The following is a 1153433-nucleotide window of genomic DNA, read 5'->3' on the forward strand; positions in this document are numbered from 1 at the left end:
CTAATACTTCTATGCGGTTATGTCTTCTTGATGCATATCTGATATGTTTTCTGCAATGGGTTTTTAAGCATGATTTTTGTTATTGCTTATAAGTGCTGAGATATATAAATTTTCACTTTCTTAGTCGTACTTCCAATGCATTTCCTATTGCAGCTACACTCGAAAACAAATTCTGTGCTGCAGGTGATGCATTCCTTTATTAAAATTATTTTGACCATCAAATGTGGCATACTCTCTCACATTTTCCCTTAAATGTTCCACATTTCTAAAATCCACAATTTCCTTTATTTAACAATGTGATTAGTGATTACACTGGATGTAGGAAACTTGATCTTAATAGAGCTCCTATTTTGCTGTTCGACAAATCCCTTGAGGCAATTATCATATATTAAAACATAGCATTTCTCAGTGAACATAATTCTCATATTTCAATGTTTCTGAATATAGCTCATAAAAAATCAGTAAAGTTGATCATTGTTTACCAGTTCCAACACATCCTTTTCCTCAATCATGCAGTAACAATAGAGCCTCTCTTGCCTTTATTTTGACTCTGTTATAGGAAATAGTCAATACAACTTTGGGGTAGTCCCTTTTAAAAAAAAATTTGATATCATTTGTTGGATTTCAATTTCCAGATCCACATCTGAAGAACAGATTCACCTGGCACACAGCACATGACTCTAAGGGATGCTCCATTTTAAGGTTCTTAGATGACCACTTTTTGCATGTAACAAGGAGGTACCTACAGTTGCTTTCCTAAATAATTTTGTGTGAAGAATGATATAAGAATTGGGATTTTTCTATAAGTTGGACAGTGATCATATGTGATGAAATAACATTAATGATACATGAACATGTATATGAATAAGTAAGGAATCTATGTAAAGAGAAAGAAAAAATTAAAATAAGAGTAAACACTGATGTGCAGTATATCAATATTGTGGTATTATGTTTATGTTTGAATATAATTAATGTTTGAAACATTGTGAACATTGAGTTCAATAGGCACAGTGCACACTAGAGCAGGTTCATCCTGTTCAAGGTTTGAATACTAGTATTAATGTGAAGCCAACACATGACTATAGTGTAGCACCCTTGTTTAAACATAGGAAGAGTGAAAATATAGCGTGAAGATTAAGTGCGCCTCTTACCCAGTTGTGGGTATTTATCTTGAGTTAAGTCATTGGCACCAGAGGCTGCACCGGTAGAATTAGTTGTAGTGATGGCTACTTTTGAATCCATAACAAATATCACGGACAATAGGGCAGAAACACATGTATACACGGATGCACAAGCCACGGATATTTATGCATTAATAGATGAAGTAAAATTAGTTGATTCACATGGGGGGTCCACCATGCAACAACTGAAACAGTTAGAATATCTCACAACGTGACAGGTAAATCAAAGGCTACATGCCTCAACACTTGTACAATATCAAAGAGCACAGCGTATACCTAGGGGATTAAGGCTAGCAATACGCCCAATGTTATTCAGATTCCATTTAAACGCAAAATTTATGAATAGATGGTTTGCTATTCTGAACAAGTGCTCTCTCGATCTCATTTTACTGATAATTGTAGAGTTGTCAAAAACCATACGTGAATTGGAAGAGGAAATTTTTAATATTAAGAAAGATTTGGAACGACAATTAGAAACCTCAATCTGGAGTACAACACTAGAAGAGCTGAATGGAACATTGGATAAATACAGTAAAGAGCTTCAAGAGGGAAAGATCAGGAAGTATCGGAGAGATACTGTAGATTATAAGCTCAATGAGGTGTATACCAGGGCCGAAATTTACGCAAAAAAACGATTCACTCAGAGTAAGAACACTACATCGTCATCAGAAGAAAGTATAGCGACGGACCAGGATGCATCCATGAATAGACCACCAGCGATTACAGTCACTGGAGAACCAGCTAAATCGAATGCAGGGAAAGAAGGAATGGCTTTACAACAAAGCTCAAGTGAGATAACAGCCACCACTTCGTCTTTTTTGTTACAGCCACAGATCGAGGGCAACCCCCCCTCGAGTCCCCCAAGAGCAACACTGAGTCCACCAAGAACAATAAGTCCAGTACCTCCAAAACCAGGAGAGGACAAGGCAGGAAAACAATTAAGAAGCGGCAAGAATCTAGTTTAATTATAAACATCTCGTCCGTTCCATTAACCACTCAAGAATTGGCAATCCTCAACAAAGGGAGAACATTTGTACCTACTGCCACCACAACGAAGTTAGATACAGACGCCGCTATATTTAGATTCATGCAGAATTACGGCTAAAACACTATTTCACCAATATAGTGCAAGACATACGAGAAGAACGCAATGAACTGATTGAAAGGCTAAAACCCAAAAGTAAATTTTTGGCACCCAGCTCACACAAAACATTGGATATGTTTGAGAATTTGGTGAAGCACGATTGTGCAAGAATTGATTATAAAAAAAGAACACCAAATCTGACGAAATATGAGAACCATTTGATACAAGGTATCGCTAACAACAAGGATTTAACATTGAAACCGGCTGACAAAGGAGGAGCATGGGTAGCAATGGACACCGAGTATTATGAGAGAAAAGTGCATGAACATGTATCGAACACTGATACATACATATTACTCGAAGGAGATCCGACCCAGAAGCTACCATCTATGCTTCAAGAAATTTTGCATCATGCAGAGTGGGAAGGAACCATCGAAACAAATTTGAAAAGTTGTTGAACATCACACAATCCAAGAAGGCCACTGATCTACATGACTCCAAAAATACACAAGAACCCCACAGATCCGCCATTCAGACCAATAGTGTCAGTCTGCAACTCAATTTTTGAACCATTGGGAAAATACTTAGATTATTTTCTCCAAAAATTTGTACAAAGCTGGTGCACATATGTGAAAGACACAACAGATTTTCTCACTAAATTGCGCACTATTGAATTTCTTGTTCAAGAAAATTGGTTACTTTGCACTATAGATGTCACAGCCTTGTACACCTCCGTAGCACATGCACAAGGGATGGAAGCGGTGGAATGGGCACTACTAAAGATGGACTTAACACAAGATCACAACATTTTTCTGTTACAGCTATTATTTTTTTGTTTGTACAACAGTTATTTTCAGTGGAAGGATGATTTCTTTGGTCAACTCACAGGAACTTCAATGGGTTTTTCGGGGGCACCTGCCTATTCTAACATTTACATGGCAAAGTTTGAGAATGATCATATTCTATCACACAAAGAATGGACACAAGGAATAGCTCAATACTGTTGATATATCGACGATATTTTTTTGATTTGGACCCGCCCACAAGAAACCCTTGAACTACTAATTGAAAAACTTAATAATAGAGAACCAAGAATCAAGTTCATCTACTCTATTAGTCAAGATAAAGCCAATTATTTGGATGTCTTAATCAAGAAACAGCAAAACAAAATAAGTACAGAAATTTTCACCAAACCAACTGATAGGAACAGCACGCTGATGCATTCCAGTTTTTATCCGAGAAGCCTTGTGGAAAACCTCCCTTATTCACAGTTCACCAGGATAAAAAGAATATGTTCGGATCCTGAAGTTGCAGAACAGAAAATTACAGAATTCAAGGACAGATTCGTGAACAGAGGCTATCCACAAACAACACTGCAGAAGAATATACTCAGAATCCAAATGAAAGACAGGGAAGAACTCTTTACAAAGACAGTAAGAAGACAATCTAACACCCCTACTTTTGTCTCAAAATTTTCGAATAAGTCAGCTCAGATTAAAAAAATCATTAAGAATAGATGGGAGTTGTTGGTCAATGAACCTGAGTTTAATGGGATTTTCAGCCAACCGCCTACCTTCGCATACACGAGGGCAAGAAACCTTCAAGAAGTTATACAGACAGGAGCTAGCAAAGTTAAAAATATAGAGTACAAAGGAACCCAGAAGTGCTATAATTGCATACACTGTAATAATATCATTATTGGTAAAACTCTTACACACCCAATAGCAGGAGCTAAAATTAAATTGAGGCATACTTCTGACTGCAATACATCTAACATAGTTTACTGCCTAAAGTGTCCATGCGGAAAGGCGTATATCGGAAACACTGAGAGAAAATTCAAATTGAGGTTAACAGAACACAAAAGTACTATAAGACTTAAAAACATAACATCAGGTGTAGCTACACACTGGACTGAGGAAAAACATACAATAGCACAATTACGGGCACAAATAGGTGAAGTGGTAATAAAAGTTGAGGGAATTGACAATAGTCAGAGACTTTTACAGAGAGAAGTGTTTTGAATTGAATTTTTGCAAACCATGCAGCCGAAGGGTTTAAATGATAAAATTGACATGAGTTGTTTTTTGTAATTCAAAATATGAGTTCATAGATTCTACAGTGTTCAAGTGTTGATGATTTGCATGTAAAATAACGAGGATAAATGTCATTAATACAACACTATAGATCATGTTCCGCGTGTACGAGACGCAGTAATGCTACATTCTCATGAGGATAAAATGTTAAAGATGACAGTACAGATCATGTTTCTCTTGACATAAATGCAGTAATGATACACTTTAACCTGATACCAAATGTCTATATAATTATATAATAGTTGTGGATAAATGTACTGTGAATAAGCTTTTACTATATGTAAAATACATAATGAATGTGAATATTGTTTCATGTATTTAATCTCGATGGAAGTTATAGGCCTTCAGCCATTTGTGTATACACCAGTGACAATTATGTCTATAAAACAATATGTCAACTTCTAGGGTTATTTAGGTGAGAATGTAGTCACTGTGATAACACCACATGAGCAAAGAGAACATTACATACATGAACTATTATTGCGAACGAGGGTGCTCTACCCCAGTAAACACAAGGTTCAGGTCAATATTAAGTGTATTAGTGGGTAGCATTAGCATGATAACAGAAGTACCACGAATTATCGGCATAATTCGGGGCCTGGAATTAGACCTTAACGTCAAAAACACCTTTATACTACATATCCCAGCATCCTTTAGTCACGTGATAATAAACGTTGATTTATTGGCCGTAATGGAGTTTCTGGCGTTTGGAGAGACGCCTAAGATACAGCGGAGTACTGACAGCAGTTAATGCAAGGCACAGTTAACATTGAGAGGAATCGCGCAACACTCCAAGTAAGTGTACGGACACATGAGGTGCAGCTAGATAAGAATTTAATAACGGAATATAGCGCGACGTAACAAGCGGTTCTCGGTTTGTTTTTAGCAGCAATTGATACCGAACCAATAGCTGCGAAACCTGAGCATTTGTTACCAAGGACAAACGCATATCGAAAAGGGTCCCGCTAGTTTTAAAGTAAGTCGAGACAATATTTTTCACCGTAATGTTACTATTTACTATGTCCTAGTATAGTAAGCGGTCCTTTGTTCTCTTATAGCATCGGACGACATAGAAAATAAACCCCTCGTATCCGGAGTAGTTTGACCACTCATAGGAAGAGTCACCGTTCGCATTCACGACGGGTGAGTGTGTACTTCAGAATAAAACGCTATTAGTAACTACATAACTGTGTATCTAGTTGCAGATACCACAGATTATCGACTCGACTATTCCTTTTCTATACACACCCCTTCGGAGAAGAGACAGGTTGATTGAAGCGGCGGTGAGTTTTTGATCATAGAAGCCGTATAGTGGCATAGTAAGGTTTTAAGTCAATTAGTAGAAACATGGAAGTTTCGACATGAGTAAATAACAGACTTGAGAGTAGTAGAGGCTGGACTTTACGGAACACACACGAGAGGTACTGACAGCATATGAAGCTAAGGATATGTTCTAACAGTGTTTTATGAACTTCAGTTTCTAGTATATACTACAGATGTGAGTACTATTGGTGGCTCTATCAATAATCTGAATGAAATCATAGGAATTTTCAGGTGTACAGCACAATGTAGGTAATGCTTTGAGATAGTAATGGATATCATTGTACTGTATAACAAAATTGATCGTTGTGGGAGACCCCAGAGAAGTAAACTAGTCTATTGCATGGAGCTGTGACTGTATATATGTAGAGTAATTGTAAAAAAAAAATATTTGTAGAAAACTGCCCCTGAGGAAGGAACCAACGTTCCGAAATGCATTGGGCCAGAGATTAAATATGGTTCAGTAGCAGTTATGGAATCATTGTAGAAATTTGAAAGTGTTCATGTACTGATATAAAAATTGATATTTTTCTATAAGTTGGACAGTGTTCATAGGTGATGAAATAACATATTAATGATACATGAACATGTATATGAATAAGTAAGGAATCTATGTAAAGAAAGAAAAAATGAGTAAACACTTATTTGCAGTATATCAATATTGTGGTATTATGTTTAAGTTTGAATATAATTAATGTTTGAAAAATTGTGAACATTGAGTTCAATAGGCACAGTGCACACTAGAGCAGGTTCATCCTGTTCAAGGTTTGAATACTAGTATTAATGTGAAGCCAACACATGACTATAGTGTAGCACCCTTGTTTAAACATAGGAAGAGTGAAAATATAGCGTGAAGATTGAGTGCGCCTCTTACCCAGTTGTGGGTATTTATCTAGAATGTCATTCTCCACATGTAGGACCACATTCAGGAATTCAATATTATTCTTGCTCCAATTACTGTATATTCTTCTTATTCGAATTCAGTTTCTCCACAAAGGACAACAAGCGATCCTCCTCACCATCCCAAATCAAAAAGAGGACTTCAATAAATCTAGACATAGGGTTACATGGGACTTGAAGTCATCATTCATTTTCTAATCAGGCCACCTCCTACTCCCATAACCCCATAAACAAATTTGTAGCACTTGCCTTGGCAATTTATGGGGACTTGATGTATTGGCCCTAAAGACAGTTATAAGCATCTGAGATATTGCGCACTTATATTATATAGCAAATCATGATATTAGCAGCATGCATGAGGGCAGAAAAACAAGATTAGTGCAGCAAAATACAAAAGAAATTAACCAAAAGAAAACAGTCCCCACATGCCTTTACAAGCCCCAAGTCAGCTCCTTCCGGGGTCACTCACCGCACATCACAACTCTCCTAAGTTGTGGCTAGCTTTTGCCTGTCCTCTGGGGGCATTCTTCAGTCTTTGCACCAGGTCTCCGGGGTAGGGGGTGGAGGAAGGTGCTAGGTGGAGTCATCTTCCATGGAGCTCTTTCCCGTCACTCCAGGGATGGCATACACGGTCTCCTGGTCGTCATGTCCCTCATCGCCTTCAGCGATATTCTGGTGTGCTCTTTCAGTATCCTTTGCCTCCTCTGTGTAGATTGCAGGTTTCTGCACACTGTCTTCCTGGTCTGTCTTCTTTTTCTGTAGGATCACTCTGCCCCTCTTCACCTAAAATGACTTTTCACTGCATTTTGAGTCCCTCCTCTGCTCCAATGTCCTTTCTGTATATCTCTTACAGGTTCCAACGGCGCTTCAGGAGGATCAAAGGAGGCTCTATGGCAATTCTCACCGGTAATTGGGGAGGATCGGGATGGATTTTTTCCACAGGCCTCCATCACATATTGGGACTTCTCCACAATCATGATGTTCCCACCTTTATCAAAAGACTTTCATTATAATCATGTTATTTGTTCTTAATTTAAATCACACCATTCTGTTTTTGTAATATTGGTATTGACTGCATGATTTTCTATTTCTTATTCTCCCATTAGTCCAATTCCATTTTTTCTGTGTCTTATTTATATCTTCCACCCTTATTGCATGAAAGAAGTCCACCTTATTGCCGGGTGAAAACTGTGGACAAAATCTGCTCCTTAGTTTCATACTGCCGGGAGTTGAGAAATTGTTTTCAAAACCCATATTCTTCAGTCTGGATCACATCTTGATAATACATATTTAAAGTGGAGGGTGTCATAGATAATTTTTGTGTTTTGGTCTGACTTAAATTTCCCACATTTTTCATTTTGCTTCCCGAAATGTTTTTAATTTGAATTTTCTTACAAATTTATGCAGCTGTATCCTGACTTTTACAAAATTGGAATTTGCTGTGGGACAAAAACTTAGACATGATTCGATTTTTTACTGAGCATCAGATAGTTTATAACTTAAGATATTTATCCCGAATGGCTTTTCTTGATCATTGTTTATTTTTTCTCCTGTGTTTGTTCTTTTCCCCCTTTCCCCTCCGCGTCCTATAGCTCTTCTTCCTCGGTTTCCCTTCCCCATGCCTCTTCGTCATATGGAACAATTTCATTTCTTGTAAAAAAAAGTAAATATTTCCTCAGGTCCCTCTTCTGCCGACGATCCTGGGTCTGAACTAGATTTCACCTCACTACCATTTTGTCCAGCATCCAGTTGATTATTAAGCATCTCTTTAAGTCTCAGTGAATCATATCTCTGCAAATTTATAAATATGATCAAATTCGTAATCCAGTCTATCATTAAGTTTTTGTGCTTTTTTGTTTTTCCTCATGTTTCTCAATAGTTTTTTTCCTGTTTCCACAAAAGATGTTTAACTTCATTATCTTGCTTAATGTCGTCAAGCTTTTTCATAAGCTCATCTATTTACTGGGACTGAATGTCCATTTTATGGTTAGCATGTTTAGAGTCCCCATCATATTGGCAGAGCAACCTTCAGTATAACCCCTCGATTCTTCCAGAAGATCTCAAACCATATCACTAAATGTTGGCATAAACATTATTCGTAATCCTCTATGGTTTCAACAAGATTCAATGTATTTTGTCAGGGACGCCCTTTCCCACCACATGTTTCTTGTATCCATGCTTTTTTGGTGCCACTTAATGTCTCTACATTACTAAATTCATCTTGGGCTGACATTTAGTATGTCAATTCGCCATTTTATATAGACTTGTCTGGTTTGATTATTATGTTATAGTCACACAGATTTATTTGGATTCAGAGTTAAAAATGAAAGGTGTGTTAATCACTTTTGTCATATATTTTCATTATATGTAATTGATGCATATTTTAAAATATCAGATACCCCTGACGAAGGTCCAGGAATACAGAAATACATTGGGTGAATTTTAATGTGATGGAGGAATCAAGTTTCAGCACATGCCTATGAATAGGCCTGGATGGGCAATTCTGGAGCCATTAAAACGCATGAAATAATGGAACTATGTACCTTTGATGTGATGGAAAAGACTGTTATACTTTGGAAATAAATTGGATGAACTGCAAAACGCTACTGATTACATGGATTACTTCATTACAAATGTGTATAAGGATGTGCAACTCTTTTTGACTCGCAAACCGCTTGTCATACTTTCATAAAGATTGTCACACATTAAACACATTCATAGAAACCTTGAGCAACTCAGAAAAACTATTTTGTTTTCTTTGATCCTGTTCTTGAAGGTTTGATTTCCAAGTTCAGTTTCTCCTCTTTGCTTAATGACACACAAAGCCTCATGGAAGACTATGCTGGATCCCAATTTTCAAAGTTTACGCTGTGGCAGGTAACCACTCAGCTTGGCAGGAGTTTGCCCCTCCCCGAACCTCATCGGGGTCCCCAGCAGCAGTACTCAAACTGAGGCTCTAGTCGCGCTTGGTGGTTACTTGCAGTTGCTGTTTCCTCAGGAACAATGCTCTGGTTGTCACACTTGCCCCACCAGCAGTGTTTCCCCGCAATTCCCAAACGAGAGCAATGGTTTCTATTTCTTTATCCTCCATGATTCCTAATGGAATCCCACCATGCTTCTCATGTCTGTGTGCTCCCCGTTGTCCACAAGAATCCACTGACTCACATTACATACTTCCCTTCACATATCCGGACAGTATTCACAGCTGCACTCAAAGGTAAAATTTCAACACCATTCCTTTACGTTAATAACAATCGAACAACCATGATCAATGTGTTTTGGCTAACGCCTTCAACTGACTAATGATTTTGACATACAACCTAGCATAAAGGAAACCAGTCTTTGGTTATTTCTTCTGCCCGGCAATTAGACGACTCATAGGACCACTATTAGGGAAGTTCGTGACACCATTTTGCAAAATTGTCAAATTGCTCCATTTGTATTCTTTTATTATTCACACCTTTTCTGGCTTTGTCCAAGCAAAAAGGCCCATTTGCATTATATATATATATATATATATATATATATATATATATATATATATATATATATATATATATATATATATATATATATATATATAGTTCTATGGATACTTGATGGCTTAATTCAATTTTTACATATTTTATATAATTGTGCATTTCATACGCCAATTTCCTACTTTCTAAACCAATATATTTTTCAGAAAGATTTCACGTCACGGATCTACAATGTAAAGTGAATATTACAATTTCTAATGTAAAGTGCGTGATCCATATTACAAATCGATAAAGTGCACTTTTGCATAGTTGCTCAAAAAAATGCCGCAAAAGAGAAGCCAAACCCTCACATGGTCACAAACCATTCAAAATGTAAGGGCATGCAGCTAAAATTATATTTCAGGTGGCATATTGTAGTCATAGGTTTTTCGATGTAAAGCGCTTAGTGCAAAATATTTTTGATGCAAAAGCACAATTATTTCTTGGCTAATGTATATAACCAACTAAAAGAGTATATTTATTTGCACTAACTCCATCAATAGTTGAGAAATTCTATCATTTCCGATGTCATAAGTCTTATTATGACAGCTATGATTTCACATACCATTAGTTACATAATATGCAACGGTATAACCAGTGCATTGAGAAAGGGTGAGTTATAATTAATGTAGAATGCCAATTCACACAGGAAGAATGTGTACAGAGGTGTGCAACATGTAGTAAATCTAAGGTGGTGCATAAATTATATATGTAAGTTCTAACTAGTGATGCATGAATTAGAAATGTAAGTTATAACTATAACTTTATAATTTCTCCAGTTAGTATAATTTAAGTTGGGATTGTATATAAAGAATGTATTCCTAACTATAACTTAGCATTAACCTTTTTTTTCCATGAAATTTAAATGTTTAAAAAAAATGGATCTCAAAATGTAGTGTTGAGTGTCACTTAATTAAGTGTTGTTAAGTTCAGTGTTGTAGAGTATAGTATAGTAAACAACAGTGTCATACAGTGCAGGTCCATAGAGTCTAGTGTTCAGGAGTGAAATAAAGTGGAGTGGTGTTGCGTATAGTGGGGTGTCGTGTCCTATATTGGAGTGGGATCTCATCGCGTGTAGTATCCTGGAGTTGAGTGTCTTCGAGTGTCAGCATTGAGCAGGGTGCCATAGAATGGCAGCGGGCAGTACAGTGTTGTAGAGTGTAGGGGATAAGAGTGTAGTACAGTGCCCTACAGTGGCATAGAGTATAGTAGAATGTTGTAGAGTGCAGTTTTATAGTGTACAGTAGAGTGCTAGAGAGTAGAGTGTCGTACAGTGGAATGCAGTGAACTAAACTGTCATGTAGTGGAGTGGCGTACAGTGGACTAACGTGTCATATAGTGGAGTGGCGTCTCATAATATATTGCTGTGGAGTGTAATACACTGTAGTAGCTTAGCATACAGTGGAGTAAAGTATTATAGAGTGGAATGGTGTATCGTGCCATGGAGTAAATGAAACTGCTGTAGAGTGGAGTACAGTGTAGTGGTATAGAGTGGGCAACAGTGTAGCGAGGTAGAGTAGAACAGAGAGTGGTACAGTATTCTACACTGGAGTGGCATACAGTGTTGTAGAGTGGAGTGACATACAGTTCAGTTGAGTTGAGTGGCATACAGTGGAGTGGCACATAGTGGAGTAGTGTAGAGTGGAGTGTTGTAGAGTGAACTCGCGTCTAATGGAATAGAGTACAGTGAAGTGGCATACACTGGTGGAGTATCATACAATAGAGTTGTGTGGTGGAGTGTTATTGACTGGTCTGCCGTTGAGTGGGGTCGAGTGGAATAGTTTGAAGTGGGGTACAGTGGGCTAGCATACAGTTTAGTGCCGTACAGTGGAGTGGCATACAGTGGAATAGCAAAGGTTGGAGTGCCCTACAGTGCACTGCTGCAGAGTAGAATAGCATGCAGTGGAGTAGTGTGCAGTTGAGTCATGTACGTTGTAGCGGCATACACTGGAGTGGTGCACAGTAGAGTGGGGTAGAGTGAAACAGCATGGAGTGGAGCGGCATAGAGTGGAGTTGCATATAGTAGAATAGCGTAGATTATATTGGGGCACAGTGGAGTAATGTACAGTCAAGTGTCGTAGACTGGAGTGGCATATGGTGTACAGTGGAGTTGCCTACAGTGTAGTGGCAGAGTTGTATAGTGTTGAGGTGAGCAGAGTAAGGTGACTTACAGTGGAATAGTGGACTGGGTAGAGGGGAGTGGGGTGCAGTGGAAATGTGAAGATTGTAATAGCATACAGAGGAGAAGAATACAGTTCATACAGTGGCATTATACTAGCACACAGAAGAAAAGTGTATAGTAGAGTGGAATGGAGTCGTGTACAGTGGGATGGCATATAGTAGAGTGGAGTAAAGAATAGGGGCATACAGTGGAATAGCATAGAGTGTAGTAGCGCAGAGCGTAGCAGCACAGAGTGAAGTAGTGTATAGTATAATAGCTTACAGTGGTTTACCGTAGAGTGAAATAGCGTACAGTGTAGTGGCGTATACTGGAATAGTGTGCAGTGATGTACACTGAAGTGGCATACTGTGAAGTGGCATAGATTGCAACAGCGTAGAGTGGAGTTGCATAAAGTGGAATAGAGTAGAACAGAGGGGCGTACAATGGAGTGGCGTAAACTGGAGTGTCATACAATGGAGCGCTGTACAGTGTAATAGTGTAGATTGGAGTAAAGCTGCATACTGAAGATTAGCTTAGACAGGAGTGGGGTATAGTTCAGCAACGTAGCGTGCAGTAGAGTGTAATAGCGTAAAGTGTATTGTAATGTATTGTATCAGCGATTTATAGAGCGCACTGTGACCCTACGGGTATCCTGGCGCTTGAGCACGTGGGATCAGTTATCCTAAGGTGTAATAATGGCTGCCGAAGTGGTAATTAAAACAGATGTAGCGCAAAAGTGGGTGAATGGATATAGATGTAATATATCAGAAATATACATTATGAGGTGCAAATGAGAATATAAGTTTTAAAAACGTATTTATATATGTGCCATGGTATACCACGGTAAGTCTGTGGTCTACCGTTTTGCATGCGGATAAGAAGTCAGTATGTAATTGGCTAATGGCTGTGTTTACCAAAAGGTAAAACGAAGCCATGTAGTTTTTAGCACAGTTTGGCTTCGATATAGACAAGTTTTAGGTTTTATTGTTGTTCACTACCCCTTTAATAAAGTGGAAATAGGTAAAGAAATCTATTTATAAATCTCTAGTTATTTTTACAGCAGTTTAGAGAGAACTGTACATTTAAAATAAAATAATAATTAAGTAGCACGGTAATTTGTAGGTATTATCGCACTACTCTGTAGACTTTTTTGTGCATATTGAAATATGCTGAAAATAGAAAATACACTGATATACACTTGATTTGTAAAATATAGTGTATTACAGTGTATTTTAAACTTTTTAATACTTATCTATTTTTTTATTTTTTAAGTATTGTGGTACTTTTAAAAAATGTTTCTCAACTATATAGAAACTTACAAATATTTTCCCCAACTTTTACCACTTTAATATCGACCCCTCTGAGGCCTACATTCTGGGACTTGGAGAAGACTACCACTTTAACCTGGAGGGTGAAGAATGCTGCTTTTCATCATTGACTCCATAGTAGGTTTGTCGCTGGTGGTGGCCGAGGTGCATGTTTTAATGTTTTTCACCCACTTGAGCAGCCACTAGACCACTTTTATATCACCTTTTTGTGAACAAAATCGTTTTACCTTGAAATGAAAAAACAAGTTGATCTGTTCCAATGAATAAAACCATTGTTACGAAATCACTTTATGTTGTCCTGCACCATATTTACCATGCTAACTAAACTATTTAATTTGGGTTCTAAATGTAATTCTAAAAAAAGTTCCAACAATAGCGTTTTTATAGGACTCACTGTCCTCAGTGAACCATTGCTTCTCGAATACCCAGTTTTATTAAACAGAATCAACTATTTCTCCAATGCTCTCTTGTGTCCAAGGAGTGACAGGGCAGGGTAGCTAGTACTGCACCAAGGACCATTACTATGTCATTTAATGCGCCATACATTTTGAAAATCCAGCAGAATCAATTTTATGCTGGGTAAACATCCGCATTCTCCCATTCAAAGACCCACTGTATCGCAGCTCTAGCTCCTCCCCAGTACTTTATCTTGTAAATACTAAATAAAAGTGTGGTTTTACAATTGAGTATTTTTCTGTTCAACTTTTAAAAGAGGAAATCCATAGTTCAATGGGGATGAACCAATTTAAAACCTCTGCTGGGACAGCTGTGTACACCAGAAGTGACCAAGGTACTGCATACTCTTAATTTCCCAATTTTGCATGCACGTGTAAATTTAGTGCACCTTTCTCTCAAGAGTGACGGGTCACTAGTCATGAAAAGCAATGTATCCTCACGTACAAAATACTGCTCTTCAAGCTTTTATCTACATATTTTGTAATAGGTATATGAAAGAAGGAAAGTGTGAAAAGCAGTTATTTTGTTATTTGAGGCAGGTTTTATTGCATATATGACAAACACCAAGGAAAAACACACTTGGGCTTATGCTAAGAAAAAAATTGAAAATTCAGCAAAGCGCAGGAAAGACAGTCACTGAAAGCTACATAAACCTTGTTCCCATAATACTTACTTTGCACATCTCTCTTATGAACACAAAACTCTCCTCGCCAACAATCATACACTACCGTTGCATTGAATACTCTCTACCATCGCTTCCAACATTTCCCCACGCATACACAGTAAGTAAAAAACATTAAAACGGACCGTGTGTGGTTTATTATACTTGATATTCTATTTGTCTATAATGCATAAATATGTTTGGCACATAGTAGCAGTAAATAAATGTAATTTTACAAGTTCGGTGTATTAACATACAATACAGAGGTACCTAAATATTAGCAGTGCTCTGCAGGGATGGGACACCCCTTAAGGTAGGCAGTCCGGCAGCACAATTTAAAAGCATCAACAAAAACAATAGGCTGCATTATTACAAGCTGTTTTCAGAGCAAACATCCACATTACGCATCAGAGAAAAACAAACAACAAAGACATGTGCTTAACATTTAAGATTTGGTAGAGGATTAAAATAGTAATATTTTTAATGTCCTGGTTTCAAATTAATAAATATAAAACAATATAAAAATATACACCAGTTGGTAAAGGATGGGCATGGTGCAGCTGTGGTGTCAAATTTCACTCTCATACGTATGCAGGTAGGTCTTTAGCAAGAGTATTTCGGTGTAGCTGCGGCTTGTTTTGCGGAAGAAGTCCAAGCCAGTGAGGTGCTCAATGTCCCGCACTCGTGCGGTGTGCAGCTTGAGGAGATCTTCCACCCACTTTGACTCTTCGTCGGAGCTCTACAGTAAACATATCAAGAAGTCCAGTTAAGATAGGGGTCATCTGGACAAAACACTGGTTTACAATCAATTAGTTTTATCTTATCAGTCCTTCATAAATATATGTTGAATGAACACCTAACCCCAGGAAGGGGAATGATGAAGGATGCAAGAAGAAACCAGTCTAGTGCTGAAACCATAGTGAGATCATGCATCTCAACTTCATTATTGCCTGCGAAACATCTTTATGTCCAGAACCCCTATGTTATCTAAACACTAATAGTGTCTTAAACTAAGAAGACCTGTGAAGCACGCTACATACCTGAGAATGTTTTGGTTCTCTTGTTTGTAACTGTGCTTGGCTTACCTTACTGTTATTTTATGTCAGGACTGTCTTTTCTACCTTTTTATGCAAGTTATGAATGTAAACTAACACCAATGATCCAATGAAATTAACTCGTTCTTTAAAAAGTAATGCTATGTAAACTGCTCAAATGTCCTTTTCTATATAAATTTAAAGCGCAGAGGCTACTTAATCATGCAAGTTGCGTCTCTTTTATCTGTTAAATTCCTCGACTTTGAACCTCTGGGGCTTTGTGACTCCACAGAGGAGTTGCTTTCCAACATTTCTATAGCAGATGAGCGTGCGAATAGAAATTGAGATATTAATTCACGGGTAACATCAGACAGAGTTTAGAGGGTAAAATAAGAAAGTGTCCCCTGCTCTCCTTTTGTCTCTTCATGGAGGGGTGACATGGTTTAACAAAGAGGAATGTTGATGTATGAGTAGATCGGAGCATCAAAAGTTAAGCAGCGGTTTTCCCCTTAATTTTAGATCTTACAAAGAGCCAGTGCGTTTGTTTGGATGATCTGGATTAACTGCAAAGGGCTTCATGCAGTGTCTTCAGTGATTAAGTTGTACACTATGGACACGTGGAAAGTGAGGACTGTGTGCAACAGACGTTTGTTAATTGACTTAAGAATCTTCCACAGTATTTTGACATACGTTTAAAGATTTGCAAAGTTTTAATAATGACAAGAACAACATTGGCTTATAGAAGACAGTTGTGGATAGGGCCAAGACTGGATTAGTGTAATAAATGCAGCTTTAATGACAGCAAGATTGTTTTCACCAAGATACATGCTTGTTGTGGATCTATTTGAGTATCTGCTCGTCATGCGTTTGAATCTGGCCACACCAGCTTAGCATTCTTAGGTCCCTAAACTGGGCTTCATTAACTTTGATAATGGTAACACTTGTTATTTATAGAGTTTAGATATTGTGGATAGGGTGCAAGTGCAGTGCAATGCAATGCACTTGTTAAAAACATGTGAATTAAAATTATTAGTAGTAGTAGTAGTAGTAGTATCATGGAAGGAGGCAAACAGACCTTGTTGCTACCACCATTATGTTAGAGTCCTCTGTTATTTCCTAAATCTTCGAATGATGCAATTTTGTATGGTGTTGGAGGACACAGTCCAGTGATCCACTGTGGTTGAGTGTCACAGATGCATAGAAGATGAAACCAAGGCATCCCTGATTATTTAGATGACAATGTAAACACTGGACACAAGTAAGAACCATGGGGGGAGGGGTTCCGTAGGTGATAAAGGTTGGTGGAACAGCAGATCTTCTCTGACTGACTGCTCTTTGACATTCAGGAAAGAATAGAAGCAGTGTATAGGGTTGTTAGACAGTGAGATGTTCAAAGAGAATATTGTAGTACCTTTTCTTTGAATTACTTTAGAAGGCACGGGAAAGATGTGTGATCTTGGATATGAAAATAATGAGCCACTTCAGACGCACAAGACATTATATTAATCAGTTTGGTCTGGCTATGGTCAGAAGACTTCTACAAAGAGTTTGAGCTGGAAAATTCTTTTATGACGTTGGCCAGATGGATATTCAAGATTCTGGACCCTTCTTTCATTAGAGTAGGTAGCACAAGGTTGCTTGGGACAAAGGCTGGTCAGAATGTCCTATTCAGGAATGTTTTAGGATAATTTTAATTATCGGGAGAGAATGTCAAGGGCATTGTAAATCTGTGGAGACTGAGTGGCCCACTGCTGCAGCCGACATTGGAGGGCCGTAAGGATTTTGCCTTCATTTTTCTCCACCTTCAAAGTTTTAAGATTCAGAGTTTTAGATGATTTTTAAAGTTCTCTGGTTATGCAAAAGGGTCTAATGAATTTCAAAGGCAAAAATGCATTTTTCTTTGAGTTATCAGTTTTGTGCTTTGTGGTCATCAGTTTTTAATCTGCGAAAAAGACACAGCTGGCCACGTTCTGTGAGGACGCATTGTACAGGCTGGGTTTATAGTGTGGTGGTGTGAAAGGCCTCTACCTCTTTAGTTTCACTGGTGAGCAGTGAGTGCTGTTTCGTTGGGGCCTCCAAATGTGAAGGGGGAAGAATGAGTGTTTAACATGAAGTAGTCGCTTTGAAATGTTTTACTACTTTTAATTTTATCACATAAAATGTGATAAACTAAGAAAGATTAAGTTATATATAGAAGAAAAACATCACTAAAACTCAAAACGTCAATCATCAAAAATAACGAATTTACACATCTAAATTAGTCAAATAAGGAACTAAAATGGAGATGATGAAACGTTTAACAAGGGAATGATTTGGGACATCAATATGCTGCTCTGCCTGCAAATCCCTACATACAACCATTAAATGGTTAGGCAATAAAGTGGTTGACATGAATATCCCACATGAAATAGATCATGGCCTTACTGCCAAAGCAGGTACAGGATTTAGCAGAAGAAAAGAAACTTTGTTTCATGTAGAAAGAACATAGAAAAGATATAGATATCATTCCCAAAATGCTTTTTAAAATAGCAGAGAAGATGCAAAGTCGCTTTTGGAGCAGGCAACCTGTAAAGACAACAAATAAGAAAAGAAAAGCAATTTAAATATTAAGCAGCGTAAAGAAAATGGCAGCTTATTTTAGCACTTTGGAGTATACCATGCTGGTTTTGCAAAGTTATTAGTTACAAGCTATAAGGCCAAGCCAATGCCAATGCCAATCATAGATCAACTATGACAAAGTTGTACGTAAAAAAGAGGAGGAAATATACTAACCATCCCCTTTGACCTGACTTTAGAAGAGCTCTGGGAGCCGGGTCTGGCAAACTATACATGAAAAAAACAGAAGATGTTTTCTACTCATCATTTTGTTCTGGAGTGTGGAGTAGCGGACCGATACCATGCAGAGGAACGTAAAGATATAAATTGCTAACAGTCTTCCAGTCATTTATTGCCATGCATATTCCAGTTTGCTTTTGTTAGCCAACCAAATAAAGAGCTTCAAATTTAAATATTAATGGAGGGCCAACAAATAAAGTCATGATCTTATTCTCGAGGTTTTATTACCAAGTAAATTGGGCAAAGTTTCTGGTTTGCAAAATAATTCTATTTACTTTTTGGGTCTTTAAGGTAGGAAAACTGAGATGCCACTTTTTTTGCAGACTCATTCCACACCTCCCCCCACACTCAAATACTAGCCCATTTCTCCTGTTAGCACCACCTACAACAGAACCAACTACTAACCATGAAAGTGGGGAGAGATCTGGCGTAATGGCCAGAACTGCTGACTTTGGAGCAGGGGAAACAGGTTCGAGTCTTGGCATTGGCTCAACATCCTGTGATTCTGGGCAAATCACGTAATCTACCCATGCCATGCCATAAATGAATGTGGTGCTCTTGAAAAGCACTGGGGATGATAAAGTGCCGATGCTGAGCACCAGAAACCACCGGATCAAATTAAGCACTGCACGACACACTCTACCCTGCCTTGGCTCTTGATATATACCATGCCTTCTTCCCACCAGTTCTGTTATTCTTTTCCTGGCTGCCAACTCTCACATCTCTGCCCAATCTGCTCCTCTATCCTAGCTTCCAGTCCCCTTCTTTATTGCCTACACCACCCCTGTACCCAGGCTTCACCCTCTTGGCTCCCGATGCACTCTCACGTAGTGCATTCTTCTTTGAAAACTCTCATTCTCCATTCCATTTCTGCTCTTTTCCTCTCAGAGTCCAAGGATGAGTGGCACTTCTACATCTAAATATTACTCGTTGTGTTGCACAAGCACTTGTTTTTGGAGCTATTTATGTTTTCATTTTAAGTAATTGCTATTCAGTGACAGTGCAGTTAAGTAACTTCTTACCAAAAAGAAAAAAACACTTTGTGGGAAAGAGGGCCCTTTATTTAGGTTTTGCTACAAACAGATTTAGAGGTCTGCCAGATCTCATCTCCTCAACATACACCGAGAATGGCAATGGATCAGCCCCTAATTAGCCAATAGCTTCTTATAGTGAGCCTTCACTAGCTTATTTGAGTAAGCCCCCATTAGCCACTGCTGCACATGGAGATCGACTTATTACTGAAACATGGTAAGATTGCGCTGAATAATGTAAAAGTATTTAGATTTTTTGAGAAAATGTAATAACACAATCTCCCTGTACCTGTGTCTCTGCAGCTGCCAAACTTAGCAACACACAGAAAACATGTGCATTTACATAAATGCTAGTACATATAATCCATTTACAGCCATGTATGATGCTTAAAGCTGAATTTAGATTTCAGATCCCTCTATGCATGAATTAAATGCAACTTTTCCTGTTGGAAGTTGGCCATTTAGCCCCCCACAACTGTTTGTACTAATAGAATGCAAATAGTCACATGGTTACATTATGCCCTGATAGAAACACAATTTTTACATACTCATGTTCTTAAGTTGCCTTCTCTCCATAAACATGAGGATATTTGACACACCTTTATTTGTGGGAAAATAAAGGATAATATTCACTGAACTGTGCTTTGCTTTCAATTGCAATCCATAGGCACACTATCAGAAACCTTACATATATTGTACAAGGGCGAAGTACATGATGCAAACTGCTGTTTTGGCCGTTCGGCGACGGAGCTATCACAATAGATTAAACAGAGGCTAGACTGGGGCTTCAGCATGGTAATATGGATGATGTTATTATATATACACAACACCAATCCTTAGTTTAAACAGAGGACCATTTCATGGCACTAAAAGGCCGACCCATGCCGGAATTCCAGCCCAGATGATTCCTGCATGGCTGGAGGCTGAAAAGTCCAGAGGTGAGGAGTCAAAGTTACAAAGTGCCCATTTAATGGCAATCACATATGGTGTCATAAAAACACCACCAGACACTGCATGGCAACATTTTCCATTAGCTTCTTTGACAGAATATGTCCAAGGCACTACTTGGAAATTATGATCTCTTTCACTATTACACCAAAGGCTCCAAGTTGCTTCTCAAATTCTCCATGTTCTAAGAAATCCTTTGAAACAAATCTGAGGCCCAACTACCATCCTCTCCTAGTGGATGTTAACCAGAGTCAGGTTTGTAGCAAATTAATGAATGCTGGCATTCTGGTTGACAGGAAAGATGATCTGTTGTGGATCCTGAACATATCAATTGCATCTAAATGCACGGTCATGCATCATTATTTTCCCACCTGTTAAGTGCATTTGCACTGTATCTCTGAAATCTTCTGAGATGGCCACCTGTTAGAAATGAGGTCTCTATTTGGCAGAGATATGCACCATGTCCAAGAAGAGACCACCACTCTAGCCAGGGTAAGTAAGATACACACCCTAAATTAAGCTGTGCTCACTCACTGATATCTTGGCATAGAGCAGTCAGGCAATGTGTACAGTATTCGTGCAATGCTTATTACAGTGAAAACAGTACACACACCACAAAAATAATCTACACCAGGTTAGAAGGATAGACCTTAATTCAATGAATAAGAGCAAAACGACAAACATCTAACAAGTAGAACCAGTGATATGAATTTTTAAGGAATATCTGGAATTATAGTGCGTAAAAGACAATTACGCTTAGGGGTTACTTGAGATAACCCTGGACACTGGGTCAAATCTGAAAAGTGAAGCAAACTGCGATGGAGCATGGGTCGGATACAGAAGATACGCAGGACCCGCTGAAAACAGTACCTTTCTGGAGGATGTGTTGACATTGAGGAGCAACTGCGTCGATTGCAAGTCACACAGTCGGGTCCGATGCCGTAATCGAGCCCCTTTACGATGAAGACAGTGCGTTGTCGTGATGAAGACACAGCATCTTCGAGTTTCACTGTTGGGTGCCACGTCTTCGTTGAGCCCCTTACTGTGAAGATGCTGTTGGGCTATGTTGTTGATTCTGTGGAGTCTCGGAAGAGACACTGTGCAAGCATTGAATGCAAACGCTTTGGTTTCGACCTGCGCAAAGCAGGCAATGTGTGGATTTTGATAATGCAGCACAAGAAAACCCATTCCCAAGGGTCCAAGACTGGTTGGGCACCACTTAGTAGGGTAGGACTCACAGATGGCAGAGTCCAGGTGCTGGTTGGAGATTGGAGGCAGTCTTTGAGGTCCCTGATATGGCAAAATAGGAGGCAAGTGGACATGCTCTTCAAGTCACTCTGGGATCAAGGTGTGTAGGTCTAGTCCTTCTCATCCAGACCGCAGGCACTGCAGCACAGCAGAAAAGCAGTTCTTCCAGAGCAGCAGTCTCACAGAGTAGCAGTCCCTTTTCCTGGCAGAGTATCCACAAGTCCAGAAGTGTACTGACTTGGAGGTGTCAGGAATTCAATACTTATACCCAGTTGTGCCTTTGCCGTGTGGGAGACTTCAGAGGGGCCTTTGACGTACACAAGGTCCCTGCCCTTTGCTGCCCTTGCTCAAGACTCACTATAGGGGATATGCAGTTCTTTATGTGGGGTGAGGCACAACCCTATTCAGGTGAAAGTGTCAACTCCTCCCTCCTATCTAGCCCAGGAAGACCGATCAGCCTGGTGATCGGCCATTAGGATGTGAATGTCACACCTCCTTTCACTTTGTGCGTGACAGTCTAAAGAGAATTCACAAATCCCAGCTGTCACCCAGACGTGTACAGGAGACCGGCAGAGGTACACATGGCTTAACAGCAGAAAAATGCCAACTTAACAAAAGTGGAATTTTTAAAGTTGTAATCATAAATCCAACTTTTCCATTAAAGATGATCATTACAATTCTGTAGGTACCAAACATGATTATTCTACTCCTTCTCAATTCAGAATTACACTTATTAAATGTATCAAGGAACCCCAAATGCTAACCTATGAGAGGGGTAGGCCTCATTTTGAGTTGGGAGTTTTTGACTTCTAGGACATGTAAAACTAAAAGTATATGTCCTGCCGTTTACCTACACAGCACCCTATAGGCTACCTAGAGCAATCCTTAGAGGTGACTTATATGTAATAAAAGGGGAGTTTAAGGCTAGGGAAGGGATTTTGAATACAAAGTCGACATGGGAGTCAACTGCACATACAGGCTTTGCAGGGAACATGTTTAAAGGGCTACTTAAGTAGGTGGCTCAATCAGTGCAAACTGGAATGGCATGGTAAGCAAAAAAACGATGAATGTAGGCCCAGATCTCTGTACTGGGGTGAATGTAGGACATTGTTCTGCATTCTGTCCATCAATTTTTCTTTTTGCATTTGTCACCCCGAGTGGGACAGGTACGTTCAGATGTGGGTCCCGTGCGCTCCATGCCACTGTAATCAAGCTATACGGGCTGAAAGCCCGAAACGAGTCCTAGGTCCTAGGGAGGACCTGGTCTGGCAGTTCCCACTGGGCACAGGGTCAAGACTGATTGGCATATGGCGGGGTCCAAACTGGAATGGCATGGTGAGCAAAAAAACTATGGATTTAGGTCCAGATCTCTGTACTGGGGTGAATGTTTGACATTGTTTTGCATTCTGTCCATCAACTGTTCTTTTTGCGCAGGCCCACCAGTAGTATTTAATTTACAGGCCCTGTGCACATAAAGTGTACTTTACTAGGGACTTGAAAGTAAATTAAATATGTCAATTGTGGATACATCAAGGTTACCATATTTTAAGGGAGGAAGCACATGCACTTCAGCACTGGTTAGCAGTGGTAAAGTGCCCACAGTCCTAAGGCCATCAAAAAGAAATCAGCAAAAAGTGAGGCAAAGAAATCAACAAGTTTGGGGGAAGACCACCCCAAGGCGGACAGGTCTTACACCAACTTTATCAAAGAATATGTTGGGCTACTGCAGATGTACTGCATTATACATTATCTACAGCTTGGAGAACATGTATAACTTTGAGACTTAGTCATAAACATAGGAAATACTGAGGTATTTTTTCATCTGCACTATTGTACAGACCAAGAGCTATATGTCCTAATTTGGCAAAGACCCCAAGCTGGAAAAATATGTGCCCTATCTTATAACATTCTAGATCTATAGAATCTTAACACAATTTTAATAATTCTTTAAAAAAAAGGGGGGAAAATAAGCGTGATCTCCAGATTTTTACTTCACTAGACTGACAGCTTTTGAGTAAACTCTTTGGATCCTGTTCACAAAAAAACATAACAGTACAGGTGGAGATTTACAGCTCTGCCTGTGCATATGTTTATGTTTTCTTTCTATTCATAAACATTAGTATGCCTGGGAAAAGCACTAGGAACAGGTTTTAAGATGCACTTCTGGGATTGTCATGTGGTATGTCCCAAAGGCTCCTATACCCACTGTGGGGAGTTCTATACACCATAGTAATCCGCACGGGATATGGAGCCTCCTGACCAAATGCACTTTTTGAAATTTTCGTTTTGTCTGAGAGAAAATATTTTTCCTTGTGGAGGAAACACCAACTAAACACCAAGTAAATCTGGGGACAATCAGTCCCTGAAGGGGAGTCACTCCTGCTCTTGGCTGGCGTAAATCTGTGAGGATTCCTAGTGTGGCAAGGGGTCATACTTTGGGAATGTGCACAAACATGTGTTTTTTGGCATTTCCAAACTTCTATGGCGAAACACACCTTGAGAGGGATTTACTGCTACGATTTATACACACTGGTGGTGGAGAAATCCGCAGTATTACATGCATTTATGCCCACTTAGAATACTTTTGTAAATTCCTGGCAGGTGTAAATGAGGTATTTTCAACCATAAAGCTATGCCTAAGGTCCAAAATATTTGGTGAACAGGCCCTTTTTAGATTAATCTACATCTCACTATACTATTCAGTTTGTTCGCTAATAAAGGAATCGACTGTCATTCATTGGGTCAGTCCTTTTCAGTGAACTGTTGCATAAAGATCACGAGCTGCTGATGAGTCTCAAGGAGGGAGCTCTCTGTGCCAGAGGTTTAGGAATCCACGAAAAATCGCATGTAGGGGATGTGACCTAATGGCCAGAGATGCAGACTTTGGAAATGGGGAACCAGGTTCAAGGCCTAGCATTGGCTCAACATACTCTTTATTTTGGGCAAGTGCTTGATAAATGTAATCTGGTGCCTCTGTGAAGCGCTCTATTGCCCTTGGGCCAAGTTTGCGTTATACAAAACTGCAAAACAAAAGCAGTCTATTCCAACTGCTTTCTTCCATGCTGCTTCACGATCAAAGTTCGTGTTTAGATTTGTTGCTCCTGAAAGGGCGAACTATGAATTTAGATGATGGTTTAAAATACTTTTGATAGGGAAGCAGGATGCCAGTTACTATATTTTATGCTTGCTTTGGTATCCGCAAGCTGGTGATTAGGCATCCTTTACAAACGTCTCTTGTCGCACAAAAGTAATAGAAAGTACACTATCAACAAGAGAATAAACAATATCAAATGTGTAGTTTCTGAATAAAGTGGTAACAACTAAATGCTAAGAAAATCAGCACAACTAGCAAAATGTGATACGAAGAAGATGCATGCAGACCTTTTCTAATCAAGGTAAGACTCGTGCATGGCTGTAGGGCCTAAGACAGGGATTAAAGTACTGAATGACTAGACCAAAATTGGCTGCCTTTCCTTCTGGTCGGTTGTAAATCTTCTTTGGGTGATTGTGTTTTAAACCCAACTTGGAATAACTACTTTAGAATTACCAACAAGCTATGCTTGATAATGGTAGAGTATTTATGTATTGCTCTAAAGTATTTAATTAAAATAGGTCAACTGGCAAACAAGTTGTATTCTTCAAGGTCCTTGATTGTACTAGAATGTATTTGCTAAATTCAGACTCAAAGTCATTCTAATTCTTCCAGGAATAACCAATATATTCATTCTATTTTAACCACAAATTAAAGAAAGGTGGGACAAAGGGAATAAGAAACTTTATATGATAAAAAATAAGTTTGAAAAAGGATGAGTGATGGATGCACAGCGAAGAAAAGTGGAAATGCTAAATAATGGCATTATCAGATAAAGGGAAAAATCTAAATAAGAATTATAACTAGCCAAGAGACTATAAATAACCTTACCACATCTCACGCCACAGTAATCCATGGCTGTTAATGTCATGTTGAAGGGGCTTGTTAAGCGCACGTTCACCAAGCGGTTTCATGGCGCTGAGGAACAGGGAGGCGGCATCAACAGGGAAAAACATTTGCTTATGCGTAAGCCTTAGAAAACAGCAGGGTCTTAAGGAGTTTTCTAAACTGGGTATAAGAGGACGTAGACCTCAGTTCCAGGTGTAGAGAGTTCCAGAACTGTGGGGCCAGGACCGAAAAACTACGACCCCCGTGCTTCTTGCTTCAGGAGTGGACAGTAGGTTCAGGTAAGAGGAGCACAACTCCCGGGAGGGTGTCTAGCGCTGAATCTTCAATGAGACAAAGACTGGGCCAACACCAGCAAGAGCTTTAAAAATAATGCAACCCATCTTGAAGTTACAGCGCTTGGCCACCGGGAGCCAATGAAGACTCTTCATTAGGGGGCTAACATGATGGTGTTTGGTTTGGCCTGGCCGCTTGGTTTTCAACCAGCTGCAGGCGACATAGTGGTAAGCTGGAATGCCAACATACAGAGAGTTGGCATAGTCGATTCGAGAGATTACCAGGGCCAGAGTGACCAGGGCCCGGGCCTCAGTGGTCAAGAATCGGCTGATCTTTCGGATTCTGCGAAGATGGTAAAAACAAGCAGAAACGACCGAGCTGATTTGAGCTTTCATGGACAGATCGCTGCTGATGATAATACCTAAGCTCTTGACAGAGTCAGCTGGGCGTGGGGGACTGCCCAGGGCAGGGGGGCAAAAGTTGGAGTTCTATGGGTTGGCAGTGGCTCTTATAAATGAATTGTACATGTGTGGCTGAATTAATTTATATGGATGCTTAGTTTAAAACAAAGCTAAAAGAAAGGTAGCTCTCTTAAAAAACCGAGAAAGAGAAGTATTGCACTCTTCTAAGCAAGAAACAATTTCTTCCTCTTTCCCACTTAACACCAAAAAAGAACAAATCATTTACTTCTTTTGCACAAAACCACGTTTTAACTTACATTACAGCTTTCATCGTTGTCTGGCCGATGAGGAAGGATGAACGAAACAACACTTAATGGTCCGTCACACTTGTCTGCTGGCTGGTTGAAGTCAAGACAGCTAGTTAAGATACTGTAATAATGTGTTGGAACTGGTATTGTACCCTCAACAAACCTGTCAAGACATAAGCAATGCAACATTTTATTACATTATTTGATCTGTGTAGAGAATTGGTCAATCAAGAATAACGGGCTATTCACACTACATGTATTGGAGTGAAATATTGTTTCCAGGGAAACAGGGCACACAATTCAGCAGTCCATTTTAGGCCATGCTACCGACCGCTTGAGCTGCCCATACTGGCAGAAATATTGTGCAGACAAAATATTCATATACTTAGCGAGGGCTTTGGGTGAACACCTTGCTCATGATTGAATGCCTTTGTTTGTCCTAGTAGCTGCTCGTTTAAGTAGCTTTCCTGCCTATTAGGTTTGTCCTATTCAGGAGAAATTCGGTCCCACAGTGTTTCGATAGGACAGTTGTATTATCCACCTCTGCTTTGCGGGGACACTTTCTTTTCTTTACACATTAGCACTCCATGGAAAAAAGCATGTTACCTTGCTCTCTCCCTCATTTTGTTTTGTTCTTAAAAAGGCAGCTGCAAAGTGCTGACAGGGGAGTCACTCCCTTTTTTTTTCACTGCAGAGCAATTTGCTTTCCTTTTTTTCTTTACTTCTCTAACATGGCCGACTGCCATGTTACAATGGTATATAAAAATGGCCGCCATATGCTACTATCATGCAGATGTGTGCATGTGTCACAATACATGCGTAAGCATAAGAAGCCATCATGGATTGGTTGTAACATTCATATACAACCCATTACAACCTTGCCAGTCATGTGTTCAAGTGTGAATGACAAAAAGCATTGGCATTAGAGACGAGACCTAAATATTGTATCCGTTTACTTTGACACTACTTTCCAGGTTGTCTTTAATATAAAATGATTTGCATTTGGCTAAACGTAACACCTTTGTTAATTTTTTGTATTTCGCAGTCACACTACGCAGTCGGTATCATGTTCTTTTATACTTGGTCAGACACAGACCTGTGTGCACATTTTTTAACCCCATTCCAGCTGGGTTTTCAATCCCATTCTAGCTGGGTTTTCAATGTCACCCTAGGGTGTAAAACACAGTTTCTCGCACTTTTTGAGCACTGCATCATCACAATAGCATCATCAGTTATTTTTTGACTTAATATAATACAACGTCAGAAGCAATTATTGGATCGGTTTTCATTCTATTGAAGACAAAATGTATTGGAGTGATGCTACACGTGTTGTCCCGCTCTTTTTATGCGGATGTTTGTCAGTGAGTATATCCCGTGATTGTTTCTGTTTCAAACTAATCCACAAGGGAATGTTCTTCTTAAAACTGTGGACAAATGAATTAACATCTGTTATATTTTGGTTAATATGATAATCTGTGATGTACCACTGTTTTGCACCTTTTTAAGTGTTTTGGAAAATGTTCCTACCTTTGCATTTGGAATAGTGTTTATAAATTTGTTTTTAAAGTTATATGCAACATATAAAATAACAATTAGTGCCACCAGGCCTATACATTTTTCTAGCTCACCCTATGGGTTTACTCCAGTTGACTCAACAAGCATATAAGCCCACTCAACTTGCACCATTCAACATCAGAGATGTGATCCAACAAAAGAAGGACATTCATAATGTAGCCATTTTTGGTGGAGACTGGGTACCTACCAGATTGACCCAGGCTATGCAATGACTAGTGGTTGTGGCGGCAGCTGTTCTATTTAGCTCAGAGCCACAGATATTTGTATCTGTGCTCCTCAAGGGAGAGTGGCTACCTGCTCTTCCAGGTCCACTCAGTCTGTATAACTGAGATCCCCATACTTTATCATTCCAGATCAGCAATCTATGTATTATCTGTAGGTTACAAGTGCACTGGTTATTGAAGGAGGGGGCATTCAAAATGGGGGCTCTGTTTGCATCTGATCTAGTGATGTCCACTTCAAACATCCCAGCCTGCATATGTGTATTTATTTATGGTATGTATAAAGCATTGACCTTGAATCGTAGGGCAAGGAAGTTATATACATATCAAACAGGATACATATCACACAAGGAGGAGAGCTGCATCTATGATTGCAACGAGAAGTGAAGAAATGCAAGCAATGATGCAGCAGGAAAACAGTCTCATTGGGAAGAAGAGACGCAACATGGGCAGACTGTCAAGAGGTGGCTTTTGGGGTATTCACTGAATGTACACTCTTCATGTTACCTTGCGTAAATTTTTACGACTGCAACCTACAGGTTTTCCTCATTGCAGCGGTCACTTTAGCATATGTGGAGTGATTTCTACAACAGAGTACCAATTAGCTCAATCAATTCTCTCTACAATAGGGCAATCCCTGTATCATACTCTACTTCCACCCTTTGTAGTTTTGGCAACTTTGTTGATGTGATCAATAATCCTACATCGGGATATTAAGGAAATATGAACCCCATATAGATGCTCACCTTTTTAAAGCCTTACGAATATTACCAAATAAAACGTACTTCTCCATTAATTCCAGGGTACGGCCAAGCAGATGCCCTTCCACAGTTTGAAATGGGGCAATTGTCTATGCAGCTGATATTTTCAGTGCCTGCACATTAAGTGCATGCATTATGATGTGTGTTACAGCTGAGCTGCCAGGTAATACCGAACTAAGGACATTAAGGCCACTGTACTCAGATATACTCATTCACACAATGCCCATTAACCCAGACGGACACAGCGAAGCCCTGAAACACACAGCACTCAGGGCAGAATAATCCAATTACTATGGGTTGCTGCTCACTCCCAGACATCTACCACGTAGGACATCTAATTGACCAATTTTTTGAGTATTGTGTTAAATGCTGCATATATGTAAATGGTATAGCTGTACCGTTGGATATTTTAATGTTTAAAAGTTTAGGATAGCTTTAGTGTCACACCCATGGGGGGAGGCGAGGGGAGGTGGCAGAGATGGGGTGAGGTTATTGCTCTGCACCAGTCAGAATCATCGATCATCACGAGAAGCAGACTAGATCAATCTAAATAAGCAAAGCAGTCAAATAATAAAATTGGTCAGAAAGACGAAAATGGACAGTATCAGAAAAACGTGGAATCCTTACTGTTTTATTTTATCATGTGTGTCATATAATCCATCATAGTCATAATCGAAGATGGGTCCAGTTATGACGTTAACTCCATTACGTTCTGTTGCATATTTCTTCACCAACACCCTTTGAAAATAGTTCCATATTTCTGTTTGGGAATACAAGAGGAAAATCAATGGCATTCATACATTCTTCAGCTGAGGTTTTCACAACCGAACAATTCTTTTTACTGTACATGTGGAAGGCACATATGTAACAAAAATAACTAAGCTAATTGAATTATCAGTCAAGGAGATAAAAGTCGCCTGCAACAGATCCAGGAGTAAAACCTTTCAATCATCAAGATTGTACCTGAAGACACACTATCGTTAAAGTGACAGCATGCCAGATTACAACACAATACGAAGTGTTACTCTGCTGTTGACTGAGCACAGGACTACGAAGCACCTCAGCGCTCTTCACTGAGCAAAGAACATTTACACTGTGCTCTTGAACGGATAGGAGGATCACTAAGTCCTACTACTTGACCAGAAAAATCAGATATGAACCTGCGCCTTTGTTGGTGCTGCTGTACGCAATTGTGTGTGTGTGTGTGTGTGTGTGTGTGTGCGCGCGCGCAAGCTTGTGCTGGCTGTGCTTGATGAGAAACCGAGATCCTCTCTAAAAGATTTTATGTACAACACATGCATACCCGTGGCCCAGAGCTGGAAGAAAGAAAGCAGAGCAAGAGATGCCTGCTCTTGTTTCCAATGGTTAAGAAGGTGCCAGGATGTGGAACTAATTTCTCTCTGCAAAAGTCTAATAAGCTAAATTAAATCAAGGATATTCCCATAAACAAGACCGGGAGAAATGAAGGTCGTGTTTACCCAAATCCAGTGCTTGTGTGTCGGATCCGGGAAGATTCTTTTAATATAAATAAAGGTGATTATATTCCATTCCCTCCAACAGCGATGTTATTGGCTCGGCACTAGTCAATTTCTGGCCAACTTTTCAAGTCTTCTGAATGAATGCACACTGCTCTATAGCAGAGAGGATGTTGTTGACCACACCTATCCCACAGCCACAACCAACCACAACAATTTTACCAGGTTCTGAATTCTGCTTGGAACCTAAGATCATAAGCAGCAGAATTTTCCCTGCTTATGATTATCAACGCTTCACAAGTCTCTAAAAGTGAAACGCAATCAGAAATGTGCACTATGTATGCTTTTAGGTAGCTATAAATTATTTTCCTAACAGCAGGTACTCTACACCCATTCATTAAAATATTCCAAACTTATGTAAGCAAATACACTTTTTTTTAAACCATAACAAGATATTTCCTTCCCCCGACTGCTCATAGATTTCGGATCAGAACATGACAAATCTCACTTGTATGCTTCATATTTTCTTCTTACTCCACGTTTCAAAAACAAGAGAATTCGGTATAATTGTTCAACGTCGTAAGACGTGCAGTAATGCTTACATCATGTCGCGGTGACAGGACACCTCTACTTTTAATCAGAAAGCACTCCTTTCACTACCAGCGCTTTTATACAGACCTTAAATGCCAATATATTATGTACAGTCTGGAAGCGGATTCCAAAATAAACACCTCTCCATATGTATATATACATAATAAGTTCAAGAAAGACATCTAGGGAAGGCTTTCTGATTGACGTATTTCCAACTGTGTCTGTGCTTGAGGATTACCAAGGTCACCAAAGCTTCGGTGAGATCACCGCTATTTGCCAAGATCTTTCTACGATCGCCCCAGCAAGAATGGTAGATGAGGGGAATAAGATTCCTTGAAAGTCAATATTGAGTCAGGAGTAACTAATAACATAGATAGAGTTTTTCAGTTACTTTATAACCGGCACAAATGCCTGGGGCGGAGACTCAAATAAATTCCTCACTGAACAGTTGTGCCATCATGTATTGGTGACAGTGCCTTAAGACACTTACAGGTGAGTAGCCGCGCTTATAAGAAACCTGATTGACTGATACTTCCGATCCAACTGGCCTCGACATCTGCAAGTCTGCTGAAGGGGCTCCACGGGTTTTGTTTGCTCCATCAGTTTAGTAACAGATTCATTGGACTGGCCCTTTAACCAACAAACATCTCGCCAGTCCTTCAGGCTACGGCAAAAGCTTTTTATGGACAACACTTGTATATTTGTGTCATTTATCACAAAAGTGTTTTTCACATATGTAGTGGACACCACATCGTCCTCACCATGCTCCATTTACGCATTACCCATATGTTACCTTGTAGATTATGTCCTAGGGTTGGCACACAACAGGCTAATGTTCTTAAAATGTAAGTGATGTGTACACTCAGATTCACATTGTTTTAAGCTGTCAGCCCCCGATATGAAGCACTATGTATAGTGCTTTTTCAATCTAAAGCTTATAACCTCAGATTGCTTTCCACAGTTCGAATCCTTATATTGCTTGCTATTTCAAAAAGCCTTCTTCTACTATATCTTAAACCCTGCATGCAAAAATGAACTTGACTTACTTTTGCTTGATTCCTTTTGACTTCTTTCCTTTCCTGTCTTTCTGCAGAGTAACCCCTCTTCTTAACTTCCCTCCTCCGCATGCCTACTATATCGGAGTACAGCCTTCTATCAGACTCATGCCTGCCTACCTTAACGTCTCTTAATGTAGGCCTCATTTCATGGGCCACAACCTCTCCTGCTTTAAAACCCTATCCCTGCAACCTTCCATTATCTAATATCCGCCAGCCTATCTGCCTCACAAACTACTCACCTGAAACAATGCCCCAGAAATGATCACGCCCAACTGGTATTAATATAATCGATCACAAAGTAACAGGAGTAAATGCATGCTATTTTTTCTTAAAAAATTGCAATTACCAACATTTAACCACTGGATTAACCACTATCCTTGGGTTTCGAAATAGCATGCTACTCGCCATAAAGCACTCCAACGCCTGATCAGGGGGAGTAAGCAATATGCAAATACAAGTACAATTAGGATTTTTCATCCTGCTTCAAGTTCTGTCTCTTTTGCAACGTTTGTGGTGCTCGTGAAACATTTTACTTGTTCGGCCATTTCACCATGCGAACAATAAGCAGTGTGTTTAAAGAAACCTTGTGAATTACATAATAATGTTGCCAGGATACCAACTGTCAAGGGCACAGCTGTATTACAGAGGTCCAAGAAACAGAATGGTTTACAGATTGTACTAGATCGAGCCCACTCTTCACTTACAAGACTTATAAAACTGGTCAAAAGAAATGGGACAACTCGGAAGAAATCTAGATTTTTTTCAGCAAAACGCATCTCCCTCTCAAAAAGCCTGTCGCCTCTGTGTGGAAACTTAGGAAACCGTGTAACGATTAAAAAGGAATTGGTTGGCCAAATAACTCAATCAGTACACATAGGTAAAAAGGCAAATATAAAGTAAACATGTCTTTTGCTTAAATGCAGGTTCTGTACACCACTGTCTGCTGATTACTACAGTGTTCCTTAATATGCCACACTGTAGCTTCATTTGAGTTGCCTGAATAGGCTTATCCAGATGTTTTTGATTTTTCTGTTAAGTCCATTGTGTCTTTTGTAAAGGGGAACAATGGGCCACATAGAAAAGTGCCGCCCTTGGTTGGCACTGGGCTGCAGTACAGAGAGAGCTGCGGTTCCATCAGTGCAAAGCATCCCAAACACACTATGGAGAAAAAAAGCCCTTTGTTGACATTTAAGTATTCTCCCAGCCAATAGTTTTCTGGACTGTTGTTTTTGTTCGCAAAACACATCTAAATTAAAAAGTAGAGGGGGCATCATTAATTTTAAGAAGCAGTCACCAAGGATCTGATTTCCTATAAAAGTACAAAGATCAGACATGTTTACAAATAACTTGTCTCCCGCCTACGTTTAAGATGACAGACAAGGAGCTATTCACCAGGCCGTCTAGGGTTCCCTGTCTATGAATTGATGTTGCAAGGACATTCGAGGGACTCTACGCAGTCCTAAAATCCACTGTGCAATTGGATCACTTACTCTGCTGAGAAGCCCCACAACTCCTGGGCCCTCACGGAGTCTGAGAAGTTGTTTCACGAGCCCTATTTGTACGGGGGTGTCCAGGCTGTATAAGGTCCGAAATATTGTCAAGCAATACACCCCTGGTGATACATAAGTAAATACAAGACTGACATAGGGAGAGCTATATCCCCAGATACATGACGGCAGGCCTGCAAACTCTCTCAGTAGTGCTTATCTGAGGGGTTCTGATGCAAGTGGTCAGAGACCTCATATCACGTGGAAAACCTGCATCTTGTGAAAGGAAATTCCATCCTTAATAGGAGTGGGTGGAACTCACAGAGTTTCACTCCATGGAGTTACCCAAAAACTTAGCGAGACTCCACAGAGTTCAGCGAGCGACAGATTTGCGGCACATCACACTGATTTTTTGCGCCCGCTGCTTGCTTTGCACTGTAAAATTAGTGCAAATGGCACAACGCGGCATGGCAGAGGGCGCTGCTTCTGTCTGCCACTCGTGTAGATTTTCTACTCAGGATGCAGCTTTGTCAACATGAGCGGTGGCAACCTGCAGCATCCGTCTGCATTGAGAAATTCACCGGGAGGTGGCCTAGTGCTGTATTTCTCACTCACCAAGTAGGTAACACTTCGCCAGAAGAGTGGAGTTTACCACCCACCCCTAATCCATAATCAAGGAGTAGGCATCATTGTAGCTGTCTAGATAGCTTTTGTTGGTCTTGTTAGGAGGCACTGATGCCTCTGATTCGTAGACTCTTCATTTAGCACTTGACCGACGGACAAACCACTATCTCTTTCAATGCTACAGTTTCACTCTCTCACAAATGGAATTCCGCCCATATATTCTACCTAGCCCTATTGTGAACTAAATGTGAGGTATCGAATAGTTTCTTACCTGTCGGTGTAGTTTTGCAGCTTGAGGATCTTTCTGGATTCACTATGCTGTGCATATTCCGCGGTCTTGTGGTTGGGTCCGGATTCGTAGTCTTTTCTTTGTTTTTTTTTTGTAGCCCAGGTGGGCGTCGGCGTCACCCCTCCTCGGGTGCATTTCCGGTGATGTCGGCATGCTTCCTGCGGAAGCTCCCACCCTTGGGCGCCATCTTCGGATTCTTTTTTCCGTGTTTCTTTCGTCTCCAAAGTGATGGCAATGTTCTATGTAGGTGAAACTTTTTAACCGCTTTGTACATAAAGTCCTTTCTACTTTTTTTTTTTTTTTTGACCACCTCTTCCCTCTCCAGCCTCATCTTTCTGGCGGAGGTGGGTGGGTTCGCTAGTGAATCCAGAAAGATCCTCAAGCTGCAAAACTACACCGACAGGTAAGAAACTATTCGTTTTGCAGCGTGAATCTTTCTGGATTCACTATGCTGTGCATAGATTTTGTAGCGGTTTCTCATTTCTGTGGCGGCTGGGTGGAAGATGAGCTTTGGTTTTTGAATATGTGCTGGAGCACCTTTTGTCCGACTTGTGCTTCCTTGTTCATCTGAACATTCACGCAGTAGTGCTTCGTGAATGTGTGCACCGAAGCCCATGTTGCCGCCAGGCATATGTCTTTTATGGGTGTGTTAGCCAGGAAGGCTATTGTAGCACCTTTTTTCCTAGTGGAGTGGGCACGTGGCCCCTCTGCTAGTTCTTGCCCTGCCCTTTTGTGGCAGAGTTGAATTGTTTGCGCGATCCATCGTGCAATAGTGTTTTTGGTTACTGCCTTTCCCATGAAACTGTTGGCAAATGACACAAAGAACTGTTTTGTCTTCCTGTGTCCCTTTGTCCTCTCAATGTAGTGCATGACCGCCCTTCTGGCATCTAGGGTGTTTAGAGCTCGCTCTGCGCTAGTGGTTGGTTTTTAGAAAAAACTCGGTATCTGTATGGACTGGTTCATGTGGAATTTGGACACCACCTTTGGCATGAAGTGTGGGTCAGTCCTCATCACAACCCTGTCATTGTGTATTTGTATGTAGGGTTCATGTAGCGTTAGCGCTTGAAGCTCGCTTACTCTGCGTAAGGACGTTATTGCAACCAAGAAAGCTGTCTTCATGCTTAGCAGTTCTAGTGAGGCCTTGTGGAGTGGTTCAAAGGGCTCCTTCATGAGTTCCGTTAGGACTATGTTCAAGTTCCATGCCGGTGGCGGCACACGCTTGGGTGGTGCGATCCTCTTCGCTCCTTCCAGGAACCTCTTCACAACCTGTGATGTGAAGAAACTCCTGCCCATCTCACCCATTGTGTAGGCGACTATCGCTGCCAAGTGGACTCTCAAGGAGGACGAGCTGAGGTTCTTCTCCAGTAAGTGCGTGAGGTATTTTAGCACTGTGGAGTCCTTCTTCATTTTATGGTGAAGTCTTTCTTTCCTGCACCACATCGTGAATCTTTTCCACTTTGCCACATAGCACCTCCGTGTGCTGGGCCTTCGTGCTTCCCGAAGGACGCTGAGGGTGCTCTCCGGCAGTCTCAAGTGTGCGAACTCTATGTCCTCAGGAGCCATGCCACTAGGCTCAGGCTCTCTGGCTCTGGGTGCAGTACCTCTCCGTTGTGCATGGAGAGCAGGTCTTTTCTCCTGCCGAATCTGTGGGGTGCACTCTGTGTCATCTCCATGATCTGCGAGTACCATGTCTGTCTGGCCCACTGTGGCGTGACCAGTATCAGGGTCATGTTGCTCGCTCTGCACTTGCTCAGTACTCTGTGTATCAGTGGTATCGGGGGAAAAGCGTAAGCAAATGTCCCGGACCTATCTATACATAGGGCATTCCCAAGGGACCCCTCTTCGGGTTGTCTGGATGCGAAGCTTTGGCATTTTGCATTCTGGCGTGTTGCAAACAGGTCCACTGATGGCGCTCCCCACCTGTTGAACAACCACCTCGTCTCCTGGGCATTGAGCTCCCACTCGTGGGATGCCCGATGTCTGTCTGCTGAGCCAGTCTGCTTGAATGTTCTCCTTCCCTGGTAGGTGTATGGCTAGTAGGTCTATCCTGAGGGGGATGGCCCATCTACATATCTCCTGCGCCAGTGTCGAAAGCGTGGTTGACTGTGTTCCACCCTGCTTGTTGATGTAGAACATCGATGAGGTGTTGTCTGTCTGTAGCAACACCTTGTGCTTGTACAGTCTTGCTTGGAAGGCTTTCAGTGCAAGGAAGATTATCTTCAATACTAGGTAATTGATGTGCTTCGTCGCATCTGTTGGTGTCCACAGACCCCTCACTTTGAGTTCCTCCATGTGAGCGCCCCATCCCTTCAGGGATGCGTCTGTGGTGATGGCCACTGTTGGTGTTGGGGGTGTTAGAGGCTTCCCTTTGTAATGTTCTCCATGGTCCACCATGCCATCTCCTTCTGCACTGCGTGCGTCACAACCACTAGATCCTCCCAACTGCCAGAATCCTGGGACCATTGTTTCTGGAGCCATTCTTGGATGGGTCTCATGTGAAGTCGTACATTTGGTACCAGGTGGATGCATGATGCCATCATCCCCAAGATCTTGCTCGCAGTCCTCACTGTCCGAGCTTGTCCCCTCCGGTAGATGCGAGTTTCCCTTGCCAGGGCCCTTGCTCTCCTCTCGCTGGGGAACACCCTGCCCTGTAAGGTGTTGATCTGTGCCCCCAGGAAGATCTTTACTCGCTCCGGCTCCATTGACTATTTCTTCCAATGGATGGAGAACTCCAGGTTTATTAGCGTGCTCGTCACTGTATGTGCGTGTTGCTTGCATTTCTGGTACAAGTTTGCTTTCACTAACCAGTCGTCCAGGTAAGGGTATACGTGTATTCCCTGCCTTCGTAGGTGCGCTGCGACTGCTGCGAGGCACTTTGTGAAGACCCTCGGTGCTGATTTTAGCCCGAAGGCTAGTGATGTGAACTGGTAGTGGCTTTCCCCGACCGTGAACCTGAGCATATGCTTGTGCTTTGCGTTCATTGGGATGTGCAGGTAGGCGTCCTTGAGGTCTATCGTGACCATGAAGTCTCCGATCTGCAATTGCGGTAACACCTCCTGCAGGGAGGTCATTTTGAATTTTTGTGTTCTTATGAATTTGTTCAGGAACCTCAGGTACAGAATGGGTCTCATTGTCTCGTCGACCTTTGGCACGAGGAAATACGTAGAGTATATTCCCTTGTTTCTTTCCTTGAAGGGAACCCGTTCTATGGCCTGCTTTTTTAGGAGTTCTTTTGCTTCTTCCTGAAGCCGCTCTAGCTGTTCGTTTGCTAGTGGCTTGCTCTTTGGTCTCCTGCTTGTTGGCCTCCCTTCCAACTCTATGCAGTATCCGAATTGGACGATGTTGAGGATCCAATTGTCTGATGTGATCTCTCTCCATTCCTGGAGGTAGAATCTTAATCTTCCACCCACTGGTGTTATGTGGTGGTAGGTGTCCAGTTTGTCTTGACCCCTTTGAACGTGTTGCCCCCTGGGATCTTTTCTGTGGGCGGGCACACTGATCTCCTTGAAGTCATTTAGAGGCAGGGCTGCTGGCCCCCTCTTTTATGCTGTCCTCGTCCATTTCCTCGCCCTCGAAAGGACTGGCCTCTTGACTGGTACTGCCAGGACTGCTTCTGCTGACTCGGTTGCACCTGCGAGTCCACCTGGTGCGTCTGTTGGAAAGCCTGGTGTGATGTACCTGTCTGGTTTCCACCCCTTCCGCCGGGCCTCCGTGACTGGGTGCCCCTTTTGTTGCCTCTGAACTGCAATGCTCCCATGGATCTTGCAGTTTCATTGTCTTTCTTTAGTTGACTGAGTTTGTCATCAACTGTTGTTCCGAACAGCGTCTTGCCGTTGAACGGTGTGTTCAAGATGCTGTGTTGCACCTCTGGTTTGAAGCCCGAGATTCTGAGCCATGCGTGTCTTCTTTCAGTGACACCCATCATCATGAGCCTGCTGGAGGTGTCTGCTCCATCCAGGGCCGTCTTGAGGCAACAATTTGCCGCATTCTTCCCGTCTTCCACCAGCTTCTCGGCCTTCTGCCTAGCCTCCTGGGGCAGGTCTTTCACCAGCTTTCCTAGCTCCTCCATGATCTGGTACATGTGCCTGTTTATGAGGGCATTGGAATTAGCCATGCGCCATTGGGTCGCTGCATTCCGTTCGATCCTTCTGCCCACTAAGTCCATCCTTTTGCTCTCCTTATCAGGTGGTGGACCAGAAGTAGTGGGCACGTTAGCCCTCTTCCTTGCTGTGGCCGTGATGATGGAGTCAGCTGAGACCACGCCTCGAATCTAGGCTGGGTCCTTTGAGGAATGCTTGCAGAACAAGTTACTTACCTTCGGTAACGATATATCTGTAAGAAACATTAGTTAGTGTTAGATTCCTTACCTTAGAATATCCCCAGGCGTCAGTCTGGATCCGGAAACTTTTGTGTAGCAGTACCCCTGCGCGTCGGTAGGCGTCGTCTGCAGGCGTCCCCTGCGGCTCCGCGTCCGTCGTCGGCGTCGTGCGCCGTGATGACGTCGCTGGAGTACATAGACGCCGCCTCCGCGCGCTGACGTCAGTTCTTTGCACACAGCATTTCCGCGCCAGGAGACGCAGAGCCATGAGAGAACCAACACTGGTGCCATGTAAAAACTAGGGCCCTGAAAGGGATGACCTTAACCCTAGGTATCAGTTCGCAGAACGGGGAGGATGGGTGGGTTCGGTAAGGAATCTAACACTAACTAATGTTTCTTACAGATATATCGTTACCGAAGGTAAGTAACTTGTTCATCTGAAAGAAACACGTTAGTGTTAGATTCCTTACCTTAGAATACATACCCCAGCAATACCAACCCCGGTGGTGGGTCTGCGAACCAATACAATACTACACCAGAAAGTCCTGGAGGACAGAACGGCCAAAGAAGCCATCCCTCCGGACTTGACTGTCCAGGCAGTAGTGCCTCGCAAAGGTGTGCAGCGAGGCCCACGTAGCCGCTTGGCAAATGTCCTGCAAGGGGACTCCCCGGCCCAGGGCAGTAGTAGCCGCCATGGCCCGAGTGGAATGGGCCCTCAGCCCAACAGGAGGCTCCTTCCGAGCCAAAGAGTAGCACGCTTTGATGCAGAGGACGACCCATCGAGAGATGGTTCGTTTACAAACCGCCCGTCCCTTCTTCGCACCCACGTAGCCAACAAACAGTTGGTCATCCACCCGGAACTGGCGTGTGCGATCCATGTAGAATGAAAGCGCACGTTTTGGGTCCAGACGGTGGAGCCGCTCTTCATCCTTTGAAGGATGCGGAGGCGGGAAGAAGGAAGGGAGGGTGATGGACTGCCCGATGTGAAAGGCCGAAACAACCTTGGGCAGGAAAGAAGGTCTGGTCCTCAGAACCACCTTATCAGGATGAATGGACAGGAAAGGAGGTTGGACAGAAAGAGCCTGGAGCTCACTCACTCTCCTGGCAGAGGTGATGGCAACCAGGAAAGCCGTCTTCAAAGTCAGGAGACGGAGAGGACAAGAATGAAGGGGCTCAAAGGGAGCACACATCAGGAAAGTCAGAACCAGGTTCAAATCCCACTGGGGCATCACAAACGGAACAGGTGGAAACATGTGAGTGATGCCTTTCAAGAATCGAGTTACAATCGGGGATTTGAACAAAGAAGGCTGATCAGGAAGCCTCAAGAAGGCTGAAAGGGCAGAAAGGTAGCCCTTGATAGTGCCCAGAGCAGAGCCCTGCTGGGCAAGAGAAAGAAGAAACAGAAGAACCTCCGAAAGAGGGGCAGAAAGAGGGTCCACAGCCTTTGCTGTGCACCATGCCACAAATCTGTTCCACCGACAGGCGTATACCGACTTAGTGGAGGGACGCCTGGCTGCCAGAATAACATCACAGACTTCAGGAGGCAAGTCAAATGGCCTCAACTGCCGCCGCTCAATCTCCAAGCATGGAGGTGGAGACTGGACAGGTTCGGGTGGAGGACCGTCCCCTGCTGCTGCGACAGAAGGTCCTCCTGAAGGGGCAGGCGGATCGGGGGACCGACTGACATGCTGAGTAGCTCGGGATACCAGTACCTTCGAGCCCAGTCCGGAGCCACAAGGATAACTTGGGCCCGGTCGCGCCTGATCTTCTTCAGCACTCTGGGCAGAAGTGGTATAGGCGGAAAGGCGTATAACAGACCGCAACTCCACTCGCGCCGAAAGGCGTCGCCATGCGAGTGCCGTCTTGGAAACTCCAACGCGCAGAACTGAAGACATTGCGCGTTCTCTTCTGTGGCGAATAGATCTAACCAAGGCTCTCCCCATTGCAGAAAGATGCCTTGCGCCACGTCCGAGTTCAGACGCCATTCGTGATCCATCGAGCACCGACGGCTGAGTTCGTCCGCCCTGGCGTTCAGAGAACCTGCCAGGTGTTGAACCGTCAGAGTCACGCCCTGACGTTCCAGCCATTGCCAGAGGCGCAGAGCCTCCTGGCAAAGGGTCCACGACCCCACTCCGCCCTGTTTGTTGCAGTACCACATGGCGGTGGTGTTGTCGGTGAACACCTGCACTACACTCCCGTTGACAAAGGGGAGGAATGCCTTCAGTGCCAGACGAATCGCCCGCAGCTCCAACAGATTGATATGGAGCCGGGACTCCGCCGGAGACCAGATGCCTCTGATCTCCGCCTCTCCCAAGTGGCCACCCCAGCCCTGGAGGGACGCGTCCGTCACGACAACGTGCTCCGGTTGGAGAAGGGAGAGGGACTTGCCCCTGACCCAATCGCGGTCCGTAAGCCACCACTGCAGTTGTCTCGCAGTGCCCTCCGAGATCAAGACGTGGTCGGACAAGTTGCCCTGATGCTGGGCCCACTGAAACTTCAGGTCCCACTGCAGAGCCCGCATCCGCCACCTGGCGTGATGCACCAGTAGGATGCAGGAAGCCATCAGTCCCAGCAGCCGCAGCGTCAACCTGACCGAGACTCGGGATAGCGGCTGAAAGATGGGAATCAAAGCCTGAATATCCCGAACCCGCCGTTCCGGAGGATAAACCCGAAACTGCGCCGAGTCCAGAACCGCTCCGATGAAAAGGAGCTTCTGAGAGGGACACAGGTGTGATTTCGGCACGTTGATGGAGAACCCCAGGTCGTGCAAGAGGTCTGCCGTCATCTGAAGGTGGTGGACGACTGTTTGGGGCGAGCCCGCCTTCAACAACCAATCGTCTAGGTAGGGGAAGACTGAAACCCCCAACCTGCGCAGATGGGCTGCGACCACCGCCATCACCTTTGTGAACACCCGTGGGGCGCTGGTAAGGCCGAAGGGGAGCACGATAAACTGAAAGTGCTCCAGGCCTACCGTGAACCGCAGGTAACGCCGGTGGGCCGGCAGGACGGGGATGTGAAAATAGGCGTCCTGCAAGTCCAACGCTACCATCCAGTCTTGTGGGTCTAGAGCAGCCAAGACCTGAGCTAGCGTCAACATCTTGAACTTCTCCTTCCGGAGGAAGCCGTTGACGTTCCTTAGATCCAAGATAGGACGTAGGCCCCCCTTGTCCTTCTTGGGCACCAGAAAGTAGTGGGAATAGCAACCACGCCCTACTTCTGGCCCAGGAACGCGCTCGATGGCCCCCTTGGCCAAGAGGGCCGTAACTTCCTCCTGCAGAAGTGTCAAGTGGTCCCCCGACACACGGTGGTTCTGCGGTGGCATGGCTGGAGGAGAGGTCTCGAAGGGGAGGGAGTAGCCCCTTCGGACGATTTGCAGCACCCACCTGTCCGAAGTGATCGTGCGCCAGTGAGCGTGGTGATGGCGAACCCTGCCACCCACTGGCGTCACATGGGGCCGAAAGCACGGACTAGGAGGATTTTGGGGTAGATGCTGCGGGGGAAGGTGTGGTCTGACCCCGCCGTTGTCCCCGACCGCCACCACGGCGGTTTCCACGGCCGCCACCGCGTTGGAAGGATTGTTGCGGCGCGTGGCTGGCAGCACGTGTGGGGGCGCCCCTTCCTTGGCCACGAAAGGGACGAAACGAACCCGGTTGCTGACGCTGGGTCGAGAGACCCAAGGACTTGGCCGTGACCCTGGAGTCCTTGAAGCGTTCCAGCGCGTGGTCCGCTTTGTCACCGAACAGGTGACAGCCATCAAACGGCATGTCCATCAGGGTATTCTGGACATCAGCCGAAAAATTGGCGGATCTCAGCCAGGCGTGGCGACGAATCGCCACCGTCGTAGACATAGCTCTGCCCAGCGAGTCGGTCGTATCTAGACCACACCGAATTGAATATTTCGCTGCATCCCGGCCCTCAGCCACAGCCTGACCGAGCTTTGCCCGCACCTCCATGGGGCATTCTGGCAGCAGCTCCGCGACCGTATCCCACACAGAGTGGGTGTAGCGGCCCAAGAGGCAGGCGGTGTTGCAAGACCGCAGGCCCAAACTAATGGACGAGAAGACCTTTTTGCCAAATTGGTCATACCTCTTGGATTCCCGGTCGGGCGGGGCCGACGGGAATGCGGACTGGGAGGTCGAGGCCTGGATCACCAGACTCTCAGGAGTGGGGTGGGTAGACAGGTACTTGGGGTCGTCCGGACAAGGACGGTGGCGCCTGGCCACGTTCCGATCAACAGGCGCACCTGAAGCGGGCCTGGACCACGTGCCCAACAGAACGTCAGACAAGGCTTCATTAAACGGCAGCAGTGGCTCCAGTGGGCATGACTGCGGTTTGAAGACCTCGGTGAGGATGTTAGGCCTCACGGCCGCGACGGGGAGCTCAAGGTTTAAGGCCTTGGCAGCCCTCATCAGCACCACAGAATAGGCAGCTCCCTCCACCGATGCCACGGTTGGAGGAGAGATCAAGCCAGGGTTAGGAGAGTCGTCCAAACCACTGGCATCCCCCAAGTCACCTGTCCAGTCCGGGTCATACTGGCACTCGCGAGCCAGAGGGTCCTCGGACCCCTCCCAACCTTCACCGTACTCCTCATCCTCTCCGTATTCGGAGTCAATGATGAAGACCGGCTCCTCGGGGTTCATGGGCCCCATCGGCGCCGGGACCGGCGTCGAGCGACGCCCGTCCGGCGCCGCGTCCGGCGTCGGAGAAGGTAAGGGGACGGCGCCGCCCGGAGCCGGCGTCGGAACCCCACCGCCGGCCGGAACCGGCAGCGGAGAACCGGCGCCGCGCGGGGGCGGCGTCGGGGGTAACCCCGATGGCAACGGCGCCGGGGAGGCCGGAAGACCAGCCGGCGCCGATCCCGAAGGCCCCTGCGGCGCCGGGGTCGGAGCCGTCGGCGGCGCCGGGGCCGGAGCACCCGACGGCGCCGAGGCAGGGACACCCGAACCGCCAGGGCCCCCAGACGGTAGCACTGGGCCCGAAGGCGCCGTAGGCCCCGTCGGAGAAGCGAGCGCCCTCATGGCCATGAGGAACGCCTCGATCTCCTCAGGCGTCGCGCCATGCCCAGGGACCGGAGGGTATGAGGCAGGCCGCGCCGGCGACTCTCGCGGAGCCGCGGGGTTGGGGTCACCCGAGCCCCCGGCCGCATCGCGCGAGCGTCGGGGGGAGTCGGGGGTACGATGACGACGCCCCGACTTCTTGTGCTTCCTACCTGACGAGCCTGACGAGTGGTGTCGACTTCCGGAGCGCCCGGCGCGGCTCCGCGACCGCTCCCTCGAACGCTCTCTCGACCTCCGGCCGGACCGGGACCGCTCCCGGTCCCGACGTGGGGCCGACACCCGGAGCTCCAGTAGCTTGCGGGACCGCTCCCGCCTAGCCTTGTTGGTAAGGGCCCGGCAGTCGACGCAGGAGTCCACGTCGTGGTCGGGGCCCAGACACCGGAGACAGAGGCGGTGATGGTCTGTGACCGACATCGTGCGCTCACAGTCATCGCAATTCTTAAACCCAGGCATCCTATCAGGCACAACAGAGAAAAAATCGAAAAACTTGGTCAAAGACCGGAGTACTGCTCTTCAGATCTGCGTCCACTGGCGCGGAAAAAAGAAGAACTGACGTCAGCGCGCGGAGGCGGCGTCTATGTACTCCAGCGACGTCATCACGGCGCACGACGCCGACGACGGACGCGGAGCCGCAGGGGACGCCTGCAGACGACGCCTACCGACGCGCAGGGGTACTGCTACGCAAAAGTTTCCGGATCCAGACTGACGCCTGGGGATATTCTAAGGTAAGGAATCTAACACTAACGTGTTTCTTTCAGATCTTCTTTACCATTCTGGGAGTGACTGCCTTGCATGTTGCGGGCTCCCTGAATGCTTCCATCCCCTGCGCCAAGACGCTATCGAGCATAGGCAGATACTGGCTCCTTGTTTGCGTGGGGAGTAATGTCTCAAGAAGAAAGTCCGCTTTCTGCTTCTCTTCGTCGAGCTTGAGTTTAAAAGGTGCTGCCGCAGACCTTATCACTGAGTTATAGGCCCCGATGTCATCCGGCGGCGATGGCCTCGAGGGATATGTGTCGACCGCCTCTTCCGGGCTCTCGGTTCGACATCCAGGTAATCCTCCTCCTACGGGTCAGAGGTGGCCGACTCGGCGTCCATCCTGCTGTCCTCTTCTTCCCCATAGCTGTAACTCTCGTAGGGGTTCTCGTCATCTTCCTGGTCGTCGACCATTTCGACGCCAGGCTCATGCTCCTCGACGTTTTCGTCTTCCTCCTCGACCAGTTCTAGCACGGGTGGCTTGGTCTTGTGGGGAATCGTGAAGGCTCTCATCTTGGCGTCGAAATCTTTCTTCCGCTGCAAGATGTTTTCCATTTCGGCTTCTAGTCGCTTTCTTTTCTTCTCCATCTCGGCCGCGTTGTCCGCGCCGGGATGTTCGGCCCCTCTCTTCGGCGCCTGGCTCGGCGGCAAGATTTTCGGCGCCGAAGACTTGGACGTCGAACTGGGTTTCGGGTCCCTGGATGGCGTCGGGGCTTTAGGGTCTTTCTCCCTCGGCGTCGATCGGTCCCTTTCGGGGGCGATTTTCGACGACTTCTGCTGTTCAACAGCTCTCGGCGCCGGGGACTCCTTCTCAGAGGATCCGCTGGGCCTGTGGGTAGTCGCGGACGCCAGGAGTTTCTGCGTCGGCGCTTTCGGGGTCTTGCCCTCGTTTTTTCGAGACTCAGAGTCTCTCGTGTTCTTGGGGAACGATGAGTCTCCTACCTTATCCGATGTCTTCGTGTAATCGGTCTCTACGACAGTGTAGCTGTCGTCTTCGGCGGCAGCGTTGTCCTCTTCCTCCGAGGACATCCCCAGCTCGTACAGCGATGGTGTCGGGGCTTTTCCTTGGAGGGTGGCGTGCGCTACCCTCTGGCTCTTTCTCACACGGTGTCGAAGGGTCTTCGGGGCGAAGGCGGAGCAGGCGTTGCAGTCCTCGCTTCTGTGGTCTACCGGTAGGCAAAGGTTGCAAACCGGGTGTTGGTCTTTCTGCGCGTACTTGTGGTGGCAGTTACGGCAGAACTTGAACGGCGTGTTGTCCATCATCGAGTGTTCAGGCCTCCCTGGCCGCGTGGATGTCGACGATCGTCGAAGTCCTCAATGATTTTCCCTTCTTTTTCGCTGGTCAGTGATCGGCGAAGTCTTCCTTTAGTCTTCTCGTGAATTTCTTCTTCAATCTCAGTCTTTTCCTTGTACTTTCTCCAAAAATGTCTGGAGCCCGATGGGAACGATTCTGACCCGACCGAGGATAAAAGAATCTGAAGATGGCGCCCAAGGGTGGGAGCTTCCGCAGGAAGCATGCCGACGTCACCGGAAATGCACCCGAGGAAGGGTGACGCCGACGCCCACCTGGGCTACAAAAAAAAGAAAAGACTACGAATCCGGACCCAACCAAAAGACCGCGGAATATGCACAGCATAGTGAATCCAGAAAGATTCACGCTGCAAAAATTAATTTACGCAAAGGACAACTTGCTTATTTTGGGGCTCATACTTTAAAGATTGGCGGTCGGTCTGAATTCTTAGGTTCCATCATCTAGGACAGCATTCAGTTTGTGTAAGGTGACACCTGTCACACCCACCCCTTGTCAGATTTATTTCTGCCTCTGTCATTCATGCTTCATATGCTTTGCTATTACTGCAGGCGATAACTAATGTATTTAAGTCCATCAATATTACCACATGTAGGGCCTTGGTGTCTAAATCTTCAAATTTCTTGTTTCCCTTATGCAATGCGTGGTCAGTGTGAAACTTTGTTTCTCCTTTTTAAATATTTTGTTTTCTTTTTTACATTTTCTCTTTTTGATGTTCTGTGACACATCTTTACAAGTAGCCCCTTGCAGTGTTATTTGCTACCATATTCCCACCCAGTGCGTTTGCGAGGATTCAACAGATCCACACCTCTTATTTGAAGGAATTCAAGAATGTGAAGCATTGGAGGTGGCCACTAAATGCTGCATTGCAGGACTTTGGTCTCTTCTTACGAAACCAGATCCCCTCCTTTTTATTTGTAGTTGATACAGTTCTTTCCCTGAAATTACCATTACAGCTTATGAACAGGAAGGTGACAATAGCAATGACGCTGCTCTACAAAGGATGGAGTTTGTCTGCTTTTCACACAAAGACAGAGTTGATTCTTTTTGCTCAGGTTTACCATCAATAATGCCCTTAAGAAATCGCTTTAGCACGGAAGTCATCATCACAATATGAAAACACATCAGAGGTCACCACCAATTCTTTTCGCGGAGCAACAGATATACCAGTCTTCATGGAGCTCAAAGCATGGACGAACAATAGCGACAGGATGCCGCTGTACCCGTCTGTTCTTACACAATTATGTGGCGAAACAAGCATTGGCAAAGCTAATAGGTCTCACCTATGCAACAGCGACTGGCTTTGCCTATGCATTTTAGCCATATTGTACATCAGTGTGGATGCTCTTCAGCATGGCTAATAGTTTGTGGTGTAGAGGAGAGTGCTGTGAAGTATCGTAGAGTGAAATGGCATGGAGTAGAGTACTTTAGAGTAGAGTGACAGAGTGTCGTGTATTGGAATGGCATGGAGTCGAGTAGCGTGGCATACAGTGGAGTGGAGTAGAGCGAACTGGTGTAGAGTGCATTGGCATCGAGTGTTGCAGAGTAAAGTGGAGTGGAGGGTAGCGGTATAGAGGGAAGTGCCATTGAATTCAATGGCATACAATGCAGCAACATAGTGGCACAGAATAGAATGGTATTGAATTCAGTGGCATAGAGTGCAGTGGTGCAGAATAGAGTAGAGTACCATGAAGAGGCATAGAGTGCAGTGGTGTACAGTGGAGTAACGTAGAGTGCAGTGCACATAATGCAGCAGTGCAGAATAGAGTGGTGTTGAGTTTCCTGGCATAGAGTGCAGTTTTGCTGAGAAGAGTGTCAGAGTGGCATAGAGTGCATTGACGTAGAGCACAGTGCTGTAGAGTGGTGTTGAGAGCAGTAGTGTTGAGTATACAGTGGTGCAGAGTAAAATGCAGTGGGGTAGAGTGCAGTAGTGCAGAGTAGTGTGGCGTACAGTTCAGTTGAGTGGAGTCGCATCGAGAGTAGTGGCATACACTACAGTGGTTCAAAGTAGAGAGCAGTGTATCTTAAAGTGCAGTGGTGTACCAAGCATTGTTGTAGAGTAGAATGATTCAGAATAGAGTGAAGTGGTGTAGTGTGGATGTGCAGGGTAGATTGAAGTGGCATAAAGTGTAGTAGTACAGGGTGGAGTGTAATGGCGTAGAGTAATGGTGTAAAGTAGTGTAGAAGACAGTGGCACAGAGTGCAGTAATGCAGAGTAGATAAGAGAGGCATACAGTGGATTTGCATAGAGTGCAGAGGCAGAGTAGAGTGGCACAGGGTAGAATGCATTGGTGAATAGTGTACTGGCATAGAGTGCAGTGGCATTGAGTCCAGTGTTGCAGAGTGACACTGAGTTCAGTTGTGCAGAGCTGAGTGCAGTGGCCTAGACTGGAATGGTATAGAGCGCAGCAGAGAAGTGTGAAGTGGTGTAGAGTAGAGTGGCATAAAATGCATGGCATAGAGTAGAGTGGTGCAGAGTAGAGTAGAGAGGTGCAGAGTGCAGTGAGGTAGAGTGTAGTAGAGTGCAGTAGCACAGATTGCAGTGGCATGATGTAAAGGAGTGGTGCAGAGTAAAGTGCAGTGGCATGAAGTGGTGCAGAGTAGAGTGGAGTAGCGTAGAGTGGAGTATGCATAGTGTGGTAGCACACTGCCATTACAGACAACACATTTTCAATTCAAATGACCATTATATTTGCACAGACATAGTTTTACTAATAAAAACCATACAGCACACAAACAATAATGTTTAGGAATGGCATCACCTATAGAACTGATTAGTTTTGTGCATATTAAAGTATTTGTTGACCCACACACTTCAGAATTAACACACACATATTCTTCATTTGTGCTTTGTTAAGTCGGATATTTTCTGAAGTAAAAGTTACCTACGGTAACAACGTATCTGGGAGAGACGATTTCAGCCGTAGATTCCTTAACGTAGAATTATCTCCAGGTGTGAGACTAGATCCAGAAATGATTTGCCACAGTATCCCTGCGCGCTGGGGGGACGGCACCATGTGACTCCGTCCTGACGTCGTCCGCGTACGTGACTTCAGCAAGGTCACTTAAGTCCCACCTCGGCGCGCCTACGTCAGTTTTCTTCGGAGAACTTTTCCGCGCCACAACTCGGAGCTATCAGAAACAAAACTGTGAGGGTATGGGAACAGTGTGCGGAAAAGCACAAAGATAGAAAAAAGAATGGTGAGGAAAAGCACCATTTGGGACCGTGCCAGGCACTGTGGTAATGAAGGGTAGGGAAAGGATAAGAACAGAGCACCACTCTGAGAAGCAGCCCTGCAAGGTCCGGAGATATCCCCCCTGGAAGCAGAAAAACATATGTAAAAATGTCATGGTAGACATTAGTAAGTCTGCAACCACAATCTATAACAGTGAAGGGGAACAAGTCCGGGACAGATAAGTAACGACAAAATACCTCAAGACAACCCCATCAGAGAATGTTGCATCCCCTGTAATGAACGAAGGGCAGAGGCACAGCAAAGAGCCCCATCCTAGAGGACTGCAGAGGAGTCAGAGCTCCTAGCAATGAAAGGGGAATTCATAAGTAGACCCCACCCTGGAATAACCAGAGCGTAGGGACGCAGAAGTACATATGAAGCCATCCTCCAATGACCAGAAGGAAGGAAAGGAACAAATAAACAGGACGAAGCATCTTGCCATAAAAGAAGCGAAAGAAGGCACTCACAGAAGACAAAGCCACCCAAAGGGAGGCAAGTGCAGAGGACCAAGCTGAAGGTCCTCACAGAGCGGGGAGGAAGGGCGGGTCGTGACGGAATCTGCGGCTAGAATAGTCTCTACCAGATACATCATTACCAAAGGTAAGTAACTTGTACATCTGATACAGACTACTAGCCGCAGATTCCTTAATACAGATACCCTAGCCATACCCATAGGGGAGGAGGGTCTGTGAGATAACCTCACCAGCTTGGAAGAATACAGAGCCCCCACAGGGGATGTATCATGGGGACAGGGAGGGAGACCCAGACCCAGTCCCCACCAAGCAGAAGAGAACCTTACCAGCCTGGAAAAACACAGGGCCCCAAGGGGGATGTGTCACGGTGACAGGGAGAACACCCCAGTCCCCAACAAGCAGAAGTAAACAAGAAATAAGGAGAAGTGGAAACAGAGGCAGAACCTGCCCACCCACAGCGAAGGGGACAGCTGAACGGCCATCAACCCCGAGGCAAGGGACGAGGCAGGAACAGCCCCACCACCAAGAAGACACAGGCACGCAAGCTCCAGAAGAGCCAAGGACAGGAACACGCAGGCACACGCTGATGCCCATGGAGGTGGACCATAACGACCAGGCGTCCACAGCAGGCAGCTGGGACATACCCTGAAGTAGTGTGCCTAGAACACGCCAAGCACAAGACTAAGACAGAGGTAGGGGAACCCCCATACAAGCCCCAGAGAAGGGCCGTCCCAGTGGCACAACCCGGCCAGACCAAAAGTCGCTAACCAGGACACATGAGATCACCAGGAATATACTAGCCCCCCTGGAACACAAGGTAGAGGACCAAGTCGAAACGTTGGAATTCTAAGGTGGAAACACCAAGACACGACGCCGTGGATGTCATGACAAGCCGGTCTGGCGATCCAGAGCCTGAAACGGGAAGGCAAAACACCATCCCGCAACCACGCATGGCGGCGGAGAGCTACAGAACTTGCCATAGTGTGACCAAGGGAATCAGAAACATCCAAGGCTGAACGAAGAATAAACACAGCCAACTCCCAACCATCTAGTACATGGTCCACAGGTCCGCGGAGGCAGCTTCCTGAGAGGAGCGAGACTGGAGGGACTCCACCAAATCCCATAGGCTGGAGCCCTGGCCAGCACACAAAGTGTGTTGAGCGCTCGCAAGGCAGCCTTAGTAGACGCAAAGATGTTACGCCCCCAGGAGTCCAACCATCATGCCTCCCGTGAAGGAGGGAGTAACATCAAAGGCCAAGAAGGAAAGGCAGTCTGTGGACACGCCGGTGTGCGTAATCGCAGCGCTTAACAAATGTCCCAATAATAATAACAAAAGAGGGCCCTGTGTCGAGGGGTGGAAGGAAAGTCAGACTGGATCTTGCGGACGAGGACAGTGGCGGTGCAGGAGTGGCTGAGGCACTGGATCTCCCGTGGCAGGGTGCCCCAGGACCCCAGAAGAGAGTTGTGGAGCAAAGACTTAAAAGGAAGAAGCAGCTCCCATCCACCAGAGCCCTGGTGGAGGACTTGTGGTCCGTAGGAAATGGAGTAACCGGATCGCCCATCCGTAAAATGTCAGCAGCCGTGAAAATGGCTCGGACAAAGGCAACACCTGCCTCCTTAGGACGACGTGGAAGAGAGAGAGCAATTCCTTAGTGGGCGAAGGCTGCAAACTCAGCCGCCTATCCCCAAGTCCAACTGGAGGAATAATCGGCCTGCCCCTGTAGCAAAGGCGATCCATGGACGATTGGGGGACCTGAGGGGTCTCAGGAGAAGGCGGAGAAGCCTGCGGAGCAACCAACCTCGAGTTATGAAAAAGAGGGTCCAAGGATGGAGGCAGCGGAGACGACGAAGAGCCCTCCCCAGAAGACGCCGCAGAAAAAGTAATGACTCGGCGTCCAGTCTCTGGTGAAGAGGAGACAAGGAGGTGACCAACCTTCAGAGAAGAAGGGAACCCGCGCTCTCTGCCACACGAGGACAAGGCCTCGGAGACAAACTAGAGAACCTACCAGAGGGCAAGGAACGCCCGGCAATGGACGATGCCGCAGCAGGAATCGACGCCTCCTGGCGACCACGTTAAGGGACGGATGCTGCAACGAGAGCGACACACGGGCTGACAGTATTTTCATCCGGCGCGCCCAATGGGACTTCGATTTAAGGTGCGGACAAGCATCGCAGTCCGTAGAGTCATGGTGCTCGCCTAAACACCACATACAAATTGGATGAGGGTCCATCGCCGGCATGTGCCGTGAACAAGAAGTACACGACTTGAAGCCTGAAGGCATTCGCACACTGTTACACAAACGCAAAGCGTAAAGAAAGCCTGAAAACAGGCATGAACACAATCCGGATCTGCGTTGCACACGGAAAAGAAGGAAACTGACATAGGCGCGCCAGGGTGGTACTTATGTGACCTCGCTGACGTCACGTACACAGACGACGTCAGGATTGAATCACATGGTGTCGTCCCCACGGATCCAGTCTCACGGCTGGGGATAATTCTACATTAAGGAATCTGCGGCTAGTAGTCTCTATCAGATATACTTGCACAGTTCATTTAAATGTTGTTGTGTGCTAGAAAAAAAACATTTCCTCTATCACCAGTATCCAGCAAGATTGTCACATAAATCCTTTCACTTTGAAGTCAGAGAAAGAAAAGTAAACACCAAGCTCCCTCTCAAGACGTAGCCAGACAATGACCTCTGTCTTTGCATGCACAGCAGATGTAACAAGATGACAAGATTTACAGGCCTGTTTACAGAAAGCAGCACCCATGTAAGAATACAAGGAGAGGTAGTGTGAAAAGGCTTCGCTCCTTGGGAGGAGCAAATTCACGCTAGACAGCCAAAAACAAATAAAGCAAGCAAATAGAAAGACAGAAAATGTGAGTTACAAACCACAAAGTCAATGGTAAGAAATAGGCGGAATGCACTTCTAGGGAAGCTACCTGAATATCCCCATGATTTGATCTAAAAAAGAGTTGAGTAATCTTTCTCAATTGATCACTTTTCCTGCTGTTAGTGCCTTCCATTGCACTTACTATGTTAAACTTTTAATGTCCAGATAACAATATCATTGCTTAACACTGCTGGTGCACAAGCTGGATTTTACCCCGGCTACAAACTCTGAATCCCTCGGTCAATTATTTATATAAACATACTTTATTTTAATTTTTTTAAAGGCAATATGACCATTCTGTTTTTGGCGCAAGGAAACGGCCTAGTGCTTACCTAATTTGTGTAGTACTAAAAGTGTCCCTCCGTTCACACCACCAGATTAACATACTTAAGACTGGTAAAGAAATTAGGAGTGATAATAAGGAAGTTTCAGTAACAAAGTACAAAACACTTACTTTTGAACGCTGGGTATACAGGAATAAGATTTGTGATGAGCAGGGCATCATATTTAGCTTCTGCAGAAGAGCTTAACTCTAAACATAATTAAAAGTTACAATCATTCTTTTGCAAAGAACACAAAGCACAAACAAAATATAAACAACCAAGGATGCCGTGTCATTTGGTCTGTCGGGTAATTTAAAACCAATTTACTTTCTAGGGAGGGATAATCCAGGACTGAAAGGGGTAGTTAAGGAAGACCAATGCTTTACCTACTGGTAAATGACACCCTGTATTAGATCACTGATTATATATTAGGATCAATACAGATTTCGCGAAGTGAACACTTTTTACCAATCACATTTTTTACATTGACATTTATTTTCATACTGAGTAGATGCCCTCAAATCTGCCCCGCACCACTTGCTGGGTCTGCAGTCTCACAGAAGCCACAGTGACACGCCCCTCTACCCTTTCTGATCTCCCTTTCTCTCTAGGGTCACCAGCCTAGGTGTCCCAGTAAAAGGTAACCCTGCAAAGGGCACTGCCTGTTTGGGCAACTTCGGGCTCAAGAGGACAGAAATTCCTGTCCCTGTGAACTAAACTCCAGGCAAAGTGCGCAGAAAGAACTTTCAACTGACGTACAAGGTAAATAAGTTCTAAAGACTCATGCATCAAGACTCAAGCTGTAACTTACACTATTCCCAGTATTATCTGCATGGTTACTGGTACAGCCCCTCTGCAATAACTTATGTGTATACCACTGCAACGTGTTTAATGTCTGTAGCAGACTCTAGTCCATACTTTTGTGGCTGACTTCCCACCTGCAGCACCCTAAGTGCCCTGTTCTGGGATCATGCACTGCTGAATCAGCGCTGTAGAGATTGCCTATACCTTGGTATATACCTGTATTGTATTCATTTATACAATCTCCATCTTGCTAAGGAACAAAAACTGTAAACATTCTACGCTGCATACTAAAATGCTCTTATGATACACCTGACCCCTATTCATTCATTATTACTCTCATTCTACACTGCTATCGCAGCATTTTTATATCCAGTGACTCTGCTCCCATAACTACACTCCTCACAAAAACATTCTATTCTCTACTTCTTTTTTCTTTGGAAATTTCACACCTCACTCTCCCCTCAGCCTATATACCCTACTCAACGCAGTGCCTCTCAATGAACAGCTTTTACTGCCTCCCTGGATGTCTTTGTGTAAATTGATTGATCTCTACATTTGCAATAAAACCATCTTCTTACTGATCCTTCTGATAGCCACACAGAGCAAAGTTTTTCACATCAAGCTTTCCACTTTCTCCTGCAAGGACCCCAAAGGTTATGGAGATGGCCTACTCCTCAGCAAGTGTGTCACAACCACACTTTACTCCTATAATAGATTCTGCACTATCCACTTTAGAATTCCATTTCATTACAATCACGGTCCCCTTCTTGTCCACACTGTACTGATCTACCACCTATACACAAATCGAATTCCTCGAAAATCTTGGCACCAATTTAGTAAACCATCTCCCAAATCCCCCAGGTATCTTTCTAGGTGATCACATTATCAGTCTCAATAATCCTTTATGCCCATTCCTCTTCAGTCCGTTTCTTTCAGACCATTCACTTCTACACAAGTACCTCCTACCGACATATACTTGTGGAAAGCCATTGCATCTCATCCTCATGTCTCAGCCACCATCTCATATCATATCAAAACTGGTCACGCAATTCTGCATGTGTCATTCACTACTCCTGCCCTTCCCTGCCCAATCTCATGACTCAACCCTCAACAACCAAAAGCACTCTACCAGCCTTACTGTCATACTTGACAACTTCACAATAATCTCTAACCATTACTGCCCTCAACTTTCCCATATGCATTCAATGATACTTTTAGAGCTGCCTTTAAATACTACAATCCTCTACGTAGTTTTATGCAGACTACTCCCTCGTCTCAATCCTTAATTTCTCCTGCCATCCATTCTATGAAGCCAAGCGGAGAGGATGTAGCCTTACTGCTAGAACGGTCGACGTCGAAGCTGGGGAAGAGAGTTCGAGTCTCGGCAATGACGCTCAATATCCTGTGACTCTGGGCAAATCACTTAATCTCCCTGTGCCTAACAAAATGAATGTGTCCTCATGTAATGGAACTGGTGCTATGTAAAGGGCTTTGATACATAATATCTTCAGGTCTACTTTGCGCAATATATAACGAAAAAATATAGTTTTTTAAAGAACGTGAGGTTAAAAATCTAATAAGGGCTATAAACTATGTGTTCACATTCAAAATGAACACTGCCAAGTCTGAGTACTTTCAAATTAAATCGGATTGGCTCTCTGCCCTCCCAGACACGTCTTGCACATACTGGAACAGCCTTCTCTCCTCTACTCACAAACTCTCACTCTGCCCTCTCTTTCTCCCTGAGCCATAGCCTCCAGGACCCCAAACATAGAAAATAATAATAACAATGTGGACCCCTTGTCAGCCCCTGCAACGTCAACATAAATCCCACACTCTTTCCTCAGTACAACTATACATCTAGTCTTGGACTGCCCCAACTATCCCTATAGGGAAGAACGCTAACCCCTCATGTGCACTTTCTGACCCTTTTAAATTAACAAACGTTTTTCTCTCTCATCATGGGTGCCATCTTGTTCGACATCACTTTTCAACCACTCTTTAAGCACAGGGACTTATTCTGAATGCTTCAAGTCTGCAGTCATCTTACCTCTACTCAAGAAACCCAGCTGAACCCTCCATTCCTATGTTATTGCCCAGACTGAACTCCCCTCTTTAAAACTCAAACTCAAAAGAAAATGTTTTGAATTAAATTGCACTATTTAATTTCTAACTAAAACATAATTAAATGAATGCTTTCCAATCGGCTTTCTGTACTGTACTCTATGGTAAACCTAGACAATACTTTATCCCACTTCCATCTACATTACCAATGCTCACCTAAATAATCTATAGTCTATGCCAAGACTTCTTGATCTCTCTGTTGCTCTTGATAGCATCAATCACGTTGCTCTCTTTTCTAAACTCACTACTCTAAGAATCATGAACTAATTTAATGTATGTTCTTTCTACCTTTCTAATGCTTTTGCTCCGTCTTGTGTTCTTACATCTCTCAGTCGTACCCCTTTAACATCTGGCATTCCTCAAGGTTCGGTACTGACACCTCTGTTTTTTCCTCAATACTTCATACCTTGGAGACATCATCTTGTCTCCTGCCCAACATTCACTTCTGATTTCCAGTCTAAAATCACTGACTGTCTCACATCAATTTGACACTGAATGACTATCTATCTGATCTTTTATGCTTAAAGCTGCTACTACTCAATTCATCTACTTCCCTGCTAAATACGAATCTATCTTCCAAGTCCTATATTCCCACTTGCACAAACAGCCCTGCACCTTCAACCATTAGCCTCAGTGTACTATTCAACCCCACTCTAAGCCCAGAGTCCTTCAATACATCTACAGCTAGAAGATACCAAGTGCTCAATATTCTTAAAATGTGTCCTAATAATCCCTTCCATGGAGAAGGGGTTACAAATTTGATTAGGTTATGCTATGTGTATTTGTAAAGCACACTATCACAACATAGGTATCCTGGTGCTGATGAGATGTGTTTGCCTAGCTCTGCAAATGGTAGGTTGATTTAATTAAAAGGCCAGGTCTTCATCTTCTTGCAGAAATCAAGAAGAGAGGAAGATGCTTTGAGTGGGAGGCCGTGCCATGCTTTAGTGGCAATGTAAGAGAACACCATTCATCCTAATATGATTCTGTTTATGTGTGGAAGGTGTACGAGTAGGAGTCCTGTGGAGAGGAGGTGTATGGGTGGTTGATGGAAAGAGACAAGACCGTGTAGGTAGGTAGCTGGGGCTTAAATTCTGTAGTAGCTTGTATGCAAGTTTGAGGAGTTTGAAATCAGCTCGTTTTTGTATCAGGAGCCAGTTGAGCCCCCTGAGGTGTTGTGTGATGTGAAACCTGCGTGGAAGGTGAAGGAGGAGTCTGGCTTGGAGTTCAGGATGGTTTGTAGATTTCTATGGAGATGACTGATGGTCCCAGCATAGAGGGTTCTCTCCTGTAGGCCAACTTGCTGGTGACTAGGGAATGAGCGACAGGTTTTCTAGTGTTGCTTGGGAGCAAATTGAAGAACTTCCTCAGCATCTTCAGGATACGGAATCAGGATGCAATGACTGGATTGACCTGCGCAGTCAGGTCCTGTTTGCTGTTGAGGATTATTCCATGGTTCCTTGCGTGCATGCTGGGTGTGGGTCTGACTTCAAACCACCAGCAGTTGGAGTCCCATGGTGAGGTGTTCTTGCTGAAGATCACTACTTCTGTCTTGTTAGTGTTGTGCTAGAGATAATTGGCTTTCATCCAGTTAGCGACTTAAGTCATGAAAGCGTTGCATTTATTTCTTGTGTTGAGGATCTTGTCCAAGAGGGAGAGTATGAGTTGTGTGTCGTCGGCATAGGAGAAGATGTGGACGTCATGAACATGGATGTTGTTGGCCAGAGGGATCAAGTATGCACTGAAGTGGGTAGGACGGAGTATTGAAACTTGAAGCACTCCGCAGATGAGTTGGCGGGCTTCCAAGGAGTAAATGCCAGGTTGACAGCCTGTGTTTTATCTGTTAAGAAGAGCAGATCCAGCAGACAGTAGGTCCTTGGATGCCAATCTCATGCAGGCACAATCTGAGGATGGGGTGTGAGACTGCAGAGAGGTCCAGGATAATGCAGATACTGTCTGTGACAGTGATGAGTGCTGCTGTTTCTGTACTGTGTTTGGGTCTGAAACCAGACTGTGTGGCGTTGAGGAGCTGGTGATTGCAGAGGTGGTTGGTGTTGTACTGGTTCATTAGTTTCTTTAAGACTTTTGCCGGAGGGTGATGGGTCTGTAGTTAGAAAGTATGACCCGGTTAGTGGATGGTTTCTAGTGCAGGGGCATGACAGTGCCATGTTTCCATGTACCTAGAACGAGGCTGAGTCAATGGAGGCATTGTGAACGGGTTTTACTGCTTCGCTAATTGGTAGGAGTCCTTTGGGCTTAGGTGTGATTGTGGGAAGGGTCTGATGGGTCCCGTGAGTGGATGGGCTTCAAGGTAGGAGTGATTTACATGGTGGTGAAGAAGGGCCACAAGGTCAGGATTTGTTCTTCAGCTGTGATACAAAGTTGAGTTGCAACAGAGACGAGGTCCGGTTGAGGGTCGAAGTTGCTATATATGGAGGTGGATATGTTACAAAGAAATTATGAGAACTTGTTGCAAAGGTCTTGTGAGGGGGTGATGTTGCTGGACGTTGTAGGAAGCATGGTGAATTTTTCGGTGATGTCAAAGCTTTCCTTGTTCGGATTGTGGTAAAAGGTGCTTTTGTTGCAGGAATAGAGGTTATAAGGTGTTTGAGAATGCATGAGAACTTGCAGGAGGCGCATGTGGTGCTGTGTTGTATTGTGGTGTGTAGCGTGTCAGCAAGTGTGGGGAGCAATGCCCAGGATTGACCGCATGGAGGAGCACTGCAGGCTAGTGGTGGGCAGGGGAAGAACTAGGGCTCCTTGGCTCTGGACGCTGTCCAGACATGTGCATACAGGCTTGCCTCTGGAGCACCAGGCATGCTTCAGCGGTGCAATGGTCATTGAGTAGGTTCTGGGAGGGGTGTGAGGAGCACAGTGTGCGGGGGCAGAAAAGCAGTGATGTAATTTCCGGTGCAGATGGATATTGGAAAATCCAGTGATACCACTTTTGTACAGACGGGAAATGACGTTTTCTTGCTTGGTGTCTTCTTTTAAAGACAGTTTTGGCTGGAAACATGAGATGCCACTTCCTGTGCAGATAGATGATGGGAATGAAATCCTCTTGCTTGGCTTCTTCTGTTAAAGAGGGTTTTGGCCCGAAACCAGAGATCTCACTTCCTGTGCAAATGGGGGATGGGAAATCCAGTGATGTCACTTATCATGCAACCTTGGCTAAGCCGACTAAAAGTTATCTGCTCTAGCTCCAAGTTGTGCCTTGCCATTCTGCTTGTTGAAGCTACCTGGCCCTTCCGTGCACCTTACCTAAACATTGTTTATATACACACCACCCAAACTGCACATATGTGTAAACATTGTGGTTCTGTTGCTATGTACACCATGTCTGATCAAAATACTCACTCACTATTCAATAAATAAATAAATCAACAATGGAAATAAATCAACAATGGCTTCCAGTGAAGGGAGTGCTGCCTAAATGAAATGAAAGGAGCATATAAAACACATATAAGGGGTGAAGCCCATCATTCTGAATGTATTAGCTTTATAGCCGTCAAGAGAACCTAGACCTCTTAATTCAAAGGCAGATGTCTGCAGTGAGCTTCCAGGAAATTACAGGTTTTGGCCATATGCAAGTTGGCACTTTCCCCATTAGAACATACCATCCCAATGGTGAAAGAATGTTCTGATGTGGAATGGAGTAACTAATAAAATATATTCCCTTGAATGCGGGAAGATCTAGGATTACAGTGATTACACAATAATCACTCCTTGAAGGATGTTAGTTGAAGGAAACGCCTTACAACATAGCCTCCAAGCTACCATGTTCTTATCTTCCAGGTAACAAGCTTTCCATCAGTGATTTTTCTTTCTTTAGCTTGGCAATTATGTTATGCTTAGACAACAGAATAGGAACAGATTTTACCAGATTTTTAACAGCATAGAGAGAACTGAGCAGCTGTGAGTGGAAAGTGTTGGTGGACGCTTGCCAGATACATTACAATGTTACGTTAGGGCATCACCCAGTTACTAAACAAAACTTTCAAGTGTTCTCTCCCCGAATCCCCCCTTGTCTCTCATTCACTGAGTACTAAAGGCACCAACCCCAATCCACAGACCCTTTCCAGTATTGCCTTGATCCAATGGTTATTCAAAACTCTGTCTAAAGTATAAATACCATTGATTTCCCTATGCTGGCTTCTACATGCATAGTGTTTATACGAGGGTAACAAGGTGAAACCTCACCTCTTATGCCCTCCTTGTCACAAACGCAATCTATATGCATATTGTAACAAGCTCCCCCGTCCCTAGTGTAGCATTACTGTAGGCTGCTTGGTGAATTTATACAGTTTTTGGCACATGCACAATGCCTGAACTGTCAGCCTTTGAAGGAGTAAAGTCCATGTAAGAACTTCTGAAACTAGACCCAGCAAGGCTGTGACGCCTGACCCAAAGCTTGCAGAAATGCCATGGTTGGTTTTGGAACTTGAACCGACACGTTCTGCCAAGTGAACGTTCATAACCGCATGACGTCTGAAAATACTACAGGCAGTCTTATAAAAAAAACAGGAATGAACTGCAGGACTACTGCTGTAAAATAACTTACGAGGAGGGAAGAGGAAGCCGTAGGACATTTGTTTATCTGCCTTGTAAGCAGAGCAGCTCTGGCTGTTGCCAGCTGAAACGCGTGGGTCAAGTCGCACACAGCTTGATAAGTGCTCTGGGATTCCGCTCACCTCTGCCTGCATGGGAATGAAAATGGGGAAAAAGGAAAAATTAACATTAGCAAGGCACTGAACGCCATATAGTCATGATTTGGGGCATACGTTGTAGGTTTATTTATTTATTTGTAAAGCACAACTAATACCGTAGGGCGTCTAGGCGCTTGTCATCCAACATCCTACCAGCATTGATATTATAAAAGGCTAAAGTCTAAGTATAACCGAAATTATGCAGTAAATAGCCAGGTCTTCAAACCTTTCCTAAAAGAAAGCAGATCTGGCAAACTTGTGAGTTTGTAAGGCAGACAATTCCACAGTCTGGTTGTGATAGTTATAAAGCTTTTGCCACCCCAGTTTGATAGTCATGATTTGGGATCCTCCACCAACATGTGTGAAGAGGACCACAGTTTTCTGGTCGGGTATACCAGTGGAAACGGTCAATCAGATAAGCAGGGCCTTGATTATGAAGTGCCTTAAAGGAGATTCAGAGGGCCTTAAAATTAATCAGTTTTTCCACTGGTAGCCAATTTAGAGCATTGTGGGACAGCTTGGTGGAGGAATATTTTGGGATTCCAAATAGCAAACAGGTGGCAGAGTTCTGTAGAACCTGCAGTTTAATAAGGAGAGCTCTGTTTATGCCAATCAGAAGGCCATTACAGTAGTCCAGCCTCAACAAGACTAGTGCTGAAACAACAGTTTTCTAAAGGTCTGGTGGTGTAAAAGGAAACATTTTCCTCAGAATCTTCAATGTGTAACAGGTAGATGAAGGGATCACTTTCACATGGCGGGAAGGACAACGTGGTCTCAAAAATGACTCCCAGGTTTTTTTGCCTTAGTGGCTGGAATGGGGGGTGGCCACCGTGGGCCACCAGAGGACTAGATAGACAGATCTCTGCCGAAAAGAAAAACCTTGGTCTTATTACAGTTCAGCTTAAGGCAGTTCTCTGACACCAATCTACTCACCTGTCGCATACAGGCATGAAAGTTGTGAGCTGTGTCGGAGTATTATTTGAAATAGTAACTATAATCTGGATGCCGTCTGCATACGATACCATGGCAAATCCATGAGATTTAATCAGTCTAGCCAGGGGATCACATATACATTAAAAAGGGTTGGGCTCAGGTACGAGCCCTGTGGGACCCCACAAGGGAGTTTGAAGCTCTGGGACCTACGGCCGTCCACTTCCACAAATTGTTCCCGGTCCGTAAGGAAGGATTTGAACAAAGATCGAGCAGTGCCTGATGTGCCTATTTCTTGTAGGCAGTGTATTTGGACGCTATGATCTACCATATCAAACGCCGCCGAAAAATCCAGTAATATCAGGGCAACCATGCCCTCAATATCCACAGAGCGCCTGATTTCTTTTGACGCCATGATCAATGTAAGCTCGGTGCTGTGTTCATTCCAGGAACCTTATTGTGATGGACCCAGAATAATATTGTTATTGATGAATTTGGCCAGTACTTGGTTCATATATTTTTGCAGAAGTTTTGCTGGTAGAGGCAGGCGGGCGATTGGACGGTAGTTGCCTGGATCTGTTTTATCCAAGTTAGTTTTTTCTTTAAAGTGGTAGAATGGAGGTCTTTTTTCATATTGTAGGAAATATTTCAGTTTTAAAGACAAGGTTGATATCTCAGTAAGATGGTAGGTGACTAACTCAGTTGCAGACTGTATTATCTTAGGAGGACACGGGTCCAATGGTGAACCGGATTTGGTAGCAGAAAGAAGTTTGATGACTTGCTCGTAAGTTATAGGTGGAACCTCTGAAAGATGTGAAGAGTGGGTAATGCGGGGAATATTAGGGCCATGTAAATCTACTCTTCATGAATCTGATAGTATAGAATGAGGGTGGGAGATGCAGGGAATACTGGAGTCCTGTAAATCCCCTCTTCCAACATCAGGGAGTGCGGACTGAGTGATCTAAATCAACCACAGATTGTGCTGTAAACATATCATAGATACACAATACCTTACTACAAAAGGTAGAAGCTAAGGTATTACAAAAGGCTTGGTCAGGTACATTGTGTCTAGGTTCTTGTACTCGGCTGAGTTTTTGGACGTAGCAAATAATTCTTTGAAGTTATTTTTTGCTTTTTTAATTTTCTCAGAGAAATAGTTGATCTTAGCATTATGGATCATTCCTTTGTAGTGAGTTAAAAATTGCTTATATCGCTCTTTTTAATTGATATCATAGTCATGTCTCCAGTGCCTTTCTTGTCTGAGATATTGCCCCCTAAGAAGTCGAAGATCTTCTGAGAACCAAGGTTCGGTGGAAGCTATCCTTGTAATATTCCCTGCTTTTTGAGGAATACTTGCTTGAACTGATGGCCCAATCCAGTTATGATAATCTAAGGATGCTATCTCCGGATCGTGGGATAAGAGGCTGAGTGTTGAACTTGGTTTTATCCAGGCAATGCCATTGTATCGCCTGAGACTTCTGTTAGGAGGGGGCCTATTGCCGGCTGTAGTGGGCAAAGTGACAGTTAGCGTAACTGCTGCATAGTCGGACCAGAGTAGTTGCAGGATATTTTTTAATTCCGAGAAAGGACAAGCAGAAAAAACAGCATCCAGGAGGTGTCCAGCTTTATGGGTGGGGCCCTCCGTCACCTGTCCTAGACCTACACTGGTTAAAAGGTCCGTAAGGGCAATCTAATCCTTATTATGCTGGTTATCTAGATGAAAGTTAAGATCCCCAAGTATAGTGGTATAGTCCTGGGAATAAACTTTATATTTGAGTAGATGCCCCAAGGTATATAAAACGTTAGCTCTGGGTCCAGGGGGTCGATAAATCAGCATTCCATTAAAAGAGAATATGTGATTAATGGCTATTTTGAAGGAGAGAACTTCTCAATCAGGGTCAGTAGAAATCTCTCTTTAAAGGATGCTTTCAGGTAATCCCGATACCACCCCCTTTTTAGGTTTCGCCTGGCGTCCGCTTCGCAGCAGCGTTCGCGCAGGCGAAATCTTTTGAGAACAGTGTATGTGGCTTTCTCCCGCCTCTCTGTTCCATTGGCTAGCTCCATAAATGGAGGCTAGCCATTGGAAGAGAGAGGCGTCCGTCTTTGTCCGAGGCGATTCCATGGTGTTCCGCAGATTCTTTCCCTCTCCGCAACGTCATGAAGACATGGCCACTGTGGGCGTGTACTTTTTTTTTTTTTTACACCGATGTTTGTCTTCATTATTAACTTTGTCCCTGTCCCGCGTGGCTGTATCCTGACCACCTTACCGCTGTCCGTCCCCCCTCCCGCTATCCATGTCTTTGTTCCCGTCCCCCCTAGCAGATCACTTTTCCAGCTCTTCCAGGCCCCTCGTTGTTTCTTGATGACAACGCTTCCCTTATATTTTTGTCTAGAATATTCATCACGTGACTTGATTTTATCGTTATACGTGTAACCTTCTCAATATTGTCCTTGCTGTTCAGTTTATTCATATATTTTATCCTTTCAGTTCCTACTCTCCGTCCCTTTCTTTCGGTTTCCCTGCTGGGCTCACGCTGTGGAGGCAGCTGTGCTCTCAGGGCAACCAGCCAGATGACAGTCCAAGACCGGGAGCCGCCATGTTCAGTCTGTCGGCTGGTTGTAGGCAGTCCTCGCCGGTCCTGTTCACTGTATTTGCCTGGCTGAGTACAGGCTCAGCCTCGGACTGGCTTTGTGTTAGCAGAGAGAGGGTGGGGGCTTTTGGTTAATGAATTATCGGTGTGTGAGCGCACATCCCAGTGCCTTGCTGCAGACGGCCCTTTCCGGAGAGCCCCGTGTGGTGCTGGATGCTGAACTCGGTGCTGCTTAAATCGGTGGTTTCCCCATCATCACCGGATGCATCCTTCTTGCCTCATGCATCCCACCCAGACACAGTGAGGGAAGCGGCGCAAGGTGTCTCGTGCCCTCCAGGAAGGTGATTCTTCGGCTATACTTAGTGCAGGGTTTGCAATGCTTTACAGATCCGCTATCCGTGCATTCAGGTAGCGGTTTACTATGGAGGCTGCCGTGCCGTGCTCTGCATTTCTTTACAACACGGGCGCACACGCACTGCATCGCAGAGTCGTAGATATTTCGTAATTCTTGGTTGCTCACGGTCCCTTATTATTTATGTATGCATGCATTATTTGACTGCTGGGAGCGCGTCTCGGTGGGTTAATGCATCGACTGCCGAGTTTGCTGTATATGCACTGCAGTGAGTTTCTTGTTTCAGTTTTAGACGCTTGTTAATATTCAACAAGAGTTCATCTTCTCTAGGCTTTTTGTATGCACACAAATGTTGTGGCAAATCGAGGTTCAAGGGCTTTGTCAAAGACCTCTCCAGCGTCCCCGTGTTACCAGATAACACGCTGTAGCACACAAACTTGGCTTCGCAGTTTGGGATTGTGACTGTTGAACTTTGTATTGTAGGCATTTTAGACGTTTGATGTTACTCATTTTAAATCGTGTGTACTTGAGAGGTAGCACTGGCCTAATGGACAGCAATGTACATTGAGCCAGGTAATAAACTAGGGCACGCCCACCTCCTCGTATCCCGCTGAGCTCCGCACACTTCACAAAGGTAGCCTTGAGCTCAGGGGATGCTTAAGCCAATCTCTGCTACAAGGGAAGATGTTTGTAGGAGATGACCCCCATGTGAGCTCGATATAAATGTTAATGTTCACTGTTTATATGTAACTAGATGCAAGCATTAGCCTTCGTATAGGGCTTCCTGTTTGGCAGAGGAAGGAATCGAGGAATCGGAAAATGAAGGGATTTCACCACAACTAAACCAACTCTTCTCCCGCCGCCTGAGGTCACCTTGGTTTCTTGAAAAGACAAGGCTGTGCTTGCTTCCCTGCCCCCTGGCTGTGCTTTCTTCTCTGCCCCCTGGCTGTGCTTTCTTCCCTGCCCCCTTGCTGTGCCTGCTTCCCTGCCCCCTCGCTGCGCTTGCTTCCCTGCCACCTCGCTGCGCTTGCTTCCCTGCCCCCTCGCTGTGCTTGCTTCCCTGCCCCCTCGCTGCGCTTACTTCCCTGCCCCCTCGCTGTGCTTGCTTCCCTGCCCCCTCGCTGTGCTTGCTTCCCTGCCCCCTCGCTGTGCTTGCTTGCCTGCCCCTTCGCTGTGCTTGCTTCCCTGCCCCTTCGCTGTGCTTGCTTCCCAGCCCCCTCGCTGTGCTTGCTTCCCAGCTCCCTCGCTGTGCTTGCTTCCCAGCCCCCTCGCTGTGCTTGCTTCCCTGCCCCCTCGCTGTGCTTGCTTCCCTGCCCCCTCGCTGTGCTCGTTTCCCTGCCCCCTCGCTGTGCTTGTTTCCCTGCCCCCTCGCTGTGCTTGCTCTCCTAGGTTTGTGTGTGTGGCTCTGGGTGTGTGTGTGTGTGTGTGTGGCTCTGGGTGTGTGTGTGTGGCTCTGGGTGTGTGTGTGGCTCTGGGTGTGTGTGTGTGGCTCTGGGTGTGTGTGTGTGGCTCTGGGTGTGTGTGTGTGGCTCTGGGTGTGTGGCTCTGGGTGTGTGTGTGTGTGGCTCTGGATGTGTGTGTGGCTGTGGGTGTGTGGGCTCTGGGTGTGTGGGAGTGTGTGGCTCTGGGTGTGTGGGTGTGTGGCTCTGGGTGTGTGGGGGTGTGTGTGTGGCTCTGGGTGTGTGTGTGTGTGTGTGGCTCTGGGTGTGTGGGTGTGTGTGTGTGGCTCTGGGTGTGTGTCGGGCTCTGGGTGTGTGTCGGGCTCTGGGCGTGTGTGGCTCTGGGTGTGTGGGTGGCTGTGGCTCTGGGTGTGTGGGGGTGTGTGTGTGGCTCTGGGTGTGTGTGTGTGTGGCTCTGTGTGTGTGTGTGTGTGGCTGGCTCTGGGTGTGTGTGTGTGTGTGGTAATAATTGCTGTCTGATGAGCTCGTCCAGTAGGGTACAATAGGTCTTACATTTGCGAGAGATTAAGCTGTTGGCAATGTAAATGACAATGCCATTTATTGATCTGTTTTCAAAACCAACACGTAAATAAAAATGTTGTCATCTACAATGCCAATGGCTCTAACTTTTGCAAAGGCGAAACCGTTGCATTGTAAATGCTTGTTTCCCTCTGCGATCTTTCCTGGTAATAGAGAAACCTGGTGGGATAGCCACCACCAGGTCAGGACCCAAGGTTTCATCTGCCCAGGTTTCCACGACAAACAGTATGTTGAGGGCGTGCTCTTCCACAAAGTGCGCAAATTCGAAATTATGAAGGTATGAGTAAGAGAAGAGTGCCTTGTCATGGGCCTCAAGTCACTAAGATGTAGTGGAAGTGACATCCATCGCCTTTGTCCACCAAAGACCATGTTGCAAAGAATGACCCCTTGCCATGACTTTGACTTACAAACATATTTCTGTGTGTGCCAGGGCCTTGGGGGTAAGGTTCAGGGTTGAAAACTGAAGAAAGTCAACATTGCTCTTGGAGATGGAGAGAAGACAAATGAGAGAATAATAAAGAAAGAGGGAGAGAACCTGTGTATGTTTTTTAAGTACAAACCTTCTTAGACAGCAACAGAGCACTGCACATGGATGAGTCTCGGTAAACGATTTGTAATCACCTACATTGATTTAGAATCGATGCACACAAGGTCATCTCACATAATGACACTTCAATATCAGCATAACAGTGAACACAAGACAGCATCAAGAGAGTGCTAACCAAGCAACAGAAGACAACAGTGGGTATGAACATAGTATACCAACATAAACGAGAAGGCAGTTCAAGGGGGCAGTGTATTCAACGGGGGTAGTTCAGGTTCTTTCTGAAAGTGCAGCAGAGTTGGAACAGTTCTGATACCGATGTAACATTATCAGACATTTCAAAGGCCTGCCTTCTCATAGTTCTGCCCCTGGATCTACTTTCATGGCTGCTGAGACCATGGGCAGCGACAGCAGTGCAAGAAGTAGCGAAAGCTAAGCCAAGGTATACAATCGAGGCCTTGTACACTGTGCTTCCAAACCACCCTAAGGGGCAGAGTGGAGCTGCCTGCAGAGGCAAATACTTGTTAGTAGCCCAAGAAAATGGAAAGACCTCTTCAAGTTGATGAACGTCTTCAGAAGAGCCTTTGCACATTAATGATAGAAAATTGCACGATCTGACGCAACTGTCATATGTTGACATTAGGCATTGTCAGGGGTACAGGATTTATGTGGCACAGAAGGACCAAACTAATCAGTAAATTGCACTGTATATGCATCAAAAGGCAAATTAAGCATGAAGAAGAGCTTTCTGCTGCAGCATTATTTTGCTAGTTTTTCCTTTTAACACATGGTAGTATTATCTGAGCAGAATCTGCACCTCTTCAGTGCAATTGAATAGTGTAATCAGCAACTGAAAGGTGACCAATTATACTTTGCCATGAGCCTACCACTGCGGGACACCGACATTTTGAGTTATAAACATTGTTTTGTTGAAATGCTCATATAATGCTGCAAATGGTGATTTAGGTGGAAAGTGCAGTAAATCTTTAGGTACGCAGAAGACAAGATGGCTGTGAGATAACTCCAGTGGCCCTGAGCACAGGTAAGTCACTTGTTCATAAGCACTGATTGCTATAGCTTGCCAGAGTCCAAAGCCACTGTAAAGAATAAACCGCAGCTGAAATTTTGGGCAGGGAGGGATGCATGCAAGTACAATTGTCTCCCATTTGGAAATGTGAAGGGGTGTAAGAATAACATAAGAATAGGATGTGCACTGAGGGGTCAATATGCCATCGTACACAATGCGTTTATGGCAAACTATAGTTAAAAGATTTCCTGTCAATACAACAGGAGTGCTTTCACCAAATAGGTCGCCTCTCAGGTCATGATGTTGTGCTCGGCTACGTTTTTCATTTTAGAGAAACAAATCTCCAAGTGGGAGTTCTTTTTGATAAAATGAAAAAGAAATATCCTTAGGTGCATGGAGGATTGTCCCAGCACGTGTTGTGGGGATGTTTGCTTTTTCTGTTCATGACTGCTGCGCCTTCCTCAGTGGTGGCAAACAATAACCAACACCATCAACCGGTCCCCTCTAAAAAGAGAGGACCTTCTACCATGGCTATGCAGGCAGCCCTGGTGTAGATGGTCCAGCAGCAAAGAGTTTCCAACATCATAGCCAGCTGAAGCTCTGCCATTGGAAACTGAGAACTGTTCCACAAGTTCTAAATGAGCAGAGTAACTCAAGGGGGAACTGAATAGGACACCAGCAATTTATGGTACTATTACCATCCTGCCACACTTTAACTGAGGTCCTTCTTTCTCACACTGCCCAGATAATAGCCACAATAAGCCTCAAATGATCAATTATGGTCAGATGAGGTGCTGTTGTAGCCCTTACAATTTAAGTGTCTCCAAATCATGTAATAAGTATGTAACTGAAGGGTACATGGAAACACATTGAGGCCAGAGAGGAAACCTGGCTGAAAATCTATCCTCAGTATGGATAATCCTGCCCATGCCATCCTCAAATGAAGCACCAATGCATTGTGGATGTAAGAGCTATATCAACTGATGGGTCGCACTGAAGGTGCAGAAAAAAAATAAAACATTTTTTAAAAAATCACTCCTCCTCTTGAACCTCAGTCACTCCAGGGTAAATCCTTAAGTATGCAGAAAAAGCACATGACTGTGTGATAACTGAAGCAGCCGGAAACAAGATAAGAAAACTTTCCATGACCTATTGACTCCTATATCTGTTGTGAGTCCATGCCCATAGCCAACGTCCTGGTTTAAATGTTTTAGTCTGACTTTTGCAATGCATAAACTTAGATCAATGTGTGCCTTTTTTGCACACGTCGGCAGCAAAGCCACCAGCAAAATTGGTGCAAACTAGCCTCCCTCTTGGACTCAGTAGAAGCCACGTGCTGTGCAAATCTTAAGTCTGGGCTCGGCTCTGACTTCTTGGAAGTTTGGGTGTGCAGTGGGAGCCAGTAAAAGGGAGCTTGCTACTCTGTGGAGAATTTCAGTTCCCATGGTTCTCCTTCAAACTCAATCCGAACCCTACAAGTGCCTACACATTACTTAGTTTCCACTGTGTGCTCCACATGTTATATTGATGCTGTTCCAAGTGGAAGAAACAGTAACTAGGGCAAGAGTGCTTCAGCGTGCAACAGCTACATCAGAATGAACTCTCAGGCACCCATACTAAACACTGCTATGCCGCTGACGTGGACAGACATGGTCTTTACAAACCCAGGAGTATGTCCCGATAAACAATGAAGCACCAACCTGCTTGGAAACGGTATATGATGTCCACAGAGGCATCATAAAAGTTTCACTGTAAGCACTTTCAAAGTCACTGTGGTACAAGATGTTGTACTTTGTTCGATAAAGGACTGCTGGTCGCCCATAAAGGAGGTTTCGGTCTAGAAATGGAAACAAAAGAAATACAGTCAATAATTAGTAAACTCTGGTCATTAGAAACATGAAAATAATAGAAGCAAAAATCGAGTTTCTTTCAAAAAAATCCAGGTTGCTCCTCATTTGCAAAAAAAAGTCTACTTTCTCAACCAAATACTGAACATAATGTTGACAATATAAGTGAAAAGAGCAGCAGCTTCAGCAGTATTTAGTTAGCAAAGTAGTACCATAAACTGTCAGCGCAACGTGCAAGGAGTGCAGCAAGATGCAGGAACTACCACAAAAAAGACCAAGCCCCAAGGCATTCTCGTCAGCCAGCTGTATTCGCATTATGAAAAAAGCCCCTGGATTTTTAGCAAGCCGCCACACCAGCAGCAGCAACAGTTCTCTATTCGGATTGGCTTTCAGAATGCAGCTTGTGCCATTGATATGCATATTTTTGGGAGATAAAACAAGAATAAGAGATCTGCCTGTGCCATGAGACTTGTTAGCTTTGCACATTTTTAGTGAGGGATTCATCCAAGCATCATGCTATTGGAGTGGAGTTTAGCTCGATTGCCATGCATCTAAGTTTCCACTGGGGACTATTTGAAAGAAGTTTCCAATAAAATCATTCAGGTCACATATAACCTTGACAGAAATGAGGTTTTAATGATTATGTAATCTTAAGCAGGTATCGTTACAATAATGTATTCCAAGGGGATCTCCATGCCTACACTGAAATGTGAACACTGCTATGAAAAGGTCTGGGAGAAGCCATCCCCTCTCAAACATAATGGAACAGCTTTTGTTCAGAAAGCAGGGCATTGCAATAGAACTTTAATCAGCATAACATCAACATCTCAAGTTAACATCACAAAGAGGAAAGACGTTTCTTTTTATTTTCGATCCATTGTCCATGTCCACACCCTTTTTTACATCGCCATGTGCTGACATTGCACGTTACCATGTTCACCCTAAATGTAAACAGCTCAGTGCTCCTTTAATGCACAGCACCCAGTACCTTCACCTTTGTGGCACGTGATGTTTTCATGAGGAGTATCACCCGGTGCGCCCATGCGGCACATCACCCAGCACTCATGAGGTAAGTCACCCAGTACTCCCATGTGGTGCATTATCCAAACCAATTAGGCCCATCAACCAGACCGCCTCTGTACTTCATTTCCAAGACCTCCCATGTGCCACATTACGTATGCTCCTCTGATGTTCATCACTATGTCTTCGCCTGATGCACCTCATCCGGTCATGCAGACTGTGATCCACATCACTATGTGGCCCTTGCTGGTTATGAATAACTGAATGTATGCATGCATTATTACCTTTATGTTTGTTGTTCTGTGTGTATGGGTCTCAGTTTGTCTGCTGAATGTTGTAAAAATGCGAGTGAATGGACATGTGTGCATACTTTGCGTCTATATGTTGTTTGCTTCAGTTTGCACCCACTATAACAAGTACATTCTGGTTATTAAACTAGTTTCTAGTGTGATCATCTACCTCCATGCACCTCACACTAGCTTCCAAGAGCAGGACAGATTCCAAGGATGTATACTTGACTGGATGGTGCATCTAAATGCACAACAAAATGAGTCATTTAAAATTTAAGGGTTTGGCAAACAGATATTTTGTAATTGCTTATGACAGAGTGGGAAAACAGGCCCAGGCACAGGTCAGGCGAGTGTGTGTACCAGGGCTGAGTTCTGATTGAAAGAAAGAAAGGTAAAGGTGATGATACAGAAAGAAATGTAAACAAGGAGAATTCTAGTGTAGTTATTAAAATCTTAAGGGTACACTACTAAAAACAAAGACAATTTGCAGATTAAAGTATAAAATCATTTCTTTAAATAAAAATGGTACAATATTGTAAGGAATATCTATAGAACAGGATCTAAGACCAGACCTTGTGGATTTATAATGTATTTCAAGGAAGTGAGCAGCAACATTGATAAATCATTGGTAGGTTGAGCAGGACTCTGAGCACAGAAGGATTTGCAAAGAAAATCACTTTGTTATACAAAAAAATTATATTTATGGATTTGATGGATTTTTTAAATGATTTTGGAGCTCAATTTAATGAAGTGCTTTCCATATGTAAAACACTCTGAGATTCTCTTGAAAAAGGAAGAATGGCTAAGAACTATCTTAAGACAAACCAATCTGGTTTACAAAGGTTAACTCAAGTCTTAAGTCTGTCTTTTTAGGCTTAGGAAAGCCTTATGACTTCCTGAAGCAAGTGAAAATCAAGAAGATATTTCCTGGCTTAAAACCATTGTAGGACTGTCTTACATCTGAAAAATTCCTTAGTAACCCACATTCACAACTTGTCAGAGGATTTGAGCTGAATCTATAGCTTCTTTTCCTGTGTTTCACGTTAAAAAATACTTATCTATTATTTTAATCTGAAGTGAATGCATTTAAGCTAGAAATTACAATCCAAATGTTGAAGGACCAAGAAACTTAACTAGTATTGCACATAAAGCACTACATCCCAAGGGCTGCTTCAGAGCATTTGGATACAAAGACCTTCTAAAATGACATTCCGGTAGAGCTACAAGTTATGTACTCTCTGTTGATAACGCCATAGACTACAGATGAGCAGGATCCCATGAAAGAAGCAGGTTTCAAAAATACGTGGGATTTTACATGGGCAGTGGGAATAGATTCTACTAGTGCACTCAGGCATGCATAAAGAGCCACACAGGACTGGTGTTTCTTACAGTGTGGCACCTCCACAATCTGGACCTCACCTCATCTCAAGATAGTAAGTAAAGTTTATTGTATAGTTAATACCGACCATTATAAAAAGAGTCAAGCATTCTAATGAATCATACCACAATAGCATGCAAAGATTCTAATAATGATCATTTAATACCCTAAAGACTGCTGCATTTAAAAAACTAAAACATGTCAACTGCCCAATTTCACCTTAAAACGAAGGACTTACAAAGCAACATAGGTTAGAGGTTCTGCTGTGATAAAATGTCAATGTGCCGCGACCATAAGTTGTATATCATTTGAATATTACTCCCCACATTGTGAAACTGACAGACTGTGAAAGTGCAGGCGCATTGTACATACTATCTACCGTCTTTGAATTTAAAATGCTTAAGCAAGAATCACTAATACAGTGGCTTAGCTTCTTTAGGGCTACTTTATGACCTTTTTGGCATTACAAAACTGTTGCGCTGCTTTATTTTTCATTGGTTGCTATGCGAAGCTCTCAGACCTAGAATTTTGGAAGATGCTGTATAGGGGCAAAGTGAATTATAAGTAAGATATCCATTATTTTACTTAAAATACATTATCAAGAATTTCGTGGCACGATCTGTCCGTATGAGGTTTATTCACCCCTAACAAGCATGATATAAAAGTGCAGGTACGTTGTGCATATATATATATGTCCTCATTGCTTAAAAGTGCACAAGCCAGAGGACCTCAAGCAATGCTTCGCCAAGCTGTTACTTTACCAGAATCAAGCACAGAGTTCTCTATCTGGAAATTATTTTGGTTTTGATGCTGGTTGATATCCCCTATGTACTCATTATTTACGGAAATGCTATAAAGTGGGGGTGCAAAATTAAAAGAAACACAATTTTACTAAATCCACATGCACAAGAGACCCTAATGGGTCAATAAGCGGTTTCTTCTCCAGGTTCAGAAATGTTTCAGGCTAGGGGAATTGAAGCTCCACTCAGCCAAGAAATGACAGATTGCCTACAGGTACAAATACACAGTTGGAAGAGAAGTGGTCTGCGGAGCTTCCTTCTTTGTTCCAGGACTGCTGGGCATGTGCAAAAAATGTGGGCGCTCGTCTTTAGTTTGTATCCACATAAACAGCAGCTTGGCTTTGACGGGCAAATCTTCCACATGTTATGAGGTCTTTTGCATCAAATTGTCCAAATCGAAACCACAAACCGGCTTTTTACTACCAGTGAAAAATGAGTTGCCAAATATGGTTGGGGCTTCAAACTCTGATATGTGTTAAGCATGGCTTTTCTATCCAAATGAGTTCTTGTCCTGCAATTATGACAAGGTCTTTGTTGAAGCATTGATGAATCAAAAGAAGGCTGTTCTTTTCATGGGACTGGCCCAAGCTTCTTTAATGCCAAGTGCTTCTATTGCCGACTCCAAGTAGTTTCCCCGTGATTCTTTTCACTATTTTTACGCCTCTATTTCCAGCCAGCACAGGTTGTTCAAGGAGTCACTCGCTGAAGCACGGAATGTGCAACATAACTTGACAAAAGCATACATTCTTTGCAGCTCCTGTTTTTTTTAAATCAAATTCCAGCCAAACTTGAGTGGAAGAAGTTGACTTTGGCAGGCAAAGCAAGCATTTGCAATGCAATAGGTCTCGCATTCACACGATCTTAAGCTATTGGCATTGCAAATGATAATGCATTTTATTTATGTTTTGGGTTTTGAAACATAAATAAAAAGCATTGTCATTTACAATACTAATAGCTTAAACTCTCGTAAATGCAAGATCTATTGCATTGCAATAAAGGGCCTTCTTGACTGCTTGTTAGATTGTAAATATCAGAGGAAGAGACCGGCCTGCGACATCTTCGAAGTAGTGATAATTAGTGCAGTGACGAAGATGTGTAAGTGTTGTAAATTACACAGACACAAAGTGTGAAATAAGAGTTACATATGATCTGATCTATAAACACTAGCAAAGCCTTCCAACACCTTTCACCCAGTGATTATACTGCCGCGGCTCAGGAGGAAGAGAGGGAGGGGGTGCTATTTCCAGCCTTCTCCATAATTTGAGTGTGCAGTGTGGCATTGCATAATATCATTGCTATTTTTGGCCTAATAAAAAAGACTCCCGCTGTAGTAGGGCCCTACCTTCACCTCCTGGTGCAGGGGGGCTGTGCTTTATGGCAGGCATGGAGGGAGGGAGGTATGTTCTCGGCCTCAGCTCAGGCCTCGTACAGTGCCCCTGCTATTACTAGTGAGCAAGAGGCGCTAAGGTGGTGGTATTGGTATTGGTGGTGGTGGTATTGGTATTGGTGGTGGTGGTACTGGTGGGTGATGGTATTGGCGGTGGAGGTATTTGTAGTGGTGGTATTGGAAATTATGGTGGTGGTACTGGTATTGTGGTAGTGGTGGTATTGGTGGTGGTGCTGACTATAGCACTGACAGTGCTGCTGACAGAGGAAAACCCCATGTCTGCCACAGGCCGGCAGATCCACAGCTGACCAGAGAGACAGTAATTTGCGGTGCTAGAGTGTCACTCACTACTCCTCAATTCCTTTGGGTCTACAGAGGTTCGAGAGAGGCAGGGAATGTGGAGGAGTTGGGAGGATGGAAAATGCAATACTGCAATTATATCTAATTTTAGTTTAACATTTTCATACTTACAGTGAACTAAAAACATTACCATTAGTCAGTGTTAACAAGAGCCACAAAAAGGACAATGACCAAAGATACAGGAAATAACGAAGGGGCATTCCATGTCTCGTGCCAGTGTAGTGTAGGGGTCACTTAACACAGTATCACAACAATATAACAAACTTGTGGCTAATAATGCTACAAATACAATATAATAACTACGCATTATCCAGACTAAGTCCTTATAAGATGGCATTGAACAATGCCTTTACGAAAAACTCAAGGACTCATCATGCACACTGATGATAGAAATGACACACACATCCACAATGCACTAACCACCTACGAACAGAAAGGATTAACATGGACAAATGGCAGCTGTGAATGGTAAGCCAAGTGGATAATGTTTCCCCATCAGATCCTGTGCACTCCTATACATAAGCAGAAGTTATAACTCCTCAACCGATATATGTGTTTCTCTTTGGTACACAGTTATCACAACATCAACACTTGATTGAACATCCAAAGGGATTTTGATTAAGAGGCAAATAATACTCAATCTTATCTATAATTAGTTATTCGCGAAATAGAATAGTAAATTAAAGCACAACATCCTTGCATGATACAACTGACTGTGCTAGTGTGAATACAAAACTGCTTATGCTAGCAGGGCACCATTACTCTTTTTAAGGACACAAATTCTGGAGAGTTTATAATTGGCTCACAAAGAAAACAGTCAATCTATAATATGTTTGACAAATGAGAACTTTGCGCTTAATTTCTTGCACCTGATATCAATAGCTGATGACAGGAGCAGATCATACACCACTTTACTTGGTCTATCAAACAATCTCACAGAGTAAAACATTTCAACACTATGGGGCCGATTACGATCTCGGTCGGAAAGCCTCTGACCTTAGGTCAGAGGCTTACCGACAGAGATCGTCTGTTTCACTTCCGACCGCCTAATGACAATTTAGGGCGCCTAATGACAATTTAGGGGGTCAGAAGTGAAACCAGCTGGTCATTCCAGTTGGATTCAGACAGGCTCAGGAACCCACCGGCCAGTCGAAAACCGCCTGCAATCCATATGAACGGCGTTTTACACCGTCCAGATTACTATACTCTTGTTTCCGGCAGGCTTTTCATGCCGGCTTTCGGACATAGAACGCCTGTCAGAAAGCGAGTTTGGGGGCACCTAGCAGGCCCCCTTATGTTAGCGGCCTCCAGTTGGGGGCAAATGGAGCTCCTATGGTGCCCCCTTGTATCCCAGCACCATGCGGCAGGCAACCTGAGGTGCTTGCCTCGCGGTGCAAGGATTTCCCTATGGTAGCCTTTTCTACGGCTGGTTTATGGCCGTAGCACATGCTCCCATAGGGAAATGGGAGTATGTGCGGTCGCATCGCATTTAGGCGGTCATGACCACCGACTGGAGGTTGGTCGGACCTGTATCCGCAACGGTGTTGGGCGTATGGAAGTCCGCCTGACATCGTAATAAGCCTCTATATAGTTTTACATGATATGACCCTGAGGTTCCACTAGTGTTGGTAGAAGTGCTATGATGTGAGTTGTATCCCTTCTACTCCCAAATGTATATGTTATTGTCTCACAGAGGTTGTGGATTTTTCATTTATTGTATTACAGCTGTGAAAAAGAACCAAGGAATACAAAGAGTGAGCGAAGCAAGTGTCAGCTGGTTAATACAACTCATCTTAAAAAAGAGGAAACTGGACTGAACGCTCAGTTAACATATACACCCGGGGTATAGGTGGCACAGGCACAACACAGAGGCCCTTTGTTTCACCCATCATTATAGTTAATAATTTTATTTTGTATAAATAATTGTAATAGGACATGCATTGCAAGTTGAACTTGAGTACAGGCAGCAAAAAATCACTACGAAAATAGGCTAACAAGTCTCATCTGTTAAAGAATTATGTATAAATAACAATGTTCTACATCCCTCCCAATACTAGATATACAAAAACAGCAATAAGTATAGTCTGTAAAGGCACTGAAAATATAATGCAATATTACAGCTGGTCTGTTAGTCATTGCAGCTATTTTAACAGATGAGGAAACAAAAAAAACAATTTTAGTACAATAAGTACACCTCAGACATAAATCAAAGTGTCTACATGGGGGACCCTGCATCTTCCTTTCACCAAAACCTGGATGCAAAGTAGGGGAGACCTGGCTGTTGTTGTGCACGAGTGCGTTTCTTTGCAGCTGGTATTGCGTCATTTGTAGACTGTTTGTCTAGTCTGCGCTGTTCGATCTTAACCTTCTCCCAGCTTATCCCGCTCTTTCCACAAATTAGGGGCAGTAATTCTTTAGTTTCACTCATTCATGTTCCAAAAGAAACGTCTAGTACTTTAAACGTTCACAGCTGGAACCATCTTGTCTGCTAAACAACACTGTCACTGACTTGTCTTGCATCACGCCCTGATGTAGTTTTCCTTTTACTCTACGCTACAACTCTTTCAAGGCGATGCCCTAGTTGTGCCACCTCCCCCTCTGTAACAGATACAGCACTGAACTTGGATCCTTGCACAAGTTGCTCCTCTCTTGCCATTGGCTTCATATCTCTCAGAAAGGGCCAACAAAAACACTTTTCCTTTCCTTTCTCCTCTTCTCCATCCAACTTGGTCTCTACAGTATCACCTTCCTCACACTCTCCAGAGGAAAATTCACATTGTCTGTCTCCATTCATCACAGTTTGCTTTGTCAAAAGATTTGTAATAATTTTGTCTTCTTTTTAATGCCATAATTCCCACCTTGTGCAATAGCACAGCAACTTGGTGCTTGCTCCTGCACTTGTCTGTATTCTTCTAAAGGTCTGTAGATCCACTACCTCTCATAAGAGAAGTCTGTGAATGTCGGCCACAGCTGCACTTCTTGGCTGGTATTAATAGGAGCCACAGGAGCTTATTCATGTGTTCCTGCAAGGTACTGAAATCGTGTACAGGAGGGAGCAATGTACCTTACAAACAATTACCTTCAACCATCAGTTCATGGTCCACACCCACCCGTGCAATTTCCAAAGAGCTACAGCCCACTGCCTCAAGCATCAGTAGGTGTGTTCATGGTGCCCTGAGATGGCGTGGACATTTCTGAATGTATTGCCAAAATAGTGAAGACATTTAAAATATTCAACTACTAAGATCACTTTTGTTGTTCTACATATATAAAAGTTGCACAACATCAACCAGGCAGCATCTTGCTTTGAAGACAATTCACAATGAGATGACTGCCGCACTACACCTTCCGGTGAGTTATTACTAACCCATATAAAGGTTTCACACGTACTGTGCAACTAAATGTACACCTGGGAAAGCTACTACATGTCTGCAGTGCCTGCAAACACTGCCTAGACTTCCACTTCTATTTTGACAGTGGCATGATGGCGGGAGCGTTGCAGGAATACCTCACCAGTTTTGGCGGTTGTTGGCACCACTAAATGCTCATCTATTCCATTTTCTTCGATGTAGTTGCTGGTTGTGGTTGTGGTCGCTGCTGCCTCCTCTGAGCTATGCTGGACCACTTGACTCTGCCTTTCCAGCTCTGGCTCAGCATGCTCCTCTTTGGGTTAGAATTAGGGAGAAAAAGCAGTTCTTATTGAGAGATCAAATGACACGTCTTTGTAATGTCATATTCAATATTTTCTGCAAAGCACAGCATGGCCAACAATCCCACCACAGTAATATCTGGGGACTATCAGAATACTTTTCAGTTCAACATGAGAACATCAGTAGATTCACTTTGTCTTAGCGCCAACTATACGAAGATACACATCTACCCAATATATTACATCAGAAGGGAATGCATTATAGCTTATTTGTAGACAGTCCGCGATTTGTAAACCATCTTATAAGCAGCCTTTTTCCTTTGATGGGTGCTATCAATATTTTTTATTTCATGACAGCAAATGTTCATTTTGTTTAAATACCAACAATAGGTGAATAATTGCTTGTGCAATCAGTGCAAAGAAAAGAATTTCAGTAGCCAGAAAACATTATAGCATAGCCACATCGATGGGTCAGTTAGGGGTTTAGAGACATGCTAGCTTCACTGGGGTGTGTATACTGGGTGAAAATACATTAATCCAACTGGCAACATAAAGTCAGGCAAAAGAGCATTCAAGCAAATAAGCAGGCAGTGAGGTACAAGTGAGTAGGGACTGTGCTTTGGAGGGGGAGTGCATGATGTGAAATACAAAATGTGAGTGGGGGTGATGCATAAAACTCAAGGAAGCAGGGCGTCAGGCAGATGGCAGATGAGAGGTCTTACCTGATTCTCTATATGACTGCTCTCCAGCAGCAACTGTAGTCTCTTCAAGGATTCTCTCTGCAGAGACAAAGCTACAAGGTTATTGTGTCCTATTTTCAACAATAAAAATGGTTCCTAATGACACCAAATAAAGTTTGGTAGAGGTTTACTCACCATCAAGAGTAGCTGACGTTGTGATGTCCAGACTTTCAGTAAGGTTCATACATCAAAAGGTAGTAAGGAGGAATTCTTTAACTATTGCCTAAAACATTACAAATTGCCCGTTGGCTTTCCTGTCCACTTACTATTACAGAGAGCTAGAAGTGCTAAGGTCTGCAGTACCATCTTCTTTTATTTTTTTTTTTTATTAAGGATGAATACCATTTAGATGCAGATCAACATATTTTTACTCTGATTGTTGATTTGATGTGCATGCAAAGAGCACAGGCGACTTCCACAAGTGGCACATCTCACCACTTTCTGGTGTGCGTGGGACCACGCAGGGCTGAAGATACTTCCACGTGTGGCATGCCTCATACTGCTCCAATTTTTGTGTGGGACTACGCAGCGCACAGGCTGCTGTCATGAGTGCTACACCATTCTCTGCTCCGGTGGATGTGGGCCCAAAGAGAGCCAAGGCTCCGTTCATGTGTGGCACAACATGCCTTGCTCCAGTGAGTGGTAATTTACAGTGCAGATGCTGCTTCCGGGTGCGCATGCCACACTCTGCTGCAGTGTGTTTGTGGCTGTAAAAAGCAGTGGCTTCCCTCATGTGTAGCACATAGCACCCAATTCCAGTGTGCGAGTGACGAAACAAAGCAGAGGCTGATTCATTAGAGGTATGCAGTCTGTGGATGAAACACCGTGTGTTGTACAGTAATATGCACAGCAGTAACCCTCCTTTCACAGTCAGAAACAAAATCTATTTCTGCCCTGTGCCCCTACTTTATTTTACCCTTGGACCAATACTCTTGTTACACAGGTTTTGATATGTGAACTTCCTCCCATTAGCACAATACAGTGACATGTTCCAACTACATACAAAGAGGAAGGTATGTGTGCACTGTCCCCACTCCCCAACTAGAGCAACAGCCTTGGAACTGTGTGCATACATTGCCCTTTTGATTGGGGGACTGGGCACCCGGGGCACAAGGCTCAGTCAGGTTTTAGAATTAACTCGGAGCTAGCCACCTTGTTAGTATCTCTAAATTAACAATATCATTTTGGCTCAGGGCCAGGTGAGGTGTTTGATTAAAGGCTCAACTGTACATAATTATTTACGCATTAATGCATTGGTATTCGTAGGACATGAACTATACAGGGAGCAATGGAGCCCTGTAAGTGAATGAGGGTGACGACAATTCACGTTTGTATACATCATGTGGGAGTTTTTAAACAATTTTACTAGTTTTTTAAATTAACAATCCACATTTGCATCAAACTGATAACATTTAAAAAATTGCATGATCTCAAGGTAAGAACAACACAACAGGAAACACTTTACGAAGGAAAGGGCAAGACCAACTCGAGAACGAAGAGAGACAACAGAAGCATTCTGGACCAGAAGGATAGTTAATGTTAAATGAATATAGTAGGAAGAAGTTTGAGGCCACTTGTCAAAACCAAAGTTCTGCCCTTAGGTACAGGTCAATAGGTAAAAATGTAAACCAGAACAACTATGTATTGCTTATTTGCACATATATCAATTTTAGAAGATAAATGGACGCATTGTATTTTTTTCATGATTTTAAAACAGTGTTGCTACTCCACGACTCGCAATTTGGCTTCCGTCCCCGCCACTCGACGGAGTCCGCTCTCCTCGTGGCGGTAGAAGCTCTCAGACAGGGAGTTGACGAGGGCCAGACGATGGCACTGATCCTTCTAGACTTAAGCGCAGCATTCTACACTGTAGCACATGCCACCTTGCTACAGTGTCTGAATGGAGGTGGGGTGACAGGTGCTGCGCTTGGCTGGATCAAGTCCTTCCTCTCTGAGAGATGTTTTCAGGTCAGACTGGGTGAGTGCTATTCCAGGGAGATTGAGCTGGGCCAGGGCGTCCCTCAGGGTTCGTCCCTGAGCCCAACTCTATTCAACATTTACGTCTCCCCCCTAGCGGCTATTGTGGAGGGTCACGGCCTCCGCTTGGTGTCCTATGCCGATGACACGCAGTTGGTCATCTCCCTATCGCGCGCGCCCGGTCTTGCGGCAGACATCTTCAGGAATTGCATGAAAGACCTTGCTGCCTGGATGTCTGCCAACTGTTTAAAGTTGAACGGGAGCAAGACCGAAGTGCTCGTGGTGGGGGGTGTACCGTCGGCGTGGTCGTCGGCGTGGTGGCCACCTTGTTTGGGGGAAGTCCCCGCTCCCTGCCGTGAGGCTAGGAATCTGGGCGTGTGGGTCGATAAGGACCTCACCTTTGGCCCACATGTCGGTCGGGTGGCGGGGGTATGCTTCAGCGTTCTGAGAGCTCTTAGGAAAGTCTTAGACCTGCTTACCATCTCTGCTCGTCGGACGCTGGTGCATGCCTTGGTCACCTCCCGACTTGATTACGGGAACCTGCTTTATCTGGGGGCCACAGGCAGGGTCATCGGTCGCCTGCAGGTTCTTCAAAACGCGGCAGCGCGGCTGGTCCTCAGACTCCCCAGAAGATCTTCCGCTAAGCCAGCCTTGCGAGCGCTCCACTGGCTCCCCATTGAGAGGAGAGTAAAGTTTAAGGCCCTTTCCACCTGCCACCGTATTCTGTACGGCAAGGCACCTCTCCCGCTCCAGAGCCTAGTAGCCTACTACGAGCCTACACGCAGTCTTCGGTCCTCGCAGGTCGGGCTGCGAGGTCGGTCGGGCTGTTAAAAGTACCAAGAATATCTAAAGCTCGTATGGGAGGCAGGTCCTTCAGATACCTTGCTCCCAAATGCTGGAACAAACTGCCACTGGAACTTCGGCTTGAGCCCTCCGAAATCCAGTTTAGGAAAAAACTTAAAACTTATCTTTTTCAGTAGGCAGCTGGGTTAGGAGGAGGGGGGACAGTCATTTCACTTACCATAGCGCGGGGACACGCCAGTGGCGTAACCAGGCGCTTAATAAATGTCCAATAATAATAATAATAATAGAGGTATTATTAGTATCAATTGTACTATGTGTAATTGTGCTTAAATTGTTAAGGTTTTAATAGACTAAACAATAAAATGTACTCACTTACTGCATCACATTTCATAAATTTACAATTTTAGGATCAGAAAAAAATAGGTGGTTTGGCCATAGTCAATAACGTAGACGGGACGGAAAGCCAGGTCCTGAAGTCGGTAATTTAGGATTTAGACAACATATCCTTCACATGTCCGGAAGGAGCAGTAGATAATTCATTAAATGTAAAAAGTAAACGATTTACAGGTTGAGCAAATTGGAAAAAGTAAAAATATTTACAGAACACCTCCCAAAACTCAAGTATTCACTGTAATCGCAGCATTTTTCTTTCCCCATGTCAAAAATATAATAAATGAGGACGATAAACCTCTTTTTAGCCAACATTTCTTTGACGATATGCCTCACGACCATTATCATTTTTGGTGTTTCTTAGCCATTTTTTTCATCCTAGATCAGAGGAAGATATCTTCCCCAATTTTAGCTCTCTTGCTAATTTACTCGATATTTTAGGAATTAGCCCTGGGATTAAAATGAGCAGGGCTGTCGTTTGTGGGCAGGCTCCGTTCATTGCCAAATCTAAATCCAGAGAGTTGATCTGCTGATTTTAACATCATGCAGGAAGAGGAGCAGTGATGGGATATCTTAGGCAGGTATCAACAGTGTGTTGTGCTCGCTCACCTGTGCCACCTCGGCGGTGAACACTTCCCATGAGTTAGGGGGATGTGTAGCCACTGCAACGGACCATCCATAAGAAAATATATCATTTTGAGCATCATTTTCTCTGCGGTGTCTTTTGAAAATTACAGATGGGAAATCAAAAGACCATCTCGATTTTTTGCCCTATCAGCTTTTAGAAGGTCAAATCCACTCTTTAGCAATGTAATCACTCCCTCTTCAGCTTCCCTTAACCTCTGGTTCTTTCTCTTTCCTGCCTGGCAGCATGACAGGGCTTCATAGCCAGGTTCTTGGTCAGTCTAAGTGGAATTTTGGATGAGTGGCCACCATGACATCGTCACACACCTTCATACCGCATTACAGGCTGCAGTGGATGGGGTTCATCCTTCTGTGTTTGGCTCTGGTGTGTTGCCCTCTTAATCTAGCGGATTCCATCTGCTAGTTTGCATTGATGGTCACTGGGTGTTTCATATGTTGACCTCAGTGTCTTCTTCTGCTTCCTTGTGGTCTAGTGGTTTCCACTTGTTTACAAACACATTTTGCAAGAATAAAGAAGACAGGTGAGTAAGGAAAGCCCCGAGTTCGTTAGTTATAGTCATTACAAGGGAGTTCAACTTTTCCTCTTTCCAGTTTTGACTGCCCACTCTTCACGGACATGAAAGGATACAGGAGAGTATGCTTGGTAGTTCAGGATATGCGCTACCCCGGTTTATTCGTGTGGCAGGCCGGATTAAAGGTATGCATTTTAAGATTATTTGATGGTGGTCGTCTAGGAAAATCCTATCTACGTACAGAGGCTAACATCTATCAGTAGGGACCCGGACAAGGAAGACTGGAGCTCTGAATAATGTGAACTTTTGGTAAGTAATAATGAAATTACCAAAGAATATCTACCATGAGAATTTCAGAACAGTAATGAGCTCCCAAATGTGCTACTAGTCCATAAACATTAGATATGTGCGATGCAAACGCTTCTGAGTGAAAACAAAGGGCTTGACTGCATTAGCAAACACTGTCTTTATAGAGAATGGGCATACCCCTGCATATTCGATAAATATTACTACCCAAATCTGTATTTATATCGTCACTTTACAATAAATATGACATTTAAAAAAGCGCAAAGGCAGCCTGGTACTAACTCCCTCTTCTAAAGATAAGTAACCGTTTCTTCGAGAAAGCCACTTCATAACTGCTGTTCAAGCCCTCACAATCTTGCATCTGGAAGGTGGTCACACCCCTCTCCCTAGCCACATACACTCCTCACTAAAACTCCTTTAAAGGAAGCCATCCCAAATGCCACAGCAAGTCTCACCCAAGGCCAGAAGAAATATGATCACATCACCCCTATCCAGATGCAATTCCACTGGCTCCATTTGGGGGGCCCACACCATCTTAAAAAACCGCTGCATCATTTCAAAAACGGTCATCAACAGCACCCCAACTTATCTTACGGAGACGATAACCATCTCTGGTGGCTCTCAGCACTAGGGCTGAACTAAGGCACGGTCCTGGCAAAAATGCTCAAACTAGCCCCACTTCCTTTGTGTCCTTGCACAGTTTATCTTTTTGTATCCATCCATCTATTCTCTCTCTCTCCTTCCCTCTTCTCCCCTTCTGATCGTTTTCACTCTACTGTCCTTCTTCCTATCTCTTTCGGTCTCTTAAAGCCTCCCTGAGCCTGCTGCAATTAACCTGGATGAGCTGGGGGAAGTGACAAAGGCACAAGGGGTGGCCCTGGGTTTTCAAAACCAGCCTCCAAGGGCTTTATCTCAAAGGGAAAATGCTGGGTGGAGTAAAAGGCCTGTCCAAGCCATGTGTTAGGAATTAATCACCTTGACATGCGAGATTACGGAGCTGTGGTCTTTTTCCCAGGTCCCTAAAACCAAACAGCTAGTTAATTTTTAGACGCTCCCTTAACTGAGAAAAGAGGCACGGCAGAACGTAGCCTTTGCTTGGCTTACTGTTCCGGTACCACGCCCCCTCTTCACTTCCTGGTTCCTGACTCGAGGTCTCCGTGGCGTTCTTTGGATTTCTCAGAGACTCCGTGGACCCTTTCCCGCTTTGTTGCCTTCATTCCCAGACCCTGCCTCAGCAGGATGGTCGTTTACTGTGTGAGCGTATCTTTGCCGAGCTTCGGCGTTTCTTCATTTCCTACGCGAGAGATTTATCGCGTCTGCCCTTACTTTTCTCACGCATTTAGCGGGTGTTAGTTCGCACGGTTCTTTTTCCTTGCTACTGTTGTATGATTGAGAATACCTGGCGAGTTATTTTGTTGTCTTATCCCTCCTGTGAGAGTGAGCGCTTCGCCCTTGCCTCCTTTAAGGGCCGGGTGTCTCTCCTCGTGTGTGTGTGTGCTGCTCCGCTGTTTCCGCCCACAACAGCCGGCCGGTGCTCCTCACATCCCCCATATTTTGTTTTCGTTTGTCTGGTGTGAATGTCCCTCGAGAGTTCTACTCCTCCTACCCCGATACTGATTATTCAGCCTACCTTTTTTGAACTCTTAGATAAAGCCTGCCTAATCTACAGTTGGGGTAAGCACACCTTCAGAATCACCCATGTCCATGTCTCCTGCATGCAGGTTAGTGAAGTAAGGATATATTATGTGTATTGCTTATTTTTTTTTCTAGCCTGGACATCCATCTACGACTCCTGCTGTACCCTGCATACCCCCACGTATGAGGAGAGTGGTGGACACTCCTAGGGTAATTCCCTCATACTTTTAGGAGACAGTAGACAGGAGTGTGTATCTATTCACAATCTTGCTCCTGTGTACTGGAGGTGTAGGGATCCTTCTTCGCTCCCGTGGAAACTTGGTTACTAACCTGACACCATGCTCAGTCAGGCAACCATCAGACTGGAGACTAAGAAGAATAAAAACGGAAACAGGCAGTAGAACTTTTCCTGCTGTCCACCCAGGATCTGAAACCGCATCAGTCTATCGTAAGAATCACCCAACACTGCTCCAGGTTAGGAAAGAGTTGAAGAGGCACCCCTCTAAGGAACCCTACATCACAGTGCAGTATCAATACAATAACCTGCCATCTCTTCAATCACTTGTTGATTGCATGCCTGCTTTTTACCGTGCTGGATCTGGTGGCTTAGTGGACTAATGCGTCCACTGTAGGGGCCTGTTTTGGACCTCATGGTCACAGGTTGAAATCCCATTGGGTCCACCCAGCCTTTCATCTTTCTGCAGTTTATGCAACGCGTACCATTGGTTGGGTAACAATAAACATCTGTTATTCAGCGCCAAGATACCCTTCTGGGTGAACATGTGCTTAAAAAATACACATTTTATGTCATGTTACAGTGCTCTGCAGCCTTCTTGGCTATCATCGTTGTGAGAGGCTGGCTTGGTATATGGTACTCAATTATGAAAGGGAAGCACCCTGCACTAATCCAGACAATGCTTATGGTGATTTTAGTGGTCTTAGACAACCTTAGAAAGCTCTCCAAGTTGGGCTTAGTCCAGAATGAGTGTAAAGCAGCATTTTTTTACCATTACTTAAACTAAGGGTATAGGTTAGGTGAAAAAGAACCACACAGTGTAGTTCTAAAACATATATATTTTATCCTTAACACTCACAAACACAATACAATATCTCCTACTCAGAGATATATGCACAATACACACAATACTACTGGGGGGAGGAGCTACGTCAGCAAACAAGATGGCTGCTCAGGCACCCGGCTCCGCCGACCTTCGTAACCGGCCACAATATCCTGTACATTATCCTGATTTTACACCTAGTCTCTGTGTGCATGAACTGTTCCGCACTCCAATGGTGAAATCCGGAAACTTTTATCGGCTTGTTTGACGAAGTTCCATCGAGTTGAAGTTTGTGGCCTACTCGGGCGGTGAAGCCGGGGCCTTGAGTACTTTCACAGCCGGGCTGCAGTGCAACAACATCGGCCGGGAGACCCAGGCTGGGTCCGGTCAATCAGAGTGGAGGCTTTGTTTAAGCCCGAATTTGGCGGCGATCGTTTCTATTGCTCAGCATCGATGGAGGAGTGATTCTGCTTGCTGTTGGCTGCGGGTGGGGGTCCCTGTCCCGTGGAACCGGTATTGAGCCCGCCAGGGTTCGGTGGGTCGGGGTCTCTGGCCTGCGGCCTTAACCGGGTTGACCGTGGCTGCGAATAAAGACTGGTCACCCTCCGCATCTGCTCGTTCGTGATCCTGTTTGTCCCCCCCAAAGAAGCAAGATTCACCCGGGGAGGTGATTGTGATTGGTGTCGGGCATGAGACTATGGATCGAAAGGTGCTTGAGCCATCGCTGAGGTCAATACTGGCAGAAATTTGGGCGTTTCGCTCACATGTGGATGTCTTATTGAGCAAATTGGACGCGCGCCTATCTGAGATGCTCCTGGTGGAACCGGACCCAGCCTTACTGTTGGAACAGCAATCTGCAGCCATTCAAACCACGGCCATTTTGACTCCGTGCGAGAACCCCTTGAGGAAGCAAGTATTGAAACCATCGGATGATGCCCTGGAAGACGGTGTTCCCGAGGTTGTCACTGTATTGCCGAACCTTCCACCACTATCGACTTTTGTTTGTGACTTTCCATTCATTTTGTGGTCGTCTTCTCCTTTCTTAGTGACTTTACGATTCCTGGGCAAGATACATTGGGACTGTTCATCTATGAGGGAGAGTTCTTCTGCGTCTGAAGTTCTTGTGGACTTACGAGTCGCCATGGATTGATTCTTGATGACTCCCTTCACCTTTATTACTTCTTTGTGTGCCTTTGGGTCTCGCTGGGGGGGGGGTTTGTGTGCTGGTTCGGAAGGGCCAAGGTTAAGATCAACTAGGTCGGGAAGGGTTGGAGTGGCTTTCGTGAGTGTTCTACCTGCAACTGTTTGATCTAAGAGGCTGGGCGGTGTATCACGGTACCCCCTAATTTCTTCTATAAGTGTTGTCATAAGTTTGTCTTTTAGTGATCGGGTGTGTCTGTTTCTGGCGGGGAGACTAAAGGGGCTGGGAGCCCAAACGGATAAGCCCTCCTCCATTCTTTTTTCTACTTTTAGGGTTTTAGTTATTAGGGGGAACAGGCACGGTGGTAGTGGGGTTAGGCTGTAGCCATTTGCGGGGGTGCAGGGTGGGGGGCAGGAAAGGGTTTTTTATTTTGCCTTTTTTATTTCTATGGCCTTTTTCTTCCTTCCCTTTCTCTTCCTTAAAGGATCAGTATAGCTGCCGAATCATTTGGATTCTTATTGTGTACTTGTATTTAGTGCTTATGCTTTTATGATATCCTGATTCCTGGGTGGGCAGGCCTTGAGAACTGGCGCGCAATATTGAATGTATATTGTGTTGCCGTTTGTACCGATCCGTATGCTTTGGTGCCAATGCTCCATTATAGCGGTTATTACATGCATATCTCTTGTCTCTTGTCCTGTCCCCCGTATTCTTCTGTTTGATTGTATGGCACCTGATCCTTTCTTATATAATATAAAATGGAACCTCTGTCTCATCCTGGGACTCAGTTGTGCATTCTACTACAAGTCTTATCCTGAATCGCAGCCGGACCTCAGGGTTGTCGGCTGATGAGCTGTGTAGTACTGTGATACAGGCGGTCTTAATTTGTTTAGCGGCCGGCCCCTGCGGTTGTAGGCCCATGCTTGTATTTTTATTGGATGCCAAAATAAATGTTTTCCCCAAAAAAAAATACACAATACTTAGTCAATAGAATACGTAAATAGCACAGATAACACAGTGGTTTCCATGGGGAAACCAAACCATATTCTGAAATAGTGGAATGCAAACCACGACTCAAGTCAAAAGTGGACCCAGAAGACATAGAAGAGTCAAGGACCCAAGAAACCACTTAATGTGAGTAACTCGGAAACCTACTGAGTTAGTGTGCAGAGTGGGAACACAACTGCGTACTCAATGGAAGTCTATGGGTAAGTCGCAGTCGCAATTTTAAAGAAGAAGGACCATTCCCAGTGGAACCCGAAGACACCCTATGTAGATGGAAGGTTGGAGAGTCACCCCACACGGAACCAGGATACCTACACCGGGTGCATAGGTGTGAAGTGACATCGGAAACCACGTGGAGGACTTCGGAAAATATGCAGCTGCCGAAGAAGATGAAAGTGTCCGGTGGAACCCAAAGGTGGGTTCAGGTTGAGAGGTACCTGCAAGTAGAGTGGACAGAGTCTATGCCACTCAGGAGTGACCAGGAGGCATGGAAGACGAATGCCCCCCTATGTCGGAGATGCAGGAGAGGTTGACGGTGCCATTGTAGTTGCAGATGCACATAAAAGGCGATGCAGAGGCGGACCAGGAGCCGTGCACGGGCTGTCCCATGTCTGATGTCAAGGGCCAAGGAGACTGTGTCCGGAAGGGGCACCAGCAAGCCTTGGCTGCTGCAAATATAGTAGTCAACAAAAAAGGTGCAGTTTTGGGACTGGCAAGGCTCAAGTGACTCACCACGAGCAGGTAAGTCAGAGCAGGCCCGCGCAACCAGGGAATCCCACTGGAGCCAAAGAAGACCCTCGAGAGCACTCATGGGCTGAAGGCAAATCGAGTCACAAGAGGACCTCGAGCAGCTCACCAAAAGGTGAAGGCCCACAGTGCAGAAGATGCGATGCAAGTGAGAATCTTGATGAAGGAGGAGGTAGGAGCTTCTTGGAGCCCGAAGATCTCTGGAGGAGAGAGTCAACAAGCCTCAGCAATGGCAAGTCGATGCAGTGCACATGGATTCTGTTCCAGTGGTTCCAACGAATTATACTGGCCTCAAATTCTATAAGAGGACAGATTAGGCCTCGAGGGAGTTGCAGAACAACCACCTGTGTTGCTGAGCCTTTTGGAGTCTGTGGGAGCCTGGGATCAGCAGACCAGTTCAGCTGCATTGGAGTGCCAGCAGATGCAAGGCAGTGACTCCTTCACTCCAAGGGAGACTCCTTCGGGTGTCTTGGATGACCACAGGCACTGTGAAGAATCTGTACGGAGCATGGGCACAGACAGTGCAGAAGACATGCAGGACGACTAGACCAGGAGCAGCAGAAGTCTTCTTAGTTGCAGTCTCGCTTCCCAACGCCAAGTCCAGCAAGGTCCGGAGTGCCCAGATGGTCGAAGTTGAAGTGGGATGTGATCTGAATCTTGTTCCATGATGAATCTAGGGACCCACCCACAGGTAAGCCCTTAAGTACCCTTAGGAAAGGGTTGGGACGATGCATGGTCCCTCCCAGAGGAAGGACTGGACAGTGGGGAGGATACGCCCACGTCCATTGTCCAGTTTCATGCCAGAGCAGGAGCCAACGGCTCCCAGAGCTGGATTAAACTGGAGTATGCAAGGAGGGCACCAAATGTTCCCTTCAAGCACTCTCAGTGGCCTGGAGAGCGCCCCCACACTGCCCCAAAACACTAAACCCTGTATGGGAGGTGGTCACACCTCCCTGTGACAGGATATCTATTGTTCTTCCTTCCCCTGCTCGAGCTTGGCTCAGAAGCAGGAGGGCAGAAATGTGTTTCTGGTCAGCAGCAGTCCTAGCTTGCTGTCCAGTTCAGGCAGACTTGTACCTGGAGCACTGAGGGCCTCCCAGAGGAGCTTTACAGTGCATGGAATCATACCTCCCACACTGCTTACTGTGTGAGGGTATGATTCTAACATGTTTGATACCAAACATGACGGGGTTCGTTACAGCCAGTTTAGAGGTGGTCATCGCGTAATGACGCATGGCCACTCTATATGTCGTGATGGCTGATGCACCTACAACCCAGGAGAATGGACTGCGAAGGTTGTAGGTGGTGCCCCACTAAAGCAGGGGCACCCTCACACTTAGGACCCAGCACCCTACCTTCAGGATTGAAAGGCCTGCCCTAAGAGTGACTTATAGGTTTTAGGTGAAGTAATCTCAGATATAGGGAAACCAATATCTGTTGTAAGTGGTGCTAGCACCAGCTTACACAGGCTAAAATGGCAGGCCTGTAGTCACAATTTGAGTGGTCTCTCATGGGTGGCATACTATATGCTTCAGCCCATGGGAGACCACTGGTGTACCTGCGCCCTGGGCACCTTAGTACCATATGCTAGGGACTTAGAAGAGTACACCAGTAGCCAATCTGGAGTACTCACCATATCCAATTTAGGGAAGAAGCACAGAGACTGGGGTTCTGGTTAGCAGGATCCAGGTCAGACTAGTCAGAAACCATAACAGCGGGCAAAACGTGAGGGCTCTCAGTAGATAAATGAAGTGAATGTGAGTCTGAGTCTGAGTCTCTCTCTCTCTCTCTATATATATATATATATATATATATATATATATATATATATACATATATATATACATACACATACATACACACACACACATATATATTTCTAAAAAAAATACATACTGATAATCCATGATAAAAAAACAAGTATGATTTCTTTATATAAAAAAAGAATATATTCTATTGACATTTATAGGCACCTATTGGGGCCCAATAAAAACGGATTGATGTAACCGTTGTTTGGAAGGAATAGACCAGTAGAGATTGTTAAACCTACACACAGTGCGAAAAAGGAACTTTACAAATAACTTCAGGTAATTTGATTCCTGTTCTTGATCTTTGGGGGGTGGGGTGGGAGGCATGACATTATTGCGATATCTAGTCAGCTGTTCTATATAAGATCCTTATTCTTCTTTTTGCCTTCCTAAAGTTCATAATAAATAACCACATGTTTATGAGATCATTGGTAAACCCTTGATGAGGCATAAGGACCGAGGTTTCACCCAATAAGGAGCAACATTTGCTAGGTACCACACCTGAATTGTTGGTGGACTAATTCCCATATCTTAATTCATTAGGATTGGGTTATGAAGCATATACAGGATTACAGCTGTGTTGTGTGAGGGCTGATGTGTGTTAGTAAACATCAGTTTGAGCAATTCCAATATCTCTGAGACATAGTAAACAGGGCTTCTTTGAGCAAACAAAAGTTTGAATAAGTGGATTTTTTAACCACCAAGATATTTAAATATGTATTTTTGTATTTTTATGTGTATGTAGGTTGTACTATTTAGAGCACATCTACACTTTGTTTTAAATTGTAGATACTTGCCTAAAACAGAATTTTCTTTTGTTCCTTTTCATATGTTTTGTGATAGATTGTAACTAGTGGGAGACATCTATTCCCTTCCTGAAGGTGGTTTGGATCATTAGGAACCCACCAAAGAGTGTTGATGTTGAAACGTTTTGACACTAAATCGACTCAACATTGGTTGAAATAAGAGAATTTGTTATATGGCGGTGGTTTAACCAATGATTTATTGTTCGATTTGTGGGCCTTTAGTGACAAAAACAAATGTCTATGATATTCTCCCTTTGTATGAATAGGATTTCTAATGTTGTTTTTAACTATGTTTGTCTATTAGCATATGAAATAATTTGTGTGTATTCTGATTTGTATATAGGTCTGATAGAACACAGATCTTTATGGATAGCCCGTTTTGCACATATTTAATATTACATTGAATGAGGTTTTAAAGAAATGTTACAATGTCTTAACTATAAGTGTATAAGTTGATATGATTTTATACAGTGCTTCTTGGTGATATTGGCCTTAATTTGGATGAATGCTGGTGTGGTTTTAAATCAGGTTAGTTTTCTCTTTATGAGTTACATTCTTTATACCCAAAGGTAAACTTTCTATTTTTGTCTGGTTGTCAAAAAGTGGAGGTAACCATGCAGAAGGATCCTACCTTCCTACAGTCGTGCTCTACAAATACCACTTACATACATAAACAAATAAACATACATTGGAAACATCGTGGGCCTGATTCAAAAGCTGTTCTGTATGCCTGACTTCAACAGGTGTGAATTTTGCTGTAGATGAGGGCATTTGCGGGTATGCCAATATCCCCAGGTGATAAAATTTACTCATTACAACTTTAGACTTGAGTCTGGGTGTGTGGGCGGCCCTACCTGCAAACGTAGGTCAAGGTCTGCAAGCTTGCAGATTTGGTAGCATTCACATACCACTTGCAGATAGTTTGCTGGCCAGTACATGCAACTTTTTGTCTCTCATGCACAGGGGTAAATGCATTTCAATAGTAGGAATAGGCAGGGAATGTCCCCGACATGAACTGGAGCACAAACAAGAGGTCTGTAAACGTAGAACACAAACATGTACTTTTCTACTGGTGGAAGTTTCACATGTTTAAATGTTACAAGCATGAGACCATTTGGAACACTACAAAAAAATCAAATGTTCCAGGAGTACTACTAGAATTCTTTAGGAAATCAATGAAAGTGTATTTAACAACAACGGACTGCTTCTAACGGATACAATTATTGAGTGTTTCTCCTTCTCTTTGTGAATGGGGCTCATTGACATTCATATTGATAATCATGATGCCAAGAAAATATTTGACAACACACAGGATGAGACAGCTTCTGTTTATTGGCAATTATGTAGTCCACCTTTAAATATGTTACTCATACTGGTTTAGGTCAGCAAAGTTTTGTCCCAATCGAAAGAAGGAAGGCAAAGTTCTAAGGGTCCCATTATGGCCGCTCGGAGCGGATGGTCCAGTTCTTCCTCCCCAGGCAAGAGGGCAGCAGGTCAGCAGAGCAGTAGTCCAGCAGAGTGGCAGTCCTTGTAGCAGCAAAACAGTTCCTTGGTGACATGGTGGTGGGAGAAAAGTCTAGACAGTGGCTTTGAAGTGCAGGGAATCCCCTGCCTCCCTGTCTTGGCATCAAGCTGGTTGCAGAAACAATGTGGGGCTGTTTGTGGAAAGACAGAGCACAGGCTGTTCAGTTGTAAGTGGGGCTGTGCTCAGCTCTGTCCCCAATCTGGTCAGCAGATGGCCCATCCAGGCACATCTGATCCCTCTATTGTGTGACTGTCTAGGAGGAATTCACAAAGTCTAACTGTCAGCTACACCTCACCATGCTACCCCAAGACAAGCTACATGCACAAAAGGGCTAACAGCTTGAAAATGCCATCTTTCTAAAAGTGACATTTTCAAAACTGTAATTTAAAATCTGACTTCACCGTAAGTTAGGATTTAATTCTTTTTTTTTAATTTTATGCACATAAACATCAATAAAAACTGTTGCTCTTCTTAGATTTACATCAAATGTGCACTGCCACTCAGATCCCTGCCCCTTCCCACCCTACACCACTGCCCATGGGCATGCGTCTGGGTCTGAGAAGTCTCATCCTTAACCCCCCAGGCCATAGTGTGTCCACAATTTCCTCCAGATGTTCTCATATTTACAGAGACAGTCTCTAGCTGTATATGTTGTATCCTTCATTTCGCCACATCAATCCATGCCCTTTGTCCAAGCTGCTAAGGATGGGATGGGAGGGGAACTCCACTGCTTGGCTATGCCCCTCTTGGCCACTACGGTTCTCAGCCCTACCAGCATCGGTCCACCCCGAGTACCATTACATCACCCTGCATACCCGGATGCGCAACCCTAGGGTGAGCCGCAATGTGGTTCCTACCACCTTGGAGAAGGTATTCATGACTGTGGTCCAATAATTATGTATAATTGGACATGACCACACCATGTGGTAGAAGTCCCCTTTCACATCCTAGCACGTATAGCAGGCAGGGGTTCCGTCTGTAGGAAACTGTGTCTGCAAGTCTGCCATGGAAGTCAGCGTGAAATGGTGCCCCAGCCAGACTCATCCTCGATATCCCACGACACAATCACATCACCCATCCCCGTCGAAAGAAGGTTAACCTTCAAGCTGCTCACACATGCCTACAAAGCCCTCCACAACACCTAACCCAAGTACTGCCAACAACCGAATCTGCGTCCACGCCCCCAAAAGAAACCTTCGCCCAGCTGACCTCACCCTAGCCACCGTCCCTCAGTTCTACAGGACCAGAGCAGGTGGAAGATCCTTCTCCTTCCTCGCAGCCAAGAATTGGAATGAACTCCCCCTTCACCTCCAACGAAGCCCAACACTGCACCTATTCAGAAAGGTCCTCAAGACCTGGTTCTTCGAATGACCTCAGAGCTGCTCCGCGCCTTGAGACCCTCATGGGTCAGTAGTGAACTTTACAAACCCTGATCGATTGATTGTGTCTCTGCACAAGCAGAGGCACCACTACAAATCCCAGAGTCCATTCTCTGGCTTTGTAAGTGAGAGGAACCTATTTTAAGGTATGTAGTGGACACTTGGCCAAGTTGAGATATCCAACTACATAATGGCTTCACCGAACCCCAGTATCAAACATGTTGGAATCATGCAACCCCCACCGATTCTAGTGTTAGTTGCATGATACCATGTACTGGAGGGGCTCCTTACCTTACACCCCCCCACGTTTACCTGTGTAGGCTTGCAAGGTCAGTGTGCAAGCTAGTGCTTCTGACAACCCCAGACAAGACTGATCCTGGTAGGAAGATTCCTGCTGCAACTTCGTCTCTGTGCTCTTCCAAGTTTCTGTAACTCAGTGGCCATGCATCTTCCCACGTCTCCCATGACTCTGCATGCACTGAAGCAAGAAGGAATCTCCCTTGGTGCGAAGGACTCACTCCTCTGCATTCGCAGGCAACTCCACATCGACAAACGGTCTGTTGATCCTGCTGTCCCACAGACACCTCCCAGCTCTGCAACACAGGTGGACTGACCATTTTCCCCTGAAAATTGGGAGATTGTAATTCTCCTCCAGCCGACCTGAAACACATCCCTGTCCACCACATCGGTATGTCGTGGCTAAGGCTTGTCAACCCTCTCTTCTGACTGAAGATTTTTTTAGCTTCAAGATGTCCTAGCCTCAAGCATTGCACAGTCCTAAGACTGTTGTCTTTTCTGCATCTCCTGCGACATGGGCATCCATCTTCTCCATGCAGCTGAGGCCTCCTTGCGACTCAATGTGCCTGCTGCCAGAGGGTCCTCCTAGGTTCTCCATCAATTCCTGCTGGCTCTCCTGCATGCTGAGGGCTGGCCTGACTTTCTCTTGCTGGTTAGTCCTATACACCTTGCTGGTCTACAACCAAGCAGGGTTTCCTGCCTCCCGACTGTTGTCTTTGCCGAGGCTTGTTGGTAGTCATTCCGGCCACTGACCCTCCTGCCATCTTTACCAGTCATGGGACAGCTCATGGACAGCTCCTGTGCTCCCGCATTGTAGCCTGAGCTCCACAGATGCTACATCAAGACCTGCCTTATACAGCAAGCACCTCCGACAAGGGGTGGCATTGTGCTCCTGCTCCTCCTGGATGCTTTTGGGTGGTTTGGAATCCGTCCCATCTGCTTCCAGGCACTCCTCATCAAGAATCCACAATTGGGTTCACCCGACCTGGTCATTGAAACGCTGAGCATGCCGGCCTCCCAAAATCCTCTCTTGACATCAATGGGTGTTCTGACAGCAATTTGCACCTATGCACCGGGGAGTAGGTATCCTGGTTCCCGGAGTATCCACAAGTGGGATGGCTCTCCAACCTTCCTTGATCCAACTGGGTCCTTTGGAAAGGGTCCTGTAAACATAAAATGCCACTCAACTTTCCCGTGTTATCCCATGCACCTCTGCACCCAGGCACCTAGTGGCCCCCAGCTACCTACCTTAGGTGCTTCTGTGTTTCCCCTGACTTCAAGGTAGTTTTTGTGTTGTGTTTAATAAATACAGAACACTGTTGTGGTTCTTTCTTGTGTGTAAGCTTCATTGACTGACTTAATGGTAATGTACTCGCATTACACCCTCCTGAATAAGCCTTAGCTGCTCTCCACCGCTGCCTCTTGAGAGCTTTGGTTATCAGGGACCATCACTACTATCATGAATGATTGCCTGTACTCAGTACACGGTGCCTCACCAATAGGTGTACACCATAAACTGAGCCAGCCTCCTACACAGGTAAGTCAGAGAGGTGTAAGATATGCCTGGTCGAGGTATCTGAATTGCACCATTCAGAGCCTCGCTGATATTGCCAGGGTCTGGGGTGCCATGCATGCATCCCTCCATTAGGTCCCGTCCAGTGCCCCTACCCACTCCTCCCACTTTTGCTTCAAAGGGACAAAGCAGGTCGAGTGAGTTTACTACTAGGGTTTTATAAATCTGAAAGACCCCACCTCTACCCAGATGGCCCATAAGCAAGTGCCCCTCTAGCGAGCTATGCTCCGGGACACTATCTAAGTCCCTTTGATATTCATAGAGAGCATGGCGGAGATGAAGGTACAGAACCAATTGGGAGACCAGCATTTGGAAGTCTAAGCATTGGTCTTGAAAGTCTGTATATGATCCCGCTCCCATACATCCCCCACCTTCAATATTCCTACTTATTTCCAGCCTCTAAAGCCCTCCAGTTTCAAAATGTGGGCTATCCAACAGCCTTCCCATATGGGAGTCAGGTGTAAGCCTGTGGTTCCTCTTGATCGATCTCAGAGCTGCTCTTCACACCCGAGACAGTACCTTTGCAATCTACGGGAGGATACTCATTACCATTTTCATGTCCAGCTCACCCTTTTATGCGGGGTCTCCACATCCCCCAGGCATCCATTCATTTATAGACAAGAGTTGGGCTGCCCAATATTACAATGTATTGACACACTTTCTGAAGGCCACTCTCTGGAGTTTAACGGCCCATATAAATCTGCGCCCCAAGGCCCCCATAGCACCAGACAAGGCTTGCGGGACGTGTAAGGGATAATTCTGAATGACATACAAGAGCCTCTGGTAGGTTATCATTTTGAAAATGTATTTCCTACTCATAAGATTACGTTTTTCCCAATCCCTAGCCCTTTGCGTCAAAGGACACAGGTTTAGGCTCCAGGTGAGCTCAGACTCCCAGGAGATGTAAATACCAAGATCTTGAAAGCTAAGGCAACATATCGGTGTCTGGGATTGCCAAGTTTCGTGCCGGTGGTATCCCCCAAAGGCTCGAAAGGGGACTAGTCAACGTTGACCTTTAACCTGGAGGCCACCCTGAAGAAATCTAAAATATGGATGAGCCTATGTCTTGTTTTAGCTGGTTGGGACAGGAACATCAGGACATCATTAGCATAGAGAGCTAAACCTGGGCATCGCACTGGATCCAGACTGCCAGAAGCTCTATGGCCAAAGCAAACAGGACGGGGGGAGAAGGGGCAGCCCATCTGGTGCCCCGCCCAATGAACAAGTTACTTACCTTCAGTAACTATATATCTGTAGGAAACATTAGGAGACATAGATTCCTTACCTTAGAATTACCCCCAGGTGTCAGACTGGATCCGGAAAGTTTTCGTCAGCAGTACCCCTGCACGTCGGAAGTTGGCGTCATGCGGCTCCGCGTCCGTCATTGGCGTTGTGGTCGCCAAGATGACGTCGGGGCAGCTACTTAGACACCGCCCTCGCAGTCTAACGTCAGTTTTGTAAACGTCTTTCCGTACCAGAAACGCAGAGCCATGAAAGATAAGGACAACTGGTGCCCTGAAACCAGGGCCATGAAAGGGATGACCTTAACCCTAGAAATCAGTTCACAGAACGGGGAAGATGGGTGGGGTGGTAAGGAATCTATCACTACTAATGCTTCTTACAGATATATCATTACCGAAGGTAACTTGTTCATCTGAAAGAAAAACATAGTGATAGATTCCTTACCTTCGAAAAGATACCCCAGCAATACCAACTCCGGTGGTAGGTCTGCGAATCAAGATCACATCAGGAAGTCTCAGAGAACAGAACAGCCAAAGAAGTCGTCTCTCTGGACTAAGCTGTCCAGGCAGTAGTGCTTAGTAAAAGTGTGCAGCGAGGCCCGCGTAGCTGTCTGACAGATGTCTTGCATGGGGACACTAAATCCCAATGGTGTAGTGGCTGCCGTCGCCCTGGTGGAATTGGTGTGCAGCCCCAACGGAGCTTCTTTTTTAGCCAGAGAATAACAGGCTTTAATACACAAGACGACCCATCGGGAGATAGTCCGCTTGTGTATGGCTCGACCTTTCTTGCGCCAACATAGCCAACAAACAGCTGGTCATCCACCCAGAACTGTTGTGTGCGGTTCAAGTAAAACAAGAGCTCGTGTTTTGGGTCCAGACGGTGGAGCCTCTTCCTCTCTTGAAGGATGAGGAGGTGGAAAGAAGGTGGGCAAAGTGATGGTCTGCCCTATGTGAAAGGGAGTGACAACCTTTGGCAAAAAGGATGGATGTGTTCTGAGCACAACCTTGTCCAAATGAACAGATAGAAAAGTAGGTTTACAAGAAATAGCCTTGAGCTCACTCACTCTCCTGGCAGAGGTGACGATAACCAGGAAAGCAGTCTTCAAAGCCAGTAGATGAAGAGGACAGTTGTGAAGAGGCTCAAAGTAAGCGCACATTAAATATGTAAGAACAAGATTCAAGTCCCACTGTGGCAATACAAAAGGAATAGGAGGGAAAAGATTAGTAATGCCTTTATGAAATCTATTTACAACAGGGGACTTGAAAACAGAGGGCTGACCAGTCCGCCTGACAAAAGGCCAAAATAGCAGAAAGATAGTCCTTGATAGTGCCCAGAGCAGAGCCCTGCTGGGCCAAAGAAAGAAGGAACAGAAGAACTTCTGAAGGAGGGGCAGAAAGGGATCCACAGCCTTTGCTATGCACCAAGCCACAAATTTGTTCCACCAGCAGGCGTATACCAACTTAGTGGATGGACGCCTGGCTGCCAGAATGACACGAAGCAAGTCAAAAGGAATCAACTGCCGCCCCTCAATGTCCAAGCAAAGAGGTGGAGACTGGACAGATTCAGTTGGAGGACCGTCCCCTGCTGCTGCGACAGAAGAGCCTCTTGAGGAGGCAGTTGGATCGGGGAACCGATGGTCATACTGAGTAGCTAGGGATACCAGAATCTTTGTGCCCAATCCGGAGCCACAAGAATGACTTGGGCCAGGTCGCGGCTTATCTTCTTCAGCACTCTGGGCAGAAGTGGTATAGGCGGAAAGGCGAAGAACAGACCACAACTGCACTCGCCACAAAAAGCATCACCTAGTGAGTGCTGCCTTGGAAATTCCAATGTGCAGAATTGCTGACATTGCGCGTTCTCTTCGATGGCGAATAGATCTAATCAAGGCTCTCCCCACTGTCGAAAGACCTGCGCCACGTCCGAGTGAAGACGCCATTCGTGATCCATCATGCACATGCGGCTGAGTTTGTCCGCCCTGGTGTTCAGTGAACCTGCCAGGTGTTGAACCACCAGGGAAATGCCCTGCTGCTCCAGCCATGTCCTGAGGTACAGAGCCTCCTGACATAGGGTCCACGACCCCCACCCTGTTTGTTGCAGTACCACATCGTGGTGGTCTGTGAACACCTGCACCACTTTCCCTCTGACAGAGGTAAGGAATGCCTTCAGTGCAAGTTGGATTGCCCACAGCTGCAGAAGGTTGATATGGAGCCTGGACTCCGCCGGAGACCAGAGGCCTCTGATCGCCGCCTCTCCCATGTGGCACCCCCATCCCAGGAGGGACGCGTCCGTCATCACTGTATGCTCCGGTTGGGGAAGGGAGAGGGATCTGCCCTGGACCCAATGTCGGTTCATGAGCTACCACTGCAGCTGCTGTGCAGTGCCCTCTGAGAGCTGGACGTAATCTGACAGGTTCCCCTGATGCTGCGCCCACTGGAACTTCAGGTCCCACTGCAGAGCCTACATATACCACGTGGTCGGAGTAACCAGCAGGATGCAGGAGGCCATGAGGCCCAACAACCTCATGGTCATCCTGACCAAAACCCAGGATAGAGGCCGAAAGATCGGAATCCTAGCCTGAATATCCTGGACTCACCGTTTGGGAGAATAGGTCCGAAACTGCGTCGTATCTAGAACCACTTCGATGAAGAGGAGCTTCTGAGAGGGAATCAGGTGCGACTTCTGCACATTAATGGAGAACCCCAGGAAATGCAGGAGGTCAGCCGTAGTCTGGAGATGGGAGACGACTGCCTGAGGCAAGCCCGCCTTCAACAGCCTGTCGTCAAGATAGGGGCAGACTGGAACCTCTGATCGGCGCAGATGAGCTGCGACCATCGCTATCACTTTCATGAACACCAGAGGGAAGCTGGTAAGGCCAAAGGAGAGCACGGTAAACTGAAAATGCTTGTGGCCTACAGTGAACCGCAGATAATAATGGTGGGCAGGCAAGACGAAAATGTGGAAATATAGGTCCTGCAAGTCCAACGCTACGATGCAGTCTCCAGGGTTGAGAGCCAGAGTTGGCATCTTGAACTTCTCCTTCCGGAGGAAGCGATTGATGTCCCTGAGGTCCAAGATAGGATGCAGGCCCTTGTCCTTCTTGGGTACCAGAAAATATTGGGAACAACAACCACCTCCTACTTCTGGCGCAGAAAAGTGCTTGATGACCCCCTTTGCCAAGAGGGCCGCAACTTCCTGCTGAAGTGCGAAGTGATCCCCCGACAGGCGGTGGTACTGGGGTGGCAATGCTGGAGGGGTAGTCTCGAAGGGGAGGGAGTTCCCCCTTCGGACTATCTGTAAAACCCACCTGTCCTAAGTGATGGTGCGCCAGTGGAGGAGGTGATGGCGAATCCTGCCACCCACTGGCATTTGATGGGTCTGAAAGACCGGACTAGGAAGGTTTTAGGGCAGTGGTGGCCGGGGTGGAAGTGGACTGATCCGTCCGCTGGCCCCCAGACCCGCCTCTGCGGGTCCCACGTCCGCTGCCGCGCTGAGACTGCTGCTTATGCAGCCTGTGGCTCTGAAGCGAACATGCTGGGGCGCCCCTTCCGTGGCCACAAAAGGAGTGAAAAGCATAAGGCGGATGAGAGCGAGTGGCCGAAAGGCCCAAGGACTAGGCCTTAGCCCTCAAGTTCTTAAAACGCTCCAACACACTATCTGCCTTGTTGCCAAAAAGGCGAATGCTATCAAAGGGCATATCCATCAGGGAGTTCTGGACATCCCCAAGAAGCCAGTAGTCCTCAGCCAGGTGTGGCGGCAGAGCGCCACTGTCGTGAAAATCACTCTGCCCAGCGAGTCGGCGGTGTCAATGCCACATCGTATTGTGAACTTGGCTGCATCTCTCCCCTCAGCAATAGCCTTCGAGAGCACTGTCCGCGCCTCCTCAGGACACTGAGGCAGCACTTGCGCCACTGTATCCCACACAGAGTGGGAATAACGGCCCAAGAGGCATGCAGTGTTCACAGACCGCAGCCCTGAACTGGCGGAAGAAAAAATCTTCTTCCCAAATTGTTCCAGGATTCCCTGTGCGTGGGTTTGGTAGGGAATGCTCTATGGGACGTTGAGGCTTGGGCAACTAAGCTCTCAGGGGTGGGGTGTTGGGAGAGGAAAATGGGGTTGCCCAGGCTGGGCGATGGCGTTGGGCCATGGTCCTATCCACAGGAGCCCGTGTGTTGGGCCTGCACCAGATGCCCAATAGAACATCAGAAAGTGTCTCATTAAAAGGCAGCAGTGGCTCTGCAGAGGTAGCCGCCGGCTGAAGCACTTCTGTCAGGAGGTTAGTCCTGACGGCCACTGTAGGGAGTTGGAGGTTGAGTTCCTCCGCTGCCCTACGCAACACCCCTGCATAATTTGCACCCTCCTCCATATCCAAGGTAGGAGGAGTGAGCATGCCAAGTTCAGGAGAGGTGTCAAGACCACTGGCATTCCCCAGTTTCTCTGCCCAGTCCGGGTCATACTCACATTGAGCTGTGAGAGGGTCCTCAGAACCGTCCCAGTCTTCCCCTTCCTCCGAAGGCTGATGTGCAGGCCGAAAATAAAAAGGCTGGACATTGTGGTAAAAAGGCCCCATCGGTGCCGGAATCTGTGTCCATGTCTGGGCTTAAATCGGGGCCGACATCGTCTAGTGCCACGGGCGACGTCAGTGGAGGTGTAACTAGGTCAACCGGCGTCGACCGGGATCAAGGCCTGGATCCTTGGGGGCCCTGCGGTGCCAGGGCCGGAGCCGAGAGCGATGCCAGAGCCGGAGCCGCCAACAGTGAAGGGCGAGGGCCCCCAGTCAGGCCTGCGGGGCAAAGAGGTGGACCAAGGCTGACAGAAATGACTGCAGCTGGGCTGATGTCGCCGATGGAGCGGGGAAGGGCGGGTTCGGCCGACTGCAACACCGTAGGCTCTGCCGGAGCCACGTGGGAGGCACCACCCGTACCCTCAGCCACGACGGGTGAGGGAAGTCGTCGAGTGATGACGCTTCTTCGACTTCTTGTGCTCCGTCTTACCTGACCCTGAGTGCGAACACTTTGATCATGTGTAATGAATGGTATGGCTCCGCTACCGGTGCCTCGACCCCCCACAGGACCGGGACCTTGGGCTGCGGGGAGCTGACTGCCTGACCTCAAGCAACTTTTGGGACCTGCAAAGTCTTTGGCGCCATGGCCCGGCAGTCAGAGCACGACTTGGGGTCGTGGTTGCGCCCTAGGCAGTAGAGACGCACGCGGTGCGGGTCCGTCACCGACATCATCCAATGACAGTCCCCGCAAGACTTGAAACCGTGTATCCCTACCACACCAGGTGTCGATCAACAAATAAAAAAAACAAGACAAAAAGCCTAAAAAAACTCACTCAAAAATGACTGGGGGTACCACTCTCTCCAGACCTGCGCTTGCTGGCGCGTAAAAATAAAGAACAGGTGTCAGCGCACGAGGGCGGCATCTAAGTAGCTGCTGTGACGTCATGTGGCCGCTGTGCCGCACAACGCCACCTTTCGATGGCCATTAGTACTGCTGACTAAAACTTTCCGGATCCAGTCGGACGCCTGGGGTAATTCTAAGGTATGGAATCTATCACTATGTGTTTCTTTCAGATGTGGAATTTACGAGATAACACCCCATTAATATGTAGCCGAGCTTGCCGACCAGCATAATGGACTAACATAGGCTCGGTATTTGGGTCCAAATCCCTCCCTAATAAGGATTTCCTCCAGGAGCAACCAGGTGACTATCAAATGCCTTCTCAAAGTCTATCAATAGAAAGGCCGCTGGACCACCCAGGGACGGACTGCGGGCCAGTGCCAGGTGCAATCTCATACAATGTCTGGTGGGCCTGGTGGGGATGACCTGTAGCAGACATTTGGCTAGGAGTTTTGCATATACAATGCACAATTCTATTGAGGGAAACCGGGTTTGAGCAGGACTACTAGAAATGCCAGATCTATGTTGGCAGGAAAATGGCCTTTGGTGCTTGCTTTGGAGAATAAATCTAGAAAGGGGCGGAAGGATGTCGATCCACAGCTTGCGATAATATTCCACTGGGTAGCCATCCGGCCCTGGTGTCATTTTAGAGTTTAGATACGCCAAATTGTCTCCCACCTCTTCAAGTGTTATGACTTGTTCCAGAGCTGAAGTGTCTGCCACAGTTAGCTTGGACATCGTGAGGTCTGCGACCACAAGGGTCAACAATTCGCATTCCGGGGAGGCCTGGGCCGCATACAGCTTTTCATAATATCGATAAAAAACTGCCACAATCTCTTGTGATTCCTCAACTATTTGCTCGGCCTCGTCTAGATATCACCTTAGCCTCAGTGTCTTTCATAGCCAGCCAGTATAAGAGCGTATTCAATTTGTCTCCCTACTCCATCGAGCACTTTCGGGCTTCCTCCATGCATAACTGGCGCAGTGTTGTTCTATCGAGTGCTGACGTAACATAGGAGCTGTCAACTTGCTTGGATCCCCCCCACGCCAATATCGAAGCCTCTAGGGTAATGCAGCTCTATTTTTCACAGTCCATCCCTCTAGCCTAACGGTGGGCGATACCCCTCATTGAGGCCTTGCATGCCCCCCACAGCACCCCAACCGATTCCACCATGCCCTCAAGTCTAAAAAGGCTTTTAACTCATCAGTCAGGTATTCCACAAAATGATTGTCGACTAAGAGCCATGCATTAATACGCCACACTGGGCAATCTCCTGTAAGTGGGGTACTAAAGAGAGTCAGAACCGAAACATGAGCCGATATGCCACAGGGGAGTCTTTGTGACCCAGCAGTATGCAGCCCTGATAAAACTAGCCTACTCTGAAGTTCGTGTTATCATCCAGTCCTTCACCCTGGAGCTCTTTAATTCTGCCACCCCTGATCAAGTTTTGAATCAACTAATCAGGGTTAAATCGAGATCCCCACTAAATTCCACCCCTTCTCATGTCATTAGCATTCTGGCTTCAATACTTCTTGCCCCCATTACATATCTATGCAATCTCTTGTTTAAATTGGCAACTCTTCCACCAAAATGGAAAACTGTTTGGATCAGACCCATTCTTAAAAAAACCTATTGCGGATCATATAGATATGCAAAACTGCATGCACTGCTTCCTCACCAAAGTTTCAGAATAAGTAGTAAATCACCAAATGGTGTCTTTTTTTGGAATCCAACTCTTTGTTGGATCACTCCCAATCAGGTTGCCATGCGTCTCATGTCAGGAAGTCAGCATTAATGAAGGTGACCAACACAATTAGACTCACTTTAGATCAGGGGAATTCAGCTGTGAGGATTCTCCTTGATCTATCAGCTGCTTTGATACCATCTCCCTCCCAATTCTAATTCAAAGATTGGAGGAGATCGGTATCAGCTGCAAAGTTCTAAAATGGATGGAATTTTGTTTTATCAGAACGAACTCAGAGTACATATTGATCCTTATCATTCTACATCCATGGTCCTGGATAAAGGGGTGCCACAGGGATCGATTCTGAGCCCTACTCTCTTTAAAATAAATGTGGCTCCCCTTGCCAGGCTTATCAGGTCATGTGGTTTTGACACAAACTCATAAGCGGACGATACTCAATTGGTCATGACCACGGACTCCAACCCGGACTTAACTGTATGTTAAAATTGCATCATGGATGATTGCTAACTTCCTTCGGCTCAACTCCAGTAAGACGGAGGCCCTACTATTTGGGAAGGCTTATTCAATTTGGTCCGCTGACTGGTGGCCATCCGAAATTGGATCACCTCCAACAACTAGAAAATTGTTTAAAAATGTGGGTGTCTTTCTGGACGGTAATCTCTCTATGAACATGTTCAAACCATCTCTGGAACCTGTCCCTTATGGTCGGAATTAATGAACGTCAGGTCGTTCAGAACACGCAGCCTGCCTCGTCTGTAATGTTCCTACGTAATCTCCATCTGAACCAGTTTTATGCTACCTTCATTGGCTTCCCTTAAAAAAGCATGCACTCTTCAAACGTATGCGTTTAGTCTTTAAATCACTACACATGAAGGGACCAGGTTATCTTAAAAACAAACTGCAGCCTTATATCCCAGTATGCCAGCTCAGATTCAGCAAGGTTTTACTACTATGTCCCAAACGTATCCAAACAGCCAAACATGGTGGCCACTCCTTTTCTTGCTTGGCTCCCAAATACTGGAATCAGCTAACCTTACCTCTTTGTTCTTGCTCAGACCTAATCCTCTTCAAGAAACTCCTGAAAACATGGTTGTTTGATCTTTAAACACCATATAGAACTGTGACCCGCATTTGATGGCCTTGGCACTGAGATCCTCCCCGGGGATGATTTGTGCGCCTAACAAATAAATACAAATAAAATGCAGGAGATCAGAGGCCAGTCTATGCAAGACTGGGATACATGTGCTGCTGATGCATGGGTGTATTCTGGTTTCCCGGCATTCCAAAATCACCAGGAATCGCTGAGTCCTAGCCCTTTCAACCATTCTGTCATGCCTTTCCCTTGCCTCGGGGGGAAGGGGAGGCAGCCGAACTCTATACCAGTCCAACTGTACCATATCATCAATGAAGTCTCCCCCCACAATAGTCACCACAGGAAGCAAGGCAGCCATCAGGTTTCTAAGGGCCCTCAGGGCGGATTGGTGTGTGGCCGGTGGGACATACACACTTATTAAGTTATAGGGAGTACCTTCTAGAGATTCCTCAAGGATCGCATGCTGGCCCTGATCGGCCCATGTGACCCCAGTTACTGCCAGAGGTAGTGCCCTGTGTAAGAGGATGGCCACTTTGCAGGATCCATGTGTGTGTCCCACATGGCACACTCTATGGTAGCCCCTACAGGCCAGGATGTGGCAAATGTGTCTCTGTAGATTGGTTTCCTGGAGCAACAGGACCTTAGGATTAAGTTGTTGTGCAAGTTGAAGTTTGGCCTCTCTTAATTTGGTCTAGGAGATTGTTGAAATTCAGGTTATGACGAGTATGTCTCCATGGTGGTAGTGGTGAAGTGACAGAATGAATCTCTGCATAAGTTGTCAGCCTGACCCTTTAGAGAGGACCCAGTCTGGTAGTGCAGAAGCATCAAACTTGTATGTGAGGCGGGACCATGAGATGCACCTAGTGTCAGCGAGCAACTAATTCGATAAAACAAGCTAGAACTTTGCAACAGAAAAACAAACCCCAATCACCTCAACCCCCCCACACTTTACCACTTTACTTTCCACCCTATAGAAGCATTTGTCCCCATCCCCAACTAAAACTTAGAAGTAACTGAGGGGCGGGGTGGGGGGTTGGGGTGTTCTTAAATGGGTTGGACTGAACACCCATCAGCCTTCTCACAAGGAACCTTAATTGGTAATGGCGTCGAAGGATACAGTGGTGCTGGCATGCAATACAAATTCTCCCAGTCAATATCGGAGGCACAGCCCAGGTTCGAGCCCTTGTCTTTGGAGGACTGCGGCTGGGATGCACAGGTTTCCCTTAGCGAATCAAAACAGGCAGTTTTGGGAGTCATGAATGATACAAAGTCTGGCGGGGTAAAGAAGCATATGGAACAAATGCACAGAGCGCAACTTTAGTTTTATCTGATTGTAGGATTTGTCCTGAGTTTGGACCATTTGGATGTAGTCAGGGAAGATCAATATGTATCCCGATTGGAACATCAAATGCCCTTTCACTCTATACCAGGCAGGACAGCATACCAGTCCCTGTAATTTAGTAATCATGCTATCAGTGGGCGGAGGCTTTTGGGCTATTGATCAATGGGCTTGCTCAAGAATGAAACAGGAGGACAAACTTTCTGAGTCAATCCAATTCCGATTCACTGCTACAGAAAAGTCTCTGGGGCTGTATCCTCGACCCCTTCCGCAAATCCTATTAGTCGCACATCTTTCCAGCGGGCCCTGTTTGAGGTGTCTTCTGCGCATTCTTGCAATGTTTACGTGAGCTACTTCTGAGGCGAGTCTCCGAATGTGTCATCCAACTCGGATATCCTCCCTTCCATCTCCGTTACACGATCCACTGTGTGGCGCAGGTCTTGGGGCAGCAGGGCAACATCTACGCCAATCTCCCCTATTTTGGTCTCCACTGCAGTTCTGGAATCCTGGATGGCCTGCAGGATCTCTGAGGTTTTGTCTCCGGCAGGTAGGACCCCGGCTCCGTGCCCTCCATTAGGGGCACCCTTCGCGCCCTCCCATACCTCCTTCAAGTGGTGCTGTGAATTTGCCCACCTTAGTTTGGCCTTGTGGGAACTTGTTGCGGCCCATTTCGTCCAGTCACTTCAGGCCCTACCACTGCTGTGTGTGAGGAAAGCAGCCAGGGTTCAAGCTCCTCCTGTTCTTCTGTTGTGGGTAGGACAGCATCTGAGTCCACTTCAGGGAGATGCTAACCCACTTGCTCCAGGGGCAACTACCTGGGCTCTTGACTCTTGCCAGCAAGGGACTCCTCGACTGGTCAGCGCAAGCAACCTTCGGGAATCCTGGATCTTCTGGGGTCATTAGCTCAGGGTCCTGCACGGCATATGCAACGCAGTTCCAAAGAGTTCTGCGCCAGGCCCGGTGCTCAGGGGCATCCCGCTCCCAGGGCTCCTTCAGCAAAATTGGGTGGGGTGGAGGGAGGGGTAGATCGAGACAGGGCAAAGTAGATTCTAATGGGACCCCACCTCCTCCACTCACCCCCATACATGGCCACCTGCACCCCAAGGCTGCCAACCACCTTGCACATCTGCTTGTCGATCCCCGGGGCCGGTCTCTGCTGTATGCTAGTAGGCCCTCCTCCACCGAGCTTGAGTGTATCTTCTTTTTCCTGTAGTCCCGGAAGCCTATTGATTGATTTGGTCTGGAGCTGGGGGAGTTCAGTTTGCCCCGTGAAAGGGGGAAAGGCCATGCATGGCCCTGGCTCCCTCAGTTGCATGGCTCTCTTGGTGCCCCTGCGATCAAACACGTGTTCCGGTCTGCCTTATCAGGTGGGTGGCCTATAGTCCGTTGCGCGGCTGGGAAATTTATTACCTCCCCAGTCACTGCAGAGTGTCTGTTCTGGGTTCCGCAGCATTCTCGGGCCAGGCACTGTCTGGGGTCGTGCATCGATACCAGTGTGGTGTGGCCAATGCTGCTTGGGCAAGTCGGGAGATGAGTATTACTCCCAACCCACCATCTTGAGTTTAGCAGCTCTCGGAGGCCATGGCTCAGGCCACTCTGCTGGGTGTGTTTTGGCACCTTAAGCCTCTTGGCCTTCTTCTGTCGTGGAGACTGTCAGGCCTTGCTCCGACCCCAACAGGCACGCCAGCACTCGGGCAAACGGTCCCTCTGCGGTGACAGAAAGGAGCTCACTAGAGCACGTCTGCCATCTTGGCTGTCCAGGCCACGCCCCCAATAATTTAGAACTTTAGATTTCAATTCCAGAGACACCAAACATGAAAGAGTCCCCTGGTCCCATTTGGAAATTACACTTCTAAAATGTAATAAGGTAACTCCAGTGTTATCCTATAGGGGAGGTAGGCCTCACAGTAGTGAAAACTAATGTGGGAGTTTTGCACTACCAAGACATGTAAAATTTAAAAAGTACATGCCCAAACCTTTAATTACTCAGCACCCTGCCCTATAGGCTAGCTAGGGTCTACCTCCGTGGTGACTTATCTATATATATAAAAACAAAAGTATGTCTGTGTGTCCTTTATGCATAATTACACCATTCATCCGATCCGCATGAAACTTTGGGAAGTTGTTGAGTACACTCCCGTGAAGGTTTCTGGAAAAAAAAAAAGAAAAAAAAAGAAAAATTTGTTAAATATCGGCCCCCCGCCCCCTAGAGAACTTAATAATCTTTCCAATACTGAACGTTTACAGTTTCGGGTGCGACTCGCTTTTGCAAAGACCATCAACAAAGCACAAGGACAATCGCTGCAAGTGTGTGGACTAGATTTGGAGAATCCGTGCTTCTCACATGGACAACTGTATGTGGCCAGCTCACGCGTCGGAAAACCTTCTGATTTATTCGTGTACGCACCAGATGCAAAAAAACAAAAAATACTGTGTATCCACAAGCACTCGAATAAATAAACAGAATTAAAACACTTTCAAATGTTTTTCATATTAAAATGAATAAGTTTCAATAAAAATTGCACAATGTAAATTAAATGTTATCATAACAAGTTTCCTTAAATTTCCTTTCTTTTGAGATCGCAGCAACACGCGACGGGTAAGCTAGTATGTAATAAAAGGGGAGTTTAAGGCTTGGCAAGGGAGTATTAATGCCAAGTCGACATGGCAGTTTAAGAATGCATTCAGGCTGCAAAGGCAGGCATGGAGCATATTTTACAGTGCTACTTAAGTAGGTGGCACAATAGGTGCAGCAGGCCAATTGGTAGCATTTAATTTACAGACCCTGAGTATATTGTATACCATGCTACAAGGGACTTATAATTAAATTAAATATGCCAATTAGGTATGAGACAATTTACCATGTTTTAGGGGAGTGAGCACAAGCACTTTAGCACTGGTTAGCAGTCCTAAAGTCAACAAAAATAAGGTGAGAAAAAAAATGGAGGAGGTGAGGAAAAAGGTTTGGGGGAAGACCACCCCAAGGCTGACAGTTCTAACAACATGGTATACTTTATTTCATACAGGTTGGGCATGGCTGAATGAATATGGAATAAGAAAGAACAGAATTTCTTTATACAGATTACTGGCTTTATTTCTATCAGAAGTGAATTATCAGCTGGTACCACCTGTGGTTATTATTCATAGATTTCCCAAATATTCTGGGTTCAGGCTCAGTAATAAAAAAATGACAAATAGTTTAGACTGAAATGTATATAAAAACCTAGCCTTTTATTTCATGCACACTTTAAATGTGTTGGGATAAAAATTTCAGTTTAACTACGAGAAGCACTGAAATTTAAATTCCGATCTAGGTTAGCTCTGGTTGTTAGTAGGCCTGGATGGTAAATTCCGTTCCGCTAGCGGAATTTGCGGAATTTGGGTAATTTCGCGTTCCGCGGAGAACGCAAAATTGCCCAGAATTCTGCGTTCCGCGACTTCGGTAAATTTTTTGCTTGTTTGCGTTCTCAAAATGCGTATTCGTGAGATATTCCCCCCGGAGCACCCAAACAGCAATTGCGAACAGGGAAAAAGCATCGCGAACAAGCAATTCCACGTGTTCGCAGAATTTCTGCGTGTTCGCAGAGATTTTTTACCGTTTCACAGAGATTTGCGTCACGCTATTACACAAATTCTGCCCACCAGGATCTAAATACTCACTATTACTGAAGGTCAGCATTCCTAAACAAGCATTAGGTCATGCCTATGTAAGAGCTATTAGCTTTTCCAATGTTTTTTAGCCATGTTGTACGCCAGCGTAGCTCCTGTTCAGCATGGCTAAAAGTTAGTGGCGTAGAGGAGAGTGGTGTGGAGTGGCGTTGCAGAGTGGCGTGGCAGAGTGCAGTGGCATAGAGTGCAGTGGCATAGAGTGGCGTGGCGTAGAGTGGCGTGGCGTAGAGTGGCGTGGTGTAGAGTGGCTTAGAGTGTCATGGTGGGAGTAAAGAGTTGTGGAGTGGAAGGGCATAGAGTGGACGGACACAGAGTGTCATGGAGTGGCATAGTGGAGAAAAGTAGAGTGTTGCCGAGTGGCACAGAGAGCAGTAGAGTGACGTGGAGTGACAGAGGGACTTGCGTACAGTAGAGTCGATGACTGTCAAAGAGTGGAATGACGTGGGGTGGCACAGAGTTGAGTGGTATATACATGAGTGGCAGAGTAGAGTATTGTAGTGTTCTATACAGTGGTGTGGAGTGGCATAGAAGGACTTGCATGGAGCTTTGCAGAGCAGATAAGAGTCATACAGTGGAAAGGAATAGAGTGGCGTAGAGGAGCATAGAGTGGAGTGATGTAGAAGGAAGGGGCATAGAGTGAATGGGCGTAGAGTGGATTGGAGCATCATAGAGAGAAGTGAAGGGGTGTAGAGTGGAGAGACGTGGAGTGGGGGGCACAGAGTTGAGGGGAGGAGAGTCAAGGAGCATAGAGTCGAGAAGCATGGAGTCGAGAAGCAAAAAGTTGAGAGGCATAGAGTCAAGAGGCATGCTGTAGAGTACTGTGATGTGGTGTGGTGTGTCGTAGAGTCGATGGTCGTAAAGTGGAGGGTCAGAAAGTGGAGGGTCAGAAAGTGGAGTGTCGTGGAGGTGAGTGGAGTAGCGGCACAGAGTGAAGTTGAGTGTAGTAGTGGCGCAGAGCAAAGTAGAGTGGCACACAGTGAAGTGGTGTAGAGTGGAGTAGTGTTGTGGAGTGGTGAGGAGTGGAGGTATGTAGTGTGGAGCATGCATGGTGTGATAGCGCACTGCCATTTCAGCAAATCCATTTTTAATTGAAATAACCACTACATTTGAACAGACTTGTGGATAAAACTATGGAGCGCCCAAACAATAATGTCTGGAATTCTCATCACCTAGAGTATTGTTTTGTTTTGACTGTATTCAAATATTTGTTTCCACCACACTTCAGAATTTCAAACAATGTGCTTCATTTGTGCTTTCCGAATTCTGAAATATCAGCACAGTTCTTTTACAGACACCTACATGTTGTTGTGCCCTAGAAAAAGCTAGTCTTTTCGCAACCCAAGCTGGATTGCTAAATAAATCCTCTCACTTTTAAGTCATGGAAAGTAGAGTGGAAACCAATCTCAGACAGAGTCTAAAATTCAACCTCTGTCTTTAAATGCACATAAATGTGACAAGACAAGATCTGAGAGTGTGATGGATAATGTGCATAGGTCAGAGTTGAGGAGTGTGAGCTTGCTTGTCAAAAATCAAAAAGATCTTTATTACAGTCTTTAACGCATGCTAATACTGGAAAAAGTCTAAGCTTGAAGGAAGACTTGGGTAGGTGCCTCTTACGTCCATATCGTTAGATATGGATTACAAGGAAGAACACTTTCTACCTAAACTGGAGAAAACTTTAATTCCTTCAGTTAATTTAAAAACTGTATCAAAATGGGATCACTTCTATTAAGAATGAACATATATTTGCCTAGAGTGTGATAGGATTGCTGCAGATTTATAATGACTCTTATTGGTCAGTGTAAGTGTATTGGCATGTAATTTTACAGACGGTAATATCCGACCATCGCAACCAAGCTCAAACAAAACAGAGCAATACATTTTTGCTCAGAAAATTGGGAGATTCGGAAGCATCATTAATATCATTGCTATTGGAGAAATGTCTAATAGAGCAGAGTTGGAAAAATGTGAATCATGTGAAACAAAGATAGTGTCCCTAAAAACCCCATTTTGGGTTGTAGGATAACAGGATGAAAGTTACATTGACTTAAATGCGATTGCCTCGCCAATTGAAGAAGGAACAAACAGTCTTAGGAATGCAAACAGGTGTGGGATACGTGGTTTTGGCGGATCTCAAAAAGGAGAATGAATAAATATATGGAATGAGTATAAATTCTTCTGTGAGCAACTGACACATTTTGACTCAGTTGCTCCAAGACAACCTCCTCACCCTTGCTCTTAGTAGGTTGATAGTAAGATGCAAAGATCACTGCAGCATTTCAGCAAAATGCTTAACTGATTCTTCTATGTAGCAAAATGATACAAGTGCAATTGAAACAAAAATGAAGCTATTCTATTTTTGCAAAGATATGAGGCAACGTGGGAGGGATTTTTCATTTTTACCTGGACTTCAATGCCACTGTGTATTTTTAGTGCCCTCACCAGCTTTTCTCTGGTATTCAAATGTTCCTTCTTGTTCTACAGATTGGAGGGGCACAATCTGAGAACATTTGCAGAAGTAAGCCCAGTTAAATGAAGTCTAGGTCAGGAAGAAATGTCAACTTGGTCATGTTAGGTGCAAGTAGCTCAGTCAAAGCGGTCTAATTTTTTGCTTTCTGATTGGTGTGGTGTTGGGTGTCTAAAAATGGAAAAACTAGACTACATAAATATTTACAAACCAGATGTGAAAACATAAAATCTTTGTTTGTTGGAGAGTATGGCCAGTCTCTTGTGTGGTACAGATGAAGGTCAAATTCAAATTTGTTGACTACTGGTGAAGGCTTATTAGCCTTCCAATATAGGTTATAATTGACATCTACAGTTTAAATCTATTATTTATACAATGTGCATAATATATTGGGGACAAAGTACCAATTAATATTGTTAAAAATTAAGTGCATTTCCTCAGTGGGTGATTTTTATACTAACAAGTTCATTTTTAAAAAAATCGTTACACAATGCTCAAATCCCAAAAAGGCCTGTATCAGAACACAATGAGCTTCTATCACATATAAACGTAGTGTTTAATTTTAGAAGTTGAACATTATTACCAAATCTTAAAGGATAGACATTTTAATTGCCCACCTGACACTGTTGAAACACATACACTAATCCGAACAGGCTAACACTGTAGAGTTTACTGCATTTTGCTGAATTCTGAAGGCTTTTGCTTTATCTGTATTGTTTAAACAAAATGTAAATACGAGTGCGGGTTGTTTAATGAAAAATAAAAAAAATCTATTCATAATACTTAACCCTTGAGTATAGATAGAACTCCTCTAGTCGAAGTTATTCTAACGTGTTAATGCATTACAACCATGATTCTCTTTAGGTGGCAATAACATCAGTGCTTTAAATGATCAGACATTTAAAGCAGCACACAGCGTGAAAACTCAATTCCACACTGAATCTTGAAAAATGAAGAAAAGCAAAACATATCTAGCAGTGAAACACATATGTGATTCTACTAGTATCAGACAAACAGATTGATACAGAACAGACATTTATTTCGAGAGGACCTCGTAGGCCAGCATTAAAATGTAAGCCTTTTAGGTGGACACATTTTTGTCAGGTGCATGCATGTTTTCCTATTACCCAATATCCTTTAGTAAGTTATATGAGACTATGATCGGTCTAGGTTACTTTTACTATTATAAACTATACATCAGTCTCTTTACATGAGGAAATTCAACTTGCTATGGTTTATATTGATGCAATTCATCTAAAACCTGCCTTGGCTGAATATTAAGATTTATTGTTGCAGTTAAGTCACAAGAATAGGTAGTGCTGCAATGAGCAGATTAGGTGTTCAAGTAATACCTCATCACTATGTAGTCTGTCTGAAGAACCCAACCACTGTTAGTCTGCATCATCATTTCATGACCTGGATACCCGACCAGCACAGCATCATCGTCCCCTGCTGCCCCCAATCCTCCCTTCCGAACCTCCCAAACTTCAGTGCCATCCTGTGACCTCTCTCCTTTCTTCCCTATTGTGCTGTACATTCTTATTAATTGTTTCACCTTCTCAGCTAAGGGACATCGTTTTACTCCTGAGGCGGAAAGCCGAGAGTTAGATTGATTTACATGTACTTTGCACATACTTTTTAAAAACATTTTACTTCGCTGCTTTGTTTTAATAAAATGGATTGCACTACTTGATTTTAGACACACTTACTAGCGCCGCATCTAGTAGCTTGATTCCCGTCATTCCAGACGATTTAGGAGCTGAATTGGGGTCGGGGGTTGGAGGTGGCCGGCTAGGCACAGCAGCCATATTGGGAGGAGGCAGGTTGCCGCTGCAGTCGTTGGGGCAGGAAGCGCCGGTCCTGCGCTGAAGCACATAAATTAGGAGGTTTCTTCTTCGCGCAGCGAACGTGACAGCGGACGCCCCTCATAGCGCCGAAGGAGCGCCCAAGGAAAGCCCGTCTGTGCCCGTCCGTGCCAGGCCGGGCTAGACCGTGGCTAGAGGGGATTTTACCCTATGGAACTCCTACGCTACAGTGGGGAGAGGCTGAGGGCACTTAGAGGCAGTGCTATCGTCAGCTGTCCTATTAATATACCTTTAGAGGAGTTAAGGATCTTGTGTCCGCTTTGCAACCAAATAAGGCAAGTGAATGATAAAACGAAACCTCATTCATTTGCCTTAATAAATTGCAGCTCACTCCCGAGACATGCAGTGGAAATTCGTATGCTCCTGGAGGAACGAGATCTAGGTGCCCTATTTTTAACTGAGACGTGGCTAACCGAGGCATCCGATCCGGACGTTGTCCGGGCCTTACCGCCCAGTTACTCAATCATTAGGCCGGACCGCCAAACTGGGCATGGAGGAGGAATGGCTATTGTTTTTAAGAACACTTTTGTATGTAGAACGTCAGAGAACCCACTTCTGGAATGTGAGAGCTTAGGTTTTGCTATCTCCTTCTCTCCTTCCTATACTGTTTCAGGCATTCTTGTCTATAGACCTCCGGGCGACCACCACGGTTTCTGTAACAAGTTACTGGATAAGATCTCCCTCTCCATTAGTAGTTTACCCAATTTTACGATTCTGGGTGACCTTAATATACATCTTGATGAGGTAGATGCTGCTGCATCACAGTGTCTGTTGGACACTTTTGGAGTAGTGCACCTGGAACAAATAGTGGTCGGCCATACACATACAGCAGGACATCTTTTAGATCACTTTTTCACCAACCTTGGTAACATCAGCTGTGACCAACCTAGTTTTCTTCCTTGGTCGGACCATGCCCTGCTTTGTTTTGCTTGGTCTCCAGTTGACCAAAATCATATAGCTAGTCTATCAAAGAAAGTTAGCCGAATTTGGTCGAAGCTCTCAGTGGAGGATTGGGAGGACGTCCTGAGGAGGTCCCCCCCGGTTCCTCACGATAACCCCGTCATCGCCAATGAGGCCTTTAACGAGTGGATTTCACTCTGCCAAAAACAGTGGTCCACCATCGGACAGGCCCAAGTAAACAACCTTGGTACTCTAGGGAACTCAAGGAGCTAAAACAACGTTGTAAAAGGGTGGAGAGGAAATGGAGGAAAGATTTTGCAACTGCCTCCAAAAATGAATATAGGTCAGAGCTAAGACTATATAAAAATCAACTAAAAATCGCTCAATCAGCGTATTATCAGGTTAAAATCACGGAAGCAGCCAATAGGCCAAGAGAAATTTTTTAAATATTTCAAGCCCTGGTTACTCCCCAGCCCCCCCCCATGCCCCCCCCCACCCCCCGGGCATTATTGACCCTCCAGATCCCCAGAAACGGTGTGATGACTTGGCTGCTTTTTTTGCAGCCAAGGTGTCTAACATCTATGCTGGCTTTGAGTCAACAGTACAGGCCTTTGGCCATACGGGAAACATCTGTTACAACGCGGATGTTTCCCCGCGGTGCTGTTACAACGTGTCCGTTACAACGCAAGTCGTTACCACGACTTGAGCTGGAGGGCGCTAGAAGATTAAAAATAGTAAATTTACTATTCCAACACCTTCCCTAGTGTCCACGGGGACTGGTGTTAGAATAGTAAATTATACTATTCGAAATCCGCGCCCCCAACACAAGTCGTGGTAACGACTTGCGTTGTAAGGGACGCGTTTTAACAGCATGCGTTGTGACGGTACGCGTTGTACCGTCATACATCCCCTTACAGAGAGCGAGGATGGGACTCCGGAGGAGGATGCTTCAGACGCATGTGTAAGACTCGACGCCTTCCTGCCACTCGACGTGGCCACTGTGGAAAGACTCCTCGGTAACCTCAAATCGGGTTCCCCTCTGGATGCTGCACCGGCCGCAGCTCTTAAGCAGGTATCAAGGACGGTGTGCCCTGCTATTATGCAGGTCATTAACTCGTCCTTGGAATCGGGAGTGGTGCCCCCTTCCTGGAAGATGGCGAAAGTTAAGGCCCTTTTAAAAAAAAAAAACTTGGACCCAGAAGATTTAGCTAACTACAGGCCTATCTCGCTGTTACCGGGCCTGAGTAAGATAGCTGAAAGACACGTCAATCAGATCCTCTCCTCATTTTTTGAGACCACAGGTGCACTCCATTCCTCTCAGACGGGATTTAGAGCCAAACAGGGCACGGAGACTGCCCTGGTGGCTGTATTGTGGATGCCGGGGGCTGCGCGGCGGTGGTCTTGTTGGACCTCAGCGCAGCCTTCGACACTGTCAATCATCCACTCCTGCTACAGCGCCTCCGTCGGGCAGGGGTCTCCGGAATGGCCCTCAAATGGCTCCAGTCCTTTCTAGTGGAGAGATTTTTCTCAGTTTTCGAGGAGGAGGTATCATCGAACCAACTGCCATTGTATCACGGCGTTCCCCAGGGATCCCCTCTCAGTCCTACCATGTTTAACATCTACATGAGACCACTGGCTGAGGTGGTGCTTCCCTGGGGAATTCAGCTGATCACCTACGCGGATGATACGCAGTTGGTCGGCTCCCCCAGCAGGGATGATACTTTAGACCAGGGGAGCAATAATTTGACGCCCTGTCTCACCAAAGTTTTGGAGTGGATGACAGCTTTGTTTCTAAAGCTAAATGGGGCCAAAACTGACATCATGCTCCTGGGTTATAAAGCCCCCATCAACCTTGACCCATGGTGGCCACACTGTCTGGGCCCCCCTCCCACCCCTAAAACCCAGATAAAGAGCCTGGGGGTCTGGTTGGACACCACCTTGGGGTTCCAGTTCCAGGCCAAGAAGGTGGCGGCGACCTGTTATGGACTGCTTAGGCTCCTCAGGAAAGTGCTGTTCCTTCTTCCTATTGAGGCCAGACGTGTGCTGGTCCAGTGCTGATTCTTTGGCGACTGGACTATGCTAATGCCATCTATTTAGGAGCTCCAGTAGGCTCCATTCAAATCCTTCAAACAGTGCAAAAGTGTGCAGTTCGGCTGCTTATGAATCTATCTAAACGCTGTTCGGCGAAGGCGGCTCTTCAGTCGCTCCACTGGCTGCTGATTAAGGAAAGGATCATGTTTAAAACGTTCTGCATGGCGCATAAGTCCATCGTAATGTCGGTCCTACCATCCTTCAGCCCTTGTTCTGCCATCATCAATCCCAAAGAGCCCTGAGATCCAATCAGCAAAATTTGTTGATGGTACCAAGGGTGAAGCGCGCCCTTATGGGCGGCCGCCAGCTCTCCTTCCATGTAGCCAAGGGCTGGAACAAACTCCCAGATAACATCAGGCTGGAAACTTATCATCTTGCATTCAGGAAGCGACTGAAAACATTTTTGTTCCACTGATTGTCTTCTCCTGTCCTTGGGTCTTACAGCGCTGGGATGCCTCAGGGTGGCCATGCGCTATAGAAGAGCGTATTCAATTAAATTCAATTCAGCTGTACAGCTTTTCAATTGGATCTCGTACTCTAATCTCCCTCTGCGTAGTACTGGCTCATTACAGGTGCCCTATTTCAGAGTGCTCTATAACTAGGACTGGGTTATACAAACACCACACACACTCACACATGATGTGGAACTGTTTCATCCTCTGACGATCCAACAGTGGCACAACTGATGCAGTTAATATCTTTACTATATTTTGTTATATATTTTATTATCCTTTTTGCAATTGTCATTATAAAATAAACACAATAGCACCTGTTCAAACAAAGTAATAATGAAACACATAGGACAATCTATTAGTGACCATACAACCAAAACCGAACAATGTATCAGATCATTTTCCTGGCACAGAGTCAATAAACAGAAGTCCAACACACCAGAGGTGTAAACTACGGACAATGCTCCAAATGGATATTTACTATTGAAGTTGATTTGCAAGAGATTTGCTTAAAATTAAGATTCAGACAATGATAGGACTGAGGAAAGTTAGAACAGTTCAGTCAGTTGCTCTATGAAACCCTCCTGTTCCTTGGACTGAGTAGGTTGACAGTAAGATGCAAACAGCACTGCTGCATTCCAGCAAAATATTAAACTGATACTTCTATGTAGCGAATTGATATTAGTACAATGGAAACAAAAATTATGCTATCAGATTTTTGGAATGATATGATGCAATATGGGAGGAGGTTTTCGTTTTTACTTGGACTGTGCATGTCTACTGCTCTCACCAGATTGTATGTGATACTCAAATGCTCCCACTTGTTTTTAGGAGTGGTCAGGCAAAGCCTGCTAATGTTTGCAGAAGTAAGCCCTGTTAAAAGAAGCCCAGGACAGGCAGAAATGTCAACTTGCTCATGTCAGGTCAAATTAGCTTAGTCAAAGCTGTCTTGTCTTTGCTTTCTAATTGGTGTGGTGCAGGGTGTCGAAAAAGTCAAAACCAGACACAAACTATTCATAAACCACATGTGAAAACATAAAACCTTTGTTTGTGGGGGATGGTGGCCAGTCCTTTATGTGGTACAGATAATAGTCAAATTCTAATGTGTTGACTAATAATGAAGCTTTAGCATTAGACATGCGGGCGAAGCAGGAAAGTACAAAGCATGGTTCAATATTTATTTATTTATTTAATTTATATGGCGCGTTATAACCACAGGGGTCTCTAAGCGCTGACTGAACTAAAAGTAGCTATAACCACACATGTTTCTTAGATATATAATGGATTCATAGATGTCTTACAGCATTATCTCTTTGCAGACACTACAAAAGAATTTTCCATTGGTGTGTCATGATCACATCTATCCATTGATGTGTCCAGGTCACAAAAACGTTTCTCGAAACCAAACCTTGCTGCCAAATCAAACCAGCCACTTGGCAGGATGCCATGTCTCTGCCACCAAGCAAGTCTAGCAAGCAATGAGGGTGATATAATGTGCAGGCAAGCAATGTCAAGCCAACAAAAAGCGCAATAGTCATGATAAAGTAAGCCAGTGGTTTTAATTTGAAGCTTAGACACATGATGTGGGGGTTTCACTCAATCCAATTCATACTGAAATCAGTGCTAAGGAGCAGTGTCTTTTCTCTCTAGTTATTCTTGCTTTGAATGTTAATTCAATGCTTTTCTTCCAACAGTTCTTATATAGCACATCCTCAGATATATTGTGCTGTCAGCACTATGCTTGCTCAGTACTCATAAGATTATTGCGTAAGCAGTGAGGCATTATTGGAGTCCATTTGCACATGTATGCCATTTCATATACTGTGCATTCATAAATTGCCTGAAACTAAGTCTATAAAACAGAATAGCCCAGTGTGATTATTTATGAGCCTCAAAAGGTGGTCTGGAGCTCAATGGCGTAACTAAGGTGTATTAGATAAGACTCCCTTCTGAGGCAAGTTGTTCTTGCTAGTAAGCAAAAGCAGGCAAGAGGAATGAAAGAAAACTTAACTGTTTCTTGATCCAGTATAGCTTGATGAGTAGATATCCTTGGGCAACTGAGAGTGATTCCTCCGTCTCGAGGCCATGGATTGGACACTGGTAGGGCGCCATTTGGAACGTTGGCCCTTCTGGGATCCGGCATGTCGAAGTTTCCTTACCTTTCCTGTCACAATTTGTTTTTTTGTGAGACACAGGACACAGAAACTTGGTCCAATGATCTAGACGTTTATTTCTTTAACTAGGCTCCACTACAACGACAATGCTTGTAGTTGGCTCTAGTTTTCAGCCTATTTGCAATGAATGATGCCCAAAGATGCCACAGGTATTGCCGTCTGCTCATCTTCATCTGAATCACAATCATCCACAAGAGGCATTCCCTGCTCCTATTTGAGATGAACAACAGTCTTCCCTTGCCATGCACTAAGTTAATAATCATTTTTACCATGAGGAACAAAGTGTTAAATAATTGGATACTGAACAATGTGAGACTAAGCAGAGCAAGGCTCATCCAAAGTGGGTGAGTAGTCACTCCAGGGACTATAGTGAAAGAAAGGGAAGGAGACATTGACAAAGGAAAGCACATCTCAAGACCTGAAGAGAAAAATGCACCACTAGGCTGACTGAATGGGTGAACTGTGGCAGAAGAGGTGTCAGAAAGAGCTGCAGAAAAGCTAATAAATTAACCAGACAGTGCATGAGTGAGAGACTGGGAAGGAATGACAGAACCGTGTCCTGTAAATATGAAAGCCTTTGATAGAGAGGTTATGTTAAGGAAATAAACTCTTCACTTGCCTCCTCTGGACAACCGAGTAGCACTGTTGCCCATTGATCCAACACAAATCGTAAGACATCAACACCCTCAATTGAAAAAAAATACTAAGACATCCATTGCAACTAGTGCTTCCTAACCATGCGAAAAATGATCAGTGGAAAAGCCAACTGCAGTCACCTTTTGCCAAATTCTGTTCTACATCAAAGAGAAGAAAATGCATGCTTATCCATGCTCAACAGCATCGGCAAAAAAGAAAAAAGAATTGTGCTTCCAGCTGCCCAGTTTGATTAGGTATAGGCACACAAAGGTAGTTACAAATGTACACTCATATGGCATTACACAACCGCCATTTTGGAAATGAAAACCAATTAATAAAATGTGTGTGAAAGTGGTTTTGAAGAATGGAGAGGCCTGGTAGTAAATTACTGCTGCTGAGCTCTTCAAAACAAAATAAGAAAAAAAAACAATGGGGAGGCTTGAGGGAGCAAGGAAGAAGCAGGGGCTGCAGAGCAACAGGAAAGGAGAATGAAAGGAACAGAAGGGGTGTCAGGATTAGGGGTTGAAACATCAAAAAAGCCAGACAAAGTAGTGAGGAAAGTAACAGACAAACTAGAGGTGATGAGACGAGCCACACAGACAGCCCGAGTGCAGGGATTTGAAGGGGAAAATAGAACATCAGAGAAAGAGCAAGAAAACATATGCTCGCCCATGGATTGTTGAAATAAAAATAAAAAGTAGTTCCCTAAATGTGAACAGTGTAAGTATACAAGTCATTTATTCCAAGGATTGTGAAGAGGCTATGCTGCAGGGAAATGATGTGCACAAGAAGAGGAAGGAAAGCTATTGAATAAGAAGCACATGAGAATGACAAAGCCAACCTGTGGTAAACAATGACTGACCCAAACCCCACTCATTATAGCTATTGTGCACATTAAAAAACAAAAAAAGCCATCTGTGGTGTAGACATAAAAAGTGATGGCTGGAATGCTTGGATTAATCAACTTCCGCAAATGTATTAGGGCCACATTTAAACTAGCTTTATTTTGTTAACTGTGCCACTACAGAGAGGGACCAACATAATACAATCCAGACTTTGACCTGCACTAATAGGACCATTTAATCCCAAACTTCCAGGATATATCATTCAGAAAAGTAACAAACACATACCCTGACTGATTTGTGTGCATACGAATGATCACCTAAATTTAATGATCTCTCCATATTCTAAATAGCTTATTCTGCATGGCTTCTCTTTCCAATTAGTTTAAACTAAGGTAAATTAGCCATAGGCTGAAAGGAAAACCATTGGTTGACTGCATCAAATGTACAATTTATCATTAGATCAAATATTCTACTATCAAAACTACTGGGGAACATTACAACCCTGCTGCTTAAGAATTCAGGGTCTCTAATAGGATCTTATCAGACCTGTGGGCAACTTTTTGACTCAGAGAAGAAATGCAGCATTAGTTGTCCTAGTTATAGTCGACCAGGGAGACGGCCAGCACCCATATTTATTTTATCTTCTTGAGTATAATCGAGGAAGAAATGCAGTGTTTAGCTACTGAGTAAAATGATTGCCTTCGTCCTGAGTAGAAGCTTGCCTTGGAGACACATGCTCCCATCAAGCACCAATCAGTGGTAAGGATTAACAGAGATTGTGTTTATTAGTGTTGCTATTTACCGTATATATACAACCAATGCTTTTTTAGCCGGAATATATCTCCTCCTTATTGCGTGTCAAACCACCCTTTCCTACCGAAGGCGTTTTTGATGCTTCTGTTTTTGATTCCAACACACATGGACACGGAAGATCCAGACGATTGCTGCACACTCAACTGAACCTTCTTCCTTGTGCCTAAAGTTGTGATTCAGAAATGACAACACTGTCTCCCGACTCAGTTGGCTAGGTAAATTAGGATCCTAATATTTACTGAATGCTGGCTAAATCGGTTCATAGTGTAAATTAACGTGTGCTTATTGATTAAGAGTGATAACTAATGCTCTTCCAGTAGGCTAGATACACACATTTGGCTCCTCAGTCACACCATTATAGGAGTTCTTGTTCCAATTATCACACGTAGGTGTCCACCAATTTATTCTCACCATGCTGATAAATGTTAAATTATTTTGCAGTTCAAGATCTATGCCATTTTCCTTGTCCTGTAGGTGTCCTTGTCAAAGACCAGTAAAAAGGTTACTATTGGGTATCAATTAGCAACCCGCCAAATGAATGTCTTGAACCTTTTTATTTCTAATTATTTGCAAGTTTCCCAATTCCCTGTCCTAATGAGACCTCAACACATTTTTGTTATTTTGCAGATGACATTTCAGCTGCTTTAATCAGACTTGGTCCTTGAGGCTCATTTGTTTTTCTTTGCTGTGAAGTGCTGCATTTGATGTAACATAGCTTTACTGTTTAGACTGCAGTTGCTTTTTTATTACATCTATTTACAGGTGTAGCAATATACACAGATTCAGTTTTTTTGGTATGATCACTAGGAACACGGAGCAGCCTTTTGTGTTTTTTGGATTTTATGATCATTCTTACGAATGATTATATGCAATTAAATTATAGTTTGCATAAGCAGTGGCTAGGCCAATTAATGCTTGTGTTAAATAGAAGAGTATAGAAGAGTAAGTGTTCATAGTAATTTAACTGCAGCATATCTTTGAATCCTCATCAATGAAGGAGTCCTTGGTGAACTATGGTTCTACATTAGAGCATCAACAAAGGACACTGGCCTTTTATCAATGTACAATAGTGCCTCAATGCTGAGGCTTGATAAGCTACCATCAAATTTGGACAATGGTCTAGCATCATCAAGATGTACTGTTTATTGTCACCATTTGTGATTAGGGCACTTTTACCTAACATTACTAGAGCTGAAGATTTAACACTAGGAACAAATAAACAAGCCAACACTGGGACACCGCTGGCTGTTGCTTAGACTTGGGGGTCATATTAACTAAGTGCGTCAAATATCCAACCTCTGTTTTTGCGTGTCACCATTCCATCTTCAATACCTATGCACCTCTATTGTTGACCTCAACAACTGTTCTTACTCTTAATTTACAAGATCTAGACTTGGAGTTATGATTACAAATCTCACTCATCAAAAATACTTCTAAAACAAAAAGAACTTATAATTTTGCCAGCCAAAAAGTCTCCGCTTGAAAAACGTGTAACCGGGCAAAGGTTGCCTTTGGTGGTTGAGCTTCATTTACATTTTGTGGATAAGGAGTAGTTTCTGTCCTGTAACTCCAGTTCTGTAGTAGGGGTATCTCTGTTATAGTCATAATCTAGTGAATAGTCCCGCCCATGTGCGTGGACCCCGGCAATCAAAAATAATCTCTTAAGTTGTCAAAATAATGCAGAAACTGCAAAGACACTTAAGAGAGAATTTAAAGACAAATAATGCAGCCTATATCCACAGGCTACACTGTCCAGTACTTCAACTAGAAATTCCACCAAAAATCACCACACACAGCACAGCCTGCTAGTTTCTACCATAGAGAAACCTGCCTCCCCCAGTCAAAGACTCAGGAATGATAGAGAGGAAGGTAGGGACAGACAAGCCCCATAGGCTGCCATTAGGTGGCTTAAATAGGATACTGTGCCTTTAAGAGAACTTTCCAGAACTTCTCCCAGTATCCCAGAATGCATAGCAGGTCCCTCTACTTTCAGTTCTTTTTGAAGGCGAAGCACGCCAGACCTGTCGCATTCTTGTATGATGAAAAAATCTCCACCGGGGAGGAGGGCGGGCGCTTATGACTATAATAGAGATACCCCTACTACAGAACTGGAGTTACAGGACAGAAACTACTCCTTCTGTAGTAGGAGATCTCTGTGTATAGTCATAATCTAGTGAATAGAATGGCAAGCCCATCCCCACACCAAAGCGGCGGTGGAGAATAAATACATAACGCCACTACTGTGCGAACAAATTCCGCAGCGAAGCCTGGCCAACCTGAGCGTCTGCCCTGGCGTCAGTGTCCAGGCAGTAATGCTTAGCAAAGGTATGAACCGACTTCCAAGTGGCTGCCTTGCAGATTTCAGCAATCGGCACGTTACGGAGCAGAGCCGTCGTGGCAGCTTTGCCCCTGGTGGAATGAGCCTTAGGCTTACCTCCTAAGGTCTTATTAGCCTTTTGGTAACACAATTGTATGCAGGACACAATCCACCTAGAGATGGAGTGCTTCGAGGTCGCAAGACCCGTCCTGACCGACCCATAATTGATGAACAACTGGTCAGACCTACGAATATCCTTGGTTTTATCCAGATAAAATTTCAACACCCTCCTAACATCCAGGGAATGGAGAGACCTCTCCGCTGGGGATGAAGGGTTCTGAAAAAACGTAGGTAAAGTCATAGTCTGGTTGACATGAAAATCAGAAATAACCTTGGGAAGAAATTTGGGGTGAGTACGCATAACAACCTTAGCAGCATGAAATACAGTATAAGGTTCATTACAACACAACGCCTGAATTTCACTCACCCTGCGGGCCGATGTAATGGCCACGAGGAACGCCGCCTTCCAGGACAGGTCCTGCAACGAAGAATTATGAATAGGTTCAAAAGGCTCCTTCATCAATCTGGACAGCACCACATTCAATTCCCATGAAGGCGAGGGAAGCCTGACACGAGGGAATACTTTCTTCAAACCTTCCAGAAAGTCTTTGATCACAGGGATCTGGAAAAAGGAAGTCTGTGAAGGGCATTTCCTGTAGGCAGTCAATGCAGCAAGATGAACCTTAATGGAATGGACATTAAGGCCAGACTGCGCCAAATGTAAAAGGTAAGGAAGGATGACATCTTCCTTGCAGGTCGTAGGATCATGGTTCTTAGACTGGCACCAGATACAAAACCTCTTCCACTTGTAAGCATATGAAGTCCGAGTGGAAGGTCTCTTAGACTCCTTCAGTATGTCCATGCAATCATCGGGCAGATTCAGATGGCCATATTGCACTATCTCAGGAGCCATGCCGCCAAACTCAAAGACGAGAGGTTGGGGTGTAACATCCGTCCCCCGAACTTCTTGAGAAGGTCCGGCCTGCACGGCAACCGAATGTGAGGAAGGAGAGACCGGTGAAGTAGGTCCGTGAACCACCACTGCCTGGGCCACTCCGGGGCGATGAGTATCATCCGAGCTCTGGACCGGGCCAGCTTGATGAGCACCGCCGGAATCAGGGGAATGGGAGGAAAGGCGTACAGAAAGTTGTTCGTCCAGTTGATCCATAACGCATTCCCCAGAGTCCCTTGTTGGAAGTATCTGGAGGCGAAGTCTCTGCACTTGCTGTTTTCGGCGGTGGCGAACAAATCTACGTCTGGAGTTCCCCACCTTGCGAAGACTTCTCCTAGTACTTCGTCGTTTATGACCCATTCGTGGTTTTCCTGCAGCTGTCTGCTCAGTGCGTCTGCCTGAACATTCTGCACACCTGGTAGATGGGTGGCCGTTATCGTCAGTCCTCTGGCCAGGAGCCAGTGCCAGATCGTCTGCGCCTCCTGCGACAGAGTGCGCGATCTCGAGCCCCCCTGCTTGTTGAGGTAATACATCGTGGTGGTATTGTCCGTCTGTACAAGCAGAGAGTTGGTCTGGAAGGACGGAAGAAAGGCCTTCAGCGCCAAGTGAACAGCCCTGAGTTCCAGGAAATTGATGTGATACGTGGCCTCCATCGGTGACCACGTGCCTTGAATCTGCAGAGTCCCGGAGTGCGCTCCCCATCCCAGAAGAGACGCATCCGTCACGACAGTCTGCGTGGGAATGTCCTTTTGAAAGGGAACCCCTCTGAGGAGATTCTCCGCCGAACACCACCACTTCAGAGACTGAAGAGCATGCAGCGACAGTCGAATCTTGTCATCCCAAGATCCTTTCCTCTGATCCCACTGGTCCTCCAAGCACTCCTGCAACAGTCTCATGTGCAGCCGTGCGTGTGGCGTCAGGAAGATACAAGAGGCCATCGATCCCAGTAGAGAAGACACCGTCCTCACTGTTGTAGATGGAGTCGTCATAAGAGCCTGAGCCTTCCGAAGGAGTGATAATCGTCGCTCTTCCGAAGGAGACACGCTTGCTGACAGCGTATTGATGGAGGCTCCCAAGTACTGTATGCATTGGACCGGAGTCGGGACAGACCTGGCCATGTTGATGTGCAGCCCCAGCTTGTTCAGGAGAACGCACGTCTTCTGGAAGTGTGCTCGCGCTTCCGAGAAGGAGGATGCCTTGATCAACCAATCGTCCAAGCAAGGGTAGACGAACACCTTGTTCTTCCTCAGGTGTGCTGCTACCACCGCCATGCACTTCGAGAACGTTCTCGGCGCAGACTTCAGTCCGAATGGGAGTACTGTGTATTGATAGTGATTGGTGCCGACTTGGAACCGCAGGAACTTCCTGTGTTTGTGTGCAATGGGCACATGGAAGTAAGCATCCTGTAGGTCTATAGTGCAAAGCCAGTCTCCCTGTTGCAACTGAGGGTAAATCTGATGCAACGACAGCATGCAGAACTTTTCTCTGCGAATCCATTTGTTTGCTTGCCGCAAATCCAGAATGGGCCTGAACTCGTTCTGGTCTTTCTTGCGAACCAGAAAGAACCGGGAGTACAGACCTCTTCCTCTCTGAGACAGAGGTACGTCTTCTATCGCCCTTCTCCTTAACAGGACATCCGCTTCCGCCTGAAGCTCGTGCAGCTGAAACCGCGAGCTGACCGGGGGAATAGCTGGAGGAGGGCTGGTGAACCGAAGACTGTATCCATTGCAAACAATATTCAGCACCCACTTGTCCGGAGTAATTTTTCTCCACTCTGCCAGAAAAAATTGGATGCTTCCCCCTACCGGAGTGGGTAACGGAACCGGGGGAAGTAAGTTCCTAGGGCCTAGACCCCGCCTGGCCCTTGGGCGCCGGAGCCGACTGCTGGCCTCCCCTGCCCTTCTGCCGCTTCTGGAACGGCTTACGGAACGGCTGCTGCGAGTGCCCCGAAGCCTGTCCTCTTCCTCGGCCTTGTCCGCCGAACCGCCGTTGGAAGGGGCGGTACTGCTTCTTAGTCTCTTTGGGCTTCTCCAGGCCCACAGCCATCAGCGTTTCGGCCTCCGCCTTCATGCGGGCCATTTCATCTTCCGCATGCTTTCCGAAGAGGGTCTCACCGGAGAACGGCAGATTGGCCACCCTCTGCTGAGCGTCCGGTTTCAGGGACGTAAGCCGGAGCCATGCGTGGCGCCGTTGGTTGATTCCGTGGCAAAATCCGTGAGCCGCCAACAGGGAAGAGTCCGCAGCCGCGCTGATTATCTGGTTGGCCACCAGCATCCCCTCACTCAGGACTTCCATGAAGTCTTCACGCTGCTCCCGAGGCAAATGCTCCGCAAAACGCTCGAGGGAGTCCCAGAGGGCGCGGTCGTATCATCCCAACAGAGCCGTGGCACTCGCCGCTTTCATGAAGGTAGCGGAAGTTCCACAGACTTTCCTCCCCGCCGAGTCCATCCACCTTGACTCCTTGTCCGGGGGAACCGTGGAGGTCGGAGTGGTGGCATGCTGCTTGCGGGCCGCCGTGACGATGACGGAGTCAGGCGGAGGCTCCGCTCTCAAAAAGGCGGGATCCGAGTCGGGAGCCCGGTACTTCTTTAATAATCTCGACGGAGCCGCCCTCGTCACCGCCGGGGTGAGAAACAGAGCCATAGCCGGTTCTTCCAGGCCCGGCACCAGGGGCAGGAGAGGACGAGACAGATGCTTCTGATGAAGAGTCTCGAAAATGACCGACATCTTTGGCGTAGGCACTGTCAGAGATATGCCTAGCTTCGCCGCGCCCCTCAACAGGACGTCCTGAAAAGCAACTAGGTCATCTATCGGGGACACTCTGGTATCCGGCGACCCCGACAGGGTAGGTGAATAATCCCTTGTCCCGGAGGACCTCGTGTGTGAGCGAGATTCGCGCCTCCTATGGCGGTGCCTCGATCTCGTGGATGATCTGCGCCGCGATCTCTCCTTCCGCCCAGAGCGAGAGCGAGACCTGCCAGCTCGTGGGCGCTCCTTTGGTTTACGTGGAGGGGTCTTCCGTGGTCCCTCACGGGGTTTCTTCGGTTCCTCCCGGGGTTTCGGTTTCGGAGTCCCCTTAGGAGGAACAGGCAGGGACGGCAGGGAAGTGGACCTCGGCGGAGGAACCTCCGGCTGCGGTGTGGGCCCATGCGGAGGGACCGGAGGTGGAGGAGGGTCTCCTGAAGGCAGTGGTGGTTTGGGCGGAGGATCCTCCTTAGGCAAGGGGGAAGGAGTCGGAGTCCTGGGCCGAGACGGAGTGTACACTTCCGAGTACACCGAGCCCGGTGACCCTTTAGGCGAGGGGCGCGGAGAGCCATCCCCATCAGCAGGCGACCGCTTCCTCTTGTGTCCTCCACTGGAAGCAGCGTGACTCCTTGGACTAGAGTCCCTTCTGCGCCGTTTTGGAGAGGGTGACCTACTCCTCGACGCTGACCGCTGTCTGCTGGACGCAGAGCGATGCTTCTCCGGCGTCGAATGACGCTTCCTCGACTCCGGCGTCGAACGCCGTCTCCTCGGCGTCGACCCTCTTCTCCTCGACGTCGAACGCCGACCCCTCGACGTCGACCTCCTCTTCCGCGACTTCTCACGTCGCCCTCTCGACATCGGGCGGTCCGCCCTCGACGACGAACGCCGCCGTCGCCTGGATGTTCCCGACGTCGAGGAGCCCCTCGACGTCGACCGGCGGTGTCGCCTCGACGGCGATCGACGGTGTCGCCTCGACGACGACCGACGGTGTCGCCTCGACGGCGAGCGTCGGTGCCGCTTCGACGGCGAGCGCCGATACACGTCACTGTGCCTTCGGCGTCGGTAGGAAGATCTCGACGATGACGTCGACGGCGGCTTCGACGTCGGCTTCTCCTTCGCCGTCGAGCCGTCACGCCGTCTCGACCCGGAGCCCCGGGGAGAAGGGGAGCACGCCGTCGTCATCCCTCTCGACGTAGTCGTCGATGCCATCGACGTCGACGGAGAATGGGACCGTTTGCTGGACTTCCTGCCCCCGGGGAACCCCCAGGGGCCTCAGCAGAGGCAGAGGGAACCTTCCCAGGCTGCCCAGACCCACCTGCAGCCCGCAGACGCCTATCCTCCAGGCCAGCCAGCCTGATCTTCAATCTGTCCCTCAAGGTCCGAGCAGAAAGCTGCTGGCAGATTACACAATCCTCAGGGACATGATCTTCTGGAAGGCACACGATGCAGACCTCATGGGGATCACTCTTGGCCTTCTTCCTCTCACATGCTGGGCACTTCACAAAAAGGCCAGGCATTTCGGAGCCCCAAAACACCTAAAACAGCACAAAAGTGAGAAGAGAACACCAAGAAATAAACTGCAACACTTTTAGAATTCAAAAGTGCAAAAACAATTCCAATAAACCCTTGAAAAAGGGAGAGCTCAATGCCAGGGTCCTGTAAGCAGGAGCCGGAAAAAAGAACTGAAAGTAGAGGGACCTGCTATGCATTCTGGGATACTGGGAGAAGTTCTGGAAAGTTCTCTTAAAGGCACAGTATCCTATTTAAGCCACATAATGGCAGCCTATGGGGCTTGTCTGTCCCTACCTTCCTCTCTATCATTCCTGAGTCTTTGACTGGGGGAGGCAGGTTTCTCTATGGTAGAAACTAGCAGGCTGTGCTGTGTGTGGTGATTTTTGGTGGAATTTCTAGTTGAAGTACTGGACAGTGTAGCCTGTGGATATAGGCTGCATTATTTGTCTTTAAATTCTCTCTTAAGTGTCTTTGCAGTTTCTGCATTATTTTGACAACTTAAGAGATTATTTTTGATTGCCGGGGTCCACGCACATGGGCGGGACTATTCACTAGATTATGACTATACACAGAGATCCCCTACTACAGAAATCAGGTAAACTTTCATGCAGCCACCATCAAAATGCTAACATTGCACCTTGCTATCCATAGCTGTGGTAAATATTCATGATAAACGTATGTCTTCTGTTGCTATCATTTTCTCTTGACATCCACCAAAGTTACACCTTTTCTATATGTTGCACACGTAAGCAGGTAGTGACCCATATACTGCCGTCCTGTTGCTATGTACAGTGTTTCTTCTTGAAAAGCTCTCACAGCTCATTAAAAATACTAATTCGCATTGAGAATCTGAAAAGCACAGTTATTAGAGATCCTCCACACAAACTGTACAAAAACATTTTAAATGAGATAAATCTCTTTACTCGTCTCTAATGCCCTTTCTTGTACTCTATTTCTTAGCAGTACCCAAGGGTCATTTTGGAGCCATTCTGTCACTTTGTAGATAGGTTAGCACATTGTACTCAGATATGTACGGGTCTTACGAATTATTAGGTTATCTATATGGACAATATTGCTCAAGAAAAATTGGAAAAATGTCTGGTACTAAGGCACTATTTTACATATTTGTGTTTATCTCTTTGCAGAGCCAAAATACCCACAATATGGTTTGCCACCTTAGGGAACAAAACATGAGCTATTTTCATATTTTATTCACCTGAACCAAAACATGAACTTTGCATTTCACAGCAGTGGTTTTGAAGCTGGTGATAATTTTACAAGTCACATTGATTTTACATGGTTATACATATGTGGAAAAAATTACGAGGATAGTTTTCTTACCTTCTGTTCCTTTCAGGGACAGGCGCTTATTGAGTTCTTCAGCTTTATTCTTTGCAAAAATTAAAAAAAAAAAAAGAAAGTTAGTAGCCTAGTAAATTGCATGAATTGATCACAGGTACTTTTACTTTTTGTACTGGTCCTAGAATTCTGTTGTGAAGAGAGTGAAAGTCATTGTCTACATTGGAATCAAGCAAACATAAGCGACTTGTCAACTTCTCCTATTTGCCAACTCTTAAGCTTGATCAAAATGCTCTGAACTATAAATTTATATTCAGTAAAGAAACACTGCATTACATCAACATGAAAAGGACAGTAGACTGGGTAGGTTTGTGGAAGCTGTGGCACAGATGGTTAGCACAGAGTTTAGGGTAGGTCATTTATGCAATTGTGCACCAAACAGCACAAACTCTCACAATGTAATCCCAGACTCTGCATTACTCTTGTTCAAGCTAGTGTTTTAAAGACCTGTATTTAATTTGAAGATTTAGAAAAGGCCAAAATAGACCTCACACACAACAAGTGAAATAATGTATAATTGAGAGACAATTATATTCTTGCTTTTAGTGGCAAAAAGACATTTCCCGATAAAAATGAAGCAGTGTGGTCATATTTTCCGTGACCTTACAAAATATATCTCCAATCAACATCAGTTTACGTAAACCAATCGTCATTATTATGGCTCTACCTTGTCGTCACACGAGCACCCCAGCTCTTCGTTTAGTGTTGGAGTAGCCAATACAGTAACAAGGGGCCTGGACACCTCCTCTGGCATGGTCGGCTTATGTGCAGCGACCCTCAGCAGGTGATTTAAGCTCCCATGGGTTCCATTGTTCGGAGCTGGCTTTAACCCGAGAACATCTGTCAAAGAGAAAAGGCAACAGCTCTGTGACGGTTTACTTGATCAACCTAATCTTTGAAGGTGACCGCAAGTGGTCAAATGCGATTTCACTTTAGGTCAACTCAAAATCAGCGAAAAATGTCAAAGAAATCAACAGTGGGGCTGGGTAACGGCAAATATATCAGTTTTCCCCAATCTCAGCCCCTAGGACTTTAGAGTGTTGGCTCTAAGTTGGAGGTGAGCAGACAAGGGCCTGATGCAGCTGAAGGTACAGTTAATTTTGCATCAGTGATTGCTGTAAAGTTCTGTAAAACACATTTAATTATTTAAATGTAATTTAATTAACACATCCGAAAGACTTGCAGTATAGCTTAGTGTAAAAATCATCAGAAAGGGAATGATTTCAATTTAGCTTGCAGCTGAGAAAATGCATCTTCCCAAAGCCCCCAATCAAACGCCAACATAGTTTTTTAATCATTCACTGCTCTCAGTTGGCACTCTTGTGAGTAAAGATTTTGTTGGTGTTACCAGATAAGATGGCTCCCTGGCCATGAAGCTTGCAAGAAGGCTGCAGCTTTATGAGAGGCGAACCCATTAGCTGGGCTGCCTCAGTGTGCTCTCTGTGGATCCCGCTGTGGCAAAGAAGAGTTCTATAGCTGGGCCTTGTGTTGAAGGAGCTTTGCAACAAGGCACCATCATGGAGTAGCGACCTTCCCATGCTATAAGGAAGAGATAGGTGTGGCCAGAGCACTGGAGAGTGAATGTACTCTGAAGGAGACCAATTTGCCAGATATGACCAGAAATATGACGCAGTTACAGGGGTGAGAGGCAGGCCATGCTGCATCCCATATGGAATAGCCCAGGTTTGAGGAAACTCTCAGTAGCAGGAAAGGAATCTTGTCCACGATCTAGTATTACTACATATCTGTTATGAGAAGTCGAGTTAGATAATTCAATAATTTCTGTTAAATGATCAATAATGTACCCGTTACTTATGCACCCTGGTGGAAGCCGGAGGGAGGATATAATCAACATGCCTAATTTTTAGGGGCAGTTCAGTCAAATCAATGGCATGTTACTTAGCCAGGACGATAGCTCACAGACCGCTCACTCACCACTTAGGTATGTGGCGGTCAGCAGGTCAAGAGTTGAAATCCGACCAAGGCCAATTCTGCCTTGTATCTTTCGGAGGATGGTAACTTGAGTACTATTATACTGGATGCTAGAAACCCCTATTATTTACAGTGCTTATAAACCAGAAAAATGCATAAAGAAATGCTCTCTAAAATTAAGTTATTATTAATTCTTGGATGAAAATTGTAAGTTTGGAGTCTCTAAATATTAATGGCTTTAAAAATATTTGCTACTGCTATAGGTTCATGGCTCATTTAGAGCAGCAGAAAGTTGGAGTGCAGTCAAAACAAGAAACCCCTTTTACTATAAACAGATATCAGACATAGAAGCAGCCAAGAAGAATGCATGTGAAAATCATTGAGTGGATCGCACATAGAGGTATACTTTTTCATAACAGGGTAGGAATAAAGCAGGTAAAATAAGAAACTTGCTGGAAAAGATGGACTACTGCTCTGTTATCAATTAATGGTGACATTCCTGTCAAAGTGCCTAATTACTATGGCCCTATTGAGTTCCAGCTTTCCTCACAAATTGCCAACATCTTTATCTTTCTAACCCGATTCCTATACTCTGACATAGGAGATTTGAATTATGTTTTATTACCACTAGACACAGAAGAAAGTTCCCTTCTTGCAGGTATAACATTGGGGAAACCCAGATGACAGCATGTAAGACAATGCCTCTGCTCTGTGCTTCTATGCCTTGATGTATTCCATTGGTGACAGGTGTACATTTGTAAGTGAATTATTTAAAAGGATATCTCACGGTAATATATCTTTTAATATCTGTTACTAGAAAATAGAGGGGCAGAGGTCAGGCATATCCTATCCCACCACACTGTGATTAAACATAAAAAATATTAAATGTCACCACTAATTATTACCTTGGTTTACTGCCAACTTAAAATTAGACAAGCCTGCCGCTAGGAAGGCAGAAAGCAAGTGGAGGCCCTCAAAAAGTGCAGACGACAGGCAGGCCTACAAATCCACCCGCAGACGCTATCTTGACCATATAGCTACAGCCAAAAAAAACTACTTCGATGACAGAATAAATCAGGCCTCCAATTCTCGCAAAGAACTGTTTAAAATACTAAAAGAATTCACCAGCCCGATCTCCTGCCAGCCAGTACAGCCTATATCGCAAGTGTGGGTAGACACTTTGTCCTCTTTTTTTGTGTACAAAATTAACAACAGTCACAGGCTTTTCTCCCACAAGGTCAGTGAACAACACCACCAGGGGCTTGCCAGCAATGACCCCCGAACTCCACCTCCCTCAATGAATTCCTCCAAGAGGATGTCAGAACTGCTCTCTGTAATTGTAAATCCGGCCTGCAGACCCAGTTCCCCCTCACATCCTGTCTGAACTCGGGCCAGCCCTTCTTCCTGGCCTTAACACGCTCCTTAACCTAACCTTACTACACTCTACTGTTCCAACAAGGTGGAAAGCGGCCATGGTCAAACCCATACTAAAGAAGCCTGCTCTAGACCCTAAGCAGCCAAATAACTACCGGCCCATCTCCCTTTCTTTGGGAAGGTTTTAGAGTCACTAATCAATAAACAACTTACTACCTACCTGGAGAGCAACAATCTGCTGGACCCCTCTCAATCTGGATTCCCAGGCTTCGCATTGCACTGAAACCACCTTGCTGGAAATAGACAACATTAGACTCTCCCTCGACACCAGACAATCAGCCATCCCGGTCCAACTCGACATGTCGGCTGCCTTCGACACCATCTCCCAAAGTACTCTTGAATCGTCTATGGGAGATGGGTGTCTGGGGCAACGCATTGAACTGGCTTAGGAGCTACTTGACAGATCGAACCTCGAAAGTTCACAATCATCTTTCCATGTCCGATCATGCCAACCATGTGGTCAGCATCTGCAACAGACTAATGCGCAACCTCCGTAAGATCTTTAAATGGGTCCCACTGTCATCTCAAATGCCGTGGGTGCAAGGATTAATCATCAGCGGACTAGATTATGGCAATGCCCTCATGGCTTTCATCAATGAAAAGAAGCTAACAAAACTACAAGTCCTCCAAAACACAGCGGCCAGACTGGTATTAAATCTACCATCTCGATCCCACTCGACACCCACTCTGAGAGCTCTCCACTGGCTCCATATCAGAAAACATAACATTCAAGATCAACTGTCTGGTCCACAAAACCCTTTGTGGACATGGCCCTCACTATTTTGCTAATAAACTAAAAAGGTATAACCCCTCTTGAACGCTCCGATCTGCTAATAAACATCTTATTCCATTCAAAATCCGCACCACCAGGAATGGCAGAAGATCCTTCTCTTATCTTGCCCCTACACTATGGAACTCACTCCCTCTGCATCTATGTACGAAGATTGACCACGGAAAGTTCCCTAAGGTGCTCAAAACCTGGCTGTTTTAGCCTTTTTTCTTAGCCCTCCCTGCTCTCCTTTCTCTTCCCCGAGACAGCCTAGCGCTCTGAGACCTTCGTGTGAATTATGCGCTCAACAAAATCACATAACAGAACATTACACTGACAATCTGATTTGTATGATCTTTGATCTCAGGAAAGATCTTTAGATGGATAGATTAGTCTGGTCCTTCTGATGCGCTCACACATTATTAAATAAGATTTTTTGATCAATTACGGCAGAAAGTGCAACCCACATGTTTTAATCCTGTATTTTGGAACTACTAAAGCCTATCAAGGAGGTTTAGTAAAATGCCAGGTTTTGATTGATCAAAAGCAACAAGAGAGGCAGTTAAGTACTTCAGACTTCCTCCCCTCCTTGTCTAGGGTTTGTGTTTTTTTTATTGTTCTAGCATAAAAAATATTTCAAGTAACTATGCTCTCTACAAGTACATAAAATCACAAGTGAATATATCATTTAAAATATACTTCTATTTTTTGCCTTTGCTTTAATAGACTATCTAAGCGCCTAACTGGAGGCTCAGATGTCGTGTAGTCCAGATAAATTATAAATCATAAAACCTATAGAAAAAAAATAACTTAGAAGCATATGAGTTATGCAAGCTTCTTGGGCCGGCAGTGGCAGGAGAGAAATAGAGAGAAGCCAATTCTTTTGAATTGTCAATCTCATTATGGATTTACCAATTAGGGGAAGATACAAGGTTTCTCAGATAATCTTGTATTTTTAACTTTATACTGCAGTTTGCCAATTAAAGAAACAGTTCCAAGAAACAATCTTTCACAGCTGATAATTCTGAATTTGTCAACACAATGATTTACGTATTGATGGCTCGGATTAGCAAGATGGAATAAAGGATATGTTTATGGTGTTGCAATATCAGAATGCGTCAGGGATAAATGTTTTCAGAAATAAATAGTTTTAAGATACAGATGAACACCAGAATTATCCATACTCTATTAATCGAGAATGCAAGGAGGATATGGTTCATATTACCATATATAAAAGGAGCAGTGATAGCATTGTTGAGACAAATAAGGATCCCTCTTTGTGTAGTCTATCATATTATTACATTGTGATTTAAGTGTCTGTTAAAAATTGTGGCTAATGATCCATCTGTTTCTTGGCTAATGCATAGCAGACTTTAATGCAGAGGATAGGACACTGTCCTCTTATACACCGACTTGCCTTTCTTTGCACCAGAGAACCCACAAAAAGCTGACTGTCCACCAGATGGTCTTTGGTGAGATTGAAGTAAAACCTCAAGGCTCTCTTGGGGTCTGGCCTGTGGAGTCTCTCTTCCTATTTTGGGTGGATGAGGCAGAGCAGAGAATGTTCGAAGACCAATGGATTGCCTAATGTGAAAAAGGAGTCACAAGTGGTGTAGGGTAACTGCACGAAGAAAGTTTGAAGTTTACTCATGCAGTGGGCACAAGTCACCATGACCAGGAAAAAATCAAAAGGTGGAGGTGGACATGTGTCAAATCCTCATCCCAGGTGATCTAAACAATGACGGTTGAGCCAGCAAGCACAAAAAGGCAAAGAGGGCCAACAAGTAACCTTTAATGGTGCTCACTGCAAGTCTCGCTGGGTCAGGAATAAAACAAACAAGACATCTAACAGTTTAGCCAGTAACAGGTTTGTATTGAGTGTGTCACACCAGGCCACAAACCTGTCCCTGCAACCGGCACAGACACAGTTTGCAGAGGGATGCCTGGTAGCAAGGGTGATGTCCACAACCTAAGGAGCAAGATCAAATGCAGCCAACTGCCACCACGGAATCATCCAAATGTGGAGGATCTTATTAAGTTGACAGATTCAATTTCAACCAACGGTGCAACCATGTGCACAACATACACAACATTAAAGGGCACCTTGATAACCTTGCACCTCGCATGATTAACAAAGTCACATTTGGGCATGGTTCTCTCATGATGTACATACAATGCGTAACACTTGAACTGAAGTTGCACAATATTTTTTAATGCAACTTCCGTTATATATTAGGTAGTGTATAGAAACTGTGCTTTCATATTAAAACAAACTATAGCATGGTAGTACTTTGTATGTTCCTAAAATGAAAGGCAAATATTTAAAAGTTGAAGTAAACACTGTGGCTTCTAATCCTTCATAAATCTCAAACAGACTTTGAAACACATGTTATAACATTTATTGGCATTGACATGAACAAGCCCATCAGCTGATCATATCACATTTGTTAGTGTATTGACATTGCGTTCATCCAAATCATATTTCTAGCTTGATGCAAGTGACCATATTCATTAGCTTCAGTGCCACACAATCGCATCTGCACACCAATGTACTTCTAGGCTTAGTACTCCATAAAGCATTACTTCACCTAACCCCACATCGCCATAGAGTGTACTAAACAAATGTAGCTATCAATCTAAACTATATTCCAGTTAAATATGAATGTGAGGTTCTATGATGATGACCGTTTGAAAGTCAAACATCAAAATCATTTTCTGCTTTTATATTTTTGTAATAATGAAAAATGTTTTCAGCACCAGTGGCCAAATTTGAGGATATTCACAAGCAATCCAATTGTTTTTCATAAGAACATCAGACTATATTCAACTTCAGATACTCCATTTAGATCAACAATTGAAGATGTGCTCTGCAAGACACAACTGTTGGAACTATACAAATGTACTAAAGGACTGGAGCAATATAGAGAGTTTAAAGGCTTGTGCGATTCATGTAGATTCTTAGATATTGAGGCTTGGAGCACATATATCGGGAATGCTTGTACATTGGCATTGTTGTAAAGGTGGTACAGCAAAAATAAAATCTGCAAGCAGACGGTGGCCAAAAGGCTTAACGTTTTCCAATTTCCTTCAATCTCAGGGTTATCAAATGAAAGTAGGCAGAAAAATCCATGGTAATATTCTAGAAGATTGAACACACTTAATTTTACATCAATCATCAAAAAAACACATCAGATCTTGGGAATGACTTGATACATGTAAGAAAAGCCATGCACCTGATTAATAGGTTGCATTAGTGTCTTTCATAGCCAGTGTCCCTTTAACTATAAGAAACCCCTGACAAATAAACACCAAACTACATTTGCCACTATTCACAATAAATGTTACACTGGTTTACAGCAGTCTTAATTTATTCAACTGAAAACATTAGCAAATTTGGAGCAGTGTTATTATGCAAAAGGAAAAATACTTAATTGCCAACATACACTAATTTTGTCTACCAACAATCAATTGTGAGTTTAAGCAAAAGGCTTTAAATCAGAAAAAGAATCTAACAGCTTACCACACATTACATTGTAGAGTTCAATATTTTCAAAGGGAGGCACTTTGTTCTTGAACTTAAAAGTAGGGCCATACCCTACAAATACAGTCTTTAAAAAAATAGAGAAGAAACAGATTAGAAAGCAAAGATCCCATTTGTTGACAATTATCTTTGTAAATTGTCTATGTTATAATGGTACCTGCATGCTGGTGATCTTATTGTCATATCCGTGATCCCCATGGAAATAGCATTTTCCAGCAGGCTTTTTATCCACTGGTTTCCTGTATTAAATTAAAATATTAAAAAGGAGTCATTTTGAATACAATTAACCACTACTTGTACTCATTTTAGAACTTGCACAAGATTGTTCAAGTTATACATGAACACTCAAATAGTACATGTCCAAATCTATACCTGATGCACGGTAATTATACTCCTTGGAAGTGCATCTATCATCAAAATGTCTACCATTTTCCACAATGGACTCAGTCAAAAACTCGAATATCAGTATTCCTTTCCCCCAAGGAAAACTATAGTGAGTGCAACCTCTCCTGTAAGGTATTTAATGTTTACAACTCAGTTAACATAAGCATTTGATAACACAAGACAGCAACTCTTTAAATTACATCATTTTGTCACTTGAAGGAAAGAGGGTTTAAGAATGAATGGGTGGTGTATTAAGGGGACGTAGCAATAAAGGAAAGTATGGGGTTTTTATGGTTCAGGGGTGAGTAGAGGTAAAGGGTTTTTAGGGTTAAAGATGTCCTATGACATTGATGACATGACGAGTGACATCATTGATGACATCATCCAAGCTTCTTTTGTACACATCACTCTATAAACAAATATGGCATTAGAGGCTGAAAGTAAGTACAACATAGCTCAGAATTAGGTAAAGAGTGATTAATGCTATACCAGATACAACTCTCTGAGGTGTAGCAAACATGTGTTATGTGCAACAACGACCCAATACCATACACTTCACAGGTAGCCTAGTTCACATTAACAACAGATATATGGGAAAACCTCATTGCACACGGTGTTTAATATGTATACAACTGTTCAGAGAAAGCTAAATTCCTCAAGATACCAAACGTCTGTTCCAAAATTAAAGTTATACAATGGACAGCTTCTATCTGTATCAAACCCCTCAAAGACACTGAACCTACATTGAAAAATGAAGTTGATATGAGTATAAACAGTGGCACTTTAAACAGTGTTTACTCTATGGTGTGAATTTACACTGTACCACATTCTTTGCAGGCAGTGAAACTCATGGGAAATCTACAACAGAGTATTTAAAGTCTCTACTAAGAATAGTGTACACACTTTGCAACACTTGTCAAAAAAGATATATATATATTCGCTTAAAATAGCCATGGTCTGAAGGTGCTAAAAATCATACTACCTGCAGCCTTCATACTGTGGTCAAAACTTTATAGTTAGCACATCTTCTGGAGTAAAAGAACCACATGTAGATAGGTTAGTATCTGGTGCACGCAGGCTTCTATGTTATGTAGAAATTGTAATGTTGAGGTGATTCTGTCTAATAACTGAAAGCTGATTACAATGCTTAGTATCTACTATGTAGAAACTTTACCCGGTTGGAAACTTTCTGCAGAATCAAAAACCTTGTGTGGAATATACTGAACACCAGTCGTGAACAGTAATCTGCACTCAAGTTACTCTTCTATACTTGCAGAGTTTTTTTCCTCGCTCGCATTCGTCAACATCAAGTTGGCAAGCGAGCAAAAGCCACCTCCCAGCGAGATTTTTCCTCATTCGCGATCATCAACTTCAAGTTGGCGAGCGCGAGAGTGGAAAACCAACCTCCCGGCGAGATTTCTCAATGCGGGCAGCCAGGTTTCTCATTGTGAGTAGTCGCGTATGCTCGCGACCGCTTGCTTTGAGAAACCGTCTGTTCGCGTTGAGAAAGCTGCAGTTAGAGTAAAAATCTACTCGAGCGGCAGTAAGGAAGCAGCGCCCGCTTGCACTGTGCATGGTGCCGTTTGCAATGATTGCACAGTGCAGACAAGCACCTGGCACTGAAAATCACCATGAACAGCATTTATCTAATGCACTCCGCTGCTTGCAGAGATCCGCGTAGCGCGGCAGAGATTTTTTTTGCACTTCACTCCGCAAACTAATCCCAGGCATAGTCGGCACCCTGGGACATTGCTGCAGCCGGCCGTGGGGGGTGGCGGATCCCAGGGCTATAATTGGCTCCAGGAGGATTGTGTGATTTAACCATGGGGAGGATGTGGTCCCCGGGGGTTGCCCAGGGCAACCGATGCATTATGTTTTATTAAAGCCCCTCAGGATGGTGGCAGTCCCCTGGACTGCAGGAGGCCGCGTAACACCCCGCATTATCTCTAATAAAAGCCCCCCAGACGTGGCGGGCCCCTGTATTTTTTTTTTATCAAACTCCCGGGGAGGTGGCAGCCCCTGCCATCATGACTCCATGCGCCCCTCCGCATCACATTACAATGAAGCCCCAAGCTGGTGTTGGTCCCTGAAGCGTCAGAGAGGCCTGCCAATTTAAAATGAAATAAGACCCGCAGAGGTGGCTGTCCCCAGGGCAACAAGTATGGCCATATGGGCTTCGCCCGCATTAATAGGTTAATAAGCCCAAGAAAGATGGTGGTCCCCGAGGGCATAATATGCCCCAGGACAGGGGTCTTGTGCAAATCCCCTCCCTTATTAAAACAATGCCCCCCGGACCTAGCCCACCCGGAGGTCGACAAACAAAGCTTGAGAGCCCACACTTTGCTTTATTTTTTACTTTTGTCCAGATCCGGGGTCAGGGTGTTTCTAACCTGCCCCCTTTTCTTTCTTTTTGTAAAACATTTTTTGTAGGACTCGCTTCAACCGAGTCCCTAGATGGCTGCCAACACTTCCTGGTTGAAGTGTGGGCAGCCAATCAAATTTCTGTAGGGTCTCAGTAGGCTGTTGAGCTCCAAGATATCTATATTTTTTAAACTTAAATATCTCAAACTACAGAACGGATTTACACCAAATAATAAAACATCATGCTTGCTGGACCAATATCTAAATTTGTACCTAATTTGTTGTAATTCTGTTCAGTGGTTCGGGCTGTAGTAGTGTTCAAAAAATGAAAAATCCCCATAGATATGACATGGGAAAAATGTGCTTTTGAACCCCCCCTTTTTTTCTCGGCCCGTGCTCGAACACAGCAGCTAAACATGAAAGGGGAAGTTCTTAGAAAATTGTGTGAAGATTCATCAAGCGGCACCAAAGTTATTGGCAAATAATAATCGTTTTTCCACACACACATAAATAAATATATATATATATATATATATATATATATATATTGCAAAATGAGTTAATCGATATTAAGTACAAAAAATGTACATGTGATGTGGTTACAATCTTTGTACAATCACTTTTCGATGATACTTATGCAAAGGGTGGTAAATGCATGTTTAAAATAGTAAATGTGCATGTAAGTTGATTTCATCTCTGTAAATATTCACCACTCAAAGATGGCGCTGGTTATAGTCAGCTAGCCAGTAGTCCTTCCTTTACCTTAAGGTATGTTTAAAAACATGACGATGTCTTAGGGTTATTGACATCGAGAAAGGCTGAATGCCGAAACGCGAGGGCGTCTGTCTTGTCTGAATAAAGCAACCTTTTGAAAATCTACCCGGGAGTGCGGAGAATTCTTTGTTTTGAGAACGAAGGAATTTGAGCAATAATAATATATCTATATACACACACACACACACACACACACACACACAGTGTAGATGGCAGCAGTGCGGGGTATGGAGAAATAAAAAAACCTTTTTGCACGGACAACTGGGTCTGTTTCTAGCAAGAAGAAGTTTGCGAATAAAAACCGCAGCATATATATATATATATATAGATATATGTATACACACACACACGTATATATATATATATATATATATATATATATATATATATATACACACACTATATATATATATCTGTAAATATCTGTATTTGTAATGCAAAATGTGTTGTAAAATACCACGCTGAAAAGCAACACATTGTAAAATCCGTGGAAAAGTAATGTTTTGTAAATGACGTGCTGTAGAACTGCCATTCCTCCAGTAAGCATCATGTTGGAGGGGTAACTTCCTCATCTGTCACTCCACTGGAAGACATGAGCAGAAGTACATCCGTCAACCTGTCCCCACTTGCCGATGTCAATATCCTAACTCTTCCTTCTAATAACTGACAGAATTCAGTTCTGGGATTGCGTCTAAAATAATAAAAGACAACTGGCTTGCAGAGGAGGTGCAGGCAGATAGATGTGTGTCCACTTGATTGTCCTGCGGTGGAAGAGAATGGAAGACTGGAATCCTTTATATGCCCCTCCCTTAAAAAAAGTAAAACAGTCTTGAGTTGGAAATCAGGTATACAGATGAAATTACTTCCCCCAGATCTGAAGGAAATTACTGAAAAAAATAAGCAAATTCAAATGCTCTGGAATCTATGCACCAATGTGTGTTGAAGTTGCCATGGAAAGTAAGAAGCTGAATCATTACATGTGAACTAGAGCCTGTTGTCAGAACAGTGCTACTCTCTTCCTCCCAGTAATTTTATGGTCAACAGTTAGCATGGTGCTTTATGAAAATACAGTGACTTATCAACCGTGCAGCTTTTAAAGGAAGCAAAGTGTTTGTGGGCATCTGTCTGGTCCTATGCAGGATGGGAAGGTTTAGAATGGGATTAGTTATGTTTGCCACTATATTCGAATCCTAAAACATGCCCCTGCTTTTATTTTATTCTCACATATATAAAACAGCATTTCATAAAAGATCAATATGCATAACTAAACATAATAAGCTTGATGATGAAAACAGGAAAATCATGCTATAATCAATACATAATGATTCACATTAAAACAGTTTGTTGCTGTTCTCCCCAAATTTCAAAGTTTGCATAATAATTTGTCAGAGATCATTAACTAAATCATCTGGAGTTCTTACACACCATATCCAGGCAGTATACTGGCAGACTATTTTGATTGTAAAGCAGGTTCAGGGTATACATTTTATTTGGACGAGCTCCATCCTAAACGGAGATTTTTCCTACCAGAGAATATCTTGTAAGTTGTGCAAGGCTTACAAAACTGGCGTGAAGTCTGTGACGGTATGTTTAGAGGGAAAGATAATAATGCACCTTTAGCTCTTTTGTAAGTAGTTTGCAAGACATTGCAAAACTTGGCTTCTGCCCTTACTTAGGTCTTATGGGATTAGTACAGCCAAAATAGTATCCGCTTTTAGTTATATTTTTATTATTTCATAGCTTCTTATTTATGGGCAGCATGTTACTGAATAACTAGGTTGTAAACTGAATGTCCACAGCTGGTAAAGTTTTTCATGAATATCACCTTGGATATGTTGTAAATGTTGTGATTTTTATTTGTATAAATATTTGCACTTTGAGTCATTACTGCATTGGAAGCATCTTAGACAGTATTGTAGATGTTTTGAGTTTGATGATAAAGATAGTGTCAGTAGGCAAAATGGACTTCGAATATTAGTTGCTGTATTTGATCCTGTTTTATTGCAACTGAAAAGAGAGGCTGATGGATTCAGCCACAAGATGAGTTGTTAGGTCTATAAGAAGATTGTTATGGATAGGTGACAAACTCCAGATCTTCCATATTTTGCACAAATGTCAGTACGTTATTGAGTGGTTAACAAGGGTCTGTGCATGTGGAGTCATTTTAATATGTAATTTTAATGGTATATTGTAATGTATTGTCGGTGTTTAAAATTTTAAGGCAAATTGCTAAAACAGGAAATATATTCATTATTACGCACCATATCCAACAACAATAGCATTTTCAATTACCGCATATAGTTAATTCTCAATGTATTTACCACTATTTAATGGCTTACTAAAGATAACATGTTCTCATGTGCCCCAATGTGAAATTGTAAAACAGATCCCACTACATGGAGAAAGTGCATTCACCAAACATCTCCACGTGAACAGTTAGTGTTTGATTTCACCTTCCCACATGCCATCTTCTATCCACTAGCAAATGGACATCCTCAATTCGCCTGTTGAAAGCGTAGTGCAAACGTTTGGGAAGGTGGTGTTTCAGGTAAGGTTTAAAGTGCTGATCTGGCTTCTTACACTGAAAAAGAACAAGGGCACACATGGTTATTTCACAAACAAAGTGCTATTTATAAATTTAGTATTGAACATGCACATTGTTAGGATGTGTAGATTGTGTATCTAACTGGTTGGTTTGGATTTAGGATGACACAGACACACAGTGCCACGTCTTTGTCAATGAACCTGTAAAGCTGGAACCTTGCATAGCTCTGTTTGTTGATAGTGAATAGGAAACTGGACAGACATGGCGGGTGGAGATCCTGAGATACTAGTCCCAGCGATAATTGAAGCATCAGCTCAGATGAACAGATTATTTGCAAATATTTCACACAGGTGTCTGCCAGAACTTTTTATAGATTGGTTAACAGTTCTTATTAAAATATTCACTGGCAATATAATAAGCATCAAGCAGTGGTAAGATGGAGGAGTTGTACACAAAATGTAAATTTGCTTGACACTATGCTGCAAGGCAGGATGCAGCAAAAATCTCCAGAAATTATGTAAAAGGTTCCATGCTATCACCCTTGGCAACAATTTCTAAAACTAAGAGTTTTTACACATTCGTCTTTGCAAAAGATGCTTTAAAACACAATTTCAGTTTTGGACCACTTTAAACCGCCATAACAGTTGTTAATAATTGCTGTGTACTAGCGTTTTCAGTGAAGGTGAGGAGATTCATTTAACTTATAACTTATATTAAACGTCTTATAAACAGTTTTTTTTACAATGTATAAAAGCTTTGATTCATTATTAGAATTTGTACTTACTGTGAGATTTGCAACTATTACTTTTGGGTCATCTAAGAAAGATCAAAGCGAAAGAGGGTGTGAAATACTCCAACAGGTTTACTACAATAAATCACAGAAATCGTGTACAAAATAATTAAACTCGTCACAAATCACAACACATTTCACAGTAGTGACTGAGATATTTTTGATCACATTACCAGCAGAAAATCCAATTATATTGCTAATTTTCTGTACATAGGAACCATTCTACCAGTTGATGAATCATCAGTAGAGAATTTACACCTACCACAATGTAGTATTCCGTGTACTATCTCTAAGGATTTTTAATAAGACACGCCCACAGGGGCCTCTCAACATGCACAAGAACATTTGAAGGAACACGCATTCAGGATTCTACCAATATAATCCTTGGTCTCACAGCGAGCATGCAAAAGATTAACATGTCAGTCAATAGACTAAAACTTTCAAATTATATACATTTATTTATGCAGACAAATGGACGCATCAATAAAGGTTATAAGGAACACTAAGATAATTTCATTTCTGTAAGTCACGTTTCTCTGGCTTTAGGCTTCAGCAACAAGTCAAACGAACCGTCATACAGCTTCACAAATTTTACATTAAATCAAAATATTGTTAAAACTTTACAGGGGGACTGTAAACAAACAGATAACCAGTGATTAAGAAAAATAAAAAACAAACTTACATCTGGGATTATTACTAAATCTGGCGCGGATTCGGCCTAAGGTTCCAGGCACCAAAATAATATCATCAATATTGGTTAAGTAGGAACTTAAGTACTCAGTTCTCTCGCAAGAAAAATCTTCCATACCTGTGAGTGAAAGAAATCATGTTAGACATCAATGTTTTGTCTGTAATAACCAGTGTCTGAAATACGGAGCACTTTATGTATCCATCACCACTCCAGGATTCAAAGGAAATGATGTGCACTAGATTAGCACAATATATTATATTCCTCTTGCATAAAGAACATGTGTACTGCATGAGAAATTCTATATTACCCTGTTGAAAAAGAGGGTTTCCACATGTTACTGAATAACTAGATGCACGTCTTCTTTTTTAGGTTGAGACTACTAGACAGCATATGCTCTGTCTGGCCTGTTTGGAGGCATACTGTGGCTTACCAACAACAGAGGAGCTTGGATCCTGCTCATTGCTCACCATTGGATGGCTTTCCTTCTCACATGTTTGCCTGGTTGTTATTTGCACACTAGCTTTGATACCACCCACCAGGAAGAATTACCTCTTTACAATCTCATTGATTAGCTGCCACCTCTAGTTCCAGTCCTTGCTTTTCAAGCACTACTTGTGTTGAACACTCCATGAGAGTCTATGTGTTTTCCAGCTGACTCCCTTGTGAATTTCATCCACCTGCAATTCTTTCTTTTGCCTGCCCTTTACTGTTGCGCTCACCCATGTGCTCCACACTGCTTTCTCTCACCTGCGCCCTCAGTGTTGCATACCTGTCTCGCCCGCCTAACAGATCTTCCCTGTGTTGCTTCCCATCCCTTACGACCTCCCCAGTGTTGCTTTCAGGTCCGAATACACCACCTGTCTCATGTTCCGGGAGCGTTTATTGCCCCCACCACTCCTGTGTTTCTTCAGTCTCCTTCGCTGCATCTGTTACCCCGCCTCACTTAAAAGAATAATAATAATCTTTTGTGCATTTTATGTTCATTTTAGGTATGTCGCTCCCCCCTCTACCCCCCCTGCAGCTCCGCCAGCGCTTGAGTGACCCTGTGACCGGTTGCCTCAGCTTCCTCTTTGGTGCCTAGTTTTCCTTCTGTTCCTCGCTCCCTGCCGCAGTTCCCGCCGCTGCTGCCCCTGCGGCCCGCCCCCGCGCCCATTCGTTCGCCCCTGCCACCCACCTCCCAGCTGCTCCCCCCCCACCTCCCAATAAAATGGCGCCGCTGCGCGGCCGAGCAGCGGATGCGTGCAATGGGCGCACCATGGCGTGCCGAAGGTGCGCCTAAGGCAAGCCAGTGTGCCCCGATCTGCGCCTGGATCGCGCCCAGCGCCAGAACCCCTGGCCCCTGTACCAGCCATGATGACTGCCTCGGATAGGACGCCAGCACCCTCTTCGCTCTCAACCCAGGACGAACCCCCACCTGCTGCAGGGTCACCCCGAAGCACACCCATGGTCCCTTCACCTGCCAGATCTGCAGCTTTACTTGCATCAAAGACGCAGAGACACACGCCACGACAACACACAACCAGCTCCGTTGCATCCTGATTAACACCTGCTCCGCACGTAAACACGCCGTCGAGCTCTGGGACCTACTCGACCTCACATCTCCAGACGTCGCCTACCTGACCGAGACCTGGATGAACGGAGGCCCCCCCTCCCCATATCATCGCAATAGCCATCCCCAACGGATACAGGATCACCTGCACAGACCGCACCAACGGAGTCTGAGTAGGAATCACCATCGTCCACAAGAAGACCATCAGTGTCTAAACAAAAACCAACAACACTCTCAGCCCCGCTGAACACATGAACTTCCAGATCCACACGGACCCCAAGACCCCCCCAAAGAGGCACCCTTGTCTACAGACCACCCGGACCCCGACCACAATTCTGTGACACCATCGCCGACTTCATCAGCACGCACGCACTGACCTCCACCAACTATATCCTCCTCGGAGATCTGAAGTTCCATCTGGAGTACAACAACGACAGTAACTCCTCCACCCCGATAGACAACCTCGCTAACCTCGGACTGGAACAGCTCATCACGACGGCGACCCACATCGCCGGACACACACTCAATGCCATCTTCTCCTCAAGCCCACACGTCTCCTTCAGGCAAGTCTCCGAACCCACCTGGACCGACCACCACTGCATCCACTTCACCTTCCGGAAACCAGTTGCAGATCACCGCACCCTACAGATCCCCCGTCACTGCTGGGGCAAAATCACAGACGTAGAACTACAGACAAACCTCGCACCCACCAACCCCTCCAACCCCGATGATGGCGCGTGCACCCTCAGATGATGGATGGACGATTGCACCAACACCTTAGCCCCGCTGAAAAAACAAACCCTCAAAGAAACCAGCAAGAGAGCAAACTGGTTCACCCCGGAACTCCTAGCGTCCAAGTGAACCTGCCGGAAGATGGAGAACATATGACACAGCGAGAAGTCGCTCGCCAGCTGCGCAGCCCACAAAGACGCCATCCGCAACCACCACCACCACCTCATCAGGACCGCCAAGAGGACCTCCTTCAAAGACCGCCTCAACAACAACGCACACAACAGCAAGGAGCTCTTCAACACAGTTAAGGAACACTCCAACCCCAGCTCCAACACCAACGACATCCCGCCGTTGCAAGCCCTTTGCGACTCCCTCGCCACCTTCTTCCACCGCAAGATCGCTGGCATCCACAACAGCTTCAACCCCCGGACGACCCCCACAGGTCCCAACACGCAGGAACCACCACACCCCACCGATTACGACCCCCTGACAACCTGGGCCAATGTGAGCATCGAAGACACAATCAAGAAACCCAAGGCGGACCCGAGCAAACTGAAAAACTTCCGGCCCATCTCCCTGCTTCCTTTCCCAGCTAAGGTCATCGAGAAGATAGTCAACATCCAGCTCACCCGCTACCTCGAAGACAACTGCATCCTGGACCCCTCCCAGTCAGGTTTCCGCAGCAACCACAGCACCGAGACCACCCTCATCGCCGCCACAGACGACATCAGGATCCTGTTGGGCAAGGGCGAGACGGCAGCCCTCATCCTTCTGGACCTCTCCGCCGCCTCCGACACCGCCTGCCACAGCACACTACGCACACAACTCCACGACGCAGGGATCCAAGCCAAGGCCCTGGACTGGAACTCCTCCTTCCTCTCCGGCAGAACCCAGAGAGTCCGCCTCCCCGTTCCGATCCGAAGCCTCCAAGATCATCTGCGGCGTCCCGCAGGAATCCTCCCTCAGCCAGACTCTGTTCAACGTCTACATGGCGCCTCTCCCACGCATCGCCTGACAGCACAATCTCAACATAATCTCCTACGCAGACAACAGGCAACTGATCCTCTCCCTCACCAAGAACCCCCTCACCACCTAATCCAACCTCCACCAGGAAATGAAGGCCATCGCCGAATGGATGGAGCATAGCCGCCTCAAACTGAACAGACAAGACAGAGATCCTCATCCTCGGGCCCAACCCCTCAGCATAGGACGACTCCTGGTGGCCCGCATCACTGGGGACACCCCCCACACCCACCACTCACGCATGCAATCTGGGAGTCATCCGCGGCTCTCGCCATGACGAAACAAGAACGATGTCTCCTCCACTTGTTTCAAAACCCTCCGTATGCTTCGCAAGATCTACAGATGGATCCCGACAGACACAAGCAAAACAGTCACCCAGGCCCTAGTCAGCAGCAGACTCGACTACGGAAATGCCATTCATGCCGGAGCCCCAACCAAGCTCATCAACAGACTGCAAAGAATTCAGAATGCCTCTGCATGCCTGATGCGCGACGTCCTGTGACCACATCACCCCCCACCTGAGGAACCTGAACTGGCTACCTGTCGACAAAAGAATCTCCTTCAAGCTCCTGATCCACGCACACAAGGCACTCCAGAAGACCGGCCCAACCTATCTCAATAGCTGACTCTCCTACTACATACCCAACAGGAAAACTCCGCTCCGCAGGCCTCTCCCTGGCTACTGTCCCAAGCATCCGTAAAGCCACAGCCAGAGGCAAATCCTTCTCCCACCGCGCCGCCAAGACCTGGAACACCCTCCCCCTCATCCTACGACAAACCGAAGACCTTCTAACCTTCAGGAGACAACTCAAGACCTGTCTATTCGACCAATTGCAACAGCACCCCCCTCCTCCCCTCCATCCAGCGCCTTGAAACCCTTGCGGGTATGTAGTGCACTTTACAAATTATTTGATTGATTGATTACCAATCCGATGTGTATTAGTAACTAAAAAAAAAAAAAAACGCATGCATCATTTTGTAGGTGTACACATTTGTGGTGCAAGTGCCTACAAAATTATGTGGGTGGCTGTACCAAAGGCTTTTTTTCTTTACTTTTTAACTTTAGCCTTACTACAGAGTATTAATTTGGTTTAACAAATGGTTACAACGCGAGTGTTATTTGTGACATGAAGTGGGATTTTTCTATTGTTAGGAGTCGGTGAGGACTAGATCATAGTGAGATATAAAGCAATATGTAGAACCAAGGAATCGTAAGTTATACATTCTTGTTACCATCACTGTATTTCCAATTAAGAACCTTCTCATTCTTTATGTTCTTTTACAAAAAAGCTTTTAATTGCTCTTTATGAAACCACTGCACCCACAGACACACCCGGGGGGTACCCTCTGTCAGATCGGTTTATTCCTTTGCTTCCTATTAACACACCATTGAAAAAACTTGCTTCTAGTATGTTATTAGAAAATAAATATTATTGTAAAATGTTCTTTCTAGTGAAAGAAATGTAAAATAAATTTCAATGTAGCCTACTATTGTTTGTTTGATGTACTGTGTGCTTTCAGCTATAATTGTTGTATTTCCTGGCTCATCTTGGAGTGGCCTAATTAATACCCCAAACTTACAAAAGGGCTGCATGGACATTTATACCATATTGTAGTCGAAACTACTTCCAATCAAGCTATGCATTATACCCACTTTATTGGTTAATATTCATGTTTACATGCTTAAGATTTGTTTAATACCAAACTTCGCTTGGTGAATTATACTCCTATAAACGATCAATTATTAAGGTTCTGTCTCTGTTACCAGTATGGGGTAGCCGCATGGGAAGCAGCATTAAAAGTTTTGGAAAATATTTCCTATTGGGCAAAGCTTATAATCCTCAAGTCTGCACTCAACAAAAATATAGAGCTTAACAAAGTAATTCAAATACTTATTTTTTTCTTTCAAATGGCTACCATGGCAAAAGCCTCAGTAAGGGTCTAATTGCCTGTGTAATGAAAGAGTCACACAAACGTTCTTGCCCACAAAGGCAATAACTTAGGCATTTAGAGAGATAATTTTGAAAGCGAACATTGTAAAAGAGTACTCCTGTACTTTGTGGGACAGATTGTCGTTCCGTCTCACCATTGCATTGGCTTGGCTGGACTGCCCCACATCCCTGTAATGCAGAAAAAAGGACTGGCAGCAACACGGACAACTTTTCAACGGCTGAAAGGGCTCCACCCTGTTCATCCAGGGCCTTGCTACAGGTTGCACATATGAATGCCATCAACTGCATATTTGCTAGTTTCCTCCTCTGTTTCAGGAGCCTGCCTGAGGCAACACAGTCATGTGGATTCATAAAGAGATACTTTGCCATTTTGGATTGTTGAGTTTCTGAGCTTACTGGAGGTGTGTTGTTCCAAACTCACCCATTGACTAATTCTAAGCATTGTTCCAAGAAGCAACATCTAACCTTGGAATTTGTGTGTGGATGTTTTTTGCTATGAGATGTGAAGACAAGACTGATCAAATATTAATGATATTCCATAGAAAGAAGTTTCCTAGAAGTCAGAACATGATTAAAAAAAAAAGAAGAACATGATAAAACTGGAAGACACCCATTTTGAATATAGCTCCTATATTGGTCATTATGTGAAAAACAAATTGCCCTTTTGATAAAACAAAGATGGAATTTTCTTGATTGTCTTATGCTACTATGTTTCTATCACATGAAATGAATGTGAGAATAGATTTCATACAATCTCAATCATCGGACATATGACATATGAATTGTGTTTATTTGGATTTTGAAATGTTCACTTAAAATGTGAGAAAAGCAAGGTTAGGAAATAGGTTTTGGCAGTGAAATTACAGAACAATGAAAGGTAAGGTTTACATCCTGCCTTTCCTAAATAAAGACCACCTAGACCAAAATGAGCTACACAACAGAACTATTTTTGTCTTCTTCATGCAAAGATTTTAGGAAGGGCTGTGGAATTCAACTGCAAGACTACCCAGATCACGGGGCGTGGCTAAGCCAGCAATGGAGTCAGACGTGCTCGTGTAGAGCTCCGTCGCAAGCGCCCTTACCTGGCCACATAGATCTGCTAGGAGACATCCGGAAGGGGCCGCTAACCCCCACGTGTGCCCCGGGAGCGGGCCCGATGCTCTGGTGATAAAGAGAGCAGTGGTGGACGCGAGAGACCGCGGTGTGCCCCCCTGACTCCGGGGCATAGCTCCATTGCCCCGGAGATGCCAGCTACACTGTGCAGGGGACTAGCTCCACCCACTGGGCCCGGACCTGTGGCGCAGTTCTTACCCCACTGGTGTATCACCCTACATCCTGAGGGGCGCCATCTGCCCCAGTTGCTGTTGGCCCTGGGCTGCGCTACACTGGGGACTTGCCTCACATTGTCTCGACTGAGGCCCGCTTTATACACTGTGGAGAGGGCGTGGGAGATGGCAGTGACTGTATGCGACACTGCGGAGAGGGGACGCAAGAGCACGCAGGGCGCCTGAGGGACACTGATACGCCGCCCTATATCCCCCCGTAACTCTACCTGCAGGGAGTGTGCCACAGAATGAGGAACTCAGGGGAGAGTTGATGGTGGCTATCCACCAGGCTGACGCAACTGCTCACATTAGTGTTTACATATGAGGAACTGCGGTGGTGCCCTACCTAACCCCCTGTAAGAATGCCCAGTGATCCATGTCACGTAGAGGATGCACAAAGATCGGTACCAGGGGTACAGCTGCCCCACCCCCACAGACTCGGGCCCAGACAGACAAAATGGTGGGCACGGAGTCAGTGGACCCGATATCACAGAAGCTGGATGCAATACCGGCGGCAGTAGAAAAGCTTGGGGAAACCATGAACCAGATCCGCACCTCTCTGGAAGGTAAAATAGACAAAGTGGCTGTTGATCTTACTCTGCTCCACGCAGACCACCAAAAACTCGCAGACCGCACCACCACCGCCGAGGATACCATTTCTGATGTCGCCCCACGAGTGGCCACGACGGAGAAACAAATCCAGGGCCTTCTCGATCCAGTGGTATTCTTGGAGGACTGGGCTGAGGATGCTGAGTGCCGGGTCCGGCGCAACAACATATGCGTGGTGGGCCTGCCGGAGGGGATGGAAGAAAGACGCAGTGGCCAACACTTAACAGTGGCTCCGCACTCTGCTACCCAGGGATGCCCTCTCTCCATATTTCGTTGTTGAACAGGTGCATAGAGTGCCAGCCAGGCCTCCCCCCTTGGGCTCCAACCCACGGCCGCTCTTAATCTGCCTGTTGTACTACAGAGACAGAGAAGTGTGTGGAGAAGTGTGGCTCAATGGTTAGAGCGGCAGACCCTGATGCAGAGGTCTAGCCCGGGACCAGGGTTCAATTCCCCGCCTCGGCGGGTCTTGGGCTCAAAAATTCCACGGACCTGATAATTCTCGGCTCGGTGCATATTCCAATCATGGAGTCCCAGTCTGCAACTCTGGGCAATAGCTTGCTTAATCTCCACAACGGCCCCCACAACACTAAGGATGCCTGGCCGCCACCTTGGGGGTGCACAGGAGTGGACGCCTCACAGGAAAGCCAGGATGGGTTCCACAGCGGTATTCGTACAAGCGCCTTGAGACCCTTGTGGGTGAGTAGTGCGCTATACAAGTATCAATTTACATTTACATTTACATGCCGGACTCCAAGGAACCAGGAGGTGCAGGTAGACAACCACAAAGTCATGTTCTTCCCGGACTATACGCCTCAGGTTCAGAAAGAATGATATTCCTACATGGCAGTGAAACAGCGGCTCCGGCAATATAATCTCAAGTATTTCTTGCTGTTCCCGGAGAAGCTGAGTGTGATTGCAAATGGCAAAACCTATTTTTTCACCACCTCGGAGGGGGCGGAAGACTTGTTGGACACCTACGACTCCTCGGGGAGTAGGGCTTCCGCTGCAGGATGGAGAGAGCTGAATCCCACGGCCTCTCCACGCCATCGCCGTAGGAGAAGGAAGAAAACGCAGTCCTTGGCCTCTCAGACCCTGGGTCCAGCTCCGGAACTGATACTGAGCGGCCAGCTCCAGGCCCTGCAGGCAGTGGTAGACATCAGCAGGACACGAGATGGAGACTAACTCTACTTCTGACCAGCCAGGGCCGCTAAGTGATTACGATTTTTCGGACAGTTTTCTTGCTTCACAAGACTCATGGAACCTGCACCAGATCACTCCACAGACCTCCAATGACATGGTCTGAACTCCTGATTTTTCTCCTGTTTTTCCATGTTTTCCACTGAACAAGAAGACGACTGTGCCATCTGATACGCAAGTATAATGGTACTGCACTTAGGCTGCATGTTGCATTCCTTGGCTTCCACGGTCAGGACTGCATTTTAGAGCTAGTGTTCTAGCTGCAGGCAGGTGGCGGGAGTCATGCTCGTAGCCAGATCCCAGTGTAATTGTGCGGGGTGCCCCTATGGCCTCCTCCCTTCTGGGAACATTACACATGACATTTGGGTGGTGACCCTGTCCAATGCGTGCTTGGCCAGCGATAGGGGTAGCTGCTGGAGACTGACCCCTACTAACGGACCCATTGTATATTGCTGTGCGTGATAGTCCCCCCTAGACGTTAGTTGCATGCTATTTTTGCTTCATGCTTGGACGGTTACATGTTGCATACTCGCCCTTTTGGTATTTTTCTTTACATAAAGTTCAAATGTTTTTTATGCCATCGTTTATGCACTAAGGTAAGAATCACGATGTGGCTCACACAGGGACGCAGGCTCTACCATTGCCCTCACACACAATCACCCAACTTCGCCCAATCTTCGGCCTGGCAAGGCCTTGCACGCTACTGATACTCACACGTCATGGCACCCATTAGGATAGGGACCTGGAATGTAAGGGGTATACACAGCCCACCGCGTCGGTATCTCATTTATTCATATTTGAAACGTTATCACATACAAATAGCGCTCCTCCAAGAGACACACTTGCCTAAACCAGAAGTGACACGATTACACAGGCGGTGGAGGAAACAATTGTACGCTATGGGCTATTCGGCATACGCACAAAGGGTCTTGGTTTGGGTGAGACCGGGGACTCCCTTCAGGTGGTGAACTCCTTCATAGACATGGAGGGCAGGTACGTCATAGTTAGGGGTCCCCTGGATGGTAGTCTGCTAATCATTGCATCACTGTATGCACCCAACTCCCATTAAGCTGATTTTCTAGAACTGATCCCTCACAAACTGGCCGAATGGCATGATGTCCCCATGGTGTTAGGCGGCAACTACAACAGTGTCTTCGACGCCACGCTGGACCGTTCCTTTCCTCCCCTACCTGGCCCAGCCACGCATACTGCCATGAAAGCGTTAAAAAGTGGGCTACACAATGTCACTTATCCAACACCTGGAGGCATAGAAACCCACAAGACAGAGTATATTCCTATTACTCGGGGGGCACGGTCTCAATGTACGCCTAGATCATTTTATGGTGTCAAATGATCTTTTGCCATGTGTTTCTGAGTTGCACTATATGGGGCGGACGCACTCAGATCATAACCCACATGTGGTGGAGCTGAAGTGGGAGGGTGATGTGCCGCCAATCCCTATCAGGTGCCGCCAACCAGATGCTCCTTTCCGGGACTTGTTAGCTACTACCATAGCACAATATTTTGATGAGAATGCAGGCACAGCCATGTCACCACTGTTGGAGTGGGACACTCTCAAGGTAGAAGTGAGAGAGCATTGTTTGGGAACACAGGCGGGTATTCGAGTGCAGCTAGAGAAAGATCTCACTATTTTAGAAAGAAAGCTGGCATCTAGCGAACAGGAGACAACTGAGGGGTCCCTGTGACAACTTTCGCGTCATAGGGAAGAACACGCTCGGCTGCTTGAGTGGCTGCAATGTTTTAATTACGCTGTGTATTCGGCGCGGACGCATCACATTGGGGACAAAGCGGGTAAACTGCTCACGTGTTATAGCGTGCACACAGCGGGACATACATTGTGAATTTGTAGTACATTATCAGGACATATACAAATCCCGGGCACAGGCCACACCCATGGAACTGCAGCTCTATCTTTAAGGGGATCGCCTTGCCACATCCTAGGCGTGCCCAAAGAGTGGAACTGAATGACACTATCCTTTTAGAGGAAGTCCGGGACTGCATATTCTCGTTGTCCAATGGGAAATCGCCGGGACCTAATGGTCTGCCGCAGAATTTTACAAGGCCTACGCACATATACTAGCGCCACAGTTGCTAGCAGTGTATGAGACAGCAGTAGATGACTTTACACTTACTAGTACACAAAATGAAGCCCTGCTGGTATCTCTCCTCAAACCCGACAAGAACCCTAAATCCCTAGGCTCTTATCGCCCGCTGACACTTCTGAACACAGACTATAAGATCTTTGCATCGATTCTCGCTAAGCGTGTATCGCCTTTAGTAAAGGCAGTGGTAGACCCCAACCAGAATGGTTTTGTTCCCGCCAGAAGTACCTCACTTAATATATGCATGTTATTTCGGGTATAGAGATACGCGTTGCACAGATGGCCACGCCCTGGCTCCCTAGTACTAGACCTGGAGAAGGGCTTCGATTCTTTAGAGTGGCCCTACCTGGTGGCAGTGCTCCACAAATTCGATTTAGGGGACCATTACATGAGCATGGTCCAACTCTGTGAGAAAGTGGCTCTGTATATACTGGACCCTAGTAAGTTACAGGGTGTACAGAGTCCACAATCGCCAGAGGTATAACAGAGGTTAAAGTCAGGACTGACCTTACTCTCCAAAGTTTGCAGAAATGCAATGACTTGGTAAACACAATAGGTACAGGGGTTGCAATAGACAACACAGTTCTAAACACAATTTAGCATTGAGCTCAATGGGTTTTTCTACACAATTACTTTGTAGATTACTTTTGTAAGTCCAGGACTGGATCCTAGATTCAGTCCTGGGGTCTAAGTTGAAAACTGTTTAGTAAAAACGTTTTGGTTATTGCAATAATTTTTAAGGAATAAAAAGGTATTTTAAAAGTTCACACTTAGAAACTTTTCAGTGAAAATCTGGCAATGCTATCCAATGGGAGAAAATTCAGGTTACAGGTAAAGTATGTTCTCGTTACTTTTGTAATCCAGTACTGGGCTCCTGGGTCCAGCACTGGGATCTCTACATGAGACAGGCAAGTAATTACGTTTCAGTAGCTAGTACGATTTTTAAAGAATATTTCAAGTTTTCAAAAGTAGGCACTTAAAAAAGAAATTTCACAGAAAAGCAGATTGGATTCCTATGGATAAAATACAGGTTACTAATAAACCCGGTTAGGATTACTTTTGCGGTTCAGTACTGGGCTACAAGATATAGTACTGGCTTCTCTCCTGGTCAAAGGTGAGTACTTTGGAATTCGGCTGATTTTCTAGGAATATTTTAAGATTACAAAACTTCACACTTAGAAGATTCTTCGAGTCAAACCAGTCAATGTTATCCAATGGCATGTAAGTGAGTTACCGGAATCCAGGTGAGTACTCGACTGGTGAAGTTAAGGTTCTGGGCATAGACTCAGGGGTCCCCCAGGGTCAGGTAGGTACAGTTGGTACACCCTCAGCGGCACAGGGTGCAGAGGTAGTTAGGCCCAATGTTATCCGATGAGGGGCAGGCGGCCTCGGTTGGTGGCTGCTGGCTAGCAGGCCACACAGCTGTGGGAGCTGGGCTCCTGTTCACTTGCTCAGGGCAAAGGGGGAAGCAGGATCGGGCAAAGGTTACACTCCCAGAGGCACTCGGGCGGCTGCGTGCAGGGTGCTTTTGAGCCGTCTGGCACTCAATGTTATTCAATGGGAAAGGTAAAAAGGGAACAAAGGCTGCAGGCTCGGGGACGGTGATTCTTCAGGTGCGACCAAAACTTCGAGAGGTAAGTTGGGATCTTGGAGAAGAGGTAGGTACCCAAAGGGAGGCAAAGGGAGGCACAGGGAGCCGCAGGGCGCCTCTTGCAGGGGTGTCTTTGGGTGTCGGGAAATCTTACCCTCTGCTGGTCGCGGTTGGAGGTGTCCCTGGTTTTGAGGCTGCAGGCGTCATCAAGGAGGGCCTTTGGGCACCGGACTTGGGGTCCCAGTCGCCGGGGGGACGTCCTCGTGGTCTTGGGTCACTTGGGCACAGGCCGGTGCAGAGTGGGTTGGCCTTGTGCTTCCGGGCTGGCACCAGGAGTAGGGTTGTTGGAGCAGAGCCTCTGTTTATGGGAGTCCCAGTCATTTAGAGGGTCAAGGCAGGCAGGTCCTTCGGGTGCCCCAAGGTTGCTGTCCGCAGGAGTCGCCAGGATTAGGCAGGAGCAGGTTCCAGGATCGACAGGCCGGTAGGGCTGGGGCCAAGTCAGTTGGTGTCGTCCTGTTAGCAGCTCCACGGCGGGTCTTCTTCTTGATCTTCTACCTTCTGTTCTTATTGGGATCCGAGGAAGAAAGGTTTAGGGAGCCCCTAAATACTGAATTTAGGGGCGTTACAGGTAGGGTAAGGACAGGGACCAATAGTTTCCGGTCCTGGGGTGGGTACACCCCTTAGCCTGCTCCTCTCCTGTGGGAGGGGGGGCAGGGGCCTAGCTATGATTGGGCGGGGCTCCCCATCTTCAAGATGGCCGGAGCCCGGGGTCGTGCTTCACCTCGCCTCCCCCACCTGAGGGGTGGGGTTGGCACAGGCTGGCACACCCCCCTTCCTGACGTAGGTATTCCTGCCAGTCTTCCCGCCAGAGTGGGGGTCAGGACTGGTGGGGGCCAGTTGCTGGGTACAGCAAATGGTTGGGAGAAGCTCACAGAGGCGACAGGCCTTTGAAGCTTCCCCCTGCCCATCCTGGTGGAGGAGACCTCGCACCTCATCCAGGATGTGCATTGTTGCAGGCCCAGGAGAGGGGGGGGGGCTCTCCACACAGGGGTGCAGCAACATGTCTGCTGTGTGGCAGCCTCTCAGTCCAGACGTGGATTGCAGGTTTAGGTTTCAGGGGGCATCTCTAAGATGCCCTCTGGTGCATTTTACATAATGCGGGTTTAATGTGCTGAGAAGTTTGATACCAAACTTATCAGTCTTCAGTGAAGCCATTATGGTGCTATGGAGTTCGTAATGACGACCTCCCAGCACCATATACTCTTAATGGCAGCACTGCACTTACAGTGCTCAGGAATGGCCCTGGGTACTGTAGAGGAACAGGGCTCATGCACCTGTGCGCACACCGCTGGCATAGGGCACCCAGCTAGAGGGGTGACTGATGTATGCCAGGGCAGTGGGTTTGTGGGAATGGCACACAGGGAGGTTGGCCATGTCGACTCTCTGTTTAGTTCGGCACTTAGACACTCAGCCTGCAAAGGCAGTGTGTGGGTGTCAAGGTACATGGCCCCTAAGTGTGGCACAATAAATGCTGCAGCCCTTAGGGGTCTTCTCTGGTCGCCATGCCCTGTGTACCTAATGTACCATTTACTAGGGGCAGATAGGTGGCCAGAGATGCCAATTGGGTTTTAGTTTCAATACAGTTTTAGGGAAGGAACACAGGCCCTGGGTACCTGGTTGGCAGGAGCCCAGGGCACACTCAGTAAAAGCACATCAAAAGTTCAGAAAAAAGTGGGGGCATACCAATGCAAGAAAGATGACACTTTCTCACAAACTACTATACCAATGACCCACTGTCCGGGTCTGGACTGGTTGGCTCATTTCAGACCCCATCCAAGTGAGGCGAGGGACGCGCCAAGGATGCCCCTTGTCCCAGTTACTCTTTTCCCTAGCCATTGAACCACTGGTGATGCTACTTTGCAGTGAATATGTGGCATGGGGACTCCAGTTAGGAGACAGGATACATGCCATTTCTCTGTATACCGACGATTTGCTATTGTATGTGCGTGACATCAATGACATCCCCATGTCCATAGAGGACACGCTTAAGGCCTTTGAGGTGGTGTCTGGCCTTCGGGTAAACTGGGCCAAGTTAGGAGTTTACCCCTTTAGCGAAGACCTGGTTGAAACGTACGTGCTCCTCAATGGCTCCCTTCTCACGTGGTACCCCACTACTTTTCGCTATCTTGGCATCTTCATATACAGAACACCCATTGATTTTCTGGAGGGCAACCTCACCAGAGCTGTCTCAGCTGTTATTTATTTATTTATTATCCAATTTGTATCGCGCAAACTTAACCCGAAGGTGTCAAGGCGCCTATCAAGAACAGATCAGAAAGTTAGCAGAGCACCACTACAGGTATGCACGTACAAAGAGATGAGTCTTTAAAGCAGCTCTAAAAGCTTGGAGAGTGGGGCGGGACCTTACTTCAAGAGGGAGAGCATTCCACCATTTTGGGGCCAGATTGGAAAAGGCTTTGCCCCCCCATCTTGTCTTCCTGACACGAGGCACAGAGAGAAGAAGTTGATGTGAGGAACAAAGATTCCTGCCGGGATTGTACCGAGACAGGATAGATCCAATGCCCGTAGGGCTGGTTTTAGCTAAGGCTTTGTACACCATGCACATGGACTTAAAGAGGATACGGTCCAAGACAGGAAGCCAGTGAAGCTGTTTCCGGGCATCGGTGGCAGAAGCACGTTTAGGTAAATCGAGAACAAATCTCGCTGCCGCGTTCTGGACCACCTGCAAGCGCTGTAGCGGACTCTTATTCAGTCCAGCATACAGCGCATTGCAATAGTCCAGACGAGAGCCCAGAAGTGCAACAGCCAGTTGCTTTCTTGCCTGAAGGGACAGATAGTGCCTGATTTTTCTTAGTGTATCGATGATCCCCCAACAGGTCGATACAGTCCTGTTGACCTGTTGGCAGATACTAAGGGTGGGATCGATCATTACCCCCAGGTTTTTTGCTGAGGAGGTAGGATCGGGACAGGCACCCAGTGAGTTCGGCCACCACTCAGCAGTCCAGATCTCTTCCCTTCCTCCAAAACACCATCACCTCAGTCTTCTCCCCATTCAGTTTCAATGAATTGTGAATCATCCATTGGCCGACTGCCTCCATACAAGATCTAAAATTGGCGGCAGTCGACGTAACTGACTGGGAGAGAGAGACGAGGATCTGGGTGTCATCCGCATAGGAGACTACCTCCATCCCAAAAGATCTAATAAGTCTGGCAAGGGGTGTCACATAAATGTTGAAAAGGGTAGGACTAAGCGCTGACCCTTGCGGACCCCACATTGCACAGACAGGGATGGAGATAGGAACGGACCCAGCATCACCCTTTGCTCTCTATGATCGAGAAAAGAGGAAAGGAGTCCCAGGGCCGCACCCCGGACCCTAATCTCCCTCAGTCGAGATGTTAGCACCGAGGGGGATAGGGTATCGAAGGCAGCCGTGAGATCTAAGAGGATCAGGAGGGTGGTCTGTCCCTCATCAACCCGAGTGCGGATGTTGTCTAGCACTATGGTGAGGGCAGACTCGGTGCTATGTTCCCTCCTGAATTCATGCTGGGAAAGATCCAAACAGCCCGAGCTCTCCACGAATGCAGCAAGATGTTTATTAAGATGGGCTTCTAACATCTTCGCGGGAGCCGGGAGCAGTGAAATGGGGCGAAAGTTTTTTAATACCCCAGGGTCAAGGGAAGGCTTCTTGAGCAGAGGTTTTACCACAGCATTTTTGCACTGCTGGGGAAAAATGCCCTCCTTCATCGCCCTGTTCATGATGTCAACCAATGGGGGAAGGAGGGATTCTCTGCACTGCTTAAGGATCTTTAGCGGACAGACATCTAGCGGAGAGCCAGATTTGGTTTTGTTAAGCAGGATCTCAAGATCCTGGTAAGAGAGAGGAGGAAAGGTTTCCAGACCCAGAAGTCGAGATGGTTCTGCACCATTAGGCTCCGAGCCAGCGGGCACCGAAGGCACAGCGGTAGAGGGTCTTTGAGCCTCCAGAGCGATATAAATGTCCGCAATTTTCGACTGAAAGAAGGAAGCTATCTTGTTGCAGAGTTCCTGAGAGGCAACCACAGGGTCTGGGGTCTGGAGAGAGGTAAGAGAGTCAACAATCCTGAAGAGCTCTCTAGGAGACGAGAGTGAGGATGTGAGGGCCGTGAAATATTCTTGCTTGGTCTTAATCACTTCCAGTTTGTAATTTTTAAGCAAGACCTTATGAGCTTCTCTATCCTTAGGGGCCCAGCTAGAGTGCCATAGTCGTTCCTGTCTCCTTACTTCCTGTCTACGGAGCCTTAGTTGTTCTGAGAACCAGGGAGCTGAAGGTCTTTTCCTGGCTGAATAGCAAGACCTAACTGGAGCCAGTTCATCCAGGGCCTCCGAAATGGTCTTTTCAAATTGTAGGACCGCTGAAGAAGCGTCCGTCTCCTGAGTAATGGACAGGCTAGATATCCACGGATGGAAAGAATCTTCCCTGATGTTTTTGAAGTTCCTTCGTTCTTCAATAGTACTCGGGACCCTTCTGATAGAGTCCTGGATCAGATGGGTCATATTAAAAGGAACGGCCAGATGGTCGGACCATGAAAGATGGAAGGGGTTGGCGACTGTCAGCCTCTGATCGTTAGAAAAAACTCCATCGAGCGTGTGCCCCGCTCGGTGGGTGGGACCGTTCACCAGTTGGGTGAGTCCACAGGCTGACATAGCTTCCAGTAAGGAAGTGGTGTCATGGGCGTCCAGGAGCTCTAGGTGAAAATTGAAGTCACCTAGAATAGTGATATTTTGTCGGCCGAAATAGGGTTCCAGGACCTGCATCAATTTCAGCCCAAAGTCAGCTCTAGGGCCGGGGGGACGATAGAGCAAAATCCCATTGAACGCGGGGTTGGAAGACTCAGACAGGGAAAAGTATAATACTTGGAATACATCCTTAGGGTCGGAAAGAGGTATAGTGTGACAATGAAACCTGTCTTGGTACAAAATAGCCAAGCCACCACCAACACGGCCTATACTGTCCTGTCGTGTTAAGCAGTAGCCCTCAGGGACCGCTTCCACAAGATAAGGGCCTGACTAGTCTTTAGCCCAGGTCTCGGTGATAAAAACCCACGATGGTGTCCTGCCCAAGGGCCCAAGTACAATTTTGGCAGTCACTCCCACTGAATGGTATGAGCCACACATAACCTTGATAAAGATGATTATCCTTCCAAAATTACTATATTATTTTTTGAATCTTCTGATCTATGTCCCGACCAAGGTCTTCCACGAGCTGGAACGCATGTTCCGTGACTCAATCTGGAACAAAGGCAGGACATGGGTTGCTTTGTGGAAACTATATGCCCCTACCAGCTAAGGAGGATTGGCAGTCCCTTACATGGAGTTGTACTATATAGCAGCCCAGCTACAATGGGTGACGAACTGGTTGAGCGGCAGGAGTCTGGAAGATAAGGCGACCCTGCAACAGCCCTGGACCCAATCCCAGATTTATCATCTATTCCATCCCACTGCCAAGCCTCCATGACCATCCCAATTACACTTGGAACTCACGCATAAATGCTACAGAAGGAGCTTACACCTCAACCGAGCAACAATCCCATATGCCCCGATACTGCCGCTCTCAGGAACACTTAAGAGGAAGAACGGGCACCTCAGAGGTGATCCTTACACATTGACATGCAGCAGGCATAGATACCCTGGGTGTCCTATATGTGGATGGTACATTGCTCACCTATGAGGCCCTGGCGGGAGATTACGGCTTGCCGGCAGGGCAATTTCTATTGCACACCTCACTCACATGGGCCCTCGCGGCCTCCTGGTGAGATACGACGACCGAGCCAACAACACATTTGCTACTACAGTACTTACATGTAAGGGGTGTGGGATCACATATAGTACTCTGGCTGGTGACAGCTCTGCTTCTGCACACACTGAAACCAATGCTGAGTCTCCGTGCACACTGGGAAACGGATAGAGGTCAACCATGGACGGAAAATGCAATGGAGTGCTGTTCTAGTCAGCTCTTCATTTATACCGAGAAGTTCCAAATTTAAACTTATACAAACTTATACCTCTCACCCGACAACATAAATAGATATTTTAACATTGCCACCTCCGCATGCCTGAGTTGTCAGTAGCTTAACGTGAATCTGTTACCCATGCTCTGGTCTTGTACCTCTTTACTGACAAACAGTACCTACGGCACTTGCACTCTGTATTTACACATCCCTGCCACATACATGGGAACTTTGCATACTAGGGCTATATGCCAGGTCCAAGAAAAACAGAGTCACGTCCCGATTTCGAGACCTGGGTTTGATAGCAGCGAAGCGATTAATTACACACGATATTGGGGAGCCAACGTAATATCATGTACGAGACACACATACTCATACTCAGTCGTGCTTTGTTCCTTTTTTTTTCCCCCTCGATGGCAGTTTCTTTAACAAGTTCTTAGTTCTGTGATTCAGATTCTATATGTCTTATGGGCACTTTTTGGAGATCTCCCAGTATTATACTGAAACGGATGCACATTCCAAGCCCCCATGTCAGCCATTACTGTACACTCCACGTAACAACTGATAGGATTCATACCAGCTGTGGTCGCATATTACACAGACGTTATTATCTGTCAATGGGGAACTGAAATGCAGTAGCACGAAAAGGGAGTAGCATGCAACTGTTTATCGACATAGGCCTCCTGTAGAGGTGTATATGTACCACTGTGTATTGTAACCACACTTTTGCTTTACACCCCAGTTATATGCATTCTACTATAATGTCGATCCGTATATGTATGTATGGCACCTCAGATAACGCTGGATTGTTAAAAAATGTAAGAAAAACAATAACTATATTTAAACCAAAAAAAATAAGACTACCCAGATCACATGCAACTAAAACCATATCATGGAACCACCCACACTGCAAAATAGAAAGAATTGGGTTATTTTATGATGACCTTCCATGACACAAAGTAAACTTAGTGACATGTTATGAAGAAATAGAACAAAGCCCATGAGACCTTCCTCTCAGCCACATACCCTTTCATGGACATCCCCTTCAGTGCTGAGTTTATTCACTTAGTTCCTTGGAAGTATATAATTTGTGCACATTAATTCCTTAAGAGTTCATTTTTCATAGTTGTGTGTGGGAAAGTTACATTGTCTCTAATAAGGATTTTATTGTTTTTACGGTACCTATAGGAGTCCGGAGCACCGACTGAAATATTTTCATTAACCAATATTCCAACAAAATGCAGCTCTACCTCAGGATGTTGTCAGTCAGTGGTAAATGGCAAAATTGTGTCTGCTTGAAGACAATACAAATATATTACAAATGTATTTGCCATCTGTCTGGAATTACTATTTACAAACACAGATAGTGTCCTATACAACAGTAGCACATGTAAATATTAGACTCAAGCCTCTCTCGGTGAAAAAGGTTTGGGCAACTTCACACACGCTGACAAATTGTGCCACCTTAGTTTGCTCAGATTCCATATAAAAATAATCCCTACTTCAAGCCATTGGTGCAAGAAGACTAGCTCAAACTGACACTCATTAAGAAGTTCAAACCCTACATGCAATCCTCAAACAGCCTCTCCACTAAATACATTATTGTACTTTCTCATATTGATAGTAGAACGGTCTTTCTTTGGACTCACCACTGGTCATACTGAAACTCATCCTCCACACAATAGTCTGATTAGACTTCGAAAGAAATATAACAAGCATTTACAATGCAACAGTCTCACCTTTGCAAAAGTTAGAGCTATTGGCACTGTAAATGACATCTTTTTTTATGTGTTGGTTTTGAAAACAGATATATAAATGGCATTGTCATTTAGAATGCCAATAGCTTAATCTCTTGCAAATGCGAGACCTATTGCATTTGCACCCACACACACACACACACAGAGCCACACACGCAGAGACACACACAGAGACACACACACAGTGCCACACACACACACCCAGAGCCACACACACACCCCCAGAGCCACACACACACACACACACAGAACAAACCTCTTTCACCTGCCCAGGCATCACACTTAAGTCTCTCATAAACATTTTAGTCAGACAACTTATTTCCCAAACATTAAACTTAACACTCTGACTGCTGTACATCCAGGACAATCAATACCTAGCACTTCATGGATATCTTGCATTTGGCCAGTTGGCGGGGAAGATGCTATCAGTGATGCCTAAATCTAACTTTGACCCACATCAACAAATACAGCCCTATTACTCAACTACCTTACCTTTGTATGGTCACTGAGCACATTATTCCTGAAACTCCATCAAAACATTGGCCACAACGATTTTATAGCACCTATCCAACCACTGTGTGCCTAGAGCAGCGTGTGAAATGCAAAAAGGCAAGTAATCAATGCCACTTTAAATACCTCCGATAAGGAGAACACCTGCTTTCTGGGCCCCTTTGACACTGTTGATCGCCATGTCCTATTTGTAACTCCTTCTGTCTGCATGGACATTACCCAAACACTCAAAAAGTACACAGTTGATCCACCTTCCCTTTTTGCCAACAGCAGATTTAAGTGTTGGATCTCGAATTCCCCATGGCCCTTTTCTTACCCTAATCTATTTTCTTAGAGTAGACACAGAACACTGGGAAGTAGGGATGTGCCCTAGATAATAAATAAACTATTACATACATGTATGCAAGGAAAGACCTATATCACAATGCAATATTAGCCACTGTTATGCACTGTCTCAAATAGTCCTTGGACTTCCCCCTATCGTGGATTTCTTAAGTCTATCTCAAATTTTAGACAACTTTGGAGAATTTCATTCGAATGAATGGTTGCAAATTCCAGCCACACAACAAAAAGTGACATAATAAAATGCAGCAACAGACCCTTGTATGACCCAAACAATGTTGTGCCTAGCAGAAATAGCCATGCAAATTGGGGTGGGGCGGTCTCTCACACAGTATCCACTAGAGTTATGCTTCTGCTTCTCTTGACCGTTACCACCAAGACTAATATGCTCTTCCGCACCCGATCTTTTGCCACACCTAGGTAAGTGTAAGTCACCATCCTTGATTTTTCCTCCAGGGTGATGTCCAGCAACTCGCACTCCCTGTCACAGGATCCTCCATCCAGTGACTCCAGCCCACAAGAGTATTCTCGAGGATGCTGCATCGAACACCCTTCCTCCCCTTGTGCCACTGACAGTGATGTGACTAATATCCCCCTCACCACACACGCATATTTCTACATTAAAAACCCTCCTCCAATGCGGGCTTCCACGATGACGTGCCGTATAATTTGGCCGCTACCTCTTCATGGTGCACCACCCTAGGCCTACGTCCTGTGTTGCAGTCCACCCCTCTATGATGGCAGGGTCGTACTTCTCGCCACCTCCCCCTCCCCCCCTTGCGGTGTTGATATGTACACTGGGACCTCTGTCTTGGTATGTCTGATACCATCTTCCCTCAAGAAAGGCAGGGCCTTCTCACCTACAGGGAGTGGGAGCTGGTAACCCTCCCTCCCAGCACCAGGCGCCCACTTAGCGTCCCATGCTCTTTCGCTATCACCGTAGTGTGTTGGAGCGGCGGCGGTAGCACAGGCTCTCCCGGGCCTCTCTGCACGGGCTGCCAGAACCCAGGCGGCAGAGATAGGGCTGCCCGCTGCGGCACCTGATTCGAAGTGGCACAAAGGAGGGGTCACGGAAGGAGGCGGGTGAGATAAATCGGTAGAAAAAAGAACTGGGGCGACGGTTAGACACAAAAAACGAAGGGGAAGGGATAAACAACTTAGGGATATTAACGGGAAGGTGGTCCCAAGGGAGGTAGCAAGTAGGAGGAGTCAGAGGGTATGGGCGGAAATGTTGACTATACCAGTGGAAGGGAGGAGCAAGTACGTAAGGGAGGAGTGTTTGAGAGCAATACTAAAAGGAAGGCGGGTAGAACCGAGCACACAGAATGAAGCCAAATAATCGGTCTAAAACAAGCGGCGAGACTAAGATGCAGCCAGAAACTGAAGTGGTATTGATAATAGGGGAGGACAGGGACCATTAAAAGTAATAGGGACTAACACAGGGATGGTGAGGAAGGCAGCACTTAAGGGTATGCAAGATCATACATTACCGCATTTGGGAACAGCTTAGAAGACGAATAAGGGAAACAAGCACTCGCCATGACACAAGTTTTCTCTTTAAGCCCCGTCCTTTCAGACTGGGGGGCGTGTTTTCCTGCTTACTTAAAAGGTTCCTTATCTTCTTTATGGGGCCCTCAGGACCCGTAAAGAAGATAAGAAACTTTTTAAGTAATCAGGAAAACACGCCACCCCAATCTGAAAAGGACGGGGCTTAGATAGAAAGAATTTGAAAGAAGAACGTTACTAGGGCCTCTTCTCCAATGGCTGGCCACCGTTTAGGAGGCTAGCCAATGGAGAAGAGGGGCGGGGCTTAACCTCGCTAGTGATGATCTCTCTACCCCATTAAGTCTCGCCAGCGAGACTGCGCATGTGTGCAGTCTTTCGCAGGCGGAGACCTAAAAATTTAGATTACTTCAATTTTGCATTGGATTAAAAAACACTTGGTACCAACTTCAAGTTATCAACTTACAAACCAGACCGTTTTGAAGACAATTTCCCCAGAACTAGCAAGACTGCAAATCGGGAGAGCTTGCAAAAGAGGCAATAACACGTTTCTCTACGTATCCAGTCTTTGGAACAAGAGCCTGCTAAATCTTAATCTCTCCTCATCGTTACAACAATTCTAGAAGTACCTCAACACTTATGTTTTCAGTCAGTGTATACCACTACTCTATATTCCTATGATTGATTGCACCCAGCAGCTCTTGTCCAACAATTATGTACCTAGCTCCAATGTACTCGCATCAAATGCATCAAAACTTTACCACTGCATAATGGTCCACAATCCCACTGCACTAATGGCGGTAGCCTGCTTCAAATTTGGGAGAGAAAGTGGCCTAACGGCTAGGGATGTCAACCTCGGAGCTGGGGGAAAAGGGTTTGAGTCTCGGCAGGGACACTCAACATGCTGTAATTCTGGGCAAATCCCTCAATCTCCCTGTGCCTAACAAAAGTGAATAGGTCCATCTGTAATGTAACTGGTGCTCATGCAAATCGATCGGACCCCTTCGGGTCCGGTTTGCGCTATATAAAACTCCCCCCAACAAAAAAAACTGTAGGTGTCAAACCTACTGTAGATGCATCATCCATAGCTAATGCAGATAAAAGGTTAGTATTCATGTTACTCTATTACATATCACAATGTTTGCAAGAAAAGAAGTTTCTTTTATTCATTAAAAAAAAGAAATGTAAATGTAGAGTATTTATATAGCGCACTTCTACCCGGAGGCCTCGTAGAGCTGTATTCATACCGCTGTGGAACCCATCCTGGCTTTCCTGTGAAATGTCCACTCCTGGGCACCCCCCAAGGTGAAGCCAGGCATCCACAGCGCTGCTGGGGCCGTTGTGGAGATTAAGCAAGCTATTGCCCAGAGTCACAGAGTGGGACCCATGATTAGACTAGGCACCGAGGCGAGAATTATCAGGTCCAGGGAAATTGAGTCCAAGAGCCGCCGAGGCGGGAATTGAACCCTGGTCCCGAGCCAGACCTCTGCATCAGGGTCTGCCGCTCTAACCATTGAGTAACGAAAGCTTAACTTTCAATACATAGTTTAGTGTTACAGAGCCATTCATAAAAATCTGAAACAAATCTATGTCTTTAATACTCAAGCAAATTGTTGATTATCTTCTTTCAACACACAAATCTCATTTCTCAAAAACATCTTGAAATATTTTTGCAACTATCTTTATTAATATTTACACTATTAGGGCACAAAAAAAAGAATACTGTATTTCCCCAAGATCTGTCCCTCACATTAATGCTAAAATGGCAACAATTGTGTCAAACGTGTTTGTGCTTTCTTAGCAACTCTATAAATTTGAAACCACCATAGACCGTTCCCCTTAAAGGAGGGTCCTACTAGGTCTAGCTACCAACATTTACATGGCAAATGAGAGAAAAGCAATCTAATTTATTCAGATGAAAAGGCAAAAATGTTGGCTGATGTGTGAATAGTCATACAACAAAAATATGAAAAAATAGGATTAATGTGGAAATAACATAAGCAGTGTTTTGCAACATTATAATTGTATACAATCACAAATACCATATCTTAAAGAAGTTGAAATCTAACAAATGAATGTCATTCAACTGTTTTTTTAAAGGGATGCCTGGATTCTCCCTTGAGACAACTGATCGGTAAAGCGGGAGTGCTGCTAAGGTATCGCTACTGATAAAGAGATGCACCACTCACAGCGAAGTCGAGTAATTTTTCCTAAGATGCTTGAAAAATGACATGAACCACAAAGAGGAAGAGGTGCACGATGCAGATGGAAGTGGAGGGGTAATAGAAGAACAATGAGTTGGAAGAGTAGGGGAAGAAAGGAAGAGACCAAGTTAAAGGAAGAGGATGAGCAACAGAAAACACATGAAAAGAAATAGGGTAGGAGGATACTAGATGAGGACAACCAAGTAATGTGTTATTGTTGTTGGACTAAGGCAGTGGAGGTATTTGCCCAGCTGCTTTTCTGAATCCCCACTGAATGTTTAGTGGATACTTGTAGTCCAATTATCATTCAGGCTTCCTACCGAAATATTTAAAAGAGCATACTAACAATGCTGCTGTATGAAATATGTTTTAAGAGGAACACTATATAAATGAAAATAAGAATGCTGCACCTGGTACACCCAAATACCAACAAAACAATTGAAAGCTCAATAAAAGCATCTATTACTGTGTGACTTTGTAGGACTTAATAATGGCAGTATAATATTGTTATTTTCTGAACATTGCAATCTAATCGATAACTGTTAATATACGGACATACATAACTGAAAACTATTTCGAAATCAAGCAGTATGGCGAAGTCTGGTAGAAAGATCATAAATATCTTACCATGATCACCAACAAAGATCACATTAACGCATCGGTGCAGCTTTAGCTGTTTCAGGCCATCCATTAATTGACCTACAATTCTATCAACCTCCTTCAAATGAGTGCTCATCTGCAGATAAATAGAACAGAAAAAGCAGGAAATTCAATAATTGAAAAGAGTTTTGTATGAAAGTTCGAGTGAGCCTAATGTGTCTGCTACCAGACCACTTGAACAACAAGTTAATCATTTCTCAACAACATTCAGATATGTTCTAAATTGCAACCAACCTCCTAGAATGGGAGAAACATTTACATATGAAAGGAAAAAGAATGCAAAACTTCCCCCATAAATGACATGCTCCCTTTCTGTAGTGGCCTCATCAAACTCTAAGGTTGGATAGCTGACAACCTTGGAGTGCTCAAGATCCATAAAACCGGACATAATTTTGATTACCATGAACATGAGGACACATTTATAGGAGAACCCCTTGATGAACTCAGAATAAAATTGTCTCCATCTCTGTACCACAGTTAAATTCTTAGACTTCACTTTGAATTCTTCTCTAGGACTATTTTCTATATATGCACAATGGTGAAAACCACCAATTTTCCCCTTCATTCCAGCACGAAAATTAACCATTTGCTGTACCCTACCCACTAAAGAATGGCAGTTCATGTATTGATTATCTCCTGCAAGGACCTTGGAAAAAACAAATTGTCTGGGCATCTAAAGCCTTGTTCACACACTCAAGGTCAAACTCTAAAGCTAGACTGTTATCTTTAGCAAAAATATGTTACCAGATTAATTGACTGTCAACTGATGTCAGACAAATTTGAAACAGTCTGGCTAGTCTATAAACTCTACATCTGAAAAAGTCTGTATATTTGACTAGTCTACTCCCAATTTTCAGTGGAGAAGGACTTTGAAATACCAATTTTGAGAACTACCTAAACTCAAAATCAACATTTCAAATGACATTCAAAAGCTCATATTTTCTAAGTTATATTTGAATTCTTTTTCCCATCATCCATCTATACAAGAAGTGACATCACTGGTTTCCCGCCACCGTACCGTGCGTTCCTCTCTCCTCCCAGGTTCTACTTAATAGCAGCTACAGTGAGGACACTCAGCAGTCGCACTGGAAGCATACCAAAGGCAAGCCCGTCTGCACCCGTCCACGCTTAGACCATGGCCTTTGTCAGGAACCCAGTCCCCCCCCCATCCACTGATACCCCGCTGTGCTCTTCGATGCACTTAACTATGGCTACCATCCACTGCACTGCTGCCATACCACACCACAGAACACAGAAGGAGCGTTTACTTGAGTCTCCTGCAAGTTCTCATGCTCTCTCCTATACCCAACAAGCACCATTCACGCACACAATTGCACCCAGCACCGCACTCACTCAGTCTCACACAAACCAAACACCATCCAAACACACCAAGCTTGCATGCATGCTCCTCAACACCTGTTCACTCATAAAACATGCCACAGAGGTATAGGGCCTACTGCACGACCATGCGCCAGGCCTGCTCTTTCTCACAGAAGCAAAGCAAACCCAACCTCGGTACCAGATATCGCTAAAGCCATCCCCACTGGCTACAAGATTGTCAGGCAGGAACATTAGCACGAGCCTGGAGATGGAGTCGCCATCATAGTCAAAGATACCATCAGCTGCACCACCTACACGGACACCACCAGGAGCTACATGGAACACCTGAGATTCAAGATACACGTCGCAGCCAATTTCTCTCTGGGCGGAACCCTCGTATACAGGCCACCTGGACACCACACCAATTTAGCCAGTGAAATCGCAGACTTTGTGGCACCCCTCATCATCGAAGTCAGCACCTTCATCCTCCTCTGAGACCTTAACTTTCACCTAGAAGACTGTACTGACCCAAACTCTACTTCCTGTCTTGAAAACCATGCAAACTGTGGCCTCATCTAGACCGTTCTTAAATGAACCCACCAATACCACTGGACACCTTCAATCAGCAACATCACACTCTACAACCCAGCAAATATGACGTGGACAATTTCAGAATACCCATCCTGCACCATCACATGTATCTACCTCAGGAGCAGCCCGCCGGAGCTGAAGAGCATCTCAGAAAAGGAGTGGGCTTCTGTGCTCTATGCGCATCAGCCCAAGCACACCAGCTACTAGCAGAAAACCATTAAAAATTTCAATAGCTGGATCATAGCATGTGGCGACACTTTGGCTCCTCTCGAGCGCAACCCAAAGGCAAGAGTCCAGCTACAGGTTACACAGAGGAACTCAGGCTGAAGAAACAGCATTGCAAGTAACTGGAGCGCAAATGGAGAACAAGTTAAGCTACCACTGATAAAGATATCTTCCAGTCAGCCCCAACACACTACCACCAGCAGATACAGAACCCCAAGCACACAGCTCAGGCGGCAGATCACACAGATGCCAGCAGTAACGGAAGCAAGGAAAGATTCGCCATCCACAAAGATTTTACCATGCCTCCAGCAACATCACCCCCACACAAGACCTTTGCAACAAGCTTTCGGAATTCTTCTGTAAAAACATCACCTCCATATAAAGCAACTGGACCCTGCTACTATTGCAACTCAACTTCCAATCATGACCAATGACTGAACCCTGCCCTTGTGGCCTGATGTCACCACTGTACTGTCAGAATTGCTGCTTCCATGAAGATCATCCACTTGGGGCTCCATCTGACCCTTGCCCCCACCACGCCTTCAGCAAAGGGATCCTACCAATCAATGAAGCACTAACACCCATCCTCAATGCCTCCATCAACTCTGCCACCGTCATACCCCTGCTTAAGAAATCATCTACTGACCTAGCCACACTGGCTAACTACAGGCTCATCTTTTTCCTACCATAGCCAGCAAAGTCTTAGAGAAACTAATCAACCAACGCCTCACTGACCACCTCAAATACCACCAGCTGCTCCTCAATGCCACGCAGACTGGATTCAGGCACAACCACAGTACATAAAAAGCACTCATTAATGCCACAGATGGCAACTGTATGATCCTTGACAGATGTGACACAGTGGCCCTTATTCTCCGGCACCTCTCTGCAGCATTTGAAATGGTCTCACACCCCATCCTCATCAGGAGCCTGCATGAGATTGGCATCCAAAACTCTGCGCTCCGCTGGATCTGCTCCTTCTTAGCAGATAGAACACACGCTATCAGCCTGGCATCTTACTCCTCGGAAGACCAGAAACTCATCCGCCGAGTTCCTTAAGGTTCATCGCTCAGCCCCACTCTCTTAAACCCACACAATGTCCCTCTGGCCAATGTCATCTGCACAGAGGACATCAACATCTTCTACGCAGAAGACACACAACTCATACTCTCCCTCTCAGAAAAGACCCCCAACACAAGAAACAAGTTCAACGCCTGCATGACCGCAGCCGCTAGCTGGTTGAAAGCCAACTGTCCCAAGCTCAACACGGCCAACATAGAAGTAGTGATCCAACTGGTGGCTGGCCAAACTCGAACACACATTCAGAACCCAGTCCAGGAACATCAAAATAATATTCAACAGCAAATTGGACATGACTGCACAAGTCAACGCCATCACTGCATCCTGCTTCAACTCCTTGAAGATGCGGAGGAAAATCTTCCAATGACTCCCAAGCAACAAAAGAAAAACTATCATTTATGCCATAGACACCAACAAGTTGCGCTATGGAAACACCTTGTACACTGGGGTCATCAAGCAGATCACTAGAAGAGTACAGACCACCCAGAACTCGACAGATAGACTCATCCTTAACCTCCAACACAGAACTTACATTAGACCACACCTCAGGGAACTACACTGACTTCCAATACACAAACGTGCTCAATTCAAACTCCTAACATAAAAATTCAAGGCACTTAACAACTCAGGCCCCACATACCTGAACAGTCACATATCCTTCCAAACAACTATCCAGACACAAATTGGGCAATTGGGGAGGAGGGAAAGAATGCAGATTGAAAGGAGCTCAACATAGGATATAGGGTATGATTTGCAAATACTAGGAAATAAGTGACAAAAAAGAAACAGATTAATACAACGGGTCCATTAATGTTTCCTTGATGTTTTTGCTCTTCCATAATACGTACAAGAGGCCAATACAAGAACACCAGTCGATAGAAAGATTACAGTGTGAGAGCTCAGGATGTATTAGGAGTTCAACTATGCAACATATTTTTCCCCGAGAGAAACATCTTGTCATGTACGCGGTGCATCGCCGCTCCGTTGTCTCCTCTAAACACTCCAGACCCTCACTTCCAGTGTTTCATGCCACTGCCCGGTCTAGTTGTCGGTCGAACAGCCTTGCGACAGAGCACTTCTGGGGGACACGCATTTAATCAGAGTAGTCCCGCCGGGTCACTGCTTCAGATACATCATGGAGTCCTGGTCCTCGAGATAAGGTGGACGCTTATCTCCGACGTTAAACTCCCCAGTCCTGCTCCCACAGGTTGGTCCGTTCCTAAGATCCGCGCTAAGGTGCGCATATTCCTGCTTTTTCCATCTAGGGGTTTTGTCGTCTCTGCGGAATCACCTCACAAGCAGAGGTAAGCCTTGTGGGGATCATGACACATCTGTCTAGTCTGCATCTTCAGCTCTGTTCTCATCTTTATTATGCACTATCCCAACTGATCCCTTCTTTTCTTCTTATGGTGATGAGTGCCTCCACCATTTCTGTGAGTAGTTGATAAGTAACCTTCAACTATTCTCTTTATGTCTTCAGTGCTTCATTCCTGTGGAAATTCAGGGCTTAATTTTCAGAATAGAGTATTTTTCTGCATTATGCTTCCAGTGCAGTTAAGCGACAATGACACTATTGGTAGAAGAAGGGATGGTAGGAGGAAAAGCATTTAGGACTGAGTTCTAGATAATTACAAGTATTCATCTATTTGGGGAGGGAGTGTGGCTTGACGCTAATGAGGTAGGACGTGGACCTACAGAGCTCCCGGCCAAGCTCTGCCATCCAGGCTCATTCGGCAAAATCACAGCCGATCTTGCCCGAAAAAAGACAAGGTGATGGTGATGCCTGGCCTTCCTTGGACTGCTGATGCCCGTACTGTGTAGCTCAGTGTCCTGTTGAGTCGGCGGGGAGAGAGACGCTCTGGTGCACCATGAGGCCACATACTAAGATGGCGATGTACGGCAGTCGGTACTACTCCTAACCGCTAACGGCTGGTACTGCAGCTCCCACCATCAGTGGAGACTATCTGGCATCGAGAGCACACTTTGGGGTCCTTTGACTCTCCGGCAGAGCCAGGAGGTAAGGTGTCGAGCGGGCCGTGAAACTCTGGGCAGACCAGGACTACAGGTGACAGCGGCGAGCAGCATGCTAATTTACACCTGGGGCAGCTGCTGACACAATACTACCCCCCAGCATCACCACGATTGATCGGCGCTGCCTGCTATCCCTCCCCAGGCTTTGCATTGCCAATTTTCCTGGGTTCAGATAGGAGGCCTGAAGTCTGTCTCACTCGATCCTGAGACCCCGGCGGCGGCGTGGGAGGCGATGAGCCACATAGATGAAACTGTGCCCTACCGGAGCAGCTGCCTCACACACGCTGCCCCCTAGCTGAGTTCTGGTCTACCCAGTGAAACGGCACGAGACCCCAGGGGTGACCAGGCCTGCACCAGGCTCATTCCTGGGGCCGTGAGGCGCTGTGGTCCATGAGGCTGAGGGAGTTGCTGGCTGATGTGGCTGACTGCAGGAGGAGCCTATGACCACTCCCCCCATTAAGAACGTGTGGGGTTAGAGACCCCTGGTGACATACAGGTCCTCGTGGGGACAAAGCTAGTATCATGGCATGCTCTTGTAAGGGGACGGATCATTGCCTTCTCCCCTTTTCCACATCTGGCAGACGCCAAACCAGTGAGCAGAGGCCCAAACACAGACACAGGGCACTTCCCTACTGTGTGTCCCACTCTGACCATTGGCTGCAGGCAGTGCCCTTGTCTACCCGCATGCGCTGCACCCTTTAGAGCCATTTGGGGTGAGATCTGGATCTGTGCCCAGAGACTAGCTCCTTACTACCAGACTTTGGTGGCGGACAGCTGAGCGAGGCATCCGGACCCTAACAATCATGTGACTGGTCACCTGATTAACAACCTGGGTGCCTCAGGCCATGGACTTACCTGCATACCACCAGACCTGTGACAAACAGAGGAGAACTCCCCCCCCCCCCCTTATGCTGGATTTTGCCCACCTGGGAACATTAGGCGGCATACTCCACGGAAGGAGCTGATGAGCATTCATTGATTGAACCTAAGCATCTTCTTGGGAAGGGCTCGACCGAAAGCTTTGTTTTGAACAAGGAAGTTAAAAATCTTAACCTACCCTCCACCAGTGATTTGATGCAGCTGGTGAACCACCCAAGATGGGTGAGTTGTAATTGCGAGACATTTCATGAGCCACCCCGCTCACTTTAGTCTTCAGATGTGCCACCTGCCTGCCACATATTTCTTCCTTAACACAGCGCCGGTCACATTCGCTTTTTACTAAGAATTCTATTGCATGCTGTCTCCTCAGAGGCGGTTTCTAATGATGTATACCATTATATTTTCGTTTTAGGTCGGTTTTACTACTAGGTACCTCAATGATAGGTTGCTTGTGTGTTCGGTTTACATTGAATACTAATAAGGAAACGAACCACTGTCTAGATTTTCTAATGGTTGGTCCTGAAGAATTGCCACTTGATCATTCTGACATCCTAGGCAAGAAGGATTAGTTACTTACCTGTAATCCTAGTTCTCATCCAGGGGTATACTCATCAAAGTCATAATCTATGAATAATCCCCGCCCATGTGCGGGATCCCGGAGCATATAGAAAATACATATAAATATATATGTATATATATGTGAAACATATTTGCAGCCTAAAAACCATTTTCTAACTGGCAAAAAAGCTGCAAATTACATAAATTAGCATACATACAGTAGTACTCTTCCAAACCCTAAGGAAGAAAGAGAGCAAAAAACATTTGTATACAACAATGCTTTATTGCCATAGGAAACCGTGTAATTGCAGGCATTTGCTAGTAGGCTGCAGTAGAGTATAAAGCAAACAGAGAAAACTGACACCTTGCCTTTAAGGCATTAGAGTAGGGGTACCGTGCCTTTAAGACCTGAAGGCAACCCCCTGCTCCCATGGTGCACCACAGGTGACAGTTGGGTCAGTTCTTTTTGGAGGTGCATAACACCTGAGGAGATCCACAATAAAACATCTCATAACTGTGTAACTCTGCTCGTCCGGGGAGGTGGGCGGGAGCTTATGACTTTGATGAGTATACCCCTGGATGAGAACTAGGATTACAGGTAAGTAACTAATCCTTCTCATCCAGGGGATCCTCATCAATAGTCATAATATATGAATAGATTAGCAAGCTCATACCCAAAGTCTCGCGGACGAGCAAGAAGTATTTAAAAAACTTCACAGAAAAGCTAAGACATATATTGCAAATACATCTTATGCAAATAAGTTCCTTAAAGAGGCCTGCCCTACTCTGGCATCGGCCTGAGTATCTTAGTCCAGGCAATAATGGCGGGTAAAGGTATGGACAGACCGCCGAGTTGCCGCTTTACAAATTTCAGAAATAGGAACATTACGAAGGAGAGCTGTAGTGGAAGCTTTCCCTCTAGTAGAATGTGCATGTGGTTTACCCTGTAAGGTCTTGTTAGCTAGTTGATAAGCAAAAGCTATACAGGAGACAATCCAGCGAGAAATGGACCTTTTGGAAGCTGACAGACCAGTATTAGTACTGCCATAGTTCACAAAAAGCCGGTCAGACTTTCTAAGAGGCAGGGTTTTAGACAAGTAAAACTTCAGGACCCTCCGGAGATCAAGGGAGTGTAATGACCTCTCCGGGGGAGTGGAAGGATTAGGAAAAAAGGTAGGTAAGGTAATAGACTGGTTGATATGAAAGTCTGAAACCACCTTAGGCAGAAGACTTGGATGCGTTCTTAAAACCACCCTATTGGCATGAAAAACTGTGTAAGGTTCCTTGCAACACAAGGCCTGGATTTCACTGACCCTACGGGCAGAGGTAATCGCCACTAAAAAGGCAGCTTTCCAGGTCAAGTGCTGCAAAGAGGCCTTATGGATAGGCTCGAAAGGAGCACTCATCAGCTTAGTCAGTACAACATTAAGCTCCCAGGGAGGGGAGGGAGACCTCACCGGTGGGAAGACTTTTTTCAGACCTTCTAGGAAATCTTTAACTACAGGCATAAGGAAGAAAGATGTCTGATTAGGAGACTTCCTATATGCCGTGATGGCAGCTAAATGAACCCTGATGGAGGGGTATTTCAAGCCTGATCTCGCTAAATGCAATAGATATGGAAGAATCACCTGCTCTTGGCCATGTACCGGGTCAAGAGAATGTTCACGACACCATAAGAAGAACCTCTTCCACTTGAAAGCGTAGGACTGCCTAGTGGAGGGTCGCTTCGATTCTTTAAGAATAGTCATGCAGTCTGCTGGGAGGTCTAAATGTCCATACTGGATGACCTCAGGAGCCATGCCGTCAAGCGAAGGGAAGGAAGGTTGGGGTGCAACACCTTCCCCTGGTCTTTGGTCAGCAAGTCTGGACGGCATGAAAGGCGTTGGTGAGGAACCTCCGACATCTGAAGAAGATCGGGGTACCACCACTGGCGTGGCCACTCTGGTGCTATCAGGATCATTCTGGTGTTGGTCCTGTAGAACTTCTGGATCACCGCCGGGATCAGAGGCAGGGGAGGAAAGGATTAAAGTAACGTCTGAGACCAGCTGATCAAAAGGCCATTCCCCAGTGATCCCTGTTGGGGGAACCTGGATGCGAAGACGGGGCATTTTGTATTGGCCGCGTCTGCGAACAGGTCTACGTCCGGTACGCCCCAACACCGAAAAACCTCTTGAGCCACTTCCTCGTTGAGGACCCAATCGTGCGCTTCTACGAAGATTCTGCTGAGGCAGTCTGCTTGGACGTTTTGAATTCCTGGTAGATGAACTGCCACGATGGATAGGCCTCTTGCTAGGAGCCAGTGCCAGATGGCTTGTGCTTCCAGGAACAAGACTCTTGACCTCGTGCCTCCCTGCTTGTTCAGATAGAACATAGTTGTTGTGTTGTCCGTCTGAACCTGGAGGTGATTGGTGCGCAGAGCAGGATAAAGAGACTTGAGAGCAAGATGAACTGCTCGAAGCTCCAGGAAGTTGATATGGTAGCCTTGCTCTACCTCGGACCAAAGGCCTTGAACTTGGAGTTGGTCCATGTGAGCACCCCAGCCTTGAAGGGAGGCATCGGCGACAATTGACTGAGATGGAGGAGGACGATGGAATGGCACTCCTCGGAGAAGATTGGATCTTTTGTTCAAATCTGTTTTTATTGTGAACACAGCGATAAGCCTACAACCCCTTTCTGGAGCCGGCCGCGCATAGAAAAGCCAGTAGGTAAAACTAGATAGGGGAGGTGGGGTCATTAACACAGCGCCCTGCCTACAACCCCCGGAGGGGGGGCCGGCCGCGTGGCTTAGGGGAGAGCTGAGCAAGAGGTGGCCATAAGCTGGCAATGCGTCGTTGTGTGGGGTAGGCGCGTATGTGAGGAAAAGCAATGGTGTCACATTTTCAAAAGGCCCAACAGGGACCAAACTGCCCCAAAGAGGGGTGGAAGCCAGAGTGGCAAGTAGGAAGGAAGAAAAGTCGGGAAAGGAGCTAGCAGTGTCAAGGTGAAGAGGAGTCAGGGGGGTGTACCCGTGGCCACAAACAGGAAATGTGAAACACAAAGCGGCACTGGGGGAAGCGGTTAAGAGCCTAGTCTACTTGGGTCAGCAGGAATGAGGGCGTCCTCGAACAATTGCAGAGCGCGAAGCCTGGGAGGCATGTGGCGGGCATAGCTGATGGAGCACAGGTGACGCACTAGGGGTTCCCACACTGCCTTGAAGCGCACCCCCCTGGATTGTATCCGCGCCGTGAGTAGTTCCATAGTCAGGACCTGCCAGAGGCGCACGAACCAGGATGCTATCGGCGGCGCCTCTGCTCGCTTCCAGTACAGGGCAATGAGCTGTTTGGCAGCACCTAACATGTGAAGGGTGAGGATCCAGTCGCTGCGCGTGAGGGCTCTAAGTGTGGGGGGTCGAACGCCCAGTAGGAGTGTGCAAACCTCTTCGGGGAGGGGGAAACCCAACACCTTCTTAATGTGACTGAGGACCTCCTTCCAAAAGACAGCTAGGGTAGGGCAGGACCACCAGATGTGTACGAAGTCACCAGTCGCAGTGCCACACCTCCAGCACAGCGGCGAGGAAGTGGGGAACATTTTGCTGAGTCGCAGGGGGGTGTAGTACCATTGCGTCAGCATCTTGTACGCGTTTTCTCTTTGCGGGATGCTGCGGTAGGTTTTGGGGATGTCGTTCCAGAGCCGAGTCCATTGAGAGGGTGTGATGTCAGTGCCTGTCGCCGACTGCCACTGCTTCTGATAGGGGTGCACAGGTGGGGTGGTGGGGTGTTGCAAGATGTTGTAGATCTGGGAGATGAGCCGTTTCAGTCCCCCGAGGGATCGTGCCAACTTCTCAAAGGGGGTATATGCCCTAGTAGCAGCCTGGTACATGTCGTCTCCCGAGGTCCAGTGGCGCAGCTGCGCATACTGTAAGTGGGCGGTGAGAGGGAGCCTGAATTCCTCCTTGCAGTCTAGCCATGTTTTAGGCGACCCGCCAAGAAAAAGGTCTCCCGCAACTCTGCAGTCGCCTTGCGTCCAGCTCTCAAAAGCTCGGGTCCGGGCAGCTGGGGGGAAGTGCGGGTTACCTGCAATGGGAGTGTGTGGAGAGGGAAACGTGGTGAGACACTTGGCCACTGCCACCCTGTCCCACACTTCAAGAACCGTCCTCGTGGGGGCCGCAAGATATGCACTTCTGGAACGTGCCACCCGCGGTAACCAAGGCAGGTCCCATATGGTGCGCCCCGTGACCGAACGGTCCATGTGGAACCAGTGTTTGTCGCTTTCGCGTGCACCCCATTCGATCACGAACCGGAGGTGTGCCGCCCAATAGTAGTGGAGGAGATTCGGGCAGGCAAGGCCGCCCCTGTCTCTCGGTTCCATAAGGACTTTCTGCGAGAACCGGGGTCTTTTGCCCCCCCATATGAAGGACGTGAGGTCGCGTTGGAGGTTTCTGATGCAGTGAATCGGGATCGGGGTGGGGAGGCACTGGAAAACATACAGAATGCGGGGGAGGATGGACATCTTGACCGCGTTGAGCCGCCCCAGCCAGGAAATCATCAAGGGTTTCCATTTTCGCAGGTCAGCCAGAACTTCCTTGCGGCAAGAGGCCCAATTCCTCGAGGACCACGAGTCAAGATGGGGCGTGAGGTCCAGGCCCAGGTATTGAATGTGGCTGTCCGCCCAGCGATAGGGCGTGACCCCCTGCAGGAAAGAGATCTCCTCGTCGGGGACGGTGAGGTTGAGCGCCCAAGACTTGGTGTGGTTGATTTTAAGGCCGGACGCCTGCTCAAACAGGGAAAGGGCTTCGTGCACCGCTGGGAAGGAGACCCGAGGGTTCGTAAGAGTAAGAATCAGGTCATCAGCGAAGAGCGCTACCTTATTAGTGCGCCCTCCGTGGGAGATACCATGAATATCAGGGGTACGCCTAATCAGCTCCGCCAGCGGCTCAACCGCAAGGGCGAACAGGAGCGGCGATAGCGGGCATCCCTGCCTCGTGCCCCTGTGGACCGAAAGCGGCGTTGTCAATTGGCCATTGACCCGAATTCGGGCTTGCGGTCCTAGGTAGGGGGCCATGCACCTGGATATCATGATAGGGCCAAGACCTAGTTTCTTGAGGACCGCCCGCAGGAAGGTCCAATCGATCCGGTCGAAGGCTTTTTCTGCGTCCAGCGAGAGGAGGCAAGCCGGTATTTTCCAATGGTGCACCTTTCCCACCAAGTGCGCCAGCCTGCGGACATTGTCGGCTCCCTGGCGGTCCCGAATAAATCCCACCTGGTCCGGATTCACCAGGCCCGGCATGTGTGGGTCAAGTCGTTTGGCCAAAACCTTGGTGTAAATCTTGAGATCAGTGTTAAGGAGGGCGATGGGGCGGTAGGAGGCACACAGGTCCGGGTCCTTCCCAGGCTTGGGGATCAGGGCTATTTCCGCCAGGCCCATGTCGGGGGAGGGGCCGACGGTGTCAGAAAAGGAGCTGTATAGTCGCAACAGATGCGGGCGGAGCTGGGTCAAGAACAGGCGATAGAAGGCCAACGGCAGGCCGTCCGGCCCCGGGGTTTTCCCCACGGGGAGATCTTGAACAGCCTCCGTTATTTCCTCCTCCTGTAAGGGGCTCTCCAGTGAGGCCGCACATGCCGGGGACAGGGTAGACCCCCCGTAGTCTGCGAGGACGGCCTCTCGGGCCTCCGGAGAGGTGGGCTCCTCGGCATATAGGGAGGAGTAGTAAGCAACAAAGGCGGCCTGCTTGGTCTTCTCAGTGGTGGCGCAAGTGCCGTCCTGCTGCTTGACATTGGCGACGTGGGCCCTAGCGGTACGTGCCCATAGCCTGCCGGCCAGTAGTCGGCCAACCTTGTCCCCTCCCTCGTAATACCGTTGCTTGAGCGCTAGCAGGGAGTGCTCCGCCTTGTTAGTACGCAGGGTGCGGAGTTGCCCCCGTAGATTAGCGAGAGTTCTCTTTGACGCCCGCGAGGGGGAGGCCCGGTCCCGGGCCTCCGCAAGTTTGATCTCGCTAGCCAGGTCGGTTTCCAACTTGGACGCTTCCTTCCTCCGTGCCGCCGCCAGGGAGGTGATGTGGCCCCGAATGGTAGCCTTGAAGGCGTCCCAGACCGTGTGAAACGGCAGATCAGGGGTGTCGTTAATGGCGAAATACGAGTCTATGGCGTCACGGATGCTGGCGACGTCGTCCGGGTCCCGAAGGATCCTCGGAGGGAGCGTCCATCGGCGTTCACGAGTGGCGTGGGCCAGGGGGTCCTGTAGCAAGAGCTCCACGTGAGCGTGGTCCGACAGGGAGATGTCGGAGATAGCAGCAGCTAAAGAGTCTCGGGCCACCTCAAGGGAGGTGAAAAGATAGTCGATTCGGGAGTACGTCCTATGGGAATGCGAGTAGAAGGAGTAGTCCCGGGCCCCCGGGTTGTGGTAGCGCCACACATCCACAAGCCCCAGGTCCCTAAGCTGTGTCCTAAGAGTAGAAGACATTGCTCCCGCTCCATTAAAGGGGGCTCCCGCCCGATCTAGCTCGGGGTCCCAAACAAGATTGAAGTCGCCGCCCAGGATCACATTATTGTCGCCCGATGGGAACTGTTCCCGCAGGAGTGTCTGGAGGTATTTGTCCTGCGACTGGTTGGGAGCATATACACACCCAAGAGTGAACTGCGCACGGCCCATCTGTATCGTGGCTCGGAGGAAGCGCCCGTCAGCACTTTTGAAAGGTTTCACGGATCCCCGCCTAATGCCAGCCCTGCAGAGGATTGCCACCCCCGCTGTCTTGGTGTCAGAGGATGCCCAGAACTGTGTAGGGTATCTAGGGTGGGCCATGCGTTTGGTGTCTCCCCTGAGAAGGTGCGTCTCCTGGAGGAGGATAATGTCAGGTGCGTGGTGTAGGAGGTAGCGCCATACCTGCTGCCGCTTGTTGGGGGAGTTGAGTCCTTTGACGTTGAGGGAGAGGACCTTCAAGGGTGTAGGGATGTTCGCCGTCATAGCACTAAGGGGGAGTGGAGTCGCGCAGAACCCAGTGTAGCAGACCCTCCCGCAGACAATACAGCGGCAGCCACTTCTCGCCTCCAGCGTGTCAGCCCCCGCAGAACCCACCCCTCCACCCCACCGCAGGCGCGAGGAGAACGTGAGAGGAAAGGGCAGTATAAGAGCGAAGTAGGAAGAGGAAGGTGAGAAAAGAGAAAAAAGGCGCAAAGAAGAGATTGAACCAAAACAGGCCAACAGGGCCAGTATACAGTGTCCCAGGTACCGGACATCCTCTACCCGAGGGTTTGGATGAAGCCAGGAATGTCACTTCCTACAGGACAAAGGGAGGGAGCGGAGATCCGGGCAAGTGAAGTAGAATCAAATCGTCTCAGAGCCCATCCACCCCGCTGCCTAGAGGTAGTCCGGGGGTGTGTCAGGCTGCGGGGCCACATGGTCCGTTCAGGCGCCAGTGGGGCGCTGGGGCTCCGCGGTGAAGTCCGTGACCTGAAGAAGGCAAAGGGCGTCGTCCTTTCCACGAACAATGGGAGTAGGCCACCATGGAGCAGGAAGACACGCTGAAGTGCCTAGTGGGCGAGCGTGTGCACAGGGTAGCTGGAGTCACAGTGGCAACTTTCAGTGGTCATCTGGAGTCGAGGGGCGATCCCCACCCTCAGATCCAGAAGCGGTGGGCTGGGAGGCCCGCTCCTCGCGGTCGCCCTCGAGGGAGCGGATGTGGGCAATGATGTCCTGCTTGGTCTGCGAGGTAGAGAGCGCGTCCACCGGAGGGGACCGCCGACGTCTGCGCACAGTGGACCATTCAGAGCGTGGAGGGGCCTTCTCCGAGTGGGGAGGACGTGTCGGACTGTGATCTGGTGACTCCGGCATGTCTAGCAGTTGTGCCGCCTCTCGGTAGGACCTGAGTGTCCTGCGCTTGCCCTCCCACCTGAAGATGAGTGCAAAGGGATGTCCCCACTGGTAAGAGATGTTGAGGGTCCGGAGCTTCTCTGTGATCGGGCAAAAGACTCGCCGTCTGTGGAGTGTGGTGGGGGCCAGGTCCTGGAAGATCTGGATCTTGTGGCCTTCGTACCGCAGGTCCGGGTTATCCCTAGCCGCCTTCAAGATGGCCTCCTTCTCGGTGAAGTAGTGGAGCCTGGTGACGATGTCGGGCAGGAGACCCGCTTTTCCTCCCGCTCCGAAGACACGGTGTGCGCGGTCTAGGCGCGGCGGGGGGGCGTCCTCTTCGCCCCACACCGCTTGCAAGAGTAGGGCCACATAGGCCATGGTATTAGTCCCCTCTTCTCCGAGTGGCACACCCCGTATGCGGAGGTTGTTGCGGCGTCCCCTGTTTTCCAAGTCTTCCTGTTTGATCTGGAGCTGGATATGCTGTTCCTCGAGGGTCGCCACTCTCCGCCAGATTTGCTCTAGGTCCTCAGTGCGGGGGTCGACCGTTCTTTCCAGGCCGTCGACTCGGTCGCCGAGGTCGGTGACTTCCTTGCGCATTTCTTTGACGCAGGTGTGGACCTCCGTCCTGAGGGACCCAATCTCAGTCTTCAGATCAGCCATAAAGGAGGTCATGAAGGCCTGCGTCACCGGTGGAGAGTCGGTTGGCTGTGGGGGCTTCCCCCCTGACTATGATGATGAGGGCCCTCCGGAGGGCAATGGCGAGCCCGCCTTACCCCACATAGAGGCTACTGACGCCCCTCTGGTCGTCGTGGGTGTGGGGTCCGGCTTATTCCCCTTGCCGCGGGTCATGGTCCACGTGGGCCGCACTCAAATAGAAGAAGTCCAGGCCGTGGAGGGGCCGCCGGAGCTAGGGTGGGTAGCGCACCCGAGAAGACAAGGCAGCGCGGAGGCAGGGGAGGCGGCGGATAGGTGAGGGCTGTAGGCGGGCCACAGCAGGCCGGGCCTGGGGTCCGCAGGCGGAGGGCCTCTCGCAGTCCCGTGGTGTGGCTCAGTCCCCCGGTGCCGCCCAGATCAGGGCCTCCTCCCAGCGTAGCGTCCAGCCGGTCCCACCGCAGCAGGCAAGGAGTGTCCAGGAGGGTCCCGGCCTCCCAGCAGCGAGGAGCCCAGTGTCAGGGGGTAACAAGCGGCAAAGGCCCCTGGGGTCCCCGTGTGCTCACGGCAGGGTCACCCAGTCCGAGGTCCGCCAGGCGTGGCAGGGCCGGGTCTCGGCGGTGAGGCGGCCAAGGGTCGTGTTCTGCAGGGCTGGGGCCCACCAAGGCTCAGGGTTCGCCAATACACAGCGGCTCAATAGCGCACCAGGCCGCAGTCAATGTGTCCAGGGCGGCTGGAGGCGCTCAGACTGGGATTGTCGGTGTGTGGGGGCCGGTCCTCCGCCAAAGGGGGGAAGTGGCGGGAAGACCAACCGCCGGGCCCCGCAAGCGCCGGGCCCCTCCGGGAGATGGCAGGCGGGGGGGGGGGGGGCAGCGCGCTGCAGCTCACCGTCTGGGCCCAGCGACGGGCGATGGAGTCCCGACCAGGGCTCGCGTGCACGGGGGCCGCCGGCAATCCCGCAGATCCGGGCCTGGTTTTCCCGCCGAGGCCGGGGACTCAGGTAGATGCGGCGTCCGGGCCGCCGCTGTGCCTCTCGCTGGTGGCAGCCCGGCTCCAGCAGCTCCGGCGCGACTCCGCCGGCGACAGGCTGGGTCCGCTGGTCCCGCACGGCCGCAGGTGAGGCCAGGGGTGCTCCGGCGTCTCCTCCGGGCCGCAGTGCCGGTCCTCTCCCCAGGAGCTCGTCCCGACTCTCCAGCAGCGGACCCAGGGCAAGATGGCGGTCAGCGGCCGTTGGCGGGGACCCCGAAGGCTGGCGGTGCGGCCGCCGGAACTTTCACAGCCGCGTCTCATCGCCAAGGAGGGGCACCAGCAGGATCAGTGATGTGTAGGGGTCCCCAGGAGTGATTACCCCCCGAAAACTACGCTGAAGCAGGCTAAGTAGAGCAGCGGGGCGACGGAGCTCAAGTGAGACACGTCTGCTCACATCGCTGTCTCAGCCACGCCCCGAAGATTGGATCTTTTCAACCACCATCTGATCGAGTCCCTGGCTCCTTGAGGAAGCCAGACTCGGTCTTCCCACTGATCCGATCTCTGAGACCACTGATCTTTGAGGGCTTGTTGTAGAGGTCTCATGTGAAGGCGAGCATTGGGCACAATGTAAATGCATGATGCCCTCGATCCCAGCAGAGAGGATACTTGTCTGGCTGTGAGGCCTGATTGTCCAGAAGATTGCGACCCTTCAGGAGCATAGATGACAACCTCTCTTCCGAAGGACACACGCTTGCCTGAAGTGAGTCCAGAGAAGCACCCAGGTAGTGGATCCGCTGGGAAGGGTTGAGAACTGATTTCTTCAGATTGACGTGAAGACCCAGCAACTCCATCAGTTTGAGGCAGATGGACAGATTGTTCTGAAGCAGAGACGGGGTGGAGCTCTTCAACAACCAGTCGTCTAGGTATGGATAGACGAAGATCTTTCTTTTGCGGAGAAAAGCAGCCACCACCGCCATGCATTTTGAGAATGTCCGAGGTGCAGATTTCAGGCCAAACGGTAGCACTCGATATTGGTAGTGACGACGTCCGATCTGAAATCTTAGAAACTTCCGATGCCTGATTGACACTGGTATGTGGAAGTAGGCGTCCTGCAAGTCGATGGCACACAACCAGTCCCCCTGATGTAGATGTGGGAAGATCTGGTGCAGGGCAAGCATATGGAACTTTTCTTTTCGTATGAACTTGTTTAGCCTTCGAAGGTCTAGAATGGGCCTGTATTCTTTGACAGTTCCTCATTTTTGAACCAGGAAATATCGGGAGTACACTCCTTGATTTTTGTGATTTGAGGGAACCTCCTCTATGGCCATTTTCTCTAGAAGGACGGAGACTTCGTCTCTTAGCAATTGAGTCTTGTAACGTGGAAGATGTTGCAATTGGGGGAACACCTGCGGAGGAGGAGATTTGAACCTCAGCAAGTAACCATGCTGCACAATACTCTGCACCCATTTGTCTTTTGTAATGGATTCCCACTCTGTCAGATGATGAGAAACACTCCCTCCCACCGGAGTGGTGAACAGACGTGGAGGAAGCAATGGCTCAGGGCTTAGGAGGTTGCTTTAAGGTGGGCTGCTGTCTGTTATTGCCACCTCTTCCTCTGCCAGGACGACGCTGCTGGAACTGTGTTTTCTGCTGAGACTGGGATTGCCACTGAGGGGTTTGAATCCTCTGTTGGAAGGCCTTCCTGTCTCCTTGACGAAAGCGTTTCTTGAACTCCTTGCGCTTTTCTAATCCCACAGCTTTGACGGTGTCCATTTCAGCTTTCATTTTGGACATTTCGTCGTCCGTGTGTGGACCAAACAGATTTTCCATTGAAGGGCAAATTCAAAATCTTCTTCTGGGCATCTGGTTTGAGCCCTGTCAGGCGGAGCCAGGCCGAACGACGGGAACAAATGCCACTTGAGTAGCCATGAGCTGCAAGGTCAGAGGCATCCACTGCGGTGCTAATAACTTGATTGGCTACCAGGCCTCCCTCCTGTAAAGTCTCCAGAAAATCTTGGGGATCTTCCTTGGGGAGTTTGTCTGTAAAGCGAGTCAGGGAGTCCCAAAGGGACCTGTCTTACCTTCCAAGCAAGGCAGAGGCCATAGCCACCTTCATAAAGGAAGAAGAGGTGTTGCATACCTTCCTTCCAAAAGAGTCCATAAGCTTGCTATCTTTTTCAGGTGGTACTGAGGAAGAAGTAGAGCCTGCATGGGACTTCATGGCAGCCGCCACAATGATGGAATCCGCAGGAGGATCCGATCTGAGGAACAAGGGATCCTCTGCAGGGGCCTTGTACTTTTTGGCTATCCGAGATGGAACAGATCCCACCACTGCTGGTGTGAGGAAAGTAGCCATAGCTGGTTCTAAGAGACCGGGAACCAGAGGTAGTAGAGGCCTGGGCGCTGTACGATGACGGAGGGTATCAAAAATCACAGAAGTGGGAACCACTGGAGTGTTCAGAGTGATATTCAGCTCCTTAGCTCCCCTGACCAGTACATCGGAGAAAGTCGCGAGGTCATCAATTGGAGAGACTCGGGAAGGAGGCGTGGAGGAATAGGTCGGAGAATAATCTCGGTAAGATGACCAAGTCGAGGATGACCTTGTGGAAGATCTTGTACGCCGCCTCCTATGGGACCTGTCACGATTCCTGCTGTGACTGTCCCTAGACCTAGAACGATGTCTTGATGGAGACCTTGGTCTTGGCTTGATTGGAGATTTTGGTCTGACAGGTGTCTTTGACCGCACTGGAGAACGTGATCTGACTCGAGATCTCGGTCTGGGTGACATCCTGGGACTCCGAGGAGATCTAGCTGGTCTGGCTGGAGTCTTTGCCTTAGAAGGGGAATATGTACGGGAGTAAACCAGATACAGCCCCTTGAGGATGTTGAGAAATCAAGCTGCCCGCTGATCTGGGCTTAGATTCTGGGGAAACCTGCACAATGTTCAAGCCAGGAGATGATGATTTTCCTCCTGAAGTCTTAGAACCAGGTGACTCCACCTCCGCCGTCACTTTATCCCTCGACGGCGAAATCCTCGACGTCGAAGAAGTCTGAGTGACTAGCGGCGTCGAGCGGTGTCTTGATGCTCTCGACGGTGATCGATCACGTCGTGTAAGGCTCGACTGAGAACCTCGACGTCGATCCGGAGACTTCGACATCGATCTCCCTCGACGTCGATCAGATGTAGGCACATCATAACGTCGAGTCGACGACGATTCTCGGCGTCGTCTAGACGATGATCTTCCTCGACGTCGCGTCGACGGCGACCTTTCCTGGCGTCGCCTCGGCGTCGACCTCCTTGACGTCTAAGGATGGGATCTGGCAGTCCCTCTCAATGGCGGCCCGCTAGCCAGCGGCAACCTAGATGCCGTCCTAGCTCTCGACGCCGAACCCTTCCGGGGTGGCGGAGAGTGTCTCGACGTCGACGGAAGCCTCGACGTCGACGGAGACTTAGATGTAGCAGCAGCCATGGACTTCGAGCCCGAAGCATGGTGCCTCGACGCCGACTTACTTGACTGCGGCAGAGATCCTCGACGTCGTGAAGACTATCTGGGCCTTTTCGACAGCGTCCTCGACGTCGACTGAGATCTTCTACCTTCATTCCTCTTTCTGGAGGTCGGAGAGGTGGAATGACGCCGTTTTTGGCCATGCTTGCTTGTAGGAGACGATCTAGGAGCTGTAGAAGCACCCACCTGGTGACTTTTGTCCATCTCCTGCATGGCATGAAGTCGAATCTTCTCCCTGTCGCGAAGAGTCCGACTTTTAAATTTTCTACAATGATGGCGCTGATCAGGAATGTGTGAAGATGGAAGGCACACAATACACACAGAATGTGGTTCATTCCGAGCCATCTTTTTGTCACAAGAAGGACATTTCCTAAAAAGAGCAGGCATTCTGACAGGAAATTCTTGTGGGTTACCACAGAAAAATAAATCAGAAGCCTTATTTATTCAAAAAATGTCGAAATATTTGAGAAAACTCTCTCAAAAAACCAATTTCAGTTAAAAACTGAAGAGCTCAAGCTCCAGGATCCTCACAGAAGGAGCCGGAAAAAAGAACTGACCCAACTGTCACCTGTGGTGCACCATGGGAGCAGGGAGTTGCCTTCAGGTCTTAAAGGCACGGTACCCCTACTCTAATGCCTTAAAGGCAAGGTGTCAGTTTTCTCTGTTTGCTTTATACTCTACTGCAGCCTACTGGCAAATGCCTGCAATTACACGCTTTCCTATGGCAATAAAGCATTGTTGTATACAAATGTTTTCTGCTCTCTTTCTTCCTTAGGGTTTGGAAGAGTACTACTGTATGTATGCTAATTTATGTAATTTGTGGCTTTTTTGCCAGTTAGAAAATGGTTTTTAGGCTTCAAATATATGTTTCACATATATATACATATATATTTATATGTATTTTCTATATGCTCCGGGATCCCTCACATGGGCGGGGATTATTCATAGATTATGACTATTGATAAATATCCCCTGGATAAGAACATTCTGACCTGTACACTGTAGACACTGCTGAACATTACCTTAGTGGTGAACCACCAGACATGTTTAATTTAGATCAATGGACTGATTAACATTCATTTTGAGTACCACTGTGTTTCATTTTGGAATCCCCTTCCCAGCTCCCTCACACCTTCTACACACATCTACACCACGAGGCCCCATACTCCTACCACACCTTACTGCTTTGGGAATAAAAGATCTCCGACAAAGAGCCGCTCCTAGGGTGCCCGTCAGGCATTGCAGCACCGGCCTGACGAGGAGCATACCCTATGATGAAGCATGACACCCAGCAGTGTGTGTGAGGGGCCCTAGTTCCAAAAGTGGGAGACATCCCGTCTCCAATCTTGAGTTATCTTGATATACCGACAAGACCTCTACTTCTTTCTTCTCTAAGGAACTCATACTCCTGTCTTAACCGTGACTGAAATCATTCATTGCTGAAAGCACTGGGACTACCTAGGGGGACACTAACTCTGCCTCAGACCCATGCTTATGGGCCACACCGAGATGGGCAAATACTCAAAGAAAAAGGAAGTCGGCGAGCCTGGCCGACCCCAAGACAATTCTTCTACTGTATCAGGGGCCATAGCCATGAATGAGGGGCCCTCGTTGGAGGGACCCAGCGGTGCTACCCTGGATACCCGTTACAAGCAATTGCTCCCTCCCGCAAGAAGGAATACCCTTCGGAACATTTGCTTGCCTGATGGTATCAAGGGTCTGAGCGCTACCATGACTGCCTTTCTGGAAACATGGCTTTGCTCGGAGGTTGCACTGGAAGGCCTCTCCCCTTTCTATGTGCTTGAACGAACTCACCGTGTTTTATCTCCTCGCCCACTGCCTGGAGCAGGACGACCTTGCCCTGTCATTGTGAAGGTATTGCACTACAAAGACAGGAACCATATTTTAACACAAGCCCGGACTTAAGGAAAAATAACTGTGGGGAATAGAAAGGTCATGATATTTCCTGACTTTCCTAAAGCAGTTCAACAGGAGATGGCTTCCTTCACCAAGGCCAAAAAACAACTTAAGAAACTGGGCAAAATATATGCCATGCTGTTACCTGCTCAGCTCAGTGTCAGCTACAAAAACAAGTTCATTTTTTCACTCCAGCTCTGGGATTCTCAACATGCATTAAAATATTTGAAGGAACAAACAATCAGGATTCTACCAACAAAAACCTGGGTCTCACAGCGAGCATGCATAAGATAACATGTCAGTCAATAGACACATTATAGACATTTACTGATGCAGACAAATTGACTCATCAATAAATGTTATACGGAACACTATTTACCAAAACTGATAGTGTCCTATACAACAGTAGCACATGTAAATCTTAGACTACGGCCTCTCTCAGTGAAAAAGTTTTGGGCAACTTCACACACGCTCACAAAATGTGCCACCTTACTTTGCTCAGATTCCATACAAAAATAATCTCTACTTCAACACATCGGTGCAAGAAGTCTAGCTCAAACTGACACTCCTTAAGAAGTTCAAACCCTACATGCAATCCTCAAACAGCCTCGCCACTAAATAAATTATTGTCCATTCTCATATTGATGGTAGAACGGTCCTTCTTTGGACTCCACTGGTCATACTGAAAGTCATCCTCCACACAATAGTCTGATTAGACTTCGAATGAAATATAAAAATTTAGATAACTTCAAATTTGCATTGGATTAAAAAACACTATGGTACCAAATTCAAGCCATCAACATACAAACCCAGAACAGGGGAAGCGGCAGCGCAGGGACAGTAGGCAGCACATGGGCACGGGGGTCAGGGCAGGGGGGTCAGCGCAGGGATAGCAGGCCGTGCAGGGACCGCAGGCAGTACAGGGTCAGTACCTTAATTTGGGGTCAAGCAAATGGGGGGCGGGGGGGGGCAATCCTATCCTCCTCTGGGCCATGATGGTCACGGACAAGCCCTCCCTTGGTCCATATGCCAACTGCGCGTATCCCGCGATTTGGGAGTCAGCATCCAGCTAGAAGGCTTGTGGGGGCTGGGGGGCGGGAATAAACAAAAAACATGAGAAACTGGTCCGGGCTCTCCTCTCAGTAGCAGAGACTGCAGGGAGGTGTAGTTTCCAGGCTGTGGGTCAGGAAGTGTCCCACAATGTGGGAGTCAGCATCCAGCTATAAGACCGGGGGTACTGGAATAACAAAAGAAAATGGGAGCAACCAGTCCGGGTCCTCCTCTCAGTGGTGTAGGCTGCTTGGAGATGTATTTTCCAAGATGGAGGGTCAGGAAGTGCAGTGCGATGTGGGAGTCGGCATCCGGCTATAAGGCCGGGTGGTAATAAAAACAAAAAAACAAAAAATGGGAGGAACTGGTCAGGGCTCTCCTCTCATTGGTACAGGTTGCTGGGAGGTGTAGTTTCCAAAATTGTCATAGTGGCACTTCTACGGATTATCCTGGAATGTTGTACCTATGACTGCGACTAACCTTTTATCCTGCACAAAATGGTAACCTGCTCGATACCAGGCGTACTGATATATCATACACAGGTATGGTGGTTGAGTTTTCCCAAGAGATCAGGCAGAGGGTACTCCCACTATCCTATCGATAGTGCAGGTAGTATTAAGTAGGAGAACGTGTATTCATAATTACACTGTAATGTCATAAATGTTGAACTGTTTATCTTCATCATTCTTGTAATGCTTTTGTTTCATCCTAATAATAATTTAAGCACATGCTTGTTGCACAAGAAACGGGTTCGCTTTCTCAAAGACTAACTTACGATTTTCTGCTAGCTTGTTTTATCTGTAAAAAGAAGAACACACAAATAGTAATTATAGACATATAAACAAAACATTCTTAATTGTTGTGAGAGCAGCCGTAAGTTAGCCTTTGGGTTATGAGAAAGCGAACCAGTTTTCTTTCACTCTGCACCCCTTAGAGGGTATGCACTATTTCACCAAATGCTGAGATACTAGCCCAGTCTTTTCACTTCTTCCCAGGTCCTGGTGAAAGCCAGCCTATTTTACGCTTCTGGCTGAAACATGTAGACCACCTTTAAGATTTAAACAACCTATTGGTTTTCTTCCCACAAATCAGTTATCTGACTGACAAGTAATGTCTATATGAGCCTGTTCTCTTTGATTGAAATAAATATAAACAATATTCAAATTTAGCGCAAAAAATGCTTCAAATCTCTGTGCTCTTTACACAGGTCTAGTTAGACTGTACAGATGTTTAACAAAGTTTGTTATGCAAGCAATAACAGCAACCCCAGTGAGGGCTGTTCAAGATGTGCAGCCACATCTAGCCGTGCCTGCAATTAGTCCAATAACCATCAATGAAATTACGGATAAAGTTCCCACCAGACAGGATGAATTTGTGTTCTGGATTGCACAAAAGACAAACCAGCTTGAAGCAGTGTTTCCCTATATGGGACCCGAAGAGAAACAGAATTCTCACAATCTGAAAGAGATGGTTTCCCCAGTGTCTAAACGTGCCACCTGGGGTACAGTTATTGCTCAAAGTATACTATAACACGTGGTACACCACATGTTGCTGCTTAACCTGATGTGATAACACATATTTAAAATTAATTTAAGGCTGCCCCAGCCCTGCATTTTGGTACGAAACTAATTGGCAATTAAGCTGCAGTCGCCTCAATTATTTTGAGTAACATAAAATGGGAAGGAGCAGCATTGGCATTTCGCCAGTGCCTCACACAAGCTCTTGTTGCAGACCTGGAGCGCATACTACCTAAAATTATTGCTGAAACCTATATCTCTATAGGTGAGATAATTTGGGAGCCAGACCAAATAAGCAACAACTTCTGGGCAATTCCAAAACGGATAAGAGCAAACAGGCACCTGAGTGTTAAAAAAAAAAACACTGTGTTAAAACAAATAAAGAAAATACAAAAACACAGGGTGGATCTCCGCAACCAGAGTCCACTCAAAAGTGTTATAATTTGAGTGGTGTGGAGTGTCATGGAGAGAATGGAGTGTCATTGGAAGGCCATAGAGCAGAGTGGTGTATTGAATATGCTACTTACCAGTATGCATCTGTTCTTGGCATGTAGGGCTGCTAACATTCACATCTAGTGCATAGATCGCCGCCTAGTGTTGGGTCCGGATGATTGCACATTGTTGTCCTGGAAGAGTCTTCGAAGTATCACGAGATAGGTGGCTCCTCCCCTGGACTACAGTGCGCATGGGCATCGACTCCATCCCCAGATTGTTTTTAGCCATTGTGTCAGAGATGGAGTGAAATAGTGTAAATGATGTCCATGCTAATATTTGAATGCAATAATGCTCTGCAGCCGCTACGGGCGCCGGGGAGGAGGGCGGGCGATGTGAATGTTAGCAGCCCTACATGCCAAGAACAGATGCATACTGGTAAGTAGCATATTCAGTTCGAGGCATGTGGGCTGCTAAATTCACATCTAGTGCATAGAATACATAGCAGTCCCTCCATTAACGGTGGCCGCCCGTGCCAGCTGCAGAAGTTTGAAAAAGAGTTCTAAGAACAGCCTGTCCTACAGCTGCCTGCTGCTTGGAATGTACATCTACACAATAATGTTTAGTAAACGTATGTGGTGTAATCCATGTGGCTGCTCTACAAATATCTTCCAAAGGGATATTACCCAGGAAAGCCATGGAGGCCCCCAACTTCCGCGTTGAGTGGGCCCTGGGGGGAACCGTTAAAGTGCGCTTAGCCTTGTGGTAGCAAATCTGTATACACTTAACGATCCACCTGGCAATTCCAGCCTTGGAAATGGGGTTGCCTTTGTGCTGAGCTGAGAAGGCAACAAACAATTGTTGTGTTTTCCTAAAGTCTTTGGTCCTGTCAATGTAGTACATCAACGCTCGTTTGACATCAAGCGTGTGAAGCATTCTTTCAGCCACAGTCTGAGGGTTCTGAAAGAATGTGGGCAGTTCAATGGTCTGATTGACATGAAACTGTGACACCACTTTAGGGAGAAACTTAGGATTAGTGCGCAGCACCACCCTATTAGGATGAACCTGAATGAATGGCTCTTGTATTGTGAGCGCCTGTAGCTCACTAACACGCCGTAGAGACGTGATGGCAATGAGGAAAGCGACTTTCCATGTCAGGAACTGAATTTCACAGGAATGTAGGGGCTCAAACGGCGGTCCCATCAATCTGGTGAGGACCACGTTGAGGTTCCACACAGGAGCCGGCGGGGACCTGGGGGGAATAACCCGCTTCAGCCCTTCAAGGAAAGCCTTAATGGCAGGCACCCTGAAAACAGAGAGGTGCTGCCTGTTTTGGAGATAGGCCGCTATGGCGGATAAGTGTATCCGAATGGAAGCATACGCCAAATTGCATTTGTAAAGATGCAACAAATAGCAAATAATATCAGGAATGGACGCATCCAGCGGGTTGATATGATGTTCTGTACAGTAAACGACAAACCGCTTCCATTTAGCTGCATAGCAAGCTCTGGTAGTGGGCTTTCTTGCTTCTCGGATAATGTCCATGCATTCCGGGGGCAAACCAAGATAGCCAAACTCTAGGACTTCAGGAGCCAGATCGCCAGGTTGAGCTGTTGCGGATCTGGATGCTGAATGTCGCCATGGTTCTGCGTCAAGAGCCTGGGCGTGAGGCGCAGTCTTCGATGCGGTACCACGGAGTGCTCCAGAAACGTGGTGTACCACGGCTGGCGCGCCCACGTTGGAGCAACCAGGACGAGTGTCATCGAGTGCTGCTTCAGCTTTCTCGCCACCAGCGGTATGAGAGGGGCTGGGGGAAAAGCGTACGCAAATCTGCCTGACCAGTTCATCCATATCGCATTGCCCTGCGACTGCGGGTGTGGGAACCTGGCGGCGAAGCTTTGGCATTTTGCGTTCTCCTTTGTCGCGAACAGGTCTATCTCTGGATGACCCCACTCTTCGAAATACGGGTGGAGTACTGATGGATGTAACTCCCACTCGTGCAGTTGGTGGCTGTGCCTGCTGAGCAGATCCGCCATCTGATTGTCCTTGCCCGGGAGGTGCTCCGCCATGAGGAAGATGTTCCTCTGAATGGCCCACTTCCACATGCTCTGAGCCAGATGAGACAGCTGCGGAGAGTGTGTTCCTCCCTGTTTCTGGATATAGTACATTGCAGTCATGTTGTCCGTCCGGATCAACACGACCTTGTTGCACAGATGCACCTTGAAGGACTTCAGTGCCATGAAGATTGCCATCAGTTCCAAGTAGTTGATGTGCATCCTCCTCTGTTGTGCCGACCACAGTCCCTGCACCGTGTAATGGAGCACATGCGCTCCCCACCCTTGCAGAGACGCGTCCGTCGTCAGGATAATCTGTGGCACAGGCTCTTGGAACGGTCGGCCCTTGCAAAGGTTGTGTGGAGTCCACCAATGCAGAGAGTTGTATGCCCTACCGGTGACCAACACTAGGTCTTTCAACTGTCCTTGAGCCTGAGTCCACTGGTGCGCCAAGCACTCCTGGAGAGGACGCATGTGCAACCTCGCGTGCGGGACAATGAAGATGCAGGAGGCCATCATGCCTATCAACTGCAGAAACACTCTCGCCGGAAGCGAGTGTCGTGGTCTGAACCTCTGAATCAGTGACTGGATGCTGTTGATCCTCACTGGATTCGGCTGAGCTGTAGCAGTCTGAGTATTGATCGTCGCGCCCAAGTACTGCCGCACAAGGGCTGGCTGAAGGTGCGACTTTGGATAATTGAGCGAGAACCCCAGACTGTGAAGAAGGTGAATAGTGCTGGACATATCTGCGGCGCACTGCTGAGCCGACTTGGCCTGAACCAGCCAGTCGTCCAGATACGGGTAGACATGTATGTTCTGTCTCCTGAGATGCGCCGCCACGGTCGCCAGACACTTCGTGAACACCCTGGGGGCAGTGGTCACTCCGAAGGGCAGTACTTTGAACTGGTAATGTCTGTGTTGAATGGTGAACCTGAGGTATTTTTTGTGGGATGGATGGAGTGGTATGTGAAAGTAAGCGTCCTTGAGATCCAAGGTCGCGAGGAAGTCTCCCTGTTCTAACAGTGGAAGGACCTGCTGCAGTGTCAACATGTGGAAGTGTTCTGAAAGAATGTACATGTTGAGCGGGCGTAGGTCGAGGATGGGCCTGAGCGAACCGTCCTTCTTTGGTACCAAGAAGTACAGGGAATAGACCCCTGTGCCTTGTTCTTCTTCCGGCACGAGCTCTATAGCGCCTTTTTGCAGCATAACAAGAACCTCCTGCTGCAATAAGTGCAAGTGCTCTGCCGACATAGGACGGTGTCTTGGGGGAATATTGGGAGGAGGTGATGTGAGCTCCAGACAATAACCGAATTGGATAAGTTGCCGCACCCACCTGTCTGTGGTGATGGACTTCCAGACGGGCAGGAACTACTGGAGTCTCCCCCCGACAGGTGTCAGATGGTCGGGGGGCAGTGACAGGGAGTCACTGTTTGTTAGCGGCAGAGGAACGGCCGCTGTTGTTGCCTCTGCCTCTGCCCTTGGAGTTGTTCCCTCTGTAACCACCTCTCTTTTGCGGTGAGTACGAGGATTGTGCACCACCCCTGGTAAATTGCGTCTGCTGTGCCAAGTGTCCTCTGGCAATACCCCGATTGCCTGAGCGACGAAAAGTGCTGCTCCGAAATGGCTGAGACTGAAGCGCACCCATGGATTTCGCCGTCTCAGTATCCTTCTTAATCTTCTCAAGAGTGGAGTCCACCTCTGGTCCAAACAGACTGTCGGGATTGACAGGCTGGTTAAGGATAGTTGTTTGTATGTCAGGCTTGAAACCAGAGATGCGGAGCCAGGCCTGGCGTCTCAGCATCACACTAGTGTTGATGGACCTTGCCGCGGTATCAGCAACGTCCAGTGCACACTTAATAGCAGCGTTGGAGATGAGCTTGCCCTCCTGGATGAGCATCTCCGCGCCCTCTTTGAACTCATCAGGGAGGTGTTGCAGAAGCTGCTCTAATGTGTCGTAGTGTGCCCTGTCGTATCTGACCAACAGGGCCTGTGTGTTGGAGATGCGCCATATGTTGGCTGCCTGCGCTGCCACCCTTTTCCCCGATGCCTCTAGCACTTTAGACTCTTTGTCCGGGGGAGGAGCTTCACCCGTCGTCTGAGAGTTCGCCCTCTTGCGAGCATTGGAGACCACCAAAGAGTCCAGAGGCAACTGGCCCCGAATAAAAGCAGGGTCCCCAGGTGCCGGCCTGTACTTCTTCTCAATCCTAGGGTTCACCACTCGTGCCCTAGTAGTGTCCTTGAAAATGTCAGTGGCATGTTTCAGCATACCCTTAAGCATAGGGAGAATCTTGACAGACTTTTCGGCAGTAGAAAAAGTGTCGAACAGGAAGTCCACCTCCACTGGGTCTGCATGCATAGGTACACTGTGATTAGCAGCAGCCCTTTCAATCAGGGCATTGAACGCCGTTGAATCCTCTGTGGGGGAAGTCTTAGGCCCATAGACCTGCGGGTCAGGGATATTCTGGTCGTCCCCCTGATCCCCAGATGGCCCCCAGGAGTCTCGCAGTTCATCAGGGTCATTGCCTTCAGGAAAGGTATACTGTTCCTCCTGCTCACCCTCTGCAACATCTGAACCAGTGGGTGAAGGCTCCGGGCTCGCGACTGGTTGGTAAAGAGGCTCCACCAGTTGAGGAGACCCTGGGAGCGGCTTCTTCTTCTTTAACGGGATCACAAACGGCTCCAGAGGCTGAGAAGTGATCCTCCTCTTCTTGAGCGTCAACCTCCCCGTGTCGGCATCGATGTAATGCTCCGACTCGTCATCCGAGGGAGCCCGTCGACCCGAATCGCCACTCAGTTGGGTGTGCCCGCCTTCCATCGAGTCCGCGGGCACCGACCTGGGCGCAAAAGCCTTAGGCACCACCTTCGGAGGCAGGGTGAAGTGAATCGGCATCGAGGCCTGCTTCTTCGACACCACCGGAGTAGATTCAGAGGGGGCTCCCGGGGTCGACACCGACTCCCTACTACGAATCCGCTTGAGGGAGTCCTGCACCTGCTTCGTAAAGGAAGCGGACGGCTTCGTCGATCCGACTGACGCCCTCGATCCGCCCCCCGGCGAAGACTGGAGCGCGGTCGACACCTTCTTGGGCTTGGGAGTTGTCAAACCGTCCCCAGCGCCACCCGAGGTCTTCGGGTCGGCCATCGACTTCTTCGGCACTGGGGGCTCCAACGTCGCCGACGCGGCCCGCTTGACAGTAGTCGGCACCGAGCCCCTTCCCGAGCCCGAGGGCACAGACACCTTAGGGCCCTTAGCCGCATCCACAGTCTTTCTCGGCTTGGAGGCGTGCGAAGACGACGTGTCGATGACGTAGCTGACGTCTTCGAAGACGACGGCGCCGATGACGCAGCCGCCGTCTTTTGTGTCGATGAAGCATCGCCCCCCTTGGGCGTGACCGGTCCGGAAGGTTTCACTTTCGGTTTCGGTTTCTTCGATGGAGGCTCCGTAGAGGTGTCCACCACTTTCGGTTTCAGTTTCGGTAAAACCGGTCCCGTAGGGGCGTCCGTAGCCGGGCCGACAGGCGGGGCGGAGGGACGAGGCAAATGGTCGTGGGTAAGGCCTTGAGGCGATCCCGTGACCGAAGCCGGAATAAAAGTCTTTTCGGGGCATAGCTCATCCTCCGAGCTATCTTCCACGGCCCCAAACGGTTCTTCGTCGTCCCCTACCTCCTCGATGTTTTCTCCGAGGACGCGGTACTCTACTTCCTTTCCGTAGTCGGCCTCGACCTCCGCCGATGCCGGCGAAATCTGCAGATTAAGCTCCTGCTCCTCTGCAGCAGGGTCTCCAAAGATGTCCTCTGGCGCCGGAGCCGATCGGTGGGCCTCAAGACGGGCCACGCGCCGAGACTTGATGGTCTTCTTCGATCGGAATCGGGAACAGGCCATACAGTTGGCCTCGTCGTGATCCGGCGAAAGACACTTGTTGCACACGGGGTGCACGTCGATGTGTGGGTACTTGGAACCACACACGGGGCAGAACTTGAACGGACTCCGTTCCATCGCAGTATCGTCGGGGTCTTGCTGCGTCGACAGGGCCTCGATGATCGAAGAGTCACCGACTCCACGAAAACCCACTCGAAGAGTAGGAATGAACACGAGACCGAACGGGAACAATACCGACGAATTACTAAAAGCCTTTTGGCCTTAAAACTGTTTTATATCGATTCCGAACAGGAGGCGTCGAAATCACATCCGAACCCAATGGCGGAAAAAACCAATCTGGGGATGGAGTCGATGCCCATGCGCACTGTAGTCCAGGGGAGGAGCCACCTATCTCGTGATACTTCGAAGACTCTTCCAGGACAACAATGTGCAATCATCCGGACCCAACACTAGGCGGCGATCTATGCACTAGATGTGAATTTAGCAGCCCACATGCCTCGAACAGTGGAGTATAGTGACAGAGTTGAGTGCAGTATCTTAGAGTGAAGTTGTATAGATTGTCAAAATGCAGAGCAGAGTGGAGTGATGTCGTATAGAGGGTGTGGAGTACAGTGTTGTAGAATAAAGTGGCATAGAGCGGAGTACAGTGTCATAGAGCGGAACGGCATAGAGTGTCAGAGTGGAGTAGCATAGAGTAGAATGGAGTAGTGTGTCATAGAATAGAGTGGAGTAAAGTGGCATGGAGTAGCTTAGAAGGAGTTGCGTACAACGGGACTGTGCGGTAGTGTCATAGAACGGCAGAGTAGAGTATAGTGGTGCAGGGTCTAATGCGATGGCTTAAAGTAGTGGTGTAGATCACATTAGTGTAAAGTAGATTGGCATGGCGTTGATTACAGTGTCAGAGTGATTAGAGTGGAACAGAGTGGATCAGAGTTGAAAGAGTGAACTGGTGTAAAGTGGAATGGTGCAGGGTAGAGTGTAGTATTATAGAGTAGTGTAGTAGAGTGCACTGGCTTAGAGTGCAGTGTTGTAGAGTGGAGTGGCGCAAAGTGCAGTGGCATAGAGTGCAGAGGCTTAGAGTATATAGTTTCAGAGTAAAGTGAAGTGCCATAGAGTGGAGTGACGCAGGGCACAGTGGAGTGGTGCAGGGGAGAATGACGTAGTATACTACATCATTCTCCCCTGCAGTAGAGGCATAAGTGCATCAAAGTAGAGTGAAGTATTGCAGAGTGGATTGGTGCAGAGTGGATTGGTGCAGTGTGAAGAACCCTAGACTGGAGAGGTATAGACTGCAGTGGTGCATAGTAGAGTGGGGTAGAGTTTACTGGCATGCAGAGTAGAGTAGAGGGGCGTAGAGTGAAGAGGTATAGTGCAGTGTCAGAGTGCATTGCTGTGGAGTGCACTGGTGTAGAGTGCAGAGTAAAGTGACAGATTTCAATGGTGTGGCATTGAGTATACTGGTGTACAATGTAGTGGTGCAGTTTGGAGTGGCATAGAGTGCAGTGGAATAGAGTAGAATGTTGTGGACTATAGTTGAGTGGTGGTGCAACGTAGTTGGCATAGGTGCAGTGGCATAGGGTGCACTGGATTCTAATACAGTAGTGTAGAGTGAATTGGCATAGAGTGCAGTGGTGTAGAGTGGCATAGCATAATTTGCAGTGGCGTACAGTAGCTCAGCATAGAGTGGAGTGGCGCAGAGTAGAGTATGTAGAGTGTTGTGGAATAGAGCTGAGTAGAGTAGAGTGATGTGATATAGAGAAGTAGCATAGAGGGCAGTATTACAGAGTGCACAGTAGAGTAAAGTGGAGTAGAGTAAAGTGGCACAGAGTAAAGCGGTAGAGTGCAATGGCAGAGCATGCACTACGGCAGAGCAGAGTGTCGTAGAATGATTGGTGTATAGTGCAGTGTAGTAGAGTGGTGCAGAGTAAAGTGACAGAGTCCAATGGTGTAGAGTAGAGTAGAGTGGCGTACAGTGCAGTTGTGCAGAGTAGATTAGCATAGAGCGCAGTGGCATAGAGTGTACTTGTTTTGAGTAAAGTGGTGTAGAGTGTAGTGGTACAGAATGTGCAAAGTGGAATGGCATAAAGTGGAGTGATGCAGAGTTGAATAGAGTGGTATAGACTGCAGTGGCAGAGTAGATTGTTTCAGAGTAGAGTAAAATGGTGTAAAGTGTAGTGGTATACAATACAGTGTTGCGTTCTAATCTAGGACCCTGATCGATACTGTGACCTTATGCCCCTATACGGCTATAAATCCATTTATTCCCTATATTGGCTTAACCGATCAAATGCAATATTCAGAAACCTGTCTCTGGCCTCACACGAACAGAGCCACATTTCAGAATCGTTTTCTCTGCCACTTCCTTTGCAACCAATTAGTGCAATGACATAGCAGAAGTTACTATCTAGATTCCTAGATTAACACTCCGAGTTCTTCAACAAGATAAGAACTCAGCAACCTGAAAATCCCCGCTTGCTATGTTTTGATTAGTAATTGAACTCTAATGAGCACTGATAGACGATCACTTCCTAGTGACATCTTTATTGAAGTCTTATGTCCAAAAACGTACGTCAAACAAGGCATCTTTCAGGTATAAATATTACCAACATTGCCTTAAGCAAATGCTGTTTTGCTGAAGCTGAAGCTGTCTCGCTGCTGCTGAAGTTGCTGTTATGCTGATGATACCATAGCTGCTATCGCTACTGCTATCGCTGCTAACTAGCGAACGATGGTGTGGTGAACTTAGGAGCTGAACAGGCGTCCCCCTGCAAGAGCCCAGCAGATACAAGCTGCCCGCGGACGCTGCCCCTCCTCCTCCTCCTCGACGCGCTGAGAGAGACGCTGTCTTTTCTCCTGCAGAGAAATCCAGCTCCGGCGTTTCTAGTCTACCCTTGCGGGTGACTGGGATATCGACCCCCTGAAGGAGATACCAGACCTCCATCATTCTATTCCAGAGGTATGGTGTTGACTAAACCCTTAGAGAGAATTCTTGAAGCAAACCTTGGCAAAACTTAACTTAAAGCTACTTACTTACTCCCCTCCCAAGTATTAGGCTTAGGTCAGGTACACTGGGGTAGGCGTAGTTAGAAGCACCAGTTGAGTATTTTAGCCTAATGTATATATGCATGTATATATGTTTTATTCATTTTAAACCATTGTGTGGCTAAGAAACCATATCAATGCTTTTACAGTATTATTTCGCAATACTCATCTTACTGTACGTACTTTTTATAATAACAAGTCTTGCAATTGTGGCAATTCATTTCTCTTGTACGAGAAGAAAGACTGTTCAATAAATGTTACCCTTTATTGACAACGCCCGTCTCTCTATTCTCTACATATTGTGAAAGTAAACTGCACAACCACTGACTGAGTAAAATAACTGTCACACGACCCTAGAGATTGACTCTTGATCTGAGGAGCAAAGTTGTCATGTTGCACGGTTGTTGGAAAACTGAATCCCTTCTTGGCTGTGCCAGGGAAGCTGATCACTTCCTATTCAGTCAAGAAAGTTTCCAGTGACCTCTGAGCTAGTTGGTAACAAACCCAATTAAGTTTAGCATAGTCAGTAGAGGCCTAGAAGATCCGCACTTCTACGTCGATACTACTGTTTGTGTTATTCCAATGCGCAGGGCCTATTGGGAAAATAGGAACTACACTACAACAGTGTCAGAGTGTAGTGATGCAGAGTAGATTGTAGTAGAGTGCAGTGACGTAGAGTGGTGTAGAGTGGCAGATTGCAGTGTTGCAGAGTATATTCTCAGAGTGCAGTGGCATATAGTAGAGTGGCTTGAAGTGCATTGGGTTAGAGTGCAGTGGTGCAGAGTAAAGCGGCATGGAGAGCAGTGGTGTAGAGCACACTGATGCAGAGTAGAATAGGGAGGCGTAGAGTGCAATGAAAGAGTACAATTGCATATATAGTATAGTATAGTGGTGTGGAGTAGAGTAGATTGGCATAGAGTGTATCGGCATAAAGTGCAGTAGCATACAGTGGAACGGCACTGAGTTCAGTGGCACCGAGTGCAGTTGTATAAAGTAGATTGTTTCGGAGTAAAGAGCAGTGGTGAAAAGTGCAGTGTTGCAGAGTAGGCTTGGACTAGAGTGGAGTGGCATGGAGTGATGTAGAGACAAGTGGTGTAGAGTGGAGTGGTGAAGAGTGGAGTGATGTAAAGCAAAGTAGTGGCGGTTCAGTGCATTGGCATAGAGTAGAGTGAAGTAGTGTAGGGTAGAGAGGCATGAAGTGCTAAAGATAAGAGTGCAGTGATGCAGAGTAGAGTGTAGTAGTGCCGAGTGGAGTGGGGTGGGGTAACGTGGAGTACACATGGCATAGTAGCTTACTGCCATTACAGACAACACATGTTCAATTGAAATAACCATTACATTTGAAACCACATATAGTTTTACTGATAAAAGTATACGCCACACAAACAATGTGTGGAAATGTAATCACCAATGTATTGATTTTATCACTAGCACAGTTAATTTACAGACATTTAAATGTTGTTTTGTGCTGCAAAAAAACAAAACAACAACGTACAGCCTTCCTCAAGCAGACGCCCACTGGCCAGCATGATTATCACAAACCCTCTCTCTTTGAAGTCATAGAATGAAAAATAAACACCAAGCTCCCTCGGGCGTGGCTACGGCACGTTACGGAATGGCTGCCTGGTGAGGGAGCTCTGTAGGCCAGGCTCTACAATTCAGCAAATTCCAACGTTTCAGAGTGCCTGCACTGATGAAAATCTACAACGTTATCTAGTGAACGCCCCAGGTACATTGGTGGCATTCTGGTGTTATTTGGTTAACGGCTGAGGTTGGGCCCTGAGGAGTTGAGCTGACGGAGCATCACATCCATGCGGTCTGGTGTGCGGTTCCCTCTGGCTGCGGGCCGGGTTGCCACTGCCACAGCTGCCCTGGACTACAATCCTGCCAGCGGAACCTAAGTGCATCGGGAGCTGAGGTGCTGACTGCCGAGAGGGTGCACTGGAGGACTGGCGTCAACGGCGAGGCTGTGCCCTGGAGCCTACAGCAAGACCACAATATTGCCTGGCGTGGTGCCCACTTAGGAGGCCTACGGTGGTGCGGCGAGTGGGACGGGCTGCTTGCTGTGTCGGGTCTAGGCAAGCCCGCGCAGCCAGGCCTGGGCGCCCTCAGGCAATTGCTCTTGCGGGAGCCGGCTGGTCGGGCGGGCAGGGTACTAGGGCCGCATCTACTCTCCCGCCAGAGGGGCACACAGCCTAATGGTGCTGCTACTGGTGTGGTGGTACCAGTGGTTTGAACCTGGGGACAGTCTGGTCTGCCTCGGTGGGCCAGAATTACCTGGGGCCCTGCTGGTGCCTCCACCCTGGGCTCAGGGTTGGTGCTGGACCCTATGTGCAGGGACTTTGGGGGCTACTGGGCTGGCGTGCTGCTAGGCCTAGTCTTTGGGCTTCCATCTCTGCCCATGACCGGCATTGTGGCGCAGGTGTTGTAGGGGGCTGCAAGGCCGATCTAGATAACGTGATGCGCTGAGTACAGGAGAGCGCTGTGATTTGAAATGGGAGCGCTTTGTTGTCGTCCTGTGAAGCTCATACTGGGCTGAATTGGATCGGAGGTGGAATGGCGACTTGGGCTTGTCTCTCGGCTGTGCGGTCTGCACCGTGGGGGCTGACACATGGGTTGCCAGCACGTCGCTCACCGACATATTGTTCAGTTGTTGGGACTGCATGCTTGTGGCCCTGGTTGCATCACCGGGGTGTTCCGGTATACAATCTGCCAAAGTACAGTCAATACGCTGATCACGACCCCGAAACAGATAGTAGAGCCCCACGCTCCTGTGGACTGGGCGAGGAGGGCACAGCGTGTGACTGGTGTCTGTGTGAGTCACTATGGGAAAACCAGGCCCCAAGCAGCCGAAACTCCCATTCGAAAGCAAACTAAATACGCACGCAACTGAAACCATGGCGGAGTTTGATACGACAGAGTGCGTCGGAAACCATGGAGAGTCCAGAGGACGACACAAGAACCATTCTGCTGGAATTGCGCTCAGGCTTGAAAACTATAGACAGTAAGATTGACGCGCTCACTTCTAGCTTAGATGTGGTAAACACGCATTTACAATGCAACGGTTTCGCCTTTGCAGAAGTTAGAGCTATTGGCATTGTAAATGACAAAATTTTTATTTAGGTGTTGCTTTTGAAAACAGATAAATAAATGGCATTGTCATTTACAATGCCAATAGCTAAATCTCTCGCAAATGCCACACACAAACACAGACCTACACCCACACAGAGCCCCACTCACAGACACAGTCTCCCACACACAGACACAGTCCCCCACACACAGACACAGAGCCCCACACACACAGCACACAGAGCCCCCCACACACAGAGCCCCACACACACAGAGCCCCACACACACACAAAGCCCCCACACACACACAAAGCCCCCCCCACACACAAACAAAGCCCCCCCACACACACACAGAGCCCCCCACACACACAGAGCCCCACATACACACACACCCAGAGCCCCACATACACACACACCCAGAGCCCCACATACACACACACCCAGAGCCCCACATACACACACACCCAGAGCCCCACATACACACATACCCAGAGCCCCAGAGCCCCACATACACACACACCCAGAGCCCCACATACACACACACCCAGAGCCCCACATACACACACACCCAGAGCCCCACATACACACACACCCAGAGCCCCACATACACAGAGCCCCACACACACAGAGCCCCACACACACAGAGCCCCACACACACAGAGCCCCACACACACAGAGCCCCACACACACAGAGCCCCACACACACAGAGCCCTACACACACAGAGCCCTACACACCCAGGGCCCCACACACACAGCCACACACACACAGAGCCCCCCCCCCCACACACACAGAGCCCCTCACACACACACACACAGAAACCCCCACCACCACACACATAGCCCCCCACACAGAGCCCCAAACACACACACAGAGCCCCAAACACTCGTACATAGCCCCCCACACACACAGAGCCCCCCCCACACAAACACCCACACACACACACACAGAGCCACACACACAGAGAGCCCCCCACACACACAGAGAGCCCCCTCACACACACAGAGCCCCCCCCCACACACACACAGAGCCCCACACAGAGCCCCAAACACACACACAGAGCCCCACACACACACAGAGCCCCAAACACACACACAGAGCCCCAAACACACACACAGAGCCCCAAACACACACAGAGCCCCAAACACACACACAGAGCCCCCCCACACAGAGCCCCCCCCACACACAGAGAGCCCCACACACACACACACACAGAGCCCCCCACACACACACAGAGCCCCCCACACACACACAGAGCCCCCCACACACACACAGAGCCCCCCCCCCACACACAGAGCCCCACACACAGAGCCCCACACACAGAGCCCCACACACACAGACCCCCCCCCCTACACACACAGAGAGCCCCCCCACACACACAGAGAGCCCCCCCACACACACAGAGAGCCCCCTCACACACACAGAGAGCCCCCTCACACACACAGAGCCCCCCACACACACACACACAGAGCCCCAAACACACACACAGAGCCCCACACACACACAGAGCCCCACACACACACAGAGCCCCACACACACACAGAGCCCCCCACACACACAGAGCCCCACACACACACACAGAGCCCCAAACACACACACAGAGCCCCAAACACACACACAGAGCCCCAAACACACACACAGAGCCCCAAACACACACACAGAGCCCCAAACACACACACAGAGCCCCAAACACACACACAGAGCCCCAAACACACACACAGAGCCCCAAACACACACACAGAGCCCCACACACAGAGCCCCACACACACACACAGAGCCCCCCACACACACACAGAGCCCCACACACACAGAGCCCCACACACACAGAGCCCCACACACACAGAGCCCCACACACACAGAGCCCCACACACACAGAGCCCCACACACACAGAGCCCCACACACACAGAGCCCCACACACTCACAGAGCCCCACACACTCACAGAGCCCCACACACTCACAGAGCCCCACACACTCACAGAGCCCCACACACTCACAGAGCCCCACACACACAGAGCCCCACACACACACAGAGCCCCACACACACACAGAGCCCCAAACACACACACAGAGCCCCAAACACACACACAGAGCCCCCACACACAGAGCCCCCACACACAGAGCCCCCCCCACACACAGAGCCCCCCCACACACAGAGCCCCCCCACACACACAGAGCCCCCACACACACAGAGCCCCCACACACACAGAGCCCCCACACACACAGAGCCCCCCCCCACACACAGATCCCCCCCACACACACACAGAGCCCCCCCACACACACACACAGAGCCCCCCCCACACACAGAGCCCCCCCACACACACACACAGAGCCCCCCCAACACACAGAGCCCCCCCCCCCAACACACAGAGCCCCCCCCCCCACACACACAGAGCCCCAAACACACACACAGAGCCCCAAACACACACACAGAGCCCCAAACACACACACAGAGCCCCAAACACACACACAGAGCCCCCCCCCACACACACACACAGAGCCCCCCCCCACACACACACAGAGCCCCACACACACACACACACACAGAGCCACACACACACAGAGCCCCCCCCACACACACACAGAGCCCCCCACACACAGAGCCCCACACACACAGAGCCCCACACACACAGAGCCCCACACACACACACAGAGCCACACACACACACACAGAGCCACACACACACACACACAGAGCCACACACACACACACACAGACCCCCCCACACACACACACAGAGCCACACACACACACACACAGACCCCCCCACACACACACACAGAGAGCCCCCCACACACACAGAGCCCCCCCCCACACACACACAGAGCCCCACACACACAGAGCCCCAAACACACACACAGAGCCCCACACACACACACAGCCCCAAACACACACACAGAGCCCCAAACACACACACAGAGCCCCAAACACACACACAGAGCCCCCCACACCCACACACAGAGCCCCCACACCCACACACAGAGCCACACACACACACAGAGCCCCACACACACACACACACAGAGCCCCCCACACACACACAGAACCCCCCACACACACAGAGCCCCCCACACACACACACAGCCCCCCACACACACAGAGCCCCACACACACAGAGCCCCACACACTCACAGAGCCCCACACACTCACAGAGCCCCACACACACACAGAGCCCCAAACACACACACAGAGCCCCCACACACAGAGCCCCCACACACAGAGCCCCCCCACACACAGAGCCCCCCCACACAGAGCCCCCCCACACACACAGAGCCCCCACACACAGAGAGCCCCCCCACACACAGAGCCCCCCCACACACAGATCCCCCCACACACACACACAGAGCCCCCCCACACACACACAGAGCACCCCCCCCCCACACACAGAGCACCCCCCCCCCCACACACAGAGCCCCCCCACACACACAGAGCCCCCCCACACACACAGAGCCCCCCCACACACACAGAGCCCCCCCCACACACACACACAGAGCCCCCCCCACACACACACACAGAGCCCCCCCCACACACAGAGCCCCCCCCACAGACACAGCCCCCCCACAGACACAGCCCCCCCACACACACACAGCCCCCCACACACACACAGAGCCCCCCCACACACACAAAGCCCCCCCACACACACAAAGCCCCCCCACACACACACAGAGCCCCCCACACAGAGCCCCACACACACACAGAGCCCCCCACACACACAGAGCCCCCCCCACACACAGAGCCCCCCCCACACACAGAGCCCCCCACACACACAGAGCCCCCCACACACACAGAGCCCCCCACACACAGAGCCCCCCACACACAGAGCCCCCCACACACAGAGCCCCCCACACACAGAGCCCCCCACACACAGAGCCCCCCACACACAGAGCCCCCCACACACAGAGCCCCCCACACACACAGAGGCCCCCACACACAGAGGCCCCCACACACAGAGGCCCCCACACACACAGAGGCCCCCACACACACAGAGGCCCCCACACACAGAGGCCCCCACACACAGAGGCCCCCACACACAGAGGCCCCCACACACAGAGGCCCCCACACTCAGAGGCCCCCCCCCACACACACACACAGAGCCCCACACACACACAGAGCCCCACACACAGAGCCCCACACACACACAGAGCCCCCCACACACAGAGAGCCCCACACACACAGAGCCCCACACACACACACAGAGCCCCACACACACAGAGCCCCCCCCCACACACACACAGAGCCACACACACAGAGCCACACACACACAGAGCCACACACACACACAGAGCCACACACACACACACACAGAGAGCCACACACACACACACAGAGCCACACACACACACACACACACAGAGCCACACACACACACACAGAGAGCCACACACACACACACACACACAGAGCCACACACACACACAGAGCCACACACAGAGCCACACTCACACACAGAGCCACACTCACACACAGAGCCACACTCACACACAGAGCCACACTCACACACAGAGCCACACTCACACACACACAGAGCCACACTCACACACACACAGAGCCACACTCACACACACAGAGCCACACACACACACACAGAGCCACACTCACACACACAGAGCCACACTCACACACAGAGCCACATACACACAGAGCCACATACACACAGAGCCACATACACACAGAGCCACATACACACACAGAGCCACATACACACACACACAGAGCCACATACACACACACACAGAGCCACATACACACACACACAGAGCCACATACACACACACAGAGCCACACACACACACAGAGCCACACACACACACAGAGCCACACACACACACAGAGCCACATACACACACACAGAGCCACACACACACACAGAGCCACATACACACACACACAGAGCCACATACACACACACACAGAGCCACATACACACACACACAGAGCCACATACACACACACAGAGCCACACACACACACAGAGCCACACACACACACAGAGCCACACACACACACAGAGCCACACACACACACACAGAGCCACACTCACACACACAGCCACACTCACACACACACAGAGCCACATACACACACACACAGTGCCACATACACACACACACAGAGCCACATACACACACACACAGAGCCACATACACACACACACACAGAGCCACACACACACACAGAGCCACACACACACACAGAGCCACACACACACACACACAGAGCCACACACACACACACACAGAGCCACACACACACACACACAGAGCCACACACACACAGCCACATACACACACAGAGCGCCACACACACACACAGAGCGCCACACACACACACAGAGCCACAGAGCTCCACACACAAACAGAGCCCCCCACATGCACAGAGCCCCCCACATGCACAGAGCCCCACACACGCACAGAGCCCCACACACGCACAGAGCCCCACACACGTACAGAGCCCCACACACGTACAGAGCCCCACACACGTACAGAGCCCCACACACGTACAGAGCCCCACACACGTACAGAGCCCCACACACGTACAGAGCCCCACACACGCACAGAGCCCCACACACGCACAGAGCCCCACACACGCACAGAGCCCCACACACGCACAGAGCCCCACACACACACAGAGCCCCACACACACACAGAGCCCCACACACACACAGAGCCCCACACAGAGCCCCACACACACACAGAGCCCCCCACACACACAGAGCCCCACACACACACAGAGCCCCACACACACACAGAGCCCCACCCACACAGAGCCCCACACACACAGAGCCCCACACACACAGAGCCCCACACACACAGAGCCCCACACACACAGAGCCCCACACACACAGAGCCCCACACACACAGAGCCCCACACACACAGAGCCCCACACACACAGAGCCCCACACACACAGAGCCCCACACACACAGAGCCCCACACACACAGAGCCCCACACACACAGAGCCCCACACACACAGAGCCCCACACACACACAGAGCCCCAAACACACACAGAGCCCCACACACACACACAGAGCCCCACACACACACAGAGCCCCCCACACACACAGAGCCCCCCCCCACACACAGAGCCCCCCACACACACACAGAGCCCCCCACACACACAGAGCCCCACACACACACAGAGCCCCACACACACACAGAGCCCCACACACACACAGAGCCCCACACACACACAGAGCCCCACACACACACACAGAGCCCCCCCCCCCCACACACACACACAGCCCCCACCTGACTAAGTGATTATCAAGCAGTACACTGCCCCTGGACAGAGCCACAGGACAACTGAACAAAGAGGCCACAAATCTGAGCATCCTTCTCAAAATCTTACCAGAGGTCAGATTTTTGAAAAAGGGCATTAAAATGAAATTAAAATAAATTTTTATTTTGAAGGTCAGTACCCTAATCAATCATACAAGATCTTAGCAACGGCTTTCCCACTAATAGTCAAGTCCCACATTTTAAGGTGCAGCGCCTACATGCACCCCATCACCCTGTAAACCAACCATGCCTCCCGTCATGCCACAATGTTTAATCTTAGAACGCACCTGTCTCTCGAGCCTCCATGAGCACTGTGGGTGACAACACAAAATGGCTGCCTGCTCCTTGGTGATGGGGGATAAGGGGAAACTCCTGCACTGGGGACACACATGAAACTTAACGACACAGCGCCCACCTGCCTAAGTGATTATCGCGCAGTACACTGCCCCCGGCCAGAGCCACAGGACAACTGAACAAACAGGCCACCGTGCAGCCCCAGATGCGTGCAGAGGTCACTGGGCTAAACCAACAAGTCATTGTTCAATGGAGTGACAGCTGTACCTTTATTGCAGGCGGAACCTCTTTATAAGACCCTAGGTTTCTAAGAGATCCTGTGGTCAATCAAGTTATTCCAGGACTTGCCGGTCCCTGCATTCTGTGTTGGTGGAATATGAAGTCAGATGCGGTTTCCATGCGGAGAAAGAGTTGCCCGAGCCACCCGACCCCGCCATGCCTCGCTCCTTTAACATCCAGACATCGATAGTGCAAGCGGATAGACGAGACTGCTGCAAGAATGAGACCCCTAGCACACTGCATCAATTCTTAACTATACCCTGGCCCTGCCCCACACCACTACAGTGCCGACGAGACCCAAGGGCAGAGGTCGTCTACACGCATGTTAGATCCGGGCTACACCGGGAGACCACTGAGCTGGAGAAGTGACCCCCCCTCAGCGCAAACCCCGGCCGGCAGCTAAAGACCCGCTGCTGCAGCAGGCGAGTTCCCGACTTTGCACGTGATGTTTGCACACAGCCTTTTATCTGTAATGGAATGGAATGGAAATAGATTTATTGAGCGCGATTGCTGCCCAGGGGCGTCCAAGCGCATGGCGTCCAAGCGTAAGCCCCGTCTTTTTCAGACTGGGGGGCGTGTTTTTGACTGTTTACGTTCTTTGTTGTTTTTAGGTCTTCGCTAGCTCGACTGCGCATGTGCGCAGTCTTTCGTAGGCGGAGCCCAAAATAAAAAACTTAAAAAATGTAAACCATCAAAAACACGCCCCCCAGTCTGAAAAGTACGGGGCTTAGATAGAAAGAAGAACATCACTAGGACCTCTTCTCCAATGGCTGGCCACCGTTTAGGAGGTCAGCCAATGGAGAAAAGGGGCGGGCTAAACCTCGCTAGAGGTTCTCCTCTATCTCATTAAATCTCGCCAGCGAGACTGCGCAAGCGCAGCCATCGCAGGCTGAGACCTAAAAAGAAGGTAGATGCACACTAACTCAGGCTTGATGTCCTGGAAAACAGACTAACGGACACACAGGATTCGCAGGCTGAATTGTGGACAAAGATACTGCATATGGAGAAAGAGTTGGAGGTCATAAAAGTAAAAACTAAGATTTAGAAGCACGTTCCTGCCGGAACAACCTTCGTATAATTGGCCTGCCGGAAACGACAGCAATATCAAAAATGGAGCCTTTCATTGACAATCTGTTGCGCGAACTGTTTGCCCCTGTGCTGTCTGCGGTCATGATAGTGGAGAGGGCACACCGGTCTCTGGGTCCTCTGCCCAAGCCAGGCGCGCCGCCACGTCCGATCAGTGCACGTCTTCTAAATTATGCGGACAGGGATAATATATTAAGGGAGGCCAGAGCCAAGAGTTCTATAAATCACAAGGGAAACGATTTGTCCTTCTTTACGAACTACACTCAGGCTGTACAGGCGGCCTGCAGAGAATTTGTGCCGAAAAAAAAGATTCTGCAGTCTGCCTCCAACCCATACGCCATGCTACCCTGCTAAATTGAGAATAACGCATGACAGTCAGTCACACTTCTTTACAGACTCTAAGTCAGCCTTGAAATTCTTGAAACACATCTGCCCCAATAGACCTCGCCAGGGTAGCTCAAAAAGCATGACAGCATCGCCGGATCCGGAGGATGTGGACCACTAATTGTTGTTGTTATTTTTGTATGGATCTAGTTGACAATATGGCTGTCTCTTAAGATATGTTTAGCGCAGGTTCAGTTAAGAGGCCGATATAGTACTATGGCGTTTCTGTAGAATATTATAATGTATAATTGAATGCCAGGTATCCCTGATGTAGTTCCCGTTCATGGGCTATGGTGCAATGGCGTGACCTACTGATGCAGCCTGGCCACCTCACTGCAAGGTGGGTGTTTGCCGCCATTCCTTCCCCCCCCCTAGCGGGTGTTCCCCTATTGTAAAGTTCTTCTCTGGAGGACTGTGTGAATGGTAGGGGGGTAGGGAGGAGGGGGGGAGTCAGTCTCTCCGTAATAGGGAGGTTGGAGTGGCAAGGGGGAGGATGGGTAGGGGGATTGGGTTTGCATTGCTTTTTGTTTTGATTAATGTGGTCTTGATGTCTACATTGGGAGATGAAGGTTATTATGGGTACAGATTGTGTGGTATTGCAGTAAAAGTCTTTTATAAGTCAAATTCATATTTTGTGTCAACTGAAGGATGCCGGAATCACTCATGGGTGAAAGTTATAGATTATTAACTTGGAATGTTAAAGGGCTGAACTATCCAAAGGAAATTCGTCAAGTGTTTGCTTATTTGTCCCGTCATGGTACGCACATTACTCTACTGCAGAAAACGCATTTAACCGAATACACGGAGCGTTGCATTGCACTTAAATGGGCCGGATATAAGCTTGCCTCCTCATACTCCTCGTATGCTAGAGGTGTACTCATCCTGGTTAGGCGAGGTACTCCATTTTCCACTACATACATACATAGATGAGGAGGGGAGCTGTGCAATGGTTCAGGGTAAACTCGGGAATTACATCGCAACCATAGTAAACATATATCGCCCTATTGCAGATGACCCAGAGTGCTTTTTGGACTCGGACTTAGATAAATCTAACCCACTGACAAACTGCACCCCTAGAGTGGCTCAAAGTGTCCATAATGCCATATTGGAATTTGGGTTGATTGCTGTCTGGAGAGTGTGCAATGGCTCTATTAGAGAGGGCACGCGTGCAATGCAAATGTACAATAGCTGGTCTAGGCTAGATTACTGGCTGCGGGGGGGAGGGAGATGCGGCTGACTGGGTCACAGCGGTCGCTAACCTACCACGCACAATGTCAGATCATAACCATGTAAAATTTGAGATCACTATATATCGCCCTTTTACATGGTGGCTGCACTCAGAGGCCTTATTAGATCCGTTATATGAAGCTACTGTTCGAAAGGCCATAGAATAATATTTCGAACTTAACAAGGCCTTGGTAGATAGCGCCTCCACTTTATGGGAGGCCTTCAAGGTGATAATTCGGGGAGTTTGCATTAGCACGGCTGCCAGCATACTGACGGACCTCAGAGCCCACCTTGCTAATAAAGAGACCACGCTTCAAAATCTAAAACATAGTTACACAGCTGCCCCATCGGCCGACACTCTATCTCCCATACATGATTTAATACTGGAATATGATGCTCTTGCCGAGTCGGAGATAAGGTATCTCTTGCGCAGGCATACGGCACATAGATATGGAGAAGGGGGGAGACCGGGTCGCAATCTGGCCAATAAAATCAGGAATCGTGCGGAACAACCTCACATTGATAAGATTACAGACTCTCATGGGGGAGAACAGTTTAATCCGCTCGACATAACAGAGCAATTCCGTGAATTCTATGCTAACCTTTACACTTCTAGGGGGGGGCTGAATCTCCTGAGATGGAGGGTTATCTTGAGGATGTGGCGTGTGCTTCGTTGTCGGATGTCAACAGGGAATACTTGAGTCAGCCAATAGATGTTGAGGATATTAAAGCTGCGATCAAAACCCTACCAAATGCGAAAGCACCTGGGCCTGATGGCCTCACCATTGAATTTTATAAAGCCTATGCTGACCTACTTACCTCTTACCTGCTGGAGGTATATGCCGAGGCGCCCGATTCTGATATTCTACCCCCCTCGCTTCGGCAAGCACCGATTATCACACTCCTTAAAAAGGATAAGCCTCCGGATCTGTGCGACTCGTACAGGCCACGATCACTGATTAATATAGAGGCGAAAATTCTCCCCAAAATACTGGTCATTAAATTACAGCCTCTGAAGCCATGCCCGGTTCTACCGGACCAGTCTAGTTTCATACTTGAGCGCTCAACATCGCACAACCTGCGGACCATCTTCTCAATGCACCATGTACTGGAACCAAGCCTGTCCGCGGCGGCGGTGATGTTAGACGCTGCTAAGGCCTTTGATTCGATCGAGTGGAAGTATATGTTTTTTGTCTTGCAGCGCATGGGGTTCCCATTAATCTTTTCAGAATGGATTATGCAATTATATGCGGATCGATCGGCCTGGGTGCTGGTGGGTTGACTGACGTCTGAACCCTTTACTATTGAGCGAGGCACTCGAAAGGGATGTCCTCTGTCCCCACTGCTTTTTGCCACCACGATAGAACCTCTGGCATGTGTGATATGGCAAAGGCATAGGGAAACAGCCTTGAACTTCAACTGCATCTTGCCCGATGCTGAGAAAACAGAGTCCCCCAGGAAGACGACAGTTCATGTTTGCCAATCGCAGGCAAAACTGCCTTCACAACTCCGCTGATAACTAAAACTCTTGTTGTCAAGAAGGTATGTAGTGAATCCCCCCCTCCCTAAGAAACTATAGGCTGCAAGTAGATCTACTTTCTATGCTCTTAGTATAGCACACAGAAGTCGGTGTAAGGGTGTTAGGTGTAGGCACATGGACGCCTAACTTGCCTACGGCCTCAAGTTCCAGACTGATCCAGTGACACCACAGCTGGCTGGGTTTTCATGCTGATGTTTTCCATACCAGGTTTTCCTACTCACTGTTCTTCCCGCCAACAGAAACACTGCCCAACCCAGGAGCTACTTAATGCAGGCAGCAGAGCAACCACATCAGTAGGCACTTGAACACCTAGCTTGCCACTTGCCTGTGGCCTCCAGTTCCTGCTTTTTCCAGACTGATCCAGTGACACCGCAGCTGCCCGGGTTTTCCTGACCAGGTTTTCCCACTCACTGTTCTTCCAGCCAACAGACGCTCCGCCCACCCCAGGACCTACTTAATGCAGGCCGCAATACTTAATGCTAGCCCATACTGTGTACCACCACCACCAACCCCATGGAACATCTCAACTTCAAGCTCCACACAGACAAGTCAACCATTAGAGGCACCTCGCATAACGACCCCCCAGGCCTGCACTCATGCTTCTGCAACACCATTGCAGACTTCATTGCACCCCTAGTCTTAGACCCAGAGGACTACATCTTCCTCGATGACCTAAATTTCCACATAGATGACTCCAACGAAAAAACCACTGCACAACTTCGACAGTAAGGGCAGGCTCGTATTGACACAGATTGTCCACGACCCTACACAAACCATTGGACACACATCGAACCCAATTTTCGCCTCCAGCAATTGCGTCAAATACAGCCATGTCACAGAAATCACATGCACAGCCACACTAAGATGACCAACACTCGCCCCCCATCCCCCACCCTGGATGTGGACAAAATCTCAGACCAGCTGAGCGAATGCCTTTGTCATATCCAACTCTGCTACCACCACCAACTACGAACAGGAAGTAAAAAACATTAACACCTAAATCACCAGTTGTGCAGACAGCATCGTCCCCATCAAGAGCAACATCCAGAGAAAATCCTCTAAAATGGCCAGCTGGATCACCCAAGAACTCAGAACAGCGAAATTGGACAGCAAACAGCTGGAGAGGAGATGGCACGCCAGTCAGGACAGCTCCGACAGGGCAGCATTCAAGACATCCCTCAACCTCTACCACCGCCTGCTGAGGGCAACATAGAAGTCTCAAAGAGAAAAAGGAGAACCCTAATCCCATACAAACAGCGGTTCCTGTGGTATGATACTACAATATATCATTCAGTATGTAACTTAATCACAATTTATAAAAACACAAGGGCTATCGGGGATGTCAAAAAAGGTAGCACCAACAATTTGAGAGACGCCATACCGAATTGAACCAACAATTAGTGCCTAGGATATTGTATAGACACTATAAATAATTTATTATTAATATTTTGGTCATTTTCCTTCCAAATTGTTGTTCTATGAGAAACCACTGTGCTTACACTTAATGTATTTTGATTGTATATTCATTTTCTTGGTTTCATATGTACACTTGGGACACTGCACTTTTTCATTTTTGTGTTCACATGAATGTGTGACAAGCTGAATATATTTGTGTAATTCTGCAGTTATGTTTTGAAATATATAAACAGTATTGAGAAGTCTCTCAAATTGTTGGTGCTACCTTTTTTGACATCCCCGATAGCCCTCGTGTTTTTATAAATTGTGATTAAGTTACATACTGGAGTGGGAATAGTAATTTTTACCCCTACGCTATCCAGCACTTTCCCTACTGATGCACTCTCTGGAGTTGGAATAGTTATTTTTACCACTACGCTATCCAACGCTTTTCCTACTGTTGCACTCTCTGGAGTAGGAATAGTAATTTTTATCCTTACGCTATCCAACGCTTTCCCTACTGTAGCACTCACTGGAGTGGGAATAGTTATTTTTACTACTACGCTATCCAACACTTTCCCTACTGTTGCATTCACTGGAGTGGGAATAGTAATTTTTACCCCTACGCTATCCAATGCTTTCCCTACTGATGCACTTTCTGGAGTTGGAATAGTAATTTTTACCCCTACACTATCCAACACTTTCCCTACTGTTGCACTCACTAGAGTGGGAATAGTTATTTTTACCCCTATGCTATCCAATGCTTTCCCTACTGTTGCGCTCTCTGGAGTGGGAATAGTAATTTTTACCCCTACGCTATCCAACGCTTTCCCTACTGTTCCACTCACTGGAGTGGGAATAGTAATTTTTACCCCTACGCTATCCAACGTTTTCCCTACTGTTGCGCTCACTGGAGTGGGAATAGTATTTTTTAACCTTACGCTATCCAACGGTTTCCCTACTGTTGCGCTCTCTGGAGTGGGAATAGTAAATTTAACCCTCTCGCTATCCTACGGAAAAAATATTGTATATGTTTTGTTAATAATATGTATATATATACATATATATGTTTTAAAATTATTTTTTTTTTAAGTTACAATAATTATTTGTTAATTTTAAGTTTATTTAAGTATTTTAAGTATGTTTAAATTAATAATATTTATTATATTACTTTTAAATTACTTTTAAGATATTTAAAAAATATGATATTTTGACTGTCTATATTTTTTCCTATCGATATTTTGGAGTCGATATTTTTGTACTTACCAGTTTGTAGATAGGAAGTCGATATTCTGGCATTCTATATTTTTACCTCGATATTTTGGCAAGTCGATATTTTGACTGTCGATATTCTGTCAGTGATCCTTAGTACTGACCCTGCTCCAATGTGAATAGCCCAGTCCGAACTACCAGGCAAGGTCCTCCCTGAACTGACACTCAAGCAACCCATGATCAGTTTCGCCCCAGTTAAGGCTAATCAGCCAAGGATAGCTTGGTTACCAGTAAGGGCTTTGCTCTGAACTATATAAACAAAAGTGATGGATGGAGTGCATGAATTAATATCAACCACTGGTAATTACTCTTGGCCTAGTGCAGCCTCAATGTAAATATCTGCTACAGGAGAGTATGACTCAATTTATTGAGCAGGAGAAGGTCTATGGTCAGGGAAGTCTATCTATTAAAAATCGATTTCCAGATGTTGCAAGTACACTATTTATAGACATTTACCCTACATGTATGCCTGCTTTACTTCAGGTAATGCACTTTTATGAAACCACTAGATATTCCAAAATTGCTAACTGCGTGGTATCAAAGACCTTCTAAGTCCTGATATTGGATATAGTCTACATGTATAGGGTTTATGTACATGTGCATTTTTATGCAGATATCAAGAAAACTAAATAAAACTTTGGTATCATTATCATAATTTACAGTGAGCAAAGTAGAGCGGTTAGTGGTCTTCAAACAAGGTTGGAAAAACTTATCCTTTAAATATCACCTTCCACGCCACATGAACGCTAATACAAGTAATTTCAATAAATCTTAAACATAGAAGCTAGTTATGCAATTCAAAAATAGATACAAAATTTCATATTGAGTTCTTTTTCACAAGCAGCAATTTCCTAGTGTTAGAGAACCTTACACAGCGTGACCACAAACACATCAATCAAAATGTTTTACTCCAAGTCAGTCTACCATGCACTTCACCCTTAAAGCCATGTAAAAGAAAAAATATATATTTCCTTTGGCTAAATAAGCATCTTCTGCGTTGCCTTACCATCCAAGCAGAATTTGTAAGCTATGATTTTGGCTAAGTCCAAAGTTAATGTTTTCATGTCGTGAAGGAGTCCTCTTACCTCTGGGTTGAAAGGACCATGACGATGACCTGCAGCGTCTGTGTCTTCAGAGTAGAAGGCATAAACATAAGGCCTGTAACAGAATATTTATAAGCTGTGAATTTCCTGCAAAGTTTTCAAATCAGCCACAGCAAAAGACATCCATTTGGTATTCTGAGCATGTAGCAAAGCAACGTTTTGCTGGAAATCAAAGTTAAGTGTGGTAGAGAGACTTGATGAATGCAGATGAACCAACTTTCAATTCAAAGTTAATTCTGCAGGCTTTTGTTCCACTATATCACATTTTCTAACCTTGATACTTTACATAAATGGATCCCAATCATCCACCACTAGACCTTTTTGTCCTTCATTATTTGACTCACTGAATTGAAATTTGTTTACCAATAAACCACTTTTGGAATTTTTGCTTCATTCTGGGCTTTAACTGCAAAAGCAAAACATGACCACATTAAACCAGCCCTAAACGCCCTCTATTGGCACACTGTATAGTCTAGGAAAGACCTTCAAGGGCGAGATCACAAGTCAACTTCAGGACTACATTGAAGAACACCACCTAATACACAATTGTCAGTGTACAGCCCAGGTCCCCAAAACAACCTCCTTCAATCACTTCAAGATTGCTACCCAATGTGCAGTATACAATAAAGCAGACCACAAGATTATCTGATGCTGCATCCATCCAAAGGTGGGTGCAGTCAAGAGGCAGGGCTTTGAAATGCATTTGGAGTCTAACGCTTAGATTGACTCCTCTATGTCAGTAATATGGAGTGCTACCTGGGGTTCCTAAAAGCTCTTCACCATCCCTGCCACTGGATACTTTTTTGATACCACTACAGGTGTATCTGATCTCACAACATTAACTTAATTTCCAAATAGATACCAATGACACTCAAATATATAGAAGTCTGTGCTATGGGTCACCAACAACTACACCAGCTGCCTCAGGTTCATTTAGTTTTAGTAAATTGAAAACTTCCCATGTGTAAATATAAATAACAGAAATACTGTTGATGGCTGATACGAACAATACTGTGATTCTATAACACTGGACCCAGATCATGCGAACAACGCTTATGCTAAATAAATGCAGTGGTTAGAAATGCTAACTTGCTGATCAATATGCTTGGAAAGGTCCTCCCCTTCATGCAATATCGACACTGGGTGAACCCAACAAAAGCAACGGTGCGGTCCTTCTTAGACCACAGAAACATTGTATATGGAAACACCACAATGACACTGGCTACTACTAGAGCTGGCAACTCAGCTCATGGTAATATTCATGTTTAAGTGAACAAAATGTGATGTAGAAATCACTGCAAGGCGCGCATTTTTACATGAAACTGTGCGGTTTCTTCCAAGGCTTCAAATCAAACTGCCAAAACAAACTTATTTGGATGTTTCATATTGAATTTATTTCATTCCAATCGAAAATCAATTTTTCAGTTAATTATATGTTGTATTCCACATAAATCCTCGCATTACTTGATGCTTGCCCAATGCATTTCGGGTTAACGAGTGGTAACCCTTCGTCAGGGGCCTATAAATGAAAAACATACAAGACCATCACTTTCAGGAAAACAGAGCCATAGGGTCATCATGACCAAACAAATATGAATAACATAACATAGCAAAAAGTGCCTATATCTCATTGCAACATCATTGCGCATAAACACTGCTTACATCAAAACGCTCAACATAACATAACGTACTTCATCGGGCACTGGTAGCAAAGAAAAGGCAATAGTGTCATGAATAGAATTAATGAATGGAGTGCTGGGAGCACGGTGTATCAAACGGATACATCAACGGAGGAAAAAATGCGAGCTTGGTAGAGAGGCTGGCTGTGAGCAGAAAGAGGAGGCTTACCGCAACGAACGCGAGTAGTCGTCTCAATGTTCCAAACGCGGAACCGGTCCGATAAGGATAGGACCAATGGGAAGGGGTTTTATAGAAATATGGGAAGGTCACGTGATCTGGTTACGGAGAAGTCCGACGGGGAACAAAAATAAACTAATGCGAATGGTGATGAGAAAATATATATCTTGTGGTGCACCACAGAGGACGATTTTAAAAAACGAAGAAGAATTGAATTCATTAACTAGCGGCGAACCGCAATATAAAGCGCGCGAAAATGCCTCGCGATTTCCAAAGAGGTGATAGGTCGATGAGGGTCATGTGATGTGACTGAAATAAAGTAAACAAAGATAGGTGCGGAAATGCAGTGGGTAATAAACGCGCGTATCACAAAACATAGCAAATGGTGCCTGAAAAGCGTAACACATGTCAAGTGAGAGATAACAGAAAATAGCATGGTATATACATATCAGCCTTAATGTAAAAATGAAAAATATACCAAAATGCATACAACAGTATTCCCTTGCAAAGTGGAAGTACTTTAGCAAATCATGAACGTAGATTACATGATACAAACGTGAGAATAACCAATTCTCAATGTTCAGGTGTTATCCATAGAGGAGTGTGAGATCACTCGTCAAACCGATAGGAGTATGTACAGTTACAGGAAACATGCAAATTCGATTCGGTCATTGATCCCTGCTGGTTGGAGGGAATTCAGTTTCTTAATCCAGTAAAATTCTGCTTGGAGTCGTTGTTTCGTTGGATCCATGTCTGAACGTTGCGGGAGTACCTCTAGTATGGTAAATTTTAGTTGGGTGATTTGATGGTTATTTTCCAGCCAATGTGTTGCTACTGCTGATTTCATGTTTTTAGTACGGATATTGCTTTTGTGCTCTGATATTCTTGTCTTAATCTTCCTTTCCGTCTGACCAACATAAATTTTGCCACATGGGCATTTGATGGCATAAATCACATTTTTTGTATCGCAGGTCCCAGTATATCGTAAATCAATTTTGTAACCTCTAGTTGGGTGCATGAAAGTATTACCAGGTATTATATTGTTGCAGTGTATGCAATTCAGGCATTTGAGCATACCTTTTGATGACGTTTTCAATGTTTTCCTAGCACTCAGTGTCTCTTTGAGGTTTCTAGATCTTTTGAAAGCGAATGTTAGCTGTTCGCTGTAGAGGTTGGTTAGGTCAGGTTCCATTCTGATCAAGTTCCAATGGTGGTTGATTATTCTCTTGATTTGAGTTGATGTCGTAGAGTATTTTAACACACATACTGTTTTGTTTACTTTTGATGGAGGGGACGGTGTTAACAATTGATCTCTCGTGAGGTTCGTTACTTTTTTGATGGATTCCTCCAGGACATCTTTTGGATATCCACGTTTCTGGTATTGCTGAAATTGATCATGCAGGGTTTCTTCCAATCTATGTGGGTCCGAGGTGATCCTTTTAAGGCGTATGAATTGGGACGTGGGTAAATGCTTTTTAAGAGTTTCTGGATGGAAGCTCTGGTACAGCAAGCTGGAATTCCGATCAGTGGGTTTTTTGTACACTTGAGTGTGCAGTTTTTGATTGGTGATGGTTATCTGAACATCCAGGAAAGAGATGGTTTCTTTGTGAACAGAATGTGTAAATTTAATCCTTGGGTTCAGTTGATTAATTTCCGTGATGTTAGTCAAGAGTTGTTCTTTGTCACCTTTCCAAATTAAAAACAGATCGTCTATGTATCTTTTGAATACCACTAGGTGATCAGTCCAGTTTGTGTTGTTCAATATGTTCTCATGTTCGAATTTAGACATGTACAGATTGGCATACGAGGGAGCCCCCCCGAAGCCCATTGAGGTTCCATTACATTGGTTATAGAACTTGTCATCCCATTCAAAGTAGCTGTGGTAAAGAGCGAAGTGCATGAGTTCAGTGAGAAAGATTTTATTGGCTTCGCATTGATCATCCCTCAACAGATTCCATTCAAACGCTTCCAGTCCTTCATCGTGAGGTATAGAAGTGTACAGTGACACCACGTCGATTGTGCTGAGCCAATATTCAGTGTTAGGTTCCAACTCAATGGTTCTGAGTAAGTTGAGAAAAGACGTGGTATCCTTGATGTAGGTTTGCCCTCGTTGTACGATCGGTTGCAGAAAGCAATCCAAGTATTTGCCAATACTATCGGATATAGACCCACACGCAGACACGATAGGTCTAAAAGGTGGCTTTCTCAAGTCTTTGTGTATTTTTGGTAACATATAAAGTTTTGGCCTCCTTGGGTATTTGGTTACCAAAAATTTGTGTGTTCTTTCATCAATCCATTTTTGTTCTAGAGCATGATCCAGGATTACTGTGAGGATTTTCTGGTATTCATCGGTAGGATCTTTATCCAAAGGAATGTAAGTATTCACGTCATTTACATGTGTGTTGACACTAGATTTATAGAAGCTGGTGTCCATGACGATCAAGGCTCCCCCTTTGTCAGCTTTTTGGAAAGTAATTTCAGTATCCTTAGACAACTGTATGATGGTACTCAGTTCATTTTTAGACAAGTTGTTCTTAGTGATTTTGTTGTAATTGATTTTTTGAATGTCAGTCAAAATCATTCTTTCCACAGTTTCAATCGTTTTATGAGAATATGGTGCGCAAAATGTGCTCTTGGGTTTGAAGACTGTGACATCAGTGGATTTGGAAGTTGGCGCATCTTTAAAGAAATATTTCAGTTTCAGGTTTCTGAAGAACTTAAAGAGTGCTATCTCAGTTTCCGCCAAGTTGGTTTTATATGTAGGCACAAAAGTGATTCCTTTGTTCAAAACCGCCATCTGGGCTGGTGTCAAAGGTTTAGATGAAATATTGATGACTAAGTCGGTTTTATTGACTTCTGACTCCTGGTTCGTTTGGCTATTTCTTCTGGAGTTTCTTCTACCCCTCCTGATGCGATTGTAGGTGGTGCGTTGGCGGCCGGGCTGATATCTAAAAAAGGCTGTTTGTTGGTGGATGTGCTTGGTTGTTGAGTTTTCTCAAGGGATTGTCTTGTCTGTTGGATTTTCTCAATAGGTTGTCTTGTCTGTGAAATATCAGATTCAGATACTAAACTTTCTTGTGATGAGTTCGTCGAGGGTTTGGTTTTTGGTTGCTGCCATTTCTTTTGATTATAAATTTCTGCCCAGGTATATACTTCGTCATATTTATAATCAATTGTGTCTCTTTTGTATTTCCTTACTTTCCGATCATTTACTTCCTTCGCATATTTGTCTAGTCTTTTGTTCACGTCCTCAAGCATTGTTTGTAAATCTGGAAGTTTTTCAAGCTCCTTCTTCATGTTATTAAGATCAACTTCAATTTCTGATAAGACTTTGGAAAGTTCTTGTATGATTAATAGGATTAAGTCCAACGAGCATTTGTTCAGGATTTGGTACCATTTTTCCACAAAATTTTTACTGTTCTTACACAACATCGGTTTTAGAGCGATTCTCAACCCTCTGGGGATTCTCCTATTCTTATGATAATGTATCAGTGTGGTTGCATGTAGTCTTTGGTTGATTTCTTTTTTGCTTAGAAATTCAAATTGCCGGATAAGTTGCGCTGTAGTAGAGATGTTTGGACTGAAAGTTCTGGTCTCTTGTATGAGTCCATATATTTCTGTTGCCGCTTCAGAAGAAAAGGCTAGTGACTCCGCTTGATTGGTAGTTAACTGGGCAATTTCTTCAAACTGCATTTTCCAAAATGTTTTAGGTGCGCTGGGAGATGAGGTAGGCGATAGTTTATCAAAAGAGGTTATAGTATCTCCGTGCACTCACAAAAATTTTTGATTTAGTTGGTTAAAGCGCGTTTCCTTGTCGCACTCTGCCAAGAAGTGCCTTAAATGAAGTGAACAAAATGTGATGTAGAAATGTGATGTATATTCATGTTTAAAGAATACTAGGGTTTGGGCCTAACATATCTTCAGTAGCTTGCACTTCATTATATAAAAGAAAGAACCTGAAACCTATCACCTCCAGATCAATCAGCCAATTGAAAATACAACGGAAATCAAAATGAAGGCAAACCATTAAAGTGCTCGAAGTACAACTCTGGTAAACCCTGAACCCTGATCTCACAGTACTGCCCACCGTGGGTGTCAATTAGAATGAAAACATATCCTTTTTCAAGGAAGTGTTCTAAACAGATCCATTACGCCACAGCACCACCTTCCTTCAGCTGAAAGTCTGGGCTCCTGTGCTTCTTTCCCCTAGAGGTCAACAACTCCAACCCCTGTTTGGAGGATTCCAACCATTTATAATCATACATCTGAGCCGCTAACTGACTTTATCATTGCAAAGTGTCCATAAGAAAAAGCACGCACAGGTTTAACAAATTCTCAAAAATGAAATACCACTTTAAAGTACAGAGTATCCCTGTTTTGAATGCAGAGTTTGCTGGTGCTTCAGTAAAACCACAATCCTAGGCATTAGAGTTTTCCAGAGTGGTTGCGATGTCAGAGCCTTCAAAAGTAATATTCACTTAAGTTAGCAGGGTGGCTGAATAGAGGTGTCTCGTAAGGATGTTGGTCGGTGGCATGTCTAACATTGAGGAACTAGATGTACTTCTGATTTAATCATGATTTGACTAAAATATACTGGTCATGCACAACTTCTTGGAGTGAGTTTAGGATTAGGTTTCAGAACATGAAGTTGCATAGTTTTAACACCATCCTATTCTGTGTGTTGTACGCAGTTAAGAAAGGTTCTCCTAATGTTCTGCCAACAAGCACCCAGGGGCTGAGGTAGATGTTAAAGGATACGGGACATAACATACAACTGAAGTGTACCAGAGGATAAGTGGACAGGGAACTCTTACACAGGATGGTAAGCAATTATCTGTGATTGAAAGAAAATGAAGAGTTAGGTCATTTTCATGCAAACATTAAGACGCACATATATCAGATGTACAAGTTGCGATGCTTTTGATACAACCTTTTCTCATTGACCATCAGTGTCAAATCTGTACCAGTGTGTACTCCTCTGAAAACCTGTTTTCCACTGTTCGACTACATCTGAGAGGCAAGATTAACAGCAATTTTCTAGACTTGTCAGACAATGCATTCCTAAGTACAACTGGTGCAAATATTTAGAAAACTATGTACAGTTGTATGGATAGCAGCCCAGTGACAGGAGGAGGATCAGTGAGGCAAGAAGGTTTTAATGCAATTTACAACTTGAATCTATGAGTGCTGGGCACTTTGGGGATATGTTCAGTTGAGCATACTAGCGAGGTCCATCTCCAACAATAAACCAAAAGGTGTATAAGTCACCTGTTAGAACCGTCTTCATTCTCAAAGTCGTGGATGGAAAAAAAACAGGTTAGCTAAGCAGGTAAATCGAGAATACACCTCAATAGGGACAGGTCCAGCTCTTGCTACTTAGGCTAAAGTACTGAATACTATAATCAGCCAAAGGGGTAAGATTCAGCAAGATGAATCAAAAATGTTTAATTGAAGGGTTACATCAGGAGGAGGTGAAATTAGGAATTCCACATGTGGGGCAAACTGGATAAATATAGTGGGACATGTTCAAGGGAAAGAAATTTTGCAACAGCCATGGCCGACACTCCTGATCATGTTAAAGTTATGCTATTTTTAAACCATAGGGATAACTCTAAAAGTGCTGAATGTTGTACAAGATGGGCTGAGGAAAGCCTGATACAAGTAGTGCTTGAACAACGGAAGCCCAGGTTCCTTTAGGGGTTTAAAGCTCACAAACGTTTTCAAAAACAAATTCCACAGATGTCAGTATAAAGCTACAATATTTCTATTAAGCCTGTAAATTTTAACAGTCACTAGATTTATCACTGACACACCCACACTCATCCAAACATGTGGCTTGATGACGACAAGGATATTGTGCAAAGATTGTTTAGATGCCCACCCCTCTTCATGTAGGCCTGACTCCCTAAAGCCATCTGCTATACCAAGCCAGAATGCACATACCCCCAGGCCTTGTGTTTAACAGGGACCATTTCATAACTCTACATGTTCAGTTAACTGCTAAGAATGTATTCCTCTACCTAGTACAACTACACCGGGTACTGCCTATGTGAGAACGTGCACACAGAACTGCCCTGGAAATAACAATCAAAATCAACTTGCTCACTTACTGGAGCACCACTTAGCTCCGCCTTCTGTAAAAGAATTCTTCAGACTCCAGATAAGTACAAAACAATACTGCTTACATCATTTTGGTATGAATCACTGTGGGCAGCATGTGCCCATTAAAGAGAGATAACAGTTAAAGACATGGTGCATCACTCACACATCATGGTCGCATCCCAGACACTCCATCCAAGGGCTTTGAGTCGTGAAGGCGTCTAAGAGAAGCATCATGATATCAACTGTTACCCGTCTTTGGAACTCTCTTATCCATTTTCTCTGAACTCATCTCATCTTAAGTGAAGTTCAAGAAGGATCTTAAAATTCATATTTTCCAACAATACTCAATTTTTCCAACTGATTGTGGTCCCTTTGTTCTCTGCGTTTGCTTTTTGTTTCTATTCTACCATGCTCCACAGTAATTTTTGTTATAAACTATACACTCTTCTTGCTTCTCCTTCATCATCCTTCCTGAATATACTCTTTCTTCTTACTTTTTCTTCTCCTATAATATCCCACTCACTTGAATCTATTCATAATTGTATCTATATTTGGTCTTCTTTCTCTTCAAGACTCGTCTTCAACAACACTACATATTGCATTGTCTTTCTCAAATTTTCTATTTAATGTAGTCATTTGGTACATCCATTTAGACTGCATCCTTGTATATATATTCTCTAGTTCTATCACACACACTCGTAACTATATTCTACGGCAAAACTCTCTCTCAGGTCATGTTAACACTTTGTAAAATTACAAACATACATTTTAAAAAGTACACACACTCACACACACACACACACAGGCACGCATAAACACACAGCTTAAGTTAAATACTACTTAGACTATACAATCAGTGATGTCAATGGACGGCTCGGAAAAGTATGAGATAACAGACAAGAACCAAGTGTCTCAAGGCCCATAGCATTGATTCAACCTCCCTGAAAGCAACAGCATGACTTGAATCCACTGGTGCAGATAACAAATGGATCACGAAGGCCCGAGCTTTGGTGCATGCATCTGCAGACGTAGAGGGGTGGGCACCCAGGCTGAGTGTTTGGTTTTCTGCCCACTGGCTGGGATCCAGCAGTAGGAGAAGGGCACCTTCCCCCGCCTCTATTGATGACACCTCCAGCGACAAGAGAGTAATACATTGGCCTAAATGTTAGTGCAGGGGTGTTAGTGCTACACAGTAGCGCACAAGGTTCTTTCACATAAACAGGCAACACAGCTCTGATGGCATTAGTCATTTTCGAGAATGTTTCCCTGCGGGGTAATGGAGAGTTGTTTTAACCTTCCCAAAGGAACATTCAAGGGAACGGCTGCCAGGTACACATCGGATGAAGAACAGTCAGGACATTGTATCAAAAGGAGGCTGAGCTCATCAGGCATATTAACATCCGCAGGACTTTCCATTCATTCTCCAGCCATTTTCCTCATAATTTAATGCATGCATGCATACAGAAAAAAAGTTACCTTTCATTTTCTGGCAAGTGCAGCCACTTCAGCATCGCGAGTACTCGTCGCTCTTGAGGGATGACCCTGAAGTACAAGGAAGAGACATTGAACATGAATGAATAGGTCATTTTCACATGCTACGAAGCTGTACTCTAGGCTACAAAGGCTATCCTTGTTGCATACGAATGAAACCTTTTCCGTTCCGAAATATACAGCTAGGGCAGGTCACCTGGCACTCCAAAGAGCTTCAGAGTTTGAACCCTCAGTGACTTTTGCAAATTAAAAGCGTTCCACAGTTATGAAGCAAAAAGATAGTCTTACAGTGCCTCTTGATGTAAAGTCAGAGCTACAATATTGTATGCATTCATCATGTAATGAGGCCCCAGCTCATTCTACTATGAAACCATTTCCTGTTCATTTGTACACATTTATTGTCCCGAGTTCTCCTTGTAAAAGTGTCTGCATCCCTCTCTATCATCAGATGTTAGCCAAACAGTGTTTGGCACCTCTAGGGGTGGTTTCATGCTTTAAAAATGTCCCTAATATTTTCCCAAGCCATCAAATTGGCTAATAATGCCTGTCAACCTATTCCAAATGTCTCTAACCAAAACAAGACCAATTATTCCTGACAGCGTCTGAGGATTTTCTCCGATATAACTACAATGCACTAGTGTTTACTTTCCAAGAAACCACAGGCGAATCCTTCTTCCCACCTCCGGCCAAATGGAAACGACTAAGACCCTGAATGTCCCCACTCCCATGTAAGTAGAGCAAGGAGGTTGATCTAATGACTCTGGTTTTCTTGTTCCTCTAAGTGAAACCCACAAGCAAGACATCGACTGGAAGGCCCAAGCTATCCAGCAGGTCTCCTCTAATCTTGAACTTAGCAAAAGGGGTATACTGTTCTGTTTTGACTATGGCAGCCTCTCAGTGGAGTGTGTATGCAGTCACTGGGAGCATGCGCTCATTTGGGCAAGTGCCTTCACCCGCCCCGAAGATGTCATGCTTCATTATTGGGCTTGCTCCTTGTTGGGCTGGTGGTGCAATGCCCCATCGGCCCCACAAGATGCTCTTAGACTGAGATCTCTTAATCGCCAGTGGGTAACTGGCGGTGTGAATGTATGAGTGTCCTAAAATGGATTATAGGCCTAATAGGGTCCCAAATCTATGTCTGGGTTAAAAACAAAGTGAGATATTCTTGGACATAAACTCTTAAGTGTCAAGGCATCTTATATGCAGTGCTTAATTTGAGCCAGTGCTTTCCGGTACTCAGCACCTGCGCTTAATATCCAGCACCGTTACTTTGAACAGCTGCTCATTCAAAGATGAGGGGGAAAACAGTTTTTTATTAATTCAATACATGTTTAAAACAACAATACCAGTTTGGGGGCCTTGAACAGTCTGAATTCTCACACTTGTAGCAGTGTGATGGTCAGTAGTTGTGCAAGTTCTGTTATTGGCAGCGCTGGCAGGGGAAATGTGTGGTGCAAACTGCAGTGGCCTCATCACGAAGGTCCCAGCACTTATTTGTTTACAAATTAAGCACTGCTTATGTGGTATGAGAATATGTAGGTGTTCCTGGATCTCATTTCACGGTTGACATGTTTCACGCCTCTATATTGTAAGGAGAATGATCATGTGGCATTTTCGCCAGGACCGAAATATACCTAATCTTCTAAAGGAGAGTGGGACCTATGAGAGTGTCTGGGTTTCCTTACCCAAATGGATAGCGTGATGATCCACCTCTAGATAAATGTATCTATAGGCACTCACGTCATTGTCGCCTCCATCGTCCTTAGTGCACCGTGTGTTTGTGGGGCACCGGGTGCTAAATCATTCGTAGACAAACTGAATAGACCATTTGTCTCCGCAGCATATATTCCTGATTGAGGAGAGACACGTCCTTGGCCTCGGAGGGGACCTTACCATAGTATTGCAGGGTCACTTATTTCAAACAAAGCACACATGAAATGACACGAGTCCCTATAGATCTATTTATCTAGAGGTGGATCTTCACACTATCCATTTGGGTGAGGAAACCCAGACACTGTCCTTGGTCCTGCTCTCCTTTAGAAGATTAGGTATATCTTGGTCCTGAAGAAATGCCACGTGATCATTCTCCTGATATTATAAAGGCTTAAACCATGTTGACCATGAACTGAGATCCAGAAACACCAACTAGACCTCATACCACATAAGATACCTTGACACATAAGATATTAGGGCCATAGGGCGAAGAATCTATCACTTTGTTTTTACCCTCAACGTAGACTCTGAACCCTATTAAACAGATAGCCCCATCAGGTCTAGAAGTCGATTTTAGCCCACATTTGTTCTCAATCTTCTCACTCAAGGACAGGAGACTCACACCCCCAGTTACCCATTGGCGATTAAAAGATCTGACAAAGAGACTCTTGTGGTCCACAGAGCATTGCAGCGAAAGCTCAGCAAGGAGCAAGCCCAAGGATAAAGCATTTACAACAAGGGGTGGTGAGGGACAGAGTCTCTGAATTAAGCAGAAAGCTCTCACCCAGTCAAGAGATCAGGGCTAGATCCAACACCGTTTTTTAGCTCACTGCACCATCCCAGTTTCAGAACCTGGCTGTATGCAAATTAGTCTGTTCCTGTCCCAGTGCATGATGGGAACAGGGCAAACCAAACTACAAAAGCCAATTCTTACACTGGGAAGGAAACAAGCTCCCGGGGACCGGTTTCTGGCATTACAGCCGTCTTCGGCCCGGTTTGCTTGAATCCTGATGGTGCAATGAGCAAGGGTCTCACATCTGAGAATACCCTTCCACGCTTAGGGTGGACAAAAATATTTACAACAAGGGGTGGTGAGGGACAGAGTCTCTGAATTAAGCAGAAAGCTCTCACCCAGTCAAGAGATCAGGGCTAGATCCAACACCGTTTTTTAGCTCACTGCACCATCCCAGTTTCAGAACCTGGCTGTATGCAAATTAGTCTGTTCCTGTCCCAGTGCATGATGGGAACAGGGCAAACCAAACTACAAAAGCCAATTCTTACACTGGGAAGGAAACAAGCTCCCGGGGACCGGTTTCTGGCATTACAGCCGTCTTCGGCCCGGTTTGCTTGAATCCTGATGGTGCAATGAGCAAGGGTCTCACATCTGAGAATACCCTTCCACGCTTAGGGTGGACAAAAATATTTACAACAAGGGGTGGTGAGGGACAGAGTCTCTGAATTAAGCAGAAAGCTCTCACCCAGTCAAGAGATCAGGGCTAGATCCAACACCGTTTTTTAGCTCACTGCACCATCCCAGTTTCAGAACCTGGCTGTATGCAAATTAGTCTGTTCCTGTCCCAGTGCATGATGGGAACAGGGCAAACCAAACTACAAAAGCCAATTCTTACACTGGGAAGGAAACAAGCTCCCGGGGACCGGTTTCTGGCATTACAGCCGTCTTCGGCCCGGTTTGCTTGAATCCTGATGGTGCAATGAGCAAGGGTCTCACATCTGAGAATACCCTTCCACGCTTAGGGTGGACAAAAATATTTACAACAAGGGGTGGTGAGGGACAGAGTCTCTGAATTAAGCAGAAAGCTCTCACCCAGTCAAGAGATCAGGGCTAGATCCAACACCGTTTTTTAGCTCACTGCACCATCCCAGTTTCAGAACCTGGCTGTATGCAAATTAGTCTGTTCCTGTCCCAGTGCATGATGGGAACAGGGCAAACCAAACTACAAAAGCCAATTCTTACACTGGGAAGGAAACAAGCTCCCGGGGACCGGTTTCTGGCATTACAGCCGTCTTCGGCCCGGTTTGCTTGAATCCTGATGGTGCAATGAGCAAGGGTCTCACATCTGAGAATACCCTTCCACGCTTAGGGTGGACAAAAATATTTACAACAAGGGGTGGTGAGGGACAGAGTCTCTGAATTAAGCAGAAAGCTCTCACCCAGTCAAGAGATCAGGGCTAGATCCAACACCGTTTTTTAGCTCACTGCACCATCCCAGTTTCAGAACCTGGCTGTATGCAAATTAGTCTGTTCCTGTCCCAGTGCATGATGGGAACAGGGCAAACCAAACTACAAAAGCCAATTCTTACACTGGGAAGGAAACAAGCTCCCGGGGACCGGTTTCTGGCATTACAGCCGTCTTCGGCCCGGTTTGCTTGAATCCTGATGGTGCAATGAGCAAGGGTCTCACATCTGAGAATACCCTTCCACGCTTAGGGTGGACAAAAATATTTACAACAAGGGGTGGTGAGGGACAGAGTCTCTGAATTAAGCAGAAAGCTCTCACCCAGTCAAGAGATCAGGGCTAGATCCAACACCGTTTTTTAGCTCACTGCACCATCCCAGTTTCAGAACCTGGCTGTATGCAAATTAGTCTGTTCCTGTCCCAGTGCATGATGGGAACAGGGCAAACCAAACTACAAAAGCCAATTCTTACACTGGGAAGGAAACAAGCTCCCGGGGACCGGTTTCTGGCATTACAGCCGTCTTCGGCCCGGTTTGCTTGAATCCTGATGGTGCAATGAGCAAGGGTCTCACATCTGAGAATACCCTTCCACGCTTAGGGTGGACAAAAATATTTACAACAAGGGGTGGTGAGGGACAGAGTCTCTGAATTAAGCAGAAAGCTCTCACCCAGTCAAGAGATCAGGGCTAGATCCAACACCGTTTTTTAGCTCACTGCACCATCCCAGTTTCAGAACCTGGCTGTATGCAAATTAGTCTGTTCCTGTCCCAGTGCATGATGGGAACAGGGCAAACCAAACTACAAAAGCCAATTCTTACACTGGGAAGGAAACAAGCTCCCGGGGACCGGTTTCTGGCATTACAGCCGTCTTCGGCCCGGTTTGCTTGAATCCTGATGGTGCAATGAGCAAGGGTCTCACATCTGAGAATACCCTTCCACGCTTAGGGTGGACAAAAATATTTACAACAAGGGGTGGTGAGGGACAGAGTCTCTGAATTAAGCAGAAAGCTCTCACCCAGTCAAGAGATCAGGGCTAGATCCAACACCGTTTTTTAGCTCACTGCACCATCCCAGTTTCAGAACCTGGCTGTATGCAAATTAGTCTGTTCCTGTCCCAGTGCATGATGGGAACAGGGCAAACCAAACTACAAAAGCCAATTCTTACACTGGGAAGGAAACAAGCTCCCGGGGACCGGTTTCTGGCATTACAGCCGTCTTCGGCCCGGTTTGCTTGAATCCTGATGGTGCAATGAGCAAGGGTCTCACATCTGAGAATACCCTTCCACGCTTAGGGTGGACAAAAATATTTACAACAAGGGGTGGTGAGGGACAGAGTCTCTGAATTAAGCAGAAAGCTCTCACCCAGTCAAGAGATCAGGGCTAGATCCAACACCGTTTTTTAGCTCACTGCACCATCCCAGTTTCAGAACCTGGCTGTATGCAAATTAGTCTGTTCCTGTCCCAGTGCATGATGGGAACAGGGCAAACCAAACTACAAAAGCCAATTCTTACACTGGGAAGGAAACAAGCTCCCGGGGACCGGTTTCTGGCATTACAGCCGTCTTCGGCCCGGTTTGCTTGAATCCTGATGGTGCAATGAGCAAGGGTCTCACATCTGAGAATACCCTTCCACGCTTAGGGTGGACAAAAATATTTACAACAAGGGGTGGTGAGGGACAGAGTCTCTGAATTAAGCAGAAAGCTCTCACCCAGTCAAGAGATCAGGGCTAGATCCAACACCGTTTTTTAGCTCACTGCACCATCCCAGTTTCAGAACCTGGCTGTATGCAAATTAGTCTGTTCCTGTCCCAGTGCATGATGGGAACAGGGCAAACCAAACTACAAAAGCCAATTCTTACACTGGGAAGGAAACAAGCTCCCGGGGACCGGTTTCTGGCATTACAGCCGTCTTCGGCCCGGTTTGCTTGAATCCTGATGGTGCAATGAGCAAGGGTCTCACATCTGAGAATACCCTTCCACGCTTTTGGTGGACAAAAATATTTACAACAAGGGGTGGTGAGGGACAGAGTCTCTGAATTAAGCAGAAAGCTCTCACCCAGTCAAGAGATCAGGGCTAGATCCAACACCGTTTTTTAGCTCACTGCACCATCCCAGTTTCAGAACCTGGCTGTATGCAAATTAGTCTGTTCCTGTCCCAGTGCATGATGGGAACAGGGCAAACCAAACTACAAAAGCCAATTCTTACACTGGGAAGGAAACAAGCTCCCGGGGACCGGTTTCTGGCATTACAGCCGTCTTCGGCCCGGTTTGCTTGAATCCTGATGGTGCAATGAGCAAGGGTCTCACATCTGAGAATACCCTTCCACGCTTTTGGTGGACAAAAATATTTACAACAAGGGGTGGTGAGGGACAGAGTCTCTGAATTAAGCAGAAAGCTCTCACCCAGTCAAGAGATCAGGGCTAGATCCAACACCGTTTTTTAGCTCACTGCACCATCCCAGTTTCAGAACCTGGCTGTATGCAAATTAGTCTGTTCCTGTCCCAGTGCATGATGGGAACAGGGCAAACCAAACTACAAAAGCCAATTCTTACACTGGGAAGGAAACAAGCTCCCGGGGACCGGTTTCTGGCATTACAGCCGTCTTCGGCCCGGTTTGCTTGAATCCTGATGGTGCAATGAGCAAGGGTCTCACATCTGAGAATACCCTTCCACGCTTAGGGTGGACAAAAATATTTACAACAAGGGGTGGTGAGGGACAGAGTCTCTGAATTAAGCAGAAAGCTCTCACCCAGTCAAGAGATCAGGGCTAGATCCAACACCGTTTTTTAGCTCACTGCACCATCCCAGTTTCAGAACCTGGCTGTATGCAAATTAGTCTGTTCCTGTCCCAGTGCATGATGGGAACAGGGCAAACCAAACTACAAAAGCCAATTCTTACACTGGGAAGGAAACAAGCTCCCGGGGACCGGTTTCTGGCATTACAGCCGTCTTCGGCCCGGTTTGCTTGAATCCTGATGGTGCAATGAGCAAGGGTCTCACATCTGAGAATACCCTTCCACGCTTAGGGTGGACAAAAATATTTACAACAAGGGGTGGTGAGGGACAGAGTCTCTGAATTAAGCAGAAAGCTCTCACCCAGTCAAGAGATCAGGGCTAGATCCAACACCGTTTTTTAGCTCACTGCACCATCCCAGTTTCAGAACCTGGCTGTATGCAAATTAGTCTGTTCCTGTCCCAGTGCATGATGGGAACAGGGCAAACCAAACTACAAAAGCCAATTCTTACACTGGGAAGGAAACAAGCTCCCGGGGACCGGTTTCTGGCATTACAGCCGTCTTCGGCCCGGTTTGCTTGAATCCTGATGGTGCAATGAGCAAGGGTCTCACATCTGAGAATACCCTTCCACGCTTAGGGTGGACAAAAATATTTACAACAAGGGGTGGTGAGGGACAGAGTCTCTGAATTAAGCAGAAAGCTCTCACCCAGTCAAGAGATCAGGGCTAGATCCAATACCGTTTTTTAGCTCACTGCACCATCCCAGTTTCAGAACCTGGCTGTATGCAAATTAGTCTGCTCCTGTCCCAGTGCATGATGGGAACAGGGCAAACCAAACTACAAAAGCCAATTCTTACACTGGGAAGGAAACAAGCTCCCGGGGACCGGTTTCTGGCATTACAGCCGTCTTCGGCCCGGTTTGCTTGAATCCTGATAGTGCAATGAGCAAGGGTCTCACATCTAAGAATACCCTTCCACGCTTAGGGTGGACAAAAATATTTACAACAAGGGGTGGTGAGGGACAGAGTCTCTGAATTAAGCAGAAAGCTCTCACCCAGTCAAGAGATCAGGGCTAGATCCAACACCGTTTTTTAGCTCACTGCACCATCCCAGTTTCAGAACCTGGCTGTATGCAAATTAGTCTGTTCCTGTCCCAGTGCATGATGGGAACAGGGCAAACCAAACTACAAAAGCCAATTCTTACACTGGGAAGGAAACAAGCTCCCGGGGACCGGTTTCTGGCATTACAGCCGTCTTCGGCCCGGTTTGCTTGAATCCTGATGGTGCAATGAGCAAGGGTCTCACATCTGAGAATACCCTTCCACGCTTAGGGTGGACAAAAATATTTACAACAAGGGGTGGTGAGGGACAGAGTCTCTGAATTAAGCAGAAAGCTCTCACCCAGTCAAGAGATCAGGGCTAGATCCAACACCGTTTTTTAGCTCACTGCACCATCCCAGTTTCAGAACCTGGCTGTATGCAAATTAGTCTGTTCCTGTCCCAGTGCATGATGGGAACAGGGCAAACCAAACTACAAAAGCCAATTCTTACACTGGGAAGGAAACAAGCTCCCGGGGACCGGTTTCTGGCATTACAGCCGTCTTCGGCCCGGTTTGCTTGAATCCTGATGGTGCAATGAGCAAGGGTCTCACATCTGAGAATACCCTTCCACGCTTAGGGTGGACAAAAATATTTACAACAAGGGGTGGTGAGGGACAGAGTCTCTGAATTAAGCAGAAAGCTCTCACCCAGTCAAGAGATCAGGGCTAGATCCAACACCGTTTTTTAGCTCACTGCACCATCCCAGTTTCAGAACCTGGCTGTATGCAAATTAGTCTGTTCCTGTCCCAGTGCATGATGGGAACAGGGCAAACCAAACTACAAAAGCCAATTCTTACACTGGGAAGGAAACAAGCTCCCGGGGACCGGTTTCTGGCATTACAGCCGTCTTCGGCCCGGTTTGCTTGAATCCTGATGGTGCAATGAGCAAGGGTCTCACATCTGAGAATACCCTTCCACGCTTAGGGTGGACAAAAATATTTACAACAAGGGGTGGTGAGGGACAGAGTCTCTGAATTAAGCAGAAAGCTCTCACCCAGTCAAGAGATCAGGGCTAGATCCAACACCGTTTTTTAGCTCACTGCACCATCCCAGTTTCAGAACCTGGCTGTATGCAAATTAGTCTGTTCCTGTCCCAGTGCATGATGGGAACAGGGCAAACCAAACTACAAAAGCCAATTCTTACACTGGGAAGGAAACAAGCTCCCGGGGACCGGTTTCTGGCATTACAGCCGTCTTCGGCCCGGTTTGCTTGAATCCTGATGGTGCAATGAGCAAGGGTCTCACATCTGAGAATACCCTTCCACGCTTAGGGTGGACAAAAATATTTACAACAAGGGGTGGTGAGGGACAGAGTCTCTGAATTAAGCAGAAAGCTCTCACCCAGTCAAGAGATCAGGGCTAGATCCAACACCGTTTTTTAGCTCACTGCACCATCCCAGTTTCAGAACCTGGCTGTATGCAAATTAGTCTGTTCCTGTCCCAGTGCATGATGGGAACAGGGCAAACCAAACTACAAAAGCCAATTCTTACACTGGGAAGGAAACAAGCTCCCGGGGACCGGTTTCTGGCATTACAGCCGTCTTCGGCCCGGTTTGCTTGAATCCTGATGGTGCAATGAGCAAGGGTCTCACATCTGAGAATACCCTTCCACGCTTAGGGTGGACAGAAATATTTACAACAAGGGGTGGTGAGGGACAGAGTCTCTGAATTAAGCAGAAAGCTCTCACCCAGTCAAGAGATCAGGGCTAGATCCAACACCGTTTTTTAGCTCCATCAGGATTCAAGCAAGCCGGGCCGAAGAAGGCTGAAATGCCAGAAACCGGTCCCCGGTAGCTTGTCTCCTTTCTGGTGAAGAATTGGCTTGGTAGTTTAGTCTGCCCTGTTCCCATGATGCACTGGGCCAGGGACAGACTGATTTGCATATAGCCAGGTTCTGAGCTGGGATGGGGCAGTGAGATAAATAACGGTGATGGATCAAGCCCTGATCTTTGGACTGGGTAAGAGTGGTCTGTTTAACTCAGACACTCTGTTCATCACCACCCCCTTTTTTGTAAATCGTTTTTGGCCACTATAGGTGTGGCAGGGTATACTCAGACATGAGTCCCTTTCTCACTGCTCCATCAGGATTCAAGCAAGCCGGGCCGAAGAAGGCTGAAATGCCAGAAACCGGTCCCCGGTAGCTTGTCTCCTTTCTGGTGAAGAATTGGCTTGGTAGTTTAGTCTGCCCTGTTCCCATGATGCACTGGGCCAGGGACAGACTGATTTGCATATAGCCAGGTTCTGAGCTGGGATGGGGCAGTGAGATAAATAACGGTGATGGATCAAGCCCTGATCTTTGGACTGGGTAAGAGTGGTCTGTTTAACTCAGACACTCTGTTCATCACCACCCCCTTTTTTGTAAATCGTTTTTGGCCACTATAGGTGTGGCAGGGTATACTCAGACATGAGTCCCTTTCTCACTGCTCCATCAGGATTCAAGCAAGCCGGGCCGAAGAAGGCTGAAATGCCAGAAACCGGTCCCCGGTAGCTTGTCTCCTTTCTGGTGAAGAATTGGCTTGGTAGTTTAGTCTGCCCTGTTCCCATGATGCACTGGGCCAGGGACAGACTGATTTGCATATAGCCAGGTTCTGAGCTGGGATGGGGCAGTGAGATAAATAACGGTGATGGATCAAGCCCTGATCTTTGGACTGGGTAAGAGTGGTCTGTTTAACTCAGACACTCTGTTCATCACCACCCCCTTTTTTGTAAATCGTTTTTGGCCACTATAGGTGTGGCAGGGTATACTCAGACATGAGTCCCTTTCTCACTGCTCCATCAGGATTCAAGCAAGCCGGGCCGAAGAAGGCTGAAATGCCAGAAACCGGTCCCCGGTAGCTTGTCTCCTTTCTGGTGAAGAATTGGCTTGGTAGTTTAGTCTGCCCTGTTCCCATGATGCACTGGGCCAGGGACAGACTGATTTGCATATAGCCAGGTTCTGAGCTGGGATGGGGCAGTGAGATAAATAACGGTGATGGATCAAGCCCTGATCTTTGGACTGGGTAAGAGTGGTCTGTTTAACTCAGACACTCTGTTCATCACCACCCCCTTTTTTGTAAATCGTTTTTGGCCACTATAGGTGTGGCAGGGTATACTCAGACATGAGTCCCTTTCTCACTGCTCCATCAGGATTCAAGCAAGCCGGGCCGAAGAAGGCTGAAATGCCAGAAACCGGTCCCCGGTAGCTTGTCTCCTTTCTGGTGAAGAATTGGCTTGGTAGTTTAGTCTGCCCTGTTCCCATGATGCACTGGGCCAGGGACAGACTGATTTGCATATAGCCAGGTTCTGAGCTGGGATGGGGCAGTGAGATAAATAACGGTGATGGATCAAGCCCTGATCTTTGGACTGGGTAAGAGTGGTCTGTTTAACTCAGACACTCTGTTCATCACCACCCCCTTTTTTGTAAATCGTTTTTGGCCACTATAGGTGTGGCAGGGTATACTCAGACATGAGTCCCTTTCTCACTGCTCCATCAGGATTCAAGCAAGCCGGGCCGAAGAAGGCTGAAATGCCAGAAACCGGTCCCCGGTAGCTTGTCTCCTTTCTGGTGAAGAATTGGCTTGGTAGTTTAGTCTGCCCTGTTCCCATGATGCACTGGGCCAGGGACAGACTGATTTGCATATAGCCAGGTTCTGAGCTGGGATGGGGCAGTGAGATAAATAACGGTGATGGATCAAGCCCTGATCTTTGGACTGGGTAAGAGTGGTCTGTTTAACTCAGACACTCTGTTCATCACCACCCCCTTTTTTGTAAATCGTTTTTGGCCACTATAGGTGTGGCAGGGTATACTCAGACATGAGTCCCTTTCTCACTGCTCCATCAGGATTCAAGCAAGCCGGGCCGAAGAAGGCTGAAATGCCAGAAACCGGTCCCCGGTAGCTTGTCTCCTTTCTGGTGAAGAATTGGCTTGGTAGTTTAGTCTGCCCTGTTCCCATGATGCACTGGGCCAGGGACAGACTGATTTGCATATAGCCAGGTTCTGAGCTGGGATGGGGCAGTGAGATAAATAACGGTGATGGATCAAGCCCTGATCTTTGGACTGGGTAAGAGTGGTCTGTTTAACTCAGACACTCTGTTCATCACCACCCCCTTTTTTGTAAATCGTTTTTGGCCACTATAGGTGTGGCAGGGTATACTCAGACATGAGTCCCTTTCTCACTGCTCCATCAGGATTCAAGCAAGCCGGGCCGAAGAAGGCTGAAATGCCAGAAACCGGTCCCCGGTAGCTTGTCTCCTTTCTGGTGAAGAATTGGCTTGGTAGTTTAGTCTGCCCTGTTCCCATGATGCACTGGGCCAGGGACAGACTGATTTGCATATAGCCAGGTTCTGAGCTGGGATGGGGCAGTGAGATAAATAACGGTGATGGATCAAGCCCTGATCTTTGGACTGGGTAAGAGTGGTCTGTTTAACTCAGACACTCTGTTCATCACCACCCCCTTTTTTGTAAATCGTTTTTGGCCACTATAGGTGTGGCAGGGTATACTCAGACATGAGTCCCTTTCTCACTGCTCCATCAGGATTCAAGCAAGCCGGGCCGAAGAAGGCTGAAATGCCAGAAACCGGTCCCCGGTAGCTTGTCTCCTTTCTGGTGAAGAATTGGCTTGGTAGTTTAGTCTGCCCTGTTCCCATGATGCACTGGGCCAGGGACACACTGATTTGCATATAGCCAGGTTCTGAGCTGGGATGGGGCAGTGAGATAAATAACGGTGATGGATCAAGCCCTGATCTTTGGACTGGGTAAGAGTGGTCTGTTTAACTCAGACACTCTGTTCATCACCACCCCCTTTTTTGTAAATCGTTTTTGGCCACTATAGGTGTGGCAGGGTATACTCAGACATGAGTCCCTTTCTCACTGCTCCATCAGGATTCAAGCAAGCCGGGCCGAAGAAGGCTGAAATGCCAGAAACCGGTCCCCGGTAGCTTGTCTCCTTTCTGGTGAAGAATTGGCTTGGTAGTTTAGTCTGCCCTGTTCCCATGATGCACTGGGCCAGGGACAGACTGATTTGCATATAGCCAGGTTCTGAGCTGGGATGGGGCAGTGAGATAAATAACGGTGATGGATCAAGCCCTGATCTTTGGACTGGGTAAGAGTGGTCTATTTAACTCAGACACTCTGTTCATCACCACCCCCTTTTTTGTAAATCGTTTTTGGCCACTATAGGTGTGGCAGGGTATACTCAGACATGAGTCCCTTTCTCACTGCTCCATCAGGATTCAAGCAAGCCGGGCCGAAGAAGGCTGAAATGCCAGAAACCGGTCCCCGGTAGCTTGTCTCCTTTCTGGTGAAGAATTGGCTTGGTAGTTTAGTCTGCCCTGTTCCCATGATGCACTGGGCCAGGGACAGACTGATTTGCATATAGCCAGGTTCTGAGCTGGGATGGGGCAGTGAGATAAATAACGGTGATGGATCAAGCCCTGATCTTTGGACTGGGTAAGAGTGGTCTGTTTAACTCAGACACTCTGTTCATCACCACCCCCTTTTTTGTAAATCGTTTTTGGCCACTATAGGTGTGGCAGGGTATACTCAGACATGAGTCCCTTTCTCACTGCTCCATCAGGATTCAAGCAAGCCGGGCCGAAGAAGGCTGAAATGCCAGAAACCGGTCCCCGGTAGCTTGTCTCCTTTCTGGTGAAGAATTGGCTTGGTAGTTTAGTCTGCCCTGTTCCCATGATGCACTGGGCCAGGGACAGACTGATTTGCATATAGCCAGGTTCTGAGCTGGGATGGGGCAGTGAGATAAATAACGGTGATGGATCAAGCCCTGATCTTTGGACTGGGTAAGAGTGGTCTGTTTAACTCAGACACTCTGTTCATCACCACCCCCTTTTTTGTAAATCGTTTTTGGCCACTATAGGTGTGGCAGGGTATACTCAGACATGAGTCCCTTTCTCACTGCTCCATCAGGATTCAAGCAAGCCGGGCCGAAGAAGGCTGAAATGCCAGAAACCGGTCCCCGGTAGCTTGTCTCCTTTCTGGTGAAGAATTGGCTTGGTAGTTTAGTCTGCCCTGTTCCCATGATGCACTGGGCCAGGGACAGACTGATTTGCATATAGCCAGGTTCTGAGCTGGGATGGGGCAGTGAGATAAATAACGGTGATGGATCAAGCCCTGATCTTTGGACTGGGTAAGAGTGGTCTGTTTAACTCAGACACTCTGTTCATCACCACCCCCTTTTTTGTAAATCGTTTTTGGCCACTATAGGTGTGGCAGGGTATACTCAGACATGAGTCCCTTTCTCACTGCTCCATCAGGATTCAAGCAAGCCGGGCCGAAGAAGGCTGAAATGCCAGAAACCGGTCCCCGGTAGCTTGTCTCCTTTCTGGTGAAGAATTGGCTTGGTAGTTTAGTCTGCCCTGTTCCCATGATGCACTGGGCCAGGGACAGACTGATTTGCATATAGCCAGGTTCTGAGCTGGGATGGGGCAGTGAGATAAATAACGGTGATGGATCAAGCCCTGATCTTTGGACTGGGTAAGAGTGGTCTGTTTAACTCAGACACTCTGTTCATCACCACCCCCTTTTTTGTAAATCGTTTTTGGCCACTATAGGTGTGGCAGGGTATACTCAGACATGAGTCCCTTTCTCACTGCTCCATCAGGATTCAAGCAAGCCGGGCCGAAGAAGGCTGAAATGCCAGAAACCGGTCCCCGGTAGCTTGTCTCCTTTCTGGTGAAGAATTGGCTTGGTAGTTTAGTCTGCCCTGTTCCCATGATGCACTGGGCCAGGGACAGACTGATTTGCATATAGCCAGGTTCTGAGCTGGGATGGGGCAGTGAGATAAATAACGGTGATGGATCAAGCCCTGATCTTTGGACTGGGTAAGAGTGGTCTGTTTAACTCAGACACTCTGTTCATCACCACCCCCTTTTTTGTAAATCGTTTTTGGCCACTATAGGTGTGGCAGGGTATACTCAGACATGAGTCCCTTTCTCACTGCTCCATCAGGATTCAAGCAAGCCGGGCCGAAGAAGGCTGAAATGCCAGAAACCGGTCCCCGGTAGCTTGTCTCCTTTCTGGTGAAGAATTGGCTTGGTAGTTTAGTCTGCCCTGTTCCCATGATGCACTGGGCCAGGGACAGACTGATTTGCATATAGCCAGGTTCTGAGCTGGGATGGGGCAGTGAGATAAATAACGGTGATGGATCAAGCCCTGATCTTTGGACTGGGTAAGAGTGGTCTGTTTAACTCAGACACTCTGTTCATCACCACCCCCTTTTTTGTAAATCGTTTTTGGCCACTATAGGTGTGGCAGGGTATACTCAGACATGAGTCCCTTTCTCACTGCTCCATCAGGATTCAAGCAAGCCGGGCCGAAGAAGGCTGAAATGCCAGAAACCGGTCCCCGGTAGCTTGTCTCCTTTCTGGTGAAGAATTGGCTTGGTAGTTTAGTCTGCCCTGTTCCCATGATGCACTGGGCCAGGGACAGACTGATTTGCATATAGCCAGGTTCTGAGCTGGGATGGGGCAGTGAGATAAATAACGGTGATGGATCAAGCCCTGATCTTTGGACTGGGTAAGAGTGGTCTGTTTAACTCAGACACTCTGTTCATCACCACCCCCTTTTTTGTAAATCGTTTTTGGCCACTATAGGTGTGGCAGGGTATACTCAGACATGAGTCCCTTTCTCACTGCTCCATCAGGATTCAAGCAAGCCGGGCCGAAGAAGGCTGAAATGCCAGAAACCGGTCCCCGGTAGCTTGTCTCCTTTCTGGTGAAGAATTGGCTTGGTAGTTTAGTCTGCCCTGTTCCCATGATGCACTGGGCCAGGGACAGACTGATTTGCATATAGCCAGGTTCTGAGCTGGGATGGGGCAGTGAGATAAATAACGGTGATGGATCAAGCCCTGATCTTTGGACTGGGTAAGAGTGGTCTGTTTAACTCAGACACTCTGTTCATCACCACCCCCTTTTTTGTAAATCGTTTTTGGCCACTATAGGTGTGGCAGGGTATACTCAGACATGAGTCCCTTTCTCACTGCTCCATCAGGATTCAAGCAAGCCGGGCCGAAGAAGGCTGAAATGCCAGAAACCGGTCCCCGGTAGCTTGTCTCCTTTCTGGTGAAGAATTGGCTTGGTAGTTTAGTCTGCCCTGTTCCCATGATGCACTGGGCCAGGGACAGACTGATTTGCATATAGCCAGGTTCTGAGCTGGGATGGGGCAGTGAGATAAATAACGGTGATGGATCAAGCCCTGATCTTTGGACTGGGTAAGAGTGGTCTATTTAACTCAGACACTCTGTTCATCACCACCCCCTTTTTTGTAAATCGTTTTTGGCCACTATAGGTGTGGCAGGGTATACTCAGACATGAGTCCCTTTCTCACTGCTCCATCAGGATTCAAGCAAGCCGGGCCGAAGAAGGCTGAAATGCCAGAAACCGGTCCCCGGTAGCTTGTCTCCTTTCTGGTGAAGAATTGGCTTGGTAGTTTAGTCTGCCCTGTTCCCATGATGCACTGGGCCAGGGACAGACTGATTTGCATATAGCCAGGTTCTGAGCTGGGATGGGGCAGTGAGATAAATAACGGTGATGGATCAAGCCCTGATCTTTGGACTGGGTAAGAGTGGTCTGTTTAACTCAGACACTCTGTTCATCACCACCCCCTTTTTTGTAAATCGTTTTTGGCCACTATAGGTGTGGCAGGGTATACTCAGACATGAGTCCCTTTCTCACTGCTCCATCAGGATTCAAGCAAGCCGGGCCGAAGAAGGCTGAAATGCCAGAAACCGGTCCCCGGTAGCTTGTCTCCTTTCTGGTGAAGAATTGGCTTGGTAGTTTAGTCTGCCCTGTTCCCATGATGCACTGGGCCAGGGACAGACTGATTTGCATATAGCCAGGTTCTGAGCTGGGATGGGGCAGTGAGATAAATAACGGTGATGGATCAAGCCCTGATCTTTGGACTGGGTAAGAGTGGTCTGTTTAACTCAGACACTCTGTTCATCACCACCCCCTTTTTTGTAAATCGTTTTTGGCCACTATAGGTGTGGCAGGGTATACTCAGACATGAGTCCCTTTCTCACTGCTCCATCAGGATTCAAGCAAGCCGGGCCGAAGAAGGCTGAAATGCCAGAAACCGGTCCCCGGTAGCTTGTCTCCTTTCTGGTGAAGAATTGGCTTGGTAGTTTAGTCTGCCCTGTTCCCATGATGCACTGGGCCAGGGACAGACTGATTTGCATATAGCCAGGTTCTGAGCTGGGATGGGGCAGTGAGATAAATAACGGTGATGGATCAAGCCCTGATCTTTGGACTGGGTAAGAGTGGTCTGTTTAACTCAGACACTCTGTTCATCACCACCCCCTTTTTTGTAAATCGTTTTTGGCCACTATAGGTGTGGCAGGGTATACTCAGACATGAGTCCCTTTCTCACTGCTCCATCAGGATTCAAGCAAGCCGGGCCGAAGAAGGCTGAAATGCCAGAAACCGGTCCCCGGTAGCTTGTCTCCTTTCTGGTGAAGAATTGGCTTGGTAGTTTAGTCTGCCCTGTTCCCATGATGCACTGGGCCAGGGACAGACTGATTTGCATATAGCCAGGTTCTGAGCTGGGATGGGGCAGTGAGATAAATAACGGTGATGGATCAAGCCCTGATCTTTGGACTGGGTAAGAGTGGTCTGTTTAACTCAGACACTCTGTTCATCACCACCCCCTTTTTTGTAAAAGGATAAAGCATGCACCTTCGGGTGGGTGAGGGCACTTGCACAAATGAATGCATGCTCCCAGTGATTACACACAGACTCCACTGAGAGGCTCACATACTCATAGCGGAACATTAACCCCTTGTTTGATTGCACGCAGAGATACCAACAGTAGCTGCTCAACTTTGAGTTAGCGTGGAAGTTTAAAGCAGCACTAAGTAATGCCAATCCACAGCTTAACATAGCTTTTCGTTTTATAATAGGGAGAGCAAATGTTGAAAGGTATTTAAAAGGAGAAGTACTCTGATGGCTAAAATGGTGACTTTGGATTACAGATGCCTGGGTTTTTCTTCTACACTTTGGCAACTGTGTGACCCGTGGCATATACATTTATCTCCATGTGATTTATTTCCTTTTTCTACAAAACTGCCTGCTCATAGAAACAGACTCATATTGCATCGCAAATTATTTAGAAATGTTCTTCTTCATTAATGTATCTCTGAAATGCTGCGAGAATGTGTTTAAAAGTGAAATTACTGAAAGTGACCATCTGTCCAAGACCCCTGGACACAGTGTGCGTTAAATGCTGTCATGGCTCACCATGAAACACAAATAAAAAGCTAAAATGTGGAAGCAGGCCAGGGCAATGAATACACATTGAGGCAGGGAGGGCAGCCTAAACAGAGGGAGGCTTTTAGTTGTAGGGAATACAAGTAGCCTGAATAAGAACAAGAAAGTGGGAAGAAGCAGAAGATCCAGAATGCTACACACAGAAGCGTCATTTAAGGGTGGGTAGCAATTGCTACCTATATGCCGCTGCTTGCCGCGTCTGAGACCCGATATGCAAACTCGATTACTTTTTTAAAAAGTACTGTTTTAAAAAATGAAGCATACCTATTGTTTGATAGTTTCAATGGGTGGGTACTCGTGACCCTTACCAATCACTGTTTATTAATATGCCACAACCTCTTCTTTTAAATATGCATTACAGAAAAAGGACAATGACTTCACTTTGCTTCCAAGCAACCTTCATTACTAGTATCAACCAATCCAATGCACCAACCCATTTCCTTTCAAACAACTGGAACCTGGGGCTCATTCTACCTAGAGACAGAGCCACAAGTGAAACATTGAGAGCTAAAGAGGAGGCAAGGGAAGGATAATGGGGAACACAGTAGACTGGAAAGAAATAAGGCATGTTGAGTCGTAGGGTCAATAGAGAAGAACACTAGAGGGACAAATAGGGAGATACGAGTAGCCAAGGAGAAGAAACTGTGCTGCTCATAGTCAGACGTAGTGCCTACAGGAAACATTAGGCCATGTGGAAGAAACATGGGTCGGTAGACAAACTGGGGAGTTAAGGAGACCATAGTCCGTATTAAATTGATTGCATCATGCGGCTCACCCAAAAAGGCCTATTTGTACTTCCTGTTGTATGGCACCATTAAAGGTATTGGTTTCAGTGTATTTGAAATTGTAAGCCTTGATGCACAAGTTACTACTTGTGTAACAATATATCTGTAAGAGACATTAGTTAGTGATAGATTCCTTACCTTAGAATATCCCCGGGTGTCAGACTGGATCCGGAAATTTTTGCGTACCAATACCCCGGCGCGTCGGTAGGCGTCGTCCGGCTCTGCATCCGTCGTCGGCGTCGTTAGCACCGGAAGGACGTCGGAGTACTTAGACGACGCCCATGCTCGCTGACGTCAGTTCTGATACACAGCTTTTCCGCGCCAGATACACAGAGCCATGATAGAACCAGCACTGGTGCCATTAAACTAGGGCCCTGAAAGGGGATGACCTTAACCCTAGATATCGGTTCACAGAAGGGGGAGGATGGGTGGGTCGGTAAGGAATCTATCCCTAACTAATGTCTCTTACAGATATATCGTTACACAAGTAGTAACTTGTACATCTGAAAGAGACACGTTAGTGATAGATTCCTTACCTTAGAATAGATACCCCAGCAATACCAACCCCGGTGGTGGGTCTGCGAACCAATAATCACACCAGAAAGTCCTGGAGGACGGAACGGCCAAAGAAGCCATCCCTCCGGACTTGACTGTCCAGGCAGTAGTGTCTTGCGAACGTGTGCAGCGAGGCCCACGTAGCTGCCTGGCAAATGTCCTGTAAGGGGACTCCTCGGCCCAAGGCAGGTGTTGTTGTCGTGGCTCGAGTGGAATGAGCCCGCAATCCAGCAGGGGGCTCCTTTTTGGCCATGGAGTAACATGCCTGAATACACAAGATGATCCACCGCGAAATGGTCCTCTTGTGTACCGCCTTTCCCTTCTTCGCGCCCACGTAACCAACAAAGAGTTGGTCATCCACCCGGAACTGGCGTGTGCGATCTAGGTAATAAGAGCGCACGTTTTGGGTCCAGACGGTGGAGCCTTTCTTCCTCTTTCGAGGGATGCGGAGGCAGAAAGAAGGTGGGCAAGGTAATGGACTGCCCGATGTGGAAGGCCGTGACAACCTTGGGCAGAAAGGAAGGTCTTGTCCGCATGAACAGAGGAAAGGTGGAGTAGAAGAAAGAGCCTGGAGCTCACTCACTCTCCTGGCAGAGGTGATGGCAACCAGGAAAGCAGTCTTCAAGGTAAGAAGACGGAGAGGACAGTTATGAAGCGGCTCAAAGGGATCACACATTAGATAAGGGAGTACAAGATTCGAGTTCCACTGGGGCATCACGAAGGGAACAGGAGGGAACATGTGTGTGATGCCCTTCAGAAATCTATTTACAATGGGGGACTTGAATAAGGAAGGCTGATCAGGTAGCCGTAAGAAGGCGGAAAGAGCAGAAAGGTACCCCTTAAGGGTGCCCAGAGCAGAGCCCTGCTGGGCAAGGGAAAGAAGGTAGAGTAGAACTTCAGAAAGGGGTGCAGAGAGAGGGTCCACAGCCTTTGCTGTGCACCATGCCACAAATCTGTTCCACCTGCAGGCGTATACCGACTTTGTGGAGGGACGCCTGGCTGCCAGAATGATATCACAGACTTCGGGAGGCAAGTCAAATGGCCTCAACTGCCGCCGCTCAATCTCCAAGCTTGTTGGTGGAGACTGGACAGGTTCGGGTGCAGGACCGTCCCCTGCTGCTGCGACAGAAGGTCCCCCCGAAGAGGCAGACGAATCGGGGGATCGACTGACATGCTGAGTAGCTCGGGATACCAGTATCTTCGTGCCCAGTCCAGAGCCACAAGGATAACCTGGGCCCGGTCGCGCCTGATCTTCAGCACTCTTGGCAGAAGTGGTATAGGCGTACAATAGACCGCAACTCCACTCACGACGAAAAGCGTCTCCGAGCGAGTGCCGCCTTGGAAATTCCAACGCGCAGAACTGATGACATTGCGCGTTCTCTTCTGTGGCGAATAGATCTAACCAAGGCTCTCCCCATTGCTGAAAGAGGCCTTGGGCCACGTCAGAGTTCAGACGCCATTCGTGATCCATCATGCACTGACGGCTGAGTTCGTCCGCCCTGGCATTCAGAGAGCCTGCCAGGTGTTGAACCACCAGGGTCACGCCCTGATGTTCCAGCCACTGCCAGAGGCGGAGAGCCTCCTGGCATAGGGTCCACGACCCCACCCGCCTTGTTTGTTGCAGTACCACATGGCGGTGGTGGTGTCCATGAACACCTGCACTACACTCCCCCGGACAGAGGGGAGGAATGCCTTCAGCGCTAGACGAATTGCCCGCAGCTCCAAAAGGTTGATATGGAGCCGGGACTCGGCCGGAGACCAGAGGCCTCTGATCTCCGCCTCTCCCATGTGGCCTCCCCAGCCCTGGAGGGACGCGTCCGTCACAACCACGTGCTCCGGGTGGGGTAGGGAGAGGGATCTGCCACTGACCCAGTCGCTGTCCGTGAGCCACCACTGCAGTTGTCTCACAGTGCCCTCCGAGATCAAGACATGATCGGACAGGTTGCCCTGATGCTGGGCCCACTGAAACTTCAGGTCCCACTGCAGAGCCCGCATCCGCCACCGGGCGTGATGCACCAGAAGGATGCAGGAGGCCATCAGCCCCAGAAGCCGCAGCGTCAACCTGACCAAGACTCGGGATAAAGGCTGAAAGATGGGAATCAGAGCCTGTATATCCCGAACCCGCTGTTCGGGAGGGTAAACCCGAAACTGCGCCGAGTCGAGAACCGCTCCGATGAAGAGGAGCTTCTGAGAGGGACACAGGTGCGATTTCGGCACATTGATGGAGAACCCCAGCAAATGCAGGAGGTCGGCCGTAGTCTAGAGGTGGCTGACGGCTGTCTGGGGCGAGTCCGCCTTCAACAACCAGTCATCTAGGTAGGGGAAGACTGACACCCCTAACCTGCGCAGATGAGCTGCGACCACCGCCATCACCTTTGTGAACACCCGTGGGGCGCTGGTAAGGCCGAAGGGGAGCACGGTAAACTGAAAGTGCTCTTGGCCTACCATGAACCGCAGGTAACGCCGGTGGGCCGGCAGGACGGGGATGTGGAAATAAGCGTCCTGCAAGTCCAACGCTACCAGCCAGTCTTCTGGGTCCAGGGCAGCTAGGACCTGAGCCAAAGTCAGCATCTTGAACTTCTCCTTCCGGAGGAAGCCGTTGACGTTCCGCAGGTCCAAGATAGGGCGTAGGCCCCCTTTGCCCTTCTTGGGTACCAGAAAGTAGTGGGAGTAACATCCACACCCTACTTCTGTCCCAGGAACGCGCTCGATGGCCCCCTTGGCCAAGAGGGCCGTGACTTCCTCTTGCAGAAGTTGCAAGTGATCCCCCGACACGTGGTGGCATGGATGGAGGGGTCGCCTCGAAGGGGAGGGAGTAGCCCCTTCGGACGATCTGCAGCACCCACCTGTCCGACGTGATAGTGCGCCAGTGGGAGAGGTGATGAAAAACCCTGCCTCCCACAGGCGTCACATGGGCCTGAAAACTCGGACTAGGAAGGTTTTGAGGCGGGTGCAGTGGAGGGAGGTGTAGACTGGCCTCGTCGTCCCCGAACGCCGCAACGGCGTTTTCCACGGCCGCCACCGCACTGTTGAACATTCTGCGGCACGTGGCTGGCAGCACGTGTTGGGGCGCCCCTTCCGTGGCCACGAAAGGAGAGAAAGTCACCCGATTGCTGGCATGGGCCGAGAGGCCCAAGGACTTGGCCGTAGCCCTGGAGTCCTTAAAACGTTCCAGCGTATGGTCTGCCTTGTCGTCGAAAAGGCGACGGCCATCGAACGGCATGTCCAGAAGTGTGGCCACATCTGCCGAGAAGTTGGCGGACCTCAACCAGGCGTGGCGTCGAACCGCCATCGTCGTTGCCATTGCTCTGCCCAGTGAGTCCGTGGTATCCAGCCCACACCGGATGGAATATCGTGCTGCATCTCGGCCCTCCGCAAGGGTTTGGGCGAGTTTAGCCCGGACCTCCTCCGGACATTGTGGCAGCACGTCCGCAACCGCGTCCCACAGAGTGTGGATGTAGCGGCCCAAGAGACAGGCGGTAATCACAGACCGCAGCCCTAAGCTTAGGGACGAGAACACCTTCTTCCCGAACTGTTCATATCTCTTGGATTCCCGGTCGGGCGGGGCCGACGGGAACGCGGTCTGGGAATTGGAGGCCTGGATGACCAGGCTCTCGGGGGTGGGATGGGTGAACAAAAAGCAAGGGTCGCCCGGGGCCAGGCGGTAGCGTCTGGCCACGTTCCTATCCACAGGCGGACCTGTGGCGGGCTTGGACCAAGTGCCCACAAGAACGTCACACAAGGCCTCATTGAACGGCAGCAGAGGCTCGCTGGAGCTTGACTGCGGTTTGAGGACCTCAGTGAGGAGGTTAGTCCTCACGGCCGCGACGGGGAGCTCAAGGTTTAAGGCCTTGGCTGCCCTCATCAACACTACACTATATGTAGACCCCTCCTCGGAAGCTACTGTCGGAGGGGAGACAAATCCAGTGTCTGGCGAAGTGTCAATACCACTGGCCTCCCCAAGCTCATATGTCCAGTCCTGTTGAGACAGGCACTCCAGTGCCAGAGGGTCCTCAGACCCCTCCCAATCTTCCTCGTCACCCGTTTCCTGTAAAACAGGATTAGTAGACGGGGCCTCCTCATGGAAATAAAAATCTCCAAAGGCCGTCGGAAGCGGAGCCCAGCGGCGCTGTTCCGGCACCAGAGTCGGACCGTAGGGAACATTGGGGACGGCGTCCACAGTGGGCGCCGGGGGAGACACCCGTGGGGCGGACGCCGGTGAGGTCGACCGGCGACGACCCGGATCCGGAAGCGGATCCAGTGAGGTCCTGCGGCGCCGGGACCGAAATCGCCGGCGGAGTCGGGCCGAAGCACCCGACGGAGTCGGGGCCGAAGCACCCAACCCGCTAGGGCCTCCAGTCGGGACCATTGGGCCCGGAGGCGCCACGGAACCCGACTGAGGAGGGAGGGACCTCATGGCCATGAGGTACCGCTCGATCTCCGGCGTCGCGCCGTGCCCAGGGACCCGAAGGTGTGGGGCAGGCGGCGACGCTTGCGACTCCCGCGGAGCCGCGTGGGCGTGTCGCCCGAGCCCCCAGCCGCATCGTGCGAGCGTCGGGGTGGATCGGAGGAACGATGATGTCTCTCCGACCTCTCATGCCTCTTACCTGAGGACTTGGAGCCTGACGACCGGTGTCCACTCCCGGAGCTGCGATGACTCCGACCTATCCCTCGACCTCCTGTGGGACCGGTACCGAGACCTGGAGTGGCGCGGGGCCGACTGCCGGAGCTTCAGCCGCTTGCGGGACCGCTCCTGCCTAGCCTTCGACGTCAGGGCCCGGCAGTCGGAGCAGGTGCGGTCGTCGTGGTCGAGGCCTAAGCACTTCAGGCACCGGCGATGGGGGTCCGTAACCGACATCAGTCGGTTGCACTTGGAGCAGGGTTTGAACACGGGCATCCCTACCGGCACCGATAGAGTCGAAGACTCGAAGAAAGAAATGATCAAAAAGATAAAAAAGTTCCGTCAAAAAATGACTAGGGGTAGAGCTTCTCCGGATCTGCGCTAGCTGGCGCGGAAAAAAGATGATATCAGAACTGACGTCAGTGCGCATGGGCGGCGTCTAAGTACCCCGACAACGTTCATCCGGCGCTAACGACGCCGACGACGGACGCAGAGCCGCAGACGACGCCTACCAACGCGCCGGGGTATTGCTACTCAAAAATTTCCGGATCCAGTCTGACGCCTGGGGATATTCTAATGTAAGGAATCTATCACTAGCGTGTCTCTTTCAGATTTATTATTTACTTCAATCATTTGCTACTGTGTGAATGATGTTTTAATACTCTTCCATGATGTTACATCTTGCAGGACCAATAGTGTTATGATGTCACGGCTTGCAAAGCCATCGGGGTCAAACATCATATGATGTTTAAGCTGAAAGAAGTTCAGGACATCACAGACACAGGCGAGAATTAGTTCACAAAAAAAGTGACTTTTGAGGGACGAATGTCTATTGATTTGTGTCTACAATAATATCTAAATTATTATTGGACTATGTCTATTCTTGAACACATATAATATTATATCAAATATTCCAGACACTTCGATCACTTTAGCTGTACAACAATTTTTTCATTCATTTTATGAAGCAAATTAAATTATTATAACAAATACACATAACCAACACAAAACACACTGCCCTCATTTTATCGTGTCTAGGCGGCCTAGAAAAAATATTCTTCTGTGTTAGGTCTGTCTTAAAGGTAGTCCACTAACTAGTAAATTAAATGATTCAGCTGCCTAGTGGCCATATGTTGCACATGTAATGTGATTAGGCTGGTGACCTTTGTATCGAAATTTATTTTCCTTTGGTGTGGACTCCCTTTTTAGAAGTAGTCGATGCATTTCAGCCAGTCAACTTCTGGACTCCTAAGGACTATTTAAGGAATGGGACTCCTTTGACTATCGTTTTTCAAAATAACTAAGGGCGGTCGCAAGGAGTCGCCCTCAGGGTGAAATATCACCACTCTCAACTGATACCTGTGGCTCTCTAGTTATGTGTTTTGTCCTCGAACCATATATGAACATCTCTCGTCACGCCCATGGCTTACGGTGTTTCTATCAGGTTCACAATCATGTTGCCCTCATTTCTAGAAGATTGGCTTAAACAGATGTTTACAAGTTCTTATATTCACACAATCATAGTGTGGTCAAATAATTAGAACTCAAAGAAATCTGGAATAGCAAATATAGTGTGAAAAGAAAGATTGAACAAGATAATATGTAGAGGCTGTGCTGTCGACCTGATACAACAAAGATTATAAATGTTGTCTCCACTAAGTATTTATGTCCAATGCCCTACACGAGCAATTCTTTCTCTACTGCTAAGGAAAACACATTGGGATGGTCGAACTATATGCCTACCTCTGTCATATTTCTCAATAGCATTCTCAAGCTGCAAGATTTTGTAGGATCAGACAGAAAATTGTTTGATCAGGTTTCAGAAGCCACTAGCAGACTGTACAAAGTAGTTAGAAATCTTGGTGTGTGATTTGAGAAATCTATCCTTTGACCAACAAATCTCAATTGTTGCTACAAACACCATTTTTTGGGCTGCTGACAAGGGTCCTTCTACTTCTCGAGTTGCTAAATTACACAAAACTGATTAGACGGGATTACTGCAGCATTAGCCATGCAGAAGACCCAAATAAAAGATCAGGAAATTACAGCAACTTAAAAATCAGACATCAACCTTCAGCAACCGAGTGCATTGTACCTTTCTCAAAGCCATTCACTGGCACTGGGTACACCAGAGAATACATTTCTAACATATTTGTACCATTTTGAAAGCTGGGAGGATCATGGTCCTAAATACCTAGAAACCTTTCCCAAAGTATGCACTAAGTTGATCCCTGGGATCCAACAATAGAAACGTGATCACAGAGATCAAATTCTACTACTGTAGCATGGAGGATTATCCCAGTAATAGCAGCACTGTGCTGGGATGGACAGCTCCTACATCCAAGGTCTCAATTAAAGTGGTCTGCCTTCAGGAAATCTGAAAACGAGCCTTTTCAAAGTGTTCTTAACAACCACATCACCACTGGGACTAGACACTATTAAAAAAGGGATAGGGCCCAACTTAGTTCAAGTTAATCCCTGTGATTCCTGGATCTCAATACAACATAAGATCCTTGTGGCATTGCAGAAATGGCTTCATGAAATAGAAAGATGGGCTAGTTCATGTTTGTAAATGCAAACATCTCAATTACTGTTGATACTAAGTGGTAAAATTCACAAATTGGCCTGCTACATACCAAATATATAAATAAAGGATGGGCTCTCATGAACATTCTCAAACTTGAAGCTTTCTAAAAATTAAATGCGGTTGCTCAGGTCCATAGGGAACAAAAAGTACTCCCAAATTTCAACCACCTTCATCCTATCCACATAAGTCAATCAATTTGATGATACAAACAATTGTATTGTGATCTTTAGTACAGAGCCAATACCATGTTTTGTTATATTTCATATCGGTACTCTCATATAGGTCCAGGGAACATCGTACACTTTCCCTACATCATCTCCCCGTCATTTCAAATGAATGAGCCTTATAAGGACATAACTCCAAATAAGGACAGACTGCCTTGTATGAACAAGTTCAAGTTCAAAAATTTGTATAGCACACTACTCACCCAGAGGGTCTCAAGGTGCTTGAGGGAAGGGAGGAGGAGGGGGGGGGGTACTTTATTTATCGAATATCCAAGTTTTAAGTTGCTTTCTGAAGGAGAGGTGGTTCTGTGTAAGGCGGAGGTGGGTGGGGAAAGAATTCCAGGTTTTGGCCGCTAAGTAGGAGAAGGATCGTCCCCCCATGGTAGATCTGTTGATGCGTGGAATAGCGGCGAGGGCCTGATTGGATGAGCGAAGATGGCGGGTGGGGGTGTAAAAGGACAGGCGTGTGTTGAGGCATTCGGGTCCTAGGTCGTAGAGGGCTTTGTGTGCGTGGGTGAGGAGTCGAAACGTTATCCTCTTGTTGACTGGGAGCCAGTGGAGATCTTTCAGGTGACCGGAAATGTGAGCCTGGCGGGGGATGTCTAGTATGAGTCTGGCTGAGGCGTTTTGGATGCGTTGGAGTTTTTTCTGTAGTTTGGCTGTGGTTCCGGCGTAAAGGGTGTTGCCGTAATCCAGTCGGCTTGTGACTAGTGCGTGGGTGACCGTTTTTCTTGTTTCGGTGGGGATCCAGCGGAATATTTTTTTGAGCATGCGTAGGATGTTGAAGCATGATGAGGAAACGGCGTTGACTTGTCTGGTCATCGAGAGGGAGGAGTCCAGGATGAAGCCCAGGTTGCGTGCATGGTCCGTAGGTATGGGTGCTATTCCCAGGGCCGGTGGCCACCATGAGTTGTCCCAAGCAGAGGGGGGTGAGCCTAAGATTAGGACTTCCGTTTTGTCTGAGTTCAGTTTTAGACGGCTGTTCTTCATCCACTCGGCAACATCTTTCATTCCTTCGTGTAAGTTGGTTTTGGCGGTGTTTGGGTCTTTGGTGAGGGAGAGGATCAGCTGGGTGTCGTCGGCGTAGGAGATGATGTTGAGGTTGTGTTGGCTCGCGATGGATGCGAGGGGACTCATGTATACGTTGAAGAGGGTGGGACAGAGTGATGATCCTTGAGGTACACCGCAGATGACTTCGGTGGCTTTTGATCTAAAAGGGGGGAGGCGGACTCTGTGTTCTTCCGGCGAGGAACGAGATGATCCAGTCCAATACTTTTCCTTGTATTCCGACGTTGCTGAGGCGTTGAATGAGGGTGCTATTACAGACTGTGTCGAAGGCTGCGGAGAGGTCAAGTAGGATGAGGGCAACTGTTTCTCCGTTGTCCAGTAGTGTTCGAATGTCGTCTGTTGCTGCGATGAGTGCTGTTTCGGTGCTGTGTTTGGCTCGGAAGCCGGACTGTGAGGGGTCGAGGGATTTGTTGGATTCGAGGAAGGCGGCGAGTTGATTGTTGACGGCTTTCTCAATGACTTTGGCAGGGAATGGGAGGAGCTAGATGGGACGGTAGTTCTTAAGTTCAGTGGGGTCTGCTGTGGGTTTCTTCAGAAGGGCGCCGAGTTCGGCATGTTTCCAGCTTTCCGGGAAGGTAGCAGAGTTGAGGGAGCAGTTGATGACGTCTCGGAGATGGGGTGCGATGATGGAGTTTACTTTGTTGAAAATGTGGTGGGGACATGGGTCGGTAGGAGATCCTGAGTGGATGGAGTTCATCAGGTGGATGGTGTCTTCAGTGGTGATTGGGTCCCAGGCGCAAAGGTTGTTGCAGTAGGGATTTGGTTCGGGGGTGGGTGGAGTGGACTGGTCTCCGGGTTGGTTTTCAAAGCGGTTATGTATGTCGGCGATTTTGTTGTGGAAGAAAGAGGCTAGGGAGTCACAGAGGTCTTGTGATGTCGTTGGTGCCGGCGGTGGGGTTGGTGAATTCTTTGACGATATTGAATAGTTCCTTGCTGTTGTGGGCGTTGTTGTCGAGTCGATCCTTGAATGCTGATTTCTTGGTGGATCGGATCAGTTGGTGGTGTTTGCGGGTGGCGTTCTTGAAGGTGGTCAGGTTGTCAGTGGTTGGGTTTTTTCTCCAGGCTTTCTCGAGGGTACGACAGAACTTCTTGGATGTCTTAAGGTCATCGTTGAACCAGGGGGCTTTTTTGTTATTTTGCTTGATTTGATGGTTTTTCAAGGGTGATAGTTCCTCGGCGCTGTGGTTGATCCATTGTGTGAGGTTGGTGGCAGCTTGGTTTGGGTCCGAAGATTTGGCAGGGGGGTTTTTGTGAAGCGAAGTGAAGAGCTGGTCGGTGGTAATTTTGTTCCAGTTTCTTCGGAGAATTGGTTGTAGGAGGTTGTGGGTCGTGGTCTTTTTGTAGTTGAAGTGAACGCAGCTGTGGTCCGTCCAATGGAGAGCTGTGGTGTGGTTGAAGGAGATGTGCTTGCTGGAGGTGAAGATTGGGTCGAGCGTGTGCCCGGCATAGTGGGTGGAGGTGTCAACAAGTTGTATTAGTCCGAGGTTGGCCAAGTTGTCCAGGAGGGTGGTGGTGTTGCTGTCATTTTTCTTTTCCAGGTAGAAGTTGAGGTCTCCCAGTAGAATGTAGTCTTCAGATGGGAGGGCGTGTGGGCTGATGAAGTCAGTGATGTCTTCGCTGAATTGAGTGCGTGGTCCTGGTGGTCTGTAGATGAGGGTGCCTCTGAGTGTGGTTTTGGGGTCGGTGTGGATCTGGAAGTGAAGGTGTTCGGCGGCTGCGAGGTTATCGTCAGAGCTGGTCGTGATGCGGATGGAATTCTTATGTACGATGGCGATGCCTCCTCCTGTTTGGATGGCGCGGTCCTTTCGGATGATCTTGTAGCCGTCCGGGATGGCTGTGGCGATGTCGGGAGCTGATGAGGCGTTCATCCAGGTTTCTGTAAGGAAGGCGACGTCCGGCGATGTGGTGTCGAGTAGGTTCCAAAGTTTAATGTCATCGAGCGGGTGTTGAGTAGGATGCACTTAAGGTGGTTTGAGTCGGAGCTCTGTTTGGAGTCTGTGGATTTAGTGTGGGTCTTGATGCAGTCTAGTTTGCAGGAGTGGCAGGTGAAGGGTCCGTGGGTGTGTCCAGGGGCGGCTTGGTAGCAGTCTTGGAGTCGGCCGGGGTTGAGGGCCGAAAGGGATGCGGCATCGTACGTTATGCGGGTGGAGTGGGATTTGCGAGGACCAGGGGGTCTGGCGCTGGGCGCGGTCCAGGCGCGGACGGGCGTAGACGGGCTTACCTTTGGCGCACCTTCGGCGCACCTTCGGCGCGCATGGGGCGTGTCCGCTGCGCGTCTGTTGCTCTGACATATGTAGAAAGTGGAGGGGGGCGGAGCGAGGGAGGGTCAGCTGGGAGGTGGGAGTGGGGTGGAGAGACGGGCTGGAGGCACACCAACAAAATGGAAGCAACAACAAAAGCCAAACAGGATGAGATTGGGGCACGATGTGAAATCAGGCACTAATTAATATAATAAAGCAATGCGGGCAATGCGAGCAGTGGAGCACTATGATAATACACAGGCACAATTAATTTATAAGCAATGCGAGCAGTGCAATGAGTAAATAAAGCGCTAAAAATACTGAGCAGGCACAAATTAAGCACAAAATAATTGCAAGGTAGTGCGAGCAATGCACAGAATCGTTTTTGGCAGCAGTGGGGAGTAGCAGTGGGGAGTGAAGCGCTACGATACCCAAGAGAACCAGGGAGGAGCGACCGCTACTGCAGGAGTCAGGCAGGTCACAGTGCTTCACCGGACGGGACGATCCTGATTACCAGTGGGAGGGAGGGTCAGCTGGGAGGCGGGAGTGGGGTGGAGAGACGGGCTGGAGGCACACCAACAAAATGGCAGCAACAACAAAAGCCAAACAGGACGAGATTGGGGCACAATGTGAAATCAGGCACTAATTGATATAATAAAGCAATGCCGGCAATGCGAGCAGTGGAGCGCTATGATAATACACAGGCACAATTAATTTATAAGCAATGCGAGCAGTGCAATGAGTAAATAAAGCGCTAAAAATACTGAGCGCCTTATAAGGACTTTATGGACTAAACCTTTTACCTAGTTCCATGCCGTGGGTGGGTTTTTCCCAATCGATATTGCTAAGACGTCATCATTAGCACATATGAATAATGTACGAGTACACTCTCCAGGAGGTACACTTCACCTCTCCCATTGACGCACAAAGTTTAATCCCCAACGTCATCCTCATACTGAACAATGGGGAACATACCCACATAGAATGTATAAATACAGCACCTCTTGCTATCAATAGGCAGGAGGGAACCCGAGACTTCAAGGCAGACACACTGACCGGAGACGCTGCGGCTCCAGCATGCCATCTCTCCAGCTGACAGTGGTCTGATGATCCCTTGCGGGGTGTCCAGCTCAAGTCCAGGACGAAGTCCCATACACTCAGTATTCCGGTATGCGGGTTTGACTAAAGCCTAGTGGGGTTCTTGGCTCTTAGACTTAGGCGCTTAGGCTCTTTTGCACCTACCCACATGCTAGGTACACTTAGGTACATCTTAGGTACATCTAGACAGGCATCTTAGGAGTACGCACTTTGTTTTATAAATGCATTTCATATTCATGTATGTGTTCATGACTATTGCAAAATGGTAGAACAATACTATTTCTTTATATTCTCTGTACTGCTGGTTCTATATCTCTGCTACTGTGTTACAGGTGTAGCAGCGCACTTACTTTACACGAGAAGAACAACGGTACAATGAATTCTTATTGTAAACACGCTCAACAATTTATTCTGTGTATCTCTCTGAGAGCAAAACAAGCAAGCACGAGTGACTGGGTGAAAAGTAGTATATTGTTTCCACAAGTCTGAGGTTATTATGTTCTGAGGTTTCCAAAAACGAATCTCCCTGATAACAGGGGATGCTAGTGGCAACAGATGCACGAACACTATAATGTCCAAGTGATCTTAACTATACATTTATTAAGTATAGAGATCAGTAAAAGCTCCCACGATGCAATGTAACTGATAGGACGGTCTTCTGAATTAAACAAGGGGAAAAGGCAGAAGCGACCACTGTTCATGAGGAATCCGCCTGTCAATCAGGGTGATTTAAACCTACCAAATCCAATGTTGAACTGAACAATAAATTTCCAGCATTAAGCTAGATGATGGGAAAGAATCTTGTTGCTATTAGAGATAGAGAAATGGAATGGATGTTATAATTGTGTTATAAACTAGAATGCTAGCTGCAAGCTGAGAGACTGACGTAGATATCAATTCATTTATCTTCAATCTTTACATGGCAAAATGTAGCCAACATTGGAGCACTTGGCGGAGGAGCCAAGATGGCGGACGGGACAGACGCTTGAGCTCCCGGCTCCGTAAGCCGTCTGGCTTCTTTTAGAAATCCTGATCATTTATCCTGACCTGCGCCGTCCTACCACAGTGAAATACTGGCGCTGAAGTGACTGGCGTTCTTCTGGTACCTTTACCGGCGGATCTGGCGGCAGACTCGGTGTTTTTTCCGACCTCCGGCGCTTCCCCTGGACCCTGCGCTGATGGACGCCGCTGGACGCCGAGGGACGTGGACGGGGAGACGAGCTGGTGAAACGCTGACGACCACGGGGGAGTAGAGCGCTGCCCGGACGACTGGAGTCGGACCCTTCCATCTGGGTCAGACTCTCTCTCGCGCTGCTGGTGGCGTGGACGACGCTGAAGCCCCCCACGGTTAGCTCTCCTCTGCCACTCCGTAGAGAAACGGGCGGACTCCATCTTGGTGCGTCTTTCCTGCAGTGGACGGCCGATGTCCACGGGAAACGTGGAGGGCTCTCATCCTGTGCTGCCTCCGAGTTGTACACGGAGTTCCCCCGGCGGCTGCACCATTGCTTCTTTGGCTACCGTGGTCACCCCCGTATCGCCACTAATTGTTTGCAGCAGAGATGGACATGGCGCCTGTTCTTCCTGCCGAGACGCTGGCTGATCCTGGGTCTGCAGTGACTGTGGGCCCATATGCCCCGGTGCCGGTGACCGTATCGAGGGAGCGGTGGGATAGCGCGGACCGGCTTTTGACACGGAGTGACCCGACCTGCGGCGATATCCTGGCCGCCCTCATGGAATTGAAAGCGGCAATGCGGAGCTCTGCCCGGGCACTGGTCCGGAGACTTGATGAGGCAATGCCCGACACGGGGCGATCTCGGCTGGATGATCCCCCGCCGCCCCTGTTCCATCCTGGAGGGGATACAATGTTGCCGAATGAAGAGACGGTGGTGAGGCATTCTCCTGGCTACAAGGTACTGTGTCTACCCATCGACGTTGTTACAGTTGCAGAGGCACCCTCTACTTTTGACGCGATGACTTTGTCTACAAACTATCCACCGGGGCCCGGCAGCTCATTCTCCTCGTCGAATGTCCCCCTCGCTGCCTCTATCACTGGAGCCCCTGGGGTATGTTATTGCTGTGTTGGGGACCCAGCGGCACAAGGAGTCTTCATTGTTCCCTTTCCTCGTAAGCGGCCATCTTGCTTCTTTGTCCTGGTTAAAGGCGTCTCGCAGCAATGGACAGGCCTGGAGAAATTCTGCCGGTCCGGACAGGGTTGATGGATTGCCTGTTGTCGCTTTGGTTGGATCGGCTGGCGGGGACCTGGACTGCAACACATTTTATAATACTGGCTGAGTAGTTTTTAATGTCCTGTTTTTTTGCTGCACGTCACTGTCGATTTCTCCTGTTGTCTATTTCTTCTGCTGGGGGGAGGACTTGTGCTGGACTGAGGTACTGGGTGTTACTGATTCTGATCTACCGGGTGTACAGTTTTTTGACATTGTGTTGTGCATGGCGCAGGAGACACTGACGGCGAGGGAGGCCGGGAGTTCGGTTGTTGGATGGGCTCCTCCCCGGATTTACTGTAACACATGTTATATGCTTCTACATGCTGACGTGCTACCGAGTGGACGTATAATTTGCTACCAAGCTTCAGAAGTGTCGAGGCCGGCCGGATGGTTGTAGGCCCGTATTTGTCTTATGAATAGTGCTCAATAAAGGTTTTCAAAAATTAAAAAAAAAAAAAACATTGGAGCACTTTAGTATTAAATCTGTTTTTTATTGGCAGAATACAAAGTAAGGCAAACAGGACCAAGTCGCCTACAACCCAGCGTGCCGGCTAGTATAGGTCTGGTCATGATGGCACGACAAAGATAAAGATACTACCACACTAAATTTAACACAGCAGGTCGCCTACAACCCAACAGGGCGGACCGCGTTTAAAAGGAGGAAGGACAGCAGACCACTCGTACTGTGAGGGGTAATCGTGCAATCCAGCAAGCCAAGAAGTCAGGGGCGAGTCAGGGACAAGCCAACTGCCTGCGATCGGTAGATACTGAATGGTATTCCACTTATGGACACAGAACAAAAGAAGGGGAAAACAAAAGGAAATGGGTAGAATCCTAACCCTCCCCCTCTCCCCAGTATCTCCCCAGTGAGTAAGAACAAAGAAAGGATATGCAACAGCCTATGTGCCCTGTATGTTGTGCGACTCCACTATGCCATGGAGATATTTAAGTCCGGTGATAAGCGGCCTCACTGGGCGGTGGCTGTTCCTCAGGGATTAATTTCAAGATGCAGAGATAGTGAGGGGTGGACAGTTCTCGTAATTTAGTAGAGAGGATAGTTATGAAGGGGGCCCAGATCTTGGCGTAGTCTTTGCTCTTCCCCACGGCTGCCACTGAGAGTTTCTCCATTCCCAAGAAACTCCAGAGTTGATGCAGTCACTGTGCGTGATACGGGACCTTGTTAGATTTCCACCATGCCAATATTACCCGGTGTGCAGCATTCAACGCAAAAGCCATCTGTCTCCCGCTAGTAGATCTCAGGGGAAAGGTTAGTGCATTGGGTAAGCCTAAGAGTGTATGCTGGGAGCCTGGGAATGGAGGTGTTGAAAGCCTTATCAATATCATCCACAATCCTCACTAAGTAGTGAGTAAGGTTTGGGCAATGCCATAGCAATTGAATTAGTGTTCCGAGGTTTCTGCAACCCACCAGCAATTATCATCACAGCCGGATTGCCACTTAGCTAATCGACCGGGGGTGTAGTACCAATATGACGTAATCTTAAAAGCTGTTTGGGCATGGCCCTTGTGGTTTGGTGAGACCTATAGAAAACATCCTCCCACTCCTTGTCAGACAATGTGCACCCCAATTCCGCCTCCCAAAGTTTCTGCCCACTGTACTGGCTTTCGGGATGGTCCTTGTGAGAAAGGAGTATATTTCAGAGATGAGACTTTGGTTGTCTTTTTTGCTAATTAGCCACTTCTCAAACTACCTCATCGGTCATAGAGTTAGGGAGCGCATCTCAACCCCAGAGATCCAGTGCGTCATTTGGGAGTGCAGGAAGAGGTCGGTGGTGGGGAGATTATAGTCTAATTGCAGTTCCTTAAAGGGGATAAGACCTTGAAGATCAAACAGGTGCCTCTTCTAACCAGCGTGCTGCAAGCTTATTGTCCATCCCAGGTGGGAAGGCAGGGTTTGAGAAGAGTGGGGTCAGGGGTGAGGGGAATGTGGTTAAGTTGGCCCTCTGAGAAACCCTGTCCCATGTGAGCATCGTGTGGCGAGTGACCGGTGAGGAATAGAGTCCCCAGGCGCATGGCGATCTCGCCAGCCAGGTGTCCCGCCAGATATGGTGGCCTGCCACTGTCTGGTTCATGAAGACCCAGTATTTCTCTGTCATGGGAAAATTCCATTCTACCAGATATCATAAGAGTGAAGCTTGGAAGTAGCGAGTAATGTTAGGACAGGCAAGACCCCCCTCCTTTTTGGGTCGCTGAAGCAGAGTTTTCTGCAATCTAGGCAAAATCGAGCCCCAGACGAAATGCTCGATCGCTGTCTGAATTTAGCGCAATGCATGTGGCGGGGGCTCTAGTGGTAATGTTTGGAACAGGTACAGGGCCCATGGCAGTACATTCATTTTAACGGCGACAATCTCCCAAACCAAGTCAGGGGTAGGTGCCGCCAGGCGGTCAGCTCTGCGCGAATCGGAGAAATTAGGGTAGAGTAGTTCACCTCTGCCGTTTTAGCAAGGCTTCTGTGGAGGACCAATCCGAGGTATGTAATACCATCCGCCACCCAATCAAAGGTGAAGCAAGTCCGAAGGGCGTCAACCGTTGGCTGGCCCGCCGTAAGGTTAAGTAACTGAGACCTTTGCATGTTCATTTTAAAGCCGTAAATCTGGTTGTAAGTCTGCAGGTCTTCCACAATAGCCGGTAAGGAGGTTAAAGGGTGCAGTACTGAGAAAATTACATCATCTGCACAGAGGCGGGATTCTGGAACACTCATTTTTAAGCAAACTAATTTAAATGACATGGTTAAACAATGTATTGTTAACAGGTAACACTTAAGCGTCATAGAAATGCGCAACAAAACCGGAATCTCTGGGTTACACGGGGAGTGGCTAGTACTTGCTACATCACTATGTTGGCGTACAGTGGCTATCACAAACATATATAGAATAAATAAGTGTAAAAGGGCGGAAAAAAGTAGAATGTGTGACCACTGGTAGGTAGGGGGCATCACAGAGAAGAGAGGAAAAGGCATGTGCTCCTCTATACCAAACGTGGGAAACCTCAATTGCAAGGAGTCATGAAAAATATCCGACATTTTTAAAGAAAGGAATACAAATCATGTTCAAAGTTTAGTAGAAGGAGCACTTTTGTGATCTTTGATTTGGGAATCAAAGAACATTAATACATATCTGACCAGATCAAATTAAATAACAGGATGGATGACTCGTCAACCAGAAATTAAAGCAGTAGTCAGCCCTGCAAACAGCGTGACGCCACAGGTTTACATCTTTCCATGTCACAATAGAAAAAACGCAGAAAATGAGAGATGTGTGAGAGATGTATACGTTATACGGAAGAGACAACAGCTACTCTTTTGGTGGTAAGGACTCTATTAGGTCTGCTGAACTATGCTTTGGGCACAGGATTATTTTTTGTTAAAGTTTTTCCTCCAACCATTTATTCCCCAGTAAACACATTGGTACAACCAACAATAATGTCTTGACTCTATTAAACAAAATCCATGTATTCAGGCCTTCTAAAATACTCATACATACAACTGTAAATTGTTTACAGTCTACACTTCTAGCTGGAATGATGTCCTAAAACTCAATCACCCGGCCATAAGGAGCATTGGCTAATTTTTGCATTACCCACATGTACTAAAAAGTCTTGAAAAACCACAGTTAAAGCAACAAAACTTGGTCATGCATCTTTTCAAACGAACTAACATCTACTGCACAACTACTGAACACACTTTAACTATGAAGGCCGCTGTTACACTGCATGTGGTTGGGAGATGGGTGTGATGGTATGGTGAGTAGTCAGGAGTCCGTGACACGCATTTTCATATGACGTTTTAGATAAACTCACTATATTCTACAAATACATAAGCAGACAGGCAAACAAAAGGGTAAAATATTCAACTTAGATTGTAAAAGTGTGATTGCATTGAATCGAAAACTATGCTTAGGGGAAGCTTGAATTTATGTCCACAATTCCACAGACAATCCCTCTAGTTCTTGCTCTTTTCAGAAGCGAGTGTACTCTGAAACCTTGGTGCTTTGATGTACCTGACCAACTTCACAGGGTGGAAATGAAAACAAGACACACTGTATTTCCAACAACTAACTACTACGGTTATGATTGGCACAGAATTGATCAAACTCTCATACTAACAAGTAAGACAGTTCAAAATTATGTCTCAGGCAGGAGTCTTTTACTATCATGATCATAAAGAGAACATCCAACCTACAGTTAATATCAGCACAAAATACTGACTTACACCGGCCAGAAGAATGTTCCCGCCTTCACCCCTTGCTTGGTAGCTGTAACCCAAATCTAAACAGGAAAAAACAAAATGTTGGTAGATTGAAGAGAGTGCTTGAAGGAAGGCAAAAGTAAAACATTGCTATGCCAAGAGCATTCAATACACGTCATAAGTTCCACCTTCCCTTTTTTATTGCAGCCAACCCACTTCCAAAACAAGCTCTATCTAGTCTGTGTCTTTGGGAAGGTTCATATTATCAACAGGCACTTAGTACTAGTCTGGTTTCCATTCCTTGCCATCATAAAACAAGCACTGGCAAAGCCAATAGGTCCCGCTTATACATGAGCTATTGGCTTTGTCAATGTGTTTAAGTCATGTTGTACAACAGCGTAGCTGCTTTTCAGCATGGCTAAAAGTTAGTGGCATAGAGGAGAGTCATGTGAAGTAGTGTGGAATGTCGTAGAGTCGAGTGTCTGTAGAGTCGAGTGTCATTGAGTGGAGTGTCGTGGTGTGGCATAGAGTGGTGTAGCAGAGTGGCGTAGAGTGGAAGGGCGTAGAGTGGCGGGGCGTAGAGTGGAATGGAGTAGAGTGGAGTAAGTAGCGTACAGTGGGGTCTTTGTTATAGTGGGTTACTTGCTTTCAGCGTTTGTGAATACCATGGAGCGCGAGGTTCTACTCGGTTTCATTTTGAGTTATTCAGTATGTAAGGGAGTCCTAACAGCCAACTCACTGCAAACATTCAGTGGCATAGATATAATTTTCTAAACAAACATTTTAAACACCTTTTGCTTTCCTCCTCATGGAGCATTAAGCACGCTCCATTTATTCGATGCTTTTATTATACGATATGCGTTTTTAGCAAAAAATGTTTCCTGTGGTTTCAAATTTAATTTTTTGTGGTTAGCTGTTTTATATTTAATAGGTTAAAGCAGCAGAAAAACACAGCGTAAAACAGAAATTGGAATCCCAGCAGGGTCGAGACAACCTTTCATCATTCTCATGTTGACAATTACTTAAAATGTAAACTATCACTCATAAAAGAAAGCAAATGGAAAAGAAAACATAAGCAACAAAAAGCAAACATGCAAATGCAATGAAGCAGACCTTTTGTTCCTGATAGACCCTTGAAATTAGCGAAGCACATTAAAAACATGATCTTTGATTTTATTATTTATAGATAGCGTATTTAGAATATCGCAAGGAAGTAGTACCTGTAATAAACGGAACTGAGCATGCAAGATGGAAGCGTACAAACAACTAAGAAATCACATGAAACAGCAGCAAACAAGGGGAATAGCTAGCTTTTTTGCAGCAGGTGCACTGACACAATGAACTATTTTACTCAACGGAATCCTATGGAAGCATGAAATAAATTGCTAGATTTTCCCTTGTGCTGCCGAGATGCAGTCAGATTTTCTTGACAGCTTGTGTGTTCTACTCTGGCCACCAGCTGCAAAGCATTACTTGCAATAATACATTATCTGCTGTAGAGAGTTTAGATTTACAGCAGAAATATCTCTTCTCCAAGGAGAGGGAGAAAGGGGTGATATTATAGGCAACAAATAAATACATGTTATAGGGCAGCAAATGTTAATTTTGAAAATTTTGTGTGGCAACAATAGTAAGCTTGAGGATGCTTTTGCCAACACCATGTCTAAGAAATATCTAAGGGAACAACTAGACAACTGTGGCACCGCTGCACTGATCCTGCTAGGTGTCAGTGCAGCACTCAACATATTGAATCACAACTCTCTACTCCAAAGGTTAATAAACAAAGGGGTGCAGGATACAGCTCTGGCCTGGCTGCGTTCCTTCCTTCGAGTCCATAACCTCCAAGTTCACACCCATCAGCATTGCTCCAAACCACTTCTTCAGCCGTCTGGGGTCCCTTAGGGCTCCACTCTTAGCGCTACTCACATTAACTTGTACATAAGGCCACTTACAGACATTGTAGAAAAGTGTGGTCTCAACCTATTATGGCAACAATACTCCGATAGTTTTCTTCTTCACAGGAGAATCATATCGCAGAGGCATTGAATAGTTGCCTCATACCAGTCTGCTCCTGGGTGAACACTAACTCTTTGAAGTTAAAGAGAGAAAAGACTGAGGTCTTAAGGCTGGGCAACCTCCCCCACCTGTTGGCCCACATCTGCGGCCTGAGGTAATGGGTACCATACCCACACCTGTTCCAGTAGTCAAGAATCTAAGAGCCTGGCTGGATGAAATTCTTTTCATGAGTCACCAAATCACCATAGTGGCTGCTACCTGTTTCGGGAACTTGAGATGGCTAAAAAAAAAAAAATACTAGGATGTTTCCTGCCCTAGGCCTAGCGAACAGTCATCCAGACCTTGGTCATTTCAATGCTTGACTACAGAAACAGTATCTTCTTAGGTGGCTCCAGATAGTGCAGAATGCAGCAGCAAGACTTCTTCATCCATTCGAGAGTCATGTTCTATTCCAGCTGCTGTGTTATGTGCACAAATATCTTTCAAACTCCTTCCCCTTCTATCTAAGATCCTTGGTGTTGCCTTACACACACAGCTGATCATTGCGTTCAAGTAATCTGGATCTTGCTGTAATTTAGTAGTAGTAAAGTTAGGACTCCTAACTTTAGGACTCCTAAATGCCTTCTGTGAATACCGAAAGTCCTAAAATTACGATTTTTCTCAATTTAGTAGTAGTAAAGTTAGGACTACTAACTTTAGGACTCCTAAATGCCCTCTATGAATACCAAAAGTCTTAAAATTAGGATTTTTCTCAATTTAGTAGTAGTAAAGTTAGGACTCGTAACTTTACTACTACTAAATTGAGAAAAATCGTAATTTTAAGACTTTCGGTATTCACAGAGGGCATTTAGGAGTCCTAAAGTTAGGAGTCCTAACTTCTGTGAATACTGAAATTAGTAAGTTCATTCTGTGAATACCAAAAGTAGTAAGTGCATTCTGTGAATACCAAAAGTAGTAAGTGCAATCTGTGAATACCAAAACAGTAGTAAGTTTAGGATTGAGTCTTAAGTTCATTCTGTGAATCAGGCCCAGAGTGTTAGAAATGGGGTTTCTGGTTGGCTAGGGTGTGAGCCTAAGCCAGGCAGAACTCACCACTCTAGTCAGGGCAAGTAAGTTACACACCAAAGATAGCCTGTTCCCACCCTCTGTAGCTTGGCACAGAGCTGCTAGGCTTATTATCATAGACAATATGTAAAACATTTGTGCAGGCACACAATGAATACACCACAAAACAGACTCCACACAGGATTATATAAAAAATATAGTATATCGTACATAACATAGACCAAACTGCATAAATCATAAATATTGGGCAAACTATGCAAACCCTGTCAATGCAAGAATTAGCATGACATACATCATAACCTCAGTGAATACATAGGGTGTAAAATGCAGCAGATTATGAAATAAAAACACATGAATCATCACACGAGTGCAAGTACCATAAATTGGATTAGAGACAAAGCACACGAATCACACTTTATCACCATAACTAGTGCGATAATTGTAGACTAAAGGGAAGGCTCTTCTATGTAGACAACATGTATTTGTCTCTCAAGATTAGAAATGCTGAGTCCACGTGCCACTGGAGTCAAGCTAGCCTGGCTGATGAGGGGCGATACCCTGAAACTTGTCCCAGGATTTTTCGTTTCCATTCCATACCTGGCCTGGCAGTTCAGGCTGGACTGTTCTCATGGAGAGCAGGGTCAGGAACGATTTGCATATGACTGGGTCTAAACTGTAACGGTATGATGTGAAAAAAAGTGATGGACTTTAGCACAGATCTCTGTACTGGGGGTGAATGTTATCATTGTTTCAGCATTCTGTCCATCAATTGCTTTTTTTGCATTTGTCGCACTAAGTGGTCAATGTATGCCCAGACGTGAGTCCCGTGTTCACCATGCCACTGGAGTCAAGCTAGCCTGGCTGATGCCGGGTGATACCCTGAAACCGATACAGATATCTAAGGTTAAGGCAGAATATTTCTCTAACATGATCCTTAACGCCCCTAATGCTTCCAAGTGCATTTTTAAGATTTTAAAGAACCTCACAACCCCGGATTGCACTAAAAAGCAGATAGTTCCATCCCAGGACCTATGTGATAATCTAGCAAACTTCTTTCATTCTAAGATTATAGCTATTATTATTGAGCTAGGAAAGGATAAGGAGCACTTGAGGTCTGATACCCTGGACTGTGTGGATCATGACAACTCGGATAAAGTAACAAAGGACATTGGTAATGACCTTTGTGATATCAATGCTGAAAATGCTTTGACCGGGTTTAGGCCCATGACCATGGAAGAATTTTGTAAAGTAACAAAGGGCATCTCCTCCGGCTTACCGTTAGATCCTGTTCCTGTTAAAATCTGGAAGATCTTTGAAACGGAATTGTTTCCAACGCTTAGACAAATCTGTAATCAATCGCTTGACAGCAGTGTAGTGCCGTTGCAGTGGAAACCGGCTTTGATAACTCCCCTGCTCAAAAAGATCTCCCTGGATCCAACATGTCCAAAACATTACTGGCCTATTTCCCTTCTTTCCTTCCCGGCTAAGATCACAGAGAACCTAGAACGACATGGATTGTTGGACGAGGTTCAGTTTGGCTTTCGACCTGCCCATGGCACTGAGTCGGCTCTGGTGACCGTAATGGATGAACTTCGTTCGCGGGCAGACAGGAATCAGGCAGCGGTTCTTATCCTGCTTGACCTGTCTGCCGCGTTCGACACGGTTAACCATGGAATTCTTCTGACCAGGCTAGAGGAGGTGGGGGTGAAGGGACGTGCTTGCAATGGCTTCACTCCTTTCTTACGGATCGGACGCAGACCGTGTCCCTCCCTCCTTACCGGTCTGAACAGATTAATATCACTCACGGGGTACCTCAGGGCTCGGCCATCAGCCCAATACTCTTCAATATTTATATGAAACCTTTGATTGCGGTTGTTAAAGAGCATAAGATTAGCATCACAAACTATGCTGACGACACGCAACTTATCCTCTCATTAGAGGGGGAGCAATCCGTCCCTATTGAAGAGTTTCACTGCTGTCTGCGCAATATGGCCCAATGGCTGAAAGTTAATTCTTTGCAATTTAATGCCGGTAAGATGGAGATTCTTTTCTACCCTTTTGATAGAATTCCATCAACGTTGCCTAGTAACTTCTGGCCCAGTAAAATGTCAATGGAAGTGAGACCAGTGGAGAGGGTTTGCAACCTGGGTATTGTGTTTAACAACAAGCTGAACATTTAAGCCCAAGTTACTAAAACCGTGCGAAACTGCTTGGCAATCATTAGATCGTTTAAATTCTTCCTCTTTTACCACCTCAAGTTCGGGCCCTTGTTGTTCAGAGTACAGTCTTGAGTAGACTGGACTACTGTAACGCCCTCCTGCTTGAATCTCCTAAGTCCCTGCTGGACAGATTACTGAGAATACAGTCTGCCGCAGCTAAACTTGCTCTGAGATGGCCGAGACGTTCCTCATCCTCCAGGGCTCTTGCAGAACTCCATTGGCTGCCGGTGGGTCAGAGAATAAAGTTTAAAGCTCTCTGTCTTGTATTCAAAGCTCTGCATGGGACGGGTCCTATTGCGTTACAGAGAAAGTTTGAGTGGTACGTCCCAGTTAGATATCTTCGTTCTGTTTCAGCTGGATTGGTCAAGGTAGCCAGATTTAGGAAAGCGAGAACTGGGGGCAGAACCTTCGCAGTTGCGGAGGCCAAATTGTGGAATGGATTGCCCCCGGAAGTAGGACATATTAGTGAGCTCTTACCCTTTAGGAAAAGGTTAAAAACGTTATTTCCTAACGTTTAGTTGACATACTGTCTGCCACTTGTTGCCAATACCTTTTTGTTGCTTGCCTTCCCATTGTGCTCAGGGTCACTTTGCCGCCATCTCCCCATCTCGCACAAGCCACGCCCACTCTAGCGAGGCCACGCTCTCTCTCTTCCTCCAGTCTTCTTATAACCATGTGCTTTCCAAGGACGCGCAGCGGACGAGCGCAGCGGGCACGCCGTTTGCGCGCCGAAGGCGCGCCTAAGGCAAGCCCGTCTGCGCCCGTCCGCGCCTGGACGGGCCCAGGGACCAGGCAGAATGGAGAATTCATCAAGTACACCTCCCCTGAATTACATTCTCTACAGAACTCTAGTCTCCCCTCTGTTGATCCGATCACACTCGCTCGTCTAAAGGCCAACAATATCTATCCTTACCATCATACGCAAGAGCCACCTTCCACCTCACCTCAAAGCTCTAACCCTTCCAAGCCCCCCTCTAGCCCCAATGTTCTGACCCTCCGCTGTCTTTATCTGAATACCAGATCCCTGGTTAAACATCAATTAGATATCTTTTTACTACTCAAGTCAGACAGACCAGACATACTATTTGTCTCCGAAACCTGGCTCACCGCAGACTCTTTACCAGATATTCTCACTGCCCTACCAGCAGACTATTACATCCTGTCAGCAAACAGAATATCAGGAAAATCTGGAGGTGGCGTCGCCGCCATCATCCACAAAGACCATACGTTCTCCACCCTACCTTCTCTAGACTTATCAGATACTGAAAACCTAGTTATCAAATCTGATACTGACATAGGAAACATGGTGCTAGCACTGATTTACCGGCCACCTACATCTATGCCCTCCTTCCCAGTCTCCCTGACTGAGCAATTGGCCGGTTTAGTCGCTGACTATGATAAGGTCTTGGTAATAGGAGGTTTCAAAAGAGAGGGTACCCCACTTTCACCGGGGAACAGGGTAGAAAGACAGTAAGTCAAAAAGGGGATCCCTGGAGTCAACTTGTTAACCTCACAACCCCGTGTAAACAAGCAGTGACAGAAACACGGGGAAGAACCTATAGTCCACTGTATTTCAAGGAATATATAATAATTTCCACAAAGAAATAAAATCGTTCACAATCTAATTTTATTAAAACCATATATCTAAGCAATAAAATACAAGACAATTTAAAATCAAAGAAATGTTCCTTGAAAAGATCATAAACACTTGAGACCAATACTTTTCAGACACAATTAAAAAATACACAAAACCAATAGAGACATGTGTATAACGTTTCAGCAGTTAATAGACAATAAACATAAAACAAAACAATATACCATAACAAACCCCTCGTAATACTGTGGCTCCTGGATGTCTCTGCCACTATGTATCAATAGATCCACAGGCCTAAATCGTTTTAGCTTATGTAAACATTAGTAATAATGTTGAATGTCCATCTAGTGTTTACCAGGCCCTGATTGGATTCTTTATATCAGAAAAAATACGTTGACGCGTTTCGGTGCAGTACATTTGATTCTGTGGCACCTTCTACAGGACTTCTCTTGTTGGGGTTTCAAGAAGTGGTTAATTACACCTTGTCCCCACTATCTGTGGAAGACGATCCAGCATGGGATCTGCGTGGCGTTGCACTTGGATTCTGCAATCTTTTGTGGCTACGTCCTCTCTCCTAACACAGGAGCTCCTTATCTTGGGGTGTCTTTCTTTCGTCCTTTCGAACTACTGCACAATATTTGGTTGTGTATCTTGTTGTATATTAAAACTTTCCTGGAACGGGCATAGGGTAACTCGGTTTCTCCCCAGAACTGGATATGTTCTGTTCAAACTTCGTATAAACGGAGCCGCGTCTCTGCCTCGTTCCCACACTCTTGGTAATAGGAGATCTAAACTATTGGTATAATAGCCTGGAAGCCGGACCTCATGCTACAGATCTTTTCGAGCTCCTCTCCAATCTGAACTTCCGTCAACACGTCTTGATCCCCACCCATGAAAAAGGACATATTTTAGACCACATCTGGTCCCACAATATCCCTATCTCCAGCCCCACGGCCTTACCATGCATATGGTCTGACCATCATCTTTTGAAATTCTCCATCACCTCTCAAGGCAACCCAAAAAATCATGCACCCTCGGGAGGGTTAGCCAGGAAATGGAGATCTCTAAACCTCCAAGATTTTCTATCCACCCTGACTAACTCCATCCCCACCTCGGCCCCTGGTATTAACTCGATGGATAAGGCACACACTGAGTGGCTTTTTTCTGCATGTAACGAACATGTTCCCTTAACCAGATTTTCCCGCGCCCGCCGCATGGACGCCCACAGGTGGTTTTCTGCCGACTTAAAAAAAACAAAAATTAGAACTCCGCCAACTAAAGAGGAAACGGAGGCACGGCTACCACCATGAAGATAGATCATCATATACGACAGCTCGCAGAAATTACAAGAGCGCTATCTTATCTGGTGAAGAAGTGTGGCTCACTAGTTAGAGGCGGCAGACCCGAGAGCAGAGGACGGTCCGGGACCAGGGTTCGATTCCCGGCGCGGCAGGTTTCTGGACCAGGGTCAGCGGACTCGATAATTCTCTCGCCTCGGTGCCCACTCTGATCAGCGATCACACTCGGCAACGCTGGGCATTAGCTTGCCTCATCTTCACTAACGGCCCCACCAGACCGCCGGGGATGCCTGGTCTCACCCTGGAGATACCCATTAAGGGGCCATCTCTCAGGGAAGCCAGGAAGGGTTTCGCAGCGGTCGAAGCGCCTTGGGACCCTACGGGTAAGTAGTGCGCTATATAAATGCATATACATACATACATACATACATATCTGCTAAAGCAGCCTTTTTCTCTGAAAAGATCTCTAACGCCCAAAACAAATCGAGGGAAATCTTCAGAGTCGTAAACGATCTGTGTAACAATTCCAGAACCTCTCCCTCTCAATCACCATCCCAAATGATGTGCAACCAGCTCAATGATTTCTTTAAGGAGAAGATCGACACCATAAAAAATAGTATTCATACTAACCATGTCATGGTAGCCAACTTGGACATTAGCAGAAACCCATACATACTCCAGGAAATCCCCCCCATCGATCCACCCAAATTGCTGGAACTGATGAACTGTGTAAAATCTGGTTCCCCCAATGATCCCTGCCCTCCGCATATACTGAAGGAAGTCTGTACTACACTCCCTCAAGGCATACTCCCCTTTTTGAACACCTCCCTACTACAAGGAATAGTCCCCAACTCATTTAAAGATGCCACTCTAGTCCCTCTTATTAAGAAACCGGGTGCCGACCCCTCCAATCTCTCCAATTACCGTCCCATATCCCTTCTTCCCTATGGCGCCAAGCTGCTCGAAGCCCATGTTACCAGTTGCATATCCAACTTTATAGAAACATCCGACTACCTGGAGCCTAACCAAGCCGGGTTCCGCCAGACACACTCCGAGGCGGTGATCCTCGCTGTCCAGAATACTCTAAGGACCAACGCCGACAATGGAATTCACCAAGCCCTCGTACTCCTCGATCTGTCGGCCACGTTCGACACGGTGGATCATACCATCTTATTACACCGTGTCGAACAAGCCGGCCTCAACGGCGCGGCCCTTGACTGGATTAAGTCCTTTCTAACGGACAGATCCCAGGCAGTAAAGCTGTAGACCTTCATAGCACCCAAACTTTCCACCACTTGCGGTGTCCCACAGGGCTCCTCATTATCTCCCCTCCTTTTTAATGTATATCTTAAACCGCTACTGCATTCCCTGAAACACAGGAAAGTCACCATCTACAACTACGCGGACGACTTGCAGCTGGTATTCCCCCTCAATTCCACGGACTCTACTGAGGAATTCCAAACTACCATGCTGCACATTCAGAGCTGGATGGATCAGAACCATCTCAAGCTCAACCCAGGAAAGACCGAGCTTGTACTCCCCGGTAACAGTTTTAAGGATGGCTAATTATTTTTCAGACGTCGAGTATTGAATCCCGGGATTCAACCCGAGGACCGCCCTGACGTTTAAGAACTCGGAGCAGGACTGAAGAGGGCATTAGCCAAACGATAGAACTTTGTTCCTGAAAAACTGTAATTTTGAAACCTTGGATTTTGACACTTTTTGGATAACTAAATACTCGACGTCTGAAAAATAATTAGCCTTGAGAAAGCCCCGGCGCAAATCGCCATGAGGGGGCGAAACACAGGGTCTGTAAGAGCTGCATGTCAAATTGTGCTCTCAAGGTTTGGGAAGTACTGTGATGGATGCCTTGAGCATAGGATGGCGAGTGCTCCGTACTTGCAAAGGTGTCAAACAGTTTTGCAAGTTTTGGGGTCAAAGCATAGAAGAGCAGTAAAAAGTCATCCAGGCCCTGGGATTTTAAAGACTTTAGTCTGGCTATGGCAGTGATCACCTATTCAATTCCGACTGACTATTAGATGCTTTAGAGGACTGGTGCCAGTATGAGGCCCGGAGGGGCAACGCCCCAGCAGATTCCGTGGGTGGGCATTGATTATTCTCCGTTTGCAAGCCGAGGATTCTGAGACCCTCTGGATGGGTGAGGGACTGATGCAGTTAAACTTCTCAGCAAAAGATGAGCTGGAATGGGTGACCCTAACAGTAAATGATCTCGTTGTTGTGTAGGAATTCCGTCATGGGTTTGAAGTCCCTGTGACACTCTAGTGCAAGCGTCAAGAGATCTTGAAACAGAGCTTGTGCCCGCAGATTGGAGAGATTATAAGTCACTAGCTTTCCTAAGAATTTCCCCCTTCAGCTGAAACTCATGCACATATGTAAAGATATCCGAAGGGCGTGTTGTTGCTCCCAGGTTGACAAACTCAATAAACCATGTTGAGTTGTAGTTGGCTCTCCTCCTCGCACTTAGTATACGTACGAATAAGGCACACACGTAGCACCCAATGTCCTTGCACTCTGCTCCAGTCGGCACCCCCCCCCCCCCCTTCCTTTAGACGTAGCCATATGTTGTAGAGATTATATTTAGTCTCCATTTTACCTTTACATTTTAACTTAGCACCTTTTTCTCCATGTTTTCCTCTAATACGAGGAAGTGCCATACACATATGCATTCCAGATAGACATTGTTGCCCTGTAGTCTGCATAATTAGTTCCAGAGTCACACATTAGAACGTGATTCTTCTGCTCATTGGAGATAACTCTTTCTCCAGACTAACTAAAAGATGCTGCTCTACACCTCTGGCACAGTATGATAAGGCTGGTGTTTTATTATTTAAATAGCGTCCTTGATGAATTTGGTGAGAGGCACTTCACGCTGTAGTTATGAAGCGGTTGTGAGCTGTGACCAAGATGGAGCTCTGCAGGCCCGGACCTTCATTCTGAGAAGATAGACGTGCAAGAGAAGTGTGCAGGCCTGCACATTTAGATGGGGTGCATGCGTTAATGCACTGAGGTGGCTTCCTAACAGATTATACCAAAGTATAGGGTTATATCATTCCAACAGGTCTGGCATAAGGGCACTACTGATATGCTCTTGCTAGTGTAGAGTTATTAGTGACAGATAGGAGTAACATTAGGAAAAATGAACATGGTTGAATCGTTTGCATTTTTCACCATTATAATAATTCTCATAACAGTGATGTGAATCATCTGACTAATAATTGCAACTCATGTTTAATTTACAAGGATGTAGATCCTTTCAATAAATATTTGAAAATGTATTCTATATCTTTTCTTTGTGACACCTTGGGCATGCAAAAGTGATAAACAAAAGGGTTTGATCTGTTTCCACTAATTCCTTGGGAACTGGAGTGGTCATGTTCAGTGTTACTGGCCACATTTAGAACTCTGGAAGGTCAGAAGATTAGATGTGGTACTGTGAGCTAGCTAAACCAACATTTACTAATCATATGTGTAGACTCAGTCTCTAAATTGTCAAGTTTTGTTGACCTGATACACGGTCCTACTAGATTCGTAGGAACCGTATAACATGGTGCCACTGATATTCTAGGTTTGGCACCAATTTAATGGTTCTCCTGAGTAGCTTTCATGTGTGTGCCCAAGGCTCCTTTATCACCTTTCCACAGAGACGTCCATGGTGATAAGGATTTATCCTCCTCAGATTTATAGGAAGCACCTACCCATGTCTGTAGTTTGATCAAGACTTATCTTTTAAAAGGATTCCCCCTACAATGTAAATATGGCGCAAGCAGTGATCATTGCTGTCAATTGTAGACAAGCAGTAACTAATAATTTGGCTAGATATGGGCTTGCTAATGGCAGTGGCGATGTTACCTTCGTGGTTGACGGCATACGCGGAATCCGCGAGCAGAGAGACACACGGAATGCCAAACTCTGAGCGGACACCCGGCAGGATCATGAAGTAAATCCCCTGCGTCTACTGCGATTGAATCGTGCCTCCTCCATCCATGAGCACACAGTACCGGGCATCACCTCCACAAGTTCGAATCATCTAAGAAAAGTTCTACCACGAGAAATACAGAACCACAGTGCCCCTGAGAGAGAACACTGTTGCTCCGCTAAGGCTACATTTCAGTACAGGACAGTTTCCAGTCCAGGTCCTGAGGAGAACCCCTCAATAACATGTGGGTTCGAAACGCGTTAACTCGATGCTGAAACAAGATTCAGGAAGGACATATCAGGACTTCAATTGTAGATAAATTCTACCTGAACTTTGACCCTAGTAGTTAGCAGGTTCGGGCATAATCAAGCAAGCAGGCCAGCAAAAATACCGAACGGCCCCTTGCTTGTCCGTAGGTTGTATATCAGGACTGGTGCCTCAAACATTTAATGAAGATAGGCATTTTTTGCCTGTGTTTTTGTATATATTGTGTAAATGTAAATATGTCTCATTCACAGTGATTGTCAAATTTGTGTTCTGAATATTGTATTTTTATGTGAATTTTGCTACTGAAATGGTATCATTCTTCAGACATATATGAATAATGTTTTTGAAAAACGAAAGACTGAGTAAAAAATACTAAATGAAAAGTGTGTCCGCTTAGATCAATTGGATAAGGGGTACTAGACTTTGTCGTTACAACCAATCTACCTGGCCAATGTTTTTGCTGTTTCAACTTGAGTGGTCTAGGCCAGTTAGTATATAGACCCAAGCCTTCTTTGTTTCCCACCTTCATTCATTTGCTTTACCTGACACAGTTCTTCATTTGCCGATTGTCTTTTTATAAACTGGTCATGATGATAATGTCTTTCTACTGTGACTGTTGCATTTCTGACGTTTTTTTTTTCAATAAAAAGTTAAAAAAATTAAAAAATTATTATAATAATAATGGAACAGATAAAGGTAGCCGGGGAGGCGGGTGGGCGTGTGTAACTCTGTAGCTCTACATGCCAAGAACAGATGCATACTGGTAAGTAGCATTTTCCGTTCGAGGCATATGTGCTGCAGATTGCACACTGTGCATAGATGTTATAGTAGTACCCACTCTTAGTGGCGACCACCCGTATCTGTTGTAGTAGTTTGAAATAGTATTTTGGGAACAGCCTGGCCCACATTAGCTTGTTGTTTAGTCTGCACATCTACACAATAGTGTTTTGTGAATGTGTGTGGCGTAGACCATGTAGCTGCTTTGCAGATGTCATCTAAGGGAATGTTCCCTAAAAATGCCATTGAAGCCCCTATTTTCCATGTAGAGTGGGCTTTAGGAAGAACAGATAATGTACGTTTAGCTTTGTGGTAGCAAATCTGTATGCATTTGACAATACATCTAGCTAACCCAGATTTTGATATAGGGTTGCCCTAAATCAAAATCTGAAAGACACAAAAAGTTGTTTGGTCTTACGAAAGGGTTGTGTTCTCTCAATGTAGTATAACAATGCTCTTGACATCTAGGGTATGATGAGCTCTTTCTGCTACTGTCTGTGGCTGCAAGAAGAAAATGGGCAGTTCCACAGATTGATTGAAGTGGAAGGGAGAAATGACTTTGGGAAGGAATGTAGGATTAGTACGGAGAATGACCTTATTATGATGCATTTGCAGGAAAGATTCTTGAATTGTTAGTGCTTGTAGTTCACGAACTCTTCGTAGCGAAGTAATAGCTACTAGAAATGCAACCTTCCATCTTTAAAATTGTAGTTCATATTTATGTAAAGGTTCGAAGGGAGGTCCCATTAGACGTGTGAGAAAAATGTTCAAATTCCACACTGGTGAAGGTGGTACTCTGGAAGGAAATATTCTCTTGAGGCCTTCCATAAAAGCTTTAATAGCAGGCACTCTGAACAGAGATAGATGTCTGTTTTGTAGATATGCTGCTATGGCAGCAAGATGCAGTCTAATAGACGTGTATGCTAAGTTACATCTTTGGAGGTGTAATAAGTATCCTATGATGTGTTGAATAGACACGTCTAGGGGATTAATATTGTTGTTGTGACAATATATTACAACGCATTTCCACTTAGCTGCATAGCATGCTCTAGTGGTTGGACGTCTAGTTCTTTTAGGACGTCCATGCAGTCTGGAGGAAGGTTAAGATATCCAAATTCTAGGATTTCAGGAGCCAGATCGCAAGGTTGAGCTGAGCTGGGTCCGGGTGTCTGATCTCTCCACGGTTCTGAGCTAAAAGGCGTGGAGATAGATATCGTTTTTGGTGCGGTACTACAGACAGTTGTAGCGGTGTGTCGTACCACGGCTGTCAGGCCCACGTTGGAGCAACTAGGATGAGGGTTAGAGAATGCTGCTGTAGTTTGCGTATTACTAGTGGCATTCTTAAGCTTGCCTGTAAGAAATAGGAGCGAGTGTGGCGGGCGGCCTATTGCCCACAAGCCAAGGTAGCTTACCGCTCGGCACAGCAGGAATACTATGCCAGTATTAAACTGGCTAAATCTGAATATTTTGCCAGAAGAATTGAGAAAGCTAATAATAACAGTCGGGAATTTTTTTCCATTGTCAAGAGCTTTCTCTCCCCCTGTGCCTAACAAATATCGGTGAAACCATCTACTGGATGGTGTGAGAACCTTTCTTCTTTTTTTCTAACAAAAATTGCTAAAATACAGCAGAGTCTTAGAGCGGTCAGTGGGGGGAGCAGGATTGCTGATAATGTTAGATCTATAGTACTGCCTACCTACACTATGGAGAGATTTACCCCCCCCCCCCCCCCCCCCCCCCTCAGTGGAAGACACCTTGTTTGCAATTAAATCTCTGAGATCCGGTACCCCTGGTGATACATGCCCGGCCCGGGTGTTGGCGGAAGTGGCAGAATCAGTGGCATCAGAGGTTTCACAAATAATGGGTCTTTCCTTTAAAACATCTAAGGTTCCCGAGGAATGGAAACAGGCAAAGCTTCTTCCCTTGTTGAAGAAAACTGGTGCTGATCCTGCTGTGCCGGGCAACTATAGACCCATTTCCCTGCTTCCAGCCATGGCGAAAATTGGAGAGAAACTTGCCTTTTGTCAGCTGAATGCCTTTGTGGAATCATCAGAGGCCCTCCACTCTGCCCAGTCCGGCTTTCGTGCAGCACACAGCACGGAGTCGGCCTTGGTGGAGATCACAGAGGCGATTAGGGAGTGTTTGGACAGTGGCGGCAGAGCGGCCCTAATTTTATTGGATCTCTCTGCCGCGTTCGACACTGTCCCACACTCCTGACTCGATTGGCTGAGATCGGTGTGCTGGGCTCAGCACTTGAATGGGTGAAATCTTTTTTGTCCGATAGGTCCCAGCAGGTTTGGATCCCACCTTTTTTTTCCTCGGCCAAGCCTCTCACTACCGGGGTACCCCAGGGGTCTACATTAAGCCCCTTGCTTTTTAATGTGTACCTTACCCCACTCATAGTGCTGGCCGAACAAATGGGGGCCAAAATTATAGCGTATGCAGATGATACGCAACTTTTATTTACATGGCCTGATGCAGCACTCAACACTGAGGTCATTTGTTCTTGTCTTTCTGCCGTTGTTAATTGGTTAGCAATGGCACAGCTAAAATGCAACGAAGACAAAACAGAAATTTTGTTGTATGGCCAATTTCCGCCCAATGTTAGAGAACCTTTGTGGCCTTCTGATTTTCCCCAGCCAAGTTCAGTTACCATCCCTGCAAAGAACTTGGGAGTATGGTTTGTGGAGGATTTGAGATTTGAGGCACACATAAAAAAACTTACAGGGGTGTGCTTCGGATCTCTCAAGGCTATGAGAAAGTTCTTTCCATATCTTCCTGTAGGCGTGGGAGGGGGGTTGGGAACGCTCTCTGTGCTGGAAACAGGCGCGGTAACAGTAACAGGCTGACCAGTATATTTCCTTAGACTTGGTTTTATTTTTATGGTACGTCTAGTTCTGAATGTCAGTCTCTCTCTGGCAAACTCCAGTTTATCCGTAATGGTGGTGTCCTGTGACCGGGGTGTCTTCAGGGGCCGTCTTCCTGGGCACAGGCTCTCCGGAACCCCAAAGAGAAAGAAGACCGACAGAGGGAGGCTGTTAGTTGCTTATCTGATACTGTCCAACCCCCAACGGGACCCAGTGTTTGTGAGGGAGCACCAGTGATGATAACAATTTCCACACGTGTACGTGCTCAGGCAAGGGAGGAGAGGTGTGAGGAACGCAGGTATAGGGAAGGGAGGGGTAGCGGGTATCGGGAAGGACACAGGAGAGGCACGCACAGGGGTTTCTACACTATGTACACGGGGCACTCTTTCTCCCCACCCAGGCCTCCCAACGCCGCCGTACCTGAGAAAGCCACACTCCTTCCTCGGGAGTGTGGCACGGCGGATCACGGGGTCGTTGGCCTCCTGGCTCTCCTCTGCTCTCGGTTCTCCCGTCTTCTCTGGCTTCTCTGTGTGTCGCCTTCGGACTCTTTCCGCCTTCTCCGTCTCTCTGTCCCGCGGTGACGTCACACGCCTCATACAGGGCTTCCCCCTCTTTCAACCATTCAGGTCCTCCTACGTCCGCCGGAGGCGTGGTCTCGCCGAAGTCATCGTACGCCCAATTAAAGGAGCCGGTGTTATTTTCCTCGACCGGTTCCGGCGGTGTTCCCCAGGCTTCCCTCGAAGTGCCAGTCTGTGGGGAAGGAGGGGAGTTAGGATCAGGGGTCCACCAGTCTTCCCAGCCTCTCGTCCCGACCCCGTTACACTTCCATCTTCAGCAAGAGAGTCGGTTGCGAGGGCTTTAATATTATCACGGCTCGATTATGCCAACTCTCTTGTTAGCGGAACTCCAGCCTGCCTAGTCGCCAGACTACAGATCATCCAAACTGCGATGGCAAGACTTCTGTGCAATGTGCCTTGCAGAGAGAGCGTGCGTATCCACTTGAAGGAACTACATTGGCTGCCGGTGGCTCAAAGGATTACTTTTAAAATCCTAACACTAGCATTTAAAGCAGTCAATGATCTTGGGCCTTCCTATCTGAGGAACAGATTCAGCTGCTACACCCCTACTCGTTCTTTACGCTCGGCTGACAGTAATTTTCTGAGTGTTCCCCGCTTTCGGCGAGTGCGCCTTGGAGGCCAGTCAATTGCCGTTCTTGCGGCTTCGGCCTGGAACACTCTGCCTTTATCCTTAAGATCGATCGAGAATTTTGTTCCTTTTAAGAAGGCACTGAAGACGCATCTTTTTATATCTGCTTATTAGACTTTTTAAATTTTCTTCGGTTTCCTTTTGGCCACCTGCTTGTTTTTCCTTTTTCACGCCAGGATACTCTGGTAGTAACAGAGCGCGTTATAAAACAGCTAAAATAAAATTAAAATTAAATAAAATAAATGAGTGGCAGAGGGGGAAAAGCGAATGCAAATCTGCCTGACCAGTTCATCCATATCGCATTGCCTTTGGACAGTGGGTGTGGATATCGGGCGGCGAAGCTTGGGCATTTGGCATTTTCGTGGGTGGTAAAGAGGTCTATCTGAGGTTGTCCCCACATCTGAAAGAATGGTTGAAGAACTTGCGGATGAAGTTCCCACTCGTGGATCTGTTGTGTCTGGTGACTTAACAGATCTGCTATGGTGTTTTGTACTCCTGGAACATGCTGGGCTAAGAGGAATATGTTTTGAGGTATAGCCCACCGCCATATGTCCTGTGCTAGCTGAGAGAGTTGCAGGGAGTGTGTTCCGCCCTGTTTCTGTATGTAATACATGGCTGTCATGTCTTTGCGGACTAACGCAGCCTTGTTTGATATTTGCTTTTGGAATGCTTTTAATACTAGGAATATGGCTAGTAACTCCAGATGGTTGATATGGAGTAATTTTTGTTGTGGTGTCCACCTGCCTTGCATGGTGTGTTGCAGTAGATGGGCTCCCCAGCCGGAGAGCGATGCTTCCGCTGTCAAGACTATCTGAGGAACTGGCTCTAGCAACGGTCACCCTTTGGAAAGGTTTTTGGTGTTCCACCACTGCAGAGAGCGATGAGTCCGACCGTCCAATAACACTAGATCTGTCAATTGACCTTGAGCCTGGTTCCATTGGCGTGCTAAGCACTCTTGGAAAGGACGCATGTGTAGTCATGAATGGAGCACTATGAAAATGCAAGAGGCCATCATCCCTATGAGCTGCATGAACACTCGTGCTGGAAGGGAGTGTTGTGGCTGAAACTTTGTGAGAAGAGTTTGCATGCTGGCTATCCTTACCGGAGTGGGATAAGCTAGCGCAGTGGAGGTGTTTATTGTGGCACCGAGGTATTGTTGTACTTTGGACGGCTGCAGATGAGAATTGGTGTGGTTTATTGTGAACCCCAAGTCGTGAGCAGTTGGATAGTGGCATGAGTGTGTTGTACACACTGATTGTAGGAGCTGGCTTTTATGAGCCAGTCTAGGTATGGGAAGACGTGGATGTGTTGTCTTCTTAAGTGTGCTGCCACTACTGCTATGCACTTGGTGAATACTCTTGGTGCTGTTGTGTCTCTGAATGGGAGTACTTTGAATTGATAGTGCTGATAGTCTATCACAAATCGCAGATACTTCCTGTGAGCCTTGTGAATGGGAATGTGGAAGTATGCGTCCTTGAGATCTAGAGTAGCGAGAAAGTTGTTTTGTAAAAGGAGAGGAAGGACTTGTTGGAGTGTGACCATGTGAAAATGGTCTAACTGTTTGTATAGGTTTAGGGGTCTGAGGTCTAGAATAGGCCTTAGAGAGCTGTCCTTCTTTGGGATAAGAAAATATAGGGAGTAAACTCGCTTGTTTTGTTGGTGCAGAGGAACTGGTTCTATTGTACTTTTTTCTAGTAGGGATATTATTTCTTGTTTTAGCAATAATAGATGCTCTTGTGACATTGAACGCTGTTTGGGTGGTATGTTTGGGGGGGATAGATGTTCATTCTAGACAGTAATCTGATTGAATAATTTGTCTGATGTGATGCTGGTCCAGACAGGAAGGAATTGTTGTAGTTTTCCCCCCACTGGAGTGGAATGTTGAGGGGAAAGTGGAGGAAAGTCATTAGGTAGGGGTGGAGGTAGAGCTGCCTTTGTTATTGTTACCCCTGTAATCCCCTCTGTGGTAGCCCTTCGTGAAGGTGGATTGACTAGGGGTCTTATAGGAAGTGGGGGGGCTATCGGAGGAGTAGCCGCTTGTGTTGCCTCTGTAGGATGAGCGACTAAAGGAACGTCTGGGAGCTTGCAACTGAAAGGCTCCCATAGATTTAGCTGTGTCTGTATCTTTTTTTATCTTCTCTAAAGATACATCAACATTAGGGCCAAATAGGTGTTTCTCATCAAATGGCTGGTTGAGGATGGAATTTTGGACATCAAGTTTGAAACCTGAAATACGTAGCCAGGCATACCTACACAAAAGGACGCTGGTGTTAATTGTCATTGAAGCAGTATCTGCAGCATCTAGGGCACAACGGATGGATGTATTGGTGATAGTTTTACCTTCCTGTAGGAGTTCATTGGCCCTATTTTTATATTTATCAGGTAGATGCTGCATTATAAATTCCAACTCATCATAATGTGCCCCATCATATCTTGATAGTAGCACTTGGGTATTGGCAATGCACCAGATGTATGCTGCCTGCGACGCCGTTCCTTTGCCAGAGGCGTCAAGGAGTTTAGTCTATCTGGTGGGGAGGCCTCACCAGATGTTTGTGAATTGGCACAAATTGGCCTCTAGTATAAGCTGGATCTGTAGGGGCAGCTTTGTATTTTTTCTCAATGCAGGGGTTGAGGACTCAAGCCCTGACAGGATCTTTAAATACCTCTGGTGCATGCTTAATGACCTCCTTAAGCATATGCAGAATGGAAGTGGACCTTTGTGTGGTGTCGAAAGTGTCCAATAAGAAATCTGCCTCCACAGTGTCTGTGTGTATGTCAACCCCATGGTATAGGGCAGCCCTATGGACAAGTAGGTTAAAGCCTCTCGTGTCCTTTGGGGGGGGGGAGGCCTGGCGGGATATACATCATCCTGAGAGACATAAGGGACATTAGGGGTGTTATAATCATCCCATGGTTTAGGTGACTGAGGGGGACTATTGGTCCCTACTGGGTCATCTGCACCTCCACCTGTATCATCAGAGTCTGTATCTACATTAGGTGGAGGAGGACCCTTAATGGAGAGGTTGCAATGTCTCTCTTCTTAGGAGGAGGAGGTGTAGGCGCCTCTAGTGGTCTCTTCTTGGAACTAAGAGTCAGTTGTCCAGTTTTAGGATCCTTTACAAGAGTATTTTGAGTAGGATCTGGTGTAAAAAGCCCTTCTGTGGAGGCTGATCTTTCGGTGTCTAAGTTCTCGGGTCCGGAGGCTTTTTCTGCACCGACTCAGTAGTTGTTCTAGGGTCTTTTGGTTTAGAACCCGATCTTTTGCAATGTCCTTGGGCGGAACGTGCTTTTTCGGTTTGGAGGGCTTTTTCGGCTCTGAAGCATGGGAGTCGGGGCCTTTAGGCAGTTTTTTACTTGGCTCAGAGTGCGGTTTTGGCATTGATGAGCTGATGTCAGTCATCGGCGCCGAGTGCTTGGGTGTTGTAGCAGCAGTCGGCGTGGATGAGGAAGCTGGCTTCTTTATCGGTGTCGGTAATGTATCGGCACCGGGAGTAGGTTGACTCGAGCCCAAGCTGCTTGAAGGCTTAGTAGGCTTCTTTGTCGGGCCTGAAGGCGGGGCATGGGAAGCAGTCTCTGTGTGCACCCGGGCCCGAAGGGAAGGGTGTGACCGAAGCCTTTTTGGAGGGTGTCGAGGAAGGGTCGGGGCTGACGTGTGTACTTACAACCCGCTGAGCTGGAGTGATGTCCTCGACGTCCGAGTCGTCGGCATCGGAGAGGCTGCCGCTTTCTTCGGCACGCTGCTGTTCTGGCATGTCGACGCCCTCTTCAAAGATGTCGTTGGGGATCAAAGCTGACAAGCGAGCCATGGTTCTTCGAGCTCGTCGATCCCGAATTGTCTTCTTGGCGCGGAAAGAGGCACAAGCTGAACAGCCTCTGGCCTCGTGCTACGGTGAGAGGCAAACATTACACACCCCATGGAGATCAGTGTGGGGAAACTTCGACCCACATCGAGGACACTAATTGAATAAAATTTGAGATCGCGTGGAGATGGGAAACGCGTTCCAGACAATACCGTCGGAAACAGGTGAGGGATTACACGCCGAACGAAAACTCTGTGCCACACTGGAGTGCAGGAAACACATCAGAGCCCATTGGCGGAAAAAAACAATCTGAGGTTGGAGCCGATGCCCATGCGCAATGTGGACCAAAGGAGAAGTCACCTATCTCGTGACTTCCAAATAACTTTTCAGGACAAAAACAAGTACAAACATCCGGGCCCAACACTAGATGGCAATCTATGCACAGTGTGTAATCTGCAGCTCATATGCCTCAAACAGTAAGTTGTGCTAAACTAAAGGGATCGCAAGGCCAGTCTTGGCGTGAGTTATAACTACCCATGAAGCCCCATGCTAAGACATCACAATTGATACCGACTTGAGTGTGACTCGCATGCACAGCTGGAACAGCCATCTTTGAGGACACTCTACAGATTTTAATCACTGATCCTCACACCACCGAATGAAAACAAATTCTGAAATTGTTAACACACTTCCACTTATAATTCTTTAGTTCAACTGTTTGTTTTGGCAGGCTGACCTATTGACACCTAGGTGATCCGCACATCTTTGTGTCTGCCACTAGACAAGTTTAACTGCTAGCAGCCACTAATAACCACCTGTTATAACAGGAATAATTCTACATTGTAACACTTATGGTGTGAGGGTATTACTATAGTGTAGTTCCTACATTCCCAATAGGCTCTGCGCATTGGAATAATATATTCTATAGTTTAAACGTAGGACTGAGGTCGACTAGGTCTCTATCGAATATATTAAACTTAATAGTGAGTACCAGCTAGCTCAGAGGTCACTAGAAACTTTCTGGAATTCACGAAGGGATTAGTTTCTGACAACCGCATAACCATGAAAACTTTGTTTCCCAAGAATACGAAATATATCTCTAGAGTCACGGAAACAATAGATAAGTATTTCACTCAGTCAATGGTGCATGCTTCATTTCAACAGAGTTGCAGAGAAATAGAGACAGGCGTTTTCAATAAAAAGGTTTATTGAACAGTCTTCTTTCTCATGCAAAAGAAGTGAACTGCTACAATCGTAATGCAGGCTGCAAAGTATAATGCGTACAGCGAGAACAATATTATAAAATAATACTGTAAGAGCATAGTATGGTTTCTAAGCCATAAAAATACATACATAAATAACAATGACTAAAATACTCAACTGGTGCTTCTAAAATACGCCTACCCCAATGCACCTAAACTACGTCTAGTACGAGGGAAGTAGTAAGTATTGTGTAGCTTAGGTTTAGTTTTCTTTGCCAATAATCTATCCAAGATTTCTCTAGGTGCTAATCAGCTTCATACCTTAGTTAGAATGAAGGAGGTCTGGTATCTCTTTCTCGGGACTCGATTTCCCAAAACTCCGCAAGGGGAGCTTGGAAATACTGGAGCTGGATTCTCGGCAGGAGAAGAGACCAATTCTTGATCAGTGCGTCAGCTGGAGGGCCGACTTCCTTCGGCACTTGCTGTACCGAGCTGCGTTGGGCAAGTATATAGTCGAACTGCTCCAAACCACCGTGTCTTGCTAGAGCAAGTCAAGGTATATTTATACTTTGAAGGTGTCTAGTAATGCCATAGTTTGATGTAAAGTCAAGCATAATAATGTCAGGAAAGAGCCCCTAGGGAATAGTTGTTCTTTGCAAAGTACATGAGTTTTTGGACAAATCAATATTCAAGCAAGGGGAACTTCCCCAACTGCTTAAGCCGATTTTCCAAGAAATCGTTGTGACGTTTGGTACGGGTGGAAGTAGCCATGCCTGTATTTGGTCTGCATGGGCTATGTCTAAATAAGGGCTTGATTTCTATGCCTATATAAGGGCAATGTGAATTGTACGTATATAAGGGCATGAATCGGGAAAATTCACCCGGAGCCTAAAACGCCACACAACATTACAATGATAAATACATGCCTTAATTGTCAATATATTTAGTTAAAATGAAAGGGAATACAGCTCCAATATCGTTCTCATAAAATCCAGGTGAACCAACAATGGAATAGGCACAGCAGAAGAACAATTGTTACTTACCTGTAAACAGGTGGTTCTCCAGTATTGGTGTCTTTCATAGATTCACATGCTTGAATATTCCCCGTCGTCGGAGTGGGAGTCCCACGGTAAATAAAATAGCAATAAATGCTAAATATATAATAATATACAATAAATATATAAATATATAACAAGGAAAAACCCAAAAAATGCATACAATAACCATCTGGTACCTAACCCAGAGTTTCCACATAGGAATGCATGGGGAAGAAGAAGTTCCAATGCAGCCTATCCTTGTCATTATGTTAGTCCAAACTGCAGCCAATCAGGCGCCAGCAGCCCTCTAGAACCTTCTCCTCAGAGCTCAAGCCCTCAGATTTTCGTAGCACAGGAGTGACCACAGAGTCTATGAGGAGAAGAGAGCCTCTGAGGGGAGGATGGGAGGGTCGCATGTGAATCTATGAAAGACACCAATACTGGAGAACCACCTGTTTACAGGTAAGTAACAATTGTTCTTCTCCAGTATTGGGGTGTCTTTCATAGATTCACATGCTTGAATATAGAATAGTAAGCAGTCCGTATCCGAACACAAAGTTTCCAGGATGCAATGTATACACAAAAGATTGGAATCAACAGGAGCAAATCCATGTCATAGAAGTTATAAAACTATATGTATACATAGAGAGAACATGCATGAGACTGGAAACCATAGGAGGAGGGTAGAACAGAGGCTCACCTTATTGAAAAAGATTACGGAGCACAGCGTGTCCCACTGCGGTATCCCCTTCAGCCATGGCACCCAGATTGTAGTGCTTCGTGAACGTGTGCCTGCTGGACCACGTGGCAGCTCTGCAAATCTGATGCAATGGAACTCCGGCAAAGAGTGCAGTCGAAGAGGCCACAGACCTGGTAGAGTGGGCTCTCACTGTAGACTGTAAAGGCTTTCCCGCTTTCTGATGGCAGAAAGCAATCGCCGAAGCCACCCAGCGGGCTACTGTAGGTTTGGTGACTGGTCGACCTTTTTGAAAACGGCCATAGGCCACGAAGAGCTGATCTGATTTTCGGAACTGGGCCGTTCTGCTGATGTAGAACTTTAAACATCTTTTAATGTCCAAAGAGTGCAGGCGTTGTTCCGCAGGTGATTGCGGATTGGCAAAGAAAGACTTCAATATAACAGGTTCATTAATATGGAAGTCTGACGGCACTTTTGGAAGGAAAGTAGGGTTAGTGCGTAAAAGCACAGAATCCGGTTTGAACTGTAGAAATGGTTGTTTAATCGTGAAGGCATGCATATCACTCACTCGACGTGAGGACGTCAGTGCAAGTAAAAGCGCAACCTTCCAGGTGACATACTTGAGATCTGCGCTATGGATTGGTTCAAACGGAGCAGTCATTAACTGTGACAGGACAATGTTGAGGCGCCACTCTGGAGGAGGACGCCGAACTGGAGGAAAAGTCCGAAGAAGTCCTTTGAAGAATTGACGTATCAATCTGGATGAGCATAAGGAGGCGGAGCCATCATGGCGGAAGCGGGAAATTGCCGCCAGAAAAACTCTTAAAGTTGCATGTGACAAACCCGACTGAGCCAGATGGAGAAAGAAAGGAAGGAGCTCAGCGGGCGTGGCACGCAAAGGATGTACTCCGGCGTCTGCACACCAGTGGCAAAAGCGTTTCCACTTCAACTTATAGGTTTTTATAGTTGATGGAGCCCTGGCCTGAGCGAGGATGTTACGACACTCCTGAGGGATGCTTAGATGTGCAAATTCACAGTGCTCAGGTTCCAGGCTGACAAGCTCAGGGAAGAGGGGTCCGGATGGTAGATTTGACCCCTGTTCATGGAGAGAAGATCCATTCGAGGATGAAGAAGAATGGGTGTGCATTGAGACAGGAGTAACAGCTCTGAGAACCACGCCTGTCGTGGCCACCTGGGAGCAATCAGAAGGATTCGGCAGGGCTCTCTCCGCATTTTCCAAAGTACGCGAGGCACTAGAGGGATTGGAGGAAAAGCGTAGGCGAAGAGATTCGACCAATCCATCAGAAGGGCATTGCCTTGGGACCCTTTGTGGGGATGCCAGCTTGCGTAAACGGGGCATTTGCGGTTCTCTGGAGTCGCAAAGAGGTCGATTGCAGGGACTCCCCAACGGTGAAAGACCATGTCGAGTGTTGGCTGGTGGAGTTCCCACTCGTGGTTGGATGATCGGGATCTGCTTAGGGAATCCGCCAGGAGGTTGGACAACCCCGGAAGATGCACTGCAGTGATTTGGATTTGATGATTGATGGACCAGTCCCAAATCGCCTCCGCCAGGCGGGATAACACCGGAGACTTCGTTCCGCCCTGCTTGTTTATATAATGCATGCAGGTCGTGTTGTCCGTTTGTATGAGAACTGACTCTCCCTGCAGCACTGGTTGAAATGATTTCAGGGCCAGAAAGATAGCCATCAGTTCCAACTTGTTGATGTGCCAGGTCCTTTGATGGAAAGTCCATTTCCCTTTCACGGACAGGTCTTGGAGATGAGCTCCCCAGCCCTCCAGGGAGGCATCCGTCGTCAGTGTTAGATCTGGGGTATTGGACAGAAAAGACGTGCCTGCTGCTAGCTGGTGTGGTTGTGCCCACCATCTGAGCGCCTTCTTCATGGGAATGGTGATGGAGACCTGATCGTTGAAGGAACCGGTGACCTGACGCCACTGCTTGTCCAGAGCCTGCTGGATAGGTCGTGCTCGTAGTCGGCAATGAGGGACAAGAGCTATGCATGACGAAGCCATCCCCAAAAAAGACTTCAACAAACGGACTGAAACGCACTTCTTTGCGAGAAGTAGCGAAACTAGCCGGAGGATCCTCTGTTGACGTTCCCGGGAGACAAATGCTTTGGCTAGTTTGGTGTCCAGCGTTGCTCCTAGGAAATCTTTGCAAGTTGTTGGCTGCAATTGAGATTTCTCCAGATTGATGGACAGACCCAAGGAACGGAATACTGTCTGGCAGATTGCAGTATGATGTAGAAGTTGTGCGCGGGATTGAGATTTCAGAAGGCAGTCGTCGAGATATGGGAATATCTGGATGCCCTGAAGACGAAGAAAAGCCATGACCGGAGCCAACATTTTTGTAAAGACTCGGGGGGCTGAACGAAGGCCAAATGGAAGGACCCTGAATTGGAAATGAAGGTGCCCCACCTTGAAGCGCAGGAACTTGCGATGAGCCGCTAGAATTGGGACATGGAAATAGGCGTCCCGGAGATCGATGGTAGTCATGAAATCTCCGACTGAGAGCAAACGCAAGATCTCTGTAAGCGTGAGCATACGGAAGGTCTGGTCCTTGAGATAATGATTGAGTGCTCTCAAGTCCAGTATTGGTCTCCATTCTCCGTTCTTTTTGATGACGAGGAAAAAACGGGAATAAAACCCCTTCCCTCTCTGCGACTTTGGCACAACTTCCACCGCACCCTTTTGAAGGAGAAGGCGAACCTGATGAAATAGTTCTTTGAGGTGCGGAGGTGGTGGTCCGGAAGGTGGCGTTGGAGGAGGAACCTCGACAAATTCCAATGCATGGCCTCTCTTCACAATGTCGAGCGCCCAACGGTCCGTAGTAATGGAGGACCATTGAGAACCAAACAGAGAGATTTGACCTCCAATTCTTCGTTCGACAGAGGAGTCATTGACGTTTGTTGGATTGACCTCTGAAATTAGACTTCCCTCTGTAAGTTCTGGCAGGCTGCTGACGGGAAGACTGCTGGCGGTTACCGGTGTAACGCTGGTTACCCTGGTTGAAGGACCGGTATTGACTGCTTCCTCCACGAAAAGTGGACGTAGTGCCACGTCCTCGAGCACCCCGAAAGGGCTGCTTCTTAAACTGAAGGGTACCCAAAGCACGTGCAGTGTCCGTGTCCTTTTTAATGGATTGTAGCGCTTCATCAATATGCGCTCCAAATAATGACTCGCCGTCATATGGCATATCTAGGATTCGTGCCTGAACTTCCTGCCGAAACGAAGTCGAGCGTAACCAACCCTGGCGACGCAGAACGGCCGCTCCAGCGAGCTGGCGAAAACCGGTGCAGGCTACATCCACTGCACAATCTATAAGTTCTTCTGCCGTCCTCTCTCCTTCTTGCAGAATTTTCTGTGCTTCTGCCTTGGAAGCATCTGGGAGTAACGCTATGTAGGCGGCCATGTCAGCCCAAGCCTGACGATCATAACGGCCTAGAATGGCCATTGCGTTAGCTACTCGAACTGTTGTAGAGGACATGGAGGAAAATTTTCGCCCAATAGCATCCAGGCGACGGCCCTCACGGTCCGGAGGAGCAGTGATCGTAGACGCCGGATTCTTTGAACCCCGGTGAGCCGCCTGCGTGACGACAGAGTCGGGTTTAGGTTGACCTGTAAGGCATGCTGGAGATCCAATAGGAGCTTTGTATTTCTTTTCTAACCTTGGCAGCTGTGCTGGTAAAGAGTTTGGCGTCTTCATTATTTTCTCTCCTTCAGACCAGATAAAATCTATAATCGGGACTGTGTGAATCTGTTTCAAGGGCTGGTTTTTGAAATCGTATAGGAAACAATCTTCCTCTCTGTGTGCCCGTGGCAATTTGAATCGCTGTGCTGCCCTATCCATTAACTGGTGGAAGCCCGCGATGTCTACTGGAGGAGAATCCGCTGCAGGCACCTGAGAAGGAGATGGTGTTTGAGCACGATAGTCATCCCACTCCGCCAAATGTTCGTCACCTTCCTCATCTACTTCAGAAACTTCACCATCTTCACGCTCTGGAGGATTCTCGTCATCATCATCCTCTGGGATAGATGGTAGTGTGAACACGAACTGATGTAGTTCGGTGAACAGTTACAGGCGACGCTGGTTGAGGAGGAGCCAGAACTGGGTTAGAAACTGGATTCATCACTGATGCGACCGTTGTAACCTGTGGCGTTGGTGGGAAACGCCGATTATAGTCTTCCAACATACTTTGGAGGTTAGATATCATGGAGATAGGCAACATAGCAGTTGGAATCTGAGTGTGAGTTGTTTGATGTTGGCCATAAACATCTTCCTCGTCGTTACTGAACTCTTGGCACTTAATATTTAGATCCGAAAGACTGTGAGCTTGGCCATCAGAGTCTTGATCAGAATCAGTCGCAAACAGCAGAGATGGAGGATTAATCATCTCTTGCTCTGTAAGAGTCTCGAACTGTGGTTTGTTGGACTGCAAGGGCAAAAGAGGCATTGTCGCAAAAGAAGAGGCCGGCGTCGAAATAGTGTCCTGCGTACGCGTCGACGGCATGACATCAATTGACTTCTGCGATGGGATCGACTTGGATGCCATCGTCGACGAGGAGACCGTCGACGGAGCAGTCTTCAACGGTATCGATGGAGTCATCGTCGACGGAACCTTCACTTTCAATGTCTTCGTCGACGGAGTCATCGTCGACGGAGTCATCGTCGACGGAGTCATCGTCGACGGAGCGGTCGTCGACGGAGTCATCGTCGACGGAACGGTCGTCGACGGAGCAGATGGAACAGGTCCCTTCGTCGACGGGATAGCCGTCGACGGGATAGCCGTCGACGGTGCGCTCGTCGACAAGAGCGTAGACGGAGTCAAAGCCTTCACACTTCTAGTCGACGACGACCGGGTCGTCGACGAGTGAGGTTTTTTCGTCGATGAAGATGAAATAGGAATCACAGAAGACACAGTCTTAGAGCTGAGAACCACTCTCATCGACGATGAAGATGTCGACGCTAAAGTCGACGACGATCCAGAGGCCATCGTCGTTGTGACTGTCGTCGTCGATCTGGAACCAGAGACAGCCATTCTCGTCGACGGAGTAGAAACTCCCGTCGTCGACGGCAAATCCGTTTTCCTCACAGAAAAACTGGGTCTTGAAGCAGAAGGAGCCTGAGAGCGGTGTCTCGTGGGCCCAGACGTGGTAGGCAAAGGTGAAGACACCGCAGGGGTCATTGTGAGGGAAACTTTCCTCTTTTTAAGAAATGGTGAAGGCACCTCCTGCACACTACCACGTTTAGAAGCTGCTTGAGAACGGCCTGACCCAAGACTTTCAGCGTCAGAAAGTACATTATCTTTGTCTTTAAGCCTCTGAAGCCAGACAAGTAAACGGCCTTCTCTGTCCTTTTGAGTTTTCTCTGAGAATTTTCTACAGAGTTTACAGGTACCCACTTCATGGTCCGGGTAAAGGCAGTAAATACACTTACTGTGTGGGTCATCATGAAATAATCTCAGCTTTCCACATGAGGAACAAGCCCTGAAGAGAGACTTCTTACTTGAAGACATTTTGGAAGAAACTGGAACACTTGAAGAAGAAACTGAGCAGAGCTCAGGGAGACTCCCTTACACACGACGTGCGGTAGAAAATCTGAGGGCTTGAGCTCTGAGGAGAAGGTTCTAGAGGGCTGCTGGCGCCTGATTGGCTGCAGTTTGGACTAACATAATGACAAGGATAGGCTGCATTGGAACTTCTTCTTCCCCATGCATTCCTATGTGGAAACTCTGGGTTAGGTACCAGATGGTTATTGTATGCATTTTTTGGGTTTTTCCTTGTTATATATTTATATATTTATTGTATATTATTATATATTTAGCATTTATTGCTATTTTATTTACCGTGGGACTCCCACTCCGACGACGGGGAATATTCAAGCATGTGAATCTATGAAAGACACCCCAATACTGGAGAAGGAAGGCTTTTGAGCCTATTTGGAGGCAATTGGTGGATGCATTTTCATTGATTAACAGAAATTTGCTTTTTAAAACACAGTTTAGTACCAGAAGGGGGGAAGAGTACTTAAACAACCACCATCTGGTCTTGGAAGTAGATGAAAAAGATGAAGAAGATGATTTTGTCAATACAGTAATAAAGCTACTAGATCATTATTTCACGAAAAGAATACATGAAGTAGAACTGCCTAATGGATCAACTGACGCTTTTGTGAAGGGATTGAGGGTTTTAGCTGTCAAATGTAATTATGACACTTAACACGATCAAATGATACATTAGACTAACAATTCAAAACTTCAAGAAAAGTTACTCTTTAACAGAAGAGCTATTGATTTTGCACATCAATTTGAAGAAATGAAACTTGGCAAGATGCAGTTGATTCACAATTGTGCAGAAATTGGGTAATTTATTAAACAAGAAGTTCTTAGTAAAAGCATGGGTGCGAGTCCAATATACTATCTAACAAGATACTGGTCAAGACTTCTAAGAAATTGTATTTCATATCTGGTTTACCTGGACACACATCCAGTGATAAATCTTGTCCAGTGATTGGTTAGATATATAGATATTGTTAAGTAAATGGTCACTATGCAAGATTGTGTAAGAACAAACCGATATATAGAAGAGTGCAGGCTCCAATAAGGTGAGTTCTGCTGGACATCTAAGGGAAGTGAAGCAAGATATAGAAGGTTTCAGAAGAATTTATTTGATAAATATATAAAGTTAATGAGAAGAAGAAGGATGCACCATTTTGTTCGTTTGTTCGGCAACTTTTGTGGTGTAACTGCATGTTTAATAGGAAACGTCTCAACACACTCAAATCGGGACATATGCATGCTTTGTCTCTGAACAATAAGGTGCTGTCCTTTATTTATATATTTCAGCTCTCCTGCAAACTTTGGTGGAGGCGGTTGCTTACTCACTCTTGTGACCCATCTCCAGCACTTCTTTCATCGGAGAGTCGGCTCGCGCTACTGTCTCTGGCCTTTGTTCGTCCTACAGAGCCTGGCGCATCACATAGGAGCTGTCAAGAAATACACTGGCACGTCATTGCATGTGCGTGTCTGTCTCTTTATTGCTGGGGCCAGCTCATGTTTGTTCACATTGTCAAGACAACCGTCACTCAGGGAGTGACATCAAGCAGATGCGCCTGAGCTTCCAGGTCGTCCAGGCAGCGAGCATGCCCGTTTTGTTCTCTACGCTACTGCAAACTCAAGGCAGATTAGGCGGTGAGATGCACACCTTGCAAATTGCTTTTGGACTTTGCTTACAGCTGCAATTTATTTCTCATGGTGATATGCACACCATTTTTGCATATCATTTTGCGTGCCACCAAGCATGCAGGTTATTTGAGGGTTCCTTTTGCAAAGGTCTCCATGCGGTGATATGCAACCTTTCTAGAAAACATCTCTGCATGTCATTTCTGGATTATTTTTTCGATCGCTGAGAATCCTTTTTCTCATATTTTCCACATGCAGGTGCACCAGCGGGCTGTGCATACCATTTAAGCATAACATAATGAACATTTTACATGTTGACTTTTTGTTTACTGCTTACATGTTGTGCTCATGATTGCATCTTTGATATTTAGAGATTTTGTTTTTATGCCTGGATGATTTTCCTTTTAGGGGGATTTCAGGTGCGAATCACACGCTTGGACGGTGCACCACTTTTTAGTCTCAGGTGTGGTAGTCGCACACCGGTCCTGTTATTTTGCCATAGGTTCACATTTTGGCATTCAAGTGCTATTTTACTCGTGACAATGCAGAATGTTACTCCTCCACCTTTCTGTTTGACCAGTCCTGGAGAGCCACCTACTAGGTGGGTTAATAGGAAAAAGGTCTTCATGCATTGCGCATGTATGTGTGTGGCGTCTCACGGAGTGCCAAGAGGAAGACTTCCTTGTTGCAGCATTGCTTGGGACCTGATGGACAAGAGGTCTTCTAAAATTTGCCTGGCTTAACTGGTACTGAATCGGATAACCTAAATGAATTTGAGATATGTTTAGCTAATTTGGATAAGCACCACCTTGCGTATTATCAAGAAACAAACAAATTGGTGAGGGTCCAAGGGCTAGATTACCGACCCACGCAGACACATGCCCTAATAATATTTATTCAAAACAAAGAAATGTCTGTGGGTCAAAAAAGGAATAACGGTTCAACTGTGTATCCTAAAGTGTAGCACAACTGAAGAAAACCACTCGGTATTGTTCATCTTGATTTGTTTGTCTGTCACAAAAACATCCAGTGGCAGACTACACTTTCTCCTGGGTTAGGAGAGCCCAGATGATGTACAGGGCGGTACCGAGTGGGAACTGATGGGCACTTTTTCCTACTCAAAGAATTTAGTGCTGTTTGTTGCACATTTGCAATAGTAATTTATTTGGTTTTCTTCGGTTGTGCTACACTTTAGGATACACAGTTGAATACAGTTGCGTATTATGTCATGGACTACTGTCAAGTTTGAAGGCTTACTGGAAGAGTGAATATGTGATCAGTTTATGTTAGGTTAATGTAACAGAGAAGATAAAAGTAGACCTTTATGCAGAAGGACAATTCTAAATTAGATGAGGTACTGGTTGACAAGCGTATCGAACATCCTCTGGCCTATCTACAAGTACCGAAGAAGGGTAATGATGTAGTTTGTCCTGAGAAGGTCCACAAAATGTTGGGAAATTATTCAGAAAAAATTAGGCAATTCCTGCTCTGTTGACAACAGGAAGGTGTTTACAGGGAAGTGCTTTCGGTGTGGAAGCAGCAAACACCTGGCAAATAAGTCTTGAGCCGCCTTTTTGGTTTTAAGTGTCACAGTTGTGGCAAAACCGGTCACTTGGCTAAGTACTGCAAATCATCTAAAAAAACAAATGCGTGAAGCAGGTGGGGTTTGATGAGAGTAGTGACTGTGAATATGACAAATTGCACTGTGGTGAGGAAGTGCGGCAAACTGATCACCACAAAAACAAAGGACCCATTCATAATGTGTTAGTCAATGGTCAGTAAGATCTTTCCGGTCCTGAAAATTTTTTATTTAGGGAAACTTGATGGGAAAGTTCAGTTGCTGAGGCCCGACAATAAAGCCTATAGCTCATGGTGGTCAGCCAAGAAAACCTAGAACATTTTAGGGGAGAGCTGGAGTATAAAGGCTGTTTAACTGTGGGGAATGTTTACATGTAATCAAGGAGATAGCAGCATAAGTTTGGTCAATCAAAGTGATCTTGAAATTTTGCTTGAGCCAAGTGGCAAACCCCTCAATATTCTAAAAGTGGTGCAGACGCCAAAATCTGAGGTGGGCTTTCACGTTGCAGGGAGAGAGAATGATGCTGTGAATGCATCTTTGCGCAGTGAGTTTGGAGATGTCTTTAGTGATACATTGGGTTGTCTCAGTGACTACACACAGAAGAGTGTACTCAAAGATGGGGTTGTACCAGTGTCCTGCATCCTGCGTGATGCAATGGTTTCTGAGCTCTATAAGTTGAGGAGTGAGGGCATCATAGTTTCAACAGAGGCGACTGAATGGCCTGCACCTGTTCTCGCATGCAAAGTTTCTGGCCTGATAAGGATCTGTGGAGATTTAAGGGGCCTAAATAAGAAAGTTGTTGCTAATAAGTATCCGCTTCATAACATTGCGTAAATGCTTGGGTTGCTCAATGATGCAGCTGTGTTTTTTCAACCCTGTACTTCAGAGCGGCATAGCATCACATAAATTAGATGAGGACTCCATGAATCTTACCTCTTTTATTACTTCCTTTGGCATGTTCCAATTCATGAGGCTACCCTTTGAACTAAACTCGACGCCCTCCGTGTTTCAGAGGGCCATGGAAGACGTCTTGGGTGGTGTTCTTGGGGTGAAGATTTAGCAAGATGGCATCTTAGTTTTTGGCACAACTCAAGGGGGGACATGACAACAGGGCCAAGCAGGCGTTGAGTAGGTTAAAAGAGATGGGCCTTACCATGACGGAGAATAAGAGCTTACAAAGGATGGCGTCACTGATGAACTTCCAACTCCTAATTATAGAGACAACATTGTCACCTTTGTGGGTATGGCAGAGTATTATAATGAGTTTGTGCCAGGGCTTGCTAGTTGCACCTGAACCTTGAGAACACTCTTGAAGAAGGTTGTCAAATTTGCTTGGGGTGATCGCTGCATTTCAAGATGTCAAGAATGCTCTACACAATGCACCCGCGGGGCAAAGTTATGATACCAGAAGGCAATCCATCCTGGTTACGGATGCCAGAGCCAAAGGGTTAGGTTAAGTCTTGAAACAAGTCAATGAGGAAAGGGAAAAACAATGTTTCTCTATAGGGCTTGCCCTGAAAATCACTATTCTGTGATTGAGAAGGAAGCTCTTTGGATCTACTGGGCTATCAGGAAGCTCAAGAAGTTCATCTGGGGTGGGAACCGCTGTGGTCAGGTCTGATCACAAACCCCTAAAAGAGATATTCTCTAAGAAGGGTTTGGATGACACTTCCACTCACATTTGTAAGTAGGTGGTTGTGTTACAGGAGTATGACTTCAGGGTAGACTATATTCCAGGGACTGAGAACTAGGTGGCAGACTGTTTGTAATGGCTTGTGTCTGCTCAAACAGAGGGGGAGGTTGATCCAAAGGGAGACCTGTGGGGCTTCGAGGACAGTAAGGGTTTGTGAAGCTACTGAACAGGTGATCATTGAAGAAGTTTGGAAAGAGTTGTAGTGGAGACGTGGCATTACAGGGGATTACGAAGCAGATGTTAAGTGCCTGGCCTTGTAAGAAAGTTATGTGCGAGGATGTTCCGAAGTATTGGAATGTAGGTGATGAACTTTCTGTAAAGGATGGCCTCCTCTGGAGGCGCACGCAATTAGTGCCTCCAAAGCAAGAGCAGGAAAGATCGTCCAGTTTGGGCACCAAGGGATAACCAAAACTAACAAAAGAATTAGATTGTAATTCTGGTGCCCTGGGACTGACGTGCAAGTTTAGAGAGCTGTATGTGATTGTTTGCAGTGCGTCTCTACTGACAAGGTGTGGAAGACCAGGGTTTAACCTTTGGTTGTGAGAGGAAGACCTGTGAAAGCCTGGCAGGAAGTGGCTCTGGATATATTGGGTTCGGTGACATGTAAGGCTGGGAAGTATTAGGTTTTAGTCTTGATTGGCATTTATCCAAGTTGGCCAGAGATTCGCGCTCCTCATGGAAAATGACTGAATTCCCTGATGATAATTTCAAAAGGGAAGGTAAACCTGATGGCATATTGATAGATAATGCCATCCAGTTGATTTCCAAGTAAATGGAAGCTTTCTTGCCTGAGTGTGGTATCAGACACAAACAGTGTTCTCTCTATCACTCCTGAACTAACAGAATGGTGGGAGGTTAAACAGGGCCTTGAAGGAGTCTACACAAATAGCAAAGTTTCATAACAGAGACTGGAGGTTGTTGAAAGGGAGTACCTGTATCAACTCACTGCCCATGCCATCACTAACAAGATGCTGTTGGAGTTGTTTAGTGGTCAAGAACCTGGAGTGAAGTGTAAAGATGTGGGCGAAAACTCAAACACAAGTTAATGGGAGGTGGTTCATGATGAGAAGGTGGAAAAGCACAAACTAAACTTTGATGCGAGACACACTGTTTCTTCCACCAAGGCAAAGGTAGGAGATTTGGTGAGGTTGAGGCTTCTTCAAAAAGGGAGCTCTTCCAAATTTTCTGTGCCTTTCAAAGTGATTTAATTATTTCACAACACTGTCAAATTAAGTGATAATCATACATTGATTGTGAGCAGGGTGGCGGTTGTTGTAAAGGGCCCTTAAAGATCTTGTGGGTATAGGGAGTGAGAAGAATATCTCTTCTGATTTAAGAAGTGGGTGTGTGACGTTTCGTCCCAAACACTTGTAAGATTTTGTTTGAAGTATGTCACCATATTGGCGCTCTCTTAAACTCTTGATAGCTACTGTTCTTTGAGGAACACACAAATTTCATTTCTAACTTTAAGTGCTTTGATCCCTACTTAATGCTTTGTAGAGTGTTCTTCGCCTTCGTTGACATATCTATTGCATTGTTTTATTAGTATATATCATGCTTTTGTTTTGTTATGGATTGTAATGTTAATGTTCCAATACTTATCTATTGTTGTCAAGCTTAATAGGGGTAAGGTGTGTGGTATGCTGTCTATGTAGGTTGAGGGCAGAATGTTAACCTTAGAACGTAGAGTACTAAACTAGAATGTTGGGCTGAGTTGGAATTGCATGGTTGTTACTATCGAACAGCCACTGAGGATGTGGCATTTCCGGTGTACCTGTAGTCCCAATAAATCATATAACCTACATGATGTCTGCGGATCATCTTTTCCACATTATGACAACAAACCAACATATGCCCTAGGACACTACTAAAACAATGGTGTACAAGGGAAATACTATTGAAACAAAGAAATGTTGCCAAAGAAGGATCATGATTATTGGGATGGCCACATCAGACGGATCTTATTATAACCCTTAATCTAAATCACCCCGATATGTGCTGGGATACGATGATTGAATACTGAAGTTCATGTCAACAAGGTTTTAGAAAGAGAAGAGTTGTTTACAAAGGTATTGTCTTCAAAGCTGGGTCTGTTAAAGAATTTTGCCTATAAAATTATTCTTAAAGATGTAGCTGCTGCATACATAAACAAAGTTAGAACTGGGCCACTGTATTTCCTTCTGTGGATTTATGTAGTGCATATCTTCGGATTGCATTCTATTTTGATTCCAGTATGCTCATTATACCAGAACAGATTTTTGCTATAAAAGGATGCCATTTGGGCTAATTTCACCCTCCATCATGTTCCAAAGAACTGTGCACAAAATTGTTTAGGGGCGTCAAAAAGGTAATATACTTCCAAGATGACATATCAGTTATTGGTAAAACAAATAAAGAACATACTGAAACTCTTTTTAAAGTGTTAACAATGTTGGAAAATAATAAACTGACATCAATGAAAGATAAATGCAAATTCGAAATAGCATCTGTAGATTATTTTGCCCACAGCAAGCGGGAAATGGTATTACCCTAAAATGTAGATGTGTTCAAGCCACCAAAAAAGCTCCAGAACCAAAGGACAAATATCAGCATGAGTTTTAGCTGAGTACTATGCCAACCAGATTGCCCTGTTCTCGGATAGAATAAATACGAGAGATCTAATGAAACAATAATTAAAAATGTATATGGAATAATGCATCTAGGTCTGAATTTGACAATATAAAAAGAACTACTGATAGGGCTCCAGCATTTATACTATTTGATACCAAGTGTTATTCAATGATGGAGATGCCAGCAATGTAGCCTTAGGCAAGATATCATTACAAAACCAGAATAGGAAAGTGACAACTACAGCTTATGCATCCAGACTATTGAGAGGTGCAGAACTGAGCTACTCTACATTAAAAAAGGAGACATTAGCTTGTTGGTGGAGTACAGAGTACTTTAGGAAATATGTTTATGGAACAAGGTTCAGAGTAAGGATTGATTATTATTTATTTGTAGAGCTGTTCACAACGAAGATGTAGGAAAGCAACATCCGGCATGGCTAAACAGCAATAAAAATGACAGGAGTTACACTTTCATGTGGAATATATACACAGAGCCAGCAAAGAGCTGGTACTGCGTATCATGTCTTCCTGTCAATGAACCAAACAATGTTAGAATTGAAGATTCAGACTTAGAAAGGGTAGTATCAAAGTATATAGTGGGTTCATCACAGAGGCAGAATGGAAGAAGCGTGCATTAGAACACAGAGATCCAGATGGGTTTAGAGTACATGAGAACAAAATGGCTCAACAAAATATTTTTTTTACCTGGAAAAGACGGTGTGCTAATGCGAGGTCAAGAGTTGGTTGTTATGGAAGGTTTGAGGCAAACCATATTGAGCATGGCCCATGAAGGGCATCCAGGCATGAGCAGCATGAAAAGGAAAGTAAGGTGTGACTTTTGGCGGCCTAGTGTAGACAGAAATAATGAAGACATGGTGAGGTCTTGAATTGAGTGTGCTAAGAATGACAAATCAGATAGTGTATTATATTAAGTTGCCATTGTCCAGAGCAGGGAGGATTGAGGAAAAATCTCATTGAATATTGCTTATCCAATGTGCTTATCTAAGAGCCAGATATTTTGAATAATTTTGATCAAACAACTGTTTAAACAGCCAAAACTAAAAATTGCGAGTCAGCTCACATTGAAAAACATTATGGTTTTTGTGAAAGACGAATTTGAAAGAGTGTTTCCTAATAAGTGTTGTGACTGATAACAGAGTGCAATTAACGCTAGTGGCAATGAAAATGTTTCTGTCAAGCCAAGGCATTGAGCATTTTTGCACTTTTGTATGCAATCCCTAGAGTAACATCATTGTGGAAAGGTGGATAAAGGTAATAAAAGAAAGCATGGTGGCAGTGTGTAATTTGAAACAGATGTGGATGATTGATATTGTGGGTGGAACAGATTGTGACAGTTCATGATAAGTCAATGGTTAGAGAAGCTGCATCAGTCTCGGCAAGGTGAGTTAACTCAATCAGGAAAACCTGCTGCAATAAAAGAAGCCATGGTAAACAAGCATTGGCATAGCCAATAGGTCTCGCTTTTTGGGACCGTATAAGTATTTAGTTATGCAGCATAATATCCTTGGTGCAATAACATGAACTGTTGCATGGCTAAAAACTTATAAGGTCCCAAAGGCGAGACCTATTGGCTATGCCAATACTTGTTTTTAGAGGCCTTGCATGCAGTTTTAAATCTAGGCTGGTAAGAAAGGTGCCAACCCGAGGGGCAAGGTCTAGAGAGAAATAAGATAGTAAGAGAGGTGATTTATAATGAGATAGCACAAATAGAAAGGTGAAGCACAGAATGGCAGGTCAGGTAAACAAAGTAGCGAGGCAGGTAGTGCCGGTGGGATGAAAAATAGAAAGATATGAGAAGTAGAGAGAAAAGAGGTGAAGATGAGGTTGAGAGATGAGGCTAATACAGAGTAAGGTCGAGGGAGAAGTAGAGAATGGTGAAATAGGGAGAGAGATACAGAGGAAAGACAGATGTATTAAACTAGCAAGACATTGGAAGCAGAGAGAGTGAACGGAAACAGTGAAGGAGATAGAAAGAGATGAAAGCAAAGGGAGAGATAGATGGAGTGGAAGAGGTAGAGAGCGTTGTAGAGAGAAAGAAATAAAATAATGGGAAAGGTGAGGGAAAGAGGACATTAATAAAAAGAGACATAGAAGGCCAATAGGTGAGGTAAGAGAGAGGCCAATGCAAGCAAGCACTCAGGATGTCGTAAACCAATGTGTGTTTCCCAAATTATAACGCAAGCAGAAAACTCATGGCTGTGCAAACATCATGCTTGACTCAGACAGACCACCTGCAGCAAGGGTAATAAACAATGCAGCCACCTTGCATAGGTGGAACAACCAGAACAGGTAATAATGCAGGTGAGCACCAAGCAAGATAAGCAGATATGCAACACCATGAAGGGTTTTAAAAGCCCACTAGCCATCCAATGCACATGAATACATTTATTTTGTGTACAACTAAACAATTTGTTGCAGCTGGGCTCATAGATCGGAAGAGTAGACAGGACATCCCTTGCAGGTGAGCACAAGCATTCCCTGGCAACGAACACATGCACTAGGAGCATGGACAAACCATCCCAACAGGCAAGCACCATAACAGTTTAACTAGGAGTTGGTAAAGCACAACTATGCACCCGTCAGGTTCTCAAGGCGCTGGGTCGCCCCCTCATGTGAGCTAAACGATAGGTACAGACAGGCAATGCCCATGCGAATTGTGAGTTTGTGCATCATGTCTGGGGCTTGTGTGGGTATTCACATACAGCATGTAACCGTTGGATCAAAGTAAGATCGCCCACAAGGATGGAGATCAGAGCAAGCACAATGTAGATGAATGAAAAATCTTTATGTGAGAAGTTCAGTGGGCAACATCCTTTACAACGCAACTTTTACTACTCAGTGCTTTTACATCGCAACTTTTACAACGCAAAACATTACAACGCATTGCGCTGGGGGACGCTCTAGGATAGGGAATAGATTTAATTTACTATCCAACACCTTCCCTACTATCCACGGAGACTGGAGTTGGAATAGTAAATTAAACTATTCACTATCCAGCACCCCTCAACACTATGCGTTGTAAAGGCATGCGTTGTAAAACTTGCGATGTAAAAGCATGCGATGTAAAAGCAAGCGTTGTGATGTCATACATCCCAGTTCAGTACAACCATTGCAATTAATAAAATAGGTTAAGAGGACGACAAATGTAAGTCAATTGATCCAGGTATTTGTTTCAATCATAAAAGCAGATTAGAACTAGAATTATAAAGTCCATGACATCGACGAAAAAAATTCTTACGCGGCTAAAAACTAAAAACACATACAATAACAATATCAAAGCAAGCACAATGTAGGAATAGCGCAGTCACACCTCACGCAGTATGCGCACAAATAAAATGTACAGACAACTCTCGCAGACATGTGGGATGTAAACACCTAACAGCATGAACATGTGAGAGGCCAACTAAGAGAGCATGTGCAGGAAAGAGCACCACAATGATCCTGAATGAGTCACTCTGAGCAGCCCTTACATGTAGCCAAGTAAGGGAGGAGACAGTCACCTGCAGGCTGTGCCAGTATGCAGGGAGATCACAGATCCGTCATATTTTGCAGGCGAACATTTGTAAACACAATACAGTAATTCCAGATGAACATCAAGCATTGGAAGATAACAGAGACAGGCCCTTCCAGGCAAGGATCACTAAGGATGACACAGATCATGCTTTACAGGTATGTATTGCACATCCGGAATACCACGGCCTGCCAAGTGGGTAATGGACAACACACTGAGCACTCGATTGGGCCACAAATTGCTTCCCCCTTTAAAAGTATGACAGCGGGTTTCAGCCTTGTGGGAATCACTATAGCTGACTAGCCACTGCTAGCACGTGCATGAGAGAGGGAGGCACACATGCAGCCTCGCTGGGCAGTGTATGAGCTTCACAGCTCGCTCTTTCCCAGCTGCCAAAGCAGCATAAATAGAGATCATGTCTGTAAACGCTGGGAGGGAGCACAAACAGAGTACCCCAGCTGTGCAAGAGCAGCCTGCGCTAAGGGAGGCGTCTGCGTGGAGGCGCGCAGAGCTCGGGCATGCCCTCACCGCAGGAGGGGAAGGAGAGGGAGGGTACGCAAAGGAAAGGGAGGGTACACATGGAGCGGTGACGGGAGTCTAAATACAACGGTGACAGTGAGGGCAGCAACTGATACCACAGGGTGGCAAATACTTGCAGCCACCAGACTCTCGTTTGTTATTTTGCGCAACTGAACATAGGGAAAAAACAATCCGTGCACATCACGATTGCAGAGCTTTATTTCGAACATACTACCAGGCGTGGTTGCATGGGTAAGTACACCACAGCGTGAAGGGAGGTGGGTAAGAAGTACAGCAAGCATCCAGAGGGAACACACAGGGAACAGAAGGCGACGGGGAGGATGACTAAGAAGTGAAGGGGCAGGCCGCACAGCCCTGAAAGTGACGCGGCCGCAAAAGTGAAAGTGAATGAGCCATGACGAGAGAGGAAAGCCAGATGGCGCCTCTGCTCGTAACTGTGCGTAACCGTGCACTCTAGGCCACACAAAAAGCTGTGGTCGGCTTTTTAAAGCCCACACACTGAATGTCTTGCTAGAGCACCGCATGCGCTGGCTCAGGCGAGACTTAAAAAGGAAGACTTGTAAAAGCTGGATCTTCTAAGATTTCTGATCCAATGAGAGTAGTAAGAAAGGGTAAACAGGTGGTTAAAGTAACACATGGTAATGTGCGGAGCATGAGTAAAGTTGTGAAGCTACTGCAATGTTTACAAGTTAAAGGAGTTGGGTCCAAGACAACGTAATGCAATTTGTTCAAATACATTTGTTAAATGACAGCCTCTAATTTGTTCACGATATCAACCTTCTTGAAACTAAAAATTATCAAATGCATTAAAGAAAGTTCCTACAGTGATAATTATATGGCAACGTTTTACTCTTGCTATTTCACTGCATCAGATCTTTGGGTCATAGCACTATACACAGTGCTGATAAGTGTATTTAGTACTATACATTCTGTTGATTAATGTTTTTTATGTCATGCCTGTTTATAGCAATATACTTTAAGTTGTTAACCAAAGGGAATATGTGGCATTCCCTGTGGAATCTCAACCCATGCTTATTGGGAATTCTACTTTGAGATCCCAGAGAAGGTTTTTTGATCCAGGCTTCTCTAATGGGTAGTTGCTTTAACCTTTACCACAAATAAACTACACAAAGTCGGATATCTCATAGAATGCTACACACAGCCTTGCTTTAATTTGTCAATGTTGGTTGTACTGGACAATTTCTTATTCTGAACAATATAAACAAGTGTATACTTAGGGTCCTATTAATACACAGAAGGCCAACCAGATGCAAAGTAACTTGCAAATTGTTCACAGGTGCATTTCATTTGCAGACTTTTTTGTACAATACAAACAAAACTTACTGGTTGACCTCCCCACCATCTGTGATTCAATTTCTCTCTCCCTCTAAGGCTGAAGTTGGCATCAAACACAGGGTCGTGCATTGAATTGCCAACAATTCCATGTGACTCGGGATATAACCCCTTTATAAAGAAAGAAAATATGAATCAACAAAATATTCAAATAAGCAATTTGTTTCTCTAATACACATAGTGCCCAGGCCCAAAATATAGGACTATCATTCTCACAGTAGCTCCATATTGCTTTTAAAATATATAAGAACATGTCATTTTAGAATTCTTACTGTTGCCAGGGTATACAAATTAGGGAATGTCTTTGTTGGGTACACTGGTCTCATATAAGGTGAATGTGTTCCACAAGATCCTAAAAGTGAGAGAGCAAAATAAGTTTAGATACATATTCATGTATAATTACAAGAACTCTTACCATGTTTTAACTGAATGGCAGTAACTTATTTTAGTTGCTTATTTTATTAAATGCTTATAACGTTGTAATTGTGATTAGTATGCTGTATACAAAACAGATGTTAGTTTACAATGGAATTTAAACCAACTTCCCTTTAACAGTTAGATGAGCAAATGAAACCAAGTATCACTTCTAATGGATTACATCTAGGTTCCAACTAACCCAAGAATACAAAATAAAAGACAAGTAAAAATGGAAGATCTTCCAGCATTTGAAGAAGATGGTCCACCCCTGATCAAGAGCAACTGCCCATTGGGGCATATCAGAGCCCATCTGGAAACCATGGATATAATACTATAGAGGTAGAAGACATGACAACATCACATGCCTTGGAACTGTGATATTTTACTCTAAAGAACCCACTTGAAGTTTAAAGAAAATGCTTAAAAAACAAATATAAGAAAACACTTAAACGTTGAAGCAGATGCCAGGCGAGTGCAAAATAACAAGGAAATGCATAGGAGACTCCACTGCTTTATGTGTTGTTGCTTAAATGACCATGTTATTACAAGTGACACTACTTCATAATGATCAGTTCTGTGCTAGCTCAGAAGTTATGTGATGCACACAAAAAACCTTATCTCTTGCAAGTGCTTAAGAATTGAGCAGGTTTTGGTGGCCCCAGCACATCATCTTCGATAAAAACACTAGTCCAAGGAAGTAGGTACTACTGACAAAAGCTGCTTTAAAAAGACGAATATAAGGAAATTTTGCTAAGAAGTTGGGATGATATATTCCATAAGCACTCAAGAGCAATGCTGTGCTGGTGAAGACTAACAAACACTGTAGATGCTAAACTTAGATTTGACTTGCCTCACTATCACCTGAACTAATTGATGGATGTTTGAAAGATAGAATAGGCTCCCTCTCAAAACTCTGTGGAAATTGGAAAATTCAACCGCCTTTCACATCCACATTGAAGAAATATTAAGCAAGTCAGCTGCGCTTGTTGCCACTCCATTCTCTGAAGGATGGAAGTAATGATCATTTGCATCTAGGATACACTATGTTCTGAAGGTAGAATGTTGGATCATGGACGGCCTAGAGCTCCCAAACTTTCTACAATGCCCTAATACCACTGAAAACTATTTAAGCTTGGGGCTCACAATAAAAAAAATTAAGATGTTCTGCTTCTCTCGTGATTTTTGAAGATAGATTTGTATAACAGAAAATAATGATGAACTTGAATCACATACGATTGGTCGGGACAAGGAGTGGAACAAACTTCTGAATTAACTATTTCTTCAGTTAAATACTAAAATACCAAGTAATAAATAGCAACTACCTCTGCAATTTCCTTTGAAGGATGCATTACTGATACTACAGCAGAATGTGAAATGTTAAAGGATGCCAAAGATTTACCACATTTCTGACAGCTTTGGTTTCACAAATCGATGCTGGTGTCTTGGGTGTGGATGTGTGTACATAAGGGAGGCTGGGCTCATGTTTCTAGTTTTGTGTTCATGTTATTTAAAATAAAATTAAAGACATTGTTTGATGAGACTAGGGGGATAAGCAGGACCTTTGTCTCATGTTATTTCTCACACTAGATTGGAACACAGATGGTAATGTGGAACAGTCCAAGGTCAGTGTGGAATTTGAGAGTGAGGGTATTCAAGGCAAGGGATAGGGACACATGTGAGTCAAGTACTTGAAGACATATGTGTACCACACAGTAAATTAGAACAATAACATGGGCTTCTTGAATGGGCAAATGTCAGGTCTTATTCCTACATTGGGAGACTTGATCTGGCGCAATTAGTGATGTCACAAAATGCACTCATAAAAAAAATGAAAGACAAATGCCTGGACCACATCTACAGAGTATCTATCTCTACTATGATATTTTCATTCTGTAGCAAGGGTGTTATAACTTTTATGTAGGTTGGTAAGCCCATCATGACGACAAGTTTGTTAGTTAAAATCGGTAAGTATTAATTATGTACTACACTATAGTTATAGGGGGTAAGGTTAAGGACAAATATAGCCATGGCCTGTGGCCAACTTTTAAAAAGTGGATGCCAGAGCTCTAATACAGGTAGATTCAAGTGAAACGATATTGTCTATGGCAAGTGCATCTCCTCGTGTCATTTAAAATGGCCTAGTGAAACCTTATGGGACCTGCAGATCACAAATGCAAACCATGGCTGTGTTACTAATGCCACGTGGGTAATAGTAATTCATGACATTTACTACAGTATTACAAACATAACTATGATAGCAAACTCTACTTCAAAAACAAATTTGTATTCCTAGTAAATCTTTATTTAAGTTTGGTTGCAACATTAACAAATGTGTCCCTCTAAACCCAATAGGTCGCAAAAGGACTCACAAAACCCAGTACTAATCATAAACTGGCTATGGAGACATTCCCATGAGTGTCTTTGAGAGAAACAAAATAATTAGACAAATACCCACATGCAGTTACAATTAGTAATTATTCTAGAAGTGCCATATGGAATAAGATGTTTAGATAGATGCTGAAAGTGCAAACAAGAAAAAAAAAGAATGCTAATTATAACTAAAACATACTTAGCTTCTCAATGTTTGGCATAACTTTGCCGCCTTTCTTCATATAGGAGGCACGAAAGCCATCAACGGAGAAGATGATCAAAGGAGGACGAACAAAACTACAAAAACAGAACAAAAATAGGTTAGAGCTCGATGACACCAATACGACACACAGATTATTTCTTCTGGTCGGAAAACTTTCGAAAATGCCACTGACTATGTCCCGGTGGAAGTGAAGCATTCCACGAAAACTCCACAGAAATACAATACATGGAGAACACCAGGAATGATGTATCATGTTATTTTCCTAATTAAGCAGTGGGCAATCACAATGTTTTTGTCAATTTCTTCATAGAGTTGTTGGTCTTTGAACATTTGTGTAGCCCAGCAGAAACGGGTTCATGCAGCTCATCAATATCATATATAATATTATAATAGGGTAAAGTGTCTTTTTTTTCCCCTGGTGAACTTGTCACATTCAAAACCAACTGTACCAAGAAGAGTACCCAAGACACATGCACACCACAAACTGCAGACCCTGAACAACAATAGACACAGAAATCATCAATCAACGTACACAATATCACTAATGTAACCTCCACGTCATCCCACACCACAAACTTCCTCAGAACCCAAATCTGTATTTATTCTAGAGCCATGAGGCAATGTACATGCCAGACAACACACTCAGCTCTGTAGCTAGATAGAGCCCACACAATCACAGCACAAGGAAGCCACATAATGCTGTGGGTGTATTCTAAACAGACAATCTCTGGAGAAACCAATGTTTGCATACCAGAGGTCTCATAACATCAAGAACATTTTAATGAGCACCAGTGTTGAATCTACTAATCCTGGCAAAAGCACAAGGAAATGTAATAACTGCGTGCATTGCAATAAAGTAATTGAAGGAAATGTGGTGACACATCCACAACAGGACAATGCATTGTTTTGAAACATTCTGCTACATGGAATACCAAGAAATGCATATATCCCGTAAAATGCCCTTGTAGGATATTGTATGTCGGTAAAACTGAAAAGAAAATCAAAACTTGCATAAATGAGTACAAAAAGCAACATTAGAAACAATTTAAAATCCAGTACAGTCACACAAACATAACATTAGCCAACTTTGATTTCAAGTTTTAAAAATCATGGAAAAGTCAACCTGAGATATAAACATCTGCTGCAATGAGTACACGATTAAGAACCAAGCAACCAAGAGGGATGAATGGTAGAATTGTCTTCTGTAATGGTTTGGGGGTATTTTGTTGATTTGGCTGTTATTTGATATAATATGTTCTGAAAGTCAAGTCAAGTCAAGTCAAAGGATTTGTATAGCGCGCTACATACCCGGAGGGTCTCAAGGCGCTTGAAGAAGGGGGGGGATTACTTGTCAAATATCCAAGTTTTAAGTTGCTTTCTGAATGCAAGGTGGTTCTGAGTGAGACGAAGGTGAGTGAGGAGTGAGTTCCAGGTTTTAGCTGCAAGGTAGGAGAAGGATCTACCTCCCATGGTGGTTTTATTGATGCGAGGTACGGTAGCAAGGGCTTGGTTGGAAGATCGTAACTGGCGAGAGAGGGTGTAGAAGGAAAGTCGTGTGTTGAGGCATTCGGGTCCAAGATCGTAAAGTGCTTTGTGTGCGTGGGTTAGGAGGCGGAAAGTAATCCTCTTATTGACGGGGAGCCAGTGGAGGTTTTTCAGGTGACTAGAGATGTGGTCTTTACGCGGGATGTCTAGTATGAGTCTGGCTGATGCGTTCTGGATGCGTTGGAGTTTTTTCTGGAGTTTTGCGGTGATACCGGCGTATAGGGTGTTTCCGTAGTCCAGGCGGCTTGTAACCAGTGCATGGGTGACTGTTTTTCTGGTTTTCGTGGGGATCCAGCGAAATGTTTTTTTGGGCATGCAAAGAATGTTGAAGCATGATGATGAAACGGCGTTGACTTGTCTGTTCATAGAGAGTGAGGAGTCCAGGATGACGCCCACGTTCCGTGCGTGGTCCGTTGGGATGGGTGCTTTTCCAAGGGCCTCTGGCCACCAAGAGTCATCCCAAGCGGAGGGGGAGGTACCTAAGATAAGGACATCTGTTTTGTCTGAGTTCAATTTCAGACGGCTGTGCTTCATCCACTCGGCTACTTCTTTCATTCCTTCATGTAGGTTGGTTTTGGCGCCGTTAGGGTCTTTGGTGAGTGATAGGATCAGTTGAGTGTCATCCGCGTAGGAGATGATGTTGAGGTTGTGTTGGCGTGCGATGGCCGCGAGGGGGCTCATGTAAACGTTGAAGAGGGTGGGACTGAGTGAGGACCCTTGGGGTACGCCGCAGATGACTTCAGAGGCCTCTGAGTTGAATGGTGGGAGGCGGACTCTCTGGGTTCTTCCGGTGAGGAACGAGGTGATCCATTCCAGTGCTTTTCCTTGGATTCCGATGCTTTTGAGGCGCTGTAAAAGGGTGCTATGGCAGACTGTGTCGAAGGCTGCGGAGAGGTCGAGGAGGATGAGGGCGACTGTGTCTTCATTGTCCAGTAGAGTTCGAATGTCGTCTGTTGCTGCGATGAGGGCGGTCTCCGTGCTGTGTTTGGCTCGGAAGCCGGACTGTGAGGAGTCGAGGGATTTGTTGCTTTCGAGGAAGGCGGCGAGCTGGTTGTTGACGGCTTTCTCGATGACTTTGGCCGGGAATGGAAGGAGCGAGATGGGGCGGTAGTTCTTGAGTTCGGTGGGGTCCGCTGTGGGTTTTTTCAGAAGGGCGCTAAGTTCTGCGTGTTTCCAGCTTTCTGGGAAGGTGGCGGAGCTGAGTGAGCAGTTGATGACGTCTCGGAGGTGTGGTGCTATGATGGAGTCTGCTTTGTTGAAGATGTGGTGAGGGCAGGGGTCTGTTGGGGATCCTGAGTGGATGGAGTTCATCAGGTGGATGGTGTCCTCAGTGGAGATTAGGTTCCAGTCATTAAGGATGTTCAGGGGGGGTGAAGGTCCTGCTGAAGGTTGGGTGGGTTGGTCTCCGGGTCGGTTGTCGAAGCTGTTGTGGATGTCTGCGATTTTGTTGTGGAAGAACGAAGCTAGGGAGTCGCAGAGGGCTTGAGAGGGGGTGATATCATTGGAGTTGGCTGAGGGGTTGGTAAATTCTTTGACGATGTTGAATAATTCCTTGCTGTTGTGGGCGTTGTTGTCTAGTCGGTCTTTGAATGCGACTTTCTTGGCAGCTCGGATTAGTTGGTGGTGTATGCGGGTGGCGTTTTTGAAGGCGTCCCTGGTGCTGGTGTTTGGGTCTTTTTTCCAGGCCTTCTCGAGGGAGCGACAGAGTTTCTTCGATTTCTTAAGATCACCTTTGAACCAGGAGGCGTTTTTGCTGCCTAGTTTGATTTGACGTTTTTTCAGCGGTGCTAGGATGTCGGCGCTGTTGGATAGCCATTGGGTGAGGTTAATGGCTGCTTGGCCGGGGTTTGAAGAGTGGGCAGGGGGGTTTAGAAGAAGCAATGAGGAGATCTGGTCGATGGTGATTTTGTTCCAGTTTCTTCGCAGAGTAGGTTGAGGATGGTTGTGGGTTGCGGTCTTATTGTAGATAAAGTGTACGCAGCTGTGGTCCATCCAATGGAGAGTAGTGGTGTGACTGAAGGAGACATGTTTGCTGGAGGTGAAGATAGGGTCAAGTGTGTGACCTGCGATGTGGGTGGGCGTAGTGACAAGTTGTTTGAGTCCGAGGTTGGCGAGATTGTCCAGAAGGGAGGTGGCGTTGCTGTCATTGCTCTTTTCCAGGTGAAAGCTGAGGTCTCCCAGTAGAATGTATTCCTCGGAGGGGAGGGCGTGTGGGGTGATAAAGTCAGTGATAATGTCGCTGAATTGTGCACGGGGTCCTGGAGGTCGGTAGAGGAGTGTGCCTCTGATTGTGGTCTTGGGGTCGGTGTGGATCTGGAAGTAAAGGTGTTCGGCGCTAGCAAGGTTGACGTCTGAGCTGGTTGAGATGCGGATGGAGTTCTTATGGACGATAGCGATGCCTCCTCCTGTTTGGTCGGTGCGGTCCTTACGGATGATCTTGTATCCTTCCGGGATGGCAATGGTGATGTCTGAGGCTGATGAGGCATTCATCCATGTTTCTGTAAGGAAGGCGACGTCGGGAGAAATGGTGTCTAGCAGGTTCCAGAGGTTGATGGCGTGTCTGTGGACTGAGCGGGTGTTGAGCAGGATGCATTTTAGGTGGTTGGAGTCAGTTATCTGTTGTGTGTTCGTGGATGAGGAGATGTGCTTGGTGCCGTCGAACTTGCAGGAGTTGCAGGAGAAGGGTCCATGGGTGTGTCCAGGAGCGGCTTGGGCGCAGTTGGGGAGTCGGCCGGGGTTAAGGGCAAGGAGGGTGGAGGCGTCGTATGTAATGCGGGTGGTGTGGGAGGTACGGGGGCCAGGGGGTCTGGCGCTGGGCGCGGTCCAGGCGCGGACGGGCGTAGACGGGCTTACCTTTGGCGCACCTTCAGCACGGCCGTAGCACGTGGACGCTGCGCGTTGGGACATCTGGCATAAATGGAGAGTGGAGGGGGCGGAGCGTGGGAGGGTCAGCTGGGAGGCGGGATCTAGGTGCAGGGAGGGTCTGGGACGGGCCAAGGGGTTAATACAAAATGGCTGCAGGGTAAACAAATGCACGAAAGTTATTTATCCAAAGCGCTACACACCTCGAGGTGCACTACCATGACAGCGCTAGCGGAGTTTAATGTGAGGCAAGTAGCGTTATACCCAGAGCTATCTGTTATCAATGTCAGTTGTTGTTGAACATGTATAGTGGGCACACATTGAAATGCTTAGAACACTGTTTACAATATGATTATGACATTTTATTTGGTATGATGGTGCCAGTATTTGAACATTTTCTATGATTGTTTCAAAGTGTGACGATGAAGTGCGTACAGTCACACAACCATTTTAAGAAGGCTTTCACACTTGCACACATTTTGATTGGGGGAAAATGATCGGATTACGGAAAAACGAAACAAGGTCAACCTACTTTTTCAGTTAGGATTATATTTCATTCTTTTTATCTTGCAGGTGCACTTGCTGCACATGACAAGGCATAGTGGAACAGAGGTTTATGCAAGTGCATAAACAGACACATAATACATGCTGTGTTGATGTTTTTGGTACATGTTCTATGGGGAATTGCAGTTTCACAGATTTGAGTTGCATTATCATGGTAATGGTGTAAAGAAGTCCTGCTTTGTTTATTTTTACACTTGGTGGAGTTGAGTTTTTCACATGCTGTACACACTAGTGGTGAGGAATTGACACCATTTGGTTACAACAACCTTTGTTTTTTTTAAATATTTTTATTTGCATTTTTAACCAATAGAAACACAGCTGGCACGTCACAAGCTATTAACCATACACCTCTGCGCTCCCCCGAACCCCCCACACACCCTCCATAGTAACAATACAATAATTATCAGCATATCAAGATCCAACACCCGCCTACATTACATCTGTTCGCATAGTCCATTAAACAGCCAGCAGCCCCTTCAAGTACGGGGCCCCCGGGCCACCCCTCAACACCCCAAAACACAGCCCAATCCAGCAGGACCCTTAGCACATCAATCAGAACCAAACCCCCGGCAAAGCCATGATACCTTCTCCACTTTCCCCATACTCTTCGGAATTTTCAGGGACAGCCTCTAGCCTTATAGGTGACCCTTTACACCGCCATATAAAGATCCATACCCATTCTCCATTTCTCCACCCGGGGTGGTGACCGCGCTCCCCACCCCCTCGCTACGTCCCTCTTCGCCACCACCAGGGCTAGCATAGTAAAGATCAGGTGTGGGTGGCTCAAATCCACATCGTTGGATATTCCTAGCAAGACAAACCTAGGTTCCATAGTAATCTCAGTCTCCAACACATCACTGAATTCACCTAGTATCTGTGTCTACTAAGTGCGGATAATAGGGCACTCCCATATGATATGGTAGAAGTCCCCCTGCGGGTGTCTACATCTAAGGCAACAAGAATCACTGGCTCATCCCATGCGGTGTAGCCTGACCCTATCTTAGTAAGCCCTGTGTAGTATCTTGTATTGGATGAGTCGTAGCCTTGATTTTATCGCCACCTCCCTGTGGTGCATTAGGGCTGCTTCCCAGTCTACTGTGTCCATCTCGCCAACGTCCTGTTCCCAGGCTGTTCTCAGTCTCCCCAGCCCATTAGGTGTGTTATTATTCAGGGTCTTGTACGTCAGGGATACCAGCTTGTTAGGTACCTGTGCCTGTAAAAGACGCCCTTCCAATGAGGCATACTCCGTCAAGGGAGAGGAGAGCGTGGGTTCAGCCCCCCATGCATGGCGCAATTGCGCATATTTAAGGAACTGTGTGGGACGGAGGACAAACTCCGTTGCCAGGGTTTGGTAGGATTTAAGTTCCCCTCGTGCCACCAGATCTCCCAACTTGGAGATTACAATACAACAACCTTCGCTGATCCTTCCAGAAAATTTTATAAAACATATGTATTTATGTGTTCTAGGAGTCCATCTGAAGAAGGACCATTGGGTCCAAAATGTATCAGGGCAAAGAATTGGTGCTATATAATTTTGAGGATAAAGTTCTGTTCAGCGGTTAACATTGTATGTTGATTGTCAGGTGTGAAATTTGGTTTTCTGCATCAAGAAATTTGAAAATTGAAGCATAGTGATCATCAAATCAGACCAATGAATTGAAGCACTAAAAAGTATGTTACAATACATTTAAACCTGAGAAAACGTGGTTTTGAAATCAATATGATCTGTGGATATCAAATATTTGAGAGAGAAAAGTGTCCCATTTTACTACTCACAGCATCAGATGCAGATATCATTGCTACACAGATGTGTGCATTTAAAAAATATGGGACGTCCACCAAGATGGCGATGGTGCAGGAGAGGCTCCAAGATGCTCTGTGCCCCACCCATTTGTATGCCACACTGGAAGACAAAATTGGAGCCATCATGAAGTGCAAAGATGATAGAAGTGAGCTCGCTGGGTTGGCCCAGAGACAGAGAGGTGAGCAATGAAGTGCATTGGTCTGAGACAACAGATCCAGAGCGGCACATCCTCACCCAAATACAAAGCTTAGAACTCTTCCTAAGCAGAAGCGATGTGTGCACAAGGGCACCAGAATAATATTCAAGACTTTAGCAGAAATTAAGGCCAGTTAGTTAGTACATTTGGGTTTCCAAACCCAAACATAGTGCCAGAGGCAGACTAGAGAAGGATGGAAAGGGTGAGGGATGCCTAGGAGATATACTAAAAGAGAACTGTGGAGGAGAAAAGGTAGACGGAAGAAGCACATTTCAAGTAAACCACCCTAAACATCAGAATGAGAGCAAGATTCTCAGGCCTTTGTAAATGATAGGAAGGGATGCTTTTAGTGCAATGAGATATGAAGGTTGTCCTTGCATGAGGAACATAACCCCCCACACACACTGTTCCATTAACAGCAAATGGAGATCCTTGGAAAATACTTGCAAATTCTCCTAGCCAAAAGGGACAATCGAACCCTCACAGCAACATAATAGGAGTCCTTGAAACACCCCACTAAACAATGAATAAGTGCCCCGTTCAGAAAGGAAGCAGCCCAACCCCGCTAATGGACATGAAGAGGCATAGATTAAATAGTGTTTTGTAACCATTTCTGAAATGTTGGTAAAAAGGTGTCACTTGTACATAACCAAATGGGTGACAACAGTCTTGTCGGTCAGCCTAATACATGTAGTGCCCACATAAGAAACCACAGTCCACTTCAATAATAGAATTTTTCTGTATCACTACAGGAAAGTTCCAGAACTCATGGCTGCAAAATCTGCCTCACTCTTGACAGAGGATCTTAAAGTATATATATGACAGAGATGAAATTGGATGATCTGGCAAATTGAAAACTGAGAATAGATTCCCAAAGCCTTGGGCACAGATTGGGCCAAGCCGAAGCCCATATCCAATCTAACAGGCTCAAAGCGATTGGTCACCACAGCCACTTACGACTTGGAAACTGAGATTCAATTGGCTGAATGTGAGGACATCGAAAATAGGTCCAGCAGGGAAAATGTTTACATCAGAAACTTAACAGAGGGAATATAAAGTCGCCCTGATCCAAGATTTGGCGGCTGCAATGCTACAGATGGATTTTCCCGGAAGTTCCACAATTCCATTGGAAAAGCTCAGAAAAGACAATTAAGAATTAAAAACAGGGAGGATCTCTCTACAGACGATCAGGACATCTCCACATATGAATAATCAGAAGACAGCAGCAACAACAATCCTCAACAAGGCTCTGACTGCATCTTTGTCATTATTACATTTATAGGTTAATATAGTATGAGTTGAACAAGTAACTAGATTATATATTAACATATAAGTGAACGAGAATACTAAAGAGAGTTTGTGACATATGTGAGGCAATTTCTTGCAGCCATAATATAGATGGGCAAGGATTTTTCATGTTGCTTTGGGTTTCCAAAGTTTACCGGCTGGGATAAGTGGGACTAGAGTCGATGAGGGAAGGCAATAGAGTACCATAACATATATACCTGCCATAATAATTCCCCACAGTTACAGATGTCTCCATAGTGAGGAAAAGATGTACGATGTTGTCCTAAGCATTCTGTTTTCTGGTACTACTAATACATTAGAAGTTAAAGGGATTACAAGTTACTTTTTAAAGGCACTTATTGCCTCATACAGTACACGTTTATGAGAAAGTACTATCTTTCTTGCATGGTATGCCCCCACTTTTAGCTGGATTGCTGATGTGATTTGACTGAGTGTGCCCTGGGCTCCTGCCAATCAGGGCCAAGGGCCTGTGTTACTTCCCTAAAACTCTGTTGAAACTAAAACCCAATTTGCATATCTGGCCCCATTTTAGCCCTAGTAAATGGTACCCTAGGTACCCAGGGCATTGTGACAGAGAAGACCCCTTCAGGCTGCAGCACTTATTGTGCCACCCTTAGGGGCCCTGTACCCGGACATACACACACTGCCTTTGCAGACTGAGTGTCCTGGAGCAGAACTAAACAAAGAGTCGACATGGCCAACATCCCTGTGTGCCATGCCCACAAACCCACTGCCCTGGCATATATCAGCCACCCCTCTAGCTGGGTGCCCTATGCCAATGGTGTGGGCACAGGTGCATAAGCCCTGTGCCCTTACAGTACTAGGGCCATTCCTGGGCACTGTAAGTGCAGTGATGTCATTAAGAGAATACAGTGCTGTGAGGTTGTGAGGTTGTCATTAAGAACTCCACATATCAAACTTCTCAGCACATTAAACCCACACTGATGACAGTGTGGGATTTAATGTCAAATGCACTACAAAGGGCATCTTAGGGATGCCCCCTAAAACCTAACCTACAATCCACTTCTTGTCTGGGAGGCTGCCTAGGCTGCCACACAGCAGACATGTTGCTGGACCCCTGGGTGGAGAGCCCCCCGGCTCTCCTGGGCTTGCGACAATGCACATCCTGAGCGAGGTGCTGGGTCTCCTCCCCAGGATGGGCAGGGGGAAGCTTCAAAGGCCTTTGTGAGCTTCTCTAGGCCACTTGCTGTACTCAGCAACTGGCCCCCACCAGTTCTGACCCCCACTCTGGCGGGAAGACTGGGGGGGAAACCCTACGTCAGGAAAGGGGGTGTGCCAACCTGGGCCAACTCCACCTCTCAGGTGGGAGAGGCGAGTTGAAGCACAACTCCGGGCTACCGCCATCTTGAGGATGGGGATCCCTACCCAATCAGAGCTAGGCACCTCCCCCTCCCACAGGAGAGGAGCAGGCTTGAGGGTGTACTCACCCCAGGACAGGGACCCATTGGTCCCAGCCCCTTGCCCTACCTGTAACGCCCTTAAATTTATTATTTAGGGGCACCCTGAAACTTCCTTCCTCAGATATTTATTGCAAGAAGAAGAAGAACGAGAAACAAGAAGACCTGCTGTGCAGCTGCTAACAAAAGGACGACGCCCACTGACTTGGCCCCAGAACCCTACAGGCCTGTTGATCCTCGAACCTGCTCCTGCAAAACTCCGGCGTCTCCTGCGGACAGCAACCTCGAAAACTCCGGAGGACCTGCCTGCCTTGAACCTTTCAAAAGACTGGGACTCCCACAAGCAGTGGTTCTGCTCAAACAACAATACCTCTAGTGCCAACCAGGAAACGCAAATACAGCCCACTCTGCACCCGCCGAGCCCGGCCTGTGCCTGAGTGATCCAAGACCACGAGGACGTCCCCCCGGTGACTGTGACCCGGAGTCCAGTGCCCCAAGACCCTCCTCGACGAACCAGACGACGCCTGCAGCCTCAGAACAAGGGATCGCGACCAGCTGAGGGTAGGATTTCCCAACACAAAAAGGCACCATTGCACCTGGCGGCTCCCTGTGCCTTCCTTTGGGGTACCTACCTCTTCTCCAAGATCCCAACTTACCTCTCGAAGAGGTGGTCGCACCTGAATAATCTCAGTCCCCTAGTCTGCAGCCTTTGTTCACTTTTTAAGTTTCCCATTGAATAACATGGAGCGCCCGACGGCTCAAAAGCACCCTCCACCCAGCCGCCCAAGTGCCGCTGGAAGTGCAACTACTACTCTACTTTACTTCCCCACTTGTCCTGAGTAAGTGACCAGAAGCTCAAAAACCATTGACTGTTTTTATGTGAAATTTCTTCTAAATGTCGATTTTTTCAAACTACAAATATTCTTTAAAAATCGTACCAACTACCAAAACGTAATTACTTACCTGTCTTAGGTATAGGTCCCGGTGCTGAACTTAGGAGTCCAGTACTGGATTACAAAAGTAACGAGAACCCACTTTACCTGTGACTTGAATTTCGTCCCATAGGATAACATTGCTTGATTTTCACTGAAAAGTTTCTAAGTGTCAACTTTGTAAATACATTTATATTCTCTCAAAATCACTACTGTAACCAAAACACTTTTACTTAACTGTTTACAGTACATGTCCGGGACTGAATCTAGGATCCAGTCCTGGAGTTAGAAAAGTAATCCATAAAGTAATCAATTGCATTTACCTAGCAAAACCCATTGAGCTCAATGTTAAATTGTGTTTGAAATTGTGTTGCCCATTGCAACCACTGTATATTGCCTTTTTGCAAGGTAATTACCTAAAGTCACTCATATTGAGAAAAGTATATTTTGATACCTGTTGGTTCTAAAAATAAAACTATATCTTTTGATATAAAACAATCGGCATAGAGTTCAGTTCTTGAGTGTGTGAGACCATTTGCTGACTGAGTGTGTACAACAAATGCTTTACACTGCCCTCGGATACTGCCTTACTGCTCGACCAAGCAACCACTTTAGAGAGTAAGGTTTTATCCAACTTTAGCCTCTACCAAACATCTGGGGACTCTATACACACTGTACCTTACTTTGGTCCAGTATATATATAGAGCCACTTTCCTACAGCGTTAATGAGGGGAAAGCAATAATGACACCCTCATACATCTGCTCTAATCCAAAGAACAATCCTAAAATAAGGGGGCTGAAATCCCCCCCCACCTCTAAAAAAAAAAAATGATGCACGATATGGAAATACTCTAGGAAGCAGATGTAGATATTATAATCATTCAGGAATCTCACTTGCTGTGCAAAGACCAATTTAGAATGAAGAAAAATTTCTATTTATCCATCACAAATATGGTCTTTGTGGAAAACAAGCGACCTTATCAAGAGATCTGAACATCCTTGACATCAGTCCTGCCCCAGAGGGTACACCCATCAAAGTTCACACAATGATGCAAGGCACGAACTACACAACAAAACAATTTTTCAACCCAAAATCCCAACAGGAAAAGTTTATAGGAATCATAGTGTAGGAATGGGTATGGAGCGCAGAAGGCCAAGTCATTAAAGGTAAGATTTTAATGGGCTCTGCAACCAGAACGTAAACAGGACAACCCACTTCTCCCTACCAACAAAAACTATGTCTAAGCATTTTTAACTATAATTCGAAGTACAGGGGATAGTGGACAACTGGAGAAATCTCAACCCACATTTAAGGGATTACTCATTCTTTTCACACATTCACAAATCTCACACATGGATCTAGGGGGCTTGTCACCAGAATGAAGAGAGTCTGTAAATATTTTCCATTTAATGCAAGAGGCACGGATACCAAAGATAACTTGCACAACATATTAGGGAGGATTTAATAAAAAATGACCAACAGGAGTCCTATCTCAATAACAAATGGGATGCTTTTAAGGTGACATTTAGTGGAAAGACCATCTCTAATATGGCAAGACTACAAAGGGAAGACCCCCTACTAGAATCGAAACTCATGCAAGAGTTAGAAATAGTGGAGCAAAAAGAGAACACAAACTTTCAACCAATAAAACCGGAGAAGTCAAAATGATCCCCCTATGGGGTCAACCGAGTCTTGAGGACCAATGAAGCAGAAAAACCTAAAAAGGTTGAAGCAACTGTTTTATGACAATGGCAATAAAGCGGACAAACTGGTAGCTAACCCAGTGAGGGCCAACAGGATAAGGAACACACAGCAAAGCTGAGGTTCTAGGATGGGAAAGAGATATAGAGGAGGGAGGGAAAAAAAATCAGTTACTAAAATTGTAAAATTCCTTATACACTGGGAGGCAGGTGAGTGGGGAGGGCAGCCAATACTTCTTGGATGGGGTCCAACACTCCCATATATCTCACTCAAATGGAGAGAAGAAATCAAGGCTATCAACCCGAACAAAGCTCCAGGCCTGGATTGGTTTACAAAAGTCATAGACTTTGAAGACTTTCTTTTAGAGTACCTTACTAAATTGTTCAACTTATTTAAAGATAAGCCGGGCATTACTCTAACTGTGAGAAAGGCGGAAGTTATACCCAAAATGGGGAAACCCTCCAATGACTGAAAATCATATAGGCCAATAGCCATTAGGATTTCACCAAGATTCTAACTGTTCGGCTAGACAAAGTTCTGCCTGTATTGGTGATGCTAGACCTGGTGGGCTTCGTTAGAGAACGGCGTGCTCTCATAACATTAGGGAGGTGGGTCATCTGGTTGAAAAATATAGACGGAAAGGGATTTCAGCTCTCCTAAATTATGCGAAATCATTTGATAGGGTGAGCTGGGATTTCCTTAAGGTGGTACTAGATAAGATGGGAATGGGTTCAACCACGAAACCTATGATTCATGCAAATTAAGTAGTCAGAGGCCATAATCAGAGTCAATGGAATAGGCTGGGACAAATTTCAACTTCAAAGGGAACAAGGCACTGTTGCCCCTTATTGCGCATTTGCTTTTTAGCACTTCCCAACGAGCAATTGGCAGCTTTTATAAGGACAAACTTAGTCATTAGAGGGCTGTGAGTTGGAGCGGAGGTACACAGAATTAGCCAATTCACTAATGACCAGAACCTAAAGCCTCTGGACCAGATATCACAATGTGCCTGTGAGATTTTGAAAGGATCTCAGGATTCAGAATTAGTAAAGAGGAGTCCAAGATCTTACACATCTTGAGACCGAAAGACAGAAGTACACTTACCATTTGCCCAATGAAATGGATTATGTTTTCCATAAAATACTTGTGACTGCATTTCAAGCTCTGTGGAGACTTGTCCTAAAGCACCCTGACCCACTATGGACAACAGATATTGTTAGACTTAATCAAGTATAGCAAGGCTAAAATAAACAAACCGATTCTGATCACCCCACTGCATAAAGGACGTTTGGCCTGCCTGAATAGAATTCAGTACTTTAACACCATGTTGCTCGGAGTTTTAATAGAATGGTATTCTAGAGAGTCAAAGCAAGGTTGTCAATTTATGCAAAGAGCTGTGGAGAGCGGCTTCCTCCGGGATGCTCCCTGGTTAAAAAAACAAACAGATGCAACAAAAATTGCTATACATCTAAAAATAAATAAAACGGCGCTAATAAGAAGGGTAAAAGTGAAAAAAAGGAGCATAGACTGGCAACCACTTTAGCCAAATACACTCCCATTCACTCTATACCCACATTATTCCCAGGGTCGGACAATACGAGATTAGATGGCTGAAAGAAGGGAGGATGTCTAAATAAAAGACCTTTTTGAGAAGAGACAAATAAAAGTCTTTCATAGACCACAACCCATCTTTTCAATTACCTGAAATAAAGTCTTTTATAGACCACAACCAATCTTTTCAATTACCTGAAACAGCCAGAATACATTACAGACAGATCAGGCACTGGGTTATGCAACAACAAATAAAACATTTTTTAAAACAGCCGTTAATCCATTAACTCAATTTTTAACTTTTCTCACAACCAATGCACGACTAAAGATCTGATCACAAGATTATGTCCTCTCCTAACTGAAGGCCTTCCAGCTAACATGTGGTCTTACTGGGCACAATGGGAATTAGAAGTGTGGAGGGAATTTAGCAAAGCAGAATACTAGCACACATAACACAGCCTATGTAAAGGCTTTAGAAATGTCCAACAATGAAAGACAGAACCTAAACTACTTATGACTCGGAATCAGACTCCAACCAGATTGAAACAGATGTACCCATGACTTCAGGTAGCTGCTGCTGATGTGATAACAAGAGGGGTAATTTCATGCATATATGTTGGGACTGTGAGAAAATTAAGTAATTCTACAAGTATGTGCTATGACGGGAAGAGGTATGCCAAGAAATCTGTCCATAGTGCTACTAAAAATGGAAAGTGAGTGAGATAACTGGATAAGGGTTACCAGCAAACTTCTCAGATGTTGTCTATTTGGAGCTCTATAAGCGCCGGAGGGACTCTGCACCGGGGGCTAGACACTGAATAAGCCACTGGAGGACACGTGATCTTGTGTCACGGCGTCCAGCGTTTTGATGGTTGTAGGTATGCAGTAACTTGGCAACCATCAGGTCTTGAGTGAAGACTGAGAATACAGAACCCCTAACAGCCCTGATGAAGTTGCTGGAATAATTAGCAACAAAACATGTTGGCAACGAGAAAATAACTATGGTATATTGGTAACCATTTTAATTGGGAGGTCTTGCAGCATTGGAATAAAGTTGGATGGTAAAGTTGGATGGCCAGCCTTACCAGGTTTTAAAAGTGAGAACCAATTGCACAGGCTTTCACGGGGGTTCTTGGTGCGCATACACAGTTTTTAAATAGTGGACATATTGGCTACGTTCACTATTTCTTCACTACACAATTATTGTGGGGGGGGGGGGGGGGGAAGACTTTTTCTTTTTTTCACACACAACAAAGAGAGAGCGGCCGTTGATGAGAAGTGGGTAAACTGGCAATCATCAGCCAGTAACCTCCTGGGGTGCTGCTACCGTGAGGTACTCTCTATTTGTTCACTACATTTTGTATGGGTGAGATTAGACCTAGGAGAGTAGTGTTAATTAACACCCCAAGGGTTTTTAGATAAAAATTATTATCAAATCCTGAGATCGTGTTCATTTATGTTGGTGAAATTAAGGTGAGGCCCTCTATTGTTGTTATTTGCTTGAGTGGGGGGCAGCCTTACTTAAATTCCCCCTTTCACTCCTATAGACTGGTTGTCTATTTGGACCAGCCAAGCATCAAACTACACTTCATTGGAAAAAAGGCTACGGGAACAGAATCTATTTTCTCCCGCTGCAGCAGAGAAACAATATTTTGGGAACTGAAAAGAAATTAAACAAAATTTGAATCCTCACAATCAAATACTCAAAAGTTACCACATACACACCTTATTCCACCCAAGATTAAAGCCATGTGAGTGATAAATGTCAAAAGTAACAGACCACAGTGAACAACACAGTGGCACCCTACTGGAACGGCGAGGTGAGATAGCTTCAAAATATCTTTGGTGATGCAAGGTAGCAGGCAGAGCACAGAAAGGAGGATATTATGGTTTGTGTTTTACCTTGTTTGTTAATTCAGAGAAGATAATTCTTCAATGCTTGTGCACACAGAATGAAATAAGCTAGCATTGGAAAGAATTGCTCATTGAGGAAAAAGTAGAAAGGAAAAGCTACAATTTGAATGTCAACTCGGTTTTGGTAACTGTTGAATACGGAAAAGTAATAATTTAACAATTAGAACATAAATGTGTGCAACCTGTCGTTATCTGTAATGAATGGAATGAATGGAAAATCGTTGATTTGAAATTAAATATGATGTTATGCAAGAAATGGAAACAATACACTTACCCTGCTGGACATTCTGCTGCTTTCATTTCTACACACTCATCGTCCACCCAATGAGTGTCCCCTGAAACAAAAATAAAACAAAAATGTCCCAAGAGAGCACCTTTTATTGGATGGGGTCAATAGGATGATTGATATGGCCTTTTCAAAATAGATACAGCAAGCACTTTTGAAAACATATAGGTCACTATATTGATTCTTGCATTTTAATCTGTTTTATAATTCTCAAAATTACAAAAGTTTGGTTGAAAAAGAATTACGAATAAAAGATTCATTAACAGTTCATTCTTTCACAGTTTGTAATAAATAATAGAGGTCCAATTGTTCTTTTATTTTCAGCATTGAATAAAAGCCAACAACAGAGCACAGCACTGGTATCAGATTCGTTTTAACATATAGTGATGACCATCGGTGGCCCTCGGTGTAGAATTATAGTGAATGTACATGTACAAGCATAATATGTCTTTAACAAAAGTAAATAATGCTTGATAATGACATCAATTACAGAGAAAATGTCACAACGAATGTAGTGTACCGCAGAAAATAAGAGTTACCAGTATACAAGCGGGAGCCTGGGCATACAACATATACAATAAACAGTGATTCACCTGGAGTTCATTTGAACAAGATATTTTTGAAATGAGAAATGTATTGAGTGCATACAATCATGTAAAAACCATGAGTGCAGTCTAGACTTGTATGTGATTTTAATTTGTTCTGGAAACAAACAAAGTGAATATTGGGAGAACATTGCGGTCAGCAACGAAGCAGGTTGTCGACCGCTCGTCTCTCTGGGATGCCCCGGTTAAAGTGCTTGTGGAAGAGCCTATATATATATTTTTCAACCTTGAGACAGCTTTAAATGCTTTTTTACTGCTAATCTTGAGCCACCCTCCACGTCACCCTCCAAGGAAGCAGAAGTAGTGGCAGGCAGCAGAGCGATATTTAACACAATAGCACGCTGGGTACGAGCTGCTCTGGAGCTACAGAAAAGCGGCAGGGCGGCTGCGAGGGTCTTTAATGCAGATTTATATAGCGCTGCCTCAACCCGAAGGTATTGGGGCGCTTTACATGAGCACCGGCTACGTTACACAAGGACACATGCAGGCATGGGGAGATTACGTGATTTGCCCAGAACCAGAGGATGTGGACGTGACCACGAGGCAGAAACCTTGGTTTTCAGCACCAAAGTCAGCAATCTGGACATCAGACCACATCCTCTCCCCCCTCTCCTTTCTGGGGGAAATGAGGCTGCGGCAGCACATGCAGGAACAAACAAAGCCATGTCAGCGGCAGCAACGGAAGTTGAAAGCAGCCGAGAGAAAGATCCTACACCAGCAGGGCTGGTTCGAGGATTTGTGGGGCCCTGGGCAGGACAGGAACATGCGAGGCCCCTCTAGTTTGCATAAAATGTCATGTTAAAAGAAGTGACATCATAGGAAGTGTCAACTGACCATTCATTGTTTGACAGTGTTGAAGCAGCTTTGCAAGAAGTGGATATCACTGAGATGGCTACCATCTGAGCAACCATTACTGTGGTTTGCTAGCAGCATAACCACCACTTGTTAGTTTTAACACCACTATGCTTCACTGCGTCGAATGCGTCCCATCTGTAGAAGCAGCTGAAGAAGCCCCTCTGTGGAATATGGGGAATGAGGAATATTGCCAGTAAGAGGAATTGTCCTGTGGACTACAACCGCTAAGAGCGAGAAGTCTTCAATGCATGCGAGTCATTGGTGTCTGCTCCCTCTGGCAAGTGCCTACTAACCTGGGTGTACCATCAGCAGAGCATGATGCCAGTAACAGTACCCATGCTCCTCTCCAGCGGAGGATGTCGCCGTAGTTATAAATAAAACAGGATATATAGGGCCCTATTGTGAATATGTCACTAATCCAAGCAGAGTGCAGTGTGTTCATATAAACCTGCTTCAAAGGAAGAGCCTTTCTCATCCCTGTTGTTTGCGTTGGCAATGGAGTCCTTGGCCAGCTATGCGCAAACCGGTAGTAGCTATCAAGGATTAAGCATAGGAGATACAAACACCGCATAGCGCTCTATGCGGATGGTCTCTTCATTTTCTTCTTCGATACTGGTGAGGTCCTAGACAGAGCCAGGGGCATGTTGGAGAGCTTTGGCATGCTACCTGGCTTAAAGGCTAATTGGTAAAAGTCCAGGCTTGTTCCTACCTGCAGCACCAAATAGGGACTTGCCAGAGGGTTTGGAGCACCTGCAGTGGAAGCCCCGCTAACTGGCATATCTGGGGGTGAGGATCCACCATGATCGTGCCGATCTATTAGATTACAACGTGGGACAAGTCATCCGCTCTCTCCGATCTGTAGATTTTTGGGAAATGTTGCTCATCTAGTTGGCGGGCTGTATAGATTCCTAAAGATTGTGTCCTTGCTGTGTCTTCTTTACTTCTTCTGAACACTTCTGATATGGGTTCCACAAGCGATATTTTGAGCCCTGGATTACCTAATTGTCACCTTTATACGGGGGCGAGCCATAGACAAGTGGCTCTGGCCACATTCACGCGCTCCACGGCAAAAGGGGATTGGCAGTCCCTGACTTTGAGATATACTATATAGCGACCCAGCTTAACTGGCTGGTCCAGTGGCTGGAGACCAGGAAAAATACAGACATGACTCCAAAACCATTTGCGCCAACATCATCAGGCCTCACTATGAGGTCGCTGAGAGTGCAATGGTCCACTGCTGGGGACATTGGAGAGTTCAGGGTAGTTACTAGATGCTGAAACAGATGCCTGAAAAAACTTGCGGCAAGATACCATATTCCCCCCGACTTACCTCTCTCCATGCTACAATATTAGACCCATGGAGGATGCTAGGGAGGACTTGATACTTGGACTGATACGAGAGTGACATAGATAGGGGATCTCTTTAGAGACTCAGAGCAGCTACTGTTTGAGGAGTTTCGAGGAGAAATTGTCTTACCGCAGGGCCATTTTGCACTTACAACGGCACTAAATAAACACTGGGGCACTGGCCCATCTGAGCCACAGGCACTCAAGTGCTGTCAATATCGGCGGGCACCATTAAGATTGTCTCCTGTCTGAATAAAGCATTACACACTGACTTCCAGCATCTGCTAGAACGGCTGTGAACACAGTGGGAGGAGGATTTGTGAATTCCTATTACTGACCAGGACTGGGATACCATCCTGGAACGAATGCTGACATTCTCCAGAAACTTGTGCTTCAAATGAATTAAGTACTATGTACTACATAGATCATATCTTACCCCAGAGAGAATTAGAAGGTATTTCCATATAGTGGAGGCAGCTTCCCTAGATGCAGGGAGAGAGATGCCCACATACTGCACATGTTCTGGACGTGCCCCTCGCTGCACACTTTTTGGGAGAAGGGGACGACTACAATCGCAACCGTCATTTAAGGGGAGGTTTCCTGTTCCCTGGGCAATTGCCTACTAGGGTGGTTTTCACATACTTCCAAAACTAAAGCCACAAGCAAATTTCAAGACTTGGCATCCGTTCTGGCCAAATACAAAATTGCACAGCATTGGTAGCCACCAGGAGGGCCAAGAAAAATTGCATGGAGAAGGGAAATGGAAAAATTGACCAGCTGTGAGGGGAGGTTGCTACTGAGGGACGATAGACATGGGATTGGCACATTGGAGGTAGCCAGGCCTTGGAAAGTGCTGGTTGAAAGTTTTACCGCCCCTTAATCCGACACTCCCATGACCTTGCCTTCAAGATCGCAGAATATAGAGGCGCTGCGGCTCTCAATGCGGCTGCCAGAATGGTCACTGGACTCAAGAAATACGAGCACATCTCATCGGCACTCCGCGAACTCAAATGGCTCTCTGACTAAATGAGGGCTAATTTCAGAACAGCTGGTCTTACTCACAAAGCCCTACACAACGGCAAACCTGAATACCTGGCTGCTAAACTCTAAAAAGCAGGACAGAACAGGAACCTCAGAAGCTCAAACACTCTTCAACTCAGTTCAATTCAGTAGATTTTATTTCGATGATTAAAAACCATCATAAAAATACATAATACAAAATCATCAAAATCATCAGTTACATTACATTTCTGAACCATACCATTTTAAAAACTGGATTAATATAATTAAAAAGCATTAAATACATCCTAAATAAGTCACTGGTATTTCTTAATTTAACAGCGATTTTTTAAAAACTCATGATAGAGCACAACGTGCGTATATCAGTAGCTCTGTGCAAAAATGATAGGGCAGATTTAGAGTGACAAAGTTTTGCCTCTTAAAATATCTACAAGAAATGTACGGCGGGGGGTACGATAAAAGGAACATAATAGTACAAAATGGAGGGTGTCCTGCGGAGACCTATTGTCGCAGCCGCAGGCACCCTTCTGCTCAATTGTTAAGGTAAAACCAGACTGGTAAGCTAAAATATTAGGTAACAAATTGAGCCTAAAACGGCACATTAAAAATCTATCTTGCTGATTATACATTAAAAATAAATATGGTTCCATACCCTCTCCGTTACTTACTAAAGAGTGTAAAACTACAGACGTTTTTGTAGAGTCAAGTTGTTTCCTGCTCCGATCATATTTGCCCAGTAGCAGTTTATGCATCCGATGTTTAGAAGAAGTGTCGATCAAAGACGGATCAGTGAATAATATTTGATGGTCTATGCTCCCTAGAGTTTCTTTGACATATTTAAGCCAGGGGATTTGTAGTCACCTGTCTCTCTGAAGGCAATCTTTAATTATTTGCCTACTGAGCTCTGCTTCTGGGTTTACCCAAATTCGGAGCCAGGTCAGGATGCGTCTCACTTTTATCTGGTCAGTAATATATGGGATACCAAGCTCCTTATGTACAATTGCTGCTGGGAAGCTCTGTGGTGTCTTCAGCATCTTACGTAGGAATTTGTCTTCCTCTACTTGTAACTGGTATACATCCCTAAATCCCCACACCTCTGCCCCATACGTGGCTTGGCGGTGCTAACAGCTCTACACAACGTCATTACTTGCTCTGGTGACCAGCGGCCCAACCTACGTGCAAAGTTTAAAATAGCACCATTTGCTGAGACCAATTTCCTACACCTTTCCTCCAACAGGGGGGCAAACCTAATCTCTCCATCAAATAGAAGACCCAGATACGAGAATGCATTAACAGTTTCTAGGACATGTGTTCCTATTTTAAATACAAATCTCTTGGGTTTTTTTCCCTGCCACCATAACGAACGATTTGGTCAGGTTCGCGGAGAGATCTAGATTCTCCATGAACTTTACAAATCCATTCACCAGATGTTGTAGGCTCACTGCTGTTCGTGCAAGCAGGACCGCGTCATCCGCGTACAGCAGTACTGGTATATGGCGCGATCCTGCTCTGGGGCAGTCAGTGTCTAGAGCCATCAATGAGCTTTCTAAGTCGTTTATGTAAAGAGAGAACAGAAAAGGGGCCAGGATATACGCCTGCCTCACTCCGCTAGTGCACGGGAAGGGATCAGTACTCACCCCTCCCGCGCTATAGCGGACTTTGGCAGTGGTGTTCCAGTATAGTTCTTTTAAGATGTTTATAAGTTCTGGGTCAATTCCCAGATTGAACAGGAGGGCCCAGAGTTTATTTCTATTTACGTTATCGAATGCCACCGCCAAGTCCATAAACCCCATATACAGAGTTCCATTACTGGTTTTAGTGTATTTGGCAACTAGGAGGTAAAGATTGAGACAATGATCACTAGTTGATTTGCCTGCTCTGAATCCGTATTGGGTATCTGCTAGGGTATGGTGTGCTTCAGTCCACTCAGCAAGGCGATTTAAGACAGCCCTACCTAATAGTTTAGCTGACACGTCTATCAGCAAGATTGGTCTAGAAAATTGCGGATTGTCCTTACTTCCTTTCTTGTAAATATGGACAATCAATGCTGTAGACCAAGATCGTGGGAGCCCAGATTTTATCGCCGCATTTAGTACTCTAGTCATAATCGGCGCCCATAATTCAATATAGCTTAAATAGAGATCTGGGGGGGTGCCATCCGGGCCTGGTGCCTTATTTTGGGTCAGGCCTTGGATTGCTTTGGTGATTTCCAATAGGGAGAATTCTAATTCCGTGGGTCTATCCCCCGCCCATTCTCCGACCCTAGCTCTCTCGCCCTGGTGGTTGTATAAACTCTCAAAATGAGTGACCCACTGTTCGGGAACAATGTTAGTGCTGATAACAGGGGAACTAGAATCTTGAAAGCAGGGACTATTGATGATTCTCCAGAATTGGGTATAATCCCTATTTTCACCTGCTTCCCTCAGGTCTGCCCAAACTTCCTTTTGGAGCGTGATCTTTCTCTGTTTGACCTGCATTTTATAATTACATCTACACAGGGCCACTTTATTTTTATCTCTCGGGAGCATCTTAAGGCACAGTTTTAGCTCTCTCAAAGCCCGTGAGCAGTTGGAGTCAAACCATCGTGGAGTCGGTGAGTCCTTTACTGGACGCTTGGTTTTTAGTAATCCATCAACCACCTTGGTTAAGGACTCAAATGCCAGGACCACCTCTCTGCCCTCTTTTGTAAGTTCAAGGCAGGCCTCTATTTGTTCTTTCCCTCTTTCCATTAAGGAGCTATAGAATTCTTGTGCATTGATCTTTGCCCATCTTAGACGCCTCCCCTGATCAGTTGGACGGATTTCAATGCCTGAAAGGGCGTTCCTTACGGTCAGCCCGTTATAAGGAATTTCAAGAGTTAGGGGGTTATGGTCGCTAAAGGGGCTCCATTCCGTTCTAACCTCTTTGACCTGCTCTTTTGCAAAAGTAGATATTAAAATAAAGTCTATGATGGATGAGCAGCCCCTTCCCTTAAATGTTGGTGTGAGAGTATCTCCTGCTCTCAGAGCCAACAGGTCAATAGTGTGGGTGAGAACAAACCTATCAAGTAGCTTCATAAGCAGTGTTCCCTCTTTATTATGTTCAAAGTGTTGCCACTTTCTTCAGGGCAGGTGGACCAATCGGGGCTCACGGGAAGAAGTTTTTGACACAAGTGACAGTTTAAATCACCCATGAGCAAAATAGTTGGTTCTGGGCCCCCCCAGCCTTCGGTCAATTTCTTCGCTTAGTCTTCTCTCTAATTCTTGTATCACTGGGTGATTCCCATCAACCGGCCCTGAATTATAAAAGTTTAATATTAGGAACCTCTGACCCTGTCCCTGGAATATCACTGCTTGTAGGGTGTCTGATACCCATGAGGGTTGTGACCATATGCCTTTTAAGTCTAAGTCAACATATATGACTAGCCCTCCCTTCGCCCTCCCTGATCTGCCTTCCAGTGCTGGCCTAAAGAAGCATTTGTAGCCCTCCAGCTAATAGGGAGATAGATCTCGTGCCCAAGTCTCCTGTAAAGCTATAATATGGAAGCCAGTGATGTACTCCCTCCAGTCCTTGTTATCAAATTTCCCCCCCAGGCCCGCTATGTTCCAGGACAGTAGGGATAGCCCTGCCCTAGATGCTTTCCCTCCGTCTGGGGCATGATCATTCGGTCCAACCACTATTCTCTTATAAGTCTTTAACTCGCTAGCAACCTCACCCATCTGCATTGGGGGATCGTCTGTCCTCAAAACTTCCAGGCTTTCCCCCACCCCTTTTGTGCTACGAGCAGATCCGACCCCTGTGGATATGTTTTCTTGCCCATTCTCTGCAGGGGGTAGTCAGTCGTTTTCATCAAGCGACTGTAGGGGGGCACATCTATTTCTCCATTGTGGGTAGTCTTGAGATGATAAGAACTGGCCTGGATGGTTAGGCATTCTGTCCCTTTGTCTAAATGGGGCCCTTCCTGTGTTCCACATTGGATAAATCATATTATTAGTGCTCCGCCTCCTCGGGTAAAAATATCCCAGGGGAAGGGTACAGATTGTACTGGTGTGGTTTCTGTTTGTGTTTCCCAGTATATATTCCACCAAATTGACATCTCTGAAATTTGCCACAATACAGTCCCCTATTATATCTTTCTTTCTGCCTCCTAGCCAATTCACTCTTCTTACATGTAATATCTCCCCCCTTTCCCCTGTGTTCAAGGGCCTATGGATGTTCAACCATTTTATTATTTTAGTTCTAAGTGTGATTCTTTTTCTGCGGTCCTAAGTTCCGGCACTCCTGCGAATACTATGACATAGGGGCAAGCTTCTGGGGGTAGATTTATATGTGGTGGTGGACTTTCTGATCTATCAAGTGAATCATATTCATTTTGAGATAAGCTGATTGGGCCTTGACTTGAGTGATGGCCATCATGCCCCATTTGTGTGGTTGTTTGCTGTTGGACTTTATCTGTGTGTTTGGATCCGACGTTCTGAGAAGAGCCCCTCTCTGGGTGTGCTGGAGCTTTAGGCGGATCATGTACCTGGGCGATCGTGTGTTGTGTGTTGCCAACACAATTGTTATTGACCGCTATTTGACCAGTGGCCTTGTTTGTGGGTTGGTTGGGGCCTATGGTAGGATTCTTGCTTATCGGGGCCATTGTCTTGCCCTGTTTAGTCAGTTCGTTTGCAATTTTGTCTATCCTACTGACTATCGGTTTCATCTGGCTGATGATAAAGGCTTCCAGATGTTTTTTTAAGTCTCCAATTACCTCTTCTATCCACCCTGGCGGTCTTACGTGGGGCGACACTACTTCTTCTTCAGGAATGACCTCTTGTCTATTTTTGGGTCGGCGAGCTCCTGTATTTGATTTGTTTTTCCTGGGCTGGCCCTTGCCACACCCCCGTTGTTTGGGTCTACTATGTGTGGTAAGGTTACTATCCCTTGAACCCTTGAATCTTCTGCCCCAGGTTGTGCTACCTGTTGTGCGCAGGGAATGCCCTCGATTGAGTTGCTCGCTGTCACTATGTTGGGGCTTTCATATAGAGTTTGGTCCCTAGATTGTGTGGGGGTAACTAATATTGGATTTGGTGAGGCGGACAGACTCCTTTCCATACGATCAATCTCCCCCGAGACTTTCCTCAACATCAGGTCTATCGCAGTAGGTTTTTTAACTTTGCTAGGTGGTACATCGTTTGTTTCAGCACTGGCCTGATTTGGTGTGCCAGCTAAGAGTGCTTTGCTTGTAACAGAGCGTGTTTTCGTGGGTTTGGACATGTTTAGATTTCGTTAGAGTATCTCCCAAACCTGTCCTTTATATCTAACTGCTGGTAAGTAACAGTGAAGCTAAGCCGGTCTTTGTCTGCCCTTCTCCCAGTTCACAGTCTTGTATTAATTTGAGTCGAATTTGACAGGCAGTTCAGTAGTGAGGTCAGCGTGTAGTTATCCCCCAAGCAGAGGAATAATCAGGATTGAAGAAAAAGTACCTTTAGGATGAGTCCGAATCAAGGGGGGGGGGGGGGGGGGGGGGAAAGGGCCAGCCCGGCCTTTTTTTTGGGGAAAATCTGTTTATTAGCATAGTAATCAGAGCAAACACATACATATATGAACGTAGCAACTGTCAGGATGTAACGATCTGTTGCTTGCCCAGGATGTATAGGTACATAGTATTTCCGATTTTGTTTTTTTCCGTTACTGCTTTAACATAAACATAGGATGTATATCTGTTTCACCCATGGTACCGTGTAGTGAATTAAAGTCTTTACACACAGTTAGGCAGGGGTAGAGTCAATGATGGTAGGGGATTCCTCATACCATCTCCCAGTGCACCACGGTTCGTGACGGTACATGATATCTCAAGGAAGGTAGGACGTGAGTATCACATGTGCATCGAGTCATTTGTGTCCCCATCATCCCCAGTTTCGAACATTCCCACAATCGTAAACCAATCCAGTGAAATCGGTGTTTTTCTGAGGCCTCTCCTCTGTGTTCCTCTCGTTGTAGTGCTTCACCCTCCGCCTTACCCCACCGCATAACCTCCGCTTTCCATAAATCAGGGTCAGGCGGCCTAGATGACTTCCACCTCATTGTGATCGCCCGTTTCGCTAGCAATAGGGCCATGTCAGTAAAACGGGTTGCTACGCTTCTTGTGCGTGCGGATGGTCCCAGCCCTAAGAGTGCATATTCTAGAGTGAGTGGTTGGGGCAGGGAGCCAGTTCCCTCAAGCATGTCACTGATAGTGGTCCAGTAGTAACCCAGTTTGGGGCATTGCCACAGCATGTGTAGTAGTGATGCGTCGTCAGTGTCGCATCGGGGGCATGCGCTGGCTGCATCGGGGAACATCGTGTGTATGCGGTGTGGGATCAGATAGGCTCTATGCAACAACATCAGTTGAATAAACTTGAACTTGGGCTTCCTAGCCACCTTCTTGGGAAACTGGAAGACACGCTCCTATTCTTTGTCTTTCAGCGGTCTCCCGATATCTCCTTCCCATTTCGCCCTGAGAGGCGACAGAGGGACCGCCCTTCCCGTTCTGATGCTAGCAGTGAGCCATTTAGTTAGGTGGCCGCCCGTCCCCATGAGGTATTGCATCGTTATCAAGGGGTTGATATGTGGTTCCCGCCCCTCAGGTGCCCACCTATGTGTTATATAATGGCGAAGGCCGGCATGCAGCAGGAATGAGCCTCCGGGAACACCATGTGTGGCTCTGAAGTCTTCGAAGGACAGTAAACGCCCCTCAGCAAACAGGTCATCTACACGTGTCACTCCAGCATCATGCCAGGACACAAGTTTGTTGGTCGTGAGCGTCCCTGATTCTAGTGGGATACCCAACAGCGGAATCGTAGGAGCGTAAGACGTTATGGGGGACGTGTACTTCAATGCCTTCCGCCAGTATGACACTGCAAGGCGGTGGAGTGGAGTGGCATCTCTCGGTAAGTCGGATCGGGGTAACAGCAGTGTATGTATTCCCCCTTTAGCATGATCGTCCTCCGTCATGTCGATCTCCTGAAGGTTGCGACCCGCTATCCAGTAGGACAGCCATTGCAGCTGACACGCATAGTTGTAAGCCCTAAAGTCCGGTAGTCCCATACCTCCGGATCCAGAGGGGAGTTGTAGTTTAGTGAGGCCTATGCGTCTGCGCCCTGGTCCCCACACAAGTTCCGTGAGTAGTGTGTCAAGAGTTTTAAAGGTTGATGCAGGGATCAGGAATGGGAGATTGGTGAAGTAGTAAATGAGAGCATTACCATTTTAGAGATGGCCACTCTGCCGGCTATCGAAAGGGGTAGCGATAGCCAGAATTGAATTTGCGACTTTAGTGCTCTTACGGCCCTGCCAAGGTTACCATCTATCATCATTGCAGCTTCCCTGTAAATGTGCATTCCGAGGTATCGGAAGGTGGTGCCCGCTATCTGGAATGCGTGTGGGGCAAAGGGTAGGGGGGTGGACAAGCCCGCATCTGTAAAGGTGAAGCCGTAGGACTTAGGTTCACTTATGGTGAGGCCTGATAGCGACCTGAAGTCCTCAAATATTTGAGGTATAGGGTCCAGGTTACCCCGCAAGTCACGAAGATATAAGATGATATCATCAGCGTAGGCTGACACAACGTGTACCGTCCCGTGTCTTTGAATACCACAGTGGGGGGCTGTCGTCCTAAGTTTACAGAGCAGTGGTTCAAGGGCCAGTATAAATAGGAGCGGGGAGAGCGGGCAGCCCTGTCGGGTGCCCCTCGCTTTAGCTATGGGACCTGAGATGTGTCTGGAGGTACGCACCCTAGCCGTGGGGCGGGTGTGTAGTAGTTTGACCCAGGCAATATATTCAGGTGGGATCCCGAATTTCGAGAGCGTAGCGAACATGTAATCCCATCTAAGGGAATCGAAGGCTTGTTTCAGGTCCAGTGAGATGCAGCCCTCCGAGCCCGCATCTGTCGGGTTTCCGAGCATCAGCTGGGCCAATCGCCTAAGATTCATGGCCATACTGCGGCCCGGTACAAATCCGCATTGGTCGGGATGGACCAGCTGCGGAATGTATTGCGCTAGCCTCGTTGCCAGCACCTTGCTCAGAATCTTGTAATCGGTGTTGAGGAGGGACAAGGGTCTGTAATCTACCAGCTGCATCCCGTCTTTGCCCGGTTTTAAGAGGGATGTGATTAATGCCTGCATGGATGACTGTGGTAGGGAGGCAGTTCGTAATGCCTCTAAGTAGATAGTGTGTAAGCGTGGGGCCAGGAGATCAATGAACGTTGCATAGAATTCAGCCGGCAGGCCATCCGTGCCAGGGGCCTTGCTCTTCGGGAGAGCATGTATTGCCTGCCTGATCTCCGCTATCGTTATGTTACGCTTCAGGTCTTTGCATTGCCTGTCAGTGAGTTGGGGTAGGTCTAAATCTCTCATAAAGTCCTCAAAGGCGGTCTCTGAGAGGGGTCGGTGGGGGCTGTACAGTGTTGTGTAGTAGTCTTTGAACGCAGTATTGATCCCTATTTGGGTTGAGGTCAGACGCCCCGCCTGATCCAGTATTTCCAAGATCGGATGGCAGACCGGAGAGTCACGTATCATACGGGCCAGTAGGGGCCCACCCCTATCTGCCTGCGTATGCTGCCTAGTAGTGTATTCCCTGTAGTCTAACAACCTCAGGTCTTCTAGTAGTTCTGCATGTTTTATGTGAGCGTCCTGCAGTGGTGTGAAGTGTGCATTTGTGCCTGCCGCTTCACTTTCTAGCGACGCTAGTGTAACCTCCACCTCCTTCAGATTACCAATCACCTCCCGCCTCCTGCCCACCCGAGTGGCCATCGCCTCCCCCCTGAGAAAGACTTTGAAGGTGTCCCATTCTATCTGTCGAGTACTGGCGGTGTTTGCGTTCGTGGTAAAGTAGGCTTCAATGGTGTCAGACAGGGATGACCGGAAGACCGTGTCCTCAAGTAGGTCTGTGGGTAATCTCCAAGTTGGGATGGGGGTCAGCAATCTGCCCCATTGCCAAGTGAGTTCAACGGGGTTATGGTCCGACAGGGTTTTTCCCATGTGTTGGGCTTGAACAATCGATTCTGTTAGGGAGCAGGAGCAGAATATGTGGTCGATTCTGGTGTGGAGCTGGAGAGGTGGGGAAAAGAAGGTATATTCCCTGTCTTGTGAATGCGTGCTGCGCCATGCGTCTGCCATTTCCCACCCCCTAGCCCATTGTGCCAGAGCGTCCGCCTGTTTCCTGCTTTCAGTGGCCTGCAGTGGGGGGTGTGACCTATCTAGTGCAACATCAAGAACAGCATTGAAGTCCCCCCCCAATGATCCAGCGATGATCGGCCCAATCTGCAAGGATCCCGTTTACAGTTATCAAAAACTCCGACTGACCTGTATTTGGTGAATACACACAACCAAGTACGATGGCATCCCCATCCAACAAACCCCTTATAAACACATATCGACCCTCCTTATCAATTCTCTGCTCCAACAGCTTGAAGGGAACAGAGTTGCGAAGCCAAATAGCCGCCCCCCTGGAGAACGCTTAATAGGAGGTAGCGAAGAGCTGCCCTCTCCATTTCTTGCGTAATTTCACAGCCTCGGTGCTATTCAGGTGTGTCTCTTGTAAGCAGGCCACTCGTGCCGGTCTCTTAACGGCCTGCGATGGCATGGTAGCCCTCCACAGAGTGGGCCCATATGCAACCCACCATATGTGAAGAAGGAGATCAGTTATACGTTACCACCGGGAGATTGTCAAGCGTGCCGCCGATCAGGGCTGTGATCTTAGGGAACAGTTGCAGGCTGTCCACCGAACCAGATACCTCGGTGTGGGTGTCGGTGGTGACGGTGATCCAGTCTCCGGTTACCCCTGCATCATGTGCGGCCAGTGCCTCCTCCGTTAGCCGTATCAAAGAGGCTGAATGACCCGTCGGCCGGTCTCCTGTATGTTGAGCCTTCGCCTGAGCCCCCGCCAAGGGGGAGTGTCCGGTAGTGGAAGTGGTGTCCCTCCGGTCCGATGGGTTCCGGCGTCCGTCGCTGCGATTGTCGGCAAATGGGTCTTGCGAGGCCGGCGGGGTTAGTGTGACCTCCATCCATTCCTCCGCCTCCTCTGGCGAGTCGAAGAAGTAAGATCTGTTATTATGCAGTATCTTGAGTCGTGCTGGGAACAGGAGTGCATATTTCATGTCTCTGAGTTTGCGTTTCACTCCCATGAAAGTGGATCTAGCACGTTGCACCGTGGGTGTGAAGTCGGGATACACCGAGATATTCTTGTCCTCAAAGCGTATTGGCGCCTTCTCCCGAGCCGCTCTTAGCACAGTGTCGCGATCCTTGAAGTGGAGAAGGCGTGCAATCAAAGGACGAGGGGGTGCTCCCGGTTGCGGGGGTCTCAATGGCATTCTGTGTGCCTGTTCCACACTGTACAGGGCAGTGAGATCCTCTGGGCCCACCAGTTTCCGCAGCCAATCTTCCACAAACTGGGTGGGGTTCCTTCCCTCGCTCCGCTCCGGAATGCCTAGGATGCGGACGTTGTTGCGGCGGGCGCGCCCTTCCGCGTCATCCACCCTGTCCCACAGTTGCTTAAGTTGTTTCTCCACGCCCTCCAGCTTCGTAGAATGTTCCGTCTGCTGGGGTATGAGATCGTTCAACGCTATCTTCTGTTCTGAGACCAGCTCTGCTAGTTTGTTATGATCGGCTCTCAGCAGGGATAGGCCCGTCGCCATATTGTCTATGTGTGACTCCAACGCCTCTCGCGTGGCGAGTATTTCGTTGAGGATAAGGTCCAACTTGGCGTCCTGGGACCCCTTCCCAGTCGGCGGGATAATGTCCGCGTTTGAGGAGGCCAGCATGTCTGTCGGAGCGCCTTGGTCTTGAGTCCTGCCCCTGTGTCTGCCCATTGATCTAGTAAGCAGGGTGGCGCTGTAGTAGATGTGCTTGCCGGTCTTGTCCCCTTCTAGTGTCCACTCAGAGGGCCGGACCGTGAACGTGCAGTACCTGAATACTAAGGGAGGGAGGCAAGTGTGTGGTAGGTCCCAGCTCAGGCAGGGTCAGTAACAGCTCGGTGTTTATAGCGCCTCAAAAATGGTGAAGTGGCGTTCCACAGAGGACCTTGTGGACAGCCACAGTTCTGACTCTGCGAGGTGCAGGGAAGGGGCCACAGTCCGCAGGTGGTGATGGAGGGGACCTCCTGTAGAGGTCGGGAGTGCGACAGACGCCCTTTAGTCAGACCGGCAGCAGGGGCCTCGCAAATTGTGGTTCCTTCTCTGACCGCCGAGTGGGCCAGCTCAGTTCAGGTGTTTGAGGGGCACTCGCCTTGGTGCGGGGTGCAGGGAGCCGTGCGCGGGCGCCGCCGTGTGGCTTGTCTCTGCTCCCAGGCTGCCGCTGCGCGGTCCGGGAGGAGTAGCGTGTCGCAGTAGTCACTCGGGGGTCCGGGGCCCGATGGGGAAACAACATGGCGCCAGTAGGATTGTCTTAGCTTCGGACTGCACTGTGCCCACGGAGCGCAGCGCAGTCGGAGGATGCAGGAATCTCTGTCAGGGACGGACAACGCGCCTCCCCCGACCCGCACTCCTCACCCGTTTTGTTGAATGTGTGGGCGCCTCGGTCGTGTGCAGGCGGGCGGTGGGCCGGTCCCGGTATCTCCCGCCGTCGTAGGCGGCCGCTCGGCAGGGTGAGCCGGCTGAGGGTTTCAGCTGTCTGGGGGAGGCAGCAAGGCGGCAGGCGGAGAGGGAACTCCCCGCTATCCGCGGGCACAGCAGCAGGTCTCGTGCCCCCTCGCCGGTCCAGGGAGACTTGGGGGATGTAGTTCGGCCCCTCGGGTCGGTCGGCGGAGCAAAGCCCGGCCCAACAGCAGTGGCGGAGCAAAGCCTGGCCCAGCAGCAGCGGCGGAGCAAAGCCCGGCCCAGTAGCACACCAACGGAGCAGAGCCCGGTCAGTTCACAGGTTCCCAGGAAGCTCGGCCCCCGGCAGACCTTTATGCGCCGCCTGGTGCTGTGGCTTGACTTATGCGGCGTCCTTGCCGGTCCAGGGAGACTTGGGGGGATGTAGTTCGGCCCCTCGGGTCGGTCGCCGGAGCAAAGCCCGGCCCAGCAGCAGCGGCGGAGCAAAGCCCCGCCCAGCAGCACACCAATGGAGCAGAGCCCGGTCAGTTCACACTCTTCAACTCATTCCACTGAAAGCTCGTAAACAAAAAACAGCGGCCAGATCATTGTAGGAAACGTGCCCAAAATATGGAACTCTATTCCTCCCCACATCAGAACTAACCCCTCCTTTACGAATTTCAAAAGCCAGCTCAGAATCCTGTTCCTCAATCGATCCCTAGCGAACAGATAGGAGCTGTTGGAGAGCAAAAATCGGCCTTTTCTCTACGCTAGCTAGACCTCTATCCTACTCTCTGGCACTGTGTTTTCTCAGTTTTTGTATTTCGGGATTGTCTGCATCAGCGTATTTGTGTTTCACATGTCCTGTAATTGCTGTAAAGCGCTCCAATACCCACCGGTCAGGTTAGCGCTACATAAAACTCTGCAAATAATAAATAAATAAATATGCACACTGCCATGCACGACTCGGATTCACACACAATAATATAAATTTTCCCTAGGGTACACAGACATACCATTCTTTGCTACCAGTTTTGTGATGTTGTACTAACTCACATGGGTGTGGGGTGGAGGGAGGGGCTGTTTGATGACTTAGGAGACCAGACACACATATGCATTAGTGTTTTATTGCCACCATTTGAATATATAGAATGTGATACAACAATGTGATTCATGATCTGAAAAACCTTAATAAAATTGTTTGCAAAAAAAAAAAAAAAGGCTTTTATAGTTTTTGCCAGGTGCTGAAATAATGCCTTCATATCATCTTACTAAACACTGAAATGGATAGCCAACAGGGATGCTCTAAATTAATAATGTTCCCGTTATAGCCTGCATTGGTGGTGATCCATCCGCTTTAAAATCCAAGTCAGTGTCTCTGCTGATCAGCTGGTGGTCTTGATGTAAAGAAAGAGAATTAGAAAGTCTGCTTACGTACAGTATCTAATATAAGGTGGGTCTGAAGATTCTGGCCTATATTTTATCGATTCTATAACAATTTGAACTGATCACAGGTATGAAAAATGTTCCATACATTGCATTTATATGATTTGTTGCTCTAGTTAGAATTTATACTGTGTTATGTTACTTTTGTAACCACTTTGGAATATTTGTTGGTTTAATGCAAACAAGACTTAGCAGATTGTATGTTTATAGTGTCCTATTTTGGCTGTTGTGCATGAGCACTAGAGGGGTGTTCACATCTTGTGCCTGCAGTCCTGGTGCTGCAGTTATGCATGTTAATAACATAGAAGAGTGTCAGGTTGTTTGGGAGCACCTTATTAATACCAATCTGATCAGGGTGGCCCTTGCATTTATAATTTTTGTGCATCTCTCCCTAGTTTGCTTCATGAAAGTACTGCAGTATAGGCCCAGGTACTTTTCTGAAGCCTTCTCCTGTAGAGAAACTGCTTTTTTGCCTTTGGAGGCAACCGCGTTTCATACAAAGACAATGGGACAGCCCATTAATCATTTTAGAATGTGGGTTGGAAGGTAGTTCCCAAATTTGGTTGTACTGAAAATGAAGCCTAACCTATGCAGGTCTTCCTGTACCTTGGGATAGTCAGAAGAGGTAAAACTCTTGATGTGAGGTTCTTTCTCACGAAATGCAGAGGGCATTAAAAGTGATGCATTTAGCACGATAGAGTCAGTGATGGAGTTAAAGGTCCAATGTTAAAGGATACTGAATTTATAGGGAATGTTGTGTTTTAATGGCTATGTTCTTCTTGCACTGTAGCCTGCCTATGAAAATAGTTGGAGCCACACTTTATATTCCACTGGTGTAGTCTAGTTGGAAGAGTATTTGTGCTATGGCAGCCTAGAACCATTGTGGGAACCCCATGAAAGGGAATATGGGCCTCGAGATCCTAAGTGGTATAAAGAGGATTTGGTGCCCTGGTTTGCATTAGTGAGAATCCAGAGTCCGCAATCACTTCAAGGTTCCTCACTTTTCTGACCGTGATAGTGGAAGCTCCATGTTTCAAGGTCCACTGGTTGCAAGTATAGAATATAAACAATTTACCACACATGGATTTCTGTTTTTAATGCATGTTTTTCAGGTGTTTTAAATATTTCTATAGGTCTATCACTAGCAGGCAGTAGCCAATTTGTCTTAGTCTGAAAGTGCTGCCATTGTCCTCTATGATATGACCCATATCATTTGGAACTACTCATTTCCTATAGGAAAAGTACATTCTACTGCATGGTACAGTGAGGTCTATAAGGCAAGGTTTCCAAAGGTGTCTATCTGATCTTTTTGAACTTTGGAACAGTAGTTTCCTTTTCTCTCAATGCAGAATTCATTAATCACCATCTATTTATTGCCCTTGTTACAGTATACTTTGAAATATTCAAATCGCTTAAGAACCTTCTTCAGTAGCCATCACTATCTTTTGTCAAATGTGTGTCAGCTGCAACAGAAGTGATTTTGGCTCTGTGACGGAGGTGCTTTTAGACACCAATCTCTAGTTAAGTTTTCTGTGTACTTGTGCGACATATGTGCACAGGGGCTGTTTAGGGTTTAAGTTGCCAAGCCTGCTTTTTTGCTTGTAGCTGGTGTGTATGCCAATTTAGGGGGTTTACACACTGAGCCTTTCCATAAGGAGGCATGGAGGACCTGGAGCGGTCAGGTCTGGTAATCTTCATCATGAGCAGCAAGTTGTGGGTGGTTCCAGCAAAAAACAATTTCACGTGCTTCTGCATGGTTTACAAGTCATTTGGTACTGGGGTTCATGCCAGAGTTTAGTCCCCAAGGTACTTCAACAGTGAGATACCTTCCTTTGAAAGGCCCAATGAATGAACATCCTTGAAACTTGCCAAGTTTGCACTGCCAAAGGCAGACAAGGCATTGCCAAAGTCTTGTTTACCAAGCTTGAATTTCCCTGGGTCAGAATTTGCTGCAAGTCTTTACTGTTTCTGTCAAAATTTGGGTTTATCTATCCAAAGCAACTTCTGGGGAACAGAGAAACATTTTTGAGTGTCTTTTACTTAACCTTTGAACGACTTCAGTCCTGCTTGTTACACAATTTGGAAAAAATAAACACACTGTCATATATTTCATGTCATATGATCTTTCCCGATCGATATTGAACACAAAAAGTGTTTCCTTCTAAGTTTAGCCATCAGCACTCTTCCTCAATTTCTATTTCTTCTCTACTATGCTCCTTGTTGTGCCTCAGTGAAAGTTCTGCAAGTGTAACCAAGATTTATGGACAAAACAGTGATGCAAAGATGGGCTAGTGTGTAAAGAAATGCAGAGCTACATCTCAACGTTATATGGGAGATGAATACAGATACTCCCCAGTTACAACCATCTTAACCTTAAATATTGATTTCAATGACAAACACAGGAAAATGTAAGATTTTTACTTTGGGGGGTTGGGCTCCACAGATGGAGATAGTGTGGGATCTGGGAAAGCATGGAGAAGGGCAGCATCCTGGATGTTATTGAGACTTCTTGCACAAGCCCCAGAAGTGTGGTCTGTCAACGGGGCTCCTCAGTCATGGGTAAGAAGAAGAGAACGCAGTTCCACCAAGACTGAGGATGTCTCGGGCAATTAAATAATTCAGGAGCAAGGATGTTAATTACTTAATGTCTCAATTATTATTTATGTAGATCCAAAAGCCACATGAACCACGTGTTGACAGCCTTATGTAATCCTCTTTAAGATGGGCATAACACAAAGCATAATATTGTAACTCTTGGGTATATTGGAGTATGTGATTAAGGAAAGGATTTCGGTTTCTGTTAGTTGCTTGGACACGGGATGATGATTGTGGGTTCAATTGGTGGATTGATTACGGATGTATTATTTATATTTGTAAATGCATCTGAAGATCATTTGATGTTTTATTTGTTCTATTTAGTTGGTTTGGTTATCTGATTCGGCGAAATCCATGATGGGGAAATACTGGTTTTACTTGCTCTACAATTGTGGTGTGTAGACTGAGGTGTAGCTCACAGATTGATAGGAATTCTGAACTAACAAGTTTTCTTTTCAAGATTGCATGCTTAATTTGAGTCTGGTTTAAGCTGTGAGTGCACGGGAGCAGGTACACTAACACTAATAAGACTCGCTTCCAGCAGTAATACACCCTAGTCAATCGATGCACTTTCTGAATAGTTTTTTGGTGGTTTTCCATTCCTCATTTCGAAAATTATTCTCGTTTCGGAAGGTTTATGGTTTTTGATTGAATTGTCTTACTTGTTATACTGACTTCCATTATAGGGTAAACAGATAGGGGTTTATTTAGTTTACTGGTTGAAAAGAGATTTTGTGATTATTTTCCTACGTTGTGCTGTGATTGGTTAGTCAGTCAGGGAACCGCGTGGAGATTGGGGATACGTCATCACAAAGCAGTGCTCTGATTGGATGGTTGCTGATGAAGCCACACTGTATAGGGCGGCTGACCTTGGATAAAGCTGCACTGTAATTGGCTGGTGTTCGCTAGCTTGTTTGTTGTGAAAATGAATTGATTTTTGAGTTTTTTAAAGTAAAAATCAAGGGATGTTTGTTAGTAAAGCCCATGATTACTGTACCATGAAGGGAGGGTCAGAAATTACTGGCAGAAAGAGCGCCAGCCTACAAGAGAATGAAAGATTGGGAACTATACGTGTACCTGGATTTCAGATTGGAATAAATATACTGTCAATGATGAAGTTTTATAATTTCCAATAGTGGGTACCTTCAACGTTAGAAAACTAGATTTCTTGAGACAAACTATGTATGACATGAAGCAGATGCCTACAACTGCACAGTCCGAGGCTCTTAATAGATGGGATTGCATGGCGACATCGAAAGAGAAAGAAAGCAACACAGCAAGTGAAGAGTTCATTTAAACATTGGCTTGAGACAAAATAGTTGGAGAGAGGATATTATTGAATGTGTAAAAATCTTCCTTGCTATAATTAATGTGAATGATGACAAGGGCAAGGCAAATAAAAAAAGAGAAGCAGAATAATGACTGATGATGATAATTTTTTTAATAAAATTTTGAATTCTAGACCTCCTTCAGACACAGCAAGACCAGCGGGGACAAGTGAGACTAGCTCATGATACAGGCGGTGGTGGAGATGGTATTATGGCTGTGCTGCAAAGATCTTCTACTGCTGTAGTTGTACCAAGTGCACCAACAGAGATCGATGGCTGCTGTGCCTCGAACAAGTGAAGGCACAAAATCGAGAGTACAGATTCAAGGTGCCGCACCTGTAAGAACAGACGTGGTTGAAGAAGTTCTGAAACAAATTGATATTGCCATTTTAAAATTTTAATTTGGTGACATGCTGCAGGGTAATATTGATTTAAATAGACTGTTTACTTACAATGCTGTCGAAATTAGATATTTGATTGAAGAAGCAGCCAGTAAATTGAAAGAATTTGAGGTTGATATCAGCAAAATGAAGAATGTGAAACGAAATTACACAATGGATTGAACACATGATGGAATTAAAGAAAAGGGTTTAATTACATTGACTGCCCATATTAAAGATTGAATTGAGAAAACAAGGGATTGGAGTGACTTGAAAAAATATTGAGAAAGATGAAAGAAAGGGACAGCCAATAAAAAGAGAATGAAAGGGACTGACGGTAGGACAAGATGGGTTGTGAGTGATATGGAAGTTAGGACAGGAACAGTTTTGGAGTGTCTTTTGAGAGAAGTTCATGGAGGGAAATTTGTGAATACACCATGGACTTCAGCTAATTTGTATGGATTTATTAATAATTTTCCAAAATTGAGAGAGGATCCAGCAAAATGGTAAGAAGAGAGCCATAAGCGGACACATATTTCACAGATGTTGTGGACCGATTTGAATATGTTGTTTGAGATTGTGGTTTCTAGTGATTTGTGGACTGAGTAAAATGGTGTTTGATGATGGCCTACACAAGACTCATCAAGGATTACTCCTAGTGATGCTACTTATGAAGAGGTAGCTACCAAATATAATAATTTGACAGAGCATTTGACAAAGCGAGTTCCTGAAAAGGATATAAATTGGAGTACTATTTTCAGTACTTCTCAAGAGGGGAAAGAAAGGCTTATGCAGATTTTGAAGAGAGAAAATGGAGTCGAAGATCCAGAACTTTACTGAAACACGATGTAGTGTGAATGAAACTTTGTTCATGTATGTAGTGTAAAATTCTGAAGGACACGTCTGCTGTAAGTTCTGATGCAGGCTCGCTAGCACACTTGGATAAGATTCTTTGTGTGAAAATGTTTCATATTGTGTTGTAAATCTCTGGACTGTACTGTTGCTGTTGAAGCTAATGGAGGATTTCCTTTAGCTCAGAAATGGGTTACAGATATAATTATTATTATGACGATCTCCATTTTGATTTGCTCAATATGTGTTATCATTAGTCATACCATCAGAGGGTGAAGACTAAGGGATGGTCTGGGTAGGAGGTTCCATGGGACATCAGGATGTGTATGTATGGATCCCTCAGGTAGCGAAGTCTTGATTGAGAAGTTATGATTATTGCCCACATCAGCAGCAGTTGAGGGGGGAGGGATAAGGGGAGGGTTAGTAGGGATCCGGTACAGATAGAGGAGGGATATCAACAGAAACTAGACTTGGTTATGGGCGAAGGAAGGAATGGATCTCCGGCTAATGCATAGATTGGTTCATTATGGAAGATTAGGAGATCTAGTACAGGGGAGTTCCGAAGTACGATTGAATGGAGCGGGTTGCGCCAACATTGGCATTATTCACCATTCATGAAACGCTGTATTCGGGTGCGTGTATGGGGGGGGGGGCCAGGGGGGGTTAGGAGTTATAGAAAAGCAGATACTGAACTATGTTGTTGACTGGATACCTCTGTGAGGTGGTTTCCTTGGCATTATTAACGGATTATACACGTACGCCGTCCGGCCTCCGGGATGTGGGCTAGATGGCTGTGTGCAATTTTATTATTGAACTGTGCCTTATGGTGATCAGGGATGGGAAGGTCGAACTATTTCAATGTTTATTTATGATTCTGCAATAAAAATATATTTAAAAAAAAAATCATTAGTCATACCATGCTGAATTTGCAGTTTTTGCTTATTGCCTATTCATAAAATATGTATAAAAACACTTGTTTTGGGGGGTGATCCAGAGACTTTGCCTGTTAAACTATTCTTTTTTTTAGCTATTCTTTTTTTTTTTTTTTTAAACAGACTTTATTAGCATTTTCCATACGTAAATGACAATCACATTAACAGGCGGTGAATCGTGATATCAATCCGAAAAGCTGCAAGAAAGACAGACCATCACACAAAACCATAGCAGTTATAGCCAAATAGATGCAGCAGGGATAGGTATGATAATACAATACAATTTTAGGCCTTGCATTCTCTATCTGCCCTGGCAAATAACATTAAAGGAGTCCCACTATGTAAAAGGAGCTATTAAAGGAATAAAGGGGGGAATGTCCCAGTGCTACTGTGGCTGCTGTTTATTTGATGACTTTCCTATTCCTCAAAGGAATCTGCTCCCATATTTTGATGTATTCCCTGTTCCTCTAGGGCCTATGTCCATTTCTCTTATGATTTCAGTTGCTTATTGGGACTTAGAAATTCGGATTTCGGACTACTCTGTATCTGAGCCTTCATGATATATAAGTTGCATTTCTCTGCAATTTTTATTATGAGATTCTGTAATAAAATCCTTTAATTTTTCACTGATCTACAACTCATTTAGTGGTCCCAGTCACTAGTTTTGTTACTCTGCTAGGATTATTTGTGGGGTCTGATGTCAAGGAGAGTTGTGACTTATCGCATGATCAAGGGTGCAGGAGCAGAGCTGCCCGAGTTACATTTTGGGGTGATCAAAATATTGAGGTGCAGTAAAATATTGGGGTTCAGCTCCCACACAGTCTTCCACTGAACAAATGCAGGGTTTTAAATGATCCTGAAATGGGAGTTCTAGAAGTCCAAATGTCTGCAACTTCAATCGATTGAGTGGAACTAAAAGGCTGACCATAACTATTTGTGGTTACATTTTACTTTAAAGTTGCTCAGTTTCAAAGAAATGGTGCCATATTTAATGAAGAAAAATAACCACTGAAAATGAATTATGAATATATTGATTTGTAATCAGAAGTGACATTTATTATAGTGAAACCAGGAAACAAATAATACTACAAAGTGTCGAGGAGCGTAAAGTACTTGCTTTAATATTCAAGTGAAGCCATCCATTTGCTTACCTTGATGAATCCCATCTCTACTTGTTTAGAGTCAAGATCCAAGTTTACATTAAAGTCACAGACTAAACAAGTTTTAGCAACTAACTAGAGTATTGGAAACCACATTTATTATCTCCTTGTTTGGATAGGGGATCATAGATAAATTCTTAGTAAGCCTTGGAGTTCTGAGATAATAGTAATTTAGTATTAATAGAAAGAAAGGATAAGAGATATGAGCAAGTTGCTCCCAGGATTTCACATTTCTCGCTTGCTATTTTGCTTACTCTGGTAGTAATCTGCATTAACAGAACATTTGTGCTAAATCTGCTGGAGATGGTTCAAGAACAGCTTAGGTGAAAAGAGTTTCTCTTATGGCTGCCAAGATCACTCATACAAAGTTAGCTGTGCGCAGTTTGTACCCTGCACCAGTGTCCCTCAGTAACCCTTTGGCTGATGTAACCAACATTGACCACAGTGTTTACGCACTGAATAGGTTTTTATTGCTTGCTCTATTTTTCCTCTATTTTTACTGTGGAAAATGATTCCCATCTTAGCAGTAGACAGAAAACCTGAAGAGTTACCTATGATCTCAGTGCCGCTCACATATTCACCTGTTTCAGACAGTAAGTACCATCATGCATACAATAATTTTAATACATATCTGAGTGTGGCTGCAAATCAATAAGATTCACAGTAAACGTTCTTAAAATGAAATGAAAAAGCAGCTGGAGGACTGACGTCTTTAACTCAGGACTCAGACCCAAAACAACTAACAAGTTAGCTGCCTCAGATGCATTCAATTAACCTGTCCCTCTGAGTACAGCAACGACAGCCCTTGGCGGGTCTGCAGCTTTGCTCGTTTCACATTTCTATTAAAGGGAAAACAGAAATAGGCTAAGTACAGGAGGTGCCAGGCCAGAAACAGATGCGGAGAAGGAGGTTGCGAAAAGTAAAGTTTCCGTGAAAATGCTGTAAGCATTCAACACTCATCGTATTGTGGTATAATTTTTCTCCATTAGCCGGAGACTTAGTATAAACGTAAACAAGAAATCTGAATGTTTGTCTACAATTAATGTGCAATGTCTGGTGTGCAATGTTCACTGCGCCTTGTCCATGCACAAGTTGCATTGTGCAGGGTCCAATACGCAAGGCAAAACGCGCAAATTTCAGCATGCTATATGCTTAGACAGGAGATTCACAAAGCATCTTGCATCTAAAGAGAAAAGGTGTCTACTGTAGTGCTTCAGAGAATGGGGCATACCAGAGATCTAAACGGTCACCGACTATGTAAAGGATTCCCATTTAGATTCATGGTGCCTAAATTTATCTCAGGTGGACATCTTACAAATCTGTCATGGGAGTGGCCATAGTGGCCACATGTTTGACACCTCTGGTGTATATACTCAGCAGATTTGTGTTACATTCCGGTTCGGACTGGCCTATGGGGTCATCTTGCAACCTGACAGATCAGGGTGTCCACCCTGTTTGTAGCTGTGGGTGTGCCAGTTTTGTTGCATCATTAAGCATCTTGAAGCGTAAATGTACCTGCTGTAAAGAACTGCATGTAACATGTCAATAATACGTTTCTAATCCATATGAAGATTGCACAGTCAGGAACAGCAGAGGCTGAAAAGCAGGAACAGTGGAGAGGAAAGTAGAGGAACAAAGCTGGGAGAACGAGGAGGTGAAAGGTGGATGTTATTATTTTATGAGAGGCAAAGTTGACAGACCAAAAGCAAATTTTGAGAAAAGGGTGGTGGTGGTGTTTTTATATTTTTTGTTAGGGAAGAAACTTAGTGAATATTGCCACAAACCCTGCCTGCAGCAAGCATAAATGTGTGAATCCCTCCACTCCTCATAAAACCACCCTAGGCAGCATATATTAAGAAGTTAAGTTGTTCGATTTACAAACGTAGACCACATTTTTTACTCTAGAAAATGGTATCACTGTTATTCTGGTGCCCAGGTCTATTTTCTGTCCCAGTCGGAACCTGGTTACCTTTGCATACGACTTGATAGTTGGTGCAGCAGTCGCCCTTCACCACGCAGTCATCGGAGCAGTGGCAAGCACTGTCTTCGCCCCGCACCTCTCCGCAACGATCCTTGGTACACTCCCAACCCCGACCTGCAATTTCCACGACACATGGATCAATATTTAACAAAATAAGTGACTGCTAACATAGATTTGACTATACTTCAACCACAATGGCCTTCATGCTTACAAAACAGACTACACTGCTTCAAATAAACTTTGCGTAGATAGCAGAAAATCGCTGTTATTTTCGAAAACGGACCCTTGCAATCATGAAAATGGCTTTGAAAAGCCTGCCAAAAAAGAAAGCATATCACACCTGTTAACATTTACATCAATAAAGACTTGTATGGAGCTCCTGATATATAAAGCCAACAGGTGTCAAGGACGAAATCTTTTTGCTTTATCAGTGCTTGTTACTATAGCTTCTAACCATAGATGTTATGCACCAAAATGCCAGGGCTATAGCATCACTGATATGCGCCAGGTTTGAGCTCTCCTCTTGTTTTTAGCCCCTCAGCATATAGCTGTTGAGAACCTTGGGTAATGGCAAGCAGTGGAAGCAACAGAAAGAAGACAGTTCTGTAAAACTCATCTTTACTTTCTGTTCTCGACACTGCCTTTATGACTCATGAAACCAGTAGGATGAATGGCAGTATTCGTAGCAACAGCTAGGATGGCTATTCCAAATGACTCAAGTGACGTCAATGATTTTCACTGTATAATTAACTATTACGCCGTTTTAGAATTCTTAGAAGGGCAAGACTAGGTCACAAATTTCAATCACTTTAACTCCCAAAGATCTTAGTTTGTAAACAATCGACAGGATTAACAAGCATTTTGCAATGCAATAGGTCTCGCATTAGGAAAGTGTGAGCTATTGGTATGGTAAATGACGCATTTTTTAATGTGTTGGCTTTGAAAATATCTAAATTAATAGCATTGTTATTCACAAAGCCAATAGCTAACACTTTCCTAATGCGAGTCCTATTGGCTATGGCAATGCTTGTTGGTAGCAAGCAAGGACAGTGCTGTTGTGGTGCTGAGTGATGATGTGGTCGGGCTGAGTGACGTGGTGGTGCCCCCGAGTGACGTGGTGGTGCCCCCGAGTGACGTGGTGGTGCCCCCGAGTGACGTGGTGGTGCCCCCGAGTGACGTGGTGGTGCCCCCGAGTGACGTGGTGGTGCCCCCGAGTGACGTGGTGGTGCCCCCGAGTGACGTGGTGGTGCCCCCGAGTGATGTGGTGGTGCCCCCGAGTGATGTGGTGGTGCCCCCGAGTGATGTGGTGGTGCCCCCGAGTGATGTGGTGGTGCTCCTGAGTGATGTGGTGGTGCCCCTAAGTGATGTGGTGGTGTTCCTTTAAATATAAATAAAAGGCAGTGTTATTTATATTGATTGAGTGACAGGAGTAGTGCTGTGCGCCACAAATATTAGATGTTTTTTGTGAAGTCTGGGTGGTCGAGGGGGAGGAGGTTTTAGTGTGCAGGACATGTTTTTGATGCAGTGGTGTGTGCCCGTGTGCGTGAAGTGGACCTGGAAAATTAGTGACATGCACGCACATTTATATGTGCCTAATGGCGGAGTAGGACGTGTTTATTATTAACTACAGTACATGTGTATTGACCCCAGAAGGATGAAAGGCACAGTGGCCCACCGGGATTTGAACCTTTGACCATTAGGTCAAACACTTGTGAAGCAGAGGCATTACTCCACAGCATAGATACCTAATAATAGCAGGTGAGATTCCCCAGTGTACCACTGTAGGAGTGGGTGCGCAGACTAAGGAACAGGAGCATTGTTGTGCGCCCTGTTCCATGTGGTGTTATCCAGAGAGTGTATGTGTCCGTATGCTGCTATGAGCATGCAGACTGAGTGACAGGAGCAGTGCTGTGCGCCACAATTATTAGATGTTTTTCGTGAAGTCTGGGTGGTCGAGGGGAGGAGGTTTTAGTGTGCAGGACATGTTTTTGATACAGTAGTGTGTGCCTGTGTGCGTGCAGTGGACCTGGAAAATTTGTGACATGCACGCACATTTATATGTGCCTAATGGCTGAGCAGGACGTGTTTATTATTAACTACAGTGCATGTGTATTGACCCGAGAAGGATGAAAGGCACAGTGGCCCACTGGGATTTGAACCTTTGACCATTAGGTCAAACACTTGTGAATCAGAGGCGTTACTCCACAGCATAGATATCTACTAATAGCAGGTGATATTCCCCAGTGTACCACTGTATGAGTGGGTGTGCAGACTAAGGAACAGGAGCATTGTTGTGCGCCCTGTGGCATAGGGTGTTATCCGTAGAGTATCGTACCCGCGCTCCCTGCATCCTATTCTCGCATTGCTACAACCTCCATAGCGCCTCATTACTGCATAGCGCTATAGCGCGAGTGCCTCTATGTACTGAAATTTACCATTTGCATCGCTTTGACTATAATTAACGCTGCGCTGTGTTTGAAGCCCGCATTATTTGTACTTCCATTATATTGTGTTTAACTGTACTGCACGCCGCATTGCCTAATTATTGTGCAGCCTTTGATGTGCATTTGTTGACCCTGCCTACCTCGAGTTTACTCTGGGGCCGCCATCTTTGTTGTTGTTGCCTCGGAGCACCTCCTCCACAGCCCGCCCCGCCTCCCAGCTGACCCTCCCTCGCCCCTCCCCCTATCCATATATGTCAGATGGATTTGCGCGCAGCGGTCGCGGCAAAGGTGCGCCAAAGGTAAGCCCGTCTACGCCCGTCTGCGCCTGGACCGCGCCCAGCGCCAGACCCCCTGGTCCTCGCCATACCCTACCCACTAGAGTCTCATATGATGCCGCAACTCTCCGCTCCCTCAACCCCGGACGCCCACTAGAGTGCTGCGTAGCTATCCCAGGACGTACCCACGGCCCATTCGCCTGCCTCTCCTGCAAGTTCAACTGCTCCAGGACTCTCACCAACTCCACCCCCCCTACACATACCTCCGACTCCAACCGCCTTAAGTGCATCTTGCTCAACACCCGCTCGGTCCACAGACATGCAACAGAACTCTGGGACCTAATTGACACAACGTCACCCGACATCGCCTTCCTCACAGAAACATGGATGAACACATCATCAGCACCCGCCATAGCCATACCGGACGCGTACAAGATTATCCGAAAAGACCGCATTAATCAAACTGGAGGAGGCATCGCCATCATCCACAGAAACAACATCAAAATCACAACCAGCTCAGACGACAACCTTGCAACCGCCGAACATCTCCACTTTCAGATCCACACCGACTCCAGGACCACACTTAGAGGCACCCCCATCTACAGGCCTCCAGGCACCCGCACTCTATTCAGCGATGACATCACGGACTTCATCAGCCCGCACGCCCTCGCCTCCGAAAACTATATTCTTCTAGGAGACCTCAATTACTACCTTGAAAACAAACACGACTGCAACACCACCACCCTTCTGGCCAACCTGGCCAACCACGGATTCAAACAACTTGTTGACACCCCCACCCATATAGCCGGACATACGCTCGACCCGATCTTCACCTCCAGCAAACACATCTCCTTCGATCACACCACAGCCCTGTATTGGACGGACCACAACTGTGTTCACTTTAGCTACAAAAGCTCCCTGACCCACAACCGTCCACAACCCATCCCTCGAAGAAACTGGAACAAAATCACCACCGACCAACTCCTCACTTCACTCAACCAAAACCCTCCCACCATCTCAATGGACCCAGACCAAGCGGCCACCGACCTCAAGCAATGGATTACCCACAGTGCTGACGAATTAGCACCCCTGAAAATGCACCAGATGAAATCAGACAGCAAAAAGGCCCCCTGGGTTAACGATGAACTTAAAAAATCCAAGAAACTATGCCGCACCCTGGAGAAGATATGGAGAAAAAACCCAACTTCAGACAACATGACCTCCCTCAAGACAGCCACCCGCAAACACCACCAACTGATCCGATCCGCCAAGAAATCAGCATTCAAGGATCGTCTCGACAACAACACTCATAACAGCAAGGAACTCTTCAACATCGTCAAAGAATTCACCAACCCCTCCGCAGCATCCAACGACATCACCCCCTCCCAAGACCTCTGCGACGCATTATCCTCCTTTTTCTACAACAAGATCGCAGACATCCACAACAGCTTCGAGAATTCTCCCAGCGATCAACCCTCTCCTCCACCTTTAGATCCCACTCCACCAACTAACAACCTCAACGCCTGGAACCCAATCACCACTGAAGACACCATTTGCCTCATGAACTCTATCCACTCTGGCTCGCCTTCTGACCCCTGCCCAAACCACATCTTCAACAAAGCGGACTCCATCATTGCACCCCACCTCCGCGATGTCATCAACTGCTCTTTCAACTCCGCCACCTTCCCAGATAGCTGGAAACACGCCGAACTCAGCGCCCTTCTGAAGAAACCCACAGCAGACCCTTCTGAACTTAAAAACTACCGCCCCATATCCCTCCTCCCATTCCCGGCCAAAGTCATAGAGAAAGCCGTCAACAACCAGCTCGCCGCCTTCCTTGAATCCAACAACTCCCTTGATCCATCTCAATCCGGGTTTCGAGCCAAACACAGCACCGAAACCGCCCTCATTGCAGCGACCGACGACATCCGATCACTCCTGGACAATGGAGAAACAGTGGCCCTCATCCTACTTGATCTTTCCGCCGCTTTCGACACAGTCTGCCACAGCACCCTTATACAACGCCTCAGCAACATCGGCATACAAGGAAAAGCCTTGGACTGGATCATCTCATTCCTCGCTGGGAGAACTCAAAGAGTCCGACTTCCCCCATTCAACTCAGAGGCCACTGAAGTCATCTGTGGCGTACCTCAAGGATCCTCACTCAGCCCCACCCTCTTCAACGTCTACATGAGTCCTCTCGCCTCCATCGCGCGTCATCACAACCTTAACATCATCTCCTACGCCGATGACACCCAGCTAATCCTTTCCCTCACCAAAGATCCCAACACCGCCAAAACCAATCTTCACGAAGGCATGAAAGAAGTAGCCGAATGGATGAAACAGAGCCACCTAAAACTCAACTCAGACAAAACGGAGGTGCTCATCCTAGGATCCTCCCCCTCACCTTGGGACGACTCTTGGTGGCCTTCCGTTCTGGGCACAGCACCCACACCCACAGACCATGCACGTAACCTTGGCTTCATCCTAGACTCGTCCCTCTCGATGTCCAGACAAGTCAACGCTGTCTCATCCTCCTGCTTCAACGTACTTCGCATCCTCAAAAAGATCTTCCGCTGGATCCCCCTCGAAACAAGAAAGACTGTCACCCACGCTTTGGTCACAAGTCGACTGTATTATGGTAACACACTTTACGCCGGAATCACAACAAAATTACAGAAAAAACTCCAACGCATCCAAAACGCATCAGCTAGACTCATACTTGACATCCCGCGCCAAGATCACATCACCGGACATCTAAAAGACGTCCACTGGCTTCCCGTCAGCAAAAGAATTACTTTCCGCCTTCTTACCCACGCACACAAGGCCCTCTACAATCTAGGACCCGAATGCCTCAACACTCGACTGTCCTTCTGCAAACCCACCCGTCAACTAAGATCGTCCAATCAAGCCCTCGCCGCAGTCCCGCGCATCCGGAAATCCACCATGGGCGGCAGATCCTTCTCCTTCCTGGCTGCCAAGACCTGGAACTCACTCCCCACCCACCTCCGCCTCACTCAGAACCACATCTCCTTCAGAAAAGAGCTCAAAACCTGGCTATTCGACAAATAATCTACCCCTCCCCTAGCGCCTTGAGACCCTCTGGGTGAGTAGTGCGCTATACAAATGCCCGAACTTGAACTTGAACTATGAGCATGCAGACTGAGTGACAGGAGCAGTGCTGTGCGCCACAGTTATTAGATGTTTTTCGTGGAGTCTGGGTGTTCGGGGGAGGAGGTTTTAGTGTGCGGGACATGTTTTTGATACAGTGTAAGCCGGTGTGTGTGAAGTGGACCTGGAAACTGAGTGCCATGAATGATGGCGTGCGCCTTGTGGCGTGTGGTGTCATCTGTTGAATGTGTGTCCATGACTGGCGTGGGTGCCGACTGCGGACTTAAAAGATGTAAATAAAGATATTCCCCAGGCAGAGACGACCCAGATACCTGTCTGAAGCAGGGCCGGTGCTTGTTATTTCAACCGCACAGTGCTAAGTTTTACATCAAGGTTCCGGCTGCAGTCGCGAATAGCGCCTGGGGTTTCAGTCACCCGGCTGAGTGCTAAACGTTGCTGTTTTCAAAGAATGAGAATACTGTGGCTTTCATGTGTCCTTGCATGAACCGCAGAGTAGACACAAGGAAAAGTATATGATTTCTCTCCAGGGTGTCAAAAACAAAAAAAAGCAACTCCACCAGGGATCGAAGGGAAATTAAAAATGAAAACAAGAGTACAACAAATAACAAGCTCTTGGCATTGCTGTGGGGAAGGGGGGGGGGGGGGGGGGGGGGAGGACAAATGCGAGACATGGCCTGACGGCCGTGAAGTGTGAAGCAGTGGACGGGGGAGCCCTTTGAAGTGAAGCTCTCGGAGGCAGGCGGCACGGGAGCGAGGGAAAAGCGTGTGCTTGTGTTCACGTGAACTGTCACTAAAATTCTCCCCTATCCATTCTTTGCGGAATGGGATAGGCGAGCCCTAAAAATATATATATATGGGTTGGAGAAAACATCAAGCAAAGATAAAGCTCGCTCAGAGACATTAGAGTAAGTAGCCTGAAGTCCTTGAAAGCCTGGAATACCAGTCTATGGAAATAGGTCAAGAGGTGGAAGGCCTTAAGCGGCATAGGGAAAATCAAGCTGATCAGTTTAGTAGAATCACAAGGGGAACACTTCCAGGCAGCATAAGAAGTGTCAATAGCCGAATCTCGTGTGTTTCTCTCCTTCTCTTTACCAAATTCCCCATTTCCACTAGGGAGATTACATTACAGCCAGTGCCCCCGAGCAAAGCAATGCACTTGGCCCTGCCTACACAACCACTCACAGGAAAAGAAATGTTTAACAGAAAGTTGTTAAATTCTGCTCTGCATTGGACCCTTATGTACGTGAGGCCCCGGGCAATTGCTCAGTGTGCCCATGCTTTAAGACAGCACTGATTACAGCAGTGGTTCACACTCGCCACTCTGTTTCTAGTCTCTAGTGTGTGGTGGATTAGGGGATTATCGTCAGGGGGGTAGCTTCAGAGGGAGGTGTCCACTCCCAAATAAATATATTTTTGGCTTTGTAGTTTGGTCTGGGGGCCGTGAGTCGTGTCTGCTATGCCGGTCTTGGTATTTCTAGTTATCCTGATTTCATTAAGAGGTTTTAACTTGTTCATTTTTTTGCTTCAGGAACTTCTATATATAGAAACTGGTTTGCAAAATATGGAATAAATCTGCACCCATATAAGTACTTAAATGGATGCAAATTCACTATGTTTTGGAATTCACAAACTTTGGCAGTAGTAGGCTTGGAAAGCTGTGCCGGTCTCTGGTTTCCAGTCATGCTACTGTAAATCAAACACACAAAGGTTGATGGGGAAAATGCTTGCAAGTTGCCTAACCACTAGCAATCCCGGAGTGTAGCATTCCAACTCGTCGTTTTTTGCCCACTGGGCCACTCTAGACAGACCTGATTAAAGGTTTGGTTCATAGGGTAAAGGTAGACAGGGGGAAGACGACGTTACAGACATATCTATTCATTGGAAGGATCTGCTGTCATGTCAGTTCCTATCAATATAGGAAAAGTTTGACAGACAGCTCTGCCAAAAATGACGGCCAAGCATCAAACTTTCCAAACTTTCGTATTTTTTAAAAAACAAACTCCTAAAGCGTTTTGTTTTAGAAAAATTAAAAACTAATGAACCCCATAACATGGGGTTTTCTACCATGCCTTTTTTTTACTTTTCCTCACGAGGATATACCTGGTGGTGACAAGACAATTTAAAAGAAGCCACCCCACTGTCCACTCTAAGCAGGAAGAACGGTCGGATGGGTTGGCACCTGCTCCGTCTTACAGTCTGCCGAACTCAAATTGGGAAGGCGGATCTTGACTTTAGCAGACAGGGTAATCCATCATAATGGAGTAACAGTGACTGAGTACACTGTTCACCAAACTCCAAATCAGCCCCGAGGCCAACCAAATGAAAATCTGTACTGACTCAGCTCTTCATGGAAACAGTCCATCCCAAACCTTGGTAACCTCATTCATGCACCCTGCAGACCCATTGCCTTTCTTTTTGATAACCAATTTTATTGCGTTTTGAGAAACAGGAAGAATACAGCACAGATAAGTGTTGCTTGTTTGGTACAGAAATTGACTGTTACTTCTATATTGCAGGAACATACATTGTGCACATTAATGTGGACAGATGTGGGTCACAATCTCAAACCAGAAGGGACAAGGAACCGTGCTACCCCGGGTGGCCCAGCCACTTGTCCCAGACCCTTTGATGTTTGGCTTGACATCCTCTAACCTCGTACAGTGGTCTTTCCTGCACTACGCACCAGTCTAAGCCTTTGCACCATTTGGCTACACTAGTGGGGAGGTTCGCTGGGTAGAGTTTTTCCATGCGGCAGCAATATCTCATTTGGCCACCATGAAGGCGGTACCCAGGGGGAGTTTGTCTATCCTGGACCATCTAGGCTGCCCATAACCCCCAGGAGTAGTTTCAGGGTTTGTGTGGCACCTCCCAGCCCAGGACACTCGTAAGCTCATATTCCAGTGCCTCCAAGTACAGGGTGAGATTGTGGGGGGCATGTCAACACCATATGGTAAAAGTCTGCCGGTTCTGAACCACAGCACCCACAAGATGGGGTGAGTCGCAGTTCCGCTCTGTGGAGGCAACGAGGGGTAAGGAACGCGCCGTGGAGATAGTACAGCTGGACCAGGTGAAGCTTGACTGAGGTAGTAATGGTTTTAGGTGCCATCAAGGCATCACGCAAGTCTTCGTCTTCCAACGGACCCAACCAAGCCTCCAATCGTTGTCCGAGAGAGTTTAGCGTTGTTAGGCTATTATTAGTTAAGGAGCAATATATCCTTGATACCCCTCCTTTCCCTAAGTCTATCATAAACTGTGCTTCCATCCGGCTTAACTCTGGGAGAGTTATGCCTGTTTGTATGTATGAGCTGAAAGCGTGTCGGAGCTGCAGATATTTATAAAATTGTGAGGGATGAAAGGCGGAGCGGGTCTGTAGGTGTTGGAATGAGCTTACGTGATCCCCCATCCACACATCTCCGAGTTGCGAGATACCAATAAGGTACCATTCCCTGAATCCTTCTAAAGTTCCAATCTCTTTAAGCTAGGTGGCCTACCAGAGGGGTGTTTGCGGTGTCAACCTGTTGTCCCTCTGGGTGTGCCGTGAGGTGGCGCGCCAGGCCAGCAGGAACGCTCGAGTCACCATCGGAAGGGCCATGGGCACTAGGACTCTGCATAGCATAGCCTGAATTTGTGGGAGTCCCAGCTCCCCTAGTTCGATCCTGAAGGCTCGGTTCGATCAGCCACCGTTAAACCAATCATGCAGGACGAGCAGCAGAGTAGCTAGGTAGTATAGATAAAGATTGGTCATTTCCATGCCCCTGTAAAAGGGTGGGATCTGGCAAATGCCGAAAGCCACTCGCGGCCTAGAGTTTCGCCACAAGAATCTTCTGGCGATACTGTCCAGTTCCCTGAACCAGCTTTCTGGAAGGTGGAACGGGTATTTAGGACAATGTATAGCAAACGTGGGAGGATCATCATTTTAAAAAGAACTACTCTCCCCAGAGTGTTGAGTGGCAAGGTTTGCCAGCCTCGTAGGTATGCATAAAGGGCGATCTCATCTTCATGCGAGCACCTACAATTCCAGCCCGGACATGATCGTCTGCTCGAATGAGGCATGACAGAGGCTCCAGCACCAGGACGAAGAGGATGGGTGAGAGGGGGCATCCCTGCCCCACCCCACTTCTGATCAGAATCATCTCAGAGAGCTCAATATAGAACCCGGACGAGGCGACGGAAGTGCTGCCCTAGTCCCGCTGCGGCCAGCACATTATCCAAATACTGCCAATCAACGGTGTGGAAGGTTTTTTCGAAATCGACTAGCAGGAATGCAAGATAGGGGTTGAGTGACGGGCGATTCGCTAGGGTCAGATTAAGATGCCGGAGACAATGTTGTGTGCTTCGTGCCGGCATAAAGCTGCATTGGTGCAGTTGGACAAGTTTGCAGAGGAATGGTCACAGGTGTTGGGCCAGGATAATGGCGTATATCTTGACCTCCGTGTTAATAAGCGAGATTGGGCGATACTCTAAGCGGGAGGGTGACGGTGGTTGTGTTTTGGGGATGATGACCTCAGTTGCTGTGTCAGTTTCTGGAACAAATGCCCCTGTCTCTGTGACCTCAGCAAATAGATTATAGAGGTGGAGGAACTGTGTGCCCCAGTATGTGGCATAGTATTCTTGTGGGAAACCATCCAGGCCGGTTGTTTTTCCTGCTGCGACCAGGGCAATGGCTTCGCTTATTTCATCTCGTGTGATGGGAAGGTCTAGTCCAGCCGCTTCGACCACATGGAGCTGGGAAAGGTGAAACCCTCCCAGGCTGGCTAATTCAGGAAGCAAGGCACCAGGTCTTTGGGCTGAGTAAAGCTGGGAATAGTAACCGGCGAAAGCCCGCGCTATTGTAGTTGGCGTGCGATGGGTGATTCCGGAAGAGTCCCAGACCTCTGGGACTATGCCAGGGGATACGATGCCAATCTGTGCACTGTTTTTTCGTTTTTGTCACCCCAGCCATACAATCGGGCAATGGAGGACCTCCACAGCAGATTAGCTGAGTCTTGTGAGATTTGTTTGGTCTCGTCACTCACCAGCGTGAACGAACCCGCATTTGTTTAATCCGCCGCGTCAGCCGAGTTCCTTTCCAGGCATGTCGCCTGGGCTTCGAGGATGGTGAGTCGATAGTCTTGGGCCAAACGCTTAGCTTTGAGTTGGCCGTTGGAGAAGCCCCGAATGGTGGCCTTGCCTGCTTCCCAGAGAGTGCACGGAGAGGGGACGAGTTCTGTTTGGTGAGGAAGTATTGTGGGAGCTCCTCCTCGATCGCCTTCCTGATATCTTTGTCCTGGAAGAACCAGGCGTTCAACCTCCAGATGGGGCGGAGTGTGTCTAAGGAGTCGCCCAGGTAGAGGAGAAGAGGTGAATTGTCCGAGATTCCCCGGGGAAGGATGCTGATGTCAGGTACTCTCTGGCATTCGGGGGGCTGGTATGAAGATCATATCCATGCGCGCATACGCGTGGTGTGCCATGGAGGTGTGGGTGTATTGAGCACCCCGGGGGTTCCATGTCCTCCAGACGTCGCAAATGCCCAGGGTCGTCGCCCAGTCTACTAGTCTCTTTGCATGTAGTGTCCTACTAGAGGAAGGTGTACCTGTGGTATCAAGGTCTGGCTGCATGACTGCATTGAAGTCTCCCCCTATCACTGTCACGCCCAGGGGCTGGGAGGAGATAACATTGCTAACATGCCTCAGGGTGGTGGTGAATGTAGCGGGCGGTACGTATATGGACACCAGAAAAAGAATATTCCCAACTAGTGTCCCGGACAGGGCCACGAAGCGGCCCTGGGGGTCCCTGGTGACGTGAGCAGGTACAAAGAGAAGATTGCACCTAAGGAGGATTGCCACCCCACGTGAGCCCCAATCAAACACAGAGTGCCAGGCTCTGTTGAACCCATATCGTGTGAGGAAGGGACAGTGGAGAAAAAGTACGACTGGAGCGTGTCTGTGGCTGCACTGTGGTCTGCTGTACGTTTAACTGTACTGAGCAGTCGGTTGAGGTTTCATGACAGGACCCGAAGGGGTTCCTCTCTATTAGACATTTGCGCCTCGACCTATGCGTGGGGACCAAGGAGATATGCAGCTCAATAGATTGTCCTGAGCACAACGCCATGTGTATCAAAAAAGTCCAATCAATCTTCTTTGTCCACGATGATTACATTCCTGATGTTTGATAAAATCTTCTCCAAATCACATACAGCCTTCTCCAGATCACATATAGCCAACACGTGTTTCGTCAGTTCTGATGCCTCCGCATCTCTGACTTCATCAGGGCTAATAAAAAGTCCATCCAAGTCCTAATCATAAAATCCACCGTAGTTCAAATGTCGAGGCTTGTATTCGAAAAAAGTGTAGCGCATCAGTTTCTTGAAGTCAGCGGAGAGTACTCCGCACCCGATTCTGCCGGGAGAATCGGGTGGGAGGACTTCAATGCGTTGTTCGCCCTCACAAACAACGTATTATTAATCACATAGGCGAAACCTAATGCATTTACCAATGCTTATTTTCATTTGAAAGGCTCCATATCGTACTTTACTTGACATATGCTGTGTGATAAGCCAAATCTTGTGATCAATTGCCACTTAGAAGCTCTTGCTCAGCTCAATCTATGAATGTAGTGGCTTGCCCATCTTTACCTCAGAGATAATGCTCAGTCGGTGTCCCCCGTGTGTACACAGTCGCTCCTTGCCCTGAGTCCAATGAACACCTCCAGCAACCAAGTGAAGTTCATTAGTTTGCAACCACTCCCCTAATTTAATACTGCTGATACTAACATCCGAGTAGCTCAGAATTATTTAATGACTTAAAGAAGGGAGGATCCTGCATCTGAGCTACAAGACAACAAGCCCACCTTAGAGTTTGGTTATGTCCCCTTTCTCAACAGGAATCAATCAATCAATCAGTGACACTTATAAAGCGCGCTACATACCCGTAGGGTCTCAAGGCGCTGGGGGGGGGGGGGGGGGGGGGGGCGCTACTGCTTGAACAGCCAGGTCTTCAGCTTCTTCCTGAAGGAGAGGTGGTCTTGGGTCAGGCGCAGGTCGGGAGGGAGGGAGTTCCAGGTCTTGGCGGCCAGGTAGGAGAAGGACCTTCCTCCTGTAGTCGCTCTTCGGATGCGGGGGACGGCGGCGAGGGCGTGGTTGGCTGATCGGAGGTGGCGTTTGGGAGCGTAGAAGTTGGCTCGGCTGTTGAGGTAGCTCGGGCCTTGGTCGTGTAGGGCTTTGTGTGCGTGGGTGAGGAGGCGGAAGGTGATTCTTTTGTTCACGGGGAGCCAGTGAAGGTCTCTCAGATGTCCGGAGATGTGGCTGGTTCGTGGGATGTCGAGGATGAGTCTGGCTGAGGCGTTCTGGATCCGCTGGAGTCTCTTCTGGAGCTTGGCGGTGGTACCGGCGTAGAGGGCGTTGCCGTAGTCCAGTCGGCTGGTGACGAGGGCCTGGGTGACGGTCTTCCTGGTCTCGGTGGGGATCCACCAGAAGATCTTCCGGAGCATGCGCAGGATGTTGAAGCACGACGAGGAGACTGCGTTGACTTGCCTGGTCATGGAGAGGGAGGAGTCCAGAATGAAGCCCAGGTTGCGTGCGTGGTCTGTCGGTTTGGGTGCGGTGCCCAGGGCGGGGGGCCACCAGGAGTCGTCCCAGGCGGAGGGTGAGGAGCCCAGGATGAGGACCTCCGTCTTGTCCGAGTTCAGTTTCAGGCGGCTGGTTGTCATCCACTCGGCTACCTCTTTCATCCCTTCGTGCAGGTTGGCTCTGGCGGCGGCGGGGTCGTTGGTCAGGGAGAGGATCAGCTGGGTGTCGTCGGCGTAGGAGATTATGCTGAGGTTGTGTTTGCGTACGATGGCCGCGAGGGGGCTCATGTAGACGTTGAAGAGGGTGGGGCTCAGAGATGATCCTTGAGGGACGCCGCAGATGACTTCGGAGGCCTCTGACTTGTACGGTGGTAGGCGGACTCTCTGTGTTCTTCCGTCGAGGAAGGAGATGATCCATTCCAGCGCCTTGTCCTGGATTCCGATGTTGCTGAGGCGCCGTACTAGGGTGCGGTGGCAGACCGTGTCGAATGCCGCGGAGAGGTCTAGGAGGATGAGGGCCGCTGTTTCTCCATTGTCCATCAGGGCTCGGATGTCATCGGTGGCGGCGATGAGGGCGGTCTCGGTGCTGTGATTGGCTCGGAAGCCGGACTGTGAGGGGTCGAGGGATCCGTTCGTCTCGAGGAAGGCGGCCATCTGCTTGTTGACGGTCTTCTCGATGACTTTGGCTGGAAACGGGAGGAGCGAGATGGGGCGGTAATTCTTGAGGTCGGTGGGGTCCGCTGTTGGTTTCTTGAGTAAAGCGCTGAGTTCGGCGTGTTTCCAGCTCTCAGGGAAGATGGTGGTGTCGAAGGATGTGTTGATGATGTCTCGCAGGTGGGGTGCGATGACAGCGTCGGCCTGGTTGAAGACGTGGTGAGGGCAGGGGTCGGTCGGTGATCCGGAGTGGATGGAGTTCATCGTGCGGATGGTGTCTTCGGTGCTGATCGGGGTCCAGGCGTGGAGGGTGGTGGTGGGGGGTGGTTGTTCGGTCATGGTGTGCGTTGGTTGGTTGTTGAAGCCGTTGTGTATGTCCGCGATCTTGTTGTGGAAGTATGAAGCGAGGGAGTTGCAGAGGTCTTGCGATGGGGTGATGTCGTTGTTTCCTGCGCTGGGGTTGGAAAGCTCTTTCACGATGTTGAAGAGTTCCTTGCAGTTGTGTGCGTTGTTGTCCAACCGGTCCTTGAATGCTGTTTTCTTGGCGGCGCGGATCAGCTGGTGGTGTTTCCGGGTGGCAAGTTTGAAGGAGGTCCTGTTGTCCGGTGTCGGTTCCCTTCTCCAGACTTTCTCGAGGGCTCAGCAGTTCTTCTTGGAGCTCTTGAGTTCGTCGGTGAACCATGGGGCCTTCTTGCTGCCGGGTCTGCTAGGCGGGGTCCTCAGTGGGGCGAGTTGTGTTTTTAAGTAGAATCCTATTTGCAGTGGTATATTAGGAGCAGAAACTCCCAACATGGATAAAGTAACTATTTCAATTAAGAATGCATAGGTGTTAATAACATCAAGTGGGTGTGGCCGATTCTCTGTGGGTGTGGCCGATCTAAAGGGCGTCATCTGCGGGGACTGGGTGAATAGGACAGCGGCCATCTTAGTGTGGGCTCGCTGGGAACGTCGCTCGGACGACGATATAAAAACAGGCTTAAACACAATCCTGCAGACTGCTTGCTTGCTCTCCTGAGGCTTGAGCCGGGAGGTTCGCTTTTTAACTCTGCTGATTTTTAAACTTGGTTGAATTGTTAGAATTTTCCCTGTGTGTCCTACCCCCTCCCTTCGCGCTAAAGCTACAAAACGCGATCTTGTTACTGTGGCATTCTAATATTTCAGAATCTGCCATTGAACCATGCCCATAACTATTTAGGAGGAAAGGTGTGTTATACCTTGAGAAATAATCCGTTTTCACAGTCAAGAGCAGCCTACTTGCTCGGACCTTCTCTGTGGGTGTGGCCGATCTAAGGGCCGTCATCTGCGGGGACTGGGTGAATAGGACAGCGGCCATCTTAGTGTGGGCTCGCTGGGAACGTCGCTCGGACGACGATATAAAAATATACGTATAAGGCTCCGCGCAGCGGACGCGCATTGCGGGCGCGCCGATCGCGCGCCGGAGTCAAGCCAGAGTCCAGCCCGTCTGCGCCCGTCCGCGAACGATCGGGGCGCGGGGCTGGCCTCCATAGACCTGGCTCCCCATTACCTACAGAGTCACTCACTAATAAGATGCATCGCCGCCATTATACCAAAGCTGACCTTTTGAAACTTGGTAAGCCATTGTCTTACGACTGTAGGCACTCTATAGACCCGGAGTCCCTACCCGCACAATGCAACACATGCTATCAAACTCTTCCCAAGATCACCTTGACTTCGAATAAAACGATTAATCTTAAATCGGTATTACTCAACTGCAGGTCTATGCCTAAACATAAAACCGAAATCCATGACATCTTGATTAATGAAGACTTGGACGCCATGTTTCTTACTGAAACATGGCTAGACGAAGCTTCCTCCCCGGAGATCTTAGAGGCTATACCTAACAACTATTGTCTTCTAAGAATCGACCGTCAGAGTTAACGGGGGGGGGATTGGCAAGGATTTGCAAAAAAGAACTAGAGTGTACTCTAACCGAATTAAAAATTACGGATAGTGAGTGTGGTAGATTTACCATTAAACTAGATGCTACCAACACAATCATTGGCTTACTTATATATAGACCTCCTGGAGCAGCGTTGCCCTTCTGTAACCAACTTATTGAACTGGCCACTCAGCTTGCCATCAGACACAAAAATGTCATCATACTTGGCGACCTCAACATCCATCTAGAGGATAGCCACTCCAAGGAAGCTCAACTCTTACTGAATGCTTTTAACTCGGTTGATCTCAAACTTCTCTCCACCCTGCCCACCCATCAACAAGGGCATTTATTAGATCCCATTTTCGCTAACTGGGAAGGTATTAACATCTCAACTCCCATCCCACTAATATGGTCTGACCATAGTATGGTGCCATTTAAGATAGCTAGAAAATATATCAATAATACTTATGCCAAAATGCCTCCTTATAGACGTCGTAACTTTAAAAAATGCACTCCTGAACTGTTGGCACATGAACTAGTTGAGCACCCTCCTCTAACAGGAATTTCCCTACAGGAAGTATGGGACAACTTTGAATCTTGGCCAACCAAATCTTTAGACAAAATTGCTCCATGGACCACCAAACCACCAGCTCGACAAACCAAAAATGCTCCCTGGTTCTCAGAGAAACTTAAAGATGCTAAAGCCCTATGTAAAGCCATAGAACGAGAGTGGAGGAAAAACTATCTCCCGGAACTCAAAGAAAAATACAGAAGCAAATTGAAAAAATATCAAAAATTGGTAAGATTAGAAAAAAGTCTCTACTATAAAAGCAGAATTGTGGAATCCAAAAACCCCACTAAGGAATTATTTGGTATCTACAGAGAAATTACCATCTCTTCCCACCTGGATACTAAAGATACCTACTCCACAGAGATATGCGACCAGATAGCGGATTTCTTCGTGGAGAAGGTAGAAAAAAATCCATGCTACTTTTTCAAGGGGCACTAGGATAGTCAAAAATAATCTAGACGATCTAGGTCCTCTCACCAATAAACCCCTTTTCACCAATTTCAGGACCCCTAACAAACAGGAATTAATGAAAATTATAAATGGCATTTGCTCAGGCTCCCCTATGGATGCCTGCCCCCCGGAACAGTACAAAGCAGTCATGGAAAACATATTACTTGATCAAATAAGCAACATGATCACTTTATCGTTCCAGGAAGGCCATGTCCTGAAAAATTGGAAATCTGCCCAAGTGATACCCTTAAAAAAGAAACCTAATATCCCAATTTCGCAGCTCCAAAATTTAAGGCCGATTTCGCTTCTCCCTTTCTGTGCCAAAATCATAGAAAAGGTGGCCAATCTTCAACTCATGGAGTTTTTGGAGAAAGAATCGCTCCTCCACCCCTCTCAATCAGGGTTTAGATCAGGCCATTCAACCGAATCAGCGGTTCTGTATTCTACCGAGCAGATCCGGAAGATGGTGGATGAGGGAGAGACAGCATCGTTGGTCCTACTGGACTTAAGTGCAGCGTTTGATACCGTGCTGCACTCAACGCTGCTGTCTCGACTCTCAGACATGGGAGTAAAAGGCCTAGCTCTCACCTGGTTCCAGTCCTATCTCACTGACAGAACTTTCCAACTTCATTGCCCACCCTTTAAATCATCGCCTCGCGGTGTTAGCCATGGGGTTCCACAGGGCTCTAGCCTGAGCCCTACTTTATTTAACATCTACATGGAACCCCTGGCTCACATTGCGGAGGAATTTGGAGTGGGCATTGTCAGCTACGCTGATGACACTCAGTTGGTGTTTAAAATAACTCCAGACAGTAGAGACTTAGCTACCAACTTCTCTAACTGTATGTCAGCGATAGCGACTTGGATGAATACCAACTGCCTCCGTTTAAACAGAGATAAAACAGAGGTATTGATAGTAGGTAAAGCAGCTACTGCTTGGTCCCATGCATGGTGGGCTAGCGAACTAGGAGAACTACCCATGCCTGTGGAAAAAGTGAAAAATCTTGGCGTCATGCTGGACGCTGACCTCTCAGGAAAAGTCCAAGTAAATAAGGTGACAAGCAAATGCTATGGCACCTTAAAAATACTCCGTAAAGTACTTGACCTTCTACCGACCGAAGCGAGAAAAACCATAGTCCATGCTTTAATATCCCCCCACTTGGACTATGGCAATATTCTCCTACTCGGTCTAAATCAAAAGGGTCTGCACCAGTTACAATGCATACAGAATTCTGCAGCACGATTGGTGCTCGGTCTGTCTCGGAAAACATCTACCAAACATGCCCTCGCTAAACTTCATTGGCTCCCCATTAGAGAGAGAATCATATTTAAGACTCTCTGCTATGCACACCGCATTGCCCAAAACAAAGGCCCAAGCTACCTGAAAGGTCTCATCGCCATTCACCGGCCGATTAGAGACCTAAGATCGTCGGGCATGATGCTATTTAAAGTCCCTCGCATCACAAAAGCTAAAATGGGAGGAAAATCTTTTCGCTATCTGGCCACCAAATTCTGGAATGCTCTGCCAATCCATTTGCGGATGGAGCCCTCCGAAATGAGGTTCAGAGCCAAACTTAAAACTCACCTCTTCCCTAAATACTAACTCCTGTCATCTCCTGGTTTCTAGCTCTTCTCGATGGGTCTGCATTTTGTAGTCAGCGTGGGGACACACAGCTTTGTGTAGCCAGGCGCTCAATAAATGCTTATTATTTAAGTACACACAGCCAGATTATAACTAAGGCTGCCACATTCACGTTAATTATTTAATATTTACGTCTGTATTTAACCATACTTATTTTGTGTTATGCGAATAAATGAAGTCACAATTCCTGTATTTCCAAATTCATTTAACAGAAAAATTAGGAGTCATGCTTTTATGCCTGGAGGGTTTTAGCACACTAAGCAGTCAAACATAACAAAACTATGTACCCACATGAAAATATTAGCAGTATATGGCAAATATACATAGAAATATGGATTTACTCTATGGAAATCTCAACCTGTGTTTAACTCCCCATGCTGTCAATCGGCTCAGCTGTTGTCTGGCACTCAAGAATAACAGCATGGAGAGTTACACAAAAGAAGTCCCATTTTCTATGTCTTTCCGTTTTTAAAATATAAATCCAGTTAGGAAACATATTGTTTTCTGTCTGTGTTGATGAGGAAAAATAGAAACTGGAAACCTTAATTATGAACCAAGTCCATGTACATACAAATGAAGTACAACACGTGTTTTATCTGTTCATAAACGGATGTTACCACTCAAAAGCGGATGTCAAAGTAGTCCATCACAAGACACATGAAGTAGTAAGATTTTAAGTGTTTAAGTATGTTCTTTTTATTTTCAATTATTTTTGCAGGTTTTTTTTCACATATATTACCACAGAAACACGACATAGACCATACATTTCTCAAGAACACGGTCTATTCTAGTACAAGGCAACTAACACATGTACCATCCCTCAAGGTTTTTATATTGTAAAACAGTGAAAAATCACTGACCGTACCGATCTTTGATGCTCACTGTGTAAAAAAGTCATGAATCAAAAACTCTGGACCCATGACAGAAACATCCACAAGATACAGCACATTATGTGAAAGTTGTAAGGAAAGTATGGGTACCTAAAACCACCTCTACAGTTCATATTTAAAGAACTCACTCCGATTTCAACTTAAAAAGCAATTATACTAGCAATTAGAACAACAGAATATTAAGAGCTTTATTGAAGGCAACGGAGTAGCTCTAGGTTTAGAATTGCTGGTGTAACCAGGAACACCAACCTTCCAATGCTTGTCTTAATCTTTCTGTCTTTTTAATTTAGAAAATTCAAGCCTTAGTGGGTAAAATGTTTTAATATCCTTATAGCCCTTCTGCCTAAAGCTAAACTGGTTGTAAAAGGCCCTCTCCCTCGTTAAAGGCCTGGTTCAGGGCATTTTACAAGTGGTATAGCCCTCAGCAGCCGTATCTAAGGCTATATTAGAAGAATGAACTGTTGAGTGCTCCACTGAAGCCAATGTGGTGGCTCGGGGCTAATAATGGCTGGTATAAGCCTTCTGCTCCAACATTTCGATGTTTTTATTTTATTTAAATCCAAACATTCTCCTGTCAATGGGCGTCGCTTTCTCATAGCCTTACAGCCCTTCTGCCTCTGGCTATACTGGTTGCGAAGGACCTCTACCTTGTTATTTTCAGGGCCTTTAACAACCGGGACAGCCCTCTGCAGAGAGTTAGAAGGCTAAAAGAGGTTTACATAAAAATAAATAAAGTCAACATACCGGTCTTTAAGCAGTGCTCATCAAAGTCGGAGCAGCAGCTGTTGTAGGTCTTGCACAGGTTGTCGCAGCGGCAGAAAGGGGGCTCGGCCTCCGCCAGTTCAAAGCATCTGCCTTTGCAGGACCCGGAAGTGCTGATCCACGGAGAATCGGACAGGACTGTGCGAGAAGAACAAAGAATGCAACATCTGTCAGACCACCAGTGCTAGCCAGCGACTGCTCAAAGGGGAGGGGGCAACTGCTGAGGCTAATACTTACACACCTGGAGCTGCCTGCAAAGCAGCGGCCAGAAGGAGGGGTCGGGGGAGAGGAAGAAGCAAGACACATGCAAGAGGAACATCAAGACGAGAACAACACCTGGATTTCACTTTCTCTGCTCTCATTAGAAGGAACAGATTTACTCCCACAAAGACCCAATTACGGTAGAATGATCATCCTTTGGAAGATGCCCAATGCCCTGATAAAAGAGCACTGCCAACAGTTGCTTTTCACAGAGCCTAAACCGCAGTACAAGTATTGATTCTCAAATTCGAAACACTATTTATACCATAGGTGTTCATTCAATGGAGACTCTGAGAGGCAGTTTCTGTAGAAAAAAAAGATGGCGCGGCAAAGTGAGCAAGCGACGAATCTTCACTTGTGCACTGGAAATAACTGCCCAGAAAGCAATTGATGGGTGATATTAGGGAGATGGGTGCCAATAGTCCAACGGTCTACAACTGTTCATTGCCATGCCCTTATTATGCGTGCTCGACTTCAGTCCATAATTGTGGGGTCGGCCATTAACTTCAGATAATGCCCACTGAACAATGCGGTCATGGAATCTTTCCCGCTGTGCAATTCGTTTTCATTCATCATATAATTAGTAGGTCTAATAATTAGGCACTAAGGCAGGCATGCTCAGGGCATTTGAAACAGTTAACATCCAGGGTCCTACCAGCTGCTAACTAGTTATTAGATACTCTAATTATGCTTTCCACAAATAAACTGCACATGTACAAGTGCTTATGTGCCAGCTGTTTATGGATGCACAAAGCACCCACGTGCGTCCCCAGTCACCTAAAATGCATGTGTTGATTTCAGTCGCCACGTATTTAAATGTAATAAGGGACAATGACAGACTGCTGAAGGTGTAGGGCAGCATGTAGCAGATTGGCATTACTAGATTACGATTAATGAGAAGAGTGCATTTGTGTCTGCTCATTCTACCATCTGCATTAATGGTCCGGGTATGCCCTTTTAATGTAAACTACGCGAGTAAACCGAATAGGAGAAACACAAGCACTCGCCATCATAAAGCTGCAAACACTACCATCAACACCCCCAACGGTACTCATTAGATACAATATCCTACGTACACACAACACATTGCTGAGATGCCCTGCAGCAGGTTATCATACTGCCCTCTTTAGCACTTGCTACTAGACCCACCAAACATAAATATTCAATTAATCAATACCAATACCACAATATCTATTAATTTCTGGCCAAATGGCATGTTACCTGACCAAAAGTTGCATAAGCAACTTGTAAATGTCATCCCGTAGATCCCTCAAACACCAAACCACCACATCTGAAGGTCACCGCACACGTCGCATCCACCCAACCGAAGAAAGACCATAAAACAATACCCAGAATACATCCGCCCAGAATATCTCAGAACTCCACAATCGCACTCCGAAGCATCTTACAGCTCTGCAAGGCCATAGGACCCGGACCCCCCAGCATGTCCCCGCCCCAGCCCAACATACCCTAAAACCCACATGTGCATCAACGACAGAGATTTGCGTGTGTTTAAAACGGCCATGTTTAATAATCATACCACATAAACATGACAAGGAAGTTAAAACTGCATAATTAGCAAAACATAAAACACTTTTAATAATCGACATTCAAGATTGTAAAACCCCCAGCACTAAGGGGGGAGGGGGGGGGGGGGGTATTTTTGACCGACATCCCCAAAGCTGAGCTTCCTGCGCAAGGTGCAACCCACCTGCGCCCTAGAGTGGTGGGCCCCACCTCTGATCCTTGTCCGCCATTCCGGGGCCCACCCCCCGACCACCAGGCTGCCCAGGAACCCAGGAGGCTCGAAACCGGTCGCCCTAGCCTCCCCAGCCGGTGGTCACCTTTTCCCAGTGGAGAGCTTACCATCTCAACCCCTCGGTGCTGGCCTAGGGAGTACGCAGGGCGGACTCCCATCCATTCTGTGAGTAAATGTCAATGTTCTCTTTACCGCAACTCGCCCCTCAAACCACTGATCACAGGGACAGGTGGGAGGGAGTTAAGAAACTTAAGACTAGGGATAGGAGTGGGAACAGGTCGCGGGCGAGCGCAGCGGATCCGGTGAGGAAGAGGGGGACAAAGAGACCGAGGTCACTGCCACGAGCCTCTAAATAGGCCCTGGTCTCCGCCCCCCTCTCTCCCCACCGGAAGTGCGTCACGCTTGACCCGGAAGGACTCGGGCGGCCGGAGGCCTCTCGGCGATCCGCCCGCCCAATGACCATTGAGGGAAGGGGCGGGTACCGGGAGGCCGGGCCCTAGGAGCGCGCTCCTTTAATGTCGCGCTTGGCATATTAAATGGCAGACTGTGCGCTATACCAATGCTAGCTACACTACAGAGCTATGGAGACAGATTCATTTCATGAACAGAGTGACAGTGTAGCAGTAGTAGTACTAATATACTTCATTAAATTCTAAAAGAAAAAAAAACATAAAAGCACATACAATACACAGTATGCTGTCAAATTAATTCAGATCATCAATATACATACAAATAGTCCTTAAAACTAACACTTTGAATCATATTGGCAGATATGTTATTTGCTGTTTCAAAAGCCCTTAAAACGACACTTTAGAGAATATTTGCACGTTTGATTTTTGTTTTTTGAGATTCAGCACTTTTGCAGAAGAAAACGGTGAATTAAAAATTGCCACACCTGCATGTGTCTATTGAACTTTGTGCTGTAAAGTCAATTTAAAATACGACAAATTACAGTGCATTATATAACTAAAGTGCAATTATGTGCATTGTTTGTTTTGAGATGGTTAAGGCAGTATCAAGAGAGAACAGACCAATCAATAGAAATCACGAGAGTGCTAAAAATGATCTATAGTTTAGCTGCTGATTACGAGGATAGATTTACATCTTGTAATACAGATTAAGTATCAGGAAATAACGATTTAATTATATTACAGAGATTGACATATTCTTGCATCTTAGCCGGCATGCATATAACAGATATTTAGACAGGGCAAAGATTAGCCATAATGTGGTATTGCTTTTGAGAATCCGAATTACAGCCCTCTCATATGTCTTGCTGACAGAATACGACAGATCGAAATTAACAAAGTTCTCCTATGACCTGTGTATCTAGGACAGAAGAATAAGACATGCACTTCAGTTTCGGAGCAATCAAGACCAGATTGAGAAATGTTATAGCCATTGCATCTACAGCAAAAACCATTGGTTGGTAGAATGCCACATCTAAATTGCTCAGTTATAGAGATTTTGCTTGAGGAGGTTCAATCTGATTCATAAATTCCCCACAAAGCAAGTTATCTTTGAGGTCCAGAAACCTTTCCGTTAGCTCCCAAGCAGTAGTGTGATTCAGCCAAAGACCCCCGGTTTAATGCCAGTATCTCTTCTACAGGCACAGCAAGGTGTGTTTTCTGTATGCAGTAAGGGTTAGACCAAAGCTCACTCCTACCAATTCTTTATAACCATGACTTGACATATTTAATCCGTGGTATACCCCTTTTAGTATCAAGTGCAATCACTTCCGAAACGATTGTCTCATGGTGAGCGGTGAAATGCAAGACCAGGCTTGGATCTAGTAGCTGAGGTGTCTGAATGCTACTTCATGTGCTATATTTTGAAGCCCCAGATCCAGACGCATGGGATCAGGGGCGCATTTCGAGGTAAGACAAGATTCTAGCTCATAAAGGTGTTCTCTGTTTTTCCAATGGGCCCTATATTCTGAGATCCCCAGATCTTTGCGCCATATAGCGCAGTACCAACACCTTTATATTGATCGCTATCAATACCCGGACAACAGGCCTATAAGGGTATACTTTAACCTTTTGGCCAAAGCGACGCTTACATGTTGCAATGTGAGCTGGCACCTAGAGATTTGCAGGGTTCACAAAAGTGTATATGTGAGCCTTACCCCCAGGTAATCAAATTGCTTTACTTTTTCCAGGAAGGTGTAAACCAGTTTAACCTTGTCTCTAATGACTTATATAGGCTAAAAACCATAAATGTAGTCTTGTTGACGTTTACCTCTAGACCAAGTCAGTAAAAACCTATTCAATAGATTTTGATGCCCCATTGAAGTTCTGGATACAAGTAACTTATCAGCAAACAACAGAGACACAACTGTGTTATCCGTGATCTTGGGGATCCCCATCACAGTCATCTAAGGACTCAACCAGTCCATTAATACATAGGGTAAACAGAGTAGTTACCAATATGCACCCTTGCTGCACCCCTCTGTTCACCCTTATTACGCTCTGTAAGTTCACCGTTTCATCCCCATCTTATTTGGCCTACATGACAACAACTCACAAACATAGTCAGATCACACATCATCAACATCATCTCATATGCCAATGAAACTCATCCTCTCGCTGTCAGCTGATCCCACCTCGACAAAGAGCAACTTCCACAACTGCATGAAGAGTATCTCCGCCTGGATGAAGGAAAACTGCCTAAAACTCAACATGGGCAAGACTTAAGTTCTGATCTTCGGCACACACACCGCCCTCTGGAAAGACTCCTGGTGGCCATCAGAACCTGGACCACCCCCACACCAAAAGACCACTACTGCAACCTGGGCATCATAAACAATAGCAAACTCTCCATGAAACGTCACAGCAACGCCATCTCCTCAGCCTGTTTCCACACACTCCACATCTCCACAAAATCTTCAAGAAGCTCCCCATCAGCAACAGTAAGACTGTAACGCAAGCCCTCATCACCAGCAGACTGGGCTATGGTAACGCACTCTAAGCAGGCACCACCACCGAACTCTTGCAAAGACTCCAGGTGATCCAGAACGCAGTTGCTAGACTGATCCTCAACCTGCCCAAGAAGCCCCACATCACCCTACACCTGAAAGACCTCCACTGGTTCCCGGTCCTGAAGAGATGCTTTTTCAAGCTCCTGACCCACGCCAACAAAGTCCTCCAAGACCAAGGACCCGCCTACTTGAACCAGAGACTGCACTTACACCTACACCCCCTCCACAGGAACCTCTGCTCCGCACACCTCGCCCTTGCACAGATCTCTCGCATATGCTGCTGCGGTGCTGGAGGAAACTACTTCTCCCATCTCGCTGCCAAATCCTAGAAAAATCCTCCCCCTCCTCCGCCACACTGCACCCTAATTGACCAACTTCATAAAAGGGCTCAAGACCTAGCTCTACCACTGAGACTTGCAGCAAACGCATCTATTCTGAGTTTTTCCGTAATAACATGGAGCACCTACCAAAATCAGCATTCTCTGTAAATAGCATATTGTTTCTCTCTGTTAAATCTGAGCAGGTTTGACCTGACGATATTTAACGAGAGTGAAGCAGTTAATGTATCTGGTATTTACCAAGTACAGACATTATGACCTAATTCGGAACTCCAACCTTTGCGCACACACAGGGACTAGCACAGGGGTCAGACAACTAGGACAAACTCAGAATCAGTATCTGGCCAAGCCCAAGCTTTCAATCACCTTTCAATGTTGGGTGGGTATGAACTGACGTTGCTGGTCTCTATCAGTCTCACCTGTTGTACATTTCCCGCCCATTTTAAAAGTTTACTGCCTCAACGTGTATACCTTAATTTTTACCCTGATAATACCATTTGTAATTGTACATCTGCTCACATATAACCAAACAGAAGAGAAACAGTTTAATGCATAACTTGCCCACTCATATGGCAAATCATATTACTCACTTTATTACTCATGAATCAAAGCAACGTTCCTTTCCATTTCACCATGCCACTGACAACAAAGATAGTTTTGTACCGTGAAAGTAGATACAGAAAACTGACTAATTTGCTAGCAAACTGATGAATCAAACCTTCAACTGGTGTACGCAATAATCACATCTTCTTTGCTCATTGAAGAAGGCAGGCAATTGCTTCCTGGAGCCAAAGTGTTGCTTAACACTTCCGATTATCATCTGGAAACTCTGAAGGGCTGCTAATGAAGGAAAAATCCAAGTGGAATAAAAAAAACTCTGGATGGCAGGAGAAATCTAAGATTGAAAATAATAGAGGGACCTGGCACTCACAGCCCCACAAACCAGGAGCAGAAACACAGCATACAAAGCTGAAGGAGTTTCCTTCAGAGTACCAAAGTGCAAAAGACAAACAATAGAAACAATGATAAAAAAATAACCAAGAAGGAAAAAAAAAACCATCATTGTTACCAGAACATTGAGATGCAGCTGCTTCCAGCTCCTTATAAAAGGAGAAACAGGAAACGAACACAGAAAAGTGACATACAGGAGGTTGTCCCACAGTAATAGATTGGAAAACTCACAGATAAGTTATTAGCAGAGGAGTTCATATTGGATTGAGGAAGGCTCATTGCATCAATTCCTGTTTCATGAACAGAACTAACTGAGAATGGAGCCATACTGTGTACCAGTATAAGACCAGAGTTCCCAAACAAAGTTTCCAAGGTAAAGGTGTAAGTGGTAAAAGAGAACTGCCCCAACACAGCTTTTTAAAGAATTTGATGCAAAAGGGACCCATAGCCATCCAGAAACTGACGGCGCACGAGAACAAAGATAGGCACCGACCACAAGATGTGATGCTATCAGGTTTGGTTGTAAATTAATTTCAGCTATCGCTATGATCTTTAAATGTCTTCCCTCTGGAGTGGATTCTCAGCCATGATTCTCAATCTTTCGTCACTGGTAGTAACACGTGTTTCTTCCTACTAGATCATAATTCCAATGGCTTTCTAAATTCCAGAATTTCCATACAGTTCCCAACCAGAAGCTACCAATGTAAACCCTTATCTTGATTACATTCACATTGTATTGTTAATTGGGAATGCAAGGAATTCCCTCAATGTGACGCCATGCAGACCATCAGTTCTCTAGATAGAATTTTCTTGAATTACTTTGGTGACCCTATATCAGAACTCGTAGCAGAAAGGAGTTGGTGGTTTACCTGGAATAGCTTCATTGAATGGCCTACTGACAGGATTCAGTGTGGTCAATTATCTAATACCCAAGAAAAATTAGAAGACACTTTCAATAAACTGTCTAACACTATCAACTTAAGTTTGAGCTTAGTTACAGCATCAAGAGTTTAAGATATACCCACCATTTTGTAGAAACACCGTTAAAATCTTAAAGCATCTCTCCATTCTAGTACTCATTTGAACCATTTATATTTCAATAGCACAGTGACCCAAGCAGGAAATACACTATACCTGCGATTACATAGTTCTGAGAAGGATGATTATCATCAGCAGGCAGTATACACAAAGGTTCATGTTTTTGAGTGGCATGTAAACTTTATTTGAAAGTTAAGGAAGTATAGAGCAGGAAAAAAAGGTAAATATTTAGGAAACCATATTCAATTAATATATTATATCCCATGTGAGTTAGGTGCATATATCATGTAGGACTCCTCAAGAGTCTCAAAGAAGCTCTCCATCACAAGATGCTGAAGGCTGTTGGGGATCCAACAATATTTCCTTCCACTCTTCTAGAAGAGATGCTTAGTATTTCGAGAAATATAATAGTATTTAAGCCACGTCTGAAGATGTGGTACTTATTCAGAGTCAGTAAAATCCGATTGGTTGCCTGTGATACGGGACTCAAGCCAACCCCTCACGTACCTCCCATTCCCGGACACTCACCCTTCACAACAGCCCCTGAGGTACCGTCCTGGGACACCAACCTGACGACCAGCTCCCCTCCCCTCTCTGTCTTCCAGGAGCCAATCAGGAACGGGCGATTCCCGGAACCACAACCACCTGACCCCGGAAGTCCCACCTCGGAATCACCACCGGAACAGGGTAAAAGCGGAAGCAAGGACCGAGACGCCGTCGGAGCAGCGATCTCGTGGCAGGAGGCTCGGACCGGCGTTGAAGCAGACCAGACGAAGGAAGAGGCAGAAGAGTGGAGCGAAGACTGGTGGAGTCCAGAGGAGGAGGCTGAAGAGCGGCCGCAACTCACCTGGGAGTTGCGGCGGAGCGTATGAGTACTACCGAACCCACCTCTGTAGCACGTTAGGTGCTTTGTATATAGTGTTCGACTCTCTCTCCTTAGTAGCACAAAGCCTGGCCTGCACTGTAAAGATTTTGTATAGCACGTTCTCACTTGTACAGCACTTTTGTACATAGGCGGAACCCTCACGACCCCTCACCTACACCCTATCTCTCTTCTCCTTCCGAATCCGTCCCGCTACCCTTCCCTCACTGTCTTTTTCTACTCCCGTACACTCCCGGTGCTGGTTGTAGAACAGTGTCATAGCGAGACGGGTTAGACTAACCGCTCCTTGTCCTCTTTCTCTTCCCTCCGAGGACCACCCAGTACGTGTTCATCCCGGCGGACCCCATTCCATCACCAGAGGGAGAAGACAAGAAACCCCCGCGGACGACCGTTCATCAATACTATCTTTTCCATCACCTGTATTGACTGTGTTCTTGACGCTATTAAAGATCCACCATTGCACACTACATACGGCCTCCTCGCCTGATTATCCGGCCCGCCCTAAGCCCACGTTCACAGGTGGTGTCAGAAGTGGGATCAGCTGGAAGCATGGAGGCCGTCGTCAAGCAAATGGCGGAGACCCAAGAGCAGTGGGGAGCGTTGATAGAAAAGTTCCTTAAAACAGCAGAAGACGACCGCGGCCAACTACATGACGTTCTCAAGGATCAAGGTGCCGCACACGACCAAGCTATGGGGAAGTTAAGCGACGCCCTGGGTCAGCAGAGACCGGTTGCCTCCCTCCCATCGATTGTATTGCAGAAATATGTACCAGGGGAGGATCCGGACTATTTTTTCACCAATTTCGAGAGACTTGCACAGGCAGCCTCATGGCTGCCCGACCGCTGGGGTCAATATCTGGGGCCGCTGTTGACCGGCGATCTCCAGGCCGCTTACCAGCAAGCCAATATTCAGGGGAACACACCCTACGCCGATATCAAAACTTGCATACTGGAACGCTTGGGTATCGATGATGAAACGTACAGGGTCAAACTGCGGCAAGCTAAGGAAGGTCCGCAGGAAAACCCCAGAGCTCTCTCCTTCCGCATTAAAGACTTGGCAAACAGATGGTTGAAGCCCGAGACCTCTTCAAAAGAGGATATCCTAGGAAAGATTTACTTAGAACAATTCTTGGCTTCACTACACCCCGCTACTCAGAGGTGGGTACGACAACATGCCCGTCTCACCCTTGACACCGCTGTCGAGATAGCCGCTGCCTATAACCGGGCTCAAGAACTGCAAAGAGGACGGGAAGAACATCCCAACCGCCCACACAACTCGGGTGGAAATCGTCCCCCCAGACCTCCTCTGCCACGCAGACCGGAACCCCCTCCCTTGATGCCGGCTCCCATATTGTACAGACCACCCCTCCAAGCGCCACCCCAACAAGGACCCCAATGTTATAACTGTGGAGCCTATGGCCACATTGCCCGCATGTGTCCACAAAGAGAGGAACCTATGGAGGTGGGCCTCGTACGGAACTATGTGTGTGTCAAACCGGGAGCCAGTCCACCTCCCTTCCATATTCCAGTACACATCGATGGCCAACCTATTCTCGCCCTAGCAGACACCGGATGCAGACAAAGTGTCTTACGACCTCAAGACAGGAGCAAACCTGTTGGTCCACACGTGGGTATGGTCGACATTCAATGTGTCCATGGCGATACGAGGAGATACCCGACTGCACGCATCCGGGTACAACACCCCGCTGATCCCGGAACCGACCTCACAGTCGGACTAGTTCCAAACCTCCCAGAACAGGCGATCTTGGGGAGCGACTATGCCGGACTTCCCGGGCTCGTACAAGAGACCACCGATTCGTTTTCCCGTTGGTGGAAAGAAGCACCTTTTTCTCAAGAGCAGCCGGTAAAGACGTCGGATCCTCGACCCAAGAAAACACGTACCCAACGAAGACAGGAAAAGAGGGGGTACTCCAGTGCTTACCCTGTTATACCGGCGGAACACCCCTGGCAGACTGACAGAGTTCAGGGCCGCCCAAAGGGAAGATCCTCTCCTGCGGGAAGCATGGGCCAAAGCCTTGGATAACGAAGACCCTTTACATGTAGGTCCCTATTTTTTTAAGAAAGCAGGACTGTTATACCGGAAAGGAGGGCCCCAGCAGAATGCTCAATTGTTAATCCCTGGTCCCTTTCGCGACAAGGTCCTGTTTCTTGCACACAGCCACCTCCTGGGGGGTCATTTCAGTGACGAGAAAACGAGTCAGGCTATCCTAGAGAAATTCTATTGGCCGGGTATACACCAACATGTGAAGACCTATTGCCGGGAATGTCCGGTTTGTCAGAAAAACAGCCGACACCATCCCCCCAGGGTTCCCCTACAGTCGCTTCCCTTCATTGATGTTCCCTTTAGCCGGGTAGGGATGGACATCATAGGACCCCTGATACCCTCCCGAAGTGGTTGCCGTTATGCCTTGGTCCTAGTGGACTACGCCACCCGCTTCCCAGAAGCCGTTCCCTTGCGACAGCCCACCACTCAGAGTATAGCCAAAGCACTCATCGCTATCTTCTCCAGGGTAGGGTTTCCCCGAGAGATCCTTACCGATCAGGGCACCCCTTTTGTTTCCCGCCTGATGCGACAAGTGTGTTCCCAACTCGGGATAAAACAGATTAGAACCGCAGCGTATCACCCCCAAACAGACGGGTTGGTAGAACGCTATAACGCCACCCTGAAACAGACACTAAAGAAGCTATTGGCCCTAGAAGCCAGGCGTTGGGAGGAGATGTTGCCGTTGGCCTTGTTTGCCATCCGGTGCAAACCCCAAAGCAGTACTGGCTATTCGCCTTTCGAACTCTTGTATGGTCGGCCACCCAGTACCCTTCTGGACATGGCCCAAGAGGCCTGGAAAGCCGAACCAGACAGAACCCAACCCCTTCCTGAGTATGTGGAGAATCTCAAAACCCATCTGGCAGTCATCCGAGACATTGTACGTCAAAACATGGAAGACGCCCAGAACCGGCAGAAGAGGCAATACGATAAAGGCACCAAAACCCGGACCTTTTCTGCCGGAGACCTGGTCCTCTTAATGATGCCATCATCTGACCAAAAATTACTGGGTCAATGGCAAGGTCCATACACAATCCTCAGGCAGGTAACCCCTGTTACGTATGAGCTGGAGTTGGACCCCACACGGGGTACGACCCAAATATATCATGTCAATCTCCTTAAGAAATGGGAGGGACCTCGACCTGTCTTGACAAGTGAACCCCACTATCTAGCGCTCTCATTTGAGCCTTGTTTTGATCCCGCTCTAAATGAGAAACAAAAACGAGCTCTACAAGAGGTCCTTCGACCCTCGAGACACGTTTTTTCCTCCTCTCCAGGGCATACCACGATCACTGAACATGCCATTCATACGGAACCAGGGAAGGTGGTTCGGTTAAGACCTTACTGAGTCCCCGAAGCCCGACGGGCTGTCATTCAGCAGGAAGTCGAACAAATGCTACATATGGGTATCATTGAGCCCTCCACGAGCGATTGGAATTCGCCGATTGTCCTAGTCCCCAAACCTGACGGATCGGTGAGATTCTGTATAGATTTCCGCGAGGTGAATAAGGTATCCTCCTTTGACACGTATCCCCTACCTCGCGTTGATGAAATGGTCGAGCGGATAGGGAAGGCCAAGTACATCTCCACGCTCGACCTTTGTAAAGGATATTGGCAGATTCCCCTTAGAGAACAGGACAAGAAAAAAACGGCTTTCTCCACCCCGGCCGGGCTATACCAATTCACTGTTTTGCCCTTCGGCTTACATGGTGCCCCGGCCACCTTCCAAAGAGCCATGAACCAGATATTGAGGCCCCACTCCCTGTACGCAGGAGCATATCTTGATGATATCATCATCTTCAGTGACAGTTGGGAAGAACATCTGGAGCATTTGGGGCACGTAGTTACATCCTTGGGTGCCTATGGGTTTACCATCAACCCCGCCAAAACCACCTTAGCAGCCCTGACTGTCAAGTACTTAGGCTTTCTATTGGGAGAAGGAGTAATCAGACCCCAACAGAAAAAAGTAGAAGCCATCCAAGCCATTCCTTTCCCCCGAACCCGAAAAGACCTTCGAGCCTTCCTGGGTCTCCTAGGCTATTACCGACGGTTCGTCCCTAACTTCTCCCAAAGAGCTGCTCCCCTTACTGACTTGCTTAAAAAGACAGCCAAGACCGAAGACGCCCTGCGTAACCCTACTCCTTCTCTTTTAAGTACCTTCCAAGGACTGAAAGCATCCCTGACCTCTGAGCCTGTTTTAGTCAGTCCAGACTACTCTCAACCCTTTCTGTTACAGACGGATGCATCAGACCAAGGCCTAGGGGCCGGGCTCTCTCAGATAGACGACAAAGGAAATGAGAGACCGATTCTGTTTCTGAGTAGGAAGTTGTTTCCCCGCGAAATGAACTATGCAGTTGTAGAGAAAGAGGCTCTTGCCATAAAATGGGCTGTCGAGAGCCTCCGGTACTATTTGGAGGGGCGCGAGTTCATCATCTACACCGACCATGCCCCCCTGGAGTGGATGGCCCGGAACAAAGGACACAATGACCGGGTCCTCCGTTGGTTTTTTTCCCTCCAGCCATTCCGCTTTAAAACAGTTCACCGCAAAGGTTCTGAACAAGGAAATGCCGACTTCCTTTCCCGATATCCCCTCAATACCTCCCGTACAAGAAGGACAGCTAGGGGAAGGGGATGTGATACGGGAATCAAGCCAACCCCTCACGTACCTCCCATTCCCGGACGCTCACCCTTCACAACAGCCCCTGAGGTACCGTCCTGGGACACCAACCTGACGACCAGCTCCCCTCCCCTCTCTGTCTCCAGGAGCCAATCAGGAACGGGCGATTCCCGGAACCACAACCACCTGACCCCGGAAGTCCCGCCTCGGAATCACCACCGGAACAGGGTAAAAGCGGAAGCAAGGACCGAGACGCCGTCGGAGCAGCGATCTCGTGGCAGGAGGCTCGGACCGGCGTTGAAGCAGACCAGACAAAGGAAGAGGCAGAAGAGTGGAGCGAAGACTGGTGGAGTCCAGAGGAGGAGGCTGAAGAGCGGCCGCAACTCACCTGGGAGTTGCGGCGGAGCATGTGAGTACTACCGAACCCACCTCTGTAGCACGTTAGGTGCTTTGTATATAGTGTTCGACTCTCTCTCCTTAGTAGCACAAAGCCTGGCCTGCACTGTAAAGATTTTGTATAGCACGTTCTCACTTGTACAGCACTTTTGTACATAGGCGGAACCCTCACGACCCCTCACCTACACCCTATCTCTCTTCTCCTTCCGAATCCGTCCCGCTACCCTTCCCTCACTGTCTTTTTCTACTCCCGTACACTCCCGGTGCTGGTTGTAGAACAGTGTCATAGCGAGACGGGTTAGACTAACCGCTCCTTGTCCTCTTTCTCTTCCCTCCGAGGACCACCCAGTACGTGTTCATCCCGGCGGACCCCATTCCATCACCAGAGGAAGAAGACAAGAAACCCCCGCGGACGACCATTCATCGATACTATCTTTTCCATCACCTGTATTGACTGTGTTCTTGACGCTATTAAAGATCCACCATTGCACACTACATACGGCCTCCTCGCCTGATTATCCGGCCCGCCCTAAGCCCACGTTCACATTGCCATTAAGTAATAACTGGTTCACCTTTTCCTGGGAATCGATAAATGGTCAGGATTTCACTTTTGAAAAAGAAACTGCAATAATAAACATCTTGTGGCTTTCCAAATACGAGTGGCCCTTAATCTATACAAAATCAATGCTTGAGAAGTTCACATGCCAAGCATTTTTTTGCTAGGTATCAAAATCTAATATAAGTTAATACATGGAGAGAAAAGTAATGAAACTATGGGGAAAGTAGCAACAGAGCAAGAATGTGCTGAACCAATGAGGCCATCAGCTATTCTGACATAGTAAGATGTATACATCAAAAGGGCCATTACAATCAAGTAAACATAAAACTTAAAGAAGTTCATCTTACGCTTCCACTTTATCAAGATGACCACCCATTGTTGTGCACTTAAGGTGAGTGACAGCCATCCCCATGAGTTCAAATAGAAACAGGAGAAGCAACCCAGGACCAAAGACAGCAAAGCTACTCACTACAGAACAACATAATATATTGATGGTGATGGTGGAACATCTCCGGGCAAAGTTGGATGCTGGTCAAACGGCGGCGCTTATTTTGTTAGATCTTAGCGCCGCCTTTGATACGGTAGATCACAGCATCCTCCTACGCCGGCTCGAGGAGACTGGCATTGGCGGTCAGGCGCTGCAATGGTTCCGCTCCTTTTTAGATGACCGCTCCTTCTGTGTTGCCATCCCTCCCTTCAAGTCCAACTACCAGCCACTGGCCATGGGGGTTCCGCAAGGGTCCTCGCTGAGTCCCACGTTATTCAATCTTTACGTGAGACCGCTGGCTGATGTCGCTAGGCAGTGGGGCCTTACCTTGGTCTCATATGCCGACGACACTCAGCTGGCGGTTACTCTCAGCGGGGATGCGGAGATGGAGGCCCCTAGGTTTCAGTCTGGACTGAAGGCGGTGGCTAGTTGGCTGACAGGCAATTGCCTCCAGCTTAACGCCACTAAAACAGAGGTGATGGTCGTCGGGAAGGGAGTGGAGCTGTGGGGTGACCACTGGTGGCCCTCAGAGTTGGGACCTACTCCGATCCCGGTATCGGAAGTGAAAAATCTGGGGGTATGGCTGGATGCGGGCCTCTCTTTTGTAGGCCATACTAAAAGAACCGCGGCTTGTTGCTTCGGTCTCCTGAGAGGCTTGAGACCTGTTCTCAAGTTCTTTGACGCCCCGACCAGGCAGTTGGTGATCCAGGCCACTATCATCTCCCGCCTGGATTACGCCAGCTCTCTCCTAGCTGGGGCCAACCAGGCCGAATTAACCCGCTTACAACGGGTTCAGAATGCTGCGGCAAGGGCGATTGTGGGCTTGCCCAGATTCTGCTCAGTGACAGGTGTCCTTCGCTCCCTACACTGGCTTCCGGTTAGGAAGCGCATCCTCTTCAAGGTTTTGTGCTTCGCTTTTAAAATCTTGAGAGGCACAGGCCCGGAAATCCTGTCGAGCTGTCTGTCTTTTTATGTCCCTGCCCGTAGCCTTCGCTCTCAGGGTCTGGCCCTTGCGGTGGTTCCCAGATTCAGGCTTAGTCGTATGGGAGGCCGCTCGTTTAAGGTATTGGCTGCGTCAGCATGGAACTCCTTGCCTGTTGAAATCCGCTTGCTGGAGGACCTTCTGACCTTTCGGAGGGCTATAAAAACCTTCCTGTTTTAGCTGTCCCTTAGTTTTGTTCTTAGCCTGGTGTTGTGTTACGTGCCACCTGCCTCTGCGCCAGGACGCTCCTTGGCTGGAGTATCTGTGCGCACAATAAATAATCGTAACATAACATAACATAACATATTTGGAATCAGTGTCAGCCAGGACAGACTGAAGTGGGTGATCACAATATAGTGGAAGGTATAGACATATCTACAGCTATGTATACAAGCAGCACATTCTACTCTAAATGCTGTCAGCACTCCAGTTCTATCATGCTATTGAAGCATCAAGGCAACGAAAAAGAGTATTTAATAATAATAGCAGCAGTCACAACAATAATATAAACAACAATACTTGTAATAAAAATAATGCCACCACCAATTATACTACAATATAATAACAATATAAAGCACCAAGACTAGAATAAGGTAATTGAAAATTAATAATAACGGAAACAATTAAGATGCGAATGCTACTCTGAGTCTACAGAGATAGTCATAACTCTTAGCTGGACCACAGTTGCAGTCTACATGTACATATTCAGTATCTGTTGTTCTATAGAAAGAAAATGATGCTTGGTGAATGTGCCACTGCTAAATTAGAAGTCTCTGCTCAATGGATTATAAAGGACAAGCTTCTCAATTCAGCAGAAAGAGAAAACCTCACTCCGCACTGTCCCAGGAAGGCTTTGAAGAAAGTAATTCACATTAACCAAATAGATGTAAAATATTAGTTAAGTCAGTTTAAACTGAATTGAGTTATTCATTACTAGGACAAAGGATTTAATATCAACTAGTCGATGATCTGGCTTTCTCATACAGGGATCCAGTGTAAGAGCCGAAGAATAAACTGGTGCTATAGTGTGTTGCTTGTCTGAGAACCAAGTACCAATCATAACCTACTGCTTACAAATATAGTGTCACTTTCCACAGTTATTACACTTTCAATGTTTTAACAATACTTATTTAGAAACAAATCCTACATAAAAACTCACAGCACTGCACCAGTGCCTAAAAAAAGTCAAAATATACAGAAACATTATTGTAAGCTATAGGGGATTTATAGCACATTTAATCATTTTCACCAATTTGAGCAATGTACTTCCTCCAGTGAAAGGTATAATATATCAATTCCTGTATCTATTAAGAAGCGTTCAGAGGAACAATATTTCCTCAGACTTAAGACAATCAAGATTTCAAGTACAATATGGGTCATTTCTCCACTTACAGGGTAGCTGAACCATTCTGAGAAGAATAAATACCTTTCTTAGCTGCGGTTGAAGATGGTCGAAGCAACATTATAGGTGTTTTCTATTATACAACAGCTTCAAATAAATAGCCACAGGTTTAGTGTGTGTAACCACACATTAACACTAGTCAATCTTGGATTTAGAAACAAGTAATGCGATGGACAGTATAGCAATATATCGCTACATGCCAGCCTAGTTTATCACTGCAGTGTTATTAAGGCATTTACAGGCAGAATCATAATACCATTTCCAATTCAAGCTATTGTAGATAATGAGAAGGAAGTAAGAGTATTCTATCATGAATTAAAGGCTAGAACAACCAATTGACCAATGCTATTTTACAAGTGGAATTACATACATCATCATTTATTTGTTTCCGGTTTGTTTTCAGGCAATTATCACAGCAGTTGTGTTTTAAGATTTCTAGCCATCTCATTGATCCTGCTCTTAAATTGTTCAGTAGCACCATACTGTCAGCGTCGAATATTGTAGACATGAATATGTCGCTAACCCGTGAGAGAAAGTTATTATTTTGAAGCTCCACTTATAAATCTAATTATTGGAAGTTAAACAGTTAAAAGTTAAAACAGTAGTGGGCTTTCAGGCAAGCATGTTTGACACCAAATTCTAGAACTTCCTTTGGAGCTTCTCAACACACTTGCACATACCCAAACTTCCAACAACAGTATTTAAACAGTGGCGGCTGGCAACTACAGAGAGTGGTGAGCCGGGCAAATGGGTGACACACTAAAATCACATGTACAAAAGGTTCTTTACAAGCAGCTGTGGGTCTCGCATTGACCCAAGATTTCACTGGTGGCTGACATACAGAGCAAACACCCGCCAGGCTGTGCAGCAGCCTCAGGTTGGCTACAATGGGACATGGTAAGCGGGCGTGCTACTTTAAGACAACTGACCATAAGCACTTATTCATAGTACCAAACTTTTACAATGGCGAGCCTTTGATCTCGCCAGTCCCCGGCTGCCAATGGAACTCTGTCGCCATGTCCTGTCATCCTTAAGAGAGCACTCTTGAATGAAGCAATATATGGCTATGTGACTTTATAATCAGTACAAGCCTGGGAGGGAAACCTACTAGCCACGGGCAGGAATGTTAGAGACAACTTATCAAAAAAGAAATTCGGAGATCTGTAGTCACATCTGCATGGATCAGGTTTTTCCAGATTCTATTGCATCAAACAATGGTCTACAGCTGAGACTATAGTGTTGATTTACTGGGCAAGTACTTGACATAAAAAAATCAGGTGATCACTACGTACGAGAAAGCTTGGGAGCCGGGAGAACAATTGGCAAAGAATTATAAATAAATGCGGAGTTCTTTGCACAATAAGTTGTGATTGGCAGAGGTGATACGGTCCTGTTTCCTTATGGTGCGATTGTTAGGGCAAGTTATATCCAGGCAGGGTCCGCGCTCGTTCGGTAGGTGCGTGATTACAGCCATTCTTAAAGCAGTGGAAGGGAAGGAGTTTACGTCATGCCTGCTCGAGCCTGATGAAGTTAGTACCCGAGTACCAACAGTGCGTGTATTAAATTAAAGAAACACAGAAAGGAGCACAGGAAAAGGGGTGGGATATGGGGAGGAGGCATGCCCGGAAACCAAATTCCGGGATCAGTAAGTAGGTTACTATTTCTAAACGTAACTCACAAGACAGCGCTATGCAAAACAAATATCCGTCAATAAAACAACATGCTGCAAAGAACGTAACGTTTGTCGGAAAAAAGACTATTTCCAATGTCCGGCCTCTGGGAGGGGTGTAGCCAAACAGGGGGGCAATAAGGAAGTGTAAGTAGATATATAGGTGTGACACGTATGAATACATATACAAAGAAGTCCTGCTCACGGATGGAAAGATGGGCAAAGGAGGGTCTTCAGAAGGCGAGGAGATTACAGCTGAACCCCTCTGAGCTGACGTCACGCTGCTGTAAATCAGAGCCCACTGACTCAATTAGGGGAAGCGCAAACAAACGAGGGCGATAAAAAAACAATGACCGCCCTTAAATTCTCCTCCGCACACACGTTCTCTGCTGACACAACAATCGCGTCCGCTTGTCACTGAGGGTCAGTCAATACGATTATCAGATGACCTTTGATTTGTTAACCACCATATCGCCACCTCATCTCCTGCTTGTTCGGGAAAATCCAAGACAGGGATAGGCCAATGCGCTATTCAGCCACGGCCATTGTCTTTTTACAGAACTGCCAGTCACAGCGTCGGATTGGTAACGGGGGCATTCGGGCAATGCCCGAGGGGCCGGGGCCGAGTTCCTGCTGTGGGTTGCTTTTGAGCAGCCTTGGGGCCGATTTGGGCGGCTTCTCTGTTGTTCGACTCTACCGCCAGCGGCCCAGTGGGTGTCTGAGTGGCCTTTCTGGAGGGAGATGGTGTCACCCCTTTTCTCTCGCTGGGCCTCCCATTAATGTAGGCATACTGAGCGGGGAAGGGGGCCTGAGCAGAAGTGGCCTGACTTGTTTTCAGGTGTGTTTCACTAGTGTAAACTGATAAGTGCATTCCCCCCACACCCCTATTTTTTTTATGTAAAATTACGCCGAAGCAGTGATTTGAGGACAGGCATTATGCAAATGTAGGCCGATTTTTTATGGGTGCCTGGGCCGATTTTTAATCCCAATCCTGAGTGCCAGACAACAGATGAGATTTCCTGACGGCAGAAAGAAAATGTAAAGTAGCCGCATTTAGTCGGACTGGGATCAATGAACGCGGTGCCTCGGTCTTTCTATTCGCCAGTGGTGCTCTAACAATTCTAAAACTGGGGAGCTAACATTGTTGTAGACAGGCCCTCGCAAACTGCTCGGCTGCACTGCCCGATGGGAGGGGGGGAGGGGGGGCGCGGCTGAACACTTTGCCAAGGCCGGTTTTTGTTCCCAGTCCGGCCCTGGCTGTATGACGGTGAACTGAGAGGAATGGCGAAAAATCCAAGCACTGCAGAAAGAACAAGAATAGCAAATGTGCCACGGTGTGGGAGCCGAGTGCGCCGTCCAGTGGTGCGTTTGGAAACAATGTCCCTAAACACTTGACTAAAGCATGGTGTGGTAGGGTATACTGCTTTTTATAGAGCACATTTCCCTTGAAATTACCTATAGAAATGTCCTCTAATTTAGCATCAGACAAGCAGCTTTACTGCTAAACATATGTGGCCCACAAACAATGAAGTGAAAAGCAGATTTCTTTGAATTACAATCGCTTTGCGTCTCGCCCAAGTAAAATGTCTTGGTATCTTTTGACCCTATTAAAATCTTCGTTTTATTAGTAATTCTGAAGTGTGATAGAAACAATGTACCTCATTTGTACTTTCTTTGCTGCGGATATATTTGCTACATTTTAGTTTAGGCAGGAGTATTTCAATTGTGCTGTGTTAGAAAACAATTAACATCCCGCAGCCTTTCCTTGCACAATTTCTGCCTCCCCTCCCCCACAAAATTGTCACTTTACACAATCAAGGAAAGGAAAAGTAAACACCAACCTTCATGTTAAATTAACAGCAGTTTATCAGAAGACATTGCTTACACTTGACCTCTGCTATGAACTGCAAATGTGCAAGTTGAAAACAAAATGTAATGCCCTCTTTATTGCGCATCTGCACTCCTGTAAGACTATCTCACCCCACACTCTTGCTTCCAGCTCCCTTGCTGTTTACTAAACCAGTTTCTTGGCAGGGGGTTCGTTCATCATTATTAAACTTAGACCTCATGTCTAGCTTTAAACGTTTGGTATTTGTGTCTTTATATTTTTGGTTCCAGTTGAAGGATGGAGCTTGGGGAAATAGCCGAACTCTAGCTCCTTTCCCCCTCGCTTTGTGAATGCACAACTTTAGTTGTAGTTCCAATGCCTGTGATTGAATTATAGATGACTGCTCAGGATGTGTGCAGGTTACAAACTGTGCACTTCTGGCTGCTTGTTCTGAGCTTAACACTTTGTATCCTACTGTCCAAGGTCTCTGCTCTGGTGATTGATTGTGCCATTTCTAGCAATTCACCATCTCACACTACCCATTTCCAACTCGGAGACTGGAGATAAACAAATGTGCAGTATGGTGTCCAGTGTAGCTCCAGGAGGGTCAGACCCATGCCATCTCTTAGGCAGTACCATGCAAACCAAATAGTTAATTTCAATGGGAACTACTTTACATGGACAGAAATTCCTATCAATCTGGCATTGACCCCTCTCTCTTGAATCTATGTTGGATACCCCTTGCATAGGCTAATGTGAAGCAAGAGGGAAACGGCAGCGTCAACTAAGTTCATAGTGGAAATGTGGGTGGGGGAGGGGTTAGGGTAAAGAGAGGGACAGAGAAAGGGATGAGGGAACGAGGCCATGATAGGTGGAGGAAAGAGAAAAGAGGGCAGACTGGGACAGAGGCAGGCAGAGAGAGGGACAGGCAGAAAGAGGAGGGCAGCGAGAATGGAGAGGGATGAGGTAGGTTGAAGGAGCAGGAGAGTAAGCGTTAGAACAGAAAACAAGCATTTGCAAAGCCAATAGGTCGCGCTTTTATAAAGTGCCAAGCTGTTGGCTTTACCAATGATTGTCTATAAAATATTTGTTTAAAAAAAGGAAGAGGAAAAAATGGACCCCTGGAGGAAAGCAAGCACATTCCTTATAGTATCTCAAAACTGTACATTGAATTCAATGTTTACATTTTTAGGGAGGTGCAAGGTTGTTTTTCATATACTTTACTCAGAAAAAACTGAACTGAATTAAAAAAAGAGCAAGCGTCAGAATGTAAAGTGAACTCTCACCTAGATTCAATGCACTTTCTACAAGATGGATTCATTATGCCCTCTGCATTAGCCCGGGTAGCAAATGTATTGTCCTTCAGAAAAAGTGTCATGCTCAGTACACCTTCTGCCTCAAAAGCCAGCTGGTTGCAGCCAATGGCCCCTCTGCAGGGCCGAAATACCCTTGGTATACAAAAGCCTGGGCTTTCATGCAATATGTGGAATACAGGAGATAAAACAAAATCAGTCCTTAAAGTCTGCTCTTCAGCCATACAGCAGCAAAAATATTCCTGTTGCTGTGCTTTTGCAGACAAGCTGGAGGCGTGGGCAGCAATTGAAGCACTGGTGGGCGAACATTTGAGGGCAAGGAGGTGGCAGCAAATCTCTATGGGAAAACTAGAAATCATTTACTCTCAGAGTGCTGAATGAAAATGAAGTAGTTCCCTAAATGTAAGCAGTGGAAGTACACCTGTCAAAAGGATTGTAGTGAGGCTGTACAACAAGGGATGGACAGACACAAAAAGGGGAAGGGTAGCCATCGAATAAGAAGCACGCAAATGAAAGTGAGAATAAAGCCAACAAATAGAAAGCAATGGATAGATTAAACCCACTGTACATTCACAACAGGGCTTTCTCAATCAGACAGCTTGCTCGGTCTGGTGTGCGAGACCTAAAAATGATGATGTGCTGGCAGTGAGCGAGAAAGAGCACAACACTGAGAGGGACAGTACACCATCTTGTACCAAGTCAAGGGCCATAGATAGAGAAATAGACTTGCAGTGGAAGAACATTTGATAAAGAGCTTAAGAGGAAACTGACATAATATCCTTCTTTGTCCTCATATTTGCTGGTCTTTCATACATTTATTTTCCAGTCTCCTATTTCCTGCCAGCTTCCTCTGCTCTCCTCCGTTCCTTCCTAGTTTCCACATTTCTCTCCTACTCACCTTACTTCCCCATCTCCACTCTTTTCATAGTCTTATATTTGCTGTCTTTTATTTTTTTCCCTCCTTCCCTTCACCATTCTTCCCTTCTGTCATCCTTTTTCTTCTGCAACTTTCCTCCCCAACTCTTCATCATCTTTCTCCACTCATTTTTGGTTGTTGTAAATATCTTTATTGAGCTTTGCACCATAAACAATGGTAATGCAGGACATCTTATAGCATATTGAATTAGTATTGAACACAAAGATGAGTGTATTTAAACAGGTCCATTAGACCAAGCATCTGCGTGGAGTGCTCATGGGCGTCAGTCTGACCTGTCTTGAGTGTTTGTGCTTTTGTCCTCCCATAACAAACGTTGTTATAATGTAACTGGGGATGTACCGATGGGTCTGAGCGAGGAGTGGAGGGTGGGTTCGGCTTTGGTGATTAGTTGTATAGGGTAGTGTTGGCCACTTGGCAGGGGGGTCTGTGTGGGCGTTCCGGCCTGTTGTAGTTATGTAGGCACAAGCAAAGGTGTACTGCAGGTGAACGTTGACGTGGGCCTCTCTGTACGGGGTGGTGTTTATTGCATGTGTGGAAGTGCCTAGCGCTTTCATGGGGGCAGGTTGTCATTTCCCGCCTCCTGTTGGAAGTGTGTGAGTAGGGTGGCCTACTGAGGGAATATAAGTTGTCTACGCAGCGAACGAACCTCCTCATATCGGACGTCATCTTCCTCTGCTGCACCCCATTTGCACATTGCTACCCTCCCCACCTCCCCAGGGGTTCGTAGGGGGACACCAGTGAAGTGTGATTGTGTGTTTAGCTAGTAGTAGTGCCTGGGCTACAAAGCGGTTTCATACTTTCTGTCGCTTATTGCACTTGAATATGCCCAGGGAGCATCCTTCCCATGTGTAACTGTCTGGTAACTCTGAACTCTGACAAGGTGGTGTTGATTGAGTACCAATAATTTTGGAGGGTAGAACAGGAAACTGCATGTGGTCTGCATCAGGGGCTCGGCAGCCATCTTTCTCCACTAACCAGTTTTGATTGCAATATGTCAAATTTTTCTTTTCCCCCACATTTTTGTCCTCCTCTTTAGTTATCATCTACGCTTCTGTTTTCTTTTTCTTTCTTCCATCTTTTATTCTTTCTCTTTTCCTAGTTTCTTTTCCAGCAAGCTTGTCATTCTCAGACTCCTTTAATTGTCTCCCCTCCTATCTGCACTGTCGTCCTGAACTCTGCTACACAGTCTCCCTCTTTCATCCTTTCCTCTTTACTTATTCTCCAATCCAACACATTTGTCTCACGTTCCTCATTCCTGATATCCCCCATTTTTCTCCCTCCCTCTCTTCTTTGCTCCTTCTTTTCCCTCTGCTGCCTTCTTTATTACCTTCTACTTTTCCTCTCCGCTAATTAGTCCTCTTTCTATACACATTGCCATCACATTCTTTAAAACTGTGTTCCTCTGTTTTGCTCCCTCCTTCCCTCTGACTCCATCTTATATTTCCTTCTTTTGGGTTTCCTTCCCCACTTCCTACTCCGCTTTCTGCTCATATCTCTCATGTTTGTCATACTTATGATGCATTGGTGTCCACCCCTTTGTCACAATTGCCTTAGAAGAATAGAAGGAGGTTGTGGGTAAGTCACATATGGATGGTGGATGGCAGAAGTAAGGCGCCAGTTGGCCATTATTATATAACAGCCATGGAACACAATTTAGAAGAGAACTGTCTGCCTTATTAAAACAAACAATTCTTCTGCGAAGCACGAACATAACCTTTGTTATGATAATGTGCCGGCACAATTAGTCTGCGCACTCTTGTGGACACCTTCAGGATGAAGATCCTTTTATAATGTGTACATTTGATGAAAACGATAAATTGAAGTTAGGAATACAAAATGAAAAGCTGTTATTTTAGGGCAAAAACGGTATGCTCTTTCATGAAAATGATAAGCATTTCTTTGAGGTAAATCAGTTTATTTTTCCAGAATGAAAAGTATCTATACTATAACAAAAGGTTTATAGTTTCATGAAAGTGACGTAATTTCCATAATTCCATTCAAAGATATTTAAATCTTAATCATTAAAGCACTCTGAAAACATATCTTGAAAGGTTAGTGTAACAACAACACTGCTGTTTAAGTCTGTAAAATGTATCTAGCTGTGCTGAACTCCCTAATATTGCAAGATGTTTGTATTTAAAAAAAAATGTATCTGTCTCGTGGAAAGAGATTTTCAGTCATAACATAATTGAGAATTTACTCGGAGGTGGTAGGATAGAAAATGAAAGGAAGTCAACTTAAATTGTGTGGGTAGGTGCCTTTACAAATTAAAGGCCATGTGAGATGCACCATTTCTCAAAATTGACTTCGGATGGTGAACCTGCAACTCTCCTGGCCCCCCATATTTCATCACCATAGACTTGCCTCTCAACCTCTTAACAAAGCACATTACATCCCTAGCCCTCTGTTATCCAATGCTACTCTTCTGTATTTGGTTATCCCATTTGCCATCATGGCCTAACTGAACATCAAGGTAATAAATGTTGGTGACATTTTCTAAGCCAATGTTGTTCAAATTCAGATTATAACAAAAGGACGTGTATGGATTAGGTGCCTTGCCTTGTTAGTCCAATCACTTTTTAATAATCTTGATAACACTTTAATAATTCTGCACCTAAGGAGAGTGTTCTAGACTAATAAGGTGTGCTCAGCAAACAAGAGGTTGGCAATTTTAAAGCCCCCCCCCCCCCCGACTCCAATTCTCAAGGATAGTGCATGGTTTATACCATTGTTGAGCCCGCTCGTCATATTGTTAATAAACAGGGTGAATAGGATCAAGAACAGTATGCATCCGTGGCATACACCTTGCTTGCGACTTTGTCGATTCCCTTTTGGGCCCCACATAACTCTCATAAAGATGGAAGTTTAAATACATCTCAAGAGAACCCAGGACCTTCCACAAACATTATTGAGAAATGTAGTTGAGGTCCGACCTTCAGGACCACAAATACCACAGAGTGATTTATTTTCCAGCTGAGTTTCACATATTTCTCCACCAGACTTGGTCAGTGGTACATTTCCCCATTGATGCATGTTGTAGATAAGTTTGTCATATATCCTTGAGTAACCCTAGACTGTCATTCACTACTAATATCGGGGCTGCTGAGGGGTTGGATTTGGATGACCCAATGCAGTGGCAGGCCCCAAAGTATTTGTACCTACTACTATGTGATGGCCCTCCTCCGCGGATTTTCCTATTAAAACTGCTCTTTCAAAACCTGAGGGAGCGCCGAGTTTTATAGGAGGTGGTCCAGAGATTCTGATCACACCATCATGTGAAACCTCCTCTGCTTCCAGGACTTCCCCTTGTCTGCATCCTTAAGATTAAGATCCTATTACTTTCCGGAGGTTTGATCATCTCCAAGACAGCAGTGGATGGCACAGAAATGCTTGGGGCAGTTCCAAATGCAGGTCACTGGTAGTTCCAGCATTCTTCCCTTCTCTGTATTTATTTATTTATTTTTAAAGTTTTATATAGCGCGAACAAGATCTTTGCAGATATCAGAGCGCTTTACAGAAACAGTAGGTAGGATAAACAAGACTCTTAAATCAATATGAGATTCCGTAGACAGTGAGTTGCAAACATAGGGTATCAATCATACAAGAGTATACAGAGTAATAACAATCAAGAAACAATAATATGGAAGCAGTACAATGTCTAAATGGATAAGATTATAGCACCCCAGAGGGTGAGTAAACACAATGTTGAAAGCAAAGCATTAGTCAGTAGTGGGAATGGGCAAAGGAGCGGAATCAGTCAAGCATACCTCATTGTTGCTAAAGAACAAAGAGCATAATTACTATGTCCAATCCATCTAAGAGAAGTCTACACAGCATCACACCAAAATAAGGAATTTAACAAAACTTAAGGGACAGCATTTAACAATTAAACAATTTCCATTTACTTTGTGTGGGCAGAAGGGTGCACTAGGGCAAAATGGGATGGGGGATTTAGCATGTATACTGACTGGATCCATTACAGATTTAAGGATTAGGCGGAATGTTTTTCTGGTGCATCAGAATCTTTTCTCCCTACTTAAATGCCAAACTTTCAGCTCCTGAACATCCTCAGGGGTCCCCCCGTGCCACATTATGCTTATGTATATTACTTCTCTTGCAAACTTCTTAGTCAATTTGTTGTTTACTCTTTCAGTTATGTCTATGATCTGCATTTGCTTATACGCCTATTCAGCCCCTGTGCTGCCGTTGAAACAATGGAAATCGTTTGTGCCAGCATGTATTTGAAGAGCTTTGAGTGTGCTGTCCACCTACCTAGTTTGATTCATGCAGGATCCTCTGGCCTCTACCAAGGATTGCAGACTTCAAAGCGTAGGAAGCCCAGCTCCAGTTTTAACAAGGAATAAACTATCTGTGATCCAAGTTCCTATTAATTACAAAGTAATGGCAGGAAGGCCCGCCTAGGGAGATCACTGCTGCCTTTGATTTTGATATTGTTTATCCCTGTAAAACTAGAGTGAGGGAATCCAAATGTGCTACTACATAATAATTTGTGACTTTATCCCACAGTGTCCATGATAAATTAATGGTCTCTGCCATGTGTCTGAGCACCGGAGATTTGAGTGCAACCTGTGGCTTTTGACATATCCATCAGCAGGAAATTGGTGATACTTTTGGACACGTCAACCATCTCTAGATTTTTACAAGTTGCCGTGCTGTCGTAGCCATATTTTGGTATCCAATTGGTACCTTGTTTAAGGCCACACACAGACCTTATCTATAGTCCTGAAGAAGACCCTCCCAGACGATAACATTAACGCTCTATTGTCCAGGGGTCGAAATGTCGACGTATGCCATCAAGTGTCAATGAACGCCCACAATAATATAGAATAACTAGACTATTTGCTAGTTGGGTTGAATCACTTTTTAAATATATATTTCACACGGTGTTTAAATGTGTGTCTTGAATTTATGTTGATTTGTTATGTATATATTGAATTGTGATATGTAAATATATTCTTAGTTTTCACTTCACGTCACCAAATCAAGTGTAAATGTTTAAGTGTATATCTGTGTGTGCATATATTTGTTTTGTTCTCATGCTTGGAGTACATTTTTTTCCATTTAATTATTATAAAATCATATACTGATTCAAGAGTACATGATTGTCATTTGTTTGGACTTAAATTGCATGTGCTTCATTCAATGCTAGTCCCATCTTAATAGAGGGAACAATTTTACAACAAAAAAATTCACCCTTCCTAAAGCTAATAGGTGGCAGAACCACTGTCAACTGCAGCGGCGGCTCCTCCACTATGGCAGAGGAGAGTGCCCTAATGCTTTAAAGCAGTGCAAAGGAAAAAATTAACACCTTGACCGCAGCGCGAATTCCCCGGCGGTGCTGGTGATTTATTGAGTGGGCGGGGTTCGGGTGGCCCCTGGCCGTGCTCTGCACATGCCCACTGTGATGTCGGAAGGGGTTTAAATGATAATAACGGAGCGTTATCATTTTGTGTTTTCTATTGGAGTTGTCGCCAGGTTAGGGTGGGGCAGATTTGGGCTTCACGTGTTTACATTACAGTCTGCGTAGAGAACATGCCCAGGCTTTCACTCCCTCTCAGAGCGCCAAACATGGTGCTCAGACCAATTACAATGCTGCCATCAGCAGCGTCGTGATTGGCTAGCGGAGTCTGGAAGCCTGGGTGCTTCCTGTTCCTGCTGAGGAGATGGTGTGGCTCGCGACCAGCACATTTATTTTTAGGTCTCACATACGCAGCGCGCAAGTGCTGCGTAGGAGAACCTATTGGCATCGCTCTGTACTTACTTGGAAACTCATGCATGTTTTGCACCGTTTCCAATGAGTACTCGTGCATCCAGAGCATTTGCCTTGTGGCGCCATCTGTTTGCAATTATCGCACCTGCTGCTGCTCGCTCCTGCAATGCAAACGATGTACATGGACTGAGCCTGGAAGCCGCTCCTTTGAAGATGGCTCACACTTTGCTTATTCGTTAATTGCTTCTCTCTGTTGCGCACCCTCTCTCGCATCTTTAACAATGGCAATTGCATGTGTACTTTTCAAAATGCACGGCTCGCCTGACATGCACCTCTGATGAAACATGTTAATTTACAAAAAATATGGGTTTATTTTTTTGCAGCGTGGCACGCTTTAACAATAGAGGCAGCGCGCCTTGCTTTTCTTCGGCGTAAGCACGGTGTGAGACCGGTCCCTTGCCAAAGCTTTAGGAGGAGTTCTCAAAACATGACCCTGTAGGCTCCAGGAAATCTTGGCACAGCACACCCCCCACTCAGCACTCCCCCACCCAATAGCATTCAGTAAACATTGTGCAATTTGTTAAAACTGCTGCCAAGGTCCGTCGGCGCGTGTGCACACTAGTTACCATGCCAGGGACTAATAAATGAAGGCATTACAATATCGAAGCGTTGTGTTGAACTTGTACATGAGGGTTTGGCACAAAAGCAGGTTGCACTCATCCCTGTTATGGCTGGAAGCGCTGTTGCATCCATGAAGGTGGGGAGATGTGTAATCGGCAGAGCGCAGCCTTCGCCACCCTGCAGTTTTAGCTCATCAGAGCTGACGGCCTGCATTTTAGTACTGTCTAGCTGCCTGCCAGAGGAGTCTCGACATGGAGCAGTGCTATGAAGAGAGGTGGGGGAGTTCAGGCACATTAAACAAGTGTAAGAAAGTGTCTCTGTATATACTGCACCAAAGTAAGGTACAGTGTGCACAGAGTCCAACAGTCCCCAGAGGTTTGGCAGAGGTTAAAGTTAGATAGAACCTTTCTCTCTAAAGTGGTAGCTTTGTCAAGCCGTAAGGCAATATAAAGCATTTGATGTAAAGCATTTGATGTACACACTCAGTAAGCAAATGGTCTCACATACTCAAGAACTGAACTCTAGGTCAATTGTTTTTGTATAAAAAAATACTTTTTATTTTATTTTAGAACCACATGTTGGCATAAAAATACTTTCTCAACATGAGAATCTGTTGCTGAATACTTTCAGTAAACAATAGACTTTGAATGTTTTAAGCTGCAACAGTTGCAATAGGCAACACAAGGGTAACAAATATAACATTGAGGTCAATGGGAATTTTAAGCAAACTGCAATATCATTTACTTTATGAACATTACTCAGGACTGGATCCTGGATTCAGCCCTGGTGCATCTCCTGTAAACAGTTGAAAGAAATCGTTTGTGTTACATAGGCGAGTTTTAAAGAATATTTGTATGTTTCAAAAAGCGACACTTGGAAGAATTTCTGGTGAAGACCAGGGAATGTTATCCAATGGAGGAAAATCAGGTTATCGGAAAATCACAGTTGTAATCACTTTTTCTGGTCAGTGCTGGGTTCTAAGATCCAGCCCTGGGATCTCTACTGGTAATATGTGAGTAATTTTGTTTTCGCTAATCGGATGATTTTTAGTGAAGATTTCAAAGTTTCAAAACTCAACACTTTGAAGAATTTCCAAGTGAAAACTAGTCAATGTTACCAGATGGAGAAAATGTAAGTTATCGGCTTTCAGGTAAGTACTAGACTGGCAGAGTTAAGGTTCTGGAGTTAGACTTAGGGGTCTCCGAGGTTCAGTTAGGTACTGTAATTACACCCTCAGCGTCACAGGGGCAGCTGGGTGCAGAGAGAGTAGGCCCAATGTTAGCCTATGGCGTGTTGGGGGCATTTGGTTGGTGGCTGCTAGCAGGCAGGCCACTCTGCTGTGGGAGCAGGGCTCCTGGTCACTTGCTCTGGGCAAGTGGGAAGTCGAACAGAGCAGATGGTGCCCTCCCAGCGACACTGGGGCGGCTGGGTGCAGGGTGCTTTTGGGCTGTCTGGCGGCCAATGGATTTCAACAGGAAAGTTGCAAGAAAAACCAAGGCTGCAGTCTCTGGGACGGAGATACTTCAAAGGGTTAGGTGGGAAGCTATAGGTTAGGTAGGCACCCAGGAATTGGGCACAGGGGGCCATGGGGCACCAGGTGCAGGGGTGTCGTTAGGCATTGGGAAATCTTACCCTCTGCTGGTCATGGTTGGAGGGGTCCCTGGTGTTGTGACCGCAAGCGTCGTCAGAAGCGTCGAGGGGGATGTCCTTGGGTGCTGGATTCTGGGTCACAGTCGCCGGGGGGATGTCCTCGTGGTCTTTGTTCACTCAAGCATGGGCCGGGCTCAGCGGGTGCAGAGTGTGCTGGATTCGTGGTTCCTGGCTGGCACCAGGAGTTGTAGATGCTTTAGCGGAACCACTGCTCGTGGGAGTCCCAGTCTTTAGTTGAGCAGGGCCGTCCTGTCCTCCGGGGTTTTCGAGGTTGCTGACCAAAGGAGACGTCGGGGTTTAGCAGGAGCAGGTTCGAGGGTCGACAGGCCGGTAGGGCTGGGGCCAAGTCAGTTGGTGTCGTCCTCTTGTTAACAGCTGCACGGTAGGTCTTGGTTCTTGTAGTTTCGGAATCGGGATCTGAGGAAGGAAGGTTCAGGGTGCCCCTGAATCCTACATTTTGGGGCGTTAACAGGTAGGTAAGGGCAGGGACCAATGGGTCCCTTCCCTGGGGTGGATACACCCCTTGTCTGCCACTCTCCAGTTTGAGGTGGGCAGGAGCCTGTCCCTGGTTGGTTGGGTCCCCCCATCCTCAAGATGGCGGGGGATCGAGGTTGTGCTTCACCTCGCCTCTCTCACCCTAGGGGTGGAGTTGGCAGAGGTGGGCACACCACTCTTCCTCACTTTGTTTTTCCCGCTGGCACTCCCGCCCAAAGTGGGAGGTAGAACCAGTGGGGACCAGTTGCTGAGTACTGCAAGTGGTCTGGAGAGGCTCACAAAGGCGGTATGCCTTTGAAGCCTCTCCTTCATGACACCTGCCCATCCTGGGGGAGGAGGCTTGGCACCTCATCCCAGGATGTGCATTGTTTTAGGCCCCCGAAAGTGGCAAGCTCTCGACCCAGGGGTCCAGAAACATGTCTGGTGGTGGCAGCCTCAGCAGCCACTCAGTCAGGTCACTGGGAGTTGGTCGAGTTTTAGGGGGCATCTCTAAGATGCCCTCTGTTGTGCATTTTACATTAAATCCCACACTGGCATCAGTGTGAGTTTAATGTGCTGAGAAGTTTGATACCAAACTTCTCAGTCTTCAGTGTAGCTATTAGGGTGCTGTGGAGTTCGTAATGACAACCTCCCAGCACCATATACTCTTAATGGCAGCACTGCACTTACAGTGTCCAATAATGGACCTGGGTACTGTAGGGGTTCAGGGCTCATGCACCTGTACCCTCACCACTGGCATAGGGCACCCAGCTATAGGGTTGAATGGTGTATGCCAGGGCAGTGTTCTGTGGGCAGGGCACACAAGGATGTGTGCCATGTCGACTCTTTGTTTAGTTCTGCACCAAGACACACAGCCTTCCTCAGCAGTGTGTGTGTGTCAGGGCACAGGGTGGCACAATAAGTGCTGCAGCCCTTAGGGCCTTCTCTGGTCACAGTGCCCTGGGTACCTAGGGTGCCATTTACCAGGGGCTGACATGTGGCCAGAGATGCCAATTGGGTTTTAGGCTTCAATGCAGGTTTAGGAAAGGAACACAGGCCCTGGGTACCTGATTGGCAGGAGTCCAGGGCACACTCAGTCAAAGCACATCAGCAATTCAGCAAAAAGTGGGGGCATACCATGCAAGAAAGAGGGCACTTTCACACAACAAGTCCTTCAGGTAGGGAGTGTCTAATGTCTTCTGTGTTTCACATGCGTTCTAATCGACCGTGGTCCGTGGGTCTGTTGTGGTCTGATTTGTGATTAATGGGTCAATTTCAGTCTGGTTCAAGCTTGAGTATTATTGCACATCACTGCCAGTTCTCTTTATTACATGACCCCTTGTTTGTTCTATTTAGCGTTTGAGCCAATCAAAAATCACTAAGGTGCCTGTAGACTTAACCAATGCTGCCAGCTTATCTCAAACCTAGGTCTGCTTCTATACGTCGCACTCATTTAATTCATCACACTCTGCTAAGCACCGCTTCAAACCTAATACTAACGTAACACTCCCAACCTGCACGGTGTATAGCAGCATGCTACCTGATAGCCAGCACGTCAGCAACCCACCTGTGGTTTAAGTACTACAAATGCTACAATAACATACATTTATGGTAGAACCTGCTTTGTTCTTGTTTATGAGGTTGAGAACGCCACTAACAGTTCTGTTTTATTTAAACACCTGTGCTGTGTCAAATAATAAGAGGTTTACTTTGTAGCAGCTTTGTGTTTGTTTCCCGTGCATGATCTCAACATAGGTGAATGGAGTCTGATGGGTTCATTCAGAAACACCTTCTTAACCCCTTCAATGCATGTGACAAGGTAAACTCGTCATGGGTGTTACCTGCGCTGTGCGTGTGACGAGTTGACCTTGTCACATAATGCAGGTTTTTTTAAATTGCAGCACAGCACGGGAATTGCTGCAGCAATGATGCGATTAATAAAGAGAGGTCGCCTGAGCTGGCTGGCAAAATACATTATTCATAAGGAATCAGACCGAGACCCGGTGCCCTGATCAACCATTGCTTATCTCAAACATGCAATAACCTCCAACAATGCCACTGGCAGCAACACCAGAACCAATACAAATACTAACAATTGCATCACCTGCAGACATACCACACAAGCCCCAATACCAAAACCACCAACAGCTCTAATACCACCACCAACAAAACCACCACCACCACCACCAATATCAACTGGAACAAGTCCCCGCTACCAATAGCACCAACAGTGCTACCAAAAATGCCAGCCCAATACTGCCAACAACAACACACCACCAATACCACAAGTCCCAATACCACACCACCACCAGTATCATAACCATCAATACCACCAACACTGTCACACTATCACCAGCCCCAATAACACATTACTACAAAACCCAGTAGTGTCAGTACCACCACCAATACACCATAAAGCAAACACAACCAATGCAAATACCACTAACACCACTAATACTACCACCACCAATATCACCACTACCATGAAAACTGCCGCCACCAAGAAACGCACATTGGCAAAAAAAATAGGCTTATCTTTAATGTGCTTGTCCATGTTAACACATTGTCATGCGAAAACCAGACCTATTTCCTTCACTTGGTCAAGGGTTATTTGACTAGGCTTTAACTAAAGAATCCAAATAAAGGAACAATGCAGCACCCCACTAACCTACTTTGAAAACTGGATAACAAAGTACTACGAAGCCCAGCGACAGCCAATACTCGTTCCGTCAAGGATGGCAGCAGCACTGTTAGCATTAAGAACAGAGACAACTTGTCTTTCTGTACAGTTATTTACATTACACGTTAACCGGGCTGCTACACTAGCCAGGAAAGGGAAAGTGGAAAGTAATAGTAACAGCATTTCAACCTTAGATAATGTTTTCAGGATCAAATGCTTGAGAAAACCGGAAAGAATTAAGGGAATATGTCACCTGCCGTGGAAGCTGGATTACTGTCCAAATCGCTTAGATTATTAGAGCCTGATCTAATGAAGTTTGCTGGCAAAGAGGTTGGAAAACTCCGTTCAGTGTTCAAAACCGGCTCAATGCCACAGCTGCGCTCCCTGGGGTTACTATGCTGCAGACCATTAAAAAGAGGACTGCAGGTTCAGGTCTTGAAAAACAGGAGTTCTCACAGAAGGTGTTAATATTTCACCAATAGGTCAGCCTATGCATCACACTTTTGATATTCAAGGATGCAAATGTAGCCACATCTATTTCACACAAATGCATTTAGCTCCTCATTATGCGTTGGGTAACTGCACACTGCTATGCTGGTCAATATTCTGATCATCATGAATTCACATTGCTGAGCTTGGTTCATCCCTTTTCTTTTATTATGCAGTGAAAACAGTGGATGTGTGGTGCTGATCCATGTCCTTCATGCGTAGAAAGAGTCCAAGACCAGAGCTCAACATTTACCCAGCAGCACTGGCCCCTTGATCACTTGCTCAGAGGATATTAAGCTGCACTTGCTGGCCTTTGATAAATCAGATCAGTTCTCCCCACTTCTCATTTGACTGGCTAGATCGGAGTCCTGTATGCAGCCCAACAGATTCATGTTTTGTGGCTTGAAATTCCACAGTGTCCTTCTAAACACATGTACAAGGTACAATGCAGTGACCAATCAAGATTTGTTTAATGACTTTATTAAAAGGTTTAAAGGCAACCAAGCAAATCAACCAGTTATTTCCATACCTATGCATTGTACAATACTAATTGCATAGTCCTAGTACCAACAACAATCATTTTCCTATTTTTTTAGCTGGTAAAGGATGTCAGGATGTAATATGGCCAGGGGACTACATATTTATTATTATTATTTATGGAGCTTATAGAGCGCGCAGCTACCTCCGAAGGAGGTGTCCCGGCGCTAAGATTACATAACTGTCCCCATGAGGAGTAACCAAGATCATATCTTACAGAGAAAATGGGAAACGGTGAGGAGTTGACAGTTCCAAGTCCTACCGCCTAGTGAACAGCCAAGTCTTGAGTTTGCGGCGAAAGGCTGGCTCAGATTCGCAGAACCTGAGGTCAAGGGGGAGGCTATTCCAGAGCTTGGCGGCAGTGACGGTGAAAGATTAGGGGAAAGAATAGGGGCGGATTGGTCTGCTATTGTTTGTGTGCTGGTAGGAATTCCAGACTCTGTATCCCCAGGCGCCCGGTTAGGAGTGTGATCCAGATTCAGAGCAATGAGTGATCCATCCCCCCATGGGCAACCGACGTTCCACCACTTGGATTTCTTTATCCAAGGCTCTGGCAGCACGAGTCAAAAAGCAATCAAGGGTAGAGTTTTGGAGAGTCATAGGTGTGTCCTCCCTATCACCCGTTTGCTTTTGCTTTGCCATTAAATAAGCAATCACGGCCCCACAAGGTATAAACTTTAACTTAGTCCTAGGACACAAGCAAACTTACCTGGCGAAGATTAGGGACTCCCCAACGAACTGCCACATGCCACCAAGTGTCTCAGAGCCCGGAATGGGAATAGAGAGTAAAACAAAAACCAAGAGGGTAGGCCCAGCCCAGCCTCCTCCAGGCATGGATGGGCCTGCCCTTGGCCCGGGTGCAGCCGGTGCACGCCCGCGTGCATCCTGCTCCGCATGCCTCCTGGTGCGTGAATAGGTGTCAGCGGCTCCTGTGAAGTGCGTTGGGGGATGGAGTCCCTTGAGGCTCTGGCTGGCCCCGGCAGGCAGTGATTTGTGACTCTTTTGCCAGGGTATATCTAAGCTGTTATCCAGCTTCATACAGTCTGCCAGTATTGACCTACAAAGAGCAGCCTCTGGGTTATTCCAGGGTTTTTGCCCAGAACAACAGTGGTTGTAATGCAATATGGTCTTTCAGGTAACTCAAGCCAACTTCCTCATGACAGAGAGACAGAAGAGCTCAGGGGCACTGAGAGAAGTCTTCTTAAAAACTATATAGACTAACTAGACTTACTGTTTTTAATAAACAAGAAAGGGAAGGGTTCGGGCATCGCATACAATTATTAATTGGTTGTAGAAGTTACACATACCTCAGAGTCAAGCAATTACATAGTATAGAAGGGTGCACAAGGTAGGATATACGGTTCACTTATCATACATATCAAGGTGAAAACTGTCCGTCTAGGGCTGGGACAATTGGGGGTTCACAAATATTTCTGCGATTAGTGTTCCACTTAGTCCAGATTGTTATCCGTTTTCGAGGGCAGCCATGTGCTACATATACAGTCTTCTCCTGTACCATACACTAGTCCATATCCGCCTTCCAGGCACCCAGTGTTGGTGGTGTCGCCGCTCTCCACAGACGGGCAATGTTCCATTTTGCGATCATCTGGCCAAGGGTCGCCCAGAGTTTGCCCTTGGTATTAAGGTCCATGGGCTCCCAGACGTTAAGGAGGCATCTCTTGGCTTCGGGCCTAATTACCACTCCCCAGACTGTACTCATACATTCATGTACTTTTCCCCAGAAGTCTTGAATTTGCTCACACTCCCAAATAATATGCATAAAGGAGCCTTCTGAACCACATTGCCGTTTAAACAACCCTTCATCAACCCTACCCATCAACAGCAGCCTAGGGCCGGACATATAGGTTCGGTGCAAAATGTATTAACTGGACGAGCCTCAGCCTGGATGAGATAGCAACCTCCTTAGGGGAGGACAGTGCTTCCTGCCATTCCTCGTCATCCAACTAAAGGCCATCCCGTCCCCATTTCTCCCTTAATGATATTAAGGGGTCCGGAGTGTTATGGATAAGCTTTTTATATGTGAGGGAGATGGCTTTGTCTGGCAAGTATCCATCCAGAAGCCTATCCTCAAGAGGAAAGGACACCGGAGGGGAGGGCCCCACAAGGGATGTTATACTGAAGAGAGTGTCTGACTTGTACATATCTAAAGTATTCCAAATCTGCTAGCTCGTGCGTCTGTTGGAGTGTGGCGAATGAGATCACCCAGTTTGGTCCCCATAGATCTGCAATGTGAGCGAGCCCAATCAGGTCCCATTTGTCGAAACCCTTAGTCTGCCCAAATGTACCCAGGCACTCAGAATCCCACAGGGGGGTGGCGAGCGTATGCTTTTTGGCCCATTCTAAGCTACAGTTAACCGTGTGCCAGTGCTGGACTAAGTGTTGTATGGGTCCTGTTAATGAATATTTGTTGGGCCTAGAATAGAGTGCCCTAGTGAAGTTGCTACCTAGGAGTACCCATTTGTCCATCCTGTAGCCCGGGTCGTCCCCCCGGTGGTAGGTGCAATGGTTTATGGCTGAAAGATGTGCCGCCCAGTAGTACTTTTTAATGTCTGGGAGTCCAATGCCCCCATCGTACTTACTGAGCATTAGCTTGTGAAGCGCTATGCATGGTTTACCGTTCCACAGTAATATTCTCTGGGTACTTTCAGTGTCTTTGAAGAATCTAGGGGGAACCAGGTTTGGGTAATTCTGGAGGGCATAAAGGAAACGCGGCAACGTCACCATTTTAAAAAGCGCTGCTCGCCCCAATAATGACAGTGGCAGCGTCTTCCCGGTGATAGTGTCTCGTTTAAATCTCTGAAGGGGGGGCGGAGGGGGGGGGGGAGATTGCACTCGCAGTGGAGTTTTGTAATCTGTCGTGAGGAAAATACCCAAGTATTTAAATCCGTCCGTGGCCGTCAGGATGGGGGGCAATTAACTTTTTGAGAACACTGATAAGCGCATCGACAGTAGAAATAGTTCAGAAAATGGCCTCCTGGCCTTCAGCTTGTTTGACTCCAAATAGTAATCTATTGCATCCACTGCGAAATTCCTGTACTTGTGGTCAAAAAAAGCTCAAATGTTCTGTGAGTCTCTATTCTACTTTTTACAGCTTTTATTTGTCAATGAAGACAATAAAAGTCTAGGTAATAATCCTTAACTCTGTAACATCTTGACTTTAGAGTCTATATCTAAAAGCAATCTTTAGCGCTTACAAGGAATCAAAGACATGCACAGCTGATAAATTCTTGTGACATTTTCCTAGTACGTCCTACCCCTGGAGAGCTTCTCTTTGTTCTTTTCCACATGGTAGCGTTCAAACACCTGCATATCATTTAATTTGGTGTGTATACCAGAAGTATCCTTGTGCAGCAATACAAGAATGAGCTTACACTTCCACATGCACAAGCTGTGGTCTACTGAGTTAACCTAGCTTCCTCATGAACATCAAAGATTTCTGCCTACCTTTGGTCCCACGCATGCAAAACATTGGTTTCTCCTTCAAAGTATTATTGTAATCATGTGACTGGAAGGAAGTAGCAAGGACACCAAACAAACCAAGGAATATGGTTAAAATTGTCAAATGAACAGTATCAACCAACTCCTCACATACTTGTCAACATACATTTGAAAAATTTTAAACTCCAAGACAGGGAAGGAAGACATACTATCTCAAGTGTAACTATTAAAATCTCTGTTCACAGATCAAGAGTCAAAGTGCCCTTAACATGGGAACAGTGCACCTTGGTTTTCAAAGGCATTGCTTACTGGCAAAACACAAATTCAAAACTCACTTACTACGTAAATACTCAAAAAAATAAAACACTGAAAGACTGTATTTAGTGTCATATTTAGTACCTTTGTGGGACAACTGGAGGATTCAGGTATAGATTTAGTTGTACCTCAAGACCCATAACCCAGAATAACTGATGCACATTGTTAGATTTGGGGGTCTCAAGTTGGCACAGGTAGGTACTTGTGACAAATAGGGACCCTTGCCTCTAGTCAGGGTAAGGGGCTACACTCCCAAAATAACCCCTGCTCACCCCCTTGGTAGCTTGGCATGAGCAGACAGGCTTATCTCGGAGGCAGTGTGTAAAGCATTTGTGAACACATACAGTAATCAAGTGACAACACTACAGATGGATACCACACAAGTTGTATATTAAAAATAAGTATTCTTTATATAGGTTTAACAGAAGACCACAAAACGACCAAAATCCACAATACTGTACTTAAAATGGTAGGTTTAGCTTAGTTCTCTTTATTTCTTAAAATACGACACTTTAAGTCAATGTATCTTACGATGCGTCACGCTTCCACAACAAAAGTGTTGCAGAGATAGAGATGCGGCAAAGATCCGGTGCAAAGAAATAAAGACGACAAGTTCTTCCTGATGCGGCACGCTCCTCCGATGTTGCAAGAAGTCTTGACTTGATGAGTCGGCTGCAGCGGCGATACCCTTGTTCCGTGATGTGACCACAGCGGCTTTTGCGGCGACACTCCTCTTCGACGATGCGAGACTCTTCCGCTCGATGCGACAACTGCAGCGGTGACACCCTTGTTCCGTGATGCGACCGCAGCACCTCCAACGGCGACACGCTTCTCCGTGGATGCGAGGCGCTTCTCTTGATGCGGTGCAATGCGACAACTACAGTAGCGACATCCACGATGAGACGGCAGTTGCTGCGACGGCGACAAGCTTTTTCCTTGTTGTGAGAAGCTTCTCTTGATGCGGTGCAATGCAACAGCTACAGTGGCGACATCCACGATGCGATGGCAGCGGCTGCGGCGGTGACACGCTTCTTCAGGGTTGCAGGGCGTTTGAGATGCGGTGCACTGAGACAGCTACAGCGGCGACATCCACGATGCAACGGCTGCGACGGCGACATGCTTCTTCCTCTTGAGTCGCGCTTCCAGCTCCTTGCAACACGCAGTCCCTCAAAAGGCCCAAAACAGCAGCAGGCACTTCCAAAGAACTCTTGGGGACCTGGGGGTTGAAGTCTGTTGTTCCTGAGACTTCAGCAGGAGGCAAGCTCTTCTCTCAAGCCCTTGGAGATCCTTACAAGTTGAATAAAGCACACACAGTCCTTTCTCCTTTCTTTAGCAGTCAGGCAACCACTGCAGGCCAATCCCCCAAGCAGCTCTTCAGCTTAGGGATAATCTCTCCTCAGTTTCTTCAGGTTCCTCTCCTCGGCAAAGGTTTCTTCTTGTTGTCCAAAAGTGATCTAAATTCTTGGGATCAGGGTCCCAATACTTATACCTCAAAATCCTTTGTCCTCTGAGGGCAGAGGGGCCTTTGCCTAGTCCAAACCAGTTCTGGAGCACTCTGTTGACATGACTCCTTCCTTCCTTTCACAGTGCAGGGCAGAACCATCAGACGCCCCACAGGAGGCGGAGCCAGCATGTGGAGGGAAGGCATAGCCCTGGAGCACTCTGTTGACATGACTCCTTCTCTCCTTTCATAGTGCAGGGCAGAGACATCAGACACCACAGGAGGCGGAGCCAGCATTGTGGAGGGTAGGCACAGCCCAATTCAGGTCCCAGGTGCAACTCCTCCCTCCCATCTAGATGCAGATCTCTATTCACCACTGGGCTGACTCACCCAGTCTCTTGGAATCCCCCAGCCCTGTCACTCAAACTCCAGACAAGGAATACACTACCTAGCAGAGGCAGGTTTGGATAGTTAGACAAGAAAATACCTACTTTCTAAAAGTGGTATTTTCAAACACTGAATGTTAAAACCAACTTTGCTAAAAGATGTATTTTATCATTCTGAGTTCAGGCATACTAAACCCGAATTTCCACCATGTTCCCAGAGTCAGTTAGGATTATAAAATGTAATAATCTAACTACCCATTCTGGCCTATGGAGAACAGGTAGCCTTGCAATAGTGAAAAACGAAAATGGCTGTAATTTAATATTAGGACATACTATACACACGAGGACATATCCTACCTTATACTTACACTGCACCCTGCCCTTGGGTATACCATAGGGTGGTCTAGTATGAAGAAAAGGGAAGGTTTAGGGACTGGCAAGTGGGTGCACTTGCCCAGTCAGCATGGCAGTACCAGACTGCACAGAAGCTCTGCAATGGCAGGCTTTAGACACACTTTAACAGGCTGCTTCTGTGGGTGGCGCAACCAGAGCTGCAAGCCAACTAGCAGCATTTGGTTTACAAGCCCTGAGCACACTCAGTGCACTGTACTAGGGTCTGAGCAGTAAACCAAATGAGCCAATCATGGAATCACTTATCCATACATTATTTACAATAGGGAGCACTTGCACTGTTGCACTGGACAGCAGTGGCACAGTGCCAAAAGCATCTAACACCAGCAAAAAACACGAGGCAACAGGAAAAATGGAAGGGAGACCCACGCCAAGGTGCCAGGTCTAACACACATGATCATTTTCTAGAGCCTACACTAGGCTGGTGGTCTGGTTCATTGCCTCAGAATTTCCATCTTGAGCAGGTTAGCTAGGACAATAATCAGTGATATTAACCATTGCAGACTCAAATCGTTAATTTTTGTTTTAAATCGCATCAATTGTCACCCAGCCGTTTATAATGAAGTCATTTTTATTCAGTTTTTCATCCTGTGAAACGACGCCTTATTTTTTGCCTACATGGGGCCCTTTACATGGCTTGGTACGGTTCCATGGCTTTGCGAGTAGGGTTTCAGGACCGTTGCTTCGGTTTCTCCCTACAGAACGCGTTTATCTATTTGTTTTCACAGGCAAACTGCTGAAAATCCCAATACTTTGGGTCAGCCAATATTTACTATTGGTTTGCTACTTATTCAATTGCTTTCCTTACCCACGTCTTTTTCTTGCTCCTGGATCACAGCTTACCTATCATCCTTTTGACTAGACGATTTGCATCTTTCTGCTGCTTACTTCAGGAACTACTTTTTTAGGGCTCGACCTCTGCCAATGCGGAAGCATTGCAGATGTCGAGACATATTGGGGCTTATCCAGAGCTTAATTAAACGGGCAATTTGATGCTGTGCCCGTGAAAAAGCGCGTGCACAGCATCAAAGCCACCAGCCTCCCTCCACAAGCTTACCCCAGCGTGCGCTCTGGCATTTCTCCTCCCCTAATTATTCACTGCCCACGGCTGGCCGGCACATCAAAGGCTGCTGCTCCCCGTGCGTCAGGCATGTACTTCTGCAGCCTTTCAAGGCACGCCTCGCTGCCCCGGTGCCATACAGAGCACCGTGAGCCTGTTCTGCTGTTCCAGGTGTCCACACAATGAAAAAACCAAGGGAAGCTTCGTTGTAAATGTTTATTTGCTTCATTTTATTCTATAAACAGCGCAACGCTGCTTTCGAAGAGAAAAGCCACAACAGACCACAATTTATAGCTCAGCTGTCATCACTGGCAAGGGAATTCTGCGCGAGAGTTCTCATTATGGGCTAAAAATACACTTAAGCTATGTAAACTGGAGCACATTCGAGTAATAAAGAGACACATTCTGACATGGTTAAATGTCTTAAAATGTGTTACACTGCTCACAAATTCATCAAGAACTGATACTTAGGGTACTCTGGCTTTAGAGTCAAATTCATGTATATGTTGTCGGTTTTCACCAGTTAGTCAGTTACAATTGCAAACCACCAATTATATACCATTTTAAATCATACACCTTAAAGGGGTCTTTCAATGAATCATGTCACAAGACATTGCACAGCTTCAGTTCGCAAACGAACCAAACAAAGCGACATCAGAGAGTGGTTACTGATGGTGGCTGACGCTTAAAGAACTACCTGTCTTTTTATCTGACTCCATGGCCTCTTTAAAGAATTCCTGTTTTATATAACATGTCTCGTTAGAATCAGCATTACGTAATAATCCGAGAGTCTAATGGAGTGCCCAAGAACTATGATTTTTAAAACAATTGTAGAATTTCACAGTTGAGGTCTAGCAAAGCTGGGAAATGGCCAGCAAATGTACCAAATTTTTAACTAAGTCTGTGCGCAATCTTAAAACCAAGAATAATCGTCATGTCGCTCTTGGTTTCTATCAGCAATTTACTTAAAGTCCGTTTACTGCTTGTACAGTGTACACATACTATTTATGGTATAAATGTGATCTGTAGCCTGCCTTCAAAGCACCGTTATATATGTAGTTGCATGTTGTGTGGTAAAACAAAAAAAAAAAAAAAATATATATATATATATATATATATATATATATATATATATATATATATATATATATATATATATATATATATATATATATTCTTTTTTTTCTCTGTTCTTATACTAACATCTGAATCCCCGGTGCCACATGCATAAATCTAATCAGACACGTTCATTTCAATACAAGCATTGTTCATACATAGCTTCATTTTTTGTCATTATTCCCTGCTGCTATGGTGGTTTTTTATGTAAGGCTCTCTAATTATCAGTGGGTGAGTGTGGTACTTGTAACATACATCTATTAATAAAGCGAATATAAAACTGCAATTAACCAAATTAAAAAAATATTTTTGTTCGACACACCCATTGTAGTCTTGTTTTGGATATACAGAAAGCAGGATCAGTATCATAACTTGCTAACCTGGTTCAGTCTTTCCGTTGTTTTTAGACGCCAAAGTGATATTTGCACTAATTGTGACAGCTGCGTCGGAATTAGCTCCCTTGTCCGTTATTTTCTTGAGTTGGAACGTTTTCATTGTATTCATGCGCAAATCAGAATAAAATCAAAAAGTGTAGGATGTTCGCCAAGGCTCCACAGATGCACCCACCACACAGCTCCACCGAGGCACCCACCACACAGCTCCACAGATGCACCCACCACACAGCTCCACCGATGCACCCACCACACAGCTCCACCGAGGCACCCACCGAGGCACCCACCACACAGCTCCACCTGCACCCACCACACAGCTCCACCGAGGCACCCACCACACAGCTCCACCGAGGCACCCACCACACAGCCCTACCGATGCACCCACCACACGGCTCCACCGATGCACCCACCACACGGCTCCACCGATGCACCCACCACACGGCTCCACTGATGCACCCACCACACGGCTCCACCGATGCACCCACCACACAGCTTCACCGATGCACCCACCACACAGCTCCACCGATGCACCCACCACAGCTTCACCGATGCACCCACCACACAGCTCCACCGATGCACCCACCACACAGCTCCACCGATGCACCCACCACACAGCTCCACCGATGCACCCACCACATAGCTCCACCGATGCACCCACCACACAGCTCCACCGATGCACCCACCACACAGCTCCACCGATGCACCCACCACTCAGCTCCACCGAGGCACCCACCACACAGCTCCACCGAGAAACCCACCACACAGCTCCACCGAGAACCCACCACACAGCTCCACAGATGCACCCACCACACAGCTCCACAGATGCACCCACCACACAGCTCCACAGATGCACCCACCACACAGCTCCACCGAAGCACCCACCACACAGCTCCGCCGATGCACCCACCACACAGCTCCGCCGATGCACCCACCACACAGCTCCGCTGATGCACCCACCACACAGCTCCGCCGAGGCACCCACCACACAGCTCCGCCGAGGCACCCACCACACAGCTCCACCGATGCACCCACCACACAGCTCCACCGATGCTCCAACTAAGCTCCACCAATGCACCCACCACACAGCTCCACCAATGCACCCACTAAGCTCCACCGATGCACACACCACTCAGCGCAACCACAGCATCACTCCATGCAACCACAGCAGCGCAACCACAGCATCACTGGTTCAAATATGTTCTTTCAATGTTTCAAACTGTTTTTAAGCTTTCACGCTTTATTACAAATCACAAAAAGATGTTAATATTTCACTTCTGTTTTTGGATTTTCGTCACAATAAAAAACACTGTACATAATCTTCACAAAAGTTATTTACAAAAGTTTAAGCTATTGCCATTACAAATTAAATAAATTATTTAAGTATTAATTATTTAAAAAAATTAAAAGCCATTGTTATTTGTAATATCAATACATCTAAGTCACGTAAATACAAAACATGTTGCATTACAAATGCTGTAGGTGTCACATTTGCGAAAGTTATAACTATTGGCATTGTAAATGACAAAGCTATTAATTTAGCTATTTTAAAAAATAACATAAATAAAAAAAATTCATTTATAAGACCATTAGCTCAAACTTTCCTAATGCGAGCCCTATTGCATTTCCAATGCTCGTTTTCTTTCAGAACACACTGCAAGTGCAAGAATTTTCTTGATCTCTCGCTCGTGCACTGCCTCCCAACTGAAATCCTTATTCTTCACTTCTTCGTGTTGCTTCACTCTCCGAGCCAGGTCGTCCATTACTTCCTTCCCCCCCATTCCACTCGGTTGTTTTTCATTTTTACACCCACTCAGCTCCTCCGGTGCTTCGCTGCCCAGTCTTTTCCACATTTGCTACACTCTTTTTTTCTAATTTTATTTTATTTATATTTTTAGAATAAAGTATTTTGGGGGGAAAAACAGACAGCTGCAAATTCCTGCCAGGCCATTCCTTTCATCAAATAAGACATCCGCCATTGGAACTTACAGCACTTGAATAATAAAATGTTTTAAAAAAGCAATAATGGCTGTTACACAACACTGTGACCGCTGTAGAAATGTGATGCATAAATGAACCCGTGTAATGACGCATGCATGGCTTTTTTTTAATTGCCAGTGCTGTTCAGCATCAACAATAACTATTCTCTGCGATTTGAAAAATTACTTATTTTCCACGTGACACTTTTTGGTCAGCTAGTTGCATATCAGTGCTTGTCTGTAAGTACTGGGGCACAGATGTCCTTTTTAGGGCGAGCTGACGTAGCTTGCAATGCGAAGCATTGCAAGCTGTCAGCGAAGACAACTAATGTTGCCCGTATTTGGGAGAGTGGACACGAGAGGGGCACGAGCGCAGACGCGGATTTCACCTCGTGGGTGCGCACATCGCCTTGCCCCTCTCGTGTCTCATTCCCTTGCGCAAACACACTCCACAGTCACGCATGCGCACATACCCAGCCACACACACTGCATACACACACTGCATACACACATGCAGACCCACGCGCACACACGCAGACCCACGCACACACACGTAGACACATTCGAACAGACACACACGCGTACACCCCCCTCCCCTCCCACTCACCGGGCTCTTTCGGCGTGTTCCGTGTCTCCTCTGCAGTGCTGGTCGGAGTCGGCCGGCTTCACTGCTTCCTCGGCGGCGGCGGGCGGGCGGAACTTCCTGCTGGATTGCAGGCCCCGCCCCCGTCTCGGCCAAAAGTGCCTGACTTCCGGTTTTCACGGAGCAGGGCTGCGGCGGTGATTTCTTTTGGGGGCAACAGCGGTAGGCACCCTCGAATTCGCAATGCAATATTAGTCTTTTTGCCGTTAGGGATTCCATAATGTTTTCCTTTTTGGAGTCCTATTTCCGCTTTGTTAATAATTTGGAATTTGTAAACTTTGAAAGCTCTCTCGTCGCCGTAACTTGTGCATCGATGGTGCTCACTCTTAATCGCCCCTCGGTTTCCGATGAAACCCTGTCAAGTAGGTAATCTTTATTTGAGCCCCAATGTCACTATATGTCACGCGCTGACCGACGTTCACCAAGTGTAATTTCAAACAATAATCACATTCTTTATCCTTTTGCAGCTCGCAGGCACCAGGGCGCTTACCAGTCTCCGCAGCGAGGACGCAGCGTCTTCCACCCTCCGGTTTTCAGCGCATCCTCACCGGTAATCCAGTCGGCGTCTCGCTGCCTCTTCTGCCGTACGGTATCCTTTTTGTTATAGTTCTTTCCGTCGGTGATCTCCCAAGTCCGATATCATTTAATAAACATCATGTATCTCTTTTTGTGTGGCGCTGCTTGTAGCTGTGCGGAACCTCGCGGCTGAGCCATGCCGCTAATAATCATCACACTTTTTCTCTCGGGAGAAAAAATAGGTCGATCTCCGATGATGCTTTTCAAAACTTTCGTTCATTTATTCCATCAACTCCAAATGTGAAACACACACCAACGAGTTTCGATCTCACCTGAGATATTGATCACGGTAACGCCCCTTAGTTTTTGGCTACATTTCTCACATGTTCGTTACATGACATCATTTCCTGTGGTAGCCCAAGAGTGCATTATGGTTTTAGTAGTACTGTAATAACATAATTCTAATTAAATCCAAAACATTGAGTTTTAAATGAAATCAAACAATACATTTTATAAAGGTGTCCTGTTTGTTAGGTGCCAGCTGTACCTTTAAATCTCATAAGTATTTACATAAGTGTTTAAATATGTTATTTTTACAGGGAGTCGGAATTGCCTTATTGTCTTCCTTAATTTTTATGTTCATATCTGACCTGTTTGCAGTTATATGTGCCCCCAGTGGCATACAGTCTTTGTGATTTCCTACTGCAAAGTTGCTAACATTTGAAATACCACACCTACAACCCCCCCGCGACCAAACAGGCCATAGGGGCAAATAAATTACAGATGAAAATATTGGCACCCATTTCAATTTTATCAGACTTATTTTCTATCTTTAAAAAAATTCACCTATTATTTTCTTTTAGAACACCATAAACTATCTACAAAATGACCTCTTGCTGAATTGTATCTAATTTTCTGAATGTATACCTTTCTTGATCCACCCATAAGGCTTCACACCCGTTTCGATCACAAACTACAAGCTGCCACAAATAGAAAAAAATACTATTTCTTAGAAAATGCAAACACTGTGGTAAAACTACTTTTTATTTTTCACAGCACTGCTTGTTCATGAAAATCTGGGCAGATGGTGATCATTGCATATTGATGCCATTTCTAAAAGAAAAAAACACATCTTTCCTGCACACCACTTTTCCCCCCAATCCCCTAACCCCACCATCCCGAAAATTTATGTTGCTATATTTTGGTTATTGTACTGGATTGTTCAAAAGACACCCACATACCTACATACATACTTTTAGAATCCCAAGCTTGTGGTGGTGGGGGTGGGGGCGTTCGGGGTCACAATTTTTGTGAAAATAAAAGCTATGAGGGTTTAAGTGTGAAGTGTCCCAAACATTAAAAAAAACAAGCTCAGCACCAGAGCAGGAAAAGCCTCGGCAGCTAAGGGGGTAACAGCAAACAATCTCATGACAAACCAAGGAGGTATTTTGAAGTAAAGGAAATTTATTTTTTATGAGAACCACAATGAATCATGAGCAAAATACTTTCTTTCCATAGCGATGGATGGATGATTATTATTCAACTCAGTTTATTAACCTTGGATGAAAGCTTGAATGCCTCTCCCTTGATTTATACCTGTGACTGATAGGTGACACACAGCAGTGAGCTTTGAATTGTTGGGCAATCTTACCTGCTACAAAGTTAACAGTTTTTTAGGGCGAGCTGACGTAGCTTGCAATGCGAAGCATTGCAAGCTGTCAGCGAAGACAACTAATGTTGCCCGTATTTGGGAGAGTGGACACGAGAGGGGCACGAGCGCAGACGCGGATTTCACCTTGTGGGCGCGCACGTCGCCTTGCACCTCTCGTGTCTCATTCCCTTGCGCAAACACACTCCACAGTCACGCATGCGCACATACCCAGCCACACACACTGCATACACACACTGCATACACACACTGCATACACACACGCAGACCCACGCGCACACACGCAGACCCACGCGCACACACGCAGACACATTCGAACAGACACACACGCGTACACCCCCCTTCCCTCCCACTCACCGGGCTCTTTCGGCGTGTTCCGTGTCTCCTCTGCAGCGCTGGTCGGAGTCGGCCGGCTTCACTGCTTCCTCGGCGGCGGGCGGAACTTCCTGCTGGATTGCAGGCCCCGCCCCCGTCTCGGCCAAAAGTGCCTGACTTCCGGTTTTCACGGAGCAGGGCTGCTGCGGTGATTTCTTTTGGGGGCAACAGCGGTAGGCACCCTCGAATTCGCAATGCAATATTAGTATTGGCAAAAATGTGTAACGAGTCGCCACAATAATAGTATTTATTTAAAACGTAACCTACCTGCATCTCAGAAGGGTTGTGTTCTTTTCCCTTTGCCTGTCTGTGCACGGTCAAGAAGTCTCTTTTGATCTATCTCACTGGCAGGAAGGAGCCTGGGCTCAAGGGCCGGATTGTGATTGCGTAACATGAAGTTGATAAACAACAAGCAAGTGTCTAGGGGGGCGGGGGGGGGGGGTCAGGGCCCGCCTCATGGTTTGGACCCTATGCAACACACACTCCACACAATACCACTCAGTGCCACAATTATATGCTACATAATTACACTGCACTCAATGCAACATACACTCCAAATACCACTGTGTCACATAATTACACGCCACATAATTATACTCTACTGAATGCAACACACTCCACACAATACCACTCAGTGCCACATAATTATGCTTCATAACTACATTGCACTCAACGAAACATACACTCCAAATACCACTCAGTGCCACATAATTACACTGCACTCAATGCAACATACACTCCAAATACCACTCAGTGCCACATAATTACATGCCACATAGTTACATTGCACTCAATGCAAAATACACTCCAAATATCACTCAGTGCCACATAATTACACGCCACATAATTACACTCTACTGATTAGACTGCGCTCAATGCAACATACAATCCAAATACCACTCAGTGCCACATAATTACACGCCACATAATTACACTCTACTGATTAGACTGCGCTCAATGCAACATACAATACACTCCAAATACCACTCAGTGCCACATAATTACACGCCACATAATTACACTCTACTGATTAGACTGCGCTCAATGCAACATACACTCCAAATACAGTTCAGTGCCACATAATTACACACCACATAATTACACTGCACTCAATGCAACATACATTCCAAATACAACTCAGTGCCACATAATTACACACCACATAATTACACTGCACTCAATGCAACATACACTCCAAATACAACTCAGTGCCACATAATTACACGCCACATAATTACACTGCACTCAACATCTAAGTCACGTAAATACAACACATATTGCATTACAAATGCTATAGGTGTCACATTTGTGAAAGTTAAAACTATTGGCATTGTAAATGACAAAGCTATTAATTTTGGTATTTTCAAAACCAACAGATAAATATAAAATTTGTCATTTACAATACCAACAGCTCAAACTTTCCTAGTGCGAGACCTATTGCATTGCAAATGCTTGTTGTATTCTGGATATAAATTCACAAATTGTTTGCCTGACGGGAGACAGAGAGAGTTATCTGCTGGCAAGTAGTCATAGCAGGCCTAGTGAGTTGTGCCTGCATTTGGTTGCCCTATCGGACTGGTAAACATTTAACCTGGCTTTCTGAATGGGCTCATCATTTGTTTCTAGATAAATCTGTTCATGGGTTTGCGAGGGTGAAAATACTTCCTACTGTTTGCTTTTTACGAACCTATTCTTTAAACTGCAGGTCTGGGATCCCTGGAATGATAGGGGATTTCCTGTTCTTCTACACGGATGTGCAGTCTATGAGATGCCGTTTGAGTCCTCATAATGATGTGCAAGGTCTTTTGCACTGGAGTAAGAAGAGTTTGTATCTGCTTGTGGAGGCATGTGAGCCTCAGATCAGATCGAAAGATGTGTGGGACTGTTTCAGATGTGGATGGAAAAGAAACTCGTTGTAAGAGAAGGTGGTTAGTATCAAGATTTTTAAGGGCAGCAATGTATATGCAGCTTGCAGAAACGTGTGATCCTTGCAAAGGGTTGAACACATATCGGTAGGCCTTTGGAGGGCAGTGTTTTAGGTTTTGTGTAACCGGATGTTGGTTTTTGTCAGTGACATTTCAGGTTCTTACGCTTTTTTGGGGGTACTTTGGTTAGGCTGTTAAATGTTTTCTGCATTTTTGTTGCCTTTGAGGTCTCACATTCATTCTACAAGAGGGAAGAGGTTCTCTGTCCATGAGATCATATCAGAGTGTAATCTGAATGCATGGGAGGTTGGCTGTAAGTGTTTGACAGCTGGAGATAGATGATGGGGGCAGAAGCTGGTTGTCTTGCTGTTGATATGTACATATATTCTTATGTCCTAAGAGAAACGAAATAAGGGGGCCATCCAGAAAAGAGAAAACCACAGTTCTCTTTACACTGCTCTGCATTTCTAACACTCATCAACAATAGGCGTTCCATAATGTTGCATTACTTTATGTTGTTCCAACATACAACCAGCACTCTTCACAGTGTGTCATTGTTTTACCATTCCAAGTTAGCTATCATGTTTAGAAGCATTATTTTGGCTACCTTGGATCAGTGCAATATTGATACATTAAACACATTAGCATTTGATGATGACCACCCAGTACAATGTTCACTGACCAGCCATCTTGGAATGGTATTGTGAGTAATGTATCATTGTTTTTATCCCTCTAAGATGGCCAACAAGTTGCACATACACATGTCAGTTCTGGTGCACCTTTAGAACAATTATACAGTATGTACAATACCACTCCAAGATAGCCTCTCTCTGCTTTTTTATGTTATTTATGTTGTGCAAGCAAATGTCCACCAAAATCAGGGGGCAGCATGCAGTCTTTTTTCTACTATTATTGTTTTCATTTAGCTTCCATATATTTGCCTAGTTTGTATGTCTGTTCTATTGTGGATGGTACGTGGATAAGAATGATACCGCAGTGGTTTAATGGATCAATGTAAGGATGAGTGGCACAGTGCATGTATGATGACTTATGGAGTGCCTAAACGCACCATAGACTGAAGAGGCGCATTCCGTTATAAACCCGCCCTACTAGCATGGCTAATGCTTGTTTAAATTTTATCTAAAACTCATGCTTTACTTGCACTCCAACAAACCAGCATCATTATCAATCAACTGTGTACATGGACTACAATGGCTTTCCTCTTTTTCAGGTCTTCCACTCCATTCTCAACACTATACTGTATATTTTATAATTCAACTGTTAGCTTTAATAGACAACATTCATTTATTCATGTGCCAAATATTTTCTCAAATTTAGTTTTAATTCAATTCCTACTACTTTACCCTGGAGCACATCAAAGAGTAGCAGTGTCCATTTGCAAATACTTAAACATACATAGGGAAGAATGTTTAACTTCAACAATCCAAATTCAAGCAAAGTTATTCATCCGAGACACAATGCTTCTGGGTTAAGCTACTGTGGCAATAATAGTGTTGATGGATTGTTGTTGTCATTGTTTTTGGAACTATAGTTACTCGATTTATGTTATGTTAAATAATTTTGTTCAGAATGCTGCTCTAAGTTTTAACAACTGTACAACACATACCTTTTTAGAAGAAGTTGTCTCCTCAGAGGATTTCTCTATTATTTTGATTTTACAAAATGTTTATTACATTCTTCATCCACTGGTTTGCTTAAATATCATTCACATTTGCTTCCTCACTTCACCGCGTACAGAAATGGGCAGAGGGTCAACAAACTTGTGCACATCACCAGGCTTATGGGCGTTCCTGAACTAGAGTGGTGGGAGAAATCGTCACTGACACCTGAATAAGACTGTGCCTGCCCTCACACAAAGCTGTTGCAACCACCCTGTAGTGTGCCCTGAGCCAGGTCAGGGAAAGGCAGGGTCTTGCACACTAGAAAGACTGCTTTGAAGTTTGCCTAATTCAAAGGCAAAAAGGGGTATACGTATTGGACCTCTGACATCCCAAAATCAGAACACTTCTGGACTGAGGGAATTCTGCCAGAAAGAAGAGCTGGATGCTGTAGGAGGGACTGTCACTCTGTCTGTTTCTATGTTGTATGGGTCTGCTGCTTGCCCGCTCTGTCCTGGGAGTGAAAAGACTGGACTTTGCTTTCTACATCTACTTCCAAGGTTCTCCAAGGGCTTGTGCATGCATGCATCCTGTTAAGAAGTCTCAGGGCCATCACAAACTTCACCTACCAGTGCCTGGGCTCTTCTGTTGAGAGTCCCGACTTGCAAAGTGGTGCCAAATCCAGTTTCTGGGCCCTTGTAAGTGTAACCTGATGGCAGGGGAGCTGCTGGTCCGAGTGGGCACTGTGGTACAGTCGGAGAGCTAGGCCTTGAGGTCCTTCCTGAAGTTAGGCAGTGACAGTGATTGCCTGAAGTGGAGAGGTAGTGTGTTCCAGGTCTTTGCTGTGAGACAGGAGAAGGATCTTCCTCCAGCTGTGGTCTTGTGGATACATAGGACAGCAGCCATGGCCAGTTGGGCGGAGGGGAGGTCACTGGTGGGTGCGTGGAATGCAAGGAGGTGGTTGAGGTATGCAGGCCGAGCATCATGTGGGGCTTTGTAGGCATGTGTGAGGAGCTTGAAAGTAACTTTTGTTGACTGGGAGACAGTGGAGGTCTCGCAGGTGGCCGATGATGTGGCTGTGGGTGCGGATGTTGAGGACGAGTCTGGCGGAGGCGTTCTGAATGTTCTGTAGTTTCTTAAGGAATTTCTGGGTGATGGAACAGATGGTGGTGGCTTCTCTATTGAAGATGTGATGCAGGCAGGGGTCGGAGGGTGCTCCAGAGTGGATACTCGTCATGATCTGGAGGGTGTTGTCTGCGGTGAGGAAGTCCAACTGAGCAAGATTTGATAAGGTCCTGTGTCGTAGGGTGGTTGCGGGTGGGTTGGGAGGGTCTTGGGTAATGATGCTGTTGAAGCGGTCGTGTATCTCCTTGATCTTGCAGTGGAAGTAGGAGCAGAGGTTGTTGCATAGGTCTTAGAAGGGGAGGGGAGATGTCTGCTGGCTCTATGCTTGGGCTAATCAATTCTTGACCATGGCAAAAAGGTCTGTACTATTGAGAGTGTTGGCATTGATCCTTTCTTGTAGGGCCATTTTGTTGTTGTTCTGATGAGGTGGTGGTGTGTGGTGACAGTCTTGAAGGCCGAGTGGTTGTACGGGGTCTTGCTGCTCCTCCTTCTGTTCTCGAGCCATCTACAGGTGCGTCTGGACTCAGGCAGGGCGGGAGTGAACAGCTGGCTTACTTGGAGTGTTGATTGCTTGGGGCTTTCTTCAGGGGAACCAGAGAGTCTGTGCAGTCGGAGATCCATTGTTGGAGGTTGTGTGCTGAGGTGTTGGATGTCTGTGGATGTCAGTGGAGGAGTTTTGCTGAGCTGTTCCTCAGTTAACTTGTTCTAACTTCAGCGAGGGTAGCGGTGGGCTTGGTGGTGTACAGTGGGTTTGGTGAAGGAGTAGTGTATGCAGTGGTGGTCGGTCCACTGGAGCTCAGTGGTGTGGCTGAAGGTGATGTTGCTGGCGGAGAAGATGGGGTTCAGCGTGTGTCCTGCTGAGTGGGTTGAGGTGACCAGTTGCTTGAGCCTGTCAGCGGAGAGGTTCTCCAGCAGGGACCAGGTGTTTTTGTCGTTGGAGTTGTCCAGGTGAAAATTGAGGTGTTCGTGGAGGATATAGTCTGTAGAGCCGAGGGCATGGGGTATGATAAAGTTTATGATGGAATCGTTCAAGGTGGATGAGAGTTGAGGGTCTGTAGACTAGGGTGGTGTTTGGGTTGGTCTGGACCTGAAAATGCTCCATGTCAGTCGAGAGGTTGTCTGCATGGGTGTGGAGATGGAGGGTTCATTTGTGTACAATGGCGATGCCTCCCCCTGGTTTGTTGATGCTGTCCTTGTGGATCAGCTTGCAGCCATCTGGGATGGCAGTGGCGATGTCTGGGGTGGAGGTGGTGTTCATCCAGGTTTCCATTAGGAATGTATTGTTGGGCTCGACTGAGACAAGCAGATCCCAGATATCCACAGCATTTTTGTGGAGGGAACATGTGTTAAGCAGGTTGCAGTTGAGGCAGTCGGTTTTTGTCGTTCGTGTGGTGGGTGGGGCTGGTGTGCAGTGGCAAGCAAGGGTACAGCTGCAGTTCGAGCAGGAAGTCCATCGGTGATGTCCGGCTGCAGGCAGAATGGTGTCCGGTGTGGAGGGCGAGGGGGTGCTGGCGTCATAGCGGTGGATGGTCCAAAAAACCAGGGTCCGTGGTGGTGGGCGCGGACGGGCGTAGACGGTCCTGAATTTTCTGCGCCCTTTGCATGCCAGCATCGGGCGTCCCCCTATATGGCTGCGCAGCAGCCCCATTAAGTAGTTGGCAAGGGAGGGTTGGAAAGCTGGTAGGCGGGAAACGCAGGGAGAGGGAGATTGGCACTGGACGGGGGTGGGGATAGCAGAAGCAGAGAAGAAAAATGCCCAAAAAGTTGCAAAAGGCAAAAAAGTGGAAAGGACAGTTGAATGGAGGGAGACAGAGAATAAAAGAAAGAAGGAAGCCAGAGCAGAGAGGCAGAGGACTGTGCAGCAGCAGAGCAGAGACGCTCTACCACTGGACCGTCAGGGATGAGAGCAGGCAGGAGCCTGCAGGTGGAGGAGGGCCTTGAACTACTAACCAGATGGTCAGCAGCAGCTGCCAGGCAGAGCTGTGCAGGCAAGAGAGCAGTCCACTGCCAAGATAAGGAACCAACGTGTCACCTTCCCCGCCAGTAAGGAACCGATGCATCACCTCTCCTGCAGTAAGGAACCAACGCATCAACCCCCCCCCTTCCAGTACTGAACTGATGCATCACCTCCCCAGCCTAGCAGTAAGGAAACCATGCATCAAGCTCTCCTGCCAGTTAGGAACCAGCGCATCACCTCCCCTGTGTAATAAGGAACTGACGCATGGCTTTGCTTTTGGTGGTGCTCACCTCCCCTGTGCCTTGAATCATCTTTAATTTTTACACATCTATAAAACTTTGTGCTAAAACAAACGCATCCATTGATTTCCATGGACTAAACTTGCTTAACCTTTTAAAAGTGATATTTTGACTTGTGTATGTTGGATTTTTTTTGTTTTAGTCTTGTTTCATTCAGATAAATACTGACTATTTTTCTAAACTGGTGTGGACTCCTTTTGTAGTGTTTTCACTGTGTTACTGTGCGGGTACAAATGCTTTACACACTTCCTCCGAGATAAGCCTGACTTCTCGTGCCAAACTACCAAGGGGGTGACCTGAACAGGGGTTATCTTAGCTGTGCGGCTCCCATATCCTGACTAGAGTGACAGTCCCTACTTGGACAGAGTGCAAACCACTGCCAACTAGAGACCCTATTTCTATCAGGTATGAAGCCACAGTTATGCATTGACAGTAGCGGGATTTCCAGGCTTTTTTGATGGACGTCCCCTAAATTTTGACCTGCCTATGAAGCTGCATTTTATCATCGAGTTTGTAGGTTTCATCTACTGTCTTCGAAGCAAGTGGATTCAGTGTTGCAAAGCTTCAAGCCCAACTTGAACCAACCACCTTCTATCTGTGCAACAAAGCTGTGTTTTGAAAAATACTGGAATATGGAAGGGCCATTATCCATGGAGTCTGATGAAGGGAGTGCTAAGGTTTTTGGGGAATGATTTTAAGTAGAAACTCACCTAGTGTTTCACAGATATGGTTGTGCTAGAGCCTGTAGACGGCTGGGTTATCATGGAGAAGTTGGGTTTTAAATGTACGATGTGATAGTCACTCCATATCTTGGTGTTATATTCTCTGACATAGATGAGGCCTCTTGGTGCAAATATAGGATCAAATCTGTATCCTGTCAGGTGAGTGGGCCCAGTGACCAGCTGAAATCAAATGTTTTAAGGCTAGTGAGTGAGCAGGAAGACTGGTGTTGTGTCAAAGATTTGGGGGGCCCTCTAGAATGTAAAATATTAAATCCAGGAGTGCATCTGTAAAAGCTGCATTTTGTTGGGAAGTTCAATACATAACAAGAGTAGAGGCAGAGAAGGTTGAGAACATTGGACAGCATACAAGTGCTTATTAGCATTTCAAGACTAAGGACGTCTTTTATGGCGGAGGTGGTTAGTGTATGTTTGTGAGCCACTGCAAGTGATCCACTCTTGTTCGCATAAAGTATATTTCATAAGATGGCTAAGTATCTACCAGGTATTGCCTCTGGTAGTATGGATCGTGTCCCTAGTTCATGTGGCGTAGTGATCAAGGGACCAGTTGACCACTCTATTAGTTTCTCATGTTGTCATGCAGTGTAGCTTGGAAGCCAGGGTGATATAATTGTAGATTAAGAATAATGGAGTAGTACTGGAGAAGAACTTTTTGTTTCTTCTTTCTTAGATGACAAAAATTAGTTGAACATAGCTCAGATTGGTGCTCGGTCCAGTGTGGCAGCAGAAGGGACGAGCACCTTCTATTGACATCTTTGTAGAGTTACTCTGCTAAGCAAAAAGGTGACTGCACTGGGCTTAGTTGAGCGGGAGAGTCCTACGAGTCCTAATAAGGAGGAGCTACAGGGATGGTTAAAATTTTTATATATATGTTCAACTGCTAAAATTATAGCCAGATACATGAGGTATGGGAGGGATTCGAACAAAAAAAAGGAAGCTGCATGGGTAAGATAGAGTAAGCGTTGAGAAGGGAAAAGGAGTTGAAAACAGCATGCTAGGTTTATTTATGTGTATTTTTGTTACAGCACGTCAACACCCCGACAATAGGTGTCTGAGTGCCTTACACAGCAGATCTATCTGCTAAGAAGTAGTTCAGATCTATCTGCTAAGAAGTAGTTCACTGCCTGGCTAGTGGCATATATTTTAAGAGGAAAGTGTGCATGAGAAAATCACAGATATACAGTTCCAATTACTAAAATATAGGTTTTAGGTCAGTGTACCTAGGCAAGTAAGTCTGGGTAGGACAATGAATCTGAAAAAGAGTGGTTATTGGCAGTGAGGAGTAGCAGTCAGAGGAATTAAAAACTTATCAACACTTATTAATGAATGAATGAATACACACGTGCATAGCGCATGGCTACCCAACGGCATCCCAGCGCTTCATGTGACACCTTAACATTCACCACTGTTCATTGAAAAAGAAAAGTTTTCAACTGCTTCCTGAACCGGAGGTAGTTATGTTCCAGACGAATATGGTCCGGAAGCTGGTTCCAAGATTTTGCTGCGTTGTGAGTGAATCGTCGACCTCCCCTCCGCGACCGCTTAATCCTAGGGACTAGCAGAAGTTGTTTATTATTAGATCTAAGCGCCCGAGTGGTGCAATATAATTGCACCATGGGCTGAATCAGAAGGGGGCCATTATCATTAATGGACTTATGCACAATACACATAGCCTTAAATCGGATTCTTTCCTGAACAGGAAGCCAATGCAACCGGCGAAGCGCTAACTTAGCCGAGTTACATTTAGGAACATTCATTAAAAGGACGTGCAGCGCAGTTCTGCACAGTCTGTAAGATCTGAGTAGTTCCTTGTGGCACGCCCAAGTAGACTGCATTCGCATAGTCTAGCCGCGATAGAATAAGGGCTTGGACCAGCATGCGCCTAGCTTCAAACGGGAGAAGAGGCAGAATCTTCCTTATCGATCTAAGCAAACCATAACAGTTAGCAGCAACTTTACGTGCTTGAACTGTAAAATTAAGGTCCGCGTCGAACAATATACCTAAACTCTTAATTTGTTTCTTTAGTGCAGGAGGAGGGCTAAGACAGCTAGGCCACATGAGATCTAAATTCATGGGGGCAGCATGGCCAAGTATCATAATTTCTGTCTTGGCACCATTCAGTTTAAGAAAGGACAGATCCATCCACTCAGACACCTTCACCAAACAAGAAGTAAGGTTCGGGTCGGTTTTATCATGTTGGCTGAGGGACACCACCAGCTGGGTGTCATCAGCGTAGGTGACCATTGGGATCCCCGGGGGAGTACCACTTCTGCAAGGGACCTCATGTAGATGTTAAACATGGTGGGACTCAACAAAGATCCCTGGGGGACTCCATACTGCAAAGGAATAGGCTTCGAAAGAGCATCCTCTTCAAAGACCGCAAATGATCTGAGAGGAAGAACTGCAACCATTTAAGGGCGTCCCTGCTATTCTCACCTCCCTGAGTCTTTGGATCATAATTTGATGGTTTACCATGTCAAAGGCTGTGCTGAGATCTAACAAGACGATCGCATCGCAGCTTCCATTATCCACGATTTTTCTAGTTTCGTCAACCACAGCAAGAAGGGCGGTCTCCGTACCCTGGTTGCGTCTAAGGCCGAAATAAATAGGATGGTGGCATCTATTTTCCTCCACAAAATCTGCCAATATAGAATTAACATATTTTCTGAAAGTTTACCAATACTTGGCAGTAGAGAAATGGGGGGGTAGTTGGCCATTCCTCCGGATCCAAGTAGGACTTCTTTAAGAGAGCTTTGACACTTGCTTGTTTCCAGAGAGGAAGGACCTGCCCCGTTACAAGGGAAGAATTTATTACCTCCAAAATAACTGGGGAGACTATCTCGGAGACCAAATTGAGAATGGAAGGAGGGGCGGGGTCTGTCGGAGATCCCGATTTAAGTTCCGCCAGGAGTTTCTTCAGGGCCAGTAGAGTCAGGGGGGAAAATTCCTCCAGCCTAGCTTGTTGAATGGGTGGAGATATATTTATGTCCAAATCATTTTGTTGGAACATTGAGTAGATCTTAAAGACCTTTGTGGTGAAGAAATTTGCTATTTCATCACAGCGTTTTTGGACATTCACCGACTCACTAAGAGGACTAGGGAGGGTGATCAGGAATTTCATGATTTTAAAACATTTCCCTGGGGGAATTAGAGGCGGAAGCAATTTTATAATGATAATAGCTGGTTTGAGCCACTTTTATTTCATTTTTATAAAGCTTAAATGCAACCCTATAATTACTCTTGCTAGTCTCAGAAAAATCCTTCCTCCATTTCCTTTCAAATTGTTTGCAAGATTGTTTTAGCTGTCTGAGTTTGTGGGAGTACCACGCATTTTTATTAGGCACAAATCGGTGGAATAATTCTTTTTTAGGGAGACCATAGTCCAAAGAGGACTCCAGCCAGCTGTTAAAGTTGTCATTAGCCATTGTAGGATTCAGGGAACATAAAGGGGTAGAGTTTATAAGATTAGTTGACCATTTTTCAATCAAAAGTTTGGACCATATACGACCGAGCATTTTAGTCCTAATAGATGGTTGTAACAAATCTCAGGCGGTCCAGACAAATGAGAATAAAAAGTGGTCAGACCAGGGTACTACGATGCTGTGCCTAGATACAGCACACATTTGTGGTTGCATCTTGGGTCTATCCCAATAACATCCTATACCACAAACACATTTTCCTTATTATTTACCATGTCACAAGAACCCCCACGACGAGATATAGCCTTACAAGCGAATTAGTTTATTCCTCAGCACATGAGAAGTAAAATATATAATCAGAGGTTGACACAGAGCAGCTCATTCACAAAAGGACTGAATGTGCTGCTCATTTATAAATGTTCACAAAGGCAGTTCACACAGTCACTTCTGGAGTAAGTGAAGCGGGCACAAGGAGATGTAGTAAGCAGGCCTGTGACAGAGCGGGAATTTAAATTAAGTTACATCTGCGTCCCAGACTTGGTGGTCAAACCACTAGACCACACCGCATCCCATAAACCACACGCTTCCTTGCACGTCAGAAAGGAATATATTATCAAGAAAGGTACATTTCAATCTCCATGTTACCACATTAGAACATCGCCTCTTGGCTTGTCAGTTTTCATCATCGTTTTGCCACAGCTTTCCTGGCTTGGGCTTCAAAATCCTTACAGGCATCGTCAGGGTAGGGGCTATTTAGGGTCAGGTGGCCATATCTATTCAATTCTGAAGTGTAAGAGTGTGGATCGAAATGCAGAAAGTAAGGGTAAAAACTATGAAGAACTCTGGGGGTTTAGAAAATATGTGTCTCCTCACTCAGAAACGACTGCAGAGAATATTCCATTCTACATACTTATTGTTACACTAGTTTGCAGATGAACCATGCAAAAAAGGTATTTAAAACCCATTATTATTGCCAACTATTTAATAGACCAATAGGTACAAAATACAGTGAGCATGATAAACAGTACAATAGAAGCAGTTAGATAAGACAACCTCTGCAGTTTATTAGACTGCCTGTGCAGTGCTGTCAGTACGATCAACATATCTTAGGACTACCTAACTGTTTCTTTGCCTATTGACAGGTGTGCCCTTCTGTTGGTGATTTGAGGTATGATGCAGTCAAACCATTAATGCAACCTTTTAGATAGCACAATCAGCGTACTCTGTGTTCCATAAGTGCCACATAAGTTGCTAGTGCACAAAAGAAGCGGAGAAGAGAGACCACAAGAGTAACTCACCATTCAGAATATTCATGTAGTTAATTCATCAAAGTTCAGACCTAAAGCAGTTATCAAAAATAGCTTCACAGTTTGATGCCACTGTAGGCAACTTTAAAATCTCATTAAAGGGATTGTAATTGACAACCATGGCCACGCTAACATGACTGACAAGGTGTGGGGCAAAGTGAAAAATGTGTCACTGTTGCATGATATGGAAGTCTTGTTTCGGATTACATTTAATGCATTTTTTGATTTTACAAGGTTTCTGGGAATAACGCTTACATTCCCACTCAATGCTGCAAAATGCATAGGGTCCAAAAAAAAAAAACGGTACAGCTGGAATTAAAATTAAGAAGCAGAAAATATGAATGATCTGGGCAAATCCTACATCAGAAGAAAAAAACATGCTTCATAAAGAAGAAAACTGGAAATATTACACAAATGATCAGGAATACACAGCAACATCCTGTGTGCAATTTATAAAAAAGTTGAGAAGTTGCTAGGTAAAATAAATCTCACATTATGAATATGCAGTAGATCCAGTATCAAATTAAAAGACCAGCTTTACAGATATATTACATCTAGTACCAACCTATCATGAAAAGTCACTTGTTCTTCTTGGTACATTTTTATCATGAGCAATAACTCTACACAACAAGTAGTTGGGAAGGATGATTTCTAATCACTCACCTTAAGAGAGGAATTTGGCAGCATGAATAAAATCAGTCACTTGTATATCTATCAAGAGGAGTCAGGCATATCTATTATGTGCTTACTTTATGTACTACATGCCTCAAAGGACATCTCTACCGCATTCCCGACCTCCATAGTCAAGAAACCCAACACCCTCACTCAGATGTAGCCAGAATATGAAAACAAAGTTACAGTTGTGGGAAGGTGGCCTGGTATATGTTGTCCACTAATTAAAGTGGGCACCCTGTGCCAGTCCACAGTACCCTTATGATGTACGAGGTCAAAGATAACCTTATTGAAAGCTATCTTATTTATTTATTTATTTATTATGCAACTTATAACGCGCAGACTAAACCCGAAGGTATCAAGGCGCCTATCAAAATCAATCAACAAAATTTGCAGAGCACCACTACGGGTATGCACGTGTAAAAAGGTGATCTTAGTGGTAACTATGGAGAGCAGCCTTAAGGCTTAATCTTGAAGAAATGTAACGCAGCTTGTTTTACCAGAATATCACCTCCTAAATGACTGAATGACAGGATAACCACACAGTAGTTCTATAAAAATATGTATTTATCAATATAACTCGCTCTACTAGTCTCTATGTGAGACTAGGGCACAAAGTACACAATACTGATTCAATAGAACATTCGTAAATAGCACAATACACAGCGGGCTCCAAGGGGAGACCGAACCATATACAAATAAAATGGTAGAACAACCATGACTTGACTAGACACCGTGCCTAAAGTACGTAGAATTGCTGGGACCCCAAAGAACCACCCAGAGGAGTGACACGGGGAGTCCACGGAGGACAGGTGCAGTGAGGAAACACGACGAGTGCTCCGTACTACTCTATGGGAAAGTCGCGGTTGCAAATTTAAAGTTTGAGGACACTTCTATGAGGACTTCAATCAAACCCTTTGGAACATAGGAGGCTCTAAGGCCATCCCACCAGTGAGTACGGAGGTACCCGTGTTACCTATCCCAGAGGAGCCAGGTGCATAGGGGTCAAGTGGTGTCGGAAACCTTCGTCATTTTCAATGGAGCTGCAAAGAAGTACTGCTGCCAGGAAGGCAAAGAAGGAAATGGAATCCAAGCCTGGATTTAAGTGAGAGGAACCTGAAAGCAGAGGGGACAGAGTCTGGGTCACTTCAGGTGACCAGGGGCTCGGTAGTCGAATGCCCACCGATGTTGGGTGCTTCAGGTGCAAAGAAAGGTTGCTTGACTCTGCAGCTACGGGGACCAGGAGACATAGAGGATGACCGGGATCTAGAGGTGAGTTGTCCACCGAAGGATGCAAAGTGCTTAGGGGTCAATGTCTGGTTGGAGCACCAACAAGCCTTGGCAAATGCAACCCACATGGTCAGAGGAAAGAGGTTAAAAAGTGGACCAGCAAGGTCCAGGGGACTCTCCAAGCAATGGAGAGTCAGGGCACATCTGGAGCAACCAGGTAAGCCCAAGAACAAACAAGGTGACCCTCGCCAGGACCCACAGGACAATGGACCAGGGATTGCGAGGAGACCTCAAGCGAGTTTGCAAAGGACCAGCCTACAGGACACTCTGAGAGTGGAGGCCGGAAATCTTCTGTGCAAATACTGCTCGGGGGTCAGGACTACACGGAGTCCAATGCACAAGCTTGTGAGTCATCGACAAGCACATGCAACTGCAAATGTACGCGGTGCACAGGGGTTCGGGTTGCACCGTCCCCACAAGTGATACTGGTCTCAGAATCGCTGAAGGAGCAGATCGCCCTCAGGGACTTTCAGCGACCCACCTCCTGTGTTGCTGAAATCTTCGAAGTCCTCAGGAGTTTGGGAGAAGCAAACCAGTCAGATCCATTTAGGTGCCTGCTTTTGCAGGGGAGTAACTCCTTTACTCCAAGGGAGATTCTTCAGTCGTCCAGCATCGTGCAGGCAGTCATAGTACTTTGTTTCTTCTTAGCAGCATCTTGTCCAGGTAAAATCTAAATCCCTTTAGTCAGGTAACCCACTTTATACCCATGGGAAGGGTTAGGACGGATTCTGTGGACGCTCCTAGGGGAGGGGCAGGACAGAGGGGTGGCTACACCCATGTCCTTTGTCCAGTTTCGCACCAGAGCAGGAGCTAGTGGCTACCAGAACTGATTTGAGCTGGACTATGCACATGGACACCAAATGTGCCCCTAGTGCAGACTTTTTGGCACTCTCAGAGTGCACCCACCCTCCCCTAATACAGTAAACCCTGTCTCGGAGGTGGTCACACCTCCCTGTGACAGGATGCCTATTGCCATGCCTTCCTCTGCACGAGCTTGGCTCAGCAGCAGGAGAGCAGAGTTGTGTCTGTGGCTGGCAACATCCATTTTGTGATGCCCAGGTCGTGAAAGCCGGTACCCGGTAGACGGGTGACCCACAGTAATGGTTCTAGAAGGGTGGAATCATACCTCCCACACCAGTGACTGGTGTGGAGGTATGATTCCAGGGTGTTTGACACCAAACACAACATGTTTCTAAGCAACCGTTTTAAAGTTAGCATTTACCGCAAGGTTATAATGCACTTAAACATATATGTCTGGATGCATCACAAACAAGCCCAAAGAATGGTCTCCGAAGGCTGCAGAGGGGCTCTGCTCATGAAGGGGCACCCTCTCACGTAAATCCCAGCACCCTGCCTTCAGGATTATTAAGGTCTTCCATAGGGGTGACTGATAGGTATTTAAGTGTAGTGATTTAGATAGATATAGTGAACCTACATCTCATTAAGTGTTGCAAGCACCATCTTACACAGTCTGCAGTAGCAGGCCTGGCGTGTCATTTTGGATGGCCTCTCAGGGGTGGCATAATACATGGTGCAGCCCATGGGAGGCCTCTGGGGTATCTTATGTACTGGGTACATGGTGCACCTTACACTAGGGACTGATAAGGGTACTCCAGTATCCAATCTGGAGTGTACCTAAAGTACATACATTGCAATTTAAGGGAGAAAGAAGATAGACTGCGTTCCAGGAAAGCAGGATCCCAGTCAGACTAGGCCAAAAACAGTGATACATCAGCAAAAACCATTAGAAGCAGAGCCTACTTTCCTACAACAGTGGCATAACAAAATATTGCTACAATAATACAAACTGTGGTCATTTTCAACCAGGTGTGAAAGTGGTGCAACATTAGAACACACTTTGTGAAATATAGGGAGAAGACTATTCCCAAGAAGCCATCACTCTCTCCTGTGCTTTCCAACTGCTAAACTTATCTTTAGAGGGTAGAAAGGTGGACCAAAGCCGGACGAGGGTTGAGAGAAGGCCCCTGCGTGGACAACTCTTGAGGAAACACAGTGCGAGTGTACCATTTAGGTGCTCTGAAGAAATAACTTTATAGGGCTAGGGCATGTCGATATGTATGCATATGAGCCATGTATTTACAGAAGGAAAACTTAACAGAGCAGATGGGTGTTCTCCATGGAGACATCATGATGCAAGAATTGAGAGGGGAGCAGATTCAAGAACATATATGAAGCCAGTACAGAGGGTTTGAAGGAAGGCCTTACTCGTTCAGAACACAAGTGTGATTGCGATACATTTCGGTTGATTAAATGCACCATTAACTGATGTCTCTTTAAAATTTCCAGAATCACAGGACAAATTAAGCACATTTTAAGTGAGGGAAAACACTGTCCCATTTTCTCTCCACATCAATGAACAAGCATTTACAATGCAACGGTCTCGGCTTTGCAAAAGTTGGAGCTATTGGCATTGTAATTGACAATTTTTTTTATTTGTGTGTTGTTTTTAAAACGGATAAATAAATGGCACTGTCATTTACAATGCCAATAGCTTAATCTCTCGCAAATGCGAGACCTATTGCATTTGCACCCACACTCACACAGAGCCACACACACAGCCACACACACACACAGCAACACACACAGCCACACACACCCACACACACCACAGGTTTGAGGTTTTGTCTGCCATAAATAACTTAGGCGAACCAGCCCTCGACCCCCACAGCAGAACGATGCTGCCTTATGAGACAAAGCCACTGCTGGTCTTTGAAGCGGTGCACACGAAGAGACAGCTGTGGAGATGGAGGAGCCTCAAAGTGAATGGGACACAAGCTGCTGGAAGCAGAGTTCTAACCTCCTCAGTGCACTGATGAACACAGATACAGAGGGAGCGAAATCCTGCAAAAGCCTGGCTCAATCCCACACATTTAAAAGCGCCCCCCCTCCGACCCTCCACACCCACCACCTCTATGACAAGAGAACTCCCGGTGGCTTCATGTCTACATCCTCCCGTCAAGAGGCTGCCCTGGCGAAGGACTAAAACCTGGGAATAAACAACAGTTGATGGCGCGGGACACCACAGGACATACAGATCCAGAAGAGTGCAGGGTCTCAAGAGGTCAGTTCAAAGGGTAATTCGACATACAAGATCGAAGCATGGTCCCTTTGTGGCCCCAAACCAATAGGAAAGCCGGGTTTCAAGTGGAGCCTAAAACTGGCAAGCGAGATCGCAGAACTGGTGATCCGTGCTGTACGCCACATCCCACACAAATAGATACAATCACACACAACCACATCAGATGGTTTCATCGGATTACCTTTAGTTTGAACTAAAGACGCATTTACAATGAAGTCGGACTTTTTTAGCTCGTTTTGAGTCCATATTTTTATTAAAATTTTTAAATGTATACATATCTAAATGTTGACAAACACAAAAATTACGGATGGATGGATCTGTTCATTACTGGGGTAAACAGCAACAACTCACTTTTTAATTAATATATATGTATTAAGAACACTTATAAACCCTTCTAGAATATATTTTACCCGATTCAAATATACACCACGAAACCATAAAAACTTCTATTTGTAACTCATCCCTAAAACTTAAGAAATCTCTTAACCCTGAAACTACTGTACACATTACACACTCCGAATCAGTGACAGATGTAATGCGACCGAACTGTAATCCGCTGTTAACGACCGAAGTCCTGGTATGTGGAACCAACACACCCGTGATTAGCTGCCCTGGAGCCCCGGACCTCACAATGCCATGACTCCTGCAGGGGTCAGCCGAGGCCCTGGGGTCTGGCCGCCCACCACCCTGGGCCATCCCGCGCCCTGGCACCCCCGGGAGTCTGGAGCTCTATTGGAGGTCATGGCAGAGCAGCCAACGTTCAAACCAACAAGGGGATATTGTGGCAGTGCCAACAAAGGGCAGCAGCGCCGATCATTCATTTCAAGGCACTAGACCAGGTCACTCATTTGAACTGCATTGGGAATGATCACTGCTGTTTTATAACTGAGAAATGTATTTAGAGGGGATACCCCAACAAAATGGTGAGGGATGCGCTCAAGAGAGCCCGGCCCTGAGAAGACAACCCAGTACACTGCCCGGCTTCGGTCACTACGCCGACAAAGTATGCAGGGCGCAACGGTAAAGTCGAAACCCGTCACAAACAATTTTCGCGCTACTGTGCAATCAACTAAATCCCATTCCCCTTACCTAGCGCTGATACAGAAAGTCGCAGCAACAGAAAACAAGCTATAAACCATGAATCCTTGCACTATCACCACGGAGTCCTACTCAAGACACTATACTTTAGACAAAAACCCACCATCACGCCTGCGCCCAGGGCAGCCCCAGAGCCCTAGAAATTGCCCAGCACTGCCTCGCAACGGCTGCCCCCGTGAACGCAAACACCAGCAACACACACTCTGCTAATAAAATCCCCCCTCGAGTGCACAATTTCCCATGGTACAACAGCGACCAGGTTTGTGGTTCGTCTACTACAAGCATTGGCAAAGTCAAAAGGTCGGTCTTGGCCAAGGACACGTTACCCAAAACGAATAACAGATAAATGGATATAGGTACCGAGGAGACCTGCAGGGAACACAGCCGTGTAAACAAGCAGAAGAGGGAATCAGTTTCCCAGCCTGCTTCGGAGGATTTCCCCAGATCCGGGGAGGGTCAAGCCCGGACCACAGGAGGCCTGGTCTCTAAAGGGACAGGGCAGCCATGTGTGATGTTTGCATATAAAGAGTTCACACTATTAACAAGTTTAACAACAAGCCAGAGGGTGAGAGACATGATGGAAGGAGGGGTAACTGGTGAGAACAGCAAACCTAGATAGAGACCCCCCCCCCGCCCCATTCCCGATACCTTACCCGCTGAGAGCTCCGCATCAGGGCAAGTCACGGGGTAAGCAAGGCGCTGGGCTTTGGAGGGGTGGGCCTTTAATCTTGGCACGTCACAAACAGGATTCCCTATACAGCTGTTTATTCTCAGGTAACCAAGTCATCAATAGTAACCCATTTTAGGGTCTTCAGAAGAAGCAGGACAATAGCCCACAACCCATTTAAACTGCGGGGGGCGGGGTTTGCAGGGCCGCTTCGAACCACTCTATTTTCTTTTCCCACCTTTAGGGGTACTATTAAAAGTGCACTGCCAGTGGTAGGCCTTCTGACTTGGCCTCCACTTCTGTCACAAACACTCAACAACCGCAGCGTAAAAACAAACAGCAAAATGGCAGCAGTAATAAAGGAGGGGGGAAGGTCGCTGGAAAAAAGTGCACTTAAGACCCATTTAATAGCACCAAAAAGGGCGGCTTACAGAGAGTCATGGAAACTGAACCACTCGAGCAGTTGTTGCACAAGGTTTGTGACCAACAAAATGATGCTCATTCGATCATTCATCCTAGAATGAATGGCTGAGTTGGCCACGCCGTGAACCGCAGCAGGGATGAATCTATTCTTGGACCCTCCGCCGTTCGGGTCGCTTCTTCCCACCGCCCAGGTTCCCGCTCCACTGCCCGTCAGAAGAGCGCGCTCAGCGGAGCCGTGAATTCCCCAGGTCCGATGACCCCGCTCCCGTCATTAATCACCGGTTTGAAGCTGCAGCGAGGAGCGCACAGAGGCCAGAGTTGCACCGAGGCGTATGCAGCCCCTGGGTAAGGCCTCAGTTTGAACGACTGACCCAGGACCCTCTCCGTGTGCTCCTTTGAAAACAGGGTGGTAGCCTCATTCCAGGTTATTGCAGACACCGACCCAATCCATGAACGTTTCACCCACAGATCACGAGGATCAGGTCCGACATCCTGCAGAACAAAGGCCTCAAACACCAGCACCTCCTCCCATAGTAGGGTCCTGCTCAATTCCTGCGCTACTGTGCAATCAACTAAATCCCATTCCCCTTACCTAGCGCCGATCCAGAAAGTCGCAGCAACAGAAAACAAGTTATAACCCGTGTTGTGTGTGCATCCAAGCCGCTCTGACAGACCCGAACGTTCTGCTTTCACATCAAAAATGGCAGCCGCAAACATCCTGGAAAAAAAAAAAAAAGGAAACACCCACTATGGCCCACCTCTGCAGGACGAAACAAAGGGGGCGAGGCTTAAAAAAACACAGAATCGCCCACGAATGTGCTCCGAGAATGATTGACATTATTCTCTTCCAATGGCAAGCCTCCATTTATGGAGATAGCCAATGGAAGAGAGAGGCGGGTTCAACCCCAGTAACCGTAATACAAAATTTCTCGAGCTGCGCGATACTGCTGCGCAGTGTACGCCAGTCGAGACCTAAAAACATTTATGGTCCTTAGAGCAAGCTGGATATTTGGCATCAGAAATGGAAGTTGGGGACTTCTGCCTCTGATGTCTTGGAGTCTATCTTACTATGGCTCTACTGAACTGGGTCAAGTGCAACACCATCAGCACTTGACTTTCAGTGGTAACACAGGTGCAAAGTCACACACTTCTCAGGGAGTTGGAGTCGGCGGTGTGAACTCAGAACTAAACTCAGTCACAATTACTTTATTGGGCTTGGGCAACTGGCTCTATAGTCCTATTGCCTCTTTCCCCCTTCTGTTGGGTGCCCCCCCCCATGGGTGATAATCAGCAAACCCCATTGTGTTTTAGTTCTAGGGCAGTCAACAAGAAAAGAGTGTCCTATGGTTATTTTTAACCACGTATACGGAGCAAAAAAGAAAGTATAATAAACAGCCTGATTTAGGGTGTTTTAGAAGAAAGCCCTCACTCACCACCTGGTGATGACATGCTTCATCATCGGGCTTCACCAAAGAGACCGAATGTCTCTTTGGTGTGCTACAACGCCAGGTCTACTGCGGAGCCGGTTGGTGAGAGTTAGGGCGTGTTTTGTGCAAAACTAAGCTAGTGAGTGGTGAGGGAATTAAAAATAGTCTGTAGTGTATCAACTGCAACTTTATTCTATGATCACTAAAGACAGTATTTAAAATCAATGTGTATGGAAGCAGTCCACATTTAATTGAGTGGTAATTTCCTAAGTATCAGTCGACATGTTTCTTGCCATGAAACTGGTGTAAATTTACCGGGCAATTCTTCAGGACTAGAAAAGTGTGTTTAAACCCTGGTGGTATGGACGCGCTAAGGCCCACCCTTACTTAGGGACGTGCAAGTGAAAATAATTAAAATAGTGAAAAAGTGCAAAAAATTAGGAAGACAAGTAAGTCTCCTAAGTTACACCAGGTTTTGGAGGCTTCGACTATGCGGTTTCTGCACCTGAAAATGAAAGGACAAAGGCATACATGTAGAACAAGACATATATTTAGTATTTGTTCTGATGATAACCGTAAGTCAATAGTGCTCTAGAAGTGGTTCAGAGACAGTAGTGGTGCGACATAGCCATATCGTTATCCCCACCTTAGCCCCTGGGTTTTAGCTGCTAATCAGAGGGAAGTGCTACGTGCCATTTTGTGGTACGAGCTAATGTGTAGGTTGGTAAAAAACCGGAAGATTCCGATTTGCGATCAAATTAATGGTACAGGTAGATCGCGTCAATAAAAACATAGTTAAAAGTCTCACTTAATTGGGGTTTCAGATGGACACCATGGGTCACAGGAGGGGGGTGGGAACGTAATTGGCACACCCTGCGCGTTTGTCAGAAAAGGGAAGGAAGGCATAGAGTGAGTCAATGGCAATACGTTTGGTACTTAGCTCAGTGGTGAGACGGTCGTTGAATCATAGGTCCTACTCACGCCCTCGACGCTCGGCACCCTCAGTGTACCTGCATCACCCTCTACTGGACCCCGACGATGTGGAAGCAGGGTTCCTGTGCCGTATATGTATCAATGGCAACGAGGTGAGGATCATTTCCGTGGTGGGTGTGGTCAAAGGAGGGGCCTTGGGGTGGCGTCATAACTTGAGCCAATAGCCGTCATGTGACGTTTCGGTACGTGATTGGCATCTAGTTGCTAGGCAACCGGCAGCGTCTGGGTGGTTTATTAGCTAGTGGTTTGTTACCAACGCTAAAGTTGGAGATTAGAAGCTGTTGATGCCGGTGGAGGAATTAATTAAGGTGTAATTCTGATTACCGGTTGTTAGCTTTAAAAAAAGAAGTTTGGACCGTAGTTAGTCCTAGTTACGTACTTGAGAGATTGTTTTATAATTTACACCTTTTTGACTTTTATGCGGTCAAAGCCATTGCTGCGAGGGCTGCTTCCGTACTGAATTTGCTGAACAGCTTGTTAGGCTCACAAAATGTCTATTTCATCACAACATTCCAAGGGATATCATCATTCAGACCGATGAGATGGGTCCCAAGCCTGTAGACCCATCTCTGTTACTTTTCAAAGAGGAGACTGCTGTTGCCACTGTTTACATGTTCAATTACAGTCCAATGTAAATCATTGGTTGTGTGGTTCTTGTCTAGAAAGTGTCTGCTCATTTTATTTGTTAGTTTTTTGCATCTGATGTTTGAGCGATGCTCACAGATTCTCTGCTTCACTTTTCGGCTCGTCATGCCTACGTAACGTAGGTCGCAAGGACATGTTATCAGGTATATCACATTTTGCGAGTTGCAATTCGTGTGGTCTCTCTGTGTCCATATTTTTCCAGGTTCGAGATCGAGCGTTTTCGAATGTACAGTGAGGTGGCAAACGCTGCAATTAGAGCAGGGAAAATGGCCAGTGATTCTTGGTAGATTCCAGGTATCCGTAATTGATCTCACTGTATCCAGGGCAGTAGTTTTAGGTCGTGTGTGGACGAGTGCATCTCTTAGGCTGCGTCCTTTTTTGAAAGAGAACAAAGGTTTTTCCCAAGTTTTGTTCGTGCTGGATAGGATTCTCCAATTTTTGTTAATGGACTTCTTCATATAGGTTGATAAGGTACTATATGTAGTCACACATGTTGGTGGTATTTCTTTGGGGTTGTTGACCTTATCCTCCAAGAGAGCTTCACGTGGCTGGTTACGTGCTCTTTTGTAACCCTTATTCAGTGTTGTCATTGGGTAGCCTCGAGATTTGAGTTTATCTGTCAAGTCGACAGACTGGGTTTTGAAATCTTGTAGGTTAGAGCAGTTGCGTCTTAGCCGCAAATACTGACCGTATGGTAGATTTTCTTTCAGTGGACGAGGATGGAAGCTCATGAATTCTAAGAGGTTATTCCGAGCAGTGGGTTTGTGAAAAGTTTTTGTGGTGAGTCTAGTCCCCGTGACATCGATTGTGACATCCAAGAATGTTGCTTCAGTCTTGCTGGTTGCAAAAGTAAATTTAAGGTTTCTATCCAGAGTATTGATCCAGGTTAGGAAAGCCTGTAGCTGTTCGTCATTGCCGGTCCATATTACAAGGACATCGTCAATATAGCGTCTAAAGATCTTTAAGGACGCAGCAAAGGGGCAGTCTGGGTGTAAGACATGTTTAGCCTCAAAATCGGCAACATAAAGGCCGGCTACACTGGGGGCAAATGTGCTGCCCATTGAAGTCCCAGTGCATTGTAGGAAGAGGTTACCTTTGTAGGAGAAAAAATTCTCTTTTAGTGCAAGTGTAGCGCAATTCAGAATGAAATATTTTGAAGTTTGGTATTCCCAGGTAACAGAATTGAGAGCGGACTCCAGGACCTTGATGGTATAGTCCTGGGGAATACTGGTATACAAGCTCTCGATGTCGAGTGGGACCAAAGTAACTGTGTATCCTGTGAGGTCGAGGTCTTGGAGCACTTGTAAAAGGTTCTTAGTGTCTTTAAGGTAGGCTGGAGTGCTCTTGACTATTGGTTTCAGGTAGTAATCATAGAAGCGTGATAGAGGCTCGAGTAAGGAGCCTATGCCACAAACAATAGGTCGGCCTGGGGGGGGCATTCGGTTTTTGTGTGTTTTTGGCAATGTATAGAAGTACGGGACTATGCTTTCATTGGTGCTCAGAAAATCTGCCTCATTCTTGGAGATTTCTCCATTTTCCTCGGCTCGTCTGACTAGGTTACAGATCCGAGTTCGAAGATCCTCTGTTGGGTCTCTAGGCAACGGGAGTTAATTCTTCTTATCATCCAGAAGGATTTGGCAGGCTCTTTCATAGTCAGGTGTGTTTTGTATTACCAAACCCCCCCCCTTATCAGCTGGCTTAATTGTGATGCTTTGGTCGTTTTGTAGGGCCTGCAGTGCGTGATATTCCGCGGTACTGAAATTGTGGTAGGTTGAGGGGTCTTGGTAAGTTTCTAAGTCCAGAAACACTGCCTGTTCAAAAGCAGTTATCGCTGCTGGGATTGTGTGAGGTGGTGGGGTAAAGGTGGAATTGAGTCTTAGTCCAGTGTCACCTTTTCTTGTGATTTCATTGGGGTCTTTCCCTTCAAAGAATGCCTTGAGTTTGAGCTTCCTGAAGAATGCAGCAAGCTCGCAATGGAGCTTGAATTTATCTGGGCGGGCGGTCAGAACAAATCCAAGGCCTTTTTCTAGGACTCTGGTTTCGTCTGGGGACAGGATTTTATCCGAAAGGTTAGTTATCAGGCTTATAGACCGCTCACTCCCGGTTGCTGTTCTTTGTTCCGGGTGTGGTTGCTCACCGCATCATTGTCTTCCCATGACACTTGGTTGGACCCTCTCCTCTTCCCTCTTCCTCTCCGGCCCTGTTCTAAAAAAGGCTGGCGGTACTGATGTTGGTAGTTGGGTGGTGGCATAAAGCCAGGGTTCCAACCCATCATTGGATATGGTGGTTGATGGAAGGGGAACTGGTGGCCCATTCCTGTCATCTGCGGTGGTAGTGGCCATCTCATTTGCTGGTTTTGGTACCCCTGCCGACCTCTGTTATTACGATTTCCTCTGTTGCCCAGTCTTCTGCCTTGTTTAAAGGACCCATTGCTCGAACCACTGCTGTTGGATAAATCATCATCCGATGGATCAGTGTTACTAGGGTTCCTTGTGGGCGGGGTAAAGGAAGCCGCTGAGTATGGATAAACTTTTTCAAATTCGAATTTTTTTAAATCCTTTTGAAATTTGGTGACTTTGGCTTGCATAAGGCTTGCATAAGGTTATCCTTATACTCGTTTAATTTAATTTATTTCATCCAGTTTTTTCTTGTAACCAGTGATAGTTGTTAGTTCTAGGGCAGACATCAAAGCTCAGGTGCAGATTAAATAGTGTTCTAGTTTGTGTGCTCATTTTCTTTTTTTAAACAATTCCTGTTTCTTAGTTCTCACCACAGCAACGGTACTTCAGTCTTTTCTTACAGGTCAGTGTCAACCCACAGAATGCGTCCTTCTTGCTCCATCTTCCAGCAGCAGAGCCACCAGCTGGAGGTTCCTCCTGCATTTGGCAGACACAGTAGATGCCACTGCCCGGAGTCCTTGCAGACTTTCATTGCTTCTGTGATAATGCAGTCCTCCAGATAGTGACTAATCTACTAATCTACTTCTGGAGTTTGGCGAGACAGGGATGAGCTGCGGAGGTCTAAGTTCAAAGCCTTGCTACAGACCTTGCAGCGGTATAACCACACCACATGCAATGTCCACTCCGGCACACTTTTCCACTGCAGTGGCTCGGTTCATTCAAGCATGCTTCATTAGTGTAGCGACATCTGCTCGGCAGAATTCTTAATGCAGTCTTCACATGTAACACTTCGGGTGGAGAGAGTCTGCTCCATGCTTCTCTGACCCCGCAGATTTCTCTCTTTAATCTAACTTTAACTGGTAGACCCAGACCAATGGCGGGTCCGATGAACTGGCACATCAGAACGTTTACGCTTCTACAGGGTTGGCAGGTTCCTTACCTCTCTCAGCAGCAGCTTGGCTTCAAGGTACCTAGCTCAAAGAATTAACTCCTTCCAACATGGCATGATTCCATTCAGCTCTCGGAAGCTGGCCGTCACGCAGACACCACCTTTGGTAAGGCAGCAATTCTCCAAGAACTCTGCGAAGCATTCCCTTCCTTGGTCAAAGATAACTTGGAACTGAAACAGCAAGGAGGTTCAGTGCCTCTCATGTTATACAGCCAAAGCAAGCAAGAGATGTAAATTCTCTGTTTTCGTTTTCAGAACTAGTTTGGGGGGGTTCTTCTTTCAACTGTCCTCTCCGGCAGTGACAGTCCTCAGAGCAGGGTAGTCGCCAGCATGGTGTACCAAGCAGAGCACAAAGAAGAGTGAGGTTTCTTTATCTAGCCATCAACAGCCAGAGTGAACAGTGATTAGGAAAGAGACGAAATGCAGGACCCTTCTCACTCTGGAGAACAGAGACTGCAGTCCCATCCTTCACCTTCACCATTTACGCAATGGCACTGGTCAGGAAAACTAATCAGCAGTCCCTCTCAGCATAAGGACTTAATTGAATTTCTAAACGAGCCCTTTCTCCTTTTTCACCACTCAAGTGTCTAGATCTCCCCCCTCTAACTTACAGAAAGTCAGAAATGCACATCCACTGTCAGTAAAAACAACCTCACTTTCACATTGTGGAGACAAACAGCCCAGGTGCTTCCAAATTGGAAGCCCCAGGCTCCATTACTCTGGCTCACTCATGTATCACACAAGTCACGAACATACACATGCAAAACACGCACTCTGAATTTTCGTGTTAAGATCTTGGTTATTGCACATAAGTGGAATGTTATACACATGGGCCTTCCCAACCCTGTTACACAGATAAAAAAAGGTCTGGTCACAACTATTGGTTCACAAACACAGTAAGCTGCCTCCACCGCTCTACATTCTAAACTATTGACAGGGAAGGTAGTCCACCGTCCAATAAGTCATGGCACTTTGGTGGTCTTCCTTCCTTCCCTCAAGGCCTGGGTTGGTTGGTTTCCATTCTTAGAATGTTTAGTCATGAGTTACTCTGGAGATGTTTGAATGGCAATTACAGTACTGGACTGTGGCGTTGGTGCACCCTAAATAGATCTTCTACTTATTCCTTCCTGTTCATGACCTGTAGCCCTGCCAAGGTGCCTTTGAACTGCTTCCACTCCTTACTGCTCTGGATGTGCCACGTTGATAGGATGCAGATGGAGTGCTTCTCCTCCTTACTGCTCTTGATCTGTTTTCAGTGCTACAGCTCCCATATAAGGTTGCAGCCTGTTCAGTTAGAGTTATCTATGCAGCCTGGGGGTTGTGTCAGAAGAACTGGTGCACTCTGGGGCTGTGTCGTATCTATACGTCTGGTAGCATGCAGATAATCATGCATGGTCAACAAAAACTTCACTGTATGTTGGTTTCTCAACAACAAAATGCAAGTGGGGGAGGCGGGCATATATCAGTCAGCTAGAGTCAGCCGGTAGAAAGTTCTCCTCTGGTGCTTGCCAATGTGGAACTAGCATGCATGGCGTACTCCAGGACCCGTGAGGTATGCAAGGATTGCACCTGTTTCCTAATTTCGACTCCTCTGTAAAGGCGGAGTGTGCAGGAGCGGCTGTTTTCTGCCTTCAATGTACGACAGCAAGCAGAAGGGAAAGGAGTCGAGAGGAATGGTGGTGGCTCGTGGTGGTGTGGATGGAGGCAGGGGTGAGCCTCGAGATGGATGGATGAACTCCGGCTGAGATCCCTCTCTGGGTGCCGGCTGCCTGCAGACACCATATCTAGGTAGCGATAATGGCAGCAGCCTCAGGCTCCAGTGGTCACTGATTTGTACGATGGGGCATATGAAGGCATCCGGGAGGGTTGGTGTAAAAGGTACAAGAAGGAGGGAGAAGCCTCAGGTACACCACAAGCAAAAGAGTTAAAGAAGTTGGGAAAAAGGATAATCTATTTGGGGGCAGTAGAAGGTGTCGTAAGCAGCTCCAGGGGGAAACAACCATTAAAGGATCTAAACCAAAGCCAACAAATTCAGCTGGAGGTAAACGTTAAGAAACTGGGGGGAAATCATACCCTCAATGCCTAATGCTACTTTATTGCACGACACTAAAATAATAGCTCAAACAGTCTTAAGGTGATTACTCTCCTAGGGAGATATCCAACTCCATCATTTGTGAACCGTCTCCAAAAGAATCAGTGAAGTTAATTTCAATCCATGCCTCAGCTGTACAGGTTGCACACACAAAAAGGCACAAACTCACCCCCACGTTGGGGGGAGGAGGGGAAAATAGCAAAGGAGGCACAGACAGTTTGAGCCTAGTCAGCAGACCAGCAATGAGCTGAAGAGGGGAATGAGGCGATACTGAAAGAGAAAGGTACTTCTGAGGATGATCAAGAGAAGGGAGTAACCCCAGTATGAACATTGAAAGAAGGGCAGCACCCCGGAGCTTGAACCCAACCCGAAATAGTACATAGAACCGTTGAAAGGATCTTGGTCAACTTGATGGAAGAGGTTAGGTCAAAATTCGCCATCTCTGAGAAGAATCAGAAGGGCATCAAGGGAGCATGTGAGGTGCTGAAAGGGAAGAAAGACAAGCTCACACAAAGGATGACCGCATTAGAGTATTCACTAGAGGAGATAAAGGGGCAAAGTTGAGACTAACTGAAGAGATATGCACGTTGAAAACCAGGGACATAGAGATTAGGCAGAAGTTGGAAGTTTTAGAAAAATAACACTAGGCACAATAATTTGAAAAGGATAAATGTTACAGAGGGTGAGGTAGCAGTTGATCTGATAGCATTTGTTGTTAACCTAACCAACCAGTGCTGCTAGCACGTAAGAAGGACAAACATTGTTTACTGGGGCAAATTGTTTTTACAACTCTGTATAAAATACTGTTTTTATCTGCACATAATTTCACTTGAAAGCTCCAGACCCCGTTCCGACGCAGCAAGTGCAGTTTGATCGGAGGGCCAGAGAGAGCACTGCAACTTCCGGAACACCCTCACTACCGGCGAGGTCAGCGGACTAGTTGTCTGCACCACCATACTATTTACGTAGGCACAAATGCGCAGCGGACGCGTGCAGCGGGCGTGCCGGTGGCGCGCCAAATACAAGCCCATCTGCACCCGTCCGCGCCTGGCCCGGGCCGAGGGTCAGAACCCCTGCCCCACAAAACCCAGCACGCATTACATACTCTAGAGCGGACCTAATCAGCTCGAGCTTTTGGTCAGCTCTCTACTGTTGCTCCAAACTTATCCTACTATAGGAACCTAAGGAATGCGAATACTGCAAACTGCAGTTTGATTTCAAGCAGATATCACCTTTAACCAAAGTTAAACAGTTGGAAACCAACAGAGAAATTAAAGCCATGTTACTCAACTTACGCTCTCTGATCAAACACAATTTAGAGATGACAGAGATGATAGAAAGTCATTGCTTGGATTTAGTTTTTGTAACAAACGTGGGCCAATGATGCATCTGACCCAGATTTATTACAAGCATTCCCTATTGGTTTCCAGATCATTAGAGCAGATAGAAATAACAAAAGAGGCGGCGGACTAGCCATCATTTTCAAAGATGGTATATCTATAACAACATCTTCCTTAGGCACCACACAGGACTGCGAATTGCTATCTTTTCAGATACAAGTCAGTCCTAATGACTCTTAGAATGGCCTATTAATTTACAATCCACCCAGAGATCAGACCCCTCTGGTGGACAAACTCACTCCTTATCTAGAAATCAGCATCAACTATATAGATTATACCATATTAGGCGATTTCAATCACCACTTAGAGAACGTTCTGGACTCTAAGAACGCTGAACTTTGACACCATGTCAAGTCTGGGGATGGAGCAAATGGTCAAAGAGAGCACTCATGTTGCTGGACATACAATGGATGGCCTTTTTACCTCCAAGCCCAACATCAAAATAAGGGAGGTCTTACCAGTGGTATGGTCAGATCATAGAGCCATTGTGTTTCCCATCAAGGCCACACATCAGCCGAAGACAGGGATTAATTTATCAGCGACACACACCTACCGAGATTGGGCAAAAATTGACTCTGACCGCCTTCAGGCATCTCTACTGACAAATAAGCCTAATCTACAGGTTAAAATCGATTTGGCAGTACAGAATATATCCTCTTGGATTACCAATGCAACCAAAACCATAGCCCCTCTAAAAACCACTGTTTCTAAAAGGAATAAACCTTCCGAGCCATGGTTTTCCGATAGACTAAGGAAAAAAAAAACAGCTCTGTAGGAGAACAGAAAAACAATGGAGACAAAACTATAGTAAAGATTTGAAAAAGGATTACGCACAGGTACTAGCCACCTATAAAAAAAACTGATCACAGAGGAAACAAGCATTTGCAATGCAATAGGTCTCTCATTAGGAACGTTTGAGCTATTGGTATTGTAAATGACAATTTTTTTATTTATGTTTTGTTTTTGAAAATAGCTAAATTAATAGCTTTGTCAATTACAATGCCAATAGTTATAACTTTCGCAAATGTGACACCTATAGCATTTGTAATGCAATATGTGTTGTATTTACGCGACTTACATGTATTGATATTACAAATAACAATGGCTTTTAATTTTTTTTCAATAGTTAATAATTAAATAAAAGTTATTGTAATTTATAATGGCAATAGCTTAAAGTTTTGTAAATAACTTTTGTGAAGATTATGTTCAGTGTATTTTATTGTGACGAAATTCCAAGAACAGAAGTGAAATATTACCATCTTTTTGTTACATTTGTAATAAAGCTTGAAACATTGAGAGAGCATATTTGAACCAGGTGTTGTTGAATGGTCGCAGAGATTGATGATGTGGTGGCGCTGAGTGATGTTGTGATGGCAAACGAGTGATGCTGTGGCGTTCAGTGATGCTGTGGTAGCACATAGTGATTTTGTGAGGGTGTGAGGGTGAGGGGGTGTGGGGGTGAGGGGGAGTGAGGGGGTGTGGGGGTGAGGGGGAGTGAGGGGGTGTGGGGGTGAGGGGGAGTGAGGGGGTGTGAAGGTGAGAGGGGGTGAGGGTGTGTGTGAGGGTAAGGGGGTGTGAGGGTGAGGGGGTGTGAGGGTGAGGGGGTGTGAGGGTGAGGGGGTGTGAGGGTGAGTGAGGGGGTGTGAGGGTGAGTGAGGGGGTGTGAGGGTGAGTGAGGGGGTGAGGGTGTGTGAGGGGGTGAGGGTGTGTGAGGGTGAGAGGGGTGAGGGTGTGTGAGGGTGAGGGGTTGTGAGGGTGAATGAGGGTGTGTGAGGGTGAGTGAGGGGGTGTGAGGGTGTGTGAGGGTGAGGGTGTGTGAGGGTGGGGGGGTGAGTGTGTGTGAGGGTGTGTGAGGGTGAGGTTGTGTGAGGGTGAGGGGGTGTGAGGGTGAGGGTGAGGGTGTGTGGGGGTGAGTGTGTGAGGGTGAGGGGGGTGTGAGGGTGAGAGTGTGGGTGAGGGGTGCAAGGGTGTGAGGGGGAGGGTGTGAGGTTGTGAGGGTATGGGGTGGTGAGGGTGTGGGGTTGTGAGGGTGAGAGGGTGAGGGAGGGTGAGGGGGGGTGACAGGGGTGACGGGGTGAGGGTGAGTGAGGATGAGGGTGTGTGAGGGTGAGGTGGGTGCGGGTGTGTGAGGGTGAGAGGGTGTGTGAGGATGTGGGTGAGAGGGTGTGTGCGGATGTGTGTGAGGGTGAGGGTGTGAGGGTGAGAAGGTGAGTGAGGGTTTGTGAGGGTGAAGGGGTGTGAGGGCGAGGGTGTGTGAGGGTGAGGGTGTGTGAGGGTGTATGAGGGTGTGTGAGGGTGAGGGTGTGTGAGAGTGAGGGTGTGTGAGGGTGAGGGAGGGTGAGGGTGAGGGAGGGTGAGGGTGTGTGAGGGTGAGGGTGTGTGAGGGTGAGGGCGTGTGAGGGTGAGGGCGTGTGAGGGTGAGGGGGTGTGAGGGTGAGGGGGTGTGAGAGTGAGAGTGAGGGGGTGTGAGAGTGAGGGTGTGTGAGAGTGAGGGGGTTGTGAGGGGGTGAGGGGGTGTGAGGGTAAGGGGGTGGATGAGGGTGGGTGAGAGGGAGGGTGAGAGGGGGTGTGAGGGTGAAAGGGTGTGTGAGGGTGGGTGGGTGGGTGAGGGTAAGAGGGTGGGTGAGTGTGTGAGTGAGGGTGAGGGGGTGTGAGGGTGAGGGGGTGTGAGGGTGAGGGGATGTGAGGGTGAGGGGGTGGCGACTGGGGAGGAATGGACAGCAACATCCAATCTATATTTACTGAAAGGTCTTCCCATACACTGTTACCTATTTGAAGATCCTTAACCCACTCACAAATTGCAATTTCTGGCATTGCTCTGAAAGCAGGCTTAATAAGGTATGTAGAACCAGAGCGGTAGACACACATTGCTCCACGATAGGGTAACTTGCCTTGAAGCAGAATTAATAAAATTAAGCCATCAATGTTTTATATGCTAAAACAAATTAGCTACGTTATCTGCATCAACATTAGTTGAGAGGCCAAAGAACAGTGTAAGAAAAATAGGCCCCAGAGGTTTTATTTGTGTGACTTCACTGCATAACAAGATAAGACCCCTGTTATAACCTATTTTAAGGCACTGTGGGAGGAAGCGGGCCATATATATAATTATACTTCAAAACTAATACAGATTATGTAAAAAGCGTTTTCATATGAAGAGTTATGAATAGTAAAAAAAAAGTATAACTACGTGAGTTAATGGATGCCCAACGCTTCAGCAATTTAATTAGCAGGCTTGAAATCCAAAAATAAATCCACGGGCTGCTTCTTAGTTCAATAAGAGCACAGATACCAATGCTCAGAAAGCCAAACTATATTTACTAATCGGGGCACTTATTGGCAAGTCAGTTAGGCATTCTTATATGACAGAGCCAAGATTGAAACTGAGAAACTCTATTCAGGGTTCCGACAAACCAAGGTTGGACTGGTAAACCCAGTGTGAAGATTATGACGAAAATATTGTCTTAGCACTTGTGTTTCAAAAATGGTGGCACGGCCTTTTGTTTTGCAGGAACACAGACATAGGAAGCAAACATGTCGTGTCTTTCCAATTCAAAGTGCGTTCACTTATTGAGTGTTTCCAAGTGGAGGACAGTATTTGCAGTGTGGGGTATCTGCAATAATTGTTTGCATATCAGCGGTCTGGGGCTAACTTGACATTGACATGGTCATGTATGCAATAACCAAATGCTAACATTTAATTAGATTGAGCGAACTCCTATTTCAGACAACAGTATCCCTGGCTTTCCTAAAGTATGCTATATTTGAAATTAGACGCGTTAACCAGATGAAAATACTGGGGAGGGTCCCGTGGTGTTATAAAGGCTTGTTACAAGATAGCTGAACGCTTAAAAAACACACGTATGTTTGCAAACTTGCACGTTGTTTTATTTCTTTGTACTGGTACTTTAAAACTGTAAACACGTTTTTTCTTTGCGGTCAATTAGAGAGCACACCTAAGCAGTCAGGGTTTCACTGTTGGGTCAAGCAGGGAGTTTTCTGTGACACGCTGACCCTGGGGTTGCTTGCAACCATTTAATTTCCAGTCTGACGCATAGCTCGGGATGTTTCCTCAAACGTATGCCTTTGGGTACTCTGGGATGACGAAAAGGGCTACAATGAATACGTTGACAGATTCCTCGAGTACCGACTCTTTGGAGAAAAAAAAAATATCTCGTTAACAACTTGGATGGCCTCGCTTTGGAATTTGCAACCGGAGACATGACAGACGTTTTTTAATCGCTTTCGTAAGAATGCTCATTTAAGATCGGAACCTCTTGATATTTGTTTTAGGAGTTACTGTTTCCTCCTCTGACATTTTTGAACAAGAAGCTAAAAAAAAGCGCTATGACGGAGCAACAAAGACGACAGTGGACGCTAAAAAGAACAAGTCAAAACGAAACCTAAGAGCCGCGCGCGTGAGCTTTTACCGTACACAGCTCACGTCCCGCGGCTCTTAGGTTTCGTTTTTCAAGGCGCATGGCAGAGTCGCGCTCGCACGCAAACAGCCAGCAGCAAAAGTGCGCTCACGAGGCCAAATCCAAGACGGAAAATGCGCGCCTCCGACTCGTGTCCCCATATTCAAGTATACTAAAGTATACACGAGGTCCATCGCTACGCTCGACCTAAAAAGTAACTATTTTACCACGAAAATCTTGGCTTCTAAAAACTCAAGTAAAGAGCTCTTTGCTACCGTCAGAAAATTAGCAAAAATGCCGTCCAAAACCAAATCTGATAACATTCCAGACTTTTGCAACATTATTGGCCAGGCTTTCGTGAACAAGGTGGAGCTGGTCTAAAGAACTTTTTCCATTCTCTCCAACGATTCACCCCCTAGTAGGAGTGACCCTGCCCCAAGTTCTTCTGGATTCTCCTTCTCCCCACCAACCAGAGAACAGATCACTGAAACTATATTAGGCACTAAATCTGGGGCACCGTCTGATCCGTGTCCCCCAAAAATTCTCCATCTTTTTCAAGTTATCCTCAGTGAACAATTAATTGAGCTATTCTCTGAGATCATACTTAACGGGAAGTTTCCTGAAGCATGGAAGACAGCTTCTGTACTACCATTGCTGACAAAACCTCATCTGGACCCTGCCGAACCCAATAATTATTGACCAATCTCCAGAATCCCGTTTTTTCTAAGGTTCTGGAGAAATTGCTGAAAATCCAGCTTTCGGCTTATATCTCCACCAATATTTTACTTGACCATTCACAATTTGGGTTTAGAGAGGGCCACGGAACTGAAACTGCCTTTATCACTGCATGCGGGAGTTTAGGAAGACACTGGATGAAGGTGGGAAGGCCGCCCTGATATTGTTAGATCTGTCAGCGGCCTTCGACACCGTCAGTCATAACATCCTAATCTCCACATTGTCCGATATGGACATTCAAGATTCTGCCACGACTCTTAACATCTTACCTCACTTAGAGATCCTTTAGAGTCGAACTTAATTAATCCAGCTCTCAAACTTTCAATCTGCAATGTGGAGTACCGCAGGGCTCGTCTTTAAGCCCTACGTTATTTAACATTTACGGACACCTTTAGCCACTCTGATAAGACAGCATGGTTTCTCTGTAGTGTCATATGCTGATGACACACAGGTAGTCGTCTCAGTAACAATAATGTGGAGGCGACTGCTGATCGCTTTAATAACTGCATGCGTCGTATTAACTCTTGGATGCAATCCAATTGTCTTAAACTTAGCTGCAGCAAGACCGAAGTATTGTTGCTGGGTGCCAACCCCATGGCCTGGTCTCCGAACTGGTGGCCTTCAGATCTGGGTGAATGTCCTACACCCGTCTCAAAGGCAAAAAACCTTGGGATTACTTTTGACTGTAGGCTGACGTTTGACAGCCATATCAACTGCCTTACTTCCAGTTTCTGGGCTATCCTCAAAATTATTGGGAAGATTCGCGCCTTCATTCGTCCTGAGGCTCTAAAAACAGTGGTAACTGCCCTTGCCATCTCCAGGTTGGATTATGGCAACGCACTTTATTTGGGGATCCAAACTCAATTCTTGAAAAAGCTACAACGACTGCAGAATGCAGCAGCAAGACTGATTTTGGATAGCCCTAAACATGAGTCAGTTTCCTGGCAGCTAGATACATTGCACTGGCTGCCAGTTAAGAAAAGAACCTAGGAACCTTAGATCTGCACAACAAAAACAGTTGCAAATCCCTAGGTTCAAACAAGCACGATGGAGAGGTAGGAGTTTCCTGCTGAGGTCTGCCAAATCCTGGAACCTTCTTCAATTACCAATTAAAAACAGCTCAGATCTCAAAACATTCAGGAAGGCAGTAAAAACATGGCTATTCCAATCTGACCTCTAATGTTCACTCACATGCTAGCCTCACACGTAGCTGAGTCCTTAGTGCCAAGGCGCCTCCGGGCATTCATTGCGCTCTATAAATTTAAAAATCAAATCAATCAAGAAAGCAATACCCTTCGTAGATACCATGCTAGACTTAGATTCTGATATACAGAGAGTACATCGAGATCTCTTAATAAAATTTAAATAGAGAATCCTAACAGATCTTGTCGAAGGCATTGAAAGGAAGGGGAATACATCAAAAACATTTATTTTTACAGCGCACTGCTGCCTCGACCGAGGCGTCCCGGCCTCAAAAGACTGAAGAACATACTGAGCCACTCACATCTACACTTAATCAAAGAACCAGGTTTTTTAATCCTTCCTGAAACAGTGTTCAGACTGAGCCATACAAAGATGGATAGGCAAGGTGTTCCAAAGCTTGGCCATCAGTACTGAGAAAACCTCCCACCTCAGCCCACCATGACAAACCTTATGCTACGCAGAAGTCACAGGTGATTAGATCTCAAAGCTCTCACCTGCTGGTATTGACCAATCCTGTTTCTCTGGTATTTTTGCCTTTTTCCCCTAATGCCACTTTCTGTAGTATTTGGAGTCTATGAGTTAGGAATGTCAGAAGTCCCAAATTTAAGGTGTTAATCCAAGCGCTATGTCAAAAGCGAATGGTCTACGATCTTTCGTGTCGCTACCTGCAGAAGGTGCAGTTGTTTCCTGACTGATCTTAGCTTGAGAAAGCAAGACAATGAGATCCGCCGAATTTGGGTGGCAAAAGAGAGGTCAGAGTCAAGCATGATCCCCAAGTTTCTAGCTGAAGAGGCCGGTATTGGTCACAGATTCAATTCAGTAGGCCACCAGAGACTAGATGGAGGGGGTGTCATCTGACTTAAGAAAAGCACCTCCGTTTTGGCTGCATTCAATTTCAGAGAATTGATGTCCATCCACTTTTCAATGCCCTTTAAACACTCTTTGAAATTGAAAAGGGAAGCTTTAGAATGTTCTTTAAATTAAAATACAAGTTGTGTATCATCTGCATATGAAACAACCTTCACTCCCCAGATCTCAATATGGGTGGCCGAAGGGCCAAGTAAAAGTAGAATAGCATCGGACTAAGGGCAGAGCCCTGAGGCACCCTACAAACCAAAGGTTTAGGCAAAGATGAGAAAGTGCGAAGGAAGACCCGTTGAGTTCGATCTTCTAGAAGATATTAAATCAATGACAGCACAGTGCCCTGGAAGTCAAAAGGGCACAATCTAGCCAAAAAAGTAGAATGTGCTGCTGTGTCAAATGCTGCCGATAGGTCCAGCAACACCACCGTAGTGGATGTACCACCATACAAAGCTTCTCTGACCGTCTAAGAAACTTCCAGAAGAGAGGTCTCCATACTATATATAGCCTGCATCGAAGGGTAGACAACCAGTCTTATATGAGCAGATCTGACATTTCAAGGGCTATCCAGACCTGGCAATGGAAACTGGGGAGATTCGTTAAATAATTAAGGGAGTCACAGCCCAAATCAGATTTCCAGCAAGTTTATGGATTATGTGGAACAGCATTAAGCATAATATGAGGGACCATAGAAAGTGGAGAATTTAGCCATGTAAATAAATTCGCACAAGGGCTGAAATAGCACCAGAGGAAGAGGTCAAATTAGTAACAAGGAGATACCCAGGCACAAATCAGGGAGTGACGTGTGCAGCACAGGGGTGAGGGAGTAAGGTTTGAGCGGAGTTGTGGAGAGGAGTGGGTGGGGTTGAAGTACAGGGTGGGGAGCATGAGGGAGAAAATTTAAAAAAGTGTCCTTAGCTGGATCAGGCCACGAGAAGGGATGAGAGAGCAAGTTAGGAGAGAGGGCGCTACAATGAATGACCAGGGAGAGGAAAGTACATCCTTTATGGATACTGACATGGAATGTGAAAGCCTTATGGGCAAGAAGCGGAAGACGAAGAATATTAGAGTATCTAAAGCAATTGAAGGCACAGATTAAAATACTACAAGAAGCGCTCCGTCTCAAAGGGGAATGTGAGGAGATATTTGGTGCTCAAAGGTGAATTTGAGGCTTTGTTGCACAGACCAGACATGTTGCACGAAGGCATTCTAATTAAAACCTCGATCCAGGCGAATATGGGGCAATATAAGGCAGACAGAGGTGGAAGATGGTTTAAGGTATGGCAAACATATAGATGAACCTAGCCCGTTGCAGGCTTAAAACCATGAATCATTAGACGAAATGGCACCGATAATAGTGGTACTCATTAATGACTGCCTGGGCTTGGTGTACTGGGCCCAAATTCCCTGGTTGGCCTATGTGAATAACTTCTCAGTGGATTTAGAACTCTCCCTGTACTTCCATGAGCCATTAACCATGTCAAACATTTCAAGGAAAACTCTGAAGATGTTATGTCTATCACATTTAAGGGAGTTGCGTTTATCCCAAGAAATCAGCAAGCCTTCTAATATGCAGATCCTAACTGTCCAAACTACCCTAGGCATTCAACCTTATTTAAAATATCATTTGAATGCGTATGAAAAACATTTACTTACTAGGTTCCGTTTTAATACTTTTTTTCGTATGATTTCTTTTCCAAAGAAGCAGGATTGGTCTAAATCTATCATTAAATGCCCATGTGACGATTTTTCGGATCAATCGACCCTTCACGTTGTATTATTTTGCAGGTTTTATGAATACCCCCGAAAGCGATGGATAATTCCTTTACTCTCATTCATGGGCTTGAGATCTTGTCGTCCTGCTCTTCTCGCTTTGCAACATTTGCACTCTGTATGCATTGCTAAATGTGTAGCCTGTTTTCTTAAAATGTGTACAATATAATCGATGTAACTATGATGAACCTGCTATTTAATGCACCTGCACTTTATTCTCCCTCCCCTTTTTCATCTCCCCAGTCTTTTTAACAAATTTTTAACAAATGTAATTTCATTTAATTTTAACTATGTCGCTGGGTAATATTTTTTAGCAGATTATTTTATTGTACTGTTTCATGTAATGTTCTTTTTATGGTTCCTAAAAAATTAGGGCAACCGAATAAAAGATTTATGACTGACTAGTGGTACGATAATAGTTGTCACCATGCCAGAGGATCTATTTGGGGGTGGGGATACTATTATCACTAAGGCCTCAAAGATGCAGTTACAGGTTAGGTGCATAACCAAGGAGTTGGGTCTTAGTGATATATGGAGATTTAAAGTGGGCAGGTAAAGAGCATTCACATACCATAATAAGAAATACAGACATTTCTCATGAATAGACTACTTTTTTAGTGGCTGCGAAAATTGCTAGTAAGGTAAGGAATGTGGACCATTTACCAGAACATCTATCAGACCACTCAGCAGTATTGCTTGAGATTTCTCTGAGCAAGGGGCTGTATCCCCCGAGGTGTACACTGGACAAGAAACTGTTTGACCAGTCAGTGGTTGAGAAGTTGAAATAAGCTATAGAATTTATTTATTTACTTAAATGAAGGATCGGTCCCACCCCACATAGTCTGGGGCTCTTTAAACGCTTTTATAAGGGACAGTTTTATGAGCATAGAAGTTCACCACAACAAAGAAGCCAGGAATAAAACTTGGACAATGGGAGGAGAGACTTTGAGGCTCCAGTTGGTAGGACAGGAACTCTTGGAGAAATTCAGGAGTGGGACATACAGTGCAGGGAGCTGAATAAAGCTAGGGAGGAGTTGGGCTGCCATAAGGAGGAGATCTGGTGTTAGAAATGGGAAGCAAGCAAGTTGGCTCACTTTGAGAAAGGGAGGTGTGGGGAACACTCCTAGGATGGAAAGCAAAGGTGGACAGTATTAGATATCTGATCAGAGAGATAAAAGATAGGGTTACTGGGGAAAGGAGAACTGAAGGTAGCGATATAGAGGAGGTGTTTGCTTCCCTCTATCAGGAACTATACACAGAGGATTTGGGGATGTGTGAGGAAGATAAAGATGTATGGTTCGTCGAAATACATTACCGAAGCTTGAAAAAACAAAGACAACTCCCCTAAATCGGGTGATAGGGCAAGATAAGGCAAGGGAAGCTTTGAGAGAAGGAAAAAGGGACCAAGCACCTGGCCCTGATGGCCTACCAAGTGAGCTCTATGATGTTTTAGATGATTAGAATCTCTTGGTGGGGGGCGTGGATTGGATGCCGAGGAGGTAGGCAGCGTGAGCCCGGAGCTCCGCGCCCGATCCCGAATATCATCCTGATTATCCGTGCGGATTCCAGTGAAACTGGGATAATCCATAATCTGAAGTCATCGCGGAAGCTACGGCGTTCAGAGTGGACGACCCGGAGCTGTTCCTTGTCCTGAAATTTGACTTTGAAGACCAGCACCGGGTGTGATGCCATCGATCTAAGATGGCGCCCTGAGGCCTGGACAAAGCAACGACGGGGGCACGAGGCCTGATTCTCCTGCTGATCTATTACTGGCAGTGTTTACTAAACTGGAGGGCCCCTCTTGAACTTCTCGGTGAGCACGGGTGATCTTTCCTCACGCTGGTGCGAGCTGTTGGGGAACGCGACCACAATTACGTTCGCCGACGAAGTCCTAAAATGGCGGCGGCTTTGTGACGACGGTCCCGATAATCCGAGCGCCATCTGGCACCTTGATGCTCAGCGGCAGCAGTGGACCCCCGGGAACTGGACCATCTAGTGCGATCGGAGCAGAGTCCAATGCCCTGAGGACATCCTAGGTCCCTGATCCTATTGCCCGGGGAGTTAACCAGTGGCAGAGCTCTGCAGTGCGGAGACAATGAGGGGGACAAAGGGACCCTAAGGGCCGCTAACAGCTGCAGCCAAGATGGTGAAACCAAAGGGGAAGGGGGACGGAGCGACTGACACAGAGGCGGCGGATGGAGCGGATCGCGACCTGTGTGCTCTCCAGCGCATGCAAGATCGTATACTGGAGGCCATCGCGACCACAAAAGATGCCCTGCAGCAGGACATCGCCCAGGTGGCGACGGGCTTGGGTCTCCTGAAAGCGGATCATGATAAACTTAAGGACAGAGTCAAGTCTATGGAGATCGCTGTTCAGGAATTGGCCCCGGACCACGCAGCTGTGAAAGCGCAGATGGCGGATGCTGTAGATAGGCTGAAGGTGTTGGAGAGGAGGGCCGAGGATGCAGAAAACAGGAGTAGGCACAATAATGTTCGCCTCATGGGCCTACCGGAGAAAATTGAGGGCGACGATATGGTGGGCTACCTCGACAACTGGCTACGCACTGAGGTGGCACCAGAAGGACCATCTCCTTTCTTCTCCCTGGAACGGGCCCACAGGGTTCCGGCTCGACCACCGGCCCCGGGCCTGCCGCCTCGCCCGGTGGTGTTCAAATTGCTCCATTACAAGGACCGGGACTGGCTACTACAGAGGGCGAGGGAAGCGGGACCCTTTCAAGTTGACAACAACAAAGTCACCATGTTCCCGGACTACACTTTTGAGACCCAAAAACTCAGGGCCAACTTCTTGTCCCTCAAGCGTGAGCTCCGTGGAGAGGGCTTAAAATACTCCCTGCTCTTCCCAGCGAAGCTGAGAGTTGTGGTGGACGAAAAGTCGCTTTTTTTCACGACCTCGGCGGATGCTTGGGCCTGGTGGGACACCTATAAAGCTAGAACGGACGGAGCTAAGACCAGGGTGGAGGAGGCTAGAGAGACACAGCCGATCAGGAAGTCGCAACGGATTCGTAAAAATCGCCGGAGAAATGGAAAACCATCCGTGTCACAGACAGAGACAGAGAGGAAGGCGGCCCTACAGGCGGTTGTGGACCTATCTAGCACGACCAGAAGTCAGTCCGGGAAGGGCACGGACTCTGATGAGCAGGGCACGGGGTCGGAGACGGGGCTCTCGGAATTTGGTGGAGCCAAAGGCCCTATAGTGACACCGCAGACATCTGGGGAGATAGTCGAGGCATGAACCGCTGGACTGGAGGAGCAGCCTACTGGTCAGACACTGGGGCGCTGTGCCCGTGAGCGCAGTTTACTGTTGTATGGGATTTCGTGAGTCTATTATGGGGGGATCATGGGGCGGGATATGCGGGATTGATTTGCTTTAACGAACTCGCTCGACATCGGTCCACGCCCTACTGGCCCTCACGGTCATCGCAGTGGAGACTGCGAATAATAGTGCCTTCCTTTGAGGGGATAGTTGGTTGTGATAGTTTGTATGGGTTTGCTTCCAATTGCGGGGGGGCCTGTCCTGGGGGGGTGGGAACCGAGAGTAGTTGGGGACGCTCAGGTTGTTTTTGGGGGGTTGGGGGGTTCACTTGTTTGGAGTGGGAGGGGGGGCAGCTCGTTGTTGGCAAAAGCGCATGGTCGATGGCTTTTATTGTTCTGTCTGTTTGTGCAAGAGGACATGGCTAGTACGGGGGCTTTGAAATGTGTGACCTGGAATGTGCGGGGTCTCCATACTATGGTGCGTAGACACAAGGTTCACGCGTATCTAAAGCGTAGGGGTGTGCATATAGCTTTCCTACAAGAGACGCATATCACCAAGCAGGAGGGAATTGCGCTCCAAAGAAGGTGGAGGGGGCAGCTGTTTAACACGACATATTCGGCCTTTGCGAGGGGGACATTGATTTGGATACGGGCGGGGATCCCTTTCCAGGTCACTAAGACGGTGGTGGACCCAGAGAGTAGGTTTGTGGCGGTGGAGGGGAGACTCAGGGGCCGGGTGGTATCTCTCTGCAGTGTGTATGCCCCAAATGTAGATTTGCCCGCTTTTCTAACGACACTCTCGGGCAAACTGGCGAGTTATTTGGCAGGGCCGATGCTCATGGGGGGGGATTTTAACTCGGTGGTGGATATTGATTTGGATAGATCTCATCCCCCGCTGCACACATCCCCAGTACACAGGGTAGCGAAGCGCAGACTGGAATGGCAGGAGAGTTGGGACCTGGGGGACGCCTGGAGAACACTACACCCCACCACGAGGGACTATTCCTTTCATTCACAATTGCATGACCTGCATGTAAGACTGGATGCGTTTCTGTGCTCGTCACATATGCTCTCAACAGTGGGTAGCGCGGAGTATTTGGCTCGCACGATGTCGGACCACAACCCTTTATTGTTGTCCCTGAACTGGATGGTGGAAATCAACTGTGTACCAACATGGCGGCTGCAGCCTGATACCTTAGATGACTTGCTCTTTAGGGAGGCCTTGGGGGAGCGAATAGCGCGTTACTTTGAGGAGAATAGTGGCTCCGCCTCTACAAGAGCTGTGGAGTGGGACGCGTTTAAGGTGGTGGTCAGGGGTCACTGTATTGGGAACACTGCAGGGGCTCGTAAAACTTTGCTAGATGATCTCGAGAGGGCGGAGAGACGATTGAGGGAGAAGGAGAGGGAACGCCCGAACCACCCCGAGCTTCAGGAGGGGATTAGTGGCGCCAGGGAAGTGCTAGCGGTGGAGTTGGAGCGGCTGCGTAGCTTCGACCATAAGGCGTATATGACGAAGGCGCATGCGGAAGGTGATAAGGCGGGGTCGATGCTGGCGTGGCTTGCCAACCCGATCAGGCGGGGCGCGCCGATCATGGCGATTCAGGCGGAGGGGGGGCGGGGGGGGCTTTGCCACACCCAAGCCGGGATCCTGGATAGGTTTAGGGCGTACTACGAGGGTTTGTATGAGAGCGGACAGACGGGCGGGGCGGATGAGCTGGGCACCTTTCTCGAAGGGTTGCAGCTACCACGATTGGAGGACTCGGAAGCAGAGGAGCTGGGTCGGCCTATAACGATTGGGGAGATAGGGAGTGCAGTGAAGCAGATGGCTAGAAATAAGACTCCGGGGCTTGACGGTCTCCCGATAGAGTTTTATAGCAAGTACTTGGAGTATCTGGCTCCGCAACTGCAATTGGTTTATAATGAAGCGCAATCACGAGGTAGGCTCCCGAGCTCCATGTGCGAGGCCCTTATGATCCCATTGTTAAAGCCTGGCAGAGAGGGCGCTGCCCTTTCATCCTACTGTCCATTGTCTATGCTCACGACGGATTACAAGATCCTGAGCAAAATCCTGGCAAATAGATTATTGACCCACATGACTGGTCTGATTCATAAGGATCAATGCGGCTTCATCCCGACACGTAACAATACCCACAATATCCGCAGGCTTACAAGGCTGATGGGGGCCCAGTGGTCGGAAGCCACTACTCCATTCGTGCTCTCTATAGATATCGAGAAGGCCTTCGATAGTCTTGAATGAGGTGATGAGGCATTTCGGGCTGGGGGACGGGTATATCAACTGGACCAAAGTCCTATATACGGAAGCCACAGCTAGAGTCAGAGTGGGTTCATTGATCTCGAAGCAATATCCGGTACGACGAGGCACTAGGCAGGGGTGCTCCCTTTCTCCCCTCTTGTTCGCTTTGGCTATGGAACCTTTTGCAGCGGAAGCCAGGTCTGGCCGCCATTACACGGGGCTGATATACAGGGACAGGCCGCATGTCATCTCCTTGTACGCGGACGACCTACTGATGTTCTTGGCTGATTCGGAAGCGGAGTTACTGGGGACGAGACGTTTGTTGGAGCTGTTCGGGTGGCTGTCGGGCTTGAGGGTCAATGGGCCCAATTTTCTATACCCTCTGAGACAGGGAGAGCCGTGCCCTCTCACGGCGCAGGAACTCCAATGGGAACCGCATTGTCTGCACTATCGCGGCGTTTACATCTACCATACCCCAACGGATATGCTGGATGGCAATATTAATCGCTGTATTACTGCCCTGAGAGGGTGTATGGATTTCTGGGCCACTCTCCCACTCTCACTGGCTGGTCGGGTATCCCTAATTAAGATGGTGGCTCTGCCCAGGCTGTTGTATTACTTTAGGACTCTTCCGGTATGGATTCCGGGCTCCGTCTTTCGACGCCTGAGATCATTGACCATAGCGTTTCTCTGGGGCACGGGCAGGCGACGAATCGCGCTGGATACCCTCTTGCGACCCAAGGATGAGGGAGGCATGGCGGTGCCCGATTTCGAAGGCTATTATCTGGCGGCTCAGCTGCAGACTTTCACTCAGGATGTCGCGAGGGTGTATCGAGGCCCGGAGCATTCTAGAGATGAGGGCACCCCGCGGCATGTGCTGGCATACATCACGCTGCATCAGAAGCTCTTGGTTAGAGATTTGACAGTGGAGGAACAGACGTTCCGACTTTGCTGGAACCGGGCGCGCAAACGAGCAGGTATCCGACATATGTATGCTCCGGAAATTCCGCTGGGAATGGTTACAGCCTTGCCTCATGGTGGGGACTGGTCGCGATTGCTAGGCTGGGAAGAGGCTGGGGTTCAAATGCTGGGCGACTTGTATGAGGATGGTGCGTTGCTTCCGTTCCAGGAGTTGCAGGAGCGGTTCGACCTCCCGCGAGGAGATTACTTGTTACATGCGGCGGAACAGGCGCCATGCAAGACCACTTAGGTGAGGGTTTGTAGGAACCTGCGACATCCATGGCGTGCCAATATATGATGATGGCAGCCGGGACCTTTAAGGCGGTAACCTGCCTGTACTCCAGAATGTTGCGGGAGGCCTTGCAGCCGCTCGCAGCTTTGAAAGCTAAAGGGAGTTGGACCTCCAAATGGAGATCCCTGATACAACTTGGGGTCAATTGCTGCGAAGGGCGCGGAAAAGCTCAAGGAACGCTAGGTTCCAGCTCATACACTTTTATATTATTCATCGGGCATACCTCAGGCCTGGGAAAATACGGCAATACTTTGGGGTGGAACAGGCGGCCTGTCCCAGGTGTAACACAGTTGGGGCAGATCTGGGTCACATGCTGTGGGACTGCCCTGCCTTGGGGGAATACTGGCAGGAAGTTGGGAGGGCCCTGAATAATGCCACAGATAGGGAAATACAGTACACCAAAGCAGTGGGGGTCCTACATTGGTTTCCACACACGTCTAAAAATAAAAATACCAGCCGATTTATAGATTTGGGGCTGATCCTGGCAAAGAGGGAAATAACGAGGAATTGGAAGTCAAAAGTGGGACCCACGTATAAACGGTGGTATGGTGAATGTCTGCGGTGGGCAGCCTGTGAAAGCACTTTGAGGTACCAGATGGCTAGGAGGACTGATGATGAGAAAGCCATGGAGAGGGCTACAGCGTGGGAAATGATGGTGCAGGCGCTCCGGGATGATAATGATGAGGAGGAAGGAGAGGAGGTGGACTCGGTAGCAGCTGACCCCACCAACACACCTGGGAACACACCTTAGTGAATGTATAGGACCTCCTTGCACACACCAGACCTTAATCTAATCTGACTGGGATTATCACACAGCACTGCCACGGGGGGGGGGGGGAGTTCGGGACTGTAAGAAGTTGGGGGGAGGGTGGTTGATGGGGGTGGGGGAGGGGCGAAAATTACAAAAGCAGTCCACTTCTTCCTGTGAATGTGACCACGGACATTGACCTGTGCAGCAGGGAATGGACTCAGCACGATGGCAGTTTAGTCTTCTTTCTGGAGACGTGCCTGGTATGGTGGGGGGAGAGAATTGATAATGTGCCTTCCTGCTATGCTTAATGGATATGCCATAAAGATATTGTCTGTACAATTATTTTGGTGCTGAAATAAAAACGATGTTACAAAAAAAAAAAATGATTAGAATCTCTTGGTGTACACCAGACTGGTGGAGGGTAATTTTTCAGGGAATTGTGTCCTTCCATAGACATGGGATGAAACAAGAATCAAGCCAATGGTGTCCCCCCACAGTTTCCTAAAGACAGATAAGGACCCAAAGTTGTGCTGGGTGGGTTGGCCTGCTCTAAATACAGAGCTCAGGTCAACAAAAAATTGGGAGAAAAGTTCTACAGAGTGTTGTGCTTGGTTTACAAAGATCCTGTTGCAGGAGTTGCAGTAAACTGCAGACTGAAAGGAAATCAGAATAGGAAGTGGAACAAGGTAGGGATGCCTGTTGTTACCAGTTCTTTTAATTTATATACAGAGTCATTGGCAAGAAGGCTGAGGAAGGAAGGAAGCATTGTCCCTATTCAGTGCAATGGGTGGGAAAAGAAGGTTGCCCTATATGCTAATGATTTGAAATTGCAGCACATACCCATAGGCATCAAGGCGCAGTAGTCACAATCATCCGATACTGATCCATGTCAAGCCACCACCATTTTAATTCTAGGATAAGCTGCCTAGATGGTATACAGATAAATCTTAAGCACCTTTCTAAAAGGCAAATGCTCAGTGATCGTAGTCAGAGGCTGAGGGAGCGAGTTCCAGAACCTGGCAGCAGCTATTGGGAAGGTTCTACACCTCTATCTCTTCTTCCGAACCCTGGGCATGATGACCCAGTTGCTGGACAGAGCAAAGATTTCTACCTGCGATGTACCAGTGAAACAGATCTTTAATCCCCACAGGACTGAAAAGGCAGAGAGCCTTATGCGCAGTACAAATGGCCTCAAACATAGTGCACTTTCCGATGGGAAGCCAGTGTAGCACACACAGCCCTGCAGCCGCAGCAGACTTCTGCTTAGGAATGTCAAGAATTGATCCAGCGAGTGCATTCTGTGCCACCTGAAGTTTTGCCTGGGTACGGATGTTAGAATCCAGGTAGAGAAAGTAACAATAGTCCAGTCTGGACATGACCAAAGCTAGTGCGACCTGTTTTTGTGCCATCGAGGGGATAAAGCCAAAGATCTTTTTTTACTTCCTAATAAGCCAGAAGCAGGTCACCACGTTTTGGCTGGTCATTCAGAGAAAGTTCAGTGTCTAGGAATACCCCAACATTGTTGGCCTTCTCAGCTGAAATCGGAAGGGTGCATAATGAATCCGGCCACCAGTTACTATTCAAGATCGTTATTTGCATCCCTAAGGGCAGCACCTGTTTCCTCACCATTAAGTTTAAGGAAATTACTTTCCATCCTGTCTGCTTCAGCTGTCATACACTGAGAGAAGTTATCTGTGGCAGCAGCAGAGTACTTAGAATCGAAACAATGATCTGGGTGTCGACAGCGTAGGATATCACACATCCCGTAGGCAACAAGTGGCGACACATACATGTTAAGAAACATTGGGCTCAAACAGGAGCCCCGCGGCACTCCACGAGGGAAGGAGAAAATGCCCAAATGGAATTGACTGAACATTACCCTCTGAGAGAGATCACTGAAGAAGGAGGACAGCCGACCTAATGCCTGTTATGAAATGCCCCTATCTTGGAGGCATTCAATCAGCAGCGAGTGAGGTTGCTCTTCCACAAATTACAGCACGTGGCCATTCAGGCGTTTCTCAAAAATCTTGGCTGGTAGCGAAATTAGCGAGATCAGATGGTAGTTTTTAAGATCCTTGCTATCCAGATTATTTTTTTTTTTAAGGTGAGACCGGATTACTGTCTATTGATGCAGATAACAACCAGAGAAGACCGCTTTTTTCATCAAGACCGTAAGAGGGCTTGCCACAGTACCAGCTACCATATGCAAGATTGCTGGTTCACATGATTCCAGGTGTGAGCTTGACTTAGTGTTGAGGAGATGTTGTTCAAACATTTCAGGAGTAAGAAGTGAAAATACAGTGAGCAAATTAGGCTCCGTCCTTGGACTCCATAGACACCAGGGGTTCCAATTGTGGCTCTCTAATCGGAATTTGCAGCATACCATTTTTTTCTAGAAAGATTTGATACTTCAAGTTTGTCACAAATATCAGTAATTTTATGTTGGAAAAAGTTGGCTAGCTAGTCAGAAAAATAATCTGAGCCGTCTAGTTCTCCAGCTGACCGGGCTAGAGAGCTGCTGCACCACCATAAAAAGTACTTTAGTGGATGTGGCAGATTCAATTTTAGAGGTGCAGTATTATTATTATTATTCAGTTTTTAACGTCTTTATTACGAAGTTTTGCTTCATAAAAGACAAGCATATAAAATAACATACACAAAACACACGACTAATATATACAAATTATACAACAATTAAAATTTTCAAGAAACTTGTTTAAAATAAATAATTAAATGGCATAGAAAGACGTTTATGACAAGAAGTAGGTTAACATGATTGACACTCAGCTATTGGCTCTTTGTAAATACATATAATGCAGGTTAAAAGAGACATGTGGCCAATCTATAAGAGCCTTATCCTCGTTTAAGAACATACTACATAGGAACCGCATTACTGTCTGGGTTAAAATGTAAGCTTGGCCCTTTAAAAAGCTGCTTAACCAATGCAGAATTTATAGAGTGAATCAGATCGATGGAGCGCTGGTTAGCTAATACCACCCCTTTCGAGCAAAATAGTTGTATACTGCTGTGAATCTTGGTTGGGGGATGTGTGGGGAACACGGATAAAAATCATACAAATCCCAGATGGAGATGGGGCCATCACCTTCGTGGTGCTGGGAGCATCGTAAATAGGGGACGACTTTCCTATTCCTAAATTTAACAAGGATTAAGTCCCCGGGAATGTCCTTAGATAGTGACCCTAACCAGCCCACCCTTCTAACACTCAGGATACCGCCATCCATATTGGGTGGCAGGGGTCTATTTTTAGCTAACCAGAAAATGACCTTATGTACAGTTCCTGATAGCTCTCGGGTTTCCTATGAGCGGGAACTGGTACTCCTGAAAGAACAAGCACAAAGGGGGCAGCTTCCGGAGGTAAGTCTATGCGTGCTACTCTGTTTGACTTTGCTCTAGCAGCAGAGTAATTAGTTAACAAAGGAATAGGGGCAGAGTGACTAGTTAACAAAGGATTAGGGGCAATTTTAGTGACCAGTCGGGGTTGACTCTTGGGACGCTGTCTTTCAATTGGGACATTTTCCCTTATATTAAACAATGGTTTGTGGGCGGTTTTAATAGCAGTTGGAGGAACCATGCTGGGGAGTTGGCTTTCAGTTGAAACGGTTTTTATTGTGTCAGTTAACATAGGCACATCAAGTGCAATTGGTGGAATGAAACAATTGGGTGTTGCCATCTTTATTCCGGGTGAAGAGTTGGCTTTAAAAGCAGTCTCTAAACTTGTCAGCCTATCCCCTAAAGCGGTAATTCGTTCAAGCAGGGGTGCTATTACAGAATTTAACAACAGTTCGAGCTGAGGCAGTATTTGCAATTGAGGCGATGATACTTTAGCATCCATACACTCTGCGACCCCCCTGGATGTGGTGGAATTTATGGCTGGCAATGGGGGATCGATACAAAGTTTTTGTATTTTAAGTTGGAGTTCGTGATCATTTACCCCGTCATGTTTCCTTTTCACACTTTGGCCCTGCGACAATGCAGTAGCCTGGATGTTGTCCTCATTGGGTGGTAGGGAAGGTTCACACGGTCTGTCTGGGGGGGTGTTAAAACTAAGGCCTATTACGGGGGAGGGGGATGTGACTGGAATAAACTTAGTCCCGCACAGAGCATTTAGTTCCTCCCAGTATGACAAGTTTTGCAAACAAACGGGGGTATGTGACGGGGTTTGCATTTGGCGACGGACATCAATATCTATTTCACAGATAGTGGTAGGTGAAGTATAGCTCTGGATAAGCTTATCCATTCTCTGGCTGTAGACCGGAAATATAATATGCCCCCTTGGGTATCACTAATAAGAAGGTATATTATAAAATAGTATCTGTAATGGGGAAGCCAGCAAGTCCATGGGTAGACAGTGAATGGTATACAGTACTATACCTTCTTTTAACTGTGCAACCAAGGGAGGTGGCCCGTCCCGTCCACCTCGTGCCTCTGAGGGCCACAGAGGGCCCGCCCTTTGCCCGGGCTTAGCCCCGGGCGCTGACCCGCGCGCGTCCCGCGACGCGGGAGTGGTGATGGAGTGAAATAGGCTGAGGGTGGGGGCGCGGCTTACTCCCAGTCCAGGTGTGTGCAGCAAGGATCCTGGGACTTGGAGTCCGCCTTGGTGTTCCGGCGTGACTGCGACAAGCCCAGGTACACAGATTAATGCCCCAAACTATCCTCCGATGTCCACTGGTCTCCGTATGTCAGGGTAGGGCTTGGAACCGGCAGACAGCTTCTGAATTTTCCCCCCCGGACCTCCACGCTGCGGCACCCGCGGAGCGGGTGCGGCGAGGTCAATTTGTCTTGACTGAGGGTGGGGGCGCGGCTTACTCCCAGTCCAGGTGTTATTATTATTATTATTATTATAACTGCACTTATAAAGCGATCAGCTACTCCAAGAAGTGTACGATGCATGACCGTGTTAGACACTCAAATACTGTGCCTGGAGGTGCACCTGCCGAACGACCCCTAGGATGAAGCCTCACGTCAGCTTGCAACCGCCTGTGAAGAGCTACGGCAGATATCGTTGGAAGTGCACCGGGTCTGGCAGGCCTCCACAGCTAAGGTTTACGAGCAGGGTGACAAAAACAGCAAACTAGTCTATTGGCTGGCCACTGGGCAAATAGCATCTCAGGTAATCCCTGAAATCTTAGCTTCGTTGGGTATGCCATTTCAAGCCACACCTGGCATAGTGCAGGCCTTTGCAGACTTCTACCGACGGATCCATGCTGCTGTCCCATGGCTGGTAGCCGGGAGCCCCTACCCATTGCTGGATAGTATCGCCCTGCCCACTGTGTCCTGGGCTCTGCAGCAGAAGCTTGACCGGCCAATTACTATTAATGAAATTGCAGCAGATATCCCTGACCTGTCCCTTGAGAAAAAACCTGGCCCGAATGGCTATCACACTGAATTTTACAGTGCGTACAGTGACAACCACTCCCCACACTTATTAGCATTCTACAAAGAAGTACTCCAGGTGAGCTGCTTCTCATCTGAGCTCAATATGGCCACCATTGTGGTTATTCCCAAACCTGGTCTTACACCAGACAGGTGTGTTACCTACCATCCTATTTCTTTGCTTAATACAGAAATCAAATTATTTGCCAAAATTCTAGCTAACTGGTTAAAATGTACACTGAATACTCCTGCCCACCCGGATCAGTGTGGTTTAATGCCGTACAGAGGTACAAAGTAAAACAAGGGCAATACATAGGAAATAAGGGATCATGGGTACGTGTATTTATAAAGTAAGCGTGGTCCCTTACACAGAGCATATAAACAATTAGATATAATGAGGCCTATGTTTGCTATCCAAATGGATTATACATGAATGTGTATTTTGCACAATAAAACAACAATGGAGTGGGAAGAGCAAACAAAAGAGAGTCAAATAAGACTTAAGGCCCTCGTTTTTGAGGGACTGGCAAATTTGCTGTGATATACAAGTACAGGGCTGGTTGTGGGAGGGGTGCCCTGAAGGCCGCACAGCTCTGTATGCAGATGATGTCCTACTATTCCGGACCAACCCACACATGACGGGTCAGCATTACATGCATATACTACATCTATATGGAGAGGCCTCAGGTCTGTGCATCAACCATGCTAAATCTGTGTTGATGCCCCTCCACCCCACTCAGGAGTGTTTTGCAAGGCAGACATCCATCCCTATAGGGTGTTTGATCTTTCATAATCTAGGAATTCATGTCGCACTCCTCCCCGAACTGGAATGGAGTCTTAGATTTGCTCTGTTGGTTCAAATGGTGACGTCTGTCAAAGAAGTGGGAGCCCTCCGACTCAATGTGATAGATAGGGTTGCACTATATAAAATATTGGTTTTACCATAGTTTCTATACCATTTCCAAAACTTCCAGCAGGCGATAGCCAGACAGTGTTTCTGGGAGATGGATACTATAGCAAAGACGTTTTTGTGGTGCAAGTCCAGAGCAAGATTTGCGTTGTCCAAGTGCCAACAGACCGCGCACGGCAGTGGCATGACTAACCTTCTTGTACTATATGGTATCCCAAACACTAGCCTAGCGGGGCTGTACAGGATTGAGTTAGCTTCAATGGGCTTTGATGCCGTGATGGGGATGGGATACAGTACTTTCATTCCTCCGTCGCTCCCCGAAGTCACCCAAGTAGTCTTTCTCAGATGGAGAGTGGCTCTTCGATACATGGGCTGGGATACTAAATGTACAAGACAGACACCCCTATGGAGAGAGACTTGGCAGCAAGAGGCCGCTGGCCTAAATGGCTTCACCAAATGGGACTTTGTCTGTACGTCCCTGTTAGGGGACGTCTGGTCTGGTAATTAAATAGATTCTTTTCAGGAGCTTCAATCGGTATTTGAGCTGTCGCCTACACAGTCCACAAGTATCTAATACTGAGACATGCACTCCAGGCACCACCGGACACATAGTTCCCTGAGCACAATCCTTTAGAGGCCTAGCGTCTGATGGGTGCTCCTTGGTCATTAACTCCCCAGATATTATTGTATCGCTACGGGCTCAGTGGGAGGTGTTGGTAGGGCACCCTAGAAGAGGAGGATTGGAGGGATGCCAGAATGGTCCTTCCCACCATTGCAATCTCTTCCAGGTTAAGATTAATGAAGCTATGCTACCTCCACCATTACTACCTCGCTCCTCTCCATCTGGTGCACCTCCTCTCCAGTCCCGTCTGCTTCAGATGTTCTAATGAACCTGCAGACTTCTATCATATGGTATGGCTGTGCCGATGATTGTCAGCTTCTGGGGAGAGGTGGGACAGATGCTGTTGCAAGTGTTGGACTGCAAAATAGTTCCGTCGCTGATGATATCCCTGCTAAGAGCTTTTGAGTGGCTGGGAGGGGTGAGAGCTGATCAGGCATTGGTCAGCTTGGCTACAATGGTTGTGAAAAGGGATATAGTCTGAGTGGAAAGTGGCCACAGCGCCCTCGTTGTTTCAATGATGTCAAGGGGTGGGTTAGTGCATGCAGCATGAGAAGTCAGTGTATGAAGCCCAGGGTTACACAAAAAAAACACAACAAGATATGTGGCAAATGGTGGGAATACGCTTAGAGTTTTGCCATAATGATGTTCTCAGGTACATGCACCGGGATTGGTACTATGTCTGGATGTAATGATAAACGTATGGCATTGCATTGTGACCTGTGTTAGTCTAGGTGGTCATGCTTGGTTGTCTTCTATGATTTATTCTGTAAAAAAAAAATCAAAAAAGTTATTTAAAAAAGAAAAGTATACATCACTGCGTGCAGTACCTCATAGCCTGTAATGTGTGTTAATATCAGGTCTATATATCCTACTTTGCAGCATGCTCAATGGGATAAAGCTAGGTTTATAGGGAGCACCTGGTTATATGCCTGGTGAGAATGCAATACCTTGAGGAATGCTGTGTGTGATGTATCCGTACCTATGTATAGTTCCTGACTATATAGATTGTATGTTTACACCATGTCATTATACAGCTACAAGCGCCATACCCAGCATGTTAATACCATATCTACCAATTGCAACAACACCTGTGCAATAATGTAATGTGTATGAGTAACTCTGAGGACATGACTCAACACATAATGGAAATGTATAAATGCTCAGCACTGAAAATATGCACTGGGTTTAATCTGAGGACTGTGCACAGTGCCTAAAGACATGCCACTTGTGATAAAGTCACCCCAGGCCAGGCCCATTACAGCAGAAAACGGCATGCACTGTGTGTTAGTGTCACATCAATATGAAGTTGCTTGGAGGCACATCCTGTGTAATAATGGTAGACCTATGTGCAGTGCCTGATCACATCATGTATGACAATGCCAGGACTGTATAAATGAGCCATTCACATCTCCTTCGAATAATGGCAGATCTATATACAATTTCTTACCCCGGGCACTGTGTAAGAATTCAGGGGGTATGAAGAGACGTATGTGATTTGCTGGCATAAATTGTTTATTGCACCTTTGCACTTTGCCTATTTGCACTTCCCCGGTCGGTCCCCGTTCCGTCACGGCTATCTGTGCCGCTTGAACGGAGGGACGCGAGTCCTCCCCCTGCAGACTACAAAAGCGCCAGATTCCAACAGCTTCGCTGATGAGAGCAGCGCGAGACAGGCGCTGGTGGCGAGCGTTGTTTAAGGAGGATTCTAGTTAATGTGTGTGGCTGAATTAAGAACCACAACTCGTTTAATTCATTTGTACAATTTTTGCATTTTAAAATAAGATCGATTTTTTAAATAACAGTGTGGGTGATTTGCTGGCATAAATTGTTTATTGCAGCTTTGCACTTTGCCTATTTGCACTTCCCCGGTCGGTCCCCGTTCCGTCACGGCTATCTGTGCCGCTTGAACGGAGGGACGCGACTCCTCCCCCTTGCTGGTTCACTTCCGGGGCGCTTTCCTTATATTGAAATGTGCCCACGGCCGTGCAGCGGACGTGCGCAGCGGGCGCGCCGATGGCACGCCGAAGGCAAGCCCGTATGCGCCCGTCCGCGACCGGACCGCGGCCAGGGCCTGCCACGCTGATGGCCTGAGCTCAGGCACAGCCAGGATTGTCTGGTCCAGAGAGGAGTTGGTAGCTTTGAACTCGGAGCAACCTTGCAAAGCTTCATTTGATCCTGCAGCTGATCAGAGTTCACAGGTCTGCTTGCTTTGCGGTTTCCCGATGAGATGGGCTACTCTCTCTGGCTCCTGCTCTCCTTACAAGTCCAACGTTCGGCCTGACTCAAGCTGTTGTAGCCTGAAAATGGGTCTTTTAAACTGCAGGTCCTTGCCCAAACACGCCGATGACATCTGGCTATTGCTTGAGGACGGTGAGTGGGATGTGTTGTTTCTAACTGAAACATGGCTGAACGAATACACTATGCCTACCGTTGCCCTAGCGGTGCCACTTGGTTTTAAAAGGTGTTTCTCTAATCGGGGGATGGAAGAAGAGGCGGGGGTGTGGCCCTTCTCTTTAGAGATTGCTATAAACTCACGTCCTCATTACCCACTACGATTGCAGGGGTGGAAGGCTTGTTCTTCTGCCTACAAATTAAACCCCGCCAGTCACTGGCAGGCATGGTTATCTATCGGCCTCTAGACTGTGCAGAGACTACTTTTTCGGCGCTTATTGAAGCCATTGTCCAAAGCTCTATCCTCCACTCTTACTTTATAGCGGTGGGGGATTTTAATGTGCATGCCGAGGTAGCGGCCTGCCCACTGGCTGAGCGGCTTATTTCGAGACTTAGTGCCGCTAACCTGACATTATTTAGCACAGCTCCCACACATAAAGCAGGCCATATGCTTGACCTGATTTTCTCTAATATCAACGATCTGGCGGTGGTTACACCGCTAGAGTTGACTTGGTCGTACCATGCTTTAATTCTATTCTCGGTCAGGCTACCTGGGTCAGGGCCCGAGACAGGGAGACGCTCCTTTTTGAAGAGGCAATGGAAAAGTCTGATCCTTGGAAACATAGGCCCCGTCCTGGCTCATAACCCTCCTGCACTCTCATCTGATGTTAATAAGGATGCAGTGGCTATGTCAAAATGGATAGGCGATATGGTGAATTCTATTGCGCCGGCTAAACGGGCAATGTCCCGTAGGGGCTCTCCCTCTGCTCCCTAGTTCTCTTTGGAACTGAGGGCGGAGAAGTCCGCCTGCAAAAAGTTAGAGCGACTTTGGAGAGCGGACTATTGCAGCTTGGCGAGGGCTCGCTATAAGGCCGCCATCCGCGCTTTGCACAAATCTATAAAAACTGCAAGGAAACTTTCTTTTTTCACCTCCATCCGTCAAGCAGAACACTCTAGCAAAGAAGTGTTCAAGATAGTGCAGTCCTTTTTTAAACCTAGGTGTATTGAGCTGGACGTGACTCCGTCAGACAAACTTTGTGACTCTATTTCTGAATATTTTGAGAACAAAATTCTGAAAGTATCTGACTCTTTCACTCCTGCAGAGCGTACTGTAAAATCAGATGTAATGGAGTATAGAGCTCCTCAATTGACCTTGGGCCAATTTCAACCAGTTACACGAGATGCCGTTATGCAGGAAATTAACAGATGTAAATCAGGATCTCCTGATGATCCCTGCCCACCAAAACTCTGGAGTTTGATGGCGGAATTTGTGGCGCCGACTCTCCAACACATATGGAATATGTCCATTTCCTCCGGAGTGTTCCCAGAGTGCTAGAAGCACGCAACCATACTCCCTTTGAAAAAAAAGCCAAACGGGGCCCCAGAAGATTTAAGTAATCTTCGTCCCATCTCTTTTTTTTGGCAGCGCCGGGCAAAATGCTTGAAAAATTAATCTAGCGGCAACTAAATAAATTCACGGAAGATAGTAATGCTCTCCACGAAACACAATCAGGTTTTTAGAGCCGATTTTAGCACCGAGACCGCCCTGATCGAGGTGGCCGAGTAAGTTAGATGGTCGCTGGATTCAGGAGCATCAGCAATGCTGGTGCTCCTGGATCTATCGGCCGCCTTTGATACGGTGGATTTTTTTTTTTTTTTTTTTTTTGATACGGTGGATCACGACAGGCTACTACAACGCCTGGCTGAGATCGGCCTCCAAGCCCAGGCACTGGGTTGGCCCCACTCCTATCTGTCCAACAGATCGCAGAAGGTGGCTCTAGGCGCCTTCTCCTCAGACTCCAGGAGATTGAACTGCGGGGTCCCACAGGGCTCAGCCCTGAGCCCGCTCCTTTTTAATATTTATCTGGCCCCGCTGTTCACGCTGATTGCCAATTGGGGAGTCACCGCAATTTCCTACGCTGATGACACCCAGTTGGTCTTCCCGTTCTCGGAGGTTTCTGAGGCAGCCTTTTCCAATTTTAAGGGCTGCCTTCGAGATGTGGCCTGCTGGATGAACACCAACAAACTGAAATTAAACGCGGGCAAAACGGAGGTGATCTTTTTTGGCACAGGCGCCCACCCCCCCGCCGAGTTTTGGTGGCCCGACGAGATGGGTCCCGCACCAACTCCCAGCATAAAGGCAAAAAATGTGGGGGTTACATGGGATAATGGCCTGTCTTTTGCCCCCCAGATACAGCAGGTTGTTGGAGGTTGCATAAGCAAACTGAGGAGCCTACGCAGATTTCTTCGACTGCTCCCGGTGAGCTGCTGCAAAACTATTATTCATGCCACGATCACCTCTAGGCTGGATTATGCCAACGGCATTTATTTAGGCCTCCCGAAATTTCTGCTGCAAAAGATGCAAACCGTTCAGAATTCGGCGGCCAGATTACTTAGGCATGTCCCTTTTAGACACCATATTCCTCCTCACTTGCGCATGCTACACTGGTTACCTGTGGTAAGTCGAATAAAATTCAAGGCGCTTACCCTGGCCTACAGAGCCCTTTATGGGACTTGCCCAAATTATCTAAAAAAACATCTGCCTAGATATTCTCATGCCAGACTCCTACGGTCTAACTATAAGGTCCATATCCACGTCCCTCGAGTGAAAAGGGCGCGCTTGGGTGGCAGAACTTTTTCCGGAAGTACGGCACTGCTCTGGAACACCTTGAACCTTGTTTTAGGAGTCTACTGAAAACATGGCTTTTCACGCAATAATTCTCACCTCTTCACACTATGACTTTCACTGCTCACTCCAGCGCCAGGACACTTCCTCCGGAGGTAGCTGCATGCGCTTTACAAAATTCAGTATTATTATTATTAAACAACTTTGTACAAATAATGTGGCAGTTGTCCTTCACCTCAGGCCTGGTCTAAGCACCAAAAGCCTGGTCTATGCACCATTTACCGCATCATATTCTAGGGTAACCCAAAATCCTCCACGTACCACCCAGCCCTCTGGAATATCTCTGCGACCGCTGGCCACCAGAATCTCTAGGATGACTGCTGAAAGTCCAATGGACATTATCTGGTCCAGGAGACTGTTCAAGTGAGTGGTTCGGTCTCAGAAAGTTTGTGGCGTAAATCGTTGTGATCTAATACATTTTTTAGCAGGCAAAGGAGAATAATAAAAAATGCACCTGTGAGAATTGAAGACATTTTGCAAAATCGCTTGTGACCCCACAATCTATAAGGACCATGCCCTATGACTTCCCAATGGTCAACACAATGAATTTCCTGACAAAAAGCAGAAGCTTGTGTTTGGAATACAACCAAACCAGACTCTTCTAGCAAGAACTTCCACTACCGGTTTATTTAACTTAATGGGTAATTTGGAAGGGTTTGGCCTGTCCCAGATAGTCGAAGGCCCTACTCACAAAGGGCTCCATACTATGGATTGCATCTACACCAATCCTGCCACTATTGAAATTGATAAGATCCTGCATCTAATATGGACAGACCATAGGGCAATTTTCTTTAGGTTACTTGCCCCTCAAGTTCTATCCCCGGCAAAGCGCCTACCTCCAACTACTACTCGCTCCTAGCGGAGCATTAACTTTGATACCCTAAATAACATGCTAGGTAATAATGCTTACAGGTGATCCGAACAGGGATGCAGCCAATTATGATTTTTGGATTAGATCCGCTATAGATCAAGTGGCTCCCACTAAAGTGATCAATAAACGTAGGCACAAGCCTACTTCCTTGTGGTACTCTGTAGAGTTAAAAACTCTCAAAACATTGAGGTTAGACTACAGCGTAGAAGGTAAAAACAACTACAATTAGGTTTTAATAGCCTCCCAAATGTCTTTCCAGTGGCATTTGGGCGGCTGGGTGCAGGGTGCTTTTGGGCCGTTGGGCGCCCAATGTATTTCAATGGGAAAGCTGCATGACGAACAAAGGCTGTAAGCTCGGGGAAGGAGTTCTCAGGTGCGACCACCACTTCGAGAGGTAAGTTGGGAAGCTAGAGGTTAGGTAGCCACCCAGGAGTTGGGCACAGGGGGCCATGGGGCGCCGGGGAAATCTTACCCTCAGCTAGTCGCGGTTGGAGGGGTCCCTGGTTGCGAGGCTGCAGGCGTCATCAGGAGCGTCGAGGAGGGTCCTTGGGTGCCCGATTCATGGTCACAATCGCCAGGAGGATGTCCTCGTGGTCTTTGGTCACTCAGGCACAGGCCGGGCTCTGAGGGGGCAGAGTGTGCTGGATTCGCAGTTCCTGGCTGGCACCAGGGGTTGTTGCTGTTTGAGCAGAACCACTGCTCGTGGTAGTCCCAGTCTTTGGATGAGCAAGACAGTCAGGTCCTCTGGGGTTTTCTAGGTTACTGACCACAGGAGACGCCGGGATTTAGCAGGAGCAGGTTCGAGGGTCGACAGGCCTGTAGGGCTGGGGCCAAGTCAGTTGGTGTCGTCTTCTTGTTAGCAGCTGCACGGCAGGTCTTCTTTCTTCTTGTAGTTTAGGAATCGGGATCTGAGGAAGGAAGGTTCAGGGTGCCCCTAAATACTAGATTTAGGGGCGTTACAGGTAGGGGTAAAGTCAGGAACCAATGGGTCCCTTCCCTGGGGTGAGTACACCCCCTATCCTGCCACTCTCCAGTTGGAGGGGGGCAGGAGCCTGTCTCTGATTGGGTAGGGCTCCCCATCCTCAAGATGGTGAGAGCCCGGAGTTGTGCTTCACCTCGCCTCCCCCTCATGAGGGGTGGGGTTGGCAGAGGCTGGCATACCCCCTTTCCTCAGTTAGGTTTCCCCGCCTGTCTTCCCGCCAGAGTGGGGGTCAAAACCGGTGGGGGCCAGTTGCTGAGAACAGCAAGTGGCCTGGAGAAGCTCACAACGGCAGCATGCCTTTGAAGCTCCCCCTGCTCATCCAGGGTGCGAAGGCCTAGCACTTCGCCCCAGGATGTGCATTGTTGCAGGCCCACGAGAGCGGATAGCTCTCTACCCAGGGGTCCAGCAACATATCTGCTGGGTGGCAGCCTCTCAGTCAGGACACACCTTGTGCATTTGTTTCAGGGGGCAACTCCAAGTTGACCTCTGTTGTGCATTGTACATTAAATCCCACAATGGCATTAGTGTGGATTTAATGTGCTCAGAAGTTTGATACCAAACTTCTCAGTCTTCAGTGTAGCCATCATGGTGCTGTGGAGTTCGTGATGACCAGCACCATATACTCTTAATGGCAGCACTGCACTTACAGTGCCCAGGAATGGACCTGGGTACTGTAGGGGCACAGTGTTCATGCACCTGTACCTGCACCACTGGCACAGAGCACCCAGCTAAAGGGGTGACTGAGGTATGCCAGGGCAGTGTGTTGTGGGCATGGCACACAGGGATGTGTGCCATGTCGACTCTTTGTTTAGATCTGCACCAGGACACTCAGTCTGCCAAAGCAGGGTGTGTGCGTCAAGGGTACAGGACCCCTAAGGGTGGTACAATAAGTGCTGCAGCCCTTAGGGGCCTTCTCTGGTCACAGTGCCCTGGGTACCTAGGGTACCATTTACCAGGGGCTGACATGTGGCCAGAGATGCCAATTGGGTTTAGGTTTCAATACAGTTTTTTAGGGAAGGAACACAGGCCCTGGGCACCTGATTGGCAGGAGCCCAGGGCACACTCAGTCAAAGTACATCAGCAATTCAGAAAAAAGTGGGGGCATCCCATGAAAGAAAGATGGCACTCTCTCACAGGACAGTATCAGACCAATTCTAAAGAAACCTACTCTGCTTCCCCATGATGTCACTAGCTACCGTCCAATTTCCTGTCTGCCTCTGGCTGCCAAGGTTTTGGAGAAAGCTCTAAATAAAGAGTTAAACAATTACTTGGCCTCCAACAACCTACTTGACAGTTCTCAACATGGCTTTCCAGCTAATCACTCTACTGAGTCCACACGAATCATGGCCACGGAGGAACTGAGATGGCAAATTGATAGAGGGGGCAGGGCGGTCTTCATCCTGTTGGACCTGCCCTCTGCGTTTGACACTGTGAGCCACTCCGTTCTCATGCAGCGTTTAAGGGCAATAGGGATCCAATACTCCGCGCTGGCCCTCCTCAACTCTATTCTGACAGGGAGAGAACACAGGGTCTGCTGGGATAACCTTAAGTCAGATAAATTTCATCTTCCTAGCGGAGTCCCTCAGGGGTCGGCACTGTCACCCACATTATTTAATATCAATGTGACTCCGCTGGCTCTACTAGTCAAGCACCACAGCTTTCTGCTAGTGTCATATACTGATGACACAAATTGTAATCTCTATATCTTCCCCAGATAATTTGCCCACGGCCAGGTATCATATTTGTATGGTACACATTATTCAATGGATGCACCTTAACTTCTTAAAATTGAACACTCAAAAGACGGAGGTCATGGAATTTGGCTCTGGCCCTCCCATCTGGAAATCTGACTGGTGGTCGGGAGAAGCAGGAGCCTGCCCACTGCCTGTTACTAAAATGAGAAATCTGGGTGTGGGACACCCAGCTCAGTTTTATGGGGCAGATAAACCATGTCACTTTGGCCTGTTATTTTACCCTGAGAATTTTGCTGAAGATTTTACCGTATCTCCTTATGGAGCTACGAAAAACAGTTGTCATAGCACTCATTCTGTCTTCGATTATTGCAATGCTCTCTATCTTGGTTTGGAAAAGAGACAATTGAACAAGTTGCAATCCCTACAGAATGCGGCAGCTCGGAAAGTGGCATACAAAGGGGGGGGGGCAAAAATCTTCACCAGCAACCCCCCTCCCCCCGCTATTCAGCGCGGTGGCAAAAGGCAGGGACAGCCACGGGCCGAAGAGTGCCTAGCTACACGCCTGAGCTCAGACCCTATTGAATCTCCCTAAATATAGCCATATATCTGGGGCTATTAGAAAACTTCATTGGCTCCCAGTTAAGGAGCAAATTAAATTTAAAACGTTATGCTTGGTTCATAAAACCTTACATGGAGGTGGACCCATAGAATATTGCAAATAATTTCGATGGTATATTCCTGGTCGCTCCCTTCACTCAACAAAGCAAGCACTCGTTAGGACTCCAAGAATCAAGTAAACAAAGTGGGGTGGCAGAAGTCTCTCCTATCTAGCTCATAAACTATAGAATAAGCTACCATGAAATATCAGACCCTCACCAGCCCATGCACATTTCCGGCTCTTGTTAAAAACCTGGCTTTTTCCTGCTGAGTAACCATTTCCTCCCCTGCCTTCTATATCTCTGCTATTCTAGCGCCAAGACGCCTCGCCAATAGAGCGCTTTAAAAACTTTCATTCATTCATTCAATGGTGGTTCATTAATATCTTTGAGAACCTATGGATTGTTTGTTCAAGGCATTTTTGGGATCTAAACCTCATTAGTACTTCAGTTTGAAGAACCCTTTGAGCGCAGGTTCCCAATGAAGTAACACCTGGCCAAAAGTACAATTTTCTTGGATTTCCCAACACAAATTTCAAGAACCTTTGTGTCAGTAAGTCCATAGAGAAAATAACTGGCACAACAAGCATGTGTGTGACCAAGCGGGTTGCAAGGCCAACTGGAGACAGTATTATTACAAGACATTCAAGGCATTGCGACTGTCAAATGCACCAAGAAGGTCTGACAAAAGACCTCCATAGGAAGGATACTTCATAAAGCAGAACAGGCAAGGAATACTGAGCGTGCTTGCTTAAGTAAAATGTGTGAAGTAGTGATGATGTTTGATGTTGAAAGATTGGTTTAACCTGTAAATAATTAGTGGTTTCTTTTTAGGGCCAAGCCCACATGTAATGTGACGTCTGTCCCGGAGATGCGAAAGTTCCCCATCAGTCCAAATAGACTCGGAGAGCCCATTCTCAGCCATAACTCAAGGGCAGGCTGTCTTTCGGGTAGGATTACAATCAGTTCCTGAGAGCTGATGCTTAATTCACCTAACCATTGGTGTATATTGGAGAGTGATTATAATCATTTGCCTTCACAGGATGTATTCCTACCCAACTCACCCTCACCCACTTAAACTTATCACTCTCCGCCATCGAAAAGTATCCAGTGGCTGCTATATATATGTATAAATAAAAGTAATCTCTATAAACTTGTCCAACTACATGCTCCATATAACAAAACAATCTATATCCAGGACCTGGCAGAATTCCTAGGTTTACATTAGCTGACAGTGTGCCCTGCCCTACATACACATGCCATAACCACAGCCCTCTGTGGTAATACCAAGTCTACTGAAGGCATGTCCTGTGTGAGAAGGGCAAGTACACTGAACTGTACTGACGTGTATCTGTGAGGGATGTTCCATATGTTTATTCTCAGTCCGGAAGGTATAGTATATGCATAATACTACACGGTTAAGGACTGCAATGTGGCCACATACAGTACCCAAAAGCATACCTGATGGTCTATATTCAATAAAATATATGGGTCCCACGCAGAATGTACTCTTTGGCATGGGTGCACATTCACTACGAGGTATAGGCAAGGCCACTGGAATTATGAAATACAGCGACCGCCCAATTTCCGAATACTTATGGATTTGCCTTGTTTTCCTCATAATCTATCATCTGCTCCATAATTTGCAAGTTTGAACAACAAAAATGTTTTCTAGCTCAAATGGATGAAAATGTATATACAAACCATTGCCAACAAGGGGTTCTGGTGATATCAGAAACCACAAGACTGATGGCAAGGTGGCTTGTAAATGTCAGAAGAACCGTAAAAGAGTAATATGTGAATATATTCAACATGTTGCCAATTATGTATTTTTATATCAAATGTTCATTTTTGGGACGTGACCGTGAAAAAAGTGTTTTTTCAAACACAAAAAGATATATTGAAAATAGTAAGGGGCATCTTGGACAATAGGGCTTGCTTCTCTGCAGTAAAAGATTATTAAACATATGTAGATAGGAATGAAGAACTCTAGAAAAAAAAACGCCATTTATGAGAAAGAAAGTTCTTTCCTAGGAAGGGAGAAATTAGTGGAGGAGTTCATTTTAAGGTTCAGCTAACAATAGGCACCGATTGGCATTAGAATGTTGGGATTTTGTTAACCTTTTATGAATAGATTGTTGATAAAATAATGCACAGTGATCAAGATGGTGGAATTAGGCGATTCTGTGACTGGACTTCCTAACATTTCCTATATATATATATATATATATATATATACACACACACACACAATAAAATGCAGCATTTACCACTTAGTTATCGATTTATTGACCTTGTCACATAATTTGAAGATTTCAATAGAAAACGTAGTTTCCAGGTCAAATGGATCAGAATAACAGTACCAGAGAATGCACTGCACAAGTTAACTTTTTGTCTGCATAATTTAGATAGCTCTACTGCATAATTTGGCCTGCCATTATTGCATAATCCTAGAAGCCCTGACAATGGTAAAACTCAGTTGAGAGGTTTGGGGACTGTCATTACGATGATACCCACATCCCACAAGGACCTGTGAAATATTTTCTTGTGAAATATGGGCTTTTATTTCATGCAATAAAAGCTAAAAACACATATATATATATATATATATATATATATATATATATATATACACACATACATATACACACACACATATTCACTGAAAAATGTTTACATGGACGTTATAGTTAGGCTTAGATTTCACTCCCCTTCATGTCATGCGGCCCGGGGATCTGGTCCCCGGGGACTAATAAGGCGGGGGGGGGGCGCAACACCATTTCCTTTTGTTATTCTATTTGTGAAATTGGGTCCACAATGGCTATTAAGTCTGGCCAAGGGGGGCCGCACACCCCCATCCCTTTAGAATTTGGTCCCAGGGAATGGGATCCCAGGGTCCTATTAAGGCTTGGTATGGGGAACTGCACACCCCCTTCCCTTAACCCCTTCCATGCGGCCGCGATTCCCCTGGTGTGCTGTAAACAACACGAACAGGGGCAGGCCGTGACGAACCCCAGCCGTCATCAGCACACGAGCACCGTAGTGCATGACGGCTGGGGTTCGTCATCAGCATGGAAGGGGTTAACATATATGCTGTGCGTCCCCGGGGCCCGAAAGCCAACCTATACCTGTGCACGCCAAAGGCTGTGTGAAGCATGGGTTGGCAGCCTGCTGGGGGGTTGGCCACAGGGCTTGGCGGCAGACCAAGCCCAGTGGCCAACCCTACGCTCATGCGCAGCTTGTGGTTGGCTGCATGCGGGGAATTGGACGCAGGGCCTGGCTGCAATCCACGCCCTGCGTCCAACCCCACACTGCACACGGCTGAAGGCCAGACGAGTTGTGGGTTCTGCTTTACACATGGTAATAAAATGTTACTTTACATTAAAAAGAACCTAAAAATTAACTGTAAAAAAAACACAAAGGTTAAGGTAAAGTTATAATTAGGTGAAATGTTCAGTAACAATGTAATATCTTAAACCTGAAAAAACACAGAAATCCACCAGTTATAGTTATCTCAAGTAACTATAACTTGTATTCTAATGTAACTATAACTCGCACCCTTGCCATGCACTGCTAAATTACCACACATATTACATCACTCATGACATCTTCTATGACAACATTGATAAGATCATTGCAATATTTGCAATTAAATTATGGATAAAAAAAACTACATGGCGTGCGCGAGTTGTAGTTTCCTTAGGGCAGTGGTTCCCAAACGTTTCACTCCTGAGGACCCCCACTGACTCACTACTGGAAGCCGGGGACCCCCAAGCAATTTGAATGATTTAAATGTCAAACATTAACACGTAATTCGGAAAAAAACAAACATGTGCACATCAAACAGAGACTAGACTTGAATATCTAAAGATTTTTGTATTTTTATATTTAAAAAAAATTGCAAAAATCGAAAAATCCAAATGGGAAGGTTGGTGCTGCATCTCGCGACTAACTTTTCATTGTTTGGTTTTATTTTGCATCCCTAAGCTCCTGCTCCTGCCAAGGCTGGACTGGAAACCTAAAGCTGCTCTCTGTTGTCAGACCAGTCCCCATATAGTGCACGCAAACTGCAGCGAATGAGCCTGACCACTACAAAGGGGGCTTTGGGGGGCATTTTACAACACATGTGTCATTATATATTGAATTGTATTAGCTTTTAAAGCATGGTAGAATAATGACCTTACTATGCACCAGGATACAACAATCTTTTGTCAATTTTCAATGACTGACAATATTCAATGATTTCCTCACTACTTTCCTCCAACAGTGCCTCTCATCTCTCTATAGCACCACTGTCACATGCATTTAATTGGTTTTATAGGACCTCTCATACCACTGTAGGGTGTCAGAGCACTTTACATCACATACATACAGAGACATGGAATCATACGTGTGTAAATCAGTGAATAGAAAATGTTACATATGGCAAAGGGGACAACAAGGTGTAGGATTCACATGTCATCCATACTGGTAGGCATCTCAGCTAACCCCATGCAACCAATGGAGTGAAGCTGCAGAAAAGTCTGAAAGGTTCCCAGATTAAGAAAGTGCCATACTAACGGAGAAAGAGCTATAGAACAACGAATAACATCACATCCGATATTTTAGAAGGATGCACGTAGTGTAGGGTATCGGTGGACATGTGTGTGCCAAACAGATTTTTTATATATATTATATATATATATATATATATATATATATATATATATATATATATATATATTTCACATTCAGCAAGTAATATAGGTGCAGTGGGTGGTATATGTGCCATATAGTATTTAGGCACATGGAGTATGGGATAAAGTTGCACGTGTTCCATTTGTCATGGGTCCTGTACTCATTCAGTAAGTTCCCGTTCACCCAGAAAGGCATCTTGGCACATAATAACAGATGTTTATAGTTACAAAACTCGAAAGGATGAATAGCTGAGGGAGGTTCCCATGTTGGATTTCAGCCCGTTACTATAAAAACCAAAACAGATTTCTGCTGTGGATGCTCTAGTTCAATGAACCCCTAGACCTGACGTATGTGTGACCCTGCAGACTTTATGCACGCGAAATATTGAATATGTAGGCAACAATAGTCAGACGTATGTCTTGAGCAGATATCAAATCGTGCAACACATTTTCAGTCACTGGCTGGCAGCAAGGGGTGAGCAGTCCCCGGTAATCATTAACACGGAGTCACTGGGGACAGGCAAGACATACTGTAAAGCGCTTACCAGAGGGCATGCCTTCATCCCAATCTTCTGACCTTTTATAGCGATTTACCGTGAATCCCAGACAGATGTTGACACCGATGGCAAAGGTGACCAGAGATATCGCCTGGGAAAAATCAAGAAAGCAGATGTTATAGGGAGCCGCAGAAAGGGCAGACCTATACATTCATCAAAGACTAGAGCAGGCTCATCAAAGGACTTCACACTACCCACATCCACACAAGCGCGCACATCCCAAAAAAGGCTGAAAAATATCAACATGGGCCCGGTGCTTGCCTTCCTCGTTCTCGGATTGGAAAAAACATACAAAAAAAGTGTGGAACGATGTGAGGTTTCTAATGTCATCATTTACGAAAAAGTTATTATTTTTCTTTCATGTGGGAGGGATTCGGCGTTTAAGGTGGCAGAGGGACAGCCACGGGTGCTCACGAGCACATACAGCTCTTTCTGCCCTACCTGGTGTAAGTGGAGCCGGCTTCTCGGGGCCATGTCAGAGGCTCCCTTCGCGAGCCTGCAGGCCGGTCGTTTCTGCCTTTGGTGGAAGGCTTGTGCTCTCTCTGCGGCGCTCAGAGCTCTATTCAACCCAAGTAATCCCACCTGGGCAGGCTGACAGGCGCGCCTGATTCGTCCAATGGCCGATGTCATCAGGCTCCCCTCACAAATCACAGGCCCGCCTGAGGGGCTGGCCCTGGCAGCATCTCCCGCCCACCCCCCTCAGACAAACACACTCGCTTTCATGTGGTGGCCTCTGGCAACGGGGCACTGCTTATGTTACTGCAAAAATCAACAGTTTGTTTTGAGACTACTCCCAGACACAAGAGCGGCTTTGGAGGGGCGGCCGGGAACAGGGGCTGCATGCATTTCTTGTGAGGCGAAAACTGCAGAAGAAAAGATTCTTTTCAAACGCTGCTCCAAACGGCCAAACAACCTCGTAAATAAACTAAGCATTCAGTGTGCTGTCATTCTTCAACTTTATAGGCGTGGGCAGTCCTCGTGTGTGCGAGGACAGGGAGGGTCTGTTATTCTGTGACTATTCAGGCGGTTCAGACTTTTTAGAGGGGGGGGGCACACGCCGTACATTACTTTTTTACTTCTACCTTTAAAGATAAAACAAAGGCTCTTGTCGGCTTCCCCGAAACAGAAGTAAACAATAACAAGCATATGCAATAGGTCCCGCCTTTGATTAAGTTAAAGCCATTTGCTTTGCTAATGGTATTGTATAGCAGCTTTAACTTAATGAAAGGCGCATTTTTAAATGAGGCCCAGTCTGGGCTCCACATTGGAAGCGCTTTTCAGTGCAGGGGTCTCGGTCTCGCATTTGGGAAAGTTAGAGCAATTGACCCTGTAAATGATGATTTTTTTTACGTATGTTTGTCTGTAATGGACTAATTATTTAGAAAACGAGAGTTAGACCTATTGGCGTTATAAATGTTAATATTTCTTTACTTATGAATTGTGGAGTGGATGTATGTGGTATGCAGTGGAATTATGTGGATAGTAACTATGTGGTATTTAGTGTATTGGAATTTTGTGGGATGGTGTGTCATAGAGAGTAATTATGCGGTATTGTATTTTGTGTTGTGGAGTGTTATGTAGTGGAGTTTAAATAGGTTGCCTGCTGTTGAATTTTGTATGTGATGTAGATGTATGTGGTGTGGATTGTATGTATGTGGTGTGTTATATAATTGTGTAGGTGATTTGTATTATATGGGTTCTTGTTGAATTATGTAGTGTGCAATGTAAATGTGCGGAGTTGATTTTGTGGAAATATGTGGCACTGAGTGAAATTCTGGTGATTGGAATTATGTGGCATTGTGAGGAGTGTGTTTATATGGAATGTTGCTATGTGGTATAGACTGGTTTGGTGTGAGGCGTATTTATGTGAGTGAGATAGGCTGGGTGAAGAAAGAGGGTGGGGTCCAGCCTACATCAGGCCTTCAGTGGCTCACCTCTCTAGGCAGGGGCCGACTGGGGAACCAAAAGCAGCCCTGGCAGAAAATCTCAAACCAGCCACTCTTCATTTTTTTCTCCTCATGCTCTCTTCCTATCCATCAAACCTCTTTCTCACCTCGCTCGTCTCCTCTTCTGGTTACTTTCTGTTTACGTCTCAACAAAAGGAGAGAAAGGGTTTTTAGGGCACTCTTAGTCCCCAAGCAATATACAAGTAATTTGATTACTTGTACTTTCTGTTTACCTCCCACATCCATCTCTCTAGGAGCCTTTTTGTGTCTTCAGCAATTAATCTCAGAAGAAGGTGACTTTGGCACTAGCAGCGGCGCTAGGTTTTCAAAACTAACCTCCAAGGGATCCAAACCGCTGGGGAAATGCCCAGTGGAATAAAGGGCCGGCATGGCTTTGCGTCTAGGCTGCAGTTGTGCTTTATCGTATCATTCAGTGGCAACTTTTTTTTTTTTAAATTACCCTACTGTCAGGAGACACTCCCCCAGACTGTAGGATATATTTATTTAGCCTACCCTAACCAGTGCCATTTGGCCTGCAAGCTGCAGTAAATGTAGCATAGAGCAAACTGTGATACAGTCTGATCTCAACTTGCAATGTCATCAAACTAGAAACACTGTTTCTGTGTAAAACCAAAACTAGCGCACGTCCATGCTTCAAAGCATGCAGCTGTACTATAAAGTGAATACCATTAGTTGCCTCTCAGCAGCAAGAAGTTAACCACAGTCTGTCGGGTGCACGTGGGTTATGTTATCACGTGGCTTTTTGTTCCTCTCGCTTTGGTGCGTTTAATCTAAACAATATCCTTGACTGGATTAGCTACTCACACCTGACACGAGACCACTTTAAATCTCACTTGCACCACCATGTGCCCACCCACTCCACATCAATCTGCATTTCATGTTTTACTTTACCATGCACCCTGAGGAGCAGGGCACCAGGGGTACCTGTGTGCGCAACTACCTGGATCCCATCGACAGTGGATATGGTACACCTGCATGCAAAGGGAGAGGTGTGATTGTTGGTATGTGTCCGTGGATGCCTGAACGTTTGTGGCTGTGTGCCTGCACGTTTACAGGACAGCAAAAAAAGCCACACCTAATGACAAGGTCAGTGCTGGTTAAACTTTGGTGTTGTACAGGGCTATATGCTGATTTTAAGTTGCCTCCCAGCGCTTAGCCATAGGGTGGAGAACAGTTAAAGACGTGTTCTTTTGTGGCTAATAGAGGTTAGAAGGCTTTGGCACAGCTAAAAGGCGCCCTGCGTGGCACAGCTATGCGTTCTGGCACATGGAGCAAAATCCCCCTCTCACTTCAAGTCGCAGCACAGACGGTCACGGAGATTCACAAGAAACCCGACGCCCTCAGCTGCAGAGAACACAAAGAGCGAAGCTGCCGGTGACTGGGCAGCGGCCTGGATGGCCCTTAAAAGCGGGCACCGCCACTGCCATCAGCTGGTGAACCGCCAAACCTCTGCAGACGCCCTCAGGCACATCTAGGAGCAGCTGGGCACCACGGCTCTATTTGTGTTAAGTAAACTTTCACAAGCCCCCTCAAGGGTGTGAAATCGCACTGTAAACAGCGAGGAACGGTCCCTGTAAATTGCTCATGGTCTGGGGCCACAAGGCGATGAACGTTCGTGTCACAATGTCATTAGTGAACTAAGAGGCAAGTCACTATAGTGTCATGTAAAGATCCTAACTGTTCATGGAGCAACATTGTAGTCTATTAAATCAATCATAACATGTTGCACTGCGCACCTTGTGTGAAAGAGCTCTCATGTGTGATAATAAAGCTCTGTGAAATATGTTTCCCAGGATCACACAATTTGGGCAAGCTGGGAAGCCGGTATTGAGTCCAGGTTATCTGATTCACGTTTTGAAATGTAGCCACAAGATTTATATTTCTGTGTCTCTCTCAGTTTTACATCGAAGGACATTGTTTCGTCTTTAATTATTGGCACACAAGGAGACTAACTAGCAGACTTAGCTGACCCAACTACCACGCCAAGAATGCATTTGGAAGTGTCTCACCCTATACACCCCCTCCTGAAGAAACACCCCTGAGGAATTCCATGCCAGAGAGAGTGAAGAGCGGGTGTTGAGGAGGAAAAAGATCAGGCGTTTGATATGCCTATGGAGGATTTCAGAAAATGTAGGGAGAAAAGGGCCCGAGTGTCTAAAGAGGGAAAGACTTTAGGGGAAGAGGGATGCAAGGGGCTCAGGGGTGAATGAGGCAGTCTGGGAGAGGTAATGATCTTCACAGACCTTAGTAACAATTAATCCAGACTCAGAATTGAAACATTTTCACCTCTAATCATTCTCAACAAAATTCTTTTGTTATGTATTTGATTCTGGTAAGAAACATTGGCAAAGCAAAGATGTCTGGCTTGTATTAGGCACATGTTTGTGATATGTCCAGAGGTACCCAAACACTGTTCAGGTGGTATAGTGTGTGAAGCACAGAATATGAATTTACGTGGTTAATGCCATGCCTTAAGTACACAGATCACACTTCTTAGAAATTATGTTGAATTTACACTTCTTTGGCCAACCCCTTCTGGAGACACCCCACCTTTTTCAAGCCACGTAAAGCCATTCCTGCTCCCTCAAGGCAATCCCAGCCTGAGGATGCAGTCTTTTTAGAGGCCCAGTGAGGGTATCACTTGAGAGATGTTCCCAAAAACAGCTAGGTAGGCCACCAAGTAGGTAAACATCGCAGGAAGACTTTCCCCACCCTCTGGACAGCTCCCTGATACAATCGCCTTATATTTATAAGAAGTTGGGCTTCAATGTATTTTCCCTAGGCAGTCTGTTCTTAAACTCTAAAAGTCAAGGGATCTCATAGGCGCCCACAAGAAAGGAAATTCCCTGGGTTTCTAACTATTCAAATGACATCCAGGTGGGCAGCAGAGGCCCCCACGCCTTGTGCCATAGCATCAGCTGCACTATTCTGTGCCCCTTTACAAGGTCCAGGGTTTTAGATTTTAAGACAAGCAGAGCATGCAACACTCCCCACTCAAGCTCATTACCAGCAGCGAAGGGTCACTGACAAATGTAAACAACAAAACCGTTCAAGGCATGCCAGGACAGTGATAGAAAACTGCTTCGCTGCGCCTGCATTTCAATCCAACACTATAATAAGAAGCGAGTGCGCTCCACTAACCATTCATAGAATTAAAAACCAAGCACGGCAACGCCAGGATACAAACATGTTTACATGTCAATCAAGCAAAGAGAAGTTCAACACTTAAGTTTACAGCTTGCAACTGATTGATCCAACGTAAAAGTCCAAACTCAAACTAAACATAGGTCTTTCAGTTGCTGTCCCCACAAAACCACTGGAGCCAACCTCACAGTATTACTCCCAGACAGTAACGCATTGCACTGTAGCGTTTTGTAGGTGCGCAAAAGTCCTGTCGCACTTCCCCAACCTATACAATTACAAGTTAGGGATCAGAACGCGTGAAAACGTGTAATTTCCAAACGTTGCCTGAGCGATTCAACAAAGTGCCTTTTCACGGCACACTCCCCGTGGCGTTTTTATCAACGCTTCAAAACATGCTGCAGACAAAAACATTGCATGAAAATACGCGCAAAGGTCAACCTAAGTCGCACTGAAAACAGTAACAAATTCAATGTGCCGCCAGACACGTTTTGCAGCACGCGAGAGCAGGTTGCAGCGGGACCATTTGGAAGTTATACACTAATTAATATAGCAGTATAACGAGGGGAGCAAGGCGGGTGCCACTCACCTGGTTTTGCACTCTCCGGGCCATTTTGAGATTCCTGCAGCAGTGGTAGGTGCATGGGCAGTGAACGGCACAGCGCCAGTACTCCTGCCCCCACTCCCGTAGCTCCAGCCCTCGATGGCAGACACCTGGGATCTGCACCGGTGCCCCGCCTAGCGCCTGACAAACTTCCGAAGGGGCGGGTCTCTTCTTTCGTCACACAGCCACCCCAAGCCGGCTAACAGACGCGAGCGCGAGGCGTCGAAGTACCAGGAGACAGAAGCAGTAACACTAAAGAGCTGCGGCTCACAGCGCGAACCCCGGCGCTGCCAGCGCAGTCAATTACATTTGACGTGACACATCTTGCCCTTGAGCTCGGTCTAGTAAGTGAGGTTGCAGCTGGAGTTTTTTCATAAGAAAAAAAAACCTAGTTTTTATTCAGGTCAGAAACATGTAGTGCCCTTTCCCTGTATTTAACAGCTACTACATTCAACAAGCATTTGCAATGCAATAGGTCTCGCATATACGCGAGTTTGAGCTTTTGACAATGTAAATAACAATCCCTTTTATTTGTGTTTTCGTTTTTAAAACCTAAATAAAAGGCATTGTCATATCCAATACAAATAGCTTAAATGCAAGACCATTTGTATGGCAAATGCTTGTTTTTATACTGTGCGCAATAGAAACTTAAAATAATGACTGTCACATGCACACTGCTTTCAGTCATTTAGCTGGGACCTCAAAACACTGTAAATGGTCACCTCTTTTCTACCAGTGCCCCAACCAGTATTCAGTAGGGGGCGACTGTCTAGTGACACACAGACAGTTTATTTTTATTTAAGGTATGTGCGCTATATCTTATCTGTAGTTACCTCAACGTAAGGGGAACAAAATAGTTGCAGAACACTTTGGTTTTAGTTTTTGTAAGCTATGTCACCAACATTGTTCTCAGGATCAGAGGTCAGGTCTTTTTTAGGTATCGCTGAGCCAACGCACATGCGTTGCTCTGCGAGAGTTAAGTAAGGGCTCTCAAAAATGCTCCCAAAGTCTGCAGGCGGATCGGGCACAATGCATGTGCGCCGGGCGCGAGCACCATTTGTCCGCCTGCAGCCTTTGGGAAGACTTTTCGCGGCCGCTTTGATATTCTCAGTGAGCCGCGCGGCCACTGAGAACCTCAAAGCAGCCACGAAAGTGCTCACCATTTGCCACCCCCTCCAGTATCCCACTTCCTGCTTGTTTAACTCCTTTCTCTCTCCCTTTTTACCCCTTTCTCCCTTCCTCTCTCCTTGTTTGTTCCTTTATCTCACCTTTTTTTTACTTCTTTCTCTCACCTCTTTTTATTTCCTGCCATCACTTTTACTACCCTTCTTGCACTATCACTCCTGTCTCTCGTCAACTGTTTTTCTCTGCAGGTTTCTTTGCCCCAGGGCCCTCTGCTTCTCCAACATCCTGACCTTTATCTGCGTTCCTCGGGTATCTCTGAACACGTCTGTCCTCTGTCGGGCTCTTTCACTTTGAGTGATGTCGCCTCTTGACAGCTCCATTCCCCCTCCCCCACCTAACACACGGTGGTCCTCCCAGGAGACCACCTCTGGCATATCCTCTCTCATTCACCCCTCCCTCCCAACCAGTTTTCTTTTTTCTCTCGGTTTTCTCACTTTTCTCTCGGTGAAATCGGTTTATTTTGCATTTCTACCCCCAGTGCCCCCCTTCCTTCTTGGTGTTTTTCCTCTCTTACCCACTCTGACACTGCCCGGGGTCCGTCAAAACCAGTTCGCCCAGTTTGGAAAGCTCCGCTTCAGCGCTTCTCTCCTCTACTTGCATGTCAACACGGTGGTGTGAGGGTGTCTGGTGGAGTGTGGTGGGGGGGAGGTAGGCTGGGGGAAGGAGAGGTGTGTGTGTATGACAACTAACAAAGCTGTCCACCAACGCCAAACAATAACACGCCACTCCACCCCCCCAAGGTCGCGTGACAGATAAAAAAAAAGATTATTTGAAAAATGCACCTTGAAACCCGGTGGAAGACGGTGGATTGACAAACCCCACAAATGGATTGAAAAACCCCACAAGTGGATTGGAACCCCCCCACAAAGATGTCCCTTCTCCGGCGGGATGGTTTTGTGGCCCTAATACCTCCCTCCAGGATTATGTGGCAGACAGACCACCACCCCCTTCTCTAAACTGCAAACCCCAGAGTAGGCGACTCCGATGAAGTGAGCACCTTGATACTTGCGTCCTTGTGCTCTGCTTTTCTTCAGGTCTATTCCCAGAATTCATCCTTTTCTGTTGATCATGAAGGATCATCATACAAGATTCCTCCTTGTGGGGTTCCGTTTAAACATGTTCATCATATCCTTTCATGCCCGAGACGAAACGATTGGGCCAGCACTCTATGCCCCTGTCCTTGTGACACCATTACTACTCGCACTATCCTGCACTTAACATTCTTCTGCCCTTTTTATGCGTATGGAAGGAGCCAATTTATCAAGCCCATCTTGCATAAATCTAGTTTTTGGCCACAGCGCAGAAGCACTGTTGTTTTTACAGCAGCTTGAAAGTGAAGTTATCTTTTTGGTTTCACTCTTTTCAATTGGGGGTTAATGGTCAGGCTGCAACTTGACTTCTAGTCAGGGTTAACATAGTTTGAATGTAATTTGGAATTTTGTATTTTTTACCCTATTAAGGCGTAATAGTGCATCTTCCTGGTTCATTGCACTTTGGAAGTTATAGTGATTAGGTTTGATAGATGCTTAGTCGCATATCGGACCTCTGAGGATCCCCTCCCCCTCAAACCATTATGAGCATAAGTGCCTGGGACGTTTTTATTGGTGTCTTTCTAGTGGTTATTTTAATTGCTCTTAATTATTTTAATATAGCTTGTTGTATTTTATCTTTGATCAAGCTGAATTCTCTTAGCTCGTATACAATATATATTATTTGATGTAGTTGTTTTACACATATGTGCCGTTAGCATATCACGGCTGTATCGTTGTCGTTTTGCTTTTTTGGCTCTTAGTTTACATGCCGAATAAAGATTCTATTGATTGAATGACAACTTTTGTTTTCTAACTCCTTTCTTGCTTATTCCTATTTCTTTTGTTTCTTGGTTTGTTTGTAAATGGTTCATCAGGAGCACTGGTTCTTCAAAGATAATAGATTTGTGATTTTAAGTGACTTCAGATCTACATGGGTTGTAGTGTGCCATGTCTTATATTACATTTCCTGATGTCCACTTTAAGATTAAAAAATTTATCCTTTTTTACATTTTGTTTAGTGCATTATACAGAGCATATTCAGCAATAATACAATAAATGTTCAGTTATAAATGAAATAAAGGAACCTACAAAAACAAACAAGGCAAGACATCCCCATCATTATTGTCTGGACACTTTACAACATCTTCCGTTCGTGCATTGATTATGGCATGCATTTTAGGCATATTGAACACTGTATTGGTCTGGAGTCAATCAGAATGCTAGAAGAACAAGCAGTATTGTTGGGGGCAGTAACATGAGACTTGAGTTAAGGACTGCCACCATGCAAAGCAGTTGGCACAGTGTATCAGCTACTTTCCCTTAGTGGTCTGGCTCAGTTGTTCCCACCTTCCGGTTCTCCTGTCTCTTTCCCAATTAGGTACTGCTGATGTAGTCCCCAAAAACCCTTGAGGCGGCACTGTATCGCCCTCACTCTATCTATCTATCGCCCTCACTCTATCTATCTATCTATCTATCTATCTATCTATCTATCTATCTATCTATCTATCTATCTATCGCCCTCACTCTAACTATCTATCGCCCTCACTCTATCTATCGCCCTCAGTCAATCTATTTATCTCCCTCAATCTATCTATCGCCCTCACTCTATCTATCGCCCTCACTCTATCTATCGCCCTCACTCTATCTATCTATTGCCCTCACTCAATCTGTTTATCTCCCTCACTCTATCTGTAAATCTATCGCCCTCACTCTATCTAGATATCTATCTATCTATCGCCCTCACTTCTATCTATCTATCTATCTATCTATCTATCTAACGCCCTCACTCTATATCTGTCTATCTATCGCCCTAATTCTATATGTTAATTTCGATTTATATAGCGCCAAATCACCGACAGGTCTCTTAGCGCTTGCTTTGGGAACCCGTCCTGGCTTTCCCTGCTAGATAACCCCTACTGGGCATCCCCAAGGTGAAGACCAGGCATCCCATCGCGGTAGGGCCGTAGTGGAGATTAAGCAAGCTATTGCCCAGAGTTGCAGAGTGTGAACCCATGATTCGAGTAGGCACCGAGGCGAGAATTATCAAATCTGTGGACATTTTGAGCTCAAGACCCTGCCGCGTCGGGAATTGAACCCTGGTCCCGGGTCTGACCCCTGCATCAGGGTCTGCCTCCTCTAACCAGTGAGCCACACTACTCCACACTATCTATATCTATCTATCTATCTATCTATCGCCCTTTATCTATCTATCTATCTATCTATCTATCTATCTATCTATCTATCTATCTATCTATCTATCTATCTATCTATCTATCTATCTATCGCCCTTTATCTATCTATCTATCTATCTATCTATCTATCTATCTATCTATCTATCTATCTATCTATCTATCTATCTATTTATCATCGCCCTCACTCTATTGTATTGTATTGTATATTGGATTTATATAGCGCTTATCACCCAGGGGTCTCTAAGCGCTTGCCTTGGGAACCCGTCCTGGCTTTTCCCTGTGAGATAGCCCCTACAGGGCATCCCCAAGGTGAAAGCCAGGCATCCCGCCGCGGGGGGGCTGTTGTGGAGATTAAGCAAGCTTAATGCCCAGAGTTGCAGAGTGTGAACCCATGATTAGGTCAGGCACCGAAGCGAGAATTATCGAGTCCGTGGACATTTGAGCTCAAGACCCTGCCGCGTCGGGAATTGAACCCTGGTCGCGGGACTGATTTCTGCTTCAGGGTCTGCCTGCTCTAACCAGTGAGCCACACTTCTCCAGACTCTATCTATTTATCTATCGCCCTCACTATGTCTATCGCCCTCCCTCTATCTATCTATCTATCGCCCTCCCTCTATCTGTCTATCGCCCTCACTCTATCGCACTCACTCTATCTATCGCATCACCACAGCATCACTCAGCACCACCACAGCATCACTCAGGGGCACCACAACATCATTATGCGCTACCACAGCATCACTGAATGCTACAGTATCACTCGTCGCCACCACAACATCAATCAGCACCACCACAGCATCAATCTGTGCAACCATTCAACAACAACTGGTTCAAATATGTTCTCTCAATGTTTCAGGCTTTATTACAAATGTCACAAAAAGATGTTAATATTTCACTTCTATTCTTGGATTTTTGTCACAATAAAATACACTGAACATAATCTTCACCAAAAGTTATTTACAAAAGTTTAAGCTATTGCCATTATAAATTACAATAACATTTATTTAAGTATTAATTATTAAAAAAATTAAAAGCGATTGTTATTTGTAATATCAATACATCTAAATCACGTAAATACAACACATATTGCATTACAAAGGCTATAGGTGTCACATTTGCGAAAGTTAAAACTATTGGCATTGTAAATGAAAAAGCTATTAATTTTGCTATTTTCAAAACCAACACATAAATAAAAAATGTGTCATTTACAATACCAATAGCTCAAACTTTCCTAATGAGAGACGTATTGCACACCAAATGCTTGTTTCTATACGCCTCAATCTCTGGATGACCTAGGAAATGCCTTGTAGGAGGGGAGCCCCTCTCAGCAGCGCAGCCCAGCACACATCAGCCAAAGAACCGTGTGTGTCCTGGAGCTGCAGCAGCCCAGGCTGACACATCACGGAGGGAGGGAGGGATATGGGGGGACATGGAGACTGCCACCGACTTGTGTGTGTCCTGAAGCTGCAGCAGCCTGAGCTGACACATCACGGGTGGGGGTATGGGAGGGGGGAGGGGGGCCATGGCGACTGCCACGATCGAGGAATTACAGAAACAGCAAAGTTCAGAGGCTTGCTCACCCAATTCAAACAAACAAAAAACACAAAGTCTCCCTAAAATTATACATGATAGGGCCAATCAAGAGGATAATATTGTAAAGATGTGGCGAAGAGGACATGTAGCAGCAGCCAGGATGTGCCTAAGAGCACACAGGGCGGATGCAAAGAGGAGGCTTTGGGGCAGTGAACTAGACATGGGGAGGGTTGGGGGGGGGGGAGAGTAGAGCTGGGCGAACCCATAAAAGCTGGGGTCAGATGCCTTGCTCTGGTTCTGCCCAGACTACTCTTGGAGACCCGAGCCCAAATGAGCCGAGCTTACATGCGGCTTCTACCACCCACACTGTAATCGCAGGCACAAAGAATTAAAGACAAGGCCTTTCACGTAAGCAGGCAGAGAGAAACAAACGCTTATGTAGTGGCTGGATCCCACAAAGTAAAACCGGAACATTTCGGATCAAGCTTGTTTCTCGCTTAACCAAATTGTGGGATTCTAGTAGGTGGATTATTACTCAGAGTTTCCTTTTTCTTCACTAACACATGTGGGAGAAGCTTCAGATACATGCGTTCAAGAATATGAGTTTGGTGCCAAAGTCTCTGGCACTGAAGGTAAGCTATGACGCAGCAGCATGTACAACAAGAATCTAGGTCAAGTCAAGTCAGGGACATTTGTAAAGCACACATATCACTACCAAAAGTCTCATGGCGCTTGCAGACGGCTCTGAAATAGGGATGGGCTCAGTTATCAAATAGCCATGTCTTCAGCTTCTTGCGAAAGCAGCTATGACTGGGGATGGTACGCAGCTATATAGGCATTTTATTCCAGGATGGCGGTGTGAGAAAGAAAAAAGATCGGCCCCCTTTCCTAACAGTACGCATTCTCCGAGGAATAAGCAGTGCATCATTGCTGGATCTGGGTGGCTGATACCAGCATAGCTCATGTGACCAATATTTTGGACCATTCTCATACATATGCTTGTGTGCTAGACACAGGGTTTTAAAAAAAGGATTTGTTTTTAGGTCTCGCACCTAGTGTGCACTGCGTAGCAGTGCTTCGCGTAGCGCGAGGAATTTTGTAATGGAAAAATGGGGTTTCAGCAGTCACTTTGGACTGTGAAACGCTTGTGCGTGTGCTTTTTTTTTTATAGTGTTACCCCATTGGCCTTTGCGTGCGTCTTATTGTAAAAGACTGCAAGCAATTGGCCCAAAACACGAGCATAGCTCCTCCCATGGCCTATTGGTGTCTATTACGCGCACCAAGCGCGTAATCGACACCAATAGGCCATGGGAGGAGCTATGATTGTGCCCACACAGGCGTGACGTGCGCGCCACTTGTTTTTTAATTCATGCGCTTGGGTGCCATGCTGCCGTGCACGGAGCTGGTTTAATGGCTTTTTCTGAAAAAGGAATGCGCTTGGGCGCATAGCACGACCCCTGTTTTATGGCTTTTTAAAAATTATTGCACTCAGCTGCCTCCCTGCATAGGACGGAGCCCGGTTTCAGGTTTTTAAAAAAAATAATTCACTTGGGTGCCGCGCTGTCCAGTTTCAACTTTTAAAAATAAAAATCTTTATGCACCCTTAGATCTTCCAGAAAACCACTCGATTACCCCGCTCGAGTGTAATTACTTTAAAATGGCTATTCAATATGGAATTGAAGATTAGGATCAATGCAACTTGTAAATGGGTAATTGACCCCAGTAGATAAATATAGTGGTTGATTAGGATCAATGCAACTTGTAAATGGGTAATTGACTTTGGTTCCACTATATTTATCTACTGGGGTCAAAAAGTAATTTGTAGTCTGTTGTGTATTGTACAGCTCTGTAAAAAAAGTGTACAAGTGAAATTAGGCACAGGTTTTAACGAGTAGGGCATCAAAGCGTTTTCTTGCCATTTGTGCCCTTTTGCCACTTTGCCTTTTCCTTCTGACTCAATAGATCTTTTCTACCTCCTGATGCTGCGTCAGCCTTTTTCCTTTTCTGGCCTAATGTTCCGATACCTGCCTCTTCAATAACCTGCATGCCTCTCTGATGACCTTTTTCGCCTGCCGACGCCTCCTCTCCCTAACTGGTGCCATTGTATCTACCCCACCTCTCCCCCCTATTAGCATGTTCTCTCCTCTCCTTCTCTCTCTCCAGGCCTCCCTCATCTCCAGATCTCACTTCAATCCTTAATCTCTGCCCCCGCCACCCTCCTGTGTCCTCATGCTTTTCACGCTTGGCTGATCCCTTTGACTCCCGCAGCGCAGCGTTAGTTTTAGGTCAGCTGTACATATTGAGTGCATTGCTGCCTTTAAAGGCTGCAAATCCACAGGTTTCACCACCGCTTTTCTTTTTGCCATCACCTCACTAAAACTGTCCAGTCAGTTCACAATCATCACCACATCTCACCAGGGCTTTCCTTTTTAACAGCATTCCTAATCTGACCTCCCCAGGCCTTGCCTTATCATTATCACTCATCAGCACAACTCACCAGAGCTTCCCAGTTCACAATCAGTCATCAACACATCTCACCAGGGCTTCAAGTTCACCACCATTCATTATCACATCTCCCCAGGCTTTCCATTTCCACAATCAATCACTATCACTTCACCACAGCTTTCCTTTTCACTATTCCCTCATCATGGCTATCCAGGTTACAATCAATCATCATTACATTTTGCCAAGCTTTCTTTCCACCAAGCGCAATCCTTTATATTTTAGCCCACTTTCAGTATTATTTTTTAATTACTGTGCACAGGCGCCGCACTTTGTGTTAGCACAGCACCTGTTTTTATATTTACAACATGGGCGGCACACTTTATATTTTATGTTTAATAAAAGCAATAGCTTTAATTCTCGCAAATGCCAGACCTATTGCATTGCAAATGCTCGTTTCACTGGAAGCCAGTGAAGAGCTTTCCAACAGGGAGCGAATAAAGATCTTTGCGGAGGGTCAAGGACTAACCTGGCTGCGGTGTTTTGCAGAACCTGAAGCCTGCTTAGTATATTTTCATTTATTGAAAGCAGTAGTGCATTGCCGAAGTCCGTTCTATTTATAATGAGTCCCTGTATTAATGGTTTCCGCGCCTCCATCGGTATCCATCTAAAAACCTTCTGCAGACTGCGCATTACACCGAAACAGGTGCCAATTACATGGTTAATTTGTTTTTTCATGGAAAATGTATTGTGCATGTGAAAACCAAGGTTTCGGACCGTTCCCTTGGGAGTTGGACAGGGACCCAAGTTCAGCGGCCACCAATCCTGTGACCAGTGTTCCGCAGCCTTACCAAAGAGCATAATCTCTGATTTGCCACCATTCAGTTGAAGATGGTTTGTCCTCATCCTCTTGTAGACATGACTTAGTTTTTAAAACGCTGCTTGCTTTCTGAGGGATCAGGGCCTAAGGTGATCAGGATCTGCGTGTCATCTGCGTAAGATATGATATCAAATCCATAGGCTCTAATCACCTTCGCCAGTGGGGTCATGTACAGATTGAAAAGCGTAGGGCTCAAAATAGAGCCCTGCGGTACTCCCATCTCAACCGGTCTCTCACATGAGATGCTGTTTCCTATCTAGACAGTGGTATACAGACAAAATATCGAGTCCAAAATATCGAATTACACAAATATCGACTTCATAATATAGAATGGACAAAATATCGAATGGACAGAATATAGTCATCAAAAATATCGGTTATAAGGTAAGTAATGTAATATCGATTTTAAAAATATAGAAAGTCAAAATATCGAAGTATATAAATTAGGTTATTACATTTTTTTAAAGTGTTTTGTATGTTAGTATATGTGTGAAAAGTGTATATTTTTTGTAATTTATTTTAAGTAATTAATTTTATGTTATTCAGTTTTTGCGTAATTTAATTCTGTAGCGGGTTGTGGGTTTATAGGGGAATATGGTGGAAAGTAATTTAATTATAATTAATTAAATATGTTAAATTATTTATTGGTATTTTTTTAATAAATTGTTAATTAATTTTTAATTGGTAATTAATTAATTCTTAATTAGTAATTATTTTTTATTAATTGATTAATTGATAATTATGTGAATTATACTAATTTATTTTGTGTAGCCGGTTGTGGGTTTAGAGGGGAATAGGGTGGGAAGTAATTTAATTATAATTAATTAAATATGTGAATTTATTTATTGGTATTTATTTTGAATACATTGTTAATTCATTTTTAATTGGTAATTATTTGTATTAATAGTTAATGAATTTTAATAATTGATATTTATTTTAAATTGATTAATTTTTCTATTGTATTAAATTGGTATTTACTTTTAATTAATTTTTTATTGGTATTGATATTTAATTGATATTTATTATTATATTACATATTTACTTTCTCTACTGTTAAGCTCACTAGAGTGGGAATAGTAATTTTTACCCCTACGCTATCCAACACTTTCCCTACTGTTGCACTCTCTGGAGTGGGAATAGTAAATTTTACTCCTACGCTATCCAACGCTTTCCCTACTGTTGCACTCACTGGAGTGGGAATAGTAATTTTTACCCCTACGCTATCCAACACTTTCCCTACTGTTGCACTCTCTGGAGTGGGAATAGTAAATTTTACCCCTACGCTATCCAACGCTTTCCCTACTGTTGCACTCTCTGGAGTGGGGATAGTAAGTTTTACCCCTACGCTATCCAACGCTTTCCCTACTGTTGCACCCTCTGGAGTGGGAATAGTAATTTTTACCCCTACGCTATCCAACGCTTTCCCTACTGTTACACTCTCTGGAGTGGGAATAGTACTTTTTACCCTACGCTATCCAACGCTTTCCTTACTGTTGCACTCTCTGGAGTGGGAATAGTAATTCTTACCCCTACGCTATCCAATGGTTACCCTACTGTTGCAGTTGCTGGAGTGGTTATAGTAAATTTTAACCGCTTGCTATGCTACAGTAAAAATATTGTATATTTTTAATTAATATTAAGTTAATATATATATATATGTGTTTAAAAATCAAATTGTATTTTAATTTGTTTTAAACTTAAATTAATTATTTAATAATGTTTAAGTTATTGAAGTATTTTTAAGTATGTTTAAATTAATTATAGTTATTATTTCATCAATTTAAAAAAATGTATTGAGTATTTATAACGCACCATATTACCCTTAAATTGTATATATACTAAAAAGACTTAACCTACTGGAGAACTGGAAAAAAAATACGGGGGTCCTGGCATCTGGTGGCGATCAGGCGTGCACGGGCGCAGACGGGCTTGCCTTTGGAGCATCGTTGGGCGTGTCCGCGCCCTTCTCCTGATTAAATAGGAGGTGGTGTGAAGAGGCTGGAGCGCTACCTGCAGCTTCCGGCAGTCCTACCAGAAGTAGTGGAAGCCCGAAATGACCCCCTGTACAAACTGCACAAGCCGTTACGGACCGGGGTCACGGGCAGTTACCAAGATGAGAAACAGTGATGGAAACAATAAAAACAATGCAAGTGGTGAGTGCGGCGCAATCAGTGTGATTTTAAAAATATAGTATATGCGTGTCCCCACAGCCAGGATTATAGCAACTGACTTAATTGTGGCCAGGATTACCTTCGCGCTAAATGTTAAAAACAGCGAGTCATCAAGATGACAGAGTGCTGCTGCCACATAAAGGATGCGTTGAATAACAATGTTTACTGTTAGCAAATCAATGGTACTCATTTGATTAATCTCAGAAGGATGAAAGGCTGAGAAGACCCGCCAAGATTTGAACCCCTGACCATGAGATCGAACACAGCGGGTGCATTAGTTCACTTAGCCACCAGACACACACCTCAGTTTACTCTTGGCATTTCTGGGATGGCAGGTATGAGTTTTTTAAACTATTACTTTGTAAAGAATAACTTCTATGCAGTGAGGGATATAACTTGATGTGAAAATGATATTAGTGCTTAATTTGTATGAAGATTGAGCGCAGCCCAAAACACTGCTGAGAAGCCCGTGGCCAGTTGATTAAATATCCACCCAGGGAAAGTAAGGATGCATTTTTGGTGCCTCTTTAGTCCACTATTAGCACTCCCTGTCCCCATAGCTCACTCTTCCTGGTTCTGACTGTCTCCCTTTTGAAGTTTTTTCCGCATTTATCCACCCCTCTTCGTTCTCCTTTGGTATCCACTCCCCCCTCTTGTTCGGCATAAATATGAGATGAGGAAAAATAAGTGTCGGTCACAAAATGAGGGTGAGCCCCATCAGTAACCACCAGCTCAAATGAAGCACTGACCATATGTCAACTCAATCCACTTAAAAAATGAAGAGGCCATCATATGTAACATGATATGTGTTGCATGATTTACAGAACCAAATATTTTTCAAGGCTCGGCTCGTGCACATGATTTTAGAGCTAAGCCAGGCCATTGGCTCGGTTCTTCCTTTTGATTTTTTTTGGAGCACGCCCACCTTATGTGAAAGTAAAGCGGTGTGGTAGAGCTTACAGGGTGGGAGTAAAGTACCACTGAAGATGCAATGGGGTGAATACTTCCTCCGAGCCTGAGGCAGCTGCAAGATACAGAGTGAGCAACTCCTCTGCCCAGAGGCTGGCAGAGAAGATGTAGCAGAGGAGTTAAAGTTACAGCTTATTATGAGAGAGTGCGTTAAACTAAAATATAAAAGTGGGACATTTGGAAAGTGAAAATGCAAATATCACGATCGAAAGAAATAGCTGTACTGGAGAAACTACTCACATGTGGTGCAGGCAGCTTCAGACCTCGGGGAATGCACCAGTGCAAGTTCCTAAGTGTGGGATCCCAAGTGCTCTCATTAAGCACCATGAAACAACCCTGTGCACAACTAGGCGCTATAAACTTGTTACCCATGTGCACCTCACCCGCACAGAACATTACCTGGCTCCAGCACACACGTCACGAGCAGCCCAACGAGGAGTAGGAGCAAGTCCTGGCTTTGGCGTCCCGCTCATGTGCTTCGAAGTCCGGGTTGGCGCACTAGCTTCTCTCCACGGTCGGTGGGAGCAGCAGCTCGGTCTCCGTTGCGGCAGGGGACCGACTGAGCAAGCAGTTCCTACCTCGAACCCCCTGGAGTCCTCCTCAACAGGATTGCAGTACTGTCAATCATTTCTTTAAAAATGTAGTGCTTCTATAGCTCAAACCTAGACAGAAATGCGCAGAGAAATGATAATAAAAAAGTGCCACCAGAGTGAAAATAGTGCGTCTGTCTCTTGCCGCGAGTAAAGCATCCAGTCCCTGCGTGCACATCTTCTGTCCATCCGCATGCACATCTGGAATCCATATTGATTCCAAAAGGCTCTCGCATGGCGAGAGCAGAGCATGAGCGCTGCTAACGCCAGGCGAGACCTAATAAATGAGATGAAGCATCCGACAGAAAATTAACAAGAATTGATCTCTTGTCTTTATGGGGCCATGTGTTTCTAAGCATTGATCTCTTGTCTTTATGGGGCCATGTGTTTCTAATTAGAAACACATGGCCCCTTTAAGATAAGAAAGTGCTTTGCGACAGCAGCAAAGAAGGCGACCCAGTCCGGATCGGAGGCGAAAGGGCATCAACAGAAAACCCTAATTTCCAATGGCAGGCCACCATTTACCATAAATGGTGATGCCAGCCAATGGAAGTGAGGGGCCGGGCTTAAAGTCCTCTTCTCAAAGTCCTCCTTCACTATAAATAAAGCTGAGCGATCAGCGCATGCACTGCAATGCTAGTTGAGACCTAAAAAGTGAGTGAGGAGACATTTGCCAGAAGACGACTCTAAGCGCTTCAACATTCGCTCAGTGTATTTCTAGGCGCATGCTTATAATGGTGCATAGAATGCACAAACTATTTCCAGTGGCCCCTTCTGTTGTCAGGATAAAGACGCGGAGGATAGAAAATAAATCGGCAAGAGCAGGGTGAGTCCTTTTTGTCAAGCAGGGATGCCAGAATCTGAATTTGAATCCTCTTGTTTGCTGTTAAACTAGATCCAATTGCGGTTTATTGTTGCGGCCCTGACCTCGAGATGCCCTTCAGTACTCACACAGAAACCTCAATGTGTCCGCTTGGGAGGTGTGCTACGGGGTCTGGATGACCGTGCTCTTCCACCCACCATGATTACGTCTGCCAGTGACGACATTGCAAAACAGCACCGCGCACTATCTACACTGAAATAAAACGTTCACACTACTGTGTTTTTCCTCACCCAATCTAATGTTTAGTCTAAACAGATTTCTGTGTTTAAATACATTTTTTACATGAACGTGTGCTCTTTTTAGGTCTCGCTATTCCATTCCGCAAGGAATGAATAGCGAGAATTATAGGGTTGCATCAGGAAAGCTAAACCAGCCGGCGAATTTCCACAAGTGCATGTGATCATGAACGCGCATCCGTCTGCTGGTTTAGCTTTCCTGATGCAATTCCGTCACTTCAAAGGGATCCGCTCCGCCCCCTGCTGCACGCGCTTTCCATCCAGCGCGCGAAGCGCATCCACACCAAAGCCATCTGTTGCTTCCCCCAGCGGGCTCGGCCTCACTTACTTCTCCTCCCCCCTAATTAACATCCCTCACGGCCAATGCTTGTTACTTTTGAATTTATGCATATGGTTGATTGACTAAAGGGAGACATTAGCTCTTCCGCTTCCTCTTAAAATCCTCTTCGTTATCTGGAGCCAAATAGGACTCTTCCTCACTGCCAATTATGATCACCCATCAGTATTACTCAGTATTATTTTTTATCACAAAATGCGCAGCAGCTTCCGGTCCAACTCCTTACTCGAAGCCTGCAGCTGGCTGTTACTCGAAGGGCTACTAGCACCCTCAGCTGCCTGACAGCATTTACCTGAGAGCCCCGTGCTGCTTCCTCTGCTCTGTTTGCCAATTAAACAACTGTTTGCACTTATATGGAACTCGCTTTAAAACCACAACCACTTGCCTGCTTTACTCTCCACAGGCGATGAGGCACTGCCCCCTCCAATAGCTGTGTTTTAAATAGCGCTTTGTCTACAGTGGGAGGAGACTGGCTTTCACCGCTGTGGGGGGAGTTCCAGGCTCAATGTCCTGCACACAAACCACTTAAAGCGGCAGGCGCTTTCATCTGGCTAAAGACTTCAGGGCGGAAGTGATGAAACATTAGATGATTGGATGATGAGACCTCCCCTGCAAACAGGGAGCACAAAACAGATGATAAAGCCAGACTCCTACTCCAAGCAGTGACACTTTCGCCTCCATTTCTACCTGTTGTAGTAGTAATATTCTGCTATCAATGGGGTGGAGGGGTTCTGACAGCGCTAGCATTCTTTTTCCTTTTTTTGCAGTGTTATATATCGCAAACTCGACCCAAAGGTTATTAGAGCGTTTTACATGGGTGCCAGTTACATTACGCAAAGATGCATTCATTTTTTGGCAAAAAAGGGGAAACAAGGGGACCCTACTCACAACGGAACCAGGGCAATGTGTTTATCCAAAGAACAATGGTTCCTGTGGCATAACAATTTGTACGATATACAATGTAAAACAGTTTAAATAAGCAGTATTAACTTGTAACAGATAAGGGTATGGCAAGGAAAGAAGCACACGTATGCAAATTTTATAAGAAAGACTTCTTATATTTCAACTCATGAAAGTGTCCATATTTACAACAGCAACACATATGCAAAAAGTTATATGTACAAAAAGTGCAGTGCGTCCCAAGTGATTTCGTGAACAAAAAACAGAACAAACACAAATAATGAGTGATCTGTACAGTTTTGCGTTATGAATATCTACAAAGGGAATGACCTAGCAATATAACACAGTAGTTGCTAACAGTGACTATCTACAATCATAGATCACTGTGCTTAAAGGGTTCCTTCCCTATAGCGTCAACGGCGTTTCGACCTGCTTGATGGAGGTCTCGTCAGGACTAACCAGTGTGGGACATCTCGTGGTGTCTCAACTCAACGCAACCCATGCGTGATGAAATAATTAAATTGGACTTACAGTGTACCCAGCCGGGCACACTCTGGTTATCGTGGTGCTCGTGGTAATGGAGACGAGTTTCACACAAGTTGCAGCAGAAAAACAGAAAAACAGAAAAACAGGATAATACCTGCTCGTGTTGAGGAAATATAAATTTTATGGTCAAGTAATGTTCCCTAGCCTGTCCCCACCGTCTCCATGTACCAGCTTAAAGTGCATGTAACTTCCCTCCTGTGCCAGCTATGAAGACGCAAATACATTTGCGTCCAACGTTAACATGTCCTCTTTCAGACCCACCCTGAATGGGTTGAATATTCCGTTTCCAAGTATGCCTTGCCAACGTCTTTTTATGGTGTACTCTACACGTTTTTCAGCTCTGGCAAACTAGGCCCTGAATTCTGCCATCGAGCTTTTTTCCTCTGCTTTCTGACTCTGAAAGCCTCAGCCCAGGCTGTCTCTGTACTCGTGACCTCTGTCTTACTCCCTGTGCGGCTCATGGCGCTTAGCTCAGCCTGCTGCCTGCCAAGACTGTATTCAACCTTCGAATTATCTGTTCCGCTCCTCGAAACTGCATTCCTGCCTACTAGTTTAAGTAAACATTCCCCAGCTGCAGAGCAAAGGGCCCGGCCTCGCTGTCTCCGTGCAAGTAATTCATAGCCTCTGTTACCATGGAAGGCCCATGCCCCTCGCATTCTCATGCAGACACTTAGGCGCTTATACACGCACTCACAGTCAGTATAGAATAGCTTCTGCCCCAGAGACCTTTCCCTCTAGATAGTATGGTTCCCAAACATCAGATATCAGATATGATAGAAGTACGAGTTGATCTGACATGCCAGACTTCTGTCTCTTTCCGCCAGTGTAAATGTCAAGTCCCCTGCACCCGTCTGTTTCACGTCAATCATACGTCATGCAGCTGCGCGCGCATCCATGCCTCAGATTTCTGCTGACATTACAAAATTCTGCTTTGTTGCCACCCACTGTGACACCTATCTGTGACGTTTCTAGTACACACCTCCATGTTCACGCCCAGTTCACGCCTTCTAATTACGTATCACTACCACGTGGATGCTGTTATCTTGTTTCTCTCAGCTGTTACGCCTACTGTATTGGTTTCTATAACGCAACTTAAGTATATAAGCTATGTATTGTCAATAAAATATTGCTCTATCCCTTCCTGAACCCCTGTGGTTGCAGGAACATGATATCCAGGTCATGACCATTCCTTTTTAAGGAATAAAACCCCTAAGAACTCTAACACCACGGACTCTGCCTCTTTCTTTCCGATTGAGTTATTATTGATTAAGTACTTACCTGTATAGAAATTAGGACGGTAAATCAAATATTTACCACATTATTTTGGCGCCCGAATAGGGACCCCTCCCCCACCCCACGCGCCGGTTGGTGCGTTGCAAGCTCTGTCCCCTGCCATCAGTTAGACGGAACCTACGCGTACTGGCAGGATTTCCTGTATCTCCCTCTGGCCCACGGAGGTGACGAAGACTGCGATCAGCACCCAGACGAGGCGGTGAGGCGTGCGGAGGATCCCGACCAGAGCCTAGCCGAAAGAAGCAAGGTCCGAGGTGTCAAGAGGCCCACCAGTTTCGGAAGTATCCACGTGTCGAGTCGAGTCGAGTCGAGTCCAGTCCGGTCCAGTCGAGTTTTCCGAGGCCTTCTGTTTCCGTGCTTCCCGGTGAGTACCATTGCTGGGACGTATCAAGACGGGTTTGGGTACACAAACGCGGTCTGCACTGTTTTAGACAGTGTATCTGTACTGTTTAGCAGTATATCCGTTATTTCAAGTTTTTGCACTGTTCTTAGCAGTGTATCTGTGCTGTTTAGCAGTACATCTGATATAGGGGGTAGTCATATATGTCTCAAATGTCTTTCATGTGATTAATGTCGTGGTATGAGTGTGACTGTTTTTAATGTGCATTATTGTGTTCTTGTGTAACTAGCTGTATTCAGTATTAAGTAGCAAGGATTGAGCATTCAGTATTAAGTAAACAAGATGCCGTTTTTCAACAAGTTAAAGCAGGTAGGAACTAGGAAAGGGATACTAGAGGAAGAAATTCCTATCCCACCTAGGGACACTCCCGGAAATTTTATGTACCACAAGCATGGCTTAGATGCCATATTGTATCTAGATTTATGGTCCGATTATACTAAGCATCTAGACGAAAGACCCAGATGGCCTGTTACCGGAACATGGGATGCCGAGTGCATCATGAAAGTAGAAGAAGCACTATGGAAAAAGAAAGCCAGACAATCTCAGAAAGACGCCATAGAATTTTGGCGTAAAGAATCACATAAGCGTGCTGAAAAAGCACTCCGTAGAGAAGACAGACTTAAAGAATCAGATAAGGCCCAAGAAAATGAATTAGTTACTGAAGGGATCCGAGTAAAAACAGAGCAAATAGACCGTGCACGAAATAATCTGGTAAATGGCATGTATCTAGTGGCCGAGGGTTCGCCTGAGTTCACTTCAGGAATACCGAAAAATCTGCCGCCACCATTGGTTCCAACTAAAGTAAATCACAGAACTACTAAAGACATATTCCTGAATTCCTATCTAGAGGATGGAGTACCCGCTTACACCAATCTGCCTGTCCGCGTCCCGCCTACCGACGGTGACGGAGGTGGCAACCCGCCTCCAGACCCTACCCCGCCATTACCGCAACAAGGTTTCCCTGTTCGACAGTCCTCCGTTCCTGCACCTCCACCACTTCCCGCACCTAAGATTGATATACCGAAACCTGATCCTACTAAAAGACAAGTTCAAGTACACATACAGACTCCACAGAGAGATAATGTCCAAGCTTCCGCCTCAGGAGGTGCGACCGGGGGTTACCGGACCCCGCCAGCAACACACAGATTACACCTTAGGGACATACAGAACCCTTTCACGTTCCAATCACCCCGTCTCGACATGCTCAAAGAACCGCTTCCAGTTTGCAGATACGATCCAGTACCCGGCAAAGACGATAGGATGTTGATAGCATCACTACGATTGCGACAAGCTACAGATTACCTCATATTATTCTCAGGAATGAAAGAGCACTTAGATAGAATATACCATTTTGTCCAGACTGGGGAAGACCCTGAAAGTATTAAAGAGGCCATGGCACATCAGAAAGTTGACACTCAAGCATATATATTACGTTTTTTCATAAATTGTCTAATAAGAGAACGAGACAGGCCTGAGACAGAACAGGATGAAATAGAGGCACTCAACAAGTGGGGTCAAAATATATCCGAAGGAAAACATGATAAAGGGGGTTGCATAGCCAGTATGTACAAGAGAATAAGAAAAGCAGTGATAGAAATACACGAAAAAGAGAAAGAAAAAGCTTCCTCCGAGGAGGAGGAAGAACCTGAAGAACGAGAAAAGACTACCGACACGATAGCGTATGTAGGTAAGGGAACTTACCTTAGGAAAGGCATTCGTCCGGAAAGCAAGAGAGTTTTTCTCTCTGGCATAACAAAACCGAATTCTCCGGAACATCAGTTCCAAGAGACTGATAAAAGGCTTCGAGAACGAATGGGGTACCATGTACTCAATTCTATGGATGAACAAGAACTAGCCCGGTCAGCAGTACTATGGGCTGACAATACGAACATATACAATGATGACACAGTAGCGCAGACATTTCTGAACCTCTCCCCAGACGAACAGAAATTAGCAGGTGTATACATGATTCAGCACCTCCTCACGTTATACAGAAACCAACATTCTGATCCAGGTCCCTTACACGATACATTAGAAGCATTACTCATGGACAGATGGAGAGGTCTAAGTACCAAGTTAATACAAATAATTCTAGAACAACGACATAGATATAACACTTTCTTAAGTACAGAATATGTTCCCGCTCCGCCTCCAGAAAGAAAAATGTATCATATGGAGCGTCTGCATGGCATTGAAAGTCAGAACCCCTTACGAGAAGTGCATCCAGTTATGGGTACGGATAATAACCTGAAACGTGTGTATGTACACACGCCTCTGACCAAGTTAGAACTATTGGAAATGAAGAAACTAGTACCCTGTCATGATAAAGACCCTGCAGGTTTTCACAGAGAACTTAAAGATATGTTGCTGATGGGGGATTACACATATGAAGATATCATGAAAATGTTAAAGGTACTGCTGCCCACAGGCATCTACGAGAAACTCAAGGAAAAAGAATGGGAGGTAGGAGACAAAAAGATTGTATGGGCGGAAATAGAAGACGAGGAGGAAAAACGTACCCCAGGGCTAGGCCTTGGGGAGAAAACTAAAGCATTACCACGTTTAATAGTACAGGTTCTGCCAAGATTACTGACAACTAGAAAGGAAGATTGGGACGCAATTTCGGCCTGTAAACAGAAGCAAGATGAAGATACTAGTGACTTTTATTCAAGATTCGAGAAATGTTTCATTATTAATAGTGGTCTTAAACCAAGTAGCGAGTCGTACCCGCATCTTTTTGTATCAAAGTTAGTCGAGAATTCCCTGTTAGCAGTTAAAAACCGTGTATACAAGGTTGAGAGTACATGGCAAGCAAATACGCCATCACAGATGTTACAAATGTTACAATACCATCAGAACAGAATCAGAGAAGAACAGGATCATGAACAGAAACGCATGAAAGACACGAAAATGAAAATGTTAGTAGCCCAATCAGTTCCAGCCGACAGCCAGAGAAAGGGTACGACCCAGACAGGTCACGCCGCAGCTCCCGTTAAAGGGACATGCAACTATTGCAAGCAGCCAGGTCACTACGTACATGAATGCCCAGTTCTGAAACATAATATAGCAACAGGTAAAACTAAGGAAAGACCGCATCCACCTAGACAAGACCAGGTCCAGCAACAGACTTCACAGAATACACAGCCTACGCATGTTTCATCTCATACAGCACAGACGGTAGCGGTACCACAGCCACAGCCCATTGCCGCGACTCAGCAAGTTTCACAACAGATGTACCAGTATGCCCAATCTGCTTACCCCGATTATCCACGATACACATGAAACAGCCTGGAGAGGGAAGTTGGCTTGCCTCTTATTGAGATTCCTGTAGATCAAGAGGGTCCTTATGTACACAGTCAAGTATTGGGAAAAGACAGAAAGTTTTTAATTGACACAGGGGCAAGCCGCACAACAATCAGCCATGATGAAGTTCCAGGGGCACCCCTCTCAGGCTCACAGAATGTTTCCCTTGGTTTTTCAGGACAACCTATTGTAAATGAGGTGTCAGAACCAGTCCCCCTGGCTGTGGGTCCATTATCACGTGTTACAGACCTATTACTTACAAAATCATGTCCAGAAAATCTGTTAGGAATAAAGACATTGAAGGCTCTAGGAGCAGTGATATGTTGTTCTCCGGAAGGAGTTAGACTCTTTCTGCGAGATTTCAAGGGTCACTATGTATTACGAGAGTTTGATATCAGATTGAAAAATGTACCAGATCACCTGTGGGCACAAGGCCCAACCGATGTAGGCTGCATGCACATTACCCCATACCGTGTTACACTGAAACCAGGTGTTGTTTTACCGAGAATCAGACAATACAAGTTACCGCCCGATGCTGTAGTGGCTTTACTGAAAATCATTGAAGAGCTCATTGCCCAAGGAGTGGTCGTAGAGACCGACTCCAATATCTGTAATTCCCCTATCATTCCGATTCTTAAACGTACTGATCCCAATGCACCGCCAGTATATCGGCTGGTGATTGATTTACGAGAACTGAATAAATGCATCGTTCCACAGTACCCTGTGGTTCCCGACATCTCTTCCCTATTGACTGCTATTGATCCAGAAGCAACGTTCTTTACTGTAATTGACCTCAAGAACGCCTTCTTTAGTGTACCTATTGATCCAGAGAGCCAATATCTTTTCGGATTCAGTTTAAATGGACGAAGTTTCAAATTTTCACGCGCACCTCAAGGATTCACAGAAAGCCCCAGCATCTATAGTCAAGTACTGAAAAGACAACTAGATTGTATTCAAATGCCAGTTAACACCGCCTTACTGCAATACGTCGATGATCTGTTGATCACCGCACGAAGTGAACCCGAATGTGAACAAGCATCCCTGACAGTTTTACACTTTCTGGCCGACAAGGGACACAAGGTGTCTCCTTCGAAGCTACAATTCTGTGTTCAGCAAGTTGTGTACTTGGGTCACTTGCTGTCCAAAGTGGGGAGACAGCTCACTCCTGATCGCATCCAGTTAATTGTAAATATGCCACAACCCCAGACACAAAAGGAAGTGCGAGCCTTTATAGGCCTCACCTCGTACTGTAGACAATGGATTCCTCAGTATGCATTTCTAGCTAAACCACTCATTCAGTTGACAACACAGGAGGCAGCAACTTCGACTGCCCTTCCGTGGACTCAGGAACATACACAAGCCTTTGAAGAATTAAAGAAAGCTTTATGTCAAGCACCAGTTTTAGCGACACCATGTTACAGCAAACCTTTTACACTTTTTGTTACAGAACGTGATGGTACAGCGTTGTCTGTCCTCACTCAAGATCAAGCAGGTTCACATAAGCCTTGCGCTTATTTTTCAAGTACATTGGATTCAGTAGCCCAGGCACTCCCTGCGTGCTTAAAGTCAGTAGCAGCAACAGCACTAGCAATCAGACAGAGCGACTCAATTGTTTTAGGACATCAATTAACAGTACAAGTTCCACATTCTGTAGAGGTTCTTTTAAACAGAACTCAGACTCAACACTTGACTATAGCACGACTGACAGGTTATGAATTAACACTATTCCAGCCACACATAGAAATCAGACGCTGCAGCATTCTGAACCCCGCTACATTATTACCTTCAATAATGACAGATCCAGCCCCGCATGATTGTATAGAGATCATTAATGCAGTAACAAAGCCCCGACGAGACTTAACAGATGTTCCATTGACAAATCCAGACCTGACACTTTATGTGGATGGTTCATGTATGAGAACAAGTACAGGAGAATTAGTGGCCGCATATGCAGTGACCACTGAAACCGAAGTCAAAGAAACATATCGTATTGATACGTTGTCTGCTCAAGCGGCAGAGCTTATTGCCCTGACCCGAGCCTGTATACTAGCCAAGAACAGAAATGTTAACATATACACAGATTCCTGTTATGCGTTCGGAGTCGTACACGACTTCGGAATGTTGTGGCAAGAACGAGGTTTCTTGACCTCTCACGGTGCCAAGATCCAACACGGTCCCCTCATTCAAGCACTGTTAGAAGCAATACATCTGCCTTCAGGCATATCCGTCATGAAGTGTAAAGCACATACTAAAGTTACAGATTCCGTTTCCCAGGGTAACGACCTGGCAGACCAGACAGCAAAACATGCAGCATTGACTCACACTCAGACAACTGACGTGACAAAGACAATAGTACCGACACATTGTATGACAGTTAAGGATCCCGCCCTAGATGTAATCGATATTCAGACACATGCTACTGCAGATGAAATAAAGAAATGGACCGAACTAGGAGGGATCCAGACAGATCAAGGATGGATGACGAAGGGAAAATCTACATGGTTTCTCCCCGACTCTATGTTCAAGTCATAATCAATACAGCACATAGTCCAGCACATCTAGGAGAGAAAGCGATGTTAGACAGTTTACAGAATCTCTGGTATAACAAACACTTACGAGCAGCAGCAAAACAGAAAGTGCGTACTTGCATGATCTGTTGTCAGTTCAATCCAGGTAAAAGCGTCCCTGTAGAGCAAGGTGGATTTCATCCTCCCGATCACCCTTTTGAAGTCCTCCAGATGGATTATATCCAGATGGACCGTTGTCGAGGATTCAAATATGTCCTCGTAATTGTTTGTGCACTTTCCCGTTGGACCGAAGCATATCCAGTCCCAGATTACACTGCTCCGACCACTGCCAGGCAGCTGGTTCAAGAATTTTTCCCACGATACGGCTTGCCTCGTGTCGTGTACTCAGATAACGGACAGCCATTCTCATCCGAATTAATGAAGCAGGTTATCAGTGGAGATTCCATTGTGGAGATTCCATTGTGTCCGACATCCCGAAGCCGCAGGCCTTGTAGAGAGGCATAACCAGACATTAAAGACCCGTCTCGCTAAAGTTTGTAAAGAGAAAGGGGTCGACTGGATAGTCGCCCTGCCAGTTGCACTGTTCTACATGAGGATGGTCGCCCACTCGCGATCAGGACTGTCCCCGTATGAAGTGGTCTTTGGCAGACCACCGAATATGTGGGGGACGCCCATACCAAAGAAAATTACCGATGTTGATTGTAATATGCTGACAGATTACCTTGCCTCCTTGATGTCTGCACTCCAATCATGTCGTTCACAGGTTGCCGCAGCCTTTCCTGACAACACAGATGTAAAGCCGCATGATGTCCGTTCTGGAGATCTGGTCCTAATTAGGAACTTCGACAGGAAAAGTCCACTGGAGCCCCGCTGGAAAGAGCCGAAGACCGTCCTTCTCACAACGAGGACCGCTATCAAAATCGAAGGCAGAAAGGGGTGGATCCACACAAGCCATATAAAAAAATGCAATGAACTAATGCCAGGAAAAGACTCGTTCACCCCTTCCAAAGACTGTATCGAACCTAGTGACTTTAAAGTTCCGAAACAAGAGAAAACTCCCCAAGAGGAGTACAGACTGAAACTCCGATCTAGCAAGTCAGACAGTTTAATTGTTTAAGTCCTCCCCTAGGTGAATCGGTTAAATAGTTTCTGACATGTATCCCCTAGATCGAGATAGAGAGAGAGAGAGACAACTCAAGAAACGTACATATTGTAAATCACTCCGTAGTCACTGTATAGTGACATTATTGATTATGTTTTCTCTAAGCCTTCTGATTATTGTTGCTAGTATATTGCTTTCTCTATACTATCCTATTTTCAAGCGTGAACAATCTGCTTATAATGACACTGCCGAACACTCCTTTAGTGAATTACCTCCCCATGAACTTTCTTACAGACTTGCGCTGCGCAACAACACATTCATTAGTGTGTTACATCACTCCCATCAGACTAACAACGCTACAAACTGCTGGATATGTGGCCGACTCCCTCCCTACCAGAAATACAAGGGAGTTCTGCCCCTCTTTCCGTACCCGTTCACACACAATGGCTCCTGTGGTGCCTGGTTTAGAATAATTAATTCTGTAGATCCTGATATTGCTGTTTTTAAAGGGAGCTGGGTTTGGGGAAACTTGAACTTAGTTCTGCTTAATGCCTGTTATCCAGACAAGAAGGGACTTCCCATTAGAATAGGAACTGATCTAGAAAATGAAGTATATGGATTAGGTAATTATACAATTAACCTTATGATTCTTACTGTTGAATCCGAAGCTGCACCAGTTCTCCCTGCTATGTCAGTATTACCAGTCACTGGTGAATTATGTGTCAGTAAGAAGGGTTCAGTACACTTAGGTCATAGCAAATGTACTACTGTGGTCGAATTCAGTGACCAAGGTAAATCTTCCTTTAGAGCTACTCGTCATTCCTACTTTGTTTGTGGCCATACCGCATACATACGCTTACCTCCAGACTGGGATGGTACCTGTTACATTGCATTCCTTCTGCCACCTGTTTTTCTAGCTCCTCCTGATTATCACAGAAATACAAATCTAGTAAAGAATAGACTCCGAAGAGATCTCCCGATTGTCGACTATACTGAAACGACATGGGAGCAGTACACAGATTTCAATAAAGGATTCTTTTTCTTCACAGGCCCCGTCCAAAATAGTAAACTAATCCGCAGATTAACTAGAACACTTGAAGCAGTAGTGAATGAAACTGCCTCCGCCCTGGGTAACTTAACAGAGGAGCAGTCCGCCATGCGGGTTGTTGTCCTTCAGAATCGTCTTGTTATTGACGTCATCTTGGCAGACAGAGGCGGAGCTTGTAAGGTCATCGGGTCAGGTTGCTGTGTTTTCATCCCAGAAAACGCGCCAACAGTATACCAAGCTATTACACGTCTTCATAAAATTGCAAATCTGATACATCAGAATCCAGGCACCTGGACTTGGTCTGGTTGGTTCTGGACAACGTTAACCGCTTGGGGATGGAAGATCCTATCCTTCCTAGGCATTGCCCTCGTCATAGTATTCAGTTGTTGCCTGTGCCTACAGTGTGGGCCAGCGATATGTGGACTGTGTGCCACATCGTGCATTGAACATTCCAGTTTTTTCTCAAAACGTGAAAGAAAGAAAGATGAGCAAATGATGTTACAAGAACAGACTGATCGATTCATGAGGATCGATATATCATGAAGGGTCCGTAGGGAACAAGGAGGGAATGAGGAAATATAAATTTTATGGTCAAGTAATGTTCCCTAGCGTGTCCCCACCGTCTCCATGTACCAGCTTAAAGTGCATGTAACTTCCCTCCTGTGCCAGCTATGAAGACGCAAATACATTTGCGTCCAACGTTAACATGTCCTCTTTCAGACCCACCCTGAATGGGTTGAATATTCCGTTTCCAAGTATGCCTTGCCAACGTCTTTTTATGGTGTACTCTACACGTTTTTCAGCTCTGGCAAACTAGGCCCTGAATTCTGCCATCAAGCTTTTTTCCTCTGCTTTCTGACTCTGAAAGCCTCAGCCCAGGCTGTCTCTGTACTCGTGACCTCTGTCTTACTCCCTGTGCGGCTCATGGCGCTTAGCTCAGCCTGCTGCCTGCCAAGACTGTATTCAACCTTCGAATTATCTGTTCCGCTCCTCGAAACTGCATTCCTGCCTACTAGTTTAAGTAAACATTCCCCAGCTGCAGAGCAAAGGGCCCGGCCTCGCTGTCTCCGTGCAAGTAATTCATAGCCTCTGTTACCATGGAAGGCCCATGCCCCTCGCATTCTCATGCAGACACTTAGGCGCTTATACACGCACTCACAGTCAGTATAGAATAGCTTCTGCCCCAGAGACCTTTCCCTCTAGATAGTATGGTTCCCAAACATCAGATATCAGATATGATAGAAGTACGAGTTGATCTGACATGCCAGACTTCTGTCTCTTTCCGCCAGTGTAAATGTCAAGTCCCCTGCACCCGTCTGTTTCACGTCAATCATACGTCATGCAGCTGCGCGCGCATCCATGCCTCAGATTTCTGCTGACATTACAAAATTCTGCTTTGTTGCCACCCACTGTGACACCTATCTGTGACGTTTCTAGTACACACCTCCATGTTCACGCCCAGTTCACGCCTTCTAATTACGTATCACTACCACGTGGATGCTGTTATCTTGTTTCTCTCAGCTGTTACGCCTACTGTATTGGTTTCTATAACGCAACTTAAGTATATAAGCTATGTATTGTCAATAAAATATTGCTCTATCCCTTCCTGAACCCCTGTGGTTGCAGGAACATGATATCCAGGTCATGACCATTCCTTTTTAAGGAATAAAACCCCTAAGAACTCTAACACCACGGACTCTGCCTCTTTCTTTCCGATTGAGTTATTATTGATTAAGTACTTACCTGTATAGAAATTAGGACGGTAAATCAAATATTTACCACAGTGTGACAAGGACTAGCTCAATCGCAGATTCCCGGTCGTCTGTATGGTTACCATACAGACGACCGGGAATCTGCGATTGAGCTAGTCCTTGTCACACGAGCAGGTATTATCCTGTTTTTCTGCTGCAACTTGTGTGAAACTCGTCTCCATTACCACGAGCACCACGATAACCAGAGTGTGCCCGGCTGGGTACACTGTAAGTCCAATTTAACCGATTCACCTAGGGGAGGACTTAAACAATTAAACTGTCTGACTTGCTAGATCGGAGTTTCAGTCTGTACTCCTCTTGGGGAGTTTTCTCTTGTTTCGGAACTTTAAAGTCACTAGGTTCGATACAGTCTTTGGAAGGGGTGAACGAGTCTTTTCCTGGCATTAGTTCATTGCATTTTTTTATATGGCTTGTGTGGATCCACCCCTTTCTGCCTTCGATTTTGATAGCGGTCCTCGTTGTGAGAAGGACGGTCTTCGGCTCTTTCCAGCGGGGCTCCAGTGGACTTTTCCTGTCGAAGTTCCTAATTAGGACCAGATCTCCAGGACGGACATCATGCGGCTTTACATCTGTGTTGTCAGGAAAGGCTGCGGCAACCTGTGAACGACATGATTGGAGTGCAGACATCAAGGAGGCAAGGTAATCTGTCAGCATATTACAATCAACATCGGTAATTTTCTTTGGTATGGGCGTCCCCCACATATTCGGTGGTCTGCCAAAGACCACTTCATACGGGGACAGTCCTGATCGCGAGTGGGCGACCATCCTCATGTAGAACAGTGCAACTGGCAGGGCGACTATCCAGTCGACCCCTTTCTCTTTACAAACTTTAGCGAGACGGGTCTTTAATGTCTGGTTATGCCTCTCTACAAGGCCTGCGGCTTCGGGATGTCGGACACAATGGAATCTCCACAATGGAATCTCCACTGATAACCTGCTTCATTAATTCGGATGAGAATGGCTGTCCGTTATCTGAGTACACGACACGAGGCAAGCCGTATCGTGGGAAAAATTCTCGAACCAGCTGCCTGGCAGTGGTCGGAGCAGTGTAATCTGGGACTGGATATGCTTCGGTCCAACGGGAAAGTGCACAAACAATTACGAGGACATATTTGAATCCTCGACAACGGTCCATCTGGATATAATCCATCTGGAGGACTTCAAAAGGGTGATCGGGAGGATGAAATCCACCTTGCTCTACAGGGACGCTTTTACCTGGATTGAACTGACAACAGATCATGCAAGTACGCACTTTCTGTTTTGCTGCTGCTCGTAAGTGTTTGTTATACCAGAGATTCTGTAAACTGTCTAACATCGCTTTCTCTCCTAGATGTGCTGGACTATGTGCTGTATTGATTATGACTTGAACCATAGAGTCGGGGAGAAACCATGTAGATTTTCCCTTCGTCATCCATCCTTGATCTGTCTGGATCCCTCCTAGTTCGGTCCATTTCTTTATTTCATCTGCAGTAGCATGTGTCTGAATATCGATTACATCTAGGGCGGGATCCTTAACTGTCATACAATGTGTCGGTACTATTGTCTTTGTCACGTGTACAGATGAGATATTTTCATCGCCCCTGTCAGAGGCTGCGCGCGCTGCTTTCTCACTTCAAATGTTTGTGGTAAAAGCATGAAACTGCAGTGACGCCTCATTCAGGGCCCAGAGCAGAGGGTGAAGATGGTGAAAGGAGGCTACAGATCCCAGCACAGAGGGAAACAGGGGCGGCATCATTCTACTGACCTCCTCTTTTGCCCATTGTTCCTCAACAGACGGGCCGACCTCCAGAGTCAAATGGCGGCCATGGCCAAGAGAGCTCGGTCCCACCCGAGGCTGCACCCGGGAAATCAGGCAACTCAATCCAGAGCAGGACTTATAATACGTTTTAATCAGTTTTACATAGCGCAAACTCGACCTAAAGGCATTGGAGTGCTTCAAATGAGCACTAGTTACGTTACACAAGGACACAATCATAATTTGTAGGCATAGGTGATTAGTGATTTGCCCAGAATAACAGGGTGTTGAGCCAACGCCAAGGCTCAAACCCATTCCCCAGCTCCAAAGTCGGCAGCTCTGGCGATTACGCCACATTGAGTTGTTCAGGCATTGGTTCTTTCTAGTCTAGACTAAGGGAACTCACTACTCTGAGGCATCCCCAAAGCACACTTGGCTCCTCTCTTTGTAGTTCTACCTGCTGTGGCCCGCTTTGTTACTGAACACAAAAAATTTGAACGCCTTAACGTTGCAGTGACTATCGCATGTTTGCTTTCTGAGTTAACCGACTGGACGGCATCTCCTTTTAAATGCCAGATTGTCTGGATAGCTCCTGCTCTGTCCGTGCGCGGTACAGGTCCTGTTTCACAAACAATTTGTGAACCTGCACCCACACCTTTGCACCGTATGTGTACAGATGTAGAACATTGCTAGTTGTTTCAACCCGTATTCTTACACAGTTCCAATTCGCGATTGCATCTGCTCTAGATGGATGAAAGGCAGAGCTAAAATTGTAAAGATTTTCATCTGGAGACCTAACGCATTCCAAAAATGAGTGGGATAGTTTTACTTTCTTTCTATTGATATTTGAAAGGCAGTGTGATTGGTGAAATAATGTCTGTTTCATTAACAGATACACGTGGGTGCACGCAGAGCTGGCTTGGTCCAGCATTGGGATCCTGGCCTCTTATGCATATTTAACAAATTATACCTTAATAAATGTATCCATGTGTAACAGCTTGTTGAACATCGTGTCACGAGGGACTTAGTGGAAAACTAATAAAACCCGAGACGGAGCACTTCCTGCCCTGCCTAGTCCGTCGGCACCGCCCAATCACACCTGCTATTTTAAACTGACATGCAGAGATATGGGGCAGAATGTTCTCGAAATCATTTGAGGAAATTATTCGTACACCACAGTTGTGGATAACATTGCAATGAAACTTCTGTTTATTTAACACCCTGCCTTGAAATCCTTCTTTTATAACGGCATTGGGGGTGGTTTGGTCTTCTCGTGGTACACCACACCGAGCCTTGTTGACTATTTATCATTGCGCCAGCCAGCCTGCAGGCAAGCTACTGCCATGTACTGCTCGGAACATGACCCTGTGACCCGAGACTCCAATTCGAACTCCATAACCTAGCAGAGGGCCCTCTGGAGCAAGGTAAGTGAACACCACTTCCGCCTCGAGGTCAGCCCCACTGACACTTGCTGTGAGTGGTTACTTTCAGGGAGCACCAGTGATTTGTCGGCTCAGGGTTAAAGCTTTCTTTCACACCCTGTCAATGCTGTTGCCGTCATCTCTCAGTTGCAGTGTATTTTTGTAAGTGTAGTGAATGGGGTTCCTGGCTGTTGACCAGCAGTTAGGTCCATCCAGCAGTGGCCCTTAACTCCACACGGGGGAAGGATCCATCCTGCCCATTAGCGGACTTGAGAAGGGTTTGGGTGTCCCATTTAAGCAATTATTTTTTGTTGTCTACTTTATATCAATGCAGGTGATGTGAGGTTGTGTCCTCACTGTTGACTTACGCCTCAGATTCAGAGCCATGATTAACTCCAGTCCATGCAAAGCTGTAAATTATTTTTTTACGCAGAAATTTGGCAATGTTTTTCAAATCCTATTTTTATTTATTTATAGCTTGATTTATTTATTTAGCTTCAACTCCACCCAGCAGAGTTTCCATATCACTGTACCGTGCATCATAAGACACCTAGTCTAAGTAAATAGACCTGATGTCTATCTATCGCCCTCCCTCTATCTATCGCCCTCCCTCTATCTATCGCCCTCCCTCTATCTATCTATTGCACTCACTCTATCTATCTATCGCACTCACTCTATCTATCGCATCACCACAGCATCACTCAGCACCACCGCAGCATCACTAAGGGGCACCACAACATCACTGTGCGCTACCACAGCATCACTGAACGCCACAGCATCACTCGTCGCCACCACAACATCACTCAGCGCCACCATAGCATCAATCTGTGCAACCATTCAACAACAACTGGTTCAAATATGTTCTCTCAACGTTTCAAGTTTTATTACAAATGTCACAAAAAAAGTTAATATTTCACTTCTGTTCTTTGATTTTCGTCACAATAAAATACACTGAACAAAAGTTATTTACAAAAGTTTAAGCTATTGCCATGATAAATTACAATAACTTTTATTTAAGTATTAATTATTAAAAAAATTAAAAGCTATTGTTATTTGTAATATCAATACATCTAAGTCACGTAAATACAACACATATTGCATTACAAATGCTATAGGTGTCACGTTTGCGAAAGTTACAACTATTGGCATTGTAAATGACAAAGCTATTATTTTGGCTATTTTCAAAACCAACACATAAATAAACAATGTGTCATTTGCAATACCAATAGCTCAAACTTTCCTAATGCGAGACCTATTGCATTGCAAATGCTTGTTTTAGACTGTGCTTATAAACCGAGTTGCGAAAATGAGGCGTTAGTTAGTTTGTGAGGTGATTGGGTTATGCCTTTATTCTGCTTCTCTGAGGCAAGTTTACTATAAATATGAACCCGGGGACGATCTGTTCTAGGAGTGCCTGGCTTCCTATGTATCCCCAACACTCCATAAGACTCCTTTTCTCAACACAGCCCTTCAAACTGATGACGAGCGGGTTGGGTAGCACAAAATGCCCCCTCCCAACACACACATGCAGAATTTGATGAGGGGTCACCGAATATTATTTTCAAGTGGGGAGAAGGATATCTTTTGTCTCACGGCACTCTTGGAAATAGTTTTGCGAGTTCACTTTGAACTGAGTCAGTACAGACAAATCCAGTGTAACTAAAGCCGGTGTCAAAAGTTAAGTGGTATAGGAAGTGTTGGGCAGGTTTGCTTTTCCTCCCCAGAGTCCGAGCTCATTTGCAGAAAGGAAGTTGGCAGTCGGCCTGTTTGATGCCAGTATCCCCCGCTGGGAAGGCCTTTAAGCACTCCGGAGTTTTACTGAGGCTGACATCCAACCCAGCTTTCGTTTCTGCCGTGTGCGCCCCTCGAAGAGACAATCTTATCATTCAGCTCGGACCTTGATAGCTGAAGGTTGTCTCGAGAAAGTTAATTGTTCCTGAGCCCAGCCTGATAGGATTCTCCGACTTAAACACTGAGTAAGCGGTTAAGGGGGAAACACGTGAGGAACCAGCGCCATGTGTTATCTTGTTAGAATCAGTCGAAGGCCTATTGTGGATGATTTGTGGTTGTTCTGCTGAGTGTAATCTGGCCGTCTACAACAGCTGCAGGCCACCTAGCGCCACATAAAAAGACACGATTTCCTCTGAGATGTGGCCGATTTGGAACCACTCAGGTGCAGACATGAACACCATACCGTGCAAGGTAGCTGCATGGAAATGAAACGCAGGAGGGCATAAACTGACTCCATGTCACGTGGGCGACTTCCGGACTTGTGGGGAAAGATTTATAGTGTGAAGCATTTAATTACAAGTCCCATCATGCTTAATGCCGCCAGCCCAATAACCCCTATACCGTCATTTTGACGGATTTCCAACACGAGGAAAGTCAGCTTGAGCCGGACAAAACTGCTCGTTAGAGAAATAGAAGGGAGTAAAATGTGTAAATGCAAGGGGGAGGGTGTATAGGTTGGGGAAAATGTAAATTCAGTAGGGGCAATACATGGGTTAGGGGAACATGGGACATGGGTACATATTACAGGAAAGTGAATGAAGTAAAGGTGGAAAAGTATAGAATAGGCAAGTGTATTAAAGGTAAACATAAGTAGATGGGGAAGTAGTAAAAGTACAATTTAAAAAAAGGAGTAAAACAGGAGGGTAGAAGTCATTTCAATCTTAAAGAATGGGGAGGTGAAAGAATAGAAGGAAGTAAACGCAAGAAGTGTTTATAGGATGGGAAAACGTCAATGGAGTAGAGTGAAGTAGTAAAGGTAAAAAAAAAGTAAAGTGGGTCGATACAAGATATATGCGTAAAAAAGAAAGAGAGAGAAGGTGAGAAGGAACCCTCTTAAAAAGTGGGGTGTTATGGGGGGGTACAAACCCCTCTAAACAATAAAAAGAAACTGAGGAAAAATATTAGTAAGGAAAAATTTGTCAAAAAAGAATCATTAACAAACATTAGTCAGAACCACTTTTCTTGAGTGTGTTTCATTGAAACACATACAGCCGAAAAACTGGTCTGCCTCAAAGTCACTATCAAGACATGAGGCCAATTAACAGGTTTAGGAGTGTCAAACGTACAGACGTTTAATGTATATGCCATGCCCAGTGGAGCCACAGTGATTTGATTAGAATTGTATAAAGTGCTCGAATGCCCGAAGGCGTCTTGGCGCTGCTTCTGTCCGTGGATAGAACTGCTGTATTAATTACTATAAAGCCATGTTTTGAGAGATTTTCTGAAGGACAGGGTATTCGGATGGTCCTTCAGCTACAATGGAAGAAAGTTCCACAGTTTGCAAGTTCCCACGATGAAGCTTCTGACACCCCAAGAAGCTCATTTGAATTTGGTGACCACTAAATATTTGGCTGTGGAGAATCTACGTTTTCTGCAAGCGGAATAATGTCGCTCTACTCACCGGATGAGGTATACGAGAAGTGGGGACTTGGAGGGTTGACATGACCTGGCTTCAGCAGCCCTCTTCGCATATTGCCGGCCCTCACTGTAGACCTAGCCTGATAGTACCCGGATGTCAGAGGGGTGGAGGCTGCTGCTGCCCCCCCTCCCCCGCTCTCCCTCCCATGGCCTCCCACTGTCGCTTGGAGCAGCAACAGGACGGCATGTTTGTTGACACCTTGGTAGCTGGTGGCGCACGGCATGTGTGAATGATGTTCTCAGGCCAACCAGTCAGAAGTGGAAGGTATCTTTCCCTTTATCCAGCCACCAACAGGAAGACGTACCCCCTGAGCGAACATAAGGCAGTAGCTGCCAAGGGGGTCTTGGGGGGCCTGCCGAACGCAGGGAGGTCCCCCCCCGGGTGATTTGGGAGGGCTGCGGGGGGGGGGGGAGGGGGTAGGTTTTTTTTCCTTCCAGAGCCTTCTAGAAGGTTCTTGTTGTGCTGCATTTTAGTAGGTTTTTGCAGCCCAACATTATAAGGCACCTTGTCCCCGCCTCCCAGCCACCAATTTAGGTTTGGTGACCTGGTGGCTGGGAGTTTAGCTAGGTTTTTTGTCAGAGAGATGTAGTCATTTGAAGTTGAGTTTATTATTAGGTATTAGTGTATTTTGCTGACATTTATTGTGCTATGGAGGACCATCGGGTATTGGAGGCTCTGCGCTTGCTGTCAGAAGCCGGCCGGATGGATTTGGTGATCGGGGGGGGGGGGGCCCGGCGCGTCCCTCAGGCCTCTGCTGGCGTGGCTGCGGCGGTGGCAGCTTGTTCCTCGCCGAAGAAGCGCCGGTTTCAAGGGGTAAGTGAGCGGAGCCGCTCCCGTACTCGGAAGTCGGCCCCGTCGGGAAAGGCGCGTGCGGAGGGGGAGGAGGTTTTTGGAGCTTTACGCGACCCTCCGTGTGCAAGAGCGGAGGTCGCGTTGGTATCGCAGGTAATCGGGAGCCTGTTTGAAGGCGCCTGTGGCGGTGCGCAGCTTGGCGTTTTGGAGGCTTCCTCTGCGGCTGATCCTGGCCGCGGAGGTCGTAAGAGGAGCGGGAAGCGCTCCGCTTCCTTGACGGCATTGGAGCGGCGGGAGGGGTTAGGAGCCGGTGCTCCACAGCGTGGTGCGCGGAGAGGCTCAATCGCCTTGGGTGAGGAGAGGGGTGTTTGTGAAGAGGGCGGGGAGGCTTTTTCTTTTACACTTGGGACTCCCGGTCGTGAGCATTTTGAGCAACAATTTGCGGATACTTTGAATATGGCAGTTTCTGGTGTGCCTCAAGATTTTATGAGCCAAGCTGACTTTAATATCGATATGGCAACAGAAGAGGGGGCATATGAAGGCGCAGGTTTTGTGCATAGCCCTTTGTTGTTCTCTGGGCCACCTTCGGAGCACGAAGAAGCTTTTTCTGTATTGGGAAGCTCTATGGATGAAGGGGAGTGGGCTCAAGTGGGGGAGGGGGGTGTCATTACTGGGGCTGTTTTTGATGTGGGTGTTGACCGGTCAGGGGCTGGTGGATCAGTTGTAGGTTTGTCTGATGAGGCTGGATTTCATGGACTGGAGGGTAGTGTTGAACAATTTGTACCTTGTTCCTTTTCACGGTTTGGTAGTAGTGTAGGGCAGGATGGTGGTTTTCTGTCAGGGGGTTGGGTAGTGTAAGGGGAGAGGGGGAAGGGGCTCTTATGGGAGAAAAGGGTGCCGGTAAATCTGTTTTTTCTGAGCTGGGTGTGGGCCAGGTAGGAGTTGGGGGGTCAGTGGTAGCTATGTCTTCTGAGGCTTGGCAAAATGTTCCAGAAGTTGGTGTTGGCAACGTGGTTCCTTGTACAATTTCACAGTATGGTAAGGGCTTTGGGCAGGTAGGTAGTGTTTCAGTGCGGGGGTCTTCAGATGCTGTTCCTTATTGGTCAGAGGGTGTGGGTGGCCCCCCTTTTGAGGTTCGACCGTCTGGTTGGGAGCGTTTTGGGAGTGTGTGCATGGATAAGAGTGGGCTGCAGAGGGAGGGTGGGGAGCAGGGGTTGGCTGAGAGGGCTTTAGGTAGGGGGTCTTCCTCGGTGGTAGCGCCTATTAGAGTGGTTTGGAGTGAAGATGAAGACGTGGTGGGTGATTCCCCAGTGAGGGGGGCGCCTTTGAGGAGTGCAGTTAGGGTTTTGTGTCTTGATAGGTTGCAAGGGAGGTCAGTTGCTCCAGTTGTTTTGCAGCAGCCAGGGTCTGGAGCAGGTGTTGTTATGAGGGGTCCCAGCACACCAGTCCAAACTTTTTCTTTTCAGGTTGTAGATCGGTGCGGCGGTCCAGACTCAGTAGGGCGTGGTCCAGTCCAGTTTCGCCGAGGTGAAGTGAGGAGAGAGCCTAGCGCGGCCATCTCTGTTCCACCGAGGGAACCCGTCGCGGTCAGCGGACAAAGGTATTGCGCGACCTCGCTGGCCCCAATGAATAGCAGGCGTAGGTGGTCTACCTTACCATCGGCTATGGAGCTACAGAGTCAGCGCAGGGGAAGGTACAGGCGGGTACAGTCTGCTCCCCCTCCAGGAGGACATTCTATTCAGTCTGAGCGTAATGTCTCTAATGACGGGTTGGGTAAGACCCGAGGTGTGGTTGTAAATGAGAATATGGGGCTTCTGGAGATGGAGCCGGTGGTGTTGGACTATGACGAGCATAGTCCTGAAGAAGGGGAATTGTGTGAGGTGGATGGGGGGAGCCCTCTCATGTGTCACATAGTGTTTTGCAGGTTTCGACAGTCGCACAAACGTCAAAGGAGAGACGAGAGCACGGCCCATCCATTAGGGCTCCTCGAGGAAGGACCATGTTGGATTTTTCAGCGCCACGGGCGGAGTCTGCAAGGGCAGTTCCTTTAGAGCCAGGTGAGAAAGCATTTACACAGGCCAAACCTAAAATGGTGTCTGTGGGGACGGCTGTGGAGGGGGTTGGGGGTTGGGGAAGGGAGATTGTTGAAAGGTAGATATGTTAAAGACACAGGTGTAGGCACGGATGACAGTATTGGGACAGTTGAAGGTAAGATGGAAAGTGGTACAAATACTGATGCTGCAGAAGGGGTTAAGGAGCCACTTCAAAGTAAAGAGTTGAAGATTAAAAAATTGCCCTATATGGGAGTCACTAAACCTTTGGGCGCTCATTTAATGTTGGCGACAAAGGAGCGCATTTGGAAGGGTGAGTATGTGGAGATATCGAAGCTCCTTCACCGTGAGGTTAGGTCTAAGGAAGGTTCGAAGGAAGAAGAGTATGAGCTAGCAAAACGCCCAAAAGTACCATTGACTATTGAGAATTGGACGGCAGCTTTTCTAATATATGCAAGTGTTTACTGTGAGAAATTTCCAGAGCGCAGCGTTTCTATATTCAAATATATGGATGTGATTCAGAAGGCGCAGCTTACTCGAGGGAGTTGGCATGGGCTCAGTATGATGAAGAGTTTAGGGTGAGGATGGCATGGGATCCGGAAGCAAAGTGGGGGGAGTTGGATCAGATCTATGGCAGCATACGTTGGGGGCCGCCTCAGGGGGCAAGACCATTTTTACGGCCAGCGGTCTCCCGTTTATTTATCAGCCCTTTCAGGCCAAGCCCACCCGGGGAGGGGTGGGGAGTAGTTCAAGTACACAGTCAGGAATTGGTGCTTGCTGGGATTTCAATAAGGGGTTGTGCACTAGAGAATACTGCAAATATAGGCATGAATGCTCCGGCTGCGGAAGGCGACACCCTTTGTTTAAATGTTGGGGGCCCAAACCGGGAGGTGGCCAACAAGGGAATCAGACAGGTACAGGTGCGTCAGGATCGTCACAGCAGTTTAAAGGGGGTCGGGGAGGTAGAGGTGCGCAGGGCTCTGGGCCAAAGGGCTCATACGCCAGTTAAGCTGCCGCAATTACAGCAGGCCCTCCAGGATTATGAGAATGTAGATGTTAAGCAGAAGCTGTTGAAGGGTTTTCAATTTTGTTTTCATTTGGGCTACTTGGGACCAAGGCAGAGGCGTTGGGCAGACAACTTGAAGTCAGCTTTCGAACATAGGGCAGTGGTGTGAGAGAAATTGAGTAAAGAGGTGCGTGACGGACGGATGGCAGACCCTTTTCATGACTGGCCGATCCAGGATTTGATGATTTCACCCATTGGTGTGGTCCCTAAAAAAGAGCAGGGACAGTTCAGACTTATTCAGCATTTATCGTGGCCGGAAGGGTCTTCTGTGAATGATTTCATTGATGAGGAGGCCGCTTCGGTTTCATATTCCTCAGTTGACGTGGCCATGTCACTTGTGGTGACCACGGGCGCAGCTGCTGAGATGGCTAAGTGTGACATTAAGTCTGCATTTCGGCTGCTTCCAGTCCATCCAGATGATTGGTGTCTTCTGGGTATCCATTTTGAAGGGAAATGGTACATGGACAAAGCATTGCCGATGGGTTGCTCCATGTCATGTGCTCTTTTTGAATGTTTCAGCACCTTTTTGCAGTGGCATTTCACACACCATTCTGGTCATTCTCTGGTAACACACTATTTAGACGATTTCTTTTTTGTTGGTTCCCCGGGCTCCGCGGAGTGCCAGACAGCTCTGGACACCTTCCATGGGCTCATGGAGGATTTGGGTGTGCCTTTGGCTCCTGAGAAAACTATGGGTCCTGCCACGGTATTATCATTCTTAGGCATTGAAATCGATTCTGTGGCAATGCAGGCTCACTTACCGGAGGATAAGAAAACAAAGATGCTGGAACTGTTGAGTGGTATGTTGTTGAAGCAGAAAGTGCAGGTGAAAGAAATTCAGGTGTTGCTGGGGCACCTTAATTTTGCGTGCAGGGTGGTGAGAGCGGGGAGGACTTTTTGTCGTCGGTTGGGCAGGGCTCAGGCTGGGCAACATTTGCCGCACCATCATGTACGTCTGTCAGCGGGAGTCAAAGAAGATTTGCGGATGTGGGACGTTTTTCTCACTTCCTTTCATGGTGTGCCATTGGTCAGAGATGTGGACTTTCAGTGGGATGTGCAGATGTTCTCGGATGCTGCGGGCAGTGAGGGTTTTGGCCTGTACTGGAATGGGAGATGGTGTGCGGAGCGGTGGCCGGAAGATTGGTTGAACGGTGGAAGGAGTATAACATTTCTTGAGCTCTTTCCTTTGCTGGTGGCATTGACTCTTTGGGGGGAGGATTTGGCACACAAAAAAGTACTTTTCCGTGTTGACAACATGGCCGTGGTCGAGATTGTGAATCGGCAGTCGGCCAGAGATGAGCAGGTACTGAAGCTAATGAGAGTCTTTGTGTTGGGTTGCTTGAAGCATGACATTGCCTTTCGAGCCTTGCACTTTCCTGGTGTGGACAATGACATAGCGGATGCTTTGTCTCGTTCGCAGTGGGGGAGATTCCGTGGACTGGCCAGGGAGGCGGACAGATCAATTACCCCAATGCCGATTCATCTGTTGCACGTAGGCAACATCGGGTATTACAACTGGTGGTAGGTTCTTTGTCTGTGTCCACGCATTCAGCTTATTCTTTGGCATGGAAGGAGTTCTTGGAATTGGGAGCGTGCAGGCGTGAGGAAGTTTGGACCTGAGGATGAACTGAATCACATCTGAGGATGTGATTCAGTTCATCCTGGACCTCATGGATAAAGGTTTGTCTAGAGTTACCATCGCAGGAAAGTTGGCAGGGATATCCTTCATGGGTAAACTTTTTTGGGGTTATTCTCCTTCGGCTGGTGAGATTGGCAAAAGAATGCTTGAGGGCTGGGCCAAGGAGCGGGGAGGTCCAAGAATGTCTAGGGCTCCTTTATCTTGGCAGACACTGGCTCGGATATTAGCTGTTCTGCCTTCAGTTTGTAGAGATGATTTCGAAGCTTGTTTGTTTGCCATGTTGATGGCTTTTATGTTCTTTGGGGCTTTTCGAGTTTCAGAGTTGTTGGGTTCTAAAGCTAAGGTTGGGATTTGCTGGCGAGATATTTTTTGCTCAGAAAAGGGTGTTCACGTGTGGCTCTCTAGTTCTAAGACTGATCAAAGGAAATTGGGTAAAGGGGTGTGGTTAGAAGCGCGTTCCCCTAGGATTACATGTCCATTGCTGTTGGCTCGCTGTTGGCGCACTCTGTCAGGGGGATCTGATTGTGCTCTTGTTTTTCAGCACATTAACAAAGCACCTGTTACAGCATATCAATTGCGCATGATTTTGCGCAAAGCTCTGCAGCAGATTGGTTTGGACGGGGACTAATTCGGAACGCACTCGTTTCGGATTGGTGCTGCGACAGAAGCGTATAATAGGGGCTGTCTCAAGGGGACATCATGAGGTTGGGGCGCTGGTCGTCTAAGTGCTTTCAGCTTTATGTGCGGGGAGGCGCATGCGTCATCCTCCTTTCCTTGAGTATTCATGGTTTTCTCTTTTACAGGTTCAGTGGCTGGGCCCCGATCTCAAGCGGTGACGGTTTGGATAGTGGGGCATTCGTTCATCAAATGGGCCTGGGTTCAGGCGGCTCAAAGTTATTTTGGAGAACTGTTGGGTTTTAATGATAAAATGTTCAACATTGTTTGGAAAGGAAAAGGGGGGATGCTTTGGAGTGAATTAGTTCCGTGTCTTAACAGAGGAATAGTTGGGGGTTGTTGCCCGGATATTTTAGTAATTCACTTAGGCGAGAATGATCTTTGTGCAACTAAAGGGGTGGTTTTGTTGCGGGCAATTAAGAGGGATTTAGCCTTCATTAAGGAACTGGCTGGTTGCCATGTTTTTTGGACTGAATTGGTTCCCCGTAGGATTTGGCGAGGAGCGGGGAATCCTAGAGCGATTGACAGGGCCAGAAAGAAGGTAAATGCTGAGGTTTCCAGATTTTGCCGTCAGCTGGGTTTTGGATGAGTGTCACATAGAGAGATTCGTTTTGAGTCTGTCGAATTTTTTAGGGACGATGGAGTCCATTTATCCAGAATAGGCATCGATCTGTATTTGTTGGAGCTAAGAGAAGTTTTGGCTAGGTCTTTGACCATGCAGCGGTGAGTGATTTTTGGGTGCCACCTTTTTTCCTATTGGGGGGGCAGAAAGGGGGCGGTAGTGTTGCTCCCCCCCCCCCACCTTCCTGGGTGGTGGGGTCTAGTTGTTTCAGGGCAGTTTGTGTCAGATTTTGGTTGATTAATGGTCAGTTTTGTGTTAGCGACAGGGAGAGGATAAGTTGGTCATTGGTTGGGAGATTATACTTTTGTGGGGTTTGACAGAGGTGAAGGGGCAGGCAGGTGATTGGTTAATGAAGGGCCTGGTATTTGTAAGTTATTGGGGTTGATATGATGATGTAATATTTATAATGATGATGTAATGTTTGAAATGTTGTATTGTATGGGTGGGGGAGGGGCCATGAAATTTTAGAGGAGAGGGTGGGGGCGGGGTCAGGTTTATTTATTTATTTAGTGAGGTTTAGTTTTGGAAGGCTTTGCCGAGGTTATTATTTTGTGATGTGCACCTGTTCCTAATAAAGCGGCCTTTTCCACATTCAAGTTTTCTGGGTCTGCTAACCCCCCCCCCCTCGCCCTCCCTCCCAAGTGGCCACCCAACACCTGCAGCCAGTCTAGGTTTTCAGACAAAAAGAACGGTGCATTCTGGGATTTGCACTTGTGTTTTAACACTGTAAGGAGAGGTTAAAAAATCGCCCGATATAAAGTGTTGTTAACTAAAAAGTCAGGACTCACCAAAGATTCCGGACATAACAAAGAGTAACCGGGCACGCTTCCGGATATAAGTGTTTGAGATGCTGAGTGCCGCACTGAGGGTGGCATGGGCCTTACGACGAGAATGGAAATGCTCAACAGATGGTAGTAAAAGCAACCGTTGTTTGACTCCAGCCCTCGGTGCCACTGTACCTGCTGCACTATTGATAGCGCCACCTCTTGGGGTGTTGGGGGACGTTTTATCTTCCCCACTCAGTGAGATATGGTGGTTGCAATCTTGTTAAAAATTGACTTAGGGAGCGCTGCAAACCAATCACACCATTCCACTGCATTTGTAACCAACATCCTTATCTGCTGTGGCAAACCTCCGCAATAAGATGGATGGGTGGGTGGTTGTGTTGGACTCCAGATCTAAGACATCCCTCCTTGTAAATTTGACAGAATTTAGGGAGGGGCTAACCGGAGAAAGCTGAAAGGAGAGTCCTGCAACTTTGTTGCGTTAAAGTCTGACGGAGACAAGTGCTTCAAACCACATATCCTCACAGATCTCTGCCGGTAACAAATTAATCTGTAACCCTGCTTGCCCCTCCTCCCCCCAGAGACCTTTCACGGATGTGAGCTTTTCTTCAATTCTGCAACTATCTCACTTGTCTGTGTATATAGTAAATAAACCACGAGCTTAACAGGTTAATGAGACTACGGGTTGAATTAACTGATTGGCTTGCAGATTCTCCGTTGACCAAAGCGAGGTAAATGCACCCTCTATCTACCAAAGTAGTGGTGAAATATCCCCCACATATTTAGTCTCACCAGGCGCCTGGATGCTTCTCCAACAAGCTGAATGAATCAGAAATGGGAGGAAGATCTGCTTTGGTGAAGAAAAGTTATTTTGGAAAATCCCCCAATGCCTATAATTTCTGCCTTAATGACCACCACTAAATGAAGACACTGCTAACGTAGGCCCAGACTTACTAGCAATTTGCGTCGTGGTTAGGCAACTTTTTTGGGGGAGCCAGAATTCAAAATGCTGGTCCAGATTTGCAAAGCCACATAACGGTCGATTTGCGTTGCCTTGCCTGGCTTTGCAGGAAACAAATAACACAGCGCCTAGCACTGTGTCACACTGCATAAGTTAGATGTTACATAGGAGGAGCAACAGCATTGGTATATCTACCCATGTATTTTGAAGCAAAACCAGAATTACTAAAGTCAGTATACCTGGATTTGCAAAATGGTGCATCTGCCTGAGGCTGGCGTAACAAGGAGAAATATCTTCATTTACTTACTTCCTTTTTCCACATGTGTTCCCTTCTGGCCCAAAAGCCAACACAGCAACTAGCATGAAACGGGGGGAAAAAGCATGAGTGTTTGGACGTGAGAACGGTGCATGGGAGGGTGAAGGAGAAGGGAACATGGCGGACACCTGGCAAAAGAAGTTCACCTGCCTTCTAGCACAGATACCCCATAAGGATGTGCAACATCTACCAGCAGTGCAAAAAGAGGGACAGTGCAGGGAGGCAGCCCTACCAGTCAAGAAGAATAGATTGTGATGGAAAAAGTGGGGAACACATGGTAGATTTGGGGCATGACAAGAGGAGCCTTGTAAGACCAGTGGAAGTTAGTGCTAAGAACATGGTGGTGGCTAGGATCAACAAAGCAGGCTAAGGGCACAGATCAAGGGGCTTAGGAGCCATGTGGCTGGGCTACGGGACAGCAAAGGATCTGTGAGTCGGAAGGGCTGAGGAGATAGAGGACTTATCGTCGGAGGAGGTGAGGGGGTCTGAGGAAGGAGAAAGGGCAGTCCATTGGGTGACTGGTAAGGAAACTGGCAAGAAAGTGGCTTCAGTGGTGGTAATGCCCAAGATTTTGGGGGGTATGGAATGCCTAATGAAAAGCAGTAGAGCTATTGAGGGACCAAGGGTGAAGAGGCACAGCCCGTGCAGGAGTTAACGGAGAACCAGGTAAAGATAAGCAAGAGTTGGTGTAAGGAAGGGTTATAGAGAGAGGGGATGTTAGCTACAAGAGGCTGAGTTGTGCGAGGTAACACAAGATGGTACCAGCAAACTCTGAAGGCAGGACAGTAACATGAGTACGAGAGGAACAGGAGTGTATAGGGAAAGAGAAATAGAAGAGAAACGGACATGCATGCATCAGGAGCGGGAACCTTTTGACCTGTTTCAGAAGACCTAGTGAGAGTCATGAGATAAGTTCCTTGACAGGAGAGGTGATGGAGAGCGATAATAGCAGTCAGATGGAGAGTGTGATGTGGATACAGGGGGTAGCACAACAAGAGGGAGGGAAAAAAAGAGGCGACGTACCAGCAGAACAGAGAGTACAATGCCAGGGATAGCGGGCTTGGAACCAACAGTAAGGAGAAAACTGAGTTTGACAAGGAAATTGCTCTATATGGCTATAGCTGTGCCACTAGCCGCATATCTACTGGAAAGTACAAAGGAGACCATATTTTCCAGTAAACAAGTGGATATCTGTAAGATGCTGTAGTGTAGTTCCTATAGTACCCCTGCAGGACCAGTGCTTTTGGATATCATACACTGTGGGCCTGGTGGCAGACTGATTCTGAGCACCCCCACTGCGTATGTTACCCTTGTTTGCATTAACTATCTCAGAGTACCACTGGAATCTCCTTTTTATGAGAGAGATTCGTTTTTGGCAACCTCAGAACACAACAACCCTGATTCCTCAGATTCGTGGAAACAATGTACTACTTTTCCCCCAGTCACTCGTGCTTTCTCGTTTGGTCTCAGAGCGTTACACAGAAGAAACAGTGGAGCGTGTTTACAATAAGAATTTATTGCACAGTTGTTCTTCTAGTGCAAAATATATATGCTGCGACAATTGTTAAAAAGTAGCAGCGATATATGATCAGCAGTACAGTGAATAAAAAGGAATTGTACAGTTCTCCCATTTTGCAATAGTCATGAACATATACATGAATATAAAATGCATTTATAAAATAAAGTAGATACTCCTACGATGCCTGTCTAGATGTACCTAAGTGTACCTAGCATGTGAGTAGGTCAGGGGCGTAACACAGCCCCCGCAGCCCCTGCGGAGCTGGGGGGCCCCTAACCTCCAGGGGGCCCCCTCAGCACCGCGCTTCGGCTGGAGAGCTCCAGATTGAGTATGGAGGGGCCCCGACACGTTCCCTGCAGGGGAGCCCCCTCAAGTTTCGTTATGCCACAGGAGTAGGTGCAAAAGAGCCAAGAATCCCGCTAGGATTTAGTCAAACCCCATTACCTGAATAATGAGAGTGTGGGACCTCGTCCTGGTCTCGAGTTGGACACCCTGCAGGGATGGTTAGACCACTGTCAGCTGGAGCGACTGCATGCAGGCGCCTCAGCGTCTCTGGTCAGTGTGTTGGCCTGGAAGTCACGGTTCCCTCTAACTACTGATAGCAAGAGGTGCTGTATTTATACAGAAAAGTATAGAATCCCTTTGTCCCTTATGTCTTGTGTTAGCCATTGTTGGGTATAAAGATGACATATGGGATAAACCGTTTACGAAGATGTTTATACAGGTTTATTCTAGCCCCTGCCTGGTTTCCTAGAACTTTTATGAATATTTAATCATACTGGATGAGCACCTCGAAGATGGTACAGGAGGCCATTGTTCGGGAAAAACCCTCCTTCTGTACCCAAGCCACAGTCTAGATAAGGTTCAGCCCTCAGCGCCTGTTATTGTGGAGAATAGAAAACTAATATAGGTGAAAGACACCATTAGGGCATCCCAAACCATTCCTATATTAGGGCATTTATATGAAACAGAACACCCACTCCTCTTAATAGTCAACAATAATAAACAATGGCAGAAAACTACTAATTCATACTAGGTGCTAGCACATATAATTGTCAGTGAGCCACACAAAAACATTAAACAAATCTTTAAAAGCATATTAAAAACATTTCTAAGAGGGGAAAATGGGGAGAGTCAGTATTTGAATTTGTACTCAAATAAAGTGTAAATGAGTTCCTTGATAGAATTTAAACCTCCTCTAAGTGTTTAGAAGGCCATGCTTTCTCCAGCTATAGTGTCAATTTTGTATTAAATCAAAACAAATCAGTAAAATTTATAGAGCGCGCTACTCACCCGTAAGGGTCTCAAGGCGCTGAGGGGGGAGCGGGGGAAGCTACTGCTCGAACAACCAGGTCTTGAGTTGTTTCCTGAAGGAGGGATGGTCCCGGGTCAGCCTTAGGTGAGTGGGGAGGGAGTTCCATGTCTTTGCTGCCAGGTATGAGAAGGATCTTCCTCCGACGGTGGATTTCCGAAAACGTGGGACGGAAGCGAGGGCGAGGCTGGCCGATCTGAGCTGACGGGTGGGTGTGTAGAATATGAGGCGGCTGTTGAAGTACTTCGGGCCCATGTCGTGGAGAGCCTTGTGTGCGTGGGTGAGGAGTCTGAACGTGATCCTCTTGTTGACGGGGAGCCAGTGAAGGTCTTTCAGGTGGGCAGTGATGTGGCAGCGGAGAGGGATGTCCAGGATGAGTGTTGCTGAGGTGTTCTGGATGCGCTGGAGTCTTTTCTGGAGTTTGGATGTGGTTCCAGCATAGAGGGTGTTCCCGTAGTCCTGGCGGCTGGTGACGAGGGCCTGGGTGACCGTCTTCCTGGTTTCGGCAGGGATCCATCGGAAGATATTTCGGAGCATGCGCAGGGTGTTGAAACAGGATGATGAGTCGGCGTTGACTTGCTTGGTCATTGTGAGGGAGGAGTCCAGGATGAAGCCCAGGTTGCGTGCGTGGTCCGTAGGCTTGGGTGCGCTGCCCAGGGCAGGGGACCACCAGGAGTCGTCCCAGGCGGAGGGAGATGGTCCGAGGTGAGGACTTCCGTCTTGTCTGAGTTCAGTTTCAGATGGCTGATCTTCATCCATTCTGCGACGTCTCTCATTCCTTCCTGGAGGTTGGCTCTGGCGGTGGCGGGGCCGTTGGTGAGGGAGAGGATCAGCTGGGTGTCGTCGGCGTAGGAGATGATGTTTAGGTTGTGTTGGCGGGCGATGGCTGCAAGGGGGCTCATGTAGATGTTGAAGAGGGTGGGGCTGAGTGAGGATCCTTGCGGGATGACGCAGATGACTTCAGTGGCTGCGGATCGGAACGGGGGAGGCGGACTCTCTGGGTTCTTCAGGCGAGGAACGAGATGATCCACTCCAGTGTCGCTCCTTGGATTCAAGTGTTGCTGAGGTGTTGTATCAGGGTGCGGTGGCATACGGTGTCGTAGGCTGCTGAGAGGTCAAGGAGGATGAGGGCAGCCGTTTCCCCGTTGTCGAGCAGGGACCTGATGTCATCGGTGGCTGCGATGAGGGCGGTCTCGGTGCTGTGGTTTGCTCGGAACCCGGACTGTGAGGGGTCGAGGGATCCGTTGGTCTCGAGGAAGGCGGAGAGTTGTCTGTTGACGGTCTTCTCGATGACTTTGGCTGGAAAGGGGAGGAGCGAGATGGGGCAGAAGTTCTTCAGGTCGGTGGGATCCGCGGTGGGTTTCTTGAGGAGGGCGCTCAGCCCGGCATGTTTCAAGCTCTCCGGGAAGGTGGCGGATGCGAAAGAGCTGTTGATGATGTTCCGGAGCTGGGGTGCGATGATGGAGTCGGTTTTGTTGAAGATGTGGTGTGGGCAGGGGTCGGTAGGGGAGCCGGAGTGGATGGTGTTCATCATGCGGGTGGTGTCTTCGGTGCTGACAGGGGTCCAGGTGCAGAGGGTGGTGGTGGGGGACGCTGGTTCGGTGGTTGGGTGCGTGGTCAGAGTGCCGAAGCTGTTGTGAATGTCGGCGATCTTGTTGTGAAAGAACGAGGCGAGTGAGTCGCAGAGGTCTTGCGAGGGTGTGATGTTGTTGTTTTAGGCGCTGGGGTTGGAGAGCTCTTTGACGATGCTGAAGAGTCCCGGTTTTTGTTGATGACTCAATGTATGGATCCAGTGAGTCCTTGGTAGCTCGCTTTTCAACTCTGCTACCTGTTCCCATAGCATTTTATGCTTAATTGTGCCACCTTTCGCATTTTTAAACCCGTTTTGCTCCCAATGGTATAGGTATTTATTATATGACACAGCACAGTAAAACAAATCACACATGATTTGTGTGGGGAATTAGTGATCCGTATTTACAAGTGCAAGTATCAGCCCTTTTAACTCTGCCAACTGTGCCTTGCAGTCTCCTAGCGATTGCGTTTTTGTGCAACTTGGATGGAACTTTCCATCCTACATGCGACCTTTAACGATAGCACACGCTGCGCTGCATTGCTGCTTACTCCCTGTGGCTGGTTGCGCTTATCTGTCAGTATAAATAATATATTCATACTGATCCAGAGGCAAGATTTTAATTGGTAGAGAATATTCTTGTTCATATTGCAGGAATGCCTGTGTGTTTAAACTTGGATTAAATCTGTATTCAACGTCTGTTGCAGTAATAGAGTTAGCCCATTGTATCCATCGTGGATGTAAGGCTTTTGCATTTGGAATGCTAGGCTTTGTAACAGCTTCTAAAGCTGGTACCGCCGTTACGACTATAATGCGTTTTCCCTGTGCCAGTGCGCTTTCTTTTGCTACAGCAGTCTGAACAGCTGTCAGGATTTTTTCTGTGGAAGTGAAATGCATTTTTGCATTTGAGTACAGATGTGATTTGTATGCGATTGGTACTGTTTCTCCTTCATAGAAGGTTAGGTAAGTGTACCAGCATTGACCCGCAATTATACAGATCATCAAGTGGCATACGTTTACACGTGTTTGCAAGTGTTTGGAAGCTATCATGTCTTCCTGGAGTGAACAAAGAATATTAGTATGTTCTTGTATCCAATTATTGGCTGAAAAGTCAGGTTTTATTAAGTCATAGAAAAGTTTTTCCCTTTGTGAGTAATCAAAAATGTGCGTGCTGCCGAAATGTAGGAATCACAGTATTGATTGTAAGTTTTTTAATGTTTTTGGAGGCTGGAGCAGCGCACACTTTTCTAAAAAGTTAGCTGCCAGACTTTTTCCCTTCACTTGGCAGCTCATATCCCAAAAATAGGACATTGATGTGGGCTATTTTTGATATTTTAAAGTTAAATTTGTAGCCCTCAGTTGCAAATTCCATAATAATGGTGCTTTCCCTGGTCAAGTGCCTCTCTAAGTCGTCGTCCATTAGATCAATATCTACCACATAGGACAACGCTTCTTCATCAACATTTTGAAATAACTCTGTTACCCCTGCTGAAAATACCCAAGGGCTATTCTTATACCCTTGGGGAGTCAACAAAATTGGCGCTAGGACCCTAACGCTGAGCATCCGGTCAGATACCTGCATTCAGGTGCTATATTTTGGCAGAAAAATCCATTTGAGATATCATGTGTTGATTTGTATTTTTTCCACACAATGTTATTTATTAATGCGGCACTATATGTATTTTGGACAGCAAATGTCTTTGTGCGTGAGTTTAAATGTCTATAATCTAAAACTAGATGATATCTATTGCAGGTTTAGAGATGGGAAACAAAGGATTGTTCATTGGAGAGGTACATTTTTCAGTAATCCCCTTGTTGTACATTTTTCAGTGATCCCAAGTTGATCTAAGATCTCCCTGACCTGTTTTTTAGCTTCCTTCATTGGGTAATTGGGTATTTCCTCTGAACTTTAGGTGAAACTTTTAACGGGATCACTTGATAGGTTGAGTGCTCATCCCAACCAGCGTGATTTTTGTACAATGCTGGAGCTTGGGCTACTGCCCACTCCTGTGCATATGTATTTTTTTTTAAACTTTATTGTGCATTTAAGTATGGTGACACTCACGGGCCTACAACCACAGGGGCCGGCCGCTAAAAAAAGTAGTAGCAATCAATGTTTACCACAGTTCCATCGCCGACATCCTAGAGGTCTGGCAGCAGTGCAGGATAAGATTCGTAGCAACTCAGGATGAAGCCAGGATATAATAGTATTTTGTTTTTTATAAAAGAAGAACAGAGAAAAGAAACAAACAAATCTCAAGGCCTAAGACATTGTATATGAAGTTGTGCTCGAACGGGGGGGATCCTCAACTGCAAGATGAACAAATTAGTAAGCGGTGGAGTTGGTCGGGGGGGTCAGTGGGGAAGTCAGAAATTAGGAACAAGAATAGATTAAACAAGGAATGTCGGATCAGGGGGAGAAGGAGGTGTCTGGATTATCCTCGAACGGGGGTGTACATATGTTCCCTCGATAAGCGTTCCACTGACTCCAGATTGTAGTCCACGCCCCAGGCTTGCCCCTAGCCAAATACACAGTCTTCTCTCTGAACATACACCAATCCATATTTTCCTTCCATACTGACACGGTGGGCGGCCGCCGGGAACCCCACAACTGCGCAATGTCTCTCTTTGCGATCATGTTCCCAAGGGCCGCCCACTGAGTCTAGGCGACGTTGTAATCATTCGGCTCCCACACATTCAACAAACATCTCCGGGCCTCAGGTAGCAGAGCAACCCCGGTGACACACTCCATCACAGCATGCACTCGATTCCAAAATGCGGCCACCTCCTGGCATTCCCAGATGATATGGAGGAAAGCAGCACTCAACCCACAGCCACGCTTACATAACCCATCCGCAGAAAAACCCATGGAGACCAACCGAGGACCGGTGACATACACACGATGAAGAATCTTAAGCTGGACGAGACGGAGACGGGCGGGAATGGCCACCTTAGGGGAAGATAGTGCGGACTGCTAGTCTTCATCATCCAGTTCCAGCCCGTCCCCAGTCCAGGCCTCCCTGAGACGTACGAGGAGATCTGCCCGATTGTTGATCAACTTTTTATATATTAGTGAAATCGTACTGTCAGGCAGATGACCATCGAGTACACGGTCTTCCAGCGGGGAGGACTCAGGAATATTGGCATCGGAGGCGAAGACCGAGGTCAAGGCATGACGAACCTGCGCATATCTAAAAAACTCCTTCACTCAGCTCATATTCATTCTGTAATGTCTCAAAAGTCTTGACAGCACCCTTAACCCAAAACACCCACTCTGCTAATACCAATCATATCCCATTTCTCAAAACCTTTTGTTGCTAAGAGGCATCCAAATCTCTCCGACGCATACAAAGGAGCCGCGCGTGTCAATCGATCCTTCCAACCCAGGGCAGCATTTGCATCACACCAGACTCGCACGGCAATCTTAGTGGGTCCTGTTAGATTCCTCCCTGCTACCTTAGAGTAGAGCGCCCTGTTGTAATTCCCACCCGGCAACTGCCACTTGTCCATCTCAAATGCCGGGTTTGGGCTGGGTGCATACGTTGCATGATTAATCGCGCTCAACTGGGAGGCCCAATAGTACCGCCTGATATCTGGGAGCACCATGCCCCCGTCATACCAGGGGAGGGTTAGCTTTGCGAGAGCGATTCTTGCACGCCCGTCCCAGATAAGCCGCCTCTGTAAACTTTCCACCTCCCGGAAGTAACTTGCCGAGATGATGTCGAGTGAGTTCTGAAGTGCGTACAGAAAATGTGGCAGGGACATAATTTTAAAGAGCGCGGCACAACCGAGCGGCGACAATGGTAATCTACGCCAACGAACCACGTCAAGCTTCAACCTCTGGAGAGGGGGGAGCAAATTGCGCTCATAGCGAGCAACAGGGTCCAATGATATGAAGATCCCCAAATATTTGAATCCCGTCTGCGAAACCTGAATGGGAAATCTACGCGGCAAGGGGGGAAGACCACCCGAAATCACATAGACACAGGATTTAGTCCAATTGATAACTAGACCTGAATTCTTGCCAAACGAGGTGAGAACATCGAACAAGACGTTAAGCGATTTTTGGGGGGAGGTAAGGTATAAGACGATATCATCAGCATAAAGCGAGATCCGGTCTTCAAAATCGGGAGTCCACTGAATACCCTTTATCGAAGGCTCCAGCTGCGAGGGGCTTTAAGGCAAGCGCAAAAAGCAAGGGAGACAGTGGGCACCCCTGTCTCGTACCCCTCCCAAGAGTGAAGGAATTGGATACTTGGCCGTTAACAACCACCTGAGCCAGCGGTTCCTTGTATAGAAGTTTCACCCACCCGATAAACTCCGAACCGAAACCAAATTTTGCGAGGGCGGCCCAGAGATAAGGCCATTCGATAGTATCAAAGGCCATCAAGGCGTCCAAGGAAGCCAAGATGGCCGACTCTTGAAGTGACCCCGACCTCGCGAGAACACCATGCAAACGCCGCAAGTTCAGTGCGGTGTTACGATGCGGGATAAAATCAGATTGGTCCGGATGGATCAGGTCAGCAATCACCGTAATCAACCGATTGGCCAGAACTTTAGCTAGGACTTTAGGTTCAGCGTTCAACAGGGAGATGGGCCTGTACGAGGAGCAGCGATCCCGAGGCTTGCCCTCCTTAGGAATTACCACAATTGTAGCTAAACGCTGATCACAAGGGAGGGCACCAAGGTCTTGTGACTTCAGGAACAAATCTCGGAGAAATGGTGCGACTTTATCGGGGCGCAATTTGTATAATTCAATGGGTAGTCCGTTCGGGCCCATGGCCTTGCCGGAGCGAACAGAACGAATAGCAATCGCAATCTCATCCGCAGACAACGGAGCATCCATTAGGTCTCGGTCCACCTCCGATAGGCATGGCAACGCAATATCGCGTAGCAACAAATGGGAGTCTTCCTCATCTCTATCAGACACCGGAGAATACACAGTACGAAAATAGTCCACAAAACACTCCACAATCTCCCTCGGGTCAGTCAAAGACTCTTCATTCAAATTCTGAATCACGGGGACCACACGATTCGTCCTTTCTTTCTTATCAAGCCACGCAATCAATTTACCCGCCTTGTCCCCGACATCGTACAATCTGCCCTGTTGCTCCCTGTGCATCGTTTTGGCAGCATCCGTGACAAGGGACTTATAGTCCAGCTGCTTCAGACCAAGGGCGTGGAGTCTATCATGGGTAACACCTAATTCTAAGTCATTCTCCAGTTCGACTATTTCGGCCTCAAGACGCACATTCTCTTGATTCTTGGTTTTCTTGGCTTCAGAAATCAAGGATAAGGCATGGCCACGAATGACAGTCTTGAAGGCTTCCCATAGTGACACAGATGAGGACACAGACCCCTCGTTTTCAAGGAAGTATTGATCTAGGGACTTTATCAAACTGGCACGGGTCTTGGGATTATGCAAGTACCAGGGGTTTATGGGAGCGACTCGCCCCGCGCTACTCACTCCAGTATCCATACAAAGCCACAATGGGGAATGGTCTGAAATGCCCCTGGCGAGGTGTCTAATCTCTCTAACAGAAGGGGACTGGGCAGCAGGCATGAGAACGTAATCGAGTCTGGAGAGACTTCCATGGGCCCCAGAGTGAAAGGTGTACTGACTCTGCGTTGGATGCATCAACCTCCAGCCGTCTACCAAACCAAAAGTGTCCAAAAATCCACCAAGCCATGACTGGGACTTAGGAAGATCCCTGGGGGGGGTGACGGTCTATGGTACCAGAAACAACAGAGTTAAAATCCCCGCCCATAACCAGTATACCATCAGGGAGTCCCAGCACCACTCGCCCAATATCTGAAAAAGTGGAGGTCTGGAGACCCGGAGGAACATATATAGTGAGCAACGAAATAGTCCTACCCTCCCATCTGCCAGTGAGGGCAGCGTAGCGCCCCCTGTCGTCGAGGATTACATTGTCTATCTCCAGGGGGAGAGAGGACGAACAAGAATGCCCACCCCCCTAGAGCCAGTGGTGAAACCAGAGTGTGCGACAAGGCGATAACCCCACCTATTCATGGCATGACACATGTTTCCCACCAGATGCGTCTCCTGTAAAAGAACCACATCGGGGGACAGGCGACGCAAGAATTGCAGCACCACTCCCCGTTTTATCCTATCACCCAACCCATTAACATTCCAAGATATTAACCTCAACCCACTACCCCCAATCCCAACAAGTGATGCAGAACTCACCCCACAAAGAGCACAACATTCGAATCATAGAGAAAAACAATACGTTGCCTTGAAGAAGAAAAAACAACTCACAAACACCCCTCCCCACCCCCAACCGAATCCCGTTACAACTCCCCCCTCCCTGCACCCCTGCATTAGACTAGAAAGCCACCCAAACTTGCGGTGTGCCTGTCGCCCTACCATTACCCAATCTACAAAAAGACCCTGGAGGAGGAAAGAGACCCACCACCCCCGCCACCCTCGGGCACACAACAATGAAATACAACAATAAGGAAATTATAGAACCCAGCTGCACAAAGTCAAGTGTTCGGAAATCAGGGGCCGAGTCATCATTTCTGCTCCGGCTCACCACCCTCGGCACCACCAGGGTGCTCAGTTCTGTCGTTCCGGGCAGGCAGAGAATCCAGCCAGTCACTCACATTCTCTGGTCGGTCAAAGAAAAATGTCCGGTCCTCGTATTACACACGAAGTCTGGTAGGAAACAGCATCGCGTATTTCAGGCCCAAGTCACGGAGTCGTCGCTTCACACCCTGAAAACCCATTCTTTGCCTCTGGACGAGCTGAGTGAAATCCGGGTAGAAGTTGACTGTAGAGTTTTCTTTTACCGGGCCGCTCACCCTCGAAGCCTGCAGGATAGCATCCCGGTCTCTGAAGTGAAAGAGCTTGGCAATGATAGGCCTCGGAGGGGCGCCCGGTTTCGGCTTTCCACCCGGAACGCAATGGGCACGCTCCACTGCAAAGAACTTGCTCAGTCCTGTAGGGGCAAGATGGTTCAGGACAAGGTCCTCCACCAGGAGGTCCATCGAATGGTTCTCGGGGTTTTCCGGGACACCTATGACGAGGATGTTGTTGCGTCTTGCCCTATTCTCGAATTCCTCCAGTCGATGAGACATGAGATCGTTAGTTGATTTCAGATTGCCAATTTCAGTTTGAAGTTCCGACACATCGGCAGTAAGGCTAGAAGTCTTCAAATCCAACGATTTCACCTTCTCGTTAGTTTTAGACAAATCGGCTCTGATCAAGGTGACATCAATAGCAACCATGTCGATTTTATGAGCTAGAGCCTCATACTGCTGGCCGATGGTCTCCTTCATGCTAGCAATGGTGCTCATGACGTCTTGAAGAGACGGATCAGTAGGCGCGGTTGAATCTTCCTTGGCGTCCTCCGGGGTACGGCTGCCGCCACCAGGGGATCCTTTAGATTGAGTATACTGATCCATGATATTGGTTTGGACCGAGCCCCCGCGAATGGGCGCCTTAGTTTTCCGTTTCTCAATGTCGGCCCTAGCCGCCATACTGGAAGATAAGCCCCGGAGGGGCCCGTGAGACCTGGTGAAAATGGCCGCCAAAAGTCCACAAAAGCAGGCTTGTGTGGCGGAGGTAAAGATACAGTTTGACACAACTGCGTAGAGGAGAGAAGGCACACTCTGAGAAAACAGAGCCTGGACGGATCTCCGACAGAACGGAACTGTCGCGCAGTCAGACAATGCCAGGACCCAAAAGTGAAACCGAAAGCTGATGCAGGGCTGTTGGGGGAAGACCCCTCAGCCGTTGTTGTTCAACTCCGTCCCGGCGTGCCAACTTGCCAAGTCCCCGGCTTACCGCAAGGTGGGCCTCAAAAGTTCGAATCAACGTAACTTTGGTTCCCAAAGTCTAAATCAAAATTTTTAAAGAGCAAAGAGATCAGCTGAGGTTCATCTTCAATAGCCCATCTGAAAATTCAGGATAATGTCAGGATAAGTGGTGAAGAGTGGCGAGGGACCCGGGAGCTCTGTGCTCATGTGGCCATCTCGGACGTTCGCGTAGCTCCTCCTCCGCATATGTATTTTTAAGGTGAACGGAAACAAGGTTGGAAAATGCAGGAAAAATGATACTTTCTCCCCTTGGGCACTCTATTACAAATGCTGGCAGACAATCTTGTTTGGCTAACAGGATATCATAACCAGATGATAAGTTCTTCCAAAAAAGACCTTTTACTTTCCTTGGTCTGTCCCCCTCCATCCGGAGTGTTATTTCATGTAACTCATGTGGAACGCTCATGCTTTTAACTGGTGTTTCCACCGGGATGTAATCATTCAAGTCCGCTGTCACCAGAAATTCCTTCATGTTCTGGCGAGCTATTGTTACTTCTGCCACTCTGTCTAGCATTGTCAGAGCCCATTCCCCGTTCAGAAGTTGTGTTCTCAGAATTCTGGGCATGTCTGATTTTCAGACCAGCAACTTTCTTTTTCTTAAATTGAGGTTTTGTTTTTGGCTTATCTTCTTTTGCGAAAGTAAAGTCTTGATCGCGCTGCTTGTCTCTGGACTGAGTGCGCTCCTCTCTGTGTTCTGACCATCCTTCTCTCTCTGAGTTTTTCTTCGAGCCCTGAAGGGAACAAGAGGAACGTGTATCAGTATCCTGATACCTCTCAGGTTTCCTAATATTATCTCTATTCTTAAAGTTGTACCTCTTTTCAGAGGGCTTCTGTGGAGGACACCTACCTTGGAACTGAGATCTGTTGTCTTTAAAGTTTTTTATCATCCTACTTCTGTTTAGAAGAAGTCTGTGTCTGCTTAAAAGTGTCCTTTTCGGGACTGCCCATTAGTTGAGGTTTTAAAGCTTTTTTCCCCAAACTGTCCCTGCCTAATTCTGTGTATGCAGTTTCAATTATTTTGGGTAGTTTGTGTGGTTTATTTAAAAGCCTTGGCGGATTGCCACTGATATTGCTTGCCCTTTAATGTTAGCTGTTATTATGGCTGATACTTGGTCATAGTTATTTAATAACTTCATCCCTAGGTTCAGAGCAGACTCTGCTCCGTACTCATTTTGTATTTGTCTTAATACATCGGGTATCACCACTAACGAAGTAATACCATGAGTTTTGGTATATATGCCAGAAAAGACTGTACCCCGAGAGGTACAATCCTCTAACTGTGGTGTAATCCCCATGGGCAAGCAGATTGTTAACATTCTGTGTTTTTCAAATGGTGTGGTATTTGGGAATACTGCATCTAACTGGGTTATTTTCTGAGCTACCCAGAAAGGAATTTTTTCACGTTTTGTGGGTAATTTGCCCATTAACGCGTGCAATGTTTGTGGAATAATTTTAGTAGCTGTGCTCTTTGTAGGAGCAGCATTTGGTTTAATTACTGTTGGTTGGACCGCAAGTGTCCCAATGCCAACTTGTGTCATGTTTCTGTAAAGTTTTATCAACTCTTTCTGTTGAACTAGCAATTCATTATTTGGCATTGTGTCAATGTCAGGATGTGGTGCAAAGTTCGCTAATATCTACCATGTTACACCTGGTCTTCCTAATGGACCGAGTATTGCTCTTCTTCTTGAGTGGGGTAGGGTGCCATTAAACCAGAAAATATGTTCCTGGTAGGTAAGCGGAATTTCAATCTCTTCAAACCACTGGCACTTCTTCATGTGTATAATAATGAAAAGTTTTTGTTATATCATTTGCTGTTGGGAATGTAACTCGTGAATAGAACACCTCTGTTTGGAAATCTTCGTGTGACTCTATTACGAATATTACTATACCTCCTTTGGCTACTAAACCATGTTTGAGGAGTTTAAATGTGAGTGTGTGTCTCACACCAGCTGCAATACGTATTGCATTGGCATCTTCCTCTGCATCTGAATGAGGATGGTTGATCCACTGTCAGCTGGAGCGACTGCATGCAGGAGCCTCAGCGTCCCATGTCACTGTGTCGGCCTGCAGGTCTTGGTTCCCTCTAACTATTCATAGCAAGAGGTGCTGTATTTATACAGAAAAGTATAGAGTCCCTTTGTCCCTTGTGTCTTGTGTTAGCCATTGTTGGGTATGAAGATGACATATGGGATGAACGGTTTCTGTAGATGTTTATTCAGGTGGATTCTAGCCCTGCCTGGTTTCCTAGAACTCTTATGAATATTTAATCATAGTGAATGAGCACATCGAAGATGGTATAGGAGGCCATTGTTCGGGAAAACCTTCCTTCTGTTCCCAAACCACAGTCTAGATAAGGTTCAGCCCTAACGCCCCTTATTGTGTCGAAAAGGGAACCAATGTAGGTGAAAGATTATGCCTATATTAGGGCACCTCAAACCATGCCTATATTAGGGCATCTATATGAAACATAACAATGCTGCATAGACAAATGTTTAGCAATGAAGGTAAAAAAAATCACAAAAGAGGGAACTGGCAAAGAGGTCAAGTGTCAGTGGTTTATTTGAAAGAAAAAACAAGTGCCAGGGCTCTTGTCAGGAGGCAGCTTGTACCAGCTTACTTCTCTTTTAAGTGCCACCTAAAACAAAACTCCTGTCCCTACCAAAAATTAATGTTTTCCGTGCTCCAATACCTTTGGGTTGAGTTCAAGCTATAAGTGCTGACGTTCATGATTAAGTGCCGGTGCTGAGCACCGGAAACCACAGGCTCAAATTAAGCACTGTCAAGGGTGCCAACCAATATAGATTCATGGACAGTGCCGTTTTCTATATATGCCAGCGTATTTTGTGAGAAACATCCAGACAGCAGCATTGTGCTGTTTACAAAAAAACACAAGATTCCGAGAGGCAACAAAAATAGTATAGCAAAAGAACGGCAAAATTGCCAAACTAAGCAGATGAAACAAGAGGTTTGTATTTCTCAATGAAATCCTTTTTTTAATGTTCCTTGAAGCACTGTGAATACAGCCAACGCTTTTGCACCGTATCTGGGCTTCTTCAAGGCATCCAAAAAAACAAGATACTCAATCTAATGGCTGGTCCCAGTGTGTTATCGTTTTGGAGGACCGTCTGAGACGCTGCCCAATTGAAACCCTTGTTATGCTGCTGCCGGATGCTGACACGGTTCTAACTTAACTAAAGCTGATTACAGCTCTCTACTATCCTAGATGTGCAAAAAACCTTAATAGGACAGCTCTTCACAGAGCATTCTCAGCATTCACTACTATATACAAATATTCCTGTATGTGGAAAACTTCTTAAACTATACAGTCCCATGATCTCCATTGAATGAATAAAATTCATGGACAAAAATGAAAAAAAATGGTTTCAAATTTATTGAAAACTGTATTGGACACATAAAGGAGTGCCCTAAGGGAGTTGCAACCAAGACTGTTGAAAGCACTCATAAATATTTGATTATATATGGCACTACAACGTCACTTCACTAACCACTGTGAAGTAAGTGCGGTAGCTCCCTTTCTCTGGAGTCAACTGAAAGTTTATCCTTTTCCTAGTTGTCCCCTATTGACATTCGAGTGCTGCATGCGGCAACTGAGATCCCAGATAGTACATCTCCATGTTGGGCAGTGCTAGAGCACCATCCTCCAAAGGTAATTGAAGAATCTCTCGGGTCACTCTGCTCCTACCTCCCGCCCACACCAAAGTTGTTAATAAAGAGTGTAGATACCTAAATAGTGTCCTTGGTAGGGTGTCTAAAGTGTGCTTCAGGGCGTATAGGCTGCGCGTCAGGAACACCATCATCGCCACTGCCATCTGGTACCATAACGGACAGAGGGAGTGCTTTCCAGAATTGCACCAACTTATTTAGGTCCTCTGTCACAGGGTCAATATTATATTGTTTCAGTTTCTCTGAACTGTGCGTGCAACCATTATTACTAAACAGCAGTCTGAACCCCTTGCCTCAAGGACTGCAAGTAGGTGCAGCCAGTTCATGGTGTCCAACGCCTTGGCAAATCAATGGACACCAGGGCTAATTCTCCCTCACTGTCCGCCACTTCATATATGGCATGCATTAACTGCCTAAAGTTCATGGTGGTGTTTCGTCCAGGTATGAACCCACACTGGTCCATATGGACCAACCTAGGAATCACCTGTCCCAATCGCAGTGCGAGAACTTTACAAAGGATTTTCATATCTATATTTATCATCATGATCGGGTGATAGGAGGATGCCTCAGATGCCCCAGCACCGGGCTTCAAAATCATTGAAATGGTACCTTCACGCATGGATGTCAGGGGTATTTTCTTATCCAGTGCCTCTACGTAGACTTTGAGTAGGTAGGAAGCCACCTCTGTACTAAATGCCTGATAGAAATTTGTCTGTGAAGCCATCTTTTCCATGCATTTTCTCCATTGGAATTGACTTCAGTGCCACATGGACCTCCACTAATGTGAGTGCAGAGTCCAGTTTCTGCTACCCAGTTGTGGGATCTGTATCCATGCCAAATAATCCATGATTCGTTCATGGTCCGGTTCACCTGGGCCAGTGTACGCCCACTCCAAGTGCTCCCGAAACACCGCCAGTATGTCACCCTGGGTTCTAGCCTCATCCCCTCTGGGATTTTTAATTTGTAGTTCAGGGATGTGGGGCAGCTCGCAGTGATGGGTCCAGGGCAAGAGTCACCAAAGCTTGCCTCCCTCCCTATTAAGCAGTTGTTAATACTACTTTAATGTGCAATGCTCAAGTTTGTCTCAAGTCTCCGTTACTTGCCTCAATAGCTCAGTTTCAAATTCCTGTCCAGACTCCTAACTCCGCGGTCGCTGCCATAAGGCAACCAAAGCCTTCTTGTGAACGTGTCCTGTCTGTAGGGTATGTCTCACTCCACAAGAAAGATACAAACACCAACTCCTTAGCACCACTTTCAGTGCCTTCCATTCTGCTGCTTGACTCTAGGTGGTCGCCCAGTTCATGTCAAGATATTCTGTCAGGAATTCTGATATAGTCTCCCTGCCCACCTGGTCCTGCAATATCTTGGAAGGGACTTGCCAGGAATAGGTGGGAACCAGGTGCTTCCCTTCTATTGGAATGGACAAGCAAAAGGAGCATCATCAGACAAATATTGTGTCAGATGTACTACCTCCCGTACCCTAGTGGCTGCCAGTTGTTTCACTAATAGTCAATCTATCCTGCTAAATGCACCATATGTGGCTGAGTGACAGGTATACGTCTGGTGTCCCGGGTGAGTGTCCCTCCAAACATCCCTAAGCCCCAGTTGAGACATAACCTTCTAGGTTAGTACCCTGTCGGGGAGGGTGGCGATCCAAATCCCCATTCACCACACAATTAATGTTGTCCTCCCGGAATGTATCAATCCCGGTCATAGCCAACATCACATCTTTCAGTGTAGTATAAAACGAGTTGTCATCAGTATTTGGACCACGTGGTTTAATAAAAACAACATCTTCCCCATTTAATGTACACTGATCCAGTATATATCAGCCCTCCTTAACTGCCTCCATGCCATGTAAGTTAATGAAAATGGTACCCCGGGGGCTATCCACATCAAGCCCCCCTGCAGAATGATGAACAGGTAGCATAATATGTTTGCCCCTAATTTTCTTGCGAGCTTTTTGGCTTCTGTCTCATTTAAGTGGGTCTCCTTGAGACATGCTATGCTAGCTCCATGATGTTTGAGGAGTGATAGCCCTCAATAGCGTTTATTACAAGTGCCAAGCCCTCTCACAATCCACGAAAGAACTTTATAATTAGTAGTGTCATAATTTCCACTGTCCTAGTTACATGAATGTCCACATTCTAGGATGGCTACAACCCACTTGTAACAAACAGAAAACGTTTCTCATATTAGAACTGAAAAACAAACATGTCATAACCCACCCACCCACGGACAACCATGTTACGAACATATGTCTATAGAAGCCCACCCATGGTCATGCCTGGACAAACACAACACCCCAGTTGGTCCAACTTGGACCCCTAACTTAAGCAAGCAACCACCCACCCTCCCCAAGCAGGGTACTCACACAATCCTCCCCATAGTGCAAATCTAAAGCAAATGACACCCAAGTAGAGCACCAAGGACCATCAAGGATCCAGTGGACTCCAACCGCCAGTACACCATTCAATCACAGCATTTGAATTAAAAGTAATAATGAAAATCGGATTAACCAAACATTTTCATGGGATGCCACTTACCTCCCGGATAGCCCTCTGAGAGCTCTAACAAAATTCATCCCATAGTGTCGTCTAGGCAAACCACCCCAACCCTCCCCTCTTCCACCCTCCATTATAGCCGTGTCCCCACCCTCCAATATAGCTGTGTCAAGGATCATCTAAGACTTGGGGCTCGGGACCCTTGATGAAGTATCCGCCGATGACGTTCCTCCCCTCAGAAGATGATGGGAGTGTCAAGTGCATTGCGCCATCCTCCTTAATACGTATTCTGTCTGAGCCCAAGGGGGACTAGTTTGGATTGTCAATACTGAAGCTGGTCCTTGCACAGGTAGCACAAGGGGTATTCCCCATTCCTGTGGTCGACTGCCACCATTACTCGAGCTTAAAGTAACATCTCTAACCTCCAGCCATTACAAACGTCTTCCAATCTGGGAAAGAAGTGGGCCTTATCATTATACACAACTTTCAACTTAGCTGGATACAATAGCATATATCTCAAGCCCATTGCTCTCCATTTCTGTTTGGCGGCTATGAAGGACTTGCATTGCTCTTGTGTAGTCCGGAAAGATAGCAATGTTACAGTCCTCAAATGGGGGCACTTCTTGCTCTCAGGCCTCTGTCAGTGTGCAGTCCCTGTCCTGATAATTGAACAACTTAGCAATTATAGCCCTGGGGTGGGCCCGGGATGCGGTGGCAGAACCAGGGCTCTGTGGGCCCGCTCAATTACAAAGATGTCAGAAAGGTCCTGTGGTTTCATCTGATCCAGACCCAGTCCTCAAACCAACACTTAGTGGACTAGCCCTCCAATCTCTCGGGAAACCCAAGTACCCGGATGTTGCTGCAGTGAATACGACCCTCCACATCCTCTGCTCTCTTGCCCAGCTACGCCACTGTTGTAGTTATTGCGGCCATCTGATGTTTCAAGTTTGCCACCTCCCCCTCCAGGGTCTCGATGTTACTTTTTAGAAATCTGCTCTCTGCAGATTGATATTTATTGACACCCCTTCAGTTTGATTTTCCAGTGCAGTACGTGGATGGCTGCCAGGAGGTCAGGCCACGAGGGCTCCAAGTCACCTTCCCTCATGTCTCCTGTTTCAGTAGCACCTGATTGTCTCGTCAACCTGTGGGTAAGCTATCATGGGGAGGTATACTGCATAATGGTGTTCGTTACTTGCATTCAGGATGATTTGTCCATACCCATAATGGCTGCCACGATGATACTCACACCCCACAATGCACACCTGAGATATGGCTCTTAAGAAAGTCCACAAACACTGGGGGGAGACTGCAGCCGACCATTCACCACTATTTCTGATTGGACACACCTGAAATGAGGAGCCCAGGGAAAAAATGGCAAAAACAATGAAGTTTGGTGGAGGCAAAAGAACAGAAGCGCAATCCAATGCACCTCATAGTCCAAGAATCACACTCTCCCTACTCCTCACCAGTAGAGTTGCCTCTACAGTTATACCAATCCTCCCACCAATGTAGAGGGCCCGACCAGTGATGGCTCTCAGACAGGCAGGGCAAAGGTAGCAGTCCCCAAAACGTACCCCGATAGGGGACCGCAGCGCCAGTGGACCTCCAGGTGTAAGCAGTCAGCATGAACCAAGGGATTTGCAAAACCCCAAATGTCCCAGATGATAAACTCCCAATTTGCAGCGCAACTATCCCCTGCGCAAAGAGCAGCAGGCAACCAGGGTTGCTGTAATCACAGGCAGCTGGCTAACTACACTTTAGGCAGGGAGACCTCGCCCCCCACAGTCACTGACTATTCTTGGGGTCCACTACCGTCAAACCCAAGGATCCACATACACACTGTGCCAGTGTGCTCACAGTATCACAGAGGAGCTGTGTAGCATCAAGCGTCCCAGGGAGAGCATAGAGGGATGATCACAGTGACCCCAGAATACACAGCCAAATATTGTGCAGGAGAGAGCAGGGGGTCACTGCAGTGCTTCGTAGTGGCCCAGGGACCGTGAGGCACTCAGCAGGGAGGGCCCCACATGTCATGGTCCCCCACTCCCAGCCTGGAGCAGGTGCTCACGAATTGGCACCTTCGCTGGGAGTCCATAGGCCCGACTAGGTCGCAGTCAGAAGAGTCCCAGGATTTGCTTCAGTTGTCCATAAACTGGGGCCAAAAACAGCTTGGCGGGTGTCTACTGCCGCTATTTCTTTGTGAAACACACCAAATTTGGGCAAGATTATAAAGGCTGCAGGGGAGAAAGTCTCCTGGCTGGGAGCTCAGGGGTTCAAGTCCAGTCGGTCAGGTTGTCAAAGATAGATGTTAAATAATGCCTTTATCAAACACATTCCTGTTTGATGTTAATGGGGCAGTAAAGTCTAGATGCTTTATGATCAGGGATTGAGTTTGGCAGATATATACAAGTATGAAAATGAAAATTCACCGAAATTGGAATGAATGTAATTGACAGTCCAAATAAAGTTAACTTGTTCCATAAAAAAGCTTGATTAATTCAATATAAATCCTTAGAAAAATCAATAAAAGCGCACTGTATTGGATAGTGCCCTTAGGTTAATGCTAGTTTCTAATGAAGATGGAGATTCATTCTACCGTGTGAAATAGATTAACCAGTACACTTATGGCGTCACAATGCATAGACACGGTAAGCATAATTTCGTACACAGCCAGTTAGCCCACAACCCGGAGGCCGGGCGGCGCATCGATTCATATGTCCAGCAAGAGCGTCACAGTGATTACCCTAGAGGGATATCTGGTTAATAGCACCATTTTGTATCTGCATTTTACCCCCCTAAACTCCCGCCCCTCCCCTTACACCAGCCAGCATGCTCCGGCGATCCATATAAGCGACATCGTATATGTAACCCTGGTCCTGTACCTATCTACCAGTGGACGCCTATTGTGTTGGTCCAGGGTACATCTACTGTCACCCCCGGCAGCCTGTCCGGGCCCTCTCGGGACCCTTAGCTGTGTACCTAACCCTAGGTTCAACTTCAGATTCTTCCAGATCGTGGCCTCGGTGCCTAACAACCCTCCCCAAACAATCCCCTCTCCCTTCCTCCCCCCTCAACCGCTGCTGATGTGGGCCTGGTCTTGCTATCATTATAGTGGAGCACGCTACAAATCGAGTGGTGCCTTTGCTCTTTCAAGCCTCATGGTGCCCTAGGTGTGTAGTGTGTCTATTCTTCATCCTCCACCATGTAATCACGCAACGCTTGGACTATCATCTCCCATGCTCTTGCCATTTCCAAGCTCTTATCATTATCAGTCCCGAAAGCCTGTCTCATCCGGAGCACACTCTCACATCCAGACCATTTCAGCAGTTCGTTCACCCATCTCCTCACCGACGGAGCCTCCTTGGACTTCCAGTGCCAGGTGATTTCTCTTTGCGCCAATATGAGCCCTAGATCAATGAATTTGCTCGTTATGTTTGTGTTCTTTGTGTGCGGAAATCAAAGCAATAGGCACGCCGCCTTGTCAAAGTCCACTACCCTGTCGGTAACCACATTCAGGAGTTCCCCCACTTCCAGCCAGTACGTCCCCAACTTTGGACAGCCCCACAGCAGGTGGTCTATGTCAGCCTCAGGCGCCAGGCACCTCGGGCACATTGTGTCATGTACCCGGAAGTACCTTTTGATCTTTTCCGGGGTCAAGTATGCCCTGTGCAGGATATAAAAGTGTACCTGTTGAAAACGTGCATTCCTTGTCCCTTTCCATGTTCGTTTCAGAATATGTCCCCACACCGTGTCTGGAATGGGCCTACCTATACTATCCTCCCATTTCGACTTCAGTGCCAGGAGCGGTTCCAATCCCACATGTAACATCCTGTTATGGAGGCAGGTCACCGCTTTAAACGTACCCGCGGCCATCACTACATATTGGCATGCCATGGTCGTTTATGGCTCAAGGACCCCTCCTTTCCAGTGTTTTTGTATCGCTGCTACCACCGCCGCATGTAAAAGGAAGCTCCCATCCGGTAGTCCAAACTGTTCCTGCAACGTCTGAAAGGGGACCAACATTCCGTCCACATACAGATCTCCCACCATCTGTAAGCCTAATTCCTCCCATTATGACAGCGAGACCAATCACCCCCATGCGGCAGAGCAGTCAACATTCCCAGTGGTATCTCTGGGGCATACGGCCGGGCCTTCTTTGCTCTCTTCAAGCTCCTTTGCCAACATAGCCTGATCGTCTTTTCTTCCATTGTAAGGCCCCTTAATTCTAGTTTCTGTTGCATAACTATGTAGGCCAGGATGTGGCGTTGTATACCAGTCCCTCGTTCGTGTTCCGGCCCTCTGAATTCCCTGGCCACGTGTTGTGTGAATATTTGAAGTTGCGCTGCTAAGTAGTACAGCTCAAAATCGGGGACTGCCATCCCCCCCTCGAGCTTGGGCCTAATCAAAGTATTCAATGCTACTCTGCCTCGTCCGTGACCCCAGAGGAAGTCCATTGTCAACATCCTTAGTTCTTTAAAGATCCGCTGGGGAATCCAGATTGGCAGGGTGCGAAAGTAATAGAGCAGCCTCGGAAGCTCCACCATTTTCAGTAGCGCCACTCGGCCCAACACTGACAAAGGGAGGGAGGCCCAGAAGCATATGCAACCTCTCAATGCACATATACAACGCCCTATGTTACCCTCCAACAGATTCGCGGCCTCATGGTAGATGCGAACTCCCAAATACGTGAAGCAAGATGGCTCCCAGACCACACCCAACTCGCGAGGGGGACATTGCGTGTCCGCCCGAAGCGGAAAGATACAAGTCTTATTCCAGTTCACCTTAAGTCCCGACAAACGGCCAAACCTGGTCAACATGTCCACCGCTCCCTTCAGGGCCTGTTCCGCATCCGCTAGGTATAACAACAAATTGTCTGCATATAAAGATATGTAGTGCGATGTCTCACCCTGCTCGATCCCCTGATACATGGCCCCAGACCTCGCCTGCGCCGCCAATGGTTCCATTACCAATGCGAACAGCAGCGGGGACAACGAACACCCCTGCCTCGTCCCTCTATGGACCGGATAATCTGAGGATACAATCGAACCCAGGCGTACCCTTGCTGTGGCCGATGAGTACAGCACTCTCGTCCATCTGCCAAACCCCTCACCTATACCAAACTTCCCCAGCACCTCATCCAAGTAAGCCCATTCAAGGCTATCAAAAGCTTTCTCAATATCAACCGATAAGACCGCAGGTCCTCTATCAGTGTCCTCAGCACTGTCCAATATCCGGATCAGTCGGCGTATGTTCAGTGATGTGTTCCTAGTAGGAATGAACCCCGCTTGGTCCCCGTGTACCAATTTGGTCATGTGTGGAAGCAGTCTGGTGGCCAGGATACGACTCAATATCTTATAGTCCACAGTTAGCATGGACAGAGGTCGATAGGACGTTACATCGGATGCCTCTCTACTGGGTTTCAGCAGTGGTATCACCAGCGCCTCCCTCATTGATCTGGGCAAGCACCCCAACCTTCCAGCCTCAGTATACACCACCAATAGTCTGGGTGCCAAAATATCCATGTATTTCAGATAGAATTCTAACGGCAGGCCATCTATCCCAGGTGTTTTGTTCCTAGCCATTTGTTTAATGGCCACTCTAATCTCCGTTAGCGTTATGGGCCCTCCCAATTCCTTCGCTTCCTCGTCATCCAGCACTGGGAGTGGTACTGAGTCCAGGTATGCTCTGATTTCAGAGACCTCCACCTCTAGGTGGCATTCATACAACTTTGCATAATAAGACTGAAAACGCGCCAGCACCGCCGCCTGCGAGTAGACCATCTCCCCTGAGTCAGTTCTTATGCTCATGATTGGGCAGCCTCTAATGTCCGGGTTGGCAATTCTGGCAAGGAGCGTACCCACTTTATCCCTCTCGGCATGTGCTTTAATGACGTATTGCTTATAATCATAACTCCGCAGCCGTTCCGTTTCGGTCGCCACTACTTCTTTAGCCTCTAATAACCGTTCTTGTAAATCCGGTCGCTCAGGCCTACGCTGTTCCAAGTCCCTTAATATCTCCTCCGCTTTCACAAGCGCATTCAAAACTGACGTTCGTGCATTCGAGAACCTGCCCATGCATACTCCTCTCACCACCACTTTCATCGCATCCCATTCTGTAGATCTCATATTAGCAGAACCCTCGTTTTCCTCAAAGTAGTGTTCTATGCCCTGTTGGACCGTGTCACTAAACACCAAATCCTCCACTGTATCAGGCCGCAGCCGCCATGTTGGAACCGCTGATCTCGCACGCTGTCACTGCACTAATACCAACAAGGGATTATGATCTGAGATGGTCCTAGTCAGGTATTCTGTGTGAGTGACCATGGCAGCCAGGGGGCTACTACACAGGACCGAGTCTATTCTGACGTGTAATGCATGTAGAGCCGAAAAAAAGGAATAATCCCTACTATCAGGATGCTGCTTCCTCCATACATCTAGCAATCCCCACCTCTCTTGCCAGTCCTTCCTATGTGTGGCTAACCTGCGTACCGGGGAAGCGGCTAACGGCAGGTGCGACCTATCAAGCGCCACATTAGTAATTGAATTGAAGTCACCTCCTAGGATGATGGGGCCTGCCAGGAAATAGGCCAGTGAACTTGTCAGGCCATCAAAAAAATGGGCCTGATCAACATTGGGGGCGTACACACTGCATAAAATCACATCCCTGCCATATAGCCTCCCCTCCACCACCACATATCTACCCTCAGGATCCACCAACTGGTTCGTAACCTGGAACGGTATGCCCGCCCTTACCCATATCTAGCAAACGCCGAATAAGTGGTGCCAAATACCTGACCCCGCCATCTTTTCTGCAGTGCAGTGCATTCTTGCTTAGTTAAATGAGTTTCCTGTAACATTGCAATCTGGACACCCCGCCTCACCAGATAAGCATGCACCTTGTGGCGTTTGACCATTGTTCGTAGTCCCCGGACATTCCATGTTAGGCATTTCAGATTAGGTAACGTCCCCATGGTAATTATTACTGTACCAGTTCAATGGCAACCAGTTGCTGCCCACATCGTTGCAGTTGCTACCCCCTAACAAAACTGTTGAAAAAACTCCCCAAACCCCACTCCCCAGGATAGAGCCTAATAACCCAGTTTCAGCCCTGTTCCAAACCTGTAACACAGCACACATTAGACTAATCTGTGGTCGCCACCACAGAAGGCCTTAAGGGCCACAAAGGGGTGAGTTATCGCCAACCCAGGGCAGGCAGAGCCCCTGCCCCGCGCCCTCAATCCCACACTGCTTTTACAGCACCATACCTGCCAGCCCTTCAATCACTAAGAGAGCCTGCCCCCGCAGAAACAACGGAATCGGTCAGCCCTGGCAATAGTCACTCATTAAAGAGTCCATCCGATGTCTGTGGGGTGACCGCAGGGCCCTTCGAACTCTCAGCCTCCGATAGTTCTTCTCCAGATCTTCCTCCGTCCTCACCAGAGTCCGATTCAACCAGTGCCTTCTCCTGTTGCGACCTCGTAATACTCGCTGTTGCAGCCAGCGCCCCCTTCTTGTCCGCGGCCATCTGACCATCTCGCTCCGCTCTCTTGAGCTTGTTCCGTGAACGGATACGTTGCGATTTTCGGATCGGGGGCGGTTTATGTCTCTCCCGTTGATTTTTACCAGTTCGGTCCGTGCCGGCTCGATACAACTCAAGCCACGACCATGCTTCATCCGGGGTCTGAAAAAATTGGGTATTCCCTTCCAGGACTACACGTAATTTGGCCGGGAAGAGCAAGGAGTATTGAATGCCTTCCTCCCTCAGCTCTTTTTTCACAGACAGGATGGACGCTCTGTTCTTTTGGACCTCCTGTGTGTAATCCGGGAAGACCGTAACCCGGCTATTGTCTACCTGAAAGGGGCCCAATGTGCGAGCCCTCTGTATTAACAGGTCCCGATCCTTATAGTGCAGGAGTTTCACCACCATCGGCCTAGGTGGTCGGCCTTGCATCGGTGGGCGAGCTGGCACCCTGTGTGCCCGTTCCAGGGAGAAGAAAGGAGATAGGCCCTCCGGCGCCACCACCGTTTTGAACCAGTTCTCCATATAGGCCACTGAGTCGTCCCCTTCGATTTTCTCCGGAAGGCCTACAACCCTCACGTTGTTCCTCCGATTACGACTTTCTGCATCCTCTGCTCGTCTCTCTAGTGTGTTCAGGCGGCTGAGGATATCAGTCAGTTTATGTTCCGCGGTCACCACCGCCGGTTTCAGCTCTTGAAGCAATTGTTCATGATCTTTTACTTTGTCCGATAGCTTGGCATGGTCCGCTCTGAGGAGACCCAGCCCCGTGGCGACCTGTGCAATGTCCTGATGTAAAGCCTCCTTAGTCGCGGTTATTGCCTCCAAAATGTTGTCTAGTCGCTGGTTCAGCCTCTGTTCCTACTCCGTCACCTCCGGGAGAGCCCGAGCCCCGCCATCCCGGGCCAGCGCGGTCGAGTCATCCCGGCCTTGTTCCATGGCGGAGGCCCCGCCAGCAGCCGCCATCTTAGCTGCTTCATGTGTCGTCATACAGCCGCCTCAAGCATACCACCAGGCCTCATGTCCCCCGTCTCGGGAGCCTCGCCCACTATTGTCGGTCCTTGTCCAAACGCCCTAACTGGGCTGCGGAGCCGTGACCCCCTGCGACGGTACCGATAGCCACTGGAAGCCGGGGCCGCCCTTTATACAATCGCCATGGCAGAGATTGGGGGGGGGGATAGAGGTTGATGCCGTGTCCGCCGTACCCCGCACCCCCAAATCCTCTCCACAGATCCGTTCAGGTGGGCCCTAGCTTCTCGAGTCCCGTTGGAAGACGCTCACAATTCGTTTCTGTTCCGATCCGCCTCGCCTTTCGAGCAGAGTCTGCCGTCTCCCTACGCCGCCATTTTCTTCCCTCTCGGCGCAGCACCTTCGGCCTCCCTCATCGGGTCTCAGCTCTATGATCGGTCTCCTGAAATCCCCCAGCTGCTCTCCAATGTTTCCTCAACACTTCTCACGGAGAAACCGACGTTCAGGGAGCGCCAAAGGTGTAGTTTTCAGGAGAAATAGCGGGACCATGCGCGGAGCTGCAAGCTCACGCCGCCATCCCGATCGGCGTCCAAGCCACGCCCCCGTCTCTCAGGTACTCTGGGCTATCTTTGTAAATATTACAACTGAAAAACCCTTTTCCAGAGCTTATGAATGGCATAAACATAAGTATTGCAATGAACAATTGCACTGAAATCATCATAAATGCGGCATCCATCTTGGGGTTGTAAATATTAATAGAATATGTAGAATACAACTCCAAAGTTCCCATCATGCTTATAATCATTTGGTAAACAGCACAGCTGTATTCTATTGGGGTCAGAAGGGCACACCCAAACAGGCTATAGAAAAACAGTGAGACTAAAATACACCTGTAGCCTGATCAAAGATGTGATGAACGAAGTCTCAAGCCATTGGCTGAAGGTTATGGAGCAAAAGAAGCCAATACCTGAAGGAGGCTAACTCAAAGCCCCTTGAAGTAAGAATAGAAACTATATACTTTTCATGAATTGTGCAAGTACCATACACAACAAATCTAAAAATGCAGCACTGTTCTATTGTGTTTCAGAATCTGCTCATTTCTGCGCCCCACTGTCTACTCACTCCACCCCAACAAAGTGTGAGACCAGTGCTTATTTTAAGCAGGTGGTTGCAGGTGGGGCACACTGGGACTTATTTTTACTCATCAGACTTTAAGCCAGAGCTAGAGAAAAAAACACACAGGGGAGACAGAAGAAGGATTAGGAATACGTAAGCACAGTGAGAAATGGACAGAGCAAGGATGAAAAAGAAACTGCAAGATTGAGATAAAGGGGCAGGGAGAGTTTGGTGGTGGATGAAAGAGGCATGAGATGCAATCATGTCATGTAGATAGACTTTGCATTTACACTGTGTTAAGTTAGCATGAGCTTATTAGGAGTTTAAACTCCATTTTGCCTCTTTGCTGCTTTTGCGCACGGCACATATTGTTATTAATGCTTTGAGCCTACTAGAATATTTTGCTTCACACGAGAATAATATGTTTTCCTATAGTATCAGCTTTGCTTGTTAAGCTATGTCTGAACAGTGAGTGCCGAGGCCTTCAAGGTTATTTCAGCACAGCGGTTGTTGTTCGATCTGATTAGCGCACGTCTTAGACATCACACATAGGCAGCTGTCGCAAACTCTGGCTTTTGGCACGTTTAATAATGCACTGTGCAGAGCATGCACACACACTTGATGAATATCCGCATGCAGAGAGTTGGTGTAGAAGATGATGTGATCCCTTTCTACTAAGACCAGAGGTATGGGGCCGCTCTTCTAAAACCCAAAGAGACCTTCTATAATATAATATAATATACTAGCAAGGGAGGGTAAGACTGTGGTTCTATTTAGACCTTTTCCCATTAGCATTTTAACATGCTTTCACCCTTTGTATTTTATGGACTAGTAACTATGCTGGTAATCTTGTTGCTTAGAATATGTTTGCTTGTATTTGCCAAGATACTGCGCTTGAGAAAAATGCATTAGAAATAAATATTTCAAACTTGCACGTGTCATCATTTACTCCTCGTTTTGGACTGATATGTTAGTATAACGAAAGAGTGTTCATGTGTTCCACGTGACCTGAGGTATTCGAAGTTCATATTCTGCCTTGTCTAATCATTGGGGGTGTGTAAGAACCAACAAGACACTGATTGCTAGTCTGGTAGGGGATTTTGGATACTAAGGTGAGTTTGGCACATCCTAATTCACTGAGGTTCCGAGTCTCTATGCACAGTTCTGTGAAGGAGCAGAATCCCTGCGACATGGCGCCCAATCGTTGGTGGTCTTATTACATGACACTTGAGTAGTGCTTCTGTCAGTCCTTAACCCCCTTCACTATTGTTTCCGGAAGGCAGTGGTGTCGGACAAACCTACCTATCATTACATAGATCTTTTCAAGCTTGAGTCTATTCAAACGGTTTCCTTTTAAATTACTACCCAGTTGTGCTACGTAGGTTCTTATTGTACCTCTTTCTTTCTGTGTCATTATGGCTGGCATTGACATACCGCAGCATAGTCGCATTGCGGTGCGCAATCATTTGCAGACTTATAACGTCCCCTTGGATGCCATGGCGGTTATTATGGTGGTGAGTGCGGAAGTAGCTTACCCTTTTGAGATTTTTTACTAGTGGGTGTAATGTGTTCGACACGCACACTCCCACTGCCATGCCACAGGACTATGTTCCGTATAGGACACAGGAAGTTCCGATTAATGCTTGGCAGCACCGAGTTTGGTTTAATGGCTCCCTACCCCACTCTTTGTTATCTCCGAGATTAGTTCCTTTGTCCATTCCAGGCGTTACTTGGCCTGTTTTGGCTGGATTTACACTACATCCTCAAGCAGGAGCGTGCTCCCGTGCAGATATAAGACGACTACATACAGTCGCTATTAGCGTTATTAGGTCGTTAGTGCAATACCTTACCCGCAATCTCCCTGGCGGGGCCCCAGCTGTTGTACCGCTTCCAGCCGGACAGGGCGGAATGAAGCTTAGCCCTGGGATAGTAAACGCAGCGATGGGCAAGCGCCCCCAGAATAAAGATGTCTTTCCTTTCTGGCTTGCCGAGAAGTTTGACCAGCTGGAAGCAGTATTTCCTAACGCGACTGCTGGTGAAAAACACAGGATTCTGACAATTAGTATGCCTAAAGACTTAATCCTCAAAGCTGGTGACTGTGAGTCTTGGGGTAAGATTTTTGCGGCAGTGTATACGAGGTGCTTCAGCACTCTGTCAATGACTGTCCTTCCCTCGGTCATTAAACGTGTTCAAGATGAACACGGGCCTGAAGCAGCGGTTGAATTGGGTATGCGCCTATGCTGCAGTTTTGACGTAGTTTCCGATCTCGTACTTGCTAATGTCAAGGGATATGCGGTAAGCTTACAGGTATCTAATGCTTTGCTGGCGGTTCCCGATGCCGATAAACCCCGACAGTTACCAAGAATTATTGTGGCGGCTTATAAAACCGTGGGCCACAATAGTTTAGGTGTCAAGTCTTTCTCTACAAAAGAGAAAAAACAACCCCAAGGGCTTAAGTCTGAAACGGACGACCAGCCCAAGGCTAAAAAGCAAAATTGGCTGAAAAAACAGAAACAGGGTAAACGACAACAGCGGAAACAGGAGTCACGTCCTGCATCTCCAGTGCCTGCACCTACAGAACGTGTTTATGACTTGCGCGATCGCGTGACGATAAAATCACCTGATCGTTTTCAGGTTTCTGAACAACGCTCTCCTCGTTCTTTTCAGGACTCATCGGTCTCGTCGACCGGTGGTGGAGAAGGCGGCAGAGGTTGGGGTGGCCAGCAGGGACGCGACCAACCCCGCCCGAAAGACAGTAAAGGCAAGCAGGACGATTCGACACCGAAAAGACCCCAGTTTCAGAAAAAGAAAGTTGCCGCTTTAACAGCGAGATAAGCCACATATAGTGAGAATGCAGCTTCGGAATCAGACATGGGCGCTGACATTGTTGGACAGCGCGGCGGAGAATACCATAGTACGAGAGGCCCTACGTCCACTACTGAAGGTGACAGCGACTGACCGATATGTTGTTGTGGAGACAGCTGATACTAGAGTAGCTCCCCCTGATAAACTTTATGAAATAGTCCTTTTAATTGAAGGTGACATACAGCGTACCGTCAAAGGGGTATTTTGGGAAAATCTTACGACTGCCTATGACATTTTGTTAGCGGAGGCTGACTGACCCCCACCTTTTGTGCTCGTGGCTCCGAGAGGGGAGGAGGTAATCCTCCCTAGTTTCGCGCACACAGTCTCGAAAGAGCATGCGCTGAATTTTGCAGCAGAGTGGGCTAAGGCTCTTGCGTCAGCTTTGTACCGTAAACATTGTGGGTGGGATACATTTTCCCCACACCACAAGATTCCTTTGCGGTCTATGCCACAGCCTCAACATCAATATCCCATCCGACGTGAAGCTAAGGTTTCCGTCGCGGAAATCCTTGAACAATTGGAATATCAAGGTGTAATTGAAACTTGTGTGTCACCGATGAATAACCCTCTTTTTACTGTGGCCAAGCCTGACGGCTCGTACCGTTTGGTATTGGATTACCGGCATTTAAACTCGCATTGCTGTACCTGTGCAGTACAGAATACCCACGGCTCTGCTCTTGTGGATGGTCTTGTGCGAAAGCGGTTTAAAACCACACTTGACATATCCAACGTTTTTTTTGCCCACAATTTGGACGGACTGAGTTCCCAGTGGACCAGTTTTACCTGTGGCGACAAATAACGCCAGTATAAGCGTTTGCCTATGGGCTATAAAATAGTCCGGGCGTGTTTGCTGCCTGTATTGTCTCTCTCTTAGAGAGGATAGACACGGATGCGTGTTCATATGTGGATGACATATATCTCACAGACGATGAGCTTTGGGCCCATCTGTGCCGCGTTGATCGCATAATTTGTAACTTTGCGGACTTTGGTTAGAAGTTCAACTTGGCGAAGTCTTACATTGCAGAGGACACAGTGTTGGTCCTGGGCTACCAGCTCAACAATGAAGGTCGAGGATTGGCTCCTCACTTCTTGGAGAAATGCTCACAATTGCGCGCTCCTACAACTCTGAAAAAATTACAGTCCTTGCTGGGATTTTTGAATTTCGGGCGTACTTATATTCCCGAAAATGCCCAGCGCATCAAGCCTTTGTGTGCGTTCATACAACCTACTTTTACCAAATCTTACTGGCTGCCAGAACATTCAGCTATTTTGCAATCTTTGCAGGCTGATCTTCTAGAATCTTGGGGGCATATTATCAAGGGAATTATCTCTGCTTTTTTGGCTTTAAAAGCTAAGAAAGCGGAGATAAAATTATCTCCCTATCAGCAACAGGGTGCTAACACGCAAATTCGCATGTTAGCACCCTTTTTCTCTAAGCTTCCCCTTGCATCTCTAATGGGGCGTTCCAGTGAAAAATAATAGGAGAAATTTTGTTAAGCAACATTTCTCCTATTATCAAGGATATCGCTAACCCTGTTAGTGATAAAAAAAAAGCAGCGCTAACCGCGGTTAGCTCTGCTTTTTTTACACCTGGTATTTTCCTGACTTAGCCATGATATCCTATGGAAGGTGGATATCATAGCTAAGTTTGTGAGCCCCTATCATCAAGCTAACGCCAAACTTCGAGAGATTATCGTTGGTTTTCCAGCGATAATCTCTCATTTGGCAGTTAGCGTGAGGATTTTTATCACTTCTGAAATAAACGTTGCTAATAGCAAGTTATCTCAACGATAATTTCCGGCGATGCTTAGCGATAAAAAAATCGTTGCAAAGCCTACTTAGCGATGAATATCGCTACTCGTTGGTAATATGCCCCTTAATTCTTACTGACTCATGATAACCACACCAACCTGGTGATAAGAATCATCCCTGGGGCGGTCGGTTTCACGTACCTTACTTTTAACGAGGGAGACACAGTACCTATTGCTTACAAGTCACACTTGTACGCTTCGGCTGAAATGCGGTTTCCCTCTGTGGAAAACGTTTTAACAGCAGTGCAAATGGCGATTCTTAAGGAACGTGCACTGTCGCAGGGATAACGCATGTTGGTTGTTACCCCGTATCCTGCACAAGAGGCTGTGACAAAGGCCAGTGTACCGAATTTAAAAGCTTTGCACCCACGGTGGATACAATGGGCAGCATCATTGACATCTCCGGATGTCACATTTATTTTTGATGCCTCCTTACAGTCGCAGGAGTTTTTGCAGTATGAATTTGTTCATCCTGCGCCTTTGGCTATGCGGCCTTTGGAGGATTTCCATTGCATCATATACACTGATGGTTCAGCGCAAGTTGCGCTTGGGTCTAGGCTTGGGTCTAGGCACGCATACGTTTCCGCTTTCGCCATTGTGGTAGGTGCCATGGTGAATGATGAGTTTCAAGTCTAGAGTCATACGCACACAGACTATTGGGGACTGCACCGCACAATTGGCAGAGCTCTGTGCTCTGATGCTTGCATTGGAGTACGCTGATCCTAGTGTGACAACTCTTATTGTGAGTGATTCTTACTACTGTGTCCAGTCTTCCAATGAAAACATGTTCTTTTGGTTTTAGAATGATTTTCGTGATTCAAAGGGTAGCACAATAAAACATATAATGATCTGGGTCCGAGTGGCTGACCTTAAAGAGCAGTTGCCACTGGTGTTTGTAATTCACACTCTCGGTCATCAGCGTGTAGGGGTCCACGCTGTTGGCAATTCGTTGGCTGATGAGGCAGCGAAATCAGCAGTATCGACATATTTGGTTTCAGCAGTTACACGTTCCAAAAACAAGATCGATGATGATATCTTGGCAGCTGTTGCTGCAACTGAGAAGGGAAGTAAATATCCTAAGGGGTTCCCTTTGAAGTATTCATACCACTTAAGTCCTGATAAAGTTCCTTATGTGAAAATACCTGACGTTGGTGAGAGGTTGATTCCCAACGCGGCCCGCACGCCCACACTGATTACCGCAGCCCATGAAGGTATTGCGTCTGCGCATGCGGGCGTTTCGGCTACTGTAACTTAGTTACAACAACGTTTCTGGTGGCAGGGCCTGTACAAACACACGTGTGATTATGTCCTTCAATGTGACATTTGCCAGCAGACACAGTTGTACATTTCTAATAAACCACTTGGTTGTGTTTACTTAGATCACTGCAGTCCTTTTTCTTCTGATACTGCGTATAAGTACATCTTAGTAGCAGTTGATTCATGCACATGCTTTGTATGGGTGTGGCCACACCGCAGCGCTGATTCACGAACTGTCATAAGAGACTTGCGTGTCTTTGTAGAGATTTTTGCCTGTGGTACCTTCCATTCGGATCAGGGTCCGGCTTTCGCCTCTAAGGCGTATAAGGATGCCATGACTTTGTTGGCGGTCCAAGTCAAGTTTTCGTCTCCATACAGACCTGAGGGTAATAGTGTTGTGGAACGAATGAACCGAGATTTAAAGCAGTCTTTGACAGCTAGAGTTATAGGCACTGGCAGGAACTGGCTGGCCCACCTCAATGGCATGCAGCGTGTTCTTAATAATCTCCCTAGAAGGTCTCTGGGTGGGCCGACCCCAAACGAAATGCTCTTTGGTATCAAGATGTTTGTACCGGACCTTGACGGTCTAGACCAGGCGGCTGTTGCTGTCTCTTTTGACATAGATGAACATTGCAATGTTTTACAGAATCTACAAGAGACCAGAGACAGTCTTGCAAAAGAACATTTGCCCTCCACCTCGGATGATGCGTTGCAGATCCCGGTAGTTGGCTGGCTACCCCAAGTTGGAGAACTGGTTCGAGAGAAGATCGAAAACAAGAAACAATTTGGTCCCTCTTATCGAGCTCCGGTTCCGGCTTGGTGTGAAGGGCACTAGAACAGTCATTTTACCAGCACTTCCAGGTCCTAAGGAGAACAGGTATATCTCCATTGACAATGTCAAGATACACAGAGTGGCCAATTCTTCTTAGTATGACACCGGCGGTCTGATGTCCTTCGATTTTGAGAAATTCTGTTTTGGCCCCGGTTTCTCATCCAGTGCCTGATGTTGCCCTTGAGATGCCTGCAATTTCGAGTCCTTTATTGAGTACACTGCCTGGTGCTCAACTTGATGAAACTGACTACACTTACCCAACTGACTTATCGATGCCTGATTTGCAAACTCGCTTGGCTACAGAATCCAGATTTTCATTTGACACTGATTCCCACACATCTAGGAAACCTTCAAGGATTTCAGTTTATGTAACATTGTTTAAGAAAAAATGTTTGATTCCCCCTTGGACCTATATTTGGCTGGTGCTTTTTTCGAATTACCTTTTTATGTCAATTGGTTTTGTGTTTTATTTTTTCCGTCTCGTCAATGGACACTATGTCGAGGAGAGAACATGCATTTGACATATCAATTGAACACTGGCTCCCCATTCCTCATCACATAGATTGAAGAGAGACTTGACTTTTGTTAACATCACTGCTTGGCCTGTCTTAGATGGGATTGTATGGGATGCTGTTCGATTTCAAATTCATGTTATGTTATGTTATCAGTTTTGTAAAGCGCAAACAGCGGCCCCCTGCAACGGGGCGTCCCGGCGCTGGAACCATAACACAACCAACTGAAACGAAGGGAAGGGAGGGACCTAAAGGGAGGGAAAGAGATAGGTTTTGGTCGCTCTGCGGAAAGCTAGAATATTGTCGATGCATCGGATGTGGAGGGGAAGGGAGTTCCATAATTTGGCCCCCAATAGTTTGAAGGAGCGCCCTCCGATGCGGCAGAACTTAGTGTGGGGTACCATTGCTAGGTGTTGCCCCATGGACCTGAGATTACGTTTGGGATTGTAGGGGGTCAACAGCGAACGGAGTAGCTCCGGGCCTTCGTTCTTCATGATTTTAAAGGCGAATATGAGGGCCTTGAACTGGATGCGGGCTTCCATGGGTAACCAATGTAGTCTGTGAATGGTCGCTCTCGCCGAGCACCTTCTTGGGAGACCTACTATAGCCCTTGCCGCCGAATTTTGGATCCGTTGGAGTCTCTTTACTTCAGTTTTATTTGCTCCTAACAACAAGACACTCGCGTAGTCCAACCTGGACAGTATGGTAGATTGTACGATAAGTTGTCGTGTTTTGGAGTCAAAATAGCCTAAGATGGGGTTGAGGCTTCTCAGTAAGCCAATGCAGGTTGCGGCAACTTTTTTTGTGTGCGACTGGAAGCTGAGAGCCGAGTCCAGCCACACTCCCAGGTTTTTAGCTAGAGTCTTTGGGGGGGGTGCTGGGCCCAGTGATTGGGGCCACCAGAGGTCATTCCAATTGTCACTATTTTTCCCCATTATCAGCACCTCGGTTTTGCCACCGTTGAGTTGAAGGCAATTAGCCGTCATCCACTTAGCAACGGCAGTCAGACCATCCCTGAATCTAGTGGCATCGGGAGAGGGGGCCTGGTTGAGGCTGATGACCAACTGGGTGTCGTCGGCGTACGACACCATTGTGAGGCCCCATTTCTTGGCAACCTCCGCCAAGGGTTGCATATATAGGTTAAACAAGGAGGGACTGAGGGCAGAGCCCTGTGGAATTCCCTGTCCTATGTCTTGGGGTTGGGAAATAAACGGAGGGGCAGATACCCTGAATGATCTGTTGGTTAGGAATGATCTGAACCATTGAAGTGCCGAGTCTACGATACCTATGTTTTCAAGGCGTTTCAGTAGGATGGCATGAGAGACCGTGTCAAAGGCCGCGCTGAGATCGAGCAGTATCAGCGCGGCACTTTTGCCGGAGTCCATAATTTCCCGTAAGCTTTCTGTGGAGGTTAGGAGCGCGGATTCCGTGCTATGGCCCGGCCTGAACCCGTGCTGGGAGGGGTCCAGGATGTTGTTTTTCGCCATGTGCTCACTGAGAATTTTGTTCGCGTGAGCTTCCGCTAGTTTCGCGACCCATGGGAGCAGTGAAACGGGCCGGTAGTTCTCAGGTTTAGAGGGGTCTAGGGAGGGTTTTTTTATGATCGGTGTTACCCAGGCCTGTTTCCAGCAGGTGGGGACCGTAGCTGTGGCAAATGAATGATTAAGGAGTGAGGTCAAGGATGGGAGGAAGAATTCCAAGGCTCCCAGAAAATGAATTGGCCTCATCGGATCTGTGGGTGCGCCAGATTTCACCTTCCTACAAAGTTTGGAGAGTTCTTCACCGGAGATGGCGGGTATGCATGTGAGTCTGGAGTCTCCGAGGATGACATTGGGAGGGTTGATGTCCTCTGGACTATCCTGGGTGAAGGCGTTGTAAATTTCATGGGCCCACTGAGGTTATAAATGTCCCTAATGTGCTTAGAGTTTCTATAGGGATGTAGTAAAACAAAATATACGTTCTGATGATTGGGATGTTCAGGTCGTAGAATCATTGTTGTCTGATTTGAAATATTATGCTGCCTTTGATGCTGAAGATTTGTATTTGGAGTCTGCTAATTATGGTGATGTATATTGTTACCACCATTTTGGCAATCACTACCTGCATAACACTAATACCAGGAGGAACACTGTTAATTATACGTAGGCTTTCCTGTTTTCAGTTTCTATTTTTGGTAAATTCTGGTGGTGTTTTTTCAGTGTTTTCCAGTGATTTCAATACCTCAAAAAAACAGTGCTTTTCAGTGGTTACTCATTTTCGCGCCATAAAATACAACTGAAACGGTGTTTTACCGGTGTTTATGGAACACTTTGCTTTTATTATTGCTTGCTTTCTTCATTGATGCATTGTATATAGACAGTCTATGTACAGTGTATATCCACATGCATTTTTACAAGTCGAAGGTTAAGTCAGCACTTTCAGAAATTTGCCTGAAAAGGGAGGCTCTGTGCAAGGCACACCTCTTGAACTGGGTATAGAGAGAACCTTTTGGAAATGAGAGATTTCTGGGGGTGTTGGGCGTTGTAGGCAAGGCAGGCAGTTCTCATAGCTCATTCAGAATCAATGTGTTGTTATTTGAAGAAAGTGAGAGCTTGGTGACATGTTCATGGTTTTGGGCACTCCTCACAAATCACATAGCATGATGGCACGGCTATGAGTAAAGCTAGGCTGGTTTTCACTCCTATTTTTTCCCCCACAGATTTATATAGTGCTGACCTGTTGCGTTACACAAGGGCACATTCATTTTTGTTAGGGACGGGTAGATTACGTGATTTGCCCAGAATCACACGATGTTGAGCGTCATTGCCGAGACTCGAACCCCGTTCGCCAGATTTGAGGTCCACTGCCCTAACCATTAGACTACATCCTCTGATGCTGTTATTTTCAAGGTTTATGGAAAAGTCTACCATAGCATGGTGCTACCAGCCATGTGTTAACTTTGTTGGTGTGTTCTCCTGTAGCGTGGAAAACAATCTGTGCTACAGAATTAAACAAAACATGCACATCACAGTGCAATCGTCTATAGGTCTCTTCTCCCCCTTAGCTTAGAGAGACCATTTCTGCGTTCTCTGGATGGCCTTAAGTTGGTTGTATAGGTCCCTCGGAGAGAGAGAGGAAGCATTTCAGAGTTTAGACGCTAGGAATGTGAAGGAGCGCCCTTCACTCCTTGCACTTTTAATCCTTGGTGGTATAATAACCAGTTGCAGCCTGGCTGCCCCCCACCTAAGAACCCCAAACTTCCGTGCAGAGTTAGTTTCATCCTTCACTGCTCATTGTTGTTCCCTACTCTCCTGCCCTCCCCTCCCTCCAACATCCCCTCACACCTTTTTATTTTTATTTTTTATTTTATGCATTTTTATATAGCGCAGACTTTACCCAAAGATGTCAGCGCGCTTCACAATAGGAACAGTAGTGATACATGAGAAGAAAATTACAAAAGAGCATGTTACAAAAGCAAATGTTACGTTACATGAGGCAAAAGTGACAATTGTGCATGTTTCAAGAGCAAACAAAATACAAGAGGTAGCAAACGATACGTTACAGGAGGAAAAAGTGACATGTGTGCATGTTACAAAAGAGTACACAATACAAGTAGAAGTACAATACTGCAATAAATGGCAGTCCAGTCCAGAGTATCTTTCTACCATTAGAATGTGGTGAGAGAGTGAGCTCTGGGAGGAGGGAATTAACAAGCAGACCCTTCACAGTACTGACTCCGGAGCATCCTGCCACCATTAGAACGGGGTGGAAAGGTCAGTTACAGGGTTTGGGGGGGGGGGGATGAGGCTAACAAGGAGACCCTGCCCAGCACTGACTCCACAGCATCCGGCCATTAAAGGGGAGAGGGTCAGCTAAGGGGGGTGGGGGCTAACAAGGAGACCCTGCCCAGCACTGAACCCCCAGAGCATCCTTCCTCCATTAGAAGGGAGTAAGATAGGGACCTACAAGGGTGAGAGTTTGACAAGAAGACCTGCACAACAATGACTAATGACCTGCTGCAGTCAGTCCCGAGAAAAAGAAGAAAGGTGTGGGGTAGAGTCAGTCACACATCGGCCGTGCAGGGACAACCCGCTGCTCCCAAGAATAGCTGCTATATCCCAAATAGAGCTACACGCGCCTCTGGGCGCTACAACAGAAACGTGTTCAAGCGCCGCCGAGACAGCCCATACAGCAGTGCGCTGCGAAGCAAGGCGCTCCGAAGCAGCTGAATGAATGTTCATTTGATCCTAAGGCAGTATGTGCCGAAGCCCCCTTTCCAGACACTGCTGGTCCGCTACCAACCCCACCCAAGATTTATGTACCGTGCAACCTCTGCACACGATCACAGTGTGAGATGCGTGTCACGCACAGACAAGCACAAAAGGGCATGACTCAATGTGTCTTGTAACTGCTACACGGATTACGCACCTGTTCTGCCATAAGATGCTTATCTTTCAAATAATATTGGGTAGTGAAATAAAGATGGGGTAGGGAAGAAACACGAGATCAAAGGGAGACAGAGAAAGAGTAACGAAACACGAGAAGAGAAAGGAAGCAACGGTGAGCGAAAGCAGGAGATAGAAAGAAGGAAAGAATAGGGAAAGAAATAAAGGAGGTTAAAGAAAGAAAAAGAATGAATGAATAAATGCAAGAGAAAAAAATCACCTTAAAGGAGACATAAAGTGAGCGATGCAGTCACTGAAATAAATGAGAAGCCACAGTGCCGAGTGTAGAGTGATATCGTAGCGACAGCGGGTGATAAGAGGAGGAGCAGCCGAATGAGAACACTGAGAGCACTAAACGGCTACGGACGGGGATGACAGAAGAAGCAGGCAACAGAAAGTGAGTGATAAAATGAGGAGCACCATTATGTGACAACAGTATGAAATGTAATCCTGAGACAGTTATCCTTGTAACCCCATGCAAATTATAGCAGAAATCACAGAAGCAGCGGATGATAAGAGGAGGAGCAGCCGGTGATAAGAGGAGGAGCAGTGGAACGAGAAGCCCATTAACATAAACAGCAGTGTAGGTGAAACTAGAGCCCGCAAAAAAAAAAAAATCTCATCTGGGGGTACGACACAATGAGGAGCACTTCAAGGATAAAATGCGGAGTCGACCCAGCACCCGTGCCGGAAGGGACCCAGCAGTCCCAGGGCCGCGTCAGGCAACCACCTGCCATCCGTCTCAGGTCCCCGCTCGCTCAGCTAAGGAACTAAATGGCACGTGACTGATCCTGCCTCAGCCCACATGTCTTTCTAGGGACGACGGCCTGTCACAGAGTGCCCCCACTTTCTCACAGACGCATCTGTTGCATCTCCCTCGACCCCAGTTTCCTCTCCTACAGCCCCCCTCCCCTCCTATTCTCTTTTCCATCCTTCCTTCCAAGCTGTGATGGAAATGCGAGCCGACCTTCCAAACGAATGACATCTGCACAGAGCACAATCGCTTGTGGAAAGTCACTGGAGGCTGCGGACAAAGCCTCATTAACAAGTCAATGGTCTTAAAGACCTGTGAAGTACTCTGGTGCGGCTGGCAGATCAAAAACGTGTCCACCCTGCAGGCTGCTCAGCCCAGGCTGACACACTAGGGGGGGAGGAGGTGAGAGGGGGGGACTGAATCCCGTTTGATCCCAATAGGTGTCTGTCTGCTTCCAAGTTCCCTGGTGCATCTGCTAAAGTAACTCCGGGGGGGGGGGGAGGAGAGGCCGAGCCCTGCAATCTACCGTGCATAGCAACAGCACGTTACTGCAGGTGAGAGAAACTGTTGTTTTTTGTTGAAGGAAAAAGGAAAAACACTGCGTTGTTTTTATTAATGGAAGAGAATATGGGGCAGCGAGGGGAGGGGCGCCCGACCGCGTTCTCTCTGTGGAGGCGGCTGTTCATCTCACCTGCACACACTCTGAGGCTCAACAGAGCCCCCAGGGACTCTGAGAAGGGGCAACAGAACAACAAAGCCTCATTAAGTGAATGGTCTTTTTAAAGTCCGTGAAGTACTCTGGTGCGGCCGGCCACAATTAAACAGACAGCAGACCACAACAGCTCCTCTCCCCCCACGGCAGCTATGAAAATCAGTGACACTCGGTTTAAACCGGGTCACCTGATTTTCATCCGGAGCTGTACTGTCGTTGAGAGTCGGTTTTAACCGAATTCCGGACAGCCTAATTATACGCAATGGGAACATTGTCCAGCTCCTATACAAGGCAGTTCTGCTTCCTTTTTGAAAAGGTTCACTTACTTTACCGATTTTAATCAGTCTAATCCCAATGCGTTTTATTTTAAAATGACTGAAAAGTCCACATCCAAAGTTAGACTTACCGATACTAAATTATTGTATTCGAAGTCCTTTCTAGACCAGTTGGCTGTTGGAGGCTACGAGTTGTGGAAGGATAGCATTGACCTTAAATCAGTTTGGGGTTCTAAAAGCTGGCAAGTGCAAGGCACTGAGGCTTTGCACCGTGCATGCCTCATCCCGAACCATATGTTGTTTTTGAATTCTTCAGTTTCACAGACAACATGCTTTGGATTGGCTACTACAAAAAAATTAAATGCTCCTTCTTTTCCTGACTTAGAAGAATATTCCGGTTGGAATAATCCCACTAAATTTTCAATAAGAGGTTTACAAACTCTGTTGTTAAATTCTTCCTTTAACATATCCAGTTTGGATCCCAAAGGCTGGTTGCACTGGCACAGAAGTGCTGACTCTTGCCAGCATCGTTTTCTGGGTTTGGCAGAAGGCTTTACACAGGTCAGAGTAGATCCCCGTTTTGAAAGTGGCCATTCTGTGACTACCTATTCTGTAGGCAAATTATGTCAGAATTGGCTCAGACATTCTACCCTGTCATCGGTTAAGCTACATTTGTCTAAACTGACTGACGATGTTGATCTGAATGATTTTATAAAGGGCCCGGCTAACGGCAGATCTAAAAGATGGATATATGCTGTTGATAACGAATTCTGGAAAACATCCCAGATTGAGGCGGCTACCCGCCTTAGAGCTATGAATCAAGCCAATTTAGACAAGCATTTGCAATGCAATAGGTCTCTCATTAGGAAAGTTTGAGCTATTGGTATTGTAAATGACAATTTTTTTATTTATGTTTTGTTTTTGAAAATAGCGAAATTAATAGCTTTGTCATTTACAATGCCAATAGTTTTAACTTTCGCAAATGTGACACCTATACCATTTGTAATGCAATATGTGTTTGGTTTACGTGACTTACATGTATTGATATTACAAATAACAATGGCTTTTAATTTGTTTTTAATAATTAATACTTAAATAAAAGGTATTGTAATTTATAATGGCAATAGCTTAAACTTTTGTAAATAACTTTTGTGAAGATTATGTTCAGTGTATTTTATTGTGACGAAAATCCAAGAACAGAAGTGAAATATTAACATATTTTTGTTACATTTGCAATAAAGCTTGAAACATTGAGAGAACATATTTGAACCAGTTGTTGTTGAATGGTTGCACAGATTTATGCTGTGGTGGCGCTGAGTGATGTTGTGATGGCGAAAGAGTAATGCTGTGGCGTTTAGTGATGCTGTGGTAGAGCATAGTGATGTTGTGGTGCCGCTGAGTGATGCTGTGGTGGTGGTGAGTGATGCTGTATGCTATTCTATGTTTTGTTTTGATATCCTATGTTTTGTTTTGCTATGCTACGTTTTGCTATCCTATGCTTTGATTTGTTATGCTATGCTATGCTATGTTTTGCTATGCTATGCTATGCTATGTTTTGCTATGCTATGCCTTGTTATGCTATGCTATGTTTTGTTATGATAAGCTATGTTTTGTTGTGTTTTATTATGCTATGCTTGGTTTTGCTATGCTATGTTTTGTTATGGTATGCTATGCTATGTTTTGTTGCGTTTGGTATGATATGCTATGTTTTGCTATGCTATTATATGTTTTGTTTTACTATGCTGTTTTGTTGTGTTTTGTAAAGCTATGCTATGTTTTGTTGTGTTTTGCTATGTTTTGTTATTTTTGTAATGCTATGTTTGTTATGTTATGCTGTTTTGTTATACAATGCTATGTTTGCTATCCTATGCTTTGTTTTGTTATGCTATACTATGTTTAGTTTTGCTTTCCTATGCTTTGTTTTGTTATGCTATGCTATGTTTTGTTGTGTATTGTTATGCTATGCTATGTTTTGTTGTGTTGTGTTGTGTTTTGCTATGCTCTGATATGCTATCCTATGTTTTGGTATGCTATGCTATGTTTTGTTATGTTTTATTATGCTATGCTTTGTTTTGCTATGGTATGTTTTGTTATGCTATGTTTTGTTATGCTATGTTTTGTTATGCTATGTTTTGTTATGCTATGCTATGCTTTGTCATGCTATGTTTTGTTATGCAATGCTAAGCTTTGTTTTGTTATGCTATGCTATGTTGTGTTTTGTTATGCTATGCTGTTTTGCTATGCTATGTTTTGTTATGCTATGCTATGTTTTGTTGTGTTTAGCTATGTTTTGTTATGCTATGTTTTGTTATGCTATGCTTTGTTTTGTTATGTTATGCTAAGTTTTGTTATGTTATGCTATGTTTTGTTGTGTTTAGTTATGCTATGGTATGCTTTGTTGTGTTTTGCGATGCTATGTTTTGTTATGCTATGTTTTGTTTTGCTATCCTATGCTTTGTTTTGTTATGCTTTTGCTATGTTTTGCTATCCTAGGCTTTTTTTTGTTATGCTATGCTATGCTGTGTTTTGTTATGCTATGTATTGTTATGCTATGCTGGTGAAGGTGTGAGTGAGGGTGAGTGAGGGTGAGGGTGTGTGAGGGTGAGGGTGTGTGAGGGTGAGAGGGTTGTGAGGGTGAGAGGGTTGTGACGGTGAGAGGGTGAGTGAGGGTGTGTGAGGGTGAGGGTGTGTGAGGGTGTGAGGGGGTGTGAGGGTGAAGAGGTGTGAGGGTGTGTGAGGGTGAGAGGGTGAGTGAGGGTGTGTGAGGGTGAGGGCAAGAGGGTGTGAGGGTGAGAGGGGGTGTGAGGGTGAGGAGGTATGAGGGAGAGGAGGTGTGAGGGTGAGGGGGTGTGAGGGTGAGGGGGTGTGAGGGTGAATGAGGGTTAGGTTGTGTGAGGGTGAGGGTGTGTGAGGGTGAGGGGGTTTGAGGGTGTGTGAGGGTGTGTGAGGGGGTGAGGGGGTGTGAGGGTGAGAAGGGATGAGGGTGTGTGTGAGGGGATGTGAGGGGGTGTGAGGGTGAGGGTGTGTGAGGGGTGTGAGGGTGAGGGTGTGGTGTTGTGAAGGTGAGGGGGTGTGAGGAGGAGTGTGTGAGGGTGAGGGTGTGAGGGTGAGGATGTGTCTGGGTGTGAGGGTGAAAGAGGGTGAGGGTGTATGAGGGTGAGGGTGTATGAAGGTGAGGGTGTATGAGGGTGAGGGTGTATGAGGGAAAGAGGGTGTGTGAGGGTGTGAGGGGGTGTGTATGCCACTGCCTGCTAGGGGCCGCCACGCAAATATGTATCCATCCTTAGAGGATTATTATATAAAGGATATATATTGGCGCGGCGGCCCCTGGGGTTTGGCGGCCCTGTGCAGGTGCACAGCTTGTACATGCCTAAGGCCGCCCCTGCAAACACCTGCCTCCAAATCGTAGTTTAACTCTTGAGAACTTGTGAAGTGACAAGCTGGTTTTCTTTGTTTCTTGACATTAAGGTGTTTGCCTGCGGCTAGCTCCCAGAGAAGTGGAGACCCGCACTGAAGGAGTGAGCTGGTGGTCTTTTCTTGAAGTGATACACTTGTGTTGGCCTGAGCCTGAGCTGGAACTGAAGTAAGAGGCATTGATCCTGAATGCATCCCAGGATCCACACCAGGATGAACGTCAGCAAATCTAATTGGAGTGCACCCGGATCTGGCTAAATAATAGCTCCTTGATCCAGATGAACCACTTTGAGGGTCCTTCCTCTGCACTAATGAAAAGCCTGTAGACCGGTCTCCGTGATTTAGAGACAGTCTCTGCCACTGTACCACATACACCTGAAATGTAATCTTGCAACTCAGGGCCTTGTCTGGGGGAATGCCAAGTATTATGTAAATTCCCTTAACTATTATGTTTACTTTTGTGGAACGCACCTTACAGGCAGATTGTGTGAGTCCTGGACAATAACTCTGTAAGTGACCCAGACAATAAAGACTCCCTCCATTAGAAGTGAACAGATTAGCTGATCGCCCTACCCCACCAGAAGGAAAATCACCGTAAATGTGCCCAGAATCATACAGCGCAGTCAGATGAGAAAACCAGGTATAAATCGCTAGAACGCATCTCCTTTCCCATGGCCACATGACTGAAGGAGGAGGTCTCTCACCCCTGGCTGTTGTCTGGCACCTCTGGACGGAGGGCAGTTCAGCACAGCCTAGCAAGTGTCAAGTGAGCTCCGAGCCTTCCTTCAAGCCTTAGCCTTCTCCTCCCCCTCTTTCTAAGACATCCACACTGGGAGGTCACAGCCATCGCCCACCCATTAGAAACCTTCAGAGGGTCGTCTGTAAACCTGCCTGTAGGAGAGGAAAGGTCACAGCCAGCACCCACCCCATTAGCAACCTTCAGAGGGCTTTCTGCAAGTCTGCCTGGAGGAGAGGAAAACGTTGTCCCATCAAAGACATTGCTGTATTAAACCCCCTTCAACTGAATCATCTGAAAATAGAGTTCCCTGGAAATTCCCCCAAGCCCGGGCCTTCCATCGGATGCCTCAGGAAACCTCTTCATAGCTTTAAATCAGTGAATCTTTTTACTAAAAGGAAGAACGGCAGGAGGCACTGCCCCACAGCCACTCATTCACTGAATAACTGCATATCATGCGCACTACAGCAGGGGTGTCCAGCATAGGTCAGGAAGGCTGGAACCCAAGACAGCACTTTAAGATAAGCAGTTGTGAGGACCATGAGTGCCGCTTAACTTAGCCTGCACATTCATGTCACGTGGACCTTTGCTGCTTACACCCAGGCCCCGTGGACCCACGGGGGGCATCTCATATCCATTGTAGGCGGTAGACGGTCAACATCTGGATGTCTCTCCATCCCACACGAGTCAACGGATCATTTACAAGCCGCTCACGCAATCAGTTGAGCGGGGCGGGCAAGGCAATAACACAAAAAGAAACGTAACACAGCCTTTGAAGGCAGACAAGAAAGGGGACAGATATGTAGCGAAAAAATCGACCACAGACTATCAGCAGAGCAATTCGTCCCAAGAGGTGGCTGTCGGACGCCGCTCCTGCATTAAACTTAGCAGGGATCACAGGAGAAGGGTATAATTTGAAAATGCAACCAGTCAAATTAAAAAGTAATAAAAACAGCACTTAGGAGACCTCAAACTTGCACCTTAATTTAAAAGTTTACAGGAAGAACCTACCCAGGAATCACATAAAATAGCATAGTCGCAAAATCGGCCTGAAATAGGACTAATAAACACCACAAATAAGTAAAACAAGAAGTTACAACAAGTAATAGTATTTAATATACTTGCTGTGAACAATTTAGATTCATTTGGACAAACCGAACATCGCCGCCGGCCTGCGACCAGGAAGTCAGGTAGGCCGGGCGGGACAATCGGAAACCGGAAGTAGGAGGGCGGGAGCCTACCCCGCCTCCCACGGAAGAGCCGCGGCTGTTATGAGCACTGGAGCAGGCAGGAGCCTACCCTGCGCCCCGGTGCACTCGCCCTGAGAAGGAGGGAGGAAGAGTCCTGCTGCCGGCGCCTTCCACGAGGCTCCCAGGAGTGAGGGAGAGCCCGTGGTAACCGGCATAGAGGAGCCCTGCAGCTGCCGATGAGAGGAGAGCCGCCGCACCAAGGAAGCCGGTGAGTGGGGCTTCGCCTTGTTGCTGAGCTGCGAAGGCGGGGGGCATGTGTGTGTGCGTGTGCGGCGGCGGGGGGCTCTGTATGTGTGTGAGCGTGCGTGTATGTGTCTTGGAGTCTGTGTGTATGCGTGTGTGTGTGTTTAAAAGAGGCCGATGACTGTGGGGGGGAGGGGGTGTGTGTGAGCGAGCGAGTGTCTGTCTGTCTGTGTGTGTATATGCGCGCGCATGTGTGCCAACTTCAAGAAATCGGAGGGAAGTGCACGGCGCGGTGCGGAACGGAACGTGCGCGTTCGCGCACCCAAATCCGGCAGAAAAGCTCGTAACACCCTCTTGTCCCTCATTCCCATGAGACGGGCGGCTAAAGTTGTCGAGACTGGACGCATCCTTCGGATGCTAACTCCAGCTCGACCTAAAAAAGTGCTGGCAGTCGTTGATAATAGCATAAACAGGCTCTCTTCCCGCATTTACACATTAGACAATATTGTATAATCTGTTGTTGACATTGTGCAAGATGAAGTGTCTGTTCTGTATCATGGTCAAAATCAATTGCGTTCCATTATGCAGTTAGCATGGACCTTGCAGACCCTTAAGGCTGGCAAGGTGCCATGGCATTACATGAATATGTCATCATTGTTTGCCCCTTTTAATTTGACTGACAAGCAGATTTACTGTCGATGAAGGATGCATCTTTTTCTATGTTACACATTGAAAGGTTGGAACCGTTACCTCTTTCTGTGGCAGAAGCCAATACTGCAACGTGGCTTATCCACGGTTTAATAACACTGCCATTCCCTCTTTTCAAGTTCGAGGGATGTATGAAGTACTTTGCCATTGGTAGATACGAGCCTCTTGGAAGTTCTTATCTCCATGAAGCTTGGTCGCTTCCGTTCACCTATAGATGCCTTAGAGAAGGTAAAGAGGTTTATTTGAATGGTGAGGAATGTGCTGAAACACCAGATCACTCATTGATTTGTAGACATATCCAATTACATGGTTCTTGTAATCAGAATCAGCCTAATTTAGCCTGTATTTTGGAAGGTAGTCCTGTGTCCGCTATCGTTCCCACATTCACATTACTGGCAAATGGGAGTTATTTACTTTTAAACAACGAAGATTGTTGTGGGTTAATAAAGGGAATTGCATATGTGTTACCATCAGTGAGCGAGTGGTTTGCTGTAAAAATGTAATGTATCCTCTCCCGCATGGGAAGCTTGATGTTTCCATCTGGCCTAAGATTCCGACCTTGAAAGCGGAGTTCAACAAGATGAGTCGCATAAGAGCTCTATTGTCCCAGAAAGAAGTTGCCCTTACATCTACTTGTGAAACATTTGTCCTTCACGTGGTTAACACCCGCACAGAGGTGCATGCTTTATTGAATACTGATTTGCCCTTGCATTTCAGTGCGTTAATTCACACTATCTTCAATGCATCCTCCACAACTGGGCTGGCTCATTTTTTAAAAGTTGTAAGCAGTGACCTGCTCACTTCATTTAAAACTATGGGGCATATTACCAAGGGCCTTATCGCCGCTTTAGCGGGAATTTTTCCCGCTAAAGCGGCGATAATTTTATCGCCCTATAACCTAGCTGTCGCTAACACCAGTTAGCGACAGCTAGTAGGAGATAGTGATCATCTTGGGGCCCACTTTGCATGTCAGCGATAATTATCGCTAATGACATGCAAAGTGGGCGTGCCAAGATGTTAGCGACTGGAAACAGTCGTTAACATCGCTATCTCCTATTACCTACTTTTGGAAATATTCGCGCTAAGCGCGAATATCTCCAAAAGCTAACGCCTGCCCAGAGCAGTTCTTAGCCATGTTATCCAATGGTAGGTGGATAACATGGCTAAGAGCATTAGCTCGGTAATGCATGAATATCGCTGACTTTTCAGCGATATTCATGCATTTCGGCCGATTTTTATCGCTTTGAGATAAACCTTGATAATAGCAAGGTTTATCTGCGATAAAAATCGGCGGAGCACGGCGATAATATTATTGCTGTTAAGCCAACATAGCGATAATTATCGCTAGTTGTTGGTAATATGCTCCTATATTTTGTGTCTTTCCAGCATTCTTTCATTCTAATTTTTCCAGCCTGTTTGGTGGATTCCCCCTACTACTGGCTCTGGCTGCTGGCGTGCTTTTGCTGTTTTGCTTGTTTCAAAATGGATGCACATCCTGTATTACAAGGAGAGCTGTCTCGGCTGGGGCTGCTTCGCGCCCGAATGCTTGAGTACTATGGAGCGCTGCCTCATTCTACTTTGAGTGCCGCTTATGGATTATCGTTTTGATTTTCCAACTTTACATGCGTCCAGCCTGTCTTTCATTGCCTGAGTTGCGACCTCGAATGGGCCCTGGATTTGTGTCTCTGCAATACGGTGTCTCCCGATGCGGATTATAATCAATTTATGAGCCCCTTAGTTGCTCATGAATTGCTTTGTTCTGATGATGGGATTATGGCCTTTGCAGCGATGCATGGAGTCCTGGGTCGTTGGAATGTGTTGGCAGCAGGGCAAGATTTCTTGGCACGCAGCTTCATTGAAAACCCACCGAGTTGTCCTCTGATGGTGATAGAGGCTCCGGTAATTGAGGAACATGTATGTTCTTTCCCTTTGTGGATGGGCTAGTTATTTTCGGATGAGAACAGTGACTTTCTGATGGAGGCTGTTGCTGCATATTTTGCCTATTCCTTAATGGGATGAGTTATGTCTTCTCTCTATCCTCTATGACCGAAGCCACTTATTGGACATCAGAATTTGTTTTGCATTTCTTTATTAATTTTTGCCCAGACCTATTGACTTCACTATGTCCGAATCCTATTTTTCTTTACATTTGACGATCTATAAAGTTTTTTCTTTGAATATTTTTTCTATCGTTCTAGGTACAAATTGGAGACTTGTGTTCGGACTATTGTTCTTGAACTCTACGTTCCTAAAATGTGCCCCTTATCTTATCTTATCTTATCCATGCTCGGATCAAGGGAGGGTGTCATGTAGATAGGCTTTGCCTTTACACTGTGTTAAGTTAGCATAAGCTTATTAGGAGTTTAAACGCTATTTTACCTCTTTGCTGCTTTTGCGCACAGCACATATTGTTATTAATGCTTTGAGCCTAGTAGAATATTTTGCTTCACACGAGAATAATATGTTTTCCTATAGTATTAGCTTTGCTTGGTAAGCTATGTCTGAACAGTGAGTGCAGAGGCCTTCAAGGTTATTTCAACACAGCGGTTGTTGTTCGGTCTGATCAGCGCACGTCTTAGACATAACACATAGGCAGCTGTGGCCAACTCTGGCTTTTGGCGCGTTTAATAATGCACTGCGCAGAGCATGCACACACACTTGATGAATATCCGCATGCAGAGAGTTGGTGTAGAAGATGATGTGATCCCTTTCTACTAAGACCAGAGGTATGGGGCCGCCCTTCTAAAACCCAAAGAGACCTTCTATAATATAATATAATATACTAGCAAGGGAGGGTAAGACTGAGGTTCTATTTAGACCTTTTCCTGTTAGCATTTTAACATGCTTTCACCCTTTGTATTTTATGGACTAGTAACTATGCTGATAACCACCTTGTTCCTTATAATATGTTTGCTTTTATTAGCCAAGATACTGCGCTTGAGAACACTGCATTAGAAATAAATATTTCAAACTTGCACGTGTCATCATTTACTCCTCGTTTTGGACTGATATGTTAGTATAACGAAAGTGTTCATGTGTTCCACGTGACCTGAGGAATTCTGAGTTCATGTTCTGGGTTGTCTAATCATTGGGGGGTGTAAGAACCAATGAGACACTGATTGCTAGTCTGGTAGGGGATTTTGGATACTAAGGTGAGTTTTGGCACACCCTAATTTACTGGGGTTCCGAGTCTCTATGCACAGTTCTGTGTAGGAGCAGAATTCCTGCGACAATCAAGGGTAGGTAGCTTTAGTAGTTGGCACCTCAATATTCTGTAGTGCTAGCTACTGGCTTTTCTGCAATACTACGGGCCCCAGCACTTATTCTTTTACAAATGAAACACGGGAGACTAACATGCAATGCTTTCATGGTACACTATGAAGCTGGTAGTACAGTCCCAATGCATTACAATGAAAAGTTGAAATATTTTATTATTGTCATCCATACCACTTGATCAAAAAGTCTTCTCTTTTAATTTTTCAGTTGTTTTAGTATAGCATTCATATCGGAAGGGGGAAGAAAGAAGCAGGCATGAAAGAAGAAGCGAGATCAGAATGAAAAAGAGAGAGATTAAAAGAGAAACCACCCACACGTGACACCTTTACAGAGACAATATGGTTTAGGCAACAAAGTGCAGAGGTCATCTCTCTCCAGTTGTTGCATCGAAAGCCTCTCTCTCTATGTCCCCTCTTAAAACCCCATTGTATCCTGGCTATTTGGACAATTTTTGCCAAAGAATGTATGTCTGGCTCATACTGTGATTTACAAGCTACACCTCTGGCTTTGACAATGTTTGCATGCAGCTGGGTGGCATCAAAGCTGCAAGGAGAAGAGGAGCCTTTATACCTGATCATGGGGTGAGCAGCATCCCGGCAGCAGGGTACAAGATAACTGGGCACACTCACATAGTAACCAAATCCCAGCAGCAGGGGAGAAGAGCCTCTCAGCATGCTCACTTTGGGAGCAGCGCTCCAGCGGAGAGATGCAGAACCGTGGGGTGCACAGGAATTAGGCAGCGGTCCAACTACACGGAAGAGCAATGTTAAAGTTTTGAATGTGTGTTAAGCTACTGTGCTTTAGAAAAATATTACATTCGTTATGATTGATAGTACTTTCCAGATTTAAAATAGTCCTTCAGGCATCCCAATTGAGTCACAAGGATACAAGTAGCCAATGAAAGACGTGAGACTGATATTCCAGTTGCGATTGATACTATCTCAAGCCAGTAACTGGAGGGTCCTAAGCCAAATATGCCACTGGCTGAAGGAAGGTGACCCAAAGACCACCATGTGTAATTATTATAGATTTTTCGAAAAATAAAATGTATTCGCTTATGTTACACCAACATTTTTTTAAACACAAACATGAAAGCTGACTACAAATGCTATTGACCACTGAAATCTAATTGTTAAATGTACATTATTGTTTGCAATCATTTAAAAAAAAAAAGATTTTTATTCATTTCCATTCCAGCATAACATGAAAACATTATTGGACAAAAAATAGCAGTGCAGCATATCACATCATTATCGTAAATACCCTTAATTATTAAAAAGCCACAATTTAGCATTTTCACAGCATTAGAAACCGGACCCCATCCAGCCATTCTTACGTCGTCATACTTCATCCGAATCTGAGTCATCATTATCTCGGTCCAGTGGTGGATCACAGATATCACCTCTGTATTTATTCCATGCCCCCCAGATTTTACTCCACTTTTTAGGGCATCCCCTACCACTGAATACTGCCCTCTCAGCTATCATGGCTGCATCCATATCTCTACCCCACACTGCAAGAGATGGCACCTCCGCCCCTCCCCACTTTTGTGCTACGTTCCTCTTGGCAACCATAAGTCCCAGTGTTAACCAACTCTGCCCAGAACGCGTGAAATCATTCGGCTCCCATATGTTTAATAAGCAACACCTGGGATCAGGTTGAAGTGAGACCCCCTCCGTTTCCAATATAGTTCTCATTACTTGTGTCCAATATTCCAGGCAGAAGGGGTGTTCTGCCCTCCCAATCTTGTGCAAGGTGTGTCTAGTGTAGAATGAACGGTGTAGGATGCGTGGTTGCACTAGCCTGCGGCGTGTGGGTATGCTCATCTCTCTTGGGGATGCCAATGCTTCCTGCCACTCTGAGTCATCAATCTCACCGATATCTTGGGACCATTTATCTCTCAGGGGTCCTGTCGGGTCAGGCAGGTTATTCAATAGTTTACAGTAGGTTAGAGAGGTGGCCTTCTTTGGAATGTAATCAGTTAATAACCTATCTTCCATAGGGGATGCCTCCAGAACCTCGGAGCCAGGCGGTAGTGCTGTCATCAGGGCATGTCGTATCTGCGTGTACCTGAACAATTCGGAGGGGGCCAGTTCATATTTTTAAAAAATGTTTAAATCATAAACATACATCACCTTTGTTCTGGACAGTGTCAAGTCACTTGGGTTATGTTGCAATACCCTTAACCATTCCAACATGTTTTGGTTTTAGTATACACTTAACATGACACAATCGACACATAAAAGTTGCTTAAGGAGACACCAAGTGGGGAAACCATTTGTAGATCTTTCCTACCGAGTGTATTTGACAGTGCACCCTCCATCTCCCCAACCTAATCCTGTTTTTGCAACCCTCAATACAAAACTGGTATGTCACACTCTTTATTAATATCATGAAGAAAACAGATATTGGTAAAACAGGAATAGCGTTATAATTGCAATAACAGCCAGAACTTCAAGCAAGATGACACTGCACCCAGAATCTCAGCATCATCTGTGTCAATCTTTGGCCCATACTTGAGGGGCACTGGTAACACACGTCCATATTTCTGAATATATGAAGTTGCAACATGACTGATCAGGTGCCCCCCTCGACTAGGGGAGGGTCGCTCTTAGTTGAGCCGAGGGACGAAGTTGTCCGGAGACTAGTTAGGTGGGGGATCGGGCAGTGGGAGACAGGGATGGACCCGGTGACATAATTAAAACTGAATCCTAAGGGTTATTTAAGCAGCAAAGTCCCGGGTCTCCTCCTCTTTGTCTCCTGGGACCACGGAGTTAGCTGCTGGAGCGTCGACAGTGCACTAGACCTGACGCTTGGCGAGGTGGGTCACAGGGGGCCGATGGCGTAGTGATCGTCTGGATTTACTGTCTTTAGAAGAATGTTGCACTTATTAGTGCCTTTTTAACACAACAGTATTTAAGGGTTAGCGCAAGTGCACAGTGCCTGAAATGAATGTATTCTGATAGGTGCCTAATTCAGATGAAATTGTATGTAGGGTAAGCCAGCAGGGTATATTTTACCAATCTCACGGTAACATTATTATTCAAAATGAACCGGTACTGGTGCCTTTTGCATAATTCTGAGGCTCGATCGAACTGCTAAGAGTTAATCTGTCCTTGGCTCCTGGCCTACCTGTGCCTTCACATTGCCAGGCGCTTGATCGCGAAGGGGTGGAGGCTGAGCATGTCGGCTCCGTCCCCATTCCGTTCTTTCCATGGGAGGGACGTCAGGGCCTAGCGTTGTAGACAGCGAGCTGTTTAGCTTAGTTTATTAATCTCATAGTGTCCAGAAGTAAGTTTATCGGTTCGATTCCTGGTATTTAATTACCAGTTTTATTTCAATTTATGGGTTCTATTCCTGGTATACATTTAGCGGTTTTATTCAATTTAGGGCAACCGCATGGATAGTCTATGTCTGTGGGGGCGCTAGGACGGCCGGGGCAGCGGCGGTAAAAAGGGTTAAGTTCGCCTGGGTAACTGTTCGTGCCTCGGTGGGCAGGGAGATGCGTCCTTGGAAAGTAGTGAGGCTGCTGCGGTGTGCAGGGACCTGTCCGCCTGGTGGTGGGGGTGTGGCCACCTACATTGTAATAAACAGTCCCGGGACTTGGATCTCGACGCGGTGTGGCACAGATCCGCTTTGCAAAAAACAGACAATAACTACACAGCGACCAGGACCCAAGAAATACGCACAAACAGGGTCATGCTACCACCCCGAACGTATAAATTAATACCCGAACCAAGTTTGTCTTTTCACACCGAGTTTGGACAACTTGCCACTGTGCCAGCCGACGTCTAAAGGCAAATAGCGAGGGGTAGACTGACAGGAGCCCCCAGGCCAAACGGCATTCCACCAATGCTGTATAAATCAGATGTGGAATTTTGGAGCGCAGCGCTAACACCAATATTTAACAACATAAATAACACTCAGACTCTTCCCGAGTCCTGGCATGGGTCAGTTATAGGCCCAATGTTTAAACATGGCAACAAGAAACATCCAAAAAATTATCGGCTTATTGCCCTCATAGACGTGGAGGCTAAGTATTTTGCAGGAACCATACTGGAGGAGTTAGCATTAGGGACATCTGAAAACTCAGTAATTCCGATCAACCAAACAGGGTTCTGCAGGGGTCACGGGACCACAACCAACATCATGGCTCTGACCCTGCTGATGGAAGCAGCAAAAGAGATTAAAAAATCCTCTATACCTCTCCTTTATTGATTATACAGCTGCATTCGACCACATGGATCGCAACAAACTTTGGCAGAAATTGGACAAATGGGGAATACCTAAACATCTCCTTGACATGCTGATATTACTCCACTCAAACACCTGGATTAAAGTTAAACTAGAAGCGGGCACACACCTCTCTAAACCCATTACGACAACAAAAGGGTTAAAACTGGTGTGTGCTAGCACCAATTTTATTCAACCTTTTTCTTGCTGACCTACCAGGGGAACTCGATAAATGCACCAGTCATGCTCCGAAACTAGGGAAAATTCCACTGTCCAATCTGCTGTTTGCGGACGACTTGGTGCTGATAAGCCGGACACCAATAGGCCTCCAGCATCTTCTTAATGAAAAGAATGCCCTGCAAATAAATTTCAACAAATCTAAGGTTATGGCAGTGAATTACAAAAAAAAAGGAAAATCAATTGGCACATAAACGGAGAAGGGCTTGACCTGGTAACTACCTACAAGTATCTGGGAGTAATTCAGGACTCTAAGAACTTGTTTAAACCTCAATTTGACTCCTTACGAGGAAAGGGAACAATGACCTACATGGCCATAAAATCTTTAAAGGCCAAACTCCCATATCTAACGCTCAACCCTCTTCTCCAGTTTCTGCGCGCAAAGTTGCAGCCGACTCTCACATATGGGAGTGAATCCCTTCAAGGGAAGGACGCTGCATTACTGGACATAGTTATAGCTAACTCATACAGGGCCATCTTTAACCTGCCAAGAAACGTCTTGCCTGCACAGATCCGGTTAGACTTCAGTATTCTTAAACAAACACTAGAAAGGCGGAGTGCGTATGTTACCAGCTGGCACAAGATTCGCAGTGCTGAGGTTGGCTCTCTAAATTCCAACGTATAGGAAGATCTGCTCTGACATCGTAAATCTTCAGCTAGAGATTATCTATTTGACTCACTGCAAGTCCTGGGTCTGTCTGACTTCTGGGGCACCCCAACAGACCTCTTGTCATTCAAAAAAGTTGCAAAAAAATCAGCACGTATCATCTCATCTATTGAGGACAAGGAGGCATTAACAAAAAGAGCGCATGGTTGCATCCCGCTCAGTGACTACGGAAGAATGCCGCCACAAGCATATCTCAACATTGGTATGAATCTAAGATTGAAAGAAAAGTTCTTAAAATTACGCCTCAGCGTAATTCTGGTAATCCCGCATTTACCACCCTGGGTAAGAAAAAACTTCTCGCAGCAGTGCCGTCTGTGTAAAGCTGACAAGGAAGACATTGTCCATGTGATGTGTATTTGCCCCAAACTAAAGGACTTGAGGTACAATTTATTACCTCCCTCTTTTTTTTGTCAAAGTTGTTTTTATTAATAGTTTGCAAAACGAAAAGAAAAAGAAAAAAACCCAGGAAATATGCGACAGTACCGCACAACTTCCCACGCAGGGGGCTTATATGAATTCAGGCAGGAGAGATGGCGAGGGTCAAAGATAACCATAGAGTTCTGGATCGAGGGAGGCCAAACGAGCCGTAGTCCAAGCCACGGAGGCGGGAGAAGAACTCCGTTGGAGCCCGTAACTGAGGTGAGTGACGCCGCAGCGCCAATTAGCATTGGGATAGGCCAGCCCTCTCACCAAGTTGTCCATCTCTCCGCTTTCTCACTGTAGTGGGTGTCACAAAAACTAGAAAATCAAAATCCCCTATCCACCCCTAATCCCACACCCCCTCCCCAGTGGTGGCAGCTAGATCAAATTCACACATTCATCCGAGTGGATTAATTCATACTTGGAAAAAGTGAAGGCTTCGTATCATGGGTGGGCATACCGCAGATGGCAAACCTTTGGAGGGAAAGCGGACCAGGGGACCCCAGCGGAAAGTGAAATTTTTTAAATCGCCCCGGAAGATATCAGCCATGCGCTCCATACTTAACAACTTCCACAATCTCGCATGCCATAAGGAAAGCTTGTTTTCTTCCAAGCCGCAGCAAGGGTCAATTTGGCCGCTCCCAAGCAGAGCCAGAGTATCTTTTTGTCAGTCTTAGTTTGGTGCTCAAGAGCCGGGTCTCGGAGGCCTAACAGGACATGTGCCAACGAGTCCGAGACCGGATATCCCAGTATCCCCTTGATATGAGACAGAATCTCTTCCCAATAGGGACGGATGACAGGGCAGTCCCGCCAGATGTGGCGGAAGTCTCCCAGTCGGCCGCAACCCTCCAGCACCTATCCGAGGTATTCGGGAATATCTTTCATAACTTTGCCGGATACAGATACCAGTCCATCATCATCTTAAGATGGGCCTCTCTAAGCTCTACCGAATGGTTGGGTTTCGTTATGTCATGCCACAGATGGGACCATTCCTCGTCCGAGATGTTGCGGTCTAGGTGTTCCTCCCATAGGCCCATGTAACACGGTCTAGGAGAAATAGTGGTAGAGAGAAGAAGTCTGTAAATGAAAGATATGACCCCCCGCATGGTAGAGGTCTTATAAAGGAAGGCTTCAAAGGGAGTAAGTGGCCTGGTGGCCGCTTCTCCAACCGAGGGCGACAGAGCCCAATGGAGCAACTGGGCGTGGCGGAATTGCTCTGACAGTTGGACCGCATAGTCACGCATACAGTTGTCAAAGGTGAGGGGTGAGCCATGAAACAGATGCGTTAGAGCGTGGCAGCCCCGGCTTTCCAGGCATCAAAGGGGCCTTCTCGTGTAGCAGGGGGAAATGCTGGATTAAAGTGTATAGGTTTAAAGGGGGATGGGAATGTTGCCCACCGCTCATCACCCGAGATAGAGTCCCAGACCTTCAGGGTGGTGGCCGTGGGCGTACTAATGTATGCGTTCCTGGGTCTATCTCCCCTGGGCTTCAACACAAGGTCCCAAATCGTTCTCCCCGCCACACTCCTGTCCATATGTAGCCAATGTTTCTCAGACATAGGCTGGGACCACTCCACCAGGACTCGCAGTTGCGCCGCCTTGTAGTAGAGGTGCATGTCGGGGAGACCAACCCCTCCCTCCATCCTCGGGCACCGGAGGGTAGCAAAGGAGAATCGCGCACGACCACCCTGCCAGATGAAACGGAGCATCAGAGATGTAATGCAGAGGAAAAAGTCTCCTTCTAGAGCGATAGGTAATGCTTGGAAGAGATATAGAAGCTTGGGGAGCATGGACATCTTGACCGCGTGAATACCCCCCAGTCAGGATATAAACATAGGCTTCCATCGGGCCAGCTTGCTCTGGATCTTCGCCAGGAGGGGGGGAAAGTTGGCGGAATAGAGCTTCCCTATAGTGGGGGTCAAATGGACCTCCAAATATAATATGGAGGAAAAGGACCACGGTAAAGGCGAAAGCGGCCGGAGGCGGTCCACCTCAGCCGACGGGAGCGTGATGTTAAGAATGTAGGACTTGCTATAATTGACCTTGAAACCAGCCACCCTCTCAAAGCGCGACAGTATGTCTTGGACGTGGGGAAAAGAGTGAGCAGGGTCTGAAAGAGAGACCAGGACATCGTCCGCGAAGAGGGAAATCTTATGCTGCTCCCCCGTGAAGGGCAATCCCCGTATGCCCGGATTCTCCCTCACAGCCAGCGCCAAGGGCTCAATGCTCAGGGCGAAAAGTAGGGGAGAAAGAGGGCAACCCTGCCTAGTGCCCCGCGAGTGTGGAAAGAACGCCGACAAGTGACCATTAACCACAACCCTAGACCGGGGGCTGCAATAGTTCGCTTTCAACATGGACAGGAATTTGGCTGAGAAGCAAAATGCCTCTAAGGTTTGGAATAGGAAGCACCAGTCGACTCGGTCAAAGGCCTTTTCGGCATCCAGGCCCACCAGGACCGCCGGGATCCTGAACTTGTTGGCCTTTTCAATGAGGTGGATCACTTTCCTGGTGTTATCATGAGTCTGACGTCCTTTAATGAAGCCAGATTGGTCCGGGTGGATGAGGGCCGGCATCAAGTCCTGGAGCCTATTCGCGATAATGGAGGAATACAACTTGGCGTCTATGTTAAGCAGGGCTATAGGTCTGTACAATGCGCATCGGGAAGGGTCCTTCCCAGATTTAGGGATGACCGATATCACTGTTTCCGCCATGAAGCCCGAAGTCACTCCCTTCTCTCCCATGCTATTGAACAGTCGTACCAAGAAGTCACTCACCTCCGAGGCGAAGGTTTGGTAAAAGAGGGCAGTGAAGACGTCTGGTCCAGGCGCCTTATGGGGCTTCAGCGCTATAATGGCCTCCACCACCTCCTCTCTGGTGAAAGGGGCCGTGAGCAGTTCGTTCCACTCCGCGGAAACCTGGGGGAGCGGGCGCGACCCCAGGTAAGCCTTTTGTTCCTCGGGGTCAAGAGTGTCCGCCGAGTATAGAGCAGCATAGAAGTCACCGAAGAGGCCAGCTTTGGCTTCGTCCTGGTGTGTCAAGGAGCCTGTCGGATCTCGAATACCCCCTATATATTCCTTCTCCCTCTTGTCCCTGAGTTGACGGGCCAAATGTTTCCCCACCTTATTCCCTTGGGAATAGGAGAGGCGGCTCAGTTTCAGTAAGGTGAATTCCGCCCTGTTATTATAATAAGCTCTGAGTTTGCCCCTGACCGCCGTCAGTGGTCGTAACGTTGTTCTCGAGGGGTTTTGCTTATGTGCCAGCTCAAGCTCAGAGAGTTCCTTCTCTAGGGCCTCCCTCTCAGCCCGCCTTTGTCTATTAAGGGCAGAATTGAGAGTTATGCAGTTGCCCCGTACGGTTGCCTTAAAGACGTCCCATACATTAAAAATTGAGGTGTCATCCTCGAGGTTGAATTCAAAGAAGTCGCGTATGGCCTTACGTAGTTCCTTGCAGGATGGTTCGTCTCGGGTCAGTGAGGATGGGAAATACCATTTGCGTTGGACGTTCGTACCTGGCATCAAATTTAGGCAAACCGCAAGTAAACTGTGATCTGAGACAGATAAGGGGAATATTTTGCCCTCACAGAGGTCCCCTCTCAGCGACTGACTTAAAAAATATGATCTAGCCGAGAGTAAGAGTGATGGACATGAGAGAAAAAGGTATAATCCTTAGAATGTGGATGAAGATCGCGCCACCCGTCTATAAGTCCTAGGTCCTCAATGGTGCGTTGTGTGTCCTCGGAGAAGATGCCCGCATCGGATCTCTGGTGATGTGAGCTATCTAGTTCTCTATCCCACACTAAGTTAAAGTCTCCCATAACAACCAGGGCACCCTCAGCAAAGTCCTCCACTTCTCGCAGCAGATCCTGAATGAACTTGTTTTGACCCACATTGGGGGCATATAGGACTAAGAATGCACACGCCCTGCCAAGGAGCCCATCCTTGGCCATGAGCCATCGGCCCTCCCTATCACTACGCACTCCCATAGGTTGGAAGTGGAGGGTCGAGCAAAACAAAAGGGCCACTCCTCTATGTTTCGTGGAGGCCGAGGATCTATAAATAAGGGGGAATTGCTTGTTTTTGAGGCGGGTTTCGTCTTTCTGAGCCAGATGGGTCTCCTGAAGACCCACCACATCTAAATAGTGATCAAGCACATATTTCCACACTTTCTGACGTTTCTGGGGGGAGTTCAGTCCCTTCACATTCCACGTTCCCAAGGTGATAGGCATCGGGTATTTTGCACCCCACCCCACTCAATCAGCAGCAGTAAACTGGCAGGGACCCCGCCTCCCAACTCGTCCCGCCCAGCCCTCTTCAGCACCCCTCCGTATGCGAATGTGACATAGAAAAGAACATTCCCCGGAAGGCACCATTTCTTGAAACAGAGACATAGCATTCCCAACCCCTCCCCCAGTACCCCCACTGCATCGTACCAAAACCAGGCTCTCCACATTGAATCGTGCAACCACACTCCCCCGCTACCACCACTGCCCTCCGCCCTCCCCTCCCCCCTTCCCCTTCCCCTCGCCAGTCTTTAGAAAACCCAAGGTAAGATAGGCGAGATAAGAATACAACATTGAACAGGCCCTCGAAGGGGGCAACGGGATATGACCGTAAGGGTGTGTGAGCCCAGGCCTCTCCCCCCCCAGAGTCCAGGGCTGGGGTGTCTCTCCAGAGAGAGCATAAACCACTCATGGTATCTGAGTAAGGAGTGTCCCTCCGGTCCCCTTGAAGCTGCATCTCAGGGGCCTCATGCCGCTGACGAGGTGTCTGTACGTGTTGCCTCTGTCACCTATGCTACTGATGCAACCGCCGTTCCCCGCTCATGCAAGTGAGCCGAAGGGTCCGGTCCCTCCGATGTCGCAGATCGGCCCACTCTCTGCCAGGGCGGGGAGCGAGATGGACGCCTTGCCGGGGAGGCTCCTTCCCTGCGGGTCATAGAGGTGTCGTCCAGGCCCAGGAGATCCCGGCAGCCGACAGCGATCTGATCTGGACTAGCCTGTTTTGCCATCGAAAGATGAGGCGAAAAGGGTGGCCCCAGGAGTAGGCCACATTTTGTTCTCGTAAGAACGTGGTTACTGGATGGAAGTCTTGCCGCTTCTGCAAAGTGGAGGCCGCCAGGTACTGAAACAGCTGAGGGTGATGCCCTAGAAATTGCAGGGGGTTAATTCCTCTCGCTTTCCTGAGTATGCGTTCCTTTAGCTAGAAGTCGTGGATGCAAACTAGAATGTCAGGGGGGGCGACCTCGCCCCCCGCGGCAAGCCAACCCGGTGAACCTTGTCCATACGAATTTCCTTAAGATCTTCCTCCGCCAGGATCTGGAGGAAGAGGGCCTCCACATAGCTTCGCAGGTCTCCTCCTTCTCCCTCCCAGGGCACCGCCCGGATTCTAATGTTGTTGCGGCGTGACCAGTTCTCCAAATTCTGTTCTGTAATCTAAGCACTTCTTGCTGGAGTTGGTGCGCATCTCCTGCCAGGCCTAGGTCGTGCTCCTCTAGGGTCGCCACCTGTTCTCCAATACCGTCCACATTTTTCCTTACATCTTGTAAGTCTAATGCCAGCTGAGAGTGGAGTTTGGAGATGTCCTCCTTGATGGCTGAGAAGAGCTCGAGCATGAAGGCTTAGAAAGCGGGAATATCGCCATCTCCCTGCGGGGGTGACTTGCTAGAGCCAGGGGGTGACTCCGGCTGTGAGCCTTTCCCGACTCCATCCTTCCCAGGCTTGTCCTTACGGTTTCTGGACGACATGCTGTTAGCCCCGAGGCGCCGAACTGGATAGGGGAGGCAAGCCCAAGTACTTCCCTGCAATTATGGAACTTCTTGAGGTCACGGGGTAGGCCCCGGAGACTGCTCCCCCTCTGTGACTATTTCTTCCTCGTGTTCCTGCAACCGGATATTGTGATAGCGGGCGTCCAGGTAAACTTTGACAAAAACAAGGACCCCCTGCTATGGATCAATATCCTGGGACAGGGCAAATAATATATGTGAGATAACAATCCCAGGCATACAGACAAGGTAATGGCACACTAGATTAAGGCAAACACATAACTAATTCAATATGAAAAAATACATTTTTAATATAACAAAGACATACAATAAAAATCAATACATTGATCCAGATTGATAAAATAACATTGTACTAATACATATGTTTCACAATAAAAAGATTATTCTTTAAAAAGGTAGATGGTTTCCTGTCGACGCGTTTCGACATACACACTATGCCTTCATCAGGACTTTTACCATCATGTTTCTTTATGAGAATATATATCAGGACAGTTTAACTTCCTATAAAAATGGATGTTTCAATTTCAGATTTTCAAAAATAATTATTTTTCAGTGGTCCTAAGGTTTTAGGACGATAATTTTCATATAATTATAACTCCATGGAAGAGCGAAGCAGCGGAATCTTCGAGTTTTAATTTTGTAAGGATACAGTCTAAATTGTAAAGCATTTTGCCATAATGATTCAACTCCAAGAGTATTGCTTGGTTATAACATAGAAAGCGGCGGCGTGGGTGTATGATGACCGATCGTCCGCTATTTGTAAACCAAAGGCACGATATATCGGAGGATGCACTTTAATGTGGCGTTTCAGACCAATCGTCTGCTATTTGTAAACCAAAGGCACGATATACCGGAGGATGCAATTTAACGTGGCGTTTCAGGCGGGAAGATATTTGGATTTACTTCAATATTCCCAGTTGGTAGTTACGGTATATCGATAATTACACTGTAGTGCGACGTATACGGGTACGCTGCTTCGCGGGTCAGTTTTCCAGGGGGTGACGCCGGCTGTGAGCCTTTCCCGACTCCATCCTTCCCAGGCTTGTCCTTACGGTTTCTGGACGACATGCTGTTAGCCCCGAGGCGCCGAACTGGATAGGGGAGGCAAGCCCAAGTACTTCCCTGCAATGGAACTCCTTGAGGTCACAGGGTAGGCCCCGGAGACTGCTCCCCCTCTGTGACTATTTCTTCCTCGTGTTCCTGCAACCGGATATTGTGATAGCGGGCGTCCAGGTAAATCCTTTCCCAGGCCCCAAGAGGGTTAGGCCCTGTCCGCCTTGGGAGCACTTACGGCACTGGGGTACAAGCAGCCTCTGATCAGAATGCGGCCAGCGCAGTTAGTTGATCCAGTCCGAGTGCTCAGGTAGGGGCGGAGGCCTCAGACAACACGGAAGCGGGGGAATCTGTAGGTCGGGGGGGCAGGCGCAGCTCTAACCGTTGAACAGAAGTATCCTCGTCTGGCAGGAAACTGAGCCCCGGCCACTTTTTCACACCAATAAACAAGCAAAGGATGTCTTATGGTTACACTAAACCACATATAAGGAGCAAAAAAAGGGGGGGGGAACGGCCTGACATAGGACGTTAAAGAAAGCCCTCACTGAGGGGCGTGGCTAGCCGAGCAGCGAGATGGCCGCTCTCTGAGTGAGCTCCGCCGGCTACTTTTATTAATCCTTACCTGATCCTGTTCCTGGTGACTGCAGTCCCCCATTCCTTCGGGGTTCTGCTCCTGAGACCCGGTTGTTCCTCCAGCCCGAGTTTTGGACGCGGGGGCGGCTGCCCTCGGAGACGGGACCATCCTCCGTTCTCGCCGGCCGGCGAGCGGCTCCTGTCCCCAACCGGAAGTGCCTGCTACTGGGCGCCGCGGAACACGGTGGGCCGAGGCTGCATAGGCCCCAGCAGATCGAGGTCATTTTGGGGAGGAGAAATACCGCGCCGCTGCCAGGGGCGCTGCCGGAGGAGTATTGACGCTGCTCTCCCGCTGAGGCTGACGGTAGCTCCATCTGGCGCGCGACCGCGGGAAGATAGCGGAGACCGGAGCGGCTGTACAGGTGCAGTTGCGCAGAAGTGGCAGGGATCCTGCGGCCGCCGAAGACGGCGCGGACACGAGTGGCGCCCGGTGGAGGACAGAGTGGCCGCGCCTGCACCATCCTCATCATTGCAGTGCGAGAGCGGAGGTGAGCGGGTGCTGCCGCGGAGCTGGGGGTTTCACATGGTGACACGTACTGGTGGATAGCTGCGCATGGCCCCCCCCCGCTGCTCTGAGACACGGCAGCACTAAACACCGCACGCTTGATGCGCCTACTTGCCGCACTGATCCCCTGGAACTCCTGAGCTGCTCCTCCTCGGGTGTTTGGGTGGTCCTAGAGAACGCTGCCAGCGCCCGCCATTTTGGACCGCGTGGAGGCCCTGAATACGCGCATGAGAGCCTGTAGCGGTTTCCATTTCTTGCTGAGTCTACATAGGCACGACTAGAGTGCACTGGCACCACCTGGGCGACCGCGCTCACACAGGACACTTGCTCGCTGGGACGCAGTGGAGTGCTGCCCCACTGTGGGACCGGTGAATTACTCTGTTCGCGAAGATGGGGAAAAATGAAGCCAAGCAACCAAAGCTGAGCTTTGATAATAGAAAAACGCCAAAGACCACGCCGGTGGAGTCGGATGGAGGCGCAACGTCATCACAAGGAGGTGCCCAGGACATAGATTTTGGAGCCCTCATCATGGAAGTGAGAACCAGCTTGAAAAGCATAGACGCCAAGCTTGATAATATGGCGGCGCAACTCGAAACCGTGAAAACGAAAGTGGACACTCACGAGAAAAGGCTGGACTGTCTCGAGAATAGACAAACTGAGTGTTGTGAATTCCAACAACAGGCCAAGAAACACATCACAACGCTGGAGCGGGAAATTGACAGCTTGCGCGCCAAGTCGGACGATTTGGAAGCACGTTCCAGGAGATCCAACGTTCGCATTACAGGCATTCCAGAGACCACAAACACCGGGAAGATGGAATCGTATGTATCAGACCTACTCCATGAACTGTTCGATCCGGATCTGTCCCCGGTTTTCACGGTGGAGAGGGCGCACAGATCCCTTGGAAAAAAGCCCCCAGTGGGCGCCCCACCGCGCCCAATCCTGGCTAAACTACTCAACTACCAGGACAGAGACGTCGTGCTACGCCTGGCGAGAGAGAAAGGTACAATCACGCATCAGGGAAACCACATTTCCTTTTACCCGGATTTCACCCCTCTGGTGCAAGCGGCACGAAAGGAATTCCTACCGGCGAAGAAGATCCTACTGCAAGCTGGAGTGCCCTACTCACTCCTATACCCGGCGAAATTGAAGGTTCAACACGAAAACACCTCTCACTTCTTCACTGACGCCAAATCAGCCCTCAAGTTTGCCAAACACATATGTGCTGGAGCCAGGAGAAAATCGCCACGGCTGGAGGACGCCTCGGAGCAACTCAGTGACAATGACTGAAACCTGTGCAACGCTCATCCGGCACGGTAACCGAACTGCCTGTTACACTGGGGCTGGGAGGCCTGGAACAATCTTTCGTAAAGGTATGCTCCTGCTGGACTGCCTCCTTTTGGGTAAGTCACTGGGCCGCCTTTATACTACCTTTTGCTGCTAACTCCGTGCCTCTGCTGGGACATTGGTAGACTTTGTCACTGGCGGATTACTGGATGGGGGTCGCTGTCAGATCCCAGGGACACGGAAATTTGACTGTAGCCACCCCGTGTATGCGGGGGTGTTGGCCGAGCGCACCACGCCTCATGGGGTGCCTCCCTTTGTTGTTGATGTTGGGGTACTTCCACGCATTGCGTGAGGACTTTTGGGGTATATCACGACCTAATTGGGGGGTTGCTGAGGGTGGGGGGTTGATGGGAGTTATTCCTGAGTTGCGAGTTCCTGTTTGTATTTGGTGCAATGTACTACTACAATTGTCTATGTGTTCGCGTGCTAAGTCTGCAATTATGGCGTCTGGATGCCTGAGGGGCCTTATGGGGCGGGGAGGTGGGGTGGGGGCTGGTTACGGTTGTGTACTTTAATGGGAGGTATCAAACTCTGGACTTGGAACATTAGGGGCCTGGGGGACTACAAGAAAGCCCGCTTACTGCATGGAATGTTGTCTAGGCACAATGTAGATGTATGCTTCCTTCAAGAAACTCATCTGAATGTCGCCCCCTCAGCTCGACTGAAAAATTCCAGATGGGCGCATGTTTATTCTTCCATCTATTCGAATTATGCGAGGGGTGTCGCCATACTCATTCGAAGGGGGTTGGATTGGCGGGAGTACTCCCAGGTGCGGGATGAGGAGGGTAGGTATGTTCTGCTGCATGGGTCATTACAGGGGCGACGGATTGTCCTAGCTGCTATCTATGGCCCCAATGTGGACGATCCGGATTTTTTCAGAAATGTTTGGGCGAAAATTGTGTTACTGGACTGTCAGTCGGTAGTGTTGGGAGGGGACTTTAATACTGTGTTGAATGATGACATGGATCGCAGTGGCGTAAGCAGGCCGCAACACAATAGAACGCGCCAGGCGATATCTGATATCATGAATGAAGGTCTGCTGTCTGATGTATGGCGTGCTAGACACCCGGGAGCGAATGTGGGAACCTGTTACACCTGCCATAAGGCTGCATGGTCGCGGCTGGACTTCTGGTTGGTGTCTCCCGAAGTCGCGACATGGGTTTCAAAGGTTGATATCATGGCTAGATCTTTGTCCGACCATGCCCCATGCATGTTGGAACTACACCCCCCGGGAACTCCACATAGGGCATTCCAGTGGCGCCTCCCTCCACACGTGCTCACAGACCCTGTGTTCGTAGAAGAGATAAGAGAAGACATTAACAATTACTTTGCTGAGAATGCGGGATCTGCCACATCTGAGGCCGTTGTGTGGGATGCATTTAAGACTGTCATCAGAGGTCAATGTATAGCGCGCAAGGCAGGGGTGCTGCGTACCATCAGGGATGAGCTGGCTAAAATTGAGAGGGAGCTGCAGGCCCTAGATGTTGCGTTTAGTGCTAACCCGTCGTTAGAGACTGCAGGCGCTCTAAAGGCCAAACTGCTGACCTTTAACGAGGAGGCGGAGCGGGAGGTGAAGTTTCTAGGGAAACAGGCAGAAGCGCGCAGGTATGGGGAGGGTGATAGGCCAAGCAGGACCCTTGCCAGACTGATAAATCCCCGCGCATCATCACATTTCATACACACTATTCATGATGCCACCGGACGCCTTGTGGTGGGACAGGAGGCAGTGTTAGACGCCTTCGCAGACTTCTATGCTACCCTGTACACCTCACGACAACCCACTCCGCCGGCATCGCTGCGAGACTTTCTTGACTCCATAGCACTTGTATGGTTCAACAACAACCACAGGCAATACATGGACCTCACTGTCACAGTACAAGACATAGCCCAGGTGATTAAGAGTATGCCGGCCAATAAGGCGCCTGGCCCTGATGGCCTGACCACCTCCTTCTATAAAACATATGTTACTGAACTGGCGCCGAGACTTCATTCTGTATTTGTCGAGGCTCTCGAATTGAATTCCCTCCCTGACTCCATGCGAGAGGCTCTCATTATCACACTACTCAAGCCGGATAAGGATGAACAGCAGCTGGACTCCTATCGGCCCCTGTCCCTTATAAACGTTGATGCTAAAATATACGCAAAGGTCATCGCGGATAGGTTACAGCCGATGTTGCCTATGATAGCGCTCCCAGATCAATCAGGCTTCATTCCTGGACGCGCGACGTCACACAATCTCAGAACGATCTTTTCGGTCCTTCACTATTTACACCCGTCAGTACAGGCAGCAGTGGTGTTTCTGGACGCCACCAAAGCCTTCGATTCATTAGAATGGCCCTACCTCTTCAGTGTATTAAGGCGGATGGGTTTCAGTCAGAACTTCATGACCCTGATAAAGCTTCTTTATAAGGAACCAAGGGCCCGGGTGTGCGTCAATGGTCTCGTCTCCGAGCCATTCAGTATTACACGAGGCACTAGGCAAGGCTGTCCCCTATCGCCGCTCCTTTTCGCGATTGCGATGGAGCCGCTGGCGGCCAGAGTCAGACAACACCATACCGCCAGGGGCATCGGATTTAGTGCTAGAAGCTTACTAATCTCGCTATATGCGGACGATGTAACCCTGTACGTCCTGAATCCTAAAGAGAACCTGAGCCCGCTACTCCGGGAATTTGTACGATTTGAGGGATTAGCGGGGATATCCATTAACTGGGCGAAGTCAGTGGCCTTCCCCCTGACGGAGAGCACTGAACGCCCTGCTCCTGACTACCCCCTCAGATGGGAAACTGAAACTGTCAAATATTTGGGCATCTGGATCAGCAGGGATGTGCAGGAGTTGTGGCAGATGAACTTCGGTAGAGCGGTGGATTGGTTGGAGGGGAGGGTTGAGATCTGGAATAAACTACCGCTTTCCCTGGTAGCAAGAATTGCGTTGGCTAAAATGGTGGTCCTCCCCAAATTCTTATATTTGTTTGTAAATGTGCCACTGCCTATGACAGCTTGCTTCCACGCCCGGGTCCGCTCACTGCTACTTAAACTGGTGTGGGCTGGAGGACAGGCTAGAATCTCCTGGGACCTGCTCACGCTTCCGCTGCGACAAGGGGGACTAGGTGCCCCAGATTTGAAACTTTACGCACTCTGTGCGCAAGCCCAGTTCCTGCATTTCTGGGCATTCCCTACACCTTACCAACCACATGTGGCGGTGGAATTAGCCGTTGTCGCCCCCTTGCCATTACGAGTCGCACTGCACGGTAAGGTTACATGCCCGTCACGCGAGGTAGACACAGTAGAGATGGTCCGCTGGACATGGCGCGAACTCCAAAAGAGAGCCGGTCTCTCCCTGCTTTATGCACCAGCTATCCCCCTGAGGGGCAACCCGATGCTGCCGTGTCTGACGGCCAGAGGCGACGTCCTCACTATCCTTGGGAATAGGCTACTCACTTTTGCAGACTTATATCCAGATGGTACCTTTTTCGAGCTGTCTGCCGAGGGAGCCGACCGGCTCTGTACATTTAATGACAAATTGCTATTTCATTCCCTTAGGGAGTCTTGCAAGAAGATGGGGCCGTGCTTCCCGGAGGAACCCCGCACACTTGCCGCCCTCCAAAACTTGCTTTCACGACCTTCCCCCAAAAAGCTGGTGTCCAGGTTATATAATTGCATGCAGGAACAGGCCCCGGCGACAGTAGCCACGGCCAAAACCAGCTGGGCTGAGGACCTGGGGGACGAGCTACCAGACGACGCCTGGGAGTATTGCTGTGCGCAACTTACAGCCCTGTCCCCAAACTATCGTCTGAGGCTCATCCACTTCAAATTCCTACATAGATACTACCGCACTCCGACTCTACTACGCCGAATGGGCGTCCGTGAGGATGCCAACTGCTGGAGATGTGGAAGTGAAGAAGCGTCCTTTCTTCATATGGCCTGGAACTGCCCCAAGCTGACTACATACTGGTCAGAGGTCTTCACGGCCATAAATCAAATCACCCGAAGGGAGGACTCACCTTCCCCGCTGCTAGGTCTGCTGGGGTATGTTAAGGACACTGAGCCCTGCGACAGGAAACTGCATGCCTTACTCCTTTTATATGCCAAGCGACAGATCGCACTGCACTGGGGTAGACCAGCCCCCCCCTCTCTTGAGAGCTGGATCAGGGACGTGACTTACGGCCACACGCAGTTAACGCACTATTGGGAGTCTATGCCCACCGCTTCCAGACCCACTGACATATGGGGCCCGTTTATACAGTGGGCCACAGCACGCAAGGGCTCTGACTCACCAGATACCTCCCGGGATACGAGTGTTTCAGACGACATGGGCTGAAGGTGCGCAATGCGTAAGTTAGTTATGATGATCCCGCAGTCCCGCGTTTACACTGACAGGCCCTGACCGGACGCACGCTGGGAGACTGCTGCACACGCTGACCCGAATCGAGACCCTGGCCGCCCTGCGCCCCACTGGCAGTCTTGTGTTCTAGCCTCTGTCCCTGGCCCCCTCCCCCCCGCATCGCCCATGCTCCCCTAGACTGTGCATAACCGGACTAGATATCCTTACATTCCCGCCCTGTATGTAGCTAGCCCACTACCTGCATGACCTGAGGCTGGCCCATATGACCTCGTTGTGGACTACCGTGTTGTGTGAATGGTTTGTCCATGTACTTGCACCTCTGTTTGTAGTGTTTGGTTTGACTTGCTGGGGGGGGTTGTTGGGAGAAAAATGGTGCTGACGGACGCATCCTTTTACCGTACCGCTGTGACGGGGGATTAACCACTTCCTACTCAGGGGCGACCTCGTTGATTTTCTATATCTTTCAAATGTCGACAGCACTATGAGAAAAGTAAGACCGTTTCCTTGCTGAAGTTGTACTGCGTATGCTCAAAATTCTGTTGTGTCTCATGCTTTCATATGTATGTCTTACCCGGCTGGGTGAAAGACTCCGGTCTGTCTCTCAGTGATCTCTGTATGAACTTCCTGATAGCGGCCTGCCTCCGGGTTGTTGGCGTGACGCAGTGTACATCTTCATGGCCTTTGTTACAAATAAATGTCTTACACCAAAAAAAAAAAAAAAAAAAAAAAAAAAAAAAAAGAAAGCCCTCACTCACCACCTGGTGATGACATGCTTCATCATTAGGCTCCACCAAAGAAACCGAGTGTCTCTTTGGTGTGCTACAACGCCAGATCTACTGCGGAGCAGGTTAGTGAGATTTCGGACGTGTTTGTGCAAACTAAACTAATGAATGGTGAGGGTAATAAAAATTGGCTGTAGTGTATCAAAAAGAAACTTTATTCTATGATCGCTAAAAACATTATTTTAAAATCTATGTGTATGGAAGCAGTCCACATTTAGTTGAGTGGTAGATTCCTAGATATCAGTCGACATGCTTCTTGCCACGAAACGGTGTAATCTTACCGGGCAATTCTTCAGGACTAAAAGTGTGTATTAAACCCTGGCGGTATGGACACGCTAAGGCCCACCCTTACCTAGGGACGTGAAAGTGAAAATAAAGAAAACAGTGAAAAGGTGCAAAAAATATTAGGAAGAAAGGAAAGTCTCCCTAATCACTCCTGGTTTAGGAGGCTTCAACTTTACGGTTTCTGCACGTTGTTGGTATTAAGGAAGAACACCATGGGTCACAGGAGTACCTGCATCACCCTCTAATGGACCCCGAAGATCTTCGGGGTCCAGTAGAGGGTGATGCAGGTACACTGAGGGTACCGAGCGTCGAGGGCGGTGTGCCAATTACGTTCCCACCCCCCTCCTGTGACCCATGGTGTTCTTCCTTAACACTATAACCATAAGACACTCTTTGCTTGTTTATTGATCATAACCGGGGAATAAGAGTGTCAGTCTACTCTCCCTACCTCTCTCTTTGTTTAAAGACACTTTTTCACACCTTCAGGGGCTTACTTATCTCCGAAGGGGGTCTCACCAGTATGCAGGTCAAGCAGGTAGGACTGCGATCCCTTCTGGTACCAACAAATCCCCCTGGGCAGCACCAGGCCCCAGGCCGCTCCCTCTTGGGGCTCTACTGCTGCGCGCCGCCACGCAGTTCAGCGGTAAGTCCAGTGGGCTTCAGGGAACCATGCAGCGCTTCTCCCCCACTTCGCATGCCCCTATGTGCAGGCGCTGTGCAGATCGGCGGTAAGGGGAGAGGCCTCCGCTCTACAACTGGGTGAAGGGCAGTCAACAACTCAGCAGCCCCTAGCTAGAGTGCCCCTGTCGCCGCCCCGCTGCGCGGGCTCCCGCATGTAGAACTCACGGGGCCGCAGTTCGCCGTCTAGATATGCCTTGGGCCCTCTCCAGAGGCAAAGATGAGTAGGGCTTGAGACCCTGAGATCCGGGCGAAGGCGGATGATCTCTCGTCTGTAGGCCACAATCCGGCGGCGCGCTATGAAGTCGAGGCCAATCTAGGCCCCAAAGCACCGGCTCTCTCCTGGCTCCCTGGCATCTCCGCCGCCCACAGGGTCCCGGATTCGCTGGGTGCAGAGGCGGCCCTCACACCCCCAGGTCTCTCTCCGGTGGGTAATTGCAGACGGGGCCCGTCTAGGCCCAGAAGCCCTGCCACTCTCCTGGTCCTATGGCTGGTCTGCAGCCACACCGTCCGGGCGCCCGCCCTCCGCCGCGGCACCTCACCGGCAGCCGAGGGGGCCCGTCGTAGCGTTCTCCGGCAGCGCCGCCTCTAGCACCTCTGGCAACAGGCAGTCCGCCTCTGTCGGTAGGGCCAAAGGGGGTTCCGGCCACCCCCGCTCTACTCAGCTCCGGTCCCGGAGCCTCACCGCTCACAGGTTCCGGTGGGGACCGCGTGGGCTCTCCACCCGTCAGGCCGCGGCAGCAAACTCCTTCCCCGATCGCCGTAGCAGGCAGATTCAAAGCTCTGGGTACCCCGGTCGACTCCGGAGGTCAGGCAGCACGGAGGGCGGTGAGATGAGGCCCCCAGGGAAAGCTATACAATGCTGAAAAGGCTCGTGGCGCCGGAGGGACTCTCAAACACGTCTCACTCCGACGCCATCTTGGCCACGCCCCCATTACCTCCCTCTTTTAAATTACATGGCGTCCGGACATGCAGGCAGGCTGTTACACTGTGCTTTAACCCCAGCAATAGTAAATTAAACTGCCGGGTCGTAAAGGTTTTTGATTTAGCAGAAAAAAGACACAAGAGCGCTTGACGACCGTTGAAATATTTTATGGACAATCATGAACTAATATTAATCAACTTGCACACTGAGGAAATGGCGCACAAATGAACTTTTTAACAATTTTTCGCAATGTTTTATTGTTTTGTAAAGATTTTAATTGATCATGTACAAATAAAATGACTTACCTTACCAGATCCGCTTTGGTGGTGTTTTTGTTGCAGGAGGATAAGTGTGGAACGATAGGCAGAAGCTCAGGTCCTTGGTCATGACAGGCTGTTCTGGGAGAGCAAGCTGCTGCGACGAGTACTGATGGCATTCTGTGCCGGTTGAGGGACCATTAAGTGCAGATCACTGCAACTCTCTCAACAATAGGCAGTAGGAGGCGGCGGCCAGCGTGTTAGATGCCGCGGTTTTCTGGGGCCCGTCTGCCCCCTTGTAGGGGGCTTGTGGCCTTGGTGGCCTACATTGGGATATGCAGTTAACAGGACTTGAATGTCGCTGCGGTGTACGGGCAGATTCGCTGTTGTCATGCAGTTGTTGGCGCACTTGGACAATCCCATTCAGAGGCACAATATCAATATCAATTGGTAGCGTATGCGCAATACGGTATAACACAACGGGTTCCGCAGGGTAAAGAACTGGGGAAACGCATTCTTGCTAAAAAGAGTAATGGCTCAATTGCTGAACATAATTCCCATTGCAGTTATAGCTGTGGTATATTGAATACTAATGGCAGTCAATACCTGTCTAGATCAGAGCAATGCCATTAGCCCAGTTGTTAGTTCCTGTGTCGCCAAAGTCTGCAGTCATGGGTTCGATTCCTGCCATCGCTTATGTGGGATGGTCAATGACAGAAATGGTTTAAATAAAGAGAAAAAAGTTGCATTTTATGTTGTGTCATTTTATCTTATCTTATCTTATCTTATCTTAGGTGAAATTTGTAGAGCGCACTGACGCCGAGGCTTCCTGGCGCTGAGAGACAGAGTGAGTGAGGAGGGAAGCGTGAGTAGCGGAATTCTAGCTAAGGGGGGGGAAGAGGTGAGTTTTAAGCAATTTCCTGAAGTTCAGTAGGGAAGGGGAGGATTTGATGGAAAGAGGGAAGGTATTCCAGAGCCTAGGAGCTAGATGGGAAAAACGGCGACCGCCGAATTTCTTGATTCTGGTTTTGGGAATGACTAGCAGATGACGGTGGGCTGATCGGAGGTTTCCCGTTGGGCAGTGAGGGTGGATAAGAGATTTCAGAAACACGGGGCCGGAGCAGTGGAGGGCTTTGAATGTGAGACAGGCCACCTTAAAGGCTGCCCTTTGATCTACTGGGAGCCAATGAAGACTGTGGAGTAGAGGTTTGGCCGATTGCCATCTGGGGGTTTTATGAATTAGGCAGGCCGCTTGGTTCTGGACAATTTGGAGGCGGTGTAACAGGAATTGTGGGAGGCCATAATAGATGGAATTAGAAAAGTCCAGGCGGGAGAGCACAAGTGAGATGACCACTTGGGTAAGTGCAGCAGGGGGGAGTAAGTGACGAACTTTATGGATCTTCCAGAGCTGGTACATGCAGGATGAAATTACAGAGCCCACTTGGGCTCTGAGAGAGAGTTCGGCGTCAATGATCACTCCCAGACTCTTTACTGCTTTTACCGGGACTGGGGGTGAGCCTAGCTCCAAGGGCTAGAACTGCGAGCCCCAGTATGCGTGACTCAGTCCAGGGAGGAGGAGCTCAGTTTTCCCGGGGTTTAGCTTCAGTTGGTTCTGGTTCATCCAGAGTTGGATGTGAGTCATGACTGCGTGGAACGTATTGACGGCATGAGGTGAGTTGAGCAGAAGGATAATCTGTAAGTCGTCGGCGTAGTTGTAGACGACAATGTCCCAATTCTGAAGAGATTGGATCAGAGGCCGGAGGTATAGATTGAATAGGAGCGGCGAAAGGGAGGAGCCTTGAGGGACTCCACAGGAATGGTTTAAATAAAATATAGAAAGAAAAAAAATTGCATTTTATGTTGTGTAATTTTAGCCCAGGAGTTTAGTTTTTAAAAAAAAAGGGCATTGAGCAGGATGTTTATGGTGCCTGGCTGGGATTGCGAAGATATGTGCTGTGCACACTTTGTTACTTAAACACTACAATGATAACGTCAGCAATAAAATATTGCATACATGCATCATACTGTGTTGCACATAATGGCTCTGAATTACAAAGGGATCATGATGTAAGGGTTTATCCTCTTCAGGGCTAGTGGCTCAGTGGACTAATGCGTTCAATGCAGGGGCCTGTGTTTGACCTCATGGTCGCAGGTTCATTTCTTGGCAGTTCCTCTGAGCCCTTCATCCCTCTGAGGTCGATAAAATGAGTACGATTGAGTTGGGTAACAATAAAAATCTGTTATTCAGGTCAAAAACGTACTTGCAGTGTATTTACAAGAAGCATTTTTACCGGTCAGGGCCATTGCTGGCGTATACTAGCATCCTGAGATCCTGGGCACATCACTTACTAACCCTGGTGCCTGTATGTAATATGTTTAATGCACCTGGTACCCTGGCAAAACACTGTGGCTGTCTTGGTTGGCAATTAAGGCGTCCAACATTTTGGGGAGGCTCAGGTCCACTTCATAAGAAACAAGCATTTACAATGCAACGGTCTCGCCTTTACAAAAGTTAGAGCTATTGGCATTGTAAATGACAAAAGTTTTATTTATGTGTTGGTTTTGAAAACAGATAAATCAATGGCATTGTCATTTACAATGCCAATAGCTTAATCTCTCGCAAATGCGAGACCTATTGCATTTGCACCCACACACACAGCCACACACACAGAGCCACACACACACACACACACACCACCACACACACACAGAGCCACACACAGAGCCACACACAGACAGAGCCACACACACACAGAGTCACACACACACACACAGACACACACAGAGCCACACACACACTGAGCCGCCACACACTCAGAGCTGCCATACAAACAGAGCCACACATACACAGAGCCACACACACACAGACCCACACACACGCAGAGCCACACACACACAGAGCCGCCACACACACATACAGAGCCGCCACACACACAGAGCCGCCACACACACAGAGCCACACACACACACACACACACACAGACCCACACACACACAGAGCTACACACAGAGCCACATACACACACACAGAGCCACACACAGAGCCACACATACAGAGCCACAATCAGAGCCACGCACAGAGCCACACACAGAGACACACACAAAGCCACACAAAGAGCCACACACACAGAGCCACACACACAGAGCCACACACACAGAGTCACACACACAGAGCCACACTGTACAACATGGCTAAACCAATCACATTGACAAAGCCAATAGCTCTTATGTCGGTGAGGCCTACTGGCTTTGCCAATGTTTTCTTTTGCTTGGCAAAGAGATATACAGGCACTGACTTCTAGGAAGGAGCTACATCTCACTCGGAAATGACCAGTTGCGATGCATTCTACAAGTATGAAAATCATACATATTCCTGCGGTACCATAAAGCATGTCCGGAGAGAAAAGGATTGGGCCGACCATTTGCACCGATAATCCCTTGACGCTAATGCAGGGGAAAAAGAAAGAGAAACACTTAAAGACGTGACGATAATGTGGGTAATGCGCCGTAGATGTTCCATATTGGAGGGGACCCGTTTCTCAAGGGCGCTGGTCACTAACAGGCTTGTCTTAGTATGGAGTGCAAGTCTCACACAGGTCCCCTTACTAGGGAGGCCCAGGAGACAGTGTCAACCCTTCCGCTCTCTGATAGGGTGCCAACAAAAACACTGGGTCCTTCCTTCTTGGCAGGTACTAATCATCACTCCCTGGCATGACCGTCCAACAGTGGCAGGTGGTGCGGTGATCGGTTTCCATCTGACAATAGCCACCGCCAGCTAAGGTGCCGCCAAGCGGCTCCCTAGTAGGCATGGGCGGAAAATCCGTTCCGCTCGCGGATTTTGCGGATTTTCGGGAAATCCGCAATCCGCGAGATTTGCGAATTTCCTGCAAAATCCGCAAATCCGCGAGCAGCGGATTTTGCTCGCACTGCTCGCACTGTTCGCGTGAGTTCGCGCCCCGCGAATAAGTGCGAAATTGCAGAAATATGATCTAAGCAAAACTGAAAGTAACTACTTACCAGGTTCAAAAGTTCAGGCACATCATTAGTAGCCATTTCCTGTAGTGCTTCCTGAGGGGCCCCTCCAGAGTTCAGTTGCCAGTTGAAACTATTATGTGACCCTGCTCTGAACCTCAGAATAGTTACACATATGCCACAAAGGCCATGAATTACAGCTAAGGGAGACAAGCAGGAGCCAGGCTGGAAGTTAAAATCCATTAATCAGCCCCTAATTCATTATTGTCAGTTGGGGCAGGGCAGGTGTTGTAACTAATTTTGCAACAATGAAAGCACTTAGCAAGTGCAAAAGATCACTAATCAGGGCGCACTAAGGAAGCAGGTGCCAGCTAAAAAAATATTCTGTGACACATTAATCAGCCCCAAATTAATTCAGGTCACTTGAGGCAGGGAAGGTGTGCTTTGCTTTGCCGAAAATAATGTACACTGGACAACCAGAGGGTGTGGTGATGAAACAGAGGGTGGCATGGGTGGGCCAGAGGGTGGCATGAGTAGTCAGAGAGTGGCAGTGGTGACAGAGAGTGGCAGTGATGAAGAAGAGTGTCCCAAACAGGTTGGACACGTAGAAACAACAAGTTCGCAAAACTTGCGACCCGACAGGTAAGTTCGCAAATTGCGAAATTGTAAAAACCCTCGCGAACTGGCAGAAACACGGGCGAACACAAAAAAAAATAAAAATCCGCAAATTCGCGGGAATTCGCGGATTTTGCGGATTGCGAGTTCGCAAATCCGCAAATTCGCGGATTGCCAATCCGCAAAATCCGCTCATGCTTACTCCCTAGCCAGAGGACAGTGCAGACCAACAAACGAAGAAGATACACTACGAGCCCTGCAACAAGCTTCCCGACCGGGCCCCTAGAGGCGTACAAACCCGATTGCAGGTTGGTTCCACCTTCCCTCTGGCTGCAGCTTCCACCCTATTACCATGTCTAATTTCCACATAAACCCATTAGCTGCAGGTTCTTCCCCGTCCTAGCTGGCTGCATGACTGACTCCTTGCCTGCATGAAAGTTATTTTACTGTACGAGCTCCTCTTTCTTCTTCTTGGTCTAGGCTCAATCTTCGTTACCAGCCTTGTTACTCCTCTACTTCAACTAGATGTACGCCTCCATCCCTTCCTGGTCAATGTTCCCCTTTCAGCAGATTATTTTCTCTTTCCTATAGTGGTATTGCTTCTTCGCCTGTTGGTGGACCGTGCACACCAGGCCATGGACCCCCAAGCCTACTGCATAATAATAAGGTGTCTCGGCCACTTAACAGCCTCTAATATGCCGTACAAAAGGAATACAGCAATGGGGGGTTGGGGTTGCAGGTAGCTGAGACCAAGTGTACGTTCCCCCTTGCACCGGGAGCTGACCAGCCTCACCTGCCCGCGATCGAAAACCGGAAACAGTGAGACTCCGCTACCCCAATCTACACCCACACCCATATTACGGATCCCGGGTAATAGCCATGTGTCCGACGTGTCCCAAACCTAGCCTGCAACCTTGGTGTAACAGAGCCTTCACTCCGATCATGTGTGTCCGTTACGCAACACAAATACACATTCCCAATAAATCTCGTTCCAACCACCGATGACGATGCATGCCGCCAGGTAAGGAGCCTCGGCGGCCGACCACCAATCCCCAGCAAACAACAAGGGGCCTTTGACATGCTGCTAAGTGCACGGCGGGGATACTCATCGCCCCACTGGCAGCCCATGTCCGCACATTCAAGCACACCTAACATGCAAGCACCCCATGCTGCAAGACGGAAATACTTACAAACCCCGCTTGCCGCCATGCTAGAAGCTGTGCAGACTAAATTAACTCAAACCGATTAAATGCGAGACACGTGCATCGTGCAATCAGACGTGCCATGCATTTAGGGGGGATACTCACCGCGCCTCCTGCAGCCGACATCAACAGACCACGAAATGCAGCCACAAACAAGAAAGAGAAACAAGCGCTCGCCATGTCTGTAAGGCCCGTCCTTTTGCAATTGGGGGGCGTGTTTTTCTTTCTCCCCTCTTCTCCATTGGCTGTAATGTAAACAACGGGCGTGTTTTTGACTGGTGTTTTTACATTCCAGCCAATGGAGAAGAGGGTAGAACAAAACTAAAAAACACGCCCCCCAATCCGAAAAGGACGGGGCTTAGATGGAAAGAATGACGTAACTGAGACCTCTTCTCCAATGGCTGGCCGCCGTTTAGGAGACCAGCCAATGGAGAAGAGGGGCGGGGTTTAACCTTGCTACTTAGAGTCATTAAATCTCGCCAGCGAGACTGTGCATGTGCGCAGCCTACGCTAGCCGAGACCTGAAAAGTGGACGCCTGGGGGATAACCATTCTGTGGGCAGTTGGTATGGGAGGTATGGGGTGCAGGGACAGCTGGGAATTCGGTGCGCTATTTCATACTCCTGAAACAAAAATGTTTTAATAGCTGCAATGCAGGATGGGTAATGATGGACATTACAGAATTGGTGCCACAACAGAGGACAGGCACTACAAATATGTAGGGTGATGTTTCAAAGGTGGGCTTTAAGCACTGGTGTGGGTGATGCAGAGCGTGCTTACATAGCTCATGCTTGGGCATGTGCAGCTTCAGGGAGCGGGGGATCTACAGCTGTTGTACCAGGAAACTGCTTATGGTTTTATAGAGATGTAGGGACTCATTTATGCGTCAGTTTTGTGCTTCCGATGCGTCACTTTTTGTGACGCACCGGCGGCGTAAAACATGCATCCTGTTGCGCACTATTTACAAAGTGACGCATCTAAGCAGATGCGTCACTTTGTAAGCCCCTGCGCTACATTATACCTGCGTCAGGTATAATGTATGCAGGGGGGGCGTTCCCTCACAAAATGTCTCGTAGAAATGATGCAGTCAAATCTATGAGATTTCACTGCGTCACTTCTAGGACTGCCTCACAGCAGGCGTAAGACTGACGCAGGCCCTTTCACATGGGGCTTGCCCCATGTGAAAGGACGCATTGCTGGAGTTACGCCACTTTTGTGACACACTCCAGCAATGCGTCACTTTTGCGCTTACAGATACGGCAGAAATACTGACGTATCTGTAACTCCTTGCGACATGATGCGTCATACATTAAATATGATGCATCAGGTATGTCGCAAGGAGTGCGCACTGAGAAGTGACACATCGCTGCTTTCACGCAGCGATGCGTCATTTCTCATAAATGAGGCCCGTAGTTTTTACTCCAGACATAAGTGCGCATTCAAAGTGGAGACCACCAAACATTGACCGCTTGTTTTCTTTTCCTTTATATGTTGGTGGGAGGTGCATTGCGCGAACATAGCAGTAACATGGTCTCCGGACAGCACCTGGCAGGAACTTGAAGATGGCTGACATATCAGTACCAGCACACAGGGGTGCAGGAGTCCTGGTCCAGTGTGGTAACAGTTTAACGGTTTGTATGTGTCATGCCATGAGATAGGCCTTGGCGGTGGAGTAAAAGCCAGAACAGTCTACATGGAAGGAGGGAAGCATGCCATCAAGTGGAGCAGGAGTTCTGCAGGGTATCTACATCGGGACATAGCTGCATGTATGGGTAGCACTCTTACTTGGATACCTGTCAGGGTTTATAGCGGTACCAGTAGGCATGGGAAGGATTTCATGCCTCTGTGGTACTTGGTTTGTATATTATGGGCAATTGGCCTCAGGGGTGAATATAGCCTGGCCTGTGCAGAGCCATGCAGTCCCTCTCATTGCACCATAATAAAGCGGAAACATTAGTATTCTGGCTAATGTAACTTTAGTTCATAGCACATGGGCGGGGACAGGACAAGGGTCTATGGTCTGCCACTTTAAGTAACATGTAATCAGACAATGCTGGGGAGTTAGATCCAGCAAAGTTTTGCTTACAGATTTATTATAACTTGCAGGGCTGAGCGCCCTGGCAGTAATAACACTAGCTATTTGTCATTGGTGTTTTCAGTAAATTCAGTCCCAATACTCCCACCCATGTCCAATGCACATGGGTGGGGAGAGGACTAGGTTCTATGGTCTGCCACTTTAAGTAACATGTAATCAGATAATGCTGGGGAAGTAGATCCAGAAAAGTTTTGCTTACAGATTTAATATAACTTGCAGGGCTAAGCGCCCTGGCTGTAATAACATTAGCTATTTGTCACTAGAGTTTTCAGTATGTTCGGTCCCAATAATCTCACCCATGTCCAATGGTGGCTAATTTTCTCCAGAAGTGAGTAGGCCCGGCTAAACTCGTCTGGGTCAGTTCGGTACCAGCCTACATAATTATGCTTGCAGCTAAACACATGGCTGGGGTATTGGCAAAAGGGGCTCGTTTATGGGGTTCTCTTGGTCCTTCTAATAAGTCTATAGAGCAACAGAGCCAGTGCGCAATCCTTAGCGAGGCAATCGGCTCAAAAGGACCGACAGCTTTCTGTGCCACCCTACTAACGATAGAAGCAGTATGCAAGCGGAGTAGCAAGACCTACCAATTACTAATGGCATACGGAATTTGTAGTGGTGAAGGTCCACGCAGGAAGGATGTAATTCAGGATGTTTTATTCACGAGGATACCAAGCAGTAAAGTTCAGAACATCAAATAGTTAAGTTGTAAATCAGAGCCCCACCAGGAGCAGCCAGTATTCTGTTCAGCACATGCCTAACTGTCACTTCACCCAACATTCCGAGGCACATCATGACACCAACATTCTATTTGGCCTACTGCACAAACACTGGCAGAGCAGAGGGAGTGAAATACATAACATTACCAAATGCAGGATACTACAAAATTGCTGCTGTAGCACGTTAGGGCCTGCTGGCACAATGTGCGCAGCTGAGTGGGACGGAATAATGAAATAAATACATACATTCTGTAGCTACCATTTGCCTTCAACATGGGCAACAAAATTTGTCTTTTATTAGGTACTCGCTTTAATTAGCAATTGATAGGCACTTCGGTTACATAGAAGCAATAAGCATAGGGGACTGGATAAATGTCACCAGTTCAAAAGCCGTTCCAGGCACACAAAATAGGTAGCAAGACATACGCTAAGCCACTTGCAGGAGGTCGCGTATCGGTCGAATTAGACAACATGTCCAATCTCTCTGGAGGCCGCTTGGTTTACGTGGCAATAGGCCAAGCGCCCTGCTTTGCAAGTAAGAAAAGGTTCGCTGGAGCGCGTTGGTGCCTGCCGGCACCAGGTGCGCAGTTCAGTTGGTCGGTCGAGTGGGCCACATTCAATTGTGAGGCCACTCGCCAGTGATTGCAAATAATGAGTTGGTGGCTTTGGCGCATTAAGGCCTGTTGGCACAATGTGCGGAGCGGGTCGGTCAAGTCGGCCAAATACAAATTCAAATGTAAGGCTAAGTGCCCTGGATTGCAAGCATAAACTGGTTGCTGTGGCGCATTGGGGCCTGCTGCCATAATGTGCACAGTTTACAAATGTAAGGCCAAGCGGTGGTTCAAACGCAATATCGTGCCTAATTTCCTGCCTGCCGTTTATCGGTACATGTTGATAAAGTTTGCCTTGGAACACTTGGTATTGGTGGTGATAAAATAACGTATTCTCAGGTTCATCTCCAGTACAACATAATTACACTTCATGGGGGGGACAGCACGCCCTAGGTCTTATCTGCATATGGACAAGCACCAACACATGGGGAGGTTCAGCGATTGGAGGGACCTCAAGAGGGAGTATGATGGAACTGTGTTTTGGATAGGCGGTGAGGTGACTGACCTGCAGGTGGTCCGGGATGCTACTGCCCTAGGGAGGGGACTGACATGCCGGTGGTCCTGTCTCTACTGCCCTATCCCGCAACGTACGGACTGTTTGGTCTGTTTAGGCGACTGCCTGTGTTCAGGTACCTCGGTGGGCCGGTGCGCTATGTGGTGCTCTGTATTTCAAGTGATGCAATGTTTGCTGTAGTGTGTTGGGGCCTGTTGGCACAATGTGCGCAGCTGAGTGAGTCGGCCAAGTTGGGAACGTTACGTTTGGCCAAATCTTGTTTAGGGGACGGAAAGGTGCCCCGGGTGCTCACTTGTGTTGCCCTTAACAGTGATTCTTTCTCTATTTCAGTTCATTCCGGTGACCCAGTGCATGTATATTGGTGTGGCCATGTCTTGATATGCAGTGCGGAGCAGCAATTCTGTAGGTCCAGTTTGGAGGCAGTGCAAGGGGCCGCTGAGTTTACACACCATTGGATCGGGGTGCCGGGCCTTTCATTACAGGATGTGTTTAGGAGGTTTCAGCAGGCAATTGGTTCTAAAACTGTACCTCGCCCAAGTATTGTTATTATTCATGCGGCGGGAATGATATGCCGCCACTGGATAGGCAGGTGGTGCAGGAGACCTTGTTCCCGGTCCTAGCGAGAATTAGGAATTTCCTACCAACTGCATCAACTTTGTGGTCAGAGGTGATATCACAGGCAGCTTGCGTAGGGACTGATTTGGTGCAGGCTCTGCACAAATCAGTGCACAAGTTAAACAGTTTGATTCATACAATATTGTGTGGGTCCTCTTCCATAGGTACAATTCTATACAGGTTGCTCCTCCTGGGTCGAACTGAGTTATTCCTTACTGATGGGGTGCATTTGTCAAATGAGGGGTTGCAGTTATTTCTCCATGTTGGACTGGGGGCTATTCTGGAGCACAGTCAGCGTCAGGGGGGGTGGGAGGGGGGAGAGTTCACCTGGGAGCTTCTAACTCTGTGTCAGAGCGCTGACAGTTAACAACAAAGAGGCAGATACAATACTGGTTGTTCAGTGATTGTGGGGACCCCAATAGGGGGTAAAATTGCAGTGTGCCTGAGGGTGGTGGGTAGGAGGGACTGGCTTGATGGTGGTCCTCGACTCTACTGCCCTAACCTGCCACTTATGAACTGAGGTGAATCTTGGGGAGGCTGGCTGTGTTCAGGTACCCCGGAGGACCGTTGCGCTATGCGATGCACTGGATTTCTGATGGAATTTAAAAGTTTTTAATTGGTGCGGTAACACGTTGGGGGCCTGACGGCGCAATGTGCGCAGCTGAGCATTCAAGTGTATGGTCAACTTGATACAATGATTAACTGTAAAGTGATTCTTAATTCATTACTGCCTCACCATGATACTGACGAGAGAGTGCGATGCAATTTATAATCATATGTATATACAAGTAGGATACAGAGTGTGATGATATGTATAATCATACATAAATATATATGTATATCCAAGTAAGATAATGGTGCTCCCCTAGTAGATGGTGGAGAATTTTGGATTTTGAAATAAATAAATTCTACGCCTTGAACACCAATAATTGGTTTGCTGATTCCTTGGGCTTGTTATTATATAAGGCATCAGAGGGTCGGGCAATGATGGATGATATGAAGTGCTGGTGTGGGGAGAGAGAGTGTCACGATGTGCGCACACTAACCATATGACAAAGATGCCTTGTATCGAGTCGTAGAGTACATTCAGGGACGTGAAGTCTTACTTTTTCTCAGTTGAACCCATTGTATGTATGTGTGAGTAGGTTTGTAAGTTTATTGATACATTTTGATGCTGTCTTCAGCAAGTAGAGTCCCGAGGGGCTCCATGTAGAGGTTAGAACTTAGAACCCCGGGAACTCCAAAGATGATAATGCTGGAATATGAGTAGAATTTTTCCAGAGAAAACCTTAATGAAGGACAAGGTTAAGACATCATCCTTATGAGACAAGGTTTTGAGGACAAGGTTTTGAGGAAGTTGAGCAAAGTCCACAAGAGACATTGGACTATCCCACCAGAAAACAATGATGTGTAAAGGGGCTAGCAAGGATGTAGTCATATTGTAAACTTATGACTCTAGAATGTGAACAGAGTGACAAGAAGCCAACTTCCATTCAGGTCTGAGTAAAGTACCTGACATAGTGGGGCTTTCAAAAGGTCTACAGCAAATCTCAGTGAGGCAAAAACTTCTACAAAAAAATATATTTACCACAAGCGTTGGCCCTGGTGTTGCTATAGAGTGGTTATACTTGAGCCAAAAATGAACTAATCGTCAGGAATGAGCCCACACACCTAGCTTAAAGAGTCAGCTGAATACTTTTAGGTACTATGCTACAATACAATGTTTATGTGTCCATTACAAAATAGTGCTTCCTCATTGTTGTACGTTGAGTCCTGATGGTGTATAAAGTAATCATGTTGAATAATGTTCATAGAAAAACTCACAATGCAATTTTACTCTTGCAGGCAGAAATGAAAAATAGTGATAAGGAGGCTGCTTAAAGCCCTACACACCTAGCATGTGTTTCAATTATCATTTGGCACAAAGGATGGTATGATGTTAAAAGTAATTAAAACCATGAAAGAGTTTAACAGTTGAGAAAAAACTCCAGACGTAGTGACTGAGATTAGGTTGCATAAGAAATATTACAAATAACGGATATTGGAGTCTAGGAGAGAATTTTTGACAATGAATGAAAATTTTCCTAACTAATGTAACGGAAAGTTTCAATTCTATTAAGGACTCGGAGGCGAGGATTATGCCATCTCTCTTCACTTTTATTAACAGCAGCCAATATTAACAAAACACAGCTACGTTTCCCATGAACCCTTGGGAAAACTGTAGTACAAAGAAAAGGTCCAATCAGAAACAATCCTCTGGCTTCCAATCAGGGACGTTCCTGCCCCACCATAGTCAGTCCTCACTGGCCCTTCATCCTCTTTCATTGCGCAAACTCATCCGTTGGATCACTTTCATGATTCTTGTTTATTCGCATCAGATCCTATAAGGACAAGGGGACATCATCACTCACTGAACAAGGATTCGTCAACGCCGGATGAAGAGCAGTGAGACATACTTTTAAGAAAGCACATCAAACCCAGTATCCCAAACTGTACTACTTACTCAAATACGGGTTGGGTAATCTCCATATAAAAACCCGAGAGTGCGATAATCTTCGCCTCCGAGTCCTTAATAGAATTGAAACTTTCCATTACGTTAGCGAGGAAATTTTTCATTCAATGTCAGGACTGGAGGCGAGGATTATGCTAGTTTAAAGCTTGCTCACCACGACGTGAGCCATATCCAGCACTGGCTTGAAGTAGAACCTCTTAAAGGTGGAGTCCGAGGACCAGTCTGTCGCCTTGAGGATATCCTCCAAACGGGCACCCAAGCCAAATGCTTTTAGAGGCCACTGCCCCTCGTGCCAGGTGGGCTCTAAAGTCATTAAGGCTAATGCATGCCTCTTGTATAACCCACCTAATCCGCCTGGCAATGGTGGGGGGAAGAAACCTCATTAAAAGGCTTGCATAATGCGATAAGGAGTTGTCGCTCTCCTGGAGGATAGAACTCCCCTGTCATTTCCTCATATGCTTTCAAGCAATGGACCACACACTGCCTAGGTGAGTCCAGGAACTCCAGATATGTGATTACTCTTGTGCGACACTTCATCCTTCTACATAGAGTAAACATTACTCTATTAGAAGTGTATATCCTGGCCGTGATATGCAGAGCCACTGGGCAGGAAATGGGGCAGAGCAGCATGGCTAGCTTAGCTAACAGCTCCTTCCGAGATAGAGAACGGTTAGGTTGCCAAGATAAGAACAAGCTGAGGACCTGTTCACATCCCAGAGGGCCAAATAACGACGCTCCGGAGGCAGAGACAGCCTGGTGCCTTGGAGAAGCCTGCATACGAGGGGATGTGTTGTTAAGCAGCACATGCCCCGCCGCAGTGGCTGACCGAAAGGTATTTCTTGACCTGTAAGCCAGGCCACTAGAGGCTAGGTGAGCTAAAAAATTCAGGATGTGAACTACATCTGTATTCAAGGGATTGAGACTCTGTTGCACACACCGATGGGACCATCTGCCCCAAGCTGACCTGTATTGGTTGACCGTACTGTAGGCCCAGGCCTTGGACATAAATGCTTCAGCCTTTTCCAAAAGGCCTGGAACTTCCCAACATCTCCTGTAATCCTCCACGCCATGAGCCGCAATGAGTTCCCCTGAATCAGTGGATGGGGAACTTGGTCGGGGCTCAGAAGGAGACTCGGAAACCGGGGGAGTAAGATTAGAGAATCCCAGGAAAGTTCCAGAAGAACCGGAATCCAAACTTGAGATCTCCACAAGGGGGTGACTATTACCACCTCCGCTCGCTGCCTCCTGATCCTGAGCCATCACTCTTGTGATCATTGCGAAGGGGGGAAAAACATACCCCACCTCTTGACTACAGTCCTGGAGGAAGGCATCCGTGGCCACTGCCAACGGGTTTGTTCTCCATCTGAAAAACGTGGGAGTTGATGGGCCAGTCTCGAGGCAAACAGGTCTACCAAAAAAGGACCCCAATGGTAGTTCAACATCAGAAATACCTCTGGGTCAAGCTTCCAGAGACTGAAGTCCCTGAAGTTGAGGGGTTGGAAATCCGCCACTTGATTCTCCCGACCGGGTAAGTACTACTCCGTGACCGACACTTTGTGGTCCAGATAGTATTGCCAAAACCAGCAGCCAAGTCCAAGAGGGCTTTGGATCTCGTGCCCCCTAAACGATTGATATAGCGGACAGCAGATATGTTGTCCATCTTTAGGAGGACGGAGGACTGGATAGAGTCTCTCTTCCAGAAACGGATGGTGAAGGAGCCTGCTAGGAGCTAAGCAGTTGATATGTAATCTTCGTTCTTCTGGAGACCACAACCCTCGTGTAGAAAATGTGCCACATCTGGCTCCCCAGCCTACTCTGCTGGCGTCGGATTCTGTCACCAAGTCTGGCGCAGACCCGAAGATTGCCAAGCGATTACAGGCTTCCATGTACTCCAGCCACCACTTGATCTCTTCCTGGGCCTCCTCGGACAGAACCACCTTGTGGGAGTAAAGACACCCACTGCCGTAAATACACTGCTTTGAGACGTTGCAGCGCTCGATAGTAGAGAGGCCCCGGGGAGATGGCCTGTATCGAGACAGAGAGGAGACCCACTATTGGGGCCAAATCCCTGCGTGACACCTGATGTTTATAGAGGGACCATCTCAGTTCATGTTGGATCTTTGAGACCTTCCTAGTCAGTAGACTGAGAGAGGAGGAAGTGGAGTCTATTATGCAGCCTAGAAACGTAAGAGACTGAGTAGGCGTGAGAATCAACTATGTTTCGTTGACTACAAACCCCAAGCCCTGGAGAAGATCCACCAACATTCAAAGATGGCACAAAAGATTGAGAGGGCACGTATCCATTAAGAGCAGATCGTCCAGGTAAACAATCATTTGTTTACCCGAGCTCTCAGGAACTCCACCTCTGGCTTGAGGACCTTGGAGAAGCACAAAGATGCTGAAGATAAGCCGAAAGAGAGATCGGCAAACTCATACGTCTGCTGCTGCCAGGTGAACTGGAGGAACCGCCGATGGGGAGGAAAGACCGGAATAACCAGGTAGGCGTCTTTTAAGTCCAGCCGTACCATCCAGTCTGAAGGGCGCAGGACATCTCTGTGGAGATTAATTCCTTCCATTTTGAAGTGGCGGTAAACCAGCCACTCATTGAATTTGCTGAGGTTGAATACGGGTCTCTTGCCCCCATCTGTCTTGTCTACTAAAAAGATGTTGCTGGTGAACTCCTGGGGGTGAGGATTGGAGGGAGCGATAGCTCCTTTGGCTTGGAGGGATGCGACCTCTGCATCAATCATGGAGGCTTCCTGCTGAGAAAACTGGATGGGCCGGGGTCTTCAACATTGAGAGGGTTCGCTAATGTAGACTATGTGAAAACCCCGATCTGTTTGTAACATCCATAAGTCCAGGCCTGGAAAAAATTCTCCAGCCCACCCCTACCTTTAAACAGAAATAGAAAAAGGGTAACACTCACCGGCACTGGTTGAGTATACTGCTCCTTGATTTCCTCTGCCCTTGCCTCGTTGGCCTCTTGTGGGGTAGAAGTTCCTGAAGCTGGAATGGTCTTGGTATTGACCTTGCCTGGAGACCTGACCCCTTGGGGGTTCGTAGGAAGGGCGGCCGGTCGAGCGGCCCCTACCTCGACCGGCCTTGCGGAAAACCCAGCGGAATACCTTCTTAATAGACGATTGCGTCTTGTCAAGGGAGGTAAAGGTGCTAACAAATTTACCTAACTCCTTGACAAACCTGACAAACCGCTCTCCAAAGAGCCCTCCTAGTGCCATTGCCCCTGCCTCTGAATCAGCGAGGTCTCCGAACTTGGGGTCTACCTTAATAAGAAGGGAGCGGCGACTCTCCATGGAAATGGCTCAGTTGGTGTTGCCCAAAAACACAAAGGCCCTTGGTGCCTCCTCTGCCATGTCCAAAATCTTTGTGAGGGGCCCCAAAATGTTCAGGTCTTGTCCTGGTACGCTCGCCAGGACCTGTCAATTCATTTTTTTGGGTCTTTCATAGATTTCTGTAGGAAAGTGGCCATGCGAGTGTCAATTTCTGAGGTGAAGGCCACCTTACTCTCCAGGGACGGCTGGGGGCATTCTGGTCGAAGGCAGTTATGTATCTCTTTCTCTAAAGGCTTCTAAATACGCATTTCATCATAGCTGGCAACTTTTTCGGCTGGGGCCCAATCCAATGAGCGAGGGTGGATGATATCATTGGGATCAAACATGTCAGAGGCTTCTTTGGAGGGTCAGGAGGGGAGCAATGGTCTGGAAGGACCGGGCTCCGTGCCAGCTGCCCCTGCGTCGTCGGTGGAAATAGTGTTGTGTGGGGTTGGCAAACCGTCTCCTGCAGGTGGCAAGCTTGGTTGGGTGGCAATAAAAGCTTGCTTGAGCCTATCAGATGTGCTGAAATGTGCTGTATTTGTATAAAAGAGCAGCCATACGCACCCAGCCAATGGAATAGCCTCACTCTTCCAACTGCCCTCCATTGAATGCCTCCACAGTTCTAGCCCTAGTGTTCCACCCATAACATTCCACCCACATGCAGGTCCTCCAAGCACTCGGATCACTACATAGAACACAACAAGAATGTCATACCATTTGCTTCTAAGTGGGAAAAGAGCTGGTGAAAGACAATAATTGGAAGTGCTTCAGCAACACAGGTAGGCTTGAAATGCATCTCGATTTGGCAAAATTCTCAGGGTCTGAACAGGGTGAATTGAGGATACACATAATAATAGCATGTCTGAAAGACTGAGGAATGGATTTACTAGTGAGATAAGACTTGTTTATTATGGTGGTGAGCAGTGGTAGAACTGGAAGGCCAAATTGACAACTTTGGCATTGTAGATGTCCCATGTAGGAGAGGATTTCATAATGCATTGATGTATTTTTTCACATGTGCATCTGAGTCTGGAGTGAAGTCTGAGAGACTGCAAGGGCAGATAACAAGGTGACAGCCATACTGCTGGGCTGAGGCAAATGTCCTCTCTAACAGCAAGAATTTTATTGGTAAAATAGGAAAATAAATTGTAACAAGGTTCCTTGGAGGGTGTTAGGAGGCTGCACAAAAATCTAGGGGCTACTCTGTGGAAATGGGGTACATTATATGGTGTGGTTGTGTGACCTCACTGTGTAATACACTTACCAACTCCTTTGGACCAGTAGGTTGTCAAACCTTTAGCTCAACCCTGGATAGCTGTGGCTCTGAGTAGCATAAACAAAGGAACAAGCATAAAGCATTTAAAAAGCACTAAAACAATTGAAAAGAAATCGATAAGACACCTAAGAAGTCCGACACCAACTTATAAAAATATACTGCATTTTAATATATTTTTAGACACCACAATGACAAAGTTCCATCGGAGGTTCCAGGGTTATAGAATTTACAAGATATAGTAAATCAAAGAATTTCACTCAATGCAAACAAGCATTAGCAAATTCAACAAATTTGGCACTTAACATTTTCACCAACACGATGGGCTAGTTATATTACGGTCACTTACAGTCACTTTAGGGACTAAATCCAGTAGGGAGCCCATCAGGGGGACCAGAAAGACCCTCAGAATCAGTTACCTTTACAGGTGAGGCAGTCTGCAGGAAGGTCCAAGCTGTTTATCCCTGTTGCAATGGATTCCTACGGAAGATGTCCTGATGCAAGGGATGGAGGATAATGAAGATGCTCACGGATGCTGTGGATGTGATGCGGTCAATGGGGGTCTTCCTGTTGCTATGCCTCAGTCTACGAAGGGGAGGAGGTGGTCCTGCTAACAGGGTTGAAGCCCCTTGAAGGCTTCTCGATGCTGGGAGAAGTTCTCTTGCCCCTGGGCTACAAGTCGCCTGTTTCACAGTAATGTACAAATCCTTCCCTGAGTGAGAACTAGGCTTGCGGGTGACCAAGTTGCAATCCGATGACTCTTCTGGGCTCAGTGAACTTGAGTGCAACTTTGAGAGTTGCGTCCTTGTCTCTGGTGCTGCACAGTGGTGGTTGGCGTGGACAGAAGATTTTGGGCTACCAACTTGCCCCAGCAAGCTTCTCAGCTGATGAGTCCTTGTGCTGTGAACAGGAGGTCAACTAACTGACCTTTGGAGTCTCTACACTTCGGCTGGGCTCTGGAGATGACTTCTCCATGATCAGGATACAGAGGGCACAGTACTTCTACTTTGCTAGCCACCAGGTTCAGCAGGTGCAATCCACCTCAGTGCAGCCTCTCTTTGCTAGTTCCACAGTGAAGCAGGGCAGTCCTTCTTCGGTACTTTTCCAGGTCAGATAAAATCTGAGTTCTGGGTACCAGGGGTGCCCTATTTATGTACAGAAAATGCCCTTGGGGTAAGATGTGGGTGGTAGCCAATGGGCTGACGGGCTCCCTACTGATGACCACTTCCTGAGAAGTGTGGCAACTGGCTATTCCAAAAGGCACCATCTTGCCCACTCCCAATATTGTAGAACCTCTCTCTCAGCACCCAGAGCTTCCTAGCACAACCCAGAGGTGTGGTTACCAAGGGGAATACACACCTCTGGAAAACCTGTTTGACAACTGGCGTCCCCTAACCTGTTCCTAGTGCTATCCTGTCTGCTTACACAATAAAGCAGCCCCTCTCCCAAGTGTTTCCCAATTGACCCTCAAAGGTGGCTTCAGCTTTGAAGCTCACCTTTTATGCCAACATCCATGTGGCTTCCTGCAGGAGGGAAATAACACCTCTATCCCGAGTAGACCTCGGTTGTTTCCTGTCCTGGTAGTCGTTAGCACGTCACCCCAGGAGGGCTGAAAGCTGTCTGCAGGACTGACCCCATGTAAAACAGTAAATGGGCACTGGGACTCTTGGGCAACTTCAAGTGGAAACTTCAAAATTGCACTTTGCCCACCAGTGACAATAAATTGGATTTGATTCTTTTGGTACCTTACAGTACCAACTTTAGTACACCCTTAAGGGTGGCTTATGTATAGCAAAAAGAGAGATTTGGGTTTTGCCATTACCTCAAATGGCAAAGTTGAGCCCAGTTAGCAGTGTTAACTGCCCTTCCAGTCTGCAGTGTCAGACTGGGAGCCATGTTTTACCTTGTTCGCACTTGTGGAGGCACAACTAGTGCTGTGGTCCAAGAGAGACACCCCCACTTACATGCCTAGGTACCCCTGGTACCATATACTAGGAACTTACAAGTAGGATGGGCTCTGCCAATTGGGAACAAGCCAAATAAACATGCACCATTTTAAAAGTCAGAGCACATGCACTGAGCCCTGTTTAGCATTTTAGAGTCATTACACCAGAACCTAGTAGGTAAACTGGGGGGGGGGGAGAGTGGGGGTAAACCTGCAAAAGGCCTGTTTCCTTACAGATACCATTATCTTCTATAGGAGTGGAAAAGCTCTATTGTTCAATTATGGGCATTATTAATGCAGAATTTAAAATGTTACTTTTAGTCTCTAGTGCAGCCTAGCTTGTAGGCCACTCTATATGCTAGTCCATCCTGAGATGAGTTTTTTTATGATCCAACAATTTTCCAGGGCCCCCTTTTGAATTTAATATGAAGAAGGTGTTCTGTGAACCACTAATTGGACTTTGTTACGGCTCACTTCCACTTTGAGGCAGGGGCAGAAAAGTCCATTGCAGCAGGATCTTTCTTGAGTTTAGCGATCGAGATCATCGGTGCAAATAAGTATTGATAACTTATCCAGTCCGTGAGAGACAGCTATATTTACCAGCTGCAGTACTGTAAAAAAAAAACTCATCCAAACTTAGGGGTCGATTATGATGGTGGACGGACCTGCGTCCGTCCGCCACACCCGAGTTGGTGGGACCGTCCGCAGGGGCAGCGGCGTTCCCTCCATAGGAATTAGGATGTGACCACCACCCTGGTGGTCACATCCTGTATATTTAACATTGCAGTGGGTACTGCTTTAAGCAGCACCCGCTGCAAAGTCAAAAATGCATGCTGTGCATTTGCATGCACAAAGCGCCAGTCACCGCGCGGTGCCTGCCGCATTGTGCATGCAACTGGAGGGGGGTACCATAGGTACCCCCATGTGTACCCCCCACCCCCCTTCACCCTGGGGGCCCACAACGGGCCCCCAAAGAAAAGACCGTATGCCTTTCCACGGCGGCAATGCCGCCGTGGAAAGGCATTGGACCGCCAGCATCTTAATATGGTTGGCGGTCCACATATGGTGGACCGCCACCATATGTGAGCACTTCGCGACCTGCGGAAAAGCGGCGGACGGTCTTGTCGTCCGCTGCGGACCCCCCCCCCCAGCCATCCTAATGTGGCGGGGCTCATTTCAGGGAGAATGGCGGACGAATTGCCCCCCCAGCCCTGCGGAGGCAATCCGTCCGCCATCATAATCGACCCCCTAATGTTAATACTTTGCTGCACTTCTAGACAGCGAGATAAAGCTCTACACAAAACTGCTGCTTGAAGAACTAGAAGTATGGGCTGAAGGCATAAATTGGTTTCCATTATTTCAAACAGAACCTGGAGTGGTAGTGAAATGCTACACAATAGTCTGCCACTGAACATGCTTCGATAGTCTTGCCTTTGTGAAAGCTATTGCTTTGTCAATCTCTTTTAGCCATGTTGTACTCTATTGAGGCAGCTGTTCAACATAGCTGAAAGATACGGGAAAAAACTTTTTTTCTGGTGAGACTAGCGGAGTAAGCAACACAATGCAGGAGTGATGGGCCAAACAACACCACGCAGGAGGAGACGGGGGTCCAGGCAAGCAACACGAAGAGGGAGGGAATGTAGTGGATGGGACATGCAACACAATATGGGAGGGGACGAGGCCAACATCGACAGTGGGAGGGGGCAAGCAACACAAGGGACTGCAGGAGAAAGGCAGGAGGGAGGCGCAAGGAACATGACGTACATCAGGAGGATGGTGGGAGCAAGCAACATAACAGATAGTGGGAGGAGAGAGAGAAGGGGCAAACAACATGACAGAGAGCAGAAAGAGGGTGCGAGGTGGCAAGCAACACCAAGGACAGTGGGAGGAGAATGGGAGGGGACAATTAACATGCACTCCTATAGAGAGAGCAAGAAGATGAAGGACACTGAGTATGGAAGCAGTACTTAGGGAGTGCTCCAGGGAAGTAATAAACTCAAGAAGAGGAAGTCCAGGCAGCACGCACTGACCAAAGTGGAGCAAGCAAATGAGCCTGACAATGAAGCCAACCAATAGTAAGCAATGGGCGGGCTCTAAGCTCCATGTAAGAAAACAAAATACATTGCAAACGACAGCACATGCACTGTTTCAGGCGAGACCTAAGAACTTTAAATTAACAGGGGTGAGCAGTTAATAGCTACAGTATCCTCATACTGCTATCTGGGAGTGAAAATGTATACTATGTAAAACCACAAGATGCATTTAACTATGTAAAAAGGAAATCAAGCAGATTACATTTTAATTTAAATCAAACTATTTCAACATTGGGAAAGTTCTCTGCTGTTTCTAAGACAAAATGTGCCCCTATTACAATAAGGGTCAGCTGTATTTAAAAAAAAAGCTCTGGATATGTCTAGACATGACAATTTGTTCTTGAAACAGATCATTTTTTATGCTCCCCAACTATAATATACTAGCACAAATCCAACTGGAGTATATTCTCAATAAAGAATTCCTTAATTTTTTACGTTCTTTCTATAAAGCATGTCACTGCAGCTCCTGTAAATGTGTTTGTATTTATATAGCGCCTTCTACCCAGAGATCTCGTAGTGCTGTATTCATACCACTGTGGAACCCTTCCTGGCTTTCCTGTGAAATGTCCACTACTGGGCACCCCCAAGATGAAGCCAGGCATCAAAGCGCTGCTGGAGCCGTTATGGAGATTAAGCAAGTTATTGCCCAGAGTCACAGAGTGGGACCCACGATTAGAATAGGTACTGAGATGAGAATTATCAAGTCCGGGGAGATTGAGTCCAAGAGCCGCCGAGGAGGGAATTGAACCCTGGTCCCGGGCCAGACCTCTGCATCAGGGTCTGCCGCTCTAACCATTGAGCCACACTTCTCCACTATGTAAAAAGGAAATCAAGCAGAATACATTTTAATGTAAATCAAACTATTTCAACATTGGGAACGTTCTCTGCTGTTTCTAAGACAAAATGTGCCCCTTATTACAATAAGGGTCAGCTGTATTTTTAAAAAAAAGCTCTGGATATGTTTAGACATGACAATTTGTCATTTTTTATGCTCCCCAACTATAATATACTAGCACAAATCCAACTAGAGTATATTTTCACTAACGAATCCCTTCATTTTTACGCTCTTTCTATAAAGTATGTCACTGCAGCTCTTGGTGCATTGAAAATCTGTTATGGTTGGGTCTAAAGAGTGATTTAAATGCAAAGTGCAAGTAATTGAAAAGGAACTTTGAAAACGCTTTGAATCGATTGTTTTTTCATGGACTTTTGAAGTCAAGCAGAGTATAGCAAATCTGAAAGAATAGTGAGAGCAAACTGAGGAATGTTATTTTTACATGGTTAGATGTAAATTCATTCATAAAATAACGTTGTAAATTCCGGGCTAGCTAGCTAATTAAACTTGTAATTCCAAACTTATTTCATAATAATCCACATTTGTAAAGTGCACAATCACCCGTTAGGGTCTCTAGGCGCTGGGGGCCGTCGGGAAGATTAAGCAAGCAGAGTCACATGGTGCTGGGTTAATCTCCCGCCGGTCCCGGGGATCGAACCGTGATCCCCAGATTCCGGAGTCAGTCGCCCAAGCCGCGGCGCCACACCTCTTCCACTTAATCGCACCTTGTCATGTGTGCACATCAAGGACATTATTTTTAAAAGAGCCCCAGATTACTACAGGCATGTGCTTCTACTTTTTGTTGCCCGGCCCCCATGGACACTTTGGCCTTATATAAGGGCCCCCAGACTCTTCCAGGGCCCTTTCTGTAATACAGATCACACTTCTGCAAAAGTAGCACCGGTGCGATTTCAAAGGGCTGTGCCCACATTAGCACGGGGCTATGGCCACATTCAAATGGTACAACACTTTTAATCTTCACCTGCACCATATTACAGATTTGGGCACAGAGGCAAAGGAGCTGTCAGGGGTTAGCTAACTACGTGCCACAAAAAGGTGGCACAATCAGTGTGGCCCCAAGGGTGCCCCTTGGAAGGGAGTAAAGTGGGCTGCAGGAACTCCCCCAGAAAGCCACCTGCAGGCGGGCGCAGTCGCTCACTGCACCTGCCTGACTGGGGGTCTCTGCCCCCTTTCAAATGCAGGTTGATTTGCAATCTGCACAGCGACAGAAAGACCAGCATATTCAAACAACAGGTCCACATTTCACTAATTCGCTGCCCCCAGGGCAGGCACGGGTTTGTGGCTGCGCTGGAGGCTGCACATTCATTGTGATAATGTGCAATGATCAGGGCTGCACCCGCCGGACTCGGTTAAATGTTTAGAGATGCGCAAGCAGGGCAGTACTCCCTATTCATGTTTTGGGTCCAGAATGTTTTATGAATTCGGTTTATATGAATTGCAACTGTGAAGTTGAGATAATCATGGAATGTAGAAAGTTTCTAATGCACATGCTGTGGTTTGAGTGCGGCAATAAACGGGTATATTTCCTGTCTCCTCCATATCTGCACAGAATGGATGTCGGGTTGTAAGAGAGGCCTGAGATCGATGTACCGTCACTTCATTATTTATAGAGTTACTGAAGAGCCAGATTTACAAACTGTTCATACAAGACCGCACAGCAACCAAACGTGTTGCTGTGTGCAAGGGTTTAGCAGAGAGCACAGCCAGATCTACTAAGACTGGCCTGCTGCTGCTGGTGTCCTCCTCTCCACTGGCGCACACCATGGTGCAGAGGTAAGTTTTCACTGTCTAGCATAGGATTTGTACTGCAAGCATAGCTTTCCAGTATAAATTGTTATGACTAGATACGATCAAAAGGACCCCAGGCATCGGCTTTGTGCTGCACACATTCGGAATGCATTGGATTTTTTGAGAAATAAACACATTTCCCCCTATTGCCTACTTCAAGAGAAGTATTTTTTACATCAAAGTCCAGTCTGGTTATTTTCGTAGATTAGGCTTTATGTCAAATCATATGGGCGTTTGCACTGCGGTGCCTTCATAATGTTCCCTTGATCCCCTGATAAAAAGTGACACAGAGTAGCGCAAACAGGGTGTTGACCTGACAAAAGGGCAACTTTCAGATAAGACGCCTTTTGCACTGGATGGTAAATACCCATGTACGACTTTGTGTCTCTTTCTGTCGGCGCAAAGCCTTAGCAATTCTAAATGCTGATTGTGCTACATTTTTAGCTGAATGTCAGGGGCGTTACATTTTTAACTAGCAAAAATGATACAGCAGAGGAATTAAAGCATTTTAAGATATTGTCACTTAGGTATATGCAAAGAAATGTGGAACACTGGAACAGCAGAGGTTTGACTTTTCTCACTGTGAATTGCTTCTTCTCTTCCCTCCCCATCTCACTTCGCTGTCATGATGGGTCGTCTGATCTCCTACGCCCATAGCCCTTCTGTGCTTCTCATACTCTATCTTGACCAGCTGGTTAACCTCATAAAGTCTGCTACCCACAATGCACTTTGTCCCCGTTCAGTGAGATGTATACATTTTGGAACGGACACGCGTCTTGTCCTACTTTTCTTTCCATTTTGACTGTGGCGCAGAACAGGTACAGAGCAGCACCACCCGCATCCCCTTCTATAGGTGCACCACCCGAAACTTGTTTACACGTGAGAAGGCCCCGCAGGCACGGTTTAAGGATCAAACTGCTGCCTTCTTTCCTGCGCCACCACCAATTATCGTTATCACAGGATCTGTAACATCTTTTGACAGTTGCTATGGACGACGGAAAACAGAAACAATTCAGCTCTATTTCCATACCACAGGTAAACACGCGTTGCAAAGGATAGTTGAAAACATATTCTGGGAGATAGACCAAAGACGCCTTCCAGAGCAATTATAGGTATGTCATGCGGGCGACTTTCCAATGCGTCTCACGCTTTTTAGCCAAGAGAGATGCCCCTCGGAGGTGATGTTTCAATTAGTCAGGGCTTTAAAAATGTACTGAATGTATGGTACGTTAGCTGTGTGATAAGGTTTTTACGTAGCACATGTCACCGGTTACTTGGCTTTTGGCGCTTTGGTGCAGGGCTTGTCTGCAGTTGAGTTTGTTCTAGAAAAATGTTCCTTCAATGGTCATAGATATCACTAAACAATATACATCGAATTATTTAAGAAAGGTGACAGAATTATAACAGTGTTTACTTTATCATAGTTTTTATTTTCATTTAATGCAGTTTTTCATTTCATTTTTTTATATAAAAAAGACATAATTCGTCATAAATACATTTTTCAGACTAGTATATTTTGCTTTTAAGAACAAACACAATTAATAACACATCAGTGATTGAAAAATTATACAAGGTTATAGTACACAATTAATTTTTAAGAAAACCACCTGATATGAAATACTCAACTCAATTCACTGACATACACACATGCATACCACAAACAACCCACACTACCAAAAGGGGAAAAAGGGAGAAACTAAGTATTGATTGACAGGTTCACAAGTTGTCAAATATTAGGGTCTCAGAAAAAATTCGAGACCCCCGCACATGATCGGTCATGTGCGGGGGTCTCGAATTTTTTCTGAGACCCTAATATTTGACAACTTGTGAACCTGTCAATCAATACTTAGTTTCTCCCTTTTTCCCCTTTTGGTAGTGTGGGTTGTTTGTGGTATGCATGTGTGTATGTCAGTGAATTGAGTTGAGTATTTCATATCAGGTGGTTTTCTTAAAAATTAATTGTGTACTATAACCTTGTATAATTTTTCAATCACTGATGTGTTGATAATTGTGTTTGTTCTTAAAAGCAAAATATACTAGTCTGAAAAATGTATTTATGACGAATTATGTCTTTTTTATATAAAAAAATGAAATGAAAAACTGCATTAAATGAAAATAAAAACTATGATAAAGTAAACACTGTTATAATTCTGTCACCTTTCTTAAATAATTCGATGTATATTGTTTAGTGATATCTATGACCATTGAAGGAACATTTTTCTAGAACAAATTCTCTTTTCCCCTCTGTTCCTTGGTCGCAACTTATTCCTTGAGGGGGTCCCATCTTTCATGCTGCTGCAGTTGAGTTTGCTCACGGGGCGCAGGCCCAATGGAGGTTGTCTGGAATGAGTATAGAGTTTTCCTCCGGATGGGTCCAGAGACCTGCGTTGAAAACCACCTGGAGTAATTATATGTTGTATTTGCCTCTACCCGCAGTGTGGGTGAAACGCAACGTGCAGGAGACCTAACCGAGTAGGACAAGTAAGTGGTCGACAGTGAGACTGTCCCATGGTGGTTGAGGAGGTGTGAGACTCCCTACATTCAGATGAAGAGTAGAGTGGAGCATGCAGGAGGGGGACACTGTGAAAGCGGTGCAAGCCTGTGGACAGGGCTTTAAGTGGGATGACAAAACTGGGGGGGAGGGGGGTCTTTCAAAGCGGCGTGGCTTAAAACAAGTAGGCAAAAAAAAAACCTGTGCTTAGCATAGTTTGCCTAACGACTGATAAATTTGCTGCTTTTGTCATTGCATCCAGATAAATAATACAACAAGTAACATTCCACCCACAACAAGCCAGGAATATTGGCTTTGTCAGTGGTTGTTAGTTGCATAAGCTGAATAAGCAACAACTTTGACTTCGTTGTATAGAACTTTGAAAATGCTTCAGTTCTGAAATTATAAGACTAGAACTATAAGGAGCGCATTTGACGTTACATCAAAGACAGTAATGAGTGGCACTGCTGCAGAGTTAGATTTTTTTTCACCCTAAGGGTGAGGGCTAAAATGGAGAGCCCAATAGGGACCCGTCTCAGCACCTGCCTTTTAGAACTGCTGGGCCCACTTAAATCCCTGCCTGTGTATGCACTTAAAGATGATGCACAGGAAAAGAAAGAGTATTCGGGAGTGGGACTGTAGATGTTCAAAGAAGAAAGTGGCAGAGGCAAGAAGGCCGAAAAGGAGTCAAATAGAAGAGCTTATGGTAGAGTGCAAGGGGGCAATAGCCTAGGTGAGGAGACTGACTATGGTCTACCTAACCCTAAACTCCCTTCAGGTTGGGGGCCACCTATCTCCGTCTCACCCTACACTTCCTGTGTATGCTGTCCAGCATCTATAGCTTCTCAATTCTGCTGCTATAGAACACTGTGTGTGGTAAAAGGTGATACAAATTAATAAAAATTACTGGGTTCATTGTGAATTTTTATATAACATGACATTCATTTGGTTACCCCAAGATGAGTTTCAGGGTATGTGTCTGAAAGATATATGTTTATAACTGGTGGAGGGAGTCATTCTTGTCTATGTGAGGTACTTTCTATATATGACCCAATCCCCAGTTCTTATATATATATATATATATATATATATATTACCTACTGGCGGTCGCCAGTAGGTATATATAGTTAGGACCTAGTTACCGTAGGAAATCCCCAACATTCTATTGGGAAGGCCAAGCGCGAGCCGAGCATCGGCGAGCGCGCACTTAGGACCCGGCCCCCCGGCCCCCGCTCCTACCTTATCTAAATAGGGGCGGCCGGTCTGCCCCAATGGGCGACCGGCCGCTTAACTCTTCCGGGGCAGGAGGACGCACTTCCGGTGTGACAGAGGGCGGAGCTTGGTGACCTCTTTAGGTTCTAGGGGCAGGGACCCCGGCCTCTCCTTCCTCTGTTGCACCGGATCGGTGGCGGCCTCCCAGAAGCGTCTCCCTCCTACATCCCCTTGTATAGTTTTAAACTTTCAAATTCTCGAATTCCCTCGTCCGGAGTTAAGAGGCGGAGGCGGAGGTTCAGCACAGCCGAGCGCGTGGTGGGAGGCGACGAGGAGGAGAAGGGCGTCGGGTTGCAGCCGTCCATCTCGCCAGGTAAGGGGTCGGGTGTGCCGGGGGGCCTGTGTGCAGCCGCAGATTGCGGGAGGGGTGTCCGGGGCGGGCAATAGTATTGAGGCTGCTCCTGTGGTCTGCGGCTGCCAGCAGGGCTCCTGGGCCTGCAGGCTCCTTCCTGGTTGACGTGGGCGGGCTGAGGGGTGCAGGGAGTGCACTCCATTACACCCCAAGGACGGTCGCATGGCCTCTCCCGGCCAGATAGGCAGACAGGAGAAAAATAAACACGGGCCAATCAGGGCCCGGCAGATAAGGCCCGTGAAACAACACAGCATAACTCCAGTCTGATTTGCGCGGTGCTGGCAGTGCCGTACTGGGTAGTCGGGGTGGGTCCTTCCTGCTCGGAATCGGCTGCCGCGTTTCCCGCCTGAAACGAGTCCGTTTCGTTAATGTCCAGACATCCGGGGGCCTTAATACAGGGAGGGGAGACCAGGGTTCGAGCCTAGGGATTGTGGTCACATCCTGTATCCCTGGGCAAATCATTTAACACCTTCCTGTGAGGTCCCATACTGCATAACATATGAAACACAGAAAGAGGGCGAAAACACGTCTCTTATGGTTGAGAATCATGCCGTAGGTAGATATTTGTGTGTGCATGCGTAGCAGAGATTCTGTGGGGCCTACTCAGCCTTTCATCTTTTGGCCTTCCAAAAATGGCGCCTGCACTGGGTGAATTTATTATCGTGAGTGTTCGGTGGTATTACTTTCATGGAGTGTGCCTACCGTGAGGTGATTATGCGAACAGCTCCTGGGATGCCGGGGGATTTGTCGCGAAGAGTTGGCACGAGGCAGAGCGCTGCTGCAGCCCTGTGTTGTGTGACCTCACCCTCTAAGGAGGTGACACTGACGAAATTTGCAGCATATTATATGGGGGTAGCTAGAAGGGTTGCACCGCACTTCCTACATTCAGCGACTGTCGGCTTGGGGCAGATATATGGACCGGGTGCTCAGGCATCTCGCCCTTTCGTGATTCCACGTGGTCCGCGATCGAAGTATTTTGAAGGCATATTTTAGAACAATTTGGAAGTGAGGCAAATTACAGGGAGATCGTACTTGTCGCTATAGCAATAACTCTCCACATGTATATACTCAGACGAGCCAGTGGGGCCTAGCGTTTACAGTCGCTGTTCCTTACTCTGAGAGTTGCAATTTCAGAACCTTTGTGTTTTCAATTGTTGTGGTTTCTTATTTTAAGAGCACAGGCAATGTGTCCGATCAATAGGGGAGCATGTTTCAGGAAACTGGTGTTGATCACGTGAACTAGTGTATACCACACTCCTGTCAGGTTTCCTCAGGTAGGCACGATTAGGAAGGTAGTTGGAGAGATCAGAGTTGTAAAGTGCGTTTAAACATGTTCGCATGTTGCAGATGTTGGAATTTCAGTGATTCAATGGGCTATGCTGCTAGAACGCCATCTTTTTCATTGCCCGGGAGGAGTTTAGTTCCTCTCCTGTTAAATAATTCCCCGTAACTCGGGGAGAGGGACTTGTTTCACTCAACAATTTTGTCATGGCCGCGGGATAACTCACGGAAGGTTGTACAGCTGGCCTCGTGGCCCCTGTTCAACGAATCTGGCACTGATAACGACCCAGCGCCCGTGGAAAGAGAAATGGATGAGTTTAAAGAGAGGCGTGGTTCTAAACGTTTTGAGATAGCCCTCTGTAAATTGCATTCTATAGAGAAAGGAGTGGTTTCATAACATATTTCGAGAGGACGATAACAATTTTGAGGCACGTTGTTTCAGGAAGAGTTAAAGGTGCATTTACTAGAAGTGGAATTAGAGCGCAGGATGGGCTTGGGATGCAATTACCATACCTGATGATGATCTGCATGCTCACCCGACAGGTTTCCAATGGGACCTTGTTCATACCCTGAGGTGCAGTGTGTGGTCCAGGTCCCAGAGTAGCTATGGCACTGTTCCAGTGTTAGAGTATTCCCAGATCCCATGTGCCCGTCCCACTGTCATAATGAAGGTGTCTATACTAGTTCTAGTGTCACAGACTTCTTGTATCAGTGCCAATGTTCTTGCCTGAATGCAGTGTGATTTCCTGTCTGAGTCAGGGCGTTACATATACCCAGGTTCGCAAGGAAAATATAATTTCACTCTTTTTTCTAAATAAACGTGAACTTCCCACACTTGGCACATAATCCACCATCTGCTGCATTACTTACATACTTTAACCAAAAATTACTAAATTCAGAAGGATGAACCGTTATTAAAATTGGTGTACACTGCGTGCAGAGTTAAGTCTGATACTTGGGAACATAAACTGGTCTCGTTGAATCTCCTGATTTGCTTAATTTGTAAATAAACAAGTGCCAGGGACCAAGGTACTGCTCATGAGGCCACCGCAAGGTGCATTACGGACTGGAAAGGCCATCGCTGCCACATGCCAGTGTAAACACTCCCTAGTAAACATCACACCCCTATAAAGAAAAAAAAGACGCGAATGTATGTCGTCATAATTTACTGAGTTACTTTTCTTTAGTTGGGCAACTGAAATGTTTTCATTCAGGGGTGAATGCTAAAATGTCCATTATTGACAATCATTCTAAACTATGCATCGTGAACGATGTCCTCGGAGGAGTGGCTCTTGGAGGCGTAGGTGTTACGAGGCAAAGAGTGACAAATGTTATCCCTTCGAAAATTGTGGTTTTAGCAATTTTTAATGGAACAAGACTGAATTACTGTGACCTTTGTGTCTGCATGTATGAGAATTTAGGTAATCAGACCTGGATATAATAAAGGGCAATTGTTTTGTTCACATCTTGCACCCGATGGCTGGGTTTGGTTGGTAAGTGCATATGGTTTGCAGATCCACAATAAGACCAGAGAGGAACGTAATGGGAACAGACTGTCGTGAGGGTGCTAGTCTATACTGGTTGTCAGTGGGTATTTATTGGTGAATAAAGGGATCAGTAGGGGCAGAACGGGAATTCTATTGGGAATAACTTTGGCGCCGATTGAGGAATCTGCGTGTAATTTTCCTTAAAATTGCTTTGCTCCGCTCCGCTCCTTCCCTGAAAGTTTCGGGGGGATTCGTCAAGCGGGGGCCGAGAAAAAAAGGGGGGTCCCAAAACATGCTGAACGGAATTACACCAAACTTGGCAAAATGGTAGAGACAGGTATGCAGTAGTGCCTTTTCTATATTTGGTGAAAATCCCTCCAGTAGATGTTGAGAAAACTGAAATTGAGCAAATTATATATCTATAGGCGCTCAACATTCTATTGGGAATAACTTTAGCGCCGATTGAGGAATCTGTGTGTAATTTTCCAGAATTTTAGCCAGCTCCTCTCCGCTCCTTCCCTGAAAGTTTCGGGGGGATTCGTCAAGCGGGGACTGAAAGGGGGGTCCCAAAACGTGTTTTCCCCATGTTAATTTCCATAGGGACGTCACTGACCATGTCATGAATGATGTAATATGTGACATCATCAGCAGTGGATTGCGGGTGCGCGAAATATAGTTAGTACAACTAACTATAAAGGAGCAATTTCAATGGTTTTTTAAATACTAATTCCTAACTATATAATGCCTGAAACCTATGGTTATTTAAGTGAATTTGCAAGGTTTTTAAAATGCTAATGCCTAACTATATAAGGCCTGAAACCTATGTTTTTTCAAGTGAATTTGCAAGGTTTTTCAAATGCTAATTCCTAACTATATAAGGCATGAAACCTATGGTTTTTTAAGTGAATATATATATATATATTACCTACTGGCGGTTGCGAGTAGGTAGTTATAGTTAGGACCTATTTTCCATAGGAAATTCACAACATTCTATTCCCAATAACTTTGGCGCCGATTGATGAATCTTCGCAAATTTTTCAAAACTTTTGGCCCGCTCCGTTCCGCTCCTATCTTGAAAGTTTCAGAGTGATTTGTCAAGCGAGGGCCGAGAAAAAAGGGGGTCCCAAAACGTGTTTTCCCCATGCAATTTTCCTAGGAAACTTTAGACACATCTACAGCCCGAACTGCTGAACGGAATTACACCAAGTTTGGCAAAGAGGTAGTTCTTGGTTCAGAAAGAACCCTTTTTGTTAAATGGTGTAAATCCGTTCAGTAGTTGCTGAGAAAATCAAAAGTAAAAACACATATATATCTATGGCCGCGGAGGATCCGCGCACCGTCCTGATCACGAGCTGTATGCTAATTGGCTATCAACACTCCAAACCAGGAAGTATTGGCAGCCATCTTGTGCCTCGTTAGAACCGAGGCACAAGAAATCATTCATACAAGTGCGCAAAACGCAAAAAGGGGACAGGGTAGAAACACCCTGACCCCCTAGCAGGGCCGGCTCTAGGCATGTGCAAGCTGTGCACCTGCACAGGGCCACCAAACCCCAGGGGCCACCACACCAATATATATCCTTAATATATTAATCCTCTGAGGATGGATACATATTTGCGTGGTGGCCCCTGGCAGGGATTTGGCGGCCTCCGGCTCTGTTCCACTACTAAACACCCTGACCCCCTCCCCTCTTTACTGGCCTGCGCGCTCCGCCCCGCCCGGACCACCTCTTCCGGGCCCCCTACCTATGCTCCTTGCCCAGGGCCACCATAAGCCTAGAGCCGGCCCTGCCCCTAGGCCTGCTTAGGGGGTCCCAGAAGGACCCCCAGGACCCCCCATATATTTTATATATATTTTTTTTAAATGGGAAAAGCCACGGAGGATCCACGGATCCAGGCATGAAAAAAAAAATCAAAGCGCTTTGTTAGTATTTAGCCCCCAGGGGTCCAAGTCCCGGGGGCAATATGTTTAATGTAATGGGGGGTCCAGAGGGGCCCCCCAGCCCCGGGGACCACCACCCCCGGGGCTTTTCTCAAATATGCACAGGGGGGTTCTCAGCCCCCCCAAGCCCCGGGGACCGCCACCCCCTGGGCCTCAAAAAGAAATGGGTGGGGGGGCTCAAAGACCCCCTAAGCCCCTGGGACCGCCAGCCTTGGGGCTTTAAAAAAATATGTGGGGGGGCTCGCAGCCTCCTCAGCCCTGGGAACCGCCACCCCTGGGCTTTTCCCAAATATGTGCAGGGGGGGCTCTCAGCCCCCCAAGCCCCAGGCACTGCCACCCCCCGGGGCTTCAAAAAGAAATGGGTGGGGGGCTCAAAGGCCCCTAAAACCAGAGGAACCCCCACCCTTGGGGCTTTTAAAAATATGTGGGGGGGCTCACAGCCCCAAAACCCCGGGGACTGCCACACCCCCGGGGCTTTAATTTTAAACATGGAGGCATCCAAGCCCCGAGGACTGTCACCCCTGGGGCTTATTTAAAAAAAATCCAGTGGGGGGTCTTGAGTCCCCCACATGCCCCAAGGACCGCCACCTTCCGGGGCACTAAGTATTTAAATTTAGGGGTCCGTTAAGGACCCCCAAACCCCCGGGATCACCACCCCCCGGGGCTTTGTAAATGCTGGGAGGGGACGCGTGACCCCTCCTCCTGGAGGAGTGATTTTAAAAAATGGCCAGGTCGTGGGGGATGGGGTCCCCGGGGCCAATTATGGCCTCGGGAGGGGTGCCACGTGGCCCCCTTCCAAAGTAAAAAAAAAAAAAGGGTCAGGCCCTGGGGACATCGCGCTGGAGGCCCCACCCCCTCCTTACAGCACTCTGCAAACGCGCCCTCTGGCGCGTTTGCAGATGGGGAACTAATTCCCCTTGAATACTGGAAGTCCCTGGGGGCCAACTAGCCCACCAGTAACCTCCAGTATGTGCCAGGGAGCTGCGTTGCAGAGAGGTGTTTTGAAGCCATGCCCCTTTTTACACCTCTCTGCAACGCAGCTCTGTGGTGCTTACTGGAGGTACCTGGTGGGCTAGTTGTACCCCAGGGACCCTCAGGATTCAAGGGGAAATAATCCCCAACTTAAAACGGGGAGCGTTTGCACAGTGGTGAAGGGAGGGGGCGGGGCCTGAGTTGACATGTGTGCAAACACACAGTTTAAGTTGGGGAATTAACTCCTCTTCAGAGGCCACGCCCCTTTTTAAAACACTCTGCAACACAGCTTCGTGGCGCTTACTGGAGGTAGCAGGTGGGCTAGTTGGCCCCTAGGGACCCTCAGGATTGAAGAGAAATTAATTCCCCAACTTAAAACGTGCCACAGGGCGTGTTTGCATACATGGCGCCTCAGGCCCGCCCCCTTTTTTCACCATTGTGCGTACCCGCCCCCTGGCGAGTTGTAAGTTGGGGAATTAATTGTTCTTCAATAGTGAGGGTCCCTGAGGACCAGCTAGCCCACCAGGTACCTCCAGTATGCGCCAGGGAGCTGTTTTGCTGAGAGGTGTTCAGAGGCCATGCCCCTTTTGACACCTCTGTGCCCCACAGCTCTGTGGTGCTTACTGGAGGTACCTAGTGGGCTACTTTGAGCCTAGGGACCCTCAGGATTCAAGGGGACTTAATCTCCCAAATTAAAACGGCCATAGGGCACGTTTACACAGTGGTGAAGGGAGGGGATGGAGCCTGAGGTGACTTGTGCAAACATGCCCCGTGGCGCGTTTTAAGTTGGGGAAATAATTCCCCTTCAATCCTGAGAGCCCCTGGGGGCAACTAGCCCACTAGGTGCTTCCAGTAAGTGCCATTCCACTGCATTGCAGAGAGGTGGTCCAGGCCGTACTCCTTTTTAAACCTCTCTGCAACTGAGCTTACTGGAGCTACCTAGTGGGCTAGTTTGACCCTAGGGACCTTCAAGATTCAAGGGGACTTAATCTTGCAACTTAAAACGGCCACAGGGCGTGTTTACACAATGGGGAAGGGAGGGGACGGGCCTTAGGTGACATGTGCAAACACGCTCTGTGGTGCATTTTAAATTGCGGAAATAATTTCCCTTCAATCCTGAGGGGCACTGGAGGCTAACTAGCCCACCAGGTGCTTCCAGTAAGCGCAACTGTGCGGTGTTGCAGAGAGGTGTTCCAGGCTGTGCCCCTTTTTACACCTCTCTGCAATGCAGTTCTGTGACACTTACTGGAGGTACTTAGTGGGCTAGTTGGACCCTAGGGACCCTCAGGATTCAAGGGGACTTAATCTCCCAACTTAAAACGGCCACAGGGAGTGTTTACACAGTGGTGAAGGGAGGGGACAGGGCCTGAGGTGATGTGTGCAAACATGCCCTGTGGCGCGTTTTAAGTTGGGGAAATAATTCCCCTTCAATCCTGAGAGCCCCTGGGGGCCAGTTAGCCCATCAGGTGCTTCCAGTAAGCGCTACTGCACTGTGTTGCAGAGAGATGGTTCAGGCCGTGCCCCTTTTAACACCTCTTTGCAACACAGCTCTGTGGCACTACCTGGAGATACCTGGTGGGCTAGTTGCACCCAAGGGACACTCAGGATTCAAGGGGACTTTATCCTCCAAATGAACACGGCCACAGGGTGTGTTTGCACAAATGTCACCTCAGGCCCCCCCCCCCCCCCCTCCATTCACCAGTGTGCAAACATGCCCTGTGACGTGTTTAAAGAGGTAGTTTTAATCCCCCTGCCCTATTATGTACTAGGGGCTTAGAGAGGAGGACATGGTAATCACAGAGGTACCCCGACGCATAGTGTTCCCTAGTGTATGTAGGTGTTTTAAATCTATTCTAAGTCTTTTAGCATAGCACTGGCTCTAGGGCTGGTTAGTCAGAGTCAGTGACCACCATTACCCATCTGAAAAAGTTGAGGGCACAGGATGATTTTGCAGCAAGGCCTCTTTCTGCTCCTCTGTTTGTTCTTTCTGCAAGTCTTCCTTCTTCCTGCACTTTTCATTGTCTTTGAGGCCTTCTGTTGCTTCTTTCTGCTTTACTTTTTCTTCATCCTGTGTGTTTTTTCTTCTTTCTTCACATGTCGTACCTCTGTAGGCATTGGTAGAAACTAGCATTTAAAAACCTTAGAAAATCACTGAAAAAAACATGGGTTTCAGGCACGTTATAGTTAGGAATTAGCATTTAAAAAACCTTAGAAATTCACTGAAAAAAACATGGGTTTCAGGCACGTTATAGTTAGGAATTAGCATTTAAAAAACCTTAGAAATTCACAGAAAAAACCATAGGTTTCAGGGGCGTTATAGTTCATTGGACATTTCAGTCGTACAAAACCATTGAAATTCCCCCTTATAGTTAGTTCAGCTAACTATAACTCCCGCGGCCGCAATGCACTGCTGATGACGTCACATATTACATCACTCATGACATGGTCAGTGTCACGATTGCCGGCATTATGGAAGGCAAGATGGCGGCCCAAGAACACGCATGCGCGAGGAGGTCAGGCAAGCTTAAAGCCTGATTCTCCTCTGAGGTACAAAAGGGGGTGGTGATGGACGGAGCATCTGAACCAATCAAACACTCACACCCAGTCAACAGATCTGGGTTTAATCCATCACCGTTCTTTAGCCCACTCTGCCACCCCAGTTCAGACATGGCCATATGCAAATCAGTCTGACCCTGTGCCTCATGGGAACAGTCCAGCCCGAACTGCCAAGCCATGCCTTCCCTGGACTGGAAACAAGCTTCCGAGGACCGGTTTCTGGCATTTCAGCCGTCTTCAGCCCGGCTTGCTTGAATCCAGTGGCAAAGTGAGCAAGGGACTCACGTCTGAGCATACCCTGCCAACTTATGGTGAACAAAGCGGTACAAAAGGGAGTGGTGATGGACGGAGCATCTGAACCAATCAAACACTCACACCCAGTCAACAGATCTGGGTTTAATCCATCACCGTTCTTTAGCCCACTCTGCCACCCCAGTTCAGTCTGACCCTGTGCCTCTGGCAAAAAAACAAAAAACAATTTTTTTTTTTAATAATAATTATTTGTTAAAAGTTGTTGAGTACAATCCTGCGAAGGTTTCCGGCAAAAAAAAAAAAGAAAAATGTGTTAAATATCGTCCCCCCGGTCCTCATGGCCCTCATAATCTTTCCAATACTGAACATTTACAGTTTACGGTGCGACTCGCTTTTGCAATGACCATCAACAAAGCACAAGGACAATTGCTGCAAGTGTGTGGACTACATTTGGAGAATCCGTGTTTCTCACATGGACAACTGTATGTGGCCAGCTCACGCGTCAGAAAACCTTCTGATTTATTCATGTACGCACCAGACGGAAAAACAGAAAATGCTGTGTATCCACAAGCACTCGAATAAATAAACAGAATTAAAACAACACTTTAAAATGAATACATTTCAATAAAAATGACACAATGTAAATTGAATGTTATCATAACAAGTTTCCTTACATTTCCTTTCTTCTGAGATCGTAGCAACGCGCGACGGGTAAGCTAGTAGATATATATATATATATCCTCAGAGAAACGGCTCAACTTTCGCTGGCTTTCCCAGTGCTCTCCAGGGGTGCGAAACCCTCGGCAGAGCCCGGCCTGTATAAATCCAACACCTTTTCAAAGAAAAGAAACGGGTCGAACTCACAGAAGATTTTCAAATTTCTTGTTTACTTACAATTCATCAGACCGAAAGCTGTACTGATGCGTTTCGGTCTCACCTGAGACCTTGTTCACGATAATACTCGTGATGTATTATTTACCCAATAATATACATTATTGTTGAATGCAAGTTCAATGGTCACTTCCTGTTTTTACATCACTCGGTATTCTGGGAGATGGGGTTTCCTCTTGTGAGATATTACTTTAAACAGTCTCCGGTGACCACATTTTATGTTATGTGAAATTCTAAGTGCAGTGTTTATGTGAAACAACAAATGCATCTTGTAATTGCCCATATTTTGCTAGGTCATTAGTTATGGTCACAATCTCTTTTCAATTTATGAATAAATGTTGTCATTTTGTAGCAAACCATTTTTTTCATAGAGTTACTGACTTTTGGTCCGTTGAATTGAAAGTAAACAAGAAATTTCAAAACCCTCTGTGAGTGCGACACGTTTCTTTTCTTTGAAAAGTTGTTGGATGGATATATATATATATATATATATATCATCACGCTCCAACACCTCCTCACATTCGAGAAAGATGACAGCACTCGGGGGTTACTTATCGAAACAGTGCAGTTTATTTATTTCTTGCAGGCACCCTCCACAAACGCGTTTCGACGTGCTGCCTTCGTCAGTGTGGTAACAACGTTATGCATTACTAGGTGGATTAAATAAGAGATTTTCACTTTCTAATTGCAATAATAGTAAGCGACAGAGGACAACCCCACTATGGTTGCTGTAGGCGCCATCTTTAAGTGTCAATGTGCGCAACCTAAAGATGTTACACAGGTTTTGCAATGTAGCCCACAGTGATGGGCAGATCCATACAGGACGTGGGTATACACAAAAATTATACTGTTCAAGGCATAAACAGAGTAAGAATAAAGCCGTGGATCGGCTAGGGTCCTCTATCTAATATATCAAATAACAGTCCACCAATATGCTGCGCGAAAATGCCATCTTATGTTACCGAAAGAAGATCATAAAATCACTATGTTGTACAGTTCCATATCTCAAATAACATTCGTGCACATTGTTGTGTAAATGCATTCATGCAAGCCATGGGACATAACAATGTTGAAACCTATGCATAGATAAAATCTAGACACAGGAACTACCTGAGTGTACAGACAGTGAGAAATGATGAGATAAATCATACATTTTCACAGGGTAATTGAATCTTACAATGTGAAACAAACAAACAGATAAGTGCGTCGGCATACGTCATGTTCAACTACTCATTCCAGCCACAGTGAAGACCCTGTATATATTCTCTATGATCACCTAGAATGTCTACTCCAATCTTCCCAAGACGTTTTGTTCTGGCAGGGAAAAGTTCTGTACTACAATGGCCTGTATACACTGTACATGGTTCTATTGTCCCAGATGGAACGCCATCTCTTCCCCCGCATTCAGACCCCTGGGATGCTTCGTTGAAAGGTCTATAATGAACCTAGATTCCAGTCTGCGGAGTCGTCTCAAACGATCTCTGCCCCTCGCATTAGGGGGTATGGCATCCAGACCGTAGTACTGTAGTAATTTGCGATCACGTCCATGTACCTCCGCGAAGTGGCGGGCCACTGGATAACTGGGGTCAGCTTTGTCTATGGCTCTCAGATGCTCCATGACCCTCAGTTTCAGTTCTTTGATCGTGCTGCCTATGTAGCGCAAGCCACACGGGCAGTGTAGGCAATAAACTGCATATTGTGTGCTGCAGGTGATAAATTTTCTTATGGGCACGCTCTTTCCTGTGTCTGGTATGATATATGACAGAACCCTTTTGCTGTTAGCACAGGCTTTACATCTCCCACAGGGGAAGAACCCTTTTTGATCCTTCAAGGTATTAGCCCTTGGAAGGGGTTTCTCCAGGTGGCTTGTAACGAGCATGTTACCTACAGACCTCGCTTTGCTGAATGTGACCAGCGGATTGGGGGGAAGATCGTCCTTCAGTACAGTGTCTGTTTGTAAAATATGCCAGTTCTTTTTAAGCATTCTTTTTAGGTCATTGGCCCCAGTGGAGTAGGGGGTGATCATTCTGAATTTGTTGACATTGGTGTTTTTGTTTGCATCACGGCCTGATCCAGCCGGTCTGGCGGTGAGCAAACTCCCTCTCGATGTTTTTATGACCCTTCTTAGTGTATCCTGTAATAGATCTTCACCATATCCCCTTATCTTGAAACGGGATATGCATTCAGAGGCAGCCGCCTCGAATTCCGAATCCCTGGAACAATTCCTACGGAGTCTCAAGAGCTCTCCGTAGGGAATGCTGTTGATCAATTGTGGTGGGTGGCTGCTGCTGGCAAAGAGTGTTGAATTGCCAGCAGTCTCTTTTCTAAACAAGCAGGTGTGTAACTGCCCATCTTCAACAAACACCCTCAGGTCCAAATACTCCGCTGCCACCGGACTAATGGAACCCGAGAAGTGTAGGTTGAGGTTATTGTCATTGAGCAGTTTGATGTATTCAGTGGCTGTCTCGATATTGCCATTCCAAACGATGAAAAGATCATCGATGTATCGATGCCAGCACACCACCTTACCCACCTCCTGCCCAACCCTGCAGCTCCTGGGTACCTGCTCCTCCCACCAGCCCACGAAAAGATTCGCGTAGCTGGGAGCGAAGCAAGTACCCATCGCCGTCCCTGACTTTTGTAAGTACAGTTGTTCTTCGAACAGGAAAACGTTGTGGGTTAAGCAGAATTCGACAAATTCCAGTATCATCTGATTATGTCTTGCAAATCGCGCCTGGCGCTGTTCTAGAGCATGTCTAATCGCTTGCAATCCCTGTTGGTGTTGGATTACAGTGTACAAGCTGGTGATGTCCAGCACTACCAGCAGGTAACCTTGGTTCCACTGTAGGTCTCCTATCTTCAAAAGGAAATCCTTGGTATCCCTGACAAATGATTTCAGGTTTAACACCAAAGGGAAAAGGATATTGTCTACAAAGCGCGACATGTTCTCCGTTAAACTCCCAATGGAGGAGATAATGGGGCGACCAGGAGGATTGTCTTTGCTCTTGTGAAGTTTTGGGAGATGGTAGAAAGTGGGAATCATTGGGCAGTTGTTCCGTAGGAATAGATGTTCATCCTTACCCAGCATCTGTAGGTCGTACCATTTCTTGAGGAGAGAGTCATATTCTATTAAGCTCTGTTGGTACGTATTCATGGTACACTTGATGTAAAAGTTTTCATCCGAGAGCTGTCTCAATGCCTCAGTCTTGTAATGGTCCCTACTCATTAAAACAATGTTCCCACCTTTATCAGAAGGTTTCACCACGATGTTTTTGTCTTCTTTTAGTTTTTTTAGGGCCTCATGTTGCTGTACAGAGATGTTGAAATTGTGACTGGTGTGGTTAGACTTGCGATACTTTACGAGGTCATTAATCATAGCTTCGCTGAACGCGTCCACAGCATCCCACGGGGATTGTGGGACAAATATGGAAGGGGGTTTAAAATTGCTCTCCTCCCTTTCTTGATCAATCCCTTGCAGCTCAGCCCTTTGTGCAGTGTCCAGGTGTTGAACATCTCGTGTCTCCTCTCTTTCAAGATCTTCCAGGGCCTCAACTGCTGCTAGATCTCTGCTGCTCAGGGCATCAGTGGCTGTTATTCTGGTCCCCTGATTTTTAGGATCCCGAGTGTGGGGGCGTAGCTTGAAATATTTGTGGAGTTTTATTTTCCGCGTAAAGCGAAACAGATCAATCCTCGTTTGAGTGTATTCCAGTTCTTTACTGGGGCAGAAGGTTAGTCCTAGACTGAGGACTTCGGTTTCTAGGTTGGTCAGTTGTTTGGACGTCAGGTTGACAACCGTTAAATTGGCCTGTTCTTGTTGGCCTTTGCTATCCATAGTCATTACTTCTTGGTTCGGTTGCGGTTGGCCCAGCGGGAGCTTCTTGTCCCCCCTCTTCCTCCTTTTTCCGCCCCTTGACCTCCTCGTCCTCCGGTGCCTCTGTTTCTGGTTCCTCCGTGTCCGGGGGTTTGTTCTTTCCTCCACGGAGCCACGTACTCTTGAGCACCTCGTACTCCTCTTGAAAAGGGGTTCTATTACTTCTGCCTTGTTGCGCTCCGCGTGTACGGCCCGTTGGATTGGCTCAACTAATTCGTCGCCTGACTCGTTTTCAGTAACCTCTGACTCAGAGGTGGCGATGTCCAATCCTGTAGATGTTCCACTGATTGTGCTGGAACTTTTCAATAGAGCCTTGCGTGGGGCGTCAAATTTCTTGGCATAGGTAAGTACTCGACCTGACAGATAGTCATTAGCGTCTCGCTCGTACTTCTCTTGCTTCCGATTCCTTATTTTCGTCTCATACTCCACCAAGCGAGCTTTCATTTGTTCCTTTTTCTCGGTGATTGACAGTATGATACCTGCATCGGTCTCTTTGTCAAGTTCATCATTAATCGATGAGATCTCGGCCAGAACTTTCTCACGGTCGCTCCATGCGTATTTAATTAATATTTTTAGAGTCCCCTCGCAGTACGTGGCAGTGTGTTCAAACCAATCAGTGAGTAGCTGTGGATCTGGGTGCTCATAAGACGGAACTGTGTGTACCCTGAGGCCTCTAGGTACCCTCTTTTCCTCCACATAGTTGGTGAGACTGGTTGCCTCCCACCACTTGCGTATTTCACGCTCGTAAAGCCTCTCAAGTTTTGCCATAACCGATGTTAGCTTGTCACTGGATGGCTCTGCAGACGCGCCAGCTGCTGCTGCTGCTGACGGCTTTTCTCGCCGTTTAAACATTCCCTGTGCCGCTGTGTGGCGTTCGGCATCGGTAAACATTATGGCAATGTCTTGCAGTTTAAATGTTCCACGTCTCGCCTGTAAGCTTCAAGCACTTTTACTCCTCAAGCTTGGCTGAGACCTAGGAGGGTGCCTGCGCCCCTGCCGATTCGATCTTCACCCCCGGTCACCCTGCCGCAATACCCGCTTCTGATGCGCATATGCGCACACAGTGGGAATCAAAGTACTTGTCAGCGCTTACCGAGTGGCGTCTTCCTCGGGAAGTATCAGTCGCGGCCGCAACCAAACGTCTTCCTCCGTATTCCGCCCTCGAAAAAGATCGCTTCCCTCTGTTGATGGCGGGGGGCGGCGGTGCGCGGTTTATAATCCAGAACGCTCCTTTCCTGCAGGGAAACCGCTCACTCGCAGGTGGGTGCTGTCAGCGGCTCGCAGGACGCCGCAAAACATCACGCTCCAACACCTCCTCACATTCGAGAAAGATGACAGCACTCGGGGGTTACTTATCGAAACAGTGCAGTTTATTTATTTCTTGCAGGCACCCTCCACAAACGCGTTTCGGCGTGCTGCCTTCGTCAGTGTGGTAACAACGTTATGCATTACTAGGTGGATTAAATAAGAGATTTTCACTTTCTAATTGCAATAATAGTAAGCGACAGAGGACAACCCCACTATGGTTGCTGTAGGCGCCATCTTTAAGTGTCAATGTGCGCAACCTAAAGATGTTACACAGGTTTTGCAATGTAGCCCACAGATGGGCAGATCCATACAGGACGTGGGTATACACAAAAATTATACTGTTCAAGGCATATATATATATATATATAAAATACACTTTTCTTTTTTCCCCATTCGTGCAAGCCTTCCACCCTTGGAGGCTCAATGGGGGAGAACCAACTTGGAAGAGGGATCCCCAATCTAAGAGGCTTTGCAAAATGTTGCTTATTACTGAACCCTCATTTCTTATTCACGCCTTTCCCATCCACAGCTCTAACTCTTTGCAGTCATCAGGAGCCTTGTTGCAGGGTGTCACACTGCAGAGATTCTCTGTGGTTGCCATGCTACAGGCAAATGCCATGCTGCAGGCCAATGCACTGGGAAGAACGGATGACCACCATGTTAGCTCCCAACCCCCCGTTTTTGCTCACCATAGGTAACAAGGTGCTATGCAAGGCTCGCACCTTCTCGAGGCAAGCACTCTTGAGCTTAGGCCTCGCGCCCTGCTGTTCTAGAAAGGTGGGAGTCAGTGGAATGTTGAAGGGCTTTTAATTGTAAAGAGGACGGTTGGGTTTACAGTTGAACCGGGCTGGCCAAGTAAGGGCCCGCTTTTTCGTGTGTCACAAATTAAATCCACTTACCTTCTTCTCCGCTGTGTGAGCTGTGCCTTTTATTCACAACACAAGGCCTATAGCCTTGCCTGCCATCGTCATAGGCAACAAAGGGCCATATGGCATCTACATTTTCCACCTTTCCATACTAGAAAGCCTATGTTTAAGGGCAGGAGTCCACATCTGGTAATATAAACTAGGAGCACGGTCTCGGTCAGCACCAGTGCACACTCTCATTAATATTGACTGGTGTAGATTGGGGCCTGATGTCTGCCAGGCACAAATCGGAAATAGGTTTCTAATTACACAAAAAAATAAATAGCAAAGATATTAGTTCTTGCCTTTCAATGACTTTACCAATCCTTTAGTCTTTGCCAATGCTTTTTGTCAAGGCTGTTCCTCATCGGCAAAAAAGAGAAGCAAACATTGACAAAGCCAATAGGCCTTCATTACACGAGGTATTGGCTTTGTGTTTGTCAATATTATAATGTTTTTTTGGCCACATTGTACAGCAGAGCTGTTGGTGTTCAGCATGGCTGAAAGTAAACAAAAAACAAGCATTGGCATAGCCAATAGGTCTCGCTTTTGAGACCTTCCAGTGCTTTAAATGGGAAAAAATAAGTGCAGGTACTCATTAAAATGTGCTAGAGGTGTAGTGAGTGGGCGGGGCTAGGGGCGGGGCTAAGGGCAGGACATGATGATACTTAACGACTTCTCTAATAGTTGCAGCACACACCAAAACACATGATAAATGTGTTTATATAAACAAAGCAGGTTAACTCATTACACAAAATGAAAGAGAAATGCAATAATATGTCAACATTTCTTTTTTTTGCAATAGTTGCACCTTTTATTTGCCATACTGTTAATTGCTGTTGTTTAGCACAATACTATATATTTTTGAGCAAGTGAGTAGGAAGAAACTGAAAATACCCCCACTTCGAACCAAAGCTCTTATGGCACCAAGCAAATGAAGCAAATCATCATGACCCTCCCCAGAAGATATCTCTTGTCTCTTCCATCGATCTATCCATTCATCCAACCATTTACCTGCTGATGTTCACCATTTACCGTTTACATTCTGTTGTCTATTCAGTTTTTCATCCATCATTCAGTTGATTTTCACCATTCCGTCTGTCCACCCTTCATATCCAAACCTATCCATCCTTCCTTAAACCTATCCATTAATCTTTTCACTCATCCATCTCTCTATCCACCTTTTCACTCATCCATCAATCCTTTCGCTCATCTATCCATCAACCCTTTCACTCCTTAAAACCATCCGCCCTTTCATTCCATCCACCCTTTCACTCAATCCCTCCTTTCACTCATCCATCATCCACCCTTTCATCCATCCTTTCTACCTTTCATTCATCCATCCAATATTTAACTTATCCACCCATCATCGGCCCTTATATCCGATCGTCCACCCTCTTTAACCCATCCATTCACTCATCCATCCATTCATCTGCACATCCACCCTTGCTCACTCATCCACCCACTCACTCACCAACCCTCCCTACTACGTTACTTATGAACATTTGTCGCCGAGCAGACGTGTATACACAAAGGGCCACCCATTTTCTTTAAAATACCTCCTGAGGGTGTCTTGATTTTTTCTCTCTCACTTTTTTCTTACAAAAAACAGGCTTACAAATTCAGGCAAACAGACAAACATAAGCAGACACACAAAAGACTTCGGAATGTTAAAAGCCATATTATACTCTTCACCATGGCTTTTTTATTTGCCACTGCCAGGGGATTGCCAGGATTTCTGTGTTTACGCAAATGCAGAGGATAGTGTGAATGTGTTGACAGCACAGGGCCAGAATGGACCCCAGAGCTGCCAAGGTTTCAGATTGCTATGTGTGACATTTTCATATTTTCATTGTAATTATGAGTGACATTTCAACGATATGAGTACACTTTCTCACTAGCAAAATGAGGGAATCATATAAATATAAAATAATGACACATTTGAGTAGAGCTGCTAATGTTTCAGATTGCTTATGTGTGACATTTTCATAAATTCAGTGGATTTAGGAGAGTCAGGCAACAACTAGATGTGTAACACTTAAAGGGGCACATTCTTGCGAGCATACCCAGGGTATGAAGTCAATGGAAATAGACAAATATCAGAAATCGCACTCATTTGAGCAACAAGGAAGTCAAACTCGGCAGCAGGTGCTTTTGAAGCTATTATTTAATTTCAATAAAAATCAGCACCCTCCACCCTAACCTCAGCTTCACGTGCGGCCAAACCACATATAACAAAGGGATCGCTGTGACAAAAACAGCAACTCACTGAGCTATCCACATACAATACAGTACAATACAATATGCCTTTTTTGAAGGCGCATTAACCATCTAAGCTACTTATTGGTCAGAGTGCAAACTGTCAGTAGAGAAAACTCTGACTCTCGACAGCGGCAACAATAATCCCATGAGTTATCTCTGACTTAGCAAGTCTAACTGTGCTGAGAAAATAAAGGGGGCTGATTTGTAGTGTCAGTGTCAAGCGGGGATGTTAAACACTTTGCACTACTAATAAATCAGCAAAACTGCTAGTTTAGACAAAACGTAGGCATATTCAGCACAGACAGACAACTCTAGCGTGCCCATTTGTAAGGACCTATGCCGTGCTGGAGCCCCTAATCATTTTTGTAACAAACAGTTAAAATGTCAGCAGCAGGAGAATATTAAATTATCTCTTTGCAGCTGTCTGAACAATCCACTGAGAAGCTACTGGCCTGGCACCACGTGGATCAGTAGCCTGTCTCTTCTTCAGAGAGTCAGACAGCGGCCCTGCTGCAGTGCCTCTGCCTGTGCCACCTACTCCCACTATGAGACTCACGATGGCGTGGTGAGTCTGGGGCAGAAGTTGGGCTCTGCTGGGCACAGCAATAACACATCATGTCGAGGTCAGCAGGAGGCGAGCAGGTGATTGATTCTCGAACACCGTTTTCCCCTTCAACTCCATGCAGCAGGGGAATTTCATGGGTGCACTGGGGCTCGGCTGTCAGGCAGGAAATGAAACATCCTGCCACAGAATTGGCATATAAGAAGCAGACCGACCAATTGAGGCATTTGGCGATAGGAAGGTAGGCGCCTCAATGCAGAAAACAGTTAGATTAGCGCTCCAGGGGTCTCTTTGATCGCATTGTCTGGGCATTAACACTCACATCAAGAGAAAGGACGTGTGAGATTCCGCCGCCCGTTTGTCTGATAACATTTCTTATGCCAAGCGACGAAGATCACGAGGCGTGCCCTTAGGGCACGCCCCCTCTGGGCCCAGCCATACTTTCTGCTGGTTGGGCGGCCGGGGGCCAATAGGCAGCCGACCCCCCCTTTTACTTCCGGGTCGCGGGTGACGCACATCCGGAGTGGTGGGAGGGCGGAGACCTCGGGCCTACTTAAGGTCAACTTCCCTTGGCCGAGGTCTCTGTCCCCTTCACCACCACTGGACCGTGTGTGCCCCGCAGCTGACCTCCGCGACTGGACCAACCGTCTTGAAACTCCCACCCACCCGTCCCTTAGAATAGTGGTTTGAGGGGGGCGTTGTTGCGGAAAAGAGACCTGCGAGCAATAAACTGTGATTGATGGGAGGCCGCCTGGCGGACTCCATAGGCCAGCTCTGAGGGGGGATATGGTAAGCTCTCCGCGGGGAGGAAGTCACCACCGGCTGGGGAGGCTAGGGCTACAGATTTCGAGCCTCCTGGGCGTCCCAGGGCAGCCTGGTGGTAGAGGGGTGGGTCCTGGTAATGACGGACAAGGAACAGGAGTGCGGGCCTACCACTCTAGGGGGCAGGTGCACAGCACCTGGCGTAGGATACCCCAGCGCGAGATGCGAACCAGATGGGGCTCCTCCCTTAGGGCTGGGGGAACAGGAAATGTACAAGAGTTGTTTTGAAAATGTAATTATGAATATCAATATGCATAATGTATGCTTGTCATGTTTATTCAATGTGGAGAATTAAACATGGCCTTTTTACCCCACGGAAATCTCCTGGTTATTGCGAATGTAATGTGGGATATTGCATGTTGTGTTCATGTTGGGGGCAGGCGGGGGCAGAACTGGAGGGTGCGGGTCCTATGTTCAAAGTGTTACCCTGCACTGACTTTTCACTTTTCGCTACCTGAAGTGCTGTGCTTTGAAAATCACACGCGCACACTAGTAGGTAAAATGAATCTCGACCTGGCTCTTTCAAGCACAGCATGAGGGCGAGCAACGGACATTATTCAAAAGAGCCCTGCTGAATAGCTCAGCTGGGGCTCTGATGGGTGGGAGGGGGCTGCAGAAGCGGCGCCTCGGCTGCCAGTGACATGTCCCACTCCCGCTCACCAGCACAGCCACAAGCCTACCTTTTCATGAGTACTGGTACTTTCCTCGGAAGAAGAGAAGTGCCGATACTCAAAGTGATAAATTAAGAAAGTGCCGGTACTCAGTACCGGTGAGTACCGGCCCATTTAAAGCACTGGTACTGGCCCATTTAAAGCACTGGGACCCTTCTAAGTATTTCGTTATGCAGCACAATATCCTTGGTGCAACCACATCATGTTGTGTGGCTAAACACTTATAAGGTCCCAAAGGCGAGACCTATTGGCTATGCCAATGCTTGTTTAAACTTGCAGGAGCGCAGCATGCCGAGCTGTAGCTTCGCATAGGGCGGGCTGCGCCTTTCCTTTTGTTCTGGATGTCTGCCTCCTCTCCAGCTCTGCAGACTTGTTAACTCTGCCTGCAGGATGGTAGAGCACGAAAAGCAATAAGCCGCCTTTAATCTGTGCTCGTTTGGTGCTTGACGTTGAAAGGGGACCTCAAGCTGGGCCCGAGTCATGCCCCTGGCTCGAGGCTTAAGTGGCTTGGCCAACTCTAGGTGTCGCGAGAACATTTTGCAGATTGCACCAACACCGCGCTTGTTAACTGCAGTCATTTGGATAACCATTCATTTCATGGCACCTCATTTGTAGCTGAGACACTTACTGAAGGAGACGCTCACAGGGCCAGTCCACTAATGAGTCATAAGTCCTTTCCCACTGTGCTGCCAGGCAAGCCCATCTTCCCCCAAGCCCGTCACTCATCGCTGGCCCCTGTGCCTTCGAATCCTGTCCCCGAGCGTCGCATGCGCCCAGGGGGGCACCCGCCAATTACTCCTTCCTCCGGTTTGATTTCTCCGCGCCGGCGCTCTCCCAACAAAGTTATCCCGGAGCGGAGCTGTAATTACTGCGCTCCCCATGACAGGCTATGGGACCCGGCTGCATGGACGTCCCTCCCAATGCTGTCTAAAAATAGGCCTCAGCTGGGCTCGGGGTGAGGAGGTGGGGGCCAAAGCAGCTTCAGTCGAGCTGTGACTACAGGTCCCAGAGGCGAGCTGAGGTGCTACATCCAAGACTTTAAGAATGAAACCCATTGCAGCAATATCCATGGAAGCCACTGAGGGCTTAACAGTCAAATGTGACACACCCAGCCAACCAATAACATGGTGCATGCTGGGAGTTGCAGGCTAACGGTGGACGGCCCAGCTCATCTCTCCCACTGTAAGCAGATGCTGCACCAAGTTACTGATTCCTTTCTTCACCAGGGAGTGGGAGTCAATGGAAACCCACATTATCCCGGTCCACAAATCCTGACAGGGGCGCTCGTTGACACAATGCATTCTAACAACCATCCTTGTATTAAAGGAGAGACAATGGTTGTGCATTGCACTGGCGTGAGAGGTTCTGCCCTCTTCCCAACACGACTGATTCCCTCAGTGCTTCCAAACAAAGAGGTCAGAGTTCACAAATTAAGCTGCATTGTAATTGCACCTATATAATGCTTACTACCCATGTGAGGCGTCACAGCTGCCAAGTTTCCCAGGCTCTTGGGTGATGTCCTGCTGTAGTTGATGTTTTCTTTTTCTTTGCATTCAGGAACTGGTAATCCTGTTTTATAATGGACTACACAAGGCTACAAGTCCTACAATGCAAAGGAAAATTAATGTGGACCAGAGCAGCACATTTCTGATGGACTTGGGGAACTTGGCAGGTCTGAAGCCTGGTAGGTGCTGAATAAATGAAACAAGTCCTGCCCTTCTAGAAGTACCTGATATTTTATGACAGACCCAGCAGGCAGGCACCCTGAGTGAGAAGCATCCAATCCAGGGTGGAACAGCGCCACGAAGCACCTCCAGAACAGGCCCAATTTATCACCCTGGGGCAACCAGGCGATGGTTTCTCATCTGCCATCCCTCATCAGGCCAACAAAAGCCCAGGACAACGCCAGGTAGACACCCTACTCATGTGCTTGGTCACTGTGCGATGGTCCAAGCAGAAACCCGGTTCATGTTCCAGGTTACAATGTCAGGGTCCAACCATAAAACTAATCACTGCTCTCCAGGGTGACAACGCCATTGTAGATCACCTCCAGGACGTGAAGTGAAGGAACTCGATGGTGAAGCTCCTTATGCGCCACTACCCAGCTCTTAGGCATTTCTAGAGCCTCTAGGCTGGAGGGGAGTCCTAAACCAAGTAAGCCCTCACGGAAGGCTCACCTTGTGATGCAGTGGGGGCACTTTAAACTCCAGTCTAGAAAAACGTCTTCAGCTTACCAGCCTGGCCAAATGTCAGGCACTCTAGCCCCCTCCTCCTTCGCAGTTATAAGTTTATCCGTGAAATACAGGTGTTTCTTAGCACTATAATCCCGCCTTTAGGTGCTCACGCAACTCAACGGGCCTCATTTTGTTGACCCCGGACAGATCAGAGTGAGCAGACTACAGATATTCCAACCTATGACCGTGAACCTATGAGAGATCTCAGAGGTGGTGCAATAACCCACTGAACATCAGACCCATTTCTAACCTACACTCCAACCTTGAGCTGTGTAAATGTAGTGCAGCCACCTATGGGACCAGAGGGGTTCGTCTTACACTCCCCAAAGAGGTATGATTGTGATATGGCACAGCGCATGTCCACCGTCACTTCCCAAAGAGGTATGGCTGTGATGTGGCACAGCGCATGTCCACCGTCCAACCTTAGCACACTTCCATCAAGGTCTTCCACAGATCTAACTAGGGCTATCTAAACCCCAGGACGTGCCTCACTGCCGTTCTCCATCTCAAGAACCGGAAGTAAACTTAACTTGGACCACTTTCAGAAAGTAATTTTGCAAGGCAACATCACCTAAAGATCTACAGTAGAATTAAGAGTCCGAGCTTCCCCTGCCCATCGAACAGCTTTTGTGATTCTTTTCAAATTTCTGCATTTCCTTAGGCCTCCATTTCAATATTGCCAAAACTGGTACCATTCACAAGATGCCTGAGTCGGATACCAAGTGCTGATACCAACGGGACAACTGCAGGAGTGAAATCTGGAATTAAGGCATTAAAAGTCAATGAGATGCAGCATCAAAGGGGAGCGAGATCGGAGGGTCTTGATAAGATCCAGTCAATTTGTCAGTCTTCCTGATCGTCTCACAATTCAGGCAGTGGCTTTGTATTACTGTTTTCCATCAGAGTGTATAGTTCTTTCTGCGCTGGGTAAAGTGATCGCAGCGCCCCCCATCACCCCCTTCTTGGCGCTCCGCTGGGAGAAATTGACTGACAGTAATACCATTGGCTGGTTAGGGCAATCCATCCACAGACTGAAGGAGACGGGTCAGTAGGAGACCTCCCCCCTCCCCTAACACACACAAAACATCTCCCTCCGTGATTGTTGGAAAATCTTAAACTCACCCCACCCAAATTTACCAACCAAGCTACGACCCTGGAAGCTTCCAAAATGTCTATTGACTGTCACTCGAACCATTCTTACAGCTTAGGGGGCCTGGAAAAATCTGAATTGTAAGACTTGTAGGGTGTGATGGTTATCACTTGTGCTGTTTGTCACTGGCAGCGCTGGATGGGGCAATGGGTGGTGACTGGCGGTCACCAGGTCTGACTAGGACCCCGGCACCTATTTATTTACAAATTAAGCACTGGCATAGACCGCTGTGAGGAAGAAGAGCAGCGGCCGTGCAAGACCCACCCAGGGGACCACCTTCAAGGAAGAAGAGTGCCCACAGAGTGCCTGAAGGAGCCACCACAGGTGTACACCATGGTGGCAAAAGACCAGGAGGCGCACGAGCGGGTCACTTCTGACCCACCACAAAGGAAACGCCACAGAGCAGGTGGCAGTGTAGGAGCTATTCGTCATGGAGGACAGGTCCTACTCCACGAGAGGCCACCTGGTGAGGTGAATGAGGTAAGGAGGGCGGGGGTGAGAACAGGGCTGGAGGAGTGGATACTGCACGTGCTGGAGTGACAGCCTACGTGGAAGGAAGATAGGGGGCGGGAGGTGAGAAAAGGAAGCCTTTTAAATTCTTGCAACAAAAATTGAATGCCACATAGCAGAAGTATATGAATTCATATTCCAATTAATAACACGCCTAGCAAGCAGCGCACAAGGCAGCACACCCCATCTGGTGGAATGTACACCCAGGGAAAAGAGCAGCACATATGAAGACACCCAGGGACCCGCCAATGAGGCGACCGTGCCACAGAGCGCCTCTCGCAGTAGGCAGTGCCACAGAGCGCTTAAATGAGGTGGCAGGGCCACAGAGAGCGCCTCTCAGGCAGCAGTGCTACAGAGCGCCTTGCAGGAGAGCAGGTGGCAGTGCCACAGAGAGCACCTTGCAGGAGGCGGTGCCACAGAGAAAGCCTCGCAGGAGAGCAGTTGGCAGTGCCACAGAGAGCGCCTCATAGCAGGAGCAGGAGCTAGTACCACAGAGAGGGAATAAGGACAGCCTGGTGCGCCGGTGAGGAATCTGCCAGATAAAAAGCAATCATCGGGTCACTGCGCCACAGGCCTATTTAACAAGCTCGCATGGCAGCGGGAGGGAGGAGGGGGGAGAAGGGCCTGCGCGATTCACTTGCAGGAGTGATAATTGCTACCATATGGTGGCGCTCGCTCCCGCAAGTGAATCTCCACACGTGCACGCATTGCCATTGAAGTTGTGGGTGAAAAAGGGGACCAATGGCTAAAGGTCTCCTCCTATGCAGCACATGCACTCTGCGTAGGCGGACCTAAAAAAAGCAATATGATGTGGCTCGCGTCGGTCTCGTTATAACGCATGTATTGCTGGCACAAGGGAGGGTGAAAGGTAATATTGGAGAGGGAAGGCAAACCCAAAGGGAGGAGGGGATGGTGGTAAAAAATGCCATGACGTAGCTCGCGGAGTTCGTGCGATAGCTCTTTTCTTTGTTATGGCGGGTGGGGGGCAACATATACAAAGGAGGGAGGGGTCAGGGCAACGTCAACAATGGAAGGAGGGAGGGGGAATTGGGCCTGGCGAGCCAGCACAGACTTCTAACAGAGGGAAGCCGGGTAGGGGCAAGCCAACACAAACAACAAATGGAGGGGGAGAGAGGGTAGGGGCAAGCCAACATGGACAACGAATGGAGAGACGTATAAAGAATGGGGGAAAGCCAACATAGACAATGAACAGATGGATGGAGGAAGGATGGGGCAAGCCAACATATTCACACAACCAGTGGCTAGACAGAAAAACCTTTCTTTTAAGGTGGAAAGTTTGTTATATAGCAGGACAACTGAGATTCTGGAAAGATCGCCTCACCCACAAAGTATTGTGGCATGCTTCATCGTAGGCGACCTATCCACACCAGAGTAGTTAATTGCCTCTGAACCTATGACAGGAATTCTTAGATTAGTATTTCCTGGAATAAAGCAGAGGTCTAGTTAGATAAAAAATGATCTCAAGGTTTTAACCAAAGGAGTTTCTGTTACCTGTTGGAAAGCTTTGATATTGTTAAAAACAAAGTGGGTAGAGGTAGAACTTCAGTGGTTAAACTACCCATCTAGCTTAGCAAACATGTTTTGGCCGGATTCAAAGCCCATTCCGGACAACAGCCTTTTTCAAGGCTCCTACGCCCCCTGCCTAATTAAAGTTACTGTGCACATAAATAAAGCCTAACACTCTCATAACTACAGTTGTTCTCCTTTTTGGGAGCACCTTAACTTAGGGTGGAATCAGGCTTTTCTCTTCTGCGCTGGGGGAACTTCCCCTATAGTCACACATTCATCAAGAGATAAATGGTGCCAATACCCGTGTCTTCTTTGTGCCTTCCAGTTGCCATATCAAGCTTATATGGACAACAAATGGAGGGAGTGAGGATGTTTAGGGCAAGCCAACTCAAACAATGAGAGGCGGGTGAAAGTAGAGTGGGTACAAGGTGGCTGTAGGCCAACACGGACAATGAACAGAGAGAAGCAAAGAGGGTAAACCACCACAGATTGAGAATGAGTGAGGGTGGGGCCATACCAACACAAACAAAAAGCAGGCAAACAAGGGAGGAACATAGAAGGGGGAGAAGTTCAAGAGGAAGCCAGTTGAAAAAGACACACTCTGGTAAGGTGGATCAATCCAAAGTAAAAGGTAGAGCCTAAAAAATGAGCAGTGGAAGGCCAGAAGTAATGCGTCCATACTCAGGCAAACTTCAAACATATAAAGAGAAAGGAAGCCTACGGCAGTTGACCATTATGAAGTAAGCAAATGAGTGACCCATCTCTCTTGTATTAATTACATTAAAAAAAGGCTGGGCCCTTGGGGATGTGGTCCCCAGGGCCGAAATCTGCCCAGGGAGCGGAACCGCGCAGCCTCCTCCCCTCTTTTACAATTAAAAATATAAATGAAGTGGCCAGTCCCCAAGAGATGGGGTCTCCGGGCAGACCTCCCTTGTTTTATAATTAAAAACATAAAGAAAGAAATATCCAGGCCCTGTCGAGTGGGGTCCCCTGGGCCGAAATAGCCTGGGCTGGGAGGCTGTGCCGCCCCTCCCCATTTCATAAAGGACTGGTCCTGGAAAATGGGGTCCCCGGGACCGAAATCAGTCCAGGAAAGGGTTGCTACACAGCCACCTTTCCCTAAAAAAAAGATTAAGTTTCTTTAAAAAAAGCCTGACAACTCCAGAGGGTCCTTGGTGGCCAACAAGCCCTCCTGTTACCTCCAGGAAGTCCCACACAGGGGGACTGCTAAGAGGTCTTTGGAGGTCATGCCCCTTTTCTCCACCACTCTGCAAACGTGCCTCCTGGAACACTACTGTTGGGGAAGGATTTCCACTTTATTCCTGAGGGCCTCAGAACTAAAGTGGACTTCTGCTCCCAATCAGTAGTGCACCAGGAGGCGTGTTCGCAGAGTAGTGGATAAAGGGGATATGGCCTCTGACAACTTCTCAGCAATCCAGCAGTGTGGGTCTTACTGGAGGTGACAGTATTTTTTTTAAAAAGGGGGGTACACAGGGCCCCCCTACTAAAGCTCATTGAGCTCCAGGGCCCACCACCTCCCCGGGGCTTTATGGATGAAAAGGAGGTGGGCGCACATGTCCCCTCTTCATGGGCTCTTTAAGCCCCGGGGACCACCACCTCCCTGGGGCTAGAGAAAGATTGATGGGGGTGCCGCACGGACCCACCCAAGCCCTGTGACCACCACATCCCTGGGGCTAATTAACACCTAATGGGGGGCCCCGTGAACCCCCTCTGGCCCCAGGGAACACCACCTCCATGGGACTAAATATAAAATAAAAAATGGTAGCCTCTCCTGGACGATATACGGCCCAGGGGACTGCCATCTCATATGGACCAACCCGTGCAGATCAAAGGAAGGGGGCTTTGCAGCCCCCCTCCTGGAGCCAATAATGGCCCTGGGGACCGCCATTCCACAGGGCAGGTTCCTGGTATGTCCTGGGGTGCCTACCCAAGGGACATAGCTGTTTGCTTGACTTGGCGGGAGCTTTGACAGCAAATTCCACTCTACGCAAGCGAGAGTTGTCAAACCACTCCTGCCTGCTGAGTGCAGAGTTATCATCCGTTTCCCCACCGTCAAGGGGGCAGGGAAAAAGATAAAAGGACAGCTCTGTCAGACAGGGAGCTGCATGTTTAGCAGCTTCCTGTCAGTGAGAGCTCACTCAAAATAGATTATTTATAGAGCTTTATTGAAGTATTCCTTCTAGAGACCTCACCCACCAAGAAGCTGGCAATCATTGCCAAACTCCCAGTTCTCTACATTCCAGCCTGGCAACCACCCACGTTCCATGTGCTTACAACATTCCATAGCAATTTGAACAATCCCTCCTGAGATAAATATGGAACACCACACAACTCCTGCAGGAGGCAGGGAGCTGTCTGGGACTGCAGGGTCTTGAGGCTCCTCCCGTGGTCCTGCGGGAAAAGACCAGAAAGAGGTAAAATAAGAGTCAGAAATAAGCATAAAGCAGCAGAATAAGGGTCAGAAACAAGCAAAAAGAGGCACAATAAAGTTCAGCAATAAGCAGAAAAAAGCAAGATAAAGGTCAGAAACGAGCAGAGAGAGGCAGAATAAAGGTCCGAAGCAAGCAAAAAGAGGCAGATAATAGGTCAGCAACGAGCAGAAAGAGGCAAAATAAAGGTGTGAAACGAGCAGAAAGAGGCTAAATAAAGGTCAAAAGTGAGCAGAAAAGGCAGAAAACTAGGGGTAGGCAGTAAACTCTGCTCTGACAGCGGAGTTTGCAGAGTTTTGTTACTCCATGCTCTGCTTGGAACGTAGAATTTGGTAAAACTCTGCCAACCGCTGGCAAAGAAGTGTTTACCGGCGCACTCACGCCTAGACTTCATCCCCCAAACAAAAGTGCGCCAGGAGGTGCGTTTGCAGAGTGGTGAGGAAGGAGGCAGGGTCTCCGATGAGATCTCAGCAATCCTGCTGTGGGGGACTTACTTGTGGCAACAATATGGGTTCTTGACTCCCAACGACCATCAGCAGCGAAGGGATTTGGAGGTGCAGGAGTCGGCAGGCCTTTGAAGCCACATGCGATGCGGCTCGAACTGCGTGAGGTTGAAGTCAGAAGTGCTGGTGTCGATGGCGTCGTGGCTGTGATGCCAAGTGGGACGATGCAAAGTGATGGTGTCCGGCACCAGGGATGTGGTGTGAAGCAGGGCGATGCAACGTGCGGTGTCCTCAGGTCATTTAGAAGGTAGCGTTGTTGTCTTTGCTGAAGTGCTGTCATCCTGTGGATCCAAGGTTGCGATGCAAAGTAGGGCGATGCTTTGTGCAGTGTCCACAGGTCGTGATGCAAGCAGCGAAGTTGGTTGACGATGCTGGAGTCGATGGTTCCGACATTAGTGGACCAGGGCTGTGGTGCGGGATGTGGCAATGCTTCGTGTACCTCACAAGTGGAGTCACCAGACCACGGTGCAGGCAACGGGATCAATGTCAGTGTGGGGCATCGTCAGTGAGAGCAGGTGGTGAGATAAAGCGAGGCGATGTGAAGTCCGTGCCTACAGGTCACGATGCAAGCAATTGCTCATTGACAGCGTTACAGTGCGAAACGGGCGATGTTCTCTACGGTGCCTTCAGGTCACAAAGCTGGCAGTGGAGTCATTGACAGCGGCGTAGTGGTTTTTCTACTGTTGCAGCACAAAACACACAGTTTCTAGTGCTGTTGACAGATGAACTTCAAATATTTGATGCTCCTGATACTTCCAACAGGATGCAGACTCTACTTCAATCAGTTGCAGAAACTCAGGAAATAAGTTGCAGAAAGTTCAGTCCAGTCCTTTTGCTGCCCAAGACAGAAGTAGCAACTGCAGGCCAACCTAACAAATCAACACAAAGCAAAGGGGCAGTACTCCTCCTAGCAGTTCGCCCAGCTCTTCTTCTTGGCAAGTGCCTCATCCAATAAAGTTCTAAAGTTCTGGGGTTTCAGGACTAATACTTATACCCCTCTGTCACTTTGAAGTCTTTGTTCATAAAGTCTCTCGGGCTCAGCAAAACTAGTTCTGTCCTCCTTGGTACAGCCACAGTACAGGGGGTGGAGACAGAAATGTGTAGAGCAGGCACAGACTATTCAGGTGTAAGTTACAACTCATCCGACCACTCTAGCCCAGGATGACCCATCAGCATATGCAGGGCACACCTCAGCACCCTTTGTGTGAGTGTCTGGAGTGAATGCACAAACAGTCCCTGTCAGTCTAAAACCAGATGTTGATGCCACAGGCAGGCAGAGACACAGGATGATTAAACAAGAAAAATGCCTGCTTTTTAAAAGTGTCATTTTCAAACACACAATTTTAGAAACCACCTTTACTAAAAGGTGTATTCTTAAATTATGAGCTCAGGGAACCTAAACTCAATTTCTTTATCTTGTCCCAATTGAAAATGACACTTGTAAAATGTTTACAAGGCAGCTCCAATGACCACCTATTTGAAAGACAGCCTTTCAATAGTGAAAAACGAAATGCTTAGTATTTCACTATCAGGACACAGGAGTAAAACACACCAGCACATGTTTTACCTTTCACATACACTGCACCCTGCCCATGGGGCTAACTTGTGCCTACCTTAGGGGTGACTTATATGTAATAAAAGGGAAGTGTTAGGCCTGAAAAGTAGGTGAACTTGCCATGTTGAAATGGAAGTTAATAACTGCGCTCACAGACAATTCAGTTGTAGGTCTGAGACACATTTGAAAGGCTACTTGGGTGGGTGGCATAATCAGTGCTGCATGCCTACTAGTAGCATTTGATTTACAGACCCTGGCCATATGCAGTGCACTTTACTAGGGACTTACCAGTAAATCAAATATGCCAATCAAGGAGAATCAATTATAAGACAATATACAGTAGGAGCACTTGCACTTTAGCACTGATTAGCAGTTAAAAAGTGTGCAGAGACACTAAACCAGCAAACATGAAGTCCATAATGCCATTAAAAACTGAAGATCCAAAAGCAGAAAGACAGGGGAAACATGGCAAGAGATAAATGCCAGGTCTAACACATGTCCCCTACAGCTGAGAGTAGGGAGAAGTACACACCCACCTGGGATTTCTCTTTATTAAGGCAGAAAACCTGGACAAATCATCAGCACTGGTGTGCTCTGTGCCAGGACACTGTTTCAAGGTAACGCCCATTCCCTGTAGGAAGATGGCCACCTCAACAGTTTTGGGGTCTCACCCTCATCTGCATTAATCATCTAAGGGGCCTTTGGTCTGTCTGAATCCAGAAGTGAGTCCCAAACAAGTAGGGTCTTAGCTTCTTCAGTGCCCAGACCACAGAAAAAGCTTCTCGCTCAACTGCACTCCACCTCTGTTCCCTGGGGAGAAGGCTCCTGCTAATGAAGACTACAGGTTGCTCTAGGCTTTCTTCGTACAGTTGTGAGAGCACCGCTCTCACACCATGCTGTGCTGTATCTGTCTGCACAACAAATTCTTTAGAGAAGTAGGGTGCCTTGCGCATGGCTGCCTTCAGGGCATCAAAAGCGGTCTGACAGGCATTAGTCCAGACCACTTTCCTTAGCTGCTTCCTGGAAGTCAGCCCAGTCAAGGTGGCAACAATGGTGCTATAGCCCTTGACAAATATCTTATAATAACCAGTTTACCTAAAAAGGCACTCACATCTGTCTGGGTCATGGGGGGCTCCCAAGCCAGAATAGTATCAATCTTAGGTTGTAGGGGTGCCACCTGGCCACTTCCCACCGGTAGCCCTAAGTACACCACATAACCCTGCTCTGTTTGGCTTGTGCTGGCCTTCTGCAGAGCGTCCAACACTTTCCAGAGGTGGTGCAAGTGATCATCCCAGCTGGAACTGAACACTGCAATGTCATCTAGGTAGGTGGCAATGAAATCCTCCAGTCCAGCCAACACCTGGTTGACCAACATCTGAAAGGTGGAAAAGGCATTCTTCAACCCAAAGGGTATCACCCAGAACTCGTAGTGCCCCACTGGCATTTAGAATGCAGACCTCTCCTTGGCCCCATCGGTCAAAGCAATCTGCCAGTACCCAGATGTCAAATCAAACGTACTGAGGAACTTGGCAGTCTCCAACCGATCTATGATGATCTCATGATCTCGAGGATGGCGTGCACTTCAGTCCTGGTGACTGGCGAGCCCATGGTAGTCCACATAGAACCAAAGTTCAGGAGTGGCACTGGGTTCAGCAGTCTCTGGGGCAAAGACCACTGGGCTGCCCAAAGACTGTTGGAGGGCTCTTGCACCCCTAAGGCCAGCATCTTAGAATCCTCTTCCTTGATGCTGGCTTTGATACCCATCAGTCTACCTGCAAATGTTGTGCTTTACAGGAGGTCCGTCCCCAGTATCCAGATCATGGGTGCACCAGTGGATGACACCTGAGGTCAGGGAGAACAGCGTGGCAAACTACCCCAACAACTGGCGACAGTTACTCTGCTGCTTTGGGGTCAGTGTAAGGGAGAGGTTCACACCTTGCACTGACTAATCATGCTCCTTGACAGACCCCATCATCTGTCACCAGAAGCATGCTTACTTCACACCTCTCAAAGTGAGGTTTGAGTTGGTTCACATGGAGGACTTTCAAAGATTTCCTTGGAGTCTGCAAGTTCACCCGTTAGGTGCCTTCACTCTTGCGCTCCACCACCTCAAAAGGCCCAGTCCACTCGTCCTGAAGAGCGCAAGGCTTTACTGGGACCATGACCCATACTTTCTGGCCAGGTTGAAACTTAACCAAAGTGGCATTCTGGTCATACCAACATTTCTTTTCTTCCTGGCTGGCTTCTAGAGTTGCCTGAGCAAGTCTCCTGAAGTGGGCAGTCTGGTTTCTAAACGCCAGCATGTAGCTAAATACATCCTGGGGATTCTTCCTGGGAGCTGTCTCCAGCCTTCAATTACCAGACTGAGAAGTCCTTTTGCAGGGTGCCCATACAGTAACTCAAAGGGACTGAACCCTGATGACTTCTGCGGTACCTCCCTGTAAGAAAAGAGAAGGCATGGCAAGAGGACATCCCACTTAAGCTTCATGAGGTCATTCAGACCATTGACCATGCCCTTCAGAGTTTGGTTGAATCTCTTCAGCAAACCATCACCTTGGGGGTGGTAAGGAATGGTGAACTTGTAGGTTACACCACATTCATCCCACAGGGATATCAAATACTTGGATATGAAATTGGTACTCCGGTCAGATGGGAACCCCATGAGGGAAAAGATCCCCATCAACACCTGGCCCAACATGGGCGCCGTCGTTGTCCTGAGAGGGATAGCCACTGGGTACCAGGTGGCATGGTCCACCAAGACCAGGATGTACATGTTGCCCATGGCTGTCTTGGAGTCCAGAGGCCCCACAATGTCCATCCCCACCCTCTCAAAAGGCGAGCCTACAACTGGAAAAGGTTGGAGAGGAGCCATACATGTCCTCCCCTCTTACCACTTGCCTGGCAAGTTTGGCAAGATCTACAATGTACATCAGACTACCTCCGCATTTAGGGCCAGTAGAAGTTGGTGACAATCCTGTCAAAGGTTTTGTCCTGTACCAAATGACCTGCCAAAGGCCCGCCATGAGCCAGAGCCAGTAGAAAGGTCCTGAAGCACTGGGGTACCACCAGCACATGGGCTGACCCAGGCTCAGCGACCTTAGGCTCACTGTATAGGAGACAATTCTCTCAGCTGATCCACTGTGATTCAGACTGATCCCCAGCTGCCTGGTCTGCAGCCAGCTGCCGTAAATCAATCAGAGAAGGGTATTCTCTCAACTCCCAGCAGAACTCTTCCCAGGTGGGACCCCTTTCTTGCTGCAAATGGGTCAGCTCAGATAAGTCCCTCAGTTCAAACACTTTTTCCTCTGTAGGTTCTGGCGCGTTTCCCTCAAGGTCAGCCTCCTCCCAGTCAGTGGGAACTTCAAGAGAGGGTTCCCCGTGCCCCTTGCCTTTTCTCTTAGGAGGTACCCGAGGAACTGTTTCAGGCTCCAGGTCCTCCTGATCACCCTGCCTGGCTGACATTGATTGAGTGGTTAAGCATGCCCACTGTGGCAACCCCAACATCTCCAAGTGAGACCTGCAATACTTCCACAAGACCTGCTCCAGGTCGTTATCTAGCAGATAATCGACAGGCATGGTGGGTTTCACAATCACCCATTGCCTGTGCTTCTTAGTGTTTGCAGGCACTAAGTTTCCCTGGGCCATTTCACTGTCCCCTAGTGAGACAAGGGTCATTTCTGTGGAGACCCACCCTCTCCGAGGACTAACTCCTCCCCAAGTGCTACACTAGCCACCAACTTGGACTAGCTACCGGTGGTTGACTGTTCCCAATTGTAGCATTTGGATCCCTCTTTATGTGGCCCACCTGGTCCCATGTACAGCACTTACGGGTACCTGTCTCTGCAGGCTTTCCTAAAGAGACCTATGGTTTCTTATCTCCTGGGGAGGGAATCCTTACACTGGGTACTAGTTTGGGGCCCTTTTGAGAACTCATTTGCCTTAACCTTCCCTCCAACCCTTCTGCTGGGGGCCCTGCCCACCTTTGGCAGAGTCTCCTCCATACACCTTCTTGTAGACCGTGCTATTCACACAGCGGTCCGCCTCCATAGTAAGCTTCCCGGGTCAGTCAACTTACTATCATTCAAGTGCTGGCGCAGCTCTGCAAAACACAGACTAGACAAATGCTCCCACAAAATCAAATTTTGCTTCTCACCAAACCATCCAGTGATCTTCAAAAGTAATCTACACATTCTAACCAGGTGTGGGAATCAGGTTTCCTACTCTGCCTAAACTGATCCCTGTCCTTGTTAGTATTGAGACCGTACCGGGTGAGAAGGGCCTCCTTCATTTCAGGATAGGTGAGGTTGAACCCCTTACCTAACACTAACAATGTGTCCCTCCCCTCCTCTGTGAAGTTTTTTCACAATCCTGCCCCTCAATTTCTCTCATGGCTCTGAAACCACCTCTGTATGTTATCTCCCTTAGTGGTTCGCTTGTCCTATATTATTGGGAATGTGTACTACTCTCTCTGAGTGCACTGAGGAATTGCTGCCACCATCTGTTCTGGATTTACTCTTTAACTCTAGCTCCTTGATACCACACTCATAGTCTAAGATCATCTTTTATGTTGCCATTGTGAGTCTCTCATGCTCTATTTAGCTTCTCTCCTGTCCTCCAGCTCCCCTGGGGACAGACCACTGCTGCCTGGCCTCCAGGGTCCCTCCCCTCCCAAAAGCACATCCTCCTTTTGAATCGGCTTCTCGATCTCCATGCTAAGATCTCCAGACTGCCAGCTGGCATCTCTGGCTGCTACCCAGGCCGCCAGTGCTTTTTGTAGCTCCACCTTTTTGGTGAGGCCTCTAACTTGGACTTTGAGGTTTTTGCAAACTGCCTTCAGTTCCTTCATGGAGTAGGTTTCTAACCTATTCTGCTCAAAAAACTATTCCAGAGATGCAACTGATGAAGTTATTGATTCAGGCATGATGCTGTAGGATGTTTAAGTAAAATAAAAATGGAAAGATCAAAAATAGACCAAAAGAAGACACACAGTATGTGGTACGTGGTAGTTTGCGATATGGTAGTAGTGTACACCAATCACTGTAGGTCAAGTGCAAACACAAGTCCTATCCTCATGGTTGACAACCAATGTTATAAATGGGGGTCTCTAGTTGGCAGGTTTGAACCCTATCCAAGTAGGGACCCTTCATTCTAGTCAGGGTAGAGTGGTTTACACTTCTAAAATAACCCCGGCTCACCCCATTGGTAGCTTGGCAAGAGCAGACAGGCTTATCTCAGAGGCATTGCGTAAAGCATTTGCACAAAGCACACAGTAATCCAGTGAAAACATTACAAAAGGGGTGCTGAGAGAGAATATCGAGTTAGAAATGTCGACTTACACAAATATCGAGTTGGAAATATCGTCATTCTGAAATATCGACAGCAAGAATATCATGGTTAAGAATATCGAATTAAGGTAAGAAATATTGCTTTTAAAAATATAAAAGTCTAACATTGTTTGCAAAAAGATGGATGTTTAATATATCGATTTTTTAAATTAGTGTTATGTATTTAGTTTATATTTGAAATGTATGTAATGTAATTTTTTTATATAAGTATTGTTTATGTTTTTTATTATATGTGTTAACTATTTAGTAGTTATGAGTTTTATTTTAATGACATTTTGCATTTATTTTATCCCATAGTGGGTTGTGGGTTTATAGGGGTATAGAGTGGGAAGTAATTTAATTATAATAAATTAATGATGATTTTTTATTTATTTAATTTAGATTTTATAGCTTTAATTGTGGGAAGTAATTTATTTGTAATTATTTATGTATTGTGTGTTAATTAATATTAATTAACTAATTGAGATTTCATTATGTTAATTGTGCAATTTTTTTAGGTGCGGTTTATGAGATTTATAGGGGTAAAGGGTGGGAAGTAATTTATTTTTGATTAACTAATAATTAGTTAATTTATATTAATTGATTGAAAATGTATTATGGAACTTGTGTTTTTGAGTTTAGGTGCAGATTATGGGATTTATAGGGGGTAAAGGGTGGGAAGTAATTTATGTTTAATTAATTAATAATTAGCTGTTAATTTATATCAACTAATCAATTAATAATTAATTTTGGTAATTGTGTGATTTCTTTTTTAGCTTTGGGTTGTGGGTATATCGGGGTGCAGATTATGGGATTTATAGGGGGTAAAGGGTGGGAAGCAATTTATTTTTAATTAAATAATAATTAATTCTTAATTAATATTAATTACTTAATAAATTTTTTTGGGGGAAATTGTGTAATTAATTTTAGGTGCGGCTTGTGGGGTTTATAGGGGTAAAGGGTGGGAAGTCATTAATAATTAGTTGTTAATTTATATTAACTAATTAATTGATAATTAATTATGGTAATTGTGTGGTTTCCTTTAAGGTGTGGGTTGTGAGGTTCATGGGGTAAGGGGTGGGAAGTAATTTATGTTTAATTAATGAATAATTAGGGGTTAATTAATATTAATACATTAATTGAAAATTAAATATGGAATTTGTGTAATTAATATTAGGTGTGGGTTGTGGGGTTCATAGGGGTAAAGGGTGGGAAGTGGTTTATGTTTGATTAATTAAAAATTAGTTGATTATTAATATTAATACATGAATTTATATTTATTTAGGGTATTTGTATATATCATTTTGTGTGTGGGTTTATAGGGGTACAGTGTGGGGAGTAAATACATTTTCCTTACTTTAAAATTAGTTGTTAAATACTATTAGCTTTTCAGTTGAAAATACATTATAATTGTTTAATTAACAGGTTTACAGTTTACTTTTAGCTGTGGGTTGTGGGGATTATAGGGGTAAAGTGTGGGAAGTTAATTAATTGCTATGATTTTTAATTTGTTTTTTATTTAATAGTATTTCTTTAATTGGTAATTAATTCTGTTAGTTAAGGAAGTACATTTTAGAAAAGAATTTAGATGTGGGTTGTGAATTGTGTGGTGTAATAGAGTAGGAAATAAAAAAAGCAATTTTATGTAATAATTCATGTTTTTATTTCCAAATAATTTCTAATTACAAATATTTATTGATTGGAAATTATATTTTATTTTATTAAATATAATATTTGAAGGTATTTTTCATAGGTATTTAACATTATAGTATGTTTGCAAACTTTTTTTAATATTAAATATTTTTTTTTAATTTGTAACATATTTATATGTTTTTTAATTTATTTTGTTTTAAAAATATTTTTGTTGTTAAAATGTTGTTTTTAATTTTAAACTGACTGGAGCGAGAATAATATTTGTTACTCCTCTGCAATCCAACACTTTTGCTACTTTTACAATTATTGGAGTGGGATTAGTACATTTGGTCACACCGCTATCCAACACTTTCCCTACTGTTGCACTCACTGGAGTGGGAACAGTAATTTTCACCCCTTCGCTATCCAACAGTTTCCCTCCTGTTGCACTGACTGGTGGGGGAATAGTATTTTTTACCCCTAAGCTATCCAACACTTTCCCCACTGTTGCACTCACTGGAGTGGGAAAAGTAATTTTTACCCCTCCGCCATCCAACACTTTCCCTACTGTTGCACTAACTGTAGTGGGAATAGTAATATTTACCCCTCCGCTATCCAACTCTTTCCCTACTGTTGCACTCACTGGAGTGAAAATAGTAATTTTTACCCATCTGCTATCCAACACTTTCCCTACTGTTGCACTCACTGGAGTGGGAATAGTAATTTTTACTCCTCCGCTAGCCAGCACTTTCCTTATTGTTGCACTCACTGGAGTGGGAAATGTAAGTTTGAAGATTTTTAAATAGTTTAATGTTTTAATTTAAAATAGAATGTTTTTTTAATTAGATGTTATGTTATTGACACACACACACATATATATGTGTGTTTTAAACTTTTTTAATTAAGTTTATTTCTTTTATTTTTTTTAAATATATTTTAAATTTACTTAATTTTTTAGATTAATTTTAATATTTAACATATTTAATATATATTATTTTATTATATATATATATATATATATATATATATATATATATATATATAGACATATATATATATATATATATATATATATATATATATATATATATATATATATATATATATATATATATATATATATATATATATATATATATATATATATATATATATATATATATATATATATATATATATATATATATATATATATGAAACGAAGGATCCCAACCGCTTCTGGCAGCGGTTCAAGCAGGCGCAGACCTCCTCTCCAGATAACGGATGTTAAATCACCAGACAAGCCATCACACTAATCAAAGTGCCAGCAGTGCATATTTATTTCGCAAAAAAGTGTAAGAGCAAGTGCCCTCCCTGACGCGTTTCGCTCCGCGGACGGAGCTTGGTGTGTGTTAAACTTTTTTAATTAAGTTTATTTCTTTTATTTTTTTTAAAATATATTTTAAATTTACTTAATTTTTTAGATTAATTTTAATATTTAACATATTTAATATATATTATTTTATTATATATATATCTATATCTATATATATATATATATCTATATATATATATATATATCTATATCCCACGTTATAGTTAGTTGGACTCACTATAACTTGCGCGTGCAATGCACTGCTGATGACGTCACATATTACATCACTCATGACATGGTCAGAGACATCACTGATAACATCACTGATGACATCTCATTTGACATCACTGATGACATCACTGATGACATCATCCAGTGACTGTGTGTTTCTGTAAAATTAGTAAAACACCTTCTGAAGTAAACACAATTTGAGATTATGTGAATGACGCAATATAAAATATATTGTGTTTCGTATAAAGTCTGTGTGGGATAGACTTTACAAAGTGTGGGTGTTTCAAGAACAATTTCTTACAATGAAATCGGTCAATAGAAGTCAGAGGTAACAAAAACAATACAGTCCTTGAATCAAAAGAAGGATCCTATTGCAATGATTTAATTCAAAAAGGAACCAGCTGACATGTTTCCTTTCACCTGAAACTTTTTAAAGGCTGCAATAAGTGTATTAGACAAATCGAGATCCGACAAAGCCCAGGTTAAAATATACATATGTAAAGCCTGCTATGTTAAAATATTCATTAGAGGAACCAAGGGGCATATTATCGAGCCCCTAATCGCAGCGTTAGCAGCACTGCTTTGGTAATAGGGCCCCTTTCATGATAAACTCATCATGAAAGGGGGCGTGCAGTGGGTGTTGCGGTGGGCGTTCCACCGCAACACTCATTCACTTTGACTCTGCCACCTATTATCAATCTTGGCGATAACAGGTGGCAGCGACAAATTTAAGAACAGGAAAGTCCTGTTCTTAAGGTGGTGAAACGAGGAGAAATGCTTCATTTCTCCTCGTTTTTGCTTTTTCCATGTGTGCTGCCTTGTGCAGCACACATGGAAAAAGCTAATGCCAAGGTTTCTTTATGTACAGGAAGGTGTCCCTTCCTGTACATATACAAACCTCTTTTTAGAAATGCCAATTTGTAACTTACATGTGTGCTGCATAAAGCAGCACACATGTAAGTTACAAAATGGCATTTACGGTTTGTTTATGTGCAGGAAGGAACTCCTTCCTGAACATAAACAAACCTTCCTGCTCACAGACACCCTTGCACTCTGGTGCAAGGGTGCCTGCGCTGGTGATAAGTTGTAAAAACTACCGCCATTGCAGGGGGAAACGCTAGGCTGCACCATATCCTTGGTAATATGGTGCAGCCGGGCGTTTCCAAAGTGGCGAAGAGAGGCGTTAAGCCAAGATGGCTAACAACTCCCTTTGCCACTTTGCGGATGATATGCCCCCAAATTCACTATATAGACTGAACATAAAGTGGTAAAATCCAAAGGATGAGAATAAACAAAAGAATGCCACAATGTCCAGAGACAAGAAAGGTAACAGTATCTAAAAGTAATCAAAATGATAAGATGCAGAAAAAATTGTGACTGGAATTGGCAATTGAAAATGAGACGGTGAAACATTATACTCTCATGATCACTGTGCTTAACGACTGGTGACCAATGTTAAAAATTAGCACAGGGTAAGAAACTAACATGCTAAAATGTTATCAACAACATTATATATATATATATATATACGTGCCTGTAGCCTTTGGGTTTCTCAGTGAATATATATATATATATCGGCGTGGATAGCACTGTGCTAATCCAATGCTTAAAAACTTTGATAGAAAAGCAGACATTTGAGGTGAGCTAATTTAGAGTGTCGCGTGTTTTGATGGTGCTCTATATAGGAGCTGCCTTCCACCTAAACTTGGGAACTACCCAGAGTTCTCTCCTTCTTTTTTGCATAATTTATGCGTAACTCTGTGCCTGCAAGGGTATTGTTTTGACTTATACTGGGTGCTCCCTTGTGCCTGGACAAGCTAAACCTCTCTGAAGAGCTGTAATGACAGCAAAACACGTGTCAGGTGTTGCGTTTATTCATTTCAGGTTGGCTTGGATGGTATTTTACCATTTCAAAGCTGTAACATTGTGCATGGAGTGATAAATGGCTTTCATCATTTTACAGCTCGGCGTGGATAGCACGTTGCTAATCCTATGCTTAAAGACTTTGCTGTACAAATGGCAAAAGACTTTGTCCATTTCTATCTCGGCGTGGATAGCACTGTGCTAATCCTATACTTAAAAACTTTGATAGAAAAGCAGACATTTGAGGTGAGCAAATTTAGAGTGTCGCTGGTGTAGAGGGTGATCTATACAGGAGCTGCCTTCCACCTAAACTTGGGAACTACCCAGAGTTCTCTCCTTCTTTTTTGCATAGTTTATGCATCACTCTATGCCTGCAAGGATATTGTTTTGATTTATACTGGGTGCTCCCTTGTGTCTGGACACAGCTAAACCTATCTGAAGAGTTGTAATGACAGCAAAACACGTGTCAGGGGTTGCTTTTATTCATTTCAGGTTGGCTTGGATGGTATGTTACCAATTCAAAGCTGTAACATTGTGCATGGAGTGATAAATGGCTTTCATCATTTTACAGCGCGGCGTGGATAGCACGTTGCTAATCCTATGCTTAAAGACTTTGCTGTACAAATGGCAAAAGACTTTGTCCATTTCTATCTCGGCGTGGATAGCACTGCGCTAATCCTATACTTAAAAACTTTGATAGAAAAGCAGACATTTGAGGTGAGCAAATTTAGAGTGTCGCTGGTGTAGAGGGTGATCTATACAGGAGCTGCCTTCCACCTAAACTTGGGAACTACCCAGAGTTCTCTCCTTCTTTTTTGCATAGTTTATGCATCACTCTATGCCTGCAAGGATATTGTTTTGATTTATACTGGGTGCTCCCTTGTGTCTGGACACAGCTAAACCTATCTGAAGAGCTGTAATGACAGCAAAACATGTGTCAGGGGTTGCTTTTATTCATTTCAGGTTGGCTTGGATGGTATGTTACCAATTCAAAGCTGTAATATTGTGCCTGGAGGGATAAATGGCTTTTGTCATTTTACAGCTCGGCGTGGATAGCATTTTGCTAATCCTATGCTTAAAGACTTTGCTGTACAAGTGGCAAAAGACTTTGTCCATTTCTCTCTCAGCGCAGAAATTTAGAGTGTCGCTGGTGTTGAGGGTATTGTTTTGATATATTAAGTATACTTTTTTCTCTATTAATTAATTTTTGCACTGCACTTTTTTAGGCCATTTGAATTTAAGCATTTAAGAATTGAACCACCTTCCCTCCTGAGGCCACCTTCCCTCCTGAGGCACAGCCGGGAGCCACGCTACTCTATTTGCTTTTTAAATTGATTACTTGTATGATTTGTGTGATTTTAAAACACTGTTTACCTTGTGTGCAACGAAGGATTCATCTTGGCCACTCCCAGACCCCCCAAACAGCCGACTCAGCGCTGCAGCGGGCGGGCGAGACCAGCCTTGATTGCAATTGCCGCCTCTCTCGCGTGATTAGGCCACGCCCACTTATTTAGGCCACGCCCCCTTCGCCGAGCGCATTTAAGCACTGAGAACCAGCGCTCGCTTGAACCACCTTCCCTCCTGAGGCACAGCCGGGAGCCACGCTACTCTATTTGCTTTTTAAATTGATTACTTGTATGATTTGTGTGATTTTAAAACACTGTTTACCTTGTGTGCAACGAAGGATTCATCTTGGCCACTCCTAGACCCCCCAAACAGCCGACTCAGCGCTGCAGCGGGCGGGCGAGACCAGCCTTGATTGCAATTGCCGCCTCTCTCGCGTGATTAGGCCACGCCCACTTATTTAGGCCACGCCCCCTTCGCCGAGCGCATTTAAGCACTGAGAACCAGCGCTCGCTTGAACCACCTTCCCTCCTGAGGCACAGCCGGGAGCCACGCTACTCTATTTGCTTTTTAAATTGATTACTTGTATGATTTGTGTGATTTTAAAACACTGTTTACCTTGTGTGCAACGAAGGATTCATCTTGGCCACTCCTAGACCCCCCAAACAGCCGACTCAGCGCTGCAGCGGGCGGGCGAGACCAGCCTTGATTGCAATTGCCGCCTCTCTCGCGTGATTAGGCCACGCCCACTTATTTAGGCCACACCCCCTTCCAACCCCTCATTCACTTGTATTTAGGATGTGTCCATACCGGAAGCGCAGCGGACGAGCGCAGCGGGCGCGCCGACTGCGCGCCGAAGGCGCGCCTAAGGCAAGCCCGTCTGCGCCCGTCCGCGGCCGGACGGGGCCCGGGCCATGTCACTCTGCCCAAATTACTATGACCTTCACTCCCAGGGACCTGATTGCTCTACACTCTGTGAGGCCACTGGACACCACCAGCTCTATATGCCTGCAACAACTAGGTATCTATCAACCCCGGAGTACCTTTCCTGAGCTACAGTCCCTCCCGTCCCTTCTCACTTCCGAACCCTCAGTTCTTCCTGCTCCTCCTAAACCCCCACTCGCTCAGGTACCCGCCAATATGGAATTGGCGGTTATCTACCTTAATACTCGTTCACTTGTCAGACACCAACTTGACATCTTCCACCTCCTAGACTCGGACCGACCCGATATTCTTCTCCTAACCGAGACTTGGCTGACTGAGGACTCCTCCCCCGACATTCTAGCAGCCATCCCTCCAGGATATTATATACTCCATGCTAATAGGCTTGCCGGCAAACTAGGAGGCGGCGTAGCCGCCATTATCAATCTCTCCCTCAGGTTCACTTCCCTCTCCCTCCTTAACATCCCTCAGGTGGACTGTCTGGGAATTAGACTCGAATCTTCTGTCTCCCCTCTTACCTGTGTTCTGGTTTACCGTCCCCCACAATCTATGCCCAATTTTTATTCGAACTTTGGTGACCTGCTCTCCCAGCTCACCATCAACAATTCTAAACTCCTAGTCCTGGGAGACTTCAATTACTGGCCGTCAGACACCCATGAAAGCCCCCAATCCCTGGCTTTCACCGATCTTCTAACTGGGCTTAATGGTATCCAACACATTCATTTACCCACTCACTCCAAGGGCCACACCCTTGACCAGGTGTGGACCTATAACCTTGAAATCAAGTCGCTCACGATCTTACCTTGCCTCTGGTCCGACCACCATTTAATCTCTTTTCTCCTCCTGGTTCCTCCCCCGCCCCCTCGCAGCCGAGGCCCTTGCCTCCAAGCTTGCAACTGGAACAAAGTAGACCTTGACTTATTCCTCACCTCTTTATCATCCTCGGTTCCGGCCGCTCTTGGCCCCATTGACTTCCAAGAAGCTGCACTAGTCGACTGGCTAGAATATGCCAGCGACAAGGTTGCCCCTCTTAAACTAATAAGATCCAAGCGCCCCCACGACGCACATCGATGGTTTTCTGATAGCCTTAAAACCTTAAAACTAGGTCTCCGCCAGGCCGAGCGCCACTGGCGCAGAAACTACGACCCCGTAAAGAAATTACCCTTTCTAAAATTATTGGGAGAGTACAAACTAGCCATTTCCGCTGCAAAAACTGCCTACTTTTCCACCAAAATCCTTAACTCTGCGCAGAAATCTAAAGATATCTTTGCAATCGTAGACGAGCTCTCACACCCGGATAGGGTAACTCTCAAACCTCTTCCGTCTCAAGCACTCTGCGACTCCCTCAACTGTTTCTTTATAGAAAAAATTATTAAAATCAAAAATAGCATCTCCTCCACTCCCCCGGCTACACCATTAACTGAGGTTGCACCCCCTGTCAACCCTCATTCTTTGACTCAGTTCCCCCCGATATCAGAAGAAGTCTTCATCAGTCTGCTTAATAAAGTCTCCTCTGGCTCCCCCACAGACTGCTGCCCCCCCGCGATTCTCCGGGCTGCCTTTTCAGCTTGCCCCACCACTCCACTGGCCCTCCTGAACAACTCCCTTCTGCTCGGTGAGGTTCCCAGTCAGTTTAAGAACGCGGAAGTAGTACCCATCTTGAAGAAACCCAGCGCTGACCCTACGATCATGGCCAACTTCCGTCCCATTTCCCTCCTTCCCTACCTTAGTAAGGTACTTGAGTCATATGTCACCAGCATCCTCAGTTCCTTTGTTGAGGACTCCAACTTCCTGGACCCCCAACAGGCTGGGTTTAGACCAGCCCATTCAACTGAGGCGGTCATTCTCTCTGTTATGGAGGAACTCCGCAGAGGTGCTGACTCTAAAGCCAGCCAAGCCTTAATCCTCCTGGACTTGTCGGCAGCCTTTGACACGGTCGACCACTCCATCTTGGTCGACCGTGTCAAGGAGGCTGGTATTGGAGGGACGGCCCTTGATTGGGTTCGTTCCTTTTTGACGAACCGCCACCAATCTGTTCGAATTTCCCAATTCTCGGCGGACAGGATGAAACTCACCTGCGGAGTCCCGCAGGGCTCGTCTTTGTCTCCACTCCTTTTTAATTTATACCTTACCCCCCTGATCCGCTCCCTCCGGGGAAGGAATGTCACTGCATTTAATTATGCAGATGACATTCAGCTCATCTTCAACCTTGACTCGCAGGAAGCGGCCCAGGATTTCCAGTCCACCCTTTGCCATATCAGCGACTGGATGGGCGCTCACCACCTTAAGCTCAACCCCGACAAGACGGAGCTCGTTCTTGTCGGAGGCCCAGCCAATCCATGGAACTCCACCTTCTGGCCCCTCTCCCTTGGCCCCCCTCCTAGTCCCGCTGAAAAAGTAAAAAGCCTAGGGGTCTACATCTCACAAGATCTTTCCATGCATCATCAGATTAGCGCTACAGTATCCTCCTGCTTCCACCAGCTCAGAAAAAATCCGGAAAATAGCTCACTTCCTGACCACTGAAGCTCTCACCCTGGCGCTGTTGGCGCTAGTCATCTCTCGGATCGACTACGCCAACGCCCTATACGCAGGCATTCCACAATATCAGATAAAGAGACTTCAGTTAATCCAGAATCAGGCCGCCCGTCTTATCCATCGTCAGCCAAAACATCACCACGTTCGTCCCCTCCTTAAAGCCCTTCATTGGCTTCCTGTGTCGGAGCGCTGCAAGTTCAAACTTGGCTGCCTAACTCATAAATCCCTGGCCGGTATTGGCCCCTCTTTCATCTCCTCTCTTCTTCATCCGTACGCACCCCCCAGACACCTCCGTTCCTCCCATCACGCCCTCCTCCAGACACCTAGGTACAGGCGTAAAAAGCACGGAGGTCTTAGATTCTCCTTCTTGGCCCCCTCACTCTGGAACTCCCTACCTTTAGACCTCAGACTCTCCTCTTCCTATCCTCACTTTCGCTCTCTCCTAAAAACTCACCTTTTCCGTGGTGTCTATACATAAAGTTCTTCTTTCTCCCCTCTTTGCCTCCTCCTGGGTTGGTGATCAGCACCAAGAAACCGTCCGGTGAACGCAGCGCTATACAAATCCTTTTTACATTACATTACATTACAAGCACTTGCTCTTTATAGATATTTTGATCGTCATTTCGGTTTACAGTGCTACAGTGGTGTGCATTTGGGCACTTGCCCTTTATTCTGTTGATGGTAAATTTTGATTAATTTTTCAAATGAATGAATTTTGATATTTATTGTGGTAACTTAATTAATCAATCATGACCACTACATTATTTATCCAGGCACAAGCTGTAGTCTGTTTTCCCTATGAAAGGGTTATTGCTTCTGTAACCATATACAGTCGTTTTGCCATTTGTATGCCCATTCTTAGCCTTTCGTTGCATTTTTTAAACTCGTTGGGCTTTTTAAATCAATTAGCACTTTAAATTCACAATGCATGCAGGGGCGCGTTATGTGAGCAAGCTCCCTTTGTGGAGTGAAACGCGTTATGGAGGACACTGGTCCGGCATTTTCACCTTGATAAATAAACGGATAGAACTGTTCGCAAGTCTGGCTTTGACTCTTCCTTGAGGTTTCTGATTGGGTGCAGAGGTCCTTGCCTGGCGTAGTCCGCCGATTTACTGGCGGTCAGGATTTGCAGAGATATATATATATATATATATTCAAAAGGAACTGCTCGCAGTTAGAGACACCCACGCAACGTTTCTTTTCACCTTCTTTATTCAAGTAGCAGCACAGGTCGGGAAATGCCTCAGAACGGCGTAGTTGTGTGCCATATGTGCCATACGCGTTCCGGAGTGTGTCCTGCTACTTGAATAAAGAAGGTGAAAAGAAACGTTGCGTGGGTGTCTCTAACTGCGAGCAGTTCCTTTTGAATATTATGTGGCCGCGCTCTGGTCACGGAGACAACCCCCTGCTGCCTGCAGGTCCATGCACCTCAGAAGAGGGGCGCGCTGTTTGGAGCGACGTACCTGTTCATGTGGCACAAACTGAGCACGGGCCGTGGTTTGCTGAAGCGGTGTTCCCGATGGAAGTGAAACTTTGGAGGGTATGAGGATAAAGTGGCATCCACTACGGATATAATACAGTCAAGGACTACGAATTCCATGATGCACAGCGAATGCACGAGCCAAGTGGGCGGAACTATGATGATATAATTAACTGCAACATTGCTCGCTTTACCTCAGTGATCCCCAGAATGCCATGCCAAAGATTAAGGACACACTCCGAAACGCGTATGGCGCATATGGCACACGACTACGCCGTTCTGAGGCATTTCCCGACCTGTGCTGCTACTTGAATAAAGAAGGTGAAAAGAAACGTTGCGTGGGTGTCTCTAACTGCGAGCAGTTCCTTTTGAATATATATATATCTATCTATATATATATATATATATATATATATATATATATAGATATATAGATATAGTTAGGAATTAGTATTTAAAAAACCTTGCAAATTCACTGAAAACACCATAGGTTTCACACATGTAATAGTTAGCTGGACATTTCACTCATACAAAACCTTTGAAATTCCCCCGTTATGGTTAGTTCAGCTAACTATAACTCACGCGAACGCAATGCACTGCTGATGATGTCACATAGTACATCAATCATGACATGGTCAGTGACATCACTCATGACATCACTGATGACATGTCAAATGACATCACTGATGACATCACTAATGACATCATCCAATGAATGTGTGTCTTTCTGAAAAATAAATATTTTTTATATGTGTGTATAAGGTCGATGGAAGAATGAATGGGTAAATAAGTGTCTAAATGGATTTTTTTTGTAAAAATGATTGGTTAACTGACTTATGAAGTGTATCTTAGTGAATATATGTATTAGCAAGTAATGTTTAAATATTTAAATATATGTATCAGTGTCTCACTTCGTGTATAAGTGGCTGCATGGGTTAGTGAGTAGCTACATGAGTGTGTATATAGGTTATTTTTTTTTTCGTATCAGTATGAGTGCCTGTACGGTTCGGTGAGGGATATTACTTAGCGCACAGATGCATGCATTAGTGACTCATTATTTGTATGTATTTTGAAGACAGCATGTGTGCAAGACTGTATGGGTGGATGATTGTGTGTATGGGTGGGTTAGGGAGTGAATGACTGTCTCAATAGTGTATTCATGAGTAACTACATATGTTTTAAACTAGTATATGTGAGTATTGATGTATATAACTGAGTATATGTGAGAGTGACAGTTTGGAAGAGTACCTATATAAATAAGTATGTGTTTTTATAATTGATTGTGTAAGAGAATAAATATGTGTACGTTTCTGTAGAAGTACGTGTAGTGGTGTGTATATAGCAGTATAATCAAGTAAATTGATTTTTGATTTCCTTTGCATGTGTGAATATGTGTGTGAGTAACTATATGGATGAGTATTAGTGTGTAACAGGATGTATAGGTGTTTGAGTACATATGATGAGCAAGTACATGTATGAGTGAGTGAGTATATAGAACTGTTGGTGAATGAGTGGATGTGTATGTAGATATTGGAATTACCTAATAGGTTGTTGTAATTCGTATTGGTATCTCCATTTTTAAGAAAATGTTAGTTTCTATTTTTGAATGTATGTGTCAAAGGTTATTTTACGCTGAGAGGAGGTCTGCCACTTTGTCACAAGGATGATGTCATCAGTGATGTCATCAGTGATGTCATTTGACATGTGATCAGTGATGTCATGAGTGATGTCACTGACCATGTCATGAGTGATGTAATATGTGACATCATCAGCAGTGCATTGTGGTCGCGCGAGTTATAGTTAGCTGAACTTACTATAACAGGGGAATTTCAAAGGTTTTGTATGAGTGAAATGTCCAGCTAACTATAACATGTGTGAAACCTATGTTTTTTTCAGTGAATTTGCAAGGTTTTTTAAATGCTAATTCCTAACTATAACGTGAGAATGGTAAGGAAGTCTCTACCCTGCCCACTTTTCACGTTTTTCACTTTTGTTTTTGGCTCTCTTCTGCCTCGGACACAAAATGGTGCCAATACTTTCTGGTTTCCACCGATTAGAATGTTTACAGACGTCTAACAACAAATCAGAATTCATCTCGCGCACACCCGATTCGCGCACGGTGCGCGCACGGTGCGCGCTTATAGATATATATTTTTTTCTTTTAATTTTCTCAGAAAGTACTGGAAGGATTTACACCATTTATCCAAAAGCGTGATCTGCGAATCAGACTCCACCATTTTGCCAAATTTGGTGTAAATCCGTTAAACGGTCCGGGCTGTAGCCGTGTCTAATCGTCCTATGGAAATTAAGATGGGGAAAACACGTTTTGAGACCCCCCTTTTTTCTCGGCCCCCGCTTATATATATATATATATTTATTTTTTTTTCACTGAAAAAAACATAGGTTTCAGACATTTTATAGTTAGGAATTAGCATTTAAAAAACCTTAGAAATTAGCTGAAAAAACCATAGGTTTCAGGGGTGTTGTAGTTAGTTGGACACTTCACTCATACAAAACCATTGAAATTCCCCCGTTATAGTTAGTTGTACTAACTATAACTTGCACACCCGCAATCCACTGCTGATGATATCACATATTACATCATTAATGACATGGTCAGTGACATCACTGATGACATCACTGATGACATCATTCTGTGAATGTGATTTGGTTCGATATTTAAATAAGTATTTTATATATTTATATAACAATCTCCCTTGATGACTGAGTGCATGTAAAAGTGTCTGAATGGAGGATTTAGTAGCAATGTGATCGACTGTCTAAGTGACGATTATAAAACAGCGTACTACAATAATATTTGTGTTGATATTTTCTATCTCCTCAGCTCTTCTAATTCTCAGATTGAGATATTTTCCCAACTAGTTAATTCCTATTGTAATAGCATACGTTTCATAGCCTTTGTATATCTTTTTTACATTAAAGTGGTAATTATAATTCAGAAAGAGAGTAATCAATATCAATCAATATCAATAATAATTTTATTTCATTCAGACCTTAACTGAGGTAAACAATGAGAGTAATACATTTTTTGAATATTATATGGTATTAACTGAGTGAGTACTTATTCTTGCGAGACGCTCGCGAGATCGTAGAGTTCTATATTTTGTTTTAATCAACTGTTTAGAGTTCTTATTCATGTGTTCAGTTATTATTTAATGTTAATCAGTAATACTAGAGTCATTAAAATATGGTTGTAACATTCATTTGTTTTTAAAAGGTGGTGACTCTCACAAGACATTCACAGGAGTCAATCACTCAATCCCCTGTGTGGACACCCAGGGGAAAGTACTTCCTGGCCGGCTTTTGTGACCCTCTCTCTTAAGATCATATATTTGGGATTAAGTTAAGAACAGTGTTTTTCTGTAGTTCTGAACAAAGTAACAGATTAGAGATATTAATTATATTAGTAAAATTGATTAGGATTTGTTCCATTGAATATCTAAAGCAATACTATTTTTACAATCTTGCGAGAAGCTTGTGGGAGTTGAACACATTATCCCCTACATGGACTCCGAGTGGGCTGTACTTCCTGTTCTGCTCTTGCGATCTACCCTTGAGATCGTGTTAAGTAGCTTTGAAGAATTGGTTCTGAACTGTTCCATTGAATATATAAACCAATAATATTTTTACAATCTTGCCGAAGTCTCGCAAGAGGTCTGGGAAAGGAACCATACCCTAAGGAAAGCTTGTAATTGGTTCATATGGATGTTTATATTTAGAAAAAGAAGATTCCATCCTTTTTATTTATTTCCCTATTGGATTTTGTTGAGGGTAGACATATCAGGCCTGCTCTCCTTTCCTGTTTCCATTCCAACACAAAGATGTCTTCATCAGACACTCATGAGCAGCCAGGGGCAGACGCACCAGCTCAGCCACCTCAGCCTCCTAAGGAATCCTTGGTCTGACATTTAATTCAAAGGAGGCCAGGTGGCAAGAAAGTTTCTTCAATGTATGTCATCTGTAAACTCTGCAAGGAGTTCAGCCGTGGAGCAGATATAAACAGTATACGATGGCTACCACAGGCATGGGGAGGTACCTCAAATCTAAGCACCCACAAAACTTGCTTATGCATAGCTGTCTGGTGCTGTGGGGCTAGACAACTCTAAGGGGCTTCCACAACAGTTGGTCTGGGAGATACTATGCCTGCACAGGTAGTAAATGTAGAAGTAGACAATAACCATGCTTTACTGAATAAAGCACTATTTTGCTGCTTGTGTAACAACATAATTTCTTTCATCAGTCTACCCAGGAGTAGCTTGTTCAAGATCACAAATGCCCCCCTAGGCAATAGGTTTTTTTAACAGTTTTTTCCAAATTTTTCTCCTTTTCGTTTTTTAAGGAGCTGTTTGTTTCACACCTCAAGTTGTATGGTTTTTTCCTACCCTATTAAAAATATGTCTAATACAAAAAATATTTAAAATGTTAGAAAACACAAAAATGTTTTATACTTGTTGAAAACTGTTAACAAAAACAGCTATTTTCAGAGATAACCTATAGTTTTATGATATATCTTGTTTGTACTATGTTTCAATTTTTCTCCCTTCTCTAAAGGTCTTGCCAGAGCCAGTGAGGCAAGCCTCTTGAGAAACTATACTTTTTATAATCGTGTTTGCATTTACACTGACTATATCCTGATATAGTATGTATAATTAATTTACAACAGAATACTAACAGTGTGTTTAATTTAATGAAATGCAATCCATTATATAATTGTGGGGAAAAATAGATTACCTAGATTTATGAAAAGAACTCTTGTTTATGTGCATTAGACCAACATTGGTACATAGCATAGAGTAAGACTCATTTGTTTGTTTTAAGTCCATTCATTATTATTATTTGAAAAAGTTCAATCATGATACTGTCTTTATCCTTGTTGGAGAGAAACGTTACTGCTTTTTCTCTGTTACATCCATATAGTTTGTAAATATAATTTCTTATAGCAGTAAGGTGAAGGAAAAGGCTAGCCTTTCTGATGACATCTCCCCCTGGGCTGACAGATGTGCATAGTAGGATGTGAGGAGAGACTGCCTCTCCTCTGAGACCTCTGTCTCGTATGACGAGTAACCATTGTACAGTTAATAGAGGGACTGGCCTCTCCACTGAGACAACTCTCTTGAATAACTAGTTTTGTAGTAGAGTGTGGGGAGTGTCTGGTCTGTACAATGAGATACTATTCTATTCTATTCAAGGAGCACTTATATAGGGCATGGCTACCTGTTGGCATCCCAGCACTGTTAGTGCCACATTAAAGGAACAACAAGATCGCACCACAGGAATTACAAGGACATGTTCTGGAAGTGCCAGGATTTTTTTTTTATTTGCGGAAGGAAAGATCCTTACCAATAGAACGAAGAGAGGAGGGGAATGCTAGTCCACAATTTAACTGCATAAAAGGAAAAGGATCTTTCTGACCATTTGTCTCTCCTGATGATCAGGATCATAGCCAAATGGCCATTAGAGGAGCACAGAGATCTGCCTGGCCTATAAGGGGAGAGCAGAGACAGAGAGATCAGTGGCCCTTTATCAAAAAAATCCCTTTGGGTGATCCAGGGTGATTTAAATGTTATTCTCTCTGCAAATAGAACCAATGAAGGGTATGAAGGGCTTTTTAGACTGATTAGTTTCTTGGAATGTTATACAGGATTTGTGCCACAAAGTTCTGGACCACCTATAATTTCTTAACAGTAGTTTCAGGCACTCCCAGATAAAGTTAATCACCGTGGTCCAGGTGAAAGAAGATGAGCACTTGGACTACCAATCTTTTTGAGGTAAAGGGGAGGAAGGGAAAAACTTCCCGCAGCATTCTCGATATACCGTAGCAGGTGGCAGCTAATTTAATGGTGTGTGAGTCTAATTTAAAAGATTCATCCAGCCACATCCCTAGGCTCTTAATGACTGGTGTAGAAGTTGGAGGAGGACCTAAGTGGCTTGGCCAACCCAGATGTAAAAATGTGTCTGGATTATTGCATCAGCTCTGGCTCCCTGATCAAGCAGCCTTTTGGACTCTTCCACCACTGCCAATAAGTATGTCTCCGTCCCATGAAATGGACAAAGCCTGTCAGCGTAGGGTGCAAAATATCACGGTTTTCAAGAAATTCTGAAAGAGCCCGATTAGTATGTTTTTCCAAAAGTTTACAAATCGCAGGCAGAAGAGATATTGGGTGGTAATTTGCTGGTTCAAGTGGATCCAGAATATATTTTTTTTAAAGTGCTTTCACCACGGTGTGTTTCCACGTCACTGGAACATGCCTGAGGATAACAAAAGATTTGCCACTTCGAGCAAGGTAGGTAGAATTACCTCTGCTCCTTTAGCCAAAAAACAGGTAGGGACCACATCCATGGGGGAACCTGATTTTATTTGACTCAAAATATCTGAGAGGCGCTCTATGGTTAAGGCTGAAAACCTGTTCAGCATGGGTGACATAATGCCCACAACCTTTTCTCTGGGCACATTATTGCTCGACTGGGGGACAGGTTAAAATGTGTCATAGAGGTTCTCAATTTTCCTCTGAAAAGACTTTGTGAAGTCATTGCATCGGGCAGTTAAAGTTTCAAGGGGAGGTCCTGTTATTGAGAATTCTAAGAGATATTTCACAATGCGAAACATTTTGCGTGGAGCATTGGCAGCACTATTCATTTTCACCTCAAAACAGGTGTCTTGAGCCTTTTTAATCTCTGCACGATAGGCTCTAACGGTGTCCCGATACTTATTTTTAGTAACTTCTCCATAATCTCCAGTACAGGCTCTTTCTGATTTTTTGAAGATTTGTTTACATTTCTGGAGATGAGGGGAGTATCAAGGTATTGATTTGTTCTTGCCTCTATCAGTCTGGGACTTTAAAGGGATTATTTGGGCCAATGATGATTCTAACCACTGAGAAAAACTAAGGGTAGGTCAGACCTAAGGGATGGTTTAGAATTCTCTAGTGCAAGTTTCCAAGGGCAATTCAGACCAGGCTGTGTCTTTCCATGTAACTGGTACTTTATTTAGGGCAGTTCACAGGAGTCCAAAGAAAGCAAAAACAAAAAATGGTCAGACCATGTAACCAGAAGTAGTTCTGACACTCGTAACTGTTTATCTGTAGACTAATCTGTATTCTAAGTGCTCATATCTCTCTCAACAGTGGTGAGTATGCATAGTAGAGTGTGAGAAGTAAATGGTCTCTCTGCTGGCACCTGTTTTGTATGATGGGTACACATAGTATGATATGTGGAGGAACTAGCCCCTATGCTGACATCTCCCTCTTGGATGATGGATCTGCATAGTAATGTGTAAGGAGGATTTTACCTCTCTGCTCACCCTTCTACTCAGGGTGTAAGTTGTGCAACAGGGTTGTGGTGACGAAATGACCTCTATGCTCAGAAGTATCTCTTAGATGACAAGGATAGAGTCTAGAGTATGAAGAGGGACTGCTCTGTCAACTTAGACCTCTTGCTCCTACCTCTCTCTTTTTGCTGATAAATGTATATCTTAGGGTATAGAAATGGAGTATCCTCTCTGCTGAGAACTGTGTCTTGGTTGATTGGTGTGGATAGTTGAATGTGGGATACACTCACCTCTCCCTCAGACCTCTCCCCAGGGTACAATGAGGTGTAGTAGGATATGCATAGAGACAGACTTCTATACTGAAACTTCTCTCCAGAATCACAAGCATATATAGTAATGTGCAAAAAAACTTCATCTCCACCAGCTGATATCAGTGCATATTAGAATATGAGGATGCACTGGCCTCTTTGCCAAAACCTCTAGCTTGTATCTGAGGTCTGTATACTACAGTGAGGACAAGGACCAATCTCTCTAGTGAGACCTCACTATTGCATGACAAGTCACTACGGTTGGTTAGTCAAATAATTGGTTTCTCCATTAACAATTTTCTGTAGCATAAAAGATGTGCATAGTACCGAATAGACATATATACATGCTAGAGCACTTCTGCACTAGCTGTAGATGTAACTGCCAGTTTTAGTCAACATTACAATACTGTCATAATATTCAAATCTATAACAAAAAAATCAGTAGTAACTTTAAACTTTATTACAAAAACTATTTAACACCATAACAAAACTACAACTATATTATCAAATTATATCAACAACTAAAAAGCAAACAAAACAGTCAACTTTACTAATTTAAAATGTCTTCATCACATTATGATGAGCAGCCTGGTATAGTTGCACCATCTCAGCCATTTCTGCCTGGCTAAGAGTCTTTGGTATTGCAGTTTTTTGTCTTGAGGCCAGCTAAGAAAAAAGCTTCAGAAACATTTCTAATCCTTGCAGTTTCTTAAAAGGAGTTCACAAAGGCTAGCTCGGGCAGAGTTAACTTGTGCTGTGAATTGCAGAGTTCTTCATGTGCTTACACTTCTTTTCAACCTGTATACACTGTACCTGCTCTGGTACTCACTGATGAACAATACAATAATCCTACATAAAGATAACCCCGGCATTCTAGTCAGTTCAATGTTACTTATATAGTTATTTGACAAATCAATTTTGACAAACAGAGGGCAATTTTTAACTTGTTGTTCAATTTAATACAAATTTTAGAACATACAAGCTAGCAATAACTTAGAGAGTAGAACATTTCAAAAACATTCTATTTAACAAATGGAGGGCACAATCAGTAATCCTCCTGCAGGGCTTTGGACCAGTAGCCGACACGTGTTTCGTTGCAAGGTAACTTTTTCAAGGCTTTACCGAGTTTCCAGGTATATCCCAGAAGTATTTCATACATGTTCCGAGTCTTCCAGTTAAAAAGATGACCATTTGTCTATTATTTTTTTTGATATATTTCTCTTTCCCGGAACGGAAGTGACAGGATACACTTTCAGTGGATCCAATGACAAAGGTAAGTATGGCTTGTGTCTTATCGCATCTTTTACCACTACAAATTTCTGTACGTTATTGTTAATTTTTTTCTCCCATTTTTGCAAATGAAAACATAGGGCTGTGATAGGCCCCTGTCCGTGTGGATTTTCGACCGTCCCGAGTGAAGCATCGACTTGAAAAAGTTACCTTGTAACGAAACACTTGTCGGTTGCCGGTCAGCGACAAATAGACCTAGACATCACAAGCTTGTGAAAGATCACCAATGTCCACCTATGCAACACAAACATTATCACGTCTCCAATTAATCGTTTTTCCCTCACTTCCCATAGAGTTATTTCCTGTTTTTTCAAAAGTAAACAAGACTTGTTTTTTTCCTCCATATATTTTCTCACATGGTAGTTTTCTTGTTCACAACTTCTGTTTTCCATTTTCCTATCTATGTAAATAGAAAATAACCCCAAAAATTACATAGTAGTCAATAAATGATAACAGTCAATCTTCACTATATTCTGGAAACTTCTCAATATCTTTCACCCACAATCACATATTTATATCTAGTGCACCACTAACTAGATATTCATTTCTCCTGAAACATTCCACACCCTCACCCAGTACAATTTTTTCACTAATAAATTATAACATGCCATCAACCCTGATTTCATAAAAGTTTATAAAGTAACACATTCGACTTGAGATACCTTTGCTAACACTGCGCACAATGTTTCCCTCTAAAAATAGCAATATCACCACTCAAACACCTCATAGGGCTAAAGTATATGTACGCTGAGGTTCATAAAAACTAGGGTTTGTATTAACAAATTCCGCAATCTTTCTTTTATAGTTTAATAAATACTGCTTCCTTTATTTACAAGTGCATACTGTTTGAACATTTCATTGTCTATCTGAAATACTTGTGTTTAGCTCTCTATATTTTAATGTCTACCTCTCAAAAATTATATTCAGAAATCTACATCTCTACAAACAGCTGTTCATTCAGCAAACCTTGTGTAAATATCTTTACCAACATTAGTGCCCTTACTGACACTTATCAACAAACTTCATAAAGTATACTATTAAATACCTGAACTTGGAGCTCTTTCTTAAATGCAACTGAAGACTCCGGTCTACTTCAATTCCAAATCAAGTCACATCTGATGTGCACAACTCAAAGAGACATTCTTCTTCTCTAAAGCCCCAAGGACAATCTTAGCTCTCTCTGGCCCTGCGGCCAATCACTTCATAGCATTTCTTCATATATGTAATAAGAATGTTAGCTATTGGCTCACCTTGGCTCTTTTTCTACTTCTCGTGAAACTCTTGTGGGATCTTAAAACACCACTTAGCAAGTCCAGTAGTTTTTCGTGCGGGTCTCGTGAGAAGCTTGAGAGATGGAATGAGTATCATGCTGCAAGCTTCACTTCCTGATGCTTGCATTCTATTTTTGCAAGACTCTCACAAGATTATAACAGTCTTGTAGGAAACCTGTAGTATCTGAAAGGGACTAGCCTCTCCAATGACAACCCTCCCTTGTATAATGAGCCTGCATACTCTTTCAAACCTATCTCTTGGATAACAGGTATGCATATTAGGGTGTGTGTAGTTTCAGTTTTAAATCACCTTAATGTGGACCATTGGTCCTCAAACAATACATATATTTTTTTGAAATACATCAAAAGTACACTTCATTAAATACGCTAAAACAAATGTTAAAACGCATTCAATTATAAAACCCTCCATTGCCCAAATTAGGATAAACTATTTTGCTAAAACTCATTAAAAAAAGGTAAAAAGAAGTGCCTTCACTCTTTGCATAAATTTCCCAATAGCAACGGCAGTATCTAAGTGGGTCATTTCAGTCACCAAAGTTACAGCCTGGGCACTACTTTTGATCTCATATTTCTTAAATATCGGTTTTAAAAACATAATTTGTATATCAAGAAACTTCTGGCAATCTAATAAAATATATAGCAAGTCACATGAGGTACCCAAAGTGCAAGTGCATCGTCCCGTCTTATCAATCATTGAGCATTTTACCACATTATTTATATAGCACAGGTTCACCCGAATTCTTACCCTAAAAACCTCTCTTCGTAATTGACAATCCAGTAACCTATCAATGTAGGACATACATTGTTCATTTTTCCATGCAGCAGTCATAAAATGCACTGAGATTTTATTAACAAGATAATTTTGTTCCTGCGCATGAGATATTTCCTTCCCCAACGTCCTAAGTACCTTTTTATCCATACTAATCATATAGGTAATGGGGCACAAATTAACCTTCATCATACAACATAGCTTCATCATAATCACCCTAGTCTCTCTTGCCCATTTTAATTCGCTATACTGTATTTCATTTTTACACCATTGTGATATTTTGGTGTTCTTGCCTACTCCTAGGCGTTGCCCGAAGATGAGTAGGGCCATACCGGCTAGAATGCCCCATGAAGTCAGTCCTAATTCAAGTCTTATGGCCTGGACCATTGCTGACAAGGGGAGTGGGAATAGATCCACCATGTGAACCCAGCTTTCCTCTGGCCAAAGCTCAAGGTTTTAATCTTGTCCATATTAATAACAAGTTTTTTCTTGGAGCAGTAATCCTTAAATATATTCAGTTTCCTTTGCAGTCCAACTTCAGTCGTATCCATAATCACCAGATCGTCGGCATAGAGCAAACATGCAATATGCTTACCATCTTGTTTCGGGCTTGATCCATTGACGTTTCCCAAGGTCAACGGCAAATCTGCTTAGAATAAGGAAAACAGCAGGGCGGGGGCAAATACACATCCCTGCCGCAGCCCATTTCCAATCTCAATCCTCCCAGATAAACTTCCATCTACATCTAAAATTATCTGGGCTCAGTTCTTAGTATGGAGCATTTGAATCAGACATAACACATCTTTTGGGATACCATAACTAGTTAGGGCCTCCCACAACAGCTACCGGTCCACCAGATCAAAAGCTGCACGGAAGTTCACAAAACAACAGAATAAGCTTCCCCGCATTTCCGTCGACTTCCGCGCTATGGCCCAGAGAGCAAAGCAATGGTCAATTGTAGAGTGGCCTGCTTTAAACCCCCCCCCTGTTCCGGGGGTTTAATCTGATTTTCCTCCGCCCAGTCTTTAAGTAAACCAAATAGGGCTTTTGCAAAGACTTTTTCCCCTATAACTAGGAAATTTATCAACCTATAGATCTTCTGTAGTTTTAGGTTGCCCCTTCTTATGTATTGGTCTTATGATTACACTCCTCCAGCTTTCTGGTGCAATTTCTGTTTTCAAGATCACTTGGAACATATCTGCAAAAAACTCAGCGCACCATTCTGGTGTAGTTTTTATTATCACTGCCGGAAGGTTAACTGGGCCTGCAGCACGGGTAAGATTCAAACTTGCTATAATTTTCTTTATATAACTTGAGGTAAAATATTCTTTTACGTCATCCCTCACCCGTGGCCAAACTGGCATCCTTGACTCTTCTTGTATTGGCCATTTCCCATAGATTTCTCCCAGGTAGCCCACCCAATCATCTTTAAGGACCATACAGTCTAGGGAACCTATTTTTCTACCTGCACTTTCTTGGACTAATTTCCAAAATCCTTTGACATCTCTAGTTTCAATTAACATCAACATATTTGCTCAGCACATAAGTTCTTTTTTTGTTACTAATTAGTGTTTGATATTTTAACCATAGTGACTGGAGCGACTGAGATAGTTCCACATTACACCTAACCCTTAATCTTCTCTCCTCTGTCTGATCTGTACCTTAGCTACCCGGCATTCATCTTCAAACCAGGTCTTCATATTTTTATTAGCACTATGGCTACCAGACCCTGACTTTCTTGACTTAAAATGTTTTCATTAAGGTGTCCACCAGCTTGCCTATGGTGGATTCTAACCAGGTAATTCCATTTCTAGATTGAATTTCTTCTACAGGGTTAGCCTGCTGGGTTTGCTTTAACTTCTCTATATATTCCTCCGTTATACTAGTTGTCAACCGTTTTGGATAATCCACATGTACCTGCAGAACCCTTTCTCTATTATTACTTCTTGATAGATGTAGTTCTGCCCTCAATGGATAATGGTCGCTACCTTTCATTTTCACCACCTCAACATTTTTAATTAGCCCAAAGCACCAGGCCTGGCAAAACACATAATCTATTGGGCAGGATGTCTGGCCCCTCAAAAAAGTACGTCCCACTGGCCGATCTGGCTGCATTCTTCCATTTGCGCATACCATGCCCAGTGTACCCATCAGCTGAGTAAAAGTCACGTCCTGTGGCGAGATCTCTCCTCTTGGGAAGATGGCCACATTCAATATTATTAGATTCTAGTAATTCTTTGTGCCAACTATCCACCCTTCGGGGATCTAATCTATGATTAAAATCACCTAACACCAATAATATATCCTTCTGCTACTTTACACTAACAGACGCTATATCTTCTTTCAATTTTCCCAGGTACACCTTATATTCATGGTCCTTTCCCTTCTGTATATATACATTTATAATACATATTCCATCATAGCAGGGATCCGACTTCTGCAGTAGGACCCTACAGCCTAATGCCAAATCACAGAGTAGTTTCACCTTTTCAACTTTCATAGCTATCTGTGTGGAAATCAGCGTTAGTTGTCCCCCCGATGGCCTCCCCAGACTATTTTTCTTTGCTGCTTTAGAGTGTTAAGCGAATCATTTTGTAACTAGGGTTTCTAGGGTATCGTCACACAGCCAAATCTTCTGCAGGCACACAATATCGTTAATCTTAATGAATTTATCAAAATTACTCTGAATCGATATTTTCTTGTAGACATTTATATTCCATGATAGGACTGATAGGCTGTGTGACGACCCATGCTCCTAGTCAATTTCACTTAGAAACCCCTCCTCTTCGTACTTGCTAAATTCTGGGGATGCTAGGACGTTAAACCTATTTCCAGCAAATGCATCTGTTTAGTACCTTGCAAATTTGTTATCAGTTATAGTTATTGCAAGATCCTCCTTCTTATTCCAACTTGAGTTGATTAACCTCATCTGCCATAACCCTAGTCCAGCATGATTAGTAAGGAAGTGCTGTCTTTGGATTCCTCCCTCCTTACCAATCTAATCCCCTCCTTTTGCAGCTCATTTTTGGCATTTTCCACCGCGGCTTTCACCAAGGCAGAGTAAAAAAGAGCCTTTGTCACTTCACCCGCTGTGCTACTTGTAACGAACCCTACTTCTCTAAGGTCCTCTGTGCCAATACTGCAGAGACTTAAGCATTTTGACAGGGAGAAAAGAAGTTGTAATCGATTTAATGGGTTTAATTTCCTAACTTTTTTCCTGCCTTTACCCTGGACGAAAGGTTCTAGGAAAACCCATAAGTCGGGAGTACATTCTTGCCTTACGCTGTGGGTGTCCCCCATTAATTTAGCTTCCCTTCTCTTTGTTAGAATGTCTCCCATATCTTTTTCTATAGGGGCCTTACTACATCTAGGATTTCCAGGTCTCAATTTCTGTACCTTTCCCCTCTTTCCCTCTCGTTGCAGGCACCAGACTACTTTTGCTAATCCTTGATCTTTCTAGTCTATTCCAGTGTTCTTCTCGTTTGGCTAGGGGCTTTACCTTTTTCTCAATTGATCTTTGCGTTATTTCCCTCTCTTGACCTTCTTGTTTCATCCTTTCTCCTTTCCCTCTTCTCACCTTCCTAGCATGATGCCTTGTAAGTTGTCTTTTTCTAAGGGCGACCTCCCCCCTTGACCTCGGGAGTCCAATCATATAATATCTCCTTTCACCCCATTTCCTCATAATCATTGGCTGTCTGTATATATATACAGTTGGTTCCTCTTTCTTTAAATTAGGAGCCATTAGCACAGCTTCCTCCTCCTCTTTACTGCCTACCCCCTCCTGTTCTCCACCAATCGGTCTAACTAATGACGGCATTAGCCCACTAATTTGTGTCAGCTCGCCCAACATTGCTTTAGACTGCTCCACTTGTGTTTTTAAGAGATCATTTTTTAATATAGATACCTCTAACAGGCCTTGCAGGGTTTTTTGGAGGATCCACATAACCTCAAGCATAGAAGTACTCGAGGTTCCAGTTTTTATAGTCTTACGGGTTCTTGCTTTGGCCAGCGCCATCTTTTTAATTTCCTTCTTTGTTACTCGCACTCTGGTCTCAGGTCACCAATCCTATGACCTGTTTTAAATACTACTTCCCTGTCCCAATCCTCTGCTGGGGTTACAAGGCCCCATTTGCCAATACTAATTCAATAACTTGTACACTTGTAACTGCCACCATCACTTTTGGGTTAGTTTTAATGTCCTTGATTATTAAAGGAACCAGTTACAACCCTTCCACATTTTAGACTTAAGTAGGTCAACTGCTCTTCACTTACCTCTATTCCACGGTTTGCCGCTGCGCACTCCGCTCTTCCAGCCCCTTGCTACCGTCAGCTAATTGTCAACCCAGGTGCTGTCAGCAACTCTAACTCAGCTGATGCCAAACAGCGCTCTTTTAGGCCCGCGTTTTATTTTAAGATTATTAAGTACTGGTGCTGGGTGCCAGAATTCGCTGCCTCAGCTTCTCTGCTAATCACTGTTTCTCCCCCCCGGACCACGGCTGCAATTCACGTCCTCCAGCAGTGCACCTCGGATCCTTGGGTCCTCTGTACGGCTCAGTGTTCTGCTTGGAGTTCAGAAAGAGCAGATGCAGGTACAGGATCCACAGGATCGACGGGTACGCGCATGCACAAGCACATGCGCATGTGCGTAAGACGCAGTACATCAGGCGTCAGTCGTCCGGCGTCCGATGCTTCTGATACGGCTTCCTGGCTTCCTGGGGCGAGAGCGGGTATGTCTGTGCGTGCGGTAACTGGGAACAGAGCCGGACTGCCTGGTTGTGATAACGGGAGTCAGAGCAAGGCCGGAATGCCCACCAACGGAAAAAACTCTTGAGTCAGAATGGTGTATCGTAGTAGGGTCTGGCCTCTCCACTGAGATTCCTCCTTTGGATGACAGGTGTGGGGTAGGACTGGCCTCTCTGCTCAGACCTCTCTCTCAGATGACAGGTTTGCATAATAGTGAGTGAAGAGGAACTAGCCTCTCCTTTCCGAACACACTCTCAGATTGTGGAAGCCACCTTTTATTGCTCCCTAATACCAACAGCCCGACCAGCTCTGTAATACTCAATAACTACAGATGGCTTGTATAATGTGTGCAAAAGTGAATTGACCCTGGGTGAACTGATCTATTTTTGCGGTAAATAAGCTTGTATAACAATGCAAGGCTTGCCCAGGACACCATCCCCAAAGCTTATGTGTCCCTGATTGGACAAATATTACAGACAGCAGTTAGAGTTTCTAGTGTATTGCCTTAGCTTGGGAAGTCCCAACTGTCATAATCAAAGGGCACGTAAGTAGCAAGAACCTCTTCATCTTGCACCATGCAGGTGTCATGCAGTGTAGGCCTCTCCTGATTGGCCTAGTATTCAATAATTGTGTAACCTGCAGAGCCTGCTGATGGACATGTGATACCTTGGTCTATCATGTCTGAGAAACTGTCAAATTTTTGTAATTTAATTGGACATGTACTGCAACGCCTTTTTGAGGTTTTAGACAATAAAAGATTGTGTGAGACTTCTGCTTTTCGGACACCTGGAGGCTCGCTGACTGCCCCTGTGATGCACATATTATAATAAACTTTGTTTTTCATCATATGTGCTGACAGAGTTTATATTCATTTTTTGTAGGATTCTACAAGATGATTGGTGTATGTAGTAGGGTGTGGGGGAATGATTGGCCTCTCCTTTCATACCCCTCTCTCAGATAACGGGTGAATGTAGTAGGGTGTGGGGAGGGATTGGCCTCTCCCTTCAGACCTCCCTCTCTCAAATGATTAGTATGCATAGTAGTAAGTGAGGATGGACTGCCTTCTCTTGTCATATCTCACATGCATAGTAGGGTGTAAGGGGAGCAGCAAACCTCTCCTGTCAGACTTCTCTCTCAGGTCACGGCTGTGCATAATAGTGTGTGTGCATGGACTGAGCTCTCTTTTCAGACCCCTCTCTCAGATGCAGGGTGTGAGTGATAGAGTGTGTGGAGGGACGGGCCTCTCCTTTCAAACCTCTTCATCGGATGACGGGTGTGTATAGTAGAGTGTAAGGATAGACTGACCTCTCCTTTCGGACCTCTCTCAGATGACGGGTGTGCAAAGTAGGGTGTATGGATGGACTGACCTCTTCTTTCAGACCTCTGTCTCAGATGATGGGTATGCATAGTAGGGGGTGCGGATGGACTGGCCTCTCCTTTCAGACATCTCTCTCGAATGACGAGTGTGCATAGTAGTGAAAGGGGCTGGACTGTCCTCTCCTGCCAGACCTCTCTCTCACAACAGTGGTACTTAGTAGGATGTAAATGTAATGTAAATGTAAATGTACAGGAATTTATATAGCGCAAATCACCGAGCGGTTTCTAAGCGCTTGCTTAGGGAACCCGTCCTGGTATTCCCCTGTGAGATAACCCCGGCAGGGTATCCGCAAGGTGAAAGCCAGGCATCCCGCCGCGAGGGGCCGTTGTGGAGATTAAGCAAGCTATTGCCCAGAGTTGCAGAGTGTGAACCCGTGAATCGAGTAGGCACCGGAGAGAGAATTGTCGAGTCCATGGACATTTTAGGACTCAAGACCCCGCCGAGCCGGGAATTGAACCCTGGTCTCGGGCTGACCTCTGCTTCCAGGTCTGCCTCCTCTAACCAGTGAGCCACACAGTATGTGAGAATGGACTGGTTTCTCCTGTCAGACCTCTTTCTCAGATGATGGCTGTGTGTAGTAGGATGTATGGGGAGTGACAGACTTCTCTCTCAGATGATGGGTGTGTGTAGTAGGGTGTGTGCATGGACTAGCCTCTCCTTTCATACCTCTCTCAGATGATGGGTGAGCGTAGTAGTGAGTGGGGAGGGACTGGCATCTCATTTCACACTTCTCTCTCAGAAGATTGGTGTCCATAGTAGGATGTGTGGATTGACTGGCCTCTTCTTCCATATCTCTCTCGCAGATGATGGATGTGTGTAGTAGGGTGTATTAGGAGTGACAGACCTCTCCTGTCAGACCTCTCTCTCAGAGGACGGGTGTGCATAGTAGGGTGTGTGTGGGAAGAGCCTTAATTTTACTCACAACTAATACCAAGCTGATGGGTACGAATAGTAGACTCTGACATACACCCTCTCCTCTAAGACTACATCCTTCAGTAACAAGTGGGCATACCAGAGTGTATTCAAAGATCACCTAATCCTTTCTATTTTTCATGATCTCGTGAGAGTCTCATGAGATCAAAGATTAAAAAAAAAATAACCTTCTTCTCATAACAGTACTTATCTCTTACACATTTCCTCTAATAAACCTGGACCACAATATGCATTCCTACTAGTAGAGTGTATTGAGAACTCATCTAGTCCTTTTTACTATTCAAGATCGTAAGAGTCCCGCAAGATCGTAAAAATTAGTTAAGAACACATTTATTTCCTTCACAGGAGTTATCTTTAGATGCCTCCTCTCTAAATCCAGGAGGACAGCATACCTTTCTGCTGCCCCATTTACTTCATTTCCACAACACCTCCAATTTTTCTGAGTAAACAGTAACAGCGGCATTTAATTTCTAAAATTCCAACTTCTACCTAATCACAGTGCTAGCTCTCGCTGGACTCGCAGGATCCTCTCGCTCCCGGGAAAACGGTCTCTCTACCAATCACAGCCTCCAATTTTGATTTTGGGCTCTCACTAGACACAAGTCCTACTGCCTAAATATACAATTGTCTTTGACCCTTAATATCTCAAAAACAACTGAGCGGATTTACACCAAATCATATACAGCACAATCTGCGGACCAAGCGCTAACTTCCTGCAGAATTTGGTGCAATTCTGGTCAGCAGTTCATATTAAAATACCTTTACTTGTAGCAAGAGCAAAAACTCTCAGAAATTGATCCATTGTACAGAGGTTCTATTGTAGCATTATTTCAGACAACCATGTATCTTACAAAATGCCCAAACTGCACTGGCTACAAGTATGGTGACACATGTTTGAGGCTATAAGGATTATTTTTAAGGCAATGGCGGGAGCAGCCCTAGTTTTCTAGCAGCTAAATCTAAATGTGATATATTCTTCATTCTCTCAGATGTATCTATCAAGATTGGCTAGTTGTGCCACAAAATAATGGGTTGCTGGGCTCTCATTATTTCCGCAGTCAAAGTGTGGAACTACCATCCACTTCCCTATGTCTTAGTTAAGTTTACCCAAACTTAACTGCTCCATTGCTTTTCTGTATCTCACAGCGCCAAGACGCCGTGGCATTCGTGCGCTTTATAAGCATTTCAGTCAGTCAGTCAGTCAGTCAGTCAGTCAGTCAGTCAATAAAAGTTCTAATTTTTTAATAGGAAAAAACCTTTGGTGTGTAATCACCAGCAGGAAACCATGTGGTCGTCTTGTGCTCTCTGACCCATAAAGCCTCTGCGAAAATGCACTTTAAAAATAAAATATAACATAACACCACAGAACATTCAACCAAGTCAGCAGAAGCGTCAACCAATCAATCAACTATGATTTGTAGAGTGCAACTAATCAGCCGTGAGGGTATCTAGGTGCTAGACTCTTACTGCTAAGGTGGGATCAGTCGAAAAGCAAGGCCTTGAGTCCCTTTCTGAATTCTGGAATAGAGGCTGATTAGGAGTTGAAGGGCAGGTCGGTCAATGACTTAGAGGCAAGGTAAGAGAAAGAGCATCCTACACTGTTGCTTCGGCGGATGCTGGGAGTATGAGTGGGGTCAAGGGAGGTGGTGCGCAGGTGTATGGTGGGTTGGTAAAAGTTCAAGCAGTGGTTGAAATATGCTGGTCCTTCGTTGGGAAGTGCCTTGTAGGCATGTATCAGCATCCTTATTTGGCATATTTTAGGGATGGGGAGCCAAGGGAGGTTCCTGAGGTGGAGGGTGATGTGGGCCTGTTTGGAAAGGTCGAGGATGAGTCTGGCAGCTGAGTTCTGTATAGTCCAGAGTCTCTTCAAGAGTTGGTTTGTAATTCCTGAGTAGAGTACATTGCTGTAGTCTAGTCTGCTGGTGACTAGGACTAGAGTAATATTTTTCCTGCAGTTGATTGGGAGCCAACGGAAGATTTTTCAGAGCATGCAAAGGGTGTAGAAGCAGATGGATGAGACTGCGTTGATATGGCATTTCTTGGTTTCGCAGCAACCACAGCACCGAGACCGCCCTCCTCGCCGCCACTGACGACATCAGGATCCTAATGGACAAAGGAGAAACAGCCGCCCTTATCCTCCTGGACCTGTCAGCAGCCTTTGACACAGTCTGCCACCGCACCCTATCAGCACGCCTCCATGACGCCTGAATTCAAGAGAAGGCCCTGGCCTGGACCACATCCTTCCTCTCCGGCAGAACCCAGAGCGTCCGCCTCCCAGCCTTCCGCTCAAAAACCAACGAGATCATCTGCGGCATCCCACAGGGATCCTCCCTCAGCCCGACGCTGTTCAATATCTACAAGGCACCGCTCACCCACATCGCACGTCAACATAACCTCAACATCATCTCCTACGCCGACGACACCCAGCTGATCATATCCCTCACCGAAGACCCCCACACCACCAAAGCCAACCTCCACAGAGGAATGAAGGCCGTAGCCGACTGGATGAATAACAGCAGACTGAAGCTGAATTCAGACAAGACGGAGGTCCTCATTCTCGGACCCACCTCGACTCCACCCTCTTCATGACCAGGCAAGTCAACACCGTCTCTGCATCCTGCTTCAACACCCTCCGAATGCCCCGCAGGATCTTCAAGTGGATCCCTCCCGACACGAGAAAAACCGTCACCCAGGCCCTCGTCACCAGCAGACTCGACTACGGTAACCCTCTCTACTCAGGAACAACAACCAAGCTCCTGAGACGACTACAACGAATCCAGAACGCCTCGGCACGTCTGATCCTCAACGTCCCCCGACGCAGCCACATCACACCCCACCTGAGAGGCCTACACTGGCTCCCCATCAACAAGAGGATCACCTTCAAACTCCTCATCCACGCACACAAAGCACTGCACAACACCGGACCCACATACCTCAACAACCGTCTCAGCTTCCGTATCCCCACTAGAAGCCTCCGCTCAGCCAACCTCGCCCTCGCCACAGTTCCTCGTATCCGAAAAACCACAGCTGGTGGCAGATCCTTCTCCTACCTCGCCGCCAAGACCTGGAACGCCCTCCCTACCAGCATACGACAGTTCCAGGACCTGCTGGCCTTCATAAGACTTCTCAAGACCTGGTTCTTCGATCAGTAGCGCCTCCACCTCCCCCCCCCAGCGCCTTGAGACCCTCACGGGTATGTAGCGCACTTTAGAAATGCAATGATTGATTGATTGATTGGTGAGTTTGCTGTCCAGGATGATGCCAATGTGGTGGGCATGGTCCGTCGGTTTAGGCGTTTGGGTGTCATTCCGTGGAGAGTGGTTGTTCCCAAAAATCAGCATCTCCTTTGAATCGGTGTTGAGCTTCAGGCAGTTGGTCTTCATACAGTTGGCAATGCTTATCCTGTAGTTGTGGAAATTGGTCCTAGTGGATGAAGGATCTTCTGATGCGAGAGGATGAGCTGGGTGTCGTCCACGTACAATATGATGTTGAGGCCATGGATTTTGTCGATATTTGCCAGGGATATCATGCAAGTGTTGAACAGAGCGGTGCTGAGGGAGGATCCTTGAGGATGGCCGCAGATGATGCTCTTGGGTTACGAAGTGAAGGATGGTTGGCTGGTTCTCTGGGTCCTTCCTGTGAGGAAGGATGCAATACATTTGAGAGCATCTCCCTGGATCCTGATGTGGCAGAGTCTCTTGATCAGGGTTTGGTGGGATACTGTATTGAATGCTGCTGAGAGGTCATGTATAGAAGCTCAGGTGTTTGGTCAGCAACTTTATAATGTTACTAAAATAAATCTAGACATTTTTCAAATCTTGTGCTCTGATTACTATTCTGCTATCTGATTCCATTCATTGCTAGTGTGGAAACTGGTGGCTCTCTTTATTTATTATATTTCCAAAGCACCTGATTACCCTTTCCATGAGTCTTAGGGATTTTTGGTTAGGTAGTCTTACATAGGGCAGTCCTTATTCCACCAGATTTTTTATGTTGCATTTTACCTGCTACAATAGCCTACCCAGAGACCTGCAAGTCACAGGTTCAGATGCCACCAGGACCATCTCATCCTTTTGTTCATCCAAAGACAATTAACTGAGTACTGTTGAGTTAAAGGCAAATATAGTTTCTGGTGTCACAGCACTAACTAATTACACCAAAATATCTGTCAAAGAGAGGTGAGTCTGGCAAACTGCTGCCTTACTCTGGGAGGGGGAGGCTTGTAGTGCACAATGAAGAATAGGATGATAGAGCAGAGTTGCTACAACCAGGAGAGAGGATAACTGCTGTGCTGAGGTCAAAGCATCCTTGGAGAGATTAAACCAATGATGCAAGGCCGATTATATTTAGTTCTGGGTGGGGCAGCACAGAGCCTACATTCCGGTGTGTTCATACCTTTAGCAGGTTTAATGTAATTCTTCCTCACTATGCAATGCTTACCCATTCATAGCCACACTTTTTTATACTTGGCATGCCTGGCCTCTGGTGTACACGCTCTCTAGAGATTTTTCGTCAGAGCTGAGAGCGGCCATCTTTAATTGAGTTCCTGTGTAGGCGCTGATTGATGGTACGCCACCAGATCCGTCTTTCCTTTTCTCTGGCTGTATGGGTCCCATATCTTCCTATGTTTGTCTTCCAGCCATATTCCTGCATCTTCAAAATATTTTACTTTTTATGACCCCTTATCTATTTTGATCCGTGCAGCATGCCCTCCCTGGAGTAACTTTGCTACGTCAGTGTCCTTCATTATTGTTTACATGTCAGTCCACTGCGAAATCACTAATAATGTGTATTTCCTCTATATGTGCTGCTGCCCTTCAATATGTGCTGTTGGTGTACTTTATTCTGTGTTTTTTTCAAACCCCTACTCTGTTCTTTGCTCTTACATAATAATAGCATGGCAGATCCGCAACTTTCAGATTGGCTTAGCTTATCCTCATCTGAATATTGGTTGATTGCAATCTGTAACAGCAACAATTATGGGCCTCATTAGGATGGCGGACGGACCTGCGTCCGTCCACCACCCCCGAGGTGGAGGGACCGTCCGCAGGGGCAGCGGCGGTCCCTCCGGTGCAATTAGGATGTGATCGCCACCCTGGCGGTCACATCCTGTATCTTTAACCTTGCGGCGGGAGCTGCTTGAAGCAGCACCTGCCGCAAGGTTAAAAATGCATGTTTTGCGCGGTGCCTGCCGCTTTGTGCATGTGCATGCTGGGGGGTACCATAGGTACCCTCCATGTGCACCCCCCACCCTCCGACACCGAGGGGCCCGCAACGGGCACGCAAACACCAAAGACCACATGCTTTTCCACAGCGGAAAAGCTGCCGTGGAAAAACACGCTGCAATGCTCATCCTAATTTGGCTGACGGTGTCTTGCCGGCACTGCCACCAAATAGCCCTCCACACCCCGCGGATCAGCGGTGGATGGACCTGCCGTCCACCGCTGGTCCCACCGCAATCCCATCGCCATCCTAATCTGGCGGTGGGTGTTTTTTGTGGCCGCGGCGGTGAATCCGCATCCTCCGGTCCGGCGGTGGCTTCCATCCTAATGAGGCCCATAGTTTGGTTAACTTAAAGGTTATTTGTACTGGTTCCCCATGAGAAGTTAGTCATTCTGTAAAGCGCTCTAACACCCTGTAAGTAGAATGGCACTATATAAGAACTTTAAATAAACAAATACATAAATGGCTGTAAAAGTCTCAGCATAGGTGGCTCGTAATTTAAGAGCTGAGAAAACAAAATGTCATCCTTGTGTGAATTAGGCATTGGTCTTGAAAAACATGTACTGATGTGTTATTAGGTATTGACTCTCAAAAGAAAACAGAGGTACAATCTACCCATGTGTGTTCACCTTTACATTGAAATATGTGCAACCTATATTTGTAACACGCCAACTTGATTTCTGAATGAAAAAAAGTGGGATCGCTGCAGGTAGCGTCAGAGCCGCCATCAAAAGTAGTCAATGCAAACTTTTGTTGTTGTTGCAGTTTTATATAGCGCGACCTTGACCTGAAGGCCCTCAGGTCACCAGTTGCGTTACATAAACTTAGCATGCACTCACAAAACGATTAGCTTTCAGAGCTAATACATTTTTTAAAGTAATTTGCTACTGTTCTCTGATTGACCGACTACCTCATCTACAACCACATTAAGTCAACATGCTGTACGATCTGTAGAAAGTACAAGAGGTGCACCAAATGACACAGCTCTAATAATATGCTTAGGAAGGGGCCACATGTAAGAAACACATGATAATTAACTAGGGAAGAAATCTAAAGTGAACATTCTTTTGAAATTGGGTCTTTCCCGTTCGCTTATTCATTTATAGTGTATTATTTGTATTTATTTAGTCTTGCCGATGAAGTACAGAACATGTCTACAAGCTTAATGCAATTTTGAGATTCATAACAGAACTGGAAAACTGGATTTGCTAAGATTCTCATTAATATGCAGGCTGTGAAATCCTAGTGCCAGGACTTTGGTTCCATTTGCTTCCTGTCTTAGCACACATAGAACCTGAGGTAATATAAATTTTATGGTCAATTGTGTCCCCTATCGTAGACCCCAACGGCTCCATGTACATGCTTCTAGTACATGTAAGTTCCCTCCACAACCAGTTATGAAGACGCAAATACATTTGCATCAAACGTTAACATGTCCTCTTTCAGATGCACCATGAATGGGTCCGATATTCAGTTCCTAAGTGTGCCTTGCCAACGTCTTTATGTGGTACACTTTTATGATTTCTAGCTCTGGCGAGTTAGGCCCTGATTTCTGCCATCGAGCCTTTTCTGCCCTCTGTCTCTGGAAGCTGCAGCCTGCTGCTTCCTGACCCTTGACTTACTCCCTGTGTGGCGAGCGGTGCCTAGCTCAGCCAGCCTTGCCTGCCAAGACTGTATTCAACCTTCAAGTTATCTGCTCCGCTCCTCGAAAATACATTCCTGTCTAGCAGTTTAGGAAAACATCCTTCCCAGCTGCAGTGCAAAGGGCCCGGCCTCACTGTCTCCATGCAAGTAATTCATAGTTTCCGTTACCATGGTAGGCCCATGCCCCTTGCCTTTCATGTAGACACGTAGTTGCATATGCACGCACTAGCAGTCAGTATAGAATAGCCTCTGCCCGAGAGACCTTTCCTTCTAGATAATACAGTTCCTTAAACACAAGATATAGATATGATTTGGGTTTAGGTTGTTCTGACACTCCAGACTTCTGTCTCCTCATGAAGGGCTAAATGTCAAGTCCCCTTCACCCTCCAGTTTCACGTCAGTCACACGTCATGCTGCTGCACGCGCATCCCTGCCACATGTTTTTGCTGACTCTGCAGGATCCTTCTAGGGATCCACCCACTTATGACACCTTTATGTGACGTTTCCAGCACACACCTCCGTGTACGCCCTAGTGCACGCCTTCTGTTACGTATTTCTGTTCTTATCTCGTTTCTCTCAGCTGTTACGCCTTCTGCATTCAATGCTACCATATGAAATGACTATATATATGGTTTCATGTTAATAAATCATTGTACATGTCCATTGCAATTCCCACCCTGAACCCTCGTGGCGATGGGTCATGCTACCATTGGCTCGAGCCAATTCCTTTGTTAAGGAATAAAACCCCACTTTAAACCTCAAATACCACGGACTCTGCCTTCTCATTTTGACTGAGTTATTCTTATTGAACTTTACCGCATAAATTAAGTATAGGTAATTAAAATTTACCACATAGTTGGCGCCCGAATAGGGACCCCTCCCCCACCTCACGCGCCGGCGGTGCGTTGCAGGCCTGGCCCCCTGCCCCAGCGCTGACGGACAACTACGCGTACCCGCAGGATTTCCTGTATCTCCCTCAGGCCAACGGAGGTGACTGAGGCTGCGATCGACACCCAGACGAGGCGGTGAGGAGTGCGGAGGATCCCGACCAGAGCCTAGCTGAGAGAGCAAAGTCCGAGGTATCCGGAGGCCCACCAGTTCCGAAGTTCCGAAGTGCTTACATCACTAGTCGAGTCCAGTCGAGTCCAGTCCGGTGTCAAGTTTCCGAGGCCTTCCGTTCCGTGCTTCCCGGTGAGTACCATTGCTGGGGACGCATCTAGACGAGCGCATTAATTTGTGCCGGTCAAGGCGGGTTTGGGTACACAGACCTAGTCTGCACTGTTTAGCAGTGTATCTGTACTGTTCAGCAGTATATCCTGTCTGCACTGTTTAGCGGTGTATCTGTACTGTTTAACAGTACATCCAGTATCATGCCATTAGCTAGTTTTATTCTAATCATTATTGTTCGCTCTGAAATGTTTTAGTATGTTTTAATGTCGTGGTATGAGTGATTGTTCGATCTGCATTATTGTGTTTACTGTATTAGTTGTGTCCAAGTTCGAGTAAGTATCAAGTCCAGAGTAGCACGGCTGAAACATGCCGCTGTTCTCCAAACTAAGACAGATAGGAACTAGAAAAGGGATTCTAGAAGAAGCAGTGCCTGTTCCACCTAGGGACACTCCAGGGCACTTCATGTACCACAAGCACGGCCTAGACGCTGTATTATATCTCGATTTGTGGGTAAACTATACTAAAGATTTAGCAGAGAATCAAAGATGGCCCGCTACTGGGACATGGGATGCCGAGTGCATCATGAGAGTAGAAGAAGCATTATGGAAAAAGAAAGCCAGACAGTCTCAGAAAGACGCCATTGAACTATGGCGTAAAGAATCGCACAGACGTACAGAGAAAGCACTCAGAAAAGCAGAGAAACATAAAGAGGATTCAGACAAGGCCCAAGAAAACGTATTAGTTGAGGAGGGGATACGAGTAAAAACAGAACAAGTAGACCGACAGCGAAACACTCTTATGAATGGTATGTATCCTTTACTGGCCGAGGGTTTACCTAAGGCCACTCTGGAAATACCGAAGGATCTGCCCCCTCCCCTGCTCCCGACTAAAGTATATCACAAGACCACAAAGGACATTTTCCTTTCTTCCTATCTAGACGATGTAGCCCCTGAATATGTTAATACCGCACCGCCCCGCACACCCCCTACTGGCGGCGCTCGACCCCGAGAAAGTCAACCTCCACCTCCGCGACAAGTTACTCCTCCTCCCGTTCCGGCTGTCCTTCCATCTCTTCCCGCACCCATTCCTCCTACTTTACACCCAACGAATCCCTTCGGATCCGGCGCCTCAGGAGGCGCGTCAGGAGGGGCGATAGGTTTTCAAACCCCACCACCAACACATCGATGGACTTATAGGGATCTAGCACAACAACGTACACCTCAAGCAGCCGATTTCGACATATATAAGGAACGTCTTGCAGATTGTAGATATGATCCAGTACCCGGTAAAAAGAATGACGATAGAATGATGCTCGCATCAGTACGATTGCGACGAGTTACAAACTTTTTATTGACACTACCTGGAATGGTTGATCATCTAGATAGAATATATCATTTTGTCCAAACAGGGGTAGGCCCTGAAAGTATTGGCGAGGCCATGGCTTACCAAAAAGTCGATACTCAAGGCAAGATATTACGGTTTTTCATAAACTGCCTAATAAGAGAACAGGATAGGCCGGGTGTAAACCCGGAAGAAATAAAAGCACTTCATAGATGGGGTCAGAATATAGCAGACGGGAATCATGATAAACAAGCTTGTATAGAAAATATGTACCGAAGGATCAGAAATGCAGTAATAAAGATACATGAAAGAAGACAGCCAGCACCAGAAGTAGATTCAGACAAACTTGAATCCTCGGGGGAGGAGGACGCACCAGAAGAGACAGGAGGACAAGCACAATTACCAGTCAGAGAAATGATAGCATATGTAGGTAAGGGAAGACCCTATAATAACTCAATGCGTCCGGTACGTCCGGAAAGTAAAAAAGTCTTTCGAACTGCTATGTCAAATCCAAAGACCCCCGAACACCTATTCCAGGCCACTGACAGAATACTACAAGAACGAATGGGGTACCATGTACTCAATTCCATGGATGAACAAGAATTGGCCAGGTCAGCCGTACAATGGACTGACGATCCTGATACATATAGTGATGATGGTTTAGTACAGACCTTTTTAAACCTTTCCCCTGATGAACAGAAATTAGCTGGTATATACATGGTTCAGCATCTCATTACATTATTCAAAGGCCATCATTCTGATCCAGGTCCCTTACCTGATATTTTAATAGAACTACTCTCGCCACAATGGAGAGGTCTAGGTACTGACTTGATTAAAGTAATTCTAGAACATCGACACAGGTACAATACTTTTCTGAATACACGTTTTGTTCCAGCTCCACCCATAGACAGAAAAACGTATTACATAGACAGACAGAACCCCTTGCGAGAAGTGCATCCGGTCCAGAATGCCGATAATACGCTCAGACGCGTGTTTGTGTACACGCCCATAACTAAAATAGAATTATTGGAAATGAAAAAATTAGTGCCCAGCCATGACAAAGATCCAGCAGGTTTTCATCGTGAAATAAAAGACATGTTACTCATGGGTGATTACACTTATCCTGACCTTATGAAAATATTGAAAGTACTACTGCCTGCTGGTATTTACGAGAAACTCAAAGAAAAAGAATGGGAAGTGGGAAATGCAAAGATTGATTGGGCTGCATTAGAAAACGAAGAAAACACCCGAATTCCAGGCCTAGGGCTTGGAGACAAAGTTAAAGCGTTACCAGGATTGTTAGTGCAAGTATTGCCACGTTTATTAGCAACTAAAAAGGAGGACTGGGATGCTATCTCAGCCTGTAAACAGAAACCCGATGAAGACACTAGCGATTTTTATTCCCGTTTTGAGAAATGTTTTGGTATTAATAGTGGCCTGAAACCAAGTAGCGAGTCATATCCACATCTTTTTGTATCTAAATTGGTCGAAAATTCTCTGCCCCAAGTTAAGAATCGTGTTCTGAAAGTCGAGAGCACATGGCAAGCTAACACGCCTTCACAAATGTTACAAATGTTACAGTACCACCAGAATAGAATTAGAGAAGAACATGATCACGAACAGAGACGCATGAAAGACACGAAAATGAAAATGTTAGTTGCTCAGTCCGTTCCAGCTGACGGCCAGAAAAAGGGCACGACACAGTCTAATAATACAACAGTTCCCGTTAAAGGGACATGCAACTATTGTAAACAGCCAGGTCACTATATAAATGATTGTGCAGTTTTGAAACATAATATAGCTACGGGTAAAACTAAAGAGAGACCGCGTCCTCCTAGACAAGACCAGGTCCAACAACAAGTACCACAGAATATTCAGCCTATGCAAGCCTCACAGACAGTAGCAGTGCCACAGCCCCAACCGATTGCTGCAACTCAACATGCATCACAGCAGATGTACCAGTATGCCCAGACTGATTACCCCGATTATCAGCGATACACATGAAACAGCCTAGAGAAGGAAGTTGGCTTGCCTCTTATCGAGGTTCCTGTAGATCAAGAGGGTCCTTATGTACACAGTCAAGTATTAGGGAAAGACAGAAAGTTTTTAATTGACACAGGGGCAAGCCGAACAACGATAAGTCACGACGAGGTCCCAGGGGCACCCCTCTCAGGCTCACAGAATGTTTCCCTTGGTTTTTCAGGCAAGCCTATTATTAATGAAGTATCGCAACCACTTCCCCTTGCAGTTGGTCCTTTGACACGTACTACAGATTTACTGCTCACAAAATCATGTCCAGAAAACTTGTTAGGTATCAAGACTCTGAAAGCTCTAGGAGCTGTTATTTGCTGTTCTCCGGAAGGAGTACGGTTGTTTCTACGTGACTTTAAAGGTCACTATGTGTTGAGAGATATTGATCCCCGATTACAGAATGTACCTGCACATTTATGGGCGCAAGGCCCCACTGATGTAGGTTGTATGCACATTACACCATATCGAGTCACACTCAAGCCAGGTGTCGTTTTACCACGAATTCGACAATACAAGTTACCCCCAGATGCTGTAGTGGCTTTACTGAAAATCATTGAAGAGCTCATTGCACAAGGAGTGGTTGTAGAAACCAACTCGAATTTATGTAATTCTCCTATCATTCCAATTCTTAAACGTACAGATCCCAATGCACCACCAGTTTACCGATTGGTTATTGATTTGCGCGAATTGAATAAATGCATTGTACCACAGTATCCTGTGGTCCCAGATATCTCATCTCTATTGACAGCCATTGATTCTGAGGCAGCGTTCTTTACTGTTATTGATCTTAAGAACGCTTTCTTTAGTGTCCCTATTGATCCGGAAAGCCAATACTTGTTCGGATTCTGTTTAAATGGACGAAGCTTCAAATTTGCACGCGCACCTCAAGGATTCACAGAAAGCCCCAGCATCTATAGCCAAGCACTGAAAAGACAACTAGACAGTATACACATGCCTGAAAACACTGCCCTACTCCAGTATGTCGATGACCTACTGATCACCGCCCGAAGTGAACCTGAATGTGAACTAGCGTCGCTGACGGTTTTACATTTCCTGGCTGACAAGGGGCACAAGGTATCCCCTTCGAAGCTGCAATTCTGTGTTCAGCAAGTTGTTTACTTAGGCCACTTGCTGTCCAAATGGGGGAGACAGCTAACGCCCGATCGCATCCAGTTAATTGCAAACATGTTACAACCCAAGACACAAAAGGAGGTGCGGGCTTTTATAGGCCTCACTTCTTACTGCAGACAATGGATCCCTCAGTATGCATTTCTAGCAAAGCCACTCATTCAGTTGACAACTCAGGAGGCAGCGTCTTCGACTGTCCTCCCCTGGACTCAGGAACATACACAAGCTTTTGACGACTTAAAGAAAGCCTTATGTCAAGCACCAGTTTTAGCGACACCATGTTACAGCAAGCCTTTTACACTTTTTGTCACAGAACGTGAAGGTACTGTATTGTCGGTACTCACTCAGGATCAAGCAGGTTCATACAAACCGTGTGCCTATTTTTCTAGTACATTGGATCCAGTAGCTCTGCCTGCGTGCTTGAAATCAGTTGCAGCAACAGCTCTAGCAATCAGACAAAGTGATTCAATAGTGTTAGGACATCCATTGACAGTACAAGTTCCACACTCCGTGGAAGTTCTTTTAAATCGAACACAGACTCAACACTTGACTATAGCGAGATTGACAGGTTATGAATTGACATTGTTTCAGCCACACATAGAAATCAGACGCTGCAACACATTGAACCCTGCTACGCTTTTGCCATTAAGTGAGACAGACCCATTGGCACATGATTGCATTGAGGTCATTACTATTACGACGAATCCCAGACAAGACTTGACAGACACTCCATTACCAGATCCAGACCTGACACTTTATGTGGATGGTTCATGTATGAGAACAAGTACAGGAGAATTAGTGGCCGCCTACGCAGTCACAACAGAAACTGAAGTCATAGAAACAAATCGTATTGACATCCTGTCAGCACAAGCAGCAGAGCTCATCGCTCTGACACAAGCCTGTATTCAAGCCCAGAACAAGAGAGTTAACATATACACAGATTCCCGTTATGCATTCGGAGTTGTTCACGACTTCGGTGTCCTCTGGCGAGAGAGAGGTTTTTTGACTTCTCACAGTGCCAAAATTCAACACGGTCCCCTCATTCAAACTCTGTTAGATGCAATACATCTGCCTACAGCAATATCCATCATGAAGTGTAAGGCACATACCAAGGTTACAGATACTGTTTCCCAGGGTAACGACCTGGCAGACCGAACCGCAAAACATACAGCTCAGAATCAGATTCATGCTACTGACCTGACAAAGACAATAGTCTCGACACCGACACATTGCATGACAGTTAAGGATCCCGCCCTAGATGTAATTGACATACAGACACATGCCACACCAGATGAAATCAAGAAATGGATCGAACTAGGAGGGACCCAGACAGAACAAGGATGGATGACGAAGGGAAAATCTATATGGTTTCTCCCCGACTCTATGGTTCAAGTTATCATTAATACAGTACACAGTCCAGCACATTTAGGAGAAAAAGCCATGTTAGACAGTATTCAACATCTCTGGTTCAATAAACACTTACGAGCAGCAGCCAAACAGAAAGTGCGTACTTGCATGATTTGTTGTCAGTTCAACCCAGGTAGAGGTGTTCCAGTAGAACAAGGTGGTTTTCATCCCCCCGATCACCCTTTTGAAGTCCTCCAGATGGATTATATTCAGATGGAACGATGTCGAGGTTTCAAATATGTCCTTGTAATTGTATGTGCACTTTCCCGTTGGACAGAAGCATATCCAGTCCCAGATTACACTGCTCCGACCACTGCCAAGCAGCTGGTTCGTGAATTCTTCCCCCGATATGGTTTGCCCCGTGTCGTATACTCAGACAACGGTCAGCCATTCTCGTCCGAGCTTATGAAGCAGGTATCACTCCTGCTCGGCTACCAATGGAAGTTCCACTGTGTCCGACATCCCGAAGCAGCAGGTCTCGTAGAGAGACACAATCAAACCCTGAAAATTCGTCTAGCAAAAATCTGTAAGGAGAAGGGTGTCGACTGGATCGTAGCTTTGCCAGTCGCCCTTTTTTACATGAGGATGGTAGCCCATTCCAGAACAGGGCTATCCCCGTATGAGGTGGTCTTCGGTAGGCCACCGAATATGTGGGGGACGCCTTTGCCCAGAAAAATTACCGATGTCGATTGTAATATGTTGACAGATTACCTTGCCTCCTTGATGTCTGCACTCCAATCATGTCGTTCACAGGTCGCTGCAGCTTTTCCCGACAACACCGAGGTGAAACCGCACGACGTCGTTCCCGGAGATACTGTACTTATAAGAAATTTCGACAGAAAAAGTCCGCTGGAGCCCAGGTGGCAGGCGCCGAAGTTGGTACTTCTCACCACGAGGACTGCAATCAAGGTCGAGGGCCGCAAAGGGTGGCTGCACTCCAGTCACGTGAAGAAATTTCGTGCATTGCCAGAGACTGACTCCCCCTCCCCCTCTAAGGATTGTCCAGATTCTAGTGACTCTAAACTTCCCCTGATAGAGAAAACTCCACAACAGGAATATAAAATGAAATTGAGGTCTAGCAAGTCAGACAGTTTAATTGTTTAAGTCCTCCCCTAGGTGAATCGGTTGAACGTGTTTTCTGACATGTATCCCCTAGACCCCGACAGAGAGAGAGATAGACAGAAACAGCTCACGAAACATGAATATTGCAAATCTCTTCGCAGCCACTGCATTGTGACTTTATTGGTTATGTTTTTTCTGAGCCTTCCAATTATTGCTGCAAGTGTGCTCTTACTCTTATACTATCCTATATTCAAACCTGCAAATTCTTCCTTCAACGTCACTGCTGAGCATTCTTTTAGCGAACTGCCCCCTCATGAACTCTCTTACCGACTCGCGCTGCGCAACAACACATTCATTAGCATGTTACATCATTCCCATCAGACCAGCAATGCTACTAATTGTTGGATATGTGGCCGACTCCCTCCCTATCAGAAATACAAGGGAGTTCTGCCTCTTTTTCCGTACCCGTTCACCCATAATGGGTCCTGTGGTGCATGGTTTAGTCTGATTAATTCCTTGGATTCAGACTCCGTAGTTTACCAGGGTAACTGGGTATGGGGAAATCTGAACACTGTTTTGCATAAAGTATGTTTCCCTGACAAGGAGGGTCTCCCCAAAAGGACAGGAACTGATCTAGAAAATGAAGTATATAGATTAGGTAACTTTACACTTAACCTCATGATTCTCAGTGTTGAATCCGAAGTAGAACCAGTCTTGCCCGCCATGTCCGTACTACCAGTTAAAGGTGAATTATGTGTCAGAAAGAATGGTTCAGTACACCTGGGTCATAGTAAATGTACTACTGTGATCGAATTCAGTGATAAGGGCAAGTCCACATTTAAAGCTTCACGTCATTCCTACTTCGTTTGTGGTCATACCGCATATATACGTTTACCTCTAGATTGGGATGGCACCTGCTACATTACATTCCTTCTGCCACCCGTTTTCCTAGCCCCTCCTGATTATCATAGAGACATCCATCTAGTACATAATAGACCACAGAGAGATCTCCCGATTGTCGACTATACTGAAACGGCATGGGAGCAGTATACAGATTTCAATAAAGGTTTCTTTCCCTACTTAGGTACTGTCTTTAATAGTAAACTGATACGAAAATTAACTAGAACCCTTGAAGCTGTAGTGAATGAAACTACATCCGCCCTAGGTAACTTAACAGAGGAGCAGTCTGCTATGCGGATTGTTGTTCTTCAAAATCGTCTCGTCCTTGACGTCATCCTGGCCGATAGGGGCGGAGCCTGTAGAGTCATCGGATCGAGCTGCTGTGTTTTCATTCCACAAAACGCACCTTCAGTAAAGCTATTACTCGTCTACATAAAATTGCAAGTCTGATACATCAGAATCCAGGCACCTGGACTTGGTCCGGTTGGTTCTGGACGACGTTGTCAGCCTGGGGATGGAAAGTCCTATCCTTCCTAGGTCTTGGCCTTCTCATAGTATTCAGTTGTTGCCTATGTCTGCAATGTGGGCCAGCGATTTGCGGCTTGTGCGCCACATCATGTATTCCTCATTCGAGTCCTCATTCGAAACGCCATAAGAAGAAAGAAGAGCAAATGATGTACATGAACAGATTGATAGATTAATGAGGATTGATATATCATGAAGGGTCCGTAGGGGACAAGGAGGGAATGAGGTAATATAAATTTTATGGTCAATTGTGTCACCTATCGTAGACCCCAACGGCTCCATGTACATGCTTCTAGTACATGTAAGTTCCCTCCACAACCAGTTATGAAGACGCAAATACATTTGCATCAAACGTTAACATGTCCTCTTTCAGATGCACCATGAATGGGTCCGATATTCAGTTCCTAAGTGTGCCTTGCCAACGTCTTTATGTGGTACACTTTTATGATTTCTAGCTCTGGCGAGTTAGGCCCTGATTTCTGCCATCGAGCCTTTTCTGCCCTCTTTCTCTGGAAGCTGCAGCCTGCTGCTTCCTGACCCTTGAATTACTCCCTGTGTGGCGAGCGGTGCCTAGCTCAGCCAGCCTTGCCTGCCAAGACTGTATTCAACCTTCAAGTTATCTGCTCCGCTCCTCGAAAATACATTCCTGTCTAGCAGTTTAGGAAAACATCCTTCCCAGCTGCAGTGCAAAGGGCCCGGCCTCACTGTCTCCATGCAAGTAATTCATAGTTTCCGTTACCATGGTAGGCCCATGCCCCTTGCCTTTCATGTAGACACGTAGTTGCATATGCACGCACTAGCAGTCAGTATAGAATAGCCTCTGCCCGAGAGACCTTTCCTTCTAGATAATACAGTTCCTTAAACACAAGATATAGATATGATTTGGGTTTAGGTTGTTCTGACACTCCAGACTTCTGTCTCCTCATGAAGGGCTAAATGTCAAGTCCCCTTCACCCTCCAGTTTCACGTCAGTCACACGTCATGCTGCTGCGCGCGCATCCCTGCCACATGTTTTTGCTGACTCTGCAGGATCCTTCTAGGGATCCACCCACTTATGACACCTTTATGTGACGTTTCCAGCACACACCTCCGTGTATGCCCTAGTGCACGCCTTCTGTTACGTATTTCTGTTCTTATCTCGTTTCTCTCAGCTGTTACGCCTTCTGCATTCAATGCTACCATATGAAATGACTATATATATGGTTTCATGTTAATAAATCATTGTACATGTCCATTGCAATTCCCACCCTGAACCCTCGTGGCGATGGGTCATGCTACCATTGGCTCGAGCCAATTCCTTTGTTAAGGAATAAAACCCCACTTTAAACCTCAAATACCACGGACTCTGCCTTCTCATTTTGACTGAGTTATTCTTATTGAACTTTACCGCATAAATTAAGTATAGGTAATTAAAATTTACCACAAACCATATATACAAAGGCATTTTGCATTTCCAAACGGTGCGAATCGCAATTTCAGGCCGTTAGGAAATGCAAAATGTAATTTCTGTAAGTACAAAAAGCATTTTCGGTGGTGCAAAAATAAATTTCCATTGTTTAGAAATCACATTTTGGGATTCCCTAAATAGGAAATTGCAAATTGGGATTTCCAAACCGCGAATCGCTAACACTATGTACAAAGGATTTCCTAATTGCGAATAGTCGCAAAATGGACATTTAGGAAATGTATTTACCATCAATGTGTATCAGGTGATACCCAGGTGCAAACTATAAAAATGTCTCCCAAAATGTGTCTGCCTCTTTCAAAATGGCAGGTCTGTATGTCTGTGCATGGAGGATGAGAATTTTGGCTGGTAGGCTGAGAAGGAGGTGGAGACAACAGAGGATATTTATGGTGAGGCTCACCCGGTTTAAACAAAACGAAGAGAAGATATATGAGAAGTCACGACTCATTAGTGAGGTAATTCTGGAATTCATTGCAGATTTACAACCTCTGCTACAGACTCCAACAGTGAGAAGCAATGCAAACTCACCACATGTGCAGGTATTTTGTTTTCTACACCTTTTGGCTACTGGCAGTTATCAGGGAGTCATAGCAATGGCAGGGTGAGTGTTACAAAGTGAATTTTCCAGTTTTTTCACAGGTTTCTGGATATCATGATTAGCAAAGTAAACCAATATATATGTTTTCCAAGTACTCTCCAATGTGTAACACACCAAATTAACGTGTTAGAGGGTAGCACAGTTTCCCAATGTAATTGGCTGTGTTGGTGGCACACATATTGCCATATATCTGTCCCCTGTAAATACATTTATTATAGAAATAGGCACCCATTCACTCAATATATAGGTAGTGTGTGATGTATCATGCATCATATCTAACCTTGAAGCCAGATTCCCAGGCAGCACACACAACTCTTTAATGTTCCGCCACAGTGGAACACATAACCGTTTGTCTCAGGGTGACTTTGGCAATGGCTTTTTACTTGAGAACAGAATTGCAAACTCAATTCATACGGTGTTCAAAAGTGTCTTTTTAATGTGACCAAGCGGGTTCTCCTTATCATACTATTTAAGGAGACAGTTCATATGCCTTGCGCCCTTGGATACTGACTCCATACTTGAATCCAAGAACTAGGAGTGAAAGGTATTACAACAGGGCACACAAGACAACATGATCAATAATAGAATGTACCTTTTGTATACGAAAGTCTAGATTCAGATGTGTCCACAAACTGGTGCTGTAAAATCATTTCAACATGTGCCATTCTCCAGACATAGGCATGAGGAAAGGTATCCACAGTATCAACAAAGAACCAAATTCAGACTCAGATAAGGAATTACCACTACTACAAATTCAGCAGGAAGGGACACTTGCAGCAGAGGGTCAAGCTCGACATTCAGAGATCCCCAACAACAATTTTTAAGGTAAGAAGGATGAGCACTTCTAAGAAATAGACCACACACATGATGGTAATCTTTCGTGCATGACTGAAAGATCACCGTTTATTCAGGTTGCACCAATTTAAATCTTCATGAACTGTGTACACAGAGGATGTACTATTGTGTCAACAAAGTATAGAAACAAAACACAAACATGACAAAGTAGCCTCATAATTCTGTGTGTCTACAAAATTCACTTTTTACAGCCTCTGGTGTTGGTTGCCTTCTCAGCAGGACTGAGAAGGCAACCAGGGGATATGTCTGCTGCTGATGTGTTTCGGTGTGTCCGCCTGGTACAGCATCCTTCTGGCATAGATGTGGCACTGAGGCTAGAGCCGGCTTCATTTTAGGGACAGAAATATTGTGTGTCTGTATGTTTTCAAGGGCTGTGATCACTTGTACCAGCCCATGTATAACATTGTGGCAGCAGTGGCCCATGTCATTTTGTATATTGACAGTTCTCCTGGCAAGAGTGGTCGTGGCTACTGCCAATCTAGTGAATGCATCACAGTGTGCTGTCTGTGTCTTTGCAGATGCTGCTCTATCTACATGGCAGCAAACCAACAGTCTCGTCCTTTCTGCAATTGAGGCATTGGCCTTGACATGCTTTGCAGATTCATATTAACAGTTTCTATATATTTGGCTTGTAGCCATTGTTTTGAGATGATGGATTTTTCCAGGCCACGAAACAAAAGAGAAATGTCTGCCATGTCATCTGAGACATTATCATTGTGGACTGTTGCTTGTTGGACTCTACAGTGTCTGTGTGTCCTACGCACAGATGTAGTTGTGGTCCTGCTTTGGAATAGCTACTCATCACCTTCCTCAAAGCATGGTAGTGGTGACATGTTAATGCTTCTAATATTTGGAGTTGGAGTAATGAGCCCAGTAGTTGCAATTGTGCAATCCTCCACTTCCACATGTGTGTCAATAGCTTCATCAGCATCCATATTTTCAGACAAATCCTGGGTGTGATCTGTGGAAAAGTATGTATATAGATATTGTAAATAACTGGTAATGTTCATTCACAATATTGTTGTAAACTGTTATTTATGTGTTTGTAACATGTAGATAATGTACAGATATGTGTATTGTAGTTATCAGGACACAGTACACCATGTAACTTATATGTACTACAACTCCCATAATGCACCGCCAAAGTACAGCAAACATCTCACTGGAGTTTTGTTAGCTAAGATGTACTAGAGGACTTACAAACAATATGTTATGGTAAGAAATTAAAAGGAACATGACTTACATTGGCTGGAGCCTTCAGATTTGGTGGTGTCAATGTTTGACACTCCTACCACACTTTCAGGTACTCTGGGTGACACCAGGGGAGGTGACTTTCTCCAGGATGCTGTCCCATATTTTGTTTTTCTGGCCCTCAGCAACAGTAAATTATGCTTTCCCAAAGAGCTGGTCCATGTGTGCCACACATTCTTTGTTTTAGACGCTCCAGCTCCTTTTCAGACAATTTTACTTTGCGCTTCATGCTGCTGGATTCCTTGCCCCCATCTTCCTTGGAGAAGGTGTCTTCCAGGAATTAGGATTCCACTATCAGTTGTCAGACAAGAGCTCTCTTTCCTTCCAGCACTTACCTAGGCTTGTGGGTTGTGACCCCACCCTATATTTCTACAGTCCCTGGTCTTACATCATCATTCTGCATCCAGAATGCAAATTTTCTTAATTGCGATTTCTTATTTGACTATTGCAATTTCCAAATTAGTGATTTACTATTTGTGATTGTGAATTTGTTGAAATTGTTATTAGTGGAAAACACTCCTACGTACATCTCAGTTTGCAATTCCCTAGTAGCGATTTCTACAAATTCGCTATTTGGAAATCGCAAACACTTTCTTTCATAAATATGGCCCATAGTGGGCCGGATTCACCAAGATGAATATACATGTGTAGATCTACTCATGTACCTAGGTACAACTCCCCTAGTTCTTACTTTTCACTGTTCCAATTGGAGATTTACACCTAAGAGTAAACTTACATGTCTCCACCCCTCCTAGGAAGGGGTGGAGCCTCCTACAACAGAATGTATGGGTGTAAAATTACTAAACATAACTTTTCACTTGTTGGTGGAGATTTCCCAATGGTAGAGTACAGAGAGATTTAATAACGTTTATTTATTTTTCCCAAAAATATTTAAATATATTTTAATATAAATATAAATGTAAAAATTATATATAATAATCATCATTAACCTTGAACTAATAACAATAAAAAGTTACAACACATTAACTCCTCAAAGTACATATGCAATAAGTGCCAACATAATTTAAATATATTACATTAATTTATAAATATTAATTTTTAAACAGTAAATTAAAAATACAATTACTCTCCATCACTATAATTTTTATTCTAAATTATTTTGTAATAATGATGGTTAAAATGTATGTATTTCATTAAATACTTTTAATATTGTTTTAAAAGACACGTTTTGTTAAAAAACAATTAAATTACATTTCTTAAATATACAAAAAATCAATACCCATATATAATATTTTTCTCACAAAAAATATATGCATTGGTTAAATGTCAAAAATAATTGAAATGATTTAACATTAATCCCTATAGGGTGATATTCTAATTACCTGCCTCCACTAATTTCTCTGGGTGTGTGTTGCAGTACCAGTGGTTGGCCATATGTGATGCTTGACTTACTGCTAGACTGGGCTGGAGTACATTTAAGGCTCTTTTGACACTTCTAGGGCTGCAGAAACTTTAGTAGTGCATTTTATGAATTACAATGGCTTTTTTGGTGACTGTGTGTTTTATACTAGCATGTCTCTCCCAAACACCTCCTTAGATTTCCCTGAACCCCACCCATTTTGGAGCAATTATTCCCCATTTTCACACGCCCCTTCTAGTTCCTCCCATGTGACCTAGGAGGATAGGAAGATTAAAGGCCAACCCTGATCTGTGAAGAACAGGAATTTCCTCCATTTGGAGGGACACAGCCTGGCAGATCACGTCCTCCTATGGCACTCTGCCTGTAGCCTTTGGTTGGGATTTCTACAGCTGCTCAAATAGAGAGGATCCTCATGCTCACTCTAGCAAAGTAGGCAGGGTGTCTGAGGAGATGGAGATAGGGGCCATAGGTGAAATACTACCTGCTTCCTTCCAAAATTGTCAACAGATTGGTATACCCACCAGGGAAGCCAATAATGTCTGGCTGTGGGTCAGTTCTTGAGTCACTAGATAGATATATTGAATAATTTATCAAGTCATTCATTCGGCTCACTAAGGCATATATGAGGACTAGTATGGATGTCATTAAAAAACTACAGATTTTTCATTTGATCCCTCTAATCAATTATTGAAAACAATGAACATCCAGCACCTATATACTAACATCCCGCAACAGGATGCCTTTGTATTTATTAAAAGAACTTTGGAGAAAATGAATAGTGCTCCCAGGTCCCAACTAATTTCTTTATATCCATACTAGAGATTGCTTTAACAAAAAAGCTTTTCCAATTTCAAGGTGGATACTACAATAATGCAAAGGGGGCAGGTTTTGCATCAGATCTGGCATATCTGTCCATAGTTCACTTTCAAAATCTCCATCTGTAGTGATACACACCCGGATTTACAACATTTTGCAAATTGGTGCAGGTTCATACATGATGTACTCTTGATTTTGACAAGTAACCTTTCAACACTCATGATATATTGCAATTGGCTCAATACAAGTTCCTAGAAAGTGTTCTTCATTTCCTTTATGGTTTACATGTGCCCCTTAGCATGAGAAACCAGGGCCATAAGACTTAGGTTAGCCTAGAGAGTCTGCACGTGTCAGGTTATAGTGAAGTCAAGTATTACTGTCCTACATTTTAATATATGCAGAGGCAAGTATTGTCAGAATGAATGTACTCCTCAAACGATGATTATGTGGCATGCCCAGTTCAGAAGGTTGGGGTGATGCCACTCTCTCCAATGAAATGCACCTGACACATTTTTCTCTTGTGGAAGTATGCACGTTTCTAATACAGAGTACTCCATTGATGTTAGTGCCTGTGCTCATGTGGGAGACAATTCCAATTCCTGGACTACAGCCACTGCACAAGGCTCACACCCTCCCTCAAGCACTGGAATTCCATAACATGCTGTTTTTTAAACTTTTTCCTAGGAGGGAAAGGGAACTAGACCCAACCCTACTGCACCCAATCAACTGAGGGATTAAGGAGTTTGGGTGTTGTAGAGGTGGTGCATCGCTTGGTTATTGCTGAGGTGGTGGAGGTCTGTTTGTCATCAGTGAGATTGCCTGATGTGTAGGTATGGTGAGGATTGGCATTGGCTTGGGTGAAGTGATAAAAAGTTCCTCAGAAGAGTGAGGTTCAGATCTTCCCCTTTTGTGAGACCTTCTGGAAGATGGAGACGACGAGGCCTCATCACTCTCCTCACTAGAAAAAGGCTCTTTCCTGGATTTCAGGTCCGGAGCCAAATGAGAAGTTGTCCCTCATGATCCCTCCGAGTTTTGGTAGAGAAGGTACGACATACCTTACAATCCTTGGCTTTGTGGTCAGGATACAGGCAGTAGATACAGTCCTTATGAGGGTCATCCACATGGAGTCTTGTCTTAGAGCAGGTGGAACACGCTCTAAAAAGACTCTTCTTTTCCTTGTCCGACATCAGGAAAGTAGATAAACTAAGCTCAATAAGTAAACATGTGAAAAAAAGGTTTAGAAAAAAATCTTGCAAAAGAGTAATTAAGGAAAAAACTGAGCAGAGCTTAGTGGAGACTCCGTAGCACAACATGCCATAGAAAATCTGAAGGTCTGAAGTTCTCTCAGGAGGGTTCTAGAAGGTGGGGTGTCCTGATTGGCTAAGGACTTCTTTTGGTCTCTTTTACAAAAAGAGATGAATATGTTGCAAAACTGAAATGGGCCAAGGCCTATTTTTTTCTAGTTTGTGCTAGCTTTGCATTGCTGTTTTTATATACCGGGGTCTCCCATCTCAACGACAGGGAATGAATGTGAATGTATGAAAGTTCCAATATTGGAGTATCTATTAGATTCACTAATGTGGGCCACTTTAATTATGGCTGCATGCCTATTTCCTGTCCCAGCCATTCCCTGATTACAGCCATTCACCATATCTGCCAAGTAAAACAAAGGTCTCAAGTGGGCTACATAACACAGGCATCATCAGCTTGTTCAGGGTCCAGACAAAAAATGCAGTAAATAGAAGACAGGACCCCAAGCCTTCACTTGCTATGCTCTATGGCCTGGAGCCCTACGTCCCTAACTCTCCACCCCAGCTTCTCGATCCAGAAGCTTCCTCACTTCTCCACTTTTGGAAGGAACTGAAGACTCATGTCTGCAAGCAACACCGGAGCCCATGTGCCACCCTTCAGATGACAGGCCCTCTTACTGTCAGCAAATTCCACTCCTCTGTACATCTACATTCTACTCTCACATTTTACAGTGATTTGGTGATTTGTAGTTCCTGCTGTTAAATATACACCCATTTACATACAAACATCATTATATATAGGGGATTGTATTTGTATTACCCTATCAGATTAAATGAGCTCTGGTAAGCACACCCTGTCTCACTTTCATGAAACACACATTGGGGCATATAATCTACAAACCCCATTAAATATCGCAAAACACGCTTAGCGCGTTTTACATTATCGCCCTCTGTCGCTGAATTACATTGCCGTGTTAGCGGCGTTTTAGCATCGCTTTGCTAACAGGCGAAGTACAATCCAGCGATAGACTGCAATAATCCTCATTAGCGTGTGAAATCCAGCGATGATTTCACTGCACTAATGAAAAGCTTGATAATAGGGGAGTGTGTACTTAACCATACAATCCACCTCCCATAGGCAATAATGGTAAGTCAGGTTTTATTCAAGCGTTAGGATCATGCGTTAATGGGGGCTTAGCACGCCTTTTCTCATCGTTACGTAGGTCCGGGGCAGCGTTGATAATATAGCTAAGTTGTGTTTGCGATGTTTTTCAATGAAGTAATTGTAAGGAACGCCTACTTTGCATCTCATTAGCGATGTATATCACTAAGATGCGTAGCGTTAGAAAATCAACTGCTAACATGCGCTGATGCATGTTAGCTCCGCCTTGTTAATAGGGCGATGAGAATATCGCCGCTTTTAGCGGCTAAAAGTACAGCTAAAGCGGCGATACTGCCCTTGATAATATGCCCCACTGTCTTGCACTGGTTGACATCTGCAAGTAAATGCAAATGGTTGACCGCTGCAAGTCCACATAGTTTACTATCGCTCCTTAGAACCTACATAGCAATGCAATAGCCTAATAGAGCCTATCAGAGCAGTAATATAGTTAAATTCCCCACACTATTTACCCTTTGTCATTCATCCAAATACCTGCAGATAGTGACCTTGTGGACTTTCTGAATAAGCAAAGAGCGCTTTGTACACAATTTCTAACGATCACATCTTCCAGCAGGGGTGAAAAACAGCCAAAAGCTGCAGTATGTAAAGCTATTTTGTTTCACAGCTCATTCTGTGGCACCAGCCCAGAGTATTACCAACTGCAACTACGTGTATGCTCTTTGTTTATCTTATAGGGCTGGCCTCACGGGGACCCTAGGAATTTGTGAACACATTCGATCTTATAAGGTGATTTAAACCCATAAAGGGATTCAAATTGGTGCCGGGGAATACTATAGTGTTTTTTACAAGTCCTTCTGTTGGTCCAGCGATGAGTACAAAAGGGGTAAACTCCTTGGACTGAAGTCTCATCTGCTGTTTCACCAGCACTCAAAACAAAAAATACTGAAAACCCTAGACAGAAAAAAAACAGAACAACACATTCTCCACCCACAGAGGTCTCTAGTGCAGGGCACTTTTTTTCTGGTGTTCTAAATCAGTGGTGACTGGCTGTCCAGTCACTGGTATCCACTAAGGACACAGCTCACTTGCATCTAAAATCAGTTGCAAACCAAACATTTTTTGTGCTTTAAGATGTAGTAGTGGTCCAGTGCACCCTTTAGCATCCCTAAGAGCTACCTTCACTTTGGGGGTGTGTGTCTCAAATTCTACCAGTCCCAGTATACATTTTCAGGCATTGGTTGCAGTAACCGCACTGGGGGCATCCATTGAGAACAATGGCTTCGCCAGTTCCCTGTGAGAGGTGATCTTTAGGGTAAATGCCTCATCCGCAAGGGTAATAAAAATGACTGAAACAGATGTTGACTGAAGATACCTTTCTCCAGTCAAGAGAACCCAGACCCATGCTGGGAGTCAGTCAGTCAGAAAAACTTTATTCGCTTTTTGTTTTAAAACCATAAAAGTTACATAAACATAAAAACAGTTTAAGTGAAAGTGCATAATTTAAAATGTCATCCAGTACCGCAATTAGAGTCAAATAAATTAGATAAATAAGCCTGAGGAAACATCCTTTACACATACATACAACTCCTGGATTTAACAGAGGATTTAAAAAACCCTACTATAAAAAATATACAGTCCTCTTGCAATAGTTGCAGGAACACAAGTGCAGGGCGAACCTGTCTAAAATTCATTCTTTTTAAAATAGGCACCAGAAAGCGTTTACGAGAAATTTCATATAATTTACACAGAAACAGAAAGTGCAGCGTTTCCGGCGGAGATTGGCCATCGCAGCCGCAGGGTGCTGACACTTGCCCTCTATTGAAGCCCTTGGGTCTGGTGAGCAAGAGGTGAAAGAGGTTCAACCGCAACTTAGTTAACAAAAATGTCTCGTGTGTGGACAAAGACCCCATGAGATAAGGTTCCGTCATGGGGGTTGTCTTAAGCATTATATAGAATATGAACTCTAGGTTTCAGCGCCTCCTTAGCTCCCCTTTCCATATTCCATAGGGACAAAAAGGTTATCTTGGTCGATTCCACGTCCTTCTTTGTGATAAAATCAGGGTTAAAAAATAGGATCCCCAGTCCTAACCCGTCAAAGCTTTTTTTAATATATCTTAGCCACGGAATACGAGCCGAGATGTCAAGGGACATGCACTCTCTTAGGATCAGGTGGGTGAGAATTAATTCTTTATTCAACCAACATTTTAGCCAGAAAATCAGGGGTCGCAAAGCAAGAGCATCACCTAAATAGGGGAACCCCAGTTCCTCGTGGACCACTAGGTTAGATGTTCCATGGGGAACGCGCATAGTAGGCTTTTTGAAAAAGTCATTTTTCGCCATCTGGAGGGTTTCCGCTATGGTGTATCCCCAAATTTCACAGTCATAAGAAGCTATGGCTAGGCTTTTGGCCTGGTATACTTGCAACATAGCTCCTGTTTCTTTCTTCCCTATTTTAAATGCAAAATTTTAAATTGCTCAGTTAACCCTAGCCAGATCCCCTTTTTTTCTGTATTAGGGATCCCCATTTGAGGTGGTCATCGAAAAGGACCCCTAAGTAGGAGAATATATCTGTGCGGGGGATCTTAGAGTCACCTACAGTAAATTGAAAACTCCTTTTTGCCAATTGCCCCACTTGCATGACATAGGACTTGGAATTATTGATTGCCAAGTCCTGGTCAGTCATAAATCTAGAGAAGGTGGTTAAAGGCCATTGCAGACCCAGCTCGGTCCTGGATATGAGGACGGTGTCGTCCGCATGTAACAAGATGGGAACACCTCGCCGTCCTACGCATGGGCAGTCAACTCCAGTTGCCCATAATGCACTATCCAATTCGTTAATATAAAAATTAAATAAAAAAGGGGCCAGAATACAGTCTTGTCGGACTCCCTTCTTGATATCAAAATCCCTTGTGACCGGCAAATCCTGTGAGAACCTGACATTGGCTTTAGTTGATATATGCAGGTCCTCAAGAAAGTTAACAATACTGTTCTCCACTCCCATTGCCCTCATGGACTGCCACAGCTTGTCCCTGTTAACACAGTCAAACTCTGATGACAAGTCCATGAAGGCAAGGTGGATAGTTCCGTGGCCAGCGACAGTATATGTGCTCAGTATCATAAATAAATTAAGACACTGAGCAACGATGGAACGTCCCGGCTGAAAGTCATACAAGATTTTGTGGTCCTCTGCCCAAGTTGATAATCTTTGTAGGAGGACCCGTCCCACCACTTTTACCACTGAGTCAATAAGAGAGATTGGTCTGTAGCAGTGGGTACTATTTCTGTCGCCCTTTTTAAAAATAGGAACTATAGTAGAAGTTGCCCAGGACTGAGGACAACCGTTCTTTGCTGCAGCGTTTCAAGACTGACTCCATTATCGGCACCCAAAAGGAGGGGTCTGACTTAAATAAGACTGGAGGTTCCGATTACTAAACAGAGAAAGATTTGAAAACAAGACCAACAACGTCCATTTCATGCGAGAAAGAGGGAGTTAGGTCGTGGTGGGGCTGAGGGAGGGCTGGACCTTTTTATACAATGTGTCAACAAGAAATGGACGTTGTTGCTCTTGTTTTCAAATCTTTCTCTGTTTAGCAATGGGAATTGAATAACTGATTCATTGAACTGAAAAAAACTAAATGATGAATTGTTATATGTGTTTCTGGATGTATTTACGTATTTGAGTCGTTTGTGAATATAATTTGTTGTACATTTTTTCAACTCACAATGTATTTTGCTAGATAAGAATGTAATCACTCTTTGATATGTGTATTCCTTTTTGTCAATTGAAATAACAATTTTCTAAAAACAAATAAGTAAAAGGTATAAATAAATATACTGGACTGAATTTAATGAATGCGTTTATTCAGTCGGTTTAAAAGATAGATTGTAAATAAGGTGAGAAGGGGGCACTTTCTTGTTGACACATAGTAACAGTTCATCGGCACAGGCTAATTTAACCTTCTTATAGAATCTTTCTGGGGATACTTGGGACCGTTTTAGCCTACGCTTCCCATCTGTTGGTCTCAATACGCCCTTACTTAGAGCGTCCCCAAATGTTACTGATAGTGGACCTGTCATGTGAATTGTTAAGGGGTTGTGATCACTAAATTCACTCTCTACATTATGGAAATTATTAAAAAAGAATTGCAAAGAGGACGAAATTAGAATGAAATCAATAAAAGACCCCCTCCCGTGCCCTTGGAAAGTTGGCACAGGAAACTTAGTGCGCGGGTCAGTTAAGGACATTGTAGCCACCATATCTAATTCATCTATCATATTATTCAGCAGCTCCCCTTGAGTGTTATGTTCATAATGAAAACCCTTTATGTGGGGGCAACCCAGCTCAGAAATGCAAGATGTTGTTGGCTTACCACAGGGGGTTATGTTAAAATCCCCAGAAATCAAAAGGTTATGAAGACTTGGACCCAAGAATTGTTTTATAATTGCTCCCAGGGCAGTTATGTTACAGCCCTCATGCGGGGAAGTCAGTGAATTATAAAAATTAATAATTCCCCAGCTAATATCCCCCCTTCTGGCTAACAGTGCCAGAATTACTGGGTGTGTAGTTAGTATCACCTGCAACTTACAATCAATAGCCACAGAGATGAATGTGACTAATCCACCCTTTGGTCTATCACTCACAGATGGTATGGCTGGGCCAAAAAAGGTCTTATAGCCTTCCAGGAATAGATCACAATCCACAGACCTCATTTCCTGGAGGCTAATTACCAAGAATGGTTTGACATAACACACCCACCGTGGGTCCTGAAGCTTAGTTGCCAACCCTGCAATAATCCAGGACAGGAAGCTGGTGAATCTCACCGCTGGGAGCCCAACGGCTACCTCCCCTGGAGACTGGAGAGATGCACCCGTCTCAGGCCCTGGCGATACCGGGTGCCTCAGTCAATCGCATTCCTCCATGCCAGTTAAGGCAGCAAATCTATAATTTGACACCAATGTATTTGCGGTGCCAAATTGCCTTTCTAGTTCTGGCAGTAGTTGGACACTAGGTGTGGGCTGCTGTCTAGGGAGTGGTCTATTTAAGTAACCCCCTTTTTTGGGTACCCTAGGGCCATTTGCAAACATGTCCCCGTAGGGGACTGGCCTGTAAAAATAGCCCACGGGTAATGCCTTAATGACAGATCCCACTAAGGGGGTGAGGTTAAAGTCCCTGGAAAGAATATGGCCTGCAATGAAGGGGCCCTTGGAAAGTTGGCACAGGAAACTTAGTGCGCGGGTCAGTTAAGGACATTGTAGCCACCATATCTAATTCATCTATCATATTATTCAGCAGCTCCCCTTGAGTGTTATGTTCATAATGAAAACCCTTTATGTGGGGGCAACCCAGCTCAGAAATGCAAGATGTTGTTGGCTTACCACAGGGGGTTATGTTAAAATCCCCAGAAATCAAAAGGTTATGAAGACTTGGACCCAAGAATTGTTTTATAATTGCTCCCAGGGCAGTTATGTTACAGCCCTCATGCGGGGAAGTCAGTGAATTATAAAAATTAATAATTCCCCAGCTAATATCCCCCCTTCTGGCTAACAGTGCCAGAATTACTGGGTGTGTAGTTAGTATCACCTGCAACTTACAATCAATAGCCACAGAGATGAATGTGACTAATCCACCCTTTGGTCTATCACTCACAGATGGTATGGCTGGGCCAAAAAAGGTCTTATAGCCTTCCAGGAATAGATCACAATCCACAGACCTCATTTCCTGGAGGCTAATTACCAAGAATGGTTTGACATAACACACCCACCGTGGGTCCTGAAGCTTAGTTGCCAACCCTGCAATAATCCAGGACAGGAAGCTGGTGAATCTCACCGCTGGGAGCCCAACAGCTACCTCCCCTGGAGACTGGAGAGATGCACCCGTCTCAGGCCCTGGCGATACTGGGTGCCTCAGTCAATCGCATTCCTCCATGCCAGTTAAGGCAGCAAATCTATAATTTGACACCAATGTATTTGCGGTGCCAAATTGCCTTTCTAGTTCTGGCAGTAGTTGGACACTAGGTGTGGGCTGCTGTCTAGGGAGTGGTCTATTTAAGTAACCCCCTTTTTTGGGTACCCTAGGGCCATTTGCAAACATGTCCCCGTAGGGGACTGGCCTGTAAAAATAGCCCACGGGTAATGCCTTAATGACAGATCCCACTAAGGGGGTGAGGTTAAAGTCCCTGGAAAGAATATGGCCTGCAATGAAGGGGTTATCAAAATTGATCAAAAGTGATAGATGTAGTCCTGGGGTTATCAAAATTTATGATAACACAGTCACCTGTCACCTGTTTATGTGAACTCCCAATCCAGCTGACCCTATGTGCCGTGAGGATGGTTTTGGAAACGTGGGCGCTCAGGGTTGTATTGTAAGTGAACCAGTGATTGATTTTATTTAACAACTGCCCATAGTCTTCACTCACCCCGTTAGGGAGGGTGGGTACACTCTCCAAAATCACCACATATGGAGTGAATTCGGGTGGGAGGTCAATGGTTGGAAGAATCGTCGCCTGGGGGACCCTGCCCTCTGGCCTCCTATCCCTTAGAGGCACTGGGGACCCTGTTCTTAAAGATGACGGCTGTGAGGTAACTGGAGTGTCTACACTGGTGGGTCTGGTGCTGTTCGAGCTATTCTTGTTTGATACCTCACTATTAACTGTTGGCCTCACACTAAGGCCTACCCCTGCTCCTTTCCACCCCGCTCTTTCACCCTCAGTGGCTGTTTGGGATATTTATGCTAACTATCGGAATAAACGGCGGAGTGCAAACCATCATCCTGTCTAGTTTAGAAAACCTATCTTCTACTTCACTTATTTTTTTAAAGATAGGGTCTAATAAGATGGTCAGCATGTTTTCAAGCCTGCCCCAAAAGTTCCCCTCCTGCGTACTGTCAGTTAGCGGCCCTGCCATAGTCTGATTCGTGGAGGTAAGATTTCCCCCGCTACCAACACTTGTAGTAGGAGAAACTAGTTCTTTCCTTCCAGATTTGCCCTGTACAGATTTGTTTGATTTCGTTGCTCCCTGGCACTTCCTTTTTACAGCGGGGGATTCATTAATACGGTTTGATTTTGATTTTGCATCTTCCCTCTGGTTGTCCTCTGGTTGTCGCTTTGGATTTAACAGGGCTGGATTCCTGCTCCAAAGATGAGCAGTAAACAGAGTTAATCAATGTTACTGGGACAACAAGTGGTGACTGGCTCAGCCAGAATTGGGATACATCCTGATTGGACACCGGCAGAGTGTCAGGGAAAGCAGGAGTCAGGGAGAGTCTACACGCCCGGGAGGGCTGCTCGCTCTTTGAGACGCCTCCTGGCGCCGCGATGACGCAATCTGCAGGCGTCACCCAGAGCCCGCTGGGAAATGTAGTCCAAGTCCAAGTCCTAGGAGGCGTTCCTCTCACGGCGTGGCCCAATGGCAGGTGGGCAAATAAGCCATTCCCCTCACGGCTGGGTTGGAGTGGGGGCAGAAATGGTGAGAAAGGAAGTATTTTCCCTCACGGCTGTGGCGGCAGGTTTGTGAGCGCAACCCCATGCTGGGAGTCACAAGACAGATGTCCTGCTGGTCCTCCCGGGATCCAGGAGGGGAGCGATAAGGGCACTTTACCTTAATGTGACAGGCCAGTAAGTGTGCAGGGTCCACAGCTCAACAAAGACAGTAGGCATTGACATCACATGAACCAGATAGTGTTGCTCTTAGTTTTTTTTTCTTTTGACCAGCTGTTTTGAGGAGATCTCATGGCTCCCAAAAATTGTCTATTGAGATGTACTATGCAGATTCTCCGTCAGGCTGCAATTGTGTAGGTCTTACTGGGACTCGGGTGGCCTCATATCAGCTTTAGATCAACTCCTCATGCAGAATAATAAGCTCTCCTCTCCTCGGGTCCCAGCAGCAGAGCTTCACACAGGTATCCAGGCTTGGGCCCAATCAGGACCTGGCAGCATATTTGCTCTACACTGGTGGACACAGTTTCCCGGTAGTCCAAACAAGTACACCCTACGGGCCAGTGTTTAACTTTCTGCAGTAACCAAAGCAGATATGTTTTTTATTTGTAAATCTTTTTATTAAACAAATCAGCATTACATATCATTTTGCGACTTGAGCAAGAGGCTATACATCTTCCAATTTTCGGACTTGGGTTACAATATACAATATACAAAACATGACAATTAGGGGGTTTCAAGAGTCTTATTGTCATTCAGGGGTGTTGGCAGGGTTCAGATATTTCCTCTATACGAGTTTCAGGGCCCCCATACTTTGCTTCATTTCCCAGGACACCCCCTGGCCACATAAACTGATTTTTCCTGGAACATGCACCAGTCCATATCTTCCTTCCATTGTCCTAGAGTGGGCGGTTGGTGAGCCCCCCAACGTTGTGCTATGTTCCTTTTGGCCACCATTACTGCCAGGGTCACCCACTGCTCAGCATAAAAGGTAAGGTCTGTCAGCTCCCAAATGTTCAGGAGGCACCTGTGGGCTTCAGGCTGCAAATCAACGGCAATAACCTCTCGGAGAGTATGATGTAAGGCCCGCCAGTACGATTGTGTGTGCACACATTCCCATAAAATGTGGATAAACGTACTCACCTCCCCACATCCACGTCTGCACTCACCACTATCTATTCTGCCCATACGGACCAAGCCTGGCCCAGCGATATAAATTCTGTGCAGAATCTTTAGTTGCACCAAACGTAACCGTGCTTGAACTGCCACTTCCCTTGAGTAGGAGCCGGCCGCTTGTCAGTCCTCGTCATCCAGCTATAAGCCGTCCATAACCCATTTTTCCTTAAGGGACTAGAGCGGGTCTTCCATATTGTTTATCAGTTTTTTGTAAATCAGAGAGATAGACTTCTCGGGCATATGGCCATCCAGTATTCTATCCTCGAGGGGGGATGCGTCGGGGGGGGGGGGGGGGGGGGGGGGACTTACTGGTCAGGTGAGTTTGGAGTGCATGCCGGACCTGCAGATATCTATAATATTCAGTGCCTGCCAGATTATATTGCTGTTGAAGTGAGGCAAAAGGGAGAAATGCGCCCTTGACCCAGAGGTCCTTGATCTGGGAAATGCCAATAAGGTTCCATTTATCGAACCCTTTAGTTTGCCAGAGGCTCCCCAGCCTTTTGGAGTTTCAGAGGGGAGTTGCCAGGGTGAGCCTACGGTCCCATCCCAAGTGTTTGTTCACTTCGTGCCAAACGTGTATTGTATGCGCGATCGGACCTGTGAGTGGGTATCTATGAGTTTTGGAATAAAGTGCTCTACTATAGTCCCCGCCTGGGAGAAGCAATCTATCCATTGCGTATCTTGGGTCATCTGGACGACCATACCTCACCTGAATTATCGCAATCAGATGGGCCGCCCAATAATATTTCCTAATGTCCGGGAGACTGATGCCACCATCGTACCAGTTGAGGGTGAGTTTAACTAGAGCAATCTGAGTTAGGCCGTCCCATAAGAGAGATCTTTGCAGAGTTTCTATCTCTTTAAAATATGACTTGGGAACTGAGTCCATTGAGTTCTGAAGGGCATATAGAAAATGGGGCAGAGCCATCATTTTTAAAAGGACGGCTTTACCCAATAAAGAAAGAGGCAAAGACTTCCAGAGGTTGACATCACCTTTCAACCTCTGAATTGGTGGTAAAAGATTGCGAGTGAAACGGAGCGTAGCGTTTAATGTAATAAATATTCCGAGGTAGCGGAAACCATCTGGGGTAATCTGTATCAGGCATCCTGTGGGAGAACTGGTGGTTCACCGTGTAAGACATAAATCACAGATTTAGACCAGTTTACGGTGAATCCAGAATATCTGCAAAATATTGCGAGGATGTCTAGTAAGCATACCCTCGGGGGCGTGGCCGAGCCAGCCAAGATGGTGGACGCACTTCCCTAGTGCTCCGGTCGGCTGCCCAAAACACCGATGACCAACACCGCAAAAACGGCCGCGAAATACCTCACGCTCCAGTGAGGGACTCCCACGGACACCTCCGGTGCCTCTGAAAGTGACCGCGCTACTGTCACGAGTCCGGAATGACATGCGGCTGCCGTCGCCGGGACCCACCTAAAATGGCGGCGTCCAGTAATTGACACCAGAGGGCCCGAGCGGCTGGAACCTGCCCCCCGGTGACACTGCCCGAGGATCCTGCTACGCCCCGGGAGACACCCTGAGCGCCCTGTGAGTGCTGCCGCCCCGACAGCAGGAACTGCGTTGCCGTGGGGCGGGAGCTCTGGATGGTGGCGAGCCTTCCCTGTTCCCGACCCGCCCGAGCAAGCTAACGGACTCGAGGGGCTCGAGGTGCCGATGGCGACGGGGGGGCTAGTCCCCGTGAGAGAGGCTCCTGAGTGCGCCCCTGAGTGCGCCCCTGATTGCGCCCCTGCTGCCCCTGAAGTCACGGCGCCACTGATGGGGACCCGAGATGGCGAGCGGTAACGGGCGCATAAGTCCACCTAAAATGGCGCCATCCAACTAGCCCTGCAGGGGAGCCTGACGACGAGGCTTCTGATGCCTGAGGACATGAGGCGACGATCCCGGTGATCCCCGGAGACACCCTGGGCGGTACACCCCCGAGAGCACCACAGCCACAGCAAGTACATAGGCGCGGGGGCACGCACGCTTCCAGTGTCGGCGGTCCCTGATTGCCCGCGGTACACCCGAGTAGCCCCGCGCACCACTACCAGCACGAGGCCCCCAGCAGCCCCATCGGACATCGGTGGGGGCCAGAGGACCATCGCAGTCACCCCCCTGGAGGGTAGTGGAGCTGAAGAGTATGCGCTACTGTGGGGGAGCACATTAGACAGTAGCGGGCCCTCCTGGCCCCGACCCGCCCGGACAACCCGGAGAACACCAGGCACCACACGCAGCGAGAACACTGACCCAGTGCGGGGCCCCTGAGAACCCCCCCGCGGCCCCCAGCGTTGTCGCACCGCTGACACAGGCCCACGAGAGTGCGCGGCAATGGGCTCCCCAGCTCACCTGAATTGGCGACATCCAGCTTGCCCTACAAGGGATATGACGAGGAGGATACCGCTGAGCAGCGACACGCGACTGGAGCCGGGTGAACCCCCTGGCGACACTGCCACGAAGGGCACGACCCACAGGAGAAGCGAAGACAGGTCATGACGTCTCTGGAAGACCCCACCGAGCCAGCAAGCCACCCGCACCACCAATGGGGAGACCTCAGCGTACATTGACCACGACGACGGCGCCGGCCCAGAGGCGCTCACCCTCCCTGGGCCCCTCGGGTAAGCCGAAAACCGGAGGCCCGCCACAGGAGGTAGATACGTCAACCAAGCTGGACAGAGTGTTAGCAGCCATCAAGCACTCCCGGATGTCCATGGAGAGCAAATTCGGACAACTCGCCACAGACATTACCCTCCTAGGGGATGACTCAGGAAACTGGCAGATCGGGCGAACCAAGAGAGACAAACGCTGCAAGAACTGCAACCACAGGTCCAACTAAACCAGAAAGCCATCAAAGAACTGCAGGATAAAGTCAACTTCCTGGAACGCAAAGCCGACGATTTGGAAGGCCGCTCCCGCCGGAGTAACATACGCCTGCTCAACCTGCCGGAAGGAGTGGAAGAAACAGACCCCATTCAATATATCGAAACATAAACAAAAACGTTCACCCGAACCCAAGACCTCACACCATTCTTCTCAGTGGAGAGAGCGCATAGGGTTCCAGCCCGACGGCTGCCTGCAGACTCCCCATCCAGACCGTTTCTGCTAAAGCTGCTACATTACCAGGACCGGGACACGATCCTGCGGGCGGCCAGACAAGCAAAAACACGCAGGGTGGAAGACAAACACGTGATGGTGTTCCCGGACTACTCCCAAGCAGTAGAACGCCAGCGCACCACATTCCAGGCGGTAAAACAAACCCTGCGACAACACAAGATACAGTACGCTCTCCTCTTCCCGGCCCACCTCAGAATCATCTATGAAGACTCAACACACTTCTTCACAGATCCAGTGGAGGTGAGGCGATGGTTAGACCACCACAACCAGGACCTGCCAGAGCGAGGGGCTACGCCATCGCGCTCCTCATCCAACAGGCGGAGGCTGCGATCCAAGAAGGTCACCCTCAAACAGTTGAACCGCCCATCGACTCCCAACACCAGACACTCCCCAGATCTGGAACAGATCATAGCGGATCGACAGAAGGCCCTGCAAGCGGCAATGGAGGTCCGACAAACAGAAGTCAAACTGGAAGAGGATCGCGGCCCCCACATCTTCACGTCTGACGACGATGATCAGAGCGACACCCACATATAGAGGGAGGGCTCAGCTTCCCCGCCACTGGTAACTCCGCAGACGGCAGACACGCTCATCTGATAGGCGACGAGCACAGAATGCGGTAAGACCAGGGCACTCCGGCAGGTTAGCCAACGGAGGACTTCGCGAATCACCAACGAAGGTAATGGCAGATGCGAATACACTCACAGAGACACAACGCTGTGGGCAGCCTGACCCTGGGCCCACGACAGTGACGCCGTCCCACCCCCATACCAAACGAACTAGAGACAGTACGAGATGTACGGTTTGGACTTATTGTGCCAAACAATAGGCCCCTTTAGTTGGGACTGTTTCCCAGACATTTTTCTTAATTCACCCCCTCTCCCATTCATCCCTAATACCCCCATGGGAGCGGACATCTGGTCTCCAAAGGAATATGTGTGGGGGGATTGTGCGGGCGGGAGTGGCTCTGGTCATGGGCCGCGAGATGGGGGAGTACTGACCTACACGACTAGCTGACACACATGACGAAAATCCCCAATACAGACATCACATTCATCACGCTAAATGTCAGAGGTCTACACACGGCGAGTAAACGCTATGCAGTCTAAGCTTATCTAAAAAGACTGCAGGCACATATAGCCCTCTTGCAAGAGACCCACCTGACGACGACAGAGGTTGGACGACCACAGAAAAAATGGAGGGGCATTGTATGCGCTACAGGGTACTCTGCATTTGCCAGGGGGGCATTGGTATGGGTCAAGCCAGGCGTCCCGTTCAGAGAGCAGACCAGGGTGGTGGATAAGGAGGAGCGCTATGTGTTACTGGAGGGACTATTAGATGGGCAGTCAGTTCTGATAGGCAGCATTTACGCCCCCAACATAGAACAGAACGCATTTTGGAATCGCCTCACGAAAACGTTGGCACACCACACCCATGCCCCCTGGATATTAGGAGGGGATTACAACTGTGTCCTAGATACGACCCTCGATCGCTCCCGCCCCTCACCGGCACGCTCACCGATTTACAAGCAAACGGAACTCTTTAATACATGGGTACAACACTGGGCATTGACTGACACATGGAGGGCACTACACCCCACTACAAAACTGTATTCATTTCATTCCATTCCACATGACCTCCGAGTTCGTCTGGATAGATTCCTCTGCTCGGCAGCTCTGCACACTAAAGCACAGCACAGAGACTATCTTGGAAGGGTACTTTCAGATCACGACGCCCATGTACTGACCCTTCCATGGAGGCCGCCCCACCCCCCAGTGCCGACGTTGAAACTCCCTCGGGAATGCCTCACGGACCAAGTATTCACACTCGGTCACGGGATACACCTGCAGGAACATTTCACTCTAAACGCAGGGACAGCATCCTCTAGGCTCATAGAATGGGATGTACATAAAGTGACGGCAAGGGGCCACTGTATACAACAGGTGGTGGGTGTGTGTAGGATCCTAGAGCGCACGCTACAGGACGCAGAATGCGCGTTAGCAACCCTACTGAAAGCGGACGACGGCGGCGAGGCGGCCCAGGAGGGCGTAGCCGAGGCCAAAACAAAGTACGCGGAAACATTGAGGGATTTACGCAAATATAACTTCAGAACCTATGCAGCCAGGGTACACCGGGAGGGCAACAGGGGGGGAACACTTCTGGCCTGGTTAGCTAGACAGGACCCTGATTTGAAACCCATTACAGAAATCAAAGATCCCAACTTGCAATCATGCAAGTTTTCTATACCTATTACTCCCACATATACCAAGCCCCGAGACAGGGAGACCCCCATGCGATAGACAGTTTCTAACTCACTCTGCCAATCCCCCAAGTCTCGTCAGATGTTAAGAAGGACCTCGACTAAAAAATAAGACCTACAGAGACTAAAGTAGCGATAGGAACACTAGCCAGAAACAAGGCCCCGGGAATGGATGGCTTCCCCCTCAAATACAATTGTACATTCTCGACTCACCTAACCCCACGGCTGGTCACTATGTGCGAGGACGCGCTCAAAGCGGGGGCCTTGCCGCGATCCCTCAGGGAGTCGATAATAGTCACATTCCTGAAACCACACAGGGACCCCAAGCTCCCGTCGTCCTACAGACCGATCTCGCTGCTTAACTCGGACTGCAAAATCTTAGGTAAAATGCTGGCGGAGAGATATGCCCAGGTCATACCCCAGCTGGTCCATTCCGACCAGATTGGGTTCGTACCAAACCGCAACACGTCCCACAACCTCCGTAGACTATTTCATATCCAGGACACGACACGAGAACGGTTCCCTAACACAACCTGCCTTATATTAGACCTCGAAAAGGCGTTTGACACTCTCCTATGGCCATACTTGTTCGAGGTCCTCAGAAAAAACAACTTTGGCTCACGCCTGACAGCATACACTAGGCTCCTATATACGCAACTCACGTCCAGAGTCCGGATGGGAAGCTACATCTCATCGGAGTTCGCAGTGGAGAGAGGGACTAGACAGGGGTGTCCGTTGTCACCCCTCCTGTTCGCCCTGGCGGTTGAACCCCTAGCGATACGCCTGCGACAAGAAGGCGAGGACTGGGGAATTCCCCTGGTGCACACATGGCACTGCGTGTCCCTGTACGCAGACGACCTCCTAATCTACATTTTGGTTGCTACGAGCGACCTGACCGGCATCTGGAAAACGCTGGAGGAATTCGCGGACGTCTCAGGCCTCAGGGTCAACTGGGGGAAATCCTCACTGTACCCGCTGAGCTCCCGTATGGCCCCATTCGAAGCCCAAATAGGCGCCCGGTCACTTGCATGGAATGCAGAGGCCCCCCACTACTTGGGAGTGCGGTTGTACCACACCCCAGAGGATCTATATGAGGGAAATCATCGTAAAGCCCTAGCCGGACTACGGTCAGCGGTGAGTTTTTGGAAAACGAGTGGCCCTGGCAAAAATGGTCATGGTCCCCAGGCTACTATATCACTTCGTGAACCTCCCGGTGGTTCCGCCATGATCGTTCTTTAAAGAACTGAACAGCCTCCTAACGGAGTGGTGTGGGGCGGAGGACGGCGACGAGTAGCATTGTCCACACTTTACCTGCCTACTACGGAAGGGGGACTGTGAGCACCGGCCTACGAGGCGTACTTCCTGGCGGCGCAGCTCCAATGGCTGTCATACTGGACGGCAGGGCGCCACATAGGGGAGACCATCACTACTGACGGCCCTATGCCACAACCAGCGATCCATCGAATGCTGCTGCCGGGCACTAAACCTATACGGGCTCGTCCCCTACAACTGTCCATCGCCCGCACATGCATGATGCGCATCCACCGAATGTCCAAAACACAACCGCCGTACTCGCCCCTGCTACCACTGGTGGGCTTCCCACGAGGAGACACATATTATACACAGGGAACACTTCGAGTCTGGACAGAATTGTCAGTCACGGAGGTAGAATCATTATTCGAAGGGGGACAGCTGAAAACATTCGATCAGATGATGGAGCAATATGACCTCCCCCCCCCCCCCGGGCAATTCTTCCTCCATAGGCAATTAATAGACAGCAGTCTTAGGCACTGGAATCCTGACACAGGGGAACCCACGCCACACCCAGTGATACACACGATCTTACACATGGGAGTGGGGCGACACCTGGTAACTTGGCTTTATAAGGCGGTACGTACACTACTCCTCCCATCTCTTCAACCCTTCCGCCAGAAGTGGGAGATGGATATCGGCAGAGTGGTCCACGATAAAGAATGGAGCACGGCCCTGGAATACCCCAAAAAAGTATCCAGGAACGCCAGATTCCGCAATATACAATTCAACGTCCTCCATAGAGCCTACCTCACACCACACCGACTGCAACGCTTCTTTCCGGACACACACTTTGAGTGCCCCCGATGTCAAACCCCGGGAGCGGATTTCAGGCATATGTTCTGGGATTGTCCCACACTCCGAGGATTCTGGGACACTGTGCATCGTACCGTTGAAGAGGTTACTGCCATCACAACCATGTCCACATGGGAAGCATGCGCGCTCTGGATCTTCTGCAGGCGGAAAACAGAGAAAGTACAGTATTGTTTCCTCTCACTAGCCATTCTTTTGGCAAAACGGGGAATAGCTATGCATTGGAGGTCCCCCATGGGACCACCGGAAGCGACATGGATAGGCGCGATGCATAAGTGGGGCAAGGCAGAGGAGGAGATACTCCGGGAGGAGGAAGTGAGGGGACACAGCAAGCACCCCATATCTTTAGACTGGGCTCAGTTAATGTACACATTTACACAGGCAACACGCCCCCAGGAGTCACCTACGGCCTCGCAATCCCAGACATGAATAGCCACACCAGCCCCCGCACCCCAATGACACAGCCACTACCACTACCCGAACATCGCAGGAAGCCGCGCCCCACAACCTTTGCGACTTGACGTGCGCCACTAACTCCCCATACGCTGTTGTACCCTATAACTCAGGAGCACCAACACTGCACCCCGGCGCAGCGGCTCACCCCCAATCCCTCCCCAGACTCCCCCCCCCTGACTCCACCAAGTTCACCCCTAAGTTTTGAAAGAGTTAGAAAGTTTAGATTGGAGGGGGTACTCCCCCCTACCAATGGTTCATTGGGAAAACCTATAGATAACGTCGTCACGACAACACATGCAGCTACGGATCATGCCGACATGGTCGCCGTTATTTGTGACAACCAAATAACGGTTAACACACCATGAGCTCATTACCCCGCCGAAAATAGCAGACCGCTCACCACAGACAGTCTTTGCTCTCCTCAGGGGTGAACAACCGACTTGGCAGGGGACCATGAGGTAAACGCTAATGGTTCACACAGTTAGGTGTGGTCAAGGGACACGGGATTACTGAAAGGGGAAGACTACTAAGCGTTTTTTCTGGAACTATGTACCTATGGTCATGCATTACTGTACCGTATAATCACTGTCATGTTGGTTGTAAAATGCAAATAAAAACCCAATAAACAAATGTAAAAAAAAAAAAATCAAAGAGGCCCTCGGGGAGGTCAGATACAGCTGTACATCATCTGCATATAACAATATCCGATCTTCCCAGTCTGGGGACCAACACATACCACGGATCATTAGATCTCTACTGATCAAAGCCACCAAAGGCTCCAGTGCTAGGGCAAAGAGGAGCGTTGATAAGAGAAATCCTCGACGTGTTCCACGGCTAAGCTCAAAGGCCACTGACTTGCGGATATTCACGACAAAGTAACTTTTTTAAAGTTAAAAAACTAGAATGGGCATAAAAATTAGGGGGAAGTGTGATTCATCACACCCCCACATAAGCTTTTAAGCGGGGGTGATGCTAGAATAGGTCAGATAGATATGAATGCTTTGATTTTATGGGCCAAACAATATTCAGGTTCTGGCCCATGCAATACAATATCAGCCTCCATGCAGCTCAAAACTGCCCCAAGGCAGGCAATGGGGCTGGGACCGCTTCTGCATGTGTCCCGCCTTTGTAGTGGCACAGTAAAGCCAAGCTCTTATAGTTAGAGTTAAGTTGGTATTCAGTGGTAACACCATTGGTTCTTATATTTGATATAATGCTGTAGATCAAGTTGAAGGAAGGAGATGTTTTCCACTCTGCTCAGTTAATAGCAGTTCAAGTGTGAAAACCATTGGCAAAGTTAATAGGTACTGCTTTGTCAATACTGAATGAGCATTTAAAGTGGCTTTTCCAATGCCGACTGCTAATGTCAAAAGTATAGAAAACAGGTATCTATTCTTTTAAGATGACCATCGCTTAGTGCAATGCGATGAGACAATACAAGGCGCGTCGTGTCTCGTGACACAGCAGCCATTTTGAAGTTAACAGCTGGATTCTGGAAGCAGGAAAATGTATATGTATAAGGATCTGACTTGTGCCATTTGCTAGTCAAAGATTACAATTTAACACATTTTAGACATGCAAAACACAATGCAGAAAAAAAGTATAGACTATGAAAAAACTATAGATTATGTACTTTAAAGAGAAGGAAAAGAGCATTCCACATTGGTTGCCAAATTAATTATATGTCCTTCGCATTACTATGCCTTAATTCACATACAATTTAGAATAGGTCCTGTCTTCCATCAAAGCTACCTGTGTGCAGGTGACAAACTGAGTCAGGCAACAGTGTTACTCTTTCAGCTTTCACATTAACACACTTGCATACACATACGACGTACAACCTGACCTGAGTCCCTTGCCCGAGCTGTTTACAGACAGCTGACTTCATACTAAAGGCGAACACTGAAAGTTGCAGCTATAAAACATTTTTCTAGGAGCATTGCAGTGAGACTCCATTTCAGTTTGCGCAACCCCTTCCATTATATGGATCAGGCCAGCGCAAAATGTGCCTCAGCAAGACCACGGGGAGGCGTTCCCTCATGTGCCTCGGGCCATGACACCAGCAAATGAGGGAACCCTGTGCCCTTTCTCCCACAGAATGTGGGGGGAATTTCAAAGAAACTCTCAGGAGGTGCATTCACTGTGAGGCACTCATTGTGAGGAGATTATCAGGCCTTCTACACCCCCCAGATATTCCCCTGTAACACGCTGCACTGGCATGTGGAGGAATCCATACCTCCTATTTCAAATGAGGCGGGTCCAACTCTGGTCAAAGAGCAGCGGTTGCTGTGACTTTCACTAATGAGTTCTTCCAAGTACAGGCATGAACTGTTAAAGTCCTGAAAGTAGCACAACTTTTAGTAAACTGCCCTGGCCCATGCTGGGCACACCGTGTTAAGGTTGTGCAATTGTCCCTGCTGCGGACTCAGACGCTGCGGCGGCTCCCCCTTCGGAGGAGTCCGACTGTAACTCACTGGCTGCCGCCATGATAGCCGAAATGAGATCTGGCTACAAAGCCCTGGAACCTCGCTTTGATGACCTCGATAAGAAATCCAGGGTCACGACCGTAGGCTTGATGTGGTGGAGTCCAGGGTATCTGACCTCCAATATGGCGCCTCTTCTTCCCTGAAACGGCTGGAAAGAGTTGAGAAGATCCTAAAAGACGTGGCTTTGTAGAACGAAGATTTGGAGGCAAGAGGTCGCCGCAACAACATACGCCTTCTTGGCGTTCCGGAGACGACGCCCACTGGTCGACTGGACACGTTTGTGGAACAGCTCTTGTCGGACCTTTTTGGTAGGGAAACCTTTACCCAGGGCTTCGTGGTTGAAAGAGCGCATTGGTCCCTAGTCCCGCGCCCCAAGCCGTGCCTGCCCCCTAGACCAATTATTGCAAGGCTTATCAACTTTCGCGATCGGGACACGGCCCTCCGAGCGGCCCATGAGAAGGGCGACATCCAATGGCAGGGCAAAAACCTGTCCTTCTTCCCGGGCTTTACGATCATGGTGCAGGACGCTAGGCGAAAGTATCAGAGCGTCAAGGCCATGATGAGAAATCTGGGACTCCGTTATGGTATGCTCTACCCGGCCCGACTCAGGGTGGACATTGATGGCAAATCAAGAATTTTTGACACCCACACACCGCTCAGGAATTCTTCCGCATCTTCAAGCATAACAAAAGTGGTTCGCCCGGTGGCTCGCGGCCACACTCCCCTCCACAGCAGGACTCGCAATCCAGCGTGGACCTCTTTTCCCAGTCCGGGAGTGGCTGAATAACTGTTTTGTTCTATTCCTTGGTTCACAATAAGGCTGGTGGTTATTGCTCGTTCGAATGCATATTTCCCATTATCTGTTTTAGTCATTTGAATGCGGGCTTGCCCGACTGGCGTGGTGTTGCCATGCCCCATGGTGAATACCTCCATGGTTTGTTTTTGTGGGAACGGTACTTGGGTATTCCTCTTTCTGGGTAGGAAGATGGTTGGGTGGCGGGCGGGAGGGTTTATTTTTTATTTTTATTTTTGTTGACTATTGCAGCTTGCAAAGTATGAGGATGTTTTTGAGTGCTATGGTTTGCCGATACATTGATTCTATTTATAGGATATTGTTGATATGGTTGTGATAGGAAATGTACCCGGTCCCTACGGATTATCATTGTTAACTTGAAATGTGCGGGCCTGAACGATCATAGAAAACTGAGACAAGTCCTGAACTATGTGGCACGTCATAAGGTAGACATCCTTTTTATGCAGGAAACTCATTTGGCAGACGCCACGGCTGGTGGACTGGCATCAAGGTGGGTGGGGCCCGGATAGGTATTTCTCCAGTTATAGCTCGTATTCAAGAGGGGTGGCTGTCCTTGTGCATAAGCGCATCCAGTGCGCACACTTTGCCACAAAATGCGACCCTGAAGGTCGTTTCTTGATCATCACTGGTCAGCTACTGGGTCATAGGATGTCATTGGTCTGTGTCTACCGCCCGAACACTGACACTCCCTCTTTTTATCAAACCCTTTCTACCCACCTCCTTGCTATTGACACTGGGCTATTAATTATTGGCGGGGACTTTAACCTTCTCATAGAGCATGATAGAGACAGTACCGCTTCCACCCCCGATTCCAAACCCCATTCCCACCAAGCCCTTCGGGAGATCTGCACACATTATTCCCTTGTAGACGTTGAGGCACATTTACACTCTAGCAGCCCTGTTTTCACTCACTACTCTGGGTTCCACAACACATGGACCAGACTAGATTACTGGGTAGTCTACCCCGTGATTGCTAGCTGGTTGGGATCAGTCCGCACTCTCCCCGCACTCTCTCTGACCACTGCCCGGTTATTCTCCGTGGGCCCGATTCACAGAATGAACTTACTACTTTTGGCATTCACAGAATGCACTTACTACTTTTGGTATTCACAGAATGAACTTACTCATTTCGGTATTCACAGAAGTTAGGACTACTAACTTTAGGACTCCTAAATGCCTTCTGTGAATACCGAAAGTCTTAAAATTAGGATTTTTCTCAATTTAGTAGTAGTAAAGTTAGGACTCCTAACTTTAGGACTCCTAAATGCCTTTTGTGAATACTGAAAGTCCTAATATTATGATTTTTCTCAATTTAGTAGTAGTAAAGTTAGGACTACTAACTTTAGGACGCCTAAATGCCTTCTGTGAATACCGAAAGTCTTAAAATTATGATTTTTCTCAATTCAGTAGTAGTAAAGTTAGGACTACTAACTTTAGGATGCCTAAATGCCTTCTGTGAATACCGAAAGTCTTAAAATTATGATTTTTCTCAATTTAGTAGTAGTAAAGTTAGGAGTCCTAACTTTACTACTACTAAATTGAGAAAAATCCTAATTTTAAGACTTTCGGTATTCACAGAAGGCATTTAGGAATCCTAAAGTTAGTAGTCCTAACTTCTGTGAATACCGAAATGAGTAAGTTCATTCTGTGAATGCCAAAAGTAGTAAGTGTATTCTGTGAATGCCAAAAGTAGTAAATTCATTCTGTGAATCGGGCCCCAACTGTTTATCCCAAGAGAGGGGGGTTATGAGAGGTGTTGGCGTTTCCCTGGATGGGCGTTGCTGGACCCCGTCTTCACCGAGGAGGTGCGACACGCTATCGAAGATTACTTTGATTTGAACACTGGCTCCGTTGACACATGGACTGTCCTGTGGGAGGGCTTTAAGGCATTTATCAGAGGGGTGTGCATTTCAAACCACGCAGGGATCCTCCGAGACCTGCGCTCCACCTTAGACAAGATCGAAGAAGAAATTGCCTCCGCTGACCACAAACTACATACTGCCCCCTCAGACGCCCTGTCCGCCACTCGTTTAGCGCTTTATATTAAGACGCGGCGGATAAGGAACTTTCATTTCTCAATAAGCACTGCGTGGCACGGCGTTATGGAGAGGGTGAACGCCCTGGTCACCTATTAGCGAACACTCTGTGCCCTCCTAGAGCCCCAACTTGCATCATTTCCATGTCGGGTCCAGACGGCTCCCCAGTACAGTCTATCCCGGCGGTCTGCAAGCTCTTCCTCGCGTACTACAGACCCTTTACACCTCACGCCTCTCCGGGAATCGGGCCGACCAAGAAGACTATCTATCGGAGGTGGCCCTTGTGTATCTGGAGCGTTACATGCAAGAGTTCCTTCTAGCCCCTATTACCGCAGACAGCATCATAGAAGCCATTGATGCCTTGCGTGGTTCTTCTGCCCTCGGACTGGACGGCTTCTCTGCCGACTTTTATAAAACATATAAAGACCTTCTCGTGCCTCGTCTGGTTGAGGTCTATGCGGAAGCCTTGGACGTGGGCATCCTCCCCCCTACGTTTCGTGAAGCGGTGATCATTCTATTGCCTAAACCAGGGAAAGACCCCATGCTCTGTGGTTCATACAGACCGCTGTCACTGCTGAACACGGACTACAAAATACTAGCCAAAGTGATAGCAATCAGACTGTCGCTTCTGATGTAATTGATCATCTCTCCCGTGCAATCGGGTTTCGTTCCACACAAAGGTCTACGCCCCTTAACCTCCGCACCTTATTTACGGTTTTACACCGAATTGACCACGAAACTCCAGCCGAGAAAGCATTCGATTCTCTGGAATGGCCCTTTTTCCTTTCTGTCATGCGCCGCATGGGCATGCCGGAGTGCTTTATTGCAACTGTTGCCCTTTTGTATACCAGGCACTCCGCCCATCTGCGGCTTAATGGTGTATTGTCAGATCCCTTCCCTCTATCGTGGGGAACAAGGCAGGGTTGCCCCCTTAACCCACTATTGTTTATTTTAGCTCTCGATCCCTTGGCCCGGCAGTTCCAGGAGAACCACCTCCAGCGCGGGTTACAGTTTCGAACTGGTCCTTTATTGATGTCCATGTACGCAGACGACATGATAATATATGTCAGGCACCCCCACTGTAATATGTACCTATTAATATGGGAAATTATTCGTTTCGGTGCATTCTCAGGATTAAATATTAACTGGCACAAATCTGTCATTTTTCCACTTACTACCAGCACTACACCCTGGTCTTTTGACTTCCCGCTGGAATGGTGCGATGACTCCGTTAAATATTTAGGAATTCATATCCATCTAGACACTGCATCGATGATACGCCTCAAATATGGCTCTGCAGTCTCCGTGTTAGAAACACAGATTAACCGCTGGATTAGTCTACCCCTCTCCATGGCCGGGAGGGTTGCGATTATTAAAATGGTGGTGCTTCCACGGTTTTTATACTATTTTAATAACATACCGGTTCCCCTAACCAAAGCCTTCTTCAAGCAACTCTGCTCACTTCTGCTCCGATTGGTCTGGGGTGACCGCACGCCACGTGTCAGCTGGAAAGTCTTGACCATGCCGCCAGACAAGGGCGGGCTTGGAGTACCAGACTTCTACTTGTATTATTTACTTGCCCAATGTGCCTATGGCTGAAAAATGTAAGGGTATTGCTAGGTGAACTAGGTCTTTCCAACCTTTGGGACAATCCGTCGGTGGAAGTATTCCCAAGTAAAAATACACTTAAAGCACTATACTGGGAATGGATAGACGTGAGGCTCTGGAGAGGGGTCAAATCTGACTCAATGGGAGGTCGTTTTTTGGAAAGTAAAATGTGTCCCGTACTAGAAAATTACTGGGACAGTATAACTGTTCCTATGGACAGAAAGTTGTTCTTCCAATTAAGATCTGGTTCCCTCCCGTTGAGACATCTAACAGGCAGATGGAAGAGTTTGAATACCCAGTGCTGCCCAGCGTGCGGCGCAACCAACGAAAGTGTGGGACACTTCCTATTTGCTTGTAAGGCTTATGCTGCCCCAAGAAGGGTTTGGTTAACTCCTACCTGTAAGAACCTTGGGACATCCAGTGCAGCTGAAGCGCAGAGAATTATTTGTACTACTTCTGAGGAGCCTATTGTCATGGGAATAGCAAAGTACCTGGGGTGGGCTTGGTCCATCAGGCGGAGAGCTCTTTCTCTTAATGTTTCTTGACCATGCTTTTAACTTGTATATCTTTTTGTTTTATAATGACTAAGCTTGCGCAACTGTTTTAATGTATTGGATGAAATGCCTTGACTAAGTGTGATGTTTTTATATATATGTATGTTGTGCTTTTATGAGTCTATAACTCGAATAAAGCTTTTCTACCACTACCTATTCTTGGTTCCACCCGGACGCACGTGTTCCATACTTACGTCCAGAGGCAGATTTAGTTCTCCCTAGACAGCTTCTCACACTTTTCCCCACTGGCTTCCCTCGAGACCCGCGCAATATACAAACCGTATCCACCACATGCTGGGCCTGGATTTAACTGCGCAAACTTTTAGGGCTGGATGTGCTTTACTCTCCGGCACTGCCCCTTCCCAATGCCTCCCATCTTCCACGTACCAGAGGAGACGTTGGTAAAGCACACCTTGCAGAAATCTTGTATCGGCACCCTCGGGGAGCTCTTCCCCGATGGTCATGCATTCTCTATGACGGAGGAAGCCCGATTCACTGACCGCTCCTTCATGGACTCATTTACCCTCACCCGGCTTCGCTCAGCATTGAGGGCATGTTTCCCCTCCTTTCTTCTAGCTCCAGAGGAGGTCCCCCCTCTTACGTTAGTGATACAGAGCCCATCCAACACGCACCTGATCTCTAAGTTATATAAGCAATGCGTAACACTTAAACCTAGTGATGACTCCAAACTCAGGGCTGAACGGGAGAGAGACATGGGCGGTCCTATTTCGGATGAGCAATGGACATATTGTTGTAAAGCCACGACGGATGTCTCCTTGAATAGTCGACATAAGTTGCTACAGTTTGAATTTCTCCGGCGGATGTATTTCACCCCGGCTCGTGCACATAGAATAGACGACTCCCGGCCTCACCACTGCCAGAAATGTCTTTCCCCTTTTGCAGATTTCGCACATTTAACATGGACTTGCCCCAAGATTAACCAATACTGGTTAGACGTTCACTCTACACTGGGGGATATACTCTCTATGCCACTCCTGCCTACTCCTGAGATTGCACTGCTGGATATGTCGTGAATTTCCCTAGGAACATTTGTGAATTGGCAGCGCTTGGCTTTATGCTGGCCAAGAGAGAAATAGCATTGCTCTGGGGTAGTAGAAAAGTCCCCACTCTCCAATCATGGTTAAACAGTTTAGCTTTTTGTAATACAAACTGCGAGGAGTTCAGAACTTTACTCCCCCCCACCTCCAGCTCTACTGATATATGGGCCCCTATAGAGACTACATCTCCTGGCAACGAGTAGCCCAGGAGGACCTGACACGATCCGGCATCACCCCGACCGGGGTGGGATGAACCCCTTCCATTTCTGCGTTGGGGCACTACGGTGCCGGAGTTTACGTAACTATTTAGCTGTTTTATTTCTGTTGGCATTATTCAATATACGTAATTGTGTCATTGGTGTGATGTCCGCTTGGTAGGATGTCTTTGATATAAATCATTGTTGAGATATCATGGTACTATCTTTTCAGATTTCACTTTGGTATTTGTCATTTCTGTTCATATTCCATGGATATGCTTTGCTGCCTTATTATTATTGTCATTATTCGATATTACATTGCACTGTTATTGTTTGATTATGCTTTTATTATTTTTATTATGTTAATTCTATAATGTCCCTGCATTATTTTCATTTTTTTGTCATTCGTATTCCTGTGAAACTTTAAATAAAGGTTTAAAAAAAAAAAAGGTTGTGCCATGGCGCCAAGAGGCACTGGTAGTATCAGCTTCCTCCTGCATTGCCTTTGTACTTGGAGAGGGGGTTCCATCCATGTGGCCTTACCTCTAGCCATGCATTATTAGTCCTGTTGGCAGTGCTTGAAATGTTTAAAAAAAAAAGTGCCTCATCAGAAGGCCACTGCAGCTTGCACCACCCATAGCCCCAGCCAGCGCTGCGAATGACAGCACCAACACAACTACAAACAATCACACTCCTAGAAGTGCAACAATTCCGGCAATTCCAGGTACCCCAAAACTATAATGATGGCTTGGCGGATGGTATTACTCCTTTTTTATATATACTGAATTAATAAACAGCTGTTGATATGCTCAGTTCTAAATTAGACTGACATTACCACCATGTTGCAAACTGTCATAAGTATGTATCAGTGTTGACAATTAAGTGCCGGTACGAGCACCGGAAATCACTGGCTCAAATTAAGCACAAAGTGTCTTCTCTAAATTACAAAGCTCCAGTGATGTCCTGAAGTGCTTTCTTAAGCACTTATTACGAGTTCACCAGTTTCTGATTTGGGATTCCAGGCCGGGTCTTGAATCTTCAATTTTGAATGGTACCCCAACACCAAAATATGGCAATAACAAGTTTTGTCGCTGGAATTGGGAATAACCACACAGACATGGGAACACCGGGGTCTTTTCCTGTGTGTTTATCTCCAATTCCAGTAACAAACCTGGTGACATTCATGCCTTCTCAGAGCAAGTGAAAAATGTTAGCGGTGAGGGTTGGGCGACTGTGTAGGTCAGGGATCCGGCAGGGTAGTGTAATTTGGGGGTACTGTTGTTTTCTCCACCTGTGTTGTGCTCTCGGCTCTAGGGAAGCTTGATTACAAACAACGCCAGGCTACGCCATAAGTGTGGGGCTGTCCTCTTTTGGTGGCGGGGAGACAAGGGATTGCACACAACCCCAAATTCTGACCATGACCTCGGGCTGTCTTTCTGCGGGTAGGCAGAGGGGTGAAGGGTGCTAATGGGGGATCCGGGGCTTGTTCATGCAAAGCATAGTCTGCTCCCAAACGCAGGTGTTGGTCTGGGCCCTGTTAGGTCCCTGTTTGCACTGAGTTACAACCTCTGGCCCAGTACTCTGGACGTGGTGGGGTGTGTACACCTAGAACATAGAATATGACAAATTACACTCCGTTAATAATGCTTTTAGTAATGCTGACAAAGGAAGGAGAAAACCTAAACCGCATGCATCAACAGCGAATGAAATTGCTGCCCTCAGACACATAGATTTAGGAATGTTGCCAAACGATCCTGTGCAACTCCGCCCATGGGACTTCCTCAACTTGCACAGGTGTGTGTCAACACACATAGGTGCACGCACATGCATTCTGAGTCCCGGCGAATGCAGATATGTCCACTGTTGTGTTGGGATATGTGACCACTGGCCAAGATGCAACAAGGTGATGGGACCTGTGCTCTGGGTTACAATACGTTGTGGATGCAGGAACGTAGTTATTCATCCACGAGCGCAGCTTCCTGGGCAATCAGTTCCCAGAGTACGTCATTGTCGAGTTCAACGAACACGAGGGTGAGCCAATACATTAACTGGTCCGGACAGATGTGCTCCATCGATGCCGTTTCACCAATCCACAACACAGCCAAATAGGGGAGCGCCTCGATGTGGTCACTGCACACGAGGACTTGTGCAATCTCTCATACCCAACTGCTAGCACATACCCCAAATATCAAGGCATTCCATGCAAGGGTATCACGATTACACTCCTGGTTGTGGGCCAACAGGGGGCACACACACAAGTTATAATCCGGTTAAGCTACCATTGTGTTGGATAGCCAAATATCCATGGGCCACTCAAATGTGCATGATCGACAGTGTAACAAGGGTTGGACGCAGGTGACGTACGCAAGACGGAAGCTCAGACGGTAACTGATGCGCAACACTGCCAGTGGTCGTGCTCCCAACAAATGCAGCATACTTGTATGATACAGTTCCACATGACAGGGGTTGTGCATGTGCCCAGCTATTGCGTTGGTGGCTCTCATAGAAGTGGTACTCTTCTGACCTGCTGCAGTTTTGTGGATGATATGCCACAGCTCGGAGCTATGAGTCATATGTGTGTGCAACGTTTGGACGTATGGGTTGTTGTGTACGTATGGGTTGTTGTGTATGTAAGTGTCAAGGGGATCCCATGCAGGAGTACCTCAAGCAGGGACTTCTGTGTGTGGGTGTGGATACGTTGGTCTTTCATTAGTGCTGTGCGTGGTGTGGGAGTCGTCAACATCTGCAATGGTATCTTTCTCAGAGGGTTCCAGCCGCATTGAAGACCAAGGTCGGACGTGCAGATGTCCTTCCGCCTTATGCATTGAGACAAAGGAGCTTTCATCCCTAATGTTAGTCGACTACTGCTTGCATTCTGGAAATGTGATGTGGTTTTCGCGCTGATATTGAGGCCAGGCCTTAGGCTTATGGTGCACCAATAGCGATACACATACAACAGTTGGCATGTATGAGCCAAGAGCCCGATTGACTTTGCGCTCCATGTACAATCTCTCTCTTTCTCTCTCTTTTTCTGTCTCCCTCTCTCTCCCTCTATCCCTTTCTCTCCCTTTCTCTCCCTCTCTCCCTCTCTCTCTCTCTCTCTCTCTCTCTCTCTCTCTCTCTCTCTCTCTCTCTCTCTCCCTTTCTCTCTCTCTTTTGCTCTCTCTCTTTCTCTATCTTTCTCACTCTCTCTGTCCTTTGAAGAGCGCATGACACACCTTCTTATCTTGAGTTTTGTCTTGCAGGCTGTGACTTACAGATTGTCCAGGGAAGACCCACCATGTTGTTTTGAGTTAAATTTGAATGTAATATTTTGTTTGGAAGTTCAATGATGAATGAATGATTCTCCTTTTTCTGACCACACATGTATATTAATTGTTGTAATTGTGAGACATCAGGCAAATTGTTTCATTCATGATTTTATAAAGTTGAAGTGAAATGTCTTTGTCTGGGGGAAGGGTGTCCGGAGTATGGACCCGGGGGTAAAGGGGGTCCTGAGGGTGGTAGCTGTGGGTGTTGTGGCCCTTTTGGGTGTCTGAGCTGCATGATCAGTAGCTCCATGGCATCTGTTGTTCTTCAGGTGTGGCTCTGGGCTGGGCTCCCTTTTCTGGTGCAGGTTGCCATCCAACTTAACACCAGGTAAGAGCAGGTGTGAAATCCCTGCTGCTAACGAGTCTATACCGGCCGTTTCCTTCATCTGTGTCGGACGCCCATTTTACGGCTAGCTCGGATTGTCGATGGTTTCACACTTTTCGCCACCATGCGCAGACATCCCTTAAAGTGTGAACTATAATTCTTTCTCTGCCATTGACCGGTCCCCAGTCGTGGAGTTCAGATTACTGCTACCCATCTCCTGACTCCTTTCTCGTCGCTTTTTATGTGTTCAACTCCCATCCTCCGGCTATTTAATTACCTTTGAGAGGGTATTTGTGTGATCCTTCCCATATCTCAGGACTTGCACCATTTTAACAATAGCCATCGTCCTTTGTTACTTTATCAATTTCCGGAGCAATCATAGACGAAAATTGGTTGATTTACCTATATTCTCACTTTGTCTTTTGTTTTGCAATAGACGGTTACCTGATGAAGGCCGAGAAGCCGAAACGCGCGTAGTCTCTATCTACCGCATTGCCTCCATCGTTTTCTTGTCTAATGCCATGTCTATGTCTGGTATGTTTTTTAAGAGTTTTTAAGATGCTGCTTTGTAAATAATTGATCACTCCTTGATAGTTTACTAGTAATGCATATGAAATTTAACGGAGAATTCATTCATAAAATAAGTCTTTGATCAATAAAAATTAAAGAATCTGTCTATCAATCAGGTGATCAGTCGCTTTTATACTGGTTTTCTCCATTGTTTATTGGTCACTCACCTAGTTTATTTATTATTGTTTTCCAACTTAGCTATAGACCTTTTCCAAACTCGCTAACGTGTCTTATAGCATGTTTTGTGATCTTATCCCCAATCTGGCTTGTCGTTGTGAATGTTACGAAGTGGTGTTGTCACAGCTTTTTGCACAGGAACGCCTACTCTGCATATCATTTGCGTTAGTTGCCGGTGTCATCTGTGGCGATGTTTTTTGCGGCTGCTATCACAGGAAAACTGGTGATATCGGCTGTTGGCACCAGCTTGTGAATAGGGCGATAAATCTATAGCCACTTTGGCTGAGATAAAGTTCAGTTAACTCGGCAATAAGTCCTTGAGAATATGCCCCTTTGTGCGAAGTCAGCATGAGTGTGATATCACATTTAAAAGAACAATTTCAGAAGTGCTAATGATGCAGCTTAGACTCTGATATGACATGAAGCTCTGTTTTCTTTAAATTTGGTGGCAATACTGTCACTTGAAAAATGTGTGAAAATGACCTAGAGAAGCAGATTAAGGGCCTGATTTACATGTTATCAGAGGTGTGGCCATGTGTTCACCAGTCCTATATAAAGTTAGCCAGCACATGGTGAGTTTGACTGCCCATCACCACCATGAAAAATGTGGTGGTAAGGGGCAGTGAAAACTTTTAGATGACCCCTATGCCATGGGAGAATGCTCCCATGGTTTTGGTATTTTCTTTTTGAAAAACAAACAAAAGAATTTATGTTTGACATGCAGTTCCGTCTGTCACTGTGCATGCAGAAGCATTCTTTAGGTTGTTGGACTAACACAACTAATGACCAACATATAATGGTGAGATTGGAATACTCTTCTGGCCTGAACAAAAAGGTGAATGACACTTTCTTCATATGATAGTTTGAGTGGGCGGGCCCAAATGAACCACTGACTGAAGGGGTAAACTCAGACCCCTCTGAGTTTGTTTTCTGGTGTTGATGACATGAACTCTGATAGATGAGAAAAGAAATGTCAGTTCATTACTTTAGAATACACATTTTGTTTAAGATTCCATCCCCTACTATTTTGTCTGGATTTACTGTGTCTATCCTCCTTTTAGCACTCTGTTACCCACAAAGTCTTTCTATAATGACATGTGCTGGTGAACAGTTTGGGAACATCCACAAAATATGAAGCAGATCAGAGCACACTGTGCCTCTGAAACGTTCTCATTGTGGCTCTCAAGCCAGATACTGCTGCTGGGTGCTAAACAGATTCAACCATTGAAAACTATGTTAAGAGTACAGATGCTTTGAAACACCCACTCGCTCACTTGCAGTACAAATTCAGTGTTGCAACAGTTCCCTGGAATTGGACCCAGATGGATGGCCAGGTCAGCGAGGACCTTGAGCTGGAGAACAATGGGACCTCGGGAAAAGGCAGCAGTGCTTCAGCTAAAAAAACGGACAGCTGTTTAGCACTGAACAACTGCCCCCAGCACCGGGTGCTCAAAGATACAGAAGTCAAACACTGAATCGTGACTTTAACCGAGAAAACAAAACGCTGTCGGTAAATACTTTAGCAATTTAGTTCTGGACAATCAGTGTTCGTAACCTAATGTTTAGCATGGAACAAGGCTGTAGTGACCAGCTGGTAAAGCACTTCAGAAGTATGACCCGTCAACCACGTTGGGATTGGGGTAGGTAATCAGAATAAACAAACAGTATCCCAACGGGTATTACTAGAAAGGTGATTAAACATGTATGCATAAAGCATTACGTGGACAGAAACAAGGAGACTCAATACGTTTTTCAAACGTGCTCATGGCATCGTATAATTAAAAGAAATTGGAGAAATACATTTGCAGCATCACTACACGTAAATAAATAAAAAAAACAACCCGAATTGGACTTGGTGCTCAGCATGTGAAAGTGACACAAAAGGTGGCGACGCAAGTGACAATTGTGATCAGCAAGTATGGCGCATAGTGAATGGTGCTTGAATATATACAGTGAATAAAGAAAACAATGTGGCTCCAAATGAATTACAAAGCGAAAGTTTGTATTAGTTTTGCTGGATTGATTTGGATGAGCCACACTGGGGGCTGCGCCATTTATTGCTCTGAACGGTTGATGACGTTTTGATCCACTTTGGTTAGGATCATCTTCAGGACCGGGTTGTGATTTGTAAATGGTGCTGTACAGGAAAGGAAGGAAGAAGGTAAGGTGGGGAGGGAGGAGGAAAGTCGCTCGGGATCGTCAGAGGTGTGAGAAGAGAGGGTACTTTGGCGATGTAGGGGGTAAGTCAGAGTGAGGGACGTGAAAGGATGTAGATAACAAGCATTTACAATGCAATGGTTTTGCCTTTGTTAAAGTTTGAGCTATTGGCAAAGCTTGTGACCGTTTTTTTTTTACATAAATAAATGGCATTGTTATTTGCAATGCCACTAGCTTTATCTTTCGCAAATGTCCCCCAACACATACCAACACAGAGCCCCCCCACACACTGCGAGCCCCACCACACACTGCGAGCCCCCCACACACTGTGAGCTAACGCAAAAAAATGTCACTTAAAATAGCGTGGTCATAAAAAATTCCGAGCAATTCGCTGCATAACAAGTATTCAAACAGCTGATTGGTGTTTAAAATATTCTAGTGTTTTCAGGACAAAAAGTATCAAAACTCCTGAATTAGTCTTCAAAATTCATGGATTTCATGTGGGCAGGCTTCTTTCACGGGTTAAAACATAAATTATAATGCATACACAAATGCAGCCAGACTTAGTAGACCTCAAATCCTTTGCTGTTGTTTAAGGCAGGCTGTTGAGGATTGTTTAAACATCTGTCCTTTATTTCTTCTGTAAGAGGCGATGTATTTAATGTTGAGGACCTCTCGTTACAGTATCGGCTCGAAAATGCTTCCCGCACAGATACTGGAAAAACATACGCCGGTTCTACTTTTAGCTACCACGGGTACTTGTTGCACCGAATCCACACATCACTCCGTCGCTTTTCCAAGCTCCTCTATGCCCCGAGGTATCCCTCCGCCGTGTAATCTGCCTGCGTCTGCCAGCACTAGATCCTGCCACGGTAGCGGCTAGATCCCATCACCAGGAAACAAACACAGTGGCGTCTTGGATCACCTGACTGCAACGTCACTGCTATGGATTTGCGCGTTCGTGGTGTGGCGTCTCAACTCCGCCCTTTCTGTGACAGATTTACTTTTCCACTGCTCTCAGGAGCTCGAACACGCATGCGCTCGATTGATGTTTAGAATGCGCTGTCATCTGCTCTCACACTTTTACTTCAGCTGACGCTGCCAGGTGGCCCCATCCACCTCTGGAAAATTCAACCAAACGTGGCTTTTCAACAGATGGCACCATGCATTTTGAGGCATGTAGTTCCGCATTTTCATGATTGCTGTGTGTCTCAGCACACAAAGTGCTGATGGCCGGTGCTCGTGTCAAGAGGCCACTTGGCAGAGACACTCTTAAGGGGCTCATTTGGCGCTGCTAAACTGTGTTGGCACTGCCACACTGGCTTTTCTGACACAACGACTGGGCCTTGGAACTAAACAATGCCCGTGCAGCTCCAGGTGTAAGTACTGGGGACAGGGTTGTACCAATTATCAGTCGATAGTAACTTAAGCCTACGTTATACATAGTGTAATCGCCATGTTTCACGGGAGGTTAACTGTACTCACACCCAGTGGCCCTGCCCCTGTGTCATGGGCCCTGGTGCAAGGGAGGAAATAGGCCCACCGGCCGCTGTTTGAACTGTGAAATACAGCAGTGATCAGGGTTCCGAGGGCCTCTGGGCCCCGTTGGCATTACACCTGCTGCACCTTTGAGGGAGGTGCCCCTGCCCACACCGGCACCTTCTCTCGAAATGAAGCTGCTGCACAGATGCAGGCGGTAATATGTCCCAAGAAATGTATGTAAGCTTTAACATAAAGTATTCGGGGACTGAAGCCTGCACACGCGCCTGAGAGGGCTGGGGGGCTTCCGAACTATACCCAGGAATAGCAATTGCTACACAACAGGTGGAGAATACAAGGAAGAGAATACATAAAGCAATCACTAACAACTGACAATCGTAGTTTTATATTAATTTTATTTTTTTACTTTACACACTCTACTTCGCACAACGTACGTACCAGCCACATGCACGATCCTCAGAAAGATAAGAGAAAACAAAGATTTGGCAGTCAGGACCATGAAGCGACCGTGAGGAGCTATAAAACCAGCCCCATAAATGAGCAAGGCGCTTTACGCACGGGGTGGAAGCAGAGAAGCTCCCATCCGTCGCTGTGGTGTGGGGCAGATTGTTCGTTCGCCTTCCCCACACCCCCGACACGCCTTTGCGGGGAGCGCGATGGCCCTGCTCAGCTGGAACCCGCTGATGCACCCTCGCACCATTTGTCAGCTATCGAGAGGGAGGGCCGTGCGGGACCACCGGCCCAGCGTATCATCAGCCAGCAGCGACCAGAGCGGATTGCCAAAGCCCACGGGAGCTGCGGCCAACCCCAGACTCCATTCACACCCCGCAAATGGGAAAACATGCCAGACCTGCCCCCCAACCCCTCAGAGTGTTGGGGTATTGTGCACAGCTTCACCAGTGCAAGAGCACAAACTGTCACTGTACTAGGGACCACCAGGGAAGGAGGCCAGACACGCAAACCAGCAAACACTGACACAACCAACAGCAGAGCAAGCATGTAATCCACCTGAAGCATGCACACACTGAATAATGATTTATCCGCTTCAGTTTATCAGGACTAGTGCCAAAACACTGCCACGCGGAGACAAGAAGCGCTACGCGCCAGTAAAGAAACTTTAAATAAATGAAACAGCGCGATCCATTTCCAGGTGGTTTAATTTTGAGAATCTATGACCGATGTCAACGTAGCATGGAATGTCTGCAGCGTTCATTTTTACAACGGTGTGCGCAATACACTGCAGGGCTCTCAGCGTGACGTGGCTGCGTCCACTTCGTTACTGGAAACAACTGGGGTTCTTAGGCATTTTATAATTTAGCAATAAGGGGTGCTCTGCTCTTATATACGTCCATTGTCTCTTAAATGCGGTAAATGCGGTTAAACACGTTTAATGTCAAGGGGGGGGGGGGGCACACGCATCCATTCTTCCCCTTCATGTTCCCAAGCCCTCACAGCTCACGCGGACTTATTGACACTCCACGTGCAGCCACGCGCCCACCGTGCCCTGGCACATGCCAGCGCGCGCAGCTCTGCCTCTTTTTACAGGTGCGTGCCCACGACTGTTGATTACAATTGGAAACTACAATGGGACTGGAAATGACATTTTTTCCGACGCCCCACACGATATACGTGAGAAATCCTTACATAAAGTCCATTATTGACGGACGTTGCTGTGTTCGCTTTAGAATGAATGACACGACGACCGCAGCATTGCAATATCGCATTAAAACCCCCAGGACACGTGTGTGTGTGGGGGGGGGGGTCTGCCGGTGCCAGGCCTGTGCCCCCTCCCGGTGTAATCACCCAGCATGATTAGCTTATTGTTTTTGCATGTGCTACCCGGTACCCCTTATTGAGCTGGACGCGTGGCCGCCCCTCCCCCGAGAGAAGGGGGTGTTGTAGGGAGCGGGGGCGCAGGGAGGCCAGATGGGAATAAAACGGGTCCTCAAAAGCCCGCACAGGATGTAGGTCAGGTAGTGATGCGATTAGAGGCCTGTGCGGCAGGCGTCGGGCCTGGTGGGGGCTGGGGGCACAATTATGGGGAATTATAGCCACGGCCCCGAGTGGGGCAGCTTTAGCAGCCCTAATTGTCTATTGTCCGGGCACCGCCCTGCCCGTGGCCGCTGCCAGCCCCTAATGCCTGCTAATGGACTCTCCATTGTCAGATTAGTGTCCAGAGAACAATGTCTGTCCAAAGTCGCCATGTTCGGCGGGGAGGGGGCTGTTTAGTGGTCTGGAGCCCTCTCGCCAAGGTGTGCTGCAGGAAGCCGCCCCTCTTCTGGCATGGGTGAGGGGTACACCTATCACTCTCCTCGCCGCTTCTAGAGAGTGGTACCCCGGGAGCCCTCACTGCCCTAATGTTGTTCAGAGCTCCTCGGAGGCCCTCAGAGTAAACACTGGCCCTGCAAAGGGAGATATGGTGACAGCTCGAGCCTCAACGTGGCCAACCCTCAGTGCCACACCGCTCCCGGCCAGCAGGAGGGGGCAGACCAAGGTTTAAAATGAGGGTAGCAGGGAGCCCTGAGGTGAGCTGTAGGGCAGCTAGTGTTAGCAGCGAGAGTGACATGGGGCCTAATGCAAGCATGGTGAATGGACACCAGACACCACCCCCTTCAAATAGGTAGTGGAACAAAGCTATATTTGGAGTGCAATATGTGTCTTCCACAGCCCTTGTGCCACTGCACCTGCTGCACGAACGACAGCCATCGCCCAAAGGGCCGGAGGGTGGCACTGAAGAGGGGTTTCCAGGAAAGAATTCTCACGGACCCAGGCAGGTTTCATCTTCTTTCTGAGGCGCACGTGTGTGTACCCAGAACTGTGCAAGAGGCGTGTTTACAAATGACCCAGCTGTCACGTGAAGGACATGTGAAGCGTCAGCCACGCCGGGTTATGTCTTCGCATTCTAGAGTGCAGTCAGTCCATATGCCCAAGGAAAACCCGAATATGAAGAACACCATCATGAGGTGTGAGCATCAGGAGCTGGGACTTTGGGTATCCTGCGCTGCTCGGTATTCAGCTGCGCTCTGCCTACCTGAAATTCTAAGAACTGTGCTGGGTTTCCAAGTTCCCTGGTGTTTTATCTCCCCGCCCCCCACCCTCCCCCAAAACCCTTCCACGGTTCCAAACACCTTTGCTTCATGTAGTTGGAAAAGGGCCTGTGTTCTTCAGAGGGTGGGGAAGGGAAGGTGTCTGTGATGACCACGCCCAGGGTCGGACGAGCCTATATGGCAACCAGGCAGCGGCCAGCAGGCCAGTCTGAAAGGTCAACGTGCGAGACAGTTATATGGTCTGTAGAGTCGATGTCTACTGTTGTTTTCCTGACCTTGCAAAATAGGTAAACAGCTATCTTTAGAAGTTCAAAGCGGCCCCATTTTGAACAGGGACCACTTTTTAGCTCACTAGTTCACTGGAGGGGCACGTTTACCTTGCCGCCCGGGCCTATTTTCTCCTGCAGTCCGTCCCTGGCGATGATCCTCTCAGGGGGCCGCCCCCCACACGTACCTCCCAGTAACGGTCGCCTATGTAAAACCTATGCTGCGGCCTCCGTTAAAGCTGCAATCTCTTGTGCCTTGAAAGCAGCGCTTGTGGGCCGAGAGGCCTGTGCCTCCTGTCTGGGGCTCCGGTTCTTGGGCTCGCACGGCCGGATCCCCTCCCCCGGTGCCCGCCCGCAGGAAGGGGAAGTCGGGGGCGGCAGTGATGTGGTTGTGGTAGGATCTGCCGTGCCCCGGGACAGGGCAGAGCTGCAGTGCCCGCTTTCAGATGTGCTACGGTGCCGTTTCATGCGGTGTTTACGCCGCACTTTCCTTCCTCCCTCCCCTCCCCCTCCCTCCTGACTGTACACCCAGCTCTCATCTCACTCCCCCGCAGAGGCAGCAGCAGAGCCATGAAACAACCCACCGTCCTCCCCAAATACAGGACCTTTAACATGGTCCGTCCGCCCACAGCTCCTAAGCCACATTTACCAGAAATACGCTCTAGTTGTACAGGGTTTGCAAGTCAGAGATAGGGAGGGCGAATGCAACAGTGTAACTGAATATTTACAAACCTCGGTCTGACCGCATGCCATGCTACCTTCCAAAGAGATCTCAGAGCTCTTCTCTTCGAAATACAATTCGGCTCAAACAAGTGCTTAATTTAAAAAAAAGTAAGTGCCATGGGGGAGGAGAGACGCTGACGACGGCCGACGACGGCCTTGGAGCAGGAAGGCGGCCATGAGGAAACAAGCGGGAGGGGGCGGGAAAGGGGGAGGAGAGACGCTGACGACGGCCGACGACGGCCTTGGAGCAGGAAGGCGGCCATGAGGAAACAAGCGGGAGGGGGCGGGAAAGGGGGAGGAGAGACGCTGACGACGGCCGGAGCAGGAAGGCGGGTGCCGGCAATGCCGGAACAGATTCGGGGGCGTTCCCGGCTTTTGGCTGACGTCGCGTGACGTCGGCAAAAGCCAAAGAATCTCGGGAACGCCCCCGAATCTGGTCCGGCATTGACGGACAGGCCCCTCGTCCAATGGCTAGGCTCCATTTATGGAGCCAGCCAATGAATGACGAGGGCCGACCCAAACCCACACTACAGTTCTCATTAGGTTTTCGCCTGCGCGAAAAAGATGCGCAGAGCGCATCTTTTCGCCAGGCAAAACCTAAAAAGTGGTAACGTGGGGTGTCAGGGGTATCCAGGTGTAAATTGGGGGCTGATAAGCTGTATTACCGTCGGTGGGGGGGGGGCCAAAGGGCTGAACGCATGAGGGGCGCCCATGGTGGGTAACGGTGCAGTGGTGGACCGTGATAGAGAGGGGTAAAGGTCCACCTACCTGAGGAGCAGGAAGTGGTGTGGGCAAAGTAGGACCACCGCTCTGTGAGAATGAACTACAGCAAGTATGTCGGAGCGCTGAATAGGCCAATAGAAGGTAATTAGATGTGAGCAGGTGGAGGGCGTCATGTGAAGCGATCCTGCTACCGGCAGATGTGTGCTCTGGAGGTGGGCAGACCCGAGCTGGGGGTGGCACATGAGCACAGTGTGAGGCCTCGCGCAGCCCATAATTAGGTGAGACTGCTGTGCTCCCTGCAGGAGAAAGGGGCCTGGTTGCAGGCGGGGCCATGCCACCATGAGGAGAGGCTCCTGCGGCCCCCGGAATGAAGAGCAACCGCTGCCAGGAAATGAAGGGACTCCAGTGGTGGCACAGCTCGGCAGAGGCTGTAGTCTGCCAGCAAGAGTGTGGAGCGGTAGCAATAACCCCATGAGGTCAAGGGAGGCACCGCAGGTGGTTGAAGAAAAAAAAACATTTGGCACAACAGGCGCTAGGTGTGCGGAAGAAGGGCATCCCATGTGAGGGGTGTTTCAAAGAAAAAAATACACTAGAGGCATTAAGGCAAATTATACAGCTGATTAATGAATAACACGAGAGATACCAGAAGTCTGTTTACAGGAACCTCAATAGTGTTCAATCTGTAAGACAAAACCGCAAGGTTAATGTACAGAATATGACAAACCTAAGAGATGCAGGTGTAAAGAAACGGAGAAGAAATGTTAACAAAGACACCCTCCTAAGTGCTCAGAAAAATACCCATCAGCCCGCTCATTAGCGGAACATCGTCATCTGGGTGGTTGGTTGAAAATTGTGGTATCCAGTGTATCCAGTGTGCCCTTCCTCAGGAGCACCTGAGGCTAGCAGAACTTGGACCACTCTGTTGACGTGAGCCGAGGGGGAGGTCACGTCAAGGAACGAGGCAACGATGGAGAGTGCGTGGCCTCCTTCACTCTGAGCCAGTGCCAGGTGAGGTGAGGTTTTTCCTCCCAACAATTTGGGAGAAGAAATACCATCTTCCTTAATAACAGGAAGTGGAGTGGTTCTGTAGTTTTCACAGTGAGTACAATGTTGCAGTAGAGTATCATAGGTCCTGAAGAAAGCCTATATAGGCTGAAACATGTCGACCAGTTCACTATCATGGTAAATAGCAATTCCTTGCATGCTATTTTCTCACACTGCATTTTAATCATATCACCTTGATGGTCAGACCCAATTAAAGTTCTCTATATGACATCAAGTTAGGTATTTTTAGCACACTTGGATTACAATTTATCCTTTTTCTCATTTCTTACACATTGTTTTGAGCACTGCAACTTAATACCCTTTTTTTCAACCTACACTGGGTTATCTTTATTGGTTGAGGGTCAACAGAGTGGTCCAAGTTCTGCTAGCCTCAGGTGCTCCTGAGGAAGGGCACACTGGATACCACAATTTTCAACCAACCACCCAGATGACGATGTTCCGCTAATGAGCGGGCTGATGGGTATTTTTCTGAGCACTTAGGAGGGTGTCTTTATTAACATTTCTTCTCCGTTTCTTTACACCTGCATCTCTTAGGTTTGTCATATTCTGTACATTAACCTTGCGGTTTTGTCTTACAGATTGAACACTATTGAGGTTCCTGTAAACAGACTTCTGGTATCTCTCGTGTTATTCATTAATAAGTTGGGGGACAAGATACCAACAGGTCTTTAAAACAGTACTCCCCTCAGGCCCCTTTTCCACCATTTGTTATTTGAAATTATACAGCTGCCCGTCGTGGGCGAAAGCCCCAGGGAGCCACACTCACTTTCTCTGTTGTCGCAGAAGGTAGTCTCACAGACGCTAAAGACTCAGTTGCAAAGACAAATGGTGAGGCCTAGGAATAGTATTGTGGTGCGGCCTAATGGCCATAGGTGGTTACTGTACTTGGACAGAGGTAGCATGGTACAGATGAAAAGCCTAGAGGGCAAAAAGGGCGGGCATGGTTTGCAGTTGAATGAGCGACACCACTAACAGACCTGAACTGGATGTAAATGAAGAGCTGGTAGCCCAAACCAGTGCAACCTCAAGAAAGTCCTGCAGCGTGGAGAGGCTGAAAAGTACTTTGTCTGTCTTTAGGGTACTTTCCCTGGCTTCAAACACTGTTAGGCATGAGTAAGAAACAGCTAGTAAAACTGCAATAGCCAGAACAGGAAGCACCCCAAGGGTGCTGGAAGTGATTGTGGGCAGAGAAGAGACTGTGCACTGACCCATGGCACCACAGCAATGTCAAGCCAAGAGGACTGCCAGGCATTTGAGAAAGGAAGCGTCGTAAATTCCCAGAGGGACAACCACAGACTGGCTGCTTCAGAGAAGTTCCGTAGGAAGTTGGCGGAAGCGAAGAGGCCGAAAACAAGCAAAAGCCACAAGGGGAAGAAGGTGGGATACCACCGCATTCAGGAGGTGAGAGCAGCATTCAGGAGGTGGGTGCTGATTGCGCCCCCATGGCAGAAGGATAACCCCGTAAGATGAGCAATAGGTTGCGCAAGGTGCCAGAAGAAGGAGCACTCTCAAGTGAAAGATAGAGGATGCAAAAGGTCGAAGTGTGCTGAAGCCTGCGCCAGCTGACAGTCAGGGCTAGTGTCCAAGAGGGATAGACTCTGCGAAGCCTGTATGAGTGGAGGCTGAAAAGTGTCAGAGTAGCTTTGAGGTGCAAGGGTGCGTCCCCAAGAGAAGAGACCTTTGAGATGTCGAGAGGAGACCTGCAAGAGGTCAGAGAAGATGACCCGCGAGAGGTCAGAGAAGATGACCTGTGAGAGGCCAGAAAAGATGACCTACGAGAGGTCAGAGAGAAGATTTACCTGCAGTGAAATGAAGAAGACCTAGGAGAGGTTGTGAAATGAAGAAGGTCACGAAGAGAGGTCTGGTCACTGGACGAAGAGAAATCGTTGTCCTAGAGGTAGGACACGGCCAGGGAGATCCATGTGAAGTGCACATCACATGGAGAGGCCTGGTCAGAAAAGAAGAAGAGTAAGACAAGATGGGACCATACAAAATTGTGAAGTGAAAAAAGAGGAAAAGGAAGAGGTGTGCCAAGAGGCCACCGCGTAAGAAGAAGAAAGAAGTGATGAGTATGTGATTAACATCTGGCACACTGCAAGGTACAGAAGATGACAAGAACATCTCAGGAGTGTTGGGCATCGCGAGTGAAGCACAGTACGTATGTAATATCTGTGGCACCATGAGAGGCTGGCTGTCTTTCCAGATGTCTTTGGTTACACCAAGCAAACTTAGCACTTGCAGAAGAGAGCAAGCTGGACCATTTGTACCATTCACCTTTGGGGTTGCACATGAGACTGAATTGTGGTCCTGCTCGGACGTCCTGAGTGACTTTGGTCATGGGGTCTCGAAGACGATCCCACCAATCCACACCCGACTGTGGTGATACAGGGGCCTGAGGGATTACTGGGGAGAGAGGGAGCACAATACAAGAGATGTGTCTGCAGCAGCTCCCCTGCAGATCCCAGGAAGCACGAAGATCTCTTGTCGGAAGCAGGTTCTTCCAAAGGCTGTCCTGACAATGCCGGTGCACCAGAGTCTGCATGGCAGGAGTAATCCGCTCTGGAAACAACTACTCTCGAGGTGGAGTGAATGACTTGAAAGTTGGACTCATTGCGATTCCTCCATGAGCCTAGAGTATGGCGCAGGAGTGACACGGCGAAGTGCACACACTCCAGTGGAATCCTGGTGAAGAGGACCTCCGGGGCATCCCATGAGAGGGGAATCGCAGTATAAGAGCAGAATCCGGGCGAGAGAAATTACTCCACCATCCTGCAGCTGGAAGCAGAAAGGGGATCCACAGCCTTTGCTGTGCACCATGCTACAAATTGTTCCATCTGCAGGCGTATACCGTCTTAGTGGAGGGACGCCTGGCTACCAAGATAACATCACAGACTTCGGGAGGAAAATCGCAGCCTGTCAACTGTCGCCACTCAATCTCCATGCAAGGAGGTGGAGACTGGACAGGTTCAGGTGGAGGACTGTCCCCTGCTGCTGCGACAGAAGATCCTCCCGAAGAAGCAGTCGGATCGGAGGATCAATGGCCATATGTAACAACTCGGGATACCAAACTCTTTGTGCCCAATCCGGAGCAACCAGGATGACCTGGGCCGGTCGCGCTTGATCTTCTTCAGCACTCTGGGTAGAAGTGGTATAGGTGGAAAGGCATATAGAAGACCGCAACTCCACTCGCGACAAAAAGCGTTGCCTAGCGAGTGCCGCCTTGGAAATTTCAATATGCAGAATTGCTGACATTGCGGGTTATTTTTGGTGGCGAATATATCTAACCAAGGCTCTCCTCACTGCTGAAAGAGACCTTGCACCACCTCCGAGTGAAGATGCCATTTGTGATCTCTCATGCACCTGCGGCTGAGTTTGTCCACCCTGGCGTTCAGAGTACCTGCCAGGTGTTGAACCACCAGGGATATGCCCTGATGTTCCAGCCATGTCCAGAGGCGGAGAGACTCTTGACATAGGTTCCATGACCACACCACACCACACCCTGTTTGTTGCATTATCACATGGAGGTGGTGTTGTTTGTGAACACCTCTTCCCCAGACAAAGGGAAGGAATGCTTTGAGTGCAAGACAAATTGCCCGAAGCTGCAGAAGGTGACCTCAAGCCCGGACTCCGCCAGAGACCAGAGGCCTCTGATCTCCGCATCCCTCATGTGGTCGCCCCATCCAATAAGTGATCCATCAGTCACTACTGTGAACTTTGGTTGGGGAAGGGAGAGGGATCTGCCGTTGACCCAATCCTGGTTCGTTAGCCACCACTGCAATTGGTGTGCAGTGACCTCCAAGATCTGGATGCAATCAGACAGGTTCTCCTGATGCTGTGCCCACTGGTACTTCAGGTCCCATTGCAGAGCCCGCATATGCCATCCGGCATGATCCACCAGCAGGATGCAGGAGGCCATCAGGCCCAGTAGCCACAGGGTCAACCTGACCGAAACCCGGGAGAGAGGCTGAAAGATCAAAATGATAGCCCGAATATCCCGGACTCGCTGCTCGGGAGGATAGACCCAAAACTGCGTCGTGTCCAGAACTGCTCCGATGAAGATGAGCTTTAGAGAGGGAGTGAGGTGTGACATCGGCACAATAATAGAAAACCCCAGCGAATGTAGGAGGGCCGCCATAGTCTGGAGCTGGGAGACGACAGCCTGGGGCGAGCCTGCCTTCAACAGCCAGTCGTCGAGATAGGGGAAGACTGGAACCACTGATCTGCACAGATGAGCTGCAACCACCACCATCACTTTTGTGAACACCCGAGGGGCGCTGGTAAGGCCAAAGGGGATCAGGGTAAACTGAAAATGCTTGTGGCCTACCGTGAACCGTAAGTAGCGCCGGTGGCAGGCAGGATAGGGATGTGAAAATAGGCTTCCTGCAAGTCCAACGCTATCATCCAGTCTCCAGAGTCGAGGGCAGAAAGGACCTGAGCTAGTGTCAACATTTTGAACTTCTCCTTCCGGAGGAAGTGGTTGCCTTTCCTGAGATCCAAGATAGGATGCAGGCCTTTGTCCTTCTTTGGCACCAGTAAATGGTGGAAATAGCAACCAAGTTCTACTTCTGGGGCAGGAACTCACTCAATGGCTCCCTTGGCCAAGAGAGCCATAACTTCCTGTTGGAGAAGGGCCAGATGATCCTCCGACATGCAATGGTACAGAGGTAGCATGGCTGGGGGAGTAGTCTCAAAGGGGAGGGAGTAACCCCTTCGGACTATTTGCAAAACCCACCTCTCTGACGTGATGATGCGCTAGTGGGGGATTTGATGGTGCTTCCTGCCACCCACTGGCGATTGGTGGCCCTGAAAGGTCGGACTAGGAGGGTTTGCAGACTACTACAGAAGGGGCGGTCGTGGGATGGCCCACTCACTGGCCCCCAGACCCTCGACGGTGGGTCCCATGCAGGGGCTGAACAGCTTGCACCGGTCTGTGGCTCTGGGTGGAACGTGGCGGTGCACCCCTTCCGTAGACACGAAAGGTTAAAAAAGCAGACTGCGCAGGGCGAGTGGTAGAGAGGCCCAGGGACATGGCCGTAGCCTAAGAGTCCTTGAAGCGCTCCAGCGCATTGTCTTCTTTGTCACCGAACAGGCGACGCCCATCAAAGGGCATGTCCATAAGGGTAGCTTGGATTTCCCCAGAAAAGCCAGTCGACCTCAGCCAGGCGTATCGTCGAAGGACTAACAATGTTGAAATTGTTATACCTAGCGAGTCGGCAGTGTCCAGCCCAGATCTAATGGTAAACTTGGCTGTGACTCTCCCCTCAGTGACTGCATGTGAGAGCACTGCCCGGGCCTCCTCCAGGCACTGGGGCAGCACCTGCACTACCATATCCCACACAGTGTGGGTATAACAGCCCAACAGACATGCAGTGTTTAACAACGCAGTCCCAAGCTGGAGGAAGAAAACATCTTCTTCCCAAGGTGATCCAGCTTTTTGGATTCCCTATCAGGTGGTGCGTTAGGGAAAGCGCCTTTGGACATTGAGGCTGGACCACCAAGCTCTCAGGGGTGGGGTGTTGGGAGAGGAAAGTGGGGTCGCACAGGGCCGGGTGGTGGGGTTGGGCAATCATCCTATCCGCAGGAGCCCCTGTGTTGGGCTTGGACCAGGTGCCCAAAAGGATGTCAGTTAGGGCTTCATTAAATGGCAGCAGGTGCTCCAAAGAGCTTGCTGCTGGTTGAAGCACCTCTGTCAGGAGGTTAGTCCCGACAGCCACCGTAGGTAGCTTGAGGTTGCTGTGTAAGACGTCCCCCCTTCGTAGCCACAGTAGGAGGAGAAAAACATTCCAAGGTCTGGGGAGGTATCCAGACCACCGGCTTCCCCCAGCTCCTCCCTCCAGTCCGGGTCACATTCCAATTGGTCAGTCAAAGGGCCTCCAGACCCCTCCCAGTCTTCCTCACCCTCCTCTGGCTGTCAATCTAGCCTGAAAGGAACACCAGGGTAGAACAAGGGCACAAAAGTACCCGTCGGCACCGACCGACGCCGGCCCGGCTCCGTGTCCACATCAGGGTGGAGGCAGTGGTCGACGCCGGCTGGGGACACAACTGGCGTCGGCTTTGGTGAAGGTGTTAAAAGGTCGATCAGCACTGATCCAGATCCAGGCCTGGATCTAAGGGGACCCTGCAGTGCCGAGTCCGGAGCCACCGGTGTCGAAGGCCCAGAGCCCCCAGCCGAGTATATGGGGCCTAAAGGTGCACCAGCGGAGTCAGGCTGCCCAAAGATGGCATGAATCGCTTCGTAAAAGCTTCGAAGCTGGGCAGGGGTTGTTCCGGGTCCCGGGAAGGGAGGAAACCTCAAAGTCAACCCTTCAGGCTCTGCAGGCGGAGCCGCAGGAGAGGCACCGCCCGCATCCCTCGTCACGTCGGCTGACGGATGGGGAGAAGTTGAAGAGCGATGATGCTTCTTTGACTTCTTCTTGTGTTCGGCTTACCTGAGTAGTGGGAAGACTTTGAACAGGACTGGTGGTGGGGACTCCATGACGGGTCCCTTGACCTTCCGTGCGAATGGGATCTTAAGCTGCGCGTAGCGGACTCCCGGGCCTCGAGAGGCTTTCGAGACCGCTCCTGCAAAGCCTTTGTATTTATGGTCCGGCAGTTGGAGTCATGGTCGTGATCCAGGCAAAACAGGCACATGCGGTGCCACGAACATCAACCGTCTGCAGGAGCCGCAAGTCTTGAAACCAGGCATCCCTAAGCGCACCAGGAGTCGAGGCCTCAAAACGTTGTTGACAGAAGTCGCTTAAAAAGTCAGTCAAAAAGTGACTGCAGGTACCGCTCTCTCCAGATCTACGCTGGCTGGGGCGGAAAAATAAAGAACTGACGTCAGCGCACCAGTGTGGCATCTAAGTAGCTGCTGCAATGTCACCCCGGTGACCACAACGACGAACGCTAAGCCGACCGATGCCACATTTTGACAGGCAGGAGGACTGCTCACGAAAAAGTCTCCAGATCCAGTCTGACGCCTGAGGCTAATTCATAGGTAAGAAATCTATAACTAATTGTCTCTTTCAGATAATTGGGAATACCATGTGCAAATTGGCCATAAATCTTGCAAATGATTTTGCATGGACAGTTGGTACGCACCCACACAAGCAAAAGAATAAGCATGATTTGTGTCTATCTTAACAGACTCTATGTTAAAACTGAGGGACATGTTGTACACTTTTTAACAATAGCATAAGTGCAGGGATAACTGAGAATCTATTAGTGAATGAGGCTGTGTAAAAGGTAACTGAAGGTGCAGGGTAATTTTTGGAAAGGAAAAGCGCAATAGGAAAGCTCCTTCACTTATTTGCAGTCATGGCACATGTTTATAACTAACTACAAACTATAATTGCTATCTTTTTATTTTTTTTGTGATTCTCTGGACCTGATTCACAAACTTCATTTGTAGTACTTTGGCAGTATTGCAATATTACTACAGTAGTACTACAGAATATTATTCACAAACTGCACTTCTAAAGTATTAATTCAAATCAGTAATACGTCCAGCACTATACATGGTCAACCACTGGTACTGGAACTTTCCCCCATCGAAAATAATTGAGATATAGGTATTTAAAAAAAACCTTGTAGGAAATAATGTTAAATGAAATTAAGTTATTTAAAATAATAAATACATGTAATTTATTGTTAAGAAAAAAACGAAAAATAATATATATTTATTATTTCATTTTAAAATATTTAACAATCTTTTTTGAATCTAAAAATGAATGTAACTTTATATTAAATTAAAATATAATTAAATTACCTGTAATTAATCCTGTGTATCTGTTTTAATAATTATTCAATTGTAATAAAAATATATACTTTTTTCTTTTGGTGCGAACTTACTATTTAATTTAAACTTCAGAAAAATAATTTCAATGTAATATATATGAATTAATTAAAGAATACTTTACAAATATTAATACTGCTGTAGCATGTTTTTACAAATATTAATACTGCTGTAGCATGTTTTTAAAACAATTTAAAATAAATATAAGGCATTATTTTACATTAATATTTAACTTACAAATATTTTAAATAATGTTCATAGAGTAACATTTTTTTTTTATTTTCCCTGTACTTTACCATATGGAGTCTACCACACTAGGGTAAAATTTAAAAAACATTGAGCTCCTTTCAGTCTGTGTTCTTCCAGCTAACAAACAATAAAATATGAATATAAGGAAGTAGGGAGAAAGCTGGAAAAACACTCCTGGCCCAGATTAACTAAGAACTGGTATTGATATTGCATCATACAAGGTGACATACAGCAAGACAAGCCCTAAAGTCAGATTTACTAAGCCACAGAAAGCCACCTTGAGTTGCTCTGCGTGGGTTAGTAAATCTAGAGCAATGTAATGCAGCGCATGTAGGCCCCTTGCGTTATTCTCCTTTGGAAGGCATTCCATGGGTGGAATGTGGGTGTTCACATGCATCTACCCATGATTCTGGGGCCTTCCCAGATTTATCGGGAAAAGTAAACCTGGGAATGTGTCAAAATGCTAGCCCATCCCAACAGAGGCGTACTAAATATATTTACATCTCGTTATTTCCTCTTTCTTAGTGTGCTGAGTTCTGGAGCACATGTAGAAAGAGGGAAATGCCTCTGAGGATTGTTTTTGTGCAGGAAGCACAAAAACAGTCCTGCGTGTAACACAGATACCCGTGCACCATGGCACAAGGGTTTCTACATTGGCACTAGGCAGCACTCGGTGCACCAACGCTTTCAGAAATGCAGGGTCGCAAGTTGTATTGCTGCATTGCTTGGCTCCAAATGTTAGCAAATCTGGCTGTGAGTGTTCAGAGTATTGTGGTCAGAAAGACGCAAGTTCTTTTCCAACAAATAGCTATAAGGGAAACTATTAACATTGTGAAACCTTAAAGGTTTTGGCAGTCTCATGTGGGTTTCGGGCATTTACAAACAGCTGGTTAGAGATCACTCAGTAGTTAGATGTTTCAACAAAAAGAGATTCAAGAACGTTTATTAGCTTTTAAGAATCCCACACTGCAGGATGCCAAGGACAATTCGAACAATCTTGAAACAAAGTATCTCACGTTTTGAGCAACCATGAACTGAAAAGTGTTAAGGAAGTCAGGCATAATGTGATATCTGAGGTTAGTTGTATGAAAGAAGTGAAGTACTTTGTGAATAAAGCAAACACAAGGAGATGATGGATGGAGCGCTGAAACTTTCCAGACACTCAGCCCCAGTCACAGATCTGGGTTAAATCCATCATCGTTCTTTAGCTCACTTCCCCACCCCAGTTCAGACACAGCTATTTGCAAACCAGTCTTGACCCTGTGCCTCTTGGAAACAGTTCAGCTCGAACTGCCAAGCCATATCTTCCCTAGACCGGAAACAAGCATCCTGGGACCAGTTTCAGACCAATAGCCCTCATCAGTTAGGCTAGCTTGAATCCAGTGGCAAAGTGAGCAAGAGACCAACGTCTGGGCATACCCTACCAACTTAGGGCGAACAAAGCAAACACAAGGAGATGATGGACGGAGCGCTGAAACTTTCCAGACACTCACCCCTAGTCACACATATGGGTTGAATCCATCATCGTTCTTTAACCCTTTCGATACTCATGACGAGCTCAGCTCGTCATGAGGCACGGTTGAGCTGTGCTTATGACGAGCTGAGCTCGTCATGAAATTATAGTATTCAAACAAGTTCAGCACAGGAGGGGAAAAGTCACAGCAGCCAAGGTGTTAACTCACTTCACCACCCCATTTCAGACAAAGCTATATGCAAATCAGCTTTGACCCTGTGCTTTATGGGAACTGTTCAGCCCGAACTGCCAAGCCATGTCTTCCCTGGACCGGAAACAAGCATCCTGGGACCAGTTTGCCACCCCAGTTCAGGCACAGCTATATGCAAATCAGTCTTGACCCTTTGTGATTAGACAAGGAACAGTATTGAAAAAGATCACAAAAGTAAATTCAAGCAATGGGCTCTACCAGAAAAAATTGAGAATTAAACGATTTCCCTAACTGCATGCAAGTATTTTAAAGAAATCTTAGATGCACCTTGTCTTGACGGGGTGAATGGGTCACTTGAAAGTTCTCTAATTTTATTACCCACAATAGTGGCTCTAAAATAAACACCAATGAACTGTGTGTAAGAATAGATTAACACAGATTATGTCATACAATCTGGGTTGATGGACATTGTGAGAGCTCCAGATTGAACGTCAATGGGTAAGTCCTAAGGTACTGGGCCCCAAATGGGGCCCTTCACCTATGGAGATGTTGTTGCCTAAAGACTCAGAACTCGGCAATGCAACAAACAACCATTAATAAACTGTTGTCCAGTCAGTGCTTTAATCTATAAAAGTAAAAGGTACTTTGTTACACACAAATTAACAAATAAATACGGATTGGCAAATGGGGATGCCTGTGGAAAAATCATCTAAAGGACCCGTACAACAAAGAAAGGTCACACAGATCAAGAAACGTCCTAAATGCAGACTGGATGGCCTTTCACAGCCCGAACCACTTGAAACACAATACCCCGCCCCATTAGCCTAACAACTCCACAAGGGGTGCATTCATAAAAATTCAGGGTTACTGGCTTGATGGAGTGTCAACATACAATTACACCATAGAATATACACCCCTCAATCATAATCTTTTAAATACATCTTTTTATTAGCATTTTATTCATGAACAAAGCAGGCATTTCCACATTATATCACATGAAGCATTAAGAGATTCCAGATCGGGATATGGGTCATTTTATAGAGAGATTGGTACAGCAATGTCCATAAATGTTTGGGAAGTGATTGGAAGAGGGGGTACATGAACAGCATCTGGGAAGGAGGTATACCACCATTATCCTATCGCCCCCTACAAGGGTGCATGTTCTGTAGTAAATCTAGTTTCGGCTGGGAGCTTCCCATTCGAAGATCATAGAACTCCCTCCATTGGCCCCAGATATTCCTGTACTTCCTAGGACATCCTGTGATGGAGGAAACCACTGTTTTGGCCCCCGTGCAATTGTTCATTCCTGCAAACCATTGTTTTTTGGTGGGGGCCTCCTGTGTCCCCCAGACCTGCACAGTGTCCCTCTTTGCAACCACCAGGACCACAGAGCAGAACACTAGCTGCCTTCGGAGGAGGTCAACATCTCCCGGCATGCCCAGGAGCACAAACTGGGGACTTGGCAGAATCTCTTCTTCTAATATGTCTGCCAGTTCTTTCAGTATGAGCAACCAATACTTCTGTATCTCTAAACATACCCACAGCATATGATAGAATGAACCAGTATTCTCATTACAACATAGGGAGGTGGGCAATGGGCTCCTTCCCATGTTCTGCAGTTAGTCCTGCGCTACCTAAACCCTGTGCAGGACTTTAAGCTGTATCGGGTGGAAGCACTCCCCGATGGCTATCTCCCAGGGGTACATCAGCACTGCATCCCAATCCACATCCTCCATTTCTCCCATGTCTCACTCCTAGCATCACAGAAGGCTTCCAAGGCCCCCTTCCCCAAGGGTCCCATCAGCAGGTGGGTCTCTAGTGGGGAGGTGTCAGGTTCTGAAACCCAGTCCACCATCTTCGCCTGTAAAGCGTGTTCCAGATGGGTATACTTATAGTGTTGTGTGTGAGAGAGGCCATATTCCTCTTGTAACCAGGTGAATGTTTTTATTGCTTCGTCAGCTAGCAACTCTCCTAGGCAGATTATGCCACTCACCTCACAGTGACCAAAACCCTTCAACGTACTCACTTTGCGGAACGTCTCTCCCACCCAGAGCAGTGTGGACTCAGTCACTTTCCCCTACCACCACACCTGGGTCTTTGCCCTATCCAACACCATTAAAGTCCCTTGTGTAGGCATCAGACTCGTTTGAACCTTCCCTTCACATACATAGATGAGTCCACCATAGAGCACTTGTCTAGTGTGGATTTAGTCACTTTCCCCTTTCACCCCACATGGGTCTTTGCCTTATTCCACGCCGTGAATGTCGCCTGTGCAGGCATCAGAAGACTCCTTTGACCTTTCCCTTCACATACATAGTGCCTCCAAGATGGGTCCACCATAGAGCACCTGTCTAGGCACACCCCAGGATACTCTCTTGGGGCATGTGCCCAGTCATAGATCACCTGTATTTGTGAGGCCCAGTAGTATGCCTTGAAGTGTGGGAGTGCAATTCCTCCATTATTCACTATGCATCAAAGAGTTGGCAGAGCTATCTGGGGCTTCCCTCCATCCCACAGAAGTCATTGGACCTTCCGGTCCGGGCATGTAAAGAACATTTCAGGTATGGGGAATGGTGTGTTCTGTAGGATATATAGGAGTTTGGGGAGGCTAATCATCTTGACGATAGTAGCTCTACCCAGGAGTGTCAGAGGGAGTTTCCTCCACCTGGACACATCCTTCTGTAATTGCACTAGTTGATGGTCCAGGTTTTTTTCCCAGGATCGCTCTGGTTCCCGAATAAACTACATATTTAGGAATCGAAAGGCCTTGGTGGTCACCCACAGGGACTCAGAGATCAGTATGTCCCAGTCCCTGTTGTGAACGTATCTAGGACCCTAATTAAATATTCCCGATTTATGCCCTTATGTGGTTATAACAAATCATCCATACTAATATAATAAAGAGAGAGCCCAAACATTTGAGGCGGGTAATCTCAGGAACCACAGCACCAATCACAACACCCAATACAGCGTTGGAAAGGGCAGTTGCAGCAGAAGGACATAGGCTATGCGGACGCCCACCATATACATTTAAAAGGTAAAAGAACCGTGCCAGCAAAGTAGTCCCTTGTGGGGCTGTCTGCGTTGTGCTGTGGGCGTGTGCTGGGGGCGTGCCAAACGCTGGGGGCATGTGGTACGTTCCGCCCTTCATTCCATGTCTCATATTGTGTGCTAATCCCACCCTGCTCCCTTTAAATACCCCTGCACCCCATAATCATAACCCACCCTTCCTCCTTAAAATACCCCAACACCCTTAAACACTAACCCATCTTAACCCTATACATATACGCTGTACCCCAAAACCCAAACATATCCCTAAACCCTAAAAATACCCCTCTACCCCAAAACCCAAACCTAGCCCTGAACCCTATAAATACCCCTGTACCTCAAAACCCAAACCTACCCCATAACCCTAAAAATACCCCTGTACCCCAAAGCCAAACCTAACCCTGAACCCTAAAAATACCACTGTACCCCAAACCTACCCCTGAACCCTAAAATACCCCTGTACCCCAAAACCCAAACCTAGCCTTGAACCCTTAAAATACCCCTGTACCCCAAAACCCAAACCTACCCCTGAACCCTAAAAATACCCCAGTACCTCAAAACCCAAATCTAGCCCTGAACCCTAAAAATAACCCTGTACCCCAAAACCCAAACCTAGCCCTGAGCCCTATAAATACCCCTGTACCCCAAAACCCAAACCTAGCCCTGATCCCTTAAAATACCCATGTACACCAAAACCCAAACCTACCACCAAACCCTAAAAATACCTCTATACCACAAAACCCAAACCTAGCCCTGAACCCTAAAAATACCCCTGTACCCCAAAACCCATACCTATCCATAAACCCTAAAAATACCCCTGTACCCCAAAACCCAAAACTATATCTGAACCCTTGAAATACCCAAACACCCCAAAACATATACCTCAGTACCCCAAGACATATACCCCTATACCCATACTAACCGTATCCAAACATTTTTTTAAAACATGCTTTTACAATTCATGCATTTACAACAAATTTCGTTGTAAATGTATGCGTGGTAAAAGCATATAAAATGTAATGCCATGCATTATAATGGCAATGCGGAGTCATGATACTTTCGTAATGAAAGTATGCGGAGTGATGGTATGAGGAAAGAAAGTTGCGGAATAATGGGTGTTTACCCTCCCCCGGTAAGTACATTGGTGGCACGGCGGCCCACATCTCCAGCAACATACTCATATTTATTCGCCACCCATTTGAAAAATGCATAGGTCTCTCTCATTGATGGCCAGCACCAACATAGACTTTTAGACACACCTCCCGCCACAAGTTCTAGAATTGCGAACTTTAGAGCTGAGGAGCTACGTTTGAATCTCGGCATCAGCTCAACATCCTGTGATTCCAGGCAAATCGCTTTGTCTCCCTGTGCCTACCACAAATGAATGTGTTCTTCTGTAATGTAAATTGTGCTCATGCCATGTTGTCGAGTTTGTGCTATATAATATTGCAAGGAAAAATAAAGTAGGGAAACTCGAGTTCACACACTACTGAACGCGCACTCTTAAGTGCATCAGCAGTGCACTGTGAATCAGAGCGTTTCACAGGCCTGTCACAGATAAGAAATGCTATCAAAACGAAATCCTACAAAACAATATACTACTGGCCGGCAGCAATTCATACCCGGACAACGTCGGGACGGGCTGCTTGTACCCTTATAAAGGCATAAGAATCATATCCATATTTAGTAATAGCCAATGCAATCCAAATACGGCAAGGCTACTTCCTTAGACTCCTAGAAAGTACAACGAGTTCTTTCAACAAACCAAACCTCCAGCAACCTGGGATTTGCCCATACTTTTGTTTTGATTTGTCCTAGAACTCCTGGGAGTCCGAAAGAATGGCCAGTTCTTAGTGACATCTTTTATTGACATCATATGTCCAACCTTACGTCAAACACGGCACCTTCCAGGTATAAATATACCAGCGTTTGCCTTAAGCAACACACGGTGGTTTGGAGCAGAGCGGCTATCTACTTATCCGAAGCCCAGCTGATGTGCGAGTGCCGAAGGAAGCTGTCCCTCCCATTTGATGCACTGAGAAAGACGCTGTCTTTTTCTCCTGCTGAGAAAATCCAGCTCCAGTGTTTCCAGTCACCCTTGCGGGTTACTGGGAGATCGAGTCATGAGAGCGAGATACAAGACCTCCTTCATTCTAAAACCAAGGTACAGAACTGATTAGATCCTTAGAGAATTCTTGAGTCAGATTCTTGGCAAAACTAACTTAACTTAAAAACTCCTTTACTCCTTCCCACGTATTAGGCTTAGGTTAGGTACACTGGGGTAGGCGTATTTAGAAACATCAGTTGAGTACGTTTAGTCAACTTTTATCATTGTATGTAATTGTATATATTTTATACCTTTTAAGTGTCATATGGCTCAGAAACCATATCAATGCTATTACAGAATTATTTCATAATACTCCTTTTACTGTACGCACTTTACTTTATGACAAGTATTGCAATTGTAGCAATTCACTTCTCTTGCATGAGAAAGAATCAATCAATCAATCAATCAGAACACTTGTATAGCGCGCTACTCACCCGGAAGGGTCTCAAGGCGCTTGAGGGAAGGGGGGCCGCTACTGCTCGAACAGCCAGGTCTTGAGTTGTCTCCTGAAGGCGAGGTGGTCCTGGGTCAGCCGAAGGTGGATGGGGAGGGAGTTCCATGTCTTGGCCGCCAGGTAGGAGAAGGATCTGCCTCCGGCGGTGGCTCTTCGGATGCGTGGTCCTACGGCGAGGGCGAGACTGGCGGACCGTAGCTGGCGGGTGGGCGTGTGGAAGGTCAGGCGGTCGTTGAGGTACTTGGGGCCCAGGTTGTGGAGAGATTTGTGTGCGTGGGTGAGGAGCCTGAACGTGATCCTCTTGTTGACCGGGAGCCATTGCAGGTTCCTCAGGTGGCCGGAGATGTGGCTGCGTCGAGGGATGTCCAGGATGAGTCGGGTGGAGGCGTTCTGGATGCGCTGTAGTCTTTTCTGTAGCTTGGCTGTGGTTCCGGCGAAGAGGGTGTTTCCGTAGTCCAGCCGGCTGGTGACGAGGGCCTGGGTGACCGTCTTCCTGGTTTCGATCGGGATCCATCGGAAGATCTTGCGGAGCATGCGGAGGGTGTGAAAGCATGAAGAGGAGACGGCGTTGACTTGTCTGGTCATCGAGAGGGAGGAGTCCAGGATGAAGCCCAGGTTGCGTGCGTGGTCTGTCGGCTTGGGGCGGTGCCCAGGGCTGGGGGCCACCAGGAGTCGTCCCAGGCGGAGGGTGATGGTCCAAGGATGAGGACTTCCGTCTTGTCCGAGTTCAGTTTCAAGCGGCTGTTCTTCATCCACTCGGCGACATCTTTCATCCCTTCGTGGAGGCTGGTTCTGGCGGTGTCGGGTCTCTGGTGAGGGAGAGGATCAGCTGGGTGTCGTCGGCGTATGAGATGATGTTGAGGTTGTGTTGGCGTGCGATGGCTGCGAGAGGTCTCATGTAGACGTTGAAAAGGGTGGGGCTGAGTGATGATCCTTGCGGGACGCCGCAGATGACTTCGGTGGCCTCGGAACAAAACGGGGGAGGCGGACTCTCTGTGTTCTTCCCACGAGGAACGAGATGATCCACTTCAGTGCCTTCTCTTGGATGCCGGTGTTGCTGAGGCGTTGGACTAGGGTGCGGTGGCAGACAGTGTCGAACGCTGCGGAGAGGTGCAGGAGGATGAGTGCCACTGTTTCCCCGTTGTCGAGAAGGGCTCGGATGTCGTCGGTGGCTGCGATGAGGGCGGTCTCGGTGCTGTGGTTGGCTCTGAAACCAGACTGCGAGGGGTCGAGGGATCCATTTGTCTCGAGGAAGGCGGCAAGCTGTCTGTTGGCGATCTTCTCGATGACTTTGGCAGGAAAAGGGAGGAGCGAGATGGGGCGGAAGTTTTTGAGGTCGGTGGGGTCCGCTGTTGGTTTCTTCAGTAGGGCGCTGAGCTCGGCATGCTTCCAACTCTCCGGGAAGGTGGCGGTGTCGAAGGAGGTGTTGATGACGTCTCGGAGTTGGGGTGTGATGGTGGAGTCGGCCTTGTTGAAGACGTGGTGGGGGCAGGGGTCAGTTGGAGATCCGGAGTGGATGCTGTTCATTGTGCGGGTTGTGTCTTCGGTGGTCACTGCGGTCCAGGGGCGGAGGGTGGCGGTGGGGTGCGTTGGTTCGACGGTTGGGTGCGATGATGGTGTGCCGAAGCTGTTGTGGATGTCGGAAATCTTGCGGTGGAAGAACGAGGCAAGGGAGTCGCAGAGGTCTTGTGAAGGGGTGATGTTGTTGTTGCTGGTGCTGGGGTTGGAGAACTCCTTGACGATGCTGAAGAGCTCCTTGCTGTTGTGGGCGTTGTTGTCTAGTCGATCCTTCAGTGATTTCTTCTTGGTGGTGCGGATGAGCTGGTGGTGCTTGCGGGTCGCTTGTTTGAGGGCGGTCATGTTGTCGGTGGTCCGGTCGAGGAGCCAGGCTTTCTCGAGGGTGCGGCAGGTCTTTTTGGAGACCTTGAGTTCGTCGGTGAACCAGGGGGCCTTCTTGCTTCTGGGTTTGCTGGGAGGGTTCTTCAGTGGTGCGAAGTCGTTGGCGCTGGCTGTCAGCCACTGCGTGAAGTTGCAGGCTGCTTCGTTGGGGTCCGGTGTGCTGGCAGGTGGGTTCTGGCTGAGGGAGGTGGTGAGCTGGTCGGCGGTGATCTTGCTCCAGCTTCTGTGAGGAACCTGTTGCGGGTGGTGGTGGGTAGTGGTTTTTCTGAAGCTGAAGTGGACGCAGCTGTGGTCGGTCCAGTGAAGTCCAGTGGAGTGGCTGAAGTTGATGTGCTTGCTGGATGAGAAGACGGGATCAAGGGTGTGGCCGGTGTAGTGGGTGGGGGTGTTGACCAGTTGCTTGAGTCTGAGGTTTGCGAGGTTGTCCAGCAGGGCTGCGGTGTTGCTGTCCTTGTTGCTCTCCAGGTGGAAGTTGAGGTCCCCTAGGAGGATGTAGTCGGCGGAGGGGAGGGTGTGTGGGCTGATGAAGTCCGTGATGTCTTTGCTGAATTGTGTGCGTGGTCCTGGGGGTCTGTAGATGAGGGTGCCTCTGAGGGTCGTCTTTGGGTCGGTGTGAATCTGGAAGTGGAGGTGTTCGGCGGCGGTGAAGGTGTCGTCAGCGTTGGTCGTGATGCGGATGGTGTTCTTGTGGACGATGGCGATGCCTCCTCCGGTCTGGTTGACGCGGTCCCTCCTGATGATCTTGTATCCATCCGGGTTGGCGATGGCGATGTCGGGGGCTGAGGAGGCATTCATCCATGTTTCAGTGAGGAACGCGACGTCTGGTGATGTTGTGTCGAGCAGGTTCCAGAGTTCGACAGCGTGTCTGTGGACGGAGCGGGTGTTGAGTAGGATGCACTTGAGATTGCCGCTGGGGGTTGGCTTTGCGGGCGCGGTGCTTGTTCGGAGGCAGGTGAACTTGCAGGATGTGCAGGTGAAGGGTCCGTGGAAGCATTTCGGGGCGGCTCGGCAGCAGGCGGGGTTCCGGGCGGCATTGAGTGCGTTGAGGCCGGCGGCGTCGTAGGTCTGTCAGGTCGTCTTGCAACGTCGGTCGGGGCCAGGGGTCCTGGCGCTGGGTGCGGTCCATACGCGGACGGGCGCAGACGGGCTTACCTTTGGTGCGCCTTCGGCGCACAATCAGCGCGCCAGCTGCGCGTCCGTGCGGTCGCCATTTATGGCGAAGTGGGAGGGAGGGAGGAGCAGCTGGGAGGCGGGAGCGGGGAGGGCACAGAAGGAAAAGAGGGCGTAGCCGCGAGCACAGCGGCGGGAAGTGGGGAGCGGGGCGGGCAGTGACAATACAACACAGCACAGGGGGAACAAAAATGCAAATGCGAATGACAAGATGGGGAAAAAAGATTAAAACAGCACAGATGGGAAAGAAACTGGTGTTATACGGCACAAATGGGGAAAAAACACACAAACTGATTTATACGGCACAAATGGGGATAAGGAGAGATAGCACACGCAGATACGGCGAGGGCCGGTATCAGCGAGGCAGAGGGTCGGGGTCAGCGAGGCAGGCTCTGCGAGCAGCAGTGGGGCGAGGAGCACACACAGCAGCTGGTGGCCATGCGGCGCGGGGGTGTCCTGAGACTGCTCAGTAAATAACACCTTTTATTGAAAACGCCCGTCTCTCTATTTCTCTGCACTCTGGTGAAACTAAGTATGCACGATTGACTGAGTGAAATAGCTATCTATTGTTTTCACACGACTCTGGAGATATACTCCTTATTCTGGGGGAGCAAAGCTGTCATGTTTATGCGGTTGTCAGAAGCTAATCCCTTATTGTCTAATCAGGGAAGTTAACTCTTCCCTGTTCATTCGAGAAAGTTTCTAGTGACCTTTGAGCTGGCTGGCAAACCTAATTAAGTCTAACATATTCAGTAGAGACCTAGTCGACCCCAGTCCTACGTCTAAACTATCGTTTATGTTATTCCAATGCGCAGAGTCCATTCCCAACATCCCGCATTAAATAAACCGGAATTTCCACAATTTACCCTGCACTCTCCGAACTTCTTCGCCTTCTCTATCAGGGGATTCAAGGACACCTCGGGTTCTGTGACATACAGTAGAATGTCATCTACATATAAAGAAATCTTCTCCGTCCACCATATTCCCAGGCAACTACCCATTTCCAAAAGCCCGGACCCAGCAATCCTATGGTTTTATGCACAGTGAAAGCAAGAGAGGGAACAGAGAGCAGCCCTCTCTGGTTTCCCGCCCTAACGGGAATGGAGTTGAGATCATTCCATTTATCCTCACTGCCGCTCTAGGCTTGGCATACAGAAGAACCATCCAACTGCAAAAGCTTGAGCCATAATCTAACTGCCCTAGCACGGCAAGGTCAGTGAATCAAAACGAATACCTTTTTTGCGACAGTGGAGATGACCGCCAGGGGGCGAGGGAGGTCCCGTATAGCATCCAGCCAATTGCGCAGGCGTCTGATGTTCTGTCTCATTGACCGGCATGGTATGAATCATGTCTGGTCATGATGGACTAGAGTGGGTATAACTACTTTCAATATGCATGCCAATATAGTAACCAAGAGCTTAGCCTCACATTCAACAGAGAAACAGGGTGGTAAGAGCTACATTTTGTTTTCAGATTAGCGTTTTATATATTACTGTGATCAGGGCATTTCTTAGATCCAAGGGGAGTGTCCCTTGGATGAAGGATTCTTCAAATAGTGCTAGGAAGTGGAGGCCCACCAGAGTTCACAGTCCCTTAAATCATTCTGTGGGGAACCCATTGAGACATGGGGATCTTCCCACTGCTCATGGTCTTTAATGGCTCAGATAGTTACTCAAGTGTGTGAACTTCCTCCAGCATCTCTACCCTTTCTCCATCCAGTTGTAGGAGGGCCAGCGTTCTCAAGAAGTATACTGTCTCTGCCTCCTCCTGTGCGGTTGCCAGATTATATCCTCCGTTTAGGTAAGCCTATCCCCGGTGCTGGATATGCTCTCTCTCACCCATCTGAAGGCCTCTTCCCTTGGGCACAGCTACACCAGGAGGTATTCTGCCTCTTCAACTGCATCATATATTTGTGCTGCACCGCAAGGTAATGACGGCGGCCTGCCTCCTCTAGTAAATTGCGGTACTCTAATCTTGTCACCTCCAGGAGTCAGCGCGTTGCCTCCTCTGGGCTGCATGCCAGTCGGCTCTCTAGGAACTGGATCTGCCCTTTTAGCTCTAATTTGTTAGCCTATTGAGCCCTCTTTTTACAGGTTATTATCATCTGTAGATAGTCATAAAGGACCTCTTTATAGGCCTCCCATAGCACCCAGGTGAGTCCACCTAGTCTTTGTTTTCTTCAAAATATACTGTCATCTCGGCTCAGATTTGTGTCAATGTGGTTAGGTCCTGCAACTCCAATGCATTTAGGGGACACTTGTGGTAAACTGGATGACCAGGGATTGCCATAGTAATCAGTAGGTGTGAGTTGTCAGACATCCCATGTGCCAGGAGATCCGCCCCTGCAATGGGAGGTATCAGACCCACGAGAACGAACAGGGAGTACAGTAGGGAGAATGTCCCATGGGCTCCAGAGTAATAGTAATAGGCCACCTCAGTAGAATACGTCAGTCTCCAGACATCCACAAGGCCTTGCGCCCGGGTGAGTTTTGCCATGGGGGAATGGTTTGCTTGATCTTGGTCTTGACCTGTTCACGTCCAGGAGCAACACGTCCTTCCAGTCACCCCCACTATAGCGATAGTACAGCCTCCCTCCAGAAGTATGGGGCCTACTTTATACATCGTCGCCTGCTAGAGTCTGAGCGGGGCAAATACATTGAAAAACATGTAGCATTGCGTACCCCAGGTCCCTTGTATCATCAGGGTCCATTCATTGTCTTGTGACCAGGAAGGGGGGGGGTGGGTTCTTTCTCACTAGGATCGCTAACCCCAAGAGCCTCTAGTGTATCCCACATGTTCCAGTGCCATATAGCGGCTTGACCTAGGAATTTGCACTCAGTGCCCAAGAGATGTGTCTCCTATAGGAAGACCATGTCAGGAGCAATGTGTTTTATGTACTGTGCTACCACCCCTCTCTTGATCTTGTCCCCTAGGCAGTTCATTTTCCAGGAGAGGATTTTAAGGCAATCAGAGCTTCTTCCTCCCTTTGTCAAGTTATCCTGGCTCATAATGACCCACCAATTCATCTCTCCACTGACCTATGTCATCAACAACTCTGTTACATGAGTTTCTGCCTGTTAATTGAACCACACATAAACTACTTTGAACTTCCCCTCCACACATTTTCTCTCTATAAGTTAAAACATGCTTATCCAAACTCAAAAAAGGTCTGTCGTTCCTCTCCCACCCCCCAACAACTTAAATACACCTCAACTTGGAAAAATGTTTAGGGAAGCCATCCCCTCTCAGAAGGGCGTGGAGAGATTGTGTCTATATTCCACCAACAGCAATCCACACCCGCCGACCCCCACTCATACACAAGAGTTCATGTTGGTTCCTCATCCAAATAGTTCAGGATCCCGATGCAGTCTGATAACCCCTAAGTCCTCTGGCTCACCTGGGGTCATTCAGACCACATCAAATGATTCCATCCGCAGTCATAGGTGTCATCCTCGGTCAAGAGGCACCAGCACAGATTTAGCCTCGGAGTCCGATGCTACGTGAGAGGCCCCTGGGCTGTCCGTCACTCCGGAATCTTGAGTGGTGAACGGTCGTCAGTGCCTGCACCCACCCTAGCCCTGTCATCTCTTGCCTGCAACGAGAAAGGACAACTTGTCAGTGAGGGAGCCGTCCGCTTCCTTCATTTTCCTCTTTTTTGCCCAGCCAACCGCCATTGCTCCGCCTCTTCCACCACCTCTCCCTCTCGCTCCAGTCATCTGTAGACTTCTTCGGGGGTGTGACCCAACTGTTGCAGATATGTTTTAACTTCCACAAGTTGCGTTTCTGCTGGACCCGGAGTGTGAAGTCAGGGGAGAGGTTGACTGTATTACCCTCCACTGTTCATGGGCAGTGCAGCCTTGCCATCTTTAAGATCCGGGCTCGGTCCCTAAAGTTCAATAAACTTGCTATCATTGGCCCTGGAGGTGACCCGGGGCCGGGGATCGCCCCAGGATCTGAATCCATCCAGCCTAGATCTCGGCCATCGTGCATTCAAAAACCCAAACATGGTCACCGACGCTGGTGTAGGAGGCATTGTCCTCCGAACGATTTCCGCATTATCGGATGATTTTTCCAGCGGTTATCGACATTGAGGAACTTTCCTCACAGTACAGATACTACGCCCAGAGGCTCCATCAGAGCCAAGGACTGGATTCTGCCTTGCTGGTTCGCCTAATCAAGTTTCGAGTAATTAAATCCTTTTATCCCAGGCAGATCTAATATTCAGGCATGTGATTTAAACAGTTCTGATGATGATCCCATTATACGTCTAGAGGGATCGAAACGTCGTCGACCTCTTGAATAGTTTCACACAGACAACCACTGTGTTACATCAGTGTGATAACTATTATGGATAGCTTGTTTTGTACGCCAAAACAAAACGGATACTACTGGTCTAACAACAAAGTAAAATACGGCCAAAAAACAGAATCTATAGCAGCTAAACCTGTGTTAGGCTGGAAAGGATTCCCATCAGCACACCAGATGGCGGAACTTCATCATCTGGGATTTGTGAAGCTGGTATGCGATAGGCATCTCACCTTATACAATTGTGAGCTGTCCTAACACAAAACCACCAGTGATTGAACAAGCCATGTAAGCTCTGTGGTGCTGAAAAACTACTTTTGCAGTGATATCAAATGTGAGAAAAAATCATAAGTGCAGATTAAAATTGACTATTATGATAACAAAGATACATTTGTTAAGGGATTCTCAAAATGTCAAAGCTAAAAACAGCATGTTGATAGTTTGTCAGGATAACTATTGTCAGTTGACTAGAGAGGTCGACATGTTTCAGCCATTACAGGTCAGAGTGAACCACTGGCTTTCTTCAGGACCAAAAGACTACACTACTGCAAAACGTGAAAATTGGTAAGTAATACGATACATCCTACCATCCATATAGCTTCAATTGTGTAGGATGAGTATTCAAGGACTGGATTCTTTCCTAAAAAAATATACACAGGAAAAGCTGATAAAACTAAACTACAGATACACATGTATTTGCCGTATATACAATTTCAATTTTATATGTCAATAATTGCATAAGGATTCACTTAAGTCAATGCTTATAACAATTGAATTTCCATTAACTCACCCAATGTCTCTTGGGAGTAAACCTCACCTCTCTTGGCGACTGCTCAGGTGATGAGGCCCCGCTCTGTAAGCGGATACAAATGGCAGAGGACTATTACAGTATCCCTCCCTCACTTTCCACCAGTTTCAAAAAAAGGAAGAAGAAACTAAAACCTTGGTACTGCGATAAGCACAAGAGATAGCAATTCAGAACAGACTCTCCCGGTGAACCGATGCGCCAAAGACTGCTCACTTACACAGTTTTCTTAGTAAAATATGGTGGGAACTGTGTGTGTAAAGTATATGTTACTGGAACTCCTAGTGTCAAAAAGTATAAAGTATGTTGCTGAACCTTCTAGGGTTAATGATGCCCTTGTTTACACACTGACAGCTCGTTATATTGATGTCCTGATATATTTAAATCACATCATTTATTGGTTTAGAGCTCACCCAGCTGGCATAGATGTTACCCCTTATTAGATGCATGGGAGTGAGTAACATGGTATTTGCATGGAAGCCAAACACTCTATCAGCTGTAACCACTGCAACCAAAGTGTGCAACCAAGCGATGTACAGGCTTAAGAAAAGAACTTGCGCTTCCAGCCCCATATAAACGAAACAAGAACCAACGAGGTGCGTAAAGACTGCAAAAACCGCCGACATGTGCCGCCGCCCTACCTGTCCGTCGGTACCTCGAGCTGCTCCTGAGCCGAGGGGGAGGTACCTAAACGGAACAGGAGGGCCAGATTTATACACGCCAGCCTTGTTTCACGGCAAACCACAGAGGGGACCACTCGCGACCAGAAACGCTCTACAGGCGTATCCTATTAAGTATGCACATGCGCAGTTCTAAGGCGGACCTAAAAGAGAACCGCAAGTCAAGTTGTAAGAAGTCGGGGCTTGATTGCGCATGCGTGGATAGTGGACAGAACCGAAACACTCTGTGTTGCTTCCTTCTTCCAAACCCACTCGCTCAGTGCAAGCGCAGTTCAAGGGCGGACCTATTTGGACCTAATTGGACGTTTAAAGATAATGGGCAAAACTGCATATTACTTCAGAACACACTCGCTCAGCATAGGCGGAATTCTAAAGCGGGCCTAAGAGGGATCCGCAGAGCAAGTAACAGGGGTTAATTTTGGGCATAGTTGCACAAGTACAAAAATAATAAAAAGTGGTTGAATTAAGTAAGGCATCGCGGAACCCTACGTATTGCTGATTTGATACATAAAGCACTTACGCAGCTTTTCTTGTCTAATTAGGCTGATCCACACATGAGCAATTACGCATATGTGGGTCGCTCCGTATTCGTTGTTTCCTAAAAATCGCGTACTTAAATCAGGGAGGGACGGCCACACAGAATAGATATTTTACGTCACTGAAGTTAAGTGGTCGACATTCACGTGAGTGGATGTACATCCACGGGCGATAACATGCAGTGCTTTATAAGAACTGAGCAACAGTGTATATAAACTGCAATAGCAGTATTATTATATAAATGTCTGTGTAGACTTGAAAAAGTCAGTAATCTGAAAGTACGGGTGCTTATATATAACATAGTCGGTCTCCCACTCTGCTAGTACATTACATGCTAGGCCTGGGATGGTGGTAACTGTACGCTTAGGCATTGTTCTAAACACTACCCTGAAATATGTGTGTAGTAATAGATATCATTGGTATGCCTTAATAACTATTACTGGACCATACCACCCTGTAACTCAATTCTACGTATAGGCCATCAATTGCATTATGGACCATGAATTTGCAAATACTTGACCCAAGATACATATTAACCCCATGCCAAGGCCAAAGTACTTGAGCTAAAAGCCCACAGTCTCAGTGCGTTCTAACTGCACAGAATGAGGCCGAGACAGTCTGCTACGGGGACCGCAGGGACACAAAGCATGCTGTTAACTGTGTGGATTATATCATAACCCACGGAATGTCATCATTTAAGCCCTCTGTGTCGCATTTAAGCTTGAAAATCCATTTTTGTTCTTTAAGAAAGAGGTAGCGTGTGACATCACTGATATGTTGTGGAATAAAGGGCTGTTCCAGAACCACCCATTTCATCTTTTCTGCTTTGAGTTTCATATTCAAGAAATGGCGAGTTAGGCGTGTTGCTTGTTTGTTACACCTTATAGTGCTTTTATGCTTGTTGATTCTCAATTTGACCTTTCTGGTCGTCATGCCAACATACTTTAAAGAGCATGGGCATGTGACCATGTAAATGACCCTTTCACTGTTACAGTTCGTATGTTTCCTCAAAACCCACGGTCTTCTGGTGGAGTTTTTTGTGTGTCTGGGGGCATGCCGTGCAGGAGCCACAAGGGTAATGCCCTTGGACAGCCGGAAGGCTCCACAAAGTGTTGGTAGGTTCTTGACTTTGCTGTCTTGGTCTTGTATGAACCAAACTGTACCGCAAACTCGGCCCCCGGTCAAAGGAGAAGAGTGGTATCGAGATAGTTGTCCCAGCCACATTAAGAATTCGCCAATTTTTGCAAACAGACTTTTGTACCTGGTTGGATAGGGTACCAAAGGTGGATACACATGTTAGTCCATCCAAGGGAGGTTTCTCTACCAGAGGACCCAAAAGAGCATCACAGTGATTATTTGAGGCTCTCTTGAGAGCTCTCCGCACTAGGCGTTTTGGATAATCACATTGTCTCAGTTTGGTAGACAAATCCCTGGCATATATGTCAAAATCCTGCTTGTCAGAACAATTGCGACGGACACGCAAAAACTGTCCAAACGGAAGATTCTCCCGGAGAGACTTCGGATGGTGGCTGTTGAAGGTCAAAAGTGAGTTTCTTGCCATTGGCTTCCTGTATAGTTTGCTGCCCACTCCGCCTTCCGTGGGGAAGATCAAGATATCCAGAAAGGGGAGCTCAGATTGACTATACTCTACTGTAAATTTCAAAAATTGATTCTTGGTATTAAGCCAAATCTGGAAATCAAGTATGGTTTGTGCGTCTCCGCGCCAGATGACAAGAATATCATCAATATATCTTTTCAACAGCAACACCTGATGGGTTGCTGTGGTTAAGAACGCAGCCTGTCTCAAAAAGGTAGACATATAGGTTGGCCAAACTGGGCGCGAATACGCTTCCCATCGAGGTCCCTGATATTTGTAGGAAGATGGACTCCTCAAATTTAAAGAATTTTTCAGTCATTGCTAACCTGGCACACTCCATTATGAAACTCACTCACTTACATTACTTGAACCTTTGTCTACCTTTGTAGACTTCTTTCTCAGGCCTCTTGTCAAGTCTATGCCGACATACTTACAGAACACTAAGGATGTCCTTAGGCTGCTTCCTGAGGTGGAGTTCAACGTCGAGACTGACTTTTTAGTCAGTTTTGATGTTGAATCATTATACACCTGTATCCCTCAGGAGGAAACCCTCCAAGCAAATCAGGGATCTCCTCGAGGCTAGTGACTTGGACAGCATCACACCAGTGAGTTTCATAATGGAGTGTGCCAGGTTATTAATGACCGAAAATTTCTTTAAATTCGAGGAGTCCATCTTCCTACAAATATCAGGGACCTCGATGGGCAGCGTAATTCACGCCCAGTTTCGCCAACCTGCATGTCCACCTTTTTGAGACAGGCTGCGTTCTTAACCACAGCAACCCATTTTTCCATCAGGTGTTGCTGTGGAAAAGATATATTGATGATATTCTTGTCATCTGGCGTGGAGACGCACAGACCATACTTGATTTCCAGATTTGGCTTAATACCAAGAATCAATTTTTGAAATTTACGGTAGAGTATAGTCAATCTGAGCTCCCCTTTCTGGATATCTTGATCTTCCCCACGGAAGGCGGATTGGGCAGCAAACTATACAGAAAACCAATGGCAAGAAACTCACCTTTGACCTTCAACCGCCACCATCCGAAGTCTCTCCGGGACAATCTTCCGGTTGGACAGTTTTTGCGTGTCCGTCGCATTTGTTCTGACAAGCAGGATTTTGACATATATGCCAGGGATTTGTCTATCAAACTGAGACAACGTGATTATCCAAAACGCCTAGTGTGGAGAGCTCTCAAGAGAGCCTCAAATAATCACCGTGATGCTCTTTTGGGTCCTCCGGTAGAGAAACCTCCCTTGGACAGACTAACATTTGTAACCACGTTTAGTACCCTATAAACCAGGAACAAAAGTCTGTTCGCAAAAATTGTCGAATTCTTAATGTGGCTGGGACAACTATCCCGATACCACTCTTCTCCTCTAAAAGGGGACCGAGTTTGCGGGACAGTTTGGTTCATACAAGACCAAGACAGCAAAGTCAAGAACCTACCAACACTTTGTGGAGCCTTCCGGCTGTCCAAGGGCATTACCCATGTGGTTCCTGCACGGCATGCCCCCAGACACAAAGAACTCTTGCAGTAGATATAGGGACCGGAAGACCATGGGTTTTGAGGAAACATACCAACTGTAACAGTGAAAGGGTCATTTACATTGTCACATGCCCATGCTCTTTAAAATATGTTGGCATGACGACCAGAAAGGTCAAATTGGGAATCAACGAGCATAAGAGCACTATAAGGTGTAACAAACAAGCAACCCGCCTAACTAGCCATTTCTTGAATATGAAACACAAAGCAGAGGAGATGAAATGGGTGGTTCTGGAACAACCCTTTATTCCACAACATATCAGTGATGTCACACGCTACCTCTTTCTTATAGAACAAAAATGGATTTTCATGCTTAAATGCGACACAGAGGGCTTGAATGATGACATTCCGTCCGTGGGTTCATATATAATCCACACAGTTAACAGCGTGCTTTTTGTCCCTGCGTCCCCGTAACTGACTGTCTCGGCCTCATTCTGTGCAGTTAGAACGCACGGAGACTGTGGGCTTTTAGCTCAAGTACTTTGGCCTTGGCATGGGGTTGATATGTATCTTGTGTCGAGTATTTGCAAACTCATGGTCCATAATGCAATTGATGGCCTATACGTAGAATTGAGTTACAGGGTGGTATGGTCCAGTAATAGTTATTACGTCACACCAATGGTATCCATTATTACACACATATTTCAGGGTAGTGTTTAGAACAATGCCTAAGCGTACAGTTACCACCGTCCCAGGCCTAGCATGTAATGTACTAGCAAAGTGGGAGACCGACTATGTTATATATAAGCACCCATACTTTCAGAGTACTGACTTTTTCAAGTCTACACAGACATCTATATAATAATGCTGCTATTGCAGTTTATATATACTGTTGCTCATTTCTTATAAAGCACTGCATGTTATCACCCGGGGATGTACATCCACGCACGTGAATGTCAACCACTTAACTTCAGTGACGTAAAATATCTATTCTGTGTGGCCGTCCCTTCCTGATTTAAGTAAGCGGTTTTTATGAAACAACGAATACTGAGCGACCCACATATGCGTAATTGCTCATGTGTGGATCGGCCTGATTAGACAAGAAAAGCTGAGTAAGTGCTTTATGTAACAAACCAGCAACACATAGGGTTCCAGGATGCCTTACTCCGGGATTCACCTACTTTTTATTATTTTTGTACATGTGCAACTATGCCCAAAATAAACCCTGTTACTTGCTCTGCGGTTCCCTCTTAGGCCCGCTTTAGAATTCCGCCTATGCTGAGCGAGTGTGTTCTGAAGTAATATGTAGTTTTGCCCATTATCTTTACACGTCCAATCTGGTCCAAATAGACTTCATATAACCTGACCCGTGGCTCCCTCTTAGGTCCGCCCTTAAACTGCACTTGCGCTGAGCGAGTGGGTTTGGAAGAAGGAAGCAACACAGAGTTTTTCCGTTCTGTCCACTATCCACGCATGCGCAATCAAGCCCCGACTTCTTACAACTTGACTTGCGGTTCTCTTTTAGGTCCGCCATAGAACTGCGCATGTGTATACTTAATAGGATACGCCTGTAGAGTGTTTCCGGTCGCGAGTGGTCCCCTCTGTGGTCTGCCGTGACACAAGGCTGGCGTGTATAAATCTGGCCCTCCTGTTCCGTTTAGGTACCTCCCCCTCGGTTCAGGAGCAGCTCGAGGTTCCGATGGACAGGTAGAGCGGCGGCACATGTCGGCGGTTTTTGCAGTCTTTACGCACCTCGTTGGTTCTTGTTTCATTTATATGGGGCTGGAAGCGCAAGGTCTTTTCTTAAGCCTATACATTGCTTGGTTGCACACTTTGGTTGCAGTGGTTACAGCTGATAGAGTGTTTGGCTTCCATGCAAATACCATGTTACTCACTCCCATGCATCTAATAAGGGGTAACATCTATGCCAGCTGGGTGAGCTCTAAACCAATGAATGATGTGATTTAAATATATCAGGACATCAATATAACGAGCTGTCAGTGTGTAAACAAGGGCATCATTAACCCTAGAAGGTTCAGCAACATACTTTATACTTTTTGACACTAGGAGTTCCAGTAACATATACTTTACACACACAGTTCCCACCATATTTTACTAAGAAAACTGTGTAAGTGAGCAGTATTTGGCGCATCGCTTCACCGGGAGAGTCTGTTCTGAATTGCTATCTCTTGTGCTTATCGCAGTACCAAGGTTTTAGTTTCTTCTTCCTTTTTTTGAAACTGGTGGAAAGTGAGGGAAGGATACTGTAATAGTCCTCTGCCATTTGTATCCGCTTACAGAGCGGGGCCTCATCACCTGAGCAGTCGCCAAGAGAGGTGAGGTTTACTCCCAAGAGACATTGGGTGAGTTAATGGAAATTCAATTGTTGTAAGCATTGACTTAAGTGAATCCTTATGGGATTATTGACATATAAAATTGAAATTGTATATACAGCAAATACATGTGTATCTGTAGTTTAGTTTTATCAGCTTTTCCTGTGTATATTTTTTTAGGAAAGAATCCAGTCCTTGAATACTCGTCCAACACATTGGAGCTATATGGATGGTAGGATGTATCGTATTACTTATTAATTTTCACTTTTTGCAGTAGTGTAGTCTTTTGGTCCTGAAGAAAGCCAGTGGTTCACTCTAACCTGTAATGGCTGAAACATGTCGACCACTCTAGTCAACTGACGATAGTTATCCTGACAAACTATCAACACGCTGTTTTTAGCTTTGACATTATGATAATCCCTTAATAAATTTATCTTTGTTATCATAATAGTCAATTTCAATCTGCACTTATGATTTTTTCTCGCATTTGATATCACTGCAAAAGTAGTTTTTCAGCACCACAGAGCTTACATTCATGGCTTGTTCCATCACTGGTGGTTTTGTGTTAGGACAGCTCACGATTGTATAAGGTGAAATGCCTATCGCATACCAGCTTCACAAATCCCAGATGATGAAGTTCCTCCATCTCGTGGGCTGATGGGATTCCTTTCCAGCCTAACACAGGTTTAGCTGCTATAAATTCTGTTTTTTGGCCGTATTTTACTTTGTTGTTAGACCAGTAGTATCCGTTTTGTTTTGGCATTCTTTGGATGGGGGATAGAATACTACTTGGTCTTTAAGTGCATTTCCCCTTGGACCCCTTATTAATTGTGTATTTTGTAGCTTGATTTGTATTCACATTGACCCAAAGCTTCCTCGCTCTTTTGCCTGAAAATCCTAATGTTTATTTGTATGTTTGTTGTGTTCTCATGTACTGGATGCAGGATTGTATCCCACTTTACTGTTGGTTGCTCTTGAAAATACTGTAAACATTTAATTTAATAAATTGTGTGTCCGGCTGGACACTGAGGAATATAGTACTTATTACAGACTATATTTATTCAAATGTTCTAAATGATTTTTTAAGGACCACTGTTGTTATTTAAGATTGACACCCAAGGTCCTTAATTACCTTTTGGGTTCCCTTGTACTTCCCTTTGATATTATAGGGATGCATGTTTAGGTAACACACACTTGGAGAGGGAGCTTTCCAGGGAGAACATGCGGTTACTATGATGTAGATATACCATCTAGGCACTAAGGTGTGGGGTCTGCTGACAAAGCCCAGAGATCTTCTATTATATATTTAAACTTCTTCTTACCAAGGGGATGGTGGTTAGGCCTTATAGTCGTTTATCCACTGTCTTTATATGATGACTTATGGCCCTGCTACAATGCTAACTGAATTGATATTATGCATTTTACTGCTGGTTGTGGCTCAGAACTGCATTTTTAGAGCATGACAGTTAAAATAAACATTTTAAACTATCATCGTGGTGTGGTCAGTTCTTATTGTTCTTATTGTGGATATGAGCGAGAGACTGTGTCTTGTTACCACGTTTCCTCAGAGATTCAGGAGTGTTGTGTTCTGGGGAGTCTAGTCATTCGCATATTCATGAGTGTGTAGGAGAGTGAGTGAAACACTATAGCTAGTCGGTCCTGGGTTCGTGGGCACTAAGGTGGTGGGAAGGTTTAGCCCTTATACACCGAGGTCCCATATTCCTGTGCATAGTTATGTGTATGTGCAGAATACCTGCAACAAAGGCACATGCAAGGAGAGCAGTGCAGCATCCCCTGCAATTGAATCCAGCCCTCTCCTGCAGATCAGAAGCATCTCTGTTCCCCGGTCAAGCTCAGGGTCCCTCTGCCATTTTGTAGGGAATCCATCCCCCCGTCGCCGGTGGCCCATGGACATTCTCGTCGCTCTGCTACCACTCGTTCTGCTCCCGGGTGCCCCCAAACATCTTCTCCGAATCAGGAGAAGTAACGGGGGACTCAATCAAACAGCATGACAGACCAGAGCGGGGATCAGAATCAGGAGCTCTGAGCTGAGAGTCCTATGCCATTTTGTTCCTTGCCATGCCCCCCCACCGCTCAATCATTATTAAACATTTCACTACTAGAACACATTTCAGGTATTAGAAACACTAATTGTTTTTATCTTTCATTGCTATTATGACAGTCTTATTTCTACAATCAACAGGAAACAGCTGCGAAGGTCAATGCACTCCCAGAGTCTCTGGGCAATGGCATCATTTCCATTGGTGCTTAAAATAATGCAATCCAACCTCTAGCACAGTCACTCTCTTGGTGACCCTCGAAACTTGCAGTTGCCCCAGCTCTTCCCATTGTTGACCCTGCGCAATTTTGCTTTTCCTGTAGTGCACGGACCTCCTGAGCTACAGGACACCAAATAGGTCAACTATTAAATGCCTACACGGGGTTTATGAGGTGAGCCTATGGGCCCATTTATGTGGCCACAGCCACTCAGTTGAATGTTCCCTTTTTAGCCTTTCCTACATGGGACTCACATGAACGCTATAGGCTGTCTGTCTCCCTGCCCAGCCAGCACTCTACTTTCCTACAGCCGCCTGCTTTCTCCTGCCTCTCTGCACTGGGACCCAGTAAGTGCGGTGGGTGAGGCATGAGAGGATCCCCACCTCTTGGGCCCCATCAGTCAGTTCCTGAGGCTCCCAGGGTCATTGTTGATGGTGGCTCAGTGCCACCTTAGGCGCAAATTGAAATCTTGACTGTGGAAAGCTCTGGCTCACTTGTCCCCCATATTGCCTTAACAGGCAACTGGCTCCACTGGGGTATAATTAAGTTAGGATTTCAAGTTTTAACCCCAATTATCAGGACTGGGAGATAGTATGGGCAAATAAATATTTTATGTGCACTTAAGACCCTTTAAACATGAAAAGTAATGTCAATCACTTTCCTATATTGATCCAATCCGAAATTGTATTTTGCACAGTTTTCACCCAAAGGGTGAATACAGTTAAGCATTACAGGCTTACACTTTGATCAAAAAGGAAGAGGGTTACATTTTAAGGCCTACACAGGCCCTACCCAATCCAATTACGTTCCATCTGAGATAGGACTACCTTAGAAAAATTAAACTGTACATCGAACCACTAGACCTCAAAACTGCTGTTCAGTAGTTAGTCATCTCCAGACTTGAATATGGATGTACCGCTCTATCAGGACTACCCAAAGTCTCAACAGCCCCACTAAAAGCATGTCTTAATGCAGCCACAAGACTCTTAACTTGGTCTAAAAGATTTGACCACATCACCCCTCATCTGAAAGCTCTCAACTGGCTACCTCATGAAGCAAGAATCCATCTACAGATGGCCTGCATAACTCATAAGGCAATCTATCACAAAACCCCCCTGTACCCAGCACGGAAAATCTCGGTATCTAGAGGAAGCAGACTCTCACTGAGAGCCAGCACTCTTCTTTTAAAACCTCCACTCTTTCGTAAGAAAAAAAAAATACAACAGAGCCTTCTCCGGAGCTGCACCAAGAGTATGGAACTCGCTCCCACCAGGCATCAGGAAAATCTCTTCTACATCTACATTAAAAAAAGAAGCCAAGTCCTTCCTAATGAGCAAATTCCTCCCTTAATCTACAGTTACCCGGTCATTACATGACCGAGAAGCCTCATTTGGACAATCACTCTACCCCTCCAAGCCTGCAGAGTATCTCTCTCTGTAAGCTCATCCATTACCAAACTCTAGTTGAAGCTCCTCAGGGCCGGACTGGGAACCAAATCCGGCACTTGCAAAGTGCTCTGCCGCCCCCGGGCTTTGGGGGTGCGGCCGAACTATTTGCCATGGCCGGTTTCAACCGATTTTGTTACAGTGCCCGATTTTGCAGCTTTGCTGCAAAAACAGCCCCGTAACAAAATCTGCCCCTCGCTTCAAATGTTCATCGAGGCAACTACATTTATAGGTTTCTATTGCACTGTTTGAAACTTCAATGCTATCCATACTAATATAATAAAGAGAGAGCCCAAACCTTTGAGGTGGGTAATCTCAGGAACCACAGCACCAATCACAACACCCAATACAGCGTTGGAAAGGGCAGTTGCAGCAGAAGGACATAGGCTATGCAGACGCCCACCATATACATTTAAAAGGTAAAAGAACCGTGCCAGCAAAGTAGTCCCTTGTGGGCGTGTCTGCGTTGTGCTGTGGGTGTGTGCTGGGGGCGTGACAAATGCAATGGGCGTGTGGTACGTTCCGCCCTTCATGCCATGTCTCATATCGTGTGGTAATCCCACCCTGCTCCCTTTAAATACCCCTGCACCCCATAATCATAACCCACCCTTACTCCTTAAAACAACCCAACACCCTTAAACACTAACCCATCCTAACTCTATACATATACCCTGTACCCCAAAACCCAAACATATCCCTAACCCCTAAAAATACCCCTCTACCCCAAAACCCAAACCTAGCCCTGAACCCTATAAATACCCCTGTACCTCAAAACTCAAACCTACCCCATAACCCTAAAAATACCCCTGTACCCCAAAACCCAAACCTAACCCGGAACCCTAAAAATACCACTGTACCCCAAAACCCAAACCCACCCCTGAACCCTAAAATACCCCTGTACCCCAAAACCCAAACCTAGCCTTGAACCCTTAAAATACCCCTGTACCCCAAAACCCAAACCTAGCCCTGAACCCTAAAAATAACCCTGTACCCCAAAACCCAAACCTACCCCTGAACCCTAAAATACCCCTGTACCCTAAAACCCAAACCTAGCCCTGAGCCCTATAAATACCCCTGTACCCAAAAACCCAAACCTAGCCCTGATCCCTTAAAATACCCATGTACACCAAAACCCAAACCTACCACCGAACCCTAAAAATACCTCTATACCCCAAAACCCAAACCTAGCCCTGAACCCTAAAAATACCCCTGTACCCCAAAACCCATACCTATCCCTAAACCCTAAAACTACCCCAGTACCCCATAACCCAAAACTATATCTGAACCCTTAAACTACCCAAACACCCCAAAACATATACCTCAGTACCCCAAAACATATACCCCTATACCCATACTAACCTTATCGAAACATTTAAAAAAAACATGCTTTTACAATTCATGCATTTACAACGAATTTCGTTGTAAATGTATGCGTGGTAAAAGCATATAAAATGTAATGCCATGCCTTATAATGGCAATGCGGAGTCATGGTACTTTCGTAATGAAAGTATGAGGAGTGATGGTATGCGGAAAGAAAGTTGCAGAATAATGGGTGTTTACTCTCCCCCGGTAAGTACATTGGTGGCACGGCGGCCCACATCTCCAGCAACATACTCATATTTTTTCACCACCCATTTGAAAAATGCATAGGTCTCTCTCATTGATGGCCAGCACCGACATACACTTTTAGACACACCTCCCGCCACAAGTTCTAGAATTGCGAACTTTAGAGTCGAGGAGCTACGTTCGAATCTCGGCATCAGCTCAACATCCTGTGATTCCAGGCAAATCGCTTTGTCTCCCCGTGCCTACCACAAATGAATGTGTTCTTCTGTAATGTAAATTGTGCTCATGCCATGTTGTTGAGTTTGTGCTATATAATATTGCAAGGAAAAATAAAGTGGGGAAACTCGAGTTCACACACTACTGAACGCGCACTCTTAAGTGCATCAGCAGTGCACTGTGAATCAGAGCGTTTCACAGGCCTGTCACAGATAAGAAATGCTATCAAAACGAAATCCTACAAAACAATATACTACTGGCCGGCAGCAATTCATACCCGGACAACGTCGGGACGGGCTGCTAGTATATATATATGTTTAATCCGCTCTGGTACTGTTTAATGTGATAAGTCTATGTATATGTGAATCGCTCTGATGCCTATTTCTGGGTCTTGTTCGCGCTATGTAAAAAACTAAATACACATAGGTAAATACCAAGTTAAGTCTGTAAACAGTCTTCCAAACTCAGCATGCATACGTGAGTTCATGTGTATCCAGTTCCGAGCCTCTTACACCATTAACCAAAATACATGATATGATTGCTATGTTAGATCTAGAACAATGTTTCACAAAGCTACATCAACGATGCACCTATTTCCACATGGGTTTGGCATCTGATTCATGTTAGCTAATAGCATTTGTTACTTCAGATGGTGTCTTTCAATTTAAGGGAATGTCATTCATATTTGCCTCTGCAGTGTTCCAGCAGGATAAGAGTCGACTGTTTAAGGGACAAGCAGGCATTCCAGGATAATATTCTGGTATTTGCTGAAAACTTGAGCGTGTGATTGAGGATTTGAAGGAATATGGAGAAAGTGGCTTAAGTACGCTATTAATAAGTGTGATTTCCGCAACACTAAAGAAGTATATTAATATTTAGGACGCATCATATCTGCAGAGGGGATCAAATACTGACGAAATTACCTAAATACTCATGTTAAATGGTACTATTAGCCAGGGACAGAGATCCGATACAGTCGTGTTACCCCAACAGAGGGATGTGGTCAACACTAGACAAATTCCTGGCCCCATACGAACCCCCGTGAACAACAGTAAGTAGGCTATGCTGGCAGGAAGACACTCCCACGAGAGATTGGCTAGCAGTAGGAGTATACTCGCACCAGAGAACGGTTAAGTGGAGGCTGTAGGTACAGGACGGAGTGGCGAAGAAGTAGAGGTCTCAAACCCACGCGCAAGGCAAAGGAGGGCAAAGGAGGACTTTTTCCTCCTTGGGGATTTTAATATACATATGGACAACCCTGAACATCCAGAAACTATCCAATTAACAGCCGACCTGTCCAATCTTGGACTAGAGGCAATAAATAGTGGTGCAACTCATATAGGTGGTCACACCCTCGATTCCATATTTTCTAACTGTACTAAAATCAGGTGCCTTCCCGCTATAGAAATCCATTGGACAGACCACTTTCTGATTGAGTTCTACCTGGTTGGACCTACTAAACGACAACCCAGAACACCACCCTCTCCAATCTATCGTCGCCAATGGCACAAAATATCTGTTGAAAATCTGCGTAAACATTGGCAACAACCTCAATTCTCCGAAGCAGACTCAGCCGAATCGGCACTGGAAAAATACAATAATTCCCTTAAATTAGCTATTGACACCCTTGCCCCGTTAAAACTTCATAAGCAGTATCCTCCCACCAAACAAGAAAAGTGGTATACCCTAGACCTTAGGAAAGAAAAACAGAAATGTAGGAGGCTAGAAAAAGCATGGAGGAAAGCTAAAAATGGACAGGAAAGGAAAATGTTTTTAGAGGCTCAGTCAAATTACTACAAAAATATAAAACTAGCAAGGAAAAATAATCTCTCCTTACAACTTGCAGAGGCGGGTAACTGTCCGAGGGAATTATTTAAAATCCTGCAAAGCTTTGTAAAACCTACAGCCAGTGAGAGCCCTGACGATGCCTCACAGACACTGTGCGATGAGATCTCCATGTTCTTTGAGGACAAAATCAATCTGATTTATAACAAAATTATCGTTTCCCAAGGCACAGAAACCTGGTCCTCCCCTCTATGTGTACCCTCTGCACAGATTAAAAACACCTTTCTTACTATTCCACCAGTCAGTGATTTAGATCTTCCACTCCTCATCAACCACATGAAAACCGGCTCCCCCAATGACTACCTTCCTGCCAAAATGGTGGCCCCTCTGATCTCCATCTTGGGACCCTCTATTCAGTCAGTAATGAATACCTCACTGGCGAAGGGACAAGTCCCGAGGGAATGGAAGATAGGGGTGGTAAACCCTATAAGGAAGAAAGCGGCCTCCCCCTGGACAGATCTCTCTAACCTCCGGCCCATCTCCCTCCTACCCTACATCGGTAAGATGACAGAGAAGCACGTGAACACCCACCTATCGAATTACATCGAGGCAGCAGAAGGCCTGGACCCTTCTCAATCTGGGTTCAGGCCAAATCACAGCACCGAATCGGCCCTACTAGCAGTGACCAATAACATCAGGATGACACTGGATAGTGGGGGGTCTATGATTCTGGTGCTGTTGGACTTGTCTGCTGCCTTCGATACGGTGTCTCACGAAGTGCTTCTCGGCCATCTGAGGGACGTAGGGCTGGGAGGTGCAGCTCTGTCTTGGGTGGAAAGCTTCCTCTCCTGCCGCTCTCACGAAGTCAGGCTGGGCTCCCATAAGTCCATCTCTAGGGAGCTCACCAGGGGTGTGCCACAGGGCTCATGTCTTAGCCCCACATTATTTAATGTGTATGTGGCCCCCTTGGCCGACTTAGTGAGGTCCTTTGGGTTTACCCCGGTATCCTACGCCGATGACACCCAACTTCTGTTCCCTTTCAAAACTTTTACACCTGCCCTGCAAAAATCCTTTGCAGAAGGCATGAGGGCCGTATCAAAATGGATGGCTGAGAACTGCCGACAATGCAACGTAGGCAAAACAGAAGTTCTACTATTTGGGGAAGCGGTGACGTTGTGGTCTGGTGAGTGGTGGCCCACAGAACTAGGACCAGTACATGTCCCAAAGCAGACTGTCAAAAACTTAGGGGTGTTATTCGATCAAGCCTTGACTTTTAAACATCATGTCAATCAAGTTGCTGGCACATGCTTTAGATCCATTGGACTGTTGAAAAGGGTGTTTCCCTTTATACCTGATAGTCACAGGAAAACCCTAGTCCAGGCACTAGTGATCAGTAGATTAGACTACTGCAATGGCCTTCTTTTGTCAACCAATGAAGGCCAATTAAACAAACTGCAAGTAGTCCAAAACACGGCGGCGAGGTTAGTTCTTAATGTTCCATCTAGAACTCCCTCCCGTCCTCTACTAGCTAAACTCCACTGGCTGCCAGTGCGGCAACGCACGAAGTTTAAAATTCTGTGTACTATTCACAAATGCCTGACAGGAAAGGGCCCCAAATATCTCACTAAGGCCTTCCAACCCTATGTCCCAGGCCGATCCTTACGATCGAGTAATCTCCATTTACTACAGGTCCCTAAAATAAAAAAGTCTCGTCAGGGAGATCGTGCTCTGGTGCATACAGGACCCGCCATCTGGAACTCTCTTCCCCCTAAACTTAAACTCATTACCAACCACCTATCCTTTCGTAAAACCCTCAAGACCCACCTTTTTACTATTAGTTAACCTGTTCATGCCTTGCTACCTCTGAAAGTGACCCGGCACGGTATAAATCTCCTTCAACTAGCAAAAGCGCGGAGATACCCCTTTGGGGGTTTATTCAGGCGCTATAGAAGCACATAAATAAATAAATAAATAAATAAATAAGGCAGATGGTCAACCACAAAACATCCGCCAAGGACCTATATGTTATGTGTTACACTATTTGTACCCTTTAGACACAAGACTAATGGCAAACACTTTCTTGTTTTATGTTACATGTGTACAGATCAGAAGGGCGGATAGGCGAAGCCCAATAGGCTGTAGCGTATACCCTACTAATACTAGCAGCCAATACTGTAACACTATCGCCCGGAAAGAAACATATACCAAGTGAGATATTTGTTATATGTTATGTCATATATTGTATCGTAATGTGAAAATACCAATAAAAATATTTTTTTTAAAAAGGGTTATGCAGACTGTATACCATATTCGTTATACTCTCTAGAATTACCATTGGCAAATTATCCCCAGTGACCACTTATCTGTGATCGCCAAACTGTAGACTAACTGCATACTTTGGATTTGGCAAACATTGGCTATTTTTTTCCACATGATCAATTAATACAAATCCGTGACACCACTGCCACAGAGGCTCACACTTCGTTTGACAGTTTACTATACTACAGGCTCCATGCAACAAGCAGTAAGGGATTCTACCCGTTCCCTAAGGAAACCAAGCACTTTAAGACGTTGTCACTTTTGTGTGCTTCTAGTAGTTGCAACCATATAGTTGCACTTCTCTGTACCTCCACTCTCTAACCCTGCTGAAGAGGAGCCGCCAAAAGAGGCTTCCTCAACGAAAATCTAATAATCTGCAGATTTACAATATCATATCACAAAGGAAGAAAGGAATTTCTGCTGAACACAAACTGGAGTACTTGCTCCAAACTGTAGAGTGTGTTTTATCCACTTTAAAATCTTACAGTGCTAATAGCTCTTTACTTGGGGTGCTGAAATTAAGCCTCTAAGCTTGTATGAGATGTCAATTTCCTCCACATCTCTTAGATATGCCTCCTCTCGCCTCTTCTTCAATTTTTGAATAGGTATTGTGTGATTATATATCCAGAATGATAGACAAACTTTCCTCTATCTCACATGCTCGGGGTTCTTGGTTATGTCAAAAACATCGCACGATCAGGAAATGTATATTGCTTGCAACCATACTAGCCAAAAGAAAGGTAGTTAGAAAGATAAAGGCTGTAATACATTCAGTGTCCAGGGGCACATCAGGAGTTTGGGCTCCTTTGCTGCATCCCTGGAGCACTATATTATTACACAAGAGGCCACAGATACTTGTGCAGCCCCTTCTGTAATACAGATTGCATTGGCTACATTTAGCACGGACGCTATGTGAAGGGGTATTCCTCATTAGCATAGGTCAGAAACTATGCTAATGAGGGTAACACTTTGCCTCTGCCCCCCTGACGTGTTATGAATGCGAAATTGTCAATTGATCCAACACAAATGTATGCAATGATTATTACAATCATATACAAGTATGGAATGCACTGTGTACTAGGTAACAAAATGAAAACGACAACACCCAACAATACATATGCTAAGAAGGTAAATTGTTAGTTTACAATAAACAACTCTTCATTTCAAATCTATAGGCAGACCTTCTGTAGTTGGTTCATTGTCAATATGTTGATAATGTTTCGACCCTTCAAAAAATTGGCATGGTAGGTGATGTAAGGACATTCTCAATGGCCAGCCTTTGGGATATGGTAAGAGTGCTTGTCCTATACAACCTCTGGACACCAAGTGAAAAAGTACTTTTATGGACACTCACTTAGGGGCTTCCTTTTACCCCTCGTACTGTGAATATTAGGGGATAACTAATACAAATACCACAATTGCTGGTTTCAGGCTCCCGTGGTTTTCCAGACCGTGGGTCTCCTTAAGCTGCACAATGGCACCGATCTCTAATTGCTGCCTCGTTTATGCACTCGTTCCTTGAAAAAGTGAAAACCCTGCCATGGTAAAGGCACCCAGTGCAACAACCGTCCAAGGCTAAGAGTTGTTTGTTGTAAACTCACATTTTACCTTGTATTGATCTTTGTTGTGGTTTTTGCTTTACTCACTTGGTACTGCACTCAGTACTTGTGTATGTTTGTAATGACCATTACGAAAATTTGTCTTGGATAAAGTGTCAATTTTGAATTTTGAGGAATGATGGTTATAAAGTTCACTGACAAAATTCACTATGAAGATAATTTTTACTGATATCAAGATATTTTTAAATAAATTATACCAATGAGAACCACCGTGTTACTATATTAATTATATACCCAGGTGCCAATGGGTTTAAGGGTCGCTCTTGTAAATGAGATGTAGTATTATGGATGCCGGTGCACAGGCAAAGAAACCATCAGGAGGCGCACTAACTGTGTGCTGCAAAGAGGAGGTACAGAGTCAGTATGCCTTCTGAGGGTACCCCCTGAAAGAGAGTTCCATGGACCCCCCAGACATCCCTTTGCATCTGCCTAAAGAGAGATTGTTGTCCCACCTCCTGACTTTGAAAGACAGAGGAGCCCCTTCAAACATCTTCTTTGCCTTTCACTAATGCGCTGCTCCAGTGCAGCTATGAGTTTGTGGCTGCCATCAGCATAGCCCATTTTATGCAACAGGGTGCACGGACCCTGTTTGCCCCCACGCACCTCATCAATGATGCACCTGACGAAAACATGGTCAGGGCACCTTAAGTTGTGTATGGTCTCTGGCCTACTGCAGGGAACGACTGGAAACGTACAACTCCATTCTCCCTCACGTTTCCAGAACTAAAGACATTTGGGCACCCCTATGCTCCTCCCTCCCCTGTTGTTGCTCACCCACTCACAAGCTCAAGACGCATGCCCCACTATTTACCTCTGAATAACCACCTGATTCTGTCAATGAACTGTTTTGTATTACTATTATTTGTGTTAACGATTTTGCAACTTTTCTACAGAAGCCCGTGTGACGCCCAGGACATATTGTTTGGGGTCAAGAGCAACAGGTTTTCATGTGCACTTTGTCCTTGGGACAAGTAGGCCCAACCCCTACAGCACAAACTCTTTGGCTGTCAATTTCAGTAACACATTATGGATCATTGAAGGGCATTGTCTGCAGTTAAGGTAATATTTGTATTAATGTCTTATTGCTGTTCAGACTTGTATTCATGGTTTATTAATGCAAAGCCTATATTATTTGGGTGAGCGCTCTATGTGTTGTTAGCTCCGACTGCACTACTGACTGGTTCCAGTATAAAAAGGTAGCAACACATTTTCAAATTTAGCAATATGAGGCTATGTATAACGCTCCCAGAATGCTCTCTGATAAGATGCAAATATTTGCAGAACCTTGAAAGCAAGAAGGATGATTCTTTGCTTTCAAAACTAAAATGTTCCCAAAAAATGCAGGTAGGAAAAAAACATTTAGCTAAAGTAATATAAAGGTTTAGGTACCATTTCTTTGCAGCATTGTTTAATAAAAATGTGTTGATGTAGGCTAGTATTCCCCAAAAATATTCCTAATGGAAAATAAGTGTAACTAGTTTCAAAAAGATGATAGGAAACATAAAAATAAACAAGTATTGGCAAATCTATAGGTCTCCAATTGGTGGTCAGCTTTTTGGTTTTGCCAGTGCGTTACTTGTTTTGGCATGCTTTTTGTAAAGCCTTATTGGTGTGGGAGCTGCTGGGCCCCCACCATCATAACAAACATTGGCAAAAGCAAAAAAAAAAACAACAGTCTCTAAAAGCACACATTACCAAAGTAGTTCCTAGCAGTGAACAACACTACTGTGGGTGCTGATATGCTCCTTGTGAAAGAGCAGAAGGCTGTCACTCACAGTGAAGCCAGCCGATAGACCGAGAGTGAGAGAGAGAACTTTAATAAACACAAAAGGTCATGGTTATTGCCAGACCTAATTCAGAACCCAATTATTCAAGAAAGTCTCAAAAGAGCACCAATGGTCTCTGTCCTTGCATTAAGTTCAGATATACTGCTTTCATGAATTCAGAAGAATTTACTGAAGTAGGCCAAGAAATTGTACTCCTAGAAACTATTCACTGCGTTTTAGCAAGAGCAATTATACACATGCAGACTTTCTCACGCAAAAATCTGTGTGTTTGCAAGTTCACTTTCTCTCCAGTAACTTTTTTCCCAACCCTGGAAGAAGTATTACGTCTGCCATTGTCCGGAGTAAATTTCCAACCTTCCTCAGTTTGGGAAAAGATTAGAAAAGAGTTGGTGAAAACCCTTAAAACACGCAAGTAAGTTAGTCGGTTTGCACAGACTCAAAATGGCATTCCAACCCTGGAACTATTGCTTACCACTATTTTCAGCCCCAGTATGTAGCTCTGCAGTAACCCTGCAACATAAGAGAATTGCTAGTATTCAAACCCAACTATGATATGAGCCCTGACATAATCAGTGAGGCTATATCAGAGCTCTTATATAATGAGATTGCTGCCATAATGTGTCGCTGCATTAGATGGCACAAAAGGGACACGTGGATTTTGTTACAGGACAAGTACATTTATGAAGCAATTTGCCCCATGGAAAAGTAAACATTTGATTAAATTGCACACCCCTGTTATAATGTAGACTGTGACATGTACTCATTTGTTGCCTTCCTATGCACAATATCGTTATTTTTCTCGTTTATTTGTAGCCTTACTAAGAGAAAATAAGCTAATAAACAATAAAACTGCATTCTTGACATGTGTGCATATGAATAATCAAGCTTAATTGTAAAAGTAAGCACAATCCTTTCTTCGTGGACACTCTTTTCTGACAACATATTTTAAAATGTGCATGAAATATGCATTGTTGATTGAATACCAGGCCATATGTTGTCAAATGTTTGCCTTTCGGTAGCAAGGCAGCTGTCAATGTGAATCTAAAACACATTCGGTGCCGCACCTATTTATTTTTATTTAAGTACGCATTACTTTCCAATCATGAGGGACCCTTAGACATAATATTGCATTTTCCCAATTAGTGACGAGTTCACGAGCAGGTCACGCCATGTTCCCATTCCTACATATTCAGCTGACTGGAAATGATATAGGCGGAGCACGTTTCCTGTAGTTTCACCCACTGCAATACCTTAAAACAAACAATATCTTAGAACAAACATGGCCATAGAGTTGAAGTGCACCTATATCTGGACGAGGAATCAGAGAAACAACGAACTAGCGGCAAAGAGGAAAGCACATACTGATTAGACCATGACTGGCTTTGCCCGTACCTTTGACACTCATTGATTCTAAAGCATCTTTCTACAACACCCACATCTTTGTAAATATATCTTCCGCTCCTACGCAACTGCGCCCCTTCACTCTATCCTTGACCCGTTCTCTCCTGCAACGCACGCACCTGCTTCTGTGACCTCAGAACACACATACATACTCCTATCAGTCCTGCTGGCTTGCCTTTCGCATGTTTCTGCTGTTTGCGCCTCTGCTTGCAAGAAACTCCCCTGACCAGCTGCTGGTTCGACACAAATGTTCCACGATGTAGCTGTCCACTTTTTTTTATGGCGTCACTATGAATTGATCTTTTCGGTGACCTGCCCTCTCCATTGTTATCTATACTGTGCTCGCTAGGCTTTTCCTAGCTATTTTCTCGATTAAAACGGCTTAAGCAGATTGTTGCAATTATGTTACGAAGCCATTTATAAGCTATTTTCGTATTGTATTATGTTATCTTTTACAGATCTGTTGTTTACTGCTTGTTTTGGGCACAAATATAGTCTGCCCAGCATTAATTTGGACATAATATGTAATAACTACTAAAGTTGCAAAGAGGATGTGCCAGCTGACACTCACACAGATAGGATCTCATAAACTCACCCAATGTTTCATAATAAAAGCAACTCTCACATTAGAGCCCTTCCTCTTGGGTCATGGATTACATAAGAGGTAGTGGCCCTGTCATATTTGAGATTCCCAACATCCCACTACCTCCCTCCATGGTTCACCAAGGTTCAGGGATGGTTAATGCTAAGGGTCAGCAAGGGGGTTTAAGGGTTCAGGAAAGGGTAGTGCTACTGAGTAGTAATGGTTTTTGCTGTAAATGGAAGCGTTCTCCTAGAATAGTGTTTATGGGTAGTAAGGATATTTTAGGGTTAAGAGATGTGTATGGATCAGGGTTAATATGGATAATTTAATGAATTACACACACACAGAGATAAATATGTGTGTGTATATATATATATATATATATATATATATATATATATATATATATATATATATATATATATATATATATATATTCCACGTTTCCTGCCTGCCCTCCAGGGCACAGAAAAAGGTCGGGACACTCCGAGATATTGAAGGTGTTTATTTACCACAAAGGTTCAGTGATGTCACTGACCATGTCATGAATGATGTAATATGTGACATCATCAGCAGTGGATTGCGGGTGCGCGATATATAGTTAGTGCAACTAACTATATATGGAATTTCAATGGTTTTGTGTGAGTAAAATAAGGTTTTTTAAATGCTAATTCCTAACTATATATGGTGTATAACCTATGGTTTTTTCAGTGAATTTTGAAGGTTTTGTAAATGCTAATTCCTAACTATATATGGTCTATAACCTATGGTTTTTTCAGTGAATTTCATTGGTTTTTTAAAAGCTAATATCTATACCTGTAAAATGTATTCTTCTTTAAATCCAAAAATATATTTTATATGTTTATTAATAATTTTTTTAAAATATTTTTTTTGTTTCGCTCCCGGTCCGCGAACCGGTAAACGTTCCGTTAGCGCAACTGCCACGTTAGAAATCATTATCGTGACGCGTCGCGGAAGCGTGACGTATCACGTTGTCGTGTAATGCGTCTTATGACGCGCCGCGTTAGCGCACCCGGAAGTGCTCCTGGGCGCGGACCGAGGCGCGAAACGCAGCTCCCCGGAAGCAATCCGCGGCGCGTCGCGAAAGCGCGACGTATCGCGTTACCGCGTAATGCGTCTTATGACGTACCGCGTTAGCGCACCCGGAAGCTATCCGGGGCGCGTTCCGCAGCGCGTAACATAAGCGTGAGAGGTCATGTGACTTGTTAATAACACTTTTCATTGGTTCATTTCACTTTTGGTTTCATAATGTTGTTAGGCTTGGTCATGTGACCTAAAAATAACACTTTTCATTGGTTTAGAACTATTTTTTTTTCTCAAATGATGAAAACCCCTCCTTCTTTTTACCTCATTCTTACTTTCTACTTCCAGAGAGCAAGACCTATTTTTCACAATGGCTTCTGTAATAGCTGCAGCTGGTGCTTCTCAGCAACCACCACCACCACCACCACCACCACCAAAAGGACCACCACCAACACTGGACTTTGGTAGAGAGGAAGATAATGAGGACGAAGAGGAGGAGGAGGAGGAAGAGCAAGTAAGGCAGTTCCTGCCAGAAACACCAAGGCAGAGCCATATTAAAGAGCACTACATATGGCAATTCTTTAAAATTCCACCTGGACAAAAGAAGGTCAATGCACCCCAGGTGTCTTGTTTGATTTGCAAAAATATACTTTCTCGTGGCAACCCCAACAAGAAATACAGCTTTGGCAATCATACAATGATTCGCCACATGGAGCGATGTCATCCTAATAATCTTTCCCAAGCACAAGTAAGGGATCTTGCTGCCAACCCCCCAGATGTCATCCCCAGCACCAACAGGGGACAAAGCTCATTCGCCGGACCAGAAGGCCGAGAAATAATCCCCAATATTCAAGCTCCTTTTGCACACTACAAAATAGTTTGTATATATTGTGGCGGAACTATTGCTTATGGAGAGAAGAGTATTACTTTGATTAACCGAGCTGGAGAAAATCATAAATGCTACAAGATGAGAAAACAATGAATCCTTTTTATTTTTTTTGCTCCTGTTGAGACATGTTCTAACCCTGCTTTTTTGTTATTTCCCCCTTACAAAACACAAAAAAAACACAAAATAGTTTTCTAAAATCCAAAAAAAAATCAAAAAATTGTTCAGAAAATTCATTAAAAAAAAGAAAAAAAAGAAAAAGAATAAAAAAACAGTTCTTTTCAGAACTACCTTCCATTTATAACAAAATTGCCAAAATGTTTATACCCTGTCTTTCTTTTCTTCTCATAGTACGCTCCTCCGACCGCTTCCCGGTACGCGTACCGGGCGCTACCCACGCAAAAAAAACTAAAATTTTTTTTTGTTTTTTTGCCCCGCGGGGCCCTTTTAAAACCTCCACATTAAACCTAGGGGGTCAGGGAGGATCTAGTATGCCCCCTTATGGTTATTTCCCCCTTTGTTTTGGCCTCCTCTTGTCTCTCAATCCTACCGAGAGACAAGATGGCGGCCGCTCCGGACTGTTTAGAATGTTGACAGACACCGGAGAGCCAATCAGCTTCGTTACGCGAAGTTCCGTTACGCGTCAAGTACGCGAACCGGAGCGCTACCCGGAGCGCTGTCACAGATATATATCTTTTTTAAAACGTTAATTTCTCAAAATCCACTGGAGCACATATATTGAGACCTAGCAAAGGCACATCGGGCTAACTGTCCCTACAATTTTGCCAAGTTTCGTGCAAATCCATTCAGCCGTTCGGGCTAAAAGTGAGTCCAACCGCCCTATGGAAATTAACATGGGAAAAATGCGTTTTGGGACCCCCCTTTTTTCTCGGCCCCCCCTTGACGAAACACCCCCAAATTTTCAGGGGCTGCTCAGAAACAAAATGTGCCATTTTCCTGAAAATTTCAGCCAATTCCGTCCACAAACGCCAAAGTTATTAGACATAGAATTTTCAAAAATCCCATAGAGAAAAAATCCTAACTATATATACCTACTGGCGACCGCCAGTAGGTAATATATATATATATATATATATATATATATATATATATATATATATATATATATATATATATATATATATATATATATATATATATATATATATATATATATGGTTGAAAGGGCTCCCGACCAGAGTTGTTTCCTCCCAGGAACCACACAAACGACTCGCACACCAGGGTCAGTGTTCAAATTGCGTTTATTGGCGACGCGTTTCGACCAAACGGTCTTCTTCGATATATATCTCCAAACACAAGGTTGCCCGTGAAGGAGACGCCCACAACAGGTAAAGTTGATCTGCCATCCATCTTTATTGAGGGGTAAAGCGGAGCCAGCCGCCAAACATCACAGGATTAAAAGTCTCTCGCCTGACGCGTTTCGTGTTCGGCAACACTTCATCAGAGGCCATAGAGTTCAAGCAGCTGCGGCCGGGCTGTTTTGAATGCACCACTATATGTTCATTAACCCCGCCTACTGGGCGTCGTCACTACAAAGGCTCCTGGTTATTGTAGTGTCTCGTACTTGCTACAGTGAGCTGAGTAGTTTTGAGGGTGTGAGAGTGGTTTGGTGCATCAGCGAGTGGGTGTGTGAGTGGCTGTATGGGTCTGTGAGTGAGCATGTGAGTAGCTGTTTGGGTGTGTGAGTGGGTTTGTGTGTGGCTGTATGTTTGTGTGAGTAGCTGTACGGGTGTGTGAGTGGGTTTGGGAGTGGGTGTTTGGGTGTGTGAGTGGGTGTGAGTGGCTGTATGGGTCTCTAAGTGGGTGTGTAAGTGGATTTTTGGGTCTGTAAGTATGTGTGTGAGTAGCTGTATGGGTAGGTAAGTAGATGTGTGAGTAGTTCTGTGGGTGTGAGAGTGGTTCTGTGGGTGTGAGTGGCTGTATGGGCCTGTGAGTGGGTATGTGAGTAGTTCTGTGGGTGTGAGAGTGGTTATGTGGGTGTGAGTGGCTGTATGGATCTGTGAGTGGGTATGTGAGTGGTTGTGTGGATGTGGGAGAGGTTTTGTGGGTATGTGAGTGACTGTATGGGTATGTAACTGGCTGTGTGAGTGGATGTGAGATTGTCTAAAATGGTGTGGAAATGGGTGTCTGAGTGGCTGTGTGGGTATGTCAGTAGCTCTATAAGTAACTAGGTCAGAACAGAACCTCACCTGCCCGTTTATCCAGGAAGAGGCCCAAGGTTTGCACAAAATGTCTACCCAACTAGATTACTTTCTACTAGTTAATTAGTTAGTAGTACCTCATTGGGTACATGTCTACTGCATATTCTACGCTACTGCTGCCTAATGGATCCTGAGGAAATGTCTCCAGTGACCTTGTGTGCATTTGATTTTTGCAATTTGATTGTTCATCGAGCGTCTTCTTCCAGAAATCTGTGATAACATGACTCCTCATATAGAGAAGACGACGAGACTACAAAGAGGTGAATCTCCACCAAACAAGGGTACTTCCTCTTACATATATGAAGCAATTGCTTCTTTGTTTGGTGGGGCTGTCCTCCACCAAACAAAGAACAGAGAACATGTCACCAAAATCGTTAGGAAATGTACAGGGTGGAATTTAGGTAAGCTGTCCATCAACGGGGGAAAAGGCAAGAAGACCTTCGCTTACTACTAAGGTGGATGGGGCAGGGTCAAATGAGCGGTGCTTGTAAGTGATTTTGCATATTTTCATACTCATTGTAATTTAAAGGGAAATCCATGCACTGTGCTCTCACCAGGAGATGACAAGAAAGAACACACTTCTGATAGTTACTACAAAAGAATTGCGCTTTGACAGAACAGCAATGCAGTCATCTACATCAAGGATTTCAGATCGTTTTTAAAAGTGGAATTGCAGAGAAAACGCACTTTCATTACCTTCGCCAAGCCCAAGAAGTTAGGATCATTTATACTTTACAGAAGAAGAGCTTCAACTGGGGCAACTGTTATGTTTCTATTTGTAATTGCTTCCCTATGAGTTTTAGTTTCTGTGAAATGAGCGTCAGGGCCTGAAGGGAACCTCGCTGTCCGTTTATACAACAAGAGTCCATAGTTTTGCACAAACTGTCTACCCAACCATAGTACCTTCTACTGGTTAATTAGTAAGTGCTACCTCATTGGGTAAATGTCTAGTGTATATTCTATAATACAGCTCTGTAATGGACCACGAGGAAATGTATCCAGTGACCTTGTGTGCGTTTATTTTCAGCAATATGATTGTACCTCAAGCATCTTCTACCAGAAATCTGTGATTACATGATTCCTTATATAGAGATGACAACAAGACTACAAAGAGCCTGCAGGGGGAGCCCCAATGCCCCCGCGGACCCAGCTAGCTCCCTGCCTCCAGTGGAAGCTGGCATTGCTACCCCACGCAGTGACAAGCAAAAAATGCAGCTCCCTGCACATGGGTGCAATTTTGTCATCTGATTCCCTGCCTGCTGCACAGCGGGCAGGGAAACAGATGAAAAGATCACTCCCGTCGGGCGGGAGCATTTTTCCTTCTCCCGCCTGCTGGGAACGGACTTACTGTTTCCTTTCACTTGGCGGAAGCTTTACATTGCCCCTGCCAAGCAACAGCAAACAGAGGTTGCCCTGCCCACACCGGCAGGGAAATCTCTGTGTCATGGGGCTGAGCACCCCAGGGCATAGCTGAGCCTGACCCTGGGGGATGGGTTCCCCAGGGCCCTCGATGGCTCCGCAAGCAACGTGGTCCCTCTCCCCACTTTATTATCATCAATCCACCCACCAGGACCTAACCCATCCGGGGGACATTAAAAAAAAAATCACAGGAGACCGCATTGGGTTTTTTTATCCCAATTTTGCCACGGATCCTCGGGGAAATCGTGGCAAAATTGGAAAATAATTTTGCTTTTTCCATTTCTTTTTTTTGTCTCTCTGATTTCTGCTGATCATCTCACAGAGTACATTAAATCAGTATTACACAATGTACATAATTAATATTAATCACATACTTATCAAAACATAAATAAATAATGAATAATTAATTATTTCATTAACTTCCTACCATATCCCTCTACAAACCCAACAACCCGCTACAACACTATAAATTACTATTAGCAATTGAATAAAAAAGTGGAGATCTCTTAAAACTATGACAATTATACCAACAATAACACATACAATTAATATATGAACTAAAACACCTTGAAATATTTAGAAAATGATATTCTTAACAACTATATTATTGAAAACGACATTAACAATGATATTCTTCATAATAATTTTACTTACCTGAAAAAAAAACAATATTCTTGGCAACGACATTCCTGCATCATGATATTTGTGTATCTCAATATTCGTTTTTTTGCTATTTCTGTCTCCCAATATTAAAAACTCAATATTTTGTCCAGATCCCGAAATAGGTCAGCAATTGCTCAAAACAGCATTGCCCAATAAGCCTTCTCAAAGAGAGCAATGCCACAAACTCCTTTCTACTTTGTAGGCACTGTTGTAGCTAGTAAAAGAAGATTTAATAATATTAGGATCTGGGGGCCATCATATTGGTGATTTGATGAAAGATTCTGGTAAGACAGGGATCAACTAGGGAGCTAACTTTTACTACTTTGATTAACTGAAGCAATTGATTGTAGGTGATGGGAGTTTATGTCTGAATGGCCACGCTCGAAGGGTCAGAGAAATGAAAGGTATTGTAGATGGCCTGGATCATTTCACTAAAAAGAGTGGAAAGAGATTCACACAGTTCCAGTGATGTAGCAATAGATTTAAAGGTGCAGGAAGGATTGGAAAACTCCTACACGATTTAAAAAATGTACTGAAAGGCTTTATTAGTATTCATGATGCAAGCAACAAAGAATGGTGATCTAGTATTGGTGAGCTCTTTCCTATCATTTCTCATAGTATTGTATTGACTTTTTGTAACCAAGAAATAATCAGGTCACCGTACTGGTTCCAGATGCTTGAAGGCCTGATTAATGATCATCTATTATTCCAAAGCCACATAATTAAATAAAATACACTGGCAACTTCACTCGCTATGCATTGTGAAGTATCCAGTGCCGGAACAAGATTGCAGAGCATTTGTTTAGTCACTAGTTCAATTTATATTAGACTATATGATCACCAAGGTTAATGATTTTCGAAAATCAAGACTGGCACTACAGAGGGCATGACCTGCAGCCGAAGCGTGGCTGCAGAGCCCTCGCCTGCTAATCCGGCATCAAGCCTGATACAATTGCAGCTCAGATCCCGTAAACAACGGGACCTCAGACATCAAGCCCGGGGGCACCCGCACACCAGCTGAACTATCTGTGGAGGCCGAGAAGTGGTGTCTGCGGGCTTGACTCCGCTGTGGAACGAGAACCCAAGATTCGACGATGGGACTCGTGTAGTCCCAAAGACTGACGACGCGATGGTTCAGCCCAGCCAGAAGGCCTGGGGAACACAGATCGACCTGAAGTGGATGCATTTGGAGACCAGCAACCTCCACGCAACTACATATTGTACAGATCTGGAATGGAGGACCGGGGGCAGGCCTTCATCAGTGCAGCCTGACTCCGGCCAGCTGGATCGGGCGGTGGCAGTGTGATGAGTGAGGTTGGCTGGGCGCGATCTGAAGCAGCAGAGCCACCAGAGGGCTGATCCTGGCATCTGGAAATTGGAGGTGAGTGTGGGAGATCGTACTCACGGGCCAACCACCAGCTGGGCCCCCTGAATATGCACAAGACCACCTTGAGGTGCAGGAAGAAAAAGCAGAGGCAGGCCCTTCCCAATTCAAACCTGGGGTAGAGTGGGGGACTGAGGCACCCTCAGGAAGGCCTGTTCCAAGTGGGCTAGACCTGTGGACTGGTTGATTGGGCCCAACGTATAGGCCTCTCTAAATTGCGTGGCAAAGAGCTTGGACTCTTTCCCTGAGAACGAGGGAGGGGACGGCTCTTACAATGGGCCTTTTAGCAGAGGATGAGGTCTCCTTTTGTGGTGCAGAAACTTAGGCCCCAGGCATAGTGTGTTCTCGCAGTTCTTCCTGGTTTGCTGGGCGACTCTATAGCTGGGGGCATACAGGTGATTGTGTAAAGGGGGGACTCCCCAGATACATTGCTTATAGGACAGAGGTATTGAGACCCCCTCGGGGCCGGAAAGAAGGGGCGAGTGGCTCCCAGACACTACAGGCGGAAAGCCAGTCCTGCTCTGGGAAGTGCCAAGCTAGCAGAGGGTGCTGCACCGACTCCCTAACCCTTGCTAGAGTAAACAGTACAGCAAACCGTGTTTCGGGAAACCCAACAGGCCACTGATGGCACATAGCCCATAGGCAGGCAACAGGGAGTACCGAGCCCTATCCTGCACCTGTAAATTATTTTTGCTGAAACAGCAAGCATTCCAAGATGGCTGGGGAAAAAGGAGCCAAATCTACACTACAGTCAAAACTTGATAAGTATGCCTGGAATAAAACTGGTGAAGACTCTGAGGCCGACAAAGCAACGGACCCGAACAAGACAAAGCCACTCCCCACGCAGCCTGATCCAACCTTACAAGACATCAGGGCTGCCATCAACGGTGTACGGTCCTCCCTGGAGTCCCGATTGGACTCCGTGAACATTGAGGTTTCCCTTATGGGAGCCGACCTCCGGAACATGGGTACGAGAATTCAGGAGGTGGAGGACACCACCAAGTAAATCACTACAGACACCTCCCAACTCAAACGACAGATACAGCAACTGAATAAAAAACAGGACAAAATGGAGGCGCAACTTGATGAATATGAAGGCAGAGCACGGCAAAATAAGGTACTCATCCTGGGGGTGCCGGAGCAAGTGGAAGGGCAGATCGCGGGCCTCTTTGTCGAGGAGTTGATCACGAAACACTTACATCCAAAACGCCTCTCTAATTACTTTTCAATTGAAAGGGCCCACCGGGTTCCCGGGGGATGTCCCAGACCAGGGGCTCTGCCTCATCCGTTAATTGCTAGAGTCTTCAATTTTGGGAACCGGGACGTGATACTCCAGACAGCTCGGAACACCCCACCAATATCGCTGGAGAACAGTCAGATATCCTTCCTTCCAGATTTTACATGAAACGTTCAGAATCAACAACAAAGCTTCCTGGAGGTGAAGAGGGTGCTTAGAGAAAAGAATATAAAGTATGCCATTCTTTTTCCAGCCAAATTTCCCTCCCCAGAGGAGGTTTGGGACTGGCTGGAGGGCTGGTGACAAGCGGTAAAGCCTAGCAAGGACAGACATACCGGAGCAAGAGTGACCAGACCTGACAACTCCAGAGGGTCGAGTAACAATTCAACTGGGGGAGGAACGGACACAACCCATGGCAGCTGAACTGATAAAAGTGATGGATGTGAAGTAGAGATAAGTGGGGTGGGGCGCGGGCTCCCAGTGGAACCCCCGGCTGTGACACCACCTTAATATTCAGAGCGGATGAGGGGTGCCCCAACAATCATATGTCAAGGATGCTTTGGTAGGTTTGGGTTGAGGTCCACATGCAAGACATCTATCATTATAGATCTGTAGATTAGGTCAGGGATGGGCGGGAGGACAGAGGCTGCTACCCATGCACATACTTATCAGGGGTGGTGGGGTGACAGGCACTCTGCCGCGTTGGGGAGTGGGTAGTTCAGAATCCACTGGCAGGGGGGCAAGGAGGGGGGATCAGTTGTGGGGGGGGTTTGCTTTGTTCTTTGTACATGTCACTATACACTATCCACATACATCAGACATCTCACACACCTCCATCCAAGGCCTACAAGGCCCAGTGAATATATGGGTAGAAGGCGTGGTTATGCCCTACCTCTCTCCATACAGGGAGAATAGAGGGCTCATGTTGTCTTCAGGGATCATAATGACCAGGGGTGGCTGCTTGGCTCTCTCCTTTAGGAAATCAGTATGGTTACACAACCCACAGATACATCATTGGCGATCCTAACTTCGAACGTCAATGGGATGGGCGATAAAATAAAACATTGAATTGTCTTGCAATATCTCAAACACCATGCTCCCGACATAGTCTTCATACAAGAAACGCATCTGGTGGGCAATAATTGTAAGGCTCTGACCAGATGGGGGTACAAACTCATGGTTGATGCAGGATATACAGCAGGGTCCAGAGGCACAGCCATCTTAATTAAGAAATCCCTTGCACTAACCCAAAACCATACATGGGCTGACCCCCAGGGTAGGTTTGCGATCCTGGAGGCTAGCTGGTAGGGGAGACTGGTTCATATCATCTCAGTTTATGCCCCCCGGCTCTAGGTAAGAAAACACTGGCTGACCTTGGTAAGGGCATGCTCGATCTTCCAATTGGTACGCTGATCCTGGGGGGGATTTTAATATGACGCTAAATGACCAGTTGGACCGATAACCTGCGTGCTCCGCACCTAGGCCTGGCAAGCATATGTCAGAGTTTCTGGCTGCTATTGGCCTTACAGATATATGGCGTCCCTTTTATCCTGACTTCACACAAGTCACATATTATTCTAAATCACATCGCAGCCTTTCCCGTATAGATTATCTTTTGACCCACCCAGCAAATATTGGGAGTTTCTGGGAACCACGTTGTCTTCCATGCGGTATCTCGGATCTCTCCCCGGTGTGGGCGGTATTCTCACACAATAAACAGCGCCAGAGAACCACAATATCCATTAATCTGTGGTTACTTAAAGTGCTGGATATTACAAAACGCTTGCATGAGCACTCCGAGAATTACTTTAAGGAAAATGTTAGTTATGTTGATTCAGCTCAGACAATATGGGAGGTATACAAAGCAGTGGTGAAGAGACAGCCATTAGCTCTAAAAATGGGGTACATAAAGAAGCAACGGGCAGAGATAGAACAAGTGGAAGCCGATCTACAGACTCTCGAGGCGGAATATGCACAATCTCCTACTGAGGACATGCAACATAAATTACATGTTAAGCAGCTGGAATATAAAAAATGTGGCCCGTGAACAGGCTGGGGCCAAGTTACTGGCAACTCAGCATAGGCTATATGAACTTGAAGATAGGGCGGGGAAGCTACCTGCTTGCTGGAGAGGAGGGAGCTGGCTGAGCGATGGGTCCCTCAGGTAATTATAGAAGGCACCCGTACTATAACGGATCTACAAGAGATAGCGTAGGGATTTGCAGATTACTTTGAACACATTTATACTCCCTTGGTTGTTACCACTGCTGCAGACTCCCAACAGTTCCTGGCAAATGTGCCTCTGCCTGTCTTGTCCCCCAGTGAAAGAAGGTCACTGGAGGATGACATCACTGATGAGGAGGTCCAAAGGGAGATTGGGAACATACAATCTGGGAAAGAAATGGGTTCCAATCGAACTGCTCAAATCTACTAGCCCTATAATAGCACCCTATCTAAAAGATATGTATAACGAAATCTATGAGAGGGGGTTCTTGCCAGAGGATGAGATGCTTGCTTCTATTGTAGTCATTCCCAAATCAGGGAAACCCAGGGACGAATGCAGCTCCTATCGGCCGATCTCATTAATTAATGTTGAGGCCAAAGTCCTTGCGAAACTAGTGGCTTCCCGGTTGGTGCCACTCCTTACATCGCTTGTACATGCGGACCAATCTGGCTTCATGCCGGGCCGCAGCCCAGCCCTTAACCTTCTCAGGCTCCATAATGTGATTGGCCGTCAACACGTTATTGAGGAAGATGCCATAATCTTATCATTGGATGCCAAAATGGCGTTTCGATTCCATAGAGTGGCCAGACCTCTTTGAGGTGCTACAACACTTTAAATTGGGCCAAAGTTCTTGGGATGGATTAGGTTGTTGTATACAGACCTTACAGGACAAATTAAAGTCAACAATTGCACATCCTGTGTGTTCCCTCTGAAGAAGGGATACACACACAATGTATCCATTGATTTTTTCCCTGATACTGGAGCCTCTCGAGTCATGGGTCAGAGGGGATGTTATACCAAGGGAATTGAAATGGGCCAAGTGACAAAAGACAGGTTAGCCTCCCCACACACCAAGGGGGTCATATTCTCGACCCAATTTGCTCCAACTTCCCTATCCTGGTCGAACATCCCCTCCCGGTTTCATGATCTGATCACTGTGTTATCTATTTCTCTTGGGAGGTGGCCCTGGCTGATTCGCCAGGCCACTGTTACCATAAACCAGTCTTCAGAAAAATTGAGCCGTCCTAGTTCTCCCTGGCCTTGTTGGCCTCTACACTCACTCTCCCTCTGGAGCTTGATGGGAGTCTTGCTGGGTTTTCTAATCGGTATCTAACACCATGGATGTGTTATCCATTCCCATTTCCTCTAGGTTTTCCAGGGAATCACCTTCCAAAACCTGGTTCACACCAAATTTGAATGCTCTTAAGCTTGAGTGCAAAAAACTTGAGCGTGCTTGGCGCCTTAGTGAGTATTGTCCCTTGGCCAAGTGTAATCTTAGATGCAAACACAAAATATACTATGCTGCAATAGCACAGGCCAAGAAGCAATACTATTCGGCCCGCATTGAGCAGGCGCAAAACCACTCCAAATAAATTTTCGCCATAGTTCATAGCTTTACATCTCCCACTGCGCAGGCGAGTTCACTTCCAGCCACAGAGTTCTGGTGCAATACTCTGTCTAACTTCTTCATGGATAAAATCCGCATTATTCAGGGGGCTTTTACTCCCTGTCTTAGGGCTTAATAAGACCCCTTCCTTTTTGCTCCTACGCCCGCTATTCCTGGGCACTCCCTGCTTGTTTTCTCTCCAGTGGATTTGCCCAGCATTCTCAGAATTCTGAAGGGTTTGAAATCAGGTTCGCCCTCTAATCCCTGCGCGGCCAGATTGTTGGCAGCAGTCGCTGAGATCATCAATCCAGAAGTAAGATTCATCATAAATTCCTCCCTTCTTGAGGCACGTGTGCCGGAGGGATGGAAGCAGACTAAAATCCTCCCACTTTAAAAAAAGCCTTCCCTTGACCCCCAGATTCCAGGGAATTATCGGCCTATTTCCCTTCTGCCCAGTTTAGCCAAGGTGTGCGAAAAGGTGGTGACTAGACAACTTACTGAGTTTGACGAAAGGTCGGACCTTTTGCACCCAGGCCTGACAGGGTTTCGGACTGCCCATAGTACTGAGTCAGCGTTGGTTGAGGTGTCTTAAGCCATTGAGGAGTGTCTGGACGCAGGTGGGAGAGGCCTGTTTGTGGCGTTCAACACAGTGCCACACTCACTGCTGCTTTATCATCTCACTGAGATTGGTGTCGTGGGATCTGCCTGGAGCTGGCTTATGTACTTCTTGGAAGGGCGGGTGCAACAGGTCTGGCTGCCGCCGGCCTCGTCAGCCCCTCAGTTGGTAGCCACAGGGGTCCCACAGGGATCCTCTCTGAGTGCCCTTCTTTTTAACATCTATATTACTCCTCTGGTCTATCTGGCTGAAGACTTAGGGGCTAAGGTCATTGCCTACGCTGATGACACCCAGCTCCTTTTTACATGGGAAAGGATGTGGACTCCGTATCTTCGGCTCAGCACTGCTTGTCTTCTGCCTTTTTGGAGATTCTCCTCTATGGTAATTTCCCCCCCAGTTTCAGAGACACAATCTTGCCTCCAGGGTTCCCACTACCGACATCTAAAGGGAAATCCGCTAAGAACTTAGGAGTGTGGTTCGAGGAAAATCTATCCTTCTCTACTCAGGTTAAGGAGCTCACAGACAACTGCTCTGGTCTTCTTAAAACCTTAAGGAAATGTCTTCCTCTTCTCCCTAGGCCCGCTAAAGAAATGGTCATCCATGCTCTGATCCTTCCTCAACTAGATTATGCCAATGCACTGTATGCGTGCATCCCAGGATATCTACTGAATAAGCTTCAGGTTGTCCAAAATGCGGCAGCTAGGCTTCTCCTTGAAATCCCCACCAGGAGTAGTGTGCGACATCATCTGCGCTCATTACATTGACTTACCGTGGTGTCTTTCTGCACTACTCGCTGTTAAAGTTTGGGGCGCATAAGAAACCTACGGAAAACACCGGGCTGCCACCGAGGACACAGCTGAGGGCACTGAATATCGGGCAGCCACCAAGTTGCCTCGTAGTCCTCCCGCCACCGCTCCTGCCACCTGCAGCCGCCGAGCAGAGGACTACGTTTCCCTTGCTGCATCGCGGCAGGAGCCGTCATCGCCCGACCCCGCCCCCGGAGGCGCTACTAAAGCGCGCGTCACCGGCGGAGCGGGTGTCTTTCTGTACTACACAATCATCATGGTGGGAGTACGCGGGATTGGAGCCGACAAGCGAGAAACACACCTAGACCTAAAGCACAAAGTCATTCATTGGCTTAATACTAATAGAACACTCCCCCCTTCTCTAATACAGAGATACTCAATGTCAGGAGGGTAAATTGGGTAGGGAATACTACCAAGGACCTGGAAGGTGACTGTCTAATTGTGAGTTTTAAAGTTCCCTGGGTGGTTGATTTTATCCGCAGGGAACCAAGGTTTGGCAGAGAGGGGGACATCCAAACATTAGACTTACACTATTTTTACCCTGGTATAAGACATGGCCCACCTTTCCACCCGCGCCATGCTTATAGAAGAGAGCCACATGTAGAGAACACTTTCAACAGGGCTATGTTTCATCTACCTTTATCAAACCGATTCGAACCGTTCTCAAATTTAGAGGGAGTAGACTGACTGTTATGTAACTGATTCGTCTGCAACCAGCAAATCTGATAAGATGTCCCCGAGGGGTTCCAATTATGGAGCAATTGTGGAAAACTTAAACGATGAGCAGGAGGAGGGCAACGAGGAAAGACAAGTAGATGGGCAGGTTGTGGAAATCCCTTATCAGCACTCTGTCGAGGGAAGATTAGCTAGCACAAGACTTACTATAAACGATCTAGCCCAGGTCGTGGACCCCCTTGTAAATTTGGAGAAAGACCAACACCCAAGCGATCCGGAAAAAACCCAAAGTACAAAGATATATGCCCTTCCAAACCATAATATTAATCATACTATCGATACTACACTCACAGGCAGCCATAGGTTATCACCACCCAATCAACCACCATACGCAACAGGAGTAGGATTGAATTTTATAACCTGGAACATAGCAGGCATTATTAGCAAATTTGACACTCCTTTTTGGAATGATTTTATCTCCCAAGGGCATGACATAATTTGTCTCCAAGAGACATGGTATAGAGACCAAATTACTGTTGAAGGTTATACATCCTTTTACATAAATGCCGAGGAATCGGTTGCTGGCAGGCAAAGGGTGGCTTACTAACACTGATCTCTACCGGGCTCACAGAATTTAAACTAGGTAAACACATAGAAGTCGGCCCTCATGCCTTAATAATTTGTCTTGAACATCACCAAACTAATGACTTGATGATTGTTAATTTCTATAACAACATGTTTAATACAAATAGAGATTCTGTGGTACAGGAAATAGAATCAGCAATAGATAACCTTCTAAGCAACTATAGAGACTGTCCTGTTATTCTCTTGGCAGGGGATTTTAATTTGCAAGCCTGTGCTGATGCCCAAAAGGGGATCTGAGGTACCATTTATGGCCAAGAGGATAGAAGTATACAAACCCTAAATCACTTCTCACATGACAAATATGGGTTGGCTTTGAATAGTTTGGCCGCCAAATTAGACCTAGAACTTCTGGATTGCTCTAAAAAGAGGGGAGACATCAGATGTCCAACATTCAAGGGTAGGAATTTTAATTCCAACACTGATCACATTTTATTATCGAGTGGTACTGCGTACCGTGATTTATGGATTGAGGAGCAAGCTGTGAGCGATCACAATAGCATTCTACTAACTTTATTCGGCTGGGGTCCCAAAACCCAAATATATAGCAAGCCGACCCAAGAAATTATGGCCTCTAGACCAAACGGCCCTAGAATTAAGTGGGCCAAAATCAACCCATGCAAACTATTAGTCGAAATAAAAGATAAATGTGGAGAGGATATAAGCTATTGCCTCAGAGATGAGTATAATCCGGCAGCCATACTACCCAAGATCAATAAGATCCATGTTACCGTAGAGGGCCTACTGACTGGAAAGAACCAAAAACAGAGCCAAACAATTGGGCTGGTTTGATAAAGACTGTACTGAGGCCCTATCTTCATTAAAAGACGCGATGTCAATCAAACCAAGAGACACAGAACAGATTAGGGAAAAGCGGCATGTCTATAAAACTAGGCTAGCAACAAGGAAAAAACAATTACAAGAAGAGGCATGGGAAAACTTAGATATGGTGGCAACTTTAAAAAACAGTAAATTAATATGGGAGACAATTAATTGCCCTTTTCTAAAGAACGACTCCATACCTGCAGTAACTTCTAATGTCCGTTGCGCAGATTGGATAGAACATTATTCTAAGGTTTTTAATTCAGATGATTTGATTCTGCATAGTTCTGGCCAATGGCCAATCATCGCGCTATCTATTACCCTGAACGAGGTCATGGCAGGACTCGAGAAGAGCAGTGGTGGCAAGGCCCCTGGTCCAGATGGCGTGCCCATTGATCTATATAAACATGAAAACCAATTATGGGCACCCATCCTCACACGTTTTTTCAATGCTGCCATTGAATTCGAACTTCCTCAGCCATGGGGTCAATCAATTATTGTACCACTTTTTAAAAAGGGTTCCAGGGCCGAGGCATGCAACTATAGACCCATCTCCCTCCTTGATTTCTCCATCAAAATACTAAGTAGGGTCCTCCTGGCCAGACTGGAAACCTGGGCAGAAGAGGAATCCATTTTATCATCAGTACAGTATGGGTTCAGGAGGGGGATCGGTACGATGGAGCAATGCGTCAACCTCGACCTCATCATCAATAAATATACAACAGTTATGGATGGAAACCTTTTTTTATGCTTTGCCGATCTCAGCTCTGCTTTTGAGTTGGTCGAACATTCAATTTTATGGCCTGTTTTAATTGGTATGGGGGCACCGAAAGAAATTATCTACTTTCTGGCCAGATTATATGAAATACTAACCTGCAAGGTACGCTTTGGGACGGCCGGCGAATGCACTCCTTATTTTAAAGTCAATAGAGGCATAAGGCAAGGATGCGTTTTAGCACCACTTTTGTTTTCATTGTTTATCAATGAGGTAGACATGATACTTAGATCAACTGCGGTGGATGCTCCATGTATTGATGGTAAGCCCACTCCAATTTTGCTTTATACAGACGACGCGGTACTTTTATCGCATACTCAAAATGGTCTGCAACACCTCATTGACAACTTTTCTGCTTTTATAGCTAAACGGAAACTGGTAATTAACAAGGGCAAAATGTTTACAATGGTATGTGGGAAAAAGACCAAACACAACAGAACCTTCTTTTTAGATAATGTCAGGCTAGAACCCGTCAAGAAATTTTGTTACCTAGGGATAACTTTTTCTGGGGACGGGGGCTGGACCAGTGAACAAGAGTCTGTACACATAAAACTGACAAGGAACACTAACAGTATGCTTAGATTCGCAACTAAACTGGGGAATCGCAGAATAAAAGAAATGATCCACATTTACATTGTGAGGTGTCTGTCATCTGCACTGTATGGGGCCGGCGTTTGTCGACATAATACCAATAGTTGTAAGCTGCTTCAACACCAGGAAAATATTTTCCTTAATCGCTTACTATGTACCCCGGCATCCGCTTCCATTGAGATTTCACACAGGGAAGTAGGTTTAGCCCACATTGGAGACTTGGCTGCATTACGCCCCCTTTCCCTGTGGAGATCCATTTGGTCAAAAAAAGAAACAGAATTTACACAAACTGTTATTAAGGATTGCTTAAAATTAGAACACCTCATGCGCATCCCCTGGTTTAGGCACATTCGGTTCTGGTTCAAGGCAGTCTTTGATCTCAACCCTTTTTGAATCCAGAACTGGGCGTCCAGGCTTCAAAAAAAGAGCTTAAAGATATGTTCCTGGAACATGTAAAGAAGGTTAGGTCTACCAGATATGCAACCCAACATACATACGCCTTCTATAACGAACACAATACCACAGAAGGTTTCCAACAATATTTGACAACCATCACTAGAAGTTCTCACCGTTTTGTATTGACTCGGTTGAGACTAGGCACTGTGCACCACCTAGTGTCCTTCCCTTACATCAGATGGAGTAGCACTGTCCATGTGACGGGACATCTAAACAGAGCTGCTGTCACTTTATGCTTTTTTGCAAATTTTATATTCCTTATAGGAAAATGTACCTAATGCCTTTATTTTTAAAATTTAACATAATAACCACTAAAGAAGTCTTGCAGCTAATGTTCGACCTGAATAGCGCGGATGTATGTTTCCTTGTAGCAACGTACATTTTAAAATGTGTTTCCAGCAGAAAATCAATCATTCCATGATTTAGATTATTAAGATCCTTGCATTTTTAATAATTTGTATCCCGTTGTTTGTACTGGTTTTATTCATTCTAAATCAATTGATTATTTTATCTAGATGAAATCATCTCACATCATTAATTTTTAACATGTTTTTTAACTAGAAACTATATCCTTAAATTAACATGAGCAGTTCTAATCTTATCTGATGAACTTTGGGATTACGCACTTCGTCACTTTATTTATGGAAACAATGTAATAATGCAATTAATTGTCTGTAGAGCAGCTTGGGCGAACTACCTTAACTCTGTCCCTTAAAAACTGACTCCATTTATCTAATATTGTGTAAGTTTAGTACCTGCCCTTGTTCCTGTATGAAAATGGTTCCTATTTAAAAAAAACAATATAAGTTTATGATGTATTATTTGTATTTCTTTGTATGCTATATGGTTATATTTATATACCGAATAAAGCATTTGAAATTTGAAATTTGACTTACCCTGGCTGAACCGGTTAAGTTCAAATTCCTAATTATCACTCACCATTCCGTTTATGGCCAAGGTCCAGCCTATCTGCAGAAGCGGTTTTCCTTCTATGTCCCTTTGTGACAACTGCGCTCATCAGCACATCTTCTAGCACAAGTTCCCCGCTTCATTCGTCACAGGCTGGGCGGTAGCTCCCTTGCCGTCAAAACTTCATTTTGCGCTTCGCAATACCCAAGACCCTTTGGCCTTTAAGAAACAACTAAAAACTTATTTTTTTGTCTAGTGTTAGTCTGTTGACCCCTCTTGGTTCACGCCGGGACACTCTTTGGAGTAGCTGCACGCATTATAAAATAAAAAATAACATAACATATCCCTCGACGCGGACAATATCCTGCTTTATCTAGCAGCCCCCACAAAGTCACTCCACTGAATTTTAAATACCTTCACAAATTCTAGGACATACTCGGGATACTCGATAAACTGGTCTAGAGCTGTGCTTTTCTCACTACACAGGCCGGCTCCTGGACTCTCACCGGGATGTGCGATAGAGGAGGCGGAGAGTGGGGTCCGCTATTTGGGAATCTATTTCACCCCCGATCCTAACATTTTCTATACTAACAATCTTGTAGCCCCCCTGTTTAGGCTGAGGAGTGATGTGAAACACTGTAGGACTATGCCTCTCTCCTTATTGGGCAGAGCGGCCCTTTTCAAAATGTTGGTGCTTCCCCCCTTTACGTATATAGTCCGATTGCAATGCCAGAGTCCTATTTTAAAAGCATCAAGGGTGAAGTAAGGTCCCTGTTATGGGATGGGAGGGCCCTCTGCACAAGCTGACTAGGAGTTGGTACAACAGAGGTATAGCTCTCCCGGATATACGCATTTACTACTGGGCCTCTCAGCTGATGGTGGTAAACCATTGGATTTATCGTCCCTCGACAGACCCAGCTTATCTCCTAAATAAATATCAGATGGGGAGAGAGGGATTTCTAGGTTCTCTTTATTCTAAGGCCAAGAGAGGCCGTTTTTTCAGTCCTACGGCTCAAACCATAGCTATCTGGAAACAAGCCAGTAAGAAACTTGGCTGGTTGGATACCCTGACTCAGGTCACCCCACTGTGGCCAATCCAAAATGTTGGGAGATGTGCCATCAACCAGGCTTCGATAAATTGGATACCATTGGTTTCTCTACCATCGGACATCTTTGGAAAAAGGGAAAATGGTGTAATTCAAACAATTTGAAAAAGACTATAATTTGGCCGGAGGGGAGATCTTCCGTTACCTACAAATCGGTCATGCTCTTAATACCGCCCTAATCATGGTTGGGTAGATACCAGAATCCTCCCCCCTGGAGGATAGGTTACTCTAAGAACCACTGCCGAGAAAAGCGGTATCACTGACTTATCGCAAGTTATGCAATAATCTCGCAGACCCACTTAGGAGCCTCCGCGAACAATGGAAGTCTGATATAGGCAAACTAGAGGACAAGGATTGGCAAGCAGGACTTATGTCTCCGAAAGAATCAGCCATTCTACTTAAGTTTCGAGTTATCCAACTGAAGGTACTGCATAGAACGTATTTCACCGGGGCCACACTTATGAAAATTAGGTGCAGGGAGAATTTATCCTGCCTTACGTAGTGCACTGAGGAGGCTACCCTATACCACACTAAAGGAATGCTCGCAAATTAAGATTCTTTGTAAAGAAGCCACATGTCATATGTACAGGGCTATTGGGAAGGATATCCGACTGATGCCGAGACTGGGGCTGCTGAACATTTGGGAGGCAACAGATCTCACTGAAGTGGAACAACAATGGGTCACCTTGGGTTATACACTGGTGAAACGGGCAATTGCTATGCATTGGGGGTTGCTGAGGTACCGAACGTTAGGATATGGGCAAAGGAGCTAGAAAAATGCATGATTACTGAAAAAGAGGTGTTCAAATCCAGAGGATACCCCAAGACATGGGACAAAAAATGGGGCAAATGGAACACTTATAGGAGGGAGATATGCGTCTCTCCTACTGTAGAGAGGAGAATGCAGGAACAACAAAGATACAGACTTGTGTGAATAACTGTATGTGGATGTAATAAAATATGACAATTATAGCCACAGGCCTGGAAACTAGGAATAATTAACTGTCACTCCCTACCTAAGAATAAAATAGAAATCTGATTACTGTTAGAGGAGACCACCATAGATGCCCTGTTTATCACAGAAAGCTGGCTCACAGAATGCTCCTACCCCAACATGGTAATGGCCCTGCCCCCAGGCTATAACATTTTTAGACTGGAACGTCTCTAGCAAAAGAGGGTGGAGCTGGCAATTATAATAAAAAGTGTATACAAACGCACCACCAAGACCTTCCCGATGAAAGGGTGCGAATGTCTCCAATTCGCAATATCAATGTTACCCAACCACACCGTTTCAGGGCTACTAATTTATAGACCCCCTGGCCCTTATAGTGAGTTCCTAGAAAATCTTTCAGAAAACTTGCCAGCCTAAATTTAAAGAAAGTTAACATAACCATAACAGGAGATCTAAACCTACACGTGGAGGATCAGAACCTCCCAAGTGTTACAAGAATGCTTGCAGATCTTGAAGCTTTCCAACTCTCTCAGTTGGTATTGGGTGCCACACACACCAAGGGACATATACTAGACCTAGTTATTTCAAATGACTCAAACCTCACAGTTGGACTCTCAATACAAGTCCCCTGGTCAGACCATCAATATATTCCTTTCTATATAGGAAAGAAAGGCAGTGCCAGCAGGGAGAGTCCCGGAAAGACGAGACAAAGAAAAGGTGCTGGGCTAAGTTCAACGCCGAGGAGTAGGGGAATACCCTATAGGAAACAAATGCCCTCCACACTAATTGGCCAGGAACAGTGGATGAAGCATATGCAACCTGGGAATCCTGGATCACCCAATCTTTAGCGAAGTAGCCCCTAAAGCCACCCACAAAGCTAAAAATAGATCCAGGGTGGAGGGTTGGATTAATCCTCAATTGCTAGCGCTCAATAAAAACTGTAAAAAAAAGGGAAAGGAATTGGAGGAAAATTTACGACCCACAACTCAAAGCCGATCAAAATTAGCCATCAAAAGCTACCACAATAGTACTAAGGAAACACAGGAAAAGTTCTTTGAGGAGAAAATTAAACGGGCTCAGAACTCTTCAAAAGAACTGTTTGCAGTAGTCAAGGATCTAACCTCCGCAGTCAAGGATCCCCACCCCACAGAGGAAGCGAGGTGTAATGTCTTAGCCAAATTCTTCCTCTCTAAAATTACAAGCATATACAGCGCTTTAAGGCTGGTGATGAAGACACCACAAGGGGGGACAAAGTTCTGGTGGCAGACTCCCCACTAAACTCCATCACTAATCTTGCACCAGAGGAGGTAGAACTACTGTTGGCGAAAGTGAAGTCTGGATCACCATCTGACTCAGCTCCACCGTACGCTCTTAAAACAGTTAAATCAGTCAGCCTTCCCTTGTTAACCAAGATCATGAACCAGTCCCTGGAGATGGCCATAGTCCCTGCTATGTGGAAATATGCCATAATCAAACCCCATCTAAAGAAAAACAATGTAGATCCAGCACAACTGGAGAATTATCGCCCTATATCATTGCTGCCGTTCGTAGGTAAGCTCCTAGGAAAACATGTTAATAAATCCCTATCTGAGTACCTTGAAACAAATCACTGCCTCCACCCCACCCAGATGGGATTCCGTACCCAACAAAGCACTGCGTCCGCTCTCTTGACAGTAGTGGAAGAACTGAGAATGACATTGGACAGGGGAAACTTGGCAACCTTACTCCTCCATAACCTGAGGGCGGCCTTCTACACAGTGGACCACCACACCTTCCGATGCAAACTCTCGGCCATCGGGGTACAAGGCACTATGCTTAAATGGCTTACCTCCTTTTTGGAGGGAAGAACATTCCAAGTCCCGGAAAACACAAAGGGGTCAGAAAGAATGTCATTAAAGTGTGTGTTACCACAGTGCTCCTCGCTAAACCCTACGCTATTTAATGCATATATGGAGGCATTGTCCAAAATTGCCCTCGGATTCGACGTCTCAATGACATCCTATGCCGACAACATGCAGCTGGTGATCTCCCTAGTCCCCAGAACCAACTGAGACTCCAATAGGCTAGCACCTTGTATGGAAAAAGTCATGGATTGGATGACAGAAAGCTGCCTAAAATTAAATGGGGACAAGACGGAGCTAATGATCCTCGGAAATGAGACAGTCCCCAGGCCTTTCATCAGCTGGACGGACTGCATAGGTATTCCGCCCTAAGTTCTTAATGTGATCCTTATCACATTAAGAACTTAGGCTTCTGGATAGAAAAATACTTTTCCATGAACACCCAAGCTAAGAAAGTGGCTGGCACATGTTTTGGACCACTCAGAAGTCTTCGGAAAATCCAAGACAGCATCCTTATACAGCTTGGAAAGACTGTGGTCCACTCTTTGGTCACATCCCGGTAGAGTACGGAAATTCACTATTTCTAGGTGCACCAAAATATGTAACCAACAGACTTCAATTGGTCCAGAATGTGGCAGCCAGACTACTGTGTAAGGCCCCAGCTCGGGCATCTGCTAAGAAGTGCCTTAAGGAGCTACATTGGTTCCCAGTGGAGGCCAGAATTAAGTTTAAGGCATTAATAATAACCCACTGTGCCATTCACAACAAAGGACCCATAAAAAACAGGAATCTGGTTTCACCATATGTTCCAACTAGAAACCTTAGATCGAGCGGAGTCAGACTTTTAAAATCAATCTCCACAAAGAAAGTGAGGTGGGGGGGATCCTTCTCCCACCTTGCCCCCAAACTCTGGAACACCTTACTGAAGGAATGCCGTTCCCTGGACAAGGAACTAGAATTCCGGAAATCTACAAAAACCTGGTTGTTTAGGCAGTACCTCTAGTTATCTACTTTAATCTGTCTGCATCCTGTCTCTCGGCGCTGGGAAGCCCTTGGGCAGCTATGCGTTCTATCAATCTAAATTAATATTAATAATAATAATTGCATTATATGTAAGATGTCTTATATGATATTGATACTGTGTTAATGGTGACTGTTCAGATCTATAAAATAATAAAAATATCTTATAAAAAAAAAGACTGGCGCTACCGACAGTGGTCATGAACACAAGACCATGACTGATCACAGAAAAATACATAGATCAAACAACAGTGCACTTGTCCTCGGATCTACTTGCTGGTTTTCAACAGAGATCTGTTTCATCCTGAGAACAGCTTGAATCCTAAAAAAAACTTTCCACCTGAAACGCCCTCAATACATGTCCTAATCGATCAATCAATCACAAAATTTGTATAGCGCGCTACTCACCCGTAAGGGTCTCAAGGCGCTGGGGGGGGGGGGGGAATAAATTACTTCTCTTGGAAGGAGAAAGGCATTTAAGTTGTAAAGAAAAAATCTCGCAAATTCAATGAAAAAACCTTTAGCCTCTTCTTTTCAGACACAGCCCTTAAAATCTGGAATGACATTTCACCAAGGAGCTCATAGTAAGCGAGCCAGCAGGCTGCAGCCAAGAAGAGAAATGGCACTTGACCCACCTCCAAAAAGATTTCAGAATATTAAAAGCACAGAACAGCTAATGTAGACACATTACCACAATAGCAAAACCAACCAATTACAAGTCCACCACCGCACAGACCTCAATTGTAACAACATTGTATCAATCCAGTCCCTTGCTCCCAGACAAGATCAAGAACCACATCAGATCATTACATCCCATTCTTATTGTAACATATAATACCTAATTGCACGCCTTTCAAAATGCTCACAGCTACTGATCTTGTTGCTAAAAGCCTCTTCTGAGGAACCCTCCTATCTCTCCCCTCAAAGACAAGGTACCCCTGCAACCCAAAAAAAACATTCTCCACCCTGATGACCTTTCTAAATACAGATTCATAAAACACCTAACAGTTCTCAGAAAGATACTAAAGAAAAGGTTACAAGCCAGACTCAAGTAAACATGAATAAATAATCTATTAAACTTGACTACCTGTTCAGTTTCAACTATGCAACAGCACTGTGACTGAAACATTCTTATTTATGACCTACGCTTTTCACATTGATGACAACAATGACCTCAGTCTTTCTCTTCCGCTTGATCTCCTGACCAAAGATGATCCCATAAATGATGATACCTCAAAGCATGGTGTTATGGGGATTCTCTTATCTCTCCAATGAAATTCAACTGCTTCAGATTGACACATTTCAAGAAGTTGCAGGTATGTTGTGGAGTACCTGAAGAATCCATCTGGTCCTAATGTCCTTCATCCTATATATGGGACTTCATGGGTTGTTACTGGCCATCCACAGAAATAACCGTTGAAATGCATGTAGTGAAGCCTAGGGAAATGTGTGCAGGAAAAGTGCCCAGAATGAAGAAAAGTACTCAGGATCGGTACATAAAGGCCAATGCCTGCTTGGGGGTTTGGTGGATGGAGTAACAGCTGTTACGGGTGGCAGAGTACTTTACGTCCTTCACTTCACCTTTACCCCACAAGCTACTTTTAGAATACACTGCGGGTCCTGCAGTAAACTCTCAGGATTTGTATGAATTGCAGACTAAGCAGTTCATACAAAGTCATTTAAAAGTGTGTGTGTGTCCATCATTGGTGACGGAAGCTTACACAAAAAAAGTTACTTTTTTTTATTTGCCAAAAACAAACTCAAAAAGCGGAGGTTTTCTTCCATGATGTTGGGGTCATTTTTAGGTTTCTCTTGTGCTGTGCTTGTGAAATCTCTTGTATATATTTTATTATACAAAGGGGCTCTTATCAGTTCTCGTTGTGAATTACTGTGTTCATTCTCTTTTGTGTAGAACTTCTATTTTTTAACTTATGCTGGCTGCACGCATTTACAATACTTCTACTAAAGCTGTTCACACTGTTTAAGCCCCATTCACTGTCAAGATAAGATCTTTTCTCACAGAAAAGGCAGACAACTTCTAACAGTATGCTGGAATGCTTGCTTTTTATACTTAGTTGTGTAAAGCAGATGCTTTAGCCTTAGATTGTTTGTGACATTTCATATTCAGAAATCTGTACCTGTTTTGCACTTTGTAGGCATATTCAGATAGATTTTTTCAACTTAATCTATTTGGTCATTAATACCAAATTCTAAATGTTGTGATAAACATTGCTCTTAAAAAAAAGTTAAAAACCAGAGCTATTAACAGACTTTCTGTAACTTATAGTGTACAACTACTGAGCAAGCTACAACATACAACAAAAACAGCTTATTATTAATCACATAAGCAAAACCTAATGCGTTTACCAATGCTTGTTTATTTTTACAGTCCCTCACTGCCAGGATTTTCCTGGCGATGACTGACAGTAAATAAAAGTCATCCAACCACCCACGCTAAATAGGACCGCCTATACTTCCTTGGAGTCGTTGGAGGATGGTTTACACTGACTAAGACTGACTGAGTCAGCGTAAACTTGGCAGTTCACTTGATTAAAAACTGAATGAGGGCACCAGCAGTTTGGCAGACAGGTTACTCTATTGCTGTTGCAACCAAATTCTAAATCGGGTCCCAAATTACACAGTAGTTCCCAATTCTCATCATTATTTTCTTACGGTGCAGTAACACCACACCGTCCTATTACTGCACCTTATAATTTTTAAGAAGATTGGTTTAAGTAAATTACGTAATGCGGATAAAAATTTAGGGCAGCAGCAAAGAAGGTGTGTAATATATTCTCTTCTGTAGTTACAGAACCTGCAATGCATGTTGACAACAAGTCTTTCCTCCAAGATGCTCTTTGCTCAATAGGCAAGACCATAAATCTTGCATGCAGGATGTAGTATCTGCAAGACCGCCTTTGTGCCTTTGTAAAATAAAGCTGCATACTGTAGTGAATAAAACGATGTCCAGTAGTCCAGGTGTCTCATAATCAGGGGGGGGAGAGGGTGGGAAGGATCACTAGTCCTGCTTAAACCAAGGTTTTGCAGGTCGGTAAGTAGGTATCTCCCAAAAAAGACCCTCATACACGTGTATGTTGGAATAATCTCGTAGCGGTATATAATGTGTCCCCGCTTTTGTTTACACGTGCGTGCGTAATCATAGGGTCGGTTTTTTGTGTGTGCACCCTCCACCAGGAGGTTTTACCTTTGGTTTAAGGCAGTAGTGATCATCGATAAGTGGTGAGGTAAGTGGTGATTTAAAAAAAGTCCGGACAGCCAGAGAAGGAAGTTTTAATGATTCTGGATTTGGACAATTAATAAGATAGCACTTCATTCGTGGGTTAAAAAGGTCAACATGTTTCAGCCTTAAGTTGCCGACAGGTCAATAGGCTTTCGTCAGGACCATTAGGAGTGAATACGTGAAAAAATGTATAAAGAATAAAGAATAGGTGAATTGTAACCTGATTCTTCAGGGAGTAGAAGGCATCATTGTACCTGTAAAATAAACAGACATACACACAACATGTAGGGAGATGGGGTAGGGAAAACATACAGTTATGTACAAAGGTACTTTCACGAAATCAAATGATTTCGAAAAGGAACTAGAAAATGGCAATGCTTTTCAATGAACCACACTCATTTCTGGCGTCAACTCTCCCATTATCATGCTTCGGCGGAGGGAGGTGATTCAAGCTATACTGTAGTGCTGTGCCCATAGTTCTACAATTCGCTGGGACTTAATTAATTTGATGTGTGGTCTAAGGTGGAATAACGTGGTGGTATTCGGAAAATGCCTCGTGAACTGCGTTTATTACACTGCACACAACCAGTGATCAGGTGTCATTTCACTTTGATGCGTGTTTTATATCGTTTTTCATTAAGCAATTGTGATCGTAATTGTTACAATGGCGCTTTATCTACAAGTGCTACTATTAGTCGTAGTTGTTACTATATTCTGCGATATTATTATGCGAAGTTTATGTCTGCTGAGCCGCTTTTAGGTAAGCTCCTGGACGTAATGGCGCGATGTCCTTATGAGAAGTGCATATTTAAAAAAGTGCATATTTAAAAAAGGTCGGGCATTGAAGTTCTGTCTGCGTACCTCTACAATGTGGAAGAAGTACTTCCTCGGGGATACAGCAGGAAAGAGAGAGGCCTCACTGCAGAAAGTGAAAAAAGGGGGTAGCAGTTTTAAATGAGTTATGATACTTGCGGTTGCGCTTTTAAGCGAAGACGCGGTGTTGCCTGATACCTCCGGTCCTTCTTCTCAGTCCTGGCAGCTAGTGCTGTCTCTGCCAAAGATCGCCCGGAAATGCGCGAGCATTCATTTCCGGGTAGATTAGTACTCCAATCCGATAGAGATGGATGAAATACTCTTGTACAAGTTACACGATAGTAGTGGAAGTGATGTTTTGCGCGTGTGGATTTAATTTAGTATGTAATCTAAAGCCTCATTTAATTTAACGTCTGGAGACCTGTAAGTTAAGAAATTAGAATTTATGGGCTCAGAGACTCAAAAATCGCAATGGGCCATTATCGAGCACTTTTATGGCAACCTCTCTTGGCGAGAGAGGAAAGGCTACAATTGAAATTATGGGATAAATTCTCATTTATGAAAAATCGACATATTTGGTCAACATAAGAATGGATCTTGTTAAGGGGCATAAGCCTAATGTTATAGACCATCTTGGTTTACATCACGTTATTTGTGTAGGGCACATATATGTATAGAGTTCATACTTAGTAGTAATAGAGTTAAGGAAGTGATGTTCTATTATAGGGTTATCTGTTAAGAGATAACCAAGGAATGGAGTCGTTGAGGCCCTGGGTATCGGTTTTGAGTCTATGGACCCAACGTTGCTCCTTCTCAAAAAGGATTTTTGCCGCATTTCTGTCCACTGTTTCCAGGGTCTCTAGGATTACCCAGTGAAGGTCATCAACTGTGTGTCCTAGTTCTTTGTAGTGGGTTGACATCTTGGTTGTAGTTTTCTTGCAATTGACATTGCTCCGGTGCTCGCAGAGTCGTTGTTTTGCCTTACGGCACGTCATCCCTATGTACCGCATCTGGCAGGGACGGGTGATCATATAAATGACGTGACTTGTATTGCAGTTAGTGTGGCGTCTTAACTTCCAAATGAAGTTTGGGAGTAACTGCAATTCTTTAGTGGGTTCTGTAGTTGCACAGGCGCTACATGTCCCGCATGGATAATGTCCGGTTACTGGGGTAATATTCTATAATCCTGGTTGCTTTTTCTTTTTCTTTGGTGGTGGTCTGGTGTGGACCAATAGGTCCTTGATGTTCCTACTTCTCCTATTGGCAAATCTTGGTTTTGGCCAGGTCAGGGTATTGGATGTTATGATTTTCCAGTTCCGGTTGATTATTTTCTTTACTTGGTTCGTGATAGGACTGTAGGTAGTGACGCATGTAGTCCTGTCATCATTAGGTTTTGGATGAGTTTCAAGTAGAGACTCTCTCGGTTGGTTGCGAGCACTTTTTTTGCAAGAATTGATTACCTTTCTAGGGTAGTTTCGGACTGTGAGCTTTTCACACAAATCAGTGGCTTGGATCTTGTAGTCTGCCACGGAGCTGCAATTTCTCCTCAATCGCAGGAATTGACTGTACGGGAGGTTTTCTCTTAATGGCCGGGGATGAAAGCTATTAAAAGACAACAGACTATTTTTTGCTGTAGGTTTGAAAAACGTTCTTGTTTGTAATGTATTTCCCTCTGAGAAAATGGTAATATCCAAAAAGTCCAGACTTTTTTAGTTGGCTGTGTATGGGAACTTTAGGCATTCGTCTTGGCTGTTAAACCAAACGTGGAAATCTTTTAGGGATGTAGTGTCTCCCTGCCAGATCAGCAGAATGTTGTCAATATATCTCTTCCAAAAGAGTATATGATGATTGAAGGGGTTGTTTTCATTGTGTACATAGGCCTGCTCAAAGGTGCTCTCCTACAGACCAGCTACGCTTGGCGCGAAAGTACTTCCCATTGACGTTCCATGTCGCTGGAGGAAGAGGTTATCTTTGTACTGGAAAATGTTTTCCGTAAGGGCCAGTCTGCAGCACTCTAGTACGAAGTGCCTTGGAGTTTCTAATTTCTTAACTTACAGGTCTCCATACGTTAAATTAAATGAGGCTTTAGATTGCATACTAAATTAAATCCACACGCGCAAAACATCACTTCCACTACTATCGTGTAACTTGTACAAGAGTATTTCATCCATCTCTATCGGATTGGAGTACTAATCTACCCGGAAATGAATGCTCGCGCATTTCCGGGCGATCTTTGGCAGAGACAGCACAAGCTGCCAGGACTGAGAAGAAGGACCGGAGGTATCAGGCAACACCGCGTTTTCGCTTAAAAGCGCAACCGCAAGTATCATAACTCATTTAAAACTGCTACCCCCTTTTTTGATTTTCTGCAGTGAGGCCTCTCTCTTTCCTGCCGTATCCCCGAGGAAGTACTTCTTCCACATTGTAGAGGTACGCAGACAGAACTTCAATGCCCGACCTTTTTTAAATATGCACTTTTTTAAATATGCACTTCTCATAAGGACATCGCGCCATTACGTCCAGGAGCTTACCTAAAAGCGGCTCAACAGACATAAACTTTGCATAATAATATCGCAGAATATTGTAACAACTACGACTAATAGTAGCACTTGTAGATAAAGCGCCATTGTAACAATTACGATCACAATTGCTTAATGAAAAACGATATAAAACACACATCAAAGTGAAATGACACCTGATCACTGGTTGTGTGCAGCGTAATAAACGCAATTCAAGAGGCATTTTCCGAATACCACCATGTTATTCCACCTTAGACCACACATCAAATTAATTAAGTCACAGCGAATTGAGAACTATGGGCACAGCACTACAGTATAGCTTGAATCACCTCCCTCCGCCGAAGCATGATAATGGGAGAGTTGACGCCAGAAATGAGTGTGGTTCATTGAAAAGCATTGCCATTTTCTAGTTCCTATTCGAAATCATTTGATTTCGTGAAAGTACCTTTGTACATAACTGTATGTTTTCCCTACCCCATCTCCCTACATGTTGTGTGTATGTCTGTTTATTTTACAGGTACAATGATGCCTTCTAATCCCTGAAGAATCAGGTTACAATTCACCTATTCTTTATTCTTTATAAATTTTTTCACGTATTCACTCCTAATGGTCCTGACGAAAGCCTATTGACCTGTCGGCAACTTAAGGCTGAAACATGTTGACCTTTTTAACCCACGAATGAAGTGCGCTCGAAACCCTAACTCATTCTAAAGCTGCACGAATTATCTTCTTAATTGTCAGAATCCAGAATCATTAAAACTTCCTTCTCTGGCTGTCCGGACTTTATTAAATCACCACTTACCTCACCACTTATCGATGATCACTACTGCCTTAAACCAAAGGTAAAACCTCCTGGTGGAGGGTGCACACACAAAAAAACGACCCTATGATTACGCATGCATGTGTAAACAAAAGCGGGGACACATTATATACCGCTACGAGATTATTCCAACATACACGTGTATGAGGGTCTTTTTTGGGAGATACCTACTTACCGACCTGCAAAACCTTGGTTTAAGCAGGACTAGTGATCCTTCCCCCCCCCCCCCCCCGATTATGAGATATCACAACGGAGACTAAAAGGATTCATACTCTGACTCCCCCCTTCTATTGATTATACCAGTAGTCCAGGTGTACATTAGCTAAGATGTTTTATTAGTAGTTTCCATGAAGAGCCCCACCAGGAGCAGCCTTCCTGCTGCTCAGCTCATTCTCCAACTGGCTCTCTCAACCATCCAACATTCCACAGCATCACCAACACCAACATTACACACCCCAGGCACACTGGCTGAGCAGCAGGTATAACACAGCTCCTTTCTTTACAGGAGGATTGCTGCTACCCCATGCATATCTCACAAATGCATAACAAGAGGAAAGAACCGTACATGGATATAGGTGGAAATGTCGCAGATACACTACAGAAACCAGAAAGCAAGCATGTCGTCATTTTAAATATAAACATAGTACACGTCAACATTCTAAATTTTATCAGGACTCACGCATGTAACATGTTACATGTAAAGATCATAAAAGAAACCATGCATGCAAACACAGTTTAAATGTAATAAGAAAACATCCATGTAAAGTATTAAATGTGAAGATGGTAAACAATCATGCATGCAAATCACAATATCAAATCAATAATAAATAAATACACAATAGCTCACATCTTCTCCCTTTCCATCAAACAAAAACAAAGCACACAAATTCTGCCACACCTGCCTCACCTACCGAACCCCTCATGCCACTAACATACCAGCTGGCCAGGCTGACATTGAAGACAACACACAGTGAACCAACCACCGATGGTGCAGTAGAAACCAACACAAAGCTCAAAAACAAATCACAAGTGGGATAATCACCACAATCACCCCCACACAGTCATCCCACAACACACTTATAAAGTTGGGTGACAAGAAGGCACCTCACATACAACAGTAATCCCAAATGTAATACTCTGCAATGAGTGACTTATCCATAAACAGTCATCTCCAGCTCAACAGTCCTCATACCTGTAATGCCTACGAAATAAGTGAATTATGCATGAGTGGACATCAAACGCAACCGTCATCTAAACCGTAATCCTAGAAATGGGTCCCCAAATGCAACGGTCATCCAAAACGTAATCCCTAGAAATGAGTTCTCAAACGCAAAAGTCATCCAAACCATAAAACCATAGAAATGAGTCCTCAAACGCGATGATCATCCAAACCGTAAAACCCTAGAAATGGGTCCTCAATCGCAACGGTCATCCAAACCGTAATCCCAATAAATGAGTGGCTTATCCTCACAGTCTTCTCAAAACACAACCGTCATTCTAATTGTAAAACCTAAGCAATGTCCTCTCAAACACAACACCTACTCACAACCACACCAAAACAAGGTCATTTAGTGGTGTAGCTAGGCCTTAGGCTGCCCGTGACGGCCCCTGTGATTGCCGCCCAGAGCGGCGTGATCGAAGAGCATTTGGGGTTTGCTGGTTATTCATGCGGCTGCGAAGGCCGCAATAAGACCGGCAGTGGGGATTCTTACGGCCGCAAGAGCAGGGGAGGGGGGCCAGCCGCCACCCCAAAACACGTGCTGCCTGGGACGGTCCACCCCCAACCACCTCCCAGCTATGCCACTGAGGTCATCAAGAGATAGGTGACAAATAACCATGCACCCCTCACATCAAGAAGAACGGGCGACTCACCATACCAGCCAACCGAATCTCAAGCAACACCCTAAAACACTGTGGATGACTTATCCTCACTCAGTCCTCACAATTACGCATACCATATCCTACCCAAAACAACACCCTGTAATAGGTGACATATAGTAAGCATACTGTTAGACCACACTAAGATCTACAGATGAACAAGCACATACAGTTGAATCTAACATAAAACATTTAGAAGAATAGTAAGCCATCATGACCAAATGCTACAAAACCACATAAAACCAAATAAAAAAACTTCTCATTTGAATTACACCACTGTTCCTGTACCATAAAGGCATAAGAAATAGTAATGCAGCATAACGTCACAGAAGACCTGCAAACGTAATTTCTGTTGTGCACGTAGAACATAAGTCCCGTCCATCCTCACCACAGGATGACACCATCTAGACGGTAGAAAGGCAGCAATCATTCAAGATCGCTGGATGATCCACTTCATGGGTAGCATCAGACTCGCACTTCTCACCTTCCACCGACACCACAAGAGAGGCATTACGATAATAGAACTTTAGTCTCCCTCCAATTCGTCCTTCCCCGTAGCACCCTGAGAGGCTAAGAAACACTGCAAACCAAGATGGGGGCACGCTAACGTAAAAGGCGCCTGCTTGCTTCCGGTTCATATGTACACCAACCGTTGTGATCAGCAACAATGAATCGTCACAGTTCGACTCGCGACCCTTATCTCATGTGCAAGACTCCTCTCACGTGCCTAACTCCACTCATGTGCAGGACTCCTCTCACGTGCAGGACTCCTCTCCCGCATAGAACTCCTCTCATGCACAGAGTTCCTCCCAGGCGCAGGACTTCTCTAGCCCGCAGAGTGAGCTAAAAATCCAGTGACTCAAATCCATTCTCCAACTGACTCTCTCAACCATCCAACATTTCACAGAATCACCACACACTAATCTTCCACATCCCAGTCACACTGGCTGAGCAGCAGTTATATAAACGTGTGGGGATCGGAGGTGCACACCTGAATGATCCTGTCTTTATACTCTTAATTTAACTGATGGTGCTATAGTGCTACACTTGCTGTCAAAACAATTGCCTGCTCCAACGGAATTAAATACAAGCAGAAGAACTTGCTTGCACTGTGCACCTTTCACTGGGTTACAACAGAACCCTACTAATTAATCAGTGCTCTATATCGGCCAAATAATACTCAGAATTAATTCATTCATGAAATCTCTTATATTCAATTTTTGTTGTAACAATATCATAATGAAACCATATACATTTATCCATCATGACAATCCATAATGTCAACGGTATTAACAAAATTTACAATATACGAATCATAAAAGCAATACATGAAAATGCATGATTATTTATTCTGTATAACGTTTATGAGAGCCCGATGCATTTTGGGACTGTGTCGTCCCTTCCACAGTGGCCAACCTATAAGGAAAAACATAATTTTGCTTACTCATCTGTGCATTTTTAAAGAATTACAGACATCAACACAGGTATGTTGCATTATCCAGGTCACCTACTGATCAAAAATGTGTGAACTGATTACATCCTTGAATCCAAACATAACCATATTATAACTAGTATATTTGTAAGGAATACTGAGCCTAATGCTTATAAGAAATGTGACAGTGAAGTTGATAGAGATTAATCTGCACCCAATGTGAGAAAAGAAAAACTCAAGAAACGAGACAAATTCCTGCCGCATGAATACCTCATAAAAAGATATATCGCCTCTGTGATGAACCCTAGACAAAGTAAATACGGTAATGAACCACTAGAACTGTTATGATCAATTGCCCTCATAGGCTAACCCGAGCCTATAAACTCCATCGCTCACCTCACACAACTAGGAGAGAAGTCACAATTCTCCCAAGCGAGATGCCAATGCTTATACTGAGACGCTGAAAACAGAACACAATAAACATCAATCACGCATCTATTGTGAACACATCATAACATTGCTGCAAAGTAATGTTTCTGGCACTCACCTCAAAGATTTAAAAAGAAGTCAGTGAATTTATGGCCAAATCCATATGTAGTCACGAGGCTCCCTACCCAAAATGGAATCACTAAGTGAATCAAGTACTCATGCCCCTGTATCTCAAGACATTACAATTCGTAAATAAACCAAATGGGCTCTTACTGAAGAAGCGTTGCATTTTGTTCTGCCTCCGAGTTTCAAAACTCCATTAAGGTAGAATGTCACAATGACGGCAGGAAGTTAAATGCTCAGAAGTTTGAATAGAGACAGAAATATGACTCTGCGTTGTAAAGAACGTGAACCATGTTAAAAGTATGTAAAATTAGCGCCATCTTGTCATGGAGTATTCTGCCTAATTGAGTTGAAAATAAAGTCCCTACGGACTCATAACCTTTAAGTTTAATAGTATAAAGATGAAAATGATAAAACAGATGCTGTAGCTTAGTTCCAATTCTGAAACAAGAGATCTGCAAACAGAAATATAAGCATAAACTCCCTAAAGAATGTGAATGGCCACTGATCATTTGTTATATGAACAAATGATCCATTGATGAACATCATCCGTCCCTAAAAATATCAACCTAATAAAAACGAAAAAGATATCCCTAGTAACTAACGCCTTCAACATTAGATGACATGAAGATAAAATAAATGAGACGAAACAACAGAGTTGTGTATCTATCCGTTCTGCAAGATTCCAATCAGAGTTTATAAACTGAAGTATCCACGTAGCAACCTGGGAATAATATAACCTCAAACCACTATTAGGTTTATGATGATGTGTAATGAGTCATCTATTGACCACAAGACCAATTCCACTGAAAGAAAACACCTCAAGACATGAACAAAACAACTGAAAAAGGTGACATAAAAGATTAAACAAAAACATAAAATCATGCTCACTATAATTCCACCACCATGTGCATGGATGTGTGATGTTTGCTCTGACCATTAGAGACTATGCAGTTTTGACCCACATATGTCATTGATATATTTTTTTAACAAAAAACAGCTCATTTCTAATCGATCATTAATTCTTGAGGGGATCATGGTGTCTAGATATTTGATCCAATAGATCTCTCTTTGAAGAGGAATTTTAGTTATATCCATCGCTGGACGTACTTGCATTTTTTCAGTTATTTGAAACCTTAACTGTGAGATGGTGTGTTTAGCCTCCTCCCAATGTGTCGCAAGACTAGATGTTGTGCTTCTCACTCTTATTTTACTCTTATGTTCTGTAATCCTGACCTTCAATTTATGCTCAGTCTTCCCTACATATGCTTTACCACAAGGGCATTTAATGCAGACATCACATTGTTTGAATTACAATCACTTGAATGTCTTAATTTGATTTTCTTTCCTGATAATGGATGTGTCAGTTTATTTCCTGTTATCACATTGTTGAGATGTATGCAATTATTAAATTTCTTTGTGCCTTGCAGTTCAACTTGGCTCCCAGTTTGATCAGGAGTAGATAACATTGAACACAAACTTTTAACCCTAGTATAAGCGTATAAGGGTTTGTTTTGAAATATTCCATTGAAGTCTGCTTCATTCTCTAACAATTCCCATCTGGTGTTTATTATCTTTTTGATGGCTTGTGAGGCAGTTGAAAATGTAGACACAAATACCAATCTTTTTTCTTCATGTCTGTCCTGTGGTAGAAGCAACTTTGTAGTTCCTTCATCTAAGCATGCCTTAAACACTCCTGTAAGATTATCTCAGGATACCCCCGTGCTAGATAACGTTGTTATACTCAAGTAGTTTATATGTGCTTGTGATGGGATCCAAACAAATTCCTCTGATGCGTATGAACTGAAAATAAGGCATATTTCTTATCAAGCTTTCAGGATGGAAACTGGTATACACAAGTGTGTTATCCCGATCAGTTGGTTTGTTGTAGATTTCTGTGTCAAATTTATGGTGTCTCAAGGATTTGCTCACTAGTACATTCAAGAAAATGTGTGCTATGATCTTCTGTGTTGTAGGTCAATTGAATTCTGGTATTGACTCTGTTCAACGTCTCAGTCATAGTCACTAGTGCTTCTTTGGTGGCAGTACATATCAAAAAAATATTGTCTATGTTCCGACAGTACAGTCTAATGTTTTGCCATCATGTTGGGTTAGACATGATGTTTTCATGCTCAAACAAAGCCATAAATGCGTTTGCATAAGCTGGGGCCCCCGAAAATTCCATGGAGGTCCCTGTCAGTTGTGCATAAAATTGTCCTTGCCATTTAAAATAGCTATGATGCAAACAGAATTTCAACAATTGTAAGATAAAAATCTCGTTAAAGTTAATATTTTCAATCCGTAATAGCGCCCATTCAACTGCCTCTAAGCCTGCTGCATGTGGTATAGATGTATATAGTGCTGCTATGTCTATGGTACAAAGTACTAATGTTTCAATGTTGACTGTTTCAATCAACTCCAATTTCTGTAAGAAATGAGTAGTATCTTTAAGATATAAACACCACCCCTGTACAAATTGCTGTAGGTAATAATCCAAAAATTTCCACAGGGGGTCAAAGATTGAGCCACATCCCGATACTATTGGACGAAAAGGTGGGTCCAAGGTATCCTTATGAATCTTAGGGATCTTATATATTGATTCAGACTTCGAGGGTTAGTGGTAGTGAGGAATAATCTGGTCTGTTCATTAATCCAATCCTGTTCTATGGCATTTTTAGTAACTCTGCCAATATTTCTTGCAATTGTGTTGTGAGATCATACGTAAATTTCATGTATGTGTTATCATCCCCTACATGAGTATTGAATTTTTGCCTGGTAGTATACTGTGTCCATAATCACTATCGCGCCACCCTTATCAGCTGGCTGCATTGTTATTTTTGGGTCATTGGCTAGGGTTTTGATGACAGTTTTATTATGTTTTGTAAGATTGTCTCTTCTTCTAGTTTGGTAATTCAATTTCTTGAGTTCTTTTTACACTAGTATTTCAAAAGTCTCCAACATTTTGTGAGGCACTGGTGGAATAAAGGTGCTTCTGGGTTTGAATGTGTTGATGGATGGTTCTTCTCTGTTTTGCTCAGGAGGTGCTACGTTGGTGAAAAAGTGCCGTAATCGCAATGTCCTCATAAATCTATATAGCTCAGCTTCAACTTGCAACAGAGTCATTGTCTCGGTTGTAACAAATGTCATTCTGCGTTCCAGAACGTTTTTCTGTTGTTGAGTTAGTTGTTTTGATGAGATATTGATGACTAGATCACTGTCTTGCCACTGCATTTTCTTTGTCCTCTCCTGGTTTTTTGAGTGACATGAGTGTGCTCCGGTCCATTGGCATTGGCGGTCGACCTTGATCTGGAACCTGTGACAAAAAAGGTACTATTGGTAAAGCCTGTATTGTTTGACCGGATTCAGTAGATGGTCCTATGGTTTGTGACTGAGTGATCACCACATGAGCTGATGTTCTACTGGTGGTAGCTTCTTGGTCAGAGACCAAACTTTCGTCTGATGATGTTATGGTTTTTTTATGGTCAAATCTCCTCCAGGCATAGATCTCAGCCCACGTGTACACTTCATTAAGCTTATACTCTATTGTGTCTCTCTTATGTTTATGCAATTTCCCTTCCTGCAGTTCTTTGCCATATTTTTCCAATTTTTGGTTGAGTACTTCCAGTTGTAATTTCCACGCATTGTTTTCCATCCGTAATTCGAGTTCACTTTTAAGCGTGTAGATTTCCTCTTCTAGTTCGGGAATGGTTTTGAACAGTTCCTCTATGATGAGTAAAATCAGATCGACAGAACATTTACTCAGAATGGGATACCATTTATCCAAAAATACGGAGTTTAGATGAAATCGGAATAACTTTGGTTTAATTGCTAACCGTATTCCCCGTGGTATGCGTTTCAATTTATGGTACTGAACCAGTGTTGCGGCATGAAGTTTGTGGTTGAGCTGGTGTCTAGTGATGAATTCCAATTGCCTCAATTGTTGGGTAATGGAACCTCCATGTGTGTCTGTGGTTTTAACTTCTTGTATTAATGATGAAAGCAGCAGGTATAACACATACGGTTTGTTTCATATGATTTGCAGATTGGGTCAAATTTTACAGCTAATTTTAGTTTTTTTAAGTCAGCTTCCCTTTGATAGAACCAGGGCTTGCTTTTTAATGTGGATGATTATCCAAACAGTGGCTCTTGAACAATACTCATATACACATTAGATGAGATACCCATAAATGTGCATCATACATACAAAAATAAATTTAAGAAAAAGCAACAGATAAAGAGAGGCAAGAGAGAAACAAAATATCAAAAGAAACCATGTACAATATATCCATAGTGTTTAATCATACCAAAAAATTGTTAAAAGAATTACACTCCTACACTTTTGTGAAAATGAAATTCGAAGCAATGGAGTTCTGCAGAAAAATCCGTTTAAAGCCCTTTTTCAAAGAACCAATGGACCAGAATAATAATGAAGTGATAGGTCTGAAGAGGAAATCTGGCTTCTGCCCTCCGGCGAATAAGATCCCGAAGGAGGTCATAACTTTCGCGAAAATAGTTCTGTCAGGAATTGTAGAAATGGAAAACAAGAGGCAATACCTCAAATTTAATCTCCCTAAAATTCAGAAGGAGGCAATTTTGTCCCTAAAAAATGATACATTATTAGTAATAAAACAAGCTGACAAGGGAGGTTCAGTTGTCCACTGGGATATTGCCGGATATAAGGCCGAAGTCATGCGACAGCTAGATAACACCAGTTGTTATAGGAAAATTGGAAAAAATCCCATGAGTGACATTCAAGGCCAATTGTTTAGTATTCTCCAAGAAGGATTTGATCAGGGGATCCTGGGCACAAAAGAATATTCATTTTCACAAAAAAAAGTCAGAGGATACCGGTCTTTTATGTACTACCGAAGGTGCACAAGAGTGATACCAACCCTCCCGGTAGGCCAATAGTATCGGGTTGTGAGTCCTTAATTGAGCCTATTTCAAAATATATTGACTTTTTTCGGAAGCCTTTTATCCAAGATGTTCCTGAACATCTACAGGATACTACAGCATTTATCAATAGATTGTCTACAATTGAATATGATGAGACCAAACATTTGATGGTAACTATGGACGTCGTGTCCCTATATACCCAAATCCCTCTTTTGGATCAGAATTGTTTTTCCAAACAAAGGGAGTAGCCATGGGCTGTCCTTTCGCCCCTGAGCTGGCAGTGCTATTTATGGGCTTATACGAAGATACATTTGTGTACAACAACAACCCCTTCACTGAGTGCATCTCAAATTGGATGTGCTATATTGATGATGTGTTCCTGATTCGGACGGGACCACATGACCAGCTGAATGATTTTTGCGATAGGTGCAATTCAAGAACAAATTACATCAAGTTCAGTTGCAACTCTTCAAAAAATCAAATTACTTTTTTGGACGCCCAAGTGTATCCATCAGAAGGAGGATTAGCAACAACATTGTTCAGAAAGCCAACCGACAGGAATAAGGCTCTCCAATACACGTGCAACCATCCTAAAAGTTTGAAGCAAAATCTGCCCTTCGGGCAATTCCTTAGGATTCGGCATGATTGTTATTTTAAAGATGAGTATTTCCTACATGCACATAACCTTATGGACTGCCTAGTAGACTGGGGCTACCCGAAGAAATTATTGAAGCACCCACTTTGTCGTGCATGGTGGGTGCCGCGAGAGACTTTACTAGAAAAGAAAACTAAATCTGAAATTAAGAGAATGGTATGTGTTCCCACATTCTGCCCAAATGCAAACCAGCTTAAGAAAATTATTATCAAAAACTGGCATTTGGTAAAAAATCTGGACAATGAACTACTACAGTCCCCTTTATTCACTTTTAAGAAAGAAAAAATCATTACGAACCATATTGTACGGGCGGCACTCCCTATATTGGAAGGAGCAACTCTACGGAGTATGGTTGGGTTGGCACCAGATAGGGGCCATCACAAATGCGGAACTTGAACCTGTTGTGAGCAGACAGTAGAAGGAGCAGTTTTTTCACATGAAGGCATTCACTGGAGACATGATACATTTACCAACTGTAAATCAAAGAATGTTGTGTACGGGATTCTGTGTCCATATTCAAAATTGTATGTGGGAAAAACGAGCCAAGAAGTACGCCAACGAGTAACCCAGCATAAGTCAAGACTAGGGAGAAATGTAGTAAATGCCCCTTTAGTCAATAATTGGAAATCCAAGGACCATGGGGAGAAAGACTTAAGATGGACAGTGATTTCTAAAATTGAGACTGACTCTTGAGGTGGCGACATGGAGACCAAATAAAGCCAGTGCGAGGCGTTGTTAATTATGAAAATTAACACAGCAATCCATGGACTGAATGAGGTGTCTGAAATCTTTAGGTCATGAAAGTGCCATTACATGTATGTGGACAATCACATCATGGAGCAATGGGTGTTGCATTCTAGGTTTCAATGAAGGTGCACTCCGACGCCAGGTTGTGCATGAGATGACCCAGATTTTCAAACTGATCAGGTGTTTAATTAGCACAATGTCCTCGCATATTTTGACTGCATCGCTGCGGGAGATAATTTCCTCCTGTGCTGGGCCCCTATGTAAATGGGTGTGGTCGTGACGGAACCATTCCGTCATCAGCACAGCCCAACCGTGACTGATGATGGAATGGTTCCGTCACAAGCATCGAAGGGGTTAATGCATCCATACCTCACTGCACTATAGTGCCATTTAAGCTTATTGAGAGAAGTGTTTTCCCTCACTTTCTTCAGATATTCAAGCCTAATAGGGGGGAGTGATATCCCCAACATACCCACATAACTATCTGCCTTAGGATGATTAATTTAGCATCTACCGTGCTGGGAGATGAGGCTATTTTTTTATTCAACTGTGAGCATTGCAGGCTGTATTAGCATTATTAACGTTGCCAAGTCTGATTCTACACAGGAAACTGAAAAGGCGAGCATATTTTTTTAAACATCCAATTGACGACCTGTCAGTGTTGGACCTTTTTGTGACTATGTTCTTCTTAAATGTGAGACTGGATTTTCAATAAAGTTACGTTCCCCGGGGGTCACCATGACAACATGGGTTGACATCACGTGACCCAGCATACCGACGAGCTATTGGTCTGTCTGAGAAGGAGTTTAAAGACTACAATTCCGTGCTACTATGGCATTTGAGGTAATGAAGGAAACATCCATTTTAGCTTTTGGTTTTAACCAACCCACACTCTTTCGTGTCACCATGATTGTGATATTTTGGGGAATAAGAAAGTTTGTTTCCCAGACGGTCACTGTGGAAATGCGGGACAACAACACGTGACCTAGGACACTGATCGGCTATTGGTTTGCCGCATCAAGGAGCTTAAATACCACAATTCATGGCATACTGGCATCCGCCCATTCATTGCGGGACAACGCGATACACGGGGAGTTTGGAGGACGTGTTCGTGGAGAGGGACAGTGATTTATAAAGGCAACCGGCGTGCACGTTTTTAGAGTTTTGATGGGCCCTTTTGCCGGCACAGCAAGGATTTGAATGGGTTTCCTTCTTTTCGTTAACAGCGACCAATAAACAGAAAGCCTGATTTGACTGTGACGAATGGCACCAACATATTCTTTAGGTGAGCTCCGCATCCTTTTTGTTTTATTTACTAGCTGCAGTGACACGATTTGCACACTCTAACAGTTGGCCATCCTTCAAAGGTGACCCTGAAACCAGCGATATATCAACAGGGACCATCACTGACAAGTTTCTTTTGGATCGTAAGCATAACAGAGCCTCCCCCGCTTGTGAGTACATTGCCTGACTTGGACATTAGGTTGACTGAGTATGTGTTGTCCTGTGTTTTCACTACAGATTGGTTACATCTTTGCAGTCTTGAAGTTTTTGATTGGGTCCACAAAGGAAATAAGGTAGGGGTTTCCACCGGTGTGCGTGGTCTTCTGTTTAGTCTCAATGGGAGGTCATGTCAATTTGAATGTTTTTTTTTTCTTTTCTAGAATGTTTCAGTCCTGATCAGAACCCTACAACCAATTGGGTTTGAAACAAGTCGACCTTGCGTGTCCCGTGTCAAACAAATCATGCAACACAATTGCCTTTTTGATGTAAATATTTAGTTTGTAGATGTAGGAAACAGTGATTACTTTCTGAATCATCTCTACATCGTTTTCTAAATATATTTCATCCACTGTATTATTTGACGTTGGGATTCAGAATATTGACCATCAACTTATGGGCCATACAAAAGTTTTCTTGACCCATACTGGTGTGTTGTTTGGTTGGTGTGAGTGTGTGGTACTAGTGTTAAGCCAAATTTGTATGACGTATGTCTGATGGTGTGCATTGATTGGATGTTGGTGTCTTGTATGATGTAATGTAGTTTTGTGTAAATAGGTTGTCCCTTTGTATTATATTCATTATTGATACACATGTATATAAAGCATTACTAATAAAGTGCATCCAAGCGAGTTGTAAAATAAACTAATTTATGTTGCAGCAAAAACGTGGACCTATATGTTTTATTCATAGAGTCTATTTAATATTTATTTATGTATTTATTATTGAAATTTATAAAGCGCATACGTTTACCCGTGGGCGTCTTGGCGCTAAGATTACTATTAGGATCTCTGGAGGTGGCCGCACAATGGCAGATAGGACTCGTTACTGGTTAAACAACCACGTCTTCAGCAGCTTCCGGAACTGGAGAAGGGAATGACAAGATCTGATTGTTAACGGAAGCGAGTTCCAGAGTCTGGCTGCTGTCACTGTGAAGCGCTTGTCTCCCCAAGTGACTGTCCTGGTGCGGGGTACTGCCAGAAGGTGTTGTGACATAGATCTCAGTTGTCTAGATGGACAGTAGGTAGTGAGCTGTTCTCGCAGGAACATTGGGCCTTGGTTGTGAATGGCCTTAAATGTCAGACAGAGGGATTTAAATTTAATACGGTTCCTGATTGTTAACCAGTGGTAGTTTCTGATGGTATGACTGATAGATTTAAATTTCGGGGTCCTAGATAGTACTCTTGCTGCAGCATTTTGAATCAGTTGCAGCTTGGAGAGTACCCGGTTTTGTGCATTGGCAAATAGGCCGTTGCAGTAGTCTAAAGCGGAGAGCACGAGGGTGCTCACCACGGTTTTGCCAGCGCTTTCAGAAAGAAGAGGGATGATTTTGCGAATAAGCCTAAGTTTGTGGTGGGCATTTGCCGCCGTTTGGTTGGCATGTGCCATAAAGTTGAGCTTCTCGTCAAAGACTATACCCAGGTTTCTGACCCTAGCTACTGGTACTGGTACGGCTCCTAAGGATGAGGGCCACCAGTCTGCTGACCATGGGGGGGGAGATCTTTCCGAAGACAACCACCTCCGTCTTCTCGGAGTTCAGCCTCAGGCAGTTGGTGTGCATCCAGTCTTTGATTGCTGACATGCCTTCCTGAAAGCGTGCTGCCACCTGATCTCCATTATTATTTATGGCAAGCACCAGCTGGGTGTCATCAGCATAGGAAGTAAGGCTCATCTGGTATGATTTAATTACCCTAGCTAAGTCCGACACATAGATGTTAAATAGTGTCGGACTTAGAGATGAGCCTTGAGGAACACCACATGGTAAGGCAAGTTCTGGTGATTTAAAAGGTCCCAGCGTCACTGCTTGTTTACGGCTAGACAGAAATGAGGCCAGCAGGTCTTTGGCTTTGGCAGCAATGGCCAAATTTCCGACACGGTCAATCAAAACAGAATGATTGACCGTGTCGAAGGCCGCTGAAAGGTCCAACATTATGAGGACAGCAGTCCCTCCAAGGTCTCTAATGGTTCTGATGTCATCAGCCGCCTTAATTAGGGCAGTCTCGATTCCGTGGAGTTTCAGGAAACCGAACTGCGTGTCATCAAGCAGATTGTTTTTCTCAAGATATTCAGACAGCTGTCCATTTATTGCCTTCTCGACCACTTTGGCTAAGAAAGGCAGACTGGCAATGGGTCTGTAGTTCTTCAACTGCTCTTTATCTAAACCTGGTTTTTTTAGCAGTGGTTTTATAAGAGTGTTTTTAAGGGCATTTGGATAAATCCCTGACCTAATTATCGTGTTACAGACCAGCATAATAGCTGGGCTGATGGTATCGATAATAGGTAGGTAAACCTTGGGTGGGCAGGGGTCCAAGGCGGATCCTGTTTTTATTGATTGCATGATGTTCCTGATTTGTTCCTCCTCAAGATCCTCAAACTGAGTAAGCGAACAGGTGGAAGGACAGGTATGCGTGGTAGTTGAAACTGGTAGGTCGCTCGTCGAAAACTCCAAGTAGATGTCGTTAACTTTAGAGAAAAAGAAGTTTGCCAGCGAGTTACAGAGAGCCTGCGATGGAATAGGTGCTATGTCGGCGGGCTTCCCGGCCAGTTGTTTCACTACCTCGAATAGCTGTTTGCTGGAGTTTTTGGCACTATCAATTTGATCTCCCAAAAACCTTTTTTGGGCCTCTAGAATCATTATTTTGTAACTAAGCTGCGTCTCCTTGTAGCGGAGTTTGCAGGCTTGATCGTAGGACTTTCTCCAGTATCTTTCTTGTTAATAAACAGATATTGAAGCGTAGCTCAGTATTGGCAATTGTTACGTTTTATTGTTGAGTGTACTGTGGCAACTGGGATAATCATCTGTATGCTGTAATTTGTAACGTGTCCAGAACTTGCGAGAGCTTAAACGGAAAGGCATGATGACAATAGGATATAGATGGTATCAACTTGGTTTTGGCTACTCTCATGATTGATTCTGCTGATGGGCTTTGCAGTTGTGTGTGCAATTTAAACAAAGCAAATATTAAATTACTAGCTTTTTCCTAATATGGTTTACATGAATATTGGAATTGCCAGTGACCAATAGCCTAACCTCTAAATAGTTATAAGTAGTTGCATACATTCTTTAGGTGGCCCAGAGTTTGGGACTGTGTAGGTTTATTTTGATGTTTTCCAAACACCATCACTTTAATTTTATATTCATTGACCATCAGATTTTTGGCTAGATTATAAATATTCAGTTCATCCAGAGCCTGATGCATATCAATTTTTTCTGGTCTAGAAAGTCCAAGTTGTCTGCATATTGTATTATCCAAATTGTGTATGGGTCGCGCCTTGGGGGAAAAAACTTTGCTCTAGTCAGTGCCCTTCTGAGGTCAGCTATGTAGCGATTGAACAATAACTTAACGAAGACACATCCCTGTTTTAGGACATGGTTGGTTTGTATTTGTTCTGTGACATTATCGCCTTTACATGATTTAATGTGTACCCAAAGTATCAGAGTAGACAGCAACTATTGCTTTAAGTAGGGCTTGTGGGATGCCTGATTTAGTTAGCTCGGCCCATAATAGCGGTCAGTCCACTCTAACGAAAGCAGTAGAATGATCAAAAAAACACGCAAACACAGGTGAGGACAGTGAGGTGCGGTTTACCAGGTAGGTCAGAACAAGAATATTATCTATTGTTGATGATTTTTGTATGAACCCTGTCAGATAGAAAGAAATTTGTTTTTGTCTTTGGTCCATTCCTCCACCTTCATAACAGAATCCTTGTGTATGTTTTTGCGTCAACATTCAGTAATGAAATTAATCAGTAATTTGCTGGATCTGGGTGGCTCTGTCTTGTGGATAGGGTGAAGAGTAGAGCTGTGCCATGATTGTGTCACTTGTGCATTAAAAAACGATGTCTGATATAGAAGGGTTAGCTAATGCGTCCTGTACTCTGTCGACTTTAAAAAGCAAGGCTAGTAGACAGTTGGGATCAGGCACCCTATCTTCTCTAAAACATAGTAGTACTGTCTTAACGTTTGTCTTAGAAATCATTTTTTTAGTTCCTTTGTCATAAGAATACTGCAGGAAACCTGGGCAAAAGCTGTGTTCCCCTTATAGGGTTTATAGAGCTCAGCAATTTGGGACAGAAAAGTATCTCCTTTGGAAGGGCAAATGGAGGCTTGCTAGGCTAGGTTAGCTGTGGTTTACTAGTAAAAGTCATAGAAATAATCACAGTAGAACCTTGGATTTTGGCTCCACACCTGGATAACTGGGCCCAGAAACCAGACTAGTCACTTGTGATTACTAACACTTATATCAACCCAAAGAGGAAAGCTGAATCAGTGTATAAGCTTATCACAAACATGCTACTGCCAAAAATATGTCATCCATCATATCTGCTACTGACTGGAGACTTCAACTTAAATTTGTTTCAGTCTCCAAGTGAAGAGCATGTTGAGGCAATAAGGCCCCTTCTAGGACAATCCCTGCCACATTATAAGGGACGAGACAAGGTTGGGGAAAAATGTATAAAAGCATGTGAGCTGGCTGCCCTAAACACTCTGAATAGCCGCCCACCAGGGTATGCTTGTATGATACAACCTCACATGCCGAAACTATGTGTCCTTAACAATGCCTTTGGAACAACAAATGCGTCTTAATCACGCATTCCCTTACCGTGCAAGTCTTTACAACGACTTGCGTTAGGGAAAGCGCTGGACTTTGTGTCAGTATAATTTCCTATTCCAACTCCAGTCTGTGCAACAGTAGGGAAATCATTGGACTTTAAATTCCAACCCGGCTTTACCTAAGGCATGTCGCTGTAATAACATACATGGTAAAGCATTGCATGGTTAAGACGCATTTGTTGTTCCGACAGCGTTGGAAAGGCAACGCATGGCTCACCGTCATTGTAATTGCTGTTTCCCCAGGTGATACACTGCCAACATGGACTAGGTCAACTGAAAAGTCTGTCTCTTATTTAGATTATACGTTGGTAAACCTTCCATTACATCATCAGATGGTGGACTTTGGAATCACTCATTGACAGGAGAGTGACCATCACCCACAAGTAATTCTGATTGGGGTCAGCAAGTCTAAACAAGAGCCAGTAAGAGCCCTTCTTCAAGATGCCATGATGGGCAAGTTTAAGCACTTGAAGTGGAGTTCAAGCTCAGCAAACAAACTGCTGGAAGATGCTGTAGGAACCCTGAAGCAACTTGCCTGTGGTGATGCTAATCTGATAGTAGCCTGGGAAACCTTGACAGACTATCTGGTATCTAGATATCCAGTTAAAGGCTCTAGTAAGGGGGCATGCATAGGGCCTCACACCCTCCAGTACTGCAGAGACTCATGCGCTTGTTAAAAATCAAAATTAACAGAATACTTAGGCAACTACGGTAAAGCACAGAGCAGAGAACCTAGAGCTGCTACAATCTCTTCGAAAAGAGCGAAAGATGCTGAAAAAAGAAATATGGGTTTTTAAACCAAATAGGCAAGAAACTGTATGAGCTAATCTTCTGCATGCCTGTTCCTTCTGAGACGCTCCTACAAGTAAGACTCTGTTGTCGTCCCTGTGTTGTTTGTTAACTGCATTATATACAGATGATGTCCAAAAAGAAACCTGCCGCTCTGCCCGCAAACACCATGGATAACTATGTTGTGCAAACAGTAAAGAAAATAAACGAACAAAGGAGGGAATCACTTGGGCTAAGCCAGTCACCAGATCTGCGCAGGTTAAGCCCTACTTTACCTCTGTCGACTGACGATAGCCCTTTCGTGTTGGTGGAAACCAGGGTTTCATCAAATGCATCACCTATTATTGAGTCTGGTAGCCAGCCATTGATCACGTTACCATCCCCTGTTATTCTGGATGTAGACTTTGACAATGTTATAGATTCAGACCCAGAAACTGTAACTGGTCCTGTGGAGGACGATTTACCACCGATTGAGCACACACCCCGGCCTGTGCGCACCTGTGTGAAGAATCAGCGGAAACAGGGCGGTCCAAGGCCAAGAGTGAAAAGGAAAAGAACATTATCCCCAGGCTCCTCGAGAGCTCCCCAAAAGGCTGTAGGGGAAGGGACTTTAAGAAACAGAGGGGATGACGAAATGTTTAGTAAACTGCTTGAGGTTTTAGAGGGTAAACTTAATGAAATTGTAAAACCTCTGATCTCTAAAATTGATAAATTGCAGGCTGAAGTAAAAAGACTTGGAGGTGTGCAAACAAAGTTGACGGAGGAAATAGGCAGTCTTAATATCTTATTAACAACAAGAAATACTACCGAAGGGGTTAACCAAGTTGGAGAAGGGACATCTGGTGTGCTGACTAATCAAGCCCATATGCCGGCCCCAAAAGATAATCAACACGTAACAACAGCAGAAGGGCGCCCGTTGATAGTAAATTTACCACAAGCACAAGTTCACGGTATAGACCCACTGCAGTTTATCGAGGAAGCCTCACCTGTTGTGCTGGTGTTAGCCAATGTTCCCCATTTGGACAACGGCACTACCGAGTCATCTAGCTCTCTGACTAGTAAGGCCCTCCATTGGCTCTCAGGTAATATGAGGTTAGCACCTGGAGGGATACAGCAACTGGCACACGATATTAAAGTAGTTAAACGCGTTCCCTGGATTGGGAATCGCCCCAAAAGATTTAAAGGGGATTGTGTGGCGGTGACCTTTGCACACCCTGGAGTACTCCCAAATGTCCTAACGCATATTCTTCCGCCTCAGCGTAGAAGAGGTACGGTGGTTCCCCTAACACTAAAATTCTTTTATGGGGAACAGCAAAATGTAATCCTACCAAAAACGCCAGCATTAGGATGGGACAACAACTTGAATATGCATAACCGTTGGGCTTCTCCCCTAGTACCAAGCCTGCTATTACAAAACAGGTTTGATGCCCTGTCTGGTCTTAATAACTGCGATTGACAAGAGGTCAGACACGAGATTGCCGAAGCATCCGCAGGAGTAGACCTAAATCAGTCCCCAAATACTATAGGTAGTACACTGCTTAAGTCTGTGGGTACACCTTGCAATATCTTAGAGGGGGCATCAACATCTTGCCATATTGCTAGTTGGAACATAGCAGGACTAGCTTCTAAATTTGAAGTATTAGGGTGGCTAGAACTAATCAGAACATTTGATATCTTATGTCTACAAGAGACCTGGTGTCTAAACTTTAAGGGCCTTGATGGTTTTGTAGCATATGAGCTACCAGCAGTGGCAACTACCTCAGGGAGGGCCAAAGGGGGCTTGCTAATTCTGATTTCTGCGAAAATGCGAATTAGGGTGAAGGAGCATATCACCATGGGCAATAATTCCCAACTGCTGTGGTTAGCTGATGAGGCAGACAAAAACATTCTACTGATTAATATGTATAATAATGTTTTTGATGCTAGCAGACACATGGTTATTTTAGAATTAGACATCGCAATCAAACAATTGATGAAAGCTTCTAATACAGTTTTTGAGCTCATATATGTTGGAGATTTTAATATTTCTGTTTGCCCTCTCTCTAATCAAAAGTTGTGTGGCACTTTGAACCGTGTTGGAGAGCCAGCTACACATTTCCCACACAATACATATGGAGAAACTTTGAACTCCTTCCTACTCGCCTATGATATGGAGGTTCTAGAGATTGAGCAGGATGGGAAGGGTGATAGCTTGCCAACTTTTGTAGGGAGGGGGGCGAACACTGTAATTGATTTTATTTGTATGTCTTCCGAACTAGCTCATTTTAGTTCTGATGTCAAGGTGGTAGACTATATGGTTAGTGATCATAACTGTCTTGTTATTGAAACTAGGTTTTGGAAAGTTTGTATAATTCCAGATAGTAGCCCTATCACAAACATTGATGTACATAGGCCGAACGGATTTAGAATAAGGTGGGCTGGGGATAAAGCTGAAGTAACTTCTAATTGCATTATCTCATGCTGCTCAAATGACATTACATCAATCATTGATGAAAATTCAAATATGGAGGCCTGTATTATTCACTTTACTAAAATCAATGTTTTTATTAGTGGTAAGTTTACTAGGGCTGCTGGAAATATTAACAATAAAGCCAGGGGATGGTTCAATAGTGCATGTACTGTGGCCCTGAAGACCTTAAAAAAGGCATTATCCACCAAACCTAGAGACAAAACGGTTGTAGCTAAGCTCAGATCTGACTATAATTTAGCTCTTAAGCAAAGGAAAGCTGAACTACGAGAGGAAGCTTGGGAGAGATTTGATCTAGCGGCTGTCTCGAAAAATTGTACTCTTTTTTGGACAGTAGTAAACTGCCCTTTTTTAAAAGATGATAAATTCCCCGTGTTAACCTCAAACGTAGGTAAGGAATCATGGGTACAGCATTTCTCTGGCATTTTTAATTCTAATATGGTTATGTTGCCGACAAGTTGCTCTTGGCCAGTACTTAGCCTAGATATCACCTTACAGGAGGTTCTAAGTAGTATCAGGGCTAGTAAGGGAGGAAAGGCCCAGGGACCCGACGGTGTTCCAGTTGATGTGTATAAATCCGCACCTGAGACTTGGGGGCCAGTACTAGCCAAAGTTTTTAATGCTGCTGTTTGCTATACTATCCCGTGTACCTGGTCTGAATCAATAATAGTCCCCATTCACAAGAAATGGGACCGAGGAAATGTTAAAAACTACCGGCCAATTTCATTGCTGGATTCGTCCGTCAAGATTATGAGCCGTGTACTCCTCGTCCGATTAGAAGAATGGGCAGAGTCTAATCAGATAATGACAGACTGCCAATATGGGTTCAGGAAAGGAAGAGGTTGCATTGAACAATGTTTAAACCTGGAACTCCTGATAGGGAAATACACCCGAGCAAAAAATGGTTCACTCTACCTCTGTTTCGCTGATCTGAGCAGCGCTTTTGACCTGGTTGATCATGCCATACTATGGACTACCTTGCTAGAAATGGGAGCGGGAAATTATATATTTTCTGGCCCGTTTGTACGAGAGGCTTAGCTCGAGTGTCCGGTACGGGCCTTCGGGCGAATGTACAGACAAATTCAGGGTCAGGAGAGGTATCAGACAAGGGTGTGTTTTGGCACCCCTGCTTTTCACTCTGTTTATTAATGAAGTAGACTCGATCCTTAAGAAAGCACCAGCGGACGCCCCTAGAGTAAACACAAGTACCATCCCCGTGTTACTCTATGCGGACGACGCTGTGTTGCTTTCTAGGACTCCTCGGGGTCTACAGCTTTTGATGGACAACTTTGTGGCCTTTATTGAAAAAAGAAAGTTGGTCATTAACAAGAGCAAGACATATGTGATGGAGTGTGGAGCTAGAAATGTTAAAACTAAAAAACCCTATAGGTTTCTTATTGATGGCCAGGTGGTGCAGTGTGTGGAAAATTTCTGCTACCTGGGGGTTACCTTTTCCAAAAATGGTCGCTGGGATGTCGAGCATAAGGTGGTGCGCGACAAAATGATCAGGAGCGCCAATGGAATATTTGCTTTTGCAAGCAAATTAGGTAGTAGAAGGCCCAAAGAAATGCTTAAGATCTTTGAAGCTAGGTGTCTTTCGGCTGCTCTCTACGGAGCAGGGGTATGGGGGGTATCCAGGGTAGAACCTTTACAGGTAGAAGAGAATACATTTCTGAAAAAATTATTGTGTCTCCCGACATCCACTGCTAATAATTTGGTCCACAAAGAACTAGGACTACATCATCTAAACAACCTATTACTGTTGAGACCTCTGATACTATGGCGTTCGGTCTGGATGAAAGACGAAACCTCATTTAATAGGGCCATCATTGAGGATTGTTTACGTCTAGACTATTTTCTCAAAATCCCATGGATTAAATACACAATTGAATCCTTCTCTAATGTGTTTGGGTTAAACGTTACATTAGATCTCTGTTCTGCTTCGGATCTTTCTAAAGACAGTCTGAAATCAATCTTTTTAAATCACTGTGCAGAAAGACGAGCCACGGATGATCTTAAACTTTCCACCTGTATACGTTACAACCAATTGAACGAATTTGTGGGCCTACACCCTTACCTCTTCCAGGTAACTAAAGGGCAACATCGGTTTGTTCTTACCAGGATGAGGATGGGTACGGTCCACCTATTGGTTGCATTCCCTGAGATTAAGATGCGCCCTACAGGTCCATGTCGGTGCGACAACATTTCAGAACAAAGCACAGAGCACTTTTTACTTATATGTAACCTGTATAGTGAATATCGTAAATTCTTTTTAAAACCTTTATTTATTACATTTGGAGCAAGAACCATCAAAGCGGCAATGAAATTACTTTTTAATTTGCACCACCCTGACATCTGTTTTTATACGGCTAGTTATTTACTCAAGGCAATTAGTTCTAGGAAAAGCATGAATTTTTAAAATAATTTCTAAAATAATTTATTCATTGGAAACTTTTTAAAGTGTGTTATTTGATTCGTTATATGTATCATACTGTATTTCTTTTTTTTTTTTTTTTGCGGATTGCGATTGTAAAGTGCATTTTCTTTTAACATGTATTATATGTATGTACTTTTATGGACATGATTTACATGTCTCCGAATAAAGTTTTGACTTGACTTGTATGAGCTAATCTTCTGCATGCTGCTAAACTAAAAGATTCAAAGAAATTATGGAAGTTGATTTAAGACATAGATGAAGGTCCATGGGCAGCTTGCAAAGCTAATATAACTGAGGATGGTTGGGTCAAGCACCTAAAGTCGTATTTTTGAGGAAGTATGCCAGATCCGACTGACCTAGCGCAGCCTCAGGAGACTGCTAAGGAAATTATTCCAACAGAACCACTGGACTATACTGCTACCGAATTAAAAAAACATCAATAAATTCAATTCAGACTGTGCTCCTGGCTCCCCCGAACTATCATCAGAGAGCATACCACGTGGTGGGCTAACTTCCTGGCTGGTATGTTTAACACAATTTTGGCAGAAGGGTCTATCCCGGGAAGATGGAAAGGCTCAATCATCCATCCCATCTTTAAAGAAGGAACCGGTACATCCGCAAGTAATCATAGCGTAATAACACTACTGGACGCAGTTCTCAAGAACTTCTCCACAATATTGCTACAATACCTAGAGGAATGAGCGTCAAATAAAAGGTTGGCTACTGCTGAACCAGACAGGGTTTGTGAGCATGAAAGGTACGCTGACTAACCTCATGGCAGTAGGTCTAATCCTCAATGGAGCAAAGGCCACTGGCACACCACTATATATGTGTTTTGTGGATTTTAAGGCAGCATTTGATAGCATCCCACATGATAAACTATGGGCAAAGCTCCAGCAGTGTGGAATCCCACTTAACCTACTAAAGGCCATCAAGGTGCTCTATACGGATAACTGGGTGAAAATCAAGGTCGGTGATGGCACCCATCTTTCAAGAGCAGTGAGGACATCCATTGGGCTAAAATAGGGGTGCCTTATTGTTCCTCTCCAATTTAAGTTATACATTTCTGACCCCTCCCCAGCGCTGGATGCTTCACATGCTGTGAGCCCTGGTGGCACTCCGCTGCCAAACATACTGTATGCAGATGACTTGCATTTACTCAGTAACAGCAGGGTGGGCTTGCAGAGATTAATCAATTGTCTGGCAACAAATGCCGTTGATAATGGCCTAGTGATTAACCTAAAGAAATCTAAAGTCATCTCACCAAACCGCTGCATTTTAAATGATCCTAAATTGCATTGTAATGAGATACAATAGATGAGATACCAACATACACTTACTTAGGCGTCAAAATAGACTTCAGAAACGTGTCTTCTCCTAAAAGGGAAACAATTAGGGGAAAAGCCTTAGCACTGCACTTTAAATGTTCAACTCTGGCAAAAACTCTTTGGGTCATAATCTTCAACCGCTGGCGGCAGTTATGAAGGCAAGAGTGCTAACAACTCTTTCATATGGTGGCAAAATGATGGTGGCTGCAGATGCCAGTTTATTAGATAAAATCATAACAAAAACTATAAAAACATTTTTCGGCTGCCAATATCAGAATCACCTGCCCAAGTCAGTTTGGAGTTTGACCAGGCAGGACTGGGCAGAGTCTGAAGCATTGATGAAATGCTGCCATAAGTTGATAATTTCTCCTGAAGGCTCACTAGCCAGCCTGGTCTGGTCTGAAGTTAACCTCCAAAGCGGAAAGGACGTCTACAAGAAAAACCCTGATGACAACATAAAGCAGTTAGAGCTGGGTGAACTATTGTCTTTGGATACAACTGTCCAAGCATTCAAAAGTACAGTAAATAAAACCACAAAGCTGCATAGCTGGATAGAGGATAAAGGAGTAGTTGCAAATGTTCACATGATTGGCTGGTGCTGAACTCTTACACCTATCAAAAGACCTACCGCCTCCTTCAAGCTACCTACTCTCTGAAATGCAAACATACATTTCTATCATTGTGCCTGGGAGTGATCCTCACATTAGATTTTTTACTGAAATGGCAGGAAAAAGATCCCAGGGGGACATGGAGTGCTGTCTGTGCCATCAGTCAAGTGAATCATTGCTGCACATCTTATGCCTCTGTCCCCGTTTAGACCATCTGCGGAGGACCCTGTGAAGGAAAGAGTTCAAGTCACTGGGGATCATATTGTGTAGATCAGCAGTATTAGAATTGCCAGAAAGTAACACTTAATATCCGATGTGTGGTTCCGTGGTTCCGAATTGGATTCGATAGTTCCGAACCCGATTTATAAAGATCATCGGAAATGGACGATTTTGGTCTTAGCAGACCGCAAATGGCGAGTGTAACGTGTCTGAGTGTTTTCGTATGAACCGATATAGGAGAACACTCTGTATTCGAGGATTTAGTCTGAACCTCCGGGTTCCATTTTGTATATGGCAGCCATTTTGTGTGGTTGCCCTAACATAGGCCCGATGACTGCGGCCGAGAAAGTCCTTAAGACACGTACGCCTTAGCTGACTTCTGGTTGACCTGGGCGAACTGACTCCTCGCCTGGGGCGAACCCCACTGAGCCAGTTCCTTGTTCAGCAGCTGGTCTGATAAAGATCAAAGGGCAGGACGTGTCCGAGTTTATGGTACACCGTTCCCACTCCTCTATCTCCTTTCCATCTGTTTCTGCCTTTCCTTTACGACTTGATCATCGATCTGGGTTGAAGGGTTTATGGTGGGTTTGTCCGGCCTCATCGAACAGGAAACCAAGCATGTGTGCGATCGTTTTTGGTGGGCTGGACAACGGAAAATGGGATTGTCTTTGACTGTCGTCATTTGCTACTTTTGAAATGCTACGTTGTTATTGGTCAGTTTGTATGCACCAAATGTAAATTGTGATGCTGCCTGAGGCATGATTTTCAGCATAAAAGACCGAGCTCCGTTTATCTAAGTGTGCAGTCTCTGACGAACTACCCGTGTGTACTTCGTAGATCTCTGTCCCTGGTTGCAACCAATAAACTTTGGTCTTTGACGTCATCAAGAAGTATCCCGTGTCTATGTTTGCCAAGACAGGGGAATCCGGGGTCTTTGGGTGTTGCCCTGACACCGTTGGGTTACCGGATTAGTACCGGTTCTGAAAAACCAGTACCTCAATTGGCGCCCAACATGGGGCGACTTCAGCGGTACCGGTCCAAGCCAGAGGTTCGTGAGAAAATTCTGGAGGAAGGCCAGCTACTTCATCAACCCCTGTATGTCGTCGTGGTCCGAAAGTCTTTGCTGCAAGGTTTCCCGCTTTCCGACGGCTACGAAGGACTGCTGCCCTGACAGTCGTCCTGTTTTGGAGCCTTAGACGTTTGTAGAGCGAGACGATTGACGGGTCTTCTGGTGACGCCATCGACAATTCAGTTAAGTATAAACGGAGCGTCTCCTAGTCCTTAGTTTGTTTTGTATCCTTTAGTGGATAGCTTTGATTTGGTACCTGCAGGCCCCAAAGCCAAGGGATTCGTATATTCACGAGACTATCGATTTCAGATTCCCCTTGTTGTTTGAAGCTAGACTAGTGAGCAAGATGCCTGGTTTTAGCAGTCTTAGGAAATTGTTTAGTTGTGGTACTTTGAGGGACTCCCAGTTAGAGGATTCGTGTCCGGTTCCTCCGATTGGAACTCCTACCTACGACCTGTATGTGAAGCATGGCGTGGGTCCTATTAGCTATAATGAGATTTGGGTTAAATACACGAAGAATGACGGTGTCCTACAGTGGCCCCGTTATGGTAGTTTTGAGACAGAAGTCTTAGATAACCTTGAAGTGAAGTTGTTCAAGAAGAAAGCCCGGCCGGCGATGTTTGACTCTTTCCGCATATGGCGCAAAGAAGCCAAACAGAAAGAAATAAAGTTAGCGAAGAAAAATAAGAAGGATATGTCTATGGTGCAAGCTGCCATTGCATACAGAGATAATGAAGAAGATCAGGAAAGTGAACAGATGCTTAGAGTGAGGAAGTTAGCGGTAGACAGATGCTACCCAGTCTTGCCGTCTAAAGAGCAGAAAGACGAGAAGGATCTTGCGAAAGATCCTTTAATGTCGCAGTTGTTAAATTCACCGCCACCTTATGTGCAGAATGCTACGGCACCACCGCCACCAGTTGTGGCTGCACAACTGCCGGTTGCTTTGCCTCCTGTGATTCCTCCACAGCCAGCTCCTTCGTTGGCTACTGTCCCTTTGGCGCAGCCTTCTCAGGGGCCACAAACTTTGTCTCTTCCTGCTACTACTATCTCTATGCCTGTTCCGACTATGGATTCTCCTATTACTGTTTCGTCTCCTCTTGTCCTTCTGACTACTCCTTCTCCTCGACAGCGGATGACCGCTGCTTTTTCTGGTTTCTTGACTCCTTGGTTGGGGCCAATTGGGTATGTCTCCTGTGAGTGAGCGTAGACAGCTACGTAGCCAATTGCCCGATACAGATGAGCAAGTGGTTTTGGATCATATGGCACGTAGATGGGTGACGTATAAGTCCCAGTACGATTTGGAGGGCATTATGGATGTTTTCCGGCAATGGTAAGCACCGAAGCAACGTTATGTTTTTTAACTTATGTGTGCGTTCCTCCATGAACAATGGACGGACGAAGTGGGTAAAGTGCCGGAAGAATTGTTCCGATTGCGTTCCGAGTTTACTAAAGGAACGATTGTGAGTCTACACGACATCGAGAGAGCGGTGTCGATGTTATTGTCGCTTCAAAGCAATGTCCCTACTGAACGGCTGTTTGAGCCAGATTCGTCAGTTAGGAGACATGCGCGTCAATATCCAATGCGAGAGGTTCCTCCAGTATGGAGACCTGCTGACCCAAATGCTCATCCACCTGTTTTAGCGCACTTTCAGCGAGTGTGGGTTCATGTTCCATGGAAGCGTGCAGAAGTCTTAGCGCTTAAGCAAACTTTGCCTGATCCGAGAAAAAATCCTGCGGGATATTATAAAGAGCTTACGCAAACTGTGAGTTTGTGCGTCATGAATTTGGCGGACATAGACATGCTGTTTGGGAATGTTGTTCCACAGCCCATCTGGAATGTCATTCGACATACAGATCATGATAATGAATTGGGTGATTCGTGGGTGAATCTTGTTGCTGCAAATGATAGACAAGTTGGAGGTGCTAAGCCTGAAAATGTTATTACTGAACTTCCTGGTAGAATTATTACTTTCATGAAGACTTTGATGTCTGAAGTACTTGTGAATTGGGACAAGTTGTCTGTGTGTAAGCAGAAGAAAGATGAGTCTGTTTCAGACTTTTTCTCGCGTTTCGAAGAAACTTTTGTTGATCATAGTGGTCAGGATATGGCTACTGAGGGTGGCCAGAGATTATTCGTTGATAAATTTGTGCACAATCTTCTTCCTGAGTTGTGTACCAAGTTGAAAGATTCCGAGAGTGCTTGGCCCGTTTCTTCTTCGGCGCAGATTCTTGCTACGGCTCAGTACTATGAGAATAGGCGTAAGGATGAGTTAGAGAAAGCGGATAAAAGACTAAGGAATTGTAGTCTAAAGTTCTTCTACAACAAGCTTATCCACCTCGTGTTAATAATCAGCATGATTATCAACAATCACCACAATATTCGAGTAACTCGCAAAGAGACGAGGTTCCTCAACAGCGTATTCAGTATGGGCCTAATCAGTGTGCGTATTGTAGAGAAGAGGGTCATTATAAGAATAGTTGTCCGGTTCTGTTGCAATGTGCAAATAATGCTCCTGGTGTTAGAGGTAGAGGTGCTCAGCAAGCGCCTAGAGGTAGAGGTCGCGGACAGAACACGCGCCCTTTGCCTCCGCAGAATTCAATGAACAGTTTTGACCAACAGCAGAATTCGTCTGGTAGGTCTACACAGTACTACGTGGATGATTACTATGTTGAAGGTGATGAAGATCAAGGTAATGATTGTTAGGACAGCCATAGACAAAGAGAGGGAGTTGTTTCAGTTCCGGTAGATCAGAGTGGCCCTACGTGGAAGTGATTGCATCAGGTGTGTCAGAGCCTTTTCTGCTAGACACTGGTGCTACGAAGAGTTCTATTATGCGTTCTAAACTCCCTGGCGCACCTTTGTCTGGCTTTAATAATGTTTCTATAGGTTTTTCTGGCGCCCCCGTTATGAATCCGATTTCCGTTCCATTGCCTCTTTCTGTTGGTCCTCGTAGGTTTGAAGCACTCCTTCTTTTGACCACAGGTTGTAATGAGAACTTGCTAGGTCTGGACTTGTTGAAGAGATTGTATGCGACTTTGTACTGTTCTCCGTCAGGAGTACATCTTACTTTGGGTGAGAATGTGATCTCTCCAATATATATCTCGAAAGATTGTCTTCCATTGGAGTTGTCTTCGCTACCAGATTCATTGTGGGCTACGGGTCCAAACGATGTGGGCCTGTTAGATATTCCCCCATATGTTGTGACATTGAAGGCGAATGCTCAGTTACCGCGCATTCCACAATATCGTATTTCAAGTGATGGTGAACGAGCGCTTTTGGCGATCATTTATGATCTGATTGACAAGGGTGTTATTGAAGAGACACGAGGTAATGTGTGTAATAGTCCTGTTTTGCCTGTCCTGAAGCGAACTGATTCTTCACAGCCTCCTGTATATAGGTTTGTTATCGATCTCCGTGAAGTGAACAAGATTGTTGTTCCGCAATTCCCTGTTGTACCCGACATTACTGCATTATTGACGTTGATTCCGGCTTCTGCCACGTGGTTTTCGGTGATCGACTTGAAGAATGCTTTCTTCAGCATTCCGATTGCCATAGAGAGTAGAGACATCTTTGGATTCTCTTTAGGAGGGCGAAGTTTCCGCTTTAAGCGTGCTCCTCAAGGTTATTGCGAGAGTCCATCGATTTATAGTCAAGCTTTGAAGACGCAACTTGACAGCTTTTCTTGAAGGTGCAGCCCTTATTCAGTATGTCGACGATTTGTTGGTCGCTGCTGACACGGAAGACATATGTAAGGATGCCACTGTGTCCTTGTTGTCTCATTTATCTGATTGCCAGCATAAAGTTTCTCTCTCAGAATTACAATTCTGTCGCCAAGAAGTTACCTATTTAGGTCACCTCTTATCGAAGGAGGGAAGGAAACTGACCCCAGAAAGAATTCAAGCTATTGCGAAAATGAGTGTCCCTACGACACAGAGAAAAGTATGTGCGTTTTTGGGCATTATGTCGTACTGTAGACAGTGGATCCCTAATTTTTCTCTTCTAGTGAAGCCTTTGATAGCTCTTACGGTTAAGGATACTCCAAATCCTATTCCTAGGACTGACGAATGTCAAAAGAGTTTCTCTGAATTACGCAATGCGTTGTGTTCGGCTTCTGTGTTGGGTACTCCCGACTACAGTAAGCCTTTCACATTGTATGTCCATGAGAGAGAGGGATGTGCATTATCGGTTTTGACTCAGCAGTTTGGCGGGAAGCAACGCCCATGTGCGTACTTTTCCTCAACTTTAGATCCTGTAGCCAGAGCGTTGCCGAGATGCTTGAGAGCCACAGTGGCAGTGGCTGTTTCTATTCGACAATCTGCGGGTTTGGTTATGGATAATACGTTAGTGGTTATGGTTCCACATGCAGTGGATACCTTGCTGAATCGTACGAAGACACAGCACTTAACTAGTGCTTGGTTGTCAGGGTATGAACTTACGTTGTTAGCGAGCCATGTGCACATCAAGAGGTGCAATACCTTGAATCCGGCTACATTGTTGCCGATTTCGCTTGAGACAGATGAGGATAGTGAAGAGCAACACGATTGTTTTCTAAGAACCGAAGAAGAGACTAAAGGGAGAGTAGATCTTAGAGATACTCCTCTTCCTGACTGTGATGATGCTTTGTGGGTTGATGGTTCGTGTTTTAAATTACCGAATGGTGATACAACTGCAGCATATGCTGTGACGACTTTGCATACAGTCGTTGAAGCTGCACGTATCCCACATAATTCCGCACAAGCGGCTGAATTGATTGCACTTACGAGAGCATGTGTGTTAGCAAAAGGGAAACGAGTGAATGTGTATACAGATAGTCAGTATGCGTTTGGTGTGGCTCATAGCTTTGGACGATTGTGGCGTGAACGTGGGTTTTTGACATCGCATGGGACGAAGATCCAGCATGGACAACTGGTCAATGAACTCCTTGAATCTCTTACCTTACCTTTGCAAATAGCGATCGTGAAATGTAGTGCCCATAAAAAGGTTACGGATGACGTTGGTCGTGGTAATGCGTTTGCGGATGAAGTTGTGAAAGAAACTGCTAGGAACGTGATGAGTCGAATGTATGTTGTGGGTCCGGCGAGATGGGTTCCAGAGAAGAGTATGTGTGAAGACACCATAGAGAGCGTGAAAGTTATTCAGAGTGAGGCTACAGAGAAAGAGTTGGATGAATGGAGAGAGAGTAAGGGTAGATTGGATTTGAATGGTTGTTGGACTGATTTGTCTGAACATCAGGGATGGTTGTTGCCTAACGCGTATGTGCTTCCAGTTGTTACAATATTTACAACAGAGGGACAGAGTCTCTGAATTAAGCAGAAAGCTCTCACCCAGTCAAGAGATCAGGGCTAGATCCAACACCGTTTTTTAGCTCACTGCACCCTCCCAGTTTCAGAACCTGGCTGTATGCAAATTAGTCTGTTCCTGTCCCAGTGCATGATGGGAACAGGGCAAACCAAACTACAAAAGCCAATTCTTACACTGGGAAGGAAACAAGCTCCCGGGGACCGGTTTCTGGCATTACAGCCGTCTTCGGCCCGGTTTGCTTGAATCCTGATGGTGCAATGAGCAAGGGTCTCACATCTGAGAATACCCTTCCACGCTTAGGGTGGACAAAAATATTTACAACAAGGGGTGGTGAGGGACAGAGTCTCTGAATTAAGCAGAAAGCTCTCACCCAGTCAAGAGATCAGGGCTAGATCCAACACCGTTTTTTAGCTCACTGCACCATCCCAGTTTCAGAACCTGGCTGTATGCAAATTAGTCTGTTCCTGTCCCAGTGCATGATGGGAACAGGGCAAACCAAACTACAAAAGCCAATTCTTACACTGGGAAGGAAACAAGCTCCCGGGGACCGGTTTCTGGCATTACAGCCGTCTTCGGCCCGGTTTGCTTGAATCCTGATGGTGCAATGAGCAAGGGTCTCACATCTGAGAATACCCTTCCACGCTTAGGGTGGACAAAAATATTTACAACAAGGGGTGGTGAGGGACAGAGTCTCTGAATTAAGCAGAAAGCTCTCACCCAGTCAAGAGATCAGGGCTAGATCCAACACCGGTTTTTAGCTCACTGCACCATCCCAGTTTCAGAACCTGGCTGTATGCAAATTAGTCTGTTCCTGTCCCAGTGCATGATGGGAACAGGGCAAACCAAACTACAAAAGCCAATTCTTACTCTGGGAAGGAAACAAGCTCCCGGGGACCGGTTTCTGGCATTACAGCCGTCTTCGGCCCGGTTTGCTTGAATCCTGATGGTGCAATGAGCAAGGGTCTCACATCTGAGAATACCCTTCCACGCTTAGGGTGGACAAAAATATTTACAACAAGGGGTGGTGAGGGACAGAGTCTCTGAATTAAGCAGAAAGCTCTCACCCAGTCAAGAGATCAGGGCTAGATCCAACACCGTTTTTTAGCTCACTGCACCATCCCAGTTTCAGAACCTGGCTGTATGCAAATTAGTCTGTTCCTGTCCCAGTGCATGATGGGAACAGGGCAAACCAAACTACAAAAGCCAATTCTTACACTGGGAAGGAAACAAGCTCCCGGGGACCGGTTTCTGGCATTACAGCCGTCTTCGGCCCGGTTTGCTTGAATCCTGATGGTGCAATGAGCAAGGGTCTCACATCTGAGAATACCCTTCCACGCTTAGGGTGGACAAAAATATTTACAACAAGGGGTGGTGAGGGACAGAGTCTCTGAATTAAGCAGAAAGCTCTCACCCAGTCAAGAGATCAGGGCTAGATCCAACACCGTTTTTTAGCTCACTGCACCATCCCAGTTTCAGAACCTGGCTGTATGCAAATTAGTCTGTTCCTGTCCCAGTGCATGATGGGAACAGGGCAAACCAAACTACAAAAGCCAATTCTTACACTGGGAAGGAAACAAGCTCCCGGGGACCGGTTTCTGGCATTACAGCCGTCTTCGGCCCGGTTTGCTTGAATCCTGATGGTGCAATGAGCAAGGGTCTCACATCTGAGAATACCCTTCCACGCTTAGGGTGGACAAAAATATTTACAACAAGGGGTGGTGAGGGACAGAGTCTCTGAATTAAGCAGAAAGCTCTCACCCAGTCAAGAGATCAGGGCTAGATCCAACACCGTTTTTTAGCTCACTGCACCATCCCAGTTTCAGAACCTGGCTGTATGCAAGTTAGTCTGTTCCTGTCCCAGTGCATGATGGGAACAGGGCAAACCAAACTACAAAAGCCAATTCTTACACTGGGAAGGAAACAAGCTCCCGGGGACCGGTTTCTGGCATTACAGCCGTCTTCGGCCCGGTTTGCTTGAATCCTGATGGTGCAATGAGCAAGGGTCTCACATCTGAGAATACCCTTCCACGCTTAGGGTGGACAAAAATATTTACAACAAGGGGTGGTGAGGGACAGAGTCTCTGAATTAAGCAGAAAGCTCTCACCCAGTCAAGAGATCAGGGCTAGATCCAACACCGTTTTTTAGCTCACTGCACCATCCCAGTTTCAGAACCTGGCTGTATGCAAATTAGTCTGTTCCTGTCCCAGTGTATGATGGGAACAGGGCAAACCAAACTACAAAAGCCAATTCTTACACTGGGAAGGAAACAAGCTCCCGGGGACCGGTTTCTGGCATTACAGCCGTCTTCGGCCCGGTTTGCTTGAATCCTGATGGTGCAATGAGCAAGGGTCTCACATCTGAGAATACCCTTCCACGCTTAGGGTGGACAAAAATATTTACAACAAGGGGTGGTGAGGGACAGAGTCTCTGAATTAAGCAGAAAGCTCTCACCCAGTCAAGAGATCAGGGCTAGATCCAACACCGTTTTTTAGCTCACTGCACCATCCCAGTTTCAGAACCTGGCTGTATGCAAATTAGTCTGTTCCTGTCCCAGTGCATGATGGGAACAGGGCAAACCAAACTACAAAAGCCAATTCTTACACTGGGAAGGAAACAAGCTCCCGGGGACCGGTTTCTGGCATTACAGCCGTCTTCGGCCCGGTTTGCTTGAATCCTGATGGTGCAATGAGCAAGGGTCTCACATCTGAGAATACCCTTCCACGCTTAGGGTGGACAAAAATATTTACAACAAGGGGTGGTGAGGGACAGAGTCTCTGAATTAAGCAGAAAGCTCTCACCCAGTCAAGAGATCAGGGCTAGATCCAACACCGTTTTTTAGCTCACTGCACCATCCCAGTTTCAGAACCTGGCTGTATGCAAATTAGTCTGTTCCTGTCCCAGTGCATGATGGGAACAGGGCAAACCAAACTACAAAAGCCAATTCTTACACTGGGAAGGAAACAAGCTCCCGGGGACCGGTTTCTGGCATTACAGCCGTCTTCGGCCCGGTTTGCTTGAATCCTGATGGTGCAATGAGCAAGGGTCTCACATCTGAGAATACCCGTCCACGCTTAGGGTGGACAAAAATATTTACAACAAGGGGTGGTGAGGGACAGAGTCTCTGAATTAAGCAGAAAGCTCTCACCCAGTCAAGAGATCAGGGCTAGATCCAACACCGTTTTTTAGCTCACTGCACCATCCCAGTTTCAGAACCTGGCTGTATGCAAATTAGTCTGTTCCTGTCCCAGTGCATGATGGGAACAGGGCAAACCAAACTACAAAAGCCAATTCTTACACTGGGAAGGAAACAAGCTCCCGGGGACCGGTTTCTGGCATTACAGCCGTCTTCGGCCCGGTTTGCTTGAATCCTGATGGTGCAATGAGCAAGGGTCTCACATCTGAGAATACCCTTCCACGCTTAGGGTGGACAAAAATATTTACAACAAGGGGTGGTGAGGGACAGAGTCTCTGAATTAAGCAGAAAGCTCTCACCCAGTCAAGAGATCAGGGCTAGATCCAACACCGTTTTTTAGCTCACTGCACCATCCCAGTTTCAGAACCTGGCTGTATGCAAATTAGTCTGTTCCTGTCCCAGTGCATGATGGGAACAGGGCAAACCAAACTACAAAAGCCAATTCCTACACTGGGAAGGAAACAAGCTCCCGGGGACCGGTTTCTGGCATTACAGCCGTCTTCGGCCCGGTTTGCTTGAATCCTGATGGTGCAATGAGCAAGGGTCTCACATCTGAGAATACCCTTCCACGCTTAGGGTGGACAAAAATATTTACAACAAGGGGTGGTGAGGGACAGAGTCTCTGAATTAAGCAGAAAGCTCTCACCCAGTCAAGAGATCAGGGCTAGATCCAACACCGTTTTTTAGCTCACTGCACCATCCCAGTTTCAGAACCTGGCTGTATGCAAATTAGTCTGTTCCTGTCCCAGTGTATGATGGGAACAGGGCAAACCAAACTACAAAAGCCAATTCTTACACTGGGAAGGAAACAAGCTCCCGGGGACCGGTTTCTGGCATTACAGCCGTCTTCGGCCCGGTTTGCTTGAATCCTGATGGTGCAATGAGCAAGGGTCTCACATCTGAGAATACCCTTCCACGCTTAGGGTGGACAAAAATATTTACAACAAGGGGTGGTGAGGGACAGAGTCTCTGAATTAAGCAGAAAGCTCTCACCCAGTCAAGAGATCAGGGCTAGATCCAACACCGTTTTTTAGCTCACTGCACCATCCCAGTTTCAGAACCTGGCTGTATGCAAGTTAGTCTGTTCCTGTCCCAGTGCATGATGGGAACAGGGCAAACCAAACTACAAAAGCCAATTCTTACACTGGGAAGGAAACAAGCTCCCGGGGACCGGTTTCTGGCATTACAGCCGTCTTCGGCCCGGTTTGCTTGAATCCTGATGGTGCAATGAGCAAGGGTCTCACATCTGAGAATACCCTTCCACGCTTAGGGTGGACAAAAATATTTACAACAAGGGGTGGTGAGGGACAGAGTCTCTGAATTAAGCAGAAAGCTCTCACCCAGTCAAGAGATCAGGGCTAGATCCAACACCGTTTTTTAGCTCTCTGCACCATCCCAGTTTCAGAACCTGGCTGTATGCAAATTAGTCTGTTCCTGTCCCAGTGTATGATGGGAACAGGGCAAACCAAACTACAAAAGCCAATTCTTACACTGGGAAGGAAACAAGCTCCCGGGGACCGGTTTCTGGCATTACAGCCGTCTTCGGCCCGGTTTGCTTGAATCCTGATGGTGCAATGAGCAAGGGTCTCACATCTGAGAATACCCTTCCACGCTTAGGGTGGACAAAAATATTTACAACAAGGGGTGGTGAGGGACAGAGTCTCTGAATTAAGCAGAAAGCTCTCACCCAGTCAAGAGATCAGGGCTAGATCCAACACCGTTTTTTAGCTCACTGCACCATCCCAGTTTCAGAACCTGGCTGTATGCAAATTAGTCTGTTCCTGTCCCAGTGCATGATGGGAACAGGGCAAACCAAACTACAAAAGCCAATTCTTACACTGGGAAGGAAACAAGCTCCCGGGGACCGGTTTCTGGCATTACAGCCGTCTTCGGCCCGGTTTGCTTGAATCCTGATGGTGCAATGAGCAAGGGTCTCACATCTGAGAATACCCTTCCACGCTTAGGGTGGACAAAAATATTTACAACAAGGGGTGGTGAGGGACAGAGTCTCTGAATTAAGCAGAAAGCTCTCACCCAGTCAAGAGATCAGGGCTAGATCCAACACCGTTTTTTAGCTCACTGCACCATCCCAGTTTCAGAACCTGGCTGTATGCAAATTAGTCTGTTCCTGTCCCAGTGCATGATGGGAACAGGGCAAACCAAACTACAAAAGCCAATTCTTACACTGGGAAGGAAACAAGCTCCCGGGGACCGGTTTCTGGCATTACAGCCGTCTTCGGCCCGGTTTGCTTGAATCCTGATGGTGCAATGAGCAAGGGTCTCACATCTGAGAATACCCTTCCACGCTTAGGGTGGACAAAAATATTTACAACAAGGGGTGGTGAGGGACAGAGTCTCTGAATTAAGCAGAAAGCTCTCACCCAGTCAAGAGATCAGGGCTAGATCCAACACCGTTTTTTAGCTCACTGCACCATCCCAGTTTCAGAACCTGGCTGTATGCAAATTAGTCTGTTCCTGTCCCAGTGCATGATGGGAACAGGGCAAACCAAACTACAAAAGCCAATTCTTACACTGGGAAGGAAACAAGCTCCCGGGGACCGGTTTCTGGCATTACAGCCGTCTTCGGCCCGGTTTGCTTGAATCCTGATGGTGCAATGAGCAAGGGTCTCACATCTGAGAATACCCTTCCACGCTTAGGGTGGACAAAAATATTTACAACAAGGGGTGGTGAGGGACAGAGTCTCTGAATTAAGCAGAAAGCTCTCACCCAGTCAAGAGATCAGGGCTAGATCCAACACCGTTTTTTAGCTCACTGCACCATCCCAGTTTCAGAACCTGGCTGTATGCAAATTAGTCTGTTCCTGTCCCAGTGCATGATGGGAACAGGGCAAACCAAACTACAAAAGCCAATTCCTACACTGGGAAGGAAACAAGCTCCCGGGGACCGGTTTCTGGCATTACAGCCGTCTTCGGCCCGGTTTGCTTGAATCCTGATGGTGCAATGAGCAAGGGTCTCACATCTGAGAATACCCTTCCACGCTTAGGGTGGACAAAAATATTTACAACAAGGGGTGGTAAGGGACAGAGTCTCTGAATTAGGCAGAAAGCTCTCACCCAGTCAAGAGATCAGGGCTAGATCCAACACCGTTTTTTAGCTCACTGCACCATCCCAGTTTCAGAACCTGGCTGTATGCAAATTAGTCTGTTCCTGTCCCAGTGCATGATGGGAACAGGGCAAACCAAACTACAAAAGCCAATTCTTACACTGGGAAGGAAACAAGCTCCCGGGGACCGGTTTCTGGCATTACAGCCGTCTTCGGCCCGGTTTGCTTGAATCCTGATGGTGCAATGAGCAAGGGTCTCACATCTGAGAATACCCTTCCACGCTTAGGGTGGACAAAAATATTTACAACAAGGGGTGGTGAGGGACAGAGTCTCTGAATTAAGCAGAAAGCTCTCACCCAGTCAAGAGATCAGGGCTAGATCCAACACCGTTTTTTAGCTCACTGCACCATCCCAGTTTCAGAACCTGGCTGTATGCAAATTAGTCTGTTCCTGTCCCAGTGCATGATGGGAACAGGGCAAACCAAACTACAAAAGCCAATTCTTACACTGGGAAGGAAACAAGCTCCCGGGGACCGGTTTCTGGCATTACAGCCGTCTTCGGCCCGGTTTGCTTGAATCCTGATGGTGCAATGAGCAAGGGTCTCACATCTGAGAATACCCTTCCACGCTTAGGGTGGACAAAAATATTTACAACAAGGGGTGGTGAGGGACAGAGTCTCTGAATTAAGCAGAAAGGTCTCACCCAGTCAAGAGATCAGGGCTAGATCCAACACCGTTTTTTAGCTCACTGCACCATCCCAGTTTCAGAACCTGGCTGTATGCAAATTAGTCTGTTCCTGTCCCAGTGCATGATGGGAACAGGGCAAACCAAACTACAAAAGCCAATTCTTACACTGGGAAGGAAACAAGCTCCCGGGGACCGGTTTCTGGCATTACAGCCGTCTTCGGCCCGGTTTGCTTGAATCCTGATGGTGCAATGAGCAAGGGTCTCACATCTGAGAATACCCTTCCACGCTTAGGGTGGACAAAAATATTTACAACAAGGGGTGGTGAGGGACAGAGTCTCTGAATTAAGCAGAAAGCTCTCACCCAGTCAAGAGATCAGGGCTAGATCCAACACCGTTTTTTAGCTCACTGCACCATCCCAGTTTCAGAACCTGGTTGTATGCAAATTAGTCTGTTCCTGTCCCAGTGCATGATGGGAGCAGGGCAAACCAAACTACAAAAGCCAATTCTTACACTGGGAAGGAAACAAGCTCCCGGGGACCGGTTTCTGGCATTACAGCCGTCTTCGGCCCGGTTTGCTTGAATCCTGATGGTGCAATGAGCAAGGGTCTCACATCTGAGAATACCCTTCCACGCTTAGGGTGGACAAAAATATTTACAACAAGGGGTGGTGAGGGACAGAGTCTCTGAATTAAGCAGAAAGCTCTCACCCAGTCAAGAGATCAGGGCTAGATCCAACACCGTTTTTTAGCTCACTGCACCATCCCAGTTTCAGAACCTGGCTGTATGCAAATTAGTCTGTTCCTGTCCCAGTGCATGATGGGAACAGGGCAAACCAAACTACAAAAGCCAATTCTTACACTGGGAAGGAAACAAGCTCCCGGGGACCGGTTTCTGGCATTACAGCCGTCTTCGGCCCGGTTTGCTTGAATCCTGATGGTGCAATGAGCAAGGGTCTCACATCTGAGAATACCCTTCCACGCTTAGGGTGGACAAAAATATTTACAACAAGGGGTGGTGAGGGACAGAGTCTCTGAATTAAGCAGAAAGCTCTCACCCAGTCAAGAGATCAGGGCTAGATCCAACACCGTTTTTTAGCTCACTGCACCATCCCAGTTTCAGAACCTGGCTGTATGCAAATTAGTCTGTTCCTGTCCCAGTGCATGATGGGAACAGGGCAAACCAAACTACAAAAGCCAATTCTTACACTGGGAAGGAAACAAGCTCCCGGGGACCGGTTTCTGGCATTACAGCCCTCTGTTCATCACCACCCCCCTTTTTGTAAATCGTTTTTGGCCACTATAGGTGTGGCAGGGTATACTCAGACATGAGTCCCTTTCTCACTGCTCCATCAGGATTCAAGCAAGCCGGGCCGAAGAAGGCTGAAATGCCAGAAACCGGTCCCCGGTAGCTTGTCTCCTTTCTGGTGAAGAATTGGCTTGGTAGTTTAGTCTGCCCTGTTCCCATGATGCACTGGGCCAGGGACAGACTGATTTGCATATAGCCAGGTTCTGAGCTGGGATGGGGCAGTGAGATAAATAACGGTGATGGATCAAGCCCTGATCTTTGGACTGGGTAAGAGTGGTCTGTTTAACTCAGACACTCTGTTCATCACCACCCCCCTTTTTGTAAATCGTTTTTGGCCACTATAGGTGTGGCAGGGTATACTCAGACATGAGTCCCTTTCTCACTGCTCCATCAGGATTCAAGCAAGCCGGGCCGAAGAAGGCTGAAATGCCAGAAACCGGTCCCCGGTAGCTTGTCTCCTTTCTGGTGAAGAATTGGCTTGGTAGTTTAGTCTGCCCTGTTCCCATGATGCACTGGGCCAGGGACAGACTGATTTGCATATAGCCAGGTTCTGAGCTGGGATGGGGCAGTGAGATAAATAACGGTGATGGATCAAGCCCTGATCTTTGGACTGGGTAAGAGTGGTCTGTTTAACTCAGACACTCTGTTCATCACCACCCCCCTTTTTGTAAATCGTTTTTGGCCACTATAGGTGTGGCAGGGTATACTCAGACATGAGTCCCTTTCTCACTGCTCCATCAGGATTCAAGCAAGCCGGGCCGAAGAAGGCTGAAATGCCAGAAACCGGTCCCCGGTAGCTTGTCTCCTTTCTGGTGAAGAATTGGCTTGGTAGTTTAGTCTGCCCTGTTCCCATGATGCACTGGGCCAGGGACAGACTGATTTGCATATAGCCAGGTTCTGAGCTGGGATGGGGCAGTGAGATAAATAACGGTGATGGATCAAGCCCTGATCTTTGGACTGGGTAAGAGTGGTCTGTTTAACTCAGACACTCTGTTCATCACCACCCCCCTTTTTGTAAATCGTTTTTGGCCACTATAGGTGTGGCAGGGTATACTCAGACATGAGTCCCTTTCTCACTGCTCCATCAGGATTCAAGCAAGCCGGGCCGAAGAAGGCTGAAATGCCAGAAACCGGTCCCCGGTAGCTTGTCTCCTTTCTGGTGAAGAATTGGCTTGGTAGTTTAGTCTGCCCTGTTCCCATGATGCACTGGGCCAGGGACAGACTGATTTGCATATAGCCAGGTTCTGAGCTGGGATGGGGCAGTGAGATAAATAACGGTGATGGATCAAGCCCTGATCTTTGGACTGGGTAAGAGTGGTCTGTTTAACTCAGACACTCTGTTCATCACCACCCCCCTTTTTGTAAATCGTTTTTGGCCACTATAGGTGTGGCAGGGTATACTCAGACATGAGTCCCTTTCTCACTGCTCCATCAGGATTCAAGCAAGCCGGGCCGAAGAAGGCTGAAATGCCAGAAACCGGTCCCCGGTAGCTTGTCTCCTTTCTGGTGAAGAATTGGCTTGGTAGTTTAGTCTGCCCTGTTCCCATGATGCACTGGGCCAGGGACAGACTGATTTGCATATAGCCAGGTTCTGAGCTGGGATGGGGCAGTGAGATAAATAACGGTGATGGATCAAGCCCTGATCTTTGGACTGGGTAAGAGTGGTCTGTTTAACTCAGACACTCTGTTCATCACCACCCCCCTTTTTGTAAATCGTTTTTGGCCACTATAGGTGTGGCAGGGTATACTCAGACATGAGTCCCTTTCTCACTGCTCCATCAGGATTCAAGCAAGCCGGGCCGAAGAAGGCTGAAATGCCAGAAACCGGTCCCCGGTAGCTTGTCTCCTTTCTGGTGAAGAATTGGCTTGGTAGTTTAGTCTGCCCTGTTCCCATGATGCACTGGGCCAGGGACAGACTGATTTGCATATAGCCAGGTTCTGAGCTGGGATGGGGCAGTGAGATAAATAACGGTGATGGATCAAGCCCTGATCTTTGGACTGGGTAAGAGTGGTCTGTTTAACTCAGACACTCTGTTCATCACCACCCCCCTTTTTGTAAATCGTTTTTGGCCACTATAGGTGTGGCAGGGTATACTCAGACATGAGTCCCTTTCTCACTGCTCCATCAGGATTCAAGCAAGCCGGGCCGAAGAAGGCTGAAATGTCAGAAACCGGTCCCCGGTAGCTTGTCTCCTTTCTGGTGAAGAATTGGCTTGGTAGTTTAGTCTGCCCTGTTCCCATGATGCACTGGGCCAGGGACAGACTGATTTGCATATAGCCAGGTTCTGAGCTGGGATGGGGCAGTGAGATAAATAACGGTGATGGATCAAGCCCTGATCTTTGGACTGGGTAAGAGTGGTCTGTTTAACTCAGACACTCTGTTCATCACCACCCCCCTTTTTGTAAATCGTTTTTGGCCACTATAGGTGTGGCAGGGTATACTCAGACATGAGTCCCTTTCTCACTGCTCCATCAGGATTCAAGCAAGCCGGGCCGAAGAAGGCTGAAATGCCAGAAACCGGTCCCCGGTAGCTTGTCTCCTTTCTGGTGAAGAATTGGCTTGGTAGTTTAGTCTGCCCTGTTCCCATGATGCACTGGGCCAGGGACAGACTGATTTGCATATAGCCAGGTTCTGAGCTGGGATGGGGCAGTGAGATAAATAACGGTGATGGATCAAGCCCTGATCTTTGGACTGGGTAAGAGTGGTCTGTTTAACTCAGACACTCTGTTCATCACCACCCCCCTTTTTGTAAATCCAGTTGTTACAATGGCACATGGAATGGCACACATTAGTGTGAAAGGAATTTGCAAGTTGTTGGCTCCGGTTTGGCAGAATGTAGGAATCCCCAGATGTGCAGAGAATTTAGTTAAGAACTGTATGGTGTGTTTGATGCATAATCCTGGTAAGGGAACTCCAACACCAACTCGTCATTTTGCTCCTCCTACGTATCCGTTCGAGGCTTTGCAGCTAGATTTCATCCATATGGAAAGATGCAACAACTTGAAGTATGTGTTAGTGGTTGTTTGCTCTTTTTCTAGATGGGTAGAAGCTTACCCCCTTAAGGACAATACTGCTTTGTCCACAGCGAAAGTTTTGATAAAAGAGTTTTTCCCGAGGTTTGGAATGCCGAGAATTATCTGGAGTGATAACGGAAGTGAATTTGTGGGTCAAGTTATGAAGAGAGTGTGTGAGGGCCTCGGGATTAAGCAGAAATTCCACGCTGCAAATCACCCCCAATCAGCTGGTTTAGTTGAGTGCTATAATGGCACCCTTAAGTTGAAGTTGGCCAAAATACAAGAAAGCACTGGTTTGCAATGGCCAGATGCCTTGCCATTAGCACTTTTGTCCACCTGAATGACTGTGCACTCGCAAATGGGTTTGAGTCCGTACGAAGTTGTGTTTGGTCGCCCGGCGAATATTTGGGGCGTACCAAGACCGACGAGGTTTAGTGACCTCGAGTATCCTGTTTTGCTTGACTATTTGCGTGAATTGACAACTAAAATGAGTGTTTTACGCCAACCGGTATACGATAGTCTTCCACAAGCTACAGAGGATCCAGGGAACTCTATTGAGCCCGGTGCATCGGTTTTTGTCCGGAACTTCCAGCGTACAAAGAACAAGCAACCCCGCTGGACTGGGCCCTATCAGGTCCTTTTGTCTACAAGATCTGTGGTGCGAGTGCGTGGGAAACGCAACTGGATTCACGGCTCGCACACCAAAAAGGCACCTTTGCCTTTGCCTTATGACAAGTGGGTCCAGGAAGGTCTTGCGGACTCTGAGACGGAAGCAGTGCCGCGATTCTTGCCGTTCAGCGATGCCCGTTTGATTGGAACTAGTTCAGAAAAGGAGAGCGACCAAATTTTACAAGCATCAATATCTCCTGCAGAGCGATTGGACACTACAAAGCCTCACCTTTGGTTTACTGATCAAGAACAATCTGGAAGAGATCGCTACAATTTGAGATCGAGAATCACGGACAAATAAAAATATTAATAAAGTTGATTTTTTTTTTACTGTTTGCAGGTTAACTCTCCACCAAGGATCTACTCATTTTTGTTTTTCTTGAACTGCCATCCGGTTCTTGCTGCTAGGGTCGTGGTTGCTACCAGTCTTGGGAGTGTAAGCCTGAGACACTAGGTCGAGGGTTCTGTTGGCCCGAGGCAGCCTTCCTGGGTGCAGTAGAGGCACTCTCAAGCAGAATCAACCAACCACCGCGGGCAGCACATTTAGTTTAGGATGGATTTCTTTGAGTTGGAGAGACCTGTACAGACACTGACTTTTAGAGAACGTATATGTAAAATAATGTCGAAGAAATGCTTTTTGATGGCATGTTTGTTTTTGCTATTGAGTTTCGTAACATTCATAACTGGTTATGTAGCATTTGTTTTTAAAATGACGTCTAATTCCACTGTGCAACCTACACCTTCGCCTACTATTTCTTTTCATACTTTGCCTGAATATGAGGTAGTCAGACGTTTGGAATTTTCTAATAATTCCTTCATACAGCTTTTGCACCAGCATCACTTAGTGATTAATATAACGAACTGCTGGATTTGTGGTTTGATGCCTCATTCGGGAGTGTCTTGACGAGGGTGGCAGAGCGGCTCTGATTTTATTGGACCTCTCTGCTGCCTTCGATACGGTGCCCCACTCCCTCCTACTCGCCAGACTAGCTGATATTGGTGTTACCGGCCCTGCACTTGATTGGCTAACTTCATTCTTAGATAACCGCACACAACAAATTTGGCTGCCTCCTTTTGCCTCCACCCCTAAATTACTTTCTACAGGTGTTCCCCAGGGGTCCATCTTAAGTCCTCTACTTTTTAATGTTTATCTTACCCCTTTGATTTACCTTGCTGAACAGTTGGGTGCAAAAATTATGGCATACGCCGACGACACGCAGCTTTTGTTTACCTGGCCCAGAGGTAATTTAGATACGTCGGTGGCCCAACATTGTTTGTCCTCTGTCTTTCAATGGTTAGCACGTGCCCAGCTGAAATGCAACGAAAGTAAATCTGAGATCTTGTTGTACGGCTCTTTCCCTGAGGACTTTAATGAGCGTCTCTGGCCTGCTGACCTACCCCCCCCAAAAGCCACATCTGGCCCAGTAAAAAACCTAGGAGTCTGGTTCAGTAAGAACCTTAAGTTTGAGGATCACATTAAGAAACTCACGGGGGTTTGCTTTGCCACCTTAAAAACTCTACGTAGGTTCTTCCTTCTCCTGCCGAAAGAAGCAAAAGAGACCGTTATTCGCGCTTTGATTCTCTCCAGGTTGGATTACGCGAATGGACTGTTTGGCGGATTACCAGCATACCTGATTCACCGCCTCCAGGTCATTCAGAACGCTGCTGCCAGGCTCCTATTCAATGTTCCTAGGCGCTCCAGTGCTCGCCCCCTGCTGTGTGCTCTCCATTGGCTTCCTGTTGCCCTCAGGATTCAGTTCAAAATCCTAGTGATGGCCTATCGAGCTATTCATCAAACTGGCCCTATCTACTTGTGGAAAAGGTTCCGTTTGTATGTCCCTAATCGCCTCTTGCGATCGGCCAACCTGTGCCAAATGTCCGTTCCCAAATTCAAATACTGCAGACTTGGCGGCCAATCTATTTCGGTAAGAGCAGCAAAATCCTGGAACACCCTTCCCCTTCACCTAAAAACTGCTTCGACTCTCAATGTTTTTAAGAAAGGACTAAAAACTCACCTTTTTAATACAATAGTTTAAACTGTTTTTCTTATGTTCAGTTATTAGTCATTAGTCCTCTCCCAAACTGTTCTGCCTTCAGCGCGCCAGGATACTATTTTTTTAGTAATAGAGCGCGATATAAAAGCCTTTAATAATAAATAATAATAATAATAATACAACCGATAAAGGTATTCCTTATCTGGTTTTGCCTTTTAGTTTAAATGGTTCGATTCGAGCTTACAGAACCATGTTTATCTATGCCCATAGTGTCCATCTCCTACGTTCACCGAAAGATAATCCGAAGTATAGTCCTCTAGCTAGAGGCATAGTCGACATGATTAAAGGGACTAATGCAGTCGAGACTATTCCGAAAGATGAGAGACAACCATATAGTGGTTGGAACGTCACTGGATATGGAGTTAGTCTGATTATTAACCAGCGAGCTAAAAGTCCTCTACCGATCTGGATAGTGCCCCATAAAGGCTACTATTGTCTACAGGGCAACGGTAAGAATCCGAAGGCTCAGTTAGGGAAGAGTGTTTGCGCTGAGACTTATGTGTTTCCATCTCAGTCTTCCCCAGCGTTCTTAGCTGCTAAGGGTACCTACTTTGTTTGCTATGACAAAGCGTATACATGGTTGCCCCCCGACTTCTCGGGCACATGTTTTGTTTCCTTTCTGTTACCCCCCACTTTTACAGCTGCGGCAGATTACCATAAGACGAGAGTTGCTAGAGGTGTCTTTAGCCAAGAAGACACTTCAGGTCAAGAATTGGGAGATTTCGTTAAGGGTTTTCTGCCGTTTTGGGGACCTATGGCTAACAGTAGGAATATTCGTCAGCTTACGAGAGTGGTTGAGTCCACCATAGTTGAAACTGCCGGTGCCCTTGGTAACTTGACTGCTGAGCTCCAGTCGGATAGACTTATGACACTTCAGAATAGAGTTGCCCTAGACGTTATTCTAGCAGATCGAGGTGGAGTATGTAGACTGATTCAATCAAGCTGCTGCGTTTTTATTCCAGACAACGCTCCATCAGTCTTCCAGGCCATTTCTAAATTGCACAAAATCTCCGATTCTGTCCATCTGGACAAAGGAGATTGGTCTTTGATGGGATGGTTATGGGGATTGATATCCACTTGGGGTTGGAAGATTTTGATGGTTATTGGGATGGTCTTAGCAATCCTGTTCATGTTCTGTCTCTGTGTACAGTGTGCTCCGGCTATTTGTGGCCTTTGTGCTACTTTGTGTGTACGGAAACCTGTCCGGAGAGAGATGCTTAGTAATAGGATGATGCTACAGCAGCATATCAATAATCTGATGAATATAGATCCAGATTCGGATTAATGGGTTTGGGTTCGTTGCCTATGATAGGGCAAAAGGAGGGTCTGTGGTTCCGTGGTCCCGAATTGGGTTCGATAGTTCCGAACCCGATTTATAAAGATCGTCGGAAATGGACGATTTTGGTCTTAGCAGACCGCAAATGGCGAGTGTAACGTGTCTGAGTGTTTTGGCATGAACCGATATAGGAGAACACTCAGTATTCGAGGATTTAGTCTGAACCTCTGGGTTCCATTTTGTATATGGCAGCCATTTTGTGTGGTTGCCATAACATAGGCCCGATGACTGCGGCCGAGAAAGTCCTTAAGACACATACGCCTTAGCTGACTTCTGGTTGACCTGGGCGGACTGACGCCTCGCCTGGGGCGAACCCCTCTGAGCCAGTACCTTGTTCAGCAGCTGGTCTGATAAAGATCAAAGGGCAGGACGTGTCCGAGTTTATGGTACACCGTTCCCACTCCTCTATCTCCTTTCCATCTGTTTCTGCCTTTCCTTTACGACTTGATCATCGATCTGGGTTGAAGGGTTTATGGTGGGTTTGTCCGGCCTCATCGAACAGGAAACCAAGCATGTGTGCGATCGTTTTTGGTGGGCTGGACAACGGAAAATGGGATTGTCTTTGACTGTCGTCATTTGCTACTTTTGAAATGCTACGTTGTTATTGGTCAGTTTGTATGCACCAAATGTAAATTGTGATGCTGCCTGAGGCATGATTTTCGGCATAAAAGACCGAGCTCCGTTTATCTAAGTGTGCAGTCTCTGACGAACTACCCGTGTGTACTTCGTAGATCTCTGTCCCTGGTTGCAACCAATAAACTTTGGTCTTTGACGTCATCAAGAAGTATCCCGTGTCTATGTTTGCCAAGACAGGGGAATCCGGGGTCTTTGGGTGTTGCCGCTGGGTTACCAGATTAGTACCGGTTCTGAAAAACCCAGTACCTCAGATGTATGCAATTCCTTGACATTTTGAAGGACCTTATTAAAGAGAACCTTGCTACCCAGTCCAAAGATAAAAGCTGCTGGCTAAATTGGAGTTCTCGAAGGGCTTATGGAATGGCTGGGTTGCTAGGGAGCTGTAAGTTCAATTTAGCCCCTATACAGCCTCACTGTTTTAGAGTCAGCAAGTTAAGACCAGTTCCCTAAAGGGCCCATAGACCCAACGGGCTACTAGGTGCTATGAGCACCATTCAAGTACCTACCCCAAACTTACTGTTTTGGGGACACTTAGATCCTTAATTTTTAGTTAATAGGTAGCATTTGCATTTCAGTCACCGTAAAAGCATCCCAGCACGTTATGCGCACATTTGAGCAGCTAGTTAACTTATGACAACTTTTAAGGTTTTCATCTGCTACTTTAGGTTGTTTTATCAAATCTCATTGTATTGTGTCTTTATAAATCGATTTTGTTGGTGGCATGTTTATGTATATTAGCATTGTGTGCTTATAAATTAATTTTATTGGTGGCACGTTTAGGTATACTCTGCAATGTTTATGGTTTTAATTGATTATTTGTGGGGCAACTATGTAGGGAGTCAATCTAATTTTTAATAAGCGGAAGGTTCCTGGACTCATGACAAGGGTGGCAATACGGATAAGGAGAGCTGGTCACTGGTATTAACATTGCGTGTTTATAAATTGATTTTATTGATGGCATGTATATGTATACTATACGAATTATAATGCTTTACTTGACCAATAAACTAATTTCTGACTGGTCTCCTTGCTCACCTTAAAGATGATTTACATTTTTTTACAATCTGATTGTTGCATGGATTAGGATTAGGGTTGAAATGCTTTATCGTGTTCAACTGACTTTTGCGATACATTTTTAAGTGGTAAAATTTTTAAGTGGTAATATAGTGAACCTACTACTGTTGGTCAATGTAAAAGTGATTGCTTCTCTCTTAGTCGGTTACATAGTAGATTGTGTTCTTTTGCGACATTTTACCACTTGTGAAATAGCCCTCTTGAGATTTTATTTAATTTCAACCTCCTTATGAGTAAAGTCAGTCCTTTCTACAATCTTTAGCTCATCTGCAATTAGAAAAGATAGCTGAAAGCACGATATTGGGGACAAATTGACACTTTCGGAGCGTTGGGTGATACTAAAGTCATTACACGCCAAAGTTAATAAGTTATTCTTCATGGTGTAATCTAAAATTGAAATGCCCCTGAAAGAGGAATGACATTTCAATGTGATCCCTTGTATTTATGTGCAGGTTGCAGGGACTTCAAATTAAAAACTAGGAGCAGGGCATTGACATTTCTGGCAAGAGGACCCAGACCAGTTAAATAACTGTGGTCCTTGATATCTGTATGATGGCCTAGATTGTTTAAACTGAAGTCCTCCATCAGAACGATCTCATGTTTTGCATGGCTGTAGATTAAGTCATCCAATCATAGAATTCTTGTTTTTTGTTTCCAGTTTCCCTTGTGAAGGTTCAAACACTCATTAATGATTAGTGTGGGTTTGAACCACCCTAACCTATCTTAAGTCACTTATTTGGCAATGCTTAGAATGAGGGATTTATTTTTACTGCTTTAGAAGCATAGGTTAATAGCCGACCTGCAAGTTTACCAAAGGTATTAGGTTTAATGGCTAGTTCAAGTGTCTCTTGAAGACAGATGATGCCTCCAGTTTTTAGAAATATTACAGCTTCAGGTCGATTGAGTGCTCACTTAAAACTGTCTACATTCAATGATATAACAGTTAGGTGTCTGCTTTATAACTGAACAAATACTGTGGTTTTCTTGTTAGGAATGAGTGCTGGCTGTAGGGCTTAAAATGGAAGGCAACCAACCCCAGTCAGACTCTTGAGCTGCTGGAGAGAATGAGGGCAATTCCTCTGGTTCCTAGAGTTAAGTTCTATCAGAATCTGAGTATTTGTGGGTATTAAGTGTTCACCTGTACTGATGAAGTCCAACCCTTTCCCTGCTTTTGCTTACGTCGGAGTGGGAACAGCAAATTTGACACCTCCAAACGCAAACAGTATTTAAACATTTGTATAAATTGGAGTTGGATTACTTAGGCCTTATTATGAATTTGGCTTCCCGTGGACCACCGTATCGCCGGTGACAATCCAATCGCGATGAGCTCGGCTGTCCGACTACCTTATTACGAGTTGGGTGGAATGACTTTGCAAAGACTGCCACAGATCCACCAGCATAACACCGACCGCCGGGTTCGCAGTTGTGGGAAAGGCAGTCACCATAGGGCAGTACAGGGGGAGCTGCACCACTGTCCGTATTACAAGTTGCTTGTTCCACGAGCAGATAGCGGCTGTCCGGCCGGCTGCTTCAAGGTGGCAGTGACAAAGGATTTGGGGTGCATACTCAGCCCTTTCTTCTTCTTCTAGGTGGATTCCAACGTGGATCCCTTTTTCCGGATACCCACTTCATAGCAGGATCATCACATAGAGGATTACGACCCTGTTTGCACATACAGCCATCGATATATTTCTGAAAAATACTCACCACCACCGCAAGATCCCCGTCTTCACACGGACGGTCCCGTTGTCAACTCGAAATACAGCAGACTTTGGACTGCCACCGCCGTGGGCTGCTGGCGGGGGCGGACGCTGTCCCATGGCTGTCGGACAGCCAAACTAATAATAAGGCCCTTACTCCGACTCCTTTGAATTCCCACACTTTTCCTAGTGTTGTTTATTTGTGCTTGATGTTATTTTTTTTGATTAATGTGCATGTTTTTTGCTTAATGTTTATATTATTTTCGAAAAAGAAAATGGAATTTTGTAATTAACTTTTACTTATTTTATTATTATGTGTATTTATTTATTAACTGTGATTTATGTTATTGTTAATACTGGTTTGTTAATTTTAATTTGACACTTATTGTTAATATTAATGTAATTAAAAAGGGTTTAATTTTTTTAAAGATGTATATATGTACTTATTTATTTAGTTTACAACATTAATTTAAACAATTTACTTTAAATATCACTGTTTTAAAAAAAAATCAATTAGGTTAAATATATGTTTGGTTATGTATGTGTTAATTAATTTTAACTTTTTAGTTATTGTTAATATATTTAATCGAATATATTTTAAGATGTATTTAATTATTATTTTTTTTTTTTAAATTTTTGAAAACCTTTATTGAAATCAGAACACACAGCTATTCAGCCTGACATCCCGGAGGCAAGGCAGCAATACGGAAGGAGAAAAATAGTGTCAAACAATTGAGACATAATCATCGAAGGTTAATTTTACATGATATAAACACAACAACAAGCGCCCGCGGGCGCGAAAGTGGCAGCGTGAGTAATGCGATGCTGGGTGTCAGGGATGGGTAGGGTATGAGGCAGGGAAACACGTGTCGAGGATAGGTAGCAGGATGGGGAAAGAGGAGGGAGGGGGAAGGTATCAGGAGAATATATTACAGTAGAGCTCAGTTGGCGTCACAGGTTAGGGAGAAACATTGTCATTTTGACTGATTGGTTCAGGCGGTAAGCACACATCCCCCCTGTATTCATTCCATGCTCCCCAGATTTTAGTCCAAGTTCGAGGTCTCCCTCTAGCCACATAGACTGTCTTCTCCCTGAACATGCACCAGTCCATGTTGGCCTTCCACTGAACCAGCAGGGGGGCCTCGGCCGCACCCCATCTCTGGGCTATGTCCCTCTTAGCTACCATGTTCCCAAGGGTAACCCACCTAGTCTGTGCAACGTTGTGGTCAGAAGGCTCCCATATGTTCAAGAGGCATCGATGGGCCTCCGCCTGGGCAGCCACGCCAGTCACCTCCTCCATAACGCGGTGTACCCTTCTCCAGTAGGAGGCGATCACCGGACAGTCCCAGAGGATGTGTAAAAAAGTGGCAGGAGCCCCACAGCCCCTGCGACAGAGACCGTCAGGCGAGAAACCCATGCGCATCAATCGGGGCCCTGTCATATAAACCCGGTGCAAGACCTTAAATTGTACGAGGCGAAGACGGGAAGAAACGGCAACCTCCTTAGGAGAGGAAACCGCACTCTGCCAATCCTCATCGTCCAACTCAAGGCCATCTGCTACCCACTGGTCTCTCAAACTAAGGAGGAGGTCCGTGCGTGCATTGATTAATTTTTTATAGGAGAGTGAGATTGCACTGTCCGGCATGTGCCCATCTAGGATCCTGTCTTCCAAGGGGGAACTTTCGGGAATGACGCCGTCCGGCGGATAGGCCGAAAGCAGCGCATGACGCAGCTGAGCGTAGCGGAAAAACTCTGTCGCGCCCAGCTGGTACTCAGCTTGCAACTGGGGGAAGGTCTTAATCGAGCCCTTAGAGAGCATATCATCAACCCTACTAATGCCGATAAGGTCCCACCTATCAAATCCCTTGGTGTGCCACAGTCTACCCAGGATGTCGGAATCAAAGAGGGGAGTGAACTTCGTGAGTCTGCCCTGCCATCCTTGTGCCTTAGTAATCGCTCGCCAGGTGCGGACCGCCGTGCGGGTGGGGCCCGTCAACCGTCGGTTGAAGGACTTCGAGTATAGGGCCCGATAATAATTGCCATCGCCCATCAGCCACCTATCCATGGCATAACCGGGGCTCGCCACTGGGCCATAGAAACCATGGTTCAGGGCAGCTAACTGCGAGGACCAATAGTAACGGCGCACGTCTGGGAGGGCGATGCCCCCATCATACCAGGGGAGTGTGAGTTTGTGGAAGGCAACGCGGGGGCGACCCTCCCAGAGGAGAGTACGGAGAAGGCCTTCGAGGTCACGAAAATAACGGGCCGGGACAGGGTCTTGGGCGTTTTGGAGTGCGTACAGGAATCTGGGCAGGGCCATCATCTTGAAAAGAGCGGCGCGGCCAAGTAGGGAAAGCGGCAGTTTACGCCAACTGTCCACGTCACGCCGCAACCGCTGCAGAGGAGGAATCAGGTTGTTGTCGTGTCTCAACTTGGGATTACCAGAGATGTAAATGCCCAGGTATTTGAAACCGCGCGTGGCAATCTGGATACCGCAGCCTCTGGGGAGACGCGGAGTATCCCCCTTGAGGACATAAAGGGAGGACTTGGCCCAGTTGATAATCAGGCCAGAGTAGCGCCCAAAAAGTCTGATGACATCACAGGCCACAATGAGGGATCTGCAGGGGGAAGTCAGGTAAAGCAGTATATCGTCGGCATAAAGGGAGACCCTGTCTTCAAAGCCAGGGGCCCATGTAATGCCTCGCAAGTCAGGATGCGCACGCAATAGTGCCGCAAGTGGTTCAAGGGCCAAGGCAAACAAGAGGGGGGACAGGGGGCAGCCCTGTCTGGTACCTCGACGCAGGGGGAATGGCGCCGAGAGGCGACCGTTGACCGTGACATTGGCCATCGGGTCCGCATACAAGAGCTTCACCCAGCTCACAAAAACAGGTCCAAACCCAAGTTTGGTCAGCACTGCCCACAGGTACGGCCATTCGAGCGAGTCGAAGGCCATAGTGGCATCTAGGGACGCCAGGACAGCCGGCTCCTCGAGAGTATGGGCCCTGGCCATGACACCATGGAGGCGTCGCAAGTTAAGGGCAGTGTTTCGGTGGGGGATGAATCCAGATTGGTCGGGGTGCACGAGATCGCTGATAACTCCAACCAAGCGATTAGCCAGCAACTTGGCGAGGACCTTGGGTTCCACGTTAAGGAGAGAAATGGGACGGTACGAGCGACAAACGTCCCGCGGCTTACCCTCCTTGTGGATGACCACGATGGTAGCTAGTCGTTGATCCAGGGGGAGAGAGCCTTTCTCAAAGGACTCCAAGAACATTTTACGGAGGTGAGGGGAGACCGCGTCCGAACGGATTTTGTACAATTCCACCGGTATACCGTTAGGCCCGGAGGCCTTCCCGGTCCTTAAGGAGCGGATCGCAAGGTCAATCTCTTCAGCAGAGATGTCCCTATCCAAGTCCTCTCTCTCCTCCTCGGAAAGACTGGGCAGGTCAATATCGGAGAGGAAGGCCGACGAGTCCGCCTCCGAAAAGTCAGAGGCAGACTCATAGACCCCCTGAAAGTAGCCAGCGAACGAGTCAACAATAGCGCTAGGGTCCGTGAGGACCACACCGTCGTCTCCAACGAGCTCGGGTACCACACGACTGGCCATTTCCCTCCTGTCGAGCCAAGCCAACAACTTCCCAGCCTTATCGCCCACAACGTAAATACGGCCTCGCTGTTCCTTGGCCAGGATGAGAGCGGCATCAGTAGCCAGGGCGTGGTACTCCGCCTGTTTCAACGAGAGAGCATGGAGGACAGAGGGGTCAGGCTCGGGTCCCAATTGGGCCTCGAGGCGCAGTACTTCCTGCTCGATAGTCAGCATGTCAGAGTCTCTAGTTCGACGGGTCTCAGCGACGAGCGCCTGGGCCTCGCCACGGAGCACCGTCTTAAAGGCCTCCCAGAGTGTAACGGCCGACCTCACCGAGCCCACGTTCTCGGAGAAGTAAAGATCAATGGCTTTGGCCAGGAGGGAGCGGGTCTTGAAATCCCGGAAATACCATGGGTTGATCACTGCCGGTCGTTCCGACAGAGTCACTCCAAAATCAAAGGAGACCCACAAAGGGGAGTGATCGGATATGCCCCGCGCCAGAAAGCGGGCTTCGGAAACGGCAAGTGCGTCCGAAGCTAACGTGAGAACATAGTCTATGCGCGAAAGGCTCCCGTGTGCACCCGACAGGAAGGAAAATTGGCGGAGCGTGGGATGTAAAAGTCGCCACCCGTCCACCAGCCCAATAGACTCAAGGAAGGACGGCAGCCACAGCTGCGGGCCACGTAGGTCGCGAGGCGGTTGGCGATCAAGTAAACCGGAGCAAACGGAATTAAAGTCACCTCCCACTATCAAACGACCAGCCGGCATAGACAAGATGGCACCACCAAGGTCATGAAAAGTACTAGACTGGAGCCCTGGGGGGACGTACACAGAAAACAACGTGAGGGAACGCCCTTCCCATCTACCAGCTACGGCGGCGTACCACCCCCTATCGTCAATCAAGGTGGTATCTATCTCTAGGGGAAGGGACGCGCGCACAAGTATGCCCGCCCCCCGGGAGCCGGAAGAGAACCCCGAATGTGCCACCATTTTATAACCTTTACGATTCAGAGCTTTGCAAGCGTTGCCCACCAAGTGTGTCTCCTGAAGAAGGACAATATCTGGCATATGCCGTTTAATCAGTTGTATCACCACCCCTCTCTTGATCCGATCACCCAACCCGTTAACATTCCAACTGAGAATTCTTAACATCCTACCCCTCATCCCTCCACTGCCCGCCCCACCCAAAACCCAGAGACACCCGCATCAGAAACAGTTCAGAAGCAACATTGTCCCAGTGCCACACCAGAGAAAGAGAAAGGAAAACAACCCAAACATTAAACGTGCCCAACAAACCCCCCACCCTGCACCCCTGCATTAGACTAAAAAGCCCCCCCAACCAGCAGTGTGCCTGTCGCCCCATTAACTACTCTACAAAAGACCCAGAGGAGTGAGGAATCCCCGTGAAATCGTCCCGCCACCCACCATGAAAATAAAGGAGAGAATAATAAGCAACAATAGCACCAGTCCGGCGGTCATTCGAGGCAGGGGTAGCATCAGCTCCCAGTTCATTCTTGCCGCTCCGCTCCGCCCGAGGCGCCCCCAACATCATCTTCTTGCTCATCACGCGCAGGCGAAACAGTGTCCAGCCACTCGCTGACGTTCTCAGGATAGTCAAAGAACAAGGCACGTCCCTTGTATTCAACGCGGAGCTTCGCAGGAAACTGCATGGAGTACTTGAGACCCATGTCTCTGAGGCGTCGTTTCACCCCCGCGTAGCTCAACCGCTGACGCTGTACCAGCCTGGTAAAGTCCGGGTAGAAGTGCACCTCCGCATTTTGGTAGTGGAGCGGCCCATGCGATCTAGATGCTTGGAGGATCGCATCTCGGTCTCTGAAATTGAGGAGGCGCGCCACGATCGGTCGCGGTGACGCTCCCGTTTTAGGTGGGCCCCCTGGTACACGGTGAGCCCGTTCCACTGAGAAGAAATTACTCAGTCCAGAGGGCGCCAAGTGAGTCTTGACCAAGTCCTCCACAAACAGGTCCGCTGCGCCATTCTCGGACCCTTCCGGTACCCCTACTATGCGGACGTTCTGCCGCCTGGCTCGCCCCTCAAAGTCCTCCAGCCGCTTTGAGAACAGATCAGTAGTCGACCGCAGATTGCGAACCTCAATCTGCAGTTCGGAGACATCCGTGGTCAGACTGGCGGTCTTAATATCAAGAGTTTTCACACGCTCGTTGGTCTTGCCCAAGTCGGCCCTGATAAGGGTAACGTCAATAGCCATGGAGTCCACTTTATGGGACAGAGTCTCGTGCTGCTGCTGCACGTCGGCACGGAGGCTAGTAATGGCACCCATGATGTCCATGAGGGTAGGATCCGAGCCATCCGGCGGGCTAGTCGATGGGGTCCCTTTAGAGACGGCCCCAGATGTAGGTGGTGACTTGAGGTTTACATATCGCTCCATGCGATTGTTCTGTGTTTGCGATTTGCCCCGACCACCTTTATTCGATGCTCTGTCCGGATCGCCTCTGCCCGCCATGATGGGTACGGGAGAACAAAGGCAGAGCGGCAGCAGGTCTGGGTCCACAGCCGTGAGACAGACGGATCAAGAAGTCTCGACCAGGTCGACGAGGGCAAGACAGGAACGCAGTGTCTTCACCAAGGAGGCGGCAGGCGGGCACCACGCAGTCCGATCATGCGAAGTGGCGAAGTGACGAAGTCCGGAGGGACAATGGCACCGTCACGGAGCGGAGTTCAGCTCGACGTAACTTTGCTCAGGAGCAACCGATTTGGAAGCCGATTGCAGTCCCCGCCTCAGTAGGCCACCAGCATTACAGTTCCACCAACGTGGGTCAGGATTTCAAGCAGGATGATTGCGGTGGATCGGACGGTCCACGGAGCTCCGAGCTTACGCGGCCATCTTGGTCGCCCGCGAAGCTCCTCCCCCCGATGTATTTAATTATTGATTTGTATAAATATTATTTATATCACTGTTTAATATTAATTATAATTTCTTTTTTCAGTGTATGTGTGTATGCCTCAGTGGATATGTGTGTGTCTATATGTCTGTGTCTGTTTGTGTTAGTGGCGTAACAAAGGCCCCCGCAGCCCCCGTGGCGCGAGGGGGCCCCACTCTCTTCAGTAAATGAAGGGGGCCCCGAGTCCCTCTCAGCTCGTCAGTGAGAGCTGTGAGAGAGTCTTGCACTAAAGCAAGCCTCTCTCCCTCCAAAGCAGGTACAGGCTGTCTGCAGCCTGCTCTGAGCCCCTTGCCCCCTCCCTCTGACTGAAGAGAAACAAAGTATCAACTTACATTGTTTCTCTTCAGTCAGGCCCAGAAAGTGGATGGGGGTTGGGGCCAGAGACAGCATTCCCCACAGGGCTCTGCTCCTCTGAGAAGAGCCAAGGACAAGGATGGGGGTGGGGCCCCAGAGAGCAGGAGGCAGCACAGAGCACTGCTCAGGACCCTGACAAGGAGGTGGGGGGGGGGGCAGAGAGAGAGCAGGAGGCAGCACAGAGCACTGCTCGGGACCCTGACAAGGAGGGGGCCCCAGAGAGAGAGGAGGCAGCACAGAGCACTGCTCAGGACCCTGACAAGGACGGGGTGGGGGCCCCTGAGAGAGAGCAAGAGGCGGCACAGAGCACTGCTCGGGACCCGGACAAGGACGGGGGTGGGGGCCCCAGAGAGCAGGAGGCAGCACAGAGCACTGCTCAGGACCCTGACAAGGAGGGGGGCCCAGAGAGAGAACAGGAGGCAGCACAGAGCAATGCCCGGGACCCTGATAAGGAGGGGGGGGCAGAGAGAGTGTTGGAGGCCACACGGAGCACTGCTCTGGACCCTGACACGGACGGGGGCTAGGGGCCCCAGAGAGAGAGGAGGCAGCACAGAGCACTGCTCAGGACCATGACAAGGACAGGAGGGGGGCTGGGGGCCCCAGAGAGAGAGGAGGCAGCACAGAGCACTGCTCAGGACCCTGACAAGGACAGGAGGGGGGCTGGGGGCCCGAGAGAGAGAGGAGTCAGCACAGAGCACTGCTCGGGACCCTGGACAAGGACGGGGATGGGGCCCCAGAGTGAGAGTAGGAGGCAGCACAGAGCACTGCTTAGGACCCTGACAAGGAGGGGGGTTGGGGGCCCCAGAGAGAGAGCAGAAGGCAGCACAGAGCACTGCCCAGGACCCAGATAAGGAGGGTAGGTGGGGGGCCCAGAGAGAGAGCAGAAGGCAGCACAGGGCACTTCTCGGGACCCTGACAAGGAGGTGGGGGGGCCCCAGAGAGAGAGCAGGAGGCAGCACAGAGCACTGCCCAGGACCCAGATAAGGAGGGTAGGTGGGGGGCCCAGAGAGAGAGCAGAAGGCAGCACAGGGCACTTCTCGGGACCCTGACAAGGAGGTGGGGGGGCCCCAGAGAGAGAGCAGAAGGCAGCACAGAGCACTGCCCAGGACCCAGATAAGGAGGGTAGGTGGGGGGCCCAGAGAGAGAGCAGAAGGCAGCACAGGGCACTTCTCGGGACCCTGACAAGGAGGTGGGGGGGCCCCAGAGAGAGAGCAGGAGGCAGCACAGAGCACTGCTCAGGACCCTGCAAGGAGGGGGTGGGGGCCCCAGAGAGAGAGCAGGAGGCAGCACAGAGCACTGCTCAGGACCCTGACAAGGAGGGGGTGGGGGCCCCAGAGAGAGAGCAGAAGGCAGCACAGAGCACCGCTCGGGACCCTGACAAGAGAAAGGGTGGAGAGAGACAGTGGAGAGAAAGACAGTGGAGAGCGAGAGTGGAGAGCGAGAGTGGAGAGCGAGAGTGGAGAGAGAGAGTGTGGAGAGAGAGTGGAGAGAGAGAGGAGAGAGAGTGGAGAGAGAGAGTGGAGAGAGAGAGTGGTGAGAGAGAGTAGAGAGAGAGAGTAGAGAGAGAGGGTGGAGAGAGACAGTGGAGAGAGAGACAGTGGAGAGCGAGAGTGGAGAGCGAGAGTGGAGAGCGAGAGTGTAGAGAGAGAGTGGAGAGAGAGAGGAGAGAGAGTGTAGGGAGAGTGGAGAGATTAAGGAGAGAGTAGAGCGAGAGATACGAGAGAGAGAGTGGAGAGAGAGAGAGTGGAGAGAGAGAGAATGGAGAGAGAGAGTGAAGAGAGAGTGGGGAGAGAGTGGAAAGAGACAGTGAAGAGAGACAGTGGAGAGAGTGAGAGTGAGAGGAGAGATAGTGGAGAGAACGTGGAGAGAGAGAGAGAGTGGAGAGAGAGATTGGAGACAGAGAGAGTGGTGAGAGTGGAGAAAGAGAGAGTGGAGACAAAGAGTGGATAGAGAGTAGAGAGAGAGTAGAGAGAGAGTGGAGAGAGAGAGTGGAGAGAGAGAGAGGAGAGAGAGAGAGAGTGGAGAGAGAGAGTGGAGAGAGAGAGAGTGGAGAGAGAGACAGAGGGGAGAGAGTAGAGAGAGTGAGAGACAGTGGAGGGAGAGACAGTGGAGGGAGAGACAGTAGAGAGAGAATGGAGAGAGAGAGAGTGGAGAGAGAGAGTGGAGAGAGAGAGAGAGTGGAGAGAGAGTGAGAGAGAGAACGAGAGAGAGAGAGAGTGGAGAGAGAGAGTAGAGAGTGGAAAGAGAGAGAGTAGAGAGTGGAAAGAGAGAGAGTAGAGAGAGAGTAGAGAGATAGTAGAGAGAGTGGGGAGTAAGTGGAGAGAGAGTGGAGAGAGAGTGGAAAATGTGGAGAGAGTGGAGGGAGAGTAGAGAGAAAGAAGGGAGAGTAGAGAGAGAGAAGGGACAGTAGAGCGAGAGAAGGGAGAGGGAAAGTGGAGGGAGACAGTGGAGAGAGAGTGGAGAGAGAGTGGAGAGAGAGTACAGACAGTGAGAGACAGTGGAGAGAGAGACAGTAGAGATAGTGACAGTGGAGAGAGAGACGTGGATAGAGAGACAGTGTAGGGAGAGTGGATAGAGAGAGTGGAGAGAGTGGGGAGAGAGAGAGAGTGGAGAGAGGGAGAGTGGAGAGAGAGAGTGGAGAGAGAGGAGAGAGTGGAGAGAGAGGAGAGAGTGGAGAGAGTGGAGTGAGTGGAGAGAGAGAAGAGAGAGAGAGTTGAGAGGGTGGAGAGAGATAGAGTAGATAGAGAGAGAAGAAAGAGAGTGAGAGAGAGAGTGGAGAGAGAATGGAGAGAGCAAGTGGAGAGAGAGTGGAGAGAGAGAGTGGAGAGAGGAGAGAGAGAGTAGAACGAGAGATACGAGAGAGAGAGTGTGGAGAGAGAGAATGGAGAGAGAGAGAGTGGAGAGAGAGAGAGAGGAGAGAGAGAGTGGAGAGAGAGAGTGGAGAGAGAGTGGAGAGAGGGTGAAAAGAGACAGTGAAGAGAGACAGTGCAGAGAGTGAGAGTGAGAGGAGAGAGAGAGGAGATAAAGCGGAGAGAGAGTTGAGAAAGAGTGAGTGGAGAGAGAGAGTGGAGAGAGAGGAGAGAGAGAGTGGAGAGAGTGAGAGTGGAGAGAGAGAGAGTGGGGAGAGAGTAGAGAGAGTGAGAGACAGTGGAGAGAGAGTAGAGAGAGTGAGAGACAGTGGAGAGAGAGACAGTGGAGAGAAAGTCAAGAGAGGAGAGAGAGTGGAGAGACGGAGAGTGGAGAGAGAGAGAGAGAGTGGAGACAGAGAGAGTAGAGAGAGAGAGTGGAGAGAGAGGGAGAGAGAGAGAGAGTGGAGAGAGAGAGAGAGTAGAGAGTGGAGAGAGAGAGTAGAGAGAGAGAGAAAAGAGAGAGTAGAGAGAGTGGAGAGAGTGGAGGGAGAGTAGAGAGGGAGAAGGGAGAGTAGAGAGAGAGAAGGGAGAGTAGAGCGAGAGAAGGCAGAGGGAGAGTGGAGAGAGAGTGGAGGGAGACAGTGGAGAGAGAGTAGAGAGAGAGTGGAGATAGAGTAGAGAGAGTGAGAGACAGTGGAGAGAGAGACAGTGGAGATAGTGACAGTGGAGAGAGAGACGGTGGATAGAGAGACAGTGTAGGGTGAGTGGAGAGAGAGAGAGTGGAGAGAGAGTGGGGAGAGAAAGAGTGTGGAGAGAGAGAGAGAGTGGGCAGAGGGAGAGTGGAGAGAGCGTGGAGAGAGTGGAGAGAGAGAGCGGAGAGAGAGAGCGGAGAGAGAGAGTGGAGAGAGAGAGTGGAGAAAGAGAGAGTGGAGAGAGAGTGGAGAGAGAGTGGAAAGAGACAGTGAAGAGAGACAGTGGAGGGAGACAGTAGAGAGAGTGACAATGAGAGAGAGTGGAGAGTGGAGAGAGAGTGGAGATAGAGAGAGAGTGGAGAGAGAGTGAGTAGAGAGAGAGATTTGTGAGAGAGAGAGTGGAGACAGAGTGGAGAGAGAGAGAGTGAAAAGAGAAAGAGTGAAGAGAGAGTAGAGGGAGAGTAGAGAGTGAGTGGAGAGAGAGTAGAGAAGAGAGAGATTGGAGAGAGTGGTGAGAGAGAGAGTAGAGAAAGAGAGTGAGAGAGAGAGTAGAGAGAGAGAGTAGAGAGAGAGGGTGGAGAGAGAGTGTGGAGAGAGAGGGTGGAGAGAGAGGGTGGAGAGAGTCAGTGGAGAGGGAGACAGTGGAGAGCAAGAGTGGAGAGCGAGAGTGGAGAGAGAGAGAGTGGAGAGAGAGAGTGGGGAGAGAGTAGAGAGAGTGACAGAGTAGAGAGAGAGGGTGGAGAGTGACAGTGGAGAGAGAGACAGTGGAGAGAGAGTGGAGAGAGAGAGAGTGGAGAGAGAGAGAGTGGAGAGAGAGAGAGTGGAGAGAGAGAGAGAGGAGAGAGATAGTGGAGAGAGAGAGAATGGAGAGAGAGAGTAGAGAGAGAGAGTGGAGAGAGTGGAAAGAGAGAGAGTGGCGAGAGAGAGAGTGGAGAGAGAGAGTGGAGAGAGAGTGGAGAGAGAGAGTGTGAGGGAGAGTAGAGAGAGTGAGAGACAGTGGAGAGAGAGACAGTGGAGAGAGAGAGTGGAGAGGGAGAGTGGAGAGAGAGAGAGAGTGGAGAGAGAGAGAGAGAGAGAGAGAGAGAGAGAGAGAGAGAGAGAGAGAGGAGAGAGAAAGAGTGAGAGAGAGAGAGAGAGTGGAGAGAGAGAAAGAGAGCGAGAGAGTGGAGAGAGAGAGTAGAGATTGGAAAGAGAGAGAGAGAGTAGAGAGTGAGAGAGTAGAGAGAGTGGAGAGAGAGTGGAGAGAGAGTGGAGAAAATGGATAGAGTGGAGGGAGAGTAGCGAGAGAGAAGGGAGAGTAGAGAGAGAGAAGGGAGAGTAGAGCGAGAGAAGGGAGAGCGAGAGAAGGGAGAGGGAGAGTGGAGAGAGAGTGGAGGGAGAGAGTGGAGAGAGAGTAGAGAGAGAGTGAGAGAGTGGAGAGAGAGAAAGAGAGAGAGCGAGAGAGTGGAGAGAGAGAGTAGAGATTGGAAAGAGAGAGAGAGAGTAGAGAGTGAAAGAGTAGAGAGATAGTAGAGAGAGTGGAGAGAGAGTGGAGAGAGAGTGGAGAAAATGGATAGAGTGGAGGGAGAGTAGCGAGAGAGAAGGGAGAGTAGAGGGAGAGAAGGGAGAGTAGAGCGAGAGAAGGGAGAGGGAGAGTGGAGAGAGAGTGGAGGGAGACAGTGGAGAGAGAGTGGAGAGAGAGTAGAGAGAGAGTGGAGAGAGAGTAGAGACAGTGAGAGACAGTGGAGAGAGAGAGACAGTGGAGATAGTGACAGTGGAGAGAGAGACGTTGGATAGAGAGACAGTGTAGGGAGAGTGGAGAGAGAGAGTGGAGAGAATGGGGAGAGAGAGAGAGTGGAGAGAGAGAGTGGAGAGAGAGAGAGTAGAGAGAGTGGAGAGAGAGAGTGGAGAGAGAGAGTGGAGAGAGAGAGGGAGTGGAAAGAGAGAGTGGAGAGAGAGTGGGGAGAGAGAGAGTGGAGAGAGAGAGAGTGGAAAGAGAGTGCAGAGAGAGAGAGATTGGAGAGAGTAGATAGAGAGAGGTGAAAGAGAGTGAGAGAGAGAGTAGAGAGAGAGTGGAGAGAGAGAGAGTGGAGAGAGCGACAGTAGAGAGAGAGAGTGGAGAGAGGAGAGAGAAAGAGAGAGAGTAGAGAGAATGGAGACTGAGAGAGTAGAGAGAGTGGAGAGAGAGAAAGGAGAGTAGAGAGAGAGAATGGAGGGAGAGTGGAGAGAGAGTGGAGTGAGAGTGGAGAGACAGTGGAGAGAGAGACAGTGGAGAGAGAGACAGCGGAGAGAAAGTCTAGAGAGGAGAGAGAGTGGAGAGAGAGAGTGGAAAGAGAGAGCGGAGAGAGAGAGCGGAGAGAGAGAGCGGAGAGAGAGAGTGGAGAGAGAGAGAGTGGAAAGAGAGAGAGAGTAGAGAGAGTGCAGAGAGAGTGGAGAGAGAGAGTGGAGAGAGAGGGAGAGTGGAGAGAGAGAGATTGGAGAGAGAGTAGAGAGAGTGGAGAGTAGAGAGAGAGAAGGGACAGAGAGAGGAGAGAGTAGAGAGAGAGTGAGAGGCAGTGGAGAGAGAGGCAGTGGAGAGAGAGACAGTAGAGAGAGAGAGACAGTGCAGATAGAGTGGACAGAGCTCAGAGAGAGAATGGAGAGAGAGAGATATAATGGAGAGAGAGTAGCGACTGACTGACTCAGATTCAGAATACTGACTGACGGAGAGACTGACTGGCTGAGAAACTGACAGAGAGAGAGAGACTGACTGACAGATTGACAGAAAGAGAGAGATAGAGAGATAGAGAGACTGACAGAGAGAGAGTGAGACCGAATGACTGACAGTCTGACAAAAAGAGAGACTGACTGACAGACTGACTGACTGAGAGACACTGAATGACAGAGAGAGAGAGAGACTGACTGACTGAGAGAGACAGACTGACTCATTGAGAGAGAGAGAGAGAGAGAGAGAGAGAGAGAGAGAGAGAGAGACTGGGATGGATTTGGGATCACAGTGTGTATGAAGCTATGCAATGCCTCTTAAGATTGCTATTGTCTACTAATAAAAATGTATTATGTTATGTTATGTTATAAATGTTTTTATATCGCGCTCTGCTACTACAAGTATCCTGGCGCGGTGAGTGAGGTTATCCAGAAAAGAATGCGCAGAGAAAAAATGATTATATGGTAATGTTAAACAAGTGTGTTTTGAGCCCCTTCTTGAACATAGAGATTGTCGGAGACGCTCTTAGATGCAGCGGGAGAGCATTCCAGGCCCTGGCAGTCTGGACAGAAATGGATTGACCGCCCAGTCTTGAATACTTAAATTTGGGCACGGTCATTTGGTACAAATTTGCAGAGCGAAGAGCGTGACGGCGAACATACCTGACAAACCTTTTTTGCAGATACAACGGACCTAATTGGTGGGTGGCCCGAAACACGAGAACCAAAGATTTAAACAGGATTCGATGGGCGACTGGGAGCCAGTGAAGACTGCGAAGGTGAGATCACACACTGGCTCTCCTAGAAAGTTGGAATAAAAGCTGCACAGCCGCATTTTGGATGACCTGGAGCCGCTGGATAAGATAGGCAGGTAGGCCACTGAACAGTGCGTTGGCATAATCGAGCCTAGAAAGAATGAGGGCACGCAAAACCGTTTCTTTAGCCTCTCTCGGGAGGAGTGGTAAGAACCTTTTTAACGCTTTAAGAGTGGCAAAGCAGATACCAGTCAGTTTTTTTACATGGTCTTCAAACTTGAGATCCTGCCCAAACCAGACCCCTAGATTTTTCGCCGGGCCTCCTATTGATTTAGGGCAGGGCAGATCGACTGTCCAAATGAAGTCTCTGAAATCGTCCGGGAAGTTACCATAAAGAAGAACCTCTGACTTTTCCTCATTACACTTAAGCTGTGCCAGGGCAAGCCAGCGGAAGACAGAGGCAAGACACGAGCGCACCACCGAGGCATCCAGATTGTCCTTCGGCCAGGTGAACAACAACTGGGTGTCGTCGGCGTAGGCCATTATTTTGGCCCCCAGCTGCTCTGCCAGATGAATTGAGGGGGTCATATATATATTAAACAACAGAGGACTCAATGTGGACCCCGGGGGCACACCTGTAGTAAGATTCTTTGGCCGCGAGGCATAAGGCGGCATCCACACTTGTTGTGCCCTGTTGGTCACGAAAGAAGTGAACCAGGAGAGGACACGTCCAGAGATGCCCACTTCCGCCAACCTGGCCAAGAGCAGAGCATGGGGCACCGCGTCGAAGGCGGCAGAGAGATCCAACAAAATCAGGACCGCTCTGCCGCCCCCATCAAGACACTCCCGGATAGCCTCAGACACCTCCACCAGCGCCGTTTCTGTGCTAAAAGCCGGCCTAAACCCAGATTGAGCTGGGAGAAGGGCCTGAGAGTATTCAATGAAATTATCCAGTTGTCTGAATACAATCTTCTCGCAGACTTTCGCGAGCGCAGGAAGCAGCAAGATGGGACGATAGCTAGAGGTGGCCGATGGATCCAGCCCTGCCTTCTTCAAAAGTGGAAGAAGTTTGGCTTGCTTCCAGTAAGAAGGGACAGTGGCAGAGGAGAGGGAGAGGTTCACAATCTGAGTTGCCTCTTGGCAAACAATGTTCGCCACCCCCCCTAGAACCCTCGCCGGGCAGGGGTCCGAAGGCGATCCCGATTTCAAAGATTCAAGGACTGCCAGCACATCCGATTGCGTGGCTGGATTGAAGTTCGTAAATTGGCCGCTAGTTTGAGACAACTTTGGAGATGGAGGGACCGGTAGAGACTGAAAATTGCCACAGGCCCTCTGTAAGTCAGCTTGGATTTTAGCGATTTTATCATCAAAAAAAGACGAGAGTTCTTCACACCAGAGATCAGAAGATGGTAACACGGGAAGCGCAGCACATGGAGATAGAAAGCTTTGAACTATGGCAAAGATTTCTTTGCTATTATTATCCGCTTTCTCAATCCTCCCAGCAAAGTAAATGTGCTATTTGTAGTTACATCTGCTTTTGAAATACTGCATTGTCGCTTTGTCTAATGTTTTAAAATGGAAACGAGAAGGATCAGTGGATGCACTTTTGTCAAAACTGAACTATGTTGTATATCATGACAGGAGTCTGCATCAGGAAACCCACCTTAAATTGGGCAAACTACTGATGGCAGGGACCCTGTAATGAATGGTCCACCACCTATGATAGCCTGCTGGCAGACTAAGCCCAACCTTTAACTCCACTATCCAGTGTTACTTATAACGGGTGTATTGGTGACAGTGGCGTAACAATCGCCCGCATCCCCTGCAGTATGGCGGGTCGCTGGCCTGAGAGCTCTAGACTGGCATGGAGGATGGGAGGGAGGCCCCCTCCATGTAGTTTGCAGGGGGGCACCCTCAAGTTTCATTACACCACTGGTTTGTGTGTTGATGTATAGCAACCAGCAGTGCACAAACACTTTGTGAAAGAAGACCTGAATTTGTTCTGCTGCATCGTTAGTGGTGAAACAGATTGGTCACTTTCCCCATCTGGTTATATGCCACTGTGCAACTAATGATCTGTTGCTTGTATTCTCAACTCTTGTTCGCTGTGAGAAAGCAAATGAAAAAATAGTGTTACCCTCTCTTAGCTCTCTGTCTTAAGACTTGCTGATAAAAAAACAGTGGTTAAAGTAAAATTATAGCTGGATGGGCTACTTGTAACATTTTCACGATAGTATAAAGGGTGCAGGTAGTATGATTTTTATCATCTTCAGATCTAGGTCATTTTTTAGTAAAGAGTGTCTTTTCTGACAGCTGGTGTATAGACTGTACACTGTTCTTAGTAGATACATTTTAGTACTCTGTGATATGTTGCTTATGAAAGTTTCACTGTTTACAAACTGTGTGGTATGAAGCAAACTCCCTTCATAGAGTAAGCACTGTGAACAGTACCTACTTCTCTACTGATATATCAACCCCATTTCTCAATGTAGGATTAGTGAATTTCAGGTGGGTGATACGGATAAAAGGTGTTCATATTAGGTCATTCGTTTTGGAACTGATGTTCACTATTTTTAGGAATTTGTCTTTCTCTGAGCAGTTGTATACAGCTCGAACACAATACTCGATGAGGGTTCCCTATATATCTGTTGTTTATTGTTAATGTTAACTATGCTAGCTGTAAAGTATATGGTCAATGTTGTACATAATGCTTGCTTTTTACACCGGAGGGAGTTGTGTATGTGATGGCAGTAATGGTGGCTGTTATTCGCCTGATCTCTGCATCTCAGGCAATCACCATCTATGCCTCAATTCAGGAAAGAACTTAAGACCTGCATCTTCGACTGAACAGCAGATCTCCCCCCACCCCCACAAAGCCTTGAGAGCCTTACGGATGAGTAGCTGCGCTCTACAAAACCCTGATTGATTGATTAATTGATTTTGTACTTATTTTCAGGCCTCTAATGCCATAGTAATTTATAGACCAATGTACCGAAAAACGAAGCTTGGATGATGTCATTAATTATATCATTGGAGATGTCATGAGTGATGACACAGAACATGTCATGAGCAATTTCATTAGTGAATTCATAAGCAGTGCATGGCGGGGGCACAAGTTCTCGTTAGCGCTGCTAACTATAACTGGTGAATTGTTTTGTTTTTTTCAAAATAATAATGTTGTCACTGAGAAATTCACCTAACTAACGTTACTTTAACATTTGGTTTTTCCAGTGAATTTCTAAGGTTTTTTAAACAAAAAAAAATCTTTTTATACACCTAACTATAACGTCACTTTACCTTTGTTTTTTTCGGTAAATTTCAAGTTGTTGTTTTTTAAAGTAAATTAATTATTTTGTGAGGATATCTATAGTAGAATAACTGAATAATTTATCCTGTGTGCTGACATTATTATGAAAGGGAATGGCTTTTGTATTGTAATATAAAAGGAAAGGCACACAGTTTGAAAAATGTTTCTAAAAAATAATGTATGAGTATAAAACAGAGTAATACAACAATATTTGTGCTGAGATTGTCCATCTCCTCAATTCTTGTAACTCTGCTATTGAGATATCTTACCAGAAAGTTACTGAATATTCTAAAACCATACTTTTCATAGCTTTTGCATGTCTTTTTACATTAAAGTCATAAATATAATTCAGAAAGAGTGATCAGTTTTTGCAATATTGTATAGATTTCATTATGATGGGTGTGCATAGCAGGTAGGGGATGGACTGGCCTCTCCTTTGAAACCTCTCTCTCAGATGACGGGTGTGTGTAGTAGGGTGCATGTGGAGTTACTGGCGTCTCCTTTGAGTCTTCTCTCTCAAATGATGGGTGTGCATAGTAGGGTATGTGGATTGACTGCCCTCTCCTTGGAGACCTCTCTCTCAGATAATGGGTGTGCACAGGAGTGAAAGGCCTCTGCTTTGAGATCGCTCTCTCAAATGACGGGTGCGAGTAGTAGAGAGTGGGGAGGAACTAGCCTCTCCTTTAACACCTCTCTCTCAGATGACAGGTGTGAGAAGTAGGGTGTGTGGATGGACTGGTCTCTCCTTTGAGACCTCTCTCTCAGATCATAAGTGTGAGTAGTAGGGTGTATGAGGAGTGACAGGCCTCTACTTTGAGACCTCACTCTCAAATGTGGGAGTGCATAGTAGTGAGTGAGGAAGGACTGGCGTCTCCTTTAACATCTCTCTCTCAGATCATAGGTGTGCATATTGCAGTGTGTGGATGGACTGGCCTCTCCTTTGGGACCTCTCTCTCAGATCACATGTGTGAATACTAGGTTGTATGGGGAGCGACTAGCTTCTCCTTTGAGGCCTTCCTCTCAAAAAACTCTATCAAATAATGAGTGTGCTTAGTAGGGCGTGCGCATGGACTTGCCTCTCCTTTGAGATCTCGCTCTCACATGACATGTATGCATAGAAGGGTGCGTGCAGGAACTGGCCTCTCCTTTTAGACCTCTTTCATTTTTTTTTGTTTGTATTTTTATTGAGATCAGACATGATACAGTAGGATGATTTGATTAAGAAGATTATACAAAAAGTACACTAAATAAACAAAGCAAAACATAACCTTCTGGCATTATCATTTCATTGTCATTCGCTATGAGCATAAGCATAGTACAGTCTATTCCTTTATCCGACCCCTTGTCTATTTCGTTCCTCCATCCAAATAATAAGTGGTTTCCAAACTTTCATACCTTTCTGCATAGTTTTTCGCCCTTTACATTTATACAAAGCAATTTCCTGTACCCAATAAATATTAACCGATTTAACCATTGATAGTAAGTTGGTGGTTCGGAATCCTTCCATACCGTGGCACTCAGAAGACGTGCTATTGATAAACTTAAGAACACAAAATCCCTTGTGAAACATCAAGTTGCAGCCTTGCATCATAGCCTAATAACATTAACGTAGAGGATATCTTAACATTTCTCCCCAATATCTGTGCCATAAACAGCTCAATCCGCGTTTTTAAGTTATCTAATTTTACACAGGAATAAAACATATGTATCATGTCAACTGGCCCATTTTGACATCTAGGCAGCAATCTGATCCTCTTTTTCCCCATTTGAAGAGTTTCAACGGTGTATAGTATAGACTATACATTGTTTTGTATTGTTGAGCCTTTAGGTTAGATGACATAAACATTTTTTTACCGATCTCCTTATCTACATCAATCTCCCCATCGCTTAATTTGCTTGACCAGTTTGCTTCTGTTCTTTCCAAATCATTGGGCACAAATTTTTGTAGCTCCTGATAAAACACGGAAGAAGGGAGAGTCTCCCGAAACGCGTCTATCTAAGGCGTAATTAAACCCACGTTTTCTACTGTTCCCGTGAGTGCTGTCTGTTTTTCTCAGAAAGGAGAGAAAACTCTGGAGCTTGCATTTATTTCACGGACACGCCACCGTGGTGACGGCACCCGTTCGTAGAAGTGACTCGTTTTCTTTGGCGAAACCCTGGAGCATTGATATATATATATATGTATATGGCTTGCTGGTACATTGGAGAAATAAAACCGTACTGATCTACAAACGTTGTGTATGGCTGTAATTGAAAAAATACCCGAGAGTGCATGAAGACAAAACTCCCCTTCTGGGGAAAACGGAATATATATATATAAAATATATATATATATATATATATATATATATATATATATATATATATATATATATATATATATATATATATATATATATATATATATATATATATATCCAAAACTAGTCTCCGAACCATTTCCTTCCAGCTGCCTCAAGCCGGCGAAAAAGAACAGACCACAAAGGTATGGCAAGAATGTTCTGTTTATTTCCTTATTGCCAAGTTATATTATCAAGCACATTATCGCCGCTTTATCTGCAGTTTCCTGTCGATAAAAGCGGCGATAATGTATCGTCTTTTGTTGATAATATGCTCCTTCATTTCTATGATAGTATGAAAAGCTTTCCTTTTTTTTTGGTGTAGCAGTTGTACTCTCTTTGCATGCTCAGCGTCGTTTCGAAAGCCCACGTTTTCTTTTTCTTCAAGTTCAACAAGCAAACCTTTCTTTATATCAGTTAGTAAATCTGTTGCTTTCTTTTCCCAGTTCATGTGTCATCCGTTGCTGTACTTTTGTACAGTATTAATAGTCATATTTTTTAATATATTTATTTGAAAGGTAGTGCCGAGGAGCCAAACGTTGATTACGTACTCCTTCCACCGCCATTTTAGTAGTTTCTCACCGTTGTTTTTATTATATCTGTTAGTTAGAACTCAGTAGTTTTCAATCCTAGTCTTGACTATCTTACTATAGTATTTCAACATTATTTTTATTGTGGGCCATCATACCCCTCCCCCACAAAATAAAAGAAGTATGTAGTTTTTTTTAATGAACTTTTATTAAACAATAAATATAAACGAAACTCAATTATAACTATATTAGAATTGGAAAAATAACTTAAACAATGCTATAAACAAATTGTAAAATGGATTCCAAAAGGTGGCCGATTGTTAATCTGTAAAAGAAAAAAGAAAGTTAGAGTTTAGAATTATGTAGATGTGAGTAAATGAGCTGAAGCATTACGGGGCATATTATCAAGAACGGCGATAAAATTATCGCCGTTTCAGCGGCAGGAAACTGCAGCTAAAGCGGCGATAATGGGCTTGATAATATGCTATTTTGAATTCCCATAGCAGTGCAGGTTCTGGTGTTATCCTGGGCTACTATGGGAATTTACAAGGGCATATTATCAAGCCCATTATCGCCGCTTTAGCGGCAGTTTTTGCCGCTGAAACTGCGATAATTTTATCGCCGTTCTTGATACTATGCCCCTACAAGTTTTGGTAACTCTACGGTTTTACGTGTGCAGTGTGACTCGTACATTCCAGTTCTGTTACAGTGCTGCGTTCAAGTGGTGTCTATATGGAAGTGCCTAGTGCGTTACTGACGCCCGTTATGGCGACTTATTTCTAATGCATTCCTGTGAAGGCTTTGTAGATCTAGGCCTCTGTGCTTACTGTTGTATAAACCTTGCGGGTAAACATTTCAGGCAGTTGGTGTCACAACTTATTCTGAACAATTCTTCTACATGTCTAAACGTCGAAGACAGCAGTGTCTAAGTTTAAGAGAGAAAGAGAAATGATGTCACAGAGAGTGAGAGAGAGAAAGAGAGAGAAAACAACATTAAAACTGTGTCGCAGAGTCTGGAGTTTAGTTTTTTTCCTTGCGTCACTTTACTCGTGTTAAATGTGACTCAAAAGTGGCGTAATAAGGTTGTGAATCTGTTTGTCAGACTGTTGTAACCTATCTGTTGTCATTGCTCGGAGTTAATTATAGATCAAACCCATTATAGCCACTTTAGCGGCAGTTTGCTAACACTACAGTTTTACGAGTGCAGTGTACCTGGTACATTTTACTTGTTATAGTGCCTCGTTAAAGTGGTGTCTATATGGAAGTGCCTACTGCGTTACTAACGCACGTTATGCCGAATTATTTCTAATGCATTCCTATGAAGGATTTGTAGATCTAGGCCTCTGCGCTTACTGTTGTATAAACCTTGCGGCAAAACATATAAGGAAGTAGATTTCACAACTTTACTTCAACAATTCTTCTACACGTCCAAGCAGTCAGCAGTGTCTAAGTTCAAGAGAGAAAGAGAAATGATGTCAAAGACAGTGAGAGAGAGAGAAAACATTAAAACTCTGGGCAATAATATCAAGCCTGGGCGACAAAATTATCGCCACTTTATCAGCAGGAAAATGTCGCTAAAGTGGCAATAATGGGTTTGATAATATGCTCTATGGAATTCCAATCGAAGCTCATGTCTGATGTCCTTCACATCTAACATGAGCTTCGATTGGAATTCCATAGAGCATATTATCAAACCCATTATCACCACTTTCCTGCCTATAAAGTGGCGATAATTTTGTCTCCCAGGCTTGATAATATGGCCCTCTCTAGTTTCACAAATCAAGCTAACACTACAGTTTTACGAGTGCAGTGTACCTGGTATATTTCAGTTGTTATAGTGCCGCATTCAAGTGGTGTCTATATAGAAGTGCCTACTGCGTTACTGATGCCCGTTATGGCGACTTATTCCTAATGCATTCCTATGAAGGCTTTGAAGATCTAGGCTGCTGTGCTTACCTTGTATAAAGAGTGCGGCCACCGGAGTTCACCACTCCACTTGAACTCTGCTTTTATACATCAAAGTATATTCAATAAGTTGCAGAGAATTCCATTGCTGTTGCTTGATAGGCCGTGGTTGCTTCTGAACGATGTTTGCTGAAGGAAACAAGAGGGCATTTTGATTAGTCATCGTAAACTGAGTTGCGTAACTACTATCAAAAGTAAATTTTAATGTGGGTTCTTAATATTCCGCAGTTAAGACTGTTGCAGCTCCAGCAAACAAAGGAAGATCAATAAGTTAATAGAGGCCTGGAATGGCCTCATGACGCAGAAAAAAAAATACTATCATGGACACACCATTAATATTAATAGAGGCCTAAGCACGTGGCGTAGTACAGAAATACGACACAAATTTATGCACGCACAATTTTTAAGATTAGAGGTGTAGAGGACCTCGTGACTTATAAATAAATATTTCAATTATGTAAGTACAATTTAAAACCATTGAGGGGTAGGAAAGCCATATGAAGGATAAAAAAATAGTATTATGCATATACAATTTACAATGGAGGCTGATGTTATGACGTCTTCTCTTACCTCTGTTTTTGTCGTCTTTTGTCGTGTCTTGAAAGGCTGTAGTTTCGCTGAGTCTGGGGTGTTTTCGACAGTCTGTGTGTCATCGCAGCAGAGGCAGGCAAAAGAGAGCGTGCTCACGTCAGTGCCTGCATTATATGGTGAACCGCGGGGGATGACCAAACCAAGCCCTGGGCCGTTATTGGTAGGGTTTTTCGTGGTCTGCAAGAATGATGGCCCTGGGGGACATCCCATTGGCTAATGTATTGGTTTCCAGGCTAAATGATAGCAAGCATGCTTGGTGGTGGCATGTGTGTAGTGTGGGCTGGCGTGCACCGCGCATGTGCAAGTATGAGTGTGTGCACTAACAATTAACAACAGTGAGAGATGGGGGCAGTGTTATAATGTACGCAGAGGCAGGCCCAGAATCGGATCTGCAATGAGTCAGCACTTCTAATCATTCTCCTTAGCGCGCCCTGAGCTCTGATTTGTCACTGAAATGTGATCGCACCATAGTTTATACTGCTTATCATACTCCGTGTGTACCCGCGCATACAGTACGAATATGCATTGACATTACGCGTCGCAGTAAAGCTTCGGTGTAACATCATGTATGGCGTTCTGTACGCGAAAGGGGGCAATGTTTCTACTTGGTTTACAACATGTATGTATTTAATGTACATACTAAAGGCAGACATTTGGGATAACTATGAATTTTTTTAATACTTGTAATAATCATATATTACTTTTAAAAAGAATTACACAAATCACGGTAGAACATCATGCGTACTTGTATTGAGAGAGTTGCGCAAGCGCATCATAAGCGTACGCAAAGCCATGTGACTTAAAAAGTAGAGATTTGATTGGATTCTACCGCGACCCTGCTGGGAGTGCTGCTCTAGTTTTACCTGCCTGTTCTGGCCGCTACGCCACACCACGCCTCGCGGCCCCCGCTCCGCGGGTGCCGCTCGCAGGCCATAGACACAGACTGGGATCTTCCTTATTGTCCCTGGTTTCTACGTGCATTGAAGCACCAACGTGCCTGCAGGGGTTGTCCAGCATCACTCCAGGGCCAGAGGCGGGACTGCGAGGACCAGCGTGCTGAGCGGCGCTGATCGGCCGCAGCTGGTCCTCTTCCCGCCCCCTCCACCCGTTAAAAGCAGTGTGGAGTGTAACCTGCCTGGGATTCTACCGCGACCCTGCTGGGAGTGCTGCTCTGGTTTTACCTGCCTGTTCTGGCCGCTACGCCACACCACGCCTCGCGGCCCCCGCTCCGCGGGAGCCGCTCGCAGGCCATAGACACAGACTGGGATCTTCCTTATTGTCCCTGGTTTCTACGTGCATTGAAGCACCAACGTGCCTGCAGGGGTTGTCCAGCATCGCTCCAGGGCCAGAGGCGGGACTGCGAGGACCAGCGTGCTGAGCGGCGCTGATCGGCCGCAGCTGGTCCTCTTCCCGCCCCCTCCACCCGTTAAAAGCAGTGTGGAGTGTAACCTGCCTGGGATTCTACCGCGACCCTGCTGGGAGTGCTGCTCTGGTTTTACCTGCCTGTTCTGGCCGCTACGCCACACCACGCCTCGCGGCCCCCGCTCCGCGGGAGCCGCTCGCAGGCCATTGACACAGACTGGGATCTTCCTTATTGTCCCTGGTTTCTACGTGCATTGAAGCACCAACGTGCCTGCAGGGGTTGTCCAGCATCGCTCCAGGGCCAGAGGCGGGACTGCGAGGACCAGCGTGCTGAGCGGCGCTGATCGGCCGCAGCTGGTCCTCTTCCCGCCCCCTCCACCCGTTAAAAGCAGTGTGGAGTGTAACCTGCCTGGGATTCTACCGCGACCCTGCTGGGAGTGCTGCTCTGGTTTTACCTGCCTGTTCTGGCCGCTACGCCACACCACGCCTCGCGGCCCCCGCTCCGCGGGAGCCGCTCGCAGGCCATAGACACAGACTGGGATCTTCCTTATTGTCCCTGGTTTCTACGTGCATTGAAGCACCAACGTGCCTGCAGGGGTTGTCCAGCATCGCTCCAGGGCCAGAGGCGGGACTGCGAGGACCAGCGTGCTGAGCGGCGCTGATCGGCCGCAGCTGGTCCTCTTCCCGCCCCCTCCACCCGTTAAAAGCAGTGTGGAGTGTAACCTGCCTGGGATTCTACCGCGACCCTGCTGGGAGTGCTGCTCTGGTTTTACCTGCCTGTTCTGGCCGCTACGCCACACCACGCCTCGCGGCCCCCGCTCCGCGGGAGCCGCTCGCAGGCCATTGACACAGACTGGGATCTTCCTTATTGTCCCTGGTTTCTACGTGCATTGAAGCACCAACGTGCCTGCAGGGGTTGTCCAGCATCGCTCCAGGGCCAGAGGCGGGACTGCGAGGACCAGCGTGCTGAGCGGCGCTGATCGGCCGCAGCTGGTCCTCTTCCCGCCCCCTCCACCCGCCCTACTCCCTGATAACCTGCGTTAGTGACGCGCACGCGGGACGCGCGCGGGGCAAGGGCCGGGGCGAAGACCGGGCAAAGAGCGGGCCGTTTGAGGCCGTTCGAGGACTGAGCGGACTGGACTGGGCCAGCCCTCTAGGTCCCAATATACGGGCTCTATCGTCGTTATTAGTTACCATGTCATCCCGGGAGTACAAAGAGAGGGCTGCAAAATCTAAACTGAAAAATGGAATCCTAGACGATTTTATTACCAAAACACATTCTCCCATAGCTAATGAGATTGCTAAATTGCAACGTCGAGTATCATCTGAACTGGACGCTGCAAGGAGGCTGTCACAGGAGTTAGCTGCGGCCAAAAAATCTTCTTTAGGTGCCATTGCCTTTGCTAAAACCCCTGACCGTTCAACCGGCCAGCCTTTGAAACTGGTTGAAATAATGGCAGACATTCACCAGCCAACTGTTCCCACTACACCCATACCAAAGGAGATCTCATCATCACCATCACTATCCCCTAACTCTTTAAAAACATCTATGATTGGGTTAATAGAGTAAACGAAGGAGTGTAAAAAAGGTGTGCCGGTGTTGGGTTTAAAAATAACACCCACAGAGCAGACTGGGGGAACTCCTGATATCAAACACCAAGGGCCACACACCAAAAGGAAGCGTGGTAACCAAACATCATACGCTAGGAAAAAAGTTAAGGTTGCAAAGTCCCAATTATCCACCAAGTTGCCATCTCCGTCCCCAGCGATTAATACCCAACCTTCTGACTTTATATCAGAGGTTGATGTAGACTCGCTGGCGATAATTCAAGACAAGGACAAACTGACAATAGTGAAGGAAAATAATGGGGGACCACTTTGTGTTATAAATGGGGAAGATGTTGAATTCCTGACTGTAGTGTGGGAGACGCTTAAAAAGCTTTTAAATCCCTTCGAGGATAGATTATTACAGATAGGATCCCAACTCTCAAACATTGAAAAGAACTTCTCGCATCCAGGGAAAAAAAAACCCTGCAAGGAAGATAAAGACCTCATGGTCAGTTTTGAGAAACTTATAAAAAGTCTACTGAATCCGCTGATGGAGAAAACCCAAATTATAAACTCAAAATTAGATCAATTGGAGTTTTTAACATCTAAGAACACTGCCCTATTGGAGAGCCTGGTAGGAAACAAAAAACAACCAGTTACCACTGCTGGTAAGACTAATAGTAATAATACCAGTTTAGGGAAAAAGGGCCCGAAGACCAACCTGATATATCAATCTCAATCTGTAACACCTGCAGATTCTAGTGGTATCACCTCTTGTACAACCCCTTGTGCAGTACCAGCACCTTTAAATAAAATCAAGCAGGGGAATACATTGGGCCCCAAGCCAATTAACTCGCTGGTGGTAACTACACCGGTTAATATATCTGCCCCCGCCCCGATTAACACCGAAGGAAAAGAAACTCCGTTAAACAAACCTCAGGCCCCTAGTAAAACCCCATTACAAGGTAGACAGATCTATGTAAATATACCCCCGGAGTCTGCCCCTTACATGGCAATCCTGACAGGTGTTCCATTAATCCCAGAGAATAAATATGAGAAAAACGAGGATCTCTTAAATAAAACAAAATTCTGGCTAAATACAAATAGGCCATTGACTGAGGATACTGTCACAAAAATCCTAAGTGTACGAAGGGTCCCCTGGGTTGGACCAAGTAAAAAAGACCTGGAGGGCGATTGCATCCTGATAAACTTTAGAGACAACTGGGTCAAGGATATCATTTGTAGTAAGGCTAGGTTTGGGAGGATGGGGGATATTCAGTGTGTGGGTCTTGAATATTTCTATCCCAACCTCTATCAGACTATCTCTGATCAAAATCCCTTCCATCAAGGACATAGCACAAATGGCAGATATCAAACGGGTTGGACACATAACCCGAATATGAATCAAGGCCCGCATCATCATTATACCCCTTGGCACGAGACAGTTCACTTCACGGGGCCACCAAATATGGGTAACTTTACACAAATCCCTTATAACCCACGAAGACCAAGGTTTAGGGGCACAGACTATCCTGGTTGGTTTCCAAATAATAACTACAACAACATACCATTGAGGAATCGCTTTGACCCTTTAATGAACTTGGATGAGGTAGATTGACTACCACCCGGGATTAAAGACATCGCATTTTCTACTCTGAATGGGGGAATGAATGAAGAACCAGGGATATGCACTGATGATGGTGACTTAGTGCAGGTAACTCTTGAGTGCGATAATGTGAACGCTGGACATCTGCAGACAGGGACTGCTGTTATACCGGTGGGTAATGAAAGAAATAGGTTACCACTGTCCGAACAAAATACCACTGTCGTAAGAGATACCTTGGGAAGTAATCATGGAATTCAAGGGCCTTCATCATCATCATTACTATCTCTACTGTCCTTGAACATTTCCGGATTGATAAGCAAACTAGAGGATGAGATATGGTTAGATTTTGTGGAAGCTCATGGAATTCTGTGTCTACAAGAGACGTGGTCCAGGACCGCCTGTGACATCGAGGGCTTTCAAACATTTGCTGTCTCGGCAGTCCCATCCACATCGGGGAGAGCAAAAGGTGGAATAATGACAGCGTTATCAACAAAACTACAGGAGCTCAAAACCTTGATACTGGTAGAGACAAATTGGTATCAAGTGCTGTTATTGGAACATCTTTTCCCTGAATCAGTGTTACTAATTAATTGGTACTATAACATTTTTAATGGATATGATATCTCAATAATTCAAGGCTTGGAGGATGCTTTGGGTAAAGTCCGCAGTAGGCACCCTTCTTCGCCTATCATCTGGGTCGGTGACTTTAACTGTACGTTGTGCAGTCATGAAGGATCGAATGTATGTGGTTTAGAGGATCTGAATGCCCAGCCCCTAAACCATTTCAGACATACACCACAAGGGGATGCCTTGAATAATATAATCATCATAAATGACTTGTGTGTAGTAGACCCCTGGTCTCCCCCAGACACTCTGCATATACCAACCTTTCAGGGTTTGAGGGGGGAGATGAGCACAATTGATTTTGTTTTGGTATCGAGCAACTTTCTTAAGTATGTGGACAAGTTGGAGGTGGTGGCAAATCCCGCAAGTGATCATAACCCTTTAATGTTATCATTGTGGGTGCCAACAAAAGAATCACCAAGGACTTGGGAACAGCCGATCAAGTATAACAAAAACCAGGGTGTCACTCTGAAATGGGGGAAGGTAGATGTGACCAAACTAGAGGAAGATATTGCTGTAAACTGTAAATCGGAAATAGAATCATGTTTAGCACCAGGATCTGACCCCCATCAGGTCATAGAAAGCTTTGAGAAGTTGTGTTGCCATATAGGAGAGTGCTTAAAAAAAACCAAAGGGAAGGGAGGCCAAAAGGCTTTTAGATGGTTTGACTCCGTGTGTTCTGCCACACATTCGATCATTGAAATTAGCTCTGTGTCAAAAGCCAAGAAATAAAGAGCTTGTAAGGACCAGTAGAAAGGCTTATAGGGACGCTATCACAAAAAGAAAGCAGGACTTGAAAGGCAGGGCTTGGGACGATCTTGAAAAGGCAGCAGAACTAAAAGACAGTAGGCTCTTTTGGGAGGTTATCAATCGTCCCCTTTTTAAGAGTGATAATAAGGAATCTATAGTTATGCAGGTCACTGCTGAACAATGGTTTCAACATTTTAGTAAGATTTTTAATCCCAACTCTTATGAAATAATGGCAAGCATCGAAGGGACAGGGGACCTGGTGTCACCTCCCTCGGCTTTGACCCTCAGCTCTTCAATTACATTGACTGAGATTGAGGAAGCCCTAGGGAAAGGAGCATCACTAAAAGCTCCAGGCCCAGATGCTGTCCCCCTGGATCTTTTTAAGTCCAATGTTAGTCTGTGGGCACCCATTTTATTGAATGTTTTTAAAGCTGTAGTGGTTGGCCATATCCCTGGCACATGGAAGGAGGCAACTGTAGTGCCAATCTTTAAGAAGGGTAATAGGTCTGATCCACGCTGTTACCGCCCGATCTCCTTAATAGATGCCTCATGTAAAATTTTGGGTAGGGTAATCTTGGCGAGATTAGAAAGTTGGGCAGATTCTACCGGATTTATAGTTGACTCCCAGTATGGTTTTAGACGTGGAAAGGGCACAAATGAGCAGTGCCTTAATTTGGCACTTATTTTGGGCAAGTACATGAAGGCCAAAAAATCTCCTGTACATCTAGCCTTCATGGACTTGACAAGTGCCTTCGATACTGTCTGCAGGCACAAGTTGTGGAGGATGATGAGCGACATAGGCTTTGAGGAACCTTTAGTCACACTGCTCCGTAGGTTACATGAAGCAACAAATGTATCCATTAGATTTGGCACTGGAGGGGAAATAACGAAATCGATACCTTCAACTGAAGGTGTGCGTCAAGGATGCATCTTGGCGCCTTTCCTCTTCTTGGTCTATACAAATGGATTAGAACAGTACCTACTAAATCAGGGTTGTGACTTCCCAAAAATTAATGGTAAAAGCATTCCCATGCTTTCTTATGCAGACGATACTGTCCTAATGACATTGACAGGAAACAGCATGCAAGTGTGTTTAGATGCCTTTAACACATTCATGCTTGATCTCGATCTAAAGGTAAATTTTGAAAAATCCTTTGTAATGTCTTGTGGCCCAAAGGGGTCATCCATTAGGAAGTTCGTGGTAAACAACCGCATAATTGGGAAAGTGGGAAATTTCAACTACCTTGGTAATCTGTTTGATAGTAAACTAAGTTGGACACCAGTAATGAAGGTCCGAGCCCAGAATATGACAAGGGCGATAGAAGGTATTTTTCGCTTCTGTAGCAAATTGGGGCAAAAGCACATCATGCATCTTAGAACCCTTTATACCTCAAAATGTTTATCTGTAGCCACTTACGGGGCAGGGGTGTGGGGGACTGAAACGCCAGCTGTGATACAGGTGGTGGAAAATAACTTTATAAAAAGGGTCCTATCAGTTCCAAAAAGTTCTTCAAACACTTTCTGCCACAATGAAATCGGTATGGTCAGTGTTTCCGACACAATCCGTTTGTCCCCTTTATTGTTATGGGGTAAAATTTGGCAATCTGAAGACCTGCAACTTACTAAGGATATTATCACTGATTGCATGGCTTTAGAAAACTCAAAACAGATTCCCTGGTTGTCTTATGTCTGTAACATGTTGAATAAAATTGGACTTAGTTCTTATTTTGACAACCCTGAAAAAATTGAGGGGAATTATAAGGTGAACATAAAGGCAAAGTATCTGAAGTCACTGAACCAGCAGTCTATGGATAATGTTATTGATAATGGTATTGCTAACGCCTGTAAACCCCAACCACAGTTCTATCTAAAATTTACCCTTAACGTGCAATGGCGATTCCTTTTAACAAGGTTTAGACTGGAGATTCTCCATTTTTTACTTGCATTTCCGAAACAAGGGGGTAGGTGTGAGAGGCTGCCCCCTTGTCCTTGTAATAACAGGGATAGGCAAAGTACTTTACATCTGGTCCTTTTTTGCTCCTTGTATAAGGAGCCAAGACTCCGGTTTATCAAACCAATCCTGAAGGGGAGACAACCTTGCACTTATAAGGAAGGGTACAAATATTTGTCATCACTATCCTCTGTAGAAATCTGCTGTTCTATGTTAAATTTCATTAGAATCTCACTAAAGATTAGGAAGAACTATGGGTAGTACCACATGTATAGAAATTTCTTATCTGAAAATCATGTTCTGTATATTCTTTTATTGTTATCATCATGTCTTTTTAAAAAAATTATTTGGTATAATTGTGCTTAATTTAGTATACCTTTTAAACACTATGAGGCAAGATGAATTGTATGTTCAATACTTTTATGATTAATTTTATGTATCGAATAAAGTTTTTGAAACGTGAAACGATTGGTTCATAACTTTTCCTATTGTGACTGTTGAAAGTTCCATCCCATTATAATTATTCGACTTTGACTTTCTAAGAAGAAGCATTTGTTCTGAGAATCTTCTTAAATAGAAGGAAGATCACAATAATAAGAGCAATTGAGTCATCTTCCAGCAGTTCTTCACAGGGAGATTTCATTCCTGAAGAACCTCCAAAGAAGAGGAAAGAAGCTCTAATTTGGAAGTTTTTCACTTTTCCAGAAGGTCAAAAAAAGGTTAATGCTCCAAAAGTAACCTGTAAAATTTGCGAAACAACTCTTTCAAGGGGTGATCAATGTAAAAAATACTCCTTTGGCACAGCAAATATGGTGCGACACGTTAAGAATTTGCACCCCAAGAACTTTGCTCGAGCTGCAAGACAGAGGTTGCACGAGAACCCACCTGCTGCTACACCAAGCACATCAACTGCGGCAGCAGGATTTTCGGCAAGCAGTCCATACCCACATATTGATTCTGACTTTGCTAAAGTTAAAATTCTATGCATTTATTGCGATAAACTTTTGTGTTATGGGGAACAGTCTATAGACTTGATGAAACGCAGGATGCATAATCATTGCTGTCCTCAACATTAGTTGTTCTTTTTTTCATTTTTTTGTTCCGCTGAGAATTTGTTGAGAAAACACACAAAAAATACAAAACAAAAAAAATAGTTCTTTTTAGAACTACCTTCACTGGTCAAAGAAAGAACTATTTTCCTATGTTAGTGTGTAAAAGTTTGTCAGAATGAATGTGTAGTTCATAAATGAATGAATGAATATGTTACTAGTGTATGGAGAATGTGAAAGTGCAGAACTATAAGGAACTGCTACAGCATAAATCTATAAGGTGTTTATCTATAGTATACTGTAGTATGTCCGAAGCACTTGAATGTAGCATATGTACATAAATATGTTACAAGACTATATTTCAATTTGCACTGCTGGTGAAAGTGCCTGGGTGAATTTGTATGTCTTAGGGGTGGATTTACAATCCCCTTGTGCCTCTTTTACACAGCTGTTGTGTCACTTTTGTGACACAGCGGTGGTGCAAAAGATGTGCCATGGTGTGTGGTATTAACAATGTGACCCATCTGGAGGGTGTATTACATTGTAAAGCGCTGCGCCAGAAGAGGGTTTCTTGTGCAAAAGGGGTTCAGCAAGGCCTCCTAAAAGTGACTGAGTGAAATGTATAACACTTTATTCAGTGACATTTGAGCTTATGCTGCGTCAAAAGCTTGCACATGCTTGAAGCAGGTGTAAGGATTGATACAGCATTGTGAGCATAGGGCCCCAAGAGAATTGCTGGAGCTGTGTTATACTTGCAACCGACGTCAAGCAATAATTCATCCAAAAATTACTTTGAAATTTAGTTTTGTTATTATTTTGTAATAAGAATATGAAATATAATCTAAAAAATAAAATAAATATAAATATTTATATTAAAAATATAAGAAATTTGTATCAAAAGAAAGACATAATAATTAATACATTTATAGATTATCATTTACAAAACCTATGAAATTCACTGAAAAAACCATAGGTTTCACACAAGTTATAGTTAGGAATTAGCATTTAAAAAACCATGCAAATTAATTGAAAAAAACATAGGTTTCACACGTTATAGTTAGCTGAACATTTGTCTCATACAAAACCTTTGAAATTCCTCCGTTATAGTTAGCTCAGCTAACTATAACTTGCGCGCCCGCAATGCACTGCTGATGACGTCACATATTACATCACTCATGACATGGTCAGTGACATCACTCATGACATCACTGATGACATCTCAAATGACATCCCTGATGACATCACTGATGACATCATCTCTGTGGCAGACCTCCTCTTACTGTAATATAAGCACAAGTTACTACTTGTGTAACGATATATCTGTAAGAGACATTAGTTAGTGATAGATTCCTTACCTTAGAATATCCCCAGGCGTCAGACTGGATCCGGAAAGTTTTGCGTAGCAGTACCCTTGCGCGTCGGTAGGCGTCGTCTGCGGCTCCGCGTCTGTCGTAGGCGTCGTGGGCGCCGTGATGACGTCGTCGGAGTACTTAGACGCCGCCTCCGCGTGCTGACGTCAGTTCTTAGCCACAGCTTTTCCACGCCAGAAGCGCAGAGCCATGACAAAAACCGACACTGGTGCCAAGAAACTAGGGCCCTGAAAGGGGATGACCTTAACCTTTAGATATCGGTTCGCAGAACAGGGAGGATGGGTGGGTCGGAAAGGAATCTATCACTAACTAATGTCTCTTACAGATATATCGTTACACAAGTAGTAACTTGTGCATCTGAAAGAGACACATTAGTGATAGATTCCTTACCTTAGAATAGATACCCCAGCAATACCATCCCCGTGGTGGTGGGTCTGCGAACCAATAATTACACCAGAAAGTCCTGGAGAACGGAGCGGCCAAAGTAGCCGTCCCTCCGGACTTGACTGTCCAGGCAGTAGTGCCTAGCAAACGTGTGCAACGAGGCCCACGTAGCTGCCTGGCAAATGTCCTGCAAGGGCACACCTCGGCCCAAGGCAGTTGTAGTGGCCCTGGCTCGAGTGGAATGAGCCCTCAGCCCACAGGGGGTTCCTTCTTAGCCAAGGAGTAACACGCCTGGATGCACATGATAATCCATCGAGAGATGGTCCTCTTGTGCACCGCTTTCCCTTTCTTAGCGCCCGCGTACCCAACAAAGAGTTGATCATCCACCCGGAACTGTTGTGTGCGATCCAGATAGAACGAGAGCGCACGTTTCGGGTCCAGACGAAGGAGCCTCTCCTCCTCTCTCGAGGGGTGCGGAGGCAGAAAGAAGGTGGGCAATGTGATGGACTGCCCAATGTGGAAGGCCGTGACCACCTTAGGCAAGAAGGAGGGCCTAGTCCTCAAAACAACCTTGTCCGGATGGACTGAAAGGAAAGGAGGCTTACAAGAGAGGGCCTGGAGCTCACTCACTCTCCTGGCAGAGGTGATGGCTACCAGGAAGGCAGTCTTCAAAGAAAGAAGGCGAAGTGGACAGTTATGAAGTGGCTCAAAGGGCGCGCACATCAGAAAAGTTAGAACCAGGTTTAAGTCCCACTGAGGCATCACGAAAGGAACAGGAGGAAAGGTATGAGTGATGCCCTTCAGGAATCTGTTTACGAAAGGGGACTTGAACAAAGAAGGCTGGTCAGGCAGCCTCAGAAAGGCTGAAAGAGCCGAAAGATAGCCCTTGATAGTGCCCAGAGCAGAGCCCTGCTGGGCAAGAGAAAGGAGGAATAGAAGAACCTCAGAGAGAGGGGCATTGAGGGGATCCACAGCCTTTGCTGTGCACCATGCCACAAATCTGTTCCACCTGCAGGCGTATACCGTTTTTGTGGAGGGACGCCTGGCTGCCAGAATGATGTTGCAAACCTCAGGAGGCAAGTCAAATGGCCTCAACTGTCGCCTCTCAATCTCCACGTTATAGAAAACAAAGGTGCCTAGCTTTTTCAACATAAATGCAATACAGTATAGGAACACAATGGAATACTATACGATTAAGGTTTCCTGACCCAGCCGGGAAAGGAATTTATTTTCAAGAAACAATGTCTAATATACAATGTAAACAAAATAGCATGACACAAGCCTGTGCCGTACCAAAAAGGAAAAGGAAAAATAGGAGTAGAGTGAAAGGGGTGTTTTTCAGGCAAAGGAAGGGAGCAAGAACAGGGCACTGTAGACAAATTAAAGATCACTGACAGTGTCAGCTGGAGTGGAGCATACACAATCTCATTTGACAATATTGTAAGTGTAACCCCACTCATGGGTGTCGACGTTTCGATCCCTATTGCTCAATTAAATACATGGGATCATCATCAGGACTTAGAAATAAACAAAGCATGCCTGAATGTAATAAAGCCTGTTAGGAGAAACAAAAAAGATAAAGAGTTTTAAGAGTACCACTAAGGAGTAGTTTACACATGTCTGCCAACTTTGTAACACAATCGAATTCGCAGTGTGTGAATAAGTGCAGGGTGGGCGTGCCAGGTAAGAGAACATAACAATACTGTTTTGACAATAATCGGAATCGCAGTGGTACTGATAGTTAAGTGGCTACGAGTGGATAAGTGGCCACTTATCCACTCGTAGCCACTTAACTATCAGTACCACTCACAAACACGCTAAACCCAAGGATTATTCACTACCACTGCACAGTGAGAATCCCAACTCACCGTCATGTCCTGAGATGAACCAGAACAATCACTGTCACTGCACAGTCCGATAACGCAGCATACCACGCATGTCACTGCGATTCCGATTATTGTCAAAACAGTATTGTTATGTTCTCTTACCTGGCACGCCCACCCTGCACTTATTCACACACTGCGAATTCGATTGTGTTACAAAGTTGGCAGACATGTGTAAACTACTCCTTAGTGGTACTCTTAAAACTCTTTATCTTTTTTGTTTCTCCTAACAGGCTTTATTACATTCAGGCATGCTTTGTTTATTTCTAAGTCCTGATGATGATCCCATGTATTTAATTGAGCAATAGGGATCGAAACGTCGACACCCATGAGTGGGGTTACACTTACAATATTGTCAAATGAGATTGTGTATGCTCCACTCCAGGTGACACTGTCAGTGATCTTTAATTTGTCTACAGTGCCCTGTTCTTGCTCCCTTCCTTTGCCTGAAAAACACCCCTTTCACTCTACTCCTATTTTTCCTTTTCCTTTTTGGTACGGCACAGGCTTGTGTCATGCTATTTCGTTTACATTGTATATTAGACATTGTTTCTTGAAAATAAATTCCTTTCCCGGCTGGGTCAGGAAACCTTAATCGTATAGTATTCCATTGTGTTCCTATACTGTATTGCATTTATGTTGAATAAGCTAGGCACCTTTGTTTTCTATAACGTAGTTATACCCATGGTCCTTAGCTATCCGTTGGGTTCCCCTTGTTTCTAAAAAACGCCGCTCAATCGCCAAGCATGGAGGTGGAGACTGGACAGGTTCGGGTGGAGGACCGTCCCCTGCTGCTGCGACAGAAGGTCCTCCTGAAGAGGCAGACGAACCAGGTGATCGACTGACATGCTGAGTAGCTCGGGATACCAGTACCTTCGTGCCCAGTCCGGAGCCACAAGGATGACTTGCGCCCGGTCGCGCTTGATCTTCTTCAGCACTCTGGGCAGAAGAGGTATAGGCGGAAAGGCGTACAACAGACCGCAGCTCCACTCGTGATGAAAAGCGTCTCCGAGCGAGTGCCGCCTTGGAAATTCCAACGCGCAGAACTGATGACATTGCGCGTTCTCTTCGGTGGCGAATAGATCTAACCAAGGCTCTCCCCATCGCAGAAAGAGGCCTTGCTCCACGTCCGAGTTCAGACGCCATTCGTGATCCATCGAGCACCGACGACTGAGTTCGTCCGCCCTGGCGTTCAGAGAACCTGCCAGGTGTTGAACCACCAGAGTCGCGCCCTGATGTTCCAGCCATAGCCAGAGACGCAGAGCCTCCTGGCAAAGGGTTCACGACCCCACTCCGCCCTGTTTGTTGCACTACCACATGGCGGTGGTGTTGTCCGTGAACACCTGCACTGCACTCCCTCGGACAGACGGGAGGAATGCTTTCAGTGCTAGACGAATCGCCCTCAGCTCCAACAGATTGATATGGAGCCGGGACTCCGCCGGAGACCAGAGTCCTCTGATCTCCGCCTCTCCCAAGTGGCCTCCCCAGCCCTGGAGGGACGCGTTCATCACAACTACGTGCTCCGGTTGGGGAAGGGAGAGGGATCTGCCGTTGACCCAATCGCGGTCCGTGAGCCACCACTGCAGCTGTCTCGCAGTGCCCTCCGAGATCAGGACATGGTCGGACAGGTTGCCCCGGTGCTGGGCCCACTGAAACTTCAGGTCCCACTGCAGAGCCCGCATCCGCCACCGTGCGTGATGCACCAGAAGGATGCAGGAGGCCATCAGCCCCAGAAGCCGGAGCGTCAACCTGACCGAAACCCGGGACAACAGCCGAAAGACCGGAATCAGAGCCTGTATATCCCGGACCCGCTGTTCGGGCGGGTAAACCCGAAACTGCGCGGAGTCGAGAACCGCTCCGATGAAAAGGAGCTTCTGAGAGGGGCACAGGTGTGACTTCGGCACATTGATGGAAAATCCCGGCTGGTGCAGGAGATCCGCCGTAGTCTGGAGGTGGCTGACGACTGCCTGGGGCGAGCCCGCCTTCAACAACCAGTCGTCTAGGTAGGGAAAGACTGATACCCCTAACCTGCACAGGTGAGCTGCGACCACCGCCATCACCTTCGTGAACACCCATGGGGCGCTGGTAAGGCCGAAGGGGAGCACGGTAAACTGAAAGTGCTCGAGGCCTACCGTGAACCGCAGGTAACGCCGGTGGGCCGGCAGGACGGGGATGTGGAAATATGCGTCCTGCAAGTCCAACGCTACCATCCAGTCTCCTGGGTCTAGGGCAGCTAAGACCTGAGCCAATGTCAGCATTTTGAACTGCTCCTTCCAGAGGAAGCCGTTGACGTTCCTCAGATCCAAGATAGGGCGTAGGCCCCCTTTGCCCTTCTTGGGTACCAGGAAGTAGTGGGAGTAGCAACCACGACCTACTTCTGGCCCAGGAACGCGCTCAATGGCCCCCTTGGCCAAGAGGGCCGAAACTTCCTCCTGCAGGAGCCGCAAGTGATCCCCCGATACGCGGTGGTGTTGCGGTGGCATGGCTTGAGGGGTCGTCTCGAAGGGGAGGGAGTAGCCCCTTCGGACGATCTGCAGCACCCACCTGTCCGAAGTGACTGTGCGCCAGTGAGAGTGGTGATGGCGAACCCTGCCTCCCACCGGCGTCACATGGGCTGAAAAGCACGGACTAGGAGGGCTTAGAGGCGGATGCTGCGGGGGCAGGTGTGGACTGGCTCCGCTTGTTCCCCCGACCGCCTCCACGGCGGTTTCCACGGCCGCCGCCGCGCTGGACGACAGTTTGCAGCGAGTGGCTGGCGGCACGTGTGGGGACGCCCCTTCCTTGGCCACGAAAGGAGCGAAAGGCACCCACTTGCTGGCGCGGGCCGAGAGGCCCAAGGACTTGGCCGTAGCCCTCGAGTCCTTAAAGCGCTCAAGCGCGTGGTCTGCCTTGTCGCCAAAGAGGCGACGGCCTTCGAACGGCATGTCCATGAGTGTATTCTGGACGTCTGCTTAGAAGTTGGCGGATCTCAGCCAGGCGTGGCGTCGTATCGCCACCGTCGTAGCCATCGCTCTGCCCAGCGAGTCAGTAGTATCCAGTCCGCACCTGATAGAATACTTCGCTGCGTCCCGTTCCTCCACTAGGGCTTGGCCGAGTTTGGCCCGTACCTCCAACGGACACTCTGGCAGCACTTCCGCCACCGTTTCCCACAGAGAGTGGGTGTAACGGCCCAAGAGGCATGCGGTGTTGGAAGACCGCAGTCCCAAGCTAAGGGACGAGAACACCTTTTTGCCATAGGCCTCGTACCTCTTGGATTCCCGATCGGGAGGAGCCGTCGGGAAGGCGGTCTGGGAGTTAGAGGCCTGGATAACCAGACTCTCGGGGGTGGGGTGGGTGGACAGGAAACATGGGTCGCCCGGGGCCGGGCGGTGGCGTCTGGCCACGTTCCTATCTACAGGCGAACCTGTAGCGGGCCTGGACCAAGTGCCCAAAAGAACGTCCGTCAAGGCCTCATTAAACGGCAGCAGAGGCTCCATGGAGCATGACTGCGACTTAAGGACCTCAGTGAGGAGGTTAGTCCTCACGGCCGCGACAGGGAGCTCAAGGCCTTGGCTGCCCTCGTCAACACCACACCATAAGTTGCACCCTCCTCCGAAGCCACGGTAGGAGGAGAGACAAAACCAGTGTCTGGAGAGGTGTCCAGGCCACTGGCCTCCCCAAGCTCACCTGTCCAGTCCATGTTAGACTGACACTCCCTGGTCAGAGGGTCCTCAGACCCCTCCCAATTCTCCTCGTCCCCCATCTCCTGAGATTCAGGGTCATAAGTGAATGGGGTGGGTTCATAGAATTGAAATTCTCTGAACGGCGTCGAGAGCGGCGCCGGTAGGCGTCGACCCGACGTCGGAACCCAGTGAGAGGAGGCATCGGGGACGGCGCCGCCCGAGGACGGCGCCGAAGGCACCGACGACGCCGGGGCCGCTGTACCCTGCGGCGCCGAGCCCGAGGGCAGCGGCGGCGTCGGGATCGTGGAGCCCTGCGGCGCCGGGCCCGAAGGCGCCGGCGGCGTCGAGGCCGAAGCACCCGACGGCGTCGGGGTCGTAGCCCCCGACCCACTAGGGCCCCCAGACGGGTTCACTGGGCCCGAAGGCGCCGCGGAACCCGTCGGAGGAGAAAGGGACCTCATGGCCATGAGGAATCGCTCGATCTCCTCCGGCGTCGCGTTCAGCCCAGGGACCGGGGGGTATGGAGCCGAACGCGGCGCCCGCGACTCACGAGGAGCCGCGTGGGCGGTGTCACCCGAACCCCCGGCCGCGTCGCGCGAGCGTCGGGGGGGAGTCAGAAGAGCGATGATGTCTCTTCGACTTCTTATGCTTCTTACCTGACGACTTGGACCCGGAGGAGTGGCGCCGACTCCCGGAGCTGTGACGGCTCCGTCCCCGCGACCTGTCCCTCGACCTCCCGTGGGACCGGGACCGGGACATCACACGGCGCGGGGCCGACTGGCGGATCTCGAGTCGCCTGCGGGACCGCTCCCGCCTGGCCTTCCTCGAGAGGGCCCGACAGTCGGAGCAGGCCTCGTCGTCATGGTCGACGCCCAAACACATCAGGCACAAGCGGTGGGGATCCGTGACCGACATGGTACGGTCGCACTCGTCGCAATGCTTGAAGCCGGGCATCCCTAACGGCACCGTCGGAGTCGTAAAGACTTCGAAATGGATCAAAAAAGATCACAAAAGTTTAGTCAAAAAGTGACTAGGGAACTGCTCTTTCCAGATCTGCGCTGGCTGGCGCGGAAAAAAGAAGAACTGACGTCAGCACGCGGAGGCGGTGTCTAAGTACTCCGACGACGTCATCACGGCACCCACGACGCCTACGACGGACGCGGAGCCGCAGACGACACCTACCGACGTGCAAGGGTACTGCTACGCAAAACTTTCCGGATCCAGTCTGACGCCTGGGGATATTCTAAGGTAAGGAATCTATCACTAACTAATGTCTCTTACAGATATATCGTTACACAAGTAGTAACTTGTGCTTATATTACAGTAAGAGGAGGTCTGCCACAGAGGTGATGTCACCAGTGACGTCATCAGGGATGTCATTTGAGATGTCATCAGTAATGTCATGAGTGATGTCACTGACCATGTCATGAGTGATGTAATATGTGACGTCATCAGCAGTGCATTGCGGGTGCGCAAGTTATAGTTAACTGAGCTAACTATAACGGAGGAATTTCGAAGGTTTTGTATGAGAGAAATGTTCAGCTAACTGTAACGTGTGAAACCTATGGTTTTTTCAATGAATTTGCATGGTTTTTTTAAATGCTAATTCCTAACTATAAAGTGTGTGAAACCTATGGTTTTATTCAGTGAATATATATATATATATATATATATATATATATATATATATATATATATATATATAATATATTTATATATAATATAATGTAGATATAAATATATCTACATATATATATCCTTATCTGTATCTATCTATCTATCTATATATACATATATTGGTGACGATATGGCAAGCACAGAAATAAATATTTAAAATTTGCACTAAACTTGGGTCTTCCTCGTCTTTTCGTCCTCTTGAAGGCGAGCCTCGCAGCATACATATATATATATATATATATATATATATATATATATATATATATATATATATATATATATATATATGTCAAGAAAAATCGTTCACTCTTCCTCTTGGTCCGCAGCGAGAATTCGCGGCACCACAAAAAAGGAAAATTTTAAAAGTGTTTATTGGCACACTAAAGTGCAAAACAAGGTTAAAAGGACAGTCTATGCCTTTTGGCTACCCAGCCTTCTACAGGACCAAATATATATATATTTGGTCCTGTAGAAGGCTGAAAAGCCAAAACGTGTAGCCTGTCCTTTTAACCTTGTTTTGCACTTTAGTGTGCCAATAATATAGCTGTGTCTAGGCGCCGGGAAACCCTTTTTGGGTAGCTGTTGCGCCCTATAAATTGAAAAAATAAATAAACTTGTAAATGCAAGTTTGTGTGCCTATTGAACAGAAAGACTGTACAGCCTTACAGTAGAGGTGGAAAGCCAGGCAACGCTTGGGCCTGTGTCAGGTGAAATGTCTGCCTCTTCTTCGGCTCTTGTCACTCAATGCAGCCATATAATCTAATGCTTTAAAAACATATGTTGAAGAAGTAACATCTTTTGAACTTTACAGAATTTTAAAGAGCCATATCATACTTTACATGACATTCATTGTTTGAATTACATGTCAAATCTTTTGATGGCCTGGCTCAGACTTTGGCTTTCAGGGCCAAGCCAGCCTCTTGCTCAGCTCTATGAATTTACAAAGTTTACAACCTGTACCTAAAAAACAAATATATTCAACACATTGGTGGATACACACCCCAAAAATACACTGGACAAACAGCTGGTAAAGTTTTTTTGCTTTTGCTGGAAACACAAAAAGACATGCAGGTATGTATTAAACACTTCAGGTGCCAATAAAAACCTTCATGGCAATGCCATGACAGCAGTGGTGCTAAAGAGGGCCAGGGTAGCACTGGTCAGATCAGCGGAGCATTCACATTCATTCCCACCTGTGTACCACTGTGGAGAGAGCATCCACACTCTACCACCTAGCAACATCATTCTGGTGGGGTCTACCATTTCCGAGGGTGGGCCAATAACACCACACTCAATCCCTACAGATGTCTTGTCCCAGCTGATCAATAATCCAGTCAGTATAGGTGCAAATACCTGCAATATAACAACAGATTTCTGCACTCAGCTTATCACAAGCCCAAGCCCACACTGCAATAATAGTTGCACCACTGCATATCCTAAATGGTGCCATCAGGATCAGATGAGCCACATCATTGGGCATGTAGTGACCTTGGAGCTTATCATTCATGCATTGAAACATCCTATGAAGTACTACTGTTCAAGTTTACCTGTGATTATGGAGAGACTAACACCTGTCCCAACATGGCGTCTTAACAATTTATGCCATGTAAGAACGCCGAGCACTGTGTTTTACAGCCAACTAGAAACCATGGAATCCACACCCCTGCAGAGTCTCAGAAGACAGATGTTCTTTCAGCTTGAATCTCTAGACCTCAGGGCATGTGCAAGCAAATGGTTGCATGCAGTGGGCGTTTTACTGGCCGTGTTTTGTACCACCATCACACTTACCATATCATACTGTTTTATTCACATTACCTCGTGCCTCTGTTTTACTACGAATTCAACTTGATCTGAGTGACAAGATTGATTCTACAATGTTATTTCACTCTCGAAATGAGGAAGCAGCTGTGCAGGTAAACAAAGCACGACTTTAAATCTTGGTTGAGGGGTGCATGCAGCATGATTTGGAAATGTTATGTATTTTGCCTTTTTGCAGTCAGGCTTTGTCTTATATGCTTCATGAAAGAAGAGGAGTTAATAATACAAAACAGAAAAAGTAGGGGGCACGAAAGACAATGCAACCTCAAATGGGCCTGAAAGAAGAGGCTATAGCCATAAAGGTTTTACAGGGTAAGTGATTACTCTGATCACGTCGGTCAATTGTTTTGCTTGCTCATGTTTATTAGATTGCGAGACACCTAAATGAAAGTAGCTGGTAGGTTATTCCACTCATATTGCCCTGCTCTCTGGAAATCTATAACTATACTTTAGTTTTGAAGGCAATGTCACAAGGCAATGCAAAGGGATGAAGACCAAGATACGATAGCCTCGGCTGGCACTATGAGAGAAGCGAAAAATCCCAGGAGGCTGGTAGGCAGCCCACGGCTATCAGGGATGTATGAGCTGGCTCCTGTGCAGACCCTGAAATGCTGGCCTTTTTCATCTTCAGAACGGCCTGCAATACTTATGGCTTTCTAGTGCATATATTTGGATGACCATGCTGTAAAATGAATCATTTGATTGAAATGAAAAAAGCTATTCTTGGGGAGCGGGGAGTGGTTCTACTCCTCCCCAAACAATGCTGGATATGGTGAGATGCACTTGGCGGCGACATAGATGACTGGCATTAAATGCTTGCCCAAAGCTGCTTCAGCTCCCAGTTCAGCCCTATCATGGATGCGTAAGCTCTAAAGTCCGGTTTCCCGTTGAGAGGATGCAATGATTGTATTGTTTCCTGAAGCTGCGTGCCTGCACGTGGCTATTATCAACGCATTGTCATTTGAATGTGCTGCTCAGCTGTTGGGAATCTCCTAGCAACCCCACTGTTGTAGTTGGATTCAACGCAGCCGGACGGCTCCAGTCGTGGGTGCTTGGATATATTTTAATAAAGCCACGTTTTACCTCGATTACGGCTCACCTTCGTACTTCCACAAGTTGGCGACGAGCTGGTCCTCCCGCCCAGCTCCCACCGCCGAGATCATCTGCTTCATTATCGCACGATTGGCTGCGCAGCCCTTTCCCTGCTGCTGTTTTCTACACCTCGTCCTTCGAGGCGAGCGGATTCATCATGCTGCACTGCTGATGCTGTTACTGATCCTGCGATATACTGGTAACCGGCTTCTATGCCTCTTCACCTCCGCTTTCAGGTACCATTCAACCAAGCGCAAGTACGTGTACTTTCTCGAGCCAGCTTGCACCACGTGACGCGCGTTGTCACTACAACTCATTTACTCTTCAGCATATGCTTTCCAGTCTACTCGGAGCGTTTCAAGAGACAGAGTTGAAATCGATGCTGGCCTCTATTATAGACTGACGATTTGTATTTCTACCCCACACAAAGTACATAGAAGCAGGGCTACATGATAGTGATAAACGTGGACGGCTTTCTGAGATAATCAAGCGGAATTCTCTAGACATTATATGTCTTCAAGAGACTCATCTTGATCTACCCTGGGCAAAACAAAGTTTACTTAAAATTCAGGGGTATAATGTTCTCGCGGCCACAACTCAAACTACAAATACCCGAGGGGTAGCCATACTAGGTAAAAACCATATAGGGAAACTCGTACGTTTTGCCTCAGATCAACATGGTAGATGGGTAATTGTAGAGCTAGCGCTAGGGCTCACCCTTTGCTCTGTCTATGGCTCAAATTTTGACGAACCATTGCTGTTTGAGAGCCTAGAATTGGAACTGGCAGGTTGGCCCGGTCCATTGATCTTGGCTGGGGACCTTAATATTGTACTCGACCCTATCCGTAGTGATTTAACGAAACAAAACTACTCAGGTCGTAAACCTAGGGTATTCAAGGCTATTAATTCTCTTTTAACTAGCCACAATCTGGTTGATATCTGGTCTCTTAAACATCAACGGGGACCAGGGTACACATTCTACTCATACCCCCATAGTACATACTCCAGGATCGACTACATCTTTACTACCAAAGACATCTCTGCCCAATCAACCATTCTCAAACACCCAAAGATAATTTCTGACCATAATGCCCTGGTTCTCACTGTAAATTTAACCAATACCACAAAAAACCCCTCAGTATGGACATTTGATAGAAAACTTCTGGTCAATAGAGAATATATCAACTTTATTAGGAATTGGGCTCAGGACTACTTCGATATAAATCACTACAGTGCTCCAAGAAACATCGTATGGGACTGTTTTAAATCTGTACTCAGGGGAGAGACTATTAGCTATGTAGCCAGACTTAAGAAACAGCAGGCTACTGAATATAACAATAAAATAGCGGAATTAGCAAGGCTAGAAGCTGCTCATACATCAATAATTGCTCAAAAATCCGATGGGTCTAACTTACTTCACCAGATCCTAATCCTCAAAACTGACTTAAATAAAGGACTAACTCAGAAGTCTGCCGAAACATTTAGAACTCACCAAAAAGACCTTTACGAGAATGGGGAAAAGGTTGGAAAGCAACTAGCTCTACGAACAAGACAAAAAATGACCCGCAATGCAATCTCATCTATAAAAATAAATGGCCAAGAATATACACAAAGGGAAGAAATAGTGGAGATTTTTCAAGATTATTATCAGAAATTATATAAGGACGATATCGCCCACAATAAAGAAGATATGAAGAATTTTCTCAAAGATTTCCTAACCTCTCCTGATAATAGCTTAGACAGCACTACTAAAAACGACCTGGAAAAAGAGATCTCAATGTCAGAGATTGAACTTGCTCTTGCAGAATTAGCCTCGGGGAAAGCAGCAGGCCCGACAAGATACCCTTGGAACTATACCAAATTCTAGGAGATATTATATTACCATTGTTATTAGATCTATTCCGGGGGATACAGTGGAACGGTATTACTCCCGCATCTTGGAAAGATACTAATATTATCATTTTTGCCAAAAAGGGAAAACCTACTGATTCCCCATCATCATACCGTCCGATCTCACTGATCAACTCAGATTCAAAATTATACGCAAAAGTTTTGGCCAATCGACTAACGGGGATCATTGCGCATCTGGCTAGTCCGTGGCAACATGGTTTCATCCCAGGGAAGGGTACCACCGAACACACTCGTAGAGCAATATCACTTTTTGATATTATGTCAGTAACGGGCGGCCAGATGTCAATCGTCCTTCTTGATGCCGAGAAGGCATTCGATAGAGTGTCGTGGAAATTCTTGTGGGCTATATTAGAACACTACAACTTTGGACATAGTTTTATTAAGTCAATTAAAGCCATGTATATTGACCCAAAGGCTAAACTCCAAATTATGGGGGGTGAATCGGGTATTATTAACATCTCAAGGGGAACAAGACAGGGCTGCCCATGTTCCCCAATATTATTTGCCCTCTATATTAACCCCCTGATATTGTAAATTCTTGATAACACCAGAATCATTCCAGTGGTGACAGGACTTTTTGAAACAAAAGTCTTAGCCTACGCTGATGACGTAGCAATCTTAACTCCAGACCCAGATATAGCTATGACCGAGATAGAGGCTATTACCCACCAGTTTGGGTCCTATTCAGGCTATTCTCTTAATAAAAGTAAAACTATTATATTATGTACAGACAATATTGACTTGATTGATGCAAGAAGAACTAGCAAAGCGACATACTTAGGGGTCTGTATATCTGCCAAGGTTGATAGCATCATCAAAAGGAACTACGAACCACTTATTACTTCTATTAAACAAGATCTTACCAGGGTGAATAGCCTTCATTTATCAATCATAGGGCGAGGAAATTATATAAAAATTACTATCTTTCCAAAAATATTATATTTATTCCGGGCAATCCCTTTATTTGTTGAAGACAAATATATTAAAATTCTCGATTCCCAGATTTCCAAATTCATATGGCAACACGGCAAGATTAGGAGGTCGCTCAAATTCTTATCCCTACCGTTTGACAGAGGGGGCCTTGCAATCCCAAATCTACTCTTATATTTTTGGGCAGCCTTTTTACAACAATTCGCTCCCTTGCTTAATCCAGCAATCAATGGGGAGGAATCGGGAATACCATCAATTTACGAACTATCTCTTGGTCACAAAGCCAGAGGACTAATTTTAAGACAACTTGAACCTAGTTATTTTAAAAAAAACTAAATTTAAAACTATTATTGGGGCATGGGAAGTGTTAGACCTGTCTGCATCTGGGGATACTCTAACCAACATTATTTATTTTTGTCCCCCTTAGCCTCCCAGAGTTTCTATTTTTATTTTTATATGTCCACCAGGATTTTTCAGTGCTGTTAGGGGGCTAGGTGTTCCTTGACCATGACGCCATTTTCCCCTCATATTCTGTGAGGCCTAGTTATGCTCCTGGAAAATCTAGGGACACTCAGGAACCTAAAATGGTGTCCACCAACTGCCATAACGGACATTCCAGAGGAACAGGCCCATAGGCTAATATGAGGAAGGTTCCAGAAACATCCAGTGGCTTGCAGAGGTCTCAGGCCACTCTATAAAAGGCCAGTGACCAGCAGCCATTTTGTGCAGTCTCAGGAGTGACCAGTGAGGAGAGAGGCGACTTGTGGAGGAGGATTGCGCACCAGTGGTGACCAGATCGACCTGTAGGCCGGCTGTCGCGTTATTGGGAAGTGCCCCCTTTCAGGCTGACCGAACCCCACGGCCACGTCATCCAATCAGTGTGACCAGAGACATTGTGGACTGATTGCAAAGCACCGGGTCGTGTTGCAAGACGACCCTCTTAAACTACATCAAATCGACCCTTGTGAGCGACCTGCGCATCTGCCCTGAAGGCTGTGGGCATACTAGGTGAACATCGAATCCGAGCTGTGCTACCCGGCTGAGGTGCGTCAGTCACCTCCATTATCCTCGTGACTGGCCCTCATCCCGTGAAGTGAGGCAGTGACGCCGGCGGAGTCTCCTACCTGTGTGGAGCGCCGACAGCACGTCTGTCCCACACGCGTGCGGAGTGTCCAGCTGACCCGCCTGTGAAGCGCGTGCGGAGTGTCCAGCTGACCCGCCTGTGAAGGGGAGAAAGTATCCGTCGCGTCAGAGGAGGTGCGCCAAGGCGGAGTCCGGAACCAGGAGGAAGGGCCCAGCGCGACTGAGGAGGCGTGTCGAGGCGGAGTTTCACCCTGTGGTGAACCGGAAGGAGGCAGAAGCGCCGCCACGGTCCCGCCCAAGAAGCGTCCCGACCGGCAGAGGAGGCAGAAGCACCGCCACGGTCCCGCCCAAGGAGCGTCCCGACCGGCAGAGGAGGCAGAAGCGCCGCCACGGTCCCGCCGACAGCGCTAGGAGGAGTCAACTGAGCGCGGGGGTGACCGGACGGATCGCTTCACAAAACAAGTAAGCAGGGATCAAGGGGAGAGCGGGAGGCGGCAGCGCCGGCTGGCCAGGAGCCTGGAAGTGACCACAGTAAAAGAACTAACCGAGTAACTGAGGAGCTGCCGGGGATAGGAAACGAGAACTTGGCCTCGGACTCTTTTAAAAGATTGGCATTGATTATACCCAGTTCAGTAACGGAAGGGGGAAAGCAGCGAGCAGGGGAAACAGAGCGCTAAGCTCCGGTGCCTGACCAAATAGTATTGCAAGTTGGGCAAAAGGGTGCCAGTAACAAACAGGGCCCAGTCGCAGCCACTCGTCCAGTTAGTCCTTTGCCTAGCGACAGTTCCCATTAGGAAGGTGTAGCCATAGATTAGATATAGGGCAGCACTATTAACTTGCCTTATCTCTTCTAGCCATCTAGCTGGCTGCCTGAACTGTGAGGAGCACGGCTGGGGGTGGAAACCTATTGAGCTGCTCAGGAATCTGAGAGGAGAGGGGTAATGTACATGCCAAGATTATAAGAAGTTGCGCAGTGAACCTGTAATGTGAATTTTCCCTTCTGTAACCATTGATTGAAGAAGTAATTTTGTGGAATTGACAGTAACTTAACTCAAGTGAAATGTACCTGTGATTTAGCATGGCTATAGTGAGAAATGTATTGTAGTTGGTGTAACGTGTGTGGATTTATGCTGTGCCAAATGTAAACAGATTTTGCATAAGAAACCAAACAATCTTTATTTTTATAAAAGGTACTGGTATTTTTCTAAACTGGTGTAGTGTCTTTTATTTTAGTGGTCAATCATTGGGTTACTGTGAGTGGGTTCTGTAAGCACTTAGCCAACGCCTAGAGTTTAGTTGTTTCCTCTACTGTGCCAGGCTACCCTATGTAGTCTAGGATACCCTAGGTCTAACAGGAAGTATGGTCAAAAATTAGCAAACATATTCAAATTCCCAAACTAACCCGGTACACCCCACTTTGGCACTCATCTCTGCTTCCTCAAAATGTGAACAATATGATCTCACCTAGCTGGGAAAGATTGGGAATTATCTCCCTTTCTGACCTCCTTGGTATTGATATGAAGGCTAATTTTGCTACCCTTCAGAACAAATTTAATATACCCGTCACAGATTACTTAAAATACTATCAAGTAAGAACTATCATAAACCCCAAGTTGTCAGGTATAAGTTGGGATAGAATACCCCTTATTGAAGATATCATGAGACCTTCCACCAGAATTGGCACAATTTATTCTCTCCTACACCAAAAATCCCCCGATGACATAGAACACACAGAAGTATTATGGACAAATAGACTTGAAAACCCAGATATAGATATTGACAAGGTCTTGGCAATGATGTCACAACTATTACTCTCTACCAATCTAAAAGCACAACTTTATAAAACAATATTCAATCTTTATTACACCCCAGCAAAACTGTACTCATGGGGCAAAAAGTAGTAACGATCAGTGCCCTAGGTGTAACTATGGACCCGCCACACTTCTACATATGTTCTACGAATGCAATAAACTGACACTATAGAGAAAAATGATTTGGGAATTTTGGCAGGAGGTTTTTGGTCGAGCCTTGCCCGAGTCACCCACTATTTGCTTGCTTGGATACGATGGCACACTAAATCTGAACCCCAGGGAAGAAGCTATGCTTTTCATTGGAGCTGCTGTGTATCGAATAATATTGGCCGCACGGTGGAAAGATATTGACCCCCGAGCTTCCAAATGTGGCTCGCGCGCTTTCTGGGTGTTTACAACCACGAAATAGCAATCTATGCCACCAGGGGTTTGAAATCTAAAAGACAAGGCGAAAAAATCTGGTCCCCTATTACAGCTTGGGCAGCTGCGGCTAATTCTTAATAATAGCTCCCAAAAAAATGTGCAAAATACTACCTAGCTAAAATAATCATACAATAGCATAGGAAGCTTTAGACAATTTTGTATTTTCTGACCTCTGCATTTAATATCATGTTCTTTGATCGTTGTCTCTTTCACTTATGATGCTTATATGATTTGGTTTTTGATGTAATTTGAAAAGCTTATTGTTTGTTGTATTGGAGTTGCTAATTTAAAAAAAAAAAGTACATAGAAGCATTTAAACTCCAAAGCACGCTTATTTTATTGAGTGAATATTTATTTAATTGCTTCACTTTGAATCCTTCTGCTTCTGTTGTCACTATTTTAAAAAATATACTACTTCAATTATTATTGCTTTTCCAGCAAAAGTGTTCATTATTCGTATCTTCAGTCCAGGCTACTTCACAACATTTTCAAACACCTACTCCGTTCTTACAAACCCCTGGTAAACCGGCACTAAAATGGTGACAGTGATTAAAAGGTTTTGAAAATTATCTAGTTGCAATTGACGCAGTAAAGTACTCTCCAGTTCGCAAAGTAGCTATTTTGTATGGTTGCTTCGGCGTAGCTGCACAACACATTTTTGAGAACCGTCCTCAATTTCCCACTCCAAGTGGTTTAGGTGATAATTGGGATGTATATAAAGGAGCCCTGGCACGCTTAAGTAAACAATATGCTGACGACCCCAGCATTGTTCTAGAATGCCACAATTTCTTTAAATGCAAACAAAAAATTTGTATGAAAGCGTGGAGGATTACATCGCAGAGCTGAGAATTTTAGCACTCAATGCAAATGTGGTGTCACCACAGATATGTGCATTGGAGACCAATTTATATTTTCCTGTTTTTCCCCAAAAATTAAAGAGAGATTGCTGGGATGCAAAAATCCCTGCCTAACCGAAACAGGTGCTATTGCAAAGGGAGCAGAACGCGCCACAATCTCCTCCAAAATACTACAAGAAAGTCAAACACACCAAAGTGTTCATATGGTTGAATACTGTTCCACTTCCACATGTTCAGTGAATCTTGTAAATAAGTCTTCAAAACAATTTTCCAGAAAACCAATGATATGTTACAGATGTGGTTCAAGAAACTTTGTGGGAAAGGCTCTCAAATGTCCTGCTTCTGGTAAAAGATAGTTTGCTTGATCAATATAGGACACCATCTCTTGAATGTGCGGCAATGGGTGACATTCAACTGAGATATTGCGATTAAGGGATCTTCAGTCCACACATAGACGATGATTCCCATTCCTCTTCTTCTGGATCCTGCCCAATATAACTCTTGCTACGATTTTCTGGAGGGCATCGATAAGGCTTATAGGCCTGTAATTAGCCAGCACGGAGCGATCGCCCTTCTTATAAATCGGAATGATTTCCGCCCGCACCAGCATGCAGGAATTGGAGCTCCCCCTGCTAAAGAGTTAATTAGGTTCGTAATGTATGGGATCCAGAGATCGGTCTCCTGCTTTAAACCATCTGCTGGGATACAATCTGGCCCAGGAGCCTTGCCACTTGGGATAATCTTCAAAACTGCCTCAACCTCTTTGATGCTAAATAACAAGGGGGTTTCTGAGATAATGTGCAGGGCAGGGGCGTCACTTTCTGTGCCCTTCTGAAATTGGGCTTTCTTAAAAGGCAACCCACTGCAGTGGTTCCACATTGTTATTTGGGATAATAGACCTTTGCCCATTTCCCCATTTTATCAAATCCCCAAACTGGGTCATATTCCTACCTTGGCATGCTACCAGCAGATCCTGCCAACGTCCCTCGTCCCAATCTCTCTTTGCTTTTCTTAAGGTAGATTTGTAAGCTACTCTAGCCTATTGGATAGTACAGTGGTTCCTTAATTTGATGGCTACCACTAGAGCCTTGTGAATGAGCCTACATGATTCGTTATACCATGAGTTGGGTTTAAGGTTGGAGATCTTCCTAATTGGCTTGGTATTAATAAAAAACTTTTTCAGCCCAGTAAAAAGCTCATTGTGGATCCCTGCTAGCTTATCATTGAGAACCTCTTGTGATCCACAATCATTAAGTTCTTTTATTGACCCTGAGACTAGTGCCCTGATCCCTAGCCTCTTCCTTTCATCAAGGGCCACTTTGGCCCATCGGACCCTTCTCAGATCGTTTGCCAAGATTACTTGGATAGGGCAGGTATCAGCCTCCGTAGAAGACGTACTACAATAGCTCCTGTCATTCAGAGTGAGGACCAAAGGATTGTGATCGCTTTCGGGGCGACTTTGAACTTCCATGTCTAAAACTAGGGACCATATCTCCACATTCACTAGAATGTAGTCTATGCGGCTTTGAGATCGACCATTATCAAAGGTCGCCGCACCCCGGGTATCGGACGCTGTCCTTCCATTAACCGCCCTGAGACCCCATTCCAGGCACAATCCTTTGACTTGAAGGGCTACCTCCGTCCATTTTTTAATAGGCTGGAGGTCCAACTGTGGCACACCCCAGAGCGCATTCACCTCATCACTGAGCCGAACATCTTCCTCGTCCAGGGGCTCAAAGCAGGTATTAAAGTCTCCTGCAACTAATAAGTTTGCATCATGTGCTCCTTCTACTGGATAGGTCTCTAGGGCGGCAATAACCTGTGAGCACTTACCACCCGGTTGGCCCCTTGCATAAACATTAATCAAGAGTAGGTCAAGGCCTTTTGTAGATGTAGCTCTAATGACTAAGATATCTGGACTATCAAGGTGGATCTCCTCTATGGTTAACCCCTCAGATTGCCTCACCCAACAGGTTAGCCCCCCACTGGTCTTCCTCTATGGCCCCTTGTTGCTGGTTTGGTAAAATTTAAATAACCAGCATGAAACACAGGATCAATTGACCAAGTTTCTTGGAATGCCCAAAGTCTACACCTTCAATATAAGAAGACCAGTCCGCTGAAGCAGCCTTAGACTCCAGACCCGCAATGTTCCAAGAAGATATAGCCATAGGAATCTTCTGAAGGGCAGAGTCAAAATGTCCAGAGGTAGCTACTTTTGCCACTAGGAGTTTATCGGGTGCCAATGCCACAGGAGTTTGGGAGGGGGTAGAAGCTTTACAAACTGGTGGGATAAGGGGGTCAAACAACGTAGTGTCCCCTACCAATTCCTCAGTAACTCCATTCGATAAACCCCCCTGACCGTCCACCCCCAGTCAATCAATTTCTTCAAGAGTGGAAAAAGCCTCAAAGCGATGATTAAGCTGGATGGAAAAGTCAGGTCTAAGACAATCACCCTGTGGGACTCGAGCATCCCACAGTCTAGGAATAGTGAGTTGCTTGTAAAAGAAACCAAGGGGAAGAATACCAATGGCAGCCCTATCGAGTGGGTCATGTCCAGCCATCTCAAGGATGCGACGACCAGACCTGGAGACCTGAAGCTCATCCCCTAAACCAGTCTTTTTATTTAGGTGATGGAGGGCCTTATTTTTAAGAGTTGACCAGTGCTCGTATGAACCCTGGGTAAGGGGGGGGGGGCATTCGCTAATATTACTGTAAAGGGAGTTCCTTCAGGTGGTAAATGGAGGTAAGGGTGCCTCTCTATCTGGCCATCATTTCCATTATTATCCTGCCTCCAGGATCCCTCTGTCTCTTGTGGCCTTCGATTGGGCAAAATCTTATCAGCACTTATGCCCAGAGCGTGTGTACTCCCGATCCTCCCTGCTTGGTGCTCTCCTCCCGCCAGTATCTGGGCATTCGCCTTTACACCACCCTGGTCCCTGTGAATTTCCCTTACTCTAACTGGAATAATGCCTGGTAAGGCCTGCATACTAGGCTGTGCCGGGGTCGCCTGGGGCGGACGAGCCAATGCCGCTTCAATCTTAGATAATCTGATATCAACGAGTCTAGTCTTTTTAGACTCGGCTCAAGAAGTGCTGCCAATTGCTCTATTAATAAAATACAAATGTCACCTTTACTCAACGGAGGATTGTTAGTAACCGTGGGGGGGTTAGCTGTGGATTCAGTGTTTTGATTTCCAAAGACAAATACCCCGCTCGTACCGCTGGGTGCAATAGGAGATTTATGTATCTGACACCTCGCCCCTTTCTTTTTTTATTGGGGGTTCTTTATTAGTGGCACCCATCGCCTTCATCCCTCTTGTCATTACCATGGCTGGGCTTCTCACATAACTCTGAGACTGAAGGGTAGGCTGTTCTGGACTAGTGGGGTGCCAGCTTGGTGACCTGGACAAAGAGTGGTTAGTAGAAGCAGCTACATCTGGGGCTATCTGGGTGATGGGTCGCTGGGCACATGGGAATGATCCCCTCCTTAAGAGAGTGGGATCGAGGGAGAGTCTACGTTCAGTAGCCTCAATCTCGTGGATTAATACTGATTCCGCTCCTATGAGAAAGGCATCAAGCGTACCCACCACCCTGGCCCCCACTCTCCTTTTGTCCATAGAGAAACAAGATGAATAAGAATTAATTAAATCAGAGTTTAATGTCCCGCTATCACACCCCCTGCAGCCAAGCGCAGCAGTCCAAATTTAGAGAGTCTTACCGTTCAGAAGATGGGATGTCAGATGGGTGGCCCGGCCCAGCCTTGTCTGGCCTTGGACGGCCGCAGACGGTCCCCCCCTTGTCCCGGGCTTCGCCCGGGCATGCCCGCGCGCGTCCCGCGCTGCGGGAGCCCTGGGCGAACTTTAAATGCCTCCTGGCGCGCGGCGTCAGCGGCCGCGAGGGATGCTGGGTAGTGTAGTCTCCAGCCCCTGATGACTACAAAGAGAATGGTGGCCCCTGAGCGCTTGGTGCGCGGTCCTCAGCCTCCGTGGGCAGCAGGCAGCGAAAGTGGTCACAGCAGGCAAGAGGTAGCGATATGAGTGGACTCCCCACAGCTATGTACTATTCAACAGTTTCATCACAAGCTTGCTTACACATAACAAAACTATGTCTTTCTAATAAAATGCATGGTTCTTAAAAAAATTGTTTTTTAAGCCTCTCTATAGCTTCAATATAGACTTTTCATACAGAATCACCAGATGGTTGGGGAATAACAGGAAGATTATCAAAAATACATTGTCCTGCAATCCCTAAATTATTAAAAAGCAAACCAAGCTTCCTGGCTGGAGTGTAATCAAGACCATCTATAGCAATGAGATAACCTTCAAAACAGCAAAGCCATTGCTTTCATTTGATCTCAGGTTTGCAAGGTTTCTTTAAGACTGACGGAGGATGTACAACATTGTGAGAAGAGGCCATGATAAGAGGTGAAAAAGTATAGACACAGAAAACACAGTTGAAGTTATGTGGTGAAAGCCAGACAGTAAAATCAAGTCATACAAAATTGTGTAAAAATACCTGAAAAAACGAAATTATAACTAAAGTTAATGATATGAATCATGAAACAAGCCTAAACATATACAAAACTGAGTCTATTTTTCTTTTTGAGAAGATGCAATATGGCCAATGAAAGTTCCATGCAGATTAAAGGGTAGTAGACTAGTTTATGTGTGAAGCAAAACAGGAAATGACACCATGTAGACTCCTTCCTGTCCCGATATCTGAAGCTGTGAATGGGTCTGAGCTGGAGCAAGAATGCTGACACCGCAAACCGACGCTCCCACAGCCAAAAAAAGAAACCCACTTAGAGTGTTGGTTTGGGCTGGAGCAAGAATGCCAAAGCCACAAACCGACGCTCCGACAACCACAGGGGTGAGCCTTATGATAGCTGGAAATCAGAAAGGCCGGCCATGGCATGCTTTAGCACAGAGCCAAGATCGCACACGAGCCAGAGTGTCTCGAGTCGCAACATCAAAGTAAAGACTAGCGGCCAGATTCATCAATGTCCCGATTTGCGAGTCCTTAATAGCGATTAGTAAGGAATCGCTATTAAGAACTTGCAAATCGGGATTCATGTAGAAATCGTAAAATAAATTGCGATTCCTACAGCCTCCTTATTTGCGATTAGCAAATTGCTAATCACAAATAAGGATGCGATTTCAAGGGTGCCAGGGGTGTCCAAAGGACACCCTGTAGCACCTCTGAAATGTCAATGTAGACTGATGTTGCACACACACATGTCTAAAGGACATGTGTGTGTGTGTAACATCCAACTTAGAAAAATGCACTAAAGTGCATTTTTCTAAGTTTTCGCTATTTACCACGAAGTCTGACTTCGCTGTAAATAGCGGCCAAAAATAGCGAATTCGCAATTTAAAAATGGTTAATGAATTGCATTTAAGGAATCTCAAATAGAGATCCCTTAAATGCAATTCCTCGCAATTTAGCGATTTCGCAATTAACGATTTCTGCATTTGGGATGATGAATCCTAAATGCAAAAATTGCGCTCGCAAGGGGCCAGATTCTCAGAATCTAGCCCTTTGCGAGCCATTTTTCTTTGATGAATCTAGCTGTAGGCTCGAGAGGGCTAGTGCGGGAGCAGGATTCAGCTAGAAGGCTTGTGTGGCTGACAATGAATCCCCTCGCAAAGGCAGACCTGGCAGCAGTATTCGAAGGCTTGCAAAGGCTGACGTGGCAGCTGGATTCGAAGGCAGCATTATTTAAAAAAATAACTGTCAAAATTAAAATAGCAATTCTTTGCTTGAAAAAATTGTCACAAGCTGAACAAGGAGAGGAAAACCCTCAAGTAGTGAAATTGCTCGCCAAGAAGCAGGTGAAATGAAGGAAGAAGCTGGTGGGTCCGGAGGCAGGAACAGCGTAGACGGAGTAGGGACCAAAGTCAACAGTGCCCTACTCCTGGTACCAAATGAAGTGTCGGGGAAGCCGACAGAAGACTCTGGAAATGAAGAGTGATCCAAAAGTAGTTTATTTCCAAGAGTTAACTCTCCAGTACAGGAACCTACAGCTATCGCCAGTTGCTCAGGAGAAAGTCCAGAAGATCTGACCTTCCTCCTAGCAACAGGAGATAGATTCCAGAATGGAATACAAAGCATAATGAATGCAACATAGAAGAAATACTAAACTATAGTACAGATACAATAAAAGTAAAAGGAAACTTATACAATACACTACACATGTGTTGCTATTTCTTAGCCCAACAGTGGCAATTAGGAAGCGAGAAATGGTGGCACAAGTGATCAATCAGGTGATGCCACGAGGGAGGTAAAAGGGTACAAACTGGACTTCACTTCCAAACTTGCATATGGAAGTGAAGTCCAGTTTGGGAAAGATGCTGGGGTTCTGGATAAACTCCAAACACGAGCATGCAAAAAAGTTTTTTCACTTCCGCATAATGCCTCGCCTGCGCAGGTTCGACTAGAATTCAGTTTTACAACAGCAACAGCTTCATAGAAGATATGCCACGTTAAGAGCATGGTATAAAATTTGGCGGAATTGAGATAATGAAATCAATAATGCACTCTGGACTTGGTTACAAGATGATTCGCAGTCCGCATATTATTCATATTTTCAAACTTCATTACAGGTCGCAAACATCGCAGCTCTTTGGCAGAAGAACCTTCCTTATTCAACTTTACAGCAAATCTTCAAGAAGGGAGCAAAGCAACACTCATTACTTGAGGACAAGGCCACCCTAAACAGATGGGCACATACATGGTTGGTCTTGCAATCCTATATAAAGCTGCAACCGGCGGCATATTTAGATCAGCCATTTTCTTACCATCGCGCTACGAAGGTATAGCGCTAGCTACGCTGTTGAGATTGTATATTTTTAAAACTAGCTACGCTGTTGAGATTGCATATTTTTAAAACCTCAATTGTGTGTTACTGTACTTTTATTTGAACTTGCACTTACTGGCTGAGTTCCGCGACTACTGAGTTTCTTTCAACCCTCGCCATACTGGGTTGCTGATTCCGACACCGCGCTCGCTACAGGCTGCCCCCTGTGATCCTCTTGTCGGGCACAGCCCCCCACATTCTCCTGGTCGCCGCCCCGGTCCACCACAGCTTGTGCTGGCTGTGTGGAGGGCTTAGCCAACCAATCAAACATCCCTCTCTGTGGGTCACGCACTTCCGGTGGAGGCGGGCGCTTGTCTCTCAGCCCTATTTCTCCCCAATGCCGGCTCAGACGCGCAGCGGATGCGTGCAGCGGATGCGTGCAGCGGACGCGTGCCTTTGGGCGCCGCTGGCGTGCCAAAGGCAAGCCCGTCTGCGCCCGTCCGTTCCGGTACGCCGCCAGACGCCAGGCCCCCTGCCCTAATCAGGCTCATACCTATTCCAGGGAGGAGTTGCTTGCCGCGCATAACCAGTCATCATGTGGCAATCACAGTCTGCATCCTGCCAGGCTTCCTTTACACTGTAGGATATGCGATTTTAAAGCTGAGGTCAGGTGTCTGACAGGCCTCCTTCTAGGCGGACCTGCACTTCACAGATCAAAATCTTTAGTTTGAATTGCAGGTCGCTAGTTAAACACCACAGAGACGTTTATGATCTCCTCCAGGACTCTGAACCAGATATACTTTTTATAACTGAGACATGGCTAACAAACAACTCTGTGGCAATCCCTACTCTGGCCCTCCCCTCGGGTTATTCCTTGATGGCTCAGAATAGACCTAGTGGAAGGGGTGATGGTCTAGCAGTAATATTTAAATCAACCTTTTCCTGCACCTTATCTCCCCATGACATTCCAGATTGCGAGTGTGCGCAGTTTAAAATTAGTATATCGCACACTTTCACCATCTCGGGGCTCCTTATTTACCGCCCTCCGGGCCCCTCCAACGCTTTCCGAGAGGCCCTCGCACACTCAGCCTCCACACTTGCCTTGGAGGCTGCCAACTTCAGCATTTTGGGCGACCTGAATCTGCACCTGGACCGCTATGACTCCCGGGAAATTGTTAATTTCCTGGGGGACTTGGAGGCCTGCCAGCTTATGTAGATAGTGGAGGGCGCATCCCATCTTGCTGACCACCTGCTGGATCCTGTATTTTCTAATATCCAGCCTGTCACCGCCCATGCCCCCCTCCAGCTAGCTTGGTCAGACCATTTTCTCATTCATATAAGTTTAGATCTCACAGACGCCCCTTTTCAAGTCCTCTAGCATTCCACTATGAAGCGACCATGGCATAAACTGGATACCTCTGGCTTTGCGTCCCGCCTAAAAGCTTCCTGCCCAACTTGGGCTAACCATCTGGAGGAAGCGGACAAGGCCTACAGGAGCTGGCTTAGCAGCACATTAGACTACTGCATCCCAAAAAAATTGATTTGCACTAAGCGTACAAAATCCCATGCGTGGTACAATGAGTCTTTAAGGCAGTAAAAACAACATTGCAAATCCTTGGAACGATCCCGGAGATGCTCCTATGACCCTTCAGCAAAACAACTCTACAGACGGGTGATCAAAGCCTATCATAAGCCTGTCCAAAAGGCCAAAGCCGCATATTATACCAATTTAATCACTTCAAGTGCCAATCCCTCCAAAACCATATTCTCCCTCGTCAGTGATATGACGAGGCCCATAGCAACCACTAATGATATCATCTCCTCCAACCAACAGTGTGAAGCTCTAGCCCAGTATTTCATCAATAAAATTGATCACATCTACACTACACTTGATGTGCGTAGGGCGACACCGGATTCTCTGCCTCCTATCACTACCGCAGACTCCTCTCCCCGTCTCCAAGCCCAACCCCCCCTGTCCTGTAAAGACATTGACATCATCTCTAATAAGGTGAAATCTGGCTCTCCTGCCGACCCGGTCAAACCTGACATCTTCAGGAAGTTCAAAGACTGCCTCCTGACTGAGGGGAGGGTACTGATTAATAGATCACTCCAGTCAGCGGTGCTCCCCAAATCATTGAAGCACGCTAAGGCCGTCCCAATCCTAAAAAAGCCTACTTTGGATGCTTCTGCCTCTGAGAACTTCCGGCCCATCTCATTGCTCCCTTACCTGGCAAAGGTCATGGAATCCCATGTTAACACCACCCTTACCAAGTATTTAGAGGAGAATGAGATTCTGGATAAATCACAAAACGGGTTCCGGTCTAATCATAGCACGGAATCCGCCTTGCTGGCACTCGCAGAGCAGCTGAGGGCGGTACTGGATGAGTGCGGCACTGCTGTCCTGGTGTTGCTCGATCTGAGTGCGGCCTTTGACACTGTCTCCCATGGGATCCTACTCCATCAACTCAGGGAGATCGGGGTCTGTGGAACGGCCTGGGCCTGGGCCTGGTTTGCATCTTTTTTATCTGAACGTTCCTTCCAGATTCATGCCCCCCCCATCAGTCCAATATCCATCCTCTCAACTGCGGTGTCCCACAGGGCTCCGCGTTGAGCCAAACACTCTTTAACATTTACATTCGCCCTCTGGCCCTTCTGGCCAAGGCCCGTGGGGTTAAGATGCTAACGTACACTGATGACACGCAGCTGTTGTTTACCATCACCAAAGACCCCGGCCTATATAAACTTTGGTTCCAGGAAGACATCCTGGCAATCTCGGACTGGCTAGCAGATAACTACTTTCAACTTAACGCCTCTAAAATGGAGGTGCTCCTGTTTGCGAGAGACTCGCACAACTGGGACCACCAATGGTGGCCCGCTGAGCTGGGCCCTCCCCCCCCAACCAAAGAACGCAGTAAAAAATTTAGGGGTCCTAATAGACAATTCCCTGTCCTTTGAACTGCATGCTAAAAAAGTGGCAGGCACCTTCTTTGGCTTCCTACCTGGGCTGAAACTCATCCTAGGATTCTTTACTGCCCCCATCTGTCAGATGATCATACAAGCAGTAGTCTTGTCTCGTCTGGACTACTGTAACAAACTTCTACTGGGCACCACCAAAATGGTCACGAAGAGATTAAAACGGGCCCAGAATGCTGCTGCCCGTACTCTGTTTGCCCTCCCTAAATGTTGTCACACCTCCCATCTCTTGCGACGCTTACACTGGCTCCCGATCGAACAGAGAATCCACTTTAAAACTCTCTGCATCCTTCACAAGATCTTGTTTAGCCAGGGTCCCCAGATTCTGCAGTGCCTTTGCTCATTGTATGTACCCACACGGGCTCTGCGCTCCGCTGATCTGCACCTGGCTTGCACTCCTAGAGTACGCAGGTGCAGAGCGGGAGGGCGCTCTTTTAGGTCTCTAGCCCCTCTCCTGTGGAACTCTATCCCGATCGCGGCCCGATGCACCCAAGACCACTTGGCCTTCAGAAAACAGATTAAAACCTGGCTGTTCGCTTCTATCTAGCTGGGCTGGTCTCTAGCCCTGCTACGCCTGTACTGGTCTGCTGGCTTTCCGTCTCCCTAGCTCCCTCTCTACCTCTGCCGTGCAATCTGCTAGTGCTGGGACACCCCGGTGCTGGGGTAGCCATGTGCTTTATACATTTTTCTAACATAACATAACATCTAAAATCTAAATTCATAGCGATACACTTTGGTTAATTGCCATCAAATGCAGACCAGCCAAGTTGGAAATATCAGGGCCCAAAATCTTGTTGTCTCTGTGGAGCACCAATGCAGAATTATATTCACTTAGTCTGTATCTGCCCAAGCCTTAGGCGAGGATCGCCGGAAATTGTTAAGGGGGCCACTCAATACAAGAGGCGTTCGCTCTTGCAGAACTGCAATATTAAGAAGCCTAGATCCGGATGATCCACAGCTTAACTGTTGTTTGACCAAACTCCTAATGAAATATGAGGAAATATCAAATAAAGACTAGTGGCAAGGTTAAATGGTTACAAGATGTATTATTGGAGACTATGCTAAGTGGACCAATTACTCTTGAGTAAGTGATATATCAAAATGCTCCTAAGCAGCCTAGTCGACCCTTGATTAGCCTCAAAATCTAGCAAAAGGTACATTCAAAACAAGGCTAGTGGCCTGGTAAAATAGTTGTTTGATGTAACACTTGAGATATTGTTTTTAATATTAGGTAGTATTATTAAATGTTTTGTTTACATTACATAGGAAGAAGTGTAAATATGATAAGAAATAGTTTTAGCTTTAGACAACACAAAAAGTGATATTTGTTTTAATGTTGCTATTGTTGTGGTTTTAATTAACTGAACAATAAACGTATTTTGTACCTTACCTTTTGGGTACATGATGTCACTTCTGCTACCGCTGACCTTCAGCTCAAATGACATCCATGTAGAAAACATACAGAGGAGCTCCTGCTGCAGGATTCTGTTACATTCTGCTAACGTACAGCTGGCATTTAGAGTTGCTCAGTAGTTGTCAGAGAGAAATCGCTTTGAGTCAATTAAGTAAATAAAAAACAAACAACTGAGTTTGCTAACGGCCCAGAGGCGAGTCTCACAGAGGAGTGGACGCGGCGTAAGTCAATTCTCACCTCCCGCTTTAAACCAGTCGGCAAACACCCTGCCAGCCTGTTAATATACGTGAATATTAAGGCGAGATCTGAAAGGGAGATTTTAGACTTGCTGATCGCATTACGACATAATGATCTCTGTGGCACGATTAAAGCAGCTCACATTAAAAGTCTGACTCAACAGACCTCGCGGAGACAAACAGAGACTGTATTCAGTCAACATGCACCCCCTTGTAGGGACAGTGGGTCGAAAAGATTGTTTACAGATTGCAATGTTGTGAAAAGATGAGCTTCACTTGTGCTTAAGAGGAAAAAGCTAATTTGAAAGAATTTACGAATTTAATCTGTCACACGCCAGTATCATTTAAAATACGCCAAACGTGTTTGTCTGTGTGTAGATGAGAGCAATATGTTTGAAGAGATATTAAGAACGGGCAAGAGAAAATGTTTGCAAAACTATTTTTTACAAAGTCCCTTGGGCAGAAAAGTTGCAAACTATGGGGGTAAAAATGTTCATAAACTGTTACAAGCCCCTTTGAAAATATCTGCGAGAGTAAGTGTTAAATACCATAACAGATTCTGTCACGCAGACCTCACTGGACACAGACTACCAGTGCATGAGTTTGCTGCGACCTCCACTACGTTCAAGTAGCATCGCCAGAAGCCACCGAGCACCTGCCTTTGAGAACATGCCATTCAAAATACATGCAACTCCTATACAAAATATGTCAGGTAGAGCTGAGGGCCACGTGACGCCGTCCCAGAGCTTGGGAAGACGAAGTCCTACCGTACCCATTTGCCGTTCCCATCCATGAGTGGACGTGGCCTGCGAGGCGCCTGGCGGGGGAGCTTGGACGGATCCCGGTAGAGGCCTCCTGGGATGGCTGCACCCCTGGCGCGGCTCCGGCACTGACTGAGAGGGATGCCGTGCCACCGGGGCGTGTTTGCCTTGCCTCGTTTGCTCTGCAGCTTTATCCACGCAGATGAAGCCAGGACGGCCGGCCAGCTGTCCGAAGGGACAATGGCTTCATTGGCAGATGCTCTTCAAACAAAGGGGCTGCTCGCGGCACTGCATGCACTGGCTCGCGCGTGACTCCTCTCCCCTCAGACGAGCCCTTGCAATGCCAGGCCTGGAAGCGCACACATGCCATGGGTTGCATCAGTACTACAACGTGGGATAGATAGCACAAAGATGAATTGATGGACGTCGTATACTTGGCAAATCTATTTTCCATTATAAATTTGCTGATTGACCATCTTACACAAAGAAATAGAAATATATCAACCATTCTTCACGCATTGTACAGAACAACTCCTAACAAACACCCGGCACAGCTCAAAGAAGCACAATTTGAGAAGCCCTCTAGACTGAACCCTTAACAAGCAAAATCATGAGTAAGACATACGGACCAAACCGTGAACAGGAACAGAACACAACACCCTAACACATCATTGTGCTGTGGGCTCCTCGTGGCCACTACTGCTAGGCCCTAGCCCCCAATGAATGACCTCAGCTCACACAGGCATACAGGACTGACCACGAGCGGGCCCTGCCACGCCCAACCACACCAGTGCCTGCTGACGGATACTGAGCTACGGGATCCCCTCAGCTCAGTACATCCCATCCAACCTCCGATACATTCATTGCCCAGTCCTACTCACATACTGGGCCCATTAGCTGCTGGCTGGGTCCTGGATTGGGCCTCAGCCCAGCAGCTTAGCCTCCTCCTCCTCTCACTGCTGGAGGCTCCTCATCTATAGGCAGGATTTCTCGTGGTCTGTCATCAGGGATACCAGTTCCTAAGATCTGGAGAGCGCGGCGTCTCTGGTCCTGACACCTGAGCATCGCAAATGTCGAAATTGTCACCCACCAGCTCATCATTTTTGGTGGGTCTCTGTCCACCTTCCGAAACAGCAATATGTTGGGAGGGATTGTCTCTGACCCACGGCAAGCCGTGACCATCCATTCCTGAACTCTTGCGGCCATCCAGGTCTCTCCCACAAGCCAGGTTTTAAATTTCCACCCAGGATGGTGATCCTTGATCAGTACTCGATAGCCTGTTCCCAGGCTCCGAGGCACTGCTTTTCTGTCCATACTGGCCCTTTCATTGGTTTGGGTCCCCCTTCTCTGAGTGCCCTCTAGGTGCACTGGGTCCGGGGTCCACCCTGGTCCACTGGGAATGCTGTCTTTGACTGGCCTCTAAAAAACAACTTCTTTGGGGTGCATTGAGTGGTGCAGTGAGGTGTATTGCGATAAATTAGCTTAGCAGAAAACGTAAGCTCCATTCCAGATCCTCTTCCTGATCCACTGCATTCCTGAGCTCCTTATTCAGAGTTCTCATGAACCTTTCCAAACTGCCATTAGCCTGTGGACACTCCGGTGTAATTTTTTTTAGTGATGGATGCCCAGCCCTTCTAAGTACTTCTGGAACTCCACCCCAGAAAAGGGGAAAAGGGGATCCATTGTTGGTTTTGATAATGCTTATACGCTGCTATCGTTTTCTCCAGCACAGGGCACACATGAGAAACTGCTGTGGTCGGCACCAGTTCAACCACTAGATATTTCAACTGTTCAGCCACAATCACAAAGGTGAGCTGCCCACCCAGGAAGCATCCAAACTCTAGATTTTTTTTTTTAGAATTATTTTTATTAAACAGTAGCTGGTCACAACTTTAGACATTTACATACTTTAGTGATATCGTTATGCAGACTTGACACTAAACATTTTCTGCTGCATCTGTGCATTAAGACATGATGAGTTATTACAGTTATGGTGACATTGGATCGTTCTGGGAAGAGGGAGCAGGAGGCTCACAAATATACCCACAATATATATTCCATTTCAGCCAGATAGCAATAATTTTTTTTGGGCAGCCTCGTGCAACCTAAACATTTATTTTCCTGGTCATGCACCAGTCCATATCTGCCTTCCAGGTTGTAATCTTCGGCGGTATTACTGCTCCCCATTGTCGTACAATATTCCTTTTTGCTATCACTTGACCCAGGGTTGCCCACAGCTTATCTTTACTATTAAGATCCATGGGTTCCCACACATTCAGGAGACACCTCTTTGCTTCAGGCCTAATCACAGTTTCCAATACTTTGCTCATACAGTCATGCACCTTCTTCCAATAATTCTGGATATGCCAACACTCCCATATAAGGTGCATAAATGAACTCTCTAGGCCACACCGTCTCCTACATTGTCTGTCATTTGCCCTGCCCATTCGCTCCAATTAGGGTCCGGATACATATACTCTGTGTACAATGTTTAGTTGGACAAGGTGTAGTCTAGATGAAATTGCCACTTCCTGTGGGGAGGCTACTGCCTCCTGCCACTCCACGTCATCCAGCTCTAATCCATCCCTCTCACACCTTCCCTGCAGTGTAACCAGGGGATCTGCAACATTATTAATGAGTTTTTTGTAGGTGAGGGAGATTACTTTATCCGGTAGGTAACCTTCTAGCAATCTGTCCTCTAAGGGAGAGGATTCTGGGGGAGAGGTACCTTCTGTCAGATTTGATTGGAGGGAGTGGCGTATTTGCAAATATCTGAAATATTCAGTGTCTGCCAGTTGGTGTGTGCGTTGGAGCGAATCAAAAGCCACCACTGTGCCTGCCTCTCACAAGTCGCCGATCTGTGATATCCCTATGAGATCCCACTTGTCAAATCACTTTGGCCTCCCCAGGGTGCCTAGTTGTTCAGATAGATTCATTTTTGTCCATGAAGTAGTGGGGGTTTCCTCTGTGGCTAGTGGGACTGATGCTATGTGACTCCCAATGACCTGAAATGTCATGCAACTCCACTGTCTCTGCTACTCGCAAGTGCATGCCAGGAAACCACACTTTGCTCTCATCTGGGCCTTCATTTTTTCAATGCCTTGATGCCCCACATGCAGCACCTCCACCACTCGACGCTCAAACGATTTGGAAATTACTATTTGGCGCCCCCTCATGATTATTAGGGGTGGGCGGAATTTGCGAAATTCGTGGAGGTCGCTTTCGCAAACTATCACAAAAATGTCCAAAATCTATCACGCAGAAATATCGTGAAGACACAGAAGTTTTTTCCCTGCCCGTTCGCGATATTTTCTACGTGATTGCGTTGAAAAATGTCTTGCCAACTTAACCATGTGGTCGCTCATGGGCGTGGCCATCTTGTTTTCACTTGTCCCGCCCGCTTGTGATGCTTACTTCCTGTTCCGGGTAGCACAGTGCATGCTCGCGTCCGTTCGCGGTACGTATTTCCTGTTCGGGAAAGCTTTTTGCGTGCTCGGAAAAACCTGCACACATGGTTGCAATGGGCGCGGCCATCTTGTTTTTCACTCTATTGCATGGTTCTGGGGCCTGTTTTTGAATCCTCCCTTTATCTTTGGAATTCTTACTTTCTAGAAACTTTTTAAAAATCTTTTTTACTTATTATTATTCAGACTATTTTCCTGCTTCTATATTTTTGCTTTTTGTCTACTTTTTTTGAGTTTTTTAGCTACTTTTTCACTCTTTTTCTATTCCCTGCTATTTCTTTTACTTACTTTTTAAATTTTATTACCGTTTCTTTCCCGCCCCGTCTCTCTCTCTCTCCCCAGAACCATGCCAAAGAGTAGGGCTCGCCGCAGCCAGAGCTGCAACTGTCATGATCTTCAGACTCCTCAGGATCAGGATGATGCTCAAATAGGGTCCACCTCCTGACGTCCCCACACTCTGACTAGAACATATACAGAGCATAAGGCCAATCAAGCGAGGGATAGGGTTAGGGAGGGGACAGCAGAGGAAAGGGAAATCTGAAACGACATAAACAAAGAATTCAATATGGTATCACTCTTTAACTACTCTCATTTTTTCTCGATAGAATTAGAAAAATACCCCAAACTGGGATTAATCAGGAGGTGAACTCCGCCTCTGTCTCTAGGAAGATAACTCTCTGTCCATAGGGAGATGTACACACATCTACAATACAAAGCGTAATACTAGCGTAAACTCAATAACGTTACTGCTTGTCATACATACCCTCTGTCACACTCCCTTTATCCCCAAATAATAAAACAGCTCCAACTCCAGGAAGGAAGTTATTCATCAAGACCAAATACTTAATATTCCCCCCAAGATCTGTTCATGAAAGTTCCACACAACATAAGGCAAACGAGAACTCAGAACTCTCCAAAATAACCACCTTGCTTCAGCAGTAAAGTCTTGTTATTCCAAAGCACAAAAAGAAAGAAGGAAATAATGTCTCGAAATAAACCTGTTTCTCCAGTAGAACAAGGATCGTACCAGGCAATGTCTTCACGTTGTGGTTTCCAGAAAAGGAAATGGATCCACTGGAAACAACAGTGGTAGTTCCCGGCATAGAGAAATGATATAACCGCAGCCGCGGTAATGCGAGGAATGACGGAAGAGGGAAGGCCCGCCTCTTGTTATCCCCCCGGAAGCCGCAGAGGAACCGGGAAGCCGACAGAAGATCCTTCGCTCTCCGCCGAGCGAAAATGAGTGTTTAATGGCTCCGTAAGAGCCGGGACCACAGACCTCCGAAAAGAACAACTGGGCGTTCCCACTCTGCACTGCAGAGTGTGTCCCTCAGTCCTGGGAGAGCCGCCGTCAAGCTGAGATCCTCTCCGCACCTCAATGGAGGATACGGAAGAAACGAACAGGGTATAAGCCAGAACTCGGAACTTCAGAGCAGCAGCCCTGAAGAAGCACATCGGAGTACACAGTCAGAATCACGTACAACGCTCCTTGCATGGAACGTGATTATATCGCACCAGCCCCTCCCCTTGACCTCCAGAGAAATGTAGTGCATTTCCTTTACACTGCAAGGTAGGCGCAAATATTTCAGCTCCTGACAGCGACCGCCTTCCTTGCGGACGGCGGCGCCCACAAGGGGTGCAGGCACGGGCCTTATTTGGGGAGGTGGAGTTGGCTGCACTTATCTTCTTTGTGCAGTGCCACCTCCCCTCAACCCTTGCAGCAGATGGCAGGCCTGGGCGCGGGTACGGGCTCCGGGAGCATCTACAGCCCTGGGGGAAGGTGCGCCGGGCAGTGTTCTGCTGCTCTGGGGTTCGGCGCACCCAGGCGCAGTTGACGCACCGGTGGTCTGACATCCTGAACCGTGAGCAGGACCTGCTGGACCTGCTAGGAGTGAAGGTCCCGGGTCTTGGGGAGTAACTATTTAATTATTACTACTTTGTGTCTGTTCTTCTACTATGTGTTATATATTGCGAATATTAGTTTTTTTCTTCCAACCAGCTAGAATGTTGCTGGTTACATTCCAGGTGAATTACGTTTAAAAGTCTTCTGTGATTGTTATGACACAGGTGCTCCTCTGCGCTAATACTAATCTTACTTGTTTGGAACTTTGCGTTTGCACTCGCTTAGCGTGATTATGTAAGAGTTTATTTTAGAGAAATTAAGTTAGGTAATGCTATAGTGACTCTAGTCCTTACTTTTTCCTGTCACTAAGAGATAGGGGCGGATTGATACTTAGGTTTACTTACTTTGTGTGAGTTTGTAATTTTTTAGTGGTATGCATGATGCCCCCTCAGTTAAGTCACGTGCTGCTGGTACCCCAGTCTTTATTAGAACCTTTTCTAGTTTGTTCAATGAGTGGTGGTAATAGGCTTAGCACTAGCAGAACATCAGCATCAATCAATCAACCCAAAATTTGGTGTATACAAAAAATATAGTCATGTATCCTCCATTTGACCATATGCATTGTTGAGGACTAAAAGAAGTGGAAATACATACTCAATGTACAATTGGCATGCCTGGAATAGGTGGGCTAGGTCGGGTGGTACGTCGTACTTATGCTTAGCTAGTATTCTGGAATCAGAATGGAAGACTGGATTAGTGTTGATAAATAGGAAGCAGTCGATCCGCGAATCCCCCGATACTATTTGTTGACCAGATGAGATCGGTCAATTTAGTTATTGCAATTGTTGTTTACATAAGATTTTTTTGACTATTCTTTAAAATTATTTTATTTGTTTGACACCATCCATTAATGTTTGTTTCTTTCCTATATGTTCCCTGTTCAGCACCCAGGGGCAGGCAGACACAGACAGGGAGTGGGACTCAGTCGGCGGGAGAACCTCCACAACACCAGGAGGACACCGAGGGCTCCTCTGCTAGCCCTAGTAAGTCTTCTTGTTTTTAATAATAATTCTTATTCCATAACTTTTACTGCACCATATTTTTACCGAATTATTGTTTCAGTTTCCTAATGCTATTTTTTACCACAATTATCCTTCGATCTGTACTGTTTCGAAAATCTTGTTATCCTGGCCTCTGCTATGATGACTCTCTGTACTACTACTACTATTAGTCTGTCTGTACTGTAGTAGCTAAGCTTGCCCAGTTGGCCACTCTTTAATTAAAAGGTTGTAAATAAAACTCAGATTCACCAGTAGCTCTAACCATTGAGTCCAGTCCTTTGGGTCGTCCTCTTGTACTACTTCTCTAGTCTTATTGATCTTGAGTCTTTGTTAATCTTGAGGCCTTGACAATTCACACCAGCAAATGCCCAAGCAGATTTATTAATTTTTTTATATGATAGTACATACTTCTATTGTTGTAGGGATTTTGCACATACAGACCTTTGCACAAGAAAATAGGATGTTGGTGATGGTAGGTTGGACCTTCCTCACACACCTCAATCAGAAGTTCAGAACCCACCACAATTCCCTGCCCGACTAGTTATAGTAGTGTCTTGTTATAACTATTAGCTCTCCGAACCCTTTCACCAAGATACCCAACAAGTAGACAACCCAGAACATAACACACCCAACCTCTCAGTCTTGGAAGCAATGCACATGCTTCCTTTAATTTGCTCACTCGTGTAAGTCCACACCAAATACCACCAAGTCTATGTAAGTTCAAAATGTTTATTGACAAGCTCTGTACATTAACATAAACATTGTTACACTTGCTTACAGTTGATAATTAAATCATGATAAATGAACAGTGGTAGAAGCACCACCATCCCCTAGGTAGATATTTAGTTTATATAAATTTATAACTGAAGATCTCCGAGTGAAGGGACCCCTCACCTTAAAAGAACCTAGTACTGGTAGTTTTTGCATCAGCTCTGCAAAGCTCTGGTTTGTAGAAGGGAATCTTCCATCTGTAATGCGAAAAATGAAATGGTGCGCGTTGGTATATTGCAAGCATTTCTCAGCCGTGCCAAAAATTGTAGTATTTATGGATAAGCAATATGGACTAACAGTACACCAGAACTTCATAAAAAAGTGGATTGTTAATGTTTTGGTTCACCGCTTGTAGGCAGCGCTTAGGCAGTAGCAGTGTGAGGTCATGTGGCCTCAAAGGTGTCTTATACAACAAGCTGCAAGGTAACATCACATGTGCAAAAATAAAAGACACAAAGGTTAAATGGTTGCATGGCTCGGGCTAACTAAGCAAAGGCTAGAATGACTCTAGGGACCATATATAACTACTAGTGTCTACTCAACTACTACCTGATTTGTACTGGTGATGTATGTTATATACTATTAACTAATTTTTCAATCTTGCTACTGACCAACAGGGGGAGGTGTATATGGCGCCTAAAAATGTGTAATGTTTTCTAGGCACACTACCCATGACCACCATTGCCGGTGCCAGCCAAGGCGAGGGTGACACAGAAGGATAGGATGCAGCAGTAGCCGAGGATACCAATGGAGTGGTAGAGGGAGTGCCAGCACCAGTGGCGGGCGGTGGTAAGTTAGATTCATAATACTTAACTATTGTTGACATTACACTCACTGCCAGGGTGTACTGTATGTATACTGTACTGTTGAGACTTAGGGCCCCATTGGGATGATGGGCGGATTGCCCCCGCCGGGCCGGCGGTAGTCACCGCTGACTCCGCAGGGGCAAACCTCCCGCCATCCCTGTAGAAAAGACCTGCCATATTACAATGGCTGGGGGTTCCGAGACGGATAGAAACCGTACGCCGATTTTCCGCACAGTTGACATGTCGACCGGACGGAAAAGGTTTCAATATGGTAGCAGTGTCTAATCTGAACACACCGCCAGCCATATAATAATCTGCATTTTGGACTGCAATGCCGCCACGGAAAGTCATGCGGAGTATGCTTGGGGTGCCCGTTGCGGGCCTCCATTGAGGGTACCTACATAAGCTATGGTACCCCTTGCCTTTCAAAGAACAACGTAGCAGGCTCCGCGCGGGCCTGTCACGTTATGCTTGCAAAAAGCACAACATGTATTTTTAGCATTGCAGTGGCTGGTGCCTTCGGCACCGCCCACCACAATGCTAAAAATACGGGCCCCCCTTTATGGTGGGGCAGTCCCTTTTTAGCGTGAGGTCCACCCGCGCCCGCCATCCAAGAGTTGTTGAACGTTGGCATAGGGGCTGGAGTATTGAGTAACCAATGGCCTCATCTATCTGTGATTTCGACTCCGCTTTGAAAATTTTATGGAGAAGACTAAAAGTCAGATCAGATCACCTGGTGTTCAACTAAAAAGTGAAAGACAGGTGGAAGGAAGAACGGGCGACATTTAATAAATGGTATGTACTGTGCTTTATAGTGCTACCATGCCACTATGTGTATAATTAACCCGTCTTAGTGTTTTTCTAAGAGTATATTTTACAATTGTCTTGTTTCTTTTTGATATACAGGTACTCCTTCCAAGGTTGATCAGAAGGAGTTGGCCGCCAAGGCATGGACCGGAAACTGGAGGCAATACAGAGGGAATACCGGCAGCTGGTGGTCTTGGTAGAGGAGGAGGAGGAAACTGCTGCACTTGAAGCCTCCTCCAGTGCCCTGGGCCCCAGCCACCACCCTCCAGCGGTACGGTGCCACCATCAGGCACCCGCCGCCCTAGCCGCAACACCATCTCTGGTGCCCCCACCACTGTTACTCCTGCTGCCACTCTCTCAAGAGCCGTGTCAAACGTTTAGAGGAGCAAATACGTGTCGTCCTCCAATCTCGCTGCCAGTCCCTGTCTTAGTTCTGCTCCTTTTTTAGTTCTTGTTTGGGTGGGTGGGAATTGGGCGTTGGGGATTTTTGGACATTTGGACTTCTATTTCTTAAGAACATTGGTTGGGGTTAGGGAGGGGGGGTGGGTCAGCTTTTGTGGGTTTCCGTTTTACATAGTTTATTTTTGTTAGGGTAAATTAAATCTATATTTATACTATACATGCAATGTTGTTAATGTTTTGTAGGTGGGGTTACTGTTTTAGATCACACTGTTTCCTTGCTGGTACAGGTCCACCCATAGCCAGTGTTTGATTTGAATAATTGGCTGACTGTGTAAGACACAAACAGATAGATGCAACACCCCTCACTGATTGAGTTGTCCTACCAGTACTTTGTCTCTCTCTGGCTTTGGTTCGAGTCCTTCTTGAAGAACAGATCCTTTCAAGTATTTGATGGAGAGTCAGTGTCCATGAGTAGACCATTCAGGTGTGGAGTCCCACAAGGCTCCTCTTTAAGCCCTGCGCTTTTCAACATCTATATGAGGCCACTGGCTGAGGTTGTCCGTCCATTTTGGGTTAAGATTATATCTTACGCGGACGACACCCAGCTGGTGGTCTCATTGGCACAGGAGGCCGAAATGCCACTGTCAGGTGGGCTTAGAAAGTGCCTAGAGGAAGTAAAGGGCTGGATGTCTTCATCATTTCTCAAGCTCAATGGGGATAAAACGGAGCTGATGCTCCTGAGCCCCTCTAACCCCAATTTTTTCAACTCCTTGTGGCCCCCCTGTCTAGGCACCCCCCAGCACCCAAGGACAACATTAAGAGCCTCGGGTGTGGCTGGATAAGACCATTTCATTTAACACCCAGGCTACAAAACATTCGGCTACCTGCTTTGGCCTTCTTAGGATGTTAAAGAAAATTCTCCCCCTTCTACCCATGGAGGCTAAGCAGGTAGCCATCCAGGGTTTGATACAGCCCCGCTTAGACTTCAACAATGTCCTCTACCTTGGTGCTCCGGAGTACACCTTGCGTAGACTTCAGATAGTGCAGAACTGTGCGGCTCGTACACTGCTACAGCTCCCATGCAGACAATCAGCCAAAGCTGGACTGATCAGCCTGCATTGGCTGCCAGTGCGTCAGAGAATCCTCTTCAAGGCCATGTGTATCGCCCACCAGGCCTTCTGGGACACGGGTCCCTTGATTACTCGAGACCTAGTAAAACACTATCAACCCAGCAGAAGCCTCCGATCGAGCCAGGCATTTATGGCTATTGCTCCGAGAATAAAAAAGACAAGGTCAGGCGGCAGGACGTTCACCTATAATGCCTCCAAGACCTGAAATACACTCCCCCCTCCATCTTAGAGCTAACCCCAACCTTTCTTTATTCCGAAAACAGTTAAAGACATTCCTGTTTAACCTCCCTCAGTAATCTCAGCTAGCAACTCTGTCAGGCCACCTCTGTTGGTTCCTAGCGCTTGGACGCCCACGGGCAGCAATTGCGCTTTTATAAATGTACTTTTCATTTAATTTCTTCTAGTCTATGCATTCTTTATCTGGACTCAAAGGGGTGTGTGAATTCATTGGAAAGAATGTCCATTATTAATTATGCCTCCACTAAACTTCTCTTACCTTTGCTTGATGTTTAACTTAGGCACAGCGATGGCTGCATGGTGAAGATGGGTTCCTTTTTGTACCATGCCATGATTGGGGTGGTGGCGGTAGTATAGTAGTAGTAGTAGACACTGGCAGGGCAGCAGCATTTGCAAAAAAAAGAAAATGAGACGGTCAGTTGCCTGTGAGAGACTGTTAGAGGAGTAGTAGAATGAAATACAGTACAGAACTTACCGAGCAACAATAATATGCTAAAATATTTTACAACAAAACATAATGGTGGTGGGGATAGCCTATTAGACAGAGTTACAAACTATAGTTGTGTCAAGTCACTTGACTAGGCCTACAGCGTAACAGTTAGTGCTGTGTATGAGGAATGACAACAAATCCAATCAATGCTGAGGTATATGTTCCTTTGTTAAATAAAAATCACCTCTAAAATATACTGCTCATGGGTGGGCATGCAGAAGAAGATCATCGCTCTGCCTTGAAATGTAAGTACTGTTGCTTTCGCCACATCCGCCCCAGCAAGCGTGTGATTAATTTCTGGTATACATTTAATTTAGTCACACCTCAATAAGTCACACAGCCCAGGGGAAGAGGGTTAGGGTTTGTTGAATGGATGGGAAGGGGGTTAGGGGAAAGGTTTGACAGTAAAAAACAGTACGCATGGACAAACAAACGACAATCTTTGAAGACTACAATATCCAATATGTTAAGGGAGAAAAAGGAAATGCATGCATGATGATGATTGATAAGGAGACCCGGATTACATACACTTCTTGTTCTGTTGTTCCGGGCTTAATACTTTTACAGATAGCAAAGAGAATTTTTAAATATTGGTAGGGATGAATCATAAACAGAGAGCAAACCAAATGATAATAAAAACAAGAAGAACACACTGTTGTAAAGATTGTAGACAAAAAAATAATCAAATAGTATAAAAGAAGGTGAAAGTTGATACAGTTACTGTGTTATCCTGGTCAAAAATGTGGACTGGATTTGCATCTCGGCATTCCGACCTCTTGGTCCTCTCGTCCATCAATCTTGGGTGTCGCCACTCGCCACTGCCCACCTGTTTTTTTTTTTAGATTTATTGGTAAGGTAAGTGTGCATTGTAATGTTTTCCCAAGTAAAGGGCAAGGCCCGGCCTGTAATTGTAGATGGAAACACAAAGGGGATATTGAGAAAAAAAAAGTGAAACAAATGCACAAGTTATGGTGTAGTGCAACACAAGAACACTTTCTGAGGCGGCATGTATGCATCATTTCGACTGAAGTCTGTTTCTGTTTCCAGCATTGACCTTCAACAACAGGACAGAGCAGGCCCACAGTGACAGGCCTGACGGCACGTTGCTTAGTACATCCTCCTTTTACAGTACTTTTTATTTTAAAGAGTTGGACAAAGGCAAAGCACATATCCATTCCGAACATAGCATTTACAATTTAAGTTAGTTAATCAAAAGCACCGCAGTCATCCCACCGCTACACTTGACCCCACTTCTACACAGACATTTGGGTTTGCTGTGGTTGTTGTTGACATGTTTACCTTTTATGCCACGCATGAAACGTCCTCCTGGCTTGTTTATTCCATCAATCATCTCCGATACTGGTACTTACTGACTGTGAAGGTCGGCCTGCAGTAGAAGTAAATTGTTGTTATTACACAACAAGAGTAGAACTATTATTGACTTGAGTCACTCTTTACTTTCTACAGTAAGACTATTAGTACACTTTGACTTCACTTTGTGCACAACAAACAAACACCAAAAACACAAACACCAATCGCTCAGAGTCAGGTGTCCAACCAATGCATGCCATTCATTTTTCACTACCTCTTCCTTCTCATCTTAGGTGAACGGGCCGTCTTTTTCGCCATCATCATCATAGACGGTGTTGTTGTCATACTCAGTGTGCAGATTGAGGCCCCTTCCTGTATTCAATCAAAAGCAATGTATTACGCTGTAGTAGAAGAACAAATTTCTTATTTGCAAAAAGGGGAAAATTCACCTTGAGTTACCTTTAGTGTGTACTGTAAAAAGATGATTAGTGCACAATGACATAACTTCAGGCACAACAAACAACAACAAAATCACTCAGTCTGCGACTCTGCGTCTAATGCGTGGCATCAATCATTACCTGTTCCATCTCATTTTCATGGGCAGTCTCTCTCGGCTCTGAAAGGAGGATAGCTATAGTAGTCATCATGCTCCACTTCTTTTGGCGGGACTAGGAAAGTTTTTAATTTTTCTTCTATTTTCCATCATCCAATCATCATGAGGGCAATGGATTTAGGCCGGAGATTCAGTATGATGGAGCGGAGGAGCTGGATTCGACGGACTGTACTGTCAAAAACAGACACCTGAAAGTTGTATATTGAAATACGAAGAGCAGAAGATGGTGGTAATGGAATGGATTTGTTGTGATTCACAAGTTTGTTACCGAAACGACAGACACACAAAACAAAGGAAAAGAAGGGAGAAAGACAGTAAGTGCAAGCCTAATTGTCAGGGAAGTATAGCTCGTCTTCAAACTCTGGGGGTTCAGCCAGTAGTAGGTAATCACGTGATACACTACTTCCGCTGTCCTCCTCATCTTCCTTACTTGCTTCATGTATTGTTTTATTCGGTGGTATAAAGTGCTGATTCATTTTGATCATTGTTAACCTCTCCACGTTTTTTGGCGAGAGACTAGTCCTTCTCACTGTTACAATGGAACCAGCAGCACTGAAAACACGTTCGGAAGAGACAATTACGACAGGGCAAGCCAGATAGCTTATCACCAGCCTGCTGAGCAGTGACCATTCAGACCTTTTCCTATACCAATACTGCAATGGGTTTTGATCAATGTACACCTCTGTTGGGTCGTCCAGATAGGCCTGGACCATCCGCTCAATGTTCAGGGGTGCTACTGCTAACCTTTCGAGCTCTTTTCTATTTGCATCAGCACTGCGCTTATTAATGCCTAACTGTAAATAGTAATCGGCTAACAATTCTACTGGGCCTAATGATCCAGTTATTGTTGCTGTTGTCGATGGTGATGGTGAGTGTTGTGATGATCCAAACGCACTGCCCTCAGCCTCCAAAGTTGCACTTGATGCTGCAGGCACTTCTGCAGTACTTCTTGTGGGTTGATCTTGCGGGCTTTTAATTAACAGCCATTAATTTTGCAACGTACTCGCTGCCTCAGCTATCCAAGTTTTGTAGCTGGCACATGAATCTTTGAAAATGGAAAGAATGTCTTCAGTCCCAATTTTGCCCATGGATCCAGAATTGTGGCAGAAATGTAATGCTATTATGAACATTTTTTTTCCATTCTTGTGTTTTCAGCTAAGCGACGGGCTAAGCTCTCCACCAAATCAAAGGCTTCCTTTTTGTCCTCTACACCTTTGTATGATTCAGATACCTTCTTCAGCTGATGCTCTAGCATTTGCAATAATGGGATAGCTTGGCCCATTGTACAGTCTTCCTTGCTGACTTCACGTGTGAAGACCTCAAAAGGACGAAGCATCTCAGTCAGGCATTTGACTAGGCCCCATTGCTCCATCTGAAGGGTCATGCCTTTCACAGTAGCATCCCCTCTTTGCATGACATATTTATTGAGTAGCCTGTACTGCTCAAACAGACGATCAAGCATGTAATACGTTGAGTTCCAACGTGTTGCCACCTCCTGGATGAGTGCTTTGACTGGCATCCTATATTCACATTGAATGGTCCTCAGCTGCTTTCGAGCTTTAAAAGAATGGCTGAAATGAGTGCATATTCTACGCCAGATGCTCAGTAAGTTGCTGACCAGGGGTTCTTTTTTCAGAAAGTCTTGAACTATAATGTTTATGCAGTGTGCCAAACAAGGAACCCTGAAATAGGAACCAAGCTCCATGGCCTTAAGTACATTACTGCCATTATCTGTGGCACCAAAACTAATACTAAGCCCTCTTGGGCGCAGCCATTCAGAAACCTTGCTACGAAACTCATGCAAAAGGTTTACAGCAGTATGAGATTTCTCCATGGCGAACATGGCTACAGTTGCATCTTTGCGAGTAGCTTTAAAAATCTCAGCTGTGTCAACAGCACCTCGTTCGGATAGCTTATCTCTGACCCCCACAAAAGAGACCCAGTGTGCAGTGATGCACATGTAATCTGTGGCTTGGCAACTGGTCTACATGTCTGTTGTCAGGTGGATATTGTGAACAGCACTCTGCTGCAAAGCTTATCCAACCAATTCCAGCACATCATGATATAGTGCCGGAACAGCAACTCTTGCGAAATAAGACCGGCTGGGAACCTTCCATTTAGGGCAGATGGCTGACACAAATTCAAGGACACCCACCCCTTCTACAAATGAAAAAGGGAAAAGGTTCAGTGCTAACATTTTAGCAAACTTCGCATTGTACAACCATGTCTTTGGATGGTTGCGTTGGAACTGTCCCTCCAACCTAAGCATGCTCTCAATGGTAGGCTGGATTACTTTCCTTTGTGGTGCTGTTGTTTTCATTAACCCTCTTAGGCTCAATGACGCAGTTTGTCTCATTGGTGTCTCAGCCTGACTCTGAGTATGGCTCTTACTGCGGTGCCACTCAGATGTTACTGAGGAGGATGTGGGAGGTACCACTACAGTACTGGGAACAGGGCTCGAAATGCCTCCCTCTTCTTCACCTTCCACCGCAATAATGTCCCCTGATTCTTCATGACTGGGTTGACTTTTTCTACTTTCTTTTAAGTGAAGTAAGTGATTCTTCCACACGATAGTGTGGTGTATTCTGAGATGACTTGCTTGGCCTCCGGTACCATAGTTTGTACCAAGCTTACCCCGCCGAACACCTTGTCGACAAATTGAGCATATAGCAATGTTCTCCTCCCTGGTGCTAACAGAAAAGAAATCCCAAACTGGGGAGGAAAACTTTCTGGCACTGCTGGATGTGCCACTTTCAATACCAGATGGACTGGAGGGTGTGCTTCGGGTGTGATGACTCTGTGCAGCTACACTGTGACTTTTACTACCACTACCTACTGAGATGGTTGAGCTGGATGAAGGTCCTCGCCGGGCCTTGGAAAATATGGCAGCTGGAGGTCGTGGTGGTGTAACCTGTGTTGGTGATATCCGTGCTACATCCCGCTCAGTAGCAGCCTTTCTGGATAGGGTGAGAATGTTGGTCTCCATCCCCTTTGGGGCGGGAGTGATGTGCATGATGACTGGCTCATCTTCATCAACATCATCCCCCTCTTCTACATCTACGTCCATAACTCTAAGTTTTTCTGGAACCTTCCTTTTTAGAAGCATTTTCTTGTGGGGTGCGTCACTCTCAAACTGAGCTGGTGGCTGCCAAGTGGCATCACGATCATCAGAAGCGGGGCTTGAAGAAGAAGATGATGTACTAACAAGCCTCCTTGTCCTTGATGGTGGTCTGGAAGACAATAGATCTTCCGAAACAGTGGTTTGCTGCACTTTATTTACAGGAAGCTCGATTTCCTAAAATGACCCTATGTCAGGAGCAACAACTACTATTGTGGGCTGTTCTTGCGGCTGCTGCTGTTCCTCTTGTGGCTGCTACTGTTCCTCTTGTGGCTGCTGCTGCTGTTCTTGCGGTTGCTGCTGTTCTTGCAGCTGCTGCTGTTCTTGCGGCTGCTGCTGTTCTTGCGGCTGCTGCTGCTTTTCTTGTTGCGGCTGCTGCTGTTCTTGTTGCGGCTGCTGCTGTTCTTGTTGTGGCTGCTGCTGTTCTTGTTGTGGCTGCTGCTGTTCTTGTTGCGACTGCACACTTATGTGCTGAGTTTCCGCCTGCGTTGATGATTGTGTACTACTTTGCAATAATGACATTTCAACATCGCTGCTCGTTAGTAGACTGGCTACCTCTGCGACACTCAAGGGCTTGGGCCTAGGTTGATGGTGTTGGCCCGCTGGTGCGGAGGTGCTGCTCCCAGCTTGGTTCCCGGACAACTCTGCTGCAGGCGTACCTTTTTTTTGGGACCCAAAAAAAACATTGGCCGGCACACCAGTCATAGTTAATGGCACTTCCTTTTTCTGTTCCTTCTTCTCACCGGCAAAAGTCTTGGTACTAAACCTGGTACCTTTCTTGGGGCAATCTTCTTCAGATGTCGAGCAGGACGCTGATGCACAACAAGTTGTGGTGGTCACACTTGGACGTGATGCCAACCAGGACTTCTGTCTGGCTAGCAGTACAACGGGTGATGAATGATGATGACACCTCCTCCTCTGGCTAGTTGTGCACCTAAAAGCAAATAAGCCAGGAGAAGGACATCAGTGAAATGTTGCATTTGTTGTCCCTATGGAAATTAACATGGGGTAAACACGTTTTGGAACCCCCCTTTTTTCTCGGCCCCGGCTTGACGAATCCCCCCGAAACTTTCAGGGAAGGAGCGGAGCGGAGCGAAGCAATTTTAAGGAAAATTACATGCATTTCTGAGACTTTGTCAACAAGGGCTATGTTATACTACTGTGTATACACACACACTACTCTCTCATGAAGGATAGGAAAGAGAATAAGAACCACCAAAATAAAAGTGTAATAGAAGTGGGGTCGACCCTATTTGCCATTAAATTATTAGAGCATCACATCATTCAGGGAGCTGCTGCTGGCAAAGGGGGTGGATGGATGGAAGCAGTAAGCCAATAAGAAAACCATGCAGGCCTATATGCCAAAAGCAGGACACTACTAGTAACTCCCAACACAAAGAAAGGCCACCAGCCACATGGCCAGGCCCAACAACATCAGAAAGCCCACCCCAAAAAAACACACTTCCCAACTCAATCCAGTGCCATCCATGCCCTAAATTATGTCTAAATTCAACAGACCACACAGAAACACTTGATTAATAAAGCTGTGGCTACCTGCTCTGAGCCTACTGGATGGAAGCAGGCCTGTTGGCAGACAAGGCCAGACAAGCTTGCAGGCCTAGGCTTCAAAATGGCTATCAGCCACATGGCCAGGCCCAACAACATCAGAAAGCCCACCCCAAAACAACACACTTCCCAACTCAATCCAGTGGCATTCATGCCCTAAATGATGTTTAATTCAACAGACCACACACAGAAACACTTGATTAATAAAGCTGTGGCTACCTGCTCTGAGCCTACTGGATGGAAGCAGGCCTGTTGGCAGACAAGGTCAGACAAGCTTGCAGGCCTAGGCTTCAAAATGGGCACCAGCCACATGGCCAGGCCCAACAACATCAGAAAGCCCACCCCAAAAAACACACTTACTAACGCAATCCAGTTATGACAAGTCAGAAAAGGCTAATTGAAAAATACGACCAGTAGTGGCGCCTGTTGTGTGTCTCGTGTTATGATTTCCGTAATTCAATCTGTGACGGTGCCCCAGAAAGGAGGAATATCCTGAAACCCCCAAGTTGGACCTTGGTCCTAAATACAACAAAACATGGGATCTGTGCACACGTCAATTATTAAACTGTACAATATCGACAGTTGAGTTACACAATTCAGAGACAAAAAATGTTGATTCAGTCTTGATTGTTGTGATCTTCAATTTTAATTTGCAACGCCCAGCCAACACGTGTTTCGTCAGGGTGGTATACCCTCGACTTCGTCAGGGCTCCAAGTGGGCAGCGATAATCCAATGACTGTTGCAACAAGTTTGTATGCTCTCCGTCGGTTGTACTTCCGTCCCGGCTGCCATGTTCAGACGAATAAAAAGATTAACACCGCTTGATATCCAGCAGACTAAAATCAGTATCCATGTTTCAGAGTAGTAAGGCACTTGTGTGTGTGCAAGGTCTAGTTCCGAAACCGACGCCGGCTTGCGGACGCAACCAGCAGCCGTACTGGAGCTGCGGCGTCGGTTTCGGAACTAGACCTTGCACACACACGGAGAGCATACAAACTTGTTGCTAAATGCACCAAGAACCTCCCTCAATAAGTCAGCCTCCTCAGGAATCTCTGTACTCCCGTAGGGTTCTTCGGGTTGAGCCGATTTGATGGATGCAGACTGTTTCTGGTCTACCTGCAAACCCTCCCTCGAGTAGATGAATCCAAAGAACTCAATTGAGGCTCGAAAAACAAACATTTGTCTTTGTGGAGTGCCATCCCTGCATCACTCAGCCTGTGTAGAGTCGCCTTGAGCCATCTATGATGTTCTACTGAGTGGAAGATTAGATCATAATATCATCACTGAAATTAAGGACCCCTTGAAGCCAGAACAATGTTTTCTTGATGTTATTTTGAAAAACACTACAGCAGCTGAGGAAATCATAAAACTCAGTCTCTTATATCACCTTAATCCCAGATTAATTGAAAAGGTGGTGAAGTAATGGATGGCCGGGTGCATCTCTAGCTGGTGATAACCGGAATTTAAATCCAATTTTGAATCCCACCTGACTCCATTAAGGTATGCAATGATATCATCCACCGTCAGCTGATGTATTATTCTCGACGAATGGCACGGTTGGGCAGCCTCATATCTACATAAAGTCTTATCGCCATGGCTGCTTGGGCTTTCCCAGGATCACCTGGGCAGACACCTATGGAGTGGGTTCTGACACTCTTTCAATGACGTTCATGCTTTCAAGTTTCTTCTGCTCTGCCTCCAACTGAGCTCTCAGATGAAATGGTATACGTCTGTGTCACAGTGCGGTGGCCTGCACAGTAGTATCAATACATAGCTTTACTGGTGCCCCCTTTCGACGCCCCAACCCTTTGAACAGCTGCAAAAATGCATCCGGGATACAATTCAGTAGCAGGTCATGAACTGCCTTTGCGAAAAACACCAGTCCCAAGTCTTCTGCCAGGCCGCAGCAAATCAATATGCCTTCTCCCTTGTTGGTCAGGTGGAACAACATCATGACCTCTCAGTCCTCATGCCTTACTGCCACATCCATAGCTCCTAAAAGTGGAATAGACTCTGTGTCACCATACATATAGGGGCCTATTCTCAAGGAGTTATCAGCACTTTACTGCTGCCAAAGTGGCGATAAATGTATCACCCCATTCACAAGCTGGTGCTAACAGCCCATAGCACCAGTTTACCTGCGATACCAGCCGCAAAAAACATAGCCACAGATGACCCCTGCAACTAATGCTATTGAGATGCAGAGTAGGCGTTCCCGTGCCAAAAGTCGCGACAACACCACTCCGCAATATTCTCAACGACCAGCCAGATCTGTGATGGGATCACAAAACATGCAATAAGGCGCATTAGAAGCAGGAAATTACCACCTGATGTAAAGTTGGACCACAGCTTGCACCACAAAAGGGAGCCCAGCCATGAGCCACACCTGAAGGGCAACAGATGCCACGGAGCCACTGATCATGCAGCTGGGAGCCCCAACAGGACCACAACACCCACCGCCACCACCCCCAGGACCACCCGCGCTGCCCCCCCCCCCCCGGCCAGAGACCTGCCACATCAACTACACAGAATCATGTACAAAATAATCCACTTGATGTCGCACTATCACATCTGGTGACATGCATGTGTCGTCACAAAAATGAGCATCACACATTCACCTTCGAATTAACAAATGAAAATGTATTAAACACAGAACAGAAATGAAGACACGTGGCGGCTCCCCTCGGGACAAACCATAGGTCACAGCCTGCAAAACAAAAATCATGATGAGAAGGTGTGTCTTGCGCACATCCAAGAACAGAGAGAGAGCAAAGGAGAGAGGGAGATACAGAGAGAGAGAGAGAGAGGGAGCGAGAGAAAGACGGACAAAGAGGGAGAGAGAGAGATAGACGGACAGAGAGGGGGAGAGAGACACAGATAACAGAAGAGGCGGCCAATGAGAGTGCCGACACTGACCCATCATCTGAAACAGAGTCCAGATACATGAATGGCACAGTACATACCTCAGTACGACATCATCCCCTGTCGGCCCTTGCGCACCCAGGCAGATGCACCCCAACCCCTCCCGCCGCCCAGTGGTGCATGCCCGCCCCTGCCCACCCAGGCAGCCCCACCCCAGCCCTTCTAGCTGCCCAGCAGTACATGCCCACCCCTGCGCACCCAGGCCTCACTGCTCACCTTCCGCCACTGGCGTGTAGAAAAGAGGGCCCACCACTTGCCGCTGCAAGCCACAAGCCCGGGGCCCGCAGACATGGCACCCTCCACATCATGCAGCCTGCTCCACAAGCCACCAGGTCTCACTTTTGATTCTGGGTCTTGATTTTGCCATGGCAGAGGACATACCAGTGCACCTGGCATCAAAGCAGGCTGCACACCCGCTCAGCCTTATAGGTGCCACTAACTCTGTCATCCAGGAGGCGACGCCACGTGGCGGTAGGCCCCTACTGTCCGCTGGCTCAGGCCTACACTGCAGTCCAGCAGGGCACACAAAACCTAAGCAGTGTGGACCGCCAGGATGGGGCATCATCGCAGGCTGCACACCCGCTCGGCACTTAAGGTGCTCCTACCTCAGTGCACCGAAAGTCACCGTCCCATGGCGGTGTGCCTGTGCCGGCTGCAGTGTATCCAGTGCCACCAAGTCTGTGCCTCGCAAGTCATGGACCCTCTATGATTGGGTATCATGGTGCAGACGCCATCATGTCACTTGCAGGCCGGCTGAATATGATGTTGCAGGCCCCTGTGCCCCCATGCCTACATGCACACTACACGGATACACCCCGAGAGAGGTTGGAAATGGCGTCGAGCATGTGCGCCACCCCTTTTTATTAGCAGGGTCACATGTCCTGTGACACGTGTGCGGGATGGGTATGGTGTGGGTGTATACCAGCCATGAGGGAGTGACTGTGGCATGCTGACTACTAGACCTGTAATCAGCAGATCACTACAGATAAGACCGGGACATGTGGCGTTGCCGTCCCCCCTGTGAGCATAAGCGGAGTGGGCTGGCCTGGCATATGCCAGTCCAGCGTAAGGGTTTGAACAATGACCCGGGTCTCTAGGCGTTTTTCCGTACGGGCCTGGACAAGGAAGTAACAAATGCGTGTGTCCCTGTTGTTGCATGGGCGCCACACAGACAACATTCGACAATGTGTCACCTTGTGACCCAAGTACAACGACATGAGCCACATGGATGTAAGAGGAATTCACTGACGCTACATTCATCCATACTTCCACACTTGAAAGACCATAGACACAACACATCTGTGTGATTCGGAATGTTTAATGCACATTCAGTGGAGTGTTGCATCTGGAGCAGTACAGGGCCATGCAAACCCCACTTTATAATGTTGGCCCGTGGAGGGCCAGCCAGAGTCCATCAGGGAATGACAAGTCCAAAGGAAGAGGAACTGTTCAGTCTGCAGTCTGATTGATGTGTCATTAGCGATCAAACAGTATATGGCAGTCCATGTCGAGGTCCAAGGTGAGTGTCGCAGGGAGCATCGTGGGACAAAGGAAGGCGATGATGCAAAGGGCAGAACCAAGCAGAAACCGGCCATATGGCGGAGATGAATGCTACTGCGTACTTCTTACCACAAAGGCGGTTTCATCCGCATCTTTGTCCTCTGCTGTTCCATGTGCCTCACGTGTGGGTGGTGCTGGCCTTTCTCCAGCACTGTGTGGCAGTGACACCACAGGGACCAGAGGTGGAATGTCTGCCGCACTGTGTGGCACTGACACTTCAGGGGGCAGTGATGTGGATGTAGTGGTAGAAGCAGCATGCATCAGTGCCAGGCCTTGTGGCAGCATTGTCATGAGGATGGTTTTAAGGTCATTGAGGAACCCAGCTACCACTCGCTGGTATGCAGCTGTAGCTGCCGCTCTTTCCGCATTGGCCCGCTCCATGGTCTCCATTAACCTCTGCAGGTGTCCCAACTCCCGGGTGACATTGCTAGAGCCACTCTTACTGGACAGTTGTTCTAGTCTCTGAGTCAGGGCTCCAGCAATGTCAGCCACCATGGTCCATTGGAGAGCTTGAAGTGGACTGTGGGTGTCCGTTAGGGACGGTGAGTGGTCCCTGATGGGACTTAGACACCCACGTATGGCATCTAGTTTGTCTGTCCTGCGGTCGAAGCCCACCCACACATGTTCAGCCAGCTGCTCCTGGCATTCCAACACAAGGCATTGGAAGGCCATGTGTTCTTTGTGGGGGTGCTGGGAGGTAGCAGTGATGGTGGGTGCTGCCTGCTGTGTGGTCTGTGCAGGGGGTGGGGTATCCTCATTGCAGCTGGGCTGCCCTGCTCCTGGAGGTGGGCTGCGGAGGCTGTCAATGAACTCTTGGAGGGTGTCGGAGTCGAAGCTGTGGTGGTCCTCTTCTTCATCAGAGAAGAGAGGGTCGGGCTGCTCTGCAGCAGGTGTTAATTCTCCCTCTACAATGTGAAGGGAAGATGCAGTTTAAAAATGGCTTCACATGTATGTTGTCACATTGTACATATTTACATATAGACTGCATGACTGTGTATGTCGTGGCTGATTGGGAGGAGCTGCCTATTTGATGGCTGACAGTGGACATTTCAACAACAGACATGTGTGTGTTTTTACTTGTACATTATCAACTCACATTTCCCTGCAATGCCAATTGTGATTGGTCAGTGTCTACACCCAGTCTGCACCAGTTGTGTCCTGTGTTCTGTTGTGGGCCTGTTGCGGTTTGTGCAACATTGTTGTCAGTGGTGATGTGCTCTGTATGTTATATGTGTGTGCTGCATTTTGGGGGAGAGGACCCTGCTGCTCTGATTTTGCTGGCCCTTATCCCTTTCCTGCGATGTGCCTTTGACATCTGTGCTTATACAGTGCTGAGATGTTGCATAATTAGGTACATTGGATTCTTGGTGGGGGTTGGGGTCTGGAGCATGGTTTGCCCGCGGATGTGCTCAGCTCAATTGTGCATGTGTGCCATTGTGCCCATCTCCTCCCATCCACCCAGTCCCTGGTCGTTACTCACCCTGCGACTGTTGAGTCCGATCATGTTGAGCAGTGTCCTGTTCCCCGACTCCAGCCACCGTCTCCCCACTGATGGACCGTGGAGAAGTGTGGCTCAATGGTTAGAGCGGCAGACCCTGATGCAGGGGTCTGGCCCTGCACCAGGGTTCAATTCCCACCTCAGCGGGTCTTGGGCTCAATTTCCTCGGACCTGATAATTCTCGCCTTAGTGCCTATTCTAATCATGGGTCCCACTCTGCAACTCTGGGCAATAGCTTGCTTAATCTCCACAACGGCCCCAACAATGCTAGGATGCCTGGCTGCACCTTGGGGGTGCCCAGGAGTGGGCGCCTTACAGGGAAAAGCAGGAAGGATTCCACAGCGGTATGCGTACAAGCACCGGAGAGACCCCATGAGGGGTGATTCGGGCGCTATACAAGTACTACAACATTTACATTTACTGATGACTGTGGACACCATTTCCTCCATATCGTCAAGCTCCTCCTGTGGCATAGGACTCCCACCTCCAGTCTGCATTGCTGCCTTCCATTTGTTGGCGAGCTTCAGCTTGGTTTTCCTCTTGACGTCATTCCAGCGCCTCTTGACCTCTTCCATTTTCCTCTGCAGCACTACCACTGCATTCACCTTGTCCACGATGGACTGTCATAATCCATTTTTGGTTGCCAATGACACAGTGGAGGTGACGAACAGTGGTTGATGGTGTTCTACCACCTTCATTATCAAGATCCTGTTTTCCTGCGGACTGAACTGCTTCTTCCTACTCTTCTTCTCCTTGGCCTTCCCTGACCCGAGGTCCCAGGCAGGTCCTCCTGGGGGCTTATGGGGTTCCGGTTATCCTTCATACTTGCTCCGGCAACCTCCATTGTGCTTCGCTGTTGTTTGGCATTTGTTTGTCTGTTTTTTTTTACTTTTATGGTGATTTTTCCTTCCTGTCGCGTGTGACTTGTAGGCCTCTAGCTGGTTTTTGCTGATTTTTGTATCGCGATTGGCCTCATTGCAGCTTTTTCTGCGTTTGTGTATCGCATTTTTGCGGTGTGGTGTTGGTTTTTATGCAGCCATTTGACGCGTGATTTGGAGACTATCACATGGTACCGCCGTGTTGTGAATACTTAGTTAACATGGCGTCATTTTCCTGTGATAGACTGCGATGTTGAGAGTTGCGTTAAGTTACTTTTGCGATGGTTATCACGCATTCTTGAGAGTATGCCCCATAGATTCTTGTGAGGGGCAGCCGCTGCACCAGTCTGGGAGACAGTCTAAGGTAATGAGGTTGATCAATGACAATAACTGATACCCCAGTGTCACTTAGAGCGCACACCTCCGTGCCCATGATCACAACATCACACACAGGCGGAAGAAGCCTCCTTCTCAATCCCGGATCTGCAAACGAAATGAAGAACGCCTCCATGTTATCAGGATGCTCCCCCTCTGGCCGTCCTTTAATACCTTGCTTCCTGTACATCCAGAAACTAGGTATTATCTGGAAACAGTTGCCTAACGGCTCTCAATGGAGGTCTGGGGTCTCGTGTTTGAAACTCCTTGTCACTGCTTTAAGACACACCATGGTGAAGGGATTCTGCCCATGGCACGCACAGCATGTGCATCTGGTTGCAGGTCATCTCTCAGAGGGGTGAGCTTCCTGCCTAGTTTTCACATGATGCACCCACATCAAACCTATCACTGCCCCACAGGTGTGCTGTTCGGATGCGCATTGCATTGACAGATTCCACTTTGACCTGTGCTCCCCCACTGCCTGAGGGCTGTCCCATTCATTGCTGGAGGGCCCCTTCCATCTCGTCTGCTCTGGATAAATCATACATGCATGCCATTACCAACATTTCCTCCAGCTTGATGCCTGGTTGACGGAGAATCAGTCTCCTTAGGGTAGCTTCCCGGCATCCCTGCATTCTCTGGGGTCTGACCTCCTTGTGATGATCATAATTAGTGCATGTGCTTGCCAATGCCCATAGGTGGGCATAGAAGGCATCAATGGGCTCCCCTTGTCTTGCCTGTTGCAGCTTGAATCTTTCAAAATCGGGGTTCGACTGAGGATTAAAATGTGCACTGAGCGCCATTATTGCAGTGTCATAATCCCCAACACCCCTAGTGTTTTGGGAGATGTTCAATTTGTATAACTCGTCCACCACAAAATGTAGCAGCAAGGATCTCTGAAATCAATCAATCAAATAGGATTTTCAGAGTGCAATTTATCACCCTTGAGGGTTATGTAGATGCTGGGGGGATGGGGATTGCTGCTGCTGGGATGGTCTGGTCGAACAGCCAGGTTTTAAGGCTTCTCCTGAAGGAGGAGGGGAAGCTGTGCCACCATTTATCTACCATGTGGGAGAAAGATTGTCTGCCCCTCCTGCTTCTGTGACTGTGGGGTGTGTGGGCAAGAAGTAGGGATGTTTAGCAAATTTTACAGGTAGGATGGCGGAAGCTTATCCTTTGGTTGAGGTAAGCTGGGCGCTTGTTGTACAGGGCCTTGTAGGCGTGGGTGAGTGGTGTTAACTGCCACTGTTTGCTGGCAGGGGAGATAGTGGAGCACCATGAGGTGAGGGTTTCATGTGGGTTCTCCTCGGGAGGTTGAGGATGAGTCTGGCTGCTGCGTTTTGGATAGTCTGGAGTCTGTTTAGTAGTTGTGCTGTGATACACATGTAGAGGGAGTTGCAGTAGTCCAGGCAGCTGGTGATGAGGGCTTGGTTGACTGTGCATCTGACATTGGTGGGGAGCCATTTGAAGATTTTCTTGAGCCTGCAAAGGGTGAGGAAGCAGGAGGATGAGACAGCATTTAACCGCTTCCTCATCTAGAGCTTCCTGTAGAGTAGAGTATTATTCAGAGGTTCCTTGCTTGTTCTGTTGGTGTAGGACCAAGCTCTGTTGTTCATTGCCCCTCTCCCTTGTGGCCCTGAAACAGTTCTCTAATCGACCTACTCAAGTCTTCCACATCGGTGCCCCAGTTGCTGGGTCTGCCAACTCACTGAACAGTGCCAGCGCACTCACTACCAACTGTGTGTGCCACCTCCTGCTGCAGTCTTCGGAGGGCCCTGGCCCGCTGTCTGACCCCTGCCACCTAGGCGTCACCAGCCATCCTCTGATCATGCCACTGAGTAACACTCTGCGGGGCACACATTTGTCGGGTGCACTGCCACCTTGCTTCCACTTACTTGGGTCTACGAGCCTTTCTGATGGGCCTTGTGTCAATGTCCAATTTTCCCCTGATATGCTAAAGCTGGGGCATTCCTAGTCCACTATATCACTGGGACTCTCCAACTTACTTGTTTATTACTACTTCGTGTTTTATTTTATGTCCATCACTCTGCTTTTTTCCCTTTCTATTTTTTTCTCTCTCTGGTTTCTGCTGATCGTCTCAGTGTACGTCCGCCCACTTTCAGGGCCTCCTCACCTCCTTGTATGCCTCACAGGTCACCTCTGTTCCTTGTGCTCTTCGCCCGCCCATCAACTCTCCGTGACTACCGGGCTGGTCATACTGCCTCAATTGAGGCATGCAGAGTCTCCGACTCCTCACTCTGCGCAGCGTGGAGCCACAACCAATACTATGATCGCCCCAGGTGTCACCTGACACCCAACACAGTTTAGACATGGGATCCATGGTATTTTATTTGTTCAACCGCACCTAGCCGCTCCGGTGCATGTTGACGTATACTGAGCTATGGGGTCCCGCGGCTCAGTACAATCATCACAAGCTTCAGCAATAGTAACTCCGGAAACACATGGAAAGTCCCAATCAACAACGCTACCAATTCATACGACAGAATGTGCCCTATGCAAATGCTCATAACAAAACACAGCATCACACAAGAGTGAAATACATCGCCCTCAATCATCAATGTAGAACAACCTGTTCAGTAAGAGTAGTCACAGGGCACAGGCATTTCTGCATAAAAGGGAACTTCATATGTTATGTTATGCAGATTGGTAGAACCACTATCACTCAGGAGGGTATCTTGGTGCAGACTTCATACAATATTTTTTTCAATTCAAGGTGTCACTCTTGACATATAGCTTTATTTAAAAAAAATGTATTACTATTATTGAAAATGGGAAAATTGTAGAAGATCTTCTTCAGATTTCACTAAAATCTAACATAAATATTAGGAAAAAACTATTTAGTTGCCAAAACCAATGCAAAATACTTTTTGAAAAATCCCTCAGAACATTTACATAAATGATCCCAATTTCTTTGGCTAATCCATCTAATCTTTTAAGAGTCAAAGGCTTTTGGCTGTCTCCAGACCTTCTGTAATTTATCTCCTTGGCCAGCCTAAGTATTGCGATGAACCCTGGCCTCCTTGGACTCCCCATCCACCTCAGTTGGCAGGTAGTCAGGGGCTGGATCTCCAGTACCCTTACCCCTACTTGGTTTGGCAGGTGTCTGGGCCATTTTTCAAGACTCCAGAACATTTTGACTCTCACTTCTGACAGCCATGGAGTTGGTGGTAGCACAAGCCCACTCAGGCACCCCCAACATTTCCAGGTGAAACCTGAGCTCCACTTCATTCTAGATAGTGTGCTAGAGGTCATTACCTAGCAAACAGTCCACAGAAATGGCAGGGCTCACAGTTACTATAGTTACAAGCTGGTGTAATACATTGGGTAAACTCTGCTCTGGCAAAACCGGTGCACACTTAGGGCCACCTCATAAGCTGAGAACCACTTGCCAATATTGTCTCTCTCCTACTTAGTTGGGCACCAAATCCCTTGGTATGCTTACCCTTGTCTCCTCACTGGACACTGCAGGTACAGGCATGCTGCAACAACTGCTACTAGACTTCATCTCTTTGGCTTGGATATCCAGCTCCTTCAACTTGAGCTCATGCACCAACTTTTTCTTCTCCATCCTCAGTTTTGCCAGTTCCTATTTAAGTTTCCTCCTTCCTGTCCTCCAGGTCGTGGGGGATCGGGCTCCTGGCAGGTGGGTTCTAGAAGAACAGCACAGACAAACACACTTCCATGGGCTAAGGACTGGATTGGCAACACTTGACAGGGTAGAAATCACAATAGGTAGATTCCAGCGGCAGATAAAGAGTTGCAGGCAGTCTTTGAAGTCCCAGAGACTAAAGACAGGAAGCAAGCTGTTAAGCCCTTTGAGTTACTCTGAGATCAAGTGGTAAAGTCCAGTCCTTCTCACCCAGGCAGAGAGAGCAGCAGGCAGGGTAGCACAGCAGAAAAGCATATTCTTCCAGAGAAGCAGTCTCACAGAGTAGCAATACTTTAGTAGCATAGCAGTCCTTCTAGCAGAGTATCCACAGGCCCAGAAGGATACTACAATAATGGTGTCTGATTCCCAGTATTTATACTTTAGTGTCCTGGTTCTGGAAGGTGGGAGAAGCTTCTGGAAGGGGTCTGTGAAGAGTGCACAGGTCCTCCTGTTCCTGCCCAGGCTCTGGGCACACTACAATGGGGTACGTAGCTCTATTCAGGTGCACGTGTCAGCTCTTCCCACACATCTAGGTCATGAAGGCCCACCAGCCTGGTGATGGGCTATCAGGATGTGAATGACACACCTCAGTTTACTGCGTGTGTGACTGTCCAGAGGGAATGCACAAAGCCCAGCTGTCACCCATACCAGACATGTATTGGAGGCAGGCAGAGGCACACAGGCCTTAAGAGCAGAAATGTGCCACTGTTCTCATAGTGCAAAAACAACAGTTGATGTACAGAATGCAGAACAATGTCATACATTCGCCCCAGTCCTGAGATCTGGGCCTAAATCCACAGTTTTTTTGCTCACCATGCCATTCCAGTTTGAACCCAGTCATATGCAAATCAGTCTTGACCCTGTGCCCCATGGGAACAGTCCAGCCGGAACTGCCAAGCCAGGTCCTCCCTGGACTGGAAACAAGCATCCTAGGACCGGTTTCAGGCTTTCAGCCCTCATCAGCCAGGATAGCTTAATTCCAGTGGCATGGAGAGCACAGGACTCACGTCTGAGCTAACCCGTCCCACTCGGGGTGACAAATGCAAAAACAACAGTTGATGGACAGAATGCTGAACAATGTCATACATTCACCCCAGTACATAGATCTGGGCCTAAATCCATCGTTCTTTTGCTCACCATGCCATTGCAGTTTGAACCCAGCCATATGGAAATCAGTCTTGACCCTGTGCCCCATGGGAACAGTCCAGCCCGAACTGCCAAGCCAGGTCCTCCCTGGACTGGAAATAAGCATCCTAGGTCCGGTTTCGGGCTTTCAGCCCTCATCAGCCAGGATAGCTTCATTCCAGAAGCGGCCAAAAGCGGTACAAAAGGGGGTGGTGATGGACGGAGCCCCTGGGGCACAGGGTCAAGACTGATTTGAATATGGCTGGGTTCAAAGTGGAATGGCATATTGAGCAAAACAACTATGGATTTAGGCCCAGATATCTGTACTGGGGTGAATGTATGACATTGTTCTGCATTCTGTCCATCAACTATTGTTTTTTTCACCTTTCTCATAGTGGCATTAAGTTGTAGTCATAAATCCAACTTTACCATTATTATCATTACCAGTCCATGGATACCAAACACTACTATTCTATTCCTTCTCAGTCAGGAATTAATCCTAATATATGTATTAAGTAATCCACACTGTTCACCTATGAGAGGGGTGGGCCTCACAGTATTGAAAAATGAATTTGGGAGTTTTTCACTACCAGGACATGTAAAACTAAAATGTATATGGCCAGCCTTTTACTTACAGAGCACCCTGCCATATGGGTTACCTAGGGCCTACCTTAAGGGTGACTTACAGGTAATAAAAGGGGATTTTAAGCCTTTACAAGCGGTTTTAAATGCCAAGTCGACATGGCAGTGAAACTGCACAAATGGGCTCTTCAGTAGTAGGCCTGAGGCATGTTTGAAAGGCTTTTTAAGTAGAAGGCAAAATCAGTGCTGCAGGTCCACTACTAGCATTTAATTTACAGGCCCTGGGCACATATAGAGCCGTTTACTGGGGACTTAGATGAAAATTAAATATGCCAATTGTCGATACACCAATGTTATCATGTTTTAGGGGAGTGAATATGTTCAATTTGCCACTGTTTAGCAGTGGTAAAGTGCACAGAGTCTTAGGGCTAACAAAAACTGATCAGCAAAATGTGAGGCAAAGAACGCAAAAAGTTTGGGGAAAGACTGAAAGGCCAGAAAAATGTAACATATAATCACAAATGTGTTGTAGAATGCATAATTTTTTTCATAATTTTCTTGTGGGGGGAACCCCCAAACCACCCCTGTGTAGTGGTCCGACTCGCTAGCTGCACTCACTACACACCGTATGGGGGCTGGTCTGACATTTTCCAGAGCTGCTTTGGGTTCCCAGTTTTGCCCAGGCCTTGTTGTATGTAGAAATATTAAACAAAATGTGCTCAAAAGAATTTATATTGTGGTGTATTTTTTTGTATCTCTATACTGTACGTATAACTGTGTGCACAAACCATCATACACACACCCACATGCATAAGCACAAAGTACTTCATCTCTATCTCCCCTTAAGGAACCGAAACCCCCATTGAGGAGGACACCTCCCAAGGGGACTAATATCCCAAGAGTTTTGCAGGAGGGAGGTAAAAATCTTTCTATTTTATGAAGGACCCTCACTCCCCACTAGTTGGTGACATGCTTCATCATTGAGTCCCCGCTGGGTTGGCCGAATACCCTACCCTTTCACTTGGTCACTCCTCTGTTGTTGTTTATGAATTGACTGGGGTACAGGAGTGCCGGCTCATGACGTTTCTCTCTTGTTGATATTAATGGTATGTAGAAATATTAAATGTGTGCCTTTTCTAAGATTAGAAAATGCAGTCTATTGCTATGTGCCAGGTTATACTAAATAAAGGCAATACTTGTTGCGATTCCAGAAAAAGTGTTTTAAAAAAGGTGAAAAAAAGAGTAATGGTTGCCCTCTAAAACAGGTGGTTTCACACTGTTCTTCAACTGTGTTAAGACTTCACATGAGAATTACATTTCAAACTAACATTCAAATAAACATTAGCTCTGTCAACATCCACCATTCATTAAATAACTGAGGCATACATCAATTCCATGATTCAAGATAAATCCACCCGAGGACATCTGAACAATATTTTAGGACCATCCGATTCCAATGTTTGTCAATGACATTTGACCCCATACAGAATCTGTAGGATTCAAGGAGGAGAGGCGCGGGCGTGTCCAAGATGCGCCCAACAAGATCCAGACTTTCTCCACATGGTTTGGTCCTGCCCAGTGCTAACCCCTTTTTGGTCTGAGGTGGTCCAGAAAATGGAGGAGACAATGGATAGAAAATTGGACACCACCGTGGAGGTCTGCCTTTTTGGTCTCTTCCTTCGCCCACCGAAACGGGAGGTAGGAAATACATGCATTGCCTTAGCCATGGCTCTTGCAAAAAAGCAAGTGGCAATGACTTTGAAGTCCAACACAGGACCGTGACTAGAAAGCTGGAACAGAGACCTCATGTACTGGGCCGAAGCAGAGTCGAGGGCACTCCTCCGGGAAGAAGCGAGGGGGTTGCGAAGAAAGCCAATAGCAGACCAGTGGAGGTAGTTGGTGAGAGCCTGGGAAAGTTTGGATTTAGCAGCAGAGGAGACAGATTGAGGGGGAAGCATCGAGCGCATGGACCAAAACACCGGAACAATCACCGGAGGACAGGGAAAAAGAGGCGGAAAGCAGCAGGCTTTAAGAGGAGATGGCACATACATAGGGCTGGTATCACTGCAATTAGACCCCTACACAGTAGATTGCGAGATTATATAGAAGACACTGAATGGCTGGCCCGCCTCTGTGGGAGTACCCGGACACCAGACATTATAGACAAGCAACTAGGAGCATACAGGCGGAGACAGTATAGGCTCAAAGTTTAAGTTAAAACTTTAGTTTTTAGTGTATAATAGGCTTCCATTCAAATTGGAAATACAGGAATACGACTGCAAAATTAATGTGCAAAAAAGGAGTTTCAAAATATTACCCAGAAAGAAGTAAACATCTCCAGAGAACGTAGGACTGAAACATTGAAAGAGGTCCAATGATGAGTGAAGCTGAGTTACAATATTGCAGAACTCTTTGTCCCTTTTGTTAAATTCTGATTGAGATCTAATAAGTATAAAAACATAATTGAAATGTTGAGAATGTATTTCATATATTCTGTTAACTGTCGGACAATAAGATTTGAAATGCCAATAAACAAATGTTTAAAAAAATAAGGATTGTAAAACTTGTGCTGAGTCAGACAAAGCTCAACCTGTGTTTAGACCTCCACTTGGTAATAGAAGATGTCTGGAATGTCCTTGGGAGGATTTGAGTATATACATTTTGGGCCCCATTTTGAATGAGTGGGGAGACAGCAAGTATGTAATTATTGCAATGGACCATTATTCAAAATGGCCGGAGGTTGAAGTAGTAGGAGCAGTGGATACTTAAACCATAATTTCATTTCTAGAAAAATTCTTTTAGGAGAGGGCATTCCAAAAACCATTTTGAGCGATAATGGTCCACAATTTAGCTTGGAGAAATATTAAATGTTTTTTAAGAGAAAGAGAATTCTTGCGAAGAAGATCAAGTGCACAATCCTGCTGGGAATGTTGTTGTGGAACGCTTCAACAGGGTGGTGAAGGGGAGTGTTCTGGCATCTATCAATGCTAGCAAGGATTGGAGGAAATAATTGTACAATATCAATCAATCAATCATAGTTTATTGTATGTGATTACATTATTGATGTTGTTACAAATTACAATATATAAAAAAAGTATCATAAAATACACAAGTGATAAAACCTTCAAAGACGCGACCCAATAACAAAAAGAACATGCAAGTTTTAACAGCATTGAAGATACTCATGAGATGTTAACTAAAGTACGAGTACTAAGCCGCTGGCGTGTGATGTTTAAATTTGAATGATAGTTACATTTCCTGGACAACCGCAATAGAACCTCCGAGTGACACATGCCGTAATATGGATTCAAAACAGAAACCATCTGCATTCACTGTTTTAAGAGAACTCAAACGGCTGGGTTTGTCAAAAGATGTTAAGTTAACTAGCCATGTTGAAGTAGAAATGTGTCTGGAAAAACAGCGGCTTTACGATAAGGAAATGCAAAGCTTTACATAAAAATTTAAACAGAAATTCTACTGTTCAAATTGACCCGTGAAGGGTTAGGCATTTAGTCCGCTTGTTACATGGGCTTGTGAGTTGCTGCAGTGATTAAACTGAACCCATGCCAACATTGTTCATACTTTTGTATTTTCCTCAAGATCAGCTTGCCATAAAAGTTTCCTTACTGCTGCCAAGTATTTTACCCCCGGCAGGACAAGATTATGGAGGACTCTACCATCCAGCGTATCACGGCTCGCCTGCCTGTGCGAATGTTCAATTCATTAAAAATGGGTTTTAAAGCATTCTCCTCAAATCCTTTACTGCAGGACATGCACATAGCAGGTGAGTTAATGTTTCATTAAAAAAGCCACATAATCAACAGTGCCCTGCTTGTTGATTGCATTTTCCAAGATGGCTGTAGTTCTTTCGAATTGTGCATACCCAACCGGTAATCTATAAAGCTCTTTTTAACCCAATGCTGAAATTGGCTACTAAGTAAGCTTGAGGCTTTATGGATGTGTAAGAATTTATCACAGTCCACCTTTGCCGGCGTTTGGAAATAGCTTTTTTATCTTCCAAAAGATATTTCTTCTTTGCTGCATCATTAACAGATTTATTGAAATGTGCCCAGTCTGCCGTGTTCTCCCATGCTAATTGTATTTCAAGCTCAGCCAAAGATTTTCTTAGGTGCACTCCCCATGAATTGGGTGTTTCTTGATCCATCTAGTTTTTAATTTCTTCCCAGCATAGCCTATTCAATGAGCTAGGCTCGGATGAACGAAATTTATGACATAGCTTCATGAAGCCGTTCATGCCCCGGAATTTCTGATTCTGGATGTTGAATTCCAGCCAAACCTGAAGACTTTGGTAGGTTGAAAACGGCCTTGTAAACCTTCGTCTGGAGCTTGTTTAACAGTTCAGTTTCCTTACCGCACCAGATAACTAGGCCATATGACAGCGTGGGGAAATTTTGAGCTGCCATCACTTTTAAGAGGTGGTTGTGGTTCGGGCAGCCCAATTATTTGTTCAGTAATCTGTATGCGAAGGTTAACTGTTGCACTTTTACTTTTAGGTCCATTTTGTGTTCCTTTTATGTTGATCCCCACCCAAGTTTTATGCCGAGGTATTTGTAGGAAGCTTGCTCTTCTACTGTTGCCCCTTTTATTAGCTATTTGAACTTTGGTTTTTTTAGGGTCCACTAGGCGTACAACCTTGGTTTTCTCATTGTTTAGTTCCAGGTTTTCCTGGTCCAAATAAGTTGCTAAGTTGTTTAACGCTCTTTGTAATCCAATGGGGCTTTGGCTCAACACCACAATGTCATCTGCGTACTGTAAAAAGGGAATTGGCACTTTGGTCAAGTTTGGCGGATGACAATTGGCTGTGTGCATATATACAATAATATTTGGACATTCAGAATAATAGCTACAGGTACTGGATACAATCCAATCAGAATTTTGAGCGGTAGAGACCCATTCACAAGGATAATGAGGCTTGGAAGAATATGAGAATTTGCAATAAGTGGTCTCCTGCAGTTGCGAGATCCAATTTGAGGAGAATGCAAGACCTGTAAAAGTACTATCATGATAAGAAACCCTGGTGTGAGGGAGGTGTAGTTGGCACCAGGTGATTGAGTGAGGGTGAAATTAGGCTAAAAGACGAAGAAGGGGGACAGCAAATTTTCACAACCATCGGAGGTGAAGGAAGTATTTGCAAAGTCAGCTCTGTTGGGTGATGGAAAGGTGTGCCAAATTAAAAGGATGGCTAGATAAAACAACATTCTGTAATGCCAAGCTTCTGGAGAGAAAAATGTCCCATCATCCATGGATTGGATGTGCGAAGAAGTGACACATAGGCAGAGAGTAGTATCTGAATCTGCATTAGAAGAAAGAAGAAGTTATGGAAGTGATTCCTGTGACTCTGCATCAGAATTGGTAGTTTCGGAGCATGGTGCTAAGGCGACACGTATGGGTAGACCAGTATGACTTCCTAAGAAATTTGAAGGGTTTATAAGGTTGATGGTTGGAGAAGGGGATATGGGTCTTTGGCAACTTATTCCTTTGCATGACATTAACTCTTCATGCTATGGGTCATTGACATGTTATTCCCTTGCATGTCATTTACTCTTTAAGTTAGTTTTGCATGTCATTAGCTCTTCATGTTATGGGTCACTGACATGTTATTTTCCTGCATGACATTTAAGTTAGTTTTTGGGCAAAGACTTAACATTATTTTATGCATTTGGATAATTGTATTGATGCGATATATATATAACATAATGTGTATTAAGTTGTATTGTTGCGCAAAGAAGGGAGATAGAGTATCCTAGTTACCTGTGTCCAGGTAGCAGGATGCCACAAGTACTGGAACGTGGGTTGAGTGGGTGGAGAATTGGCAGTTGAGAAGTGTTAATGGTGGTAAGAGGGTTATAACCAGCTTGCTCTCCAATAAAGACCACTCATCTTCTGGACATTGTGGTTCTTACATCCAGTGTCGCATTAAGGCCAGCCACCCGAGACCATGCCATTGCTCAGTGGCATAGCTAGACCTACTGCCACCCGGGGCAGCCTCTAAGTTGGCCACCCGGTGCAGTTAAGAGAGGGTGGGGGGAGGTGGTGGCCGATGTACAACTTGTTCTCGGGTGCAGGTGGTAGTCGGCAGACAACTTGTTCACCTCCTCTGCCCCACTCTTGCTACGCCATTGCTTCTCATCGGGTCTGGGAGCGACACTAGACTCTCCCAAGTCTGGAACAACCTTGTGACCTAGAATCCAATCACACTCAGTGAAGGCCAGTGTGCTGGTCCTCTTCCCCACCCTAGTTCCCTGCAAGCTCTACTCTGGTACCCGTACCATTTCCCTTCCCCCCTAGTACTCTCCCACTACTTCTGCTCATCACACTCTACCATGCCAGCCTCCAAAACGCCCCTCCCCGCCTCAACCTGGCTCCCCATGGTACGCCCAGTATGACCACCCCCTCACTGCCTGGGAACCTCCCTGACCGCTTGGCATTCTCCCGTAAACTCTCAGTTTTGATACACTCCCCCCGAACCCCCACTCTTTCCCATCTCCTTCCAACCACTCCTCCCCCCAGCTCACAACTGTGTGCCACCTTCTCCTCCTGATCCTCACTCCAATCTAGGTATGTCACCACTAGCGCCTGAGTTGGACATTGGCTTGAGCCTTCCTGCATTTGTACCACCCCCTATCTGCACTCGACATCTGGGCCGTGCACGTGGCTAACTTCCCTTTCTCTTTCTTGGTAGCCTTTAACGTCCCTTGCAGCTTTAGGTCCAGGCACGCAATGCCCATTGGCTCAAAGGGCTTCAGCGCCCCCGTCCTGTGTGGCAGCCTGGGCTGAGTCAGCTTCTCGGGCACACACACAGCCTGACCCGAGCACTTCACAGGTCTTTCAAAGACCATTTGCTTGTAAATGAGGCTTTGTTGTGTTTTCACCCCTTCTTAGAGCCCCTGCATCTCCACTCTGCCTATAGCTGGAAGAATTATCCCCCCCCCCCCCCCCCCCCGAAAAAAAATTCTAAGATTCTAAGTCTCCCCCACCCCCCCGAAATTTGGCTCTAGTTGCGCCTCTGTTCAGGACCTTAAATGACACTTAACAGTTTACTGTCCCCCGTACACCAACCCGCCCACCTCACCATTGCCGCCCTCTGCCCCCTCTTGCCTCTTCCTTCCCGCAGTGCGGCCCCCAGGGGAAGTGAGGTCAGCAGACCAGTCTTCCCCTGGGGTGTTCGCGCAAGAGCACGGACAGGGTGTAGGTAGGGTAGGGGTGGGATTAGGGGTGGGGGCTAGGGCTAGTGCATAAAGGGGGTACAGGAGAGGAAGTCCTTCCTCTTCCTGTCCCAGCGCCATCAGGTGTAGGTCAGGAGAAGTTTGAGGAGCTGTAGGGTAGGCCTAGTACAAGGTGTGGTGTAAGGGGCTGTGATCCCCCGGTTCCCTGGTGGTGAGCGTGGCCGTTGGCAGTAGGAGCGGAAGTTCGGGCAGGTCGTTTTGCTGCAGGTAGGAGGCAACAGAAGGCGGAGCCAAACGTGGCAGCGGTTCATGCCGCGCTTTTGGTGTTGGGCTGGGCTGGGAGGTTTGACCTCCTTCAGCCTGGCGTCCTCAAGCAGGCTTGGGTCGGGATGACCCGGATGCCTCGCTCGGCGTCCATGGGGGTGGCAGCGGCGGTGGCGGCCCGTCAGGATGAGCCGCCACCTTCGAGAGCAGTGCGGGGGCGTGGCGCAAAGCAAGTGGAGGCAGGAAAGCGCGGCAGGAGGCGTGTGAGCCTGCCCGCGTGCCTATGTGATGAGCCGGCTGCGTTGGTGCAGTCCGGGAAGGCGGGCAGTGGGGGCGAGGTACTCAGCTTGGCATGTGGGCGGTCTTGGGGCCCAGGGGGCGGTACAGCTCGTCGGGACTGGCTGGTCCGCGACGAGGGAGACTTGGGGGAAGTTCCAGGGGACTCCAGTGAGGCCATTGAGGGGGAGGTGGAGAGTGCCACGGAGGAGCCAGCGGGGGACAATTTCGTCCTTTGCCTGTCAGATGAAGGGTTGGAGGGAGGGAATGGGGGGCCTGGTTGAGCAGCCGGTGGACCTGTCTTGTGGTAGAAAGGGGGTGGTCAAGGCACAGGGTTCCAAGGGCAAGGGGCCCCTGAGGGCGCACATGGGGCAGACAGACAGGACTCCCACGGAAAGGTGCACCCCAGCCTCTCCCCTGGGTGCTAGGCCAGTGGATGAAGGGTCAGGCCAGGATCCCTCGGCGGTGCGGAGGGCGGGCATGTCACACGAGGAGAGAGTCCAGGATCACGCCGCATAATTGCAGAGACAGAACAGAAGTGGCAGGCTTTATGCGCAGCCAGGGAGGCAGGATGGAGAGGGGGGCATGGGACCCCCGGCGCCCGGGAGGGCAGCAGGTACAAGCAAGGGCCAGGGCAAGGGGCCCATAGGACACAGCGGGGGTGGGTCTGGGTAGATAGGCCAGGGACTGTTTTGGCGTCACGGGGACCTGAAGGCGCTGGGGCCCCCTCAGGCGCAAACGGCCTGGGAGGGGTACATGCCAGTGATGGCGGCTGGCAGAGGCAAGGGTGGGCCGACGGGGTGCAAAACGGCCTCCACCGCCGGGGTGAAGCAGCAGGGGGGTCCTCGGCGGCCTGCCCTCCACCGCGGGATCAGGCAGGAGCTGTTCTGGAGTGTGAGTTTGTGCCTGGAGTGCGAGGAAAGGGTGCGAAGAGAGTGGTGAGTGAGGTGCAGAGAGCTGTCGTTGAGGAGGTGGATGAGGAGCAACTGGACTATGATGAAGGTGAAGATGAGTTAGAAGAGGGCGAGTTGCGTGAGGATGAAGGCTTGGGAAAGCATGTAACGGCAACAGAGAAGCTTGGTGTATTACAGGGGACGCAGACCAGCACTGGTCGGGTTTCGCAGGTGGGAGCAAAGACGGCGGATGCCAGGCGGAAGGATCGTGAAGTGCCCATCAAACTTTCAGGTGAGGGTGCTTGGTGGGATGCGTGGGGGGAGGGTGCCCAAGGGGGACGTAAGAAGGCCTGCAGGTCAGTGGGGGTAGGTGAAGGGTCTGTCAGGGACGGGGGCGCAGGGAGGATCTGGGGGGTCTTTGGGAGATGGGAAAGCGCAGGTGGTTGTGGCCAGTGTGCAAACTGACAAACTCGAGGAACCAGAAACACACCGGAAGAAGTTGCCTTATATGGTGTTGGCGATGCCACTTGGGTCTCATTTGTCGGAAAAGACGAGGTCAAGGATATGGAAGCATGAGTATGTAGATGTTTTCAAATTGTTGCACAGAGAGATTCAGGCAAAGGAAGGGTCTAAAGAGGAAGAGTGGGAGTTGTCTAGGCGGCCGAGCGGGCCGGTTACGATGGAGAATTGGACCTCAGCATTTTTGATCTATGCTAGTATTTACTGTGAAAAGCATGGGGACAGGGCGATAGCTCTTTTCAAATATATGGATATTAGAAAGGCACAGTTGCATTTTGGGGGATTTGCCTGGCTCAGCTATGATGAGGAGATTAGGGCCAGGATTAGTGTTAATCCTGACTAGGCTTGGGGAGATGTTGATCAAGAGCTTTGGGTGCAATGGATGTCTTCTACACAGGCAGCGGCGTCTACACACGGCTAGTGGCCTTCCGGTCGCCTATCGGTCCTTTCAGTCGCGTCCCGCCCAGTCTGGGGCGGGTGGTCAGGGATCTTCCACAGGGGCAGGGAGTCAACCTACCTACATAGGGACTGCTGGGTGGCAGCCCAAGCCAGGGGGAGCCACAGTTGGAGCATGCTGGAACTTCAATAAAGGCTTTTGCACACAACACCCCTGTAAATTTAAGCATGAGTGCTCCAAATGTGGGGGTTGACACTCGGTTACGCAGTGTTTTACGCTGGCCACACCTTCTGAACAGTGGAGAATCACGAAGGGCTGGGGACAGTCTGTGCCAAAGGGTCCCTACTCCGGTTGATGTGGTGGCCATGGCTCCATGGCTCTCTCAGTACCCTGATAGGGAGGCGGTTTTGAGGTTGCATTGGGGGTTTACAGAAGGATTTTGTGTAGGCTATCAGGGTCCTCGGGAGAGACAGTGGGCGTAGAATTTGCGGTCTGCAAAGGAGCTACCGGAGGTGGTGGAAGAAAAACTGTGGAAGGAAGTGGTGGAAGGCAGGATTGTGGGCCCGTTTGACGCGTGGCCGATGCATGACCTCATTGTTTCACCATTGGGTGTGGTCCCTAAGAAAGAACAGGGGGAGTTCAGGCTGATTCATCATCTGTCGTGGCCGGAGGGGAGTTCAGTGAATGATTTCATTGCGGAGGAGGACTCCAAGGTTTTGTATGCGTCGGTAGATGATGCCATTGGTCTGGTGCGGGTGTGTGGGCGGGGGGCTGAACTGGCCAAGTGTGACATTAAGTCGGCCTTTCGCCTCCTTCCCATTCACCCGGCGGATTTCTCCTTGCTAGGAATGCAGTTTGGCGGGGCTATTTTTGTGTACAGGGTCTTGCCGATGAGGTGTGCGATTTCCTGCGTGCTTTTTGAGACGTTCAGTTCTTTTCCGCAGTGGGCCTTTGTGGACCGGAGTGGACACCGGCTGGTGTCCCACTATCTGGATGATTTCTTGTTTGTGGGGAAGGGGAGACTGGTGAGTGTGGGGCGGCGTTGGCGCAGTTTCAGGAATTGGCCCAGGTTTTTGGAGTTCCTTTGGCGCCTGAGAAGACGGCTGGGCCCAGTTGCTGTTTGTGGGTAGAAAATCCTAGGCCATCCGCGGGATAAGTGACCAGAAAGTCTAGGACCAGTGGAGAAGAAGAATTATCGAAAACTAGTGTGTATATTAAAAAATATATATATTTAATTAGACATAGATAAAAATCATATAGAGACTCAAACACATAAGTCAAACTATATGATACAGTAAAATAGTGACATGTAAAAATCTTGAACAAATATCAAAAACACTAAATAAAAAACAGATACATCATAGTAACGTTATAAATCACGACGAATTGCAGATGATTATACATTCAAAATTCAAGAATGACAATTACAAATACTGTGAAATTGATTATAAGGACTCGACGCGCGTTTCGGCAGAGAAAAAAACGCCTTCCTCAGGAGTCATAGGTGAAACTCTAATATCTTCACAACGTGGATATTGGGGCTCACTGTATCGGGATATTTCGCTTCGTAATAGTGTCCAAATATTAGCATGTAATCATTACTTCGAGCATATGGCTGATAATTCTTCAATCGCAATTCATATTAGTTCATTGATGTAAAAACGGGACGAAATGCCGGGAGCGCTGAATAAGCTTGAAAGGAGCAACTAGATGCCGGCAGCAAGGTGGTGCTGTTCCACTATTTAAAATAGATGAAAATCTTAGCCGGACATAAAGTGGTGCTGTTCCGAGTATTCGATAGTAGCTATGAACGGGTAACGTCTTGTGGACTGCAGGATGGTGCAGTTCCAGAAGCCACAGGGTAGCAAGTCAGCCTCGCCGGTGAAAAGGGGAAAAGTTGCTGTTTGACCTTTTTGGGTATCGAGCTGGATTCGGTGGCCTGGCAGGCGCGCTTGCCGGAGCGGAAGGTGAGGGCCGGAGTACATTCTGTAGGCGCCTCGGCATGGCCATGTGGGGGGGGCGGTACTTCCTCACCACAGGGTCCGGGTCACGTTGGGGTCCGGTCGGATCTCTGGGTGTGGCTGACCTTTTTGGAAGATTTCAATGGTGTGTCCTTGGATTTTGGACAAGATAAGATGGTTTGCAGGTGCAGCTCTATTCGGATGCGGCAGGTGCGGCAGGTTTTGCTATCTTTCCGGATGGGAGATGGTGTGCGGAGCAGTGGCCGGAGCATTGGTTGCAGTAGGGACGGAGCATTACCTTTCTTGAGTTCTTCCCTTTGTTGGTGGCGTTACAGGTTTGGGGGCCCGAATTTCAGAACAGGTCGATGCTTTTTCATGTGGATAACAGGACGGTGGTGGATTTGGTGAATAACCAGAAGGCGAGGGACCTGAGGGTGTTGCGCTTGCGGAGAAGCTTCATGCTGCTGTGTTTGCGTTTCAATGTTCTGTTCAGCGCGTGACATGTTCTAGGTGCAAGCAATGACATTGCGCATGCGTTGTCTCGTTCGCTGTGGCAGTGTTTCAGGAGGCTGGCGCTGGGAGCGGAAGCTTGCAAGACCAAGGTGCCGGAGGGTATTTGGGCCTAGGGGGAATGAGAGTAGTAGGGTTTGTGGAAAGATCTTTAGCTGACTCCACGCGGGGTGGACCAGGAGCGCATGGCGGATGCCGGAGAGTGAATGTGAGCGGGGGTGGTTCGTTTTGTGTTACATGGATAAAGGGCTGTCTCAGACGACGATTGCGGGCAAACTGGCAGGGATTTCTTTTTACAGCATGGTATATTTGGGTTTTTATCCAGCTAGGTCTCCTTTACTGAGCAGAATGCTGAAAGGTTGGGGACGCTTATGGGGGTGGATGGATGGAGGAGCCGCGGGAGGCCATTACGTTTGAGTTGTTGCAGGGCCTTTTGGCAGAGTTACTCCATTGTTGTTATGACGACCAGGAAGTGGAGTTATTTCGTTTGTGCATGATTTGTATGTTCTTTGGGGGGTTTCGGGTGTCTGAGTTGCTTGGGGCGAGGGGTGTGCCTGGGCGTAAGTTCGAAGATGTGTGGTTGGATTGGTGTGGGAATCTGTTTGGGTCAATCAAAAACTGACCAAGGCGGACGCGGCAAGTGGGTGTGGTTGGGGGTGAGTGGTTGTGTGGAGGTGTGCCCGGTGCGTGAATAGGGAGTGTTTTGCAGCAGGGTGCAGCGGGGGAGATCTTTTGGCGTGCCTCTCAGAGGAGGGTGACTTCTTTCCAGCTGTTGTCGGTTTTGCGAGTGGTGCTGCGGCGCGTATGCAAGGATCCTTCTCGGTATGGGACACATTCTTTTCGTATAGGTGCAGCTACGACGGCGGCGCGTTGGGTTGGTCCTGGGAGGCCATTAGGAGGATCGGGCACTGGCGGGCTCGATGTTGTGAACGCTATGTCCGCAAATGAGGTACGGGGGGAGGATGTTGTGAGGGTTGGTGGGGGCTGTGTCGTCGCAGGGTTATGGTTTTCACTGCAGTGCTAATCTCTTTTTCTTTGTAGGCTGAGTTTGGGGGCCGGGGGCCAAGACGGTTACCTGGATCGTTGGGCAATCCTTTGTTCATTGGGCCTCAAAATATGCGGACAGACAGGTAAACGGCCGTAGCCTGGGACTAAGGAGCAGCCATCACGAGGTCCAGTGTGGGGTAAGAGTGGCAGGCGTTGGGGCGCCTTGTTGCCCTGGCTGACAAAGAAGGTGGCTCAACTGGGTTGCCCGTACATGATTGTGATCCATTTGGGGGGGAAATTACCTAGTCCAGCAGTCGGGAGTGGCATTGCTGCATTTGATGCAGCGGGACTAGATAAAGAGTTTTGATATGTAGAGTATTGGTTGAAGTACTGCACGATATTAACAGCAAATTGCACTGTTGAAGTTAATATAGGAATGAGAAGTTGTGTATTAAATTAAAACATTGAAGTATGAATTACACAGAGGAATATATTTGACAGTAATTGTTGTTGCAGTATTTATGGGAAGTGTAACTAAAGATTAATAGTGTTTTCGAAAAGTGTTCAGCATAATGTTTCAACACTACAAAGGAAATTATGAATCGCTAGTGTAATAAGGGATATAATTAAGAGTATGTGAGAGAATGATAATAGAATGTTTGTTAAAAGTATGGTACAATTTTGGTTTGTAGTGTATTGGTGGATATAGTATATACAGTAGTTAATTGAAGTTGTGACTTTACAACTGATAAATGCAAGTTTGTGACATGGTAGTTATTCTAGGAAGCTGTTTTTAGGTTAAGAGTAGTGAAGGAGGAGTTTTAAGTTAAGAGCATTAAATGCTTTCAGCGAATATTGATAGTTTTAGAGTTACAATTGTTGTTAGTTTATTTGTACTAAAGTTAGGAGTTTGTATTTTGCAGTTTTAAATGCTTTCTGTGAATATTGGAAGTGTTAAAGTTAAGATTTTATCAGTTTGCAAGTAGTAAAGGTACGAGTATTAACTTTACTACTGTTAAAGTGATAAAAATGATAACTTTAGGACTTTTGATATTTACAGAAGGCATTTATGAGTTTTAAAGTTAAGACGTTTAACTTTACTATTTGTAAAGTGTTAAAAACGTTAACTTTAAGACCTTTCTTATTTGTAGAAGGCATTTTGAAGTTATTAACAAAGGGCCCGATTTGGATGGCGGACGGACCAGCGTCCGTCCGCCACCCCCGAGGTGGAGGGACCGCCCGCAGGGGCTGCGGCGTTCCTTCCCTTGGAATTAGGATGTGACCACCACCCTGGCGGTCACATCCCCTATATTTAACATTGCGGCAGATGCTGCTTCAAGCAGCACCCGCCGCAAGGTTAAATGTGCATGCAAAGGCAGGGGGGTACCATAGGTACACCCCATGTGTACCCCCACCCCCTAACACCCCTGGGGTCCCGCAACGGGCCCCCATACTCAAACTCCACATGCTTTTCTACGGCGGAAAACCCGCCGTGGAAAAGCATGTCTCCGCCGGCATCCTAATATGGCTGGCGGTGTCTGATAGACACCGCCACCATATTAGAGCTTTTCCGCCGTGGTCGGAAGGCGACCGCGGCGGAAAAGCGGTGGATGGAAAAATGACCCCCCAGCCATCCTAATCTGCCGGGGTGGGTTTTTCTGTGTCTGCCATGGTGAATCCGCACCCTCCGGCCCGGCGGTGGCTTCCGCCGGCCCGGAGGATGTGGATTCACCGCGATCATAAACGGGCCCTTAGTTTGGAAGGCAGTTAAGGGTAGTTATTGTTATCTGCAAAGACATGTGACGTGTGTTTGCTATAGGAGCTTTTGTTTGTATAACAGATAGGTTATGTTTGTGTGTATGTGGTGATATGTATAAAAGTGATGTATGTTATGTTTGTAAAGAGTGATGGGTGATGTAAGATGCATATAAAGTGGAAAGTGTTGTAAGCATCATGTATATATGTGTATATACGTACCTTTGCTCCTGTTCCGCAAACAGTCATCATTGACTTCAATTGTGCTCCTTTTATATCTTTTAGGGCGATGCTGGAGGTGGTGGTGGCTGTAAAATATTTTCTGAAAAACCAAAAACGAGCACCAATATTGCCACTTACTTTTTTGGGGGGGCTATTAGTGACCACTCGGTCTGCTGAAGTAAACAGTAAACCTCAGGACGCTTTTTTAGTCCAGAATAGATCAATTTTAATCTTCGCAATTCAACAAAAACATATTTCAGAAAGATTTCATAAAATTTGAAAGCATTGCCTACATCACTCAAATATCTCTCATACAAGGACACAGTCATTCACAACACCATACAACCTAAACAAAAAAGACATGGGGAAAGCTATACATCAGTTGATACAAATTATTCTCGCCGACATGGACCCAGCACTACAAGCTTACCCGATACTCTTCGCGATCCACTACGTCCTAGTCTTGGCCCACTACCGAGGACGACGCAGGTACGCTACAAACCATTCGCTGTCTGGAGGGGAGTACCTGCAAGGGTTGTGACGTTGGGAGGGGGAGTATGAGGTATTTAAACCCACTGATTTGAAGCAAATACAAAAACACACCTGTATCACACACGCAGGAATTACTCCGACAAAGCACGACACATGATTGACTTGCTTTATTACACATAATCGGGGTATAATCACAGTGTATGCATGAGCATGGGCATGGTGGCCACCACAGCTGGTACAACAGAGGCAGTACATGAGAGGGCAGACTGCAGTATCAGAACACCAACAGGGCATAGTCGACATCAGAGCAGGTACATCAGAGGCAGTACATGAGAGGGGCTAAGTGCATCAACAGTCCATTGCACTGAACAGGTCCATCAGAGGCAGTATATGAGGGGCTAAGTGCATCAACAGTCCATTGCACTGAACAGGTACATCAGAGGCAGCACATGAGGGGGCAGACTGCAGTATCAGCACAGCAATAGGGCAGTGTTCGTAACAGAGCAGGCACATCAGAGGCAGCACATGAGAGGGCAGACTGCAGTATCAGAACAGCAACAGGGCATTGTGGCCAACAGAGCAGGTACATCAGAGGCAGCACATGAGGGCACACAGCAGTATCAGAACAGCAACAGGGCATTGTGGCCAACAGAGCAGGGACATCAGAGGCAGCACATGAGAGGGCACAATGCAGTATCAGCACAGCAACAGGGCATTGTGGGCATCAGAGCAGGTACATCAGAGGCAGTACATGAGAGGGGCTAAGTGCATCAACAGTCCATTGCACTGAACAGGTCCATCAGAGGCAGTACATGAGAGGGCAGACTGCAGTATCAGAACACCAACAGGGCATAGTCGACATCAGAGCAGGTACATCAGAGGCAGTACATGAGAGGGCAGACTGCAGTATCAGAACACAAACAGGGCATAGTCGACATCAGAGGCAGTACATGAGAGGGCAGACTGCAGAATCAGAACACCAACAGAGCATAGTCGACATCAGAGCAGGTACATCAGAGGCAGTACATGAGAGGGCAGACTGCAGTAGCAGAACACCAACAGGGCATAGTCGACATCAGAGCAGGTATCTCAGAGGCAGTACATGAGAGGGCAGACTGCAGTATCAGAACACCAACAGGGCATTGTGGACACCAGAGCAGGTACATCACAGGCAGTACATGAGAGGGGCTAAGTGCATCAACAGTCCATTGCACTGAACAGGTCCATCAGAGGCAGTACATGAGAGGGGCTAAGTGCATCAACAGTCCATTGCACTGAACAGGTCCATCAGAGGCAGTACATGAGAGGGCAGCCTGCAGTATCAGAACACCAACAGGGCATAGTCGACATCAGATCAGGGACATCAGAGGCAGTACATGAGAGGGGCTAAGTGAATCAACAGTCCATTGCACTGAACAGGTCCATCAGAGGCAGTACATGAGAGGGCAGACTGCAGTATCAGAACACCAACAGGGCATTGTGGACACCAGAGCAGGTACATCACAGGCAGTACATGAGAGGGGCTAAGTGCATCAACAGTCCATAGCACTGAACAGGTCCATCAGAGGCAGTACATGAGAGGGGCTAAGTGCATCAACAGTCCATTGCACTGAACAGGTCCATCAGAGGCAGTACATGAGAGGGGCTAAGCGCATCAACAGTCCATTGCACTGAACAGGTCCATCAGAGGCAGTACATGAGAGGGCAGACTGCAGTATCAGAACACCAACAGGGCATAGTCGACATCAGAGCAGGTACATCAGAGGCAGTACATGAGAGGGCAGACTGCAGTATCAGAACACCAACAGGGCATAGTCGACATCAGAGGCAGTACATGAGAGGGCAGACTGCAGTATCAGAACACCAACAGAGCATAGTCGACATCAGAGCAGGTACATCAGAGGCAGTACATGAGAGGGCAGACTGCAGTATCAGAACACCAACAGGGCATAGTCGACATCAGAGCAGGTATCTCAGAGGCAGTACATGAGAGGGAAGACTGCAGTATCAGAACACCAACAGGGCATTGTGGACACCAGAGCAGGTACATCACAGGCAGTACATGAGAGGGGCTAAGTGCATCAACAGTCCATTGCACTGAACAGGTCCATCAGAGGCAGTACATGAGAGGGGCTAAGTGCATCAACAGTCCATTGCACTGAACAGGTCCATCAGAGGCAGTACATGAGAGGGCAGCCTGCAGTATCAGAACACCAACAGGGCATAGTCGACATCAGAGGCAGTACATGAGAGGGCAGACTGCAGTATCAGAACACCAACAGAGCATAGTCGACATCAGAGCAGGTATCTCAGAGGCAGTACATGAGAGGGCAGACTGCAGTATCAGAACACCAACAGGGCATTGTGGACACCAGAGCAGGTACATCACAGGAAGTACATGAGAGGGGCTAAGTGCATCAACAGTCCATTGCACTGAACAGGTCCATCAGAGGCAGTACATGAGAGGGGCTAAGTGCATCAACAGTCCATTGCACTGAACAGGTCCATCAGAGGCAGTACATGAGAGGGGCTAAGTGCATCAACAGTCCATTGCACTGAACAGGTCCATCAGAGGCAGCACAAGTACGTATTCCAAGCAACCCATCCCAAGGGCCACAACAGTGGAAGTCTGTACACAATGGACAATGTACACACCATGTGCTATGACATGTGAGTGAAGTGAACAGCACCTCACATCACACTATCACGTGGATTGCGTGAAGTACCTGCATCGGACAGACTGCCAGCACCAGAAACTGGAGTGTAAGACACAGCCACAGCTCGAGTGACTGACACATGGGCCACAGACCCAGACACACTGCCAGCACCAGAAACAGGAGTGTGACACACAGCCACAGATGCAGTGAATGACACGTGAGCTACAGACCCAGACACACTGCCAGCACCAGATACAGGAGTGTGACACACAGCCACAGCTCGAGTGACTGACACATGCGCCACAGACCCAGACACACTGCCAGCACCAGAAACAGGAGAGGGCACAACTGATACAGTGCTACTACATGATGCATGACAGCAAACAACAGACACAGTGCCACTATCTGACACATGCGAGTCAACTGCAGCTGCGCCACTGGGACCACTGAAATGATGAGCCACAGGGCTGTATGGGCCAGGAGGCAGGGTGGCTCTGGGAGCTGGTGATAGTTGGACTTGACCGACATCGGGGTGGGCATGTGTCAATGGTGTGTGTCTACGTCTCTTGGGGATATGTGAGTGCACCATGGACAGGACAGGACTGGCAAGTGGTTCGGACGGAAATGAAATATCACCCACCATGGGTGGTGCATCTGCTGCCGGGGTATGCTCTCTGGGGACGTGCTGGAGCATGCTTGTCGTTTGCTGTGTGGCTGCCTTCTGGCCTCTGCAACATGTGTCGTGGGGGATGCTACAACAGGGCCCACCTTCCTCTGCTCTTGACGGGCCCTGATGGGAGTGGAGGTAAGGGGTGACTCCACCGCGGAGACATCTGTATTCTGTTCCCTCAACAACATCAGCCTTAGTGCAGCAAGGGGTGATGTATGCCTGTCCTTGATAGCGCCAGTGTCCATGGGAGAAGCCTTGTCCCTTGGATGTTCCTTTTCCGTAGGAGGAATGTTGTCTCTGGACTTTCCCTGTTCCCTGGATGGTGCCCTGTTCCTGGCAGCAGACTTGTCATCTCTGGTGTACCTGTCTCCAGAACACACCTTCTCCCTGTGTGTGTCCATGCCCTTGGGAGTGTCCCTGCTCTTCTTAGGTGCCTTTGTCTTTTGACTGACCTTGTCCCTGCCCTTGGGAGTGGCTCCTTCCTTACTAGTGTCCCTGCCCTTGGGAGTGGCTCCTTCCTTACTAGTGTCCCTGCCCTTGGGAGTGGCTCCCTCCTTACTAGTGTCCGTGTCCTTGGGAGTGTCCCTGCTCTTATGAGGTGCCTTTGTCTTCTGACTGTCCTTGTCCATGCCCTTGGGAGTGGCTCCTTCCTTCCTAGTGTCCCTGTCCTTGGGAGTGTCCCTGCTCTTATGAGGTGCCTTTGTCTTCTGACTGTCCTTGTCCCTGCCCTTGGGAGTGGCCCCTTCCTTCCTAGTGTCCCTGTCCTTGGGAGTGGCCCTGCTCTCCAGAGGTGCCTTTGTCTTCTGACTGTCCTTGTCCCTGCCCTTGGGAGTGGCCCCTTCCTTACTAGTGTCCCTGTCCTTGGGAGTGTCCCTGCTCTCCAGAGGAGCCTTTGTCTTCTGACTGTCCTTGTCCAAGGTAGTGTCCATGGAACTGGGAGTAACCCTTGCCTTGGGAGTACCTTTTGTGAGGGATGCCTGTGTAGCATGTGAAGGCATTTCCCCCAACACCACTTGTGGATCCCGTGTGTGTACTCCAGTGTATCTGACGTTGTCTTTGTGAACAGATTTTGCTGACCTAGGGGATGGTGTCTGAGCCCTTTGTGCCCTGACGTGCTGGCTGACGCTGCTTCTAGTGCAATAACCTGTATTTGAGTCCTGGTCAGAATATTCACTCCCCCCTGAGACATCCAGTGTGGTAGATGGGGAAACAGAAGTAGCACCCAGTCCATGCGACTGTACAATGGCAGACGACACACTGCTAGCCAATGACTGAACTGTCCTGTGTAGACCAGCAAGATCGCCATGCATCCCTTCCATGAATGCCACCACCTGCCCCAACTTCCTATCGTGGTCTTGGAATGCATTTATCATATTGGTCTGCCCCACACACAGCTGTCGCAGCAGATCAACAGCCTCAGCACAAAGTGCATTTTGGCTCACCGAGGCTGGGGCAGCGGTGCCAACACCGAACGCCACTCTGCTCCCCCTACTCCTGCGTGCACGAACAGTACATAGTGCAGTTGGTGGCAGTGTGGGCCCTGTGTGCTGTGTCCCGACCGAAGGTGTTGATTGGCCACTCCCAGTCTGTGACAACAGTGCAGACTCACCAACACTGTCAGAAGATGAGGACGATGTTGTCTCCACATGCGAGTCCTCAGGGACGGTCCTGTCCCCCTCTCCGGCGCTGCCCTCTTCTGTGTCAGTCTGCGTCAGCGCGAAGTCTGATCCGGATGTATTGCCTCCAATCATCTCCGCCGTCTGTGGCTGAGTGGCCTCTGCCAAAGCTGAAAAGCACAGAAAAGAGGTGTAAGTCATGGGCACACTCACGTACAGTAGGACAAGGAATCCCTAATGCCATTGCTGACAAAGTACATCTAGCCCCCAACCTGCACACGGCCCACCCCTACCAGTCATCCTCACATGAAATAAGCGCTGTTGGCCGTGAAACCTGTTCAGCATGCGGACAGGGCAGGAGCACGTACATCTGCACACATGTCTTGCCATGGGGCGACAGACCACTACAGCATGTGCATCAACACTCAACTGCTTAGCGAGTGGCGTGTCAACATGCCGGCCCTGGAAGTGACATTTGACTCCGCCAATGGCACCCACATGCCATTGCAATGATACATACGCTACAATGAAGTCACTAATGTGCCTGGGCAACAATATATGCATTGCACTCCCATGCAACATACACAGACAGTATGCTTATCGCTACTTTGCTGTTGATCCACACGCAGCCGGTCGGACAGGTCAGGATGCGTCACAGCAATGATACGGTGCATGAGAGGGGTCATTGAGCGTCGGGCCAGACGTGGCGTTCTTGGAATCATCCCTCGTGTCACTTCCGCTACATTCTTGCTCAGCCTGGAAATGTCGTCCCAGCGTTTGTGGCAGTGTGTATGTCGTCTATTGGACACCCCCACTGCCCGTACATCACGTGCAATGCTCCTCCACACGTGCATGCGAAGGTGCAGCTTCACCTACCATGATGGGAGACAAAAGGGTGCAAGTCAGTGGACAGTTGGCCAGTCACACAGATAGGGGCAACACGTATCTCTCAGCAGCCATGCACATTCCGACAATCGTGTTGGGCCCACAGCACACCGTCAAGATTGCAGAGGCCAGGTGTAATTGACCACCTCATGCACAACAACATGTCCCCCACTGCACTTACCACCTGTCCGGGGGCGCCGTACAGCCGTCCGAAGTTGCGGAGCACACCGTCCACGACGACATCCAGCTCCGCGGCGGTGAAGGGAAGAGACCAGATCTCTTTGACTCTCGACATGGCAAGTTCACGGAGTATGGCACTAGAGCAGCAGTCGGTGGTCAGCTCCGCAGCAGCAGGTCGAGGTGATGGTCACAGGCAGCAGTCGGTGGTCAGCTCCGCAGCAGCAGGTCGAGGTGATGGTCACAGGCAGCAGTCGGTGGTCAGCTCCGCAGCAGCAGGTCGAGGTGATGGTCACAGGCATCAGTCGGTGTTCAGCTCAGCAGCAGCAGGTCGAGGTGATGGTCACAGGCAGCAGTCGGTGGTCAGCTCCGCAGCAGCAGGTCGAGGTGATGGTCACAGGCAGCAGTCGGTGGTCAGCTCCGCAGCAGCAGGTCAAGGTGATGGTCACAGGCAGCAGTCGGTGGTCAGCTCCGCAGCAGCAGGTCGAGGTGATGGTCACAGGCAGCAGTCGGTGGTCAGCTCAGCAGCAGCAGGTCGAGGTGATGGTCACAGGCAGCAGTCGGTGGTCAGCTCAGCAGCAGCAGGTCGAGGTGATGGTCACAGGCAGCAGTCGGTGGTCATCGTTGAATGTGTGCTTTTGCAAATCACACATATATAGGGCCCTGAGGCCATGTCAGTGGCATACGTCGCCAGCCATTGGTCAGCCCTGGATGCGTGTTTGGAAAAGGGCCAATGACTGGCCCTGGTGTTGCGGTGCACAGCATCCGCTACATTCGATTGGGCATACGTGGGCCTTGTTCCCCACTTCCCATTGGCTGCACGTGCACAGACCGTCACGGTCACACACCGGCACCCGCATGTGGAAGCTTCCGGGACGGATGCTTCTCTTGCTACAATGTTCATTCACTGGCGCCAACATGGCAGGGCACGTATTCGGCGGGGGAGGTGCAGGCCAACACATCCTTTAGCTGATGTCAATGGACATGGCAGGTCATGACCCCCTTACAGTCACATTGCATCATCCACCGTACACCGGCCGGCCCAGCCCGGCCAAGGACCGGCGTGCCGGCCATGTCAACCACCGCCGTGCCAGGCCCCGTCCACTACCGCCGTGCCAGGGCCGGCCCAGGACCGGCGTGCCGGCCATGTCAACCACCGCCGTGCCAGGCCCCGTCCACTACCGCCGTGCCAGGGCCGGCCCAGGACCGGCGTGCCGGCCATGTCAACCACCGCCGTGCCAGGCCCCGTCCACTACCGCCGTGCCAGGCCCCGTCCACTATCACCGTGCCAGGCCCCGTCCACTACCGCCGTGCAGGCCATGTCGACGTTGGTGGGTGACATGGCCGGCACGCCGGTCCTGGGCCGGCCCTGACACGGCGGTAGTGGACGGGGCCTGGCACGGCGGTGGTTGACATGGCCGGTACGCCGGTCCTGGCCCGGCCCTGGCACGGCGGTAGTGGACGGGGCCTGGCACGGTGGTAGTGGACGGGGCCTGGCACGACGGTGGTTGACATGGCCGGCACGCCGGTCCTGGGCTGGCCCTGGCATGGCGATAGTGGGCGGGGCCTGGCACGGCGGTAGTGGACGGGGCCTGGCAGCACGGCGGTAGTGGACGGGGCCTGGCACGGCGGTGGTTGACATGGCCGGCATGCCGGTCCTGGGCCGGGCTGGGCCGGCCAGTGTACGGTGGATGATGCAATGTGACTGTAAGGGGGGTCATGACCTACCATTTCCATTGACATCAGATAAAGGATGTGTTGGCCTGCACCTCCCCCGCCGAATACGTGCCCCGCCATGTTGGCGCCAGTGATTGAACATTATTGCAAGTGAAGCATCCGTCCCCGAGGCTAGCACATGCGGTTGCCGATGTGTGACCGTGACGGTCCGTGCACATGCAGCCAATGGGAAGAGGGAACGCGGCCCGCGTATGCCCATTCGTAAACAGCGGAAGCAGTGCACCGCCATGGCGCCGCCAATGATTGTATCTTTTCAGACGATACACCGTGTTGTATTGTCTGCAGTTGCGTTATGACGGTTGTGTGCGTGATTGCGTGACTTCATATGTCATGCTCTATTCCATGTGTGTCCATATGCCCATCGGTGTGCAAACAATGTGCAACACATGTGCATGTCGACGTTGGGTATTTCCCTACACACGTTTCTAGTTCTTCACATCTACACAGTACATCCCGGATGTATCGGCACATTCTGATTCAGTTGTCAGTGTGTGGTATATGTGAGGTAATGACTATGGTGGGGGTACACATGTATTCAGTGCATGTGTGTTGCCTATTGTGTCACCAGGCATGTCATGTACGTATGCCCACCATTATTGGTGTTGCCATTGGTGCATGATGAGATGGTGTGTGTGTATCTTTATCGTTTGTGTGCATGCACTTGCATATGTGTCTGTGATGTGGCTCCTACACATTTGGGTCATGTCACATGTCTTGTTGGCAGTAATGTTGACCTGAGACTAAGTTGCATTGCACATGTTGAGACACATCATGTTGCTAGTGGCTGCACATTGTTGCTACGGCAATCCATGTTGTAGTGACAATCAGAGATGTCACACATATGACAATTATACAATACATTTTACTTGTTGGGAAAGTTCGTTGACATGTGATTGAGTTGCACAGCCATGCGTTGTTTGTGAATTGACTTCCATTCCATCTACTCCCACACAGGAGGGCTCCAAATGTCCATCGCCCATACACTGTGTTGGAGGATATGGTTGATGAGGAGGTGATCAGGAAATTCCGGCTGGATCGACGTCGATTGATGGAGCTTGTAGACCAATTGTCTCCTCACCTGCAGCCGCGAAGAACCTATCCAGGTTCCATTACACCCACAGCAAAGGTGATGGCGGCACTACACTTTTTTGCTACAGGCACCTTTCAGTACACAGTTGGACATGCCGGGGGGATGTCACAGTCCATGTTCAGCATGGTACTTCGGGATGTTCTGAAAGCCATGATGCTGTACAAGGATGACTACATACATTTCCCACAGCCGTCAGAGTTGGCAGCGGTCAAAGCAGACTTCTATGCACTGGGTCAGATACCACACGTAGTGGGTTCCATTGATGGCACACATATCGCTCTCATTCCATCACGGGCACGTGAGCAGGTGTATAGGAATCGGAAGCACTTCCATTCCCTCAACGTGCAGGTGGTGTGCCAGGCCGACAACATCATATCCCATGTGTGTGCAAGATTTCCAGGCTCTGCACATGACGCCCACATCATGCGGAGCAGCATTGTCCCCCAACTGATGGCAAATCTGCGTCCGGCACAAGCGTGGCTTGTTGGTGAGTATGCTGTGGTGACAGGAGTGATATCTGTGTGGCATGGTGTGCCCACCAATTCTGGTAGTGATATTTCTGTCTCTCTCTTCCCCCAACATAGGCGACTCGGCTTACCCAAACAGGCCTTGGCTGCTGAGTCCCATACATAATCCAACTACAGAGGGTGAAATGCGATACAATGATGCCCATGGAAGGGCACGTCGAGTGGTTGAACGTACTTTTGGACTGCTGAAGTCTAGGCTTCGGTGCCTGGATAAGACCGGAGGGGCCCTGCTTTACTCACCAGGCAAAGTATGCAGGATAGTGATTGCCTGCTGCATGCTCCACAACCTGGCTGTGCGCAATAACATTGAACTGCTCTTGGACCCTGATGAACATTAAGTTCCTCGCCCTCCCAACCCACCCATGTTGACTGATGAGGATAGTGGTGAGGAGGAAGGTGTGGACCATAGGCGCCAGCTCATTGATCGCTACTTCCCTTGAATGTGAGTGAGCACCTCTTGTGCTGGTTGTGTATGCCCTGTGTATGTTTGCTGGTGTTGTGTCGTTGTGGTGTGCATCATCTGTGTGTTCTGCTATGTGATGTATGCATGTGTGTGTGTTTATTTCTTTGGACATGCAAGTCTCCATGATGTGTGTCCTCTCATCCAATCATTTTGTGATGAGTGTGGTTTGTGGAATGTTGCACTGCAGTGTGTTGTGATGAGTGTGATTCTGTTTCCTGACGTGTCTTTGCTGTCTCTGTTTTTCCCTAGGTCACTCCCGCTGCGGCATGATTATGTACGACTTGGATCCCTGAACCTGGTAACGTCTGTTTCTGATACAATCATGTGAATAAACATGGAGGCAACACATCATTGAGTGAGTAAGTGGTATTTATTTACAGATTGTGCATTGGTGCTGGTGCATATTTACAAATAAGTGTGGGGTGGGGGAGTGTGAGTTGAAGGTAATGGCAGATGAAATGTCCGTGCTGACACCACATTGGGTGGTGTCTGCCTAGTCCAGCAGACCTGTGCCAATGATTGGCTAGGTGGGACAGGATAGTTTGCTCGGTGAATGGATGGCTCTGGCAGTGTCTCAGTCATTGAAGGCCCCTCTTAGAGCGTGTGGAAGGAGCATCCACACTGCTCTCGCCCACTTCCAGCCTCAGACGGCCCCTCCGTCTTGGAGGCGGGACGGAGTCTGCTGGGGGCGCAGGCTGCTCAGGTTCCACATCCGTCGCCAGGGGCGCAGGTGGCGGTGGCAGTGGTGTTGCTGCCCGTGGCGTTGTTTGAGGGGGGGTGGGGGTGGGGGTGTTGCGGGCTATCCATCCCCTCCACATGGTTGTGTTCTGGGACATGATGTCAACAATTTGCCCAAGCCGGCTCTCAATGGCCCGCAACATGTCGGTGTTCTCCACTGAGTCCTGGTGGGCACGATCTGCGTGTGCCTGCCCACGCTCGTAGTTTGCCTGGACCCTGGATAGGGCTTCCAATGACTGTGCCACGGGATGGGGTGGGTGTCCTTCCTCTGCACGTCGTTGCGTAGTACTCCTGCCTGGCTGATGTGGCCTCGGCTCTCTGGTTTGCCGCACACTCTCCCTGCGTGGCTGGGATGGCGCAGGCCCGGCGTCGTGCGGTGGCTTAGGCAGGGTGGCAGAGGCAGGAGTTGTGGTACTGGTGGTGGTGGAGGTGGTGGTGGTGGTGGTGGCTGTGCAGGCCACAGTGGCCGGTGTAGCAGGAATTGCAAAGGCCGTAGTAGTCGGGGCTGGAATCTCCTGGGAGCCAGATGGCCCTGGCAGCCTGCTTGGGCCTGCACCATCCTCCGCACCGGAGCTGGCTGTGGAATCATCCCCAGAGAGTCCTGTGTGAGGCAAGTCTTGAGGCCGGATGGTGGTTCCACCAGTGAGATTACGATCACCTGGAAAATAAAATTGTGCAGATCAGTACTGTGGACATTACGTGTTATTTTCAAATTGATGACATTTCAGTGTCCAGTCGCACACACCCCACCCACCACCACCGCCCTCCCTTTAGACATGGAGGCCTGTTGGGAGTTGTACTAGTGACCTCTCACACACCCCACCCACCACCACCGCCATCCCTATGGACATGGGGGCCTGTTGGGAGTTGTAGTGCCATCCTCTCACACACCCCACCCACCACCACCGCCATCCCTATGGACATGGGGGCCTGTTGGGAGTTGCACTAGTGACCGCTCACACACCCCACCCACCACCACCGCCATCCCTATGGACATGGAGGCCTGTAGGGAGTTGTACTAGTGACCTCTCACACACCCCACCCACCACCACCGCCATCCCTATGGACATGGAGGCCTGTTGGGAGTTGTACTAGTGACCTCTCACACACCCCACCCACCACATGGGGGCCTGTTGGGAGTTGTACTAGTGACCTCTCACACACCCCACCCACCACCACCGCCCTCCCTATGGAGGCCTGTTGGGAGTTGTACTAGTGACCTCTCACACACCCCACCCACCACCACCGCCCTCCCTATGGACATGGGGGCCTGTTGGGAGTTGTACTAGTGACCTCTCACACACCCCACCCACCACCACCGCCCTCCCTATGGACATGGGGTGGTTTAGACGTTGGTGAGTATGTGGACTGCATGCATGGGTTGGGGCCTGGGAGATGTGTCTTGTGAGTTGTGTGAGGCACGCCATGTCGTTGTGCTCGTGGTGCTTGGTTTGTACTTACCAGCCTCTTCTCCTTCCTCAATTCCTTCAAGGGTCTCTGGGTGCAGTATGTTGAGCACCTTGTCCTCCCAGTCGGTGTAGGGTAAGGGCTCCGGGGGGGTTCCGCCGCCAGTGTGATGTGCCCGGAGATGGTTTTTGGCACAAATTGCTTTAACACAGGTTTTGAGGTCATGCCACGGCTTCTGTATCTCCTGCTTGGTCCTCGGCACGGTCCCGGACGCATTCACCCTAGTAACTATCCTGTCCCACATGTGATTTTTCCTGGCTACGGTGGTCTGCTGGACTAGGGCCCCGAATAAGTGGGGTTCTACACGGATGATTTCATCCACCATTACCTTTAACTCTGTGTCCGTGAATTTGTGGTTCTTTTTTGGTGCCATGGTGTGTGGTGCTCAGGGTGTGGGTTTGAGTGAGTTGGGAGGTGCAGGTGTGTGGTGTGTAGGAATGGTGTGGTGGGTGTTTGTGTTGTGGGTGTGTTTGGGTGGTGGTTGTGTGTATTCTATCGGTGTGTGCTGTAGGTACTCTTGTGTCTCTTGCTAGCAGCTATGCTGTGATGCATAGGATTTCGGGAGTGGGTGGGAGTTCTTTTATAGTCTGTGTCTTGGTCCTGTCTCAATGGTTATTGGCAGTCAGGTGCTAGGTGGGTGTGTTGACTGGTGTGCATTATGTGGTACTTGGGGGTGGGTCATTGTGTCTTGTGATTGGTTTTAATGTTTCAGGTGGGTGGTAGTTCTGTTTCCTGTGTTTGCTATTTACTTCCGTCGCACTGTTTGTCATTGGTTTGACGGTAGGGATGTTGTTCGTGTTGGCCTTCCGCTGTGATGCACGGTTTCTCGTTGCATTGTTACCGCAGCGGACGTGGATTGCGGTGCCTACCGGGGTACTTGCGGAGTTATCCTAATCGCAGACACGGAGCCTACGCAGGTATAGCGGGAGATGTGGATGTTCACGCGGTCATGTGCGTACGCGGCGGCCGGTGTTTCTTCGGTTCCGTCCGCTTGCGGCGGTCTCAGGTGTACTTCGGCCGCCGCGGACGGAGTTTGGTGTGCTCCGTCCGCCGCGATCGGAGTTTCGTTCATATATTATCCTAATCTCTATGGCGGTTTATCCGCGGACCGGTCCGGAGTATCTTGCCACCTTCCTTGGCGTACGGAACACGTTTCCATCCGCGATCCTAATCGACCCCTATATATGGTAAATCATTAATAGTTACTACTAATTCTACTAAACAACCTGTAGCTCCATTAGTTAGGCCACCATTAACATCAATATTACAAGTTAAATCATAGCGAAGTTTTAAAGCTATGTGTAATGTATGGGAAAGCCCCATAGTTTTTGTTGAATCTTTTGGTAATTGTTGTAATATTGTTTCTTTAACTTTTTGTGCTACATCTGAACTAACAGTATCTTTTGCTATGGTAGTATAAACTTGATATTGTTGGCTATGTTCCATTAAAACTTTTTGATTTACTGCATTTACTTCTTTGTTAGTTGACATTATATATGGTATAGATTTTGCAATGCTATTATCTGGTTGTTTTTCACGCTGTTTTATGTGTGATATTATTATTATTTATTGCATTTATATATGGCGCGACAGCTACCCTGAGGGTTTCCCGGCGCCCTGGATCAATGTTACTGAAAGGAGACAGGGGACAGTTTTTGATTGAACAGCCATGATTTCACTCCCTTGCGAAAGTGTAAATAACATGGTTCTAGCCGTAATTGGAGGGGTAGTGAATTCCATAGTGTTGGCGCCAAAAAGGAGAAAGAGCGACCTCCTAGTCGAGCCCTTTTTATCTTGGGCACAATGAATTTTGCTTGATTCATTGAGCGCAGGTTACGCGCAGGTAGGTATTTCTGGACCATTTTACATAGGTACTCCGGGGCTGTTCCTAAGCTAATTCTGTGCATATAGCACAGTGCCTTGAATTTTGCTCTGCTGGACACTCTCAGCCAGTGTAGATTTCTAAGATGGTCTGTCATATGTCATATGTCATCACTTGTAAGTTTCCCTTCTCTCAGTCTGTTTAACAATTCTGCAAATAGTAGGTCATTTTGTTGGCGCATTATTTTAGTTAGTTCAAAAACGTTGAAATATGTTACCCATAAGTTAATGCCTAAAGGTCCATAAAAGTGCTTAGTATTTTCAAAGATATAGCTGTCAAATACTGGTTTTAATTGATGAAAGCGCCCGTCCGCGACAGGACGGGGCCAGGGGCCAAGTACTCTGCCCCTTGTTACTATGGACTGCTCTATGATCGCCCCTTGTATCAGGTACTCACCTCATGCTCTCCTGGCGCTACAACCCCAGGGGAAACATAGTTGCACTAATAGAACGCCAATATGTCCCGAGGGTCCCTTTTCCTGCATTAAATGCGGATTCCAAGCTACTCACTCCAACATCATTGTTGGCCAGTCCAGAGACAGTATAGACACCCAGGGAGGCTGGAAAAGCTTTCTGTTAAATGTTAGATCACTCTCTAAACACCATATGCAATTATGGGACACTATTCACAGCATTCAGCCTGAGATATGTTTCTTGACTGAAACATGGCTGAAACCCCATACTATCCCCACTATCACCTTAGGGATACCTATGGGATATAAAATCATTCGTCAAGACCGCCCTGAGAAGGTAGGAGGCGGGACTGCCATAATATATAGAGATGCATTGAATATTAGAGTTTTAGAACAAGTGATGCTACCCACCATGGAAGTAATGATCTTTCATTTAAAAATCAGCCCCAAGGTACACTGGAAAGGAGCATTAGTCTATCGCCCACCTGGACCCAACGCCGGGTTCTCCCTTGCCCTTACTGAACTGTTAGCCCCCTACATGAAAGCTAGCGAAAATTTTATTTTACTTGGAGATTTTAATTTTCACACTGATATTGCTGATCACCTTGATACGAATGTATTTTTGACAGATCTTGCTCTTCTAGGTCTGCATCTCCGAAATAGTGGACCTACTCACTCAGGTGGTCACACCCTGGATTTGATTTTTACTACCCATCCCAATGTTCACTGTCACCCTCCTAAACACATTTACTGGTCTGACCATAAAATGGTAGATTTCTCCTTGTTACATTTACCTAATCCCACAAATCACCCTGCCACACAGTCCACTAAACGTAGACCATGGCATAAAGTCACTCCTGCCAGGTTCACACAAACCTGGAAACAGCCAATATTCTCAAACTCAGATAACATCGAGACTGCTCTCTCAAAGTTTAACTCCACACTGACGGCAGCCATTGACACCCTGGCTCCTCAGAAAAATGTAAAAAAATCTACCATAGCTAAAAGGGAAGCATGGTACACTGAGGCCCTTAAACTAGAAAAGCAGGGATGTAAAAAGTTGGAGAAACTTTGGAGACGGACAGGCAATGGGGAAGATAAGAATCGATACTTGGAGGCTATGACCACTTACTATAAAAATATAAAAAAAAGCAAGGAAAATAAGCCTCACCTCCCAAATTGCAGAGGCGGGCAACTCTACAAGAGAACTATTTAAAATCATTCAGACCTTCACTAATCCTGTGATGTGTGAGAGCCCAGATACTTTCACTCAAGATCTTTGTAATGAAATATCTAAGTTCTTCGAGGATAAAATAGAAGGGATATACAAGAAAATTATCGCAGTCTCAGGTCCCTTGGATATCGAGGCCCCTGAAATCTCCCCAATGGTGACTTCTGGGAAAACCCTTCATGTAATCCCTGAAATAACCATCAAAGATCTGACTGCACTTATCAACCAAATGAAGACCGGCTCTCCTACTGATCTGATACCCGCCAAACTAATCTCCCCTCTGAACGAGATATTAGGACCCTCTATTCAGAAACTGCTGAACCTCTCCTTTGCCGAGGGACAACTCCCACAATCCTGGAAGAAAGCGGTAGTGAACCCTATACGCAAAAATTCCACCTTGCCCTGGTCAGAACTCTCCAACCTCCGCCCAATTTCTCTCCTCCCTTTCATCAGCAAACTGGCAGAGAAACACGTTAACACCATCATCTCCAGCTTTATCGAGACGACAGGGGGCCTGGACCAATCTCAATCTGGGTTCAGGCCCAACCACAGCACTGAATCGGCCCTTATTTCTGTGACAGATAAGATCAAAATGTCACAGGATAGAGGCGGTTCTATGATCCTGGTGCTGTTGGACCTGTCCGCAGCCTTTGATACCGTGTCCCATAACATCCTTCTCAGCCGTTTGCAGGGAGTAGGAATTGGAGGCTTAGCTTTATCATGGTTGGAGAGCTTCCTCTCCGGGAGATCACAATCTATCAGCTTGGGCCCCTTTCGTTCCATCTCAAGGGTGCTCACGAAGGGGGTGCCACAGGGCTCATGCCTTAGCCCTACATTGTTTAATGTATATGTGGCCCCCCTTGCTGAGATTGTGCGGAAGTATGGCTTCATACCGGTCTCCTACGCTGATGACACCCAGCTCCTCTACCCTTTCAGCTCCCTTGGCCCTAAAGTCAAGGAGAACTTTGCTGAGGGTATGAGGGCAGTGTCACATTGGATGGCTGTGAATTGCCTCCAATGTAACGTGGGAAAAACAGAGGTTATGCTCTTTGGCAAGGCGAGTCTCCTCTGGTCCCCAGACTGGTGGCCAATAGATCTGGGCCCAGTACCCACATCCAAACCTCATGTTAAGAATCTAGGGGTGAAGTTGGACCAAAAGCTGACCTTAAAGGAACACACCAATTACATTGCAGGGTTGTGTTTCCATACCATCGGCCTTCTCAGACGTGTCTTCCCGTATCTCCCTGCCACCTATAGGAAGACACTTGTACAGGCCTTGGTCACCAGCCGCCTGGACTACTGCAACGGCCTGCTGACATTAGCAAACACAGATGCAGTAGGTCGTTTGCAGGTAGTCCAGAACACAGCAGCGAGATTGGTCATGAGTGTACCGGCCAGGACTCCCTCTAGGCCCTTGTTGGAAAAACTACATTGGCTCCCCATACGGCAGCGCATCAACTTTAAGATATGCTGTACGGTCCACAAGTGCCTATATGGAGCAAGTCCTAAATACCTGTCACAATCTCTTGAGCTGTACCAGCCTAGCAGGTCTCTCCGCTCAAGCAATCAAGCCCTCCTAAAACCCCCTGCTACAAAGAAATCCAGACAAGGAGACCGTGCTTTCTGGACCTGCCTTATGGAACAAGCTCCCCACCGATGTAAGAATGACCACCAACCACCTGTCTTTTAGAAAGACATTAAAGACCCTTCTTTATCAAGAAGCATTTCTGTCCTCTTAACTTCTTGTGTCACACTACCTGATGATCCTATGGCTGGCAAAGCGCGGAGATACCCTTACGGGATTGATTCCAGCACTATATAAGACATTCAAATAAATAAATAAATAAATAGCTAAGATTGTGATTCCTCCAAAAGGCTGGTTAGATGATTTTATTCCTTGCAGTCTATTATGAATAAAATTGAAAATGTTTCTTCCAAACATTGATATTTCATCTATTATTAGTACTTTTAAATGCATTAATTGAGTTTGCAAATGAGTCCTGTGTTCATGTGTTAGTGATTCATAAGTCACATTTTTTGACACAGGTATTTTGAAGGTGCTATGTAGTGTTTTCCCATTAATATTGTGCGCTGCTTTTCCTGTTGGAGCTTTAAGTAATACATAAATATTGCTAGGATTTTCACCAGCTGTTGAATTGTAATACTGTAGCAATGTTTGATAAAGTGCAGTTATTAGAAAGCTTTTACCTACTCCTGCACCACCAGTGCAAAATGTATAGCATGGTGTTTCTTTTGTTTTTATTCAGTTCAAATGATGATAAACAAAATGTAGTTGTTCTTCTGTTAAATTATGCATGATCTCATAATATTGGTCATCTGTTAGGATACATTGAGATAAAGTTTCATTTTCATCTATGCTTCTAATACCTGTATCTAGAGATAAGTCATATTGTAATTGCTTTTCATTATTTTCAATTTCAAGGCTTGCTGATTCTGAAGAAATTGTTGAATCTAGATTGCTATTTATTATTTCATGTTCCGTATCTTCAGTAAGTTCAGTAATAATTTTGTTGTTAGAATTATAATTATTATAATGGTTATCTACAATTTCTTTTACTTGCATATATCTTTCATAATATGTAGGACTATTTCAGATTATTTTGCTCTCTTCTCTCCATGGAAAATGAAGCATTGACAATTCTCGGTAATAGTTTTCAGAATCATCGTTTTTGTTAAATCTAAAATATCGTATAATTCTTCGACATGACCGTTCAGCAAAAGTACTGTTTCTATCAGTGTAGATACTTTTTGTGTTTTGCTGTATACTTTTTATTTCAACTTCTTCTTCATCTGAACTATAAACATGTGTTTCAGTAAGCAAGTTGTAATTGTCATTTTTACTTTGTTGTACATGTTTTTGGGGTTTGTAATTATAAGTAGCTACAAAGTCAGCCAATGTACACTGTTGTAATGACTTTGGTCATTTGCAATATTTTGTTATGATATTATCACATTGGATATTACTTGATGTATCTGGTAATGAATTTATAGTATCTACATCTTTGAGCAAATAAGTTCTTTTTTCAGGTGGGGTAGTATTAATAAATACAAGTGATCGAGAACTCTTCCGTAATGGAATTTCTAAGTATCAGATATGCTGCTTCTTGAGCACTTATTTCTGAACAGTTGACGAATTTATTGCAAATGTGTCTCAGTTGTTCTTTGACATTGCTATTATGATTTACTTATTTTGCAGCTTGTGCTAATATTTTGCTCATTCCTCTCTGTGATTTACTGATGTAGAATATAATGTACACAGCACCAGCATATGCATCTAAAATGTACTGTACATCTATGTTTGCTCTCCATGCTTTAAGAAGTATTGTATTATAGCTATTAATAAAGCATTCAGCTGGTAATCTTTTCAAAAGAATTGTTGTTTTATCTATTACAAATCTTAAACATGTAATATATTGGTTATAAACCATTTGGATTAGTTTCAAAACGGAGTAAAATCTAGTGTGTGAAACTCAGGACTAATAATTGCTTCATGAATAGTTTCAATTTTTTTTGCATCTGTTTGTCTGAAGGATCATTTGGTAATGATTCAAGTATCATAGTTTCTGACATTGGATATCTTGGATATTGATATTTGCATGTCTGTTGGTTTTTTCTTTTGCAATTTTTTTGTGTGTGCATACCTTTGTAGAGGTAGTAATTTCTCTAAATCTGGTTCTTGTGATTTATTGCAAGTTATATATTTGTCTATAAATTTAATGACTTGTTGTAAGTTTGCTTTTCCATATAATGGTGCATTCTCAACCCATAATAATGCATGTATATTTGGTGAACCTCTTTGTTGGAATTCAACTCTGTAATTTTCCAATAGGGTTTGTTTTGTCCATTATGACACAATTAAATACTTTTCTTACTTGAAAATCAAAATGCCTTGCACAGGTAATTGGATCTTCTTGTAATATTTTACATTTTGTTACCCACGACATTTCTTTAAACTCTTCTTCAGTGCATTCATTTAGATTTTGCACTTGTAGTAATATATTAATTAAGTGGTGCCATTTAGTTTCTGCGGCAGATAAAGTGAGTAAAAATGTTGGTATTCCAAGTTGCCTTATCATTGCAAAGAGGTCTTTTTTACAGTGCTCCCAATATGGTGGTGAACTGTGAATTGTTTTTAATATTTTGTACCCTTCATTTTATTTAAAGATGCTTTCTAAGTTATGTTTTATGTCTTTAGCAGTAATACATTCCCCATTGTTGAAACATTTCCTTAAAGAAATATTTATTTTCCTCTGTATTTGCTTGATGTGTAATTTTCTTAGTTTAAAGAAAATATTAGTGATACGTTTAGCTACTCTTCTATCATAGCTTCTTATTTCCCATTGGCATATTGTACTATAATGTACAGGTACATGTCTATCATTATTATTAGGTTTGCGAGTGCCAACAAATATGTTTGGAAGTGCTAAAAATTCTGAATCTTTGTCTTCATATAATCCTCTTGGTTTGTTGTGTTCAGCAGGTGCTAAACATAGTATATTGGGACTATCCATTGTAACTGTTTCATTTATTAATAAAGTATCTAAATTCCCTGCTTGTATGTTACCTGAGGAGCATGTTGAATTATGATCTTCTGATGTTCCACTGCGATAATTTATTTCTTGTGGTATATATTCCCAATCTGGATTAAAAGTGACTCCATATTCTTTAAACATGTTAATGTTTGTTGCTAGCCATAGTGCTGCTTTTTTCACTATGTTTGGTCTTACATTTTCATAATGGGTAAATGATTTGAAAGCTAATTTTCTTTTTCGTTTGATTGAAATTGTCATTTCATCATTGATCTGCCTTGGTAAAATTGTGACTGTAGTCATAACATCTGCTGGTACATTAACAACTGCTCCTAATAATGACTTTTGAGATCCACGAGGCAATGTTCTAATTTGCAGAAAAGGAATCAGTGGAGAATCGAATACTTCTTCTAAATTGTGCAATTTTAATTGCACTGGTATATTTTCAAATTTCATTCCATTTATATATGAGCATGGTGGTATTTTATCATTGCTAATATGTGTATAGCAAGTACCGCATATATAGTCTGTTTTATTTTCAGTAATGTTACATTATATAAATCTTGGATTTTCAGCAATACTTTTAGTATTTCTTAGTGATTGCTTATGCCATAATTGATTGCAAATGGTACAGATGTACTCTGGCCCATACAAATTATGGAAAGCAGTTACAACTTCTAACATACGTTTATTTGTTTCTAATTCTATACTATTGTTTAGTTCATTTTGTCTTTCCTGATGTATAAATTGCTTTTGGCTAATGTTTTTTTGTATTTACAGTGCTTGTACTTGGTTGGTTTTAGCATCTATTACAATCTATACTATTAAATGAACTGGCAAGAATATTTGTTGTTTCTGCAGGCATTGTGCTTGATTGTTTGCTTAAAATTTGAATATTATCACTGCTAGAGTCTGTAGTACTTATTTGCCAAGTATTAGTGAAAGGCATGTTAATGTCAGGTATTATGTCTATAGTTTATTTTCTGTTTTATGGACATTCAGTGTTTTGGTTTCTTTTAGTTGCACTTTTTTGTTTTCTCTAACTGCATTTTGGAAACTTTTTTTAGCTATTGTTTTTATGTGTATTGGAGTTAATTTAAATGCTACATGATTTTCATGTGGTGCTTTTAAATTGTTTGCAAGTTGTATAATATACTCTATTAGGGATTTAAACATTTTTTTTCATATGCAATGCATGTCCCATTAGGGTGAGGCATTCCTTTGTTATCTGGGCTATATGAATCAAACACAAGGGGCCTGATTCCGATCCTGGATTTTTTTTTCCATACAAATAGGATTTGTAGTTTTTTTCCATACAAATTGTACAAGTGCCTACCAAACCGTGTAGTACGATTCGTACGGGAAAAATACATACAGATCGGCCCAATCCTTACAAATCGGATAGGGAAAAGCTGTACGACACGGACTTGTAAAAAAGACCATACAAATTGTAAAAAGGCTGTCCAACCCGTCAAGTACGATTTGTACCAGTTTGTGAGCATACGATTTGTATGGAAATTGGCCTATATACAGGGAATGACTCATACCGGGCAACGAAGCGAACCCCTATACCCTCATACCCTGGTATGACTCGTTCTGGGGTTACGACTCATACCGGGGTACGGGTCGTATAGAGGTATGAGGCGTACAGGGGTCCCCCCACATGCGAGGCATGTGTATGGTGCGTACACCAAAATCGCATATGTGCGCACCGTACCCCAAAATCGCCTGTGTACGCACTGTACCCCAAAATTACATATGTACGCACCGTACCCCAAAATCGCCCATGTACGCACCGTACCCCAAAAATCGCGTATGTACACACCGTACCTCAAAATCGCCTGTGTACGCACTGTACCCCAACATCGCGCATTTACACACTGTACATATGCGATTTTGGGGTACGGTTCGTACACGACCGATTTTGGGGTACGGTGCGTACATACGCGATTTTGGGGTACGGTTCGTACATGGCCCATTTTGGGGTACGGTGCGTACATACGCGATTTTGGGGTACGGTTCGTACACGGCCGATTTTGGGGTACGGTGCGTACATACGCGATTTTGGGGTACGGTTCGTACACAGGTTATTTTGGGGTACGGTGCTTGTACGGTGCGTACACAACCAGTACCCCTTCATTGCGTATGTACGCACCGTACCCCACTTTCCGTGTCATCCGTACGGACTGTGCATACGCACCGTACCCCTGTATTCATGGGGTGTATGACGCGTTCATGGGGGGGTCTGTCTCGTACTGTTTTAGGGGCGTACAAGGCTTTCCCCGCACTTTTTGGCTCTTGTAAAAAAAGAGCCGTACCGCATGCCGTTTGTACGAATCGTACTTGCCGGGTTGTAAACTGCTGCCGGGAATACATGGGAGCGTCGCGTACAGAGCAATCCGAATCGGAATTGCTTGTATATACGAGTTGTATGGTCTTTTTTACAATTTGTATGGAGTGCGTCTATTTGTACGGATCGTACTTCCTAGGTTGTAGGGGCCTCCTTACAAGTATGAGTTGTATGGAGAAAACGCTCCATACCACTGTTTGTACAGCGTTTTTCCAGGATCGGAATCAGCCCCAAAGTATGCTTCTTGATTCTGAAAAATGGCAATGACATATGCATTCATACATAGTAAATTGCCAGTATAACGATGTATACATATATTTAGTGCATTTTGAATATCTGGGTAGGAAGGAGTCATACAATGTAGTACATCACCATAATAAGGTTCTTTTAGTGATAGTGAGTATATGTTATTATTATGCTCTATGTATTTAGGTAAGTCATCAGGGTGCATACATGTTTCATTATTAATAGAATGCATTTCAGTATATAATGCATCTCCTAACTCCATAATAAAATGCAAATCATAGGAATTCCATGTATTGACTGGTTTACAAATATTATGTATAACAGCAAAAGTACTATTTGGTAAGCATTTTCCTAAAGATATAGAATTAAATTGTGAATGACCTTGGTGATGCTTAGCTTGTAGTACTCTATCCATATTATATGTAATTGCTTCTATGTGATAAGTATTATATGATATACTTTTTTGAATGGCTATTGCTTCCTAATAACGTCTTGTACTGTACATACAGGTGATATGTACTCTTAAGTAATTTGTACAATTTTTTTAAGCCTTCTTTGGTATTTCGTTGTCTGGATTACTAGAGTAATCTGTATGGAAAGGAGGCAAAAAAGGAATAGATAAAGCCCGCCCGCCATCCTATCGGACATCGGGACCGCCCGCCCTAAGGGCGGGGGTCCCGCACGCAGCATTAGGATGTGCCCGCCACTGTTGCGGGCACATCCTGTATTTTTATTATTGTGGCGGGCGGAGCTCTGTGCTCCGCCCGCCACAATACTAAAAATGCTGTGCAGCATTTACATAATCAAAGCGGCAGGCACCGCACGGTGCCTACCGCTTTGATTATGTAAATGCAGGGGGGTACCATAGGTACCCCCCCATGTGCCACCCCCCTTTGGCCTTCACTCAGGGGGCCCACAGAGTGAACACCGCATGCCTTCCGTGGCGGCAATGCCGCCACGGAAAGGCATTGTAAAATGCCCATTGTAATGATGTGGGCGGTGTCTGACAGACACCGCCTGCATGTTACTCGTTTTCCGCCCCGGCCGCAAGGCGACCGGGGCGGAAAAGTGACGGGCGGTGTTTTGCTCCGCCGTGGTCCCCCCCCGCCATTCTAATATGGCGGGGGGGAATACAGGGAAGGATGGCGGGCGGATTTCCCCCGCCAGGCTGGCGGTGGCTACCGCCAGCCTGGCGGGGGCAATCCGCCCGCCATCCTAATGGGGCCCAAAGTGTTAATTTTTCAGTTAAAATAAACATAATAATTATACAAAAGATTAAGCATTTTAGTGATTTCTTTTCTGGAAAACTTAGCAGTCTTTCTTTATTATTCCTTTTTGTACTGTATTCAATGCAATGCTGGTAGTGCTATGGTTAAACTTATAAAGTGACTGACTTATTCAAAATGTAAATTGGAAAGCTTTACGGGATTTGAAAGGTGTGAGGACAGATGTCTATTTTGGTTCATAGCTGTTGATGTAATACTTTGGTCGCCTGTGAATGTTTGTATGGTTATAAAGGCTGGGGAGTTGTTTTCTCTCATGCCATTTATTATGAAGAGAAACAGAATTAATGTACAATTTGTACTTCTGTGGCTTAAAACTTTGTTAAGTATATTGTATAGTAATAGTTTATTAATACTTTATTTTATGCAGCTGTAAAATACAAACAGTTTTTAAGAGTGTAATAAACAGCTTGTAAACATATCATAGAAGTATCTTTGCATGTTAATTATTGTTGTTAGATCATAGGGAATGGACTGAAAGTTATGAGGGTAGTTTTATTGGCTTGTGAGAAAGGAATATGAAAGTGAATACTAATTGGGGTTGCAGTGTTTTAGTTTACTAGTTTTGGTACAGGTTAATGAGAAAATGTAAGGCCAAAGTGTCTTATTACTACTAATGACTGAAAGAGACTGTAGTGTTTAAACATATTTTACATTTAATTTGTGAAATCTAAGTAATCATTGTAACTGCACATGATAAGTTTAGAAACTTATAGTTTATTAAATTAAACACAGGTGAATATTTTATATAGTATACATATCGCTTGTATGTATTTGAAGGTAGTTTTCTGTGATAATTTAAGAAAGAAGAGCAATAGTGAAATATAACACTATGTTGCATTAACATCATTGTGTTAAGTTGATAATCTAGGATTATTCTGAAAGTTTTTTGTCTCACGTTGTATAATGCTAGAGCTAGATGTATATGTTTTGTTTCTAATTGAAGTATGTTGCTGCCAAACCCTGAACATGGAGCAGGTTGCATTAATATGGGCATTTGTTATATTGCATGCTAACTTTTCAGGCATTAGGAAAGATTTTGAATGTATACATACAATAACATATGATATACTAAACAATAGATGACCAATTTATAATAACAGAAGGCACAATGACTATAGGGACAAATGTATGTGTTACAGAGAGTAAAATAGACATACAGGGTAGAGTTGTAAATAATTTGAGAGATGTGAAATCCTGTATCCTATGCAATCACATGATTAGATTTCAGAATAGTAATAATCATGCATACATGTTGAAAAGATTTGTAATGGCAATAAATAGTATAACTATTTTTAAAATATGTAAGTTGGTAATTGTTGGTATATTTCAAGAGTTTACTTTTATATATAAAAATTAAGCACTGTATTAATATTATAAAATAATATGTAAATGTAATCTATTTAGTTTAAAATATGGCCTGAACAAGTAAAATGTAGATGTTAATAGTATTAGAAATGTATGATATCTCCAATAAATTGCCTTATATGGAAATAATAACTAACAACTAAGAGTGGGTAAATCTGCATAATATTTTTGCATATTTATAGTGTCAGTCAATCAGTCAGTCAGATTTCTTTATTCGATTTAAAATTTAAACCATAAAAGTACAGATAGACATACATTAAAAGTAATAAAAGCTTCGAGACAACCACCACAGCACAGCAATACATGAAAAAGAAATCATTTAGTACTACATTGCGTATCTTTTCCTTATGGTTAAAACAGATTTTAAGAAGCTAAGAACAGATATACAAATGCGAGCAGTCGACAATGAACATAGAAAATTAAAACCCATTATGTGCGAACAAATAAAATGTTCCTTTAGTATGGGTTTTAAAAAGCGTGCCCTCGGATCTTTATATAGTGTACAAAAGAGCATTAAGTGCAATGTGCACTGTTTTGACATATTATCACACATACAGGGGGTAGCCACTCACACCATTCCATCTGTTTCGGGAAAGCCACAATAAAGAGCTACGTGCCTATGTGTAATCCAGTTAGTAAAAAGCGTGCATGAATTTGTTTACTAAAAGAAAGATAGAATTGTTGCTGTTTTAGGACGGGATGTTCCAATAGGCCTATTTGACCATCGACTGTGCTCAGCTTGGTTTCAAAAGCTTCTTTTATACTCTTTTTCAAGTTTGGTTCAATACTTTCTGGGTTATTAAACAGGGCAATCATTCCTAGTTTTTTTTAAAGGTTTGCTTGATATAGCGGAGCCAGGGGATTGCCATAGCGTTATCCAGGTTCATACAGTCCCTTAGAACTCTTTGCGAAAGGGAAAGTTCCCCTGTGGTCCACATTTTTAACCAAAGGAGCAGCGGGCCAGATGGATTTTGTCTATGAGATAATCCATGCCCACCTCCGTGTGACTAAAAGATGTTGGGGAACAGATTGGGAGGCATAGAAGTCTCTTTAAGAATTTGTTCTCCAAAATTTGGAGCTGAGGTTCCTTTTGATATCTCCACCCACCGGCTCCATAGATGGCTCCTGGCAAACACTTTGATTTTTTATAAGGTTAGCATTTGAGCGACTGGTTTCTGACCCAGTTTCGCTGCAAAGTGAAAAAGTCCCTCTATTGATTTACTAGTCTGTTGGGTTCGACTCACCAACAGATGATCCCAGTTCAGTCTTGCCCAAATAGTTAAACTCCCTCACTTTCACAATTTCTTGGCCATTCAGCATGAATTTCCGGGATTTTGTTGCCTTAGGGTCACAGACCATCACAAAAGATTTTTTATAGTTTACCCTCAGGTCTAATGTGGACATGTGATCCATAAAGGCATCCAATGTGCCCTGAAGGCTGTTGGCTGTTAGGGCCATCAGGACAGTGTCATCCGTGTACGACAACAGGGGTATTCTAACGCCATCTATTTTAGGGGAGTCAAGTTTTTTTCTTAGCAGGAACTGCTCCAGCCCGTTAGTATAAACCAGAAATAAAAATGGGGCCAGAATACAGCCCTGGCGAACCCCCTCGGTCGAGGCAATAGCTTCAGTCTTCTCTCCCCCTTGGCCATAGCAAATGACTACTGAGGTAGAGTCGTGAGGTCTACGGAGCAGCATGACTAAAGGTTCTTCAAAGCCTAGGTCTTTCATCATAGACCACAGCTTACTCCTACAAACCGTATCAAAGGCGCTGGACAAGTCCATGAATGCCAGGTGAATCGTCGTTCCCTTTGCCTTCATGTACTTGCCCATAATCATCGAGAGGTTGAGGCACTGCTCTTCTGTTCCCATGCCTTTGTGAAAACCATATTGGGTACAAGATAATAACCCCATTTATAGTGTTTTAGATGTTAACAACTTGAATAATGGATACAAATGGATTATATAATTAGTAATGAGATGTATTTGCCCCTGTAAATTGAAGGGTTAGACATTTTTTATATTTATTAGATGCTAGTATGTATATAGGTCGTGGAAAGATAAATGCAAGGGTGAATGCATTTGAAACCATTGACAATTTATGTCTATAAAGGGTAAGTATATAATAACAGTGGAAAGCAGATATGGGAGAGAGCATACTATTGATTTTCTTTACAGTAACCTATTTCTTTCAGTAATTACATATTATTTTTTAACACAAGTTATGTAATATGCTTGTATGTTTCATTTTTAAATTCATATTTTGCATTAAAGATATATGTGCATTGTTTTTTTTATTATGTTATGTTTTAAACTTTTTTGGGAATCACCAAATACATTAAAGAATATGCAATAGTAAGCAAGTAAAAAATGGTTAATTTGTAAACAAAGTATACTTCACTTTATGTGAGCTACTATGGTAATATTGAATGGCAAGTATAACTATATACATGTATTGAAATTTGATGCTATTTGTTTTTAATGTATGCATGTATCTTTTTCAAACTGTAAACAACAATTGTATGTTTTTATCTGTCCTATATTTCTCACTGTACCTGAAATATGATGCTACATCAAGGAGTATTAATGGAAGGGAAAGATAAGTTGTGTTCTTATAAAATGTTTAATTTGGTGCTATTTTCTTTCTTCAGTTATATAAAATGACATTGTTATTGTAAGATTGTTTTTAATGTACGTTTTTTTCACAGAATAAAGACAAATGGAGCAAACAGGAGAGGTACAGGTAAGTTGTAAAAAAGAAAAAGTAATTTTCCTTTATGTGTAGTAGTCTGTTAAAAGTAAATTAATGGTATAATTAATTAAATGTGTCATATATTTATTAAAACTATTTTAATTGTTTTAAATGTAATGCTATGATTTTTTTAATGTGTATTTAATTTGTTGGAAGTGCTGATGAGAATTTTATTTTGTTTCGTTCAAGCCTATTGAGTGTACTGGAATACTGAGGAGATAGAGCACAAAGGAGCATGGTGGAAGGTAAAAGCACATTTTATTTTTATAACCAATTTATTTTTGGGCTATTTTCCTAGTTGCTTTATAAAATTTAAATTTTGTTTTTGTTTTGTTTAATGTTTTATTGTGTTTTTATTAAATACATGGTATAATTAACTGAATTTGTTATATATTTGGTAATACTGTGTTTTTCAAATGTTTAGGATGTCATCCTATTTTTTTAACATCTGTATAATTTTTTGAAAGTTCTAATAAGATTTTTTGTATTTTGTTCAAGCTGTTGGAATGGACTGCAGCAATTAGGAGACAGGGTATGAAGAAGCATACATGGAAGGTGAAGGTACGCTTTATTTTGATAACATATTGCTTTTTATAATATTCTGTTAGTTACTTTATAAAATTTAAATTTAGTAGTAAGTTTTATTCTTGTCATATATGTATTTTCTGTTATTTTGATTGTTGTTATATAAAATGTATTTAATGGTGTAATTAATTTAATGTGGGATAGATTTATTAATATTGTATCTTTTTAAATGTGTTAAAGCTAATGTTAATTATTTTTGTAAGGTACGTTTAATTTATTGAAAGTGCTGATCAGAATTTAATATTGTTTTCTTCAAGCCTACCGATTGGACCGGAACAGTGAGGAGACGGAGCACGACGGAAGATAAAGGTAAGTTTTATTCTTGTAATATATGTATTTTCTGGTATTTTGTTTGTTGTTATATAAAATGTATTTAATGGTGTAATTAATTTAATGTGGGATAGATGTATTAATATTGTATCTTTTTAAATGTGTTAAAGCTAATGTTAATTATCTTTTTAAGGTACGTTTAATTTATTGACAGTGCTGATCAGAATTTTGTTTTCTTCGAGCCTACCGAGTGGACCGGAACAGTGAGGACACGGAGAATGACGGAAGGTAAAGGTAAGTTTTATTCTTATAATATATGTATTTTCTGGCTATTTTGTTTGTTACTATATAAAAAATATTTAATGGTGCAATTAATTTAATGTGTGATAGATTTATTAATATTGTCCCTTTTTAAATGTGTTAAAGCTAATGCAAAATTTTTTTTTAACGTACGTTAAATTTATTGAAAGTGCTCATTAGAATTTTATTTTGTTTTGTTCGAGCCTACAGAGTGGACCGGAACAGTGAGGAGACGGAGCACGACGGAAGGTAAAGGTAAGTTTTATTCTTGTAATATATGTATTTTCTGGCTATTTTGTTTGTTGTTATATAAAATGTATTTAATGGTGTAATTAATTTAATGTATGATAGATTTATTAATATTGTCCCTTTTTAAATGTGTTAAAGCTAATCCTATTTTTTTTTTAACGTACGTTAAATTTATTGAAAGTGCTCATTAGAATTTTATTTTGTTTTGTTCGAGCCTACAGAGTGGACCGGAACAGTGAGGAGACGGAGCACGACGGAAGGTAAAGGTAAGTTTTATTCTTGTAATATATGTATTTTTTGGCTATTTTGTTTGTTGTAATAAAATATGTATTTAATGGTGTAATTAATTTAATGTGTCATAGATTTATTAATATTGTATCTTTTTAAATGTGTTAAACCTAATGCTCATTCTTTTTTTAACATACGTGCTGATCAGAATTTTACTTTGTTTTGTTCGAGCCTATCGAGTTGACTGGAAGAGTGAAGAGATGGAGTATGAAGGAGCATAACGGAAGGTAATGGTACGTTTTATTCTTATAGATATTAATTTTAATTCTATTTTGATTGTCGGTATATAAAATGTATTTATATGTTTTTTTGTATTATTTGATGTGTTAGATTGTCATTAGTTTTTTTTAGTAACATAATGTCTAATATTTGTTAATATTTTGTTTTGGAAATGTTTGAAATGTAATGCTACTTGTTGCTTTAACGTTCGTTTTATTTATTGAAAGTGCTGATATTAATTTTTTTTACTCTTGGTCGAGCTTATCGAGTGGACCGGAAAACTGCGTTCGATTTATTTGTTGAAAGTGCTGATGAGAATTCTTTTTGTTTTGTTCGAGCGTATCGAGTGGACCGGAAGAGTGAGGAGTCCGAGGAGGAAAGAGCATGACGGAAGGTAAAGGAACGTTTTATTCTTATAGATATTTATTTTTTTACTATTTTGCTGGTTGGTATATAAGCTGTTTTTATATTTTTTGTGGTAACGTATTATTAGTAAATAAATAGTATACTTAATTTGATGTATTATATATGTGTTAATACAGCCTATTTGAAATTTTAAAATGTTATGCTATTTGTTTTTTGAACGTCTGTTAATTTGTCGAAAGTGCTAAAGAGATTCTATGCTATGTTTCATTGAACGGGGATTTCCAATGTTAATGGTATGCGCACGTGTACTGTTAAAGGATTTGCAATGTTAATGCTATGCGTACGTCTACTGTAGGGGGATTTCCAATGTTAATGCTATGCACCCGTTTACTGTAGTGGGATTTTTAATATTAATGCTATGCGCCAGTGTACTGTACTGACATTTGCAATGTTTATGCGAATTTTCTGATGATACACCTATGTAATTACTGGGAAGAAAGAAGGTACTATGACGAATGCAAAAGGAAAGATTAGATTTGTTTGGTTATTACAACTTTGTGCGTTAATTATGTTAGTATACCAAATGTTATTTTTAGACAACACATACTGATTTTAATATTTATGAATGTGGGATTTCTTTCTTGAACATCTGGTGTATAATGTTTGAAGATACATTCATGTTATTTGCCGTAACTGTCAACTGTGATTTTATTGTTATGATGCTTACCTTGACGGAATAGAGCCCAAAAGAAGAGTAACAAGGTAAAAGAGAAAAGTAACTTTTTGTCTTTTATGTTGACTTTATTTATGTATTTGGTATGTGAACAATGATAATGTATTTGTGCCATTTCCATTTTTAGTGAATGTTTATTTTATAGTTGTTATGGTGTATCATATCTAGTGCATGCAATCTTTATTTTTTGTATATATTGGTGCATTTTGCAAATCTGTGTATTGTTCATTAATATGTATATTTTATTTATGGTACATTTTCATATATACACCATTTAATTGATAACCTAGTAAATATCGTTGAGTGGAGAATTTGTAATAGTGAGTTAAATAAAAGATAAGTTCTTCTTGATGTATATGGAACATTTAATTACCTTATAAGTAACAATATTGATAATGTATTTATGATTGTTATATGACTAACCAGTGTACAAAAGATATAGCAACAAAATTGGCTTGACTTTGTGTGTTTATTGTAAATTATTTAGTATTTTATATTATTCTTTTGTGTATGTGCATTTTCTTTTATGGAATTGAGAAGAATGGACAACATGCAACCCTAAAGGTATGCTTTTATATTGATTTTATTTTATGGATCGCATCATATTCTTTTGTACATGTCCAATATTTCATAGTTAAATGACAACAGACTACAGCATGCAACAATAAAGGTATGCTTGGATATAGAATGTTGCCTAGAATTTATGTACTATATGTTTTGTTTTGTATAGGTGTTCCTGTTTCTTTACAGTTAGGAAGAAAGGATAAGATGCAAGCAGAAAGGTATGGTGGGATCTGGCTCTCCTAATGATTGTTGCACCCCCCCCTTTCTTGCCTGCCCTGACCCACCGGTCTTACTCCTTAACAACTCTATGAAATCAGGCATTGTTCCGGACACTTTTAAATGTGCCGCAGTTGTCCCCATACTGAAAAAAAAACGACGCAGATCCCTCGGTGCTGAGTAATTTTCGCCCCATTTCTCTGCTCCCCTACCTCAGCAAAATATTAGAGGCCCACATTACAAACTGCCTCAGCTCATTTATTGAGCATTCCCAGTTTCTTGACTCCTGGCAGGCGGGCTTCAGGCCAGCACACTTCACAGAATCTATCATCTTGGCAGTAATGGATGAGCTTAGGAGTGGATCTGATTAAAACATCGCTTAGGGCCTGGTGCTCCTGGATCTATCAGCGGCTTTTGACACGGTCGATCTTTAACTCCTGATCGACCGTGTCAACAATGCTGGCATCCAGAATCTGGCCCTCAAGTGGATCACATCCTTTTTACATCGACGCTTCCAGGCGGTCCGCCTGCCTACCTTCTCAGCAGGGAAAACAAAACTGACCTGTGGGGTTCTTCAGGGCTCTGCTTTATCGCCCCTCCTATTTAATTTATATATGCAACCCCTGATTGTTTCCCTACGCAATAGCCCGGTCGCAATCTTCAATTATGCCGACGACCTCCAGTTGGTATTTAATCTCGACTCCACCAATACATCCATCAGTAATTTCCAATCTACCATGATTTATATTAGTGAATGGATGTATTCCAGTCAATTAAAACCCAATCCCGATAAGACAGAGCTTGTACTAACTGGAGGGCCCACTAACCCCTGGAACTCCAACTTCTGGCCGTCATCCCTGGGCATTCCACCTCGTCCAGCAGACTCTGTAAAAAGTCTCAGTGTCATCATCAGCAGCGACTTGTCCCTAAAGCCACAGATCAATGCTGTAGTCTCCTCGTGTTTCTTCCATCTCCGTAGAATTCGGAAAATCTGTAGGTTTCTGACCACGGAAGCCCTCACACTTGTCATCATGGCCCTGGTCACCTCTCACATTTATTATACAAACGCTCTCTATGTTGGCATCCCAGCCTACCAGCTTCACCGCCTACAGCTCGTACAAAATCAGGCAGCTAGGCTTATTTTCCGCCAACCTAAGCACCAACATGTCACCCCCCTGCTGAAGAACCTCCATTGGCTCCCGGTAGCCAAACGTTGTATTTTTAAACTAGGCTGTACCATCTTCAAAGCACTTGCTGGTCAAAGCCCTGTTTCCATCTCTTCCAGGATCAAACGCTATGTCCCCTCCCGTGATCTTCGCTCCTCCTACCATAACCTGCTCATCATCCCCGCCTTTAAACGAAAAAAAGCACGGTGGTCTCAGGTTTTCTTTTCTGGCCCCCTGTTTTTGGAACTCCCTTCCGAATGAGCTGAGACTAGTAACCAGCTACACTCAATTCAGAACTTTCCTTAAAACTCTTTTATTCCTGCAAGCCTATGAATAAGGCTCCACACATCTTTTTGCCATAGTCCTTCCGCTCCTAGCGCCATGAAACCGCCTGGTGTCCGTGCGCTGTACAAATAATTTTGACATAACATAACATAGGGTTTGATATATAATCTTATCTGTACTTGATGTGCTAATTTTACTGTATTATATATATTTGTACTATAGAAAATATTATTTGCTATTATTTTTAGTTATTGTCTATTTTATCATGCTTGCTACCGTATTTTCTGGCGTATAAGATGACTTTTTAACCTTGAAAATCTTTTCAAAAGTTGGGGGTCGTCTTATACGCCGGGGTCATTTTATAAGCAAGTGAATATAGCCCAAACCCTATATTTTAAAAGGAAAAGTAGGGGGTCGTCTTATACGCCCAGTCGTCTTATACGCCAGAAATGCATTACTTGTTACTAACTGCTTGCAATTTAGGGACCTGTGTATAATTATTTATTATTGCAGAAATAGAATGACATCTCAAGTAACAATATTGATTATGTTTTTGTGATGCTTATATCACTAACAGGTGTAGAAAAGACGTAGCAAGACAAGAGTAAGAAGGTAAATTTGGTTTTTAAATGTTGGCTTCAATTTGTGTTTACTGTAGTGTATTTACTATTTTATATTTTTCTTTTGTATATGTGCATTGTGGTGTATGGAGTTGTGAAGAATGGACAACATGCAACCCTAAAGGTATGCTTTTATATTGATTTTATTTTATGGATTTATTTTATGGATTGCATCACTTTCTATCGTAGTTAAATGACAACAGACTACAGCATGCAACAATAAGCGTATGCTTGGATATAGAATGTTGCCTAGAATTTATGTACTATATGTTTTGTTTTGTATTTGTGTTCCTGTTTCTTTACAGTTAGGAAGAAAGGATAAGATGCAAGTAGAAAGGTATGATTTGATATATGATCTTATCTCTACTTGATGTGTTAATTACACTGTATTATATATATTTGTACTATAGAAAATATTATTTGCTATTATTTTAAGTTATCGTCTATTTTATCATACTTGCTATCTCTTTTGCATTGTTTGTTACTAACTGCTTGCAATTTAGGGACCTGTGTATAATTATTTATTATTGCAGATATGGAATGACATTTCAAGTAACAATATTGATTATGTTTTTGTGATGCTTATATCACTAACAGGTGTAGAAAAGACGTAGCAAGACAAGAGTTAGAAGGTAAATTTGGGTTTTAAATGTTGGCTTCAATTTGTGTTTACTGTAGTGTATTTACTATTTTATATTTTTCTTTTGTATATGTGCATTGTGTTGTATGGAGTTGTGAAGAATGGATAACATGCAACCCTAAAGGTATGCTTTTATATTGATTTTATTTTATGGATCGCATCACTTTCTATTGTACATGTCCAATCTTTCGTAGTAAAATGACAACAGACTACAGCATGCAACAATAAACGTATGCTTGGATATAGAATGTTGCCTAGAATATATGTACTATATGTTTTGTTTTGTATATGTTTTCCTGTTTCTTTACAGTTTGGAAGAAAGGATAAGATGCAAGCAGCAAGGTATGGTTTGACATATAATCTTATCTCTACTTGATGTGTTAATTTTACTGTATTATATATATTTGTACTATAGAAAATATTATTTGCTATTATTTTTAGTTATTGTCTATTTTATCATGCTTGCTACCTCTTTTGCATTGCTTGTTACTAACTGCTTGCAATTTAGGGACCTATGTATAATTATTTATTATTTCAGAAATAGAATGACATCTCAAGTAACAATATTGATTATGTTTTTGGGATGCTTATATCAGTAACAGGTGTAGAATTGACATAGCAAGAAAAGAATAAGAAGGTAAATGGTATTTTTAAATGTTGGCTTAACTTTAGGTGTTCACTTTATTATATTTTTTCTTTTCCTTTTGTATATGTGTAATTTGTTCTATGCAGTTGTTAAGAATGGACAACATGCAACCATAAAGGTACACTTTAATATTGATTTTAATTTATGGATTGGATCAATTTATATTGTACATATCTAGTTTTTTGTACGGAAGTCACAACAGACAATCAATGCAATCATGAAAGTATGCTTTGATATTAATGTTGTCTTAAATTAATGTACTTCATGTTTTTGTTTTGTATATGTTTAATTGTTTTTTACAGTTATGAAGAAAGTATAACATGAAAGAAGAAAGGCATGATTTTATATATAATGTTAATACTGCTTGATGTATTACTTTTACTGTATTTTATATATTTTCAGCAAAAAACACTTTTATGTGTTAATATGTTTTGCTATTTTGCATTTTATTGTGCTTCGTACATCTTTTGTATTGTTTGGTAGTAACTGCTTGCAATTTAGGTATCTGCGAAATATATATATTTTTTGGATGTCTTACTTCATTGAAATGGACTGTAAAACATGGAGCAGCAAGCTAATAGAAAGGTAAGTACCTGTTGTGTAATATGTTATTTTTTAATAGAAATGCAAGCACTTTTATGTGAATGTGATTGTAATATATTATTGTAACAATTAATTTACAGTGCTATGAAGATTCTACAAGATGTTTAGAAGAGAAAAGGAAGAAGCTATTGCAAGTAGGGTAATTTTACTTTGAAGATATTTGTTCTGCTTAGCATTGTTTTCATTGTTTTGTGTTATAACAATTAATAATGAAATTTTATTTATTTACAGTATTACATTTTGAGCTATGCTTGGTGTATTAAAGATACAACAGAAGAAAACAGTGTATGAAGAGTAAGGTAGGATATTTTCTATTTAAGTATTTTATATATTGTTTGGTAATTAAATTTTCCGGAAAATATAAATGAAGTGTTTTTGTATAATATAATTTTAAGTATCTTTTCATATTTAATGTAAGTATCGTATATTGACCTATATGTGTTTTGTATGTAAAATATGAATTCTCATTTTAAGGCATGTATTATTATAAATAGTTATTAAAAGCATAACAATTGTATTTTACTGAAAAAAATGAGATATGCTTATGACACTTACTTGTATCCATGAAATTCAAGGGTTTGAAAAAAAGGAATGTACAGAGTATTTTTATGGTAAATATTAGTTAATGCAATGTACTACTTTAGTTGTACTATATGAACATTTTAATGGAGATGTATTTATTAGAAGGAGACATATAGGGTTCTTTATGAGATTGTGGAGTATTAGAGTATTAGAGTATTTTGGTATAAAGGTATTGTTGCTTGATGTTATGGTTAATTAGTATAGTGAGCATAGCTGATATTTGCAAAATTTTGTTTTTTATATAACAGGGAGTTAGGTATAAAGATTGTTTAAGGGAGTGGCATGAATTAATGAAAGATTAAAGGATGAATGTAATTCAAGCTAATTGTATAATGGCCATTAGTAGATGTGATAACAAGTTTTGGATTGAAGAAAGAGTGCAAAAGTTTTATAACATATATGTAGTAAACTATATTTCTTTTGGATTTGCATTATATTATGTAGCAAAAGGTTATCCAGAGATCAGTTATTGTTAGGATAAGTAGAATGTAAAAGAGGTATTTAGTATGGAGTTTGCTTTCACAGTAATGACATTTTAATTTATTCCTGTGAATATGGATATCACTGTTATATTTTGGTTTTGTAAGGGTAAAAGCTATACTTGTTTGGTTTGTACAAAGTAAAATATGCAGTCATAAAAGTATGTTTCTATATTGCAAAATGTTTTACTGCTCATAAGATGAAATATGTGTTCATATGTATAGAAATTGTTACATGTGAAAAGAGATATTTATTATTTATATGGTTAATAATTTGTTATGCATAGGAGTGTGTGTTTTTGATATATGCAATGCTTTTTAACTGGATTTTTTAATTAATATACTATAGTTTTCTACTTTTAACATACAAAGCAAAGTGCTATTTTATAATATAGGGGGAATGTGTTACAAAAATAGTTTATTAATAGTAGCAATTGGTGATGTTATTATGTGATAAGTACTGATGTATACATTAGAAACAGTAGAGTTGGAAGATAGTAATGTTTATATTATGCAGAGAGACAAGTAAGTAAACATATGATACATTTAATGAATTGTATTACACTTAGAAGTAGCACGTAAAGACTTTAGCAACAATGATAGCAATTATAGCATAACCTTTAGAGGTGGCATCTTTGCGGCATACCTGGCTGGACTTTTAGTAGCCTGTCTGTGTATATTTGTTTGCTTCTTAGTCTTAGTTTAAAATGTCTATCTGTATTTGTGGTTTTTTTATTGTGTAGCTGCTCCTTCATATATAGGGTATAACGAGAAACAGAGAAGCAGCTTCAAACCAAGGGACACAAAGGCGGAGACACTATTTGAAACAGAAACATACATGCAAAGAATAGAAGGTGATTAAGGCACATAATGCTACATAGACTATTACATTTACAGGTGGCATACATGGGGCATAACAAAGGTGTTAATGAATATACCATTACCCTTGAAGGTGACATTTATGGTATATAGCAGGGGTGGTGCCTAGTATACTATTACAGTTAGAAGTAGCATGTAAAGGTTATGGCAGCAATGATAGTAACTATAGCATAACCTTTAGAGGTGGCATGTTTGTGGCATACCTGGCTGGACTTTTAGTAACCTGTCTGTGTATATTTGTTTGCTTATTTTTATGAGTCTTAGTTTAAAATGTGTATCTGTATTTGTGTTTTTTTATTTTGTAGCTGCTCCTTTATATATAGGGTGTGACTAGACACAGAGAAGCAGCTTCAAACCAAGAGACCCAAAGGCAGAGACACTATTTGAAACAGAAACATACATGCAAAGAATAGAAGGTGATGAGGGCACATAAGAAAACAAGTTACTTACCTGTAACTTTAGTTCCCCAGTATTGTTAACTTTCATAGATTCCAATGCTTTGTATCATTCCCCGTCGTCGGAATGGGAGTCTCGGTAACAAAAATACCATAGCTGTAGGTACAAAAGACAATGGAAAAAGGCCTAGGCCTCATTCCCTTTTGTAGCATATCACCCTCTTTGTATACAAGAGACCAAACTTTGGGATCAGCCAATCAAAAGTGCCTCACCACTTAGAACCTTCCTGAAGGAACATCAGAGCCTCAGACAAGTGATTACACCAGCATTATGTAATCACTTGTTGTTCCCCCATGGTCTTTTTTCACCACTAGAGCGGGGCCTCAGCCGCCGAGCAGTTGCCGGGTGAGGTGAGGCTTACCCCCACACTAAGCTGGGTGAGTACCTTTCATTTATTAAAATTACAATCCCCTAAATCAGTACTTTGTGACTAATGGGATGAGCCGTATACAATGTATGAACGACTATGTGACAGAGATAACCTCCTTGTTTGGAGCACTTTTACCATTCACCACCTCAAGTTGAGTGGCTTTATCCTTGATAGGATTCCTTTTTTTTGCAGGGATGAAAAAGTAACTCTGGAACTACACACACATGGGATACATGTCTGATTGGGTGGTAAATAACCACTGATCCATTTTCTTCTGTTGAATATATTAGCGTTGAAACACTATGTTCACACATAAACAGTTTTATTTGCAGTAGCGCACATCACTCACTAGGTCCTGAAGAAAGCCGGGTCAATGACCCACTCGGCGGAAACATGTTGCCCCCACTCCTAGCAATAAGATAGTCAAAATTATTCCAAACTATCAGGCGGTTTTTATTATATGGCATTAGGACAATTCCCAATAAACATATTTTTTGTCCTTCTAGTCATTTTTATCACACTTGCACTTATCACCTGCACTGCACTCCACCGGTCCTTACATACCTTGAATAAACATAGAGGCTGAGTCATCCAGAGAGTAGGAGGTCGAGTACCTTTGTACATTAGCCTCTGTACCACCTTGGCTATAGTTGACCCCTCTCTCCTGGTTCTCCAGATGACGAAGTTCTGCCAAATGGGTGGGCTGATGGAAACCATACTCAAGCCTGGGATTGGACAAGTTATGTAAAATTGGTGAACTGTGGTTGCTCCAATACAGGTAATTTTTGTCACACTCTATAGACCGTTTTTCTCCTTTTAGTCAGTCAGGTTCGTATTTAGGGGTATGGAGTATAACCGGTCTCTAAATATTGCCCCCCAGACCCTCCCCCACCTTTCTTGTTGTTAGCAAATATAAAGGTAACAAGTAATAATGGACTGGCAAAGTAGAAAAAAACGGTAATTACACTTGTCGAGCATGGCAATGTAATACATTACAAGGAGAAAGAACATTAGAAAAAGAAATAAATAATAATGGAGGGGCTAAGTAACAGAATGGTAATTAAAGACATCCAGATCACAGAAGATGTTAGAGAAGTAAAAGTGAAACTAATAGCATTATTATTTTCATAATGAATAAATGAAAGCCTTTTGCACAAGTTGTTTGCGATCATTTTCGTGTATGTTTAGCATTTTATATTTAAATTTTCATTCCTATTGTGTGCAAAACAGTTTAAGGTAATGAATGTAGGTGAGGCTAAGCAGATAAATAATATTACAGATGGTATGTATGATGTACACCACAGTTGCTGCATAACAGACCATTACCCTTAGATGTGGCATAGAAAAGATGTAACCAAGTATAGCATTCAATTTAGAGGTGACATATATGAAGCATAGTAAAGTTACTGCAGAATAGAAAATGACTTGCAGAGATGGCATGTATGCTATTGCTAGAGTTAGTGCTAAGTACACTATTAATGTGAGAAATAGTTCGTATGGACTATTACACAAGTATTACTAAGTATACAATTACCCTTACAGGTAACATGTATAGTATATAGCAGGGATTGTGCAGTTAGAGCATTTGTATTAGAGATGGGATGTATGAGGCATTGCAGAGCTGCTGCTAAGAAGAGCATTACATGTAGAGGACACATGTATGTAGCATAGCTATTGTACTGCCGAATACAACATGACCCTTAGAGATACCATGTATGGACCATAGTAGAGATATTAGCAAGTACACTATTACCCTTAGAGATGGCATGTATGAAAAATACCAGAGGTAGTGGCAATTAGACTATTACTATTACAGATGACATATATGGGATATAGCAGAGGTTGTGTTCACAACATTCATCCTTAGAAATAGCATGTATGGAGCATAGCAGAGATGGTGGCGAGTAGACCATTGACCTTACAGGTGGCATGTGTGGAACATAGCCCAGTGAATTGTTGAGTTGCCTGTGAGTGTGTACATGTCTACCTCTGTGTATGTTTGTTTGTCTAAGCCTGTGTCTCTGTCTTTGTGCCTGGTTGTTTGTACCTGCCCCTGTATATGTAAGTAAATTTTTTAGCGACTATACGTCCTTCTTGAGATTAGGGCATATACTCAGAAGAACATGCAAACACAGACCTAATGTAGTGGACATTAGAACGAATCTTACGAAAAGTAACCTCTGAATGCTTATATCACACTCACATAGGCCCCCACAGCAACATTATTTTCACACTGCAAAAATAACAAATGCAAAACACATAGTATTTCTCATAAAAAGTGCTCCCACATCTCAGTGAGTCGCAGCACGCCCCGTCCTGTGGCTAGAACGGGAAGACCCCAATGATGAAGCATGACATCAAATGAATACTTGGTGTGTGAGGGGTATCTTACAAACACTCTGTGTCTTTTTGAACATTGCACTTGTGTGCCGGCCTCTGGGTACATTTATATTTCAGAGTCTGTGTTGGTGCTTGTGTTCCTTGATTTGTAGCTGAACATTGTATATGCGAGTACACTGGGGGCTTCAGTATACCTTCCTGTTTGTGAGTGTGTCTTTGTACATACATTCGTGTCAGTGTCTGCATCACTGTGTGTTCATCTATTTGTTCCAGTATACATCACAGGGCAGTGAATAGAGCACCGATAGGAAGAGGGTATTTAAAATACTGAGCACAAGCACAGCTGAATGTAATGACTGCAGGTAGTGCCAAGTAGACAATTCCACTTGCAAATAGCAGGTATAGAGCATAGCAGAGATGGGGACGAGTAGACCATTACCCTTACAGATGGCATGTGTGGAACATAACCCAGTGAATTGTTGAGCTTCCTGTTAGTATGTACATGTCTGCCTCTGTGTATATTTGTTTGTCTAAGCCTGTGTCTCTTTCTTTGTGCCTGTGTTACTACTTCTAGCTTTGTGATTCTCTGTATATGCATGTTTGCATACATTCGTTTCACTATTTTACATTTTTTTTATCTTACTATATCTATATATGCATCTTTGTATGTCCATGTCTCGATGTTCTTCTGGGTATGCACATAGCTATTGCTTTGTTTCTTTCAATGCATCATTATCAATGCATCATTGAGTTTGCATACCTTCGTTTCACTCTTTATTTCGACTTCTAATATCTATTATATATGTATTACATTACCTAAAAAATAATGCCGAGCAAATACAACGTGTAAATAGCATTCCATTGCTGTTGCCTAAAGCACGCCTTTATTTAACTTTCAATTGTTCAGAAATGAAAGCGATATCAATCGGAGAAAAAAAACTAAACCCGTAATTTGTAAACACGCGCATTCTTCCTGCATGTATATGTTACTGCTCCTACCTTTGTAGTTCTCTGTGCAGGCAGGCAACTAGAGCCGAATTTTGGGGGAGGAGGGAATTTTTTCGGGGGGGGGGGGGCTAATTATAACAACCATAGACAGAGTGCCTGTGAGAAGGAGTGAAAACATAAGAAAAGCCTAATTTACAAGTAAATGGTGTTTTAAAGATCTGTTAAGTACTCCTGTATGGCTGCAAGTATGTAATTGGTAAACGCGTGCATTCTTCCTGCATGTATCTCACTGCTCCTACCTTTGTAGTTCTCTGTGCAGGCAGGCAACTAGAGCCGAATTTCGGGGGAGGAGGGAATTTTTTCGGGGGGGGGGGGGCTAATTCTAACAACCATAGACAGAGTGCCTGTGAGAAGGAGTGAAAACATAAGAAAAGCGTAATTTACAAGTAAATGGTGTTTTAAAGATCTGTTAAGTACTCCTGTACGGCTGCAAGTACGTAATTGGTAAACGCGCGCATTCTTCCTGCATGTATGTCACTGCTCCAACCTTTGTTGTTCTCTGTGCAGACAGGCAACTAGAGCCGAATTTCGAGGGGGGATGGCATTCCTTTACTGTTGCTTAAAGCACGCTGTTCAGAAAAAAAAGCCCGTAATTGGTAAATGCGTGTGCGCACCACAGCAAGGCGTGTCATTTCTATTAGCATGCCAGCAGCTGTGTTGCTCCTCCCACAGCCTATTGGTGTCTGTTACGAGCTTCATGCGCATAATAGACACCAATAGGCCATGGGAGGAGCAATGCTCCCTCCAAAAACCAATAGTGTGCAGTCTTTTATTATCGAAAGAACGCCAAGGCCAATGAGGTAACACTAAAAAAAAAGCACACGCACGAGCGTCTGCGAGTCCAAGGTGACTGCTGAAACCCCGTTTTTCGATTACAAAATGCCTTGTGCTGCGCGAAGCACTGCTACGCAGTGCAACGCTAGGCGCGAGACCTAAAAAGTGACGCAATCTCAAGGTTCTCATGAAAAGGTACAAGGAGGCTTTTAATTCCATGTGATTCAGAATTGAAGGACTGGGTTTTTCTAAGACCCAGCGGTGCCAGGGGACAACACCTGAAACCTTCGTGGGTAACCTGTTCCGGCGTACAAATGACAGAGACACGGGACACTTCCTTCGGCGTCAAAGATTCGAGGTTTATTACTGCAGGGAACACAGAAGTCACGAGAAGTACATAACGTAGGTTCAAGGAGCCTGATTCGAATTGCTACTGTGGGTCGCTCCTTTTATACAGTTTTCTCTCATAGGTTAACATGGTACACAAAAGGTTACAACTCGGTTCCCATCGTAAAACCATAAGGGGTTACTTTCATGTATTCAAGGCCCGGAACATAAGTACAGAAACGTTTGGTGGTTCCCAACTGTAAACCCATCTTCCCACCATTAGTACATTCCAATCAACAATAAACAGATCGAGGAAAGGACAGAAACAGGTGCAGAGGAAGACAGGAACAGTGGGGAGATCGGAAAGGGTGTAAAGGGGGTGGTATCGGGAAACACGAGCTGCAGGCATCAAAGGGACGTGCCTAATGAGATGCACGACTAAGACAATAGACCGGCACGGCAAGATGAGCCTCGAGCGGGGCCATCTGCCTTACAGTGCCGTCCCCCTTATCATAAAGACACCTTCAAAGGAAACGTGTCTTCCGCAAGAGTTTGGGAATCCCAGGGTCGCGAAGCGGACAGCGTCCGTTCGCTGGCTACTTGAGGGCAAGAGACAAAATGGATGCCGCATCTAAGATGGAACCCGTGGGCTCGGATGTAGAAACCCACGAAACAAACGAACGGTTTAGGTTAGCACAGCGAAAATGCGTACACCCACTAAACTCGTCATTTGCGGTTCATAGATACCAGACTCGACCATATTCGTACGAGTCGAAAACATCACTTACGATCGTCACGGAACCTCAGAATGTTAGTGGGTACGAAACTTAAACCTTTGTTGAGTACATTGGTTTGCTGTGTAGGAAGTTGTTACTTTCAATTATGATGTTGCTATTATTATATTGTTTCAACCAGTTTGCACGTGTGTGCATGGTTGATATATTCCACTGATTAACATCGCGTTAATATTCTCACCGGTCATGACACATTGTCTATAGTAGGAGAGCACTGATAGTATCATTGTTATTTTTTGATATCACCTAGTTCACTTTTGAGAATACTAAAATGGCGGCCCTTTTGTTACTACGGGCTCACATATGTTTTTTTGTCCATCATTGATGTTTACGGCACGTAGTGCAATTGGTCCATCATCGGTTTCATGGAGTTATCATGGCCGTCTGCAGTTGTCCCGAAATCGTATTAGAGTTTACCGACGCGTCGCTGAGAATACACTGCCAGGTATGTGGCTGTTGTTCACCCAACTATTTTAGGCTAGCGTTGAGCAAAAGATAGTATGTTTATTGGTATTCTGTTCTGTTTCCACACAACACACAGGGCTCATCATAGAGGATTAAGGTAAACTGAGGTGGCTAGTGTCTCGAGTTCTCGAGGTATGTTGAGTGTGTTTTATAACTAAGTGGTTAATTTGTGAATTACAACTGTTTTTCAGAGTTTTGAGAGTGGGCATTCTTGTTGAAAGGAAAGCACCGGTTCATTTAAGTTTTGTGCCCTAAATCTTTATAATGTATAGAGTTTGTGGCGATTGGATTGAACATTAGCATTTTTTTGATTGGTTTTAGGTGGCATCTTGGTGTGCAAGAGATTGAACCAAGTACATCATTGTGGCAGGTAGAGGGACATATATCCTACACATTTTCTGGGTGTTTGGATTTTACAGAATAAGAAATGAGATTGTAAGCCATTTTAATGTATTTACAGACATGAATTAGATGTTTTTGTTTACAGCTTATCCCCTGATGAAGGAACTGCTTCAAGTTCCGAAATGCATTGGGCATCGGTATTGAACATTGAATGAAACTATATATGCGATTGCGATTGTTCCTTTTGGTTTCATATGTATATGATGTACAACAGTATTACATGATATATTCATTGTAATGATTTTTATGTAAAAGTTTTTTCTGCACAATGATGTTTTGAGCCTTATTGAAAAGAAAGTTGGATAAGTGATAAATCACAAAATAAAACTCAATATAAACTGATTAATTTGAATGTTTACAAAGTGGTGTTTTTCACCAGGTGAAGTGTGCGCAACACATTCATGTCTCTGTGCTTGTAATAGTTTGCTACCTCTTGCTTCTTGGCTTCATCCTCCTCCACTGAGGGACTTGCTTTGGGGGGATCTTGCCCTGTCATGTTAGCTGCTGCCCCGCAAGCTACAGCGTTCCCAACTTGCACATTCTGCCCTCCCCCTGGTTTAGACCCCTCGAACTGCGCCACCAACCTCCTGGCCTTCTACAGCGCACTACCCTTGTCCAACAAAGCCCAACAACATGCTGCTGGGCTCCAAGTTCCTGCCTTAGCTAACCAGGGAAGCACTGCTGCCAAATTGGCCAATAAATCTGGTTGCCCAGGCATACTACAGGAAGGACACAGTGTCATTGGGGCCGCCCCAGGTATACTTGGTTGACTACCGCCTGTGGCCCCTGGTGGATTGACAGATGGTACTGGCCCACCCCCCACCCGCAGCCGCTGGCACCTCTACTACCCGCTCCAATAGAAATGCCGCCCCAGGGTCCAATGCCATCGGGGGACAGGGTACTGCCACCAACCCGCTTGGCTCTAGACCTCTTGAGTACCGGAGGGAAGGCTGCTTTAGGTGCAACCCACTGCCATCTGGGCCTTTCCTCAGCCCCTTCCTGTTCGTCCACTCGGCTTCTTAAGTCCGCTAAAGATTGCCCCATATCTTCCATTTTTTGCATCATTGTTTCCATAAACTCATCCATTCGTGAGCGCTTTTCGCCCTTCTTTGACTTTGGCGCCATCACGCGACACTCGTGTCCCACAGCCCTTAAAGCAGCCTACAAATACTACTGCTTGCCGATGGGTTCAACAGCAAAAAACACTAGCCCTTCAGCCCACTACTGTCCACCAAGCTCCCTGTGTAGGCACTGGTCACCCCACCGGCTCCCCACAACCTCAGTATAAAAATTAGTCCACACAAAATCACCTTCATCCAACCACTGCCTCCTCAAGGCTAACTGGATGTTACCACCGCCCTCACCACACAAGGAAAACAGCTCCCAAACAAACAAGCACTGGCGTTGCCAATAGGTCTCGCAGTAGGAAAGTTGGAGCTATTGGTTTTGTAAATGACAAAGCCCTTTATGTTTTTAAAATGAAAACAAAAATAAAAGGCATTGTTATTTGCAATTGTAATAGCTCCAAATTTCCTACTGCGAGACCTATTGGCAACGCCAGTGCTTGTTTTAATTCTCCCCAGGCCAAGGCTCTCTGACATTGAACAGCATTTATTACTGCAATTCCTCAAAACAGGGTTAAGAGCATAATTTCCCTTAGTCACTTTAAAACGATGCGGACCGGCAAGGATTTTTTAAAATACTTTAACCTAAAACTGCTGCTTCGACTGCCGCTGCCTGTCCGGTCTAACACCAGAGACAGCCACCCACCTTACCATTCCAACTTACATGAAATGTATTGGATGGTGTGCAATATAATCTTGGGTTGGCAATGGGACATACCAATACAGGTGCCTTAGAATTAGTCATGCGGTTACAGAATGCTCGCTGCAGCAGGCGCGGTATCCTACTAAGCCATTAACGTAAAATCTAACCAGTTTGGCTTAAAAATGTGGCATTGATGCATTTATTCTCGACATTACATTACTAGGATTGGAACCCGCTACCCATCTCAGCTAGTTAACACTCTCTACTGACATCTGTGGTCTACAGGTCCACGTTTGAATCCTAAAGCACACCCTGCCCACCATCTTTCCGAGGTCAGTAAATTCAGCACTATTAAATTTAGTGATAGTAGTATCAGTTTTCTGTAGTGCTAACAAGCTGATGCGGTGATATACAAGTGCTATATAAACCTATTGTTATATTTCCTGCGGGTGAATAGCCAATGCATTTGTCTGACTCCAGCTTGAAAGCTGCACATATCTTCGAAACAGGAGCTTTAACCGGGAAGGCTGCCCACAGGTCTACCCTTCCACCTGCTTGCGATTCTCGGCGCCTTGCGCTCGTGCTATTAACCTATCGAGCGCTCTCGCGCCAGTGTAGGTAGGAACCAACAACAACCTCGCTAGAGCTTAGATCGGGATACTAGAGATGCACAGTAACATCTGAGGTTGAAGGGGTTTAGCCGGGTGGTGTGAATAAATGAGGAAGAAGAAGACCAGGCGTCACGTTCTGTTGGTACAATCAGATAACGGGACGGACGAGGTACAGTTGGATAAATGCTTAAAATAGAACAAGTGAAGTATATAAAGCAGGAGTAGATGAAACGTAGGGAGCCACAATGGGCACACAAGCGTTAACTTGATCTTTTTGTAGTGCTGGACTTCATCTTGTGAATTCAAGTGCTGTAAACAATGCGCCTTGGAGCTACAAAAACCGTGACATTAAAACACCAAAGACGGGGGACAGAAAGAGTGTTTGTGTGTGTGTTGGGGGGGGCGGCATACAATATTATATTGTTGACAGCATGAGATAAAGAAGAGGTGGGATATGGAGGAATTTGAACGGAGAGCAGAAATGGCAATGTAAAAAATAAATATGCTGAGGGCGGTGGAGAGGAGGTGGAAAAGAGGAAACAGTTAGAAGGGGAAATAAACAAGCGTTAAAATCTAACCAGTTTGGCTTAAAAATGTGACATTGATGCATTTATTCTCGACATTACATTACTGGGATTGGAACCCGCTACCCATCTCAGCTAGTTAACACTCTCTACTTACATCTGTGGTCTACAGGTCCACTTTTGAATCCTAAAGCACACCCTGCCCACCATCTTTCCGAGGTCAGTAAATTCAGCACTATTAAATTTAGTGATAGTAGCGTCAGTTTTCTGTAGTGCTAACAAGCTGATGCGGTGATATACAAGTGCTATATAAACCTATTGTTATATTTCCTGCGGGTGAATAGCCAATGCATTTGTCTGACTCCAGCTTGAAAGCTGCACACATCTTCGGAACAGGAGCTTTAACCGGGAAGGCTGCCCACAGGTCTACCCTTCCACCTGCTTGCGATTCTCGGTGCCTTGCGCTCGTACTATTAACCTATCGAGCGCTCTCGCGCCAGTGTAGGTAGGAACCAACAACAACCTCGCTAGAGCTTAGATCGGGTTACTAGAGACGCACAGTAACATCTGAGGTTGGAGGGGTTTAGACGGGTGGTGTGAATAAATGAGGAAGAAGAAGACCAGGCGTCACGTTCTGTTGGTACAATCAGATAACGGGACGGACGAGGTACAGTTGGATAAATGCTTACAATAGAACAAGTGAAGTAGATAAAGCAGGAGTAGATGAAACGTAGGGAGCCACAATGGGCACACAAGCGTTAACTTGATCTTTTTGTAGTGCTGGACAATCATCTTGTGAATTCAAGTGCTGTAAACAATGTGCCTTGGAGCTCCAAAAACCGTGACATTAAAACACCAAAGACGGGGGACAGAAAGAGTGTTTGTGTGTGTGTTGGGGGGGGGCGGCATACAATATTATATTGTTGACAGCATGAGATAAAGAAGAGGTGGGATATGGAGGAATTTGAACGGAGAGCAGAAATGGCAATGTAAAAAGAAATATGCTGAGGGCGGTGGAGAGGAGGTGGAAAAGAGGAAACACGTACCTAATAATGCAGAGCGCCGGGAAACTGAAAGTACGGCCGGCCTGCGGCCGGCCATGAATAATTAGGGGAGGAGAAGCCGCACAGCACACGCTGGGAGAACCCCTTTGATGTTCTGTGCGGCCGTGAATGCGCGTGCTTGCTTGGTCACGTGATTCACGTGAACTTAATGAAAACCGCAGGCAAGAAGCCCTTGGTTTGACGAGGATTTCGAGCACTTGAATTCTCGCTCCGCTCAATGCGCTTGCGCGCATTGATAGGTCGCGAGACCTAAAAACCTTCCTGTGATATACAAGTAATCCCCACAAAACGAGTTCATTGCTCTAGAGTGTGTTTAAAACATCTCCGCCTAAGCAATCCTACCCAGCACCTCTCTGTACCTTAAAATTACAGCTCTCACAAATCTACACAAGATCAATAAATCCCTCCTTTCCCTTCACCTTCACTCGGTCGATGTCTAAAAATCGGGCCTGCCCTGCTTAGTGCACTCTCACTGCTGCAGCTGGAGCCACCACCACAACACCAATCGTGCGGGCCGGCTAGTATACACTCAGCCAGCGTGGCTCTCAGCTTCAAGGGGACTGCACCAACAGATGAGAGACTACGGTCGATGTAACGCTGCAGAACCTGCAGAAAAACCAAAGAAGGGGGAAAAAGAGAGAGAAACAAAACACGATGAAGGTCTCCGTCCTGGAGACCGGTCCCTGCTACAAAGTTTTGGCTGTTGAACAGTGACGCGAAAGGCTGTCCTGCCACTCCATTGCCCTTTTTAACCCCCAGCCGGTTGAATCCACTTCCCGGCTCATCTTCCCCTGAGTCACCCGGAAGCACTTGAGAGCTTCCGGGTTAAACTCCACTTGCGGGCCAATCAGTGGGAAAGGTGGGGAGAGCACTGATCGCGTCACTGTGCATGACGCCCCCTGACCCCTTTTCCAAGGTGGACCAGTACAACCGCCAAAATCTGAGGCGTGCCTGAGTCATGTTGGCGCCTGTGGATACACCACTCCAAACTACAACACTCTATGAAACTCCATGACACTATGATACTCAACTCTAAGACACTTTACACAACTCTATGCCCTTCCACTCTACGACATTCTCCTTCCTCCACTACACCCCACAACATTCTATGCCACTCCACGACAATTCATTCTACAACACTCCACTGCACGCTTTGCCACTCCATACTACTCTCCCTTATGCCACTAATTTTATGTCATGCTGAACTGTATCCAAGCTGATGTATAACATGGCTAAAACATATTGGCAAAGACAATAACTCTTGCATAGGCGATACCAGTTGACTTTGTCAATGCTTTTCTTTAATTCTTGGAGCATTAAGAGCGTGGGTGGCAGGCAATAGCCACATGAAAGTTCACCTTGTTGTGGAGACGAGGGTTCACCAGGACCTCGACCTGAACCAGATCCAGGCATCTGACTCGAGTTTTCAGTGGCTCAACAGCCTCTAAGTTGGTGTAAGATGTGAAGCTGGTCAAACAGTAAGAAACAAAGATCAGGGAAGGTGGTTATTCTAATAGTTCACCCAAATTTCTGGTTAGTAGAACTTTTGCCCAGAGAGCATATCCGTTGACAGAAAATTTTAAAAATCGGGCCATGTTTGTTTGGACAGATGACTTTAAGGTGGACTTTAATACCATTAAAGAAAGCATTTGACGAGTGCCTGCTCTCTTTGCACTGTCATCTAAAGTGCAAAACTATTCTAAGAACTGATGCCACTACTAAAGGGGTAGGTCAACATCAATCCTTGCACTGACACTGGCTCACAGGAGTGTGATACTAGGGTTTGGCGAAAGACCATTTCAGTCACAAAGCCCATTCTCTCTGTCTTATACCCTTCTTTTCACTTTCCTGGTCCCGCTTTGCCCATCTTTCATGTCCATGCGCAGTGCTTATGATAGAACACAAAATATCCAAAAGGACTGGGAACCCAATATACCCTTGCAGGTATGGGCAATGAAGTTTACAAAAAGAAGGGGTTTACCTACAAGGGATTTTGTTTATTTGAGGTTTTTATAACTTTTTGTGACAATTATTTATAGTCTCACCCTAAACAGTAGTGGAAAATTGAATAAATCAAAATAAAAATACAAAATGATCACAATTTATCAAATGAATCATGAATCATACAATGGGCAACGAAATATGTTCCAAAAACATTACATTTACATATATTTAATATATATGTATCTTAAAATGTTATCAGGGAAAAGCAACAAAACATAGTATGTAAGGTAGCATCAGGTGACCTATACAAAAGACTATGTTGACACCTTCTCTATGTCATTTCAACACTCAATGTGATAAATAGATAGATGTTGAAGTCGACGTTTCGGTCTGTCAAAGGAATAAAACCATCAGACCATCTTCAAGTGTTGACTGTAGCTCCCTATATAATACAATGTAAAACAAACAATATTGTGACACTGTATAGGTAAAATCTATTTTGAAGAAGAGCACCCGTGAGAACAAATAGAAAAAGGTGGTTGAACTTAAGCCATCACCAAAGGATTAGGTTATGTATCCTTAATAAAGACAAGAGTTCTTATTTGCATTACTTACACATAGGTATACAGTGAAACTGTAACCTGTTGTATTAATTGAGCTGGTGTATTGCTGAACAATGTTTGTTGAAGCTGGAAATGGAACAAAGCGAATTTTACTATCCAGCCTTGGGTTGAGGGAAAATGTAATTTTAAAGAAAAAAGTTTTATGGTATTTTACTTACACCAAGAATAAATAACTGTTGCGTATCGTCAAACAAATATTAGATGTTGGTCAAACCGTCAATTGGCGGCACCACTGAAATGTAAAAAATAATTACATTGACTTACTCCAAATTTTGGTGAAAGAATTGTTTAGCCTCAAATTAAGCTTGCAATGGGCTCATTAATGAATGCGGAATCTTGTGATCTTTATCGTGATTTATGTCTAAAGGGACAGTGAGCCTGGTATTCAGTTAAAAATGATGGCTATACTTGGTGGTTCAGTTGATTAATAATAATTTCTTAAACATGAAGAAACCTGTTTATTTGGTTCATGGTGGAAGTCATACTTGGAAAGTGAGTATTTAATTAATAATGACAAACAGGTCTGCTTGTAGCTTATCCTGCATTGTGTAAGTTATAATGCACATTTAACAAGGTGTTCAATTGGTTATCGACACGCAATCATTCGAGTTGTCTAAAGCGTACTATTGGAAGTGCACATAATAACGCAATGGTATGTACACAACGGTGTATCGATGGACTCATTTGTTTCTGTGTGGTAAGGATAATGTGCATTTAACTTCGTATTTAACTAAACAAGAAAAAATGAGAAACGGTTGGTGTCTAAACCGTCTATGATGACATCCGACTGACACGATTTAGGGCATCTCATTTGAGCATCAAAATCACTTGTTACTGTGCGATAAAGATAGTGTGCATTTAACCTCTTATTGAACTAAGCCAACATTGTAAAGAATAAACGGTGAAAGAGTTTAAACCGCCTGTGATAACAATTGACTAACGTGATTTGTGGATCTCTTTTAAGTATTTAAATAATCCCATGGAAAATCACAGCCGTTAAAGGAATAATGAAGCAGAAGGCTTACCTCTTTTATGTTTGTTTTGCCGGTTTAGTCGTGGCAAAAGGTCGAGTTTTTTAAAAGAGAGTTCTGGAAAAAACGGGAACAAAGCCTCGTATTAGTCAACTGAATCGTGTGTGACTGTCAGAATGCATCTGACTAGCTATTAGGCTAAGTGTACTTACTTCATTGATTTCTGTAGAGCGGCTGTAGTCCTAATCGTCTTATCGCACTATCAAAAGACCGGTTTCAAAGACCAGTGGTATTTAAATGTCCGGTCATGTGATCGCGGAGAACTGATAGAAAAAGATGATGGACTATTGCTTTCTACTCCGTTGATGTGCCATCTTGGAACTATACAAAATACCGAAATGTATTAAGCACATAACGATTGTCGAATTTCGTGCTTAACCCCTTCGATGCTCATGACGGAACGGTTCCGTCATGAGCATCGGTCGAGCTGTGCTCATGACGGAACCGTTCCGTCATGACCACACCCATTTTCATTAGGGCCCAGCACCGGCGGTAAATCTGCACCACACGGATGAGGTTAAAGGAATAAGAGTTAATGTTCACATTATTTCAGTCTGACTTAATAAAAAGATGCAAAGTACTAGAGAGTGCTGAAAAACTATTATTTTCGACCGGGTTCATACGCCATCTTGAAATGGTAAAAGTACAGCGATGTACTTGGCACACAACGATTGTCAAATATCGTGCTTGAAGAGATAAAAATTGATATTAGCACTTTTTTTGTCTGATTTAGTAGGAAGATGAAAGGCAATAAAGTGCTAAAAGACTATTGTGTTTGACATAGTTCATGCGCCATCTTAGAACGGTCACAGATACCGTAATATGCGTATCGTACGGTGATTGTTGAATGTTATGCTTCAATGAATGAAGTTGAATACATAAAGTTTGGTGTATACACTGGTTTAATCTAATTTACTGGATTATTTAATATCTTAATTGGAGTTTTTTTGCCTATTTGGTTATACATCATTTACGAAATAACCATTAGGAATGAGTAAATCTCCTGTCTTATTATTGAAATAAATTTTGTGTAAAGATGGAAAAGAAGTGCATAAGAACATTTTTTTAAGAATAGAGTATCAAAGCAAGCAATGAAAACATATTTTACAGTGCTATATAGCTGATGTTATACCAGCATTCATTAGATGTCATTTCCTATTATGGAAACCATATTGAAAGTTTGACATTTTTCTGTCTTAAAGTACATTTTTGTGATATATCTAATCATTCTAGTAATGTTTAACAAACAAATTCCAAAGTTTCACAACATCTTATTACATATCATTGGAAACAGTGACAAAACAGCTTATTGAATTACATTCTTAGACAGTGGCTTATCATTATCATGTGTCGAACAGAATTTCATTGCAATTATCTAAAAACATAAGTTATTGCAAGTGATGACATACAGATGGTTCAGAAATCGAGTTATGAGCATGCTAAACTGTGTACATTCTTAAAAGGTGGCTTATCGTAACAAGTGTTGAACAGAATTCCATTGCAATTGCCTAAAATCGTAGACTGTTGCAAGTGAAAACATACAGTTATTTACAGATTCTCCATTTAATTCAAGTATCAAATTATAAGCATGCTAAACTGTGCCACTCTGTAGAAGAGTTTAGACCTTTGTTTATGCTGTCCGTTCTACAAATCCATTGATTCTCTTTGATGGTGAGTAGTCGATCAACATTTGATTGTCTGATCGTTGGCTTTACCACAGTGATTACCCACCAGAACATGTCTTTTTCAGAGTGTTTAAACTCAATGTAATGTCCTACCAAGGGTGCTGTCTCAACCTTACAGCGAATCCTTGATTGATGTTGTAGGATTCTTTTCTTGATCATTTGGGTGGTCTTCCCTATATAGTGGAAACCACACGGGCATTGAATGCAACAAACCACATTTGTGGTATTGCAATTTGAAAAGCTCATAATTTTCATTGATTTACCATTCAATTCCAAGGATTTGATGTTTTTCGTAGTACTGCAAGCTGCGCAGTTGGTACATCGATAATGACCAAGCACTGGGGTCAGTTGTCTCATGTTGTCAATGATGTGTTTGTCTTGTGTTTCGTACGCATGGACTAAGCAGTCTTTTATATTAGGTCCTCGTTTAAAAGCAAACATTGGTGGCTCTTGAAAGCCAGAGAGACCTTTTAACAATGTCCAATGCTTTTTCACAATTTTGTTGATGTTGTTTGTTGCTGTACCGAATGTTGTGACACAGACAAGTTTTGGTTGAGAACATTTTTCATTGATTTCCAGTAACGCTGATCTGTCATCGTACCAAGCACGCTTGAGGGATTTTTAAAAAAGTTTGTTGGGATACCCTCTGGCCTTTAGTTTAACCTTCAACTTGTTTGCTTCAAAAAAATAGTCCTCCCTTATCGAGCAGTTCCTGCGGAGTCGCAGGAACTGGCCAAAAGGGAGGCCATTACGTAGAGCCTGTGGATGATGACTTGAGTATTTGAGCAAGGTGTTTCTTGCTGTGGGCTTTGTGAAAAGAGTCGTATACAGGACGCTGTTACTGTCCACCTTGATTTCTATATCTAGAAAACTCATTTTTGAGTTGTTACTTTCTATTGTGAATTGTAAGTTTGAATTTCTACTGTTCAACCATAGATGAAAGTTTTTCAACTCTTCTTGGTTACCTCTCCAGATGATAAATACATCGTCGATGTATCTGAGGTACTTTATTATGTTTGCCTGGAACGGATTTGAGGGGTCAAAAATGGTTTTCTTTTCAAAATCAGCTACATAAATGTTTGCTATATCGGGGGCGTAAACCGCCCCCCCTAGCTACTCCTTTCTGCTGTTGATAAAAGCTGGGTTCGAACAGAAAGAAATTATTGCACATCGATGTTTCTATGCAATCAATTATGAACTGTGTGGGTACTCTGTGTGGTCGTTCTCTCTCGTCTAGTAGCTGTTGTATGATGATTAAAACTTCCTGCTGAGGGATATTAGAGTAAAGACTCTCAATGTCCATTGTGACCAAGAGTTCTTTTGAGGGGTCAAAGTCATGTCCATCTACTATTTTGATTACTGCTGTTCTTCAAAATTGATTTTACCTATACAGTGTCACAATATTGTTTGTTTTACATTGTATTATATAGGGAGCAACAGTCAACACTCTGTCCTGAAGATGGTCTGATGGTTGTATTCCTTTGACAGACCGAAACGTCGACTTCAACATCTATCTCTTTATCACATTGAGTGTTGAAATGACATAGAGAAGGTGTCAACATAGTCTTTTGTATAGGTCACCTGACGCTACCTTACATACTATGTTTTGTAGCTTTTCCCTGATAACATTTTAAGATACATATATATTAAATATATGAATGTTTTTGGAACATATTTCATTGCTCCGTGTATGATTCATGATTCATTTGATAAATTGTGATCATTTTGTATTTTTATTTTTATTTATTCATTTTCCCACTACTGTTTAGGGTGAGACTATACATAATTGTCACGAAAAGTTATAAAAACCTCAAATAAACAAACTCCCTTGTAGGTAAACCCCTTCTTTTTGTAAACTATGATAGCATACAGCACTATACCAATAATCTACATAACCAGGGCACGAGTCGGGGATACACGCGGGTGGACGGCGTCCACCCGCTTATTTCGTAGGGGGGACGCCGTCCACCCTGCCAAGAAAATGGGCCCACTGATAAAGATGCTGAATTCGTTCCGGTGTAATTTCCATACACCTGGACACTTTCAGCAGCACCTGCACGTTATCTGCTTTCCATCGGCAACAACGTACAGGCCGGGGACGGGGCTCTCCTATTTCTAACTCCTTCTGGCTCTTAACAAAGGCCGAGTCTGAGGGGTCATCAGGCCTCCTTTTTTTTCAGACTCTGGCTGGCAGTCAGGAGCCTCACACCCAGAAGCAAATGCAGCAGAGGAGAAACAAAGACTCACGCCTTGCTAGCAGCTTTTCACTTTGTTCAGGCTCTGTTTAGGAGATATGCATGCACTGTAAGACTGGCAGATGTGTTGGTCTTTCCCAGTATTTGCACAAAATAAATAGCATTTATATAGTGCTTACTACCCCTGAGGGGGTGTTGTAATAATTTAAATATCACTATTTTTTCTTTTAAAGCACTATGGCTAGCGCAAGCTTTATGCTGAAAAAAGGCAACATTGTTTTATGTTTAGTGTACAAAAGTGTGAATCTTCTGCCTAATTCAGGAGAGTTTACAAGTATACTCGAAATATGCTCCAATGTACTCATGATATACCTGCTAAATATGTATGTGAGGACTTAAGATCTGATGTCACCTCTTTTGATGCCACTTCCTGTGATGTCACGCGCGGCACACGTCGTGATGTCACACGCTGTGATGCCACTTGCTTACTGAATAACTAGGTTAGTCCCCCCACTTCTTTTTTAGGTCTCGCCTGAGCCAATGCGCTTGCGCATTGCTCTGGCAAGATTATAGTAAGCTGAAAAGAACAGACTACCAAAACGGCTGCGGATCGCATACAGTTCATGTGATTTAGGCACGTGCATACATAATGCCAGCCACATAACACACCACCATTTGTCTGTGCCTCGGCATCAGACTTCAAAGGCTGCTGCTCCCCCGCTGCCCCCCCACCCCGCATGCACATCGCGCACCACCGTTTGTCTGTGCCTTTAGCATCAGACTTCAAAGGCTGCCACTCCCCCCCTCACCTCCCCCCCTCCCGCCACAGCAATGCCGAGAGCTTGTTTCTGGACAAAAGTGAAAGCCCGCCGTGCTTGTTTACAGTAGCCTTGCTCCTCAAATGCTGTTGCTGTGTTGCCATCTCTCTAGGGACCCTCAGCTTGAAAACACTCGACTTGCTAGTTGCAATGCTACATCCGCTATGCTTTTATCTCTCTAGACACGTTGATCCCTCGCAGACTGTGCTGACTCTGCCCCTCCTGATTCTGAAACTGACCAACGCAGTCACCATGCAGTCTCTTCTCTCTGTCTTATGATGTCTGCCCTGCCACCATTTACTTCGGACCCTCACCCTCAAACCTCCTCACCCTCACACACCCTCTCATCCTCACACACCCTCTCATCCTCACACACCCTCACCCTCACACACCCTCAACCTCACCCCCATCACCGTCACCCCCGTCACCCTCACCCTCCCTCACCCTCACACCCCCTCACCCTCACACACCCTCACTCACCCTCACACCCTCACCCACACACCCTCACTCACCCTCACACCACTCACCCTCACAACCCGCTCACCCTTACTGACCCTCACCCCCTCAAACCCCCACACACCCTCACCCTCACACACCACATCACTCAGGAACGTCACCACATCACTCAGGGACACCACCACATCACTCAGGGACACCACCACATCACTCAGGAACACCACCACATCACTCAGGGACACCACCACATCCTTCAGGAGCACCACTCAGGGGAACCACCACATCACTCAGGGACACCACCACATCACTCAGGGGCACAATTCAGGGGCACCACCACATCACTCAGGGACACCACCACATCACTCAGGGACACCACCACATCACTCAGGGGCACCACCACATCACTCAGGGACCCCACCACATCACTCAGGAACACCACCACATCACTCGGGGACACCACCACATCTCTCGCGGACACCACCACATCACTCAGGGACACCACCACATCACTCAGGGACACCACCACATCACTCAGGAACACCACCACATCACTCTGGAACACCACCACATCACTCAGGGACACCACCACATCACTTGGGGACACCACCACATCACCATGGAACACCACCACATCACTCAGGGGCACCACCACATAACTCAGGGACACCACCACATCACTCTGGGACACCACCACATCACTCGGGAACACAACCACATCACTCGGGGACACCACCACATCACTCTGGGACACCACCACATCACTCTGGGACACCACCACATCACTCTGGGACACCACCACATCACTCAGGGACACCACCACATCACTCAAGGGCACCACTCAGGGGTGCCACCACATCACTCAGGGACACCACCACATCACTCAGGAGCACCACCACATCACTCAGGGACACCACCACATCACTCAGGGACACCACCACATCACTCGGGGACACCACCACATCACTCGGGAACACCACCACATCACTCGGGGACACCGCCACATCACTCGGGGACACCACCACATCACTCGGGGACACCACCTCATCACTCAGGGACACCAGCTTATCACTCAGGGACCCCACCACATCACTCGGGGACACCACCATATCACTTGGGGACACCACCACATCACTCGGGGACACTACCACATCACTCGGGGACACCCCCATATCACTCAGGAACACCACCACACCACTCAGGGGCACCACCACATCACTCAGGGATACATCCAAATCACTCAGGGGCACAATTCAGGGGCACCACCACATCACTCAGGGACACCACCACATCACTCAGGGGCACCACCACATCACTCAGGGGCACCACCACATCACTCAGGGACACCACCACATCCCTCAGGAACACCACCACATCACTCAGGGACACCACCACATCTCTCGCGGACACCACCACATCACTCAGGGACACCGCCACATCACTCAGGGACACCACCACATCACTCAGGGGCACCTCCACATCACTCAGGGACACCACCACATCACTCAGGGACACCACCACATCACTCAGGAACAACACCAGATCACTCGGGGACACCACCACATCACTCCAAGACGCGCCACATCACTCGAGGACACCACCACATCACTCTGGGACATCACCACATCACTCAGGGACACCACCACATCACTCTGGAACACCACCACATCACTCAGGGGCACCACCACATCACTCAGGGACACCACCACATCACTCGGGGACACCACCACATCACTCGGGAACACCACCACATCACTCGGGGACAACACCACATCACTCGGGGTCACCACCACATCACTCAGGGGCACCACTCAGGGGCGCCACCACATCACTCAGGGACATCATCACATCACTCAGGAACACCACCACATCACTCAGGGACACCACCACATCACTCAGGGACACCACCACATCACTCAGGGGCACCACCACATCACTCAGGGGCACCACCACATCACTCAGGGGCACCACCACATCACTCAGGGACACCACCACATCACTCAGGAACACCACCACATCACTCGGGGACACCACCACATCTCTCTCGGACACTACCACATCACTCAGGGACACCACCACATCACTCAGGGACACCACCACATCACTCAGGGACACCGCCATATAACTCAGGAACATCACCACATCATTCTGGAACACCACCACATCACTCAGGGGCACTACCACATAACTCGGGGACACCACCACATCACTCGGGGATACCACCACATCACCATGGAACACCACCACATCACTCAGGGGCACCACCACATAACTCAGGGACACCACCACATCACTCGGGGACACCACCACATCACTCGGGGACACCACCACATCACTCGGGGACACCGCCACATCACTCGGGGACACCACCACATCACTCGGGGACACCACCACATCACTCTGGGACACCACCATATCACTCGGGACACCACCACATCACTCAGGGACACCACCACATCACTCAAGGGCACCACTCAGGGGTGCCACCACATCACTCAGGGACACCACCACATCACTCAGGAACCCCACCACATCACTCAGGGACACCACTACATCACTCAGGGACACGACCACATGACTCGGGGACACATGACTCGGGGACACCACCTCATCACTCAGGGACACCAGCTCATCACTCAGGGACCCCACCACATCACTCGGGGACACCACCATATCACTCGGGGACACCACCATATCACTCAGGAACACCACCACACCACTCAGGGGCACCACCACATCACTCAGGGGCACGACCAAATCACTCAGGGGCACAATTCAGGGGCACCACCACATCACTCATGGACACCACCACATCACTCAGTGGCACCACCACATCACTCAGGGACACCACCACATCACTCGGGGACACCACCACATCTCTCGCGGACACCACCACATCACTCAGGGACACCACCACATCACTCAGGGACACCACCACATCACTCAGGGACACCACCATATCACTCAGGGGCACCACCACATCACTCAGGGACACCACCACATCACTCAGGAACAACACCAGATCACTCGGGGACACCACCACATCACTCCGGGACGCGTCACATCACTCGGGGACACCACCACATCACTCGGGGACACCACCACATCACTCTGGAACACCACCACATCACTCAGGGGCACCACCACATCACTCAGGGACACCACCACATCACTCTGGGACACCAGCACATCACTCTGGAACACCACCACATCACTCGGGGACACCACCACATCACTCGGGGACACCAGCACATCACTCTGGGACACCACCACATCACTCAGGGACACCACCACATCACTCGGGGACACCACCACATCACTCAGGGGCACCACTCAGGGGCGCCACCACATCACTCAGTGACACCGTCACATCACTCAGGAACACCACCACATCACTCAGGGACACCATCATATCACTCAGGGCCACCACCACCGCATGACTCGGGGACACCATCACATGACTCTGGGACACGACCTCATCACTCAGGGACACCACCTTATCACTCAGGGACCCCACCACATCACTCGGGGACACCACCACAACACTCGGGGACACCACCACATCACTCGGGACACCACCACATCACTCGGGACACCACCACATCACTCTGGGACACCACCACATCACTCAGAAACACCACCACATCACTCAGGAACACCACCACATCACTCAGGGGCACCACCACATCACTCAGGGGCACCACCACATCACTCGGGGACACCACCACGTCACTCGGGGACACCACCACTTCACTCTGGGACACCACCACATCACTCAGGGGCACCACTCACGGGCACCACCACATCACTCAGGGACACCACCACATCACTCAGGGGCACAATTCAGGGGCACCACCACATCAGTCAGGGACCCCCACATCACTCAGGGGCACCACCACATCACTCGGGGACACCACCACATCACTCGGGGACACCACCACATCTCTCAGGGACACCACCACATCACTCAGGGACACCACCACATCACTCAGGGACACCACCACATCACTCAGGGGCACCACCACATCACTCAGGGGCACAACCACATCTCTTGGGACACCACCACATCACTCAGGGACACCACCACATCACTCAGGGACACCACCACATCACTCAGGGGCACCACCACATCACTCAGGGACACCACCACATCTCTCGCGGACACCACCACATCACTCAGGGACACCACCACATCACTCAGGGACACCACCAGCTCACTCAGAGACACCACCAGCTCACTCTGGGACACCACCACATCTCTCAGGAACACCACCACATCACTCAGGGACACCACCACATCACTCAGGGGCACCACTCAGGGGCACCACCACATCACTCAGGGACACCACCACATCACTCAGGGACACCATCTGATCACTCGGGGACACCACCACATCACTCCGGGACATCGCCACATCACTCGGGGACATCGCCACATCACTCGGGGACACCACCACATCACTCGGGGACACCACCACATCACTCCGGGACATCGCCACATCACTCGGGGACATCGCCACATCACTCGGGGACACCACCACATCACTCGGGGACACCAACACATCACTCTGGAACACCACCACATCACTCAGGGGCACCACCACATCACTCAGGGACACCACCACATCACTCTGGGACACCACCACATGACTCGGGGACACCACCACATCACTCGGGGACACCACCACATCACTCGTGGACACCACCTTATCACTCAGGGACCCCACCACATCACTTGGTGACATCACCACATCACTCGGGGACACCACCACATCACTCGGGGACACCACCACATCACTCAGGGACACCACCACATCACTCAGGGGCGCCACCACATCACTCAGGGACACCACCACATCACTCAGGAACACCACCCAGGGAAACCACCATATCACTCAGGGACAACACCACATGACTCGGGGACACCACCACATGACTCAGGGACACCACCTCATCACTCATGGACACCACCTTATCACTCAGGGACACCACCTCATCACTCGGGGACACCACCACATCACTCGAAGACACCACCACATCACTCGGGACACCACCACATCACTCGGGACACCACCACATCACTCTGGGACACCACCACATCACTCAGGAACACCACCACATCACTCAGGGGCACCACCACATCACTCAGGGACACCGCCACATCACTCAGGAACACCACCACATCACTCGGGGACACCACCACGTCACTCGGGGAAACAACCACATCACTTGGGGACACCACCACTTCACGCGGGGACACCACCAAATCACTCTGAGACACCACCACATCACTCCGGGACACCACCACATCACTCTAATACACCACCACATTACTCTAATACACCACCACATCACTCTAATACACCACCACATAACTCAGCCCAACCCCATCATCACTCAGCATCACAACAGCACTGTCCTTGCTTGCTCCCAACAAGCATTGCCTTAGCCAATAGGACTCACATTAGGAAAGTGTAAGCTATTGGCTTTGTGAATAACAATGCTATTAATTTATATTTTTTCAAAGCCAACACATATTAAAAAAATTTGTCATTTACAATACCAATAGCTCACACTTTCCTAATGCGAGACCTATTGCATTGCAAATGCTTGTTTAGGACTTGTGCCCTGTACATAACATGGCACTGGGAAAAAGTGAATTCTGCACTCGGTCTCCCATAAGAAACGTTCATCCTATGTGATCTCATTGTAGGAGAAGCAAGAACAGAGATTGGTTGAGAGAACAGAAGAAAAAAGTGCATGTAAAAAAAATAGCAGGAGTAAAGCTGGAAACTCCAGTAATCAGCAGTTTTAGAAGTTAGTATGCAAGTGATCGTCATAGAGGGGCCTAGAGACTCTTATTTGCCTTCTGTCTCACTCTTTTTTCTGTCCTTTCTTTCCCTGATCTTGCACGATACGATTATATGTATTTTACGTAGGGGTGGTGCGTTTCCCCAGTGGGCTGCCATTGTATTGTGTGTATTTATATAGAGTTGGTATTCGACACCCGATTGAACGTTGACGCGCTTTACTGCTGGTAGATTGTAACTAACTCTCCAAAATGGATTACACAAGTGTTTGTTGCCAATTTATCGATATAGCACATGACAAAGAAACCACTGTGTTGTACCTATTGTAATCAATATTATTATTTGTGTACAAAAAGCGCTAGTGTGAGGGCCCCCTCACCATGCTAACCAGCACCCCTAGAGGGGCCGCCGACGCGATCGCCCGCGTTGCCGGATGCCACGCGAGGTTAGTCCCCGGTCTCCGAGAGCTGGTTTTGATTCCCGTCGCTCCAGGTTCACACCGGTTATTTGTTAATCGTTGTCCCTTCCGAGGCGTATTCTGTTGGTGCGCGCGGCCCTTCAACATAAACGCACATTTGCCTGCAGGCTTACATTAAAACCAAGGCGTGCTGCTGAGATAACTTCACCAAAAGAACATTGTGTTTTCCTTTGACCCCAGACCGGTTCTTCAGGGCGTTTATCTTAATGGTTCAGCTGCCGGGGCTGCACTTATCTTTCTTTCTAACAGCATTAATGATTTATGAGGCCGAGGTGCCGAACAAACACACATTAAACAACTGACACATTAAAACACGCTTGTAGGTAAATAGGGCACCGAACTCGAACAAACCAGTCGGGTCTGGCTAGGGGGAACTGCGGCAAGCACCCTGCAGTCTTTGGAGCGAGCCTGTGGGGCGGGTCAGGGAGTGAGTGGTCCGAGGAAGGGGGTGCACAATGCGAGTTTGGGCTGAGAGCAGCAGGCAGCGGCTGTGGTGCCCGATAAATATGCGTACATCGAAACTAAATCTTCGTCCGCTTCCCTTTGGCAATGCCAGTACTGTGTTAGAAACAGATAACAAGCTTGATTGAAGCCTTAAATCAAATACAAGAACTTCAAAAAACAGTATCCTCCCTGAGTCACTGTCCATGCTCAATAATCGCTTGCTTTCGATTCACCTTCTCGCAACCTACCCTCTTCATCCCTAGCCAAGGCTTGTAGGCGCTATATAAAAGAAAACCGATACCATGCCATACCGTACCATCTCTTCCCCAACATTCTGAAAACCTAGGTTCAGTGGGTCCCTTAGGCGCTGTGCCCTGGTGCTACTGATCCTGGTGCACCATTGGTAGTTTAGCCCTTGGTAACGAGGCCACATATGCCACATGTTAGGGCGGCCTATCTGTAACCCTCTTGCAAACCGCATCCTGGGCCTTGCTGTCGGTCTGGCCCTGGGATCTGTAAATCTAATTGAGTATCACAAAGGCTGGCTGCTGCAGCCTCCTGTGAAGTCCAGTGGATTATTGTTACATTTCACTACCCAAAGAGTAGTCTGGGAGCTCCAATGGCACCAATGCAACACCACTGCTTGTAACAAGGGAAGTTAAGGGCAAAATGTGACTTTGATTTGGGTGGCAAAATCTCTTGCAGGGTCCAGTGAAGCCCTCGTGATGCTTCGGAGGCTACATTGCGCACCCACATAATGTACATGAAACCTGAAGTGAGGTCAAACTTAGCGTGAGGCCAAGTGTAAGGTGTAGGAAAGTAGGGCCATAATATCAAGCCCAATATCGCTGCTTTAGCGGCCGTTTTCGGCCGAAAAACGGCGATTAAAATATCTCACTATTATCAAGGAAACGCTAACGCGTGTTTCCTTGAGTTGGAAGCTGTTTTTACTCCACTTTGCATGTCAGCGATCATTATCGCAAATGACATGCAAAGTGGGCGTTCCTCGCAATGTCTGCATGATAGACGATGCAAACACAACATCGCAAAATTTACAATGCGGCCCCAGCGATAAGAAAAGCCGCGCTAACTGTGGTTATCGCCGGATTGTAACGCCTGCTTTCAACTTTACTTAGCTATCTTCACAATGGCAGGTGGATTGACAGATTAAATCCTCACTCCCCTTTTAGCAAGCTTCTCTGAAATTATAACTAGCGTTCCGTCAGTAATCGTTATTATCGCAATTTGTTCTTGTGTTTTACTTTGCCTAAGTGCTAAGCGTTGCTGATATGCTGCTAACACGGCGAAGTAAAACAGCGACAGGTGGCGATATTTAAAAACGCGCTATGCGGGTTTAGCGATAACTATCGCTTGTCCTTGTTAATATGTTAAAAATCATGGGATATATGGTAAATACCTGATTACGAGCTTCTTGATGCATATATTTTTAATCAGACCTGTGTTTCTATGTCATTTTGTGTGCACTGTGTTCCTCCTACACTTAGGAATAATAAGGGTATAGTAAAAAGTAGGGTATCATGAACATTCTTCTGTTCTTTCCCTATGTTTATTACAGAGCGTTGCCTCCTTTTTCCTGAGCTGCGACCAGGCTAGGTGAGGTCTTATCCTCGTGTAATAAGGGTAAGCATGCATTTTATGTATTGAGAAAATGGCAGAATTAGAGACAATTATCTAATCTGATGGTATATATAGCATTATAGGCTTCAGAAATCCTCGCGTCCATGTGTTGAAAGTGCACCTACCTTTATATTACAGATTGTGGTATTTTACTTTTTTGCAGAAACTATTGACAGTCCGTCATTTACAGTGGAATTGTAAAACACCCCTGATTACAGGTGATAAGGTTGTATTTGTTCCAACCTTTATTTATGTATTCACTTTTATTTAGCACTTTGTGCAGTAGCAAGATTGTGGGCCTGAAGAAGGCATAGGATAAAATTGGTCCGTTAATGCTGAAACATGTTGACCCTTCACACAGAGACAACTATTTGTTGAAACCTGGGGCCTCATTTATGAGAAATGATGCATCGCTGCGTGAAAGCAGCGATGCGTCACTTCTCAGTGCGCACTCCTTGCGACATACCTGATGCGTCATATTTAATGTATGACGCATCATGTCGCAAGGAGTTACAGATACGTCAGAATTTCTGACTTATCTGTAAGCGCAAAAGTGACGCATTGCTAAAGTGTGTCACAAAAGTGACGCAACTCCAGTGATGAGTCCTTTCACATGGGGCAAGCCCCATGTGAAAGGGCCTGCGTCAGTCTTACGCCTGCTGTGAGGCAGGTGCAAGATTTTGACGCAACGGCGTTCTAGAAGTGACGCAGTGTAATCTTATAGATTTCACTGCGTCACTTCTACGAAGCTTTTTGCGGGGGGAACGCCCCCCCTGCATACATTATAACTGACGCAGGTATAATGTAGCGCAGGGGTTTACAAAGTGACGCATCTGCTTAGATGCGTCACTTTGTTAATAGTGCGCAACAGGAGGCATGTTTTACGCTGCCAATGCGTCACAAAAAGTGATGCATCGAAAGAGCAAAAGTCACGCAAGACCTCATAAATGAGGCCCCTGGTGTTTTGCAGTTTTTAGGTTTGATCACTGAGAGATATTAATAAAAGTTTTTTAGCTCAGTGGTTAATTTTAATTCACAATAGTCACAAGATTATCCGCACTGCACTTAACATTCCCACACAAATCAATCATTCACGTCTGCAGGTCTAGATATAGTAGATCTCTGGCTATAATTGAAATAGCTCCAATCAAAACATCAGTGAACTCCCCTTTCCTTTTGAAAGGGTTTTAGCCCTTAGAGCCACTAGAGTGACACTGGGAGGAGACCCAGATGATGAAGCATGTCACCACTGGTGAGTGATGGGAATCCGTCCTTTTATAGGATCTTTCCTTCTGTAGTGTGCTAGAGGTATATAGGTTTGGTCCCTACATTTAGGTCTCTTGTGATTCTGATAGGCAGTTTTACCCATGGATATTATTTTGTTTATTTAGCTATTGATTGGGGAGTATTTCCATGCTAGGTCTTTAAAGTATTTCCTTAGACCCTACATATAGCGTAATTTTTTACTTGTTAATATGCCCCATTGTATTTCCTTTTTATGGTTACCCCCATTTTTAGGTCTCGCCTACGCAGCGCGCATGCACTGCATAGGAGACCTTTAGGCGTCGTGCAGCTCTTTTTTAAAGCACATACTCGTGCTTGTGGCTGTATACCGCTTGCGGGAGTGTGCAGCGGCGCGCCACTAGCATGAGTATGTGCTTCGAAAAAGAGCAGACTGCTCTCTCCAGCGTGCACGCACCACTCGCGGGTGCACCCCTCTGCATCTCTCTCCCGCTGCAGCGCGAGGCGCTTGTGCTTGTTAATTTTGTTACTGTCCTTTTATTATAGTTCTACATGTGTACAGTGTGTCAATTGTTGTGGTGAGGCCAGGATTGCTGTAGGTCAAGGAAGGTAAAGAGGAAGTTGGACAAGGCTTTCACTCCTGGCGCATACACCAGCAGCTGAAGGCTTCACAATCATACTTCACCACTTGTAAGTTTCTGTGGACTCTTTTGACCTCACTGACTCTGAATCATAGTACATCTAGAGGGCTTCTGACCTGTAAGATCACCACAACCTTGATGCTCGCACTGTCACCTCTGTCTAGATTGTTCAAACTACGCCATTATTGTGCTGTATATTTTTAGTATTTCAGAGTCGGGTGACTACTGCAAACTGCTCGTAATGCTGCATTTTACAGCCACATTAAAAGCCAAAACAATCCAAACCTACTAGCGAACGCATACATGACTAGGTGTGATTCTTTATAAACCTGTGCAACACCCAAACACTGGCAATACACTCAGACTGGAAGCTCTAAGCACGGGCCAAACAAAATTTAGTAGCGTGCCACATCACTATGCATGTGTCGCTCAATGATAGGGGTTCATATGAAACTTGGGCCCCTTCGACCCTCTACAGTGCTGTGCATGCGCATCACTATAATAACCACAACCGCGAAGACAGACAACAGTCCCACCTCACATTCCAGACCACTTCCCCACTCTGAAGTCCTACACAACAGACCTCATGCTCTCTGACAGTTTTTTGAGCCAATATATGGAAAAACACACTAAATTGTTTAGGGTGGCGATTAAAGCCTATCTCCTCTTGTCTGCTGGGTGCAATTTGCCTGCCTTCTTAACTTCCTCATTGTTTCCTTGCCAACTTCATCATTTGACAATCTGTTCTTCATCTCCTAACCAAGGCATACAGATTGTATTAGCCGAGGCCAAATGGGCAGAAACATACACTGACAGCTCAAACACAGCTGATGGCTCACTGCCTCACAGGAGAACATCCTTGCCCTCTGCACCAACCATTGCCAGCTAAAGGGAAGGATTAGTGGTGACTGAACAAGGGTGTTATCCTTGACGTGTGTGAAGTTTGAAAGGCTGCAGGTTTATGAAACACATAAGGGTTAGCTTACATACGATTATTGGTCAGCACTGGAATTCAATTTAAAGCTGGATATTTAAATGCTTAAAGGAGAAACTTTTCACTTCAGAGCAACATATTCTCTTGGGCCAATCGCTTCTGCTATGTTTCTTTCTGGGTCATAGATCAGTTCCTTTTCCTGCCTGTCCTGCAGTTGGTCAAAGCCTTAAGCTGTGCATATTGTGTTGATATACAATTGTGTCCTTCCTTCGGATGGGCTTCTTAGTATCAGTACAGTGACCCCAAGTAGCAAACAGCAGCCAGCTTACACTTGATTTTGGGTTGCTCCCTTTTATTGATTTACAATCCTAACTCTGCTTTTCTGGCAGAAAACAACATTAAACATAACCTGAATGGTATATATGCTTGCTAGCTACCGCAAGGTAAAGTACTTCGAAGGGAACTCCTAGTTGTCAGAGCAATACCAATGTGAGGAAGAAGAAAGGTCGGGGGAGAGCTTGGCCTTGTGCGTGATGGCCGCTTTCTGAATGAGCGCCGGACTGGCTGATCCGTTTTCGTAATATTCAGCATCTTTAACTCGGTCCCTTCGAATATGGAAATCACTATGGTGAACATGAACCTCATGGCTAACTGACTGATCAACTCTCTGTCAATGGTTTTGACGTGGCCTGCCAGTTGTAGCTAGTCCCTATGCCTACCTGCAAACACTGATCCTGGTGGGACGGAGGAGACACCGTGAGAAGACGTGAATACCTGTGGTGGCAAATGAGGCTCTGACAGTCCTACTTGACACATCTCCACTCGGGGGGAGTGCTGGAGCTACCACAAACACAAATAAGCTGTGGTGTGCCACTTACCTGCATCCAACTCTACTTACCATTGCAGGCGAACAGAAAGGTGGAGGCTTCTTCAGATGAACGACTGCTGGGGCTGAAGTCATGGCATTTTTGGATGGCAGAGAGGTCTTCTGAATTCTGCTATTATTCCTCTACCTCTCTCCCCAATGTCAATGATTGCGGTGACCCTTTTAGTTTGGTCCGAAACCGGTCCCAGGATGCTTGTTTCCGGTCCAGGGAAGATATGGCTTGGCAGTTCGGGCTGGACTGTTCCCATGAGGCACAGGGTCAGACTGATTTGCATATGGCCATGTCTGAACCGGGGTGGCTGAGTGAGCTAAAGAATGGTGATGGATCAAACCCAGATCAGTTGACTGGGGGTGAGTGTTTGATTTGCTCAAACGCTCCGTCCATCATCCCCTTTTGTATCGCTTTGTTCGCCCTAAGTTGGCAGGGTATGCTCAGACGTGAGTCCCTTGCTCACCTGGCCACTGGATTCAAGATAGCATGGCTGATGAGGATTATGAATCCGAAACTGGTCCTAGGATGCTTGTTTCCGGTCTGGGGAAGACATGGCTTGGCAGTTCGGGCAGGACTGTTTCCATGAGGCACGGGGTCAGACTGATTTGCATATGGCCATGTCTGAACTGGGGTGGCTGAGTGAGCTAAAGAATGGTGATGGATTAAACCCAGATCAGTTGACTGGGGGTGAGTGTTTGATTTGCTCAAACGCTCCGCCCATCATCCCCTTTTGTATCGCTTTGTTCGGTCTAAGTTGGCAGGGTATGCTCAGACGTGAGTCCCTTGCTCACTTGGCCACTGGATTCAAGATAGCCTGGCTGATGAGGATTATGAATCTCAAATCGGTCCCAGGATGCTTGTTTTCGGTCCAGGGAAGACATGGCTTGGCAGTTTGGGCTGGACTGTTCCCATGAGGCACAGGGTCAGACTGATTTGCATATGGCCATGTCTGAACTGGGGTGGCTGAGTGAGCTAAAGAATGGTGATGGATTAAACCCAGATAAGTTGACTGGGGGTGAGTGTTTTATTTGCTCAGACGCTCCGTCCATCATCCCCTTTTGTATCGCTTTGTTCGCCCTAAGTTGGCAGGGTATGCTCAGACGTGAGTCCCTTGCTCACTTGGCCACTGGATTCAAGATAGCCTGACTGATGAGGATTATGAATCTGAAACCGGTCCCAGGATGCTTGTTTCCGGTCCAGGGAAGACATGGCTTGGCAGTTCGGGCTGGACTGTTCCCATGAGGCACAGGGTCAAACTGATTTGCATATGGCCATGTCTGAACTGGGGTGGCTGAGTGAGCTAAAGAATGGTGATGGATTAAACCCAGATCAGTTGACTGGGGGTGAGTGTTTTATTTGCTCAAACGCTCCGTTCATCATCCCCTTTTGTATAGCTAACAATCATTGTCAAAACCAAAAACACTTATAAAGCCCCAAAGGTACGACCTATTGGCTATGCCAATGCATGGTGTGGATATCACCATGTTTTGGACTAGTCTGACTGTGATCCTGCTATTCAGGAAACCAGTCTACCTGCTTTCTCCCTTAAAATGATATGTACTTTAGGTACACTCCAGATTGGAATCTGGGGTAGCCTTATCCGTCCCTAGTATATGGTACACCATGTACCTAGGGCATAAATACCCCAGAGGCCACCCATGGGCTGAAGCATGTATTTTGCCACCCCTGAGGGACCATTCACATTGACATGACAAGTCAGCAGACTGTGTAAGCTGGTGCTTGCACCACTTACGTACAATATAGGTTCACTATATCTATCTAAATCACTACATTCAAATACCTATCAGTCACCCATATGGCAGGCCTTAACAATCCTGAAGGCAAGGTGCTGGGTTTTACATGAGAGAGTGCCCCTGCATGAGCAGAGCCCCTCTGCAACCTTCCGAAACTATTCTCCGGGGTTGTCTGTGATGCAGCCAGACATATATGTTCAAGTGCATTATAACCTCACTGTAAATGCTAACTTTAAAACGGCTGCTTAGAAACATGTTGTGTTTGGTGTCCAACAACTTGAAATCATACCTCCTGTTGGACTTGGCCCTTCTGGCAGGTTCACCCCTGAACTTTTTGCCTAGTGTTAATAAATAGTTAGAGTGATTTCTGATCTTTGCGCACTTTGACACTGTGGCGCAGTGTAAAGTGCGTGCGCTCCCTGAGTGCATGTATGAGATTGGCCTGCCCTCCCATAGAAATGCATGGGGAATGTCTGTGTCCCTGGTAATTCCTGATGCGTGAGGCGTGCATGCTCAAGTTTGGTATGTGCGAACTCGTGAGAGTGAATGCTGCGCAATGGTATGTGCGGCGTGTATAGTGGGGAAGTGCTACTTCAAGACATGGCTGTGTGTGTGCTGTGAAGGTGCTGGCGTATGATTGGCTGGAGCTGGCTGGGATGCCAGGCTCCAGGAGTCTGTGTGGGTCTGCCCCGGTGGTGAATGGAGAGATTAGCATGCTGATGTGAGGGAGGGGCTGCACCCGTGTCCTGAATGAGGCTGGGTTTCCCCAACACAATGCTGGCTCCGCCCCCTGTGTTGCGTCTAATGACCCAAGCCCTGCCAGTGAATAGAGAGGGTGGTTGAGCCCATCAACAGTGCTCACAGACCAGCTGCGACTGGTTCTGCCCCCACCCTGCCCAAAGACAAAGGATTTGTCTGTATAAAAAGAGGCTGTGACCTCTTGAAAAATGTTCTTGTTCCCAACTTGAATCTGACCAGGGGCATGCTGCTGCTGGGGCCCGGGGGAAGGCTTGCCTCCCTGGGCCCTGCCCAGCCCTTGGACTCCTAAAGGACTTTGCTGGACTGTGGAATTCCCTAAAGCGCCTGGGAGCGCTTGTTCTTTACTCTAGCGCTGTGGAGCGCTGTGTCTTGCCCTTCTAGCGCCTGGGAGCGCTGGATTGCCTACTAAGCGCTTGGGAGCGCTTCCCTTCTGCTACAGCGCGCTGAGAGCGCTTCGTTTGTCTAGCCGGTGCCCACCCGGCATTTCTTTGCACGCATTTTGCGTGAGGATCGGCGCGGGAGCCCACTCCGCTGTTTTGCCGACTGTCGCAATCTTCAGCCGGTGCCCACCCGGCATTGCCCAGAGATTGGGAGCTCATCCCCGTTATCCGTTCACTCGAGGGAGCCCACCCCTCAGTTAATTATCCTCCAACCTGTGCGTGTCTGAAAACAGGCCGCCGCGCTGCCCGCGGCGACCCGGAAGTGTTGGGCCGGCCGGCCAATGGTAGCGCGGCCCGAGACAACCGGCCGGAAGTCCCGCCCTGCAGCCACAGAGCGAGAAAGAGCCGGCGCCTGGTCTTCCCCCCTCCGGGGCTCCCAAGAGCGAGGGAGAGCCGCGGGGAGAGAGAGGGAGAAGTATGGAGAGAGAGCCCCCGAGGAGCGGGAGCTCTCGTGAAGACCCGCTAAGGAGAACCGCCCCCGCTGTAAAGAGCCGGTAAGTGATGCCGGCCGGAGGGGGTGGTGGAGAGGCAGAGTCAGAGCGGCCCCGTCTAGCAGCGGGCCGTTCCAACGTTGTTGAGCCTCCCCTCAGAAGCCCACGTGGGGGCCCATAGTTATCAGGGGGCCATGTGAGCTAATAATGACTGGCTGAGCCCCGTGGCTCCAACAATGGCCCCCAGTATTTGCAGAGCCTAGATGGCTCCTTGGGATACAGTATTTCGAGAGCCAGATGGCTCAATGGGGCGCAGTGTTCCTGAGGGGCTAGTGAGAGCCCCAGGCGAGATTTGTTCCCAGCTGCCCAGCAATTAGTGGGCAGCTGCATCGTTTAGGTCTTTCTTTTCTAGGGACATGTTCTGGACTTAGGAGTGAGTCGCACTCCTTCATCCCTACCCCGGCCTTACCCAGCTGCGCAGGAGGTCACTCGCATTATCCCGCGCAACCAGGACGGAAGGTACTGTCCGATAGGCTCTATGTTCTAAGTTCTAGGCCTACAAGTATTGTATTCTAAGTTCTAAAAGTGCTGATTCCTGACAGTGGTCCTGTCTTGTACATATCCCCTGTAAATTCTGCCCGTGCCTGTTGGCACATTGTAAAGTGTATGTTTTTATCTAATGTGTTTTGGTGTAATACAAAGGCTATTTTTATATATAACCTTGTATATATATATATATATAATGTTGTGTGGAGTTTCCTTTGTGGTGGGCCTTGGGTGTTGTTGCTGGGGTGCGTGCGCAAATACTTAACTCACATCGCCTCCAAGTTTAGCCTTGCTGCTCGCGCCATGTTACCTAGAGGGTGAGCAGGGGTTATCTTGGCGTGTAACTCCCTTGCCCTGACTTAGGAGTGGTGGTCTCTGACTGACTTTGGCGCAAGCCCTGGCCAGCCAGGGATCCCATTTCTAACATTGGACGCAGCGAGAGGATAAGGATTTGTGTTTGCGTTGTACCACAGTGGCAACTGCCCGCACTACAAAACTCTGCATTTTAGATAAATCACATTTTGGGGATTATTGTATGGAGTTTGCTAAAAATGTCATTTCTGTGGAAATGTGTTTCTTGTGCACTGTGAGTTAGGTGTCCCTAGCTCGGGAGGGTAGATCATCCCACTAAGTGCAGTGTATTTTCTGGATTCACCAGAAGGGTGGGATCCAGTGGTGGCAGCATAAATGTGTCCAGTGCATGTGTCCCTGTCCTGGAGTAATGGTACCTGTGTCGCGTGTGGTCAGGTTGAGAAATCAGGGGTGGTAGAAACTGCCTTACCAGTCTGGGGAGGGGTGTGTGTGGATGAATCGTGTGTTGCACTGGACAAGTGGTGTGAGTTCTTTGGATGGGGAGCTTGCTGAATGCTTGTGTACTCTTGTTTTTCTCAGATAGCTAAAGATCCGTGTGTTAAACTTTTCCCAAGAACGTCTGCAGACAGTGGATCCAACCAGACCTACACGGCCGCTATTCCCAAAATAAATAAATCCAGAACTGGCGGTAGGACCTTCACCTACAACGCCTCCAAGCTATGGAACACCCTACCCCTCCACCTAAGGAAAAATCCTAATCTTACCTCATTTAGGAAACAGCTAAAAACATTCCTCTTTAATGCCGCCTAATAACGCCCTGGTTACCTCCTCTTGCTCTGTTGGTTTTTAGCGCTTGGACGCCCCCGGGCAGCAATCGCGCTCTATAAATCGACATACAAATACAAATACAAATACTTTTAATTTCTGTGGTCTATTTGGGGGCAGATGTTTGGAGTTGGTAATGTTCTGGGAGGAGAGAGGCATAGGGGATGGAGTGATTCCAAAAGGAGTGGCTGAGGTGTCTTCCAGCCCAGTGTGGTGGAAGAGGTGCAGTGTAGCCCAGCTAGGTCTCGGTGTAGGGGCTCACGCCCTGTCTCAAGAGGAGAAGGAGTGGGTGGGAATGCATGTCTCCAGGTGCCCGAAACCCAGTGTCAGGGCCTGGAATGTTTCTGAAAGGAACGTCCGGTTGGGGGCCTAGGCTGTACCAATAGGTAATTTGAGGAAGATCTCCCAGAGTGTTTGAAGAACGTAGAACATCAGTGAACAGGATTTCATGGGTGGGCCTGAAGCTCATGGGAGTTTCCCCTGCCCCTGTGCCATTGTGTTAATTGTTGGGGAGTGACCCTAAGGAAAGTTCTGGTCTTCCAGCCCAGTGTGGTGGAAGTGACTCAGAGGAGCACAAGCCTGGTCTTCGTAGTCTGGGTGTTTTTTTTCTTAGGAACACCAGGTGAGGGAGCCTAGCATGTCCGCATGGAGCGTCCTTCTAGGGAGATCTCCCAGTGTGGAGAGAACGTGGAGCGCCTGTAAGCAGGGCTCTAGTAGTTCTGTTATCTGGCAGTACCGCTCCAGTTGGGAGGGTGCAGAAGTCCAGATGGAGGGGTGCGAGGGGGATAGGTTCCCCAGTGGAGTAACCCGTGGGTCAGGGGCCAACCAGAAGGGTTGTGTCGCCAAGGAGTGACCAGGGTGATGCCACTTTTGTCCTGAGTGTCAGGCAGACTTGTACACGACACATTAGTTATGTGTCACCCTCAAGGAAGTCCTGGTGCGCCAGGCATCTGACCAAAGGGGTACGTCCCTCGGTTGGGGAGCCAGTAGCCGGTGTCCGGATCTGGACGTAAGGGCAACTGTACGTGGTGTCCTGGAGTTACAAGAAGGAACTCCTGCCTGAAGAGAAGGAACCGGGTAAGCTGTATGGGGGATTGACCTGCAGTGGTTGCCTTGCTGCTGAAGGAGGAGAGAATTTGAATCCCAGGTGGTAAACCAGTTAAGGGAGCTGTGACTCCGTCATGACCACCCTGGTGTCCTGTAGGCACCGCACTGAGCAACGTCCCCCTCGAGCAACGCCGCCTCTGCGCTCACCGACGCCATCTCGACGCGTCAACGAGCCATAGGCTGCACCGCAACTGGAGGGCACCGCAACGTGCAACGCCTCGCTACACCGTTCTTGTGGTGGTCTGACCGCGGTCACTGCTGCTGAGGAAGCAAAGGTCCTAAACTGGTGGGAGTGTTGCGTTCTGGAGGGTGCTTCAGAAGTAGAGGTAGGGTGAGGCCTTCTTGCCCGTGACCTCTGGTCAGCCTGAGGGTGCGGACCCTAGGTTGAAGGATCAGTGGTAGTTTGGAACTACACTGAGAAAGGGAGTGGAGAATGACTATTGTAGGCCAGGGGTTACCACCCCCCACTCTGTGGATTGGCAGGGACCAGTGGTATCTGGGTGGCCTAGGGCCTGGTCCTAGCCGTGGACAACTAAGGAGTACCAGTGGGGTAGCCTAGTTGGGCCTGCTTTTTTTAAGTATGTGCTTGTCTTATGGATCAACGTGGCGTAGAACCGGATGGTGTCCCTGCAGTTCGGGCCTGCGTCCGTGTTCTATCGCCCCAACCAGGGAAGTCCATCACGGTGGTGATTGTTCTCCCCTGCGTTTTGGCTGGAAGGGGGTTGTGTTGGACTTGGCCCTTCTGGCAGGTTCACCCCTGAACTTTTTGCCTAGTGTTAATAAATAGTTAGAGTGATTTCTGGTCTTTGCGCACTTTGACACTGTGGCGCAGTGTAAAGTGCGTGCGCTCCCTGCGCTTTCTGAATGAGCGCCGGACTGGCTGATCCGTTTTCGTAATATTCAGCATCTTTAACTCGGTCCCTTCGAATATGGAAATCACTATGGTGAACATGAACCTCATGGCTAACTGACTGATCAACTCTCTGTCAATGGTTTTGACGTGGCCTGCCAGTTGTAGCTAGTCCCTATGCCTACCTGCAAACACTGATCCTGGTGGGACGGAGGAGACACCGTGAGAAGACGTGAATACCTGTGGTGGCAAATGAGGCTCTGACAGTCCTACTTGACACATCTCCACTCGGGGGGAGTGCTGGAGCTACCACAAACACAAATAAGCTGTGGTGTGCCACTTACCTGCATCCAACTCTACTTACCATTGCAGGCGAACAGAAAGGTGGAGGCTTCTTCAGATGAACGACTGCTGGGGCTGAAGTCATGGCATTTTTGGATGGCAGAGAGGTCTTCTGAATTCTGCTATTATTCCTCTACCTCTCTCCCCAATGTCAATGATTGCGGTGACCCTTTTAGTTTGGTCCGAAACCGGTCCCAGGATGCTTGTTTCCGGTCCAGGGAAGATATGGCTTGGCAGTTCGGGCTGGACTGTTCCCATGAGGCACAGGGTCAGACTGATTTGCATATGGCCATGTCTGAACCGGGGTGGCTGAGTGAGCTAAAGAATGGTGATGGATCAAACCCAGATCAGTTGACTGGGGGTGAGTGTTTGATTTGCTCAAACGCTCCGTCCATCATCCCCTTTTGTATCGCTTTGTTCGCCCTAAGTTGGCAGGGTATGCTCAGACGTGAGTCCCTTGCTCACCTGGCCACTGGATTCAAGATAGCATGGCTGATGAGGATTATGAATCCGAAACTGGTCCTAGGATGCTTGTTTCCGGTCTGGGGAAGACATGGCTTGGCAGTTCGGGCAGGACTGTTTCCATGAGGCACGGGGTCAGACTGATTTGCATATGGCCATGTCTGAACTGGGGTGGCTGAGTGAGCTAAAGAATGGTGATGGATTAAACCCAGATCAGTTGACTGGGGGTGAGTGTTTGATTTGCTCAAACGCTCCGCCCATCATCCCCTTTTGTATCGCTTTGTTCGGTCTAAGTTGGCAGGGTATGCTCAGACGTGAGTCCCTTGCTCACTTGGCCACTGGATTCAAGATAGCCTGGCTGATGAGGATTATGAATCTCAAATCGGTCCCAGGATGCTTGTTTTCGGTCCAGGGAAGACATGGCTTGGCAGTTTGGGCTGGACTGTTCCCATGAGGCACAGGGTCAGACTGATTTGCATATGGCCATGTCTGAACTGGGGTGGCTGAGTGAGCTAAAGAATGGTGATGGATTAAACCCAGATAAGTTGACTGGGGGTGAGTGTTTTATTTGCTCAGACGCTCCGTCCATCATCCCCTTTTGTATCGCTTTGTTCGCCCTAAGTTGGCAGGGTATGCTCAGACGTGAGTCCCTTGCTCACTTGGCCACTGGATTCAAGATAGCCTGACTGATGAGGATTATGAATCTGAAACCGGTCCCAGGATGCTTGTTTCCGGTCCAGGGAAGACATGGCTTGGCAGTTCGGGCTGGACTGTTCCCATGAGGCACAGGGTCAAACTGATTTGCATATGGCCATGTCTGAACTGGGGTGGCTGAGTGAGCTAAAGAATGGTGATGGATTAAACCCAGATCAGTTGACTGGGGGTGAGTGTTTTATTTGCTCAAACGCTCCGTTCATCATCCCCTTTTGTATAGCTAACAATCATTGTCAAAACCAAAAACACTTATAAAGCCCCAAAGGTACGACCTATTGGCTATGCCAATGCATGGTGTGGATATCACCATGTTTTGGACTAGTCTGACTGTGATCCTGCTATTCAGGAAACCAGTCTACCTGCTTTCTCCCTTAAAATGATATGTACTTTAGGTACACTCCAGATTGGAATCTGGGGTAGCCTTATCCGTCCCTAGTATATGGTACACCATGTACCTAGGGCATAAATACCCCAGAGGCCACCCATGGGCTGAAGCATGTATTTTGCCACCCCTGAGGGACCATTCACATTGACATGACAAGTCAGCAGACTGTGTAAGCTGGTGCTTGCACCACTTACGTACAATATAGGTTCACTATATCTATCTAAATCACTACATTCAAATACCTATCAGTCACCCATATGGCAGGCCTTAACAATCCTGAAGGCAAGGTGCTGGGTTTTACATGAGAGAGTGCCCCTGCATGAGCAGAGCCCCTCTGCAACCTTCCGAAACTATTCTCCGGGGTTGTCTGTGATGCAGCCAGACATATATGTTCAAGTGCATTATAACCTCACTGTAAATGCTAACTTTAAAACGGCTGCTTAGAAACATGTTGTGTTTGGTGTCCAACAACTTGAAATCATACCTCCTGTTGGACTTGGCCCTTCTGGCAGGTTCACCCCTGAACTTTTTGCCTAGTGTTAATAAATAGTTAGAGTGATTTCTGATCTTTGCGCACTTTGACACTGTGGCGCAGTGTAAAGTGCGTGCGCTCCCTGAGTGCATGTATGAGATTGGCCTGCCCTCCCATAGAAATGCATGGGGAATGTCTGTGTCCCTGGTAATTCCTGATGCGTGAGGCGTGCATGCTCAAGTTTGGTATGTGCGAACTCGTGAGAGTGAATGCTGCGCAATGGTATGTGCGGCGTGTATAGTGGGGAAGTGCTACTTCAAGACATGGCTGTGTGTGTGCTGTGAAGGTGCTGGCGTATGATTGGCTGGAGCTGGCTGGGATGCCAGGCTCCAGGAGTCTGTGTGGGTCTGCCCCGGTGGTGAATGGAGAGATTAGCATGCTGATGTGAGGGAGGGGCTGCACCCGTGTCCTGAATGAGGCTGGGTTTCCCCAACACAATGCTGGCTCCGCCCCCTGTGTTGCGTCTAATGACCCAAGCCCTGCCAGTGAATAGAGAGGGTGGTTGAGCCCATCAACAGTGCTCACAGACCAGCTGCGACTGGTTCTGCCCCCACCCTGCCCAAAGACAAAGGATTTGTCTGTATAAAAAGAGGCTGTGACCTCTTGAAAAATGTTCTTGTTCCCAACTTGAATCTGACCAGGGGCATGCTGCTGCTGGGGCCCGGGGGAAGGCTTGCCTCCCTGGGCCCTGCCCAGCCCTTGGACTCCTAAAGGACTTTGCTGGACTGTGGAATTCCCTAAAGCGCCTGGGAGCGCTTGTTCTTTACTCTAGCGCTGTGGAGCGCTGTGTCTTGCCCTTCTAGCGCCTGGGAGCGCTGGATTGCCTACTAAGCGCTTGGGAGCGCTTCCCTTCTGCTACAGCGCGCTGAGAGCGCTTCGTTTGTCTAGCCGGTGCCCACCCGGCATTTCTTTGCACGCATTTTGCGTGAGGATCGGCGCGGGAGCCCACTCCGCTGTTTTGCCGACTGTCGCAATCTTCAGCCGGTGCCCACCCGGCATTGCCCAGAGATTGGGAGCTCATCCCCGTTATCCGTTCACTCGAGGGAGCCCACCCCTCAGTTAATTATCCTCCAACCTGTGCGTGTCTGAAAACAGGCCGCCGCGCTGCCCGCGGCGACCCGGAAGTGTTGGGCCGGCCGGCCAATGGTAGCGCGGCCCGAGACAACCGGCCGGAAGTCCCGCCCTGCAGCCACAGAGCGAGAAAGAGCCGGCGCCTGGTCTTCCCCCCTCCGGGGCTCCCAAGAGCGAGGGAGAGCCGCGGGGAGAGAGAGGGAGAAGTATGGAGAGAGAGCCCCCGAGGAGCGGGAGCTCTCGTGAAGACCCGCTAAGGAGAACCGCCCCCGCTGTAAAGAGCCGGTAAGTGATGCCGGCCGGAGGGGGTGGTGGAGAGGCAGAGTCAGAGCGGCCCCGTCTAGCAGCGGGCCGTTCCAACGTTGTTGAGCCTCCCCTCAGAAGCCCACGTGGGGGCCCATAGTTATCAGGGGGCCATGTGAGCTAATAATGACTGGCTGAGCCCCGTGGCTCCAACAATGGCCCCCAGTATTTGCAGAGCCTAGATGGCTCCTTGGGATACTGTATTTCGAGAGCCAGATGGCTCAATGGGGCGCAGTGTTCCTGAGGGGCTAGTGAGAGCCCCAGGCGAGATTTGTTCCCAGCTGCCCAGCAATTAGTGGGCAGCTGCATCGTTTAGGTCTTTCTTTTCTAGGGACATGTTCTGGACTTAGGAGTGAGTCGCACTCCTTCATCCCTACCCCGGCCTTACCCAGCTGCGCAGGAGGTCACTCGCATTATCCCGCGCAACCAGGACGGAAGGTACTGTCCGATAGGCTCTATGTTCTAAGTTCTAGGCCTACAAGTATTGTATTCTAAGTTCTAAAAGTGCTGATTCCTGACAGTGGTCCTGTCTTGTACATATCCCCTGTAAATTCTGCCCGTGCCTGTTGGCACATTGTAAAGTGTATGTTTTTATCTAATGTGTTTTGGTGTAATACAAAGGCTATTTTTATATATAACCTTGTATATATATATATATAATGTTGTGTGGAGTTTCCTTTGTGGTGGGCCTTGGGTGTTGTTGCTGGGGTGCGTGCGCAAATACTTAACTCACATCGCCTCCAAGTTTAGCCTTGCTGCTCGCGCCATGTTACCTAGAGGGTGAGCAGGGGTTATCTTGGCGTGTAACTCCCTTGCCCTGACTTAGGAGTGGTGGTCTCTGACTGACTTTGGCGCAAGCCCTGGCCAGCCAGGGATCCCATTTCTAACATTGGACGCAGCGAGAGGATAAGGATTTGTGTTTGCGTTGTACCACAGTGGCAACTGCCCGCACTACAAAACTCTGCATTTTAGATAAATCACATTTTGGGGATTATTGTATGGAGTTTGCTAAAAATGTCATTTCTGTGGAAATGTGTTTCTTGTGCACTGTGAGTTAGGTGTCCCTAGCTCGGGAGGGTAGATCATCCCACTAAGTGCAGTGTATTTTCTGGATTCACCAGAAGGGTGGGATCCAGTGGTGGCAGCATAAATGTGTCCAGTGCATGTGTCCCTGTCCTGGAGTAATGGTACCTGTGTCGCGTGTGGTCAGGTTGAGAAATCAGGGGTGGTAGAAACTGCCTTACCAGTCTGGGGAGGGGTGTGTGTGGATGAATCGTGTGTTGCACTGGACAAGTGGTGTGAGTTCTTTGGATGGGGAGCTTGCTGAATGCTTGTGTACTCTTGTTTTTCTCAGATAGCTAAAGATCCGTGTGTTAAACTTTTCCCAAGAACGTCTGCAGACAGTGGATCCAACCAGACCTACACGGCCGCTATTCCCAAAATAAATAAATCCAGAACTGGCGGTAGGACCTTCACCTACAACGCCTCCAAGCTATGGAACACCCTACCCCTCCACCTAAGGAAAAATCCTAATCTTACCTCATTTAGGAAACAGCTAAAAACATTCCTCTTTAATGCCGCCTAATAACGCCCTGGTTACCTCCTCTTGCTCTGTTGGTTTTTAGCGCTTGGACGCCCCCGGGCAGCAATCGCGCTCTATAAATCGAGATACAAATACAAATACAAATACTTTTAATTTCTGTGGTCTATTTGGGGGCAGATGTTTGGAGTTGGTAATGTTCTGGGAGGAGAGAGGCATAGGGGATGGAGTGATTCCAAAAGGAGTGGCTGAGGTGTCTTCCAGCCCAGTGTGGTGGAAGAGGTGCAGTGTAGCCCAGCTAGGTCTCGGTGTAGGGGCTCACGCCCTGTCTCAAGAGGAGAAGGAGTGGGTGGGAATGCATGTCTCCAGGTGCCCGAAACCCAGTGTCAGGGCCTGGAATGTTTCTGAAAGGAACGTCCGGTTGGGGGCCTAGGCTGTACCAATAGGTAATTTGAGGAAGATCTCCCAGAGTGTTTGAAGAACGTAGAACATCAGTGAACAGGATTTCATGGGTGGGCCTGAAGCTCATGGGAGTTTCCCCTGCCCCTGTGCCATTGTGTTAATTGTTGGGGAGTGACCCTAAGGAAAGTTCTGGTCTTCCAGCCCAGTGTGGTGGAAGTGACTCAGAGGAGCACAAGCCTGGTCTTCGTAGTCTGGGTGTTTTTTTTCTTAGGAACACCAGGTGAGGGAGCCTAGCATGTCCGCATGGAGCGTCCTTCTAGGGAGATCTCCCAGTGTGGAGAGAACGTGGAGCGCCTGTAAGCAGGGCTCTAGTAGTTCTGTTATCTGGCAGTACCGCTCCAGTTGGGAGGGTGCAGAAGTCCAGATGGAGGGGTGCGAGGGGGATAGGTTCCCCAGTGGAGTAACCCGTGGGTCAGGGGCCAACCAGAAGGGTTGTGTCGCCAAGGAGTGACCAGGGTGATGCCACTTTTGTCCTGAGTGTCAGGCAGACTTGTACACGACACATTAGTTATGTGTCACCCTCAAGGAAGTCCTGGTGCGCCAGGCATCTGACCAAAGGGGTACGTCCCTCGGTTGGGGAGCCAGTAGCCGGTGTCCGGATCTGGACGTAAGGGCAACTGTACGTGGTGTCCTGGAGTTACAAGAAGGAACTCCTGCCTGAAGAGAAGGAACCGGGTAAGCTGTATGGGGGATTGACCTGCAGTGGTTGCCTTGCTGCTGAAGGAGGAGAGAATTTGAATCCCAGGTGGTAAACCAGTTAAGGGAGCTGTGACTCCGTCATGACCACCCTGGTGTCCTGTAGGCACCGCACTGAGCAACGTCCCCCTCGAGCAACGCCGCCTCTGCGCTCACCGACGCCATCTCGACGCGTCAACGAGCCATAGGCTGCACCGCAACTGGAGGGCACCGCAACGTGCAACGCCTCGCTACACCGTTCTTGTGGTGGTCTGACCGCGGTCACTGCTGCTGAGGAAGCAAAGGTCCTAAACTGGTGGGAGTGTTGCGTTCTGGAGGGTGCTTCAGAAGTAGAGGTAGGGTGAGGCCTTCTTGCCCGTGACCTCTGGTCAGCCTGAGGGTGCGGACCCTAGGTTGAAGGATCAGTGGTAGTTTGGAACTACACTGAGAAAGGGAGTGGAGAATGACTATTGTAGGCCAGGGGTTACCACCCCCCACTCTGTGGATTGGCAGGGACCAGTGGTATCTGGGTGGCCTAGGGCCTGGTCCTAGCCGTGGACAACTAAGGAGTACCAGTGGGGTAGCCTAGTTGGGCCTGCTTTTTTTAAGTATGTGCTTGTCTTATGGATCAACGTGGCGTAGAACCGGATGGTGTCCCTGCAGTTCGGGCCTGCGTCCGTGTTCTATCGCCCCAACCAGGGAAGTCCATCACGGTGGTGATTGTTCTCCCCTGCGTTTTGGCTGGAAGGGGGTTGTGTTGGACTTGGCCCTTCTGGCAGGTTCACCCCTGAACTTTTTGCCTAGTGTTAATAAATAGTTAGAGTGATTTCTGGTCTTTGCGCACTTTGACACTGTGGCGCAGTGTAAAGTGCGTGCGCTCCCTGAGTGCGTGTGTGAGATTGGCCTGCCCTCCCATAGGAATGCATTGGGAATGTCTGTGTCCCTGGTAGTTCCTGATGTGTGAGGCGTGCATGCTCAAGTTTGGTATGTGCGAACTCGTGAGAGTGAATGCTGCGCAATGGTATGTGCGGCGTGTATGTGTCTAGTGGGGAAGTGCTACTTCTAGACATGGCTGCGTGTGTGCTGTGAAGGTGCTAGCGTATGATTGGCTGGAGCTGGCTGGGATGCCAGGCTCCAGGAGTCTGTGTGGGTCTGCCCCGGTGGTGAATGGAGAGATTAGCATCCTGATGTGAGGGAGGGCCTGCACCTGTGTCCTGAATGAGGCTGGGTTTCCCCAACACAATGCTGGCTCCGCCCCCTGTGGTGCGTCTAATGACCCAAGCCCTGCCAGTGAATAGAGAGGGTGGTTGAGCCCATCAACAGTGCTCACAGACCAGCTGCGACTGGTTCTGCCCCCACCCTGCCCAAAGACAAAGGATTTGTCTGTATAAAAAGAGGCTGTGACCTCTTGAAAAATGTTCTTGTTCCCAACTTGAATCTGACCAGGGGCATGCTGCTGCTGGGGCCCGGGGGAAGGCTTGCCTCCCTGGGCCCTGCCCAGCCCTTGGACTCCCAAAGGACTTTGCTGGACTGTGGAATTCCCTAAAGCGCCTGGGAGCGCTTGTTCTTTACTTTAGCGCTGTGGAGGGCTGTGTCTTGCCCTTCTAGCGCCTGGGAGCGCTGGATTGCCTACTAAGCGCTTGGGAGCGCTTCCCTTCTGCTACAGCGCGCTGAGAGCGCTTCGTTTGTCAAGCCGGTGCCCACCCGGCATTTCTTTGCACGCATTTTGCGTGAGGATCGGTGCGGGAGCCCACTCCGCTATTTTGCCGACTTTCGCAATCTACAGCCGGTGCCCACCCGGCATTGCCCAGAGATTGGGAGCTCATCCCCGTTATCCGTTCACTCGAGGGAGCCCACCCCTCAGTTAATTATCCTCCAACCTCTGCGTGTCTGAAAACGGGCCGCCGCACTGCCCGCGGCGACCCGGAAGTGTTGGGCGGGCCGGCCAATGGTAGCACGGCCCGAGACAACCGGCCGGAAGTCCCGCCCTGCATCCACAGAGCGAGAAAGAGCCGGCGCCTGGTCTTCCCCCCTCCGGGGCTCCCAAGAGCGAGGGAGAGCCCCGGGGAGAGAGAGGGAGAAGTATGGAGAGAGAGCCCCCGAGGAGCGGGAGCTCTCTTGAAGACCCGCTAAGGAGAACCGCCTCGCTGTAAAGAGCCAGTAAGTGAAGCCGGCCAAAGGGGGTGGTGGAGAGGCAGAGTCAGAGCGGCCCGTCTAGCAGCGGGCCGCTCCAACATTGTTGAGCCTCCCCTCAGAAGCCCACGTGGGGGCCCACAGTTATCAGGGGGCCATGTGAGCTAATAATGACTGGCTGAGCCCCGTGGCTCCAACAAAGCCCCCCAGTATTTGCAGAGCCTAGATGGCTCCTTGGGATACAGTATTTCGAGAGCCAGTTGGCTCAATGGGGCGCAGTGTTCCTGAGGGGCTAGTGAGAGCCCCTGGCGAGATTTGTTCCCCAGCTGCCCAGAAATTAATGGGCAGCTGCATCGTTTAGGTCTTTCTTTTCTAGGGACATGTTCTGGACTTAGGAGTGAGGCGCACTCCTTCATCCCTACCCTGGCCGTACCCAGCTGCGCAGCACTTAGTGCCAGCTGCAGCGTTTAGGCCCCCTGTTCTGTCCCTCAGCTGCCCAGCAAGTAGTGGGCAGCTGCTACGTTTAGGTTTTGGCGCAGTGGCGCAACCTGGACCCTGGACTTTTGATGTAAGTTCTGTGTTAATGTGATTTATGCAAAGTGTTCTTTGCTGCACCTCTGAATGTGTTGTAGATGCATCATGTGCCTTGTTCCTTACACCGCTGAATGTGTGTTGATGCGTCATGTGTTCCTTACACCGCTGAATGTGTTGTTGATACATCATGTGTTTTCCTTTCCTGCACCTCTGAATGTATGTTTATGCATCATGTGTTTTGTCCCCAGGTCTATACCCCTAAATGTATGGTGATATTTAGTTGGTTGTTCTTGCTAGTACAGGTGGTGCTAGTGAGGTCCTGGTTCCCTGCGTGACCTGTTCCTAAGGTGGTCAGGATTGCATAGGTGGTACTTACCTGATTACCAGTAGTTACTGATTGTGTGCTATTTTGTGCTACAGTGATTTTCTGTTATGTTCTAAGTGATATTCCAAGGGCTTGATACTGAGCTCTCCCCTGAGCCGCGCCGCTTCGCTGGGTCGCCCGCATCCTGCCTTCCCCTCCTCCTCTGAGCCGCACACATTGGTCGCCCCAGAGAAACGCTTGTAGCTAGCCGGCCGTCCGCACAAGTTTACTAAGGAGGTCACTTGCATTATCCCGCGCAACCAGGACGGAAGGTACTGTCCGATAGGCTCTATGTTCTAAGTTCTAGGCCTACAAGTATTGTAGTCTAAGTTCTAAAAGTGCTGATTCCTGACAGTGGTCCTGTCTTGTACATATCCCCTGTAAATTCTGCCCTTGCCTGTTAGCACATTGTAAAGTGTGTGTTTTTATCTAATGTGTTTTGGTGTAATACAAAGGCTATTTTTATATATAACCTTGTGTGGAGTTTCCTTTGTGGTGGGCCTTGGGTGTTGTTGCTGGGGTGCGTGCGCAAATACTTAACTCACATCGCCTCCAAGTTTAGCCTTGCTGCTCGCACCACGTTACCTAGAGGGTGAGCAGGGGTTATCTTGGCGTGTAACTCCCTTGCCCTGACTTAGGAGTGGTGGTCTCAGACTGACTTTGGCGCAAGCCCTGGCCAGCCAGGGATCCCATTTCTAAAAACCTCCACACCAGTAACTGGTGTGGGAGGTATGATTCCACCCTTCCAAAGGCACATATGTGGGTCACTGGTCTACCTGGTAACAGCTTTCTTGACCCAGGCAGCACAAAATGGACGCTGATAGCCACAGACACGATTCTGCTCTCCTGCAGCTGAGCCAAGCTCGAGCAGAGGAAGCCATGACAATAGGCATCCTGTCACAGGGATGTGTGACCACCTCGCAGACAGGGTTTAGTGTATTGGGGCTGGGTGGGTGCACTCAAAGTGCCAGAAAGTGTGCACTGGGGGCACATTTGGTGTCCCTGTGCATAGTCCAGCTAAAACCAGTTCTGGGAGCCATTTGCTCGTGCTCTGGCGTGAAACTAGACAAAGGACATGGGTGTAGCCAGCCCTCTGCCCTGCCCCTCCCCAAGGATGGTCCACATAATCTTTCCAAACCCTTCCCATGGGTATAAAGTGGGTTACCGGACTACAGGACTTACATGGACAAGGTTCTGCTCAGGAGAAACCATGTACTTTGACTGCCTGCACAACACTGGACGACTGAAGAATCTCCCTTGGATTAAAGGAGTTACTACCCTGCAAAAGCAGGCACCTAAACATTGGTTTGCTCCTCCCAAACTTCTGAGGACTCAGAAGATTTCAGTAACACAGGAGGTGGGATCCTGAAGGTCCCTGAGGTGGATCTGCCCTGTCAGTGATTCTGAAACCAGTATCCCTTGTGGGGACCGTGCAACCTGAACTCCTGTGCACCACTTACTTTTGCAATTGCATATGCTTGTTGACAATTCCTGAGCTTGTGCATCAGACTCCGTGTAGTCCTGACCCCGAGCAGTATTTGCACCAAAGATTTCCGGCCTCCACTCCTCGAGTGTCCTGTGGGCTGGTAGCAAACTGGCTTGAGCTCTCCTCGCGATCCCTGGTCCGTTGGCCTGTGGGTCCTGGCGAGGGTCACCTTGTTGGTTCTTGGGCTTACCTGGTTGCTAGAGACATGCACTGACTTTCCATTGCTTGGAGAGTCCCCTGAACCTTGCTGGTCCACACCGTAACCATTTTCCTCAGACTGTATGGGTTGCATTTGCCAAGGCTTGTTGGTGCTCCAACCGGACATCGACCCCTCAACACTCTACATCCTTCGTGGGACAGCTCACCTCCAGACCCTGGTCATCCTTGGCCTCTCCTGGTCCCAGTGGCTGCACAGTCAAGCAACCCTTCTTCACTCCTGAAGCACTCAACATTGGTGGGCATTCGACTACCAAGCCCCTGGTCACCTGAAGTGACCCAGACTCTGTCCCCTCTGCTTTCAGCTTCTTCTCACCTCGAATCCAGGCTTGGATTCCACAGTACATTCTTCGCCCTCCTGGCAGCAGTACTTTTTTGCAACTCTCCATTGAAAACGACCAAGGTTTCCGACACCACTTGATCCCTATGCACACGGCTCCTCTGGGATAGGTAACATGGGTACTTCGGTACTCACTGGTGGGATGGCCTTAGAACTTCCTAAGTTCCAAAGGGTTTGCTCGAAGTCCTATTAGAAGTGTCCTTAACTTGTAAATTTGCAAACACGACTTGCCCATACAGTTGGACTGAGCATGTGTCTGTATTTCCTCACTGCACCCATCCTCCGTGGACTCCCTGTGTCACTCCTCTGGGCGGTTCCTTGGGGTCCCAGCTATTCTACGTGCTCTAGGCACTGTATCTAGTCAAGTTGTTGTTGTTATGCCATTTTTTAGTAAATGGTTCCGTCTCCCCCTGGAGCCCGCTCTGTATTTTGCTATTTAGAAATGTTCTATTGATTCAGTATTTTGTACTTTGTGCCCTAGTCTCGTATAGAGAGTTGTAGAGAGTGCTGTTTTAATAAATACAAATTTTTATATAAACACCGTGTGGTTCTCCTTTCATTTAGTCATTTAGGAGGTGATATTCTGGTATAACAAGCTGCTTTACATTCCTTCAAAATTAAGCCTGAAGGCTGCTCTCCATAGCTACCACTAGGATAGCTTTCAATAATGTTATCTTTGACCTCGTACATCATAAGGGTTGTGTGGACTGGTACAGGGTGCCCACTTTAATTAGTGGATAGCATATACCAGGCCACCTTCTCACATTGGTGTGCAGCGGTTGGGATTCAAGCTTGCTATTGGTTTACCAGATAAATCTCATTGAATGATTAACTGAAAACCCCTAAGTGCTAGGTACTTATAATAAATCAAGATTAGAATAAAGTAAGTTCTACTGAACTTGGAGTTGGGCAAGCCAAGGGTCTAGTATACCCTTTCTCCAACTCAAGAAAGTTTAGTTTCCACTAGGTTAGGTAGGTGCCTACACCACATAACACTGGCATGTCTTCTAGAGGAGAAGCCAGTGGCTCTCTCCAACTATATTCAGCTCTTAGATGACCTTAGAAAGACCCCAGGGTCTGATGAGGTAGACAGAGTGGGTGGGGCAGGGAGTGAGGAAAGGACGGGAAGTGAAACATTTTTGACCTGTACTCAAACCCTGACCAGGAGAATCAAGAGGATTCTAGCCTGGACAACACAGAATTTCCTTCAGGTGGGGGAGAAGGCCCCAGTTGCCCTCTCTTTACTCCGACAGGGAGAGTACAGAGTTTACATAGGAGATCCAGAACTCCCTATGTTGAGTCTAATCAATCAGGAACTTCTGTAGGGACTTCCATATCAAATAAGAGGGAACCTCTTATGATAGACAGTGCTAATTTCTGGAGCTTGAGAGAGTCTAGCTCAGGCTCAAGAAAGAACAATTGGCCCTAAACTGGCAATCCCTAGTGCTCCAAAGAGAACAAAAAAGATTGGGACTAGAATCCCATGGTGGCAGCAGGGTTAGAGAGTATACTCATGAACATAGGAACCTGAACAAGATAGTCCCTCCCTACCAGAGTGGGGAGAACATCCACAAATTGATAACTGCGCTAGAAAGGGCCTGTAAGGTCAGAGGGTCCCTCAAGAGCAGTGGGCAGCTACTGTGTGGCTCTCCTTTGCTGTCAAAGGTAGAGACAAGCTCCTCACTGTTAGAGAAGAGGATGCTGAAAATTATCCAGTCTTGAAGAGTGCTCTCATTGATGGGTTTGGCTTAACCACTGAACATTACAGGATTAAGTTCAGAGACACCCAGAAGGCACAGACTCGGGACTGGGTTGACTTTGTAGATTGTGCTACTAAGGCTCTGGAAGTCTGGGTACTTGGCAGTAAGGTGTGTGATTTTAAAGGATTGCACAATTTAATTATGAGGGAGGCGATCCTTAATAATTGCCAACATCAGTTATTGCATCAGTACTTGGTTGATTCTGATCCAACCTCTCCCCAAGAATTGAGAAAGAAGGCAAATGGGTCAGAGCCAGGGGGAAGCAGAAAACTCAGAATCAAGGTGGTGACCAAAAGAAGCAAGATGCTAAAACCTCAGATAAGGGTGGGGAGAAGGGTAAAGACCAGATTTCTTCACAAGGGCCCCAAAAACCTGCATCTGGAGGGAGTCACAGTCTAACAAAAGAAAAGGCAAAAAGAAACCTTGGTGTCATATGCAGAGAGAAGACCCATTGGACAAAAGATGCCAGTTGTCCAAGGGCCAAGGAATCTGCTCCAGACAGCATTGCCCCTAAGGCAACTGTTCCCCGGAGCTTAGTTTCAAGTGGTGGTGATAGAACAAGGGTAAAGTAGGGTTAACCTTGGGAACTCATGCTCTTTTGGTCTATGATGAGGGCATGGATAGGCCCTCCTAGTTAGTCAGTCCCAGTAATCTGGGCAAGTACAGACAACAGCCTTTAATCAATGGTAAGGAGGCATTGGCATACAGGGACACAGGTGCAAGTGTCACAATGGTGACAATAGACCTCGTGATCACTGAACAGATCATACTTGGTGATATGTACCAAGTGACCAATGCAAGCAATGTCAGGACAGACCATTCCTTGGCAGTTGTGAATTTCACCTGGGCCGGGTTACTGGCCCTAAGAAAGTTGTGGTTAGCTCAGACCTCGCTGTAGAATGCTTAATGGGCAATGATTTGAAAACTTCAGCTTGGGCTGAGATGGAACTCAGGACACATGCATAAATGCTGGGCATCCCTGCAGATGTGTTTTCCATGACTAGGTCACAGGCAAAAGTTTCTTCCACTGAACAGGCCCTGGATCCTGAAAAGATGGACAGGGTGCCTCCCAAGAGAAGGAGCAGAAGGGGTAAGGCAGTGCCTTCCCACCTGCCTCAGAGTGAGGATCAGTCTCTTAAAGGAGATGATCTCAGTCCCTGTAAAGGAACTGTCGCAGGGGAACTGGAACCTGACCAGGTTGAGCTCTTGGGGACAGGGGGCACCTCCAGGGTAGATCTGAGCCAGGAGCAGCTGAGCTGCCCCTCTCTTGAACCCCTCAGAGAGCAAGCTGCTGCTGAGGCTGCTGGGAGTGCCAGTGGGTCCCACAGATCTACTGGGATGATAGACTTCTGTATTCATAGGGTAGAGACCACAAGCCTGGTGCTACCAGGATATTGATTATACCTCTGAAGTTTAGAGGCTTCCTATTAACACTGGCACATGATATCCCATTAGCAGGACACTTAGGTCAAATTAAGACCTGGGATAGGCTTGCCTCTCACTTCACTGGCCTCGCATGTCAGAAGACACAAAGGAGTTTTGTCGCTCCTGCATCACTTGCCAAGCCAGTGGTAAGGCAGGTGGTGCTACAAAGGCCCCCCTGATACCACTACCTGTGGTGGGGGTTCCCTTTGAGAGGGTTGGGATTTTCATTGTTGGTTCCATGGATCCTCGAACTGCATCTGGGCACAGATTCATACTAGTGGTGGTGCACCATGCCACTAGGTATCCATAGGCAATTCCCCTTAGGACGACCACAGCTCCTGCTGTGGCTAGAGCTCTCCTGTGAGTCTTTTCCAGAGTGGGGTTCCCTAAGGAGGTAGTATCAGACAGAGATGCAAACTTTTTGTCTGGTTATCTGACTGCTATTTGGAAGGAGTGTGGAGTGAATTACAAATTCATCACACCCTATCGCCCACAATGCAATGGGTTAGTTGAGAGGTTCAACAAAACCCTCAAGGGCATGATAAAAGGTCTCCCTAAAAAGCTTAGGCATAGATGGGACATCCTTTTGCCCTGCCTTCTCTTTGCCTACAGAGAGGTTACTCAGAAGGGGGTTGGTTACAGCCCATTTGAACTTCTGTTTGGACATCCAGTTAGGTGTCCCTTATGTTTGGTTAATGAGGGATCGGAGTTACCTCTCAAACCACCTAAACAGGATATAATGGACTAGGTACTTGGTCTCCGCTCCCGGATGGCTGAATACACGAAGAAAGCATCCAAAAACCTTGAGGCGAGCCAGGAATTGCAAAAGGTCTGGAATACCCAAGGGCTGTTTTGACTGTATACCAGCCAGGACCGAAGGTATGGGTGTTGGAGCCTGTGGCCCCAGCAGCTCTCAGACAAGTGGAGTGGGCCCTATACCATCCTTGAGAAAAAGAGAAAGGTTACCTACCTGGTGGACCTTGGAACTCCCAAGAGCCCCCACAGGGTGCTCCATATGAACAGGCTCAAGCCATATGTGGAAAGGGCAGACATAGGCTTGCTCACGGCTACTGATGAGGGACAGGAGGAAGAGAGTGATCCACTCCCTGATCCCCTCTCACAGAAATCTGATGATGGTTCACTTGATGGTGTAGCCTTGGCAGGCAGCCTCACTGAACAGCAACAAACTGATCGTAGGAAAGTCCTCAATCAGTACAGACATATCATTTCACTGACTCCAAGTCAGACTACCTGGTGTACACATGAGGTGGACACAGGTGTCAATCTGCCTGTTAAAAATAAGATTTACAGGCAACTGATCATGTCAGGGACTGTATCAGGACTGAAGTCCAGAAGATGTTGGAACTGGGTGTGATTGAGCCCTCAGATAGCCCTTGGGCTTGCCCAGTAGTCTTAGTACCAAAACCTCACACCCAGGATGGTAAGAGAGAGATGAGGGTCTGTGTTGACTACAGGGGGCTCAATGCTGTCACTAGGACTGATGCTCATCCAATTCCAAGGGTAGATGAACTAATTGATACTTTGGCCTCAGCCAAGTTCTTAAGTACATTTGACCTGACAGCTGGTTACTGGCTAATCAGATTAGCTGAAGATGCAAAACCAGCATTCTCAATCCCTAGTGGGCACTATCAAATTGTGGTGATGCCTTTTGGCTTGAAGAATGCACCTGTCACATTTCAAAGGCTGGTAAATAGTTCTCACAGATCTGGAAGCCTATATTGCAGCTTATCTAGATGATATTGTGATCTTTAGCTCCACCTGGGAGCATCACCTGGTCCACCTGAGAAATGTTCCAGAGGCCCTGCAAAAGGCAGGCCTCACTAGGGCCCAGACAGGGCAGAGTTAGCTTGTATACCTAGGCCACCTTGTGAGTGGAGGACAGCTTCAACCATTACAGAGAAACTCCAAACCATCATGGATTGCGTTGCTCCAACTACCCAGACTAAGGTCAGAGGTTTCTTGGGCCTGACTGGGAACTACAGGAAGTTTATCAAAGGATATGGCTCCATAGTGACCCCTTTGAATGATCTCATTTCCTAAAGAATGCCTAACAAAGTTCAGTAGACAGTTAGCTGTCAAAAGGCATTTGATGGCCTGAAGCGGGCCATGTGCACTGTTCCCGTTCTGAAAAGTCCTGACTATGCCACACAATTCATTGTTCAAACTGATGCATCTGAGTTGGGGGTAGGAGCTGTGCTATCACATCTGAATGAAGAGGGTCAGTATCAGCCAGTGGCTTTCATTAACAGAAGGCTGACCCCCAGAGCAAAACGTTGGTCAGCTATTGAGAGGGTAGCCTTTGCTGTGGTTTGGGCTCTGAAGAAGTTGAGGCCATATCTGTTTGGCACTCACTTCATTGTTAAGACAGACCATAAGCCCCTCTTATAACTAAAAAGATGAAGGGTGAAAACCCCAAACCCTTGAGGTGGTCCATTTCCCTACAGGGGATAGACTATACAGTGGAACATAGACCTGGGAGTAACCAAGCCAATGCAGATGGACTCTCCAGATATTTCCACTTAGAAAACGAAGACTCAACTAGTCAAGGTTAGTTTAATGTCCTTGCATTTGGGGGGAGGGGGTTGTGTAGGAAAGTAGCATTTGTTTCTTATGGTTACCCCCACTTTTTGCTAATGTCACTCTGTTTATGGACTAGTCTGACTGGGATCCTGCTATTTAGGGCCCCAGTCTATCTGCTTCTCCCTTAAATTGATATGCATGTACTTTAGGAACACTCCAGATTGGATTCTGGGTTAACCTTATCAATCCCTAGTATAAGTTACACCATGTACCCAGGGCATAGGTACCCCAGAGGCCTCCCATGGGCTGAAGCATGTATTATGCCACCCCTGAGAGTCCTTCAAATTGACACGGCATGGCTGCTACAGCAGATTGTGTAAGCTGGTGCTTGCGCCACTTACCTAAGATATAGGTTCACTATATCTAAATCACTACACTTATATATCGATCAGTCACCCCTATGGCAGGCCTTAACAATCCTGAAGGTAAGGTGCTGGGTTTTACATGAGAGGGTGCCCCTGCATGAGCAGAGCCCCTCTGCAGCCTTCGGAGACCATTCTCCGGGGTTGACTGTGATGCAGCCAGACATATATGTTCAAGTGCATTATAACCTCGCTGTAAATGCTAACAATAATACGGCTGCTGTTGTGTTTGGTGTCAAATACCTTGGAATCATACCTCCACACCAGTACCTGGTGTGGAGGTATGATTCCACCCTTCTAGAACCACTACTGTGGGTCACCGGTCTATCCGGTACCAGCTTTCTCAACCCAGGCAGCACAAAATGGACGCTGCCAACCACAGACACGATTCTGCTCTCTTGCAGCTGAGCCAAGCTCAAGCAGAGGAAGGATGACAATAGGCATCCTCTCACATGGAGGTGTGACCACCTCCCAGACAGGGTTTAGTGTATTGGGGTTGGGTGGGTGCACTCTGAGAGTGCCAGAAAGTCTGAAGTGAGGGCATATTTGGTGTCTCTGTGCATAGTCCAGCTCAAACCAGATCTGGGAGCCATTTGCTCCTGCTCTGGCGTGAAACTGGACAAAGGACATGGGTATTGCCAGCCCTCTGCCCTGCCCCTCCCCAAGGATGGTCCACATACTCTTTCCAAACCCTTCCCATGGGTATAAAGTGGGTTACCTGACTACAGGGCTTTAGATTTTACCTGGACAAAATTACTGCTAAGAAGAAACCAAGTATGTCTGTGCGACGCTGGACGACTGAAGAATCTCCCTTGGAGTAAAAGAGTTACTCCCCTGCAAAAGCAGGCTCCTAAATGCATCTGGCCAGTTTGCTTCTCCCAAGCTCCTGAGGACACTGAAGATTTCAGCAACACAGGAGGGGGGTTCCTGAAGGTCCCCGAGGTCGATCTGCCCTCTAAGCTATTCTGAGACCAGTGTCCCTCGTGGGAACTGTGCAACCCGAACCCCTGTGCACCCCGTACTTTTGCAATTGCATATGCTTGTTGACAATTCCCGAGCTTGTGCATCGGACTCCGTCTAGTCTTGACTTAGCGCAGTATTTGCACCAAAGATTTCCGGCCTCCACTCCTCAAGTGTCCTGTGGGCTGGTAGTTTTCAAACTGGCTTGAGGTCCCTCGCGACCCCTGGTCTGTTGGCCTGTGGGTCCTGGCGAGGGTCACCTTGTTTGTTCCCTGGGCTTACCTGGTTGCTCTAGATGTGCCCTGACTCTCCATTGCTTAGAGAGTCCCCTGGCCCTCTCTCGTCCAAACCGTATCCTGTTTCCTCTAACAGCGTGGGTTGCATTTGCCTAGACTTGTTGGGGCTCCGGCTGGACATCGACCTCTCAGCACTCTACATCCTTTGTGGGACAGCTCACCTCCGGACCCTGGTCATCCTCGACATCTCCTGATCCCTGTGACTGCAGAGTCAAGCAACCCTTCTTCACTCCTGAAGCACTCAACATCGGTGGGCATTCGACTACCAAGCCCCGGGTCATCTAGTCAAGTCTAGTCAAGGTGTTGATGTTATACCATTTCTTTAGTATATGGTTTGGTCTCCCCTTGGAGCCCGCTGTGTATTTTGCTATTTACGATTGTTCTATTGATTCAGTATTGTGTACTTTGTGCCCTAGTCTTGTTTAGAGACTAGCAGAGAGCGTTTATATGAAAATGTGTATTTATTAATATAACCCTGTGTGGTTCTCCTTACATTTAGTCATTTAGGAGGTGATATTCTGGTAAAACAAGCTGCTTTACATTCCTTCAAGATTAAGCCTGAAGGCTGCTCTCCATAGCTACCACTTGGATAGCTTTCAATAAGGTTATCTTTGACTTAGTACATCATAAGGGTCGTGTGGACTGGTACAGGGTGCCCACTTTAATTAGTGGACAACATATACCAGGCCACCTTCTTACATAAGTAACAATGCAAAACTTAGCTCAGCTGTTCATATTTGAATATAAAAACAAGCATTGACAAAGCCAATATGTCTGGCATTGACTGCCATCCCTTTGGCTTTGTTAATGCTTCCTTTGTGTCATGGTTTTTTGTAAAACAGGTTTGTTGGAGGAACTGATAGCCATGTTTTAAATGTTTATACATATATATTTCAAAACCTAAATTTGTGAGCCCCACCCCTTCTGCTGCTATGATGCTAGTGCTGGGATGCATCTGGGTAGCTACGTGCTCTACCAGGCTCCAGATGTCCGAAGGAGGCCGGGTTGCATGGACGCTCTGCTGGAAAAGGAGCACAAATTGGCCCTCTGAGATGTGATCACGGGACCAAAAAGGCGGGGGGTTATTGTTTGCTGCATCAGGCTTTCTTGCTGCCAGCCAGGATGCAGGTTTTCATGGAGAGGCTTGCTTCTGCAGGCACTGGAAGCCTCTGTTCCACTGAGGAGGGAAGGTGCTTGCCTGCACAGGGCCCTCCACTCCAGACGACCACGTCCTGCCGAGCTGTCTTTGAAGAGTGTTTGGTCCCGCTTGGTCTCGACACTCCAACACGGCCGCCGAAGCCGCACCGTCCATCTTCTCTGGTCCAGTCCTCACGCCAGGTGATCCTCTGCACTTTTCAATTCTTTTCTGCTTGGGGGGAATGAGTGATTAGCTAGTGCCCTGAGTGCCTTATTTATTTCCCCCGGCCGCTAATCACATCACTCCCGGATTGGGGGCATCCTAGCTTGCCCAGAGACGACCAATCCTGGTCGCCCCTTTTCGTGGGCTTCGCTAAAGGGGGTGTGTTTCCTAGCCCGGGCGGCTTTTGTCCCGGGCCCTCATCGGGTCCGGCTTCGCCTCCCCGGGCCCGGGTTTCGAATCGCAAAAGAGTGTAGCAAGAAAGAGAGAGCAGTGAAGAACGACAAACAGTGGCACCAATTCTGGTTCCTGTGATTTCACAACATAGCACTTTAGTCTCTGAAGAATAAGAGACAAGACCTCGACCTAAGAAAATAGTTGAGAAAACACCAGAACAAACAGATGATCTGGATGAAGGAACAAGTACTGGATCAAGAAGAGTTACTCGCAATGCTGAATGACCACAAAATTATGCTCAGAACAAAGAGAGATTAAGTGTCAGCTGATCACACAACGCAAACCTTTCTTGAAGAGACAGAGTCAAGTGGTGTAAGTGACACAGAAGAACTTCAGCAGACACTAAGAAGGTCGAAAAGAGCAAGAGTGCTTTTTGAAGGTATTCTGCACCTGAATGGATATACTACATGAACCAAGTGTTAAATGTGCCTGTGGAAGACTTGCTTCCTTTGAGATTAGAGCTGTATGAGCCCCAATGATATCATGTTAGAAACAAATTGGAATAAACTTACTTGAAAAAGATTTCTGAAAAGAAACAAAAGTTTGAGAGATGTGGGCTGGTATCCCTTACTGAGTGTATTCTGACGGGTGCCCCAGCTGGACCTTGACAACGGGACCCCCAAGATTTATGGCCACCATACTCTCAACTTGTTCTGCTGTGGGACCAGCTCACTGACCTTGCTGAGGTGTGCCTCCAGTGGGGGTCCCTTAGTATCTCCCTGAACCTTGTGTATTTGGTGCTAGGCTTGCCTGAGGGCCAGGGCCATATCATCTGTGCGTAGTGGTGGTGGATAGAACTTGGTCACTCAGATTGCTAACCCCACACTGGATGTACTAAAGGACACTGACTGCTCCCACTTGCCTCACAGAAACTTTGAATCATTCATTCACCATTGAAAGCCAAAACAAAATGTCACAATCAAATATGTCTCAAAACAACTATTTAGAAGAGTCATGGTAGGACATCCCTGGACAATCTGTAAGTCACAGCCTGCACAACAATATCCAAGATAAGAAGGTGTGTCAGGCACTCCTCAAAGGAGAGAGAGAAAGAGAGAGAGAGCGAAAGAAAGAGAGAGAGAAAGAGAGACTGAACAAGGCGTAAGCCCAATCGGGCGCTTTACTCATTCATACATGCCATCTTATGCGCGTGTGTCGCAATTGGTGCACCCCAAATCTAAGGCCTGCCATCAATGTCAGCGCAAAGGCCACTTCACGTCAAGAAATGCAAGCAGTATTCAGACTAAAATTAGGTATGATAGCTCCTTTCTCTCAATACACAAGGCGAAAGGACAACCGAACCTCCGAACTTGGTCTTGAATGCGGCTGGCACACCCTGCATGATACCATACCAGACTCCAACGACTCCCACACCACAAACTGTGCTAATGAAAAACCAACATGTCCACACCCCACACACTTCTCCCTGCCCAAGCTAAACCTGCAAGGGCTGCCCTTGAAACATTGATAAAAACAACCCATACATCCAAACGTTGCGCACACATACGACTCATTGCCCAGAGCTGTGACATATCGTCCACGGAACTGCCGCTGGTCTGAGGATTGCCGGTGCTACAAGACCAACAAACGCAATGGCAGCCCATCCCGGGCACACACACAACCCCTGTCATGTGGAACTGTACTGTGTACGAATGCTGCATCTGTTGGGATCACTGCCAATGGCAGTATTGCGAACTAGTTTCCGTCTGAGTTGCCGTCTTGCCTACGTCACATGCGTTCAGCCCCGATCATGCACAATCGAGTGTCCCATGGAGGTCTGCCTATCCAACTCAACTGTAGCTGAATTGGATTATGACTTGACCATGCGCCCCTGTTGGCCCACGAACAGAAGTGTCACCATGATACCCGCGCATGTGATGTCTTGATCTTTGGCGTATGTGCTGGCAGTTGTGCATGGGAGATTGCACAGCCACATCTGACTGTCACCCACAACACAGCTCTCCACACCTTGTTGTGTCTTGGGGGATGCTCCCATAACCCACAACAACAATGGACATGTCTGCCTTTGCATGGACTCAGAATGCATGTGCATGGAATTACGCGTGAGTACACACACGTGTGCAAGGTGATGCAGTCCCATGGGCGAAGCTGCACAGCGTTGTTTGGCAACGTTCCCAATTCTGACATAGTGCTGGTGGGAGAGTACACACATGGCAATGTAGAACAACATGTGACCTGGTAGGACCCTTTCCCCTCCTCACTGTCAGCAGATCAGACAGTCGGCGCAGTCCGGTGGTACAGCACCATGCAGATCCAATGAGCTGTGAGTCATGTCCCCTGATACAGGGCACTGAGCATACGCCAAACAGCACATGACTCGTCCAGCAAGGCAAGGTGGGCTGAGACCGTTGCCATCCGTAATGATTTGGGTTCATGTTTTTCCTCCCCGTGTCCTGCACCTCAACATGTTTCTATGCTGCCTGTAAGTGTTTAAAGCATTTCTCTGCATGTTGTGGCCCTTGCCTTGCCTGTACTGACACTCACATGCTAATAAAGTCTACGCAACTTCAGTAGTGTTCAACTGTGATGAGTGTTGATTAGAATGACAATTCGTGTGCCTCAATGAGCATTGTTCGTATACAGGGAGGGACTGACTGACGCCTGTGCAATGGGGGTGGGTCCCTTTTGACAGCTTCACCTCTGTGAGCCAAACATTGTGTTTGGGATAGTTGCTGGCAGACCTGTGCACATATGAGTCTTCAGCAATGGGAGTATGGTGTCCAACTTCTGGCCATGTGGGGCAGTGTTATCCATCAAAACAGACTGTGTCCATGAAGATGTGTGTGAGTAGGCATGCGAAGAGACATTCTGTGGTCATATGTGATGGAGGACACCACTTCTGGCCTGCTACCGATTATGTCATTTCCACACACAGCCCTATTTAATACATGGACGTGGGGCTAGGTTGGGGGGTTGCAAGATTGTTGTTCATGTTCAATGATGCCACAGCTAGTTTACACCTTCACAGTCATCTAATTGGCAATGTGGCTCAGGGTCAAACATGCGCATTAATATCATTTACCAGGGTGTACCTTTCAGTGCAATCAATGTCCATACATTCATCCATACTTTTATACTTGAGTGTACATAAAAATTTGAAATCACACAGATGTGTTATGTCTAATTCACATTCTGGGGAATCCGGGGCTGGAGCAGTACATGGCCGTACCAAGCCCACATTACATGGTTGCCCAGTGGTGGGCCATCCAGAGTCCTTTGGGGAATGAAAAGTGAATTGGAAGAGGAAGAGTTCAGTCCGCAGACGGTTTGCTGTGTCATTGGTAACCAGAGCAGCTATGGCAGTCCATGTAGGGGTCCAGGTCAATGTCGCAGAGTGTTCGGGGGACAGTGGGAGGTGTTGTCCCAGGGCATGATGCATAGAGCTGAACCAGGCAGGGACAGGCCATATGGTGGGGATTAATGCTACAACCTCCTTCCTCACACAGTCATTACCCTCCACATCTTACTCCTCTGATACGCCGTCTGTGTCCGGTGAATATATGATGCCAGACCGCAGACAAACATCCCGCATCCCACCATACCGCAAATTTGATCCCGCAAGTACTATTAGGCCGCAAATAAAGAAAACGAATACTTTTTAAACAAATGTGCCTTTAACACGCATGCCTTTACAACGAAAATGCATGCATATTAAAGGTATACTCGTTGTTAAAGTAGTTAAGGTAAGTAAGAGTACCCTACCCAACCCTACACTACACTGTAATGTAGTACCCCTGCACCACCCACCCTTGACACACAGTTCTTTTCCAACATTTACACTACCCAGCACGACCCCCCAACACTACCATAAAGCACTTTACTTCCCTACACATACACTACAACACTACCTTAATACACTACCCCCAGCATGACCCTACACAAACACTACAATACTACCCTAAACCACTACACCCCAGCATGACCCTACACTACACAAACACTACAACACTACCCTAAACCCTAAAACACTACACCCCAGCATGACCCTACACTATACAAAGACTACAACACTACCCTAAACCCTAAAACACTACCCCTGCATGACCCTACACTACAACACTACCCTAAACCCTAAAACACTACCCCCAGCATAACCCTACACTACACAAACACTACAACACTACCCTAAACCCTAAAACACTAACCCCAGCATGACCCTATACTACACAAACACTACATCACTACCCCAACCCCTATAACACTTCCCCCAGCACGACCCTACACTAAACAACCACCACAACTCTACACTACACTAACACAACACTACATTACACAATAACTACCCCAGCACGACCCCCACCCCTAAAAAATTAACCCAAACCCCCTTACCTCTCTTGTCATCGTGGTTTTCAAAACGCAAATGCATTTGCCATACACGCCTTTACAACGTAATTCGTTGTAAAGGCATGCGTGCTAAATTCACATGCGTTTTGAAAAAATGCAGCATGATGGTATGCGAGGTCAATGACCTTGCGGGTAAATGGTATGCAGCCTGAAAGTCCGCGGGATAAAAAATGCGGGATAATGGCTGCAAACCGAGTCCGGTGTGTCAGGTGTGTCAGGTGTGTGTGGTGGTATAATCGCTGCATCACTGTGTGCCACTGGTACATCAGTGGGCGGGGAGGATAGTGCTGCAACACTGTGTGCCACTGACTCATCAGGGGTCGGAGATGTGTGTGTTGAAGTTCCTGCAGCAGTTATCTGGGACAGGCTCAGCATCAGCAATGGGAAGATGAGGAACTGCAAGGCATGGAAGATCCCGGCTACATCTCGCTTGTGTTCTTCCATCGCAGCCATACTTCCAGCCTGCATTGACTCCATGGCCTCCATTGTCCTGCGCATCCATGCCAACTCTGTGCCATCATCGCTGGTGCCTCTCTAACTAGACAGTTCCTGTATTTGAGCAAAGGCCCCAGCGATGTCAGCCAAGGATCGTCGAAGTGCATAGTGCGGACAGTGGGTGTTCGTTATGGACTGTAAGTGTTTCCTGGCCCGGGCAGCTTTATTCCTGGGCCCCCATCGGGTCCGTCTTTGCCTCCCCGGCCGCCCGAGTTTCAAATCGCAAAAGAGAATAGCAAGAAAGAGAGAGCGGTGAAGATCGACAGACAGTGGCACCAATTCAGGTTCCTGTGATTTCACAACAGGGCACTAAAGTCTCTGAAGAAGAAGAGACAACACCTCTACCTAAGAAAATAGTTGAGAAAACACCAGAACAAACAGATGATCTGGATGAAGGAGAGTTACTCGTAATGCTGAATGACCACAAAATTATGCTCAGAACAAAGAGAGATTAAGTGTCAGCTGATCACACAACGCAAACCTTTTGTGAAGAGACAGAGTCAAGTGGTGACACTAAGAAGGTTGAAAAGAGCAAGAGTGCTTTTTGAAGGTATTCTGCACCTGAATAGATATACTACACGAACCAAGTGTTAAAGAAGACTTGCTTCCTTTGAGATTAGAGCTGGTATACTCAGATGTGAGTCCCTAGCTCATTGCACCATCAGGATTCAAGCAAGCCGGGCCGAAGACGGCTGAAATGCCAGAAACTGGTCCTCGGTAGCTTGTTTCCTTCCCAGTATAAGAATTGGCTTGGTAGTTTGGTCTGCCCTGTTCCCATGATGCACTGGGCCAGGGTCAGACTAATTTGCATATAGCCAAGTTCTGAGCTGGGATGGTGCAGTGAGCTAAAAAACGGTGATGGATCAAGCCCTGATCTTTGGACTGGGTAAGAGTGGTCTGCTTAATTCAGACACTCTGTTCATCACCACCCCCTTTTCTGAATCATTTTTGTCCACCATAAGCGTGGAAGGGTATACTCAGATGTGAGTCCCTAGCTCATTGCACCATCAGGATTCAAGCAAGCCGGGCCGAAGACGGCTGAAATGCCAGAAACCGGTCCCCGGTAGCTTGTTTCCTTCCCAGTATAAGAATTGGCTTGGTAGTTTGGTCTGCCCTGTTCCCATGATGCACTAGGCCAGGGTCAGACTAATTTGCATATAGCCAAGTTCTGAGCTGGGATGGTGCAGTGAGCTAAAAAACGGTGATGGATCAAGCCCTGATCTTTGGACTGGGTAAGAGTGGTCTGCTTAATTCAGACACTCTGTTCATCACCACCCCCTTTTCTGAATCATTTTTGTCCACCATAAGCGTGGAAGGGTATACTCAGATGTGAGTCCCTAGCTCATTGCACCATCAGGATTCAAGCAAGCCGGGCCGAAGACAGCTGAAATGCCAGAAACCGGTCCCCGGTAGCTTGTTTCCTTCCCAGTATAAGAATTGGCTTGGTAGTTTGGTCTGCCCTGTTCCCATGATGCACTGGGCCAGGGTCAGACTAATTTGCATATAGCCAAGTTCTGAGCTGGGATGGTGCAGTGAGCTAAAAAACGGTGATGGATCAAGCCCTGATCTTTGGACTGGGTAAGAGTGGTCTGCTTAATTCAGACACTCTGTTCATCACCACCCCCTTTTCTGAATCATTTTTGTCCACCATAAGCGTGGAAGGGTATACTCAGATGTGAGTCCCTAGCTCATTGCATCATCAGGATTCAAGCAAGCCGGGCAGAAGACGGCTGAAATGCCAGAAACCGGTCCCCGGTAGCTTGTTTCCTTCCCGGTATAAGAATTGGCCTGGTAGTTTGGTCTGCCCTGTTCCCATGATGCACTGGGCCAGGGTCAGACTAATTTGCATATAGCCAAGTTCTGAGCTGGGATGGTGCAGTGAGCTAAAAAACGGTGATGGATCAAGCCCTGATCTTTGGACTGGGTAAGAGTGGTCTGCTTAATTCAGACACTCTGTTCATCACCACCCCCTTTTCTGAATCATCGTATGAGCCCCAATGACATCATGTTAGAAACAATTTGGGATAAACTTACTTGAAAAAGATTTCTGAAAAGAAACAAAAGTTTGAGAGACGTGGGCTGTTATCCCTTACTGAGTGTATTCTCATCGGTGCCCCCAGCTGGACCTTGACACCGGGACCACCATGATTTATGGCCCCCATACGCTCAACTTGTTCTGCTGTGGGACCAGCTCACTGAACTTGCCGAGGTGTGCCTCCAGCCGTGGTCCCTTGGTATCTCCCTGAACCCTGTGTATTTGGTGCTAGGCTTGGCAAGGGGCATATCATCTGTACGTAGTGATGGTGGATAGAACTTGGTCACTCAGATTGCTAACCCCACATTGGCTGTACTAAAGGACACTGGCTGCTCCCACTTGCGTCTGGCAGCCTACTACATTGATAGAAACTGCGCCTATGCAGTGCCTGCAACATGCATATCCCTGGTGGGAGCAAGGTACCAGAGGGTCTGTCTCTTGGAGGATAGACTAGGCCTGACTGCTTGTCCTGCCCAGGGGCCCTTCCACCACCTTTGATGCCAGTGGGCTGGCTCCCCTCCCCCAACGCACATTCTATACAGAACCCGGAGGAGTAGCTGCTCCATTTGAACTATGGCACACTGCTCTGCAGTGTTTCACACTCCTGCCCCGGGGTTGGCACCATGGGTTATGAGAAAGGACCAACAAACCAGGCCAAAAAGGTTAAATGCACGACCTCATGGGAGGCACATGGAGGAACTGTGGAGGGAGCCCCCGGGGCGGACGTCCTAGCACATGCTGACATCACAACTCTTATCCTGCAAGCAAACCACAAATTTAAGGTGTCAATGGATTCTAAAATAGGGGAGGTGAGAACAGACGTGTCCCTACTTTGCCAAGACCTCAGGCAGACAGTTGAAAGGGTCTCAGAGGCTGAAGAAAGGATATGTGCCCTGGAGAACACCTTCAAACACCTCTCGATGGAAGTAACCAGGACAGGAAAAGTGTACAAGATCACGTAGAAAATGCCGAAAGCAGGACCAGGCACAATAATCTCAGTTTCATTGAGTTTCCAGTGGGCTTTGAGAGCTGATTCCCTCAACAATTCTTGGAGCAACGGCTTCATCATGGATGGACTCCTCCAACCTCTCCAATTGCTTCATTATCAATTGGGTGCATCAGTCTCTTGCCCAAAAGCTGCCCCATTGAAGCGCCATAAAGACCCCTCATAGCTTGCTTCCTGAACTATAAGGTTTGAGAAGCCATCCTGAAAGGCGCATGCCTCTGGCGCATCATGATTTTCCCAGACTATACCCGCATGGTAGAAGCACATCGAAAAAAGTCCTTCATTCAGATTAAAGCCAAACCGCAGTCGCTGCCGGTCTCCTACATGCTCCTATACCCCACCAAACTGCAGGTTGTTCACCAGTCAAAAACACTCTTCTTTGACTCTCCAAAATAGGTGTGGACCTGACTGACTGAGAAGCAGCTACTTGCCACCAATCAGCCTGTTCCATGGGGTAACTAGACCCCACCCCGCGTATCCAGTCAAGAATCTGAAAAATCAATGGGTAAACGCTAACGGAAACGTTTGCTACGGCAACCACCAGAACAGCATGAGGTGGATCTCACCTCAGAGTCGGATGGGAAACATGGAAACTGATGTAACGATGATGCCCCAGCATCTAAACTCGCCTAAAAACTGACCAGGAATACTCTAGCATGCTTCTGATCCTGACAATTCCAGCACTCTAGTATGCTTCTACTGTATTATTTCAGAGCAGTTATGGGGGTGTCGGGGGAGAAACTACCTGCCTGCAGTGATACATCTTCCCCTATTGTTGTATAGTTTGTTCTACATTATGTTAGGAACGGGCAACAAAGGCTTTTTCAGGGTGGGAAGTATAGGGGGGGAGAGTTGGGGGTAAGGAGGAGCATCACTTGTGCTTTTGTTCAGTTTGTAATGATTTGCTTTTCTTTTCTCTAGGAAGGGAATAATGTTGAAGGGTTCCGATGGAGGGGTCCCACAGATCATTGTTTTTTACAGGGAGTAAGGTATAGGGAAGGGGGAAGAATAGGTAAATAGAAAATCTCATAGAAAACATACTGATAATCAATTTGTATATATCTTTCATATGAATGTTTCCTATGAGATTTTCTATTTAAATCATGAGGATGCCTTGCTTTGGAAATTCTATTGCATGTTGTTATTTCCTTATGTTTTGGACTGTTTACTTGGAATTGTTTTTGTTGGTTCACCCGTTTGCCTCGAAGGCATGGAGGAAAAGGGTGGAACTGACATCAGCACGCCGACGAGGGCCTCTTATGGCTCCTATGACATCACGCGGAGTCGCGTGCGGAGACAATACATTGTGACGTCCTCGTTGACGTGGGACAGGTATTGATAAATGTTTCTGTGGAATGCTGCGCATGGGGGTAATTCAAAAGGTGAGGAATCCACAGGCAGATACTGTATGCACCAGAAAAAGCGTTACCGAAGGTGAGTAACTTTTTCTTCTGATGGATAGATCCCCAAGCAGTTCTGCACTCAGAGGTGGTTGCCTGCCTGATCATACCCAAAAATCCTGTAAAACAGATTGAGCAAAATGGCCGTCCCTCCTCACTTCTGAAACCAAGCAATAATGCTTTGCAACAGTGTGGAGGGAGGCCCAAGTTACTGCTTTGCAGATGTAAATCACAGGGACACCTCTAGCCAAAGCAGAAGATGAAGATTTAGCTCTGGTAGAATGAGCATGAATACCTTCAGGTGGCTCCTTCTTAGCCATGGCATAGCAAATCTTTATCCAGGTGGATAATCCTGTGCATCAAGTTCTGTTGTGGACAACCTTGCCCTTCATCTTGCCCACATAACCTATGAACAGCTGGTCATCCAGTCTGAACTCTCTGGTTCTGTCCATGTAGAAATTCACTGCCCACTTGGGGTCCAAACGATGAAGCCTCTCCTCCTGGATGTGGATGTGGTGGAGAATAGAAAGAAGGCAGGGTTATGGACTGCCCCAAGTAGAACAGAGTGACCACCTTAGGCAGGAAAGCAACACTGGTCCTAAGAACCATCTTTTCTGCATGGAAAGATGTAAAGGGAGGCTTCGAGCTAAGTGCCTGCCACTCACTCACCCTTCTAGCAGACCTAATTGCAACAACAAAAATAGTTTTGAAGGTGAGAAACCTTAACAGGCAATTATGCAAGGGCTCAAAAGGCGAGCCCATAAAAAATTCATGAACAAGATTAAAATCCCACTGAAGCATAATAAATGGAGTGGGAGGAAACTTATTGGTGAGACACTTAATAAATCTCATAACTATAGGCGATTTAAAAAGTGAAGGCTGACTCGACAAACAACAAAATGCTGACAAGGCAGATAGGTTGTGAGAAGTTGGCCTGGCATATGCTGTCCACTAAATAAAGTGAGCAGCTTGTACCAGTCGAAACAACCCTTCTGGTGATTTAAGAGGTCAAGCATAACCTTAGAAAGCTATCCAAGTCGTAGCTGTGGAGAGCAGCCTTCAGGCTCAGTCTTTAAGGTTGCTTTCTGTTGAAACAAGCTGCTTAACATTACCTCTAGTATTGATTAAATGAAAGGAGAACCACACAGTAGTTATAAAAATATGTATTTATTAGTATAACACACTTTAGGTACGACCCAGTATCTTCTAAATGAAGATACTCACAAAGCACACAATACAAAACAGACAGTAGTGAATAGCACTAATACACAGTGGGCTCCAGGGGGAGAAAAACCCATATACTAAAATAGTGGTATAAGAACCACAACTTGAGTCAAGACAGTGTCTAGTGGATGTAGCATCACTTGCACCCCAAGTAGCCACCCAAGGTGAGTAAGTAGGGACCCCACGGAGGACGTGTGCAGTGTGGGAACACAACCGCAGGCGCCGTACAATTCTATCGGAGAGTCGCGGTTGCAGTTTTGAAGTTAAAGGACACTTCTAAGTGGACTTCGAAGAAACCACGTGGAAGTTAGGAGGTTGGAGAGCCACCCCACCTGTGAATACCGTAGTACCAGAGTTACCTATCCCAGGGAAGCCGGGTGCATAGGTCTGAAGTGGCGATGGAAACCGCAGAAGATCTCTATAGAGGAATTCGAAGAAGAGACACTGCTGGGAAGAAGAAAAGTGTCCATTGGAATCCAAATGTGGATTTTTGATGAAGAGTACATGAAAGCAGGGGGACAGAGTGGGGTCACTCAGGAGTGACCAGGAGCTCGGAAGGCTAATACCCACCGGTCAGGTGCAAAGAGGGGATTCTTGACTCTGCAGCCACAGGGACCAGAAGATGTTGAGTACAACCAGAAGCCAGATGTGAGCTGTCCCATGAAGGAAGTCGAGTGCTGAGGGGTCGGTGTCCAGGTGGAGCAGCAACAGGCCTTGGCAGTGACAACCCACAAAGAAGGTTGAGAAAGGTTACGGTTCAGATCAGCAAGGTCTAGGAGACTCACTAAACACAGGAGAGTGAGGACAAGCCTGGCACAATCATGGAAGCCCAAGAAAAGCAGTGTTGACCTTCAAGAGGACTCACGGGCCAGAGGCACTGGAGTCGCGAGAGGACTTCGAGCAGTTTCACAAAGCAGCAGCCCACCGATCACTCTGTGTGAGGAGGCTGGAATTCTTTGTAGGAAATGGTGCCAGAGATTGGGGCTACTCGGACCCCAGTGCACTTGTTTTGGAAATGCCAACAAGCATATGCACTTGCGAAAGTATGCAGTGCACATGTGTATGGGTATTGCAGCCCTCATGAGGGATTCAGACCTCAAACTTGGTAAGATGGCAGTTCGGACCTCAAGGGACTTGAAAACCCACCTCCTGTGTTGCTGGAGCCTTCGGACTCCGTAGGAGCTCAGGAGCAGCAGACCGGTCAGTTGAAATGTGGTGCCTGCGGTTGCAGGGGAGTGACCCCTTCACTCCAAGGGAGATACCTTCAGTTTTCCTTGATGCTCCACAGGCCCTGCACAGAGCCTGTATGGTGCACAGGCACAGACAATTTTTCAAACTAGACTTCGTCTGGGCCCGATTTTTTCTCTCTCTCACAATGTCCAGACAGTCGAAGTTCAGTGGTTTCTGGTTCAGAATCTTGTCCAGGTCGAATCTAGGGTCCTACAACCAGGTAAGCCCTTTTTTACCCATGGGAGAGGGTTGTACAGATTCAGGAGACCCTCTCAGGGGAGGGTCAGGACCGTGGGGAGGTTACTCCCATCCCCTTTGCCTAGTTTTGCACCAGAGCAGGAGCCAACAGCTCCCAGGACTGGTTTGAACTGGACTATGCACAGGGACACCAAATATGCCCCTGATGCAGACATTCGGTAGCTGGCAAGCGCACCCTCCCTGCCCTAATACACTAAATCCTGTCTGGGAGGTGGTCACACATCCCTGTGACAGGATGCCTATTGTCCTGCTTTCCCCTGCTCGAGCTTGGCTCAGCAGCAGGAGGGCAGAAATGTGTCTCTGGTTGGCAGAAACCATTTTGGGCTGCCCGGGACTAGAAGGCTGGTACCAGGAACACCAGGGACCTCACAAAGGTCGTTTCTGACAATATTTGACACCAAACATATTAGGGTTGCTTTCAGCTGTTTTAGAGTTGAGATGGCGCGTGTCCCTACCTGCACGCTGATTGCCGCTTTGGGATCCCGACCTGCCACAGCATCGTCTGCCTGGGGATTCGAGCGACCGGAAAGCAGCTTCTGCCACTCCACCGCCTCTGCTGTCTCCTCCCACCGCCGCAGCCCTCCAACACCGGGTCTGCCGCCGAGCGGGGGAGTAGAGACTACAGCCCCCAGAAGCCTCCGCGACTGGCCCGGAAGTCGCGTTGAGGCAGAGCGCCTGGAGGTGCCGTAAAAGGGGCTGGCCTTGCGGCGGAGCGGGTGTGTAAACGCCTGAGCCTGTGGCGTTTTGCGCGTGTCCCTACCCGCATGCTGATTGCCGCTTTCGGATCCCGACCTGCCACAGCATCGTCTGCCTGGGGATTCGAGCGACCGGAAAGCAGCTTCTGCCACTCCACCGCCTCTGCTGTCTCCTCCCCCCACCGCAGCCCTCCAACACCGGGTCTGCCGCCGAGCGGGGGAGTAGAGACTACAGCCCCCAGAAGCCTCCGCGACTGGCCCGGAAGTCGCGTTGAGGCAGAGCGCCTGGAGGCGCCGTAAAAGGGGCTGGCCTTGCGGCGGAGCGGGTGTGTAAACGCCTGTGGCGTTTTGCGCGTGTCCCTACCTGCACGCTGATTGCCGCTTTGGGATTCCGACCTGCCACAGCATCGTCTGCCTGGGGATTCGAGCGACCGGAAAGCAGCTTCTGCCACTCCACCGCCTCTGCTGTCTCCTCCCCCCGCCGCAGCCCTCCAACACCGGGTCTGCCGCCGAGCGGGGGAGTAGAGACGACAGCTCCCAGAAGCCTCCGCGACTGGCCCGGAAGTCACGTTGAGGCAGAGCGCCTGGAGGCGCCGTAAAAGGGGCTGGCCTTGCGGCGGAGCGGGTGTGTAAACGCCTGAGCCTGTGGCATTTTGCGCGTGTCCCTACCTGCACGCTGATTGCCGCTTTGGGATCCCGACTTGCCACAGCATCGTCTGCCTGGGGATTCGAGCGACCGGAAAGCAGCTTCTGCCACTCCACCGCCTCTGCTGTCTCCTCCCCCCGCCGCAGCCCTCCAACACCGGGTCTGCCGCCGAGCGGGGGAGTAGAGACTACAGCCCCCAGAAGCCTCCGCGACTGGCCCGGAAGTCGCGTTGAGGCAGAGCGCCTGGAGGCGCCGTAAAAGGGGCTGGCCTTGCGGCGGAGCGGGTGTGTAAACGCCTGAGCCTGTGGCGTTTTGCGCCTGTCCCTACCTGCACGCTGATTGCCGCTTTGGGATCCCGACCTGCCACAGCATCGTCTGCCTGGGGATTCGAGCGACCGGAAAGCAGCTTCTGCCACTCCACCGCCTCTGCTGTCTCCTCCCCCCGCCGCAGCCCTCCAACACCGGGTCTGCCGCCGAGCGGGGGAGTAGAGACTACAGCCCCCAGAAGCCTCCGCGACTGGCCCGGAAGTCGCGTTGAGGCAGAGCGCCTGGAGGCGCCGTAAAAGGGGCTGGCCTTCCCGCATCGCGGGACCGCGCGCGGGGCCGTGCCCGGGGCTAAGCCCGGGCAAAGGGCGGGCCCTCTGTGGCCCTCAGAGGCCTGAGGAGTCTGGGCTGGGCATCACCCCCTGGCCAAATCGCCACCATTCATAAGGTATTTACATTCTTGCCTAATACATTCCACATATATGGCACCTATGGAGCCCAAGTCAAATACTAAGAACCTGGTCAAAAAGACGCCTATCCATACACGCTCTGTCACAAGGAACACTGCTCCAGTAAAAACACCGCTACCAACTTTAACTGCAATTGATCGCATGTTACAACAGACTATTGTGGTGGTAGCGAACGCTATTGAAAATACTGAGAGACGTTTATCCCTCCCACCTAGTGCCTGTTTAATTAAGCATATATCACAACCCGATGATTGCAGCGTAAACAACATAAATAATATAAATGTGACATCACTATCAAACGACTCCATTTTAATGCAATCCTACACGGGTCTTCCCGGGGCCGAGCCAACCCATGTGGAAAAAGATCCCATAGTTCCTGCATTATTTCAAGACAGGGAAAGCCGGTTGTCCATAACGCCAAATTTACAGATTGATGTTACACCACCTGAGGCACCGGGGCTTAGTGATGCGCCTAAGTCCAGCGCAGTTCTGATTCCCTGTGAGAATGAAGATCTTATCCCCATAACTGATTCACCCATCAATAGCTGCGTAGACAGCACGCCTGATCATGGCTCTGCCCACTGCAGATCCAGACGCACACGCAATAGAAAACTATTGGCCCCAAGTAGGGTGTGTGCGAAACAATGGGGTAGGAAAAAGAAGGCAACTTTGTCATTACCAGAGCAGGCTAACAGAGGAGAGCCACCACCCCCTCAGTTAAGTTTAAACCCTGGGCTAAGAGGCGACATTAATTCTTCCACATCTAATGTGGAATCTCTAACGTGTCAAATTGTAGATGCTATGAAGCTTCTTATTCCCCCCCTAACTGACAAACTTGAACAGATTTGTAAAAGGGTGGAAAATTTGGAGAAATTAGGTTTAGCCAAGTTAGACATCCTTGAACATCTGGGTTCACAGGTCATCTCAACCTCCTCGCACGCATCTCATATAAACAAGGACAACGTGATTGCAACTAACACAACCAACACACAGGTTCCTTCTGTAAGAAATGTCGCCCCTACGGCAACTACCGCCAAGTCCAGTAACCTGCATACCCTTACCACAAGTAATACGACAAACGGGCCCTCTGAGGCTAGAGGTAGAGAGGCAACGGGTCACATCCCAGCAAACGGTAATTCACTAGCACATAGCCAATATAATAACATCATTCCTGCAGTGATTAATCTCCCGCCAGAAAGTAGACCATATGTGGCTATCCTTGCTAACGTTCCGAAACTTAAACCCTCCCAATTTGAAAACAACGAAACACTCAAAAATAAAATTTTGCACTGGCTTATCCACAACTGTGGATTCCCCCTAAGAGGGGCAAGTCAGATTCTTTCAACACAAAGGGTAGGGTGGGTGGGTCCTAGCAAAAAGGAAATAAGCGGGGACTGTGTAATTATAAACTATAAAACTACTGAATGGGCAAGAGACTCCATCTTGAATGCACCGATCCCATTAGATAATGATTACAACACTACCCTGTTCCCATTGGACTACTTTTACAGGAATCAGGTGGGATTTAAAGTTCCAGTGCAGAATTTCAAACACCCCAGAGTAATAAACATGCCACACCCACCTGTACAGCAGGCACCAGTGCAAACAGTCGGGCACTCTATGTTTCCCCATGGCCAAAATATCCAATATGTACCACAGCAATCACTGAATTTATTTAGAATATCAAACCCCAATTATCTCAATAACTTTAATGCTCCTGGGTTAGGTACTAGCGCTTATGGTCAATATGCAGTCCCTACATCTAACAGATTCCAGATATTCAACTCACTAGATGAAAATGATTGACTGGGGGATAATGTTGTTGCTGGATCACCTGTAACTGAAGAACCTAGGTTGATGGACGTCAATACAGCTGAGGAATCCCCAACAGACACCGCTGTAGTAAATTCTGATGATTCAACTTTGGCAGATGTAATCATACGTAATGGTGAGAACGAACTGGAGAATCAGACAACACCACCAACCATAACAGTTACCAACCCACCACATGTAGTTACAGAGGAGAACTTGAGGGCCATCACATGGAACATAGCTGGGTTAGCCTCTAAGGTCAACACACCCATTTGGGCTGACTTCATCAAACAGGGTTACGACATTATCTGCCTGCAAGAAACCTGGGACAGGGAAGAAGTACACGTCGAGGGATATACATCTTTTAGTGTGCAGGCCGTGGCTTCCCAGGCTGGTAGAGCCAAGGGCGGTCTAGTGACTCTGATATCCACCGCACTGACTGAATTTTGTGTTAGCGATCATGTTGTACTAGGAGAGCACGCTTCCGTTCTGCGCATGGCCCACAGCAGATGTAGAGATCTAATAGTAGTGAACTTCTACAATAATATTGTGGGGAACAAACGGGGATCGATCGTTTCCGATATTGAGCAGGCCATTGATGTGACCTTATCAAGTACACCCAAACCAGCTGCAATTCTATGGGCCGGAGACTTTAACATCAAAACATGCAACTATGCTCTCAAGGGGGCATGCGGCCACAGGGAGGAGTACACGGGAAGGGAAACTAATGTATATAATCATTTCCCGCATTATAATAACTATGGTGGTGCTTTACATAAACTACTTGCCAAATATGACCTGGACCTCTTAGAATGCAACAAGAACACAAACAATGACAGGTGTCCGACATTTCATGGGAGAAACAGCCGGTCCTTCATCGATCATATTATGATATCCTGTTCCGTAGTTTACATCAACGTCTGGGTGATCGAACAAACTGTCAGTGATCATAATAGTGTAACCGTCGAATTACTGGGCTGGGGAACCAAAAGGAACACCTATGGTCAACCAATCCAGGACATCGCGGCAGAAAGACCTAATGGGATGAGGGTGAAATGGATAAAAGTTGACCCCAACCAATTTGTAGCTAACGTGATCACAAACTGTTGCAGAGAGGTTGAATATTGTTTGTCCTCTAATCCATGCCCACGAACCTTGCTATCTAACTTCCTAAATATAACAAAAGCGATTGAGAAATCCTTGACACACAAAGTTCGAAAATTAAGGAAGGTCAAGGCGGTGTGGTTTGATGATAATTGTGCACAATCACTAAAAAGGCTGAAAACCTCACTTGATGCTACTCCAAGAGACGCTAGCAAGATCAGGGAAGAGCGCCAAAACTATAAAACTGCACTCTCCATCAGGAAGAAGGAATTACAGGACGAGGCATGGGCTAAATTAGATTTGGCTGCTGATACTAAAGACCACAAACTCTTTTGGGACACTGTAAACAGCCCATTCCTGAAGAATGATAACATTCCCGAGCTAACTTCACATGTCAGTTGCCGGGCCTGGATAGCACATTTTACAGGGATTTTTAACTCTGAATTTATCCCTGATTCTATTTCTGATTTTAATCCCAATGTTTTAACTGATACATCAACCTGTTTTAAATGGGAGAAAATATTGTTTTCTGTGACATTAAGCGAGGTGATTGAGGCAATTGAGATGAGCAAGGGGGGGAAAGCCCCGGGACCGGATGGGGTCCCTGTGGACTTTTACAAATTTGAGATTACCCTATGGGCCCCCATCTTGACCCGTTACTTTAATGCTGCTATTGAAGATAAGTTGCCAACTTCATGGGGACAATCAATTATTGTGCCACTTTTTAAAAAGGGTTCTAGGGCAGAAGCACGTAATTACCGCCCAATTTCACTTTTGGACTCGTCGTTAAAAATTTTGAGTCGTGTACTCTTGGCAAGACTAGAGTCCTGGGTTGAAGACAATAATATTCTCTCCCCTATTCAATACGGGTTCCGAAGGGGTCTAGGGACTATGGAGCAGTGCGTGAACCTGGAACTTATCATCGGCAAGTACACGAAGGCCAAGGAAGGGAATTTGTTTATGTGCTTTGCTGATCTAAGTTCCGCATTTGACTTGGTGGAACACGCACTGCTCTGGCCCACACTACTTGCCATGGGCGCTCTGCCCGAAATCATTCACCTTTTGGCTAGAATGTACAGTAGCCTCTCAAGTAAGGTTAGATTTGGAACCGATGGTGAATGTACCCCCTTTTTTAAAATTGGCAGAGGGATCCGACAAGGGTGCGTGCTAGCCCCTCTTTTATTCTCCCTTTTTATCAACCAGGTTGATCAATTTTTACAAGAATCTTACGCTGATGCCCCTATTATTAATGGAAAGCAAATACCCGTCCTTCTATACGCGGACGACGCGGTCCTGATTTCTAGGACCGCGAATGGACTGCAAAAGTTAATTGAGAAATTTCATATTTTTATTCATGGCAGAAAGCTTAAAATCAATAAAGGCAAGACAATGACTATGACCTGTGGAAAGAAAACGAAGAAAAACAAAACATTCTTTTTAGATGGGGATAAACTCGAGGCTGTTCAATATTTCTGTTACCTAGGTATCACTTTCTCAGGAGATGGGAGATGGGTAAATGAACAATCTAATGTTGACCTGAAAATGACCAGAAATGTAAATTGTATTTTCAGATTTGCCTCAAAACTAGGGGGTCGTAGAATCCGAGAGATGATCTCCATCTACAATTCAAGGTGTATGTCCTCTGCTTTGTACGGAGCAGGGATATGGGGATACAATCCCCAGATTGCCCTGTCCATCCAGCAGGAGGAAAACAAGTATCTAAAACGACTATTATGCCTCCCTGCTTCTGCTTCAAATGAGATTACCCATAGAGAGTTAGGCATAAATCATGTTACAGATTTGATTGCATTGCGCCCCCTGTCCCTATGGCGGTCCATATGGGCCAAAGAAGAAACCAGGTTTACTCAGGAAGTAATTATGGATTGTATCAAACTTGACTGTCACTCGAAAATCCCCTGGCTAAAACACATTCAATCTTGGTATAAGACCCTTTTTGGCCAGGACATTTTTAAAGACTTACTAACAGAATCAGTTTTAACAAAGCGTGACCTCAAATCCATTTACCTGGACCATGTAAAAGGGATCAGAATGAAGGAGTATGCAACACAAAGTACGTTCAAATTATACATGGAATACAATCTTTGTACAGGTCTTTCCTCCTACCTCACATTTGTTAGTATCAATTCCCATCGTTTTGTTTTAGCCCGTTTGAGGCTGGGAATAGTTCACCACCTAGTGGCTTTCCCCACAGTAAAAAAACCTGGAACATGTCTGTGCCCATGCGATGGGAAATCCAAACAGAGCACCTGCCACTTTTTACTCTTTTGCAATTTTTATACTGGTTTTAGAAAGTTTTATCTGAAGCAATTATTTTTAGATCATAACATGTGCAATACAAGAGCCGCAATGCAACTGATGTTTTACTTGGCTTCCCCGGACGTGTGTTATCGTGTGGCCACTTATATCCTAAAATGTATGTGGCAAAGAAAATCTATAATAATATGACCCCTTTCCCCCCTGAATATCCTCCAGACTGTTACATTTTAAGTGGTACTTGCCTTTTGCACTAGCGTTTTTTGCACTAGCGTTTTTGCACAAACCTTTATTATAAACAAACTGCTGCTATAACGTTTATGGTGTCAAAATAGTCTTTTGCACTTTGTATTTATTTGACATGTCAATAGCACCTTATGTATATAACAGGTTCTCTGAATTTTTGCACTTTACATCTGGATCTTTTGCACTTACCTTTTTATAATAACTGCTACTAGAATATACAGAGTGACCAAATTTAACTGTTACATTATAAGTGTTATTTGCCTTTTGCACTAGCGTTTTTGCACAAACCTTTATTTTAAACAAACTGCTGCTATAACGTTTATAGTGACAAAATAGTCTTTTGCACTTTATATTTATATGACGTGTCAATAGCAATAGCACTTTATGTACATAACAAATTCTCTGAATTTTTGCACTTTACATCTGCATCTTTTGCACTTACCATTTGTATAATAACTGCTGCTAGAATATACAGAGTGACCAAATTTAATTTTGCTCCCAAACGTGATATCCCTGCACTACAATTGAATCAAAACAAGACTGGTATGGATATTGTTGTTATTTTAACTGTTTCATTATTTAATTCACATAAATATGAATCTGAAACTGTATTTATGTGTTGCTACATGGTTGTACTTGTACAAACCGAATAAAGCATTTTGAAACGAAACGAAACGAGTTGAACATTACGTGGTTGCATAATGCCACTCTATGGGGCATATTCTCAAGGAGCTATTGCCGAGTAATTGGCACTTTATTGCAGCCAAAGTTGTGATAAATGTAACTCCCCATTCACAAGCAGGTGCTAACAGCCCATATCACCCGTTTACTTGCGACAGCAACCGCAAAAACATCGCCACAGATGACCCCGGCAACTATCGCTAATAAGATGCAGAGTAGGTTTCCCGTGCAAAAACCTGTGACAAAACCACGTCACAACATTCTCAACGACCAACCAGATCTGCGGTAAGATAACAAAACAGGGAGGAAGTTGGCGGCCGGCTGCGACGCTCGGTCGCGAGTTCCGACACACCAGCACACAACGAGATATGTTGATCACTCTCCAGGGGATGTGATGCACTAAATCCCAAGACTAAGCAATGCAGAGTAGGATTTTTGCATAAAAGATAATATTGCATTTGGTTACGGAATCGGAATCGGAATATAGACCCTAACCAGCCTGAAAAGCGCCATCCGAGAACTCGACTTATGAGCTACTTCCAACCCCCTTCCGACGGACCGCCGACAACGGACAAAGGATTACTGACCATACGAAAGACTGCTTAGACAAAGCACTAGAAATTGCTTAAATAACATGACTGATGGAGTTCTGTGGGAGAGAAACATAAATGCACCTGAAGGTCCGCTGCCGCCGTACACTGGAGTCTGGGCAAAAGCGCTGGGTGCTACACGGAGTTGCCGCAGGGCGTACCGCAGGATTTCCTTCCTGTTCCGGGGCACGAGCGACAGAGTCAGCGGCTCAACCTCCAGACAGGGAGACGTGCTGGTAAAAACAGAGAGTTTGACTTCACTCCCAGGAAAGAAGCCGGCACAGCGGCTGTTGATGCATGCTGAACCTGGGGAGACGCTAGCGCACGACGCAGGGAGAAGCGATGGCAGCATACTGTGTGTGAGTTTCTCGGGAGCCCCGCATCGGATGAGTAGCGGGAGGGGAACCCATTTGACCCCAGAAACTGAGGCAGAGTTGGAGGCAGAAGAGGCATCAACACATCCTGGGCAACAGATCGAAGGGTTCAGAGAGCGAGAGCGGGAGCGGCACAGTGCAGATGAAAGACAGGTACGATGCGGGGGGATTGACTTTGATACTGATATTGACATTGTGAAATTAACCCCAGACTTAAATAAAGGTTACAACCAACACCCCACGGCAACACAAGTAAGCAGCGGTGAGGGGGAGAGAGGCACCCTTTCACAGTTAGAAAAACATCTCTACACCACAAGGTCCAGAAAAATTGAGGGGGGTAAGGTCACCCAGCTAGAGCCAGAAAAAACGCTGGGAAATGGAGGTAGATCTTCATATTGCCTTAGAAACCGCCAACTAGCAAAACAGACCCTCATCCCTCCCCAGAAAAAGAGTGTGACCCCGAGAAGCACAAAGAGAAAACAGAGGGTGCTCCCCAACTTAGTGGAACTATCAGAAAATATAAAATCAAGATCTACAAAACCAAAAGCACAGGGGTCAAGCGGATTAAAACAAAAAATCAAAGTAACTCCTTCTCTAAGGTCTTACTTCAAAGTCCAGCAATCAGTACAAGTGAGAGGAGGTCAATCCTCTTGGCAGATCGAAACCCACTCTTCACTCGTAAACCCTGACGACCAAAGCATAGTTACCACATCGGAAGGGGAACTGGAACTTACACCATCAAAGGGATTAGCAGAGAGGTACGAAGGTGAAATGTCGACTATACCTCCAGCCGCCCCACTAATTACAATGCCGCTTGCAGACACAAATGTAGGTACCCCTACGTTACCTCAAATAGAAAACCCTGATCGTTCATCAGAACAAGCAAGCAATGATCCCTTGGTAGAAAATCAAATGGGAAAAATGATGGAGATATTTATGGACAAAATGATGGGAGAAATGAGGGAAAAATTCTCTATTTCTAAGGGAAACCAATGCAAGATACGTGAGGTATGTGAAAATCTGGACCAAAAACTAAAAGACCTGGGCGAGAGGGTCACTGCAGTGGAAATGGCAGTTGGGACCCTTAGCAAAAAGGTTGACATAAATCAAAAAGAAATAAGACACTTGAAAGATAGTGAGAGATCTATCAAGGAGAAACTCGAGTCTTTGGAGAACAAAGGAAGAAAAAACAATCTCAGGGTGCTAAATGTACCCGAGAACCTGGAAGGGGCAGATATAAAAACTTTTATTGTCTCCCTCTTTGAAGAGTTTTTCCCATGGACGAAAGACTGCAACCTGACAGAGGACATCCAACGGGTCCACAGGGACCCCTTCAGGAAAAGTAAAGAAAGAAAAGCCCCAAGAAAATTTTTAATTAACTTTAAGACCTATACCCTGAAAGAGAAAATCTTAAGCGAGGGTCTAAAAAGTGGAACACAAAACAAGGATAACTGGTCTTTTAGAATTCGGTCTGACATATGTAAGGCCACGCAAGACAGACAATGGGAACTGGGGCAGCACATGCAAGAGCTAAAAAAGCTAGGAGCGACTGTGCAAATGAAATTCCCGGCAGCACTGAGAATCATGTGGCGTAATAAAATGCACAACATTAGGGAACCACAGGAGGTAGAGAACCTCATACAACTGATAAAGGACCAGATCCAAACTGAGAAATCCAACTAAAGAAAGGACACTAAAATAAAATAGACGATAATACTAAAATTACTTGTAATGAATGTATAAACGTCATTACAAGCTCTTGTAAGACATTCAGAACAAAGTAAAATTATATGATACAATAGAGCGCTAAGAGGCCCTAAAAGGGATCCCAATATAGAACCAAGGAAGGAAAGTGATCACATAAGTATACAAAACTAAATAAAGTGATGAAATCGGAGCACGAATTGGGTAGAGATACTACCCAAAAGAAGAAGAAGGGAGGCTTCCTCAGGGTGGGAATATCAAATCTCACATTTATTTAATAATGCTAGAAATGACAAGACACGGGTGGGGAGCAAACTAAGGAAAAAAATTTGAAAAAATGTCCTCATAAAACAAAAAAAAGGAGTAAAATGGGAGTCAATTAGACCATACAATATCCGCCCCAGCTCAGAACGGGAAGACACAAAACCAGACACAAAATGATAAAAGAAAAACTAGTTAAAGTCCTCTCATGGAATGTTAACGGGCTCAGAACCCATAATAGAAGAAGAATTCTGGAATATTTAAAGGAAGCTGAAAGCGAGATTATTATCCTTCAAGAGACTCACCTCGTAAGTACTGAGTGGGACCAAATAGTAAAAAATCTGAACTGGGTGGATGCTTGTATATATACTACGCAAGACTGTAACATAAAGGGGGTTGCAATTATCATAAAAAAATCTTTAAAAGCCAAGATAGAAACCAGGGTAGTAGATAACAAAGGAAGATGGGTACTGGCCAAAATCAGGATAGAAGACAATATCTTAACCATAGCTGGATACTATGGTCCGAACCTGGACGACTCGCCCCCCTTCAAAAACTTTACACTGAACTCCTAACAACCACCGCCCCCATAATAGTAGGGGGAGATTATAACATTATACCCGACCCCAAATTGGATAGATCACCTCCAAACAAACAGATGAACTTACCTAAAATGAGGGAGTGGTTAGGAATCTATAAAAAAGATCTAGACTTGGAGGATATGTGGAAACAAAAAGGAGAGAAAACGCATCCTTACACATTCCACAATAAAAAACTAGGTCACAGGTCAAGAATAGACTTCTTCTTAGTAAACAGGAGTCTCCAAGATAGTGTTAAAGGTATTGAACACCTCCCAGCCCACCTATCGGATCACTCTGCAGTACAATTAACTCTCTCGCTACCGAAAAACAAAACCCTCCCTAGATGGACAGTAGAACGGTCTATATTCAAAGACGCACAAAGTGTGAACCAGCTTGAAACTGCCTCTACACATTACTTTGAGGATAATGCAATCGGCACGTCGAAACAAATTACTTGGGATGCTTACAAAGCCGTGATCAGAGGGAAATTACTTAGCCTAGGCGCACATAAAACAAAGATTAAAAAACAGGAGATCAAGAGGATGGAAGCGGAGATTAAAGCGGCAGAGATACAACTAGTCAGCGGAAACCATTTAGAACCAAAGGGAGATTTATTAGAAAAGAGCTGTAAACTTAAAGAGACTCTGGCTGACTATTTGGAGAACATAGTACAAGAAAAATGGGAAAATAGCAAATGATCAAACTATGAATACGGGGAAGGATGCGGGAAAATGTTGGCATGGAGAATTAAAACTGACCAGTCAAGGAATAACATACCATGTATCCAGACTCAAGACCAAATATCACAAAGCTCGGACGATGCCATAATAAGACAGGAGTTCACAAAGTTCTTCTCCAGTCTATACAAAGAAGGCATAAACCCAACAAAAGAAGAGATCAGGAAATATCTTGATGCCGTACCACTTCCAACCTTAACAGGAGAAGAAGTGTCAGAACTAAACAGCGAAATTAAACCCGAGGAAGTTAGAGCAGCTATAAGAGGCCTGAAAAAAGGAAAAGCTGCGGGCCCTGACGCCCTCCCAAATGAATTTTACTTAGCATTAAAAGAACCCCTAGTTAACCAGTTAACAGAAATTATGGACAATATATTCCTGTACCTCGAAAAAATACCCGACTCTTGAAACGATTCGACGATTAGCATTATCCTAAAACCGGGTAAAAACCCAAAATTATGTGAGTCTTATAGACCTATATCATTACTTAACTGTGACTACAAGCTATTCATGCAAGTCATAGCTAAAAGATTAGCCAAGGTCATGCCAAGATTGATCAACCTAGACCAGAAGGGCTTCATAAAAGGACGACAAATTCATGAGATCACCCATGAACTATTTGCAACAGCTGACATCGCCACTTGTGAAAAATTACCCTTAACCATAATTACCTACGACGCGGCTAAGGCGTTTGATCAGTCAACTGGACCTTTCTAAATGAAATCATTGAGAAAAACAAACTAGGGGAAAGCTTTGGTCACATAGTAAGGGAAGTATATAAGAACCCAAGAGCAAAAATAATAGTCAACGAGAATCTGACTAGCAACATCGAGATACAAAGAGGCACCAGGCAAGGCTGCCCACTGTCGCCGTTACTCTTCAATCTATATATTGAGCCACTGGCCTGCTCGATCAGAAACCATCCTTCAATAACACCTTTCAAACATCAAAACTGGTCAAAAAAAGTGGCACCATACGCGGATGACCTAATGGTATTCACAACAACTATGAAGAAGCTAATCAGGCAATAGAAGACACGATGAACAACTTCGGCAAAGTCTCAGGGTATCTAACAAATAAAGACTAAACAGAGGCGATGAGCTGGAACACGAGTCTCAACACGCCATTCACTAGGGATAAAATAAAATATTTGGGAATCACGCTGGTAAAAGAACTCGAAAACATCCCACAATTGAACCTGAATATAATAGCCAAAGAAATGAGAAGATTTCTTAAAGTATGGTCAGGATTACCACTAAGTTTTCTGGGTAGATCTAACGCAGTAAAAATGACCATCATTCCTAAATTTACCTACCTTTTAACACCATTCCATTGGAATTTAGAAAAGAATCCTTGAAGAAGATCCAAGGAGAAATATCCAGCTTCATCTGGGTATCAAAAAGCACAAGAATAGCCTGGAATAAACTTAGGAGAAGGAAAGAGCAAGGCGGAATAGCAAGCCCTGATATACACGAGTATTACAGATCATTCCAATTTAAGAATTTTAGACCTCTCCTAAGGAAACATCAATCATACCCAAACTTCCTACAGAATATGACAAATGGAGCAGACCACTTCCTGTTCAAGTTTGGCCATCCAAACTATTTAAAAAAAATAAAACTAAAGATCCTACACAACGCTGCAAAGCTCTGGAGTCAAATCAGAATTACAGTAAACATACCGGACTACAGTAACATGTCCACAATATGGGACTCTCCTGGGACTCCAGATTGCCTGAAAGATTCATTAGCGGTACCACTCAAAAAAGCAGGATTTGAAAGTTGGGGACAACTGTTGGTAGAAAATCCTCTAATCATGTGGGACCAATTATATACAATCACGGAAGGCAAACTATCAAAATTTAAATTCTACCAACTAAGTAGCTGGGCTAACTCCTTACCAAAAGGAAAAAGAGACTATGAGAACCTTGAAAGTGAAATGACTAAAATAACACCAATAAAGAAAGAAATATCAAAATGGTATTGGGCCTTCATCGAGTCAGGAGAAGAAGATTTTTTAGTTCCGGAAACAATATGGAGAAAAGATATTCCCGATCAAGACTTGGACTTACAGTCTATTTGGAAGAAATCTATGGAAAAATGTTGGTCCTGTGTAAAACCAGCTTCCCTAAAAAGGAATCACAGAACATATTGGACCCCAAAAAGACTGTCTAAATTTAAAGGTACAAATATAAAGTCATGCCCCAAGTGCGAAGAGGCAAAAGCAGATGACGTCCACATGTTCCAGAAATGCCCCGCACTCTCCCCCTACTGGCTCGAGATTGGTAAGACGCTAACCATGGTAATGGGAACTCACATAACTGTAAGTACCCCTCTTATTATTTTTGGGATATATAACAACATTGAAACTGATATGGGTAAGCGAAGTAATAAGCATGAAAGTCTGAATCAACTGGGTTAAACCGGCACCGCCTACACATGATAGCTGGCTAAATTCTATAATAAAAACTAACAAATTTGATAGGAAAGGGAAAAGTTCCAAGAGTTTAAGCTTCTGGGAAATTTGGGAACAACATTTCCAGACAAACCATTAACTCCTTTATGTCACCGGAAAACAAAATCCAATGATTAAAGCGGAGACAATAATTCCAGGCAGGAATGATTACTGCCGAGTAGCCTACCAGGCTAGCTCCTCCCCCAAACTCCGGAATTATTGATTACGATAAAGGGTGACAGGAGTAAACTGATTGGTCATAATAGATAAGGGTATACTCCCCAAGGACAACCGACAACTACGGGGCAGTGAACGTTTAGAACAAAGAACCATCAGACTCCCAAAGCCTCCTTATCTATACATTCACAAGATGAGGATTAAAAAAAAAAAAGATAACAAAACATGCGATATTGTGCATTAGCAGCAGGAAATTAACACCTGCTCTGACCTGGTGTAAAGCTGGACTACAACCTGCACCAGAAAAGTGAGCCCAGCCCAGAGCCACACCTGAAGAACAACAGATGCCATGGAGCCAACGATCATGCAGCGCAGACACCCAAGAGGGCCACAACACCCACCACCACCATCACCAGACACCTCTCCCTTGCACCTTGCACCTCCCCTGAGGCCAAGATATTGCTCATCAACGTCACAAAATCATGTACAAAAGCATTCGCCTGAAGTCACACCTTTACCACAATCAACATACATGTGAGTACAGAAACTTTGAATCATTCATTCACCATTGAAAGCCAAAACAAAATGTCACAATCAAATATGTCTCAAAACAACTATTTAGAAGAGTCATGGCGGGGCATCACTGGACAATCTGTAAGTCACAGCCTACAAGACAATATCCAAGATAAGAAGGTGTGTCAGGCACTCATCAAAGGAGAGCGAGAGAGAGAGAGAGAGTGAAAGAAAGAGAGAGAGAGACTGAACAAGGAGCGTAAGGCCAATTGGGCGCTTGGCTCATTCATACATGCCATCGGGTGCGCGTGTGTCGCAATTGGTGCACCCCAAATCTAAGGCCTGGCATCAATGTCAGCGCAAAGGCCACATCACGTCAAGAAATGCAAGCAGTAGTCAGACTAAAATTAGGGATGAAAGCTCCTTTGTCTCAATACACAAGACGGAAGGACAACCAAACCTCTGAACTTGGTCTTGAATGCGGCTGGCACACCCTGTGTGAGATACCATACCAGACTCCAACGACTCCCACACCACGAACTGTGCTAATGAAAAACCAACGTGTCCACACCCCACACACTTCTCCCTGCCCAAGCAAAATCTGCAAGGGCTGCCTTTGAAACATTGATAAACACAGCCCATACATCCAAACGTTGCACATACATACGACTCATTGCCCAGAGCTGTGACATATTGTCCACGGAACTTCCGCCAGTCTGAGGATTGCCGGTGCTACGAGACCAACAAACGCAATGGCAGCCCATCCCGGGCACACGCGCAACCCCTGTCATGTGGAACTGAATCATGCACGAATGCTGCATCTGTTGGGATCACTGCCAATCGCAGTGTTGCGAACCAGTTTCCGTCTGAGTTGCCGTCTTGCCTACATCACTTGCGTTCAGCCCCGATCATGCACATTCGAGTGTCCCATGGAGGTCTGCCTATTCAACTCAACGGTAGCTGAATTGGATTATGACTTGACTGTGCGCACCCGGTTGGCCCACGAACAGGAGTGTCACCATGATACCCGAGCATGTGATGCCTTGATCTTTGGCGTATGTGCTGGCAGTTGTGCATGGGAGATTGCACAGCTCTTTGTGTGCAGTAACCACATGTAGGCGCTCCCCTATTGGGCTGTGTTGCGGATTGGTAAGACGGCGTGGATGGAGCACATCTGCTCGGACTAGTTAATGGATTGGCTCTTCCTTGTGTTCCTCAAACTCAAAAATGATGTACTCTTGGAACAGATTGCTCCTGAAGCTGCGCTCGCAATCATGGACGAGTAACTACGTTCCTGCAGCCACATCTGACTGTCACCCACAACACAGCTCCCCACACCTTGTTGCGTCTTGGGGGATGCTCCCATAACCCGCAACAACAGTGGACATGTCTGCCTTTGCCTGGACTCAGAATGCATGTGCGTGGACCTACGCGTGTGTACACACACGTGTGCAAGGTGATGCAGTCCCATCGGCGAAGCTGCACAGCGTCGTTTGGCAACGTTCCCAAATCTGACATACTGCTGGTGGGAGAGTGCACACATGCAAAGTAGAATGACATGTGACCTTGTAGGACCCTTTCCTCTCCTCACTGTCAGCAGAGCAGACAGTCGGCACAGTCCGGTGGTACAGCACCATGCAGATCCAATGGGCTGTGAGTCATGTCCCCTGACATGGAGCACTTAGCACACGCCAAACAGCACATGACTCGTCCAGCAAGGCAAGGTGGGCTGAGACCGTTGCCATCCGTAATGATTTGAGTTCATGTTTTTCCTCCCCGTGTCTTGCACCTCGACATGTTTCTATTCTGCCTGTAAGTGTCTTAAGCATTTCTCTGCATGTTGTTGCCCTTGCCTTCCCTGACACGCACATGCTAATAAAGTCTACGCAACTTCAGTAGTGTTCAACTGTGATGAGTGTTGATTAGAATGACAATTCATGTGCCTCAATGAGCATTGTTCATACACAGGGAGGGACTGACTGACACTGGTACAATGGGGGTGGGTCCCTTTTGACAGCTCCACCTTTGTGAGCCAAACATTGTGTTTGGGATAGTTGCTGGCAGACCTATGCACATACGAGTCTTCAGAAATGTGAGTATGGTGTCCGACTTCTGGCCATATGGGGCACTGTTATCCATCAAAACAGACCATATCCATAAAGATGTGTGTGAGAAGGCATGCAAAGAGACATTCTGTTGTCACATGTGATGGGGACACCACTTCTGGCCTGCTACCAATTATGTCATTTCCACACACAGCCCTATTTAATACATGGACGTGGGGCTACGTTGGGGGGTTGCGAGATTGTTGTTCATGTGGAATCATGCCACAGCTAGTTTACACCTTCACAGTCATCTAGTTGGCCATGTGGTTCAGGGTCATACAAGCGCATTGATATCATTTACCAGGGTGTACCTTTCAGTGCAATCAATGTCCATACATTCATCCATACTCTTATACTTGAGTGAACATAAACATTCAAAATCACCCAGATGTGCTAATGAAATATCTGAATTTAAGATTCTGGATGACACTATACATGTGAAAGTAACGTGCAATAAATGTTACTACAACCAAATTCTTCGGCAAGCTTACTCTGTTCTAAAAGTATACGCCCAGAGGGGCCATACGGCTGTTCTCTGAGGGACATCCCCTAATCAGGAGATGCTTCTTTGAGATTTTCATTCATAACACTTGAAGGATTGGAAAGTGATTCCTCAGTAGCACGCAACATTGATTACAACATTGGGACACCTTGACAGTGCGTGTCATATTTTGTTTTGTTTTATTAATCTGACATCTTTCTCTATGAACACCCTTACTCATGTGTTTATTTCTTACAAATCAGAAAGTAATTTTTCAAACGTCTTTTCTGCTATAGCTGTCTCTAGTTGGGCCATTTTAAAATGTACATCCTCATCAAGAATCTGATAACTAACATCATGTACTACTTTCTGGTGCGCACTACACTTGACAATAGCCACTCGCTTTGGTAACGTTAATGCAGTCAGCAAATTTTGAACTAACTCTCCATGCTGTCTCCACAATTGTATGCAGTGTAGTAATAGCAGAAGCTGCAGTTGTGGTTCCATCGGGTAGCCTAAAACAAGATCCATCTACATACAATTCACCCTGAGCATCAGGCAGGGGCATGTCAGTCAGGTACACTCAACCCTTTATTTGTTCTTCAGTGGTAAAAATACAATCATGTATATCACTGGACTGCTCAGAGGGCAATGGCACCAAAGTAGCTGGATTCAAGGTCAGGCAGCGTTTAAGTGTAATGTGTGGTGCTAACAAAGTGAGTTCGTATCCGGTAAGACGAGCACTCATCAACTGTTGTGTCTTAGTCTGATTCAATAATACATCAACTGAATGGGGAACAAAAACCGTCAATTTATGATCCAGTACAAGTCCTGCTGCCACGGCCTTCAGGCAACCAGGGAGTGCCCTGGCCACATATACTTTTTGCAGTTAAAGTTTAACCCTTCTCTCATCACTTTCTACACTCTCTTCTTGTGCTTTTAATTGCAATTCTCAAATTTTCTGTACAATAGTCTGTTCTTCAAATTTCTTCCTATCCTTTTCTTCTTTAATCTGTTTCTGTTTAATGTGTTTTCTCCATTATCCTACAGCATCAAACATACTCTGCCTACTTTTCTTTTAAAGAGCTGCTCTTCTACATATTGCAGTTTGTTTGAATCAAAGGTACCATTAAGTGGCCACTGTAAACTGCCATCTGCCTTCATATATTTGTTCCACAATGTGCTAAACAGTACAGAAGAAATACTGTATTTAATGTACATTTCATAATTCAGAGAGCCTTCTAGAGGCCCTGGCTGTCTTTCTTTCAAGTGTGCTAAAAACAGGCATGTTTACCAAATTTCTTCTTAACAATGTTGTCAAGAGACTTTCCTACCAAAAACAAAGAAATGAGAAAAAATTCTCACATTACCGGTCTAAAACATTTGCAAGTGTTTTATCAAACCAAAACCAAAAAAGACAGCCATTTCAATCCTACCTGATCTCATTCTCCAACTCCCACCTGCCGATCCTCAGATCAATAGATCACCTCCAAAATGCCAACCAAAGAGCCCCAGTTGAGACACACAGCCGCCACGAAGTTCAGGTCGATTAGCTGAAAATCACCATGGCCGCGAGAACAAGTCGCCTTTTGCGGGGCACCCCTCTGTGTTTCCGTCCCGTCGAAACAACCTCCTTCTGGTCCAGCAGCAGTATTGAATGGGGCCCCACATTGGGGGCCAATTGTAGAAGTGAGATTTCTCCCAGGTTCACTGGTGCAGGGACACCCTCTGTCTACGGGTTCACAAATGAAGATCATCACTGGAGTGGAAACAAAAGACAAGTTTATTGCACTCAAAAGGAAGAGGAGTCCCATCACCCAGACACTGCAAGTGCCCAAGGGAGGGAACTGATAAGCACAAGTTCAAGTACAGCGTTTATATAGTTTGGTGCCTTGTGAAACCACTTTGTCATGATGAAATGCAGACCGCTAACTCCTGATAACCCCCCCACTCACGTCATCTTTGTTGATAGGCAAGGGAGGTTACAGCCGTCGGTGGGCTTATAGATTAAACATCTGTGTGCTCTGCCCTTTCGGCAGGGCAGGGCCTCTACTCTGGCACGCAAGCATTATCAGCACAACCAGTTTTCAGTGAACACGTAACTTCTGACAGTGCAAAAAGTCCCAGCAGAAACACACAATGGGGGCTAATAGAAAAAATGGAAGAGGGGTAGAGGCTAACTTAACAAAATACATTTTTTTACAGTTTGACAAGCCCAGTAACCAATTGGTGCACAGGATTGGAAAAGGGTAGAAGAAAGAGAGGAAGGGTACACATAAATGGGAAAGGAAGAGCAAATAGGATATACTGTGATATGTACATATGTAATAAAACATGATAGTAGTCCGTAGTTAGCAACTAGCTCAATAGCTCAAGAAGCAGCCTTAATGTGGCCCTCAGAAGCGGCAAACAACAACCTCCGTGGTGCGCCCTAGCCTGTGGGCAGGCACGATCATGGTATCTGGGGGAGGGCTCTGAGGTGCCATTTTTCATCTACATCAGAACTACCAATATGGAAAAATTGCAATATGAAACTATAAACAACATGTGGATATTATGAAGGCTTGGCACAACAAATTCCAATATTCTGACGAGCAGCCATCCATACTAAGCTAATAAAATAAAACAAAACAAAATTACAATTAGCTTTCAGAACTGATGGAATCAGTCATTAACAAAAGATATTTTGCAGTTGGAGTAAAAGAACTGGCAATGTTATGCAGTTACAGTGAAATAATTGCTGATATTGGCAAATGTTGCTCAGTTCAAAGTAAATCTCACCAAATAGCATCTATTCAAGATATTCAAGGTGCTGATGTCATTAGTATTAAATAGCTACTGTATTTACATGCAATTGCACGAATTCCATGCTTATTATTGTTCTGAAATGTTGAACATGCTTATAATGAAAAAAGATACAGTGCTTAAGTTTAATTGATCACATTGCTTTTAGACAGGCAACTAGGTCACATCTACCTGTGGTGTTATTTACATACATTTACTCTTTCTTTTTCTCAAATATTGTATCATGCCACATTGTGGGCAGTGTTGCTTCTTCATGCTGCAATGCAGGCAATGAAATTGAGAGTGTATCAAGGTGGAAAGAAGCTGTTTGCTTTCCGTGGTATTTGTACTGATCCACTTTCACTTCTCTCATTTCAGGAAGAAGACCTCATCCCTGCAAGCCATTTAAACTTCGGCGGCAATGGAATGGGTTATTGCCTCCAGGTGAAGGATGGCATGGCAGTAAGGCCATGCCACCGCCCGCGCCACCTCCAGTTCTGCTCAAGGATTCTGAGTCAATCCGAAAGAAGTTTGTTGATCAAGCCAAATGGATTGACACAATATCCAGCACGGCATTCCCTTTGCTCTTCCTCAGTTTCAATATATTTTACTAGAATATGTACCAAAGCATAAGGCACAAGCATATCGATATGAAGTAAGCAACATGGCCTGCTGTGGAGGACCAACTAGCTAAAGTGTGCTTGTAAATACACATTGCACTATCTTTCTGTCATTTTTGACTTTCCTTGTTGTGGTTCACCCCACCAACGTCAACTAAGAGAGAACTTGGAGAAGGACAACTATTGCACAAACAAACCAGCAGGGGTTTTGACACGTTTCAGAACTGCAATCTGATTCTCTGTGACCTGCATTGTTCATCCTGTATCTGCACTGCTTATTCATATTAAATGGGGGGCCCGTATTGGGATTTTTAACCAGGTCACTCTTTTTATAATACTGGTGGCTATAGATAGTACAGTGTGTTAAGTGAACCAAACTTCTGTTTTTTCCGGAAATGCTGCTTTTCGATTTGAGACAATTCTGCCCAGCAACAGTACATTCCAGTAACATTAGGAAGTAGCGCTTTACAAAGGAGTTCTTTTGAGGGGTTGACCGTGATTTTTAATACCAGGAAAAAAAGAAAAAATATTTATACTTCAATATATGTGTGGATGTGCATTTTAATACTTACTCGCTTTGTTATAGATGTCATTTTTGTGATACAACTTGTGCATTGTGTGGTTCATTTGATAGCATACATCCTTAACGACCATTGAAACTGCCAAAACAGCTGTGCTTTCTCTTATGTTCAGGGTCGCTTGTTGATTTTCTGCTGTTCTTTCAAACAGCTTGAGGTGCCAAACTGAAACTTTTCCAATGTGCACCTTCCCCGCAAAGCCTATATTGAGAGCCTGTTTCTTTAAAGAAGCAGTACTGGCCTTTGCATAGCTGCTGTCATCGTAGCTTCCGCCAATAGCTCTGTAGGTATGATGACCAAAAAATGTGTATAAACCTCAGATTTAAATCTCACTCGAAGCGGCTGCCATTTTGAATATATCGATTAACCTAAGAACTTTAAACTGTACTGTGATTTTTATAACCTATTATTGTACCTATTGGGGATAGAGGTACGTGCTTTTGAATCCTTACCATATGTTTAAGTGCAAGAAAAACTGTAATTTTGCTTACACACAAAAAGTAGACGTAAGATATTTTAAAAAAAGGCCCTTCCTGTGATTGAGTGAACCCTAAAACAGGCTCCCATCTCTGTTCGTTTCAATAAAGCGGAGTGTGCTTAAATACTGTGCCTTGGTGAGGTTTGCTTTTGAGTTGGGATTCAATATTATCCGAATTTCTCGTCTTCACTCTTTTCTAAGATTAGCATTTTAGATAGAGACTACTAGCAAGTATTTAAACACTCAAATTAAACTCAACACATTATAAACAATGAATAATTGAAACTACACCTGTTTAGAAGCTACATTTGTATATATATATATATTCACTGAAAAATCCATAGGTTATAGACCATATATAGTTAGGAATTAGCATTTACAAAACCTTGAAAATTCACTGAAAAAACCATTGGTTATAGACCATATATAGTTAGGGATTAGCATTTACAAAACCATAATTTACTCGCACAAAACCATAGAAATTCGCATATATAGTTAGTTGCAATAACTATATATCGCGCACCCGCAATCCACTGCTGATGATGTCACATATTACATCATTCATGACATGGTCAGTGACATCACTGATGACATCACTGATGACATCTCAAATGACATAACTGATGACATCTCAAATGACATCACTGATGACATCACTGATGACATCACTGATGACATCATCCAGTGACTGTATGTTTCTGTAAAATTAAAATATGTCTTACATATTGAAGAATGAGTGGATGTATAAGTGTCTGGATGAAGGATTTAGTAGGTGCATGACTGACTGTATGAGAGAGTGATTAAATGTGTCTAACTGAGTGCATTGGTTAGTGACTAAACTGTCTGAATGTGTGCATCAGTATGTCTGTTGTTGTGTAAGATGCTGCATGTGTTAATCAGTACCTATATGAGTAACTATATGGGTTATTGATTGGTTGCCCAAGTATTTGTATGGGAGAACGAGTGTGTGTGTGGGGGTGTCTGGGAGGTGTGTGACTGTGCATAGATGTGTTAGCAGTTGATTCACTAGATGTATGGGTTCAAAACTGCATGTGGAAACAGCTGTCTGGGTGGTTGACTGTGTGCATGAGTGTATTGGTGAGTGAATGGATATCTCAGTGCTACATGTCAAAGTAAGTACATATGTAAAACACAGTACATGTGAGAATTCACATATATAAATTACTGTGTATAAGAGCCAATGAATGTGTGAGTGGCTGCATGGATCATTGAAAACTTGTATCAGTGATTGTATATGAGAGTAAATATGTGTTAGAATATGTTTGAATAAGTAAGGTGTGTATAACTGTATAGTTGAGGAAATGGAGGTGTGATTGATTCAGTGCATGACTGACTAGGTGTGTGAGTAACTCCATGGATGAGTGACAGTCTGAGAGTGTCTGTTTACTCTGAGTGTATCTAAGGATATATTTGAGTCTGAAGAGGTTAATCGTATTATCACATGATTGATGTCATCAGTGATGTTTTCTGTGATGTCATTTGAGATATTAGTGATGACATTTGAGATGTCAGTGATGTCATCAGTGATGTCATTTGAGATGTCATCAGTGATGTCATCAGTGATGTCACTGACCATGTCATGAATGATGTAATATGTGACATCATCAGCAGTGGATTGCGGGTGCGCGATATATAGTTATTGCAACTAACTATATATGCAAATTTCTAAGGTTTTGTGCGAGTAAATTATGGTTTTGTAAATGCTAATCCCTAACTATATATGGTCTATAACCAATGGTTTTTTCAGTGAATTTTCAAGGTTTTGTAAATGCTAATTCCTAACTATATATGGTCTATAACCTATGGTTTTTTAAGTGAATTTCAATGGTTTTTTAATAGCAAATATCAAAAGCTGTCAAATGTCAAGTACGTGATAGGTAAAAACATTTTCGTGTTTATGCACGCTGATGTGCTTTGAACGCTGCCCCCCCTCTTTTCTCTTAGTAGTACTCTCTCTTTGCAGATAGTGAAGGGTAGTTAACGCAGGCCTTTGCCCCCGTTGTAATCCGTCGTGCCTGCTTGTCTCTCCATTTGACTGATTGTTATCCAAGCATTTACTGTTTTAGAATTGATTCTCTTTGGTTCATTCTCTATTTACAAACAAGCACAGAGTCGCAATACTCTGTTTAGTCTTTGCAGATAGTGAAAAATTGTGTAAAAAAACAAAAGTAATCGAGCAAAATCAGTAGGCCACTAATGGGATCTCTTTTTGACCTCGCTAAAATAGAAACATTAGGAACAACCCTTCATGAGAAATACGAAACTAGTGAGATGAACTGAGCTCCACACCATGATGGCTGCAAGACAGCTCGGCTCCGCCACCCACCCCGCCCAAAATAACGATAAACTCTATGCAAATATTATAAATATATACAACACACCAGCAAAGTAACAGGGTAAAACATTTTATTAAATAACTATTTACATAACTATTTTATACTTTTTGTTGCCTGATTCGGCTAGCTCAATCGATCGAGCATGAAACTCATGCACTCTGATAGCAAGCGTTGCTGCTGATGCTATGCAGACAAAAACTGGTTTTCAGTTTGTACATTCTTCAAGATTTTTCCATCCAAAGCTGGTTGAGAGTTTGTAGAACGATGGCTTCAGATTTTCAACATACGGTGTGGTGGCGCGGACTGGGAGGGGGCGCTTGGCTCCTGCCCCCTCCCCAAGTCGTGTTGCCCTGGTGTGGCCTAAGATCGCCCCCGACATAGGCGGCCGGCTCCCGGGGTCCGTCGGAACTTTTTGCCTTTTGATGACTCTTCCATTCTGGACCTTGTCCCACAATCCGTTTGACCTGAAGACACGCTGTAGTGGGGAGCCCCTTTACCGTTTCAGTTGCCATTCCGCCCGCTTTTGCTACACTGTGCCTCTTCCGCCATTCAGCTGTTTACCGCCCGCTCTTGCGACTACAGCGTCTCGCTCACCATGTAGTTGAGTTGCTCCCGCTCTTGCGATGCAGCGATAGGCGGCTGCCACAGGACTCTCAAAATGGCGGCCGGCTCTTCAGATTTGGGCGTGGTCCACTAAAATGGCCCTGGGACACCTTCGAACTCGGACGCTTGTCTGCTAGGGCTTGGGCCCCATTCTCGAAAGCGTCCCCTCAGCCTTGAAGATTCTACAAAAGTCTTGGGGGCCCCCGACTCCCGCAGGCTTCTGGTGGGGAGCGGCTGCCATGATTGCTCGTGGAATGGCCACGACTGAGCTACGAGATGGTGGTGCTCTCATGCTGACGCCAGCTTTAGTCTGAAACATCCAGAAACACTGTAGACTACCAATTCGATCAGTTCCGGTAGCGCCCCAAGGTGACCCGGTAGAGAAGAACTTGCCCTCCCCTCTTTGACTGATGGTTCTTGTTGCCTGTCCCTTCTGTTGTCATTTAACAGAACTTTTTAGACTGCTGAAAGGGGTTGTGTTCCGACCGCTGGTTGGTGGAGACATTTTGACTATATTCTGGACCTACGTTGTCGCGTAATGCGTTATATGACACACCGCGTTAGCGCACCCGGAAGTGCTCCGGTGCGCGAAGCGCAGCTTCCCGGAAGCGATCCGGGGCGCGGCGCGCAGCGCGTAACGTAAGCATAACAGGTCATGTGACTTGTTAATAAAACTTTTCATTGGTTCATTTTACTTTTGTTATTCTAATGATGAAAGGCTTGGACATATGACCTAAAAATTACGCTTTTTATTGCTTTCGAACATTATTTTTTCTTAAACATATATGTTATAATGTTCCAGGCTAATGTACTTTCCCGGAAAATTTACAACTGTCCTGCAAGTAAAATATATTCCTTTTTCGAGAAAAAGGGCGTTTCTTCGTTCCATGACGGAGCCGTTGAGCAAAACAGGCTCGGCCTGCTGTCTTAGTCGCCGATACGCCTGAATATCAGATTCTTATCGATCACTTTATGTTGCAGGAGTAGAAAACACAACAGCCCTTGACCATTTATCTTTACTGCGTTCCTGCGTATTATACCTTTTATCCGTCATGTAATTGGACTGCTTTATTTCACTTGTCTTTTACTGATTCGAAAACAGTGACTAAAATTTAAAACTTTACCAATGTTAATACTACTACCATGTTTTGTTTTAAAAACCTTTATTGTGAAAATGTCAGTATACAAATACGGGCCTATAACCACGTGGGCCGGCCACGGAGCAAACTGTAATCGTATATGATGAGGAGACATTTGCACTGTAGAGGAACGTAACGGGCGGGCCATTAGGTTGCAAGAACTAAGGTGTCTAACAGTTGCGAAATCGGTGGACATACATTTTATAATTAAAATACGACAGGGCCAGTTACAATAAAATTATCTCGATATACATTTGTAATCAATAACACATCAGAACTTATTATCAATAGGGATGTCGAAATATTCAATCAATTCTCGTCCCCGCCCGCCATGTGCTTCAAAACTGCATACGTATCTCGTGATATCAAGGTTATGCAACCAGTACACAACAAGGAGTTACGAGTCCCATTTATACCGGCGCCATTTTGGGCGAGGCCGGGCAGGTCCAGGATATAGTCAAAATGTCTCCACCAACCATCGACTATGATGATGTTCATAAGCTCTATTGATTAGACTAACACTCCTCTCTCCACATGAAATTAATTTGCCGCAACTTAAACATGTCATTTTCATTTGTCCAAAGTTCTTCTGAAGATTTAGAACCGTTTCCCTTGCCTCTGATGCTATCACTGCCACTTCATTGGTGGATGTACTGGCAGGTCGGGGGTTATCCACCAAATCTCGAATTTGGGCAGCACTATAATTAATCGGGTGCCACCTCTCCATATGACGATGCATGGTATAATTACCATAACTATATTTTTTTTCGGTTCCTCTGGAGAGTACATCGTGGCAGATGAGGCAGGTAACGTACCGGGCATTTACCTTTTTTACATGTGGAGAAAAGGAAAAAAATTCGAGCGTCCGAGTTCCAAGGTGTCCAAGGGCCATTTTAGTGGACCAGGCCCAAATCCAAAGAACAGGCCGCCATTTTGAGAGTCCTGTTGCAGCCGCCTGTCGCTGTAGCAGCAAGAGCGGGCGAAACTCAGCTAGACGGCGCCCCACTGCAGATGAAGTGCCTCCACCTGGAGAGGCGGGAGAGGCTCGTTTGCGCCGCCTCCCCCCCCCCCTTCGGGCACCCCACGCCGACTTTCGGCGCAGCATTGTAGGATGGCCACACCAGTGCGGCAACTTGCTGGACACCACCTCGGTGCCATCCGGATCGCGGCGCGTTGTGCTGCCTTCGGCCTACTGTAGCCGCAAGTGTGGACGCAACTCAGCTGGATAGCGAGTGAAACACCAAGGGGCGCCCCACTGCAGCCGAGGAGCCTCCATCTTGGGGGCGACGCACAGCATCACATTGCTTTCCAATGCAGTCAGATTCTCAAACAGCCCCCACTGACTGACGCGACCTCACAGGCCAACGGGGCACCCCACGCCGACTTTCGGCGCAGCATTGTAGGATGGCCACACCAGTGCGGCAACTTGCTGGACACCACCTCGGTGCCATCCGGATCTCGGTGCGTTGTGCTGCCTTCGGCCTATTCGCACATCGGTCCGCTACTGACGCCGCCTCACGTGCCAACGGATTTTCTACGCTTTTTATAGCCCTATGCCGCATAACAGGTCATGTGACTTGTTTATAAAACTTTTCATTGGTTCATTTTACTTTTGGTTTCCTAATGATGGAAGGCTTGATCATATGACCTAAAAATAACACTTTTCATTGGATTAAAACATTTTTTTTCCCAAACAGTGAAAGCCCCACCTTGTTTCTGGATGTTTCAGACTGAAGCTGGCGTCAGCATGAGAGCACCACCATCTCGTGGCTCCGTCGTGGCCATTCCGCAAGCAATCATGGCAGCCGCTCCCCACCGGAAGCCTGCAGGAGTCGGGGGCCCCCAAGACTTTTGTAGAATCTTCAAGGCTGAGGGGACGCTTTCGAGAATGGGGTCCAAGACCTAGCAGACAAGCGTCCGAGTTCCAAGGTGTCCCAGGGCCATTTTAGTGGACCAGGCCCAAAAAGGAAAGAGCCTGCCGCCATTTTGAGAGTCCTGTGGCAGCCGCCTATCGCTGCATCGCAAGAGCGGGAGCAACTCAGCTGAATGGCGGATTTTGGCACAGTGTAGCAAAAGCGGGCGGAATGGCAACTGAAACGGTAAAGGGGCGCCCCACTACAGCAGACGAGCCGCCACCTGGGGAGGCCCATTCACACCGCCTCCCCCCCCCCCCCCCCCCGGGGCGCCCCACGCTGTTTTTCGGAGCAGCATTGTAGGATACCAAAACCAGTGCGGCAACTTACTGGACATCACCTGGGTGCCATCCACATCTCAGCGCGTTCTGCTGCCTTGGGACTATTCGCACAACAGACCGCTACTGACGAGGCCTCCCTCCGGGGCGCCCCACGCCGTTTTTCGGAGCAGCATTGTAGGATACCAAAAACCAGTGCGGCACCCAGATGACATCACCTGGGTGCCGTCCAGAACTCAGCACGTTGTGCTGCCTTGGGACTATTCGCACAAAACACAGCTACTGACCATTGTTGCTTCTTTTTTCAAAAAAATGTTTAAATGTGTTTACTGTTTTTGTTGCGTTGTATATATTTATAAGTTATTAAAGTTTTATAATCCTACTACTTTGTTAGAGTGCTATATATTTTTAATGTGACACATAATTGTAAAAACTTTGATGTACAAAGAGGCATCCCTGGAATCTTCCGCTTCAGGCTCGGTCCCACACACCCTCACAGTGAGAATCCCCTCTTCAATCACAATACAGGATGGTTTTCAGATAGTAGGAACGCGTGTGGTGTGACGGATCTCATCGGGTGGGGGCCTTGATCTACTGTAACTCCTTTGAAGAGGGGTGATTCTTTACAGCTGGGGCCATAAAGTACATCTGCAGGGCTAGGTGATAGCCTAGGACCGGCCTGGACAATCAGACACAGAGGAAGAGGAGTGTCAGAGGGTGCGGTAGTGAATAGGGTGAAAGGGAGGTGTCGGGCGGACACAGGGTGTGATTCTCAGAGAAGAACAGCGCACATGGGAGGAGGTTTCTGCCCATGCATGAGAGAGAGAGCGGGGGTGACCAGTGCGTGGGGGAGATGCTTGCAAGGGGGGGGAGCCATGCTGAGGATCGGCGGCGTGCAGAGAGTGGGTCTGGTCAAGGCATCTAAAATGGCTGCCGTGCTCAACAAAAGTGTGGCATTGCAAAAAAGGCAAGATGGCGCAGACAATATTTATCAATAAGGATTAATTTATAACAATTATTTTTAACAAAATATTTACTCGCAGAGACAAAATGTCGGTCAACAGTTCCTGATTTCCTTCAAATCGAACGTAAACAAACGTCATGCAGCAAAAAAAAAAAAACGCTCACGCACAGCCGCTGGAAGACATGTATCAACATATATGAGCCTCCTCAGCCACCCTCAGAAAACATAAGGGGTCAGGATACGTCTCCCGTACCCCCTTATACCCTGTAATTTAATTAAACCGAAACACAAAATGGCGAATTCCCGTTTCGCTACCAGTTTGCGGCCCGGTTCGCGAACCGGGAAGCGCTTCTACCGTGAAAAATCAAATTTTGTTTATTTTCCCCACGGGACCCTTTAATAACCCCAACATCATTCCTAGGGGGTCAAGAGGGGTCTACCTTGCCCCCTTTCATTAAATTCCCCCTTCATTTTTCTCCTCCTCTTGTCTCTCGATCCTACCGAGAGACAAGATGGCGGCCGCTCCGGACTGTTTAGAATGTTGACAGACACCGGAGAGCCAATCAGCTTCGCTTCGCAAAGCTCCGTTACGCGAAAAGTACGCGATCTGGAGCGCTATCCAGGACGCTGTCACAGATATATCTGTTTTTTAAAACGTTAATTTCTCAAAATCCACTGGAGCACATATATTGAGACCCAGCAAACGCACATTGGGCTAACAGTCCCTACAATTTTGCCAAGTTTCGTGGAAATCCATTCAGCCGTTCGAGCTAAAAGTGAGGCCAAACGCCCTATGGAAATTAACATGGGAAAAACGCGTTTCGGGACCCCCCTTTTTTCTCGGCCCCCCCTTGACGAAACCCCCCCAAATTTTCAGGGGCTGCTCAGAAACGAAATGTGCCACTTTCCTGAAAATTTCTGCCGATTCCATCCACAAACGCCAAAGTTATTAGACATAGAATTTTCAAAAGTCCCATAGAGAAAAAATCCTAACTATATATACCTACTGGCGATATATATATATTCACTGAAAAAAACATAGGTTTCAGGCCTTATATAGTTAGGAATTAGCATTTAAAAAACCATTGAAATTGCTCCAATATAGTTAGTTGTACTAACTATATTTCGCGCACCCGCAATCCACTGCTGATGATGTCCCATATTACATCATTCATGACATGGTCAGTGACATCACTGATGACATCATCCAGTGACTGTGTGTTTCTGTAAAGTTTAAATATGTTTTACATATTGAAGAATGAGTGGATGTATAAGTGTCTGGATGAAAGATTTAGAAGGTACATGACTGAATGTATGAGTGAGTGATTAAATGTGTCTTACTGAATGCATGGGTTAGTGACTAAACTGTCTGAATGTGTGCATCAGTATGTCTGTTGTTGTGTAAGCTACTGCATGTGTTGATCAGTAGCTATATGAGTGGCTATATGTGTTATTGATTGGTTGCCCGAGTATTTGTATGGGAGACTGAGTGTATGTGTGGGTATCTGGCATATATAAATGACTATACATAAGAGCCACTGATTGTGCGAGTGGCTGTATGGATCATTGTGTACTTGTATCAGTAATTGTATAACAAAGTAAGTATGTGTTAGTATATGTTTCAATAAGTAAGGTGTTGTGTGTATAACTGTATAGTTGAGGAAATGAAAGTGTGATGGATTCTTTGCATGACTGACTAGATGTGTGAGTAACTCCATGGATGAGTGGCAGAGTGTGAGTGTCTGCATAGGTGTTTGAATGCAGATGATAGTGTTGTATTGATGAGTGACTGTATGTATGAGTGATTCTATGGGCAAATGATTGGATGTGTGTATAGACCTAGCAATCATTGCTTATTCCTAACTATATAAGGCCTGAAACCTATGTTTTTTTCAGTGAATTTCAAAGGTTTTTTATATGCTAGTTCCTAACTATATATGACCTGAAACCTATGGTTTTTTCAATGAATTTGCAAGGTTTTTTAAATGCTAATTCCTAACTATATATGACCTGAAACCTATGGTTTTTCAGTGAATTTGCAAGGTTTTTTAAATGCTAATACCTAACTATATATGACCTGAAACCTATGTTTTTTTTAGTGAATTTGCAAGTTTTTGTTTTATGCTAATACTTAACTATGTAAGGCTTGAAACCTATGGTTTATTCAGTGAATATATATATTTAATATAATATATATATATAATTTTTATTTTCAAGTTTTTTTTTATATGATTACAGGGTCCGCGCACCGTAAACGCTCTGAGCTCTTACCCCGACAAATTTTTAAGTTTCTAAAACATAATATCTACGTTTTTAACGTAGATTTTAAAGGTAGGCAATATCTGCTTAAATATAGAAAATGTTTTTTAAAAACTTTTAACAACAGTATATTACTTTTTTTTAGTAGTAACAAATCTTACGAGGGTACGTCGCAGGAGCACGCAACGTAAGAGCTCCGTCCGCGCACCGTGAGAGCTTCGAGCTCTTACCCCCGAAAGTTTTATAAACTTTAAATCGTTATTTTTTCGTATTCATTAAAGGTACACATTATCTGGGATAATAAAGAACATGTTAGTTTAATATTTTAAAGACCATATATAACTTTAGACAATTCGCAAGGGTGCGTAATACGTAAACGCATTGTAAGATGATGTCAGCGCTCCGTAAATAGAGCGTAAACGCACCGTAAGCGCTCCGTAAATGCAACGTAAACGCTCCGTAAGCTTACGTCCAACCATGTGACCTCAAAACAAAAGATTTAATTGGTTTATAATACTTCCTACTCCCTCACCCAAGTAAGAAGAAGGAGTCCATAGTCTGGAAATTTTTCAGCATACCAGAACATCAAAAGAAGGTAAATGCACCACTGGTCACCTGCAAGATCTGTGACACAGTGTTATCAAGAGGAAATCCAAATAAGAAATATTCATTTGGAACCCACAGCATGGAACACCATGTAAAAAATATACACCCCAACAATTGGAGTAGAGCTGTGGTGGCAAGATCTCAGGAGGAGGACTCTTCTCCTAGTACATCTTCAGCAACAACCGGAGTACCACCAATGCCATCTTCAATGGTGGCGAACATTCAGCCAGAACTGAAAAATGTAATGATGCAATGCATACATTGCAGTAAATTAGGATTCTTCGGACAACAGTCCATTGAAGTAATTTTACAGAAGAACCGGAACCACAGATGCAGCAAATAATTTTTTTCTTTCACTTTCATAGTTTGTTCCTGTTGAACAATTATTTTGTGTAAAAAGTACATTTTTCTACGTTTTTCAAGCAAAAAAAAAAACCTGTTATTTTTAGAACTACCTCTACTGGTTAAAGAAAGAACTAAATGTATATGTTTGTATGTAAAAGTTTGTCATAGTGAATGTCAAAGTGCAAAACTATAAGGATGTGGTACAGCATAAACCTATAAGGTGTTTACCTATAGTATACTGTACTACTTCCAAAGCACTGAAATGTAACAAATGTATATAAATATGTTACAACTCAATGGGCCAAATGTACATAATCTTGATTTACCTACTCATAAATAACGAGGGCCCGATGTAGGTAATCCCAGATTACCACTTCTTAAATACCGAATCATACCGATTCGGTATTTAAGAACTGGCAATGGGGATATAGGTATCTGTTCCATTGGCTAGCTCCATAAATGGAGGCTAGCCATTGGAAGAGAGAGGCGTTCGTCATTGTGCGAGGCGATTTGTGTGCGTTCCGGCGATTTTTTCCCTCTCCGCCCCTTGTAGAACGTCATTGCGGCGGTGGGCGTTTACTTGTTTTTTTTTGCCAAGGTTTGCTTTGTTTCATTCCTCCAAAGATGGCGCCGGGGCCCGTCGACTTCTCGCATCTACAATACATAGCTGTTTGTTTCTTTGCATCCGTGAAAGGCGAGGCTCGGTTTTGAGTGTGTGCCCAGCTCACTGCAGCCTCTGCGGAGTGTTTACGGCATTCTCTGGTTTCTTTCGTTGGTGATTTGCATGCTGATGGAGTGAGCCGGTTCTAGATTGTCTGGGAATAAGTTGAGGGTAACGTAAAGCCTGCACGGTTTGTTTTCCCTTCCCAGCGCATCATCTCAGTGCAAGCTGCCACGTCTGGCTGGTAAAACGGAGGGGATTGCCCACCTCACCAGAGCACAGCAGCGTAGCATGAGCTTCCCGGCGCTGTGGATGGTGCGCTTGTGATTCCAGGCAGCGGGCCCTGAAGGCAAGTATGCTCCGCTGACAGCTTGTTGATTCTCGGGCACGGGTGTGTGAGTGAATGAGACTAGCAGAGCTTGGCATTCGTGAAAGGCGAGGCTCGGTTTTGGGTGTATGCCCAGCTCACTGCAGCCGCTGCGGCGTGTTTACGGCACGCTTTGGTTTCTTCCGTTGGTGATTTGCATGCTGATGGAGTGAGCCGGTGTGATGGTGAACGAGGACGTGTGCTTAGCGAATTCCCAAAATGGTGAGAATGTGAGCTTGTTGTGTAGGTAGGTAGGGCAGTCGCACCTCATTATTGCCAAATGCGGCTGCCCCTGTCCGCAATGAGAGGCATTACTGTCAGCTCTTAAGCGAGGCTGCTTTGAAGACCTCGATTTTTAGCCCTTTCCCCATTTTGTGTACTTCATCAACATAAAGGTATTTGTGTCCTTCTTTGTGCTAACGAGCCTACTAGGGAATTTACTTGAAGCGCTAGGGTTTGTGGTGTGTAGTGGTGTTTTGTTTGCTTAGCGGATGTAGTGTCAGTGTGCAATGTATTGATCACGCCAATTGCTCTCACTTCTTGTTCGTATTTCAGTGTCTGGCACCGATTTCAGATTTTAATTAAGAGCCTTAATTTTTCTAGATTGTCTGGGAATAAGTTGAAGGTAACGTAAAGCCAAGAGTATGGTATCTGGGTTGCATTCATTTTTGAGAAAACACACTGTTCGCAAAGTTAGATGGTAGAATGTGACCTGCTTCAGCGTAAGGAATTGTTTCAGGTTACACTTGAAGACCAGAATAAAGCTCATTCAAGGAAAGCAGAACAGAGAGAACCAAAGAGAAATGTGATATGCAGGAATACCGATCTTGTTTCATAAAACACTTACTTATTTGCATTACCAAGCTCTGTAAATAGAAGATGTTACTATTGCTAAATTCAGTGGTGTTAAATTTACTCAGAAGGATGGAGAACTGGTACATATGCCTTCAGTACCGGAGACCAGGGATCCTTCCAGAGAGATGTGAGTGGGCGAGCGGCAAATGTAATTATCTCTTCTTTAACTTCGGGCGCCTCAGAGTACCAGTGACTCGGCTGCAGGAGTGACCACACGAAGGTCTGCATCACCTCTTCAGGGTACGCACTAAGCATGGGCGAATTTTGCGAATCTCGCGTTCGCGAATTTTGCGGATTTGCGAACTCGCAATCCGCAAAATCCGCGAATTCTCGCGAATTTGCGGATTTTTTTTTTTTGTGTGTTCGCGCGGGTTTCTGCCAGTTCGCGAGGGTTTTGTACAATTTCGCAAAACGCGAACTTACCTGTCGGGTCGCAAGTTTCGCGAACTTGTTGTTTCTACGTGTCCAGCCTGTTTGGGACACTCTTCTTCATCACTGCCACTCTCTGTCACCACTGCCACTCTCTGACTACTCATGCCACCCTCTGGCCCACCCATGCCACCCTCTGTTTCATCACAGCACCCTCTGGTTGTCCAGTCAGTGTACATTATTGTGGCAACGCAAGCACACCTTCCCTGCCTCAAGTGACCTGAATTAATTTGGGGCTGATTAATGTGTCACAGAATATTTTTTTAGTTGGCACCTGCTTCCTTAGTGCTTCCTGATTAGTGATCTTTTGCACTTGCTAAGTGCTTTCATTGTTGCAAAATTAGTTACAACACCTGCCCTGCCCCAACTGACAATAATGAATTAGGGGCTGATTAATGGATTTGAACCTCCAGCCTGGCTCCTGCTTGTCTCCCTTAGCTGTAATTCAGGACCTTTGTGGCATATGTGTAACTATTCTGAGGTTCAGAGCAGGGTCACATAATAGTTGCAACTGGCAACTGAACTCTGGAGGGGCCCCTCAGGAAGCACTACAGGAAATGGCTACTAATGATGAGCCTGAACTTTTGAACCTGGTAAGTAGTTTCAGTTTTGCTAAAATCGTATTTCTGCAATTTTGCGCTTATTCGCGGGGCGCGAAGTTGTACTGGGAAGCCGCGAACTCACGCGAACAGTGCGAGCAAGCCATGAAATCCGCTGCTCGCGGATTTGCGGATTTTGCGGGAGATTCGCGAATCTCGCGGATTGCGAATTTACCGAAAATCCGCAAAATCCGCGAGCGAAACGGATTTTCCGCCCATGCTTAGTACGCACCCCCGGGCAGCTCTATTGTTTTACCTCCCTGTAGCCAATCCCCCTCCCCCCTCATGCTGTACACCTCCACTACAAGTCACCCCAGGCGCTCCGTGTCACGTTATACTGGGCACCTCTTCTGCGTCACCTCTCTCTCGACTGTAAACCCCCCAGGCACCTCCATTGTTTTACCTCCCTCGAGAGTCATCTGTACAAGCCCC

General features: G+C 46.2%; 1 protein-coding gene across 10 annotated transcripts; it reads right to left on the minus strand.

The window, feature by feature from the left end:
• Positions 1-14837: 14837 nt before the first annotated feature.
• On the minus strand, positions 14838-962371 carry ENPP2 (ectonucleotide pyrophosphatase/phosphodiesterase 2). 10 transcript variants are annotated; one of them, XM_086966158.1, is made up of 29 exons: positions 495955-496112; positions 495502-495604; positions 379592-379747; positions 359333-359458; positions 333326-333386; positions 317232-317329; positions 314518-314597; positions 314237-314356; positions 271783-271838; positions 234131-234196; positions 224678-224750; positions 173215-173323; positions 148153-148278; positions 147465-147496; positions 146589-146716; positions 140774-140855; positions 140596-140683; positions 133608-133780; positions 132923-132971; positions 121539-121691; positions 79676-79732; positions 78818-78967; positions 69923-70059; positions 60655-60790; positions 53297-53374; positions 29905-30037; positions 26730-26883; positions 18509-18559; positions 14838-15441 (listed from the first exon to the last, which is right to left on the minus strand). In XM_086966158.1, exons 1-29 carry the CDS (start codon positions 495985-495987, stop codon positions 15271-15273), a joined length of 2979 nt encoding a protein of 992 aa, XP_086822284.1. In that variant the 5' UTR covers positions 495988-496112; the 3' UTR covers positions 14838-15270. The 10 variants fall into 10 exon arrangements, with proteins under 10 accessions (XP_086822284.1, XP_086822283.1, XP_086822275.1 ...); XM_086966157.1 differs by lacking the exons at positions 121539-121691; positions 495955-496112 and adding an exon at positions 962218-962371; XM_086966149.1 differs by lacking the exons at positions 121539-121691; positions 495955-496112 and adding an exon at positions 501211-501340.
• Positions 962372-1153433: the final 191062 nt, after the last annotated feature.

This window comes from Lissotriton vulgaris, chromosome 4_1, assembly GCF_964263255.1.
Source record: "Lissotriton vulgaris chromosome 4_1, aLisVul1.2, whole genome shotgun sequence".
Taxonomy (NCBI): Eukaryota; Metazoa; Chordata; class Amphibia; order Caudata; family Salamandridae; genus Lissotriton; species Lissotriton vulgaris.

What these genes read in the sequence shown, in the direction of transcription:
- ENPP2 (XM_086966158.1), bottom strand. Translation starts at nt 495,987, where the DNA reads ATGGCCCCGAGAAGCCGGCTCCACTTACACCAG. An exon ending in TGAGCACTGCTTAAAGACCG is followed by an intron (nt 359,459 to 379,591) that starts GTATGTTGACTT and finishes TGGAAATTGCAG; the next exon opens with GTCGGGGTTGGGAGTGTACC. An exon ending in GGAACATTCTTCTGGCCGGT is followed by an intron (nt 234,197 to 271,782) that starts GTAAGTCAGTAT and finishes CTTGTACTTCAG; the next exon opens with GGTCATCCCTCAAGAGCGAC.